We start from the raw sequence: 1,153,433 nt of genomic DNA, 5'->3' as shown, positions 1-1,153,433 counted from the left end.
CCAGAATGGCTATTATCAAAAAGTCATAAAATAAAAGATATCCGTGAGGCTGTGGAGAAAAGGGAACTCTTATACAGTGCTGGTGGGAATGTAAATTAGTTCAGCAAATGTGGGAAGAAGTGTAGAGATTTCTTAAAGAAATTAAAACAGAACTATCACTTGACCCAGCAATCCCATTACTGGGCATATATCCGAAGGAAAATAAACTCTTTACCAAAAAGACTCATGCATCCTTATGTTGATCATAGCACTATTCGCAATAGCAAAGACATGGAATCAACCTAGATACCCATCAACAGTGGATTGCGTAAAGAAAATGTGGTACATATATGCCATGGAATACTATACAGCCATAAAAAACAAAATCATGCTTTTTCGCAACATGGATGCAGCTGGAGACCATTATCCTAAGTGAACTAACGTAGGAACAGAAAACCAAATACCACCTGTTCTCACTTATAAGCAGGAGCTAAATACTGGATACATGTAAACACAAAGGTACTAACGATAGACAATGGGGATTAGTTGAGGCAGAGTGAGAAGGGGTGAGGGTTGAAAAACTACCTATGAGGTACTAACTATGCACACTACCTGGGTGACAGGATTATTTGTATCCCAAACCTTAGAACACGCATTTTACTCATCTAAGAAACTTGCACATGTACACCCTAAACCAAAAAATAAAAGTCAGGAAAAAAAACTTATTTCTCATTTCTTTTGCTCTTAAGATCTCTCAACCCATTGCTCTCATGAAGACTTTCTCTTTGCCTCTCAAATTCAACTCAATACAAACTCCCTCCACACTCACCACTGCATGGTTCTTGATTTCCTTGTCCCTCATCTCTCTCTCACAGTGTAAGACAGCAGTGTATGGGCAGCATGGACTCATGGTTGTCAGACACTTGTGCTCATGGGAGAGAGATACAAAGGTATAGGAAATTATATTCAGAAACCAGACATTCCAACACTGAGCATAAAATCCCCAATGTTGACATTCCAACACTGAGCACAAATTTCCAAATGTTTTCTTACAACACACCCATTTCTGTTCCAAATGAGTCCCAGTCATAAGTCGGTTATGAGGCTACATCTATAAAGATGCATCAGTGTCTCTCTTTTCAGTAAATATTTCATTAAGTCCCTGCTGAGGAAGGCCTCCTGGAATGGGTGAAACTTGTGCCAGGTGAGTCAGACTTGGAGCCTGTGCTCAGACACTCTCAGTCTAGTTGTTAAATAAGACATATAAATAACCTACTATACTATAAGATGAAGTGGAGCAAGACTACCCTGAAAGTTGAAAGGAAGACGGATTTATTCGGATCATGAGAATTAGGAAAGCCTTCAGAGGAGGATTTTGTGGTAGGGTTTGAAGGACGAATAGGAACTTTTAAAGTGTTTTTTTGCATATAAAGAAATACATGCTCACTACATGTTTAAAAAATATAAAAAATACAATGAATAAAATTAAAATAACTTACAGTATCTACACTAAAAGATAATCAACATTTGTGTTTGGCATATATACTTCTAGTCTTTTTAACGAACATGTATATACACACATACATGTGTATTTATATTTTCCCTTAGTAGAATTGGAATTATAGGCCGGGCACAGTGGCTCACGCCTATAATCCCAGCACTTTGGGAGGCAGAGGCAGGCGGAACACGAGGTCAGGAGTTTGAGACCATCCTGACCAACATGGTGAAACCCCATATCTACTAAAAAACAAACAAAAATTAGCCAGGTGTGGTGGCGGGCACCTGTAATCCCAGCTACTCAGGAGGCTGAGGCAGGAGAATTGCTTGAACCCGGGAGGTGGAGGTTGCAGTGAGCCGAGATCAAACCACTGCACTCTAGCCTGGGCAACAGAGTGAAACTCTATCTCAAAAAAAAAAAAAAAAAAAAGAAAAAGAAAAAAAGAAGAAGTGGAATTATAAGGTATGCACCCTTTTTTTAACCTACATTTTTCCATTCTTATACTGTAGAAATATTTTCAGGGGATTAAACATTTTGAAATTGACAATTAAAGACCCAGTTGCTCCTATCATATGAATGTATCATAATTTATACATTTTTATATTTTTAAAATAAATTCCCCTTGATTGGACATTTAGATTTCATACAACTTGAAAGCATTATAAACAAACATTAAACATATCTGTATTCATCTCTGAACTATCCTTAGGATAAATTCTTAGAAGTGGAACATAGGGATAAAGATTTAGATATTCACAACCATTCTGGTATCTTTTGCCAAATAGTCTTCCAGAAAATCTATCTTCAACCATACTCCCATATGCACAGGTGAGCGTGACTATGAGAAAGATTTTGCTGGTTAGAGACTAGCACTTCAGTTTATTGAACTACACAGACAAGCATGACTTGAGCTCAACATATTTGGGGAACAACAAGGATCCCACTATGAAAGAAGCAAAGGGTACATGGTAGATGTGGCAGGAAGTGACCATGGAGAGATGGTTGCACGTCATGATAGGAAGTTTGAGATTTACTCTGTAGGCAATTGGGAACTTTCAAAGAATTCAGAGCCAGGGAAGGCCCCATCTGTGCTCAGTAAGCCCTATCTGACACCAACATGAAGATAAATTATGCAGCTGGGAAACTGGAGGCACAGAGATGAGTTAGGGAGAAATTATAATGACTCAGGTGAGAGATGTAGACATCTGAACAGGCAGTGCCATCAGGGATGGAGAGGACAAAATGGATATGAAATGCCTTAGGAAAGTAAAAAAATGCAATTAGATATACATTTTTCTGTTTGGGTGATGGCCGGGCTTGTTTGGGTGATGTTATTTTTCCAAGGTTGGGAGAGTCCATTACAGGCAAATTGTGTCCGGGAAAGGGGTTACTTGGGCCTGAGGGATGATGGAGGTGCTGCTCTGGTGGAAATAATGGGCTCTTTGGAGTTAGGCTCAAGTTTGAATCCTTGTTATGCTCCTGGTTGGATCCATGACCCAGAGCCAATTCTTTACCATCTCTGAACCTGAGTTTCCTCCTCTCTGAGATGGAGCTAATTCTGCTCACCTTATAGTGTCATTATGAGAACTAGAGATAATATGTGCCAAGTGCCCCCACAGCTACATGGAAGCTGGTTCTTTGCTTTTCCTGCTAAGGGACCCAATCCATCTGCTTTATACTGCTGGAGTGAATAAGCAGCAACAAGTCCTACAAATATGAGCTGGTTTCATTGAAGTCAGAAGAAAGTTGACTTTTATAACAGCTTATAAACCTCAACCTAAGCTTTTTGTGTGTGTTATCTTTATTAATACTTACTTGCAGCAACCTTCCAAGGTAATGCTATTATTCCCACTTTATACAGGGAAAATGAAACTCGAAGAAATCCAGACAGCCCTGCTGGAAAATGGCAGAGCTAGGAGTCATACTTTTGCATGAGTTAGACTCACTTTCCACAAGTCCTATTGTTGCGGCTGCAGTGGCAGGAAGAGGAAAGGATATTTACTGCTAACTCTGTAGTCAGAGAAAAGAAGTGTGTTTTCCTGATGTTTTAAATCAGACCTTATTTTTAGAGGAGCCATAGAATGTGATAAACCTCCCCTTCCTATACTGTTTCTATGAGAATATCCAAGTACTGTTTGTTGAGGCAGAGGAAAGAAGAGGTGACAGGAAGAAATTAAGAGGAAGCATTATTCATTTCCCGTTTTGCTTTGATTCAAGTTCTCTGAAACAGATTACTTGGAAACATGATGCTTCAGGTGAGATAACCTGATACTTCCTAATTATTTGATGGCGTGTTAACATGTCTTAATAGAAAATGTAGTCCTGCTGAAGAGGAGAGCACTGAGTCCAACAAAACATATCATTTACAAAAACAAAAGCTGAAGAATGAAAGCGGCCATGGAAAAACTCTTTCAAATATCGGTAGTATTTGACATGGAGATTTGGTGTCAGACATACTAGCATTCAATTCACAGCTTTGCCATCATCCGGCTCTGTGACCTTGGGAACGCCCATCCTGAGCCTGTGTTCCTTTAGCTGTAAAGTGGAATCCTACATTTGATTAGTGACTGTTTAGCAACAATTATATGCTATGCAGTATTCTAGGCACAGGGCATACAGTAGAGAAAAAAGAAAACAAAGATCCTTTTCTAGTGGAGCTTACATTCAAGTGAGGGAGGAGGGAGAAATAATAAGTAAGGCATATAAAGCTAAAACATGTAATACATTAGATAGTGATAAGTGCTAGGAAGAAAAAATAAAAAGGAAAGGAAGATGTGTATTTTCATGTGGAGGAAGGGTAGTTAGAATTTTAAGATGCCCAGGGCCCGTCTCAATGAGAAAGTGATTTTTTTAAGTAAAGAGACTAAGGAAGTGAACGAACAAGCTATGCAGATGGCTGGAGATGACAGTAGTTGGTTATATAGACGAGCTTATTGTTTAGGGGAAAGTTCCAAGCTACAGATATAATTTAGAAGTTATTACCTCATAGATGATATTATAATTAAAGTCATTGAGATGGAATGAGGTCATCAGGGAGTGATTTGTAGACAGAAAAAAAATTTGGTCCAAATACTGAGCCCTACAGCATGTCACTATGTACAAGTATAAAAGAGAGAAAGTACCTGTAAATGAGACTGAAAAGGAATAGCAAGGGATGTAAGAGGATGGTCAGGTGAGTGTGGTGTCCTGGAATCAAAATGAAAATGTATTTTAAGGCAAAAAGTGCTGCTGATACACTAAATAAGTGAGATGAAGACTGAGAAAGGAAATCTGGATTCAGAAACATGGTGGTCACAGATGTCCTTGAGAAAAGCTGTTTTGGTGGAGTACTGGGGACAAAATCCTGCTTGGACTGAGCTCAAGAGAGAAGGGAAGGAGAGAACGAAGAGTATGTCTAGACAACTTGTTTGAGATGCTTCGATATCAAGGGAAGGAGAGAGAGAAATGTGGCTATGATGGAGACAAAGTAGCATCAGGAGAGGAGTTCTGTCTATGTATTATTCTGATGGGGAAAATAGTCCCAAATATGTTTGTATGTTAGTGGAAAAAATCCAGTAGAGCAGGAAAAACAGATGAGGTTTCTGAAAAATGAAATAGTATCTGGAGAGAATTGGGATAATAATAATAACCATAAAATTGTAATTGATCTTTTAAATTAAATACCTACTGTGAGTCAGGTTTCTGTACATGGCCCTTTGCATTTATTATTATCCTCTAAAATGCCCTGCTTATCATTCCCATTTTACAGACAAGAAAATTGGGGCTTGGAATGTTAGTTATCATGCTCTAGAGCAAGGGTTCTCAAACTCCAATGTGTGTGCACATCACCTGGGGATCTTGTTAAAATGCAAAGTTTGATTCAGTAGGTCTGAGCGGGGTCCTGAGAATCTGCATTCCTAATATGATCCCAGGTGATGCTGATGCTGCTGGACCACACGAAGACTAAATGGAGTCTAGAAAAGATCATGTGGACAGTACTGAATTCCTGGCCTGTTTGACAAAAATCCCAAGTCCCTTTAACAGGTGCTGTGTATCCTCCCATGATCTTGGTTGGGTTACAAATTAGAAAAACAAAAGTGAAAGAGAAACCCAAGGAAACCCAAAGAGAAACCCAGGGAGGAAGGAAAACCACCATTTTTTTCCCCTGCTGTCTTGTAGGAAAAGTCCTGAGGAAAGTGGCACAGGCAGATTTGGCACACTGAAGCATATGCTCATTATTGGCCCATTGGAAGGATCATGATTCCCCCACTGGGCCATCTCAGAAAAGTGTCTGGGCCAGACGGGCTTTTTCTTCCCTTCCCTCCCTTCCCCTTCTCCTTTCTCTTCTCCTTTCCCTTCTCTCCTTTCCTTCCCTTCCTTTCCTTTCTCTTTTCCTTTCCTTTCTCCTTTCCTTTTCTTTCTCTTTTCCTTTCCTTTCCTTTCCCCTTCACCTCCCCTCCCCTACCTTCCCTCCTTCCCTCCCCTCCTTTCCCCTTCCCTCCCCCCTCCCCCTTCCCCTCTCCTCTCCTCTCCTTTCCCTTTCTACTCTCTCTTTCTCTCCTACAGTGTCCCTCTGTTGCCCAGGCTGTAGTATAGTGGTGCAATCATAGCTCACTGCAACCCCAAAACCCCTGAGCTCAAGTGATTCTCCTGCCTCAGCCTCCTGAGTAACTGGGACTATAGGAATATGCCAGTGCAGCTGGATACTCTTTAAATTTTTTTTTTTTTTTTTGTAGGAATGAGGTCTTGTTATGTTGCCCAGGATGGCCTCAAACTCCTGGGCTCAAACAATCCCCCCATCTTGGCCTCCCAAATTGTTGAGATTACAGGAATGAGCCACCACTCCTGGCCAGAGAGGCTTTTCTAGTCATGATGAAGTGTCAGCTCATCCCAGTTCATTCCCTGCCTTGGTAGTATAATATATAAAAGTTAGTCCCACATCTAGAATTAAATGGAAAGTAGCTTTATTGTAGTCCACCTTGAAAACTTGCTCTTTGCATCAGCAAGGTGTGGTGCAAGGTGGAGCACTCAGATTTGGGAGTTAGATGTAGTCACTTTCAAATCTGATCTGTGCCCTGCTATTTATTAAATGTGTGATCTGAGCACATTTTGAACCTATAGGCTAGTGCAAAAATAATTGCAGTTTTGCCATCACTCAATGGCAAAAAACACAATTACTTTTGCACTAACCTAATATATTCTCATCTCTAAAATGGAGATTGTGCTCTCTAATTTACAGATAAGCAGTACTGCTTCATGGTTAAAAGCATAGTCATTGGAAGAATTAATATAAGAGCTTAAATCTTAATGCTATCATTTCCCAGTTGTGTTTCTAACTCCCATAAGCTTTAGAGTTTCTCATCTGTACAACTGGGAGATTAACCTTACTTCCTAAGATTAGTGTTCAAACAAATGAGATCTTCTATGTAGAAATCAATAAAATCAGCTCTTATTATTAATATTAATGCTATTTTTACAGGGCTTTTGTGAGAAGTGATTGAGACACAGATGTGAAAACACACAGTACAGCATCTTTCATGGAGGAGGCATCCTGTACATCTTTGTTTTCCTTTCCCTCTAATCTCTGGGGTTATTGGATGAAGTTTGTTAATAGAAAACAATTTTAAAAGAAGTATCTTAAGTATCCAGAATCTAGAAATAAAATTAATTTAGCCTTCAGTCTGAAGCATAACCGAAGAATAGAAGAAATTCAAACGAACCATAAAGATTTTTTTTCTTGGGCAATAGGGAATACCAGAAGGATGAAGTAAAGCCATCTTACAGAAGTGTCTGTCAATGCACTTTATTCAAGCTACCTTGAAATACCACTATTTCAACTCTTAGGTCTCCAAATATTATATGGAAAGACATATTTAGCATTTAAAAATCTACTTTGAAGAATTAAACACCATTAAAATTCATGTAAGAGCATAATCTGATTTTATCACTAATTATAAGCAACATATCATTTTAAGATTTTTTTTTTTTTGAGATGGAGTCTCCTTCTGTCACCAGGTTGGAGTGCAGTGACTCGATCTCAGCTCACTACAACCTCCGCCTCCCAGGTTCAAGCGATTCTCCTGCCTCGGTCTCCCGAGTAGCTGGGACTACAGGTGCACACCACCACACCCAACTAATTTTTGTATTTTTAGTAGAGACAGGGTTTCACCATGTTAGCCAGGATGGTCTTGATTTCTTGACCTCGTGATCTGCCCGCCTTGGCATCCCAAAGTGCTGGGATTACAGGCGTGAGCCACCGTGCCTGGCCCTCAGATGATCTTTTTTTTTTTTTTAATTTAATTTTTTATTTGTGTATTTCACTGTAGTCCTGTGACAACAAAATGACATCTGTGTACCAGAGCATACATACATCAACAGTAAGATGTAATTTTTCATTACATCACTGCTAGAATATTTAGCTTTGTGTAGAAGACACATAAGCATGTAAGATGGCCACAGCAAATAATTTTTTGTTTTTTTCTTAATCTTTTTATTTTATCAGTAATACTTTATCAACCTCACTGTTAACAGAATTGTAAATTATCTGGGCAATAGGGTGTGTGGAGAAGATTAACTGTGTTATACTGTAATAGTTGCTAGATAATCTCACACACACACCAATAAGGAACTGTCACCATAATTAAGGGCTAATTACTGTTGTTAGTTGCACAATGATAAAGTTCTTTTGAAAATATTGGTTAGTCCACTTATACGTGAAAAATGCCCTTTCCACTTATACACAAGAAAAAAATATTCAGAAAGTTACTTCTGGCCTTGCTATGTCAAAAAGTCAACTGTACAAAGATCTACATGTTAAACCTAAAATTATAATTTTAAAAGTCTATTAAAGACCAAAATGTCATGCATTTTTTACTATCAATTATGCAGAGGCTTTAAAACTGTTGCAAGACCATATAGTATATATTAGCTTTTATACTGCTAATGCACAACTAACAGCAAAGTTAATTAAATTAACAGAAATCTGTCTTAATTACATCTTTATATATCACACTAGAGACAAATGCCACAAGATCTGCAGAAACATTCCATTCTGAGCACTCGAATGACAGGATAACTTTTTGAGTTGTAATCCTTCACATATAGAAAAAAAAAATCTGCAGTCTCACGTTACAAAAAAAAGTACTGCTGTACAACATTAAGAAGGGGTAAAGGATATCATCTATAACATAAACTAACAACTGGTGTCAAAAAGCAAACAAAATCTATAAATAAAAATATCAAAATACACTGAACAACTGAAGCACAAATCCTGCATTAAATACAGTAAAGATTTAATATGACAATGCACTGGTTAATGGAAGACACAAAAATAGGGTGGGGAAGCTAAGGCAACCAGAAAATAAAATCAAAATAATGGGAAAAAATTGGAACCACTGTTTTCCCCCTAGTCGGAGCATATTTTTTTTTCTTTGGTGTCTTTCCATTCAAATAATACATAACACTGTACATTTTTTAATGTCATAGAAAAACTTGGTTCTTCCATGAAATCCTTTAAATTCTTGATAAATGTTTCAATGTAGACATTATTATGAATGAAAAACAGCCAACAAATGGGCACTTTTTGTTTTTTTAACACTGAAGATTTGCAGACACCTTTTAAAAGTTATCATAATCTTTTTTTTGTATTTTTTTCTCCTCAGCTTCAAATCCATCAACTCCATCACTATCCCTTCTTCATTTCCTGTTGTCGTGGATGTTAAAATGTTGGCTCATTTGTGGTAATGGATCCATGCCTATAACTTTGTGTATCTGGTGGAATGCAAGGAGTCTGAATGCAAACTGTGTACTGGATGTGAAGTCTTCACACTGCTGGTCAGTCATTGTTGCCAAGGTATCAAAGGGATCCTTTTCACAAAGATCCAGAAGCCCAGGACTACCTTTAAAAATAATCCCTGAAGAAATGCACTCAAAAACTCTTCTCAGTGCATCCCCAGGGCCCTGAGGGCTAGAAGCACTGCTGATTGTTTTCTCTACTAATAACTCCATAGTTGCAGAAAATTTATCAACTATTTCATCATCTTAAAGTGCCTAGACATTATGTGCAAGTCATTGTAACCAAAATAAAATGAACATGGGCTCTGTCTTCCAAGAAATTGCAGAAATGTAGAGGTAACGAATAAGTACAGAATGAGGTAGAAAATAGAAAATGTCTTAAGCCAAATGTAAAGACACTAACAGCTCAGAGAAAATTTTTTTCAAGGAAATTCAGAGAGAGGATAAACAGGTGGCTTCAGTCTTAAGGGTTAGAGAGGATACAGAAATGAATCATCAAAATCCACTCAATTTGCAAACTTGGATTTATGAATTTATGTGTACTAATTAGACTAACTCTTTGAGGCCCAGGAGTTTTTGAAGATAAAGATCATTATTTAATTCCACTGAGTTAGGTACTAGGCTCAGAATAATCTTCTGGAACGCTGTCCTTCTGAGATGGAGAATGAAATGAATTTCTGACATGCGCACGTAAGAGCGTATCAGTTTATCATCATCAAAACTCACCTCTGGTGACATGATAGTACTTGTCTCCAAAACAGCAAGCTGTTTCTCTCCTCTGTGCTTGTGCTCAGGCTGTTCCTTCTGCCAAGAATGTCCTTCCCCTACTTTTCTTTTTTCCTTCAACATTTATTTTAAGTTCTGGGGTACATGTGCAGGATATACAGGTTTGTTACATGGGTAAACGTGTGCCATGGTGGTTTGCTGCACAGATCATTCCATTACCTAAGTATTAAGCCCAGCATCCATTACCTATTCTTTCCGATGGTCTCCCCCACAACCCATTCCAACAGGCCCCAGTGTGTGTTGTTCCCCTCCCTGTGTCCATGTGTTCTCATTTTTCAGCTTCCACACATAAGTAATAATATGTGTGTTTGGTTTTCTGTTCCTGCATTAGTTGGCTGAGGACAATAAGTTCCAGCTCCATCCATGTCCCTGCACAGGACATAACCTCATTCCTTTTTATGGCTGCATAGTATTCCATGGTGTACGTGTACCACATTTTCTTTATCCAGTCTATCACTGGTGGGCATTTGTGCTGATCCCATGTCTTTGATATTGTGAATAGGGCTGCAATGAACATACACATGTATGTGTCTTTATAATAAAATAATTTATATTCCTTTGGGTGTACACCCAGTAATGGGATTGCTGGGTCAAATGGTATCTCTGCCTCTAGGTCGTTGAGGAATCATCACACTGTTTTCCACAATGGTTGAACTAATTTACACTTCTACCAACAGTGTAAAAGCATTCCTTTTTCTCTGCAACCTCAGCAGTATCTGTTGTTTCTGGACTTTTCAATAATCACCATTCCGACTGGTGTGAGGTGGTATCTCATTGTGGTTTGGATTTGCATTTCTATAATGATCAGTGAGGTTGAGCTTTTTTTTCATATGTTTGTTGGCCTCATGAATGTCTTCTTTTGAGAAGTGTCTGTTCATGTCCTTTGCCCACTTTTTAATGGCCTTCCCCTACTTCTTAACCTGGGCAACTCAACTTAGTGGCTACCTGCCAACACACATGACTTCATAGAGAGAATTGTGCCCCTCTTGTCAGTGCTCCTGTAACACCATGGGATGATGTCTGCCCTCAGACTAACCTTATGGTACTAAAGATGGAGTAATCATTGCCTGACTTCTTACTGTATCATGAGCTCCTGACCTTTGCTACCCCTTCTGCATTGCTTGGCACATATCAGGCACCACAATCTGACACTATCTGTCTTTTACTGGGCAAATGTATATTCTGCGATTAATGGACATATTTGGATTTATTTCTATAGTTTTGTTTTGTTCTATTTAAACTGTTTTTCTATTCCTTATTTAAAAAATCTTCCTGAGTTAAAAATCTTCCTGATTAAAAAAATTATTTTTACTTCTCATTGTGGCTTGAAGCTGTACATTTTATTTCTACTGTAGTCTATTTTGGTGGCTAAACTTAACATTTTAAAAATGTATGCTTCACTTTAGAAAGTCAAGTAAATGAACACCTGTACTCTTCCTAAACAGTTCAATGCCCTTAGTATCTTAATGCAATGATGCTTTAGATCTCGTCACTCTAATTTTGCATATCATTGCCTAATATTGCAGTTCATTTTATTATCATTGTATGTTTATTTTAAAATGAAATTTACTTTTGCCAAAGAGCAACAGACTATATATGAATGGGTTTAATTTCTATTTTGTTCCGTTCATCTATTGATATATAATATATCCACAATAAAACTTATCAATTTTAAGTATACAAGTTTACAAATGTATGCAATCATTTAATCACTGCCACAGACATAGCATAGAATATATCTTTACCTGGCACAGTTTCTTTATGCTCATTGCAGTCAATACCAATTCATCATGGTCCCAGGCAACCACTGATCTGCTTCCTACCACTATTGATGAGATTTGTCTTTTCCAGAGCTTCACAAAAATTAAATAACATTATGTATTGTTTTATGTCTAACTCCGTTCACATAATTTAATGTTGTTGAGAGCCAGCCATGTTGTGTGTATCAATTTTTTTTATTACCAAGAATTCCATGATATGGAAATACCAATATCACAACTATTTTTATTCATTAATCAATTGATAAACATTTCCGTTATTTCCAGTTTGGGGATATTATGAATAAAGCTGCTATGCATTTATAAACAATTTTTTGAGTGGGCAAAAGTATTTCTCTTGGATAATTACCTAGGAGTTGAATTGTTGAGTTTTATGGTAAGTGTATGTTTCTTTAAAAAACATTATCACTATAATTCTAATCAGTTCACATATTAATATTAAATATGCCTTAAAAAACAAATATTTTCAAAGCTGTGTTATATACTATGATATCAAGAGTGTGGAGGTAAGTCAGGTAAATGTATGCTTATTTTTAGAAGAAACTTCTAAACTGTTTTTAAAAGTTGGTTGTACCATTTTGTGTATCCATCTGCAAAATATGAGAGTTCCAGTTGCTCTACATCCTCATTAATCCTTGGAATTACCAGTCTTTTTGATTTTAGCTGTTCCGTGGCTGTATGGTGGTACATTGCCCTTTTAAAATTAAATTTCCTCAAGACTAGTCATGTGGAGAATCTTTTTGTGTCCTATGGCCATTCATATACTTTTTTTTTTTTGAGACAGAGTATCACTTTGTCTCCCAGGCTGGAATGCAGTGGCATGATCTCAGTCACTGTAACTTCTGCCTCCCAGGTTCAAGTGATTCTCATGCCTCAGCCTCCCGAGTAGCTGGGATTACTGGCAGAAGCCACCACACCCAGCTAATTTTTTGTATTTTAGTAGAGACGGGGTTTCACCATGTTGGCCAGGCTGGTTTCGAACTCGTCACCTCACGTGATCCCCCTCCTCGGCCTCCCAAAGTGCTGGGATTACAAGCATGAGCCACCATGCCCGGCCTCATGTACTTTCTTTTATGAAGTGTCTATTCTATTTTTTTGTATATTTAAAAATTTGGTTTTCTTCTTATTCTTGAGTTGTAAAGATTATTTGAGTATTCTTATTATGAATATTTTCTACCTGTCTTTGTAACTTGCCTTTTTGTTTTCTTAATGGTGTCTTTCATGAAGAAGAAGTTTTATATTTTGATGAAGTCAATTTTATCAGTGTTTTATTTTATGATTCATAGTGATCGGGTCCTGTGTAAGAAATTCTAAGCCAACTTTGCAAAGATTTTCTACAGTTTTTATTCTAGAAGCTTTATAATTTTAAATTCTAAGTGTATATTTTGGATTTCTATTGAGTTAATTATTGTGCATGGTGTGAGGTAAGGGTTGAGGTTTGTTGTTTTCTATATAGAGATTTAAGGTTTTCAGCACCATTTGTTAAAAAGACAGTCCTTTCTCCATTTCCCCATTTCCCAACTGGTCTAAAGTTAAATGACTGTACATATGTGTGCATCTATTTCTGGACTTCCCTTCTGCTCCATTGACCTATTTGCTTATTCTGACATCAACACCACACTCTATTTCTGTAATTGTATAGTTAACTTTTAATCAGGTATATACATCTTGCTACTTTGTCCTGCTTTTTCTAAACAGTTTAGGCTCCTCTGGGCCTTTTTAAATGCCATATAAATTTTAGAATCAGCTTGTCAGTTTCTACAAAAAAAAAAAAAAAAACCCTGCTAGAATTTTGATTTAATTTTGATTGAGATAGTGATCCAATTTTACCTTTTAAAAGTATAGATAACAATTTTCCCAGCACACTTAAAAAAACTATCCTCCCTGATTTTCACAGCCACGTATATTATACATCAAGGGTACATATACATATGCATTTGTTTTCTAGGCAATCTATTGTTTCATTCACAATTTTATGGTTTTCTTCCACTAATAATACATGGTTTTAATAATTACAATTTTATAATAATTCTAGCTATCCAGTAAGGGCCATTGCCCCTCCTTGTTCTTTGATTTTTAGAAATGTTTTGAGCATTTGTAGCATTTTTACTTTTCACATTACATTATCAGTTTCTAAAAAATAAATGCCCCCAAAACAAAAAACAAAAGCCTGTTTGTATTCTGATTGGAATCACTTTGAATTCTTAGATGAATTTGCGGAAGAATGAATATCTTTATAGTATTACATCTTCTAACACATTGAACCTGTTTTTTCTCTTAATTTATATAGGTCTTTAAAACCACTTTTGAATAATGTTTTAATTTTCCCCCGTAAATATCTTACACGTTTTTTGTTAGCTGTACTATTATGTACTTTACATTTATGGAAGTTATTGTAAATGACAGTCTTTTTTCTTAAAATTATAGTTTCTGTGTGTTGTATAGAAATGCAAACAATTTATTATTCTGATTTTAAAATTAGCTAAACTCTTATAAATTCCTTTTTTCCCCTCTTTTTAAATTTTCCCAGCCACTTAATCAGTCCAACTCCAATAAATTCAAATCATTTTAAAGATTCCTTGGGTTTCTAAGATTATAAATTTATCATCCAATTAAAGAGATTTTATTTTGTCCTTTCTAATCTTTAGCCTTTTATTTTCTTACTGCATTGGCTAGGACTTCTAATACAATGTTGAAAAGAAAAGATGGTGATAGAAAGTACCCCTGTCTCATGCTGATCTAAAAGGAAAAGTTTTCAGCACTTTACTATTAAATATGTTTACTTTACCTATCCTTAGTAATGGACCTACCTAAGTCTATTTGGTCAGGTACAAGGTTTAGGACAGGTTATATAAGCTGTTTTGAGTCACTTATAAATATATATTTGCTTAATAAATTTCTGTAATTGTGATAAAAATTGGTTTTAGATTTACTTTAATTATGTGTGAGAATGTTGACTTTTATCAGAAGGTTCTCTGCATTAAGTTGATCAAATAATTTTTCTTCTTTAATTTATTAATGTAGCAAACTACACTAATTGATATTTTAATATTAATCCAACTTTACCTTCCTGGGATAAATAGAACTTGGTCATCACATATTAATTGTTATTGCATTATAATCAGTTATACATTATACATTACTATATTTAGTTATATAATATTTCATTTAGAATTTTTGTGTCTATCTCCATAAGTAGGATTGACCTGTAATTCTTGACCTGTCACCCAGGCTGGAGTGCAGTGGTGTGATCGTAGCTCACTGTTTTGAAATGTCAAAAGCTGGCTCCCCAAACATTACCAACACAACCTGTTGATGCGACAAAGATGACAGTTTGATGAGACAAATGCTCACAGCAGTAAAAGAATACTAACTCTGCAGAGCTTTAGCAATGTCTCTGAAGAGCGGAGGTAAGGGCAAATTTATTGAATTGGAAGTTTGATTTAAGGGAGGGGGGAGGGATAGCATTAGGAGACATATCTAATGTAAGTGACGAGTTAATGGGTGCAGCACACCAACATGGCACATGTATACATATGTAACAAACCTGCACGTTGTGCACATGTACCCTAGAACTTAAAGTATAATAAAAAAATATATATATATGTAGAAAAAAAAGAAGGCTCTTTCAAAGGTGGTAGAGGCTGGCTAATTAGGATTGGGTAAACATCAAGATGTAACTGTTCAGCATAGGGGAAAATACTGGGAAGGATTAAACAACTGTAGAGTGCAAACTGTTTGTTGATGTTTACCATCGAAGATTTATTGGGTCTTTTAGGAACTTTCTATAATGAATCAGAAAACTATGTGTCTGAGCAAGATACTCCTAGAAGGCAAAAGTCATGCTAATGAAGACAAAAGGATACCACCAAGTCATGATAACATAGCCCATGAGGTGTGGTTTTGGTTCATAGTGTCCAGGCTGAATGTAAGATAGACAGTGTCTATTCTTTGGAGCTAGCTGTCAAGATTGCGCAAAATTGATAAAATGAGCTGTGAAGTTCTCCTTAATTTTCTACAGTATGACATATTTTGTGTAAAATTAGAATTATGTATTATTTCAGTATTCGTGAATACTTCCCTTTTAAAATTGTCTAGGACTGGTGTTTTCTTTGTAGGAAGATTAGTTAGCTTTGATTTAATTTTCATGTTTTCTGTTCTTTAATCTTTTTAAAAAATAGATATTATTATTATTATTTGAGATGGAGTCTCACTCTGTTACCCAGGCTGGAGTGCAGTGGTGCAATCTTGGCTCACCGCAACCTCCACCTCCCAGGATAGATCTTATTTTTTAGAGTGGCTTTAGATTCACAACAAAATTAGGGGAAAAGTCAGAAATCTCCCATATATCCTCTGGACCCAATCCCATCCACATCCTGGACTCAACAACACACACCAGAGTACTACATTTTTTACAATTGATGAATCTACATTGATGCATCATTATCACCCAAAGTCCATAGTTTACAGCTTGGGCAAATGCATAATGACATGTATCCAGCACAATGGTTTCACTGCCCTAAAAATCCCCGTGCTCTCTTATTCTGATAATCTGGTAATTACTTTGCAGTGGTAATCACTGGTCTTTTTTTTTTTTTTTCTTTTTCTTCTTTTGTGACAGAATCTCACTCTGTGGCTCATGCTGGATTGCACTGGTGCAATCTCAGCTCACTGCAGCCTCTGCTTCCTGGGTTCAAGCAATTCTCCTGCCTCAGCCTCCAGAGTAGCTGGGATTACAGGCGTCCACCACCACACCCGGCTAATTTTTGTAATTTTAGTAGAGACAGGGTTTCGCCATGTTGGTTAGGCTGGTCTCGAACTCCTGACCTCAAGTGATCTGCCTGCCTTGGCCTCCCAAAGTGCTGGGATTACAGCCATGAGCCACCATGCCTGGCCATCGCTGATTTTTTTTTTTACTGTCTCCATAGTTTTGCCTTCTCCAGGATGTCATATAGTTGGAATTATTTAGCCTTCTCAGATTGGCTTCTTTCACTTAGTAATATACATTTAAGGTTTCTTCATGTCTTTTCATGGCTTGATAGCACGTTTCTTTTTAGTGCTGAAAAATATTCCGTTGTCTCGATTCATCACAGAATTTCTATCTCTTCACTTACTGTAGGACATCTTGGTTGTGTTCAAGTTTTGGTGATTTTATAATTGCTAAATGATCCATTTAAAGCTGCTCTAAACATGTATGTGCAGGTTTTTGTATGGATATCAGTTTTCATCTTATTTGGGTAAATAGCAAAGAACACAATTGCTGGATCATATGGTAAGAGTATGTTTAGTTTTATAAGAAACTGCCGAACTGTCTTCTAATGTAGGTGTACCATTTTACATTTTCACCAGCAATAAATGAGAGCTCCTGTTAATTCACATCCTCGCCAGCATTTGATGTTGTCAGTGCTTTGAATTTTGGCCATTATTATAGATAGGTAATGATATTAATATCTTAATATTGTTTCAATTTGTATTTATCTAATGACATGATGTTGAGCATCTTTTCATATGCTTATTTACCATTTACATATCTTCTTTGGTGAGGTGTCTGTTCAGATTTTTGTTATTAATTTGTTTTTTTTTGAGACGGAGTTTTGCTCTTGTCTCCCAGGATAGAGTGCAATGGCTTGATCTTGGCTCACTGCAACCTCTGCCTCCCTGGGTCAAGCTATTCTCCTGCATCAGCCTCCCAAGTAGCTGGGATTGCAGGTGCCTGCCAGCATGCCCAGCTAATTTTTGCACTTTTTAGTAGAGACAAGGTTTCACGATATTGGCCAGGCTGGTCTCGAACTCCTGACCTCAGGTGATCCACTTGCCTCGGCCTCCCAGAGTGCTGGGATTACAAGCGTGAGCCACCGAGCCTGGCCAAAATTTTTTTTATTGTTGAATTTTAAGAGTTCTTCATATGTTTTGGATAACAATTCTTTATCAGATATATCTTTTCCATATATTCTCTCCTAGTCTGTTGCTTGTCTCAATCTCTTGACAGTGTGTTTTGCAGAGAAGTTTTTAATTTTAATGAAGTCTAGTTTATCAGTTATTTCTCTCACAGATTGCATCTTTGGTGTCGTATCTGAAATATTATCACCATACTTCAGGTCATCTAGATTTTCTCCTATGCTATCTTTTAAGGAGTTTTATCATTTTGTGTTTTACATTTAGGTCTATGATCTATTTGGTGTTTATTTTTATGAAGAGTGTAAAATGTGGGTCTAGGTTTTTTTTTTTCATGTAGATGTTCAATTGTTTCAGCACTATTCATCCTATTTCCTTTTAAGCTTAGCTGTGTATTTAAAAGAATCCTTATTTGATTTTTCCCGTCATTTCCAGCTATTTTAAAGGGGGAGTTTTTCAGTATATCTACTTCATCATGGTGCTAGAAAAGAAAGTCCCCTAAAAATGTTTATTGAAATGAATGCAGCACATGACTAGAAAAAATACTGGAAATTGAATCTGTTAGGAAAAAATAAAAGAGGAATTAGCAAATTCAGCAGTTTGCTAGTTTTATATATAATTTGATTTCCAAGATTTCATCAGTATGCGTTCTGTTTTACATGAAACCACAGACACGCCATAGTGTTACTCAACCTTAGCCATGGACATGATTTTCTTGGGTTAGGTCCAGGCCCAACATCTGTGGTGAGTTCAGATCCTATTTGTGGCTGGACCATGGCCGGTCGTAAGGGTGGTATGGGATCAGGAAGTGGTGGCAATCTGGCCCACAGAAAGATACCAGAAAGTAAAAAGACCTGCCATGTTGTTCTAAAGAGAATTATCACTGTTAAAAGTTAATTTTCAAAAAAAGGATAAATGATAATGGATAAAAGGATCATCGCTCTTATAGGGATGAAAAATGAACTTAAATATTTAACTCATACAGTTATAACTATGGACATGTTCTAAGCAGTTAAAAGGAGAAGTCACAAAAGCACACTTTTATATTAAGTAAAGGAATGCTGAAATGAATGTGCATGAGGAGGCAACACTAATTTTTTCCTAGTTGGAGAGAGAAGCCCATTAAGCCTCTACTAGACATGACAAAATTGCAAGTCTATAGACAATAATTTATTTGTCAGTTATTCATCCTTTTCAGACTTGTGAAGTAGTTTCTGCAGAATTACATTAAGATAACCTGGAACAGTGTGCTGTAGACAACATGTAGTTTTCTGTTGAAACACATGTTTTTTCTTATACTACTAATTAAAGACAAATCCATTGTTTTAGGAAAATTTGTTAATCCATGAAATTAGTGTAATTTATTAAAAAGTAAGCTCCTTCTAGCCCTGCGAATCTAGTTTTCTGAGGTACGACTGACCCACAAACCTGGATCACCTCTGCATTATAGTTATCCGCAAAGCTTTCAGAAGACAGATGCCTGAGGTGTAATTCCCAAAGAGTCTAATCTAAATTCTTTGGCTGTGGCCTGGGAATCTCTATTATTAAAAGCCTCTCTGGCGATTTGCTGTATAGTCAATATTGAGAATTATTGCCCTAAACAGATCCACACCTGCCTAACCCTTTTCTGATTATACCTGGCTTATATTTGAAGCTTAAAAGAATGTTAGCAATGGAGTGTGGTAATCAGATAAATCAATCTTTGCTAAAAGGATAAAATAATCATTTTGCCTTAAGGAAAGGCAAAGGGAACCTATTCTTTTAGATGATCTTTATGGAATAATTCTAATTATTGGAATTTTCAAGTATCTGACTGCCTGAACAAACCCAAACAAAACTACTCATCATTATTTTTTCTAGCATTATTGAATGTTCTTTTTAAGCCAAGCTTCTTGCATCTCATCTACAACTTCTATAATCCATTGATTATCAAAATTTATGCCCTATTTGGCCTCCTAAATTTCCTGTCTGTCATGATTATAACTCAACTCTTTGCATCAAGCCTAGAAGTTTATTCCTGATCTTCCAGCCAACATCTTTGTGACTAGTCAAACTCAACCTCCCTGTGTTTCTGTTTTTTCATCAAATAATTTAAATTATTTCCGCCTTCTCACTCTCACAGTATTATTTGGTAAGACTTATCAATTGTGACAAGACATAAAACTGGTAGTAAGACACCTAACCTTTTCAGAAACTCTCTAACTTACTTTCATGCCTCCAGGCAATAACATTTTTATAGGACATTGACTATGCATCCACAGATATTTTAGGAATTGGTTTACAAAGGTAATAGGATATAATTTTTCATGCCAAATTGTTCACAGATGGAGCAATAGCCAGAGAAACAATGGCAACCCAACGTGGTACTGCCAGCCTAGGGTTGTGCTCCCCACATGATCGAGCTAAGGGGACTGAGTTTCCTTGGGAGCATCACTGAAGTCTTCTCAGGGAAGCCTGTTCTCAGATGCTTAGGGCTCTGAGCTGATCACACTGGTCACACACACTCATTTGAAGACATATTTGAGCACTGAAGCTGCGCAGCAGTGAGCATAATTTTCTTTTCTCTACTAACTGTATATGGTGAGAATTTTTCTTCAACCACTGTGTTTCCTTCATCAAAACAACATTTTGATTCCAAGCTATTATATAATCTTTTAATCTTCAATGCTTTAAACAAACTAGAAATATCTTTCTTGGCAGGGATAATGGCTTGTTAAAGCAGAGGGACAGGGCAAGTGATCAAACACTATCTCTCCCCTTTAAAGCCATCCTGTCTCAGAATGTTGTCTCTTATTTTTAAACCCACTCTGGAGTGGAGTTTAATCAAGTCAGTTGTGCTTCCACAAAATAAAAGATGACTGGATTACGTATGTCAGACTAAATAGTAATAAAACTTGTTTAGATGGGACTTTTGTTTAAAGACTTTAGCCATTTCATAAACAATCTTTAATTCTCTTTAAAATTTAATTTAATTCTCCATAGAGTGTCTGTGTCGGCACGGAGTTGGTTTCAGAAAATGTGTCTTTTATACACTAATTTGAGATTAGGGTTCCATGCAGTGTCATTTGACCAGAAGACTCAGATATAACTATATACTACCTCTTAAGTAACAAAGACTGAATCACAACTGAGGACCAAGGATAGGAAAAGACAAAATACCGTTTAATTTAATCTCATCTAGGGTCCAAAACCATAATCCATACAGCCCTGGTAACCTAAACTTGAGAAAGTGGTTTGGCTAGTGTGCTAAACAACCTCTTTATTGTTCCTAAACCCAAATACCAGTCTAACACCCCAAATTATATTTGTCTTCCATGCTGACAAACAGAGGCCACTGTCCTTCAGGAGAAACCTTAGCCAGCTAACTCACTACTGGGGTGGCATAGGGTGATGGCTTAGGGTATTCTAACAGGCATTTTCACTGATGTCATCCTACAGAGCAGTATAGAAAGGACTAATGTTTCTAAAAGTAAGCCATGAAAGGTGAAACATTTTTATTTATAGTTGCATGTATATTTTAATATATTTGGAAATATATGGGCAGATTATCAAACCTGTGATTTCACAAATGAGACTGACCACATTTAAATGAAATAAGTGAATCAATTAAAAAATATTCAGCAAATATTAATACAAATGGGAGGTGATGTGGAAGCTCCACAGCCATCATTGAGGGTTCAGGTTGTGATGTGACACTGTCTGGTTTCAAATTCTAGCTTCAGTGTTTACTAAGAGTATTGCTTTGAACAAGCCACTTAGGTTTTCAAATCCTCAGTCTCCTCAGCTGTAAAATGGAGAAAATACCACCTACTTCATAAGTTGTTATGAGGATTAAATGAACATATAAAGTACTTTGCACAGTTCCTGTCAAATCGTAAAGGCTTAGTATACATAAGACAGTGCCGTCATGATCATTAATATAATTACTTTCAAAAATACATCTTTACTGAGCTAATAAAGGCTAAACTTTGTCTTAGACTTGGAGACCAAAGAAATAAGTAAGACATGATCCCTATTTTCAAGATGCTCAAAGTCTTGAGATAAATAAAAAGATGTATATAAACCATTGGAAATTACTATGTGAATAATAGTACCAGTGTCTGCTGGTAAATGCTTACCAACCAGCAATCTGGGGGCAGGAGGAATACATATATACATACATACAATTATTATAAATTTTACTAATAATGTTTTTATTGTTTTTTTGCTGAACTCTTGTATCCATCATCAACTTCTGGTTACAACTGAAAAAAGAAGGTAGTTTTGCTATGAATGGTTATTGATATCTTTGTGTACATTAATGAATAAGATGAAAGTGAAAAAACAATGACATATGTTAGAACCTCACTCATTCACCAATTCTGTGTGTGGCTTTGTTGCTGAATTGGTTTTAGAATAATAGAGGAATATTTCCTAATTGTTGGTACTATTCACAATGTAAAAGCTATGATCCACTTTTAAGTTTAATCTGCATAGTTAACGTATCTCCATTGCTTTCTTAGGTATAGACCAAGTAAGGTCAAATTACAACCAAAACTACCCCATCATCCCAATCCACCTTGATTGTATAAAAAAGTTTTATTAGAACACAAGCATACCCATTTGTTTTTATATTGTCTCTGTTTTTAGTTGTAGCTACTTCCAAGCTACAACTACACAGTTGAGTAGTTGCAATAGAGATTGCCTATAAAGTCTAAAATATTTATTACCTGGATCTTTATAAAAAAATTTACTAATCCATGGTATAGACAATCAACAAAATGATAAATCACACTCCGTTCTGTAGTGCTTGCCAATTTACATATTGTAAATACTCCAAGGCCAATTTCAAGCTACCGACATGACATCACTGAACATGGAGTTGGGAAGAGATGCACAGTAGTTCATGGTTGTATATTTTTGCCATATAGTTATGATCAGCATAAATAATCACAGGGACATAGATAATAGTAAAATATAGTAAGATAATCACAAAGTAATGAGTTTTAAAATATAATTAATTTTAAGCTTATACAATTTGCTTTTGTAGAGTGGTTAGGTTTAATAACTGGTTTGCAAAATTCCTGATGATTTATAATCGGCTCTCAGGATCTGATATGCAGTGGCTCTAGCACACCATTGTAAATAGCACCCTTGTGCATGGGGAACTACTGGTGCAGAGGGGAGGGTTGCCTACTTTGTGGGTTTGTGTTACATTTGTCTGGCTAGTCATTAGAAAAGACTTCAAAGGGGGAAAATGGAGGAAAGTAAGAAGGAAAGAATGGAGAATCCTTAAAGAATGAGTAGGAGTTAGACTGAATAAATGTTCATTTCTATGAACATTTATTGAGAACCTATAGGCATTGGCTTAGAGCTAGAGATACAAAGATGAGTAAGACACAAGCTTTGTTCTTAGAGTTCACAACTAATGGAAGAGGTATTCATTCGTTCATTCACTGATTTGATTAATCAATTAATAATTTATTGCTGCCCTACTTTGAGCTTCATGCCATGGATTTAATAGTAAAAAAGATATCACACAAAAATACTTATGATGCAAAGTATTAAATGCTACAATAGAAATGCGTTTTCAGAATGTTATAAGAACATAGAGAAGGAAGGGATTAATTGTCTGGAAGGATTAAGAGCTTTTGTACAACCCTTTAGGTTACATTCCATATTTGCCTATCACTTTCTCCTTCCAAACTAATTGTCTCATTGTCTTTGAAAAGGCTATGGGCTTCCCATCTTTCTTGCCTTTTACTCTTCTGTGATCTGGTTGCTCTTACCCCATCTGCCTTCCAAATTTGAACCACTCCTTAAGACTCAGTTAAAATCTGACCTTCTTCTTTTTTTTTTTGAGACGGAGTCTCACTCTGTCGCCCAGGCTGGAGTGCAGTGGTGAGATCTCAGCTCACTGCAAGCTCCGCCTCCTGGGTTCACGGCATTCTCCTGCCTCATCCTCCCTAGTAGCTGGGGCTACAGGCGCCTGCCACCACGCCCAGCTAATTTTTTTGTATTTGTAGTAGAGATGGGGTTTCACCATCTTAGCCAGGATGGCCTCGATCTCCTGACCTTGTGATCCATCCGTCTCGGCCTCCCAAAGTGCTGGGATTACAGGTGTGATCCACCGTGCCCAGCCAAAATCTGACCTTCTTCCTGAAACTTTCACTGACCTTCTCCAGGCCACAGCTTTATGTGCCCCCTCTGAGCTCCAGCAGCATTTGCCGACAATAAAGGTCTCTTAAGTATTTTTTTAATCATCAACTGTGTGTATCAGTGTTAAGATGGGGTGAACATACCATAAACACCACTGACATCTGAGTCAATAGATATCAGAATTCCAGGGCCCTGTTACATATGAGTGACAGAAAAAAAAAAGATTTGTAAATTTTTGCAATGTTATGAACTCTCTCCATGTTAGTGAATATAAGCATTTGGCAGAATATGAACCAAAAACGTGAGGATTTACAAAAGAGTCTGAGGCCAGGAGAAAGCTGTATGGTATGGTAGGAATAAGGTGGGTTTTAGCTACGAGGGGACCTGTTTAAATTCCTGTCCTTTCATTTCTTAGCTGTATGTCCTAGGATGAGTTATTTAACTTTTTGGAGGCTTTTTTCCTTTACCTGGAAGTGAGAGGTAATACAACTACCTCACATGACTATTGTGAGGATTACTAGAAACATGAGGAAATTGATTGACTGATGCTCATTTTTCTGTCCTTTGTGTCTGGCACTAATATGTAATATTACATATTAGTTTGTAATATGTATCTGTTAAAAGAATGATTGAGTTGGCTCTCAGCTATTACTATGAAATAAGTTAGAAACATCATTACACCGGACACAGTGGCTCACGCCTGTAATCCCAGCACTTTGAGAGGCCAAGGTGGGAGGATCACCTGAGGCCAGGAGTTCGAGACCAGCCTGGCCAACATGGTGAAATCTCGCATCTACTAAAAATGCAAGAATTAGCCGGGCATGGTGGCATGTACCTGTAATCCCAGCTACACGGGAGGCTGAGGCAGGAGAATTGCTTGAACCTGGGAGGCAGAGGTTGCAGTGAGCTGAGATTGCGCCATTGCACTCCAGCCTGGGCAACAGAGAAATACTCCATCTCAAAAAAAAAAAAAAAGAAAGAAAAGAAACGTCATTACTTCTCCTTGCAATGGAGTAGACACATGGACATTTCCTCCGTTCATGTGACCAAAATAACAATTTATATTTGTAACCGATGAAGGAAATAAAACTAATGTTAAAAGAAGAAGTGAAATCTAGGACTCAGTGGATTTGTTAACATGATCTGGTTCCTTCCTACGGTCACTCATTTTAGATATGACTGTACCATTTCCTAAAGTCTCAGAGTACTGTAATTTTCCATCTGCTGGGGGTTCTGTCCTTTCCAAGTTGTCTGTGCTTGCAGAATTCTCAAGTTGTAGGCCAGTCTGAATTCCCTGTGGTGAGGAATGGAGAGAAAGGTGTATTTTTTAGGCACACAGTACTCTCTTCTATGTAGGTGGTTTCTGGAATTTTTATGTGCATTGGAAACACAGGGGGACGAAAGCAGTCATTATAAAGATTAAGACCTGTTATACATTCCACCTTAGTATCTTTGCATCAGTGACAACTTTAAAGAGCTGACATCTATTTACTGATTCAGGGCTAGGATTAGGTCACTAGATCATATGTGGCAGGGCAGAATAATGGTCCCCCAAAAGCGTCCACATCCTAATCCCCAGAACCTATGAATAGGTTACCTTTCATGGCAGTCGTGATTAAGTTAAGGATCTTAACATAGGGAGAGTATCCTAGATTATATAGGTGGGCCTAGTATAATCCCAAAGATCTTCAAAAGGTGGGAGAAGCAAGACAGTCAGAAGAGAAGTCAGGATGGAAGCAGAAGCTGGAGTGATGTCATTACTGGCTTTGAAGCCGGAGGAAGGGGCAACAAGGCAACAGATGTACGTAGCCTCCAGAAACTGGAAAGGGAAGTAAACAGATTACTTCATAGAGCCTGCAGAAAGAGTACAGTCCTGCCTGTATATTGGGTTTAGGCCGGTGAGACTCATTTTAGATTTCTAACATCCAGAACTGTACAATAATAAATTTGTGTTGCTTTTAAGCCACTAAATTTGTGATGATTTGTTATACAGCCACTGGAAACTAATACACCATACCTTCCTCCTAGCTGGTAAATTACAATGACTCATTGTTGCCCGGCCTAACAAGGCCCACCCCTCTGCTTTATTGTTCAGGGCCTTCATCATCTGAACCTCTGCTGAGGCTGAGCACTGTCTAAGGCTGAGCACTTTTCATTTCTTCTAGACACATTGGTGCTGTTACTGTTCCTCTAAAACTCCCAGAACATAGCACATACATATATATACACACTCTATTCCAGAACAACTGGTTTCCTCCTCTTCACATGTCCAAATTCTACCAGTACTTCCAGCCTCATATCTGTTCCAAAAGCCTTCTCCATTTCATCCTAATTGATCTCTCTTATTATTGAACATTTATGACCCCTTCTATGGAGTTTGATATTTGATAACAGAGTGTATGTGAGAGGGATAGGGCACATGTCTTATTTTTCCCCTTATTTTTCTTTCTTTGCTAAGAGCTAGATACATAATCAAACTCAAAAACCACTTGTTGTCTCAATCATTCTTCTGAATGTGGTGAGGTGCCAAGCTTTGGTCATGGGTTCCTTTGCTGAGCCCCAGATCCTATTAAAACTACAGGTACAATCAGATCACAAAGTTAAATATTATAGTTTTTAAAGAATTTTGATTTTATTAAATACTTCTGAATGGCTGCCTGCTCTGCAAGTTTCTGGCTGGTGATAGACCCCATACCCAACATGGCCATGAAATTGCTTGATTGCATGGGAAGTCCAGAATTATGCACCAATTCTGAACAGTCTGCATCAAAAATATTTGTTCTGTTTTCTGTCTAAATTGATTACATCACCCTTCCTAACTTCTTAAAATTCACTAAATTCATTAATCCTAGTCTGGTTTAGCATTGACTTGCAAAATAGCACTAACTGGCTTTGTCTTTGTAAGTAGCACTTTCATTATTTGTAATGATATTGTCTATATCCTTGCCCATCTACTTCTCTCTCTCATTCTCTCTTGCGCACTCATGAAAGTAAAGTGTCATATTTTGTGTCCTTTGGTTATATGTCACCAGTACTTTCTTTGAACTACAACGTATGCAGGTGTGAGGCATGAACCTAATATTTTACTGCTGATAGATGAATCTTCATATAAGGGCTACTTTTCAACAAAGCAAAACAAAATGTAGTGGAGGCAACAACAACACCGTCTCCCTGCTGACTACCCCCAAATTATTACAGGAACCACTTCCCCCATGTGACTTACTGAGCCTTTTTGCTCAACTTCAGCTATTGCCATTGGGATCCTGCTGCATCTTAAAAGGGAAGTGACTACTCTTTATGATGGACAAGATTCTCCTGCTCTAGCCTGATTAGATTCCCCATCCAGCATGTATTCTTATATACATAAGAAGCCAGATTTTTCCTCATAAATACTTAAATAAATATATAAAACTGTAGTGAAGATTCCACTTTGTGCTGAGACTCAAGTGGCTTTTGCTGATTTCTGCATCAAAGCCCCAAGAGAACTCAAGCTGACCTAGAACCAAAGTCTTTCAAAAGTTGAGGACACAAGAATGCAGCATTCCTAAGGAAGATATTTCTAAAGACTGGGGAAATTCCAGTATTTAAACATTGTAGCACAGTTAATTATCCGTGTTGGAATGTGGAAGAAACCCACGAAATAGCCCTCCTGTTTTCTGACTGATTCTTACTCCAATCCATTCTCAGTATCACTGTGACAGTCATTTTTCTAAAATCCTTATCAGGTACAGCCAGTCCTTTGTTTTCAGTCTTCACTGAAGCCCATCCCCATACCTTGTTGAAGAATCTGGACCCTTCCTGCTTCTCCAGACTCAGGTCCTGTCACTCTCACCTCACCTGCCACAATCCAGCGATGTCCAACTTCCTAGAGGTGCCCCAAAGCACTGTGCTATTTCATGCCTCCATCCCATTGTTCACGGTTTGTCCTTCACGAGAAAGTCCCACTTCTGTGTCCATTTCACAAATGTCACTTCCTAGTCTTTGTTCAAAACCCAAATGTTCATCTCTGTATTATTTTTAATATGTAAAAACTGGGAATCTTATGGATTTCCACTACCATAGAATGAATAAATTATTGTATATTCACACAATAGGATATTATATAACAATGAAATAGAGCAGAATGCAACTACACACAACAACATAGGTAACACTCACAAATAATTGAGCACAACAAGCCAGACACAAAAGAATATATGCTACATAATTCACTTCATATCAAGTTCAACAATCATACAAAATTCATCTGTGGTATTAGAAGACAGGATAGTGGTGTCCCTTGAGGAGAATAATGGCTGGAGGAGGCAATATGGGGAATTCTGGGATGCTGGTAGTGTTTTCTTTTTTGATCTGGGTGCTAATTATATATGTGTGCTCACTTTCTGAAAATTTATTGAGATGTATTATGATTTTTTAACCTTTATGAATTATGTTTTAACAAAAAGTTGAAAGAAAACCCAAAGCCAACTCAAGCACTATTTTTGCAAGATAAAGGGAATTATTTACTTCTAGCTATCTCTGTATTGTGTGCCTTTTTTCTTTGTAGTTGCTTTGGTCACACTGAATTGAAATGTACAGGGCTACATTTTTGTTGGATAGTTTGCCTTTTTGTTGGATATTTTCTGTTTGCCCCTTTAGATTCCCTTTGCTTCCTTCTCTGGCACACTCTGTATTCCAGGAAACTTTCCTGGATTGAGTGTGTCAATAAGCGTACTTTTACTCCAGTTGGGTTCAACCAAGAGGAAGCACCAGCAAGAGCAGAGTGAAAGGAGAGTGAGGAGGGAGTGTTTACTTACCCCCTCCTTCTCTGCCAGCTGCTCCTAGTTGGCTCCCTCCCTCTATTAAAGGCCATGGCTCTTTTAGCTGGCCCTGTCAAAGGCTGCAGCTACCCTCTCTGAGCTCTCTCCCTTTGCTTCTTCAGGCCTAAGGATAGAAACACCCCCTTGCTGGTGTATTTTACCATTCCTTGTTTGTTTTCTTTAACCTTACTCACAGCTTTGTAAATAATTCCTTTATTAAACACTCCTTAGATATGCTGTTTGCCTGTGTATGTGTTTTCTTCTTGGACTTGCTGATATAGTACACTTTCCCAACTCTCTATCAGCAATCCAAAATCTGTGATACCCAGTTTTATTCATACTTTTATCATCCTAAACCACTAAGTAGTCCCTCTCAATAGTAGGCACCAAGAAATATTGATTGAATCTTTTATATCCTTGTGAACAGCCTAAAATAATATAATTGTAGACAAAATACAAACAGCACAAAATGGCTAAATTTTGAACTTTGGTGATGGAAACATAAGAGTTCATTTTACTATTCTCTCTACTTTTGGGAATATCCGAAATTTTCCATAATTAACAAACTTTTTAAAAAGTCTTTAACCATTAATTGCTCCTTGCTTTGTCTTTCTTGAAGCTTTGATCTGGATTTTTTTTTTTTCTTTCCTCCTCATTCTACATTCTCTGCCTAGTGACTTCAATCGTATCCACAGTTTCTACTGTCAGTTCTTACCTGGATTATTGCAAGTTTCTCAGCTTGTCTTCCTGTCTTGGATCCATATAATTATCTTTTCCAAAGCCAGAATAGTGTTTTCTAAGATGTATTTCATACAATAAATTCATTCTTTTTTTTTCAGAAATATTAACCAACCATTATACGCAAGCAAGCTACTGTCCCAAGCACTGAAAACAGATGGGTTCTCTGTCCTCAAGCAACTTAAAGTTAAACGGAAAAAGACAGAACATAAATAAATGTAGGTATAAATAATATATTTTCTTAAAAAGCATGTTTCTACTATCTATAGCTATGTAATAAGCTGTCTCAAGCCTAGAGCCTTAAAGCAACATTTACTTTACTCAAAAATCTGCAGTATGGATCTGGCTCACCAATGATAACTCATCTCTGGTCCTTTCATTGCCACCTGTGGCAGTTCCCAGACTGGGGGCTAGAATTATCTGAGATATCACAGACTTACATGTCTGACAGCTGATATTGGCTCAGTTGGGAGTGTGTTCAGAACACCTAAATGTGGTCTTTCCATGTGGCTGTTTGGCTTCCTTAAAGAACAGTGGCAGGAAGAGGGGTTAGAGAACCAGGTGAAAGCAGGATGTCTTTTATGACCTGAACTGGAAGTCAGCAGCCTCATCCATGAAGCTTCCATTTATTAGAAACGAGTCACGAAGCCTGGCCCATACTCAAGGGGATTAATCTATGTTTCCCCAGGGCCTACCCCCCTTCCCAGTACCCAGTGCATAGTAGATTCTTAATAAGTGAATTATAGATAACTGAATTATAGCCCTTGTCCCATTGCATAAGTGTTTATATTTCTTTCACCTAAGAGCCCATTTGATTCAAGGATCAAAGTGATTAATCACTCAGGACTACACAAGTCATAACACATGAAAGATGCTTAGTTATCTTTGAAGAATGCACAAAACCACACTTCACAACAGCGCTTGGGTCATACATGACAGCTGTTACCCTCCAGCAGTAATAGGAAGGCACATAATTATCCACCAAATTATCTCAAACTCCTAACAGAAATTCTTGTGATTATTTTTCCCTATTGAATTTTAAGTACTTACCAGAACACCACACTGAAGTCCAACATACATTTATTGAGCAACTCCAATGTGTAATGCCAATGAGGAAGATTTGAGTATGCTTTGATAGTTAACACCAAAGGAGGAAATTAGTGTGACTAATTAAAAACTTGACAATGCATAGTTCCATGGAAATACACTGGAATTCTCTAGTGAATTTTACAAATGGATATTGTTTTATGAAGTTATTTCATTTTTTTCATACTGTATGTATGCAATAGATTATTCCAAGAATGTATATATATTTTTATTTTCTAGCTTCAAAATAAGTGTTGAACTTCAGTCTGTGTATTTGATATCTTCTGTGATCAAGAATCTTACCAAAAAACTAATCAGCACCATAGTAGGAAAACGTGATCGTTAAAGCAACTGAAGATAAAACAGTTCTTGAGGAAAAAGTCTGACTTCATTTTTCTGTCATATCCTACTAGACTGAGAATCATAGAATTTGATTTAAAAGGTGTAGTAGTTTTCTATGGCTGCTGTGACAGTTTTCCACAAACTTAGTGGCTTAAAACATCACAAGTGTATTATCTTACAGTTCTGTAGTCTGGCATGAATTTCACTGGGCTAAAATCAAGGCATTGGCAGGGCACCTGCATTCCTTTTGTAGGATCTAGGACAAGATTCATTTTCTTGCTCCTTTGGGCTGTTGGCAGAATTCAATTCCTTGTGATTTTAGGACTGAGGTCTCCTTTTTTATTGCAGTTATCCATTGAGGGCCTTTCCTGGTTTCTAGAGGCCCCTACATTTCTTGGCTTATGGTTCCCTTCTTCCATCTTCAAAGTCAGAAACTGTGATTTGAAGTCCTTTTGTATTTGAATCTTTCCTCCTTTCATCTCACTTCTCTGGTACATTCTTCTTCCCTAGTAGGAATCACATGAATAGTCCAAGATAATCTCCCGATCTCAACGTTCTTCACTTTTACATTTGCAAGTCCCTTTGACTATGTGAAGTAACACATTCACGTCACAGTGTCTGGGGATTAGGATGTAGACATCTTTGGGGTTGGAAGTGGGGCATTATTCTATTATACCTTCCACAGAAAACCATATTTCTACTTGTTTTCTCTTTGTCTTCTCTCACCTGGCATCTTTTAATATATAAAAACCCTAAAGTTACTAGACATTTAGAGAAGTTCTTCTATCCACCCTTTTTAAAAGGAGTAGCAAGTAACTATGAAATCCTTAGTAATAGCAGAGATATGAAATCCTTAGTGATATCAGAGATAGTGACACTATGACCTGGATGAATAAGAACAAATATTTTAAAACAGTATGACTTTGAAATATAGGACATTCTGTTTCTCGGGGGCTACTTCTTTTTATTCACACTAACTTAATTTTTAAAAAGTTATTCAAAATAGCTTACTTGGAAATAAAGGGGACTTTCAATGCAGTGGTTTGTAGAATCCAAGGCAGGAAGCACATTTGAACTACACAAAGAACCATCTGCAAAAGAAGGAAAGCCATCAGAAACTTTCCCCTGTCTCTTCACCACCTTCTCCTATACTGACTTCCCTATCTCCAAATGGTGTGTACTGACTTCTTTCTGTGCTTCTCCTTTTCTCTCATTACCCTTCCCTGCTTCTGTCTGATCTTGGTGCTTTTCTCTGCTTGCTCATGGTTACCCCAGTTCCCAACAGGGCTTCTTAGTTCAAGTTCCAGGAGTTGACTCCCTGGAGTCAATGAGTCATTTAAATTCTTGAAAAGACTCTTTGGCATTTCTTGAGTCAGATGTCATCACTATTTTAATGAACTGCGACTAGAGGACAGGACCCTATACAGTGCAAATGCCAAGGGCCATTGTCAGATTGGCAGCCAAACTTGTCTTCTCCCAGTGTCCAACCTTATTATTTTAATATGTATTTTGATTAGTTACCCTTCAATACTTTCTCTTCTCCAATATGGATAATTTGGTATAAAATGCTATATATTTTATTTAGTCACCATTTTCTTTATATAGTATATATTAAAACGTTATGCCGGCCAGGCGCGGTGGCGCACATCTGTAATCCCAGCATTTTGGGAGGCTGAGCCAGGTGGATCACCTGAGGTCAGGAGTTCACCACCAGCCTGACTAACATGGTGAAACCCCATCTCTACTAAATACAAAAAAATTAGCCAGGCATGGTGGTGCATGCCTGTGATCCGAGCTACTTGGGAGACAGACAGGAGAATCGCTTGAACCTGGGAGGCAGAGGTTGCAGTGAGCTGAGATCATGCCATTACACTTCAGCCTGGGCAACAAGAGCAAAACTCCATCTCAAACAACAACAACAACAAACGTTATGCCTTGATGAGGTTCCTATGGCTTAAAAATACAACAACTTTAGAGATTAAAACACTCAACATTTTGAGACTAGTGAATCTCAGCTCTGTCATCAGGAGGAGAGAGAAAAATTTTATTGTCAATGTATGATCATATAGTAATATAGAGTTCATATTTTTAATCTGAAATTTCCATCCCCCAAATCCATTATAAGGTGATACATGCATAGCAGCTACTGGAATAGATAGTTTTGGTAGTTATTTCATTTAATTTGGCTCTTACCAGGTTTCCTGACATGAATTCTTTCTTTGGATGTCATCTTTGCCTTGATCCCAGGAATCTTCTGCTATTCCAAAATGCTATTCTTATCAAACCAAAACTCTCTTCAAATTCTTTTAATACCTTTTCTGACTCATTTTCCTTTTCCTTTAACTGCAGATATTTGAGTCCCTTTGCCCTTCCTCCCCATTGTTCTCTATTCTAGACAAAAATAGTTTTTTTTAACTTAGAGATTAGTAGATTCTTTTGGGAGTCATTAAAAATTATTTTTCTACAAGCTTGACATGATCTCTTATTCCCAAATCCAGAAAATCTCAAATTGTGTTATTACTATATATGTGTGTATATATATGTGTGTATATATATAAACACATATATATTTAATTATATATATAAACACACATATATTTAATTAACAATGTGCTTACTTGTCTGCTACTAAACAAACCAGTTTCCTTAGAGACAGGAGATAGGCTTTCTTCTGCCTCTCAGCCATAACACAGTTTCTGACACATAGAAGAAATAATTGAATGAATACATTTTATGAACATTAACGTACATTCAGTAGAGATCAATTTTTTTTTAGATTTGTAAAACATTCGTAAAGTAAACTAATAAAAAAGTGGTGAAATCTTTAATAGGGATGTATTCAGGTACATTCAAGGCCTGGTAGTTAGTTACCAGAATGATTTGCTTGCATTATTTCTTAATGTCTGGATTTTCATTCCGACAGTTCCTCCCCAAATATTATCCATCCATTCAATGCTCAGCTCAGATGTTACCTTGATTCTTCTCTGATTATCTGAACTTTAGGTGATCTCTCCTCCTTCTTTGAACTCCTATTGTTCTTTGTACAACTTTGGTGATAATTACCAACATGTCAATGAATTTAGCATACTTCTCTGGATTGCTGCCATCAGTGAATTCATTTTATTATAAACTTAAGATTACAAACTCCTTGTGTAGCATGCAGATCTATTTAATTTACTTTTGTTTACTGGGTCTCCCCAAACACAGTACTTTAATCTAGGTTAGTGATGACCAGATGTTTTCTGAAAAAATAACATCTAATTGTATTTGTTCTGTTACCCAACTAAATCTTAGGCAACTGCATCTATATTACTAGTTCTAGATAAAAAGCCATGTTGGATTTTTAAAGTACGGAATTTTACTACTGTACTTTGATTTTCTAAAGATGGTAGTGTATATTACACACGATTCTCATCTCTTGAAGTTTACTATGTTTTCTCTGGTATGAATTTTGTCAGAGTCAACTGGAAATCCAGTGGCCGAAGTTTTACATTCCAACTTGGAAATTTAGACAATGTCTCTTTAATTTTTGGCAGTATAAATAAAAACTGAATTTCTTACAGTGGCTGTATGTTTTCCAACATGCCTTACTGATTGAACTTTCGAATATTTATACAAATGTTATGATGTACTACAGACTTGATGTACAGACTTACATTATGGTTTCTTTTCTTTGAAGCTTTTACCTAGCCATTCCAAGCTAAAATGATAGCTTGGAGGTGAAAGGCATAGTACACAAAGAGCACAATTCTGTTTGCTGATGACTTGATCTTACAGATAAAATCCTAAAAACTCCACAACAAAATGTGTTAGAACTCATAAACAAATTCAGTAAAGTTATAGAATACAAAATTGACTTACAAAAATAGCGTTTCTAAATATTAACAATCAACTACCTGAAAGAGAAATTAAGACAATCCCATTTATAATGGCAGCAAAAAACAACAACAACAACAACGACAACCAAAACACCAAAAACAACTCAGTAGTAAATTTAACCAAGGAAGTGAAAGAGCTATATACTGAAAACAATAAAACATTCATGAAAGAAATTGAAGATGACTCAAATAAGTGGAAATATATCCTTGTTCATGGACTGGAAAAATTAATATTGTAAAAATATCCATACTACCCACAGAAATCTTTAGATTCAATGCAACCTCTATTAAAATTCCAATGCTGGATGGGCGTGGTAGCTCATTCTTGTAATCCCAGCACTTTGGGAGGCCAAAGTAGGAGGATTGCTTGATACCAGAAGATCAAGACCAACCTGGGCAACACAGTGAGACCCTGTCTCTACAACAATAACAAAAACACAATCCCAATGGCATTTTCAAAGACATAGAAAAAACAATCCTAAAATTTGTATGGAACCACAAAACGTCCTGAATAGCCATAGTAATCTTTACCAAAAAGAATGAAGCTGTAGGCATCACACTGCTGGACTTTAAAATGTACTGCAAAGCTATAGTCCTCAAAACAATATGACACTGGCATACAAACAGATACACTGACCAATGGAATAGGGTAGAGAACCCAGAAATAAACCCACATGTCTACAGTCAACTAATTCTTGACAAATGTGCCACTGGCATACAAACAGATACACTGAAAAATGGAATAGGGTAGAGAACCCAGAAATAAACCCACTTGCCTACAGTCAACTAATTCTTGACAAATGTGCCAAGAACACAGTGGGTACAGTCTCTTCAATAAGCAGTGTTGAGAAAACTATATCCACATACAGAAGAAGGAAAATGAATTCCTATCTCACCCTTTGTACCAGAATCAACTCAAAGTGAATTAATGACTTAAATATAAGACCTGAAACTATAAAATAACTAGAAGAAAACATTTAGGAAAAGCCGCATGACATTGGTCTGGGCAGTGATTTCTTGGTTATGACTCCAAAGGCACAGACAACGGCAACAAAAATAGACAAATGAAATTCCCTCAAACTAAAAGCTTCTGCATAGCCAAGTAAATAATAAAGTCAAGAAACAGCTCACAGATTAGGAGAAAATATTTGTAAATCATCCACCAGATAAAGGGCTAATATTCAAAATATACAAGGAACTCAAACTACACAATAGCAAGAAAATAACGCTATAAAAATGGATATAACACATAAATAGACATTTCTCAAATGAGGACATAAAAATGGCCAACAAATATATGAAAAAGTGTTCAACATCTCTAATTATCAGAGAAGTGCAAATTAAGACCACAATGAGACATCACCTTATACCTAATGGATTGGCCACTATCAAAAAGATGAAAGATAACAAGTGCTGGTGAGGAAACACTTGTATAGGTGAGGAAACAAGTGCTGGTGAAGAAAAGGGAACACTTGTATACTGTTGGTGGTATTGTAAATTAGCACAGTCATTTTGGAAAACAGCATGGAGATTTCTTGCAAAACTAAAAATAGAACTACCATATGTCCCGGCAATCCCACTATTGGTTCTATACCCAATGAAATTGAAATCAGTATGTCAAAGAGATATATGCACTTCCATCTTCATTGCAGCACTATACGCAACAGGGAAGATATGGAAACAACCCAAGAATCCATTAGTGGATGAATGAATTTTATAACATGATATATATATACACAATGGAATGCTGTTTGGCCTTTAAAAAAGAAGAAAGATGTGAGCGGATCATGAGGTCAGGAGTTCGAGACCAGCCTGGCCAACATGGTGAAACCCTGCCTCTACTAAAAACACAAAAATTAGCCACGTGGTGGCGCACATCTGTAATCCCAGCTACTCAGGAGGCTGGGGCAGGAGAATTGCTTGAACCCAGGAGGCAGAGGTTGCAGTAAGCTGAGATCACACCACTGTACTGCAGCCTGGGTGACACAGCAAGACTCTGTTTCAAAAAAAAAAAAAGAAGAAGAAGAAGAACTTCTGTCATTTTTGACATGTCTGAACATAGAGGACATTATGTTAAGTGAAAAAGTTGAACTCATAGAAGTGGAGAGTAGAATGGTGCTTGCCAAAGGCTGGGGGTGGGGAGTGAATGAAGAAAAGGGAGACATCAGTAGACAGGTACAAAATTTCAGTTAAATAGGAGGAATAAATTCTGGTGTTCTATTATATTGCACAGTGACTGTAAGTAATAATCATGTATATTTCAAAATAGCTAAAAGAGATTTTAAATAATCTCACTGCAAGCAAATGACAAATATTTAAGGTGATAGATGTGCTAATTAGCCTCATTTAATTATTCCACAATGCATACTTATATAAAAAACATATTGTACCATACAGCTATAGACAATTATAAAAAAAAGAGTACACATTCTGGAGCTAGACGGATTCGAGTTCAAATTCTTGGTCTACCCCTTACTAGCTGTGTGACCATGGGCAAATTACAAATGGCTAGATGCTTCAAACTTTCAGAGATCTAAAATGGATTTAAGCTAGTACTTAATTCACAGAGTTTTTATGGAAATTAAATGAGATAATTTAAATAAAAATCGTAGGTAATGTATAAGTGCCCAATAATTGTTAGCTATTATCCTAGTCAATTTTAAGTAGAGCAGAGGGTTGAGAATGAAAGTTTATTGATTGTCCATCACATTCAATATGCACGTGCCAGCCTCTGCACCAGGCACATACATAGATGACCTCATTTGAACTTTCATTACCAGAGGAGAAAATATTTACTTCCTGTGGGTTTTCATAAAAGTTACCTCCTTCAGGAGTTTAAAAATACTATACAAATAAAATTACCCCTTATTAAACAGACAACATTGCTTTTCCATTAAAGTTTACCCATTGAAGTTTACATCCCTTTAATAACCTTGATTTCCTTTCTGCTTAAAAAATATTATTTTAAATTAAGGAATTAAATTTAAATTTGAATATGTTGGCATTGACACCAAAATAATTTCTTTCACATTCTACAACTGCAATACATGAAAAGAATTCTCTCTTAGGACATAGGCACATGACTTATGACCAGGTTGCTCTTTCGAATTTTTAGAGAAACTCTCAGATACATGATATAAACTCACATTTACAAAAAAATTTTTCTGAAAAATTTCAAAGTTTTACATCATGAACGTTTAAAGACTTTGCCCAGGACTGGCAGAAGACCGAATATACTAAGAGCAGGTTGATGGCAGGAAAAGGAACCAGCTGAAACAAATTATGCCTCTTTCTACAGGAAACAAAGGGCAGTTTGTTGTGAGACTGATAATTGTTTCAGGCAATTAGGTGTGGAGATGCACAAGGGAAATAAGAATGGGATATCCTAATGCAGTAAACAATCCACCCTACCAGCTTAACAAATACAAGTCATACAATAGACTATTTCAGTGATAACTATCCCACATTAATGTGTGTGGGTGTGTGTGTGTGCATGCACAAAGGCACACAGGTCATAAAACAAAAAACTTCCAGGAAAACTTGAGGGACTACCATAACTTAAATCCAGTGATTTTTCCATCAGTCTTACCCTTTCTGTTATTGTCAATTCAATGAAAGCAAACAAACAAAAAATGTTTTGCGGGCATGATTTTATGACAGGCATTAGACAAGATTGAGCATACAAAGTTTAATAAAACAAAGACATTATGAAAACTTGCAATTTAGTGGTATGAAGGCATCTCTATCCTCAAGTTTTAACTTTGAAACATTTAACCATAAGCACAAAATAATATACACCATCAAATTCTTCTTCCTGAAATATATTTATTTATTGCTCTTTCAGCAAATGTAGGAGAGTGATAGACAGTCTCAGTCTTTGTTTGAGAACGTCAATTGTTTTCCTTCATTCTGTTATAATAGTTTGGATGGTATGGAATTCTTAAGTCACATTTACTTTCCCTCCACAATCTGAAAATATTCATTACTTTCCTTACTTCTCTTGTTGCTTTTGAGAATCTGCTGTTGCCTGATGTTTGTTTCTTTGTAGGTAAATTATCTTTGTATGTGATTGCTTTAAAAAATTTCTCTTTGCATTTATTGTTCTACAGTATCACTTCAATATATACACAGAGTTGACCCTTAAATAACACAGGGTTAAACTAAGTAGGTCCACTTATAAGGAAGTTTTCTTCTGCCTCTTCCACCTTTGAGACATCAACACCAACCCTTCCTCTTCCTCCTCCTCCTCAGCGCTACTCAACAATAACAAGGAGGATGAAGACCTTTATGATGATCCATTTCCACTTAATGAATAGCAAATATATTTTTCTTTCTTATAATTTTTTTATTATGCTTTAAGTTCTAGGGCACATGTGCACAACATGCAGGTTTGTTACATATGTATACATGTGCCATGTTGGTGTGCTGCACCCATTAACTCATCATTTACATTAGGTATATTTCCCAATGCTATCCCTCCCCACTCCCCCGACCCCATGACAGGCCCCAGTGTGTGATGTTTCCCTTCCTGTGTCCAAGTGCTCTCATTGTTCAGTTCCCACCTATGAGTGAGAACATGCAGTGTTTGGTTTTCTGTCCTTGCGATAGTTTGCTGAGAATGATGGTTTCCAGCTTCATCCATGTCCCTACAAAGGACATGAACTCATCATTTTTTATGGCTGCATAGTATTCCATGGTGTATATGTGCCACATTTTCTTAATCCAGTCTATCATTAATGGACATTTGGCTTGGTTCCCAGTCTTTGCTATTGTGAATAGTGACACAATAAACATATGTGTGCATGTATCTTTATAGCAGTATGATTTATAATCCTTTAGGTATATACCCAGTAATGGGATGGCTGGGTCAAATGGTATTTCTAGTTCTAGATCTTTGAGGAATTGCCACACTGTCTTCCACAGTGGTTGAACTAGATTACAGTCCCACCAACAGTGTAAAAGTGTTCCTATTTCTCCACATCCTCTCCAGCACCTGTTGTTTCCTGACTTTTTAATGATGGCCATTCTAACTGGTGTGAGATGGTAGCTCATTGTGGTTTTGGTTTGCATTTCTCTGATGGCCAGTGATGATGAGCATTTTTTCATGTGTCTGTTGGCTGCATAAATGTCTTCTTTTGAGAAGTGTCTGTTCATATCCTTTGCCCACTTTTTGATGGGGTTGTTTTTTTTTCTTGTAAATTTGTTTGAGTTCTTTGTAGATTCTGGATATTAGCCCTTTGTCAGATGAGTGGATTGCAAAAATTTTCTCCCATTCTGTAGGTTGCCTGTTCACTCTGATGGTAGTTTCTTTTGCTGTGCAGAAGCTCTTTAGTTTCATTAAATTCCATTTGTCAATTTTGGCTTTTGTTGCCATTGCTTTTGGTGTTTTAGCCATGAAGTCCTTGCCCATGCCTGTGTCCTGAATGGTATTGCCTAGGTTTTTTTCTAGGGTTTTTTTGGCTTTAGATCTAGCATTTAAGTCTTTAATCCATCTTGAATTAATTTTTGTATAAGGTGTAAGGAAGGGATCCAGTTTCAGCTTTCTACATATGGCTAGCCAGTTTTCCCAGCACCATTTATTAAATAGAGAATCCTTTCCCCATTTCTTGTTTTTGTCAGGTTTGTCAAAGATCAGATAGTTGTAGATGTGTGGTATTATTTCTGAGGGCTCTGTTCTGTTCCATTGGTGTATGTCGCTGTTTTGGTACCAGTACCATGCTGTTTTGATTACTGTAGCCTTGTAGTATAGTTTGAAGTCAGGTAGTGTGATGCCTCCAGCTTTGTTCTTTTGGCTTAAGATTGTCTTGGCAATGCAGGCTCTTTTTTGGTTCCATATGAACTTTAAAGTAGTTTTTTACAATTCTTCAAAGAAAGTCATTGGTCCATTTTCTTTTATCTAGTTTATTTTAGAATACAGTATATAATAATACATATAACATAAAATACATATTAGTTGACAGTTTATGTTATCAGTAACGCCACAGTAGGCTATTAGTCATGTTTTCAGAAAGTCAAAAGTTATACATGGATTGTTGACTGCATAGAGACCGGCATCTCTAATCCCAGAGTTGTTCAAGGGTCAGCTGTAGTATGGATTTACTTACATTTATTCTTCTAAAAACTTTGTTAATCTGAGAAATTTTTTTTTAATAATTCTGGAAAACTCTCAGCATTATCTCTTTGAATATGATCTATTCACTATTGTCCCCTTTTCTTCTTTTAGAAATTATATTAGACAAATAAAAGTAAAATGTTCAACGTTTTTACTTTAACTTGTACATTTTTTTTTTTTTTTGAGACAGAATCTTGCTCTGTCACCCAGTTTGGAGTGCAATGGTGCGATCTTGGCTCACTGCAACCTCCGCCTCCCCAGTTCAAGCAATTGTCCTGCCTCAGCCCCCCGAGTAGCTGGGATTACAGGTGCCCTCCACTACACCTGGCTAATTTTTGTATTTTTAGTAGAGACGGGGTTTCACCATGTTGGCCAGGCTGGTCTTGAACTCCTGACCTTAGGTGATCTGCCCGCCTCAGCCTCCCAAAGTGCTGGGATTACAGGCGTGAGCCACCGTGCCCGGCCTATATTTAAAAATTTTTTAAATATTCTCCATAGCTTTAATTTTCTCTTCTGATTAATTTTGTGGGAAGTTTTCCTTCCAGATAGCCAATTCTCTCTTTAACAGTGTTGAATCATTGGACCAATAATGGAATAATATTTTCAAAGTTCTGGGAAAAAACAATTGTCAACTTATAATTCTATACCAGCCAAATAATTACATGAATGTGAAGACAAATTAGACATTTTTGGATAAAGATCAAGAGAATTTACCACTTTTATACACTTACTGTGGGGAGTATCCATTGAATTATTCACTTAAATTGTTATTTCTAGAAGTTTTACTTTATTATTTCCCAAATGGCCTGTATTTTTCTTGGAAATTTGATTTTTAAGTTTTTGCCTTGAATCATTTTAAACATGCTCATTTTTATTTTATTTTGAAAAACTCCATCATCTAAAATTTGTGGGGCTCTAATCACTATTTAATGTTCGCTGACTCTGTCATGGTACATTTTTCTCCTGAATAATTTTAAAATATTTTAAAATTCTGACCACATCTTTGTTATTATTTTTTTTTCCTGAGAAACACTTGTGGGGATACACCTCCGGAATATTCTTCCATCTTCAATCAAATTTAATATTAATTTTCTTGCTTGGACACACATGGACTGTGTAATCAGTAAGGATATGCCAAACAGAGTCTACTTTCCAAATATATATTTTCAAGAACACAGACAAAAGTTACAAAAATTAGCCAAATTCTGGGCCACAAAAATAACTCATTACAAATTTATCTGACCTCTTGTAATTCAATTAGAAGTAAATCACAAAATGATAACTAGTAAATCTACCTATGTTTGAAAATCAGGCATTTCACTTCTAAGTTACCAATGGCTTTAAAAAGAAACTATGACAAATTATAAAATATTTTAACTGAATGACAATGGCAATGTGATAAATTAAAATCTTGTGTTATACGGTTAAATAAGAACTTAGAGAAAATGTTATGTCCTTAAATGGATATTAAAAATGAAAAAAGCATAATAATCAATGATCTAAACATCAATCAAAAAGCTAGTATTAAGCCCAAAGAAAGTAGAGAGAAGTTACTAGTGTGAACTGGACAGACAGAAATCAAATATGAAGCAAACATGCATTGTCAATGGATTAAGAAAGCCAAAATCTTTCTTTAAAAAATGAGTAAAATTGGTGAACCCCTACTGAGAATTCTCAAAATAAATTAAAAGTCACAAAATGATCAGTATCTGGAATAAAAAGGAAACATTATTACTGATCCCTCAGATAGTAAGAAAATAGTAAAGGATTATTATGAATAAATTAACGTCAAATATGACATTAACTTGAAAATGTAAAGGAAAAAAACACAATCCTCACTCAAAAAGAAACAGAAAAACATTGAGTTCTTTATTCTTAAAGAAATTGAATAAAAATTAATACCTTCTTATATAGAAATGAAATGCAGGAAAATTAAAATGAGTAAAATGTTAAAATAAGTCTAATGTTTAATATTGGCGTTAACTTGATTGGATTGAAGGATGCAAAGTATTGTTCCTGGGTGTCTGTGAGGGTGTTGCAAAAGGAGATTAACATATGAGTCAGTGGACTGGAAGAGGCAGACCCACGCTCAATCTGGGTGGGCAGCATCTAATCAGTTGCCAGTGCAGCTAGAATGAAGCAGGCAGAAAAAGGTGAAAGAGCAGACTAGCTGAGTCTTCTGTCTTCTGGACTTCATCTTTCTCCCATGCTGGCTACTTCCTGCCCTCGAACATCGGACCCCAAGTTCCAGCTTTTGGACTCTTGGACTTACACCAGTGGTTTGCCAGTGGCTCTCGGGTCTTCATCCCTAGACTGACGGCTGCAGTGTCAGCTTCCTTACTTTTGAGGTTTTGGGACTAGGACTTGGCTTACAGATGGACTACTGGGGAACTTCACCTTGTGATCGTTCTGTCCCTCTGGAGAACCCTGACTAATAAAGTAAGGTATTTCTGAAATGCAAGGGTTTCAATATTGGAAATTCAATCAATATAATTGACCATATTAACAAAACAAAGAGCAATATAATTTTCTGCATTGATAGATGTGGAAAAAGCATGTGATAAAGTTCAATATCAATTCATGATAAGATTTCTTAGTAAGCTAAGAGTAGAAGGAACTTCCTTAATATGAAAAAATACGCATAAAAATCCTACAAGAGACATAAAACATAACAGTGAAACATCGAAAAATTTCCAAGATAAGAAATAAGAAAATGATATTCAATACCATAATTTGTCCTCTTGATAAACTTACCAGCACAATAAAGCACAAAAAAGAACAAAAGAATAAAATTAGAAAGGAAAAAATAAAACTGCCATTATTTACATGATTGTATGCACGTGGAGCAGAAATCTACAGATAAATTATAGAATTTGTAAGTTTCACAGATGTTAAATATAAGCATAACCTTGACAAATCTATTGCATTTCTGCATATAACAAGCAAACTATGAAGTAAAATATTTTATCAATTGCTAAATATCAAAAATATAAAATAGCTAGGAATAAATCTGATAAAATGTGCTTTTGATAGGTACAGAAAAATCCATCAAACATTATTGAGAGACAAATAAATGGAGGGATATGCCAGGTTAATGTATTGTGAGCTTCTTTACTATAAAGGTATCAAATTCCTCAAAGTGATCTACAGATTCAATGGAATACCAATTAAAATCCACACGACAGTTTTGTGAGAATCGAGAAACCAGTTGATAAAGTCATGTGGAAATAAAAAGAGCCAAAACCAAGATAATAACGAAGCAGAAAAATGAAGTGGGAAGATGGCTCTATTAATTATTGAGGCTTTGTAAAGCTTTAGTGTTAAAAATGTGGCATTGGAATAAGAACAAATAGAAATATGTAAAAAAATAAATGTCCAGAAGCAGACCCTCAGAAATACAGATACTTGATTTATGAGAACTGTGGCTCTATTAAGAAATGGTATATTCAGGAATGATGCTGGGTCAATTGAATTTTCATATGGAAAATGAAAAAACAAGCCCTTACCACAAAATATAGACAAGTCAATTCCAGTGGTTGTGAATTTTAGTGTGGGAGTAAAATAATTAAGATTCTAGAAGAGGAAATATATATATATATACACACACACACATATATATACATATATAATACTCTATATATGTTTTTTATATATTAACATGTATGTATACATGTATGTGTGTATATATATGTATACACACACAAATATATGTGTACACACACATACTAATATAGGCCTTAGAGCAAGCAAAGATTTTTAAAGAAAGAAGCTAAAAGCACGAATAAAGGTGAAGATAAATAAATTTAATCACACTAAAATCAAACACTTCAAAATATAAATAGAGTGAAAATCTAAGCCACAAAATTGGAGAAGATAATTGCAATACATATAATAGACAGATGGTTAAGATCCAAAATAAATTCACAATACAGGAAATAAGCAAAAGACAAGCAACCCAATAAAAAATGCTCAGAGACTTCAGCAAGATCTTCACAAATAATGCTATTAAAATGACAAGTAGGCATATTAAAAGGCAATAAAATTCATTTGTTAAGGAAACAAATTACAACCGCAGTGTAATAATGCTCCAATATTGGTACAACTACATTGGAAAGACATGACATTATCTATTAAAGTTGAGCATATGCTTAACTTATGATCTGTGAATTCTACTTCTAGATATATATCCAGAAAAAAAAGTTTATGGGCCACAAAAGACATCTACAAGAATATTCATGCATTATAATTCACAGTGAACACTAACTTGGAAAAAAGTTATCAACAGGAAATTTGATAAATAATTTGTAGTATAATCATACCAAGAATGCAACAGAGTAGCAAAAATAAACTATATCTATGCAAAACTGCATGTATATGTCCATCTAAAAATTCATTGTTGCATTCTTAATCCCCAGTACTTTAGAATTGTGACTATTTGGAGACAGGGCCTTTACAGAGTTAGTTAAGTTAAAATGAATTCATTGGGATGGCCACTAATCTAAGTGGTGTCCTTATAAGAAGAGGAAATTTGAACCTAGGCATGTACCAAGGGAAGATGATGTGGAGACACAGGGAGATGAGCATCCCCAAGTCAAGAAGAGAGACCTCAGAAGTAACCTACCCTGCCAACACCTTGGTCTCAGACTTCTAGCCTCTCAAACTGAGAAAATACATTTTTGTTGCTGCTTTGTTGTGGCAGCCCTAGAAAACTAACGTAGAAGGGAACAGAAGCACTTCAGAAATAGTAGAGTAAGAATGTCTCAAAATCTGCTCCATAAAAGTAACAGAAGCACTGGTAAAGACTGCCAACATCAGCTTCTCAGAACTCCAGAAATAATCAAAGGCTTGCAACACTCCAAGGAGTCTTTATTCGAGAAAAATTACTAAATATCAGTAAGCAGAGTGAGTGAGCTGTGTGGAGTTTTAACTTGCCCTACTCCCATCACCTTCTCCCCATCTCCATGGTAGTCTTGAAAACTATCCTCCCCATGCCTATGATAACTGACAACCGGAAGCCTAGCAGCCACTGGAGGTGGGAAAGGGGGAAAATGAGTTTGGAGTTCCCTAAAAAAGCTGCATCCAAGAGAATTGTAACCATTTGACCTGTCTGGCAGCTTCCTGAAAAACTCCATCTTCAGGGCCTGGCTTTATTTGACTTGACTAGAAATATTTCTGTGCAAAAAGTCCTATTCCCAGGGTTTTTGTTGAAAACAAGAAGCAGGAATTGTTTAACACCACAGGTGCCTGTACTGAGGATACCAGGTGGGGCTAACAAGAGACTGACTGAGAAAACTTGAAAAACAGAAATGAGATGTCCATAATCAGCTTCGTCTTGGTCTGTTTGGGCTGCTATAACAAAAATATCATAGGCTGGGTAATTTATAAACAAAAACTCATTTCTAACAATTCTGAAGGTTGGAAAGTTTAAGATCAAAGTGCAGGAAGATTTCACATCTGGTGAGGGCCCCATTCCTTGTAGATGGTGCCTTCTAGCTGTGTCCTCCTTAGGTGGCAGGGGCAAACAGCTCCCTGGCATTTTTTTGATGTCACTAATCCCATTCATGAAGGTGGAGCCCTCGTGACTTACTTCCTGAAGGCCACACCTCTTGATAGTATGGCATTGGGTATTAGGTTCCAACCCACACGTTTTGGAGGGACACAAACATTCACATCATACTAGACTTTGAAAAGCTCATATATACTCCTGGGAATCTGCAAGGCTACCGGCATATTCAGGGTTGTGCATATGCTCAAGACAGCAGAAGGCCCTAATCTCTCGTCCTTGCCTGACTGTGTGGCTCAGTGCAAGCAAAAAGTAAACGCAAGGAATAGTTGTAAACTGTCTGCCCGAGTGTTGAAGGCATAACCCAACATAACCCAACTCCCTTGGCAAATGCTGGGAAGCATATTCATTCAAGGAATTTAAGGAAATCTCTGTCCAATCATTTGCTGACCATCAAACAAACTGAGCAGAGACTTTAATATCTGCACTGCAGGAGCAGGAAGGGCGTAATTCTGTGTGCTGGCCATTTCTTATATTTTGAGTTGGGTGGTTGTTAAACAAGTGTTTTGTTTGTAATTACTCAACAGGATATACCATTATGTCTCATGCATCTATTTGCTTGTGTGTTATATTTTGCCATCAACTTATTATTTTAACAAATGGAAGATGATATAACACCTATGTCAGTCATCTGTGAAAATTAAATGAAATAAAGCAGGTACATACACAACAGAATTCAGCCTTAAAAAAAAAGGAAGAAAATCCTGTCACTTGCAACAACATGGCTGAACCTGGTGGACATTATATTACGTGAAATAAGCCAGACACAGAAAGACAAATATCATGTGGTCTTATATATAGAAATTAAAAAGCTGAACTCAGAGCTAGCGAGGAGAATGGCGGTTACAAGGAGGAGGGGGCAGTGTTGGGAAGATGTTGGTCAAAGGATACAAAATTCCCGACAGACACGAAGAATAAGTTCAAGAGATCTATTGTACAACATGGTGCCTATAGTTAATAACAATGTATTTTATTCTTGAAAATTACTTGGATAGTAGATTTTAAGTGTTTTCACTACAAAAAAAACATAAAAAGCATGCGGGGTAATTTTACATGTTAATTAGTTAAATTTAGTCTTTAAGCAATGTATACATATTTCAAATAATCATGTTATACATGATAAATATACAATTTGTATTTGTTAAGTAAAAAATAAATTTTAAAAAGGAATGAAACAGAAGGCTTAATCTAAGACCAGCTTTTGTTGAGTGCTCTAAAAATCTCAGCTATTACTAGTAGTAATAGCAATAGTACTTGAAAAGGTCAATTATGATCCAAGAATTTCACCACAGGGCTCATACTGTGGAGAAGCTTTTGTGCATGTTTATCAGATGCGTAAGAACATTCACTACAGTAGTGTTTAAAATAACTCTTGATTGGAAAGAGTCCTAGTGTCCATTTTTAGAAGAATGAGTAGATGAACTGTAGTATTTTCGTAAAGTAGAACATTATATCATGGCAGAAAGGACTAAATTGGAACTGCATATTAGTTATAAGTAATCTCAGAAACATAATATTGAACAAAAACGAAAGTAGGAGAAAGTAATCTCAGAAACATAATATTGAACAAAAATGAAAGGAGGAGGAGAATAAACACAATATGACTCTAGTTATAAAAATTTCAGATACATGGTGTTTCCTTGTTGTTCAGAGATATGAATATGAGTGGTAAAATAACAATAAAGCAAGGAATACAAGCATAGGTAATAAAACAATAAGAAAGCAAGGAATAATTAGCACAAAATTTGAGATTGCTGATACTCTGTTGGGGGAGGGTGGCTGAAGGACAAAGACAGGATGGACAAGCAGGGGTCAGAATCCCAATCAATATTCTCTTTCTTAAGCCGGGTGGTAGGTATACCTATGTTTATTTGATTGTCTTTCTTTGGACATTAGCCATGTTTTAAATATTCCTTTTTATATACTTAAAATTTCATGTACTTCAATCCTTTCTGGAAGTCGAGAGAGAAGAAGCAACAGGGTGTTTGGGAACTAAGAGCAGGGAGGTTTCGCTTGATTTATTCCAAGTGAATGAATCCATTGTGCCTACAACACAAATCTCTCCAAGTGATATCAATATAAGCTGAATAGCAAGAGCATTGAAGAAAAGAATTAAGCCACAAAATCATCACTGCAGAGGATGAAGGGAACGGAAAACCTTGTCCCTCTTCCTTGATTGTGGTAGGAGTAGGGCAAGGAGAAGGTTTGGGCTAATTTTCTAGTATATTGTCTAGATCCTCTTAAAATGAAAGTGGCTTTGCTAGTACCTTTGAGTCACCACCTAATGCATGGGGGGAAACATCTCAAAACATTAGCCCCAGAATTTATTTAAGGACCCATTTAAAATTAATTTAGAAACCACATTATGTCCTTGCTCCTTTGAGTCATTGACCTAAAACAATTGTTACTAGATTGGTCTCATGTCTTTAAATTTTCCCCAACTTTTATGACTACTGACTCATGGACTATTTGTAAATTGATAATTTGTTCTAGACAAAACACAGGCCCCTTATTTAGCAGAACATCAAAACAGAATTTTTAAAGAAGTCTTATAAAGGAGAGAGGGCCTACTCAGGTGTGGTGGTGCATACCTATAGTCCCAGCTACTCTGAGAGGCTGAGGTGAGAGGATCACTTAAGTCTGGGAATTCAAGGATGCAGTGAGCTGTGATTGTGCCAATGCACTCCAGACCTAGGAGAGAGAACAGGACCCCATCTGCTAAGAAAAGAGAGAGAGAGAGGGAGAGAGATCAGTCTGGCAGACAAGGCACCTATCTTGGCCCAGGAAAGTTGCTATTCAAGTACTAACTCTCTTATTTGCAAGTTGTATCAACATCAGCAAGTCTTTTCCTCTCTTTGGACCTTAGTTCTCTTATGTATAAAGTGAGGGAATGAACCAAATGATTCTGCCCTAATGTCTAGGTGGAGGTTAAAATCTGACAAGTGTAGGTCCACTGATTATCATTCTGGATACACTCTTGTGTCAGCTGGTCCCTGTTGTCTTTGAGCTGGAGCTATGATTGCATAGTACTGATGACAGGAGAGAGACAACATTCTTCTCCCTGTGCTACCATGTGCACTGGGGGCAATTGGTGTTGGGCTTCCACTTTTTACCTCCAGGCCTTTGTTTGTGCTCTTTTCGGTAAAAAGTTGTGACAAAGCAATCAGGAGCCTGGGCTGGTCAAGGCCTAAGGCTGAGAGAGCTTTAAGTTCTGTCTACTGCCTATAGTTGAGATGGACACACCTGGAAATAGGAGTACATACATCTTGGAGAAAGTGGACTGTGACTGAATTGAAAGAGCTCTCTCAGCGAATTTTGTTAACACTTCAGGATTGAAGCGACTTTGCTGCGGGATTCCACTTGAATAGGTGATGGAGATAGGGATGAGGGAGAGGACTGAGGAAGAGAGTCTCTCTCATGTCTCAGGGGCATGACTGCCTGAGGGAGTCAGCAGAAGTCTGTAAGGATGCCAGGGTCAGCATGAAGCTTGATCAGAGCTGTGCATCTCTCTCTCTCTCTCTCTCTCTCTTTTGGCACCTGAGCTGGGAACTGCTGGCAGTAGTAATGGTAGATCTCTGGTTATCCCACCACCATGGATATTACTATGCTCATTCCATGTAGCTAATCCTGTCACAGCCTACACCCCATTGGCTGTCTTGGGTTCAAAGGTTTCTTGTGTCAAGCATCAAGAATCATCAATGGATGGTAAAATCGCTGGCTAACAGATGGGGAGCAGCGGCTTATGTGGTCTAAGCAATGACCCTGCAGGTTATTTATTAATGACAAAAGGAAAAATGTACGTTTACTATGGAGAGATCTGGGGGACACTACCTTAACCATGTGCTCAAACTTAACATCCCCAATAATGAAACAATCTGACATAATGTGACTTCTGATATCAGAAGAGAGACACAATACCAACTATGTAGTATTTCTGCCAGAAAAGTTTAACCTAAATCTCATCATGAGGAACAATCAATCATACAAATTCAGAAAATGGGATGTTCTAGAAGTCAGGTGGCATGAATTATTAAAAACGACATAAAAATCCATGTCATAAAAAGAATAGTTGGGGCAACTGCAGTAGTCCACACTTATCCTCAGTTCAGTTTCACTTTCTGTGGTTTCAATTACCTGTGGATTACCACTGTCTGATATAGGTGAGTACAGTACAAAAAGATATTTTGAAAGAGTCCACATTCACTTTTATTACAGTATATTGTTATAATTTTTCTGTTTTATTACCAGTTATTGTTAACCTATTACTGTAGCTAATTTATGAATCAAACTTTATCATAGGTATGTACATACAGAAAAAAACAGTATATATAGGGTTTGGTACTATCCACAATTTCAGGTGTTCACTGTGGGTCTTGAAGCATATCCTGTGTGGATAAGAGGGAATCACTGTGTTTAGGTGAAAGGCACATAATAAATGATTACAGAGAATAAACTGTAATTAGATCTAAGATTTTTTTTAAAAAAATGAAACTATGAAGTTAGAATGCTTAGGGGGACAACTATAGAAAATTTTGAATATTAGATGATATTAATAAGTTAGTATTAATTTAATTAATAAATTAGCATTAATTTTCTTAGGTGAGATAATGATGTGATGTTGGGCTTCTACTCTTTATCTCCAGGCCTTTGTTAGTGCTCTTTTTGGTAAAAAGTTGCGACAAAGCAATCAGGAGCCTGGGCTGGTCATATCGAGAAATTGTGGTTATATAGAGCAATTCCTTTATTGTTAGGTGATGCATATTTAAGTACTTAGGAATAAATATTATGGTAACTGAAACTTCTGAATTCTTGAACAAAAAAAGTGTGTGTGTGTGTATGTGTGTGTGTGTGTGTTGTGTAGAGAAGGGCCAGAGAAATGTGGCAAAATGTGAACAATTGCTGAATCTAGGTAAAGGTCATACGGATTTTATTCTGCATTTTTGAAGTTTTTAAATATTAAAAGTGGGTAGAAGCATGCAAGGATCTGAAAACTGTCTCACTTAAAACTACCCATGTCTATATCTCTTTGTGAAGTTTAAAGTACCCCAGAGGTGCACAGTTAACCTTGCCATCCAAACATCTAACTTTCTTGCTTTTGCCTTTCTCATGCACTGTAGGTTAAGCTGTTGTCTTCCTGCTCCCAGAACATATAGAATGTACCTTCTGAGAATGCAAAGATTTGCAGATTCAAGTTCCTGGAGAGACGTCTCCACTATTAAGGACCTCTAGATGAGAGAGGAGGGAGGAATGGTACTAGAGAGCAGGGAAGTCTGTCTTGGGAGCTTGTTAGCAGAAAGTGTATAGAGGCCTCTGGCAAGTGAGATGATCCTAGAGGATCATCTTTTAGCAAAGACAGAGAGAAGATGAATTATTGATCTCCACTTTCTGGAACTTTTCTCCTTCCATTTTAGCATCCCTTCATTAAATATTCTCATTTCATTTATGTTTATTTTACTAAACTTTTACTAAGCGCCTGTCACATGCCAGGCAACAGTCTAGGCCCTGCATATACCGAGATGGATGAAAGACGATTCTTGTCCTCAAGCCACAACCTCACCTATTTCCAGTTTCCATCACACTGAGTGAAAAAAATAAAGTCAGACTTATTGAGTTGACCCTCTGAAGTCAGGTAGAAACAGGTGAAAACTAACTCTAAGGAGTGATTTCAGTGGCATCTTTTTTTTTTTGAGGCATCCTTGATCAGTAGGAGTGTGGGAGGTGGAGGCTGCTTTACACCCAGGGCTGGAGAGCTTCCTCAGCCCAGAGTCGCCAGTTGCCCCCTCTGTCTACATATTACACTCCATCAGGGAAAGAATACCAGGCAAAGATAGCTGAACCCAGCTTCCAGATATTTGGGATAAGGAACAGACTGAAAGCTCTGGGAGAAAAAGCTATCTTTTTAGAGAACAGAAAATAGTTCTATCTCTTTAGACAACAGAAAATAGTTCCATATACGGAAATGTCTGTGAACCAAAAGGTCAAGTGAGTAGTTCAGAGCCTCCTATGAAAGTGGCTTGACCTACATAGGCCAGCTACCAAGGAAGCTGGCATCCTTTATTTCTGAGGTGTGTCTCTCTTTTCTTTTTACATTTTAATGATCCTGGATACTAACTCATTTCATCATGGTATTTAATACATTAGACTGAGAAGGAATGTATCTTTCCCATATTTTTAACAATAGGCCTTAAGGGGCTTTGAGCAGTACACTCCAAATGTTGATTTAACTATGAATGAATGATACTTATGACAAAAGAGTTAGGTTGCAACTATAAATCTTTAGACCTAACCTGTCAGTCCAGACCTAAGTAGAAAACCTGTGTGGGTATTTCAGATCATGCTTTGTTCTGGAATGACACTTTTATTACTGTGCTCCAATCTTAACTTTTATTGTCTGAATTCTGGCCAGGCTTTCCTTCCTGACTTGCTCCCTCTTCTCTCACTAATCTTACACTATCATTGTGCTGCTTTCAGGATTCCAGATATCTGGTAGTTTTCAGATAAAAGCTAATGAATGCGTATAATATCATGAGTATAATGAATACAATGTCAGAGATTGTTGTTGTTACATGGGAGGAAAATATTTCAAAGAATGAAGGAGGGCATGTTATACATCATCCATGCATAGGCTAGGTTTGTTGTTACTCTGTTATGTCACAATATTGCCATTTCTGTAATACCGTTTTGGAGACTTATACTAACACTTGTGTTTTATGGAAATTACAGGATGTCCTACAATTATTAAATTCACTAGGTCTAATTTATTTAAAGGATATTTTCACTGTCTTTGAAATCTTCTTTTTCATTTTGTCAATGCACGCAAACTAGAGAAATGAACTGAAGCAGTGATTTAATAATGCTACGAAGAAAGTTAAAGTTCTAACCAAATCCATGGAGAATTTTAGCGGACATAGTTTTCCACTTGAATTTCCCCTTCATTTTCCTCAGATAATGGAAAAAGGCTATACAACAACTAGATCTCACCTAAGAGGACAATTTACCTTGTGATTCAATGGCAACAAAATTGCCTTCAACCTCAGTGTTAAATTAGTATATCAGGTCCTATCTTATTTAATTACTTTCTAATATAACTGTGTTTTACAACAAAACCACGTTCAAAAAAGAGCTAAATAGAAATCAGTCACCTCCATCCAGGCAGAAAGGTTTTAAAATTGGTACAACTTTCATCTTCTGCTATCTGCTTGCCCTCCACACTGACTCTTCCTTTAGAAGCACTCTCAATAATTGAGGAAGGGGCCACATGATTCCCTGTGGTTCATATAATGGAGCAGAATAAGAGGACAGAATTACTTGAGCCACTAATAACCTTGCAGGGAAACAGTGTTTTTATGAACACTGGATGGGCACCAGAAACATGGAATAAGGGATTCCAGATAAATTCTCTTTTAAAGTTTTGCTCTGTCACTTAGGCTGGAGTGCAGTGGCATGATCATAGCTCAGTGTAGCCTCAACTCCCAGGCCCAAGTTATACTCCCGCCTTAGCCTTCTGAGTAGCTGGGAGTACAGGTGCGTGCCACTACACTTGGCTAATTTTTACAATTGTTTTTTTTTTTGTAGAAATGGGGGTTTGGCTTTGTTGCCCAGGATGGCTCAAACTCCTGGCCTCATGTGATCCCCCCACCTTGGCCTCCAAAAGCACTGGGATTATAGGTGTGAGCCACCACATCTGGCTCCAGATAACAATTTAACTTTTTTCAGGGAGACAGTAGCTACAGATCGTTGTGAGCTCACTGTGTGCCAGGCCCAAAAGCTAAATATTTTACAAACCTTATCTGTAAAGCAGGTATAAAGTAGGTATTAACATACATTTTACAAAAGAAGACAGGAACTTTGAGAGAAGTTAAGTAAATTTCCCACTATCAAATACCTTGAAAGTCAAGGTGGGCTGGGCGCGGTGGCTCACGCCTGTAATCCCAGCACTTTGGGAGGCCGAGGCGGGTGGATCACAAGGTCAGGAGATCGAGACCATCCTGATTAACACGGTGAAACCCCGTCTCTACTAAAAATACGAAAAATTAGTCGGGCGTAGTGGCGGGCGCCTGTAGTCCCAGCTACTTGGGAGGCTGAGGCAGGAGAATGGCGTGAACCCAGGAGGCGGAGCTTGCAGTGAGCCAAGCCACTGCACTCCAGCCTGGGCGACAGAGTGAGACTCTGCCTCAAAAAAAAAAAAAAAAAAAAAAAAAGAAAGTCAAGGTGAGGTTTAAACTAACATTGTTGTCTTGACACCAGTGCTCTTCTAGTTGATGTTGATTTGCTCAGTGTTGGGTCACTTTTTATAGTTGTGAGAGGACAAAAACTGTTACAAGATTTTGCCACATCCTTTCCAAACTCATCCACTAACAAGAGTTTTACCTCTTTAGTTCTATCACCTTTGATCTGGAAAACATGGAGAATACAAAGAGGAACATGCTGCTTGGATATGGGAGAAACATTTCAAAGAGTTTTGAGAAAGAGAAATGGGAGAATCTGTGGCATGTGGGGAAACTGGATAGCTGGATAGAAAAAGAAGGCAAGAATCACCCTTGTGGTATTTGAAAAACTCAAGAAACCATCTTGAATTTCCTTGGGATTATTTTTGGTTGCCAGATTGTGTCTCCTGAGACACAGTGTCCCCACGGAGACTCTTGCATGTGGGTCACGGAGAATAAACATAATATCATAAAGTTTAGCTGTTTTTATCTAGTAGAATTCCTAGTGGAGCTGGAGAATTCAGATTGGGAAGCCAGAGCTGCTCCCCAAGAAAGAAACCTCTGGAATAAGAGATTAAAATGTTTATCTCACGGTATAGTGGAAGGGTCCCCAAAAGAAGTGAAGAGCTCTCTCTCTGTGATCTCATTATTACTAGTAAAGCCAAAAAATTATAATATGCTTACTGAGATTGAATTTCTAGTGGAAAATGACAAACAGATAAATTTTGTGTTCAGATCAAAAGTGCCTAGGCCCCGTGGCAGCACAGGAGATAAGGTGCCCTGGGGAAGTAAGAGTAGGGATTTATCGATATCATTATCTATTTCTATCAAAAAAGAAGTTGAAAAAGAAAAAAAATGGATGTTGAATTAACACAAACTAAAACACTGGGGATTGGAGTCAAGTTTAAAAAAAACTCACCAAAGTCTAGGGAAGTTTCACATGATACCTGGGTTATCTTTTGGAATCACGACTGTGATATTTAAATGGAGGTGCATTTCCTTGCCACATCTCTGACAACAACATTCCATCACTCGGAATCGGAATCAAGCCAAGAGCATACCTTCACTGTGACAGCCAAGCTGTTGGACATGAGTGCCTCTGCACAGCCACGATGGTCCAGGTAATGTTGCCAAGCTTCCAAGTGTCAAAGTGCTCAGCTAAGACAATGAACCAAACTGAAAGTAACAATCAAGCCTTTTAAAACTCACTGTAGCAATGCAAGCAAGCTGTCCAAAAGAGAAGCACTGGCTCCTCAGTATTCCACTTTTCTTCAAGGAAGGACACTGCTGAGGATCAGATGACATGCAGCTCAGACAGGAAAAGTCACCTCGCTGCTAAGGAGCCCAAAACTAAGGGCTCCTGCCTCTTTATGGACATGGAGGGCCAGGGATAGAGACAGTGAGAAAGGTTAGGAGTGAAAAAGTACTGAGTTAAAATGGAGAAAAGTGCCCTAACCAAGATCCCAAGTGAGGAGGACTTGGCAGAGCCAGATGATTAGGCAGAGCAAACCCAGAGATAAAGATGTGGGTGTAACCATTGGATACACATAGCCAGAAAGATGGGATCAATAGACACTGTGGACTCCCAGGGCAGGGAAGTGAGGGAAGGGAGCAAGGGCTAAAACACTACTTATTGGGTACTATGCTCACTACTCGTATGACAGGTTTAGTCATACCCCAAACCTCAGCATCAGCATCATGCACTATAGCTTTGTAACAGACCTGCACATGTACACCCTGATAGTAAAATAGAAGTTGAAAAAACAAAAACAACAACAACAATATATATATATGGGCATAAATAGTTTATTTCGTAGAGACAAAAAAAACCAGCACACTCTCTAACATATAGTATAGCCTAGTATGTCAAGTATGTTTGGTGTGGACACAGGAGCAAGTTCTTTGTTTGTTTGTTTGTTTTTAAAAGGACAAGTGAAAAAAGCACTCTATGAGTAAAAACACCCAATTGTTTTGGTTATAGGAAAGGACTAGCATCTTCTGGCAGGTCGTACATGTGTAGGAAACTATTTTGCTCCTCAAAAAAGATGACCATGAAATGCTTTGGCGTGACAAGCTTTGGCAGTACTTGTAAGAGAGAAAGCTTGAAGAGGGAAGCTGAGGTGAGGAGGGCCACCACTAAATGATGCTTCTTTGCAGACAGGAGACAGTGACACAGAACAGGGCCTTGACTTTGAGCATATAGGAAATGGAGCAGAAGAAATTCGAATTTCCTTTAGGTCACTTTGGAATCTCTGCTGCAGTTGATGTTTTAACAACTTCCCATTCTGCAGCCTCCCAGGGCCCGCTGCGGACATGTACTAGTCCAGTTAGCCCCTTGAATAGCCGGATTTGAATGCTGGCAGTCCAGTTTAGAAAGCCAAGGAGATATTGTCCTCATGTCTAAGCAACCAAGCAGAGTAAGAAAGCAACCCCTGCAGAGGCTCTGCTGGTACAGAAGCTCCAAAGGTTTTTTGAGTTTTAAATTAATAATTGTTTTCAGAGATGGCTAGGCTGCGAACTATGTGTCCTTAGGACCCCTTCAAATTTATGTTTGACATCTCTCTCCTAAGCATGACTCATATTTGAAAGATCACCAAGCCTGCTTGCGCTGAAATATCTAAATTATGCAAGAGGATACTTGTAATGCCTTTCAAGCTAAATGGTAGTGTTCTGTCGACCTGGTTATTTCTCTTTGGATAATTCAGAAATTTTGCCTCCCATAGGTTTTATGTAAAAAAGAAAACCAGAGCATGACAGCATTATCTTCTACGTGTTCTTTCCAGACAGGGAAAATTAAAGATTAGCCTACAGATTCGTGTGAATGACAAAAGGTATCTCTGGATATGCATAACTGCTATTATAAACAACCCAGATTCCTCCTTTGAAAAGTATACCGAAATGATTTGAATTTACTTAAAAAGTTATTTGTTCCATTCTTGATAATTAACATGAAAGGTCACATACTCTTGATTAAACGAAAGTATTACAAAAGTATTCTTAGAACAAAGGAAGTTAGTACTAAGAAAATGCGTCGTTCTGCTTTTTATAGCCTACTTTTCCTTGAACTGGAGAATGAGAGGTCCTGAAAACAGGGAACTAAATATCAAGCTAATTGTACTGATATGTGAACCCACAGCTAATGGATTGAATAGGGGTAGGCTCTTAAAAACAACCATAGCTACTTGCTTTTGGTCTCTCTGTGTCATAACATTCCTAAGCTTTTCACTGGTTCATCTGTTATGCCAACATTTAAGCTCTACTAGTATTCTCCTTCCTAACAACACCAAAACGAGCAGCCAAAATACTTTGTGGCAGTTAGCGGGAATGTAAATTAGTACAGCCACTGTGGAAAATAGTATGGAGGTTCCTAAGGCAACTAAAAATAGAACTGCCATAAGATTGAGCAATCCCACTGCTGGATATACAGGCAAAAGAAGGAAAATCAGTATATCAAAGAGATAACTACTTCTCATGTTTATTGTGGCACTATTCACAACAGCCAACATATGGAAGCAACTTGTGTCTGTCAATGGATGAATTGATAAAGAAAATATTATATATAAAAAAACATATATGTACATTATATATATAAAACATATATGTATATAATACATATAAAACATATATGTATATAATATATAACATATATGTATATAATATATAACATATATATGTATATAATATATATATAACATATATATAATAACATATACACACACAATGGAATAATATTCAGCCATAAAAAGGAATGAAATTCTGTCATTTGCAGCAACATGAATGCGCTTGGAGGCCATTATGTTAAGTGACATAAGTCATGCACAAAAATACAAATATCGCATGTGAAATTAACAAGCTGTTTTTGCTCCAATGCCCATTTTCAGTTTATTCCAACTTTTTAATCTCCCGCCACATCTCCAGGCAAATACACAAGGTGGAAAGATGTGGACAGTCATTCATTCCATAATCTTGTGCATGATGAGTGCTCTCTCATTTCTATGGAAAGTGGGGATGAGGCAGAGAGAAATGGAAGGTGAAAAGGGATTGAGGATGAGTAGCACAGGAGGAGAAAATAGAGACAGGTAGAGTAGGAGGAAACTGGGAAATGTGTCACCGTGGCTTTTATAAGCCATAAGTAAGCCTTGCTGTACCTGAGCGAACACACACACACACACACAAACACACTACCCTTCACTCAACTTGGCTTTATACTTTTGTAAGGCTAAAAGCAGAGTTAAAAAAGAGAGAGACAGGCCGGGCGTGGTGGCTCACGCCTGTAATCCCAGCACTTTGGGAGGCTGAGGCAGGTGGATCCCTTGAGGTCAGGAGTTCGAGACCAGCCTGGCCAACATAGTGAAACCCCATCTCTGCTAAAAATACAAAAATTTAGCTGGGCGTGGTGGCAGGTGCCTGTAATCCCAGCTACTTGGGAGGCTGAGGCAGGAGAATCGCTTGACCCCGGGATCCAGAGGTTGCAGTGAGCCAAGATGGCACCACTGCACTCCAGCTTGGGGGACAGAGAGAGACTCCATCTCAAAAAAAAAAAAAAAAAAAGAGAGAGAACATGGATGGAGTTGGAGGGAGGCCATTATCCTAAGTGAACTAATGCTGGAACAGAAAGCCAAATACCACATGTTCTTACTCATAAGTGAGAGCTAAATAATGAGAACACATGAACACAAAGAGGGGAACAACAGACACTGGGGCCTACGTGAGGGTAGCGGGTGGGAGGAGGAGGGAGAGGATCACAAAAAATACCTATCAGGTACATGTTTATTAGCTGGTGACAAAATAATTTGTACACCAAATCCCTGTGACATGCAGTTTACCTATATAACAAACGTGCACATATACCCATGAACCTAAAAGTTAGAAAGAGAGAGAGAGAAAGAGGTAAGTCTGATAGCAGACTATTTTGTCATATAGTTGGTAAGGCTTATCTTTTTACTGAAAAAAGTCCTCTTCTTGGCTAATAAATTTTATGCTGCATCTTGAATAAGGTGTTTTCCCTAATTACGTAACCAACTGTGAGGAAGCAGTACTCTTAAAAACAATATATTTTAACAATATTGTATCTCCTAATGTCTTATACAAATATTTATTGAATGAATCAGTGAATGCAAGCTGAGTAGCATTAATATAAACACACGTGTACAGATGTAAGCATCTTTTAATGATGGTCCTTGGGTGCATAATAGCCACTAACAGCAGTTCCCAGACTTTGCTGCATGTTAGAGTTATCTGGAAAAATCCAGATGCTCAGGTCATGCCTTGTAATAATTGAGTTACAGTTGTCTGAAAGTGGCAAAGAGAAACCTGTATTTCTTAAAGGTCCCCATGTGAATCCAGTGTGCAGCAAAGTTTGAGAACTCCTGTCCTAATTGATTTCTAACTCTGAAGGATAATTAACTATAATATGTAAATAACTTTGTTTGCATATATGATGCTCAGATTTCTAACAAGATCACATATTTTTAAAAAGCTAGTCTTATATTAACATGCATTTCTAGTGAGTTTTTGATATTGTGAAGGTAATTTCAAAAGGATTAATAACTCAAAAACCCTTGAGTGTGCACTGCATGAGTTCGGCAGTGACATAGTATCTAGCATTGCTGTTGGCTAGTATTCCAGAGACTGGTATCCCAAAGAGCTTGTCTTCCTATGGTAAACACCATCTAAAGACAGAAGACGAAGAATCATGCAAGGAGGTAGAGGTCAACTGGGAAATAAGTAACAACTGAAAGAATGTAAAAATCAACTCGCAGGAGAGAAATTATGAGTATATTATAGTCTTAGGAATTTAATAGCAGAATATAAGGTGACATGTTATATCCTGCCATGTCACTGTCCCCAGGACATGCCACTTATAAAAAGTAATATGAGGAGAATATGTAGGCTCATTACCTGATCACCTACTATTTTTAATCTGTTTTATTTTTAATTGGCAAATAATATTTACATATATTTATGGAGTACAAGGTGATGTTTCAATACACGCATATATTGTGGAATGATCAAGTCAGTCAAATTGGCATATCCATCACCTCAAATATTTATCATTTCTTTTTGGTGAGAACATTTAAAACGCGGTGGCTCATGCCTGTAATCCCAGCACTTTGGGAGGCTGAGGTGGGTAGATCACCAGGTCAAGAGTTTGAGACCAGCCTGACAAACATGGTGAAACCATGTCTCTACTAGAAGTACAAAAACTAGCCGGATGTGGTGACATGTGCCTGTAATACCAGCTACAGGAAGCTGAGGCAAGAAAATCGCTTGAACCTGGGAGGTGGAGTTTGCAGTGAGCCGAGTGCACTCCAGCCTGGGCAACAGAGCGAGACTCTGTCTAAAAAAAAAAAAAAAAAAATCCTCTCTTTTAGCTATTTTGAAATATACATTATTGTTAACTGCAGTCACTGTGTGGTGTAATAGAACATCAGAACTTACTCTTCCTACCATACACAGCATTTTACACATATTATCATGATTAATCCTGTCATTAATTCTATAAAATATGATTGTTTCCATTTTCCAGATGAAGAAATTGAGGCTGAAAGAGGTTAATTTCCTAAGATAATAGAGCCAGGATTCACATTCAAATCTAACAGGTTCTGGGATTCGTATTTTCCATTGCACAGAAGCATAAAACATTGCCCTTCCCCTCTCCCCAATATTCCCTCCATATCTTCTTATATGGGTGGAAAATCTGTGTGCTCTGTGGGTGGCAACAGTTGGTGTCTTTAAGAGAGCAGGGTTACTAAATACTAACTTTAACCGGAACTGAGAACATCTGTTTCTGAGGGCTGCATTGTGTAGCTGGGTGGAGGCAGTCGTGTTGGTGAGGTTTGATCTCCCACGTTCAAGGAAATGGGAAAAGCTCAGCAAAAAGCATTTACTGATTTGAATGAGTTCCAGTGACTGGAGAAAATAAGCATCTCTGACATCAGTTTTTCCCAAACCCACAGCAGTTTAGTCTTCATACGTTCTTCCGGAGACCAGAGAAAATGTTTGTTCCCACATTTCCAAAAGCACTTAGGGAGGGACGATGCAGTCTGCCAGAAGCGGTTCTGCCTCTGGGACTGAGTCCCCTTCTGGGACATTTTTAGAACTTCCGCCCGCCATGTGTGAGGGCGGGTGGTGAAGTTCTGGTGGCCGGTTCTGAGGAGCTCACGTGACTCACTGCTGTGCCTTCTGTGGGTCTCCAGCTGCGCCCTTGACTTGCATCATTAGCTGTCCTCATCCAAGAGGTCTGAAGATTCATCAGACTGTAAGCTTGCACTCCATTTCCTTTTGATTGCATCATGTCATTAGCTTACTGAGAAGACAATGACTATTTCCATGAGAAAGGTCCATTCTGCCACCACGGCTGTTACCAGTAAGCAGCTGGCACCCTGCTGGTAGGCAGGGTAGAGTCCTCTGTTGTGTATATAAGATGGTGGAGGAATTACTGAAGCAACTTCCTCACTTCAAGTTTCCTTGATTTTCATGATTACAATGGCCTTTACTTTCATTCTTCTCTATTTTTCTATGGTCATACTTGTTCTTTACATCAACTGGAGATGTTCTGCAGCAGAAACTAGTATGCTGTTTTCTGATCATAGCCTCTTCTCCCTTTAACTCTGTTATTCGTAAGATGTCACTTTAAGCAAATGAAGTTTTCTAGTCCCTCTGCAACTGCCTTTTTTGCCCAAATGCCACCCCCTCCTACTTTACTTCTTTATGTGTGCAGGCTTTATCCATGAGGTATTGTTTAATCCACTTCATCCTCCTGCCAGAATCTCCAACATCCCAGCTCTCTTTTCTGCCCTAAATATCCAACCTGTAAGTACTAAACCGGGGTGCCATCCAACTGTCTGCCTTCTACAACCACTTATTGAAACACACACACACACACACACACACGCACACGCACACAGAGTTATGGGCATTGGTATTAGTATAATTGCTTGTATCCAACTTGAGTGGATATTCACCACCACTCCCCAATTTTTTTGTGTGTGAATGTGTGTGCCCCTAATAAGCTTCCTCTCTCAGTACTCATGGTGGACATTCCAGCAAGTTCTGGAATGGAGCACAAGGTGATGTTTCAATACATGTATATATTGTGGAATAATTAAATCAGTCAAACTGGCATATCCATCACCTCATATATTTATCTTTTCTTTTTGGTGAGAACATTTAAAATCCTCTCTTTTAGCTGCAAGTGTCTCTGCACACTTGTCCTAGAGAATAATAATGACTATTCTCTAGGGGCAAACTTCCTATCCTAGAACCTCTCTCCTATGCTGCCTCTTCAAGTCTCTCCTCCTGCACTCACCACTCCTTTTCTCTATTCTTAGGACAAGTTCTGATCTTCTCCCTATCCAGAAAAAAATCTCTTTATCTGTCCTCTAGACTCCATTCCTGCCTGTCTCTTCCAGGACCTTACTCCATTAATTACTTCATTTCTCTTCTAGAGTCAAACTTTTTCTCCAATATCGTTCATTTTAAAATTTAAAAAACAAAACAAAACTTCCTTTACTCTGCATCTCCTCTAGCCATGCTTGTCTAGCAAACACATAAGGTATTGTTCCAATTTTTTCACAACTCATTTAATATTCCTAGTGACACTATTAAACATTCCCTTTCTCAGTTTCATATTTGAGACATCTGAGACACAGAGAAGTCAAGTAACCTTCCTGAAGTCACCTAGTTTATTAATTAATGTCAGAGCTAGGAATCGGACCCAGGAAGTCTGGCCTAGAGGCCACCGGGCTGTTCCGTACTCCCCCTTCAACATTCTATCTCCTCCTTTTACTTCTCAACCAACCTTTTCAAAACATGGGCACTACTTACACTTTCTACATTGCAAATTGTCTTCTGTTTCTGCAGTCCTCTGAAATTGTTGCTTAGGGACACTGGTGACTAACTTCCAGCTTGCTCAATCCAAGAGACATGTTTTTTCCCTTTCCTCTCCACTCGCTCACCCTTTCTCTTGTTCCTTCAATGCACAGAATTAGGTCAGTCATAATCCTGGTTCATGCCATATTTATTATTGGTCATTCAATGCCCATTTACCTTTAGTTAATTTTGATAAAGTATTTTTAAAATATAGCAATGAAATAAAAGTCAAGGCCTCAAAAATAACCTACCCCTAACTATGCTCAAACCACCATTTCATTCCCCTTACTCCCTTCACCCAGGTAACTCATTATATTAAATGCTATGTTCATCACTCCTTTATTTTAGTTTTGAACATTTTTTAAAAGAGTATCATACTATATACAATTCTCCTAGAAACTGTTTTCAATTAATGTTATATGGCTAAGATTCATCCATACTGTTGCATGTCAATTGATTTCATTAATTTTTACTGCTATATAATAACTAGTCAAATATATGCAAATATAACACATTTTATTCATACATTTTCCTACTGATGGACATTTGAATAAAAGACATCTCTAGACCTTATGTTATTACTCTGGTGTTTGGTGATATTTGTTGACATCTCCTCCCTTTTTGAAAACCACCGCTCCTTTTTCATTTTCTTCCAGTTCTTCTTTAATGTGACTGTTTCTTTGTAGTCACCTTCATTGACTCATCTATCTCCTCCTGCCACTTAAATATTGATGTTGCTCAAAGTTCTGTCTTTAGTTCTTTCACTTTCTATTTCATATGTTATTCTGATGCAACCATGGAAAGTGAAAGTCCATGGTATCTGTGTGGGCTGTGAGCTGTGAGTTTCTAAATTTATTTTTTTATTTTTATTTTTTGTTTTCATTTTTGGTTTTTTTCTTTTTTCTTTCTTTTTTTTTTTTTAGACGGAGTCTCGCTCTGCCACCAGGGTGGAGTGCAGTGGCGTGATATCGGCTCACTGCAACCTCTGCCTCCCGAATTCAAGTGATCCTCCTGCCTCAGCCTCCTGAGTAGCTGGGACTACAGGTGTGTGCCACCTTGCCCAGCTAATTTTTTTTATTTTTAGTAGAGATGGAGTTTCACCATGTTGGACAGGATGGTCTTGATCTCTTAACCTTGTGATCTGCCCGCCTCGGCCTCTCAAAGAGCTGGGATTACAGGTGTGAGCCACCACGCTGGGCCTCTAAATTTATTTTTAATCCTACATACCTCTCCTGAGGCAGAGTCTTATATTAAACTACTCACCTAACTTGGCCTCAGTTTTCTCACTTGTAAAATGGAAGGGACAATAATATCCACCTCTTGGTGATGACAGTACTGAAGGAGATGGCCTGTAAACTATAGAGTACAGCTTCTAGAACAAAGAAGGGTTTCACAAATGAAAACTATTTTATTACTATTGTTCTGTAGTTTACCACATGCGTTCATGTCCCAGATTTTCCTCAACACAGACAACAGAAATGTAAGGGCATCATGCAGGAGTGCAGTTGAAGTGGATGGTCAGAGACTACTGCCTCAGAGACTAGTCTTGGTAATTGCATATAGGCTGCAATTCTGGTCCCAAATGGGAAAATGAAAAATGCGCTGTCCTGTAGCCTAGCTATTCAAGCTTGCCTATCAGAACAGTGGGAGCCTCAAAAGGTGAAAGTAGTCTTTCCTTAATTTCCTTAAAGCTCAGCCCAAATTTTAACTATGGAAAGATAGAACATTAGGAGATGCCAGCAAAGGTACCTAGATTAAAAGAAGAAACAAACTTGGATTCCAAATGCTTCAAATTATCTCAAAGTCATGACGTTTAACCATAATTTTCATAACCAGGCACAAGATGACTGAAAAAGTGGCCAGTGCTCTCATATCATTAGGTGCTAGTCAAGGAGGGTTATAAAGGATCTTTTCTCACTATTTCTTGCTATGAATTTGATGTTGTAAATGGATAGGCTACATTTATGACCTCGAGAAGACTTACACATGAATAAAATTTAAAGGAGCATCTGCTATGCATTTCTTCTCTTTTCCCAAACTGAAGCCTGATGGGGCCATAGACTCTGGCTGGGATGCAATATTGTAGAAGCCTAAGTTGATGGTCACTTGTCAAAGGGAATGATATAAAACATAGCAACCCGGTGAAATTTAAAAAAGGAAAAACACTTGGTTAACATTCACTTCTAAGACTTTGTCATAAGGAACCAATCAGAGATGGATGCAAGAATTTACAAGCAAGCATGTTCATATCAGCATTGTAATATCAATAAATTGGTAACAGCCCAAATGTCCAAGAATAGAACATAAATTAAATAACTTCTGGTATAGCTATATGACTGAAAAAGAATTGCAACCAAATGCTAACATAAAGACATGTCCTTAACTGTAGTTATTGCCATGATAAAATACTTATGATATAATCTTAAGTAAGAAGAAAGCCATAAAGCAGAACGTAGAAAGTAATGGCAGTTTGGTAATGAAAAAAATAAGTACATATATATATGAATCATTGGGGGGATATAGCAAAATATTAGTAATGGTGGTCTCTAAGAGGTGTGATTGCTGGATATATTAAATTTTTTCTGTATTTAAAATATCTTATTTACATTATTCATTATTAATATAATTTTATAATTAAAATTATCTTCAAAATTAAAACATGAAACATAAAGAAAAAAATAGCTGGGCAGAAGGTGAGTTTATAGGCACAAAACAGAAAGGATGAAGAGAAGAAAGACCTTTAAAAAGGGAGCACAATTCAAAGAGGCAGAAGTTGGAGCAACTTTCAGCTGAAAACAGGGTATCAGCAGCCTCAACTCTGGTCAGAGAGGGGAACACCTGCTCATATTATTATGCCAGAATATATGGGGAATATCAGGTCATAGAATCTGACTGTCTAGGACTCATATCAAAAAGTCTAGCTGGTGAATTGGAACATGCATATGTGAGAGTTAAACTATTTGTTAATAGCATACAATAGTATTAAAAGCACTTCGTTTCTAGAAAAGGAGGGGGAGTAACGGGAACAAGGAAGCACAATAATAGCATAACATAAACCTGCCTGACATGATTCATCCCAAATGCTCTCTAAACTTTCCGGAGTTAAAATTCGGTTTGTCGGGTGGGGAGGTATATATCTGTCTATGAGTGTGGATGTGTGTGTGTGGATGTGGATGTGGATGTATTTGTGTGTGTGTGTGTGTGTGGATGTGTATATGCATTTGTTGGGGGATTATTTCCAAAACATTTTCTTCGGAAGGTAAGTGGTAGGGACAAGATCTTGAACTGGTGTAGCTGCCCAAGAAAGCGGTGTGGCTCTACTTATATCAGATGAAATAGACTTTAAAACAAAAATATTATTAGTGATGAAGACCATCACTATATACAAATGAAAGTTTCAAATTACTAAGAATATAGAGCAATCTTAAGCATATATGCATCTAATAAAAGTATTGCCATACATAAAGCAAAGTTGATATAATTGTAGGAATAAAATTATTAACTCATTATCATAGAAGGTGATTCAACATATCACTCTCCATTACTAAGTTAGACACATCAATCAGCAAAGATATAGAAGATCTAAATAATACAAAAAAACCATTTTTGATCTAATAGGCACATGTAGATTTCTACATCTGATAGAGAAAATACATTTTTTTCAAGTACACACAGAAATTGATCATGCACTAAGCCATAATGAAAGCCTCCACACATTTTAAAGAATCAGAATCACATAGAGCATGATTTCTGACCACAAGTGTAAGTTACAAATTCATTTTAAATATATTAATAGGTAAACCTCACATATTTAGAAAAAAAACAAATTTCTATATAATTCATGGTCTATAAAATAAATTATAATAAAGATTTTCAAAGACAGTACTGTATAATATTTTAACAGACTAACAAAATTTGTAGATATAGAAAAAAATGGTGTTTTGAAGAAAAGATGTAACCATAAATAATTGTATTAGAAAACCAAAGGAAGAATTTTAAAAAAAGAGCTAAATGTGCACCTTAAGAGACAAGAAAAGAAAAAAAATAGAATAAACCCCCAAAAGTAGAAGGAAAGATATAATTAAAATAGCAGTAGAAATCAATGAAATAGAAAATAAATATATAATAGAAAAAAACACAAAAGAAAAAGGGTGGTTTTTTCTTAAAGAAACTAATAAAATAGACCAAACTCTGAGAAGATTAATCACAAGAAATTAGAAAAAGCACACATTAATAATATGGAAAAAAAGAGAATATGCAACTACAGATATAGCAGAGAGTTAAAAAAGATAAAGTAATATTAGTAACAATTATAAGTGAACAACTTTAAAAACTTAAACAAAATGAAGAAATTACTAGAAAAGTATGATAAACCAGAAATGACTCAACATGAAACACAAATGTTTATCTATTTCCAAATTGTTTATGTGTAAGAGCACTTTCTTCCTACAATATCAACTCCAATCTAAGTTTCTGGAGGGTAAGAGATAGCTATGAACAACTTGGACCACAGAATAAAGAGCTATCAACAGGAAGTAGGTAGACTGGAGGTGGGGGGTGGGGTAGGTCCTAAGCAAAGTTTTGAAACATAGATAGGCATTCATACTGTAGGATGGTCAACAGGTGAGATGCTGGCTACCACCCATGGATGCTTCTCGAAGGAGTACAATGCAAAGGAAAACCCATGCAGCTCCCCAGCTGCATACATGCGATGTCCTCAAATGGAGATCCTAAGGTTGATGGTTTCAAATTCAACCCCCACAAAATTTCCTGGTGTTGGCAATTAGTGATGCTTAGTTGCATGAATGCATGAACGTAGATTGCTTCTTCATGTTGACTTCACTCTTCTCGATTTATGCTTTCCCCTTTCTTGGAATCTCTCTTCTCTCCCCATTCCCCATTCTTGGTCTAGTAGATGTTAGGAGAAGGAGGAAACAGTTCCTCTATTCTTCCAAATCTTTCAGTTTACAGCTTCCCCTCAGTTTTTAAATTCACAGCCCAGAGATGCTGCTTCTGTGGTTTTTCTCTGAGACTTTACCCTACCTAAGGCAATAGGTGACACATGATGTCCTAGGCAAGAACAGGACTGGGATAACCTCAGGATTTGGAAGGAGAGGAAGCAGGGGGAAAAGGAGCTCGTCTATTAGTCATTTGGAGTAGCTTCCTGCCACATGTGTAAATAATAGCTAGAAGACAAAGTGTCATGTGCCATAATAGAAACATGTAAGAGATCATTTGGAACATTACTGAGAGAGCCAGGAAACATTAATCAATTTTAGTGTTTTAGGTTTCTTTAAATAACTTCATCACATGCTACATATTAGGTCAAGTTTTAAGATCAACAGGCCCCCTTAAGTTATAAGACTGGAGACCACTGGTTCACCTAATGCAACTTTATCTTCATTTTTTATTTATTGACTTATTTGTTTGTGTCTTTGTCAGAGAATTAAGAAGACTGGTCTATTTAAAACTTGTTCATCAAGCAACGTGCTCATCACAAGCTTCTCTAAATGGATGGTACATCAAAAGACATTTATTTGAACAAATTTATTTGGAGAAAAATTCTCTTTGGGAATTTGGAAATAATTAGATTTAGGTGTTAGGTATCTTGGGAATCTTAATTTTGGGGATAAAATTTTCCATTTCTTGGAAAGAATGTGGCTAATAGGCACAAATTATTTGTGATTTCACCCATGGAGGAAAAATGCAAAATTCACTAAATTATCTCAAATGTTTTCTTGGCATGGAGACAAAAATCTAGATATGTTTAAGCATCTGGATGACCAAGAGAACTATTCATCTCCGTTGCAATTATTCATATTATTCTGTCCTTTCACCACGATTTCTAATCACATCAGGAGCTCAAGGCAAAGGGACAAGATTTGGTTAATAGACATTTTTATGTAATTACGGTGGGGGTAATGTGCCTTAGGAAGGGGAGAAGACAGAAGAGGTCTTGTCTGGGAGGTTCAGTAATTGAGAATGAATGGAATACTGAAAGCAGATTTTTTTCCTAGAGCAAGTCATATCCATATAAACTATGTAAGTTATTTTCTAGCCTGCTTCTACTTTTTTATATACTGCCATGACTTGCATTTTGTGTCAGGGCACAAGAATTTTTAAAAATACTTGGTGTTCAAGACCTTATTCTTGAATTCTTACTGCTGTGCCTCGACCCTGACATACCCTGTCTCTCTTTTTGAAACAGTTTTCTCTATTTGTTCCTCTTTCTAATATTGGACTGTTGATATTCAGACTCCTCCTACTCCACCATTTTTATTTCAGTTTGGTCTCCATACTTCCGACTTTAAAAACATTTTTTTACCGTGGATTTCTGCCTTTGGTTTAATTATTCCATGAACAACTCTGTGAGTAATGATGCTTGTTTGCTTGTTTTGGTCGGGACCGAAGCCATGTCTCACTGTGTGTTGCACACACAGGCAGTTCCATGGGCAAGGCCTGGCCCTGAGCTGGGCCCAGGAATGGATTGCACAGTGGTTTTAAACCCACCACAAGCCATTCCCACTTTGGGTTGGCAAAAACTTGTTCCAGGAGATGAGCTACACCCGTGGTCTGACTTTCACATGTTAACAATTATTTGCAGAGGAAACTTGCCCTAAGATGTGGTGCAAATAATACTAATCTATGTCAATCTTGGAAAAAATAACTCTACTTGTACACTGGACTGAATATAGGTCAGTTGTCGAAACTTTGGCATTAAGACAATTGACAACTGAGCATTCAGACAATTTGAAAAGGGAGCAAATTCCAAACTCTAAATTATTATTTTCTGAGCTAAAAAGTTAAGATGCATATTAAAGCACTTCCCTGATTGATAGAAGGAAGTGACATTGATTCTAGGAGAAAGAGAAGACCGTCTTCCAGAGGCACTGGATGTGCTAAGTGCTTAGATGTACATGTGGTATAACTTAGCATTCATGACCTTAATTTCTACAGTTTTCTGCCAGTGACTATCTGTCACATGTAGTAATTAAAAGTTTTAAATAATATGCTGGAGAGAATCACCCAGCTCTGAAGAGTCTGGGCCATTTCCCAGTCTGGGCAGCTTAAGTACCCACGAGAAAATAAGTTCTATGAGGACACAAACTGATTCTTTTTCATGATTTTATCCCTGGCACCCATCACAGTGTTTAACATGATAAATACCTGCTGAATAAAAAAGAATTCTGACGTTGCTGCTTATTGCTTGCCACCATATAATTCTTGTCAAGTAATACACTCTCTGTTATGTAAAAATGACCTTGAGGTAAGGGGTAAAACTTGCTAAAATCAATTAACTTTTGTTGTGAAATTGCTCAGGAAACGCTGAAGATTTTTCATGAAAATGTGGCACTGTAGGAAGTTTACATTTTAGACTTTCTATATTTAGACAATATTTATGACTTTGTCATAATTTATTTGAGAAGTTTTCTCTGGATGCCTCCTTTGTGTTAGGTATTATGCTAGGAAATGGAGAAACAGTGTGAGAGCATTGATGGTCTGCTGTACTCCAAAAATCAGCAAGTCATGGATTTCTTCTCAGCTTAAGCTGACACTTGAAGGTTGTCTTAGTATGTGTGTTGGGTTGGGGTTGGAGAGTGGGGTGTGGGTAAAGCTGGCAAACAGGAAAACCTTGGCAAATATTGCAGTTATCTGTTTAAACATACTAGGTGCTAGATGCACATTGGTTACTAGTGAGATTTAATTTTTAGAGAGCACAGGTGATACTGCATTTCTGAGTTAAGCCTTGTGGAAGCCAACTAAAAAGTCCCTTTCTTCCTTCAGGGAAGGATGGGAGAAGAAAGAGGAGAAAAGAAAGGAAAGGAAGACAGGAAGAGGTGAGGGATTCAGTAGACAGGAGGGAAGAAAACAATAGAGAAGGGGGAGGAAAAGGAAAGAGGGTGAATAATTTATTTCCGTAGGTCAAAATTGCCACTCTCTTTATTTTGTTAACATTGTTAAAACCTTTTTCATTGTGCTAAATGAATTGATATTACAACTGATCATTAATCTGGGAAAAGCCAGACAGAAGTCCAAGTAAAACAAGACTGTTTTTGCATTATTGTTATTTTTTAATTTTTATCTTTGTTTGAAACATGTGTCACTCTGTCACCCAGACAGGAGTGCAGTGACATGATCTCGACTCACTGAAACCTCTGTCTCCTGGGCTCAGGGAATCCTCCCATCTCAGCCTACCACATAGCTGGGACCACAGGCTGTGTCACCATGCCAAGGTAATTTTTGTAATTTTTGTCTTTTTTGTAGAGACAGGGTTTCACCATTTGCCCAGGCTGGTCTCGAACTCCTGGGTTCAAGCAATCCACTCGCCTTGGCCTCCCAAAGTGCTGGGATTACAGGCGTGAGCCATCACACTCCTTCGTTTTCTGCATTGTTATTCCTCAGAATTGTTTCTTTTTCTCTTGGTCTTTCTCAGTTTAGTGCACAGTAAACTTTTCCTCAAACTTTGCAAAAAGCAGGGCACCCACCAGGCTGCATCTCCTCATGGGGGCGGCGGGGGGGACGTTTTTGCCCTTGTCCCTTGTCTTTTCTCCACGTCTCAGGAGCAGCCACCTTCCAAGGGGCCTCCACTTGACCTCTCTGGCTTCTCCAGGTATCCCCCAAACCTCTACAGCAAAATGAGCTCATCTCTGTGTTTTGAACTGGAAAAGAACAATTATTCCTTGCCTTCCTTATTCTTCCTCTGACTCCAAACAACCAGAAGAAACCCATACAATTTTTAAAAAACAAATAACAATCTGCATAAACAAGATATAGCAGCAACTGAAATGTCAACATCTTAGAACTTTCAGTGCATGATCTGCCAGTCTGGGAAATCCACATGATGTAGTACTAGGTCTATGCTGCAATTTCTACCCAATGAAGAGCCGTTTGGGGTAGGCACAAAATAAAACTTGCCATTTTAATAAAAAGTAAAGGGCTTGTATATATATGTAGAAGTCTGCATATGACACTTTGAAATGTGGGTTATAGTGGTGGCCAGTTTCATTTTGCAGAGAATGTGGAAAGAGAGTAAGATTTCCTATGACTCAGCATTACATGGAACTCTGCAGTAGCCAGAGACTAGCTATAAAGATGCTTTATGTAGCATCTGGTGTGTCTCTGCCATTTGTGGAAATGTTGAGATACTCCCTTATAGCTTGGTAGGTAGGTACTGTCCTGAGCCTGAACATTTCCATCATTCTAACACTGTAGCCCCCTCCACAGGACCTTTCTCTGAATTCCCTGAAGACCCAGAATCTAAAGAAAGTACATCCAGATTAACAAGGGGCACTCAGAATAGGGCTTCAGCTCCATGGCCTATGTCCCATTGTTGCCTGAGCTATACTGATTGTAAAACATATTTGAAAGGTATCCTGAAAATAATTATTCCAATGCAGTTGGCTTGACCAAACTATATACAGAAGATACAAAAGGGTTAGAAGAAAAAGAAGCAAAGTTATTTCAGATGAAACTGGGATCATTTCCCAAAGTAATAGCTCTCACCATTTCCCATCCTTAAGGAAAGATGATGAGGTAATTCCAGGGCCAGATTGCATATTATTTGGCGTCTTTTAATAATAAATGATACTACAGATATACACAGATGTAGGTAAAAATAGACATATTTTTGATAAGTGAAATGTAAACAGAATTTGTATAAATCAAATTATGTTTTTAATGTAAGAGAAAGAGTCCTTTTCTAGGAAGTATTGTGTCTTGCTTATACTGTGAGCCTCAGCACCCAGGAGAGTGCCTGAAATGCAGGTGCTCAATAACTTTTTTAAAAGTTAATTAATGGATGCATGTTCTTGTGGATCAACTAGGACTTTAAAAAACTTTCCTTCAATGCTTTCAACCCTTGTATTTGGGTATAATTTGCTCAGATTGTGAGAAGCAGAAACTGTTGTTATTAGGCTGCAGGCATTGTGTCTGATCTGAGCCTTCACTACTGACATACTAGAAAGTGTTACCATTTACCCAATGTTCACAGCAACACGCTAAGCATCTTGGGCAGAATGGTGAATGCAAAGATGACGTAGAGTGAAGTCTGACCTAAAGACCTAAAATAGTTTATATTTAGATGTTTTATACTGATTGAGGTGGTGAAGAGTGAACTAGTGGTATAATAGTAATCAAAGAAAATAACAGAATTCCACAATTTTCAACACATCTGAGATCTCACCCCTTTACTAGAACTTGGATATCAGATTCTCTTCAGGAATAAAGAGATTCCTTTAAACTGCTTTGGGATGAAGAAAATCCAGTAAATACAAAGCAAAAACTTCAGAAAGACAATTTTTTGATGCATCTTTCTTTCAAACTACAGCCATTAGTTAGGGAAAGAAACAAATTCCATGGATACATCCAGCCTGCCTCTTGTCCCAACCTTATTTCCAACCTGTCACAATCAAGTTAAGGAAAGTTTTATTTTGCTAGTAACAATGTGATCTCCTTCCCGGTCTCTATTCCCCAAACAACGATCCCTAAGATTCCCAGATCTATGCTGACCTCCAGTGTCTCCTTGAGCTTCAAAATTTTGCAAGGCCGTGATTTCAAGCATGCTTCCAAACAAAATTTTGATGGATGGGAACTCTGAAGTCTTAATAGAATCTTTTCCTAAATTAAACAATACTCATAAATGCAAAGTAGTTATCCTTAAAATAATTCATTCTCCAATTGAAAAAAAAACTCACATTGCATTCTTAAAGTGAACCATACCTCAAGATGAGAAGAGCTTGTTACATGCTATTCACACTTCTCCACTCCGTATTCTGGCCCTGAGTTGGACAGTAGTGAAGAAGTGATTTTTTTTCTCTTTCCTCAAAAAACCCAGTAACATATGCCACTGTCTGTTATGATTTTGCTAGCACCATTGACTAACTACCTGAGCACTAGCTGTGACTTCCATTAAGAATCTCTTTTTGGATGTAACTAGTGACCAAGAGTCCAAATGAAATTACCTTTATTTGCTGTTTCCTGCCCTCTAACCAAATGTTCTGACCACATGTTTGGCTTAGAAAGGAGAGGCTGTCATTTCACTCCCTAAAAGCCAGTTTTTGCTAGAATGATAAGTGCTCCCAAGGCCCTGGGTGGCGGAACTGTTTGCCAGGTGTCACGTGCATGGCCATTATTTCCTTTCCAGGGATGTAATGCAATCTTAGCCTTTGAATCATGAATCTTTTTTGAAACAACATTTTCAAATATAAGGAAACAGATGAAAGAGTACATGTTATTTCAGTAAATGCTCTATTTTTTTTCTTTTTCTCTCTTGCCAAAAACAATAACCTTATCTGGGAGTCCCAGACCAAAACTTTTACCCCAAAGGCCTCTGAGTTAGAAAATAAAAATCACAATTTGGTTGCCGATGTTTAAGGCTCTAAAGCTCTTTCCCAAGTATCCATGTCTAGGATGCCATCCTGTCTCTTGAGACTACAATGCTGTCTTTAGCAAGGCTCTTTTCTTTCTGAGTCAGACCCCTGCCTTTTAGCCTTAAAGATGCTCTCCTGATAACCCTAGTCTCCAAGACTTAATGGTGGTTCTTGGACTTAACCCAAAGGAAATTGCCACATTTTCTCCTGGCTAGGGAATTTCATCTCCTTTCTCAGTTTCTTGAGTAGAGCTACCCAGGATAGCTGGTGAACCCATCTCCTGGATTTTCTTTCCCCACTGCTCCCTCCTTTAATATTCTTTGCCACATCAATTGCCCTTGCATTTAATGACAACAGCTACCATTTGTTGAGCTATTTAATCAGAGAAAATTTAGCATTGAGGTTAAACGCATGGTATCTGGAGTCAGATTATCACATTTTGAAGCCTGAGGATGATACACACAAACTGTGGGACTTTCATTATTTAACCTTCATTTGCCTCAGTTTCCTCATTCATTAAATGAGGCTAATAACTTTACCTCCCTCACAGGACTGTGTGAGAATAATATGTACAGTGTGTTTTTCCTGGCAGGTGGTAAACTCATATTAAATGCTAGCTCTGTTATTGCTACCATGTTTGGGTACAGTGGTAGGCAACCTCTACAAACGGCCCCTGATCCCTGCCTCCTAATATTCATGTCCTTGTGTAATCTCACTTTCCTGAGTGTCAGCAGGACCTAGTAACTCACTTCCAATAAAGAGAACATGGCTACTGCAATGGGGTGCCTGACAAAAGACTAATATCCAGAATCTACAAGGAACTCAAGCAAATCAGCAAGAAAAAACAAATGATCTCTTCAAAAAGTGGCCTAAGGACATAAATAGACAATTCTAAAAAGAAGATATACAAATGACTGACAAACATATGAAAAAATGTTCAACATCACTAATTATCAGGGAAACGCAAATCAAAATCACAATATGATATCAACTTACTCCTGCAAGAATGGCCATAATCAAAAAATAAAAAAATAATAGATGTTGGTGTGGACGTGGTGGAAAGGGAACACTTTTACTCTGCTGATGGGAATGTAAACTAGTACAGCCACTATGATAAACAGTGTGGAGATTCCTTAAAGACCTAAAAGCAGATCTACCATTTGATCCAGCAATCCCACTATTGGGTATCTACCCAGAGAACAAGCAGTCATTATACAAAAAAGACACCTGCACATGCATATTTATAGCAGCACAATTTGCAATTGCAAAAATATGGAACCAGCCCAAATGCCCACCAATCAACAAGCGGATAAAAAAATGTGGTATACATACACCATGGAATACTACCCAGCCATAAAAAGGAATGAAATAATAGCACTTGCAGCAACCTGGATGGAATTGGAGACCATTACTCCAAGTGAAGTAACTTAGGAATGGAAAACCAAACATCGTATGTTCTCACTCATAAGTGTGACAAAGCTATGAGGACGTAAAGGCATAAGAATAATACATTGGACTTTGGGGACTTGGGGAAAGGGTTGGAGGCAGGTGAGAGATAAAAGACTATACACTGGGTACAGTGTACACTGCTTGCGTGATGGGTGCACCAAAATCTCAGAAATCACCACTAAAGAACTTACTCATGTAACCAAACACCACCTGTTCCCCCAAAACTTATTGAAATGAAAAATAATAATAAAAACAAAAAATCTCCTCAGGTACATACAATGGCATATTATTTATAAAATTACCTTTAAAAGAAAGGGAATTCTGACACATCCTATGATATGGATAAACCTTTAGGACATTATGCTAAGTGAAATAGGCCAGTAACAAAAAGTCAAATATTACATGATTCTGCGTATATGAGATACTTAGCATATTCAAATCCGTAGAGACAGAAAGTAGAATGGTGGTTGCCAAGGGCTTGGAGGAGACAAGAGGATTTCTTGTTTAATGAATACAAAGTTTGAGTTTTGCAAGATGAAAAGCGTTCTGGAGATTGGTTGCACATAATGTGAATTTAATTAACACTACTGAACTGTACACTTAAAAATAGGAGGGTCAATTTTATGTTACGTGTATTTCTATCACAAATAAATATTTCAAAAATACTGCTGTACAGTGATTAAAATCCATAATAAAGTCGTGTCTGTATTACAGAGGAAAATTCAAATGTTTGTTAAATAGTAATGAATAAGTTTTTGCCTTCAGAGAACTTATATTTGGGCTAGAATCCTACCTCTGATTCTAACAAAGAAAAATAGTATATCAATGAAAATATATTTTAGCTAACTTCCATTTTCTGAATGTGGACTTTCAGAATGAGAGATTAATAACTTAGTGTATTGTTTGAAATGATTTTAACTGATTTTAACTGATTTGAAAATGCTATTAAGTGGAACCCATCTCATATATTGAAGATGAGAAAGACTGTGAGAGGCTGATGGAGGAGATTGTGGTGTGGCGGAAGGTGGGAAAGGAGAGAGGGGACAGAGGTCCAAAAGGGTCTTCCCATGATTGACATACTTGAGTTACTTGAGCTGCTGAGATAGAGGAGAGGGTGCTTAATACAAAACATAGATGCCTTCAAAACAAATATTATATTTTGACTCAATAAAGAAACATTGGCATTTTTCAGCTTTAATTTAATTTATTACGCTCATGGAAATTTTGCCTCAGAATGCAAGTTCAGTTTCTGCACTCAATATGGTTATTCCTTATGCAGTAATTAAAGAGAATCATTGGCACTTTTTCAGCTTTAATTTATTACTCTCATGGAAATTTTGCCCCAGAATGCAAGTTCAATTTCTGCACTCAACATGGTGGTTCCTTATGCAGTAATTAAAGAATTTTTAGCTTAAATTAAATCCATCCCTGCAATATGTTCTGTGGGCTATAGCATTAAATACAATGCATGTTATCTTTAATACAAATTAAGACATTAAAATATTTCATAAACTAGGCTAAAACATAAGCAATTCAATCTGAAAATAATCATTGTGGTATTGCAGCTGGTTCAAGCAGCTATATTAGAAGTGTCTACAGCTGGTCCTTTAAGCTACAATAAATGGGTTTGTTAAATATGTCATTTAAAAGTGCCTAATTTGACCTGTTTAATCACAGCCTAACACAGCCTCATATTGAAATGAAGGTACTGTCAGTCTCTTTTAACAAATTTGCCTTCAGTGAGTTTATAAGTTACAAGTAATATATTGAGTTTCCCCTGATAAAGTACCATTATTTGTGGGCCCTCAGAATTCAGACATGTTTTAAGGGATCTCCTTTATGTGAAGGCCTTGTTGGGATTGGTGGCTGGATGTACGATGTATATCATATATTAATATATATGGTAAGAAAGAGAGAGAGAGGAGAGAGAGGGGGAGATTGAAAGAATTAGCTCATATCATTGTGGGGCTGGTAAGTTTGAACTGTCTTGTGTGGGTAGCAGGCTGGAAACTCAGGCAAGAGTTGGAAGTCTCTGTCCTGAGCCTAAAACCTGTAGGTCTGACCAGCAAGCTGGATACTCAGGCAGGATTTCTATGTTTCAGTCTTGAGGCAAAAATGCTTATTCTTCAGTAACCCCCAGTTTCTGCTCTTAAATCCTGATTGAATGAAGCTCACTCCATTATCAAGAATAATCTCCTGTCTGTAAAGTCAACTGATTGTAAAGATTAATCAGATCTACAAAATACCTCATTGCAACATCAGGCTAGTGTTCAACCAAATAACTGGGCACCATTGCCTCACCAAGCTGACACATAAAATTAGCTATCACACCTGGTCACTAGGGCTAAAACCCTAAGTAACCAGGAAATAGCGGCTACCTCTTAACCCCTGAGACTGAACACCAGGTAGGCAAGGGGCTTATTTCTCAGGGACTCGGGCACCCTGTTAACACAATATGGCCTCCCAGTGTCCTACTTGAAATCCAGAGTTGGTCTCTGGGATCTCTTGCTACAGGTGGATCCTGCATTCTAGCTGTCGTATCAACGCTTGGAAACTGCCCTAATGCCTCTCTGCTTCTCAGAGGTTTTCTGTTCCACTTCTTAGCCTCCTTCCATGTGCAACTTCAGAATTCAACAAATGTCTTAAGGAGAAAGATAGCAGAACATTGGACTCAGTTCGCTACCCTTTCCTTTTCAGGAGACGTCTTGGCCCTCAAGGTCTCTAATTTTGGTTAGTCTAACCCAAAGAGTCAGCCAAAAGCTTTGCTGGCTTTTCTGCTTCCTGGTAGGTGGCCTGAGCCTTCTACCCACATACTCAATTTCTTTTAGTAGCAAATGCCTTGAATGAAAAAATGGATTCAGAATGGCAGCTCATCTCTGTTGCAGTGATCCCTTCTCTGTATTTTGTCTTAGGTTCCAGTTACTTTGAAAACTTTCTGGTGGCTTAAAGCAGATGTTTTCTGCTAGTTTTTCTCTATTCTAATTGTTTTCAGTGTGAGTGTTTGTCAGCTGTATACTATTCCATTATACTCCTTTTTATCTCTCTTTTGTAGTCTCTCTCCAACTTCTTAATACATTTAATTCTTCAATCCATCTCAAACTTATTTTGTTTCAGATTAAGAGGTTAAAAAATTTTATCCCAAAGTATCTGAATTCCCCAACATCACTTGACCCCACTCTGAGCAGAATAGCTGCACCTCCATGGGTTCTCTTATAGACAAATTTAACTAATATTTTCTAGATATTTTGTAATTTAGGTGTTGACTTTTATTTTGTTCCTAGATTTGAAGAAAGAGGGCTTTTTAAGAAAATTAATTTCCAGGTGATAAGCTTTTCCCCCTAGTTTTGTTTTTATGTTTTAATTGTATTATATTATGGAAATATCATGTGTATGTTCTATTTTTTGGAATTTATTCAGTGTTATTTGTATCTTAATATATGGTCTCTTATTGTGTTTCATAATCACTAAAAAATGTACAAATTCTGTGAATGTTTATGTGTTTGTGAATGTGTATGAACATATAATCTATTAAATTATTTTGTTCTCTGTTTCTCAGAGTTTTGAATTTGTCCTGTTGTAGGTCAGTAGATACAAATTAACATCTTCAACTGTGACTATATTTCTATTTCTTGTGTTTTCTACAATTTCACTTTATGAATATTGATGCTATTATTCATCTACATGGATTTGACATTTTATCATTATATAGGACACTTATTTGTCTCTTCCAATGTCTTCTGCTTGGAAATCAACTTGTCCCTGCAGTAGGTAATGTTACCCTATTTACATTTTTTTGATAATACAGATATATTATGTCTTAATTTTGTTGTGCTTTCTTTTTTCACTGCTTTAAAAAAAATCTTTCTCTATCTGTGTTTGGCTTTATTTAGTGAAGATAACTAAACACCAAACACAATCAACAAATTGTGTTTGTTAAATAAACATACACCTAATATGTTTTTAACGGTCTTAATGGTTTTTAATGGTCTTAATGGTCTTTTAATGGTCTTTAATCTCCCATTGTGTTTCATAGTCGTAATAAAAAAGCATTAAAAGAGAATTCTTTTAGCTATTAATATTACTTCTCCCCAGAAAACAAGGACAGCAACGTCAGAGTTGCTCAGAATTTAGTCTCTCTCCTTTCCTTGTCTCACTGACAGACTACTTCCTACAAAGATTGTGGGTTTGTGAGTTTCCCCCTTCAGTTATCTCTTCTCTGCTCTTCCATGGAGACAAATAAGACCAAGGAAACTTCAGCTTCTGGCCTTCATGCCCCGTTCCAAACAAAGAATTGCTGACTTTGCCTCCTGGGTTGTATCACTTTCTTTGCAGCCCCTTCTCTGCCAGCTTTAGGTATTCTCCTTCAGTGGCATTTCAAAGCTTAGTTTGATCTTCCCTACGCTTGACAGCCTTTCTTCTGTAATGGCTTGGGTTACAGATTCTGTGTTTCATTGTCCCTTTTTTGTGATTTTGTATTGAATCACAAAGAAGGAAATGATTAGAACTTTAATTTGGCATCTTAAAAGAGAAAAATAATAGCTAACACTTAAATACTTTACTTTGTATATGCCAGGTACTATTCAAAGCATTTTTTCATGTAATAACTAATAATCTTCACTTTGCGAATGAGGAAACAGTGACACAGAGAAGTTAAGTGACTTATCTTAGGTAAAAAAAAGTGGGAGTAAATAGATGAGCCCAGATTTGGAGTTAGGCAGGTGGGCTCCAGAGTCCATGGTGCACTTTGCTATACTGCCTTTCAATCTCATTTATTTAATAATTTACACTTTTCTTGCTGTTGTGTGATTTTTCCTTTAATGTGTATGTGAGTACATATACTCCAATTATTTTAATTGCTATCCTGGTCTTCCTGTTCTGTCATGAATCAATGCCATTCTCTGTTTCTTTCTTTCTTTTGGTAGTTTCAAATGCATTTTAATACCTGTGAGGTCAATTCTCACTGTTTTAATTTTTCAATTTTTTTCCTAACTACTCCATTATCTTTATTCATACAGATGAACTTTGAAATCATTGTACCAGGTTTCTAAAAAATCATCTAGTGATATTTTCAATTGATTGTATTAAACTTGGAAATTATTTTGAGAAGAAATGATACATTTATAGGACTCTGGTTCACTACATTTATCCTTTTATAAATAGCATTCTTATTTATTTGCAAGACTGATCAATAATAAAAAGGGAAGGTATAAGTGAAACAGAATGAAAAAGGATTTTGGACACAACACAAATTTAGATATATTAAATGAGTACTGTAAATAATTCATAAGTATGGCTGCTTATAAGAAGCTTTTGGTATTTAAAACTTGTAAGGGATTAATATCTGGAAAATACAAGAAGCTCCTGCAAATCAACAATAAAAACAATAATAGACTACTAGATAAGTAGTCTAATAGTCAAATTAAAAAAAATCAACTGTCACCTTACTTGTTAGACTGGCCAAATTAGGAAGCTGGATAATATTACACAGCTGTGCTGTGCTCAAATGTCTCCGTGAATATGTTGGTAGTTCATCTCTGTGGGAGTTTGGTTATTGATTCTAAAAATTCCTTCTCTGATTGCACTTCTTCAGGATCAGGATGATATATCACTTTTTTCTTCCTTCAAATAAATGTATTTGAAAATAAATACACATGAGATTTCTATATAATATCACTATACACAAACAAGAATGGCTATTTAAAAAGACTGATAATAGTAAGGATTAATGAATATGTGGATCAATCAGAATTCTCACATACTTCAGTTGAGTATAATTTGAAATAGCCACTTTGTACAGTTAGTATTTATTATCTACTAAAGCTAAAGGCATCCTTATTTTTTGATCTGGCAATTCCACTTTTAGGTATATAACCAACAAAATAACATGCAATATGCTCCTCAAAATACAATCACTGAAATGCTTATTGCAGCATTAGTTGTAAAAGTCAAAAACTGGGTGTGGGGGGCAATCCCCAATACCCATCAGCATGATAGGTGAACAAATGTGATATATCTACACAATGAAATATTACACTGATCTACAGATACATGCAAAAATATGGAGGAGTCTCACAGACATGGTGTTGAGCGAAAAAAGCCAGACCAAAAAAGAGTACATACTGTATGAGCCATTTTATATAACACAAAAACTAGTGGAACTCCTCTATGCTGCTAGGTTACCCCTGGATGGGCAGGGCTGGAGGGAGCCTGGGGGGGTTTCTGAGATCCTGTTGTTATCCTGATTTTTTATTTGGCTTCTGGTTATGTAAATGTGATTAGTTTGTGAAAATTTGTTGTGCTGAACACTTACGATGTACATACTTTTCTGCAGGTATGTTGTACTTCAATAGAATGCTTTTAAAGTACATGTATGCAGTTTTCCCTGCAGAGGCTCAGTGAAGAGGGCAAACTGTCAGTCTCTCAAGACAATGAGTGGTTTTGATCTTTCTCAGACAATGATCCTTGATTCCAGAGAAAAGCCTGGCCAGATCCCATAACTTTTAACCATAAAGAACCAGATAGACCAAAGTGAATGTTTAAAATATAGTTAACCTATTTTTCAGATTTCGAAAATGGTTGAGTGGAAAAAAAATCAATAGTATTTTCAACTAGAAAGACTGTCCCATATTGACCTTTATATTAATTTTCTGGATAGTTGAATTTGGAATTTCAAAGCTTGTAGGGGTTTCTTTGGGGAAAAATGTGAGTTTTCCAGTGATAGTGTTACTAACTATACAACTTGGAAGTCTGCATCTATTTTGACAAAATAATTTGTGTTTAGTTTACTAATATTGTAATATATTCAATTCTTTTGGAGAAAGAAAACAGACATATTTGTGGATAATTTGCATTGCCTCTTCTCTTAAAGTTTTGCAAATAATACATGATCAATGTTCAAGATGCCATTTCTCTTAGGAATTCAAATTCAGCCATCATTAATAGAGAACTTCCTTTGCACAAAGCACCATTCTGGATATTTTATATTTTTCAATTAATTTAATTTTTATTTCAATTGTGTGATGTGGATATTTAACACCATTATATAGATAAGGAAACTATAGCTATCGAGATTGATTTATCCAGCTAGAATTCTGACTTTAAATCTAGGACTTTTAAAATATCGTGCTAGGTAACCTTCACAGACTGTCTTCTTCTAGAAAATGTCATTGCAGAGAAATCTAGGAGGCAGGGAGCCATATCCTATTGTCACCAAGGCATCATCCTATGCTCATAAATCAGCAGATGTGAGGCCAGGAGAAGCAGGTATGGAGAAAGGAATACAGGCTCAGGAAAGTTACGGGCAGACAGGGAGAGCTTGCCAGGGAGAGTTTTCCAAGCATTTCCATTCTTTTCTACTTAGGATGAGGGCTAAGCAAACAAAATACAGTCCACAGTTTTTTTCTCTGAATCAAACATGAGTTTGACGACCTTATTATAGGGAAATTTACCAGCCCTTTTTCATCTGCACAAGATATTGGTAAGAAGAAACAAACCACAGAGCCCTTTTGTCCCATGATCTTGACCTTGGAATTGCTAAAGAATGTGCTCGTTTTTCTTTGTCAGTAGCTGTATTGGAACTGAAGAGTGAAGAAATTGAATTTTGTAAACAGAGTTTGGAAAAGACGCACTTTGGTTCCAGGAAAGAATTCACAGTGACTCCACTCAATAAGAGTTGAGTTGGCAGCTTCAACATCTTCTCTGGGAAGCCCCCGAGTAGCTTGGAGAATTGATGTTGCATAAAAGGATAATCATTGTCATTTAAAAGAATTAGTGTTTGGGTTCTTCGAGTGACATTGTGAGAAGAAAAATATTTATTAAAGATTAGCCTGTAGAAGGAAAAACTAGACCCCAGAGACAATAACAAGAGAAAAGAGTAGTGATCTCAACTCTCCTCCTATTAGGGAAGAGAAAGCACACACACACACACAAAAAAGTAAAAAAAAAATGTTGGGGTGACTGACATTTTATTCTTTATGCCTTTCCCTTTAAAACAAAAATAGACTTGGAAGTGGAATAGTGAGACCACTTAGATATGTACAAAATTTTACTCTTAAAACTCTCCTTGACCCTTAGAACCTTAGCCCTAATTGCTATTTTCACTTCTAAATATCATTCTGCATGCATTCATTTATTGAATTGTTTGTGCCTACTGAGTCTTTTTTTCCCTTTGGTTGAAAAAGTCAGCTTTCAGAGGCTTTTAATTTTCTTCTAGATTCCTTGAATGACCTCTAAGTTACTACCATAAAAGCCAATTGATGCACAAATATTTTTCCAGAGAGAGGTCATGGTTTTGAAACTTAAGCCTAGGGCTATCATTTGAGCAAAATCTTTTGTTATTTGTGAATTTGCTTTCATTTGGTTTTCCACTTGAAACTAATTAAATAATTTGAATTGAAACAACTTGAGGTACATCTGGAAAGAGCAGCTGCCAAATAAATGCTTGTTGAGTTAATAAATAAGTGAATGAATGGGCTAATCTACTTAAATCTGATTCTGTCTCTGAATCTGAGAAAAAAAAAGTGGTTGAAATGGACTCTTCCTTGATTGGTCCAAGACTTTTACAGGACACTGAAATCTCTAGTTATTTTCATCGTGAATAGTCCTCCGGAATTTCTTTAATGAAGAGATCTTGAATACACAGCTAACCCTTAGAAGAGGTTACAAACTAATTGTCTCTGAGCCAAATCCAGCTCCAAACATATTTTATTTGACATTCACAGTCTTTTAAATTGTTTTAATTTAAATTTACAAACCAGGAGATTTTACCTAAAAGCATAGGTTCTATCTCTTCTTGCACTAGGTCTGCACATCTCCACAATATCACACACACGGAACAGAATAGCAGCTACTTGCTGTAGATAAGACATAGGCTCTACAACTTACTACAGTCCACGTTTGCCCTAAAAGGGATTACTATTAATAGGTATTGGCACTGTTATTTTTCATATATATAGTAAGCACATATTTCTCTGTGTTACAAATTTAGACTGAGAGCTGTATAATTCTAGAAAAAAAATGGAAAAAAAATCATCTGTTTTTCTTTTAATAGAAAAGTTCATTTTATATAAAACTTAAACCTTTAAAAAAAAGTCTGCCTGGCTTCTTTGGGCATCTGTGCTTATTACTATCTTTTTTCTGTGATAGAGATTCTTTGCTTTTTGTTTCTAACAAAGCAAAGAATCTCTATCACAGAAAAAAGACGGTAAAGCAGAAGTTTTTGTTTCTGCTTTTGTTTCTTTTATATAAGTCATAATGGAGAGAAAATCTATTTTTGTCTATAAATCTTTTTCAATGTTTTAATTTTTTCTCTCAAGGTTTATCTGAAAAGTGATTTCATCAACCCATGTTGGAAGCTTATCAGACACTGCTGGTATGGGGCAAAAACTGGGGAGATGAAACCATGAGTCGATTCAGACAAAAAGTCAGTCATGGACTGGGACCTGGTATCACACACTGGGGCTGAGCCAAGCTGGAGTCAGGCAGGAAGCCAAGGACTGGAGCACCAAAATCAGACAATTACCAAGAGGGGCCAAGTCAAGAACTTACTGGAAGAGCCAATTCAGAGATCAGGAAACTTGAAGAAGAAAATATGTTTGGAACCTATATCCTGTCTAGGTCTCAAGACTTCAACACACATAGAAGCTTGAGGCCACACTGGGTTTTTGGCAACTAGGTTTATCTTAAACTTAAAAAAAGTTTTTAAATCATGTTCTAACTAATTTTTCCACCAGGTAACTTGATATAAACATACAAATGGTTTCTTTAGCAGCTTCTTTTAAAGTATACATTTTATTAAAGTATAACACACATTCAAGTGTTCAGCTTAGTGAAATTTTACAAGTGAACATACCAGATAATCAGCAAGTAAATCAATACATAAAACATTATCAGTACCTTTATGCCCCTTACGAGGTACTACTCTTCCAAGGATAGCCACTATGCTCATATATAACACATAGATTACTTTTTTCCTGCTTTTTATTTATACTAGTGAAATAATACAGTTTATACTGGCTTCTTTTGTTCAACATTATATTTGTGAAAATTATATATGTTACATGTAGCATTGTTTTTCTGCTGTTGTATGAAAATTCCACAATTTAGGCATTCATTCTATTCTTGATGGACATTTGAGATAGTTTTGGTTTGGTGCTGGCACAAAAAATTCTGCCATGCACATTTTTTTACATGTTTTATTGTGACTATATGTATGCATTTCTTCTGGACATACGCTCGCAAACGAAATTGCCAAGTCATAGAGAATGGTCATGGTCAACTTTCCTAGATACAGTCAAACAGTATTCCAAAGTATTTATATCAACCCATACTCCCACCAAGAATTTAGGAGAGTTCTGGTTGATCCACAAAATCACCAACACTTGGGATTGCTTATTTATTTTAGCTATTCTTGTAATTGTGAAATGATATTGGTTTCAATCAGCATTTGAACTTTTTTCCTACGTTGGTTGGTCATTTGAATATCTTCTTTTGTAAAGTGTCTTTTCATTTCTTTTGCCTACTTTATCTATTATGTTATCTGATTTTTTTTCTATTCACTTTTGGGAGTTTTAAAATATATATTCTGTATATGAAATTTTTGGTGATATCTGTATTGCAATATCTTTGTTCATTCTGTGGCTCGTCTTATCACTGCCTTAAAAATATGATTTGATGGACTCTCATTCTTAATTACAGTAGCATCCAATGTATCTTTTTTTCTTTATGGTTAGTGCTTCTAGATTGCATCAAGGTCATAAAGACATTCTTACTAAGTTTTAACCTAGGAACTTCATTGCTTTACCTATCGTATTTCAGTCTACCATCTGTCCATCTGAAATTAATTTCTATTTCCAGTGAAAACAAAAATTAGGAATGAAACTTTATTTTGTTCAATATGTATATCCACTTGACTCAACATCGTTTATTAAAATCATCCTTTCCGTGACCCCACTGCACTCCAACAATCAAGTGACCTTGAATATGTAGGTCTGTTTCTGGACCCTCTATCTGTTTCATTGGTCTGTGTGTCTATTCTTGCACAAGTACCACACTGAAACTGCTTAATTACAACATTTCTTAACATCTAGTAGTGTATAAGCTAGTAAGGTTTGTTTTTCCTCTGTAATATTGTCTTAGATTTTTGCATTTCTTAGATTTTGCATTTCTGATAGAAATTATAGAGACATCTTGTTAATTTCTACATGTACACACTTACACACACATACACATACACACAAACTTGTTTGAAATTTGATTGAATTTTCATTAAATTTGTAGACATTTTTACCATGTCGAGTCTCTTTATTCATTAGCATGGCTTTAGTACTTATTTATTAGGCTTTCAGCTTTTTCTCAAACTTACTTTTATTTCTCAACCTTACTTGTATTTCTCAAAAGAACACATTGATTCTTTTGTATCTCACAAGTGTGACTGGGTTTTTAGGCTCATGTGTGAGATGTGCTTCCCTCAAAAATTGTTGTGACTGTGGCATGTTACCTGTGTGATGTGAAAATAAAAAGGCCACACCATCTTCCCTAGGAAATTTAAAGGAACATCACTACTATTTTTAAGTTTTTCACTATTTTGTTAATATATCCTTTTTCTGATTGCATAAAGAATAATTATTTAAAGTATAAAACTTTAAACTACTAAAAAAGAAGAGAGGAAGTCAATAAAATTTAATTCACGATCTCAACCATCTTGTATTAGTGTATTCTTGCATTACTATGAAGAAATACCTGAGACTGGGTAATTTATAAGGAAACAGGTTTATTGGCTCACAGTTCTGCAGACTGTACAACAAGCGTGATGCTGGCACCAGCTTGGCTTCTAGGGAGGCCTTAGGAAACTTACAGTAATGGAGGAAGGCAAAAGGGAAGCAGGCCCTTCTTACACAGCCAGGGCAGGATCAAGAGAGAGGTGGGGAGGTGCTACAGACACACTTAACCAACCAGATTTCATGAGAACTCTCTCATGAGAACAGCACCAAGAGAGATGGTGCTAAACCATTGATGAGAAACTGCTCCCATGATCTAATCAATTTCCACCAGGCCCTACCTCCAATGTTGGGAATTACAATTTGACATGAGATTTGGGCAGGGCCACAGATCCAAGCCATATCATATCTTTTATACTCATGGTGAATATTTTGGTGTAAATATCTTCCATAAGTACCATTAAAAGGGTGTCATATTATATATATATATTCTTGTGTATCCCTCTTTGTCTCTTGATATTTCAGAAATATTTTCTCACTCAAAAATTATCATTTAAACATGACTTTTTAAATTACTAAATAATACTATGGGCATCAAATGTGTGGGTATCAAATAAACTATTTAATAAAGTACTTATTGGTAGTTTCAAATTTTATTTTCAGATAACTTTTTCTATTCCGAATAATGCTATAGCAAACATCCTTGTAAATAAATATTTGATTTTATGACTATTAGAGCTTTTTTAAAATATTGAAATAGAGATGGATACACTTCTAAATGTTTAATTCTCATTGCAAAATTACTATGAAATGTTAACACCAATTGATATAAACCACAACATTGTAAGAAAGGGCCCATTTCTCTGGAACACCAAATGGTGTTGGCAATAAACTACATTTGGTCATTTTCCCCAGAAATATAAAATGCATTTTCCCAAATTTCCCCTGAAAACTTCAGTGCCACATAAGCTCTTTAGGAGATATAGCTTCATGGTTAGTTTTCCTCTAGCGTTTTTCTCATATTACAGTCATATAATGGGATGAAGATTTTAGATATCTCAATCTCTATTTTTCTCTCTGCTTTCAACCTTCAGACCAAAGACGGCAAAACAGAAAAAATAAGATTGATAATGAATAAAAAGATGGATTGCAACCCATAATGGCTAGGGTTGGGAAAACAAGCAGATTTACTGTTGGTGGAAATGTACATTGGTATCAGTTTGAAAGGCAATTTGATTATGTCAGTATCTGTGAGCAGTTAAACACTTAAATGATACATATTCTTCACCAAGCAATTCCACTTTTGTAAATTTTTTCTGAAGGGAAAATTATAAAAGTGCACAAATACTCATAGAAATACTCAGTGCAGTATTGGTGAAATGAGGAAAAAAGAGAGAGAGAGAATGAAAGAAAAAAGAAAATGAACAACTATCATATAGAGAATGCCATGCCATAGAACATCTATGGCACAGAATACTGTATTGATATGTAAAGAAAATGCTATATATATGAATGAATAGATAGTTAAGATATTCTGTAGTATAAAAAGGAAAATGAAGACCAATAGCTGTATCAATTAGGATGGATTCAAATCTAATACAGAAATCTACACATGCAGGTTTAATTTCTTTTTTCCATCATGATACTCATACACAATTATATTTTTATAATATCATATAAAATATATTTTTATAAAATATGGGAGGGGAGGGCTATTTGTGGACTGAAGGAGTCAACTAAGGACATCTCTTCCCAGGCCCCTTCATCCTCTCTTTTACATTTCAACTCAGAGGGCTGCAAGGATCAATATCTCCGCATAGCTGTTACACAACTGTGGCCCTGCTATACATAATAAGACTTACTTTTCTTCTGTAACAAGGAATCAAAGGGCATAAACCCAGGGAGAACTTAATGTAAAGCACCACAAATTTCATCAGGGACCCAGCTCCTTCCTATATTTCTTCTCTGTGATCCTTAACAGGAAGCTTTGGTCACAAGTTTCCATCTCTGGTCTTCCATTTTCCTTTCAGGTAGGAGTGAGAAGGAAAAATGAAGAAGCAGGGATGGCACCTACATCAGTAGAGCAAAACTTTTAGAAATCTTCAGCAGATTTCTGCTTCCATCTCATTAGCTAGAACTGTGGCACAAAATGATCCGTAGCTATAAGTAATGTTAGGAAAAGTAGTTTTTGAATTGGATACAAAGCTGCTTTGAACAAAATTGGAGTTTATGTTAGTTAAGAAAGGATAATAGACATTGAGTGGGCAATTGGCAGTGCCTGCCACAATATCTAGAATATTACTCCATTATCTTGCAAAGGTAAATTAATGTTTAGTTATACCAACACTTCTATACATGATTTCATGTATATATGCATAGAGAAAAGGCTAGAGGGAAATACAGGAGAAGTGGAATTATTGTTGAGCCAAGTGAACTTCTGTTTTCACCTTATGTATGTTTTAATCGCTTCAGCTTTCTTACAGTGAACATGTATTCCTTTCATAAGGATACTTTTACAGATAAAAAGGTCACTCCTAAAATGAAATAAAGAAAAAGGGGAAGAAAAAGAGGCAAAAGCTACTAGGATTTCAAATTCAGATGCCAAGATGGTAGCTCTGTCATAAAAGAAAAAGACCTTCCTAGTCTGAAGTCATTTATCTGGCACCATAGCTGTCTGAGCAGATCAAGTAAAACTTCGAGAAGCAAATTTTAAATCTTCAAGTCTTGGTATCTGTATGATTTCCCAAGTAGTTCAAAGAAAACATTGGACCAACCAACAATATAGAAAAAGCTCAAATCCATCATCCACAATTTTTGTAGGGTCTACTAAAAAATTCTACTATGCATATTCCATGGGAAAATAAAGGACAAACAAAATGGCAAGATCTCTGGCTTCTAGCAACCAGTAGAAATGTTGAGGAGGAGACTTCCTGAACAAGATCCATCTGGATAGGTTATACTATCAGATATGTTGCTATTTCTGCGATGTGAAATGAGATGTGACATAAGTAATAATAAAAGTAGTGAGACCAGTTAATATTTATTGAGTGCTTACTATGTACCAGGCAGTAGGCCAAGTATAATGCAGGACTTCATTCACTGTAATTTTCATTTTGACCTTATAGAAAAGGAAACTGGGAGAAACCAAATGACTTGCTGAAGTCCGCACAGTTAATAAGTGGCAAATCTAGCATTTCAATGCAGTCCATCTGACGGGAGAGCCAAAGTTCTTAAATGCTGTGTTCCACTATTCCTCCTCACTCAGCGAACCTTCTGTACAATCCAGAGATAATCCTGCTTATACTGAACTGTCTCCAAAGACTCACACTTTTGAGCAGACAACAAAGTTGCTGGCCTTTCATTTGGAAGACTGTTGCTAAAATACTCTTGTAACCTCTGAGGAGAGTGAGGCCCTATGGCAAAAGTATAGTACCATAGATGGATTAAATCAGATTAGCCCTACTGAAGGCACAGAGAGACTGACTTAGATTGTGTAGGCCTGTAACAGGCCAAATACCAGTGCTGCAGGGAAACTTGAGGGGCATGCAGTGAGAGACAGCAATCACAGAGCTGGAGCTATGCTGGGAATGTTGGTGCAGCTTAGGGATATAAGTTCTACTCTGGGGAAAGAACCCTTGAGAGAGAAGAAATGGTTGGGTTCCAAGGACTATGGCTTAGTTACATGGTGAGCAGGCAGGACAGTAACTCCTCCTGCCTCACCTCACTCCTCCTTTCTCTGTGAGGAAAAAGCAGCTGACAGGGCAAAGGACAACAGTGAGCCAAAGAGCTATGGAGCTGCTGTGGTCAAGGGTGTCTGTGCTTTTTATGGAATATGGTGCTTATCTCCATGGGTGTTTGATTCTTCATTCTGAAAATTATTTTTTGCACTTCTTCTGGGCCTAGTGCCTAGGTTTATCATTAGTTCAGAGTTACCTTTTTGGGTGGGTTTATCGTTTATGTATACCACATTCCACAGAATTATCCCTGAGAGATTTGTCTGGAATGGCATATTGATTTAATGCATGTATCAACTCCTCTTGATGAGTATGGGTAGCTGGAGAACTAGGTTAATAAACTGATTCCTGCTTTAGCAGAAAAGAATGCTAAGATGTTCACTATGGATGTGTGTTGGGGTAAGTACCAATTCTGATCCTGGGTCATGTGTTCCTGTAGTTTATGGTACTGAATCAGAAAAGGCATGGGAGATAGATGATAACCATTTGGAAATAAGTAGGGGTAAAAATTAGGTGAAAAATATTAGCAGGAAGATCCTGACTGAACATTGGGCTGGCTGGATGTAATAATCTAATAATGCTCCCTTGGACCAATCCATTTCTTGTTCTCTGAAGGACCTTTCTCCTAGCCCTAAATATGTGTCCTTAAATTGCTCCTGATTTTTTATAACTTCACCCTCATTTTCACTCCTCCTAGTCTTCTCTATTCTAAGAAGTTTACTTTCAACGAGTACATTTAAAGGGAGGAATTGCAAATAATATTTTAATTTAATTCAACACAATTCATTGGTCAGTTGAGGTGAATCAAATTCCTCTAGTTATAAATTTCTAAATTTATAAACATTCACACAAGGAATACATACAAGCAAAAGAATATCAACCCTTTCTACCAGTAACAGTTTTCTCATTCACTAGTATGTCACTTTAAACTTTGAAACAAACAGCCTTATGAAGCTTCCCTTGTTCTTAAGCAGAAGCCTTCCCTCTCCCCCACTTTTTTTGAGATGAAGTGTCTCTCTATTGCCCAGGCTGGAGTGCAGTGGCGCAATCTTGGCTCACTGCAAACTCTGCCTCCTGGGTTCAAGCTATTCTCCTGCCTCAGCCTCCCAAGAAGCTGGGACTACAGGCACCCGCCACCACACCCAACTAATTTTTGTATTTTTAGTAGAGACGGAGTTTCACCATGTTGGCCAGCCTGGTCTCAAACTCCTGGCCTCTAGTGATCTGCCCACCTCTGCCTCCCAAAGTGCTGGGATTACAGGCTGAGCCACCGCACCAGGCCCAGAAGACCTTCTATTGTATAATGAGAGACCTTATCATGTACTAGATGCTGGAAGTACAAAGATGAATAAAACATCCACTTCCCTTGAGGATCTCACAATATAAACTGAGTATTTCCACAAAAAAGATGAACAATACTATCATAAAAGCACTCAAAAGGGGGAGCACTTATCAAGAGCTGTGAAGGATCTGGAATTTTATTTTCTTAGCAGGCTAACAAATTAATCTAACACAATTTCATAGAAGCTGGCAAAAGACACAAGACTATAGCATCAAAGACGAAGGACTCTATTACTCATGACACAAACGTAAGTGTCCTCTTTGCTTCAGTTCCTTTTTCCCAACCATTCCCACAAGAGCGCTTTAGATAGATGCTGGACAAGCAGTAGATTTATTTCACAGCTGAGGGCCCCTGAGCTTAGGGAGCCTGTGTCTTTCATACCACACGGTAAGCAAATCTGCCATTTCCTTCAGAGAGAGACATTACATCTATCTTCCAAAGCTATTTGCCACGTAAACATTCTTAAAAAGAAAGGAACAAAAGGACAGCTGGTGCCTCACTCACTAGGCAGGCAGAAACACAAGACCCATGGAGAATTAGCTCTGCCTGGAAATTAAGGAGGGTTTCCCAGAGGAATTGTTTAATTTTTAAAAATAAGTAGGAATTCACCAGGTACAGAAGCGGAAAGAAAGACATCTCAGAAAGTGGAAACTCAGTCAGCAAAGACCTGGAGATAGAATGAGGAAAGGATAAGGACAATTTGAAATTCCTTAGAAAGTAAAATAGTATTCTCAACTTCAAAGAGTTGACCAAATTTTGATCATTATTTAAATTTGTTTTGGCTATAAACTGATACCATAGTAGTCACAGCAGTGTTTGTGAGACAAATTATTGAGCTGAACACTGTGAGACTTGGGTGTAGATCAGGATGCATTCTGCTGGGCTCATTGAGTTCCTGGTGCTGCACAGACGAATACCCCACCACCCACCCCAACTTCTCACAACATTGTGAGAACATTGGTTTAGCTACCTGAAGACAATGTTCTTCCCATGGTCCCCAGGCCCTTCAGATCTGCCAGCCACTCCACGTATGACTTGATCTTTTTTTCTGAACATATACCGGAAGTCATCTAGAACTGGAAACAATTTTTAGGTAGTCATGAGTCTATCTTTTAAACTGTTGAAAATCCGAAAGGCTAAGTCTGTTGATTGCTTCTGGTTCTGCTAGAATTAATGTTGCCAAAGCAACCAGTCAAGCAGTAAAGATATCATATTGGCCGGGTGCGGTGGCTCACACCTGTAATCCCAGCACTTCGGAAGGCCGAGGCGGGCGGATCACCTGAGGTCGGGAGTTTGAGACCAGCCTGACCAACATGGAGAAACCCCATCTCTACTAAAAATGCAAAATTAGCCGGGTGTGGTGGCATATGCCTGTAATCCCAGCTACTCAGGAGGCTGACGCAGGTGAATCGCTTGAACCTGGGAGGCGGAGGTTGCCGTGAGCTGAGATCGTGCCACTGCACTCCAGCCTGGGCAACAAGAGCAAAACTCTGTCACACACACACACACACAAAATCATCCTACCAGCACAATTAGTATTATATGTGGTTTTGGGACTGACGTGGCCCTGCCAAGGAAGGTGCTGAGCAAGGTGGAGAAAAGAATTATTGGTAGCCTGACAACCCTTCCTGAACTGGGACCACCTGCATCAACATAATGGGCAGGGGAAAGAGTTGTTATTGTTAAATGCAGATTTCCAGGTGATACTCCTCTGAATTTTTAAACAAATTCCTTTGGTGGTTTTTATGTACTCAAATATTTTTATACACTCAAATATTAGAACACTCCTGCTAAAATGGTCCTTAGGGAATGAGTCTGTTCTGACTGAGTTAATAGACCTCTCTGGTGAGCAAATGCACTTCTAGGCCTTGGTGGGGAATTTTCCACAAGCTCCCGCCAGGGACCCTCCAACACAGCCTCCTAGGGAAGGATAATTCATTCTCGGTGTCTCACCATAGGGTTGGGCTGGAAGCAGAGATTGTTTCCTCTTATCCTGAGGGTGACTCACACAAGTGACCCGGGAGTACAGTCTATATTTAATCAGCCTGAATGTGATAAGCCTCCGAAGAAGGTCCAAGTGGGTTGTCAGGCTCTGGCCAAGAGGCACATGGGTCATAGATGTGAACAACACACAGTGTGGTTGGATGTTTAGAGAAGCACACTAACAATAAAGTCCTAAGAACACCAAAAAATATGCATCAGGGTAAATGTCATGAAGGCAATAAATGGGGCACAATGAGGGAAGGAATAAAAGATGAATTCAGTTTATTTTCTTTCAAAGGCAAAAAGAAAGGTGTCTTGGGAATCCTAACAAAGAAAACACACTAAGTCTGTGGAAAACGTAAAGGCAGGTAAATACCTGTAGTATGTCCTGAAATAAACATATTTTATATTATAGATGATTATATTTAACACAGTATGTCTTTTAGTCTTCACAACATTCCTCTAAGTTATGTACAATTACACCTGCTTAATAAATGAAGAAACTGAGACTCAGATGGTCTAAATTATGTATCCATGTGTCCCACAAACATTCAGGGAGCACCTACTAGGCATCAAATCGAGGTTCTGTAACCAATCAGTGACTGAACCATGGTTCCAAGCCAGGCCTCTGACTTTATAATGTGGTATTTCTGCTGTCAAATTGCTCACAATATGGTTACAAAATATGAAAATATAAGTTATAATGCACTAAGTAAACTAAAATATAAGATTTATCCCCCAAAAGTACATGATAAACTTCCAAATGAACTGTACAGATTAAAAATATCAATGTCTGTGGTTTTGGAGGACTTTAGAAGTCTTCATACAGAAGTATGGGCTTGAGATGGACTTTTAGGATTTAGAGATGGTCTCAGGAATAGAAAGCATTTGCTCTGAGTTAATACAGGAAGTTTAAAAAGAACCCATTGAACACGTAGATCAAAAATACCAGTTCACTTAAGCAGTATTTGTTGATTCAATAAATACAATGTGCACAATTTCTTAAATCAGTAAACTCTGAGACTCCAAAATCATAATAATATTCAAGCGCCTATTAATTTATAACCCAGTTGAAGAGATAAGACATGAAATTATAAAATAATTAGTGATGAGACCTAACAGCATTATAGAGTTATGTAATAAACCATTTAGCTGTCTAAATCAAGGAATGTCATAATAAATGATAAGATGATGGTTGTCTAAACAGTAAGAGCCAAAGGAATTAGAAACAAAGTAAATGTGACCTCTTGATGATTTTGGAAGTTCCAGGAAGAAAAAATCACTGGAGCAAATTAAAGAAAGAGAGAGGGTGTGTGCGGATGTGCCGGTGTGTGTGTGTGTGTGTGTGTGTGTGTGTGTGTGTTTGCACCTCTGTTGTTTTTCCAGGAAAGGTAGATCTAACATTGTGTTTTAGTCTTTCCGCATTTTTTTCAAGTAAATGACTTCCTAATACTCTAAGAGGAAACGCATGTGATAGTTTTCTTTTCTCTTAAGTATACAATTTTTAATAAGTTCCTATTTCTTAGAATTTTGTATTGTAATTGTCATTTTAATTTTCCTGAGGCTATAAATCTTAACTTCCTACTTGATTCAAGGCACAAGGATAAACTTCTTAGAATGGAAGTTTTTGTGTGTTTTATAAGTGTTTTTTTTCTGGAAAATATTTTTAATTTTTTCTTTTGTTAAAATTTGAAACAAATATGACAAACTGCTGATATTTATTACACCTGGGTAATGGGAACATAAATATTTTATTAATGCACTATATTGTATAATGTTATATTATACTTCTATATACTGTAAACATATGAAATATATAGTATTGTATTACAATTAAATTTTTCAAAATAGACACAAACTCTTCCCAAGTTATTGTACTCCCAAATTCTTGGCAGCAGGAACACTCCTCACAGTAACATCCTGCACCCAGCATCAACATGAATTTACATATTTAAATATTAACAGGATTTAGAGTTGGTCTCAGGAATAGGGAGCATTTGTCTTATTCTGTTCCAGGATCCCACCTGGATACTGGATTATATTTTGTTGTTATGTCTTCTAAGGCTCTTCTTGGCTATGACAGTTTCCTTGTTTTTAATGACTTTGAGAGTTTTGAGGACTGCATGTCAGGTATATTGTAGAATGTCTCTCAACTGGGATTTGTCTAATGTTTTCCCTTGATTATACTGGGTTTATGGGTCTCGGAAGGATGATCACATAGGTAAAGTGCCATTCTCACCACATCATATCTAGGGTTCATACTATCAACACGCTTAATGGCTTTGATGTTGGCCTCAATTACCTGGATGTGATAGTGTTTGTTCAGTTCTTCCATTGTCAAGTTACTTCCCCCGACCCCCACTGACTCTCATCTCTTTGCAAGGGAAGTCACCCTGCACAGCCCATGCCTAAGGAGTGGGGAGTGTCTACATCAATTATTTGGAATTTTTCTGCATGGAGAATTTGTCTCTTTTCCCCTATTTATTAATTTATTCAATTATCTGTTTCTATCAGTGTGGACTTGTGGATGTTTATTTTCTACTTTAAGTTATAATCCAATACTATGTTATTTTGTTGCTCAAATTGTTCCAGCTTTAGCCATTGGCAGCTCTTTTAGTTAGTTCCTGCAGGGCATATATTTTTATATAAGTATGCTATCTTATATGACATTCAGACTGTTGTATATATTCATTTTTAAATGTCAATTTGTTCAAATTATAAAAGTAATACATGCTATGAGAGATAGATTTAATAATACAAAATGCATAAAAAGCTAAAGTCATATACAGCACATAACTCAGTATGAACATTTTAACATATTAAGCTTACTTAACACATTCTTTGGTCCTCAAAGGAACACAATATGGAAAATATGTTGATGAAAGAGAATATTTGTGTCTGAATTATTTATTGATTTTTCCTAATTAAAAAGAGAAATAGGCTGGGCGCGGTGGCTGAGGCATGTAATCCCAGCACTTTGGGAGGCTGAGGCTGGTGGATCACCTGAGGTCAGGAGTTCAAGACCAGCCTGGCTAACATGGTGAAACCCCGTTTCTACTAAAAGTACAAAAAATTAGCCGGGCATGGTGATGCGCGCCTGTAATCCCAGTACTCGGGAGGCTGAGGCAGGAGAATCGCTTGAATCCAGCAGATGGAGGTTGCAGTGAGCCGAGATTGTGCCACTGCACTCCAGCTTGGGCAACAAGAGTGAAACTCCGTCTCAAAAAAAAAAAAGAAAAAAAAGAAAAAGAGAAATATATATATTTTTCTTTTCTCTTAAGCACACAATTTTTAATAAGTTCCTATTTCTTAGAATTTTGTATTGTAATTGTCATTTTAATTTTCCTGAGGCTGTAAATCTTAACTTCCTACTTTATTCAAGGCACAAGGATAAACTCTTAGAATGGAAGTTTTTGTGTGTTTTGTAAGTGTTTTTTTGTAAGATGTGATCAATGATTCAAATCACTTAGTATAACATTTTTATTAAAAAAATAATTTTGCAAATTACTTGGCAATTAAAATGGTTATCATACATCCCTTCTTTGTAATTCATACAGACCAATACCTAAAAGTATAAAGAGCTAAGCCATTGTTGATGTACAGCTACTTAATAGAATATTACCGGTAGGATGATTATGATTTTTACTCAAAAAATGGCAAGAGATTCCAACCAACTAATGGAATGAAGAATGAGTTTCCAGAAAACACATTTCTCAGTACTGAGAATAAAGCAGAAGAGGAAAACTAAGTAAGACACTACACAGCCAAGCACTGGCCCCCAAACTCTAGAATCTTACTAGCAGGGTCTGGAATTTTTAGTTTTAAATTGATGGTAAAGATGAAGACCTGTAAGGAATATGTACATTCGCATTTTTATTCCTGATATTTTAATTTTAATAAATCTCTTTGCCATTAAAAGTTTACGTTTGAACCTTTTTTTTTCCTAAAAAGTGTATACGGCTATTGTATTTTTTGAGTCTTTGCAAAATCTCTCAGACTATTCTTTTCTTGTCCCCATAAATAAAAGAACGTTAATTCTAATTGTAATGGTTTCTGACTTGAAATTCCTATACTTTTAAAAATGGAAATTGAGTTTCTGATCTCCAGTTTTTGTCTTCGGAGGAAAGCTTTCAAGTTTAAATAAACTATTTGAAGCTACCTGGGTTTTAAATTAATATTCATTTATTACAGTAGAAATTTTAAAACCTAGGTTTTTTCAAGGTTTTATGTCTTTTGTCAATCTTATAAATTTATGTATTGAGTCAATGTTTTACAAATCAGAACTATTACTTCTGGAAGAGGCTTTGATAAGTGTTCAATTACCTCAATTTTTAAAAATTAGACTATTTACAAATTTAGTAAATTAAATTATTTAAATATTTTAAATGCATTCCTAATTACATTCAATTTTCTTTTTAAATACTTTAAAATTTGGAGCCCTATCAAGTTTTTCCTAAATACTTAATCATACACTTAATAAATTAACTTACAAATATAGTTAATCTCAAATACCTTAAGCACACAATACAGTTTATTTATTTTGGCAAATTATTTTATAACATTCAGCTTAATTCCAAAACTCTAAAATTAATCACATAGTTTATTAGGAATTGCAAGCTTTATATGTCACAATCTCTTAAACACTACAAACATTTTAAATTCAAATATTGGGAGACTATCCAAAACTTATTCTCCTTTTTTTTTTTTTTTTTTTTTGACAGAGTCTTACCCTGTCGCCAAGGCTGGACTGCAGTGGCACGATCTCGGCTCACTGCAACCTCCGCCTCCTAGGTTCAAGCAATTCTCCTGCCTCAGCCTCCTGAGTAGCTGGGAGTACAGGCGAGCGCCACCATGCCTGGTTAATTTTTGTATTTTTTAGTAGAGACAGGGTTTAACCATATTGGCCAGGCTGGTCACTTATTCTTAAACCTAGCACATAAACTGTAAATCTACAAGTTTGGTTTACCTTTTATTATTAATTTCCCAGGGATGAAAAACTATTTGTGTAAAGAAAACCAGAGTAATACTATTAACATGACATTACCTGATAAGATGAATTGACACTACTTTCAGGTGGAATTGAAGTTATTGTCTTTGTTCAGGCTGCTATAACAAAGTAACATAAGCTAGATGGCTTTCAAACAATAGAAATTTGTCTCTTACAGTTCTAGAGGCTGGGAAGTTCAAGATTAAGGGGCCAGCAGATTCAGTGTTTGGTGAAGACCAGCTTTCTGGTACATAGATGACCATCTTCTCTTTGCACCCTCACATGGTGCAAGGGGGGTGAGAGAGCTCTCTGGAGTTTCTTTTATTAAGAGCACTAATCCTATTCATGAGTGCATACTGTTATGATACATAACAGAGAACAGCACTTAGCATTTCCCTCTGCAATATTTATTACACTGTTTCAGAATTATTCTGTAATAGCAGGGGGTCGGGGGTTGGGGAATGGTCATAGAATGAGTTTAACCGGAGGCTTTCTGTAAAAGGCAGTGAGGGATTATTGAGGATTTGTGAGTAGAGGGGTAAAGGAATCTGCCTTATATTTTAGGAAGACTGACCTGACAGTAGTTTGGAGAAAGGGTTCAAGTAGGGTGAGATTGGAGGCTAGCAGATCAGAAGGTCTGAGGATTTTGTCCAGGAAAGTGATGAGTCTGAACCATAAGGAGACAAAGAACAGGGAAAGTATTAATAAGTTACATTGACTAGCATACGTAATAAATAGGATGTGGAAGGTGAGAGAGAAAAAGATGGTGAGGATGCTTGAGTTTTCTAGGTTAAATAATTCCTCATTAAGATGAAACACACAGCTGGGGTGTTTCTTCCCTATGTTACTATTTCCAGCTTTCCAGATAGACTAATCTTCTGCAAAAGAGGTTTCCAGGAACACTATGATGAAGAAATGAGTTTTCTATTAGTTTATCAGTTTGTGTCACAGGCCTTAGCAATTTCCTGCCCAGAATCTGCATAAAAACATCTTAGCCCAAGATGGGAAGTGATGGCAATACTATGTAGACCTGAACTCTTCTGAAATGCATGTCTAAGTATTCCTGACCAGGAACGATGTGCTCTGAAATGATGCTGCCTACTGCTCCAAGCAAGTGATGAAAATATGCAAGTATTGCTCAGAAGGCATGTCTAATTGGATAGTATCCTTTTGGGTGGCAAGGAGAAACTATCCTGTAAGAAAACAGGATGTAGAGAGTATTTGTCTGCCAAGATTCTTCCCAACTGCTGTTTCCCAATGGTCAAATTTTTGTCCCACAAGGAGATAATGTCCCTGCACTTCTGGGTTGTGTCATCCAGTCTCTTCAGTGACATCTTGAGATGCTAGGTCCCAAACTTTGCTGTGTAGTGTTTATTTAAAACCAGAACTGATGGTAAGAACCAGAAACTCCAGGTGTGCATGTGTTCAGCCAAGGCAAAAGATCCAACACACTCAGGGAAAGTTACTGAGTGTTCTCAGGCAGCAGAACAATGAGGATTAAGGAGAAATTAGGGTAGTGACAGGTGGGGTAGTAGTTGTGAAGATAGGTGGAGTTGGAGGAAACTGAAGGGGTCATAAGATCCATGTCCCATACATAATTTATCCTTCTTTTTCACTGGCGGAGGCATCACACTAAGTGTTTGATACATATCACCTGATCTTCACATCAACCCTATACACATTTTACACATAAGGACATTAAGGTTCAGAGGCATAATATGTGTTGACAAAGCCCACATGGCTAGTAAGTGTTGAGGCTAGAATTCAAACCCAGTTTGCTTGGTTCTAACACCTGAGATTTTTCTATAGGTCACACTGATCTAGTAGATAACTAAAAGTTGTTTATGAGGGTTAAACTTCTATGCTTTTGTCCTCTTATAGGCTACATTATAACATACTTCCTATGTTAAAATTTAATGTCTCAGAAAACTGAACTAAAATCTCCTGCCCATTCTCACATATTTTCTCCAAATGAAGTAGGTAGGAATCTACATAGTATGAATAAAAGAGTTACTTTACATATGCAATGATTCTTGGCTTCTGTAGTTATTAAAGAATTATGAAGCTAATGGTATCCCAAAAACTACATACAATGTTGAATCAGGAAGAAATTGAAATCCTTAACAGAACAATAATGAGTCCTGAAATTGAATTGTTAATAAAAAACCTACCAACCAAAAAAACCCTGAAACAAATCGAATCACAGCTGAATTCTACCAGACGTACAAAGAAGGGCTAGTATCAATCTGACTGATGTTATTTCAAAAAATCTAGGAGGAGGGACTCCTCCCTAACTGATTCAGTGAGGCCAGCATCATTCTGATAGCAAAACCTGACAGAGACAAAACAACAACAAAATAATAATAAAACTTCAGGCCAATATCTCTGATGAATATAGACACAAAAATCCTAAAAAAAATTACCAAATCCAGCCGCACATCAAAAAGCTAATTCACCATGATAAGTAGGCTTTATTTCTGAAAAGCAGTGTTAGTTCAACATGCGTAAATCAATAAATGTGATTCGTTACATAAACAGACCTAAAAACCAAAACCACACGATCATCTCAATAGACACCGAAAGGGCTTGCAATAAAATTCAACATTCTTCTGTGTTAAAAACCATCAACAAACTAAGCATCAAAGGAACATACCTCAAAATAATAAGAGCCATCTATGACAAACTCACAGCCAATATCATGTTCATACTGAATGGACAAAAGCTGGTCACATTCCCCTTGAAAACCAGAACAAGACAAGGATTTCCAATCTCATCACTCCTATTCAGAATAGTACTAGAAGTCCTAGCCAAAACAATCAGGCAAGAGAAAGAAAAGACATGCAAATAGGAAGAGAGGAAGTCAAACTATCTCTCTTCACAGATGATATGATTTATACTTAGAAAATCCCACAGTCTCTGCCCAAAGGGTCCTAGAACTGACAGACAACTTCAGTAAACTTTCAGGATATAAAATCAGTGTACAAAAATCAGTAGCATTTCTAGACACCAATAACATTCAAGTTAAGAGCTAAATTAAGAACAAAATTCCACTTACTATAGCTTTAAAAAGAACAAAATATCCAGGAATACAGCTAACCAAGGAGATGAAAGACCTCAACAACAAGAATTACAAAATACTACTGAAGTAAATAAGTGATCACAATGCTATTTCTATCAAACAATCTGCATCATTTTTCACAGAATTAGAAAAAAAGACTCTAAAATTTATATGGAACACAAAACAGCCCAAATAGCCAAAGCAATCCTGAGCAAAAAGAACAAAGTCGGAGGCATCATACTACCCAACTTAAAACTATACAAGACTACAGTAACCAAAACAGCATGGTACCAGCACAAAAACAGACACATAGACCAAGGGAAAAGAAAAGAAAATCCAGAAACAAAGTGATACACCTACAATCATCTGATCTTTGACAAAGTTGACAAAAACGAACAATGGGGAAAGAACTCCCTATTCAATAAATGATGCTGAGATAATTGGCGAGCTGTATGCAGAAGATTGAAACTGGATCCCTTCCTTTCACCATATACAAAAATTATGCCAAGATGGATTAAAAAATTAAATGTAAAACCCAACACTATAAAAATGCTAGAGGAATACTTAGGAAGTACTATTCTGTACATAGGCCTTGGCAAAGATTTCATGAAAAAGACTCCAAAAACAACTGCGGCAAAACCAAAAATTCATAAGCAGGGCCTAATTAAACTAAAGAGCTTCTGCACAACAAAAGAAACTATCAACAGAGTAAATAGGCAACCTGCAGAATAGGAGAAAATACTTGCAAACTATGTATCCAACCTACAGAATAGGAGAAAATACTTGCAAACTATGTATCCAACAAAGGTCTAATATCCAGAATCTATAAGGAACTTAAATTTACAAGCAAAAAAAAAAAAATACAACAACAAATAACCCCATTACAAATGGGCAAAGAAAATGAACAGACACTTCTCAAAAGAAGACTTACAAGAGGCCAACAAACATGAAAAAATGCTCACGATCACTAATCATCAGAGAAATGCAAATCAAAACCACAATGAGATACCATCTCACACCAGTCAGAATGGATATTGTTAAAAAGTCAGGCCTGGCACTGTGGTTCACGCCTGTAATCCCAGCACTTTGGGAGGCCGAGGTGGGTGGATCATGAGGTCAGGAATTCAAGACCAGCCTGGCCAACATGGTGAAACCCTGTCTCTACTAAAAATACAAAAATTAGCAGGGCGCAGAGGCAGGCGCCTATAATCCCAGCTACTCGGAAGGCCTTGAGGCAGGTGAATCGCTTGAACCTGGGAGGTGGAGTTTGCAGTGAGCCGAGATCGCGCCACTGCACTCTAGCATGGGCGACAGAGTGAGACTCCATCTCAAAAAAAAAAAAAAGTCAAAAAATAGCAGATGTTAGTGAGGTTGTGAACACTTATAAATTGCTGGTGAGACTGTAAATTAATTCAGCCACTGTTGAAAGCAGATTGGAAATTTCTCTAAGAACAAAAACAAAACTACCATTTGACCCAGCAATCCCATTACTGAGTATATACTCAAAGTATATATCTATTCTACCAAAAAGATACATACACTCATATCTTCATTGCAGCACTATTCACAATAGCAAATATACGGACTCAATCTATATACCTATTAATGGTAGGCTGGAAAAAGAAAATGTGGCACATATATAGCCATATAATACTATGCAACCGCAGAAAAAGCAAAATCGTGTTCTTACCCGAAACGTGCATGCAGCTGGAGGCCATTATCCTAAATGAATTAACACAGGAACAGAAAACCAGATACCACATGTTCTCACTTATAAGTGGAAGCTAAACATTGAGTACACATGGGCACAAAGGTGAGAACAATAAACACTGAGGCCTACTTACAGGGAGAGGCTAGGTGGAGGATGAGGTTCAAAAAACTACCTTTTGGGTATTATGCTCACTACCCGGGTGATGAAATCATTTGTACTCCAAAGTACGGTGATACACAATTTACCCATCTAACAAACCACACAAAGACCCCCTGCATCTAAAATAAAAGTTGAAAAAAAATAAAATTTGTTTGTTTTTAAAAAGTTATGCAGAAAAGGCAAAACAAGATGGTCAAATAAAAGTCTCCAGCAATTATTTCCTTCACAGGAGCACCAAATTTAACAACTATCTACAAACAAGAACACCTTTATAAGAACCAAAAATCAGGTTAGCAATCATAGTACCTGGTTTTGACATCAAATTAAGGAAAGAGGCACTGAAGAGGAGCATAAAGGTAGTCTTGAATTGCCTATACCACCCCTCCCTGATTCCCCTACAGTGGCTGCATGGCACAGAGCCAAGTTGAATCTGCGAACTTGGGGAAGGGAGAGTATATGATTGTAGGACTTTGCATTGGAGCCCAGTGTGGACCTGTCACAGCGGAAAGCAATACCAGGCAGAACTTAGCCAGCATATACAGAGGAAGAATTTAGACCAGCCCTAGCCAGAGGCAAATCATCCATCCCAGCTATTGGAACCTGAGTTCTGTCAAGCCCTGCTACTGTGAGCTAAAATTCCCCAGGGTCATAATAAACTTAAAGACCAGTCTAGTCCACAAGGACTGCAATTCCTGGGCAAGTTCTGGTGTTGTGCTGGCTCAGAGACAGTGGACTTTGGGAACACATGACCTAGTGAGATACCAGCTGAGGTGGCCAAGGGAATGCTTGTGTTTCCCTTCCCCAGCCCCCAAAAGTGTAGCTCATAGCTATGGGAGAGATTCCTTCCCTCTGCTTGAGAAGAGAAACAAGAGAAAAGAGGACTTTGTCTTATAACTTGGATACCAACTAAGCTACAGTAGGATACGGCACCAGGCAGAGTCCAGGCCCTAGCTCCTAAGACAACGTTTACAGATGTACTTTGTGCCAGAAGGGAAGCCAGTGACTTGAAAGGAATGAGGCAATCCTGGCAGAATTCATTACCTGCTGACTAAAGAGCCCTTGGGCATTCCATAATCAGCAATGGTAGCCAGGTAGTACTTGCTGCAGGCTTTGGGTGAGACTCAGAGCTGTGCTGGCTTTAGGGTGTGACCCAGCACAATCCAGTTGTGGTGGCTACAGGGAGAGGCTCCTTCTGCTTGAGGAAAGGAGAGGGAAGGGTAAAGGGGACTTTGCCTTGCAGCTTGGGTACCAGCTTAGCCACAGTGGGGTAGAGCACCAAGTGGACTCCTGAGGTCCCCAACTTTTGGCTTTGGTTCTTGGATGGCATTTCTGCAACTGCCCTGGGTGAGAGGGGAGCCCACTTCCCTAAAGAGAGTCCCAGGCCTGGCAGCATTCACCAAATAATGACTGAAGAGTCCTTGGGCCTTGAGTGAACATTGGCGGTGCCAGGCAATACTTGCCATGGGCCTGAGTGGTGGTGGCCATGGGGAGTCCTGTTTGAGGAAACGGCAGGGAAGAGTGGGGAGGTCATTGTCTTGCAGCTTAGGTGCCAGCTCAGCCAGAGTAGAATAGAGTGCTAGGTAGATTCCTAAAGTTCCTGTCTCCAGGCCTTGGCTCTAGAAAGTATCTCCAGATCCACGCAGGGCTGGGAGGAACTCACTGTCCTGAAGGGAAAGACACAAGCCTGGCTGGTCTTGCCACCTGCTGATTGTAGAGCCCGTGGGCCTAAAGTGAACATAGGCAATAGCCAGGCATTTGTCACTGCAGGTCTTTGATGCGTCCCAGTGCTGTGCTGGCTTTGGGTGGAGTCCCAGGGATGGAGGCCACAGAGGTACTGTGTCACCCACTCCCACAGGTCCAGGCAGGTCAGCACAGAGAGAGAGAGAGAGAGAGAGAGAGAGAGAGAGAGAGAGAGAGACTCTTTATCAATGGGAAAGTAAGAGAAGAGAAGAATAATTGTTGGTAAACCAGGCAATTATCCTGAATTTTATCCCAGACCACCAAGGCAGTACATTTATGAGTCTGCAAGAGCCACAGTGTTACAGATACAGCTGCAGTGGCCAAAACAGATACAGCTGCAGTGACCAAAGATTTAGATCACAACACCCAAGTCCCTTTAAATACTTGGAAAGCCTTCCCAAGAAGGATGGGTACAAAAAAGCCCAGACTGTGAAGACTACAATAAATACCTAAGTCCCCAATGCCCAGACACCAACAAACATCCACAAGCATCAAGACCACCCAGGAAAACATAATTTCACCAAATGCATAAATAAGACCTCAAGAGCAATCCTGGAGAGACAGACATCTGTGACATTTCAGACAGAGAATTTAAAATAGCTATTTTGAAGAAGCCCAATGAACTCCAAGATAACACAGAGAAGGAATTCAGAATCCTGTCAGATAAATGTAACAAAGAGACTGACATAATTACAAAGAATCTTCATCAACACCAGACCTGTCCTACAAGAAGTGCTAGCTAAAGAGAGTTCTTCAATCTGAAAGAAAAAGACCTTAATGGGCATTAAGAACTCATCTGAAGGTACAAAACTCACTGGTAATAGTAAGTATGCAAAACACAGAATATTGTAAACTGTAATTGAAGTGTGTAAGCTACTCATATCTTGAGTAGAATACTAAAAGATGAACCTATAAAAAATAACTACAGAAACATTTCAAGAAATACACAACATAATAAGACATAAAAAGAAACAACAAAAAAGTTTAAAAACGGGGGGAGGAAGTTAATGTGTGGGGTTTTTATTAGTTTTCTCTTTGTTTGTTTGTTTGTTTATGCAATCAGTGTTAAGTTCTCATCAGTTTAAAGATAGTATAAATTATAAGTAATCAGTTTAAAGATAGTATAAGTAATAAGATAGTATAAGTTATAAGATATTATTTACAAGCCTCATGGTAACCTAACATCAAAAAACATACAACAGGTACACACAAAATAAAAAGCAAGAAATTAAAACATACCAGCTGAGAAAATTGTCTTCACAAAAAAGAAGACAGGAAGGAAGGAAAGAAGGAAGAGAAGACCACAAAACAACCATAAAACACATAACAAAATGCCAGGAGTAGTCCTTACCAATCAATAATAACATTGAATGTAAATGTACTCAACCCTTTAATCAAAAGACATAGAGTGGGTGAATAAATAAATAAGCAAGACCTAATGATCTGTTGCCTACCAGAAACACATTTTACCTATAAATACAAGCATGTCTTTTTGCATGACTATAAAATAGTTTTTGGTTTTTGGAAAAGATAAACAAAACTATAGATTAGTCATGCAAAAAGATATCCAACATAAATGAAATTCAAAAAAGAGCAGGAGTAGCTGTAGTGATATCAGACAAAATAGATGCCAAGACCAAAAGTATAAAAAGAAACAAAAAAGGTCATCATAGAATGATAAAGTGGTCAATTCAGCAAGAGGACGAAACAATTTTAAATATATATTCACTCAACAGATATATAAAGCAAATATTATTAGAGCTAAAGAGAACAATAGACCTCAATACAATAGTAGCTGGAGACTTCAACACCCCACTTTTGGCATTGGACAGATCATCCAGACAGAAAATCAACAAAGTAACATAGGGCTTAATCAGCACTATATAACAAATGGACCTGATAGATATTTACAGAACATTTCATCCAATGGCTGCAGAACACACATTCTTCCTCTTAGCACATGGATCATTCTCAAGGATAGACCATATGGTAGGCCATAAAACAAGCCTTAAAACATTCAAAAACATTGGCCAAAATAAAATAAATCTAGAAATCAATAGCAAGAGGAGTTTTGGAAACTTCACAAACATGGAAATTAAACAATATGCTCCTGAATGACAAATGGGCCAATGAAGAAATTAAGAAGGAAATTTAAAAATGTCTTGAAACAAAACAAAATGGAAACAAAAAATACCAAAACCTATGGGATTCAGTAAAAGTAGTACTAAGAGGAAAGTTCATAGCAATTAGCACCTACATCAAAAAAGTAGAAAAACATCAAATAAACAATATAACAACGCATCTTAAAGAAATAGAAAAGCAAGAGCCAACCAAACACAAAACTGGTAGAAGAAAATAAATAATGAAGGTCGGAACAGAAATAAATGAAATTGAAACAAATAAATACAAATAATCAATGAAACAAAAAGTTGGTTTTTGGAAAAGATAAACAAAACTGAAAAACCTTTAGCCTGACTAACTAAGAAACAAAGAGACATAAATAAATAAAATCAGAGATTAAAAAGGAAACATTACAACTGATACTGCAGAAATTCAAAGGATCATTCATGGCTGCTATGAGCAACTATATTCCAATAAATTGGAAAATCTAGAGGAAATGGATAAATTCCTAGGTACACACAACCTACCAAAATTGAACCATGAGGAATCCAAAACCTGAACAGGCAGATAACAAGTAATGAGATTGAAGCCTGTAATAAAAATAAAAAACCTAATGGCTTTACTGCTGAATTTAGCTAAACATTTAAAGGAAAACTAATGCCAATCCTACTCAGACTATTCTGAAAAATAGACTAGGATGGAATACTTTCCAACTTATCACATGAGGCCAATATGACCCTGATACCAAAACCAAAGAAAGGCACATCAAAAAAAGAAAACTATAGGCCAACATCCCTAATGAACATTGATGCAAAAGTCCTCAATAAAATACTAGGAAACCAAATTCAACAACACATTAAAATGATCATTCATTATGATCAGGTGGGATTTATTCCAGGAATGTAAGGATAATTAACATATGCAAATCAATCAGTGTGATACATCATATCAACAGAGTAAAGGACAAAAATCATATGATCATTTCAATTGATGCTGAAAAAGCATTTGATAAAATTCAACATCTCTTCATGGAAAAAACCCTCAAAAAACTGAGTACAGAACAAATACATCTCAACATAATAAAAACCATATACAACAGACTCACAACTAGTGTTATATCAAGTGGGGAAAAATTGAAAGCCTTTCCTCTAAGATCTGGAACACAACAAGGATGCCCACTTTCACCACTGTTATTCAACCTAGTACTGGAAGTCCTAGCTAGAGCAATCAGACAAGAGAAAGAAATAAAAGGCTTCCAAATTGAAAAGGAAGAAGTCAAGTTATCCTTGCTTGCAGATGATATGATCTTGTTTTTAGAAAAACGTAAGACTTCACACACACACACACAAACTATGAGAACTGAAATTCAGTCAAGTTGCAGGATATAAAATCAACATACAATAATCAGTAGTATTTCAATATGCCATTAGCTAACAAATTGAAAAACAAAAAAGTAGTCTCATTTAGTAGCTAAAAATAAAATAAAATACCCAAGAATTAACCAAAGAAGTGAAATATCTCTATAATGATAACTAAAAAACACTGATGCAAGAAATTGAAGAGGATACCAAAAAGAGAGAGAAAAATACTCCATGTTCATGGATTAGAAGAATCAATATTGTTAAAATGTCTATACTACCCAAAGAAATAATCTACAGACTTAATGCAATCTCTATCAAAATAACCATGATATCTTCACATAAATAGAAAAATAATACTAAAATTTATATGAAACCACAAAAGACCCAGAATAGTGAAGTAATCCTGAGCAAAAAGAACAAAATGAGAGGAATCACATGATCTGACTTCACATTATACTACCGAGCTACAGTAACCTGAACAGCATGGTACTGGCATAAAAAAAAAGACATATATACCAATGGAACAGAATAGATAACCCAGAAATAAATCCATGTATCTACAGTGAACTCATTTTTTACAAAGGTGCCGAGAACATGCAATGAAAAAAGGACAGTCTCTTCAATAAATGGTGCTGAGAAAACCAGCTATCCATAAGCAGGAGAATGAAACTAGAGCCATATTTCTCACCATATACAAAAACCAAATCAAAATGGATTAAAAATATAAATATAAGACCTCAAACTATGAAACTACTAAAAGAAAACATTGGGGAAACTCTATAGGATACTGGACTGGACAAAGATATCTTGAGTAATGCCCCAAAAGCACAGGCAACTGAAGCAAAAATAGACAAATGGGATCACATCAAGTTAAAAAGCATCTGCGCAGCAAAGGAAACAGTCAATGAAGTGAAGAGGCAATCAAGAGAGTGGGAGAAAATGTGTGCAAACTATCCATCTGACAAATGATTAATAACCAGAATATATAATCAGCTCAAACAACTCTATAGGAAAAAATCTAATAATCCAATGAAAGAATGGGCATAAGACATAAATAGACTTTTCTCAAAATAAGACATACAAATGGTAAACAGTTATGCTCAATATCAGAGAAATGCAAATCAAAACTACAATAAGTTATCATTTACCCCAGCTAAAACTGCTTTTATCCAAAAGATAGGCAATAACGAATGATGGTGAAAACATGGAGAAAAGGAACTCTTATACAGAGTTGGTGGGAATGTAAATTAGCACAACCACTATGAAGAAGAGTTTAGAGATTCCTCAAAAAACTAAAAAAAGAACTGCCATATGATTCAGCAATCCCATTGCTAGGTATACACTCAAAAGAGAGGAAACCATTATATTGAAGGGATATCTGCACTCCATGTTAATTGCAATAGCTAAGATTTGGAAGCAACCTAAATGTTCCTTAACAGATGAATGAATAAAGAAATTTGGCACATATACATAATGGAATACTATTCATCCATATAAAAGAATGAGATCTGCCATTTTTAAAAGCATGGATGGAACTGGAGGCCATTATGTTAACTGAAATAAGCCAGGCACAGAAAGACAAACTTTGCATGTTCTCACTTATTTGTGGTAGCTAAAAAAATGAAAACAATTGAACTCATGTAGATAGAAAGTAGAATGATGGTTACCAGAGGCTGAGAAGTGTATTGGGGGTGGGGGTGGGGGTGGGAAGGTAGAGGTGGGGCTGGTTAATGGGTACAAAACTATACTTAGAAAGAATAAATAAGATCTAGTATTTGATAGCACAACAGTGTAGCTACAATCAACAATAATTTATTGTACATTTAAAAACAACTAAAAGTATGATTTGATTTTTCGTAACACAAAGAAAGGATAAATGCTTAAAGTGATGAATACCCCATTTATTCTGATGTGATGATTTTTATGCATTGCATGCCTGTATCAAAATGTCTCATGTACCCCATAAATATATATTACTATTCTGTACCCACAATATTTTTTAAAAATTAACCATGTGTACATGCACACACACACATACAAAGTAAAGAGATAGAAGAAAAAAAGACTATAGTCCAAATTCTGTCTTTACCTATGAGCTATGTAACTAGAGGGGGTGGGGGTTTTGGGAGAAGAAGAAATATTTAACTTCTCTGAGCCTCAGTTTCATAATTTGTAAAATGGAGACATAAATACAGTTCACCGGTTTTTGTTGGAATAAGACAATGTGTCTAAAGTGTCCAGCTGTGGGCCAGTCACTTGGTAATTGTGCAGCAATATTTATTCTTCTTGGTGGTGATTTTTAACTTATTTTCAACATGGATTTTAAAAAGCTGATGAACAAAAGGCATTGCTTCCTAGACAAATTTATTTGCAAGCCAAATTTAATATATAATTTTAGAGGATTCCAAGCCCCTTGAAGACCATCTACGGGTTCCTTATTTCTCAAGGGGTTATCAATGGGAACACATTAGGGATTTAGATCTCTGTGCTGCACCTCTGAATTAAAATCTCAGGCATGAGTACAGTCCTCCACATTTTAAACATCCCTCCCACCAAGTAATTCATGCACGCTCACTGCCGTATGTTAAATGACCACAGTTAAGATGACCAACCTGCCATCCTGGGTTGCTGAAGAATGCTACCAACGTGCACTCAGAATGTGTTTATATGTGCTTGGCTTGGCTTTTCCACTAGACAGCAAGCTCCCAAGTAGTGCAAACTCTCTTCAACATCTTCCTTTGCATGCACACATGGTATAATTGCTCTGACTTGAGTGGCTTCTTCATCAAGGAGGTTCAATTCTTGGTGCTGCAGGAAAATTAGCCATGTGTGATGGCTTCTATTAGAGTCCAGCAGACACTGACTATATTTAAGTTTGTAATGAATATTTTGCAATCTGTCCCTTGAGAAAAATGCAGTCTCTGAGATTTCCCAAGTCCCTCTGTAAGTATCAAATAGTTCCTGAATAAGTCAATGCTACAAAGTCAAAGGCACAAAATCGGCAAAGGGTAAATCCCCTATAGATTTGAATCAATTGTGCCTTCAACAAATGCCTATGTACTTTATCTGCATAGTAAATGCCTTTGAAATATAATTCTTGTGGATATTGTTGGGATTCAGGACATTCTGCCCCAAAATATGGCACCTTGGAACTTGAAAAAATAGCAGAAGCGGGAAGGTCACTCTCACCTTACACTGCCCTTCTCCCCTTAAGCAGGTCATAAGACCCCCATTCAAGAGGTACCTTCCCTATACCCAGAGGAAAGAAGCATTCTTATCTTCAAAGACACAGAAATGTCAAGAGGAATCTGAACAAACAGGCTTTGCTAAGTTCTTCTCAGTTACTACCGTTAGATCATACCACCGTTGTCCAATCCTACTTGCTCATGTCCATCCATCTCATCAAACCCAGCGTTAAAAATAAACAAGTTTACCTGTGTCTTTGGATCTTTTTTTTTTCTTTAGGACAGAGTCTAGCTCTGTCTCTCAGACTGGAATGTAGTGCTGCAATCATAGCTCACTGCAGCCTCAAACCCCTGGGCTCAATTGATCTCCCCTCCTCTGCCTCCCCAGTGGCTGGGACAACAGGTCTTTGGATCTTCATTTCTGAAGGCTTCTGTGTCACATCAAACTTATGTTAAATAAATTCGTAATGCTTCTCTCCTGCTAATCTGTCTGTGTCAGCTCTCTCAGGGACCCTAAGAGGGTTGAGAAAAACCTTCCTCCCATATTATATAAATATATATGGAAAAAATAATCCCACATAATTCCACTGCCTGGAGATAGTCACCTTTAAGTTTTCATGATTATCCGTTCATGTCTATACAGAGATACATTTAGACATGGAAGGAAACATAGGTCATTTCCTTGGGAAGCCTCTCCCTGATCTTCCACCCACGCCCCAGTCTAAATAAGGTTTTCTTGCTATATCAGTTCATAGCATCTGTACTTTTTCTTGATATTCTTTATTAGAGTAGAAAATATTTAATTACTATATTTATTTTCTGCTGTATATTTTCATCATGAGGTAAACTCATTGTGGTAATAACATTGAGTACATTGCTATATGCGCAGCATTTAGATGAGTGCTAGGATGTAGTTGGACAAATATTCAATACATATTTTTTCAGTTAACAAAATGTCACATTACAGGTGTGTACATATGTTTCTAAAGTCAGCGAGCTGTCGTCTCAATCATATTGCCAAATGCCATCAAGAAAGAATCACCTGGAAACAAACATGGCCACTGTAGCTCTTGTTAGAAACCACTGGATCTTGTAAGCTGGAAACAGAATACAGAATAGGGACTTCACAACACATACACACACACACACACACACACACCCCACATTTGTGAAAGACAGTATGAGGCACAGAAAGTACCTGGCTGACCTGAGCCTGGTCTGTTCACCTTAAAAAAAGCATCAGTTGAGAACTGACTCGGGGTGGGGGAAAAGCACCCACTCAGTTAACTCTAGATCTCAGGCCAGATGCCTGTTGGTGTTCAGTGAAAGTTCATTAGGCTTCCAGTGAAGGCATGACCATGATTTCCAACAAATGACACTACTCATGATATCAGGAGTCTCTCTGGAGTACAAGAATTCAGCTTGAATTGTCAGCAGAAAGAGGTGTGAATATGTACAAAGTCATCTTCTTGGAGCCTCAGTTTCTTTATCTTTAAAATGAGGGTAATAAGACCCACTGCAAAATGGAATATATATATCTGGTACACGTAAAATACAATATTTGTCCTTGAGGATGCAAAGATGACTTCAGCAAAGTCCTTGTCCTCCAGTATATATATACACATACACATATACATACATATACATACATATGTATGTATATGTGTATATATGTGTGTGTGTGCGTGTGTGTATGAAGTGATTTTATTATCTTGAATAATAGTATTATATTTATCCTGCAGTTCAAAAAGGTAGATTAGTTTAGAAAGAAACTATTTTGTGGGTATGAAAAGCAAAACTTGATCCTTCCGTTGATACTAATTTATTTAACACCAAGTTTGTGCAAGGTGCTGTGATATATATGATGTATATGATGTCATATGATATATGATATATGATGCATATTTAGATATATGTGTATGCATGTGTGTGATATACATGATACTTACAAATATATGAATTATATATACAGGTTAATATACAAAAGTTTATTGACTTATTTACGTACATATATATGGATTGATCTTCAAAACATCATATTGAGTGGAAATATCATGAGATATGTTAACATACAATCAACCTGGGAGGTGGAGGTTGTGGTGAGCCGAGATCGCACCACTGCACTCCAGCCTGGGCAACAAGAGCAAGACTCCATCTCAAAAAAAAAAAAAAAAAATGTAGGTACACAAGACAGCAATAAATAGTTCACATTACTACACACGAAGAGAAACGTGCATTTTAAATACATTAGAATGGCTACCTATTAGGAATGCCAATAGAAGTGGAGTCTGGGAATAAAATACATAAATGAAAAAATGTTTTCAAGTGTCCTTGCATGGACTGATGATAATACACCCAGACTGAAGAATAAGACAACCTCAAACCTCTCTTCACTCCCACCCCCCACAGGAAACCAGCACAGTAAACTTACCTGTTCTAACACTTGCTGTTATTGACAGTTAAGGGCGGAACATGAGGTAAGGCTGTGAGGTGATCTATCAGAGCTATTACTGATGTCGTCCATATTCTGGATCTTCATCCAAAGCTTACTGGCTCTAGGAAATAGAAGTCTGACAAGCATTATGTACATTTCATTTTCCTAATTTCACCTTCAGAAGCTGAAGAAATCTTGAAAGCCTTGGACTGCTGCCATCAGACATAACTAGCTGCCACTGCATTACCTTCCTGACTGTGCAGTAATTAAAATTTGCATCTTTACTGGATTGTTTTTAGAGTTAAGGAACGCATTTCCGTGAATGAAACTGGACACACAAGGCTACACAGAATATGATTCTATTTACATAAAATATCTGGAAGAGTCCGTCTCATTAAGACAGAAATCAGATTAGTGGTTTCCAGGGACTGAGGAGAGGGAGGGGTGGGGAGTGACTGCTTAATGGATTTTCTTTTGAGGTGATGAAAATGTTCTGGCACTAGATGGAAGTGGCGATTGCACAACATTGTGAATGTGCTAAATGCCACGAAATTGTCTACTTTAAAATGGTTAATTGTTATGTTATGTGATCTTCATCTCAATTGAAAACAAAAAGAGGAAAAGGAGAAAGGGACTTTCCGCATTCTAAGTTCTTAAGAAAGTCCTTTCTCAGTGAAAGGATGACTAAGGTGTTATGCATAGGTCAGTTGAGTGCTGAGTGGGCAGGGGGCGGGGTGGAGAAAAGGCCACAGGCACAAGTAGAATATGGGAGGATGGGGTGTAGAAAGTGCTGCAGTGGGGACCTTTCCCCATACTGATTTAGGGTCCCACTAATTCAGCAAATGCTCTTCTGCAGCTCTCCACACTGCAATTGAGTCCAGCATGCATACTATACCCACTTCTCATGAATTATCTCTTTTCCCAAAGGGGTGCCCATTCCCTGAAGGCTAGCCCTTCAGCTCTTTCCTGTGGCACAACCTCCCCCAAGGCTTTATCCTATCCTGAGGCCAATCCATTTGAGCATCTGGTGCAAGCAAAACACAATATTCGTCCTTGAAGATACAAAGATACCTTCAGCAAAATCCTTGTCCTCCAGTAGGACCAAGTCTGTGTGGTTTGGATTCCCGTGATCTCCCTGAGCTCATCCACTGCAGCTGCACTGGCCTCTTTGCTATGCCTCCTGAGTGCCTGGCGTGCTCTGGCCCTAGACCCTTGCTCTAGTTATTTTCTCTGTTTGAACAACTCTTCTTCAAGTCTTTATTCCAATCTCACAGGGGCCTCTCCTCACCATTCTATTTAATAATACACCTTGCTTCTTCCCCTCACTGACTTCTCCCCAATCTCCTATACCCTGCATTACTTACCAGATCATATATCCCTTCCTAACATAAAGTATTTTATGTAATCATTATGTTTATTATTTTTCCATCTCCTGCTGCTGGAATCTCAGCCTCACAATAGCAGAGTCTTTGGATATTTTACTCACATTTTAATCAAAGGCCTAGAATGTTTCCTGCTGAAAAACAATTGTTGCTCAATAAATATTTGCTGAAAGATTTAAAAGCCCATGGTTCAATTTAAGCACTTTCCTTTCTCTATCAATGTGAAATTTGAATACAGCAAGTTTCCGTAGCTGCCTCTGACAACTTTGCTAAGAGTCTTCTTTGCTGTTACCTAAGAGGAGATTTGAATATCCACATTCAGGTGCTGGGGATATCACATTCGAGCTATTGTACCCTGGCCACAGGCCCAAGGTACCAGACTGCACATCTCTCCTGCTATATTCACCTTTGAACTAGACCCTCTCTTAGTGCAACAGCTCAGCAGGGAGCACCCTCTGAGGAGTAAGGGGGCTAAATCTCTCTTAAAGACCCTGAAAATGCTGCCGGTGCTGGTTGAAAGGCCCTGGTGATCTGTGATAACCATAGTGACAGAAAACTCCGGGAGGTTTATGGAGCCTCATTGCTAAATTTCCTGCACAACTGTTTCAGCAGAGTGAAGCCCATGATTCAGCAATTGCTAAATGGCACTGGTCACTTACTAGGTGACAAAAATGAGCCCATGGGGGTACAAAGGCAAAGCTCAGGTCAATTCTATTGAGTCTGCCAGGTCCTATCACCAAATATCCCTGTAAATGGAGTGACATTGCTAGGGATGCTCTACAGATTACCTCCATCAAAGATTCAGATAACCATTGTTATCTGATTCTTATCCAATTAACATCCTAACAATTGCTGTGAACATAAGGAGGTGAATAAAATATAGAATTCTGCCCTCAGTTAGTTAATCTAAGGGTAGTGGAGTGTTTGTAAAACTTTTACTCAAAATAGAGAAAAATAAATACCATTACATGAAAAGGTAAGAGAAACTTCTGTGCCTTAACCTCCCACTTTCTACTGGTATATATTTGCATAGTGTAGTTTCTCAAATTGTGGTCCCTAGGCCTTCATCATCTTGATACCTGCAGATGAATATGTAGTAGTATACAAACTCTCAGGCATAGGCCTGGACTTCTTGAAACATCTTTAGAAGCTGGGCCTTGAGGGTGTGTATTTTTAAAATTTCCTCATGTGATTCTTATATTAAAAGTTAAGAACCAGTGTTATGGTACGTTATAATTGATCACACTTGCATATATAGTTTATTATTGTGCCTGACAATTATAAGAAGAGCAGGCGAGATGTATCTCCATTTTGTGGATGAGCAAATTGAAACTCAGACATGGTAAATCCAAAGTTATACAGTTAGTTCACGGCAGAGCTAGAATTAGAACCTGGACTACCCGATTTCACATTTAATCCTTGCCTTACCCCATGCTGGCCTGTTTCTCTGTTGAGGGAAAAAAATGAACCAAAATGTGAAATGACAGACGTTGTTTCCATAGGGAATAAGTCTTTTTTATACAAGCAGGGGCAAATTTTAGTACCAGGAGAAACACTGCCACCTTGTGGCCATGTGGAAGTGAAGCCTAGCCTTGTCCGTCATTAGAGAAGTTGATTCCTCCCCGCCCCCACCAACCTCGCCGCTGCCTTGGTTGCACTGCTTTCAGTGATGGATTTGTGTTGAGCTATCCTCACTCTCTACTGATGAAGCTGACGAGTCCTTTGGACTTTGGCCTTTGGTTTTGTGGCTAAGATTTTTTCTCCTAGCTGAGGTTAATTTACTCATTTAGGGCTGGGAACACGAGGTCATCATGCCATGCAATAGCCAGCAGAGCCAAGACCATTCATCTCGGTGGATACTTTCTGCAGCTGACACATGTCTAGATTTCTAGAACTTTGGCCTTAAAATGAAAATTTTAAATATATATATATATATTTGTCATAGTTACAAAATCTTCCTGAAGAAGCCAAGGCTGATTTCAATGTTGGGAAGAGGGACCGCCATCCCTTTCAATTCCCAGGAATATACAGAGATAAGAGGGACTCTTCTCCATTCAATTTCAACACACTAACATCTGGAAATTCACAAGAAAATCTTCATGGGGGGTTTCACTTGGCAGACACATGATACAGACCACAGAATTACGTGGAGGGCCCCAAACACAGCTAGTGCTGTATGGCTAGGCGGACATGAAACATGAAACATTCAGCCTTCAAGATAACAAAAAAGTTTGCTCAAGCCATCCCAGGAATCTGTGGAAGTTGTCAGCTATTAATAAGTCCTCAGTTTGGGCAATCTTTACAAGTGCTTCTCCTGCCTTGAATGTCAAACCTCCCAAGCTGCTGTATAAGTAAAGCCACAGTCAGTGACCACCCCACATGAACAGGCTTCAGGCTGTTCTTGATCTCCTTTCCTCCAATCTCTCTGCTCCTCTTTCTTGCTCCTGCCAGGGAACTTTTAGCAAGCCCTTCCTTTCGTGAGATTTCAGATCCTTGGTCACTTTCCTGACTTCACACACTAAGTCAAGTCCTCCTGTCATGCTCCCACATTACATTTTCTTCTAATGACAACTGCCAAAGTTGTGTTTAGCATTTAACTGTGTCACTATCCCATTAGTGTCTGCCTCTTGACTAATGGTTCCAGGAGGTAACCATGTATATAAGCCAGACCTAGTACAGTGTCTGGCACAGAGTAGAAATACAATAAGCATTTATTGAATGAATGAACAAACCCATAAACAGGGCTAATTTTGGTTCAATAACTTCATTTTTATTCCCCTCAAGTCACATCTTCCAAACCATATCTTTGATGATCTTTCTGCTGCAGCCTCCAGAGTGAATCTGATATTATTTGTTGTTTAGCATCTCCAAGTTGCTGCTGAAACCCTATCTATCAAACTCAAATTTCAAAGTAGGAAGAGGATAGACACAATTTTATAGTTCTAGCAGGACATTAAAGATTGCAAATGTTCTTAACAATAGCCTCCTGATTTCTTAGACTTTTCTTTGTATAACTTTATACAAGTTAATTGATATTTTCAGCCCTTGTCTCCTCTATCTGTAAAGTGGGCATAATAGAACCATTGGATGGAGTAGTCAGATAACATACATTCAATTCTTTTCCATTAAGTCTGATGTTAGTCAATGGTTTTTCCTAGATGCCTTTCACCAAATTGAAAATGTTCCTTCCTATTTCTAGTTTCATAAAAATTTTTGTCATAAGTAGATATTGAATTTTGCCAAACACTTTTTTGTGTAAGCATATACGATGGTACATAGTAGGCACTCAATAAAGATAATTTCCTCCCTCCTTAATTAAGTACTTTCTTTTTTTTTTCCCTCCTCCCCATAACTTACTGGCTAGCTGTTTGGCCAGTATTGAGTAATATGGAAACGACCTTGCTCTGTTGGGAGCAGCTCCAGAACCTATACCTTTGAACTTGGCTTAGGCTTATACTGGAAGTTGAGAGTTAGAGAGGCCCAAAGCCCCAGACAGGGCCAACCCAAGTGTATCTACCTAGAGAAGTCTATTTCAACATCAACCTCTTCTCTTTTATCCTTTGTCCAGAGCTCTCCCTTTCCTCAGCCATCTGGAGACACTCTGTTCACCTGAGCCTGCTAACACAGCAGACTTATGCCCAATTCCTGGGGCATTGCCTCCTTGCCCTCCCCCACCAAGTCTTTAGTTTAAGGTTAAATAAGTCAAGTAAGAACTAAAGTGTTCATGACCCATAGTGGTTAAATGTCTTCACATTCTTTAATGGCATTTGTATTTCAGCAAAATAAATTATGATAACATTTGTATTTTACCAACATATGATACCCCAAAGCAGTGAAATACTATGTACCAAAAAAGAATATTATTGTATTAGTCTGTTTTCACACTGCTAATAAAGACATAACTGAGACTGGGTAATTTATAAAGGAAAGAGATTTTATGGACTCACAGTTCCACATGGCTGGGGAGGCCTCACAATCATGGCTGAAGGCAAAAGAGGAGCAAAGTCATGTCTTACATGGTAGGAGGCAAGAGGGTATGTGCAGGGGAGCTCCCCTTTATAAAACGATCAGATCTCATGAGACGTATTCACTATCATAAGAACAACATGGTAAAGACCCATCCCCATGATTCAGTTACCTCCCATCACGTCCTTCCCATGACACATGGGAATTATGGGAACTACAATTCAAGATGAGATTTGGGTGGGGACACAGCCAAACCATAACAATTAAATTTAAAAGGAATATTAAAAAGAAATTATTTTTATTTATTAACATGGAATAGCAACCATGACCCATTGTTGAGTAAAAAGCATGTTATAAGTGTGTATGGTGTGATCACCTTTCTTTAACTTTGTGTGTGTGTAGATATCTAAAAATTCACAAGAGTTACCTTTGAACAGTGGGATTGGGATTAATTTGCACTTTTTTTTTTTTTTAAACAGATCTCACTCTGTTGCCCAGGCTGAAGTACAGTAGCATGATCTTGGCTCACTGCAACCTCCGCCTCCCAAGTTCAAGTGATTCTCCTGCCTTGGCCTCCTGAGTAGCTGGGATTACAGGTACGTGCCACCAAGCCCAGATAATTTTTGTATTTTTAGTAGAGACGGGGTTTCACCATGTTGCCAGGCTGGTCTCGAACTCCTGACTTCAGGTGATGCACTCTCCTCGGCCTCCCAAAGTGCTGGGATTACAGGCATGAGCCACCATACCCGGCCTTTTGCACTTTCTTTTTAAAACTGTTTTGTATTGCTTGAATTTTCTAGATGACTATGTACTGGCTTCATAATCAGGAGGAAAAACAATGATATACTTGCTGGGTTGTACTGCAGATTTATAAACACACAGTCATTTGCACCTCATGTTGTCTCAGAGATGAGTTAGATATCTTTTCCCTCATTAATTTGTATGATCATTTGTACAGCAAATTTTTCTTTGATGCCTAGACCTGTAAAATTAGTCAAACATAATCCTTACTCCCTTCCACTGCCTTTAGGATAATAAGCTCTATATATAATTAATTAGGATGAGAGTGATAATGATAATAATGTCTACCATTTTTGAGTAAGCCAGACACTGTTCTAGGAGCTTTTCAGAATTGTCTTTAATCCATACCACAAAAAATGAGGGAGGCATTGTTGGCCCTAATAAACAGATGTGGCCTACAGTGTCTTTAGCCTGAGACGCCAGAGAAGGTTTCATAAAGAGGTGGCCTCCAACTAAGACTTGAAAGAGGGGTGGCATTTGACCTTCATGGATGGGAAGAAGGGAATTCCAGGTCAAAAGCTAAGAAAACCGTATAGAAGAGAGTCATTCATGAGGTCAAGTTATGAACCATTTAGTTTGTTAGAACTGCAGGGAAGGCTTCCAAAAGAGACAAGGTTATTGGGGGTAGATTGAGGAGAAAGCTTTGAGTTCCAGATTTAGGAAACAAATCTGAAATCCTTATAATCCAGAGGTTAAGCTGTGCTCTTCAGACAGAGGGGTTTGGATGGTTGGTGGGAGGGTGCCACCCTGGAAAAGAAAGTCCATTTTGTTGCACTCACTTCAGTGTCTTTCGTTTAGGTGACTAGGACACATTGCTCCCACCAATGGCCCTTTCCCAAATTCCTTGCTGCAGCAGCATCCACAAGAATGGACGGAAAGCATACAATGAAGGGAAACTTTTACCTGTGGCTATTTCATTTGCCATGACCTTTGAATGAGCCTTCTTGTCACTTCCCTGCATTTTACTGCAGACTTGTGCTTTTTATTTATAAAGCAGATATCCAGAAGAATCCTGCAGCTGGGGAAGTCAAGCCCAAAGCTCTGTGTGAAATCTGATGTGTATTAGAATATCATTAGCTCTTTGTGTGTTCTCCTCAATCTGCCAAATCTAGCATCAATGTCATACTATTCCTGTACTGGTGCTGGACTGGGCCTGTGGAGCCCTGGGCATTACTGTAATTATAGGAAAGCTATACTTAGCGCTTATCACATGCCAGATACCATTCCATGGGCTCTAAGTGGAGTATCTCATTTAATCCTCAGAGCAGCACTACATGGCAGATACTATCATTTTCCCTCTTCTAGAAGTGAGAAAACTAAAGCCCAGAGGAGGTAAATAAGTTGACCAAGGTGACAAGGTCCCAAATCTAGGAATGGCAGGGATTCAAATGCACAGTCTTCAGAGCCTACACTCCTACCCACTTCCTTATGCCTCCTTTTCTGCCTTCAAGGACCTTACAATGTATATGGGGTACAAGATCTATACATGCAGACCACAGGTCAAGTAACATAGGAGTGCTTGATGGAATGAGGACAAGCACAGATGACCTCAGAGAGGACTCAAAGCTTTCAGAGAGTTGGTTACAGCCTACAGCCTCCTGCGGGAACTAGTGATTTCCCTGGGCCTGTGAAGAGGGGTGGAATTTGGGTAGATTTTTTTGAGAGAGAGGAGAGCACAAGGTGCAGTGAAGAGCAAGATTTGGACTGGGAGTAATAGAGTCAGAAACAAGAATGGGGAAATCATGGAAGGAGTAGCTGGATATGGCTGGAATGACACAGGGATGGGGGCTGGGAAACTCAGAGGAGCTTGGATACATGTGATAAATTAATGATACAATGTTTAAAAAAAAAAAAGTTCAGCTTCCCTAACACTCGCTATGACTTTTCCATCAAATGCCAGTCATACAGAACACAAATGACTGCTGCATACATAATGTTCCTTCATTAACTGATTCATTCAAGAAATGTTGACTGAACACCTACTCTGTGCTAATCATGATTTCTGCCCTCAGATGGCTTATGGCCTAGCAAAGGGGAGATAATTAAACATCTACAGAAGACAATTATATGTGAGTGCATATCAGAGGTGCATGGTTTAGATGGCATAAGGGTAAGAATTCCACAGGAGTGGCCTTTGGACACCCACAAGAGTGGAATTCCCCTTATACCAAAGCAAGATGGTGGTTTGGACAATATGCATGTGTTATGGAGGAGAGGGGAGAAGGGAGGAAAGGAAAGGAAGATTGGATGTCTGGATAAATCTGCACTATATTTTGACACAGGGATGAGAGACCAGTGTTTTTCCAAGCTTTGTAAAATAGCTCTTTCAACTTTCTTTATTGATTTTTCTTTGCTTTCATCCATGGGCAAGAGATTTAAGCAACAGACGCCAATCTATACTGAAAATTAATGTCACCAACTAAGGTGTTCTTAATAAACAAAATTCACCATGCCCATTACCTTTTTCATGCAGAATGAGTTATCCCATGAGATACCCTAGTCCTTCTATACTTAGACATCTCAGCAGCCTGCTGTTTGCCATAGACACTATTGGACCCTGGATCATCAAGAGATCACCTGCTAACAAATGTGACACATGGCCTCCTCCATCTCTCTGCTTAAAGGTGTCTGTCCTCAGGATACCAAAGCTGGAGGGAAGAAGACAGGCCAGAAGTATTAGGGATATTAGGGAGTTAATGCCCTAGAAAGGCCCCTCAACCAAGGAAAGACTGGAGTTGGCGTCAAGACTCAGCTTCCCTGTGCCTTGTTGGTACAATGTGGAGGTTTGTCCTACATAGCCTTTCAGAGGGACCCCAGTAGAATTGGGCCCCACTTGTCTATAGCAATAGCATAGTTATCAGGGCCTGCCCTATGGGCTTTTCCTTATTCCCTGTCTTACTTTACTACATCATCACCATGTTTCCTGGAATCACCTCTTAAATGAACCACCTGTACCCAAACCTTGCCTCAAGGCTTCTTTCAAAGAAATCCAATCAAAAACATTCTCCAGCAGCCATGACTTGACCTAGACTCAGTTGAGAGTCATTTAAAAGGTGTAAAGATTCTTGAAGATCTCTTTACTTCATAAAAAAGTCCATGTGTCTGTTTTGGGGGTTCTGAAACAGTAAGGCCAATAACAATGAACTTCCTTTTGCCCTAGGATCTAGATTTTCTCTGTAAGTGCTTACTCAACTTGTGAGGGACATGGAGAATATGTGTAGTTGATATTGTTTGTTCTTTTCTACAGAGGAAACTATTCAGCATCCATTTCACCCTTTTGTTTTTCTAGTAGTATTTCCATTCTGATCTACTTTTTCCCATAACTCATAAAGCTTAGGAGAAACTGATCCTGTCCACAGCTCCAGAGGTGGCTCCTGAGTTGCCTGAGTCAATCAGTATATGGCAGACCACACAGGTAGGCAGACGACTAAATTTGGCTCAATCATACTAAAAGGCCAGGTATATGATCCATATCTGAGGGGAGAATTTTTTCATGTTTTTCTCTCTTTTTCTTTGCTATTGAATATGGATAAGGAATCATGCTGTTGATTCACTGATAAAGCCATTGGATGACCATGCAAAAACAAACAACTCTAGTTGAAGCTACAGATTGGAAAACTAGAAAAGAATCCTGTGTCCCTGATAATATCATTGAGACACTGAATCAGCCACCAACACTGACTTCTGCCCAGTAGCCAGTAACTGTCTTTGTGGGGGTCGGGGGAGATTCCTGATCTGTAGCCTTTGACAATTTCTATAGTGTAAATACTCCCAGTATGACAATATCAAGCTATCAACGATTTAACAACTGGCTTTCAAAATTCCTAAGAATTTAGTAATTAGCTCTGTGAGCTGGTACAAGTAGGCTTCAGTGAGCCACACCTTTGGACTGCCTGTCATATGAGGTAATACATTTTTTTCTACAGTTTAAGTCAGCTTGAGTACCTAAACACATCCTGACACTCCTACCCAGAACCCTCTATCATCCTCTTAACAGAAGTCCTCCTGCCTCCCCACTCCCAATCTTTTGACACTCAGGGGAAGCTGATCCTATGCCAGGCTCCAAGAATGGGGCCTGTGGATTAAGCCAATCGACATATCCAATTCTCCAATCATAAGTCATTAATTCAGAGGTCGTTTATGATCTAAACAGTTGAATAAGAATGGCTCTCAGCAGCAAGGACCAGCAGGAGCAAGGGTCAGGGGAGGTGCTTGGAGGACTGGGGGCATAAGTGTCATTTCTTCTGGACTGTGGTATTTAGATAGGTCGATAATGGTTGCAGGCACCTTGTCACTACCAGTTTGGCAAGCAAATATATGAAGAGATGGACAAGAAGTAGATAAATGAAGAGGGTAGATTCAAGAAAATAACAAGGAATCTTGACTGGAGGCACTGGTTTAGGTTAGTCAAACCCACCCCATATCTGAGCATCTAGTAACATATGTCAATAAATTTCCATTTTGCTTAAGCATCTGAGGTTTTTTATTGTTGTTGTTACCATCTCTCAAGGTACAGAGCTAAACACTGGTAGATACTTCATATACACTTTAATCTTCACAAAAAATAAGGAAATTAAGACTCGAAGAGATTAAGCCATTTGTTTCTACCTTTATGAGGAAAATAAATATTTGATCCCAGATCTGTATGACTCTCAATTCACCACTATCATAAGATGCAGATCTATGTGGGAAACCCTACAGTCTCTTTTCTTTTCTCCTGAGTCCTGTATTTGTCTGTTCTTGCATTGGTATAAATAACTGAGACTGGGTAATTTTTTGTTTGTTTGTTTGTTTATTTTTTGAGATGGAGTCTCGCTCTGTCGCCCAGGCTGGAGTGTAATGGCACAATCTTGGATCACTTTAACCTCTGCCTCCTGGGTTCAAGCAGTTCTCCTGCCTCAGCCTCTCGAATAGCTGTGATTACAGGTGCCTGCCACCACACCCGGCTAATTTTTTGTATTTTTAGTAGAGATGGGGTTTCACTATGTTGGCCAGGCTGGTCTCATACACCTGACCTTGTGATCTGCCCGTGTTGGCCTCCCAAAGTGCTGGAATTACGGGCATGAGTCATCGCACCCAGCCAAGACTGGGTAATTTATAAATAAAAGATGTTTAATTGGCTTATGGTTCTGGAAGCTGTACAGGAAATGTAGCTTCTTCTGCTTCTGGGAAGGCCTCAGGAAACTTACAAACATGGTGGGAGGTGAAGGGAAAGCATGCATGTCTTACATGACCAGCGAAGGAGCAAGGGTCAGGGGAGGTGGTACACACTTCTCTTTTTCTTTTTGGGATGGAGTCTCGCTCTGTTGCCCAGGCTGGAGTGCAATGGCACGATCTCAGCTCAATGCAACCTCCACCTCCTGGGTTCAAGTGATTCTCCCTGCTTCAGCCTCCATAGTAGCTGGGACTACAGGCGTGTGCCACCACGCCCAGCTAATTTTTTGTATCTTTAGTAGAGACGGGGTTTCACCATGTTGGCCAGGCTGGTCTCGAGCTCCTGATCTCAGGTGATCTGCCCGCCCTAGCCTCCTAAAGTGCTGGCATTACAGGTGTGAGTCACTGTGCCCGGCCTTTGCTACACACTTCTAAAACAACCAGATCTCACAATTACTCACTCACTATCACAAGAACAGCACCAAGGGATTGGTGCTAAACCATTAATGAGAACTCCGCCCCCATGATCCAATCACCTCCAATCAGGCCCTACCTCCAACATTAGGGATTACAATTCGACATGGGATTTGGGTGGGGACACAGATCCAAACCATATCAAGTCCTGTCAAAGGGCCCTATATAACTGAAAAACAACTTGATCCTTAGTTTTAACTTAAAAATGTAAAACAAAACAAAACATTGTTTCTAGTTATCTAATGGGCCCTGGGGTTAATACCAAATTGTAAGTTCATTTCTTGAGGGCCACCTCCTACCAATCTGAGCAAATAGCAATGATACATAGAACGTCTCTAAAGGAAAATAAAAAGGCATAGCCAAGCTCAAAAATAAGATCAATCCTTTCATGGTATAAGAATGGAAACAACTACAAGATGATGACTTGGGCACAACAAGCCAAAGCTTAGTTGGATCAATGCTTGGAAGCAAAGCAAAGCCTGCTTTTAGGTTTGGTACAGAATAAATGTGCCCCACCTGAGGCAGAACAGGAACCAGGCTCCCTTCTTAAAACCACGGGCTGATGTAGAACTGTTGCAGTCTTGCCAGTGCACCACAATGTTTCAGTCTTGTTGTCTGAGGTAGTACCTGGAGTTCTTTGTCTCATGACCAAGAAAATTAAGGAGCCTGGACACAAGGGTGAGGTTGGAGTAAAAGTTTAATAATTGAAAGAAGAAAGCTCTCCGCAGCAAAGAGGAGGCCGAAAGAGGGTTGCCACTTTTGCAGTTGAATCCAAAAGCTTTTATAAGAAAAAACTCCTTTCATCTCTGTAGCTGTTTGTGTAACTTCCCTTAACTGTGTAGTAGCTGTCTGTGTAACTCTCCTTACCTGTGCAGCTGCAGGTATGTCTTAGGTAAGCACAAAGTACAGCTTCTCTTGTTTATGAAACTGAGGGTATGTTTTAGGTAAGCCCCTCTCCCTGTGCAAGTTCCCATGGAGCCCATCATGTACATGTCTGAAAAGGGGAGGAAACTTTTTCCGGGGAGCCCGCTGATTATCCAAAGAACAAAGGCTTCTTTGTTAGGCCTTGCTCCCTTATCTCTGCAGCTAAAGCTAAATTTTTCCCCAGGCTGCTCTATCTGTGCCTGTAGCTTTGATTTTTTCAGGCTATTTCTCTGTTTGAAGGAGTTTTACCAAGGACTCCTCCTAACTGTCTGCCTAACCAGTTTCTTTTCCTTCTTCTCTCTCTGAACTTTCTGTCTTGTGGAAGACAGCTAAGACAGAGCTATTAAGACAGAGCTACTGCCAAACACTCCCTGGGACTGTGGCTTCTAGAAAGCTACAGGCCTAAGGGTCTGAGAAGATTCAGCACAGCCTATGACCAGTGGCTGAGCCAAGCTGCCCCCAAATGCATGACTGAATCTGTGATAGTCCTGATATCACCATGATGTATGAGCCTCAAGATTATCTCAGTAAATCTTGGCTCAGAACTGGGGACTCTGGAAGAACTGGCAAAACTATTAAATATGGAGAGGTGAGTGCAGAGAGAAAAAAATGGGCTATTCAAGATGAGCCTACAAATTTCAAAAATTCATAAGGAAAATCACATGAGGAAAGCCAGCCTACAAAGTCAGCATGAAATCACTGCAGTTAAAATTAAAATAATAGAGCAACTCTAAAAAAGACTCTAAAATAACTCAGTAGGATCTTCAAGAAGATAAATAATGGAATAAGATATATTAAACTATGATAAATTGTCAATAAAATAAAGAAAGTGCGTTGAGCCTCAGAGAACTAAAGGGTGTGGGGTGGGGTCGGAAGTGTCTAGAGGATATACCTAAGCCCAGGCCCCACAAAGTTGTCTCTCCCCAGTGGCTGGGGTTCCCTGCCTAGGGACTGGGGAAGGAGAGGTCTAATCTTTTCAATGAAGTGATAACATTAGAGTTATGACAATAGGAGCCAGAAGCAAGGCCAGCCCTGAGCTCTCCATTCTCATGTGTTTCAGGTGGAACAAGAGAAACTGGTCCAGGCCAGGCCCCATCCTCCTAGTGAGAGGTGACAGTGTGCTGGCAGCCCTCACAGCCCTTGCTCGCTCTCAGCACCTCCTCAGCCTTGGCGCCCACTCTGGCCATGCTTGAGGAGCCCTTCAGCCCGCTGCTGCACTGTGGGAGCCCCTTTCTGGGCTGGTGAAGGTCGGAGCCGGCTCCCTCAGCTTGCAGGGAGGTGTGGAGGGAGAGGCATGGGCGGGAACCGGGGCTGCACATGGTGCTTGTGGGCCCGCATGAGTTCCGGGTGGGCATGGGCTCAGCAGGCCCCGCACTGGGAGCGGCCAGCCAGCCCCGCCGGCCCTGGGGCAGTGAGGGGCTTAGCACCTGGGCCAGCAGCTGCTGTGCTTGACTTCTCACCAGGCCTTAGCTGCCTCCCCATGGGGCAGGGCTCGGGACCTGCAGCCCACCATGCCCAAGCCTCCCCAACGCGCACCGCCCCCTGCTCCAAGGCGCCCAGTCGCATCGACCATCCAAGGGCTGAGGAGTGCGGGAGCATGGCGCGGAACTGGCAGGCAGCTCCACCTGCAGCCCCGGTGCGGGATCCACTGGGTGAAGCCAGCTGGGCTTCTGAGTCTGGTAGGGACTTACAGAACCTTTATGTCTAGCTAAGGGATTGTAAATACACCAATCGGCACTCTGTATCTAGCTCAAGGTTTGTAAACACCAATCATCACCCTGTGTCTAGCTCAGGGTTTGTGAATGCACCAATCGACACTCTGTATCTAGCTACTCTGGTGGTGACTTGGAGAACCTTTGTGTTGATACTCTGTATCTAGCTGATCTAGTGGGGACGTTGAGAACTTTTGTGTCTAGCTCAGGGATTGTAAACGCACCAGTCAGCACCCTGTCAAAACGCACCAATCAGCTCTCTGTGAAATGGACCAATCGGCTCTCTGTAAAATGGACCAATCAGCAGGATGTGGGTGGGGCCAGATAACAGAATAAAAGCAGGCTGCCGGAGCCAGCAGTGGCAACCGGCCTGGGTCCCCTTCCATAGGGTGGAAGTTTTGTTCTTTCACTCTTTTCAATAAATTTTGCTGCTGCTCACTCTTTGGGTCTACACTGCCTTCATGAGCTGTAACACTCACTGCAAAAGTCTGCAGCTTAACTCCTGAAGCCAGCGAGACCATGAACCCACCGGGAGGAACGAACAACTCCAGACGGGCCGCCTTAAGAGCTGTAATGCTCACAGCGAAGGTCTGTAGCTTCACTCCTGAGCCAGCGAGACCACAAACCCACCAGAAGGAAGAAACTCCGAACACATCCGAACATCAGAAGGAATGAACTCTGGACACGCTGCCTTTAAGAACTGTAACACTCACCGTGAGGGTCCGCGGCTTCATTCTTGAAGTCAGTGAGACCAAGAACCCACCAATTCTGGACACACTAGGGCTCAGCGAGGGCAGAAGGAGGAAGGGACAGATCCAGGCACTGATCCCTTCTGCCTGCTCTGTGGGCACCTCTGCTGTACTAATAAAGTCTGTCTGCACTGCAAGAAGAAAAAAAAAAAGAGAGAGAGAAAAGAGAAAGAAGAAAGAAAATTTAAAAAAGCAGGAATGAAACATATACAAGTAAAAATGTAAAAGGAACAATAAGAAACATTAAGAATGAAAAATATAGAAAACAAAATACATACCTCAGTGGATAGACTATTCTAGCCGGGCTTAGTAAAAACTAACAGTTAATTTAAAAAGAGTAATGAGAAATTTCCTAAAATGCAACATACGGAGACAATTATTGTTTTTAAAAAAATTAAGAGACCTAGAAAATAACTCAAGAAGCTTCAACAGATAATAATAACAGTTTCAGAAGAAGAGAATGAGAATGGTAAAGAAACACTATTTAAAGAGAAAATAGCTGGGATGTTTTCCAGAAATGATGAAAGCCCTGCCTTTCTAATTAAATCTTATTAAATAGATTAAGTAAAAATAAATACACATTGAAAGTCATTGTTGTGAAACTGCAGAACACATAGGAAAGTAGTAGGGGAAGCTTTAAAAATTACCAGAGGAAAAAAAATTAAAGATTACCTACAAAGGAATGATATTTACACCAAGAGCAGACATAATCAACAGCAACAGATGTTAAGAAAACATGGTTTAATATTTTTAAAGTGCTGAGGAAAATTACAAATGGCCTTGTATAGAATTCTAAACCCAAACAAATTACCAATCAGGAGTAAGCATAGGAAAAATTCTAAATTTCATTGATTATATGCCTTATTCAGATAGTTGTACAGAAACTGATGATTCAACATCTAAAAAGTGTCTGATCTAATCAGAGGTCAGAAGACCCTGTGGGCATGCCAATAAAGAAGACCAAGATGTTTGAATATGCAATGCTTTCAATGTGATCTGTGAGCTCCTTCTGCAAATAGCCTTTTTTTCTGCAGCTCATGGGTGACCTTTGGGTGATTCTCCTACCCAGTATGCCCACCACAAAGAGAACCAGATTCACCAGAATGAGGATGATTCTGGACCGTGGGGTCACCTCAACTCGGGAACGTGGCTGTGCTCATTGACATGGGAGAAGTCATGCTTGGGGCCACTAGGTGAAGCCATGAGGAAAAAAACCACACCACCAAGTACAAAGACTTCTCCACTGTCCTCCTCCCAAAGGAACTCAAAGTTCTTGCTCTGAGTTCACCAAAGTGGAATAGGGTGTTCTCTAACTTAATCTTGTCTTGCAAAGTAGAACTTGCACTTCTGGCCATGAAGAATAACTAGTACCTGAGTTGCCCTACTTCTGTCTAGAAATAGAAAACTGGAGAGCAGACAGCACAGACTGTGATTGCTCAGAAAAGAGAAATTAATGAGCGAACCCTGTGATCACTCAGACTTTCTGCCTAAAGACACTTTCCAGACCATAACACAGGAGGGAACCCTAAGCAAAGCACAACTATCTTACCGACATGCTTACATGTTGAAATGCTAATACTTTGGGAGTCACGGGTTAAATAGAATATATTACTAGCATTAAATTGTAGAAAAGAAAGGTGGCCTACTGGCCAGCATGTAGCTAGAATGGATAATACGCAGGAAAGAATATTTCGAAATCCTCATTTGGCTTTCTTAATAATAAAACCTACCCCTTGAAATGTATACTTTCTTATCCACATTCCAGTATCTGGAATACGAAACTGTTTGACAAATAATCATGTGCTGTTTGGAAGAGGTCTTCTTGGCAATAGCAACCTATGGAAATAATTATTTAACTACTAAAAGGGTTAAGGTTAAAAAGGAAGTACCTTCTAAGGGACCCAAGAAGCATTAGAGACAAGTTATATTTAGCATCAGTTAGAGAAAAGGAAGACAAAACCAAAAAGCAAGCCCCTACCAAAAAAGAGAAAACCAGAAATACCAAAAACATTATTTAATTACGTATTTTTACCTATATTTTATAATTCCAAACACAAGGGGCAAAAAAATCCTCCATAAATGGAAGTTCTTTAGGTGGTTCCAGGTATCTGCTTCAGTTTATAACTATCTTCACAGTTTACATTTACAGAAATATAACTATTATTTCTTAAAATTCACATTTAATACAAACTTTCAAAGATATTTAAATGTAGGATAGTAGTAAGGAGAAGGCTTTTAAATCTTAGAAACTTGGGGGCATGACAAGAGCAATTCCTAAATCCAGATGATGATTTTACCATTGCTATGTATAAGCTGCCATTTGTAGCAGGTTTTACGTGGGACATTATTGAACATTTTCGGGGGTGGGGGAAAAATAAGAATCTATTTTATCATCTTTGATTGCAAACATGGGTTCATGACATGTCACAAAGCTACTTTCTCTGAGAGCAGTTAGTATCTCCAAACCAGGCTAGAATTTCTAAGGGCAGTCTTGCCTTTTGGTGGACTATTAAGTATTTTTTTGGTGATATTTCCATGTTTGGGGGTGCATTAGCCATTAAGATGAGCACCAAGGCGAAAATGGAGAGGTGGCAAAGCTCTAGTAATACTCTCCTGCTCAAAATGCTTTTGATGCCTGAGAAAGAAGTAGGTAGTTTTGAGCCAGTAAAATGCATACACATATATAATAGTCAAACATTATAATTTAATGTTTTCTGTGTGAATTCACAATTGAAATATTGTATAATATGACACCAATAAACTGTGCAAAGGTCTTTGAGGTAGAGCCTTATTTAAATTCTGCATTCAAATACATATACTTTACATAAATATCTTCTCAGAGTTATAAACAAAGTTTAGAAATATGGTAAAATCTCTAGAATTATCAGAGGTAATTTAGAGGCAAAGTGGCCTGTTCAGTAACTGATATTTCAGCAAAAGGTCATAGCTTCTTCTATTGATTCATGGAGTGGGGTTAGCCTGTGGATAGACATTTGTACTAACATACACTGATTACATTCATACTACAGAATCATATGTTAGATGCCAGAGCATAATCTTAACCTTTCATCCTCTGCATACACTCCTATTTGGGTACTTAGCATGCCACTGCATTTACTCTTGATGAAGTTTGTCTTCCCAACTAGATTTTAAACATCCTTGGAGGCAGAATCATGAGATATTAAAAATCTACAAATATGTTGGCTCTTCAGCGCTAATAAATGATAAAATGTACCCAGTAAGAAACCAAGCAGTATTTACAGCCAGCTATTAAGAATCTTTTCAAACACTAATTGCATATACTCAGAACTGAATTTGTTGTTTTTCACTCTAGACCAAGCTTTGGATTTCATTTCTGAAGTTTGAATTTTCTGAGTCACTAGTAATGTCCTTGAGGATGATAGTCTGAATTTTCTCTGCAAGAGTACAAAGATTGGCTTTTTTGAGACCTTTAATCAATGTGTCATATGCATCTTTCTTTCCATGAAGTTGATGCCAATTACGAAGCAGTTGAACTTTCTGTTCTGCTGTGTCTTGGACATTGTCATTCTTGATCTCATCTATTTTGGCTTCATTGACACCATTCTTTCGAACAAAGCCTTTAACTTGACTTAGTGTCATGACTCCAGCAATAGTGGTGATATATTTACTCAAGTCAACATCTGAAAAATAGAAAATAGTCTGAAAATTTGTTTTTCTAAATGAAATTCCCATTAGTGAAAACCATGTTTATTTCTCTTTTTATAGTACTTCAGAATATAGCTAAGTCCTAAAGGTCTATGAAGAGCTGACTAGGGGAATACAGAAACAAGACAACCTTGAGTTCTAACTCCAAATCCTGCCATATACCCAGTAATTTGTTAAATAACCTGGGCCACAATACATAACATTTCTGTATCTTCTTTTCTCATTTATAAAATAAGAGGATTGGAAAAGATCACCTATAACATCTCTTATGGATCCAATGATCAATGACCCACAAATCTAAAAGTATAAGCAAAGAGTTTATGACCATCTTATCTCTAAATCACAGATCAAAGAACAACTGAATGGAATCATGTATGTTGTTATAGAGTTGGGTACATGGATAATACCTGAGATCTACAGTACACTTTAACCTCTAGATCTTTTTAGGCAGGAGTTCTGTAATACATCTAGCTGATTATGAAGGAAAAGTTTCTTAAGCCTCAGACTATTGTGTCCTATTGTTACTTGATTATTTTTAACTATGAGTATTCATTATAAATTTAAACAAACTGCCTGATAAATGCTTTATGCTGAGCAGGTAGAACTGTATGAGAAATAACAAGATCCCATAATATGTCACTGAAATTAGTAACATTATTTTACTCTGAAATTGGCCTATTACTCTAAAGGATGCCATCTCTATGAAATAAAATGATAAAAGCCTTACCAGATAAATTTATTGCCACTGTTTCCTAGAAAGCAAAAAATGGAAGCAGAGAAAGACAAATAAAAATATATCTTTAGAATATTCTAAATGTGAACTTCTAATTTTTCCTTAATTCAGAAAGAAGTACAATCAGTTGCTTGATGTATAAAATTAGGAAGCTAGATTAAGTGATTAAGAAGGTTACTTTTACCATTCAATTTTTATTCTGAAAGGTTCCGGCCTTGCCAGAAACTAAGCAATATTGTCCTAGTTTTTAAAGGCAAGAAACCTAAAGAATTCATAAAATAGGTTGAGGTTATTTTTCATATAGACTTATTAAAATAAAAAATATAACTACTCTAAAATTTTCTTCCCTGTAACTATTCTTATTCTTAATACCAGAAAATGGCTCAAATTGAAATTTTTTTTACCATATTAATTTAAAGAATCCTAACTCCCACTGAGCCCTGGCCCCAAATAAGAAAATAATTCCATTAAGTGCAACTGGTTTCTTTTCTCGGTGTATTTCTTGCTATCTGAAATATATTGATACCATGTTGGGAAAAGATATGGTGAGACATAAGGTCAACCGGCAGCCAGAGAAAGTTAAGCTGTGCCCTTATGACAAACTTTAAGAGCAATCTCTTTGCTCAGGCTTGGATACTGAACCCATGCCTGGTAAAGGCTGTTTCTCTGCAGGGATAACAACAACACTGAACATGGAGGTTGGCCAAGTTCTTTTTTCAGCTCATTTTCAGCACACTCTCAATTCCCTCCTTTGTTGATTCTTGCGGTTTTTGTGTACAAGTTTACTTTTAATTTGGGTACCATATCATAATTCATCTGTGAGGCCCCTTTAACCTATGCACACACAAACACAAGCAATGTTTAAATAAAGAAAGTAACAGGCCGGATGTGATGGCTCACACCTATAATCCCAGAACTTTGGGAGGCTGAGGCAGAAGGATTGCTTGAGGTCAAAAGTTTGAGACCAGCCTGGGCAACAAAGTGAACCCTGTCTCTATAAAAAATAAAAATAAAAAATTAACCTGGCATGGTGGTGCATGCCTGTAGTCCCAGGGTCACAGTTGAGGCAGGAGGATCACTTGAGCCCAGGACTTTGAGGCTGCAGTGAGCCATGACTGCACCCCTGCACTCCAGCCTGGGCTATGGAGCAAGACTCCATCTCAAACAAAATGAAACAAACAAACAAGAAACAAAAAAGTAAAAGGAAGTAACAAAAAGCCAAATCACTAATTTCTCTATTTTTCTTTTCAAGGAAAGCTGATACCTATTTCAATACCTACAGGATTTAAGGTTGGAGATTCATGAGAACCTTGGTTTTCCTTTCTGTGCTTTCTGCATGTTTTCTGTACTTCCTTTCTCTTCACTGAAAGAACAAAGAAATTTTATCAACTCAGGTCTCAGCCTTGTAGAATGCATGTGAGAACATACTTTCACACTAAGAGAAATATAAGAAGGAAAAAGGAGAAATTCGCAGGAGACCGCTGATTTTGGAACTTTCGTACTACTAAGTCAAGTGTTCTAGTGAAAGGACATATCTTAATTAGTCATCTAATTACCACAGGCTGGCCTAGCAAGGAGATGGCTTTTGACTTACCATATGGCAAGCACCACTCTCTGTCCAGCAAAGATGTGGACGGCAAGACTATGGCAGGATGCAGAAGCCATAGGACAAGCAAGTCAACATCAACTTGCTATGGATGCCCAGAAATGAAATACACACACAAATAACTCAAGCATACATACTCAATAGGTGTATGCATTAAAGTCAATGTGAGATAGAAGAATCTGTATGTCTCTGAGCACAATTACAGTGCTTAAATATCCCAAATGTATTTTCAGCTAAACAACCGCTAAAGGCAAGGCAAACTTTCTTCTTCAACTGAACTGAAGAAACAGATAATTGTTCTGAGAAGGGAAAATTGGAGAAGGGAAAACTTCTAAGTTACTGAAAGTTGGTGTGACCCTGTAGTTGATGAATGACTTAAAGGGATTTTTCTAGACTAATTATGATAATATCTAATTTTGGCTTTTCTACTGACTCTACTAAGTCACCTTTGTATAACATGTGTCCCCATAGTATTTTAAGTTAAGAAGGAGAAATAATTAAAAACAAGCAATTAGGCCAAGGAAGAGGAGGCAGAGAAGTACAAGTTTTTAAAGTGTTCCCTGCAATGTGTTTCCTGGGAATGCCTTTGCTTCTTGTGTTCTCTTTTTGCATAGGGAGATCTCAATGAATAGTGAAGAATTACTTCTGATTTTTGGCCAATTCTGCTGCTGCAGAGAACACCTGTTCATAGGAAGGATGAGAATACCACTCAATGCCCCAAAACTGTTGCTCAGAAACTAGCTGAGGAATAATTTCATTTGTTCTTATCAGTCAGCTCTCAAGGCTGCATTCAGGGGCAAGAAATTAACAATACATAAATCTACCAAAGTGGTAGCTTTTTATAGGTAAGAATGAGGCAAATCTTTGTGAACTACTTCCCAAGTTATTTCAATCTGCAGTTTGAACAAAGCAAGAACTTACCCCAAACAATTAGTGGAATTGGCAAAAGAAGAAGACAAAGCCACCACAAGTTAGATCTGGATCCTGCAGGTTGGAACATTGGACATTTTATATGAAAATAAGCAATCTTTAAGATTAAATAAAGGACTTTCTAGTAATCAAGAGTGATTGGTTTTTCTTCACATCTTTCCATGGGGTTGGGGGAAAGGAAAATATAACCGTAAAAAAATAATTACCTTCCTCTTTGCACTTGGTGTTGCTGGCAAGTGTGCATTCCTTGATGATTCCATGTTCACATCTAGAAAAAAAAATACAGGAGAAATTCAAAAGCCTGGCAGAATAATTCCTTTATAATTTTCAATGGCACTTTATAAATTAGGGGCCATTTTATTCATCTTTGCATCTCTGGCAAACGTATTCCTTCAAATATTTCTAAATTAGTACCTAAAGCTGGCACAAGTTAATATAATTTGGATGGCTGGATGAAAAATATCATAAGGAATGACTCTGTCTTAAGATTTCAAGAGTTAAAGGAAGATAGGAAAATAGTGACACACAAGAGAGATGAAGTGGATACAAAAATAAACTTAAACCTGGTAATAAACTGAACATGTAAATCCTATAGCTGAAACTAGCTCTTAAAATAAACTGCCAAAAGTAATTTCAAAAAATTCCTATAGACCAAGAAAATGGCCAGGTGATAGCCACGCCCATGATGTAGCTCAGGGAGGGTACTCAGCTGGCCCTTAGAGGCTGCCACTTTTAGCAACTGGTGGTGATCAGGAGACTCAAGAGGTGCATGTGTGATTTCCTTCAGACAGACAAACATTCACAATCAGGTTGTCTGAGTTCACAGCCTCTGCCCATTACCTGACTAGGTGAGCTTGGGAGGTCACACTGCCATGAGCCTATTATCTCATCAATAACATGGAAATAATATTATCTATTTCAAAAGGTTATGATGACAAGAAAATTAAATCAAGATTATGAAATATTTGGAACTACTATTATTGTTATTATTTCACTAAGTCAGCTGCTTCCCCAATGCCTATCTAGCCTGTCATCATAGGGGCACTCTCAGACACTTGTGGCCAGGGGAGAGCCTGGGACAACTGTACATAAAATTTTCCTAGCAAATAAAACATAAGGCATCATGTCCTTATTTCTTAAGCCTATTAGATGAACTCCTAAAAGTGTCCCAAAATTACTTACAAGGCAGGTTCTCTAACTTTGGGTCAAAACCAACCTCTTTAGCCTAAAAGACAAGGCCCTTCATGATTCAGCCCTGAACCCTTCTCAGTCTTTCCTACACTCCAGCCAGGTATTCTGTTTTCCTGAGCTTCCTTTGTCTCTTTGCAGCTGCTGTTTCCCTGCCTATAATGTGCATTCCATCCATGTGCACCTGTTAATGCTCTTTCTTTTCTTTCTTCAAGATTCAAGTCATGAGACACATTCATGTCTTCACCTCCATCTCCTCAGGCAGAGTTGAAAAGTTTTTCTGTATAATTTGTAACACCTGGAACATAAGTCTCTTCTGATGCTATTCTCATGCTGTTGAAACACAATAACCATTGCTTTCCTTGACTGTCTGTGCTTCTGGACTGATACCTTGATGCCAGGCATATGTCTGGCTCATATCTTTAGCTTAAGTGGCCAGCAAAGTGTCACCTACACAGGAAGTTTCACCAGTGTTTAAATGAGCAAACAGTCATCTAGTTGCTTGGAGGCAAAGCAGGACTAGAACCCTAATTCTTAACTCTCAGTCAGTGTTACTTCCCTAGGAAAATGATAACTCTCATGTTATATCTAGTGTTTTAATCAGAGAAAGACTAAAACTTACTTGGTGCAAGGGTCACAGTGTTCACATACAGTAGAGTTACAAAAAAAGTTTGGTTTACATCTGCACTTGGTATTCTGGGTCCGGGTGCAGTTTATTTCCACTTCTAAGCCTAGAAAATCAGTTTGGAAACTATTAGTTATAGCGGCTAATTATAAGCAGACTATGAAAATGGTGGGCAAGAGCTGCATGGATTTTTGAGATCCACTGCTTATATCAACAGTCACAGCATGACACCAGTAATACAGTCAGTGTTTAAACACAGAACAGGAAACCCCAGGTTGAAATGGCCAGCAATCATTTAGCAGCAACCAAGACAAACCTCACCAATACTTAGACGTCTCCCCTGTTCCTCTAGTCTCTAGCCTTAACACTCAAAGGGTGACCTGGGGACTGGCAGCATGAGCATCACCTGGGAGCTTGTTAAAAATGTAGAATGTCAGGCTCTACCGCAGACTTACTCCATCAGGCCAATACCAAGGTCCTCACTCAGAGACTCTGATGTAATTGCCCTGAGGTGGGACCTAAACATGAAACATTTTTAGTAGCTCCCTAAGCAATTCTAATGCACTGCCAGGGATGAGAAACATTGCTTTATAGGCTGAATAGGGATGGGAAAAGCTTTATGTCCAGAGGTTTCTTCATGTCAAACAAAACTAGAAACACTTCTGTTATACTTCAATCTGGGTCCTTAGAATACATTGAGATATCCATGAAAATTCAGGTCCCCAGATGGAATTATCAGGACAAACTAAATCCCCAAAGAAAGGGGGAGCACTCCTACCTACCTTTTGGATTTCTGTGTCCTTGTATCTGCAGGCTTCTGAATTTTTCTGGCCATGAACGAGCACCATTATATAAGCGTAAGTCGAGGCCAGAAAAAAAATAATTTCTGAGCTTTTGATTTGAGCTGATGAACCCTGTTCCTAGGGTTCATATTTACTCATTCTCCTATATCTGGAAGAATTGCCTAGACTTACTCATAAAGGTCTAGACCAGTAGTTAGCTCGGCACCTGGTCCTGCGGTACCCTAGCCACCTGTCGTTCCCTTTCCTGTGTGTCAACATAGCACCACAGTAGGCCCCAATTTCAAATTGTCTTATAAATGGTTCTACATGAAATTCCAAGATTGGCCTCTTTCAATTGCATTTTAAGACTCTTACCATGTCCTTCATCACACAATCTACATCTTCTGCATTTGGAAGAAAAATGGGCTTTGTCTGTGTACTCCTTCCCTTCTTGGCAGGGCACGCAGTCTGGTTCATCCCCATTGACTGTGCAGTCCCTAGCTTTCCTTTCACCTGCCCACGGAAAAAAGGAGCAAGTGTTTGAACAGGACACGGGCAGGTAACAGGGTGGGAAGTATAGAGGGATGACAGACAATTAAACTCTTCTAAAACACAAGGGGAGGGGGGGTAGGCTAATGAGATATAAATACAATGGGGGAGAAGATTATTTTAAAAGTCATGTCAACAGATAGAAAGTCTCCCAAGACAAAAGCTAAAAGAGTGACTGAAGCCCATAGAAATAGGATGATTAGCAACAGGAGCATACAAAAAAAAAGGAAGGTTAGAATGACAAAGTACACTGCATGAAATGCCTTTGCCAAGAACTAACTTCCTTGGAGAAAGGGGAGAGGTTGGTTGGTATATATTCAGAGTGGGGATAGCTGTTACTGGCCACTGAGATTATCAAACTAACTCACATTGCTCTGACTTTTCATTTTACTTTCCAAAGTCCACAAATCCTGATAAGAAACAGTGTAATAAGGAAAAGAACATTTGAAGTTTTAAAAGCCTTGGTCAAATCTTGAGCAGCTATAAAATCTTTAACAAAGTGTTGTTTTCTCCAAGCCTAAATTTCATCCTGCATATGATGGAGATAGTAATATTTCTCTTGCATTGCTGTCAGAACTGCACTCGGCCTGCCTAGTGAGCATGAGAGTTCTCTTTGTTCTCCCCTTTCTATTACTTTTTCATCAAAAGACAGGATATGTACGGATGGGTTTTGATAAGCATTAACATATTTATGCCAAAATTTATTATCTATCAGGCTTGTTATCTTAAAAACAAACAATTTTAAATAATATACATATTTGCATTAATTTACTTTAAAAATAAAGTTTGTCACTGTATTGCTATTAGAAAGCATTATGTAATGTGTTCTCTTAAAAAATTCATTTATCTGATAGGTGTTTATTAAATGCCTATTGAGTCCTAGGAACTTTTTAAAAGTTTGATATGATGCAGGAAATAAGATAAAGCCTTCATCACCAAAGACTTCACCTTCTTGGGATGCAGGCAGACAATACACAAATAAATATATTGATATCAAGTGCTAAAAAAATGCTATGGGGAAAGCTAGATGAAGGTAAGGGAATAGAGAATTAAGAAGAAAGTGACAGAAAATATCAAGGGAAGTGTGAGAAAAACATTACTAGTGACTCTAATTGTTAATGGTATAACTAGTTTTAAAAATATAAGCAGTTTAATCTGCTCTGCTCACCTATACAGCAAAATTAATTTCGGCTGTGTTTCCTAGGAACATGAATTCCTTAATAACTTCATATATTCTTTTTGATAAAACAAAATATTTACTACATGAGCAAATTATGACATGTAAATATATATGCGATTTTAGTAAGTAAAGATAATAGTCTGTCAATAGTAAAAAACAAACAAACTGGAGATTCCCAGAACAAAATTCAAAAATAGTGCATAGGGCTATATAACATTGTAGCAATATTTAAAGAAAACAGAACCCAAGTCCAAGTATAATTTTATTTTTTGCTAGTGGTATTATACTGGTCTCTGAATGAATTGGTCTCTTTAATGAATTATCTTGCAGAATGTGCCTAGCACAACTTCCTTGGTATAATGGAGATACAGTAAACCACAGGTTCTTTCGTTCCTCCAAAGTATGAAAACAAAATTTATTAAAATAAGAAAATAAGTAGTTGTTTTATTGAAAATCAGATTTTAAAATACTTTTTTTAGTATAATGGTACATATGCTTATTATAGAAATGTTGGAAAAGGCAGGAAAGTATAATAAGAACTTATGTATCAGGCCGGGCACAGTGGGTCATGTCTGTAATCCCAGCAGATTGGGAGGCCAAGGCAGGCAGATCACCTGAGGTCAGGAGTTTGAGACCAGACTGACCAACATGGTGAAACCCCGCCTCTATTAAAAACACAAAAAATTAGCCCGGTGTTGGGGTGTGCTCCTGTAGTCCCAGCTACTTGGGAGGCTGAGGCTGCAGAATTGCTTGAACCCAGAAGGCAGAGGTTGCAGTGAGCTGAGATCATGCCACTGCACTTCAGCCTGGACTACAGAGTGAGATTCCATCTCAAAAAAACAGACAAACAAACAAACAAAAAACTATATATCAACAATCTGGAGATATTGCCGTTATTTTGTTGCATTCCTATGCATATAATACATACATACATGTATATGCATGAGCATATATATAACAGGTGTGTATATATATATGTACAATGTGTATATATGAAATATGTATGCAGTATACCATAGAATCCTTCTTATTGAATATGATGATGTGGGGAGGACTTCTTTGATCATTTAATCAAAAATGTCAATTTACATAGGAAATCACTTAAAAATACTGTAAATATTTTGTTTTAATTTATAAAATATAACTATATAATCATTTGACAATTTTGTGATATAGAAGTTATTATAATCCCAGGTTCTTTCTTAAGTCACATCCATAATGCATCACCTATAATTTCCTGTTTGTCTATTTTTCTCTTCCTTTTTCATTTCTTTCTTTTTTTCTCCTCCCTCCCTTCATTTTTGATGAAAGGAAAACATAAACATACCAATAATCTGTATGAATGGCTTTAGAGATTTTTGTGATTTTTCCTACTACTTAACTTTTATTTTTCCCTCACAAAATTCATCAACAACATTTTAGCAGCTCATCTTTATTGAATTCTCCAAAGCACTCAACCTAGTTTTCTTAGAAATAAAATCTGTCTTTTCTCTGTATTTGTATTTCATTAATTTATGCAATATTCAATCAAATTACATATGAATATCACAACACTAATGAGCATAAACAGATTTGGAAGCAACTTAGATATTGATAAGCCTAAAATTCAACAAGAGGGAATTGAAGTGGGAAGAGTATTTAACATGGTTGGATGCCATCCAGGATATTTTATAGATGGATCAGGGAGAATCAGTTAATCCAGCCAGATCAGTTGGAAATCACTTAAGAAGGTTTATATAATTGAGGATTATATTAGAAATATATCAGAAAACATGACTTTGATACATACTATTTCAGTCTTTAAATATTCCAGAATTTACCTAAGGAATCCTACGTCATATTGATAATGAAATATCATGTGTACAATATTTTCCTTTATTTTTGATTATTTTCTCAGGGTATTTTCATATAAATTAATTGCTATCTTAGCAAGTATAAACAGTGGGTTGGGGGGAGGGGGGAGGGATAGCATTGGGAGATATACCTAATGCTAGATGACGAGTTCGTGGGTGCAGTGCACCAGCATGGCACATGTATACATATGTAACTAACCTGCACATTGTGCACATGTACCCTAAAACTTAAAGTATAATAATAACAAAAAAAGGTAAAAAAAATTTTTTTTCAAATTTTTGACTCATATATCCAAATGTCTTTCTTAAAAGTTTGTAACAATTTACATTCACTTCTTAAATTAAAATAAAGCGAAACCGAAAAAGCAATAGACAAAAATCCTTGACAGTTTGATGTGCAAAGCATATTTTGTTCATTTTAATTTACATTTTAGGTTTTAAAATTATGAACAAAGATTTCAATTCATAGAGCAAATTGATTGTGTTTAGCAGGTTATAATAAAGCCAGGAAGCCATTCTTTATTCGTGTTGGAGAAGATTTAAGTGTAAATAGGTTTAAGTATAAATGGGTTGGGTTATAGGGGAGATTTTTCCATAAGGGTTATTAAAATCTGGACATGAAGCACAGGGAGACTGGTAGAATCTTTTCACAAACAGGACCCATCCTGTTTTACAGCTTGAGTGCTGGAAGCCTGGGAGGCCAACCATGAAACATACTACAGTCCTTTTTTGTTCTATTAATCTATCACATGAACCCATGTGCTATTTTCCTTTTTTCAACTCTACTCAAAGTTGAAGAAATGTTTGCACAATTGCATTTTGCTTAGCTTCTAATTTACCAGTGTTTGAAGGATTTGTGATCTGAAATTAGTTTGCCCTTCAAAGTATTGATTTAAAAAAAAAAGCTGTTGGTTTCTGCCTGTTGCTTTTCTTATTCGTCTTGTTATTCAGCTGCAAAATGCAAATATATTTTGCAGGCTTCAGTGCCAGGACAGCTTTCTTAGAGACCTTCTGATTGAAGGGAAGTGCTGAGACATATCCCTTAAGAGTAGAAGTCTCTTGCTTTCAGAGTTCCACTATTGTTATGGTAGATCCTAATCAGTTTTGACATGATAAGCTTTCATATTCACAAATGAGTCATTTTTGCTTAGAAAAAAATGGAGCCAAATAGACCAATCTTCTCATTTCAGAGGTGCATGTCACTTGTAAATTAAATTTATCCGTAACCACATCAAATAAGCATGATAAATATAAATAAAACTCATCTTTGGAAAATAATTTCATAGTTGTTTTTCTCTCAGTTATGTTATATAATATAGGGGAACCAAAAACTGTAAAATTATTATAGTCATGATTACTATGTGCTACTCCTAACTGTGACTTTCACTGTAATCTCTGGATGTTTTGTGTAACATACCTGGAGGACAGGGCTTATGGCAGAATTGGCCATCATGATGCAGGTCTTCCAAGTTCTGAGTCTCAACTGTAGTAACAGTCTTCCTCAATTCCAGTCCCTTGGAGTTGATGTCAGTCACTTGGGCATTAACACTTTTGGACGATAATCTAGCAACAGACGTAAGAACCTGTAAAATAAAAGCATGAAGAGAATTTTATTGATTTCTGAAGTAAGCAACGTGGTAAACAAGTGTAACCCACCCAAAATTGGCAGTATCTGCTGTGCACAGGCAAAGACCATTGTCTTTGAGGGCTCCACTGTCTTTCAGATTTCTCTCCAAGAAAGCAGCAGGTCACTTGTATAGCAGTTCGGATCTCAGGTTCTTCAAACCACACTAGAAACAGCACCATGGATGATAGAAGCCAGGTGTTCTAAGGTGAACAGGGCCTCCCACTTACTGCCCTGTGTTTGTGGGTAAAATCACTTACATTCTCCAAGTCTCAGTTTCTTTATCTATAAGTGGAAATAACCTCTTCCTCACAGGCTTGTTGTGAAAATAAGTGGAATAATGCACTTAAAGCTGTTGGCACAGAACCTGGCACATAACAAATACATGCCCAATAAGTGTGCTACTTTTATTATTAAAGTTTCAGTGAGGGGGAGCATAGTGGAGAAGGAAAGAGAAATTTCAAAACAACTGTGGTTTGAACCCCAGGTCTGCCACCAAAGATGAGTATCTGAGAAAGGCAAAGAGACAGAGGGAGACAGAGAGTCCCCTATGGGTATAATGCCCTGCCCTCCTTGATATACTAAATTCACCCAATATTTAGGAGACCGTATTATGAGAAGGGCCACAGTTCCTGGTTTAAATCATCAAGTACCCAGGTGACAGATTACACAGAGTGCGAGAAATGATTTGTCCAATAATTCACAGTTAAGAGTGGCTAACAAGAGACTCAGAACCAGGACTTCTGGCCCAAATCTGGGCTGTTTCATATTTGTAGAATAGTTTCCTAAATATTTTACTCCATCTAGGCATGCAAACAACTCCATTTGTTTTGAGACAATTATTGGCAAGAAGCCTGCAAAGAACCTTCAAAACAAATGGATACTGGGGAAAGGGGAGGTGTTTGGCAAGAATTCGCTAAGAACCAGAATCCAGCCCCAAGACCTCCAGTCTGGGAAAACTGTAGCAAGACCCCTAAAGCCAGGGCTCTTGCTGGCGGGGAAGGCAAAACTTGCCAGCCCTGCCCTGAAGCTTGGGAAGAAGCTGAGTTTGTGTTCCCCTCCCTCCAGTTTGGGCACTGAATTTCTCAGAACAGCCGTGACCATGACTGCAACCTCTCGCAGAGGTGAGGAAATGGAATGCACAGACAAATAGTTAGAAGCTGGAAGTCATCCTAAGCTAGAATCTGTGCATTTGCTCCCTTTGAACCTCTCAGAAACAGGGACACATGAAATTTGTTCTTTGTATCCGATGACAAGAACCTGAGAGAACAATTGGATATTCACCCATTACCTGCAGCATCAGTGAGGAAGAATCACTTTTCATAGCCAACCAGGTTACAGAGTAGAAGAAATGATGCAAGAATTAGCAGACACAGAAGATAATGACTGAAACTCTGCCCTAGCACCATGGCAGTCTGAAAGGATCTCCACACTTTCTCAGGAATAGTCAGCCCTCGGATCTAGCATGACGGTTACAAATAGAGCAACAGCTCAATGACCGAATTAAACTAACTACTGGAAGAAATATAGACCCCCATTCAGGCTTATTCCAGTGTCAGTGTGGCAAATGGCCTTGATGAGCTAGGATCTGAAAAGGAACCAAAAGAAGAAGGAAAAAAAAAAACCCCACAGACAAAATAAAAGCATATTGCCTTCTTACCCCCTGTTTTTATTGAAGTTCAAAGCAAACAGGAAAAGACTTTTAAAAAGAAGCAAAAAAAAAAAAGGCATTCAGTGGTGAGAAATGACAGCCCTCAGCATGGCAAGAATGAGTAGACAGATGCCTGGAACAGTCAGTGAGAATTCTCAATTTTGAGCACAGCATCACACTGCAAACGGTTTGTTGTGATTTAGAGAGACAAAAGCAAGCTTTAGAGTCATCACAGTGAAGAGGGTTTTACTTTGTTTTTGTTGTTGTTGTTGTTTTGTTTTGTTTTGTTTTAGACGGAGTCTTGCTCTGTCACCCAGGCTGGAGCACAGTGGCACAATCTAGATCTTGGCTCACTACAACCTCTGCCTCCGGCATTCAAGCAATTCTCCTGCCTCAGCCTCCTGAGTAGGTGGGATTACAGGAATGCACCACTATGATGGCTAATTTTTTGTATTTTTAGTAGAGACGGCATTTCACCATGTTGGCCAGGCTAGTCTCAAACTCCTGACCTCAGAAGATGCTCCCGCCTCAGCTTCCCAAAGTACTGGGATTACAAGCATGAGCCAACGCACCCGGCCAAGAGGATTTTACCTCTAGGCAAAGCCCCCACAAGGGAATTTCTTCAATATGACCATTGTGCTCAGCTACTGCAGAAAAAAATGCCCTCTTGATGAGGGGGTATAACGGTGGTCCAGAAAATTCAACAGTAGAAGGTTAGGGATTAAGAAAATGAAAAGTGAAAGAAAAGAGGGACATTTCAAGAAAAAAAAAGTTTCAGCAGTATATTATCTTTTAACACACAGAAATTTTAATGGTGCTTATTTCTAGTTGCTAAGACTATTTTTCCTCATTTTGCTAAACTCATCTTTTCTTGATAATGCATATGTGTTTGTTGTATAATAAAAAAGTTTAAAAGGTAGCAGGGTTGTGTTGAGCCTAAAGATCTATACTGATTTATCATAACAAACTGTGTTATTATTTTTTAGTAAAATGGAAAATCTGGGTAATAATGGTAGTAAATCTATAACAGCAACTTAGTATTTGAAAGGTGGAAAAAATTCTAAACCTTTGAATTATCAACATTGAATTCTTTATATAAATTTTGGTTATTTTGCTCTTCTAGTTTTCTTTGGTAGTCTTATAATTTTACTAAATCAAACATCACAAATATTAACCTCTGTTTAATCGGATATATTTTCTTAAACCAGCATAATCAAAGCCATTTTATTTCTCTTTGGTCCTCTAGGACTAACTATATCACCACTCATTACAGCAACGTTGTTTGATGGTAAAGAAAATTCTCTTTTATTTTTGAAGTAAAATTACTGGACACAAAAATATGTTACACTAAAGAGAACTTTTTAATTTTTGAAATCGAAAGCTCAGTTATACAAATCACCAGAAACTGGTAAGTACAGTTTGCAGTAATTTCTGTCTCTGATGAAATCTTGGTTTATTTTTTCTTAAAGAATACTTACCATGGAAATGTACTTTATTAACCACACCCTGATAGATTCCCATGTCAAAAATGCAACAGGAGTTGCTGGTTGCCAATGAGACAATAAGATAAACAAAAAGTACCTCATAATTTAGGATCTCATTGAGCTGTTACTGAACTAGGAATAAACAGATATGTTTCTCAGAACAACTGTCTATTTTTATGCCTCTAGAGATGACATGGGTTAACTTTCTTGTGTGGCTTATAAACTGAAAAAAATCTAATAATGCAGTATTGTTTAAGCACCCATAGAGACTGCTCTGGGAAGAAAGACACATATAAGTTCTAGGAGGTTTGTCTTAAAATATTACGAATATTATTTTACATTTGAACCGAGTATTTTTGAAAGTGCACTTTATTATACAAGTATAATAGTTACCCTTCCATACGAGCTCAATAAAATAAAATGCTTAGCTTAAAAGTCACTTAGAAATGCATGTTAATAGATTTATCTGAAAGTTAGACATCTCAAATTGAAAGTGGACATTTTAACCCCTGGCTTTGAATTTCAAATAAATTGATGAAAATAGATGGGTTATGGGGTTCTACAGGAAAGAGTGCTCCCCACCCCATTCCTCTCAGAATGCAGCAAAGAAGTAACAGAAGGCAGAGGGGTACTTGAGAGAACAGTAGAAACAGAAAGTGAGATTTTTTTTTTTTTTTTTTTTTTTTTTTTTGAGACGGAGTCTCGCTCTGTTGCCAGGCTGGAGGTGCAGTGGCGCGATCTCGGCTCACTGCAAGCTCTGCCTCCCAGGTTCAAGTGACTCTCCTGCCTCAGCTTCCCGAGTAGCTGGGACTACAGATGTGCACCACCAGGCCCAGCTAATTTTTGTATTTTTAGTACAGACGGAGTTTCACCATGTTGGCCAGATGGTCTCAATCTCTTGACCCCGTGATCCGCCTGCCTCGGCCTCCCAAAGTGTTTGGATTACAGGTGTGAGCCACCATGCCTGGCCGAATTTTTTTTTGTAAAGGGGAGTGTTGACACCAGCAAAGCATCCAGTTAGCTTCTAAAATTTTAAACAATTAAACTAAATGTTGGTATCTCATTATATTTACAATTTAGAGCAGAAAGGACTTTATAGATGACCTAGCCCAAACCCCTTTTCTGATAGAGATGGCAGTGTATCCCAACTGGTGAAGTGACTGGCCCAGTCATGCATCTAGCAAAGGAGATTCAGGACTGTCATGGGCGAAACTGTGTCCTCCCCCAACTCCCAAATTCATATAGTGATACCGATACCCTAACTTCCTGAGCATCTGAATGGGACTGTATCAGGAGATAGGGTCTTTACAAAGGTGATTAAGTTAAAATGGTGTTAATAGGGTGAGCCTTAATCCAATGTGACTGGTGACATTTTAAGAAGAGGAAATTTGGTATATACAACTTCCAGAGCTCTTGTATTTGGAAGGCTGGAAGGGTCCAGACTTTGGAAGAGTGTCTTGGCTTCACTGTTTTTGTTTTGATTTTTTTTTTTTTTTGCTTTTTTTTTAACTAAAGCTATATAAAGCTTGTAGACAGTATAAATTTCTAAATTAAAAAAAAAGAAGAGGAAATTTGGACACACATACAAACAGAGGAAGATAATGTGAAGACACATGGAAAAGAAGGCCATCTACAAGCCTGAACAGATCCTGCCCTCGTGGTCCTCAGAAGGAACCAGTCCAGTTGGCACCTTGATATCAGACTTCTAGCCCCCAAAACTGTAGCCACCCAGTTGGCAGTCCTAAGAATTTAATATAAGGAATGAACTATAGTCTCTTGATTCTCTTGGATTCTTGATTTGTGAGACATTAGTGGTACATATAAACTTGGGATCCCTCACAGCTGAGCCCAAGAATTTCCCATCTTGGATGATCACTGAGCTAAATAGGCAAGAGATTTCCCATGGTCTTCAGAACTAGAATTAGCAGGTGCCAATATGAACTAGAGCTACTTCTTTCCAGACTTATTGGTCCTGCTAGGCTAGGTTGAAATCTCACCACCCTCTACTGCTGAGGACAAAAATGGAGCAAGAAATGAAGTTCCACCGACTAATTCTGCTTGTCTGCTTGTAGACTTTCAGTTACTTGTCAACACCTGAGGAAAAAGAAATTCTAAAAGACTAATAGTTTATTATTGAATAGTTTAAAATTTCCAATAAGATAATGCATCTCTAATATATCTGTGTAAAAAACAGGGATATAGTGATGTCATCTTGTCCTACTACATTATTGAAAACCTGAAATAGAAGTAAAATAAATTTTTCTACATGGAAGAGATAAGCAAAGATCCCATTCGTTTGTATGTTTTTCAAAATGTGTACATAAAAATACACATGGTAATCTTATCCCAGGGATGTCCTCTTTCTTTCTTAAAGCCAATCTCTGGAAAGTCCAGGACAGAGGTAGTTGAAGCAACAGTTGCAAGTTACTGATTAGATCCATGACTGGCCAAACCATAAATAAAATAAAATGAATGAGCCTAAGAAATTCCATCTGAAATTACATTTTGAGTTTAGTGCTAGAGTCAGAAAAATAGTTCTCAAGACCCCGACAGACATCAGAATCCTTTAGTGATGCATTATTTAATAAAAAGTGCTAAGGCCCCTACACAGACCTAAGGAATCAGGATCTCTGAGAATGGGGAAGTACCCTTGGTGATTTTGAGGTTCATCACAGTTGCAGGGCAACTAGGTTAGAGGAAGCAGAATCTGAGGTTAGCAGGTTACTACATTTACATGTGAGAATATAAGAGTTTTATAGACTAATGGCATCTGTGTTCAGCACTTGCAAATCAGAATTTGACTTCTCATGAAGAAATAATGACCCTTCCAAAAATAAGCTTGAAGATAAGAGAAATGACCTTTGGTAGAGGAAATGGGTAATGTAAGGGCTATAGAGTCCTAAAATACAGCCCCAGAGCCCTTACAAGCCCAGAGGGGCCACGTGGGTCATACAAGAATAAAGCAACCTGGGATAAGGGGCTACAGAGAGAGGGAGGGGCTTGGGACCAGCTCTGCCTGTGGCCACTACCTGTGGACAGTATAGGCCCAGGGCTTTTTTGTATTATTTTTATTCGACAAATAAAAAAAAATTGTATATATTTATGGTATATAACATGATGTCTTGAATTATGTACATATTTTGGAAGATAATTATGTACATATTTTGGAAGATAATTAGCTAAATCGAGCTAATTACATTGGGCATTCCTTCACATACTTATCATTTTCTTTTGTGTGTGTGTGGCGAGAACACTTAAAATCTACTCTTAGTAATTTTCAAGTATACAATACATTGTTATTAGCTATAGACATCAAGTTGTACACTAGATCTCTTGAACTTATTCCTCCTAACTGAAATTTTGTATCCTTTGACCAATATCTCCCTAAATCCCCCAACTTTGCCCCCCACCAGCCTCTGGCAACCACTATTCTACTCTCTACTTTTATGGATGCAAACCTTTTAGATTCCACATATAAACGAGATCATGCAGTATTTGTCTTTCTGTGAGTATAGGCCCAATTTTTAAAATCAAGCCTAAAACCTTACAGACATTCACGTGAAAAAAAACAACAACAACCAGTTAATTAGGACCAATGATCTCTGTGAGAATGGCTAAAAACCAAAGCTAAATCCTCAGCAAAAAAACAAGAGTCTTCACCCGCATACTCTGACTTCCTCTCGCTCTCTTTTTCAAGATATCTGCCCTCACAAATAAAAAGTATTCACATTTCTCATATCTTATATTTTTATAGCCTCACAAAACACAGAGGTGAATAGAAACACAATGCTGCCTGACTTCATTGAAGGACAGGCTATCATTAATGAATCCAATGTCAAATTGTCAAATTTACTCTAATTTTGCCAGTTTATCCCAGTCCATGCCTTAACACAACCTATAGTAAGCTTGCTCACTTTGCTGGGCTGAGTATATCTGCTGATTGAATCTGTAGTCAGATTTGCTAATTCACAAGGCTGGCCTTGCTCTAAAGGTATGATTTTTTGTTTCTTTGTTTTCTTTGTAGACGGAGTCTCACTCTGTCGCCCAGCCTGGCGTGCAGTGGCATGATCTTGGCTCACTGCAACTTCCACCTCCCAGGTTCCAGTGATTCTCCTGTCGCAACCTCCCGAGTAGCTGAGATAACAGGCACGCCACCACACCCAGCTAATCTGTGTATTTTCAGTAGAGTTGGGTTTTTGCCATGTTGGCCAGGCTGGTCTCAAACTCCTAATCTCAAGTGATCCATGATCCACCCACCTTGGCCTCCCGAAGCGCTGGGTGACAGGTGTGAGTCACCCGCCCAGCCTAAAGGTATAATCTTATACTAAATTCACTATCATTTCTACTTAGTGGGACTCAGGCTAGTTGTCCTATATAACTATGATTGCCATTTCTAAATGTCTAAAGATGGGGTGACTGGGCTGTACAACAGTTTATTTCAAATCAAGAAAGCAGTTGTGATCAAAGGGAAGAACCACCTCATTTCCTTCCGGGGAAGGTGAAGTTACCAATCTTACAAAAGTCAATTTCTCTCTGATTTGGGCTTTACTACTCACACTGTCACTTCAAAGACAATAAAGGTAGGCAAGTGGACTGAAGATTTGTTCCTGCTTGAGACTGAATTGAAGATATTTAATTGGTGTTAGAAGTCGAACTATATAAAAAGCTAAAGACTTTTTTTAAAGCAAGGATTTTCCAGAAAATAAAGAGGATTTGTTAAATGTTATTTTTCCACTTTTATGAATATATATATACATACATAGCAAAAAGAAAACTACACACTAAGGCTATTGTAGTGTTGTACCTTATAAGGAAGTACAAGGTACAACATATAAAATTATGTTGCTTTTTATCGTTTTAAATTATTTTATTATTTTTCATCACAAGTCCTAAAATTTTAATATGTAAGTTCTATGAGTAATTTTTTAGTAACAAGAAAAAGTCATATATATATATGTATCCCAGTACATTTAAGAAATGCTTTTTTTCTAATAGTAAATTATAAAAATAAGTAATAAATTAAAAAATAAATAATAAAAATTATAGTAATCCCAGCTCATTTAATAAATGCTCTCTCTATCATGTATCCAATAAAAAATATGAGATAAAAATTATGTAGAAATAGAAAAAGGTTTGTGTAACATGCAAAGGAACAAAAAACAGACTATATATAGCTCAAATTAAACATGCAATTATGTATATGTGTAGACAAGGCTAAGAATTTATAAGTAAAATAAAAATTCTTTACATTAGTGTGGTGAGATAAAGTATAAATGTAGTTTTTAAATATTTGCTTTTTGTTTCACATCATGTGGTCATTTTTTCTATATTTACCTATTTAAAAAGAAGAAAGGGTTGGGTTCACTGTCCTAAATTTGGTTTCAAGTTGCTTTTTATCAATTTCAAGGTTTAAATTGTGTTATTTTATTTTTCATCATAAGTAAATAGGCTTTAGTACCTATTACAAAACATGTGCTCATCAAGGGACTTTTGGGGCCCAAGATAATTTGCCAAAAGCAATTAACTTCCTAGGGGCTTTCAAGTGGGGGGATTTCCTTACTTAGGTTTCAGACCATCTCTTAAGAAACAGTCATTCTCTCAAACTGGCAGTTTACTCTGGTAATCTGGCACCCCTAAAGCATTGTAGTAGCCTTCAAAGAGATTCCTTTGAAACACTGACACTTCTCCTATGTGTCAGTATGAGAGTATTCAGAAGGAAATTACTTGTCCAGTGTCTCAAAGAGCTTACTCAGAGACAACGTCCAAATTCCAGAACTTCTTTGCCTCTAATTTGCTGCTAAGGGTGGTAACTGTATTTCAGGCATGAACATTAGAGGATTTTTCATTAGTCTAACTGTAGCTGGTAGTGGGGGTGCTGCCATTTATCAATTTAATTTTTGCTTGCAAACCTGGCCATCATTTACAAATTTGTGTTTTTCCATCCTGGTTGCTAATGTCTTAATTCATATTTTATCATTTTATTGTATTTGTAAGACTTCTCAAGTCCTTTGTGATGTAAATATGGCCCATTAAAAATGAAAATAAATAGCCCAATTTATGTTCGTTAGGTTGGCTTAAGAAAAATGATTAAATTACAAATTAAGCTACAAAAATGATTAAATATTCCATTTTATGTTCTTTGGGTTGGTTTAAGAAAAATGATTAAATTACAAATTAAATAACTGTTCTTTATTTTCCCCACAAAACTATTCTGTATGACTGCTTGTAAATACACAGCTTTATTTTCCAAAGGCCCTCTCCCTTTCCTTTGACCATAAGATAACCATTCTACAAAATGTAAAGGAGAGCAAACTGGCTGTCCAGTGATTGCCTGGCCAATGTCCTAAATAATGCAAGACAAAACCTGTTGGGGCCCAATAAAATAAAAATCCATGGACTCTTAGAGGCTTCGGAATTCAAATGAGCCTCATGGATCCACATCCCTTCGATTAGCAAGCTGGCATTTCTGAGCGAGGGACTTTCCAAAACAGGCTGCTCAAGTTTCTTGGCCAATAACAGGGTCATGCACAATTAAAAAAAAAAAAAATGCAACCCACAGCTATTTCTCAAACTAATTTGTAAAGTAAGTTTGACTCTTTTTCTGTCTCCTTTAGAAATTTGTCAACTTTTTGGGATTTCAAACTTTTTTATTGTAAGTGTCGGAGTAAAAACACTCAGAAATAGGAAAGAGGAAACTAACACCAGGAAGGTTGAGAGAAGGAAAGAGAAAGAGAAGCAAAAGGGGTTAAGGATGGGGATACTTGTTGACTATAGTTATCACCAGAGTCAGAGGACTAGGAGAAGAGGGGAAAAGCAGAAAACAGCTCCCCACCCATCTATGTCCAGACCATTAATAGAATTAAAATTTGCTTCTGTATTCCAAGTAATTAGCACTTTGCATCTATTTTATTTATTGCTACTACTAAGAAAACAACCGTGAAGGCATAGAAGCAAACATTTTCTGTAGACACATGAGGTGACACAAGAGTGTCGAAACTTCTTTAAGGATAAAGGCCTGATGTTAGGCATGTCATGAGCGCAAAACCAATTTCTGTGTAACTAAATTTAAAAGAGTCATATTAGAGGGGAGAAATGGAAGATAAACTGCAAAACGTAAACAATGATTACTTAGGTGATAGAGTTATGTCTGATCTTTGTATTTGACTCATCTGCATTTATAAATTTTATTTAATAAGCCTTAATTTCCTAGGCCATATATCATATACAAATATAAGTTATACCTAACTTATAGGTATTATAATATGTATATATACATAAATATATGAATATTTATATATGCGTGTGTGTGTGTATTCTTTCAGAAAAGCAAAGTTTTCTTCGGGCTTTAAACACGCAGCCTCTGGTAAAGGTGCTATTGGTACAAAAGTTCAACAAGCATAGCTCCAAGCTTTGACAATTTTCTTACACTTTACTAATACTGCTGTCCAATAACTATGAGATTTTCAAAGCAGCCAACATTGCAGTGGTGCAATGGTTAATAACAAGAGAGAGAAGAGTGTGGCCTGAGGTTGTATAAATGTTTTCTCAATCTTGAATCATTAATTTTCTCCAAGGAAGTTTCTAAAGAAGCCCAAATAGTGCACACTATTTCTGAAAGGAACAGGATTTTTTTTTTTCTAATCATAAAATGGACCCAGACATCTCAGCCTCTTGGTGTAATCTGGATATCAGATGCAATCAGCGAACAGCCTGAGTTTTGGAATTAGATCTGAGTTCAATCCCATATCTCCCATTTACTAGCTGTGTGATCTTGGCTGAATTACTGAAGCTCTCTGAACCTCATTTCGCCATCTGTAAAATGGGGATGTGGTCATCTTCCCCACTACATGGCTCTCGTGAGAATCCACGGAGATCACATTTGTAAACACTTCTCTCGCTATGCCTGGCACTTTGTTGGGGCCCAGTAAAATAAAAATCCATGGACTCTCAGAGGCTCCGGTACTCAAATGAGCCTCCTGGATCCACGTCTCTTTGATTAGCCATCTGCAAGCTGGCATTTCTGAGCGAGGGACTTTTCAAAACAGGCTGCTCAAGTTTCTTGGCCAATAATAGGCGCCGGGTTCTGTGCGGTGGGAACGAGTACCACCAACCCCAGCAGGAGACCAAGCAGAAATCACCATGGGAGTGCAAGCTAAGAAAGGGCAAAAGAAGAAAGAGAAGGGCAGAAAAACAAAACAAAATGAAACCACTCAGGCAGCGACTTACAGTCTTAAAGAGAGAATTCCCGGAAGGGAGACAAGGCAGTTTCTTTTTCTGTGTGACAATAAAAAACGGTAAACAAGCCTCCAGAAGCTCATTCAGCCCCCATATAACTTTTTCGAGAAAGAAAAGGTGCCGTTCTTCCGAGCCCTCCGGCTTAACCACTGCTTCGGTGCTGACTTATTTCCTACGTCTGAGAACTGCCAGAAAATGAGCAATATCTGTTCTGAAGGCTGCAGGCTCTCTCCCCGCCCCCGCGGGGCGGCGCGCACTCACCCACCCGCGCCGGAGCGGACCTTTGGCTTGGCTTGTCAGGGCTTGTCCAGGAGTTCCGCTCCTCTCTCCAACCGGGGTCCCCCTCCAGCGACCCTAAAGCTTCCCAGACTTCCGCTTCAATTCCTGTCCGCCCCCCCACGCCCACCTCAACGTGGAGCGCAGTGGTCTCCGAGGAGCGCCGGAGCTGCCCCGCCTGCCCAGCGGGGTCAGCACTTCGCATCAAGGCCCAAGAAAAGCAAGTCCTCCAGCGTTCTGAGCACCCAGGCCTGAGGGAAGGTCCTAACAGCCCCCGGGAGCCAGTCTCCAACGCCTCCCGCAGCAGCCCGCCGCTCCCAGGTGCCCGCGTGCGCCGCTGCCGCCGCAATCCCACACGCGTCCCGCGCCCGCCCCACTTTGCCTATCCCCGGGACTAAGACGGGGTAAGCCTCCACCCGGGCAGGAGAGGGCTTACCAGAGGTAGGAGGGTCCAGATGCCCAGCATGGTTGTTGAGCAATCCTCCGAAGTGAAAGAGCCTCCCCAACTCCGTACTGAGCGGGTCCACCAACCCGCGGGAGAAGAGGCAGCTCCGCCTGGGCAGCCAGGGCTGGCCTCAGGGTGTGTTCCGTGCCAGTGCCCGCCCCTGAGGCTCCAGCCAAGTCACTCGTAAACCGCTTCCCTCACTCCCCAGAAGCGTCTTTGAACACCTGTGTGTCACTCTTGCGCGAGATCAGAGACGAGCTCACGAAAAGCCCCGGTGGTCAGGAGGATGGGAAGGAAGCCTCGCTGGGGAACGCCCGGGTTGGGGAGGGCTCCATTGATTCAGCAACTTGGCCTGCGCGCGGGTAGGGAGGGGGAGAAGTCAGGGTGAGGAAGGAGTCAGGGTTCGTTGCACAAATGGGCATTCCTGTCCCGGGGCGTTCCTGCAGTGGCTGGCATGCTCACTTCAGGTGAGGTCCTCGAGAGCCGGCCTCCTGCCCTTTCTAAAGGCTTCTGCTGTAGTTCAACCTGGGAAGTTGGGGAGGTCTTGAAGGAGAATGGAGCTCAGAGCGCAGAGGTCCTGCCTGGGTGCAGGAGCCTTGGCTAATTGCTGGAGTCACTCAGAGGAAGACTTGCGGGGCATTTGACTGGGCTGTCCATGTTGTGGCTGCAACATGAGAGGCTCACAGACGTTCCTGGAATGGACAGTTAACCATATGAAAAAGTACAGATGTTGCGCCATAGGGCTCTGAAAAGGGAGGGCCCCTTAGTTTTTATTTCTCAAGAGGAAAACAAAGCTAACAACTTAAGGCAAATCGCACAGCCCCAGCTATATTAAACATTCACAATTACTTCCTGTCCTTCGTTACTCATTATTTCCTGGCCAATTTTCTTAAAAAAAAAAAAAATCTTGTAATTCTTTCGTGCTCTGGTGAACACTGTTCAAAGTCACTATTGTTTTGGAACGGTAGATAGCTCTTAGGTAGTTTAGCATGAATTTTACAGAAGGTATGTTTGGATAATGACATCATTACTGAACCTGAATTTGGATGCAGTTCCAGACTGGACACACTAAAGGTTTCAGTATTCCTTTGGCATCGTCCACCAAGCTCTGCACCTCACTCTGCAACCTCTCTCCCTTCCCAATTAGATTCAACCCATTAATAACACATTAATAACCCTTTGCTTAGCCCACTGTTCATCCTTCAGGCTTCCTCTCAGTTGACATTTTCTTCTGGAGCCTGTTTGGGCCCTCAAATCTAGGTTAGGTTACCCTCCTGAGGGCTTTCCATCACCCTGTGTTTTGCATCTGTCACTGCACTTACCACCAGTCTTGTAGGTGTTGATAGGCTTGTCTCTGTTCCACCTTTCAGTAGACTGTTAGTGCCATGAGGAAGACCCTGGGCGTGCCAGCCTTGTGCACACACTCTGAGCATCTAATAGACACAAAAAGAAGTGGGATAAGGAGGATGGTATATGGGCATTCTCTGTATTATCTTTGCAAATTTTTTGAAATCCTAAAACTATTCCAAAATGAAAAGTTCATTTAAATAAAAAATGTAAAAAGAAGGAAGGAAAAGGGGTGTGAGGGAAGGAAAGGAGAGGTAAGGGAAGAAGGAATGGAAGGAGGGAAGAGAGAAAAAAAGGGGAAAGGACAATTGACAAAATCAGTATCTCTTGAGTGTGAATTATAAGCCAGCAACTCACATATGTGGATCTTCCTTACTGAATACTTATCATTATAGCCCAGTGAGATGAGTGATTATTAAACTTACTTTACAAATAAAAAAATGTAGCCAAAAAAGCTTAAGCAACATTGGCAAAGATGGTTAGTTAATAAATAGCAGAGTCAGGAATTAAACTTAGATATTCTTGCTCCCAAGGTCCTGCTCTTTCTATGCCATACCCCCTTCCCCTACCCTCTACCCACGTACGTCTAATTATCCTCAAGTTCAAGGAGATAGGAATATGTGCTTTGATAGACATATGTTTCATGGTCAAATAATCTTAGAAAATTCTGGGTTACTTTAATTTGAAAACTTTCTTAATCCAAAACTTCTCAGGGCCCTTAGTATGCTAATGTCAAAGGGTTGGGTAATTATATATACTGTTCCCCAAACTTCTTTGCCTTTGGAATCCTTTGAAGAATCTATTGAATGAACACCTAATGAATGCTGGTGTTCTGGGGAAAACAGTTTGGGCATCTCTAAAGGTTATTTTTATTTTACCAGCATATTCCTGAGAGTCCTCAGGCCTTCAAGGGCAAAGAAATAAAATTTTAATAATAGAATTTCAGGCACTCCAACAGATGTTGGAGATATTTTGGACAACCATCCTTATTCAAACCATACCATATAAGTTAAAGCTTCTACTCAAAAGATATCCTGGTTTCTGAACATTCTGAATAACACTTAAACAAGAATCTTGACTATGTAAAAAAACAGGAAGAGTTAAGATTAAAAAAAAAAACAAAAAACTTCTACATCTTTTTACCACTAAGACTTTTGTTCTTTTCCCCTTTGGACCTAATGTTTAAAAAATGTTGTCAACCAAATTGTTTTTACTAAATTGCAATAAGTTGATTTTAATAACTCCCAGCTATAGTGTATATCCATGACTGTTTATCCTGCCTTTCTCCTTCTTCTTCCTCCTGGTAATAGTACTTCCAAGTTGTCTTTAGAAAAACTGTCCCTCTCCCCTCTTCTTAACTATTTGATGTGAGTGGTTCTTTTAGTCAGGGTTCTCTAGAGAAATAGAACCAAGAGAATGAATAGATGGAAAGATAGATAGATAGGAGTTGGCTCACGTGATTGTAGAGGCTGGCAAGTCCAAAACTTTAGCATTGGCCAACAGGCTGGAGACCCATGAAAAAGTTACAATTCAAGTCCAAAGGCCGTCTACTGGCATAATTCTCACTCTCTCAGTGGAAGTCAGTCTTTTTTTTTTTCTTTTTTAAGGCCTTCAACTAACTGGATAAGGCCTATTGACATTATAGAAAGCAAATGTTTTACTCAAAGTGTAAAGATTTAAATGTTAATCCCATCCAAAACATTGCTTTACAGAAACATCTAAGATAGTGTTTGACTAAATAGCCGAGTGCCATGGGCTAGCTAATTTGATACATAAAATTAACCATCACAGTGGCATTGGTACCAATCCCAGGGCTTGGGTATACATGTAGGTGGAGGGAGGTAGTGGGTGGGAAACATGACTTGGCTTAAGCCAATCAGCACATCACATTCAGTTGGAGTAGATTTTGGGATCTTTACTGGAAACACTGGGACACAAACCCTTTCTTTTTCATTGGATTTGAAGTAGAAATATGTGAGATGTGAAACTGATGTGGTTGGTTGTGAAGGGAGCTTGTGGCCCTGCCAGAGCTGAAAACAGTCAACTCATGCTGAGAGGAAACCACACTGAGAGGAAACCATGCTGAAAGATCAAGGTTGGTAGAGCTATCCAAGTTCTGGATGCATTTGGTTCTGAAATTGAACCCTGGACCACCCAAAGTTACCCAACTCTACAAATTCTTAGTTTTTGCTTAAGCTAGATTCTTACAACTGAAAAAATCTTAACTGATAAATTATCAGAACTTTGATCAGTATAATAATTCTTTTGTTACAAAAGTTAATTGTTACAAATTAGCTATTCTAGTTTCAAGCTCAAGTAAAGATAATTGCTTAAACAATTCTGTAGACTGCTATCTAGGGATATTACTTCTTCTACCAAAGAATTTTTCTGTCACTAGAGAGCGTCAGAGCCCACAGTGGCCAAGTGACAAAGTCTATTAATAATTATTTCTACCAATTAATAGAAATATGTATGGGTTCTTGGGAAAGGAAGAGAGAGGACGGAGATCTTAGATTTGGATAGGTAATCTGTGAATCTAATCATATAGACATTTTCACCTCCTGGAGAACATATTATTTCCTACAGGATTAAAGAAATGACATATGCAAAGCACCTAGTACACACAATAAATACTAATTTTTACTTTTACATTGCTTTTCCTAAATGAAGTGACTTCACAAGACAAATTGATAATTTGGGGGTCAAAGTTCAGATGAAAAAAAGTAAGTTAAATGGCTTACAACCACTTTTCCTGTACTACTTCCTTCCTCCACTACTTCCTTCCTATACTTCTTCCTTCCTGCACTACTTCCTTCCTGTACCACTTCCTTCCTGTACCACTTCCTTCCTGCACTACTTCCTTCCTGCACTACTTCCTTCCTGTACTACTTCCTTTCTGTACTACTTCCTTTCTGTACTACTTCCATGCTCACATTCCTGAAGGCTAGGAAAAGTGTCCTAAAGCCTAACTGACCAGGGCTGGAAAACTTGGCCACCAAGATATGCAGCAAATTATTAAGTCTCCTAATTTTTCCCACTATGAAAACTGGTATACTAACCTACCTCTTGAGCAATGACTGAAAAAGACAATGCATTAAAGAATGTTTAGACTGTGGCAACTAAGAAGCAGACAGCAATTGGGTTAGTAGGGTGAAAACATCTGTTCTGTGGGCCCTGGCTTCTTAATCCAATTGAGTACCCCTCCCCTGACATTTTTGCATGTGGTGGTCCCCTGAAAACACAGATATTCTATGAAACCAAACATGAGAAGCATGCCTACCCCCTGGGTGTTAAGAACTGACACAAGGAAAGATAGGGACCACTTTTCAAGAGATGTTGATTTGGGGGCAGATAAAATTTCATCCTGAGTGGGCTTAGCTTAAGGCAATGTTTCTTCAACTTCAATCTATTTTGCCATTTCTGTAGTCTACTTGTATATACTAAATATATATTTAACTAATAATTTATTTTTAAGTCAACTTATTTTGTTCCCTAAGTCATTTTGTTTTTAAAATAAAACATTACATTATAACCATAAATGGAAAATCAGCATTCCTTGCCAAAAATAGAAGGTGTCCATAAAAATAAATATGCCACTATTGAAACAAAATATTTGCCTGCATGCCAATAAAAATTGTTTCCCAAACTACTAGTGGCAAGGGCATTATACTTCTGGAAAGGTTGGCTTAAGGCATGGCAGCGCTTTCTCTCTACTTTAGACTTCCTCCCTGCCCCCAAACAACCTCCAGAGAAAAGACTAGCTAGTGTGGGCCTCAGGCCCTCCTCATGGGCCTGGAAGGGAGGTGACTGGAAGGAACAAGAGACATCAGAACAGCATGAGGGAGGGGCAGTCATTGTCTCCCAAGCCCATCTAGTGCCAGGGAGTGGGATAGGGGTGGGGGACTCTTTACCAGGGCACCAGCCTTTCCCTGTTAGAAAAGGCTGAGGGGACAGCTTGAGGGAGATAATGGATGGGCAGGGAGGACTACAGGGAGTCCTGCAGAGATAGAAAGAGAATGTGGAATGGGATGTTGGAGGAGAAAGGGCAGGGGAGGAGCCCCAGAGCACTTGGGTAGAAAGGAGACATAGGTGGTTTTCTGCAGAAGGCAATCTTAGTCGACTAATACAATAGTGGTATTAACATCTAGTTCAACTGAGAAAGGAGAATGGGGAGAAAGAGTTTTGATTTGGATAATCTGTGCATATGAGCATATAGACATTTTCCCCTCCCTGAGAACACCCCCAAATTAGCAACTTGTCCTATGAAGGACAGAGTCCCTAGATATAAATCCTAGTTCAGTTACTTCACTAGATGTGAGAAGCTGTGCATAATATTTAACCCCTCTCAGCATCAGTTTTCTCACCTGGTAAACATAAGTCTTTCCAACAGTAATGATATGCCCAGATAGATTCTGGGAGATAAACTTGGATTTTGTTATTTTATTTATTTTATTATTTTGTTGTAGCAATTTGCCAATGGCCCCCTAAAGACCATCACCAACGCCTTTTATAGGTGACAATGGATATAGGCCCTGCCTATATTACCAACTAAATGCCATTTTATTTACCTATACTGCTTTCCTCCTCACTAGGCTAGAGAGCATAAGCACTGCCTGCAGCCTAACATCTTGGCTTCTCCATGAAGAATACCATATTTTTTAAACTTTCCAGAAAATAACTGAAAAGGAATCATTGGATCAGGCTCTCCCCTCCCATGGTCTCCCATTACTGCCTCTGATCAGGTCTGAAGGTGAGAAGATGTCTCTCTCTCTTTCTCTCACTCTAGCTCTTGCTCTTGTTCTCCCTTTCACTCTGTCTCTTCCTATATGACTTGGCCATTTATACAGGCCCAGTGGTTGCACGAATAACTAAACGTAAGAAGTCAAGAGAGGCCTGGCTCAGAGAGCATGGACCACATCAGCCTTTTGAAGTTCCCTTAGTGTATTAAAGCAAAACAAAAATCAACACAATATTGAACCAGTTTGCAAACACTGGGATATCTTATGTTTTCATATAGCAAATAGATGCATTTAATACTTAGAACTTAAATGCAGAATCACATTTGGTGCTAGTGTCATTTGCCACTTGACATATGACACTAGTGTGCTACTATCATTTAAGGCCGTTCATGGCTGTGGGGTGTAATCCATTCCTACTCACTCTTAATAGATTCTGACCTATACAGGCAGAAAGGTAGTGTGGGAGAGACCTCTGGGACCATAAGATCAACACCTCCCACTTTAGACTCTTCTCTACAACAGCCCTAGGAGACTACGCCAGCCTTAGCTTGACTCCTTCCAGCACTGGCTCCTACTATTTCTCAAGGCAATTTATTACATATCAGAACACTTTGCAGTGGTTAGAAATTCTCCCGATGTTATAACTTCCTATAGTTTAACAAGTGTTTGCTCAACATCCACTATACAAAGAACACTACTTATAAACAGAACTAGAATAGCTCCGTGAAAAAGGAATGATAGTAACCCTCCCGTCACCTGAGGTAGGAAGAGGCATTTTACCATCTGAAACCTCCCCACAAACTCTACACAAACCTGCATGTATCTAAAGAGTTTTTTGTCCAGGCAACAAGGATAACTAGGCAGCCTGAGTCTCTGATCACAGTAAACTGACGGAGAAATTGAGGCCTTTATCAGCCTTTGCACTGAGGAAAGACACTAAGCAGGCATTCCTCCACCTGGCTTTGAAATCCCTTTGGAATTTCCAAGTCATTCAATGGGTTTATCAAAGTTCTACCTGAAATTTCTTCAAACCTATTTTTATTTAAATCATACAAATATGTTGAAAGGAATGGTTTAAAGGGACAGACATTTAAAAATAAACAAAAATAAGATATCAGTAATATCTAATGCTTATATAATGTCCAGAACATTTGTGTGTGTGTGTTTTTTTTTTGGTTTTTTTTTTTTTTGCATAACCTGTTAACTTATCTAAACCTTACAACTCCCTGTAAAGTAGGTCCTGTTACCATCCTATTTTATAGAAAAGAAACTTGGAAAGACTTGCCCAAAGTCACACAGTTACTAGGTAACAGAAGTGAACTTCCAAAGCCTATGCTGAATCCATTTCCTCTTCAGTTACCTCAGTGGCCTTATCATCAAGATGTAAACTCCCTAAGTAAGTACAAAGCCTTCTTGTTTTGTTGTTCTGTTGAACACATGGTTTCCGGTTGATTAAAACCATACTCTTGTCATATTATTTTCTTAAATTCCGGGTCATATTGACTAAGATCATAATACAGTGAGATAAGGGAACTCTTTCTTGCACTGGGTAAGTCTGCTAAGTAAGAAGTTTTGCTGTTTATGTTCACTCCTCTAAGAATCATAGCTCACATAGCCGTGCAAATTGGATTGAAATAAAGATAATCTAATTAAGACAGTGTGGCCATAACTCCACACTCTAACTCAGTGCATTTCAAACCTCAATATGGATATAAACTACCTGTCAATATTATTAAGATTAAGATTCTGATTCGGTAGGTCTAAGTATGAGGTTATGAATTTCTCACCAGCTCCCATGTGATGTTGATGCCACATTCTGGAAAGGACACGTGAAGTAGCAAGAGTCTTTGCTCAGGGAAACCACTCATCAGTTCGGTTGTTTACCTCAAACAGATAAGGACCAATTAACCCCACTTTTGCCACTTTGGCCAGTTATATTATTATTACAGCACTTCTTTCGTGGTAGTAGATGGGAAATGTAGGGAAATCAACAAATTCAGTAATCTCATTATAAACATATTTGTATCCAGTCTCCATTTAGCTTCATATTATACTACTTAGGCTGAATTTTTACTTAGCAGAAACAAGTCTTACTTGACTACATAAATACATTTTCCTATCAAGAAAAAGGAAAAAAAACTTAGTTCATTTTCAAAGACACTGAGCTTTTATTTCTGTGAACAGCAAGAAAACTGGCTAGAAGCCTGCTGACTCCCTCAGCCAATCAGGATAATGTGACCATAAATGTCCATGAATTCCCCCCTCAGTGAATCTCTGCCTTTTTTATTTCTGTCGTGGGACATGTATCTTACAGTTCTGTACCACATATTCTGCCATTTATGTCTTCCTTTCCTCATTTCAAAAAAAAAGAAAAAAAGACATTTAAGCTCGGTGAGATCTCTTACCAAATAACCCATTGTCTTTTATGTTAAAAGCTGTTAACTTCATACACATGCAACTTTTAATTGCTTCTTAATGATAATACCTCTTCATTTAGATCACTTAATATGAGCCGGGTACCATTTAGTGGGTTTTATAAATATGATTTCATTCAATGCTCATAAAAATCTTGGGAGGTAGGTCTTCTTATTGTGTGCACAATATAGGTGAAACAAACATGGGCCCAAGCACTTGAGGATCTTGCAGTAGTCACCCAACCAGTAAACTGTAGAGCCGGGGTTTGAACCAAAGCAATTGCTTCTCGCATATAACAACATACTGCCTTCTTGAACCAATACATACCAGTTAATCAAGCACTCACTATGTGTTAGACCCTTTTATATATACTAACTTATTTAATTCTCATACCCACACCTACAGGGAAAGAATAACTGTCCTGATTCACATAGAGGTAACTCAATCAAGTTCATGTGTCAAGTAAAGGTATCAAGATTTGCTTGACTCTAAAGCCTGGGCTCTTTGCACAGTATCATGATAATTCCTGCCTTTTTAGTGAATGGGACGGTTTGCCTCATTGCTGTTTTTCATGGAAAGCCCATCTGAAACCTTTACATACCCACGAGCACAGACTGAAACACGTAGTATCTGGGACTGGGACTAAATTACTTTGCCCAACCTTTTATCTACCGTTTCCCCCATCCAGCCTCTCTCTCCCTCCCTACAGTGTTCCCTTCCCAGGACATGATGCGTCTCCCACCCTGCCCACCCCACTGCCTGTGGCACTGTTAACAAAGCAGCTGTTGGATTGAATTGGGAAATGTCCCTGTTTTGACCTTGGTTCTTCCTCTGTCCTAGGATCATACCTCTTCAATTTGCCTTCCTTTCCACGGATACTAGTCTAGACCTCACCCAAAATGAAATTTACTATCAACTTTTCCTGGTGTGAATATAGTTAAAAAGTGTAAATCACAATGATGGAAGATAAAGCAATGGCCAGTTCTTTAAAAAAAAAAAAAAGACATTTCTCTCTTAACCCGATGGTTAATAAGTGGCTAATATTTATCAAGGGTTTAACTGCACAGGAGAAGTGCTTTATGCACACAATGTCTCATTTGATCCTCACCTAATCTTAACATCTAATATTATTCTCATTTTACAGATTAAGAAACATAGGTTAGGTGAGTTTAAGTAATTTGCACACAGCTAGTATGTGGCAGAACTCGAGTTGGGACACAGGTCTGGAGGCTCCACACTGAACACCCTGTGGACTGGCCCCGCTCTCTCTTGGATATTGCTGGGCCTGCCCTTTGCTTGTGCTGACTTCCTCACAGTTGGCCTCCCCATGCCCTGTTCCTACTCTGTCATTCAAACATCCCCTCTGGAAGGACCCTATTCCTCCATAGTCCAAATCCCACTTTTCATATAAGGCAAACCAAAGCCTCCTCTGACTCACTTTATCCCTTTGTGACCTTTCCAAATTTAGAACTTTCTCAGCACTTTTGAGGAGGGAGTGAAACTGATTTGGCATTTGGAGTCTGGGAAAATTATCTCTCTCTTTTTAAATTTACACATCAGATAAATCCAGATTCATTTGGAATTGAGCTATCTCATTCTTTCTTATCATTGCCTTGTAACTGTACTTGACTTTATATGGCTTGAGTCTCATTCCTAATCAGAATGCAACTTGCTCCAGAGGGGGGACATTTTGGCCACTTTCTTTGAATGGAGGCTTTGAGCTTAAGTCTAAGATCCCAACAATTTTCCTTAACTAAACGAATACTTACGAGTACCTACTTTGTACCATGGACTGTGTTAGGCCTCAGGGAATAGCAGTAGGCAGGATAAGAACATTCCTTGCCTTCCTGGACTCTACAGATTACTGGGGATGACAAATTAGAGTAATTATAAGCATCAGGCCTGGCCTCTCTTTGCCTGTGAAATGCGTCTCTCTTTTGGCTCACCAGACACCACAGTTCTGGCTCTCATTTATCCCTGGCTGTTGCTTCCCTGTCACCTCCACTGTGGTTATGTTCAGCGTCCTGATGCTTGCTAATGTGCTCTCCTCAGTCCTCAGGTCCCCTAAGTTCAAAGAACGCCTGAAGTGTCAACCATCACCTCTTCTCAGATGCTCTTCAAATCTATACCTCATGCCCTGACTTAGTTTTACATTTAAAGTGCATTATGTTTAATTCCTGCTCATGTTCCACTCACCACCTTGAATTCTTATCGTGCCTAAAACTGAACTGTTTCATTTCTGTCCAGACCAGAAGGGTGGGAAAAGTAGAAGTGGTGAACAAAACTTAAAAATTAATAAATGAAATAAAATTTCAAGTGGAAAGAAGTCCACTTTATCTTTCGGCTCAGCTGGCCATCTTCTGAAACTACAGACTTTGCAAATTAGCTTTGCATTTTCTGCATCTGTCAAGCTCCATAAATAGCTTGGAAGCTCTTTGAACGTAAGAACTATATCTTCTATTATTCCATTTTGCCAGGATCTACCCCAAAGCCTTTGTAGGTGCTTTACACATGTGTGAGGAGGTGTGTGGTGAGGACACAGGCACTAGAAATGACCTTTGCTGTTGCTCTCTGGATCCTCCTGGCGTTTGATTAGAGAGTCAGGACTAAACAAATGGCTAGCAAATTATACAGTCAAGCACATGTAACCTTTTCTGATCGAATTGAGTTTGGATTTTGTCCTGATTTTTGATAGGAGGATCAAAACCATGGCATTTATGCTGTTCTCGCCCCATCTCTCAGGTTATGTAGACTTGTTAAAAAAAAAAAAAAGTCATCATTAACAATTAAAAGAGAGGGAGAGTGAGAGAGAACAGCCCTAGTGTGAGACTCTCACATTCTCTTTCCCCATACTTCATTAGGGTTATTGCTGCCTACGCTTATTACTGTTTAAAATCATCCCAAGATGAGTAGCCTGCATTTTAAGGGTTCCTGACAATTATTTGGCCAGACTCTCATCTGTCCTGAATGCTGGCATCTTCTCCTTGTGAACGTCTCTCTTTGAAGTCAGCAGGAATCTGGTCTGTGGTGAGCCACAAGTCTTCCCTTCCTAGGAGCCAAGGCTGGCAAGGCACCCTGCTGCAGAGCCGGGAAACTCGCTGACCTCATTTTTTTTTTCTGCTTTTTTGTCTCAGTACTCACTTTCTTCCCTTCCTTATCTCTCCTCCCCAGATCCCTACGCTCACACACAACATCATAACCCATTAAAACCAGCTTAGTAGAAGCTAAAGAATCTATAATTTTAATTGTACTTAATTTTTATCCATTTTGTTTTCAGTGTTTCAGGCAGTGGACAGTGTTTTTAAACATAAAAAGGTTTTCTGAGCTTTCAGTTTTCTGATTTATAAAACAAATATTAACAGAATAAACTTTATATGCTTATTAGGAGGATGAAAGGAGGTAATTCATAGAAAAGATGCTATGCAGTGCCAGAAACAGTAAATTCTTGATGAATATTAGTTCCCATTAATAATAAAAATATAATAATAATAATAGAGAAGAGATCAAATTCAAGGACAGAAAGAATAAGGAAGGTTGCTTCTAATAGCTTCAGGTGTCATAGAAGGCTTTTTGGAGAAATTACCACTAGACATGGAACAATTTAGTGTGAATTTGTAGAAGAGAGGATTCATTTTAATAAACTCCCCCTCTCAGGGTGACCCAGACACCTAGACATCTTCAGTTCCCTGAAGTAGGGTGAGCTGGAGCCGTGGAGCAAATGAACTGAGCCTGGCTCATGACTAGACCCATCTCTCAGCATGAGCCTGACTGGTTGTCACTTCTTTCCATTGAGATTGGCTTTCAATAGAACAGAATCTTTTCTCTCTCTTACCACTTTCTGACAGGTCAGAGCAGGGGTGATGAAAGCCTGAGCAGAGTACAACAAATGTATTCACAGTTATGTTTTCTCAACTTCACCCACTTATGTGAAAAGGACAGTCAAGAGCTTATCTTAAATTTTTTAACAATTCAGTCCACACAAGCATTAATTCATTAGATGTCAAAATAGCAGAAAATAAGCTTCTCCTTTGGGATATGTAGGCATACATTTTGCTGCTAATCTAAAGGAATCTGGGGAATGTGGGCAAAAATTACCTTCACCAGATATAAGGATCTCAAGCACAATGCAACTTCTCTACAAACATCAGCATTGGTTTGAGCCTCTAAGAAGCTCTAATAATATTCAATGAAAGAATTATTTTATTTAATTTTCAAACTTCAACTCTACCCAACACCTGGACCTTTACATTTGGTTTTATTTAGTAAAAATACTTTCAAGAAATTCTGTTCAACACTTTATTTCTATCATAGCTTCTTAATTATGAATACAATTTTGTTAATTTAAAATTATAATCATCTGTCTCAATAGTTGGTGTGTATTTTAAAATAACACAATATCACTGAATTGCTGCTCATTATGTTCAGGGTACATTAGAGATATGTTAGTCATTTTCAATTTAGTGGAAAGGAAGTGGGTTTTTGCTATAGAACTACAAAATTTTAGGGTCAAAACACTTGAATTAGTTCAGTACAATGGAAGGACTATTCAAATGTAATTAATGTACTAATTTTCTCCATTTTCCGTGATCCTCATAATGAACCAATATATTTTCCTTGGCCTATCAATCCTTTTGTTAGAGACTAAATAGTTTCCCCTTGTTTACTCTGGCATTTGTGATAATATCAATATATTAATTATATGTTATCTATTATACCAACCTTGTCCAACCCACGGCCCGTAGGCCACATACAGCCCAGGATGGCTTTGAATGCAGCCCAACACGAATTCGTAAACTTTCTTAAAACATTATGAGATTTTTGGCGATTTTTTTTAGCTCATCAGCTATAGTTAGTGTTAGTGTATTTTATGTGTGGCCCAAGACAATTCTTAGTCTTCCAATGTGGCCCAGGGAAGCTAAAAGATTGGACACCCCTGTATTACACATTATATTATCACTATAATTAATTGATAATAGTAATGTATGGTTGGGTCCTAATCGGGATGGGACATAAGATTCAGTGGCTGGGTCATTTGACCTTGCCTCAAACTTGAAAGAGACATCAGATTTTGGTGACAATTAATTTGTCAGCCAAATGAAGAGGAATGAAATTTGGCTTCTATTAATCTCACTGCATAGTATTATGGTATAACACAATGGGAGTAGTACTGTATGCTGATAGTGCACTAAAAACTCCCCAAATCTAAGCATAGAGGACAGATTCAATGGAGGTGAGCCTCAAAAGCTCAAGTCATCAAGTCACCTCCTGCTCTGTCAAGTATCTCCTGGTTTGTGGCCTTTCTTTAATTCTCGAATATTTATTAAGAGGCCAATATGTGCCAGGCACTGTTTTATGACCTGGAGGCGCAGCATTGACCAACATTGAAAAAAAAAATCCTACTCTCATGGAACTTATGACCCAGTGGAAAAGTAGTCACGGCCCCATTTTCCTAAGCCCAGAGCCCACACATTTATTTGCTGATAGTTCCCTTTGCTCTCCATGCCCCTTCCTGTACCATCTCTACTGTTCCACCTGATTCTTTACGTATTGGAGAACTGGGAAAGCAGGAATGACAGGAAAATTGTTATTATGTCTAGTCTGTAATAAGAAAAAAACAAACACTTTCAGTACTTTCAGTTTTTAAAAAGTATGACAGTACTATTGTCCTTCTCAACTAATTTTTCTGCAGGGAGCTAATACCTCATTCAAATGCACACACTGCTCTGTACACGGTTTCTTCCGCCTCTGATTTATCTCCTTCCTTTTGTATAAATTTAGCAATCTTTTCCTCATAAACCTTAAAATAGCCAAGTGTTCAAAGATTTGGAAAATGTAGAGGCAGTATCATTGTTTGCTCTTGCTTGAGAGTTTTTTTTTTTTTTTAATCGTTGACAGCATTCTGGTTTCACTTTCACTTCAGTCGGTAATTTAATGTGATACTAATACAACCTGTAATAACAGTTAAATGCATGGAGCATGAACTACATGCTAGAAATTACAGTAAACAATTTGCATCATCTAACTGAATTTCCAAAATAAACTTATTATTTTCCTCACTTTAAATATGCCTTTTGAGAGGTGAAGTAAATGGCCCAGAGTCACAAAGCCAGCAAGTGGCTGATCTGTACAGTATTACAGTGATCTAGGATTTAGGATTTAGAGCGCTATATAGTACTATAATGATCTCAGCTCATCTAACTGCAGGGCCACGTTCCACATATTTTTTGGCCCCACAATATTAGAGCATTAATCAGTTTCCCAAAAATGCTTCCTAATTAGAGTGAAAGAGATTTATTTTATCAAACAAAGTCTTAAGTGAACTATGCCAAAGTCAATGATCTGGTGGAATTCACAGAAATGTTTGTATTACTTAATAACCATTAACTAGCCAGGCGTGGTGGCTCATGCCTATAATCTCAGCACTTTGGGAAGCTGAGATGGGAGGACAGCTTGAGGCCAGGAGTTCAAGATCAGCCTGGGCAATATAGTGAGACCTTGTTACTATTAAAATAAATAAATAAGTAACTGATCTCACTGGCTACAAGAGGAATTCATTTTTAAAGACCACCAACATTTAAGAAATTGCATTCTCTAGCAATTGCTTTTTTCATATTTTTCAACTAATTGGGTAGGAATTTAGTTTCAATATCACTTTTAATACATAAAGTACCAATTTAAAGTGCAAAATCTTTAGACATCTATTTTGGGGAAAATGTCAAGAACATTTTTCTATTTGGCATTGGTTCACCAAATTGAGTCCTTGAGAGCCTGATTTTGTTTTTTTTTTTCACCAAAGAGTCAAGCCAAATGAAATTCCACCCACTTTAGTCAGGGTATATTTCTGGGTCCTCTCAATGTCTGGTTTAGTTCTAGTTTTAAAATTTAAGAAGAATTTAAAGCTCTGGAGACATGTATTTATGTAAATACACAAAACAGAGGCAGGGCACAGTGGCTCATGTCTGTAATCCCAGCACTTTGAGAGGTCCAGGTGGGTAGATCATCAGAGGTCAGGAATTCGAGACCACCCTGGCCAACAGGGTAAAACCCCATCTCTACTAAAAATACAAAAATTAGCTGGGCGTGGTGGTGCACGCCTGTAGTCCTCGCCACTCGGGAGGCTGAGGCATGAGAATCGCTTGAACCTGGGAGGTGGAGGTTGCAGTGAGCTGAGACTGTGCCACTGCACTCCAGCCTGGGCGACAGAGCGAGACTCTGTCTCATAACAAAAACACACAAGACATAGAGGTAAATATTTATGTATGCAAATATATATACCTGTTAATATTTGGCCTGGCAAAAACAGTTTGCTAGATGATTTTTTTGGAAAAGGCTTTGGTTCAGTAGCAGAAATGAATATGGGTGTTATTCAAATGTCTGTAAATTAATAAGGGCCCTTTGAGGTTAGTTCAGCTTAAGCATTTTGAATCTGAAGAATGAATGGTCTATGTTAAAGATGCTTTTGGGGAATGGGAAGTGGTGACAAACACAACATTGCATCCCAAACAGAGCCAAGGTGACAGGGTACCTGGCCTCACATCCATGAGTACTTGAGAAATGGATAATCAAGATGAAATGACGTGTTTTTCTTTAGAAAGGAAAGGCAGAGATAATGGCTAACAAGAAAGAGTTGTTTTCATCGGGAACTCTATGAAAGATTTTCACAATTGTTCACCTGGCAATTCTTGGATTACCTAATCACCTTCTCCATTCCACTTCTTGTCTCTCTCAGAGCTGTTCAGATGGTGATGATGACCTAGAGATCCCCAAGAGTGGGAATCCATTTGGTCCATAGCCAATTTTCAGGGGCTCCATCTCCAAAGCAGTGCCAGAAATTATCCCAGAAAGGAATTTCTGAATCTATAGGTCACACAGAAGAAAGGGAAGGTGAGAGGATTGGGAGGCAAGGCCCAGGAAAAATTAAAATAGAAAAATAAAACATAGAAGTTAAAATTATTTTTTGAAAGACTAAGTACTTACAAGGTTAGCTTTTAAAATAAAACAACTACAAACTCTAAATGGTTTCAATTTTGCTTTAGTATTCTGCAGTGTTTCTTTTCAATAGATTGGCCCTCACATATAAACACATACACAATCTTTATATTTGTCATCTAAAACACCTAGTATCCTACAAAATTACCTGTAAGAGTCTCAGTTAAGTAGACACTGGAAAAACAATCAGAAACAGATTAAAAGATAAATGGGGTCTCACTTCGATAGCACATATAGTTAACTAGAAACAACGCAGAGAAAAAGTAAAAATCATACCATTGTATGAGGCTTATAATATACATTTAATGGGATGAACAAGGGTAAAATCGATTTATACATTTGTAAGGTTACACTAATTTCCATGAAGTAGATGGTGAGTATTTAAGGATGTATATTGTAATCCCTAGAGCAACTTTGTAAAAATAATGCCAAAAGATATAGTTAAAAAGCTAATAGATAAATTACAATGAAATTTAGAAAAAAATTAAACAATATAAAAGAAGGCAGGAGAGAAGAAAGAGAACAACAAAAAAGGCAAAAAATAAAAATAGATCAAAGAACAGTAAATCTAAATCGAACTGTATCAAATATTACATTAAATATTAACAGACTAAAAATAAAAGGAGATCAATTTTTTTCCTAAACTCCCTGTTCTCAAAACTCCTTTTGTGACATCAATTACTATTACAAATAACAGTTACCAATCCCTTAATTTCCTGCTGCCTGAAGACAAGACAATAGCTGAATTTACACTCCTCTCCCCTTAATCGTTAGCAATTGAGGACTTTGTTTCATTTCATTTTAAATGGCCAGTTAATAAGTAGTCCCTGGCTGGGCGTGGTGGCTCATGCCTGTAATCTCAGCACTTTGGGAGGCTGAGGCGGGTGGATCACAAGGTCAAGAGATTGAGACCATCCTGGCCAACATGGTGAAACCCTGTCTCTACTAAAAATACAAAAATTAACTGGGCGTGGTGGTGTGAGCCTGTAGTCCCAGCTCCTTAGGAGGCTGAAGCAGGAGAATAGCATGAACTGGGGAGGCAGAAGTTGCAGTGAGCTGAGATCACGCCTCTGCACTCCAGCCTGGCGACAGAGCAAGACTCCATCTAAAAAAAAAAAAAAAAAAGTAGTCCCCTTGGACAGCAGCCTTCTAGCGCTTCAGAAACTATAAATTTGGCTTAAATAAACTGTTAGGCAAACTGTAGATCTGCTCACCATCAGAGCATCACCCTCTGAACACCAATTCTTGGCTGCTTTCTAGGGAGAAAATATGCAGGAAGGACAAAAAGAGGGATATTGCACAAATTGCTAAAGCCATTACATGCTAGGACTCCTGTTTGTATTATAGTCTTACACGTGTGCTATTAGTTACAAAAAGATAGCAACAAAAAAGAGCAGCAAAAGAACTCTTAAAGTGGTTGGCATTATGACTTTTATTATATGAAAAAAAGGCAAATCCAAATCATCTAAAAAAGGAAGGAGTTAGTCAAATGACAAAATCTGGATCTAAACCTGTATCAGATGGGATTTGAGGAAACATGTCTGCCACTCATTCTTAGCTTATTCTGTTTACCCAAACACTCAGATCCTAACTTGAATTTAAATGGGCCGCGTTGCCAAAGACTGCAACAGAATCAGATGGCTCCATGCCATTGGCACCCTTTACAAAACACAAAACATACTGCATGAAGTTTTCTCATTTTGTGTTTGTGTTTGTCCTTAGCTGTACTTATTTTATCAAGTTAACTCTTTGAGGATGGAAAACAGATACATCATCTGTTACTTCACACACTTAGAGATGAGATACTCATTTAAGTAGCAGAAGTTGTGAACTTTAGGAAAAGTGAGGTCAAGAAAAATATCTGCCTTTTCCAGCTCAAATGCTCGGTACAAACCTTTTCTGCCCAAATCTACAATTGGCTAAGCATTGCTTGAAAATCAGACGCCATTATTCGGGAAAATGTCTATTATTTGTGCCATCTGTAGATCATGACAGAAGACAAGGTTTGCCTTTACATCTTAGTATTATTTTATTTATTGCCTTTGGGCGGAGGAATCTGAATGTCAGACATGAGTTCAGACATTATTTTTGTCAGTTTTTGGATGTATAAATATTAAATGGGGAATTCTTTATATATATATATATACACACACACACACTTTTTTATTATACTTTAAGTTCTAGGGTACATGTGCACAACGTGCAGGTTTGTTACATATGTATACACGTGCCATGTTGGTGTGCTGTACCCATTAACTTGTCATTTACATTAGGTATATCTCCTAATGCTATCCCTCCCCCCTCTCCCCACCCCACAACAGGCCCGGTGTGTGATGTTCCTCTTCCTGTGTCCAAGTGTTCTCATTGTTCAATTCCCAACCATCATTCTCAGCAAACTATTGTAAGGATAAATGGAGAATTCTAATGCTGTGCAAACTGTCTAATTTCTGGACTATCTAAATGCAATTTTAGTATTCTGGTTGAATGTCCTTCTTCCTACCTCCTAGCATTCACTACCCCTCTGAGTTGTGAGTAGCTAGAACCAGACCTATTCAGGTAGTCTCAGCACTAACTGAACGCCCTCCTCAACAAGCAGGGGCCTAAGCTCCTATGAAGCTGGATAAAAGTGAAATGGAAGTCAGAAAAGGGCACAGCAATTTGCTGCATTCAAAAGGAACCCAGTGAAGAGGACAGACAATCAGGTCAATAAGACTTTACTGGAATTTCTGGGTGGTTCTGGAAGGTGGAATACAAGGGAGAGATTGAAGAGATGTTTCTTGAGATGGAAACGTCCAAAGACCTCCTTAAACAGGGTAGTGACTTTGCCTATGAGTAGAGAAAAAGTTGGTAGGTGCCTTGATCCAGGTACAGTAAAACCTTTCTTTAGGTATCATATCCTGAATTTTAACATTAAGTATAAGGGATTTATGGACTGCTTGAATATTAGAAACATTGTTTTATCTCTAAAACCCATCTAAATTCATTTTTCTTTCCAGTTACCAGTGTGGTTACATCTGACGTCTGCCATGAGCAATTTTTTCCAAAAAGTGTTTATTTTATGAAGAGTTAGAGGCATTCATTCATTTGTTCATTCATTCATTGAACATAAAGGCCTTGGCAGAGTTTACAATTTAACAACATCCTTGCAAGAGATATTTACTGAGCCCCTCCTATCCCTTAGGCACTGTGCTAGATACTGGGATACGATGGTGAACAATCAGTGTCCCTTCCCTAGGCTGGTGAGGAAGATGTATATGAATGAAATAATTGTATCAAATGTATTACTACAAACTACAGTAAGTACTATGAAGGAAAGATAGAGTGCTATTAACGTATATGAAAAGATATAGTTGGGAGGATGATATGGTGGTCAGAGGAGGTTTCTTTCCTTGAGAAACTGGTCATCCCAGAGAGCCAGAAACAATTTGAGTAGGAGTAAACCAGCCAAAAAAAAAAAAAGTGATCTTGATGCTGCGAACATAAAACTGATCTAAAAAATAGTCTGTTTGAAAAATGATCATGACAGATGGAGCCTAAAGCTCTGAAAGTCTCCTTTGCACAACAGAGACTATGCCAATGGGGGCATGCTTTCTTTGGATTTGTAGGCTTTTTCAAATAGAGACATCAAAAGCAGAGTGACCATTCAGCCTTACAAGCATGAGTTTGGGCACAGCTGATGCCCTAAGGCATAGCAGAATGTGGAAATACTCACTTCTTCCAAAGATTTTTTTTTGATGGAAAATTGACACTAAAGAGCTTTTTTTGGGAAATGAAAGAAATGGCAAGGTAATTTGGACATTACAGAAATCTATGCTGATCTTATGGAAATAACAATGTGTTCCAATTTCCCCCATTCTCACTGCTTAAGATTATACTTCTTGCCTCAATAATCAAGATCCTACTTATGAAAGTGTTTGTCTTGAGTATTATTTAATAAGAGAGAGAGAAAAAAACACAAAGTTGTAATACAACCCAGATAACAGCTTTCCAGACCCTTCCTTCTTATTTAGGAGGATCTTCTACCTAAACACATTTTTCATCTCTGTGTAGTATTGCGGGGTGGGGGGTGGGGGGAGACATCAAATAATGTAATGTTTTATGAATACCAAACCTACACAAAGTTCTGAAAGACAGAAACTTTTCCAATTCTAGATCCTCCACATCTACTTTCCAAGAAGAAGGCTTTAAAAGGGATGAGTAAGGTATAAGAGACCTGCAGAATCTCTTTAACGTGCACACATTATGGTACTAGAAAAGAGGACAGAAATGCCTATATAAACAGCTGCCTGTAACATTTTTAGCAGAGCCTCATTCCAGGCCAGCCAGTGAGAATTAAGGAGGAAAAGGCTTTCAGTGATTCAGAAGCTGCCTTCCCTTATAAAGTCAAGGTTCTCTGGAGTGGTATTTTGACTACTTTTGGAGGAGGGATTGCCTACATCCACTTCTCTAAAGAAGCCAGAATTTTCTCTTCCTCTCTACCAAAAAAGTACTCTACCGACAAACATGTGTGCAAAATGCACTGTGCCTGCATTCCTTCAGGTCAGCAGAGTGCCCGTGTTACCAACATTCACAGCTGGTTTTGGGATAAAGTTATTGTTGTCATGGATTCAGGAAAACAAACATGGTTTTAATTGCTCCATTATGAGTTTTAAACCCAAGATGATCAAAAACCCTGCATATAGATTTGTCCAGCTCCCATCGCTGAAAGGAATCACCTGTATTACATATGCTGGCTACAAAATAAGAACATTCATTAAATGCATAGATAGGACCACTCAAAACATAATTAGGTGTCTGGTTAGTCAAATATTCTGGATAAATGAGGATGTCTATACGTAACATTTCTGAGTTACCAGTTTTTAGCGATTTAAATACAAGTTAAATATGCAAAATACAAGTTAAATACAAATAACTGCAAACACAGAAACTACTGAATTGAATAGTTTACTTCTGCAGAAATGTCAAGACCATGACAACACACCTTAAGGTCACAAGTAGAAAACTCTAATTACTGTTATATGTTACAGGAAAAAAAAAGGACTTTTATCTGGTTACTATAGTTGTTTGATTTCTGGATAAGCCATAAACTTGAAGTATGATAATCATACTAACAAACTCTTGAGATATCATTCATGTAAAATTCAAATTCATATTTATTTCAAGTAGTTTCTCCAGAGGAAGAAAGGGAACAACTTTGCCAACCATTTTCCTGTTTTAAATTTAGGGATGATTGAAATGAGTTCTGGTGTGTGAGCCATCATTTATTCTGAACATGCTGATGTAATTCACAGATTCAGCCCATTTTCCTTGTATTGGTCTTTACCAGACATGGCTTACAGTAACAAAATCATGAAACAAAATATTCTATTTTATATGTTCATCTTCTGTCTTTGAAAGTTCAAGAAACAAGGGCTCTGATACCTGATTTGGTTAGTGTTTGAAGGTTGCCAAGCTGCGTTGCATGTAATAATTTGGGCTTAGGTAACGTGGATTGTCATAAAATGCATGTAAGCATGGGTTAGTGCTGAGGAATAGAATATTGAAAGTCACCAGAATTCAGTATTCCACTGTATTCTCGCATCTGTCCTCATCGCCATCTGATGAAGCAGGTGTTACATCCTTCTCATTTTATAGATGAAAAAACTGAGGTGAGATGCTAGATGATTTGCCAAGGGACTCAAAATAAATTGTTGAAAACTGGGATATGAATCCAACCTACCTCCAGAGTCCGTACTCTTGCCCCTACCTGATGATGCCTTTTATCATAGGTAATAAGAGTCTTGTCCTGTTCCAACTATCTCAAATTCCAATCAGGTTTAAAGAACTGGGAGCTCTTCAATATAAAATTACCCTATAGGGTCTCAATTTTGTTGGAAAAGGAAGTGAATGCTTTGAATTCCAAGTTGCAGCTTTTAAAATTCTTGATGCATCCAAAGATATCTCGAGGGTCTCTTCCTGTTCACTTTCTTTTCTAGGGGCTAAAGTATGTCTGACGCTAAAATAAGTGTTGTATAAACTCCCAGGCTGATCTTGGCACACAGCCTGCCCTCTTGGCGCTGTTTGAGCCGTGTTGCTTTTTATGGGATCTTCTCACTCAAGCCTCAGGATCTCCTAATGATATCCTAAGCTTCCAGTGCTTCCCATGTCACTCTGGACAACAAGGATTTAAACACCACCTGACACCTAATATCTGACCTAATTAATCCAAATTTGAGTGACAACTGATAATCTGATTGGCACTTAATAGTTTTCAAAACATTTGAGCAGGTTACGTCTTTGACCTGCTCAGGAGCCCTGAAAAGTGGTGGCTGGCAAGTGCCATTGTCATTTTGCAGAAGAGGAAACTGATATGCAGGTGATTGCCCAAACACAGACAGCCAGTAGATGAGGAGGTCATGGTTCCCGGGACAGAATTTTAGGCACTCTGTCTAAGTCATGCTTTCCTTTTGTGAAACTATCAACCTCTTCTGCTTATTACCTCAGAGACGCCACAGATAAACAGAAGAGTTTATACTGCCTATTTATATTTTCAAATTCAATATTTCAATCAGAAATTGTTAGAGGTAGACAGGATATTAAAATAATAGGCCCACACACTTATAGATTACAAAATGAGGGCCAAAGGGCTTAGTGAACTCTTCAAAGCCACACAGACAATCAGAGGCAGGGCCTAAAATAGAATGCAGGCCCACAGTCCTGTCCAATCCCCTTCCCTGTCTATAAATCTGCTCTCCATTCTGTTCTCTGAGGACATAAGCCTGGGATCCTATAATCTAACAAGAAAAAGCTATGATAATATTGATGAAGATCATTCCTCACTATTCTTCTGTATTTTTGAGACTTCAATATCACATTCCCTTCTTACCCTCTGTCCAAGTGCTTCTGTGTGGCTCTTGTTTAAATGCAGATCTCTAGGCCCCATGCCAGAAAGCCTGGCTCAGGTGAGCCCCAGGAATGTATTAGGACCCTTACTTTCAATGGCAAAAACTGTGATTACTTTTGCACCAACCTAATACATTTTAACAAATTGCCCAAGTGATTCTGTTGACCATGGTTCCGTAAATTCAGGCCATGCTTTAGGAAACTCTGCTCTAACTCACCATTTTCAAGGACTGGAGTGGAAAAAAACATTGGTGTACCTCATTTAAGGAATATTTATTTTTGGCAGGGCTCTCTCAAAAGTTAGTCATTACGGTGATCAATAATTAGTTAAAAGCAAATCAGCCCAAACCAGCAGTGGATCATAAAATTGACACTCTTCCATGGAGTCTGCTGTTTCTTTAGTAAGGGGCTCTTTGCTCAGCAATCCCTGGGAAAATCTGTGCTTTGCAGAAACGCAGGGGAAAGCATGATGGTCACCCTTGGATGCTTTGCTTAATGGCTTGACCTTGCAACTATATGGTTCAACCTGCTTGCCCGAGGACCTCTGTTCTGTGCATTGGCTTTTGGTGGTGGATATGTTGGTATACCTAATGTGTTTGACCTCCTAAAGCAAGTACACTAGGCAGCCGCATGCTGCTTAAGGAAAATAGGGCAAGGCTTTTATGTTATAATAATCCTGAAATGTGCTAAAGAAAGCCTACAGCCAGAGAATGTCCCTTATCTTACGCATCGTATCTGTTCTTTCCTTAAAATAAATTAGGGAAACTTTCTGAAAATAACAACGTCTGAGATGGTCATTGCAGACAGCTCTTTTAAGGTTTGGGGAAAATAGAAAGTTGCTTAACCAAATTCCTGAGTTTCTACTATATGTAGAAGGGCAGGGTGCCCTAAGGGAAAAATGAACACACTGGCTGCCTCCAAAAGTTTACAACCTAATGGTGAATATACTGCAAATGTGAGAAAATATAAGAGCTTACATCAAGTAAGTGTGCTGATGAAATCACTGGAGCGATTGGAGCATTCTCCCTGTAGAAAAAATGCATCTAAGAAGGTTTGCTGTAGATGAATTTTGAGTAGACTTTTAAAATAAGGCAGAAACATGATTTGGCAGCAGAAGAAAAGGGAAGCTATCCCTGGCTCTGGAAATAGAATACACAGGGCTGGACTATATGAATTTGTGTGTTGTGGGGAAGGAGGAAACTTAAGACACTAAAAATGTTTGTAAAGCTTGGAGTGAAAGTTGCAAAGGAGCAGCAAACAGGAGGGCAGAGGAAAAACAGGCGGGCAAAAGAAAGTTGCAAAGGAGCAGCAAAACGGGTGCCTCCTTTGAATGATCATGCTTTCATAATAGCTTAATTTGTACAGCTGCAAACAGGGAAGGAGACCAGTTGGTACAAGATATGTAGATACTTTTTGCTGAAGGGTAGCTGAATATGCCACCCCAAAATATGCCTCTCTGGCATAAGGATTATTTTGGGTTGAAAGCAATCGAGAAGTAGATACAAAAAATCTCTCTGCCCTACCCCTATTTGCTTAAAAGCAGGACATACACTTATAAAGGTGTCCCTCCTTCCCTCTCTACCAAGAAGGACAAAGGTTGATCACCAGGGATGACCTTAGGCCCTTGCTTGCCTGAAGATGGCACAGGGAAATCTACATAACAGACTTTACTATATAACCTTTTGTCTATCATTAGTTTCCCATGTATTTGTTTTCCCACAATTTGCCACCCCTAAAAACTCAAGATCCTTTCCCCTTGTCTTGTTACTTCCCCACCAATGTGTTGTTCTTCGTTGATGATGCCACATAAACCAGAGTTCTAAGCCACTTCTTTGAGAATTGCTCATTCCCTGGGTATCTCCCATATATACGTGAAGCCTATTTGTTAATAAACTTCTGTTCGCTTTTTTCTTTTTAATCTGCCTTTTTTTGCAGGGGTTCCAGATAAGAATTCAGAAGAATAGAGAGAGAATTCTTTTTTCCTCCCATACAATGCAAAATATGTGAAACTAAACAAAAATATATTAAACTAAAGTAAATATATGAAACTAAAGTAAACTAAAATATATAACAAAATACACAAATTATAGAATAAAATAAAAAAATATAAAAACATATGAAACTAAACCAAAGTAAAGTAAAATAATATAGAACTAAACTTAGATAGGGCCTGTTAGGAAAAATAGGAATACAAAATTAGATGCCAAAGTAGGAAAGAGCCTTTTAGTCTAGCTAAAAGATGATTAGAAACTGTAGCATTGTAATAAAGTGTGGACATGCAGAAAAAAAGACAAGTGTAAGAAAACCTGCCAGAATGTATAGCTAAACGAAGACTGTACATCCCATCCTGGTTCTTTACAAGCCAAACACAGATATTAGTTTGATTACTCCAGAACCTACTTCTTTTTTGACCCAAAATGGTAATGCCCAAGCTTGTCAACTCACCTTCTTCACTAGCCTCCAATGAGAATGGCACTTGGCTGCAGACAAAAATCAAATTCACCCTCCAGGGACAGAGACGTGCCAACACTACAGTGATCCAAAAGTATTTGCTATTGGTTTAAATAGGTCCAGAGATCTGAGCATTGGAAAGCATTGCTGAAACTGCTGAACTTCCCAGAGTGACCTCTAGGAGAGGGACAAAAATGTCTTGACTAAATAAAATAAGGTGAGTGTAAAAAATGTAAAATTCTCATGAGATTCTAGTCATCCCTTTCCTAGTAAGTCAGACTTACTGTTTAATCCCTTACTCCTGACGAGTAAGAAATAAACTACTTTATTCATCTTATTATCTATGTAATAAGTACTATACTTGGGGACATGGTAGGCATTAAATAAATGTAAGTTCCATTCCCCTCTGAGAATCTCTGGAAATAAATTTACACTAAGACATTAGTAGGCATTTGCTCCAAACCTATGCTGCTCAAAAGCTTCCCAGAAAATTGGCATCCTGGAAATTTTCTGATTTTCTTACTGATATGGTTTGGCTGTGTCCCCACCCAAGTCTCATCTTGAATTGTAGCTCCCATAATCCCCATGTCATGGAAGTGACCTGGTGGGAGGTAATTGAATCATGGGGGTGGGTCTTTTCTGTGCTGTTCTCGTGACAGTGAATAAGTCTCATGAGATCTGATGGTTTTATAAAGGGGCGTTCCAGCTTCATCCATGTGCCTTTTTGCAAAAAAAAAATTATATATATATATATATATATATATATACACACACACACACACATATATATATATAAAGGGACAGTCCCCTACACTCACTCTCTTGCCTGCTGCCATTTAAGAAGTCCCTTTGCTCTTCCTTCACCTTCCATCATGATTGTGAGGCCTCCTCAGCCATGTGGAGCTGTGAGTCCATTAAACCTCTTTCCTTTATAAGTTACCCAGTCTCAGGTTATGTCTTTATTAGCGGCATGAGAACAGAGTAATATACTTATGAAGTTTATTCCACATCATGGTAATCACATGCTGACAAAATGGTCATTTCTTTTTATTTTAGACACTGAAATAGTGTGTGACACTCTTATGTTCATACACTTGGGATATAACACCATCTGTGGTATTTGTCACCAAAGACAATTAGCCAAGAGCTTTTGTTACTACTTCCTTCCTAAGCAAAACTTACAGAACCACATCTAAGAAGCTGATAACAAAGTAAGGCAGGCAGATGCCTGTCTGAAATATCCTAACTGAGACTATCTCCTCTCTTTTTTTAAACCACTAATCCTTGATGACATTTCATACTTTTGTTTTCTTATTATTTAATTACCTATTGAAATACTGTAGGTTGGGTTGTCAGGAAGCACTGGAGCTGTGATTGGATTGGTTATTGTTTGTAGATCAGAATTTACAAACTGAAGACCCACAGCAAACATTGATTTAACCTGTTGTCCTTTTTTAAAAATGTTAGTTAATTGCCATCATTTTAAATGAAGGGATTTTTGCACAAAGGTTACAATTTCTACCTTCTCATAAAAAGTGGAAGATCTGGCAACTCTGAACTAGCATTACAACAACAGATGGGGCTGAGTGGTGGCCAATCCCTTGCAGGAGACCTAGGTCCTCTGTTTATCAGAAGTACCACTTGGCCTTTTCAGTCATCCTTGCCCCAGTAGGCATCTGAATTTGCAAAACTTGTCTTAGATTTTGGAATATAGATTACTGATGCATGGCAAAAATATCATATAAAGGGTGTGCACACAGAGAAGTTAAGAAGTTAAGAAGTAGAAAGGCAAATCAATGCAGCCATTATAATCCTGTCATTTATATTTTCTAAGGCACCATCAGTAAACACTAAGGTTTGTGATTTTCACTGAATAATAAAGCCTAGTACCTTTTCATTGAAACCTAGCAAACAACATCAGAGAATAAGGACAAAGGGAAGACTGCATAGAATGTCAGAACTAGAAGAAAACTGAGAAGTGAATTAGCACAAAGTCTTCATTTTAGGAAAGATTATTGAGATTCAGAGATGTAAAGATCTTGTCCTCTTTCATAATAGCATCTTGATGGCAAAGTCAGGACTGTGGATCTCTACACTGAGGGTCTCTCTCTTACTCTGTGGCTATTCTTGCCTAAGTTATGTCTTCCTCTGATGTGTATAAATCAGCCAGTTAAAGAAAAGCATCACACTCTTCTAAGTGCACATTGCATATGTGTAACAGCTGACACTGATGAAGAAACAGAGATGAGCAGTGACATCGCAGACAGTTGGCAAGGTGTCACTCATACTATATCAAGAGGATGGAAAGTGAAAGAATCAAAGGATACTTAAAAGTCTCTTCACATTTTCTACATAGTACACAAACCTTTTCTATAATAGCCCTGAGGTCATCTTGCATCCACTTACTTAATTCAATGGACAAAACACTCACTATCCCATAAGGCAATCTGTCCTCTGTGTTGCTAGGTTGTTAGAAACTTTAACTTATGTTTCTAGGTGAAGGTGAAGGAAATCTATTTCTTTGCAGACATAACCCATGAGTGCTACTTATATTTTCACAGGGAACATGAAAGACGCTCACTCTTCTACCTCACATCACTTCAGTGCATTAAGTGTCTCCCCGTAGTCATCACTTCTGACTAAGCATTCTCAGTTACTCAGAGCTGCTCCTGGGTGTGACCAGGCTTCTAAACCTCCCACAATTCTCAACACACACACTCCTTGATTACTAAAATTGAACAATGCACTAATTAATGTTCTGAGAAACCAAGAGATTGAGTCTCTAACTGTAGCTTTACCAAAGCCAAGCAGGGATCCAGAGAACAGAGACTTTCTGTGGCTTATAAGCAGCAATAGTAAAACAATTTCCCCTTGGTAAGATAGCTTTGTTACTAGTTCAAGGAATCCACTAGTGACAAATGAGTTTCTGAATCACCCTTTACACCGTAAACTAACTCTGCTAACGACTTAGTGAATGTTTGTCATTGTTGTCAATAATGGTATTGTAGCTCTAAAGTGTCCTGTACATGCCAATGGGTCATGGTGGTCCTCTTCACATGGCCATATATTCCAGGAACCTTCGGGCCACCAGTTCCCTATTTCTCTACCTGATACCACTGATATTTTGTCTTCTTTAGGGAGTGCCTCTTGGTCGCTATGATTTTGGTCCAAAGCACTATATGTATCCTTCTTGGTATGGCTTTTTTCTCCTCCAATATGCTGGATTCCAACTCCAAAACACTCGGTGGTAATATCAACAATTCTATGTTTATTCACTGTTTTGCGTTTAGAGGAGCAGTGATCTGGTTTCTAGACTAAATAAGTGACTATCAGCTAGTCTTCACAGAAGTCTAGCAAATCCGCCAGTTCACCATGTCATCCACACTCAGAGAATCAGGGTCAAACTGGATGTCATGTGGTTCTGCTTCCTTCAGCTGTTTGTCTGAGTGATTCCCAAATTTTGTTATGAATAAGAATCATTGAGGATTGTATCAAAAATAGATTTTTATTCTGGATAATTTATATAAATACTCTGTCCTCAAGGGGGTGAAGTGTAACTCCCCATTCTTTAAGTGTGTGCTGTACTTAGTAACTTCTATCCAAAGAGTATAGTATGGAAGATACTGACAGAAAAATAATTTTACAGTAGAGAAACCTGGCAAACATTAGTCAAGTGATTAAGATGAACATCTATAGTGATAAGTCATCCTGGTAGCATCTTGTCTTGATATCAAGGGATGAGAATAGCAACTTACCTCTAGGGTCTTTTTCTCAAAAACATGTGATTTCAGTCTAATCATGAGAAAAACATCAGACAAATCCAAACTGAGAGACAGTTTACAAAACATCTGATCAATACTCCTCAAAACTGTCAAGGTCATTAAAAATAAGAAAAGTCTGAGAAACTGTCACAGCTAAGAGGACATGGCTAAAGAGACTTGACTTAAATGCAGCATGGTATCCTTGAACAAAAAAGGAACATTAAGTAAAAGCTGAGGAAATCAGAATGAATTCTGAAGATTCCTTAAAAATGTATAAATATCAGTTCATTAATTATGGAAGATGTACCACAGTAATGTGAGATGTTAATATTAGGGGAAACTAGGTGTAGGGTACATGAGAACTCTCTGTATTATCTTCACAACTTTTCTATTCGAATATGAAAAATTTATTTTGGAAAATTGACTCTAAGGTCTTCTCCAGGGATTGTAATTTAGGAGGTATTTTTAAGGGGAAAGAGAGTCAGCTTTGCATATTATTGATACACTCCTCTGTTGATTCTGATGCAGTCAATTCGTAGGCCATATTTTGGGATCCCTGGTCTATTCTGAAGGTTCTTATTCTTGGATACACATTAGACATCTGTGTCCCATCTCAGATGCTCTGATTTAATTGATCTAGAGTGTAGCCTGTGCATTGGGATTTTTTAAGCCCCTTAGGCAATTTCAGTTGCAGCCAAATTTAAAACTTATTACTCCTGTGCTGTCCAATATGGAAGTCAGTAGCCACATGTGGCTATTCAAATTAAAATGTAATTAAGATTAAATAAAATTTAAAAAGCCTATAGACATTTCAATGATCAATAGTCACATGTGGCTAGTAGTTACTGTATTGGACAGCACTGATGTTGAATATTTCCGTCATTGCAATAAGTTCTGTTGGACAACGCTGGTCAATACCATTGGTATAAATGGCTGTTTGTGGTCTTCTCCAAAGGCTTCTGAAAGGAAGAGTCCCTATGAGTAATATACAGGACAGGCTGCTCTAATCATTGGTGATGATTCAAATAACCAACTCATCCTAGATTTCCTGGGACTTTTAAGGCACTGAAAGTCTCATATCCTCCCTTCCCCCCGAGGACCGAGGAAACCCGTCGGGTACACCAGGAACCTTGGTCATCCTGTAGATCCAAAGTCTTTTGTGAAGGAGAGCTTCAATCGGTAGGAAGCTGGGGCAGTTGGGTCTAGTCAGCTTGAGAGAAAAGAGCTAATACTGGGTTCACTTGAGCTAGCTGGTGCCAATATTGTCCTGTGTGCCCAGGCTTTCATGAGGCAGGGATGTTGAATAGTGAAGTCATCTGCTTTTGCTTGATGATTTAACCTCATGCTCCCTACTACCTGGGTGGAGCCTGACATACAGGCCACTACCCACACCTCTGTGCATGTGCTTGAACTCAATTTCTGGTGTCAGATGGGTCTGGGTTTGAATCCCTGCTCTACCACTTACCAGCTCTGGGGCCATGCAAGTTATTTGGCTTATCTGATCCTCCATTTCCTCATCTGTAAATGGGAAAAATAGTATTCCTTATGGCTGCTGTGAGGATTAAATGAGTTTATGTATGTAGAGCAAATAGCTCATAGCATTGTCTGATAACTATTAGTTGACTTATTTTTATTTGCCCTCACTTCAGAATATCCTTGACCATTTGCTAAGCATTTTCTGTGCTTTATTCAGTTCAGTTCAATTAACATTTACTGAATGTTCCAGGTTCTAGGAATGCAAAGACGAAATCAATTTAGTCTGCCTTCAAACATATTATAGTTGGACATATTATTATAGAACAATATAGTGAGTGCTATGAGAGAGGCAAACACAAAGTAGTATGGATAAACAGAGGAGGCACCCTTAACCAAAATTAGTTGGGTAGAAGTGGGTAGGGAGTCACGTCTGTAATCCCAGCACTTTGGGAGGCTGAGGCAGGCAGATCACGAGGTCAGGAGTTCGAGATCAGCCTGGCCAAGATGGTAAAGCCCCGTCTCTACTAAAAATACAAAAAATTAGCCAGGCACAGTGGCAGGCGCTTGTAATTCCAGCTACTTGGGAGGCTGCAGCAGGAGAATCACTTGAACCCGGTAGGCGGTTGTTGCAGTGAGCCGAGGTCACACCACTGCACTCCAGCCTGGGTGACAGAGCAAGACTCCAGCTCAAAAAAAAAAAGTGGGTAGAGAGGGCTTCCTAGGGGAAGGGGATACTTAAGCTGAGTTTAGGAGGATATGTAAAGTGTGCTAAAAGAAGAGATGGCATTAGGAAAGGAGTTAGAGGAGTAAAAGGGGGAAATACTGTTTCAGGCAGAGGAGCAGCATGAGCAAAGGTCCTCAGTTAAGAGCTTGTCTGACTTGTTAATGGGAAAGTCCATTGTTCCATATCACCGGGGCAATGTTGGCACATATTAGTTCTGAGTTGGGGTAGATAAGGAAGGAGAGGCAGGAAAAAATGTAAGTGCAATTGACAAAGGAGTAATAGGTATTTTCTTTCTTTTCCAGGAATTTAAAACATCTTTTAAAGCTCTCTGTTCTTCATAGTTAAACCTAATTTCTCAAGTTATCTTTGGTGACAAAGAGAATGATAAAAGTTGTTTTGTCTCCTAAATCTAACAGGTGCTATTCTGCAATCTGACATGTATTTTTTTCTTTCATAAACAAAAATAAAATGCAGTAAAGTTCTTGAAGGTGCCTCGTGAATCTTATAAATACATTACATTATCTAGACATTCTGAAAAGCATAAATGAGTGATACAAGTTTATTCCACTTTCCTAGTTGGCCATTACAGGATCATCGGCATGTAGCTTTACAGTTTTCTGATCCCTTTCCTAAGATAAGACTTGTGTACCATGTCTTAAGTGTCTGCTATGATCTTAATATGTCTCCCAAAATTCATGTGTTGGAAACTTAAACCCTAGGGCAACAGTGTTGAGAGATGAGGCCTAATGGGAGGTGTTTAATTGATAAGGGCTCCACCTCCATGAATGGATTAATGCCACTATAAATAGGACTTGTGGGAGCAGGTTCACCTTTTCTTCCACCATGGGATGGCACATCAAGAAGGCCCTCACCAGATGCTGGCACCTTGATCCTGGACTTCCTGGCTTCCAGAAATGTGAGAAATAAATCTCGTTTTTAAATAAACTATCCAGTCTCAGCTATTTAGTTACAGCAGCACAAACAGTCTAAGGTAGTGTTTATTTAAGTATAGTAAGTACATCTGATGCCAACACCATTGGTAGAAATACTTTTTGGAAACTGAGAAACTGGTATAAAAGCCTTGACATGTAATGGGAAACACATTGGGTAGTGAGATGGGGGTATGTAATATGCGGGATAATGAATCCTCCCTGCAAGATGTTCACCTACTAATCCCCTAAACCTGTGGATATGTTACCTTACACACAAAATGGTGACTTTGCAGATATGATTAAATCGATAATCTTAAAATGGGAAGATTATGTTGAACTATCCTTGATTATCCATTAGAGCCCAATATATTCACGAAGGTCCTTCTAAGAGGGAGACAGGAGGATTACTGTCAGAAAGAGAGTTTGAAGATGCTCTGCTGCAGGCTTTGAAGAAAGAGGAAGCAGCCATGAGTCAAGTGGACTCTAGAGACTAGAAAATACAAAGACATAGACCCCCACAAGAGCTTCCAGAAGGAATGCCTTGATTTTAGCCCATTGAAAACCTGTTTTGGACTTCTGACCTCAAGAATTGTAACAGAATACATTTGTGTTGTTTGAGGCCAGTAAGTTTTTCATAATTTGTTAGAGCAGCAATAGGAAACCAACACAGGGTGTCAGAGTCTTCTGGGTAAGAGTTTACCTCTGCACTTTTGTCTGAAAAAGTGTCTGTCTCACCTCTAGAACTAACTTCCTCATTATGGAGCATCCGACAATAATAATAGCTAATAATTACATCGTGCTCACCATGGGCCAGGCAGTGTTCTAGGTGCTTCTAACCTATTAACACCTCATATCTCATTGCCACCTTGTGATAAGGCATGAATATTAACCCTATTTTTCTTATAAGAAAGCTAAGGCACAGAGGGGATACAGTGGTAGTAAATGATAGCTTTGGAATTTCAACTATGAATCATAACCCCCGTGCATTGATCCAAAATGTTTGCCTTTACACAAAGTCAAGGTCTAAGGGCCAATTGTCACTGCATTCCTTCCTCGCATCCTTATGTTGCATGGTTTTTCTCACATTTAATATACCATGTATCTTCTCTCTGATCTTCTCACATTTTGAAATAAATGAAAACATTATGAAAATAAATCCCTGAAATACCAGCCTTTAGACCTTCATAGAAAGTGTCCAATCAAATTTCCCATAAAGAATATTAATTATGCTCAAATGAGGAACAGAGCAGAGCCTGGCAAATCCCTGCAGATGTGGCGGGATGGCCATTGTGCCAGCGTAGACTCCATGCCTTTGTCTTCATGGGCTATCTTAGGAGAACTGTTTGTGACTCTCCTGGGGAATTCCAAAGGTGGGAAATGGAAAGGTTTCCTTGCTCTCACTGTGTCTTCTCAGAAAAATGAATTTTATGAACCGAACAAAATAGCCAATGCATATGATCAGTCTAGAAAAAAACAATTTCTACAGCCCAATTTTTCGGCACCAGCAGAAAATCATTTTCCTTACCAGACATCAATATTATACGGCTATTTGCCAGTAGTTACATGGCCTAATCTAAATCTACAGAGTGCTGCCCCAGTGCTCAAGGAATTTACAATAAATCATAACTAAATAATCTTACTAAGATGGTGCATGATGTTTGCAGAACAACGTGTCTGGAAATGATTGTTGGATATGTTCTTTAGCTTGGAATTTATTTTATAGTGTCCCTGAACTGCAACCAAGTTATCCGACACTACTGTTTTTCTTTCTTTCCTTCTTCTTCTTTTTTTTTTTTTTGTGTGTGACACTACTGTTTTTCTAATAGTTCCATAACCCCTTGGATACATGGCTGCTGGCCCCAGGAAGTATCTGGCCGCTTGGCTGGAGATATCTTTGCACACACACTCATACCCATGCAGTGCTGGTTTCTCTCACTGAAGAGACTTGGATGGGATGTGAAACTATAAATCTCAAACCCAGGCAATAAGATCATTTAATCACTTGTTTAGAAATTTATTTTCAATTATAAGTCTTTCCTGGTTAGTGTCATAGATTATTTGAAAAAAAATCTTGCAAGAAAAACTAAACCTTGAGTCCTCTTCCAGTGTGTCTCTTTATTTCATCATAGTCTGATTATTATCAGAGCTTTGGATATACACTAATGGTAGAAATGATGTAAGAATCATAAAAGTGAATGCAAAAACTCTTCTCTTTGGTGTTTAGATGAACAGTCACTTCATAAAGATCGCAAGGACTACACAGACACTGCGTGAGTCAAAAGCAGGAGGAAGGGGAATCCTTCCTCTACTCAAATTGCCCTCCTACTCAAGAAAATATGGAAATTTTGCTTCACATGATTCCTGTGATGAAAATTAATGAATTAACCCCAAATGCCCAACTTTATGTTGTACTGTGTAGATTTTATATTTTAACATTCTAATGGCTGTGTTTTCTGGTTGGTAAAAGCTAGACAAATCCCGAGCAGTATAGAGAAATCCTGTTATGATTTAGTCTTAAGCTATTTAAAATTTTCTAATCAATAGTGCAATTCTTCAAAGATATATATGTATGTATATGTGTGGGCACCATTAATCAAACAGATCTGACATAGTAACATGAGTGAACAGCTGGTCATGGCTGTAAAATAAAGCCACTCATTTTGGGATTTTTCTCACATGTCCACAGTCCAGAAATACTCACAGTACCCACAAAAATATTTCTTTATGAGTTTAGTGAGAACCTAGTAGACAAATATAAAATCACTGAAGCTATTCATTGATGCTTGAGATGAGGGCTTATATCTTTGAGAAATGAGAGGGTCACCTGGTATCTTAGTCCATTTTCACATTGCTATAAAGACATACCCAAGACTGGGTAATTTATAAAGAAAAGAGGTTTAATTTACTCACAGTTCTGCATGGCTGGGGAGGCCTCAAGAAACTTAAACTCATGGCAAAAGGGGAAGAGGCGTGTCTTACATGGCAGCAGGCGAGAGAGAGCAAGCAAGAGCAGGGAAAACTGCCTTATAAAACCATCAGATCTCGTGAGAACTCACTCACTTTCATGAGAACAGCATGGGAGAAAACGCCCCCATGATCCAGTCACGTCCCACCTAGCCTTTCTCTGGACATGGGATTATGGAGATTAGAATTCGAGACGAGATTTGGGTGGGGACGTAGAACCAAACCATATCACCTGGTCTCTCTACTTCCTGTCAAGGAGGTTAGTGGGCAGAGAGGAGGGCTACAGAGACTTCCTTTGAACAATCTCCTTTCTTTTCCAAACTACTTCTTTGACAGGCTGCTGGGTAGACTCTCTGGTCAAAGGATGGTCCCTACTTATGCTGCTAAATTGCTCGGTGACAAATTAGACAAAGCTAATGCACCAAAAAAATGAATGTAGTTATAGTAATGCTAACATCCAAATTCCTCTTTGTAAGACATAGGCCTGTCAACCTTGTCTCCATACTTCAATTCCTATTTCCACTCACATCCCTCAAGAACTTGATTTATAAACAGTGTGCCTACCATAAAATCATCACTCCCTCTATGTATTTATAGACGACTGAAGGAGTATCTTTCTTCCTTGCATGCTACCGTGGTAGAAGAGTTTTAAAAGTCCGTGCTAGGCAGAGGCAGCCCTTTCTGCCCCTTTCTGTTCTCAGTTTATTAGGAAATGGCCTGAAATTCCAGCATGATAGCAAGCTGGCATCCTCTGTGGAATGTGCAAACCATGCCTGCATCTGCCCATTACCCTAGCTCAGTGTCTCTGGGCATTTCTGCAGTTGTTCTGAAGGCTTGGCGTGTTTATCTCCCACAGGCAGCTGAACCGCCTCCCGTTTCATGAGCAGACCAGTGGAATGCAGTGGAAGAGACCCAGGCCTCCGGCCACCCAGATTAGAGAGTTTTGTGCTGAGGTCCCTATATGGTTGTGTTAGACTGAACGACAGGCTCAAGTCTGTCTTTGTTCCTTGTTTGGGAAGCAAGTGGGAGGAGAGCAGGCCAAGGGGCTATATAACCCTTCAGCTTTCAGCTTCCCTGAACGCCACCCAGTGTGGAGCAGCCCAGCCAAGCACTGTCAGGGTAAGTGGCGCCAGCCCAAGAATGTGACTTATAGATTCCAGTGGCTCTTTTAATTACCCGGTATAATAAGACATCATCTGCAGGGATTTGGCTGGGTTCATGCACTGATACTTCTGAATGAAGATTGTACTACTAAAATGATTGTAGCTTTTGGCTTTAATGATCTAACGTTAAAGACAGGGCTAATATGTAGTTTGGTATGATGGAAGGGGTAGAGAAGAATATGAAAATTTTATCAATGCATGTCATCTGTAAAATGTTCATCCTAAACAAACAGCCCAGATCTTGCAGCACAATACAGGTATGCAGGTTAGCTATGTGCAGTAAGTTATACATTTATTTGTATTTAGGCACTGGAAACTCAGATTTCTTTCTGGTTCTGGTTTGTTGTAGGGGTTTTCTTTCACTGGGCTGTATTTTTGGTGCAGCTAAGGTGTCTGGAAGTGGATTTTGGAAGTGAACAGAAGAATAGTTGCCTAGTCTTTGATTGTGCCTGAATTTGTGTATTCCCTTCTGGGTTTCCCTGGCTCTAACTGGTAGTGTCTTTTGTCGGAAATGTATATCTCTTTTTTGTTGGAAATGTGTATGTGTGACCTTACAAGTTTGGATCTACATCATTGGTCATTTGCAGCAGAGCACAGCAGGTGACCTGCTGAATTTTTCTCTGGAAAGAAAAAGGGAGGGAGCAGAGCCTGCATCTGACAGCTGTGTGTGCCTCCCGGCCGGATATCTGGTTTGCATCTCTCTCAGCTTAAAGCTCCCTTCAGCCTGGTGAGGCAAGTGTGATTGTGCAGCCAGCCCTGCCACCCCGGGCTGAGTTTCACTGCAAATCAAGGTTTGGCAGCTTCAGCCCAGACTGGAGTTTTCATGCTGAGATTTTCCTAGCATTTTGTGTTTCATGACTAAATATGGTTTGTATTTCAAGACCAATGAGCTGGGAACGGTACTGTTCTTTCCCCTCCCATCAACTCATTTTTGGCACAAGACGCACTCTAGTCAGTTGGAGCAAACCCCCTGACCCGGGTGCAGTTCCAAAAGCAGACACTCGAGCGTGTTTTACCTAATTAGGAAATGCTTTGCTCCAAACCGAACTGCTCATTCAGGTTAGAGAGGAGCTGTAAACCACTGAGCTGACTCTTTCCGGGGACACAGTGACTTCTTCAATGACAGTGCTCCTTTTGGACATTATAACATTCTTCCTAGATTTTCTTTTTCTTTTTCTTTTTTTTTTTTGGCCAAGTAAAAAACATTTTTCTGCATTCTTGCTGATGCTGAGGGCCAGTCTACTTTTTCTGAGTATAGTCAACCCCTCCTCCCAAGCCATCACTGCCCAACAAAACAGTTATTAAAAATATCCCAGCATTCATGGTAACCATACCTTCCCATTTTCAGAGACCATCCTAATTTGAAATGTTTTATCCTCTTTTCAGCCCTTACTTTTGGTTTGGAAAATGCACTTAGCACATCCATAGAGTGCCTGCTTATCCCCTGGGGCTGGCTGCTTCTGACAGATACCCCAGGCTCTTAGGCTTCTTCCCTTTTGTCTCCTTTATAGTTCTCGCCTCTTTTCTAAAGCTTCTTAATCTGCTATGAGGGAAGCCAAATCACAGGAATGCCAAAATAATTCAGCATCTGGAAAGGGAAAAGAAGGGTGGGAAAGGAAAGGGCAAGCCATTCATGAGTCTCATGTCCATTCTTGCAAGTGGAATCCACACGTTGATTATTTTTATTCTAAGCCTGGAGCAGTGTGGAAAGAAAGCAAAGGTTAGAAACAAAGAGATCTGGATAATGAAAATAATCACACAGTGATAGTAATAATAATGATGATGAAATTAGTATTTATTGAGAACTTAGAGTATCTCTGCCACTATAAATTATTTTAAACACTTTAAAAAACCCAATCTCTATAAGAACTCCATGAGGTATGTCCTGATATCATTACTGTTTTATAGTAAGGAAATTGTGGTTTAGAGATGTTAAATAACTGAAATCACACAGCTTTTAACTGTTGGAGCCTGGACTCAAATCCAGGCAGTCTGACTTCAGAGTCTAAGCTCATAATCACTGTGATCTGAAATCCTCGTTGTCCTAAATGTATCAGTTCAAGGCTCTTGGACAAGTCACTTCAACTCCTTAAGCCTTGGTTTCCTTGTCAGTTGAAGATAATATTACATGCCTTGACTTTAAAATATGTCATCTCAATTGCAGTTTTATGTTCTTTGCAAAGAGTTATTTTACATGAAGCACTGCTAAGGAAGTTTTAGGCCTTTGGCAAGATGCAGGTTTGATTTTGTGGAAATGTTTTGGCAGAACTCCAACTCTGTAATAGCTATTTTATTTCCCTACTTCTCAGACGTTTCCTTAAAAGAACTGCCTTTTTTATATGGATTTGGAGGTGCAATCAGTTCACCCATTTAGAAGAAGAAATTTTCTCAATTTGAAATCCTAATTGAGATCTCAATGCCAGGCAGATAACTCTGGGTGTCCTTCTCTTAACGGAACATTTCGACCTAATTGTGATTAGAAAAGTGGAAGAGGTCTTGAACTGGAAGCCAAGGGGTGGCTAAAGAGTACCTGATGTCTGGCTGGAGCTCTGCCTCTAATGCCCTGTGTGCCCTTGAGCAATCACTTCCTGATTTTCTTATTTGTGAAAATGAGAGCATTGGATGAAAATGTCCTCTAATATGCCTTCAATTTCTCAAATTTGTAAGTTGATAGGCTGCTCCAGCCTTTCTAATTTTATGAAAGGATCCAAGTATAAGATCCAAGTATAAAATGGGTTATTTAAAATTTTGTTTTATTACCAAAGAAATACACATTCAATATAGAAAATTTAAAAAATGACAGAACCATGGGAAAATAATTAAAAACACCTATAAAACCCACCACTTCATAATAACCTCAGTCAACATCTTGGTAAATATGATTAATCTTTTTGCAATGCATAAAAAATACATTTTTAATGAGATTTACAATGTTACTTTTTCGGACCTATTATTCTTACGTAAGAGCTACCTTTTGCTTATCCTCTTACTCTACCTTTTTAATGGCAGTAAAGTATTCTACCATATGACATATAATCCATCAGGCTCACCCTCACTTGTTGGACTGTTAGCTTAACAGTGACTTTTATTAACGGTGGATAATTGCAGCCCCTAAAATTTAAAGCACCTTCTCAGAAAATTTTATTTCAAAGCTTCTCTGAGGGTAAAGTAAAAGTCCTCATGATTCAGAAAGATTTTTCCATTAAACACTTGACCATTTTAACATTTCTAAATTTTTACATGCTGCCTGTCCCTCAAAAATCTAGCTTTTTGAAAAAATTTCAAAAAGGTATAGCATATCTAGAAAAATGTGCATTTGGGTTGATACAGAGGAAAATCTAGATGCTTCTTTAACATAAGGTAGGCAACTTGTCCCTGCAAAGATCTGGTCTCAGACTCTGGATTTCCCATCTGTGCTCTGCAGTTTGTTTATTCATTCACTGGCTCTATCCACCTTTAAAGTGCTCACAAGAACACATGATATGCCAGTCACTACACTAAGGTTGTATCAACATAGAAGTCAGAGTTTCAGAAGTCAGAGTTTCAGCTTACTGAAAGCTTATAGTGTAACTAAAGTACTTCCAGATACATGCTATATTAGATAAGGGTCAGAGGATAGCACTAGGACACAGAGGAGGGCCCCCAAACCCAGCCTTGGAGGTGGGAGTTGTCAGGTAAGTGCCACAAATGCCCAATTACAGCTGAGGCTGCTTCCTCCCTGTTTTCTATAGAATCCTGTGAAGCAGCTCCAGCTATGTGTGAAGAAGAGGACAGCACTGCCTTGGTGTGTGACAATGGCTCTGGGCTCTGTAAGGCCGGCTTTGCTGGGGACGATGCTCCCAGGGCTGTTTTCCCATCCATTGTGGGACGTCCCAGACATCAGGTGAGGAAAATTATGATTGGAACATAACAGGACACAGATTAGGTTCCTCTGTGTTCATGTTTATCCCCAGATTGTCTATCTCTTTCTGCCCAGAAGTTATGTAACCTTGTTAAAAATAGACCTCTAATGATTAAGGTCCAGGAGTAAATGCCAATTTCACATATAATGTAGACAGATTATCTGATGGGCGTCTATCAGATACAAAGTCTGCCCCTTTTTCATGTCCTTTTTGTCTAAATATAGTCATTATCATCATCATCATCATCATCAAATCATTTCATCACCATCAGAAATGCTTATACATTATCCTGATGTATACCAAAGCTACTGTTTGGAAAGAAACTAAAATAAAAGTCCAGGTCACTTAACCATACAGGGCTGATGTTAGATGAAAGCAAGCATTGATACCAAATGCAATTTTACATAATATTAGCTGTCAACAAAATATATTTGGACAGCCGCATGGTAATTTTACACATTATGTGTAAACAAAGTATTGGTGGCATCACATGGTAAAAACTCAGTAATTTCATCTCAGAAATTCTCCTTCACATCAGAAATGTAGTTTGTGCATTGAGGCTATCTGATTGATGTTTATGCCTCTCTGCTTGGGATATATTCACGAGAATAAATAATAGAAACCTCTCCCAATGAATGCAGTCTGTCTGAATTCATTGATCTTTATGCAGTGGAGATATTCTGCACAAGCCGCTATTTTATGGGTCCATAGTAGCCATGGCTGTTTTGTATTTCTAAAATAGTCACTGCAGTGCAATTTAAAATCTAGTAACAATAATTTTTTAAGAACTTCACCTTAATGATTTTTTTAAAATGCAGCTGACTAATTTAGGCAAATGTCTTAACAGTTGATTGGTATGAACTTATCCATTAGAAATCAAGCCTCAAGTGGTTATTTGTAGATGCAATGCTTTTGCTTATAATAGTTAGAAAATAATGCTCATATTCTTTTGGGTAGGTGATGACTTTAAAAGTACAGTTTAAAGGATTTATAAGACACAAAATGCCATTTAACAAATATGTAAAATTGTATACATTCTTTCAACAAATAATTATTGAGTGCCACATATGTGCCATGCAATTTGCTATAGTGATGGACAAGACAGACATGATCTCTGCCCTAAAAAAGCTCATCAAGGAACATAGGAGATAAAAATACAAAGTAAAGTTGACTTTCCCCCAACATCTCCTGTTATTTGGAGGCAATTCAGGTCTTTTTCCAATCAACTGCAGAATTTTGCTTAAGAGCATAGTGGCAATGAGACTCAATATGTTTATTGTTGCTGATAATCAGAAGAGGAACTTTTCATCTCAATGATTTAACCTTTTGTGGCTTGGCTGTAATTGTAAAAGTTTTGGGAGATGCTGACTCATAATGTGTTGAACCTTTTTAGGGGGTGATGGTGGGAATGGGACAGAAAGACAGCTACGTGGGTGACGAAGCACAGAGCAAAAGAGGAATCCTGACCCTGAAGTACCCGATAGAACATGGCATCATCACCAACTGGGATGACATGGAAAAGGTATGGGAGGTTTGCTGCAGCTTGGGCCCTCAGGATGCATAATCCCTGTGTTCTCTGATACAGAACACCACACTACTGCTGGGGAAATAACTGGATCACATTGCTCAACTGTACTTTTACTTGTTAATGTTCATTCTGGGTTATTACCCATTGAAAAAAAAAATCCTTGTAGCCATAAAAAATGATGAGTTCATGTCCTTTGTAGGGACATGGATGAAGCTGGAAACCATCATCCTCAGCAAACTATCACAAGGACAAAAAACCAAACACCGCATTTTCTAACTCATAGGTGGGAATTGAACAATGAGAACACATGGACACAGGAAGGGGAACATCACACACTGGGGACTGTTGTGGGGTGGGGGGAGGGGGAGGAATAGCATTAGGAGATATACCTAATGTAAATGACGAGTTAATGGGTGCAGCACACCAACATACATGTATACATATGTAACAAACCTGCACGTTGTGCACATGTACCCTAAAACTTAAAGTATAGTAATAATAAAATTTAAAAAAAAAAGAAAAAAAAATCCTAAAATGTTTCTTTAAAAAAAAATCCCTTGCCAGGCATGGTTGCTCACACGTGTAATCCCAACACTTTGGGAGGCCAAGGTGGGAGGATCACTTGGCCCAGGAGTTTGAGACCAGGCTGGGTAACATAGTAAGATCCTGTCTCTACAAAAAATAAATGAAATTAGCCAGGCATGGTGGCACACACCTCAGTCCCAGCTACTTGAAAATTGAGGTGGGAGGATCACTTGAGCCTGGGATATGGAGGCTGCAGTGGGCCAAGATCCTACTCCAGCCTAGGTGACAGAGTGAGATCCTATCTCAAAAAAAAGAAGAAAAAAATCCTGCAGGGCACAGTGACTCACACCTGTAATCTCAACACTGGATCACTTGAGGCCAGGAGTTTGAGACCAGCCTGAGCAACATAGCAAAACCCTGTTTCTACTGAAAAAAAAAAAAAAAAAAAAGGTTTAATTAACAGTGTGTGGTGGCATGCAACTGTAGTCCCAGCTACTCAGGAGGCTGAGGTGGTAGGATCATTCGAGCCCAGGAGTTCGAAGCTGCAGTGAGCTGATCATACCATCAGCTGTTGCACTCCAGCCTGGGCAACAGAGCAAGACTCTGTCTCTAAAGAAAAGGAAAAAAATGTCCTTGCCTATTAGGGTTTATTAACTGATTAGAGGATGATAGTTCTGTAGATGAGAAGAGTAGCCCTTTGCCACTGCAGGGAATTAATCATCTGTTGCTCATGTCAACTCTGTTGCCCTCCTAGGACAAGCAGTGCATGAGCAGCAGCTCAGAGAATAAAAACCCTCCTTTCATTTTCATCAGAGGCTGCATGGTTATCCCTCTCAGTGCAATACAGCTAAAGGGGCCTGAAATGCTGGGAGTAGCCTTAAACAGCCCATTCTTGAAAGGTTTTCATTAACTCACTCTAAACATCTAAATTAAAAATGTTTTTGTTTTCACTATAGTAAACAGGAGTGTAACATTGCAGATTTGGTATATTTCTGAATGCCTCTCCACACACTGAAGCACAAGAGCCACTGAAAAAAGCTATATGATAAATATTTTAAAAATTATTTATCTGTGTTGCATTACATGAGGCCTTATCTCCCAGACACTTAATAAAAGAGCTAATGAGAAGAAGAGCTAAATTCTAAGATTTTGATGTTTGGTCATTAAACATTACAGACACCAGTGATCAGAGAAAAAAACAGAAGAAATAATGAGAAAGTGACATACAAAATTTTAAATGCAGCAAGATATATCAGAATCACAACATCTGGCCTTTTATTTATCTATCGGCTCACTACTACTACTACACACACAATTTATCACTTAAAAGAAAAATACATAATGTTGTTAGAATTTATCAGCAGTAATGCTTCAAGCTCTGTCTTTCTACAAAAATTTCATATCAGTAGGTTTGCTTGAGGATTCTAGATTTGGTAAGATTGCAGTTTGCACAGAGAAAAAGATATCAATATCAATAGGAAAATATTCTTTTAGAATTTCTCCATGGAGCTGACAACATCTTAGAATGTATCGTCCTAGAGAGAGACTATTGGAAGAAAAAACTTTCCTTATTTCTAAAATTTAAATTCAAAGTATCTTCTGGTGGGGACGAAGAGAGAGAGAGGAGAAAGGTTGCTTGCTGTGACTGGCAGGATTTTTTGAGCAGTCTGCTGCTTTCACTCCACTAAAGAAACAAAACTTTCAGAAGTTTCATTTCCCTTCTATAAACCACAAATCCAAAACAAAAGAAAGTGGAATAAGATAGTCTTTAAAGCTAATCTTGGTTTTGCTAATTTATAAGCTTTCACCAGCAGTTCTTGTTTTGCTCTGTTTTGATTTTGAGTGAATCTCATATTCCTGGCTCTGGTGGAGAATTTTCATGCTTTTAAAGATTAATTAATTTAGTCCTTTTTGCAATGGTTTGTTCTTTTCGGCATCTAGGAATTAAAGAAAGTGCTCAACCATAAATAAATGTAGTTATGTCCAAAGTACCTTCACATAGACACACTATACACAGGCGTGGGCCTTTTGGAAACACCTGAAGGCCAAATGTCTGACTGTGAGTGGAAGATCCAGAGTGTGCTGATAGAGGAAGCTTTTCTCATCCCTCGAGAGCAAAGAGGGTGATGGAGGCAAGAGTCAGAGAGCCCTGTTCTCTTCTTCATGTACACTGCAGAGGGCAACTTCTCTAGAAGCATTAAAAGTGTCAATTAGGTTTTCAAGTAAGCGTCATTTATTCATATATACATTCGTCTTTTTATTTACAAAATTAAATCATTTTCCCATGAACATTAAAATGGGAAGAGAGAACAAAGAAAATAGAGCTGAATAATAATAACATTGATTCTGGACCAGACACTGGGCTGGACAATAACTCGAGGGTTACCTTATTTATTTACACAAAGACCCAATGAGGTACACACTAATTATTTTCATCTCCCTATTACCAATCATGAGACTGAAGCTGAGAAGGGTTAAAAACTTGCCTAAGCTCACACAACTAAGAAGTGTCCGAGCTGGGCTTTGAACCCAAGGTTTGATCAAGGGTTGTGCCCTTAACCGCTACACCATCCTGCCTCACAGATCTGGGTTAGGGATTCTGCTCAGTCACTTAGTAGATGTGAATCCTTTGGGAAGGTACTTACACACTTTGAGCTTCAGTCTCTGCATCTATAAAACCATGGACACATGCATGAGTACTTGTAGCATTTCCTTTGGTCTTGGTTTCAAGTAGCTTCTGGTCCCTTTTTGGGAAATGCAGGACCTCATGACAGCACATCATTGTGTTTCTCCTCTGTCCCCCAACTCACTAGATCTGGCACCACTCTTTCTACAATGAGCTTCGTGTTGCCCCTGAAGAGCATCCCACCCTGCTCACGGAGGCACCCCTGAACCCCAAGGCCAACCGGGAGAAAATGACTCAAGTAAGTATGCTACCCCAGCACACAACACTTTGGGGTCTGGGGAAACTTCTGTTAGAAGGAGGCTATGCAGGACAGCAGAGAGAAGGCCGGAGCTAGGAGTCCACCAACAGACTAACAGCCTTCAGTGAACTCAGGGATCCCAAAGGACAGGAACAGCTTGAAAGTACTTGCATCCTTCCTGCAGGGACCAGCCCTTTGCCTCCAAAAGCAATAGGAAATTTAAAAGATTTCATTGAGAAGGGGCCACGTTTAAGTTATAATGTCTAAGGAGAAGTCACTTCAAAATGCAGCATCACATACAATAGGAATTTGGGTTCTAGAGTCAGACATATCTAGGTTTGAAAACTGGATCTGCCACTTATCAGTTATGTGACCTTAAAGAACTCCGTTAATTTCTCAGAGCCTCAGTTTCCTTGTCTATAAGTTGGGAGTAATATTAATACTATCATTTTTCCAAGGATTGATGTGAACATTAATGAGGTGAAATGACAGATGTGTATCATGGTTCCTAATAAACATCCAAAATATAGTAGTTACTATTGTCATTATTATTACTTGTTTGAAGCTAAAGACCTCACAATAGAATCCCATCCAGTCCACCAGACAGAGCTCTGAGTTTTCTAGTTTGGATGAGCTATTAAATAACAACATCTAGTGTCAATTCTATACTTGTTATGGTCAAGTACTAGGCTCAGCGTTTTACATTCATTGTCTCTTTAAGTTCTAGCAATGTGAAGCAGGAACTATGATTATATTGACTACATAAATGAAGAAATTGAGGCTCAGATACATTAAGTAATTCTCCCAGGGTCACACAGCTAGAACTGGCAGAGCCTGGGATTGATCCACGATCTTCCAGCATTGGAGAATCATAAATGTAAATAACTGCAAGGCCTTTTCCTCAGAAGAGCTCCTGGTGCTTGCACCAACCCACTAGCACTTGTTCTCTACAGGGGAACATCTGTGGGCCTGGGAATCACTGCGTGTCACAAGAGATATTGCTTCTGATGAATTATTGTTCCTGTCAGTGGTGTGAAGGCAAAAAAAAAAAATGGTTGGAAATTATGGCTCACTAGCAAATGATGTCAGACATTCTAGTTAACAGAGTAGGAAGGGTCTTACAGATGGAGAAATGAAGACCCACGGACATCTCCGGATGCACAAACTTCTCACAAGTGACCTGGAGGGTCTTGGTTCTAATCTTGTCCCTGGACTGCACCAACTGGGGCACTGACATTCTATATGGTCCTCTATTACCGTTGGGCCGGTCCTGTCTTCCAGGAATCAGGGCCTCTCCCACTGCAACCAGAATGGCCTCAGATTCTAGGGTTAGCATTGACCCAGCAACTACATAAAAAAGTGGAATAGATTAAATAGAACCTCAGACAAATCACAAAAATGGGGCTAATCCCAGCCAGCCTGAGCTTCAGATATAAAAGTTCTCTTTCTTTATACCAGAGAAATCGAAACCTGGATGTTGTCTTCTCTTTTTCTTCTGGCTTTGACATAGTTAACAAGCCCTAGGATGTCTGCACTGGAAAAATGGGAGATCTCATTTAGTCCAAACTCCTCCTCTGTTTATAGTTAAGAGACCTGGAATGAAGCCACTATTAATCAACTATTAGTTTGGTGACTATTAGTCAAAGCCAGGACCAGAGCCAGAAGCTAGACTTTCCTTTCCCCTGGCCAAACCTTGTGTGCACACTGCTTCTTCCCCTCCCCACCCTGTCAGGCCATTGATGTGATGGCTCCCCATTCACACCTTCGTTTCTCCTCTTTAACGTGACCAAGGCTGTTCTGAACCTCCTTACTTTGGCCTCCTCTGCCCAGAACAGGTCAGGCCCCTCTGCATCCATCAACCAGGTGTGCTCTTCTGACCATTCTTTGTCAGATGGGCACCTTCACTAACTCAGCTCTTTGGATTGCTTTGCAGATTATGTTTGAGACTTTCAATGTCCCAGCCATGTATGTGGCTATCCAGGCGGTGCTGTCTCTCTACGCCTCTGGACGCACAACTGGTAGGTGACTGGGCAGGACAGCAAGCTGGTCGGAGCGCACTGCCAGAGATGGGATTGAATGGTCATTAACACGTGGGGGTGACGGACTGGAGTTGAGTTAGAATGGACATGGCTGAACCCAGCCCTAAAAGATCTTCTAGTGTTCAAAATAAGCCCTTGATCTCATATTTCTAGCAGAACTTTTTTCTACTGTTTTCGTCTTCCTGTTCTTTACTTTTTTTCATCTTCCCCGAGCCCTGTCCCACCTCACCTCTCCTATCACATGCCCTGTTTTCTCTTTTTAAATAAGAGGCTCAGAAATTCCCTCTCCCCCAAGGCTTCCCTCTACTTGGCCAGCAAGTAACCACATGCCAGCTGCCATGGTGACTTATCACGCCCAATTGTCTCCCAGGCATCGTGCTGGACTCTGGAGATGGTGTCACCCACAATGTCCCCATCTATGAGGGCTATGCCTTGCCCCATGCCATCATGCGTCTGGATCTGGCTGGCCGAGATCTCACTGACTACCTCATGAAGATCCTGACTGAGCGTGGCTATTCCTTCGTTACTACTGGTGAGGCCTGTGGGAGATAAGGGGGAGAGGGGAGCAGTGTGTTGCTCAGTAACTTTCAGGACCATCCTCACTATCCAAGGAGATGATGGGATGAAGATTTGCAAATGGCAAGGCCTGGCTCTAATGCACAGAGCAAAGCACATCTTTCTTTGCTGTGTGAAGTTGCAAAATGATTACACTATTTCCTTGAGGAGAACAGTTATAGACACTCAGTGTTATGCATTAGTCAGTGTTGTATAATTGATCTTTTTTTAATCCCCTCCATTAGCAAATAGAAGAAGATTGTGCAGAGACTGAAGATGGCATGGTGTGGTGATTGGCAGGAGACATTGTGATAGGACTCGAGTCCCAACTCTGCTACTCAGTAGCTCTGTGAGCTTGGACAAGTTAACCAACCATAGTCTCTTTATTTGTAAAATGGGGATAATAATAGATCCTATATCACATGATTGTTATGAGTATTAAATGGAAGAATGCATGTGGAATACTTGACACAGAGTAAGCATTCAATAATTGTTAGCTATTAACAGTGATACATATTAATAGCTAACACAGTGACATATGTGTATTCAGATTCTAAGCCGGTGCACCCAGTCCTCCCTCACAAGAGGAAGGTGTCAGCATTGCCAGAAACATTGTATGTCCTCAGTGCTGGTGGCTCCAGCTACCTGTCCTCCCCTTAGCAATTTGGTATTGTCCAAACATTTAGGTTTCTGAACATGTCTGAGGCTTATTTTATGCTCCAAATTTGAGGCTTGAGACTTGAACCCTGCCAATGTTAAAGTCTCCACTTGCAATATGAAGTTGAATAATTGCATTCCTCCTCTGCTCCCTACAAAGAAACCCAAGATGCGTCTAAAAGGTTCCCAGAGCCTCAGATATAACTAATAGCCTAGAAATTCAGAGAGCAGAAGTCTGAAAGGTCTCTCCCTGCCCACTTCTTCCATATCTCGTTCAGTATGCACCACTGAAACCTTCTGGACTAGGCCTGGTCCTGAGACAGCACCACCTCTTTCCTGGAGGGTGAGAAATGTGCCAAAGGTTTGAACTGCTATCTACTGGCCCAGGCAACAGGATCTCAGACTTTTCAAAAATTGTGAGGCCCCTGAGGAGCTGATTCAGCATAAGATACCCTGGTTAACTGAAAATACAATATAACAAACTTTCTGTCATAAAATAATTATAACACAGAGTAGTTATCCTGCCCACCCACCCCAAAAAATGTTATGGTACAAAAGGATCCCCTACTGTGTGCCTTTCTCTAGCTAGCTCATTTTATTCTTGTTATGCATTTCCCAGACAATGCATGCTGAGGGCCTACTATGCATGAGACACTGTCCTGGGAACAGAGGTGGTTCCCTGGTGGCCCTACTATGTCATTATCATTGTTGATTTTGGATTGCAGACTATTGAACTGACACATTTTTTGATGGCACATGTCTTGAGGGAGAGACTGCAGTAGGGCAGGTGAATCTTTGCCACCTGTGCAGACCCTAATGTTTGCCACAATGTTTGTATCTGGTTGACAGCTGAGCGTGAGATTGTCCGGGACATCAAGGAGAAACTGTGTTATGTAGCTCTGGACTTTGAAAATGAGATGGCCACTGCCGCATCCTCATCCTCCCTTGAGAAGAGTTACGAGTTGCCTGATGGGCAAGTGATCACCATCGGAAATGAACGTTTCCGCTGCCCAGAGACCCTGTTCCAGCCATCCTTCATCGGTAGGCAACAAACGCCCTTTTCCTGGGAAGGGGAGTCATTGTCTTCTTCCATATCAAGCCAGCCTCCAGAACATGGAGACAAGTGACGGTTGCCCCAAGACCAAAAGCATTTCTAAACCAGAAAAAGGGAAAGTGCCACATTTTCAAGGTGAGAAGACATAATGAGGCCAGGAAAGAGGTTTTCTTCCTAAGAAAACACTACCTATGTTGCAGTTAAGCCCAAAGCATTCATGGTGTATGATGAAAGAATTAAATAATGCCTGTGCTTTGGAGACAGTGGAAAGGGTAGCAAGGGTGTGCTGAATGCTGAGAATTCGGGAATGCTGGGGGAGAGAAAAATAGAAGAGCACTCAAAGTGAGTCTGTTCCTACATTCACATTGTCTTGGAGAGACAGGTTTGCATAGTTGTTTACAGAGGCAGGCTCTGAGAGGGGTGAGCCTGGGTTTCAGTCTTAGTTCTCTTGATCTTGGGAAAGTCACTTAACCTCCCAACTAGTCTCCTCATGTATAAAGTGGAGACTGTAATATTACTTATGTCCTAGGATGGCTGTGAGAATTACAGGAGATAGATAAAGAGCACTTAGCCCACTGCCTGGCAAAAGCAAGCATTCAATAATTATCAGATATCACTAGTAATTAATAATCAGGTAGTGCTATTGTTAACGTTATCATTACATCACAGCACTGCAGAAGATGAAAGGGCACCTAGAGGTTTTTTGAAAACACCTGCATCAGAAATTAACAAAAGTCCAGACCCCCACCCCCACCCCAAAAAAATGTTAGCAAGATTGGAAAAATGAGCCTTTTCCAATAGGATAAAAAATAGAATAAGTTTCCCTGATAATCCAGCCCCATTAGCTTTGGGGGCTGGGGCAGATGCAACGTAGCTGTTAAATGGAGACCTGGGAGAGCTCTGAAGAGTTGTTGCAACATTGGCTCAGCGTGGAAGCTTTGCAGGGAATCGGAAGGCTTCACCCCTTATTTAAACCACATGGAGTGAGTAGTGAGTCTATTAAAAAATCAGTGATACCTGTTGTAGCCCGCACCTCAGGATGCTGCAGCAGGCCTTCCTCATTAGAAGGCAGGCAGGAAGACATAGAGCATAACAAGGCCCTTTTGTCTCTCAGACAGGTGGTTCCTAGATTATTATGTCTTCCCAGCCTCAGTCCACTGCAAGATCATCCAGACGTTCAAGTATGGTCTTCCATGTCTAGCCTGGGTTTTACTCTCCACTTAAGGACCATGGCCTGTGTCTCTTTTCCAGGGATGGAGTCTGCAGGCATCCATGAAACCACCTACAACAGCATCATGAAGTGTGATATTGACATCAGGAAGGACCTCTATGCTAACAATGTCCTATCAGGGGGCACCACTATGTACCCTGGCATTGCCGACCGAATGCAGAAGGAGATCACGGCCCTAGCACCCAGCACCATGAAGATCAAGGTACTGTTCAGTGACAGACCCAGTGGCAATGCTGCCAGCAGTGTCAGCCCTATAACCACAGATAAGAACTCTTCAGAGACTGTATTTTGGTGACATGCAATTGTGGGTTTTAGGGGTAGGTAGTGGACACAAATCTCATATTTTACAGGATGTAAGTCAATCTAGTTCATAAGAAAAATTGAGTTACTTTATATAAAATTTGATCTCTATTTATCCTTGTCTATCAGCTACTTTCAGTAGCTGCAGTCAAGGTCAACAGAGCTCCCCACATGCTCATCTCTCTTTAAAATATGCATTTTGTTGTTTTTTCTCGACACAAAAAATAGTGCATCATGCATGTAACACATTTTTTAAAAATACAGATGACCTAGACTTATTTCTGAAGAACTTCAAACACTGTAGATTTAGGAGGAGCTTACACTCTTCCTCCACTACTAACCTCAATCCTGTGGCCAAGAATTCAAATTTTATCCTCATTCCTCTGTCTAGCACATCTTTTGGTACCGGTGCTCAAAAGCACAGAATGACTCCAGGATGACTAAGCTCAGTCCCTGAGCCACCCAGGACCCCTGTATGTGGTGTGAATGTTGAGCCCTAGTGAAGGGAACTCAGGGATTAAATGGAGATAATTCTTTGGAGGCAAACTTAACCTGTGGCTGGTCACTTCTCAAAGGTTATTATCACTCTCTGAAGTCAGAAGGCCACACTTGGGACCCTCTGACCCATGTCACAGGAAGTAGAGGGGCAATTCTAGTGCAGTTCACACACGTGGGTATTTAAACAAATTATCTCCTCTTTGCACTCCCTTCTGTTTTTAGAAGGAGTATGCAGCTAACACTAGAGAGTGTGCTAGACTGAAACATGCACACTTTCTCTCTCCATGATAGGCTCTGGCTAGTCCTGCCCTAAAAGACTTCAGCATGAGAGAAGAGAGACTGTTTTCCAACAGGGTTTGTGTTTCTTGGATGCCATTCTGATCAGCTCTTACCCGCCTTCCACACAAGAGGGAGGTGAATGAAGCCAGTAGCTGGGCTCACTACTGAGTTGATCTCATGAGGGTCGATAACAGAAAGAGGCTATTGCTAGAGTTGGGCAGTTCCTAGTTCTCTAAACTTGGTTTCTTGAATAGAAATGAATGTGAAACTCTGGGCCCCGATGTAATGAGATAGTATAGAGAACCAAGAAAAACCTGGGACAATAAGATGATAACATTTGGCAAAAACGAAACTGGATGAGAGACCTATGGGAACTCCCATAGAATTTGTCATAGGCTGTTCTTGCACTGCTATAAAGAAATACCTAAGACTTGGGTAATTTGTAAAGAAAAGAGGTTCAACTGGCTCACAGTTCAGCAGGCTGTACAGGAAGCATAGCTCTAGCATCAGCTTCTGGGAAGGCCTCAGTCTCAGAAAGCTTCGAATCATGGTGGAAGGCGCAGCAGGGGCAGACACCTCACATGGCAAAAGCAGGGGCAACAGAGAGGGCAGGGGTGGGGGGAGGGTGCCACACACTTTGAAATAACCAGATTTCATGTGAACTCGGAAGAAGAGCTCACTTATCACCAAGGAGATGTCCTAAGCCATTCATGAGAGATCCACCCCCGTGATCAAAACACCTCCTACCAGGCCCCACCTCCAACACTGGGGATTACATCTCAACATGAGATTTGGAGGAGATATCCAAACTATACTAAATTCTTTACAACTTTTCTGAAAATCTAAAATTGTTCCAAAATAAAAAGGTTATTTTTAAAACCAAACCAAAACATAAAACCACCTGGGAGAACCCAGGTTTGAATATCAGATCTGACACTGATATAACTGATATAACCAGGTGTTACCTGGGCCAGTTACTTAAACTGTCTCAGCCTCTGTTTCCTCATATGTAATATGGGAGTAATTTAAGACTTATTCTTCAAGATGTTTATGAGAATCAAATGAGATAACACATGTAAAATGCTTAGCATAGTGTCTGGCATATAATTACATGCTCAGTAAATATCAGTACTTTGTATTAAGAAGTAAATGCTCAGAAGATAAAGATTAAACTGGTTAGCCAGTTTTCACTGTTCTCTGTGCCTAAACCATTCATTTATTTAAGAAACATGAGCATGCCTTGCAGGTTAGGCCTGTGCACTGGGAAAGGCCAACCAGTGCAGCTTAAGAGGCACCTATTGCAAGGGAATGTCCCCAGCAGGGGACCCTGAGTCCCCCAATGTTAAACAGAGCATCTGGGTGAAAAGTGGTAGTTCACTTCACCACGTGGAAACACATTTGTATACTAAGTCCTAGCACAATTAAAACTTCTCCTTTGAATAGGCTAGGGTTTGTTTCTACAGAAAGTGTATCGTGTTGAATTCTGAGGCAGAGTTCATGGAAATCAGAGGCATTGCCAGGGTTCTTAAGTGGGGGCCATGGCTGGATTTGGAGCCAACTTTCAGTTTGCTCAATAATGTGGTCGAAGAGTTACAGGTGAGAAAAACGAATGTGCTTACTGAAGAATTTCTAAATCCATGGCTCCCTCTGGCGGTCCTGCCAAGAACATGACACAATTAGGACACAATTGGCATCTAACAGACAAGCCTGTGTCCCTGCTGAACAAGAAACTAGGCCATGGTAGAACATCCAGGCTCTGTCCTACGGCACTAACGACTGCACTAATGATGACATTAATGACCATTCTTTTTCATCTTGACTGACAGATCATTGCCCCTCCGGAGCGCAAATACTCTGTTTGGATCGGTGGCTCCATCCTGGCCTCTCTGTCCACCTTCCAGCAGATGTGGATCAGCAAACAGGAATACGATGAAGCCGGGCCTTCCATTGTCCACCGCAAATGCTTCTAAAACACTTTCCTGCTCCTCTCTGTCTCTAGCACACAACTGTGAATGTTCTGTGGAATTATGCCTTCAGTTCTTTTCCAAATCATTCCTAGCCAAAGCTCTGACTCGTTACCTATGTGTTTTTTAATAAATCTGAAATAGGCTACTGGTAACTTCTTGCGTTGGCCTCCGATCAATACTCGACTGATACCATTTGTTAGGTTGACCTCACCCGTTACAGGATGGCTCCCTCTAGTGGTCCAGCTGAGCACATGGCAATTAGGATGGATATGTTTCTCAGGCAAAGGGTAGAATCACATTACCTGAAGTGGGGAGCTGCACTTCGGTTCTGTAAAGAGGAATAATTTGAGAATACATTGGAGATTTTAAAAAATAACATGGATTAAAGTGTATCAATGGGATAATCTACAGTACCTCACAACTTGCAAAGTGATTATATTACTTTACACTCATAACCCCAGTACTGGTAACCTGATGGGTGAAAAGAAAATAATTACACACACACACACACGTATATATACACATATACACACATATATATGTATGTGTGTGTGTACATATATATATGTATGTGTGTATATATATATGTGTGTGTGTGTGTGTGTGTGTGTGTATTAGAGATAAGGTCTCACTCTGTCACCCAGGCTGGAGTGCAATGATGTAATAATAGCTCATTGCAGCCTTGAACTTCTGGGCTCAAGCAATTCTCTCCTCTTGACTTTCCAAAATGCTGGAATTACAGGCATAAGCCGCTGTGCCTATATATCTTAAAAGTCATATCTTGTATATTAAAAGTCACACACACACATATAGATACATTTCCCATACATATACACATATATATGTGTGTGACTTTTAATATACAAGATATGACTTTTAATGCATATACTATGTATTAAACTTATATACATATATTATACACATACATATATACATATAGAAACAGGTGGTCTGACTTTTATGTTTATTGAGGGAAACATGGATTTTTTAAAAAACGTTGAGAAACACTGCCTTAAAATCTCACTACACATCTGGACCATCTGTTTCCCTTCTCTTGATCTATCTGTCTTTGAAAAGGATACTATGGATATATTCACGCCAGAAGGAATGAGAGAGAGAACAATACTTTCCAAGGACCATTAGCATCAATCATCAGGTAAGGGTTTTACACATACCATCTCTCAGCTGTTCTTCACAACTATCTGGGGGAAGTATTACTATCAGCGCACTTTATAGATGAGGAGACAGAGATTGCTCTAGAAATGCAATGGGATAGGAGAGCTACCAACTTCCATTTGGCCTGAAAGGCACAAAGATATAAAAAAAATACTGACCCTGCCGTTCAGGGTCTTAGCCTCAGAGCACTCCTTGCCCAGGCTGTTCACCATCCTCAGTTGCTCCCAAGCTGGGAGCTGCTTGCCCTCCAGTGCATAGTGTGTGTCGGCAGCCACTGGTTGTCCTGAGGAGTTAAGGTGGCTCTGTCTGTGGCAGCACCTCACTGCAGAGACCTCCAGGCCCAGGACTGAGTGTCTGTTTGGTCTAGAAAACCCGAACTCCCCTAGTCTTCTCTGGCCCTGTAACTTGCAGATAATTAGGATTAATACTACAAATAATAAGAGCTGGGATGTACTGGTGCCTGCCATGACCAGAGCCTGAATCAAGCTCTTTATATTAGGATCCCATTTCTCCTACAACAGCCCTGTGAATTTTGCCTGACTTTAAAAAAAAATAGAGATGGGATCTTGCCATGTTGCCCAGGCTGGTCTTGAACTCCTGGGCTCAAACGATCCTCCCACTTTTTGGCCTCCTAAAGTGCTGGGATTACATGCGTGAGGCACAGCACCTGGCCATTACTGCCTTTTTACAGAAGAGTAACTGAGGCTAGCACCAGCCCAATGTCATGCTGCTGGCAGAAGTATCAGCTTGCTCCTTCTTGTGCTTGGTTTCCAATTCATATTTTTAGCCATTAGGCCAGCATTTCCCAAAGAATAGGCTACACGGACCAACCTCATCGGAAGCTCATTTTAAATGGGTAGAGCCCTGGGTCACATCTAACACCCGCTGAGCTAGAATCTCTGGAGCTGAAGCTGGAAACCTGAACTTCAATCAGATTTCCCTGGTGATTCTTATGTACATCAAAATTTAAGAACCACTGGAATATGATCGAGGGAAATCTTCCAGCTGCAAATTCATGCTTGCCATGCAGGGGCACCTCATAGCCACTAGATTTAAACTTAAGGATTAGTGTGCAGATAATTGCCACCAGATCACTTTCATAATTGAGGCAGAAATCACCAACCATTGCTGTCATCTCTACAGGGTTTCCTTGGAGTAAAACTGGTCTGTTGCACTGCTGTACTTCATATTTACCACCAGGCGGCATGAGCTCCTAGTAAAGTAACATTCTTGGAGCAGCCTCTCAGGCTGAAACAGCCATGCCCAGAGGCAAAAATCAGGCAAACCAGAACCACCCACTGAATACGCATTAGTGAAATGTTAGCTCCTTGTGAGCCACTCAACTGCAGTGCCTAAGCACCCTCCTCCCAGTCATCGATCAGTAATTCATCCCCTGATTCCACGAGATGCCCAGTGACTTAATAAAGGGCTGGGCTTTGCACAGGTGGCTGAGTCCCCTTCATGAGTGTCACACCAATCTCCAGAGGAGACAAAACCAGCAACATACAGGTTTGGCAGCCTTCTGAATCCTCTTCTCTCCTCTAACAATAGCAAACCAGACTCTCAAAGGAGGGGAACATCCTTCTATGACTACAAAATTTTCCTATGACAGGCTTTTGCAACTCTGGAGGACAGCATGGGTTTCTAATGACATTAATTCACATCATGCAGATATTACTGTGAGCAGATGTGTGGGAAGAGGCATTATTTACTTAAAAATAATCCTCTGTTGTCTTGGGAGGCCGAGGCAGGCAGATCACCTGAGGTCAGGAGTTCAAGACCAGCCTGGCCAACATGGTGAAACCCCATCTCTACTAAAAATACATAATTAGCCAAGCGTGGTGGCATGCACCTGTAATCCCAGCTACTCAGGCATCTGAGGCAGGAGAATTGCTTGAAACCCAGGGACAGGGGTTGCAGTGAGCCAAGATCGCGTCATTGTACTCCAGTCTGGGCAAAAAGGAGTGGAACTCCGCCTCAAAATAATAATAATAATAATAATAATAATCCTCTGTTGTTAATGTGGTATCATTTGTGCAGCTAGGAAATTCTCTTTAGAAGAATTTCTGACAGAACAGCCTGGAGAAGAACGTCTGACTGTAGTTAGGGAGGAGGCTGTCTGGACCAACACACACTTGCAGGCAACCAGAAGCCATTGCTGCAGCGCAGCTCAGTTTATTCAGAAAGAGACAGCCAAAAAAAAAAAAAAAAAAAAAGAGAGGGAGAGAAAATGGGGCAGCCTGAGATAGGGTTCTTCCTTATCAGAGTATGAAGTAATGTTTATTCCTGGGAGAGCAGAGTCAACTTAAGTAATGTCTGAAGAGCACTATGAGCTAGGACAGAGAGCAGTGTCAAGGAAATAGAACTAGGCAAGGTTCTGCCTGGATGGAACCTGCAGCCAAGTGGGAAGATGGGCACTAAATAAGCAGTTGGGTACATTGTAAGGGGTTCAAAAGAAGAATTATATGGGGTACTGGCTTTTATAGCCATGGGCTCTAACTTGAGCCAGGGGCTCAGGAGAGGCTGCCTCCCTGAGAAGATAGTGCTTAAGCAGAAGCTTAAAGGGTAAGAATTGAGTAGACAAAAAAAAGGGCTGGGGGCTAGAAGGGGTTAAGGTTTGGGAAGGGAAAGTAGGACCTGCATGGGATGTGTTCCAAGCAGAGGCCCAGAGATGTAAGAGTGCTGCATACCTGGGAAAAAGAGAACCCCAAAGAACTGGACCACACACACAAGTGTGACCATGACTTCACTACAATTTTCCAAAGTAATATTCATAACACTTTTTCTATGAAAAAATCAGACACCAATTTCAAGCAATGGAAGCAATGTTGAATGAGAAGTATGGCATCTCTGGACCATCTGCTTTTCCTGAGCATTTCACCTTTCAGGTTAAATTATTGCTTTTCCTGAGCATTTCACCTTTCAGGTTAAATTATTCATCTCACATCTGGGAAATGAACATGCAAACATCGCCACCTCTCAGTCTAATTTACTCATGGAGGCTGTAGCTCTCCCAGAATGTCCTCCTTAGAGCAATTTCTAGCCCCTTCTTGGCTAAAGGGAATAAAAATGATTACTATCTGTCTGGGTTTGAAACAATGCTATCCTCAAGGAAAACTGATGATGGAACAGGCTTCCGTATCGTGAGGTTAATGACAGTTTTCCAGAGGCCTAAAACTCAGGAGTCCTTAAGCAGATTTCCTTATCCTTGGAGAAAAGTATGTGGTATTGCAGACACACCACATCAAAAGGTGTTCTTTTTATACTCTTCTTAGTTCTTGCCTTCTGTTTCTTTCCCTGCACATTTAGTTTTGAGCCTTAGTCCTCTGTCCTTTCATTGAATCAATTATTTTTCTTCCTTTAAGACCTCTCTGCATATGCCATAACCTGAAATTCCCTACAAAATGACCTAAAATCATGTAACTTCAGGCCTTCCTTTAAAAAAAAAAAAATGACATCGCCTACTCAGGCAAAAATATATTAAACAAGTAAATTCTATTTTTCAAATTTAACATGAGCTCTTGCTCTTAAGACTTAAAAAAGTCCGTGATTTCAGAGAGATGCCTCAACATAGTATTCTTCCTTATGAATGCTTAAACCACTGACTTTGATGGGAAGCGAGAGTAGTATTCTAAAGTGCCATGACTAGTGCCTTTTGTTGGTTGCTCTCTCTTTGTATTTCTAATCCTACCCAGCTGAAACAGCTGACCTGACTATCTTTGATAAAAATAAATTCTCCCTCTAAACATGGTGCTAGTGACCTTGATAAAGAGTCAGGACTGGTGTCCCACAACACTAAGAGAGTGACTGGAGTGAGTGAATTCTGGAGGCCTCAGACATCTTCATCATCAACTTTATTTTACTACTGAAATTTGACTTTAGAGGAATTAAGCTGATCACATATTGCTCTGTCAAAAGGAGAATGAGATGCTACTTTACATTTACTAGGATGGCTGTAATAGGATGTAGAGAAATCAGATACTTTATATGTTGCTGTTGGGAATAGCTGTTGTGAAAAACAGTTTGGAGGTCTCTCAAAAACCTAAGCCTAGAGTTACCGATAACCCTGCAATTCCACTTCTAGGTGTAGATCCAAAAGAATTGAAACAGGTACTCAAACAAATGCATGTACATGCATGTTTATAGCACTACTACTCACAATAACCAAAAGGAAATGTCTTTTTGGTTATTGTGCCCATTAATGGATGAATAAACAAAATGTCATCAATATCCATCAATGGATGTCCATCAATGTCCATCAACGGATGAATAAACAAAATGTGGTATATACATAAATGGAATTTTATTCCATAAAGATGAATAAAGGACTGATACATACTACAACATGGATAAACCTTCAAAATGATACGTTAAGTGAAAGAAGCCAGACGCAACAGCTCACATATTGTACAATTCTACTTGTATGAAATATCCAAAATAGATAGATCCATATAGAATGCAGATTGACAGTTGCTAGGAGCTGGGGGGGAGAGGGAGGGAAGGGGAGCAACTGCTTAGTGGGTGATATGGTTTGGCTGTGTCCCCACCCAAATCTCATCTTGAATTGTAGCTACCATAATTCCCACATGTTGTGGGAGGGACCCAATGGGAGATAACTGAATCATGGGTGTGGTTCCCCCATATTGTTCTCGTGGTAGTAAGTCTCACGAGACCTGATGCTTTATAAGGGGAAACCCCTTTCACTTGGCTCTCATTCTCTCTTTTCTGCTGCCCTGTAAAACACGCCTTTCGTCTTCCATCATGATTGTGAGACCTCCCCAGCCAAGTGGAACTGTGAGTCCATTAAAACTCTTTTTCTTTATAAATTACCCAGTCTCAGGTATGTCTTTATCAGCAGGGTGAAAACAGACTAGTACAGTGGACAAGGGATTTTACTCTGGAGTGACAGAAATCTTTTGGAACTAGATAGGGATGGTGGTTGCACAACACTGAATGTGCTAAATGCCACTGAATTGTTCATATTAAAATGGTTAATTTTAAGTTATGTGAATTGAGCTTCAATAAGTTATTTTTTAAAAATAAAAAACATACTGCCTTGGAAAGAATCAGTTGATTCACATGCCTTATTTCTGTAGGTAAGGAAATTAAATTTCCTAAAAGTGATATAATTTGCCCATGGTCTTTCCCAAAGTCAAGAGCACAGCAAATGTCTTCTAGTTGCTTGCTTTGCTTTCCTTGTCTGTCAGCCTTTATATTAGGAGGAAACATAATTGAGCTTTTTTTCTTTTTAAATCAATCTGTAAATGCCTTTTTCTCTTGGAAAAAGTGCAAAGGAGAATTTTTAAACCTCCTCTTCAGGCTCAAGAATATGAATTCACCATGCATTCCATTGGTACATCTGGGACCCAGTGAGACAATGAATAATTCATGTAAACAACTGTAATTTTTCACTGCCATCTCTTGTTTACCTGATAGAGACGCACGGGTAATGCTCCTTGATTGAGAAAAAAAAATCTAATTATCTCCATTTGGTTTTAGAATGTCTTGTCGTCGAGATAATGTCAAGGCATTTACTTCAAACAAACAAATTAAATAAATCCAGTCTGCAATGCTCTTAATCTACCTTCCCTCCCCCAGAGTCCTTCTCTGTTTTTTCCTCTCTTGTCTTCTGCATCTCCTATCCCCATCCTGAAGTCCAGCAAGCTGTAGTGACAGACCTTAAGAGTATCACAGGCTTCCTTTCTAAATAATATTCCCTTCCCTGGATTTTCTTTCCCTTTTCCATTTCTCTGTCTGGTTATTCAAACATATACAGGAATATGGATTTTACTAAGTCCTTTAATTATAAAAACATTACAAAATTAAAAATATTATAATTATATAGCAACATTACTAATATGAAAATATATGGCTTTAATTAAGAAATTTTTTTTGTCAAACAAGTTTGTTCTTCCATGAGGTAAAATTTAATACCTAGTATTATTTAATCAACTGGCAATTCCTTTTGAAAAATATCCTTTTAATGAGTAATTTCTTAAATCTATTTGAAGGCATCTTCACACCAGATCAAAGGTAATATAATAAAAGCTATTCACATTCTCATCAGAATGGTACTTTTTAATATAGTAACTATGGGATCTCAGAAGATGTACAGCAGAGCCTCCATATGGCACTGAAAAAAGACAAGAAACTAGCTAGTTGGCACTCGCATAGTTACGGATCGAATATGGGTGCCCCCGCCATTAATATGCTGAAACCTCATCCTCGTTGCGATGGTATTTGGAGGTGGGGTCGTTGGGCGTTGGGAGATAATTAGGTCATGAAGGTAGGGTCAGGCCCTTGTGATAGTATTTGTGTCCTTATAAGAGATGATTTCTCTCTCCCCCATTTGAGGGTAGGGCAAGAAAGTAGCCATCTGCAAATAAGGAAGGGAGTCCTCATCAAGAACCGGACTATGCTGGCACCCAGATATCAAATTCCAGCCACCAGAACTGGGTGACAGAAATACAGTGTTGTTTACGTCACCCAGTTTATGGTATTTTTGTTGTAGCAGTCCAAATGAAGGCCTGCCTTTTGATAGTTTAAAAAACAACAACGTCTTCTTGGACATCAGTATGCTAAATCTCTAAGAGCCACTAAGTCGTGTTTTCATCAGCTCTCCCCGAGAAAATATATTCTGGCCTTATGAAGAACAAAAGAGTAGAAAAGAAAACAAATTTTAAGAAATTTGTTGCAAAGAGCAGAAAAGCTCTTTGCATCTTAGTTGTCTTCCCAGTAAATAACAAGCCAAATTCTTTTAAGAACAAAGAGTTGAAGGTTTACCTTTCTTTCTTAATCATTGCCAAATGCATGACATTTCTCAAGCATTCTTTTCACAGAAGATATTCTCTTGCCAGATAATTCTGCAAGACATGCCAGAAGAGAAACATCTGCTTTCCACATTTAGGACCTCCTCAGCTGGTTTTGCAACAGAAACCTCAACCTAAGGTCAAATCATTGTAATAACACAGTCTCCAACACAGTTGATGTGGTTGCAATGTGAAATGAATTGGGAGAAAACAGAAGTGAACCAGTGTGGCCCCAAATAAAATGTCAAATTTCCGCAAGCAAAATCCTACTAAAAAGAAACTAGGAACAATTTGAGTAGCTGAGAATAATCCACAAACATTCTGCTTTGCTCTTCTACAACTGACAAGGCCTAAGGAAAGAATGATTTCTGCCCTGCATGACAACAAAGAAAGCCATTTCCAATTCAGTCTGTAAGAGAAAAGGAAACAAACAACTTCAGCAAATATTTACCGGATACTACATTAGTTTGTGAGGGCTGCCAAACAGAATACCACAGACCGGATGGCTTAAACAACAGAAAATTATTTTCTCACAGTTCCGGAGGCTGGAAGTCTGAGATCTAGGTTTTGGCAAGGTTGGTTTCTTCTGAGATCTCTCTCTCTTTGGCTTGCAGATGGCAGTCTTTCTGTTTTCCCATGGTCTTCCTTCTGTGTATGTCTGTCCTAATCTCCAATTATAAGGACACAACTCATACTGGATTAGTGCCCACTCTACTAGCCTCATTTTAACTTAATTATTTATGTAAAGGCCCTATCTCGAAACTCAGTCATATTCTGAGGTACTGGGGGGTTAAGGACCTCAACACATGAATTTGGGGGACACAATTCAGTCTATAACAAATACATATGAGGTGTCAGGCACTGTGTGCAAACCGACTAGCACTGAAAATCAAAGGAAGTTCTTAATTGTTTCATTTTTTTCTACAGAAACACAAATCTGAAAAGAAATGAAGAACCATCTTTGCCTTAGGATGTGGCAAATGGAGCTTTGGAACTGATTCATATTCAAAAGAAGGATCTCCTGCCCTAGCAACACAGCAAGACCTCATTTCTACAAAATAGAAAAAAAATAGCCAGGTGTGGTGGTGAGTGCCTGTAGTCCCAGCTACTCGGGAGGCTGAGATGGGAGGATCGCTTGAGCCTACGAGATCAAGGCTGCGGTGACCCATGATTATGCCATTACACTCCAGCCTGGGCAACAGTGTGAGACCTTGTCTCAAAAAAAGAGAAGGTGCTGTCTGCCTGTTGTGAAAGAGACCTTCCATAGATAGTTTATCCAATGAACACTGGTGCTCATGCACATGTGTGTGTAGTGGCGTCTCCAGGTTGGTTAACAGGGTCTCTGCCTCACGACCAGTCCATTACTTAGTGATGTGGTCACATTTCTGTTGGTTCTTTCAGACACAGCCCCAGGGCCTCATTCTGCCAGCCAAAGTCAGGCTCTGGTTTGCCGCCTCCAACAGTCCCACTCTGTGAGATCCTGGTTAATTTGGTTTGTACTTGGCAAAAAAAAAAAAAAAAAAACCTACAAAAAAAGTGCCAAGAATGTCTCCTTTATTTAGGAAATACAATATACTTTCTTAGTGAAAATGAGTTCTCTTCTAGTTTGCTATTCAGAAGGGACATAATGGTTTTGCATACTCATAGCTTCTCTTTCTAGTCTTTCTGGAAATCTAAGATGCTAAATGTTCTTGGCCCTCAACTGAGTCCTTTCTATCTTTAGGCACCATTCAATGTCCATAGCTTTTTCATCGGACAACTCTCATTTTACATCCTCTTAGTGTATTACTATAATTTTTAATTCTATACAAAGGATCTCACTCATTTCTCAACTATCCATTGTCCCAACAATTATTTTTACTTGAATAAAGTATATAACATTTTCCTTTGATCAAGCATATCAGAATATCATGGTGTGTTTAAGTGTTAGGACACTGAGGACAGCACCACTCAGGAAAAAGTGAGGTGTCTATGGAGCCAGCCTTGCAGAGTTAATCTGCTCTTAACTAGTGGTGGCCATAGACTAAAGTCTCCATGCACAAGGCAAGCCAAGCTCTACTTCTGAAGTCTGATACCTAAGCTCTCCATAGCTAGAAGATTCCATGAAACAGAAACAAGCCACTGACCTGCCCATGGTAGGTGGTTCTGTATAAATGAGAACAGGAACAGAATTCAGGTGACATGATACCAGAATTGAGGACTAGACAAGCAGGGAGGGATGATGCATTAGTCCATTCTCATGCTACTATAAAGAACTGACCAAGGCTGAGTAATTTCTAAAGGAAAGAGGTTTAATTGACTCACAGTTCTGCATTGCTGGGGAGGCCTCAAGAAACTTAAAATCATTGCGGAAAGGGAAGCAAAACACGTCCTTCTTCACCTAATGGCAGGAAGAAGTGCTGAGCAAAAGGGAAAAAGCCCCTTATGAAACCATCAGATATCCTGAGAACTCACTATCATGAGAACAGCATGGAGGTAACCACCCCAATGATTCAATTACCTCCCACCAGGTCCCTCCTACTATGATTTAAGATGAGATTTGGGTGGGGACACAGCCAAACCATATCATATGTTAACCCATCCAAGCACAGAGTACAGGAAATACCACTCTGAAATATGGAAATCATTGAACTAAGCAGTGGAAGCTAGTACATGGAAACATGAGTTGTTTAGGCAACTCAGATACAATGTCATGAGGAAAGCAAAGGCAGGGACAGCTGTGGCTGGCACAGAAGACATTGGGAAGACAGAAGGTTTCATAGGATTAGTTTGGCCCTGTTGAAAAGTCGTGGAGATCCAGGGAGAGATGGCTGGAGAAGGAAACTTAAACGTTGAAAAGAAAAAAGAAGAAGGCTAGACTAGAGTAAGGTAAGGCCCTGAAGGATGAGAAGGGAGACTAAGAAGTGATCACAAGTTTCTCTATCAAGGAAAGGGCTGTCAGCCCAGGATTTCCCAATGTGCCGGGAGCGATGTCTTCCAAGATAAAGATTTCACCTGCAGAACTAGTCTTCAGTGTCCCGAAGGACCTATTCTCAAATAACTCAACAATATCACTTCCATTCTGCCCTCTGTGTATCTGCAGCTAAGATTTCTCCACACTATTTCCATCCTCAGGTTTTTCCTACCAATTCAACTTGCTAACAGAGTATCCAAGTTTCTCATTCCTTCTATTTAATCTGTCTATTTATCCAGATAAATGCTTGTACTATCTAGGTAATAGCCACAAATGCCATTTCAAGCCTTAGTAAACATTATATTTATGTCACCCTATTCAGTTTCAAACTTACTTGGTTCTCACTCTCTGGGGACTAACTTATATAGAGATACCTTTAATGACAAAACTTTCCAAATTATTTTCTGATTCATTCTTTTTGACTAAGAATTATCAGTTATTTCTTATGTCTCATTTCTTCTTCCTATCACCCCTGTTCATTTTCACAGTAACAGGCTTTGTACTTTTATCTGAGTCTTTTTTTAAAAAAAATCCCCTCTCAAGCTTCTCTACTTTTAGTCTTCTAAATCAAATTAATGAATTGTCTGCTATCCCAGGCCCTCTGACACCTGATCCCTGAATAGAAGCCTGTTGTTCTTGTATCTTACACAATGATTCACTGCAGAGATATCTCTCTGAGCCTGGGATTTCATGACGCTGAAAACACAGAACAAGCTTTATCAATGGCAGCCATATTTCATCTACACATGGAAGCTGTTCACCTACCTCAGGGGAAGGTTTCAGAAACAGATGGTCTGCTTTGGAGACTATATACACTCAGAATTTCTTATTTGGAATTACATTTTACATGAATAAAAAATACAGCAAATCATCTAAAGCTCTAAAAATGTATGCAGAGACCTCTATAAATACCAGACATGTTGTTTGCAGCACAATTTATTATCTGGCCATAGTATTTGGGTACATTATCAGGTACCGATTTAACACCATGTAACCTCTCTTGACACAGAGCAACCCAAAAAGAAAACTTCAAAATGTGCGACAGCAATAAATATCAAGCTTTGTCATCTAAAATGTATAAATATAAAATATCAGTCATTTCTGGAAACATCTTAAGAAAATCCGGCAACCACATGTCCATGAGTAGGTGTCTGATGTTGACGGTGCTTACATTCAGAACATATCACCTCAGATCCAACACAATTATTTTTATGTCTTTTACCAACACATGTTTGCATATCTAGGAAAGAAAAAATTGGTTTTACCATACGTTTGATTTCACCATAATGTTTACCATATGATTTTCTTTAGGAGGAAGTATAGATTTCCTAATTTTAATTTGTTCCTGATTTTTAAAATATTTCCAATCAGAACAAATACAATCACATTTATTCATTTTCAACAACAACAAAAATATTTACAGGGGTTGCCAAATAATTTTCATTTTAAGTAAATTCTAACGTCAATATAATGTTCTCTGATGTTATAGCCACAGAACCTCCAAGAAAATTAGAAAAAAAAAAGGCGTAGTCAAATGTTTCTTTTGGACTATGCAAAGGTAATCAAGAAGTATGATCGTAGTTTCCATCCAATTGCTATGAAAAAACTAATTTGGCCATATCAAGCAGAAAGAATTCATGCAACATTTTAAATGTCATTTTCTATGATAATTGTTTACTTATTTGGACTCTGAAGAAAACTTTTAAATATCATACATATACATAAGTGGAAAGGTAACTTTGTGCACCATTAATTCTGCTACAGAAATATTGATGTTTCCTTGTAAATACAATTATTTTGAGAATAAATCAGAAATTAAGTATTCAGATAGATTAATCTTCTGAGATAAAACTCCAAACTAAGCAGTACAGTATTTTATCTTATATTAGACTGCTACTATTTATTTAAAAACAGATTGGGGGGGCAGTGAACAAGAAATACCTGGAAAAATAACTAATATGATGTACTCACACTGAACAGCCTGGGCTCCTTGGTGTGTGGATGAAAGCCCTTTTTTTTACAAGCAGAAACCTCAAGCATGCCAGCATTGGTGAGCCTGAAGATGCCAGTGCTAAATTTCAGAGTAAAAACAAGGTAGAAAAATTAAGGATCATTTGGGCATTCCAGATGCTTTATTTGAACAGCACACACATACATATTCCTCAGATGGGATTGAGAAATCACAAACTAGGAATTCCGTAGTGATTTTTTTTTTTAAACCAATGACTACGGAGAGAAACCCAGGAAGAGGCAATGCTGCTGCTAAGAGCCTGCGGACCATTAAGGGGACAAGGCAAATAAGCTATCGTGTGTGACCCCAGAGGAAAGGCCAAAGCCCCACCAGAGAGTCTCATGAGAGGAAATTACAAGTGGCAGATATTTCGAATCTTCTAATTATGTTAATACAGATTATAGCAATAGCAAATATGTATTGAGTGCCTGCTGTGGTACCAGGCACTATGCTGAGCACTGTACATAAACTATTATCTAATTTCATCTTTACATCCATCCCCGATGGGCAGGTATCAGGGATGAAGAGGCAGAGACCCACGTGGTCAAGTATCCTGCCTAACACACCACTTGAGGGGTGGAGCCAGGATTTCAATATGTTTTTTTGATTCCCATGCTCATAACTACTCTACAATAATCATTGTTCCCCAAAGCTAGAAAGGTTTTTTTCTCAGCTAAGGCAAGAACATTTCTTATGGTAGAACATAATACAGTAGAAATAAGTCCTAAAAAGGGTAACTGGGATAGCATCTTTCTTAAATGTTATTCACTTCAAAGTCACGCTAACTGAAGAAAGAAAATCAGTAATTCTGCCACTGAAAGGACCTTAAACTGCAGAGCTATAGGTCTATGGCAGCTGACTACTACCCATCTCTTTTTCCTGAGGGCGTTGTGTGCTTGCCAATCCAAGTACCACAACCTGGTGTCTGGACACACAGGAACCCAGCAGCCCTGGACAAGGCCTTCTTTGGTCTCCCCTGAAGAGTTACACTTACTCTTTATGCTTTGGTGAGCAAACAATGGCAATGGCCTCTGGCAACATGAGTTGATAGGAACAGTGAGTGTGAAGATCAACGCTGGATAAAAATGCAGTTTGAGTGGGATGCGTCTATAAATAGAAAATAAGATAATCTTACTAGGATAGCTGTCTTAGCCAAGGCCATAGGCTATTTTAATAGAAAACTTTGTTTTTTTATTTTTTACCACCATTAATCAAATAAGGATTTTTAAAAAGGTTTTGCTGACATAATCCTTCCCTTTATGCCAATTATTTGCTATTTTGGAATAACTATGACTTTGAGAAGAGGCTCCTAGAAGTGTTAGTGTACTTTCTTCTTTTTGGGAAAGAAGGAGCTGGAAATTAATTTGCTAGGGGCTTTAAATAGATTCTCATATAATTATCACAACTCATTTATGAGATACTTATTTTATTATCTCAATTTTACATACAAGGATCCCAAAACTAAGGGAGGTTACATAACTTGCCTGTGGTCACACGGCTGGTAAGGAGCAGAGCTGTGATTGGAAACCCTGGGCACAAGATACATATATACAACATTATGAACATTAAAAGAAAGTTTTCACTAAACAGAACACATGTTGCTGTGTATCCGTTTGTGGACTGCCATTTCCTATAAATGGGAGAATGGGAGACTCCAAGTTGTTGAAGGTATTTGGGACTAATCTTGCATAGCAACTAAATACATGGGGAGAAAAAAAGGGGGATTATAAATTACAAGAAATCTGTCAAGTTTCTGGCTATATACAAACGTGTTTATGCATGGCCAATCGGAGGTTCATATTTGAATATAAAAAATAAATGCAAGCCTAGTTATTTTAGAAATTCATATTAAACCCTAATTACTCTTGGAAAAAAGAATGTGACTATTTTAATCATGAAACAAAGATTCTTGGCACCACTGTCTAGGTCCTGACTCCATTACTCACTAGCTATATGACACTGAAGATTTCTTAACCTTCTCTTGCCCATTTCATCATCTGTAAAATTGGGATAATATTTTCTGCATGGGATTGTTATGAAGATCAAATAGGACAGTCCATTAAAATTCCTGGAACAGTGCTTAGCACATAGAAATAAAAGTCATTAGCTGTTGTTATTGCTATTGTTATGTTAATGTCTTTATTAACTAAAAGGCACAGAGCCATAGTAGTAGCTAAATGCCTTTACACAAAACTATATTCTATTAAAGAAATGTAAGATTTTAAAACTATTTTTAGGCCAGGCATACCGGCTCATGCCTGTAATCCCAACACTTTGGGTGGCCAAGGTGAGAGGATCAGTTGAGCCCAAGAGTTCAAGACCAGCCTGGACAATATAGGTAGACTCCATCTCTCCAAAACAAACAAAAAAAAAGTTTTTTTAATTAGCTAGGCATGGTGGCATGTGCCTGTAGTCTCAACTACTTGAGGGGGCTGAGGTGAGAGGAGTGCTTGAGCCAGGGAGGTTGAGGCTGCAGTGAGCTGTGATCACTCTACTGCACTCCAGCCTGGACAACAGAGCAAGACCCTGTCTTGAAAAAAAAAAAAGCAAGACAACGTTTTTTTTCTGCTTTAATAGAATGAAGGTAAAATCAGATGATGATTTACAGAAAGGTACATGTTCTGCAAGGAAAAAATAACACTTGGTATATAAAAACTGAGATCAACAAAGGAATGGAAATTATCCTAACTTTTAAAATGCAAATCTTCAGTAGGGGGTATGAGTGGGAGTATCTGACAGCCTGTTATCTTACAAGGAATACCTTCTCTTTGTAAAATAGAGCCTTCTATGTCTTCGTGAGAAATTAAAAATTGTTCAAAGAAACTATAGTGCTGTGGAGGCAGCAAGCAGGTTATTAAACAGACAAATCACTCTGCTTGTCAAGTTATTTCCACACAGAATGCACACCACATGACCTGAGTCCTTCATTTCTACCAAAAGGAATTATGTCTATTCCAATTAGGACAGTTTTCCCATAGGAGAATGAGGTTCCCATTCCCTCACTCTACAGAAATGAAAATGATGATGATGATGATAACAATGGCAGCAGATGCCATTTATTGCAACTGTATAATGTGAACTAATCACTTTCCATGAGTCATATCATTGAATTCTCACAGCAACAAGATAAGTACTATTATTATCCCCATTTTGCAGATGAGGAAACTGAGGTAAGCAGGAAAGTGAGTAGCTTGCTGATGCTCATAAAACTAGTTAAACCAAAACATCTGAAGTCAAATACATGTCTGTCTGACTATGTATCAGACCTTTTATTCCTATGACTAATTTGTATTTGAAAAAAGCCAGCTCTGGAATTTGTTGCTATTATTATACTTAATAAAAACCATCATAAAAAGTCATTACAATCACTTAGGTTTAGAAATGTAACATTTTTGTATTTTCATCCAACCACAATAATTTGATACGGTGAAATGAGTTTAACAAAAAGTCCTAAGATTCAAGAATTATGCTAAACTTATTAAACAACTTACCTTCATAATTGCATGCATTATGTCCACAGTAGGTCATAAGGGGAAAATTTTTGTTTCTAATTTGGAAAATGTTTTGTTAGATAAACTAACATTGACTTGTCAATGTAAATGCATAATTTAATGGACTGTCATTCTTGCTAGAATTTGTTTTGCTTTAAAATGCATTCTTGTTAGAGAAATCATGTTAAGCTAAATAAGGCATTCTTTTTACAGAAATCATGTTAAGGTAAATAATATAGCAATTTCCAGGCAAACTGTAATGCATATTACTTACTGTTAAGTAACGCAAATAGACATATGAAGAGTTTTACAAACTCTTCATTATAAATAATTTCTTGCCTTTGAGAGGCAGTTTATACTTTTCAAAGAGCTTTCACACCTGGTATCTTGTTTCCTGTTCACAGAAATCCAGTGAGGAGAGAAGGTATTCATTAGCCTCACTCAGTCAATGAGGAAATCTGGAAATGAGGCTAGAAGTCCTAACTGATAGCACATAGTAATTTACAGGAAGAGTTGGGACTAAAGTCTCCTGTACCCTCCAGAATTGCATAATACCAAATGCTTAGGAAGTGTGTGTGTGTGTGTGTGTGTGTGTGTGTGTGTATGTGTGTGTGTGCATGCTGCTCCTCCCCAGTGCTTCTCTATAAAGCAAGTAAAATACAAAATGATCATGTATCATTCCTCAAGGGCACTTGGAGGTCCCCAGAATGTGTCCTGGAAATTTTCTTGGCCAGTATCCCATCTCAGTGGGATGGCTTATCCTAACATGCTATGGTTTGAATGGTGGGGTCTCCACCAATATTCATGATGAAACTTAATCCTCAATGCAACAGTATTAAGAAGTGTGGTCTTTGGGAGGTGATGAATCATGAGGGCTCCACTCTAGTGAATGGTATTAAGACCCTTGTGAAAGGGCTCAAGGTTGAAGGGAGTGCTCTCTTGCCCTTCTGCCTTCCACCCTGTGAGGACACAGCAACAAGGTGCCATGGGTGTTTAGTGAAGGCTGCTCATGGAAGCTGAGAGCAGCCCTCACTAGACATCAATGCTGGTGCCTTGATCTTGGACTTTCCAGTCTCCAAGACCAGACAAAATAAATTTCTGTTCTTTTTAAATTATCCTGTATTAGGCATTTTGTTATAGCAGCAAAAACACACCAAGACATTATCCTAGATCCAGCTTATGTAAGACCAAATGGAAAAAACTTCCCTCAGCTGGATTGCACTATGGCTAGAAAGGATAGATTATTATCACCAATTATAACAGTTACAATTTCTGAGTCCCTCAAAAAATGTGCTATGAAATTCACCAATAGTATCTCATTTAATATGAAACATCCTGTGAAGTCAATTATTATGATCTCCACTTTATGGATGATAAAACTGATGCTCGGATTGCTTAATAACTTGCCAATGCTCCTATAGTGAATTCTTACCAGAGCCAAGATTTAACCTCATGTCTACTTGATTTGTTCCTATGATGGCCTGGTGGATGTTGGAATTCAATGTTTTGGGCCCTATCCTCTTGCCTTACTATGTGGCTGTTTGTACAGTGATCCCATACATCGTTTGCCTGTCTGAGGGGTGTCAGGGAGTGTAGCTGATATATACAAACACATGTTTAAAAGAAACACTTTCAGATATTTTCTTAAAATAATCTAATTTAGACCCACACTAACAGTTGTCTAGCCAAATCAGTTAACAATTTGGCTAAGCCTTCACTAGGCTATGTAAAATCATCTAAAACAAATCACTGATTTCCAAATGTTACTCACTTTCTTTCTATGTCTTTTAACTTTAGATGATACAAAAAAGCATAAGATACACGTTCTCCAAATCCAGATTTGACAGGTTTAGGCACAGTCTAACACTGAAAAATATGCTATAATATGATGACCTTTATTTTTTTAATATCTGTTATTCTTTTCTCTTTGCTTGAGAACCACTACTTAAATGACAACCTTTATTACATTTGAAAAAATTAAAAAGAAGAAGCTATTTAAATGAAGCTAAACTTTTCTTCAAGGAGGAAAATAGCATGCCACACAAAAATAAACTGAAACCCAAAAGGTCAAACGTACATGGATCCATCCTAGAGTGAGGAGATCATGTTGATCCTGAACATTGAATAATTCCTCTACATTCTCCATGTCACAATAGTCTGGTCCCGCAGACTGCTTTGGCACAATTACATGGGTAATAGTAAATTCATTATGTGTCTAAAAAACAATAGCAGAAAGAATGACATGCATCTCACAGAAAAAAAAAATAACTGAACAGGAAATGAAATGTTTAAGACTAAAGAGTCCCCCAGCAGGTGGGTATGTCCAGGTACAGGGACCACTTACATCATCCCTCCCTGTACCTGGACACACCACCCTTTCCAATTCAAAAACAAAGTCCCAACAGTAAAAATGGATTCTTTGCCAAAACTTTGAGAATCAGTTGTTTGTAGCTTGAAACCCAGTTTCACAATAGAAAACATAACAGAAATAGGAACTTGCATTCCAGGCTGGTCTGTGGAAGTTTAGTTAATAAATGATGTCTTGATATATCTATAATGGAAAAACTGAACAAAACAAAGACAGATTTATTTGGAGGGGGAGATACTAGTTAAATAATTTTGTGGTGTTACCAAAAGGCATTTCTTAGGGTTGTGAAGGTTGATGGTTTTGTTTCTGTTTTACTAATTATATTTAATGTCACTTCAAGACTTAAGACATTCTTCGAATGTTGGGAGGACTTACTAGGATCTTCTGTAATTAAGATAATGTTTTGGATTTGCAATCAGATAAAGAGAAAGGAAAAAACAAATTACCCCCCTTAGGCAAAAGATAAGAGTTGAGAGGAAGAGGGTTGTGAAGTGCCACGGGATCCTCAAGGAACAGATGTTTGTGCAATGAGAGGCTGTCTTCCCCCAGGCAGGCTGGCCTTTCTCCCATCCAGAGGACCATCCTCTCTCTAGCCTTAGGGCTTTCCTGCACACTATGCACTGCTCCTTTGCCCTGATTTCAACTCTTCCCTCCATCCAACCTCCTCCTTTATGTATTCTTCAGGCCTAGCTCAAACATCACTTCTCAGGGAAACCCTTCTTGACCCCTCAGACAAGGTTAGATTTCCCAGTTACACACTCCCATGATGCCCTACACTTGCACAGACAGCACTCAGCCCCACTTATTATTAGTCATCTGTCTGGGTCTTCACAGCGTCGTAAGCATCGTGAGGCAGGGACCGTGGCTGTTGCAGGATACCAAATGCTAATAACCAGCACAGTGCCTGGCACATTTAGATATTCGGTAAATGTTTGTCTGACAATGGAGTGAACGAATCAGTCAATCAATCTGAATACAACACGATGTGGGGGTGAATGCTTCAATAGCACACTGTCCCCTTAAGTGCAACAGAGGCGACTATAGATGCCCATTCTCCTGTGCTGCCACCAATGGCTTCCTTTCTCTCGGAGGGAAAGTGATGACAAAACACTGGAATGCAGCAGGAGATTGTGTACTGAATACAATGTATTATTATTCAGTAAAGCAGAGGTTCCTAAGCTAAATTTTGAGAACTGAAAATATACCTGGACCCAGATATATAAACTGGTACTCAAAACAGACTATGAAAGGACACGTCCAAAGAAACGTTATCTTTGTTGTAGATAGGAAATTGAATGCATCTCCTCTCTTTCATCCCTTCTATTATGACATTGTCTTTCATCACATACTTATGATGACATCTTCCATAATTAAGTATGTCCTGTGCTTATAGGCTTTTGTTGAAACTACTGCCTTAAACTAAAGGAAACAACAAAATCCTAGTTTTATTCCACGTGTATCTGAAAAAGAACAGCAAGATAATACATGCCACAGATGAAGTTAATTATATGAATGGAATGTATGTGAAACTAACAATTGCAATGAAAATTTGATTTGGCAACCAGATAGATTTGGAAATCTGAAGACCTATATTTCGTACCATTTTTCTAATCAAAGATTTAATTTATAGGTTGATTCTTTAGGACAAGTTTTTATAGTGTCTCTGAAATTTTACAATCTATTTTCTAAAAGGATCATTCCATTAGTAATGACAATAGTTTTATAAAGTTAATCTGTGTAACGTTAATTTCATAATATTGATAACTCTTAGCATGGTTTTATTCTGTTCCACTTATCAGAAGAAATCTAGTACTATTAAAAGTATCCTATGCAGATATATATATATATATATTTATATATATAAAAAGATCATACCAGTTTTCCACAGAGTATTCCACAGGTTTCTATTCCTCTCACTGTATTAGATTCTGCCAGTTGCAGAAATTTGTGGCAAAGATCTTCTGGCAAAACTACACATCGCAGTCCTTCAACCACTAAATCTAAGAAACAAAAAAGGGAGAAAAGGCTAAAAAACAAACTATATGTCCCATCTTTCAAAATTGTTATTGGCAAACAGTTGCAGTTGGACATAAATTTCAAAAATAAAAGTATCAGGTGTTCCACTTTCCATATTTTATTTGAAAACTCTTAGAAGTAAACATTAACTAGAAGTAAAATTAAATTATGTATATAAATTATTTTATAAGCAAAATCAGAAGGTACAAGCACTTTTACATGTTTGTATCTTGGGTTAACTATTTACATGTTATGTTATCTTTAGGCATGAAGCAAATATAGGGTTAAATGCATAGGCTGCATAGAATGCATCTCATATCCTATAAGACATAGATAAATATTGTGTTTATCATGTTACTTCTATCTTCATGAAAGTTGGTGATCAGTAAGTAAAAGCACAACGTTTTGGTAAACAATTAGCAGTAAAGTAACTTTCAAAATGGTTGCCTATTATCGCTCATTTCAAATAAATGGGAACACAAATTCTATCTGACAGTGTCTGCGAAGAAGAATTCTGTGTTTTGGAAACTTGCCAGCACTGATCTGGCAGTACTGAGCAGCACTAATTCTTGCGGAAACACACGGTCCATTTGGAGGTTAATTATCTATGTGTATGAGATTCTCTCAGTCCAAGGATGATGCTAAACATATTGAGTATAAACATTTATTGCTGAGCAAAGGTCTAGGTAAACAATTTTCTCACACCTTTTCTCCCCAGAAAGATGGATGTATTTAAGATGTATGTATTTCTTAGTTAAAATACATAGAAGACAAAAGTACTTGAAATTCTTCTCATTTAAAACCTCTGTTCAATGACAAAATACTTCCCATTTATTATAGAGTCTCTGCTCTATCGGGGGCATCATATTTCCTGAATTTTAAGATTATATATAGTAAAAGCCAGAGAGTATTGAAAGGTTAATTCTTTCATTCATACCATATTATGCAGGGGTCCTACTACAATTAATAATGAAATGAGAAGGACCCTCCCAGATGCTATAGAAATATGGTTCCATCCGATGAGGCTCAGTGTCTCACATGGGTGCATTTCATCACTTACTCTGAACAGCACTTAGAGTAGCAGCTGGCGTTAAGGCCCTGTTTACAGGAGGAGAGTGGCTAGCATAATTGGTTGCATCACTTTTATTAGGTTGATCTGCAAATACATTCAGCAAGGAATTGTTCTGGTGTGTGGAAAAGCAGGACAAAGCGCTCCCATCAATCTGCTCTGACAGCCCTGAGGTTTGCTGACTTCGCATTTGACCTCGGGCTAACTCTTGCTTCTTGAGTTGATCTTCGAAAAACAGAAACTGCTCCGATTCTAGCTGCTGCTGGCGCATCTGAGCAATCCGCTTCCTTTCTGCCTCTATCAATCTCTGATGCTCCAATTTTTTGAGAATTTCAGCTTTATATTTGTTCTAAAAAGTGTGGCAGCCAGAAGAGAAGGTTAGTTTCCAAGGAGAAACATTGAACTGGAATTAGACATTTTCAGTCTTCAAGCAGACAGAGAAAATGCTAGATACTGTGATATGCCCACAGGGACACTCAGGGAACAGTGAGAGAAATACATAACATCAGGGCAAAAGCCCCTTGATCTGATTAACATAGCAGTTCTAAATCCACTGATATTTTACCAGAGACAGGCCATGACAATCAGGATCCCTTCATTCCCTAATGCTTTTAAATACTGGAAAATCAATGTCAAGGTTGTTTGCTCAGTCAGACCAACAAGACCATATGAAACAAAATATCTCACCCCTACTGCACTTCTAATATAGTGGCCACTAGCCACATGTGGTTATTTGAACTTGATTAAAATTAAACAAAATTAGAAATTCAGTACCTCAGGGACACTAGTCAGTCACATTTAAGTACCCAGAAGCCACATGTGGCTAGTGGATACCATATTGGAAAGTGCCAAACAGAACACTTCCATCATCACAGGGAGTTCTATTGAACAGTGCTGCCCTAGAACCTTTCGCATTTGACTCTAGAACTCATACTCTGCTGGAAATTTATGGATAAGAAGGAATCACTAAAAAATGGTTATTAAAATGTGTTCCAACCTTCTCTGTCACCACTAACCCAGAGTTTTGCTAAAAAGGAGGAGTCCCAAGCTCTCCAGTTCTAACAAAATATCCAGGCTTATTAGGTCAGATAATATGAAATATTAATGAGCCTTTCAGGTGATTTTGATAGAAACTAGATTTGGGAGCTACCGTAAGATGGTGGTAGCATGGGGGACACAGCTTATAGTGGCACATTCAGGTGCATACAAATCATCCTGGGGCTAATTGCAGTTGCAAATCCTGATTCAGCAGGTCTGGGGTTGGGCCTGAGATTCTGCATGTCTAACAAGCTTCCAAATGATGCTAATGCTGGTGAAGCAAGGGCTCACAGGCATTGCTGTTCATCTCTCCTAGGCTCAGTCCTGCTATTCTAAACCCACAGAGATTCCCACATGGGACACTACTGTAGGCTATGAAGTGACTGGTATCAAAGGCAAAACATGCAACAGCTGCAGAGCCTGTTCCTCCCAGGAAGATCACGAAGAGGAAGATCATACACATTGCTGACCATGGAAAGGAGACTTGAACTGGGCTTTCGTCTCCCTTGCTGTTGTTGCTTTGTCTTACCCTCCAAGATAATTTCTATCTTTCATATTTCAAGTCACATTATTAATATACACACTTGAGGGACATTTCCAATTTCACCATTCCCTCTACCACCTCGTTAAAACTCTCCACTCAAGCCAGCCTTCCACCTATGCCCATAGAAAGTCAAAAAGCTCAATGAGCATTCTCAGAGCTGATGAGATTGAACTGAAGTGAGAGTCAGTGAAGGTGGTAACCCCTAAAGCAAATAAAACACAAACAAAAAAGCAAAATAACATTTATAATGATGCTATGTTGAACGTGAGTATCCCATACATTCACTGGCCAATTTCTTCTTCCAATGCCTTTCTGCCTCTCAGACATTATCATAATGTTCACTCTTTATTAATAACAATCCAGAAGCCACCACTTTTGGGTGATATGATTACATTTCAACCACAAGGTTAGCTGTTATTCTATCTCAATGCAATACTGACTGTAACATTCTAAGAATCAAATTCACATTTCTAAGGCCTACATCATTAGGCACATCAGAAACCATATACTGCTCTCCCTACCTCCTACTGGCTGTTCATCTGGCAAAAGAGCAGCCATCTGGCTCAAGGTTATCTGGCTCAAGAGTTAATCAAAAAGTTCTACTTAAATCGCTGCAGGAAATCTGTTTTCTAACACATTGCTTTGTTAGATATTGTAGGGAAATAGAAATACCACATTGTTGGTGCAACTGCTTAACCTGGATATCAGCATAAATTTTTTATTGGTTTCATATCACTGCATCTTTAATTTTTAATTTAAATGCACAAAACATTTGAAAAACTCATCACATAAAAATGAAATTCAAAAAATACTTGTACATAAAATAGTCATGAAATAAATGTACCAACTGAACTTACTTTGCTTTGCAAATATTCTTGGTATTCTACGTTATATTTCTTTAAAAGGTCGTTTTTCAATTCATCTGTCCTTGGGAATGCAATCTCCTTCAGTTTCTTTTAAAAATATATATACATATTGATTAGTGGGATTTTCAATACACTCTTTCAGATCATCAGGTGAGAAAGAAAAACAGCTGGTAGGTATATTGCAAATAAAGTCATGAGTAACCAAAGATGATGGCAGAAAAATAAATCTCTCTTTTTTATGGGTCCAAAATATAACTTTCCAGCAGGAAAGAAACACTATTATCCCTTTTGGAAGACCTTTATTGGCCCCACTGATTAGATAAGCATTTTGTTATAGCCCAATGCTATAAAATGTAAATAGCTAGAACTTTGTGGCTACCTTTGTGGTACCCCATTTTTAGGCAGTGAGTTTGAGATCAATGACTTGTTCTATAGTACATAAATCATGTAGCATCAGAATTAGAAGGGATGTGAGAGAATATATGGTGGATAGGGATTTCCAGACATGCTAGACTGTAAAAAGAATAGCTGGGGCACTTTTTATAAAAATACAGATCCCCCCAAGCCTAATCTGGATCTACTGAATTAACACCTGTAGAGAAGGGGTCTGGGAATCTGGATCTCAAACAACTTCCTCAGAGATCGTTAACGGCAGGAAAATCTGGGAATTCTTATATAGTCCAACTACCTCTTCTTTTTTAGAGGTGAGGATACAAAGGCCTGGAGAGACTGAAAGTCCTGTTCGGTATTATGCAACCAGCTAGCGGCCCATTTAGGACTGGAACTCAAGTCTCCTGACTCTAGCTCTTTCACCAAATTTCTATTCTCTTAATCCTTTGTCATTCATTTATGTATTTATTCATATATCTATTCAATAAGCATAAACAAGGGAAATGTATATGGTTTTGGAGAATTTTTCTCCTACAAAAAAGATAAGCATAACCCTAAATTATAGTACACGAGTCACCGTGACAGCCTGGTACCTTTGGTTTCCAAACAGAACTCTCTGAGGTTGAATGAACAAGAGAACTGAGGGGAAATGTTACACAAAGACATGATAATAAATGATACTTCAGGTAAGTGACTGTAGACATTAAAAAAGTTGGCTGGGTGCGGTGGCTCAGACCTGTAATCCTAACACTTTGGGAGGCAGAGGCAGGTGGATCACTTGAGGTCAGGAGTTCGAGACCAGCCTGGCCAACATGGTGAAACCCCATCTCTATTAAAAATACAAAAATTAGCTGGGCATGGTGGCAGGTGCCTGTAATCCCAGCTACTCAGGAAGCTGAGGCAGAGAATTGCTTGAACCCAGGAGGCGGGCGTTGCAGTGAGCCGAGATTGCGCCACTTCACTCCAGCCTAGGTGACAGAGCAAGACTCTGACTCAAAATAAATAAATAAATAAATAATGTAGATGACCATTTGACAAAATCTGCATTTTGCTTATGCATCCTCAGGTCTGAAAATACTCATAGGAAAGCCTTTATTTCATTATTTGGTAAAGTGTTTTTCAAAAATTATTTAAAATTTCATGCTACAATTGGCTTTGTGTACATGATTTTATCTTCCTTCATATAAGACCAACACAAACTATTAAAGACAAATAAATGGGAAACATTGTAAATGTTTATTTAAAAGAATATATTCACAGCTAGACATAACCAAAATTATAGATATAGCAATTATTGGTGATAAATCATTAAAAAATTGATGATAAATTGCAACACTCTTTTTCCTTGATAGTATTTTAGTCTACCACCTCCTGCTTCCCCCACAACGCTTTATAATCTATAATTCCAGTTCTATAAGATGTAAATAGCTAGAACTTTGTGGCTGCCTTAATAACTAACACTAATTTTCAAACAGTTATTGAGTTCAGGGCTGTATAAAGTAATCAAAAGCAGCCAAAATGACCATCTGAAAGAAGTTCGCAGAAATATACAACATTCTCTTAACCTCTGGGAGAGATTATTGTAAAATAATTCCTTCCTCACACTATTAGGTAACGTTTTTCTTTCTTTCTTTTCCCCCAGAATCAATTAGACAAACCACACTGGCTCAGTGACGATCATTAAATGTCTAAGAAAAAATCGAAACATCATAGTTAATGGAATGAATTTCTTGCGCTCAAACTCTCAAGAGAAAGAGAAAGGGGAGGAAGGGGAAGGGTGAATCAATAATGGATACTTATGGAGCATTTGATTCCACAGTGGAGAAGAAAACCCACAATACCTTCATAATATCCTGCTTTTCAGGTACTGCACATTGCTGGTAATCTCGATGGTTAGGAAGCTTTTCTACAAATAAGCTAAGGAAGAGAAAACATGTCCTTAGCATTATGTGACAGCAAAAGTTCAATAATGCTTTCTAATAAGGGAATGAGGATCCTTTTTCAAAAATGACATGTTTAATAACTTATTCATTTACCTTCAGTCTTGCCATCTGCCTTTTCACTAAAGTCTGGCATGAGTATTATTTTGGTATTAATGGTTAAGCTCAACAAACTAAGCACCAAAGCTAACAAGATTAAAGTCAGGGTACTTTCCAAACAGATCAAGTCACTTTGATCTTTCTCAGGTACTGCATGCTTAACCCCAAAAGAGCACCACCTTACTTTAGCATACTGCTGGCAACAGAGAGAATCACATAAAAATATCAGAGCATGGAAAGAGTGATGTAAATCCCTTCTCACTCTTGAAAAAAACTCAAACGACCACTGATGAATCAGCAGCGCCATCGTGTATCAAAAAACTCTTAACCGAAAACTCATAACTAAGAAAAGTGACAACCAGAATCCCTAGTGAATTAGGAGTTGCTAATTAGGAATTCATTATTTTTCGTCACCGTTTGAGGAACAAGAGACAGCAGCAGTGAAAGGAAATTCCTACAGCAAACCAGGTGCATCGCTTCCAGGTAAAGTGAAGAAACTGCTACCACAAAGGCAGGGAATTCTCTTTTTTATGCACTGACGTATCCTCAGCCTGAAGAATAGCATCCAGCTCATAATAAGTGCTCAATAAATATTTGCAAAATGAATGAATAACCCTTCCTTGATAAATCATAATGAGCTGTAAATGCTATTTCTGATCAAACAATATGCCTTATACTTACTGATTCTGTAAATCAAATCATACACACATATACTCATCATTTAATTTCATCTGATCACAAGGCTATAGGTTAGACAGAAATGTTAGCATAATTCCCATTTTAAATGAGAAAATTAAGGCTTAAAGAAGCTTTAAAAGTTGTTAGCTATCTAAGCCTTTATAAATAGAATAAATTCAAAGACATTTAGAGCAGAGGGGACCTCAGAGATTTTCTCCCATAAATCTTTCATTTGTAGATGAGGAACTAAGGCCCAGGAAGAATAAGTGAATTACAAATTATCATACAACTAATAATACAAGAGAATTCAAATATTTTGATTACACAGTAATTCTGAGATATAGGGGCCTTTTCCTTTTCACCAGGCTCACAATTCCATAGGAACATATGCAAGATCAGAGCAGAAGGTGAAAAAGAAATATTATTAATCGGTAACTTATTCAGAAACAAAAATTATTGGAAAAGTTTGGCTATCAATGGTGGAGAATAACTTCTAATTTCATATTTATTACTTAACTTTCTAAAAACAAGTGATTTTCCCAGGTAGGGTGAAGGTTGCCAACCATTCTCTAAATTTTCAAGTTCAGTAACTTGAATAAAATGCAGATCTCAATTTTTGCACACCATGTAAACTGCCTTTAATTTTGCCCTCGGTAGAATCATGGAAGGAAATTTTTAAAATATTGTATCTTTCAACTTCTTAAATGTTCTCAGGCTAAGCCCCTGACTAAGCTAGTGATATTATATGTGAAATAAGCCAGGCACAGAAACACAAATACTGCATGATCTCACTTATAATGTAGAAGGAATCTAAAATAGTTGAATTCACAGGGGGGCAGAGAGTAGTCTGGTAGCTATCAGAGTTCCAGCAGTTGAGGATGGGGGTGAGATGTTGGTCAAAGGATACAAAATTTCAGTTAGACAGGAGGAATAAGTTCAGGAGGTCCAGTGTATATGATGATTATACTTAATAACAATGTATTGCATAATTATGCAGCTTGGGTCTGGCACAGTAGCTCATGCCTATAATCCCAGGACTTTGGGAGGTCAAAGCAGGAGGATCACTTGCATCCAGGAGTTGGAGATCAGCCTGGGCAACATAGTAAGATCCCATCTCTACAAAAATAAAAAATTAGCTGAGCATGGTGACACATGCCTGTAGTCCCAGCTACTCGGGAGGCTGAGGTGGGAGGATCACTTGAGCCAGGGAGGTCGAGGCTGCAGTGAGCTATGATTGTGCCACTGCACTCAGCCTGTGCAACAGGGAGACCCTGTCTCAATAAAAGGTCTGTGAGGTAATAAATATGTTAATTGTCTTGACTTGGTCATTCCACAATATAAGCATCTATGTATCAAAACATGTTGCATACCACAAATACATATAATTTTTATTTGTCAACTTAAATAAAATAAATAATAAGCTAGCAAAAGTAATCGGCATGTGACTTTCAATTAAAAAAAAGAAGGTTCATCTTAGAAGATATAATTATTGATGACAGGACATCTTTTCAACTAGTAAGTTACCAGATTTATAGTAAGGAAAGACGAAGTCCCATTTCTGTTAACTCTTAAACTAGGATATGTCACTAACAAATATCTGTCTAATAGGAAACATGATACTTTGACATGGCTGTTTTGATGTAGCCACTTTTACTCAACATTTTGACAGCTCTTTTGTACATAGTGTTCTTAATAGCCAAATAAAATGTTTTTTAAAAAGAAATAATAAGTGCTATATGAAACTTGAATGAGTTTCCTGAACCTATCCCTGAACCTGAATCAGATCTTTCCTGTGTCTCCCAACTTGTCCCCTAGACTCAACCCACCAAATCAAATTTTTTAAATGTTGATGGCATGTTCTAGGTGCTATAAATGGAGCTGCACTGTAGTTCCTGCTCTCATAAAGCTTCCATTTCTGTCAGGGAAAATCGCATGAAAAAATAAATTATATTTAAGAAGAGTGAAACATGTATTAAATAGATTACTATGCTGGCCTTGGAAAGGAAATCTGATAACCCTGAGCCTCCTGCCCTCCCTGACCCTAAGCCTCAGAGATGGTGTTGGGATGCCTGTGAGTACATTAGTTGGTAATTTAAAAACTTGAACATTTAATGCTCCTAGAGACTGTGCAATTGGTCTGAATATGAAAACATTACTGATACCCAAACTGCCACATCAAAATAACTATGTAAATATTTTTCCAATTTTCTCACTTCAGAGGCCTTTAAAACACTTACGTTATAAATTTATTATAAAGAACAAAGGCATTTTCCAAATTTCCTTCTTCCAAATACACAGACGCCATCCTCTCCATCTCTACTCCAGACCTAAAGTAACGTCGTGGAGTGATGTCTTCACTGATGGTGATATTACAACCAAGCTTGCTTAGGGCACGGACTCGCTCTTCTGGGCTTAGGGAAACATCTGTATGGTCAGGCATAGCAGCTAACTTTTTCTGCAAAGCAAAATTTAAATCTCTGATTAACTGTTGATTATAGTAAGAAAAGGATATGACTAATATTATGGACATATGTTCTTTATGAGGAACCTAACACCATTACCTAAGGAAATCTTTTCATAAGTTAATGATATAATCAAAGTAAAGCATTTTTGCTTAAACATGCTTTATACAACAAAAATACATGGTTTATACAACAAAAAGACAAACCTCCAAGGTAAACATACAGTTTTATTGGAGTGGGATCTCACTTTAGGTTTCAGGGTATGCAAATATTTCAGGTCATTTTAGGTAAAATATCATTGCTCCTCATATCCCTGTGCATGCTTCTATCTGGGATCATCTGAAGCAGGTCATAAGATGAATTCCTGTCATTGTAGGGTTCATGTCAGTCTACTCTGAAGGGTCTCCAAGGAGGTAACTTGGATTCAAGTTACTATAAAGATTCAATTCTATTCCAGAATAAGTGTTGTTTAGTAAGAAATTTTCAGGGCTTCTCTGCGTCTTCATTGAGTTAAAAAAAAACAACCCACAAGTAAGTCCTGGAGAAGCCTTTTCAAGCATAAGAATGCCCCTCCCATTTTTTTTAACATAAAAAGAATCTCAGACCTCCATATAATAGTAATTACACTGTTAAATTAGTCCTTGACTAAGAAAATAATGATATGTTACTAAGAAATGTCAGTGATAGCAATTTGAATTTTATTAATAAAAACAGCATCTATACACTTTTGGTAAAGCATAGAACATATACAATTCAGAATAATTATTCAATAAAAAGTCGGTGCTTCAGAAAGGAAATTTTCTCTGTTAAGTGCCACATAGCAAGTATCTTAGGCTCTGCTAGCCATATGGTTTCCATTGCAACTTGAATTCAGCTCTCAGCATGAAAGTCACCATAAACAATATGGAAAAAAATGACCCTGGCTGTGTCCCCTAAATTTTTATTTATAAAAGCAAGTGGGTGGTTTGGCCCTTACACCATAGTTTGCTGACCCCTGCTTTAGACCAGCATGTTTCAAAGCATGGTCCATGTACTGGCAGCATCAGCATCAACTGGGAGTTTCTTACAAATGCAAATTCCTAACAGGTCTCACCTCAGACCTATAGTCAGGATCTCTGGAGTCAGGCAGGAGAATCAATGTTTTAATCCATCTTTCCAGAGGTACTTATGCCTGTACAGTTTGAGAAGCAAGGCTTTAGACCAACCCCTTCTACCATTGCTGGATGCTCCCAGAACAGAGTTAGTCTAGAGCAAATTTAGCTTCTCAAGGCCTCCTTGGTCAGTTAAGGGTAGGTTGCAAGTCTGACTACTGTGTGGGTGGAGCACTTCATTCAAGTCTGTAGAAAGCTATAAAAGAAGTCAAGGTAAGCATACTTTTAGTCTGGCCATGAATTACCGAGCCAACCTTCAGGGACAGGGTATAGTGAATTAGATATCTGGAGTTCTTCCAATGCCATCTGGTCTACTTTGGTGGTAATTTTATAGCCAATAGAACCCCAGAGATCTGAAATGATTCTTGGTCCTAAAGGTTTAATATGTAACCAGAGACCCATAAACTTGTTTCTCAAGGCTTCATTAAGTAAGAACCATACCATGTCCCTTGTACATTTTATTATGTGGCTTCCCCACATCAGAGACAGAAATTGGAGTTTCTGAACTTTGAGCCTCAGGCTTCAGTATATAGTCTTTTCAATTGAGATGTCTCAAAACCTACAGCAATCCATCCACTTTTCCCTAACCACACTCGGCTATAGAACTCAACAGCACCAAAAGAAAATATTGTCATTTGACACAGATAATTGCTTCAATGACATCAGAAAAATGACTAGAAAAAAAATCTATGAAAATCAGAATGTTCTCTAAAGGGGGTTCCAGCCTCTCATATGTATAAAAGTAATGTATTCATATTTTACTACTATATAGTCCACACTGAGTTATAATTATTTCTGTACAAGTGTGTCTGATCCCTTATGAACTCCTTGGGGTTTTAAAAGGGATCATTTTCCATTTATCTCTGTTCCCTAGAATGTAGCATATTCCCTGCCACATAAGTGATGATTAATAGGTATATCAAATAATAGACAGATGGAAGTGAGAGAAGGAAGCAACAAGAGATTATAATTAGTTTTTTTCCCTGAAAATGAAAATTAGATTGATTTTTCCTCTTCTGAATGGTCCCATCCTTCCCAAATTTAAAACTGATTTCAAAGATAAGCTGGAAAATAACCTAAAGTCTTCATCAATCTATAATATTTCATTTGCATGCAGACTTCTTGGATGAAAACACAAATTTTCCAGATAAAAAGCCTTTGTGTTCATTTTTACAGTGACATATACAATAAAATTTTAATTATTGTTATATAATGTTCTATAAAAACACAGAAGACATCTCATAAGTATGACTCCTTCCTCTGGAGAGGTGGAAATGGGTCAGTCTTTATTAACCATAGTGGAACAACAACATGGGGACAGAAAGTGAAAATGTTTCTGCAATTGTCTACCTTTCCAAATATACTCTGAAGACAACTAATTTTTGTGAATGACTTTCTTGGTCAAGAAAAAACATTAGGGGCCGGGTGCGGAGGCTCACACCTGTAATCCCAGCAATCTGGGAGGCCGAGGTGGGCTGATTACGAGGTCAGGAGATGGAGACCATCTTGGCTAACACGGTGAAACCTGTCTCTACTAAAAATACAAAAAATTAGCTGGGCGTGGTGGCGGCAGCCTATAGTCCCAACTACTCAGGAGGCTGAGGCAGGAGAATGGCATGAACCTGGGAGGCGGGGCTTGCAGTGAGCCGAGATCGTGCCATTGGCACTCCAGCCTGAGTGACAGAGCGAGACTCTGCCTCAAAAAAAAAAAGAAAAAACATTAGGTCACAACCTATTTCAGTACAAGAACAAGGCCCTCTCTTTCTTTATGTCCTGGTGCTAGTCTTTGTGTGTACAGGGTATTTAGTATACTGCAGCTCATGGGGCTACTCCTACAAGGTCACCATGAGTGGCTGGGGAGGGTCATCAAGAGGAGGAAAATGGGAATGACAGTTTCCATTTATCGTACCATCCTGGTAGGCTAGGACCATCAAAAAATATTGTTTCCAATTGTCACTGGGCAAAAAGTACAAAATCAGGGCCATGGAGATTACATAATGTGTCTATATTCACACTCAGAGACTGATCTAGGACACAGAATAAGCCCATGTGATGCAGCTAGAGAAAGTGTGCACAGTGCTGGGCAGTGAGGGGAAAAGTGAGAAGAACAAGAGCTTCAAGTACAAAGACATTTACACGAGGATCCAAAGCAATACCTAGGTGTTATGTATGTTTTTCTCAGTTAACGCCATACAAGGTGAGCCTCCGATTCTTATCCATAAAGAAGCTGAGGCACAAAGAGCTTTAAGTAGCTCCTCAGATATCAACTCTGAAATTCTTCTCTCCGGTGTTTTGCCAAAGGACTACACTCCTGGAATCTAGCTAGATAAACTAAAATTTTAGACTTTTGTGGAAAATAAAATTTATTTTTAAGTCTTACAAAGATAGCTTTATTAGTCACTTCCTCAAAGAAGACAACCACACAGATGGATGAAAAACTACAAGTGCTAAACCTTTTAAAGTAATTGTGACTCATTTCACATTTGTATGTTTCTGTTCTTCTTTTTGGGCTTTCCAACCAAATGTTAGATATCAGCTGGTGTGACCTACCAGAGAATTCACAGTAAAAGGCTGATCCATGTTGTCTTATCTGTGAAATGAGGATGTTCACTGTTTCTTCTCAATCACTTCATCTGTTTCAAAAACAAGAAGCAGAACTAAAGTTATTTTTTGAGACCCAAGTTTGAAATCCCAAACCCCAGGGTTATCTCTGCCTCAGACAAACAGGAACAAATTGAAATAACCTATATAACCTGAGTGTTTAGAGAGACTGTTGGAAATCTCTTCCTGAAAATACAAAACTGCAAGTGGTTATAGTTTCCTGAAGCTGATCTTTAAAAGTGAAGGTGTGAAAATAATTCACATTTGACTGGCACCCAGTATGAATCTGCTGCGGGATACCTTACTTAGAACTCTATGCAAGGTTATAAAGTAGGTTCGCTTTCTTCAAAGGAATAAAGAAGATAATATTGATTAGAAGCATGGACTGTTAAATCTAGAGCCAGTCTGGATTTAAACTCAACCTTAGAACTATAACAGGCAGAATTCTAAGATAGCTCTGTGATTCCTGCCCCTTGATATCTGTAGGTTTGTGTAATCCTCTCTGCTTGAGTGTGTTTAAGACCTGTAGTTGGCTTCTAACCAATAGAAGACAGCAAAGGTCATGGAATATTATTCCCATGAATATGTTGAATCACATGGCAAAGATGAAGAGATATTGTAGATATAAGAATCCCCCTAATAATGTTAAGTTAATTAAAAGAAAAATTATCCTGAGTGGTCTGGATCTAATCAGGTAAGACCTTTAAAAGAAGTAGATTCTCTCCTGCTGGCCTTAAAGACTCAGCCACCACAAGTTCCAAAGCTGCAAGGAAATTAATTCTGCCAACGATCAAACAAGCTTGGAAGATGACTGCAAGCCTCTGATGAGACTCTAGCCCATGTCAACAAGTCAATTGCTGCCTTGTGAGACCATGAGCAGAGGACCTAGATAAGCTGTGCCTAGACTCCTGAACCAAAAAGCAGCAAGATAATACATGTATATTTAAGCCTTTAATTTCATAAAAATTTGTAAAGCAGCAATAGAAAGCAAATATGTTTAGCTGTGTGACTGCAGGGAAGTTATATAGCCTTTCTGTGCATCTACAAAATGGGAGAAACAGTGGTTCCTACATCATGTGGTTGTTCTAGGATCAAATGAGTTAGCACATAAAGTCCTTAGAGTATCAATAGCTCCTAGCATATAGTCAATATTTTATCAATGTTAGCTATTTTTAGAATCTTTATTTTATAGTTGAGACAACTGAGGCTCAGAGAAGTCAAGTGAATGTACCCAAGTTTAAATATTACTTCAATAAATATTAGTAATTCCCATCCTTTTTATGCTAGTTTAGGTCAAGCTCTGTATCACCACTTTCCACTTCTAAATTTATTTTGTCCTTTATACCCCACTCATCACTTAGATGACTTTGAACATGGATCTTCTCCTCAGTTCCTCACTTAGGAAACAAGGGGTTAAGATGGATTCTTTTCCGTTATAATATTCAGTGATTCTAGAAATCTCAGAAGTAGATCAATCAACAGCTCCAGTGCTATTTTCTGGCCAAAATCCATGGAGGAACCCTTCAAGAAAAATTACTCTTGTATTCCAGTCTTTCCCCTCCATTGTCTCCAGTAATCCCTGGGGTAAACATTGAGCTCTAAGCCTGCAGGCTAAAAAATGCCCAAGAAAGAAAAAACATGGTTCATCACAGTGTAGTTTAGAAACTGAGTTAACAATTTTGGCACCACTGAATGTAGGCAATCCCAACTGAGGAATTAATACTTCTCAGTGAGAAGAAACAAACCAGGAAAAAAAGACGTTAAAAGCGTTAAAAAGACAGAGCAAAGGCTTATGGGGAATGTGAAGCCGGGGAGGGAGGGGAACAAGAAAACACTAGTAAGTCATTTATTAGAGCCTTATAAAAGAGTAGAATTGGCCAGACACAGTGATTCACACCTGTAATCCCAGCACTTTGGGAGGCCGAGGCGGCGGATCACCTGAGGTCAGGAGTTCAAGACCAGTCTGGGCAACGTGGTGAAACTCCGTCTCTACTGAAAATACAAAAATTAGCCAGGCGTGGTAGCGCACGCCTGTAATCCCAGCTACTAGGGAGGCTGAGGCAGGAGAATTGCTTGAATCCATGGGGCGGAGGATGCAGTGAGCTGAGATGGCACCACTGCACTCTAGCCTGGGTGACAGAGCTAGACTCCAGCTCAAAAATAAAATATTTTAAAAGTAGAATTATTTCTTTTGATGATTGCTCAGATCCATAAAGAGAGAGCATAGAATTTAAAAGGTTGAAAATATTAGCATAGTGGTTTTTACATTTTACTGCATCTAAAATCACATAAACCTGAGATCTGTTTAAAATGCAGTCTCCTAAGACCCACCCTAAGGATTCTGAATCCATCGGTTTTAAGCCCACAAGTAGGTATTGTCAGATATGGCCCAGTCATTCCAATACATGAGGTTTCCAAACAATACTTTGAGAGACACTGCATTTCAGAATGAATTAAGCAGGATTCTTAACTGCAGGCAAAGGTCTGACTCTTGAATTCATAGAAGGATAATGAAAAAAAACACAAACTTCTAGGAAGCCCAGAGAAATCAGGTTTGGAAGCTACATATCCAAGAACACTGCCCCAGACTACACAGCAGCATTGGTCTGGTGAAAACACCTCTGCTATCTCTATTACTTGATGAACAGGGGATTCTACAGCTTCTACTACCAACACCAGCAACTCCAGCAACTAGCTGCTGCCCTGGGAACGATGTGCAGCCGCCATGTACTTCTGCATGTCTCTAGTTTCTATTTCAAAGCATGAGATGCAGATGTCTGACTGGCAAAGTCTGGGTCCCATGCCTGCAGCCTGGCTGAAAAGATGGCCGAAGATGTAAATATCTAGCACTTTATCCTCCTGTAGGAGGCAGTGGGATATGCCAAGAGAGGAAAGGTGGATTCAGGGCTGGGTGACCAGAAAACAATGCTAAGTGTGAGCAGAAACAATGAAACAAACATCTCTGTAATGAGCTTCTATATGTATGAAATGTTTAAACATATCTTAAACATCAGAGTTTATTAAATTACTATAGATAAAAACTATTCACTCCCACATATGAATATATTAATAATTCAGAAATAGAAGCCAACTCCCCTCAAATCTAAGATGAAAGAAGTTCACAGACTGGTCAGTCAACTTATTTTTTGAACCATTTATTAGCTGATGGTCCTGTCTTAGTTCCTTTATCTTTTGCCCCCTAGTCCTGGCACTTACAGTTGCATTATAAACAATTGCAAGATCAACATAAACAGGTATGTTTTCTAGTTCAGTGGCTCTCAAAATGTGGTCCAGGTTCCCCACGATCCTGTCAGGGAGTCTGTGAGGTCAATATTACTTTCATAATATTACTAAAGCATTATTTGACTTTTTAAATATCAATCTTTCACAGTTGTATAGTGGAGATTTCCAGAGGGTACAAGAGTTAATGGAATGCTTACTTGCATACTCTTATAAATGTCTGTTTTGATTTTTAATACAGTAAATATAAATAGATATAACTCACATAAACAAAGCTTTTTAGTGTCCTTAGTAATTAAGAGTGTAAAGGGGTTCCAAGACCAATAAAGTCTGAAAACCACGGCTCTAGATCAACAATGCAAATGAATAAACAAAACAAAAACTCACCATGCTACCTCAATCTAATCAGAAATAAAGTGGGCCAGGAGAATCTAAAACAGGAAAAATTAACAGCAAGTACCACTTTCCATTTGTGCTACTGTGGTCTTACTAAAACAATTAGAAAATTTGAACTGAGGGTACAGTAAGAGGTACTTCACCTCATAGTACTTGAGATCCACAGATGCTAACTAATGGGAAGTATTCAGTATCATGCAAGAATAAAATAAATTCCCCCTCCAAAGTGGAGGTCCAAAGTGCTATAAAGCACACGGTGCAAACAGCCTTTGGAGTGAGATAAGCCTGGGTGTTGAGTCTAGGCTCTATCATTTGCTTGCTAAATATCCTGTACTGAGCCCCCTCCAAGGTTTACTTTACTCATTTGGCAGGGCGCTTGTCACAGCCACACTTCGCTGCTTTTAGAGTGGCTTAAAACTAATGGAAAACATTCATCAGAAACGCCCGCTTTAATCTCAGCCTACTCCCTGACCTCTACCTCACATTCTTGTGGCTTGATAACATCTGAACATCTGAACTACAGCCTTGTGATCTGTTTAACCTCTAAGATATCTCTTGAGAGTTCTTGCTTCAGAGCTCTTGCCTTCTTGCTTTTATTGCTAGCCCCTTTTCCTGACCATAACCTCCAAAGACATCATCATTTTTTTCTTTAATCTGACCTTTTATAGAGGAGTGGGGGAGTGTCTGCTTTCTGTTAATCCGACTCACAAGAATGTGGGGAATCATGGTGTCAGAACCATACATATTCACAATGAGCACGTGGAGGCCAACCCCTGTCCCAGACATTCAGCTAACAAGTAGCTCCCAGAACCAACTGAGCAGTCGACTGTGCCCAGAGGGGATGTGGCCAAAATGCCGTCTCATCCATAAGTGGCCTGGGAGGGGGTAAGTATCCTCTCCAAATTGGTATTTCACAGCTCTGAGCTTGTAACAGTTTATTCTCTACATAACCATAGCAAAATCCTCTTGGCTTTTGTGTCCCTGCAATGTTTCCAAGTCTGAAGTCCCCCATGGAAACATGGAAGAGTCTCAACAATTCTGCCCTTTAAAATCAGCAGCAAACAATGCAAGAATGAACAGAGGAAAATATCTGACCTAGCATGGTGCTTATTTTGTGATTTTTTCAGCCTTAATTTCCTTTTCTTTTCTTTCTTTTTCTTAAAATAGTGTGTGTGTGTGTGTGTGTTTGCGTGCATGTGTGTGTTTGTGTGTGTGTGGCAAAGTTCAGAATCCTGACCCATTTTCATCCACAGAGAAATATTTTCCAGAATTCAGAAAGGAGGTGATTACCAGGCAGTGAACGGCCTCCTAAGAGACTCAGCATACAGTAAACAGCCAGCGAGACCATCACCCAAATGTGCCATTTTCTCCCAGGCACTTCTTTTGACTTGAGTGCCCTAGTGACCTGGATAAGTAGGTGTGGCCCACTGGCAGTTAAGAGAGGACAGAGCACCTTATACCACCTCCAGCAGTCTCATTTCTAATTGGCCAAACCAACAGCCACTGGGTTAGTGGTCATGTTTTCCAGGAAGAACATGGTGCAATTTACTCAGTTGGAGGTAGACAAAGAAAATTATTGTAACTCAGCCTGTAGGCTGCAATGACCTAATCTGATTTAGATAAAGGGAGGTAAAGGGTCATTCCCATGTCTTAAATGACAGAGACACAAAGAAGGATCTCCTGAGTCACAGTCTTACAGATTGGGCCCTACTTCAGGAAAAATAAATAAATCTAGGCCCACCCTTCATGTCCCTTTTGAAGGATTTTAAAAATTCAGACATCAAAAGCAAAGATTACATTGATTTGTTTTTACACTTATCTTCTGTAATATATGCAATCAGAAATACGCTGTGACCTAGATGATAAATTCTCTTTACTAAAATATTGATAAGATAAAAACGAAATGATCATAATATTAGAAATAGCTTTTATTGGATTTTTTCCCTATATTTGTAGGTACTATATATTATCATTTACTAGGTGCCAGGTGCTTGTCTGTTACTTCTAGAGGTATATTCCACATTAAATATACCAGTCACAACAGAATGGTTTATATTAGATCAATGAGCAAGAATGCAGTTGTTACAGGAAAGATGATTAAGCAAACCACTCCTGATGCATGTGTTAAATTACCTTGAGGTAGATCTAGGCTACTGTGAGTGCAAGAAAGTCACACACTGGGCCATAAAATAATTATTTTGCATAGTGTAATACAAACTTTTTATCCAGCCACCAAGATGAAGTGGTTCGGTGCCCTTAGCACGAAGAGCTCAGGTTTGGGGGCCATATACTACTTTAGGAGGGGCCAGTTTCTATCACTAGTTGGGAGTGCTACAGCAGCTTATTTAACCTTTTTGTGCACCTTATCTTCATCTATTAAATAGGTACAACAATAGCTTTCCAGAAGAATTCAACTAAAGCTTAAATGAGGTAATAAAGTTCCATTATAGTTCCCAGCTTGCAGGAAGAAACTCAAAGAAAATCAGTTCTTTCTCACAGCAAATGTTGGAGAGGTGAGGTTAATGACCTCTGCTAAAAGTTGACTTCTATTACAGATATCAGATGGTTGGTTGATGTGTAACTACTTGCTTCTTTGCAATGAGCTTTTGACAGACAGTCATCTATCCCCTAGCCACCACTACTTCTTCCTCACCAGCAGGGCCCAGTCCCACTAGAGATAGTCACTTTCTCAGTCTCCCTTGTAGTCAGGACTTGGCTGGTTGGCAAGTAACCAAATATTGGACAATGAGACCTGAGGGGAAATCTGTTGGGAGGATTCTGTGAGAAATTTTCCTCTCTAATACAAAGAGACATCCTAGGGAATATATGCCTTTTCATCAGCTGAACATGTGACTTCACATAAGTTGTACAAAGCAGCAGCCATTTTGCAACCTAGAAGGGTCAAGTCCAAGGACAGCCAGTGTCTGGAGGATGGCGGAGCCCAAGGGTGGAATGAGCCTGGCTCCTTGCTCACATGGCTGAGCTGCTGATCTTACCCTAAAACTGTTCTCTTCTAAATTGTTATTATATAAGATTTAAAATGCCATTACAAAAGGCACTCTTAGGATTCTGTAATATGCTCCCTAATTAGCATAGGATTCCTCTGGAAATATAAGAAAATCTTTAGCTATATGAATCCCATGACAAAAGAGGTGATTCTGAAGAGTAAAATAGTAAATAATAATCATAAAATGTTGTGAGATTTAAATATTTTTGAAGGAAACAGTTCTAAGATATATTATTTACTCCTTAACTTAAAATAGAAACATTAACCCTTTCTTCATAATTCAACATTAACAATGCTTCCCTCCATTTCTAATTTGCTCCGTTTAATCTGTCATTCATTTAGAAAAAAATCACTTAAAAGGCAACTTATTTACTAAACTTCTTGAATTTGGTCTTTTTCCTCCTTTAATCTATTTTCTCTCATTGATAAAAATTATTTGAGATTATTTACAGAATGAAAGTATAGACTAGGTGTGCATCAGGAGAGATCTTCTGTGAGTGAACCACCTGCTGATTACAGTGAATGTGCTACATGATTTCTAATTTTGCTGCTCAAAAAGCCTTTTATCTTACTTGTTTTTTTTAGACTGCCTTCTAGGTAAGAGTGAGCTGAATTCTGGGCAGGCAAGGTACTATGTCGCCTTCAATAGAAAAAGATAGCCAAAAAAAAAAAAAAAAACTGTATAAAACAATAGGTACCATTAACAGAATGCTTTCGTTCCCTGGCTAACTGGATGCATGAACACACATGATCTCAGTTAGCCTTTTCCAATAGGAGGTAGTTGAGCCTTGGGATTAGACATGCAGTCTCCAGGGTTAGAACATCTGAATTCAAATTCTGGCTCCAGGAACCACTAACCGCAGAAGTGCAGCTTCCCAGACTGCAAAGGAGGTTGATAATGAATAGGGGTACTGAGAAGGTGAAGTGAGATAATGCTTGTAAAACATATAGCACAATGCTTGGTGCCAGTAAACACTCGACAAATGATTACGACCATGATTTCCATTTTACAGATAAGAAAACTAAAGCCTAGAAGAGATAAGTAACTCAAGCAAATGACAGAGCAGGGACTCTAGGTGCACAGGAGTTCAGGGCTCATACTCACAGTCACACAGCAACACTAATGACTTGCCTCTCATAATAATCAAGAAAATCCAAGAGAAGGTCACATCCTTGGGCCTTGGACAAGAATGAAAAAATTTACTGTGGAAATGAAGATTTCAGTTCAGCATTACAACTATCTGATTCATTATCTCCTCCCTGCCAAAGAAATAAAAGGACATTCATTCCCTTCACATTTTTTTTTTTTTTGGAGAGGAAATTTCACTCTTGTTGCCCAGGCTGGAGTGCAATGGTGCAATCTCAGCTCACTGCAACCTCCGCTTCCTAGGTTCAAGCGATTCTCCTCTTTCAGCGTCCTAAGTAGCTGGGATTACAGGCATGCACTACTATGCCTGGCTAATTTTGTATTTTTAGTAGAGACGGGGTTTCACTATGTTGGCCAGGCTGGTCTCGAACTCCTGACCTCAGGTGATCCGCCCGCCTCAGCCTCCCAAAGTACTGGGATTACAGGTGTGAGCCACCGTGCCCAGCTCCCTTCACTTTTTTCATCGGCAGAATGATTCAGTGTTGGTGGACTGACTACATGGTATATGTAGTTAAGAAATTCAAATCCATAATTATTCTATCTAGACACAGTTCAATTCAAAATATTTGCTGGTTTTTAATATAAATTCTACATTTTTGTGCTATATCAAAGGCATTTCATATGCTCATCGATGTGCTAATTTTAGATTCTTTTCTAAATGTGATGATTCAATTAATATGCATTATAAAACACTTGGCAAATGAATTTGAGGTGCTGGAGAGAGATTCATATTTGTACACAGATATTTTTTCACCACAAATTCATATGAACTTGCTAACTGTGCTCTCCTCCTGCTAAAATACTAAACATTCCTGGAAATAATGCATTTCTAAAGATAAGCTACCCATAAGGCACTAAACTTTAATGTACCTTTTAATATACTTCCTTTTTTATTAGAATTTGCTTTTAAGAAAATACTATCCAAAAGATACTTAGTTCAATGAAGTATAATGAGTCACAAATAAATGTTTGAAATAGCATCATTTTCCTGCCTGCCAGTTGCCTGAAAGCTCAGAAATGGAGTTAGTCCTTGGGCATTATTAATCAATTTTATTTAATTTTCATAACTTTCTTAAGGACAGTACTTCTACAAAATGAACTGAGTCCAGCACTATTATTCAAAAGCAAAAGAGGGCCATCCTGAAGTACTTCTCATCCACTGCTTCTCCAGTGTTCTCCAACCACAAGAATCTTAACTGTTTAACATGTCGCAGCAGAGGCTGTATTCATACATTTGGTTTTGCACTGGACAATCTCTTCAATGCAGTAGGCAGAAACAGAAAAAAGTTTCCTTCTTAACTTTCCCTGGCAATCCATTTTAAAGAGTTTTCTTGAAGAGCTCCTTATTCTGGCAAAGTTGTTAGCAAGTGGTCATCTGCTGCTCAAATTTGCTCACCACTCATCCCCTTCCTACCTTCCTGCCCTAGAGCTGACATCCCCCTGATTTGGATGCCATGTTCCCTCTGGGAGTGGTTCCTGGATAACCTGCCTGCATTACAATGACTTGGTGGAGGAGGGGTGTGCTGGCCGCGCGCACACACACACACACACACACACACACAAACCCCACAGATTTCTAGGCCCCACTGAGTCAAAATTTCTGGGAAGGGTGCCCCAGGGATCTCTAGCCCAGGATGTTTTTATGCACATTAAAACTTGAGACTCACTGCATTAAACAGTTACAAACCCCCACTAAGCACCTGGCCCTGATCAGCTGAACTTTCCCTATTTAAAATCAACTCCTGCCTTGGCCTCTCTGAAGTGGAGGTGTTTCCTTTCTCCTCCCTCACCCTGCATCTCAAATATTAATATTTCATCTTTTTCTCTTGATATATCTTTATTCTATAAGACACCTTTTTTTTTCATGGCTTCAGCTTAATTTGAGCTTTAGCATTGTACCTTCAAATGTCCTCCATCCATTTCCACCAGGATACCCAACTGTGATTTTTCATTCAATACAATCCAAGGCTAAATGAATCTTTCCTGTAAAAACTGATAGCTCCAAATAAATTTATTTATTCATTCATTTATTCAATGTTACTTATAAAGCCCCTACTTTGTGCTTTTATGGACCTTACATTCTGCTAGGGACCAGGAATGGGGCAGAGAGGTGTAAAAATAATAAACAATTATCTACACAATTATCTAATAAAGATTGTGGTAACTGTGACAAAGATGAAATACAGAAAACAATGAGAGTTATGCATTTTTTTGGCAAAAAATACCTTATAAGTGATGGTGTATCCTCCATGATGTATCAGGAGACATATGTTATTGATTTGTTCAATTATTAATGATGTTAATCTTGATATTTGTTTAAGTTATATCTGTCAGGTTTCTCCACGATACTATTTTTCTCTTTATAATTGAAAAGTATCTTGTAGGGAAACTATGCAAATATACCATTGCCCACTAATTTTAGCATTTGAAGATTTTTTTCCCTGAGACAATTATTGTGGTGTTTGAAAGTGGCCATTTTTCTATTTCCATTTTTCCTTCTATAATTATTAGTTCAGCTGACATTCTTGCTTGAAAGCTGTTTAATTTTTACATGGAATTTTTAAAATTTAAGCTTTCAAGTGGACCTATTTTCTTTGTGGTATCTAGGTTTCTCAACATTCTTTAAAAGGTCTTCAAACTTACTCATCATAAACAATTTTAAAATATATCTACTGATCTTTTCTTCTGGTACTTCTGTGGTTAGTCATTTTTGGATAAATATATTTGACCTGTGTGGAATTTATTTTTTGTAAGGAGTGAAAGAAGAATATGGTCCTTTCTGGACCGCTAGGCAGAATGGCCTTTTTCCTTCTGCCTCAATTATAACTCGGAATTGACTCCAGTTCCATGAAATATACTTAACTTACTTAATTCCCAACTCTTCCCAACAAAGTGATCTGCCCAAACAAGGCACTTAGTACATATTTATTAAACGCACATACTCTGGAAGCGATGGATAAAGTTACAGAGAATAGAGGAATTGGTAGCCCAGAGAGGAAGCAAGTATGCAACACTGGAATGAGGAAACCCTTGTCCAAACTGAAGAGCAGTGAAAGAAATGGAGAAGGACTAACAGTTATTGGGAAAGATTCTGAGGAAAAACCATAGAACTTGGAAGCTAAGTGGCTATAATGAGATACAGAAGCATAAATAAGCAGATATATTGTAAATGTTGGCATCTAAAAGAATTGGAGATGGTGATGCTTCTGACTTCACTATCAGAGGTGAAGAATTGTCTCTTTCATCTCCATGGATGGTACCAACATCCAATCACGTACACAAAATCTGGCAAACGCTGATATTAGCAATCCTGCACCTACCCCTTCCCTTAACCCCACATCCAATCTATCACCTGCATGTGCAGATTCAGATTCACCCTCCAAAACATCTCTCAAAACTGCAGGTTTTCACCGTCTTTGTGGGGAGGCTCCTTAATGTACATCCCACCCTTTTCTCTGCCTGCATTGCTAGAACTGCCTTCTAGTTGTTGTATTTGTTTCTATCTTGCTCCCCTTTCATTAATTCTACCTGGTGAAGAATCTACCTGTAGTGATCTTTTAAAAACCTGATTCAGATATTGCCATTCCTTTGCTTAAAGCCCTTGAATGATGTTCTATTGCTGTTAATATCCTACAACCTTAATAAGTCCCACAAAGCTGGGTCTGACCAGACTGCCTCCTTAGAGCCTTCTTTCACACCACCTCCTCCACTGGCTTCTTTCAGTTGCTTAGATGCACTATGCAAAGTCAATGCAAAGGCACCCCATCCTCAGTTCATACTTCCACTTTCTACCCATTTTTCTGGTGTTAGCTTAAGCATCTCTTTTTCAGGCAAGTTATTTTTGACCATCATCAGACTAGGTCACTCTCTTGATTACATACTCATGAAGAAACATCAAATAAACCCAAATCAAGGGATTTTCTAGGAAACAATCAGCCAATGCTCTTAAAAAGTGTCAAGATCATGAAAGACAGAAAGACTTAGGAACTATTGCAGATTAAAAGAGACTAAGGAGGCATAACAAATGAATTCAATGTATGATCCCAGATAGGATCCTTGCCCAGAAGGACTTCGGTGAAATTTGAATAAGATCTGTAGATTAGACAATAGTACTGTGTCAGTGTTAATTTACTGATTTTGATGACTACTGTGGTTTTGCAAGGTGTTAATATTTGAGGAATCAGGGTAAAGGTTGTATAAAAACTTTGTGTACTGTTTCCACAATCTTTTGAAAGTCTAAAATTATTTTAAAATAAAATATTTTGTAAATGCTTGAATAGTACTTTTAAAAATCTTTTCAACAAGTAAAAGAATAAAAAAGTTTGCACCACTGACAGCTATAATATCTATTATCTCTAAACTATAGGAAACATTTGCATAACAGTAAGAAAAAGAGTAAAAATGGGCAAGTGACATGAGCAAGTAATAAGAGAAATATAAACAGTTAAGTCACAAGAAATAAACATCTAAATTCACTAGTAATTAAGAAACTGAATTTAAGCCAGGTATTTAATGTATTTGATTGGTAAAATGTATATGATTGGTCCAACTCAATATGGATGAGGATTGAAAAAAATGTCAGTTTTTAAAATAATATGCATTCCTGTTGACTAAGCAATTCCAATTCTAAGATCTCCCCATAGATTTCCTTGACCATTTAATATATACACACACACTGCAGCATGGTTTTAAAATAAATAGCCATCAAAAGAGGAATACTTAAAATAAAGAATCTCTATAGCATATGAAACTGTTAGAAAGGACTTACATCTATTTGTACTGAACCAGGATGTCATCCAAGTTAGAGCATTAAGTGAAAACAGCTAGCTGTGGAATAACATATAAAATATAGCTCCATCCTTGTAATATGAATACAAATGTATTCATTAAGTATACTGGAATTTTTTAAGAAACAAGTCTCGAACAACATTTACTGAATTTTTCTCAGCTGTTCTCTCAAGGGTGGGATCATGAGGGACTTTCGCTTTTTATTTATTCATTGCTGTACAATTTGTTATAAGTATGTATCACTTTATGTAATCAGACAAATTATACTTTTTAATAAAACCTACAAGTTTTGAATAGGTTGCCCTGAACTTGAATCCTAGCCCTGCCAATTTCTACATGTGTAAATTCTGGTAAATTACTTAACTCTCTGAGTCTATTTCTCTCGTCCAAAGTTAAGAATAATTGTGCCTTCCTTGCCTCACAATATTAAGGTACTGGTAGTTGTAGCAATTATTCAAGGACTTCCTAAATCCTGGCCTGAAGCTGAGCTGGGTGGCCTTCATGTATACACCATAACATCAATAGTAGAAAAAAGCAATTTACCAAAAAGCTATAGACCTTTAGGAACACAGAGTTGGAGAACCCTACTGCATAAACCCTTGAAAGTCAGTCCTGCCAAATTCTGGGCCCCAAGTCCTCACCCTTGTTTCTTTCTGCCTTTATGGTGACAAACCAGCCTGCTTCACCCACCTGTTCCTTGATCCTCTGTTTCTGAACAAGGTACTGTGTGTCTCTAGCTCAGGTGTGCCCTTGTTTGCATCCAGTTAGTCCCCCGCTCAAAAACTGCACCATAGTAACTCAGCGCCTGCCAGAAGAGGTCTAAACCCTCGCCAGCCCTTCAGTGCCCTCTGTTATCTGAGCCTTTCCCCTTCTCTGTGTCTTCCACTACTCACTAATGTCTTCTCTTACTTTCCTTTGATCAAATCCATCTCTGCCCTATCCAAACATCTGTCACTCAGAAGAATGTACATTATCTCTAAAAATTCCCACCAACCCTGTGGTTTCCTGATTCCACCCATCAAAAAATAGATCATATTAAGACTAGGAAAGGCAATATATCGTACCTTTATGAGAACTCCAAGGCAGCACTGACATATATGTTATTACATGAAACTGTCTATCGAAATCAGGAGAAATAAATGTTCAAAACATAAACGTAGAAGAAAGAATTTGAATATAAGATTAGATTTAGCTCTTAAGCAGATTCTTCTCAAAAGGGTGGTTTACTGAGCACCTGCATCAGAATCTCCTGAGAAGATTGTTAAAAGGAAGGCTGCTGGGTGCAGTGGCTCATGCCTGTGATCCCAGTACTCTGAGTGGCTGAGGTGGAAAGATCACTTGAGCCCAGAAATTCAAGATCAGCCTGGGCAACATGGTGAAACCTCGTCTCTACCAAAAAAAAAAATTAAAAATAGCTAGGTGTGGCAGCACGCACCTGTAGTCCCAGCTACTTAGAAGGCTAATCGCTTGAACCCACGAGGTCAAGGCTGCAGTGAGCTATGATCACGCCATTGCATTCCAGCCTGGGTGACAGACCACGACCCTTGTTTTAAAAAGATATAAAGGAAGGCTGCCAGGCTCCACCCAAACCTTTTGAATAATCATCTCTAGGGGTGGGATGGAGGACATTTTCTTATTTTGAGCCTAGTTTGAGAATCACTGCCCTAGTTACCTAAGTTATTCAGTAATATTATACTTGACAAAAGAAAAATAACTATGTGTGCCATAAGAATATGATAGTTATATTTCTTTCAAGATCCACATTTTAATTTATTAAATTTTTCATGAATTGAAAAAAAACAAAGTTCTACACCCACCAATGATTTTGAGTGATTTTCATCTTATTTATCAATTTATTTATTTAGCTTAAGTACTTTATAGATTAAGTAAGCAGTTTCTTTGCCCAGGTTAACAGGAACATTAGCATAGGAAGGGCATATTTCAGGCCTCTCTTTCCCAATCTCGTTCCATCCACCATGTCCATTTGTTCCTATAGTTAAAGAAAACTTATCTTGTGGAACAATTTATAAACCAACCTTTCAAGGACAAAACAGATTGGGGAAAAAAAGCCAGAGTCAACCCACCAGAAGACCGAAGCATGAGCCCAAAGGCAGAACAGCCTCTCTGTATTTCTAGTGTTAAATGATACAGTTGTAGTGACAGGATAAATAGAATCACAGGGTCCTCAGATGAGCCAAATTTAGCCATAATCATCATTCCTGGCTATAGTTTTCCCTACACTTTTAATTAAAGGTGCATAGCTGATTAGTGCACTAGCAGGCAAGTTTGAAATGTAACACTCTAAAGGGGAACCTGCACCTGAGCCTGTCTCTGAACACAGCCAAATGCAAAACAGGCAGGCAGTGTTCACAGGGAGCTAAAAAGGGTTAAAAATGAGTCACCACTGGCCTCCTGTTTCTAAATTAACCCAGAGAAGCATCAAATCACACAATTAAAATGAATAATTCCTGATGGGCCTCTTAACAGTTATCTCTTGCTCGAGCTTTTGCTGAATCTGGTTTAGTTACTGTGATGCCACTATACCTAAGCATTGCAGCCGTTTAAAAAAAAAAAGCCAAATTCACTAAATCTCAAATTCTTTCATCTTTAATCAAATTTAAACTCATGAAATTTAAAATGTTTCTTTAAAAAGAATTGAACTTTTGCCAAATAATATAATATGTAACTTACAAAAAAAGTAAATCAAAGGATGCAGAGTATATTTTTAAGGGTGAGATTTCAAAATTTCCCACAACAAAATTATTAGTGTTTTATACTTGCATGCTGGGTACCAAGGATACTGACTGGGGCAAGAAAAGTGGGGGCTTGCCCTCACAGCACTTCAGGGTTCCAACCATCTCCAAAGTAAATCTATCATCTTCAATGTAAAATTAGTACCCAGATGATTGCTAGTTTTCCTTGACGTTTTGGTATTTTGTAAGTAATGCTTTTTATTAAGTTCTTTATTAAGAAGTGTTCCAATTTGCGTTTTCACCTATGCTTTTAAAAATTGTTTATTTTGTTTTTGTTTTGTGTAACACTGTTGACATACACAACACATATATCTCTCCTTCTACTCAATGATTTTTTGCTGGAGGCAAATTCAACTTTATACAAGACCAAGAAAAGTTTCACTTACTTAGAACAACACAATACTAGCTATAGATTTCTGAGAGTTATGAGAACATATATTTATAAGAATTAATGCAATAAAGTCAAAATACTGGAATCAGTGATGGCAGATTCCATCCTAAAGCTCTGAAGGAGTTAAGAATTGCTTATTCTTCACTGCCACAGGAGTCTTCCCACCTATAAATAAAATCTGTCTTCTTATAATTAGACATAATTACTTCAACAAGTCAAAGAACAACTAAAATTTGCTTTGCCATTACTCTATAAAATATTCTGAATAAGCTGAATTAAAAGGTGGTTAGAAATGTCATTATCACTCCACCACAGCTCACAATGGGAGATACCTGAGACTCTGGGAGTATGGAGGGAAGTGGATGGCATAGAAGTTTTTCAGAATACTAAAGCTTGCCCCAGAATCTGATATATTATATGAGGGAGGCATAAGAAGCCTTGAGTATAAGGAGAGACATAAGTATTGTATATGCCAACTGTGTTAGGGTAAAGACCCAGAAAATAATCCATTTTTAAAGCATATATGAAAACACAAATTGGAGCACTTCTTAATAAAGAACTTAATAAAAACATTACTTACAAAATACGAAAACATCAAGGAAAAACAGTTATAATCTGGCTACTAATTCTACATTGGAGATGGCAGATCTACATTAGAGAGGACTGGAACACTGAAGCTCCATGAGGACAAGCCCCTACTTTTCTTGCTCTAATCAGTATCCCCAGCACCTGGCATGCAGTATAGGAGACAGGGATCCATACAAGTTAGGAAAATAGGTGTTGGAGTCATATTGCCTGGGTTTGACGGCCAGCTCTATCATTTACCAGCCTATGATGCTGAGCAATTCACATAGCTCATTTGCACATTTTTTAATCTGCAAAATGGTACTTAGGCATAAGGTTGTTTAAAGAATAGTAACAAGAATAACAACGAACACATATAGCACTTAATTTTGTGCCAGACATTGTTCTAAACACTTTGCATTTACAGCTATTTATTTAATACTCCCTAAAACCTTCTGAGATAGAAACTAACGTTTCAATTGAAAAGCAAGGAAACTGAGACTCACAGAAGTTAGTAACTTGTCCAAGGATACACTACTAGTACGTGGGGAAAAAGTATCCTGTTTCCAACCACTCCATCATCATTGAGATAAACTTGTGTTAAGGCTTAGTACAGTGCCTGGCATATAGCACATCTTCAATAACTAACAGCTATTAATAAATATTTGTCAAATGTTTGCAAGATTCTGAGGTTACACCAGGGCTCCGCAGGAAAGAATGCTGTAATCCACTGGTGATGTCTCTGTGGGTGTGGAAGGTATTAGTGATCACACTTGTGCCACAGGTTTTCAATCTCTTTCACATAAAAGAATCCTGATATCTGCCTAAGGTTTTCTTTTCTCCATCTCAATGGGATCTGAGATCAGGCTGTCATCATCAGACACTGGATTATTGCCTTCACTCCCTAATACTAATCCACTCTCCACCCAACTGCCAAAGTGTTCTTCTGACAACATGCTTTCCTCACTTGCTCCCTTTCAAGGAACCTACAATTGGCTACCACCTCAAATCAAAATTCCACCCCCACCTTTCAAGGGCCTTAATATGACATGGAGGAAACCCGCTTTTCACTTCCGTTCAAGTGCTCAAGAGCCTACTTGTCAAATAAATACTTGGTAGGAATGGCCACTTTTCATTATGCAGAGAATAGCTGTGTTTGTGCTACTTCAGAACAGTGATAAGCAGTTTTTTATTTTACATAATATTTTACTTTTATGTATTTATCTTTGGACATAGCCCAATTTTTTAAAATAAATTGAGAATCTCATTTGACTTTCATTCAGAATGAAACAAGCTTGATCAGAGAAGGACATAAAAGGAAGAATTTCAGGAATAAAATTTGCATTATTATTACCCACTAGAAAGTTAATATCCAGGTAAATTTCAGATAGCTTTCTAATCTGTCATCCTGAAAGTGGAACCTGAATAACTGGGAGACTTTCTAATGACAGGAGATGGAAAGTCAGAACTAAAACAAAAACAAAAAAAAGGAGTCATAACATCCTTAATATTCAAGACAATGCACCCATTTCCAAAAGAGTACCTTGAAAGGTTAACTACAGCAAATCAAGGCATAAGAACTACTGGTGTTTATATCAAGGGACTTCTTTTAATAAACACAAGTTACTAAGCAACCACCAGTCAAATTAATGTCTCTAAGCCAACCACATCAATGGAAAAAAATAACACGGATTTAATTTAAAAGTTAGAGCATCAAACAATATGTGTTTTGAAGACTCAGCAGTATGACAAATATTAAATTGGCCTGTCCACTTGACATGCAGAGATGGAAGATTGTACTAGACGTTAATCTGATTTGCTTAGAAATGCAAATAATTTCTGACAAAAGCCACATCCAGATGTAGCTACATCCAGATTATTCCTGAGTTGAACATTCTGATGTCAACTCAGGATTTCTGAATGTACATTCACACGTTCAATTGGACAGTTCACATGTTCAGATAGGTGGAATAAGCAAGTCAACAGGTACCAATAGTATTTTTTGTTGGTTTTTGTTTTGTTTTAGAGTTTTGTTTTTGTTTTGTTTTGATTTTGTTACTGTTTCTTCAATCGAGGATGTTGGCCTTCTTAGTTGATTATATGAACTGGGATTCAATTTGATGAAATGTTTGGTGATTCATATAAAGTTATGATTTAAAAAATAGCAGAAGAGGTGATGTAGTAAAAAAGGATGAGTTCATGTCCTCTGTAGGGACACGGATGAAGCTGGAAACCATCATTCTCAGCAAACTATCGCAAGGGCAAAAAACCAAACACCGCATGTTCTCACTCATAGGTGGGAATTGAACAACAAGAACACTTGGACACAGGAAGGGGAACATCACACACCCGGGCCTGTCGTGGGGTGGGGGGAGGGGGGAGAGATAGCATTACAAGATATACCTAATGTAAATGACGAGTTAATGGGTGCAGCACACCAACATGGCACATGTATACATATGTAACAAACCTGCAAGTTGTGCACATGTACCCTAGAACTTAAAGTACAATAATAATAAAAAGACATTCTAAAATTTGTCATTTATTTAGCAAATATTTATCAAAGAGCTGCTATGCATCAGCCCTAAGGAATGGAAAGCTGGCTCTAATATCTTCAGGGATAACCATGAGTCATTTCCTGTAGTTTCAGTTGAAGCCATCTATAAATCTTTCATAAGGTCAAGAAAAAGATGACAGTAGTAGACAGAATCACAAATCCAGTAGATTAATTAAAATGTCTCTAATTCATAAATGTACCCACCAGGAAAGCACCTAGCACTTCCTGGACGGAATCTACATTATTTTCTCTCACATTCCTTCTACTTCTCATGTTTTGGGCAAGAATCATCAGTTTTCTTTTCTTGTAAAATGCAATCCCATTTCTTGGATTGTAGCTGTAAATTCTTACAGCTGGGAAGGGTCCTAAAGGAAGGAAATGATCAAACGGTGTTAATTAAGTCCTATGTGCTGAAAGTAAGAAGAGAGAACTATTACTAACAATTCTTTATAACTATTTTTATCAGTCCTTCTTAGGAATCAACCCCAAAGACACTATCTCCACCAGAAGCAAATCTCTCTATTTAGGACATCCTCAGGAAACTGGTTCCTTACTACTCCCTCCAAGCCTCCCACAAACCGTAAGAATCCTATTAAACAGGGCAAGAGTACCAAGAAACAGGCCTTGAAGGTTGAGATAGAGGTAAAGGACTTAGGTTATCTGCCTTATAATTTAAATTTTGGTGCTTACTTTATAGGTGAGGATAAGAAAACAAGTTTCTTCTTGAAATTCCCAAGAACCAGTTGCTACATAAATTACAGCCAAAGTATACGCAAAAGCAGATTCTTAGTGGCAATTTGCTGTATCTGTGTCTGAACAGAAAACAATCAGCCAATTCATTTTCCAGGTAGATTCCAATAACATTTTATGCCTTTGAATGGAGAAGCTCTCATGGTGCAAATGGTAAACAAAAAGAGCCTACTGCTCAGCGACACATTAACTTGTATTAAAAATAAAGATATGTATAGTGTAGCTACACAATGCCCACTATAATCCAGTGGCAGAGTATATTTTTGAAGTACAATGTAGCATCCATCCTGAAAACACAAAATTTCCAATGGAAACAAGGTCGGGATAAAAACAAAACACGGTGGCTTAATTTCTGTGTAAAACAACCGTCAAAACCCACCCTCAAAAAAATTGACACGAACAATCAAACATTCAGGTATAATTTATCTGCTGGAACAAATCTACGTTATTGACCTTGACAGGGCCTTAAATCATGAGACCATAAACAAGCATCCTAGTGATATCTATTATGTCTTCGGAAATAGCTTAAAATCCAGGACTTCATGTTATTGTCAGTAATGAGCAAGATGTTTTGAAAGCAGTGTGCTCACTGGGGCTTACTTTGAAAGCTGTCTTTTTTACTTACTACCGAACACTGATTTCCAGGAAGCAAGCCTTACCCCACCCCACTTCCCAGGCACTTGATTTTTTTTTTCAAACCTCTAGATTGGGTTCCGTTTCCTGAATTACTTATTCCTTACATAAATTTTCTTTTAAACTTCAGCAATTATGGCACCTTAGGCTCTGGGGGTATCAGCAGCGTGGGTTGTTTTAGAGAAAGTTCTGAAAAAAATATGTTTTGGAGACATTCCATTTCTTTGTGCATCTCACTGGGGGCTTTCGGTGAAAGCTTTAAGTTATTCAGGTGAGGGGCAATGTCTTAGTCGCTCATAAACGGCATAAAAATAACATCATCTGGAAAGGCATGGCACCTGCTCGGCCGGGGTAAAGGTCCGTTTTTCTAACCCTCGCCCCTCCCTCCTCCACACCGCGCCGCTAGAGACAGTGCAGTGGTCTCTCCCAAGGTCGACATCATCTCCAAGGCTGCAACCCAGGGCTGAACCAAAAAAACAGGCGCACCCACGTATAGGTCACGGCCAGAGTCCCGCCCTGCCACCAGCAGCCAGGGCTTCCTGCCTCCCTATCAAGGTGAAACTAACCCAGAGGGCCCAGCGGAGGGGCGCATGCAGGCGGCGCCGATGGAGGCGGCCGATTGCATGACTGGCAGGAAGGAAGCGATCAGCCGCCAAAGTGCATTTTTTCCTCCCCTAGAGCCAGCCCGGGACCGGACGCTGCCAGCGGAAGGGCCGGCGCGCGCCAGGCCACGAGGCAGACGCACCCGCCGTGCGCACTTCCCCGTCCGGTGCGCGCTCTCACTCACGCGCGCGCGCCGCTACTCACTAGCAACCCTCGGTGTCCGCAGCCCGTGTGGGACGGCGACTGCGACGGCTGCCCCCGTGCCTGCCGTGTGGCCTTGGCATCCGTCCGGCTGCTGCAACCCGGGCCGCGGTGGCTTTTGCTGGAAGGCGTTGCAGCGGGGTGATACCGGCACCCGGCGACGAGGCGTCCGCTCGTTTGCCTCGGCCGTGCCTCCTCCCCCTTCTCGTCTGCCGACAGATGGAGCTTTGCTGGTTCCAGTCGCGCGGGCTCCGTGCGTCGTTCTCCTCCTCGCTGTCGGACACCCCAGCGCAGTGGACGAACAGCGTCCTCGCAAGCCCACGCGCAGGCCGGCCGACCCCGAACCTGCAGCAACCGTCCCTGCTGCCGCTGCTGCAGGAAAATAAATTGTCACTGCGATGGTCCCGGCCTCCCCTGCCCCGGCCCCTGGGTGCCGCCTCCGCCTCTGCCTCCGCCCCCTCCTCTGTGGCGGCGGCGGCGGCTTCCCGCATTCTGCAGAAAAAGCTCGCAGGTGGAAGGAAGCAGGGCCCCTGCGGATGGCCTAGAGCCCGAGTGAAGCGGTTGGGTGCGACTTTCGCATCTGAAACCCTGCACGTCTTCTCCCCAGACCGGAACCACCTAAACTCCCTTTTGCTCCACCATCAATTTCACCGAGATAGACAGGAGTGGTGCCTTTTAAGACTGCACAGTACACAAGCCTTGATGCAGCTGACCGTTAAACTGTCACTGGAGTCTGGGGAAGGATAGGGTTTTGGTGAAAATCCCACTTATACTTCATGTTAGGATTCCCTTTTTGATATTTATCCACAACTGGCTACGTCCACTATTAAGCATCTTAGCTCTTCCCCCTACCCCCAATTTGTGTGTACTTGGAAAATACGAAGTATTAGAATATCTCCTGGATGTTATGTTACTATCACGTGTGGTGTTCTTACTACAGTTCTGGCACTGTGTCAGGCAGTCGGTACACAAAATCTTACTCCATCTGCCACAACCCTGTATATAAAAGGGACTCATTTTTTTGTTTTTGTTTTTGTTTTTTCCATGAACGAGAGACAGAGAAGTAAAATAATTTATCCCAGGTTACTCACCTAGAAAGCAGTAGAAGCTAAAATTTAAACTCTGATCCAACACTGAAAGCTGTTTCTATTGGCTTCACAGGTTCTATTAACTGATAAACATTTTATGGAGACTGCTGCTGCTGGATGAAATAGAGTCGCTTTTCTTGAGCTTGGTTGGGAGCTTACTTCCAAGTGAGAGAAATGGCTGCAGAGTGGGGTGGGGAAACACTGGCTTTTCTTAGTTAGCCTTTCCTCTGGAAACCAAAATTCTAGCCCTGGCTCAGCCACCAACTAAGTTATTTGGTCTCAGGCATTTCACCTTCTTAAGCCTCATCTCCCTGGATTCTTTTTTTTAAATTTTAAATGAAGAGTTTGATTGTTGGAGGCAGCCTGCAGCCTTGATTTTTAAGAAGCAACAGTGTTGTTTTGCTTAGTTTGAAGTTGGTTCCAAATGTTGAAGTTAGGAAATTTCACAGAAATTCAGACTTTTCACATTTTCTGTAAAATCGTAACATCAGACATTTGGTCCATGGCGAGTTCTAGCAACCATCAGCTGAAGCTGAATAGCAGGTGTCACCTTTAGACTGTGAAGACACTCTTCAGTTTTCCACAGTCCCCACCACTCCCATACACCCCCACCTCACTGACATTTGAGAATATGGTAGGCATTTGAGTTTGCAGTATTGAACCAGATAATCTCATGACCTACTGGACAATTTAAAATTCAGTGGTAATTAAGAAGGTTAGCCAGATTCCTAAAAAGCATTATGAAACAAAAAATTCCACATACGTATTTAGAGTGGTCATTGATCATGGTCTTGCTATCTAGCATCCAAATTCTCATAAAAGCCAAAATGGCCCAATACCCATCGTCCCCTGCTCCCCGGCGGCTAGAGTACCATTTTGTGACCCAACATCAGCCTCAGAGACTCCTGTACAGTTATTTGAATCTGGATTATGTGTTTCAAGAAGAAACATTTTAGAAATGTCTCCATTATCTGTGAAGTGGGTTTTGTGTTCAGGGACAGTAGTGCCAGAGGTAACACTGCGGCAATGTCAGTGGTGTCCTAAGTGAGCTATTTGAATGGTGTGATGACCCACCTGTTCTAATTTCAGCTGCTAAGCTTCCCTTCCTGTGTAAGGAGCCTTATTTGCCAAACTTCCTGCCTCTTTGGTATGCTACTTAATGACTTTCCAATATATTTCTCTTCTGATTCAGTCAGCCAGAGATGATTTCAGTGTCGTGACCAAGAACTCTGATATAGCAACTTTAGGTGTGATTTAAGTTATTTCCCTTTTATTAATTGAGTTAATGAAGAGCAAGCACCAGTGTATTTATACAACTTTTATCTTAGAGAATTTTTAAGTGACCTATAGTTTTACTTGCATTTTTAAAGATTCAATCTCAATAGTAATTTAAAATCCAGATTTCTTTTTGCTCCAAAACCTTTGTTTCTCTTATTTTTGAGACAATTTTACCCTACTAAACCTTGAATGAAGATTTCAAATCTATATGCAAATACACATAAGCACTATTATTTTGCAGATGAGAAAATGAGGGCTCAAGTTACAGAATACATGAAGGCAGAGCAGTGAGGAAATCCTGGGCTATTTTCTGATATGGTAGAACAGGGTTTCGGACCTCCTGAATTCAGCAAGGGTATAATTTGCAAGTAATTACTCCCTTGAAAATCAGAGTTCACCACACTTGTAGTGAAATTCATTCCTGATAGTGCCTACTGGGTTCCACTCCAGTACTGGAAGCTGGACTGGAGACAGTGACCATGTTCCTTCACGGATCCTCAGTAGTGTGCACAGGGGAAGCCTGCTTTCTGAGGGAGCTGAGCTTTCTGTGCTTGTATCTAGATCTTCACAGTGGCACGACATAACTTCTCAGAGAGCAGCATGCCACCATTCAGTGATTTTAGGGAGGAAATCAAGTGTCACTGTAGTGTCTGCTGAAGTGTGATGCCTGCTTCTTAGGGAAGCCAATAACTCACTGGAAGCAGGTCTTCATACCCACAGGTGGATTGAAACTAGGGTTTACTCAGCCAACAGGGACTGGCCGAGCGCCTGGAAGGTCTAACAGGTGACCATCCTGTTGTTTTATGGCAACATGTGGGATTTCCCGTCCCTTACATTTTTAAAGGGATGTCGCAGAGCAGAACATCCAAAGTGTAAGTGGTGACCTGGACAACGATGTGCAGTTTTCCATACATCTCATGAAATCTGGCCACAAAGACAAGCGCATCTTTCCCTTTTTCCCTCACTTTGGCCAGCAGTTCCTCTGAGAACTCACGTCTTTCAACGAATCTTGATACATTTCCTTCTGCAACGCTCTTCAGTATCTCCATCACAGTTGCTAACATATTTGACTGGATATGGATGATTGTGTTTAAATTAGTAAACTTTATGCTTTCTGGATTCATGATGTGAGAAAAAAATGGACATAGCTTTTGCCACCTGGTTCTGACGTCACAGGAAACAGGATGCTCTCCTGGAGAGAACTCCTTTGATTAGGGCTTCTTTTCTTAATGTAGTACAGACTTTGAAAGATTCAGAGCTATTCAGTCTGTAGCCAATTGCAAAATCAAGAACATAGGTATTCTGGTGAACTTTCCATCTGGGTTTTTCATCTCTGTCAATATTTCCAAAGCACTTATATATTTGCTTTTGATAAATAACATAACCATCAAAACAGTAAATTGTGTGGAGTCTGAGAACCGTTGTAAATACTCATCTTTCCTGAGCTCCATTGCAGATTCCTCAAGATTCAAGTCGTAACACAGTCTTATGAAAAGTGGTCCAAACTTAAATTCCGCCAAAGTGACATTTTTGTTTTCTGTATGGTACTTGCAATTGATGTTTTTAGCCAGTTCCACATGGTCCCAGGACTCACGCAAATGAAGTAGGGTTCTCAACTTCCCCTTCAAGATGAGCTTGTTCTAGTTCAATTTCTCTTCCAAGTTTCTAAAATAGATTTCTTTGGTGCCAGGAAGATTATATTCAACAGCCACCTTCTTATGCTGAAATTCTTTTAATTTCATAATATTATCTGTAAGTAGATATCTTTTTGCTCCAAGAGGACAGTGGCAGCAGGTGGAGCCGGAGCCTCTCATCCCGGGATACACTGAAATCTGCAGTGCTGGCAGAAGAGCTCATCTGGAGGACCAAAATGCCGCAGCCATACTGTCTCAGACTATACCAACTCCAGACTTTTTTAAAAGATAGGATTTTTTTTTCTCTTACCAGTAATATTAACAAATGTTGCTTATCAATAAACATTTCTTCATTTCTGGTGAGGGTCCAATGAAATCAGCCCTCTTATCTGGTGGTGTGATTCTGTTACAGTGCTGGAAAGGAATTCGTCAGTGTGTCAAGGAACATTCTAAAATGTACTCTTCCCATCGCCTACAGTAATTCCACTTCTAAGAAGCAATTTATCCTAAGGAAATCTGAAATAAAGAATAAGATTCCTCCACTGAGATATTTATCACCAACTTTGGGTATTAAAATTATGTTTATGATGGACTTTTAATGATGTTGAAATTGCTTATGATACAATGTTAAGCAAATGACACAAAATTGCATGCATATATATCTCAAGTAGGTAAATCTTAAATAGATAAGAATACAGGAGGAAATCCAGAAGAAATTATTTAAATGGCCTCCTAGAGATTGGTTATGGGCAATTATGGTTGACTTCTTTATACTATAATTTTAATTTTTCTATAAAGGACATGCTTTCCTTTTATTTTGGAAGAAAAAACATTTAGTAAGTAAAAAATAAACAGTCCTGGCGTGGTGACTTATGCCTGTAATCCTAGCCCTTTGGGTGGCTGAGGTGGGTGGATCACGTGAGCCCAGGAATTCAAGACCAGCCTCTACCAAAAATACAAAAAATTAGCCAGGTATGGTGGTGCACACCTGTAGTCCCAGCTACTCAGGAGGCAGACGTAGGGGAATCACCTGAGCCTGGGAGGTTGAGGCTGCCATGAGCTGTGATACTGCCACTGGGCTCTAGCCTGGGCAAAAGAATGAGACCCTGTCTCCAAAAATAAAAAATTGAAAAAAAAAAGAAAACAGATTTGGCAGCCAGATAAATATGAAGTGGAATCTGCCACAGTACCTCTCATTCATGATGGGTACAATATAAATATTTGAGAAAAGGACAAAGGTAAGAATAAAGAAGAGAGGAAGGAAGGAAAGGCACATTATTTCATAAAGAAGAGTGATGAATTGAGTGATTGTGTCTCCCCTGTCATTTGCTTAGTTTATGCCATACATGGAAATAGGCCATTACATTCTAAATTGGTTCATTAACTAATGCTGCATTTGAGCATTTCCCAACTGATGACAAGTGACAAGACATTAATGCCTTTCTCACTGAAAGGGGAATATGGAGCCAGCACTCAGATTTTTTTCTGTTCTACAACGTCAGAGCTAGATCTGTTCTGAGAAGCTACCATAGCCTCAAAGTGTTGGTATTCAAGACAAAGAGGACCTTTCCTGCCTCTGACTGGTCTTAATATGGAGGTCTGTCACTCTATCTTTAAGGTACCCCAAAGGCCATGAGCTTGGAGTAATCTCTCGTCTCCCCATCTGGCAATGCCCTACTAGGATCTTATTTCTTGGAACTGATGATACAAAAAGAGAATATTTAGTGTTGAATTTACCTTAATCAGGAGATTAAAACTATTTTCATATACTGTACTGGAATCGTTTGGTGTATGCACACAAAGTGGTGGTTCTCATTGTTCTTGCTGACACCAGATAGGCTGGAGTCCTTGTTCTTTGTTTTAAATTTAGAATTTCCTGGCTCTGGATTATCTCTAAAGACAAAGCATCCAGGGAAAGAAAAGAACTAAGACTCAAATGATTCTATTGGAAAAAAATATCCTTCTCAGAGATTATTATGCACTTTAAAGTATGTGCCTCAGAAATTGTTATATTACTGAAAACACATATTTTTAAAATTCTGGCTTTGTTATTGTTTTTACCAGTAGTTCTCAAAATATGGCTTAGGGATCCCTGACAGCCTGTAAGATCAAAACTATTTAAAAAAAAAAAAACACAAACACATTATTTGGCTTTTTCACTGTCATTCTCATGGATTTGCAGTGGGGTGTGTCAGCTACACGTATGATATCACCACAACTAGAATGCAAATGCAGATAGGAGAATCCAGTCATCTCTTAAGCCAGACTCAAAATATATTTGTAAAAATAGAAAGCAATGACAGTTTTCTCACTAATTTTTGTTTCGTTTTGGGAAATAAATTGTAATAAAAATGTGAATATTTATTTAGTTTAACGACATTAATTTACTATTTTTAAATAAATTAATAAAATATGTTTAAAGTTTTTGCTTTATTTTTCAATGCAGTAAACATGGGTAGATATAACCCACAGAAACAAAAGCTCTCTGGAATCCTCAATCATTTTTAAAGATAGTTTTTAAAAACATAAAAAAAACGTTTAGGCCAAAACGTTTGAGAAACACTGGTCTATGCTATTAAAGAGTAATAAGTTCCAAATAACCTATTTTTTTATTTGAGGAATTATAACTATGGTAATTTAGCCCGTGTCATTAAATGCAGGAAGCAACTCAATTGCTCCAAAACTGGAAATGGCAGGCACAGTTAATTTTTTCCACTCATGTGATTTATTTTGGTGCTTTCTTCCTGTTACTTTAAACTGAGACAATTTTGTATCCATTATGTCCCCATATCCAGATACTGAGTGAGGTTTGGGAAATACATGGAATCTTTTCCTCTGCTGCCATTTGCAAATTATCCTGGACCTAAGCTACCTGAGCTTATTTTTTCCCATTTGAAAACGGGGAATAATGGCTCTGGATTGCTCTTAAGGTAGTTATGAAGGAAGTGAAAAAGCATTCTGAAAAATTATGTGCTTTGCAGATATTAATATAAGGCTTACTACTAGTAAGCATTTCAATATACAGGCAGACATTTGATGAAAAATGTAAATTCTTTTTTCTGCTGATATTATTTAACCCCTTCGATTTAGGTACATAAGGCATTGGTAAATGTGGACCAAATATTAATAGTGTTTGGGGTGTTAGATTTTTTTAAAATACCTTTTTTGCAGGCTGATTTACAAATGTAAAATATATGTTTACAAGGGCAGAAAGGTGGAAGGAGACCTGGCGGGAGGTCATAGAACAGCATCTGATCCCCACAATCAAAATATATAAATATACTCTGTAGAAATTGCATCTCCCCTGGGGCTGCTCCGGTGCAACAGAAATCCTTCCATCATAGACTTTTGCTGTTATTTAACAGCTATACAGTAGGTTTGAGCAGCTTCCTTTTAAAAGAAAAGTGGTAGATATACAAGATGGCACTGTATCGGTATTTAAATTTCCTTTGGTCAGGAAAAAAAAATCTGTTTAAAGAAAAATGTGACCACTGGATATTTTACTGGAGTAAATAATGCTATCTTAAAATGCAACTCTTAAATTTATCTATGGCTATATCAGCAAAGACATGACCTTTCCAAGGACAAATATTAAAAATTGCAAATCCCTAAGTACATATTTGGGCATGTGCTTCTGGGCTTAACACTCAGGCTCATAATGCTGTAACACTATGTCTTAGTCTGTTCAGGCTGCAATAACAAAATGTCACAGACTGATTGGTTTAAACAACAGAAATCTGTTTCTCACAGTTCTGGAGACAGAGAAGTCCAAGGTCAAGGTACCTGCTGATTCAGTCCTGGTAAAGGTCCTATTCCCGGCTTGCAGATTGCTGCCTTCTAGCTATGCCCTCATAAGGCTGAGAGCGAGATCTCTGTAAGGTCAGCAGTCCTATCAGATTGGTGCCTACCCGTATGACTTCATTTAACCTTAATTACCTCCTAAAAACCCTTTATCTAAATACAGTCACATTGGGGGCTAGAACTTTCACATATGAATTTTGGTAGGTTACCTGTTATTTGCCATTTGAAAGTAAGTATAAAATAGACCTTGGATGAAGGCACATAGTTTCATACCAGTCTCTGAGGAACTACAGCATTACAAAGGAGTTGTAATCATGGATTGGTCATTTTATACATTAATTTATTCAATTTTTCTGATTAAATGCCAAACTTTGTCATCATAATTCACTCTGTCATAATATATTATTTATATTTTCAGAGGCTTGAGTGAACACAAAGAAATGCATGCCCCTCTCCAAAAAGAGAAGGAGAATTTCTAATAAGTTGTTGATACTGTCTTTCTTTGACTTAATAATTTTATTTTAATCAGAGAAACTGCTATCATTCTTTGAGGTGGAAAACGGTGCCCTCTGAGCAAGAAGAACCTTCGAGTTTTAGTATCAGAAGGTATCAGAAATATCATTTAGTCCAATTTCCTTACTTTATAAAAGAGGAAACAGATCTTGAAAGTGCCAATAACTTATCCAAGTCATTGAAGACTGTACTACATCTAGTTATCTGTTCCATTCTGATCAGGAAACATGATTAACTTGCTACTACCTAGGTTTCTTAAAGATGGATTAAAGACTTAAACATAAGACCTAAAACCATAAAAACCCTAGAAGAAAACCTAGGCAATACCATTCAGGACATAGGCATGGGCAAAGACTTCATGACTAAAACACCAAAGGCAATGGCAACAAAAGCCAAAATAGACAAATGGGATCTAATTAAACTAAAGAGAGAGCTTCTGCACAGCAAAAGAAACTATCATCAGAGCGAACAGACAACCTACAGAATGGGAGAAAATTTTTGCAATCTATCCAACTGACAAAGGGCTAATATGCAGAATCTAGAAAGAACTTAAACAAATTTACAAGAAAAAAAAACCCCCATCAAAAAGTGGGCAAAGGATATGAACAGACACTTTTCAAAAGAACACATTTATGCAGCCAACAAACGTGAAAAAAACTTCATCATCACTGGTCATTCAAGAAATTCAAATCAAAACCACAATGAGATACCATCTCACACCAGTTAGAATGGTGATTATTAAAAAGTCTGGAAACAATAGATGCTGGAAACAATAGATGCTGGAGAAATAGGAATGCTTTTACACTGTTGGTGGTAGTGTAAATTAATTCAACCATTGTGGATGACAGTGTGGCAATTCTTCAAGGATCTAGAACTAGAAATACCATTTGACCTGGCAATCTAATTACTGGGTATATATCCAAAGGATAATAAATCATTCTACTTCAAAGACACATGTACAAGTATGCTTATTGCAGCACTATTCACAATAGCAAAGGCATGGAACCAACCCAAATGCCCATCAATGATAGACTGGATAAAGAAAACTTAGCATATATACAGCATGGAATACTATGCAGCCATAAAAAATGAGTTCATGTCCTTTGCAGGGACATGGATGAAGCTGGAAACCATCATTCTTAGCAAACTAACACAGGAAGGGAAAACCAAACACCGCATGTTCTCACTCATAAGTGGGAGTTGAACCATGAGAACATATGGGCACAGGAAGGGGAACATCATACACGGGGGCGTGACAGGGGGAGGGGAGCAAGGGGAGGGATAACATTAGGATAAATACCTAATGTAGATGACAGGCTGTTGGGTGCGGCAAACCACCATGGCACGTGTATATCTATGTAACAAACTTGCACGTTCTGCACATGTATCCCAGAACTTAAAGTATATATATAAAAAATAAATTCGATAGGCACCTGTGTTCAACCAAACAGCCATTATTGGCCCCAAGACAGTTGAATTTTAGGTCATCAGGTGTGATCTTTAGAAAATTAAGGTTGAGTCGATGACCCTTTACACTCTCTTGATCCAAAATGTTCTTCTCTACTTGGATTATTGGAACCATGAGCACAAGCCACTTTGGCAGAAAGTGAAGCTATTTACTCCAATGGTTAAGAGAAAAAGCTCTGGAACCAGACAGACCTGGGAAGCTTAGTTTGCCACTTTGCAGTTTTGTGGCCTTTGAGCCAGTAAATTAATTTCTGTTTCCTCATCTATACGACAGGGAGAATAATCCTAATTTAAAGAAAGTTTGTAAATATTCGTGAGCTGGTCTACTAAAGTGCTTAGCCTGTGTGGATACCCAATAAATTATCATCATCATGGTTAGTAGTAAAAGACAATTCTCAATTAGGAGGTAGTAGTTAAGGCTGAAACAGATGAAGAGACATCCCTGAGCTATCCTGTAAGTTCATTAATTCACACACACAGCAATAGGAAGTTGTGTGTGGTGGGGGAAGCAAAATCTGTCTTTGTATTTACAGGGCATTTAACATGCAAATATCCAAGCTTACTTTTCTGGACAATGATGCACTTTACTTAAGTATTTAGTTTCTGTTTCAGCCCTGATGTCAGGGCCAAAAAGAGACATTTGCAATGCAGGCTAGGAGACAAAGGAAACAAAATGCATCTCTTAGCACATGTTTCATTAAGATTTGATACTAGCTTGATTAAAATCTATATTGACTTAGCCTAAGGAAGCTTTTGCAACATAAATAACTTCCTCTAGCATTATCTCAGTGCCTGAAGAATGATTTGAATTCCAGAAGCTCTTGGATGATGGGGGATGGAATTACGTGTGATCTTCAGTTTCTTCTTTTTCCTTTATTTTTTGAATGGTATTATTTCTCTACTTTTCCAATATTTCTGAAAAAAATCTATTATTTGTATAATAATAAAAATTTTTAAAGTTGTAAAAGAAATACATCTTCTCTCTTAACTAATACGCCACTGTAAAAGGCCATTTTGAAAGGGGCTTCAGGCCACTGTGTTCAAGATGATTTGGAGAGGAGACAGACTCGAAGCAATCATCTGGGCTTAAGATGGTAAAACCTTAGGTCTTTCCCCAATATGTTCTCATTTTGGTCTTCCTGCTCACTGTAAAAAAAGAAAAAATATATATCATTGAAGAATAAAGATATTTAATGCTGCAGGAGACAAATCTGGTTGCTCTAAAGGATTTTCATGAGCTGATGACCTCCAGTGAGTCCTCTGATGAGGGGATCTAGGACATGCCCCTCAGGACTTGCCTTAAACTAGGTGTTCCTGACAGAGGAGGTCTAGGATGAGCCTGGGGGCTCTGGAAAAACTGCTGGGACTCACATCTGCCTCCTACACTGCCCCTTTTCTGATCAGACAAACATTTCGCCTCTCTTATCCCCAGACTTTTAGGATGCCATTTAACGAATTACCCAACCAAACTTTGAGGCAAACAGCCAACTATTTACCTCTTCTTCATATAAAACTAGAATGTTTTTAAAATAGAGATCTAAAAACAGAAAAATTAAAATCATCTTGTGATCTCCCCACCCAGAAAGATCCAGCACTTTGGCTTATCTACTCTTAGATATATCTATTTATACAAACACACATACTACTCCATATGTCACTCTATGTTTATTTTACCAAATTAGTATTAGAATATACATGCTCCTTAATAACTTTTTTTCTTTTAACAAATGGAGAACATTTTCCTACATTAAAAAAAATCTTATAATCTTTACATCCAATTACATCAGCTCAACAAATTGTCACCAGATGACTTCTAAATGTCCAGCACTGAGAGATGCTACAGGAGTCCCAGTTCTGCCACTTACAAGCTCTTTATTCTTAGGTAAGTTACTGACTCTAAGTCTCAATTTCCAGATCTCTAAAATAGCAATGAACATTATATTGACTTCATTGTTTGTGGGGTGATTCATTAAGGTGATGCACTTAAGGTGCTGATCAAGGTTCCTAGCATGTAGTAAACAGTCAGTATTAAATATCACTGTTAGCATTATTTATAATATTATTGAGCTTGTCTCTACCATATCTTTCAAAGGCGTTGATCATCCTGACCCAGTAGTCCATTTTCCAGTGAAAATTCCTGTCTTCTTTTCCCTTCTTGGGGCGTTGTATAGTTTCACAGCACATTAGCCACTGTGTTGGTCTGGAAATAACCAGCCCAGTCTTCATTTACATCAGTAAAGACACATAAAATCTAACTTTACATTTGTTCGTAGCCATATACACTGTATGCCTACCATTCCATTCAAATCTAAGGAAGCCCAATTCAAAATTACTGTTAGGAAAAAATTAACAACAGACTATTCATATGAAAGCAAAAAATAAATTTGAAAACAATGTAATATCATACAATCATTTTATAAAACTTAACTTTTTTGTGATGGTTAATATTGAGTGTCAACTTGATTGGGTTGAAGGGTGCAATATGGATCCTGGGTGTGTCTGTGAGGGTATTGCCAAAGGAGATTAACATTTGAGTCAGTGGGCTGGGGAAGGCAGACCCATCCTTAATTGGGTAGGCACCATCTAATCAGCCTCCAGCGAATATAAAGCAGGCAGAAAAATATGGAGAGACCAGATGGGCCTAGCCTCCTAGCCTACATCTTTCTCCCGTGCTATGCTTTCTGCCCTCGAACATCAGACTCCAAGTTCTTCAGTTTTGGGACTCGGACTGGCTCTCCTTTCTCCTCTGCTTGCAGACATCCTGTTGTGGGAACTTGTGATCGTGTAAGTCAATACTTCATAAACTCCCATATACATATACGTGGGTGTGTGTGTGTGTGTGTGTGTGTGTGTGTATCTCCTATTAATTCTGTCCCTCTAAGAGAACCCTAATACACTTTTCTCACCACTTAGGGGGGGAAAGAGGGAGGACATCTTTGCATCTTTAGAATCATTGGCACTTAAATAACAAAAAGTGACATGCAGCTTGGTAAAACAATCAAGATGCAAATAAAATATGCATTTTAAATCAAAGCATGTGAAAATATACACAGAGAGAAATAAAATGATTGGAAAAAAATGCACATAGTTATTGATAGTGAATTTTCCCTAAATAAGTTTTTAGAATCATGTTTCTTTATTTTCCAATTAAAAAAATAAGTAAGTGTTACTTTTTTGCTTTGATTAAAATCTAGCAAATGTTATGTTTAAAAAAAAATAAGAGTACAAACAAGAATTTGTAGCATGTGGAACTCCCTCCTCCTGTTTAAATTGAGCAGTAAACCAGAAGATGATCCATAAGGCCCCTTCTGACTCTAACAGTCTATAATTCTTTAAGGGAGAGTGCAATGTGACATTTAATTAATGTAAATCATAGAAATGCGAACATAATCAAAGCAGCTTATCTTAGAAGGAAGATGATATAATATGTACAATTCACTTTGGAAAATTGCTAGAAAAATATTATTTTGTTTTACTATAAGGACGAGGCAGAACACTTTTAGATCAGAAAGTCTATATTGTGAACTTTTTGAGAAGCAATCCTTCAGGTATAACACTTTATTTTATAATCTCAGCATTGAAGTGTACGTTAATCAAGAAATATTTAAACTTAGATCATTACCCAACTAGTATAAATGTACTTGTATAAATCAAGGAACAAAAATTGTATCTCACAAGAACTGAGAAACACTATTCTAGGAAGCATTGTTGCAGAGTAAGCAACCAACAAGCAGTTACTCTCGTCAGTGGTCCTCATGAAGAAGTGTTTTTTCATATAGATTAAGATAAAATCTCTAAGATTCTAGAAACTTGCAGGTCAGGGATTTAACACTTTTAGAAATTGTATTGTTTGAAGAGTTTACCCCAGGTCCAGGCCTTCTGGATGATATAAATACCCAGTTCCTTTTTCTTTAAGATTGAACCTAGGATAGATCTTACACCTGGCTTTAGTAAATGGGAAGGCAGATGATTTACCCAATGTCTAAGAGGCTAAATTAATCAACCAAAATAAAGGACAAGAAATGGGTGTGTATAGGCATTTTCTAAGGAGAAGCAACCACTTCTTTAGTGTTTTAGACAGGGTTAATAGTTGTGAATGAAAGAAACCAAGCAGAAAATATTGGCTAGAGCTCACAAACTCCAGATGGGTCCAAGAATCAGGTTTGAAGACAATGCAGCCAGGGCCAATGATGAAAATTATGCGGCAGAACTGGTCTGGTGGATATACCACTGGCACCATTGTCAGGTTGAGTCACTAATCATTGAGCCAACACTGGTTATTGAAACCTGTCTTATGAGACAATTCTTCATTGGTATCTTGCATTTCTTCACATCTTGCAAGCAGAAGCAGAAGCAGAAGCACTGGTTTGCCTTTGTTCCAGATTAACTTTTCAAGTATGTTCATGTAGCGAAAGCCTTGGAAGATACAGTATTTTCCTCCAGAACAAAGGGCAGACATGCTTACTGCCCATTATAAAGGATTCAGGTCCCTCTTTTGTAACACAGCCATTGTTTGTTCAGGCATCTATGTGAGCCCATCCATATCTTCTCTAAAAAAAATGCAGGTCGGGGGAACAGGGTACATGCTATGTTCATGTGGCTTGATGTGCCTTGAGTAGTAGAGACTTCTGTCTATGACCCGTGGGTCTCATGTCTTCTACCAGGATTCCTTAAAATGGCAGATTAACCTGGTAGCCAATGAGTAGTGTAAAATCTCAAAACCTTCACAGTTTTTGCATCTTTCTGCTAGAATTGTTGCCATTACTGCTTTTAGAGATTAGAGGCAGACACTAGAATGGAAATGGCAGAATATCAACTTCTTCTCTTCCGAGTTTCTAATGCCATGCTCAGATGGCAGGTACTTCTAATTGTTTTACAATGTTGGACCCCAAGTCATATGTCTAAGGTGAAAAGGAATCTGAGAAGTCTATTTTTTTTTTTTTTTTTTTTTTTTTTACAATTTCCATGGCAGGAAATTCTCCAAACATAGCTTGCTTGGGACCACAGCCAAAATCATAGAAAACGTCTACTGTTAGCAGTCATTCTGTATTTTTTTAATTGATACATAATTGGAATTTGACTCTGTCAAAGGCTCATTCCAACAACAATAACAAAAATAGGTCTATAACATCCCTCAGGGAAAGGCCTTACAGTCCATGGCTCTTAGCAGAGTTGTTTGTGTCACTTGGCAAAAATACACCAGATGGCACTCTAAGTTGTAATTCTACTTCTGTTTTCTTCTAACTAAATTGAATGAAGTGTTTTCATCCCCCATAGCCTATTAATGGGAGGGCAAGTCAGTGCACATCGGAGTCCAGGAAAAGTAGGAAAAGTAGAGGGATACATCCCAGTTTTTCCTACCACGCTTCTTAAATAAGATTGCTTCCAGTGGTGCCATGGGTGATTCAGAGCTTGGATGAGGCATGTGCTAAGGGTGTCCAAGCCCTTACATAACCGTAGGTGGGACCGAGCCACTACTACCTGGGACAGCAAGAAGGTGGAAAGACTGAGGATGGGAATTCTCTTAGAGGATGGTGAGTTAGTGGGAGTGGGAAAGCAGCACTCAGGGGAGAGGGTCCTAGAAAATCACAGTTCTTGGGAACTAATTTTAATCCCATTTGTCCTGCTCGAGCTCTGTGTGTGTGTGTGTGTGTGTGTGTGTGTGTGTGTGTATTTTAAATTTGAGAGCAACATACATATAGAAACATGTACAGATCATAAAGTCAACCGATTATCCTACAGTGAATATGCCTACAAAATCACAACCCAAATCAAGAAATAGAACATTGCCAACACCCCAGAAACTCCCTAAAAGCTGTTTTCCAACTACCATCCCTTTTCATTCCTCAAAAGTAACCACTACTCTGATTTTAACATCATGCATTAGTTTGCCTCTTCTAAAACTTATCAAAATGGAATTACATCTTCTTTTGTGTCTGGCTTATTTGGTCAATATTATATTTGTGCAATTTATCTATGCTTTTGCAGGTAATAATTTTTAAAATTTTATTGCTATGTAGTATTTTATTATATGAGTGCATCAAACTTTATTTATCTGTTCCACAATTGATGGAATTGGGGTTAAGCTAACATTTGTCTACTGCAAATAATGCTACTTGAACATTTTTGTATGTCTTGATGCAGGCATGTTTATATTTTGATTGGGTAGATTCTAGGAAAATTTCTTGGTAATAGGATGTTCATGTGTAGAAATTTAGTACATACTTCCAAACAATCCAGAGTTTTGTAGCAACTTATACTCCTACCTGCACTGAAGTTAAATGTGGAAGACCAGCATGCTTCACACAAAGTAGATACTCAATACATATTTATTGACAGAATTAATACATAAAAGTAAGTAATTTGTTCTACAACAAGTGGACTCAACTCTGAGTTTAGACCATGTGCTTTTAATTTCTACACTGTACTATTGAAGAGAAGTGTTCAATTCAATATTTACACTAATTGATGAGGCTCCACCAAGATTAAGATACATAAAGAGCTATTGAGACAAGAGATGAATGGAGATTGGAAGGACAGGAGATCCATTAAAAGGAGAATCTAAATGTTTTTCTGGGCTCTCTGAATTGCTGATGTATTGATGCAAATACATTAGTGGCAGTTATTTCAACCAAGCATGTTGGACCTAGCATTTAATATCCTGACTACACCATATGGGTAATCCAGCTGTGGGTCCAAGCAACTGAATTAAGAGCTGAAAGAAACATTCAAGGTCAATGAGTTACCTCATCTAAGGCTGGTCCCTTGTTCATCCCAGGTTTAGCCTCCTCTTGAGTCCAGAGAACTCATATTAAGTGCACTTAATCAGGTTGGCTTCTCCCTTTGTTTCCAGGGTAAGTTGTATCTGTTGAGAAACTTTGAATATATGTACCAGAGTCATATCCCTACTTTCTCCTATTCTGATTATATGGGAAAAATTTGGAGGACAGGGAAAGATAATGGCCACTCATCATTTGGTAGCCTAACCTGGGTTTCTTTTTGTGGTGGCTGGATTTCAAAAGAAGGCAGAAAAGAAACTGGCAGACCTCTCAAGACTTAGGTGCAGAACTGGCATACCATCCCTTCTGGCACATCCTAGTGGTCAAAGCAAGTCCCAAGACTAGCCCATATTGACGGCAAGAGCAGTCTGCAGGCACAGGTATGGGAGAAATTGTTGATGGCCACCTTTGCAGACAATTTCCTACACTCTTCATATTCTTGACACTTCAAATCATTAGTTCATCTAATTTTGATGACTATTATTTCACTGTTCTGCAAATTTGATGTTTTTTTTTTTTAAAGACAAAGTCTTGCTATGTTGCCTAGGCTAATCTTGAACTCCAGGGTTCAAGCAATCCTCATCCATCAGCCTCCCAAGTAGCTTGGATTACAAGCATAAGCCACTGTGCCCAGCTTATTCTTCCACTTTTCAGATGAAGAAACTGATGTTCAGAAATCTGTAGGTCAAATAAACGCCCAAAGTCATCAATCTTGTAATGATAAAGCCAGGGAAGGGATCTTCTTCTCTCTCTCTCTTTTTTTTTTTCGAAGAAGTTGGTGTTCTTTTTAGTTACCTACAGCATTTCTCGTTTTTGCAGTATTGGTTAGGATACAATTTGGGTGTAAATTTAAACAACTTTGAGTTCAAGGGCCAGAAGAGAAAAGTGAAGCCTAAGTAGGTTTAAATTCATACAGGGATCAGAGCAGGAGCTTGAACCAAAGTCCTATATTGGTCTTAGACATCCAAAGCCCCAGAGAAGCACCTGCCACTCCGGCTCACCCAAATAACTTAGCATCTGTGGCCGTGCCTGCAGGGCTCCCCATTATCACATCTGAGTGTTATGACCTGCTGAGTGTTGAGCCCCTTGGATGTGCTTGGCAATCCAGGAGGCAGAGGTGAACTAATGATTGTTTCCACCTGTTCTATGTGATCAGGAGCCATGGGAGAGAGGAGCCCTGAGGTGAAGGACTGGGAAAATGTACAGAAAATCTCACATCAGCTCCTAGCTAATTCAGCCTTCTTGTTGGAACACCTGTGAAGGATTCTGCCTCATGCTGTTTGCCTCTGGGCCAGTGTCAGAGGGGTTTTGCTCTGAGAGGGAAAGATTAAGAACTGTGAATTTGCCCACCATGACATTTATATATAGTGTTAATAACACCAGTGTTGTAATGCAACAGGACAATAGCTGGTTAAGTTGTATTTTATAATAGAAAGGTCAGGGAGTGCAAGATCACAATTAGCAATATGGAGTGTCAATGGTTCCATGGTTCTTAGAGGCCAAAGCGAGTCAAGGTCTGGAAGCCGAGATACCATTAATGATAGTAGAAAGTCTACATGCGTTTAAGGACTAAAGCTCATTCAAATGAAATAAACTACAGTTCCTAGGGGGAGCAGGAGTGTATAATAGTACGGAGGAGGACTTTAGAGGCAAACATCTGAGTTTGAGTCTGAGATGATGTCTGTTCATCTTGAGCAGATAATTTTACCTGATGTCTGTTCATTTGAGCAGATAATTTTACCTCTCAGAGTCTTAATTTCCTTATCAGTAAAAAGGGAATAATAATAGTGTCAGTCTTCTAGGGCTACTGTAAAAGAGCATTAAAGGGTGCCATGTGGATAAGGTTCGTGAGCTATGTCCAGTGAACAGGAATCACTCAATGAATACTAGCCATTATTACTATTTTTTACAAATGTTATTCCAAAAAGCCATTATTTTTCATTATTATCTAAAGAGACTATCATGACGACTGAATAGACAATATGTGTTACGCACATGGCAGAGGGCTCAGCATATGCTGAGTGCTAAGTAAATGAGGACTGTTACCATCAGTATCAAGTAAATGCTAGGTAGTCACTAAAAATGATATTGAAGCCTATTTTATAACATGGAAGGATGTCATATACTTTTAAAAGGCAAGTGTAGATTGTAAAATGTGCACAAAGTCTCATTTTTTGCAAATACATAAATTGGGTACATATCCATATGAAGGAGATTAGGTTATATACCCAAAGAGATGCCATATACTTTAATGGTTAAAGTAATAGATACTGAAGCTAAATCTCCTGGCTTTGAATCCTTGTATTACCATGTATTAGCTGTGTGACCCTAGACAAATTACTTGATGTCTCTATGCCTCAGCTTTCTCATCTGTTAAAAGGGGATGGTAATAGTACCTACCCCACAGGATTGTTGACCCTGTTAAAAGTGTTAGTACACGTAAAGGGGTTAGACTATTTTCTGGTACAACAAATACTATCTATATATTTGAAGATGCTGTGTGTGTGTGTATTATATGTATGTGGCAGAATTCTTGGAATTTTTTTTCTTTTCTATTTTCCAAATTTCAAAGTTTTTATTTTAAAGACTAGAAAATCAGTTGGGATCAGTTGAAGCAGTATTTCTCAATCTTTTTTCATTGTCCCCCGCCAAGGAATCTTTGTAGACTTTTTCTTTTAAATTATCCTTCCTCCATAAATTTTATTACCATATATATATACTGTATATCCATTTATGTACTTGAAGGGAACCAGAATATGCCATTCCAAAATATGCTACATTGGTAAAAAGATAATTTTAAGTTGAAGACATTTGTGATTGAACACATTTAGAAAAGGGGAAAAAGAAAAAGCAACTTTGAAGCTTCCCTTTTCTGACAAAAGGAGCAACTTCTGGGAAACAAGATTGTCACAAATCCTTTTCAGGGCATGTCTACTCCCAGAAGAGAGAGAGAAAATAAAACCTACCCCAAATCTCTTCTCCAGGAGGGTTTTATGACCCTGAAGGAGATGAAAGACCATTTTGTCCTGTGTAGACATTTTCACAAACTTTCTTATTGCCTGTTTTTTCTCCTGCAAATGCACTTATTTTTCCAAAAAGTCATTTGTTTCCCATAAGTGCCTTTATCCCTTTACTTATTAAAATGGTATATAAGCCCCAAATTCTAACCACCCCTTTGAGTTACTCATCACCAAGCTCTCCCACATGTACGCATGTTGCATGAATGAATAAACATTGTAATTTTCTCCTGTTAATCTGTTTTTTGTTAGTCTGATTCACGGGCCCTGGTGGCTAAACATAAAGAAGGCAGAAGAAAGTTTTTTGCCCCCTCCCCTACATATTATATTTCTATCTGTGCTATGTTTATAAGGATAATAGACTTTTTTCCCCTCAAGAAGAAATTTCATTTCCTGGGAAAACAATATTACTCTCATTGAGAATGTATGAGTTAAAATACAAAAAACAACCCCATATTAATAGTCAAGGAAGAAAGCTATAGTGTCTAGTAAGTTTAGTAGGTCAAAATCCTGGTAGTAGCACTTCAGATACACAAACAAACCTGTTGATATTTCATGGGTTATTTACCACAAGGGCTGTTTTGAGTTTCATGCCTGGAATAGAAATGAGCAGGCAGTTCTGGCCCCAAAAATGCCCATCAAAAGATGAGTACAGCTGTTGAAAGAGTAACATTAGGAACGTTATTCATTATACACCTTCATTAATTTTATGTAAAGAATTATCAGAATCTGAAACCCAAACACATTTAAATATAAGTGCAAAAGTGCACCTGAAGCCAGATAAAATGTGAAATTTCCCATTGTGCTATTTCCTCTCTAGGCTTTTGTGTTGGAAAGATCAAAAATTGCCTTTTTTCTAAGTGGCCCAGTACCCCTAACTTTTGAATCACTTATTGGAATGCTTATTCAAATGCAGGTTCCCACATCCTCACCTAGAGATTCTGATTCATTACTTCTCATGTTGTAGGGGGCAGGAGGGTATTTACATTTTAGTAAGCCCCCAAGTTATTCTTTCTTTTTTTTTTTTCTGAGATGAGTCTTGCTCTGTCACCTAGGCTGCAGTGCAGTGGCTGGATCTCTGCTCACTGAAACCTCCACCTCCTGGGTCCAAGCAGTTCTCCTGCCTCAGCCTCCCAAGTAGCTGGGATTACAGGTGTGTGCCGACTGCGCCTGGCTAATTTTTGTAGTTTTAGTAGAGATGGGGTTTCACCATGTTGGCCAGGCTGGTCTCGAACTGCTGACCTCGTGATCAGCCCACCTCAGCCTCCCAAAGTGCTGGGATTACAGGCGTAAGCCACCGTGTGTGGCCCCCAAGTTATTCTTAGGCACATTACACAATGATGCTGAGGATGATACTAATGACAATGATAGAGAAAATACATAGAGAGATTACTGTGTGCCAGACACCAAGAATTCTTGCTCATCTCAAGGAAAAGGAAATCCTAGGAAACTGGTTCAATACTGGATTTCTTCAAAGCTTTGGAAAGGCTCAAGACACTTACAATTTGATTTAAAAAATAAAGATGTGTGATGTCTCTTATACACTAAATGTCAGCCGAATTTCTCTCTGTCACAGTTTTATTAGTCTTTTTAAATACTGCATCATACACCTGGCTCAAAACATAATTGTGGGGGTAAGAAATGTAAAGTAGAGGAGAAAAGAGGCTAAGAACATGGAAAAAATCTTCTCTATAGTAGTATGATAAGTGCCTTATAAAATGGTTGGCCATGAATGAAGTTTTAGTCTTATAGTTTTTAAGTCTTTTAGATGCTTAATTCTTAGTCCTTTCAAAGCAATTTTAAAGTCGACAGAATAGAATGTTTTCTTTCAGGTTGGTGAATGGGTTCTGTTCACTTGTTTTGGTGGATTTGTGAGTGATAGAGGAAAACAAAGAATGTTTTGATTTGATGATGAGGTACGTGATAGTATTTCTTTGGATAGCTGCCTTATTTCATGATAAAAGGTTGGTTGTAAAAGGTCTGAGTATTACCAAGAAGTAGTGGGGAAGTAGGTCGGATTATAGAGAGGAAGGATAGGCATCTGGCCAACCTAAAGGCAGACTGCCATGACCTTAACAACTTAATTTAAAAAGAGAAGCAAACCTTCTCCCTCCAACACAGTCCAAATAACCCTTTATTATATATAAAAAAGGACAAAACAAATAAACAGACAAAACCTTGTGAAAATGTGAGACTACATTTTATAGACTCAGAGTGGAATGTGATGCATGAACATTAAGGACCTGCCAGGGAGTTGAGATACAACATCTCTTTTTCAACCTGAAAAGGCACGTGAAATAAGAAAAAAAATGTAGTGCAAAGTTTAAAGTAGGCAGCACCCTTCATCTTAGGTCAGAGTAGTAGACTTATACCATAAAAAGTATAGCTTGTCTCATACTGTGAAACTGGTTTTACTACACAATTCCTGAGTCATTGGAGGAGTAATGGACAGTTTGCAGAAGCAGGTGACTATTTCTGGAAACAGTCATCGAGCACAACAGGATTTCTCAGTAAGGATTTAACAGTAATAGAGTTATTTCTTATTCTATTTTTACCAAGAAATGTAAACTCCCTTGTCTTAGATATATTAAGTTATCTTATAAATTAAGAAACACAAATCACAACATTTCAATGACTATGGGACCTTGATCATGACATGTACTCTGTGTGTTTTCATTAAAGCAAATGATAATAACTAATGCTGCAAGTACATGGTAGAGGATGACAAAGAAATAGAACACAGCAAGAAATTAAGTGTTGCATAAGTGGTAAACAATTAAGTGGCTTATTTTTAATTTAAACTTATAATGCCAATATTTGTATTTTAAGGACTGGCTGATACAATTTCCTCCTCCATTAGAACAAGTTTCTTAGTTACTAGAAAATTCAAAATTGATTCCAAATTTTACAAGATTTTTTGAGTCTTGGGAGAGTTAAAGTGAATTAAATTAGAGACCAGGCCTGAAGAATCCCTGAGCACACAAAGTCAGTCAGGCCTCATCAGTGACCTTAACCTTGCTTGATTTGCAAACATAAGCAAAACTTATTTGGGCTTTTTCTTTTAAATCTCTATATTAAAGAAAAAGGAAACTTAAAGTTAGCTAATCAGAAGTCACCAGCTAATTAGCATATGGCTAGGGACTTTTCAGCAGAATAAACCAAATAAGGCAACTGCATTACTATAATCAATCAAATATTTTCTTTGCTTTAATTCCATGTTCATCTTTGTTCCCCTTGCATTTCCTCCAAAGAGATCCCAAACCACTTCTGGTTTGGTGCTGCCTAATACATGAATTGTTGTTTGTTCAAATCAACTCTTTAGAGTTTTATCGTGCCTCAGTTTACCTTTTAAAAGGAATAAAGACCCTATGTTAGTGTAAAGCAATAATTACTATTGCAATTTGGCCTCTGACTCCTGTACTTAACTTAAAGTTAACATTCAAAATCAAAAAGCCCCCACAAGTAAGAGAAAAATAGAAAAAGATAGCAGGGTTCCAATGCTTAAAACTCAGAAACATAAACATCCTGATTAGCAAATGTACTTATTTAATTAAATAGTAACTGTCAACATTAAAAGGCATACAATAAAAATGTCCTTGAGTGAGTTAAAGAAGAAATAACTCTGTACAACCAACGACTTTACAAAGTTTTAGAGGGAAAAAATAACTTTAATAAAGTTTCCCAACTCTTCTATTTCTTACATTGAGGATTATTAATCTAATGCTAATGACCCTCAAAAAGCTTAATCTCTAGTGTAACCCTTACTCTAAAACTCCAGAATCATATAGCAAGTTTTCTATTGGCATCTCCACTTAGTGTGCTAGAAATATGTTCCTTAAATAAAATTTGTGCATACCTGAGCTAATCATCTCTTCCCAGCCTTTCCCTAATCTTGCTCTTCCAGAGTTTTCTGTGAAAGATAAAAATCTACCAAATTTCCAAAGCCAGATACATGCATATTATCCTTGTTCTGCCATTTCCCATGTATCTTATATTAGATGGATAATTCTGTTATTTCTAGCTTCTAAACATCTCCATAGTACTATGTCAGTCAAACTTAAGTAAAGAAAACAACCTAGTTATTTAAACACAAAGAATTGAATGTCTGGAATTGGTTAAGTAGGTATTGGAAGACTAGAAAGTAAAAAGAGAACATTAAGGTAACACAGAGATAGAATTGCAGGAGCAGCTACCACCCCTTGGACTGAGGGAACAGAGTGAGGTTGGGGTTATTAGAACTTAGGAGAGAAAAGGGCCTTGAAATTCTGGGCCCCAGGCCTTGAGGAGGGGCCATTTCTTGGTAGCTGCTCATACCTCAGAATCGCAAGGAAGGAATTGCATGAATTTGGGTTCGGGGAGAGAAACAATTTGTGCTAGGCACCTCTGAAAGGTATAAATAGGCTGGTTCTGGGAATGTGGAAAATAAGCTCGATCAATTGCTTTTTCTTGGATGAAGAGCTATTGGTGGGATAAGGCCGATAGGATTGCAAGCATATAGAAATGAGTAGATCTCTTTCTCCCTCTTTAGCGTTGTAATCTCACATGGAGTGCTCCTTAGAAAATAGACCAGGTTTCATGAAAGGGTCATATATGCAAAGCAATCTCCAAACAAGGAAGGAGCCAAGAAACCAAATAATAAGGCAGACAAAATCAGTTTTTTGATAAAGGGTAATTTATTGGGGGAACTTACAGACGGAAGCATGGCCTGCAGTAGCAAGACAAATAGATCTCCACACCAGTACACCCCAGACCCAGGGCTTATATATCATAAGGAAAGGGGATACATGCTCTATAGAGACAATTAAAGACAACCCCCCAGAACAGGCAAGAGTGCTATGTGCATCATAACCTATCATTTGTGTGATAACTTCAAGTTTGCTTTGGTCTAAAGGCAGGATTTACAGTACGTATGTGTTCTTACACTAAGGACAGTAAATAAAGTAGGAATCCGAAGGCATTTATGGGACTGGGGTTAATGAGAAGTCAACATGGTGGATTAGCATCCAAGATGAAGTTACTTTTGTTTCCACATACCAGTAGGAAAAAAAAAAAGCTAGCTTGCAGAATGCCAGGGTAGGCATTGAAGAACCAAACATAGAAAAGTGTGTTCAATGCTAGGAGATAGCTTAATAACTCATAGTTGGCAAAGTCTGTTATTTCTACCTCCTAAACTCTAGAGTTTATCCTATTCTCTCTATCCACACTGCTGCTCTTCTGCCCCAGGTAACTATTATCATGCAGCTGACCTAATGCAATAACCTCCTAACTAGTTGCTGTTTCTTTTTTCCTGCTTCAGATCCACTCTCTGTACAACAGCCAGAGTGAGCTTTATTATATAAATAAAATTCTGATCACAACAATCCTCTACTCAAATCTCTCCAATGGGAACCAGTTTTACAGTAAGTAGCTAGTCAGACATGAGCAGAGTAGGAGAGGGCTCCCCTCACCCACCAGGAATGTCAGGTGAACATCAGGTGATAGTAAGGAGGTTGTTAACCGTCTCTCTAAAATAATAGTTGAGGGCCAGGCGTGGTGGCTCATGCCTGCAATTCCAGCACTTTAGGAGGTCGAGGTGGGCAGATCACCTCAGGTCAGGAGTTTGAGACCAGCCTGGCCAACATGGTGAAACCCCGTCTCTACTAAAAATACAAAAATACAGGTGGCAGGTGCCTGTAATCCCGGCGACTCTGGAAGCTGAGGCAGGAGAATCACTTGAACCCGGGAGGTGGAGGTTGTAATGAGCTGTGATTGTACCACTGCACTCCAGCCTGGGCAACAGAGCAAGACTCCATCTCAAAAAAAAAAAAAAAAAAAAAAAAAAAAATATATATATATATATATATATATATATATATATATATATATAATAAAATAACAATTGGTCACAGCCAGTGCCAGGGAAAGGCAGTCTCCCAATAGATAGAAAAAACTTGAAACTGGTGATCAGCAGCTTCCTGATAAGATCTCAGGAGTTGGGCGAGTGGGTTCAAGCATGCACATTAAGAGGCAGAATGGCAGAGTTTAACTGGTATATTACCTTCTAAGGACATTCAGCTGGTAAGAGAAGAGTGCTTCAAGTGAGCATGCATACAACTCCAGTAAACACACTGTGCATGCTCCCCTCCCAAATCCTGGTGGGCCACTGCACATGTGGACAGCCCACCAAAGGGAAGAATCAGGGGAGAAGGAACGCAGGACCCTGGAAGTATGCCAACGTATAAAAACCCCGAGTCAAAAGTTAAACTGCACACTTGTCTTTCAAGTTGCCCACTTGGTCCTCTTCCAAATGTACTTTACTTTGTTTATTCCTGCTCTAAAGCTTTTTAATAAACTGTCGCTCCTGCTCTAAAACTTGCCTTGGTCTCTTCTTCCATCCTATGGCCCCCAGTTGAATTCTTTCTTCTGAGAAGGCAAGAATTGAGTTTGCTGCAGACCCACACAGATTCACTGCTGGCTGGTAACATATTTTGGTGCCGTGTGACTCAGATAACTTCCACTGCTAATGTCAATGTTGGACAATGTTAGATAATGTTGAAGGATTAAGATATCAGCATAAAACTGAGTTTCTGTGGACTATACTTCTTTGTTATGCTCTACTGAACCCCTCTTGGGGGGAAGTCTTTGGGATACACCTTACAAGAGACTCATCTCTCACAGACAGTTGGCTGCTGGTCAGTGGAGGTTGGCTGCATTTACAGCCAGGATCAAAGGATGCCACTAACTTTAAGTCCCTAGTGTTTAATTCAGATTAAACACTAGGTTTATTTCTTGACAGAAGACATTTGTCTTCTTGACAGTGTTATTTCTTGACAGAAGACACTTACCTGTGAAAGCTGTCTTCTGGAACGTCTTTTCTTTACCTGTCTTTGTAATTATAGGCTCAAAATTGCCAGAGGAAGAACCCTAAACACTTAAAAATATATCTGTTTATCCAACTTCATTCTGACAATATGCCTCCATATTCCAATTTGACACTATAGTTTACGAAGTCCTCTTCCTTCACCTTTAATTCTCCTTTTGGCTTAGACTAGAGTTTCTCTACATTAGCACTCTTCTGAGCTGGGTAATTCTTTGCTCTGAGAGGCTGTCCTGTGCACTGTAGGATGATTAGCAGCTTCCCTGGCCTCTGCTCCCCACATTAGAGTACCTTGCTCCCACTCCTAGTTGTGACCATCAAAAATGTCTCCAGACATTGCCAAATGTCTTTAGTTTCCAATAAAACGACGTTCTCCATTAAGCAACATAATTTTTTAGTGTATGTATGTCCCATATAACATTTCAGAAATTTATCTGAAATTCAAATTTAACTGAACATCTTATCTTTTTCGTTGCTAAATCTGCAGTCTATCTGGGGGCGAGATCACCCCTGGTTGAGAACCAATGGCCTAGAGTTAAATCCAAGTGTTTTACAAATGGCAACGAGTCAACTGCTTTTTTCATTGGTTTGTTTTTTGAGCCAACCCTACATCATTTGCAATTATAATGAGTACTGTTCCTTTAGAACCAGATGTTGTCAAGAGATGCAGAATCTAATAAAATGAGTTTTGATCCTGATTGAAAGTTAAAGAAACATTTAGAGCTCAGTCAGGGAGGAAAGAGCTTGAAGAAGAAAGCTAGCAGCAACCTTAGCAGAGAAGCAATGACAGTGAAGAGTTCTGTCCACACAAATTAGTTGAAAGAGGTTACAAAAGAGGCTACCAGAAGTTACAAAATGTTGCATAACAGAGTGAAGTACCCAATGGATATACCATTAATGTTTTTCTAAGTCAATGGGAAGACACTTAAATGTCTTAAGAGACTACAGAAATACAAAATCAAACCAAGCCAAAGAGGAAGTCAGCTGCAATTTTAGTGGGTATTGCAGACTTCCCTCTCCTCCAACGGAAGAATTAGCTAATTCTTAAACTCCAGAGAGGCTGGCCTTGATGTCAACTGCATAGTGAAACATAAAATCTTTGAAATAATTATAAAAAATAGCTCAGTATATCCACCAGTGGAGTAAGAAGAATTTCCCTGAATATTTATAAGCACAGGCCTAGTATCCTGGTCACTAGTTTCTGGCCACTAAGGAGCCTCAACTGATTGGGAAAACCACATCAATTTGTTTGAGATGGTTGAACTATTTCTTCCATGATATTACTGAGCAAATAGGCTTGCTGCCCCCTGCTCACAGAAGCCAATATCTGGACATGGGTTTTGAGGAAAGAAAAACTTTATTGCAAGACAGGTCAGCAAGGAGACAGGAGGTGGGCTCAAATCTGCCTCCCCAGTTTGGAATCTGAGAAAATGTATGGCTTAGAGGGTGAGGGAAAGGATTTAGGAACGTTGGTTTGGCAGGGACTGATTGAAGGGCTTCAAATTTGACCACTAAAGGTAAGGTATGTTGAGGCAGATTTCAGCCCTGGATCTTTTGGGCCAATGAGCCCCTAGCTTCTGAAAGAGTTCCTGCATTTAGGTTCCCGTCATGTCCTTGTCTTCTTGGTTCCCAGGGGAGGGATCATTTGTTCTAGGTTCTGTTAGAGGCAAAAACATTTTTATTGTGCATGCCTGGGCTAAATGACTTACACTTTTTGGCTCTGTTATATCTACAAAGTAACTTGACATTTGTTATCAACAAAGTACGGCCCATTTGGGCTGGTCCCATGGTTATAATGGGTGTGTGGACGGTTGAGTGTTTCAATTCTGGGAAAGTTTGATGTGATTGTGTTCAGTTCAAGGAAAATGTGTGAATAATTGATATCATATATAGCATATAAAATGTTAACAATATTTAAGAGATTGGGCATACTAGCATGTTTGATAAATAAATTGATGATGCAATTTAAAATGCATAACAGAGTATTTGATTTTAGACTTATGATTTTTAAATTGAATATTATAAAGTAATTTGGCTAAATGTGTGAATAGTATTGGAATATTTAAAACAACTTAAGATTTATTATGTTAGTAAATTTATTAGTTTACAAAACTGCATAAATAGCTGGAAAATTGTTACTTGTTAGGCTGAGAATTTTGAAGATTATTTTTCAAGTTCTTTGCCAGACACGTGTGGCTCTCACAAGTAAGTCTGTTGGTCTCTAGCCTTTCTCAGTAGCCACTGAAAACCAGATTTTGATTACGAAATGTCTGAAATACAGTATCTTGGTTTGAACCGTGAGTCCTTCCTGCCAATATAAGAACTTTTCTTCCTCCCTTAACTTTGCTTCCTTCTTTCCTGCATGTTACCACTGGCAGAGCAAATATGACTCAGAAACCGGCTCCTCAGGGTTGTAACATTAGATGATACAGGCTTGGGTCATTACATATGACACCAGTGCCTTTGTTTCACTGGGCTGGGCTCACTGGAAGGTGTGCTGCTGCCTGAGCTGCTGGAAAAGCACTCACGGGTGTTTGCTAGAAAAGCACTCCTGGAGCTTGCCACCAGCTTGCACTTCTAGGGACTTTCCTCTCAGCCAGGAAGGATTTTGATATTCATCAGAAATACCTCCGGAAGATTCAAGGAGCTGTAGAGGTGAAGTAAGCCTGTGAAGGAGCAGCATGGGAATCCTATACTCCGAGGTACATCACCTTTCTGAAAGCAGAGTTCCAAAGATGTTAAAAGTTGCTCATGCTTTTCAGATGCAATTTTCTATCCCTGTTAATATATTTCTGTTTTGTATGTTCAACTCCCTGGGGGGGGCATTAAGTCAGAAAAAATAAAGTCCTATGTGTTATTCTTTTTGATATTCTTCATAGTTTAAGACAAAGTATTTTGTAATTCTAAAATATTAGCTAGATCTAAGTTGAGATGAATATAATACACATTTCATAGTATCTGGATGTTTGCAGGGATAATTTGGAGAAAATCGAGTTTGAGTTGTGCTTTTCTCATGACAAACACTCAGAGAAAAAGAGAAAATTGTACCCAATTGGATTTTCTAAATATCCAAAAGATTGACTGCCTCTTTTATGGAAACACATGACCAGAGTAATGCCTTTCAGCTTGGTATTTGAAGGGAAGTTCACCTTTAGTAAATATTAGTAAAGACTATCACTATGAAGAAGAGGAATAATAACAATATATTTTGATAATTTGATTATTTTCTTTTCACATCTGATAAATACTGAGGTACTTTTACTTGTATTGGAAGTAACTTATTAGAATCAAATGGATTTTTAATGATGTTTCAAGAAAGTACAAGCAAGGAATGTTTAGACAAGAGTACAAGAGGTGTAATGATGTCATTATACATAATTTACTCTCTCTTTCCTCTGACACAATTAACTGGTTAATCTGCATTTCATTGCAGATGTTCAGGGGAACCTTCTTGGATAGTTTTGATCTAGTATTAAAGACAGTTTATTTGCAGTTATTTCTAATGCCATGTGTGTATATATCTCTCTGTGTGTGCAAATGCAGTGTTTGATTGGTTTATAACTCTAGGTATGTCTTGCTCAGTGATTTTAGCCTCATGAAGGGATCATATACATGAAAATGACAAAACATACAGTGCTTTTAAATGCTACTCTGGTAACTCTCAAACTTTAGACTGCCCAAGTGTCAGGGAGAGAAGTTTGTTTGAAATGCAGTTTCAAGGGACTCCAACCCAGAGAGTCTGTTTCACTCAGTCTATGGTAAGATACAAAAGCATACTTTTTAAAAGGAGCATCCCAGGTGGTTCTGACATGGGGTGATCTGTTTACCACCATCCTGAGAAAGAAAGACTGACAGAGGCCAGTGCTTTTCCGTTTTTAATGTCTATACAGATCTTCTGAAGGTCTTGTTTAAATGCAGATTCTTAGTCTGTAGACCTGGGTGGGACCTAAGATTCTGCATTTTGGTTGCTTTTTCAGATTGCATGTGGGAATTATATGTGATTTGGAAAAAGGAAAAAAAAAAGCCTAGTCTCATCCTCAGGTATTCTGATGTAGAAAGTTGGAAGTAGGACCTTTCATCTATAGTTTTAAAGAGTTTGAGACTCTTTAAAATTAAATAGTAATCTCTTAAATATTTAAACATAGCCTACTCATTTGTAATATATCATTTGCTCTGTGTTTCCTAAGGATAAAGACTGTGAGCTACTCATTAAGGACAAGAAAAAAGCCTGCTGGATCCCTGGTCCTATGTTGCCTGGAAGAATCTATTTAAAAAAAAAAAAAACTTCCCCCAATTTGATTGCGGGAAGCTCCTCTAGATTGGGGACATAGGGTTATCATTTTTTCTTAGAGCTTTGCAGTGCTAATAGTTATGCAATATATATTTTTAAGAAAGAAGGAGAGAATGAGGGAGGATCCCAGAGAGCTAGTCCTGAAATCTGCACTAGAGGATAAGCTTAGAGCTCAGTGAGAGGCCCTAATTTTGAATAAGTAACTCCAACTGCGTAAGATGGACTTTTAAACAAGGCTGATTCATTTAAACCCTTATCAAAGGTATTTGTTCATAATATTTACAATAGCAACAAACATTTATTTAGGGCTTCTTATAGATCAGGCCCTATTTTAAGCACTTTATATATGTATTAACTCATTTAATACAGCAATCTTGTAAGAGTCACTTTTAGTATCCTTATTTTACAAATGAAGAAACTGAGGAAAAGGTAGTCACTGGCTCATAGTTACACAGTTGAAAAGTGCTTATTGGCTGGAGATTAGTGGCTAGGATGAGTCCTGTGTTTACTCATTCAAAGAGATTCTTCTTAAATCACTGCTGAACTACTAAATTCTTCTACTACTTGTTATTTCAACAGATATGTCATGCTCCATAAGAGAATTGGTCTTAACCACTCTGGCATTCTGCCACTGTTCTAACTAGGATGGTGCCCTGTTCCCTTAGTGGAAAGAATGAGTAAACTAAATCCAGGTCCAATGAGGTACATTCTACTGCTACCTTGCAACAGAGAACTGTTGCATTGTGAAGTAGCACAAAAATTGGAAAGAAGAAAAATGCTGAGAACTTAAAAGAGTTCAGGAACTAATACTTAGGAGACTTAAAGAATCTTTTACAGACTTTTGATCTCTTCAGTTGCAGACACAGGCCCCAAAAAGCGTTTCTTGAAAATCATATCTTAAATGATGTATTCCTTTAAACACTGGGAAGTTCTCATTATAAGGCTGTAAGTAAAAGGATGCACACACACACACACACACACACACACACACACACATGCACATACACACAAACTTAAAATTAATCCTTTGGCAATGGATATGTTTTTCAGAGAAGCTGATGTTACTACAGAAAAAGGAAATATAGTTCAAAAAACAGAAAGATTGTCTTGAAATATACAATGCCTAGGGAGAGCAATTTAGGTCAAGCAAGTTTTATTGGAAAAGCTGGTACAGTTGAGGAGGAGAAGTCAGGGAATACAGGAATAGAGATGTGACTAATTGAATGGCCATTGGACTGAAAGTCAAGCAAACCTATATTTTAGTCCTGATTGTGCCAGGAACTTCAAGGGATTTGAGAGGAAGTCATTTAACCTCTCTGAGTCACAGTTTTAATATTACAAAACAAGAGAGCTGAATGAGATCTGGTTTCACATTTAACATCGTGTCATTCTGTGATATGAGAAAGGCAAGGCAGAGACAATGGGGAAAAAATTGCATTCTCACAATCTTCCCAGCTCTCTCCATCTACTTTGTTTATATATGAACTCCTAGCAAGATTTTGGTATTCAACAACATATGCAAGAAGAGCACCAGGCGTTTTCATCCCAACTGGTTTTCTAATTCTTTCCTTGTATATTGAAAGTAATTTTACAAATTAAAATGCTGTGCTAAGTCACAAAATTTCAGAGAGAAAATGATAACTTTCACATATGAAAAGACACCAGGATGGAAAATGTGTATACCTTTATTTATTTATTCATTCACCCATCCATTTGTTTAATCAACCATATTTATTGAGTACATACTATATTTCAGGCATCTTCTAGTTCCTGGTGTATATATGTACACACATATATGTTGGGCATCCCTAATCTGAAAATTTGAGTGGAAGTGCTCCAAAACTCCAAATTTTTGAGCACAAACATGAAACAAGTAGAAAATTTCCTACTTGACCTCATGCGATGGGTCACAGTCAAAATGCAGGTGCACAATGCACAGTTTACTCAGAATTAACAAGAGAAAAAAGACTTTCCCAGCCCCTTTCAGCTGTGATATATCTTTTTCTTGAACACCCAGATTTTCCCATGAAAGCAAGTCCACAGAGGGTAAAAAATGGCACCTGTGCAGGATGAATGAGCCTATAGCAGATTCGCCGCTCTGCCTCCATGGGGCCAAGATTTATGTGTATTTCTCTGTGTGTGTCTTTTTTTGTTTTTGGGGTTTTTTTTGTTTTGTTTTTGTTTTGCTTTTTCTCTACTCTGTGATGTAAATATACTGTTGAAAATATCAAAAAGGTCTGCAGATACTTATGGGTAACAGTGATAAGAAAAAAAAGGAAGCATTTATGTACACTTATAACACAGAAAGTCAAGCTTTTGGATAAATTGGACAGTGGTATAGGTATAAAATGTCTGATAGAAGAGTATGGTGTTGAGGCCAGGCGCAGTGGCTCATGCCTGTAATTCCAGCACTTTGGGAAGCTGAGGCAGGTGGATCACCTGAGGTTGGGAGTTTGAGACCAGCCTGGCCAACAGGGTGAAACCCTGTCTCTACTAAAAACAGAAAAATTAGCTGGGTGTGGAGGCACATGCCTGTAATCCTAGCTACTTGGGAGGCTGAGGCAGGAAAATTGCTTGAACCTGGGAGGCAGAGGTTGTAGTGAGCTGAGATCACATCACTGCACTCCAGCCTGGGTAACAGAGTGAGTCTCCATCTCAAAAAAGAAACAATAAAAAAAGAGTATGGTGTTGAAATGACCACCATATATGACTCAAAGAAACAGAAGGATAAACTGTTGAAGTCCTATGCTGAAGTTAATGAAAAATGTAAAAAAAGACTCCACAAAGCTACAAATGAAGATCTCAATTGTGTATTGAAAAAGTGGATCCATCAGTATCACAAAGAACACATGCCACTTAATGGTATGCTGATCATGAAACAGGAAAAGATCTATCACGATGAACTGAAAATTTAAAAAAACTGTGAATATGCATAGTTCTTTGGCATAAATTTAAGAAAAAACATGGCATTAAATTTTCAAATATTTGTAGTGACAAAACATCTGCTGATCAGAAAGCAGCAGAGAAATTTATTGATGAGTTTGCCAAGATCATCACTGATAAAAAATCTCACACTAGATCAAGTCTATAGTGCTGATGAAACATCACTGTTTTGGCATTATTGCTTCAGAAAGACACTGACTTCAGCCGATGAGACAGGCCTTGCGGGAAATCAGGATACCAAGGACAGGATAATTGTGCTGGGATGTGCTAATGCAGCAGGCACACACAAATGTAAACCTGCTGTAATAGGCAAAAGCTTGTATTCTCACTATTTTCAAAGAGTAAATTTCTTACTAGTCCATTATCATGCTAACAAAAGTCATGGGTCACCAGGGACATCTTTTCTGATTGTTTTCACAACATTTTGCAGCAATGGCTCATGCTCACTGCAGAGAAGCTGGACTGGATGAAGGCTGCAAGATTTTGTTATTCCTTGACAACTTTTATGCTTATTCTTCAGCTAAAATTCTCATCAAAAGTAATACTTATTCCATGTGCTTTTCCCCAAATGTGACTTTATTAATTTAGCCATGTGAGAATGGTGTCCTTAGAGCAATGAAGTGTAAATATAAAACATTTTCGTAAATAGCATGTTATCAGCAGTGAACATAGGTGTGGGTGTTTCGCATAAAGGATGTTGTATATGCTGTTGCCAATGCTTGTAATTCAGTAACTAAAGACAGTTGTGCATACCTGGCATAACCTCTGTCCTGCAACTATGTTCAGTAAGGATTAGAAATAAAGTGACTTTGAATGATTCTGTATGTCAAATGAGAAAAAAAAAAGATGTCTGACCATACATACACAAAAAAAAGTACCTTCAGAGTCCATCAGTAAGTTGGAAGAAGTTGATATTGAAGAAATTTTTAACACTGATAATGAGGCTCCAGTTGTTCATTTATTAACCAATGGTGAAATCGCTGAAATGGTTCTGAATCAAGGTGATTGTGATAATAGTGATAATGACGATGGTGGTTAACACTGTAAAGACGTTGTCAGGGGCCAGATCAGGCAGGTCTTGTAGGCCAAGGTGAAAAATTTAGATTTTATGCAAAACACAATGGAAAGCGAGTAAAGGATCTTAAGAGAGGAATAATATGACCATTAGGGTTTAAAAAGGCCACTCTGGTAGCATGGGAGAATAAATTTGAGAGATGCCAGAGAGAAAGCTGGATCTTGGAAGGAAGCTGTTACAGTAGTTTATGGAGTGATAATGATGGTTGCATTAGACTAATGGATGAATTTTAGGTAAATTTTTTACTAAAAGATTTCCTGGTTTGTAGGTTGGCAGTGAAGGAAAGTAAGAAATTAAAGTTGATACTCAGTATTCTGCCTTAGGCCAGCCAGTGGATGGTGGTGCTGATGAGATGGGAACACTCAGAGAGGGGCAGAAGGAAGGACACATTTCAGGGTTCTATTTGGACATGGTACTTTAGCGATATCCATGAGACATCTAGGTGGGGATGGAAGATGAATACAGGAAATGTACCTTTAAGGAGAGGCTCGGGCAAGAGATAATAATTTAGGAGTTGTCTGCATATACATGGTATTTAACGCTAAGAGAAGGGATGAGTTTAGACATGGAAAGAATGAAGAGATAGCAAAGGATACCAGGTCATTGTAGGAAGGTATGGTCTTGCCAGAGAAAGAAGGCAATATTAAAGGGCAACCTCCTTTGAGCACCCTTGGAGCTTGTAACACTCAAGAAACATACGCGTTTAGTCAAACAGGAGATTTTCTGGGGTTGAGGGGGAAACACATTTTTCTTTATTCAACATTGAAAACTTAGGGAGTTTCAACTTTTGTATGTGAAGTGAGCTGATCAGCACCAAAAGTGGTGAGGAGAAAAGTGAGTTTCTCAAGTTTTGTAAGAGGACAGGACAAGACAAAAACAGCTTGTGCCCCAGAAGTTCTCCTTGTCTAAGAGCCCACAGCAGGAATGTATAATTGTTAAGAAGCCAGCTGTTGAGCTCAGAAAGACAGGTTCAAAGCTCATCACTACTATCAAGGAGAAAGTGGAAGAGAAAAAAATCCCCGAATAAACTTATTTTCTAAGGGGAAAAATAAGTCATTTTATTTGTATATGCCTTCTACAATATAAGCTTTTATTTCATATATGTGTGCATATCTATTGAAATAACAAATAATTTTCAGCTAGAAAAATTGTGGCTTTTTTTTTAAATCAACTAAGGAAATCCCACTTGTATTTTTAAAGGAAAATCTAGATTAGTTGAGATGAGATAAGAAGGCATAAAAGGGATCTTTTACTTTTAACCATAAAGATTCCTTAGATTCTAAACAATAATTACTTTAATTAAAAATCTGTAATGTTTACTTATGTTATAGAAGCAGCTGTTGATACATAGCTCCTCTAATCTTAAAGTTATTAAGATTAGAAATACCTTTTTTGGAAAACTGAAAAAGAGATGAGAATGGGAGGTGTTTACTATTTGGGAACCCATAAAGTACTATTTAATACAACAAAATGGTTTGCATACTAGTTAACTGGGAAGTCTTAACACTAATTTTCTAAACTGAAGGTAGATTTTGTCAAAACTCTGCTAACATTTCCCATCAAACATAAAATAAAATTCAAAGTCCTAACCATGGTCTACGAGACCGAATTTTCCTTGGTCCTATTTGCTTCCCAAATTTCCCAACACTCCCCTTGCTCATGCAGCCATGCTGACCTTCCTGCTATTCCTAGAACACATCAAATCGAGCTCTTGTCTCAAAGGGCTTGACAGTTGGATTCCCTTTGTCTGGAAGTTTCTTCCCCCTGAAAGTTACCTGGCTCACTCCTTCACTTAAGACAGATCATGGATCTCTGCTTGAATCTCACCTTCAAGAGATCTAAAAGAGTGGCTTTGTCATTCTTTATGTATTCTCTTACTGTGCTTTACTGAAGTATCATAATTTTTTAAAATGTCGGGTTTGTTAGATGAAAGTGGATTTGAGAGTCCTATGTGTTATGATTTTTATGATTCCCAGTTTGCAGGATGCTGAAGAGGAAGGTATAATGATAGCTTCCTTGACCTAAATGTCGGTTTAATAAACATGTGTCTATCTTGTAGAAAATAATATAGTAGGTTATGTGAGAGTTACAAGAATGTAAGAACAAAACATTTGTTTTCTCCAAAGAGTTTACTGCGGTCATAAGGCCAGACACAAATAATTCTCCCAATCAAATCCCTTGTGGGAAATTCTTGATGTTAGTTGATTTCTAATTTGCCACAACTCAACTTTCCTGCCTTTAATGGTCAAATTTATTTTAATTGGACTTTATAGTAATAACCAAAAACTTACTTGTTACACTGAAATAATACAACTAATCCTGGAACCCTAATGTCCACACCCTTTTCTAGCTAATTGGTGCCACTAAAGTAAAAAATTTTGAAAAATGAAAAAGATGCTAATTGCCTTGATGCACCATCAGACCACATGAATCTTCAGAATCAAGCAAGCATTTCTGCAAAGGCAACGTTTTCTCCCAACATGCTTAAGATTAGGCGTGATGAGGATTTGAAAGGGGATTTTAGCACTATGGTTTTGTGGCTTTACCAACAGTTGACCTTTGGCAGGTATCAAGATCATATTATGCTTAAAACAAGGTGGGATGAGGTCTTTCAGCAACCTCAGGACTTCCCGTTTCTATATATGTGAATTTCTTCCGCCACAGAATATTCAAGACACAAGGAATTGGAGGTAAGAGTTGAATTTAGGAAAAGGAGGTGAAGTAGATGGCAGGCAAGAGAAGAAGCTTTTATAGAGAAGCCTTCCTTGAGAAAAGTAAATGAAGATGAGGGCAAGAAACAGTGGCTTCAGAGCTGCACGCTAATGGAAGTCAGCCCCTACCTGGGAAGTAGTGGTAATTTCTGGGACATAAAATCAGAAAGTCATCATACATTTGAATGAAGGACCAGAGAGGAAAAAAATAATTGTCTTCAGTATTAGTATGATCCAAAATGGAGTAAAAACTATTTGCAAGTATATTATTGAAACTGCAAATCACAGTAGACCTATAAAATTTCCTGTAAGCAAGAATTGGTAAGTAACAATTCATAACACTATGTCTATTATTACCACATTACAATGTGTGAAATGTTACTGATATTTTTTCCTGTCATTATTTTTCCAAGTATGTGAAACATTTATAGTTGTTTTTATAGGTTCACTTACATGCTAGTCCTCTAATCCAAATTCTTTAACTGAATTTAAGGGGATTTTAGTAATTTTGTTAACTCTGCAGATGCTGGGGAAGGATTGTCGTATAACATGATACAGAATGTGATGAATGCTATTATGTACCTCTTGTGAGTATCTACTGGGTTTTCATCATCTCTGTATCCCTAGAGCCTAGCACAGTTCTCTTGGCAAGTATTGAGATCTCAAAGTCTGTTGAATTGAATTGAAGAAAATAATCAAGGACTATAGGCACTCCTGGAACTTTCGTGGGTAGAGTTTATTATAAATTAGTGCATGGAGTTGCATAGGAGTGGAGAGAGGCTTAATAGGTTAAAACACTGGTTCTGGAGTTAGATAGACCAGAGTATAAATTCTGGTTATGCTACTCACTAGCTAAAAAGAGCTCTGAGCCTGTTTTCTCATCTGTAAAGAGGGATAATATTATTTTTGTTCTAAGATTGCTGTAAGGGTTAAATGAGATGCTGCTAAGGTGCGTAGCATTACAGATGGTATATAAAAACAGTTCAGTATATAGTAGGTATTATTACTGTTAAACTTTTTACTGTTATTTTTTATTTTTCCCAAAGGAGACTTACATTTAGAGATTTAGTGCTAAAATACCTGTTTGGGTCCATTAAATGTTTAGAGACATTGGCTGCTGAGAGTTCAAATCCTGGGCCCTTCCCCAGCCAAACTGTCTTCTACGTTAAGAATAAGACAGTGTAGAAAAGTCTTGGGATGTCAAAAGGTAAACTGAGGCATGGTTAAGCTCAAAAGAATTTATTTGAGCAAATACCGATTCAGGAATTGGACAGCTGTGGTTTGCAGGCTTTTTGGAGGGAATGCAAGGAGAAGGCTTTTATAGGGTGAAAAAGGGAGTAAAGCAAAGAAAATATTTGATTGGTTGCAGTTATACAGTTGCTTTATTTGGTCGATTCTGCTGGAAAGTCTCTATGTAAGTTAGGCTTCTGATTAGTTAACTTGGTTTCATTTTTCTTTAATATAGGGATTTATAAGAAATAGCTGAAGTTAAGTTTTGCTTATGTTTGCAAACTGAGCAAGGTTAAGGTCACTTATGAGGTCTAAATGGATTTGTCTGGCCCAGAGATTCTTCAAGCCTGGTCTCCATTATAACTTACTTTAACGGAAATATATGCCAGTTCCTATTGCTGGTGTGTTGGAGCAGGCTGGAGCTGGCTTGAGTCAGCTTGAACTGGTTTGTGAAAGCCAATTTTGCTGAACTCTGAGTTCGGTGCTCTCTCTTTTGTAGGTTGAAACTAGCCAGGTGGGAGTGGTTACACCAATGAAATGGAAGAAGACCACAAAGGTTTTCTTTCTTTCTTTTTTTTTCTCTTACTCCCTCCTTTTGTAGAACTGGATGTTACCTAGTTATGGGCACCCTACTGCCTTCTCTCTTCTCTGTGAATACCTCTGTGGTGGTCTGAGGTAGTAGGGGAATATCAGGGCTTCTGATTTGCCATTTTCTAGCAGCCAGAACCCACTCTTCCTCCACCCTTCCTCCTCGCTGGAGGTGAAGGCTCTTCTGCTTTCCCCTGGTCCTCATGACCTCAGAGTTTCTGATGTCCTGGAGTCAGAAGTGTGGCAATGGGGTTTTTTTAGCTTCCTGGCAAGGAACATAACTTCATGTTCTCAAACAGACCTTTCAGGATAAAGAGTAGAAAACATAGATCAATATGTGCCCTGCTTCTATTTCCCCTTCTGCTATCGTTCATGAGGAACTATGACTTCTCTACATGTTCCAGCCAGTGGTGGGACCTTCCTCCATATTACACAGAGACTGAGTGGGCCTAGAACAGCCTTTAAAAAATTATTGCGACTTTTTTATTTGTCTGAAAGAAGACATTTCCTAAGGAATTTATAAAATACAGTATGTGAAGAGTGAGTTATCAGAAACAAAGGCTTGGGATTAATTATAGAAATCAAATTAAACCCAATAGGTTTTTATTATCATTCTCCAAGGTTTCTTAACTTGAAGAGAAAGAAAAACATCTTCCTTCCTTTTCTGAGAAGACATTTCGTGAATCACAAGGCTCTTTACCAGAATCATTTTGCTCCAAAACCTACAAATCCTTCTCAGAAATTTTCATGGAACATTTTAAGTGAGGGGAGCTTGTAGCATGGAGATGGCTAATAAACAGTGAACCAATTCCTCTGAGCCACAGGCAAAGCTCTACACAGTCTTTCCTTAGATTGGGAATTACAGAAGCTCCACTATACTTTAGGGAAAACAACACTAAAAAGTGGGGGTAATTTGGGGGAAGCTTTGCTTTTAAAGACATCCATAGTGGTACAAGTTGTTCAGATGTTTCTACATTATTAAAATAATAACAAATATTTTTTCAGCTGTGATATCTATTGTACTTAGAGCAGTGCAAAATATTATTAAGTAATACATACAGTTAATCATCAACATGCTGATTATTTTAGTTAATCATCAACATACCGGACGCGTCATATTCTACCCATGGATGCTTCTTAAATTTTAGTGCCTGGGCAAGTAAGATGGAAGTGAACAGAGTGAAACCTTACCTCCAAATTCTTCGCTCCTTTTAAAGACAAACGTGGGAAGGCAAAAGGACACAAAAAATTTTTCCTAATGTTCCATTATTCCAGAGTTTTGAATGCTCCTTAGCTAATGTGAGTTTAAAAGCTGCAATGTTACATTAAATTTTTACTTCCATTATGGGGGGCTTGTTTCTTTTACCTTTGCAGAGATTCTCAACCCTCACTGTGCATCAGAATCACCAGGGAAATTTAAAGAGCACTAATGCCCCAATCCTATTCTTACAGATTCTTATTTAACTGGTCAATAGTGGGGCCTGGGTCGTGTTTTAAACATTAAGTTGGTGCAAACATGATTGCAATATTTAGCCAAGGTTGAGAACCACTGAGGCGAAATATTGTCCTGGTCCTTACATGATCGATTACCTTCTAAACATCAACCCCTTTCCTAGCCTCACTTCCCAGCCAGATCGGATGAATCCGTGTGTCAACCAACAAATGACTTTTATCCATGTTCTGGGTGCTTGACCTTATGGAAGCCTAACTTCAGGAGGGTTGCAGTCTAGTTAAGGAGACTACATTTAACCCACTAGCTCATTTAAGGCCAATGAGCTGCTTGAGGTTCTGTATATTTCCTGCTGCAGGTAGGAAAGATGAAAGAGATTTCTTGGAGATGAACCATGAGATGGGCCTTGAAGAATAGATAGCACAATTTAAAAGATAAGGATGGCAAGCCAGTAGCCCAAACATAGAAGTGAGGAAATTGACCTGACCAGAGATGGGAGAGCTTGCAGAACAGCAGTGGTTTATACACAGTTGGCCCACTGAGGGGCACTTTAAAAACCAGGTAAAAGTCACAGATACCTCACTCTCTAGGAACTTGGGCACATGACACCCAATTTCAATACCAATTAGTGCAATTTAAAAAGATAAAACAAGATTATGTGAGAGAGAGAAAGTTCCTGGGCTGGGAGGCTGAGTGGTCAGGGAAGTCCTCTCTGAGGAGGTGATTCATGGGCTGATACTTGATCTGGCCTAGCAGGAAGCCCGCCATATAGGTCACATGCAAGTGTAAAGGCCAGAAGACAGAAATGAACCTGGAATGCCCCAGAAATCACCACAAAGTTGTGAGCAAAAGGGAGATTGATAGATGAGGCTGAAGAGAAAAGTTAGTCAGTGGGCCCTATTAATCCTGTGTCTTAGCTTTTCAGGTTGTCCAGAGCACGGCTCTAGGGAGTGCTGTTCACAGGTTAGCCCATGGGAACTCATGCACCCTGCTGGTAAATACTCCTTCTCTTCAATCTCCTCCTCACCTACTAGTCTGTTTTCCTCTGTGCCTTCACTGAAATCTGGCTTTTCCTGGGCATTATGACACCTTCTCTTATGGTGGCTGCTGATTCAGTCTACTTCTTGGTCACCATTGTTTTTTGACTATGGTTCAATTTCTTACTTGAAATCTTTGCTTTTAGCCCTTTCTCTATATTCTCCCTTCTGTCCACTGTATTCCAGGACCCACTTCCACCTCCCTGGAACACAAGTTCCCCTTTCTTTCTGTCCCCCGGGGTCATCCTCAGTGACCTTAACATCCATAAGCCTCATTCTCCCTTCTTGACCTGTGTTTCTACTCCAAATCAGATACCCAACAAGGCCATCCTTGACTTCTCATCCCTAGACAGAGTTTATCTGTAACATGTCTCTGATAACTTCTAAACTGGTTACTTTTCTAATAGACCACATGTATGAACTGTGCTCTGATCCTTCTCTGTGTTTCTATTTGCTTGTCTCTCTCTTTTTGCAAGTTCATTTGTCTTTATCTGGCTTACATATGATGCCCATTAAGACTGAATTTAATGGTAAACCACTCTCCTCTCATTTCTCTTGCCTGACAGACATGTTTCCTAATCCTTGCTCTTGGCCTCTTCACTTTCTGTACTCTTCCCTCATCTAGGTTTGCTGAAGAAAATCACAAACTTACATGGCAGGCTCAGTCAACTCTATCTTCTTACTGTGTTTCTACAACCTGGTTTTCAAAGCCATTTTATATTTTTATTCATTTCATGTAGACAGTTTTAATTATGATGGTCCAAAATCTTCCCCATCATGCTCAAAAGTCTCATCTACCCTTGTCTCAATCACATCTCCTGTCATTAATCCATTCCTCTATTTAAATGTCAATGCTATTTATTTAGTTATTGGATTAGTCTGTTCTCATGCTGCTAATAAAGATATACCCAAGACTGGGTAATTTATAAAGGAAGAAGTTTAATTGACTCACAATTCCTCATGGGTGAGAAGGCCTCACAATCTGGCAAAAGGCAAATGAGGAGCAAAGTCAACCATGGCAGCTGGCAAAAGAGAGCTTGTGTAGGAAAACTCCCCTGTATAAAACTATCAGATCTAGTGAGACTTATTCGCTATCATGAGAACAGCACAGGAAAGACCCACCCCTATGATTCAATTACTTCCCACTGGGTCCCTCCCATGACATGTGGGAATTATAGGAGCTACAATTCAAGATGAGATTTGGGTGGAGACACAGCCAAACCATATTAGTTATCTAGCTATATCTATTTATTTATGACAAATATATAGTAGTATAATGAATGAAGATCAAACCTCTGACTTTCTGGCAAAAATTTCAGTCAGTCTAAAGTTCTTTCCATCCATGTAGCTCTCTTTTCTCCCTTGCTTTTGCCTTAGAGCCAGAATTTTCCTTCTATGTAGGAGGCTAATGCTTCCATCTTAATGCTCTCTATCCTATCATCTCTTCACTCTCTTTGATCAATTATCTACCCTCTCATAACCACTCCTGTCCATCTTCATTGGCCCCTTATGCTTTAATAATTATAAGAGTAGCTAACATTAATTGAGGGTTTACTCTGACTCAGATCTGAGCTAAGTGCTTCATCTACACAGTTACATTTAATTCTTTCTGAAACTTATAAAGAAGGCATGATTATCAAAAGCAGAAGGAAACTTAGCATGAAGAGTCTAGGTAAGTTGTCCAAATAACATAGCTGTTAAATCACAGAGTTGAGATTGGAACCCAGAGAGTTTGTTTCCAGAGCCTGGATTTGTAACCACTTGATGACACCACTTTGCCTACTAACGTGTGGAACGTTGGCTGGACACTGCTACCCCCCTCTTTGAAGTCTCTAGCTTTCACTAACAGCTTTTTCACTGCCAAACTGACTACAATTCCTCTCCAATTGCATCCTCTAATTCTTCATAGACAATGTGCTCAGGCCTCTGTATTCTTCCTTCAGCCCCATCACTGTATGAAAATTGGCCTCTGCGTGGCTGCTAATGATCACATTCAGTGATCTTTCTGTCTTTCTTCTTGAAACTTTCACTTCTTTGCCTTTGAGTCTTACGTTTTTCTGTTTCTTCTGCAGACTCTCTGATGACACTTCTTATCTCTTGGTGGATATTGCTGATTCCAGGTCAGGTTGGAGAAGGAGTCTAGATGTATAACCAGTATAACCAGCAAGTCAGTGCCACAAGTGGACAGATCAATATCCCGAGTATAGACTGTAGCTTAATTCTGGACACAAATATCAAATGCGAAGTCTTGTAGTCAGAAGACATTTCGAAGGCTGATTTTTAAGACTAAAGTGATTGGAGATAGAATGTACGCATTCTGCAGTCATTCCCCTTGATTTGACTCTTGGCTATGCCAGTTGTGAACTATGTCGCTTTGGGCAAGGAAGACAATTTCCCTTAGTTTCATCTGTGCAAAACAGGTATATTAATACTACTTTAGAGGGTTGTTGTGAGGATTAAAGTAGAATAACTGAGCTACTCAATAACTGTTAGCTCATCTTATAATTTCTCCCTTCTCTTATTTACTCACTAAGTACATATTGAATGCCTACCATGTGCCAGGCACTATGTTATGGGGGTGCAATGATGAATCAGTACAGACAAAATGTAGCCTCATGTAGTCACAGTGCCCTTATATAGCTTACAGTCTAGCTGGGGAGACGGCTGTTAATAACACACATACCTTTATTTAGATCAACGGTGTGGATAAGACAGTGGTAGGAGATGAAGTTTTAAAAACAGCATATGGAATACGTGAGATTGAAAGAATTGTGTGCAATAGTCTTGGTGAGAATGATGAAGATCTGAAGCAGTACTTTAGCAGTGAGGATGGACAGAAGGGTTCTGAGACTATTAGGGGATAGAGTTATTATAATAATTTCCCAAGTGTGTTTCTTCTACACCCAGGGTGCCCCCAAATTACAGAGCTTAAGGGGTTAAAAGGGGTTTATGATAGCTTTTCCAGCAACCCAAATGGACAACCTCTTCTCTTTCTCATACCTGGCTTGTGAACCAGCACTTTCTATTGGACTTCCCTTCTGCCCGCTGTCAGTGCTTTTCTTACGCTGCGCTGCCCCCTAGTGGAAACCGCAAGTTCATAACAGCATGGAGTCTTCAGCTGTTAGTGCGACTCTCACATTAAATTATAGTCATGCACCACATGATGTCACGATCAGCAATGAACAGCATATACAGCAGTGTTCCTATAAGATTATAATGGAGCTGCCCTATACAGGTGTACCATTTTATCTTTTACGCTATATTTTTACTGTATATTTTTATATGTTCACCTATGTTTAGATGCACAAATACAATTGTGTTACAACTGCCTATAGTATTCTGTACAGTAACATGCTGTATAGGTTTTTAGCCTAGAAGCCACAGGCTATACCATATTAGTAATAGGCTCTACCATCTAGGTTTGTGTAAGTACACTCTGTGATGTTCCCACAATGACAAAATCACCTAACAACACATTTCTCAGAACGTATCCCTGTTGTGAAGTGAAGCATGACTGTACTTGTGCATCTCAACCGAGAAGGAAGACACTTAGCTTCCTGGTAACTCTGTGTCTTGGATCTAGGAAGCCTAAGAAAGACTAAAGATAGGGTTAGTATTTTACATAATATTGCTCAAATGGGGTTGAGAAAGCCCTCAAAAGCACTGAGTGACTCTTGCAGAACAACTCCCCATCTTTTCCTCTTCTTCTTTTTAGTTGGCTCTTAGTAAAGACTCTGAGAAGCCTAAGCAGAGAGCTCCTGGAGGTCTATGTTACCAGTCAGGTAACATAGATGAGTGAAGAGAACCAGTGTAATGTGATGGTGAGTGGTGGGGACCGTGGAGAATTGGAGTCACTGCCACTAAGCACCAGTTATTTGGTATCCTACAGGAATATGGGCCCAGTGTTAGCAAAACTTTCTTTTTTCTTTCTTTCTTTTTTTTTTTTTCTTTTTTTGAGGCAGAGTTTCTCTGTGTCGCCCAGGCTGGAATGAAGTGGCGCGATATCGGCTCACTGCCGAATCAAGCGATTCTCCTGTCTCAGCCTCCAGAGTAGCTGGGATTATAGGCACCAGACACCATGCCCTGCTAATTTTTTTACTTTTGTATTTTTAATAGGGATGGGGTTTCTCCATGTTGGCCAGGCTGATCTCAAACTCCTGACCTCAGGTGATCCCCCCACCTCGGCCTCCCAAAGTGCTAGGATTACAGGCGTAAGCCATCGCACCCGGCCAAAACTTTCCATTTTTAAAGAGAAGCTGGAAAGCCAGATTAATACATGAAATATTCTAGTTTTTTAAATGTTGTTAAGTTATTTAAATATTTGAGAAAAGAGAAAAAGAGCTCTAAAGCCACTTGTTTCTAAGCTATTCATGGTAGACCACCAATTTCCAAATGCTTGATGAGTAGTGCTCACTGCTAATCACTCCATTATTAAATTTTCACTAGTTTATGGCAAAATCTTTTAAAAGGACAATAAAATGAATTTTTCTATAAAGCTAACTAAATCTACCCAATATAAAGAACTGCTTTCCCCCTGGTGATTATATTCTTACATATTTTGTTAAAATATCCTTCATTTATCTTTGTATTTGTTAAAATATCTTTTATGAAATAATAGTATTGTTTTAAATACATTTAATTGGAAAAATTAAGAGTTGGTGACTTAACACTGTCTTGTTGCATTTAGTTTTGTTTTACTTATTTTTGAACCCCAAATGACTGGGCATTGCTGCTAGGACAATGGCAAGTCACTGAAGGTTTTATTTAAGCACTATTGTGTTGACATAACCCTGGACTCCAGCAGTGATGTGGAAGATTTGTTGGTTGAGACTAGAGTCCCAGAAATAATCGAATATGAAAACCCAAGGGAACTTCTGCCTTACTCCTTCATTTAATGACTGAGGACACTGAGATACAGTAGGGAAGTGAATTGTCCACAGTCACCGGGGGAGGTAGTAACAGAGCCACAATTACATCCTGTTTTTCTGACATGAGACAAGTGTTTGAACTGCCCCAGTCCTTTCTGCATCAGCCACACAGTATGCTGAGACACTGAAGTGCCCAACTGTTGGAAAGCTTAGTAAAGGGAAGACTTCAGGATAACAGAATAGGTGATTTGTGAAATTGTGCATTTCTAGTGAAACTTAAAGCCCATGTATCATGTTCATTTCATTTTTAAGGTACGGAAGTTTGCCTTTAATTGCTGCTGAGTTAATTTTCTGTTAGGATGTTTCTTTCATGAGTAGGCCTTTAGGTTTAAGAGTATAACATAATTCACTTATTGTGATATTTGGCTATGTTAGAACCTCAGTTTATTAGCAAATACACCCACTTGACTTTCCCCTTGATACGTCCCAGTTTCCACAGGTGCTTATGTACCTACCCATACCAAAAAATTTTTTTCTTGTCATTTACTCTGTGTATGTGTGTCTCTGTCCTATTTCCCCACTTGACAGATACATTTTACATGGATAAGATAACATATTTTATTCTCTGGTACCTGTGACTGGCACACAGCAGGGATTTGACTTGATTATTAAAGAATGACAGTAGCAATAATGATAACTTTCATATACTAAGCACCATCCATATGCCAGGTATTACTCTAAATGCTTTTTAAAAAACATCATCTGAAGATTAGTCTAAAAATATTTAGTGTTTGCCTCCCATGTGCCGAGTGCTATGTTGAATGCTGGGGAAATAGCAGTGAATCAGATGGGGTTTACGGCCTGAACCTCAGTGCCTTCCTTCTCAGCACTGCCTCAAACCTCTCCTGATTCATGCTAGCCCTAAATACATGATTGTACATAATTAAGAAAAGAATTACAGTATGTCAGTTGCTGTGAGGGAGAGGTACTGAATGTTGGGAGTAAGAAAAGACTTCTTGGATAAAATGAAAATTAAATTATGACATGAAGGGTGAGCTAGGTGTTATTCAGAAGAAAGGCAGGTGGTGTGTTTTATGCAGAGGGGGTATTCAGGGCAGAGGCCCAGATGGAAGGTACCAAACATGGTTTGGTTCAACCAAACTTTGAAGAACAGAAGTCGAGAAAGGCTGGAGCAGAGGAGGGAAAGAGGAAAAGATCATGCTACCTGAAATCTTGCTATTAAACTCCCATGGTGCCTTGTGAAGCTCTGTACAATGCTTTTTATAAACAGCATCTAATCAAGTGTAGTTAACCATATAATTTGTTATTTGTATATTATTTGCCTAAAAAACTGTCTTTTCTGCTCTGTTGAGCTCCTTGAATACAGAGTGCTATGCAGGTCTTATTTCATCACTAGTGCTGCCCTAAACTCCTCCCCATATGTTTGTTTTCTATTTTATCTTTAGTAAAGATAAAGATAAAGACATTTTATCTTTAGTAAAGATAAAGATAAAGACATTTTATCTTTAGTAAAGATAAAGATAAAGACATTTTATCTTTAGTAAAGATAAAGATAAAGGTATTTTATCATTAGTAAAGATAAAGATAAAGGTATTTTGTCTTTAGTAAAGATAAAGATAAAGGTATTTTGTCTTTAGTAAAGATAAAGATAAAGGTATTTTGTCTTTAGTAAAGATAAAGATAAAGGTATTTTGTCTTTAGTAAAGATAAAGATAAAGGTATTTTGTCTTTAGTAAAGATAAAGATAAAGGTATTTTGTCTTTAGTAAAGATAAAGATAAAGGTATTTTGTCTTTAGTAAAGAAAATGAATGCTTTTCCGACAGGCCCACCTACCTGTAAGCACTATACATAGTTTCCTTACTGAGTTGAATTTGTAGTATTTCATTTATTTATTCATCCATTTGATGGACATAAGTGTGTGCCAAGAAAACTTAGGAAAATGTAGGAGGTTCCTCATGGGCTAATTCTTGATCTAGACTTAAAGCTGGGCATAACCGAGACCAAAAAATCTCACCTACAAAGCAATATATTACAATTTTAAAACATTTAAATTTTAATGTATTGGGTTATGACTTTTTTTCCTTTTTGTGGTTTAATTATGCCAGTATTTCAAAACCTGCTTTTGTTTTTCCCGACCCAGCCCATCTGCCAAGCAGCGTATCAGAATGACTTTGGACAAGTGTGGCGGTGGGTGAAAGAAGACAGCAGCTATGCCAACGTTCAAGATGGCTTTAATGGAGACACGCCCCTGATCTGTGCTTGCAGGCGAGGGCATGTGAGAATCGTTTCCTTCCTTTTAAGAAGAAATGCTAATGTCAACCTCAAAAACCAGGTGAGGTCATGACACGAATGGAGAGTGTAATTGTTCATGATAATTCTTTTCTCCTTGAATCACTAGAAGTGGTGCATGCCATTTTTTAAATTGCTTGCAGCTCCTAATATGAACAATTATCTTAGTCTACTTTAGAAAGACTGACACATACCAATGACCTTTTATTAGGCTAAACAGCAAAATAAAACATAGTTCAATCAGCAGGCATAATTTGTGATAAATTATGTCTTTTTACCTCTGGTTCACTTATTTGGCTGGATAGAGCTTCTTTCTTTTCCTTCCTCCTCTCTTCATCCTCCTCTTTCTTCCTCTCCCCTCTTTCTCGTTACTAACACAGAAGCAATGGCAAAGATTTCTTGGAAAAGAAATGCTGTTTCATTAGTTAGATTTTTACCTGCTATATTAATGTCCTGATCTCCAGAGGATCCTATAGTGTTCTTGTAGAATGAAAGAGTACTATTGAGAAATTTACCAAGGACAAATAAGCTCATGAACCAGAGGTTACTTGAAGTCACACAAAAAGATGTAAAGAATATATTTAAAGATGCAATATTAGCTACTTTGGAGCCTTCAGGACCAAGAAAGAGAAGAATATGTGTGTATTGCTGTGAAAATCCTTGTGGAGCCCTTTCTGAACATCTAGCATTTGCATCGTAGTGAAGGCAATATTTAAATTACACTGAATAAATATTAAGCCATTTTTTTGCAATCATTATGACTGTCCTGTACCCACTCATATGCATTCAAGGCGAGAAAACACTGGAAATGCCCCCTTGCCCCTTCTAAGTCATTTGGAGACTAGCTCATCAGGAGTAACAATGTATTATCAGAAAATTGATCATTACTGGACTTTTTTATTTGTGCTTACTATTTTTGGTTTGGTTGGAATTAAAAGCAAGTCATGCCTGTGCTGAATGGAACAGATATGCAACATCGTAGACTATAATAGGATCTCTGTAGATCACTGCTGTGAAACCAGATATGTGGAGTTGCAGTGAGTGGTAGTGCCAGAAGACAGATGTCTGTGGGTTCCTGCGCTCTTTTAAGAGGTGCGCTCGTTAGGAAACTGAGGGAGGAGACGTTAGCCCATGGGCAAGGCTGAGGAGACACTTTTATCTCCGCTTTGCAGAAGAGGAGGGCCTCAGCCAGCCTGCTGGGATTTTCTGGTATCATAAAAACCATGAAAAAGACTTTAGTGGATACATTAGATTAACAGATTTTATCAGTAGAAGTTTTTGGTTTGCATTTTCCACTTTCAAATGTTTCTAATGTTAGCATTTAATATTTTTATTTTCTCCAAATATTAATATTTGTACATTAATAATTTGAACCTGTGATTTCTCATGTCTGAAATCTGTTTATAAATTATTTCCAGAAACACTAAACAAACAAACACCTTAAAAACAAACAAACAAACAAAAAGCTCTGCTGGAGATTCAGAAGCACAAGCCTATGGATTCTATTGATAGCAAATTAAATTAAAACATAAAGATCCTTGTTTTTGTCTGTCAAACTGACCAAGATTAAAAAAGAAAACAAATATTGATCAGAAAGTTTAAGTTATTATTGTCTTATTAGAACACAATTTGGTAGCGCAACATGAAAAGCATTAATACCTTTTATGCCAGGAATTCTATTTTTAGAAATGTAGGCAAAGGACAAATTTGGAAATGTTGACAAAAATTTATGAATGAGCAGGTTCAGGCAAAATTATTTATAAAAATGAAAAGTTTAAAACTTGAAACGGGCCACGTGCAGTGGCTCATGTCTGGAATCCCAGCATTTTGGGAGGCCAAGGTGGAAGGATAGTTTGAGACCAGGAGTTCAAGACCTGCCTAGGCAACATAGCAAGACCCCCGCATCTCTACACAAAATAATAACAAGTAAAAAATTATCCAGGTGTGGTGGCACATGTTTGTAGTCCCAGCTACTTTGGAGGCTGAAGTTGAAGGATCGCTCGAGCCCAGGAAGTCAAGGCTGCAGTGAGCTAGGATTGTGCCACTGCACTCCCGCCTAGGTGGCAAAGCAAGATCCTGTCTCACAGAAAAACAAAAACAAAAACAAAACCCTCAAAAACCATGAAATGTTCAAAAGGCAGGGCTTAGCTAAATACATCAGAGTAGTTCCACTCAATACTAAGCCATGCAGCCGTTACAATCATATGTTTAAAAATATTGAATTGCATGGAAAAATGTACATATTCTAAATGTACGTTTCTGAACTGAAAAAAGCAAGATATGATATTGCATATGCAATATCATTCTACATTTCAAAATTCCACATTTATGCATTTAAGAAGACTGGAAGAAAATACAACGAAATGTCAACAGTTAACTCTGGGCCATTTAATAATGGGCAATTTAAAATTCTATCGTTATGTTCCTCTCTAGTTTCTAAAATTTTTTACAGAAAATATAAATGCCTTCATATTAGAAAAACAAAAAGTGTTCTTATTTAGGTACAGTGCCTCGCATAAGTGGAAACTAACCTCCTTTCTTTCTCTTCGGCTCCCTCTCCTCTTACTGATTTGACTGGTATTCCAATTACCACCTTCTGTTTTGCCTTATATTTATTTGTGCATATTTCTGTCCATCTTTGATTATGAGGCCCTAAGAGTTCACATCTCCCACAACCCTTGGAAGCTTACATCTATTACCTGATAAATATTCACATATTTGAAGAATAAAATTGAGTTATATGCATTCTTCTAGACTATGCGCATGAAGGAACATGAAAAACAGCCATGTGGTTAAGAGTTTTCCTATGAACAAACCACAAAATGGATAATCGTACACATGGTAGATGATTAAGGGATAACTATCAATTTTCATAGTAAATTCAGTCCTAAGTTTATATCTCAGTGTATCTTTTTTTCCAAAAACTAAATGGGAATAAGAATCTGTCTTCTGATGAGCTCTGCTGTGTACATTTCACCTTTGTTGACTCCCAGGAGCCCTGCCCTAGCTTTTCCTTTACACTGGACCGAGTTCTCTGTTCTGCTCCATGGAAAGCCGCATTCAGTAATCAGATGTATCCCACAGGAAAAGATGCCATGGGTACCGGAAAAACAAAAAGCACAAACTAAACTTTTTGAGATGGCCATCTGAATAAATTTTGAATTGAAATGCTTTATTAGTAAAGAATCCTTTTCTTAATTTTTAGAAAGAGAGAACCTGCTTGCATTATGCTGTGAAGAAAAAATTTACCTTCATTGATTATCTACTAATTATCCTCTTAATGCCTGTTCTGCTTATTGGGTATTTCCTCATGGTGAGTACAACACTTGTAGAGCAAAGGGCAAATGTGGAGATCAATGGTGTGACTCATTGACTCTTGCCAGGCCAGTGAGATGTTGAAAAAAAATAATAACAAAAAAAGCCTTTGGTTTGTATTCTGTAATTGACATGTTCAACATACATCCAATGCTATAATTGAAGTACAGCAAGAAGAAAGCTAGCAAAAATAGTTAATCAATGGTAACATAATCCATGCAATGTTGATTTAGAAAAATAATTTAACCTTAACTAAGACTTTTCTGAAGGGAGCAAAAAAATTCTGAATATTAAAAAACACCCCTTCTAATATTTTTTTCTCCTTTTTTTAAAAGAGGAGTTTGTGTTTTTGGATTTATCTTTCTGACTTTCTGATTTTTAAGTACTCCTCTGGTGGTGTGTTGAAAAACAGATCCTAAAAGTTCGCATCCAGAAGCTGACACACATAGAAGATACTTGTTGAGAATTTAAGCCCATTTTCACCTTGATGAATTTCTTCATGCTTGGATGAATCTTGGCAGACAGCAATTTTCTTGAATAAAGAAAGATGTAGTTGGTATAGGGATGCAGTCATATGAGGAGTAGAAGATGAAGCTTGAGATGGTTTTTGGTTTTTTTTCCCAATAGGGTAACAGATCTGCACTGACTTACTCACTTTTATCCATCTAGTTTCCTTTATGCCCAGTTCCACTTCTCAGACATGACTCAAGAGATGCATAATTTACTCTAATTAAATGACCAAGCTCTCTCCTTGTTGTAGCTGATAAACTGTGAATATTGGTTACACCTGTTAACTTCAGCCCCAGAACAAGTCTGCCAGTCAAAAATGTTATTATTTCATTGGGTATTTAAATGCTACAGAATTTGAGGAACTATAATTAAACATGACAATGTTGATTTTTATATTTGGATTTATAGGAGAGAGAAAAGAACTTTAATTCACTAATAAAAATATAATCTGCTCATATCCTCGAAGAATTCTTTAAAAATTCATTATGTATTTAGCACATAGCATTTAAATACATGTATTTTGGGGGCAGGGAGAATCTGTTATTTATTTACAAACCTTTTTAGAGATTCTAAAGATAAAAATTACAACTGTGATTAGAAGGCTCATTCAGAATTTATTGACACACAACTCTGCTTTCTAAGATGGTTCAATGTTTAGAGGCTGGAGGACTGGGCAAAAATAGTAATCGTAATGAATAGCTCAACTCTAGTTTCATGCACATGCAATTTATTAATGGGGCCTAAAGTTGTAAATTTGTGATGAATTAACAAATAAGTGACATGAGAGGAAATGATAGGGGAGGAGAGAGGAAAGCATTGGGTTATTTCAGAGAAAAGTAGGCAGAGAAAGGCAGTTTAGGAGGTGACACAAGAGGGAAGCCTAAGGAGAGAGAACTGGATGGAGCTTCCCAGGTGATGACAGGGTTCAACTCCAGGGCTATACCCAGCTGAGCAGGGAGAGCTTTGCCTCTTCAGGAGACTGGAAGTTGGGGAAGACTCCAACAGGCTTGTGGTCAGAAGCTCAGGGGACTGGGAAGGAAAAGTGAATTTCTGAGGAGTCCTAGTTCATTTCGTTAATTTGTTCAATTCTTTAACGCATGTTTATTATGGACCTACTATGTGCCAGATGCTGTGCTAGCTGTTAGGGACACAATGATGAACAAAATACTCATAGTTTTTTACCCCATGAGAGTTAGAGGGTGGTGGGGAGAGTCATTAATCAAATGGCACAAACACATGTAAAATTACCATGAAGCAGGTGATACAGAAAGGCGACTGGTGTTAGGATAGCTAAAAAAGATGGATTTCACCTGGTCAGGTGGGTCAGGGAAAGCTTCTTAGAGAAAGAGGGACTTGGGCTGATGAATGAAAGGTGCATATGCCAGGCAAAGAAGAGAGGGAGGAGGCTTCTAGGCAGAAGGAACTTCCTGTGCAATGATTCTCTGAGAATGTAAGATTAACAAAGGCCAATGTAAGTAGAACAGAGTGAGCCAGGAGGCGCAGAGTGAGAGAGAGGCCAGGGCAGGGCCATACGTGGAGCCAAAACATACGGGGCTTTGTAGGTCATGCTGAAGAGTTTACTTTTGTCCTCAGAGCAATGGGAATTAATTGCACAGCTTTGAGCCAGGAAGGGAAAGACAGGTACTAGGCCCCATCCTCAGTGGAATTAGGTAGGTTTGGGGTGGGACCTGAGAAGTACATTTCTAAGGTTCTTAGGTGTCAATGCCACTACTTCAGGACCACAGTCTGAGAACCTGGCTTTAATTAATTGATATTAGAGTGGGTGAGAAGCTGGGGGAAATTTTAGGAAGGGTGCATGCATGCATAGGAGTGTTGGGATTAAAATGAAGCCTATTGATTAAATAGTCTCAGGCATAAATTGGAGAAACTATTTGTAAATAAGCCTTTCTTATAATTACCATTTGTAATAGGTATCAAAGACAAAGCAGAATGAGGCTCTTGTACGAATGCTACTTGATGCTGGCGTCGAAGTTAATGCTACAGATTGTGTAAGTTTATACTTTTAGCCATTTTGAAAAAATATTCAAAATGGTATTTGTAGGTAGCGTATTTGTCATCTGTACAGTTGCTTTATTTTCCTAGACAATTTTACATTTAGTTTTCTTTTATTTTCTCCTTTTTTTTCCCACCGACAGGCAACCTTGAGGTTATTTATATTCTGCTGAACTCATGGGAATAATACCTCTATTGATTATAAAGCATTTTTAAAATAATTGGCTTTAATGTTGTTGAGACGTTAAGGAAAACTAAGGCTCCGATAACAAAATACCAGCCATAATAGTTAAGAAGCTGGAGTGAGAATGCCCATGAGTAACTCTGGGCTTGCCACTTTTTACTTCTATGAGTTTGAGCAAGTTGTAAACTTATTTTACTTTCAGTGTCCTCATCGGTAAAATGGGGATATGGATAATACTTATCTTATTGGGCTTGTTCATGTAAAGCACTTAGCACATGCTTAGAATGTAGTAAGTGCTCATTGAATGGCAACAGCTGCCACTGCAGCCAAAATCCCAACCCACTGATGAGAGGCCCCGTGTGTAAACTAAAGATAAATAAGACAAAGGTCAAAGAAAAATCCCACTGATGGTAAGAGCAGTGATAACAACAGTAGCAGCATCCGCTCACTTCTTCCTGTTTATGAGCATAAGGTGTTGTTTTCACTTTCACCTCTGTGCTCTTGCACTCATCTTTCTTTCTCAATGATCACAGAAAGACAAAAGTTTATTTCTATGGTGTTTTGCTTATGGTGATTGAATAAAATTTTGGATTCCCAGTTCCTTATTGAAAAAGTAGGCAAGTGGAAATTTGATTCCAAAATACTAACATTCTATTTGTGATGCCTAACATATTTTACGTGTGTGCACATCTGTGTGTATTACCATTGTTTTATGATAGAGACCATGGCCCCATTCCTGTTTCTATCAATTATTTACATCATTTCGGTTTTGCCTATGCTGGTATCATGTTTAAATGCAGGCAGTTGTGTGTGTGTCTGTGTGTGTGTGTGTGTGTGTGAGAGAGAGAGAGAGAGCAAAAGAAAATAACTTTATGAAATTTATATTCCCTTTTATTTCAAATAGAACTTTTGGATAAATTTGTATTGACAGTTACTGTGCATTACCATTTCTTTAGATAGCTTTGAACTATATTAAGTAAGAGATTATTAAAGATGAAGTTAAAAGTTTGTTGAAGGTTTTTCTTGGTCTTTTCATTTAAATTCAATAGATTTAATATTCGTGCCTGTGACCAAAATTTCTGTAGGATATTTTCTCAGCTATTTATGTGTATTTCTCTCTCTAGATAGAGATATTGCATTCCTTCAGCTAGGCACAGTGACACTAGCCTGTAGTCCCAGCTACTTGGAAGGCCGAGATGGGAGGATCCCTTGAACTTAGGAGTTTGAGACACATGCATGTACACACACAGACACCACTTCTAATACCAAAAATTTTTCAAAAACTATCTGAGTATTAAAATCTACTTTCTAGGTAAGACAGTGTTATGTATTTTTGGATAATTAGACTCTATTTCACATGACAAAATTCAGAGCCAGAACTTCCATTTGTCATGCCACCACTTAATAAAAATAAATAATTGCAACATGATCTCCTATAATTTTAGAGGTGTTTCTAGGGAATGGGATCCAGAACTAAACCTGTCTTGATAGCCAAAGGTACTATTTCTTCACTTACCAGCACCATGGTTGCTTGGCTACTTTTCCAAAGGCCAAATTTTGGACACTAATGCCCTAGCTATAATTTTTTTGACCTGTAGTGTTTTAAATTAGTACCAACAGAGTAGATGCACTAGCTTATAACATGTAATATAAGCTATAACAAATCACGTTTGGGAAACGTCTCTGTAGAACTGCACTGATCTTGCAGGTGTCCTGCAGCAAGAGCACCCGACTTCTTCAGTAGGAATCATCACCAAAACCATAGAGGATAATATTTATGTAAAGGGCCATGTGGAGACTCTTTAAGGAAAAGATGGTGACATGATCAAGGTGATGATCACCGAGGCATACAGCATGCGACAAAGAAACTTTGGCACAATTCAGCATCAGCTTTTTAAAGTTGCATTCTTTAGTTTAGAACAGAAAATGAAAAACAAAAAGGCAGAGATTGATGGCTTATATGACACATACATATATATTGAGGCAGAGAAGAATTTTTTTTGTTTGTTTTGTTTTGTTTTGTTTTGTTTTGTTTTGTTTTGTTTTTGAGATGGAGTCTCCCTCTGTCGCCCAGGCTGGAGTGCAGTGGCGCGATCTTGATCTCGGCTCACTGCAAGCTCCGCCTCCCGGGTTCGAGCCATTCTCCTGCCTCAGCCTCCGGAGTAGCTGGGACTACAGGCACCCGCCACCGCGCCCGGCTAATTTTTTGTATCTTTTAGTAGAGACAGGGTTTCACCGTGTTAGCCAGGACGGTCTCGATCCTCTGACCTCGTGATCCGCCCGCCTCGGCCTCCCAAAGTGCTGGGATTACAGGCGTGAGCCACCGCGCCCGGCCGAAAATTTTTTAAGTACTAGAAATAGTTGTCTATCAATGGTTTGCAGACTATTTTTCTGCTTAGTTGTATACTACAAAGTGTGAAAAGGATTTGCCAATGAAGCCACATGCTATGGTCTGTGGAGGGCCCGACTTATGAGCTGAAGTTTTGGCCCTTTGTGTTTCAGTATGGCTGTACCGCATTACATTATGCCTGTGAAATGAAAAACCAGTCTCTTATCCCTCTGCTCTTGGAAGCCCGTGCAGACCCCACAATAAAGAATAAGGTAAGGGAGGGTGGGCCGTCGTCTGAGGTTCCTCTAGCAGCAGCATCTTCTAATCTAGGCCTTATGTTGAAGTAAATTATTTGCCTCTGACGTAAACAACAGTAAAATTAATCATCCTCATTAAGGAATGAAGTTATCCTATTACTATTAGGACTGATTGCCTTTTAAAGCCCTTGCCAACCCAGAGAGTCAATTGGTCTAAGCTACTTACAAGATCTTGGGCACTCTATTGGAAATAACTGTATATTTTTCCCCCCTCAGCATGGTGAGAGCTCACTGGATATTGCACGGAGATTAAAATTTTCCCAGATTGAATTAATGCTAAGGAAAGCATTGTAATCCTTGTGACCACACCGATGGAGATACAGAAAAAGTTAACGACTGGATTCTATCTTCATTTTAGACTGTTGGTCTGTGGGCCATTTAACCTGGATGCCACCATTTTATGGGGATAATGATGCTTACCATGGTTAATGTTTTGGAAGAGCTTTTTATTTATAGCATTGTTTACTCAGTCAAGTTCACCATGGCCGTAATCCTTCTAAGGGAAACACTAAAGTTGTTGTAGTCTCCACTTCAGTCAGAAACTGATGTTTCAGCTAGGCACAGTGGTACATGCCTGTAATCCCAGCTACTTGGGAGGCTGAGGTGGGAGGATCACTTGAACTCAGGAGTTTGAGAGCAGCCAGGGCAACACAGCGAGACCCTGTCTCAAAAAAAAAAAAAAAAAGCCCTGGTGTTCCAAACTCAGTCTTTCCTGAAGAAGAGGATCTGAGTTATCTTCTGAAACAGCGTTCTCCCTTCCCAGTTGTATCACTCTTAAAAAAGACTGTCCAGTCTATGTCATGCCCTAGGAGACAAACTGTTCCTCCCAGCCCCCTTTGAGTATTGAGCAGAAGAATCAAATTATTAAATACGTATGTTTGTACAAAATGGTATGGGTATGTGTGTGGGCTTAGAGATTCACATGTAAATATTCCTTTGGTGAAGGAATTTCAATAAAAACATCTATCAAGTGTCAGCGGTGAGTGTGTTTACACCACAGAAATTGGCAAATTGACAAATCAGAGTTTGTTTTTGTTTTTTTGTTTTTTACTTTCCATAAAGTTCGTTTACCAGCATACCACTAGAGATTTCGGTTTACAAATAAAAGCCATCTTGGTTTGAGCAAGACTATGCAACTATGAAAATGTTCGTTTAAAAAAATCTTCATGATCCTTTTGTAAATACAAGATGGTTACCAAGCTTGTTAGTTTTGTTTATTTTATTGATAGATGTAAAATATTATTGTAACTTATTTGGATAAAGTTCTTCAAAAGAAACAGAGCTATACAATGAGGTAGGATCTGGATTATTTGTCTAAGTGAGAGATTGTGAATATCAAAATATCTGTCTCACTTCTTCTGTGAATGACACAGAGTAGAAATAAATTCACTTTAAAAATATGATTGAATTTTGAAAATCAAGACTGAATCTCACATAGCTGCAGACAGGAACTAAGCCAGCCTCTCTGTATGTGGTAACAAGTACAGTCTAAGAATGAAAGATTTACCATCCTTGAAAGCTCTAATGAAAATCAAATCCAGCAATATATATTCAACTGTGTACAGGATTTAAGAAACTTATTTTATGAAGGAAGTAATAGTGTGTAGATATAGATTCTGAAGTCTTTAAACGTGTCTTAATAAATTAAGATTCACTGGCATTGAGCTGAGCTACCAGGTGACCCTTGGGGACAAAAAACCCACACAAGTGAATTTCACACACCAGTGTACCTTCAACAATATACTTTTGACACACACAAACCTTTGATTTGGTTTCAGAGATTTTGCAAAATAGTACCAATGTGATTTACAACTGTCATCTTTGAAATTGTGTAAAAGTGGAATAATTTTCTGAAGAAATAAATCATGGTTTGTGAATGAGTTGCAGAGACTGTCTGACATTAACTTTGTCAAGATTAAAGGATAAAGTATATGAAAATTTGTTTCGTCATGCTCATGACATTATGCAATTTTCTCCCTAGCTTTTAATTTTTGGAGGCAGAAAATTGAGCCAGAAATTTTTAGTCATTAGGTCTCCTAGCAACAAGCTGTAAACCTTCCAACAAGCTTGCACTAGAATCTAGACACTGAAATGCACATACATGCTTTATGTAATGCATTTATTGGAGAACTCATAAACATCCTATAAAATTTTCTTCCCTGAGATGCAACTATAAAACTTGGCCTTATTCTGAGAATGCTTAACATAGATTTCATCCATACTGTAACACTGATTTTGTTGTTGTTGTCCTTAAAGCAGCTCAGCTTCCTGAGGTAGTGTTATGTCTCTGTGGCAACAAGGTGAAAATGTCTAGCTGATTTTGTCAAAGTCAACAATAATCCACAGACTCCAGACCTCAATATCTGTCCCAATTTGTCATTTTACTTTAGTGCTCCAAAAATATGGCTTATAGAAAAAAAAATAGGTGTTTTAAAGAGATTTACCTGAATGATATAGAGAATGTCTAGATATTTTCTGGCTATCAGGTAAAACCTACCCTTCAAGATGGTAGAATATATAATAGCATACAAAACCTCTATTACCTAATAAGTACTTTAATTTACAGAAAAAAATGTAAATGTAAGTGTCGGATTTAGTGCCAAGTGCAGGGAATCTGAAAAATGTATACTAGGTCTCTGCTCTCCGTAATTCTGCCTTCATGGGTCCTAGTCCCATCCCTCATGAGGTTGTCCTAAGATCGTCAGTGTCAGATGCTTCACAATATGGCCTCACACCGTCCCTGGGAAAGGTTGGTCTCCTCCTGCTGCATCAGATGGATGATTTCATTGTACATACGGTGAGGAGCATCCAAACCCCAGATGAAATCCACATGAGCCCATTCAGGAATATTCTTATGGTAGATGAGGTTGGTCACCTCAGAGAGCAGCATTTTCACGTCTTCTGGATTTGAAAGCCAGTCCTGACCTCCTGTCCACATTGCTGTAGGGACCGTCATATCTCTGACTCTGTACCTTACAGGAGTTGGCTAGAGAAAAGGAATAGTTCTTAACTCTAGATAACATTTGGACTTTCAGACTCATAATTTATGTTTCAAATAGACATAATAAACATGCCATCTGTTGTGGCGAAGGGTGTACATGGGTGTTAGAGCCACACAACTCTGTTAAGAATTTCTGTTCCCGCCCTTACTTTAAGGTAAAATTACTTTACATTATTGAACCTCAGTTTCTTCTTCTGTGACTGGGGATAATATCTGTAATAACTTGCTAGATCAAATGACAAAACACATAAAAACATGTAGTGCCTTGTATTTCTTTTTTCTTCCTATTAAATATTTTGTAAATAAATTGTTTTTAAAAAGAATGCCCCTGTTCTTTTAAAAGATAATTTCACAAACATTTCATGAGACAAGAATTATATTCCACAGAGAAAAGCAAGGAATCTGCTGGGAAGGGCTCTGCATCTTCACAGTCTTTATGTGATCCCAGGCAGCCTTTGAGGCAGACCCGGCTTGACTGCATTTGCCAGAACCATGGCCTATGGCACTCAGGTAATTTGAGCTAAAGGGAAGTAAAAGTTAAATACCTGCTCCAACCCTTATTCCTCATCCTTCCCCACCAAATATACCAATTAGTATTCCTAATACCTGGGAACTTTCCATATTTATGCAGTGTTAGTAGAATTAGCCTAGCCGGCTGAACCCTTGAGATTAATCAGCATCCAGAACTTTCCTCAGAAGTGGTAAGGCCCATTTCTTACTCAGGAAATCCACCATGGAGTCTTGGCTCCAATCCTAGATGCTCTGGTTTCTCTTTGTGGCTCAGTTATGGCCTAATTTGGTTAAGGAAGGTTGAAAAATTCTATGGGGCTACTAATTTTTTTTGTCATCTTATAGGTGAAAAGATTGAACTAAATGTCATATCTCGCTCTGAGTTTCTGTGATTCTATGATTTTTTGTGTGTGTTTGTTTACTCTTCCCTTCCACTCCCATTTTCTGGTGCCTATTCTGCATGAATCAATTTCTCTAGAACTCAGTCCATTAAATGTTGATAAATTAAAACCATCTTAGGGCTGGGCACAGTGGCTCACGCCTGTAATCCCAGCACTTTGGGAGGCCAAGGTAGTTGGATCACTTGAGGTCAGGAGTTTGAGACCAGCCTGACCAACATGGTGAAACCCCATCCCTAAAAGTACAAAAAAAAAAAAATTAGCTGAGCATGGTGGCGTGTGCCTGTAGTCCCAGCTACTTGGGAGGCTGAGGCAAGAGAATGGCTCAAAGCTGGGAGGCAGAGGTTTCAGCGAGCCGAGACTGCGCCACTGCACTCCAGCCTGGGTGACAGAGCAAGATTCTGTCTCAAAAGTAAATAAATATAATTTTAAAAATCTTTGAACAGAAATACTTTCTCTAAAGACATATTTTGGGAAACAGTGAAGAAGGACTTCAAGAGAAGCAGCTGATACCAGACATTGAGAGTTCGCTATCCAGGGGCACCGCACAGTTTGTCCAGTTTCCTAGCATTTTACATCTAGATAGACATATGGCAGTGGATGTTAATTTATGATGTGAGGGTCTCAAAGAAAGACTAAGCTGTGTCTAATCTGCCCCTTCCAGTTTTGTTTCTATGGTAAATATTTATTTACATTCATACACATGATTACCAAAAATCTTCAGAAGATTTTATGTTCTAAAGGGCATACCTGTGCAATTCTGAATCTCCACACTTTGATATCTAATTTTAGTTCATAGCATTAGCTACATATTTTCTTGGGTAATGTAATAACATTTTTTAAAAATGCAACTTGCAAATTACAGATTCATTGAAAGTATAACTAGGGAGAATGCCTATGGATTTTCTAAGTCCAAAATTTTTATTTTCAAGGTAAAGAAATTGAAGCCTGAAAAATTAAAGCAGCCTCCCTCCTATTACAGAAGTTTATAGTGCAGAGGCAAAACTTACACAGCAATCCTCACTTGCCATTTAATGTTCCTTTTACTGTGCCATGAAACAAACTTACTGCCAGCATCCCATTTTTTTAAATTCTAAAATAATCCTTCTAGTATCCACCATAGACTACACTCTTCTCTTGACTAAATCTACTTCATCTTGCTCCTGAGAAGCCCAGTACCTTGTTTAGGGAGACAGCCTCAGCTAAAAAGGCCTCCTACTCCATTGTAAAAGCAGAGAGATTTCTTGGATTAGCTGTGAACTTAACCATTTTCAAATGGAGTCAAACATGAACCATTATTTTCTGCTTAAATTTTCATATTTTATTCCCATATCTAGAATAAACTGTCATTATAACTTCCCTGTCATACATTTCCAATGTATATATTTTCAGCAGATGGTATTTGATTTTCTTACCTGATTGCATTTTTCCAGATTTTTGGTCTCACTCCCCCAGTCAAATGCCCGGAGTTCACCAGAATTCACTGCCTAAAAGGAGACAAAAATTTACAAGGCATTCCAACGTCTCAGTGGATAAGCGTGGTGGGGTGGTGGAAATATGCTACCCAGTGTGCACTCATGAGAGAAGCAGAGAGCAAAGGTTGAGCTGCTCTTCCATTCAACGTTGGGATAAGCGTCTCAGGAAAATGGTAAGACAAGAATGAGGCCTTTTGAGAAGAAAGAGGGACTACATAAATTCTTGATCATTGCATTAGCAACTCCAGCAAGTGCATCTTCATTGCAATTAATGTGAGTGGGTATCCTCCACAACTGTGTGGGCTACAATGGGGAATCGTGCCCTGGAATTGTGCAATGTGGTGATCCTGGAAGATAGCAACGAAAATTTAATTGAACTTATAATTCTTCTCTGGTTTTGATGGTACAATAGCTCTCTCTCTCTCTCTGTCTCTCCCCACCTTTCAACAGAGAGAACTCTCTCCTTCCCCCATCCCTCTCTTTCACACACACCACATAGACACACAGAGGTGTGTGTTTCCTATAATTGCAGGTAAAGTTTGCAGTGTGAAGGACTCCTGTGAATATCTCTTTTGACAGACCCCACATTAGCATTTTTGTTTCTACTTGACTGTATTGTTAGAGGAGCTGAAGAGAAGATGTAGAAACATAATTATCTCCAGCCACATCTTTGAGGTGTCTAGAGACAGAGAGAAGTCTCACTTGGATCATCTAAATTCATACTTTTAAGATCTAAAGAAGTTCTTAGGCTACTTCTGTCCTTTCTTCCCATTTCTTGAAAAGTTTCAGTGATCTAGATCAAATTCTCCATCAAAATAGCATCGACGATATTGCATTTCATCTTAGAATAAGTGTGAAATAATCCCTGGCCTATCTAAATGGTGTCCTTTGACTATTCTACACAAAATATAACAGGACATTTAGCAAAGGCTGCAAATTCAACATTCTTACCTGGCTCCAGTGTAGAATATTTTGCACAGATGTTCCGGCAAGAGTGTGGGCAGCATATACACTTGCTCGGCTCTGTAACAAACCATGAGTATTCTGGGGGACATAGAAAAACTCACAAGATGTATACCCTGTCAAGACCAAATCTCCAGGGTGTCAGACTAAGAAATGGTAACATTATTAAGTTATCAGCAATTATCTATGAAACAAAAATATGTACATGCACGTAAGTAAAATGTCACTAAATGTATTGCCAGACACCGGTATTTTTCATCTGAGAATAGGTTCTCATCAGAGATCTGGCCCCTAATTAAAAAAAAATTTTACTAGTGATATTTAGGATGAGGGCTCTAGCATTGGGCCTGTATTCAAATCCTAGCTCTGCAGTTTAATTTTTAGGTGAATTTGAGTGAGTCACTTAATCTACTAAATCTTAGTATACTAATCTGCAAAGTGGGGATATTAATAACACTCATAGGCTTGGTATAGGTAATAAATTAGCCTGATACATAATATATGCTTTTCAAATCCTTACTATAAATCAAATTATTAATCTTAAAGAAGAAGAAAAAATATTCAGAATTAAGGAAATGTTGCCCCAGCTGCTGGGAGTGCTGCTGGCAAACAGCCCTCCACTCTCAGCCTGCTTTGAGGATTGCTCCAATTGTAGGCAGATACATTGCCCAGTGCTCCCCTGTTACTGGTGTGGCTACATTAAATGACTGATTGATATGGTGTATAAAGACCCAACCCTCTCTTCCTAACTTGAGACGGTTCTGAAGGGTCATCCTATCTTCAAAAATCCCTGCAGGATCAACTAAGTCTCCTATTGAGACTGCATCACTACTTGACTTTTTCACCTACCTAGTCCTGTTTCTTTTCCTTCTCTAGGTATTATTCCTAGAGCAGAACCCAAATCATTGTTCACATTAACCTCCATCTCAGAGTATGCTTCCTAGGGAACCCACCCAGTGATACCAACTGGTAGCCTAAGCCAAAATGAAGGTCCCTGATGTTCCATCAAAGAACTTAAACTACAAACCTACAGGACCCCAGTGCAGGGTAGAGGTGGATGATGCATGACAGTTGTCTCTGTTGTCTAACATGTGCTGATTGCTCTTTTTAATTTAATTCACTGTAGTAAAGCTGCTTTCAGACCTCTTCCATCTATAATCCGTGATTTAATATCAGCAATGCCCTTATGTTAACCTTGTTTCAGTCCATACTGAAGCATTTCCCTTATTTCCTTACAGTTTGCAGAGAACTGAGTTACTGGGAATATATCATTACTCTGAGTCTTCACTGGCATTAGCTCTCCCTCCAGGGGTGAGCCATATGACTCCCAGCTTTATGCTGGGATGCTGGGAATTTACTAGGCTCCCACTTACCATGTTCATATTGTTGGTGTTGAATCCACCCAGAAGTAACATGATATTACTACAAATCTGATCGAGAATCACCTGGCCACAAAGGTAAATAACAAGTTGTCTGAGAAATCTGGTCTGATACAGAAATTCTTTTTTGCCAAACAATCCCTGTGAAAATATGAAGTGACATAGACATGACAGACAGAAAAGATGTGACTGTAATTTAAAAGTTTATGTTTTAGGAAATTGGGCTGGAAGATTTTTCTACGTACACAGGAAGTTTTCTGAGGAGTCTCATACCTTGATCATCATATCTGGCAGCAACAAAAATTTGGTCCCGGGGCTTTTTGCATGCTTAACAGTGGCTATGGGTGCTAAAGCAAAATACATTTTGATTTTCTGAGCCAGCTCTGGCATGGTGGAAAATGCAATAAAGCCTGCAAAAGAAGAAATATGTCAACATGAATACGAAATATTTTTAGAACTCATAAAATGTATATTTTGCTTTTAAATACATATTTCAATAAGTATATATGTGATTGCATCTTACCTCTCCTATAAAATTATAAGGTCCTTATGACACCAGCATATTTGCTTTCAAGTAGTAGGTGCTCAATGAGTTAAATAAATAATTGAATAAAACGATGTTGGCTTTGAGAAAATATTTATATTGAGAGATATGCTATATCTAGACACATATAGCGCAGAGATATGCTGTATCTAGCACATATGTCTATATGCTAGACACATTGCTGGGGACTACATGATTCTGAAGATGAAAAGAGCAGGTCTGAAGGAAGCACAAGGTGACAGATTTCAGGGATAGCTAGTGTCGTATGCTCACATTTCTTCCGAGTATACAAACCTGCTTTTCTTTGAACCTACCCATGGTGGTGCCCTGTGAGTAGCCGACATAATAGATCTTTTCCTGGCCCGTTTTCTGCAAAATAAAGTTTATCACTGCAGGAAGGTCAAACCTAGCCATCTCATCATAACTACAAGGGGAAAAGACAAAGTTATATGAAAAATTATAATCAGAAACAAAAAAAAGTACCCCCCCACACCAGGTTTACAAACAAGCCCTTGAGTTGTCAACTCTGATAGCTTGTTACCATGTCCCTCACAACACTCAGAATGGATTTCTTTCAAACCTATGAAGCATGGGTGCCTCTGGAGTCACAGGCTGTCAGCAAACTGCTGTTTTCTCTAGATGTTATCACGTAGCAATAATTATCTTCAGTGAATATTTACTGAGCACATAACGCAACTGCTAGTGGAAGTGTCCTGTTCTACTGTTAAGCAGAACAGCACAGGGCTCTGCAGATTCATTTACAGGAATAGTTGTAAAGATGCTGAAGTGGTCCTTCTCTGATAGGCATAAAAAGTGAGTTGAACATCAATAGGTAATTTAAATAAAAGCATTAAAAATCTTCTGTAAGAACATGAGAGGTAAGTCAAATCGATGGTCCCTAGGTGATATGGTTAGGCCTTGTGTTCCCACTCAAATCTCATCTTGAATTGTAATCCCCATAATCCCTGTAATGCCCATGTGTCAAGGGAGAGACCAGGTGGAGGTAGTTGAATCATGGGAGTGGTTTCCCCTGTGCTGTTCTCGTGATAGTGAGTTCTCATAAGATCTGATTGTTTTATAAAGGGCTCTTCCCCCTTTTGCTCAGCACTTCTTGCTGCAGCCTTGTGAAAAGGGTGCCTTGCTTCCCCTTCACCTTCTGCCATGATTGTAAGTTTCCTGAGGCCTCCCCAGCCCCGCTGAACTGTGAGTAAATTAAAACCCTTTACTTTATAAATTACTTAGTCTCGGGCAGTTCTTTACAGCAGTGTGAAAACGGACTAACACACTAGGCTTAATAGTTTCCTTTCTTTTTTTTTTTAATGCTGCCTGGTCTCTTTTCCTTCTGGAGTACTATTATACTATTACCCCCCCCTCCCCATGAGGAAATTGATCTACACTTCTCTCATTCCAATCTTAGTCACCTGACACCAACCACCATTCTCACCCTATTAGCTAGACCCACCTTCTACATGGGGAACTCAGCATTCCTCACTACTTCAACCAAGGAATCACTAGTTAATTAAGAAAACTGGGGGATATCATGTTAAGATAATGATGACTCAACCAAAATAAATCAACCAAATACTAGAAGCCATAATTTTTTACCCATTTTTTTGAAAGACAGACATGTCTACCTCTGTTCTCGAGATTTTCATATACCTGAAAGCCCAGAACTCATCTTGGTCTATGGAGAGGGTCTTGTGTTTTCGAGACCAGGTGTTTCCCCTGCTGTTCCCCATCCACACGTCAAAACCAGCATCTGCCAGAATGAAGCCCAGGCTATTGTTGGGCAGGTTGGAAATCCAGTTGCTAGCACCTCCAACTAGGCCATGCTGCAGTAATACCACAGGCCTGGAACCTGCAAAAAGAGAAAATTTCAACTGTATGAAATGTTCTCTCCCTTTCTTGTTGTCCAGTAATGAATAAGAGCTTTCAAATCAAACAAACCTGTGTTCAGATCTTGATTCAGCTGCTTGCTAGCTTAGTTATCTTGGCCAATTACTTGACCTTTGGTGTGTGCCTTGATTTCCTCATCAGTAAAATAAGATTTTTGTTATGCTTTAATAAAATAGAGCACAAGAAATGGATGGCATGTTGCCATCCATTTCTGCCAAATGGATGGCAGAAAAAGAATCTATAAAGTTTAACTTCTGTTCTTAGTTTTGTGTAATTATTATCAGACTTGTCTGGGCTCTTCAGAAATATTGAAAGTGCCCCAGTAGATGGTATAGTATGATTATTAAGGTATATGTATACCACATATATATAATGGTTTAGTGATTAAGAGACCTTCATGTCAAAAGGACCCACAAGCCAGCTTGAAGGAGCTCCCACTGTTCAAATACAGAAATATTGAGCATCAAAATAATTATAGTAAATAATTATATCCCATTGAATAAATTAAGAATGTTCAAGTCCATATAGAGACCAATAAATTAATGAACAAATAAATAATTGGAAGGAAAAGCTTTTATTTACAGAATGCCAATTAGTAAATACAAAACATTGATTTACAGTACAATACCAACTAACAAATTCAGAAAGATTGAAATTATCAGTGAATGTTAAAATTAGTGAGTAAAAGTTTAAAAACAGAATACTATATATCCTGAAATTATCTTCCCATAACTTATTTGTTAATTACAAAAGGAAAAATACTAACTTTAGAAAAACCTGGCAGATACCACCTTAATGAAGTCATTAAAGTTATTATCAGTATTGGAACAAGCCAACATTATTTGCTTCATGATATGATGAACCAAGAAAGATATAACTTCACTTTTGTGTTATTCCTGCCAAAAACATATAACTTGAATCACACCATGAAGAAACATCAGATAAAGCAAATTAAATCCCTGTCCAAAACTCTTCAAAAATGCAAAAATCAAAAAGACAAAACCTTAGGAATTGTTTGTTTATGAAGGAGACAGACTTGGTGGCCAAATGTATAGTAAATGATCCTGGATTAGATTATGGACCAGAGGAGGGAAAACAGCTGTAAAGGACTTTGGGACAATTGACAAAATTTGGATATAGACTACGAATTAAACACTAATGTCAATCAATGTTTGTTTTCTAACTTTGATAAAGGTATTGCAGTTATAGAAGAGAATACTCTTGTCCTTAGAAAATACTCACTGAAGTACTTAGGGGCAAATAGGCATGATGTATGTCTCAAATTTACCATCAAAGGTTTTGGAAAAAGTATTAAGATACACGTAAGAGATGGGGGAGAGATAATGATAAAATAAATGGGGTAAAACTGTAAACAGTTGGTAAATCAGGGCAAAGGGCATATGGAAGTCCCTTGTACTATTCCCAGAACTTTTCCATAAATTGGAAATTATATCAAAATAAAGAATTATAAGAATATCAGTAGAGAGTAGAGAAGGATGAAGGGTTTTAAGAATTCTAATGTGTTCAGTAAATTAAGGCATATATATTATTTTGACATTAGCAAATTTGGCTGAAAGATTAATAAAGTGCTGCCCTATTAGGAGTAAAAAATATGTCATGCCCTCAACAGGACTTGTGAGAATTAAATCAAATCATGAATGCAATATCCACACCTCAGTATGGCTCAGAAGAAGCCTGCAGTAAAAAACAGCTTTATTGCTTTCATTATTATTGTTATAATTCTCTAAAGCAAGTGACTTTCTGAGCTTCAGTGTTCTCATTAGCAAAATGAGGACAATTGCCCACCTCACAGGGTTTTGGCAGGGGAGGGTTAAATGCGGTACTGTGCATTAAGCACTCAGCATGCTGCCCGACCTCAGATCAGATGGGTAGCTCTTGTTGTTATTGCTATAAACGGGCACCAAACACACATGCAGTCTCCCTGTAGGACAAAAGCCTTTCTACACCAAACTCATCCAGCATCTTGACAGTCTTCATGAATTCCATCTGCCTCATTTTATCTCTCAAGGGAGAGAACGTGTGGGTCACTGTGGACTGTGAGTGAAGGGCCAGGAGGAAGGAACTCAGTGTTATTTTAGATTTTCCTTGAAAATCTAATCTGGTCATTTAGTTCATCCTCTTAGTTCTCAGGGAGGTGACCTCAGCTGTGTTAACACAGGACAATCAAACCAAGGTGATCAATGCTCCCCTTGAGAGTCTTTAGGGCATTTCCCATGGTTAAGGTCACCTTGGTTCTACTTAGTCATATAGTTTGTTCTTGTGATTCCCCTAACAAGAGGAATGGCTCATTTATATCATTTCAAACATCCCCTAGGTCTTCTATTTAATTTACAGCCAGCAGGTAAGTGTGTAAGGGCTACACTTACACAGCTGTCATTTCTGAGGATGGCCCAGCCTATTTTCTCTCTTGATATTGAAGCCAACTAAGATTCTTTGATAAAGATAAAAAGGCCGCTACCACAAGCTATAAGCTTTTCAGTAAACATTTTTCAGTTGTTTTCAATAAGAATTTCATTGGCTTTCTTGGTTGGTGAAATTTTTTTTTTTTTTTTTTTTTGATATGGGAGATTGCCTCTGAAGAGGCACATGCCAACAACATTGGCCACTAGAGGGAAGTATTCTGCACGGACTGGACCAAGGAGGCAGATTCCTTGAACCTCAAACACCTGGGCAATGTGTGAACAGTCTGAATCAACAGGATGTAAGAAAACAAATTCCATCCATAGAATAGGGGCTGCAGGTGACCCCCACGCTTAGTAATTGCTAAGTCACTCGACTGCTTGGAAGAACTGTGCTTTTACCACTCCCCTGGGATTCGTGGGGCTGTGTCCCCAGGCTATTCATTTATTTATACAAAATCTATAATTCATCCCGCAAATATTTATTAGCACCAGAATGTGCTCAGCACTCATTTAGTTACTGGTTCTAGCCTTGAGCAAAACAAATGATGTCTCTGCTCTCACTGAGTTTACACTCTGACTGGGGGGAGACAGACAATAGACAAACATGCAAATATCTATTATATCAGGTGATGGTAAGTGCTATATGGAAAAGTAAGCAGGGTAAGGGGCTAGAACTCAATAGGTAGCAAAGAGCTGCAATTTTGAATAGGGTGGCCAGGGGAGAACTCTGATAAAGTCGGCTGAAAGAAGGGCCAAGGCAAGCTGCATAGACATCTGATGAAACAGTGGTCCAGAGGGAGAAATTTAAGTTCAAAGACACTGAGGTAGGTGCACGCTAGACATGTATAAGGCGCAGCTGTGCAGCTAGTGAGAAAAAAAAAAAGGTGGTTTCAAAAAGCTACACAAGTACAAATTGGAGTAAAACAGAACCCCAAAGTTTCTTTACACCAAAGCCCAACAGCATTTGTCCAGCATTTTCTGGTCCTAGTTAAGAACACGGGCTATAATGGCAGAGAGACAGATTTGATTTGAGTGCAGGTTTTACAACTCACTAGCAAGCACTAGCACAGACTTTTTGGGCAAGTTGCTTAACATATGTGAGTAGCAGTTTCTTAGGGTAATTGTGAAAATTAAATGAGACTAATACAAATAAAGCACTTATCAGTGTATCTGGCATATCAAAATAACACAAGAAATTATATTACCTATACACAAGAAAGACAATATAGTTGCTACTATAAACCTACTGCTAGAGTATTAAAAAGAATCCAGCCAAATAGAAATGAAAAATAGGCATATTTTAGTAATGAAATCAAATGTTTAAAAAATAACAATAGCTGAAAATCCCACATACAAAAGGGTGGAATTGTATGAACTATGGAAACATGTATCAAACATTTACAATGTATGTATAGCCAGGCGCGGTGGCTCATGCCTGTAATCCCAGCACTTTGGGAGGCGGAGGCGGGTGGATCACCTGAGGTCGGGAGTTCAAGACCAGCCTGACCAATATGGAGAAACGCTGTCTCTACCAAAAATACAAAAATTAGCCAGGTGTGGTGGCGTATGCCTGTAATCCCAGCTACTTGGGAGGCTGAAGCAGGAGAATTGCTTGAACCCAGGAGGCGGAGGTTGCGGTGAGCTGAGATCCTACCACTGCACTCCAGCCTGGGCAACAAGTGCAAAACTCCGCCTCAAAAATAAAATAAAATAAAATAAAATGTATGTATAGAACTTTCATTTTTCAAAAGCCCTTAGTAAAAAGCTAGGCAACATCTTAAATATTTTAAGTGCTCTTTAGGTGAGGAATACAGAGTATACAGGAGCGGGAACCAGGTGCCATAAAGAAGCTTGAATTCTTCGTAATCAGAGGTTGGTATGGTCTGTTCAAGGAATTGTCAGTAAATATTTTAGAATGTCTACATAGGAGGAGTTTTGGGGAATGGGTTAAGCACTAAAATAAGTCAAGAAATGAACTTTACTTGAAGGTGTGTTTTGAAAAGCAAACACTGTATGTTTAATTGAGATAATTGGTGGCAATGGGGACGGACAGGGTGGTGGTGATGGAGACTATGGGGGAACTGACACCATCCTTTGACCTGAACAATGGACCTGAGTCTGCACTAAGAACCCAGGCTCTCTTCTACATTCAAATCACAAGGAAATCGTGACTGCAGAGAAGACTGCTGTGTTGCGGTGACATGGGGTGACCCATACCTGTCTTCTTAGGTTGCACTAGGCCTCGAGGAATCCTGTTAACAGAAAGGATATACCCATCTTCAGTTGCGACTTCATATTCCTCACAGGGATAGCCTTGATGTTGGATGATTTCACTCTATGGAAAAAGCACAATTTCTTTTGGGTTCAGTTCTCTGTGGCTATATTCTCAATGATCCAAAAGTAAGAGTAGATTCCTTGATGCTGTAAAACACAGTGAAAGTCCTTGCTTTTCCCTAGCTAATCATGTTACCTTAGAAAAATCTGCTAACCCTCTCTAGTCCTTACTTTCTTTGTCTTAATATGGAAACCGGAATAGAATTATGGTTCTCAAAGTATGGGCCTTGGGACAAAGGCATCAGCATCACTTGGACTAATCTGTTAGATATGCAAATTCCAACCAAACCTACTGAATCAGGAACTCAGAGGACTGGGCCCAGCAGTTTGTGTCTCAAGCTCTTTAGGGAATTTTGATGTACCCTAATGTTTGAGAACCACTGGATCAGAACATTGATTCCAAAACCTCGTTGTGCATCAGAATCTTCTGGGCATTGAAACATACAGATTCTTGAGCCCACTTCAGGTTACAGATAAGATGGTTCTAAAGCAGCCAGTGGGGCACCTGTTCCAGGACAACTTATGAGCATTCCTGGGCCATGCATTTCCTAAGGTTCTTTCCAGTTCTAAAACCACAGACTCAAGAGCATTGATTCCTAACATTTTCAGGTTAAAGTTCCCTCTGTGAATTTGAGGAGAACTATAAAAATGGATATACAATGGATACGAAAACATGGTTTTGCATTCAATTTCAGGAGTTTCAGATATCTTATTGCCTACATACGAACCCCTGGTTAAGAATCCTTACTCTATACAGTAGTTACATGTAGACATTCTTTGGAAAATTTGTAGCTGCAAATATCTTCTAAGCATCCTCACTATTCTTGCCCATTGTTATCACTCAGAGAGAAGGAGAGAACCATTTGCATCAGGGGCTGCTTTAAAAAAGAGCAAGAGAGAAGGCCAAACATCACATGCCCAGGTAGAATATAGGGCAAAAACAAAGCATTGTCGTTAGGAGAAAGCTCCTGGGTCCCACTGTTTGAGTTTTAACCCTGGTTCTAACACTAATACATAAACTAGCTATATAATCTTGAGAAATTTAGTTAAACTGCTCCTATGCTTCAGTTCACGCATCTGTAAATTAGGAATTCTAATGGTTCATACTCCATGGGACTGTTGCAATAAATGCAAAAAGATAATGCACACATAACACTAACTGTAATTCCCAGCACATAGTAGGAACTCAATAAGCATTAACTACCACTATAATTAAAACTCAATTAACCGAATATTATGGAATGCAGTGTATATGTGTGCATGTATGTGTGTGAGACACCATTGTATACTTAACCTTAAAAAAATGTATAGGCTGGGCACAGTGGCTCACACCTGTAATCCCAGCACTTTGGGAGGCTGAGGTGGGTGGATCACAAGGTCAGGAGATCGAGACCATCCTGGCCAACATGGTGAAACACCATCTCTACTAAAATAATAATAAAAAAAATTAGCCGGGCGTGGTGGTGCATGCCTATAGTCCTAGCTACTTGGGAGGCTGAGGAAGAGGAATTGCTTGAATCTGGGAGGCGGAGGTTACAGTGAGCCAAGATCGCGCCACTGCACTCCAACCTGGTGACAGAGCAAGACTCCATCTCAAAGAAAAAAAAAATGTATAGAAGTGTCTCAAATTTTAGCATGCATCAGAATTACTTAGAGGGCTTGTTAAAACACAAATTGCGGGACCCCACTCACAGTCTGATACAGCAGGTCTGTGTGGAACCCAAAAAATTGATATACAAGTTCCCAGGCAAAGCAGATGTTGCTGATCTGACAACTATCCTTCAGGAACCACTGTTGTCAACTATTTGGGGAGATAAATATATATAAAAACATGAGAATGGAGGACATCTGACAAGTAGTTATTGAGAGGATATGTGTAATGTGTCAGATGAGGGATGAAGGATGAGAGTGAAGGAAGGAGCAAAGGAATTCTGAGCAGGAGGAGCAAAATGAGCAGGGCTGGACAGGCAAGGTCTTATGGAGGAAGAATTTGAACTGGGCCTTGAGGATTGAATAGAAGTTGCTCAAAAGAGCCAAGGAGGTAGGGATAGGGACACGGACATCTGAGAAGAAAAAGAACTACAAATACTGCAAACATTGTCTACAGGTGGCAAGATGGTCAACATGCTATACTTGGCAGGAAAATTTATGCAGGCAATAAAGGACTGGTCCCATCCACTGGAAGTGCTGTCAACAGATCACCCTTGGCTGTCATTTTCTGTAGGAATGGCCTTAGCTGTAGAAAGCCACTTCCTCCAAGTTCATGTCCCTTCCTGCCACATCCAGTGACTGACCTGTTTGCGGTCTAAAGGCCTGGTCATCTCAGCCCAATGTAGGACAGCTCTGAAGAGCAGTTTTAGCTCCATAGCTCCTCATGGAGTTGAGTCTGGCTGTTTTGAAGTCTGTATCACAATTTGATTTATCTCTTTCCTTACTCCTGATTCTCTACTTCCTTTCCACAGGCGATGATGATGATTCTCCTTAATAAACATTATTGTATGAATTCTGCCTCAGAGTCTGTCCCCCAGAAAATCCAACCTGGGGCAAATATTTATTTAAAAAATGGAACATAATGCAGCAAGGTGAAATGATGTTGTAGAAGGGTATTTAAAACGTTGGGAAATTCTTCATGATATACATTGTTTAGCAGAAAAAAAGTTGGAAAATAGTAAATTGTGCATGACATTTCTTTTTAAGAAAACAAAACCTCACAGATTTAGAATGAAGATAAAGGCATGACAAAGCAGTTCTTGGTGCAGAGTACATTGGTGACTATTGCCTTCTTTTGTATTTTTTAAATTTTCTATAATGAGCATATATTGCTTTTGTAATAGTATAAAAAAGTCAATGTTTAAAAGACCATCCAGATATAGGCTGCTTTCAGCTCCTTGAATCTGGCATGTTCTTAGCTGCTCCAGCTGTCCTATGTGCTGACCTTTTTGCTACCACCCTCTCAAGCAACTGCCATTTATCTTTCAGATTTCAGGCTTTGAAACCCTTCTTCAGCAAAGCTTTCTGGATTAGTTCCCCCTATTTTATGTTTTCTTCTTTTATTTCATTGCATTTATAATGACTAATTGATGATCTGTCCTTCCTGCTGGACTATAAGCTCCATAAAGTCAGGGCTTTTAATATTCTTAGATCTGTCTAACCTTAGTACATAGCACAATATCATGGACCTAGTAGGTGCTCAGTAAACACTTGCTTAAAAAATACATGCATAAGGCCAGTTATTTATCAAAGTATAAGATAGACCATAATCCATATGCATGAATATACAGAGTCAAATCGATGCAGGACAGGTAAGCTCCAAAATTGGGGCTTACCCTGGGAAGGTTCTTGGCTTTGCCCAGGAAACAATTCAAGGGCGAGCCGGTAATACTAGACAGTAATCTTTTACTGAATGGTACTGCTCCTTGAAAAGCAGAGCTAATTCATAGGCAGTGCTCCCAGAGTCAGCAGTGTATGGGCTATTGGCAGCTGTATTTATGCCTACTTATAACTATTAATTTCATGCAAATTAAGGGGCAGGTTATTCAGAAATCTCCAGAAACGGGACAGTAATTTCTGGGCCATTGCCATGGAAAGGGGTACTAACTCGTGGGTCATTGCTATGACATTTGTAAACTGTCATGGTTCTGGTAGGAGTGTCTTATGCTAATGAGCAGCCGGGGCAACTAGAGGATGCCTTCCAGGCCACTGCTGGTTCTTGCTGTTTTTTTTTCACCACCTGCTGGTTTGTGCTTGTTTATTCACTGTATCCTGTTGGGACCAGAAAGTAAGTCCTGCCCTTCTCCTACCTCAGAACCAGTTCAAACTCGCAACTACTTTTATTCTATTTTGTTGAATTTACACCAATCGTACGAATTTTCTATTTTACTTTGTTTTTTTCCAGGCATAGCTGCTTAAAGGCAGAGCCCAATTCAATGGGCTTTAGTCTACAGACTCCTGAAGCCCCAGTAGTGTGTAGGTGCTGGGTACACGCAGTGGGTGGGGCCCAGGAAGATCATCTCTGTCTGCCACTGCAGAGATTCCCCTCACCTCCAAACCAGAGGAATTCAAGTGGGACAGTCTCAGGGCCAGAAGGATGACTCCTGAGGACTGACACCAATGTGCTAACTACCTAGACAAACCACCTAATCATTGAATGATCAAAAGAAACCTGATATTCAGCACCATGCAGATACAGAATATTTCTATTTCCTCTCAGTTTTTGAACCCATATAAGGAAGCTTCTGTAGAAAGGGTCTTAAATTGGTATAAATACATGTTAAAGTTCCATTTTCTGAGAGTTTGTTAGATAAATCTCTGGAACATGAACATTGCACATGATCGTCTTACTCATCTGGAGGTAGCCTCTCCTCTTTCTCACCTGGGAGGGTTTATTGCATAGTATTTATAATTATAGACTTTGTGTTTAGGCAGTCCTCAATTTAAATAGTAGCTATGCTATTACATTGGTGTGGCCTTGTTCAACTTGTTTAACCTCTTTAATCTCAGTATCTGGATTTGAAATATGTGAATGATCCTATCTACTGCACAGGGCAATGAAATTGAAATAGAATAGTATCTCTGCTTGTGTCATAATCCCTGCTATGGGATAAGTGTTACCATAGGGTGACCATTACTAAAACCCAGCTTAGAATTTGAAAAGCTACCAAAAAAAAAAAAAAAAACTCCTGGGAAAACTAAAGAGATGTATTGTCATTTATGCATTTTACTTGTAGGAGGTTCTGTGTAGCACTAACTCGGGGTCCTTTTATTGCTATTCAGCAAAGTACCAGTCCAGAAACAGGATAAAAAGAGTAGATTAGAATGGTATAAGATGCTACTAGAAGTGTGTGCCCTGACAGCAAGAAGCAAAGGCTGACACCTTTGCAATATGGAAAAAAAGAATAAAAGAATAAAAGGTACAGACAAAATGGAAATAATCAAGGAACTGGGGTGAACTTAAAAGGCCTTAATTATTTCTCCACTCATAGGATGAACCAAAGTGTTCAAGGAAAAGTTAAATTGTGTTTGAAGCTCAAAGAGATTAAGTCATTTGCCCAAGTTTACTAAATTTGTGTGAGGAGACCCCAGGTCTACTGACATCCAGTTTAGCATGCTTTCCAGTACGATTTGCTACTTCATCACTGTGCTCTTCTAGTATGAATCACCACCATGTATAAATATAATACACAATGTAAATAATACACAGATACAAACGTTAACATGTTAAGTACCTCATTTCCCAGAAATCCCAACTTACAATATTCATGAATGCTTCTGGGTCCACAGCTTTAGTTGGCATATGTACTGAATTCACATTTCTCTGGAACATATACGCCACCAGAATCAGAAGCCACATTTCCATTCTGTGTGAGACAATCCACTGTCTTGACAAGGTTTCCAACATGGTCCAACATCTGCATTTATTTTTTCCTGCCAATGTAACAACTAATTCTAAAGTAAGAAGAATTTGTGGGTTTAAAAACTCTTCACATATTTTCCTGCTGCAATTCCCTCTTCCAATTCTGAAGCAAATTAGGCAAGCTTAGTTGGTAGGGAAAGGAGAACACAAAGTAGGCTGGAAACATTGCCTAGGATGTCCCAATACTATCTGACTCCTCCCATTCCTCCCTCACACAACTTGTAATCCCTGATCCTTCAACTTCCAGGTGTGTAGAACTTTCTTTGATGTGACCTGGAATTTTGTGCATTTGATACAGCCTATTAAAACCCCTGTACTTTATCACCAGGTAATAAGGAGTGTAGGGAACCTCTTTCCTTCCACTCCTAGATTTTATCTGTCTTTGATAGATAGCAAAAGATGGAGTCTACAGAAAGCACTGAAAGTTTCTATAGTCATATTCTGGGTCTTCAATGATCACTGTTTTTTGGTTAAAGGTAAGTGTTGTGATAAGTGCTTTTATTTAAAATATCTAAAATTTTATGGACATTTTCTATTTTTAGGGATGGGTGAGAACATTGATTAGAAGAAAATGAATCTTCCATGTTTAGCCCATTTCGTCTAGTTCAATTAAATAGATATACACAAAATTTTTATTTTAAGTTGTAATCACTAGTTAATCACTGGGATATGACTAGATGGATTATCTAGTAAATAAATCATCAGCTATTGTGTATTTTATTTTTTTATATATATTTATTATATTTTAAGTTCTAGGGTACATGTGCACAACGTGCAGGTTTGTTACATAAGTATATATGTGCCATGTTGGTGTGCTGCACCCATTAACTTGTCATTTACATTAGGTATATCTCCTAATGCTATCCCTCCCCACTTCCCCCACCCCACGACAGACCCCGGTGTGTGATATTCCCCTTCCTGTGTCCAAGTGTTCTCATTGTTCAATTCCCACCTATGAGTGAGAACATGCAGTGTTTGACTTTTTGTCCTTGTGATAGTCTGCTGAGAATGATGGTTTCCAGCTTCATCCATGTCCCTACAAAGGACATGAATGCATCCTTTTTTATGGCTGCATAGTATTCCATGGTGTATAGGTGCCACATTTTCTTAATCCAGTCTATCATTGTTGGACACTTGAGTTGGTTCCAAGTCTTTGCTATTGTGAACAGTGCTGCAATAAACATACATGTGCATGTGTCTTTATAGCAGCATGATTTATATTCCTTTGGGTATATACCCAGTAATGGGATGGCTGGGTCAAATGGTATTTCTAGTTCTAGATCCCTGAGGAATCGCCACACTGTCTTCCACAATGGTTGAACTAGTTTACAGTCCCACCAACAGTGTAAGTGTTCCTATTTCTCCACATCCTCTCCAGCACCTGTTGTTTCCTGACTTTTTAATGATCCCCATTCTAACTGGTGTGAGATGATATCTCATTGTGGTTTTGATTTGCATTTCTCTGATGGCCAGTGATGATGAGCATTTTTTCATGTGTCTGTTGGCTGCGTAAGTGTCTTCTTTTGAGAAGTGTCTGTTCATATCCTTCGCCCACTTTTTGATGGGGTTGTTTAAGGGATAATATCCAGAATCTACAAAGCTATTGTTTAAAATAATGGGTTGCAGCCTAGTTATTTTCATGAACTAAATGTCCCAGTTCAACTGACTGTGAGGCAAATGTGAACAATCCCTTAGCATACTAATGATTGAGCAGGTCAGGAGGGTTGATTTATTTGCCATTCTAAGTAAAGAATGTGTTAAAAGTTAAAAAAATTACTTAAAGTGAAATATTTCTCTATTACATCAATTCTTCAGGGCTGAGCTAACAGCAGCCACACCAATATGCAGACTTTTGGAATGTGGTGGGTGAAGGAGCCAGATGCTGAAACCAGAAAGATAAGTCTGTCAGAACATATCTTCCCACATGACTCAGCCTCCTCCACTTTGGGCTGGTTGCATGGGTGTGAAGAGGTAAGTCTGCATCCTTATCTGGACCAGTGTGAATGTCACTAACACAGTTAATCTGATGCCAGCTAGAGGAGCCATTTGACCTAATTAGAAGAGCAGAGAAAACACTTATCCAACACTCTGCAGAGCCCTGTGTCTTCAGCACCCCATGAGTTCTCCCTCAAGGTAGGCAAGATGAGATTTCAGAAAAGAATATGGGCTCCCATCACTGACATTTTAGGATTTGTAAATATTATATAGCCAGAAAAAAAGATCTCATTCAGCTTTCATTTTCAGAAATGTGAAGACACATTAAATGACTTGCCCCACATTGCCTGGCTAGACTGTGGCAAGGCCAGAACTGAGATTCAGATATTTCAATTCGCTGTTTAGCATTATGACTACATGGGAAAATATATAACACTTCGATGTCCTCTTCTCCATCAAAGATGAAGCCTAACCTACTAACAGGAAGCAATTACATCAATCTCTGTGAACTGTCTTTTTAAAAAGTTATCTTCTGGATTTAAAATTCAGAATAATTCCCAATGATGTCATTATGAGTTTGACAGATACCATCTACTCAATCTACTATTACTTTGCTGTAAGATGTTCAGGTAAGATCAACTCCCGCATTAGATTAATATGCTTGTGAATACTGCAGAGACTTTTTTAGGAGAGAGTTTATGGCAATAAACTGATTGGTTCAATCCCCCACCCATTCCTTTTTATTTTATTCCTTTTATTTTTTAGCTTTCTGCAGCTGCAGCCTTGGGTACTGAGTATACTGCAGAGAAAATATAATTAAATTTGGCTCTCAAATTCCTGGGGAACTTTATAAACTCATAACTGTCATTTTGGAAGCAGGCAAAGTCACTTCCCAAGTCAGCTCAAAGAGCGACATTTTGAGCAAATATTAAATAAGTGCAGTTCTTCCCCACTGCAGAATTTTACAACACCCTTACCACCTTAGCAATCCCCAGCCCATGGAGAGCATCAGAAACATGATAAAAGAGATGGGAGGGGGCCGGGTGTGGTGGCTCACACCTGTAATCCCAGCACTTTGGGAGGCTGAGGCAGGTGGATCATGAGGTCAGGAGTTTGAGACCAGCCTGGCCAACATGGTGAAACCCTGTCTCTACTAAAAATACAAAAATTAGCCGGGAGTGGTGGAGGTCGCCTGTAATCCCAGCTATTTGGGAGGCTGAGGCAGGAGAATCGCTTGAAACCAGAAGGAAGAGGTTGCAATGAGCCGAGATCCTGCCACTACACTCCAGCCTGGGCAACAAGAGTGAAACTCTATCTCAGAAAAAAAAAAAAGAGAGAGAGATGAGAGTCCAAGTGTGCCAGTGTGTCTGCCCACTTCAAGGTGCTGATCTTGAGAGATTTCTCTTTAGAGGCTTCTATTCAGGAACTCTGTGACCTTAGAAAACGGATTTTTGTCATCTGAGTACATAAAGAAGTAGGATCTGAAGTATCTGGATTTCTTAAAGTGAAGAAAATTGATCTCCCTTAATGTACACTATCTATAAATTAATATTAAAATACAGAAAAGCAACAGGTCAAGTAGAATAAACATTAAGAAAAAGCTTTCTAATAAAAAAGTGAATGAAAATCAACCTGTGGCCCTACACATTCATATACCATGTGTAAAAACTGTAAAAACCAAAACAGCTAAAAAATCAACCAAACCAATAAAATGGTACAAAATAAAAACAATAACACAAGAATAAGGAAAAAAAAAAAAGGCTTGAAACTGTAAAAACAAAAACATTCCCTAACCTGAAGGAAAGGGGTGGGAGAAAAGAGTACGTGTCAAAATCAGCCTCAGAAACTTCCACCCTTTATACACGGTACCCAGTAAAGCGCACCTCAAATTGGCTTAGTAAGTAAGTCCCTTTTACATTTCATTTGAACCATGAGGTGTAAAACCATAACATTTTCCTTCGTCTTTTGGATATGAGGTCAAACTATCAAGGATTAACTCTATTTGGACATGAGAAATTATTCCTCTCAAAAATTAATGAAATAGTAAAAAAAAAAAAAATTAGAGCTTCTACAAATCCTGGTTCAAGTGAGGATTCAAGAATCAGAATGTACTATTAATGTGACCCAATTTATGACCACCGTTTGTGAGTATCCCCGGTAATATGTATGCACTGAAATATACTTTTCCCCACATTTATTTGGCTTTAGAATACATAAAAATCAAAATTCCAACAATTGTTTCTAAACATTTTTAAGTTACATAATGTTTTGAGATGCTGACAAAAACAAGACTGTCTCCTCAGAAATATGTACATTTGCATCTCCTTGCTAAATTTCATAATTTTTCAAGGGACGCATGGTCCTCTTGCATTTCTTCTGCAGAGCAGTTGGGCTTTGATATGGTTTGGCTGTGTCCTCACCCAAATCTCATCTTGCATTGTAGCTCCCACAATTCCCACATGTCATTGGACGAACCTGGTGGGAGGTAATTGAATCATGGGAGCAGGTCTTTCCTCTGCTGTTCTCGTGATAGTGAATAAGTCTCATGAGATCTGATGGTTTTAAAAACAGAAGTTTCCGTGCGTAAGCTCTTTTCTCTTGTCTGCCGCCATTCAAGACAGCCTTTCAGGCCTCCCAAGCCACGGGGAGCTGTAAGTCCAGTAAACCTCTTTCTTTTGTAAATTGCCCATTCTTGGGTATGTGTTTATCAGCAGCGTGAAAATGGACTAATACAGTAAATTGGCACCAGTAGAGCGGGGCGCTGCTGAAAAGATACCTGAAAATGTGGAAGCAACTTTGGAACCGGGTAACAGGCAGGGGTTGGAATAGTTTGGAGGGCTCAGAAGACAGGAAAATGTGGGAAATTTTGGAACTTCCTAGAGACTTGTTGAATGGCTTTGACCAAAAGGCTAATAGTGATATGGACAATGAAATCCAGGCTGAGGTGGTCTCAGATGGAGATGAGGAACTTGTTGGAAACTGGACTCTTGCTATGTTTTAGCAAAGAAACTGGCGGCAGAATGTTTTCTGTTTGAGTTACAGGTTAGAGGGCTTTCAAGATAGTGCTGTTCTACCCCAGTGTTGGACTGAGTTACTGAGTTTTATTAAAACTATTCTTTCAGGTTTTGAAAACTACACCGTTTAGTGTGGGGCTGTGCTATGGAAGCAATCTGAAAGTAAGAGTCAATGCTTTTGTGAGAACCAGTCTATAATAATGACCAAAACTGTTGTACTGAGTCAAGCTTATGTTCCACTCCTTCTCTTAACATGAGTTATCTCATAAGATATCCCAAGGTCTTCAGGCAAATGGTCTTCAGAGTGTTTGGATTACTTGCCCTCCCAGTTTGTCAGACATGCCTGCATGTGCTCTTAGACTCTAATTGGTATCTTAGCTACATCAATCAACATGTAATTGTTCTTCATATACTATACTCCAGTGTTGAAATATTACAAGCCATTCCATATCAAAGTAAGCAAACAACCTTATCTCTGACTCTGGGCATTAGCCTACGAATTGCTTAAAGACCTACCATCTTACAGTTTTAAGGTTCTTTTTTGAAAGTCCAGCTAGCAGCCAATAATTTCTACCCTATTCTGTGTATCCAGTAATTAACATAGGATGAGGAGTCAGACCAATAGCTCCACTACTTTCTATATATGTGACTTTGGGCAACTTTTCTACCTTTGCTGAGCCTGCATCCTCATTTGCAAAATGGTAACAGTATGGTACCTCCCTCTTAAGGTTGCTGTGAGAGTTAAGTGTGGTATGAATGCAGGACCTGGTGCAGAATAAGCATCCACCACATCTCAGCAATTTTACTTCCTGCAGGTTGTAATGGTTATGCTACTGGACAGTTGCTTCTCCACCATGGCCTCTTGCTGTCTGCCTTGAGGTTTATAAGATAAACCAGAGTTTCTCCATCAACTCATGAAACTACAAAACATCTGCTGTAGAGCAGCAATAATATTTCCCACAGACTGATTCAAGTGTGAATCCTGGCTCCTTCCCTTTCTGAGCCAATGATCTTGGTCAGGCCACTTAACCTCTCCGAGCCTCAGTTAATCTAACATGAAAATAAGGTGCTGTGAGGATCAATGCGTAAATCTACGCCACATGGAACAAGCATATAGCAGGGGCTTAAAGAATTGTAATGCCTTTCCCCTCTTCTTTTCCTTCTTAAAGGAATTTGTCGTATGAACACAGTTATGGTAGCTTAAATTTTCTTTCTTTTTTTTTTCTTTCTTTCTTTCTTTTTTTTTTTAAGAGACAGTTTCATTGTGTCATCCAATCTGGAGTGCAATGGCACCATCATGGCTCACTGCAGCCTCAACCTCCTGGGCTCGAGCAATCCTCCCACCTCAGCCACCTAAGTATCTGGGACCACAGGCACACGCCACCATGCCCAGGTAATTTTTGTATTTTCTGTAAAAACAGTTTTACCATGTTGCCCAGGCTGGCCTCAAACTCTTGAGCTCAAGCGATCCTCCTGCGCTAGCCTCCCAAAGTGTTGGGATTATAGGTGTGAGCCACTGTGCCCAGCCTAAATTTTCCATGTTATTTCTAAACCAGAATTAATTAAATCACAGTCTGTTAGGGCTGAAGTCATAGATTTCAGAAATCATTTAATTCAATATCCTCATTTATTTATTTTAAAATTATATAATTACAAATTATAAAATACGTGTTTGTGGTAAAACTTCAAACACTATAAAATACATACAATAATATGGACAAAATACTTTTCTCCCTGAAATTAATTTCTGTTAACAGTTTGATGTGAATGTTTCAAGAGATTGTTATGTGCATAGATATACACAAAATTTTATATACAGACAGATAAACATATATAACTATATAGATTATTAAAATATGTCTATATTTAATATTTATATGCAGTTCTGAAATATTGTCATCCAAAATCCTTTTCCTTTCAATATGTTAAATATGGCTTATTTAACTACTGCATAAAGCTACCTTATATGAATGTATCACTATATGATGATGTGTCAATCATAGCCCTTAGTTGGCTTGCAATGTTTAGCTATTAAAAGCAATACTGTAGCAAGTAATCCTTGTATGAAACTGTTTTTTTTTTTATAGACTAGATGTATAGAGGTAGAACACTAGGTGAAAGGTCATGCACAGTCTACATTTTGACAGCTACTGCAAAATTGACCCTTAAAAGATTGAACCAATGTAACATAATAGGGCATGAACATGGCTGTTTCTCCTGCTTTCTTTCATCAATTCTTTTTAATTTTCACAAGTATTTTTAACTTTGCCAATATGATAGGATCAAAATGATATCTCATTGAAGTTTTAGTTTGTATTTTTCTGAGTTATAATGAGACTGAAATTTTTAAATGTATTTTGGCTATTTAATTTTTAGTTAGGAATTGCTTTTTCAAATTGTTAACCTGTTTTCCATTTATTTTTAATTTTTTTAATGATTTGCTTGGGCTTTTTCTTTATTATGAATATTGATCTTCAGTTATAAATGTTACAGATATTTTTTTCTTTTTCTATTTTTTAAAAGTTTACATGTTTTGCCTTTCTTTAGTTATTATTTCATCATAGAGAAGTGGTAAAATGTTATAGAGTTAAGTCTTTTGGGGTTTTCAATTTTAGCTTCCACGTTTTCTGTTTTTCTTAGGCAAGTCTTCTTTACCCTAAGGCTGTAAAATATATTCTTTATATTTTCTCAATATTTTAACTTCTTTTTTCATTTGAAATTCGAGACCATTTGAGATTTATTTTTCTTTATGGGTTGGCATTAAGTCTGAATTATTCTTTTTCTAACCAGTTATTTAATTTTACCTGTATTCGTCTTTTCTGATTCTGCTGCTATGAATGCTGCTTTACTACCTGATCTTACATTACAGAAATGTGAAGCCCCAGAGAGATTATGTGATTTTTCTAGAGGGGTGCTTTATAACTGGGAGCAAGTCTGCCCTGCCAAGGAATATTTGGCAATGTCTGGAGAAACGTCTGGTTGTAATTACTAGGAGAGTGCTGCTGGCATCTAGTGGTAGAAGCCAAGGATGTTGCTAAACATCCTAAAATGCACAAGACAGGCCCCTCACAAGAAATTATCTGTCCTAAAATGTCAATCGTGCTGAGGTTGAGAAATCTTGGAATCATCACAGTATATAAATACTGTTCATAAAAAAAATTACTTAATTAAGGTATTCAAACATGTTTTTTAAGGTATTTAAAATTATTAGCCTTTAGTATCTGTTGATAAATCTTCCAAAAGTTGTTTGCATATAAGCTTGCCATTGTGAGTTAGTAGATGTCCATTTTCCAGGTGAGAAAAAGATGTGAGCTTTTCTCATTGTCTCAGGAGCAATGTTACTTCATTTCTATGAGATGCTCCCTGTTCTTCATGACACTGAAATTTTTCATTCTCACCAACTCTAGAACAGACATTGAATCCTCTGGATAGCAACTGCATATCATAATTGTGTGTTCTTTTCAAAGCACCGGTTTTAGTCATGCCAAGTGGAAACAAATTTTCAACTATGACTTTACCTTTCATATTAAAAAAAAAAAACAGACACAGAATCATCAGAAGCACCAAATTAATGGTAATGATTTCAGGTCCTGCTCCAGACCCACGGAAGCAAATATTCCGGGTTTGGGGCCTAGGACTTTGTATTTTCATGAGGTGAACCAAATGATTCTGAGGGTGAGCTGAGTTTGGGAGCCAGTGCTGTGCCACACTCACAGGCATGCTACCTGCAGGAAGAGAAGCTCTAATCCCCGTACTACAAATTCTCCCAGCTTGGCTTCTTTCTCCAGAGAGGAATTTGGTCTCAGAAACTGAAAGATTCATGTCAGCAGTAGGATAGTGAAGAAGTTAAAAATAAAAATAAGAAAGTGAAAGAAGACTAGTGTTTTTAGGGTTAAAGATTTTCCTATATTCACCGCATCAAAAATGTAGTAAAATGGTGACTCATACTAACCATGACCTCTTTGAGGTTTTAAAATGTGTAAGGAGAAACTACAGGGATTGAAGACACAACCATGCCAGTTACTCGTTTCTGTGACAGCTAATGATAGTTTATGTTGGTTCAGTTTTCTTTGATCTCAAAGTGAATTTAAATATTAATTAAGCATCGTAAAACCAGCTTGCATTTAACAAATATAGCAAAGCCTAGAGAATAGGATCACATGGATTTGGTCTGCAGAATTCCAATTGGAAAATGCTGTGAATCACCTAATGCTGCACATAGATGCATTTTGCTTCACTTTTAATCCCAAAAATTGTATATTATATTATCAAATTGGAAAACATCAGTGGCCACATATTCACTAACTTGCTAGAACTTTCAAGTAAAACTTGCTTTGCTATCTTATACAAGATAATTGAAGTTGTTTAAAATGTTTGTTTAAAAACAACTATGACTTCAACTACTTATCTGTGCAGATTCTATCATATCATATAGCCAAATAAAACAAAGCACTACTGGGTAAGTCTAGGCAGATATAACCAAAGTTCTGTTATTTGTAATACCATTTCTAATTTTGGGGATCACTGAAGTAGTGTCACCCTTATCACTGTACTTCATGATATGTGAAGGTCATAAATTTGAATTTTATATGATAAATGTATAGTACTGCTACTCATTTACTTTATATGTGTTGAAGCCTCTGCAACATTTTTTGTTTGAAAAGATTTGCTTCTAAATATGTCCCTGGATAAGTTGGTTTCTATAATCCTTCTCTCCTCTGACATTATATCTAGATCCTTTTAAAAAATTAGAAAATATCTACTTGTATTTTCAGCCTTTGCGAATTTGAAGTAGGAAGTAGAGAAATGGCTGGGAATTATTTTAGTCCTGGAGCACTTAGAGGGGAGTCAGGCTTGTGCGGCTTCCAAATTTAGGGTTTAGGATCAGCCAGCAAGCAGCAGAGAGCACCACAAACCTTTATGGAGGAAGAGGGGAACTATATGATGAGAGAATCACCCAGACACTGAAGTGGCAGGCATTGCGGTTTCCCTGGCTGGTGTGGGGCAGAAGGGCAAGGTTGTGCAACTCTGCTTTTGTCCTGCTCTGATTTTTAAAGTTATCACATCACAGGACTATGTGGTGTTGAGGCTGACAAACCCCTGGCAGATCAGATGAGTAAACTCAGACCAAGAAAAGGGAAACAACTTGCCCAAATTAAGATCAGCTTCGGCATGATGGAGGCTAAGGCAAGCAAGGGGCAGAAGGAAATGAAGAGATGAGAGAGAGCAAGTAGGGTAAGAAGAGGCCCTTTCAAGCACCTCATAGCATTCAGGAGACATCCCAGCCCTTTAAAAGAAGTAAATGGTAAGTGTCTCTGTATTCAGAGATTGCCTCTCCTTACGCATTCTGGCTTTTGGATTGAGGCCTTGGGAGTCTCAGCTCCATTTCCAGAACATATCAGCATGTTGCCTACCTTGAACTGCTAATGTTGACATATATCATTCCCAAAAGTTTTCCCCCAAAGTTTCCTGACCTAGAGTGTTTATTTGATTGTCTGTGATGTCTGGCATATCTTTCCAACAGAGGAAATGGAGCCTATTCTTAATCACATTAATACATACCAAACAAAATAAATCAAAACACACAACAAAAAAATCCAGAAACTTTATAGACAATTTAAAAAAACAACGCCCTTAACGATATAGAAGAAAATTGTTTCCCCCTCTCCCACCCCTTCAAACCTGTAATATACCTAAGGAAAGATGGGACAATCAGGGATCAGAAAAGACTCCAGCTGTCATTGGATTTCTTTAAAACTTTTTTCCCAGGGCCACTAGAGGGGCAGGCACAAAGATGTGCAGACTTGGTTTGGGGCCTGGGAATCCCAGACGAAGCCTTAAAGCCACAGGGTCACCTAGCAGGGAGTCTCACTTACAAGATACAGTAGAGTTCCCCTTCCTGTGTCTGAGTGTTCTCATTGTTCAATTCCCACCTATGAGTGAGAACATGCAGTGTTTGGTTTTTTGTCCTTGCGATAGTTTGCTACCAACATGGCACATGTATACATATGTAACAAACCTGCACGTTGTGCACCTGTACCCTAGAACTTAAAGTATAATTTTTAAAAATCCAATAAACAGTCCTCTGGAAAAAAAAAAGTTTCTCACCTACAGAAAAAAAAAATAGAGAAGGGTGGAGTTCAACAGACCTGGGTTCAAATTCCAGCTCTGCCTGTCACCAGCTGTGGGCCCTTGGACACATTTCTATTTTCAGATTGCTCACTCATAAATGACTAATAATAACAGCATCTTCCTCACAGCACTGTTGTAAAGCCTAAGTAAAATATAGGTGTGAGTTGCACAGCATGGCATCTGGCGTACAGAAGCTACTTAAGATGTTGTTGCTATTTATTGTTATTATTAGGATGAATATCAGTTTGTAGGCTTGAGATAGAAAAAATTAGAAGTGAAGCTGATTACTTAGAAATCTTCTATCTCATTTTTCAGTTAAAATATTAATATAAAAGAAGGCTGCAACAGGCAATCTCAACAGTAGACCATGCTCTGTAGTAATTACACTTTACTGGGCTGGGTTTAGCTCCAGCTGAACTAGTACTCAGCTACTGTGGATGCCATGGGCTTTGCCACATCAATACTTAGCAAGTGAGTAATTTGGATGTTCTCTATGTAGCAATTTGTGTAGACAGCCAAAGCAGAAATGTACTTTAAGGCTATAGAGATTGAGTCTCTGTATTGATTAAATCATCAGATCTATTGTTGGTTGGCTATGTACCAAGATAATTTTGAAATAGGCAGGCCTAAAAGACTTTCTACATTTTGCCATAATGAGGTTTGTCCATCCACAAAACCTATCTGACACCCCAAAACACTGATACGACTAGTGTTTTTGTTTTTATTTTACTGTATTTTTAAATTTTTTTTAGACAGGGTCTTGCTCTGTTGCGCAGGCTGGAGCAGTGGTGTGATCACGGCTCACTACAGCCTCAATCTCTCACATTCATGTGATCCTTCCACTTCAGCCTCCCAAGTAGCTAGGACTGCAGGTGCATGAAACCATGCCTGTCTAATTTTTGTGTTTTTTTGCAGAGACAGGTTTTGCCATGTTGCTCCTTGAGCCCAGGAGGCTGGCCTCAAACTTCTGGTCTCGAGCGATCTGCCTGCCTTGGCCTTCCACAGTGCTGCGATTACAGGTGTGAGCCACTGTGCCTGGCCCTGACAGTGTTTTTCATCTAACTGTTCTAGGAAAAAAAAAAATCTCACTTATTTTTCCCCTTTAAGAAGTTACTCCATTTCCATGCATCTCTTTCTTGCCTCTTTCTCCAGTAGATTGTTAGGTCAAGAGGAAGGCAAACAGGCAAGCAGATTCTCTTGCTTAACACATGAATACAAAATAAAAGGTTTTCTTTCTTTCCCCCAAAAAAGTTTACCACTTATTTCCTTCTTTAATATTTACTCAAATTTGCGATTAATTCCCTTTAAAATTATTCTTATTTATAGATAAATTTGTATAACTCCCTCATGGGAAATTTGGCAATGTGTGTAAAAAATGTAAATACTCCTAATTCATAAATTTATTTTTAGGAGCCATCTGTGCTGAACCAAAATATTTATAAGAAAATAGTGAAAAATTGGAAATAGCATAAATAGTCATGTGAGTGAACTGGTTATAGAAATTATAATTCGTGTTTACAACAAAATATTCAGTCATTACAAAAATATTATAGAGGTATATTATAGGTAGTACAAAAGTGTTCATAATATGTTTTAACAGAGAAAACGAAGGCTGCTAAATAATACTTATTGAATACTTTTCCAATTACAAATGGACATGAACAGAAATGGGACCAGAGAGAAATCTATCAAAATATTAACCAAGTAGGTTTCTCTGGGTGAAAAGGAAATTATCATTTTTGTTAGTTTCTATTTTCTAAAATGGCTATAATAAACACATCTTATTTTTATAATTAGACAAAATACAGTAAGTTTTTATTTAATTTAAGAAAGTATTGCCAAGTCTATTTTCATCTAAGAGAACAATAGTTCAATTTAGGAGTGGAAAGAGCCACGGGCATGACCTACCTAAATGCAGAGTCCATTTGTTGAAGGAGGGCTGATTCTGGAATGGCTTTTCCTCAGGTCAGATGCTATATTATAAAGGAAAGCCAAAGTAGTGGAGGAAACAGGACATTGACCATGCAGAGCTTTCCCTATAATCAGCCATCACCTTAGCAACCAGCTTCGCTGCCTCAGGCCTAAATTCTTCTGTAGCTGCTTTAATTTATGGATACCATTTTCCGTGTCTGCCTAGTGGGAATTCATTAGGCAGTGTCCCGATGTGTAGGTGTACATCACTGGGGCTGTGGAAGGTTTTAGATGATAGATGAACATGGTATTACGTGACCTTGAATAACATAGTATGCCAATCAGTCTCTGTTATTAGTTTCTTCTTGCTGCCGTAACAAATTTCCACAAACTCAGTGGCTTAAAAAGCACATAAATTTATTCTCTTACCTTCTGGAGGTCATAATTCTAAGATCAAGGTGTTGGTAGGGCTATATTCCTCTGGAGACCAGAGAAGAACCCACTTCCTTGCCTTTTTTACTTCTAGCTACTAGAGACTGCCTCCATTCCTTGGCCCCTAGCACATCACTCCAACCTTGGGTCCATTGTAACATCTCCTTTTTCTAACTTTGGCCTACTTGCCTCTCTCCTATAAGGGCCCTTGTGATTACACTGGGCCTAACCAGATGACCCAGCATGATCTCCTTACTTCAAGATCCCAACTTAATGACATATGCAAAGTTCCTTTTGCCATATAAGGTAACATATTCACAGGCTCCTGAGATTAGAATATGGACATCATTGGGGGCCATTATTCATCCTATCTTATTACAGTCTCCCTATCAAGTTTCCTTCAGTCTTCTGAGCACATCAAGGAAGAAGTCTAGCTTTTGCTTATGGCATTGTTTCTAGCACTTGCTAATCTCCCTTTCAAACAAAGAGCATGCATTTAACAAAAAGAAGGCAGATATTAAACTCAGGTGCACTGGCTAGGCATGGCATCTATCTACTTTATTATCAGTCATCTACTTTTTATTATGTTATGGTTACCTTCAAGTTTTGGTAAATGATATTTTATTTTTTTCTCATTTACACTATAGCTGCATAAAATTTCTTTTAAAAAGTGAAATAGTGAATTAATTTTGAGACTTTTAAGCAAACAATATTATTGGTAGCATGCAGATTTTGCAAACATTGTGAATGAAGAATGTGAATGACTAGCGTTTGGGAAATATTGCCATAGGAGAATACTGCCCTATTAAGATTAGGGAAGAGTCATGTTGTTTGGGGATGACTATGCTCCCTCCCTTAGCTCTGCATGAGGCCTCTCTTGAGGAATGTGATGCTATTTTCTTTCTGCTTCTTTTGACAGTTGATTCTTTACAGGGGTAGAGGGTGAGCCAGCAAGACAGGGAGAGGTACTATCCCTTTTATTCATGAAGAATGAAAATTGACAATGGCAAATCTCTGGGACATTATGTATTGGTCATTGGCTATATGCAAATCTCCTTCCAAGATTTGCTGAGAGGAAAAGGCAAGTCCCTGCAATACAGGTGTGAGCCCCTTTCTGGTAGAGGACTACAAGTCAGGGCAGTTAAAGGTAGAAAAGGGATGGGTTCATAGGAAAAGGAACAATACAGTGCTGTGGAGTTTAGACAGAGAGGTGATCCTTTTAGTTGGAAGCAGGGGATGGAATAGAGTGAGAATAGGGAGGATCAGGAAACTCTTCATGGTGAAGACAGTTTTTCTTCAGAAACTTTGCCAAGAATTTTCTCAAGAAGCATTTAGGGTGGGGGCCTCATTATTACCAACACTTTAGGTTTTTTTCCTGATGGTATTTTCAGTATTAGGAAGTTTTCCTGAGTACCAACTACTTGCCAGACACTACACTTGGGACTGCATACATGCTACTATACGATTAATGCTAAAACTGCTAAAGCAATGAGGCTGGTTTTCTTACTTTCATTTTTCAGAAGTGCAAGCTGAGTCTTACTTGCCTGAGATCATATAGCCTGTAAGTAGCAGACGTTTTCTTCAAGTGCTGTCTGGTTGCAATGTTGATAAGCTTGCCCTGCAATAAACTGATTTCAGCAGCTTTGGTCTGAAGTGATTCTCCCAGTCTGGAACTAATTGAACTAATCGAACTAATCGAGCTCCGTGTCAATATGTCCAGCTTCAGCTAGAACTTATCCAGTCTCACTCAGCAGCTTTTTCCTAGGGCTTTATCCAGAGCTGTCCAACAGACAGCGCTGATGGAAATACTTCATATGTGTGCAGTAACCACTAGTTAAATGTGGTATCAAGCACATAAAATGTGACTAAGACTGAGGACTAAATTTATTTTATTTGATTTGAATTAATTAGAATTTAAATTAATATAGCCACATGTGGCTAGTGGCTACTGTATTGGACAGAACAGTATGTAGCTAGACTCATTCATGTTTAAGTTAAAATCATCCAAGCAGTAACAGTGATCCAGGAGGCAGAGTGGACATGGCTCAGGCTGTACTGAGTCACATTAACTTTGCTCTAGAAGACAACTTTACAAAGGAACTAAAAGGGACAGGATTAAAGATGACTGAATACTGGGCTCCAGAAATTTGTAACCATCAGCTTAGCAGATCATATATTCTTCAGTGGAGCTGAGAATTGAGAAGTCTGCTCTTCACAGTGATTTGGAACTTTCCAATCCCAGAGAAAAGTTGACCAAGGAACTTCCCAAGACTGAGTCCATATGGAAGAACTTCATCTTCTCTAGGAAGACAGTGGCAAAGTTTCATAAAATACATGAATGGATTCACAGAATCAGCAATAAAATTACTTTATTACATATAAAATGTTATAATGGTAGGAAATCCCCAAAAGCCATACAGGCTACTCGGTCATCTTTGAATAAGTTAGATGTGGGAAAGTGGGAGAACTGCAGTTAATTCATCACCTTTGTCTTTGGCAGTGCTGGTCATGAAGTTTTATATCCTACAATAATATCCTGGCACAAACTGCTGTGGCTGTTTGAGGATAGGTAACATCCAGAGCACCATCAAACCTCGGAGACTGGATTCTTTAAGTGGCAAAAAGATAGCCAGCCTTAGCTGTGGGAGTAGTATACACATTGTCCTTGCAATAGAAGAAGAAGTCTTTACTTGGGGGCCATAACGTGTATAGCCAGCTGCGATCTGGGACAACTAATCATGGTTTCTCTACGAATTTGTCAAACAAGTCATTGAAGTTGCCTATGGGTCTCACCATTCTTTGGCACTAATATCTGATGGAGAGGTATTTGCCTGGGGTTATAGTAACTCTAGGCATGTAAGATATGGATCAACAGTTAATCAGCCAATCGCTCAGGGAGTCACTGGCTGCTTACGGAATAAAGAGGCTGTGAACACAGCATGTGGGCAGGTGTGCTCCATGGTGGCGGTAGACACTGGGGAGGCTACTTGCACCTACAGACATACATTAGTATTAACAGATGAAGGCCAAGTATATGCTTGGGGTGCCAATTATGGGCAGTTGGGCACTGGCAATAAAAGCAACCATTCCTATCCTACCTTTGTCATTGTGGAAAAGGACAGGATTATAGAGATTGCAGTCTGTCACTCTTCCCACACATCTGCTGCCAAGATCCAGGGTGGGCGTGTGTACATGTGGGGCCAGGGCCAGTTGATGATCTTGCCTCACCTCACCCACGTCTGCACTGATGACACATTCATCTGCTTTGCTGCTCCTGCCATCCATGGCGCCTCCTCTCTGTGGAACCTGATGACCACCCTCGCAGTGGCCGAGTTACTGAAGAGGGAATTTGACAACCTGGACACTGCAGTCTTGAAATTTGTGGTCAGTGGAAAGTACATTTATGCACATAAAGTCCTCAAAATTTGATGTATGTGAGCATGTTCATTCATTGCTGGAAGGTAATGAGGATGTTATTGTAGAAATGACTGAATTTTCATACTCTGTTTACTGGGCCTTCCTGGAATACCTGTACACAAACAGCATCAGTCTTTCTCCCGAGGAGGCAGTAGGATTGCAAGATTTGGCTACATTTTATAAAGAAAATCATTTGAAAAAAGCTCTGCCAACAATCAAGCAAGGCATCCGTGAGCAGAGTGCAGTCCCTCTGCTCTCGGCTGTTGTGAAGTATGACGCCTGGGATTTGGAAGAATTCTGCTTCAGGTTTTGCATAAACCATCTGACTATAGTAACAAATTTCAGGCTTTGCATAAATGGACTATGATCTCCTGAAGAACTTTATCAGAAAAGAAAGCAGAGTTAAAGCCTTTAAAAATGGATCCCATCTTCAGAAAAGGAGTTTCTGAACCTTTCTGTTTCTCCTGCAAAAGCCAGAAATAATCATTTCTCTTGAATTGATACTATGTTTGAAGAGTTACATTTGGCTGAGTACTTGCGTCTGTCAAAAGAAGGATGGTGGCGAGTAATTTTCATCTTCCTAAATCCAGAGTTTATGTAGAAAGCATTGAATACTCTGATCAGATGTGACTAAGGCCAAGGAAAAAAAATGAAATACCTTCTTTACCATTTCCTCTTTTGAGTCACTCAAGTTGGTACCTTTTGTACCCTGGTCTCAGTATATGCTATTCTGGCCCAAACATTCCGTTATTCAGCGATACCACATAGACAGCCTGATAAGGAGTGCTGTTCCTACCACATTGTCAGTACCCAGCATGGTGCCTTGCATATAATAGGCACTCAATTTATTATAAATCTTCAGTACGCCCAGATAATAGCTTTAGTTGTGGAGTACTTGATGAAGTACTTGCACAAAATAAATCTAAAATACTCTGTAATTATTGAAGTTCTTATTCTTCTGGTACATGATTCTGAGAAATAGTGGCTAATTTAGAGCATTAATTACAATTCGCCAAAAGGCCTTGGCTATTAAATAGCCCAAGATCCAAGGGCTAATTTTGATTTTCTATTTACTCTGAGTCATTAATTTCTCACATGGGATTATTGAGTATGAAGTATTATTTTTGAATGAAATCCCTGTATTGATGTGCTCACATAATGACATAAGGTCCTTTACTTTGCTCTGTGTTGAGGGACTTGCCTCTAAGTGAAAAAGACTATGTATTTTTCTTGTAGTTGGCTTTCATGTCACTACAAAATAGGTCTTTTAATCTGGCAGTAGTATAATTATAAAGTACTATCTGAAAAGGAACTAATACTTACATTTCATGGGCACCATTAATAAGAATGAGATAAATTTATACTATTTATTTATTTATTTAGAGAGAGTATCACTCTGTCACCCAGACTGGAGTGCAGCAGTGCAATCTTGGCTCACTGCAACCTTTGCCTCCCAGGTTCAAGCAATTCTCCTGCTGTAGCCTCCTAAGTATCTGGGATTACAGGCATGCACCACCATGCCTGGCTAATTTTTTGTATTTTTAGTAGAGGTGGGGTTTCATCATGTTGGCCAGGGTGGTCTTGAACTCCTGACCTCAAATGATCCACCTGCCTTGGCCTCCTAAAGTGCTGGAATTACAGGCATGAGAATTTATACATTTTAGATCAAAACAAGTCACTCAATTGCAAAAGAGAAACTGGAATGGAACATAGTGTCAGATTCTTCTAATATGTATCTCACAATATAATATTATGTAAATAAAACTCCTTTGGAATTAGGAATCTTGTTCTGATGCTGAACTATTTGATAATAAGGTGCTTATTTGAAGATAACAGAAAAAAATCATCTAATCAGATTATTTTGTTTTATGGCGGAAGACAATGAGGCCCCGAAAATGTGACTTGCTCAAGGTAAAACAAAATAAACCTCCAAAAATCAAATGAACTAAACAGATATAGATCCTTGCTTTTAGAAATTAAGATACCTGACTTCCAATCACAAGTTTTCCCATTCTGGAAAGGGAAGAAAACACGTGGAGTAAGCTGAGAAATATGGTTACCAGCCTATGGTGAGATGGTGGATGATCTCCAAAGGTCACTCAGGAAGGATGTGGTTACCACTAAAGCCTGGCCACATGTGAATCGCAGCTGATAAAAATATTGCATCTTCTTTGGGGAGTACTTTCATTTTTTAGCACAGCTAATGCTAAGATTTTTTTTTAAAAAACTCAGAATAAAATATAAGAAACAAGAATATATTGAAATAAAAAGAATACGGTATGAAATAAAAAGAAAAAAGGTCAAAAAGGTGGCTTTCATATGTAATATTTTACATACACCTATCCAGAAATATATGCATAGATATGTACAATTTAATACATATATTAATATACATACATAGAAAGATACATAAATTTAGGTGAAACAAACAATATCCTGGAAAAACATACCAAAATTGATGCAGTGAGACAAACTTCATTTGTAATGTTTAATTTCCAGACCCTGGTAGTCAATATAGATGTTCAGTGTAGTGTATTTTATATGGTTTTGCAGGTCTGCAATTGTTCATAATAAAAATGCAGGAGTTTGATGGATAAAGAAAGATGGACAAGATAAAGAAAAACTGAAAGAAAACTAAAAATGATTAAACACACTGGAGACTGTAAAGCACAGAATTGCATAGAAGTACGTTAGTGATCCTGAGAAAGACTTGATTACCAAGCCCACAGGTCAGAGAAAAAGACAAAGAAATAAAAATAATCTTTGACAGAGAAGATGGTAGACATTGAAGAAACATATAGGTAACAGATTATTGACTAGATTAAAACAAAGGACGAAAAGGAATTGACGTCAATATTCGAAGGCATGATAGAAGAAAACTTGGGTTGAAGAAACATGTAAGTGCAGATTGAAAGAGTTCGCTGCAAAATTGAAATCAAAAGGGATACCTTTGCAAAAATATGCTTGCTAAGTTCATTTCATTACAGAGATGAAAACAAAACTATAATAATATAAAACAAGTATATAAGCAGAAAGTTAATTATTTTCTAAAAATCCACAACGGGTTACCTACAAATAGATAAAAACAAAGGTGGCTTTACACACTTCTGTTGTAATGCTAAACTCTGGAAGAAAATAGAAAAATGTCTACAGAATTTTGTGGTAGAAAGATGTTTTAACCTTTTGTTTTAAGGCAACAAAAAACATTCTCAGACACTCAAGGGTGCAAACAATATTTAAAACATATTTCTTCGTGAAAAAAATTACTTGAAACATCAAATGGCTAACAGGTATATCAAAAAAGTGGAAAACAAAGTTAAAATTAGATACATATAAATAACTATGGAAATACACATATGTATTATGCCAATGCCAAAAAATACACTTGAAGTTATTGAGTATCACACTATATTTACGATATTTGCATTTTATAATTATTAAAATACACGCGTAACTTTGTAATATGAATACGTATTTCATTATAACATTAAACATTCTCAGGTTCCATGTACACCTGAGACAAGTCTTGTGGAGTATGTGGTCAGTAATTTTCCCTTGGCTTCACCCCAATACTAATTTGTTTGCTTCTGTTTTGAATGTTCAGAACTCCTTGAACCACACACTGTTGAAGTCGTACTTTCATAGACTGTATGACCAGGTTTTCATTACCTAGAGTTTCCTTGGGAATCTTTTCTTTGAGGTAGGGGTAGAGTGGCAGGATGTGGAAGGTATTTTTAAGTGCTTATTTTGTTTTTAATTTTTAATTTTTGTGGGGGTACATAGTGGGTGTATATATTTATGGGATATATGAGATACTTTGATACAGTCATACAATATATAATCACATCAGGGTAAATAGGGTACTCATCACCTCAAGCATTTGTCCTTTGTATTACAAACCATCCAATTATACTCTTAGTTATTTTTAAATGTACAATTAAATTATTGACTATAGTCACCCTGTTGTGCTATCAAATACCATAAAAGTGCTTATTTTGATTAAGCTTATTAAGGCCACATCATATCCCAAATAAATAATCTTTCTTAGCTAAGTTGACTGCTTTGATAAGGAAAGAAATTCACACACCAACTAAAATGGCCAATGTGTGTAGAAGGTACAAAAAGAAGAAAGGTTTGACTCCAGAATTCCTCCATAAATGGAATTTATGGACAATCTTATAGGAAATAGAATGCAGGAGAATGATGAAACTTTCCTGAAGGTGCATTCCATAGAAAGCGTACTGTTTTTATAGAATTTACCTTTTTATATCTATATACTAAAAATCGTTGGTGTTTTATATTAATACTTCACATAGATTTTTAATGATTGCACACTATTATTACTGTGATTATTTTTATTTGGTTTGGCTCTGTGGGAGATATGATGATGCTGATGGAGGTTTTGACAGAGCTAAAGACATGTCACATCTTGACAACGGCTGGAGGAAGGACTTCATAGTCAATCAAGGTATAAATACTAGCAATCTGTTTTCACCCTACTCCAAAGCACTTCTTAAATCACATTAGAACTCTAAAATGTAATGAGAACCACGTCACTGTTTTGCAATCTCTAAATGCCAAACTAAAATATGAATCAAGGATTGTGTAGTCAAGTCAATGGGAACTCTGACTTGAGTAACATTTTCCCTTGAGGCAGTGTACAGATTACAAAAGGTATTAGCACAGAAAATTTAGCTTTGGGTGGGACTTGCAATTAAGTCAAATTAATGAATCTGAACTGCGTGTTGTTTTTTTTTTTTATTTTCAAGACATGCCATTAAGCAGTGAAACACCAAAAAGATAAAGCCAAAACTTGGAAGTAACCCACGTGTTTTTCAGTGAGTGAATAGTTAAACAAACTCTGGTGCATGCATACCGTGCAATGCTATTCAGCAATAAGGAGGAACAAACTTGATATATGCAACAACTTGGATAGATCTCAAGGACATCATGCTGAGTAAAAAAAGCCAATATCAAGGCCAAATACTCCATGATTTTATTTATAAGACATTATAGCAATGGAGAACAGATAAGTTGTCAGGGATCAAGTTCAAGGAGAGCTGGTCATGGTGGTAGTGGTGGTTGACCATAAAGGAATAGCAAAAGTGAATTTAGTGTGATAGTGGAGAGTTCTATATCTTAAATGCTTCTGTTTTCAAGCTACTTAAAATTTATTAGGGCAGTAGACTTACACAGAACTCTCCAAAAAGATAATTCAGAAGCATAATAAAAAGTGATTTAAGCTGGGCGCCGTGGCTCATGCCTGTAATCCCAGCACTTTGAGAGGCCGAGGTGGGGTGCATCGCCTGAGATCAGGAGTTCGAGATCAGCCTGGCCAACATAGTGAAACCCTATCTCTACTAAAAATACAAAAAATTAGCTGGGCATGTGATGGGCACCTGTAATCCCCGCTACTTGGGAGGCTGAGGCAGGAGAATTGCTAGAACCTAGGAGGCAGATGTTGCAGTGAGCTCAGATCGCACCATTGCACTCCAGCCTGGGCAACAAGAGTGAAACCCTGTCTCAAAAAAAAAAAGTGATTTAGAAGAGGGAACAGTAATTCTAGAACATATAGTTCAGGCAAAACGTTTCAGAAATGGTGGTATTGTGGCCAGACCTTGGAAAATGTGGGTAACCTTCCTATGAGAGGAGAATGCAGAGGTGATCAAAGTTGAACAAAGCCCTGATGGTGAAACACGTGCCTTGTTCTTTGGTTAATGAGTCTCAAAAAGGCCGTCAGAGAGACTTCGCCTCTCGGAAACTGATTGATTATACCGATTGAAAGAAATTCACCAATGTTCTGAGTCAGAATTTACATTTGACATCAATTTGTATTGAATAACATTCATGTTATTATTTACCTTGTCCTATTAAAAATAGCAATGAGATATTGAGGCTTGGGAAACTGGAGGAACCTGGTAAGTCTGTTTCAAGGCTGTGAGCCAAATTTCTTGCTTTGTATAAGTAAGAAAAATAAGGAGAAACATTGTCAACATATCCAAAAATTTGTATTACAAGTCTGTGGCCAAGTTCCCCATCAGTAAAGTGTTGCTAGACTCCATTCCTGCTTGGAAGTCATCTTGGTATTCCAGACAAAATAATGAAATGTATTATAATTAATCTGACTGCACCTAGCTCTAGTATTAGGACATTTTTCTGGACCCTAGAGTCCTCCAAGGCATGATTCTCCTCCTAAAAGTAAGCTTTTTAAGGCTTTCAGAACCATCAATTAGCCTACATAAAAATGTATAATAAAATATGTATTTTATGTTTATCTTCCTTTACTGAATATTATGTTTGTGAGATTTGGACAAGTTGTAACATTATGTCATTACTATATTAAAAATTAAAAACTATTAATCACTCATCATGTTACTACCCTGACACGACTAATTTTATTTTTTATATTGCTTCAGTTTTCATTATATACAAATATTTTATAAAGTCATATAATTGTTTTAATATTTGTATATATTTGCAAACACATAGTTCTACCAGTTTCATTTTCTTCTCTTCACATAACATTATATCATGGGTATTTTTCCATATTATCACATGGTTTTCATAGTGACCATTATTCCCCATCAATACATATACATTAAATTGATGAATGCTAGTTTTGAGAGAAGAATGGCTCCAGGGGCCAGCAGCTTGTGGATTTGCCAGCAGAGCAGGAAAGTATTATGGACCTGGCTCTGGATTTTCCAAGGATCATCTCTCTTAGCACAGAAGGATATCGGCCTGCATCAGAACACTTGATCAGATTTACAAACTTGCTCAGAATCTTTTGTTGGCATCTTCTAATCCATTTTCTATGTAGCAGCCAAAGCGATCGTTACAAAAACACGGCAATCAGGTTTCCATTAGGTAAAATATTTTGGTGGCTTCTCATTGCTTTTAAGATGGAGGAAGAAAATACTTAATGTTTAGAGACTATCTAGCCTAGTACTTTCGGCTTCCATCTTTAGCTTAATCTTTTATTGTCAGTTTCCTATCTGTCAGTTTTTCATGGAATGTTCAAACCCCTCAAAGAACAAAAAGGGGGCATTACATGCTAAACAAAGAAGCCTCCCTATGATTATAAAATGATATTGATGCTGCACAATTTATTTCTGCTTTAATAAGGAAGATTTTATACATGTATCCTATTATGGGTTCAAGATTCCGTTTACGCAGATAGCCAGGGATAAGATTGTAAGAAAAGAAGGCTTCTCTGGAAGAATCTTTGGGGACTTTTTTGAATTTCTGATGTTGAAAATACCTAAAAAAGTAAAAATGTCTATACATCTTCAGGATAGCTAAGAAACTTTTATAAAGAATTTACAGGCCCTCATCCTAATCCCACACTCTGTCCATTGCCATAGCAATCCATATAAATTAAATGACAACAGAGGTTTCCATGTAGGACCTTAAAGGAATTTCACTGTTCCTTTGAAGCTTCAGACATTTCTATACTTCATGGTATGCCCTAAAAATTACAATTTAATTAGACTTAAATACCAGATAGAGTAGCAACTTGTTTATCTTTTTGCCTAATCTAACTCATTGTTTATAAGGACCTGTAGATGGTCCCATGCAAAGATGTCTCTAAACATAAATAACACTAACACAATTGACTTGGAAAACAGACTCCATTGTGCATCTCCCCCAGGGTGCTGGGGGACAACCTCATTGTTGGTTACTATTTTTTCTAAAGTCCCTTATGGGCTTGGAAGCAACTTTTAATTGAAAAGTAAATGCATTGCATTCAGGAATATGCCTTCATTAAAGCTATGATTTCACTGTACATCCGTTGAGGGGCATCGAGGCCCCAGACAAAATCAAAGTGGTTCCAATCTGGCAATAGCTTAAAGTAATGAAGACTCTTGATTTGAGGGAGTATCCTGGCCACATCCTGGGGTGTTACGAGGACATCATGCCCACCAGCCCAAATAGCAGTAGGCACTTTCATGGCAGTCAGGTCATATATAGGGGGATGACTCTGTGGGAGAGAAAGCAAGGGCATTCATGAGAGGAAGCTCCTCAAAGCAATAACTACAAAGGCTGCTAAATGAATGTGGACAATGGCCATAGTTCTGTTAGGCACCAGCAACATATGAAGAAAACATACAATGGTCTCTACCTTTAAGAAATTTGCAAAAGAGGGAGCAAGGCAAATATTTGTATACAAAGTAAGGTATGTTAAATGCCATAAACACTCCAAAAATAAAATGGAAATAAAGGCAAAAAATTATTTCCACCTGAGGGCTTCATAGAAAGAGGGGTCCTGTGAAATGACTCTTGAGGGAAGGTTGCATTTTGACAGCAGAGATGAGGGTGAGTGGGAGGCAGGAAGAGTTTGTAGGCTATGATCAGGAATGGCAAGCTTCCCAGTGTACCTGGAGAACAGAATATATAAAGGAATATGATAGGATATAAACTTGGAGGCAGATAATCAAAGTCTGAATGTCAGGCTAGGAAATTTGGACATATTGCAGAAGTTTTGGAGACAAGGGTCATTTCTCGGAGGTCTGTCTTCGGACTACCATATGGGCAACAGTTAATGGAATCACCTACAGAAAGAATAGGTTGAAGGCAAGTCCTGAAAAAATCTAGATAAGCCATAGAAATGGTCCAAATTAAAGCTATGCTGACTTCTCCAAGGAAGAAAGAGAGTTTTGAAGAATCCTTGGGGAATGCTAATGATTTCAGAGAGGTGGAAGGTGGAGTAGCCAGTGCCTGGGACAAAAGGAACAATCACAAACAGAAGGAAAATCAGAAATCATTCTGTTATGGAAGTCCAAGTCAGGGGACTGAGTTGCAAGGAGACTGTGGTAACGAACATAACACATTTCAAAAGGTGAAGATAGGCCATTGAATTTGGCAATTAAAAGCCATGGGTGACTTTAAATAGGGTAGCTATGATAAAAAGACGAAGACCTAAACTGCATTGTACAAGGTTCAGGAGTAAGTAGAAGAAGACCTCTTCAATACTAAAAATATGTTGATAAGAACAGAGTGACATAATGATAACTTGATAGAATTGATGGTCTTGCTTGTTTTTCATAAGGGACAGGAGAATGGAGCCAGGAAGGAAGGGGAAGTGAGAAGAGATGGGATCAAGGGTACAGGACCAGAATAACTTGGAAAATAAGAGGACCATCATTTTCTGATACAGAAAGGAAGGAGAGAATCAAGAAGATAGAGACATTTTGAGGTAGATTAAAGTTAAGAAATTTCATTAATGCAACACGTAGATATTGGGAGCCCAGTAATTGTCATGTACTCTTCCAGATGAGAAAACACTGGTGAACAAAATGATGAGAAATCCCTACCCCCATGGAGCTTACATGGGTTAATTCTCTTATACCCAATAAAATATAGATATAGCAGAGATAATGCTGTGAACTTGAGGAGAGGGCAAACTGTTGAGACTAGTTTTTTGGAGAGAATGTAATAAAAATTGGCATCAAATGAGATTAATTCACAAAATAGGACTGGCTTGGAGCAGAGTAGGACCAGCTAACTGTGGACAAATTCTAAGGACATTAACACTCTCACATACTTTAGTACTTGACCATAATGATCTTGAGTGTGTGTGTTTATTTTGTTTCATTTTCTTGTAAATGTAAACAATTTATAAATAGAGCATGTTTATTCAAAATAATGGAAGAAAACAGACATATGTAAAGTCCAAAATGAGAGTCCTTTACTGTCTCATGTCCATCCACTTCTTTTCTTCTTTCTTCTCTCTGAAGATAACCACTTTAACATTTACTGTTTTTTTTTCTAGACCTTTTCTAAGCATTTGCAAATACATGCATTTGTGTCTATAAATAGTCTCAGGAGCAGGAAAAAAAACTTTTAGTGGTGATAGAAACGTCCTATATTTAGATTGTGGTGTGGTTACACAAATAAATATATTTGTCAAAACTTATTAAATGGGACACACAAAATTAGTAATGTTCTTGTATGTAAATCACATCTTAAACTTATTTTTAAAAATAAATAAAATATACATGGTCTATCTCTTGTAGTGGTTTTAAGGATTAGTAGAATTATTCCTCTAACAGGCCAATTCATTATTGAGAAATTGATTAGTCTGATTGTTTTGATCCTCAGAAACAACTTATTAATAATCGATCTATAGTTGCACCAGTAAATAGCTTAAAATATGATAGCCTGGGAAAATACTTAAAACAATTTAATTTAATTTGCTTAGTTCATACTTATAAGCCAAGCCCCTGGCTATGAGAACAGAAAAGTGGTGACAGGATTAATTAAAAGTATGGTGCTAAACAAGGCTACAGATTTTTATGTCATAAAGCTATATGGAGAAAGATGCCTTACGACCCAAGTATTCAATGTTGGGTAATACTTATTCAACTTTCATATGGAGTTCTAATTTTTCTGTTGGTATTAAAAAGTGTATATTCATTTATGCTGTAAAGATTTTTATGAAATAATTTCTATTATGTAGCCATTAAAAACGCGTTTAAAAATCCCTCAGTTATATTAGTTATCTCTTACTATAGCTTAAGTAAAATAGAAAGATTAAAAGTTGTCTAAAAGCAATATAATACTGAGAAAATTGGAATAAATACACCAAAATGTTAGTACATCTAGTTATCTCTGGATGGAAGTATTACACATGATGTAAGTTCCTTTGTATATGCTTCTTTAATTTATAAATTTTCTGAAATAAATTAAAATTAAAATTAAAAATTTTTTTTAAAAAAAGTTATATCAGTATAAATGCCACCAAATGACAGGTAGGAGTCTTTCCACCCTCAAATAATTTTTTATTATAATTTATCAAAATCAGCATGCTGGGGTTACTGTAAGTAGCTCACCTGATTGTAATGTTTCATATTATCAGCTTCATTTCCCCAGTCATAAGCTCTGAATTCATCAGATTGGTAAAGCTGAAACAAATATTTTTTAGAAAAAGAATAGTTAGGGTAAGAATCATGAAAGTTAACAGCAAATTTTAGAAAAATACTGTATGCTAGGACGAAAATAGGGCTCCTAGATCACCAGAAGGATGTAAATACCCATTTTACAATTATGACAAATGGGGCTCAACAGAAAGACGAGCAATACCCCCTTGGTTTAAAGGAAAAGTTCATGGAAAACCAAGCCTCATTAGAAAGAAGTTAAATCCCAGATACTTCTCTCTGGAGAAGTCTCAGTTCTCTTGAGGCTTCCCTAGTTTACCTCTTGCTTCAGTTCAGGGCCTATTTTTAAAACTCTGATTTAAGGTGGTGTTCATTTATGTCATCTACTTGGTCTGTACCATTACATCCTTTCTCTTAAATTCCAGGGAAATCAAGGCATACAGAAGGCAGCAAGGACAAACTGGAAGCAAGCTCTTAAGATTCTTAGGGTAGGCCTGTTAACAGGGTCAATTCTGTCTTTTTAAATATATTGAAAATAAGGATTGGAATGGTTTTCCATGACTAAGACTCTACCTGTTTTATATGCAGAATGTTCTGTACTGATGAACCAGTGGGAGCATGTGACATATACACATCCATTCGACTCTAAAGGAGATAAAACTCATATTACAGCAATTGCCCAACAAAATTTTGCCTTTCAGAATCAGAGAAAAATGATGCACAGAATTAGCAAACAAGACCGGGGCTTTGAAAATAACAAGGTAGAATTATCTAGATAAATATACCATTTAGGTCAATACTTTAATGTGAGTGAACCACAAGCTGACTAATGGAATGGGCTGCTTGACAGCACACCTGCACCAGCTCTGAATCTGTAGGATAATTTGCTTATTTTGAAGTAGAAGGAACAGTAATGGTCATCATGGAGCAAAGCCAACTAGGAAAGGTTCTATGTGCAAGTGTGGGGGTGATGCGTGCATGCGCATCCAAGTGCACTGTCACAGATTAAATCAGAAAACCAGGAGTTCAGTCCCTGTTGTTGTTAATGATCAGCTTTGTGAACTTGGCCACCATATTTAACATCTTTGAGTTTCTGTGTTTTCATCTATTAAATGAACATACTAAAAATCATAGTACCAATTTCCTAGGATTTTATGGGGATAAAATAAAATATTGCAAAAGTAAAGCTAAAAGCCAATTTTTTCCAAAGGTTATTTCAGTATTTGTAAACATTATAGAGATGAAAATTATAGAGATAAAATAGTAATCATAATTCTATGTCTTAGAAAATAATCTAATTAAGAGAAACTATTAAAAATCTTTACTTTTGAACAAGCCAACTTTGAACAATGGTTCCTTATGGGTTTCAGTCTAACACAATTTAGCTTCTTAGAGAATAGGGGTACAGAACAATTATCTTGGGACTGGCTTCACTGTAACAGCCTCATTGGCTGCAATTTGGAATACAGTAGAGACAACTATTCAACCACACCAGTCTGTGGATGTGAACTCTTCCTCCTCCTTCTTCTTGAATTCTCAATAACAGAAAATGAAGAGGTGATAAAACAGGACTGCTACTTCTTCATAAAGAGGGGATCCCATCTCCCTTCCACCCTGTCCTGTTATTTTGCAGGTTTTATTTCAAAACAAAAGTCACCCACAAAGAAAGGAACACGTGAAATAAGACGCAGGTTTATATGTGCTTCTCTCCTTTTTTAGGATTTTATTTTTAATCCAATATATTCAAATGCAATAAATTCAAATTGACTGTAGTAAGTTATGGCTGATTGAGAACATGTAAGAAACTGCTACCCATTATAAAACATCCATTCTCTTAAATTTCACCAGGGAATAGAAGAGTGAAGCTGCCTATTCACTTCCCCCGTCTTCATATTCAAGGTTTGTTGAGTACTTAATCTTCTATGTATAGCAGACATCTACCTTCATGGTTCCACTTAAATTTTAGGCTTTTTTTTGTTTCAATGAAGAATGTCATTGGTATTTTGATAGGGATTGCATTGAATCTGTAGATTGTTTTGGATCGTATGGACATTTTAACAATATTGATTCTTGCAATCCATGAACATGGAATACCTTTCCATTTTTTAATGTCATTTTCAATTTCTTTCATCAGTGTTTTATAGTTTTCCTTGTAGAAATGTTTCACTTCTTTGGTATGGTTTATTCCTAGGTGTTTTATTTTATTTGTAGCTATTATAAACGGGATTATTTCTTGTTTTTTTTTCTCTCTTTTTTTAAGATTATTTGCTCTTGGCAAATTGAAATGCTGCTGAATTTTGTATGTTGATTTTTGTATCCTGCAAATTTAATGAATTTGTTTATCAGTTCTAGCAGGTTTTTTGTTGGCGTCTTTAGTTAGGTTTTTCTAAATATAAGATTCTGAGAAAAAAGAACAAAGCTGGAGGCATCACATGACCTGACTTCAAATTATACTAAAAACCTGTAATAATCAAAACTGCATGATACTGGCATAAAAACAGACACATAGACCAATGGAACAGAATAAATAACCCACAAATAAATCCACACATTTGTAGTCAACTAATTTTCAACAAAGGCATCAAGAACATACATTGGGCAAAGGACAATTTCCACAAGAAATGATGCTGGGAAAACTAGATATCCATAAGCAGAAGAATGACATTAGATCTCTATCTCTTGCCAGATACAAAAACAAAATAAAAATGGATTAAAGACACATTTAAGACCTAAAACTATGAAACTACTAAAAAACAAACATTACGGAAGCACTCCGGGACATTGGTCTGGGCCAATTTGAGGTAAGCCCTCAAATGCACAGGCAACCAAAGCAAACATGAACAAATTAGATTACGTCAAGCTAAAAAGCTTCTGCAAAGCAAAGGAAACCATCAACAAAGTGAACTAAGAACCTGTTGAATGAGAGAAAATATTTGTAAACTACCCATCTGACAAGGGATTAGTAACCAGAATATATAAAGAGGTCATATAACTCAATTGCAAAAAAAAAAATCTGATTTAAAAATGGACAAATGATCTGAGTAGACATTTCTCAAAAGAAGACATACAAATAGCCAAGAGGTACATTAAAAACAATGTTCAACATTACTAATCATTAGAGAAATGCAAACTAAAACTACAATGAAGTACTATCTCACTCCAGTTAAAATAGCTTTTATCAAAAAGATAGGCAATAATGGATGCTGACAAGAATGTGGAGAAAAGAGAACTCTTGCACAGACTGTTGGTAGGAATGTAAATTAGTACAGGCACTATGGGGAAGAGTATGAGGGATCCTCAAAAAACTAAAAGTAGAACTACCATATGATCCAGCAATTCCAGTGCTAGGTCTATATTCAAAAAAAAAAAAAGGGAAATCAATCCATGGAAGAGACATCTGCACCCCCATGTTTAGTACAGCACTATTCACAATGACCAAGATATGAAATCAGCCTAAGTGTCCATCAACAGATGAGTGGATAAATAAAATGTGGTACATATAGACAGCCATAAGAAGAATGAAATCATGTCATTTGCAATAATGTGGATGAAACTGGAGAACATTACATTAAGTGAAATAAGCCAGGCACAAAAAGACAAATACTGCATGTTCTCACTCATATAGGGGAGTTAAAAAAAAAACTGACCTTATAGAGATAGTCAGAAGAATGATGGTTACCAGAGGCTGGGAAAGGTAGTAGGGGTGGGGGAAGGATAAAGAGGCATTGGTTAATGGGTACCAAAATAACGTTAGAAGGACTAAAGTCTAGCATGCACAATAGGATGACTATAGTTAACAATAATTCATTGTATATTTCAAAATAACTAGAAGAGTCAAATTAGAATGTCTCTAACAAAAAGAAATGATAAATGCTTGAGGTGATGGATATCCCAATTACCCTGATTTGGTCATTACACATTGTATGCTTATATCAAAATATATGTATCTCATAAATATGTACAACTATTATATACCCATAAACATTTTTAAAAGCAAAAAAAAAATCTGTCTTTAAGGGTTTGGAATACCATATGAATTTATACAGTAAATAGATATATCAAAATGAGTCAAAGGAAAGCTGGAATTTCTTAAGGTATCAAATGGCCCTATAATTATCATACATACCTGATTCATATTTTTCTTGTTGGATCCAGCCCATAAGGACATAAATTCACTACATATCAACCAGAGTATCTTATTGTTGCAGATTTTGGTAGAAGCTATCTTCGTTTTCTTATCTTCTAAAAAGAAACCTTTGGTACCAAAAACAGCCTATGAAAGTAAATAATAATTATCTTTGAATGAGATAAAATATTTGCAGACTATCCATATTACAAGGGATTAGTAACCAGAATATATAAGGAGCTCAACTCAATAGCAACAACAACAAGGACAACAAGCCCAACTAGCAATAGCAAAAAACCAAAATTCAAGAATCATCTTCAGACTTCTTGACATTTCCTTCATTCTAGGAAAGAGCCACGCTTGGGGATCTATTTGTACTTACTGATTCAGTCAAGGAGACCAAATTATTCAGGAAAAGTTACTTAGGAATGTATCTCCAGATGAGGAAGAGTATCAAATATTATTTACAAGGAGATTGCAATAAAGGCCCTCAATCCCAAATTCACTTCTCCATAGTGAAGCTTCCCTGTATTCTGCCCAGTCAGTGCTTGCCAATATTTTTTTCTCATTAATTGGTATGAAATGTAAAACAGTTTTTCTTAAGGTCAAATAATACCTTGAATATAAGGGAAAATCGGGGTTTTCCATGTTACCCATGTGCACACTGCATTCGAGTACTGTCCCAGATTAGCCAGCTCTCAGGCTGAAAAGTAGAGAACAGTGAGCCAAAGAGAAGGAACCATTGAACAGAAAAGACATGATAATGTCACAAAGGCAGCACAATTGAAACTTCCAGGAGTTGGGAAAGTAAACTTGGATGGGGATTCCTGGTGGGGTCTTGGAGCTTCTGGGGGAAACTGACGGAAGAAAAGAGCAGGATATGGGACTTAAAAGTAGCAGGAATATTGACAGTGGGAAATGTGAAACTGAGATAACCCAGGAACATTATTTGCCTTATAGCTGACCTATGTAGGAAGAGCAACACAAACAACGCTTATATGTATTTACAGATAGATGTATCTCTCTCTGAATTTAATTTAACAAATTAGTTTGCTCACGCTGTCCAAATATAGAAAACATTAAAACCTAACTGATGTCAACACATTTTTAAATAAACTAGAAAAGCTCTTGAATAAGGAAGTTACATCATTTGTGCTCTCAGTAAACAATACAATAAAACTATTATCAGACCATAGTATTATCAGACCTAACTATTATTAGGCCCTATGGAAATTCTTCCTTGTGTTAGCTCACAAATAAGTTTTTTCATTCCTACCACTCTACCCCAAACCAACATCTCATTTTCTTATATATGAATTATTTTGATATTCTAACTGGCCTCCTTGACTTCAATTTTGGCCCAAATCCATTTTATCCGTCATCCCAAGTTCAAAGGCCAATCTGGAATTTGATTAAATGCTGTGTTCATTGTGGCAATGACCTTTGCAGAGAAACAAAAGCAAAGAGAAAAAAAAAAAAAAACAACCGTTTAATAGATAAAATCCCAAATCCACAATTGGCAACCAAATGACTTTTTCAACTCCTGAAAAATAACCAATAAATATTTGAATTAATACTTGAGCTGTAATACATTTAGGCTTTGGAATCTTAGCTTTAGTAATTAGGGCAAGTTTCCATATTGGAAGGAATATATTAATCAGGTTTTTCTAATGTCAAAATTGGACACATCAGTGATTATGGGTAACTTGAAGTGTCTTTCATTTGGGCAATGTGAATTCATTGACCTACCTGACTAAATGGAACAAAAAACACTTGGGAAAACAAGAAAAATCCTTGTTGTCATATAGCACTCAGTTCAGCTAGAAATTCTGACATATACTCAGCCTGCTGATGACCTTGTATAGTAAATTGTATTACAGAACCTGCAGATACTATGGCACAGACATGCGCACACGCGGGGACACACATACACAAGCACATACCCACAGAGTCTAAGTTCTATAGATTTTATCTAAATTTCCTACTTTTACTTTACAGTAGATTTGAAAATAATAAGGATTTATGATCCAAAATGAGATCCTCAGGTACATTTTGTTGAAAGGAGCCTACCTTGATTATGGAATTTGGAAGTAGAAAAAACCTGGTAAAAATGCCCGTGGGATATTTGAATGAGATCGTAGGACCCAAGGCAAAATTCATTTTGATTCTTTGTGCCAGTTCAGGCATGGTGGAAAAGGCTACAAACCCTGAGAGAACAGGAGATAAGACAATCTTGTAAAAATAAATACTTACGCAATGTTTCTGACAAAATTGGGGCTCTGCTTAGTCATTTTTTCCTTCTATCGTGATCATACTGGGGATGAATTGGAAGTCTTCTGAGTTATTCTATAAAGATAATCTGCCTTCAGTCTTCTCTGCTCTCAAGTCTCCAATTTTATTTTATTCTATTTATGGACAGTTTGACTTGATTGGGGGAAATGGAGTAGTTGGCAGGGGAAAGGTGATGGTTAAGCTGCTGGAGTAGCTACTGCTGTGTAAACTTCCCAAGCCTGGGGGGCTAAATGCTGGCAACATTCTCATTTCATCCCTAACTCTGAGATGCCAGAATGAATCACAGAGCTTCCAGAAGCAAATAATCAGTCACAGGAGGTGAATTGATTTCTTTCTGCAGCATCACCCAGTTATTCTAACAGGTTTTCTTTCTCACTATGGAATGAAATTTCACTGCTCCCAGTGTCTTACTGGGTGTTTTTCAACCCTCTAGACTCTTCCCTGTTTCCAAAAAGAAAGAGGCTTTCCCTAGCATCCACGATGGCCCAGTAAGGACGAGGCATCTCCATTTGCTTTGCTCTTTCAGCAGTAGCATTGCACCCCTTTGTATATCTGTGAGGATGGAGATTAGCACAACACTGGGTAGGCTAGGGAGAATATCCATATAATTTGGTTTCCAGAGGTCCCTTCCTGGGCCTCCACTGGCGTGTGTGTGTGTGTGTGTGTGTGTGTACTGAAACACTTGTTGAAACATTAAAACTGTCTTGGCCAGAAAAAGAAGAACTGAAATAATTGACTGAACAATTGATGAAAAGACTCTGAATCAGGAATAGTACTTCCCCAGAGGGTGTTTGGAAATGTGTGGAGGTGAGATTTTTGAGGGTCACGCTGACTGCAGAGCCCTGTTTAATGGGCTGGGACCTACTAAATGTCCTACAAAGAGTGGGTGCTCCTTACATAACAGAAATTGCTCTGTCCAAAATGCAAACAACAGTCACTAAAAATATTTATGTCCTAAATGAAACACAGAGCACAGATAATCAAATTCTCCATGGTTTTTTTTTTTTTTTTTTTTTTTTTTTTTTTTTTTTTGCAGATCAAGTATAAGAGCATATCTAAGTCCTACCCACTTTCCAAAACCAACTAAAGTCATTTCTTCTTCTCTACACCATTTCTCCGGAATCCTTACACACCCTATTGGTGAAATCAGATACATCTGGTTTGAATCTGCGTTCTGAACTTGTGTTTCTTCTTCTATGAGATGGGGATAATAACATTCAGGTTGTTTTGAAGATCAGAGGGAGATACTGTGGGGAAGGTCCTGAACACAAGACCCTACACATAACGAATGCTCAATAAGTGTTAGATACTGTAATTATTTGCCTATTGGTGGCATTTTTGATCTCCTATGAGTTCTTTGATACTTTTTTAGTATATGCTGACTGATGCTAACTGCCTGTTCTGAGCTTGGAAAGTGCCTGTCAATCTAAAATACTAATGAATATATGTTTGTTACTGATGATAGTGGCGATAATGAAAATATTTCCCTAAACTGAAATATTGCACTTTCACGTGATTTCTTCTCTTAAAATTGGAAACTTTAGTGGAAGTTCAATGACAAATTCAAAGCTTTTATTAGTGTGGGTTCCTTTCAACTTTTACTTGGAACTAGATTATTGATTTCTTTCCAAAATATCTGGAAAGTAAATTGTAAAGTAAATTAAGTAAAGTAAGTAAATTAAGAAGTAAGCTGTCAGCTTAAAAAACTTTAGAAATTTCTACATAGTGCTTACATTTACTTGCTATTTCATAAATACTAAGTCACACACTGAATAGATAAGCTCAATTGATTTATTATAGTAAGCTTGTGTGTTCCAACCCACAAACAAATATAACCATGCCTTTTCAATTTGTTTAAATATAGGTATAAGCCCTTCCCTTTTATTTTTTAAAAATCCCATTTGGATTGTGAGAAAGAGATGATTGATGCACATTTATTATGTTTCAGCCATATTCCATGGCATTGAATTTTACTTTTTCAGCTCAGAGGGAATCTAGAAACTTACTCTGTGGAATTATTTCTTTGAATTTGGAACACATGTTATTCCTGGGAAATTGCATCACCGTAGTCAATATGCTGCTGTGACCAGAGACCCAGGAAAGGTTTGCCCTACATATAGTCTGTGCACTGCAGGCTCACAGCTACTTAGAGTACTAGGGTTATTCCCAGCAGAGGACAGGGAATTGAGGGCACTATAAGTAACAGTTGTTTTATTCCAACATAAAGGTGAACTCCTGTAAGACTCTGAGAAAACTGACCCTCAAAAACACACCTAACAGTGACCCTCATAAACATACCTATTGTAGTGCCAAGTGAATGTCCAATGAAATACAATTTCTCCTGACCAGTTTTATTTACAATGAAGTCTATTACTCCTGGGAGATCATATTTGGCCATTTCATCAAAACTGCAAAATAAAACAGGGGCTTTTATAAATACTTGCAAGTTTAAGTTTAAAACTCAGAGCACTTGCTCACTTCTTTTTTACACCCAGATTCTATGCTGTTTACTTAGATTCAATGTGTATTTCATTATTTATCCAATTATATGTAGGCTATTGTAGCTTTTTGTTTTTCTGCATATGTACATTTTACTTCCTTATAAGAGGAACACTTTCGAAACTTGTGTATGATATTTGAAGTTCAACCTTATGATCCCTCCTCTTCCTTCCCTTCTCTTGCTTTTCTTTGCCCTCCCTTTCTCCATCTGGCTTGTGTGCCTCTACTTCTGACTCCCACATGAGGCTTCACAATTGTTAGGACCATTTAATACCCATCTTTGGAAACAGGGGTTTTGTAAATCATGATTCTACCATTTATGACCTTTGCAACTCTTGAGAAATTATTGAAATGCTCTGAGCCTATGTTTTCTCATTTGGGAAATAAACAGGGTAGTACCTGGTTTACGGGGCTGCTAACGGGGTTTAATAGTATGAAAGAAATGACTCTGGCTGCCAGTGGGTGCTCAGTAAGATGTTGTTAATAGTAGTATTCCTGTCCACATGGATATATAGATATATATTTAATATATACCAATATTCCATAGTACCAGTATTTTGTTCTTCAGACAGGAGGAACAAAAGGGCCTATATAACATTTAGTCAAATCAGGTATTCCATAAGCTAGAAGCCTGTTTATTAAAAGAACATGTGAGGAAATCTATAGATTGGGACTTACAAGAATAGGAGAATTGTTGTGACACCTCCTAAAGACTAATGATTCAATATTTCCTGATGCTTGCCCCTGCCCAAGAACTCAGACCATAACATTCTATTCTATCCCTCCACTATTCTCAAACTTTCAGTGGGTACTGAATGTTTTATTAATGTAATAGGAATACACACTCTGTTCTAGCATCAGGTTTACAAACCAACAGGGAGCTTAGGCCTGAAGAAAGAAAGTCTATCGCAGGCATCAGCCTGTCCTCTGGTGACAGCAGAAAACTCTTCCATTAAAAGAAACAAGATATCAAAAAGATTCTTCTTCATTGCCCATTAACAAGGTTTTAAAAATCTAATATTGGAGTTTTCCTGAAAGTGGTACTATGTGTGATCTCAGTTTCTCTAAATCAATCACAGTTTCTCTAAATCAATAAGGTCCTGGTCCAAATCATCTTTACACAGTTGATTGGCCATCCAGGAGCAATGACTTGTAAAATTATCACTAAAATGAACATAAGCTTTGTGAGGTCAGAGAGTTTGTCTGTTCCCTGTTTGAATGTTTGGGGCCTAGAACAGCACGTACAGTAGCCACTCAGTAAACATTGGCTGAATGAATGTGCACATTGGTCATGATAATTTCCTGAGCTGTCTCTTTGGACATACTTTTAATGCATAGAATTCACAGAATTGGATGTAAAAATGATCTTGTTGAAATGCCATACTTTGCCTGTGGGAGAATCAGTGAAAAATCAGAGCTTCTTGCTGTTACCCTCCTTTGAGATCTTAACAGAAACTACAAGGAGCTATATGACTTCAAGTGTCAAAGATAATCATTAATAGCGTCCACGTTATTTTTTTTAAATTGCCTCCAATTTCCCCCTTGAGTTTTCTTAGCTAATATTTACCTAAAGGCCCAGAATTTCTCATCTGTCTCTGAGAGTGTTTTGTGTCTTCTTGACCAAGTGTTTCCCCGACTGTTTCCCATCCATACATCATAACCTGCATCTGCTAGAAGGAATCCAAGGCTTCCATTGGCATAATTCTCAAGCCAGTAGGCATTGTCTGCAAACAGGGCATGCTGCATATACACAACTGGCCGGGGACCTGGTGGGGGAAAGGGTAAGATGAGAGAGGGAGAAAGAGAAAGAGAGAGAGAGAAAGAGTGAGAGTAATTTATGGTAAATAGAGCATGTTGGAAACATCACAGACACACACACATACACACATGGTAAAACAAAAACTGTTTTCACTTTTCCCTTGTCAATAGTATAGAGCATTATAATCAGGTAACTTCGGTTTCTTGAGCACATATTTTTGTACCTGGTGCTATGTTGACGTATTTATATGTATTAGCTTACTAAATTCTTGCAACAACTCTATAAACTAGCCGCTATTTTGAGAACCCTCATTTTGTAGATATGGAAACAAAACTTTATGTAGTTAAGTAACTTTCCCAGAGGGCCACCCAGATAAGAAGGCCAGAGCAGGGACTCAAACCCAGTTCTTTTTATGTCAAAGTCTGTCCTGATAACTACTGTGCTCTATGTATTTGTATATACAAATTTCCTGGGTGTGGTTTACAAAGACATGAAATTTATCATGCTTACTCAAGTCCTATAGCTCTTCCAGGGAGGAAGAGGAGGTGAGTGTAAATGGACACTGATTAGTTCCTCACCAAATTTCTATTCAAATCCCCATCTTCTGTCCAGTGGAGAGCATTTAAAAACTACAATAGTATACTCAGCTCAGTGTCCCTCTGCCAACTTCCAGATTTCTGAGGGAGAGAGAGCATTCAGGGAGATCCAAAGAACCAGGGTGGAAGGTCAAGTAAGGCACAATAATTTAATGACTAAGAGCACAGGCTCTGGAGCCAGCATGCCTGGGCTTAAATTCTGGTCTGTCAGCTTGCTATTTGTGGACTTTAGGCCTCTTAACATAACCGGTTGTGCCTTAATTTCATCATTTGTGAAATGGTGACTATTAGTGGTACCCATCTCATATTGTTGATGAGAGGTTTAACTGATATAAAGTATTTAGAACATTACATCTAATGAATGATCTTTAATTCTAAATCTTTCCAAAATTATCTCTCCTTAAGCCAAATCTTTCCCATAAAAGTTTTCTCCTTTTATATTTCACAGCTCCTTCACACATGTGCCTGGGATTGCCAGATTTAGCAAAAAATAAAAACAAAAGTAAGCAAAAAGATCCAGGATGCTCTACAAAATTTTATAAATAGTGATAATAGTGAATAAATAATGACTTTTTAGTATTATCTTAAAATGAGACTTATAAAAAATTATTTGTTGTTTATCTGACCTTCAAATTTAACTGGGTGTTTCATATTTTAACTAGTAAAACTACTCATATCTCACTCTCATTTTTCATTCTGAAACTGGAGATAAAAGGGAGAGAATGTCAAACATGACCTCAGCTGCTCCTTAATATGTGTGGTGGGAGAAAAGATGCAAAATGAACATGGTAAGCAGCTGCCAATAAATTATTTGCTATTGAACCATTGCAGATATTTTGGTTATTCTTATCATTTCTACTGCAGAGGATTTGTAGTTAAATTTTCCCTTTTAAGGAGTATCATTCCCCTGCTATGGCATGGCTGGCTCCTCATTCTAGAATTCAAGCCTTATTGACACCATACTCTTTCATTCTATGAACTGTCTGTCCCTTAGATCAAAGTGTATGTGGATGTTAAGGTTTTCAGTCCTGGAAAACTTTTCAGAAATGCCGTTGTCATTTAACTAGATTGTTTTTTATCCTGCAGAGGGAGGCCCCTTAATTTTAGTGGGAGCAGGAGAGGTTCTTCTTGGGTGCCCCAGAGTCAATTTCATACAACCTAGAAAATCTCCTTCTGACAATGAGAGGATCCATTTTCCTGGGACAAAGCAATTTTCCACATGATAAATCAGTAATGAGGTGACAAAATGCAGGCTCCGCCTTTCTGTTTACACCCTAACAAGTACCTCTGGTTGCAGTTAGCAAGATCAGTCTTGCTGTTTGTATTTTTAGGTTCCTGTCTGTCTTCAGAGAATTATCAGGCAAAGAGTAAGCCTCCCTGTTAACTATTTAAAGACTAATCCAATAATTCAAACCAATTTTGATAAACTCTGTTGATGCATATCTAGCATTAAATTCCTCCTGAGAAGCAGGAGGTCAATGCAGTCCCCTTTTCAGGAGAGACATATCTTGTACCTGTGCTCCTAGCATGTCTTCGCCCATAAGGAATTCTGTTGACAAGGAGTATGTACCCATCTTCAGTGGTGACTTCATACTCTTCACTGGGGTAGCCATTGTAGATGATGATTTCACTCTGCCCAGTAAAAATACAGTCGTTAGTGGAACTTCTCCAAAGGATATAAAAAGGAATTAAAACAAACCATCTGTTGTGTGCTTATTAGGGTGAATTATCTGAAATTTGTAGTACCAGGTAACTGTAAAATTAATAAATAAAGTCTTAATACAAAATAAGTAGAATTTTAAAAAATATCTACTATTGGCTAATATTTTGGGGGGTTGGGGAAAAATTTAGCGTTGACCCATTCTTTCTGACAAAGCTATATTATCAAGTCAATTGTCTTTTGAGACCCCTCTTGGTTTAAAAGTAATAGAACTATCGATCAATAGAAGGCAATCATGTATATCAACAAATAGCTTGATATTCTTAAAACATAAATTCAAAAGAGGAGGTTCTATCTATAGATAGATAGATAGATAGATAGATAGATAGATAGATAGATAGATAGCACAATAGCACAATTTGGTTTTCATTACCACAGTATTTGTTTTTCAGACAAAGATCTAACTCGCTTGACTCTTGCAGAGGTTAAAAACCATCTACATTTTATCTGTTTTATCAGAGATTTTCTGTTACAACAGGACCTTTCGTAACCTCATACTCCATTAGTCCTGCTTTATTTGATGTTCTTCACAGTTTTCCATGACTTACAGTATTCATCCACACCTCAGGATTCACTTCATTTTCCAAATCAAGGAATCCACCAGCATTTAAAGTTCCACAGATCAAACAAGTTGTTGTTAAAAGCAGCCACATCATAGAAATGCCTGGCATGAAACATTTAATATTCACAGATTAATTTTAACTATCAATGTTGATTAATGAAATAAAATGATTAGTGAAATTATTAATGATTAATGAAAACTTGAATAACACTGAAGGCAGATAATGTATAAAAAGGAATAAATACAGTGAACTAACTTGGAGCACTATTAATCTACTTTTTCATGTAGAAATTGTCTTGATTATAATCCAGTTCCTAAAATGAAATAAATTTAATCAAGTATGGAGGCATTTTTGGTCTTATTTTAATCAAGGTTGAATTGCTTTAAGTCTTTGTTTGCCTACAATTTGCCAAAATATCTAAAGATTCAGAGGACAGGTTTTCATACCATGGCCAAGTAAAAAGTGGAGGTATCCCCTAGTTAAGCCCAGTATCCCACAAAGTAAACAAGAAAAATGGATCAATAAAACTTTAACCAAACAAAAAAGCTTATGATTAGTTTCTAGTGATGTGACTATTTCTCATGTGGCACCCAAAGGCAAATTTTGCATATTTCAATGTGCAGTCTCACTTCCTTGCCATGGTTTAAAAGTATGTCTGTTCAAAGGTAGACCAACACTATAACACTAAACAGCATGCTCATCATATAAGTGCTACAGTCAAATGGTCTAAATTTGAAGTCCAGCCTCACCACAGAAGAAGATGTCTAACCTCAGGCAAGTGTTTTAGTAGCTTTGTCTCTTAGTTTCCTTGTTAGTAAAATTAGGACAATAATGTAACCTATCTCATAGGGTTATAGTGAGGATTAAGTCATATATAACATTTAGTGCAGTGTAAGTTCTTAATAAATGCTTTCACTATTTTTCTTATAAAAGTGAGCAAGAGATAAATATTACAGATAATTCACTATAACAAAGTAATATTTAACTTCTAGAAATGCAGAGTTTACTTCTGAAGCTAAATAGCTTTGCATACATTAGCTATCTGGTTGAAGATCATCTTATATCTGCAAATATTATGAAACTTTTCAAATTGTATGAAACTAATAATAAGCTACTGAGTCCCCTTATGGCAGTCATTACTCTAAATAGTTCACATATGTTATTTAAGCTCCGAAAATCTCCATAATTTTGGTACTATTATTATCCTCATTTTATCAATTAAAAAAAAACAAATGCTTAGAGAGATTTAAGACCTGCTCAAGGTCACAGAGCCAAGAGGTGAGAGATCTAGGATGGACACTCAGGCAGCCTCACTGCAGAGCTCTTGCACCTGACTGCCAGTGCAACTGGCACCTTCCAACCTGCCTCCTGGTTATGATAGATCTTCATCTTACCTAGTTAGATGAGCTTCACCTGCTCACAAGGACTCCTTATTGATGAGGAACTTCTGAACTTTTGCTTTTGACATCAGGCTGAAGAGTAAGAGATGATTACAGTGACAGTTAGAAGCTAGAGATGAGAAACAGGAAGCTTGTGAAAAGGAGGAAGCTTTAGACTGAGACACACACCCAAGGTGTGTCCCTGACACACCAAAGGCCATGATGCACTTGTAGGTTGGGAAATAGTGGTCTACATGATGCAAAATAACCAGTTTGACGGAATCCTTCACGTTTCCACTGAGTGTCTGTCATTGTTGGGAAGACTTAGCAACATTTTCAAACCAGTGTGTCAAACAGGGAAGTAGAACATACTCAAGATCTTAATGGACAATCAGAGACAATAGTATTTCCCTTCCCCATTTGATCCTTCATGAGGATCAAACGGAGTAACACATATCAAGGAACTAGTGCCAACCATGCAGTGTGTAGGGATGTGCATGATTGTAACTCATTTGAGAAGATGAGGCAACCCTGACTCCTAAATCCTGAAACCAGAAGGAATTTGGAACTAGCAGTACGGCAGAGGAAACTAATTCACATGCCAAAGGGATTTGGGTTGCTGTCAACTTTGGCACAGTAACCTTTGTTTACACCAGTGGTTAAAGGCAGAAATGGAGGCCAAATAACGACAATTTACCTCTAAGCCCCACATGAGATACCAGATAATGGAGGCACATGTGCCTCAGTTTTCTACTTCACTTTGTATGCCTGTGGAGCTTAAGCCGTAACTGAATCTCTTTCATCTCCCAGCATGAAGAAGGATAGGGAAAACTAAGTTGCTACCCAGCATAATATACAAGTTTCAGTTCTATTACTTTGGATTTATCCTCAAATCCTTTCAAAAAAAATGATATTTTGTGTTGTCCAAATCCTAAGATCTGTTTTAGTGGAGTGGGAAATTTCATGCCAATTAAACAAATGTGGAGTAAAAGGAAGTGTTCAGCTAGTTAGAACAGGGAAAAGTTATGTACCACTCCTTAATCATTTAGTCTTGATGAAAGACTCAAGCATGTTTTGCCCTGATTGATAGTATGATGGCATAGGTATGTGGATTTTCCTGGAATTTCTCATGGTTTTTAACTTCAAAAACAATCCTTTCTAACAAAACTTTATTGGACTCTTTAGAAAGTTCTAGGAAGTGCTATGTTATTATTATTAATATTGATTTGTTGCCTTGACTTAATATGGAAATAGCACAAATATAGTTCAATTTCACAGATCTTTACAGATTGTAGACTAGCTCAAATCTTAAAAGAGTTTCTACATCATTGACTTATATTCCCTCCTCAACTTTGAGTTATTTGAATAATCTGGACAATTCCTGTAATTCTTTTGTTTGTGCAGAAACAAAGTAATGTCAAAGAAATAAAGCTGAACTTTCTCACAATGCTCCATCACTCTTCCTATATAAGCTTGCTATTTTAATAAGTATTTAATATATTACTGAATATTATATATTTTTCTATATTATATATTGTTCTACAATATTTAATAATATATTCTGTAATATATATTTTCTATATAATAAAAGTATATGGAAAATATATAATGTTATAATATTTCTATTATATATTTCAATACTCATACTGAAATTAATTTAAATTAATACATTAAAACTTGTTCCTTGGCCCTGTGGGATACAAAATGGTAGCCCCTACTCTCTAGAAGCTCAAATTTTTCCTTTTTTTTTTTTTAAATAAAATTAGATGATAGTGGAGCTAGAAGGGGGTAACCTTTCAGAAGGCCTGTGGTATTTTTGAAATCTCAGTCCAAGAATCATATTACGGCCTAAGCTAACTGCTTAATGATGGTTGCTCGTTCAATTGTGAAGATGGTGGAACACACATGGTTGAACATAGATCCTTGACTTTGGGATCTATCTGTAAAAATGATTATTATTTTTCTTCCAATGTCCTATTCAAAACACATTTCCTATTACAGTGTGATTATCTTTTTGTTTGTTGGATTGCTTCTTTCTCCTCAAAGGCTGCTTTTTCAAATTTTCTCTTGAAAATAACTCAAAGTTAAAAAGTTTAGGCCATAACCAGCAAAATGGAAATTAGTGAGAATTTTGAAAAATAAATAATTTGAACCTCACACTTTTGAGACAAATTTCACCCTACAGTAAAAAGACTGTGCATGAACAAGAACCTGGATTTTGTCTCTTGCTCACTAGATAATTTATCTAATTTATTTTGCATCCTAAAATTCAAACAGTGCTCAATAGAACCATAAGTGTCCATAAGTCTATATGTGTGTGTGTAAAATTATTAATTAGCACACTTTTGCTAAGAGAAAATACTTTATATTTTAAAATTTCATCTCTTTACTCAAAGCGAAGTTGGGAATGTTCATAATTACTACAAGAAACAGTGTTGTTTTTGAGATTACATATTAGCGTAGAACATGCTTTCTTTTAGTGTTAGTGAAAATGAATCTCTGTTTCAGTGACATCTATACTACATCCATCTTTAAAAACAATAATGGCTATAATAGAAGAGAGAAGTGACAAGAAGGTCTATCAATCATAGTTAACTAAAATATTAAAGATTTTTGAAGAGGCCATAATAAGTTTATTGAACACACATCCATCCCAACTCAAAATGTTCAAAGGAAAGATCACTTACATTTAAAGAGAAATTATTACCAAGAGTGCCGGCAGCTGTCCTTGATAACGTCCATGTTCCGGAGTGACAGGATCAGGACCATCCGTGTTTGTGACAAAGGTCAAATCCTTGTGAGAATGAAGAGGAAGGGCCATACCATTGAATATGAGGAAAATTATATCATTTTCCTGCCCCAGGCGGATCTACCTTCCTCGCTTCCTGCTTAATGTGCAGCATGTATGTGTGGTATTCTCTAGAGCTCATTTTGTATTTGAATTTCTGTAGGAGGTATATTCAAATGTAGATTCTTTAAAAAAAAAAAGACACAGGACACTTAGCTAGACATTCAAGTTGGATCTAGTTTTAATTTGTCTCATCTAATTTGCAAGAGTAAATAAATGGTGATTGGAATGTGCAAAGAGGTAACATTGTTGTTTTGATATATGCTCCTGTTTTTTTTCCTGAGTTAATGTTCTATTTTGAGTTACTATTAAATCACCTTCAAATCTCACCAGCACCCCTGAAAATAGATAAATTGTTTTTAGAGTTTCTTGATTTCATTCCTCCTCTAATCACCATCATCATCAAAAATTTTTGCTGAGTGAGTGAATGAGTGATTGAATAGATGATTCTGGAAGTCCAGAGAATGCAGCTTAGTTACTGAAGAATACTAATAATGTTATTATAAATAATAATAGTGAATTATTTATTATTTATTAAGTACTTAGTATGTGTCAGGTATTTTACTTTGATATGCTACCAACTTGGCTGTAAATTCCACTGGCTTTCTTTGCTGTTACAAAGGAAATTTTTCTTAACATTACCTACTAAATTTAATAGAAAACAGGAAATTCACGGGAAAAATTCAATCTTGTCCTGTTTTTTAACTAAATTGGAAGAGATACATTGCTATTTACAGATTGCAAACCACACGAATACAATTTAAAAATTGCTACCTGATAGCATTTTTTCTCTTTTTCAGCCTCCAAATTATTCTTAAACCTAGTAACCACTATAGCACAATCTGATATCTTTTACACAGTCTGTATTCTTTCATTTTTCCATACATTTAAAAAATCTTATAAATGCAGAGATATTCCATTTTCCTAGAAATAACCAGAATTTTCAGGGGATAGTTACCTTACTCTTTTCACTATCTGAGCATGGTCCAATAGAAATATAATGTGAATTAGGTATTTAATTTAAATTTTCTAATGGCCACATTTTTAAAAAGTATAAAAGGTGAAATTAAATTTTAAAATGCATTTTATTTAAACCAATGTGTTCAAAATATTATCATTTCCATATGTAGTCAATATCATTATCAGTGAAATATTTTCTGATATGGTTTGGCTGTGTCTCCACCCAAATCTCATCTCAAGGGAGAGACCTGGTATGAGGTGATTGGATCATAGGGGTGCTGTCCCTCATGCTGCTCTCATGATATTAAGTGAGTTCTTATGAGATCCGATAGTTTCATAAGCGTCTGATGTTTCCCCTGCTTGCACTTCTCTCGTCTGTCACCATGTAAGACATGTTTGTTTCCCCTTCCACTATGAGTGTAAATTTCCTTAGGCTTCCCCAGCCTTGCAGAACTGTGAGTCAATTAACACCTTTCCTTTATAAATTACCCAGTCTCAGGAAGTTCTTTTTTCTCCACATCATAGCTATTATCATCATTTAAAATCACATATGTGATCTTATCTTTTAAGTATTCTTGAAAACAAGACTTCAATGATTTTGTTTTCAATATTCCGTGAGTGGCTAGGAGAGCCTAAAACCAGACTCTGCCTACCCCTTTGAGCTCATCTCAACCCATTCTCTCTTTGGCTCCTTGGGCTTCTTTAATTTTCTTAATTTAACCTAGCTCCTCACCCCCTGAGTTGGTCCCCTACCTGTAATATCTGGCAGATATCACGGATATCAGCCAAAATTTCATGTCTTCAGAGAAGACTTCCCTGTCCACCCTGGGGAGGGTGTACTTCTTTTTGATGACTTCATCACAATTATTAAATTAAAATTAAAGATTTAAGTATGTAAATTAGTATAGGTTGAGCATTCCTAATACAAAAATCCTAAATCTGAAATGCTCCAAAATCTAAAACTTCTTGAGCACTGAAATGCCACAAGTGAAAAATTCTACACCTGACCTTATATGACAGGTTACACTCAAAACACAGTCAAAACTTTTGTTTCATGCACAAAATTATTTAAAATACCATACAAACTTACTTTTAGCCTATTTGTATAGTGTATATGAAACATAAGTGAATTTTATGTTTAGATTTGGATTCCATCCCTAACATATCTTATTATGATATGAAAATACTACAAAATTCAAAATATGTCTGGTCTCAAGCATTTTGGACATAGGATACTCAAACTATAGCTGTATAGTATCTGATGTTTTCATTACTCTGAGTGCCACTTGGGCAGGAACAGTGTTTCCCTTATCATTCTTCTTGTTCTGAATGGCTAGTTTATAATACATACTTATAATATTAAAGCATAAAGGCTAAGAGCTTGGTTACCTAAAGTCAAGGTTTCAGAGTTCAGAGAACTAATATTTTAGAGAAGTTGCCCAGTATCTCTAAACTTCAATTTCCTGATCTGTAAAGTGATAAGAATGATACCATGTTATAAGGCTATCATGAAGATTAAATGATACCGTTCATGTAAAATGCTTACACTATTATTTCCTCATGGAAAAGGCTCAGTGAACTTGAATGATCGTGGAGGGGATGATTTTTGTCAAACCATATACTTCTGTGTTTTCTTCCATGTACACCAAGCAACAGTTTCATACTAGAATTTCCCATGTGTTTTATTACAGGAAAAGAAAACACTAGTCTGGCCAAATAGTAGTTCTTGATATAAATTATAAACATGTGTTTTGTTTTATGTTCTGTAGATAATTGTACATTTCAGTTGCATGAATCAGCATGTGTAAGTGCAGTCATTTCTGGGGCAGTGACAAGATCAGTGTCAGGATATGCCAGTATGATATGCCATAGCCACCAAAGAGGTGTCTCCCTGTGAAGGCTTCTGGTGCCCTGCCAGCCAGCCTTCCCCTGCTAAGACTCAGATCTCCTTTAATATGCTCCCCATCATGTCTACAGCCCCTTTATTTATGCCAGGAAATTCTTGATAAATGAGTCTTAGCCAAGTTTATATTAATTACATGTTGTAAAATACCCCAGTTTCTACAGGGCTCAATCAAGTGCTTCATGTTACTTGACACTCCCAGTCACCAAACATGTATTCATTGATCATTGACTTTGTGCCTGGGTGATTGTTTTCCAACCCTATATAAAGAAATAAAAACAAATTCAGCAATCAGCAATGCAAAATTCAGTGTCTGGCATTCAATATAATATTATTAAGCATGCAATAAGGCAGGACCCATAACCAAGAGAAAAATCAATCTATAGAACAAATTCCCAAATGACAGAGGTGACTGAATTAGCAGAAAATATGTGAAAATGTATATTAAAATATGTTTACTCAAGAATTTAGATCTATCAAACTTTTAACCAAAGAGACAGAATAATAATCATCATATATTAATATTATATATAATTTTATTATAACAGATATCATATGTAGTATATTACATATTTATTATACATTGTTATCTAATTCTTTAATACATAATTATATTTTAATATATTGTATATAATATAATTATAAATTATATAATATCATATTATGTTATATAATTAATATAATCAAACATATAATTAATATAATTGTTATATAACAATAACAAATAGTAGTAGTAGTTTACTATTGCTGATGACAAATTACCACAAGCTTAGCAGTTTAAAACAATATACATTTATTATCTCACTGTTTCTGTGTGTCAGTAGTCCAAGCATGGCATAACTGGGTCCTCCGCTCAGGATCTCCCCACATTACCATCAAGGTGTTGGCCAGGATGCTCTCTCAATGGGAGGTTACTAGGGAAGAATGGGCTTCCAAGTTTATTCAGGTTTGGGCAGAATTCATTTTCTTGAGGTTATGTGACTGAAGGCCTTGGTGTTTTGCTGTTTTATCAGCTGGAAGCCACCCTCAGATTCTAAAAGCTATGCTCACTTCCTTGTAAGGTCAGTTTTCTCAACATATCTGTTTATTCCATCAAGCTAACAAGGAGAATCTTTTGCTCCAATCTGCTAAGATGACGTGCAGTGGCGTGATCTTGGCTCACTGCAACCTCTGCCTGCTGGGTTTAAGCGATTCTTCTGCCTCAGCCTTACAAGAAGCTGGGATTACAGGTGCATGCCACCACATCCGGCTAATTTTTGTATTATTAGTAGAGACAGGGTTTCACCATGTTGGCCAGGCTGGTCTGGAACTCCTGACCTCAAGTGCTCCTCCAGCTTCGGCCTCCCAAAGTGCTGGGATTACAGGCGTGAGCCACCAAGCCCTGCCGACTTCTTGTATAATGTAATCAGGGATTGACATTTTATCACCTTTGCCATATGACAAAACCTAATCAAGGGTGTGACATCTTACACCTTTGCCAGTTCTGTTGGCTTGAACGAAGTCTCATATCCCACCCACATTGAATGGGAGGAGATTATACAAAGGCATAGATACTAGAAGCTGGAAATCACTGGGGATCACTCTAGTGTCTGTTCATCTCATTATTATTATGAAAATCCACTTGCTTAGAGAAAGGAAAGTGCATTTAATTTTGTAAATATTCTTCCATCAATATAATTAGGTCTTGGTAAATTTCCTGAGGTGCATCCTCTCCAAGGTAAAAATCCACATGATTGTAGTGTGGAATCAGCTTGTAATAAATAAGGTTAGCAATTTGAGGAAGTAAATTTTCGACATCCTTGGGATCAGCCACAATGTCCTGTCCACCATTCCATATTGCTGTTGGAACTTCCATCTTAGTAATGTTGTATAAAGGAGGTGTAAGCTAAATACAATAAAAGAGAGAGAGAAAAGTTTTTACTGAATATTACATTATAGAAGTAACATTAACTGTCAGCTGTTGAGCAAGTTCTTTAAATGCTACAAGTGTACAATTAGTTTACACTTAATGGTATATAAACATTAAAATGTTAAAAATACTTGAAACCATTTTCGTGCAGTAATATGAATTGTGAATCGAAAAAAACAATTCAATTATTGTATTTCTCACTTGCACATTTGGGAAAATAAAAGATTCTGGAGGAATAGCGTTCTTTTTTCCATGGGGGATCATCTTTCTAGTTAGCATTTGATCTCAGAATGTGACCTTTTCAAACAAAATGTCGGATAGGATAAATATCCCTTCTCCTAGTCACAAATCTGGGCTCAGTGGCATTATTAATATTGGGGAATCAGCAGACTCTTCAGGGAGCATTGAGACCAATGCATGAAAGACATTTGAAGTATGGTGTTAAAAAGGAGTCAGTCTGTTACAAATAACTAGAGTGGCTATAGCACTCTATAAACTCTCAGCAAATTTTCCCTTACCGCTTCTTTCTTGTATTGATCCAACACAACCTCTGTTCCAGGTAACCAGGTCTGGCCAATTCGTCCTCCATTCTTCAGGTCACAGTGATTGTATGAGAGATGGGCATGTGTCTAAAACTGGGCCAGAGGTCTCTCTAGAACTTTCTGCCATAGCCATTGAGAATATAGTATCTTTTGGTGGGAGTTGGGATTAGGGGACCTTTGGAAAAACTATATGAACTAAGTAAACCTAGTCACCACTGTTTCCTCACAAGAGACAACCGTATTCTGAAATAGTGTGTGTGTGTGGCATATCCCCACCCCACTCCTGCCACGTACATCTAACTATAGCAGCTGGGGAGAAAAGTCAGGTTTTTCACAACAGAGTTGAGTTATACATTTTCACTATTATAGTTGTTATAGTAGTTGTTATGATGACATTAAAAATTCCCACATTAAAATTTTTTGGCTGGGCATGGTGGCTCACGCCTGTAATCCCAGCACTTTGAGACGCTGAAGCAAGAGAATCGCTTGAGCCCAGGAGTTCAAGATTAGCCTTTACAACATAATGAGACCCTGACTTTATTTTTAAAGGTAAAAGAAAAAGAAATAAAAAAAAAGAATTTTTTTTTCCAAATTTCTACATCCTAGATTTGAAAAACCCAAGTATCATTGATGACTACTTTTTCAGTTTAAGCTCAGTCTATCGGCAAGAAGCCAAAATCATTATTGGATTTCCTCACATACTTGGGAATAAAATAACAATAACAACAATACACATTTCCCTTTAATATAAAACTTTTCTCTAAAAGTTTTCGTAGATCTGGTGACACACCAGATTGAAAATAGTACTATTTGCTAGGGAATGGCGTGCCAAGGCACACTATCCCTGGCAGATACTACTACTTCCTAAAAATGGTACTTCTTACTTATATCTTTAATGATCCATATAATGGTATTTTTAAAAGTGGCTAGTAAATGACATCCTAAAGAACTATTAGGCAGTCTTAGTTATTAAACATAGATAAGAAGTCAGAGAATATACTTTAAAAACAAACATGTTGGAACACTTTTACACTGTTGGTGGGACTGTAAACTAGTTCAACCATTGTGGAAGTCAGTGTGGCGATTCCTCAGGGATCTAGAACTAGAAATACCATTTGACCCAGCCATCCCATTACTGGGTATATACCCAAATGACTATAAATCATGCTGCTATAAAGACACATGCACACATATGTTTATTGCGGCATTATTCACAATAGCAAAGACTTGGAACCAACCCAAATGTCCAACAATGATAGACTGGATTAAGAAAATGTGGCACATATACACCATGGAGTACTATGCAGCCATAAAAAATGATGAGTTCATATCCTTTGTAGGGACATGGATGAAATTGGAAACCATCATTCTCAGTAAACTATCGCAAGAACAAAAAACCAAACACCGCATATTCTCACTCATAGGTGGGAATTGAACAATGAGATCACATGGACACAGGAAGGGGAATATCATACTCTGGGGACTGTGGTGGGGAGGGGGGAGGGGGGAGGGATAGCATTGGGAGATATACCTAATGCTAGATGACGAGTTAGTGGGTGCAGCGCACCAGCATGGCACATGTATACATATGTAACTAACCTGCACAATCTGCACATGTACCCTAAAACTTAAAGTATAATAAAAAAAATAAAAAAAATAAAAAAAATAAAAAAAACATGTTTTTTGTTTGTTTGTTTGCTTTTTGTTTTTGTTTTTTTGAGAAGGAATAAGTGTAGTGAAGAAGACTAGACTTTAAATGCAGGAATCCTGGATCATATTCTGGTTGATTTTTTTCCCCTTCCAACTTTTATTTTAGATTCAGGGGGTACATGTGCAGGCTTGCTACATAAGTAAATTGTATATCATGGAGGTTTGGCTTACAAATGATTTTGTCATCCAGGTAATGAGCACAGTACCCAACAGGTAGTTTTTCAATCCTCACTCTCCTCCCAGCCTCCACCCTCAAGTAGGCCCCAGTGTCTATTGTTCCCCTCTTTGTGTCCATGTAAACTCAATGTTTAGCCCCCACTTATAAGTGAGAGCAGGTGATATTTGGTTTTCTGTGCCTGTGTTAATTTACTTAGGATAATGGCCTCCACCTGCATCCACATTGCTGCAAAGGACATTATTTCATTCTTTTCAATAGCTGCATAGTATTCCATGGTGTATGTGTACCACATTTTCTTTATTCAGTCCACCTCTTATGGGCATCTAGATTCCATGTCTTTGCTATTGTGAATAGGGCCACAATGAACATACGGGTACATGTGTCTTTTTGATAGAATGATTTATATTCCTTTGAGTATATACCTAGTAATGGGATTCCTAAGTCAAATCATAGTTCTGTTTTAAGTTCTTTGAGAAATTGTCACATTGCTTTCCACAATGGCTGAATTAATTTACATTCCCACCAGCGGTGTATGACCATTCTCTTTCTCCACAACCTCACCAGCATCTGCTATTTTTTGACTTTTAAATAATAGCCATTCTGACTGGTGTGAGATGCTATCTCATCATGGTTTTGATTTTCATTTCTCTAATGATTATTGATATTGACCATTTTTCATATGCTTATTGGATGCATGTATGTCTTCTTTTGAGAAGTGTTTGTTCATATACTTTGCTAACTTTTTAATGGGGTTGTTTGGTTTTTTTGCTTGTTAGTTTGCTTAAGTTTCTTACAGATTTTGGATATTAGATCTTTGTCAAATGCATAATTTGAAAATGTTTTCTCTTATTCTTAGGTTGTCTGCTTCCTCTATTGATAGTTTCTTTTGCTATTCAAAAGCTCTTTTTTAATTAGGTTCCACTTGTCAATTGTTTTTTGTTGCAATTACTTTTGGCATCTTTATCATGACATTTTTGCATCTTTATCATGAAATTTTTGCCAGGTCCTATGTCCAGAATGGTATTTCCTAGGTTTTCTTTTAGGGTTTTTATAGTTGTAGGTTATACACTTAAGTCTTTAATCCATCTTGAGTTAATTTTTGTATATGGTAAAACGAAGGGGTCCAGTTTCAATCTTCTGCATATGGCTAGCCAGTTATCTCACCACCAATTATTGAATAGACCGTCCTTTCCCCATTGCTTGTTATTGCCAACTTTGTCAAAGATCAAATGATTGCAGGTGTTCAACTTTATTTCTGGGTTCTCTAACCCATTCCATTGGTGTCTGTTTTTGTACCAATACCATGCTGTTTTGGTTACTGTAGCCTTGTAGTATAGTTTGAAGTCAAGTAATGCCTCCAGCTTTGCTCTTTTTGCTTAAGATTGCCTTGACTATTCAGGCTTCTTTTGGGTTTCACAAGAATTTTACAATAGTTTTTCTAATTCTTTGTCAGATGTCATTTGTAGTTTGATAGGAGTAGCATTGAATCTGTAAATTGATTTGGACAGTATGGCCATTTTAATGATATTGATTCTTCCTATCCATGAACATGGAATGTTTTTCCATTTGTATCATCTCTGATTTCTTTGAGCAGTGTTTTAAAGTTCTCATTGTAGAGATCTTTCATTTCCCTGATTAGCTGTATTCACATTTTATTCTTTTTGTGGCTATTGTGATTGGGATTATGTTCTTGACTTGGCTGTCAGCTTGGACATTGTTACTGATTTTGGTACGTTGATTTTGTATCCTAAAACATTACTGAAGTTATTTATCAGTGTAAGGAGCCTTTAGAATGAGAGTATGGGGTTTTTTAGATATAGAATCACATCATCCATGAAAAGAAATAGTTTGACTTCCTCTCTTCCTATTTGAATGCCATTTATTTCTTTCTCTTGTGTGATTGCTCTGGCTAGGACTTCCAGTACTATGCTCAATAGGAGTGGTGACAGTGGACATTCTTGTCTTGTTTCAGTTCTCAAGGGGAATGCTTCAAGCTTTTGCCTATTCCGTATTATGTTGGCTGTGGGTTTGTCACAAATGGCATTTAATATTATTATTGTTTTCTTTCTTTTTTTTTTTTTGAGACAGAGCCTTGCTCTGTCACTTAGGCTGGAGTGCCATGGCACAATCTCAGCCCACTGCAACCTCTGCCTCCTGGGTTTAAGCTATTCTGGTGCCTTAGCCTCCCAAGTAGCTGGAATTACAGGTGCCTGCCACCACACCCAGCTAATTTTTGTATTTTTAATGGAGATGAGGTTTCACCATGTTGGCCAGGCTAGTCTCATACTCCTGACCTCAAGTGATCTGCCCGCCTCAGGCAGGATACATGTGCAGAATGTGCAGGTTTGTTACATAGGTGTACATGTGCTGTGGTAGTTTGATGCTCCTATTGACTAATCCTCTAAGTTCCCTTCCCTCACCATCCAACCCTCACACACAGGCCCTGGTGTGTGTTGTTCCCCTCTCTGTGTCCATGTGTTCTCATTGTTCAACTCCCACTTATGAGTAAGAACATGTGGTATTTGATATTCTGTTCCTGTGTTAGTTTGCTGAGATGATGGCTTTCAGCTGCATCCGTGTCCCTGCAAAGTACATTATCTCATTGGCTGCATGGTACTATGACTGCATAGTATTCCATGGTGCATATGTACCACATATTCTTTATCCAGTCTATTATTGATGGGCATTTCCATTGGTTCCATGTCTTTGTTATTGTAAATAGTGCTGCAGTAAACATACATGTGCATGTATCTTTATAGTAGAATGGTTTATATTCCTTTGGGTATATACCCAGTAATGGGATTGCTGGGTCAAATGGTATTTTTGATTCTAGATCCTTGAGGAATAGCCATGCTATCTTCCACAATGGTTGAATTAATTCACATTCCCATCAACAGTGTAAAAGCATTTCTATTTCTCCACAGCCTCACCAGCATCTATTGTTTCCTGACTTTTTAATAATCGCCATTCTCTCTGGCATGAGATGGTATCTCATTGTGGTTTTGATTTTCATTTCTCTGATGATCAGTGATGTTGAGCTTTTTTTCATATGTTTGTTGAGATGGCTCTTATTATTTTGAGGTAAGTTTCTTTGATGCTTAGTTTGTTGAGGGTTTTTAACATGAAGGGATGTTGAATTTTCTTAAGAGTCTTTTCTGTGTCTATTGAGATAATCTTGTGATTTTTGTTTTTAGTTCTGTTTATGTGATGCCTCAAACATATTGATTTGCATATTTTGGACCAACTTTGCAACCCAGGAATAAAGCCTACTTGATTGTTGTGGACTAGCTTTTTGATGTATTGCTGTATTAGGTTCACTAGTATTTCATTGAGAATTTTTGCATATATGTTTATCAGGGATATTGGCCTGAAGTTTTCTTTATTCATTCTGTTTCTGCCAGATTTTGACATCAGAATGATGGATGCTGGCTTCATAAAACGAGTTAGAGAAGAGTCCCTCCTCCTCAACTTTTTGGAATTATTTCAATAAGATTGGCACCAGCTCTTCTTACATGTATGGTAAAATTGGACTGAAATTCATTCTGGTCCAGGGCTTTTTCTGGTTCGTAGTGTTTTAGTACTGATTCAGTTTTGGAACTTGTTATTGATCTGTTTAGGATTTCAATTGCTTCCTGATTTAATCTTTGGAGGTGTTGTGCTTCCCGGAATTTATGCATTTCTTCTAGATTTTCTAGTTTGTGTGTGTAGAGGTGATAATGATAGTCTCTGAGGGATTATTATGTATCTGTGGGGTGGTGGTAATGTCCCCATTGTCATTTCTGACTGTATTTATTTGAATCTTCTCTCTTTATTCTTTATTAGTCTAGCTAGCAGTCTATCAATTTTATTTATTCTGTCAAGGAACCAACTTGTGATTTTGTTGATCTTTTGTATGTTTCTTTGCATCTCAATTTCATTCAGTTAAGCTGTAATTTTGGTTATTTTTTCTTCTGCTAGCTCTGGAGTTGGTTTGCTCTTGTTTTTCTAGTTTCTCCAGGTGTGATGTTAGGTTCTTAATTTGAGATCTTTCTAACTTTTTGATGTGGATGTTTAGCACTATAAGCTTTCTTCTTAACACTCCTTTAGCTGTGTCCCAGAGATTCTGGTATATTGTATCTTTGTTTTCATTAGTTTCAAAGAATTTCTTGATTTCTGCCTGTGTTTCATTATTTACCCAAAAGTCATTCAGGAGAAGGTTGTCTAATTGCATGGTTTCGATGGATCATCTTGGTATTGATTTCTACTTTTATTGTACTGTGATTCATGAGTGTACATAGTATAATTTCAGTTTTTTTAATTTGTTGAGAATTGCTTTATGGTTGAGTGTGTGGTCAATTTTAGAGTATATGCCATGTGCACATGAGAAGAATATGTATTCTGCTGTTATTGGGTAGAGTGTTCTCTAGATGTCTGCTCAGTCTATTCGCTTAGGTGTCAAGTTTAGGTCCCAAATATCTTTGTTGGCTTTCTGCATCAAAGATCTGTCTAATACTGTCAGTGGGGTGTTGAAGTCTCCCACTATTGTTGTGTGGTTATCTAAGTCTCTTTGTAGGTCTCTAAGGACTTGTTTTATGAATCTGGGTGCTCCTGTGTTGGGTGCATATATATTTAGAATAGTTGTATTCTTGTTAAATTCAACCCTTTAACATTATTTAATGTCCTTCTCTGTTCCTTTTGATAATTGTTTATTTAAATTCTGTTTTGTCTGAAGCAAGAATAGCAACCCCTGGTCTTTTTTCTTTTCCATTTGTTTGATAGATATTTCTCCCTCCCTTTTCTTTGAGCCCATGAGTGTCACTGCATGCAAGATAGGTCTCAGGTAGGCAGCGTACAGTTAGGTCTTGCTGCTTTATGCAACGTGCAACTCTTTGCATTTTAAGTGAGGCATTTAGCCTGTTTGCATTCAAGGTTAATATCGATATGTGTAGATTTGATCCTGTCATTGTGTTGTTAGCTGGTTCTTATGTAGGCTTGATTATGTAGCTGCTTTCTAGTGTCAATGGTCTATGTATTTAAGTGTGCTTTTGTAGTATCTGGTACCAGTCTTTATTTCCAAGTTTAGCATTCCATTAAGGACCTCTTGGAAGGCAGGTCTGGTGGTAATAAATTTCCTTAGCAATTTTGTCTGAAAAATATTTTATATTTTCTTCACTTATAAAGCTTAGTTTGTCTGTATGTGAAATTCTTGGTTAGAATTTCTTTTCTTTAAGGATGTTGAATACAAGCCCCTAATCTCTTCTGGCTTGTAGGGTTTCTGCTGAAAGGTCCACAGTTAGCCTGATGAGGTTCCCTTTGTTGGTGAACTGCCCCTTCTCTCTAGCTGCCTTTAATATTTTTTCTTTCACATAGACCTTGGAGAATCTGATGACTATGTGTCTTGGGGATGGTTGTCTTATATACTATCTTGCAGGGGTTCTCTGAATTTCCCAAATTTAAATGTTGACCTCTCTAGTGAGGTTGGGGAAATTTTCATGGACAATATCATCAAATATGTTTTCCAAGTTACTTCCTCTCTCTTCCTCTCTTTCAGGAATGCCAGAGAGCTGTAGGTTTGGTGTCTCTACATAATCCTATATTTTCTGCAGATTTTGTTCATTTTTTAAATTCTTTTTTCTTTATTTTTGTCTGACTGGGTTCACTGAAATAACCAGTCTTCAATCTCTGAGATTTTTTCCTAAGCTTGGTCTATTCTGCTATTAATACTTCTGATTATATTATGAAATTCTTATAGTGAGTTTCCCAGCTCTATCAGATCAATTTGGTTATTTCTTAAAATGGCTATTTCATCTTTCAGCTCTTAAATGATTTTACTGGATTCCTTAGATTCTTTGGACTGAGTTTCAACTTTCTCCTGAATTTCAATGATCTCTGTTGCCGTCCAGATTCTGAACTGTGTATCTGTCATTTCAGTTATTTCAATCTGGTTAAGAACAATTGCTGGAGAGTTAGTGTGGTCATTTGCCTTTTCATAGAGGTTATTTGCCTTTTCAAATGTCCAGAGTTCTTGCACTGATTCCTTCTCAACTGTTTTGGCTGATATTCCTTTAATCTTTGAAGTTGCTGTCCTTTGGATGAGGCTTTTTGCTTTTATATTCTTTGAAGCCCTTGAGAATTTGACTGTGATATAAGTTGTGTTTAGTTGACTGGCTTCATTTCTGGATGACTTCAGGGTACCAGGGATCAGCTCAGCACTCCTGGGCTGGGTGCTATAACCTTGGTAGGTGGGACCATGTGCAAAGCTTTGTTCTCTGGCCACTGCTGCACTGGAGAGGCTGAGATGTTCCTCATATACTGGCAACAACACTCTGATGGGAGGTGGGGCAAAAGCACTTCATCGTGGTGGTGGTGGCAAGGTTTGCACACATGCATGCTTGCAAAGCAGTCAGGGGAGGTTGCAAGTATGTTCACACTGGTCAGGACCCATCTGCAAAAGCTGTTCTATGCCTAGGCAGAATCTGCCAGTGAAGGAGGTATGGCAGTGACCACAGGGAGGCACTCTGCTTGGGCATGTGAGGCTGCGCTGCAAGCGGGTGCAGCCAGGCAGGAGCCCTGAGAAAGGCCAGCAGACAGGGATGTGCTCAGATTACACTGGCCCTGTCCCATGGGTAAGATAGCCCTGTTCTGTTCGGGTTCAACAGTCAACAAAGGCCAGCGCTACCTAGAGGTGCTTGGCGAGCCTTAGGGAATGGATGTCCCTGGCCATACTTCACTGCAACCGTTCCTGCGCCAAACCCTTTGGGCTTTGCACAGGCAAGAGTCCTGTCCCTGCCAACTCCCCAAACAGCTCTGCCTACTAGCTCAAATGTCTATGGGGGTTGTGGGGTGTCCTGCAGGTAGGTCCGTAGTAAGAATGGGCCATTGCACTCCTATTTAACTCACCTCTTCCCCAGGAGCTACTCAGGGCCTGAAGTGAGTCCTGGTGCTCAGCAACCCCGTTCAGGCTTCCCAGAATCCTCCCTCTAGCCCAGGCTCCGCAACCTACCTCCAATTCACTCTCAATGCCTTTCTTCTGAAGATCTGCTCAGAGTGTTCCAATCTTCTTGATGGTCTTGTCTCTTAATGGGAGAAACTCTTCCTGGCTGTATCTAGCTGACCATCTTGAGCCCCTGTCTCTGGTTGTTTACTAGCTGAATAACTCTGGTAATTTACCTACCCTCTCTGAACCTCTGAAAAAAATAGGGATAATAATATTTAGCTTGCAAGGTCCTTGTAAGAATTAGAAATAATGATATGGCATATGGCAAGAACCCAATAAGCAGCCTGTGAGAACAGCAATAAGCAATATCCAGTGTGGTTAAATGGAAGTGGCAGGTGCTTCATGAGTAGACACTATTTTTGTTAGTTCATTTGCAGCATGGAACTGATTATGAGGATTATTTTTGTACCTGGTGGAAGTGCATCATGTTCTGATCAGAGTTTCCCCAATCAAAAGCTTGGAGCTGACCAGAATTAACAGCCTAAAATAAAATAAGCACGTTAAAATAATATAAGAAAATAGTGTACATGTAAAGACAGTACAGAAGAAATATACAAAGAAGATTAACATTATGCCCCAGTCTTTAGAAACATAAGCTAAATTTCAATAAAGATTAAGAAAATAAGTAATAAAAATGATAAATCTTATCGTAATTCACAGAATTGGTACAATCTTTTACTCATTCCTGTATCTTTCCAGTGAAAATCCTCAGATTTTTCATTTAAATCCAATGCCTTTAAATGTTACCATGTTACACACAGAAATATTTTTCAAAGATGCGGAATTGAATGATTCTTGAATATCTTTGCTTCAGGAATTTCAATAATTTTTTTTAAAAGGCATTAGCTATACATTTCTTACATTTAAAAATTACTGCTATTGTTATTATACAACTTTGTACCTTATCCTCATGATGTGGTCTAAACTGTTATGATTATATTCCCTATCCTTAAACTTTTTTTTACTATTAAAAGAAATATTCACCCACTGAGCTTCCGCAGTTCTGTGTAAGGTACATGGCTGCTCTCTGCCTCCCGTATGTGGGGTCAAGCCACCTGCTGTGATGTGCATAATGTAGCCATGGGCTGACTGAGACACTGTGCATGACTACTTTTGCATTTTGGTATTGAAACTTCAAATATTAGTATATAAGGTCATTCATATATGCAGCATTTCATTTTTCTGTTATTTGCCACCCATATAGGATTGATGAGGCAGATAATTTTGACATTTATGTCAAGCACTTCATTAAATTATTCTCAAACTATTCTGTGTTTTTCTTTCTTAGCTTGAATCTCAGATATTTTTCCCACTTACCAATTTAGTCCTGATTTTTAGTTTAAAATTATTCTCATCATGATTTATATTCAGAGAGGCAGCAGTCTGCTGCTGTTGAAATTCTGCAAGCTTTTAGAAATGAGAGGCAATAGGATGCACTACTTAGGAACTTGGGCTCTAGGATCAAATCTGACGATTTGGTTTGCTCTGTGTCCCCACCCAAATTTCATCTCTAATTGTAACCCCCACTTGTCAGGTGAGGGGCCTGGTGGGAGGTGACTAAATCATGGGGGCGGACTTCCCCTTTGCTGTTCTCCTGATAGTGAGTGAGTTCTCACAAGATCTGGTTGTTTGAAAGTGTGTGGCACTTCCCGCTTTGTGCTCTCTCTCTCCTGCTCCACCGTGGTAAGACGTGCTTGCTTCCCCTTCACTTTCCACAGTGATTGATTGTAAGTTTCTTGAGGCCTCCTAGCCATACTTCCTGTACAGCCTGTGGAGCTGTGAGTCTGTTAAAACACTTGTCTTCATAAATTATCCAGTCTCAGGTAGCTCTTTATAGTAGTGTGAAAGACACTAATATACCTTGATTGTATCCAGGCTTAATAGACTACTGAATCTGTGATTCAAGGCAAGATATTTGTGAAATGAGAATGATAGTAACATTCTTTCTTAGGATTGTGAAGATTATCGTAACACCTATAAAGCATGTAGCACCTAATAATACCCAACAAACAGCTTTTTTTCACTAGTATTACTCCCATCATCATGATCATCACTCTTGCCTTAGCTGCCTATGTAACTTATAACCAAATATTCACCATGCCCCCTACCATCCCCACTTATTTCTATCCTGAAGAGGACTCTCTGTCAAAGGGGAAAAGTTTTTCTTAAGAGAAGTCAATTGTAAAATGTATAAGGAACAGGCAGCCATGCGCAGTGCTCACGCCTGTAATCCCAGCACTCTGGTAGGCTGAGGTGGGAGGATTACTTGAGTCCAGCAGTCCAAGACCAGCCCGGGCAACAAAACAAGACCTCATCTTTGTAAAAGGAAACAAACGTTATCTGGGCATGGTGGTGCATGCCTATGGTGCCAGCTACTCAGGAAGCTGAGATGGGAGGATTGCTTAAACCCAGGATGTCAAGGCTACAGTGAGCCATGATTCTACCACTGTACTTCAGCCTGGGTAACATGATTGTACCACTGCCTGCTTTTTTTTGAGACACTGTCTTAAAAAATAAATAAATAAAAGAATATGCTATGACATTTGTAGAGTGGGGGGATATCAATGCCTTTACTAAAAAATTGTTATAATAATTCAGTGAGACTGAATAAAATCATATGTATGAGCAGCAAGAAGAGCATATATTAAGTGCTCAATAACTGTGAAGTTAAATGTGTAGTACCTGGGAAGGCCATGCTCATAAGAGGACCTATCTGTCTCCTCATCAGTAGGAAGCCCTATATCCTGAACATCTTTCTTCGTAGAGGAACTTGAAGCCTTATCTCCTGGGGTCAAACTCTTCTAAGTATTTTGGAAATCCTCACCTAGTATTTCAGGCTATCTATAGTAGCGATTCTCTAAAACAGGGAGCAAATTTAGTAGGATATATATTAAAATGCAAATTCCTGGCTGGGGGGGGTCTCAGATATATTAAACCTTTAAGAAGACACCACCCCTTTCCCCGTCATAGAATTATGTATATTTTGTTCACTTTTCAAAAGGGGTTGTGACTGAGCCACCAGCCAAGAATATAGGCAAATATTACATAATAAACAAATGAATGTGCATGCATGTGTGTGCGCATGCACAAAGACACACACACATACACACAAGGCTCAGAAAGCCACACCAATTGGATTAGACTTATCTCTGAGCTTTCTGTATATTAATAAAATAAAACAAATAAAACTTTAGCTGAGGGTAAAAACATAAGCCATAAATCCATTTTAATTCTTCCCTAGCATTCAATCTGCTCTGAATAAAGCATCATTTCCACATTCTGAAATGCCCCATATATTGATTGGAGGATGAACAGCTCTTTCTGGAATAAGATGCATCATTTTATATAAAGTTCTATTAGAGCTGATGACTTTCTGAAAGAGGAAATGAAAGCCTTCCCTTAAAATGCAGTTTGGAATCATCTAAGGATCAGAACCCAGTCAGAATATCTGAGAACCATGCTCAAAACCCAGACACTGAGGACAAGGAGAAGAAATGGGAATGAAGTAAATAAAAATGAAGAGTTGATGCTGATTCCAAAAACATCAATGTGACAGTGGCAGGTGCCAGCAGAACCCTGCAGTGAGCTCTCTGAGAGCACTTCTTGAGGGTCTTGCAGAGATATGTGTGCATCAAGCAGGAATAAGAAGCACTCACCTGAGCCCAGTGCAGCATATTCTGAACAGATGTTCCCGCAGGATTGTGTGACAAATAAACATCCAAGCGACTCTGCAAAGAGATTACTTCTCATCTAGAGGCTAATCATATCATCATACCACAAGTAAACATTTGAGAGAAATTTAAAAAGTTTCTTCTTTTCCTCTTTTCCCTTTCTTTCTTTTTTTTATTTTTATTTTTATTTTTGAGATGGAGTCTCGCTCTGTCACCCAGGCTGGAGTGCAGGGGTGCGATCTCAGCTCACTGCAGGCTCCACCTCCTGGGTTCCATTCTCCTGCCTTAGCCTCCCGAGTAGCTAGGACTACAGGTGTGCACCACCACGCCTGGCTAATTTTGTGTTTGTACTTTTTGTAGAGACAGGGTTTCACTGTGTCAGCCAGGATGGTCTCGCTCTCCTGACCTCGTGATCCGCCTGCCTCAGCTTCCCAAAGTGCTGGGATTACAGGTGTGAGCCACCGCACCCGGCCTCTTTTCCCTTTCTTTAAGGAAAAAACATGTACCATATAATCTGAAGACATATTAACCAAAAAAGCCCATCTTTGAAGAACTTTTTCCTCCACCAGCTCTGTCCTGTCCTCAGCAGTGTCTTCAGAAAGCCTACAGAGGGCATCCCACTGGGCAAAGACAAAAGGAAATCTGTCTTTTTCCAGACTCAACTCCCATAGGTTCAAGGGTATAGGAGATTAAAGGATAAAAACCCCAGTGATCTTCTCCTTCACCCCGTGTTAAGTCCCAAAGGACATTCAAAGAGAGCTGTTGGCCCTAAGACACTAAGAATAGATCTGAATGTTGACGTTCGTTTTCTGAATTTTAAAATGTGATAAATATTCTACAGGACTCTGAAATTTTGTGTAACAGAATTAATTCAGTCGGTATATTTAGATATCTTATGGATAAACAACCACAAACACACACAAGAACAAAAACAAAAACAAAACACGCACAAAAACTCTTGATTCTCTCATATTTTCAATTGCACTATTTTTTAAATTAAAAGAGTTATTTTCCACCAAAGTAAGCATCAGAAACATCTTAGGGCTTTAAAAATATTTTAACCTACTTATAAGCTATCCAAATGTACTGAATAAAAATCAAAATCTCAAAGGTTGAGTTCTGGACATGTGTATTTTTTCAAAGTTCCACCAATATTACTTATGTACCCCTGGCTATGGTTCTTTGAAACAAATGTCCTTGAAGGTGCTGTAATATTCTGTAAGTTTTGCTTTTTGGCAGAAAGACAAAAGGTGATCTGACAAAAGGTGTCCATACGGACAACAAGGGCCAATGAATACTCAAGGGTGTTATTTTGTGATGTCTTTCTTTAGCAAACTCTTAGGCTATGCTGAGAGGGTGCTTTTAAAATACACTCTTTTGTGTTTGCTTCAAGGTCTTTTTACTCAGCTCTGCCTGCATGATATGCTCTCACCTACATATATCCTTGCATCTAAGTGATAGGAAGCATAGTTTCCATTGTACACTGAGAAAGTGAGAGAGGAACATAGAAAGTCAATGGCTAAGACATGTTTTGCATAAAAAGCCTTTTATAAATCTTGCCTGAAAGCAAGAAAAATTTTAATCAGTGCTTTCTACTGACTGGGAGAGTAGGCTCTGGGCAGAAGTTTGTGAGAGAGGTGGAGACCAACTTCAGCCTTATCCTACTTCTGGTTTCAAACACAACTCCTCTCTTTCCCTCCTCCCTCCCCAACTCCTTGGGTCATCATGGAAAGGATCTCAGTTAAATTAGAAATTACTCGACAAGAACCCTGACACTGATCCCTCTCAGTACCCCTTGAACAATAAATTTGTAGCTGTTGTTGAAGAACCATGCCTCCTTTTATCCTTTTGGGTTAAGGAAGTAAGTTGTTCACAAAATAACTTTCCAAATCAACTGTGAAAGTGGAAAATTGGTAAACAAATAAAAATGCAAATGTCTGGACTCACCCCCTGAGATTCTACTTCAGTGGGTCTGACATAAGGCGTAGGCACAGCAAGATAAATATCAAAACCATAGCCTTTATCTAAGCGAAGGACGTTTCGGGTAAGAAGAGATGAGAATTGTTGGCAGAAAAGCTTTCTTCTCAAATCCTCCTATGAAAGCAAGTGGACTCTCAACCCTCATTGGAAGCCATGAATGTAGTAATTACATTCCAAATGCAAAAAGGAAACCTTGAATTGCAGTTGCCATACAATCCAGAATAACTTTCATCACCTCTGTGCAACAAAACAAATGTTTTCCCAGACCCAATTACTTACACCTACCATATTTAAGTTTTGCGGATCAAATCCACTCAGAGTAAATAGGAAGTTGCTGCAAATATGACGGAATAGCTTTCGATTGCATACTTTGGTGGCAATGAATTGGTCAAACAATGTATGAGGGTGGAACATTTTGTCACCAAACAACACCTACAAGATAATTTAAAACACCATCAAATCTTACAGGCGTGGATATCAAAAGTGGAGAAAGAGATAGTTCAAAGAAGGACTGCACAGTATTAGGTGACATCTGCTCAGTGTTGGTCCTTAGTGAAATCATGAGGCTTGTTATTAGCTTTGTAATCCTTCCAATGCACCTCTTAATGGCTTTTCCCAAAAATCTTTAATTGGGGTGGTTTTTAGAATGCCCCTTGAGAAACTAGTTCCCACAGGAAATTAGTAAGACTTTGGAGTGAGGCATACATGTGTTTCATTCTGGATTCAAACACGTTCTATACCTTAGGAGAGTTTTAAATTTCTGTTATTATGAATTTTCTCATCTATAAAATGGAAAAATTTTCTAATGGGTAGGGCTGTTGTGAAGTTAGTAGGTCATGTTTAAAAGACAATTAGTGCAGTTCCTAGCATCTAGCACACATGCAAAGTATTATTTAATTAAAGTATAAATTAATGTAATTATTATTACTATCAAAATTAGTGACTAATACAGACTTCAGCCATTCCTTCCAGAATCCTTCAATGAATTCTTTCTATGACAAAAGCTTAACCCACATAAATGAATCTTTACTAGTGGAATTTCAGGCAGTGTTGCAAGTGAGTTTCTTTGCTTCACAGCTACTAGTTTTATAATCTTGGCATAATAAACTAGATATAAAGGTAAAAAGACATTTTTTAGTTCTTAAAACTTTGGAAACACCTATTTACAGTAAAAATAAACACACATTTCTTCTAGAATTCTTTATTAACCAGAAATTACAACTAAAGAACAGTAATAACTAGCATTTATTCATTTAAGATCTAATTCACTTTAAGATCTTTACTCCGTATTTGGGAAAGCCAACTCCAGGTTTCAGAACAGAGAACCAAGAATCCATTATGGTAGATGTCACCTGTTTCTTAACAGCGTATTTTAATTGTTGATTATTTTATGAACTGGCTATTTTCTTTCACATGGATTTGTTTTGCCAAGCATGGATTGATAAATAAAGCAAGTTATTGATAAATAAAACATAAATTTGTTTACCGGTTAAAGTCAGATCCTGCCTTTTACTTTAATTATTTATTTGTGTGACAATCTATTTAAATTGTCACACTTAAAAACATGAAGTAAATGTCAACATTATTTTAAAAGAGAAGCTCATTTTATGAGTGTATGCTGCTACTATTATTAAATTATTATGGGGACATTTACACTGGAAGAATTACAATTTGGCAAGTTTAATTATCTAGGGTATTATCTAAGTGTCCTAGTGATTGAGATAAAATGAAGAGTCTGGAATCAATCAGATAATATGTACAAGGCTTATTATTACTTTCCAGACCTAAAGAATTGAGAAGTATGGTTTGAACTAGTTTAACATATTGTTGTCCTTCCTTTCCCTTCCCTTTTTCTTCTTCCTCCTCTTCTTCCTCCTCCTCTTCCTTCTGTCTTCTCTCCCTCTCCCTCTCCCTCTCCCTCCTTCCCTTCTTTTTTCCCTGCCTCCATCCCTCTCTTCCTCTCTTGGACAGGAAGAGGAGTATGAAATCTTGGTACTTCTTTTATTCCATTAATATTCCATGGAATATCAAATATTCCATTAAATAAAGATTATATCTGACTATACAAGATAATCTCTGTTCTGAAACCTGGAGTTAGCTTTCCCAAATACGGAGTAAATTAGCAGGACATTCTCTGATTCCATTCTACCTCAATATCCTGTGACTCAGCAAAATTACTATGCATTTACTCAAAGGTGAATAATTTCTCCTTTACCCTAAGCTAAAAGAGAGGATATTAATGCAGGCCAGCCAGCAGTATAGCACCTATATACAGAGTAGCAAACATGCCAACTTGTAGATATAATTCCAAGTTGGCTCTGGAGGAGGCATATTTGTCACATAACAGCAGGGAGCCAGGCTCCTTCTAGTAGCTCTTTTGGTATGTGTGAGAATTAGAAAAGGCACCCCTCTTTCTGGCAACATGGCCCCATGCCAGGGCATATGGCTTGCCAAGCAGAACATGGGCTGGATTCAGTCCTCAACAACCCACTGAGCTGGTCACCCTTGTTCACTAACTTCTTCAGGTTGGCATTGAAAAAGTGGAAAAAGACTTTTTTTTCCACCTATAAAAAAGACTGTTGACCATGGGTTGCCTGGTCAGATCTGGGTTCAAATTCTCGCCCTGCCGTCCATTAGCTGGGTGACTGGGGACAGGCTGCTTAGGCTCTCTGAGCCTCAAGTTCTTCTTTTAAGAAATGGAGACAGTACTAACAATCTTTAATGTTGTAGAGACACGTCAAAAGCAAAGGATCAAAGCGATCTATAGGTCAGAAAGAAAGTAGAATGACAAGAACACAAACGCATAAATGTCCAGGGGCAAAATGGGAGGTGAGGAAGGGGGAATGGATGAATGAATTTCTCAACTTGACGAACTCTACTCATTCTATCAATGTGAAAATTGAGGCTTAGCATGGTTAAATAACTTGTCCAAGGTTACAATAGGCAGGAGGCAGGGGCAGAATGTGAACCCAGTTCTGTCTGACTTAAGTCTTTATGCTTTATACTCAATTCAGTTCAACTCTCATGAACTGAGTTGAATGTAATAGAAATGGAGCAACTGAAAGAAATGGCAGCATCAATGAAAAGGAAGTGCTAATCAGAGAGAGAAAAAAGGTTGTCTCAGTCCAGAAGCTCCCATAAAAAAGGAAGCCTTTCACCAAGCATGCCTGCGAGCATCTGGCTGATGGGAGAGGAGAGGAGAAAGAAAGCCTGTTCCTCAAAAAGTCAAAAATATACCTAAACGTTGTCTATCATTTCATTGTCATATCTTACGATTATTTTTTGTTGCACAACTCTTGTTCCAATCCCCAATATCTATCAGCTGATGTGTTAACAATAACCCCATAATCATTCTTCTCATCTGTGCACAACTCTTGTCCAATCCCCAACATCTATCAGCTGATGTGTTAACAATAACTCCATAATGATTCTCCTAATCTTTCACCCTTCTTGATGTCCTTTACCCTCATCTGCTTACATTTGGTTCCCAGGGGAATCTTTCTAAAAAGGGGCATTATGCGTGTCATTCCTCTGTGCAAATATTTCCATGCTCCCCAATTACTTATATAATACATTCCAAATTCATTAATTTGGCGCTCAAATCCCTTTATCATCTGCCTCTACATTTCCAACATGATTTCTCATACTCTCCTTCACAAATACTAATATAAATCTCCAGTAAAGTGAGTTATGTGTGGTTCTCCGTGGCCTGAGCTTCACCACTTCAATGTTGCTCATGTTTCTCTCTTGTTTCACAAAGCCTTTCTATACCACACTTTATAATGAAATCATATCCTTAAGCCCAAACTAAAATGCCATCTTATCCAAAAAGTATTTTGTGATTCCAACAGCTAGCAGTATTTTTCTTTTCTCTGAGTTTGCCTAGCAATGTTTTTACTCTGTCATTATAATACTGGAATTTCTACTAGGAATTAGTAGGTCATATGTGGCAGTTCTTCTATTGGTACTATAGTTCCTCTATTGGAGTTATAATTTAGAAAGGGCAATCATTCTAAAGTTACAGATTTGATCAAGCCACTTTTCTATTTAATATTCTTCAATGGCCTCCCTTCATTAACAGAACAAAGTCTAAACTCCTAGACATGACACTACTTCCTTCCATTGCCCCCTAATACCTCCTTAGTTGAATCCCATTCTACTCTCACATACACCCTATTTTTTACTCATACCAACAAGCTGAAAAGTTTCCTTGTAGACATAGCTGTTTCCTAATGCCAGGGCCTTGAAGTAGTAGCTCCTAGATATCTTTTGGCTGAATTAACTTGAATTGCACCACATCCTACACACGTCAGGGTATGCAGAAGTTTGAAGAGAGCTGTGCAAATGAAGAGGAATGGAAAGATCTCACCACCCCAAAATATCTCTTAATTGTGTGGGAATACTGAAATAATTAAGCAAAAAGTCTGACATTGTTTACTTAATAGTAGGAGCAGGCCAGAGTGAAATCTCAATGGTATAAGAGGCCCAAGTACCAACAGGCAATGTAAGCATGTTTTGTTGTTTTCAGGTGGTTTTTCTGCTACCTGTCTTTCTGGGATGTATAGATATGAACTTCAATCACCATAGGCTAATTTGCTTAGCTCTCAACAACAAGAATCTTCGGTAAATCTTCAGGCTTCTGTCAGAATTGTTTCACTTTCATCTGCTCTCATTGAAATCACTGAACCGTGCAATCACCACCATGGGAGTTATTACCATCAGAGAAGCCCATGTTAAAATACAAGAAGAAAACACACCAACCCATGCAATGCAATTTACCTGGACTAGATAAATGATCAGATTAGTTAGCTGTCAACTAGAGGAGATTAGGAGGCCTAGAGTTTTGCCTGGGTTTTGGGAATTGTCAAAATGACAGCCTGTAAAGTGTCAGGAAATGAAACAAGGTTGGGCATTTAGTGATGGAGGACGGTACATTCTATAAAACTAATGATAACAAAAACAATTGTTAACATTTATTAAAGGTTTACAATATGCAATACATTGTTTTAGAGGATATGCTGTATTAATTTACTTAGTCCTCAGGGTAGCCCTATGAGTAAGAACTATTATTATCCCCACATTACAGATGAAGAGAACTTAAGGTCTTGACCAAATTTACCCAGCCTGCAAATCATAGAAATAACATTCAAACACACACCATCTGATTCCATGCTGTGAACTCAACCACCACTGCCCCTAAAAAATTAGGGATCACTAGAAAAATTCAATCTACTAAATTCAACAAACCAATCAATCAAATAAGTTCTCTCTATCTGTGGTTGAGGAATGGCGCAGCAGACACGTTTCTAGACATAGATGAAGAAAGTAGGGCAGATTAGCAACAGGGGGAGTTCCCTGAACTCTGCTAATAAGATTGCATACATCATCAGTGAACTTACATGGATATCTTGAATACCTATTATTTTCTCAGAAGTTTGTAAAATGTCATTGGTCTTCTGTTGAAATCAATGGAAATAGAGCTACTTTTAGTTATTTCAGATTAAAACTTGGGAAGTCACATACCTTAACTACTCGCCTGGAAAGGGTTGTTAGTTTTTTCATAGGACTTTGGGTGTATTTAACTGTGACAACTGGAGCCAGTGCAAAAAATATCTTAATCTTTTTAGCCAGTTCTGGGTTTGTAGAAAATGCTATAAAAGCTGAAATGGAAGAAGACAGTAGTTCATAGTTTTCAGATAATTATTTGTTCATCTTAAGTTGTAGTAAATGTAGCCATATTAAAAACAAAACAAAAAACAACATAGAATTATAGCCATTTGTAGAGAAGAATTTCTCAATTTCTCAAGGGTGGAATTGGATAATTCAGAATAAAGTGTTTCCTGTCCCTGGGGAGTGCAAGGAGGGAGGGTTCCAACATCTACTGTGGGGCATGTCTAGGTAAACTCCAAAGCCCATTCCAGCTTGACCATAGTCGTGGTATCAGACAAAATTACAGGAAGCTGTAATTTTGGCTTCCTATTTACTAGCTATGTGACCTCCCCTGTGTGAGTCTTGGTTTTCTCAGTCTGTAAATGTGGATGGTAAAATCTTTATAGGATTTATACATTTATAAAAGTAAAATGTATGTAAGTTACATGTGTTTACCTTTATAACCTTTGTGTCTATAATCTTTATTAAATATATGAAATGTAAGATGTTACTTGGGAATATCACCATTAGAACGGATTCCTCACTTCAACCATTTGTGTAGCATGGATGATAGTGGTTTTAGATGTTTGCGTCTCAGTCCAATGAGAGAATGTATGTAAGATGTGTGATACAGTACAAGTACAAGTATGTGAAGACCTACTTTACACCAGAATTCTGATTTTAAGAATTAAGATATAGAAAACAGACTGGTGGAAATCCTGTTGATATTGTTGAGGCCTGTAGCCAAAGTGAGAACAGTAAGGGGACAAATGGGCCTCACAACACTGCCAACATAGCCCTGCCACATCTGGCCTACTCCAATGCCTCCCTGGCAACTAAAAGTCATACTGATTGTAGCATATAATCGCTGAGTTTTGTAATCTCTGCTTTCTTTCTAGTGTCCCTCACTAGACTGTGAGATCTTCAAGGAAAGAATGAATACCATATTTATCTCTGCTTCCTCAGCATATAACAGTGTCTGACAAATGTTTGTTGGGGGCACAAATGAATAATTCTTCCTCTTTCAGGCTTATGTATCAACCTCCAAATTTAGTATTGAGGGAAAATTCCCTATTGTCATTCTTATTTTATTTACACTACGGAAATTAGCCAGAGGAAATGGTTTCCCAGTTCAAGCCCCCAAGCACAGAGGGAAGAAATACTGACCCCGTTCCATGAATATGGAAGAAGAGCCCCTGACATTCTCTGATCACATCTGCCCCGAACACACCTATGGTGGTGCCTTGTGAGTGGCCCACGTAGTAGAGTCGCTTCTGTCCAGTTTTCTCTATGATAAAATTGATTGTGGCTGGAAGGTCATATTTAGCCATCTCATCCAAACTATCAAAAAGAAGGAATAACAAATTAGAAAAGTCATCTCATTGTTAGGCCTAGAACATTTAAACACGTTCAGTGAAGACATAAATACTTTGATTTTATTAAATATAAGACTAGTGTCGATATATGATATTAGGCATCTATGCAACTTTTAAGGGTGTCACCTTGATTGCAAGTCAACATTTTTAAGAAACTGAAATCAGAAAAATTTGATTTGTCGAGGCCTACTGATGCTTTTCTTGCAAGGCTAGTCGTATTCACTTAATTCTATAACAGATTTACCAAGCTCCTCTGAAAAGAGCAATTACCTGGAATGCTTATCTAAAGGAGAGAATAATAAAGCAAACAGATTTGCAGACCTCAGCCCAGACTGACTGAATCAGAATTTCCTGGGAAGAGACCCAGTAATCTGCATATTTAACAATGACCTCAGTTACTTCTGATCCTGTGTATAGTTTAAGAAATACTTACCTAGGGAATTTTCTAGTCATTTGCAAGGGTGCAATGGACTATGGCATAGAATTAGGAAATGCCAATGGTTTCCAGAAAGAAGGCAGGCAACGAGGCCAAGGAACATAGGATTTTCATGACCTCCAAGGCATGGTTCTTAGCTCCCATGCCAGTGCATCAGTTTGCTCCTGTGACCAGGTAGGCGTGGCTTCTGAAGTAGACAGCACCCTCAGGCGCTGCTGCTGGCAGCACTGTTGCTTAGCTATTCTGTAATCAGGCTTTCTTCTTACTTCCCCCAGAACATACACACACACACTCACTCACACGCAGACACCAGGACGGAGGCAGGAGTTCTAAAACAGCCATGCAATAATAATGACAGTTCTTTAGAGCCTGTGAAGAAAGTTTGGGTAGAGAAAGAAAGGTTTGTTTCCTTCTAGTGGATTCCGTTGGGTGCATTTGGACACAAAACAGGAAAAAAATCACTAGGTGTTCATACATATGCATGAGGAAAGTACACACTTTATTCATTAATAGGTTGCTCTTTACCTGAAGGCCCAGTATTCTGGTGATTTCGGTGACAATTTAAGGTGTTTTCTGGACCAAGTGTTTCCTCGGCTGTTCCCCAACCACACGTCATAACCACTATCTGCCAGAAGGAAAGCCAAACTGTTGTTGGGCAGGTTGCAAATCCAGTTACTGGCAGATGCAATTAAGCCATGCTGCAAATACACAGCAGGCTTTGGAGCTGCAAAACACAGGCAACAAGAATTTCATATTTGAACTTTCTCAGTGTGTACAAGAAAAATCTCATTCCTGAATTTCTGTAGTATAAAAGAAAGGTTAAGAGATAAAATTTGATGCCAGGCAAACCTGGGATCTAGTCCCTTCTGAGCTACTTACTTGGGTAAGTTATTTAAGTTCTCTGTCTTGTTTTCTCATTTGTAAGGGATTATATACAATGTATTGTATTATGTAAGTGTGGAAGTTAGTTTGCCCTAGTTCAAAATCCCTTAGATACGCATGAACTCCTTTGTGCCTCAGTTAACCTATCTGTATAATGGGAAATAATAATAAATGCTATCTCCTAGGGTATTTATAAGAATTCGATGAGAACTAAAACATGTAAAAGGCTGTCTGGTTGCCAGGCGTGGTGGCTCACGCCTATAATCTCAGCACTTTGGGAAGCTGAGGCGGGCAGATCACGAGGTCAGGAGATCGAGGCCATCCTGGCTAACACAGTGAAACCCCATCTCTACTAAAAAATACAAAAAAACTAGCCGGGCATGGTGGCGGGCGTTGTAGTCCCAGCTACTCCGGAGGCTGAGGCAGGAAAATGGCGTGAACTTGGGAGGCGGAGCTTGCAGTGAGCCGAGATCGCCACACTGCACTCCAGCCTGGGCGACAGAGCAAGACTCCGTCTCAAAACAAAACAAAACAAAACAAAAAAAAGCTGTCTGGCACAGTAAATATATATTAGCTCTATTACTGTTACTTATATTAATAGCATTATATTTTTCAAGACTCATCTGATTAAAAACTTAAATTTTTTTCAAAATAATAAAAACAATAATTAAAATGCCATTTGTTGACTGCTCATTGGATGTCAAGCACTATGCTAAGTTTTATAGGCACTGCTTCATTTCATTTGAATTGTTAGAAAGCAAAAAACAAGGTTGTAAGTAGAAATTTACAGTTTAAAATTGCTAATATGATACAAAAATCCTATTCCCAATGTAAAATAGGAACATTTCAACTAAAAAAGAGAAAGGAAAAAGAAAGAAGTGAGAAAGTGTGGAAAAAGAAGAGAGGGAAGAAGTGACTAGGCTTTTCCTGTGCTTTATAAGTGGTTTGTGATGCTGTGTTGAATCTCAGGACTCTACCTCAGGTCACTTTTGGAACTAGAGTGGCTTCCTGAGAGTGAGTAAGTTGTACTCTCAGAGAGCCTTCAGCCATCGGGACCAAGGAACTAAGAGTCTATGTCCATTTTTCCACCTTTTGGAATAGAGGGAAAGAAGAGGTGTTACTAACTCTGCCAAAGTTAAGTACCATTAAATAGTCAAGTACCATCAGGCCTCTTTGATCTGAATCTGAGACAAATCACAGGGATCTCAGATTAGAAAGAGAGTTTCTCATTGTACATCTTTTTGTCTCATGAATTTTGGCAGCTACGTGATAGAAATGACAAGAGAAAAGTTTGAAGAGACTTAAAAGTTCTCTTGAGTATTTACAAAGTTATTTGTAATTATGGAGTTATTTTGGGAAATAATTGGCTCTGTAAAGCCAGCAACACCATTATATCTTCCTCTCTTTTTAGAAATCTAGAGTTTTTCTTTAAATAAATAGTCTTTCTGATATTGAGAAGTTTTGTTATTCGACATGTCAAAGTATAAAATGAACTAAGAAGAGAGAGAAGAAAGCAAGAGCAAATAGTTTCTGGGAAATGAATTGCTCTTCCCCCGCCCCCCCCCCCCCCCCCCCGCTACAGATTGCATTGCATTGCATTGCGGGGAGCTAGAATTGGCTCTTTAATGAAGTTTAAGCACAGAACTGATAGGAACTAATAGGGTCTTTTTTGCAGAGATTCCTGAGGATACCTGAGGCTCTATTTTAGAAAAAAAAAAATAGAATTGTTTTTTCAGTTGGAGGCAAGGGCAAGAGGTGTACCCTAGGCAGCAAACTATCCCTGTAGGGTGGGCTGAGAGCTAGGGCTGAGCATCAGATGGGTCTCCAGTTGCCCATGCTCCCCTGCACAGCTGCCTCCCCAGCAGGATGTGGGACAGCCACAGGAAGGGTAAGCTAAGAAGTGCTGCCGTGGACATTCACTTGGGCAGGACATCAGAGGACTCGGATACCAGCTTCCCATTGCAGGGGTCAATCTTCTTCACAACTATGGCCCTGCAGGAGCTGGTGCGGCTGAAAGAGCCGGAGTCCCCGCCACAGTCAAAGCTGGACTGGAAGGAGTCCAGGCCATAGCTGAGGGCAGAGCTTGTGAGGCCGAGCCCAGCCCACCTGGGTAGCCACTGCTGGTCCTCCTATGCATACACCTGCTCTGCGTCCCAGACTCCAGCGGGCTCTCCTCGCCCTCCAGCAGCTTCCTGTAGGTGGCGCTCTCGATGCCCAAGGCCAGCTTGACATTCATCAGCTCCAGGTTCCGGTGAAGCTACGGCGCCCTCTCCTGTTTGGTCCGCTATAGGGCGGCCTCCAGCTCTGCAGGCTCAGCGTTGAGTCCTTAATGGCGGACTCCCCACGCTGCTCTGACTTCTCTGGCCTTTGAGGCCTTCAGTCTCATCCTGGAGCCGGCTGATGTTTCGGTTCACCTGGAAGATCCTCTTCCTGCGACACAGCTCATTCTCAGCCTTCCCAGCCAAGGCCTGCAGCGCCTCATACTCGACCTGGTGGTGCATGCTCTCGGCCTTGGCCCAGCTGCGCCTGGCGATCTCCTGGTACTGGGCGGAGACCTCGAGATGATGCCATCCATGTCCAGGACTCGGCTATTGTCCAGGGATAGGACCAGAGATGTGGCCGAGATCTGGGACTGCAGCTCACAGATCTTCTCTTCTCCTGGGGCAGCCCTTTTAGGCGAGACTACTTATTCTACGTTGTTCATGTAAGCTTTAACCACATCCTTCTTGATGAGGAAAATTCGTTCTCCATCTCTATATGCTTGTTGATCTCATCCTGGTACTTACTCTTGAAGTCCTCCACCAGCACCTGCATGTTGTCAAGCTCCACCTCCACCTTCAGCTTCTGGTCCCATGTGTCCAGCTGCCGCAGAAAGTTGTTGGTGCAGCTCTCCATGTTGTCCACGTTCTCCCAGCTGTCTTCTGCTGCTGCAGGCTCCACATGGTCTCCAGCATCTTGTTCTGCTGCTCCAGGAACCACACTTTGTCAATGAAGGAGGCAAACTTGTTCAGGTTCTTGATCTGCTTCTTCTCCTGGGTGTTCACAGCATGGATGTTGGGATCCACCTCCACCTTTAGGGAGCTCAGCAGACTCTGGGTCACAGTGAAAATTGTGATGCCTCCCATATCACCAGCCCCAGCATAGACCTCACCCAGACCCATGCTGGTGCCCAGGCCACCCAGAAAGCTGCTACCTACCTGGAAGAAGCTTGAGGATCTGATACAAGCACTGGGTATGCTCCTGTACCAACAGCTGCTGAAGGCGGAGTTCTGGGTCACCCTGATGGACATGGTGGAGGCTGGAGTGAAGGCAGGTAGGCTAAACTAGATGGTGATTTGACAAGCTGAGATGCTGTTGCTAGGTGGGAGCTAATAGGGTAATATTTACTTTAAACCATGAAATCACACAGACTTGGGTCCAGAACTGACTACAAATAGTTTAATACCAGTGAGAAGACATTGTAGTAGTTGAAGACATTATATCCAAACCTGGATTTGAATGATTATTGAAGCTGAAAGTTGTCAGATTAGAGAGAAATTTAGAAGGAAAAATTGATAGATGGCGATGATAGGTTGCACGTAGAAGGTGAGGGAGAGTTGGTATCAAGAATAACCCCTAGATTTCTGATTTTCAAAACAGGACAGAGATATCACTAGGGTAAGAACACGATGTGTTTTTGTGTTTGCTTGGTAGGAAGACAAAGTCATGAAGAAAAGGAGTGACCAGATAAACAGTGTATATAAAAGTGACTTAAAACTTCAAAGTTACACAAATTAAACAGAGAGGTGGGGGGTGATAATTTTTCTCCTTTAATGGAAAGGACTGCTAAGAATTTCAGAACAAAAACTGCTTGACTTCTCCCAGGACATCTAAGTACCTCTGCTTTAAGTATTTTTCCTTTCATAACAAAATAAATAATACCTGTCCTCCCTGGGCATCCTCTTCCATGTGGAATCCTATAAATTCCAAGGATATAACCATCTTTTGTTGTAACATCATACTCTTCATAAGGATAACCCCAGTAAGAAATAATCTGGCTCTAAAAAGAGGAAAGGAAATATATATAAATTAAATTAAATATATATAAATTAAATATATCTCTTAATTTTTACACATGAATTACAACATAGTACTTTATTTGTCTGCTTGTTTGTTTGTTTGAGACGGGTCTCACTGTGTTCCCTGGGCTGGAGTGCAGTGGTGTGGTCTTGGCTCACTGCAGCCTTCGCCTCCTCGGCTCAAGCTATCCTCCCACCTCAGTCTTCCAAGTAGCTGGAACTACAGGCACCTGCCCCAATGCCCAGCTACATTTTTTGTATGTTTTTGTAGAGATGGGGTTTCACCATGTTGCCCAGGCTGGTCTTAAACTCCTCAGCTCAAGGCATTCGTTCCCCTGCCTTAGCCTCCCAAAGTGCTAGGATTATAGGTGTGAGCCTCCCTGCTTGGCCACAATGTAGTACTTTAAATTGCACCTACTGTTTATCACTCTATGTGCCGTGATGGCATGTAATATTCCTATGAGGATAATTTAAGAGTGATTTCTAGGAGTTACATTAAGAGGCATAGGTAAGTCTGGGTGGGGTGACCCTACATTCTTGTTTGCTCAGGACACTCTGGTTTTGCCTGGTGGCCTGGTATTATTAAAGCACCCTAGTTTGCTTTGATGAAAATTATATGGTCATCTAATGAGGGAAACCACAGGGAATTGTGGAGTACCCTGTGGCTAACAACAAGTGATCTATTACCAAACAGACTTGAAAGAAGAGGGGAGGAAGCAGTTACTGGAAGCCCGAAGGAGAAAGTTAAGCTGAGATAACCAAATTGAGGAAGACAGCTTGTCTAAGTTGACTTCACAGGGAGGAAGCCAGGGCAATAAAAAATCAAACCTTACTGGCCTATTTCTTTCCATCTCCTGCTCACCATTTCCATTGGCTGAATTGAACTGAAAACCAAAAGTCAAGGGAGCTTGTTGACCTGTCCTTACAGTTCAGCCTCTTGGGCAGAGAGAAAGGTGTTAAAGAACAGAGAGTGAGCCTAGAGGGGTCAGAAAAGATACCCCACCTGCAGATATACAAAGAAGAGGTGAATTAGTGATTACTGGTATCTTCTGCGTAGAGGTTTACATTCCTTGTCTCATTAACCTTATAAGAGGCCTTTGAGATGGAATTGTACCATTTACAGTTGAGAAAACTTATGTTCAGGTAGATTAACAATTTATCCAAGATTATATACCAGGAAGAGATAAAAAGATTAATGCTAAAGTAAGTTTAACTCCAAAGCTTATGCCTTAATCAAAGGATTATGCATTTTCCCAAGTCAGACACAGAGATGCATGTATAAATTGTGGGCTACACAGAGCAGTGGTGAAGAGCCCAGGCTCTGGAGACAGACTGTGACATTGTGAGGATTATATGTAATATGTGTAGAACAATGCCTAACATAAATGCTTTATAGATGATTGTTCTTATCATTATAGAAGGATTAAAAGCTAAAAATCCCTCATGCTAGAGAGAGAAAAATTATGTGAGTTCAACAGTGTGGTAGGAGATCAAGGGTACTTGCTGGATACTTTGGAGAGAGGAACAAGAAGAGATACTGATGAAAAAAAACTTTGGCAGTTTCGTTCTTTTTATGGTTCTAATACAACTTGCGTATGGTACAGGACAGCAATTGTGCGCCGTTTATATAGGAGAATGGAGTATATTATCTGAATGAATTCTGTAGTAGATATTTGTCATTTGGCCTTTTTTTCTTTGCCTAACACTATTCCATTCCACTTCTGATATGAATTCCTGAATGTTAAAATACTTTGGTAATAAACAACAGAAACCAACACTGGCTTATGAAACCAAAAAAGCGTGTTGGGATAGCTCACAAAATCAAAGAAACTGCTCTATCAAAAACCTCGGGGAAAACTCAAAGATACTCTATAGAGATCATCTGTATTGAGTCATGAAACTTCTCTTTAGGAAGCCACCACTGGATGGTAGTTCAAACCACCAGGAGATGGACTATTACTGCCCCAACTTGGGTCAGATCTTTTAATTCTTGGATTAGTTAGCCATATCAAGAAACAGGAGAGGAAGCACAGACTTAGTCACTGGAGGAATTGCTGAAAACTAAGAAGGCACACCAGTTGTATCTAAAATGCTGAAATATGAATAATTCCTTATTTTAGCATTTTTTCTTAATAAATGACTTACAATATTCATATTAGCTTCAGGGTTTGCATTGTTTCCTTTCTTGTCATAACCATACATAGATCCAAGAAGAAGCATCCAGCATGCTGCTGCTAAAAGCTGCCACATTTGGGATCTGCCTAGGAAAGGAAATTTAATACATTTGTCATCAAAGATAAATTCTACGAAGTGAAATTTGGTGTAATCTTTTTATAACACTGCTATGAGAGAGAGCAGAAACATACTTCTAGGCTGTGCTTTAACCAGTAGAATACTGAATTATACAACATTCATTCCATGAAAAATCTAAAATGACTTTTTAGTAAGAAAAGAAAAGAAAGGCACAAGGAAAGAAGAAAAGAGGGAATGAATGGAAAGGAACAGAGAAACCAATCAACCAAGTTTCCAGTAGATAACTGGACAAAAGAGGGAATAGATAATGTGTAGAAAAGAAATATAATGGCCAATAAATTAATCAAAGCACATTTGGTATCTCTAGTTATTAGATTGGTTGGTACTTTTTTCTGATGGTAGAGTTAATCACTGGCAAAACCTTTATGAAAAAAATTTGTTAACATGTCTTGTAAATTTAAAAGTATTCATAACCTTCACTCAGTAATTTTGTTTTCAGGAATCTATCTAAAAGAAAAATGACGTGTATATAAACACTGGGTATAAAATTATTTCTTATTATATATCTTAAGACAGTAAAATTTCCTGAAGTAAGAGACTGGTGACCTAAATTATGGGTGAGAAAAAATGGAATTATTCAGTCATCAAATATTATGCTTATGTGTGATATGTGAAAATTCCTACTACATAATACATAGGGAAAAACAGACTTCAAATTGTGCATATATTTTGAGTTCAATGATGACACAAACCATAATAGAAAAAAAAAGCCTAAACATCAAATTTTAATTATAGTTATATCTAGATGGTGAATATTTGGATGATTATTTTCTCATTTTTAAAGTGTTTTTCACACTTTCTAAATTTTCTATATCCAGTATTACTTTATCATAGGAAAAACATTATTATTTAAACTTTTTTAAAAATTGTGAACATTGTGGAGAGAAAAAGATTATGAGTATTTCTCATTTGTCTTTGAAACTACTTAAGTTTAAAGCAAAGAACAACTTTGCAAAAACAACCAAGGGGAACATTTTTCAGGAGGGCTTCCTTTTACAGTTACTTATAAAATACAGATCTTCAAATTATGTTAGAAAATACACGCTCCCTGCTAATCTGTTTTGTTATTGTATAGTAATATAATATATTGACATATAAATTAATACAGATTAATATAGCTTGATTCTGGTGCAACTCTATGGCAGCAATAATAATATCATCTTCAGAAGCAATAATTATTACTGCTGTCATAACTGCTCTTATAACTATGTATTGAGCACCTATTATGTACCAAATAATGTGCCGGACATATATGATTTTATTTTATTCTCAAAATAATTCTAAAGGGTAGGAAATATTGGGCTGGGCATGATGGCTCATGCCTGTAATCCCAGCACTTTGGAAGGCTGAGACGGGCTGATCACTTCAGTCCAGGAGTACGAGACCAGCCTGGGCAACACGGAAAACCCTGTTTCTAAAAAAAGTACAAAAAATTAGCCAGCCATGGTGGCATGCACCTGTAGTCCCAGCTACTCATGGGGCTGAGGTGAGAGGATCACCTGGGCCCAGGAATTTGAGACTCCAGTGAGCTGTGATAGCACCACCACTGAACGCCAGCCTCGGTGACAGAGTGAAACCCTGTCAAAAAAAAAAAAAAAAAAGAAGAAAAAAAATTTAAAAAAGGATGGGAAATATTGTCCTCATTTTATTTAAAATAAAACTGGGTCTTACAAAGTCAAGTAATTTGCCCAACATCAAACAGATGGTCATGGAGGCAGAATCTGAACTCAGGTTGCCTGACTCTAGGAAATGCACATGAAGACTGTGCTCTTAACCACTCCGTCCATTCAGACTAGTTTTACAGGGGCCCTCTGGCTTCTGTGTGTCTAATTAGTGTTTTTCTAAGTATGGCCCATAGACCACAGGCATCATAATCACCATGAAAAACACTGAAGACTCTTAGACATCACACTGAAAACTCTTAGACCTCACCACCGCCTAGCTGAAGGAGAATCTATTGGGGGTGCTTGGCCCAGGAATCTGCATTTTAAACCATCATTACAAGTGGTTCATATGCATTCTAAAGTTTAAAAAACAGCCAGACTGGTTGGATTCTTTCAGAAGATAAACTATTTCATTCTTGTTTCTGTTTATCTGAGACCTAGCATGCAGGTTTTTATAAATGCCAATAAAATGGATGGATGAAGGAGTACATGAATATGTTATTTAATCTTTTTTTTCCTGAGACGGAGTTTTGCTCTTGTTGCCCAGGCTGGAGTATAATGGCGCAACCCCGGCTCACTGCAACATCCGTCTTCTGGGTTCAAGGGATTCTCTTGCCCCAGCCCCCGGAATAGCTGGGATTACAGGCGTGTGCCGCCACACCTAATTTTTTGTAGTTTTAGTAGAGACACGGTTTCACCATTTTGGTCAGGCTGGTCTCGAACTCCTGACTCCTGCTGATCCACCCACCTTGGCCTCCCAAAGTGCTGGGATTACAGGAGTGAGCCACCGCACCTGGCCATGTTATTTAATCTTAATGACTATGCCAAATTGACTCACTATTTTAAATTACATATTGCTTCACTGGTTTGATTTTATTCCACTTCATCATTCCTCACTGAGAGTAACCTTCGAATGTTGATCAGGTCCTTACCTCAGGATTATATTTTATGGCAAAGTAGTAGGGAAATGTGTAAAAATTGATCTTCTCTCTCAAGGCTTTGACAGTTAACATGGTCTCATTTCTGCTGAGTGGCTGGCGTTTTGAGGCCTCTGAATCACTATCACCAGTAAGTAAACCTGGGGCCCTTGTGTTGGAGCAGATCCAGCTCTCTTCTGAAATGGCTAATCCTGTGGGTGTTGTAATGTTGCAGGGGAAGAGGGCTGTGAGCTAGCACAATGTGCTGCTTATAGGAAGAGCTGGGAGCCAGCCCCAAGGGATGGCACAAGGATATACTAGCCATGACAGATTGCCTTTTGTAACCATGACATACAGCCCATCAGCTGCCTTTGTTTTGTTCCCCTGTGTTATATGGATCTGGATATAGAAGGATGACACACCGCAGCAAGAGAAGTCTGTACGTGTTCCATTTAGGAAGGAGTGTCAAGTCCAATCTAAACAGCCTGTCTTCCAGCACCTCTTACAAGGGATGTTCTTACCTGCTTTGCCTATCCAAGCTTTATAGCATTAACTATAATTGTTGGGTAAGGGTGCTTGATTCAGGAACCTCTCTTAATAATACTCTGAGTTTTTTTATTTCTTTGACCTGTTTCTGTGACAGCTCCCTGATGAATATTGCCTTCTCATGTGTCCCACATCGACATTCTGCTGGTTCATATATCCTTATATTCTATATAATATCATATATCCTTATATCCTGTTTCATATATCCTTATATGCTAATGCATATAAGGATATTAGACTAAGAAATATAAAGGTATTAGACTAAGAAATATAAGGATATTAGACTAAGGATATGCTAATGCATATAAGGATTTTAGACTAAGAAAAAAGCAGACATGATAAATTCCAGGGGATTCTCAGTTTTTAAAGATGTGACCCTTGGTTGCAAGTACTCAGATTAAATCACAATAGATTATATTTATTTTATATTTTATTATAGATATAATCTATAATAGATTTTATTGATTTATCACTGTAAATCAGCTTTTCACATTGCCATCCTACAAAACATGACTCCCATAAAATGCTATTTGTATAAAGAGGCCATGGGCAAATATATGTTCAACTATATATGTATGTGTACATATTATATATATGACTTCCTTGGAGACTTATAGACTGTGTGTGTGTGTGTGTGTGTGTGCATAAAACTTGCTTGGATATTCAGGCTACACACACACACATGTATCTGGATACACTTATATAAATGCTATAAACATCACTTATTTGGAGAGCCTTAGTTTATAATTAAGGTTCACTATAGTCCTGCAGTCAAGACTCTATTTAACTTTATTTAACCTACTTTTCTGCAGTCTTTTTTAAAAATTTTATTTTGGATTCAGGGGTAGATGTGCAGGTTTGTTATATACATAAACTTGTGTCATGGAGGTTGGTTGCACAGATTATTTCGTTGCCCAGGTACTAAACCTAGTACCAAATAGTTACTTTTTCTGATCCTCTTCCTCCTCCTACCCTCCACCCTCAAGTAGGCCCCAGTGTCTGTCATTCCCCTCTTTGTGTCCATGAATTATTAAATGCTGATTTAATATTTCTTTCTCTATTTACTATACCAAAAAAATCTATATAATGAAGGAAAGGCTAAAATAAGTGGGCAAAAATTGGAAACGTCTCTTTCAAAAGTTTCTTCAGGCAGATGCTCTACATGACAGTGGAGACAGCTGCTACCTTTACTCAAATTTGGTTGGAATTTGGTTGGAAAAAGGTACATTACTTGCAAGACCCTCTTCCCATGCTCAAAAATCTCCCTTTCTCCAATAGTTGCTTTTTGTCCGCTGCCTGCCCCCAACCCCTCTAGCTACGGCAGTCAGTAGGAAATATGAGACTTTCAAGAGAATATTGCCTTGATGCATGTTTGATTTTATATTGGGTTTACATATTGTATATCAAATGCATGTGGATTATATGTAGGCAGCTCTCATAAGTAATGCATTTTGCACTGACAAATACATTGATGGTGAAATCAAGGATAGCAATTTCTCAGCAAAAGAATATCAGAAGTAATAGAGACCTTAATTCCATTTTTCTTATTGCCCCGTAATAGGAACTATCAGGCTCATCAAGCAAACACTTAATAACAACTTATGGCAATGCTTGGAGAGCATTCTTAACCAGTCCCCACCCTAATTCTTCACTGTATTCGTAAATGGAGGTGAGAATTGGCCAAAGTGTGCAGGTACAAAGACCCCACAGAAAACTCTAAGCTCTAAGTTTGGAAAACTCTTAAGTTTAAAAAATGCAAAGGGGTCAGTTTCTACAGATGAATTTCAGTTTGATCAATGGTAAAATAAAGCTAATGATGAATCCCTGAATGCTTTGTGGAGAATTCTGAGTTAAAATTCTAACTCTGTCCTTCAGAAGATATGGCAGCCATGAGAATGCAGCTGTCAGAGCTTCAACTGCAGGGAGCAAAACTGGCTATGAGCCACAGCTCCTGTGTCTCAACTCCATCACTAGCTTCCCAGTGAAGCCGCACATTGTAGACACTTCCTAACTATTGGCTATTACTGTTTTTATTATTAGTTGTGTGATTGCTAGGCAATTAAACTTCTCTGAAACTTAATTTTCTTATCTGTATGGTGAGGATAATAACACCTACGTGTAGGGTTGGCTTAAGATGATAAAGATGTGATAAATAAGATGATAAATAATGTCTATAAAACATCTAACAATGCTTGACTCTCAGTAAATGGTAGCTCTTGTTATAGCATGTCTTCTACTTCTGTGATTATTTCAGATGTATGTCTTGGTTCTTCAACTAGTTCATAAGCTTCTTAAGGACAAGAACCACATATTATACTTTATATTATAAATACAAATACTTCGTATTTATAACTTTTTAAATCTTCTGTGTCTCTAGTTTTGCTCATACTGAATATGGCACAATTATTTCAATTGACTTATGAAAAATAACAACATATTTTGTACCAACACTTCTCAAATAGAATAAGAGCAGCCAAGAATTTCTGTTTACTTATTAATTCTATTAATAATATTCATTTTTCACTGTATAGAGTACTTTACCTAGTTAATCTATAATTTATATACCATGGACTGAGCATCTATATGCTTAATCATTATAATCATTATTTTTCCATCGCTAGCAAACATAAATGTCAATTTAGAATTTGAACAATATCTGTTTTACTCAATTTCTTTTCACTGGGTCTTACTCCCCCTTATGAAGATAGTTTGGGAGCAGTGTAACTCATTGGAAGATTACAAGAGAGGAACAATTTTGTCTTAACAAATTTGAGTATAAAGTTCTTATGAGTGACAAAGTAAAAAATAGGATAGGGCCCAGAAAAATGAAAATAGAAAATTTCTTGTATATGCAGGTTACCTGGTAAACAAATAAAAGACACAAAACAAAGCCGATGTCAACATGCACAATAAAATGTAAGCAAAATGTGTGACATTCTCACAGCCCAAGGAAGACATGACAAATGGGATAAAAATTTATATATATAATATATAATTTTCTAAAGTATATATATAAAATTTTCATCCTATATTATACTTGGCTTCCTTCTATATATGTAGATCTATATATATAAAATTTCCTAAATAATATGTATGTATATATATATAGAAGGAAGCCAAGTATAATATTAGTGAAAGACATGAAACCATATCTTGCCTGTCATCAGTTATGGCATACATTTTTTGTTTCATCTTTTCTTGATTAGTGAGCTAAGAAAGATATGGAAAAGAAATGTGGGAATGTAGAATGCATGGGAGGAAGAAAGCAATTATATAACAGATCATTATTTGGACAAAAGGATAAAAGGTCCATATTTATAATGAATCGATATTACCTATATGATCTTAAGAAGGCTAAACAAAAAACTGAAAGAGCCTCTTTCCTGCCCCGAGAGAGACAGAAAATGAGAAAAGTTAAAGAAAGGAGCCAGGAAGGCAAAGAAAAAGAGAGTGGGGAAGAAATAAATCAGAAAAAAAAACATTAAATAATCCAAGTTTAGGCAACCTGAGTGATGTTTTTTCACTTCTTATCTTAATAAGCTATGTATGAGCAATTTTTGCATGTTCAGTTGTTGGTAAACAATGGAATGGCTGGTCTTGAGTAATATATTTCTATATATTTCCAGATGAGATATTAGCAGGAATTTTATGGCAATTGTGCATTCAGCTTATTTTTGTCTGTAGATCAGATGGTACATCATTATTTCCCAACTGTGTGCTGAGGAGGAAAAGTTTATTATCCTCTTCTCTATCACAATGCAGAATTAGGAGAGTTACTGGGAGTTAATGAAAGAATTCTAGAAAAAGAGTCCAAAAACAGAAGACCTATAGTGTGGGCCTTTCTTTTCCTATCTGGGAAAACACGTGGACCTTAAAAATGCCTATGCCACCTTCCTCATGAGGTTGTTGCAAAGTTCCAAAGAAATAATGCTAAAGACAGCATAACTAAATCATAAAAAAATAGAAAATACTGGAATATAAGGCAGGATGCATCTTCTTTACAGAAAAACCCAAGAGTAGAAGGTGAATATCTTCTGCTATGTTTCTAAAATAACTCAAGCAAAGTTAAGGACCAAGACGAACCTTTCCTTTACAATCATTTGAATGAAAAGATCTAGAAGGGAGCAGAGAGATATTCCAAAGGAATCTGGTATTCACAACCAGGTATTTAGCAGATGGTTTGAGAGCTCGTCCCTATGTTTACTATTTAAATGAACTGGATGACAAAACAGACAAATCCTGGAATCAAACATGTGGGATCTCTCCTGCTGTCTCCTAGTCACCCATCCGCTTCTTCACCTCTGGTGTTCTGACTCCCAGCTCCACCCTTTGCTAGCTACATGCACTGGTCTCTTTCCCCATTCTCCTTGATCCAACAGCATCTTATCATCTGTCCGCTGCTCACTCTTTCTTTCTCCCCAAACTCATTCTCTCAAGTATCTCTCACTAATCACATACTTTCATATATTCCCTAGGTGAGAAAAAAAAATCCAAATCCATACATCCCACATGTGAACCTCTAATTCCATATTCCCTCAAGCCTTCAGGATACTTCCACTTTGATTTCTTTTTGCAGTCTTTAATCCAATATCCCTTCAAATAGAATTATTCTCTTTTTCTTTTTCAATTCCTCTTTTATTTCAATTCCAGAATCTGTATCCTCCCAATCTTGAAAGCTGGAAACTGAAATTTTCCTATATTCTGGCCAGGCTCAGTGTCTCATGCCTGTAATCCCAGCACTTTGGGAGGCCGAGGCGTGTGGATCACCTGAGGCCAGGAGTTCCAGACCAGCCTGGCTAACATGGTGAAACCTGTCTCTACTGAAAATACAAAAATTAGCCAGTTGTGGTGGCACACGCCTGTAGTCCCAGCTACTCGGGAGGCTGAGGCAGGAGAATCACTTGAACCCAAGAGGCAGAGGTTGCAGTGAACCGAGATCGGGCTACTGCACTCCCACCTGAATGACAGGATGAGACTCTGTCTCAAAAAAAAAAAAAAAAGAAATTTTCCTGAATTCTCTGATTTCCTCAAACTCTATTGCCAATCTCTTAATAAATAGTGATATTCTTTCAAATATTTTCAAACTCCTTTTCAAAACTTTGCTCAATTATCTCTTTTCTCTGTCATTCTTTTTAAAAAGTTTTCAATTATTACTATTACCTATCTAGTCTAGTATCTAATTCCTAATATCTTATATCATTATACTGGTCTCCTGCCTGGTTTTTCATTTTTGAGTCTTTATGAGTCGAATCATTATGTGTGTTGCCAAAAGATTAATTTTTACAAAATCATTTTATCATATTAAATATCCATTTGAGAAACCATAATGAAAAACTTCCACTTCCAAATATGGTGGTGTAACTCATACAAGACTAGTTCTCTCACTAGATCAAATATACAAGTCAATTGTTTTCAGTCATCAGATAATAGGGTACAAATTTGCAATCTTGAGGTAGGCATATTTTAAAAACTCAACAGAGGAATCATGACAGAATGCTAATATTTTATTATCCTAGAATAAGGCAGAAAACAGGCAAGGAAGGAAGGAAAGCAGGAAGGAAGGAAGGAGAAAGAGAGAGAGAGAAAGAAAGGAAAGAAAGAAAGAGAAACAGAAAGAAAGAAAAAAGAAAGAAAAGGAAGAAAGAGGACAAGTGGAAAACAAATAGTGAAAGATCAGAATGGCAGATTTAAACAAAACTGTACCAAAAATTACATTAAATGCTAATACAGAAAATACTCTTTAAAAAGGCAAATATTGTCAGACTATCTATGTATAAAAAAAGCAGGGCCCAACTATGTACTTTCAACAAAAGCACACTTTAAATGTAAAGGAAAATGGGTTGAAAGTAAAATAAATAAATAAATATATCATACAAGCAGTAAGAATAAGAAAGCTGTCAAATTTATAACAGACAAAGTAGGCTTCAAGACAATGAACATTATCAGAGTCAAAGCGAGATATTTCATAATGTTAATTCATCTAGAAGACAAAAGTCAATTCATCAGGAAGATAAAACAACCCTAAATATGTAGGCATCCAATAATAGAACTTCAGAATATGAGAAGATCAAACTGATAGAGATACAGGTAATTATTCAGTTTCATAGCTGTATGTTTCAACATATCTCTTTCAATAATTGGCAGAAAAATTAGACAGAAATAATATAGAAATATAGAAAACCTGAACAGCACTATTAACCAATTTGTTATAATTGACATTTGCAGAACATGCCTAAAGAACCCATAGAAACTGAAGCAATAAAAAGGGAAATTAGAAGATATTTGCAACTAAATGATAATAAAACATGACATATCAAAATTTGACATACAGCCAAAGTACTGCTTAGAAATAAATTTAGTGATTTAACTGCCAGTGTTAGAAAAAAGTTTATAATCAATTATCTGAGTTTCTACCATAAAAAGTTAGAAAAAGAGAATCAAATTAATATCAAAGTAGTATGAGGAGAGGAATAATAAAGAGGAAATAATAAAATAAATAAACATATTAGAGAAAATTAATAAAGCCAAAAGTTGGTCCTTGGAAAAAATTAATAAAAATCAAGTAACCCTAACAAAATTAATCAAGGAAAAATAGAGCTACAATATGTGCCAATATCAGAAATAAAATAGTACATATCATTAACAATACAAACAATAAAATAAGAGAATATTCTGAAAACTGCAAATAAATTTGATAAATTATATTAACTAGACAAATTCCTTGAAAAACACAACTTAAAAAACCATGTCCAGAAGAAAAAGAACATTTCTATATCTACTTTAAAAGTTGAATTTGTTTTATAAAATATTTCCACGTGCAGGGACAAAAATTACAGACCCACATAGTTTCATTGGTGAGCATCCTATCTAATATGCGGAAGAAATTATTACACTAATCGACGATTTTACAGAGCTATAACACTGAAGTTGTTCATGTGTCCCTGAAGTTGTTAGCATACAACCCTTCTTGACAAACTATTCTTAGTGTTCTGATGGATAAATTGGAGCCAAGGTTATTAGAATAATATGGAAATTAATCAAAGGAGCAAATAGTTTAAAATGATCAGTTTTAAAATTGGGAAGTACATTTGACAAAACTCAACACCACTTTATAATAAAAAATTTTTAGGAAAATAGAAATGAAAAGGAAATGTCTCAATCAGATGAAGGAATTCTATAAAATATCCTCCAGGTACAATTATAATTAATGCTAACATATTCAATACTTTCACCTTAAGAATGAAACAAGAGAAAGCATGTCTTTCTTATCACCTCCATTTACCGTGATACTGGAGGTGCTATTAAATAAAATAAATCAAAAGAGAAAACAACAACAACAACAAAGATGGGAAAGTAGAAACAACACTAAATTTATTTATTTTATTTTATTTTATAATTTTTATTTTATTTTACTTTATTTTTATTTTTATTTTTATTTTTTTGAGACAGAGTCTTGCTCTGACACCCAGGCTGGAGTGCAATGACATGATCTTGCCTCACTGCAACCTCTGCAGTGAGCCTCTCCTGGGTTCAAGTGATTCTCCTGCCTCTGCCCCCCAAGTAGCTGGGATTACAGGTGCCCACCACTGTGCCTGGCTAATTTTTGTATTTTTAGTAGAGATGGGGTTTCACCATGTTGGCCAGGCTCGTTTCAAACACCTGACCTCAGGTAATCCGCCCACCTCGGCCTCCCAAAGTGCTGGGATTACAGGTGTGAGCCACCACGCCCAGCCTAAATTTATTTTTACATGGTGTGGTGATGCATATAGAAAATCCTAACTAGTCTACACAAAACCCACTATATCTAATAGATGAATACAGAGAAAAGTATTAAGATACAAAGCTAATATTTAAGAAGCAATTGTTTTTTCTTATGCTGATAAAGTAGATAGTCCATAAAACTATGCTTCTTTCAGAACTGTATTTTCTTGCTTTGAAAGTTTATCCCTCTTTTTTTCTAGTCGCCAGAAATAAAAACACTGTTATGGTAATACTTACAACAAAAAATCAAAATGCAATTAGGACAATAACAGCTATAATTTTTGGTATCTATCACACATAATAACAATTGGAAATAACTATATGGCGTTGACTTTAAAAAGTGATTTATAAGAATTAATTTACAAACAACTCTATTGGTAGGTGCTACTATTATTACTCTATTATCCTCTTTTTGTTGGTTTGTTGTACAGAAAGTGGAACTCATGCAAAGAGAGGGTAAGTAGGTTAGCTAAATTCACATAGCTAGAAATTGCTATACCGAGATTTGTATCTGATTGGCTTGATCCCAGAGTCTACAGATGTAACCACCTCTCTATACTGTGTCTCCTGTGTGATGGTGGAGTATCCCATGTATTTCATTTCTTTAAATGACTACCAGGATGCATACATTTCATGAAATTCCAGTAACCTATAGCTAATATAGAGTTACAGGCTGAAAATCTTATTCAGAAGAAGTTGGTCATCTTTTCTTTCAGTTTCCTTATATCTGACCCTCTGGTTAAAAACAAAATAAAACTCTTTATTCAAGAGAAAGAAATTATGGACTATTGCAATGCACTATTTCAAAGCTTTCTCTTTCTCTCTCTTCTTCCCATGGTAACAGTAAGAATCACACTAGCATTTTCATTTTAAATAGGACTGTTCTCTGAAGAAAATAAGCAGAAAAGTAAATGGAAACAGTACAGATACATCAGCTCAGATAAATCCCTGCAAAAGCTATAATTAGGCTAAGCTGATGGTATGTGTGGTAGGTATGGAGCCTGGAATTAAGAAAAAAAAACATTATCTGGAACAAGGATATGACTTTCACAAAGAATATGGGAGGGAGCAGTACTATATTTACAATAGACACCTTATCTGTTCAGCATTTATGAGAATTTAGGCCATTAACATGTGAATGTTAGGTCCACAGTATGGTAGGTCCACAATATGGATTTGCTGAATAAGTGCATGAATAGTAAGTAGGTAAATGAAGCTTACTTGCATTGTTACCAGTCATTTTTATTGTTGCTGTCATAGCTAGTTTTAGTTCTTTTTAGCTAAAAAAATTACTGAAACATTGTAAAATTCTTATCTATTAAAAAGTGGTAAAATATGATTTCAACTGAGAGAGTTCAGAGTCATCATTGCACTACACTTGTTATGCTAACAAAAATCAAAATAATGAGAAATACATTGAGCAGAAGATCTGTAAAATCTTTACACTGAAAACTACAAAACAAATCCAAATACATAGAGAGATATACTTTGTTTATACATCAACAGACTCAATAGATTAAATTATATGTTGTTTAATAACTTTTGCCATAGGTTTCAATGTATTTCAATGAGAAAGTATTTTCAACAATTGTTCCTGCAGGAACAATTGGAAATCAATTTTGAAAAATAACCTTGATACATTTCCCAAACCAGATACAAAAATATACCTCAGATTGCAAATCTAAAACTAAAAGCTTAAGTACAAAGTTGTTAGAAGATAACAAAGAATAATATCTTTACAAATTTGGGGTAGACAACTAACCATAAACAAAAAAAGATTAAAAAATTATTAAAATAAAAAACTTCTGATCTTCAAAAACATCATCAAAAAAATAGGCCGGACACAGTGGCTCACGCTTGTAATCCCAGTACTTTGGGAAGCCAAGGCGGGTGGATCACTTGAGGCCAGGAGCTCGAGACCCACCTGGCCAACATGGTAAAACCCCATCTCTACTAAAAATTCAAAAATTAACCAGGCATGTTGGTGCACGCTTGTAATCCCAGCTACTCATAGGAGGCTGAGATATGATAATCACTTGAACCCAGGAGGTGGAGGTTGCAGTGAGCCGAGATTGTGCCTCTGCACTCCAGCCTGGGTGATACAGTGAGACTGTCTCAAAAAGCAAAGGAAAAGAGAAGAAAAGAAAACAGCTAATGTACAACTTGAGGGCTATAGTTTATTGTATTGTACTTGGAATTTTGGCTAAAAGAGTACATTTTAAGCGCTCTTGCCACGCACACAAAGGGTAACTAGGTAAGATTATTGATACGTTAATTTGTTTGACTATAGTAACCATTTCACTACATATATGTATAGCAAAACATCACGTTATTCACATTAAAATATATGCAATAATAAAAGAAAAAGGCAATTCACAGACAAAAGGAAAATATTTGCAATAGATATTTGATAAAGGACTCTAGGAAATTTCAAGAACTCCAGAAATAAATAACAACAAAAAAATTAAATTTAAAAAATGGACAAAATACTTGGACAGACAGTAAACAAAAGAGAATAGATGGAAGGCCAATAAACACAAGAAAAGATGTTCAACATTGTTAGTCATCAGAAAGAAATGCAAAGTTAAACCCTAGAGAGATACTACTGCATACTCACTAGACTAGCTAACATCAACTGCACCAAATGTTGGGGAAGATGAGGAGCTACTGGACCTTTCCATATATTGATGATGGGATATATATTTATAGTTTATAATATCACAGTGACTCTCAGAAACTCTAACAGTTTCTGAAAATCCTGTGAGATAGCAATTCTGCCTTTAGGTAGTTGCTTAAAATAAAAGAAAATATTGGTTTGCAAGATTGTTCGCTGAAGATTTATTCACAAATAGCAAATTATTGGAAATAATACAAATGTCCATTAGTAGTAGAATGGACACATAATCATGTTATATTTATGTAATGGAATGCTTACTACTCATCGACACATTCAACAGCCTGGATAAATATCACAAACGTTATGCCGAATGAAAAAAGCGCAAAGGAGTGCATACTCTACGGTTGAATTTCTGTAAAGGTCAAAAACAGATAAAACTAATTCATAGGAATAGAAATCACAATAGTGTTTGCTTGGTTCTAGGGCAAATTTTGACTGGGGTAATTGCTAAGATTCATCAAGCTGTACAATTCAGATCTGTGCATTTTACTGAATGTAATTATACCACAATTAAAAGGAAACTGGAAACTGTTGCAAAGCAGGTGTTTTCAACATTTACTAGTGCTGGTGTAAACTAGTAAAACTTATTTGACATATTGCTGTAATTACTAGGAATTTTAGAGAACATCCACATTTTATATCCCAGTAGTTCCACTCAATAAATACATGTTAAAAAGATAAATTCTCAACTTGGAGAGGGATCTTTTTGTACAAGATTGCTTTAATTCTTGTTATTTGTAATAAAAATTAAAAACATGTTTTCAATTACAAGAGAATTTTAAAATAAACCATAATATATTAATTTAATCTTGTAGATAAATCCATTAAATTATTTTAAAGACTATATAAAAACATGAAAGCATACTTATAACATTATGTTAAATAGAGGAAAAAGTTGTTGGGCAAAAGAATTGTATATACCAATAGTCTATAGAGTATACAGTAACTTTCAAGAAATACATAGGCACATACCTAGTTTTAAAAGAATGAAATTCTAGACCTTTGACTCTCATCTACACTCTTTTGTAATACTAATTTGGCCTGAGAATTTCTGGTTTGAAGCAGGGTCTCCTTTTCTAACTTTGCAAAGGAAAAGCCCAACCCTCTCCTTTCCTGAATCTTACGATGTGAATTGTTCTAGGCTGTATAAATGGCTGAGACTCCCTAACAAGAGAATAATTGACAATATTGACATTGGTATTGGGAAAGGAACTGACCTTAATAAAATAGCAATCCCTTTCCAAGGGCATTTAACCTCTGCAAGTCGGTTTCGAATTCTTTGCTTAAAAAAAAAATAGAAAGAGGATGCACTTGAGTGGTTAGTAGATAGATCATAAAAAATAATTTTTGTGTCTTGGCTGGAAGCCATCATTCTCAGCCAACTAACAGGAACAAAAATCCAAACACCGCATGTTCTCACTCATAGGTGAGAGTTGAACAATGAGAACACAGGGAGGGGAACATCACACACTGGGGCCTGTCGGGGGGTGGGGGACAAGGAGAAGGATAGCATTAGGAGAAATACCTAATGTAGATGACGGGTTGATAGGTGCAGCAAACCACTGTGGCACATGTATACCTATGTAACAAACCCACATGTTCTGCACATGTATCCCAGAACTTAAAGTATAATAAAAAAATAAAATAATTTTTGTTGATGCATCACTATGTGATTTGTGACACAGAGCTTCATAAAGAGTTCAAAAAATTATGGCATCATGTAAACATGGTTTCCCAGCACTCACATCTATTCAAAAAATCAAAAAGAATTGATGATGAATTTTGTTTCATTCTGTCAATAAATAATAATCATCAATGGATGCAGAATTTAAAAGGAAAAGATCTATTTACGTCATTAAGAAAAGCATCACCAATAAAGTTTTACTCCTAATGCTTAATCATTTTTCATTAAACTTTTAATGTGTTATGATCCTTTGGACAATTATATACAAATAAAAATTAAAATCACACATCATTAAAAACTTTTTACAAAATGCAACCTTATGGTCACTGGAAATGAAAACAACTTAAGTTTTAATGTATATGGACCTTTTAGTTGCAGAGAATAATCTACTGATCAATAAAAAATAATAACACAAATATGTTATATTAAAATATATTTGTAGGAATATGTAAAACATCTGTAGAAATGACTGGAATGAGAATATGAATAGAAGGAGAAAAATAAAAGATGTAAAACTTTAAATTCATTAAATAAGGGAATTTTTAAATGGATGATATTAGGCATCAAATCATTATTCTATTGGATTCATTTTGAAAATTGTGTAGCAATTTAATTTTAAACTATTAATATTTACAATGTGCCATAAAGTGCACCTTAGCAATGATTTAAAAAATGACATAAATTTTATATGCCAACCTAAAAATTTGCAGTCACTTACAGAGTTTTGCAAACTTTGGGACTATAGAAGCAAAAATAATATTTAAGCAACTGTTATATATTTTTAAATTTTTATTGTTTTTAAACTTCTAAAACAAATAAACAAAAAAGTATCGTCTTCAAAAGACTAGAAGAATTACTCCAAAATGAAAATGGTTATATTTGGTCACTGGGAATAAACATTTTCCCTCTTCCACTAATTTACTAATTGGTTATATATTTTTCTTGATGAATTTATTAGCTTGAATCATCCTTATAATAATAGCAAAGGTTATGACATTTAGAAATAATTATGTATAAATTTAAACTCAATGACCTGTGAGTAAATGTCCTAGATGTCTTCTTAGGGGCAAAGTTCAGAAGTTTTAGTACTTCCATCTTGTAATAATCATTTCAGCAGTATCCCATAGTTTTTGTTTATTAAAAGATTCTTGGCAGCCATGCAAATGACTGGGTTTGCCAGAAGACTGTTGTTTATCAATTATAATGTTTTTGCATCTGCCACATTTTTCCTTTTTATCTGACATTTTAAATCTAAAAACCCACTGGGTGTTTACAGAGATTTAGGATCTGTCTTGCTGCTACCTCAGCATCCTTCATAAAGCTCTAATACTTTTAACCTCTTACCAAAACAGAGTGACTCACAACTATTAGTGGTCAGGTTAGTCAGAAACTAGATTTAAATTGCTTCCCTGTTTTTCCCCCACCCACAGGGTGAAAGACAATGAATCAGGAAGACTGAGGAGACTATTAACAAGTGAATGAAAGGAAATCTTTACCCAATAGGATATCCAGTCCTAAAAATTGTAGATTTGAGAATTAAACACCTAGCACATTTGAATCAGGAAGAAAGACTAGGCAACTTTGATGGAATTTTCAAATAGGTTAAGAGGCCAGTAGCTCTGTGCTCTAAGCCTAGAGGCAAGCAGAAAAGAACAAGAGTCTTGGGATAAATGGGAAATAAAATGCCAAGGCAGAAAAAAATGAATAACAAACATTTAAAAAGCATTATATTTCACATGTCTTCTATAATATGAAGGACAAAGCACTTGTCCTGCCTGGTAAAATAGGCTCTGAAAGATTGTTGCTTCAAATTAAAGGCAAAAATTAAATAAAATAAACCACAAAGGAAGAGCAGTGAAGGAAATAAATTTTCCCTCAATGTCCTTACAAAGTAAAGGAGAAACAGGATAGTCCAGTGAAGGAATATGAAACCAAATCATTTTAGAGTAAAATGGCACTTTAACTTCATATTGTTATTCCAAAACTCAGTTCCATACTCTCATATTTACAGCCTGAAGTGTTAAGTATGCCAAGGTGCTATATATTTGAGTTGGTTTCTGTTTTCAGACACGAAGAAAGCCTGGTAAAAACTGCTTTCTTATTTCTAGAAAAAGAAAACAAAGGATAACTATTTTGTAAAAACAAACAAAAAATAACAGTTTGGCTTTGACACATAGAATTAAAGAATAATTATTTAATCTCTCTATGTCTAGAGGGAATGTTAGTCCATCCAGTTGACTCATCTTCATCTTTCTAGCTTCCAGTCAGGTCTGCAATTTAAAGGGTGACAGGAGCATGATACTCTTAAATATCATCTACATTAATGTGAACCACATTTTCACTCCTCTCCCAGTCAAACTATTTATTACAAAGCAGCAGAAAAAGAGAATGGTGTGTCCTCCACAAATGATTGATTTCATAAGCAGTTGTGTCACTCTTGACAGTCACTTTGCTTCATATTCCCCTGCAGATGACCCTGATTGTAAAAAAGAATATTCATACTCAAGGCCATTGGAATGAGAACATAAAGGGCTTTCTAAAAAATGGTAAATGGTTTTGAGAACATTATCCAAACATTATTTCCCAAACCCCTAGATGCAAGACTCAAAAGAGAGGTTCAGAAAATTATTTATTGCTAGATTTTTCCAGGTGTAGACTTGTGATACCTCCTCTCACTGAGGTTCAAATATAGTGATGTCTGCTTTCTAGATGCTGCAGCTTTCTGAAAGGGAAAACTTGTCATAACATTCCTAGAAGACTCTCCATCTGAAGTTGTCACATTATACTCTTGCTGTATCTTGCTTAACCTGATAGAATCAAAATACAATATTCATCATCGACATGTAAAGTTCTGTCCCTCTGAAGGTTTCCCATGTCTCACTAATACACTATGATCCAGGCTCTGCAAATAGATGAAAAGTCATTACCTGATCCAAGTCTTTGGAGGTCTGTCTTCAAGTCCTGGGAGCTTCAGGTGCATTCCAGATCCTTCCAGAGGCAACTGTCAGTGGAACATGCTCTGTTTTAAACAGCTCAAAAGATGGCGCAACTAGAAATTTCTCAACTGGAAGCAGATTAATCATGGTTTCAAATATGACAGATGCTACTAAGGTAAACTTGTTAGGTGAGTTCTTAGCCAGTGATGAAAAAGAGTGTGATTGAGACTAAAATTCTCACTCCTGCCAAGCCAATCCTCATGTTCCATGCCTCAAGGGTCAGATGAATTGGAAGATTCTCAGCAGAATCTGAGACTCTCTACTTAGAAAATAATAGACTCTCTACTTAGAAAATAATTTCCACCAAGGGTGGATGAAATGACCCCAGTCATACGAGCATCTCTGTAAAATGCCACATCCTCCTGCCTCATCCAGCTGCATCACTTCTAATGCTACCACATTGCCAATTATTGCTTGGGCTTTTCTGAATTTCTTTTACCTTGGTATGTAAATTGGGCATTAGAATTGGTAGGAAATAGTATATCCAATTCTTTCAAGATCTCTAGCTAGCTAAAGGCAAATAACAAAAACAAAACTGGCTTTTTTTTTTCTACTCTCCAACCAATCTCTTTCTTGCCATGTAAGCTGTCTTGTGTCTGCACTCCATTAAAGTTTGAAATCAGATAATCTGGAATTCCAGAACTGCATAGAGTTCTATTTTCAGTAGTGGGCATTTATATTATGGAAAATTACAAGGGTAATTACAAGTCCAGTTTGGGTAAATTAAAACAACCTAATTTCTAAAATGATCTCAAAACTAATATTTTCCATGCTTCAAAGTCATCTGAAGAGGAAGAGTATTCCTGAATTAGTTCCTGAATTTTCATCATTGGTTCAGACATGTCTATGTACACGCAGAGCATAGGAAAGAATTGCAAACACACTTGTATCAGAACGTGCATTTTAGTCAGGTAGGACTTAGTGGCATGAGGTTAGTTTAAATACCTTCAAGTTTCTTTGGATTGTGTCAGTTACTAATTAGGTTCCATTAGAGTCAGTTTGATTGGAAATTGTAGTTGGAATTGGCTTTGCTTCCATTACTATAATAGTTTCAACCACTTAATTATTTACAGATTTACTTGATTTATGAGAAACGTTTTATATTCCTATATTTTTAATGTATAATTCCACTTAAAATGTAGTACATTCTACTGGCATGCCAATTTGAGTCTCTGAAATAAAATATAGCAACTGGAAAGATCATGTTTTGGCAATATACAAACTGCTGGAATCTAGTCTATGCTAGCAAATACAGACATTTCTATACTAGAAAACAGATATTCTTGGGGGAAAAAAAAGAAAAGAAACGATGGAATTTTCAATTATTACATAGTTGATCTTGAACTATTTTGCCAAACATTTTCTGCAATGCATTCCTACCCACAGGAAATCCAAATCATTGTAGTTTGGGGCACTTTTACACTGAATGGGTTATTCATCCATATAAGGACCCTTTACTGCTTTGTTTATTCTTTTATAAATTTTTTTAAATTTATTTTGACCTTTGTCCCTGATCCCCACTTTCATTCAATCTCTAGTTTATCCTAAAGAGTGACCATATCACTGTAAAGTATATAGCATATATGAGACTTTCATATATTATTTTATTATAAATCTCATTGTTTCCTACTTTTCTTACTGTACATTATGCCTGTGAACTGGACTGTCTCCATAATTTGTGGGGCCCAGTGCCAAATTTTAAATATGGGACTTCTTAAGAATAATAATTTAAAGATGATGACAATAAAGTGTCTAAGTGTGAGGGCCTTCTACCCACACCTTCTAATCCTCTAGAGTTGCATATTTCACACATCTATAAAGCAGGCCTGGCTTGTGAGAATCCAACATGTTGCATTAAGCATATGTTGTTTGTTACTTCTTACTGTAAAACCTCCACCTTTAAACTGTCCTATTCCCCAATGACCGATAATTTCATTCCCTTAAATTCTACACCATTAAATATGTCAGCATTTATATGCCCCACGATGGAATAGTGTGCATGCCATACATCTAGGAATGAGAATTTTTTGGTCATAGGTCATATGGTTGATCAATTTTACTATATATTTCCAGATTATTCCAGAAATAGGCTATGCACTTCCATCAACAGTGCTGAGTATTCATTTCCCACTCAGTTTGCTAGTCTATTTCTGTCAATCTGTCATTTCTCTTTTCTTTTTCCTTTTTTTTTTTTTTAACATAGTTTTGCTCTGTGGCCCAGGCTGGAGTGCAGTGGTGCGATCTCAGCTCACTGCAACCTCCGCCTCTGGGACTCAAGTGACTCTTCTGCCTCAGCCTCCCAAGTAGCTGGGACTACAGGTGTGCACCACCATGCCTGGCTAATTTTTCTGTTTGGTAGAGACAGGGTTTCACTATGTTGGCCAGGCTGGTCTCAAACTCCTAACCTCAAGTGATCCACCTGTCTTGGCCTCCCAAAGTTCTGGGATTACAGGCATGAGCCACCATGCCTAGCCATTTCTCTTTTCATTTATGATTTAATTCATTGAACAGAAATCCATCTCTGTTTACACACATACTTGTATAGTAGTATTTATGATTTTAGGGTCTTTAAAAAATTATTTCTCCAATCCTAGGACACAAAATAAAGGGGCTTTCCCTTCTCCTGTCTTGGTAGTGGCTTTAGGGCCTTGCAGAAGGGTGGGGTCCATCTTCTCTTTCACTCGCTCTCCTTGCCTTATCATGTGGAAGTAGGGGTTTTTCCATGAAACACTTCATCTCCTACTTCCATCAAGGCTTCTAACACCCCCAAGGTATGTGGGTGGATCAAGAGAAAGAACCTTGCCCTCTAACTGACTCATGCTGCCCATACTGCATGGCCAGGATGTTTACCCAGCTGCTTGTATTCCAGGTGTTAGGGAGGTCTTATAGAGAATGCATCTTTTAGAATGGAGCTGAGCTGAGTCTCTAATCTACACACATTTTAAAATTTGTGCCTTTAGGTCTGAACCAGGAATTTATTGTTTTCTTAAGGAGATTAAATTCCTTGGTATTTGCATAACAACTACTCTTGTTTTGGTTAATTACTTTGGAGTACCATCCCCTGAGGTTTGCATTTTTTGTGAGCCTGTTGGTAGGGACCTAGGCTATCTGTATCTGAGGTTTAAAATCTCGAATTTAGGGTATGTGATTCTTCAATGGTGTGCAATGAGGACCTTTTGTAAGTGCACCTATGTATGTGGACCTGGTATTTTGAATGGCTGGAGTATACTAGAGCTTATGAGTCAGAGGGAAACGAGACCCACAGACAAGACAAACATCAAAACTTATGCCCTTTGCTAATGACTATAGCAATTCATTAAGGCGTGTGGATTTTCCTAGGAAGGGGGTGGTAAATTGGAAAACAACTGAGGAAGGTATTACAGTATGTTTTTACCCTAAGATGTCCTCATTTGTAAAATGTACCATTGTATTACATACTCCTAGACAAGAAAAGCAATGTCAGTTATATTTTTAAGACATCATCAATTTTAAGGAGCATTCTGAGTAGAGATACAAAAATGTAAAACAAAAATGCACTTTGAAATCAATGAAAGGTAGTTTATTCTAATCCAAGGACTGTTAACTCTTCATAATGATTTATTTTATGATTCAGATGAGTTAAAACACTCACATGCTTTGGCTTTTGATAAAGTGAAATTACCTAGGATTTTGCAAGGCCCAAAGATCTCTTCTTCAAATTTTGTAGGGGCTTTAAGAGGCCACAGCTACTGGGAAAAGGGTCTTGAGACAGGTTATCTGTTAACTCCAATTGTTACCCAAACTTTGCACAGTAGGTGTATAATCTCCATTTTACAGGTATGGAAACTGAAATTCATAGAAATTATAACATGCTTAGAGAACCTGCAGATGAAGTCTAAATAATATAGTGTATAGCCCTTCATTGAGACCTTTAATTCATAGAGCACCAAATGCCTGGTTGCCGTACTATGTAGATACTTGATATTTTGTTGTAGGTCTCATAGTCCAAATGGCTACCTGTACATGTTTTGGAATGTAGAAATTATATTCCCTTTATTATATAATAGGAAATACAATTTATAACTTAGTCCAAATAAAGTTTCTAAGTCAATATTATTTGTTCATGTTATTATCCAATAAGCTACATGTGTAAACAGGGTATAAATCTGTTCCTCCTATAAAATGGAAGGAGGCAAAATAAAATTCCTCCTCCTCTCAAAATATTTTCTCCACAGACTGGTTGTCTGTAATGCCTGTCTTTAAGAATTCATATTTTAAAAGAAAAAAAAATCTAGGAAAATAGAAGAATTAATACATATGTTCAAGAGATAATTCTTTGGATAAATACTAACAATTATAACAAAAAGTAATATACAAGATTCAGACTAAGAAAAGGAATTTAATTCTTTGTGCAGAGATCATTTGAAAACAAATTTAAGAGAATGCTTTAAGACAGTGTGTTAGCATTTTTCAAAGTGCCTAACTTAGAAAACTATTTGTACAAAAGAATGAGTTAAACAGCAACATATTCTTGAACAAAAAAGTTTAAAAAAACTACTTTGTGCTCTTAGAGATTCTTAATGCATATCAGCTTTACAAATGCTCTGGATGAAATGGAAAGCTTTATTGGGAAATAATAAATGATCAACATTAACTCCAGAGGTCATAAAAAAAACCTGAAGAAATCATTGAGAAGTTTAAAAGACAATAAAACATCTCTTCATGAAAAATTCGTGCTTAAAGGGGTTATAGATTATAGTTCTATCAAGTCATCAAGGAATAGACAATTCTTATGCTATCTAATCTATTACAGAGGGATTTAAAAATGAAATTTTCTAATGCACCTGACAGGCTAGAATAATCCTGATATTAAAAAATTTAGAAGGTTAGAAACAACTACAGACCATGCTTACTTATAAATTGTGATGCATTATTGCTAAGTATTAGCAAATATAATCCACCAAGTAGGGCTCATTCTAGCTGTGCAAAGGTAGAATAATATAATGAAATCTTCCAATATAAAATGCGTTTTAATGCCAAGACTTTAGAACACAATAAAGGTTTGTTTAAGATTTGTGGGTAGGCCGGGTGTGGTGGCTCATGCCTATGGTCCCAGCACTTTGGAAGGCCAAAATGGGAGAACTGCTTGAGTCCACATGTTCAAGATTAGCCTGGGCAATATAGCAAGACCTCCATTTCTACCAAAAAAAAAAAAAAGATACAAAAAAAGAAAATTATCTAGGCTTGGAGTGGTGGTGCATGGCATGGTAGTGCATGTCTGTAACCTCAGCTATTCAAGAGGCTAAAGTGGGAGGATTGCATAAACCCAGGAGTTGGAGGCTATAGTGAACTATGATGGTGCCACTGCATTACAGGATAAGTAATAGAGTGAGGTCTGTCTCTGGCTTTTTTTTAATTTGGGGAATTAATAACTAAAAATTAGAGTATTAGCATTCAAACCATGGCTACAATGAAGTATGGAATACTCTTAAACAAATTCCAAGTCCCTGAAAGTATCCCATGTGATACTTTTTCTGTTATCTATGTATTATTTATTTATTTGCAAAGCAAAATACTAGCATAGTCCTGAATATTTGTCTTCCTTAACAGCAGCCATGGAGGTGATGCCACCAGCCATGACTGGTGTTGCTAATTTTCCCCCATTTTCCTCCTCCTCTTTTCCTTCTGTTTCTCCTCTTTTTTCTTCTAACTCTTCTTTTTCCTCCTCCTCTTCTTCTTCTCTCCAACTCCTCTTCTTCCTCTTATTCCTTCTTCTTAATTTTTTTTTACTATGGTAAAATACACACAACATAAAATAAATCATTTTAACCCCCTTTAAGTGTACACTTAATGTGTCATTAAGTACATTCATGTGGCTGTGCAAACCATTCCTGATGATTTATTGATGTCCCATTCTGGAACCCCTAAACTCAGGCTGGGGCTAGCATAATCACTGCCAATATGCTTGAAAAGTGGAGAGTTGCAGACCTCTGAAATGCAGCTTGGTCTTGCTGGGCAAACCCTTCTGGGAGCTGATCCAGTATAGCTCAGCCATCACCTCCATGGACTCCTGCTATGCCGGAGCTCTCCTGCCACCACTGTCCCAGCTGCATAGTCATTACTGTGTAAGTGAAATAAGACTTGAGCGACTCTTTTCTTATAACCAGTTGAATAATTCTCCATTTCCTTAAAAATATTTTTCTTTCTGAATAGAGAGTGCTCCCTCATCAATCCTGCATCCTTACACTAGCAGTCCTGAAGCTTTTCCTAAGTGTTCAACTGCCTGTTGAGGCATTGCACGTTTTCAAACACATTGCTGTTTATTGATACAATTGTACAGCCTTTTCTGGATCTACATTTTCTATGAGCTTTCCAGCTTGCTCCACCACTTCTGAGGTTGCTGGGTCAGGGGTGCTGTTTTCTCGATACATCACGCAGACTGGTTGTTTCTGCATCTCCTTCAACATCGTGCCAGCTTGCTTGGAAGCCCTGCTTTTCCACATTCAAAAAAGGCACGGTCACAGTCTGGCTTCCATTTTGAAAGGGTAGTTTGCAGGTATTTATCTGCTTTGCCAGGGACTCCAGCCCCTTATTTCTTTTTTGCACTACCATGTCCACATGGGCCTGCATGGTGGATGAGAAAGCCTATTTATTTTGGCCCCTGACCAGCTGACCAGTAAGAGTTCTGGTCAGCTATTCATAGGATTTTCATTTCAGACATCATCAGTTTACTTATTCATGGTCTCTCTCCCTTATTTGAATATAAGCTCTATGTCAACTTTTCAATCACTGTGTCCCATGCCTGGCACATCACATGAAGATAAAAAGGTATGCAGGGAGAAGGGGTACAGAGTTTCCAAGCCCTCCCTTGTGCCCCAGACTCTAGGAAGCTCCAGATATTCAGCTATATAGAAGCTCCAAGATCCTGTCTCTTAAAAAAATTTTTTTTAAGTGAAAGATTTGTGGGTAAAGGATGAATTATTTTTTGGATAACATTAGAAAATTGACTAAATATTTGAAACAAAATAAAGCTAAATACCCCATTTGAAATACCAAAGAAATTACAAGTAAATTAAGGATTTAAATATCAAACAGAACAATATCAAAACCCAAAGAAAATCTAGGTACATATTTTTATATTAGAATGAGAAAAGGCTTTCTAAATATGATACCTAAGGCAGAATTCATGACAATAAATCATTAATAGATTAAACTATATAAAACTTTCAATAGTTTTACAATTCCATAAGTGTCATAAGAACACTTCAAAAGCAATGAATTCAGTTGATAATTATATTAAATTTTCACTTATTCCCCTCTTTGTCTGTATCTCTTCAGTTGCTCCATGAAATTTCCTCATAGAATTATGGAATTTTAGAGCTCCTGGGGTCCTTAGAGATTATGTATTCATATTGCTTTATTTAAAGGAAGCTTGCACTTTAAGAAATTAAGATTGACTGAAGGTTTGTAGCAGAACTAAGGTTAGAACTGATTTCCTGCCCAGTATTAATTTTACTACATTACTGTGTTCTTTAACCAAAAGTCATAAAGAACATTGCATTTGTATAGGTACACACATATATATATAACTGTGAACACATACACACTCAAATACGCAGATTATTCTTGAGTTGAAGTTTGGGAAAAAGCAGCTAGATTTGAATTTTGACTCTGTTGCTTACAAAGTAGTTGAGCTTTTGGAAGCTTCTCTGGCAATTTTTGAAATAAAAACAATTATGGTAATTGTAGTGATGTAGCTACCATTTATTGAACATCAACTATGGGCCAGGCACTGAGCTAAGGATTTGACCTATATGTTTTAGTCCTTAGTACAAGCCTACAAAGTATGAATAGTTGCCCTCACTTATAAATGAAGAACCTGTGCTTGGAGAGATTAGCACTTTATTTAAAGTCACTCATCCAGGTCAGGGAGGAAACTGCTCTTGCTCGTTCCACAGTAGGTTTTCATTTGTAAAATGTAGACAAAATGTGAATGCGATGATGCATACAATGTGCTTAACACAGTGCGTGATGTTTAGTAGATATTAAATAAATATCAGTCCCCTTTCCTCTTTAGGCAAGATCTAGGTTACATATTTAACTATGGTAGGAAAAGATGACATGCTGAGTTGACAAGAAATGGGAGAGCGGTACTCTGGAAAGCCAATATCATGAAATCCTATATTTCTCCTTCCTTCTAGGTCCACTTCACTTGTCTGAGGGTTCATTGTGATTGGTGGCCACATTCTCTCACTGTTAGAGTCCCATGGAACCTGATAGTCACCAAAAGAAGCCCTAATCCAAGAGTCTTTCCTCTCCTGCCTAATCCTTCAGTAAGGCAGCTGCTGACACCTCCTCCACCTAATACATATTTCTTAAACTTCTCCTGTTGCCAAAATCCTTTTTTCCTACTTGGGCCCAGTAGCCGTCACTATCAGGGTCTTTGCTGCCTCTTTTGATAGTTGATTGAAGCCTTGTGAAGTGGAGGAAATGCTTCACGTGATGGTGTAGGAGTGTGTGTTTTCATTGGGGATTATAACTGAGACTGCAGTTGGAAAGGATATATGTTCCTGGAGTTTTCTGTTGTAGTTCTAGTGCAGATTTAGATTCCATTAATATGACATAGTAGTATATGATGATTTAAATAGACTTAGGTGAGCTGTTGTAGGAATTCAGCCATTGTATAGAGCAGTGCTACTCAAATTGTGGTCTGTGGACATAGCACCAGCAGCAGCAGGAGCTTGTTAAAATGCGATTTCCTTGGGTTGCACTACAAATACACTGAATCAGGGTCTCTGGACTTGGGTCTCTGTGTTTCACCAAGATCTCCAGGAGATTTCTGGGCGTGGTAAAGTCTGAAAAGCTCTGACCTACAGCACCATTTTCATAGCAAAATGTGTTGCAAGTTTCAGAGTAGCAATTTAGAAATTAACATTTATAGACAACCCATTATTAAGTGCAGGCATGGCTGACTTTATGAAAATGAGTAGAGGGCTATTGACACTGTCTCCAAGGAGTACATCAGATAGTAAAACCTCTCTTTCCAGTGTCTTCCACCCTTAAGACCATGATTCATTTGTACATCCTTGGCCAACATAAGGTTCCCACATGCACCTGATTTGTGAGAACAGAAAAAGGTACACTTATGCAGAAAAGCTAAAGTTTGGCTGAAATTTTTAGAATTTAGGTTTATTCCTGCCCCAACACACTACTTCGGCAATCGTATTTTCACTTATATGTTGCCTGTATTCAGAAGGACAGACTGTTGATAAGGTTAATAAAAATACACATTCTTATGTATGTTGTGCTCTATTTTCAGCTTAGCTCAATTAACCCACTCTCAAGTGCCACTTCCTACCCAAACCTGACTGACCAAAGGCAAAGTTCAGATCTATAGGATTGCGTATTCCAAAAGCTTTTGGCACAGTTTTTTGCACATAGTAGATTGAGTGCTAATTGATTAATAGAGGCGATTTTTTTTTCCTTTTCAAGGAAATGCTTGAGTTTTGTTTTAGAAAACAAATTGTTCTGTATTTTTAAAAAAACTCCTAGAGGTAATAAAAATATTAAAATGATTCTATGAAAAAAATTTAACCCAATAGCCTTGTTTTGCTTCAGTGCAACTTAACATTGCTTTTCTCTCCAATCCTGAGGGTGACATATTATCAGTAAGGGTGGGTACAGCTCTGATATGGTTTGGTTCTGTGTCCCCACCCAAACCTCATGTCGAATTGTAAGCCCATGTGTTGGAGGAGAGACCAGCCTGGTGGGAGGTTATTGAATCATGGGGGCAGACTTTCCCCTTGCTGTTCTCATGATAGTCAGTGAGTTCTCATGAAATCTGGTTGTTTGAAAGTGTGTAGCACTTCTCCCTTTGCTCTCTGTCTCTCTCCTGCTGCCGTGTGAAGATATGCCTTGCTTCCCTTTCACCTGCCATGACTGTAAGTTTCCTGAGGCCTCCCCAGCCATGTGGAACTGTGAGCCCATTAAACCGTTTCCTCACAAATTACCCAGTCTCAGATATTCTTTATAGCAGTGTGAGAACTAATACAGGCTCTCTTCTAGAAGATGTATCAGAATCTCTGAGGGTGATATGAATACAGTTTGAATAAACCCACTGATAATTATGAAACTCCTCTGTTGATAGTCACAGTTATAAACAAGCAATAACTAGCTAGGATATATGCTAAAAATGTACTTTATGTTAGCAACGATATTACAAAATCTCTAGAAATACCTTGAATAAAAAATGAGGGTGACCTATATGTAGAAAACAGCACAGTTTTACTGAGGGACATAGATTAAAAAAAAAAAGTAAGCCATTCAATGTTTTGCAGGAGTATGAGCTTTGAAAATTGTTCAACTCTTAAATTATTAAAAAGGCTTAAGGCAATTTCAATTAAAATTCTGGTGAATTTTTTTCAAACTTGTTGAAAACATAATTTTATTGAGAAGAAAACGGCAAAAATATTTAAGAATATTGATTTAAAGCAGAATAACAAGATAGGACTTAACCAAGTACACACACACACACACACACACACACACACACACACACACACAGACACACACAAATTTACTATATATATACACACCCAACTATCAATTTACTTACCCTATATATATATTCTCTCCATATATATCCTATATATATTATAGATATATATAAGTAGATATATAGAGATATACAGATATATATACCATATATATATAGTAAGTATATATATTTACCCTATATATATAAATCTCTAGTAAGTGGATATATATATATCTACTTACCATATATGTATATATAGGGTAAATATATATACTTACTATATATATAGGGTAAGTAGATAAATAGATAGGGTAAGTAGATAGATAAATACACTTACTATATATATATATGTATACACACACACATACACATACACACACATGCTTACCCAACTATTTTTTATATATATATTTGTGTATATATGGTAAGTAGATAGATATAAAATATATATGTGTGTGTATATATATAGTAAGTGTATTTATCTATCTACTTACCTTATCTATTATCTACTTACCCTATATATATTATATATTTTAAATATTAATATTAAATATGTATTTTAAAATATTTTAATGATCAGGATTCTTTTATGATTTCAAATCTTTGCTGTGTTAATAGGATTTTCAGTTTTTTTCATCTCAATTACTTCAGACTGACAGTGCAATTACCTGAATTAATTGCTCAGTAATCTGACTAAATAAATTATATATATATAATATATTATATATATAATAATATATAATATATATATATTTATATTTTTTAAGGTAGAGACAGGGTCTTACTATGTTACCCAGACTGGCCTCAAATCCTGACCTCAAGTGCGCCTCCTGCTTTAGCCTCCCAAAGTGCTGGGATAAGAGGCTTGAGCTACTGTACCTTGTGGCAATAAAGTTTTAAAATGAATTTTAAAGCTAAACATTTTAAAAGTGTGTCATAGAGCAAGAATTGACCACAGATCTACAAAAGTGAAAAAGAAAGGTCACAACCAATTAAAAAATAGCAAAATATAATGTATCGCATGTTATATAATAAAGAGTATACATCAGCAGAAGAGAAAAGACCAATGTTAAAGATAAATGTTAAACTGGAAAATAAATTCGATAGGTTTTTGTGGTCTTAGAGCAAATGTGTTGCATCTAGCAGGAAGGAATAAATATAAAACATTTTCAAATTTGAGATGATTTTCAAAATTGACACCATTAGTTATAAATTGCAAACTGGATTCAGACTGAGCTCTATTTAAAGCCTGTGTTCCACTACTCTGCCTTGGAATACAGGAGAAAAAAAGATAAGGAATAAGTGGTGGGGGGTGGGAGGTGTCTTTTATTCAGCCTATATTTATATCTTCTATATAAACTAAGACTTTAAGATCAACAAGTATTTTAAAATATTTTAATGATCAGGATTCTTTTATGATTTCAAATCTTTGCTGTGCTAATAGGATTTTCAATTTTTTTTCATCTCAATTACTTCAGACTGACAGTGCAATTACCTGAATTAATTGCTCAGTAATCAGACTAAATAAATTCCCTAACTGTGCTGTGTATTGACTTTGGGTTTCTAATACAGGGAAAGTTATATTTTGAGCCATTTGCAGTGAGGTTCCAAGACATTCTTTTGAATAAAGAGATTAACCTTAACATCTTAGGAACAAATAAGAATGACTTTGTGCTGGTGGTTCTCAAGCAACTGCCTTACTCTGTCCTTGGTGATCAGAGCTCCTCTGGACCCAAATGTTTTTCTGATTCCACCATACTGCTCATTCACAGGATATAATAGAGATTTCAGAAAGAGCTTTTAGTTGTTAACGAGGAAGCAAACAAGTTGAGCAAGAAAAACCTCCCCATCACATACTAATTATTCTTGAAGGCATACTTTGATATTTTGATAGGAGAGTGGAAATCCAGGAAATGATAACAACTTCTTAAAAATATAAGGATATTTATAATCATATAACCTATCATATCATGACTGAAAAAGACCATTTAAGAGAAACTCAGAAATAAACTTGATATTAATTTAGGAATTAAGCCCTCTCTTGGTTAAATCAAAAACTGCAAGTGTGAGAGACTCTGTTTTGGATTTGACGAGTAGAGATGGCACGACAACGCTAAGGCTTAGACATTCCAGCTCTCATATATAAAGTTGAAGATGGGAGCCTTATACTTTTGATGTTATATGGGAGGAGATGATGGAAAGAGGGAGTAAAATTTTATTGGGGATGTAAGTATTTGTATAGACTGAATTTAAAGAGGCCCTTTTGGGAAAAAAAGTTGAATGTTAAAAGCTAAAATGGAAATATAAATTAGAGCTGATAGTCTTAAAGCAAAAGAATTGCCCTTGGCAAAAACAAATTTGTGTAAAGTATTCTCAAAGATGGATCATATTATCAGGACTGAGGAATAGCATCAATAAATAAATGGTTAAAAATAAAACAGGAGGAAAGAGCTAGTATAGAGTGAGTCTTGTGATACCTATAAATCAAATATGATGCCTGGCACTATTTATATCCTGATTTGGACAAATTTGTTTTTTAAAAAACACACATTTATGAGATCATCATGGAAATTTGAACGATTGCCTGCATATTTTATATTATTAAAATATTTTTGATCTGCTTGGTTTTTAGGCATGATGTTTGTGTATTGTGATTATTTTTAAAATCTCCTATGTTTTAAAATTACCTTATAAAATATTTTCAAAGGAAATGATATGTGTCTGGAAGTTTTCTTTAAAATATTTTATTGCCAGCTGTGTTAGGGTATAGATAAAATGAAATTGACCATATGCTAATAATTATTGAGGCTAGAAAATGGGCGCTTCGGGTTATACTATTTTCTTAATTCTTGTGTGTTTGAAAATCTTTATAATATAAATTTACAAAAGAAATAACAATGAAGATGAAGTAAATCAAACTCAGAGAACTAAAAGTTTTGTATTAAGTTTGGGAATACTTTTTTATTTTTAATTTTGTGGGTACATAGTAGGTGTATATATGGAGTACATGAGATATTTTGATGCAGGCATAAATGAGTAATAATCATATCAGGGTAAATGAGGTATCTATCCCCTCAAGCATTGATCCTTTGTGTTACAAGCAATTCAACTATACACTTTTAGTTATTTTTAAATGTACATTAAATTATCATTGACTAGTAATTCTATTGTGCTATCAAATACTCTATCTTATTTATTCTATATTTGTGCCCAGTAAGCATCCCCACTTCACTCCCCTCCCCCGCAACACAAAAAAAACCCTTCCCAGACTCTGGTAACCAACATTCTAGTCTCTATCTCCATGAATTCAGTTGTTTTAATTTTTAGCTCCCACAAACAAATGAGAACATGAGAAGTTTATCTTTCTGTGTCTGGCTTATTTCACCTATGACATGACATCCAATTCTATCCAGGTTGTTGCAAATGACAAGATTAGCTACTCTCTGTTTTTGATTGGAGAGTCTAGTCCATTTACATTCAATGTTATTATTGATAAGTGAAGACTTACTCCTGCTATTTTGTTAGTTGTTTTCTGATTGTTTTGTGGTCTTCTCTTCCTTGTTTCCTTCCTTCCTGTCTTCCTTTTAATGATTTTCTCTGGTGGTATGTATTAATCTATTGCTTTTTTTTTTGAGATGGAGTCTCAATCTGTCACCCAGGCTTGAGTGGTGCAGTGGCACCATCTCGACTCACTGCAACCTGCAACCTCCACCTCCCAGGTTCAATCGATTCTCCTGCCTCAGCCTCCCAAGTAGCTGGGATTACAGGCACTCATCACCACACCTGGCTAATTTTTGTATTTTTAGTAGAGATAGGTTTAACCATTTTGGCCAGGCTGATCTTGAACTTCTGACCTCAAGTAATCCTCCTGCCTCAGCCTCCTAAAGTGCTGGGATTATTGAGCCATCACACCCTGCCAATGTATTGCTTTTTTATTGTTTGTGGAACTGTTGTATGTTTTTTTATTTGAGGTTTCTACGACGCTTGCAAATAATATAACCCATTATTCTCAACTGATGACAACTTAACACTGATTGCATAAACAAGCAAAGAGAAAACTAACAAAAATTCTACACTTTAACTTCATCCCGCTTTTAAACTTTTAGTTGTTTCTATTTATATCTTATTGTACTGTATATTTCTTGAAAATTACTTGTCATTATTTTTGATTGGTTCTTTTAGCCTTTCTACTTGTGAACAGTTTACACACCACAATTACAGTGTTATAATATTCTGTTTTTCTGTGTACTTACTACTACCAGTGACTTTTGTACCTTCAGATTTCTTATTGCTCATTAATGTCCTTTTCTTTCAAATTGAAGAACTCTCTTTAGCATTTCTTATAGGACAGGTCTGCTGTTAATGAAATGCCTCAGCTTTTGTTTGTCTGGGAAAGTCTTTATTTCTCCTACATGTTTGAAGGATATTTTCACCAGATATACTATTCTACAGTAAAAGGTGTTTTTTTTTTTTTTCCTTCAGCACTTTAAATATGTCATGCCACTTTCTCCCGACCTGAAAGGTTTCCACTGAAAAGTCTTCTGCCAGACATACTGGAGCTCCCTTGAATGTTCTCTCTCTCTCTCTCTTTCTCTCTCCCTCTCTCCCTCCCTCTCTTACTGCTTTTAGGATCCTTTCTTTATCCTAGACCTTTGGGAGTTTGATTATTAAGTCTTCTTTGGGATAAGTCTGCTTGGTATTCTATAGGCTTCTTGTACATGAACATTGATAACTGTATCTAGCTTTGGGAAGTTCTCTTATATCCCTTTGAATAAACTTTCTACCCCTATCTCTCTCTCTACCTCCTTTTTACGGCCAATGACTCTTATATTTGCGCTTTGAAGCTATTTTCTAGATTTTGTAGGTGTGCTTTTGTGCTTTGTTCTTTTTCATTCTTTTTTCTCTGACTGTATTTTCTTTCTTTTTCTTTCTTTTTTTTTTTTTTTTGGAGACGGAGTCTTGCTCTGTTGCCCAGGTTGGAGTGCAGTGGCATGATCTCAGCTCATTGCAACCTCCGCCTCCCAGGTTCAAGCGATTCTCCTGCCTCAGCCTCCTGAGTAGCTGGGATTACAGGCACCCGCCACTACGCTTGGCTAATGTTTTTGTATTTCTTTTAGTAGAGATGGGGTTTCACCATGTTAGTCAGGCAAAGTGCTTGGATTACAGACGTGAGCCACCATGCTCCACCTTCTGGCTGCATTTTCAAATAGCCTGTCTTCAAGCTTACTAATTCTTTCTACTGCTTGTTCAATTCTGCTAATAGACTCTCATGCATTCTTCAGTATGTCGATTGCATTTTTCAATTCCAGAATTTCTGCTTGATTCTTTGTAATTATTTCAATCTCTTTGTTAAATTTATCTGATAGAGTCCTGAATTCCTTCTCTGTGTTGTCTTGAATTTCTGTGAGTTTCCTCAAAACAGCTATTCTGAAGTTTATATCTGAAAGGTCACATTTCTCTGTCTCTCTGGGGTTGGTCCCTGGTGGCTTATTTAGTTTACTTGGTGAGGTCATATTTTCCTAGACGGTCTTGATGTTTGCAGATGTTCATCAGTGTCTGGGCATTTAAGAGTTATGTATTTGTTGTAGTCTTCACAGTCTGGGCTTGTTTGTACCCACCCTTATTGGAAGGCTTTCTAGGTATTCAAAGGGACTTGAGTGCTGTGATCTAAGTTCTTGGTCACTGCAGCCATATCTGCGTTAGGAGGCACCCTTAGCCCAGTAACACTGTAGCTCTTGCAGACTTATAGAGGTACCACCTTGGTGGTTTTGGATAAGATCCAGAAGAATTCTCTGGATTACCAGGCAGAGTATCTTGTTCTTTTCCCTTACTTTCCCCTAAACAAATGGAGGGTCTGTCTCTGTGCTGAGCTTCCTGAAGTTGAGGGGTGGGTAATACAAGCACTACCCTGTAGCCACTGCCACTGGGACTGTGCTGGGTCAGACCTGAAGCCAGCACAGCACTGAGTCTCGCCCAAGGCCTGCTGTAACCACTACCTGGCTGCCGCCTATGTTTATTCATGGCCCTAGGGCTCTACGATTAGCAGATGATGAAGCCAGCCAGCCTTGTGTCCTTCCTTTCAAGGTGGTGAGTTACCCTCAGCCCCAAGCGGCTCCAGCGATGTCATCCAGGAGTCAGAGCCTGGAGTTGGATATCTTAGGAATCCGCCTGGTGCCTTATTCTACTGCAGCTGAGCTGGCACCCAAACCACAAGTCAAAATCCTTCCCACTCTCCCTTCACCCTTCCATAAACAGAGGAATCTCTCCCCATGGCCACCACCACCCCAGGCCTGTGGTGAGTATTGCCAGGCTACCGCCAAACTCACTCGAGGCCCAGTGGCTTTTCAGTCAGCTTGTGGTGAATGCTTCCAGCCCTAGGACTCACCTTTCAGGAGAGTGGGCTCTCCTCTGGTCCAACCCAGATCCAGAAATGCCATCCAAGACCCAAGGCCTGGAATTGGGGACTCAAGTGCCTGTTTGGTACTCTACCCCACGGTGGTCAAGTTGGCACCTAAGCTGATTTTTGCTTCTGATGAAGGCGCTTTTTTATGTAGATAGTTGTCAAATTTGGTGTTCTTGTGGGGAGGATGACTGGTGGGGGCTTCTATTTGTTCTTTTGCTTTGACAATCAGTAGAGGCATCTATTTGCTCTGGCTTTCCATCTTGCTCTGCCTTTTTAGAACCGTGGATCTGGGACTACATTTTGTAATGATTAAGCCAATCTCAAGTATATTTGCTATTTAAATATAATTTTAAAAAGTAATCTGACACAGTAAAGAACAAAACAGATTATCAACAGAGAGAAAAACAATTAGTTGTTAAATTATTTGCTCGTAAGGCATTTATTATATAGGCACATAATAATAAGCTCCAATAATTAAAGAAGAGCTCGCATGTGGATGGTTGCCATGCAGTAGAGGACATATCATGAGGTGCAACATGGGTTACCTGAATTTACAGAGTTCACAAATCTAGAAGCAATGATAAAAACACATCACACGTACTGCAACTATAGAAAACAAAGAAGTAAGATTGATAGCAAAGGTAACAAATGTACTGTTTAGCAGGGGATCATGTGAGAGATTTATTTATATTAAGGCTTGATTTGATCTGTTAATGTGGTATATTGGACAGATTTGGATTTTTGAGTCAGGAAGACCTGAATTCACTATTTTTCATGAGAATTTGCACATATAATTCATTCTACATCTCCTTACTTTACATGTTATAATAAAAAATTGGCACACTATGCCAATATTATATATTTATATTATGTATATATTTGTATAATTAACATAAAATTGGCATAATATTACCAATTTTACAGTACTTTTGTGGGTATTGTTTTTCCATATATAAAGTACTTAGCAGAGTGTTAGCTTTTCCTATCTTCCATCTGGGAACTTCTCTAAAATTTAATTCCTGATTGGGTTTTGCTTATTTAGGTAGTCTTTTTTTTCACAATTTTTAATAAAGGGGCTGACATGCTAAGTAAAATGAGTACAGGCATCATCTATTGATTATATAGAGTAAATGCCCCTGGATTAGGAGGAAAAACACAAGCAGCCTCCAAATCTACCCTACCCTCTAGTGGCAAATCTGGATAACTGCATAGTTCTATCAAATTCTGTGAAAATAGATTGTGAATGTAAAAATGTTATTTTAAATAACAGTAAGTGTTTTTTTTCATAGGGTTATTAGCTGCATGTCCTTGTTTGGTCACTTACGGAACTAATCTCAAAAAGGAGTTAAATTTTAGAGCTGTGGTAACAAAACACTGCTAGATTTGCAGCAATTCTGATGTAATCACCAAGCATAATTTCCTTATTAATGGTATAGATTTCTGGGCCTGTGTGTAATTTGAGAAGTCTAAATGCTATTTGGTTATTTAAACTCAATTTTGACTTCAAAAGCTTTTTAAAGATGAAGAAACTGAGTATGTTATAGGGATAGAAAATAATAAGGACAGAGAAAAAACAAAATTATCAACACTCTTTAAATGATACACATCATCTGTGCTTCAATCGGTGCATTTTGTAGCTATAGACCAGAATGTCATCAATACTAACATTAGATACAAGGTTAATATTACAATTATTATGATACCCTCAGAAGCAGGATTTTTTTTCTCTATTATTTCAATTGTCTCCTTTGTTTCACATCTGGATAATCTGAAGTTGATACTAGCAAAGGTTTGTTTGGGGAAGAAATATATATGTCAATAAGCTCAACCACATTGTAAGATATAAGAGTTGTCTCTAATAAGAGATATGTTATTCACTATATTTAATGAAATCAAAGAAAATAATAGGCCTAAGTAATCTAGAATTGTGGGTTGCTGATTATAAAGCACAGCCAAATGAAAGCAAATCAACAATAGTGCAACAAAATGTGATCTGTTTAAGACTCAAAACAGTAATTCTCAAAGTAGAAATTCCTGACCAGTGGTATCAGCATTGGCTGGGAACTTGTTTGAAATGCAAGTTCTTAGACAGGGCCTAGACCTACTAAAGCAGGAACACTGGAGATTGGTGAACTCCAGGTGATTCTGGTGTATGCTAAAAGTTGATGTTAGGAGACTATTCTCCAGGGCATTTCTTCATATCTCAGATCAGTTTTTGTCCCAGACTATCTTTTCAATGATGTGTGTTTAGTGAAAAGCCTTGAAAGACAGAAGACCGTCTCCCTCCAGTGTAGAGGGTAGATTTGTTCCTAACCAGTATAATAAAGATGTCTTCATATGGGGCAAAGGTTGGACAGTTTTGCTGGCAGCCCCTTTATAAGATTGGGAGGTTCCTAAACTTGGAATTCTTCACTGTGACATAGGCTTATTGTATGTGCAACATCCACCTGGGTCCACTTCTGCATCTTCTCTATGGACTTGTGGAACAAGGAGAACGTGAAGGTGATGAGGTCCGCTGTGATACAAGTCCTTTGTCTTTGACCCAAGAGTTTCCTGTCTCCTGCCAGCATCTGTGAAATTGTGGCAGGCTACTTTGTTAGCCTATAAGACTCTTTGTGGTCCTTTGCAGTTTAGAACTACAGGACCAGAACACTCAATTAAAATGGATCTTTCTCACTTTAGCCACTTCTCTGCTCAGGTGTCATTTCCCAGGGGAGCTTTTTCTGACCACTCTATTTAAAATAGTATCTTGCACAGAAGAACAGATTTCTCACATTTTCACTTATTTGTAGGAGCTAAAAATGAAAAATATTGAACTCATGGAGATGAAGGGAGTACAATGATGGTTACCAGACGATGTGAAGGGTAGTGGGGAGGTGAGGATAAATTGGAAATGGTTAATGGGCACAAAAATACAGCTCGATAGAGTGAATAAGATCTAATATTCTGTAGCACAATAGGGTGATATAATTAACAATAATCTATTGTCTATTTAAAATAACTTTAAAATTAGAACTGGATTGTTACTAACACAAAGAAATGATCAATGCTTGGGTGACAGATACTCTAATTACCCTGATTTGAATCATTACACATTTTATGCCTGTATCAAAACATCACATGTACCCCATAAGTATATACAATTATTATGTACCCATAATAATTCAAAAAAGAAAAAACAAATAGTGCCTTTTGTCATTCATTTCTACTCCATAACCTACTGTATTTTATCAGCAATTATTCTTACCTAATATAATAATATATCTGATTATAATTATCAACCTCCACCACTAAAATGTAAGCTCTGTCAGGTCAAGGGGTTTGTCTTTTGTTCCTAGAACAAAAAGAACACTGTTTGTTTTGATAAATATTCATTAGACATAAATATTAAACAAATATCAATATAATATATATGATTTAAATTTATCAAATGAATATATCTTTCCCAAGCAGTGCAGATTTAATAGGCCAAGAAGCATTTTTTTATTTTAAATTTAATCAGATCAATTTTTGGCCTGTTTTGTTAGTAAGTTCAGTCACATTTTGTATCATTGCCTTGACATGCATCTGGCAGAAGGCATATTAAATAGCCCCAGGATATACAATTTCCAGTGCCTTCTTAGCTCATTTTTGGTTTGAACTTGCTTTAGAGCCAAACCATTTGCAGATCTTCTAATCTTTTAACCTCCTTTGCTGATTTGACCTGTTTTGAATTCAAGTAGCTTTTGGAATTCTAAAGAATAGTAAGTACTTGCTGTGAGGTGCTGCAAAATGAAGGCATGAAGCACAGAATTCTAAATTCACTAGAATGTATATTAATGAAGCTCTCAGAAAAGGAATATTAAAGCTTAGATGATTGAAATTATTTGTCAAAATATTTATTGAAAGAAATGTAATTCTTTTTCTGACTGTGTGCCTATATCTGGATACACACATTCTCAGTAGAAGTATATTTATTTGTAAATGTGTATTTACAAATATATAGTGTATACACACACACGTATATACACTCACATAGTGAGCATATGTTCTTTATCTTCAGTGTCTTATAACCTTAACTAAAATATTTGAGATAAGGATTCACAAAGCAGAGCCACCCAACTCCCAGTAAATGTTCTTGGATCATACCTTTCCAATTAGTAGGTACTGACTTAGCTACAGTAACATAAATTGAACCGTAAGATAGTAAGTCAGGTAATCTACTGGCACACATGAATTGGGTTTACTCCAATAAAGAACAAGGGATTCTTAGCACTTATAGGTTATAGGAAGACCTTTGAGGAAATTTAGAAAAGCATAGATGTTTTTCTTAAATATTGAACTCACAGATATGGCAATTCATATCATCCAGCTGGCTCTCCAGATCAACCATATCTGTAAGTTAAATATTAAACTCACAGATATAACTGGATGATATAAACAGATGAGAAGAGAACCTGGGCAGAATGAGCAGAGAAACCAAATGAATACAGGACAACAAAATTTTTCACATGCTCTTGGTCTTGAAAACAAACCTTGAAGTAAGTACACAAGAAGGTTAAAATTCAGAAAAATATAATTTACTAAGTGCCAAAATGTAAATATTAAAATAAAATTATTAAATGGAAGCTGGCTGGTTTCTGAGATTTGGCCTTATTTGGTTCAATAATTGTATGTAAGCTTTGCTTTGCACACTTATGAATATGCTTTTATTAGGTTACTGAAAGGTAATCAGACTTCTAGGAACTGATTTATATGAACCAAAACCACAAAGAAGACCTGATAAGCCAGAGTATCAATGTTTTATGTGAGCGGAGAAATTATCCATTGTTCTGTAATCAGATACTTATATAGGCTGCTCTACCAATTTCCCACTTAGTAGATGAGTCTATCTTGACTCACCTACTATAAGTTATAATAACTTATAATAGCCTATAAGTTATAATAACTTATAATAGCCTATAAGTTATAAGAAGATTGTCTAATATGTAAGAGCAAAGGAATAATAATCCTAATAAGTAATACCTTGCAGTTATAAAACCAACAATGGTGGGTAATATTAATTAAGCAATACCACGGATCATGCGCTAATTATATTAAAATGCTCAATATAAAGAAGCTATTCAATAGATATTTGTTCAAGAAATAAACACAAAAATCCCCACAACTCTGGGAGGTATACACTCACTATTTTCAATGAAGGAAATTAAAGCTCATGAAGTTAATAACTTTTCCCATTTATTAAATGGCTGGCCAGGAACTCGAATCCAGGTCACTCTGACTCTCCGTGTTTATAACAATTTTGTTAAACGGGTTGCTTGAAAATGTATGTATTCTTCTCCACCTTCACACTGGCTAGAATACTCTGTTTTAGGCTTTCATTTATCCATACATACTATAGATTTTATTATGGGATTACCTTGTTATGATACTTTGCATTGTTTAATAGTTTATTTTAGTGATAATTTAAAATCCTTGAAATTTTGGACTCACGGTTATCATCAGCAACCCACTTGTAAACTACTTCGCAGGGTGGGTTATTTCAGCAAATAGTTAATCTCATCTGTATTTTTATTTTTATTTATTTATTTATTTATTTATTTATTTATTTATTTAGAGACACAGTCTCTGTTGCCCAGGCTGGAGTGCTGTGGCACCATCTTGGCTCACTGCAACATCTGCCTCCTGGGTTCAAGTGATTCTCATGCCTCAGCCTCCCAAGCAGCTAGGATTACAGGCATGTGCCACCACACCCTACTAATTTTTGTATTTTTAGTAGAGATAGGGTTTTACCACGTTGGCCAGGCTGATCTCAAACTCTTGATCTCAGGTGATCCACCCACCTCAGCCTCCCAAAGTTCTGGGATTACAAGCGTGAGCCACCACACCTGGCCTCATCTGTATTTTTATTTGTTTTTCAGAATGTTACTTTCAAAAGAAAATTCTAGAGTGGCATCCTCCTTGTATGCTTTAAATACTTTTTCTGGTTTGGCTTAGATTATATATAGCTTTTAGAATTTTTCCAGTAGGACTAGGATAATGGCCAACTGAGATATGCAAGTAATGTTTGCACCTGGAAGCTCAAGTCCCTTTCTATGTCTTCTAATATCTTCCTTTCTTTACCTCCTTCTTGCCTCCATTCCTGCTTTTTCCTTCTAATATCTAACTGCTACTTCTCACTTTCTCTCACACTTTCAGAGAAAGCTTACATTCAACTGGCATTTTTCTTTCACCAGATTTCTGTGTACACTCTAGAAGCTGAGATACTCAGTATTACCCTGAATAATACTTGCTAAAACCCTTAGCAATGCCCCTTCCATTTTCTCCCGCAGACAACTCTGGAAATATCTGACACTGTAACAGAGCTTTTCATATCAGCCTTGTGCAGCAAAAGGAGAAGAATACTTGGATTAGGAGATGTTGATTCCATCTCTAACACTGCCAACTGTATGACCTTTATCAAAGTGCTGAACTTCTATTAACTTTAATATCCTCACTTGGAAAATAATAGGATTAGACTAGATAATTGCTTAGATCTCTTCAAATTCTAAAATACCATGATTTTTAAAAATATGAGTCATGTTATTTCTAGTGGGTTTTAGATTGCAACATGGTTCTCAGTTCATATGTATTGGTTTTCATGTGAGTTATGCACAAAAGCATAGAAAACTACCTGCAGCCTCAAGACAGTGTTAGACAGAATTTTGGAGGGAAACGTGAACACCAATATGATGATACAAGTTTAGAGGTGTATTTGAGGCATAATAAAGAGAAAACTTGACTGGAAGGGCGGCTACTAGTTAAGGTAGTTGGAAAAGAGATAGTATATGTAAGTAACCAGCTTTATGAGGATTTTACATGGTAGGTTGACCAATTTGAACTTAGGTGGAACAATGAAGAGGATTTTAGGAATCAATTTGGAATGTTAAGCAGAGGCAAGAGAAAGGTAGACCATTTAAGATGCTACTTTAACAGTTCAAACATTGTGTGTTGACAGCTATCATGATGGAGAAGGAGATGAAGAGCTGAGGTTTTTTTTTAACTGACAAATAAATAAATATGAAGTACTGGCATATCTTATCTCAAAAAAATTTCCTAGGTCTCTGCATTGAAAAGTCCTACAAATAATGACCTAATAACAATGATCATCCTCACTTATAGAATATGATCTTGTAAAATTCTACATTAAAAAGGAATCGGGACCTCTTAGGGAAATAATTGAGCAGAAGCAGCAAACATTCAGGATGACAGGTTTGGTAAAAGAACTTTGGAGCCAACTTATAGAAGCTCTCACAAGAAACAGAGGGTATAATTTTAATGTCAGTAAGGATAATAATCCTTACAGATTTGAAACATCAAATATGCATAGAACCATATATTTATTATAATACTAAATGAAGAAAAACCAATTTTGGAAATTCATAAATAAAGGGAAAGAATCATGGATTTTGGATAACTTAAATATATGTGACAACAATTCCTCTTTATGGAAGTATTCAGTTAATAAACAAAGAACTGATCAAATTGGAATGCCACCATTTTTAATCTCCTAATTAACTCTTGGGTTTGTGTATTGAAAAGCAGTAGTCTCTGACATTCTAAAAAAGAGAAACAGCTGTGCATTGTCAGCCTCATTATAGTAGAACACCATACGGTCTATAAAATATTTTTTTTAAATCTTAATCTTATTAAGGTTATAATTTACAGTACTGGTTCTTAACTTAGTAGGGTGGGCATTTTGCCACCAAGATGATATTTGGCAATGTCAGGAGACATAGTTGACTGTTACAACTTGGGATGTGTGTGCTGCTGGGATCTAGCTAGAGATACTGCTAAACATCCTCCAATACTCAGGACAACTCCAATAATAAAAAAATTACCTTGAAGGTTGAAAAATCACCTATTGGGTACAAAGTTCACTATTTGGGTGATGGGTGCACTAAAAGCTCAGACTTCACTGCTACATAATATATCCGCGTAACAGAACTGCACTTGTACTCCCTGAATATATGAAAATAATTTAAAAAGAGTATTCAATTAGGGAAAAAATGACCTTACCAAAAATATCAATAGTGTTGAGGTTAAGAACGCTTGAGTCACAGGAAATATGAAAGGCGAGGAATGTGGAATATAATCAGCAAAATTCCTATGGTATGAAACTACAACACAAACTACAGTTTCTTCAACAACAAAAACAACAACAAGGCCAGGTGTACTAACTCATGCCTGTAATCTCAGCACTTTGGGAGGCTGAGGCGGGTGGATCACAAGGTCAAGATTTTGAGACCAGCCTGGCCAACATGGTGAAACCACATCTCTACTAAAAATACAAAATTAGCTGGGCGTGGTGGTGTGCGCCTGTAATCCCAGCTACTGGGGAGGCTGAGGCGGGAGAATCCTTTGAACCCCAGAGGCAAAGGTTGCAGTGAGCTGAGATCATGCCACTGCACTCCAACCTGGGTGACAGAGCAAGACTCCGTCTCAGGAAAAAAAAAAAAAAAGGGCAAGGGCAAATGGACCTGTATATCTAAAGAAACATGAGACAACATCAAGTAATAAAAGATAAAGGCCTTATTTGAATTTCAATCTAAACAAACTATAAAACATTTCATAAATAAACATTATTAATGAAATAATTGGAAATTTGAGCACTGGCTAGATATTTTTAAAATTTTAGATGTAAGAACAGTATTATTATGTTAAAACAGAGACTTTATCTTTTAGCAATTCATCCTGAAATCCTCATGGATGAAATATGTGATGCTTGAGATTTGCTTCAAATTAAGATGAGAGAAGTGGCTAGAGATACAGATAAAACCAGATTATGAAACAAGGCTATGTATTGATAATAGTTGAAACCGAGTAATACATACAAAGGGGATTATTAAACTGTTCTGTCTAAAATTATCTATGTTTAACAGTTTCTATTTTACAAAGGGAAAGGATAACTAGAGGAGAGGCGGTATTCAAAGTTGATTCCAGAGTCTCACTCCCTGGTTACTGGGAGAACTTCATTAACTTGACACTTATTTGGCTCAGAGATGTGGGGATGATGAATTTGAGTTTGAAATGATTGAGTTTGACATGGCAGGAGGTTGCCCAAGGAGTGATTACAGCAGGCAGATAGAAATAAACACTTGAAAATTGTGATTACAGCAGGCAGATAGAAATAAACTCTTGAAAATTAGCTGATAAATTGACAGTTCAAATTAACAAATGGGAGATAGCAAAGCTGCTGTAGGAGCAATAAGATAGTATTTAATTGTGTTCAAAATCCAAACCAAAACTGCCTGTATCTGCTGAGTACCGACTAAAAGAAAGGCAGTTAGCTGGAATAGCATAGGAGACTGCAAGAATCTAATGATTGTTCTTTTCTCGAGGAAGTAGAGTTGATAAAACATCTGAGTCCTCAACTGCTTCCACCACCATGAACATTTGTAACTAGTCACTGACATGTTCATGTCAGTTTAGTAAAGTCTAACAACAAAGTTCACTGAAATATTGAAATAAAGTCTCCCAAGTTATCTTCTTTTAGCAATTTCTTGCTTAAAACAAATTAAGTTTGGGGCTTCCTAACAAAGGTTGAGGGATGTGACAATATAATAAACATTGTTAACAGGTTTTTGTGAATACTCACTATGTTTTATACACTATGCTGGGTACAAGATATTCCTTATCTCATTTATATTTTATACATCAAACTGTAACATAGCATAATAGGTGTGATCTGAATAACTTAATTGCATAAAATATGAGGTCACAAATTTGTGGGGTTAATAAAATTTCCAAGGTAAGGCTGTGTGTGTTTAGAAATTTTGAAAGTTTGGGTGAGCCTTTTTTTGTTGTTGTTACTGATGGCAGTTGTACATCCTAATTGATATATCAATGGGGATGTTTCTGGATCCTGTGGTTTCCAGCACTGTGGCAGAGATTTCAAAAATAGTTTGGTTAGTTGGTGCCTATTTGGTGGTCAAGACCCAAAAACATGAGGGCAGAACAATAATAATAATAATAATAGAGCATACCCTTTTCTTCCCAAATTCCTGACTCAGGGTTGACTTCATCTGCTGCTTCCCAAACTACCGTTGCTCTCCACTCCCTGGGAAGTGAAAGTGAGTTGATTCAGTTTATATCCCAATTGGCCTTTCCATGGGGTTAAATATGCAAAATAGTAAGTGATAGGCCCCACTACACAGATGGAAAGACTTAGCTTCATCAACAATAGAAAGCAATATACTCAGTATCAAGTGTACATAAGCAGAGTGAATATGAAGCCAACACTGTCCTTTAGTAACACTTATGGCTCACAGCTCATATATAAGTGAGTTCAGAAGAGAAACTGAATGGGAAAATGAGAAGTTTCACCTCCCCAGAAATATATTCTCTCAAGTATTTCTAGATAAATTTCCAGGTGAAAAATCAAATTTCTTTAAATTAAAAAAATTCAAAATGACAAATGGAAGTTTGTTGATGCCAATATATTTCTAAAGTCAAAATTACAGAAAGAAGCACTGCATGTCAAACATTATGAAAATACTATGTATGAGAGAATAAAGTATTTTGGAAAAACAAATGGATAATTCTTTAAATCCAGAACTACTTTTTATCTTCTGATATCATAGAAACAATGTCATTGTAAACTTCTTGAGGGGCGTCCATTGCCCAGATAAAGTCCAAGTGATTGTAAAAAGGAATCTCCTTGTGGTAAATAAGATTGGGGAGTTTTGGAAGCAAAAGGCCAACATCTTGGGGGTCAGCCAACAGGTCCTTGCCACCGTTCCACACTGCAATTGGTACATTCATGGCTGTCACATTGTAGTAGGGAGGTTGGGACTAGAAAACACAAGAGAAAGAACCAGAGTTTAGGTAACCACACTTTAAACCCAGTACTTACTATTCAAGTAGAGTGTATAACATTAACTGGCGGTTTTATAAGTGAATTCTAGCAATGATTGCACAGAGAAAACCACCTTTATCCACAGAGCAAAGTGAATGCAATATGTTTTAGATAAGTGCTTGTCAAATTCTAATGGGCCTGTGAATCACCTGAAGATCTTGTTGAAGTAAAAATTCTGTTTCAGTAGATCTGGGGAACAGCCTGAGATTCTGCATTCATAGCTGATGCTGATGCCATTGGCTCCAAACCATGCTCTGAATAGCAAGGCTTTGGACAGTAAGTCTTACAAATTAAGAACATAGATTGCAACTCAAGCTAAGGGAAATGGATTTGATTAGATTCTAATTGTTAATAGGTTGTTTCTACCCAAACACTCTAAAATATGATCTCAAAATGTCCTGAGTCATTTATTTGGCTTTGTATTGACTTCCCAGTTATGGTCAGGGGATAGGTCAGTTGTTTCAGTTATGGAGCTGTAATTGTTGAATACTTACCTGAGTATTTACAAAATGTTGCTTCAAATTCTGAGAAAGGGTATTATCATCCCCATGTCCTGTTTCTCGAAAATCACAATTCACACATAGATTTTAAAGAGGTTTACAAAGCAGAAAAAGGAATAAGAGAATTATCTCAAATTTTCTTGCTGCCCAGAGAGAATTTTGTTAGATTTTTTTAGATCATAGTTTCAAGAATAGTAATCCAATATACTAAAAGTTTCTGTATTCTCACATTTTGTGTAATAGCCAACTTGCCATAGCAAAATATTTTATGATATGTAATTTTCCCTAATATTTTCATGATTTCTATTATATTTCCTAAATATTAGAGAAAAGGGAGTGTGTGGAGAATATTCATAATTATAAACCCAGTTTATTTTACTTACATCCTATTATTCAAAGAGTTTTCTAGATGCTGGCCCTGGCTCTTAAATTAGTGTCATTGCTTCAGTTAGTTAAAGACCAACCTGGTATATTATTGGTTTAGTTGGAAGAAGGGTGGACTTGGGGACTGGGTTTCTTGTTCCTCTAAGATGAAGTCCTCTGATTATGAGTATTAGAGTCCAGTAGAAAGAGAGACTCAAAGCAAGCCTGTGTGTTTTGGAGATTTGAGAAAGTGATGGTGGAGGAAAAAATGTTTTCAACAAAAGTTTGATCTCATGCTATTCTGAAAACTTTAAAGATATCAAAAATGCAAAATCAAGGTTGGGGGGCACCTTCTCTACACATAGGACATTGTTGTTAAAACATATAAATTCCTTCTAAATTTTAAGTCGTGGAAACAAATGAAAATTAGTAGAGTTGTTCAGCTACTACTTGGATGGAAAAATTGGATGTGGTGAAAAGGAAGAAGAGAAGGTTGCAAAATACTATAGGGTGCTTCCCTTGTTCAAAAATAGTCAGTGATAACCCGAGAGCTTACCCTGAGCTAAGAGCTTATAGATATTATAGCACAAAATCCTGTCAACAACTTCCTGAGCCTGGGTGGAGAGATGAAGAAATGACTGCCCAAACTCATATTGACTGCAGATAAGATAAACTCCAAAGTCTGGATTCTTATTACAACAAGTGTGAGGACTGCTTAATACGTCTGCCTATGCCAAAGGCCTCTGCCTATTGTAAAATATTTCCAGCCTTGACCTGCAAGCACAGCATCTTTTTCTTCTACTTGGGAATATATCCCAGTGAAATCACTCCTCTGGCTGTCAACAAAGGAAAGGGTATTGTTTAAGGAGACCAGAAATTCCATGAACAGTTAGAATTATTAGCTTATTATATCAGGTATTAGTACTTCAGAAAGGAGAGGACAGTGTGCTGGGGATCTGGGATATGGGACAGGTCTGTGTAATGGCAATGGGTAGTGGTAAGTCCTGGGAAGTCTCTCACACACAGGGGTGTAGTACTTTGAGGGCAGCTTTGTAAACCTCTTTAAATGAGCATAGCCACCAGAGCAGGAATGCATAGTCATGTGGGAGAATGAGAGACAGCACATCAACATTCTTTTGGAAAACAGATGCGCAGTTAACATAATTTCTTCTTTAACATTTAAATAGTTAGTATTGTTGTTCAAAATGTGAATAATTCCAGCTTTAAGAAGCGTACCTGATCATAGTGCATCCTATTCTGAACTGGGCTTCCCCAGTCATAAGCTTGGAATTTCCCAGACTTAACAGCCTAACATAGAGAAATTAAAAGCAAACAAATAAAAATTATTATATTGTGAAAAATAAAATTCAAACATTTCCAAGCAGTTTATTTTCAATTTAAACAATTATTAAGAAACATTTTTCTCATTCCAAAAGATTATTAATAATATAGGACAAGGTATTTATGTAAGTTTAAATGCAGCTTCACTCAAAATAATTTTTCTTGCATGCCAAGTCATAAAAAGCATTTGCTGGGGGGAGGGATAGCATTAGGAGATATACCTAATGCTAACTGACGAGTTAGTGGGTGCAGCACACCAACACGGCACATGTATACATATGTAACAAACCTGCACGTTGTGCACATGTACCTTAAAACTTAAAGTATAATAATAATAAAATAAAATAAAAAGCATTTTCTTCTTTGAAATAAATTCATAGTTATTTTTGTATGGTAGTCAGTGCCAGAAAAATTACCTTCCAGGTGTACTCAGCAGGATATTTTAAGAATGTGTTTAGGTAAAGTGAAAAGGGTTGAGACCCACAAAATAAATTTTAACAGCATTTGGAAAAGAATACCTGGGACCAATGGAACATGTTTTGAACAGAAGTTCCTGCTGGATTATGTGATAGATACACATCCAAGCGACTCTAGAAATCAACAGACACACATATTATATACATACTAAGACACATACTCAGTTTCTTAAAAACAGTAAAGATTTATGTTTTCTGATTCAGGTCAATTGTTTAAAGGTAGCATTTACTGGAAGGATATGAACAACACATTTGTATGTCACTTCAGAATTTGCAAAGTGCAATTGCATGTGTTAACCCATTTAACTTGTAGCTGCCTAATGAGGAGAACTTATTAGTTCCATTTTATCAAAATGAAAATTGGGGCACAAAGAAGTTTAAAGAAATGTCCAAGATCCACACAGAATGGAGCCAGATACTTTAATTTGGGTCTCTGAGTCTAAATTCTCAGCTTTTATGCTTCTCTACCCAGTGCTAGAGTGCTGTAGGTTAAATATTCACACACAGGCCTCTTGCTTTGCAGAACCCCAAGCAACAAACTGAAGTTCCTTTCTCCAGTTGCAGAGGGCCACTTCATAGTGACTCTTAATGCCATTAATATAGCGGACTGTGGCCAGAGTGAAACAAATTGGCCATCTTTATTGGAGACTGAAGATGGTCTTCTGCAAATTATTACGCAGAGGATGAAATCTCTAATTTCCTTTGTTTCCTTTGTCTTATTTTACTATTATTTTTCTTAAAAGACTCTCACTAATGGAATACAGTAATTTGTTCTGCCTTTTGTTCGTGTGATGAGGACAGGCTACTCTCTGTTAAACTCCACATATGGAATGACAAGTAACCACAACACTTCATAGAATTATACCTTCTTATCAATAGATGTAATTTTCTTAGGTGTTCAAGGGTATATAACTAAAGTGACAATTTGGAGGGGAGATAGTTGTCTATGAATAGTAGTAGAAAACCTTATATGCTATTACTATGTGCTATATGCTTTGTACAATGTTCTATATGCTTTAAACATACTAGCTCATTTGATCTTCACAATAACCCATTTTGTGGATGAGGAAATCAAGACAGAGACGTTTAAGTCAGTTCCAAATGTAGGGTTTGAATTTAAACTGATCTAAATCCATACTCTTAACTATGATAGTGTATTTTGTCCGTATGTTTTGAAACTCCAACTCAATACAAAGTGAATGAAAAGGTAGATAAAGAATATGGGCAAAGTCAGCCGGGCGTGGTGGCTCACGCCTGTAATCCCAGCACTTTGGGAAACTGAGGCGTGTGGATCATGAGGTCAGGAGATTGAGACCATCCTGGCTAACGCGATGAAACCCCGACTGTACTAAAAATACAAAAAATTAGCCAGGCGTGGTGGCGGGCGCCTGTAGTTCCAGCTACTCGGGAGGCTGAGGCAAGAGAATGGCGTGAACCCAAGAGGCGGAGCTTGCTATGAGCCGAGATCGCGCCACTGCACTCCAGCCTGGGTGACAAAGCGAGACTCTATCTCAAAAAAAGAATATGGGCAAAGTCTTACATAATTAGTTGCTCAGAAATATAGTCTGTAAGATTTATCAAAATGACTGTCAGCATTAGAAATATTTATTGAAAACATTTATTCAATATCTAGACATTTTTCTCACAAAGGAGCCTGCTAAAATATATGGTTCAGTCCTTTCTCTTACAGAATTTAAATGTAACACCTAGTATTTAGTTGGTCATAAGTGAGTAGTGAATTGTTTTTTTTCTTCATGTTGTTTATTTGGTTTAGGGGCAACTGGGGTGATGGAAGGATGCTGGAAGTGATGAAATTGGGAGCAATGATTTGTGATTTCTCTCATGTTTATCAGGATATCGCAGTTCTGAACCTACTCCTTGTTCTCATAAAGTACCACTACTAAGTGGCAATGAAACAAGTAATCAAAGATGTTGCTCAAAATATAGAAATTGAAATGCATACTAACCGTGTTAAAGTTCTTACTGTCAAATCCACAAATTATAAATAAGGCATTGCTGCAAAGGAGATTCAGTGTCTCACGGGAGCACACTTCAGTAGCAAGAAATTGATCAAAGAAGTTGTGTGGGTAGAATATTTTGTCACCAAATATAATCTGGAAAATAAAGGCACTATTAGAGGGTTGTAGCAATCAAGCTGCAGAAAAGACTCACTAGTTTATCTAATCTACTTATACATGTGTGATGAGGATGATGATATATTCTTATTCTTACATGTTGTTTTAGGAATTTCCAATACTTTATTTAGTTAATTCCCTAATAAAGTTGTGAAATGGGCAGCACAGATATCAATACTGGGTATCTATTGTGGCACTGAGAACTGTACTGGCTGCTGAGAGGAAGTATAAGACACAAAGAGTTACAATCTAGTTGGGGTGATAGGAGTTGTGGGATAAAATCTTAAAAACACATGGCAGACTGTCATAATGAAGTGCCAAGATATGAGATTTCAGCAATAAATTGTGAAAAGTTTGGGAGGAGAAATGGTGACTTGGCCATATTTTCAGCAAAGCCTTTACAGAGGCAATGAGGCTCAGTATAAGAATTGAAAGAGTTTGCCCCAACTCTCTTTGAGGAAGGCAGATATTTTGTCATCTCTATTTTATACACGAGGAAACATGAGGTTAACATGAGTTAGGGTCTTGGGCTAAGTAGAGCTCAATTATACCTAGAATCCTTACCCAAGCCTCTAACTTGAGGTCTATTGCTTTTCTAAATTTTAATCTACGTCTGCATTGCCTATCAGAAAATCTGAGTATGAGTAGGAAATAAGTTCTCAATCAATGTAGCCAATAACTATTTCTGGGTCATCACAAAATTTTAGATTTTAATAAAAGTTTTCCAAATGTAGTTTGCCTATAGGTAAGTTCTCTTAGGCTTTAGACATACATATTAATACAGAATGAAAAGAGATGAATAGTACAAAACCATAGAAGGAAATGGAATCCTTATATTTTATAACCTGAGGCTAAACCATTCTCCTAAAGGAAAGAGTGTGTGTGTGTGTGTGTGTGTGTGTGTGTGTGTGTGTGTGTGTGTGTGTGTTGGTTTTACTGGGTGAGAGAATTAGGGTATTAAGCATTGTCAAACAAAACGATTAATTCCATAACATGTGTGCCTACTGCATAAGGCACTTAATATTTATAATTTATTGAAAGCCACACCACTGACTTATGAGATCGCCCATTTAAAGATGAAGGAGCTCTTAGGAAAGCCAAAAAGGAAAGCCATGAGAGATCTCAAGGTGTTTGCCTCACTCAATCACTGATTTATTTCCCCCTTTTCTCCCTTTCCCTTCCCTTCCTTTCCCTCCTCTTTCCAGTCTCTCTGGCCCAAGTGGGTTAGTCTTCTCATTTGACTATTTTGTTTTGTTTTTATTTCATCTTCCCTTCTCCTGGAGTGGAATCACAGCCTTGACACAACTGTGTAGAGTGCTTAATAAACAAACCATCTGTGAAAAAGCAAAACTACTCCCAGGCATTGCTGACCCACATGAAGAACAAAGAAAGAAAGGGGGATCTCGCAGGCTGTAAGGAGATTCAAACATGGTCAGTGCTATGGAAGAAATAATACAGATGCGAACAGCTCCATTTTTGGATATAAAAATGATTGTTCTCTTTTTATAACTCTGTTCTCTTTTTATAACTTTAAAATCCATGGGCAATCGAGGGTCTTAGATTCACTTAATTAAAGAGAATTGCATACCTTGAAGAGGGATTGAGGAACAAATCTAAGTTTGTTTATAAGGCTTTTTGTGTACTTCACAGTGGCAACAGGAGCTAGAGCATAGAAGGTTTTGATTCTTTTAGCCAGGCTGGGATTGGTGGAAAAGGCAATAAAACCTGAAAAAGAACAAGGAACTGGTGAAAAAGGTGTGTGTGTGTGTGTTGTTGTTGTTGTTTTGTTTGTTTTTATAAGTGTGACATTATTTTGGACTTACTAAGGATGGTGTTTGAGACAGCCTGAGAAATTAGCATCTCTGCTGGCTCAGTGATTAGATTTTGGTATGTTTGTTTTATTTTCATAGATTTTTCTATGGGGACATGAGGCTGGAACGTTTTAAAAGTTATCATAAAACTTTATCTGACCTTAGAAAATAGACCAAATTTAGGATACTCATATGGTTACAAAAAAATTTTTTTTATGAATTTCTTTATGAATTTATATTTTTTATGAATTTAAATGTATCTCATTACAATGAGATAATTAATTAACACTTAATATGAGTAGAGTATATAAGTGGAAAGGTTAAGAGTAGAAATTTAAATATGACCAAACTCAATTTGAATCCTGGCTCTGTGGTTTATTAGCTTTGTGACCTTGGACAAGCCACCTAATCTCTAAGAACCACTGTTTCCCTATCTGAAATACAAGGATAGTGGTGAGTGCTTCATTCGGTTGTTAGGAACTAAAGGAAGTAAATCATGTAAAGAAAGAATTTATCATGATTCTTGGCACATAGTAAATGCTTGATAAATAAGGACCCAAGAGAATTCAAATATCTATACATAGTAAATACATTCAGTAATGAATTAATTTTGTAAGCAGTAGTATACTGGCAGATGAGGATGTGATCAAGTAGTTATCAAATTTAACACTGCAGTATAGCTACATAGGCAAGGCCCTCCCACTGTCAATAATGACATATAGATGAGACTCAAGAATGGCCTAAAAAAACCCTTTCAGATATAGACAACTATATAATATGTAGTCTGGTTCTATTTGTGGAAGAATGGTTTTTCCAAGAACACCCTTCATCCAGGTCACCACCATCTCCCGCATGGGTACTATAAGTGTCCTCTAATTGGTTCTCTGCTCCTGCCTCTTTGCCCCTGGCAACAAAAGGGATCCTGTTATGAATCATGTAACTCTTCGATTCAAAATTATTCTGCAGTTTTCTTTTTTTATCAGAGTGAAAGCTAAAATCCCTACAACAGCCAAAGAGCCCTGAACAGTCTTTCCTCCCCAACATCTGTGATCTCATCTCTCACTCTCTCTGTCTCTTTCTCAATTTGATTCATCCACACAAGGCATAGCCTCACTGCTGTTCTTGAACAAACTAGGTGTGCTCCAGCTTCAGATTCTTCTCACTTGCTATTCTCTCTTCCTGGAACATCTGATGCCTACTGGGTAGGCACATGACTCACTCTCTGACCTTCATCATGACTTTACCCAAAGAGTGCTTGTGTTACCAATCTACAATTTCTGTGAACCCCTCTGGTGCTCTCTAATGTAATTCCCTGGGTTATTTTCTCTCCATAGCTTTAGCATTATCTAAAATATATTACATTTTACTTTTTAACCTTTTTTATTTTCTCTGCCTCCTATCTCTAGAGTATAAATGGTACAAAGGCAGAAGTTTCCATCTATTTTATTTATTTCTGTATTCTTTTGATACATCATAGGAGCCTGCCCCATAAATATGGTCAAATGAATAGAATAAACTTAGGTCAGTGGCTGTATGGTATAATGCTTCAGAGTATGTGCTTGGGAGTCAGACTGCCTGAGCTACTCTATTGGTAATAATCCATGTAACCTTGCACGAACTGTATACCGTTGTTTTGTTTTCCCATATAATAGGAATTATAATTGTCCCTATGTCATTGTGTTGTTGGAGGCATTAAATGAATGGAAAGCAATTAGTGTGGTTGCTAACATGCCTACCATAACCACTGGGAAAGTGTTTATGAGAAGTAAACCACTTGGCCTTGACTGCCATTACTTACCAATGGTGGTGCCCTGGGAATGGCCAACGTAGTGTAGCTGCTTCTGTCCAGTTTTCTTTACAATGAAGTCGATTGTGGCTGGAAGGTCATATTTAGCCATTTCATCAAAGCTGAAAGGAAAAAGACGAAATGAAAGTGAATACATTTCCTTGCTATTGTTTCTAAAATTCAAGCATTTATAGCTAATGATCCCTTTGGGATACAGAAAACTGGATTCTCTAAACATTGATGCTTATAGACCATCAGTGGATGTCAGGTGCCCTTTGGGGCAACTTCTTATAAACAACTGACATCATTTCTGAAGCGCAGCATTGCAGCCACAATTGAATCCAAACAAGATAGTATCTGTAGGTGGGAATTATTTCTATCCCTGAAATGAAATGTCAGATTTAATAATAATGTGTATGCTGTGTTCCATGTCATTTAATATAAATCCTATCTTTCTCTATTTTATTTTTCCCAAATCAGCCAACATGATATTTTGAAAATGAAAACTGTATTATGCCACTCCTCTTTTTAAAACTTCTCAGTGCACTCAGAATGAGGCCCAAGGCTCTCACTATCACCACTACTGCCCCATCTGCACCTCAGTCTTCACTCATGTCATTTTCCCTTTTCCCGCTACACCTGGGACACACAGGTTTCCTTTCAGCTCCTAGGACTCTTGGAACACTTTCATGCCTTAGCATCAGCAGCCAGGTTTTGTTCTGTTCTCTACCTCCATAAGTAATTTCCAGGAATAAGGCACAAGAAGACCAGTGAGAGAAGCCCATGATAATCTCTCCATGATATCTGAATTTCACTCTCCCCACCCCTCCTATTAATGATGATTCAGATTGCTGTTCTCCTACCCCCAAATGGGTTTTTACTTCTCTCTTGAATCCATATGGACATTCCTTTGGAATTTTCCAGGGGCTGTGAGTTTCCTTGCTTCAGCCATATTGTTCATTCCATTTGGAAAATCACTTTCAGGGAATCCCTAATGGAGACTCCTGAGATCACAGAAAGTTTGAAGGAAAAGCTATCCTAGGAATGAGGTACATGGAAGAATCCAAAAATGGATTAGAATGAAAATGACTTGTTTATCCTCCTACTTGGAGTGTAATTTGTTAAAATGGGACTGGATTAGAAGGGGCAAATGCCTATGCTTTTAAAGCCCAGTGTTTATTTTTAATTGTCCCTTTTGTTTACCTGAAAGCCCAGAATTCAACTGAATCTGGTGAATAGTACAAGTTTCTTCTAGCCCAGGTGTTTCCTCTGCTGTTGCCCAGCCACACATCATAACCAGCATCTGCCAGAATGAAGGCAAGGCTGTTGTTCGGCAGGTTGGAAATCCAGTTTGTGGCTGATGCAAGCAAACCATGCTGCAAAAACACAACAGGTCTCTGGCCTAAGGAAGAAAATGTTTATAAACTTTATAAATGTATTCCTTATTCTAGGATAAATGTGAGGCTAGAAACAGTCTTCCATATGACTAGCACTAAATACATTTGCCTGATTGAGTTGATTATTTTTGAATATCTTATCTTAATTGTGGTGATGATTTCTCAGGGAGTTGATTTCTCAGATGCCAAAACTTATGAAACTGCACACCTTAAATATGAGCAGCTTATTATATGCCAGTTACATCTCAATAAAACTATTGAAAAAATTATATTCTCAGCTAATTCAGCACAATGTTAAATTTGGTAAACTGTGAGTGGTAAAATTACGAGTAATCTTTTTTTTCTTTTTGTACTTCATAACATTTCTACAATGAGTAAAAGGTAAATTTTTAATAGTACTAGTGAAAATTAGCCTGTATGTGTTTAGGAAATGAGCCTTGAATTGGTTCCCCATCTTCCCCTCTGCAACACACACCCTGGCTAACTCTTCCTGATCCTTACTTAGATCTTCATCCAGTTATTGTTTCTGAGAGTGAGCTTTCCTTGACTCCCTTAGCTGAGTTAGGTGATTTTATTAAAACCTTCAGTTTAATATCCTATGTACAGTTGTAGCTTGAGCTTATCACATATTATTATAATCACTCATTTACTTGTCTATTTCATTGGCTTGATGATGATCTCCTTGAAGATTGAAAATATAGCTTATTTTTGCATTTCCAGAATGAGCAAGACATTACATTTTTAGCAAGAAATAAAAGGAGGAAAAAGGAAAGAACAAAAGAAGGAAAAGTTGGAGGAAGAAAGGAGAGAGGGAAGGAGGAAGAAAGAAGGAAAGGAAAAAAGAGAGAAAGGAAGGAAGAAAAGAAGCTTATATATACCTGTATTCCCTGAATTTTTCTTCCCATAAGGAATTCTGTTGACTTCAAGAATATAACCATCTTCAGTCACAACTTCGTATTCTTCATTTGGGTATCCCCAATAAGTAATCATCTGACTCTGAGGAAGCAAACCCAAAAGTTTAAATTTTAGTTGATTTTTAGATATATCTAATAAATGAATATTACTGTTTATTTTTAATTGGTCATATAAAATCTTTAACTCATTATGATTTTAAATAATAGCATCTTTTAGTTTTATAGAGTTTTTCCCCAGAGTAACTTACAATGTTCATAGTCACTTCAGGGCTTTCAGGATGTAATTTTCCAAAGAAACCATGTGTAGTCCCCAGTACAGATATCAAACTTGCCATTGTTAAAAGCAGCCACATTTTGGACCTGCCTGAAAGAAAAGAATAACCTGTGCCATGGTTAACCCATTATACTTTCATAATGCTTATATTTTATGCCAATTTTACCTTTGTGCCAAGTAGAGGAATGCTTGGGTTTGATTATATTCCATTGGGCAATAAACTGAGACATGTGGATGTCAGCACAGGTAACTTAATGCTTAACATGTTTTAATGCTTAACATGTTTAAGCTTTTAATGCTTAACTTGTTTTCACTGTTTGATTCCTTTTGTTTAAGAACATTTTCCACTTGGTTTCAAGCCATACTGAATTAATCTTAATTGGCAAAAAAAAAAAAAGCCTCTAATTGGCATAACAATGTGTCCTTATTATGCTTTGTGTTGAAGACTTTTGCCTCCTTATTTTGAGAGCCCAGATTTGGGTGAGGAATGTGTGGGCCTTTGACTTCTCTATATCCAATCTCTATATAATGTGTGTTCAAAGTCATCATGGTGATTTTAAATGTTGTTTATAATAGTTATTCCATAAACATTTACTAATTTGAGGTTATTATGTGATTTTCCCACCTCTGCTTCCAGGGTAGCTGGGACTACAGGTGTTCATCTGGCTAATTTTTTTTCTTTTTTTTAGAGATAGGGTGTTTCTACATTACTCAGACTGGTCTCGAACTCCTGGCCTCAAGGTATCTTCCCTCCTGGGCTTCCCAAAGCACTGGGATTATAGACATAAGCCACCACACCTAGCCTTATAGACAATATTTGGTATTAGACCCACAACACCTGAACTTCCTTCTATGTTGTAGTCACCGATTATAAGTTTGAGAATCTTCAGATATTAAGCTGGTGAAAAAGCTTCAATACAGAAGTGATATTGTCCTCAAATATTTGAAGGGAAGCCATGTAGAGGACAGTTTTAAATCACTTCATTTTTAGTGTGTCAGAAATAAATTATTCAATAAATATTTATTGAGAAACTGTATGTTAGGAGCAATACTTGGAGATCATATGTAGAAATATTTGACTTGAATACAGTGAAGAATTTGTAATATTTGGATCTTTGGATTCAAGTGGAATTCTTTGAAAAGTGGTGACTTCCCAGTTGCTGATAATATTTCAAGAAAACCCGTTTATAGTAATTCATGCAGAGCACATAGCATAGTTCCTGATTTACAGTAAAACCAGACCAGAACTCTCAAGGCCTAAATCTGACCCTCTGGTCTAATAGTTTGCCCACTGGTTTAGTATAGGATTAGATTTAAGGGTATCTCTTAAAAATCAGTTTTTGGCAGAGCACGGTAGCTCATGCCTGCAAACCCAGCACTTTGGGAGGCTGAGGCGGGCGGATCAGGAGGTCAGGAGATCGAGGCCATCCTGGCTAACACAGTGAAACCACGTCCCTACTAAAAATACAAAAAAATTAGCCAGGTGTGCGCGCCTGTAATCCCAGCTACTCGGGAGGCTGAGATGGAAGAGTCCTTGAACCGAGAAGGCGGAGGTTGCAGTGAGCGGAGATCGCACCATTGCACTCCAGCCCAGGAGACAGTGTGAGACTCCATCTCAAAAAAAAAAAAAAAAAAAAATCAGTTTTTAACTAAGCCTTGTTTTTACCATGATATTTTAGGAAGAGATAAACTAATATATAAAGACTAACCAGTAGTGTTGTAACATTCAAACCAGAGGCTTTCATCAAACATTTCAGGAACCCACATGACCTCCATTAAGTGATTTGCCATTGTAAAGTGAGGACACTTAACCTACTGTTTGCATTGGAGAACATCTCAATGGGCTCAAAGATGTTCAAGGGCAGAATAAATTTCTCAAAATGCTTGTTGCCAAGTCCTAGGAAAATACCAGTAATTAACACATACAGAGGGCTCACTATGTGCTGTACTGTGTGTTCAACATGGTATACGTGAAATGAACTATCTTTGCTAAGACAGTGTTCTCATCTATAAAACAGGGCCTGTAATAGTATATTTCTCTATGTTAGGGGAATTCATTATGATAACAAAAGTAAAGTTCTCAACATGCTGGGCATCTCATAAATGTTAGTTAAATATAGTTATTATTACTATTATCTCATTTAATTCTCATAGCAACTCTATGAAGTAGGTAGCATTATATTATCCATTTTACAAATAAGCAAGGTAAGGCTAAAAGAGGACTCGCCCAACCAAATATATAGAGAGTAGTGGAGCCCATATTTGAAACTAGTCTATTTCCAAAGGCTATGTTCTTCCCCACTGTAATACTCCTTCAGTATGACCCTGGGCCAGCTTTTATAGGGACATCCCCAGGGAGATTTATATAATTTGGTCTAGACTTCTGTTTTGAAAGGTTTATAATTTAAATAAATGTTTTAGTAGCCTATAAGGTTTCACAATCATATTAATAATGATCAATTCAACAGCAGTTGATTTGGATGATATTAAATATTAAACATAGCATATTAATACAGCCAACTATATGTCACTAGATTACTGATCTATTCCTTCTCAAAAAGAAGAATCACAGAGACTAGACTTTCACATTAGGAACTTAATAAACAAATTTGTAATTCAATAATTAAGAAATTATGAGACTTTCACATTAGGCACTAATTGCAATAATAAACAAATTTGTCATTCCATAATTAAGAATCTCATGTCCATACAAAAAAAAGAAGAAAATAAATCAAATCCTAGAGGAATAAGCCATAATTTAAACAGATACATTTATGCAGGTGAATATGCAACAAATATCTAAGCCTTTAAAAATGCATCACTTGGGATAAAGAAAAAATCTAATAATTCAAATAACAATTTTGTTCAGCAGAAGTTCTACTTACAGTTTCCTCAGAAATAGTTAGGATTCTGTTTCTCTGGCTGGTTAGTATTTTGGTCAATGTTGTATTGACTTCTTATATACAAAACCTTCAACAATGGTCAGATTCCTCGTCCACTGATTACATTACCAAAAAGACTTACTATCTGGGCATCATCTAATGTTAACAGGACAAAACTAAAAATTAAATATTGCATTCATTTTCACATAATACTGAGTGCTCACCTTTAACTTTTAACAAAGACAAATATTGGCCAAAGTAGTTCTGAGGATTAAAATGATTTAGAAACCATTAAAAATAATCCTTGATAGCCTAAACATATAAACGTTTTTGAGCCAAAGGTATAATGCAAATGATTATATAGTTTGGCTCAGATAGAGAGGCATAAAATGACAAAAGGCCACCTGTTATTCTTTAAAAATGCAGCGCATAAGCTATTTTGACTAGATGGTTAGATAAGTGAATGTGTTCAGCAAAGATTAATATTTTATTATGGTCTTTGACCAGGGTCTCAAATCCTACAGAGAATGGTCTAGCTATTATACAAAACCCAGCCCTTGACCTTTAAGAACATATGTTTGGTGTCTTTTTCCTTCTAAGAAATCTAGGCTTAATACCTGGACGATGAAACAATCTGTACAACAAATCTCCAGGACACAGGTTTACCTATGTAACAAACCTGCACTTGTACCCCTAAACTTAAAATGAAAGTTAAAAAAAAAGGAAACAAAAAAATCTATGGGTTATAGTTTGAACAATATGAATGTGTTTATTAAAAGTATATATTAAATTATGTTTTAAAATACAGTTGATCCTTTACAACCATCATGAGCATCTGTTGCTCGTGGGATACATGTGCGGAATGTGCAGGTTTGCTGCATAGTATACATGCGCCATGGTGGTTTGCTGCACCCATCCACCCATCATCTACATTAGGTATTTCTCCTAGTGCTATCCCTCCCGTTGTCCCCTAGCCCCTGGCAGGCCCTGGTGTGTGACGTTCCCTTCCCTGTGTCCATGTGTTCTCATTGTTCAACTCCCACTTATGAATGAGAACATGCGGTGTTTGGTTTTCTCTTCCTGTGTTAGTTTGCTGAGAATGATGGTTTCCAGCTTTATCCATGTCCCTGTGAAGGACATGAACTCATCCTTTTTTATGGCTGCATAGTATTCCATGGTGTATATGTGCCACATTTTCTTTATCCAGTCTATTATTGATGGGCATTTGGGTTGGTTCCAAGTCTTTGCTATTGTGAATAGTGCTGCAATAAACATATGTGTGCATGTGTTCCTTACAGTGGAATGATTTATAATCCTTGGGGTATATACCCAGTAATGGGATTGCTGGGTCAAATCGTATTTCTGGTTCTAGATCCTTGAGGAATTGCCACACTGTCTTCCACAATGGTTGAACTAATTTACACTCCCACCAACAGTGAAAAAGCGTTCCTATTTCTCCACATCCTCTCCAGCATCTGTTATTTCCTGACTTTTTAATGATCGCCATTCTAACTGGAGTGAGATGGTATCTCATTGTGGTTTTGATTTGCATTTCTCTAATGACCAGTGATGTTGAGCTTTTTTTTCATATGTTTGTTGGTGGCATAACTGTCTTCTTTTGAGAAATGTCTGTTCATATCGTTCAACCACTTTTTGATGGGGTTGTTTTTTTCTTGTAAATTTGTTTAAGTTCCTTGTAGATTCTGGATATTAGCCTTTCGTCAAATGGATAGATTGTAAAAATTTTCTCCCATTCTTTAGGTTGCCTATTCACTCTGATGATAGCTTAGTTTGCTGCATAGAAGCTCTTTAGTTTAATTAGCTCCCATTTGTCAATTTTGGCTTTTGCTGCCGTTGCTTTTGGTGTTTTAAACATGAAGCCTTTGCCCATGCCTATGTCCTGAATGGTATTGCCTAGGTTTTCTTCTAGGGTTTTTATGGTTTTAGGTCTTATTTTAAGTCCTTAATCCATCTTGAGTTAATTTTTGTATAAGATGTAAGGAAGGGGTCTGGTTTCAGTTTTCTGCCTATGGCTAGCCAGTTTTCCCAACACCATTAATTAAATAGAGAATCCTTTCCCCATTGCTTGTGTCAGGTTTGTCAAAGATCAAATTGTCCTTTTTTTGCTTGGTACGTTTTACTCATGATTCAAGATTTAAGTTTCACTTCAAATGTCATCTCCATGATGAGGACTTCTCTGAATTGTCCAACAGAGTTAGTTCATTCTTCCCCTGGTTGTCCTAGGTCTTCATGCATACCACACTTCTCACAGTTTTTGTGCTTTAAATATAAGCTGTCTGTTTCCTATCTAGACTGTGTATAACGAATGAAAGGGTGGTAGAATGTATATATATTATACATATTATATATATTTATATATTATATGTTATATATAATAAATTAGCACATGAGTAGAGACCAAAGAAGTTAATAAAATAGCACATACTTTAGAAAATTTAAAGAACTCGGGACATAAATATAAGACAGTATTATCAATAGTGTTTCATGTTGGCCTCACTGAAGAAACATAGCAAGATCCACAAGAGTGCCCCAGCCTGTTCATAAGCAGATGCTGCCCTTTATATACTGTGAAAATTTATTTACCTTTTTTTTTCTGACAGGGAGAAGAATAGCATAAGCACAAAAGCATGAGCTCTGGGGTTAAACTGATTAAGCTCAAATTTTTGCACTACCACTTGCTTCCTGTATGAATTTATGTCAACTTCAGTCTCTCACTTCCTTCTTTTATAAGATTGGGATAACATTGCCTACCTCTCAGATTGTTGTTGTTAAAAATTAAATGAGATAATTAATTAAGTGAGATAATTCTTAATATACTTAGCAAAAGGCATAGTATAAATGCTCAGTAAATGGTACTTTTTATTTTTATTATGAATAAATTTACTAATTTCTCAAGACCTCATTCATTCATTGAGAACAAATATTTATCAAGTGCCTATTGCGTGTTCAACACTGTTTCAGAAGGTAGAAATACTTATTAAAAAGGCAAAAGAGATTCCTGTCCTGTAGGAGCTTACATATTACAGTACAGAGAGACAAACAATGAAGAAAGGGACAAAAATCTTAAACAGACCTTGAAAAGCACTGTGAAGAAACAGAGTTATATGAAAGAGAATAAGCAGAGGTGGATCACTTAGGATGAAGTAGCCATGGAAGGCTTCTCTCAGGAAGCAACTGGGACCTAAATGACAGGAAGGAACCAGCCTTGTGAAGAGCCAGTGAAATGCATTCCAGGCCAAGTTCAAAGAGCATGAAGTGGGAAATGACTTGTCATCTTCAGTGAACAGAAAAGAGGCCAGGATATGGCTGAGGCACAGGGAGTGAGGGTGAGAATGGTATAAGGTAATGTTGGAAAATAAGCCAGGTGCAGATCATAAGGCTCATGATAAGGAGCTTTGAATTCATTTTAAGAGGAATAGAATGCACTGAAGGGTTTGAAGCAGGGTAGTGATATGCTGTATGTTTTTAAAAAAATCAACCTGGAGACTGTATAAAGATGAAGAAAGAAAGGAAAGAATGGAAACAGGAATGGCAGTTAGGAGCTTTTGCAGTGTTTCAGCTGAAAGATGATACAGCTTTGATCAGAATGGTAGCAGAAAAGGTAATAAGAGCTGATTCAAGGTATCTTCTGGGTGTTAGTCTGATAGAATTTACTAACGTTGGATTCAGGAGAGGTCAGGGTGGGAGAAAAAAAGGAGAAATAAGAATGATTCATAGGTTTCTGCTTTAACCAACTGGGTGGATGGTAGATTGGATGGTTAATTACACAGGGAAGCCTCAGGAAGGAGCAGATGGGAGTGGGAGGTAGAAAGTCAGGAAATCCATTTTGGATATTTTGAGTCATAGATGAAAATATGAAATAGATATTTTTCATAATACTATTGAGTTTAAGGAAACATTTGTATTGGAAACAAATGTGACTGTAATTAGTACACAAATGGTATCTAAGCCTTGCAATGGGATAAAATCACTTAGGGAAGTAGCTCTCAATTTTGACTATGTACTAGATTCCCCTGGGGAACTTTTAAATACAGATGCCAAATCCCAGCCCTGATCAATTGAATAAGAAGCCCTAGGGTGTTAGTTGGACATGAATATTAAAAAAGAAGCTGTTAGATTAATTCTGACCCATTCTTGAGTGCTGAGAACCACTGACCCAGGGAGAGATTTTAGAAAGAGAAGAGAAAGTGGCCCTAGATTGAGCTCTGAGACACTACAATGCTTAGAGAACTAAGATTCCCACTAAAGAGAACTGACAAGGAGCAGCCCAAGAGACTGAAAATAGACAAACTTGGTACTCTCAAGAGAGGAAAGGGTTTAAAATAGTGTGGCTAACTGGTTTCAGTGTTACTAAGAGGTCAAGTATGCTGAGGACAGATGTAGTGTTTTAAAATTTATTTTTCATTGAAGCATAATATATACATAATAAAGTGTACTGTATACATCTTAAGTGCACATTTTGATTACTTTGTGTACCTGTAGACACTGGAGTAACTGCCACTCAGATCCAGATATGAAACTTTCCAACACCCTAAAAGGATCTTCTGTTTCTCTTCCAGATTCATATCTCCCTCACCTCCAGGAAGAAAGCAATTTTCTGATTATATAGTCATGGATTAGTTTTGCCCGTATTAAACTCCTTATAAAAAGAATTACACAATATGTACTCTTGTGTCTGGCTACTTTTGCTCAGCTTTATTTCTCTGAGCTTCATCCATGTTATTCCATATATCAACAATTCATTCTTTTTTGTAGCTCCATAATTTTCAATTGCATAAACTTAGTTAATACAATTCATCTAGTCTTCCATTTATAGATATTTGGGTTGCTTCCAGCTTATTGGCACTTATCGGTAAAGCTGTTATAACCATTCTATACATGGTTTCTGATGGACATACGTTTACTTTTCTACTGGGTATTTTTCTAGGAATGGAATTGCTGGTTCCTTAGGATAGGTCTACATCTGACTTTAGAAGATCTTGCCACACAGTTTTCCAGAGTGGTTATGCAAACTTACACCCCCTCCAGCAATAAATGGGAGTTCCAATATTCCATATACTCACCAACACTTAATATTATCATTCTTTTAATTTGTAGCAATTCTGGTGGATGTGAAGTGGTATTTCATTGTAGTTTTACTTTGCCTTTCTTGATAAATAATGGGAGACTTCTTTTTTTTTTTTGAGACAGAGTTTTGCTCTTGTCACCCAGGCTGGAGTGCAATGGTGCGATCTTGGCTCACTGCAACGTCCGCCTCCTGGGTTCCAGTGATTCTCCTGCCTCGGCCTCCCAAGTAGTTGGGATTACAGGCGCCCGCCACTACACCCAGCTAATTTTTTGTATTTTTAGTAGACACAAGGTTTCACCATATTGGTCAGGCTGGTCTTGAACTCCTGACCAGTGAGAAACAATGAGAAACATTTAACATACTTACTGAGCATTTAGTTATCCTCTTAGCGAAGTCCCTGTTCAAAACTTTTGGCCAATTGTGTTGACTTATTTTTCTTTTTCTTTCTTTATTTTTTATTCTTCTTTTTTTTTTTTTTTTTTTTCCAGACAGAGTCTCACTCACTCTGTTGTCCAGGCTGAAGTGCAGTGGCACAACCTTAGCTCACTTCAACCTCTGCCTCTTTGGGTTCAAGCGATTCTCCTGCTTCAGCCTCCTAAGTAGCTGCGATTACAGGCATGCACCACCACGCCTGGCTAATTTTTGTATTCTTAGTAGCAATGGGGTTTCACCATGTTGGCCAAGCTGGTCTCAAATTCCCAGCCTCAAATGATCCACCCGCCTCGGCCTCCCAAATGCTGGAATTACAGACATGAGCCACCACAACCGACCAACTTGTTTTTCTTTTAATTGTTGATTTGCAGAAATTCTGTATAGAATTTGGATATCGATCATTTGTTAGATGCATATCTTGTGAATGTTTTCCTCTAGTTTCTCAGTGTCTTGCTTTTACAGTCTTTTAATGATATATTTTGATGGAAAGAACATTAATTTTAATAAAATCCAATTCCTCAGTTCTTTTATGGTACTTTTAATGCCATATGTAAAAATCTTTGTCTACATCAAGGTCATGAAGTTATGTTTTTCTTTATAAACTTTATTGTTTTACCTTTTGTATTTAGGCCTCCCCAGCAATGCATATACACTCATGCACACAAAATGTTGCCTATGATTTCTGAGGGCTTGTGCAGATTCCATGAAGTCCATGCATGTTGAGAATATCTGTTCTAGCTGAGCTACCATCTCTTAGGAATCAACCCATTTATAATGTAGATTATGTTTCCCTTTCTAGAGTCTCACTCTGTGACTCAGGCTGGAGTGCAAAAGTGCAATCATGGCTCATTGCAGACTCAATCTTGTGGGCTCAAGTGATCCTCCCACTTCAGTCTCCTGAGTAGCTGGGATGACAGCTGTGTGCCCCCTGGCTAATTTTTGTATTTTTTAGAGATGGGATTTCACCGTGTTGTCCAGGCTGGTCTTAAACTCCTGGACTCAAGAAATCCTCCCGCCTCAGCTCCCAAAGTGCTGGGATTACAGGCATGAGCCAGCCTGCCTGGCCTTGAATCATTTTTATAAGCTCACCTCCTTTGTCTTTACATTCAATCAGTCCCCAAGTCTACTGCTGATCTTTGATGCTTTTATTTTTTCAATTATTTTCATTCCTCATTCCCTTTTTTTTTTGTTCTAGGCTTTTATTACACTTCAGCTATGATTTTTGCTGTCACTCTTCACTGGCATTCTAGAAACTAATTTTCCATTATTCAGTGCATTAGCAAACTGTTTCTCAATTTACAGTTCAAGTCCAATTGTATCACCTTTGGCTTGAAAATTAGAAATGGCTATCACTGTCCTGTGAATAGAGTTTAAATAGCAAAGAACGTACTTCATTCAACAAATAGGCATTTTTAGAGAATCCCCTCCATTCCAGGAAATAAGAGTATTCCTAAAATTCCCAACGCCAGTTGATCCGTCTGTTTCCTATGACCTCCCATTGCACCTTGGTAACTATAAAACTCATCTTGGTCCTTAAATCTCTATAGTTTTATATTGCTTCTTAATGACTTCAGAGCATGCCCTATTAGTTCAAGAAAATGAACTTCATTAGAATACATGTATATATCACTACAGAGCACATTAGTATTTTAGATATTAAATTAGATTATTCCCATCATCATTTCACAAATACATGAGACAACTCTAGGTGCTTAGCAAATGAGTTTATTTGATTGTCTTCATTAATTTCCAAAGTCTTTTTTTTTTAACTCATTTGTGGGCAACTGATTACATTGTCATCACAACTCTTCTTAGAAACCTAAGGTGGCCTTTGTCACTCTGAATAGTTGACAGTGACATTATTAAGAGCAGACATTTGTAACCCAAAGTTCATGTAAATTTGTGTGAATTTCTAAGGTGAGTAGTTTCATGGCTTCCATTAGACTCTTAAATTTATCCTTCACCAATAAAAAGGTTAAGAATTATAAATACTGTAACAATCTTTCAAATAACAATTACAACATGTTCAATAAGTGCATGAGTGAGATCGAGTAACAATGTAAAACTGAAAGAAGAATATTCGTGATGATAGAAGGATTTTCTGTAGGTAAAAAATATCATGCGAAAGGTTATTTTATATGCCTTATGAAGTCAATGTCAGCATTAAAGGACAGGTCATAAATGTGATAATGATTATTTCTGTAACTATTTTAGAGTATTAAAATATTACAGTGAAACAAGGAATATTTTGAAAACATATAAAAGGCATATATATATATATATATATATATATATATATATAAAATAACATCAAGAGAAAAATCCCATTATCAACAAAGTCTGGTATTTTTCTTAAAAAATAGTGATGGCAATACAATAATAGAAAAAAATCCTGAGCCTTGCATCTAGTAAGACCTTCTTTATTGTTTCTATGATTTAAGAGTAAATATCCTGAAGTGCACCATGATTTTAGAATAAATCCAATTGATTATAGGAAGGCAGAGACAGAAGGTGAATGAAGTTAGAGATTTGATAGAGTAAGTTGCTGACATCTTTATGGTCAGACAGTAAGATTTTTTTCCCATTCACAGTACAGCTGGGATTTCTTTGTTGGTTACATGGGATTCTAGAGGAGTAGGCTAAATGAATACAAAGAAAGAAAAGAGATTTCACAATTAATCCCACTTAAAAGTACTATTAGGTCTTTGTAAAACCACATTTTACTAGAAGAGAATGTGTATCTTAATTATTTATGTTATTATTGGTGACAGTGAGCTGGCCTTAACATGTATAGCTTCTAGAAGAAAGACCACTTGCATATTAGCAAAATGGAAAAGGTCCATATCAGAGTAGCTCAACTACACCTGGCAAGTTATTTGGTGCCCTTCTATGAACAGACTGAGATTAGAGGTTGGACAATATTTTTATTCCTAATCTTTTAAGGCAACAGTAAAATCGACTGTTAAAAATCAAACCGGATTTGCTTTGTTGACTTTTCTGAAGGGATTATGATAGGTGTGTTTTAGAATTTCTAGACAAAGACCAGTCTGGGTGGCTGGCTAGTCTCCTACTCTGGCAAATTTATCCTAAGTTGATCCCTTGGGTCTAGTGATAAGGGTGTTGACCACACCCTTAGAGTGAACAAGGTTTAGCCCTAATCCTGCCTAGGTCTGCCTCCCACCCTACCCCCAACATTACTTGGGTAAGAAAAGTTTTCAAGGAGTCCCTGACACAAAGGAGGCGAGCAGAGAGCCAAGAAAGAAAGCTGAGGAGGCTTTGGCCAAGGGAGAGAATTGTAAAAAACTACTTTGGGGAGAGAAAACCCTGGATGCTCTGACTATGAATTTATAGACAGAATCTGCTGCCCTAGGCAATACCCAAGTAATATGACAGAAGCATGAAGACAAAATTGTCATTGGCTGTGTCATATGATGACTAGAGTAGGTTAAACAGATTCAAGAATATTAAGGTTTCATTAGTTTTAGACAACATTTTGTACATTATATGTGCTTTCACTTGCATTGTTATATGCAATATTCAAAGCCTATCTGTGAGGTAGCCATTAAATGTCATTGGTTTACAAGTGTGAACACCAGCTCAGGTAGGCCCATTGGACTCATGGCATGCAGCTGGAGACTGGAGGAGCTAGGAGCAGGGTTTCTGCTCATGGACTTAGTTCATCTTCTGGTTTACACTGGGATTCTCTGGAGCATCCATTGAAAGTCACTGTATTAGTTTGCTAGGGCTGTGATAACAAAATGCTACAGACTGGGTGGCCTAAACAACATAAATTTATTTTCTCACAATTTTGGAGGCTGGATGTTCAACATCAAGGTGTTCCAGGGTTAGTGTCTTCTGAGGACCCTCTGTCCTCGACTTGTAGATGACAATTTTCTCCCTCTGTCTTTACATCATCTTCCCTCTGTACCTGCTGCATCCAGATTTCCTCTCCTTATAAGCACACCAGTGATATGGTGTTAGAGCTCATCCAAAAGACCTCATTTAACCTAATTACCTCTTTAAAGACTCTATCCAAAAATAGTCACGTTCTAATGTATGGAAGGTTAGGACTTCAACATATAAATTTTGGGATGATACGGTTCAGACCATAAGAGGCACCAATAACAAAACTATGTCCTTATTCACTTAATATTTATAAATCATGTGTGATAAAATGAAATTTGCAGTACCTGAAACACTTTTTATAATATAAATTTGAATATTAAAAATCAAAAATGAATCTTTTTTAGCTTCAATTAGAACAATTTAGTCATGCCAAACTTTACAGTTTTTTCTTTGGTTTGTTTTCCTGGTTGTGAGCAGAAATAAATGACAGTGGGGCTCAGGACTTTTGTTTCATTAAGTTCAACAATTAAGAACTTTTTCACAACATTAGCTCAGCAAACTAAAAATTAGGTAATTCCATAATGCTGTAAACCTAGTAGATGTAAAAAGTTCACTTGTCAGCCCATGACTCCTGAGAAATTTTCCAAGGCAAAGCAAATGAGAGACCCATCCCAAATAAGAGACCCCAAGCAAGCATATAACTTGCTTCTTCTTATGACCTAATGTAACATCCGTGAAGCTTCCTTAGTATCAGAAATGCTGGCTCAGACTTCTAGACTGCAGAAGCTATGTGAAATCTGTGGCTTTGAGGGGAGTTGCATTTAGAGCCTGTGGATCTTAAATTAGTTGGTTAACAACTTGATCACACACCAGGGCCTGTTGTGGGGTGGGGGGACGGGGGAGGGAAAGCATTAGGAGATATACCTAATGTAAATGACGAGTTAATGGGTGCAGCACACCAACATGGCACATGTATACATATGTAACAAACCTGCACGTTGTGCACATGTACCCTAGAACTTAAAGTATAAAAAAAAAACTTGATTGGAATGTCTGTGCTTTAGAGGAATCGTCACATATCCAGATAAATATTTAGGGAAGCCAAGGATGGCTATATGCCCTGGGGTAATTAGAAGTTTAATTGGCAAAATTCTTAATATATGACACATTTTCCATCTGAAACATTCTATTAGAAACAATACTAAATAAACAATTTCAGAGCACATATTTAATGAGATGTTTACTAATTCTTTTGTTACTTGACATCAAATTAACCAAAACAGAAAATTCAGAAATTATTGTCCACAATATAAAGAATCTCTACTTTCTCTTTTATATTTACTGAAAAGAATAAAGTTCCACTGAAACTTAGGCATCCTCTGGGAACATTATAAAATTTCACAATTTAAAGTATAATAAAATAAATAAATAAAATTCCACAATTACCTCTTGCATTGACCAATGTACTTAAGAATATGGAAGGCCAGTCATATCAAACAGATTTATAAAATTAATCATACTGTAGCCATGGCATACTATGTAAACAAATACCAATAAAACAAGTAAAATGTACCTTCTTTTAGTAATAAAGACATCTTATTAAAATATATTTCATTTAAAAAAATAAAATTAGTAATCAGGTAAAGTTGAATTGATTATTTAATAAAATAATATCATCTATTAGTTAAATTTTACTACTATATTATGACCTGGTTTGGTATCTTGGGAAAAACAATATTTCTACCAAGACATTACACTTGCAAGGTTTTCAATAGTTAATTCTAGGTTTACTTGATTTGGCTAAAAGTTAAAAACAACATTTTTTAATTAATAAGTATGTCTACCTTTTAGATGTAAGTATGAATAAACCAGAGTTTAGTTTAACTAAGGCTCTTCCAGTATTTGAGTCTTTTGAGGCAGCTATACCCACAAGCCATTTTTATCAACCTAGTCAACTTACATGTACTCTACGACTACACAGAGTTTTGAAGAAAAAAAGCTCTTGTATTCATAGCTACACAACTTCAAAATTTGAGCACTTTTTAACATTTTTTCTTTAAGCCAAACCACATTCTCTTTAAGGAATGAGATTATTTTGATTTCTCTCAGTAGTATATAAAGCCACTTGCAAAGCTAGGGAAAGATGTCTCCTCATAGGCTATAAAACAGCTATGATCCAATTAAGACTTTTTGGGGCTTTTATCAGTATTGAAAAGCAGGACAAGGCACCTTCCTTTAATTATCTCCTATTCCCCATTTTCACTGTTCCATCCCTTTTAAGGGATACTACACGAGTTAAAAATCTCCACTTGGTGATAAACATACTTTTGAAAACATCAATCTCATTAGTCATCCTTATTTACTCTTCAACCATAGTTGATTTTATTGGATACATCCTGCATAAAATCAGCTTGAAAATTTTAAGGTTTCATTGGAAGAGAGCTAAAATGAAGAAAGAATGAAGCAAACAGTAAAAGAGGAGGTGTTTCCCAGCCCAGATCGATCTGCCTCTCTAATCGTCTCCAATATTTTCCATTCTCTATCTTTTCCCCTCCCCAATTTATTTTTTCTGTAACTTTTACTTAGTAAACTATTTTTGATATAGCTTAAATACTGTGATTAAAATAAAGAAGCAGTTAAAAGTGTGATCTAAAGTAACCAGCAGGAATGTTTAATGGTTTTTCCCATTATGTGTGATAGAATGTGTGTTTCTGCCAGGCGCAGTGGCTCACGCATATAATTCCAGCACTTTGGGAGGCCGAGGTGGGCAGATCACTTGAGGTCAGGAGTTCGAGGCCAGCCTGGCCAACATGGTGAAACCCCATCTCTACTAAAGATACAAAAATTAGCTGGGCATGGTAGTGTGTGCCTGTAATCCCACCTACTTGGGAGGCTGAGGCAGGAGAATTGCTTGAACCCAGGAGGTGGAGGTTGCAGTGAGCCAAGATCATGCCACTGCACTCCAGCCTGGGTGATAGAGCGAGACTCTGTCTCAAAAAAAAAAATGTATATTTTACATCAGGAAATAAATTTTTTACTCTTATTCAAAACAGGAAGTTACTGCCAAAGGGAAAGAATTAGGGTTTCCCATTATTAAGGAGAAGGGCAACAGGGAGTTAGAGAAAAATAGAAAGTAAGATTCAAGATTTTAAACCTAGACGCAATCTCTGGGTTAACAGATTAATGGTGCCAAGCATTTCTCAGAGTGCACTGGAGAAAATTAAATACAAATAATCTATATTTGAATAAATTTTGGAAATTACATTAGCAGAAACTGAGGAAATCTTCCAAGAGCACTAACAGCTACAAAATATAAATGATCATCCCAGCATAAAGTAGCAAGGGACAAGAATGGGATGACATCTAATAAAGCTTAGAAAGAAATTCTGATTGAACACAAACAGAAAATACTATTGTGATCCCTGAGGTAAAGGACTAACTTAGGCAGAACTGAATATTGATATTAGAACTACAAAATACAATTGTATATAAATGTGCTTAACGTGTAGGGAGCTTTACAGAATTCTTATTTCAGAGTTTGTGGTTTTTTTAGATTCATATTTTCATGTAAAAAATCCCCCAAATCCAGCCACGTAATTTTGCTTCCTGCTTTCCATCTGCATTTTTGTACTCTGGCTCCAGAAAGCCAAACAGCCTCGGATGTCAGGGATGAGTAAGAAATAGTGAAGGAGTCCAAGAAAAAGTCATGATTAATCCAAAAACTGTTTTACATAAATTAGAACATAATGTGTGGAATTAGTCAAAGCTCAGATTATATTCTGTTTTTCTCTTGAAAAATGAAGGGTATCTCATTTGGACTTTTTATCCTAAATCACTTATCTTGAAAGTATTTCCCAACAAGGGACTCAAGGTTCATGAGGTCCTTCATTACCTACTAGTTGGTTTCTTGGTCTCTTGAATTTCCAATGTGTAACCTATCTTTAGTTGTGAGTCATGAAGCTATTTGGCAAATGCTGCAGTCAATGCAAACTTTTCTAATGCAATGAGATTTTTAAAAAAGTTTAGTGTAAGATAAAATGGCAGTTAACTTGTGGTTTGAAGATATGCTCCAAGAAAATATGTTTATCAGAAAGTCAATTGAGGATTCACTTTTCTAATTCAGTAATTCTCACTTTTTGTTTTCAAGACCCTTTACACTCTTAAAATTATTAGGACTTTCAAAAGCTTTTTTAAAAAATGTGGGTTATATGTATATAAAATTAGTGAGACAAGTGCTTTATAGTTTTGCAAATCTCTTTCATGTCTGGCTCCACAAAGCAGTTGGATTTTTATATTTGTGTCTGCATTCAATCTACTGCAATAACAGCAATAAAAGACAAATAATGCATTCATATGATTATGAAAGTACTTTAAGTTATACTTTATTAAAATATTCATAATCAATTAAAGAATTCATTATGTATATCATAGAATTAGTCCAACTTGTCCTATCACATCTACATCACTTCATTTATACATTAATGTTTGTTGGGAATCCTAGATTTGATTCATATACAGCTACCCGGAGCAAAATATAAAAACTGTTCATTTCTGGTGCTGTTTTATATGGTATTAGTTTGACATCACCCATAATCCTTTCTATATTCTCCTCTGTTTAGAAGGGGAGCAGGTTTGAATTCTCTTTCCTATAATGTGTTTCTGCTTTTGTCTTAATGAAAGGGTTTTCATTCATTGGGGCAGTTGTGAGCAGGTGCACAGGCTGATAACAGAAACTTATGGTGGATTCTGGGTGAACTCCTGGGAATCACCCACACAGTGCTGCAGGCAGCTGAAATCTGCCATCATGGCTCCCCTTTTATTCCTGAGCTTCACTTGCAGCAACTCCCAGGAAAGTTCCTGTAAATCACTCATTTCTAGCCGTGACTTTTTTTTGATCTTCATTGCTTGAGAAGTTCCATCAGTTGTGTAAGCATCTAATTCCACATATAAGAACACTTTCTGCTTGGAATACTTAGAGTGGCTTCTTTATTCTGACCAGACTTTGGTATATACAGCTCAATTATTCTGGGAAAATCATTCGCGTAGTATAAAATTGGTATTTTTTAAATTTTCTTCATATTGAAAATATGTGATTAAGACAATAATATATATAATAGTTATTATGTAACTATTTTCTTTTTAGAATATGTTTATGTTATAAAGAGATAAAATAGTAATTTAAGAAAAAGTTATGGCTATTTGGAAATAAAGAATCACAGGTGCTAAGCCATTAAAAAGAAAGGAGCTCTGTAACAAAAAACTTTGCTAAAGGTGTTTCATAGTTAATAGAAGGGTGGGGACTAGAAATCCAAGTAAGCCCCATAGCAACACTCTCTCCACAATTCCCAGATGCAGAAAGCCCTCTTCTTTAAAGAGAAAATAAATAATTAAATAACTTCATGTGTGTGTAATATATTTTATATACATAATACACGTATGTATATATAATATATATTTACCGTATATGTATTACATGTACGTATAATACATATCTACTATTTATATATTTAATATATGTACATATTATACATATTTCCTACATATATGTATTATATATATATTCAGGTCCAACGCTGTAACATCCTGTCATCATCCTGTTGGTTTTCTCACTCTTCTCATCCTTTCTTTGTCCAGCCCATTTAATTTGTACAGATGTGACTTCCAATATCTCTAACCCAATCTTTCTCCTAAACTTCAATACCATATATCCAACTGTCATTTCGGGATCTAATCTTGGTTCTGTTATTTACTATTTGTAGGATCCATGGCAAGTTATTTAATCACTATAAATTCACTTCTTCACTCTAAAATAAGATTGTTAATACCTACTGCAAAGTATTAAGAATTCAGTGAGACAGTGTATGTAAAGCACCTGGCATACAATAAGCATACAATTAATGGTAACTATTATGACCACTATTAAGATTTCCCTCCCTCCCCCCTCCCTCCCTACCACCCTCCCTTCTTTCTTTCTTCCTTTCCTTCCTTTTCTTCCTTTTCTTCCCTCCCTTTCTTTCTTTTCCTTTCTTCAGGATCTCACTCTGTCACTCAGACTGGAATGCAGTGTTGTAATCAGTGCTCACTGAAGCCTCAACCTCCCTGGGCTCAGATCAACCTCCCACCTCAGTCCTAGCTATTAAGTTTTTCTTACTGCATGAAGATATGTAACATTAACCTTCTTCCTACTGGATTATTATTATCATTATTATTATTATTTTGAGATGAAGTCTCACTCTGTCACCCAGTCTGGAGTGTAGTGGCATGATCTTGGCTCACTGCAACCTCCACTTCCCAGGTTCAAATGATTCTCGCACCTCGGCCTCCCAGGTAGCTGGAATTACAGCACCTGCCACCACGCCTGGCTAGTTTTTCTATTTTTTAGTAGAGACGAGGTTTCACCACATTGGCCAGGCTGGACTCCAACTCTGGGCCTCAAGTGATCTGCCCCCCTTTGCCTCCCAAAGTGCTGGGATTACAGGTGTGAGCCACCACACCTGGCTCCTGCTAGATTAAACAACTTTCAGATTGATGCTTTGATCGAGTGATCACTTTATTCTTCTAAAATTTATGTCAGTACTATTTTTGTTTAAATAAATATATTCCTAATTTACATCCTATACAGCATACTCTATGCTCCAATTTCTCTCATTTTGACTTCAGCATTACATATTTTAATCACTGATTTCTCCCTGGGATTTATATAGGTGATTAGAGTTGGGGAGAGCTGGTAGGTGGTGATTAACTATGTGGATCTAGTATTTTCTTTTCATTTCTGATACCCATAAAGGATACCACAAAACTTCAGCTTCAGAGTAATTTTGAATTTTGTTAAAATTAATTTTATTGAGGTCTAACTTATATGCAAGAAAATTCACACCATTTAAGTAAACACTTAAATGAGTTTGATGACCTCCTTATCCATGTAACCACCAGCCGGTAAAGTTCTAGAACATTGCTATCTACCCAGTTCCCTCAAGCTCCTCCTTTGTAGTCAATCATTCTCTATCCCCTTCCCCAAGGAAACAGTAACCTGATTTCTATTGATATAGATTGTTTTCCTATAATCAATGTAAATCATACAGTATGTACTCTTTTTCATTCAGCATTGCAGCTGTGAGATTCATCTATGTTGTTGCATGTGCCAATAGTTTGTTTTTTGATACTGCTGAGTAGTATTTACTGTCAGAATATACCACAATTTATCTATTTACCTCTGATACTTTGCTTACAGTTTTTTTGCTATTAGAGTTAAGGCTGCTATAAACATTTGTGTACAAGTCTTTGGAATGATATGCCCTTTCATTTTTTTGAGTAAATATGTAGGAGTGAAATTTCTGGGTCATATAGTAAGTGTATGTTTAACTTTTGAAGAAACTGTTAAACTGTTTTTCTAAAGGAATCACACAATTTTACATTTTTAGTCACTTGCATTCTTAAAAGTTGTGTATGTCTGAGATGAAAACATATTTTAACTTCTTCAGAATCCCCTCTTTCTTCTTCTTGTTTCCCTCAGTACCTGACAACTCAATGGCAATGTCTAAAGAAATGCAGAAAGTTTGGAAATAGCAAGTTTTTAGACTTGGGAATGGTGGTGTGAAAGGAGTGAAGGAGATTCTTTAACCTCAATCTTAATTCAACTTTATATGACTAATCAGAATTTTCCAGCAGCCCCAGTTCTAATGATCTTTTTCCTCTTGGACATCTCAACAGGAAGTTTCATAGCAAGTGTGAGACCTTAACACTTCAAGTTTATGAATAGGAGAGGGTACATGGTACTGAAAGAATCTAAGTCTGGTTGATTACTTCCTTTATTTTCACTTTATGGGCACAGTGCAGAAGTAGAGACTAATGAGTACTTTCCCTCCCACGGAACATAGAGAACTATTGGGGAAAGCCTTCTCCTGCCCACCTCATGACCTGGGAGTTCTTGGCTAGATGCCCTCAGCATCTTCCCCCTTTCAGCTGATCCCAAGCCTTCCCCGGACATTTTCCCTCATCTTCATGGCATATGCAATGCTTGACAGATTTCCTTGTTTGTAGTTTGTGTGCTTGCATACATGTGTGCATTATTGTAGAGGGACTGGCAGGACTCAGAAAAGGCAGGAGCATGGAGACAATTAAGTGCCAAGTTCAAGAAGAGCTCACTCAGTTTTTCCTGGATTTAATGATAACTTTTATGGTTTTTGGTTTTGAGCCTTTTTTGTTCTTTTCTCTCTTTCTTTCTTTTTCTTTCTTTCTTTTTTTAATTTTCTCATTTGTATAGAGATTCACTAAGCATTTAAGGTGCTCCAGCTTCCAGGCTCACATCGCTGGGACTAATTAAATCATAGTCCCTACTTTTGTGGCACTCAGAATCAGGTGAGAGAGAGAGATATAGAAAAAAAGTTGCAACTGATTTTGTGTTTATTCAGTGTGATTAAGAAAAAAGAACAATTATAAATGGAGTGGCTTGTTTTCTGTGATCTCCCAAACTAGGCTGTGAGTACTTCAAAGGAAAGCAATGCATTAACTTCTTTTTCCATTCTTTTTGCAAGACCTAGAATTAAATATTAAGAGTAGAAGAGAATCATCTGGTTTGCCTCAGGTCCTCAAGTATTGTAGGCTAGGAAACTAAGGCTCTAGGAGATTGACAGAGTTGTGAAAATGTCACAAATCTTGTTACTGATAGATTCAGGGGTGACTACCAAGTCACTTCTCTCTTCATTATACCAATGCCTTCTTTCAAATGATGCAAAATAATTTAATATTTTTATGTATTATTTTTCACACATAGGTCATCGTTTGTAAATACTTGATTTAAACTTGATAAATAGTTTTACTTGGAAAGCAATTACTATAGTTCTGAATCATTGTTCTAATGCCCAAAGTGTATAGTTTTTCAGTATTCATATTTAAATTTAGTGTTTACATTTTGTTATTTTTCTATGCTCCTTAAAAATTATATCCTCCCTTTATCAGCCCTAATTTAGTACAGTGACTTTGGTGAATTATCTGGGACTACATTTATAACTGAAGTTTTGCTGCAAGTAAACAGTTCAACTTCAATAAGTAGAAATGTTTTGAAGTAAAGATGACATGACTGAGAAGGAGGGTTTTCCTTGTGAGGAATGGACAATGGCAAGAAGGAAAATGAGCTCTATCATCTGAGCCTACTGAAGCCACTAAATGACCTGAGTTGTTAAATCCAAGGCTCCATAAACGATTCTTACAGAGATGAATTTATTGCCAACTTGTCAATTTGTTACCTGTTCTACATCAAAATATTACACAAATGTCAGAAAGAGAAGAGGGAAAGCGTCTATTCCTCGACTGAATCTCTGAGTCTGATCCCCCAAATCTTCTTTTCTTGCATGTCTTCCCTTCTGCTGCAGTTCTTATGACACCATAAAAGAAGCAGAGTTGATCTTCTGAGTTTCTTTCTCTTGTTCACCTTTTCTTATCCCCTAATTCCAGTGTTCACAGTGACCTTTGGAGAATCTGCCCCATCCTCTCCCTTTCTGTAGCATCTCTCTCACTCTCCCATAGAACAAATGCTATCTTCCTTTACATTCTCTGTGCTTTCATATACTTTGGGCCTTTGGCAATTTCTGCTTTTGGTTTGCAGCCTATTGGGTATTAATGGCTATTGTGGTTTAATCACATGAACGCATTTTATCTGATATGTACACTAGTTTTTGCCTTACTGCTGCAGATTTAAAAAAAAAAAAGAAAAAGAAAACCTCCAAAGAGGTGACAAATAAAATGAAGAATTCAGGAAAAAAGATACAGGAAATAAATTTGAAGCATATTTCTGAGATCCATTACATCACAATATGTAGGTAGTAACATTCCTAACTCTTAGTGAATTAAAGGTGCCATTGTTTCACTGGCTGCTTCTTTCCATTCAGTTCCTCCACCTTAGTTCAAAACCTCATTATTTTGCCTTCATTATGGCATCAAACTCCAAACTCAATGTTTCTCTTAGAGTGTTCTGTGGGTCACATGTCTCTGAATCACCTAAAGTGCTAATTAAAATTGTAGATACCTGCAGTCAGCTCCAGGCCTGCTGAATCAAAATTTCCTGGGATAGGGCCTGGGATTTATGTAAATAAGCACTCCAAGTGACACCAGTTTTATCACTGATTGATTCATCAGGAATCTACTGTTTTCTAGACATTATATTAGGTAAATCATGCCAAAGTAGATCTGTTTCCTGTCCTTACAGAGTTTACAGTGTAGTGGCTTATGACAGACATTAAACAAGTTGGCACACAGATACTTACATAAGGGCAATGTGGTGAATACAGGAACAAAAAGACTAAAGTGTAGAAGGTAGGAAAATGTCAAACTGCTTTCATAGTCAGAGAATGATTTGAGAAAGTAGTATTTAAATGTGAGAACTGAAGGATGAGAAGGTGCTAGCTGGGTGGGGAGTGTGGGGAAATTATTTCAGGGAACAGATCTTAAAACTCTCAGCTTGGAAGATGCTTGTTTGAGGAGCTGAAAGTAGGCCAGATTACTGAAGAATTGAGAATGAGGTCGAGAGTTGTGTGAGATAAGTGGAATGATGATAAACAATTTAGCCTGTTAGTAGATTGCCCTGGCAACTATGAGAAAGATGTATCAGAGGGGGCCACATAAACACAGGTCAAAGGCAGAGACTCAGGTCAACAGCAGAGAACTAACAGTCGCTTGGACTAGAGTGATGGCCTGGGTGCAGACAGATTTGAGATAAATTTAAGAGCTAGAATGAGCTAGACTTGGAGTTTTTAGACATGAGCAGATTTCTCACCTGGCCCAATGAAGTTATTATTTTGCCATTTAATGAGCTGGTAAAGACTAGGAAACTGAAAAGTTATTAAAGGGAAATCCAGAGGTTAGATTTGGACACATTAAGTTTGAAATGATCACCTCTTCACCACCACTCTATTACCCACCCTGGTATTACTTTCCTCCTTCATTCCCTCTATTCCTTCAGTTTCACATTTCTTACTCCTGTCTCTGACATCTAGGTGTGTCCCTGGGAGATCTCTAGTTTGAGAATTATGACTCTACATTGAACTACTAATAGATTCTAAAAAGCACTATGTTCTTGTTCACCTCTTCAGTTTGGCACTTCTGCATCCTTGTCCTAAAATGATTTCAATGCCGTTTTCCATGTGGGCAACTTCTAGTCAATTTCAAATATTTCTGCTATGGATTCTACTATGTTCTCCCCAAACAAATGTCATTCCTCCTTTGTGCCATCATTTTTCTTTGGCCCTAATTTTTGAATAACTTCTATCATATTGTTTTGACATGTTTGGTTCACATGTCTATTTTTCAATAACGCTATATAACTTGATATAGGAAGCATGCCTTATTAGGTATTTAATAGAGACCAGGGTCTCACTGTCTTGCCCAGGGTGGTCTCAAACTCCTGGACTCAAGGTATCCTCCTGCCTCAGCCTCCAAATGCGCCGGGATTACAGGCATGAGCCACTGCGCCTGCCTTCTGCAATCTTCTTATGAAACAAACAACCTTCCAACTCTGAAAGCAGTAATATGAAGGCAGAAAATGAACTAAAATTTGTAAGGAGACTGAGAAGAGTGTTTACATTGCATAGCAATCCCAAAGTTTTAAAACTCCTCTTTTAGGTATATCACTTTTTCTATAAACTTTCTACTACTTCTAATAGTAGCCACGTAGTCCTTTCTTCTTATTTTTCTTCCTTCTCAGAAGCAATTGGCTTTAATTTTCCTCCTTGCAGTCCCTCTCTGAATTTCTATATTCATGGTATTTTAGTCAACAAGACAAAAGTTTGACAAAAAATATGAAGCAAAATAAAAATTCTGACTTTAGCCATAACTTCAAAAATCTGTATTTATTTAAGCATGGCTTTGCACAGTGTTATCTGCCACTAAAGAGAAGTGTGTAGTATTATGAAATAGTGTAATGCTGATTCATAAACTAGTCTGGCAATTGAGGAAATGCTGACTTTGAGCAGATGACATTCACACTGGATGAGCAGAATGAGTAAGAAATATTTGACAAATCTTGAAAGCAAGATTTTAACAAAGTTAGTTTGATGGAGGCAAATCATTCAGGTAGAGGAAATGGCACCTATGAAGCCCTTATAGTAGCATGAAAATGATAATTTCAAAAACTGAAAGAAGGATAATGTGAACGAAGCTCTGATTTTCAAGGTAGTGCCAAAGGTGAGACTACTTAGAATGACAGAGACTGTATCACATAGGACCTTATGGGTTATGTTTAGAATTTGGAATTTTGTTCTAAGAAAAAAGGAAGCCACTGAGTTGTATTAAGCAGGGAAGGAATTGACAAAATTATATTTGCTTTCTACAAACCTCATTCTAATGGTAGTGTGGAGAATTGCCCAGAGAGGCAAGACTGCCTCTGGGAAAGTTACAAGGCCCTTCCACGATTCCTAGTGAAATATGATAGTGACCTGGAAAAGGATGGTGATATTAAAGAAAGATGGCAGATTTAAAACACATTTAGCAGGAAGAATCAACAGGACTTAATGATTAATTGGCTATAAAGGATTAACAAGGTGGACGTGACAAGGATAATGATCAGTTTCTGTCTTGGGCAGATTGGTGATAATGTGCCATTTACAGAAATTGGAGCCCCGAAGGGGTCATGACCGAAAGGTAAGATGATAGGTTTAGATGGGGTGTGTTTAGTTTGAAACACATGTGAATCATTCAATTTGAGTCATTGAGAAGGCAATTTGAGCTATAGACCTGGCACTAAAGGGTGAGGTTTGAGCAGAAGAAATAAAATTTGAGGTCATTAATATAAAAATAGCACCTGAAGGCATAAGAATAGTTGCAATATCTTATAAAGTTTACGTGAGAAGAGAACCTACTATTAATCCATCAGTCATTTGACTTTTAAAAGACGAAAGAGGATAACATAATGTGAACATCAAACAATAAACAGGCACACAAACCCCATCTGCTACTCTTCAGGTTCTTTAGGAGAATGATTTGGGAAAGTCATATAGAACTGTTTGTCAAGATCATTTACTACTTGTATCTTATATTGATGACCAAATACATTTTAAAACTCATCCACTGATATTTGATTTTAATATACATCATGAAACATGGGGTGGAATATAACTCATCATTATGAAATTAGTAACTCACCAAAGTTTTGGTCAGAGAATGATAGTAAGATGGAACTCAAGACAAAAAATACTGAGCCAAGAATCAAACTCTAATCAACTGCTGGGGCACTCGTCTCAGTCTCTTGGGATGTAAATGTTCTTGTCTCTTAATTGAGAGTTGGAATTGATTCTAATAAGTGATTCTATGATTAACCATAGGCCACTTAGCCTCAGGGCCCTAGAAATACCTTTGCACCCAGCTACAGAAAATCCGAGCTTTGATCACCTTGGTCAACTCCATCTTGTCTTTAGCTCAGACATCAAGGTTAATCTGTTTATTGCTTCCTGGCTCTGTGAGTAGAAAGTATGGATCACTTGAAGTGTCCATGAAGATGAAGTCTGCTTTCACTCCCTCACATTGCAGACTATGTAGTGACCCCAGAACAAGTGCTTTATTTTTTTTTTTAGACGAAGTCTTGCTCTGTCGCCCAGGCTGGAGTGCAGTGGTGTGATCTTGGCTCACTGTAACCTCTACCTCTCGATTCAAACGATTCTTCTGCCTCAGCCTCCTGATTAGCTGGGATTACGGGCACGTGCCACCATGCCTGGCTAATTTTTGTGCTTTTAGTAGAGATGGGGTTTCACTATGTTGGCCAGGCTGTTATCAAGCTCCTGACTTCAAGTGATCTGCCCACCTCAGCCTCCCAAAGTGTTGGGATTACAGGCGTGAGTTCTATAAATGAAAGGAAATTTCAACTCTTGTCTCAAGTTTATTGCTTGCTCTTGGGTACCAGGATCCGACTAGATTATCTCTCGCATTTGAAGAGCATAGGAAATAGGAAACACCATATATACAAGTAATATTCTGAGGAGTGGGGTAGATCATAAGGGTATAAACATTTACTGAAATATTAAGTTGAAAAATAACTATTTCTCCTCCCTGTTTCTCTATTCACAATTCCCTCATATTCACCAGAGGGCCACCGAAAAGGTTAAAAAGGAAAAAAGAAAAAAGAAAAAAAAAAGACTCCTAATGCTTACTAGATAATGATTCCACCTCTGAGATCAAGAAGCAGAAAGCACAGCTGCTTCATAGAGAAGATAATAATTTATTTAGTTATATCTCAATTCTCCTGCTGTTGTTTTGCTATGTGCAAGGAGCACCCACACATATCCTTGAAATGAAGCTTTCTAGCACCCATAAAAATAGGGCTTGGGTCTCCCTGTATGTTTTTCAGTTTATCAATTACACCTTGAAAAATCAGATTTAATTTTAATGGTATTGACCTATCATAAATATTTTAGGACAGAAATTAAAGTACCTTTAGACTCATCTAGCCCAAACCTCTTGTTTCAAAGGGTGAAGTGAAGACAGAGAGGTGAGGTGATTTGTCCAAAAGGCACATATAGCTGGTTAATAGCAGGATTCCAACTAGAATATAGTCCTGTGAACTTTCCATTATAATGCATAACTCAGGATGGCTATAAGATCACCAAACATAAAGTATCATAAGCTTTTGCTTGATGTTCAAAAATTGCTGAAAGGAGAACAATGAGCAATAGTTTGAAAACATTCAGTTCCCCGAGTGTACAATATGGATAATGTCAACTTGGTAGAGTTAACATAGCCTTAGACTTTTCCTCGAGTTTAAGGTAAACAACCAGCATGCACTTCTGAGGGCTATTGACTGGAGGATGAAGATAAGATAATCTTATGTAGGAAATTTTATCTTTGAAATTAACTACATTTTACTTGCTGGGTAAATAAAAGTGGGTACATAGAGGAAAATAAAAGACTTATTGTTTGGACTTTTTAAATAGGTAGACATTTTAATACCTTTTGTTCTCTGTGTGTAGTGTGAGCTAACATTAGTAACACCTGAAAGAACATTCTGAATTATCTTAAGGACATTTATGCAAAAGATAGAAATAAAATACAAATAGTTTCCTAAGATGTGCAAAGGCTGTGCTCAGATTATTTTCTCAGCAGTCCTCAATTCCGCTGCTTTTTCCCTTTCCTGTCTTCCATAACCCCTGTCTTCTCTTCCTTTTCCTTCTCCTTTCTCTTTCCTATGAATACATGTACATAAATTCAGAAGTAATACCTAGAGAACCTTATGAAGGAAGGATTTGGGGACTCCTTAGAGAAGATTTATAGATCTCAAAATTTAATCAGAACTATTGTTTTCACTTTAACCAGCAATCTGGGTCTGGATAAGAGGTTGGAAAACCATAGGCTATGAAACCAGCTGTTCCCCCATTTTGCTCCCTCTCCTGGGAGGCAGCAATATTGAAAGCAGGCCAATTAACAACCCTACAATAGCCTCTAAGCTGTTCAAGTGAAAGGAAAAGTCTAATTTTAAAGAAAAAGCTAGAAATGATAAGCTTAGTGAAGAAAGCATGTCAAAAGCTGAGATAGGCCAAAAGCTAGGCTTCTTGTGACAAACAGTTAGCCAAGGTGTGAATGCAAAGGAAAAGGTGTTGAAGGAAATTAAAAGTGTTACTCTAGTGAACACATGAATGATAAGAAAGTGAAACAGATTTATGGCTATATGGAGAAAGTTTTAGTGGTCTGGGTAAAACATCAAACCAGCCACAATATTCCCTTAAGGCAAATTCTAATCCAGAGAAAGGTTCTAATTCTTCTCCATTCTATGAAGTCTAAGAGAGGTGAGAAAGCTGCAGAAGAAAAGGCTGAATCTAGAACAAATTTGTTCATGAGGTTAAAATAACCTCCATAACACAAAAGTGCAAGGTTCAGAAAGACAAATATAGCATGTTCTCGCACATACATCGGAGCTAAAAAAGTACATTTTATGAACACAGAGAGTAGATTGATGGTAATCAGAGTCCAGGAAGGGTAGGGTAGAGAAGGTGATGAAGAGAGGTCGATTAATGGGTACAAGTATAGAGTTAGATAAAAGAAACAAGATCTAGTGTTTGATAGATCAGTAGATCTATCAAATAGACTATAGTTAACAATAATCTAATGTACATTTCAAAATAGAAAAGAATAATTCGAATGTTTCTAATATCAATAAAAGATAAATATTTAAGGTGAGGGATATCACAATTACCCTGACTTGATCTTTACATATTATATTAGTATATCAAATTATCACATGTACCCCCAAAATATGTACATCGATTATGTATCATATAAAAGTGCAAGGTGAAGCAGCAAGTCCTGCTGTAAAAGCTGCAGCAAATTATTCAGAAGATCTACTTAAGATAATTTATGAAGGTGGCTACACTACACAAGATTTTCAATGTAGACAAAATAGCCTTCTATTGGAAGAAAGTGCCATCTAGGACTTTCAGAGCTAAAGAAAAGAAGTCAATATGTGGCTTCAAAGCTTCAAAGGATAGGCTTTGTTAGGGGGTAATGCAGCTGGTGACTTTAAGTTGAAGCCAATCCTCACTGACCATTTTGAATATCCCAGGGCCCTCAACAATTACTCTGAATCTGCTCTGCTTGTGCTCTATAAAAGTAACAATAAAGCTTGGATGCCAGCATATCTATTTACAGCATGATTTACTGAATATTTTAAGCCCACTGTTGAGACCTACTGCTCAGAGAAAAAAATTTCTTTCAAAATATTACTGCTCTTGACAATGCACCTGGTCCCCCAAAAGCTCTGGTGGAGATGTTCAATGAGATTAATTTGTTTTTCATGCCTGCTACCATAATATCTATTCTGCAGCCCATGTATCAAGAAGTAATTTTAACTTTAAAATCCAATTATTTAAAAAATACATTTCAGAAGGCCTTTGCTGCCATAGATAATGATTACTCACATGGAATCACTACTTTCCTCAACAAAGTAAATTGAAAGTCTGGAGTCTGTGACCAGGATAGCAGGGGTCCGCTGTGAGGAGCTCTGCACTTGTGCTACCAGGAGCTTCGGCTCCACTCCCTGTGCAGTGTGACTTTAACTTGAAGAAAGAAAGAAGATAGAAATGACATTCCTAGGAATCCAGAGTCAAATTACTGATTATTCAGCAACATAGGCAGCCCTCAAAGGTGATCTTGTTTCCATTTTGTAAGCAAGGAAACTGACACAAATAGAAGGAGTTGTCAGACACCCTATCAGGTTGGTACCCCTCAAGGTCGGAGATCCCAGAAGAAGGAGCAGGCACCCATCTTTGCTGTTCTCCAGGCTCCTTCAGTGACATCTCCAGGTGCGGGAGTGAATAAGAGGAATAGGGCCTGAAGTGAACCCCCAGCAAACTGCAGCAGCCCTACAGAAGAGGGACCTGACCATTGAAAGAAAAACTAAAAAACAGCAAAAAATCATCAATAACAACAAAAAGTCCCCACAAAAGCCCCACCCAAGGGTCAGCAGGCTCAAAGATCGAAACTAGAAAAACTCATGAAGCTGAGAAAGAATCAGTGAAAAAAATGCTGAAAACCCAAAAGGCCAGAGTGCCTCTTCTCCTCCAAATGATTGCAGTGCCTCTCCAGAAAGCATGCAGAACTGAACAGAGGATGAGATGGATGAATTGACAGAAGTAGCCTTCAGAAGATGGGTAATAAAAAACTCTGCTGAGCTAAAACAGCATGTTCTAACCCAATGCAAAGAAGCTAAGAACTTTGATAAAAGGTTAGAGGAGCTGCTAACTAGAATAAACAGTTTAGAGAGGAACATAAATGACATGAGTGGAGCAGAGAAACACAGCACATGAACTTCATGAAGCATACAAAAGTATCAATAGCCAAGTCTACCAAGTGGAAGAAAGGGTATCAGAGTTTGAAGACCATCTTGCTGAAATAAGGCATGCAGACAAGATTAGAGAAAAAAGAATGAAAAGGAACAAACAAAGCCTCCAAGAAATATGGGGCTACATAAAAAGACTGAACCTATGACTGATTGGAGTACCTAAAGGAGACACGGAGAAAGGAAACAGGCTGGAAAGCACACGTCAGGATATTATCCAGGAGAACTTCCCCAACCTACCAAGACAGGCCAACATTCAGATTCAGGAAATATAGAGAACACCACTAAGATACTCCATGAGAATTTCAGCCCCAAGACCCATAATCAGCAGATTCTCCAAGGTCGAAATGAAGGAAAAGATGTTAACAGCAGCTAGAGAGAAAGGCCAGGTCACCTACAAAGGGAAGCCCCTCAGACTAACAGCAGACCTCTCAGCAGAAACCCTATGAGCCAGAAGAGAGTGGGGGCCAATATTCAACATTCTAAAAGAAAAGAATTTTCAACCCAGAATTTCATATCCAGCCAAACTAAGCTTCATAAGTGAAGGCAAAATAAAATCCTTTCCAGACAAGCAAATCCTGAGGGATTTTGTCACCAACAAGCCTGCTTTGCAAGAGCTCCTGAGGGAAGCACTAAATATGGAAAGGAAAAACCAGTACCAGTCACTGCAAAAACACAACAAAATATAAACACCAGTGACACTATGCAACAACTAGTGTGCAAAATAACTAGATAGCATCAGGAAGATAGGATCAAATTTATGCATAACAATACTAACCTTAAATGTAAATGAGCTAAATGCCACAATTAAAAGACACAGACTGACAGATTGAATAAAGAGTCAAGACCCATCGGTGTGCTGTATTCAGGAGACCCATCTCGTGTGCAAAGACACACATAGGCTCGAAATAAAGGGATAGAGGAATATTTACCAAGCAAATGGAAAGAAAAAAAAAAAAGCAAGGGTTGCAATCCTAGTCTTTGACAAAACAGACTTTAAACGAACAAAGATCAAAAAAGACAAAGAAGGGCATTACATAATGGTAAGGGGATCAATTCAACAAAAAAGCTAAGTATCCTAAGTATATACACACTCAATACAGGAACACCCAGATTCATAAAATAAGTTCTTAGAGACCTACAAAGAGACTTAGACTCCCACATAATAATAGTGAGAGACTTTAACACCCCACTGTCAGTATTAGACAGATCAATGGGACAGAAAATTAACAAGGATATTCAGGACTTGAACTCAGCTCTGTATCAAGTGGACCTAATAGACAACTATAGAACTATCCACCCCAAATCAACAGAATATACATTCTTCTCAGTGCCACGTGGCACTTATTCTAAAATTGACCACATAATTCGAAGTAAAACACTCTTCAGCAAATGCAAAAGAACTGAAATCATCACAAACAGGCTCTCAGAATACACTGCAAACAAATTAGAACTCAGAATTTAAAAACTCAACTAAAAACCACACAATTACATGGAAATTGAACAATCTGCTCCAGAATGACTCCTGGGTAAATAATGAAATTAAGGCAAAAACCAAGTCTTTGAAACCAATGAAAACAAAGAGGCAATGTACCAAAATCTCTGGGACACAGCTAAAGCAGTATTGAGGGAAGTTTATGGCACTAAATTCCCACATCAGAAAGCTAGACAGATCTCAAATAGACATCTTAACATTATAATTAAAAGAGCTAGAGAAGAAAGAGCAAACAAATCCAAAAGCTAGCCAAAGACAAGAAATAACTAAGATCAGAGCAGAATTGAAGGAGATAGAGACATGAAAAATCTTCCACAAAATCAATGAATGAATCCAGGAGCTGGATTTTTGAAAAAAAAAAAAAAATTAACAAAATAGATAGACCCCTAGCTAGACTAATAAAGAAGAAAAGAGAAAAGAACAAATAGACACAATTAAAAAATGATAAAGGGGATACCACCACTGACCCTACAGAAATACAAACTACCATCAGAAAATACTATAAACTCCTCTATGCAAATAAACTAGAAAATCTAGAAGAAATGGATGAATCCCTGGACACATACACCCTCTCAAGACTAAGTCAGGAAGAAGTCAAATCACTGAATAGACCAATAACAAGTTCTGAAATTAAGGCAGTAATTAATAGCCTACCAACCAAAAAAAGCCCAGGACCATACGGATTCACAGCCACATTTGATCAGAAGTACGAAGAGGAGCTGGTACCCTTCCTTCTGAAATTATTTCAAACAATTGAAAAGGAGGGACTCCTCTCTACCTCATTTTATGAAGCCAGCATCATCCTGATAACAAAACCTGGCAGAGACACAACAACAAAAAAGAAAAATTTCAGGCCAATATCCCTGATTAACATCGATGCAAAAATCCTCAATAAAATACTGGCAAACCAAATCCAGCAGCAAACCAAAAAACTTATCTACCATGATCAAGTTGGCTTCACCCCTGTCATGCAAGTCTAGTTCAGCATACGCAAATCAATAAACATAATCCATCACATAAACAGAACCAAAGACAAAAACCACATGATTATCTCAACAGATGTAGAAAAGGCCTTTGAGGGCCGTTCCAAGATGGCCAAATAGGAACAGCTCCAGTCTACAGCTCCCAGCACAAACGATGCAGAAGACGGGTGATTTCCGCATTTCCAACTGAGGTACTGGGTTCATCTCACTGGGGCTTGTCAGACAGTGAGTGCAGGACAGTGGGTACAGCACACCGAGTGTGAGCTGAAGCAGGGCAAGGCATCACCTCACCCAGGAAGCGCAAGGGGTCAGGGAATTCCCTTTCCTAGCCAAGCAAAGCTGTGACAGACAGCACCTGGAAAATCGGGCCACTCCCACCCTAATACTGCACTTTTCCAATGGTGTTAGCAAATGGCACACCAGAAGATTATATCCTGCACCTAGCTTGGAGGGTCCCATGCCCACGGAGCCTCACTCATTGCTAGCACAGCAGTCTGAGATTGAACTGCAAGGCAGCAGCGAGGCTGGGGGAGGGGCACCTGCCATTGCTGAGGCTTGAGTAGGTAAACAAAGCAGCCAGGAAGCTTGAACTGGGTGCAGCCCACCGCAGCTCAAGGAGGCCTGCCTGCCTCTGTAGACTGCATCTCTGGGGGCAGGGCATAGCCAAACAAAAAGCAGCAGAAACCTCTGCAGACTTAAATGTCCCTGTTTGACAGCTTTGAAGAGAGTAGTGGGTCTCCCAGCACGGAGTTTGAGATCTGAGAACGGACAGACTGCCTCCTCAAGTGGGTCCCTGATCACCGAGTAGCCTAACTGGGAGGCACCCCCCAGTAGGGGCAGACTGACACCTCACACGGCCGAGTACCCCTCTGAAATGAAACTTCCAGAGGAAAGATCAGGCAGCAACATTTGCTGTTCAGCATTATTCGCTGTTCTGCAGCCTCTGCTGCTGATACCCAGGCAAACAGCGTCTGGAGTGGACCTCCAGCAAACTCCAACAGACCCGCAGCTGAGGGTCCTGACTGTTAGAAGGAAAACTAACAAACAGAAAGGACATCCACACCAAAACCCCATCTGTACGTCACCATCATCAAAGACCAAAGGTAGATAAAACCACAAAGATGGGGAAAAAACAGAGCAGAAAAGCTGAAAATTCTAAAAATCAGAGTGCCTTTCCTCCTCCAAAGGAATGCAGCTCCTCACCAGCAACAGAACAAAGCTGGATGGAGAATGATTTCAATGAGTTGAGAGAAGAAGTCTTCAGATGACCAAACTTCTCTGAGCTAAAGACGGAAGTTCAAACCCGTTGCAAAGAAGTTAAAAACCTTGAAAAAAGATTAGATGAAGGTCTAACTAGAATAACCAATGTAGAGAAGTCCCTAAATGACCTGATGGAGCTGAAAACCATGGCACGAGAACTACGTGACAAATGCACAATCTTCAGTAGCCGATTCGATCAAATGGAAGAAACGGTATCAGTGATTGAAGATCAAATGAATGAAATGAACTGAGAAGAGAAGTTTAGAGAAAAAAAGAATAAAAAGAAACAAAGCCTCCAAGAAATATGGGACTATGTGAAAAGACCAAATCTACGTCTGATTGGTGTACCTGAAAGTGACGGGGAGAATGTAACCAAGTTGGAAAACACTGCAGGATATTACCCAGGAGAACTTCCCCAATCTAGCAACGTAGGCCACCATTCAAATTCAGGAAATACAGAGAACGCCACAAAAATACTCCTCGAGAAGAGCAACTCCAAGACACATAATTGTCAGATTCACCAAAGTTGAAATGAAGGAAAAAATGTTAAGGGCAGCCAGAGAGAAAGGTCAGGTTACCCACAAAGGGAAGCCCATCAGACTAACAGCAGATCTCTCGGCAGAAACTCTACAAGCCAGAAGAGAGTGGGGGCCAATATTCAACATTCTTAAAGAACAGAATTTTCAACCCAGAATTTCATATCCAGCCAAACTAAGCTTCATAAGTGAAGGAGAAATAAAATCCTTTACAGACAAGCAAATGCTGAGAGATTTTGTCACCACCAAGCCTGCCCTATAAGAGCTCCTGAAGGAAGCACTAAACATGGAAAGGAACAACTGGTACCAGCCACTGCAAAGACATGCCAAATTGTAAAGACCATCAATGCTGGGAAGAAACCACATCAACTAACGAGCAAAATAACCAGCTCACATCATAATGACAGGATCAAATTCACACATAACAATATTAACCTTGAATGTAAATGGGCTAAATGCTCCAATTAAAAGACACAGACTGGCAAATTGGATAAAGAGTCAAGACCCATCAGTGTGCTGTATTCAGGAAACCCATCTCACGTGCAGAGATACACATAGGCTCAAAATAAAGGGATGGAGGAAGATCTACCAAGAAAATGGAAAACAAAAAAAGGCAGGGGTTGCAATCCTAGTCTCTGATAAAACAGACTTTAAACCAACAAAGATAAAACGAGACAAAGAAGGCCATTACATAATGGTAAAGGGATCAATTCAACAAGAAGAGCTAACTATCCTAAATATATATGCACACCATACAGGAGCACCCAGATGCATAAAGCAAGTCCTTAGAGACCTACGAAGAGACTTAGACTCCCACACAATAATAATGGGAGACTTTAACACCCCACTGTCAACATTAGACAGATCAACGAGACAGAAAGTTAACAAGGATATCCAGGAATTGAACTCAGCTCTGCACCAAGTGGACCTAATAGACTTCTACAGAACTCTCCACCCCAAATCAATAGAATATACATTATTCTCAGCACCACATGACACTTATTCCAAAATTGACCACATAGTTGGAAGTAAAGCACTCCTCAGCAAATGCAAAAGAACAGAAATTATAACAAACTGTTTCTCAGACCACAGTGCAATCAAACTAGAACTCAGGATTAAGAAACTCACTCAAAACCACTCAACTACATGGAAACTGAACAACCTGCTCCTCAATGACTACTGGGTACATAATGAAATGAAGGCAGAAATAAAGATGTTCTTTGAAACCAACGAGAACAAAGACACAACATACCAGAATCGGACACATTTAAAGCAGTGTGAAGAGGGAAATTTGTAGCACTAAATGCCCACAAGAGAAAGCAGGAAAGATCTAAAATTGACACCCTAACATCAAAATTAAAAGAACTAGAGAAGCAAGAGCAAACACATTCAAAAGCTAGCAGAAGGCAAGAAATAACTAAGATCAGAGCAGAACTGAAGGAGACAGAGACACAAAAAACCCTTAAAAAATCAATCAATCCAGAAGCTCGTTTTTTGAAAAGATCAACAAAATTGATAGACTGCTAGCAAGACTAGTAAAGAAGAACAGAGAGAAGAATCAAATAGATGCAATAAAAAATGATAAAGGGGATATCACCACTGATGCCACAGAAATACAAACTACCATCAGAGAATACTATAAACACCTCTATGCAAATAAACTAGAAAATCTAGAAGAAATGGAAAAATTCCTGGACACATACACCCTCCCAAGACTAAACCAGGAAGAAGTTGGATCTCTGAATAGAAGAATAAGGCTCTGAAATTGAGGCAATAATTAATAGGTTACCAACCAAAAAAAGTCCAGGACTAGACAGATTCACAGCCGAATTCTACCAGAGGTACAAGGAGGCGCTGGTACCATTCCTTCTGAAACTATTCCAATCAATAGAAAAAGAGGGAATCCTCCCTAACTCATTTTATGAGGCCAGCATCATCCTGATACGAAAACCTGGCAGAGATACAACAAAAAAAGAGAATTTTAGACCAATATCCCTGATGAACATTGATGCAAAAATCCTCAACAAAATACTGGCAAACCAAATCCAGCAGCACATTAAAAAGCTTATCCACCATGATCAAGTGGGCTTCATCCCTGGGATGCAAGGCTGGTTCAACATATGCAAATCAATAAACGTAATCCAGCATATAAACAGATCCAAAGACAAAAGCCACATGATTATCTCAATAGATGCAGAAAAGGCCTTTGACAAAATTCAACAGCCCTTCATGCTGAAAACTCTCAATAAATTAGGTACTGATGGGATGTATCTCAAAATAATAAGAGCTATTTATGACAAACCCACAGCCAATATCATACTGAATGGGCAAAAACTGGAAGCATTCCCTTTGAAAACTGGCACAAGACAGGAATGCCACTCCTATTCAACACTCACCACTCCTATTCAACATAGTGTTGGAAGTTCTGGCCAGGGCAATTAGGCAGGAGAAAGAAATAAAGGGTATTCAATTAGGAAAAGAGGAAGTCAAATTGTCCCTGTTTGCAGATGACATGATTGTATATCTAGAAAACCCCATTGTCTCAGCCCAAAATCTCCTTAAGCTAATAAGCATCTTCACCAAAACCTCAGGATATAAAATCAATGTGCAAAAATCACAAGCATTCTTATACACCAGTAACAGACAGAGAGCCAAATCATGAGTGAACTCCCTTTCACAATTGCTACAAAGAGAATAAAATACCCAGGAATCCAACTTACAAGGGATGTGAAGGACCTCTTCAAGGAGAACTACAAACCACTGCTCAAGGGAATAAAAGAGGACACAAACAAATGGAAGAACATTCCATGCTCATGGATAGGAAGAATCAATATCATGAAAATCGCCATACTGCCCAAGGTAATTTATAGATTCAATGCCACCCCCATCAAGCTACCAATGACTTTCTTCACAGGAATTGGAAAAAACTACTTTAAAGTTCATATGGAACCAAAAAAGAGCCCTCATTGCTAAGTCAATCCTAAGCCAAAAGAACAAAGCTGGAGGCATTACACTACCTGGCTATACTACAAAGGCTACACTACAAGGCTATACTACAAGGCTACAGTAACTATACTGTACTATAGTTACAAGGCTATACTATACTACCAGGCTATACTACAAGGCTATACTATACTACAAACTATACTACAAGGCTACGGTAACCAAAACAGCATGGTACTGGTACCAAAACAGAGATACAGAATAATGGAACAGAACAAACCCCTCAGAAATAATACCACACATCTACAACCATCTGATCTTTGACAAACGTGACAAAAACAAGAAATGGGTAAAGGATTCCCTATTTAACAAATGGTGCTGGGAAAACTGGCTAGACATATGTAGAAAGGTGAAACTGGATCCCTTCCTTACACCTTATACAAAAATTAATTCAAGATGGATTAAAGACTTACATGTTAGACCTAAAACCATAAAAACCCTAGAAGAAAACCTAGGCAATACCATTCAGGACATAGGCATGGGCAAGGACTTCATGTCTAAAACACCAAAAGCAATGGTAACAAAAGCCAAAATTGACAAATGGGATCTAATTAAACTAAAGAGCTTCTGCACAGCAAAAGAAACTACCATCAGAGTGAACAGGCAACCTACAGAATGGGAGAAAATGTTTGCAATCTACTCATCTGACAAAGGGCTAATATCCAGAATCTACGAAGAACTCAAACAAATTTACAAGAAAAAAACAAACAACCCCATCAACAAGTGGGTGAAGGATATGAACAGACATTTCTCAAAAGAAGACATTTATGCAGCCAACAGACACATGAAAAAATGCTCACCATCACTGGCCATCAGAGAAATGCAAATCAAAACCACAATGAGATACCATCTCACAGCAGTTAGAATGGCGATTATTAAAAAGTCAGGAAACAACAGGTGCTGGAGAGGATGTGGAGAAATAGGAACACTTTTACACTGTTGGTGGGACTATAAACTAGTTCAACCATTGTGGAAGACAGTGTGGTGGTTCCTCAGGGATCTAGAACTAGAAATACCATTTGACCCCACCATCCTATTACGGGGTATATGCCCAAAGGATTATAAGTCATGGTGCTATAAAGACACATGCACATGTATGTTTATTGAGGCACTATTCACAATGGCAAAGACTTGGAAGCAACCCAAATGTCCATCAGTGATAGACTGGATTAAGAAAATATGGCACATATACACCGTGGAATACTATGCAGCCATAAAAAAGGACGAGTTCGTGTCCTTTGTAGGGACATGGATGAAGCTGGAAACCATCATTCTCAGCAAACTATTACAAGGACAAAAAACCAAACACCACATGTTCTCAATCGTAGGTGGGAATTGAACAATGAGAACACTTGGACACAGGAAGGGGAACATCACACACCGGGGCCTATTGTGGGGTGGGGGAAGTGGGGAGGGATAGCATTAGGAGATATACCTAATGTAAATGACGAGTTAATGGGTGCAGCACACCAATATGGCACATGTATACATATGTAACTAACCTGCATGTTGTGCACCCTAGAACATAAAGTATAGTAAATATATATATATATATATATGAAAAGGCCTTTGATAAAATTCAACATCGCTTCATGGTAAAAAACTTTCAATATACTAGGTATTGATGGACCATATCTCAAAATGATAAGAGCTATTTATGACAAACCCACTGCCAATATCATATTGAATGGGCAAAAGCTGGAAGCATTCCCTTTGAAAACTGGCAGAAGACAAGGATACCCTCTCTCACCACTCCTATTCAACATAGTATTGGAAGTTCTGGCCAGGGCAATCAGGGAAGCAAAAGAAATAAAGGGTATTCAAATAGGGACAGAGGAAGTCTAATTGTCTCTTTTTGCAGACAACATAATTCTGTATTTAGAAAACCCCATCATCTCAGCCCAAAAACTCCTTAGGCTGATAAGCAACTTCATGAAAGTCTCAGGATACAAAATAAATGTGGAAAAATCACAAGCATTCCTTTATACCAGAGCCAAATCGTGAATGAACTCCCATTCACAATTGCTACAAAGAGAATAAAACACCTAGGAATACAGCTAACAAGTAATGTGAAGGACCTCTTCAAGGAGAACTACAAACCACTGCTCAAGGAAATAAAAGAGGGTACAAATAAATGGAAAAAACATTCTATCCTCATGGATCAGAAGAATCAATATCATGAAAATGGCCATATTGCCCAAGGTAATTTATAGATTCAGTGCTATTCCCATCAAACTAACATTGACATTCTTCACAGAATTAGAAAAAACTACTTTAAATTTCATATGGAATCAAAGAAGACCCCATATAGCCAAGAAAATCCTAAGCAAAAAGAACAAAGTGGAGGCATCACGCTACCTGACTTCAAACTATACAACAAGGCTACAGCAACGTGTACAAACTATACAACAAGACTACAGTAACAAAAACAGCATGGTACTGAAACCAAAACAGACATATAGACCAATGGAACAGAACAGAGACTTCAGAAATAACAATACACATCTACAACCATCTGATCTTCGACAAACCTGGCAAAAACAAGCAATGGGGAAAAGATCTCCTATTCAATAAATGGTGCTGGGAAAACTGACTAGCCATATGGAGAAAATTGAAACTGGACCCCTTCCTTACACCTTACACAAAAATTAACTCAAGGTGGCTTAAAGACTTAAATGTAAAACCCAAAACCATAAAAACCCTAGAAGAAAACCTAGGCAATACCATTCAGGACATAGGCATGTGCAAAGATCTCATGATGAAAATTCCAAAAGCATTGCAACAAAAGCCATAATTGACAAATCGGATCTAATTAAACAGAAGAGCTTCTGCACAGCAAAAGAAACTATCATCAGAGTGAACATGCAACCTACAGAATGGGAGAAAAATTTTGCAATCTACTAATCTGGTAAAGGTCTAATATCCAGAACCTAGAAGGAACTTGAACAAATTTACAAACAAACAAGCAAACAACCCCATCAAAAAGTGGACAAAGGATATGAACAAACACTTCTCAAAAGAAGACATTTATGTGGCCAAGAAACGTTATGAAAAAAGTTCACCATTACTGATTATTAGAGAAATGCAAATCAAAACCACAATGAGATACCATCTCATGCCAGTCAGAATGGTGATTATTAAAGTCAAGAAACAATAGATGCTGGAGAGGCTGAAGAGAAATAGGAATGCTTTTACACTGTTGGTGGGAATGTAAATTAGTTCAACCATTGTGGAAGACAGTGTGGTGATTCCTCAAGGATCTAGAACCAGAAATACCATTTGATCCAACAATCGCATTACTGGGTATATACCCAAAGGAATATAAATCATTCTACTATAAAGACACATGCACATGTATGTTTATAGCAGCACTATTTACAATAGCAAAGACATGGAACCAACCCAAATGCCCATCAATGATAGACTGGATAAAGAAAATGTACTACATATACACCATGGAATACTATGCAGTCATAAAAAACAATGAGATCATATCATTTCAGGGACATGGATGAAGCTAGAAGCCATCATCCTGAGCAAGCTAACACAGGAACAGAAAAACAAGCACCACATGTTCTCACGGTTAAGTGGGGGTTGAACTATGGGAACACATGGACACAGGGAGGGGAACAACACAAATCTGGGCCTGTCAGGGGGTAGGGCGCAAGGGGAGGGAGAGCATTAGGACAGATAGCTAATGCATGCTCAATTTTAGAGCATCTTAGATGAGATACTTTCTGTTCTAAGGAGTACATATCCTTATAAGAGACAGTCATGTTAACAAATATAATTGATTATATCATAGAAATATTTAGAAAAAGCCACTGATTGTAAAATATATCCATTGTTTACTATGTTTTCTTAAATTATATCGCTCAAAAAAAGGCATTGTTTCAAGAAAATTCATGTCTTCCTCAAAAGCGTTTGAATTATTCTAGAAATACAAGACACACAACAAATGCTACTTCAATGAATATATCCATGAGCCCCTATATAACTCTATCAATGACTCATAAAATACTTGTTTTGGCATACACTCTAGCCTCTAATTAGAGTATCAGACTGAGACTAAAATATAGAGAACTTGGGTAACAAAATATAGTACTAAATAAAGATCATGGTTTCTACAGTCCTAGGAATAGATAATTCATGAGAGAACAGAAGAAACCTAGTTACTTGCACAGGACTAAAACTAATTTTCCTGACTCAGGCCATTGCCCCTCTTACTGTATTCAGCTGCCTCTTTCAGACTAACTGGAGATTGCTGGAAAATTATACATTCTTCATTTTACTCTACATATTCATTTCACTAACATGTAAATTCTACATGATTTTTAGAATTTTTTTGTCACTAAAACAGAATGACATATAGCAAAGTCAGGAAATTTGGGACATAAATGTTTGCATAATTATTTATTTCACTTTTTTAGTATTTATGGAAATATTATTCACATAAAAACTAACAAAATATACTAACCTTATGAAATGTCCAGAGATGTCACTTATACCTGTGTTGAGATCTACCTCTAATGCGAGCAAGGAATCCTCTATATACTCATCTATTTTAAGGGGAAAAGCCACCATGGAGGAGAGAATTGATGTTTCTGGGATAAATGGACAATGGAGAAAAAGTAGCCAAGGCCTCTAATCTGAAGTTACAAAGCCCCCAAAGAGTTATCTGATTCATGAATCTCTAAATATCAGTGAAGAGGAGCACACACTACAATTAATCACCTTAACTTGACATTTTCATGTTCTTACTCTCCTTAACTTGACATTTCTATTTTCTATTTCACAAGAAACTAGCATATGACCATCAACTGAGAAAGAAGTATGTAAGAGGCTAGCAGGAAATCTATTTTCAAACCCCTAAATGGTTCTTGAGTTTAGCTCCAAACTGCTTGGCTGAAAACCTGACAGTTTTAATATTAACCTAAGGGCTTAAAAGGTAATTCTTGTCCTTCAGATTGCTTCAAGCATTATTCATAGGAGAATGCTTTCTTAACCCTGACACACTCAGATGGGACATCTCATTTGAGAAGCTGTTTGGAGTCTCTTGATTTAACTTTAACACTTGTATGATTTGTATTGTAGTTCATAAATGTACACAATAAAACAAAAATTTTAATAATTTACCATTTAAGTAAGATGGATGTATAAGGAAGATCTCTGTTTATCCGGCGACTTCAGATACTTCCTCCTTCCTGTCAGTATGATTTATGGGATATTAGCGCCTCCATTTAAGAAGTCCTCATTATTAGGTTCTTCTGAACTAATCACACCTCAGAGCATTGGGCTCTTTCTCACCTCTTTAATGAGCTCCTGCTTCTCCCTAGGCATGAAATTGTCATTTCCTCTATGAAATCTTTCTTTCTGTCCCTCAGGAAAAAAACTTTGGAGTTGTACTTTCCTTCTGCTCTCACACCCCATTTTCAGTCAGGAAATCATATGGGCGTTGCATTAATAATATATCTGCCAACCATCTATATTTTATACCTTCACTGCTATGACCTTGGCCTCCCATACCATGTCTCCGTAGATTACCATCACAACATTCTCTTAATTGGTCTCTCTGCTCTCACTTGTTTCTCCTCCAGTCCATTCTAATACAACATATCTCATTCTTTTTAAGGCATTATTAGTCAGGCCATGTCCCTCTCTACTAAATCACTGCAATGACTCCTCATTTCACTTCATATAAAGATTTAAATTCTAACAATATAAGGCCCCGTGCCTCCTGACCTCCTGCTACTACCTGACTTCCACATTCTACTATGTTCCCCTTGTTATTTCATACCAGACATCCTAGAAATTCTCTGGCCAAGGCAGGCCTGTGTTTTATCTCTTTGCGAAGTACATGATGGGAGCATGGCAGAAGGGTAGTTTTATGACTTATACACACGCTGAAAGTCAAGGTGTTATTAGGCATAAATGGAATTTATTTTTTAAACATGTGGCTCTTAAGTAGGTCTCTTGATGGCATAGATAAGATAGTGGACATGTATAAATACATTTGTCTCAAGTTGGGATTTAGTGAAATTACTAAGTGACCACATGTTTTCACAACACGTGTAACTAATTTTATAAGATAATTAATTCAAGAATGTTACCATCCCTCCAGCTCTTTCTACAGAATCATAAAGACAATTCAATCTATTTTCAGGATAAGGGACCCTGCCTTACGATCCTGGGACAAAAGATTTGTATCATAATGAAGATTTAGAGAAAATGACAAGGAAAAAATGAACAAAAAAGAATCCCAGGAGAAGTAGTTTGTAAATGTTTTTGAAAGGAACAACGGTGCTATATAGCCATTAGATCAAGGAGAGGACGGCACAAAACAGGTAAAAAAGCATTTTGTGGGAGACTTATTTTTCCCTCATGGTGTTTGGGAAAATACAAGTAAAGGATGTTATTAATTTGAAATCTGCACTGTGTCTTCTTTTAACTGGAATACCTCTCTGGGACTGAACCACTTGATTCATATTCTATTATAGTCAAATTTTGAAATTTAGATTTTATTATAGTTTCACCAATTTATAGTGACTCTGCAATACACTTGAATATGCGCAAATTTGAAAGTGGGAAATGTGCTCAGTTACCCATGAGCTGACAGGACACTCAGCTGGTGAGAAAGCCAAATGCCAGCACATTTCACCTCTGCTTCTACTTATTATCACATGCCCATGTAGCAGTGTGGTCGATGTAATTTGGGGATGGGAAATTCAGTAACTTGACGTATCACAAATATCTAAATACAGTTTTCTCAAGAATGTAAAAACTGTATTTTACTTACAATTATTTCAATACCTCCAACAACCAAATCAGACTAGTCAGAAAACATATAGATTGCTTTATAATTGGCCAGGATTTGCTGAAGAGCCACATTGGACACTTAGAGGTATAGAATGGTTTCCAATGTAGATGGACCATATCTGAAAAGTTAAAGAGAATTGTTGATATTATCTCAATATTCTTTTAATTTTTATCAAAGCTACATATTTACATAATTTAAAAATTTGAATCATGATCTAAGCCACCATCAGCTCTCATCTGGATTAGTACAAAATGGCCTCTTAACAGATCTCCTTGTTTCCACCATTTTTCTGTCAATGCAGCCATCAGGGTGACCATGTTAAAAATGTAACCACTTCATGTCCCTCTTTGCTCTAAGCTCTCCATCTCACACAGAGTAAAGTCCATAGTGCTTTCTAATAACCTGAATTATCCTGCACTGTGTTGCCTCTAGTGCCCTCTCTGATTTCACCTCTGACTCCTCCCTCCTTAGTCAGGCTTCTAGAGCCACACTGGCCACTTAGCATCCTCCCCTTAGTGCTTTGTCCCACTTAAGCCTTTTCTTTTTTTTTTTTTTTAATTATACTTTAAGTTTTAGGGTACATGTGCACATTGTGCAGGTTAGTTACATATGTATACATGTGCCATGCCGGTGTGCTGCACCCACCAACTCGTCATCTAGCATTAGGTATATCTCCCAATGCTATCCCTCCCCCCTCCCCCCACCCCACCACAGTCCCCAGAGTGTGATATTCCCCTTCCTGTGTCCATGTGATCTCATTGTTCAATTCCCACCTATGAGTGAGAATATGCGGTGTTTGGTTTTTTGTTCTTGCGATAGTTTACTGAGAATGATGATTTCCAATTTCATCCATGTCCCTACAAAGGACATGAACTCATCATTTTTGATGGCTGCATAGTATTCCATGGTGTATATGTGCCACATTTTCTTAATCCAGTCTATCATTGTTGGACATTTGGGTTGGTTCCAAGTCTTTGCTATTGTTAATAATGCCACAATAAACATACATGTGCATGAGTCTTTATAGCACATGATTTATAGTCATTTGGGTATATACCCAGTAATGGGATGGCTGGGTCAAATGGTATTTCTAGTTCAAGATCCCTGAGGAATCGCCACACTGACTTCCACAATGGTTGAACTAGTTTACAGTCCCACCAACAGTGTAAAAGTGTTCCTATTTCTCCACATCCTCTCCAGCACCTGTTGTTTCCTGACTTTTTAATGATTGCCATTCTAACTGGTGTGAGATGGTATCTCATAGTGGTTTTGATTTGCATTTCTCTGATGGCTAGTGATGATGAGCATTTTTTCATGTTTTTTGGCTGCATAAATGTCTTCTTTTGAGAAGTGTCTGTTCATGTCCTTTGCCCACTTTTTGATGGGGTTGTTTGTTTTTTTCTTGTAAATTTGTTTGAGTTCATTGTAGATTCTGGATATTAGCCCTTTGTCAGATGAGTAGGTTGCAAACATTTTCTCCCATTCTGTAGGTTGCCTGTTCACTCTGATGGTAGTTTCTTTTGCTGTGCAGAAGCTCTTTAGTTTAATTAGATCCCATTTGTCAATTTTGTCTTTTGTTGCCATTGCTTTTGGTGTTTTGGACATGAAATCCTTGCCCATGCCTATGTCCTGAATGGTAATGCCTAGGTTTTCTTCTAAGGTTTTTATGGTTTTAGGTCTAACGTTTAAATCTTTAATCCATCTTGAATTGATTTTTGTATAAGGTGTAAGGAAGGGATCCAGTTTCAGCTTTCTACATATGGCTAGCCAGTTTTCCCAGCACCATTTATTAAATAGGGAATCCTTTCCCCATTGCTTGTTTTTCTCAGGTTTGTCAAAGATCAGATAGTTGTAGGTATGTGGCATTATTTCTGAGGGCTCTGTTCTGTTCCATTTATCTATATCTCTGTTTTGGTACCAGTACCATGCTGTTCACAATTAAAAGAACTAGAAAAGCAAGAGCAAACACATTCAAAAGCTAGCAGAAGGCAAGAAATAACTAAAATCAGAGCAGAACTGAAGGAAATAGAGACACAAAAAACCCTTCAAAAAATCAGTGAATCCAGGAGCTGGTTTTTTGAAAGGATCAACAAAATTGATAGACTGCTAGCAAGACTAATAAAGAAAAAAAGAGAGAAGAATCAAATAGACATAATAAAAAATGATAAAGGGGATATCACCACCGATCCCACAGAAATACAAACTACCATCAGAGAATACTACAAACACCTCTATGCAAATAAACTAGAAAATCTAGAAGAAATGGATACATTCCTCGACACATACACTCTCCCAAGACTAAACCAGGAAGAAGTTGAATCTCTGAATAGACCAATAACAGGAGCTGACATTGTGGCAATAATCAATAGTTTACCAACCAAAAAGAGTCCAGGACCAGATGGATTCACAGCCGAATTCTACCAGAAGTACAAGGAGGAACTGGTACCATTCCTTCTGAAACTATTCCAATCAATAGAAAAAGAGGGAATCCTCCCTAACTCATTTTATGAGGCCAGCATCATTCTGATACCAAAGCCGGGCAGAGCCACAACTAAAAAAGAGAATTTTAGACCAATATCCTTGATGAACATTGATGCAAAAATCCTCAATAAAATACTGGCAAACCGAATCCAGCAGCACATCAAAAAGCTTATCCACCATGATCAAGTGGGCTTCATCCCTGGGATGCAAGGCTGGTTCAATATACGCAAATCAATAAATGTAATCCAGCATATAAACAGAGCCAAAGACAAAAACCATATGATTATATCAATAGACGCAGAAAAAGCCTTTGACAAAATTCAACAACCCTTCATGCTAAAAACTCTCAATAAATTAGGTATTGATGGGACGTATTTCAAAATAATAAGAGCTATCTATGACAAACCCACAGCCAATATCATACTGAATGGGCAAAAACTGGAAGCATTCCCTTTGAAAACTGGCACAAGACAGGGATGCCCTCTCTCACCACTCCTATTCAACATAGTGTTGGAAGTTCTGGCCAGGGCAATTAGGCAGGAGAAGGAAATAAAGGGTATTCAATTAGGAAAAGAGGAAGTCAAATTGTCCCTGTTTGCAGACGACATGATTGTATATCTAGAAAACCCCATTGTCTCAGCCCAAAATCTCCTTAAGCTGATAAGCAACTTTAGCAAAGTCTCAGCATACAAAATCAATGTACAAAAATCACAAGCATTCTTATACACCAACAACAGACAAACAGAGAGCCAAATCATGAGTGAACTCCCATTCACAATTGCTTCAAAGAGAATAAAATACCTAGGAATCCAACTTACAAGGGATGTGAAGGACCTCTTCAAGGAGAACTACAAACCACTGCTCAAGGGAATAAAAGAGGATACAAACAAATGGAAGAACATTCCATGCTCATGGGTAGGAAGAATCAATATCGTGAAAATGGCCATACTGCCCAAGGTAATTTACAGATTCAATGCCATCCCCATCAAGCTACCAATGACTTTCTTCACAGAATTGGAAAAAACTACTTTAAAGTTCATATGGAACCAAAAAAAGAGCCCGCATCGCCAAGTCAATCCTAAGCCACTTAAGCCTTTTCAAAGTCTGGTCCCTGGGTCAGTACTGTCAGAATCATCTGGGAACTTATTAGAAATGCAAATTCTTGAGCCCACCTGAGATCTACTGAATTAGTTATTTTGGGGATGGAGCCTGGAAATCTCTGTTTATCAAGCTCTCCAGATAACTGAGATGCAGGCTAAAGTTTCAGAACTGCCTTAATTGTTTCCTCTGCTTAAAATATTTTCCGTCAGTACTTTAGGTTGGGTTCTTTAGAAAACAGAGCTTGAGACAGGGGTTCTTACTATCTGATTTGCTGAGGGAGTGCTCACAGGTAAAATCTGTAAGGAAACAAGGGAGAAGGATAAAGAAGGGGAAGAAGCTAAGTCTTAGTGGAATCCCACAGGGAGCTCTGAAGTATGAGTGTTACACCTGGAGAAAAGTCCAGTTTTTGTGGTCCAAAATCAGTCAGTCAACTATTGTGAGCTGCCCTGTGAGAAGATAATAAACTGTCAGACATTACAGAGGTGACGTGCTTTCTATCAGCCAAGGGTGAGCTCAGGAGGAGCATACAGCTGTGATTTCTTAGCAGTCAACACTAGAAGCTGCTGAAAGCTGGCTGCACCAGCCTGTTAAACTGGGTCTGAGCAGGGCACCAATAGGTGGTACTATATCCAGATGCATCCCTGACTCTCTCTTACTTGGATTCTTCTTAATTACTCATAAGATAATGGTTACCTTTAAACAGTGATAATTCTTTCTGACCAAGAAATAAGAATCAAGGCTGAAATATAGTGGAGCATACATGTTTACCTCTGCTCTCTCCAGAAACCATATTCAAAAGAAAATAGCGGAACACTGACTTTTCCTTAGGTCAAATATCATTGTGTTAGTGAGGCCGTCTCTTACCACCCTATCTAAAACAGCAACACCCTGTTCTCCTCCTAATACTTTTTTTTAGGTCAGGCTTATTGATGAATAAAATTCATATAGTAAAATTTACTAATTTTCTAAGGGTACAGTTCTATAAGTTTTTACAAATGTACAATTGTGTAAATTATTAACAAAGTCAAAAAATGTAAGAGTTACTTTGCCACAAGAAATTCTCTTTTGCCCATTTTCAACCAGATCTCTTCTTATCTCTAGCCTCTGGTAACAATTGAACTTTTTTCTGTTCTATCATTTTGCCTTTTCCAGAATGTTATATAAATGGAATCATGCAGTATGTAGCCCCTTGAGTCTAGCTCTTTTCACTCAGCATAATGCATTTGAGATTTGACCATGTTATTGCATCTATCAAGACTCCATTCCCTTTTATTGGTAACTAGTATTTCATTGTATGGATGTACCACACTCTGTTTATCACTCACCAGTTGAAATGTATTAGGTTCTTCTCACCCCCTAGTTTTGGCAATTATAAAGAAAGCTGCTATAAACATTTGCCTACAGGAGTTTGTGTAAATTTAAATTTTCATTATTTTTGTGTGTATATGATTGTTGCATCATATGGCGCTATGAATTGAATGTTTGCATTCCCCAAAAATTCATAAGTTGAAGCCTGAATCCTCCATGTGACACTATTTGGACGTGGGGCGTTTGTAAGGTAATTAGGTCATGAGAGTAGAATCTTCAGGAATGGATTACTGCCCATTAAGAAGAGACATGAGAAAAATGGTCTCTTTCTGCTCTCCACCATGCAAGGACACAGTAAGAAAATGCCCAAGAGGAAACCATGAAGTGGGCCCACACCAGACCCTGGATCTGCCAATGCCTGAATCTTGGACTTCCCAGCCTCTAGAACTGTGAGAAATAAATTCTACTGTTTAAGCCACTCAGTTTATAGTATCTTTTATTGCAGCCTGAGCCGACTAAGATATAGGATAAGTGTGTTTTTAATTTTGTAAGAAACTGCTCAACAGTTATCCAAGAACTTGTACTATTTGGTCATCCAAACCAGGAATGTAAGAGAGCTCCAGCTGCTATGCATTCTTACTAACACTTGGTATTGTGAGGTTATTTTTTTTTAGCCATTCTAACAGGTGTGTGGTAGTACTGGTGAGGTCCTTCCCCACATGATTAATGATGTTGAGCATCCTTTTGTGTAGTCCTTTCCCATCTATATATCTTCTTTAGTAAAGTATTTGGTTAAATCTTTCCCATTTTTAGAATTTAAAATTTTAATTTTGAGCCACAGAAAAGTTGCAAAAATAGTAGACTTTTCTGTTATCTTTGATCTCACTTCTATTAACATCTTTCATAATCATAATAATATAATTATCCAGAACAAGAAATTGTCATTGGTACAGGATCATTAACTAAGCTATACTCCTTATTTGAACTTTTCTAATCTTCCTATTGGAATGTTGTTTATCTGTTCCAGAATCCTATTTTGGATTCCACATTACATTTAATTGTTTTTTCCTCTTTAGTACTTTTCAGTCTGTAATAGCTCCTCGTTCTTTCCTTGTTTTTCATAATTTTCACAGTTTTAAATAACACTTCAGTTATTTTGCCGAAGGTCCCTCAATTTAACAAAAAAAAGTTTTCCCATAATTCAAATGAGGTTATGCATTTGTTAAAGAATGTCTCATTTTTAATTAGTTGTTTGTTTCTTTAAATTGCTGAGGTTTGGGGGTCTTTTAATGATAAATTTTGCAAATATTTCTCCAAGTTTGTTGCTTGTTTTTTTATTTTTTTAGTGTCTTTTCAAAATGCAGAAGTTTTTAATTTTTTTAAATCCAATTTATCCTTTCTTTTCTTTCATAGATCATGCTTTTTGTATCTTATCTAAATAATCTTTGCCTGACTCAAGATCACAAAGATTTTCTCCCATGTTTTCTATAGAAGTTTTATGCTTTGGGGTTTACATTTAGATTTTTGGCTCTGCAATCCATTTTTGCTTCATGTTTGTGTGATGTATGTGTCAAAGTTTATTTTAAAACATTCCAAAATTGATATTACTTATATACTCTTTTTAGAATTCAAGAGGAAAGGTTTTAAGGACCCCAGAAATAGAAAAAAAAACCCAATAAAAATAATGAATTTAACAGTAACTCATGGACAAGGCAATCATCAACCCCTACTCCTTCTCTGTTCCTGCTGTAGGCCATGGGGCCAAAGCCATAACCAATTCTTAGGGATCAAAGCTTGCCAGCAACCAGACAAAAGGGATATGTGTGTGTGTGTGTGTGTGTGTGTGTGTGTGTGTGTGTGTGTCAAGAGGGGGATTTTTCTACTGCATAAACATCAAATTTTAGCAATTATTTTTTCTATTATTTGGCAATTATAAAATCAAAACTTTTATATGTATGAATTAGAAGAAAAAAAACTTCAGATACTATCTATACCAATGTACTCATATTATAGAAAAGTAAATGGAGTCTAGGTGATGCGAAGTGACTTGCCCAGACCATACAGCTGGTTAATGTGTTGGTTACACCTTTTTTTTTTTTTTTTTTTTTTTAGCAGTAGCAAGGTTTATTGTGAAGAGTGAAAGAACAAAGCTTCCACAGCGTGGAAGGGGACCCAAGCGGGTTGCCCGGGTTATATCATTAATATATGCCAATCAGTTCATAAATCTGTGCACTTCCTATCATACCACAGAATACCAGTACCAACAGAAAGCAAGTATCAGCAAAGGCAATTATTTTCTTCTTCCTAATATGTACGCATAATTAACAAAAATAAATTAAAATCCTGAAGTACAAAACAGTTCGATGTCTTTTCTGGCTGGAACCATGAAGGGTGCTGAAGAGAAGAAAAAGAAGTTTCCTGTTGTGCCAGAAACTTTTAAGAAAGAGCAAAAGAATTTCACAGAGCTGAAGATCAAAATGCCTAAGAAGGAAAGTATGCTTCAAAAGGCAAGGAGGAAGCTTATCTATGAAAAAACTAAGCACTATCACAAGGACTATAGGCAGATGCCCATAACTGAGATTCAAATGGCTAGGCTGGCAAAAAAAGCTGGCAACTGCTATATACTGGCAGAACCCAAATTGGCATTTGTCATCAGGGTCAGAGGTATCAATGGTGTGAGTCCAAAAGGTGTTGCAACTCTTTTGCCTTTGCCAGATTTTCAACAGAAACTTTGTTAAGCTCAAGGCCTCATTGAATAGGCTGAGGCTTTAGAACCACATATTGCAGGGGGGTACCCGAGCCTGAAGTCAGAAAATAAACTAATATATAAGCATGGTTATGGCAAAATCAGTAAGAAGTGAATTGCCTTGATAGATAACACTTTGATTTCTTGATCTCTTGATAAATCTGGTATCATCTGCATAAAGAATCTGATTCATGAGATCTATACAACTGGAAAATACTTCAAAGAAGCAAATAACTTCTTATGCCCTTCAAGTTATCTTCTCCACAGAATAAAGAAAAAGGCCACCCATTTGTAGGTGAAAATGCCAGCAACAGGGAAGGCTAGATCAATAGGCTTATTAGAAAGATGAAACAAGGTATCTACCATGATTATTGTAATCTTGTCAGTTAATAGACAATGACTGCTTTCAAATTGAAAAAAAAAATACCAGCTTGAAAAAAATATCCACATGCAGATTGTACATGCAGATTGGGTGATGCTGACCTAATTATTGAGGTTGATCTGGCTTAAGAGCTTTCTAGGCCCGAAAGCATTATGACAAACTCAACTTTTTCTCATATGTGACATCTGAAGCATGAAAAGTATAAGATCATCTAGGGAGAGTGCTGTTATCTTTGGAGTTAACAATAGTCCATTGAGCAACATCAGATTTATTCCAGAGTAGCTTTCATTTGATTCAATCTACTAGTAGAGAGAGTAATTTTGTTGCTTAAAAAATTATTTGATATGACTTGGAAACTGCTATGATTTTTAAAGCTGTTCCCATTTCTTCCTTTATCTCCAGCCCCTCACTCCTTTCTGACACTACCTTTAGAGGTGATTTCTGAAGCTTCCAGAACTTCTTGCAAAGAATGAGGTACCAGATATATGTTCAATAGTACCAACTAGTTCACTAAGGTGAAGGGAAGCTGTGCACTTAGCATCCTTAATTCCTGTTTTCTCTCTGTACAACCATAGCTTTCCCCTTTCTTCATCATTTCCCTCATGTATTCTCTCCTCTTCACTAATGAGCTCTTCTTTTCCTTCCCTCCTCTCTGTCTTCTCCGTTCTCATGTCAGTGACAAAAACTCGTATTTCTGGACCATTGCAGAATGAACAAATAATGCAGTCAAAGGAATACATGGAAAGTAGGAGACGTATTCCTGGTATTTACTTTCTTCTTATTTTAAATATCTTTGATATAATAATTATTATGTAGGCAGATTTACTGAGTGTTTCCTTGAATTTTTAAAGAATTTTTAAAGCTTCATATTTATTGATTTCTCAAATTATCATTGTCTAATCCTATCTCACCTAACTTCAGGTATCTAATCTCTAGCGACTGCCCTAAGTTATTCTGAGACACCTGTTGAAGGCCTCCATGTTTCTTACTCTGTCATGGCTCAGCCGGGCTTTGAATCACTGATCTGTCTTGTCCCGAGAGCATGTTTGGCATCACCAAGATCCCCTCCTTCAGCAGTCTGTTTTTTGTTTGTTTGTTTTGTTTTTAATTTAGCTTAAATTTTAGGTTTTTTCTTTACAAAATCACAAAGCAGAACTCTATGAAGGGAAGAGAGTGGTGGGGCTATGGGATTAGGGGTTAGTGAAGAGGGGGAAGAGAAAGGCCCAGAAAAGAAGCCACTTACACACTGGGGACCAAGCAGAGACTGAGCACCAGCCCAGCAGGGCCTCCATGTCCTGTTTTCACAGAGCCGGGCCAAAAGGCCTCAGAGAAGGGTTTCAGTCGTCTAGAGACTGTAGCCATTTGACAGAGCAGCTGCAGGCTGTGGCTTCTGGCAAAGCCCCAGGAAGCAGGCTTGCCTCCTCTCTTCATCTCCCCTTCTCCAGGCCAGAGAGCAGGCAGCCTCAGCCTGAGGCAGGGGTTGCGGGATACCCATCCAGCAACATCAGGATGCTGTAGTGCTCCGTCAGAGTCTTCCAGGCCTGGTCTTTATTGGTGGGCGTCCACTTCTTCTGTAGGCGGCCGTAATCCCATGGAAGTCCTCCTTGTCATCAGTGCCTGCCTGAGGATCCCCCGCCTCAGCTCCTGCTTTGAGGGCCTCAGCAGGTCGGGCCTCTAGGTGCTGTTAAGGGCGCTCGGCGCCAACTGAGCTCGACCTGGCGTTTGCACAGCCTGTTCACCGAGGATCTCATGCTTTAAGCCTGCTTCCTAATGGTCTGAGCTCAGATTCCAGTCGGCCCTGGGGGATCAGCCTCTCCCTGACGCAGGCCAGGGACTTTTATGAGGACCCTGAAGGGCTTGTTCTAACTGCTGAGATAGGTGAAGTGCCTTCAGCCTGGGAGGCTTTCCCAGCAGGGTCACTAACAGGAAAGTCCTCTGCAAGGAAACAATGTTTTCCCAGGGTAAAATAGGCAAATGGAAATAAAATACTAGTTTTATTTGTGGCTGGAGATTTGTCTATGTTTTTGTATGCATTAGCTGTTTAATCACTGTCATTATTCTACAAGAGTATTCCATTGTGAGAACACACAAAAACTTATGTATCCATTTTATTGTTTTTGCTTGTTTTTGTTTCTTTTTTGTAGAGATGGGGTCTTGCTATGTTGCCCAAGCTGGTCTCCGATTTATAGCCTCATGCGATCCTCCCACCTTGGCTTCCCAAAGTGTTGGAGTTACAGGCCTGAGCCATGGGGCCAGGCCTCCATTTTATTGTTGATAACATTTGGTTTATTTCCATTTTGGGATATTGTGAATAATGTTGCTCTGAACATTCTGTATATTCCTAGGAATTTAATTGCTAAGTCACATAGTAGATATATGTTTAGCTTTAGTAGATATTTCCAGGCCACTCTCCAAATGATTGTGCCATTTTACAGCAGTGTTTAAGAGTTTTGTTTTTCTGTATGTTGACCAAGTTTGTATTGTCAATCATTTTTCTTTGGGCCATTCTAGTATGTATGTTAGGGTATTTCTTTCTTTCTTTTTTTTGAGGTGGAGTCTCACACTGTCGCTGGAGCTGGAGTGCAGTGGCACAATCTTGGCTCACTGCAACCTCCCCCTCACAGGTTCAAGTGATTCCCCTGCCCCACCCTCCCAAAGCAGTGGCACAATCTTGGCTCACTGCAACCTCCACCTCACAGGTTCAAGTGATTCTCCTGCCCCACCCTCCCAAGTAGCTGGGATTACAGGTGCCTGCCACCACGTCTGGCTAATTTTTTGTATTTTTAGTAGAGACAGGGGTCTCTTAGGGTATTTCTATGATCCCTGATGGCTAATGAGGTTGAACATCTTTTTCTGTTTATCAGAGAGATTTGAATTTCTTCTCTTGCAAAATACCTATTCAAGTCTTTTGCCCATTTCTAAATTTGCTTGTCTGTATTTTTAAAATCAATTTGTAGAAATTCTTTATATATTACAATCCCTTTGAAGTTCCTGATTTTAATATAATTCAATTTACCAGCCTTTTCCTTTAGGATCATGCTTTGTGTGCTCTGTTTAAGAAATCTTTGCTTACTCTAAGGTCTTGAAAATATTATGTTTTCCTCTAGAAGCTTTATTGTTTTGCCTTTTACATTAAGATCAGCACTTCACCTGAATTATTGTTATAGTGTACAAAACAGGATATAAGATATACATAATGTATGTAATCTCTAGTTGTTTTATTGTAAACCCCAAAGTTTTCCCTGTATGGCACTGTCATTTTATCAAATCAGATGACCATACATGTGTGACTCTGCTTCTAGACTCTCTAGTTTATTTCGTTAGCATATTTTTCTATCCTTGCAAAAATCTTTCACTGTCTTAAGTACTGTAATTTTATAATTCTTGATATTTAATAGGGTAAATCCTCCAATATTAATACTTTTGAAAACAATTTTCTTCACTATTTTTTACCACTAGCAATTCTATATAAAATTTAGATTCAACTTATAACTTTTTACAAAAAAGGATTTTAATTGGGATTGTATTAATTATATAATTCAATTTGGGTAAAACTGATATCAACAATACCAAGTCTTCAATCATGAACATCTATAGTTCTCCTCACAGTTTGATTGTTTAAATGTTTCAAAATAGTATTTTAATACACAGGTTTGACACATTTTTTGCTAGGTTTATTTCAAGGTATTTCATACTTCTGATGCTACTGTAAATGTTTTTAATTTTTTAAAATGTTTATTCTTTAACTTTTGATTATGGAAAATTTAACAGAGGTACAAAGTAGAGAAAAATAATACAATGAATCCCAACCTACTTATCAGCTACCTTCAGCAGTCATCAACTCATGGCTAATTTTGTTTAATCTATACCTCAAACTTTCTCGCCTGCACTGAATTATTTTGAAGCAAATCTAAAATATATATTTTCTTTTGTAAATATTTCACCATACATCTCTAAAAGGATTTCTTAAAACAACACAACTATACTTCTGAAATATTATTACTAAAATATTTTTAACATTTAATATCATCAAATAACCAATTATCGTTCAAATTTTTTAAACTACCTCATGCTTTTCTCTCCCATAGTTTTGTGCTTAAGATCCAAATAAGAGTCACATGTTGCCTTTTGTTTCCATTTTGTGAATTTAATCCATTGATGCCTTTTCCTCTTTAAGTATTTTTTCTAATTTTTAAACTGAAAACATTATACAGTAAAACTGACTTTTAAAAATTTGGTGTACAGTTTATACATTTTTAACATATTTTTATATAATTTTTACATATATATGTAACATATATAACATATATCTATCTATCTATCTATCTATCTACATATATATATATCAGGATGCCTTTAGTTTCATCACCAGGAAGATCTCCCTTATGCTATCCCCAGTCATACTTCTTTTCCTACTCGCTGGCAATCACTAATCTGCTTTCTATCACTGCTGTGTTCTCTTTCTGAGAATGTCATATAAATGGAATCTTAGAGATTCATCAGTTGATTGTGTTTATCAATTGTGCATTCTCTTTCCTTGCTAAGTGAGATTCCATTGCACCCTCATTACCCTCTTCCCTATACACTCTCCATCAAATCATGTATACAACCAGTGAAAAATAACTCAATCTCTTTTTACCTTTTTTTCATTCCCCCCCTCCCCATCTCTCATATATGCTACCTTCTGTTCTCTACAACCACTTAGCATTCACTGGGTAAACCTGTGATCTGACATAAGCAGTGGGAGTCATATGTTATGCTTATTTATCTTCAGGAATAGTTACAATAGTTCCCCCCTGGAGAAGACACTTATATTTCACCTAGGCCCCTATTCTTCCCTTTGTCACCTATAGGTCTCTTAGAAAACTAGAAAACATGCTAAGTTTTTTTGTGGAATGATGCCTGCTATTGCCCCGAAGAAACAAGATCTTTTTCTATACCAGCTAAATCCTCTGCCCACTGCCCCTCCACCACCCTGCAACTACGCTAGCTTCTAAAAACATCCAATTTTGATTACCACATAAATATTGAATATTCCACTGTGGTCTGAGAGAGTACTTGATATAATTTCAGTTTTCTTACATTTACTGAGACTTGTTTTGTGGCCTATCATATGGTCTACCTTGAAGAATGTTCCATGTGCTGATGAATACAGTGTATATTCTTCAGTTGTTGGGTAGAATATTCTGTAAATATCTGTTAAATACGTTTGTCATAGGGTATAGTTTAGGTCCATTGTTTCTTTGTTGACTTTCTGTCTTGATGACCTATCTAGTGCTGTCAGTTGAGTATTAAAGTTCCCCATTATTATTGTGTTGCCATCTCTCTCATTTCTTAGGTCTAGTCGTAATTGTTTCATAAATTTGGGTTCTCCAGTGTAAGGTGCGTATATATTTAGAATTGTGATATTTTCCTGTTGGAATGGGCCTTTTATCATTATATAATGTCTCTCTTTGTCTTTTTTAACTGCTGTTGCTTTAAAGTTTGTTTTGTCTGACATAAAAATCCTACTCCTGCTAGCTTTTGGTGTCCATTTGCATGGAATATCTTTTTCCACTGCTTTACCTTGAGTTTCTGTGAGATCTTATGTGTTATGTTAGGTGAGTCCCCTGAAGACAGGAGAAATTTGGTTGGTGAGTTCTTACCCATTCTGCCATTCTGTATCTTTTAAGTGGAGCATTCAGGCCATTTACATTCAATGTTATGAATGTAAATGAATACCTTGTTTTTTATTCATTGTGTTATTATTATACAGGTCCTGTGAGATTTATGCTGTAAGGAGGTTCTATTTTGGTGTATTCAAAGGATTTGTTTCAAGATTTAGAGCTCCTTTTAGCAGTTCTTGTAGTGCCGGTTTGGTAGTGACAGATTCTCTCAGCATTTGTCTGGAAAAGACTGTATCTTTCCTTCATTTATGAAGCTTAGTTTTGCTGGATACAAAATTCTTAGGTGATAATTGTTTTGTGTAAGGAGGCTAAAAATAGGTCTCCAATCCTTTCTAGCTTGTAGGGTTTCTGCCGAGACACCTGCTGTTAATCTGATAGGTTTTCCTTAATAGGTTATGTGATGCTTTTACCTCACAGCTCTTAAGATTCTTTCCTTTGTCTTGACTTTAGATAACCTGATGACTATGTGCCTAGGCAATGATCTTTTTGCATTTAATTTCCCAGTTGTTCTTTGACCTTCTTGTATTTGGATGTCTAGATCTCTAGCAAGGCTGAATAAGTTTTCCTTGATTATTCCCCCAAATATGTTTTCCAAACTTTTAGATTTCTCTTCTTCCTCAGAGACACCAATTATTCTTAGGTTTGGATGTTTAACATAGTCCCAAACTTCTTGGAGGCTTTGTTCATTTTTTAAAATTCTTTTTTCTTTGTCTTGTATGGATGGGGTTAATTCAAAAGCCTTGTTTTCAAGCTCTGAAGTTCTTTCTTCTGCCTGTTCGATTCTATTCCTGAGGCTTTCCAGTACATTTTGCATTTCTCTAAGTGTGTCCTTGATTTCCAGAAGTGGTGATTGTTTTTTGCTTATGCTCTCTATTTCACTAAGAATTTTCCTTTCTTATTCTGCATCATGTTTTTGATTTCTTGAAGTTGGACTTCACCTTTCTCTGGTCCCTCCTTAATTAGCTTAATAATCAACTTTCTGAATTCTTTTTCTAGCAATTCAGAGATTTTGTCTTGGTTTGGATCCATTGCTGGTGAGCTGGTATGATCTTTTGGGGTGTTAAAGTAACTTTTTTTGTCATGTTACCAGAATTGTTTTTCTGGTTCCCTCTCATTTGGGTAGACTATGTCACAGGGAATATCTGGGATTCAAGGGTAGCTGTTCAGATTACTTTGTCCCATGGGGTGCTCCCTTGGTGTGGTGTTCTCCTTCTTCCCCTGGGAATGGGGCTTCCTGAGAGTCAAACTGTAATGATTGTTTTTGCTCTTCTGGGTCTAGCCATCCAGTGGAGGTACTGGGCTCTAGGCTGGTACTGGGGAGTGTCTGCAAAGAGAACTGTGATGTGATCCATCTTCAGGTCTTGCAGCTGTGGATACCAGCACTGCTCTGGTGGAGGTAGCAGGGGAGTGAAGTGGGTTCTGTGAGGATCTTCGGTTTTTCTGCGTCTCTTCTAAGATATGTTTGCCTAGCCTGAAGTTAGAAAGACTTTCTCCTCTGTTTTCTTCTAGAAGTTTTATAGTTTAAGATTTTAGACTTAATTCTATGACTAATTTCAAATTAAATTTTATATCTGATGTAATGTAGAGGTTAAAGTTCGTCTTTTTTAAAATTATGCTGTCCATTTCTGAAAACAATCCTTCACTCTGTGGAATTACTTAAGCATCTTTGTTGAAGATCAACTGACTACATAGGTGTGGTCTAGTTCCAAACTCTGTACTGCTCCATGGATGTAGACATCTTTTTATGCTAATACTGCACTGTCTTAGTTAATGCAGGTTTGTGGTAAGTCTTGCAATTAGGTAGTGTAAATTCTATAAAATTTTGTAAAATTGTTTTGGCAATTGTAATTTTATAAAAATTTTAGAATTAATATAACAATTTCTAGGGTAAGAAAAAAAGAGCCCAGGGGATTTTGATTAGAATTGCTATGAATATTTGAATAAATTTGGGAAGAGTGGATATCTTAATAATATTGCGTCTGCCAATGTGAACGTATTTATCTGTATTTTTAAGTATTTAAATATTTTCATAATATTGAAAATGGCATAATATTTTCAATTTCATTTTGCAATTGATGATGCTAGTACATAAAAATGTAATTTATATTGACCTATTCTGTGGCATGCCAAAATTATATCATTATTTCTAGCACCTTGGATAATTTAACTTTCTGCCAGAGAGAATTTACTTTTGCTTTTGACAGCTAGGGTATTAGTATTTCTAGATCACTTTAGTACATTAGTAATTCTTATGATTCAAAGCTGGACTACAGCTCCTAAATAAGTGATCAATTTTCATTTTAACCTTATTCTTGGGGTACAGTACTCTGGGGTTACAACCCAAAGGCTGAGGATTGAGGCTTATCAGAGGAAACTTCCTGTTGGTGGACTGAATTCCAATTTCTATTCTCCATTAATTGGGGGGCTTTTAGCCATACTTCCCCAATAAGTAGATGTTGCTGGGATGTAGATACATACAGCGCCCTCTCACTTCTTCGGGTTTCCTTTTTTTTTTTTTTTTTTTTTTTGGAGACAGAGTCTCGCTCTGTCGCCCAGGCTGGAGTGCAGTGGCATGATCTCGGCTTACTGCAACCTCTGCCTCCCAGGTTCAAGCAATTCTCCTGCCTCAGCCTCCCGAGTAGCTGGGACTACAGGTGCACACCACCACACCCAGCTAATTTTTGTATTTTTAGTACAGACAGGGTTTCACCATGTTGGCCAGGATGGTCCCGATCTCTTGACCTCGTGATCCACCCGCCTCAGCCTCTCAAAGTGCTGGGATTACAGGCGTGCGCCACTGCACCCGGTAGGGTTTCCTTTTCTTGACTGAAATTCTTCATTGTGTTTTTAGCTTTCCATTGTCTGCAATCAGATACTTTTTATGCTTTTTCCAGATCTAAGTTATTTAGTCCACCATTATCAGAGACTTCCAATTTATTCTTTAAATATCAACATGAGTAATACTTCTGAATTATTATCCCATTATATTTGCCTTCTTTGAAGGATCATTTGAAACCACTGAAGTAATGTTTAAGTCATATTAACATTCCGGAGCTCTTTAAAAAGCTATCTCTAAAGATGTATCTATTCTCAGTACTATTTTAGTGCCAAGGTTTACCAAAGAAAACAAGGACTTCTTCATAGCCTTAACTATAATTTTGCAAGTTATTATTTACCTTCCCTAGCAGCATTCATAATAACCTATACACATATTTTATTTATCTATCTGTATGTTTAATTTATATTTGTGTTACTGGTGGAGGGGGTCCAGGTTCTTGGCATTTTGAACAAAGAATTGGACAAAATGCACAAACAAACAACGGAAAGAATGAAGCAGCAAAAGCAGAGATTTATTGAAAACAAAAGTATACTCCATGGGGGGGAGCAGGCCTGAACAAGCGGCTCAAAACCCTGGTTACATAATTTTCTGGGATTTAAATATCCTCTAGAGGTTTCCCACTGGTGACTTGGTGTAAGCCCTGTGTAATTGGAGAGGATGAAGTGAAGTTACAAAGATATTTACTTGTTGTACACCCTATGGAAATAAAGAGGATTTTTCCTGACATAGCTGAAGTGCAGTTACAAAGTTATTTTCTTGCTCTATAGAGTTGGAGTTTTTTTTCCATTTGATTTAGTTCTAGGAAGTCCTTAGGATCCCTGCCTTTGGACCCTATTTTCCTGCCTCATTTGTATAATAATTTCAGACGTCCATAAGCATGTGTTAACTACAAATTTATCAACCTCAAAACTAGCTGAACTTGCCTTTCAACTCCTGTTTTGCTTAATGCAGAAAACTTAATTCTCCAATGCAGCAAATTATGGATCGTTTTTGTTAGTCTTTATGTGGTAAATTCACACTCAATTCTAGACTTTCTTCTTAGCATCTTGGTCTCCCCAGGGACTACAAATGTCCCCGGAAGTTATGCAGTATTCAGGAAATGGAATGAAGAAAAGTTTATCTTCCCCTGTGGCATATATCCTTGCATGCAATTTTTTTAAGGATTTATTTTTTAGACTAATCTGAGGTTCACAGCAAAATTGTGAGGAAGGTACAAAGATTTCCCATATATTTCCTGCCCCCGCACATTCATAGCCTCCCTCGTTAACAACATCCTCCACCAGAGTAGGTGGTAACATAGGGGTGAGATGTGAGGGAGGCAAAGCGTTCTATAGTCCCGTTGTTAGGTCTCAGTCTTTTAGTGAGCCTGTGCCTCTGGACTGTGAACTTCAGAAGTGCTTCTCAGTTCCACTTTGAGGAGATAGCTAGAGTAGGCAGGAGTTGAGTATGATCTTTCCTTCAGGTTCATTAGGCTTTGATAAAACCCTGCAGGTTAGGCTATGGTTAACTAGTTTCTTCTGAGGACAGGCCTTGTTAAGAGCAGAGTGTTGTCACCTGTTTCAAAACGGTTTCTATTTTTCTCTGTCTGCTAGAGCACAAGAGAATTTTTCTCCAATATTTACTGTGAGAACCTGATCAAGCTCTTGAAAATAAAACTTACAAAAATATGTTAAGTGTCAAAAAGACTGACAAGAGGAATTATTGATTTTTCAGTCTACTGAACTTTTATTTGTTGTTTGGACTGAGTGGTGACTTTCAATCTTCTTATGTGATAAACTGGAAACGGGAAGTCTGCATGCAATTTTGAGAGAGAGTTTACTGTACATCTCCTGGTGATGCCCATTGTCTTGCCACAGTCCGTGCTTCCTATTATATGTGTTGCATTTATTGACAGTATCCTTTCATTCCAAATCTCAGTCCTCTTTCCATCTTCTAGTACTCTCTTGAATATATCTACACATCTCATGTATAAGAAATTCTTGGATCTTATATGCACCAAGCGACAGTGCATAATGTTTTATGAGTCCAGCCTCAGATCTAGTTACCTAGGAATATAACTCAACCATTGCTGCTCTTAACACACAATAGGCTGGAAAGGCAACTTCCCTCTTCTCAAGCTATACACACTGGGAAGTGAGGCACAGCCCCTCTACGGTTTCTATGATCTCCCTACATCTGGGACTTTGCCTGAAATAATCACAAGGCAAGCAATATTACATTGGCATCCAGGCTCTCCTTCTTTTTCTTTTCTCCCCAAACTCCTTTATAAAACTTGAAAAGTGTTTTTACTCTTCATTTAGCATAGAGGAACATTAACTTTCATATCAAGTATTTCTCAAAACTCTATTTTTATAATATATGTAATTCCATGTACTTTTGAAAAAAACTTTCTTAAAAAGTTATCTCCTGCAATTGAAATGTTAAAGATTATTGTTTTTGATATGTTATGTAAATTCTATTTTGAAACTCAACAGGCTTCTTAGATTGATTTATAATCTGCCATTTCCCCTGAGATGATGAATGACACTGATTTAATGACTGGAGGGCCTAAGGTCAATGAGAATATAGAGGAAAAAACTACATATTTAGTTTTAAAAACGAAAGAACATACACAGGTAAAAAAAATAAGAATTGGATTTCATTAGGAATGATGTAGATCTTTAAACACACAGTGCCATGGTTCTTTATAGATTGTCTTGGATAATATCAATGATTTCATGGTAAACTTGATCATAGACATCTAATCCAAACAAAGAGTCTATATGATTGTAGTAAGAAATAGTTTTATAATAAATGTGGTTTGTGATTTCAGAATGTAAAATGTTAATGTCTTCAGGGTCAGCCAACAAGTCACTTTCACCATTCCAAATTGCAGTTGCCACATTCATGTTTGTCATGTTGTATAATGGAGACGTTGTCTGAAAATAAATGAGTGAAAAAATAGTTTTCATAGGAGATGATACAGTAGAAGGTTTTAATTACTAATTGTTTAAAATGATGAGTTTAAATACTGTTTTAAAATAAGTCAAATCTAATGGATTCAACTTACTGGATCTGTTGAGACAAAGGTATGAAAGTATGAATAGGCATTACAAGTTTTACTTGAAAATAAGTCATACATAAATCTAAACTAGACAGTTTGTTCTAATTCAAAATATTCGAACATTTCACAGAGGTAATTTCAGTACTGTTTATAAAACATGAAAGATTTTAAATCAAATTTTCTGTAGCAGTATTACTGTCAATATGTTTGTCAATAAATTATAAGTATTGGCAGTCCACGTCAACTCTGATCTCTTTGAATTTGATCTTCAAATTTTATATGAAGATCAGACTTTTATATGAACAGATCACATCAGCCTGGCATTTAGCTGAGACAGAAAAGTATGGAGGAAAAGCATGAACTTTGGAGTCAGACAGACTTGGGTTCTAGTACTTCAATAATTTTGTCCTTATACAATTTTTACCACATTCTCATTTACTTCTAATTTTTCCTAATTATTATATATGTTTTCTCATCTTTCCAAATAGAATAACTGGTTTTAGGGTAAATAAATATATTATGCCTTTTACTTCTTATTTAACCAAGTGTAAAGCTATGGATATAAAAAACGCAGTATTTTTCCTCTTGAGAGATAATAACTTCTTCTACTGCCTGTCAATTTTTCTGGACTTATCCGGGTTATTTATTGTTAAAATACATAGAAAACATGGAAAAGCCACTTTGGTTGGATGTGACAATATGTATCCAAATAAACATTATCTTCATCTGCTGGTCCTTAATCAGTGTGTTATTGTACTCTGGGGATTTACAGTTGCTCCTTGATCTATAGCAAAGTTATCTGAAAAAGTCAGTAAGGTAGAGAGTTTTTATAGAGAATTATGTACCTGATTATAATGAACCAAGTTCAGATCAGGACTGCCCCAGTCATAAGCTTTCAAATGAGTAGAATTTAAAAGCTGAAAGAGAAACAAAAAATAAGACCATATCATTTGTTCATCACAGTGGCAGCTGAGCAAGTTAAGCATGCAATGCATATATACCCCCGTTGTACTGGGTCTGCTGGTATTTATGCAGGTGGGCATCTTCGTTCTTCTTTTCCTTTGGATAGGGAAATAAATGGAAGGGGTTGGAGATGGGGGCAGGGGAATCTAAAGAAATAATTCCATTGTCTTTATATGAATGTACATATACCCAGGGCCTTTTTCTACCCAGAGGGGGGCCTCTTTTGGGAGAAGTAACATCAGGCTCCCTCAAATCTTCAGCTTCATCAACAGAGGTCAACACTGAGTGTCTTGCACTGAGACTAAGATAACACCCGCCTAAAACACCATGCTTCAAACAATAGGGCTCAAGAGTTTGTCCCAGAAGTCACTTTTTTCTTTACCCCTTTACACTCACAGCCTCACCACCACTTTCTGGCCAAGGTTACTTATGACCTTGACATTTCTAACACTTTGATCAATTCTGAGGAACTTTTTCATGTTATCCGTTGGCAGCACTTGACATAGTTGTTCATTCCCTCATCCTTGAGATCTTTCCTTCACTTAGCTTCTAGAATACCACAATTTCTTTATCTTCATTTTTACTTTCTGTTCCTTTTCAGCTTTGTTTAGCCAACTTAGTTTCTGCCACCTGACCTGTTAATCTTTTCAGATCTCAGTACCCAATCCTTGCTCGAAAGGATCTTGCTCTTCTGTCTATACTCACTTCATTTGCATTTTTGCCTCTGGCTTTTTGTATTCTCACTCTCTTGGCTTTACATGTCATTTATATTCAAAGTGTTTATCTTCTTTTATAAGTCTTTCCTAAATTCTAGGCTCCTATATACAACTGCTTACTCAATGTCATCAATTAAATATCTAAAACTTATTTTACCTTTCCTCCAAAACCTTCATCATCAAACCTCCCTATCTCCTTTAATGGCAATATTACCTTTTCATTACATAAGTCAGGAACTTTAGAATCATCCAAGACTCTCTTTCTCACTCACCTCTTATAGAGTCCTTCATTAAATCTTGTTGCCTGCATGTTCATGATATACATATGTTTATTCAGACTCCATTCATTTTCACCACCTCCACTGTCAACACATCAGTCCAAACAATCATCATTTCCCATTTGGATGATTGCAGTAATTTTCTAACTCTCTCACTGCTTTCACTCTTGTTATACTATAGTCTACTCAACATAGTAGCCAATGTGTTCCTTTTAAAAGTGTAAACTATATCATATCACTTTCCTGCTCAAAATCATGCAGTGCCTACTCACTTCACACAGAGTGAATGCCAAAGTCCTTACAACGACATGCAGATCCCTGTCTTACTCATTATTTTTGCCTCCTTTCCCTAAGTTTCCATGTTCCAAATGTCACCATCTCACTGAAGCCTGGCCTAACCTTTCTATTCAAAAGTACAACCCACTTCCCAGCATGCCTAATACCTTTTCCCTACTCTTTTACCCCAATTTCTCCATAGTTCTATTCCCTTCTAACACATTATAATAGTTTTTAAAGTTGACATGGTTATTGTTTATAATCTATATACCTACAAATAATATGTAAGCTTGAGGATGACAGGAGTTCTTGTTTTGTTCACTGATGTAGCCCATGAACACAGAATATTATAGGGACATAGTAGGTATACAATAAATATTGTTACAATGGATAAATAATTGCAAAGGTTGTTTAGATTTTTCTAGTCTACGCATCACCAGAGAAGAAAGTATAACTTACCTAAATATAAGTTATAATAAATGTTTTCAATAATTTATATCAAATCAATTACATTATAGATTTAAACTTTTGTAAATGAAAAAGCCTTACCCAATATCTTAACAATACTTTAAAGTTACCTAGTGTTTATTAACTTTAATGTACATTCATAATCATTAGCCTTTTCAATTCTTACAATATTTTTCTTAGTTAAATCATAGAATTATTAATTTTACTTTAAAAATAAAGGAAACTGATTCAGGAAGATTAAATGAGATGCTCAATGTCACCCTGCCACTAAGGGCCAGAGAAAGGATTTAATTTCTGGTCTTTTGATCTGAGAAAAGTGTTCTTTCTACTATGTTATCCTGGTTTTCAACATTAAGATTGCATTCACACTGGATTTTTTTTTATCAATATCATTAATTGAACAAATATTAGTTGAGTATCTACTATATGCTAAGAACTGTTGGCCTTGGAAATACAAAAGTGAACAAAACTTCTCATGGTTCTCAGGAGTTGACAATTTAACGGAGGAGAAAGTGCAGTCTAGTGAAAGCGTTTCAGAGTAGGCATTAGGATAACTAACCGTGTTCCGGTCAGATTTTAAAAGTGGAATAGCTTTGAAGCATTGGGCAAGTCAACTGTGGGACATGGCCTAAATAATCCCTAGTCTACTGTTGTAACATTTTCTTATTTGTAAAACTGATATTTATATTGCTGTAACAGTACTTAGGTTTAGAGAATTAATTAAATTATGATACTAACATTTTATTTTTATTTATTTATTGAGACAGAGTCTTACTCTGTCACCCAGGCTGGAGTGCAGCAGTACAGTATTGGCTCATTGCAACCTCCACCTCCCGGGATCAAGTGATTCTCCCACCTCAGCCTCCCAAGTAACTGGAATTACAGGCATGTGCCACCACACCTGGCTAATTTTTGTATTTTTAGTAGAGATAGGGTTTCATCATGTTGGCCAGGTTAGTCTCAAACTCCTGACCTCAGGTGATCCACCCGCCTTGGCCTCCCAAAGTGCTGGGATTATAGGCCTGAGCCATTGCGCCCAGCCTCAATATTTTATAAACTGTAAGGAATTATAGAAATATATAATAATTTCATTTTATCCTTATAAATTTATTACTCTATGGCCATGGTATGATCCCTAGAATAATGAGGTAAACCATGAGTAGCGTGAATTAAATTGTATGGAAATGCACTTTAGCAGTTATACCTGACTCCAATGAAGCATATTTTGAACAGATGTTCCTGCTGGGTTGTGTGAAAAATACACATCCAAACGACTCTGAGGGGTAAAAAAAAAAAAAAGCATTTTTATATAAGTTGAATCATAGAGAGCATAATCTTTTAATATTCATTGAACTAAATTATTTCAAGAAAATTTAGTTAATTTAAAATTAATCATATTAATAAACAAATCATCAAATTATTTTAATTAAATATACTTATTCAATTGTACAATTTTAAAATTAATATAGAAGCTATTATTGAATTTCTAAGTTATTTCGTCTGTCACTCACCCTACTGAAAACAATCAAATGTGACTGACACACACCTATACAGACACATACACATACACCTTTTGAAAGCATTAAAGAACTAACAAGATAGAAGTAAATTACAAAAATAAATTGAGGAGAGAAATAAAGAACCCCCAAAGACAAGCAAAGAAACAAAGTCAGTTTGTTTAAGGTTATTTGTCAGTCCAGGAGAATGTGAAGTTTCATTCTGAGACCTTAGCTTGTTGAAAAAAACAAAAAATCAAAGTCTAAGGCCTGTCAAAGTTGAAAGATTTTAAAAAGAAACACTCTCCATAAGGGCCTCAAATTCTATAGTGCCCAAGGTAAAGCCATAATGTTAATCTGTAATCTATGTTTGCATTGCCTAGATAGTTCCTGGAACCTCAGTGAACCAGACATGTAGAGTACTGATCTCAAAGTGACCTCGGGTGCCTTGAAAAAGCAAGCAAGATTTATTTCCACAAGAAGAAAAGGCCTGTCTTACTATTCCAATTCTTAGTAAAAATTTCTCAAAATCATTTAACCCTACTCAGTCAAAGAAAAGCAAGTATATGAAGAGAGAGGTATCATGTAAGAACAAGCAAAAATGAAAAAAATTATTTTAAGAAGCCTCACAAATATTTTTGATGTTATCAGATGCAGACTATAAAAAATTATTCAGGTTTACAGAAATTGTAAAGCAACCACCAGAGGACAGGAACCTTAAGAGAAGAAAAATACAAGAAGCAAACCTTTCATTAATCCCAACTTTCATCCTGTGGACATTTTCCAATATGGTGCAGGGAATTAGAGCCAAACAGAGAATGGTAGTCTTGCTGGGCAGAAGAAACAAATCGGTCTGTGTGGGTGCTATGGAGTTGGACTAAAGGCCATAGATTACCAGGAGAAGTAGTCTCCTGAATTAAAGAGAAGTGAATGAAATAAGGCCAACCCTAAAAAGTCTAAAAATGGGCACTGACAATTAGCTAAATGAGCCAAAACTCTTGAAAGGGTAACTGCCATGGTTTGAATGTTTGTTCCCTCCAAAATTCCTGTTGGTTGCCATTGTGGTGGTGTTAGGTGGTGCGATCTTTGCGAGGTGATTGAGCTGTAAAGGCTCTGCCCTCATGGATGGGATTAATGCCATTAAATCCCAGCAGTTTGGGAAGCCGAGGTGGGTGGATCACCTGAGGTCAGGAGTTCGAGACCAGCCTGACCAATATGGTGAACCCCATCTCTACTAAAAATACAAAAATTAGCCAGTCATGGTGGCGTGTGTCGGTAGTCTGAGCTACTCGGGAGGCTGAGAGAGGAGAATTGCTTGAACCCGGGAGGCAGAAGTTGCAGTGAGCCAAGATTGCACCACTGCACTCCAGCTTGGCTGACACAGCAAAACTCTGTCTCAAAAAATAAAAATAAAAAATAAGATAAAATAAAAGGGTGAGTTTGGCTCCCTTTTGCTTCATTGTTGCTTCTTTGCCCTATGCCCTTCACCATGTGGTGGCACAGCAAGAAGGCCATTGCCAGATGTCAGTGCCTTGATCTTGGACTTCCCAGCCTCCAGAAGTGTGAACCAATACATTTCTGTTCATTATACATAACCCAGTCTCGGGTATTCTGTTATAGCAACACAAAATGTACTAAGACAGTAATTTAACCAAGAGAATGTGCTGCATACTATTCACAGTCCCCTGCAATCAATCCTAGTCATAGAGTGAAACAGGAAAACACAGCTAACAATTAGCACATAAAACAATCAGCAAAAGCAGATGCAGAGATGCTGCAAACATTAGAGTTAGCAAAAGCTTTAAAATAAAGTATGATTAATATGTGAAATAAAATATTTTTTAAAGTTTAAAATGGTCATGAAGGTAGAATATTTTAACAGATAATTAGAATTTATTTTATAGTCAAATGGACACAAAATAAAAATACAATGTATAAACTTTAAAATTTATTAGATGGATTTAAAAGCAGACTATACACAGCAAGAGACAGGATTATTGAACTCAAATTCAAGCCTATATAAAATATTCAAACTTAAGCGCAAAGAAAAATAAAACAAAATAGAGCAAAGAAAGATGTTGGCCACTGTCAAGTGGTCCAATATTTTGAAAGAAAAAAAAGAATTGTAATGCTAATGGCTGAGAATGTTTAAGTTTGATGAAAGAAACTCAGTGTATCCCAAACAGTGAACCCCAGTTAAACTGGTATAAAGTTTTTGCATTATTTAGGATGTGGATATAAACACAAACTTAACATAAGTAATAATAAATGATACATTTTATAATTTCTAAGAGAATAATAAAAAATATTTCTTAGAGCAGTAACAAAATAAGAGAAGATAAAATAAAGTATTAAAAAGTATTTCAGAAACACAAGAGTAGTCAAGAAATGTGAAATAAAAAGAATACCAGATAGGACAAACAAAAAGCATATAGCAGGATGATAGCCATAAATCTAATCTTAATAATTATATAAAAATAAATTTACTAAATACTGTAATTCAATTAAAAGGCAAAGACTGTCAAATGAAAATATTGTTAATACTATAACTGAAGACATAAAAGATAAGCTTTAAAATATTGAGGAACAATAAGAACAAAAAAAGCCATAAAAATTGACTCATCAGATTGAAGATGTATATATATATATGTGTGTGTGTGTATATATAGTATGTATATATAAATGTATGTGTATATATATACATACATATACACTGTGGAATATTAATCAACCATAGAAAAGAAAAAATTCTGCCATTTGTGACAGCATACATGAACCTGGAGGGTACTAGTAAGTTAAATAAGCCAAATAGAGAAAGACAAGTACTGTATGGTATCACTCCTACGTAGAATCTTAAATAAATAAATAAATAAAAGAGTGAGCTCATAGAAACAGAGTAAAATGGTGGTTGCCAGGGTCTGGCAGGTGGGAAAAATGGGGACATGGTGATCAAAGGGTATAAACTTTCAGTTATATAGTAAATACATTTTGAGGATTTAATGTACAGGATGGTGACTAGCTAATAATACTGTACTGTATACTTGAAATTTGTTAAGAGAATAGATCTTAAGCATTATCACCAAAAATATGACTATGTGAGGTGATAGATGTGTTAAACTTGATTGTGGCAATTATTTCACAATGTATTTATTTGTCAATTGTACCTCAATAAAAAGAGAGAAAATTTCTTTTGTTTCCATTGCCATTCAGGCTACTTGAAACTGTCAAAAATAAAGTTCTGACTGAACAATTTTAAATAGCCTGTACAGAAATTTTTAACAGAAACATTCTACTCAGGTATTTATTATGTCCTCTATATATTAAATTAATATAATATAATATATTATTATAATATATTATAATATATTATAATAATATATTATAATATAATATATTATTATAATATATTATAATATATTATAATAATATATTATATTATAATATAATATATTATAATATATTATAATATAATATATTATTATAATATATTATAATATAATATATTATAATATAATATAATATATTATAATATAATATAATATAATATGCTATTATATTATATTATATACTATATTGTGTAATATATATAATATATATTATAAAATATAATATAATATAATATATTATAATATATTATTACAATATATTATATTGTAATATAATATATTATAATATATTATATATATAATATATACATATATTATATTATATATATAATATAATATATAATATAATATATAATATAATATTATATATATTATATTATATATTGTAATATAATATATTGTAATATATTATTACAATATATTATATTGTAATATATTGTAATATATTATTACAATATATTATATTGTAATATATTATTACAATAATATATTATATTATATTATATAATAATATAATATAATATTATTATATTATATTATATTATAATATATCATAATATAATATATTATAATAATATTATATTATCATCATATAATAATATAATATATTATAATATAATAATATAATATATTGTAATATAATAATTATATAATAATATAATATAATGTATTATTATATAATATATCATTATAATATAATATATTAGTAAATATAATATAAAATATTATATTATTAAATATAATTAAATTATATAAATTTAAACACAGGTATAAATTAAAACTCAGGTATTTATTATGTCCTCTAATTATAATTCTTCTCTGTATTTGAAATAAGCTCCAATATAATGCCTAGTTTTCTGGTACACTCCAGATATTCCTTCCATCATGGGTCACTACTGTTTACCTTAATGTAGGTCAGAGGCTTATACAACCCAAATCGCATTGTTCTGTTCATCCTTCTGGATGAAAAAGTGCACAGTAGCTTTCATAAACACCTGTCAGGCCTATCTGTGAGCAATCTGAAATGTTTACCAGAGTCTCTACTTCACCTTTATCAGAAAGATAAGAAGGAATCCATTCCCTGAAAGGGACCTGAATAATAATTACACACCCTTGACAGCTGCACTCAGATATCTCAGGCTCATTTCCCCTCATAAGAGTTAGAATTTCTTTTTGGAAATCATCACCAAAAAATTGTAACACCTGGACAAGGTCAAAACTTTGGTTGTTTGATGATACATTTTCCAAGTCATATTGTGACCATTTTTATCATCTGTTTTTTCTTTTTCTTTTTTTTTTTTTTTTTTGAGACGGAGTCTCGCTCTGTCGCCCAGGCTGGAGTGCAGTGGCGCGATCTCGGCTCACTGCGAGCTCCGCCTCCCGGGTTCACGCCATTCTCCTGCCTCAGCCTCCCGAGTAGCTGGGACTACAGGCGCCCGCCACCACGCCCGGCTAATTTTTTGTGTTTTTAGTAGAGGCGGGGTTTCACTGTGTTAGCCAGGATGGTCTCGATCTCCTGACCTCATGATCCACCCGCCTCTGCCTCCCAAAGTGCTGGGATTACAGGCGTGAGCCACCGCGCCCGGCCCATCTGTTTTTTCTTGCATCATGACTTGCTTTCAGTTCTCATGACTTGCTTTCAATTCTCTGGTTGGTTTTCCACACCTGAGTGCCATCAGTCAGATTCCACTCACTGCCTTTTCACAAACTACCAGATTCTCTTTTGGTTTTTCATACTGGCTCTAAGCAAATAATTTTAAGCCAGACCCTACTTCCTCCACAGATCTTGCTAGGCTCAAGAGACTGATTCAAGCTGAACCACAGTTTCACAATTAACTATTTCCAAACACACTGTGCGTGAAAATTTTCTACTTCCAACTTCCTACAATTTCAGCTAAATTAAGACACAGTCATATTACAATCTACAACACTGTCAACTTCTGTTGCAGAAGAAATGCCACAGTTTTGGAGGATAGAAAACCAGAGTATAAGCTTTTCTAATAATTTATACACAAAAAAGAGTTCTCAGAGACATCACATTATAATTACAAAAAATATAGAATTGGCCAAATATACTACCTAAAACATAGAATGAGTGGATAAGTAAAAAGAAACATTGTATTTATGATTCTTCCAGGCCCCTAATAGTAGGTGCTTAGCACTAGATGAACAGAAAAATATGAAAAAGAGGGAATATGAAAGTAATCCTTTCTGCCTTCTCATATCTTTATGGGTGGAAAAGACGAGAACTGAGTTTCTTATAGCATTCTAAAAATAAAGTAAGGTTGAACAAAATCAACAAAGTCAACAAACATGTCCTTGTGGCATAAAAATGTGTTTGGGAATTAAGAGAATACCTATCTTTCTTTGAATGTCTGTATTGGCTCTCTTTGAGAAGCTCTTAAAAGGTCCAGGTACAAGAAGCAACCTCTAGTCCAAATGGCACATTTGCTTCTGCCAAATCTGGATGTTTAATTTAATGTGATGAAAAACACTTAGAATGAATGCCTATATTCTTAAGAGAACCTATATACAATCAATCCAAAGGTTTTGGTAATAGTACCTTGAGTACCACAATAGTTTCCCACTCCAAGAGTATTGATAAAAGCTAGAAACTTAAAGATAATTGGCAGGCACTAATTCTAATTACGGAAGGATCAACAAGGACAGGAAGGAGTATTAGGAACCAGGAGGAGGAGTTATGGAGTTACAGGAAACAAATGAATAGAAGAGGACCTAAATCTTAGAAGTCTCAGGAAACTAATACCCAATAGCAAAGGTCAATAAAGATACCCATCACATCAGCTGCTCTCGAATATTTACAGACAGCAAGACAAATATGGAAGTAAAATAATCCCAGCATGTTCATGCAAGTTAGTTGTACAATGTTGGTGTAGTCATAAAATCAGATAGGCTAAGAATCTGACTACTAGTGTATGTGGATGAAACACAAAATGACACAAGGTATAACACCAGCACTATTATTATTATACTTTCCAAATATTGGAAAAAATATATATTTCAAATACAACTTGTTCTTACCATATTCAAGTTTTTTGGGTCATATCCAAACATTATAAACAAGATATTGAGGCAAATCTTATCAAAAATCTGTAGTGGACACAGCTTTGAACCAATGAATTTTTTAAATGAGGTTTTAGGCAAGAAGTCTTTGTTGCCAGAAAAAGCCTGTAAAATAAATTTATTTTATCCGCATTTGGATGACCACAATAAGTGCTAAAGAAATGTTGTGGTAATTCACTATGTATAAAACCAAATAAATTATCTCACAGTAGTTTGAAAATTTTAAATAAAGGAAAAAACTTGGATGCAGGGTGTGGAGATGGTTTGGCCACTGGATTTCTTCTCACAGTGAGGTTCTAAAGTTATAATAAGTAAAATTGTATTCCTTTGCAGAAACAAAAGCAAGAATGTAGTGTAAATGAAACCAAAAATTTCAATTCATACTTGTGGTTGTCTACGTATAGTCAAGATCTCTTATTTGAAAGCATAAAATTATCACTTTGGGTTATCAATGACATAAAATAAAGGTAGAACATACCATGACTATTGACTTCCATTTGTATGTCATTCTAATTAAAGGACTTTTTAAGTACTTTGTGGAAAAAACTGGTGCTAAAGCAAAAAATATTTTGATTCTTTCAGCTATCTTTGATATAGTAGAAAATGTTATGAAACCTAAAATAAAATAAGATATAAATTAGTAAGCTATTCTTAAGCAATTATTAGCATGTAAGAGATGACACCAAGGAGAATAAGAGTAAGTTCAAAAATATTGAAGTTAATTGTTCTGAACAATTAACTTATTTCTTAATTCATTTATCAAACATTTTAAAATCACCTAGTATACAACATTATATTGATCATAATATAATGCTGATAATTTGGGTTTCTAAAATGTATAGACCATAAAGAATGATAATTTAGCAATAAATCAGACATGTAATGCCATAGTTTAAAAATTAGGAGCAATATTGAACATTTTTTATAACTTGCAGCGGTGAAAATGAAATATGTGAAATTTTCAGACAGATGAATCTTATAATTTAGGTGACAGGCTTAATAAATTTCCCATCATTTTAATATTTATCTTCAATATATTTTAAAACTCCTTATCTTCTTATACAGAGGATACTAAGCATCTTATTTTATTGGCAATTTAGAGGCATTAATGTGAAAAATAGTCATTTTTCCCTTTGCCATCTTATCAAGCTATCTACTTACACATCAATATTCTGATTGGTTATTTATTTATTTATTATTTATTTATTTAGATCAGGTTCTGAGAAGCCAAACAACCAAAGAATTATATATCATATAGTAAGTCAACAAGCTCCGACACTCATTACTCACTTTTTTTTCTTATTTCTACATTTTCAGGCATTCCTGGTTTTAAATAATTGAATAGTTGATGAGAATTTGGACTAAAAGTCACATATATGGTTAATACATGTCAGAGAAAAGATCTATACAAAATGGGATTAGATTGTTACTCAACATGCTTTTTCTAATAGGAAGTGGATTATTTCTATAAGAAAATTATAGTCTTCAGCTTAGAAATGACTTACTTAATATTAGCTTCATTATAAGATGGCTTTTTCTCCCTGCAAAGTGGGTAAAGAGGTTTACAGTACCATGCAAGAGAATTATGTTAGGTCATAGGTCATTTATTTCCGAAAGTAAAGTTGTTATGTATTAGACAGGCATTAGAGTTCTGATTAAAGTTCTTTTCTAGTCATCTTTAAATATAGAAAGAATTTCCTGATTTTTGTTCATTTCTTAAGTTTGATCAGTCCTAAATGCAAAAACATACATAGCTTTTTCATCTTTTCCACTCATAAAATCCTATGCTACATTTTTAAAAGGAAAAATAATGTGAAAGTTCTATTTGTAGAACAAATAATAGTGGCAATCTCACTTTGATCTTAAATAACATAGATATCCAACTTTTATACAATTTGAAACAAAACCACAACCAACCTTGTCTTTACAATCAATTCTTTGTGACTAGAGAAGACTCCATGGGGCATCAAAGCAGCATGTAAGATTCCAGGGCATTCTGCTGTACTATGTTTGTCTCACAGTTTTTGTTTTACTTATAGGTCTAGAAGCTTATCTACAACTTTAAGAAGTATATGCACAACCTTAAAAAAGAAATTAAGGGATATTAGCAATAATCTTTCTTGGCATACCAATAGTAGTACCCTGTGAATGGCCTACATAAAATATTTCCTCTTGTCTGGTTTGCTTCACAGTGAAATCAATAGAGGCTGGAAGGTCATATTTTGCCATCTCGTCAAAACTACAAAAGAAAGAGGAAAATAAAAATAGCACTTTCTACTAATGTTATGTTAGTATTTGAAAATAATGAATAGATAAATGAATAAAGGCAATTTTCTACTCTAGTTATTAATAAGGAAGTTATACGGTATAATATATCTTCTGAATAGAGACTTCTGTGGGAACTCAAACTCAAGGAAATAAAATCACAAGGCAGTCTTATAAAGAGGGTGTTTGTATATGAAAAATAGAGTAGGGTAGACAAAATATATGAGTTATAGAGTAGAAGAGTAGTTAAAGGAAGGATGGGGTTGGTCAGTAAGGTACTAAGTAAGAAATAAAGATTATTGCTGAAACGTAAGAAACAAACTCAAAATCACACAAGTACTCTTTAATTTTCAAGCAAAAATTCACATAAATTGTAATAGTCTATGGAAAGTCCTAAATTGTGAAAATAGTAAGACCTAAATTTTATTTTATTGCATTCAAAATGAAAAATTTGTATACACTTATAAAATGAAATGTTACTTCATTTTATTTGTACCTGAAAGCCCAGAATTCTTTGGAATTTGTTTCTAGGTACAAGTGTTTCCTGGACCAGGTATTTCCTCTGCTATTTCCCATCCACACATCATAACCAGCATCTGCCAGAATGAAGCCCAGACTATTGTTGGGAAGATTGGAAATCCAGCTGCTGGCAGATGTAAGCAAACCATGTTGCAAGTATACAACAACCCTCTGAGCTGAGAAAAAAATGTAGAAAGTTCTTTATAAATTTTGTAGTTATCTATATGAAAATCTCTTATCTGAAATTCAAACTTTTAGTACATGACAGTTTAAAGATTTTTAAAAATTGTTTTCATAAGTGGGGTAAATTATTAAGATTTAATCCCGTTGTATGACAGAGCTGTTTAATACAGTTCACTAATGGATGTCTTTCAAATAACCAAGTGAGCAATTAGGTCACATCACACTTAAATATGTACATTTTACTGAGAGAAAGTAATCAAAAATTTTATAGTAATTCAAGCACTCATACACATTTTAAGTAACACATTTTAAATCAGGGATCAATTACATAGCAAAGTTGACACATCCATTGGCACATGGCCATGGTATCCACTGGTCCTACCATATAACTCCCAACAAGAGGCTGCCAACCTGATAGAAAAATGAAACAAGCCCTTGAATGCTCAGTAAAAGCCAGCTGGGAAAAAGCCAGCTGGGAGATGACATCCTGTAAGTATGGGCACTATCCTTCAGGATTTATTGTACATCTTTTAAAAATGGTGAGAATATATTAGTGATTCCCCAATAAGTAGAATACAGGAGTCTGAGGAACAAGAGCTTGCCATCACTCCTAGCAACCCATTTAGGGATCTGTTCTCACAATTTTAGCCTCCACATATCTAGAGGCCCTGGTCTCCAGAGAGAAAATGCTTCCACCAAGGCACTGTAAGCATCCTAACAAACAAGGCTATGACCACTGCCTGGTCACTTTGGGCTCTTCATTACTGAAGACCAGGAAGTTCATTGGCCCTGATCATCATAAGGAAGTAGGTCTGCTGCTACAAAACGAGGAAAGGGAGAAATACATTTGCTCTTCAGGTGATCCACTGAGTTGTCTTTTCCTACTTCTATGCCCTGTTTTAACTGTACATGAACAAGTGCAACCATCACCTGATATGAATATGTTAGCCCCTAGGGATGAAGGCCTGGCTTACCCTATCAGGCAGGCTAGCTGAGAGGTAGAGAAAGCTAGAATAGATGGTGGAGGAGGACATTTATGAGTACTAGTTATGGCCTTAGGTTGCTTTTTAAGGGTTTAATATTGCTCATCAGGCAGGCTAGCTGAGAGGTAAAGAAATCTAGAATGGATAGTGGAGGAGGACATTTATGAATACTAGTTATGGCCCTAGTGTTGCTTTTTAAGGGTTTACTATTGCTCCTTTCTCTGTAGAATTGCCCATGGCCAAATTGGAACTGCCTCACCTAAGAGATCACACCTCCTTCTAGGGGTAGCCTTCAGGCAATGATTAACTGATTTAGGAATGCAAAAAGCTGGCTCTCTAATCTCAGGGTGGGACCACCTCTGTAGTGTAATTTTTATGGGAACCTTGAACTCCTCTGAGATCATTTTTTAGCTAGCCCCAAGCTGAGTCATATTATATTATTCCTTAACTCTTTACCCTACTTTATCCTAATTTCCACGTTACTGCCTCCTGACAGTATTTCATCAATCAGTCACATGTACCTGAACCCCTCTCTCAGGCTCTGCCTTTAGAGCACTCTAAGGCACTTGCTGTGTTTTAAAATTATCTTTAAATCTTTAATACAGTACTTGTAAAATGAGGTCATAGCTTGGGGGATAATTACTATTATTATATAAAATCTATGTTAAGATTTTCTGCTACTGGGTATAACCTTTATAAATATGCAAAATTATGTTAATTGAGGTTGTTTCAAATTAATATCCTCTCTGAAGTGTACTTTAATGTTCAAAATAACTTGAGAGGATGCCCTATAATATAAGAAACATTCTATTTGTTTCACATCCTGTTTCCTTCTGAAAGAAACATTCTTTCAGGAAGAAAAGCTAAGGAGAAAATACTTGGCTTTTATTTGGGTAATTATATGAATAAGCAAAAGTAATCCATTACATATTCTACTAGTGAGTGGCAGATCTAGGATTACAACCCAGATCTCCTAACAAATTCCAGTGCATTTTGCACCACACTCTGATGATACTTACTGTTGGAATAAAGAGCCCTGAGGCTGCTACTAACCTCATCTCTCTGCTATTTCTAGAGGAGAGAATCAGAAAGACAAAAAAGGAAATTTGTACCAGCCTTTCTTCAAAACCTAGAGCATAATAATGTTATTGTGTTTCAGAGCATTTCTAATTTCTCATCAGAAAAAGAAAATTCTAGAGAATCAACATGTAAGAGCAAAGTGATCCACAAAGGAAACCTGGGAAGAACAGCTTGTGTTCCATCACAACCTCTCTGTGACCAGAAGGCCGGTGTATCTTCTTGTGTGACTCTTCTTGTAGCATGCGAGAAGATACATGGGAAGTTAACTATTCACTTAATCTTAAGATGCTTTTCTTGTCCTATGTTCTCCATCAATTGGAGCAATTAAGAACTTCAGGCCCCAGATTGTCACCAATCCATCTTCAACTGAATATTACCTAGATTTTTATTATTGTCTGTCCTCCAATAAGGAATTCTATAAAGGCCAAGGATATAACCATCTTTGGTTACAATATCATATTCTTCATCAGGGTAGCCCCAGTAGGAAATAATCTGGCTCTAGATAAAGAAAAAGCAAATCTTTTAGCATAAAATTGTTATCCAATTAAGTTGAATGGTTTGCCATTTCTAACGCATTATGTGACAATGAACCTTGGTATTCTCTCTCAACCTCAAGCCTATCTATTTTTATTTTCACTAATTTACTGATTCATACAGATAATAAATATTTGTAAAACACCTACTGAGCAGCAGTTTTATATACTAGGGATTGAAAGAATAAAATAAATAAACAAACAAACAAACAAACCCCTAACCTCAAAGAGATATCTCAAGAATATTTTCTTTTTTAACTACTAGTCTCTCATACTTTTACCTACCCACTCATATACAATTTAAAAATATACATGCATCCATAAATGTTTGCATGTCTATGTGTATATCTAATCTTATATCTGAAATTTATATATTTATAAATATGTAGAAGAGATATATATTCATACCTTCATATATATGAATATATATTTAAAATATGTGAAAGTATGAATATAGTTACACATTTTTCATTACAAAGATAGAATAAGGCTGAAGGAGAAACTAAGCTATAGAATAGCAGATGAGAAATATTAACATATAGATGTATACATTTGACTGTAAATCTATTAAGTTAAAATTCCAAATTTGAAAAGTAGCATTCTCTGTTATTTCAGCAGTCCAGATTTATTTTCTAACAACTTACAATATTCATATCTGCTTCAGGGTTCACAGATCTTTGATTTTGAAAGACACCATGAGTAATTCCAAGAATTCGGATAAAATACATCATTGTGAAAAGATACCACGTTTGGGACCTATATATAAAAGGGAGATGTTTATACAGTTAAAATTGCAGCAAATAATACCATTTATAAAACTGCAGCCAATAATTCTATGAGGTAGGAAATATTACTGTTTTCAGGTGAGAAAACAGAGGCTTTGAAGAATTAAATAACTTGGCTAAAACCATAAAATGTATAACTGGCAGTCAGAATTCAGATTCAGGACTGCTTAATTTCAAAGTCCATGCTTTTCTGGCTACCCTATTTTGTAGATAAATTCCCTCTTAGAAGTCTCCATTGTAGTATTGCGCAGTCCAATTCTGAGAGCTTTATCATGTATTACAAATTAATTGATGTGTGAATTAATACTGTAATAGTATTATTACCAGCCTAACATTTATTTAACATATATTTAATTGTTTTTTTAGCGGGGAGGGGAAAGAACGGGGAGATTTGGAAGCTTGGATAACTTTCATTCAGCAACTCATTTTACTTTTTTTACAGATAGGTGATTTTTGAGTCTCCTAAATTCTAGGAAGGCAGAACTCTTAAGTTTTTTCTTAAAACAATAAACCAGGTACCCACAGAGGCTGCCATCCAGATTCTCCCCCAAAAAGCATGACTTACTAATCTTATGAGCCTTGTATAATAAGCCAACCACTATACTCAGAAGGACATGATTCAAGGATTATAAAACCCCTAGCTCCACCACTCATTAGCTAGGTGACTTAAAGCAGATTACTTAACCTCTCTGATCATCAGTTTCCCTGCCTACAAAATGCAACTAATACCTATTTCTCAGGATTGTTATAAAACTTAAATCTGATCAATGTAATATGATGTATTAGTGTAATATCTGTCATAGAGCTGACATTAATATGTAACAATCCTCCTTACTCAAGAGAACAAATTACAAGCAATTTAGGGAGATAATTTACATGCACATACTTGATATGTCTTTCTTATATATTTATTAGTCCAGTTTTCTGTGCACTGACAGCTTGAAAAAAATTATGTAAATCTGAAAGTTTTAAAGTGCATTCATTTTTTAAAAAACAATTTCTAACTGAAAACTTTAATTTACAGAAGCTGCACTTCTTTCCTTTGGTCCAGGTATTTATATTTGGTATAATATCTGTGGTTTTCATTGAAGGCAACAGCAAAGTTTAAAACAGCATTACCAATATCTTCTACCAAAGAGAAGAGCAAGAGCTGCTAATTTAACTGCACATGGAAAAACTTTATAACATTTGGAATCACATTTAGATATTCCTCTTTGGTTGTATTCTTGGAAAAGTGCTCAGCAGGCAGCAAGTCTACTCAGTTCTCTCTCCTCATGGGCTGTCTCAGATAAGTACATGGAAATAGCTTGGGAAGAAATATTTTCTCGTCTGTACAATGTATTAACTGATATTGTACCTTACTACACACTGCTTGCTTCCTAGCTGAGGTTTTAAGATGCTTTGCATTATATCTAGAAGGAATGTATAGACTATCATCTGAAACAAGATACCTTTTAAAATAAAATTCTATTAATAATTTTCTTGGGAAAATAGGCATAATCTGGACTGTTCCAGGCATGTAGGTTTTGACTGCCCAATTTATAGCCTCAAATATTTACCCAAATTTTAATATTTTTATACAAAGAAAACACAGAGGGATAAGCCTTTGATATATAGTTGTGGTACTCGTAATAACCACCAATGGGAAATGTTTAAACTGAAGGAAATTAACCTTATTATTTGCAGTGACTCATCAACCATACAAAGCAACTAGTGAAAAAGTTCACTAAAGTCTAGAATGTGGCCATTGAGCACTTGAAATGTGGCCAGTGAGAAACTGAATATTTTATTTTAGTTAAATTAATTTTAATATGAAAGCTAAAGCAGTGTAAAATATTTTTCTGTTAAACACAACTTTAAATTTTTATAAGATTTTCTGTATTGTTAATCCAAATTCAAGACTGTCTTGAAACAAAAGCAATACTTGTCAAATATCCCATAACTGAAAACAAGAAAATGGCAGGATGACGTGTTTTTTCATCCATATCATGCTGAATGGAAAAGCTCATTTATTACCTTAATAAACTGCTACTAGACTTTATGTTGAAATGAAAACTTTCCATAATGCAATTCAATGATAATGATTTACACATTTTTCTAACATGAATCAATATGCAGATTTTAATTCTAAACAACAGCATTTATATAAATTGGCTACAAAACTACAAGAAAAATAGCTGATATTAATAAATTTAGAGTTGCTTTGCAACTCAAACTTGAATTTGATATTAATAATTTTAAGTTGACATGAGCTATTTAAATATACTTAACTTGGAGAGATAGAGTTTTTAAGTTGATATGTTTTTACTTCAAAGTCTAATCAATTTTTCTAAAAAAGATAAATAATTTTGTCATAGTAGATGCAAATATAAGAGAAAATTATTTATTTATAGTCAATTCAGTTACTGAAACTTTTAAATATGTTTCAAACAATTTAGGTATGTGAAACTACTCTTGTAGGTGTAAATTTTATGAACTCTAAAAACACCTCAAGTGTGTCTAATACAAATTTAGCTCCAGAATTAAGATCTTTTATACATGTAAAATAAACTCTGGATTTTGAAGGTTTACAAAAAAGGATAATGTAAAATATCTCATCAATAATTTTTCTAATACATGTTGAAATAATAATTTGGATAAAATGGTTTGCTATTTATTAAGTTCATGCAAGATATCATAGAAGTAATCACCACTACTAGGTTAAAATATTACCTGGCCTGTAAACCTTGTACCTAATGGAGCAGGTAATCAATCATTATTACTTCAATTTGAGTTACTTGCCATAATTTTCCATCCATGCCGGTTGCCTGGTGAGATACTATTCCATGGAGCAAATCACTGGTGTTTGCTCTGCTAAGAGGCAAACTTTCATAAGGCAGCCAAAGATGAAAGTGAGTAAAAAGTGTAGTTTTGTACCACAGCACTAAAACTGGAGGTTGCCAGAATTTTAAATAATGATTTTTAAAAGCTATCACCCATTTAGCAAAAGTACTTAAACAAAATATAAAGATATCAAATATCTGTAATATTAATAACATTAATCCACAACTACAATATAATTTCCTAAAAGATGACTTGAGAATTATGTTTCTTTAGCTTCTGCCATTAAAATGATTAGTTTGACTCTAGGTACAACACACAACAATGAAAAGTATTATATCATACCTCTCTGCTTTTGTTGATTTTAAGTGTCCAATATATGTGTCCTTAAAGTAGTCAATCATATATTGTGTTTCTTTTAGCAAAAGTTGCTAAGTACAGTCATAGGAAAGCTAAGAAAAAGCATATTATACTAAAAAGAAAAAATAAAAAGAGAACATTTAGCTCAAGGCAATATTAAATTCAGCTTCCTATTTTTTTCAAGCCCCTTTCCCATACGTTAATCCAAATACATTCACATCTTGACAAAAATGAGAAAACCACTACAGAGGTTGTCAGTGATAGTTTCCCGCTAGTGTCCATTAAAAAGCAATTAAAAGTATTAAGATATGAAACTTCCTTAAAAGTCTGAAGTAGATTTATTTTTCTGTCTGGCAGTTATTGTAATAACAGCAAGTAGTGACTATTCAGTCTGTAATGACTTAAAGGAGTTCAAATATAGAAGCAACAGTCTTAAAAGTATTGTTAGGTCTCAAAAGAAGACATTTACGCGGCCAATGAACACATGAAAAGAAGTTCAACGTCACTGATCATTATCCAACTGAATTACCATCCAGTCTATCTTCATTTAAGTATTATCCTCAAAAGTCTTGTATATCTTCCAGCAAACAGATAGTGAACCCTCAGTCTCTGAGAATTCTAACTTTGATTCTAGTTGCCAGGGAAACTGCGTTGAACATGACAAAATTTCTACCCTCTTGGTGCTTAAATTCTAGTAGGATAAACAATAAATAATAAATAAGTAAACAGGTAAAAAAGCGAGATTACTTCTAAAAGGGATTGAGATGAAGAAAATAAAGCATTCATTTTTCCATCATTTAATGGACTAGGGAGTCACTGGGTGGCTATTTTAGGTCAAGTGGTTAGAGAAGACCTCTTTTAGGTGGCTTTTAAGCTGATTTGAATGAAGTCATTCAAGGAGTCAGCCTTGAAAAGATCAAGAATAGGAAAAAAGTCAAGGGAAAAGGTCAAGGTGATTAGGAAAAAATAAATATTAGACATGGGGGCTGTCTCACCTATCTTGCAATCCTAGGTGATCTAGTCATTCCAGGTCATCTAGTCATTCTTACCTTTCCAGAAAGCTGCACTACTGCCAAGTAGTCAACCAAGGACCCATTATGCTATTAACTGTGAAATCAGATGTAACCCATGGAGGTTGGGGCGTAATGAGAAATTGCAAACCACTATGGCTATTTCCATTCGATGACCATAGCAATCCAAAATTCTGGATAACTGTTTTTGAAAGAGCGTATGATCATAGGGAGAAAGAAAAAAGACAGTGAACGATAAATGCGGATTCACAACTGCAGGAGATGCAAGCAAAAACGATGCTGTATACACAGAGAACAGCGTAAGTAAAGGTTTTCTTCTGCCATAGATAAGTGGAAAATCTGAGGATGTGTTCAAGGAAAAGAAAGATATTCAGTTTAGCCAAAGCACAGAACAAATGAAGATACAAATGTAAGTGATAACTGTAGGATGAGAATATATTATTGAACATTTTTTATGCCAAGTTAATGAATGGAACTTAATTCTGTATGAAACGGAGAGCTACAGAAAGTTTTTGAGGATAGTAATGACATCTAGAAGCTGGGTGCAGAACTGGGAAGTAGGAAGACTAGTTAGAAAGCTACGGTAATAATCCCAGTAAGAACTGATGGCCTGAACTGGTGTGATGATAGTGGGTTATCAGAATTTATTAACATTAGTGTCACTAAAGTTGATATACAACCCTCCACTGCTAAACTTGACTGGCTTAAAAAAAAAACCTAATGGCTTGAACTCAAGTAGTGAATTCATTTTTTGGCAATTACTCTTTGAAATGTTAAATGTTCACAGTGGGCAGAGTGCAGTGAAGAAAAAGTTCCAACTTTACCATATTCTGTTCACTGTTTTCTACCATTGCTGGTGGAAATGGAATTTGAGCAACTTTTCTGTTGTACAATCTGATGTGACTGGATGATTCAAGAGACAATGGAGAAACGGTCAAAAAGACCTGAGGGCTGATAGGTATCAAGGATGAGAAAAAAGAAGCTATAGAAGATAATTATGAAGTTTCAAGTCTCATTGTCCATGATGATCAAATTATTAATAGAAATGAGGAAGCCGGAAAGGATGGAAAAGAGCAGGAGAGCAGACTCAGAAGACCATGAAGGCCTGCCCTTGCTTCACCATTGAGATGATAGGTAACCTTGGGCAAACTCACTTGAACTTCGTGTCTGTATTAACATGTATAAAATGGTGGCAGAGGACAGTTGAAATAGATTACTGCAAATGTACTTTCCAGATTGACGATTTTGAGATTTTAGGGCTATGGCTGTGAATCACATTAAGCTTTTAATTTCAGAGAAATCTGAACTTTTAATTTCAGAAAAATCATAAACTTCAATGTATAATTGTACACTATTTCCCCAAGATAAATGTCTGCTTTAAATGGCATATTTTTAAGGCTTTTGACATAGTATCAGACTGTATTATGAAAAATTTGTCTAGTACACTTCCATCAGTAATATACCATTGTGTATTTTGCTGTATCCCTGAAAAAAAGACATTTTTACATTTACAAAAGTAATTCCTAACCCGGGGAACATGGCAAAACCTTATCTCTACATAAAGTACACACACCCATAAAATTAGCCACACGTGGCGGTGGGCACCTGTAGTCCCAGATACTCAGGTGGCTGAGGCAGGAGAATAGCTTGAGCCTAAGAGGTCAAGGCTGCAGTGAACCCTGATCGTGCCACTGCACTCTTGCCTGAGTGACACAAGACCCTGTCTCAAGAAAGAAAAAACAAAAAACTCAACAAATGAAAAATAGTACGTCATTTTAATTTGTATTTGAATATAAAAAATTAAACACATGCTTATTGGACTTACGTATTTCTTTTTATTCAAGAACTCTATCCAATATATACACATTTTCCTTTTGGCTTTTATCATTTGTGTCTTTAAGACTTTGAATAATGTTTTTAAATAATATTAACTTTAATCTTTCATACACCTTTCAGAAATTTACTATTTGTATTTTGTTTTGTGTATTTTGTAACACAAAAGTTGTAAATGATTATGTATTTTCTGTTCAATTCCATGTTTCATTTTTATGCTTAAAAATGTCTTCTTAGTCATATATGCCCGTCTACATTTTCTTCTAGTTCTTTTATTAGATATATCTAGTATTAATTCGTCACCCATTTGATACATGGTAATTTTTTTCATGATGTGGACATGAAGTAAATATTCTGATTTTTAAATGTTTCCATTATAATTGGCTACCATTGTCAATTTTCTTATTGGTTCTGATACTTATTCGGTTTCTTAGTTTTCCAGGTAATAATTTATCTGCAAGTCAGCGTAACTTAATTATTTGTTTTTTAATAGTTCAGTATTACCATTGCCTTTGTTGTTTTATTGAGAACTTCCAGTACAATGTTAGGAGGGGGAAAAAAACAACGGCAATGGCACCAATCCTTCTCTTGTTGTTCATCTTTATATTCCTTAGAACATACGGAATGCGTTCTGACATAGAACTTATTGAAGAGTAATTTGGAATTTTCTGATGAATCAACTGTCTTTAATCTTTACAAGTTTGAAAGGTATACGTTATTGTTCCCATTTCCCCGATGGAGAAATTGAGGTTCAGGAAGGTTACACAAAGTCCCAGGTCTAAGAAAAATGTCTCCCAGATTCCAAAAGATGTTTTTATTATGCTAATAGTGGCCGTTCAAGCATTAGAGGAAAGGTTGCCCGTGGTATCGCTGGTAAATTCTTCTTCCCACTTTCAAATCTAGAATAGTAAAACAGCAAAAATCCCAACAGGCATGAGAGTTATCGCAGTAGATAGGTTAAGCTGCTTCTCTGCTGTGGTCAACGTCAGCTCTGTTGCGAGGCGGGTTCTCCCAACAATAGCCCACACCATTTCCAGGCTTTTCTGGGCGAGGGGCAGGCCGAGTGTGGAACTTCTCTGGATGCGCCCGGCCCCCAAAGCGAGAAGACAGACAGCCCCGGTTCTCCGCAGCCCCAGGTTTGCTCCTCAAGGACGGAGGGGCCTCTCAGCTCCGGCCGCCTCCTTTCCGCCCCCTGCAGGCCGGCCGGAGGAAAGCTCAGGGCCCAGGTCGGCGCAGGGAGCACGGAACCAAAGAGCGCTAGCGCCGGTTCGGCCGCCTTTCCACAAAGCCCGGGCCGAACGGCCCCGCCGCGGAGACTCAGCGCGGATCGCTGCTCCCTCTCGCCATGGCGCGGGTGCTGATCGTGGGCGCCGGGATGACAGGAAGCTTGTGCGCTGCGCTGCTGAGGAGGCAGACGTCCGGTCCCTTGTACCTTGCTGTGTGGGACAAGGCTGAGGACTCAGGTGGGTTGTCTAAACGCCAAAACCTGGGAAAAGAGGACTGCCGGGCAGGCTGCTGAGGTGGTGTGGGCCTGCACCCGAGAAAGTCTACGGCGAAAACGCTATACCCTCAGCTCCCTGAGCGGCCGTGTAGCGCGGCCCATGCGCCGAGCGGCGCGCCTCGTCACGTGATCGGGGACTTCCGCCGCCCGGGAAAAGGCCTAAGAAGGGGCGAGGGTGGGGGCGAGGGTGAGGGCCCGGCAGGAGTACCCCGCGCTCTACAGAGGGAGACCTGAGACAGCGGCGTGGGAGGGGCCCCGACCCGAGTTTGCAAAGCTTGGGCCTACTGCTGTCCCTAATAAATAGATTTTTTGTCTTGGTCTGTCTGTTGCCTTTGCAGCTTTCTGCAGATTAAGAGACTCCCAAAGTGATCATAGACCAAGACTTTCTGAAGATCTAGTTTGCAGAATCCTGTCATTCTGGTGAAGATTGACTGTATGAATGAAAGAGCATTAGTTGACTCATTTATTCTGACATTTCTTTCATCATTTTTAGTTTTATCCATTCACTGACTCCTATTACTAAATATATGCACTATAATGGTGCTGGACACTGTTAACATTGTTCATGACTCCTTCTAAAATCTCACAATCTGATCAAATACTTCAACTTAAAAAAGTTTCTTAAGATATTTTTGAAGTAATCTGTTTGGGGTAACCTAAGGTGCATTGAATTAATTGCTAAGGCTCATTGTCATGCAGTAAGACATTTTCCTGTGGATTAATTCAAGGGGGAAGAATGACTACAGCCTGCAGTCCTCATAATCCTCAGTGCACAGCTGACTTGGGTGCTCAGTACATCACCTGCACTCCTCATTATGCCAAAAAACACCAACGGTGAGTTAGTTGCAAGGAGTGGAATCAATCTTAGCAGTTGTGTGATGTCATAGGGTTGTTGTGAAGATTAGATTAGCTGATAAATGGAACATAGTAAGGGCTCGATAAATATCAATTGCTATGTTGGTGTTATGGAAGAAGGCAACTAGCTGTGATGGCAGTCAATCTTCTGAACCAAATTTAAAATAGATATACTAAATACATTTGTTTGTTTTCATTAACTTTACTTTTAAAATATGCTTACAGAGAAATAGGCCTTTGACTAAAGTCAGCAAACGACCTATGGATTCTCAAAATATTTCTCTTCTTCACCTGTATTATAAGTTTTATTTAACACAAAATATACATTTTATTTAATACAAAATATTCATAGGAAGATATCTAATTTTGATTTTGAATTATAACCTCTGAGAATTATTGAAAGAAGATATAGTCTTTTAGAGCTATTCATGGTATATAATTACATTAAATATACATATTGATTTATTTCAGTTTTTATGATGAACTGTTAGCCTATGGCGTTTTGAGGCCTCTAAGCTCGCCTATTGAAGGAATGGTGATGAAAGAAGGAGACTGTAACTTTGTGGCACCTCAAGGAATTTCTTCAATTATTAAGCATTACTTGAAAGAATCAGGTGGGAGTAAGATTTTCTCTGCCTAAATTTTAAAATTAGCATTTAAAAACAAGTTACACACATAGTTACATATTAATACTATACAGGAAGTTGTAAATATTAGGTGCTGTATTTGCTGGTCAATAGCTAGTCCTTCCCCAAAGTAATCATTGATAAGCTTCCAGTGTATATTTCCAGAACAATGTTTATGCATCTCTCTATTGAGCTACATGGCTGTCTCTATTTATCTATAATACAGATATTATAGATGTGTATATATATATACACACACACACACATACATATATATTTCTTTATATTTATTCTTTTAAAAATATAAAAGGGAATAATTTTACATAAATGATTCTATACCTTGTTTGACTCATATCTTTGATCTATTTTCATATCAGCAAATTTAGTGTAATCCATTTTCTTTAATGATTGTCTAGTATTTATGACATATGCGTACCATCATTTATTTAACTATTAGCTTTCTGGTAAATATTTAGGCTGTATGGGGTTGGGAGATTGTTTTGGTTTTTGCTAATACAAACATTGCTGCATGTCTATTGTTGACATGCTTTTGGAAGCATATCTTTATTTAGGATCAATTCCTCACAGAAGAATAGCTATGTCAAATGATATTTGCATTTTTAACTTAGCTAGGTTGTGCTGTGTATTAATCTTAAAGAACATCTCACAATAGTGATGAGAATGTTTCTTTCCCCACATTTGGGTATAATGGAAATTTTTAATTTTTGCCAGTGTAATAGGTTAAAAATTGGATCTCTTCGTGGTTTTAATTTGCATTTCTTTAATTACAAGTGAGTTTATGCATTGTTTTTGTTTTATTAGCCAGCTCTTTGCAGTTTTCTTCTGTGAATGTCTTATTCATAACCTTTGCCCATTTTCTATTAGGATTTTCATTTGTTCCTTATATATTTTATGAGCGTTTTGAAAATGGACCTTTTAAAAAAGAAAATAGAATTTTTCTTGGATAATTGATGATTATTTTTAAAGCAGAATGAAGCTTCTTGATAAATCATAATTCAGTTAAGTACCCAAGTTGAGATAACTGAGAAAGGATATAGGCTAAGAATTTTTTTATAAGCCATTTCCAGCATAATTACTGTTTTGATCTTTATCATCAAATATTACTTATTGAGAACCCCAAGAATCCTTGATACTGGGCATCAGAGAGGTCAGTAAGATTGAATAAACAACTTGAGAACATAATAAATACCATTCTGGCTTAGACCATTTCTCCATTCGAGATTCAGTATATAGATGGTATGTTAGACTACTCCAGAGAAACAGAACCAATAAGGTATGTGTGTGTATGTATGTGTGCATGCATGTGTATATGTGTGTATGGATAAAGAGAGAGATTTATTATAAGGAATTGGCTCACATGATTATGTTGGTTGGTAAGTCCCAAGATCTGCTGGGTGATTCAGCAAGGTAGACACCCAGGAAAGCTGGTGGTATACTTCTAGTCCAAAGGCTGGCAGCCTCAAGACTCAGGAAGAGCCAATGTTTCAGTTTTACTCTGAAGGCTGGAAAAAAGCTGATGAGCCAGTTCAAAGGCTTTCAGGCAGGAAGAATTCTCCTTTATGTGAAGGAGGATCAATGTGTTTGTCCTATGTAGGCCTTCAACTGATTGGATGAGGCCTACCCACATTAGGGAGGGCAATCTGCATTACTTGATCTACTGATAATGAATGTTAATCTCTTCTAAAAACATGCTCATAGAAACACCCAGAATAGTGTTTGACCAAATATGTAGGCATCCTATGGCCAAGTCAAGTTGACACATAAAATTGACCATCACAGATGGTGACACTATTGGACGTTTTGTAGAATGTTACTATCAGCTTCATATAGTGTGGTCATATCACTTTAAAAAATCTCATTTCCACCATGATTTTCCCCTGACCCAGGTTGGATGAGTATACCTATTGAAATCATCAGGTACTTACTAACTGATATGCATGCATGCATGCATGTGCAGGAGCTTAGAAAATGACATCCCAAAATGGAGCCCTCAGAAGTAGCTCTCTCTGACCTTCTCCTGCCCTCCTATCTCTGGCCTTGCATTCATCCCTGAGGCTAGCCCTAGAAAATAGAATCTCTTTTCCCAAGGCAGGTCATAGAAATAAGAACCCCTTTTCCCCCCAAACCAGCCATAAAACCTAAAACTATCACTCTAGCTTTCCCCTGCCTTCCTTTGTAAATACTGGCCATAAAGAAATTATCTGACCTACCGTGTTTGATTGTAGCTCACAACAGTTCCAGAGAGGGTCATGACCTATAACCATAAAGAAAGAATGCTACACAGAGAGGACAAGAAGAATCTAGACAGACAGGCCTTGATGGGTTTTACCAGTTTGTTAGCCATAGATATAACCCTTTGCCCAATCATATTGCTGCAGAGCTGTCCATACTTTGTTGAATCTAAGCATAAAAATTGACTCCTGTATCTTTGGGTCTTCAGTCTGAAGGTTTCAGTGTCATGCAAAACTATGATTAAATAAATTTGTATGCTTTTTCTCATATTAGTATGCCTTTTGTCAGTTGATTTTTACTGAAATTTCACCCCTACACATGCATATATACATACATACACATATCCTTTTGTTCAATAAACATTCATTGAATACTTACCATAATGCCAAACATTGTACTAGGTACTAATGATACAAGAACCAATGTCCTTGCCTTCATGGAGTTGATGTCCTGGCAGAGAAACATCTTTGAATACATTGCATCTACTTATTTTGTTATGTGTTTGGGGGAATACATACGTTTTAACTTCCAATTTTGCTTTTTAAGCTTTTGAGAGAAGAGATTATTTTTAATTCCTTGTACCTCACTCAGAAACTAATAGTACCTCCTACATAGTAGGTAGAGTGATATAAATGTTAAAAATTTATTTTATATCAAGTTCATGGTCTATTTAACTTGAGTTTATATAAATTTTTCTTTGTTTATTTTAATGCTATTTAATGTTATTCTTGTAATACTTCGAGATTCTCCTCTACCCCGATCTATTATTATAGGATTTGTTGGACCCTATCTATAATATTTTTAATTTTATAATTATATCCCTTTTAAACATTCTTTAAGTCCCTTTAACCTTTCTGTTCTATAAATGGTCCACAAAAACATTTTGGTTTTTCCACACTATAAGCTAAGACAGTCCCTGAAATCAGAATGACCTGGATTCCAGTTAATGTCCTACCATCCCTTTCTGTTCATGTAATATTAGGAAAGTTTAAAATCTGTACCTCAGTTCTTTCATTGAAAAAAATGAGCGTAATGAAATGCAAAAATGAGGGTACTTACTACAGAATGTTGTAATGGAAGTTCTTGCTACAAAGTGTTGTGAGGAATGAAAGATATAATGCACTCAAATTCAAGCAAGTAGTAAGCCAGTCACATAGTAATCTCTTGAAAAATGTTAGTTTAAAAAATATTCTACTTGAATGAAGCTGACCTTCATATATTCCTTACTTTAAGAAATCAAATTGCCAACTATTTTCAAAAATACTCTATATTTTGGAATCTAGTCGAGTTTAAAACCCCACAATCTGATGGACCAACCAGTGGTCATTCAGATTGGGACCAGACTCCCAGGGAAATTATTTGTCTGGGATATGCCTAATCAGGCATGCTTTAGAATAGGTTCAAACCTTTAAAGCCAATATTTAACTAGACCAATTTCCCAGAACAAATAGTAAAGGGTAAGGGAAATAGATACTTTCTTCTTGACCTTATGTTCTATTTTAATTTATTGTCCGATGTGTTCACATTAACCTCATTGCAGAGAAAGCTGTATTTATTGGCATCAATTCCACTGACTGCCTGCCTTCTCCATTAATACAATCTTCTTGAGTGAGTGAAACATGATTTTCTTTTGTTCTTTTTTTATACTAGTTGTCATTATGCTGGGGTGAGAATTGACAATAGCAAAAGTGATTCTAGCTATCAGTTATTAAGTGCTAGCTATTTATCTAACACTACCTGAGGTACTTTACGTATGTAGTTTCTAATTCTCACAGTAAATTTTCAAGGGAGTTAATCATCATCCCTATTTGTTAATTGGAAGAATGAGACTCAGGTACTTTGTCTAAGGTGGCTTGGCTAGTTGGTAACAGAACTGAAGTGCCTTTGCAATTAATCATGTTGTTTTTTTCTATTAAGTCTCTCATGGAGGGCAATGAGAGGTGCTCATACTCTCCAATTTAACATCTATTTTGTAGAGCCTTCTCTTTCCTTATTGATTATTTTCCTATAGTATGAAGATTGTACCCATCCCACCTGGTGCTACGTGTCAGTAGACACATGGTTCAATAGAACAACCTCATAGTTCCCTGTGCCCCTAGTTTCCCTCTTTCATCAGTTAATTCCTGACATAGGAGGAAGTGGATATTGAAGAGTAATACCACCTTAGTTTTTTATGCAACCTGGGAAATTGGTCACCTGATGGTTCCTGCCTATGACATTTGGAAAATGATGGGCCAGGTCCTTTTGCTTTTGAATAAGGTCCCATGTTACTAAATTATTCAAAAAAGATGAATTTAGCTTCCAGGACACAGAGTGAGCAGCTTTTATTTAGCTTGCCTTACCAATAGGGAGAGCTGTTGCTGCATTTATTTGTTTTTATTTTATCATCTACCTAAAAAGGACATTGGCTAGCAATCCAGAAAGTCAACATTTGCAATGTAACCTGTCAAAATTGACAAGATCAATTTATTGGAAAAAATGGTTTAGGTGGCAGATGTCATTAGCTAGGATGGCTTCTGTATTGTAATATTTACTTTTATTATTCTCTCTCTTTTTACTTTTGTGCCTATTTTCTTTCTAAAATTGATAGAGGGGAAGTGAGTCTGGGTGGTTCTGTCTCAAAATTTCTCCCAGCAGGTGATCCTGGCACTCATCCGTAACGATGTCCTTTTTAGAGAAGCTAGAGGATGGCATGAAAACCAGGTTAAGCATTCTTCTATTTACTTCAAGCTGTGTAGTCAGTTAGAGATGGTTCACATCACTTCAGGTCCCACCTGAGCAGTTCTGACTGCTGCTCACTAAAACCTATTTGTGGGAAATCATAGGAGAAACATAAACTTGGATTTTCTCCTTAAAATGGAGGAAGGCCAGGGATAAAATTGAATAAATATATAACAGAAACACATTTGCCTTTGTAAAATGTTTAAACCTTCTTAGACTTCTGATATCTTTACAGCTATCTGAAGATCATTTTATTCTAATTAAATATTATGTGCTGGGGAAACAAAAGTCAATAAAAGACATGATCCTGGCCTCTGTTACTGTATAGTGGGAAGAAAAGACATTAAACTAATTATACATACAAAGAAAAGATGCATGATAAATGTTAAGAAGAAAGAGTGAGAGCATTATGCGAGAACTTACAATAAAAGGACCTAGCCCAGTAGGTTTTAGAGGAGTGATGGGGGAGATGTGTTAGGGAAAGCATCCCTGAGGAACTGATATTTTCATGGGTACCTGAAAGGTGGGCAAGAGGGAATTAGGCTGAGAGCTGAATGATGAGAGTTCCATGCAGTGGACACATCAAATTGGAACTGTTTTGAAGCAGTAGGAGGAGGTTAGTGCATTCAAGGAATAAAAGATCATTATGACTGGACGGTAGTGAGTGAGGGAGAAAATGGTAAAAGATGATGCTCAAGACTAAGGCAGGGCCAGATTATACGGGGCTTTGTAAGCAATGTTAAAGATTTTATACTCTAAGTGCAATGGGAAGCCATTGAAGGGTTTTATGCAAGAGAGGGACATGGTCAAATTTACTAAGCTCAGACATAACTCTTGAGACTATTTATTTATCCATTTTAAAATTGGGTTTTTCAGAGCTTATAGATTTAAACACATAGTCTTTGTGAAAGTTATTAATTACTTTCACAAGGAAATGCCACTTTCCCAAAAACTTTGCTCCAAGCAGTTGGAAAGAAACCTTTCTGGTTAATAAGAGAGGCTATACCATTTCTCCTACCTCTTGATAAATGCTACTTTTTGGGTGGTTTTGCCAGTGGTGTTTGATTTGGGCGTGTCCACCTACCCCAGTGGTTCTCATACTTTAGCGCGCATCATGACAAGACTAAGGGAGCTTGTTAAACATGGATTGCGAGGCTCAATTCCCAGAGTTTCTTATTCAGTATGGTCGAGTTGGGGCCCAGGAATGTGCATTTTCTAGTACATAGGTGCTGCTGGTCTGGGGTCCATACTTAGAGAACCACTGACATATATATATATATACACACACACATATACACATACACATACACACACATACACACACCTTGGTGTATATATATGTGTGTGTGTGTGTGTGTGTATATATATATATATATATATATATATATATATATATATATATATACTTCGCAGAACACCTTGTGGCCATTGGGATACATTTTCAAGGCATTCATCTGGGGCATGAAGAATTTTCTAGGACTGTGAACTTAAGTCCCCTTAAACACACACTCATGCCACCAACAATAACAGCATATTGTTCTCTTCAAAGGAATATTATGAGAAAACGTAGAATCAGTTAACTTAGCTGAGGTCTGGGACAGGGCCATGGACTAAGTGAGGCAAGTAGGGTGAGGCATCCTAAATAAATAAAAACAGAGTGAAGCAGAGCTGCCCTTGTTGGAATAAAGGAGATGGTGGATATGTGTTGAAAGTGCAAATTATTTGCACCTTCCCCAAGCAGGGGTCTTAGAAAAGCCCTCAGGCAAGATGGAGTACTGTTTACAAGCCCCTTGCTCTAATCTTTGAACAGAATGATGCACACTATCTTGAACAGAGATTGATCTCTTGGGCTAGCTAGAACTATGTTTCTTCTAACATTTACATTTGATTTTTTAAAAACTGGAGTGCTTACTAGGGTGTAGCATTATTTAAGGGTCAATGAAAGAGATAAAAGTGTATGAGATCTGAAGACCCGACATGAAGTAGCCTTGAGTATTATTACATAGATAAGATACAACTAAAGCATGCAGATATTTTGAATCAGTGTCAAAATGAGTAGTAAAGGCAGTGATGGTTGAAGAATATCATAGAGAGGAAGGATCACACTGAGCTGGAGTGGCTACAGAAAGGAAGCTTTGGGATGAACTTTAGCTGGATTTTTAGTGACTAGGAATGTGAGATTTCCCAGATAAAGATGAACAGGATCTTTCAGTGTGCTTTTTTCCTCCCTCATTCCATCTTCATTTCTTTCTTTTTCTATACACAAAGCTGAATAAAAGTAGATTTGCTTGTAAATCAAAATTTTTTGAAAACTGGAAGGTGAGTACTAGTTTACTAAGGAGACTTAATGACCCAATTGTACTTTCTTTCAGTTTATGGTTCATAATTCATTCTTTTTATTTGTTGTGTTGCCTAGGCTGGAGGGTAGTGGTGCGATTTCAGCTCACTGCAACTTCTGTCTCCCGAGTTCAAGCGATTCTCGTGTCTTAGCCTGCTGAGTAGCTGGTATTGCAGGCATGCACTACCACACCCAGCTAGTTTTTGTATTTTTAGTAGAGATGGGGTTTCACCATGTTGGCCAGGCTGGTCTCAAACTCCTGACCTCAAGTGATCCACCCACTTCAACCTCCCAAAGTGCTGGGATTACAGGTGTGAGCCACCGTGCCTGGCCTCATAATTCATTATTTTAAATAAATACTTACCTAATAAATTCTATGCTATGCATACTATATGCTATATGTAGAAATAAAACAGGTATAATTTGTAGCTCATGGGCCTTACAGATTAAAAGGGAAGACAATATTAAAGAAATAATTATTAAAATATCCTTGTGTTAAGTGCTAAGAAGGAAAATGTTATGGGAGGGTACTCTAGAGTATGTTTCTAAATTCTGATTCTTCTTAATGAAACAATTGATCTATTGATGAGAACTTGCATTTCCCTTACAGAGAACCTTTTTCAGGTCTTTTAATAGGAAATTTTAATTCCTTTAATAGAGAATATTGCTCTTCTTATTTCATTGCTAACACACATGTTTACTGAAGTGTATACTTGTTCTGCAAAAATGATGAGCTTTAGAGTCAGATGGTTATAGTTTTAAATCATGGCATGCTATTTCTCAATCTATTTCCTTGTCTGTGAGATAAATTAGTATAATGTGTACCAAGCAGCTGGCATATAGTAGCTGCTTAATGAAAAGTAGCTATAGTTATTATTTTTATTTTTATCGCTAATTGTAGCAGTAGTTTTTGATTCAGAGCAGGCACTGATACGGAAGTCCAAGGATGCCAGGTAGGGATGAATTCCCACTAAATTAGAAAGAAAGTAAAATAAGAGAGCTGGAGGACTGTAGAAGACAGTCTTGGCCATTTTGTTCACTTGAATGGATTCAGTTTGTGACTACTCACATCCCCTTTATTCATATATGAAATTCTGATAATGGGGACATGATTTTGCTTTTGGAACAGGTGCAGAAGTCTACTTCAGACATCGTGTGACACAGATCAACCTAAGAAATGACAAATGGGAAGTATCCAAACAAACAGGCTCCCCTGAGCAGTTTGATCTTATTGTTCTCACAATGCCAGTTCCTCAGATTCTGCAGCTTCAAGGTGACATCACCAACTGTGAGTCTGCTTTTGCCATTTACCTGACTCAGGGAATGGGATTTCTTTTGACAAAGCATGAATTTGGTTTAACTCTCTTAGCAAAGGACAAGTGATAGACTCTATTGATTTGCCTGTCTTAAAAACTGATACTTATGGCCCTCTTCATGATACTAATGTAGGCCAATGTGAAACCCATAGAATTTTTTTTAAAACTGGTTAAAAGTTGAACACTTTTCTTATTGCCCATGTCTTCAACAAGTCAGTATTATTGATGGATATGCAATGATTTTGCCTAAAGGAATAGCAGTTTTTGTGGCCATTTTTGAGAAAAGATTTTTATGTACAAGTACTTGCTTGGATTGCCTCCTTTCCTATGTTCTTGTTCTCTGGGTTGCTCTCTAATTGTGTTTACTTCTGTTTGAGGCAATTGTCTAGCTAGCTCTTTTGTGAACGAGAGGCATGAGAAGGGATGGGTGAGAGGGGATGAGTAAATTTTGCTGAAGAAGCTAAAATTATGCCAGAAGAGCCAAATTTTAATAAAGGAACTAAAATTCAAAGAAAATTTTTATCCTTTCTAAGTCTTTGGATACTGCAATTGGTTTAGCATTATTCACTTTACCTTAGATAGTAACCTTTGTTTAATTTCTTTTTAATATAAAACATGTGGTGGTGAAAGTATGTGCAGAGGGTTTGATTTCCTATAGAAATCTATTCATATTCTATTTTCATTAAATATGGATTTGTATGAAGAAAGAAAGAAAAACTCTATATTGACAATGGACCTTATTTTTTAATGCTTTTTATGTAAATCTGAATTTGGCTTGCTAATATGTTGTTTAGGATTTTTGCATTCATGTCCATGAGAGTGATTGAGCTGTAGTATTTTTTCTTGTATTAATTTCTCCAGTTGTTGGACATGGAGGTATGTAGGCCTCATAGAATTATTTGGGAAATTTTTCCTGTTTCTGTTCAGGGGAAGCATTTTAATACAAGTTTGGTGTTTTTCTTTCCTAAATGTTTAGAAGAATTCACTGGTAAAACCATTTAGGCCTAGAGTTTTCTTTGTGGTAAAATTTTAAATTACAGATTCCATTTCTTAAAGGAATCTATTCAGATTTCTTTGTTTATTCTTTTTTTCTCAAGGTGCTAGAATACTATGATATAATCTTTATTTTTTATTTTTTTAGCTTTTATTTTAGGTTTGGAGGTACATGTGAAGGTTTGTTATGTAGGTGAACATGTGTCAGTCTTGTTCATGTGGCTAGCCAGTTGTCCCAACACCACTTATTAAATAGGGAGTCTTTTCCCCATTGCTTGTTTTTGCAGTAGACCTTATTTTTTAAAATACTAGTTGTTTATGCTGAAGTTCAGATCTGAAAATTGTATTTACATATTCCTTTGACTTTCATTAATTTAATTAGTTCTATATGTTCATTTTGATTCATTTACTTTTTATCAAATAGTATGTTGCTCTGTATGAAGTTCTATTTACCAGGTAAGAAGGGTGTCCTGAATCATGCCAGGAATGTGAATTGACATCCTTTTTGGTACTCCAGCTGCTCTCTCTCTCCTTCATCCAGTGTGTCTGGGAAGTCCAATCTAATATCTATATGCCCTAGAATTGAAATATTAAATCTTTGAGAGAACTTCAGATTTCTCATAACTTTGCTGTTACAAAAAAAAAGTGACATCTTGGTTTTTAAATTGGAATACTTTCCTGTTAAAACCTTAAATATCTAAAACATCTGTTTCAGTTCCTTTTCAGGTCTGTGAACAATATAGCTAAAACCTGGGTTTTGCTTTCCTTAACAAAGGTTAAAACAAAAGTTTCTTAGAAAAATTGCTTGGTAATAGCTATTCCCAAGCCTGACAAAAAGAACTAGAAGGGTACACCATATTATGTTCACATCAAGGGTCTGGGTGCAGAATGTTCACCCTGTCTCTAGTGGATTTTTGTTGCCATTGTTTTGGTTTGTTTTTATGCCTGCATCTGAATCACCTGGAAGACTTGTTAAAACACAGATTACTGGGCTGCAGTCTGAGTTTCTGGTTGTATCGAGGTATGCATGGACAATTTGCATTTTTTACAAGTTTCTAGGTGATGCTGAAGATTCAGTTCAAAGCCACACTGTGAGAATTATTATTAATACCTTGCCTTAGCAAATCTACTTGTTTCTGGAACAGAGCAACAAATGTATCTTCAAAAAGTGACTCGCCTTGTAAACAAGTAATGCTACTGTGCAGCCAGGGTTGAGAACTGCTGTCATAAAGCATCAGCCTGTCCAAACAATTTGTATCTCTTTTCCTCACATTTGCACCTTTGCTTTGCATATATTGATTATATGAACCCATGCGACATCTCATCTTGGATTACTCTTGAGTCTCTGTCTTATGCTCTTCCCTGCTTGGGACCTCTTGGCTCACCTCTTCCCTGACTTCTTCCTCAACCCCTAAGACACACCTCTTAAAACAAAACAAAACAACAACGACACACAAAAAAATAGCTTTAAGATTATAAGTCACATACCATACAATTCACCTATCTAAAATGTACAATTCAGTGGTTTTTAGTATAATAACTGATATAGGCAACCATTATCAATGTCTGTAATTAGTAAATTTTGGAATTTTTTATCACCTCAAAAAGAAATTCTGTCCCCTTTAGCTATCACCCCCATCCCTCCATCCCCATCCCTGCCCCCAGCCCTAAGCAATCATTAACCTACTATCTGTCCCTATAGATTTCCCTATTACCTGGATTCCAGATAAAAGCTCATGATGGAGCTGGAGGCCCTCATCCTTAGCAAATTAATGCAGGAACAGAAAACCAAATACGACATGTTCTTACTTTTTTGTGGCTCTGTTTTGTCAGTATCTGCACAGATTTCACTTATTTTCTCCTGCTTTCATCATGTCTCACTGACCCTGGCCCGTCAAGTCATTGAATTGTAGAGGGTACCTCATCTTTCCTGAAGCCCATGAGCTGTAACAGAGTCTGGTCGTGGTGGACAAGGCTTCAGGGCTGTGGGATGGCAGTGGGTATTGATATGCCTGTAGCTTTTGACTTTGTTGCACAGCTAACATTGACATTGGATTTGATAGAGAAATGGCTTTTTATACCACTAATAGAAAGAAAACTGGTAATAAATATGTTTTATAGATCTTAGATTTAGAACTATAGAATAAATTGTTTTTTGAGGAAGGGTATAGCTGCTGTTAAATTTTGAAAGCATTTTTTTCCTTGAGTATCATTTCTACTATGCAGAAATAATATAGCTTATTTTCTAATACAGTGTGTGATAATAATATAGAAGAAATTGGAATATTTATTAGATGCCTATAGGCAAAGTGGGAGACTAATTTGAATGATCTCTTCATGAATCTACTTCTAGTTTGTTGCCAATGACATTTAAAGTAGGATAATTTATTGCCATGGAGGTTGGCAATAATTGGATTGATTTTGAGATTGTTTTAATAACATACTATAACATTTTATAAAAATACAGTATAGCCATCAGTCAGGACATTCATTTGTGCTGTAAATTACATATTCCAATATTTAAAAACTGCATAGTTTTGTATATCAAGAGAGATCCTTTAACATTACATTTTGAAAGTATTTCTCAATATTTGTATTAGTGACATCTAAAGCAACACCATGTCATAGACTGTCTCCTAAATGTGTTTAAGGGCTTGCTAATTAATAATTTTATTTAGCTCTTTTTACATCTTACATTTTGTGTGTGCACTTGAGCTGTGTTTGGCTGAGAAAGATAACTTAACTCACCTACTATTATTACTTTTCTTTCTGTCCTTCCTGGGTTTTTTTGTGGCAATTTTTGTTTTATGATTTTATTTGATTTGTACTAGACCCTCATTAAAATTATATCCTTTGACTTAAAAAGTTCTCTCTTTAGTTTCATTTTAATTTTATTTTGCTTTCAAATAAACTTTTATAAATGAAATGTTCTTTCTTTTATTTTCTTTTTTCTGGTGTATGCTTTTTCCTCTAAACCTTTCAGGGATATTTTACTTTAGAGCCATCTCTTTTATATTTTTTATCTTTGAGCCCAGTAATTTCATAAGTATATATCTTATTGTTACTAGTTTTGTGTTCATTTTTCATGGGCTATGTTGTCCACTTTTGCCTTGAACATTCAGCTCTTCTCTTATTTAGGTAAGTTTCCTTCTAATACTTATTGGAAGATTTATTTCTGTTTCATTTATTATGATCTCAGAGTATCTACAAAAGCTTAAAGTATCTCCCTCTCAAAGCTTCTGTTTTCTTTTAACTCACTTTCAACTTTGATCTTTGCATTACTTTTTTTCTAGCCTTTTCTCCATGTCATCCATGTAATTTTCAAGAGTTCCTTTTGGCCCCTTCCTTGAGGTATTGTTTCAAAGAGGTCCTGTATTCTTTTACTGTTACTGAACTAATGCCCGAGTGTTTGTTGAACTAACTTGCTTCCTGGCAAAATTTTTCTGGTATGTATTTTTCATCAGCTCATTTCTTAGGTTCTGTTCTGTTCTGTTCAGTTCTGTTGTCTTTCTCCTTTTCTCTGCATATGTCTCTTGTTAATCATTACTCATCTTTAAATGGGACCAATTCTGTCAATTTTGTGAAAAATAGTGTTGTGGGGCAAGACCAGACTTTTCAGTTAAGGTATGTGTTCTCAGAACACTTCCTGTGTACATTTTGTAAATATATACCCATGAAAAATAGAATGGTAGTGACCACTAATATAATAATATATTTATTAACAGAAATATTTATAAATATTTTTAACTTGGAAAGAAGATTAAAGTATGTATTTATATATTTTTTCATGAATCAGAAATAATTTGACAAACATTAACATTGGCTATTGCTCAGATATGATTTTCATTTTCTTCTTTACAATTTTTTGAATAATCATAACTTTAAAAATAAGAATAGTTTACTCTTATTATAAAAAATGATATTGGCCGGCCGCGGTGGCTCCTGCCTGTAATCCCAGCACTTTGGGAGTCTGAGGTGGGCGGATCACGAGGTCAAGAGATCGAGACCATCCTGGCCAACATGATGAAACTCATCTCTACCAAAAATACAAAAATTAGCTGGGTGTGGTGGAGTGCGCCTGTAGTCCCAGCTACTCAGGAGGCTGAGGCAGGAGAATCGCTTGAACCTGGGAGGCGGAGGTTGCAGTGAGCCAAGATCACGCCACTGCACTCCAGCCTGGTGACAGAGCGAGACTCCCTCTCAAAAAAAAAAAAGAAAGAAAGATAACATTGACACTGTTTTTAAAAAATGTATCATGCTGAAAAGAAATAGATCTTCTTTCCTTTTTTTTTAGTGGAGGAGTATTGTACCATATGTAGGCTCTTTATAATGAAAAAGTTTAAGAATAATTGACTTGGTATATTTGACTGAGGATGAGGGTCTTTGGATGTTGTATTGAACGGACTCAATTCAGAATTGGACCCCCATGGAAATCATTTTGTATTTACTTCATTGTTATGAAATAATTCTCTCTGGCACGAAAGACTTAAACTAGAATGTGCCCGCAAGATCCTTTAACATCTGTGGATCAAATCAAAGGGATTAAAACATGACCTCAGTATGAAGAATTGGTTAATGTCTACCCTTCTCTCTGTGTTTTCTGGAGAAAAATCGGCTCTTATTTGATTATTAGACGTCTTAGGCTTCTATGAAAAAGACATCCACTTACAAAGCCATATATTGCCATCTAGTGTGTGAAATATATATTGTAGTTCCCCTTAGAATCTAAACTAGAGAGGACTGTGAAAATGACAGAAACATAGAATAACACTATAACTATAATATTCACAAAACTGCATATCACAGGGAAATAAATTTAGGCCCATTAGAATTACATAACTTACCAAAAAGTGCTTGATTAATGAGTGACAGAATTAGGAATGTGCTACATGTTTCACATTTGTACAGACTATGAACAGCCACGTCTGTAGCTTCCTGTGTTTTTCTTCTCATTCTCATTCTCTTTCTCTCTCTTTCTAATCATAGGTAGCCTTTAGGATTAACATAAGTATCATATCTTATGTGAAAGAATTCCCTTTACATTATAGAGTGGTCTGGATTTTCTGTCATCCAACTCTCTCTATTTTGCTTCTTATGGAAGAAGCAGATGTAATTGTTTTTTCTTTTGGCAATTATTTATTACCAAGAAAGTTTATTTATTAAACTTTCTCCCAGCTGGGAGAATAGAGAAACCTCATGTATCATATTGTGACCCTCTTATGATTTACTTTCTGATTCTATAATAGTGCTACTTTCTCTATATTCATATTGCAAAGATTATATCACTTAATCCTCAAAGTAATGCTAGGCATTATCATTGTCTCAATTCTTGGTGAAACTGAGATGTGAACCTCAGTAAAATGACTCCAGAGCTTGTACTCTTAACCGCTGTTATGCATAGCTCTTCCATGTGTACTTGATCTTCCTCTCTACCATGCACAGAAATTCCTCAAACCCCTGACCCTTAAACATTAGATTCAGGAATTCCTAATCTCTCCTCCTAGTTTTGCTTCTAGTTATAGCACTCATCTCCACCCCCCACCCTCTGATTTTCAGGGATTCACCAGTTTAATCCACCTTAAGATCCTGCAAGAGAAAGATGCTTTACTTTCTCGTGGGTGTGTGTGCGTGTGTGTGTGTATTTGCAGTCATCCCAACCTTTCAAAACACAATGTTGAGCTTCTCTTTCCTAGATTGGAGGATGGGGAAAGGAGTTTGTTTTCCCTAAATAATTTATCCTGGTAAATTTTTTAATTTCTAGTTGCTGTGTGATAACAAAGATGTAATAAAAGCGGAGAAGATCTCAAGAAGGCAAACTCTAATAACCAAAGGATCACATCCATATGTGAATATATGAATAACAGAAATAAAATTTCTTTATCTAGAAATATAGAGCTTCACAGATCTACAATGCCAATAGATGCAGATATAGAACAGATATGCATATATATGTTTAATTATAATTTAGGAGAACATGGAATTGTTTTTAAAATTCTAAAATACAACCACAAAGATTAAGGAAATGCTACTTTATTTCAATGTAGAAAAGTTTTCAATTCATAAGACATTATTTGACCGAATAATTTTGCTTACATTTAAAAATTATAGCACTTGTTCATCCAGTATAATAGTTTCTGAAAGTTCCAGTACATTTATAGATGCCAGGTTTTTAAATGAAGTATTAAAATAAAGATCTTGGGGGTACCTTTCTAACTTTCCAGGGATACTCAATAACTGCTTTTTCAGTGGTGACCTGTATACCATCCCACTCCTTTCCTCACATAATGCTCTGGTAAGCAAAACAAAGCTTCTCACATCCTCCTGTCACTCTGTTCTTTCCAACCTCTGGCTACATTCTCTGGCTTCAGCTATCCAATCATCAACTTGGACCTTAATGCTATACTTAAGATATGTGAAATTGTTCAGTGGATTTTTCAAAACTATATTACAGTATATTAAGAGTATCTTTTCAGTGCCAGTGAATATTCATGTGTATCATTATTTTTACTGTGTAGTGCTCTCGTCTTTTGATTTACCTTAATGTAGTAAACCAGTTTGATGGGCATTTAGGAGATTTACAGTATAACAAAGTGTGGCTTTAATACTGCCAATATGAAATAAAGATTCTTTTCACTAAACTCTTTTCCTCATGGAAACAGTTATGTTGATGTAGAGTAGAATAAAGCCCGCTTGATTTTTGTCCTGTTTTTTCTTAGCTAATCTATTTTTTATTTCTCTGAGTGTACTTTAGAATCAGGTTTCATTAAAAACTCCTGTTGGAATATTGATTTGAATTACACTCAATTACACTGCATTAGTTTAGGAAGAATTGGCATCTTTATAATAGATCATCTTCTCATCTAAGAAAATGAAACATTTCTCCACTTATTTAGATATTTTTAATGTCCTCAGTAAAATTTTATAGCTTTTATCATAAGATCTTACACATTACTTATTAGGCATGTTAAGAAATATTTTATAATATTTATGGAGATTGTGAATAAGATCACTTTTGTTGATTTATGGTTACTTGGTTTTAGATGTTTCCAGAGAACAATATACCTACCTGAGTTTTTAAATCCAGCATGAAAAATCTCTTTCTTTCAATAGGAGAGTTTAACCCTTTTATATTTATTGAGATAACTGCTGTGTTGTTATCTTTTCCGTTGGTATCTACTATTTATTTTTTTCTTTTGATAGATGAGTTCAACCCTTTTACATTTATTGGCGTAAGTACTATGTTGTTTTTATCCTTTTCATTGGTGCCTACTATTTACTTTTTTCCATTTTTAAATTTTTGCTGGTTTTATCAAGTATCTCTTTATTCCTTCCCACACAGTCTATTCATAGAATGCCCAACAAATTGTCATTTCATTCATGGTTCTCTTCTTATTCCTTACAAACCTATTTATTTCTGGCCCTGCCCTCCTTTCCATTCCCCAGAGCTAACTGATGTTAACAGTTCAGTGAGTGCCCTTCCACACTTTGTTCCAACCTTATAAAGCTTTGGATGACTGTGCGTGCCTTCTAAAATTATTGTTTTGCACTTTGCTTATTTACTCAACATTATTTTAGATAAACACATCTGATTTATTTTTATTTAACAGCTGCATAAAGTTTTTCAGTTTGGGAGTACTGGAATTTAGTCTTTCATCTCTTGTTTATCTATGGACTTTCATGTGGTTTCCAGTTTTTTTCTCTATTAAATGCTATGCCTTGAAAAACATCCTTGTTTACATATTCTTATAAACTGGTGCTCTTAATGCTATATTGGGTGATAAGATCCCCAAAGTGAAATTTCTGCCTCGAAAAACCTGTATGTTATAATAAGTATTGCCATATTACCTTCCAAAAAGTTTGTCATGATTCTCATTCTTAACGTTTGACAATGCCTGTTTGCCTATATACTCATCAGGACCGGATATTTTAAATTTTTATCAATCTTAACATTTCTGCCAAAGTGATAAGTAAAAACAGGTTGATTGCTCTTGCATTAATTTGCATTTCCCTTGACCAAAAGTAAAATTGAGCCTCTTTTCATAAGCTTATTGGTCATTTAGAGTTTTTCTTCTGTGAAATGTCCCAGTCATGTCCTATGCTTACTTTTCTAGTGGATTATTTGTTTTTTATGAGCAATTCACACATGAAGGATATCAATATTTGTAATATAGTACTACATATATTTCCTAGACTAGCATTTATTTATCTTTTGCTTTTGTTTATTATTTCATTTGCCATAATAATTTCTTAAGATTTTTATTTAGTCAAGTGTGTCTTTTTCTTTAATAGATACTTGACTTCCTGATTGCTAAGGATTATCTCCCTCACTCTAAAGTCATATAAGTATTCTGAATTACATTTCTAATATTTTTAAATTTTTATCCTTTACCTTAAAATCTTTATATGGAATATATGTTTATATAAAATATGAGAAAGGTATCTAGCTTTGTTTTTTGTCTTTCCAGAGTGAAATCCATTATATCAGCACCATTTATTTAATAAGAGATTCTTTTTTTGCCCACTAAATTGAAATTCCTCATTTGCCATATGTTAAATTCCATATATACTTGAGTCTGTCTCTGGATATCTGTTCTGTTCCATTTATTTACTTGTGTTGCAATATCGTCATTGTTTTCATTATAATCAATTTGTGGTTTTAAGTCATTTTTAAGGAGTCTGAACTATTTGACCTGTAAACATGAGACAGCTTTATTTTTTCCCAGAACTGCCCTCAACGTCTCTATGTTGGACTCCATGTCTATCTAGAGAGGATTCCATAATGACATCTTGGTCCTTTGCTATAACTTTCTGGTCACTTTTGGCCATTAGAACAGTCTCACTTTGGTTTTGAAGACTCGCTGTATTTATGTTTAAACTTCAGTCTCAGTTTGGAGCTCATTCTCTCTACCCTAAACTCCAGCTAGACCTGTCTGTGGCACCTGTGGTGCTAGAGAGTTGTAGCAGAGTGGATTATGGGTCTGTGTGTGTATGTGTGTGTGTGTGTGTGTGTGTGTGTGTTATCTCTGAACATCTACAAACTATAAGCTTACAGAACCATTGATTGCCTCTAAGACTGGCTTCTTGGTGGTAGGGAGGGGCAATTGGCTGGTCTTGCCTGTTCCTCCATGATGGTCTATATGTAGACCATATGTGTGGTGTGTTTCTTTGGCCAGTGGGTAGTGTTTAGCCTCCTATGAACTTTTCTGTTGCTGTTAACAGTCCCCTCCTTATAGGCAGCCCTACCAGCAGAGCTTTGCCCTAGTCCCCGTGGGTTCAAGAGTTCAGCAAGTATGTAGCCAGGGAACCAGGTCTCTGTTACTCCTCCTGGGAGCTCCCTCCCAGAGTTTGCTTCTGAATCATTCTCCAGTAGGCTCCTAAGGAGGAGCTACTACTCTCTGCTTACGGGGTTTGGAAGATAAAGCTCTCCAGAAACATGGCACTCTCTGTAGGGCCAAGCTTTCACATCTGTTTGAATATTTTTCCTATATTGCCTGGGCTGTGGGGCTCAGGGTAGTGGGGCTCAGGGTAGTGGGACCAGTTTTGACTGATCGTTTCCCAGATCTTTCGAGAGCTGTTGGCTAACACCTTTTCCTGGTGGCTTCTTAAACTTTAAATGTAAGATCATTATTGGTTTTTTTTTTTGTCCCCAGCTTTACAGAAAGCAAGAGTAATTGGGAGAAATACTGTTGCAATAAGTTTTAATGCCTGGAAGGCAAGAATTTCCTTGCCATATATTTACTAATATATCTTAATTTTATAATAACCATCAAGCAGATTTGTTTATTGACCTCCCTCTGCCCTACTTTAGGCCCTTTTTCATCCTTCAACCTCAGCTCAAAACCACTTCCTCAAGAAAGTCTTCCTAATAGAAGAATTATAATGTAACCAACACAAAGGAAAGATAAATATTTGAAGTGATAGGTATTCCAGTTATCCTGATTTGATCATCACATATTTATACATGTATCAAAATATCACATGTACTCTAAAAATATGTAAAACTATGATATGTTAATAAAAAATACAAGAAAAAAAAGTCTTTCTGACCCCCAAGACCAGGCCATTTTTCCCATTACATGTGTTCGTAGTTTTCGGTGACTCGTATTTTTAACACTTATCACAACTTTAATTAATTAACAGTTTAATCCATTGTGCAATGTGTGTCTTTTCTGGTAGAATATAGAGTCCACTCAAACAGGTACTTGCTTGGACTTACCTGTTCCTGTTTTCCCAGGATTCCTTTGTGAGTGCCTCGTATATGTAGGCTCTCAGTCTGTATTGAATGAATGAATGAATGAATGAATGAGTGAAACAATCTGAAAACATCTTGGAGGACATTCAGTGGGAAAGGGAGAGAGTGCTTTAGAGAGAAGAATGGTCTTATCATAAAGTTTGAAATAGAAATGTTCATTTTATATTTGGGAGGCTGAAAATGGACTGACTTGGTAGGAGCTAGGCTTTATGGTGGGGAATTTTAGAAGATAAAACCAGAGAGATGGATTTGGGGCAGATTGTGGTGAGCCTTGGAGGGGAACATCTGTTGAACAAATGACAGGGGTCTTAGTTCATCAAAAATACTGAATCTATCTTTCAAAACCTGGCTGGATACCTTGAGGTGGTAAATAACTTTACCTAATTAGACTGGAAGAAAGAAAACACTCTTAAGACTTTGAGAAATATTGTTCTAAAGGCTGTTAACCTTAACATATGCTTAAACTGACACGTAAAACATGAATAAGTTATACTACAAAGATGCAAAATTTATTATGCACTGTAGAATATAATGATAAAATACTACCCATAATGAATACCTTCAACTTCCTTTCTATAACTTCTAGAATTTTCCATCATTCTTGATGGAAAAATGAGAACGAAATACTTTTACTAAAAGACGTTTAAATTCTTGATTTTTTCCTTGACATTTTGCTGAAAAGAGTTTTATTAAAAGCACAAAGAACGAAAGTCCTGTTTTCATCAAATAGTATGCTTCATTGCATTTTTCAGCAGACCATCTCCATAGGAGGGGGAAATATTCAGTTTCTAAACTTCTGACACGAGCTGGTCTGTTGGGCTGCCTGCAAACTTATAAACTGGGATCTTAATTTTAGAAAAAACAATTATTAGCCTTACATTTTTAATGTGTTAATTAAATATTGTCACCTTTGATATTTTATCATGTTCTTGTATTTTTATATTTATTATTTCCTAATTCTCTTGTCTTTTTAAATTTATTATTTGCTAAATGGCAGATTGGGAGTCTGTTCTACTTAATCTTTCTTTCTCTAAGTGCCTGAGAGGCAGCCCAACCGAATCTTCACCTCTCTGCCACCTTCCACAAATGGGGACGTCAGTAGAAACAGCGGAGACTTCCATCATCTTGGAGTTTAGGGTGATCTGGCACTTCTATTATTGCAGTTATTACTCACTTCTGCTCCTGGCAGGACAGAGGGAGTTTACCTACTTAAGTGTCCCTCTGGGGAACTAATTAGTTGTGTCAGAAAAAAAATAACAACATAAAGTTGAGGATAGCTGGAAGATGATGATAATTCCAATATCAACACAATTTTGTGACTACTTATGTTAAGCACTTTCCTAAATTATAATTTTTACCCTTCACAACCACCTCATGAGAAATATTATTATTCCCATTTTATAGAGGAGGAAAGTGAGAAATTATGTTAACTTGCTTAAGGCTCCCTAGCTGTTGAGTGGTAGAACCAATTATGGAATCCAAATCTTCTCTAGGCTTTAGTAATTGGAGCAGTATACCTTTTTGCCCCTCTCCTAGCAATTTATCCTTTACCAATGTGTGCAATCTCTCCATGCTTGATATAAATGCATCATGATGTAAATATTTTCATATTTTTGTTCTCATACACATGCTGTCAGTAGACGTGTGATGTTTTAAACTAGGCCACCAGGTTGCTACCCTAACAGAAGGAAAGATTCCCCCTTAATGCTGCCTTACTGACTGTGTGCTTCTTTTAGAACTTGGAGCCCTATTTTTCATTTAGAGTTCTTCGATAACAGAAAAGCTTTAAAAAGAAATGTCCATACTAGAGATGGGGATGAGATGAAAGAGCAGAGAGCTATAATTTATGGAATTGCGTCATTATCACCAACTGAGTCATCAACTGAATTGAATTAAACTTTTCCCCATCTGAGCTGGCAAAGGCATTTTCAAAAGAGAAGAAATTTGAGAAGTAAGATTTTAGCTTTCTGGCAGAAATCTCTGAAGATTCAAATATAATGTGCTAAATCCAAATAAGAAAGTATTACCACAATCAACTACTAATTTTAAAGTAGGGAATTCTAAACATTAGTGAAAAGAGAGGAAGGGAAGGATAAAAAAAAGAATGGGAGGAATACTGGCATTCTTCACTGGATAAGCTTTAGTCCAAATTTGTTTTTTTTTCTTCACAAATGTATCTTATATAAGTAGTTTTGTATTATATTGCCTCAGATTTATGAGACTTGTTTATACACTGACTGGACATTTCTGACCGTCATTCTTCTGAAGTCCTGTTTCCAAAGTCTGACATTTTTTCATTCTGACTTGAATGTTTATGTCTAGAAAATAATGAGAGAAAATCTAAAATGTATTTGAGTAGCCAGCACAGAACACTTTTGTAGTATTTACTAGTCTAGAAGTCTCTGTTGGTTTGAGTAAGATATTTAAATGTTGATCTCTCCTAAAATTTGCTACATGAAATAGCCAAAGGAAATCATCATATCTGAAGCAGAATTTGCTATTTCTGTGACTTTTAAGATACTTTTTGCATCTTATAATTTTACTTGCCAAATGCATATGAAAATATGAGATTTTACTCCAAGAAGAGAAATTAAAATTCAGTTTTATTTTTAAATGGCACTTGTCATCTTTTATTCAGATGTCAAATTCATTTTTTTTTCATTTTACAGATATTGAACATCTACTATGTGCTAGACACTGTTCTAGACACCCTGGGTACAGCAGTGAACCAAACATTAAAAGCTCCAAGGAACTTCTATTCTAGTGGAAGGAGGCATAATATTGTATAGTATTTGATCCAGGGGGTGGAGGAAAAATAAGTGAATATCTACGTGAAATGATGGTACATGCTGAGGGAAGAGAAAACAAGATAGGAGAAATAGAAAATGACAAGGAATACTCTTGTATATAGTGTGAGCAGGTCTGTGACAAGGTGATTTTTAAACAGTAGACACCTGAAGGTAGTGAAAGTGTAAGCCAAGAGAATCTCTGGAGGGATATCCAAATAGAAGTTCCTTGGAACAAGTAGGAAGGCCCCAAGCAGTGAGAAGTTTTATAAGGCAGCCAGTGTGGCTGGCATGCAGTGTATATGAAAGGGACAGTGGCAGAAGATGAGAGCAGAGAGGAAGCAGGAGGCTCAATTAAATAGGGCTTTGTGAACTGTGACAGAGACATTGGATTTTACTCTCCATCAGATGGGAAGCCATTTCAGGAAAGACCTTATGTGACTTAGATTTAGGGATTATGAATTTACCTTGCTGTTGTTTTGGAAGTTAGACTGTAAGAGGGCTGAGATGACCAGATGAACTGATGTTGTGAATGCAGAGACCAGAAGTGATGGTGGCATGGACTACAGCAATACTGGTGGTACGCTGAGCAGTAGGTGCAATCCAGATGTACAAGGATCCCTCATTTTTGCATCAATTCTAAAGGGTTCAGGTTGCTACAGACACTTGATTTCAAAAGTATGGCTGCCAGGATTTGCTGATGTATAGATATGGACTGTGACAGTGGTTTCCAGAGTGAAATCACTGTTTTGGGATTGAATAATTGCAAAAACAGAGTTGTCTTCTACCAAAGGGGGAAAACTGAGGGAGAAGTAGGTTTGTGAGGCAGGTAGTGAACTGGGAATCAAGAAGAGAAATTTGGTCTTGGATTGGGTTTGAGTTGCTTAATAGAGATTCAAGTGGGAATACTTATGCAGTTGAATATAGAAGGTTTCAGGAGCAATGTCTGAGCTGGAGAGATATATTTGAAAATCATCAGTAGAGAAATAGTATTTAAAGCCATGGAACTGGATGAGGTCCAAGATTGAACCCAGAGAAACTGCAATGTTTGGAAACTAGAAGATTAAGAGCAACCCCAAGAAAGACTGAGAGGGAGATGCTAGTGAGTGAGGGGGAAAACCAAACATGTATGTTGTCCCATAGGCCAAGAAAGTGTTTGAAGAAGGAGGAAGTAATCAGCTGTACCAAATACTGACTATAGTTTCATCTAAGAGTTGCCCATTGGATTTCGCAATGTGGAGGGTGTGTCAGTCCATTTCACGTTGCTATAAAGAAATACTTGAAGCTGGAAGAGGTTTATTTTGGCTAACAGTTCTGCGGGCTATACAAGCATGGCACCAGCAGCTGCTCAGCTTCTGGTGAGGCTTCAGGAAGCTTTTAGTCATGGTGAAGCGTGAAGGGGGAACTGGAGCATCACATGAGGAGAGAGGGAACAAGAGAGAGATGCCAGGTTCTTTTAAACAACCAGCTGTCATATGAGCTCATTACGTAGGGAAGGCACCAAGGCACTCGTGAGAGATCCGCCCCCATGACCAAACACCTCCCACTAGGCCCACCTTCAACACCGAGGATCACATTTCAACATGACATTTGGAGGAGACAAACACTGAAATCATGTCAGAGGATAAAGGTGACATTGACAATAGCAGTTTGTATGGGATGCTGGGAATGAAAGCCAGATTGGAGAAGGCTCAAGAAACAAATGGGAAGGGAGGACACCGAGACAGTGTGTTTAGACCAGTGTTTCTCACTTTTTCATGATCACCTCCTTAAAGAGCTTTCTTAGACATTTTTTTCTAATCCTCCCCTCTCCATGAAATTCCAGTATCACAGGTATACTTTTGTTATGTATTGTATAAATATCTATGCCTTACATATACAAAGAGCAAGTAATTTTTGCCTGAAAGAATTAATTTTTGACCTTTTGGAGTGATATCACTCCTATTGAGAATGGCACGGAATAGACAATTTTTTAGATGAGCTTTTCTGTGAAGCAGGGCAAATAATTAGGCTGTTAGAAGATGAGGTTGGATCAAGTTTTTATTGTATTGTATTGTATTTTTAAGATAGGATACATTATAATATGTTTAGGTGCTGATGGAAACAATCTAGTAGAAAGGGGAAAATTGATGATGTAGGAGCAAGATTGAACAGTTACAGAAGTCATGGTCTTGAATAAGAGACAGAGGATGGGCCTCAGATGGGATCCAGACAGTTCTCCCAAAATAATACACAAAGGAGGGGAGAGCACATCAACACAGATAGATGATACTTTTGGAGGTGAGGGCCTGTGGAAGTCCTCTTCTGCTTGATTTGTTTTCCCAGAGAAACAAGAAGCAAGATCATCAGCTGAGATTGAAGAGGGGCTGAAGACGTTGAAGATTTGTAGAGAGAGGGGAGGTGTTCTGTGGTCATGTAGTGGGGGTGAATTGAGTAGAATATAGTAGGATAGCTAGGCAGCACTAAGACTCAATTCAAATTAGTGATCATAAGTTTAAACTGCAATCAGTCAATATTTTTCCCCTCCATGACTTGATCTTCTCTAAGCACATTACATACTTTAAATATTTGAGTGAATGAATAAATGAATCAAAAAGTTAGTTAATGCTATTTATGCTGCATACATGTAAGATTTTTTCCATTTACTCTTTATATGTTTTCAATTGGAATGTTTTATACAACAAATGTTAAAATTAAGGACTTCAAATAAGAACATAGAATAACATGCCCAAGTTCAGCTTTTTTTTTGGATCAAACTAATTAAAATCAACAATGATTTCAACAATGATTCAGTGCCTTTTTTCTTTTGGTTGGTGATGTTGCTCATTGTGGGCGAAGTATGTAAAACTGACAACTAATTTTGAATCTTTCCATATATATTTTTATAAAAAAAGGAAACTAAAAGTAAATGGTAGTTTCTTTCAGGATGTGGTATTCATTCGTTAGAAATTGTGAACTGTGCTTAAAACATTTATGTATCCATTTATTTTTTCAATAAATATTTTCTTAGGATCTCTTCTCTTACCAGTCACAGAAAGGACAAAACTGAATAAAGCATGATTTCTACCTTGAAGTATATTATAGGCATCTGGATGTTTTTCTAGTTTTTAGACGAGGTGGGTATATGTTTCTTTAGCATACATAGAGGTAGACTTGAACTAATATATTTAAAGAACCAGGCTTCTATGTGGTACAATGTAGAATTAGCATTAATAAAGATGGAATGTTACGAAATTCATAAAAGAAAACATTCAAACACATTCATAAATTTAGTGCATTATATATAAAATCTTAATGGTAGGGTCTCTGCTCCTTTACTAGGAAGCAGTGTGCTCATGGAGACTGTGCTTTGTTGTGACTACAATTGTGTACTATATCAAATCTTAATGAGAAATTACCATTAGATTCTTAAGATTGTTATACTTCTCTTTTTCAAGACCATTTGGTGCTTTTGAGAAGTTAAGAGCTTTATAAGCCTGACAGTACTTGTGATTCAACCTTCTATTGAGGCCAAGTGGGGACCTGGAACTCTCAGACTGCAGGACACACAGATGAACAGCATGTGGCAGTGTTTAAATGTTCTTCTGAAAGCCAATGCCACAGGCTTAAGACAATTTAGGGCAGTTCTCTGCGATGATTGCAAATGCATCCCAGGATTATATTTTTCTTTTATATTGCTATGTGTCATGCTTTGTTTGCCAAACAGAAAGAAAATGAATAGGCAGTTTTCTGGTGCAATTCTTAGTAAACAAATTGTCAAAATGAACTCCATCCATTGCTTAAGAAATACATAAACACAATTTAGTCACTGGATGTGTCTGTATGTAGGTTGTTCCTATGGAGAATTTTAGTTTGACCCATGTTTTTGTTTGTCTTTTTGAAAATTCTGATAGACTAAGGTTCTCTTTGTTTTCATAATAGTCCCTATTCCCCCCAAAACAGTAAGCTATCAAATTACCGAGGTTTTATTTGTATAAATGTAGTTGCACATATCTAACTTAATAAATTGTGAATTGATTTTTATCATGACTTTAAGTCATAGGTATTATTTGAATGAAAGAAAACTAAGCTGTTGAGTTATTTTTACAACTTTCATAGAGAATTTTCTTTCATGTAGATTTTTTCCATATAGCATATACAATAGAATACATTTTAAGCCATTCCCTATATATGTGTGCGTATGTGTGTGTGTCTGTGTGTATAGTGTGTATGTATCCTCATCATAGTCCTTCACATTTTAAGATGATAGCACTCAGTGATCGAAATCTTTATATAATAATATAATTGAGGAAAAATCTATGAACACAATTGTCATTATCAGACAATAGGTTTATAAAATATTTTAATCAGTAACTGTTGTCCTTAAGCATGAATATCCTTACTACTCTTCTACCTTTTACATTTGCTGTTATCACAAACACTTTGCTTAGAGCAAATGTGATTCCTTATTGCCCAAATGCTTATTGCATTCCAATTTATTATAATACACATACATCTGTTCAGTACTCACTGTGTTCCTGGAATTGTCCCAGAGTCTGGGCTTCCATCCTTTAATGAGACCTAGCCTAGGTCTTAAGGAGCTCACAGTGGGAAGACATGTCTGTTGCACTTATCTTCTAGTTGCTTTTGAGCTTCCCTGCTTTGTTTACAGGTTGGCTTTAGGGCAGCCTCTGCTCATTTCTTCTGCCTTTCTTACCAGTCCTAGCTCTGCTGCTTGTTAGCTGTGTGACCTTGGGGACAGTTACTTGATCTCTCTGAGTCTCTGATTCCTCTTCTGTGTAATGAAGTGATAATTCCTACCTCATGAGGGCATTTGGGAAGATTAATAAATAAGATAATGTGTTAAAGCATCTAGTAAATTGCTGGCATATGCTAAGTGGTCAATGAAAGAAACTGCTGCTGCCATTTGACTTGTGTTCGTTATGTGCCTGGCACTCAATTGCTAAGAAACAAACTTTAGTTCGTTTTCATTCCCTTGCTGCTGCACTTTCTTCAAACACATCGTCAGATGGGAATTTAGAACTAGAGTAAATGACAATAGCTCCAACTTATGAGTACCCATTATGTGCTAGATATTTTACTGGTTGGTAACAATTCTTAAAACAACCCAGCATTGTTATTATCCCCACCATATAGAGCAAGATGGGAGAGATAAAAGTGACTTTCTAACCCTGCAAAACTACCCACCAGAAGAGCCAAAATACTGACTACAAAGCTTGTGTTCTTCTTTTTTTTTTGCAACCAGTCATTTTCTCCAGTCTCTTCCAATTCTAAAATATTTTAAAGATTTTTTGAAAAATTCATGTGTATTATGATCACAAGCACTAGATGTTTTCATTTGAGCACAAACTCCAAAGTAGAAGCAGTAAAAGTTTTTACTTGAGCACCAATTCAAATCCATATGCCCAATGATGTCATTAACAAGTTAAAAATACAGAAATACGCATTTTCATAAATAAGTGTGACTATTAGTCCATGGACAGACCGAAGTTCCCTAAATAGTTCTCAGATCTTGCCATCCACATTAGTTGATTTTTCTGTATCAGCTGAAAGCAGAATTCTTTTTAAAGGGGGAAGCAGTGGTTTCTTTCTTTAGACTTTTGAAAATATTAAAAAATTTTAGATAAAATTTACCATTTTGATTTTTAATAAGAGGTTTGTTTTGATATTTTAACTTTAGACATATGAGGCAAATTTTGAAAACCTATGCTGGCTTCAGTAAAGTAGTTTTTTGGCTTTTTTTCTATATCTTGGTCACTGGTGGCCTGGGGACATCAGGCACAAAGAAGAGATGATGCAGTTAAGGAGGTGGACAGCTGATCCATGTGGTTCACTTGATGAGCCATGCCTTCTGGGTTTAATATAGCAAGAGTTCCTGATTTGAGAAAGGGGAATTTGCGGGTGTGTATTTTCTTTGGAAAAACTGAACAAACTATAAAATTGAATCAGAATAATTATAGTTCTATATAGAATCCTAAATATCAGCCTCTAAATGGTTACCTCGGGCAAATGCCAATCTATCTGGACTTCATCTTTCTCCTCTGTAAAATGAGACCATTGAACCCTAGATCTCTAAGATCCCTTCTCAATCTAAATCCAATCTAAAATGATTCTCTGAAGAGGCAGGCATATGTGTGTGTGTAATTGCTGTTTGAAGTGTGAGTTATTTAAACACAAATTCATAGGATGTAGATATCAGAAAATGTGTTTATAAAATGTTAATGTGGGTGAGTGAGAGAGAAATATTTTATTGTTGTTTATAAACACCTTAGTTAACACATTTACACCTTTGCTGAATACATTAGATTTTGGGGGAGGAAACAAAAAGGCTTATATTCAAACCAGGATCCAATTGGATTTTAAAAAATGGTTAGTTTATTTGTCTTTTTCAACCACTGAATTTGAGTTTCTTGAGTCTTTCTCTATCTCTACCACTTTGTACTTCCCCAAGTAAATATTTCTTAAATGAATGAATTATTAATTGAATGACAAAATCCCTGTTGTACTTGATTAAATATTGCAGACAAATAGGAGAAAATTAGATTCCCTCAATTTGTACTCTTCTGTGGCCTCAACTATTCCGTCACCTAATATCTACGTAAGTTACATTGAAGGAAAAAAAATCAGTTACCAAAGGAAAACAAATTCCTTTTATCCTGTCCCTTCACTGACCTTTCATTAAGAAAAGTAAACTATAATATCTTTAATGTCTAGCAGAATGATTCTTTGAAGTTTTATAAACATAAATAATCTTTATTTCTGGTAAGCAGTTTTATTTACACAATAAAACTACTGAATGAAATATAGTAGAAATGTGGATAGGACTTTTCTCCTGATTTGTTTTAAAAAGGCATACATAAAGTAACAAGAAAACATAGCAACAGCCCCCCAAAACTTTAGAGATTGTATGTGTATGTGTGAGTGTGGGTGTTGTCTTGGAAGAGGAATGGGATTTTAGTTATTTGTACATTCTGTGAAGCAAATCATGAGTTTAGTATTAAGTGGAGCAATACATTTCAACATTAGTTGTTTTAAATCTAATAATATTTTATACACGGAGAAGTTTTAAAAAACAGATTTCAATTTGTGAATATATAACAAATTAAACAACTTCTTTTTCTGGGCCTCAACCTCCTTAACTATAACTCAGAGGACTGGGATAAATGATGTTGCAGATTTCTTTTAGCACCAAGCATTTGTTGATAGTATAAATTAACTGATCAGTCGGCTGTAATACTGGCTTTATAGTTTTACTCTAGTGTGGCATTCTTCTACTTTAAATTCATCTCCCTGACACTGCTTTTTTACCGTGTTCTATTCATCTCATCTAGAAAAGAATTTATTTATTTATTTTTAGAAACAGGGTCTTACTGTGTCACCCAAGCTAGAGTGTAGTAGCACAATCATAGCTCACTGGGGCCCTGAACCCCTGGGCTTAATTGATCCTCCTGCTTCAGCCTCCCGAGTAGCTGGGACTATAGGTGCATACCACCACGCCTGACAACTTGGTTTTTTTTTTTTAATTTTTTGTAGGGACAGGGTCTTGCTGTGTTGCCCAGGCAGGTCTCAAACTCTTGGCCTCAAGTGATCCCCCTTCCTTGGCCTCCCAAAGTGCTAGAATTGCAGGCATGAGCCACCATGCCCAGCATAAAATTTTTTTTTTTTTAGTTTTACTTTTTGTAGTTTACTTTATGAAAGAATTAAAAATAGGAAGCAAATTGGACATTTTAAAAATAATATTTTTACATGTATTGGCAAAATTTTTGTATTTTGAAATGTGGAACCAAGTTTTAGGAGATGAGACAGTATAGCACTACAACTATATGACACAAGCTGTAGCTTGTTCCTGTGACCCAATAGTCCTTGAGGCATTCAAAGGGATTTTTCACATTGAATACCATCTGTTACCTTCTAACCATTCAGTCCTGCCAGTATCACTCCACCAAATGTGAAATAAGAGACATTACCTAAGCTGTTATGCTATAAATCCATGTGTATCAGCCCACTCTCCTTATTAATGCCTCTGTGTCAGCATATCTAAATTCATGTTGATACTGTTATAATGTGACAGTTTTGTATGTATGCTTTATTTTTATTTTTTGCAAGATACAGATTTATTCAGAATTATAGAATTATGGAAAACTGTAATATACTCTATTATACATAGGGCTACATATATGTACACACACATATATGGCCATATATATATTTAATATATGTATTAAATATAATATATATTATATATAAATGTATATATGTATTAAATATTATATATATATGTATATTTTGAGACAGAGTCTCGCTTCGTCACCCAGGCTGGAGTGCAGTGGTGTGATCTAGGTTCACTGCAACCTCCGCCTCTCGGGTTCAAGCAATTCTTGTGTCTCAGCCTCCCTAGTAGCTGAGATTACAGACGCCCACCACCATGCCTGGCTAATTTTTGTATTTTCAGTAGAGATAGGGTTTCGCTTTATTGGCCAGCTGGTCTTGAACTCCTGACCTCAAGTGATCCACCCATCTCAGCCTCCCAAAGTGCTGGGATTACAGGAAAACTGTATTTTTACATAATGATTCTATTATTTGACAGTTTATAAGTCACTTGCCCTATTTAATTTTATTTTATTTTCTTTTTTTTTTTTTTTTTGAGACGGAGTCTTGCTCTGTCGCCCAGGCTGGAGTGCAATGGCGTGATCTCGGCTCACTGCAACCTCCGCCTCCCGGGTTCAAGCAATTCTCCTGCCTCAGCCTCTGGAGTAGCTGGGACTACAGGCACACGCCACCATGCCCAGCTAATTTTTTGTATTTTAGTAGAGATGGGGTTTCACCGTGTTCCCCAGGCTAGTTGCGAACTCCTGAGCTCAGGCACCCTCCCCGCCTCAGCCTCCCAAAGTGCTGGGATTACAGGCGTGAGCCACTGTGCCCAGCCTTGTTTTCTTTTTGTATTCCACTCCTTCAATGTAGATTCTTTTTCTTTGTTTATTAATTTATTTTTAATTGACAAATAATAATTGTGTATTTTTATGGGGTACAATGTGATGTTTTGATCTATGTATGCATTGCAGAAAGATTCATTCAAGCCAATCAACATGTCTATAAACACCAATTTATCGTTATTTTGTGGTGAGTACATTAAAAATTTATTCTTTTAGCAATTTTGAAATACATAATACATTATTATTAACTATGATCCCCATGCAATGGAACAGATCACTAAAACTTCTAAGAACTTTTGAACAATTCACTTGGAAATGTTTAGGGACTCATTTAAGCATAGACATTTTAGTGCTATGCTTATAATTCTCTTTATGTCTAGAGAAAAAGGTTTGTCCCTTCAAAGAAGATTTATATCCTACCCATAACTAGAAAAACCAAAATTTCTCTAAAGTTTCAAAATGCTGATGTTTTGGAAATATATTTACTTTAACCCAGATATAGTCTATTTTATCTGTATTTCTCTTAGCATGTTGCAAAGATATGTATATTAGTAGATTTTGTAAAACCTTACTAGTTTAGAATATTTGAAGAAATATTGCTTTTCAAATTTGCAAAGTTCAAAATGGCATACCAGGGCTAACATGCATGTGCCAGGACAGGCAGATGGATGCACTTGCACACATGTTTCCACTTTGAGCACAGTGATCATGGACTTCAAGTGTGTTCTTTGGGTTAGTGCTATCATGAATCAATGTGAAAAGAGGGAAAATAACTTAAAAGTAAATAAGAAAAGGAAGACTTGAACTCAGGACCTGACATCTCTGAAGATTATCGCAAGGTGTTGATATCTCCTTTAGGATCACTGCTTCAGAATAATGAAATGAAAAAGCTCACGCTCCTGTTCAACCTTTCATTCCCAAACAATAAAGCACACAGGCACATACTATCAATTTAGCCCACTAAATATTTTAGATATCTGCTTTGGATGCATCATAGTCTTTCTATAATGTTTTCCCCTGTCATTCACATGGTAGAGTCTTCTGTCTAACCATTTTTTTTTTTTTTTTGGTTTCATGGTAAGAAATCAATTTTGGACTTGCAACGTCTGGCTGCCTTTGAAGTAGTATTGTTGAATTTTCTAACACTTATTATCCAGAAATTTTATCTAGCCCATTCAATAATAAGTTTATGGCTAGTTGGCAAAGATTTTAACATTTCTTGCCTGGATTATTTCTTGTTTAATTATTGACATATGACACAAGTTTTGTGAACCATGAATGAGATTACAAAATTTCTATTTTTCCCTCACACGAAGCCAACAATCTGGACTAGATTTTACCATTGTCATTATCGGAAGTTTCTCCAGTGATAATGTTTTCATTGGCTTATTCATTGTTTCTAATATGAAAATAGGAAAAAAACTCAAAATGTTTATTAGCAATAAGCACAAAGGGCAAAACTTAATTCTCTGACTTAATTCTCAAAGTTAACATAAATCAGGGAACTCTTTGTATTAACTTTTCAGAGTTTTTAAGAGTCACCATTATTTATTTTAGAATTTTATATTTTTCATTTCTGGTTCAAGCAGATGGAAAGATCAGCAAATCATTTTTTCTTTTTATAATAATATAAAATGTTCTGAATGGATAACAGTGCCACAATACTCTTACATTTACAAAATGACTTTATAATCAGATATAAATGATTGAATATGGAGCTATATATATTTATATGAATAAACCAAGGGAAGTCAAACATACTTATGATACTTAAAGAATGATATAATTTTAAATTTTTAATTTTAACTTATAAGAGTAATTGCAGTTTTCCTGCCATTAAAAATGTAATATTGAAAATATTCTATATTCCTCATAATTACCTCTTAATGGCACTGTACTTGTCATATATATATTTTTCTCAATATCCCTCCCCCCTACCAGTTTAGGGCACTTAATTTCACATGGCCCTTCACATAATTTTTAATTTAATAATTATTTATTGAATGAATGAATGAATAGGTAACTCAGATTTTCACAATACATAAGAAGGTCATCTTAGCTAATTGTTGTCATTCATTAGTGCTATTGATAAAATATGTGTTTACTTAGAATTTCCATTTAAAGTATATACATTTGGATATTTTTACCTGAAACAGCCAAGTCTCGCATTATGTTTTTACTTAGATGTATATATAGATATGGCAGAAACCAATGAAAAATTATCTTTTGAGATAATGTAGTTCCTGAGAACTAAACTGTCAACCCTTTAACATAATAGCAGTATAATGCTGAATTATACTCTTCAATTTATTTTGACTCTGTGTTGTTACTGATATGGTTTGGCTGTGTCCCCACCCAGTTCTCCAATTGAATTTAGCTCACATAATCCCCACGTGTCATGGGAGGGACCCAGTGGGAGGTAACTGAATCATGGGGGCAGGTTTTTCCCGTGCTGTTCTTGTGATAGTGAATAAGTCTTGTGAGATCTGATGGTTTTGTAAAGGGCAGTTGTACATATGCTGTCTTGCCTGCCACCACGTAAGTCATGCCTTTGCTCTTCCTTCGTCTTCCACCATGATTGTGAGGCCTTTCCAGCATGTGGAACTGTGAGTCCATTAAACCTCTTTTTCTTTATAAATTACCCAGTCTTGGGTGTTTCTTCATAGCAGTATGAGAATGGACTAATACAGTTACTTTTTCTTTTTTATTAGTCTTTCTCTGTTTATTATATTTTTGGTCTGTATTCTAGAAAAGGGAAGATAAAACTTCCAAGATAAGATAAGGGAAAATCTTAGTAGTTTACTACATTGAAAATACAGATTGTAGTGCTAAATGCCTGAAAATTAATGATCTTAGAAGAATTGCTCCAGCTAAGAAGGGGGCTTCTAGAGTAAGAAAAGCAAAGGGACATTATGAGACAAGCTGCTAATGTAAGACACCCAAAAAGCAGAGGTATCCAGGATAACACACCCTGGAGTGTATTTGTCTTTATCAAATAGCTACCAAATGTGATTATCCCAGTGGTACATGGGTTTTATGGTAGACACACTAATTCTGCATTCTACACTGTACAACAAAAATGGTATATACCATCTTTCAAACTTTTAGTTGAAAAAATCAAACTCAAAACAAACCTTTATCTGCTGTACGAAAGCATCCTTTCCATAGTCATATTTCCCACCAAAGCCATGAAAGAAGACGGAAATTCACTGTTCATCTAAATACATTTAAGGAATTGAAGTTGTGTCTCCTAGAGTGGCTGTATACCATTCAGGTACCCATATTTGTTTGTAATTTCAAAACCAAAGAATGCAACATGTCCGTGCTTCTCAGAGTTGCTTACCCACAGGCCACACTTGACATTTTAAGTCAAAGTCATTTTTGAATTATCTGAATGCAGGGAGAACTCTGGAAAAGATTCTTGGGAGTCAAAACTTTTAGTTTGATAGCCAAATAATTAGACCTACTTTATTAAGTTTTTCTCTACCCAAATTTCACCTAATTGGGTGAAATTATGTATTATCTAATTGTATTATGAATGTAGTAAGAAGAAATGGGACAAAACAGAAATATGAAAGAGAAGATTGACAAATATCAGTGCCTCACTCTGGTAGAAACTGGCAGTAGAAACAAATGAGGAAGAGTGTATTTATCTCTGCCACAGATCAGTCAAATAGGGAAAAAATATGCAGATGTTTATCATTCCTTATTCCACCAGGTACTTTTAAATGAGGCAATCTTAGAAGTATGTAGAGAAATTCTCTCTCTCTGAATGAAAAGGAGAAAGGAGTAACAAAAAGAATAGCTAACAGTTAAACAGTGCTTACTATCCACCAGATCCTCTTCAAGGTGTTTTAAATATATTAGCTAATTTAATTCTTGTACTAGTCCTCACATTATAATCCCATTTACCTGATGAACTTAAGTATGGAAAAGGTAAGTAGCTTGCCCAAAGTCACAGAGCTTATAAGTGACTGAGCCTGAGTGAGGGTTCCTTCCCAGGCCATCTGGCTCTACAGACCTATACTGCTGTGCCTTGGATTTTTCAGACTTAACAGAAAATAGATTTTCTATTTTGAATATAGTGTTTTCTCTGTAGTCAGATTACTAAGATCTCACAATTCTATCCAAAACCCTTATGCTGTCTCAAACAAAGCAAATAATATATATTTTATTTGAGGATTCAAATCTCCAAGACCTGTTTTACAAACTGGTTTTTAGTGACTAACTTGTAGGAACCCACTGGTCAAAGATGCCCTCTGTTGTCATTTTAATGCATTCAGAATCTTTGCATTTGGCATGTCTTGCATTTTATTATGGTTGATTTTATTTTGAGACATACGAAGTTTTTTTGTGTGTACTTAGTACCTTTTAATGGATTGTTTCTGTTAAATAATTGTCTTTGTGTATTTTAGGTTTGCTCTTCCTGAAACATTTTCTTGAAACTTTAATTCATTTCCTATGTGACTTTTTAAATCAGATTAAACTTTCACAACTAGACAGCCCATTGGTTCATCTAAATTGTAAAACATATAACAAGAAAATATAAAGTGGCAGTTAAGAAGTTACTGAAAAAGATGGGGGAATTGCTTGATAACCAATTTTAGAACTTTAAAAAATATTGGAGCAAATTTCTTTGTATGTAGGTGTTTGGTTGTTCCTGACAGTTATCAGTGCCTGAACTTTCTCCTTCACAAACAGGCAGAACCTAGGATGGGAACACTGGGAGCTGTGGATGAAAATGGGGGCTGGGGAGAGGATGGAGTCATAGTGCGGCAAAGGAAAGAGGCTGGCAGCAATATCAGATCAGCAAATAGCATGAGGAATTAGGCTGGAAATACTGAGCAGAAAGGATTCTGTAGTAATCCTTTGAGATTTGAGGCTTGAGAACAAGGGGAAAGAGTAGAAAGGTGGGAATGCACAGGTTGAGGTCAATTTAAATAAGCCCACCTCTTTTTAAAGCATACTGAAAAACAAAAACAAAAACTCCTCATGGAGTTGTCTGTGTTACCAACTAGAGGTTGCCTCAGTTTAGTGGTAACTTTGTCCTCGTTGTGTGTTAGGAAAATAATGGTTTTAAATCATTCAAGGAAAATACACTTGTATGTCTCATGAGAACCTGGAGCATTTTTTATTATATTTTGTGATTACAGTTGGAGATGCTGCTTATCTTATTTCTTGTAAAACTCAGAGGGAAGCCTTCCAAGTGCTTTACTGCTCTAGGGGCCCTTTGTAATCAAATATGCTTCTTCAGCAGTGATTTTAGCATCTATTATCGGTACTTCAGCCCTGGCAGTTCGGCAGCCTTGCAGCTTTGACATCACTTGTGGTTTGCAGAAGATCATGCAGTGCTGTCTAGTGCTCCTGATAATAGTTTCTAAATGCTTAGCTGATTTATACTGACTGGAATTGTCCCATCTCTTCCTAGCAATCGAATCTGGCAAATCAATCATTTAACCTTTTCTGCGCCATGCACAAGCCTCACTGTGAGGTCACCAGTGTCACACCAAGTATGGCTGCCCATTGACAGAAAAAGTTTGTGCTGGAATTGTGAATGTGCTCCCCCATCTAGAAGATGTACACGTTGTCTTTTTAGATAAAACAAAGGCAAACAAGAGTATATTTTTTCAAGTGCACTTAATGAGAGTACAACAGAACCAAAAAGGGAAATCTGTGCTTCTCATTCCCAGTCACGTGCTGACTGCCTGGACTTCATTCTTTTTTCACCAAAACTCCTGTGCATGCAGCATGGAGTAATCATGCTTGAATCTAGCCTCACAGTCAGGCTCTCAGAGCTGATTCTGAGCTGTGAGGTTCAAGGATTTAGACAGGGGCCTGGATTATTCTGATATGATAGCTTTTCATTCACTATAACTTGAAGTTTTTATATCACAGGGATCTATCTTAAAACAAGAGATATAATTAAACAGAAACTCAGTGGAAAGGGGCTCTGACAGTCATATAACTGGTCCTCCAAGGAAAATGCAAAGGCGTCTTTTCTCTCTCTCCTTCTCCCCCAGAAATACCTCATCATGTCCTTGGCCTGTGCTGTGGAGGGTTCCATTTAATATCCTCGTCTTTCCCAGCTCCCTAGTTCCTCATACCCTATGCTCACCAGACAGACACATCACCTTCCTAGGCTCCCTCCACTATAAAGAACCCTCAAATAAACTTCAAAGGCAGGAAGTCCTTGTTTGTATCCTACACTGACCCAGAGGGGCACAACCGGGATATTTCTCTTTGCCTCAAGGGTCAATTTGACCCAGACCCAGACAAGAATACATATATTCCAATTTTAAGGCTAAAGAAGGAGCCATTGGTAGAGTCAACTGTCTTCTACAGCTAAAGAAGTTTACGATTATTTTCTTTTGAAAACATAATCTTTTCACCCTGATTTCCTGATTCTTAGTACAATGTGTTCTCAAGACTAATTCTTGGAACAGTCTAGAGAGGTTCATGTGCTTCTTATTTTGTTGCTACTTGTCAAAGGCCAAAGGGGTTGAATGTGTCAGACACTGTAGGTCATTTGCATAACATACTACGTATTAATTAAAAAGGATATGTGGGAATTCAAGAGTATGTTTGATCCTGTTTCAGCATTTAATTTCAGATCATGGCCAAGTATCTGTTTTCATTGTGAAAAGCCAGGATCTGCCAAAATCAACATGAAGTAAATGACTTACATAGCAGTGAAAAGGAGTTAAGACACGTACACAGATATGTCGTTCCTTTCGATTGTTATCTAAATAGTGTTGTTTAGACAAAAGTATTAAACTTGTCATTGGAACTTAGAAAACTTTTAAAGAATTCAGTTTTTATATTGATTTATGTTCCATTCTGAAACTGCTCATAAAGTTTAAATATTTCCTTTCTATATAACAGAAATGGTCAGGCTGCATTTTTAACAGAGACTTCTCAAGGGTGAGAACTGGTAGAAGTTGACATTTTTTACATAAACCATATTTTAGAATTTTAGTTTCAAGCTAGTTAAGAAATGTACTTTTTTTTTTTTTTGGCAGTAAGGAGGGACTTATGATGACCACAATATAACAAAATGTGACTCTGATCATGGTGACATCAAAACCTGGAGTTTCCACAACTCAGTTTTTGATTGAGGGTAGCAAATTATCTTTCTTTGTAGTAAATTATGATACACATTGCCTAATCTAGATTTGATGTGTGAAAAAATATGCTACTATATGTGGCATGCCTGTAAAGTAATGAGGCTTGGTTTTTAAATTATTTATAATTTCTTAAAAATGTATGTTGTCCTTGAGAGAGTTTCTCTGGAAAAGTACACTTATTCCACAATTCTTTAAAAAGATTATTTGACATTTATTACAAATGTAAGAATAGATTTGGGAACTTGAAGCCACTCTGGAAAAATTCTTCAAATTGCTGTTGTAGCCACACATTCTTTGTGATACACACCTACTTCACTTGTCATGGCCTGAATAATTATTGACTCTTCCAGAACTATTTTGCACTTTCAAAGGGAAAATATTTGCTTTGCTTTCAGATAGTCAACCGATTAAGCTGCATTCTCTAAAAGTAATTCCAGAAGGGGACTTTCAAAATGGTTATAATAGTAACAACTTGGGTAAAATAGTAACACTTTTGAAATAGCATAATCATCTGGATGTGTTAATTATTACCTTTGTTGAAAAATTATAATACTTTTATAGTCACATCTCCAAGGGTGAAGTAGTGGATGCCTTGTTTTACTTAAAGAAAGTTTTACTTTTTTACACCTGAATACAGTTGCTGTTCTAATAGCTTATGAAATGCTTGTCTTTGGCCTTTGGAGGAATACGTGATCTTGTAATTTTGCATGATAGTGTAGCATATTGCAGTTGTTCCACAGGCATTTTTAGAAACTATATCCTTTAGTTATAAAAATGTGTTAACAAGGTAAGGCTTCACAAAATAGAAAATACATACATTTTGAAAACCAGAGAATTATTTGAGATACTTTTTACCACAATATAACTTTTATATTTGAATTATATTGCCATTATTTTGGTGAAGGTGGTATCTAACTCAACTTTGTTAGTTTACGGGCTGTAGTATTAAAGTGATAGCATAGTATCTTATATGTAGACTGTGGTTAAAAATCTATTGATGGAACAAATAAAGGTGAATATTGAAAAATTAGATCATGAATGATATTTGATAAATTATCTTGATGGATATTTAAAAATAAATACAGATTGACTTGTATAAATGTTTCTTTTATGTGATTTCACTTTAATATGTTATATTGACTCTAAAATCATGAACCTGAAATCAGACTCAAGAAAGTATTAGATATCCCATGTTAAAAAGTAAGTTATTTACAGAGATTGATTCATAACACAGATGTACTGAGGGATAACTGTGGTTCCAGAGGCTGCATGAGATGCTATGGATAAATATGTGGTGGAAAAATAGGTAGCATCCTTGCTATATGGAGCTCATACTCAAGTGACTATGGGGCTACCAAGAAAATAGGCCAAACTGGGAGCCTCTGTAGCAGCTCGGTGTCCCATGGAAAAGTTTAATGCCAAGTATCTGGGTTCTGTTCTTTAAAGTGTGACGAATTTATATTTTGTCTCTAAAATGCTTCTGGATTAAAATTTATGCTATTATTTTCTGCATTCTCCTTTGTCATCTTAATTGATCTAGTCCTACTCCTCCAATTTTTAGTATTTTCAATATGTGATATTATATGTGCATACTATATGTGAAAGTAACTTGTAAACTGTAAACATTTTAAACTGTAAAGCAGTGTTGTTATTCAACAAGAAGATATATGCACACAAAGTACAATGTAGACTTGCCTAGTTATGCAGATAATAAGACTGCTATTCTGAAGGTCTTTTATTCTCCCTCTCTAAAATTGCCTGAATTTGCAGATTAATTTATCCATTGTCCATCTTCCTTAGTCTTTTAGAAACAGTTTCCAAATCTCTTAAAACTACAGTTTATGTTCACTATGATTTAGAGATTATGTTTTCTGGTGGGCACAGAATGTGTCACCCCATTAAAGAGGGACTCTCAATATTGTTTATGGAAGCAGAAAACAAAATGAAGTCATAAATCTGGGAGACACCCTATTTGGCCACCTCCTGTTGGGGAGAAGTGATTCCAAATAATTAAATGGGGCTAGTAACTTTTACATTAAATGTTTTCCATCAAGTAGATGTTTTAACTTCCTTCCGTAGCCCAAGTCAGCAGCCATATACATTTTCTTAAATAAATTTCATAGGGTGGAAAACTGAAAGAAAGGAAATGGTAGAATAAGGTCTAAAACCATCTCCTAAATCTTCCTTAATTTTTCTATTGTTTTCTTTTTGCCTTAAATGCCTCAATGCATAATTAGGCCCTCATAAGATTAAACTGCAATGGAACATGCTGAAAACTTATTAAGAAAAGAAAAATAAAATCAGATTTCACTGGTATTATCACTAGGAATTAAGAAGTATTTTATTATTTCTTTCAAGTTTTACTTTTATGCTTTTGTGGAAGAATCTCTGAAGACAGGCATTGCAAGAGATTTTGAGGGGAGATAAATGGTGATCAGATACAACAGTGGCAGAAATGTCTTTTCTAAGGGTTAATGAGGTCACATTGTTTGTTGTATTTTTTGAAGTCTTAGAATACTTGTGGATTTGATTCTGACGACAAAGTGCAGCTGTTCTAGTCATCTCTTCTAAATAAGGTTCTTTCTTAGCACATGCATTTCAAAATCAGGGAACTTCTGGGCTAAGAGTCAATCTTCCCTTATGCGCATGCCAGACACTTTCATGTATTTGTGGGAGTCACAGGTTAATCTCCAAAGAAAGATTGCTTTCATTCGGAATCACAAATGAGTAAATAAAGACCCTGTCTGGCTCTCTACATCTGAGGCTTGTTTTGAATTTGTGTACAAATTATTTCCACATAATTGTGCTGCATTAACCATCTCTGAACATTAATTATATTTTTCCACTGCTGAAACTCTCAAGTGATTTCACAAGTACAAAAAGTTTATAAGAGGCATTATTCTTTTTTTCTCCAAGTTCCCCTGGGGAACCCTGATTTGGAGAGAATTGCCTGCAAACTTATCATCATCAATACTATCTTTTTCATTGTCTTTAAAAAACTTTTTATTGAAATATAATATCCATATAGAAAAGCACAACCATATTAAGTACACATCTTGATGAATTTTTACAAATTGAACAAAAATCCATATAGTCAGCACCCTAATCAAGAAATAAAACATATTAGCACTTGAGAAGCCCCCCTTAGCTCCCTTCCAGCCCCTAACTCTCCCATTCTCCCACCCTGAGTGGCTAGCCATTACCCAGACTTCTGACAGCATAGATTGTTTTTTTTTGCCTGTTTTTGTGCTTCATTTAAATGAAATCAAACAGTGTGTACTCTTATATGTTTAGTTTCTCCCACTCAGCATTATTTCTGAGTAATCTCTTAATGTTACACGTAGTTAGAAATGGTTCATTCTTACTGCTGTGCAGTACCACATGGTATGAACCTAGCATATGTTATCCATTTCACCCTTGGTGGGCATTTGGGTAGTTTTCCAGTCTGTACTATTACAAATAGTGCTCCTGTGAACATTCTTGTACATTTTTCATGTTGAACAATTTGTGTATATTTCTGTTGCATATATACTTGGCTGTAGGAGATTATACATATTTTAATTTTCAGTTTTATTAGTGAAAAACTTATATAACTCAATAACTTCTGATCAGCATGAATCAACCGGAGTTACTGTATTGAGTTGATAGTAATTTTTTTCTAAAGCATAGAAGCTTAACATTTTAGTTATATTATTAATTCTTCTTGTGAGTAAAGGTTTGCTTTTTACTAGACATTTAGAAACTCATAAAATAGCTACTGGATTCCTCATTGCTGCCTTCCAAGATCTCTAGAAGTTCAGGAACCCTAGAACCATTGTTAAACATCCATTATTTTCCACATTACTTAATAATCCAGGTTGCTTTTAAAAATTGGTAATATGCTACTCGCTCATTCATTCATTTATTCACTGACATTTGTTGAGAACTCACCTTGAGCAGAGTATACAACAATAAACAAATTGGATAAAGACCAGTGGAAGACAGACAGTCAACATATAAACCAATATTGACTGTAATGCCAGGTGTTTTGGATTTAAAACAAAGTAAAGGTAAGGGGAAAGTTGACAACTTGGTTTTGAGGTAGGGGTGCTGCTGTGAAGGATAGGGTAGTGAAGGATGGTCTCTGAAGAGGTTACTTCTGAGTGGAGACTTGAGGAGGGAGGCCATGTTGCATGGGGGGAAGAATGTCCCAGACAGAGGGAACAAGTGCCAGGGCCCTGAGATAACAGCGTGTGTGGTGTATTTGGGAGTCAGCAAGGAAGCCAGTGTGACGCAGAGCAGGCTGAATGAGGGACAGCATAGTAGGAGATGATGCTGGTGAGGTAGATAGGAGCTAGAGTATAAAGGATCTTGTAGAACATTATAAGATGAGAAGCCATTAAAGGATTTAAATAATCAAAGTGATGTAATTTGATCTATATTTTAAATGCTCTCTCTGACTGCTATGTGGAGAATAGATTGGTGGTGGGGGAAGGTGGCAAGACTGGAAAGTGCAGGAAGAAGACTGTAGTGATTCAAGCGAGAAATTATGATTGCTTGCGCAGAGGAGAAAGTGGGCTGAGAATTGAGGGTTGCTTTTTGTTTTTTAAGGTAGTCTCAGTGGGATGTTCAGATGGACTGGATATTTGGTGTGAGAACAAGGAGCATAAAGGTGACTGTAACTATGCTAATACCTTTCCAAACATTAGATATTTCACATAACACCCCTGTGAGGGAGGTACCACTATTATACCCAGTATATGGCCAAGGAAACGGGCTCAGAGAAGTGAAATCACTTATGTGGTATTGCACCTATTGTTAGGTATCAGAGCCAGGCTTCAAACTCAGGCCTGTCTGATTGGAAAGTCCATGCTCCTTAACACCTCTAGATACCATCTCTCAGATCTCTCAATTCTATTTTATTTTACTGAGATGGAGGATATTTCATCTTCAAAATCTTAGCATTATCTTTTATTCTTCTCTCTACTTTCTCTTTATTTCTTCAGTAGCCTTTAAGTCATCTTATTTCTTTGCAGATTTCTTTCTAAGAAAAGGTTCATCTGAGATATGCCATTTCCACTTTCAACCTTCCCTAGAATCCTAGCTGTGGTTCCTCTTGACTTGAGTTACTGAGATAGTTTCTCAACACTTTCTTCTACTCTAGGTTATTATTTCTATCATTTGACTCTTCAAGCACTACTCTCATTTTGTATTTCCCCTGACCCAAACTTTAGCTGTAGGGACTCATTATTGTTTGTTTTATCAGTAATGAGTCCTACTACCTAGGTTTTTTTTATCTTTTTTTTTTCCAACTTTTAAATTCAGGGGTACATGTGCAGGATGTGCAGGTTTGTTACATAGGTAAACGTGTGCCATGGTGGTTTGCTGAACAGATCATCCCATCTCCTAGGTATTAAGCCCAGCATCCATTAACTATTCTTCCTGATGTTCTCCCTCCCCCAACCCCTCCCCCACTACCTGGCTTTTAAAACCTTCTGTATAATAGGTCCTTCTTCCCTCTCCCATTTCCAACCTACACAACTACTCCCAGACTGCCTTCTTGGTTTCAGTCAACCTGATTTTATCTCTGCTTTGTTCACTACCCTCCTCTCACCACACATACTCACTTATACACGTTACACACTTGTGTTTGTTCCATTGTTTGTCTTTACTCCTGTCTCCTCCTAGAATGGGACAATAACAATACTTACAGTAAGAAATAGCAGTAACCATTTATTGAGAACTATGTGAAAAACACTGTCATGATTTTTAATATTACTTTATTTAATCCTTATGTTATATAGATATTATTGCCCCAATTGATCAAAACTTTTTAATTATGAAATGTTACAAATGTATTTTTAAAAACCCATGAACAATATAACTGACACTCAGGGACCCATCTCTCATATTTATTTATGTAAAGTATTTGCCATTTTTGCTTTGATTTTTTCTGTCTCCACGGTTTAGAATTAGGTGACTTGCTCAAGTCACACTGCTACTAAATGACAGCGCTTATATTTGAACCCAGCTGATACCTGACTGTCTGTTAGTGTCCATGTAAATGTCTCCTTCCAACTCCCACATTTCCTATTTATTTCAAGGTCTCATCTCCTCCAGATGATGTTTCCTCGCAGGATTCTATCCTGCTTTTGGTCCTTTCTAAGAATACAAGTTGAGATTTATTCATTTAGCCAACAAATATTTATGAAGCCTTTTTAGACTCCAGGAACTATACTGTTATCTTTTCATGCCTTGTGTAATTCTCAACACAGCCTATGATGGAATTGCTGATACTGATTTCATTGACACAAGAGGAATCCACGGTTTAGAGATTAAACCACTTCTTCAGTACTATTAGGGGTTCAAGCTAGCACCAATCTCAGGTGTTTCTGACTCTCAAGCCAATGCTTTTAATAACTTCTAAAATCTTTATTTATTGAAGAATTATTTTTTATTATTTCTTATAATTGTAGTTAGTATGAAATGCCAGCTCGGAGCAATTCCCTATTTCAAGCCTCTGCTGTCTCCTATTTTAAAAGGTGAGGATGTTCATGTCCAGAGGATTTATATGACCAGTATTAGGTCACACAGCTACACAGGGGAGCCAAGGGTAGAACTCTTGCTAAATGTTGCCTAATTCAGGGCTTCTATGTTACATAATGCTGCAGGTCTCCAGTCCATAAAACAAATTTAAACCACTTTTGTTAGTCCTTTGCTAAATCATTCTCTTAAAGGCCATCCCCAGTGACCTCCTCATCATGACATCTAAATTAGCCTATAGTCTGCCTTCCTTGTTTCAGTGCCTTCTTTATAAATTTCTTCTTCCCTTAGCTAATCAGGATTGAAACTCTCCTTATTCTACTTCTAACTCTAATCACACCTTCTCTTTCTTCTTTGTTAGTTATTTCTTCTCTCTCCTCCTAAAATATAGGCAATTTTCAAGGCTTTGTCTTGGACCTTCCTTTTCGTTGCTCCCTTCATTAGCGATTTCATCTACCCCAAGGCTTTCTGTGCCGAAGATTTCAAATCTTTATTTTTAGACTGATTTCTCCTCCAAGATTTAGACCTAGGGTTTAGACTATTTGTGGGATTCTACTTGTGTATGGTTACTTTAGACATCACTGTCCTCACCAAACCTGTTTCTCTCTTCATGTTCAGTGCAGTGTCACTCCCTGTCTTGTCATTCTGTCTGTCAGAATCCCCTGCTTCCCTTACCTCTTGCCTGCACTTCTATAGAAGCCCTTTAAGGGATCTGCCTATCGTTAGTCAAATCCCACTTCACTCCATCCTCACAACTGAAACTAAAGTACTATTCCTAACAGTACCTTAGGTAATTTTGCTCTCCTGTGCAAATAAACTTTGAGGGGTTCCCCAGTGCTTATGGACCAAAATTGGGTCTTCAAAACCCTTTTAAAAATCTGATTTCAACTGACCTTTAAGGTCAAATCAAAGTATTTCTTTTCTTCTTGACATGTCTATATGTTTCCATTTCTGTATCTTTTTTCTAACACTGTTTTTTTCTTTAGAAAGTATTTCCATGTTTCTGTTAAGACTCAGTTCATCCTTCAAGGCTGCCTCCTTTTATCCTTTTATTCTATCCTCAGCCAAAAGTAATACTTGGTGCTCTTTAACCAATGATGATTTGTACTAAAGAAAAGGCCAAGCTGTGGCCAACATTTCTTAATAAATAAGAATAAAAGAATTGATTGGCACTCTAACTTGAAAAACGAAACTAAAGATTATACATTACAAACATGTTTATTTACTTATAATTAATGAATTTAGGTTGTAATTGAAATTATGTGCTAATTCTTAGAATATACAAAGAGCAATTAAATGTTTATTTTGTTGGGGCACAATTTTCTAACAATTGTATGACAGAATAATTCAATAACATGATTTTGACTTTTGCAGCACCAACATAAATATTTCATGAAAAAGTATTCTAGAAACTCAGTTTTACCTAGAGCACCTTCTTATTATTTGATTTCTTAAAATATCATGTCAGTCCTTAGTCCCTTCTTAAGTTAACTGGTTTTTCTCTTCCAAATCCTTATTTGCATGTGATTTGAGTGGTTCTCTGCCATCTCTATTTTCATTGCCTTTATGTAAATGGGCAGATTTTTCAATATCTATGATTTCCCTTTTCAGGAGATTAGTATTGATACTGTAATTATTAGACAATCTGCAGAACTCTCTGTGATTACCTAACACTTTATCCTTAGGATTTCTGTAGAATTTACAATGGTTTAACTGTTTGAGTACATATCTGATCTACCAAGTGTTAAGTTTCTTGAGGCAATAATTATGCTTTATTTTAATTGTACCCTCCACAGAATTTATGGGAATAGCTTATACATAGTAAAAGGTTAATAAGTGTTTGCTAAATTCTATTGTTGATTGGTTCCCAAATGGAACCAATCTTTGCTTTTCATTACATTTCATCATTAGAAACAATATCATAAAACTAGATTATGGAAAAATCAATCATTTATTTTTCCCATAGGAGCAGTATACTAGTAAGTATTTGCATTCCTTATCAGGCTCAATTTTAGATATAACCATTGGAGTATCATAAAAGTTATAAAAACTAAAATCTTCTGTGATAACTTAAAGTAATAAAAACATATTCCATATTCTAAGTCTTGTAAAGTGTGCATCAGTGTATTATACACAATGATTGTGTGTATTATATGTATGTAAAATGTAAAGATACAAATTAGGTTATGCATTTAACAGAAATGTAAAAGCTGTCGTAAACATGAATTAAGATTCTGACAACAAAAACTCTTCTAAAATTTAGAAGGGACTTTGAAGAATGACTTTAACGACCTAATTCTTTCAAAAGCTTCACTCAACTAAGACTTGAGCTGATACTCCCTTTTACTGCTAAGTAGAGATGGGGGTTGGAGGAAGCAAGCAAGATTAGGTAGTTCTGCCTCATCTAATTGTAGGGATTACTCCATATTTGTTTTTGGAGGGATAATGATTTTGTTTCTGGCCCTAAAGAGCTGATCTAAAATTTTCCTCATTCACTCTCTCCTTTTTCAAGTTAAAGGTATTCAATCTCAGAACAAAGAAATTCTACACCAGAGCAAAAAGTAATGTCAATCTACGTAATATTTAGTCAAAAGAATACTTCACACATCATTGGAAACCCATAAAAACTATCACTGGGATAGTGGAATGAGCTTTTAAAAGGGAATTTCTGGCAGAAGATGGTGCCCTGACTTAGTATGTGCCATTATATAAAAATTACTGAATGAATAAAGGTGGCAAAAATCCAGGATTGGTGGAAATATGCAGCTATGATTGAGTGGTGCTGAGATCTACAGAGTGGTTTGAGTGGGGAGTGCCTGCATTGCTAACATCTAACCAGGAAAAAAGCACTTTGCCTTCATAACTTGAATGTCCTTGCTCTTTCTATAAAGCTTTTATCTAGACTAAGTGGAATCGTAATGTACCTAATCTAACGGGGGTTTTTCAAATGCTCAAATTCAATTTGGAGTCAAGATAAATGAAAATACATACAACTTATCTAAAAGATGAGTTTAAAAAACATTCCCTTATAGTTGCCTTTTTTTTTTCAGTACTTCAACAAGCCCTTCTGCTTTTATGTTTCTCTTTGTTGCCTAGCAATACCTACAAACTTGTAGGGATATTGATAAAGCAAGGCTGACCTCTGGTGTACTTCTTTATCCTTCCATGTAATCATGAAAACTAAAATCAGATGTTGTACTCTGTAATGATTGGTTCCTCTACTTAGAAATATTGGGACCAGTGGCTTTAGAGACATTCACTGAGAACATTTGCTCAGTTTAACTTCTATTAAATAATACTTAATTCAAACTTTTTTTCCTTCCCATCTAGCGTCTTTTATTTTGTAAAGTGAATTATTTTTTATTTATTAGGAAGTGAAATTATGTGCATTTCTGAAAACATTATGTTATCTCATCAGGCTTCTTTGATGATCCTGCCTTGGTGCTCCCTCTTTGTTTCCTGTGGATTTACCTATTCATTTGTTCATTCGTTTGGCATGTATTTATTAGGAGAAAGCTTTTGCTGAGCATGGCATTATATTTAGCCAGAATCAAAGCCATATTTTGTGAGAAAAATGTTATATTTTCAGTACTAAAAATACTAATGGATTATCATTTACATACAATCACTATGAGAATTATCAAAAGATATGTTTAAGAAAAGCAAAAGCAAAGGGAAAAAATGAGGTATGAGAGGCAATGGTGAGCACAGAAAGATATTTGTAAATGTAATTAGCTGTTGGCTGTAAACAAATAGCATTTTCTTTTTAGTTTGTTAAGCATTAAACTAAAATGCTAAACAACAACAAAGAGGTGCATATACATATGTTGAACGAGTAGTTAAATTTTGAGTACCACAAAAAAAACTACATAAAATTGTAACTTCTAAATTGACAGAGGAAAAAACATGGAAGTTAGAAATGTCAATTAACTAAAAGTCACAAAAACAGAGAAAAAGAAACAAAAGAAACAGGAAACAAAGAATAAGGTGGTAGAAATAAGTTTAATGTATTTGTAGTCAACATCTTGTCAACAGATCAAAGTCACCATTTAGAAACAAGATCTATTGCAGATACTTTGGTATGTGCCAGGTGCAGTTCTGAGTGCTGTATGAGTATCTACCCATTCACTTTTCACAAGAGGCCCATGAGGAAGGGACGTTATTATTACCATTTTGTAAATGAGGATATCAATTTGGAGATAAAGTCACTTGCCTTAAAGGCCTTGGAGCCAGGATTTGATCCAGGTCAGGCACTCTTGAGCTGACTAGCATTGACTCGAATTGCTTTTTCATTAGTAATGTTGCCTGGAAAACATAAGCTGCAGAATTCTATTCGCCATATGATACCACATATTTAAATGCTAAAGTAAATAAAACAATACTATATGGTGTATACCTATGTGTATAGTAAAAGTATTGGAAAAACACATTCATCAGAATGGTATCTAACAATTTCAGGATAGTGGGAGAGGGAGAAGAAACAAGTAAGTGATTTCAGAGGACTTCAGATCTATTTTGTGCTGGTTTCTCAATATATTGTATGAACAAAAATAACAATGTTCAGATTTGTTAAGGCTGAGTGATGATCTGTAAGTGTTTTTATAGTATTCTCTGTTCTTTTCATATGTTTGGAATGTTTCATAATTAAAATATCTTCTCTTGAAATAATTATGGGAAGTAGACTTTGCTCTCTTCCTCACCTTCAGAAATTAGACATTTAACCCTGAATTTTAAATATGAGTAATTATCCTTTTTGCATACTGCTTACTCAGCAAAATACACTACTACCCATCATTACACACATATACAATCATAACAGTGTTGATGTTTGGGAGAGCAATAAATAACAATCCTTTTCATTACCAAAATTTAGAACCAGCTGAGAGAGAGAAAGAGGAAAGGAATCAGGCAAATGCAAAGCAAACCACTTTTGTTACTGATATAGCATGTTGGAACAATGTGTATAGCTAAACGTAGCCATTTAATACTGAACAGACCTGCCCACCCAGTCAGAGGCAGCACTAGAAAACTACATACCTTTGCAGGGGAGAACCTGCCCCTATACAATTTATGGTAGGGAGAAGCAGATCAAACTTGAGGTTTCCTGTAGAAATAGAGGAAGACGCTGGATTTTGCATACCCTGTTCCTCCTTCAAGTCCCTCCCTCTCTCCTAAATTCACATCTGTAGAGGACTGAGGAGTGGGAGGAGGGATGGAGATTTTTTAGAGAAAATTATCCTAATGGAAGTATAAAGAGTAAGGAAGAAATATTTCTACATCCTTTCCCAATCCACTCAAATAACAGTGCCTTCTGTTCCTTCCAGATGCATGGGATATTAGGAATTTTGAGGACATTCCTAGCATTAATTTATAGCCAAATTGTTGGCACAACTAAAAACATTCTTTCAATCCAGTTAACCACATTAGATATTCTATTGATTGATTGATGGATTTTTCTGGAGACATTAATTCTTAGTTCTGTCCTTTATTTATTTATTTTTTTTGAGACGGAGTCTTGCACTGTCACCCAGGCTGGAGTGCAGTGGTGCGGTCTTGGCTCACTGCAACCTCCGCCTCCTGGGTTCAAGCAATTCTCCTGACTTAACCTCCTGAGTAGCTGGGATTACAGGCATGTGCCACCATGCCCAGCTAATTTTTGTAATTTGTATTTTTAGTAGAGAAGAGGTTTCACCACGTTAGCCAGGCTAGTCTTGAACTCCTGGCCTCAAGTGATCCGCCCGCCTCGGCCTCCCAAAGTGCTGGGATTACAGAGGAGTGAGCCACCATGCTCAGCCCTGTCCTTTCTCTTACTACTCTCAGGACTAGTTTCTCTGTAGATCTGCCTCAGAGCTCACATCTTTCATTATCATCCAGGGCATTCTCATCACCTCTTCCCTATGTTGTATCCTGTTTCCTGCTTTCTTTCTTTATCCCCTTGTTTGGGTAAAGTACATCCTTTTGCAGCTTCCTAATAAGTACATAGGACATACATTTTCCACACAGGCCTATCTTTCTCCTACTTGAGTTGTAATTTGACTAAGCAAGAATTCTAAGTATGATTTCCTCTTAGATTTCTAAAGATACTGATTTGTTGTCTTCCACCTTCTAGTTTTACTGCTAAAAATGTGGCATCATTCTGATGTCTTAGCCCTTTTCTAACTTCTTTTTTTTCTTCCTGGAAGCTTTTAGATTCTTCTTTTTATTCATATCTTCTGAAATTTTGTAGCCCGGTGCCAATATATGCATATATGTATATCCTTCATTTTCTTTTCTTTTCTGAATATTTTTTGTTCACTCAGTCTGACATTTTATTAACTCTTCTCTATTTTCTACTTTTCTGTTTTTTAGTACTACCATTTAGATTTCTTCCATATTATCTTTCAAACCTTCTGCTGAATTTTCTTTTATGATTTTTTTTATTTTTATTGTAGTGTCCTTTCTTATTTTCTGGATGCAGTATCTCATCTCTCTGAGGATAACAAACTTTTTCCCCAGATTTTATTTTTTTTTCAAGTTTTATCTTTCTTTTCTTTCAATTCCTTTTTTGGCTTCGTTGAGTCTTTTTCCTTTTGGTGTTACAGATTTTCTTCATAATGGGTGACCCTTGGCTGTCCATTCGTATTTTAAAGGTGCACAACTAAAATGCCAACTGGAAGCTCTATGTATTTGTGTATATGTGGGAGGAAGAGGGATTGCCTGTGGACTGGCACATTTCACCAAGGAAAATCAGGAAAGATTTCGACCATTTCAAGGGGGACCTCTCAATAGAATTACAATTAATCTATATGGCTCCATTGTATGAAATAGAAAAAGATATCCCATGAGGCATGTGAGTTGTTTATCAGTTGGTGCCTTTATGCTAATTAGAAAAAGGTAGCCCCTCCCCTTGGCCTAACAAAGCCCCTCCCCAGGGCACAGGGCTTGGTAAGTGGAGCAGGGCTTGGATTTTATCCCTCACTCACCTTCAGCCAATGTCCCTGGTAAAGATAAAAACTGGAGAAACTATGTGAGGGTCCTGCTCCCAAATGTTAATATCTTTAGGCCTTTCTCATAAACAGGCCAGTTTCTCAGAGATAGACCTTTAGTGTTCTGCCTGGGGATGGGGAAGGTTGCTGGTGTAGGGAGAAGCTGAAGGTCTGGCAAAATGAAGCTGGGGAGGCGAGAGTGCCTCTCCATTATGTCTGTAGACTTTCACTTAATTCCCTAGTTAAGTGAAGGAGAGTGACCCACACAGATTTCTACACCTACATGATTCTGCACCTTCAGAGAATAAACTTCCAGTCTTCTGCCTTGATGAGGTTGAGAAGTCTTCTGATTGTAAAGGAGGGAGGAAGAAATATGCAGATCCCTAGAACCCAAGTACTTAACTGCCCTCTTTTTTTTTCTTTTCTACCCCTCACCTCTGCCTCCAGAGACACCTGGTGCCTCCAGTTCCTTAACATTTCTGCAGTGCTGCGGCTTTGCTGGTTTCCCACTGCTAACCTCCTTTGCAAACTTAGAATTGAGCTTCCTTTAGTGAAGGGCAGTTATCTTTTCTACTATTCAGTAGCTTCCAGATTTTTTTTTTTTTTGAGACAGAGTCTTGCTCTGTCACCCAGACTGGAGTGCAGTGGCGTGATTCCAGCTCACTGTAACCTCAAACTCCTGAGCTCAAGTTGATCTATATGCCTCAGCCTCCTGAGTAGCTAGGACTACAGGCATGAACCACTATGCCTGGCTACGTTTTTAAATTTTTTTGTAGAGGTAGGGCCTCCCTATGTTGCCCAGGTTTGTCTTGAACTCCTGGCCTCAAGTGATCCTCCCACCTCAGCCTCCCAAAGTGTTGGGATTACAGACCTGAGCTAGTGTGCCTGTCCAGCTTCCAAAATTTTGTTGCTGGTTTGTCTGCTGTTGTGTCTTCTCAGGTTTTCTTTGTCCTTTTAGATTTATTCAGTTTTTATTGTCATTTTGGTAGGAAATATGGAAGCGTAAATAAACACAATGCTTAATTCTTCATGCTTAATTGAAAGTTCCTAACTTCTTTATCATTCAGGGCAGAGGCTCTGCAATTCTGATTTTTTGCATAAATTCATCTAGTATGATTTCTAAATGTGTTAAAGATTTGCTATATTTTTCTCAAGGTGACCATTTGCTGCACTGATTGCTCTGACTCTTTTGATCTTTTTTATAAAATCAAAAGACCTACTTGGCAGAGTCTGTTTTTGATTTTTATTTGCAGTAGTTGAGATGCTATGGCCACTGTAAGATTGTGAAGATGAAGTAGGTTTAAACAAGAGTTAAGTTGCAGCTTTGCTGGATTCATTGCACCTTGGTAAGCAAAGTCACTTGGACTTCACCTCATCCCACAAAAGTTGATTGGCTTCTGTGGGCATTCGGCCAGTTTTTTTAGTGAGTCGTATCATGATTTCCTAAGGGGCTGAGGAGACCTGGGCAGCTAATTCATATTTGTGCTATTACTGGGAGGTATGATAATCTCTAGTGTCTGATAAAACTGTGATTTAATGTTATAAATACAGAAATGTACCAGAACATACAATGTTTTTATTAGCCTAGTTGTACCCCACAGCAATACTCTAGTCAAATAAATAAAAAGTAATATTCTTTACCACCTACTTGACCTGAATTATTCTCCTTTGTGGGTGAATATCTATTTGTAAGATCTTAATAACAAATCACAATATCTAATTTACTAAGATACTGTGGTCTGGAAGATATGAGGATCTCTTCTTTCAGCACAGGATTAGTTTGAATACCAGTAAGTGTTTGCGTATGTAGTAACTGCACTACTACATATGCAGGGCCCAGGAAGCCATTGCAAGTTTCTGCAGCACTATTTGTAAACATAGTTCCATATTAACAAAAATAAATAAAATTAAAAATAAAAATGAGGTCTGCTAAAAACCTGCTTTCTGCTTAAACACCTTCCCTTAGCATTGAATGGCCTTCTGCATTGCTATAGATTCTTTCATCTGAACTATTTCATTACTTAGATGCTCTACACGCAGTTAAATAGGGCTTTCCCAGTGCCTTTATAAATATGAAGAAAGTTTATATTAGTGAAAAAATGTGAAGTTACAGGTTCTCTCGTGTTCCATAGAATATATTTCATATTAGGGATGATCAGGATTTGTATGGGATGGGGTATAGAATGAAGTAATTAATTATGGTATTAAATGTTTGGTTTAAGTGTCTCTTATACACACACATACACACAAACACACCAAGAATACAATGTATTTTATGCTCCAGATAACTTGAGCAACTAAAGTTTCTCCTTGCTGCAGTTTATTTATTTATTTATTTTAATTTTTGTGGGTACATAGTAGATATATATATATATATATTTATGGCATACATGGAGTTTAAATGACCCTTGCCATTAGGTTGCCAGACTGGGAAAATAAGCTGAAGCGTGATTTTATTTTGGATTAAGGCAAGGAGTTTTAGTACTTGAAGAATACGGAAAGGTTAGATACAGCCAGTATTTGACAGAAGAGTATATAAAGGACCAGTATTTATATGGACAAATGAGAAAGTGGTCGAATCTAGTACTGTTGAATAGAACTTTATGTGATCCTGGAAATGTTCTATATCTGCACTGTCTGACATGGTAGACATAGGCACATGTGGCTGTTTAGCTGTTGAAATGTGGTTAGTATAACTGAAGAACTGAATGTTAAATTTTGTTTAATTTTAATTAATTTAAATAGCTAATAGAAAATAGGATTCTTTTACAATTGCCTGGAAATATAGATAACAGAGTTAAGTTATTTTGCACAGCATGTCTAGTCTCTAAAACAAAATCACTTTAGTAGCATGACTATGGTGCAGGTCAGGATTTCTTTCATTCATTCATACATATACTCAACAAATGTTAAGAACCTACTATATACTATACCATACTGTGCTTACTATATTATGCTGGATGCTGAGGTAAATAAGTTGTCTGTTGCTGAATTGGGCTCCAAATAAATGAAAACCTTTTTAACGTCACAATATATACATGAAGCTGACCAATTGAGGTTGGAAGGCGCCAGTGGTTCTATTGCTGTTACAGAACAGGATAGACAAGCAGGGCCCAGGAAGCCATCAGGGGGCACTGCCTATAGCCAGGGAAAGAGGATAGAGCCAGGAAACCTAAAGAGCTTTTTTTTAGTATAATCAGTTTTAAGGAATGATGTGTGGTCAAAAATTATGAGAAGATAGAGTTCAAAAAGCTGTGATAGAAACAAGGGCCAAAGCCAAACAGAAATTATTGCAAGTTTAGCACAGTCAACAGTACATTCCAGGAAGCTGGTGTTTAACCAGATATAATATTGTTCAGTGTTACAGCTGAGTGACAGTGATCCTTGTGGAAAATCCATGTACCAGGAAGATGTAGGTCGGCAGAGGTATGGACCTGCCACTCATTTTCCTTATTGTCCTGGCTCAATGGTAAGGGAGGAAGGAGTGAATTTATAAATTGAGTAGTGATGCGGCTCCTATGCAGGTGATTCTGAAACCACGCTTGCCTTGAGAATCCCAGCTAGGTTCTGCATTTCTATACAGTATCTACAAAGGACTTTCTTTGGCTTCTTTTTAAAACTGAATATCCAACCAAAACACTGTAATAACTCTTTCCTGGATTTCAGTGAGAATTTGGAATACATGAAAGAGATGGGAGAGAATCATCTTTTGTTTTGTTCTTTGTAATTTCTGACTCAAAGATTAGAAAGGACTGTAGCCAAATGTTTCTGAGCTTGGAACCTGATGTAAAGCGATCCCTTGCTCCTAAAGGAGAAAGGAAGTGAAGTGGAATAATAATAAATGCCATCTAGTTGTATTGCTTTGTAGGCTTAAACTGACATTTGAATAATTCCTTTCAGAAAGTATGTAACATATTTTCAAAAAGTCTATAAATGCTCAGCTTTTTGGAATAATAGAAAGTAGAGTGTCCTTTTACACTTGCCTGCAAATATACAATCCAGTTATTTTCTGAATGGCACAGTGGGATGTATGGAAAGCAGACTTATAGCTAATCAATAGCATTATTTTATTTAAGGAAACCGTTTTTATGATGAAGGTTCAGAATCCTCCCTTTAAGGAATCTTGAGAAAAATGACTCTTCTGAAAGTTTCTTTTCACATCTCTTGTTACTTAACTGTATGTGATGATTTTGACAACTGTAAAGATATAAAAGGGTTTTTTTTTATTTGTTTATAGAATTGCTCCCTCTTCCCTGGACAGCTGTTTAAATATATAGCTGCACACTCATGCTAAGGAAGGTCCAGAGAGAGGGAAATGCCACTGTCTCTTGAGTTCCTATCAAACAGTACGTCCCAGCTCCTGCAGCCAGGAAGTTCTTTGGGGAAAAACCAGTGGTGCATTTGCACTTTGCTGCCTTTGCTCTGGAAGTTCATTTTCTTTTGTCCTGCTTACAGTGATACAGAACAGCTGCTGGCCACATTGGCAAAATATTTGAAGATTGTTATTTGCTTTTCAGCTTCTTCTTCTTAGGTTAAATAAATGGTGTTTCTTTTGTGTTTCTCTTTGGGGCCAATTTTCTCATCATTTTTTTGTTCCTTTAATCTCTTTGATTAGTTTCCTCAGGACTCCTTCCAAATCCTTTAGAGAAATTTTTAGTTTGTGGGCCTAACATTGAACTTAATAAGTACCCTTATAGAGGGTTGACCAATGGTGAGCCTGAAGAGATAATTGCCCTGTGTTTCTTATTGAAAATATTTTTGTATAAATCTTGGTTTTAAAATTATAGCATAACATCATTGGCTTGTATTTAACCTGCAGTTTTCACAGGAGCTCAAGTTTTCATATCATGGACACTCAATACCAGGCCTGCTAAATCTTTATTGGTTCAGAATGGTTTTGCTTAGGGAAATTTACACTACTGAATCTTTTTGATTGCATCTATTTGCCAACTCCTACAATATTATTGTCATTAAGGATTTTTATTCAATATTCAAATTTCTGTACCCACTTTGCATAGGATTAAATTTTTGCACATCCAACCAGTCATTTATTTCTTCAACATCTGCTTATTAAACCTGTTTATTTCAGGCACTGTCTGTACTACTACCATGCAAACTATTAATGTATTGACAAATATTTTGGAATCACACTACAACCTTATTTCAGCCCAAAGCAAGGGTGCATTGGCCCCATTTCAGGGAACTGTAGTAATGAACCATGGAAAACACCTCATTAGAAGATGAGTCTTCAAAAATAGTATTAGAGTGGAGTTCTGGTATAGTACCAGCCAGTGAACTGAGCCTGCCAAAGCTGGTTTGAGCATTTGCTCCAGGGTGAAGGTTAAGCAAGAGTTATTGTTTCTTGGGTAACACCATTTAACAAGCTTTATGATGGAAATCAGCCTTCTAATGTTCACTTATTAGCTAAAATCTGAACCTCACTTTTCTCCCCTGACATTCTGCTAACTATGGCTACTCCCAGGTTGACTTAGTCCTTGGTGTTCTATTCTCTCTGTCATTTTCTTTGGTGATATGATTCTGTACCACAATTTTAACTCTTTTTCTTTTTACTTATGTTTATACTTTCTGTCTCCAAGCCCCAGTTCTGTGTCATCAGCTAACTTAAATACCATTATCTGAAATGTGTTTTGTCCCAAACCTAGTACATTTTATTGTCTTTCAAATTGTTGCCAGTTATGATAGTTGCATTTCCATAGCTGACACACACATTCTTCACCGTAAACCTCATTTATTTTTAAAAATTCTGTTGCCCTCTTATTCTGTTATATTCTAATTATCACCTGCCTTAGTGTCCTCCTTCATTAATTCATATTGCCCATTAGGGACAGACTGAATTGTATTATATAACCCTGATCTAAAACCTGCAGTAGTTCCCCATTATCTGCAGGAGGAAGTCCCAACATTTCAGACCACATGAACCTGTGAACAAAACAGAGTCAGGATATTAAACACAATTATTCTAGGGCCTTGCTTTTGCCATTGCTGCAATCATCCAATCAATTCTGTCAAAGCATAGTCTTTATCAGGGAAACAAACATAGCTCAGGTGTAGTGGGTTAAAGAATTAGAGTGATGCAGGTGTAGACATTACAGGACTTGATGAAATCACCTGCATTTTATCATGGTAGAAGCTTCTACCTTCATGGAAACTTGAAATTTTTAGAAACTCCTAAAAGGCAGTATCTTTGAAAGTTGGGACAAGGTAAATAGATTACCCAGGGTTAAGATTCGAACCAGAAGAAACTGACTCAGGAATAAGATGACTGGATGGAAGAAATTTTAAGCACATTTTTCATAAAGACCTGAAGCAGCAACACTCGTGAACAGGAAATGATATCCCATGAGGAAGAACGAGAAGCCCAGCCAAGACTTTGATGGTTGGAGAGAGAGGGAGGCAGAGCAAAGAACAGATTCATAGAAGGGGAAAAAAAGTGAAATCTTCAGGATGACTGTTAAGGTAGTATAAACTAGTATTTACATAGGATCTTGGCATCTGATAATTTACCCCTTCTTACAACTCTTCCAAGTTTGTTTTAATAGGCCAGTATTCTGGGGACGTGATTCTATTCTGGATTTAGAACTTTTCCTCCAGGAGGAGGTTTTTATGCATATGTTGAGTAAAATATTTATTCAGAGATATGGCTTATCTGTGCCATATGTGTGAGATGTGGAAGATGGCAAATAAGAGGCAACATATAGGATTACCTGCCTCTTACTACCTCAATCATCAATTTCTTTTCTTAACCAATATGCCAAGAAACAGTTTCACATTTATGTGGCTATCATCGTGTCCCTAGCTTGAGCCTAAGCCAGCCCTGTCACCCAAATGCCCACACGTTTGGGCATGTCTATGAGATTGGTGAAACTGACCTGCCAGAAGACAATTCACAAGAGAGACTAGATAGCATTTCTGGGGAGAGAACTCCTTCCCAGGGAGGATGAAGGTAGACAAAGTTGAACTATTAACAAAACTTTAATAATTGTTGCGAGTGATACTTCTGAGAATATCATTGTGCCCATCACTTGATTCATGTACCGGACATTCCCCCTTAAAATACCCTGTGACTCTTATGGGGAGATAGGCAGGAAAGAACTGTAGAGAAAAACAAAGAACTTCTCACTAAAGTCTTGGAAGCCTTTGGAGCAGTACCTCTTCAGTATTTGTGTGAAAAATTACATCCCTGAATCAGGGAATGAGGCACTTCCAGACAGCTGTCCACTTGTCATGCAACACAGAGTAACTTCTACATATTATGAATTTCAGAGAACCCAGAGCAACTTTAGGTCTTCGGGGACTCAGGTTCACTGGCCAGAATGCAACAGGAGATTGTGGTATCCATAAGACATGGGCACAATGTTTGGCAACGGCAGCAGTATCCAGCAAGTTACAGTGGTAAGTTAGTGATATGTCAGCTGGAGGCAGCGCTAAATACATTTGGACAACATTGAAGACCTCAGAGACTGAGTTTCAGACATCATGGATATGGGGGATACCTAGTGCAGGAAAAGAGAACAAAATGTCAGGTATCATATATATATGATATATATCATATATATGTGATATATATCATATATATATGTATGTAGCTGGCAGTGCTTATTCAAGGGCACACATGAGATAAACCTTGGGGATCCATAAATATTTGTGAAGGGCTTTGTAGGACATTAGAGATACTGCATTTTAATAGGTAGGGTCAGGAAGCAGCACAAATAGAATCCTTAAGCTTCTTGGGCTTAGTGGAAGCCTTTTTTCTGTTTCTTTTTTTTTTCTGGTTGTTAAAGACATCTTGAAGTGAACAACATATTTGACATTTTTAAGAGAGACACAAGGTATGTTTTAGAAATTATATAAATATATATATGTTGTTTTTATAAGATTAAGGGAATGATAATTACGCCTATGTAAGCATTAGTCTACTGTCTAATAAATGAGATTACATGTGGGAGGCAATATATATATGAAACCCTTTTATACAATGCCTGGAATTTAGAAGTGTGCAAACATTTCTAATATCCTTTCAATCAGGAAGATGCTTATAATTTGGGGAAGGATAAGGATAGAATATTTGATAGGCTTAGAAAAGAATAGCAGTTCAAGCCTGAATGCACATTAGGTTCACCTGTGGAGATTTTTAAATACAGAAATGCCTGGGAGGATCCCAGATCTCTGAATCAGGATATCTGGCTGTAGGACTCAGATACTTTTTAAACAGTTCTCAAATGATTCTAATGAGCAGCCAAGCTTTTGAATCACTAATGTGGAAGATGGAGAAAGTATTAGTTTTCTCCTTTATGAAACTAAAAGCTAAAGGACTATCTTTTCTTTCTTTAGAGATATACAAGGGTCAAATGGAAAGAGTACAGGGATCTAGTCCTGGACTTTACTAATGAGGAGGGTCACTTAATCTCTTTCTTATCAGTTTCCCAGCTGTCTAATGGAGGCTGTGATACTTTCTCTCCAGAGCTATTGTATTAACAGCAGCAATACATCTATACCATAGGAGCTGACCTGTAGTACCCATAGTAGGTGGACAATCCACGTTACTTCTTACTGTTCCTTTTCTCCTCTCTTTAGGTAGACAGTGATTTTTTTCCAAAACAAGTGCTTAAGCATCCCAGGTTTACCCTGGACTTTAGCTTTCCATCTGTGTGTATTTGATCATGTGCCTATCTTGCTAGATACTCAAGATGAAGCTTTTGCAGTTCATAGTATAATGGGAGAGATGAACAGCAAACCAATTATATTGATATTTATTCAATTGCAATTTTATTAAATGTCACAAATGTAAATGACATGTTGTAAGGATCTCTAACAAGATTTTCTAACTTAATTTACAGTGTATTTTAGCCTTCTTCTTTAGCAATCCTTTTTTTCATATTGATGTATTGACATAATTTTTTTCCTTCAATGTTAATGTAGAAAGGTTTACTGTAGGGAATAAAAATCCCTTATCCACAGGTATAAATGAACAGATGCATACTATATTTTGCCTGTGGGTTACATTATACATATGCATGCTACTTACTGTTATGGGTAAATATGTGTATCCTTAATGCCAAGTTTTCTGAAAGCCCCTTTTTCATGTATTTTAATAAAAAATCTAGGGCTTAAATTTTATTTAAGCTGTTGAATTAAAGACAAAAAGACTAGTTCTCATTATGGTCTAACTTGGCTGAAGTGACAATGAAGAAGCATCTAGAGTCAGCTCTATTTGGCAACACTAAAAAGAGAAATCTCTCTTACCATGTTTTCAAAAACAACTTTCAATTAAATTTCATTTGGGATTAGGGCCTGTCCTAGTTACATACTTCAGAAAGTTAAGATTTATAACAAAAGAATCTTAATGTTTTAATACCATTAGCCAGAGCTATAATCTATTTATTTTTTTCCCATTGTGTAAAATTCAGTGTTCCTTTTCAAATGGTATGAAAATTTTCTCTCCAAACCTTCTGGTGTTGGCAGTCAGATTTGGTTAGGTGGAAAAATATTTATTCAGTTAAAGATTGTATGAGTCTCTTTCGCTTTTCACTTTTTATAAGTAATTTAGGCCTTCAGGCATTTGAGTTTATGAGAAGTTTCGAAGAAATTTCTTAACTGAATAGTATGGGTGCCCATGTTGAAAGATTATCTTAAAATTGGCAGTAAAAATATTAGATGAATAAATGGCTCATGGAAGTCACTTTTTAAAATTTATCAACCGTTATGTATTTATGTAAAAAACAAAGGCCATTTTTCTCAGTTCATATTACATACCATGTAAAATAAATATCAAAGTAAACCTTTGAGACAATATTGTAAAAATTAGCACATTCAAACCATTTAAAATTTCAAAGCATTGCTAAAACATTAAACCTTTTAGATATGTTCTCAACCAAATATTATTATCTCTATTTTATAACCAGTGTTATGGACATCCAAGGACAATGTTGATTTTGTTAATAAATGGTGCATCAAATAAGTATGTGGTAAAAAATGAAAAGTTGATACATTTATTCTTTCCTTATTATGTAAAGTCTGTTTGTAATAAAAAGGAGTTCTGTACATAGGGCAATAGATTTATGCACAATGAATTCATAATTGTTTCCCAGATGTTCATATTTAACTAGCAACCATTATGAAAGGAGTAAGGCTTTCAAAGGTTATCTTTCTGATTAACAGCTTTCATCATTCCTAGCTGGGTGATTTTATAGTGTGCCAGGGAAATTAACCACGTCACCTCCAGATCATAGCTCTCATAATATAGATAGAATATAATTCCACACAGTTCTATCATATTTTGAAATGAAAACTAGATATGACTTGATCTCACTTAATGGTTGGTGTATTGTCATAGACATATTGAATTTCCCAAAATCTGAAGGAAAATGAACAGTTTGTCAAAGTCGGTATATCTGAAGGGAAATGAACAGTTTGTCAAAGTCAGTAGATGGTTTTAAATGCTGTACAAAAATACAGCTGTCAACAGAGATGAAACATATGACTACAAAAGCACTCTCAAGGACTTGGTGTCCAATAATTAATTTTTCTTTTTTTATAATGCAATCCAGTATGCCTTTGTGTCAAACTTCATTTTCTAAGAAAAGCATCTTTTTGAAACAAACTAACCCTGTGTAAAGAGGAAAATACTAAATCAGAAAAATACCAACTTTATAGACGGACTAGAAATTTTAGGGACTTCTTTGCAGTCTCAACAATGAAATATAGCCATGAATGCATATGCCTTCTTAAGCTTGAGTGGCTTATTATAATCAGACTAAGTTCTCATACCATGTAATTCCATTGTAGTTTATGACTTAATTCCGTAAGAATTATAACTGAAAGAGCCTTGCCTAATCAAAATAAAATTTAATTACATATTCACATTATAATCTAAAGAACAAAGGTTTTAGTTTAAAATCAGCTTTATCTCTTTGTCCTGAATGGAAAATAAAGAATTATAATTTTTTCCTCAGTTGTGACTTTCTTGCCAGAACTCGTGAATGTTTCTGTATTCCTCTAATGTCCAAATTTAGATATGTCCTTATCCAACCATTTTTCCTTCTATATCCTCTAACCCTTTGTGTTAGTTTGCTAGGGCTGCCATAACAAAATGGCACAGACTGGATAGCTTAAACAACAGAAATTTATTTTCTCACGGTTCTGGAGCTAGAAGTCCAAGATCAAGGTGATGGCAGGTTGGTTTCATCTGAGGCTTCTCTCTGTGGCTTGCAGATGGTTGCCTTCTCGCTGTGTCCTTACAAGGTCTTTATTTTGTGTTGTGCATCCTTGGTGTATTTCTTAGTGTCCACGTTTCCTGTCTTCTTAAGGACACCAGTCAAATTGGATTAGGGCCCACCCTAAAGGCTTCACTTTATCCTAAGCACCTTACTAAATGCTCTATCTCCTAATACAGTCACATTCTGAGACACCAGGGGTTAGGGCTTCAACACATGAACTTAAGGGAGATACAATTCAGCCCATATTGCCCTCTATGTTTCACTCCCACTCTCTCTCCATCCTTTGCTTTTTCTTATTTCCTTACTTTTTTCTTAAACATTTATTGAGCACCTGCTTTGTATGCTAGCCAGTGGGCTAGAGGCTGAAGATACAATAATTAATGAATGAAATATAGTTTTTTCCCTTAATGATCTAAGGGAGAAAGCAGGGAAGTAGCTAATTACATTACAGAAGGGTGATGTTCTGATCAGAGTGCACATAAGATGCTATGAAAGAATAGGGCAAGGCCATTGAAACCAGCCTTGAGGAGTTAAGGAAAGCCTTTGCTGTAAAAGCAGCCTTTTAGCCAAGTCTTGAATGACCAGTAGCAATTAGTCAGGAGAAAAGTATTGAGAGAACGTTGCACAAAGAAGAAGCAACATATACAAGAGCCCATAGATGGGAAAGACATGGCATAATTGGACCCTGCAAGTAATTCAGTAGAGTTTAAGTGAAGCAGTTTTGAAGGTTGAGACAGGAACAGTAAGTAATGGAGAAATACTGAATCAGCATTTGGTACCATTTACAAATAAATTTATATAAAAATAAATTTATGCTTGGAAAAATAAGTCATATTAAAATCAAGATAGAAATGACAAACTTGGAAAAAATATTAAGAACTCAGAGCAGAAATAGCTAGTTTCCTTAATATAGAGAGTTCTATGAATCAGTGTGAAAAGGCCAGTAAGATAGTAGAAAAATGCACAATGGACTAGAGTTGAAAGAAAAAAAATGTAGCCATTATTTAAAAAAGCACGTATTGGTGAACATATGCAGAAACTGGAACCCTTGTTGGTAAGAATGTAGAATGAACAGCCACTATGGAAAACAATATGGAGTTTCCTCCAAAAATTAAAAATGGAATTATCATATGATCTAGCAATCCAGTCCCGCTTCTGAGTATATATCCCAAAACACCCTGAAATCAGGCTCTTAGAGAGATATCAGCGTTTCCATGTTTATTGCAGCGTTTTTCACAATAGCCAAGATATGGAAGAAAACGTGGTCTATACAGGCAACTTAATATTATTTGGTGTTAAAAAAGAAGGAAATCTTACCATGTGCTGCAACATGGATGAACCTGAAGGACATTATGCTAAGTGAAATAAGCATGCCATAAAAGGACATATACTACATGATTCCACTTATATGAGGTATCTAAAAGAGTCAAACGCAAGAAAACAGAGAGTAGAATTGTGATTTCCAAGGGTTGGGGAGAGGAAGAAATAGTGGTTACTGTTCAGTGTGTATAAAATTTCCATTATGCAAAATGAATAAGTTCTAGAGATTGGCTGTACAGCATTGTGCCTATAGTTAACAATATTGTATTGTACATTTAAACGTTTTTTAAGAGGTGATATGGTTTGGCTGTGTGTCCCCACCCAAATCTCATTTCAAATTGTAATCCCCATAATCCCCATGTGTCGAGGGAGGGACCTGGTGGGAGGTGATTGGATCATGGGGGTGGTTTCCCCCATGCTGTTCTTGTGATAGTGAGTGAGTTCTCATGGGATCTGAAGGTTTTATAAGCGGCTCTTTGCCCTTTTCTTTCTCTCTCTCAGCTGTTCCCATGTAAGACATGCTTGCTTCTCCTTCTGCCATGATTGTAAGTTTCCTGAGGCCTCCCCAGCCATGTGAAACTATGAGTCAATTAAACCTTTTTTTTTTTTATAAATTACCCAGTCTCGGGCAGTTGTTTATTGCAGTGTGAAAACAGACTAATATAAGATAGTAGCTCTCATGTTAAATGTTCTTACCATAATAAGACAAATAAATAGAAGGTATTATGGATAGAACGTTGTACCCGAAAGAAAATGCAAGTAGTTATTAAACATGAAAAAAAATGTTGAACTTCACTAAAATAAACGTAGAACAACACTACTACAAGATCCCTTTTCATCTTTGGTATTGTCATGTATTTAAACATTTGATGATAGTATGTTATAAAGGCAAAGAAAAACAGGCACTCACCTACATTGCTGGTGGGAGTGTTAACTATTACAATCTCAACGGAGCAAAATTTGGCAATATCTCTGAAAATTATAAATGCACAATCCCAGCAATTTAATTTCTAGGAAATATGCATACATGTGTGAAAAGGTGTTTATACAAGTTTTCATTACAGTACTAATTGTAATGACAAAAGTTTAACATCTAATAGTTAACAATATTCATTAAGTATTTCAGGGGAGGTGTAGTGATATCTGCAACTTATTCAGAAATTAATAAAAAATTACAGTGGATTCATAGAGTGATGAAGGGATGATTAGATATATGATAAGGCAAGTAATACTAAAATATTATTTATAGAAACTATCTGGTTTGTGTCTGAGTGTTTAATATAAAATTATTTCAACTTTTGTGTACATTTGAAAACTTTTATAATAAAATGTTGGGGAAAAAGATTGCTAATAATCTTAAAGTCTGACCACAGGGACATGGTTTACTTAGTGCTAGTGCATCCATATTATGGAACATGACAGCTGTTTAAAAAAAGAATGAGACAGATGTTTGTGTCCAGATAGGGAAGGGTCTGCAAGATATATTATGAAGTGAAATAAGAAAGATGTCAAAGACTATGTATAAGACCACCATTTGTATATAATGGCTCTGAAAGGCTGTGCAAAAAATTGGGAAAAAATATAGCCTCTGGTAGGAGAACTTCTTGTGGAGGAAGGAGTGGAGGGGAGGTATATTTTTTTCTACATTTTTGAATTTTGAATCATGTGCATTCACTGTCCATTCAGAGGTACAGTTTAAAAACATAATACTTATTGGGCCAGATACTTTCGATGTCTTACTTTATGTAATTCTCACTGTCAGCCTGCGAGGTAGGTATTATTATTATTACCATTTGCACTTGAGAAAAGGAGAGGTTCTGAGAAGCTTAATAATTTATCCAGCACCATACAACTAATAAAGGAGAAAGGCATAGTTGAGACGTAGGTGTAACTTTGCACTGCCAGTAATGAGAGGAGTGTGGCATTCCAGACAGAGGAGTCAGCCTAAGCAAAAGGCACAAAGGGGGGAGAGTAAAGTGCTCGTTGGGCACCTGTGAGCAGTGTAGAGTAGTTGGAGTGTAAGATGCATTGTGGAGAGTAATGGGAGAGAATGTAGATGAAAACTACAGGCCAGACTGTAAAGGAAACTTAGACACTACATTATGAAATGTGTACTCTGTCTTACAGATACTTAGGAGCCATAGGTGATGTTAAATAAAGCTTTTAAAAATTACTTTTTGATCCTGTATGGTGAAGGATAGGCAGGCATAAAAAAACGACAAGTTTGGGCAACTGGCTTAATGGGGAGCCTGTATTACCTATGTTGTTTGGTGAGTATCTGTGAAGTAATGAATAAGAAATATTTTATGAACTGCAAAGCGCTTTTCATTATAAATTACATTTTATATAGACCTATGAAGAAGATCCTACTTTTCTGTATTAGAAACCTACCAAATAGAACTACACAGAGATAATTTACTTTAGAAAGAATTGTGTCCAAAGAGGACTTATTTCTGACATAAAAGGGTGCAAACAGACTGCTTCCCATTTTTTTCTCTAAATCACATCTTCCTTTTAAAAAGAAAGTAATACAAATAGCTGGCACTATTGAGGGATATCCTATGTATCAGAATTTTCTCAACTTCTTTGTTGCAGTATTTAGTGTACATGTATGTTATTTACTAGCAAAATTTCCCTTGCATTTTAATGCATGCTGACTCATTTGAATTCATTTAAATATAGTGTTACTGATTTACATTCAAGGATGATTTTACATTGTTATTTATAAAAGTAAAAAATTAGAAACAACTTAAATATCCACAATAGCAGTTTGTTTAAATAAATTATTGTGCATTTATATTATGGGATGTTATGCAGGCATCGAAAATAGGATTTCAAAGAGTTATTAATGGCCAATAAAAAATAGAAAACAAAATTGTATCTACAGCATGACTATCACTTTGTTAAGAACATGAGTGACTTCCAGGTTGTTAAATCCAACTATTAATCCTCAGCCATCATTGTACTTGACCTGCCTGGAGCATTTGAGTGTAGATCACGATCACTCCTGCCTTCTTTAAATACTGTCTTCACTTGGCTTCTGGGACAGCACTCCCTCTTGCATCCTTCTTAACTTCTCTTGTTTTCCTCGTTCCCGCTCATCTTCTCAGGCCTATAAATGTTGGCATAACCCAGGACTCAATCCAATTTTCTTTACCCTTCCCCATCTATACCTTCTCATCCAGTTTCAGGACATTAAGTCCCAAACATACATCTTCAGCTTGGGTATCTCCCCTGAACTCCAGTCTGCTCAGGAATTCCACCTGCTTGTCAAGTAAGTGCACCATACTGAACTTATACAAGATAAACTTCTGGTTCTTTCCTTTACATTCTTTCAACAATCTTCACTGTTTCAGAAAATGGCCAGTCTTTCTGACTCCAGTTGCTCAGGCCAAAAGTCATGCCATTATCATGGGCTCTTCTCTTTGACATCTCACATTTTGGTTACCTAGGGAGTGAGACAGCTGCTGTAATCGCCTGTGGCCTGTACATCATAGAGAGGTGATTCTCCTGAGAAATGAAGGACTGAGTTTCTCAGTGCAGCTGTAGAAGGCTTGGAACCTAACAATGGTTGGCCTGATAGTGAGGGAAGGAGATAATGCCCCATTGAATTCAAATTTTAGAATAGATTTCTCCCTCGTCTTAATCCATATTCTTATGTCTCCCATTGTTTCAATTCAAAACTTCAGGTTTGTTTTTTTTTTTTCATTTGTAAAATGGGCATAATAATTGCCTGGGCCTCATATTGTCTTCTTACGTGGATGAATTTTTTTAAAGCAGGTAAGGCTTTAAAAAAAGGTAATACTAATTAATATATTAGTATTTTATATTATAAAATAAAGAACATAAAGATTTATTATGTAAACTTTTTTTTTTTTTCTCGAAACAGAATCTTGCTCTGTTGCTCAGGCTGGTGTGCAGTGGCGTGATCTTGGCTCACTGTAACCTCTGCCTTCTGGGTTCAAGCGATTCTCCTGCTTCAGCCTCCTGAGTAGCTGGGTGTATTACAGGCGCGCATCACCATGCCCGGCTAATTTTTTATATTTTTATTAGAGACGGGATTTTACCATGTTGGCCAGGCTGTTCTCAAACTCCTGACCTTGTGATCCGCCCACCTCGGCCTCCCAAAGTGTAAACCCTTAATAAAATATTAACTATTACTTATCTGTTACTTATTTTTATCTCTGGTGATATACATATATCCTATTTATAATAGAGATACTTACATAAATTGATTGCTACTGAGTGGAGCATTTTAGAGATATGAGAAATTTAGCAAAAAGTTTCTTCTGAAGCTGCTTGTGATGTGAGTCAGTGGAGTTTTTAAGGGACACTATTAAAAAATCTCTTGCTAATTTGAATAATTTAAACAAATTATATGTTTCAGTTTTTGTCTATTTTCTTGCCAGTTTATATCAGGATGGATAGAATTATCTGCCTCATTTTTTTTTCTTTAAATGTTTTAAAATGTGGAGTCCTCTCTTCTGTTACACAGTACAGCTGCATATTATCCCAAGTGTGCATTCAATTTATATATACACCATGCTATTCTATTGGGGAAAATATGGTCCTTCATCTAAAAGCCTAACATAAATTTGACACACTTTCATGAAGTGTGAAATGATTGAGACTTCTAATCCTAAATTATTTTCTAAATGTTCATTTATATTAAAAGCCTCAGTAGGCATATGTACTCCAAATGTTAATATCCTAGGGGATTACTTACAATGGTCATTTGGACATAGCCACAAAGGAGACTATGAAAAATTTATCAGAGGTGGAATGGGGCTTGATAAGTCATCTTGGCAGAAACAGTCCTATATTGTTCCAGGCAGATGAGTATCACTCTTATTGCTTTTAAGGATATTTGAGGAAGAAAGGTTATATGACCAATTGGTATCTTATTTTGGTATTTAATAATCATAGCTGCGAGGAAATCTTTCCTTAATCTTTCTTTATAGGTGTTACTATTTAAGCCTTCCTTCTCCCCTTCCCCCCATCCACCTTTTTATTATGTGCTTGGTAGAGAACACCTGGCCTATAAAATAACTTTTTGCACTTATTTTTGAGTTGTCTCCTAATCTTTCATTTTTTTAAGCTAATGTTCTTAAAGATTCAACTTAACCATTTTGTGACATTTTTAAAAAGGCAATCAAATGCTTTATATATTTTAATCTTTCTTCAGAACTGAGATTAGAACTGCCCTTCTCCCCCGCCCTCCTGTCCCCTCCCCCTCCTCCTCCCCTCCCCTCTCCTCTCCTCTTCTCTCCTTTTTTTTCTCTCTTTATTTCCTTTCTTCCACTAATTCTATCATTCATCAAATACTTTTTCTAAACCTACCCAGATCTGCCACTATGCTACGTATTGTGAATGCAATGGGGAACAAGATACATGCAGTCCATTTTCAGATGGAGTTCACAGACAAGTGCGATTCTGTCCCTCATTTAGGATAATGTGCAACAGTTGCCTGTCTTTGTTTGCCGATGTCAAAGACCAGCCCATCACAAAATCATAATCGTACAATTTTTTAAAAAGTGATGAGTCCATCTAGGTTTTTATTAGCGTCATAACATTGAACTTGAAAGTTCTACATTTTGTTCAACATCACTTTACTGTGAGCCAAATAAGAGCCACAGAGGAATTCCATTCAGGAATGAAGGAAGAGACCTACATAGGCAATCTTAGAAGGGGTTTATGAACCAGCCCCCCCACCCCCACCAAAAGTGAATGTCTTGCCAAAGAAAAAGTAGTCATTCTAAAATGATTGTATTCCAGGACCCAGGGGAAAATGTGCAATGCCTTTGAGAATGGGTGGAGGGTGATAGTAAATCAGGAAACTGGCAGTTGTATTTAGGGATTAAGCTAACAATGAGAATATTTGACATTATTGGTGCTAATGTTTCTTTTTTTTTCCTTAAATTTTTGCGTAGTTTTCCTCTGTATAAACAGTGTCTCAAAGGGACATTCCTAACTGGAGTAGAATATTGGGAAAGCAGTAGAGGGGAATTATGGGAAATGGGCCTCCACCAAAAGACAAGGCTGTAGTCCTTTAACTCTTCACTAAACAATGCCAAAATTTAAAGAAACATTGGCACCAGTAATGTGAAATATTCTCACTGTGGGCTGCTACAGCCACTACCACCATCATTACTAACAACTCACAGGCAACTGATAGGAAAACACTAATAAAGGTCATTAGAATTATACCAAACACTGATGCCAAATAACAACATGCACTAATAATCCTAGCCACATGTACTGAGTATTCACTATGTGCCAGACAGTGTAGCAAAGACCTTATCATACATTATCTCATTGGGTCATCACAACATATCCACATGGTAGAAAACTATTAATGTCCCCGTCTTACAGATGAGGAAATAAAGGCATGGAAAAATCATGTAATTTTCCTTAGGTTACACAGCTTGTAAGTGATGGAGTTATTCAAACACAGATCTGTCTATTTGCATAGAAAACAATCATAACCACGAAGCTATGGTTCCTCCTCAGAATCTCTGACCTTTTACCTCACTCACAAACCCACATTTCAAGCTGTTCATCAATCAGAATTCATTATTTTTCCCAAGTCCAGCACATACACAGTTGGCAACTGAAGACAGGATAAGAGACTAATAAAAGCTTTCAACATAGTGCTTACTTAAAATACAGAGACCACTCAAGATTAAAATTCAGACTTTCAAAGAATGGTGATTCATTTTGCAGCTGCAACTGCTAACTATTAACTAATTAACTCCTCTCACTATTGACTGTTTACCCTATTTTAAGGTGGCAGAAATATCCAGTTAATCCCACTGTTATCAATTGTAGAGACATTAGATTTACATATAATCATAGCTCAAAATCATGCTTGTGGCTGTAATAAGTGGTTGCATTCTTTTATCAGTAGATTTAGTTTCCTAGTGGCCAGTAATTTTGAACTCTCAATGTGTGCTGTGATTGAAATTAAATATTCATTATGATCTTTTGAAGTTTACATTGGAAAGTACTTCAAAAACTATCAGTACATCAAATTATAATGTATTGTATCTCTTTTAAAAAACCTGATAGTGGTAATCCTTTGTGAATTTTGCCCTTTACAATTCTTTCATCAGTGCAGATGTTAGCAGCTCACATGGGACATCTAAAGAACGCCTTCTCATAAAAGCTGTGGAAGAAAGTGAGCCATAAATCATGGGCTTTAAATATGGGGAGAGTGTCTTGCTATGGTTAGTACAGTTGCTCAAGAACAAATGATTGTGAAAGGAAAGGTTTAATACTTTATTAGCATTACCGTATCATAGCACTTTCTTATTGATTTGTTTACAGCTGATTGGACTCCTTCTTTTAGGAGTATCATTTAGGATTTACTGTTTTGTATTTTTCAATAGCTTTTTTTAATTACCAGGAAAAATATTCAAAGAAAATTATTATATTCATTGTGTGTGTGTGTGCGTGTGTGTGTCTTTGAGACAGGTGTGCCCTCAGATGACATTCACATTTATTACATTTTATATTTCATCTCTCATAGCTCTTGGACTTGACTGATGGTTAACAGTAAACATGTATAATTATTCTTTCATGCAACTTGGCCATTGGCCGTGATTTTCATAGCAGTAATTTAACTGCTGAGGCTGCAAGTCAAGATTCATCAGTTTTATTAGGATGCTGAACCTTAAAAGCTTATGGTTGATGATGTTATTGACTCTCTGCATTTCCTCTGTAGTGAAGGGAAAACTGGAAGTGCAGCACTTTTTAATATAGTTCACATGTGGGTGGCTATAAGCTATGAGCTGGAAATTCTGTCAGAGCTCAGTAAGTGACCAACCCCGTTACCTCCACTCTGCCACTTCAGTGGTGGAGCATTTTAGTTGCTTCAGAATGCTTTAGTCTTTCACTTTGAAAACATAAACTTACAGACTTACTTTGTTGTCTGACTCTTTGGTTTTTTAGAATACTCACCCTTTTCCAATTTCTAGGCATGTGTTGCATGAAATTTTATCCATCTTTTTATTATGAACGTGTTTCAACTACAGAAAAGTTGAAAAACAGTTGGAAAAAAGACATCTTTTGCCTTAATGTATCTATCAATCGTTACCATTGTTTCTGACTTATTTTCTCTTCTTATATATAGATATAAATGTATAGATTTTATTTATTTTTAAATTCTTATTTATTTTTTAATTTTTGCTCATTTGTTTTATTTTTCCTGAATCATTTGAAAGAAAGTTGCTAAGTTGTAGATATTAAGACATTTTATTCCTTAGTACTTCAGCATGCATCACTTAAAAGTAAGGATATTCTGTTTTATAATCAAAATACATTATTACATCTAAGATAGGTAATGATAAATGCACACTGTGATCTAATATAAAGTCCGTATTTCAGTTTTCTCAGTTGCCTTGAAAATTCTCTTAGTTTTAATTTTCTTTTTAATTCAGGATCCAATTAAAATCTACTCATTGTATTAGGTTGTTATGTCTTTTTAGTTTAATCTAAAGTTTCCTTCCACCATTTCTTCCTGGCTCTGCTTTTTTTGTTCTTTGTGAACTTGACTTTTTTGAAGAGTTCAGGTCAGTAGAATATATATGAAAGTCTGGATTTGTCTCACTGTTTCCTTATTAAATTCAGGTTAAACAAGTGGTTCTCAAACTTTAGGGTATTTCAGAGCCATCTAGAGGGATTGTTAAACATAGATGGCTTGGCCCCACCCTCAGAGTTCCTGGGGTCTGTGTTGGAGCCCAGTCATTTGAATTTCTAACAAGTTCACAAGTTTAACAAGTAAGTCTGTAAGTTAATACCCATGCTGCTGTCTCAGGACTACACTTTGAGAACCACTGGGTTTAACATTTTTCACACTGATAACATGTGCATTCCTTATTACATTACATCAAGGACACATGATGGCATCTGGTTTTACTGTTAGTGACAAGTTTGATCATTTGGGTGACATAGTGACTGCTAGATCTCTCCGTTGTAAAGATTCATTTTTTCTCCTTTGTAATTAATAAGTTATCCGTGGGATTTATTCTCTGAAATTAATAAATAATCTTTAAGGGAAAGGTGACATAAATTTCTGTTCCTTAACAACCAGGTTTTAACATCCAGTGATGATCCTTGCCTGAATTAATTGTCATTATTCTTTAAAAAACTTTTTTTTATTATTCCTTCTTCTCTCCCACCCTCTCCTCTCTCTTCCTTGAATCCTTCCTTTTCTCTCTCCCCTACTTTCTTGCCTCCTCCTCTCTCTCTTTCTGTCTCTCCTTCCCGTCCTCCCTTTCTCCAACACACATGCACACAGTTTTTCTCTGTCTCACTCACACTCACAGAGTGTCTCTGCTACTTCTCTTTCTCTCTCTTCCTCTACCTTTCCTCCTTTCCCTCTTTTTACCTCCCAGTGTTATGATTTAATACATTGTTATTCTTTTTGAAGCTTCCAGATTCTTTTTTTTTTTAATTGAGAACCTCTCCTGTGTCCTTTTCAGATGATGCCATAGCTGTTGTTAAGCACTTCCTGGCTTGCTGGCAAAAGGTATTCAAATCTTACCTTGTTCTTTTTCTGCCCTAGATCTGGAATCAACCATTTCTTTTGGTTGGTTTCTTTTAATAGGGAATGTTATTTAGAAGCCAATATCTGGGTTTTTGGGGTTCTTGTTGCTATTTGGAATGTCATTGCTACTAAGACAGACCATAGATTTAATTTTTTAAGAAGTGATGAGATCATGCTGACAAACTCCAGTTCAAATGCAGCACCACGGGTTTCTTCATCATCTCCCCCCAGATCCTATTGGCATCCCCATTTATCTACAGTGAGAACCTTGATACTTAAAAAAAAAAAAATCTACACACACACACACACACACACACACACACTCTGTCTCTCTCTCTCTGTCTAATTTGCTCCAATACATACAAAATAGATTCAGAATTACAGCAATAATACTTCAACCAACAATAACAAAACTACTGAGAAAATTAGATTTTCTTACAATTATTGTTCTTCGAATTTAGTAGAGTGTATACAGTCTGAGTGCTGAATGCAAGAGTTCCTTTAATTATCATTTTTGTTTGTATTATCAACTTGATATAGAGTGTATTACAATTGTTTCTTTGTTATTCCCTTTTAGGGTTTACTTTTTCCAACTATTTTAATTTAATTTTTGAATATGTAAATTATTTCCATAGTCAAAGTTAAAACTACGTAAAAATGGAAAAGTTTCCATTCTATTTGTATTTACTAGTTTCAGGTTTATTTTCCTGTGCTTATTTTTGATAAAAGTAAATAAAAATATAAACATTTACCCCTATTTATTATACAAAAGAGGCGTATTATTCATTATACATTCTTTGGCACCTTCTTTTTAAAAAAAAAAAATCCTAATATTATATCCTGGGAATCACCCTAGTATCAACTCATAAAGATCTTCCTTCTTTTTTCTCACAGGTACATATAACCCATTGTGCATACACTGTAGGCAATTTAACCAGTCTCCTAGGGATGGATATTTAGGTTGTTCCCAAAGTTTTGCTGTTATAAGTAATGTAAGTAGCTTAGCTGTCTTGATTCAGGATCTCTCATGAGTTTGAAATGAAGCTATGGGCCAGTTTTCATAAGGTTTAGCTGGGACTGGAAAATCTACTTCCTAGCTCACTCACGTGGTTGCTGGCAGGCTTTTGTTTCTTGCTGTTTAGACTTCTCCATAGGCTACCTGAGAATCCTCAAGACATGGCAGTTGGCTTCCCTCTCTCCAGGGCTGCTTTCTGACATGGTAGCTATCTTCCTGTAGAATATGATGAGAGAGAAAGCATATTCATCCACCTATCCCCACATCTAAGGCAAAAACCATAGTCATTTTATAATCTAATATTAACAGTGACATCCAATCCTGTCTGCTATATTTTATAAACTAGAAGTGAGTCACCACGTCCAGCCCATACTCAAGGGAAGGGGAGGGAATAATCTCTACCTGTTGAAAAGAGAAGTGTCAAAAAGATGTGAACATATCTTGAAAACTACCACATTGTCTTATTCACAGTCCTCAAGCTCACAACATTTGTTCTATGTATGATAGCACCTGTGCTAGATGCTGTTTCAAATATTATCTCATTGGAGTCCTAACAACCATCTTGTACTTGCTCTAGAGTAGAACTACACATCCATTGAATTGCAACTTTGTAGTTCTAATGATGGTTCCAGGTTATAAATCTGTTTGTATAATTATATTCAATATTTAAAAAATTTGAGTAGTTTGTCTTACATCTTTCTGTTTTTCAGTGTCTTAGCTTTTGTTTAAAGCTTTGAGGACAATGATTTATTTTTATTTTTATTTCTATTTTCTATTTTTGAAACAGTTTCACTTCATTGCCCAGGCTGGAGTGCAGTGGTGCAATCTCAGCTCACTGCAACCTCTACCTCCCATGTTCAAGTGATTCTCATGCCTCAGCCTCCCAAGTAGCTGGGATTACAGGCATGTGCCACCATGCCCAGCTAGTTTTTGTATTTTTAGTAGATACAGGGTTTCACTGTGTTTGCCAGACTGGTTTCAAACTCCTGAACTCAAGTAATCCTCCCACCTTGGCCTCCCAGAGTGCTGGGATTACAGGTGTGAGCCACCACACCTGACCAGGACAATGATTTTTAAAGAAAGTTTGTTTGGGGTTGGGACATGGGTAGTGATAGATAAAAAATGATTGGCTACGAATTGATTGGTGAAGCTGGGTGATGGGCCAGTACCTGGGGAATCACAGTGGTATTTAATCTACTTTTATGTATTTGTTTAAAGTTTTCCTGTATGCAAAAGATAAAAGAAAAAGAAAAAAAACTTCTCTCTCCCTATATTTTAATTTTTTGTTTTTAAAGGTTTATTGTGATCAGAGAATATGTGCTTTTGATCATTGGGAAAAGACAGATTTGTTATTCTTCTGAGAACTATCAGGTTTTCTGGGTCATCAGGAAGAACCTCAGGTTCCTAATGTGTAGCCCTTCTTCTGTGATAGGATTCCAAAACTTTATTATACACAGAATCACCTGTAGAGCATGATAAAATGTCCCAGTGCCCAATACCAGCCTGTCTTAGTCTGTTTTGTATTGCTATAACAAAATACCTGAGGGTGGGTAATGTATAAAGAAAAGAGGTTTATTTGGCTTATGATTCTGCTGGCTGAAAAGTCCAAGACTGGGCAGCTACATCTGGTGAGGGCCTCATGCTACTTCCACTCAAGGTGGAAAGCGAAAGAGGAGCAGCCCTGTGCAAGGGGATCATGTAGAGACTGAGGATGCATTAGAGAGAAAGCAAGAGAGATAAACCTGGGAAGCCATGCTCTTTTTAACAACCTACTCTCTGCTCTTCAGGAAGTAATCTATTCCCCCTCCTCACCTCCCTGCCCTACCCCCCCGCCCACCTCCCAGGAGAACTCATTCAACCCTACCCCACCTCTGCTAAAGGGCATTAATCTATTCATGAGGGATCTGCCCAAATGACCGAAATACCTGCTCCTTACACTGCCACATTGGGGATCAAATTTCAACATGAGTTTTGGTAGAGACAAACCATATTCAAGCCATAGCGTAGCCATTATAATTTAGAATATTTGGATAGAATAAAGAAATCTGCATTTTAAACAAGTACCCCTGGGTGTTTCTGATTTCAGTGATAGATGGTCCCTAATTTGATATATCTTGTATGGATTTATAGCAAGGACACCCTTACAAGTAAGGCAGAACAATGGATACAAAGATGAATGTGATGTTCCTATATTATGCTCCATTTCCTCCAGAAACTTGTAAACTAACAGAGGAGACAGATATGCAATAAGTGTTATAATAGGAGTAAACAGAATTGGGCTGTTTCCATATTATTATACCAGGCCTCAACAGGGAGTGAAGATCATATGGAACAAATTTCTTGTCTGGATGAGCAAAATAAGAGAGAGCTTTGGAAATATAGAGAAATATATAATTGTTTGCTTTTTTAAAGAATCAAATGTTTCAAGCTAGTCTTGGCAAGTGCTGAAAATTGTTCATTTTATAGATGATGTCTGATGAGTACCAGGGTTTTAGGTTATGAATTAAAGAGGAATCCACACGCTTTGAATACAAAATGTGCAAATGACGAAGATATTTTAAGAACTAACGCATTGCGATTCAGAAGATCAACTCACTTAAAGGTATCCGTAGACCTTAGGGGAACTTAGGGGTGCAATGGGCAGTCATTATCTTAATTTTTCCAATCTATTCAGGAATACTGAGAGAGTGTTTAAGAATCCACACTATTGAGAATTCAGGTGTTACCATTTGGCCACCTCATTGTTCAAGTAAAATCGATTTTGTGAATAAGATTGTATACTACTCTTTGCATTGCTGTGGAAGGCATAGTGTTTGGGGAGAGAACTAACAGTTAATTGAATGTCTAATGTGAAATATTTTCTTCACAACCAAATTATGAGATATAGGTAGTATCACCATTTTGATGACAGGGACACAGATAATGACTAAATTATTAAAGGTAATGACTTTTACAGCTAATTCATAATTATTGATCATGTATATATCCCCAGGTGATCAAATCAGTTTCCTTTTGGTATGGAGTTAAATTAGTATTGTTGAGATTAACCTTTTCTAATAATAATCAAGCAAGAGGAAGCTTCTAGTTCAGTAGTTTCAAAATAATAATAATGGCTGACTTATATTAAGCACTTATGAATTAGGTATGGTGTTTACTGTACATATATATACACACACACACACACACAGAGAGATATACACACACACATATATATACATAAATATATAGATATACACACATTATATATCTCCACCTAAATTAAAACAATAATCTCATTACATAGATGGCTGTTTATTTAGGATAAGGGAAAGCAAATCCAATTTATGCAATTGCTAGACCAAGATACACAATTATTGCATATCTCCCACTACTACATTACTTGTGAGTAATCTCTTAAAGGGGTAAGATCAGAGGAGAAATAAAACAACCAAGCCAAACTTTTTGGAGAGGATGATTATTTAAAATGAGTCTTTGGATTAAACACTAATGATCGAAAGTTATTAGGTTATTAGTTTTGCCATTGAAATGGGAAAAAGCGCAATTACTTTTGCATCAACCCAATATATTTCTATTTTCAGAGAGTTGTCAACATTAAATAGCATGATTTGCTTGCCTTAGTTTGTATCTGCAGTTTTAAAAAATTGCTTTTGTCTTGAGTGAAATAAAACAAGCATGTAAAAGTTGAAATGCAACTAAAAAATCCAGGCAATTAGAGAAACGTTCACAACCCCATCACGTGTTCCTAAACAAGAGTCCAGAACTGACTCCAATTTAGTCCAAAATCACTGAAGAGGAAAGTTTACTTCTAGTTTGGAAAATACAGATGCTTCAAATGCAGATAAGTTCATTTAGCTGGAACAAATTGTATCTTTTGTCTTAATCTCAGTGTTCTAAATGAGTCATATGGCTCTCCTGAATACCTCCTGTGGAATTAGTGTAGGAGATGATTTGTCAGTGAAATAATGAATCAGTGACCTTCTGTTCAGACTACACCAGGAACTAACTTATAACTAAATTATTTGAGAATAAGCCCTCAAATTTTGTGTCTCGTTATTCAGAACTTCCGTTTGGTGCATTGACATAAATGCCTGCTTAGTAAACACTGTTAAAATTGTATACTAACTAGAGGCAGAGCTTTGCTCTCATTAAATCTTTACAGGTTGACTGTAAAGGCTACTTATGATCATACATTCTTAGAATTCTTTCTCCAAGCCTCACCTGCCAGTAGAAGAATTTTTAAAAACCTGCATAGCTTATAAGTATATGCAAAAAGTATTGCTTACCCTCTTTTATCTGTTTGACACTTGTCTTTAGACTGCAAGTATACCCTTCTTGCTTGTCTGCCTATTTCTTATATGTACTTCTTAGAATTTCAGCTGGATGATAAGTGGGGCCCACTGCTGGGGCACAAGCGTATGAAGACAGATGTGCTGGGTCAGGGCTGGCAGAAGTTGATTGCCCAGGTGGTAGGCTAGGGAGAAGCACTGAAAAGCTTCTTGAGAAATAGCTCAGGCAGCATTCACTTCTGGGGTTCACTTCGATCTGGTTACTGTGGGGATGGTCCAAAGAAGTCTATTAAAAGAACAGCTGAGAAACATCCCAAGACAGGGGAGGTGAGAGGGGCAGAATGCATCCTGTGCCTCACCCCACCCCTGCAAAAAATAAAATAAAAAGCCAGATCTGATAAAGCACTCACAATAACAAAATTTTTCGTAAGAACTTCTAACATATTATCTGTTACGAACACAGGCCTGAATCTGGGGCAGGTTGTTTGGAGGGAGCTGGGGGAGGAAGAACTATAAAGAAATGCTCAGAAGCCATTTTCACTAAATTTTGAGACTCACTGGAACTGAGAAATTCTGCTTTAAAACCTTCTAACAGTGTTAAACAAATGGGAAGCTTTGCACCCTGAGAGATCAAGACAATCACTAGCAGAGAAATGGCCATGCCTACCTAAGTAAGGAAGGTAGAGAATACTATGTTGGGCAGAGCAGTAGAGAGTGGTGAAGTGTCTAGCTGCTACTGCCATACTTTGTGAGCAACAATGGACTCCTCCATGTGCATAGCACTTTTAATCACTTCAGCACTGATCTTCTAAGACTAAGGACATTCCCCTGCATAAGCACACTACCATTGTCAAAGTTGAGAAAAATTATAATAATTCCATAATTTCATCTCATATTTTATCTATAATCAGATTTTCCCACTTCTCTCAAAATGTCTTTCATAGTGGTTTTATTCCCTGAACCAAGATCTAATCAAAGTTCATGAGTTGTTTTAGTTTGTTCTTTCCAGATAATTTTTAGTTTATAATTTTGGAATAATTTTAGACTTCGAAAAAGATTTACAAAGAATTCCTATACATCTTTCACCCAGATTCCCCAAAGGTTAACACTTTACCACATTTGTTTTATCAATCTCTCTACGTATATACACACATTAGTCTTTCTTTTTGAACTGTTCAAGAGTAATTTGTAGAAGTGACACCTCCTATCTTTATATACTCCATTGTGTGTCTTCTTAAAACAAGGGCATTTTCATAAATAACCATGCATAGGACAATTGTCAAAATTAGTAACATAATTACATATTGACAATAATTACATTTTGACAATTATCAAAATCAGTAACATAATTACAATATTATTATCTAGTATGCAGACCTTATTCAAATTTCACCAGTTGTCTCAGTAATGCCCTTTATAACAACAGAAAAAAAAACTTTTTCTGCTTCAGGAGCACATATTATGTTTAGTTGTTTCTCTGATTTTCTTTAATCTAGAACTATTCCTTGGTCTTTCTTTTTCTTTCATGACCCTGGTATATTTGAAAAGTTGAAGAATACCAGAAAGTTTTAATCCAAAGTTGCCCTTCATTTGGGTTTGTCTGATGTTTCCTCAGAATTAGATTCAGGCTTTGCATTTTTGAGCCAGATGTTAAATTGTGTCCTTCTCAGTACTTTATGTTAAGGAGACACATAATATTGATATATATCATCACTGGTGATGTTAACTTGGCGATGTTAACTGGTGATGATCACTTGGTCTAGGTGGTTTGTCAGATTTCTTCATTCTTAGGCTACTATTTTTCCCTTTGTAATGAATAAGTAATTTGTTGGGAGATACTTTGAAACTATGTAAATATCCTGTTTCTCATCAAACTTTCACCTACTGGTTTTTAGCATCCATTGATTCTTGCCTGAATCATATCCAGATAAATTTTATGCTCTTGACTAGGACTTTTTGGTTTTTTTTTTTTTCTCTTCAATAACCTCTTGAACACTATTTTTATAAATCTACTTTACTCAAAGTTTTTTTTTCCCCAAAATTATAGCTAGTTGGCACAAACTTTTTTATGGTATATTCAGAGACCAGGTGTTGTTGTGTCTCTTCCTCCTCACACCTTCCCTTTGGACAGGTGCTTCTTTTCTCCCAGAACTTTTATTGGCTTAAGCCATCAGCTTGTTATGTAAGATATTTCACATGACATTTCTGCTTTGTCCTAGTTTTTCTCCTGCTTGTTCCTAGTTTTAAACAAAAATCTTTTCTTTGTAATGACCACATCCTCCAATCCATCCATTTCTATTTCTTAAGTTTAGGCCTTTGACAACTCTGTTGTTAAAAGACTTTCCCATTTTTGTTGTTGTTGTTTTAAATCATGGCATTTATTTTCCAACTCTGTTATTTGCTTTACTTATCCTCCCTTTTTGTATCTCTCCCCTTTTAGCTTTTGCAAATCACCTTCATCAAGCCATCTTATTTATTTATATTTATTTATTTATGTATTTGGATCAACCTACTAACCAAAATCAAGGCATTATAAATCTTTCAGTGAGGGCTACTGTAATCTGAAGCCTACTTTCTAGTGGTTGCCATCTTCTTTTGTCTTAATGTTAAACTTAGAATTATAAAAATTAGAATAAGCAAATTCTGCACTGTTTCTGTCTACCCCTCTGCTTCCAGAAAACTGACTTGTGTTCATTATCTGTATTACTGTTAAGTTGTATTTCTATAATATTTTCAACAATTTCTGTTTGTCTTCCAAAACAACTTTGAACTCATTTTTAAAAATTAATTAATTCATTTTCCATTTACCTCAGACTCCATGTCTGACCCTACCTCTGATGCTACTAGCAATCAGGTTCATTCTTCCTGGGACTCATTACATAATGTGTTCATTTTTCTCTTTTCTTTCATTTTCATTTTAATATGTTTCCCAGGGTAACAATATATTCAATTAGAGGTTCTCAAACTTTAGTGTGCCTATCCTTTCCTCCCTTTTAGAATGCCCTACTCTTTGACCATCTCCATAGCTATGTTTATATTGCCACAAGAGTTCCACATAGTATCCCTCATAAGGAAGACTAAGTAGATTATAGTTCTCAAACTTGAAACCTTCTCTGGCTGCATATCGTAGGAAGATGCTCTTAAACTCTATCTATTAATATCATTTCTTGAGCCATAGAGCATGTATTTGCCTATCCCAGCTTTAACCCTTCTCCTCTATGAAATCAAGTGTTCTTTAGAAGGAATGCTGTGTGTTGTCTGTTGCATGTGGGGATGGGGTGGGGAACATGGCCACAGATAGATTCTGAAGTCTTAGAAATTGTGTGCAGATTTTTGTGCATTTCCCTTGAGAGAGAGCTTATAGTTTCATCAAATTCTGAAGAGCATCCTGCCTCCCTTTCTCCAATTCTGGTTCAAGTTCATATTCTCCAGTCCAGAAGTTAACCAGGCTAGTTTTTCTGCATTTCAGTGTCTGAAGAAGTAAAGCATCAGGCCACTGCTTCTTCCTTCTGCTATGCCATTCCTGAAGCATGCACTGGGTTTAGCATTTGCCAGGTTAATGAAATTCTAAATAGTTCTCTTGGAAATTTTCGGTTCTTTTCTCATAATATAATCCCCCGAGGGAACCCAGTTTTACAACTTGAAGATCTTATCAATTCCTTAATTCCTGGGGTTTTAATTACTGGCTTGGATTCATACAGTCTTGTCTATAACCACTCTGTCTGTTGGGTAATTGCTCTCTACCTTTCATAGATAATTTCAAATTGTTTTCCCTTACAAGTGTTTTTCTGGGGTACTTCTCCCCTTCCAGAAGCTGCATAAATGTTCTCTCCCCTCTTCCTTCTGTCCCCTTTGCCTTCTGCAACCCATATGGAAAGCAAAACAGACAAGTTAAAAATGTTTGTCTTATTTCCCTTTTTGTCTTCTGCATCCCCAACCACGACTTTTTTAAGCTGCCTTCCTCTATCCTGCCCCAGTTTTTCAAATATGTTCTGTCTTTTTTTCTTTCAAAATTCCCACTTGAAGCCGACACCTGACACTCACCAAAATCCTGAACCAAAAGAAAAAAATGCTGAGATGCATATTCCTAAATTCGCTCATTTCCAGTCATACTGCCCTTAACCATGGATTCCTTGTCACTTGGGCTTTGCCCTAGCTAAACCCAAACCAGTTTTCCATATCCCTTCCATTTCTCATCCCATTCCTGCCCCACTCTTCTTTACTCATTCTTATGCTGCCCTCCTCTCAATACACTGCTGTCTCTCATTTCCATTTCTATATTCTCTCCTTCTCTGCAAATTTTCCTCCCCTCTCATCCGCCACTGGTAGCCCTTTTTGATTTCTTTTCAGTATGTTCCACTCACTTAAATGGAGATTACTTTGACATAATCCTTGTGCGGTAATGAGAGCAGATGTATTATATACACTTTTTTACAAAGATAATATCTGAAGCTTGCAAAGTTTAATCTACTTGTCTAACATAATATAACCATTTGCCATAAGAGTTATAGACCCAAAGCCTCCTTGTCATACTTGGTTTATCTAATGATCCCCCCTCCCTCTTGCAGCTAAAGATGGAGATAACAAATTGACTCTATTGACTATTTTTCTCAAGTCATATCAACATCTGTGTGTACCTTTCTCAGAAAGATAACTTTCATATTTTTGCAACAAGTAAAACATGCGATGCTTGGAAAGTCCCTGTACAAAAATCTTTGTCCAGAAGTTGTACCAGTTTATTATTTAACATTGCTTCTTAAAAAAAGAGTGGGATGTTTAACATATCTAAAATTAGGTAATGGAAATAGGATTTGCTGTCATCACTAGGAATTATATCTGTTGTAGGAGAGGTTATAAAAAATATATAGGACATCTTTCCCCTTCAAAGTAGTTGCTGAATTAGAGGCAAATCTAAGTGTCAAACCTGTAAAAATTTGGGGAAGGATGCCTGGACTTTTTCAGACATAGGAAGGAAGTGGCAGTAGTTGAATGTTGTTACTTATTCTCCTGAGTAAAGAATATAGGGACCTCAGAGTAACCCTTGGCTGTTTTCTTGATGTCCTGAAATTTCTGCTGAACTGTTTAATTTAAAAGAACCAAAACTTAAGTCTGGTCTAGAGAAAGGGTTCACCACTAAATTTGGCAGGCACCTATCAGAGTTGCTTCCAAATCACACAATTGGTGAACATTGGTACCACAACTTGGCCAAGGTCTCTAGGCCCAACTCTAATCCTCTTCTGATATATCTCCATCACACTGGTAATATTACTCCTTGAAAATAGTTCCTCCACCAGGCTGGTTCTTGAATATGTACCATTCATATTCAGAAAAACTTAACACATAATTTCTGAATAATCTTGAGTCACCTTAGAAACAATGCAATGAATATTTTCTAAAAGTAAGTAGAGGTTCAAGTAAATACTTTAATGAAATGAAAAGAAAATAATAAATATGGTTCCATTACATTACAGAATCTTTTATTAATTTTATTCACTCACATTTAAGCTCTTTACTTATTCTTTTGTTCCCCACTGGCCCAGAAGAGAGACTTGTTCATGGCATGACTGAAGAAAATGTCTTACTGAAGGGATAGGTGAACAAATACTCCATTTATATGCTGATTATTAAGGAAGTGAAAGCCACTAAGCTTTTTCATATTTTCACCATTTTACAAACAGTATGTAACATTTTTCCGTGTAACTTCCTATTGTGGAACTTTCTCTCCTCTGAAGCTAATTACAGTACTGTTCAAAATCTGAATATCCTCAAGTCTTGCTTTCCTTGTTCTTTTCAATATCTGTCATTGTGAATGCATGTGTTTTAACAGAATCCATATGTTTCTTATTTTTGTTACCTTATTTTTGTGTGTGTGTCTACTGTGCATATCATGCATGGCTCTTGGCATGCATATCATGACAAAGGATAATCAGTTTTCTTTTAGTTTAATTTTAGAGCCAGGATTTAAGACATCATCGTTTGAATGTCTTCCAGTGTTCTCCATTTTGTTTATGGTCTGCCAATGTTCACAATTGTTCAGGAATGTTTTTATAACCCAGTCGTCAGCAGTGGTAGAAAGCACCACTGACAGATGCAGCTCTGAATGACTTTACATCCCCCATCATATGTAAGGAAACAATCACAGTAGTTGAGATTTGTGCCTCTTAAGCTGTTGACCTTACAGTGAAAAAGCAAAGAGAGGGAGAAGGAGAGAGAGAAATGGAAGGGAAACTGTATTCTCCTACAATTTAAAAAAAGCCCCTAAATTCATAGATCTATCCCTGCAACAATGTAATACAGCAATCTTGAGCTGATTTATAAAATGACAAGAACAAATAGATCACTCATCTTTTAAAAAGTAAATTGTCAGGAAAAAAATGAGAAACTTTCAAATTAGAAAATTATCTAGGAGAGGGCAATTTGCTGAGTGTTTTTTTTTAAATCACAATAATTGATGTCATATTGTAGCTATTCATTAACCAATAGCTGATGCACAACTTACATGCTTCCCTCTGTTCTTATATATGATTTCTGTTAACATAGAAGATGATCTGTATGAGATGGGGAAAAACAAGATTATAATCTGCTTAAGCCTCTATTAAATATCCATTTACTACAATTATTATCTACTTTGCTAGATTATCAGAAAAATTTTCCATCATTGATGGAAAAAAAATTATAATACATGTAACTCCTATTAAATATTCATTTATTATCTATTTTAAATATGCACCAGATTTTCATAATGGTTCATTTAAAGCTGGTTTACAAGTAGAACACATGCCAGAGCAGAAATAACATGTACTGGTAGGATAATAAGAAATAGGAGTCCATTATACTGATTTAATTTCTCAAATAACCGAAAAAGATTACTAGTATAAAATGTCAGTTGGTGTAGGTAACATCCACAAATGTTTTGAGTTATAGATATACTTAAATAATTTCATACATTTCTTCATTTTCAAATATTAAAACTTTCATGTTCAGAACTTTATCCTGGGTAGAAAGTGAACTGATGTAAACATTGGGAGAGAAGAAAACATATCATGTCTCTAAGTTTGGTCATTCTGCTTCCCTACTTTCAGGAACCTTTCATAAATTGTCCTTTAGTAAATATTTGGGGATGATGAGATTGAAAAAGAATTGGGTAGCTGCACACACACAAAACTGGGGAGAAAAAAGTATGTTAAAAAGTTTAAAAGGGCCAGGCGCAGTGGCTCACACCTGTAATCCTAGCACTCTAGAAGGCCAAGGTGGGTGGATTACTTGAGGTCAGGAGTTTGAGACCAGCCTGGCCAACAGAGAGAATCTCCGTCTCTACAAAAAATACAAAAATTAGCCAGGCATGGTGGTGCACACCTTTAATCCTAGCTACTTGGGAGGCTGAGGCAGGAGAATCGCTTGAACCTGGGAGGCAGAGGTTGCAGTGAGCCTAGATCACGCCACTGCACTCCAGCCTGGATGGCAGAGCAAGACTGTCTCAAAAAAAAAAAAAAAAAAGAAAAAAAAATTAAAAAGCAGGTGGATAATTTACATTTTATTTCTATAAATACGTTAGCAGCTTGCATGCCATTTTCCAGAGCTGCCTCCAATACCACTTATTGGACTTCTTCTGATGTTTCTTAAGAGGACTAAATGCTACCCCAAAAATTACTTTCTAAAACACAGTGGAACATGTTTTCCCAGAGTATATCCTAGGAAATGCTCTAAAGAGTGGGGAAGCAATGGCAGCAGGGGTCAGGTTGCTGGGAAAATCAGTTTGGGAGGTTCTCACACAGTCTATTTTTCCCTCAAAATATGTAACACGTGTTACTATATGAATGACTCTGCTGTAAAGCAGATTATTAACTTTGTTTATTCTATCTTTTCTCAAATCTAGTTTTGATTTTTCTTTTTACCTTTCTAACCTTTTATTTTAGGCTACTGATTTTATTTTACCCCTAAAAAAAAAAAACAAAACTCTTTTTCACCCTAATACCCTTTAACATATTATGAGAGCTAATACTCTCACTTTGGGTGAGAATTGGGTTGGAATCTTTACACTTCATCTTAATGGTCCTTTATTACCTCCACTTCATATCATCACTAGCTCTTCAAGATCTTTTATCAGTGATAATTATAACAAGTAATCACTTCTTCTTCCACATATTCTGCAGATACTTGGGTATGTGGATAGTCTTCTTAGCATTGTTTGTTCATAATGAGGAAATCTTAACAAATAATATAGTAAGCTAATAAGAAATTAATTATACATTTAATACAGTTTTGAAATATAGGCCCCAGTACTAAATAGGTTTTCTCTGGGAATAGTTTGTTCATTTGGTTTAAGCTTTTACATATTCAAGAGACAATGGAAACTTCTGCCTCACTTCTGCATTCTGAAGGAGTTTTTGTGGCACTCAGAAACATACATCCCTGCCATCAGCCCTAGATATTTTTAGGCCTAGTTTTTATAGGTTTATAACTTCCTGAAAAGCAAGGCATTTAGAAGCTCCCTTGTATGCACCTATACCATAAGCCTGTCCACTACGGGCAATGAACCAGGTCCACTCTCCTAACAGGCACAGATGAGAAGCAGGTGCAGGTAGGCTACTCTTATCCCGAAATAATGTGTGCATCTTACTGGGTCTTCTAAATCCAGTACCTTTTCCTCTCTTCAGTATGTTTTGCAATCAGTCAGAGAAGAGTGAGACTGGAAATCCTGGAAAGAAACCTAGAGTGTGAGGTGCTAAATATGAACCACTAGCACTAGCAGTGTTTTCTGAAGCAGACTGGTTGTTCCCCTCTGCCTCAGTTCCCTCAAAAAAGGGAGATAATGAGACTTGTCATCCACAGGTTTGCCATGACCAAGAGTCATTTTCTAAGCCCTTCAATCTGTAGGGCACTATGTGCTTTTTTAGAGATACAAAAATTAACGTGGCGTGGCTCTTATCACACAACTTACAAGAATTCTATGAAGATAAACATAGACTTGTAACATTTTATTGTTATTTCATTGTATATAAATTGATAGTCTATGTTAATTTATTTTTATCCAATAACAAAGAAAACATTTTTGATAGGATTTTGAAATGCTCCAGGGTTTTAGTTGTTTTTCCCTCCTGTTTGAGGTTTCAGTATGTCACAACTCAAGTGGTTTGTGTGTTGTGGCTTACCCATGTAGCTGTAGTCACTTCAGGAAATGTTATAAGAAAAAGGTTTAAATTTTGAAAATCCCTGTTTTAGGTGAGAAGAAACTGATATTTGGAACTGGCTGCACATGAAAATGAATGAATGCACATTTTAAAAAATAAGTATATTTTTAAAGTAGGTTGTTACTGTAGCTTGCAGTTCATAAAGTTATTTTTAGGAAAGCTAGAAGACATTACTCCTGCAAAATGTATGCTTTACATTTGCTAACAGTAAACAGGATTCTTTACTGTATCAAAACAGACAACTTTCTGTATTATCTGATTTCGTTTAGTAATTTATTATCAGAATTCTGGCTGATGTTCACTTTGTATATGCACATTCTTTTATGTTTAGAGCTTAAAAAGTTCAGATGTAAGATTAATGAAAATCTTTCAGTTTAAAATTATGCAATAGAGAATTTAGCTACAGTTAAAGTAAGTGCACACTACATTTGCCTCTTTTAAGATAACCTCAGACTATTTGATATTTTATAAACTTATAAATCACGTATTAGAAAATAACGTTGAGGCACTGCAAATTAATTTCACCGATTCAGCTTCTAAAAGGTAATGTTTTGCTACAGCTTGCTCTAAAATCAGCTTAAATTATGTCATTTGGATTACTATTAAGTGAACAAATTGAAATTAGCATTTTGCAGCATATTTTTTCCCTGTAAGACCTAGCCAAAAATCCATATAAAACGTTTATTTTTAAAAGAGCTTTAAGAGCCTTTTCATGTTATTCTAGTCAATTTGCCAATACAGCTGGTCCCTCTAGCCATACAATGGACAGCCTTCTAGCAATATCTCATCTCTAGTTGCTCAACATAGAAAATCAGTAATTCATAAAAGAGTTAGGGGTTCAGTCAAGGCCAGACTTTTGAATTTTCCGTCTTGCCTCACAAAAAATTACAGCCTGAATGCCTTGCTCTGATGTAGAAAAAGCTCTAGAATACAAACTGATGGTTGAAACACTCTGCAAATCTCAGATGATGAACTGAGCCTTACAGATCCAACAGACATGGCTATTTGGTAAAATTAGCTGACATGCGCATCTCTGTCACAGGACTGATGCATTGATGTGGCCCTCTCTGCAGGAGGTATCTGTTCTTGTGAGAAAATGGGGAACTCAAATTGATGAGGTCCTTGCTATTAAGTTTTAATTTGAATCACCTTGGGAACCATAGCCTCCACATCCATTTTGGCATTTTCTTTGTTTACACAAAGGGAACAACTTCAAAGGGCTCTTGCCCTAGTATTCATACCAGCCTCATCACACAGAGCTGTGGTTTTGATGTTCTTGTTCCCAATTTATTGCTAGGGTCCGAGTACCTGGGTACCATGGTGATAAAGTGCCATTGAAATACATAGGTAATCAGCCAGTGTACTGGAGGATTGATTTTCTCTTTCATTTTCTGAACAGACAAAAGCAGTCCTCTCAGAAGCAATGGGAGTGAGAGGACACTTACTATTTACTTTATGAGAACAGTGATGATAAAGCCAAGATGCCATTTAATTAATAACTTTACTTTGGCAGTGACTATCTCCAGGGACCAAAAATATTGGAAACCTTAATTGACCTCTCCACATATAGAACACAGGCCTCTCTTTTTTCTTTTTTAAATTGAAAGTATAGAAAAAACAAATCATTTGCTCTCAAGATGACTTCAGAACCATAATGGAATTGGGACCAGGACTCAGAATGCTTGAATTTCGAGGTAAGACCACTTTGTACAGTGTGTCTTATTACAGATAATGATCCTCTCTTTAATCACTTGTCTGTCCTGAAAAGCATATTGCAGTTTAAAAGAGGCCATGCAGTCTGAACTGACTACAAAGAATTTTTTTAAGATCTTTTAAATATTCAGATGCATACATTTCATTTTAAATGTTGGCAGCTTTGCCATTCGCAACTATGACCCAAATTCCTCCTTCAAACATTTTAATTGAAGCCAAATTACTTCACTTTCCGCTTTTACATAATGACGTAGCACACTCACTGCTGTGACTGTAATCACGGAAAATTTGGCTTCTGGCACTTTTGCTCTATTAGCCGTCAACCTTTTTTTTCACATTTAATTTTTCATTTTGCTTGCTCATATTTTAGTATTATGTGTATTTTCTCTAATTTATATATTGTTCTTTACATTTACCTCTTTGAAGTTTTTAAGGTAATTTCTGATCTTTTTTTTTTTTTTTTTTTTTTGAGACGGAGTTCTGCTCTTGTTGCCTAGGCTGGAGTGCAATGGCGCAATGTCAGCTCACCACAACCTCGGCCTCCCAGGTTCAAGCGATTCTCCTGCCTCAGCCTCCCAAGTAGCTGGGATTACAGGCATGCGCCACCATGTCCAGCTAATTTTGTATTTTTAGTAGAGACGGAGTTTCTCCACGTTGGTCAGGCTGGTCTCGAACTCCCAACCTCAGGTGATCTGCCTGCCTTGGCCTCCCAAAGTGCTGGGATTACAGGTGTGAGCCACCATGCCCAGCCTCTGATCATTTTTTAACAGATTCATTGAGGTGTATTTGATATACAATAACCTGCACATATTGAAAGTATATAATTTAATGTTTTATATTATGTATACACTCATGAAACCCCTTAAAATTGTGAATATATCCATCACTACTCCCCCAAATTTCCTCATGATTCTTTGTAATTCATACCTTCTCCCATCTCCAGCCCTTGCATCCTCAGGTAACCACGGATCTGCCTTCTCTCTATATAGATAGGTTTGCATTTTCTAGAATTTTATATAAATGGAATTACAGATTATGTGCCCTTGTCTTAGTTCTTTACTCACAATAATTTGAGGAATCATCTGCATTATTGTATGCATCAATAGTTCATTCCTTTTTATTGCTGATGAGTATCCCTTTTATGGATATACAACTGTGTTTATTCATTCATCTGTTCGTGAAAATTTGGATTATTTCCCATTTGGGACTATGACAAACTGCTATGATCATTTGTGGACAAGTCTGTATGAACATGTATTTTCTTTTCTCTTAGGTAAATACCTTGGAGTGAAATGGCTGGATCATATGTTAAATATATGCTTAAACTTTTAAGAAATTGTCAAATTATTTTCCAAGTGGTTTCACTAGTTTACATTTTCCTACTGGCAGTATATGAGAGTTCCATTTTCTCCACCTTTCTGCCAACACATAGTCTGATAAGTCTTTTGCATTTTAGCCATTTTAACGAGTGTGTAGTGGTATCTCCTTATGATTTTAATTCATATTTCTCTAATGACTGATGATGTAGAACATTATTTCATGTGCTTATTTACCATCTATATGTCTTCTTCAGTAAACTGTCTGTTCAAATCTTTTATGCATTTTTTTAACCAGTTACTTCTTATTTTTGAATTTTAAGAGCTCTTTTTTTTTCTTTTTCAAAGATGACTTTATTCAACTTTTATTTTAGGTTCAGGGGTGCATGTGTCATGGCGGTTTATTGTACAGATTATTTCAGCATCCAGGCACTAAGCCTAGTACCCAATAGGTATATTTTATGCTTGTCTCGCTCCTCCCACCTTCTACTCTCAACTAGGCCCCAGTGTCTGTTGGTCCTGCTTTGTCTCCATTAATTCGCGTCATTTAGCTCCCACTTATAAATGAGAACATGCAGTATTTGGTTTTCTGTTCCTGTGTTTGCTAAGGATAATGGCCTCTGGCTTCATCCATGTTTTTGCAAAAGACATGATCTCCTTCTTTTTTATGACTGCATTGTATTCCATTGTGTATATGTACCACATTTTCTTCATCCAATCTGTCATTGATGAGCATTTAGGTTGATTCCATGTTTTACTATTGTGAATAGTGCTGCCATAAACATTTGTGTCCATGTGTCTTTATGGTAGAATGATTTATATTCTGCTAGGTATATACCCAGTAATGGGATTGCTGGGTTGAATGGTATTTCTGTTTTTAGGTCTTTGAGGAATCACCACACTGTCTTCTACAATGGTTGAACTAATTTACACTCCCACCAACAATGTATAAGTGTTCCCTTTTCTCTGCAACCTCACCAGCATCTGTTATTTTTTTTAACTTTTTAATAGTAGCCATTCTGACTGGTGTGAGACAGTATCTCATTGTGGTTTTGATTTGCAGTTCTCTAATGATCAGTGATGTTGAGCTTTTTTTAATATGCCTGTTAGCTGCATATATGTCTTCTTTTGAAAAGTATCTGTTTATGTCCTTTTCCCACATTTTAATGGTTTTTTTTTCTTGTAAATTTGTTTAAGTTCCTTACAGATGCTTGATATTAGGCCTTTGTCGGATGCATGGTTTACAAATATTTTCTCCCATTCTGTAGGCTGTTTACTCTGTTGATAGTTTCTTTTGTTGTGCAGAAGCTCTTAAGTTTAATTAGATCTCATTGTTCAAATTTTACTTTTGCTGCAATTGCTTTTGGCATCTTTGTCATGAAATCTTTGCCTGTTCCTACTTCCAGGATAGTATTGCCTATGTTGTCTTCCAGGTTTTTATTGTTTTAGGTTTTACATTTAAGTCTTTAATCCATCTTGAGTTAATTTTTGTATATGATATAAGGAAGGGGCCCAGTTTCGATTTTCTGCATATGGCTAGCCAGTTATACCAGCATCATTTATTGAATAGGGAGTCCTTTCCCCATTGGTTGTTTTTGACATAGTCTAGATTCAAGTTCATCATTAGATGTATGCTTTGCAACTATTTTCTCTCAGTCTGTGGCTATCTTTTCCTCTCCTTAACAATATCTTTTAAAAAGTAAAAATTTTTAATTTTGAAGATGTTCAATTTAAGTATTTGTTCTTTGATCAGAATTAATATTTTATTGGTTAATGACTAGGTTACTTTATACCACATTTCATGTGGTACAATTTTATTGATTTTTAGTACTTTTTTCTTTTGAAATAAATTTTCAGTGTCAAGATTTCCATTCAGTCGGTGCGTACTGATTTAAAAATTAATGTCTCTTTCTTTATGTCTCTATTTTTTAGATACAAGTTATTCTCACACAGTTATAATTAACCTGCAAAATGAGCTCATACCAGAAAAAGAATATTGTGATTAGAGCAGTAATTTATATTGTTAACTGCAAATGGCTCATATTCGTTTTTTTTTGTTTTTCATTGTATATAAAGTTCATCCAGCCTAATATGCCTGTCATAACTAAAAAGAAGAGTGATCTGGTATGGCAATATTGGAGTAATTCTTTTATTATCATAGATTTGATGTTACAAGGATTTTTTTCAAACTTTTCTTCAAGAAGTTTTATAAATTTTAAGTTTTCTATTAAGTTTATGATCTGTTTTGAATTAATTCTTATATATAGTGTCAGGTATGGCTCAAAGTTCATATTTTTATATGGATATCCAGTTGTTCCAGAACAACTTTTTGAACAGACTCTTCTTTCTCCACTGAATTGCCTTTGTCAAAAATCAATTGCCCATATATATGTAGGTCTATTTCCGGACTCTCTACTCTATCCCATTGACCTGATTGTCTGTCTTAACATCAATACCACACTGTCTTGACTAGTATATATTAATAATAAATTTTGAAACCAGACATTCTTCCAACTTTGTTCTTTCTTCTTGAAGCTGCTTTTTCAATTCTAGGTTCTTTTCTATCCCTATGTGTTTTAGAATCAGCTTTTCAATTTCTACAAAGAAACCTGCTGGGATTTTGATTGGGATTGTGTTGACAGTGTAGATAAATTTGGATACAATTAACATCTTAACAATATTGAGCCTTCTGACTTATGAAAAAGCATCAAATAACATGAGATGCTTAAGGATAATTCTGACAAAATATATGAGATATATACACTGAAACAAACAAACAAAAAAAATTGCTAAGCAAAATTGAAGATATAAATACATGGAGATAAATGCCTCAACTGACTATTTTAAAGTTTTGCCATACTTTAAATGTCTTGTATTTTTTTTTTCTCTGTCTGGCAGTCCAACTTTAAAGAAGACCTAATAAATTTAAGGGTGTGCTATTTACCTCTACCTTCAGTTACTAATGAAAAAGTGACAGATGGAAAGTTTAGAAAAGTGGTGTTGATAAATAAATTATTCATGAAATCATTAACTGCTCTATATATTATCCAGGCACTTTGTTTTTTCTCTTCTTCCATTTTTCTGTCTTGTGGCACTTACTCTTCTCATTATAATCTTCTGTAGTAGCTAGGAGTGGGGAGAAGAAATGAGACTGAACTCATAAGTTCTTTTTCCCCTTGTTATTAAAAACTTTTATGGCAAAAGATATTGAATGCTGTGTTCAGGGATTTCACTTATCCTTCCTGTCCCCATTCTGTGTTCCTCATTATCATAGATGAGTGAGGATTGATAATAGTGGGAAAGTACAAACATGCACATTTAAATATCAGATTCTGCCTTCTAAATCTGTTAATGTGTTTTATCCATGAATACTCAGAACATATGTGAAGTACATTTCTCAAGAAGGAAGCCTATCTTTTTGAAGAATTTGTCATTATAAAAGATTTAGAATTATGAAATTGGTTAAATTATCTAATAAAGTTGGTTTGGTAGCTGTTGAGATTAAAATAAGCTATTACTAAAACCCTCATGAATTTTTGTGTTATGCATCCTTCATCCTTAAGATTAATAATTTTTACAAAAATTTGTTTTTGGATTTCATCTTGTCAAAGACTTGATATGAGTTATAGCTGAAGTATTGTGTTACCAAGATATGACTTTTCAGAATTGTGTGTTATAATAAATTACGTTATTCACAAGAGCATCTTCAGTAAGACATAACTAACACTATGTTATCTTGGGTACGATAAATAAAGTGAATACATACTGTGATACAATATCCTTAATTATCTTTATTATATTCACTAAATAATTTTCAAAATTAGGTAATCTGCAAAAGAGTCTCAGTTACTACTACCAATTTGTAAGGTTCTTGTGTAATGTAATTTTGAGTAAAATTACTTCCACAGTACAAAATATGAAGGTTTTTTTTAATACAAAATATGTGGTATGAGGTTATTGATTCTCTGGAAAGACGTGTGAACAAAATATAGCAAGCAAAGAAATGGAAACCAGAAATTGTCAGGAAAAAATGGCATTTGGTTTTTGAGAAACAGAAATATTAAAAACGCAACTTCTATAATAGAAGAAATAATTAAGAGTACCAAGAAAGACTAAACTTATTCAAGTAAGCAAGGTCTATGACATACATCATATGACAATTATGAAATTTATAAATGTTATTACAAAATTAGTAGCCATCAATTGAAAAATCACAGTTAACAAGAAAATTTGCCAAGCAGTTTTTAGGAAATTTATCCAGCTTAGGAAAAGGAAATAAAAAAGAGAAATTTTGCCAGCATTTACTGAGAGTCTACTGTGTGCTAAGGCCTGGAATATAAAGGTACAAAGTCAAGACCCTGAGCTCAGAGACTACTGGCTGTGGCCAAGGGATGGGCTTGAAGATGCTTTTCCCAAAAAGGGGGTTGTAAAGCCAGAAAAAACTGACAAAAATAACCATTTAACTGCTATGGAATCAGACAGAGGCATATGATAATCTGATAAACTTTATCCTTGAAAAACTGCTAAATTTTGAATATATGAAAGCTTCCAGAGGATGAATGCTTTACTGGCTCAAGATGTAGGAGCACAACCTTAGTCCAATCATTGGCTGCCCATTAAACTATACAGTCAGAAGGGTAACCTGTAGGAATCCAGGTTTAAAAATTACAATAAGAATTTTAAAAAGATATAGCAAGACCCTGTCTCTACAAAGAGGAAGAAAGGGATGGAGGAAGGAAAAGAAGGAGAAAGGGAGGAAGGAAGGAGTGAGGGAGGGAAGGAAGGAAGGGAAGGAAAACTGAGCAGGGGTATCAGTGGCTACACCCCACAGGGAGACAGATTTCACAGATTTAGCCCTGGCAGGTTACTAAACAAAAAACAAATGGCAACAATAAAAAACAACAACTACTTTCAGGGAAAAGGTTGTACTCCAGAGTTTCTACAATATATTACCTAAAATGTTCAATTTTTAACAAAAATTCAGAGACATGCAAAGAAACTAGAAAGTGTAACCAAGGAAAAAATTTATCATAGAAATTGCCTCTGAGGATCCCCAAATGTTAGATTTTGTAGACAAGGACTTCAAAGCAGCTATTATAAGCATGTTCAAAGAACTAAAATTCAGATTTAAAGAATTATAGGAAATTATGACAATGTGACTCAAGTAATAAATTTCAATGAGGGGATATAAGTTATAAAAAGAAAAAAGAATTAAATGGAAACTCTGGAGCTGAAAATACAGGACCTGAAATGAAAAAGTCACTAGAGTCTCTCAGTAGCAGATTTGAGATGATAGGAGAGAGAATCAGTTAACTTGAGACAAATCAATAGAAATTATTCAACCTGGAGAACACAGAGAAAAAGACTGAAGGAAAATGAGCAGAGCCTTGCAGAGCAGTGGGACAACATTGAGTGTACCAACGTAGACGTAATAGGAGTCTTATAAGGAGAGAAAGCAGTAGAGAAAAAACAAAGTGTGATGAAGTAATGGCCAAAGAGTTGCCAAATTTGAAAGCCAACATTACAGATACAAGAAACCCAATTAACCCTAAGTAGTATGAACACAAAACCATCCATATCTCGACACACAACAGTCAAACTGTTGAGAGCCAAAGAAAATGAGAAAATCTTGAAAGCAGCAAGAGATAAAACAGCTCATGACATAGAGAGGAATTTATGCAATTAATGACTGATTTCTCATTTGAAAGATACTGGAAGAAAAAAAAATCAATGAAGAATTCTATATTCATTAAAACTAGCCTTGAAAAAGTGGAGGTGAAATAAAGACATGACCAAATTTTTAAAGAGACAGGAATCCATTGCTAACAGACCTGTCTTATGAGAATACCAAAGGAAGTCTTTCAGGCTAAAAGTAAGTGACACCAGAAGATAACTCAAATTCACAGAAAAAAAATGAAAAGCAATGGAAATGGTAGATATGTAGGTTAATAATATAAAAGGCTCTGTATTTTTTTCTCATATAGTAACTTCTTTAAAATACATAGGATTTCATAAAGCAGTTATAATTATTACTGAGTATATTATCGTTAAGTTTACATACATATATGTAATTTATATGACAGTAATACTGCAAGAAATGGGGAGAGGATGGAGCTACAAATGAGCAGATTTTCTATGTTTCACGACAATTATTTATTATTAGTCTGCAGTTGATTGTGATAAGTCAGGATGCATATTGTAATTGCTAAAGCATCCATTAAGAAAATAATTCCAAATAAATTTAGAAAATCAATATAGGAATTAAAATGGTACACTAAAAATATACTTAACACAAAAAAGGCAGGAAAGAAGGGATAGAAAAACAAAAAACACAAGAGACTTAGAAAACAAATAGCAAAATGGAAAATGTAAGTCCAGCCATGATAAAATTAAATGTGAATGGCCTAAACATCTCAGTCAGAAGACAGAGGTTGACAAACTGGATTTTAAAAAGCAAGATCTAACTAAAATGCTGTCTACAGATATACGATTTAGATTCAAAGACACTAGTTAAAAGTAAGTAGATAGAAAAAGATATATTACGCAAACAGTAACCATAAGAAAGCTGTAGTGGCTATACTGTTACCAGATAAAATAGACTTTAAGACAAGAAATATGCTATAGAGGGCTATTTTATGATAAAGGGTCAATAGACCAGGAATATACAAAAATTATAAATATAAACACACCTGGCAATAGAGCCCCAAAATACATGAAGCAAAAACTGACAAAATCGAAAAGAGAAATAGAACAAATCATGGAACTGAATTGATTAATTTCAGTCAACTAAAAAACATAAAATATTTGGTTGTCACTAGTCATATCTTTGTAAAATAATATTATACCCGACAAATATAAATTCCATTTGTAATAGAACACATACACACACACACACACACACACACACACAAAGACACAGGAATAAACAGTACTAATGCAGTTCCATAAGAATTTTAGGAAAGTATGAATTTGGCCGGGCACAGTGGCTCATGCTTGTAATGCCAGCACTTTGGGAGGCCAAGGCCGGTGGATCACCTGAGGTCGGGAGTTCGAAACCAGCCTGATCAACATGGAGAAACTCCATCTCTACTAAAAAATACAAAATTAGCTGGGCGTGGTGACGCATGCCTGTAATCCCAGCTACTTGGGAGGCTGAGGCAGGAGAATAGCTTGAAGCCGGGAGGCAGAGGTTGCAGTGAGCCAAGGTCGCACCATTGCACTCCCGCCTAGGCAACAAGAGTGAGACTCCATCTCAAAAAAAAGAAAAGTATTAATTTGACTGTAGTTTCCCATAAATCTTAGGGAAGGAGAAACTTGACTTATGATCTTATAAGAATCTCAGGAAACAATACATTAGACTAAAGATTTCCCCTAAGGGGTAATTATCAGAGGTTTTCAACTTTGAAGAACCTCTCAAATTCAGCCTAAAGCTATGTCTAAGAACTTGTACTTAATTGATTACCTAGGTAAAGGAACGTGGAATATGCTTACTAGAGTTAAAGGTCCCGTATGAGGTGACATTTCTAAGGTTGTCTCAAAGGTAGAATTAAAATTTAAAACATGTTATTAAATAGGAAAATAGGCCTATGCAAATTAGATGAAGTTCTGGCAAGCCAAGAACAATGCAAAAACTCAGTAATGTAAGAATATGATAGACCAAGACTGAGTAAGTTTAAGTTTCACAGAAAGAGCTCAAACTAATAGGCAAACACTTGATGAATGTGAGCTTGTGTAGAGAACTAATACAATGCAAGAGTTTATTTAAAAAGAGTGTGACATACAAGTTTTAAGGAAGAATCTTTTTATTATGATCTTTTGGTAAATTTGTATTCATATGTTGCATCTGGATTTTTTTCTACTATACCTTTTAGAAAGTAGGAACTTAAAAAAAAAAAAAGAAAAAGAAAAAGAAAAGAAAGTCCAGAGAAGAATGGCTGATATGAAAAAGTCATGAATGGAAAATAGGTCCTTCAAAAGGGCAAATAAAAGGAATTTGGGTTACTTTTCTGAAAATGGGAAAGGCTAAGAGATGGCAGCATAATTTTTAAAACTAGGCTAAGAATCAACAGCTGTTATTTCTAGTTCAAGGTCGTCTTTGCTTAGACAAATCCAATGATGATGATGATGATACTGATATTTCTAAAATTGACACTAATATTTATAGAGGACTAATGCTTACCATTTACATGGGTTGTCTTATTTAACTTCATAATCATATTATGTGGTGAATACTTAAATTAGCTCCATTTTTCAGAATAGAAAACTGTATATAATTTTCCTCAGATGAAAACAGTGCTATTAAAATGTGTCCTACTTACTGCTTCAGGTGGAAACATGAAAATGCTTTGCAACACTCTAGCTTCCAAGGTTTATTTGTCTTCCTAAAATTATAGGAATTCTATGTAACGATGCTTCATGATCATTAAGAACCAAGTAAGGGAATATTGGCCTCAAAGCAAAGCCATTGACTTTTTGCTCTGATATAATTAAAGGCAACAAGAGGTTGTTGAATACCTGTTATATGCTTAATATGTTTTCAGATGCCATGCTAGGATATACAAAGAAGAAACAAGACTGAAACATATTTAATGTTCTAGTAATAGTTTTAGCAAATGATTGTTGATCACTATATGTTCATTTAGTCTTCACAACAACCCTATGAAGTAGCTACTATCATCCTCATCTTACAGATGAAGAAATAGTACCTAGTTAATGACAGAACTAGGATTCAAACCCAGGTACTTGGGCTCCTCAGCATGGCTCGAGAGACAGACAGACAGACAGACAGAAAGACAGAGAGAGAGAAAGAAAGAAAGAAAGAGAAAGAAAGAAAGAGAAAGAAAGGAAGAAAAGAAACAAAGAAGGAAAAAGAAACAAAGGTAAATTAGTTAAGGCTATGTGAAGTCAGGAAAAGGGAAAAGTCATTTTGAACCAGTTTGAACAAGTAGCTTCAGTATCCTTAAAGTGATGGGTTTGTGTGCCAGAAAATGGTACAGAGTATATTATAAGTTGTATGGGAATGAGCAGAGCATATTTCGAGTGAACGGAAGCTGGAAAGGGCAATTGAGGATGGATAAGCCCTGTGTCTTGTGGGTTTATTTTTTATCTGGGGGGACAGTGGAGAGACTTCAAGTATACCAACCTGCCCGGGCATGCTTTGATGACTAGAGGTATATGTGGGATAAGGTAGGGCCACATATAAAGGGATCTTTAATAACAGAGTGAGGTATTTGAACTTGAGATGATAGGTAGTGAGGGATCATGTGTCATAATGAAACCCAGCCATCTGGTTAAAATTAGCAATTGGCCCTGAGGTGATAAAATACTGGCAAGCTAGGAGTGGGCCTAAAAATGAAATGATGAATCTGACAGAAATGTTGAAGACATATTACCAAATATCAGATACTAACTGGATAGAAGGAATAAGAGAAAGTGGGGAGTCAGATGGGCTCGTGTTTTCAAGCCTAAGAAACTTGGGAGATTAGGATAACTGGCACCAAGAAACTGGGACAAGGAATGCATTTAGGTAGGAGAAAGTAAATGTTTTTTAAATGTTTGAAAGATAACATGAGAGCCATTTTGGAATGGATTTTAAAGTCCTTGTTGATAGTTGACTTCAATCCACAATATGTCCTGAGACAGCTAATCTTAAGTTTTAATAATTCTTTACTTTTAAGAAGTTACCAGATAAAAATCTATCCAGGATAAATGTTAATCTATCTGAAATAGGCACTGGGCCATATGGCCTCATAAGATTCCATGCGTGATTGCATTCAACAGACACATACTGTGAACCTCCAGCTAGTATTGCATAGTAGATGGTGTCATAGCTTAGTAATGAACAGTGTGTCCTCTAGAGTCAGGCAGAACTTGGGCCATATCAGCTTCTGCTCTGGACAGCTGTGTGAACTTGGCAAAATACTTACCCTCTATCATTCTGAAGCTTCTTAGATGTGAAACAAAGATCATGATAGCACCCACCTCATAGGAAGGTCATGGAAATTAAGGGGGATGATGCATGTGAAGCCTTTAGCCTAGTGTCAAGCACACAGAAGATGATCAGTGTTATCTGTTACATACCACTGTTATTGTCTCCACAGTCTTCAAATTTCTGTCATCCCTGTCATCACTATCATCCTTGTCATCGTTGCCATCATTGTTTCACCATCATCCCTGTCTTCACCATCATCACAATTGTCAGTGTTTACATCAGCGTTGCTGTTGTCACCATCATCCTCTTCCCCATTGTCATCCCCACCATCGCTGTCATCCCCATCATCATTATCTCTGTCTTCACCATCTTTCTCTCCTTCCCTGTCATCCCGGTCATCACCATCATCACTGACATCCCATTGTCACCTTCATCCCTAACTTCACCATCATCCTCATCATCTTGCTCATACCATCAAGGCACCTGCTTTGTTGTTCCTTCGTCAGTTTTTCTGTGAGCAAGTCCTGAATATCAGCACTTTGCACTTTCTCCATAGGGCAGATGTACACATGGAACAGTCTTTGAATGGTTATTGTTAGCTTAGTCACACTGTACCATTTTCCAGTTCTTGTTCTAATAATAGATAGTATCTATTATTTAATGATATTGATACAAAAATATAATTTGCTTGAATTACTCTTGTTTTGGGTTAATCCAAGAATTTGAGTTTCATTTATAATATAGCAGATCAACTGCTTGAAAAAAAAGGCCACACTATTATTGCTTTCTTAGTTTTTGTGGCAAAACTGCACAGCATAAAGCATTTACAAGCTTATCTCTGTTTAAATAAATTTAATTAAATTTGAATGCAGCAGGCCTTGTTGCATAAGAACAACATTGACTTTGCTGTTTGGGTTTGCATGTTTTATGAACATCAGCACCCTGGTAAATGAAGAGTGGAAAACAGGCCCTTCTGAACTACCTCTCAACCCTTTCATGAAGGTTTTTAAAAAAGAGATAATGAAAAGAATTTGACCATTGTTTTATTATTGCTAAATACATATATTTTTGGGAAAGGGGCTTCCTGTTGACCATGTGTTCTTTTAAAACATCAACTTAGTGAGGTAGTTTATATTTTGTCCTGACTTCTGCTTTGAAATATTACAAGATTGTTTGTGTATAAAGTGCCTTTGATGAATAAGATAAAGGAATGTTGCTTTTCAATAAGTCATGTACCCATTATTCTACTTTTTAGAGGAAAAAGCTTTTTATTTACTCTGTTGTCCCCGTCCTCATAATATGCATCAAGATTAAAGGGTATACAGCATGGATAAAAGAATAGCTCCTTGGTGTGGTCCATGGACCAGTGCCCATCAGCAAACTATGTGTAATTAGTTTACAATAGGTTAGATATTGAAAAGTGATTAGAAACTTCTGTAGTAATTTGCTATTGTCATGACATCCAAATATATGATTTTTGTATTTAACAAAAATCTAAGTCATCAATGCATTAGAAGTTTAAGAAAATGAAAAACAGTAACAACCACCAAAACAAAAACAAAATGTAAATCCTTTTTCTTCAACATATTAATTTGTTCTGTGAGATTTTAATAGGCATTCCATAAAAAGCACATCCATTCCTTAGATAGGTTTGGAAGGGACTGATATAAAATAAATCATGTAAGTTATTGTCTTCTGGACTCCCAGGATCTGCATTGTGAACCTCCAAGTGAAGGCAGGGTAAGAAGAGTCTCCTGAATCATAAACCCCTGGATTTATAGAACATCTCCAAAGAGTAATGTCCTGTAGAGGATCCTTTACCTAAAGAGTTAGTATTTTTCTGCTATTTTTAACTTTTCAGTTGCTTCCTATGCAGCTTTAGAATAGGACTATCATTTTTAAAACTTGATTTTTCCCCTTAATTTTTTAATTTTTGAAATGCAGCCTGCAATATTACCATTGTAATCAATGTTACTATTTTTCTAATTTCATGGATTTTTTATTTTCTTAATTAAAAATTTTAAAAGGCTGACCAAATGCTCAAGAAGACACAAAGTCCCACCCCCCAAAAGCCAGAGACCATGTTTTTCCTGTGATCTCTGGATCCTCACAGAGAATGTAGAGGCAACAGCTGTAGTTTTTAGGAAGGAAAATAATTGTGTTGCAAAATACCTCTTGACATAGGAAGGTGAGATTAGAGACTGAAAGGACATTGGAATGAATCCGAAAAGAAAAGTTTTTTTAATGCTGCTAATAGAAGTTAGAAGAAAAGAAAGGACAACTGAGGGTTAAAAAGATCATTGAAAATGTACTCGAAGAAAATGAAAAAGTGTTCCTTAAATTGCTATTAGATTTCAGGGCTCTGAGGCTAAGATCTAGCCCCAGGAAGAATTTTTAGGGAGAAGATTGCTTCATTTCAAAGTAGATTGGGCTTCTTTATTTTTAGCCAGAACACTCAGTTCCAGATGCCTTTCTCTTGAATTTGATAACATTAAAGCGGCTCAGGTGGTTGCTGGCCATCACTTTTAGTGTGAGGCACTAATAAAGTGTGCAGCAGGTGAAAATCCCAATGAAATTGGGCTAACTCTATAAATGTGTAAAAACAGCTTCATACTTGGAAAAGCCACAGTGAATGCCAGGGCTGCCCTGTCGCCCTGTGTGCCCAAGCCTCCTGACTTCTTCATTACATCTCACGTTGTCACCTTTCTATCTTCTTGGATCTCAGCCTCAGTTTCGCCAGTGTCTACTTTCCCTCTGCCTTCAAACATACACGGCAGTCCACTATCTTGGTGCGGGGGGGAGCTGACTACTTTCTCCAACTACTTTTTATATCCTGTTTTTGTAAAACTTCTCAAACAAGGCATCGTATTTCTTTGCTACCTGCTTTTCCCCAGTCTCAGGAGTCTGGCCTTAATAATGAGGCAGCAACTATAGCCAACTTGACTAAGAGCTGACTGCACCAGGATCAGTGCTTAGAGCTTGGCATATGTTACTTCATTTAATCCTCTGAGTCAGGTATTACACCTATTGTAATTTTATAGATGAGATGCTCAGGTTTAGATTAAGCAATTTGCTACACAGAGACACTATTGACAGGGCTGGAACAGAGCCCAGGTCTGACTGACCTCAACACATTTTCTTAACTACCTTTTTGTTTACTCAAAAGTGCCAGGAAAATGTTCTCATTTAAGCCTTCCAACTTGAAGAGGTATTATTATAATCCATTTAATACACTTGCTGTGAACTAGGAGAGTCACCGCCTTCCTAGAGGGCATTTGCAAATTTGTCCAGGTATTTGGTTGTGGGAATACTGGAGGTGGGAATGCTGCTAGCATTTAATTGCTAGAAGAAGGAGGGACATAGGTGTGGGAACTGCCATGCAATGCTGAGAAATACCTCATGCAACAAAGAATTCTCCTGCCTCAAATGCCAATTATGCCCCATTCAGAAACAATGATAATGGATGAGAATTTAATAATGGATTCAGAAAGCCTAAATAACTTCCCTGAATCTGGAGCCATAAATCAAACTGAGATCTGTCTGGCTCTAAAGGTTGTTTTTTTTCTGCTCAATTCAACTTCATCTAACAGAACATTAAAATGTTATGTATAATTTGATTTACTCCCAGAATTACCATATTTTATATGCAGCATCTCAAATATAATTTATTTAGAGAATACTTAACTAATTTCCTGATTGAATGTTATTTTAATACATTTAATGGAGATAGCATGTATCATAGTATTTGCCAGATTTTCACAAGGATGCTAAAATTTAATGAAAGAAACCATCAACATTGTATTAAACAAGGAAAGCTGCATATTCTGGAACATGCTGTCTTCCGCACTGACAACCAGGAGCAGAAAAGACTCATTTACGAAAGGAAAAGAAGGAGGAAAGAGAGAAGCTTGGTGAAGAAGAGAGGAGAGAAAAAAATATATATATGGCTTTTTATTTAATTAGTCTTATACACTGAGCTCTGACCTGTCAATTGCAATGTTTCCTTACTCTGAAATTTCATTTTTAAAAAATCTCCTTTATAAACATTCTAAGGTCTAAAGGGTTGCCCAAATTTAAATAAGATTTTCTACTTTCTATATTTAAAGACGTCTTCTTAATGTGCTTCTTTCTAAATAAATGCGTTGTATATATTTTTTGTAGCAGTCATGGGTTGTACTAGGCAAAGACCTTGTCATGCTTGGTAAAGAAGGGCTGTGCTTTTCATAATCATAGATTGCATACCTGGACTGTACACTTGAACATGACTCAAGTCTCCAAAATTTAACCATCATTTTATAACATCAAGGCCTGTGTGCCATATTTGTGTGTGTGTGTGTGTGTGTTTTACTACCCAGAAAAATAAAATGGTAGTTTCTGCTTCACCCAAGTGCCTACATTTGAAACACATATCATGCAAGACAAACTCTCATCTTGAGTTGCTGGTAGGAAAAAAAGGATGTTTCTTTATGCCATTTTTCTTCTTCCTATTTTCACCGTTTGAGATACACAGTCATGTGCCACATAATGGTGTTTCAGTCAACACCAGATCACATATACATCAGTGGTCCTATAAGATTATCCTACGATATTTTTACTGTACCTTTTCTATTTTTACCTGTGTTTAGATACACAAATACCATTTTGCTACAGTTGCCTACAGTATTCAGTACAGTAACATGCTGTACAGGTTTGTAGCCTAGGAGCAATAGGCTATATCACCTAGCCTAGGTGTGTAGTAGACTGTTCATCAAGGTTTGTGTTAGTACACTCTATGATGTTTGCAAAACAACAAAATTGCCTTATATTTCTTAGAACATATCCTCACGGTTAAGTTATGCATGACTAGTTAAATTCCCAACATAGACGATTTTCTGGGACCCATAATTAACAGAGAATTTCAGACTTTGTGGGTGATAAGAGTATCTGAGTGCTTGTTAAAAATGTAGATTTCCAAACCCTGTGCTAGAGACTTGAATTCAGTAGCTCTTGGGAAGAGTGAAATGCTTTGTCAACAAGCTCCCCCAGGTGATGGGGTGCATGTAGTTCATGAAACACGCTATGAAGACAAATAGTTTGGTACTTAATAAGCCTCTAATAAATAGTTGTTGAATATATGAATGTGAATATATGAATATATGAATGTGGCTGTACTAACAGCTTTATTCCTGTCAACAGAGGCTTTTACCTATAACCACAGAAGCTTATATTCCTAGGAAATTCTTACCTTTTCCTTCCCCTCACCTTTGTCCACCTATTTTCCGCAACTCTTGAAGTCTTGTTTGGGCAGATCCCTTCCATTTTCATGCCTATCGTGCTGCTTTAGCACCTCCTGTCTCGGGCTTGTTAAAAGGTTTCCCCAGGCTCCAGACTCTTTTGACTTCAACTCATCTTTAAAACCACTACCAGATTAATCTTCCTCAAACCTGTATCTGTATTTAAGACTCTTCATGATTTGACTCAACCTACTTTCCCCTTAATTTCCTTCTCTTCTTCTTTAAAATACCAGATCCCACTCTTGTCCCTAATTGTGCTTTATACACCTCCTTCTCACTCCTTTGCTTATGCCATCCCCTTCCCAGCCCTGGGCAGGAAGGAAGAGGTTAACTCAGCAGGCCTGGGTTATTCAAATCCTGCACATTTCAAAGAAATGCCTGCCTTCAGGACTAGCCCTTGGTCAGCTCCTGGGAATTAACCTCTGAGCTCTTGAAATATTCTTCCAGATAAGAGTCTTTTTGTATGCCTGAGGCCTTGGACCATGCTGTACAGATAAATTTATCCTGACCATGTGATTTATGGTGAAGGCTTTTTTTTTTTCTTTTAGGTAGGGGGAGGCTGGAATCTCAGTAGCTGAGGTCAGTTAAGGGGCCTATATTGCTGATCTCCAATAACAACTCTGGACACCAAGGCTCATGTGAGCCTTTCTGGTTGGCAACATTGAACATGTGTTGTCATACATTGTTGCTGGGAGAATTAGACACATCCCCATGAGACTCCATGGGGAGGGGACCACAAAAACCTTGCACCTGGTTTCTTCTGGACTTCCAAACATGTACCTTCTCCCTTTCCTTTGCTAATTTTAATCTGCGTCCTTTCACTATAGTAAACGATACCCTGTGAATTTAACAGCTTTTCTGAAGCCTGTAAGTTCTTCTCATGAATCATCAAGCCTGAAAGTGGCCTTGGGAACTCGTGACACCTCTCCACAGAATGGCCCTCTCTTTTCGCCGTACAGTACTCTATACATTCTTCCAGAGACTGATAAAATCCCTTCCCCTTACTTTGCCTTCCCCAAAAGGTAGCCAGCAAGCAGCACCCATTGCTGGTGAGAGTGCCCACTGGAAAAGGCCTCTCTGAAAAGAAATTTGGCCATGTTAGCAAAACTTAAAATGGGCATAACATTGATCTAGCAGTTCCACTTTTTTGGAGTTTATTCTGTAGAAATCCACACCCAAGGCTGCAATTAGTGTGTTGCAGTCTTATTTATTGAAGTCAAAATTGGAAATAATTCAGTTATCTATTAACGACAATATTAATAGAATAATCCCTTAATAGTAATATTATGGAATAGATATGTTGATATAGCTCCATGTACTGAGCACATTCTGTTCCAGCCTTGTGCTAAGTGCTTTACTTAAATGTTTTACTTGAAAATCTTCCTTGTAGGTAGGTTACCTTTACTTAGACAAACACTGAGGTACCTAGAAGTTAAATGAGATTACAGGGCTAAGATATATATGACTCCATCCACACAATTTATACCAGGCAGGGTTAATGAAGAGTGGTAGAACTCTATACGCTGGCATGGAAAGATGCTTATCATACATCATTAAGTTTAAAAATTAAAATTACAGGCCGGGTGTGGTGGCTCACACCTGTAATCCCAGCACTTTGGGAGGCCAAGGCAGGTGGATCACAAGGTCAGGGGTTTGAGACCAGCCTGACCAACATGGTGAAACCCCGTCTCTACTAAAAATACAAAAATTAGCCGGGCGTGGTGGCATGCGCCTGTAATCCCAGCTACTCAGGAGGCTGAGGCAGGAGAATTGCTTGAATCCAGGAGGTGGAGGTTGCAGTGAGCCAAGATTGTGCCACAGCACTCCAGCCTGGGCAACAGAGCGAGACTCTGTCTCAAAAAAAAAAAAAAAAAATCAAAATTACAAAACATTTGTATAGTATGTTACCATTTTTGTAAACCATATATGTGTGTATATGTACATTTGCATAGGAAACAAAAATGCAGAAATATTTATTAATTTATAGAACAGGTAACAGGTAACTTCTTTTCTCCCAAATACACTAAGTGATGATTATAGCATTAACTTGGCTGCCCTCATGCAGGGTATATAAAACAGAGAAGACATGTACCATATTTTCTTTCTCCAGTCTACCATTGATGGGCATTTAGGTTGATTCCATGTCTTTACTATTGTGAATAGTGCTGTGATGGACATATGTGTTCATGTGTCTACCTATTGGGTACTATGCTTATTACCTGGGTGACAAAATAATCTGTACAGCAAACCCCCTTGACACACTATTTACCTCTATAACAAACCTGCACATGTATCCCTGAACTTAAAATAAGAGCTTAAAAAAAACATGTAATGGAGAACTGAAATTAAAAATAAAATCTGTGTGTTTCCATGGGTAAAAGGAAAGGGACTCTTGATTCTAAACTTTGGGCAATAAGAAACTATTGATATATGTTAGAAATACTACTAATTCATTTATGAAAATAAAGAGTACTTGGGTTGTTTCACTTATAGAAACAGACTATATATAAATATACATGAGATATACATATGTATATGTATAAGATACTATATACAAATATACTTTGTATATATATGTATGTATGTATTCAATATAACTTTAGGTGTAAGAAATTTAGAAAGTGGAGCAAAGCACACACAACCACACACACACATAAAAATATTGACCCATAGATGGATCCATTATTTCCTTGGAGCAGCATATATTTTTTGTCTTCTAAGAACAATCGCATAAGCAGAGATGCTAGCAAGTTTTCTCAAAAAAGAAAAAAGAAACAGAAAAGAAAAAAGAAAGGTTTTGATGTTTAAGTAAATTTGACAGACACTGTATACTGCATCCTCTCCTTATGCTAGTGCTAATATGTATATCAAAGAAGTCCTGCAATAAACCCCTTTCTTTAATTCAGTATTTCTTTAATTGTGCAACTATATAACACTTCTGCCACCTGACTATCTGTACCTGAGCACCCCGTAGAATGCTGCTGCTTCCCTCATCATAGGAACCTGGGCACTGGCAGCAAGTATTTTCTCATCTCTCTATCCAAAGATATTTCAAGAGCCTCAATTTATATGTCCCAGTATTTATACAGTCAAGATCCCCAGGAATGACTCTGATTGGCTCTATCTGAGCCACATGCCTCAAACAGTCACTGTGGAAAAGGGGATAAGATACCTCTATTAATCAGCCTGGATCCCAGGCTGAGCACTGTGGCCAGGGCACTGAAGTTTGTGATGACCAGAACGACATGAATCACATTATTTGAGTGAGGAAAATGAGTTTCTGCAAGGAAAAGAAGGGAGTGAAAAGATGACGATACATGAGGTGTCTGACATGCTGCTTTACTCTCTTTATCTGCTTTTTTCTTGAAACTCCTTGTGTGTTTTATAAAATAAATATGGTATATATGTACCATATATCCACTCTCACATTTTTTAATGTATCATGAACATTTATTTTCCACTGACATTAAATATTCTTCAAAAACATGAGCTTTTAGAACTGTATATATGCCATTTTATCAATGGACCATACTTTATTTAACAACTCAAAGGCATTTAGTTTGTTCCCAGTTTACGCTATGTTAAAAAACTCTGTTGCACATTCTGCATCAAGAGTTCTTGGTTCAACTTGACATTCAGATTCATAAGCCCATTTCACCATTCTACTCTAAAGGGACGTAGTACGGGAACATGGCTTCCTAGAAGGGCAGTGATGGTTATTTCTTTCCTATAGGAGGCCTTGCAGCAGCCCATAGCAGCTCATGTGCAAAGAGATGAGATGCATACTAGGTAAGTGCAGGAGTTTTCCTGGTGTAAAAGCCTTATTTCCCTCAAAGAAGCCAGTAGCTCTTACAGCAAATCTATAAGCATAGCTTTCAAAGTCCCAGTAAAGGACACATCCAGTTACAAGAGCTCTACACTCAGAAAGACCAAAACTGTGGTTCCTATCAGTTATTTGTAGTTGTTTTAGTCTAGATGCCACTTACCAATCCAGGGTCAGTTTTATTATAAATCATGTTGACTAGTTGTCAACATAGTTGACATACATTCTCGTTAGGTTACCAGATAACTGAAAGTCAAATTCTGTGCTCCTGGTCCAGGGGAGATACAGAGCCAGGAAGTGGGATGATTAGGGAGTTGTGGAGCAACAGTGGCTGAAATGAGTTATGATTCATCAATGATCATGTTATGCTAGTCATTAGATGTTTGGTAAAATCATTTTTCTTTGGGCCCAACCCAGAGCATTTTTTTTGTTGCTAATTTGTGAGTGCTGAGCAAAAGCAATCTAGTTCTACTTTTTGCTCTCTAAGGAGGTTAAAGCTTTCTGCCTTTACCTGAAATGCACCAAGCTCTTTCCATCAGTCTCATCCTGTTGTTCTTTTCAACTCCTAATCCGATCAAGGAACACTCCCTGTCTATTTTTATTTCAAGGAATGTTAAGCAGATCATATTTTCAGTGGGTATTTTGGAATTCTTGCAAGACTGCCAGGAAATTGTTTGGAATGGCTGTAGCAAAAGGCAATGCTTCCCAAAGTGTAATATGCATGCAGATCTCCTGAAGATCTTGTTAAAATACAGATTCTGACTCAGCAGGTGGAGCCTGAGATTCTACTTTTCTAATAAGCCTCCACGTGTTGCTGATGTTGCTGGTCCATGGTCCCCACTTTAAAGAAAGGGCGAGAGCATTGGTTTTGAGTCTTGGCTGCTCATTAGAATCCACTAGGGAGCTTTTAAGTCTCCTGACACCCAGGCTGCACCCAAACTAATTAAATCTGAATCACTAGTGTTGGGACTCAGGCATTTTTTTTTTAATTCCCCCAGGTGATTCCAGTATTTGAGAGGCACTGGCTTAGAGCAAAAGGTTGGTAAATTGTCTCAGTTAGTCTCTTAGTTAGGTCACAAGCTAAATTCTGTAGTCATTGATGAGGCACAAGGTGTGCTTTTGGAAAACAGACCTCCTAGGAAGAGTAAACCCTACCCTGTCAAAGTCCTAAAAGAAGTCTAAAGATAGTTGTTAAGATTTTTAAACATTTTTTGGTTTTGTTTTTCTTGAGTGTGTTTGTGCTTTCTCCCCTAAGAGCAGGCAGGAGTTCTTTCCTGCCCTTAGGCTATCCTAATTTAAAGTTCCTGTTATTGATCTTGGACTCTTTTTTCTTTCTTTTATTTATTTTTTTTAATTTCCCACACAACACCAGTGTAGAGCCTGGACTTTTTTGAAAAAAACTTTTCCTTTTCTGAAAGCTTCAGGCAAACTGAGGCTATAAAGCAAAGGTAAGAGGGACCTACTCATTGGCCTTGCCTTACAGCCCAACAAAATGAAATAATGGAGTCTGAGGTTTGAGATAAATATGGTTGCGTCAGGCTAGTGAGCTTTCCAAACTCCAAACTGATGAAAAAAATTGTACCCTACTGGAGTCCACTGTGATTAACTCTCGGACAGCATTTCCATTATAAATCTGAGTTTTAAGAGGTTTGTTACTCAGCTGTAAAATTGTGCTCTAGGCTATGGCTTGGTCATAGACAATGTCAGCTTGAAAGGGGTTTTAAAAATAAAAGAAGGTTTTTTTATTTTTCATTGAGCAAGTGAAATGTGGTTTTAAAAAGAATGAAGCATCCACTATGCTCAAACATTCTTTGCATCTCTATTTTTTCCCAAGTGGTCTTGATTTCTAACAAATGCAACCTAGTTTGTTCATGTATTTTTAAACTAAATGTTTAAATTACCAAATGTTTGGAGGACTCTTTGAATTTAAAAAATACACTTTTGGGGTCACAACTCAATAAGAAGGGAGAAAAATGTTCTGTGCTATTTTTCCTGTGCAGAACTAGGGTGGGACACAGTTCCATTCTTTGAAGATATTGAGCCTGTTGCTCGTTTTTAAAGGTGGAGGCGGGTTGCAAAGGAAGGAAAGCTGAATTGAACAATAGGAAGCCCATTCACAATTTGTGTGCTTTCACTGAAAAATTTCCAAGGCTGTTTCTAAAATGTCTGTCATATGTCTATGTTAACATAAACATTGATCAATTTCATGACAGAATTTTCATTTTGTGAGACAGAGTCTTCCTATGCTGCCCAGGCTGGTCTCAAACTCCTGAGCTCTAACTGTTTTCTCACCTCAGCTTCCCAAAATGCTGGGATTGCAGGTGTGAGCTATTATTCTATCCCCGGCCCTCATGACAGAATTTTTTATTTTTGCTTATTGGTGTGGGACTTTTTTTCAATGATAACTGTCTCCCCATATTCAGAAAGGAACTGTTGCTTTTCTCCAGTTTAGCTTGTCCTTCTAATGGGTATATTGGGCAGGACAATCGGACTTCCCACAATGTCACCTAATATCTCTCCCTGGCATCCCATCTGCTCATAGTGAATGTCCTTTTCTCCCTCTTTGTCTTCTCCTTTTAACAATGGATACAGAACTCATCACCTTTACCTCATGCCTGACTGTGGCATAACTAAACCACAGTTACACAATGGTGTGGCAGAGTAGCTCTGCCCCAGGGTTTCAATTTAGAGAACCTCATTACTGGCCAGTAGTGGTTGACCTGAAGCCCTAGGACTCCATGTATCCCAGAATACCTTACACAAGTGTGACTGATTGAAGTAAATTATTATTTATAACTGTATGCTGCAATCATTAAGAGTAATATTTCCTTTGACAAGCAAGTAATATACAATTATGACATATAAAGATTGTGTAAGCAACTACTAATAGTAGAAATAAATAAATAAAGACAGGCATTAACTTTAAGAACATACTTTAGGCTCTTCGTCAACAATACTAAGGGATTCAAGGTATTCTGGCTATTACCCTCAATTCGATTGGCCATCTGTATTCTAACTAAAACAGGATTACCCCACATTTGAGTCCAGCTATCATTTCTAGGGAATAATGCCTGACCATCCCCCTGCACCCACCTATTCTGGATCAAGTGATCCTCTTGCCTCTCTCCTCACTCTTTTTACTGGTACTGCACATAGCTTGAGCCACATAGTTCAAATGTGGATCCTTGGAATTTTCTGTCTATTCTCCACAACTAGGGTGAGCTCTTTGGGTTCAGAGACTATATATCTTATTCATTGTTGGAACCCTAGTGCTAGGACACTACCTTAGCACTATACTCAAGAATTATTTGTTGTGTAAATCAATGACGAAATGAATAAATAAACAAAATTTAAATTTAGGGATTTGTGCCTAAATAACAACTCTTGAATTCAGTTGCTGGCATTCTAGAATACATTCTGGTTTTAATTAAATATTTGGAAAAACGGTCTTGTTTTATTTGACAAGGGCTCATTGCCTACTAGTAGCAATAATAGGAGTTATGGTAATAATATTTATTGAGTATTCAATTAGGAGGCACTCTTCGAAATGCTTTACCTATACTATCTCATCTAATCTTCATAACAGCCCATATCGTGAGCACTGCCATTATTCATATTTTACAGATAAAGAAACTAGCTAGCTACTTGCCCAAGCCACGGCTAGTGGTTTGAACCCAGCCATTCCAGTTTGAACCACCTTTAGGCACCATGCTGTATGGATGAGATAAACAGGCCCACTGATGTCCTTCCCTATGAGCATGTCATGGTTGACTCTGATTTTGTATCAGGGGATTGCCAGTCTTCAGCATTTAGTTTGGCAGCCACCATACTCCTTGTGAAGTCCATTTTCACTGATGTTCATTTTCCTTGTAGTGTGCACATTTTTTTTTTCAGTTCTTTGCTGTTAGTGTTTTATGACTTGAGGAGCTTTAAGAGGCAGCTGTATTGTTAATGTAAGCCATTACCACAGAGGTTTCTGCTCTTTTTCAGAACCTCATAATTTGTAAAAAGTTCTGGTTTGGGTTTTCCTCACATCTTATTGCTGACAGTTTTAGCAGTATGTGCAAACATTATCAGCTGTCTCCAGGGTACTGATTGAGATATAAATGTTTCTGTAATTGTCTAAGATCATTTGTCACTTTATGTAGTACAGCTTGCTCATGTAGGTATGCTCTGCTTCCAAGTGATTTTTCTGGCCCCAGTGGGCTATAAAATCATTTGATGCTGCTGTAACTTTACGGACAACAAAATATTAGCTCTGAATCATTCGCTTTTGTTAACTCACATTTTAAAGTTGCCTTTGTACACTAAGAAGAGGAAAATGGTAAGCAGAGATTCTTTTGTTAAATAGAAGAAAATAAAGGAATATTTTTCTCGTCATCACTTCTTTCCCTTGCTGATGATATCGATTTCCAGTGCTGTTTCTACAAGCTTTCTGCTGAGCTCTTTTTCATTTTAATGCATGGATATTAGCTATTTTTGCAAATAGTGGATCATAGGCAATATCAAAAGCTGCTCTGGCCCGCGTTTTTCTTGAGCTAATAGCTGTTTGAAAATTAAGCACTTGTCCAAGGCCACACAGTTTATTAGGACCAAAATGAGGCTAGACTCCTGATTTCCAGAAATCTAGCTTGGCACTCTTTTTATTGTTCTACATACTCAAGGTTTGTTTGTTTAAGATGATGGTCAATATTGTACCTTAGGAAGAAAAGTTAAAGAGAAATTCTCTTGCTAAATGGCAATTATTTTGAGGCCTCAAAGTCATCATAGAATTAAGTTTCCAAAGAATCACACATACACATAGACACACACACACACACACACACACAGAGAGAGAGAGATAAACACACATACAGGTAGCTTAAGAACCTAGGATGAAGAGATATAAAACTGTATTTTATTTTTTAGCCAAATACTAGACTGACCTGAAGTTAACATTGAAAAAAAATTATTTATTATATGTTTGAATGCCCTGAGTTACTACATAAACTTAAAAATGAGTAGCAATCTCTCAATTAACTCCTTTAGGTATTATTTTTCTCAGTGAAGTTGATATTCCAGTATTGTGTAAAATCTAGTTTAAAATTTCCATGATCCTTCATCATGTTTCCAAGAAGAATTTACAGTTTGTATGAGTTTGCCAGGGATGCTGTAACAAAGTACCACAGACTGGGTGGCTTAAACAATAGAAATTCATTGTTTCACAGCTCTGGAGGCTAGAAGTCTTCATAGCATTGGAAGGGTTAGTTCCTTCTGAGGATTTTGGGGAAAAATCTACTCTATGCCTTTCCCCTAGCTTATGGTAGTTTTCTGGTAATCGTTGGCATTCCTTGGCTTGTAGAATAACTGTAACTTCTGCATTTATCTTCACATAGCATTCTCCTTGTGTGCATATCTGGGTCAAAATGTCCAGTCCAGTTATTCTGAGTTAATGGCACATCTTACTCTAGTATGACCTCACCTTAACTAATGACAGTTGCAATGATCCTATTTCCAAATAAGGTCATATTGTGAGGTACTGGGGCTTAGGACTTCAATATATAGATCCAACCCATAACACAGTCTACTTAAGAAAAGATTAATGCTTTGTTTAGTGACATTAAACAGGAAAAATCTAAATATAGGCAGTATGGTTTCCCATCTATCTGGAAAGGAAGATGCAAGTGGCAAGTATTTACTTTAATCATTTACTATCATTAAATCCATCATGTACTTTTAAATAAAGTCCCTATAATTCAAGACCACACTACCTGGAGATTAAGAATATACAGAATTGTTTCATCACCTTGAGATACTGATTTGATTTTTATAGGCTTTCCTCTTGTCTATTTTTTTTCCTTAGCAGGACAAATATTTTCATTTACTTTGAGTGAATTCTTGATAAGTTTTTGACCCTCAACTTCCATCTCCACTTTATTTAAAAGGTTATTTAGAAGGCAGCATTCTCTAATTCCCCACAGGCAGGTTATTATTCCCTTTTCTCTGCTTCTACAATATTAAGTACATGCCTCTATTGTAGTATTTTACATTCATTCAAATCATTTTTTTAATGCCTGACTCCTCCATTAGACTGTTAGACTGTGAGTAACTTGAGAACTGGATTGTCTATCTTATTTATAAGACAGTATATTATTTTCCTAGTACCTGGTAGAGAATCCTGGACATAATGCTTGGGATACATTAAACATCCAATAAATGTTCATTAAAGATGAAATCAACATAGAAGAGTTGATAGAGGCAGATAATTTTAGGACTAGAAGATGTCTCAAATCAAATGTTATCTAATATAAGGAGTATAATTGGATTGTTTGTAACACAAAGGATAAGTGCTTAAGGTGATGGATACCCTATTTACCCTGATGTGATTATTACACATTGCATACTTGTAGCAAAATATCTCATGTGCCTCAGAAATATATACACCTACTATGTACCCATAAAAATTAAAAGTTTAAAATTAAAAAAAAATATATCTAATATAGTCTATATACCTAGTGTCTGGTCAGTGGTTTGTCAAAACACACAAATATAAAGTGGCAAATAATTAACCCAAATTAGTATTCACGAAGCAAGTATTCTCAAGAGTAATAGAAAAACCAATACTTAATTTATAGGGCAACAACTATTTGACAAATTCTTAGAAGCATAAAGCATATGGTCCTTTGAAACTGTGAAAGATTTTAAATAAAGTCTAAGCATTATAATTAGATAGCATTTCAAATTGCTTTACATTTTAAAACTTTTGGGAAGTCTTTTTCATGATGATGTAATTTCAAGTAATAAATAATATTTATTTGAGTAGATCCTATCTATTACTTTGTGGCCACCTTGGGCAATAACTTTATCTTTCTTTGGGCTTTATAAAATATCAAACTATGAGTTGGGACCCTTTTATCTCCAAAACTTTATTATTCAAACATACCTCCTACTTTATATATTGTGTACTTGGTATATTCCTAGCATTTAGCAAGATACAAAGATCTTGATTGAAGGGTCCAAAAATGTATGAGACACATTGCCTCCAGGGACCAACAGCTGGATGTGGTTGCAAGACACATAAGAATGTGACTATTCCACAAGATAGATAAACCCTGATAGAGGCAAAAGATGGTGTTGTGGGAAAGGGTAGAACTCTCCTATATGCCCAAGGAAGCCAGAGAAAGTTGCCCAAAGGATAGAAACGTTCAGCCTGGGCTTTGATTTATGATTACTGAAAGGTTACCTAAGTAAAAGAGAAGCTGACTTTCATGGAGAAAGCCTGCTTGCTTTAAATTTGGTGGACTTTAAGGGGGTGTTCAGACCATTCATTTTTACCTCAACTTGACTTTGAATGGTTAGCAATTTCATGCAAGGAGAGCAGAGCCCAACCAAAAACACCCGAAGCCTCTTCCCACCCTCTTAGCCCTTGGCAACCTTTAATTTCTGCTTGAGCCCTGGATAGATGCTGAGCCTTGAGGACATAACTTGAGTTTAGAAGTTCAGTATCCAACAAGGGCTTTTAGCCATTGCATGACCCCAAAAGCTAAGGGCAGATTGGCACTGTGGAGAAACATTTTCAGAAGCTCCCTGAAAAGGATGAAGGAGGTCAGGGCAAGTTTCTTTGCACCATAGAAGCCACTTCTTCCCTCCCATTGTTAAATATCTCCACCTTTCCACAGACACAGGGTGTCACCAGATCTTTGATCTGTACCCACTTACATGTCCTGTACTCAGGCCCAGTATAGACAGGCCTCTTCCCTGAGACGAGAGAGAAACAGTCCAAGTCCTTTTGCTACAGAGCAGGAGCAAAGTCAGCTTTCCTCTCCTGCATCAACTGAAGTTCAGTGTAACATGATACAGGATCACTGGTGACTGAGATGAAAAGAGGTCAAATGGAAGTGAACCCAAAAACAGTCAGAGGGAAAGTGGGAAATAGAAGGGAACTTTCATTTATTTAGTAGTTCTAAATTATAGGTGCATTTTCTTTCAGTCATTCATGCATTCGCTCAACTAGTATTTGGGGGTAGCACTATATGCCAGGCACTGTAGTAGGCATAGAACATGAGCAATATAGGAATGCTCTTTTCTTTCATGGAGGCTTTATTCTGATGGGGAGGAGGGATAGTAATGAGGCAATCATAGATTGTGATAGGTGCTATTAAGGTGATAAACGGGAAATGTGATAGTGAGTTGTGATGTGATAATGAGGTTGATGAGACCTCAGGTGGATAATCTGGGAAGGCCTCTTGGAGGCAATGTCATTTAAGCTGAGAACTAAAGGATGAGTAGGAGACAGCTATGCAAAAAGTCAGGCAGAAGGAACTACAAATGTACAGATAACAAGAGCTATTCTCTTTGTATTTCACAACAACCACTTGGGGATGTCATTATTCTTCATTTAACAAGCAAGAAAACAGAAGTTAGAAAAGAAGAAAAGTGTAATGATCAGATTTCTCTCCTGTCTAATAAAGAGATTTTATGGAGGGATGTTTTACTAGCATCTTGCATGGCCACAGCACATTATCTCATGGTGACAAGGTTCTCTTACCTACCTGAGCCTTAGTTTCTCCTGTAAAAGAAGCATAAAAACTCACCTGTCTGAAGGATCTCACGAGGATTAAATAAACTAATAAACTGCTTAACACCATGCTGAACTCAAAAAAATGCTTCATCAGTATTAGCTTTTTCCCTTTTTGCCTTCTTTTTCCAGTGTCAGTCTAAAAGACACCAGAAAGTGTCTGGGATATGAGGTAATTATTCAGTGGCCATGCATTTCTCAGCTGTGAATTGTAGGGGTCACCTCAATTTCAATTTTGCCTAATAGCCCATTTAGTGCTGTTAAAGGTCTAGAGTGATCCAGTGCCCTTAATCATGAGTACAGATATGTAGAAACACAAATGTCTTTCAGTGAACAGAAGGCTGACCTGATAGCTTAAACTGTGCTGGAAAGAAGTCAATGGAGCATCACATTGTCCGTCGCCAGTGAACACTATTTGTCCTCTTCCAAGCAGTGGAAGGCAAACACAGAGAGGAACATGCCCAGTCATTTGTTTTCTTTTTCAACTATCCCTGAAAACCTTGAATTTCTTAACGGTGTCCTGGGGCTCTGTTGACTCTAAAATTGATTAGCAAGCTCCCTGGATACATGGACTGTTTTAGTAGCGGAGGTACACTCAACCTTTCTGCAATGGTACAATACGAAACAGACAAAAAGAGCAAACTGCTTTGTATAGGCTTAGCATTAATGAATTTACTCTCTTTCTCAGCCCCAGTATTTCCAATAAAAGTAGTGGATTTGGTCTTGTGGCATGGTCTCTTGAGTGAACGCTGAATTTATCCACTAATGGACCTAATCACTGTGCACACCAGAATATGTTTCCATCAAAAAACATGCCTCTTGTAAAGTCGAGAAGCTATAAAGTACATATTTTAATAGGAAAATTTAAAAATGAATGAGAGAAAGTCCTTATCTACCAAAAGCTTTTTGAAAACATTCACTCCCACTTCTTCTTGTCCTACCCACCTCCCCAACTAGATCCTCTCTCCTTGCTACCTCTTTACCATCAAAAAAAGAAAAAAGAAAAAACTAGAAAGCTCCACACCATATGTTTCTGTTATTGAACAGTAAATTTCTGGTTTTGTGGTTTATGAAAAAGTGTTGGAAGCATTGAGTGAGAGTTCTAGATATAAGGGCCTATACCACCAGGTAGTCTGCCCTTCTTTCTTTCCTTCCTTTCTTCCTTTTCCACTTGAAAAAGTTTTCTGCCATCCATTTTTATATGCCATTTTCTAGTATTTTCTGTGAAATATGCCCTTAGATTTCTAGCTAGAGGTTCACATCTAAAATATAAACCAAAGCAAAACTAGAATTGAGGAACATACTTGCTGTTTTCAAAGCCCGGTTGAGGACTGTTATCATGGGTTTTTTTTCCTGACATAATCCATACACAAATACTATTCTTCTTGTGAACCTTTGTGTGCAGTATTCTTCTCAACCCTGTAGGGACAGGTAGACAAGGCCCCATTTTTCAGAGTTGATAGCATACTGAACTCAATACCTCTATATAGAAAAAGAAAATTAACCACACCAAGTAGTGCATCCAGTATAAGACAGTTACCAGCACAGTTACCACAAATGCCAGTAAGAATTCAGCAGAGAATGCAGAAAGAACTGCAGGCTGGTGCAGCTAGGGACAGGCAGGATGAATTCTTCAGAGAGATTGGGTGGGTGTGAATGTAGGAAGTGTTTAGAGATAGAGGGATGGGAAAGAAGCAAAGAGGAGGGGGAAGACATTACCAGAGGAGGAAGGAACTCTGCGTGAGGGTCCTTCCTTCACAGAAAGGAAGCTCCATTTGGAATCTGTCCAACAGAGTGGAATCTTGGCACTGGTAGGTTTTGCTATGCTTCTGCCACACATGTTCTGCAGAATGGATGTGGCACTACCTAGTTGGAAGATTGTGGGGAATGACCAGTGAGAACAATTTGAAACCTACTTGGCTAACATGTCCTGCTAGAAGGCAAAGCTAACCCAGATGGGAGATGGGGTGGCATCCAACCCATGATGGATGTCCTGGAAGGACAGGTTCATTGAAGAGGAAAATAATTTGGGTGAGGAATTGGTAAAAATATCCAAACGTTACCATTCAGGCTTAAGGGTGTATATTAAATGGGGCATTGTTTTCAAGGAGTCTACCTGACCTCAAACTCTCCAGGAAGAAAGGTCAGCACATTGATTGCTCATGTTTCCAAGGTAGGACACGCTTGGCACCGACGGGTGGCATGTCTCCTCTGTGCTGCCTGCTGTCTGTGACGTCAAATCTAGCTTCAAGACATTCACAGCTGCTACAGAATGTTCTGTTTGAGAGTTCAGGAGGCTTTGTTGATGGGGACACCTAGATGCTGAAGACTGATGGGGATAGGGAGACATCAGAGGAGAGGGATTTCACAAAGCCTTTTGGAAGGATTAAACGTTCTAATAAAATGCACCTCCTGGGTCTGAGTTAAAACTCAAATGCTTTGCTAAAAATTATAAAATATCAACAACAGAAACCTCATAAACCCTAAATCCTTTACCTTGTAAGGTACCTCACACCAGAGACAGTGCATTGCATTGGTTTCAATGTCGTTGCATTTTTCAGCAGAAAATCTGTTAGGTTTACCATGAATGTAGGACTACAGCAGGCTGTATTGGGTTTATTATGCAGTTGAGGTGGCAAATGGTTTTCTTTAATGATTTGCATCATCTTTATCTTCATTGTTGCCACCCCGCTTCTGATATTTTTCTCACTGAGGTGGACCAGTGCTTCAGATAATGAACTAGCATTTACTGTGACCTTGTTATACTTTATTACCTCCTTTAGCCACACATATCCCCAAACTCTTTACAAAAACAACCATTATATGTTCATGTTTTAGGGAGGTACAGCAATTTTGTTGTTTAGTATCAACTATGTCACCCAAACAACAGAGTAAATGGGGTGAACTGCTTCAAGTTAAAATCCCTCAAGCCACTGCCACACCACCAAATGAAAATTCATGGGTCATGGTGAGGAAGAAAAACTCTTGAGGTTTCACAAGGGCTTCAAGGATTTTAGCTAGAGCTGGATTTTTTCCTAAAACTTGTGGATTTTTAAAAAATGTGGGTGGAGGAGGGAGGCTGCTTTTATTTTCTATTTTGCTTCACCGACCATTTGGAAGGTTTATGCTGTATAAATCCTACAAGTATGACTCAATACGATCCTTCTAAAAGCCACTGATATTGTGCAAGAAGGCAGTGAAGAAAACATTTTAAATCTTAAGAATTCTGATGGTGAGGTACACCACAAAGCCTCCATTTCTGGAGGAAACCAACCCTATGGTGGGACCAAAACTGACAGTACACTGCTCACTTTGAATTTTTTTAAAAAATTGGTCAGGTCCCTCAAATTTAAGAATAATGAGACAATTGCAAGGTTTCTGGTGACTGAAGCTGCTGCATTATAGGACTCATGAGAGTCCCCACAAAGGTCAGTTCCAGGCCTGGCCCTTGCTGTATGTTGCCCATTCTGTATAAATGCTACCCTTTGAGTTGTATAGTGGGCGGCCCTGCCTGTGATGTCACAGGCACAGGACCCGATTTCCTCACCTGAATTCTATTCTCAGCTCTGCTCTTAAATTGCTACTTGACCTTTGACATTTATGTAACTTTGGTTTTGCGTTATCTGCCAGTAATCACCATGGTCCCTACAATTTCTAACATTTTCTCATACTCATATTTTTACCTTCTATACAATATACCCTCTATTACATTGTGAGAATAAATAAATAAATATTGTATATATCATCAAGAAAATATATGATAGAAATAAAATATATCATATATATAAAATTAAGGAAAGATGTGATAGTAATAAAAGTAAACTGAAAGTATACTCAGGAAACCCATAAGAATTTTAGTTTTGCTAAAGCTTTGGGTGTTTATTCAACCTTCTTAGATACTTTGGAGTACCTTGAGTTTTAGTGCCCAGCATGGGGAGACATTGCATGGAAATAACCATTCCTAATTTGCTTAGTTGAAACAGAAAACAGGAGAGTCTGCTGGCAGTAAGACAAAATTATTTTCTTTCCAAATCTTAAGAATTTGGCTTAGGACTGGGTTTTGTCAAAGAATGTTCTTGCTGACATCTCATCCAGCTTCTTCCATCCCTTGAGCCCATCAGTTAAAACTGTTCGATGCTCACTGGAGCTAAGTCCTCTTGGGAGGCTTTTAATGGAGGTAGATTAGTATTCATTTTAAAACAAAAAGATCAAATGATGAGTGGGCGTGCATTGGGATAAAGCGATTTTTGTTTTGTTTTGTGGGAAATAACCAAGTCATTGGGAGTTTTTTCTAACAGAAATGTAAATATTGTGTTGACTATCTGTTCCCAGTTTTTTCTCATGAGGAAAAAGAGAAAAGGGAGGGTTTAAAATTAATTACAGGCCAGGCGTGGTGGCTCACGCCTGTAATTCCAGCACTTTCGGAGGTCGAGGCAGGCGGATCACGAGATCAAGAGATCAAGACCATCCTGGCTAACACGGTGAAACCCTGTCTCTACTAAAAATACAAAAAATTAGCTGGGTGTGGTGATGGGTGCCTGTAGTCCCAGCTACTCGGGAGGCTGAGGCAGGAGAATGGTGTGAACCCGGGAGGTGGAGCTTGCAGTGAGCCAAAATTGCACCACTGCATCCAGCCTGGGCAACAGAGCAAGACTCTGTCTCAAAACAAAACAAAAAAATTAATTATAAGGCCATGTAGTTAGAGGTAATTACAGGAAGAATTCCTTGCTTGCATGGGTTTTTAAATATCTGAACTAGTTGCCCTAGTAGGTTTGGAACGTTTATTTCTATGAATTTTCTAGAAAGCAATTGATTTTTTTTTTCCCTTTACTTTGATTGTCCATCATTCCAATCAACCTGCAAGAGATACATCCACACCTGTAGCCATCCTGGTTATACCTTCTTCCTAAGGCTGGCTGAATTGCCCACTTCTCTGTGGCTCCATAGTACTTAGTACATACTACTCTCACAGTGCCTTTGAAATTACATGGCAGTTTGTGTGCTTCTCTAGCTACTAGTCTGTGAACTTCTTGAGAACAGAACATATGTTGTTTATTTTTATGCTTGTTTTTATTCTTTCAATCTTGTTTCTCAGTTCCTAGTATATCTGTTATCTGCCTGACAGATAACAGTATTCAATAAATAGCTGTTGAATTGAATAAAAATGAGTATTTATATAGATCAAATAGTTCCAATTCAGGAAATATGTCCAGACTTGCTTAACTAACTCTTAGGGGAATAGGCAGGAATCATCTATTCTCCTTGCTTCTGTGTTGTCTACCAGACCTCCATACACCCCTACGTTTATCCCCACACTTTGGAACAAGTTCTACTTCTTGCCTCTTTGGTCACAGGGGAAAGATGTCTGATAAATCTACCCAGATTGAGTTGTAATTGACTTTAATATGTTTCCCCTGAGTGACTTAAGCACCTCTGGTTTATTTGAGCTCTGGGTAATTGTTGGTTAGGCTTTATAACTTTCAGTAAGGAGTTGACCTTGTTGGAGGTCTGAAGGTCATAATCATTTACCTGCCATTTATAAATTCTAGCAGATACAAAGAGCCATGTGGATATCACAGCATTATTAATGGAACCCTGTGGACTCCTAAAGAACAAAGCCCCTGCTAAAATGGGATGTGAGAACATGGCTTAAACAGGAAGCTGGAGTCCATGCTTCCTCTGACTTCTCCAGACATGGATGCAGCAACTACCTAAGGGAAAAGGTGGATCTACATACAAAATTGATCCTGTATATTTCCTCCCACAATGCCACCAAAATATGGCTGGAAAATGTCACCAAGGCCTCCTAATTATCAAATCTGATAGTCATTTGTTTTATTTGATATTCAATTTGTTATTTGACTCTGTTGAATAGGTCTTTCTTGAATTTCTTTCTACCCTAGGCTTCCAGGATTATCTCTTCTCTCACCAACCATTCTTTCATGGACTCTTTCTTCTCTTTTCAGCCCATAAGTGTTGGTATTTCTCAGGGTTCTGTGATAAGCTATCTTCTCTTCTAATTCTACCCATAATCCATCAGGAATCTCATCCACTCCCATAGTTTCTAGTCTGTATTCCAATAACTCTGTGAAATTGATATTGCCAACCAGATCACTATTCATATTCTAGATCAATATGTTCTTGTTTGTTTTTAATTCCACAAATATTCAACAAGTTACTGTGTCATAGTAAACAGTGAGAATACCAAGAGTCTCTGCTGTTAAAAAACAGGTAATGTAAACAGAGTGCAGTGGTAATACTCGAGAATATTTTGAAAGCACTAAATAAGAAAACTCAGATCAAACCAGGAAATTCAGAGGAAGAACTTAGAAAGAAAGGATGTCATCAGTGATTCTAAAATGCTAGTTAACAGCTTTGTTATGAGAGTAGAAGGAGTAATACCAGCAGAGAACACATAAATAAGGAGTAAATTTCTCCACATAAGTGATCTGCAGACACTCAGAAATAGCATGTTTGTCACAGGTTAGGTTTCCCAGAAAGCAGGCTCTGGACAAGATTTGCATGCAGGAAGATACTAGAGGGGATGCTCTTGGCTGGATACCTACGGGAGAATGAAAGAAACTGGATTGGGCTGAAGGGAGCTTGAACTGCCATTCAATCGCAACAAAGTCTCTGATGATCCCAGTGAGACCTTTGCAGCTGCAGTAACTCCTTAAAGTTCCCTAAATGGGAAGCAAAGGGACAGGCCTTTAGACCCTTCTATCACCCAGTCATTGGATGTGGGCTACCGCCGGGAAGGAGCATGACTTTGGGTAAGGCGGTTTTCTTGAGCTGAACGTATGACCCTTAGAGGGAATGTCACTAAGAGCTGTTGGTTTCTAAAACTTCCTGCAGCTGGAGGTGTAAGTACTATAGTTTTGGAGGTAGAAATTTAGGCAGTATTCCATGGTATCCACTACAGTGTACTCCTTGCAACCATTCATACCCACTTGCTTCTTATAATAAGTTCTAGGCCTTCAGGTGGATTAGTGAGATGAGCTACAGCTCCTGCCACTGCAGCTGGTCTCATGGCCTTAACAAATACTCATTATCCTTCTCCTCCACTATCCAACCATTCAGAATTCCCCTCACCATCAACTAGCACCTCTGCCTGTTTAGGTGGCTTACATATGGGATGATCTGGACATGGTTTTGAGCCCCATGATCACCACATTATTTTCAGACCATAGCACTGAACTTGTATTTTTATCATCAAAATTGAGCAAGAGAGTACCAAGAGACACCGAATTACTTGACTGGCGAACATATTCCCTGCCCTCATTCTGTAGCAGCAGCCTAACCTATGCCTGATGATCCATGTTGGTTATATTTGCCAGGATGTTGACCCTTCTCACCTCCTGGGTCTTGTCTCAAGCAACATGAAGTGACGGGGTGGTAGCCATAGCTTGAGATTTAATGGGCCTCTTATTATGTTATCTAGATGAAGCATTTCCCCTTTAGAAACCAGGATTTCTAAGTCGCAGAGCCCAGAGTTGTAGGAACAGCTGTGGGTCACTTAGGAGTGATGATAAGTGGGATCACTTACACTTTTACACCTTCCCATGTTTTATTCCTACTGGGGACATACATAAAGTCTACACTACATCCTGAAGGATGGAACCTCTTCCTTTCAGGGAATTCTCCCTAAAATGTTACCTCAAACTGTATATTCAACAGACCATTTTATTACTCTGTCAAGCCAAAACTTCCGGAGCATGCAGTGTGTGATTATAGTAATGGATCCCATTTATGTGTACCTTCAATGTGCCTTCAAAGTGTGCTAGGCACTTTACATCACCGTAGTTCCCACTTTTGAACCCTAACAAGATCATGACCTCTTGATATGATCTTTGTACCAGACTATCATTAGTCATCTCTTACCCACATTTTACAGATAAAGAATCTGAGTCTCAAAAGAGTTCTCTACTTCACCAGTGTCACATAACGTAATAATTGTGAGAGCCAAGATTCAGACCTACTCTAAAGTTAGGGCCCTTTCTACTGTATTGCTTAACCTCCACACATATAATCATCTCATTTAATCCTTACAAGGATATTGTAAAATACGTGTTATTCCTGTTCTCCATATGAAAAAACAGAGACTCCTTCTAGTTAGGCAACTTGCAGTGGGTTATGCCCCTGGGAAGTGGCTCACCTGGGACCCGAACAAAAGCCTGACTCTGAAGCCCAAGTTCTTTCTACTGTACCAGTTGCCATGGTGTCAACCTAGCATCAGAGAAAAGTATCAGAGAAGAAAGGAAAAATAAAGGTAGTGGGTGTAGATCATTCTGTGATGTTTAACTTTTAAGCCATATTGGCAATAGGGTCAAGTTACTTGTTTTATATGTGTATATTGAGGGTTGATGGGTGGGGCAGAGAATAGACCCTCTTGATTCAGTGCTACCTACAGCTTTTACAGAAGCACTAACCCTGAAACTACACTCTGCACTTCTTACATCCACTTTAAAGAATTATAGATTTTATTGAAGATATTGTGGGAGATATATGAGAAAATTTACATTGCATATTACCCAGAAGACAATTCAAGATCCCATGAGACATCTGAATGCTCCCTAAAGTCTTTCTTTGGCTGCATTGCTCAGTGGGGCTCCCTTCTCTCTCTGACATTTCCATCTCATGGATCAGTTCCTTATGTTCCAGTCCCTTGCAAAACCTGGGCTCTAGACATACGCTACAAAGCCCCATGCAGTGGGGGCTTCTCTCACAGGGGATGGGGCAGCCAAACCACGCTGTCTTCTCCAGTCACTTCTATCCCCAACTACAAATTCTGGTGAATAAAACTCCCTCTATCTCAGTCTCCATGATATGGGAGGAGTGTGCATACCAGAAGGGAGAGGGAAAGTTGCCATTTGGGAGGTAGATTATCTTTCTTCCTGCTAGGCAGACCTCTAATGAATGAATCCTTTCCCAAATGCCACTCAGACTGCTTAAGTCCTGAAGGGTCTATGCCCTTCATCTTTGCACCCAAGGACCTTCGTAATCTGACACTTGCATCTCACCTCTCATATCCTAGCCTCTGTATTCCTATTAGTCCTACTGACTCCTGCTAGTCCCAGGTTTAGGCCTTTGGACAACTTCTTTTTTCCTGTCACATTCTTTCTTCCTCCTGAGCCAAGTTCTTCCTGCCTTGTAAACAGCCCTGTCTAATTCTGCTTCCTTCACAAACCCTTCTCTGACAACTCTCCCTATCCTAACCTCTCCTGTTTGTTGTTATTTATACTCACAACTCATGTACAAAGATATGATATTCTTTAATTATTTTTAACTAAATATATCTTTGCACATAAACCTCCATTTCTGCTAATAGTGTTAATCCTGTCAATTTACTGTAAACAAGTCATTTCCAGGGTCAGTTAAGTTTTTCATGTTATTGATTCAAGACTCCCTTCCATCCTTTTCTTCTCTTTCTTTTGGTTGATGATCTGCATTCCAACAAAGGGATTGGCCTGTAGGCCCCCATTTTCCTCACTGACCAATGACAGTTTTATGTGGTCTGTACCACTATGTATTGGTATCTCCTAGTATTCATAGTCCTCCTTTGACTTCCGGTTTTATGGCCTTCTCAGTACTTATGGACCTTCCATAAAGGAAACAGAAAACTTCTCAGCTGCTCTCTTCACACCCTGCTGGAGTGTGAAGAATCCTGTGAGCCTGACCTGAGATTCATCTGCCCTGACACTACCTCACAAATGGCACATCAGAATGAGGATTTTCTGATAAGCACAGGCTTCCCTGGCTCTACCTTGTGATTCTCTTCTACCACCTATCTCAACTTATCTGATATGTTATGACATCTAGTTCTAAAGAACTCAGCCTAGAGTGGGAGACAGAGAGCAGGCAGCCCATGCTCATGTCTAGCCTTTCTTCCATCTTTTGACATTCTCTCTCCAATCCCCACCCCTTGTTCCTAGAGGGTGTTGATTTCCTTTCTACGTCCTGTATCATGTTCTGTAGCTTACCCTACTGTAAGATTCTTATATAACTTCCACATGTTAAGACTTCCAGACTTTACTACAACTTAGAGATCTTTTTTTTTTTTCCTCCCAAAAGGCCCAGCTCTTACAAATCAAGAGCTCCTTGGCTTTCAAACCTGTTAACTCTGTCATGAATTTCAAGGACATATTTTGGAACTCAAAGCCAAGAATTGGACATTTTGTTCTTGATGCTTCTTTTGTGTCCTACCCTCCCAGAAGCAGAGAGCTCCAACATTCTTTAGTTTAATGTTAGAAACACCAAAAGATACTTAAAAATTAATAAAAGGAACACTATATTTTATTTTATAATATTTTGCTATACTAGAAGCTCATGCCAGTTTTCTACTTTTAATTATATGGCCTTCCATTTTTTAATTGTCCTCTAATGTCTTAACTCTAGTATTAAAAATTTAAGATTCTTTAGGGCAGAGAAGTCAGAGACGTCTTTTATATTCCTCAGAGCACCTGGATTGATTTGTTAGACAAATATTTATTGAGTACTAAGAGCTGTTGACAAAAAGACAAATGAGAGTCCTTGCCCTTCATGAGTTCATGAGTTAATAAAAATTATTATTAGTTAATCTAAGGGAAGAGGAAAGTTAAAACCAAGATAACTCAGAGGAGAAGGCTATAAATTAATCAGAATGAGGAATCCAAAACAGCTTCCTAGAGAAGGTGACACTTGAGCTGGGTTTTGCCTGTTCAGCTAATTAAACACGTGGAAAAGAGTTTTATTCCATCCACAGGGATCTGGATACATTAAAAAATGGAAGTATGTTTGGGAATAACAAGCATTTAATTGTGCCTAGAAGAAGTAAGGAGTCTTTGGTGATCAGAGAGGAAGGCAGTGGAGAGATGAGATTAGTATTCAATAAATAGATCCAGAGGACATTTTGTGCTTATTAGTTTGAATTAAACTTTGTGTTTTTTTGTTTCATTTTGTTTTGTTTATTATTATACTTTAAGTTCTAGGGTACATGTGCACAACGTGCAGGTTTATTACATATGTATACATGTGCCATGTTGGTGTGCTGCACCTATTAACTCTTCATTTACATTAGGTATATCTCCTAATCCTATCCCTTCCCCCTCCCCACACTGCACAACAGGCCCTGGTGTGTGATGTTCCCCTTCCTGTGTCCAAGTGTTCTCATTGTTCAATTCCCACCAATGAGTGAGAACATGCAGTGTTTGGCTTTTGTCTTTGCCATAGTTTGCTGAGATTGATGGTTTCCAGCTTCATCCATGTCCCTACAAAGGATATGAACTCATCATTTTTTATGGCTGCATAGAATTGCATGGTGTATATGTGCCACATTTTCTTAATCCAGTCTGTCACTGATGGACATGTGGGTTGGTTCCAAGTCTTTGCTATTGTGAATAGTGCCTCAATAAACATACATGTGCATGTGTCTATATAGCAGCATGATTTATAATCCTTTGGGTATATACCCAGTAATGGGATGGCTGGGTCAAATGGTGTTTCTAGTTCTAGATCTGTAAGAAATCGCCACACTGTCTTCCACAATGGTTGGACTAGTTTACAGTCCCACCAACAGTGTAAAAGTGTTCCTATTTCTCCACATCCTCTCCAGCACCTGTTGTTTCCTGACTTTTTAATGATTGCCATTCTAACTGGTGTGAGATGGTATCTCATTGTGGTTTTGATTTGCATTTCTCTGATGGCCAGTGATGATGAGCATTTTTTCATGTGTCTTTTGGCTGCATAAATGTCTTCTTTTGAGAAGTGTCTGTTCATATCTTTTGCCCACTTTTTGATGGGGTTGTTTGTTTTTTTCTTGTAAATTTCTTTGTAGATTCTGGATATTAGTCCTTTGTCAGATGAGTATATTGCAAACATTTTTTCCCATTCTGTAGGTTGTCTGTTCACTCTGATGGTAGTGTCTTTTGCTGTGCAGAAGCTCTTTAGTTTAATTAGATCCCATTTGTCAATTTTGGCTTTTGTTGCCATTGCTTTTGGTGTTTTAAACATGAAGTCCTTGCCCATGCCTATGTCCTCAATGGTATTGCCTAGGCTTTCCTCTGTGGTTTTTATGGTTTTAGGTCTAACATTTAAGTCTTTAATCCATCTTGAATTGATTTTTGTATAAGATGTAAGGAAGGGATGCAGTTATAGCTTTCTACATATAGCTAGCCAGTTTTCCCAGCACCATTTATTAAATAGGGAATCCTTTCCCCATTTCTTGTTTTTGTCACGTTTGTCAAAGATCAGATGGTTGTAGATGTGTGGTATTATTTCTGAGGGCTCTTTTCTGTTCCCTTGGTCTATATCTCTGTTTTGGTACCAGTACCCTGCTGTTTTGGTTACTGTAGCCTTGTAGTTTAGTTTGAAGTCAGGTAGCACGATGCCTCCAGCTTTGTTCTTTGGCTTAGGATTGACTTGGCAATGTGGGCTCTTTTTTGGTTCCATATGAACTCTAAAGTAGTTTTTTCCAATTCTGTGAAGAAAGTCATTGGTAGCTTGATGGGGATGGCATTGAGTCTATAAATTACCTTGGGCAGTATGGCCATTTTCCTGATATTGATTCTTCCTACCCATGAGCATGGAATGTTCTTCTGTTTGTTTGTGTCCTCTTTTATTTCATTGAGCAGTGGTTTGTAGTTCTCCTTGAAGAGGTCCTTCACATCCCTTGTAAGATGGATTCCTAGGTATTTATTCTCTTTGAAGCAATTGTGAATGGGAGTTCATTCATGCTTTGGCTCTCTGTTTGTCTGTTATTGGTGTATAAGAATGCTTGTGATTTTTGCACATTAATTTTGTATCCTGAGACTTTGCTGAAGTTGCTTATCAGTTTAAGGAGATTTTGTGGTGAGACGATGGGGTTTTCTAGATATACAATCATGACATCTGCAAACAGGGACAATTTGACTTCCTCTTTTCCTAAATGAATACCCTTTATTTCCTTCTCCTGCCTGATTTTCCTGGCCAGAACTTCCAACACTGTGTTGAATAGGAATGGTGAGAGAGGACATCCCTGTCGTGTGCCAGTTTTCAAAGGGAATGCTTCCAGTTTTTGCCCATTCAGTATGATATTGGCTGTGGGTTTGTCATAAATAGCTCTTATTATTTTGAGATATGTCCCATCAATACCTAATTTATTGAGAGTTCTTAGCCTGAAGGGCTGCTGAATTTTGTCAAAGGACTTTTCTGCATTTATTGAGATAATCATGTGGTTTTTGTCTTTGGTTCTGTGTATATGCTGGATTATGTTATTGATTTGCATATGTTGAACCAGCCTTGCATCTCAGGGATGAAGCCCACTTGATCATGGTGGGTAAGCTTTTTGATGTGTTGCTGGATTCGGTTTGCCAGTATCTTACTGAGGATTTTTGCATCGATGTTCATCAGGGATATTGGTCTAAAATTCTCTTCTTTTGTTGTGTCTCTGCCAGGTAGAGGTGTTTATAGTATTCTCTGATGGTAGTTTGCATTTCTGTGGGGTCGGTGGTGATATCCCCTTTATCATTTTTATTGCATCTATTTGATTCTCCTCTATATTCTTCTTTATTAGTCTTACTAGCATTCTATCAATTTTGTTGATCGTTTCAAAAAATCTGCTCCTGGATCCATTAATTTTTTTGAAGGGTTTTTTGTGTCTCTATCTCCTTCAGTTCTGCTCTGATCTTAGTTATTTCTGGCCTTCTGCTAGCTTTTGAATGTGTTTGCTCTTGCTTCTCTAGTTATCTTAATTGTGATGTTAAGGTGTCAATTTTAGATCTTTCCTACTTTCTCTTGTGGGCATTTAGTGCTATAAATTTCCCTCTACACACTGATTTAAATGTGTCCCAGAGATTCTGGTATGTTGTGTCTTTGTTCTCGTTGGTTTCAAAGAACATCTTTATTTCTGCCTTCATTTTGTTTTGTAGCCAGTAGTCATTCAGGAGCAGGTTGTTCAGTTTCCATGTAGTTGAGCGGTCTTGAGTGAGTTTCTTAATCCTGAGTTCTAGTTTGATTGTACTGTGGTCTGAGAGACAGTTTGTTATAATTTCTGTTCTTTTACATCTGCTGAGGAGTGCTTTACTTCCAACTATGTGGTCAATTTTGGAATAAGTGCGATGTGGTGCTGAGAAGAATGTATATTCTGTTGATTTGCAGTGGAGAGTTCTACAGATGTCTGTTAGGTCCGCTTGGTGCAGAGCTGAGTTCAATTCCTGTATATCCTTATTAACTTTCTGTCTTGTTGATCTGTCTAATGTTGACAGTGGGGTATTAAAGTTTCCCATTATTATTGTGTGAGAGTCTAAGTCTCTTTGTAGGTCTCTAAGGACTTGCTTTATGAATTTGGGTGTTCCTGTATTGGGTGCATGTATATTTAGGATAGTTAGCCCTTCCTGTTGAATTGATCTCTTTATCGTTATGTAATGGCCTTGTTTGTCTCTTTTGATCTTTGTTGGTTTACAGTCTGTTTTATCAGAGACTAGGATTGCAACCCCTGCCTTTTTTTGTTTTCCATTTGCTTGGTAGATCTGCCTCCATCCCTTTATTTTGAGCCTATGTGTGTCTCTACATGTGAGATGGGTCTCCTGAATACAGCACACTGATGAGTCTTGACTCTATCCAATTTGCCAGTGTGTGTCTTTTAATTGGAGCATTTAGCCCATTTACATTTAAGGTTAATATTGTTATATGTGAATTTGATCCTGTCATTATGATGTGAGCTGGTTATTTTGCTCGTTACTTGCAGTTTCTTCCTAGCATTGATGGTCTTTACAATTTGGCATGTTTTTGCAGTGGCTGGTACCAGTTGTTCCTTTCCATGTTTAGTGCTTCCTTCAGGAGCTCTTGTAGGGCAGGCCTGGTGGTAACAGAATCTCTCAGCATTTGCTCGTCTGTAAAGGATTTTAATTCTCCTTCACTTATGAAGCTTAGTTTGGCTGGATATGAAATTCTGGGTTGAAAATTCTTTTCTTTACGAATGTTGAATGTTGGTCCTCTCTCTTCTGGCTTGTAGAGTTTCTGCCAAGTGATCCACTGTTAGTCTGTTGGGCTTCCCTTTGTGGGTAACCCAGCCTTTCTCTCTGGCTGCCCTTAACATTTTTTCCGTCATTTCAACTTTGGTGAATCTGACATTATGTGTCTTGGAGTTGTTCTTCTCGAGGAGTATCTTTGTGGTGTTCTCTGTATTTCCTGAATTTGAATGTTGGCCTGCCTTGCTAGGTTGGGGAAGTTCTCCTGAATAATATCCTGCAGTGTTTTCCAACTTGGTTCCATTCTCCCTGTTACTTTCAGGTACACCAATGAGACGTAGATTTGGTCTTTTCACATAGTCCCATATTTCTTGGAGGCTTTGTTCATTTCTATTTACTCTTTTTTCTCTAAACTTCTCTTCTTGCTTCATTTCATTCATTTGATCTTCAATCACTGACACCCTTTCTTCCAGTTGATCGAATCGGCTACTGAAGCTTGTGCATTCATCACGTAGTTCTCATGCCATGGTTTTCAGCTCCATCAGGTCATTTAAGGACTTCTCTACTGTGGTTACTCTAGTTAGCCATTCGTCTAATTTTTTTTTCAAGGTTTTTAGCTGCTTTGTGTTGGGTTCGAACTTCCTCCTTTAGCTTGGAGAAGTTTGATCATCTGAAGCCTTCTTCTCTCAACTCGTCAAAGTCATTCTCTGTCCAGCTTTGTTCTGTTGCTGGTGAGGAGCTGCATTCCTTTGGAGGGGGAGAGGCGCTCTGATTTTTAGAATTTTCAGTTTTTCTGCTCTGTTTTGTCCCCATCTTTGTGGTTTTTATCTAGCTTTGGTCTTTGATGATGGTGACATACAGATGGGGATTTGATGTGGATGTCCTTTCTGTTTGTTAGTTTTCCTTCTAACAGTCAGGACCCTCAGCTGCAGGTCTGTTGGAGTTTGCTAGAGGTCCACTCCAGACCCTGTTTGCCTAGGTATCAGCAGCAGAGGCTGCAGAACAGCGAATATTGCTGATCAGCAAATGTTGCTGCCTGATCGTTCCTCTGGAAGTTTCATCTCAGAGGGGTACCCAGCCGTGTGAGGTGTCAGTCTTCCCCTACTGGGGGGTGCCTCCCAGTTAGGCTACTCAGGGGTCAGAGACCTACTTGAGGAGGCAGTCTGTCCGTTCTCAGATCTCAAACTCCATTCTGGGAGAACCACTACTCTCTTCAAAGGTGTCAGACAGGGACATTTAAGTCTGCAGAGGTTTCTGCTGCCTTTTGTTCGGCTATGCCCTGCCCCGAGAGGTGGAGTCTACAGAGGCAGGCAGGCCTCCTTGAGCTGCAGTGGGCTCCACCCAGTTGGAGCTTCCTGGCTGCTTTGTTTACCTACTCAAGCCTCAGCAATGGCAGGCGCCCCTCCCCCAGCCTCGCTGCAGCATTGCAGTTGGTTCTCAGACTGCCGAGCTAGCAACAAGAGATGAGCAACACTCTGTGGGCATGGGACCCTCCAAGCCATGCACGGGATATAATCTCCTGGTGTGCCATTTGCTAGCACCATTGGAAAAGTGCAGTATAAGGGTGGGAGTGACCTGATTTTCCAGGTGCCGTCTGTCACAGCTTTGCTTGGCTATGAAAGGAAATTCCCTGACCCCTTGCACTTCCCGGGTGAGGTGATGCTTCACCCTGCTTCGGCTCACGCTCAGTGTGCTGCACTCATTGTCCTGCACCCACTGTCCAACAAGCCCAGTGAGATGAACCCGGTACCTCAGTTGGAAATGCAGAAATCACCCGTCTTCTGTGTCACTCGCTGGGAGCTGTAGGCTGGAGCTGTTCCTATTTGGCCATCTTGGAACCGCCCATGGAATTTAACTTTGAAAACTTAATATTACAAAAGGATTTTCAGGAGGGTGGTGTCATATATAATACGCAGTTTTAGAAAACTCATTCTGGCCGCAGTGTAGAAAATGTAAAAAATGGATTGCATTTTTATGGAAAATCCCAAATTAGAAGGGACAAAAGTCATAAAATTGTAAAATTTGTATAGCGAGTGGTAAAAACCCAAATAAAGACAGTAAAATACAAAGGAGGGGAAGAAATAGAAGATGTTTAACAGATTAAATCTTCAGGCGTTGGTTGTGGAAGTTGAGAGGGAAAATGAGACTGAAGTTTCTAAAGTCATTGAGCAATTGTGAAAATACTTTCAATCTCTGGAACAGGGAATGCCAAATTTAAGGGGAAATACCAAGTTCAGATCTGGCTGTATTAAATTTGACATACCCAAGGGACATGAAATAGTGATGTCTGGTGGAGGGCCTCATGTTAGGATCTGTGGCTCAGCCAAGTGTTGGAGCTGGAAGTACTGATACGAGCTAACATAAAAGTGACTGCTGACAGCAGGCGTGTGGGCAAGATGATCAATCAGGAGGACTGTGGCAAGGAGGAGAAGTCAAAGGCAGAGGGAAAAATCCTAGGGAACGTGGTGTAGGCAGAATAAAAGAATCCTCAGGGGCAAGTAAGAAGGAACTGTTGAGAGGAAAGGAGGAGAGCCAAGGAGATAGGGCACAAAATCCAGGGGTGAGAGAGGTAAGAAAAGTGTGGTCAGCAGAGACCTGTAAAATAAAAACAGAAAAAAAAATTAGGAAGCAAGTGAAGATTAAAACCATCAGGGCTCTGGCATAAGGAGAGAATAGGTAATGAGTTCTGCTTTTTCTCGATTAACAAGAAACAAAAGTGGAGGTGTTAAATTAATGGAGGGATTAGAAATCCATTTTTAAATTTTAAACCATATTCTGAATTAACCAAGTTTTAATCAGCTGAATGACCAATCATGTGAATATAAGGGAAGTTTAATTTGGTATTCCATATAGAGACACCCTTTCTAAGTGAATGAAGTTTTGGTATAATAAATAAACAATATACTTAAGAGAAAAATATTCTACAGCTGTAAACTATTTGCTTTCTCTTTACCTTCTGGAAATGCTAAGCAACAACAAAATCCTACATTGAAACATATTATCCTACATATAAGAGACTTATAACTCCTTTTCTGTTTATATATCATGTGATTGAAGACCTATGAGGATCCCTGTCTCTGCAGAAGGGCTTCTAAATCTTTCCAAATTCCAAAGAAATGTTCCCAGTCTCCTGTCATGTTATGTGAGCCTGTCATTCCTGTTGTAGAGAACCTTTTGGGAGGGCATCACCATAGGGGATAGTAACCCTGCTGCCTCTGCCTCAAAGGAACTATTTTCTTCCTTGCACATAGAATTTTCAAGTTGCCTGCATGGGTAAAGGAAGGCATCATAGCTAGGAGCTGCCCTCCTCAGGAACCCCATTAAGACCTGTCAAGGTTTTCTACTTCCTTTCTATGTTTATTAATCCTAGAATAAACACAGTAACATTTGAGAGCAGCCATTGCATCTCCGGCCCATCTTAGATGTTTGTTTGATTGTATTTCCGATGCTTACAGAACAATTTCTTCCCCAGGAAATGTACCCCTTGAATTACTTCACATACCATAGAAAGGCAGCCCTCACTGCTGTGCCTGCTAAGCATTCTATGACTGAAGAGAACACACCCAGGCTTCACTGTGAAAATAGAATTAATTCTAAATATCCCCAATCATGAAGCACCAGGCATCCCAAACCTAGCGTTTACCTATTCTATATAGAGAGGTCAGCACTGAACACTGCAGATATGCTAGGAGACTTTTAAGACTCATAAGTAATGTGCCTTTCAGTATCAATTTGTTTTATCCTGAGAAAAATGCCTACTTCCCAGCACAATAATGTGTTCCTCTCATTCTTTAATCGTCATGATTAGCAAAGCACGATTTCAGTGAATCACCATCAACTTGTGTATACGTAGGTGGGAAGGAAGGGCTTGCTCTAAATAAGTGCTGCATAGATAGAAACTCAGAAGAATAGGAAGGCACAGTCAAGTGAATGTTCTGATAAAATGATTGTTCAAGGTAGGGATTTATAAATTGCCATGGGTTCCCAAAAGTACGTTAATAGGCATAGAAAAGGAGAATTTTCCCCTGATCTGTTTGTAAGTAACTAGGATATAAGTCACTCAATCCAATGAAAAGATAACACTGAAATATCTATTATTTATAACACATGAGTTTTTAAAAAAGGAAACTGATTTATTTCTCTCGACTCGACTCATAATTCCATAAAAGGGTTTTTTGTGCTAATTTATAATTTGAAGAATTGTCACCCTTAGATCGTGTACACTGATGATTCCCTTCCATTCTTCCTTTCTCCTGAACAGAACCTGAATTTGTTTGTTTATCCACCCCTCCCTCAAGCATCTCAGCAGACTAAGGGGACACTAACTAGTGCCAGGGACAGTTCTGAATTTCTCAGCCAGGCAGGGTCATACTGTCCTGTAGTGACTGTAATTGGTCTAGTGTTGGTCATATGCCCTAGATTCAGTCTAAATGGAAAGATTTTTATTGCCTAGTTGGGAAAGAGGTTTCCTTTCTCTTGCTTCACATTGACTAAGGAAGTGTGTAGTCCTCATTGCTACCAGAAGATATCTCATCACCAGCAGGCAAACCTGACTGAGGAAAAGCCAACATCAAGGATTATAGAGGTAAGGGATACAAAGAATTTAGCCTAGGGGGACATGACATGGCCAGTGAATCAGCTAAACTTGAGGTCTTTCCTCCATGGGGGCTTCCCATTGTATGAGATAATTTATATCATTATTATTTAAGTCAAAGTGAGTAGCACTTTTCTTTCTTTGCATCTGAAGGTATCTTGAATTATACATTTGTGATTACCATTTTATATGTATGTCTGGGAAGACTGCTGGTAATTGAAGTCAGTGACTACTCTAGTGCTTTGATTGGAGGAGTAGCAGCCACAGATGATCTTTTCTACCAGTCTAATGCCAGACATGAAATCCTGACCATTAATGACTACTTTAGCCTAAAGCACTGTGTATCCATGGAGGTGCTTGTTAAGATGTCAAGAGGACTGACATCTTCAACCATTAATTCCCCACAAACATTTATGAGAGTACAAATGTTTGTTGAGTACACTTCAGAGAGACTCAACAAACATTTATCACATAAATCCTGTTAGGACCTATAAAGAAAATAAGATTGAAGATGAAGATACAGCCCTTGCCCTCAAAAAATTTATAATCTAGTGGGAGTGACAGATATGCACACAGTGATATAACAAGCAGTTCATGAAGGAATCAGTGTGCCATAGAGAGCCTTGAGAACAGCCTTGATTACTTCTTACAGGAGGAATTGGAGAAGATTTCAGACAGGAAATGACATCTGCCCTGGATCTGGGTAGATAGGACTTCAAGAAATGGAGAAAGGACAGTCCAGACAGTTGAAACTTACAGTGAATTTAATTGAAACAATAAAGCAAGACCTGGATGTGGAGTGTTAGTCTGGACTCAGAGCTGGGAAACCTGTGTCTGAGTTTCATCTGTCACTTTGGGCAAATCACTGCATACTACTCTGCACCTTGGTTTCCTTATTTGTAATTGAGGATTTGAGTGGGTCACCTGTAAGGGATCTTCCAACTCCAGCGTGTCATGATTCTACAAATGTCTCAAGAGATGCCAATACTATACACAACCATGAATTTTATTCTTTGGCCAAAAGTTGACCCTAATCATACTTATATATTCCTTTTTAAAGTTTGTGCTGCTTGAATAGGTCCTCAAAACCACCCTAACTCACAAAAATGTTTTCACCAGTTAATAAGCAAAAGCACAGTGGCAGGATGTCCCTTTGTTGGTTTCAGAGCCTAAAATTGCTCTGAGGAAAACAGGAAGACATTTGTTATATTTCCTACTATCTGATATACTTACCTGGAAGTGTTGGGGCTTATAATGCCAGCAATAATTAGAAGGTTAAATTAAATTACACCAGCAACATCTGGAGCTTAAGATTACATGTTCTTACTGAATATCCACTAGCAGTCCTCTGAGATTTATTTAAAGCAGCCGCAGTAACAATAACTGTCTAATCTTTTATGACTGAAAAGAGTCTTGAGTTTAGTGTTGTGCTTTTAAGGTTAAAATGGGTTTTGATATATGAGAAAGGGGAAATAAACAAAACAAAATGTAATAGGGAGCAAAACTACTGGGCTGCACATGAGAATATGTTGGATTGACCTGTGTGTATCAGTACAAGTTCACTTTTGCCTGTTGGTGCTGCAACTAAGGCGCCCCCACTCCCACCCGCCCCCGCTGATATCAGTCAGTTACTTGTTGTTGTTCTTGGCAAAATACAGAAATCGATTCTGGTTAACCTAAGCAAAAGGGAATTTATTATGATAATATGGATATATATATTAAGTGCAGCCTGAAGAATTAAAAGAAGACTAGAAGATTGGGCTTGGGAATGCGCAGAGACCAAGGAACCTCCAGTGAGCCAAGAGGAGCAACCAAAGTTTCCAGTAGACTTCTGGTCAGCCCACACTGTTGAAATAAATATTATCACCTGTATTCTTTTATTCTTATGCCAGCTGTTTAAAGGCAAGGGGTGAAACATTCACCCAAACTCAGATCACCCACCCATTCTGTGGTTCTCGAGAGAGAGGGAAAGAAAGGATCTGACCTTTTCTGCTTCTTTACTTGGAAGCATACTCTATTACCAAGATTACTTCTTACACAACAGTAATAAACAAATTCCTAAAAGCTGGCATTAGGATGGGGGAACAAATGCTGGGCAGTCAAAAAATGACAAATGATCTGTAGGTAAGTTTTAATGTCTTCAGTTATAAGTAGCATAAATTTTTATTAAAATATACATAAATAAGAAGGGAACTTACTCATTTATATAACAAGAAGTCCGGAGTGGGGGCAGTCTTTAAAACTGATTGAATCAGCAGCTCAATAAAGTCACCACGCTCCAGGTTCTTTCTATTTTCTCCTTCTGCCATCTTCAGAGTGTCAATTTTGCCCTCTGCCTGGATTGACTCATGGCTGCAAGGTGGATGCAGCAGTTTCAGGTATCACATCCAGATATGACAAAGTCTGAGGAAGGAATGGGTCCATCTTTTCCTGAGCTTCTTTTTTTTTTTTTTTTTAGAAGGAGTTTCACTCTTGTTGCCCAGGCTGGAGTGCAGTGGTGCAATCTCAGCTCACCGCAACCTCCGCCTACTGGGTTCAAGTGATTCTCCTGTCTCAGCCTCCCAAGTAGCTGGGATTACAGGCATGTGCTACCACGCCCAGCTAATTTTGTATTTTTAGTAGAGACGGGGTTTCTCCATGTTGGTCAGGCTGGTCTCGAACTCCCAACCTCAGGTGATCCGCCCACCTCGGCCTCCCAAAGTGCTGAGATTACAGGCATGAGCCACCACGCCCGGCCTCCTGAGCTTCTTTCTTAGGAGTGGAGAAACCTTTCCCAGAAGCACCCAGCAGATTTTCCCTCACATCTCACTGGGTAGGATTGGACCTTGGGGGCATTCATAAGAACTAGGGATGAGAGTACCATGGTTGGCTTAGACTAAATAACATCCTCCCTCTATTCCCTGAAAATGAGGATAAAGTAAACCTTGCATGACTCATGAGTTACATGGGGTTAATGAATGGAATCAATGTTTTATTTGAAAACAGGGTGTGGAAATAAGAATTGGGAAGGCTTCCAACTGTGTCTAGCACAGTCCATTATCCTGGAATCTGGAAATGCTTTGTAGAAAACTGGTCCACTGGGTAAACCTTGAATTGGATTTCCCCCTAAGACATAAAGCTTGGATACAATGATTGTAATAATTCTTATTATAAGATAAATATCTTGGTTCTAAAATAAATTGTACCATAAATTTGTCTGGTTTTGAGCAATATTGTTGATTTAAAATTCTGCCCCATCTATTTGGGGCATTAAATGCAATCTTTTATTGATATCTTTTCTGCAAGCAAATGTTAATGAAAGGTTGGACTGGAGAGGCAGGCAGGCAGGAAGATGACTTCCCGCCTTCTCTCTTCAAGCAGATTGATACTTCTTTATACCACTCACAGATTGAAGGCCAACAATCTATCACTTTCCCATCAAGAGATCCTTGTTACAAAAAATAATGCTAAAATGTCTTAGTTTTATAGCTAGTATTTTTCAGGCAGGGCATAATGTGCAATTTTCACTCTTGTTCATGAAGTTGTTTAGTATTGTAAATTATACATTAGCCCCCAAACTGCTGTAAGCATCACCTCTATTATTTGTGTGTTTCATCAATAAATCATGCCATTTCAGTAATATGCAAATTTCTACCAACATTTTTTTGGTCTTGAAATTACAAAGTGCAAGCTTGTATCAATAATATATGGAAATGTAGATTGTATCTGCAAACTGATTTTATTATTGGGCACTTAATGGTAATAAACTATAATGTTTAGTTGGCTGACTTCTTTATGAAAATATAAAAATGGTTCCCAAGCTTTCCTGCATTCCCTTTAAAAAAAAAAAAGACTTTTATCTAATTATAGGGGTAAATGATAGAATTCTGAGGGACAAAGACCAACTTGACGCCCAAAGAATAGTTTTATAGAAACAAATCTGTTAAAAGGCACTTAGAGGTTTGTCTGTATTTGGGACTTTGTGGATGCATATAATGGTCTGTATCCTGGCAACATTTCTCACTAGTAAACTGAAAATTTCATTGCTCCCAATATACATATTAAATGGTAAAAGCTTGGATTGATTAAGAAATATCATTGTGAGTGGCTTTGTCAATCTTGACAGGTATAAAATATACAACTGGCATAAATCTGTGGATTTGCTGTGGAACAGGGGGCTAGAATTTGGTTTTGATTCAGAACTGCCCTGGCCCGAGGTTATACCTGATTGAAAGTAGCAATATGGATCTTTGTAGGATAGGGAATAAGAGGCTGCCAGATGAGTCTCTTGCTGACCCTCTGTGTGGCATCCTACACATGCAGGGCCTCCATCCAGCCCCTGGGTCTCATCACACTTTTACTTAGTAAAGGTAAGTTACCTTATCAGAACTCAGAATGAGCCCACAACACCAACCCAGTGGCTGACCCTCTCTGAATATAAGGCAAGGGATTCCTTTTTACTTTCCCATGTCCCTTTCTTTCTTGTCCTCACATCTGGCTTCCTACAGTCCCTTACCAACACTCTCATGAGTGTCATCATTCTGCCCCAGGATCCTGTCATCCCACTTCCCTGGCTCCTTCCCACCTCAATCTCCCTCCTAATGTCATCAGTTCTTAGTGTTAAATCTGGGATTTTGCAGAGAGATCACCCATTGATACCCTTTCATTTTACTGATAATATAATAATTATTATAATTGTTATAACATTAGTAACCAGGAATGGAGTATGGAGTATGACTCTAACAACAACATGGATAACAACAATAATAATAAAATTGCTTTTATTATAAGATTTCCACATGGTAGCCACTGGACTAGGCGATCATACATGGTTTCTCTTCTTTAATCCTCTCAGCAGAACTATGAGGAGTCACTATCATTATCTCCACTTTGTGCCTGAATATTATTTTCCTTTTGCCCTGCAGCTGTGTCCCTTTTGCTATCCAGCTATCTATTGAGGTAGTTTTTGTGTTGTCTGGAAACTTCTAATTCCAGATGCATTAATGTTTCATTTTCTTAAGGCTTTTCTTATTTTATACCTCTGCTACCCTCAAGATTCTTAGGATGTTGTTTTTATTTAAAGTATTGAAGTATTCTACTAGTTCTACTGTTTACTTATAATTTTAATTTTTTTGGTCTTTTTTTTTTAATGTTGTTTTTGGTTTACCCCCAAATATTTGGTAATTTGATTTCTGTCTCTTAGCTTTTGAAAATCTTCTTGAGGTGGGGGTGGTATGGGGAAGATGTAGATTCTAATTATTGGTGCTCTAAAATAAAAGGAAAAGGAAATAAGTATGCTCATTGCAGTGTGCTGGAAACTTTCCCTCTAGGTTTGGAGGTGCCTTGCATTTCCTAAAGGACCCCAGTTATACTGAATGGTGCCTGTCTGCCAAGTACCAGGGCCCTTTCTCTGTATTTCAGCAAATGGAAGAGGCAGAGAAGGAAAGTAACAAGACAGCTGATCAGAATTTAGTTCACTGACTAGTCACACAGAGATGCTTCTGCTACTTATATTGGTTTACACTAAGTACACAGCACATTTTTAACTGCTCTGTCCTTTACAAAGTGCTCTTCTGCTTGTATTTGGGGGCACAGTTTCCTCCAGTCTTAGTCTTCATCTGATTTCTGACTTTCACTAATGATTCAAAATCTCTAGCCCTTTACTGGCACAAATTCCTATTTTCTACTGCTATGTGGTTTAATATTTTTTAATACCTTTTCTATCACTCAAGGAATTTTGTATGGGAAAAGGCAGAGATTCCTTGATTTAATCAACTATTTTAATGCAATCTTTATTCCTATTTCACAGATTAAATAACTTTAGTTAGCTTAAAGAATGTACCCAAGAATTAATACAGGCTTTTAAGTTTATGTATAATCACATACAATGGCTCGTTTTATCCACACAGTATTACCTGTAAGGTATAATACCATGACTGTTATCCCAGTTTATTGATAAGGAAACAGATTCAGCAATGTTAAGCAACTAGCTCAGAAACTCCCATTTAATAGTGTCATGTAGCAAATATTTTTACACATGCATCAAATAATTAACACCACATAATAAGAACTCTGGGTACCAAAAAAAGCTTTGCCTCCACACTGCAAAACCTCACAGTGTAGAACCCAAAGTAGAGCTCAAATTTCCTAATTCTCAACCAGTTTATGTATGTTTATATTAGGCCTTGTTCCTGTTGTTATTCTTTTTTCAAAATTATCTTGTTAATACACACACACACACACCCTTACACTGTTGGGAGATTGCAAGTGGCAAAACCTGGCTTGTTTTCGATATGACTACATCGACTAGTGCATTGATGTTTCATGCAAGCATACATCAAAGAATTAGCCCTTAGGTTTGCAAAAGATTTCCAATATGGCCTCGATGCTCCAAAAGTTATACATCTTTGTTTTAAGGTAGTTGTGCAACATGCTTGGAAATAAAAGAGAAAGAGCCAGCTGTATCAAAGAGAAAACCTCAACAAGTCAGAAACTTACTAAAGAATCTATTCAACTGGGGAGTCTGGTAGACCAGGCTGCCTCTGGACACTTCAAATAACACCAAGCTTCTCTTAAGCAACAACATTGCACTGCTTGCTTCCAAAAGACTGTCACTATCAACCAGAGATAAAATAGCAAGCCTGGGATGAAATAATTATAAGCATATTGCATTACATTATTTTGATTTCAGCACTGTAACCTAGGTCCTTTTACTCTCAGTGGAAGAGTATAAAGGCAGAAAGCATTAAATATCAGTGATGACGGGTGTGGCTGAAGTAAATGCCATTGCCTCTGCTGAAAAAAGAGGTTTGATCTAAGTACTCACTTACTCCCTTCATTAGTTATGATTGCTAATATTACATTACATTCATTACATTCCTACTACCTAACTTCTGTTGTTGTACTAATGAAAAGCAAAGGAAGTAAATTAATAGGAACAATCATTTACATTTGAAACTGCCTAATTATAGATAATTTTAGTAAAATTGCCTCTTTTAACTCCAATCAAAATATTGTAAAATAAATATTATGATATTTAGATGATATCTAAATTATGATAATTCGATAGGAAGATAAGGGAATATATTCTGAAAGGTTAAGTGATGTTCTCTGGGTAGCACTGCTTGCAAGTGATCAAATGATGAAACCAAAACTCATACTCTAGCCATCTCTCTCTGAACCCTCATGGTTATACCACACTGCCTTGCTTCCCTAGCAATGCTCAGAAGAACAACTCTGGACTACTGGAATTTTTCATCTTTCAGAAAGGGACCTTCCACCTTACAGATATTTGGGTCTTAGCATTCACTGACATCACAGAACTCTTGGAATTTCTCTGTTCTGTCCTTCTACCTCAAGTCATCAGACCTGTATATCCAGCAAAAAATCACAGAAATATGTAAAACAATCTGGAGTTTCCCTTTATTTTACCAAAAATAATTTTCTTCCTGTGACCTTTAGGTTAACATGACTTTTTAGTCAGTCATTTTAAGTGCCAGCTATTAATCTTTTGCCTGAGTAAACACAATGTCTAATGTTTAATACTTATTAAGAAATTCAGCATGGCATCACTGAGAGCTATACATCATTTAAAAATAGGAATTTTCAGCTAGTTGAAAAAAATCTCACTTCAGCTCTGCAGTAGCTATGATTGAATTTGCTTATAAACAATAAGATGTATTCTGGAATCTTGGCCCCATTTAAGAGATTGTTAATTGCCAGCATTCATTTCATCTTGAGGTTTCAGCCCATTCATTGAATGCCCCTCCAAAAATTGAAGACAAAATACATAACCATAGAGTCTTACAGAGAGTCAGATTTGTATCTTCCTTGGCATTTTGTTGGAAAACTTTCACTTTAAAAAATGCTTTACATTCACTAAAATAACAAAACCAAGAGCTATAGCTCATAAATCAACAAAGGAGATAAAATAGGAGTCATAAAAAATACTTGGTTAATCCAGAAGAAGACAGAAAAAAAAAGAGAAAAGATGGAACAAGGAATATATGGTGAAAATAGAAAACAAATAGTGATAGTGATAGACCTAAACCTAATTATACCAACAATGACAATAAATGTAAGTGGTCTAAATGCTCCAATAAAAAAACAAGGATTGTTAGATTAGATTTTTAAAATCAGGACATAACTATATGCTGCCAAAAACAAACACACTTTAAATATAAAGATATGGCTAGATTAAAAGTAAAAAGGATGAATAATATATGCCATGCTAACACTAATCAAAAGAAAGCTGAAGTGGCTATATAAACATTAGACAAAGTAGATTTTAGAACAAAGAATATTAACAGGGTTAAAGGAGATAATTTCATAATGATAAGTGGGCTAATTCAAAAGAACAAAACAGTCCTAAATACATGTATACCTAATTACCAAATTGCAAAATACATGATAATGAGGAAAAAAAATGATAAAGCCATAAGAAGAAGTAGACAAAATCCACAATAATTGCTAGAGTTATCAAAGCCCCTTTGTCAATAATTTATAGAACAAGAAGATATAAAATCATCAATGATATAACACTATCAATCAACTTGACCCAATTGATTTATAGAACATTTCACTCAACAACGACAGAATACACATTCCTTTCAAATGTACATGAAAAATTTACCATTGTAGACAATATCCTGGGCCATAAAGACATTGTCAGTAAACTTTAGAAGATTCAAGTAATACAAAGTATGTTCTCTAAATACAGTAGAATTAAATTTAAAATCAATGACACATTTCTGAGAAATCCTCAAATATTTGAAAAACTACATAACATACTTCCAAATAGCTCAAGGGGAAAGTCAACAGGGGAAATTAGGAAGTATTTTGAACTGAATTAATGCGAAAATACAACGTATCAGAATTTCTGGGATACTGCTAAACCAATATGTTGGAGGAAATTTATGTGCTAAATGCCTATCTTGGTAAAGAAGAAAGGTCTCAAATCAGTAACCTCATTTTCTACCTCAGGAAGATAGAAATTAAAGAGCAAAGAAAGCCCAAAATTAGAGGAAGAAATGAAATGATATAGCTTAAAGTGGAAATTAATGAAATAGGAAACAGAAAAACAATAGAAAAACAAATGAAACCAAAATTTGCTTCTTTGACAAGATTAAGTAAAATTAGTAATTCTCTAGCCAGACTGATCATGAAAATAAGAGACACAAATTGCTAATATCAGTAATGAGAGAGATGACGTAATTACCAAGTCTATAGAGATACTGGTATATCTACACAATAAAGAAATATTGTGAACAGCTTATGCCTATAAATGTGACATTTAGATGAAATGGACACATTTCTTGAAAAACACAAATTACCAAAGCGCACTCAAAAATAAATAGATAACCTGAACAGCCCTAGACCTACTAAAGAAATTGAATTTGTAGTTAAAACCTTCTAACAAAGAAAATTCCAGGACATATAGTTTAATTGGAAAAATTCTACCAAATATTTAAGACATAATACCAATCCTACACAATTCTTCCAGAAAATTGAAGTACTAGAGGCAATACTTTCCAACCTAAATCATGAAGCCAGCATTACTCAAATATCAAAAACAAAGACATTGCAAGAAAACAGAACTACAGGTCAATATCTCTATAAAAAGAGAAAAAAAATTCTGAAAAACATTGTAGCAAATTTAATTCAACAACGTATACAAAAGACCACGACAAAATGGGGTTTATCCCATAAATGGAAGGTTTGTCTAACATTCAAAATTTAATTTAACTCACCATATTAAAAAACTAGAAAAATCTATGATCATCCCAGTAGATGCAGGAAAAGCATTTAACAAAATCCAATATCTATTTCTGATAAAAACTGTTAGCAAACCAGGAATAGCAAACCAGGAATAGAAGGGAACTTTCTCAATCAATGGCCATCTGTGAAAAACCAACACCATACTTCGTAGTAAAAATACCAAATGCTTTCCTACTACTGTTGGGTACAAGATAAGGATGGCTGCTGTTACTACTTTTGTTCAACATTTAACTAGGGGGGTTAGACAGTACAATAGGGAGAAAAAGAAATATAAAGTATCCAGATTGGAAAGGAAGATGTAAAGCTGTCTCTATTTACAGATGACACAAGTGTCTATATAGAAAATTCAGTGAAATCCACAAAAGCAGCTAGTAGAATAAGTGAGTTGAGCAAGGCTGCTATCTACTAGAGACATGCAAAATTTAACTGTATTTGTTTATATTAGTAATGACAATTAGAAATAAAAATGTTTAAAAGAATACATTTATAATAGCATTTAAAAATGAAACATAGGAATATATCTGACAAAAGATATATGAGATATATACATGGAAAACTATAAAACATTACTGAAAGACATACAGAAGACCTAAGTAAATGGACAAATAAAAGAAAATACCTTTTTCATGGCTTGGAAGAATCAATATTCTCCCCATATTGATTTATACATTTAATGCAGTCCCAATCAAATTCCCTACAGGTTTTTTGTGGAAATTGAAAACTGATTCTAAAATTCATGTGTAAATGCAAAGGACCTAGAATAGGGAAAACAATTTGAAAACAGAACACAGTTGGAGAGCTAACATAGCCTGATTTCAAGAATATCATAAAGCTATATGGTATTGGCATACAGATAGACAGGATCAGCGGAACCGAATAGAAATCATTTCACTTGTATATAGACAATTGATTTTTGACAAAGATGTGAGAGCAGTTCGGTGGAGAAATGACAGTCTTTTCAACATATTGTGCTGGAGTAATTGGAAGGCTATATGCACGAAAAAAATTATAGAATAAAAAATGAAAAGCTGAACTGTGATCTTTATCTCACAACGTATAAAAATTAACTCAAAGTGAATCACAGGCCTAAATATAAAACCTAAAATTACAAAACTTCTAAAAGAAAACATAGAAAATAAATCTTTATGGCTTGGGATTAGGTGAAGATTTCTTAGGTATAACACCAAAAATATGATCCATAAAAGAACAAATTGATCATTGGATTTGGGGTCAGGAAATGACTCCAGCCACCTTTGTCTTTTTGAACCCTGGAAGACAGATGATGAACGTGAACTCCAAATTTATTCAACATTCCTGTTCAGGAAACTAAAATTTGAATTACATTCAAAGGAATTCTTTTTGTTTGTATGTTTTTATTTTCCAATATAGCAGTAATGACTAAACTTTGTATAGCAGAGTTCAAGTTATAGATGGATTTTCTATATATCATCTTGATTACACAGCAGCTTTGTAAAGAGGATGTTGTTAGTATGTCCATCTTACATATGAGTAAACTAAGTCTCAGATAGGTTTAATTACTTGTCCAAGATTCCACTGCTAGAAAGTGGCGGCCCTGGCTCCAACCCAGGTTTCCTGACTGCAGAGCCTGGTTGTTTTTCTCCTGTTTCACTTTGCCTCTCTTTACAGAATGGTGAATTGGTCCCTGATTTTTTTTAAAGCTTCTTTAAGTCAGTTCTTACTAGATGAGATTAATGAAAGCATTAACTCTTTTAAGACACCAGAATATTACTTAGTAAGCCTTTATCTTTCAAACTCATCATGGCTACCATCCATGTTTGCAAGTGTGGCTGAAAGGAAAAAATGCACAACCAACTGCCCTTTCCATCTTGAATAGAAATAGATTCTGCCTTCACCTTTAATGACACATTGGCACTGTGTACTCAGGCTGCTGTAAATTAATATAATTCCCAAAGTGACTACCAAATGCCCATGGTGTAACCTCTTCACACAGTAGGATCTGATCTGATATTCCTCTGATGTTGTCTAAATAGATGACTCACTTCAGGGAGTGTCCCTTTGAATTCAGTGCTCTTGGCATTTGCCCCAGTTCTGTAATAGCCACATACCCCAGGGGTAAAGTAATGGATCTCTGGCAATCTGGCTGTCCCCTTTATTTCTCTTTCACATTTGTTTACACATTTGTGACTGTCCTCTGAGAACAGCACAAAGTAGAAAGGATAATATCCTCCCACTATCCTCTCCAAGGGTCAAAACCACATGGACAGTCTTATCAGTCTCAGTCAGATTAGTCTTCGGTTGTGCTCTTAGACACAGTTAAGCCATTTAAAGCCTAAGTAGAGTGTCGTTAACAGAATCAAATTTAGACCAGCACATTTCTTGCAAAAGACAAATTTGAGAAAGGTAAATGAATAAAAGTGAGCCTTTCACATTATAGTCAAGCATTTAACATTTGGAAGGAGGTGGGGGACACTTTATAAAACTACAGAAATGCAAAACTGTGTTTTCTTATTAGTAATAGTCCTAGCTCTTTTCCTTGGAAAATAAATTCAGTGTTATACTTGCACATCTTCATGAGAAATGGAAATGGAGCGAGAGATTTGGGAAATTATGATCAGAAATAAAATTCTTTTAAATGCTAACATACAGATCTTTTGTCCAATGTTAACAACAGTCTTTGCCCTTTTGCTTTGCATTATTTCTGCCTTTAAACCTCTAGTCTTTTTTTTATTGTTCAAGGTATGTCCAGTCTTCATAACAATTCTGACAGAAACAGAGAGTTGATTTCCACTCTACTGTCTCCTAGTAAAGGCAACATAGTACAAAGAAAACGTAAGCATATCTAAGCTGTCTCTGCTACTCAGCTTTTTGACTGGGAGGAACTTACTTAACCATGCTGTAGTTCAGTTGCTTCCTATATGAAGTGAGATCATAATCCATGGATCATTCTGAGAACAACATGAGTTACTATAAAGTATGTCAAATGCACAGCATATGGAAGACATCCAATCAACATCATTTGTATCTTTTCCCTTTAATGACTTTAAGAATATGACTGATTTCTCTCTGTTCTATGGAGTTGTTGATACATTTTCCTTTATTTGTATCAAATACTAAGTAGATTTTTATTTGGCCACCAGAATTCAACAGGAATAATGCAATCTCCAATTCCTGTACTATAGTTGATAATGGTTTTCTGTTCTTTGAACTTGAAAAGAGATATGATTTTCATGTCTGCATCTGGAGTTTATAAGTTGAAATGTGTCAGGTAGGTGAAATATCTTACTTTAAGAGAAAGAGCAGTTAATATGCAAATATTAGATATTGGAAAGAGATCAACAATTGTCCACCCTTGGATGGAGGCAGAGACATGGATTATCCAAAATCTCAGATAATTCTTCTTGTTCTGAAATGCCATAAAGAGCCAGCCACCCTGTCAAAAAAATATAGACTTACCCCTCAATGCCATACCCTGATTCCACTCCAGCACAGTAGGACTTTTGGCATTCTAACAGATCAGTAGAATCCACGAGGCTGATAACCATAAGGTAATTGTAGGGATAATGAATATAGTGTGGTAGTAAAGATTAGATGCACTAGTCCTTGCTAACTGTGTGAATTGTGATAAAGATTAAACAAACCTCTTTCTATTTAACCACGAATCTCCAATTTTCTTTTTGCAAAATGGTGGTAATAATGGTACCAGACACATATAGATGCTTAATCAATATTAGATACTGTTTTTATTAGTTACTAAAAGGAAACCATTTCCTGTTCATGTAATTCTAACCACCATTACAAAGTAAAATAATGTAGGCTGTTCCCATCAATTTGCTCCACCCATTTTAGCTCTTCTTAGGTTTAACTGATCTTTATCTGACATCTTTCTGAGGGCTTCCCCTCCCCATGTACCACTGTTACCCCCTAGGATCTTCACACTTATGAGAAAGCTGTGTTATGTGCTGGTTAAGAACAGGGCTGAACTTGAACCCTGGCTCCTCCTCCTTACTGTCTTTGGTTCCTTGGCCATCTCTAAGAAAGTATGTATGGAAGGGGATAATAATAGTACCTGTCTCATGGGGTTGTTGTGGTAACTGAGTTAATACATGCAAAGCATCTAGAACAGTGCCAGGCAAGTAGTATGTGATCTGTGAGTGATAGCTATGATTAAATGCTAGCAATTAGAAATAACAAAATTTCTTCATCTTTTTTCTCTTCTAAAAACATTTGCTTATTAAGGGGGCCTGACTTCCTCTTGTGAATTTTTTTTCCCTGTATCTCCTCCTTTTCTTTTTTCCAACAGTAAAAAAAGGGGGAATTGGGGGGAATGTTTTCTATATATAACTTACAGCCCTCATAAGTTGTCAGTACAAATGTCCTATGTTACAATATTGAAGACATAAATGATGATGACTCCCTCCTTGGCCTCTGTTCTGTGTTTCCCACTATTCACATGAGCCTACTTCATTGGAATAGGATTTTGGTGAACTGCCAAATGTGCCCCAAGTTTGACATGGTATGACCTTCAGTATGGGTTTTAATTCATGTGTACTTCTCTGTGTTCCACATTAGACTGTGATCTTCTTGAGTACAAAGAGCCATATTCTAATTTCATTGTGTCTACAGCACCTAATACACATACCGCTAAACTGCCATATAACAAAATAAATGAATGAATGAAGTCATATTGAAAGTATACTATTCTAGCCCTCTGTCCAGCAACAGAGTAAACTTCCAAGTTAGTTTTGGGATAATTCTGGAACTTTAAAATTTTCAGGGACACTTGTGCATTCTATTCTGGGTCTTTCTCCCTCCCTAATTTTATCATTCCTGCCACAGTTCATTGACCCCCTACTCCGAACACACTTTGTGTTTTCCTGTATCTGTGCCCTACTCTTACCATTCTTTTTGGAATGTCTTTTTCTACTTATCTGAATCTTTAGCTCACACCTCACATCAACGTTTTTTTCTCTACCCTAAGTGTAAGTCATTTCACCTTTTTCTAACCTTCTATAGCAGCTGATGTCTAAACCAATTAGCTGTCACTTAACACATACAGTTTTGTATTTTTAGCTATCATTTTTAAGAAAAATACTTAAACAGATTTTAAATTCCTTGAGAGCAATGATCATGTCTTATACTTCTATACCTCATACTAGGTGGAATACCCAATAAATCATTGTTAATGAGGTGGCTTACTCAAAGCCACCTTAAACATACTGCCAGGCAATATGAAACTAAATGCAGCATAATGAAAACATTAATTTGTGGGTAAATAGGAAGATTCATTGTACAGAAACACATTAAGACAAAGACAGAAGTTGCCAGCAGTTTCAACTTTATTAGCTCCTTTTGACTTTCTGCTTTATTTGTATTTGGTTTGATGCATCTTTTAATTTTTGTTTTATTTATGCTTTGGGGCAGGGGTAGTGGGGAAACGGCATTTAACTTTACTCTAAGTCTAGTTTTATGTACTAACAAAAACTCTACTGAAGAATTGTTTATTTTACAATGAAACATTTCAAAACAAAACGAGACAACTAATGCATCTCTGCCATCTGTTCTGATGAAGCGTGGGGAAAGAATAGATGGGGGTGAAATATTATATGCACAGTTCCCTTCCTCCCCTTCAAAACTTTCAGGAACATGCTGCCAATGGCTGTGGCATGGATATCACCCAGTTTTACGGTGTGTGGCAATATATTTGAGCATCCTGATTATCTTAATACATGGAGCTACCAAATCCAAAGCAGTGTGAAAAATGAGCAGGATGCTGGAAGGTCATGTAAGTTCTTGTTACATGTTTTATATTCTAGTGAATGAGTCTTTTAAAAATGCAGATGAAGAAAAAAGCATGACCAAACGTTGCTCCAAATCTCAGAGCAGCACAGAGATCTTGTGCCAAGGACCAAGGTTGTCTTTTATACTGAACACTTCCTCTGCCCCAGTGCTCAACAGCTCTGGTCCTATGCATTTTCCTTACTCTGCATTCACGCGTTAAAAATTTTTATATCTAGTCATCGTGTATTTACTATCATCTGAGTAATGTGTCAGCATTATATGGAGGCTAGATTAGCAGCTTCTTTTACTCATTACCCTATTGACATTTGCCTTTGATTATATATCCATAAAGGAGAATCAAGTCCCATTTGTTTTTAGATGTGATAGAACACTTAGGATTGGTGTGGGCTGCCTCAAGTCATCAGCTGGGCATAGAGCCATCTCTTTTAGGTAACCTCTACTTCAGCTCAGTTTGCATGCTGCTTTTCTTGTGGTCTGCATCTGACAGATGCACAGTCCATGCATTTTTATGAAACTACATTCAAGCCACCTATTCCTCTCCTCTAGTTATCAAACACCTTTTCTTACTATTCCTGGATTATTTCCTTTATCCAGTGTTGAACTTCTCCATTTTCCATTCACTCATTTATTCATCCCTCTGTCAACTTATATAGATGCACCTGGTATGTGCCAGGCACTATTATGCATGTTGGTTGAACAAGCAAAGCTTCAGCATTCATGGACCTTCAGTTCCGATGGAGGGAATCAGAGAGTTAACAAAGTAGACAAACACACATCATGCCATGTGGTAATCAAAGCCATGAAGGGAAATGTAACAGGGTAAGGGAGGGCAGGGGGTGGAAATGAGGTGGTGAGACAAGACTTTACATGAGAGATAAGAAAAACAAGACATGAGAGGGACACTTGTCCCTAGGTCACACAGTGAGTGACCAAGCCAGATTCAAAGCCCAGATGCCTGGCTCAAGAGCTCTTCAACACTGCACCAAGCTGTGCTCTTGACCCCACACCATTCTGTAATGGATTGCTGAGAGTATTTCCAGGGGAAGGGTCCATACCTGCTGTAGATAGCACTGCAATAAGAATTAACACAGTGTGAGGACACAAGGAATTGAGAATTTGGAGTACCAATGCATAGTCCTATTGATTGAAAGCAGATCAACCAACAAACAAGGTTTAACAGATAAATAGCAAGATTGCCAATATAGTCAGCTTTTTATAAATCCAATAAGTAGGCTTTGTAAGCATTTACATAAAAGCCTCAGTTTGAAATCTGAGATTGCATCTGACAAATCTATTGCAAGTATAAATTGTGCTAATTTCAGGAGATTCTTAAACCCATAAACTCAGCACCACACTCCTTGTTCAGTAAAGCAAATCTCTTGGTTAATATTCCTTCAGATGTGGTGAATACTGAGTAATTAATCTTAACAAAGTTAATCTTTGTCCACTTCCATGAAATTAGTTTCTAAAGAAGTGTTAAAAGCACTGGCTATACAACAGTGTCTATTAATAAAACTTCTGGGTCCAAATAAATAGAACCTGTTCTAATGATATAAGAGATATGGAAAATGCTGACAGGTTGTATGTCAGCATATGTGTAGCATATATGCAAACGCAAAGCAAGCCTAATCATGCCATTCTTTACAACTCAGGGTCATTAACAGTACCATTAGGGAAAATAGAAATTAGATTTCATGTAGGATGGTTTGGAAGCATGAAGAGAATAGAATGCCTTACCTTAAAACAGAACTAGTATTCAGTGATTTTTGGATTTATAACTATTGTTTGTTGCATTTCGAAAAGTGTTTTCTTTATAAAAGCCTACTAGGCCAGGCACCGTGGCTCACACCTATAATCCCAACACTTTGGGAGGGTGAGGTGGGTGGATCACTTGAGGCCAAGAGTTTGAGACAACCTGGGCAACATAGAAGACCGTTCTTTAAAAAAATTAAAAACCAGATGGACGTGGTGGTAGTCCTAGCTACTCAGGAGGCTGAGGCGGGAGGATTGCTTGAGTCCAGAAGTTTGAGGCTGCAATAAACAACAATCATGCCTCATGCCTCTGCATTCCACCATGGATGACAGAATGAGACCTTGTGTCAAAAAAAAAAAGGGCCATCTAATTGGAAAAATGGCAATAACCATATAATGGCAACAACACAGAAAGAAAATAATTTCTTCCATTGTTCTTTTTCTTAATCTTATCTTTTATGGGATTTCTATCAAGCTTGTCACTTGAGGAGGGCCAAATCATGAAATAGCAACACTTTTGAACCAAAGGTTCTGAGGTTTAGCCACAATTAGTAAACAGAAGACCCTAATGAAACTCAATTTGTTAAACCTCAAAATTTCCAGTTACCCGAAAGAAAGTATAAGGAAGCAGCATACCCTGTTTCATTAAAGGAAATAAATCCAGGCCATCACAAAATTCCATTTCTAATTCCTTCAAGGAAATACTGAAATATTTTTAGTGATTTGCTATAAGGTATAGATTGGTTTTGAAATATAAAGTGTTATATATAACTTGGGAAGCTCCTTTTTTCTTTCAGGCTTCGAATTCATATCCCCCATCCTTCCATATAAAATGGTTTTTAAAGCATGAGTGCACTGAATAAGGCAGTGTTAGCAGAAAACAAGGTAAGATATAAGGGAATAGTGCATTTTCATTCTTCCTATAGGACGGCTACCTTTAGTATTTGGAGCTATCATTTAATGTTTAAGTAACTGTTTTAAACAGAGCAGAAGTTAATGAAATAAAGATAGAGCTTCTCCCTCCAGAAGCTTTATCCTTCTCAAGAGTTAGCTAGGACAGTAGAAGTGTTGAGTGTAGAAAGCTATTCTTAAAAAACCAACACAACCTTGCCCTTGAGAAACCAAGTACAGATAAGACAAGACATGTACATCAAAGATGAATCACAATATGGTGTGATCTTGTATAATGAGCAGTAAAGAGGAAAGCGATGTGTGGGGCTTTTGCGGGGAGCTTCTTAAGAGAGGAGGAGGAGTCAAAGATAAAGAATGTTCTAGGTGGAAGAATGACCAGCAGCAAAGGTCAGAGGAAACGTAATTGGGACAGTGGATCAGACTGGCTGGAGCAACAGGTTATATCTAGGTTATATGGAACCTTAAATGCCATGATATAAAATTGGTATTTCCTTCTGTAGCCAATAAGACAGCCATCGGAGGTTTTTCACTGATCATATATGTAATGGGGCAAAGGAGGAGTATTTTTGGAAGATCAATTCAATAATAAGATACAATATGGATTAGAAAGGAGAGTGATTAGAGGCAGGTGATCTAATTAGAAGACCACTTCACAAGTCCAGACTTGTAGACAGCACACACCAGGGAGATGGCAGTGAAATGAACACATATGAGAAGCTTTTTGAAGATATTAGAACTGCCTACAGAGTGACTGCATGAGGGACAAGGCCGTGTCACAGATGATTAGCTTTTAAAGCTTGGGTAAACAGCAATATGTTGGATCCTTAATTGTTAGCATTTGCTAGTCTGATTAAACGCTACATATTTTTCTTTCAGAGGTGAATAAAGATAAGCTTCTTTTTATTCTATGAGTAGGGCTTTACACAGAAAGGACAGGGCACACAGAATCATAGGCTATGGGTAAAATATCATCAACAATATTAATAATGCTTCCTGTTCACCTGAAACCAAGTAATGAAGAAAAGGGAGGACCCTTGGCAAAAAGGGGGAGTTAAGGGTTTGGTTACCTCTCCAAGCTGTTACTTTGCTGGCAGAGAGTGATAGGCTTGTTCCTGCAGCCTCTCATCTCCCAAGGAACTGATACTTTTCTTATCCCATGAAACAGGGGTGGGATGTTCCTCAGTGGTCTCAGCATATGCCTCAGAAACATTTTAGACCACATGCAAGGGCTTGCCTGAGACTTCCCAAGAAGGGGCCCTTTGGGCCCTCTCTATTTTAGGGTTATAGGTATAGACTTGATCTGATTAAGAGTAGCCAGGCATTCAGGTGATGTGCTCAGGCACAAGTAACTTTCTAAAACATAACCAAAGCCAGACACACCCTTATAATTCAAACATAGCATTAGCGCCTAAACTCAAACTGCTATTGTAGTAAATTGAAGGATGCTTCCTCCCCACGTATGTTCACATTATGACCTTTGGAATCTGTAAATGTTATCTTATTTGGAAAAATTGTCTTAGCAGATGTAATTAAGTTATGGCTCCTGAGATGAGGGTCATTCTGGATTATCCAGGTGGGCTCTATATACAATAAATGTCCTCCTAAGAGATACGCAGAGAAGAAGGCAATGTGACAAAAGAGGCAGAGACTTGAGTGACATAGCTGCAAGTAAAGAAAGCCAGCAACCATCTGAAACTAGAAGAGCTATGGAACAGATTTGCCACTAGAGCCTCTGTAAGGAGTATGACCCTACAACACCTTGAGTTTGGACTTCTGGCTTCCAAAACTGTGTAAGAATAAATGTATATTGTTTTAGGCCATCAAATTTGTGATAATTTGTACAATAGACCTAGAAAACTAAGATAGCTGTATTGAAAAATCAGTTAGCATCAGCCAGCTTTATATTTAATGGACTGTAAGTCTTAACAGTTTATATGGCACTCTGGTGACCAAAAAGAAAGATCTAGTCTTTACATGATATTATGTATAATAATAAAAATATTGGCTCTATAAATTGCGCGCCTATTATATACTAGCCCTCCTCCAGGATCTTAATAGACATGAACTACATATCTAGGTAGAGCCAAGATTGGACCTTCTGACTCTAAATCCAGTGCTCTTATTATTTTATTTATTTATTTATTTATTTTGAGATGGAGTTTCACACTTGTTGCCCAGGCTGGAGTGCAAGGGCATGACCTCAGCTCATCACAACCTCCACCTCCCAGGTTCAAGCGATTCACCTGCCTCAGCCTCCAGAGTAGCTGGGATTACAGCCATGTACCACCATGCATGGCTAATTTTTTGTACTTTTTTTTAGTAGAGACAGGGTTTCACCATGCTGGCCAAGCTGGTCTCAAACTCCTGACCTCAGGTGATCTGCCCGCCTCGGCCTCTCAAAGTGCCAGTATTACAGGCGTGAGCCACCGCCCCCAGCCAGTGCCTTTTTTATTAAGTGTCTTCATGCAGCAGAAAGGAATCATGAGGAAGAAAGCACTCTTCAAAATTTGTAAATGAAGAAATCAAATTTTTTTTCAAAAGCCAACTGAATAGTTTAATAGTTTTTTTCCTTCTGATTGTTACATCTTTAAAAATGCAAAAGAATAAAAAGAAACAGAAATTAAACCTGAAAAATAAAGATCGTGACTTGGAAAAAAAAGAAAACATTGAATCAGTCTTGTTTTCCTCGACTCTCCTCACCTCTTGTTCTCCATGGTGAAGTCAGAGTTCCTGATGGACAGAGGAGTACTCAGATCCTGGGAGAGTGGCCCCTGATAGACTAGTCTTCTGGCAGTGGCCATATGAATGATCTCTAAGACAGAATTCTTGCATTATGTTTCTAGATTCCTTTTGGCTAGAGTTAGTTCTGGGTTTAGAGGTTTCAGAAGCATCAGCTTTCTTGGAAGGAAGAGATAGGAGACTTCCTTTAAATACCATTTGCACAGCAAGGACACCATTTGCACTTAGATAGTATGTCTGTGGGTGGGAGGGGGCTGCTAATGCCCCACTTTGCACCATATGAACCCTGCAATAGGCTTTAGCAAACAATCTGAGGTCACATTTAAAGGGAATCCTAAGGAATCTAGGCCTCCCTAACCTTAAGGTTGGCCAGTGGAGTGGTTAAGCAACTCTGCGCAAATTGGGGCTCACCTTTCAGGGCTCAGCAAGAGAGAACAGGAGAAAGTAGGCCAGGCTCTCAGAGCAAAGTCATTAAGAAAATTGCTTTTTAGGGGTATCTGTAGTATATACAGTCCTTTACAGAAAGGACTCTCTTTCCCTGGAACCCACAGGTTATCTGCTGTAATAGAAAACTCCTAGGTTCTCCATACCATTTGTAAAGACTTCTTTATCCCAGGAACTTAAACACCATTTGTAGTATATACTCCATTGTATACACACATACCCCGAGATGTGGTTAAGTTTTAGTAGATGGAGAGGTGTAACCAACTTATCCTGACTGCTTGAACCACTTGTGCAATTCCATGAGAACTCTGCTAGTAGAGACAGAAGAAAGAAATTGTATGTTTGATTTTTATCTCAAATGAGAGTCTTTTTAGCTATTTCTTCAGGATATTTTTAACATCAGATTTTGTAAGCCTTTGATGAAACAAACAGCCATTTTGGATGGCTAAAGTTGAGGAAACACTGCTATTTTCAATAACATCATAATGAAAGAAGTATTCACAGGTATAGCACAATGTGGTGGATTAACAATGCATCTTTTCTAAACTAACTAATATACTGTCTTCAAGTTTTATGTTGTATTATAGTGAGCAGAGCCCAGTGTTAGGAGTCAAGGTTAGATCCAAGTTTCAAATGGGCCACATACATCTGAGTGACTGAGGAAAAGTCATTTTACCTCTGAGCTTTTATTTCCTGAACTTTAACTCCAAGTTAGTTATCCTTACTTACCAGGATAACTAATTTGTTGCAAGAAACAAACAAGATAACATGGGAAAGCATTTAGCACATATAGGCATGCGGTAAAAAAATTCTGTTGAATCTTTAGCTTCGATGAGGCAAAAATGTGGCTGTTTCTTCCTACATCTCCACCTAGGAATTTAAAATAAAAAAAAAAAAAAGACAAAAGCTCACTTTTTCCATTCTGAACTTTCCATTCTGGACATTCTTACTAAAACTTGGCTTCATTTTATGTGAATATTTTTATGTATTTTAAAAGTCAATAGAAATCAGTTTCAGATCACTAACTCTAAAAGGGAAAGTGAGTAATTATACAACATAGAGTGAGGCAGGAATGTCAACATGATCACTTAAAACAGTATTCGTATCTGCATCTTAAAGAGAAGGCTTCTATAGTGCATAAAGTTGTGACACATGAACAACAAAAAGCCAAAACGGTAAAGATTCCAAAGAAAATAACTTGCTAATGTCCTAAGCTTGAAGAACATTTTTAATGCACTTTCTTTGTTCCCATCCTCTAGGCTAGATGTGGAAGTTATGGCTAAAGTCCTTGGCATTGTCATAATAACACAGATATTTAAAGGGCTATGGCTCATATTTCAGGAGCTGGCCTTTGAGTGGCCTCAAGGAACAAGAGTACTATTTTATTCAGCTCTGTTGGCACTTTGACCTTTTTGGGAAACATGCTGTATTATCTTTCACACTGTTATACCATTTTTTAATTTGCCTGTCAAATTAACGTAGTAGACTGTTTACAGCTGTTTTATGTAAAGTTTTACTGATAAAAATTCTCCATAAATGTGGACTCTTGCTGTTTTAAAAAGAACCACTTTATTAATCAAAGGCTTTTAAATCCAAATTCCAACATAAATATGGCATTTTATACCAAGATTTTCTAACTGTAGGAAGCATATAAAAGGAAACACCAAATTTAAAAAATTTGTGAAATATCTTCTCAAACCACATGTACAAATCCAAGTTTGAGGCTACTAAACAATACAATAGTGTTTAGACCCTGCTGTTCAAAAGGCTTTGGAAATTTCAAAACATATAAAATCTTGATTCAAAAATTACAACTTCTCCCAGAAGAATACTGCAGAAAATAAAAATAACTTAGCTGGGCTCCCACTCCCCTTTCCAAACATATCATAAAGTCTAGGAAGGCCAGATTCTCATCCTATATAACTCTCTGAGAATTCCCACAGGGAAATCTGTGAAAGAATTCAGAAACTTTCCTTGCGGAAATTCTCATAGAGAGACATAGGACAAGAATCTGGTTTATAAACAATAAACATAAACTTTTTAAAGATTTGATCTTTGCCCTTAATTAAGCTCCAGATGTTAAGTGGGAAGAGATCATCTTGGGGCCCCAATATTCTGTTTCCTGGGTTCCCAAGAATTCAGTCAGTCATTCAGCAACTGCATTGCCATAAAAAGACAATAGGATATTTGTAAAATTGCCCCATCCTTTTTAATCCAGTTTTCAATAGGATGGTAGCTAGGACACATAGGACAAATTGAATTTTAAGCAGAGGAGTAATATGATTATATTTGCATATGTGGGGTTTTTCAAGTACAAAAATGGCATATGCTTATTGTAAAACATTTGAAGAAAGAAACACATATAAAAATAAAATAATGAAAGTCCTCAAAAGAAATCTAATAGACTTTGCCAATTAATATAATTCAGGGCTGGGCGCAGTGGCTCACTCCTGTAATCCCAGCACTTTGGGAGGCCAAGGTGGGAGGATCACCTGAGGTCTGGAATTTGAGACTAGCCTGACCAACATGGAGAAAACCCATCTCTACTAAAAATACGAAATTAGCCGGGCGTGTTGGCACATGCCTGTAATCCCAGCTACTCAGGGGGCTAAGGCAGGAGAATCGCTTGAACCCAGGAGGCAGAGGTTGCAGTGAGCCAAGATCACGCCATTGCACTCCAGCCTGGGCAACAAGAGCGAAACTCCATCTAAAATAAATAAATAAAAATAAAATAAAATAAAAATTATATATATATATAAAATTCAGTTATATTTTTTTCATAGAACAAAGAGAAAAAATAAGGTCAGGTTATCAGGTAGCAACTGAATAATTTTGAAAACTTCACCTACCTAGAATTCATTGTATAGTATTCTCCAAGCAAAGGAGAGTAGGAGTTTTTTAATGTGCCCTACTCATTAGGACAGAAACAAGAATGGAAGTAGGGGTCATGAAGGTCAGAAATAGGCTTTGTCATGCTAACTGCCATCAGAACACTGAAAGTGGAAGGAGGGCAAGGAAGGAGGAGCCCACAGATCAGACCCACAGAAGAGTTCAGAAGTCAGATCAGTCACAGGGAGGAGAAAACAAGACTGCTAGAAAACCTTAATATCTTCTCCTCCACCACCTGATCTTAACTTTCAGGTTAACCCATCTGCGCATGGCACTAGAGTGCTGTGTGAGCACTCTAGTCTGGGAGCAAGAACAGACAGGCTTTACAGTGTGATGGCTAACACTGACTGAGTACTTACTGTGTGCCAAATACTATTCTAAGAAGCATACATGCATATCTCATTTCATCCTAACAGCAACCCAATGAGACGGGACTATTATTAGCACCATTTTACAAATGGCAAAACTTAGGCTTAAAGAGATCAAGTAATTTGCTCAATCACATAACCAATAAATGATAATGAAGTTAACTTTTATTTTTTGAGTTTTTCTATAGATACACAAACCAGTGTCACTATATTCACTATATTGACCAGTTTGTTGAGGGGGGAAAAAAGTCATTTAAAAAAGCACCAGTCTAATAAATAGGATGGTTGAGATTTTGTTTTGGATAAGAAATCATCAGTCTAGCCAATTCAGTCAAAATTAATAATCTATCTTTTGAAGTAAACACAACCTCAATGCACTCTTGAATGCCAGTTCTTTCAAATGCCATATACCTTTCCTAACCTTCTTAATGAGCTCCAGTTATACCCAACATCAATTGTTTATTTGGGGAGAGGTTAGGAGCTGACATTGTTTATAGGCAAGGAGAAATATTTTAGCATTCCACAAAACCCTTTCTCAGGTTCATTTGCCCATATGCTCAGGAATGTTTACCCTGATCCTCAGTGAATCTTTTACCTTTCCAACACCCTGGAGTATCTTTGTTCAAAGCAAGACCATCCTACATGCCAGGAGCATTGTCTGCTAAGAGCTCACACATACAGTATCTGTGTGCTTTCTTTCAATATAAGCAGTATTTTGGTTGAAGGCAGCATCAAAACCCAGAGTTTTGGGGCACCTTTTCAGTCTTCTCTCTACCCATCTTTCTCAGAGCTCTAGATACCCACAGGCTGACTTCCTGAATGCTCCTCTCAAAAGAATTCCTCCCTGGCCAAGACCAAACTTCTATTTATTCATTGCAGTAGATGTGAGAGGCACAGAATCAATCTGGTGAACAAATTATAATCAATTTAAAAAACAATTTTGGTTAACTAAATGAATCCCTAATGGGCAGGTTGATTGAACGGACCATTTCTGGAGCAAGAAAATTTTCTCAATACTAACAATACTTCTAACTCCCATCTTATATATTATTCAAATAAGAGTCAAAAAGCTCCAAAAGGTTGCCAGTGGCCACATTTGATTGTTAACTTCAAAAGGGCCTTTCTGCTTTTGCAATTTTTCCATGCACACAGTGAGCAAAATCCATAAATGTATTTTCAGATTTCACATAAGAGGGCATCATAGTCCAAGCTGAACTCTAAAATCAATAGTCTCAAATGGTAGTTTTTAATCTTCTTCAAGAATCTGATAAGAGGTATATATACACACACATAGAAATACTGCAATAAGATTCCGTCATGTGAGCAGTTGTAAAGAAAAGAAATGGAAACTATACCCTAACACCAGTCTTTAAATAACAGCCTCATCCTTCCAACCTGGTTTCCTCATCCCTAAAATGAAGCCATTCAAATTTCCTAATCTCTCATGTTTTGTCAACTCTAGGACTTTTTTTTTTTTTACCACTTTTTTTCGTATGCTCACAGAAAGCCTGTTTTTATTATACTCTTGCAATGGTAATGATACAATCTCTAAAGACAAGTTAACAGAAGACCACATAGATTCAGAATATTTGCTTCATGGTGAAGAGGTGTCAAAAAATAAACAAACAAAAACTTCCTAAAATGTCTTTAAAATGGAAAGTATGTATACTAGAAACAACCTAAATAAGCAAATGACATGATATTTATATTAATACCTTCAGATAGAAAGTGTTTCCCATGTATTTAATTTTGGTACAGATGTGATTGTGAAGGCTGTTTATTTTTGGTACAAAAGATAAAATTAGAGGAACAAAATAAGGTCCAGTTTCTCAGTAGTTTACCTATTATACTCAAATGATGAGTAGGCAGTATTGACATAGGAAAACTTCTTCACTGCCCTCAAAAGTAATAGAGAATAAAATAGGGCAGATCCACTCATAAATTGAAACATTTCTGAGCAGAAGGATTGGAGACAATGAAAACAAATCCTATCTGTCAACCAAAGAACCACTGAAGATATCTGAAAAGAGATATCTGAAAGAGGAAGGAAGAGGCCTTTAAAATTAAGTGGAAAATACAACTCCCATCATTTCACCTCAGTGATGCTTAATAGTTTGGACCTAGCTACAAATAGAACAGCGAGCATTTGGTCAGCTGCCTGGAGGAAGACCACAAACACAAAGCAGGGATGACGTAAGATCCAGTTGATGTAAAATCCAGTAGGTATAATACCAAGTAGGTGAGAAATCCTTAAAAGTAGACTTAGCTTTATGAGAGAGGGAAACACGCTGCCCTTTGCTATTTTCACAGTGCCAGAAGCAATGTTGTTAGCACGAAGGCACTTAATATTTGTAGAATAAGTGAATGAATGCATGTCAGGTAATGTTGGGAATTAAGTTCCAATTTGCACGTGTGATAAATGAAAGACGCTGCAGGCCATCAAAAGCTATTAACAGAGCTGGGACATAAGATCAAGATTAGTGAAGAGCAGAGCATAAGAAAAGATCAAAGAAAGAAAAAGACATTTACTACTAGAGCAGAAGGATATGGGAGCAAGGTATCTGGAAGCTTTTGAGTGGGAACCAGGAAACCTTTGTCTCAACCCTCCACCTCGATGCATTATATGACCTCAGACAGTTAATCTGACTTCATATTTTCCTGTTACTGACGTTCTCTCCCACTTTTAAGGGAGCATAAGAGATTCCTTAAACACAGTAGTGAATGGATACTTTTCCTTTGGGGCTGGACATCATCAACAGATCTGTGTCCAAAACATATGCTTTAAGTATTTCTAGTTTCTTTTCTGAATCAGTGCTAAGGATGAAAGTTTATTCACTCAACAAATATTTAGGGAGCATCTGCTATTTGCCAGATATTATTCTAGGCAGGGGTAACTACCCTTTACTTTGAGTAGTTCACTATTTTGAGACACAATCTATAGAAAGCAATTGGAAAGCTACAGAATATTTAGGATCACTTTATTTTTATTATTGCTAAGTGTCTTAAGGTTTACACATCATCTCACCTCTCATTCATTTCTCTTCCCTATGCCATCTGACTCGAGCCTCCTGGCTACTTGGAAACTACCTTCCTATGACGCCATATATGACTGCCTAATTCTTTGAACTTTGCTCAGGTATTTTTTTTTTCAACTTTTGTTGCAGCACTTGATATTATTGATTGTTCTAACTTTATTAAAACTCCAACCTTCCCTGGTTTTCATCTCAATGATATAATGAGTTCTAAACAGTTATCAACTGAGTTTGGAACCACAGAGATATTAGTGTAGATCTCATCTTTGTCATCTTGTGAACCTGAGCAAATTACTTAACCCAAGTCAGTGAGTTTCTTCATCCATAAAACTAGGTGCTTGTATCTTCATTCAACACCCCCGCTTACACTGTTGTTGTTAAGGATTTTATGAAGTTAAAGCCTGGTACCTGGCACATAGTAAAATAATAGGATCCACGTAAGAGTTCCATTTTGGTTCCCCTTTTCTCTATCTGCACTACTACTGCCATAACTTGAGGCCCTCCTCTCTGAATTATTGCAGCGACCTTCTCACCTGACCCCTCTGCCTTCAATCTCTCATGGCTTCATTCTACTCTCCACCTAGGGGCTTTCCAAAATGCAAATCTGATCATATCACCATCCTTCTTAAAATTCATCAGTGGAATCCAGTGACCTGTCAGATAAACGGCTCAAACTCCTAAACCTGATGTGACCCAGGCTCATCTCTGCCCACATTAACCACAAAAGCTTCCTTCGCCCTTTACTATGGCCATGTTGAATGATCCTAGTTCCCAGACTGCTCTGTGCACTCACACACCTCCATGTCATCGCATGTGACTCATGTTCTACTTGGAACACTCTTTTCTGCCTGGAAAACTTCTCTATGTTCTTCAGGATTCAGCTCACCATTATACCCTTCTTACTTCTTCCCAAAACAGACAGAGTTAGATCTCACTCTGAAGTGCTTCAGTATTATCTAATGCATACATTATGTTTTAACCATTAGTTCTGCTTATCTGTCTTCCCATTTAGGTATGTTCTCCATGAGGGACTCTATGTTTGCTCCCAGTTCTTTTCATAGAGCCTGAAACCTAGTATGTTCAATACATGTTTGTTGGCCTAATTACATAAGTGTGAGTGTTAGTGCTTTGGCATACAAAACAGAATTGGAAAAGTGGAAAAAAAAAAAAACAGAAGATGGGGCTTAAGTCAGTCCAAATGTGAGAGTGAATGAACCAAGAGTAAAGGGGAAGATTTGCAAAATCAATAATGAAGGCAGTATGAAACAGAATTAGACTCTGCCTAATAACAAACATGTGTACAACATATGTGTTTTTTCCTGTGGTCCGCTGAGGAAACAGTTTCTACTTTTTCAAAAGCAAATAAATATATAGGGGCATATTTAAGTTCTAGAACATGGAGCAATAATCAATTGCAATTCTGAAAATTGCATTTTCAGAAATAGGTCTCCACTAAGGTTTTGTTCTCAACATATCATTTAAGAAAACATAATCCCAATGTAATCAAATGCTCACATGTAATCAATAATGTGAGCCATGGGGCTGGCTAATTGACTGTGCAGTGACCAACTCCTGTAGAGCTCGTTGGCTGAGATGAGAAATAGCAAAGGCCGTTACAGGAAATAGACTTGTCTTGTGGAATCATGAGAATTTAGCCTCCTTTGAGAAGGGACTCTGAGCCTAGCCATGTAACAGCACCAAGAGGAGAATGATGTTGAAATCATGTGTGTCCATGTGCATTTCCATGGCTTTAACTCTCTTATAAAGATTCCCTTGAAGTACCTCAATACACAAGAAAGAGCTAGTGATGTTGTATTGTTAAGTCTCAAACTGTTATATTTTAGCATTGACCACTGAATTTATTTCTTAGTGAATTTATTTCTTATTTATTCTTTAATAACAACAGTGTAAGCGGGGGTGTTGAATGAAGATACAAGCACCTAGTTTTATGGATGAAGAAACTCACTGACTTGGGTTAAGTAATTTGCTCAGGTTCACAAGATGACAAAGATGAGATCTACACTAATATCTCTGTGGTTCCAAACTCAGTTGATAAATGTTTAGAACTCATTATGTCATTGAGATGAAAACCAGGAAGGTTGGAGTTTTAATAAAGTTAGAATAATCAATAACTCATCATATATTTATGGGGACAAGTTCATTTTGTGATTCCCTGGAACTGAAATTATTATTTCACCACAGTTGTTACAGCACCTTTCTTGTTTGAACTTAGTAACAAAATGTCAAGAGAGTATACTGATAATTTATAAATTTAACTCTTTGGGGCTTTTATACTGGTATGGTCCAAAATCAAGTTTTATTTTCTGAAGTTACAATGAAAATAAGAATAAAGTAAAGTATAATAAGGAAAACAATTATATGGTAAAAATCAGTAACTCTGATATTAAATTATGGTCGAAATTTCAAATTCTCTGATTGAATTCATTTGAATAATAAAACTATGAATATTTTTAAAAACTTATTTAAAAGGTCTTTGAACTTTTTTTCTTTGTTAAACTTGGCATAGAACGTTTCCTATATTCTCTACTGTTTTGTGACTATTGTCCTAATATAGATCAAAAGTTGTCAACTACAGCTGAGTGGGCCAAATCCAGCCTGTTGCTTGCTTTTGTAAGTAAAGTTTTGCTGAACACAGCCACACATTCATTTACACATTGTCTGTGGCTGCTTTCATGATCTAATGTCAGAGCTGAGTAGTTGCAAGGGACACTGTATGTCCCACAATGCCTAAAGTATTTGCTGTCTGACACTTTACAGAAAAAGTTTCCTGACCTTTAATATTAACAATTAATATTAAAACAAATAAAGCCTCCTCTTTATTATATGCAACACAGAGCTACTAGGCTGACAAACTTAAAGGCAATTTCTCTTAAAAAATGAAAAATAAAAAGATTTTAAAACAAAAGTTGCCAGTCATCAGAAATGAATTTCAGCTCTGCCATTAATTTTTTCCAACAACTAATGGACAGAAGTTTCTTACTCACCACCACGTATGTTTAGAAGATTAATGACTGGCATTTTATGAGCACAGTAAGTGAGTTATTTGGCTCCACTATTTTATATAATTCTTTGAAAATCTTAAGTAACATACATTTTCAAATATGGGGGAAATGGACTGCAATCTAGAACTGTTTTCTTGTAGGAAAATGGAGATAAGATGTAAAATCACTAAGTTAGAGACTCTCATGACTCACAGAATCTTTCTGAGTTCTATTTAAATCATTTGAAACTGAAATTAATGATTCATATATGTGATAGGTCTTGCAGAAGTAAGAAAGGAATCATGATTCATCTAATATTAGCGTATGTGCTTTGTTCTTATGGCACAAGGTGGAGAAATGCATGTTTAACGCTTTTAGATGTATGTTCTTGCACATGTTCTTTTCTCAATTTTGTATCCCAAATGGTAAATAGGGCTAACTAAATTAACTTTCTCATTGCATTACTGTGAAAATGTTCATATAAAATACCTGAAACTGAGAAGTAATTTGTGATCCCTCTGATTGAAAATGGTGGCTTTGGTGCACATTCAACTAATGACTAAAGGATATTGTGTATAGATTTTTATCTGTTCTCATCTACATCATCTGTGTGAAAAAATTTTAAACAGTAAATAATTTCCTTAACATAATTTGGTATAAAGTAACATTTTTTGTAAAGTGAATCATACTTTGCTAGTTATTTAAATTACATTTTCAGAAATGGGTCTCCACTAAGGTTTTGTTCTCAACACATCATTTTTAAAAACATTTTCCTAATTAAAACAAATCTAACTTTTCATAGAGAAATATAATTTGCTAATAATCATATTTTACCATTTATTTAAATTGCATTTTCAGAAATAGGTCTCCACTAAGGTTTTGTTCTCAACATATCATTTAAGAAAACATAATCCCAATGAAAACAAATCAGACTTTTCATAGAGAAATATAATTTACTAAAAATTATTTTTGACACAAAGAAGTTTATAAAAAATAGTATGCCAAAAAAAATTCCAAATAAATAAATTGCATTATATAAAACACCAAATTGATAATAGTTCATTTGGGTTTCTGTAACAAGATACCTTAGACTGAGTAGTTTATGAAAAAAAATTTATTGGCCGGGTGCAGTGGCTTACACCTGTAACCTCAGTACTTCAGGAGGCTGAGGCAGGATGGTTCTCTCTTGGGGTGTCCTCATGTGGCAGTCAGGGCAAGGCAGCTCCTTTTGACTTCTTTTCATTAGGGCACTAAACCTATTCATTAGGGCTCTTAAAACGCATCACCTCTTACTACTATCATATTTGGTATTAGGTTCTAACATATGAATTTTGGAGGAACACCAACATTCAGACCATAGCAACAGTATTATTCAGTGTCTAAAATGTGGAAAGGGAGAAGTTTCATCTCATTGCATAATGCTTATAGAGGAAACAAAAAAAAGGAAGAAAATAAAAAGAAAATGGAAAAATAAAAGCTTTCACATTCAATTGAACAATTCTTCTCTACATAAAGCCACCATGATTATGTTTTGAAACTATATTTTGGACAATTTCCAGACATCCTTAGTTGAGGTGCAGAACTATATGCAGTTTAAACACATTTAATAATTGCATGTATATAATATGTGCCCTATCTCTTTAAGAACTTGCTTTTTCTTTCATCTTTCATCAGCACACTACTGGGAATGAGGGTGGGAGGTGGGGGTAAATACAAGTACATTAAAAATCCAGCACAAAAGTAGAGAGGACAGCAGAGTCAAAGTTTATATTCATAATTATTTCCTTAGATGGAAGCATTTTATGCTATATATTAACCCAATTTGCAAGTCAGGTCACCTGTGTCATTTATGTTTTGCACACAAAGAGATTTCCATGTGCTACAGAGCAAATACTAATAATGAAATCAGAGTGCCCTAATAATAACTTTCAAAGCAGGGACCAGCTATTGTTTTTAGCTCTGACAATTGTGATTCCCTGGGTTAGGCCAGCAAGTGTAGTAGGGCAGCAGTAGGTACCACAAGGGGTAGAACTGTGACTGTTTTATTTACCCTTTTACTTCTGGTACTAGTAAGTATTTCTTGACCTACCGAAGGAGTGAGAGTTGTCCTTTCTTCATTTCTGCTATTTTCCCTCCCTTTTTTTCTCATGATAATTACAGTTACCTTAATTCTCACTCCTTTCTCTTTCTTTGTACTATTGTTAATTTTTTTATTAATTTAATTTATTAAATTTCTCCTCTCACATCAATCCATGTATAACCACCTTTTTCTCACCCTCTCATCATAAAGGAATCTAAGAGAGCATAGCCATAGAAAAATGAATCACAAACCTAACCAAACTAGCAACAAAAACAATAAATGTTGCATTTTTTTCATGAGGAGAGGGACTAGATACTCAAAAGGATAGATATTCTGTTCTTTTCATTGGTAGTGGGCTGGCATATTCCACATGCAAACAGAGTTTGAGAAGTTTTTGATGTTGACTATTTTTTTCCATAAGTTATTGGGATTCAGGAGGTATTTGGTTACATGAGTAAGTTCTTTAGTGGTGATTTGTGAGATTTTGATGCACCTATCATCCGAGCAGTGTACACTGCACCATATTTGTAGACTTTTATCCCTCACCCTCCTCCCATTCTTCCCCCCAAGTCCCCAGAGTCCATTGTATCATTCTTATGCCTTTGCGTCCTTATAGCTTAGCTCCCACATATCAGTGAGAACACGCGATGTTTGGTTTTCCATTCCTGAGTTACTTCACTTAGAATAATAGTCTCCAGTCTCATCCAGGTCACTGCAGATGCTGTTAATTCATTCCTTTTTATGGCTGTGTAGTATTTCATCATATACCACAGTTTCTTTATCCACTTGTTGATTGATGGGGATTTAGGTTGGTTTCATGATTTTGCAATTGTGAATTGTGCTGCTATAAACATGCATGTGCAAGTGTCTTCTTTGAATAATGACTTCTTTTCCTCTGGGTAGATACCCAGTAGTGGGATTGCTGGATCAAATGGTAGTTCTACTTTTAGTTCTTTAAGGAGTCTCCACACTGTTTTCCATAGCAGCTGTACTAGTTTACATTCCCTCCAGCAGTGTAGAAGTGTTCCCTGATCACCACATCAGGAAACTTTGGTCACATTTCTGGAAATGTGAAATGCTCTGGAAAGTCTCAGCAATAGCATTGAACAAGTAGAAGAAAGAAATTCAGAACTCAAAGACAAGGTCTTTGAATTATCCCAATCCAAGAAAGACAAAGAAAAAAGAATAAGAAAATATGAACAAAGCCTCTGAGAAGTCTGGGTTTATGTTAAACAACCAAACCTAAGAATAATCAATGTTCCTGAGGAAGAAGAGAATTCTAAAAGCTTAGAAAACATATCTGGGGGGTAATTGAGGAAAACTTCCCCAGCCTTGCTAGAGACCTAGACATCCAAATACAAGAAGCACAAAGAACATCCAGGAAATTAATCGCAAAAATATCTTCGCCTAGGCACATTGTCATTAGGTTATGCAAAGTTAAGACAAAGGAAAGAATTTTAAAAGCTATGAGACAGAAGCACCAAGTAACCTTTACAGGAAAACCTGTCAGATTAACAGCAGATTTCTCAGCAAAAACCCTACAAGCTAGAAGGGATTGGGGCCCTATCTTCAGCCTCCTCAAACAAAACAATTATCAATAAGCCAAGAATTTTGTATCCAGCGAAACTAAGCATCATATATAAAGGAAAGATGAGGTATTTTTCAGACAAGCAAATGCTGAGATAATTTGCCATTAACAAGCCACCACTACAAGAACTGCTAAAAGGAGCTCTAAATCTTAAAACAAATCCTGGAAATACATCAAAACAGAACCTCTTTAAAGTATAAATCACTCAGGACCTATAAATCAAAAATACAAGTTAAAAAGCAAGAACAAAAAATAAAAAAACCCCAAAGCACACAGGCAATAAAGAGCATGATGAATGCAATGGTACCTCACATTTCAATACTAACATTGAATGTAAATGGCCTAAATGCTCCACTTAAAAGATACAGAACTGCAGAATGGATAAGAACTCACCAAACAACCATCTGCTCCCTTCAGGAGACTCACCTGACACATAAGGACTCAAAAAAATTAAAGTAAAGGGTTGGAAAAGGGCATTTCATGCGAAAGGACACCAAAAGCAAGCAGGGGTAGCTATTCTTATATCAGACAAAATAAACTTTAAAGCAACAGCAGTTAAAAGAGACAAAGACGGACATTATACAACGGTAAAAGGCCTTGTCCAACAGGAAAATATCACAGTCCTAAACATATATGCACCTAACACTGGAGCTCCCAAATTTATAAAACAATTACTGATAGACCTAAGAAACGATGTTGATAATTATGATAGTTCAGGGGAGTAGGAAATTGAAATAATCAGAGAAGGAAATGAGGTCTGACCTACATCTGCCCGAATTGTATCTGCCAGAATTGTATCTGCACCAAACCAATTAGTTTTACCCACATCTATGAGATTTGAATGTAAATCACTAGATATGCAACATTTGTTTATCCTCACAACTTCAAGAAGGCTACACTAAAATCATCTCAAGGCAGTATTCGGCCCTGTGCTTAAAGATCCCCAGAGAAGGAACATTTCCAACTGCCAGGTACCAGGAAGTTTTTCCTAAGCCTAACTATAATTCTCTCTTCTGTAATATAAGCCCAGATACTACCCAGCTGACTAAAACAGCTGCTTATCTTCATCTGGAGAATATTTATTTGCCAATTTGAAGAATTGTTTTTGTAGTTTCCCTCCACTTCAGCATTCCCTGGGCCAAGTGATCTTAGTTGCCTTAGCTTTGCCTATTTTGTGACCTTTTTGACAGGTTCATGCCTGCCATTCCCAAGTACACTGTATTTCACTTAATACCTAAGAATAAACGAGGTAGAATTTGGGAAGTGCTGAGTCAAGTGTCTGGGTAACCTCCTGGTTTCTCTTTGCTGCAGTTCTTTATTCATCTTGTGTTACCAAGCTTCATTTTTCCACAGTAGCATTATTTTGCTACTTCCTCATAAGTTTAGGATCCATTCTTATATTTAGAGCTTTCCCATCAAACTTAAGCCATGTTTTCCTCATCTTCTAACTTAAAATTATGTCTCCTGGATACATTACTATTCTATTGTCACTTGGCCTATGACTTAGGGGTTTAGACCTCATTTTAAACTTCTACCTATTTGACGTTAGGAAAATCCCATAGTACTTTTTCAGCAGAATAAAATGTCTGGGGGAAAGAAAAACACCTTAGAGGTGGTAATATCTGAATTGTAGAGAAGTTTACAGAACTCTTTCATTATCCAGATGATGAAACAGGCTTAGAATGATTAAACAATTTGTCCCAGGTCACAAAGATTCTTGGGAACAGAGGCAGGATTGAAACCAAGGTCAATTGATTCTCAGTTGCATGCACTTTCTACAATACACTGAAGCCTTTCAACCATACCTCATGTATAATAACAAAGTTAACAAGCTAGGATTGCCGATGAGAATGATATGAAAATTAGAAGTTTAAAGGAATTTAACAGAAAACTGCTTTTGTTGTAAATTCCACAATCTTATCAGTAAATAGTATGGATTATAGAACTAGACTTCCATTTTTTTTTTTGTCCTTTTTTGTTTTCTGTAGGCAAGGCCTTGCTCTGTTGCCGAGGCTGGAGTTCATTGGTGTGATTATAGCTCACTGTAACCTTGAACTCCTTGGCGTAAGTGATTTTACTGCCTCAGCCTTCCAAATAACTGGGTCTTATAGCCATGCACCACCACACACAACTAATTTTTTTTTTTATGTTTTATTTTGTAGAGACAGGGTCTCCCTATATTGCCCAGGGTGGTCTCAAACTCCTGAGCTCAAGTGATCCTCCTGCATCGGCCTTGTAAAGCGCCTGGATTACAGGTGAAGCCCCCAGGCACAGTCCATCCTGTATTAAACTAGACAAATTTATGTATTTTAGTTAGCCAGGAAAAAAAAAAAGCTACAAGAATCCTTTAATTAATTAAAATGGGTCCTTCCCACTAAATTGTCTTTTATTTTAAAGGTTATTATATAAATCTTCAAGTGTGTGCAAATATAGAAATTACAGAATATTGAATCTAGATTTAGCAATTGTCAACATACAGTCAACCTTGTTTTATCTATAATCCCAATGTGACCCAAAATTATTTGATGGAAATTTCAGGCATCATATTATTTCATCTGTAAATATTTCAGTGTATATTTCTCCAAGATAAAGGTACTTGTTTTAAACCATAACAAAAGTTATCACAGGTACAAATATTAACAATAATTTCTATTTACCATGTACACCATCACATAATTAATATCATCAAATAGCCAGCCAATGTTCATATTTCTTTGATCTTCATATGTGCACATGTATATATAAGTTTGTATGTTTGATCAAGATCAAAATAAGGTTTTGTAATAGAAATGCAATTGCAATATAAGTAATTAACTGACATATCTCTTAAATCTCTTTTATTCTACAGGTTTTTTTCTCATTTTTCCCCTTGTGATCTTTTGTTGAAGAAACCAGGGATTATTTTTGCCCTGTATGGTTTCTGTGGTCTGCATTTGGCTGAAAACGTCCCCATGATGTCACTTAACATTTATCTGAGTCTTGTATTTCCTATAAATTGATGGTTATGTCCAGAGGCTTGATCAGATTCATTGGGGGCCACGAGAGACTACTTTATAGTATTGTATTATTCTATCAGGAGATAAGCTGTTATTAACTATTGCTGAGGTCTGTTAATTCATTAGGAATTGCAAAAAATATATTTTACTTTATTCGCTACAATGTTTCTAAAGAACATTCCACTTGTTAACTAATTGCCCACTTGTCAGTACTTTTGTCAATATATCATTCGTAACTGCTTGTCTATAGCTTGTACTTTTAGAGATTACTCAGTAACGGTGCAGGAACTCAGGAACATTCTATAACATAGAATTTTCTAGAAAATTCTATAAAATAGAATGTCATCTTTTTTGCTTAAATATCATTTGGGCTAGATATAAAGTCTCTGGCTTACACTACATTGTCTTCTGCATAAAATGTTGCTGTCAAAAAGTTTGATAATAATCTGAGTTTCTTTTCATTGTAAATGACTTGGTCTTTTTGCCTGGAAACCCCAACGATTTATTAGTATTATAAAAAAGAAACTTTTAGCTGTAAAAGTATTAAAGTCTCCTAGTTTTGTTAGAGTATGTCTCAGCAATGGCTGTTATTGGTTTTTTTTTTTTCCAGAGACATGATACACTCTTTCAATGTGTAATATCGATCATATTTCTTTTAAAAAACAAGTTTAGTATTTGTTCTGTTTCATTGCTCTGATTTTCTTCTTCTGGAACTCCCATATGTGTCTCTCTGGCATACTTTCATCATCTGTAGAGAAGTTATTCTGCCCTTTCTATTTTGTCTTATAATGCCTTTGTATGGACAGTTTTATTCTGCTGCTCAGTTGGTTTCAGTGAATAAGTGTTTCTGTACTGTGAGAAGGGAGGTGCGGGCAAGAATAAATTTTTTTGATTCAGAACTCTAGAGCTCCCTCTTTTGAAAGGCATGATAAAAAAATCCTCATTCTTTGAAATGTGCTTTCCCTGCTCCTACCCCATTTTTAACTAGACCCTCTCTTTTCTGTATCTTATTGCTCCAGTCCTATTCAATTTGGATTCTCTTCCCAGGAGTTTCTCCATAGTGTGGAATAGGATCCTGTCTTGTTAGGGGGCTTTGGTTAAATGGTTTTAAGAATTTGTCTGGCCCAGATTGATCTAGCACCATAAGACCTTAATGAGTCACAGACACTGTGCACTACCCATAGTTGGATTAGGCAAAACACCCTCCCAATTCAGCAGCCATATATGATTTATGCACATACATTCTGTCACCTCATTTTGCTTTAGATGTTGTCTGCGGGCCTTTGATTTTGCTATCTTAGTTGTTCTATTTTTGTAGAATGTAAGTACATCTATACTGTATCTGCCCAGAATTTTGCCCCACATTATCTTTTAAAAATAAGCAAATCAACAACAAAAAGATGATATAAGACATCATTTTGTGTGGTATTTCCAAGGCCTTAGCCATAAAACTTTTAACCTACAGTAGAACTGCAAGAGAATTGCTCATGATAATTCTAACACTTGGGCAATGCAAAATCTTGAACCATCAGAAAAAGAAAGTCTCTGACTAACTTTTAATTTACTATAAAACTCATTTTCAGTAAATAATTAGAACACTCTATTCTGGTGTTTAGTATTTTGACATTCTGAGGCTGTGAATGCTAAGAGTAACTGAGTTCTGTTCAACTAGTCCAATGTTTTCTAGGACCGAATTTCAACATATATGTTATAAAGACCTGTCTCAATATTTATTATGGGTAATTTACTAAGAATATGTTTACTGTATTTAGAAAGAATTTATAACTTCTGATTTATGGAAAGCATGTTGATTTTTCTTTTTTGTCACGTTGATTTTTCAATTGATTTTTCTCAGAATAATCAGAAGTGCATTTCTCTGAAGTGTGTCTTTCCTAAAGGTGAAATTTACCTTACAAATCAATGGCAACCATAAGGTTATGGTAAAAGGGGTGAGTAGGGGGGAAATTGGGAGAACTCCTGGAATTCAACATCCAATACAATTTGAATTATTGTTTTCTGAAGGAAAATTAAAATGTTCATTAAAGGACAGAAGAACTGAATATTATTTAAAAATTATAATATCTAGGAAATAATATTCAATAAATTATATTGAATAGTACATTAAGGAATTTGAGTTACATATCTGTATTTGTAAAAAGTTAAGGTATTCTTCTAAACAAATCTAGGTCACATAGGGGCATTGAAAACTCTCAAAATTGAGAAACAAGGACCCTTCCATAAGCAGCAAAAGTCCTGAATAAGTAGAATTTAATAAATGCCTGTTCCTGATGCTTGGGTACTTAAAATGGCACATCAATAATAAACTCTTAAGTCATTCATTCAAGATACATGTATTTTATATGTCAAGCCCCGTTCTTCACACATAAGGAAGTTAATATGATATTATCCCTGCATTTGACAAATATGGTCTAGTAGATTAACCAGGAATGTAAACAGATTCATAAAATGTCATATGATATGTTTCAAAATGGAAGCAGCACACAGTAAAGAGGATAGACATATCACTTCCTAGTACTCACAGAGAGGTGATTAATAAGGTCCCGAAAGATTGAAAGTGTGACAAAGAGGAAAGAGTATATTCAGTGGAGTGAACACTATATACAAGGGCATGGATGTATGACAAAAGATTGCATTATGTTCAATGTGACTAGACCAGAGAATCCAAGGAGGAAATAAATGAAGCTACAAAGGGAGATCAAAGGAAAATAGGGATTCCTGTATGTCATGCTAAAGAGACTCTATCTTGTAGATTGGTAATTTTCAATCCTATGAAACCCCACAGGTTAATAATGGGCCACTCAAATATATTAAATTCTATTCTCTGGAACTTGTAAATGTTACCTTATAAGGAAGGAAAGGTCTTTATAGATGTGATTAAGTTAAAGATCTTTAGATGGAGAGCTTAACCTGGATCATCCAGGTGGGCCCTGTATCCAATCACAAGTGTCCCTATAAGAGAGTGGCAAAGAAAGATTTGACAGAAACACTGAGGAGGCAATGTGACCACAGAGTAAGAGATTCGAGTGAAACAGCCACAAGGCAAGGAATGCTGACAGCCACCGGAAGCTGGAAGAGTCAAGGAACAACTTCTCCCTTAGATCCTTCTGGGAGAGTGAACCCTACCAACAACTTGGTTTTTACCCAGTGAAATTGCTGACTTATAGACTCCAGAACTCTAAGAAAATAAATTTCTGTTGTTTTAAGCCACCAAGTAGCAACCACAGGGAGCTAATACCAACCCATTGTCCTTTTTTAAAAATTGGGATATAATTCACATACCATAAAAATCACCCTTATGTATTCACAGAGATGTGTAACAAGCACCTCTGTATAATTCTAGAATATTTTCATCATGTCAAAAAGAAACTCCATGCCCATTGGTAGTTACTCTCCATTCCCACCTCTGGCAACCATTAATCTACTTCCTGTTTCTATGCATTTGCCTATTCTGGATGTTTTGTATAATACAGTTAGTGGACTTGTGTGTCTGCTTTTTTTCACTTAGAATAATATTTTCAAGGATCATCCATGTTATAGCATGAATGAGTACTTCATTGCTTCTTCTGACTGCATAATATTCCATTGTATGGATATACCGAATTGTTTATCCATTCATCAATTAATGCACATTTGGGTTGCTTCAACTTTTTGGCTATTATAAATATTATTGCTATAAAAATTTTACGAACATTCATGTACAAGTTTCTGTCTGAACATTTCTTTTTAGTTGTCTTCAGTATACACCTAGGAGTGAAATCACTAAGTTATATGGTAACTCTATGTATAATTTTTTGAGGAATTGTTTTCCAAAGGAGTTGTCCCATTTATATTCCCAGTGGCAATGTATGAGGGTTCCAATTACACTATATTCCTGCCAGTACTTGTTATTGTCTCTTTGATTTTAGCCATCCTAGGAGGTATGAAATGATATGCCATTGTGGTTTTGATTTCCATTTCCCTAATGACTAATGATGTTAAGCATCTTTTCATGTGCTTTTTGGCCATTTGTTTATAATCTTTGGAAAAAACGTCTATTCAGATTTTTGGTCCACTGTTTAATTGGGTTATTTATGTTTTTATTATTGAATTATAAGAGTTCTTTGTGTATTTTAGATAGAAGTTCCCTATTGGATATATGATATGCAAATATTTTACTATTCAATGTGTTGACTTTTTAACTTCTTGATTCTAGTCTCTGAAGCACAAAGTTTTTAATTTTGATGAAGTCCAATTTATCTTTTTGCCCCCCTTTGGTTGTTTGTTCTGTTGATACCTAACAAACCATTGCCTAAGCCAAGGTCCTGAAAATTTATGCCTGTTTTCTTCTAAGAGTCTTATAGTTTTTGCTCTTACATTCATGTCTTTGCTGTATTCTGGGTTGATTTTTGTAGACCGTGTAAAGTAGAGATCCACCTTGTATTAACCATGTCTTTTATTTTCTATATTCTGATGTTTTAGTGTCTTGGGCCCTGATGATGCTGGAGGAACTGACCCTTTTAGAGTTAGTCAATTCTTAGATATAGTAAACCACCAGCCCATGAGGATTTCTTTCAAATGCTAATCACCCAATCCAGAGATTTTAACCTCAACCATCTTCTTTAACCAGCTCTCACACTCTGGGCCACTATCCATACAACTAGGATAATTGCCTAGGGCCAGGTACCATACAACTAGGGACTTCCCCTATGCTCCAAAGCCCACTAAAATTATTCAAAGTAGCCAATCCTACATCTGCTTACCCTGACTCACTTATTCCTTTCACAAAAATCACAGTTAAGGCTCTTGTTCACAATTTTCCCTTTTCCTCTGCCTCTTGTTGATCCTGGATCTTCCATGTGTGGCCTTCCGTGGTGTGGTATGCCTCTTCTTTTGGGATCTATGAGTATAACAAACTGTCTTTGCAATGGCAGTCATCTTCTGATCTGTTGGCCTTGCCATGCCCAAATAATCTTAAAAACATGTACGAAAACATGGCTCCATTCTTTTTTATGTAGATATCCAGTTGCCCCAGAACCATTTGTCAAAAAGACCATTCTTTCCCCCACTGAGTGGTCTTGGTCCCCAGTCAAAATCAATTTACTATAGATATATGGGTTTATTTCTGGACTCTCAATTTTATTTCATTGATCTAGATGTCTACCTTATGGCCAGTACCACACTGTCTTGATTTCTGTAGCTGTGTAGTAAGTTTTGAAATTGGGAAGTGTGAGTCCTTCACTTTTTTTTTTCTTTTTCAAGATTGTATTGGCTATTTTAGCTGTGTGAATTTTCATATGACTTTTAAGATAAGCTTGTTAATTTCTGCAAAATAAAAGCAGCAGGGATTTTATAGCGATTGTGTTGGATCTATGAATCATTGATCTCTCTATTTTCTATCTCTATTTTGTTTATCTGTATTCTAATAGTTATTATTTTTTTCTTCTGCTTTCTTTGGGCCTATTTTGCTCTTATTTTTCTAGTTTTGTAAGTTGGGATGTCAGATTATTGATTTAAGATCTTTCTTTCTTTTAATATAAGCATTTACACCTACAAATTTTACTCTAAGCACTGCTTACCTGCATCCAGTAAGGCTTGGTATATTGTGTTTTCATTTTCATTTATTTCCAAGTATTTCCTAATGTCCCTTGTTAGATCTTTGTCCTATTTAGGTGTGTGTTGCTTAATTCACATGTATTTGTAAATTTTCCAAATTTCTGTCTATGTTTCTGTCTATTATTGGTTTCTAATATCATTTCATTGCTACCAGGGAACATGCTTTTTATCACTTTAATTCTTTTAAATTTACTGAAACTTCTTTTTATGGCCTAACACAGGCTTTATCCTGGAGAATGTCTCATGTACACTTGAGAAGAATGTATTATTCTGCTGTTATTGAGTGAAATATTTTGTATATGCATGTCAGGTTTAATTGGTTTATAGTGTTGTTCAAGTCCTCTATTTCTTTATTGATCTTCTGTCTGGCTGTTCTATCCATTATTGAAAGTGGGAAAGTGATGTCTTCAACTATTATTTTTCCATTCACTTCTGTAAGTTTTTGCATCATGTATTTTGGGACCCTGTTGTTTGGTGCACATTTGTGTATTATTGTTATATTTTCTTAGTGGATTAACCCTTTTATTATTATAAAATAATCTTGTCTCTAGTAAGGGATTTTTTCTTAAATTTTATTTTTTCTGGTATTAGTGTAACCACTCTAGTTCTATTTTAGTTTTTGTTTGTATGGTATATCTTTTCCCAACCTTTTACCTTCAACCTAGGATCTAAAGTGCACCTCTTATAGAGAGCATAGAGTTGGATCAGGTTTTTTTTTTTTTAATCCATTATGCCAAACTAAGCCTTAAATCAGCGTTTAATTAATTTACATTTAATGTAATTCCTGATAAGATAGGATTTATGTCTGCCATTTTGCTATTTGTTTTCTATATGTCTTAAGTCATTTTTTATTCCGCTATTTCTCCATTACTGCCTTCTTTGGTATTAAGTAGAATTCTTCTAGTGTATCATTTTAATTTTCTTGTCATTTATTATATTATTAATACTAATATATTTTTTTAAGTTATTTTATTAGTAGTCAACCTGGGGCTTGCAGTTAATATCTTAATTTACAACAATCTAGTTTGGATTAATATGAACTTAATTTCAATAGTATACCAAACCTCTGCTCCTATATAGCTCCAGTCTCTCCCTGTTTTGTTGTGCTTCCTTGGTCATACAAATTACATCTTTGTACATTGTATACACATTAACACAGATTTATAATTATTACTTTCTAAAGTTGTCTTTCAAATCCGATAAAGAGCTACAAACAAAAAGAAATTTGTGCTTTCTTTTATATTTACGTGTTAGGTATCTTTACCAGTTTTCTTTATTTCTTCATATGGATTCAAATTATAGTCTATTGACCTTTCATTTTAGCCTGAAGGACTTCCTTGAGTAGTTTTTGAAGAGCAGATTTGCTGCCAATGAGTTACCACAGTTTTTTTGCTTATTTGAAAGTGTCTTGATTTCTCCTTCATTTCTGAAGGATAGTTTTGCTGAATGTAGAATTCTTGGTAGATGTTTTTTTCTCTCAGCTTTTTGCATGTCATGCCACTGCATTCTGACCACCATAGTTTCTGATGAGAAATCAGCTGCTAATCCTATTGAGAATCCCTGGAACATAATGAGTCACTTCTTTCTTGCTGCTTCAAGATTCTCTTTGTCTTTGTATTTCAGTGGTTTGACTATGATGCATATAGGTATGAATCTCTCTGATTTTATTCTACATAGAGTGTGTTGAGTTTGTTGGATGTAGATTCATGATTTTTTATCAAACTGGAAAGCTTTAGCCATTATTTATATATATATATTCTTTCCACTCCTTTCTCTCCTCTCCTGTGACTCCCACTGTGCATATATTTGATGGTGTTCCCCAAATGTCTGAGGCTTTGTTCATTTTTCCTCATTCTTTTTTCCTTCTGCTCCTCAGACTTGATTGCATCAGTTGACTCATCTTCAAGTTTGCTGATTCTTTATTCTGCCTGCTCAAATCTTCTATCGAGCCCCTCTAGTAAAATTTTTTCTTCTGTTATTTTACTTCTCAATTCCAGAATTTCTGTTTTGCTCTATTTTATATTTCTATCTCTTTATTGATCTCTATTTGATGCAAAATCATTCTCATGCTTCTCTTTAGTTCTTCGGACATAGTTTTCTTTAATTCTTTGAATGCAACTAAAATGGCTTATTTAAATCTTTGTCTAGTAAGTACAATGTCTGGGCTTCCTCAGAGACAGGTTTTTTTTTTTCATCTTTTAAAGTTCTTGATACATTTTTTTTTAATTTTATTATTATTATACTTTAAGTTTTAGGGTACATGTGCACAACATGCAGGTTTGTTACGTATGTATACATGTGCCATGTTGGTGTGCTGCATCCATTAACTCGTCATTTAGCATTAGGTATATCTCCTAATGCTATCCCTCTCCCCTCCCCCCACCCCACAACAGTCCCCGGTGTGTGATGTTCCCCTTCCTGTGTACATGTGTTCTCATTGTTCAATTCCCACCTATGAGCGAGAACATGCGGTGTTTGGTTTTTTGTCCTTGCGATAGTTTGCTGAGAATGATGGTTTCCAGTTTCATCCATGTCCCTACAAAGGACATGAACTCATAATTTTTATGGCTGCATAGTATTCCGTGGTGTATATGTGCCACATTTTCTTAATCCAGTCTATCGTTGTTGGACATTTAGGTTGGTTCCAAGTCTCTGCTATTGTGAATAGTGCCGCTATAAACATACGTGTGCATGTGTCTTTATAGCAGCATGATTTATAATCCTTTGAATATATACCCAGTAATGGGATGGCTGGGTCAAATGGTATTTCTAGTTCTAGATCCCTGAGGAATTGCCACACTGACTTCCACAATGGTTGAACTAGTTTACAGTCCCACCAACAGTGTAAAAGTGTTCCTATTTCTCCACATTCTCTCCAGCACCTGTTGCTTCCTGACTTTTTAATGAACGCCATTTTAACTGGCGTGAGATGGTATCTCATTGTGGTTTTGATTTGCATTTCACTGATGGCCAGTGATGATGAGCATTTTTTCATGTGTTTTTTGGCTGCATTAATGTCTTCTTTTGAGAAGTGCCTGTTCATATCCTTTGCCCACTTTTTGATGGGGTTGTTTGTTTTTTTCTTGTAAATTCATTTGAGTTCATTGTAGATTCTGGATATTAGCCCTTTGTCAGATGAGTAGCTTGCAAAAATTTTCTCCCATGCTATAGGTTGCCTGTTCACTCTGATGGTAGCTTCTTTTGTTGTGCAGAAGTTCTTTAGTTTAATTAGATCCTATTTGTCAATTTTGGTTTTTGTTGCCATTGCTTTTGGTGTTTTAGACATGAAGTCCTTGCCCATGCCTATGTCCTTAATGGTATTGCCTATGTTTTCTTCTAGGGTTTTTATGGTTTTAGGTCTAACATTTAAGTCTTTAATCCATTTGAATTAATTTTTGTATAAGGTGTAAGGAAGGGATCCAGTTTCAGCTTTCTACATATGGCTAGCCAGTTTTCCCAGCACCATTTATTAAATAGGGAATCCTTTCCCCATTGCTTGTTTTTCTCAGGTTTGTCAAAGATCAGATAGTTGTAGATATACGGCATTATTTCTCAGGGCTCTGTTCTGTTCCATTGGTGTATATCTCTGTTTTGGTACCAGTATGATGCTGTTTTGGTTACTGTAGCCTTGTAGTATAGTTTGAAGTCAGGTAGCGTGATGCCTCCAGCTTTGTCCTTTTGGCTTAAGATTGACTTGGCAATGCAGGCTCTTTTTTGGTTCCATATGAACTTTAAAGTAGTTTTTTCCAATTCTGTGAAGAAAGTCATTGGTAGCTTGATGGGGATGGCATTGAATCTATAAATTACCTTGGGCAGTATGGCCATTTTCACGATATTGATTCTGCCTACCCATGAGCATGGAATGTTCTTCCATTTGTTTGTATCCTCTTTTACTTCATTGAGCAGTGGTTTGTAGTTCTCCTTGAAGAGGTCCTTCACATCCCTTGTAAGTTGGATTCCTAGGTATTTTATTGTCTTTGAAGCAATTATGAATGGGAGTTCACTCATGATTTGGCTCTCTGTTTGTCTGTTATTGGTGTATAAGAATGCTTGTGATTTTTGTACAGTGATTTTGTATCCTGAGACTTTGCTGAAGTTGCTTATCAGCTTGAGGAGATTTTGGGCTAAGACAATGGGGTTTTCTAGATATACAATCATGTCATCTGCAAACAGGGACAATTTGACTTCCTCTTTTCCTAATTGAATACCCTTTATTTCTTTCTCCTGCCTGATTGCCCTGGCCAGAACTTCCAACACTATGTTGAATAGGAGTGGTGAGAGAGGGCATCCCTGTCTTGTGCCAGTTTTCAAAGGGAATGCTTCCAGTTTTTGCCCATTCAGTATGATATTGGCTGTGGGTTTGTCATAAATAGCTCTTATTATTTTGAGATACATCCCGTCAATACCTAATTTATTGAGAGTTTTTAGCATGAAGGGTTGTTGAATTTTGTTTTGTCAGAGGCCTTTTCTGCATCTATTGAGATAATCATGTGGTTTTTGTCTTTGGTTCTATTTATATGCTGGATTACATTTATTGATTTGCATATGTTGAACCAGCCTTGCATCCCAGGGATGAAGCCCACTTGATCATGGTGGATAAGCTTTTTGATGTGCCTGAGAGACAGTTTATATTGACTGCTTTTGAACTGCATGTGTGCCATACTTTTAGTTTCTTTGAATGTCTCCTAATTTTTTGTTGAAACTACATTTTTAAAAATGTTGCAACTCTTGAAATCAGAATCTCCTACCTCCCCAGGGTTTGTGAAAGTTGCTGTTTGTAGTTGGTGCTTGTTTTGTTTGAACTAATTATTTAATATGTTATTTCTTTGTCATAGGTGGCCATTGGAGTCTCTGATAGCTGACTTAGTGTTCAGCTAATGGTTGGACAAAGATTTTCTTAAATTCCTGGAGCTCACAAGTCCTCCAGTCTTTGCCTAAGGGCTCTGTGTGCATTTGGAGCACACCTTGAACACTCCAGCAGGCAGTATGAAACTCTGCCTTCACTTTCACTTCCTGCCTGCATAGAGCCACAAGGTTAGGCAGAGATGAGAATTTAGATCTTTCTCAGGTCTTACCTGAGCATGCAGATAGCACTGAGTACGCTCACATCCCTACACATGAACTTGTACTTCTAGATTCCCAGCATTATGTCTGTGCTTTTCAAATCATCCTGTGGACGTATCTTTCCACAGCTTCTCCTTTTAAGCTTTTGGTAAGCTGATTATTTGCTTCAACTCTTATGTACTGCCTCAGGCAACAGTGATGTGAAACAATTGCCACTCAGTCTTTTCTACAAATAATTGAAAATCATTTCTGTTAAGAAAAATATTCACATTGGGTGAACTCTAAGTCAAGTCACATAGAGACAATATTATGAGTGGAATATTTCAGGGAACCATCAGACAGGTCAAATAATGATAGTTCTCTGGAAATGGAGTTTGGAGAGAGCGCTAACCCTGTTCTATCCCCTCCGGGGGCTGCCAGACTGCCAGTGTTTATCATGATTGCAAGTTGTTGGTTTCCCAGGTTATTGCAGAGCTGGGGGCAGGGGAGGGAGAATGAGAAAAGAGCAGAGTAAAAGACAAAAAAGCTTAGTTTTTACTGACATTCAGCCATTTTTTAAAATAAAAGCTTACCTGATTTCTGCTAGTCTTTGATTAATTTCCAGAGTTCTGAAAAAGTTTACACTGACAATTTTTGCCAGTATTTTTATTGCTTGTATGGAGGAGAGGGTTTTCAGAGTCCCTTATTTTGCCATTTTCATTATCACCCCATGTCCTCTTTTAATAACAAATATTTTTAATAACATCTCTTACTATTCTAAAATGAAATTCATGGATAACATAACCTACCAATACATTTTTTTGTTTTTTAGACGGAGTCTCGCTCTGTCGCCAGGCTGGAGTGCAGTGGCGCGACCTTGGCTTACTGCAACCTCCGCCTCCTGGGTTCAAGCAATTCTCCTGCCTCAGCCTCCCAAGTAGCTGGGACTACAGGTGCCTACCACCATGCCCGGCTAATTTTTGTATTTTTAGTAGAGATGGGGTTTCACCATGTTGGCCAGGATGGTCTCGGCCTCTTGACCTTGTGATCCACCGGCCTCGGAACTCCCAAAGTGCTGGGATTACAGGCATGAGCCACTATTCCTGGCCAGTACACATTATTTTAAAATTACTAATATGATTGCCTAATTGTAATTTAAAGAAGAAGAAAGGAATATCATAATAATAATTGAAAATGCTTGGGGACAACTACACTGGAAGACATAATCAGACACACCTGTTTGTATAATCACTTTGAATTGGGATGTTACAAATTATTGCAGTTATATTTTCAGAGGATTCAAATATCATATGTGCCATGGATATTGATATTATAATTTTCAAAAATGATTAACAATTCTCAGTAAGGTTCAAATGAAACAAAGTATAGTCTTCAGTTAGTTTACACTGGATTTGCATTTATGGGAAATTAGGTGTCTATTAAAACCATGTAAAGAAATATTTAATTTTTTATGTAAGATTGAATTTGGTCCTAGGCTTAAATCATTACATACAGATTTTTTAAAAATCTACATGAATAGTTGGTGGGACAGTAAAATCTAACATGATATGGAACTTCCCCTTACCTCCCTGACTACTACCCACTGAATGTCAGTTAACAGCCCCATAATAATTTATACTTTGAGACACCCTTCCCAAGAAAAATGGCCCTCATAAACTTCCAAAATATCCCCTAGAAGGCAGTACCATTCCTCTGAGAGCCACTGCTTTAGAAGAGCCAGCTGTTAGTTGTTTTTTGGCTTTGGGTTTTTTAAAATCTGAGGTGCACCAAGTTTCAAAGAAAGGTCCCAATAAGAAAACCAACAAGCTGACTAAATGCATGTGTGCTATAGTCCCTGCTCACTACTCCTCTGCCCCACATTCCACCTTTCAGGAAGTTTGAGTACTGAAATAATACTAAATAATTTGCAGACACTTTGGGGGATTGGATGCTCAAACACTTTTTTTCCCCCTCTTTTATCTTATTTGGAATGAGAGTTTTATTTAGTGCATTCAGACGAACGAATATTAAAAACTTCCTTAGGTCCTCAAAGAAGGGCCTTGACATCCTTCCTTAGTGAGCTGGTCCAATGTTCTAAATCCTCTGAGCAGGATCCCTGTGGTGTGTGACCCAGATAGCGTCCCAGAGACTTTCACTTTATTTCCTTGTGAAGATACGTGAAAGCTGCTTTATCAAGGAGTCACTAAGTCTGGTCACAACACAGTTTCAAGGAACCAACACTGGGACACTTACCATTTTGATGGTTTTATCAGCTTTGATGGTGAGCCTAATTACAAAAGTCCTATCCAATGAATATCCACTGGTTCTTGATAGACCACAACCAAATTGTATTTCCCCCTTGTGTTCCTAGCTATTTATGAATATTGTTGCAAATGCTGTAATTGCCATCACCTTCTTCTGACTTTCTCAATATAATACCTAATTAGTCAGTGTCAGTGTTGCCAGATGATATGAAATGCTGTGGCTTCTGGCCCTCATTTTCTAATGGATTTGGAATTGTATGTATTTATGTCATTGCTCTTCCTTTGTAGCACCTACATGCCCTATCCCTGAATCTGTAAATATTCTGAGGCAGGTATATCTTGTAGTCCCCCAATAGCAAGAGTACCCTGCTTATAGTTTTTGGACATTTGTATTTAATGTTGCTCCTTTTATTTCTGTATGCATTCTCACTAGATAGGGCTTTAGCTTTAAAAACTGTGCGAATTTCATTCCACCAGAGGGCACCATGGTAAACTTCACTTTCAAAAGGATCCTTAACAACTCAGTTAAGAAATCCACAAAACCGAAATATTGAAACAAATGAATGTAATTAAAGCAGCAATACCTTTGACCAAGATATTTATTCCATCGTGACTTTTAAATCTCTATAGAATGATTCATTTTGCTAAGCGTACGTTAATCACTCTCAAGCACAACTTTGACAAATCAAAAATAGATAGCAGGCTTTATTATGGCCAATGTGTGAGCTCCACAGACTGTCAAAAAAAAAAAACAACAATAACAAAAAAAAACCCAGCACAGTTCTGTTAGGGGACATACCTCTCCTTTTCTGGCTCCAAAAGAGAATGAATGCTTTTTGAATCCTAGGAGGTAAACCAATATTGTAATTTCCTACATGCTACAAAATAGCCATCTTTAGTAAAGCTCCAATTTCAGGGTGGATTTTAATTGTTTACTACTAATAAATCTTGGGAGTTAATTTATACCATCCCTCAAGTCCCAACACAAACAGATTCCCTTTTCCAGAACTCATGGTGGCAGGATTCCACAGAACTCCCCAGATGATGGCAGCTACTATCAGAGCTCTCAACTCTGACAGGAATTAACAAATAACAGGTTACAAACAGGAAACACAGTGTCTCATATCCATGGCTCCACTGATGCATGGTACTATGTAACATGTAGGATATGTTAATTCCCTGATATTTATTCACTTATTCATTCAACACATAGTTATTGAGTATCTCCTGTGTACCACGTTGTAAGCTCTGGGGATACAGTGATGAGGGCAATTGACCTGATCCTTGTCTTAATGGAGTTTGATTACTAGTAGGGGGAAGTCATATAAAAAGATGATGATAAACAAGGAATCAAATAAAAACATAAGTAATTTCAGTTTGAGAGATCACAGAAAGTTAATAAAAAGGTTCTATGAGAATGAAGGGAACTCTCATACAGCTTGTGAGAGTAGGACTGTCTGTGTAGATAGCATGAGATAGGAGAAAGAGCTAGCCATGTGATAACATGGAGACAGGGACCAGCAAAATATTTAAGTCTCTTCAGCTGGAAAGACTGTGCTGTGTTCTGATAACAAAAAGGAGGCCTCCATAGCTAGAACAGTGAGTCCTAGGCAGAGTGAGGCAAATTAAACTGGGGACAGATCCTGGGAAGGGTTTTGAATTATTCTCAGGCATGTTTTAAGCAGGATGGCATAGTCCAGAGAATGGATTTCAAGGGAAGGAGGCAAGAGCTGGGGAAGACAGGGTGCCAGAAAGTATTGAAACCAAATAGGAAGTTATTGCAGTGGCTCAGAAGGAGAAAACAATGGTGATTATGGAGATGAACAGAGTAGCCTTATTCAAGGTGTGTTTTAGAAGTAGAATCTACAGGACTTGCTGATAAATTAAACATGGAAAGAAAATTAAGACAAAGATGACTTACAGGTTCTTAGCTTGAGCAACTGGGTGAATGGTTATGTTGTCGACTAAGCCTGAGGAAGGAACAGCTTTCAAGGATAGATGGAAGGAATAATTAGGTATCTAACTTCTACGTGTTAAATGCAAGGCGACTGTGATACACCCCAAGGAAATATATTCAGGACTGCCCTCTGAGCCCTCTAGACATAGGTTTCATTTGTACCACAACCATCTCCCCTTCCAAATACCCACAGAGATGTTTCCAATATCTATGTTTTCAAGGTGTGTGGTCATGAAGAACAGGGAGCCCTTCACTCCCGTCTGCATTGCCCGCTAAACTACAGGCTGACGTGCCTTCTGATTTTCTTTTCTGCTGTCAGAGCATTTGCTTCCCTCTGTCCTACAGGACAACTCTAAATCATTATCTCCACAACACCTGCTCCATATCAAAAGTGTTAGATTTTTAGCCAGAAGACATGCACTATTTTTCTTACTAGCTGGGTGACCTGGGGCATGCCATTTAACTTCTGGGAGCCCTGCAGGTCTTTGTAAAGACAATATCAATGATTCCATGTAAAAGCACTTCGTAAACTGTAAGCAGTTATGTAAATAGGCTTGTTATTCTCATTTTTGTCTCAGTCTCCACCACTGTAACAAATAATCTTCCTTTTTTTTTTTTTTTTTTTTTTGCTCTGTTCTCCTCGCTTTTCTTCTTGCCTGCTTCTTCTGTCTCTTGTCCTTTCTGCCACATAAATTTGCTTTCCTGAAAAAGGCTGGTTATTTGGAGACATCATCACCAGCCAATCAGAGCTCTCTATTCCTTCTGGCTGGAAAGCCAATCAGATGTAAGCTCCAGGTCTCTTTTCAGTGTTGCTAGGGCTTCAGGTCTACTTCTAAAAGCTGACTTGCTTGCTTTCCGCTAGTTCATTCTCTGTCTCTCTGCTCCCCACTTTTCCCACCCCCACTCTATTCCTCTCACTCCTCCCCTCTTCTGGGTTTGGAGCAGTTCCAAATACTTAAGGCTTCCGGAAGTTTGGGTTATGAATAAGCAAGGTTTGACTGTATATTTTTTCCCTTGAGAAATAGAGGACAGCTATTCCATGTTCAATATTGAAGCAAATGTTTTAGCAGCTTAATGTCCCTTGGCTACATAAAATTTAGTTCTGTTTATGTGTTTTGGGTGTACAGATCACTTTTTATTCAGATGGACTAGAGCATAAACTGGCATTGAGTTTTCTGGCAATGAAACGTCATAGCACTGGAACCTCACTGGGCTTTACAAAAATGCATTCAAAATATTTTAAAGTACTTCCACTTTATAACTGATGACAGAAGATGATAAATGCATTGTGGTTATTTTGCTCCTGTTTTTTGAACTTTCAGTGCTGGGATTATTGGAGAAAACTACCCTGAGATAGCAGTGATTTGGGAACTAATACCTAATGGCTAAGTGGGTGTCCTCAGCCCTCACATCCTGCTTATCTATGGAAACTAAGTAACATGGGAATGATAGCTAGAAATCCACCCTTTTCAGAGGACCCAAGAGTCCATCTTTAAATGCTGTATGGCTGGGTATGCTGTGAGGATTCTCTTAACACAGAACAGCTCTGCCTTCCAAAACCCTAAAGACGTTTGATAAGGAAAAATAGCTAACAAGTTATGCCTTTCTCATAACCTTTGAAACCTACTTAAAAACTGAAACAGTACAAGAATTTGCAGTTTAAAATGACCAGAGAAGTGGCAGAAAGCCAGAATTCTGTCAGAGACGGCTTAGAAAAGCTTAATGATTAACAAATGGGTCACTGCCTTCAGGCTCTGACCTTTAGAACTAACCAATTTTAGCCTTTTGGTTATGTTCCTTCAACTCGTTTTATATCAAGGAAAAAAAAATACTCTCTAATGGCACAGTACCACCCATCCAAAAAAAGGATTCTTAGCAGTCCAGTATTTGGTCAGTAGCTTTTCTGATAACATGGAGTTGGTCCTAAGCACAGTATTAACAACTGTTAAATTATATTTTTTGTTAGAGTTTAAGGAAGGCCCTAAGCACGACTGCATATCCTGCAGGTGAAATGTACGAAATTTCGGTTAACATGGTAACGGCTCTAAAAATACCTAGGCTACAGTTTAACCACAGAGTTTCCTCCTTAACGTAAAAAAGCCACCATCACGAGCTGTTAGAAAGTGCAACAAAAGCAATCTCTGTCGGACTTTGTGCAAGCAGGCTATTAAATCAGGCCTGGCAGTGACAATCTGCAGCCACTCTGCATCAAAGTAATAATTAAAGTTTTGCAAGCCCAAACAGCAATGCACAAACCACCTAAGAAATATGTTACATTGATAAGTCCTTTTTTTCTGCCTGTAACTTCTCTTCTCCCCTACCCCCAACCAGCAGGTGGACTAAGCAGGGCGTGGCAGGGGCACCGTGACAAAGAGTCACCACACCATAACCACAGGGCCCCACCCAAAGGAAAACCTAGGGCAGGCTGCCACGGTTTTCCCAGCAACCTCTGCACCAGGCTCCCATAGAGTATGCACAGGAGGCTAAATCACTCACCTGGGGTTTCCCATCTGGGCTCTTTGCTTGGCAGAGACAGAGAGGGTGGGGTCAACCTTTTCCTTGATGCTTTTGCAGTTAGCAAGTTGGAAACACATTTGACTCTTTTGAATTCTGTGCCTTGGCTATTCAGGAGTCTGTCATGTCTGGGCTTACTAAATTCTACCATGTCTAGGCTGCCAGGTTTAATAAATAGAAATACCTGACATCCAGTTAAATTGGAATTTTGAATAAACAGTGAAGAATTTAGTGAGTGTAAGTATATCCCATGCAATGCTTGGGATACTTATACTACATACTTATATACTTATACTACAAATAATTTCATAGTTTACCTGAAATTCAAATTTGACTGGATGTACTTTCAGAGTCTTTTTATCCACCAACACCCGATTAACAAATTGGTTTTTATTTGTTTGGGCTTTTTAACTTCATTTTGTTTTTATTTAGTTTTGCTTTGCCTTGCAAGCCTTGGGTCAGTGTAGAAAGGCTAATCCAAGGAAATGAGCTAGCATTTGCTGAGCTCATTCTTAAATCAGGCTTCATCTTAGGTACTTCTGATGCATGGTCTTTTAAAATCCTCACATCATCCTGTATAATAGCCTACTTAAAATCCACATTTTATAGAGGAGGGTACCTCAGCTCAGAAAGGTTAAGTGATTTGACCAAGGTCACACAGCTAACAAGGAGGCAAAGCTAGGTGTAAGCCTAAGTGAGTATGACCCCAACTGGCTTTCTCAACTACTTAGTACATCTGCAATAGTCACATTTAAATGTAATAGTTAATTTTTGCCTGTTTATCAGACATTAGGTTCTTTTCCTTAACAAACGTCAACTCAATAGCATAGATTTCATAAGCGAAAAGCTCAAATTGACAGCTGAATTGGGAACAGTTCTCCATCAACTCCTGGTGCATAATAAACTATTTTATTAATCTCTTTACTAAAAATGAACTTCCAGGCCATTTCTGACTACTCCACACTAGAGCTATAGTTGTTCTAAGTGCTTTCTATATAGTAATTAATCTAATATTTAAATCAACCCTATGATATAGTCAGTACTGTAATTTTCAATTTATAGTGTAGAGAAATTGAAGTTCACAGCCTTTCCCAAGGTCATACACTGGTAAGGGAATTAACCATGATTTAATCTCATCTTCCTGGCTGCAAAGCCTAGGTTGTGTGGCTTTGAGGAATTACTTAACCTCTCTGAGCCTAAGTTTTTTCATGTGTAAAATGGGAATTATAACTACAGTACTATCTATATCATTGTTAACCATCTAAATAATGGTTAATTCATTTACCAGTGTTTGACCTTGAGAAAGTCTCTGAACTTAAACAGCTTTGCACATAGTAAGCACTCAACAAACATGAACTTATACAATTATTTTGAGAATTATCTTTAGTAGACACCTTTGACAATAAAGGGCATAAGAGAATAGTCTATGTCAGGGATTGGCAACATTTTTCTGTTAAGACCCAAAAAGTAAATATGTTAGACTTTTTAGGCCAAGAGTCAAAATCAAGGATATTATGTGGGCAATTACATGACAAGATAGAAAACAAATTTCTATAAATCTTTATTGACAAAAATGGAAAATTTGATAATAATAGTTAAGTATAATTTTCTATAATATAGGTCTACTGATGAGAAAAATTGAATTCTTTTATTGTGGGAGAGTGATAACATTTCACTTAATTGGGGTTCAAAGTTAGTGTTTCCTATCATCAGAATCAATTGCCCATGCCCATCTGTTAATGCTGATTCATAATGAGGTTTTACATATTTTGTCTTTGAAAATATCTTTTCACACAAATAGATACTGTCAAATACTAATATCTGTTGATGAACATATGATTTTAATTTAGCACAATCATTACTTAAAAAGCACTTAAAGAATTCTATTAGATTCTTCTCTTGGTATTTGCCTTTTAGCATGTCATTATATTAATTACTTCCAATTGAAGGGTAGGTGGAAGCTCCTCAATTGCACAGTTAAATGGATTTTGAAATAAGGAAATTTCATTTGCATTTGCATCAAAGTCCAAAAAAATCCACTGCTGGAATTGTAGTTTGAACTCAAAAAATATATCTGCTGCACGTTTGTGTGGAAATGGAGGTCTTGCTTCTTGTTTTAACTTTTGACAGCACAGGAAATGTAGAAAGCAGTTTGACATTACATGTGATTCAAACAACATTAGTTGTCACTGAAATGACTTTACCACAGTATAAATTTCACTTGTAAGTGCTGTTTTGCCTAACAATTTTAGGTTGAATTTTTAAAGAAACATTAACAGTCTGTAGGAAAGCTCATTTCCAAAACTATTCAGTATTCAATTATAGGTGATAGTGGTGCATCTCATTCATAAAAATTTCAGTCTTGGCCCTGAGCTCAAACAAATCATAATGAAATGTTACTACTACTTAGCAATTGTTTCTGCCATGTGATAGAGAAGTAGAATATTCAGATTCTATTCTAACAAAACTTTACAGGACTAATGATGGTTAAGTCCGCAAAAGTAAATGAATATCACCATTGACACTACTGTTTCAATTACACATGATAGATTTAAATATTTTCCACAAAGCACCGCTGATGAATAATATAATGAGTCACTATAGGTTTAAGATGCCTTACATTTTGAAAAGCTATATGAATTTGTACAATTAAACCCTTTTTCTGCTTAAAAATAAATATTTTTACCACCGTCTATTGGAACACATCTTAGAAGATTCCCCCTCAGGTTGTGCAGAATTTGTGTTCTCTCAGTTTTTTTGGAAATGTTGTCACCTATAGTTTTACAATGCAGGCTATTCATTAGGCTAATTCTTTAATCACTGTAGACTCAGAATTGACTCCTCAAATAAATAATAACTGAGTGGTATCAGCTATATCTGTCAACTCATCAAGATGCAAGGAAAACCACTCAAAATTATTTGCCTTGTCTTTTAATCAACAATTGCCATTGCTTCCAGTATTCTCAACTATTCAAGCAACTGTTCTCACCAAAAAGCTAATAGTCTTAAACAGGTTTGTTCTATCTGGATAATTTATTCAACTGCTATAATCAAACACAATTTAATTTATTCATCCTCAGTAAATAGCTTTCCTTGCTTGGGAAACAAGTGAGCTACTCAGAAAATTATTTTTGATGCAGTGTTATTTGCACTTTTTATTTTTGTGAAAAAATTCTACTGTGATGATATATTCAATTTAATTTTTTATTGCTATGACTATTGGTTACTGGTGAGTTGAGAATAATGTGATGAGTGTTTAACCTAGAAATGCCTGTATATATTGTATTTTTTTAGCATAGCCAAAGTGTCATGCACAATAAACACAATGCTTTGCCATCTAATTTGATAACAGTCATCTACACTCCACTGTACCTGTCATTTGAAGTCCACTTTTCTCCTCTTTTACTGTTTTGAGATGATAGGTATGAAATGGCAATTTAAAAAATAAGATGTCACAGTACAATGTGGCATGTAAAACACAATCAAATGATAACTATGTCAGTATGATTTGTAGTGTACCCAGCAGCACTGCAAAGCAATAAAAGCAACATATACAGTCAATATGTCTCAACTACTCTACTCTGCCATCGTAGTGGGAAAGTGATCGTAGATAATAGATATATATGAATGAGCATGGCTGGTTCCAATAAAACTTTATTTATGGATACTGAAATTTGAACTTCATATAATTTGTATGTACCAAAAATATTGTTATTTTTGTATTTTTCAATCACTTAAAAATTTAAAGACCATTATATCAGCTGGGGGGATATAAAAAAACCAGACAGGGGTCAGATTTGGCCCATGGATGGTAGTTTACCAACCCCTGTTCTAGGTAACTAAGTATAAAGTAGATTTCAGAAAACATTGATAAAAATTTTTCTAAAATTTAGAAACTTTTAAGTGATATATAATTTGTACTTTAAAACTGTCTCTGTTTGATATATCTTAATATTTGTTTAATCACAGAAACCTAGTGTAATCTATAATTCAAAGGGACGGTCATCTACAATTAGAGGGAAAATTCAAGGAGAATCAGCTGAAAGCCTATTATCACTAATAAAAGAATTTTTTAAAAGCTGAATATAAAAACAAAAAATACTTTTTATATGTATATATATAAATACACATACAAATATATACATAATTCAGTAGTTTTACTATACTTCAGCAATGGCCAATTTGAAAATATTGTATTTTTTAAAAACTATCCACAAGAATAACAAAAACAACAGACTACCTAGGAATAAGCCTAAAATAATTGTACATGAGTAGATGAAGAAAACTTCTAAAACTTTGCTAAAGGATCTACAAAATGACCTGGATATATGGGGAAATATACCATGTTAATATACAAGACATAATAAATATGTCAGTTTGCTACACATTAATTTATTAAGTCAAAGCAAGGCTTTGACTTAAGTGCCAAGCAAGGCACTTGGCGAGTTTATTCTGAAATTTATCTGAAAGATGAAATTCTTAAAATCCGCAAAGATATTTCTGGGGGAAGAAAAATTAGACTATACTATGTGTTCTACCGGATATCAGAACATATCAAAAAGCTATATCAATTAAAATAAAATGGCACTTTTGTAGTAATGATCAAACAGTTTAATGGTTCAGAATAGACAGTCTAGAAATAGACATATATTTATTTAAGAATTTAGTTCATAAAGGAGGCATTTCAAATCAATGGAAAAAGAATGGATGATTTAAATAAATGGTACAGAGACAACTGACTATCCATCTAAAAAGAGTTAGATTTTCACTGTCCCATACCATGTAAAATAATAAATTCAAGATAGAGTCAGAGACTGATCTTATGATGAATAAGAAAAGGTATAAAAATGCTAGAAGAAAGTATAGGATATTTTTATATTCTTCAAATGGGAAAGCCTTTTTCTAAAAAAGACACAAAACCGGCCGGGCACAGTGGCTCACGCCTGTAATCCCAGCACTTCGGGAGGCCGAGGCTGGCGGATCACGAGGTCAGGAGATCGAGCCCATCCTGGCTAACACAGTGAAACCCCGTCTCTACTAAAAAATACAAAAAAAAAAAAAAAAAAAAAATTAGCTGGGCATGGTGGCGGGCGCCTGTGGTCCCAGCTATTTGTGAGGCTGAGGCAGGAAAACAGCATGAACCCGGGAGGCAGAGCTTGCAGTGAGCGGAGATCACGCCACTGCACTCCAGCCTGGGTGACAGAGAGAGACTCCGTCTCAAAAAAAAAAAAAAAAAAAAAAGACACAAAACCCCAAGACTAAAAAATGAAAAGAATGAACGGATACATAAAACTCAAATTTCTCTATTACCTAGCAAGCAACTGGTTGAATACATTTGCAATATAGGTAACAAAAGTAGGATTAATATGCAGAAAATATGAGCAAGACAAATAACCCAAGAGTCAAACAGGCAAAATTTATGAATAGACAGTACACAGAAGAAATGCAAATGATCAATAAGCATGAAAAGATAATCAACCTCCTTCATTGTTGCAATTTTTTATTGCAATGTGACAAGCCACTCCAAACTTTAGTGACATAAAACAATCATTATATTATGCCAAGAACTCTGTGGGTCAGAATTTTGGACAGGTTACAATGCAGATGTTTGTCTCTGTGCCTTGGTGTCTGGGGTCTCGGCTGGAAAGACTCAAAAGCTGGGAGGTGACTGGACAGCGGGGGGCTGATACCTTCAGGAGGCATCTTCACTCACAAGTCTGTTGGTTGATGCTGTTGTAAGCTGGAGCTGTCTGCCAGAAACCTATGAAGCCTCTGTAAATGTCCTGAGATTCTTCACAACATGATGGCTGGGTTCCAAGATTGAGTCAGAACCAGCCATAAGTTGTATCATCTTTTATGACTTAGCTCAAAAGTTACTGAGTGTCAGTTCTGCCTTAACCACAGACCCTCTTAGTTTCAAGGGAAGGGGATATAGACCCTACCTCTTGATAGAAATGTTGTCAAAGTCATATTTAAGAAGAGAATCAGGGATGGCAGATATTGTTGCAACCATTTTCGGAAAATCTATCTATCTGGCAAATTAGTTATCAGGAAAAGGCATATCGAATACCTAGAAACCACTTACCACGTATCAGACTGATAATTCTTCCCAGGTTCATTCATTCATTGGGAAAAAGAGCCAGAGGGGTGACAGGAAAGAAAGATAAGAAAAAAAATCATTTGAAATTTTAGCACTATTTTTCCCTATTAAATAAAAAACACCTTGGTCTGGGGGGAATTTTTTTTGTTCAAAATATTATTAAACTGGCCATTTTACTAGAATGTGAAAAAAGTATTTATTTTGTACACTCTGCTTAAATAGCAATCCATTTTCACATTTAAGTAAACCAAAGCAAAGAAATTCCCTGTTATTAATTTAATTCACTCTTCAACATTAAAACATATATGGTCAAGTGCCACATAACAACATTCCAGTTAATGACACTAGTGGTCCTATAAGATTGTAATGGAGCTGAAAAATTCCTATGACCTCGTGATGTTGTAGCCATCATAATGCCAGAGCAAAATGCATTACTCATATGTTTGTGGCGATGCTGCTGTAAATAAACCTGTTGCTTTGCCAGTCATATAAAAGTATAGCACATACAAGTATATACAGTACATAATACTTTATAGTGGTAGTAAATGACTATGTTACTGGTTTATGTATTTATCTATACTATTGTAGGGACCCAAGGAAAACTTCTCCTTCACCCTCTGAAGGTTTGATGGAAATCAACTGACAAAAAAGCAGATTAATAAAAGGCAAATACAAATTTATTTTATTATAATTTTACATGACTTGGGAGCCTTTAGAATGAAGACACAAAGATGAAGGAAACAGTCCATTTTTATACTTTGGTTCAACAAAGTATGTACAGCATGTGCAAATATGATTGGACAAAAAGTGTATGATCTAATGCTAATAGACTGAGTGGGAAAACCCAGTAAGGCCTGTCTGTTTAGATTCTTCCTGGCCTTTCTGTGCAGCATTCCTTACTTCTGGGTAAGGGGCAGGAGCCTCTCTAGAATGGGGGGTCTTATGACCTACAGTCAAACAAGGTAGGTGAGATAATTTTTTATGGCCAATTTTTATACAGAAAGGCAGGGGTGAGGTGGGAGTTAAAGTAATATTTTAAAGTTTTATTTTAAGTTAAAGTAATATTTTTAAGCTGGCTTTGGGGAAAAGGGTTCTAGTTTCTATGACGTGCCTTGGGAAGAAGGGATTCTAGTTTCAATGGCCAGCCTTAAGAGAGAATGAGTGGCCAGAAACAGGATGGCAAAAGATCAGGGAGAACCTTTTGCTTCTGAGGCCTTCCTTTTGAGGTATTGTTTTCTGAGCTCCAATACCATATTTTTTATCATTATTTTAGAGTGTACTTCTTAGACTTATTTTTTTTTTAGTTAGCTGTAAAATGGCCTCAGGCAGTTCCTTCAGTAAGTAAGTATTCCTAAAGAAGACATTGTTATAGGAGATAACAGCTTCATGTGTGTTAATGCTCCTTGAAGACCTTCTAGTGGGACAGTACAGGGAGGTGGAAGACAGTGATATTGACGACCCTGACCCTGTGTATACCTAAGCTAATCTGTGTGTTTATGTCTTAGTTTTTAATGATAAAGCTTAAAAAGTAAAAAAAAAATTAAAAATACAAATTTATAGAATAAGGATATAAAGAAAATATTTTCATACAGCTATACAATGTGTGTTTTAAGCTAAGTGTTATTACAAAAGAGAAAGTTTAAAAAAAATTATGTTTACAAAGTACAAATGTTAAGGAAGCTAAGATTAATTTATTATTGAAGAAAATTTGTTAAAATAAATTTAGAGTAGCCTATGTGTACAGTGTATATAAAGTCTACAGAAGATTACAGCAATGTCCTAGGCCTTCACATTCATTCACCATTGACTCACTGACTCACCAACAGCAACTTTCATCCTGCAATCTCTATCTATGGTAAGTGTCCATACACATGTACCATTGTTTATCTTCTACACTGTATTTTTATTGTACCTTTTCTATGTGTAGATACACAAATACGTAACATGTGTTACAGTCACCTGTAGTATTCAGTACAGTAACATCTGTACAGATTTGTAGCCTAGGAGCAATCCACTAGACCATATAGCCTAGGTATGTAGTAGGTTATACTATCTACATTTGTGTAAGTACTCTCTATGATATTCACATAATGCAAAATCACCTAATGATGAATTTCTCAGAACATATTCCCATTGTTTATGTTCTTCTGAACATAAATTTAATTGCATTTTTTCCCTGTAGCTTACAGTTGTCTTCTACTGGGAGTCAAATAAATACATTTAGAAGATGAGAAGAAAATAACAATAAGGATGTGTGTGTGTGTGTGTGTGTGTGTGTGTATGTGGAGATAATGTGTGTGCATGCATGCAACACACACACACACACACACACACAGATGTGGAGAATACACCTTATCTTGTATTTGAGCTTTTCAAAGAATATTTCTGACTTATATGCAAGAAAGTAAGAAACTCAAGTGTAGCTAACCTTGTCTGATTTTAGGAAGCCATACAAATATTATTTCAAAGAGAATTTTCCCATATAAAATAATTCACTACGTTTAATGAATAATTTATAATAAATGGTTTGGTTTGATATTTCTTATGAAGTTAAGTGTTACTCTTTTTTTTGTATCTTAAGTGCATAGTTTATATGGTAGTATTTTTAACAAGAGTATTGAAACAGACTTCCTTTTCCAAAAATAAAATGTTTTATGTTCTTAGCCAAAACCATTTTGATATTTTTAAAGTATTGTGAATGTGAATGTATGATTTTATATTGATTTACTTTACCCACAATATTTATATATTGTTCATTGTAGAGTTAACTACATGGTATGTAGGGGAAGATTTGCATATATTTCACACAGGCAGGTTGCTGTATATACTAATATGTGAGTGTAATCCCATTCTGATTTTGGTATACCTGCCACCATAGAAATAAAGCTGGCGATTCAGTGACTAGAAAAAGACAATGAAGAGTGCAAGCTTTTTCCAGCCATGCCCAAGTAATAGTTGGAGCTGCTTTCCCCACAACATTATCTTTTTGACAATTGCAAGAGAATAATATTCATTTGCAATTGCTAATGAAATACAAACAAACACCAAGTTAGCAAATTAAAAAGTTAAATTTCTCAAAGCGACATTGACTCATCTATATCGCATACAATAAATAAATATTTTATTTGCTTCATCATTCAATTCAATTTCCCAATATGCATTATTTGAAATAGAGGTAAATTTTTCTATGAGGTGCCTATTCTTATTTTCTCTTTTTTTCACTAAAAGGATTCAGGAAATGCCACCCCAAAATATGACACATTGGTATGTTTATTGCTTTGAACTGAGGACACTTGGGGAAAAGTGGATGCTGGCAGAGGCTTCCTCTGAGCTCCCTTTAGTCTTCCTAAAGACAGCCCCCAAAAGGAACTAAATTGTCATGAATCCCCTCCCTGGGAATCTTATCAACCAAGGAAGATTAACTTCGATCACAGGAGAGGAGATTGGAGGTGGACACCATGACCCCACAGATTAACACCTATTTTTCTGAGGGCTGCTCCCAGATAACTTGTATTACGTGAGAGACCTTATGTCTGCGTAAGACAACCATTTATTCACCATACATTGTCTCCCCTTATCCTCCCATTGCTTGTGTTGCCACCATCCCCTGGAAGTGCCAAGCCCCTACTCCTTTCTGTACCTCGGGATGCTATATAAACTTTAATCATCTGATCCTTCTTCCAATCCCATATTTTATGGGACTCCCATGCATACATGTTATTAAATATGTTTTTCTCCTATTAATCTGTTTTATGGCAATTTAATTTGTATCCCAGCCAAAGAACCTAGCAGACTGAAGGGAAGCCATTTTTCCTTACCCTACTGCACCATCCTAAATCTTTGTGCAAAAGGAGAAACTAGCACAGTGAAATTGCTTCTAAATTAGAAACCAGAGTGTAAATCAGTTCTCATTGCAGGCAACTCTCAGTTTATGAACTCTCTGTTGGTAATCTGATTGTTTCAAATTAGGAATGGGTGTTCCCATAGAAATAATGTTGTAATCTGCCATCTCAGGCTTGCCTGAAAAAGTTTATCATTGATACAATAGAAATACTACCATTTGCACAAATGAAAGAGCAATACAATTAAAACAAAGCAATGTTTCTATTTATATTGGACATTGGTTATTAACAAAAAGCCAGATGATGAAGGAGATGGAGTCTTTTGTGAGATTCTGAAGGGGACTTCGGGGAACTCTTACTAGTTCATAGTCCTTTATGACATCTAATTTCATTTTAAAAGAATGTGGTTTTTCTTGTCCCTGCAACTCTAAGCATTAAAGCCATTTTTAATTTATTTTGGGGTTTTTTTGTTCTCTTTGAAGCTAGGGCTTGTTTTGTTCTGTTGTTGTGGTAGAAGTTGGTGTCTTGTTCATAAATGGAATAAAAGAGAAAGGGAAGAGAAGATAATTTGGTGAGCTAAGAAGAGATCTTGTGACAACAGGACAAGAAATTGAAGAGGAAGAGAGAGACTAACAAGACTGGAAATTTTAAAAGGATATATATACTTTAAGAAGGAAACTGGCTTAGTAGTGAGCTGTTAACTGAAAACTTTGGGTAAGAATGAGAGCAAGTGGGGAGGAGGTCATTTGTGGTTATAGTAGGGAGTAGGAGGTAGCAAGAGTAAACCATCAGATGGACATCAAGCCAGAATAATTTGCTTGCTGCCTGAGCTGGGGGTAAGTGCCAAGGTTAGTTGCGTAGAAGCTTGGAAAAATAGTCTGCATGGATATTCATAACCTAGGGTGAAACCAGATATGTATGAAGAGATTTCAGCAGGTAACTCAATAATTGTATGCTAAATGTCCATGAAATCAGTGAGACTAGCTCCATTTTAATGTCCCTGAGAAGACCCATGTATCACTCACAAGTGTGGGGAGAAAAGTTTGATCTTTGGAATTTGTTCTTTAAATAATGGAATGACGTCCCATATGTCATCTCATCATCGAGATCACGCCCTAGCAGATGTACACATTTCCCTGCAAACAAAGAGTAAACAGGTGTGTGAGGTGGATATGTTAGGGCAGGAAAGCAAAAGGAAGAATTTATGTTTTTGACTCTAAAAACGGGAAAACCATGAGTCTTGAATATGTCATAAGAAAGAAGTAAACCACCTGCTATGTTCTAGGCATAAGAGGTGCTTTGGTTAATTGCATTAAATTATATACTAACTAATTAATAACAGACTCCTGGTAAAAACAGATACCTTGTTAATAAGGAGAACTTTTGGATAACCTGGTCTATAATTGAAGTTATAGGTCAGAAGCAAACACCTTGAGGTTATGAAATATCATGTCTTTCCAGAGATGAGCCAGGACAACTTTTTCATTTTCTTTCTCTTTTGCTATCACAGCTGAATCTCCTTTTAACAATTGTAACTTCTTATACCAGTTAAGGCCATTTTATTGAACTCTTTTCCTGCAACAATAACAATAATTGTTGTTATTATTTTTTGCCCCTATTTTGTGTCAGCTATATATTAATATATAAAATTTCTAATTTTCTAATCTTCATAACAGCCCTTTAAGGTAGGTCATACTTAACAGATGGGGCTAACTGAAGCTCAGTGATATAAGATTTGTACATCACATTATATTATTATACAGTTATTTATATAGACACACACAGTCTTTTGCTGAGGGTCAGAAATGCAAGTGTTCAGTTAAAAATAACCTCCATCATCAAATTTTTCAGGTTCAGCATTTGCAGTGACGTAAATCTCAGGTAGGAAATAAGGGAAAATGATTGAAACCTATTTCAATCACCCATTTTCATATTATGGAAACAAAACAAAGATAATAATATGGAAACAAAGATAACCAAGAAAAATGAACAATATTTTACTAATGTGTGAACACCAGTACATTAATAAAATTAACTTTTAAAACATTGCAAAGAAATGGTAGGCTGATATGAAGATAAAAGCTAATTTGCAAAGAAATGGTAGGCTGATATAAGATCAAAAATAATTGTGCTTTTCATCAAATTGAGATTTTTGTTAGTTATGAAAGCATAATTTTAAAATAAATAAAATGCTGTAGGCTTCCACAAGATGAAGGCTGTTGCCTCTTACACTTTTTATTCCCAAGTTTAGTTTATTTGCTTTGGCTTTAGCTAAGCTTTGTGAAGAGTTGTTATTATGTAAACAGAAAAGAAGCTAGTGGATCTGCAAAGTACAAAATGAACATATTGTTTAGTGTCCTAGAGCTTATACCACCAGATTCTGATGTTTTGCTTCAATACCACAGATTTTAGGTGTTTGCAAACAGTGCTTTCTGATTTCCAAAACTATAAAACTTTTTAATTAGAATATTAATTCTCCAAGTCATTGCCTTGGTATAAAGTATCTCTAGCCATAAATGTAAAAATATATATCTGTATAAAAATATGAGGTGACATGTAATAAAGTTTTTATTGTTATGGATTTTAGAATGACTATATTGCTCATGAATGGCATGGCCATAAAGTAATTAGATGGATAGGCTGGGAAGAGTGGCTGTAAAATATGTATGATATTCTGTGACATTTTGTATAATAGCACACACAATGTTTTATTTTCATGTTCTTGCCCATCTGAAACTCAGCATTTTTCCCAACAAAAAGAATGATGGCATAATAGTCTAAAAAGTTTAGAATGCATGGAAATAAGGAAAGCATTTTCCAACCATATTATTGTGGTTTGCAGACTTAGTGTATGTGTTCTGTAAAGAAAACAAGAAAGCCAAATACGTGAAGAGAAGATTCCCAAGGATAAAACTGATAATAACTAGAGTGAAATTATTTTACATGTCAGTCCAAAATTAATTCTAGACTCTGCTAAGTGGTTGAGAGATTTTTTATAGTGATTAGCATAGTGCTGGATGCATAGTAGGCCTACAATAATGTTGCTTGAGTTAACTAATCTTTCTTTCTTGCTTTCAGAAAACAGTTCCTGCATTTAAAAATGTTCATTTTTTTCTAATCCCATGCTTAGAACATGTTGCTATAGAAACGATTGAATGTCATTTCGGTTTCACAGGACCTCCAGATAAAGAGAAGAGTTGGTAGTTTGTAAAGCAGCAGACTTCATATGATTGGGAGAAAGTCATAAGATTTTATGAAAAACCAGCTACAGTCACATCTACATAGCTAAATAGTCTTTTACAATGGCTGCTGGGACAGAGTGGCAAAAGGCAGTAAAGCAGGGACTAGAGAGAAAACCCTTTTTTCCTTGACAGATTGTTCTTTATGATTAAAAAGATAGGGGATCAGCAGGGATTAGAAAACGCTCCCTGATTGCCAGGGGGAGAGGGGAGGGGACCTGATTAATCACAAATACTGGTAACACACTAACAGTTTGAGCCTTTACAATACTGCAAAGGCCTTTTGGCATGACATCTGCCCCCAGTATGGCAGGATCACCTGTTTAATCATGGAAGCTGAAGAACTTGCTTCTAAAAAAATGCCTTGTTTATTTTTATCCTATGGGAACAAAAGTCATGATCTATTAAGTATTATTGTATTTTAGAAACTTCAAGTGTCTTTATGTTCTTTTCTTTCCTTTTAAATGCCACTTAATGCATTGAATGTTAGGGTCCCACACAATTTGGGAAGCATTAAGATAACTTTATCTTGCTAGATATGAACTTTATTGTCCTATAACACGAATGCTTTCCTTCTGACAACTTCCAAAAAAAGCCAGCTATGCATAACTAGGCAGAATTTACCTGTTAGATGGTGTATTCAAGTCATGATTTGTATTCAGGTAATGATTAGCATTCTCCATAAACACGAGTGTAAAAACAGCTTAATCCTAAATGTTTACCAAAAAATAATCTCTAGTGAGCAGAAGGCAATACAGAGAAAGCCACTTCTTTGGTGCCCTTTATTTTTATACGATTGTGAGATAGGATTAAGATTAAGAAATATAATGCTAGAGTAATGATCTAAAATTTGGTTTTCATTAATTTCCAAAGACAAATCTTTGAACATTCAGCCTTCTAAAGTAGAAAGATAACCAAAGAATTCCACAATGTATGTTAATTTTTCAAAAATTATTGCCCGAAATACTTTTGACATTCTTAATACTCCGTAAAGTTTTGTTTTGTTTTGTTTTTATTCTCTACTCTGAAAAGTGAAGTGTAGCCGTGCACTTTACTAGACAAAGACATGTCTTTGATTTAGTGTCGTCCTGATATGCTTGACTATTAGGATACCACCTCTAAAGGCTTTTTTAAAACGTTTCTAAAGTGTGATATACACATAGACACCCCTGAAGGCTTTTAAAATCAAGTACGGTCATGTTGGATTTTTGCAATACACTTGTTATGTGCTAGGTATTGTGTTAAACACTTACTATTATCTTGTTTAATTTTTTTTAACAATCTTTAAGGCAGGCAGTATTATTACTCTTATTTTACAGGAAAACAGATGCTTAGAGGGATTAAGTAGCTCGTCCAATGTCACACAGATAAATGTCAGAAACAGAATTCAAACCCAAATTTTTCTGACTCCAGAGATGCTTCTCAGGATGAAAGAAATATTTCCTCAGGGAAATCCCACATAGATATAACTGCTGAAGTCTGTCACCAATAAACTCTAGATTTATTGCCTGCCAAGACTATTTCTAAAACTGTGCTTCTAGCCTTAATGACTTCTATACCTATAGAGTCCAAGTTAACATTCAATTTATTCCAGGTGAAGTGAAACAAGACTGATTCCGTGCTTTTATAGGAAAGGAGTGACTCATGAGTGGTAAAATTTCAAACTCTCCTGGTCTGCTAGGAGAACTGTTTATGGAAAATGGGACTTTGAGCACTATTTCTACAGCCACTTTGAGTCAAGAGGAACCAGCTATTCTGGCTAAGATATTATTGTCCTTGTGTACCCACAAAGCGCACAAAGCTAGATGATCTAATGTAAAGAGTTGAATTCGTGCACAACATTTCTTGACATTCTTGGAATTCACCATAAAAAATAAAGGTAATAACTAAATCAAGAGCTGTTTCCTTGATCAGAAGTTAGTTATAATACAAATTGGCTTCCTAACTTCAGCTGTCCCTGAGCTAAATGCTTTATATATGGTGGTAAATCAGGAAATTAGCGATCTTCTCTAATTAGCTGTAAACAACAAAACTTCTGGTGGGAGCTTAAAGGCTTTGAGCACCAAGTATCAATGTGAGCAGCATTTAACAATAACTATAATATTGGTAATAAATACCTTGATACACTTTTAAAAAGTGTTTATTTTACTATTAACATTAAAATCTTCATAATCATGCCCTCAAAGTCAGTATAATGTGAAGAGAAATGCATCTGAAAGCAGTACCTTATTTACTTATGAAAAAATAGACTTTTATAAATTGCAAAATATTGTTACCATACTCCTGGGCCCATGGATTTGGTTTTAAGAGGTTGATCTCTACTACTGCCCAAGAGTATAATGTTTCAACTTGGCTTCAGAGTGCTTTCCTAGAAGAAGCTAGATGAAAATATAGTTAAATATTGTTTCAGTCAGGGTCCCAGCAAGAAATAGATGGTATATGTGAAAGAGTTTTATGTAAAGAATTTAAGGGGCTGGGCACACTGGCTCACACCTGTAATACCAACACTTTGAGAGGCCAAGGCGGGTGGATCATTCAAACCAGCCTGGCCAACATGGTGAAATCCTGTCTCTGCTAAAAATACACACCCGCAAAATTAGCCAGGTGTGTGGCATGCGCCTGTAATCCCAGTTACTTGGGAGGATGAGGCAGTAGAATAGCTTGAACCCAGGAGGCGGAGGTTGCAGTGAGCAAAGATTGCACCTCTGCACTCCATCCTAGGCAACAGAGTGAGATTCTGTCTCCAAAAAAAGAATTTAAGGAAGGGGTATTTACAAAACAGTGGGCACAGTTAAGGCAGCCAGCCAGGGATGTTGTGGCAACTAGGAACTAGTAATAGCAGGAAGCCGTTACTACTCCTAGGCCTAAATGGGTGAGGGAAGAAAAGGTTACCAATCAATGCCCCATGAGAGTTGGAACCAGAGGAAAAGAGCCACCTGAAAGGAACTTTAGCTGTAAAGGAGCTCACCATTGCCAACACCTGGCAAAGCAGGAAGGAACAGGAGGAATCAATATCCCAGCCTCTGTCTCCTACCTGAGAATCCCCTGCCTATGTCACCAATTGACCAAAACCTTCCAGAAACCAGAACTCTAGGGAATTCAGCCCATAAAGGGGCCAGTCTCCCTGGGCACAGATCAAAGCAGAGAAGGGCATGGAATGGACATGGGAGAGCAAGAATAACCAGCATAAATAGACTTCTTGTCTGTTCGAAGAAAGAAGAGTCATGGGGAGGGAGGAAAGAAACTGATTATCCATGTAAATATTATAATATATGCAATACTAAAAAGTAAACAGGAAAAAATTTATAACATACAATAAATTTAGAATGCCTATATCACCCATTAATAGAAATCAATTTAATAACATGAAGAATCTAATAGACCAGTTAGCAAAATGACGTGAACAGATTGTTTGCAAAAGAGAAAATATATATGGGCTTTTAGTCATATGAAGAATGTTTAGTCTTACTATATTAGAACCAAAGCAAGATCTATTTTTCCTAGCAAGTAACAAAAATTACTTAATATAAGCAAGGATACAGTGAAATGGGTCTTTTGTATACCACTAATAGAAATTATAAATTGGTATAGTGTTTCTGAAAATCTATTTAACAGTAATTCCACTTTCAATATCTATCTTAAGGAAATAATTAGAAACATAGATAAAAATCTGCACAAAGATGTGCATAATAGTGTTAATTATAAAGGAAAAAAGGAAACGAATGTTCAACATTAATGAAACGATTAACCAAATTATGCAACATACATTTCATCAAATATTATAGAGGCATTAAAATATTTACAATGAGGGCTTTTGGTCTTATGGTAAGCAGAAATTCGGTACACAAAATTATATGTACAATGTGATCACAACCATGTTTAGAGAAAAAACATAATACTAAAGGAAAAATATCAAAATGTTACTTATCAGAATAATGAAAATATGGTGATATTTTTACCTTTTCCCTCTTTATATCCTTGCCTACTTGCCAAATTTTCTGAAATGAGGATATATTCATTAATATTTATTGAATGCCATTGTTGCACTAGTCACTGTCCTGGGACCTGGACATACAAAGCTCATGAAGCACAGTCTTTGCCTCAAGTTGCTTACAATCTAGTGTCTTATTTTTATATTGTAATTTCCAAAATAATAGGATAATAAAGCTATCATTTATTAAATTAGGGTGGATGAGGGGAAGTAGCATTCGATATATTTGGTCTCTTTCCCTCACACCACCTTTCAAAGCCAATAGGAATCCTGGCTGCCTATTACTTTAAAATATATCCAAAATCTCATGAAATGTAAACTAATAAAGTTTTCAGGAAAAAAAAAACATAAGAAAACATCTTTATGATCTTGAAGTAGGCTATTGGCAAAAACATCTTAAGCAGGACACAGAAGTGTTAACTATAAATGAAAAAAATAAGTTAGGCTATATTAAAATTAAAACTCTATTCATCAAATCATACTATTAAGAGGGTTAAAAGGCAGGCCACTTAGGAAGGAAGTTTTAAGTAAATTCATATTTAAGATTCATATCCACAATATATAAAGAACTCCTGTATCACAATAAGAAAAAGACAGCCCAAAAGAAAAATGGGCAAAGATTTGAACAGGCAGTGACAAAAGCATATATGAATGACAAACATGCAAGGATTTTCAAATATTAGTCACCATGGAATACAAATTAAAACGACAATGTAATAGTATCTCTACATCCCAGATTAAAAAGACAGATAGTAGCCAATTCTGGCAACAATGTGGAGCAACTCAGCTTTCATACACACCTGGTGGAAGTACAAACTGGTACAATCACTTTAGAAAACCATTTGGCAGTATTTACTAAAGCTGAATTAAGTGCGCTCCATGATTCCGGAATTCCAGTACTAGAGAATCACACACATATATTCTTCACATTAAATATGTAATAACCAAAATCTACAAACAATCCCAATGTTCATCAACAGTGGAATGGATAAGTAACTTGTAGTATATACGTATAAGCAATACTGTCCCACAATGAGAATTAATTAACTACAACTACATCTAACAACATTTATATAACAAACATAATATTGAGTGAAAGAAGCCAGACACAAAAAATATATACCATATCATTCTGTTTATGTAAAGTTCAAAAACAGCTAAAGTAATCTATGATGTTGGAATTGATTACTGATTACCTGCAGCAGGAAGAGAGTGCCTGGAAAAGGAGCAGAAGGTAGCTTCTGGGGTTCTGGTAATGCTCTGTTTCTTGATCTGACTGCCAGTTTTACAGATGTGTTCACTTTATGAAAATTCATCAAGGCATAATTTTCTCTATGTATGTTAAACCTCTATTAAAATTTACATTATATATATTATATATTTATGTGTACATATATTGTGTGCATGTATGTGAAATGACAACATTTCAACAAATGAAGTTTTAATGAGTTAGTTGACTTTTATTAGCAATTCATGAACCAGACAGCATCCAGTCTATAAAATAGACAAGAGCTCCACTGGCCGTGAAGTCATGGCCAGTGAATTGGTTTAATAGAGAGCTCCACTGGCCATGAGTTGGTTCTTGTAAGGCAACTTGAGCGGGAACAAGGAAACATCTAGTGCAAAAGGTAAATTGGTTAACATCAGGTTACTAAAGGTTACTCTCCTTGTATGGATTAAAGCAGAGGGGACTTGGTTATTATGCCCGCTCAGCTCAGGTTGACTGGGCCCTTTTAATTGGTTGCTGTGGATTTCCTTTTTTTTTTTTTTTTTTTTTTTTTTTTTTTTTTTTCTTTCAGAAAACTTACTTTCTCCCCTAATCTCTCAGGTCAGACCTTGCAAGTAAACAGCTTAGGTTTTGGTTTGGTGATCAGGAACATTAGCATGAGTGACTCCAGTTTAGGTTGGACTATTGGGACCTAGTACAAGATCTTAGCCCAAATCAATAGCCTCTCATAATTTTTATTTAAGAGTATATACACATATTCACACACACACACAAACACACACACACCTATATATTTCATCCAAACTGTAGCCACTTCTGGCTTCCTCTACTGTTCTCTCTAATCTAAGACTTCTGCAATAGCTGCTTGCCCCAGTTCCACTCTTGCACCCCTGTATCTTCACCAGTAGCCAGAATGAGAATTTTAAGACAGAAGGCATGCCATGTCTGTCCTTGGCTCATAACGAGTAGTAGCTTCCCATGTAAATCCAAGTAAAATCCTCAGAGGTAACACATATCCCTGACAGTCTATATAAAATAGCCTCACTCAAACCTGTTATGTATCCCTTTACCTGCTTTATTTTTCCTTATAGTTCTTATCACCAACTGACATACCATTTACTTGATTATTTATTTATAATGGCCTTTCTGCCACAAGTATGTAGGCTACAGGAGAGCAGGGACTTTATCTTTCTGCTTTACAGCCTTCACGTCTAGAAAAGTGCATGGCATAATGGATGGATGAATAGATTGATTTGATTGTCACCAAAAAATGTAGAAAATGGGCAGAATATGTATTATTAGCCTTCTTTTATAGGTTTGGAAACTAAGAGAATAAAATTACGTGAGGAAACAAAGAAAATGAAATTACTTACTCAGTGTTATTCAGGAGTACAGCCAGGTCTTCTGTTCCTCTCTCTCACCCTCCTCTTCTCTCTCTTTTTCTCCCTCTGCTCTTCACCTCCCACAAACCCACTCATGCACACAAAGACACTGGCACAAGGAGAATGAAATAAGAACAATTTTCTTCATTAATGAAAGTATGCATGTGAACTACTCTGTTCACTACAATTTTTAGCCATTTTACTCATAGTCATAAAATATATTTTATATTATGTATGTGTAAGATATGTTATATATAATATATAATATAACATATCCTACATATACGTACGTGTGTGTGTGTGTGTGTGTGTGTGTGTGTGTGTTATATAATCCTGTTGGCTGAGAATTAAATGAGGATGACAGCCAGGTAAAGATTTATTATATTGGAATTGGGCCTTTTTATATAAGCCTTGATTTGTGGTCATTTGTTCTATTTGAAAACATGATAAGAAAGAATCTATTGTTTTGCTTGCCAAAATATGTGGGACCTAGGGCTGGTTTCTTTAGTATTTTGCACTAGAAACTTTTTTAAACAAAGTAAGACTTTTTTTTAAGATCTTGCCCGCCTTGCAAGAATAAAAAACTTTTAAGACTCTGAAGACAAAGTTTTTGTCAGTGAATGTCCAGAAATTGAGATTGTTTCAGTCAGAAGTCTCACCTCCCTGTTCTTGGAATGAATTGTAGAGCCCCTGGAATAGACAAGGGTGTGTAAGGTTAATTGCTGTTTCTATGTAGATATCAATTACCTTTTCAAAGGGCTACCTAGTGGGATTTACCACTTGGCACTTTGTCTAAAAGCTAGCAAAAAGGGGGGTGGGGAGAGGACCAATTTGGTTGTCAACCTATTGATCCTTCAGTGTTGGTTAAAAAAAATAAAAGTTTTAGGCCCTTTCAGTTACTAAGTAGCTAACTAGACAGTTTTGTTTTGTTTTTTTATTTAAAAAATGGGAAACAGTGATTATGTGCTCAGCTGCTAGCATTAATGTTTCACCTCCTCCCTCTTAGAAAACAGTAACTATAATATCAAGCCATAACTTTAAAAGCAGATTAAATTAAAAAATGAAGTTCAAAATTCATTGAGTGTAATGAGGCTAATGTCAGATCATTCGTTCATCAAGTAGTTACAGCTTTTAATAAGGCAGAAAATTATGGTTAAAGGGAAATATGGCTTTTACTTATGAATACAAAATAGCCATTAATGTCACAGGAGAAAGCAATGTCAAAGTTTATTCTGAAACTCAGACTTGCAGATGAGCAGAGGAAAGTATAGGGTAGTAAGAATATATGTGTAACTCTAATATGGGAGCTCTACCTTCATCCTGACCACGCAATCTGGAAGCTTTGTAACCTAAAGCAGGTTAGTTAACCAATCTGAATCTCACCTTCCTGGGGATGTAAAATGAGGATGGCTTTTGTGAAGACTAAATGAGGTCATGGTTCTAAAAATGTTTTGTAGCTGAAATAATGTATAGGATTATTACTGTGCTATAATAATTTATTGAATCCCTTTCCTGCCTCTCTCTACCTCCTAAAGCCACTTCTGTAAGATTTAACTAAAGTTTCACCCTCATCCTTGAGGTTCACTTATCCCTACTGTTGTAGATTAGGATATTTTACCCCAATTAAATGAGAATTTCTCATATGTTCCATGTCTGAATGAGCCTTCCTAAGGCAGAACAGAACTATGACCTTCTCTGAAACCTAAACTATTAATGTTGTACATACATAAACAAGCAGCTCCCTGAGGCCTTAAAGGTAGGGGTATTGGAGATAGAAAGTAAAAAGTAGAAGAAATGTCTTCTTTCCCCACCTCAAGATGGAACATTGTCCCATTTTCCTAAGTATTTTTTCTTGTCCCATTTTCCTAAATATTTTTTCTATCTATAGTAGAAAAAGTTACTATTTAATGAACACTTATTATATGCCAAGCACTGTGCTATGCATTATTTCATATAATCCTCACAACAGACTAATGCATTCTGTACTATTATTGCCAGTATAGACAAGAGAACTATAATCAGAGCAATTAAGTAGTTTGACCAGTGTCACATATCTGGTAAGTGGAGAGTCAGGATTTGAACCTAAACCTGCTCATTTCCTTTTCCAGGCTTTTCCTATTATTTACCTCCTACATTTCAACTTCTTTTGTGAAGAAGTTGACACAGACATTATTTCTTTGCATGTCTGTGTTTGCCTTTCTATCCCTTTAAAGTTTCATCTTTGGTGTGCTTGTAATGAGTAGGGTAGGGACCTATAAACAAAGATGACTAAGGTGTGGTCCCTCTGCTTAAGGAGAGGGACTTAATTATTGGCATCTTTCTGCCCATAATCCACTGGCAGAAAGATGACAGGCAAACAAATCACTCTATGACATGGAAGAATTTGTGTGCGTGTGTGTATGTGTGTGTGTGTAGCGGTTTTTGTTTGTGTTCTGCAACTTTTAAGTTCAGGTGTACATGTGCAGGATGCTCAGGTTTGTTACATAGGTAATCATGTGCCATGGTGGTTTGCTGCACAGATCATCCCATCCCTTAGGTATTAAGCCCAGCATCCATTAGCTCTTCATCCTGATGCTCTCCCTCCCCAATGCCCCCATCCCCAACAGACCCCAGTGTGTGTTATTCCCCCCTTGTATCCATGGAACAATTTAAGAGGTCATAACAGATGGAGCATCGGCCTCCTCATCTGTAACTTGGAAATAATACTCTACCTTTTAAAACTGTTGTTATGATAGAGTGAAATGCTTATGTCAAGTATATAGCAAATACCCTAACTTGTAGTAAGGGGTCAGTGTATGGAATCTATAATGTGGCCAGACAGTCCAAGGACTGGGATACCAGACTAGAGAAGCAATTTGGAGCCAGATTTTGAGAACCTTGAATGCCATTCCAAAGAATGTGGACCTTCAGCTTGATAAAAACAATTTGCCAAAGTTAATAATTATTCCAAAAAGAAATTAGAGCTGGTGCTATTTTATATTACCTTTCAAAATTCATTGTAAGTGAGATGGAGTTGGTGGAAGCTGTTGTAACTGGTTTAAAGGAATTTTATATTTGATGTGCTAAAAGGAAAGATGATATTTTTAAGTTTGATGCCTTTTATTTTTTCTTCCACAGTAATTAGTGAATGCCAAAGGCAGCAACTGGAGGCTGTGAGCTACTCCTCTCGATATGCTCTGGGCCTCTTTTATGAAGCTGGCACGAAGATTGATGTCCCTTGGGCTGGGCAGTACATCACCAGTAATCCCTGCATACGCTTCGTCTCCATTGATAATAAGAAGCGCAATATAGGTCAGTACCCCCATTATTTCCCTTAAATACAGCAACAATGGTGGGTGTAGATCATGAAAAATGCTGTTTAATTGAGTGTTGCCATTCTGAACAGAGCAAGCATTTAACTCCAAGCCACAGGGGATAAAATTTAATGTCACATTTGGCCAGTAATAAAATACACAGTGAAACCAGCAAAGTTTTTCAGAATTTCATTCACCACATGGTTTATATTACTGAGTTCATGAAAATAGTGTCAGAAGGTTTAAGATTTCAAAATGGCCCAAGTTCTATTGCTTTAATATGGATGCATCTATATGCAAATGTATCTCTCATTTGTTTCTTGGTGAAGTTTGTTTTTGTTTGTTTGGTTTGGGTATTTTTTTTTAATTTGATAAGTGCTGCTCTTCCACTCCCTCGGCTAGAAATTAAAGGAGAATTTTACTATGTTATGAAAATCCTTCATTTCAATATAATTTTATTGTTTATTTACATTTTATCTGGGGAAAAATGGTAAATTTACTTTATAAACAATGTAACGGGTAAAATGTTTTATGAGAGCTTCACTAGAATGTGGTGAATCTACACTCCACCCTTTTTGTTGAAGATAGTTATAAAAATTAGATTTGAATTGTAAGAAAAACGTAACTGATTCCTTTTAGGCAAAAAGGTGAAGAAAGTGTATTCTCATTTGTAGGACTGCAGTGATCCCTGAGAATGCTGCTTTTTGTGGAATAACCGTTAAGGATGTAAAATGACGAAAAATCTTGAATTGTCCTGTCAATCTGTTACAGTGTTTTATGGGACAGTAATGGCTTCACCAAGCCATTAGTTAGAAGTCTGGCTTGATAAAATTACCAACTAACGTCTCTTGGCTCGCCAGACCTTCATAATGATAGAACTGGGCTGGAGTATGGTTTTTATATCAGAGCTCATGATCTTAGAAAAATGTTTCTTTTATAACTTAAAACTCCCTTAGGGCTGGACTGTTTATGTTAACATGATACCACATATATGTACAATCAGCAGTTCATAAAATGCCTTAGAACTTCAATGGACTATTTTTAACTCTACAACTGCTTTGTTCTGAGAAAAGGAGACTAACCCTTGATCTTTTCATGTTATATGCCATGAATTAGACATTATCCTGTGTATATTTCATCATAAGATATGATATCTGTCAGGGTGTATTAAGTTGTCTATAACAGAAAAAAAAATTTAAACTTGTTTAATAGCATAAAGACATTTGTTATATTATCTGCTATGGACTGAATTGTGTCTCCTCCACAGACATAGGTTGAAGCCCTAATCCCAATGTGGTTGTATTTAGAGATAGGACTTTTAGGAGGTAATTAAGATTAAATGAGGTCCTAAAGGTAGGGCCCTAACCCTGTGGGGTTGATAACCTTAAAAGAAGAGCAAAAGAGAAAGCTCTCTCTTTCTATCCCAGCTTGCACACACCATGTGAGGACATAGTAAGAAGGCAGCTGTCTGCAAGCCAGGAAGATAGCCCCAGCTAAGCCAAATCTACCAGCACCTTGATCTTGGACTTCTCAGCCTCCAGAACTGTGAGAAATTTCTGTTGTTTAAGTCACCCAGTCTATGGTATTTTGTTATGGTAGCCTGAGTTGACTAATACATTATCTAAGGAGAAGATTGGAGAGACTTCAGGGTTCATTGATTCAGGAACTGAGCAATCTCTTCAAAGACCTAGGATTTATCTTTCTCTGCTCTCTTCCACTCCCAATACTGACATCCTCAGAGGACTGGCAGCAAGATGGCAATAGCTGTTGGAGTCACACTGAACTTAACAACATGCTTAGGAATGAAATGAACTATCACTGGCTCTGTTCCTTTCTAAGAATCAAGGAAATCTTGGGAGGCCAAGGTGGGTGGATCAAGAGGTCAGGAGTTCAAGACCAGACTGGCCAATGGAATGAAACCCTATCTCTACTAAAAATACAAAAAACTAGCTGGGCATGGTGACAAGTGCCTGTAATCCCAGCTACTCGGGAGGCTGAGGCAGGAGAATCGCTCTTGAACCCAGGAGGCAGAGGTTGCAGTGAGCAAAGATCGTGCCACTGCATACCAGCCTGGGTGACAGTGCAAGACTCCATCTCAAAAAATAATAACAATAAATAATAATACTAATCAAGGAAATCTTTACAGAAGCCCTTTAATAGACTTCTCCTCATGTGCCACAGACCAGAATTGGATTACTTGAGTACTCCAAAACCAGGTGCTAGCAAAGAGGGTGGGAGCAATGTGATAAGCCTATACAAGTCCAGATCTACTCCTGGAACTGGTACTAGGGTCATCTTTCCTTTAGTTATGAGGAGTGCTACCTGAATAAAATAGAGTTTTGTTAGGAAGAAGGAAGGAAGTACTAAATGCTGGATTAGCAATCAATAATGTCCATTATCTTCAAGTAGAGTCACATCTTATATGGGAGGTAAAGTTCTAAAGTTGTCACATAAAAAGAGTCATGTACATTCAAAATTACCTTCAAAGTTTCTTAAAACTACATGACATTTTAGAGAATGATGTAACATCTTCCAGTAAATTCAGTACAACTATTTTCCCAACATTCAATAGATTTCTGTTTCTTTGGTGAAGCCAGATTAAAAGTTGATTTGGATGTATAGGACCCAGTGATATTTTCTACTATGAAAGGCACACAGGAAGGAAAGAAATAGCAGAGTCATATCTCCTAACGGACTATAAATCTGCTATAAAAATGGAGTGGGATGGTGGGTAAAAGCACCCACAGTACAGTGCAGTAATAATTTATAAAATTATGCAAATTTGAAACAGTACAACATAAAATATTAATAAATTATCTCATGATTGGAAGCATTTGAAATAATAGAATTTTAAAAATTTTTTATATCAGCAATCATACAATATTGAAAGGAGTGGCTACATGAATTGGAAACCATGTTTTTGCTAAAGCCCATGGTGGTGCCACTTCAGCAAGCAAAGAAATACCTGCTTTTCTTTGACAACTGTATGGGAAATTAATCTTCAATTATGCAAGTTTTAAATTAAGTGAGACAGAATGCCAGTAATGGCATTTCATAACATAAAATCTAACTGCTTTGCATTTAAACTATTTTTTTCTCACTATCTGGGGGCCAGGATACTAAATGGGTCTAGTTGAATTCGCATACTACAAATGCCCATGTAATGTAACTTCACTCTATTTTATTGATATTGATATTTAACTAGGACAGTAAGAGTTTTTTTTTGTTTTTTTTTTTTAATGTAGTTTCGCTCTGTGGCCCAGGCTGGAGTGTAGTGGCAAGATCTCTGCTCACTGCAACCTCTGCCTCCTGAGCTTAAGCGATTCTCCTGCCTCAGGCTCCCAAGTAGCTGGGAGTACAGGTGCCCGCCTCCATGCCCAGCTAATTATTTTTGTACTTGTAGTAGAGTCGGGGCTTCACCAAGTTGGCCAGTCTGGTCTTGAACCCCTGACCTCAAATGATCCAACTGCCTTGGCCTCCCAAAGTGCTGGGATTACAGGCATGAGCCACTGTACCCGGCCAGGAGATGTTTCTTTATGCCAGTAACACTACCCCACACCCTTGCTTTATGTGGGGTGTTTGATTGAATCAATAATTAATACTACAATGTACATACACAACCAATGAAACAGTTGTGTTCTGTCAAGGTAGAGAAGCAACAAGATAAACAAAGTCTGGCATGGTTGAGACCACAAAATACAGTGAGTTGTTAAGTCTTGAAGACAGCTAGAGGATATAGAAGTAGCCCAAAGATCAAGGCATAATCATTTGTTAGAAGTCAGGAATAGGTAGTACAGTAGATGTAGAAAGCCACAGCCAGAACCAAAATTTCCTTAGGCAGAGGGAGTAGATTCCAAGATGTACTAGACCGACTTCAAGTAACAATAGTTATGAATATGCCCCAATATCCTTGTTTGTGTTTCCCAAAATGTGTTCAGTGGAACACTATTTCCTTGAGTTGCTCTTTGAAAAAGGGCTCTGTCATCAAATAAATTTGCAAAATACTACAGACATTTATTTTGGAGAATATCAGGACATATTATCTTTTTAAAGGATATTCCTACAGAAAAGACACCTTTTTACTTCTTTTAATCTAGAATTTCCTAAATGTACTTGATCATGGGATATTGTATTTCAGCACCAAACCTACTAACATCCCACAGAAATGGTTCCCAAGTATATATTTGAGAAACCCTGACTTGATGTCACCTTTCATGCTTCACACCTGGGCAGGAATTGTAGGCCAGATAATTGGAGTGGGAGGTTCGTTCCTGAAGGCATCAATTGGGAAATACTTGAGATTTTTTTAGAAATGAAAGAACCCTTGTTGCCAATAAACTCAAATCTTCATGGAGTGAAAATTTGAGAAAATTTATGTTAAAATAAGGTGTTTATCATATTAACTTGGGTAGTTTTTAAAATTAGTAAGATTGGCATAGTGGGAAGTATTTGGACTCACAAGACCTACATTCAGATTCTGGTTCTGAAAAATGCTACTGTTGTACTTTTGTATAGGTCTTGTATTTGTAATGCTAGTGTTTTTAGTAAACATACCCAAAAACTTTAATGGCATGAACATGACTGAGGTTTATTTCTTGCTCACCTAAAGCCCAAACAGGTGTTTGTGATTGATAGGTAGCTTTCTTCAAAGCTTTATTTAGGAACCCAGGCTCCATCCATTTTTTTGACTCTGCCAACTTCATCAGGTAACTAACAGAGTCAGTGTGCTCATAGGCATCAATCTGTGGATGGAAAGAGGATGGAGGAGAGCCAGAGGAGTTTTTAGGGGTAGGCCTAGAAATGGTGCACCTCAAGTGTGCTCACATTCTGTTGGTTAGGACACAGTCATGTGACCACACTTATTTGGAAGGAAAGCTGGAAATGTAGTCTACCTATATATGTAGGAAGAAGAAAAATTGGATTTGGTGAACATCTAGCCAGTTTCTACTAAAACATTTGTATAAATTGTTCTGTAAAAGGAACAGATTATACCTGTGTGAATGATAAATAGGTTTCAACACAAGTGAGAATCATTCAATAAGTAGTTGCCACCTAGAACAACAACTAAGAATGATTCCCAGGCTGGGTATAGACTCAGTAGAAAAAGCTCTTCCAACAATTAGCAATATCTGTCATGTAGAGAACATAAGGAATAGTGCCACAAGTGAGATACATTTACCTCCCAAGAAGATCTCTGAGGTCCATCGCAGGATCTTAAATTTGAAGTTAGACTGTCCAGGAGTCCAGACTCAACTCAGTTCCACCATTTACTAGCTGTTTAACTTTGGGTAAATTAAACTATCTGTTGCCTCCTCAATAAGGTAAGTAAAATAATACCATACCAATACCAAAGGGTTACTGAGAATTAAATGATTCGAACATATGAAGACTTTGCGTGGCATTTAGAAAGTAAGTATTTATGGTACGTATTATTATAATTAACAATTCTAGTCTTCAATTTGGATATTATAGTCTCTGAAGCAAAGGGCATAAATATAAAAGTCTAACTTAGGTGAATGCAGCCTCTGTTACCAATACAGATAGGAGTTAGGGCAACTTAAATAAATAAAATGAGTAAGCAACCCTGAAAATGATCAGAAATTTAGCATTCTTTCCTTGTCACCATCTGAGGAGTGTTAATGATCAATAAAATAGCCAATAGGCAGCAATCTGAGGAGATTAAGACAATCTGAATTCTAGAGATGTGATGGCCAATAGCCATAATGACATAGTTTTCAATATCTTATCAAAGAAAATAATCCAACTCATCTTAAAAGAAGAAAAGCAAATGAACAAACTTAGAATGTATTCATAGAATTTATCCTCACAAGAATTTTATTGTTAGAATCTTTGAGTAACAAACACTAATATAATATATAATACCTTCAATGGCTGTTTTGCAAAATATGCAGAAGTGTTATTCCATATGGCTATTTATTACGTCAACTCTTTATAAAAAGAAGGACATAATATGAGATGTTATAAATAACTGGGATGGGCCTGAGGCTTTAAATCCAGTCACCTTGTGACACTTAAAAGAGTTCATGATTATTCCAATTAAACAAATAGCCATGAACTTTATAACACAAAATTGTCCACTTAAGAATTGAATCGGGGGGCAGTTCCAAGATGGCTGAATAGGAACAGCTCCAGTCTACAGCTCCCGGCGTGAGTAACGCAGAAGACAGGTGATTTCTGCATTTCCAACTGAGGTACCGGGTTCATCTCACTGGGGCTTGTTGGACAGTGGGTGCAGAATGGTGGGTGCAGGACACCGAGCATGAGCCAAAGCAGGGAGAGGCATCGCCTCATGCGGGAAGCGCAAGGGGTAGGGAATTCCCTTTCATAGCCAAGCAAAGCTGTGACAGACAGCACTTGGAAAATCAGTCACTCCCACCCTAATACTGCTCTTTTCCAATGGTCTTAGCAAACGGCACACCAGGAGATTATATCCCGCGCAAGGATCAGAGGGTCCCATGCCCACGGAGCCTTGCTCATCTCTCGTTGCTAGCACAGCAGTCTGAGATCAAACTGCAAGGCAGCAGCGAGGCTGGGGGAGGGGTGCCCACCATTGCTGAAGTTCGAGTAGGTAAACAAAGTGGTCTGGAAGCTTGAACTGGGTGGAGCCCACCGCAGCTCAAGGAGGCCTGCCTGCCTCTGTAGACCCCACCTCTGGGGGGCAGGGCATAGCCAAACAAAAGGCAGCAGAAACCTCTGCAGACTTAAATGTCCCTGCCTGACAGCTTTGAAGAGAGTAGTGGTTCTCCCAGAATGGAGTTTGAGATCTGAGAACGGACAGACTGCCTCCTCAAGTGGGCCCCTGACCCCCGAGTAGCCTATCTCGGAGGCACCCCTCAGTAGGGGCAGACTGACACCTCACACGGCCGGGTATCCTGCTGAGACGAAACCTCCACAGGAACAATCAGACAGCAACATTTGCTGTTCAGCAATATTCCCTGTTCTGCAGCCTCCACTGCTGATACCCAGGCAAACGGTCTGGAGTGGATCTCCAGGAAACTCCAACAGACCTGCAGCTGAGGGTCCTGACTGTTTGTTAGAAGGAAAACTAACAAACAGAAAGGACATCCACACCAAAACCCCATCTGTACGTCACCATCATCAAAGACCAAAGGTAGATAAAACTGCAAAGATGGGGAAAAAACAGAACAGAAAAACTGAAAATTCTAAAAATCAGAGCGCCTCTCCTCCTCCGAAGGAATGCAGCTCCTCACCAGCAACGGAACAAAACAGGACAGAGAATGACTTTGACAAGTTGAGAGAAGAAGGCTTCAGATGATCAAACTTCTCGGAGCTGAAGGAGGAAGTTCGAACCCATGGCAAAGAAGTTAAAAACCTTGAAAAAAGATTAGACAAATGGCTAACTAGAATAACCAATGCAGAGAAGTCCTTAAAGGACCTGATGGAGCTGAAAACCATGGCACAAGAACTACGTGACGAATGCACAAGCTTCAGTAGCCGATTTGATCAACTGGAAGAAAGGGTATCAATGATGGATGATCAGATGAATGAAATGAAGCGAGAAGAGAAGTTTACAGAAAAAAGAATAAACAGAAACAAACAAAGCCTCCAAGAAATATAGGACTATGTGAAAAGACCAAATCTACGTCTGATTGGTGTACCTGAAAGTGAAGGGGAGAATGGAACCAAGTTGGAAAAGACTCTGCAGGATGTTATCCAGAGAATTTCCCGAACCTAGCAAAGCAGGCCAACATTCAAATTCAGGAAATAGAGAGAACGCCACAAAGATAATTGTCAAGAAGAGCAACTCCAAGACACATAATTGTCAGATTCACCAAAGTTGAAATGAAGGAAAAAATGTTAAGGGCAGCCAGAGAGAAAGGTCGGGTTACCCTGAAGGGGAAGCCCATCAGACTAACAGCTGATCTCTCAGCAGAAATTACAAGCCAGAAGAGAGTGGGGGCCAATATTCAACATTCTTAAAGAAAAGAATTTTCAACCCAGAATTTCATGTCCAGCCAAACTAAGCTTCATAAGTGAAAGAGAATTAAAATCCTTTACAGACAAGCAAATGCTGAGAGATTTTGTCACCACCAGGCCTGCCCTACAAGAGCTCCTGAAGGAAGCACTAAACATGGAAAGGAACAACTGGTACCAGCCACTGCAAAAACATGCCAAATTGTAAAGACCATTGATGCTAGGAAGAAACCGCATCAACTAACGAGCAAAATAACCAGCTAACATCATAATGACAGGATCAAATTCATACATAACAATATTAACTTTACATGTAAACAGGCTAAATGCTCCAATCAAAAGACAGAGACTGGCAAATTGGATAAAGAGTCAAGACCCATCAGTGTGCTGTATTCAGGAAACCCATCTCACTTGCAGAGACACACATAGGCTCAAAATAAAGGGATGGAGGAAGATCTACCAAGCAAATGGAAAACAAAGGCAGGGGTTGCAATCCTAGTCTCTGATAAAACAGACTTTAAACCAATAAAGATCAAAAGAGACAAAGAAGACCATTACATAATGGTAAAGGGATCAATTCAACAAGAAGAGCTAACTATCCTAAATATATATGCACCCAATACAGGAGCACCCAGATTCATAAAGCAAGTCCTTAGAGACCTACAAAGAGACTTAGACTCCCATACAATAAGAATGGGAGATTTAACACCTCATTGTCAACATTAGATAGATCAACGAGACAGAAACTTAACAAGGATATCCAGGAATTGAATTCAGCTCTGCACCCAGCAGACCTAATAGACATCTACAGAACTCTCCACCTCAAATCAACAGAATATACATTCTTCTCAGCACCACACTGCACCTATTCCAAAATTGACCACATAGTTGGAAGTAAAGCACTCCTCAGCAAATGTAAAAGAACAGAAATTATAACAAACTGTCTCTCAGACGACAGTGCAATCAAACTAGAACTCAGGATTAAGAAACTCACTCAAAACTGCTCAACTACATGGAAACTGAACAAGCTGCTCCTGAATGACTACTGGCTACATAATGAAATGAAGGCAGAAATAAAGATGTTCTTTGAAACCAACGAGAACAAAGACACAACATACCAGAATCTCTAGGACACATTTACAGCAGTGTGTAGAGGGAAATTTATAGCACTAAATGCCCACAAGAGAAAGCAGGAAAGATCTAAAATTGACACCCTAACATCACAATTAAAAGAACTAGAGAAGCAAGAGCAAACACATTCAAAAGCTAGCAGAAGGCAGGAAATAACTAAGATCAGAGCTAGCTAAGCTAAATAACTAAGGAGATAGAGTTATTAAAACCCTTCAAAAAATCAATGAATCCAGGAGCTGGTTTTTTGAAAAGATCAACAAAATTGATAGACCGCTACCAAGACTAAAAAAGAAGAAAACAGAGAAGAATCAAATAGGTGCAATAAAAAATGATAAAGGGGATATCCCCACTGATCCTACAGAAATACCAAGTACCATCACAGAATACTATAAACACCTCTACGCAAATAAACTATAAAATCTAGAAGAAATGGATAAATTCCTGGACACATACACCTTCCTAAGACTAAACCAGGAAGAAATTGAATCTCTTAATAGACCAATAACAGGCTCTGAAATTGAGGCAATAATTAATAGCTTACCAACCAAAAAAAGTCGAGGACCGGACAGATTCACCACCGAATTCCACCAGAGGTACAAGGAGGAGCTGGTACCATTCCTTCTGAAACTATTCCAATGGGTAGAAAAAGAGGGAATCCTCCCTAACTCATTTTATGAGGCCACCATCATGCTGATACCAAAGCCTGGCAGAGACACAACAAAAAAAGAGAACCTTAGGCCAATATCCCTGATGAACATCGATGCAAAAATCCTCAATAAGATACTGGCAAACCAAATCCAGCAGCACATCAAAAAGCTTATCTACCATGATCAAGTGAGCTTCATCACTGGGATGCAAGGCTGGTTCAACATATGCAAATCAATAAATGTAATCCAGCATGTAAACAGAACCAAAGACAAAAGCCACATGATTATCTCAATAGATGCAGAAAAGGCCTTTGACAAAATTCAACAACCCTTCATGCTAAAATCTCTCAATAAATTAGGTATTGATGGGATGTATCTCAAAATAATAAGAGCTATTTATGACAAACCCACAACCAATATCATCCTGAATGGGCAAAAACTGGAAGCATTCCCTTTGAAAACTGGCACAAGACAGGGATGCCCTCTCTCACCACTCCTATTCAACATAGTGTTGGAAGTTCTGGCCAGGGCAATCAGGCAGGAGAAAGAAATAAAGGGTATTCAATTAGGAAAAGAGGAAGTCAAATTGTCCCTGTTTGCAGATGACATGACTGTATATCTAGAGAACCCCATCATCTCACCACAAAATCTCCTTAAGCTGATAAGCAACTTCAGCAAAGTCTCAGGATACAAAATCAATGTGCAAAAATCACAAGCATTCTTATATACCAATAACAGACAGAGAGCCAAATCCTGAGTGAACTCCCATTCACAATTGCTTCAAAGAGAATAAAATACTAGGAAGCCAACTTACAAGGGATGTGAAGGACCTCTTCAAGGAGAACTACAAACCACTACTCAACAAAATAAAAGAGGACACAAACAAATGGAAGAACATTCCATGCTTATGGATAGGAAGAATCAGTATCATGAAAATGGCCATACTGCCCAAGGTAATTTATAGATTCAATGCCATCCCCATCAAGCTACCAATGACTTTCTTCACAGAATTGGAAAAAACTACTTTAAAGTTCATATGGAACCAAAAAAGAGCCTGCTAACAAAGCTGGAGGCATCACGCTACCTGACTTCAAACTATACTACAAGGCTACAGTAACCAAAACAGCATGGTACTGGTACCAAAACAGCGATATAGACCAATGGAACAGAACAGAGCCCTCAGAAATAATACCACACATCTACAACTATCTGATTTTTGACAAACCTGACAAAGACAAGAAATGGGGAAAGGATTCCCTATTTAACAAATGGTGCTGGGAAAACTGGCTAGCCATATGTAGGAAGCTGAAACTGGATCCCTTCCTTACACCTTATACAAAAATTAATTCAAGATGGATTAAAGACTTAAATGTTAGATCTAAAACCATAAAAACCATAGAAGAAAACATAGGCATTACCATTTAGGACATAGGGATGGGCAAGGACTTCATGTCTAAAGCACCAAAAGCAATGGCAACAAAAGCCAAAATTGACAAATGGGATCTAATTAAACTAAAGAGCTTCTGCACAGCAAAAGAAACTACCATCAGAGTGAACGGGCAACCTACAGAATGGGAAAAACTTTTTGCAGTCTACTCATCTGACAAAGGACTAATATCCTGAATCTAGAAAGAACTCAAACAAATTTACAAGAAAAAAAACAACCCCACCAACAAGTGGGCAAAGGATATGAACAGACACTTCTCAAAAGAAGACATTGTGCAGCCAGCAGACACATGAAAAAATGCTCCTTATTACTGGCCATCAGAGAAATGCAAAACAAAACCACAATGAGATATCATCTCACACCAATTAGAATAGTGATCATTAAAATGTCAGGAAACAACAGGTGCTGCAGAGGATGTGGAGAAATAGGAACACTTTTACACTGTTGGTGGGACTGTAAACTAGTTCAACCCTTGTGGAATACAGTGTGCCGATTCCTCAGGGATCTAGAACTAGAAATACCATTTGACCCAGCCAACCCATTACTGGGTGTATACCCAAAGGAATATAAATCATGCTGCTATAAAGACACATGCACACATACATTTATTGCAGCACTACTCACAATAGCAAAGACTTGGAACCAACCCGAATGTCCAACAATGATAGACTGGATTAAGAAAATGTGGCACATATACACCATGGAATACTATGCAGCCATAAAAAAGGATGAGTTCATGTCCTTTGTAGGGACATGGATGAAGCTGGAAACCATCATTCTCAGCAAACTATCGCAAGGACAAAAAACCAAACACCGCATGTTCTCACTCATAGGTGGGAATTGAACAATGAGAACACTTGGACACAGGAAGGAGAACATCGCACACCAGGGCATGTCATGGGGTGGGAGGAGGGGGGAGGGATAGCATTAGGAGATATACCTAATGTAAATTACGAGTTAATGGATGCAGCACACCAACATGGCACATGTATACATATGTAACAAACCTGCACGTTGTGCACATGTACCCTAGAACTTAAAGTATAATAAAAATGTATACATATTAAAAAAAAAAAAGAATTGAATGAACATGGAACTATTTTAACTTGCAGAAAATGCAATCCAGACAGGTAAAACTTTTTAAGTAGAACAAAAAAGGAAGACTGAGAAGAAGGGAAAAGGAGAGAAGGAAAAGAAAAGAAGAACCATAATCATGAAAAACTGTCAGGTTTCCCGTTTGGGCTTTTGTTTTAAAATATCAGACCTCTCAGATAAATTAGTAATCCTCATCTTAAAATAATAAGCAGTGACTAGTAATCATGACATTTTGTCATTTATATAATAGACATAGTTATTTGTAATTCAGTTATGTAACTGATGTTTTCCCTATAAATCTGTTAAAGCAATTTAATTAACAGCTGTCAAATACTAATTGCAAATATTCATCTCATTATTTTAGTGTTGTCATAGAATATCATATGATAGTAATATCAGATCTTGGGGTGGTCTCTCAGGAAGAAAAATATATATATATACATAATGTATATATGTACTTATATACAATATGTGTATATACACATATATACATACATAAAAATAAATATTTTTTGTTATTTAAATTAATAGGCACAAATTATAAAATAGAATACTGTGATTTCATATATTTCTCACTTTTAAAACCAAATATGGGGACCAGGTTCACTTGCTCATGCCTATAATCTCACCACTTTGGGAGGCCAAGGCAGGAGGATTGCCTGAGGCCAGGAGTTCACACCAGCCTGGAATATGTAGATCCCAACTCCATCTCTGTTATTTAAAATAAAGGGGAGGGGACTTTTATTAGAGAATGAAATAACCCAGCCCATTTTGTAAGGAGAACATTTGCACACAAAGTAAAAACAAACAACAGACCCCTTTCAGCCTCTAGTTTCCCTGTCAAGTTATCCTCAATGGGAAAGATTTACATCTAAGACAACATTTGCCCTCTCACTTGCAAAGCAACTTAACTCAGTATGAAAATCAATGCCAGAGATGGAATGAAAGTAGAAAATCAGCTAACTATAGAAATCAAAAATAAACTTTAAATACATCTTATGGAATATACTGCTGTGGAAGTGTCTTTCAGCACAATTGAACTCCCAAATATTTGTGTCTTTCATCCTCATTCAATTGAACAAATATATACAAATATGTATTGAATTCCTTCTGTGTGCCAGGCATTGTGCTAAGAACTGAGGACTCCATAGTCCCTACCGTCATGAAACACAGTTTCATGAAGTCTGCTCAAATGAGAAATTCTGAAGGAAGTAAGGTGATGCTCTGTTGCACTCGTAATTTGCAGTCAAGTAAGAGTTCTCATGAATATAAAAAGATGCTCGGATCTATACAATATATAGAATGCTAACTCATACTCATGATCAAAACCAGGAAGGGCCATGTTACCTTGTGACAATATTATGAGCTTTCAAAGGAAAAGTTATGGTCTTCTGTCAACATTAACCCAATAATCTCTTTTCTTTAAGGTGAGGAAATGAAAAATGAGGGCTATGGAACATTTAAATCCATGAATAAATCAGAAACTTTAATAGGGAATATGATTTAACTTTCTCCTGGGGATGCCAAAAAAGTTCAATAGATGCATATAAGTCATGAAATGTCCAAGAAATAGCAAAAGGTTAAGTCTACAGCTGCCTGGCATTTCTATAGCTATAAACAAGTCCAAATTACAGATCTATACAGCATCCATACTAAAACGTGAGTCTTAAACATTAAATACCCTAAGTCCCATTTGTGTCAACATTACACCTCATGTTCTGCCTGCCTTGCTCTCTGAAAATGATATTTTCCCTTGTGGATAGGCCTAAATGTGTGGCTGTCAGGCTGAGATTTATAAAAAGACCTTCAGGTTGGCCAAGAATTGGTTCAGAATCTAAGAGCCAGCCAGATGTGGTGGGGACTGAGTATAGTTTCTATCCATCATTTGTCCGGGGGAAAGCAGGAATGAGAATCAGATGACTGTTCATGATGAATAAATGTGTGGATCTGAAATTTATAGGTCATAGATGAGATGAGAGCATCAGAAAACATGGACAGAGGCCACCGTCTCTGCTGCCAACTGAGAAAGGAAACAGCAAGAGGAAACCCCACTGTGTGTTGGCTCTGTAAAGAGATAGCGATGGCCAATGTAAAGACAGAGGGAAAACCAGCAAGGGTCACAGGTGGGAACTGGCGCAGTCTTTCAGACCTCCCCACTAACAAAGGTCAAGTAATAAGTGTGTAACAAACTATTCTGTAGTGAAAAAACTGCTGTATTAAATATAATAGCAACTTACTTTTGCTATTATAATTACGGTCCTTTTAATAGGATTATTCTTTCTTCTGGGGAGCATTTATAAAGATAAGATGCTAGTTTGAAAATGGGAGGAGAGAGAGCTAAATTACTCTGCCTACTTGAGGAGAAAATTTCAGATATCCTGAGGCAATGGGGGAGGGGAAGGAACAAAGAAAGGGCGAAAAGAAAACCAGGTGGTGGAAGTTCCAGCTTGACCAGAGGGATTAATATGTAGATTTTAAACTTGTTTGCTGTTTAGTTTACTTTGTGGCCCTCCCACAACTCTCTACAACCTCAATATGGTTCTGGTATGAGCAGTTGCTTTATATCCATCATTGCTTTTTATTGGGGGGGTTGGTGTTTAAATTAAGATAGGCCAGACACTTTTTGGAATATCTAGGATGAAATTAGATAGGAACGTTATGGTTTCTTTAGGTTGGTTCCTTTGCAGAAATTTAGTCTGCTGCCTAAATGGCAATATCGACATCTATTTGATAACCTTATTTTGAATTAAAACAGAGCTCTTCATACTCTGAATCTCAAATATAGAAAGCTCAGCTTGCTGTTTCCATAATACCTGCACCATGTCAATCTGTTCAGAGAGGGAACCTGGAAAAAGGCTGTCTGTGGGACTGAGCTGTTTTGAAGGATCTTGAAGTTAAGTCCTTACTGTGGTCTGAAGTGAAGCTGTCAACACTCTGGGTCGTAAGCCCAGGGCTCAAAATAATGTGAGCTGCTCTGCTTCCCAGATAAGTGCCTGGTTTTCATCATTCTGGAGGCATCTCAAAACCTTTGCAAGTTGAGAACAGTATCATAAAACTGTGTAAATCACAGACTGCTTGTGAGCCTCAGGTCCTGGGAAACAGTAAAGACTTGAGCTGGATAAGAATTTGACAAGTCTTCATTGTGGTCCATTTTTATCTGGGACCATGACAACATTATCCCAAAGAGATGGGATCATTCCTTTGCCTAGAGCTCCCTCAGAAAAGATTTCACCACTTTCCTCACTGTCAAGAATTCCTCTTCAGATCAGTCTAAATGTCTCATGGGCTAAAGAAGTAATATGCTCTGACTGCAGACCCTGCTGCTTTCTCCAAAATTAGAAGCTTTCTCCATTAGTGGGAATACATGCCACAATCCATCACACATGTGACACATCTGTTGATACTTCTTATCTTGATCAAGATTGAAAATAAGAGACACTAACATCACGGCATAATAGGAATGTGTATTCAGTGCTTGATAAATATTTGCTGAGCCAGTAGTCCTTTTTGCAGCTCTGAAATGCCCTTCCCTGCTCCTGAAATAACATTGAGAATTAATACTTCAGCACTGGTCACCCACTTAGCAAGCAAGGAAAAGTAATGGCTAGTCAGCAAATTGTTTATCTCTAAAACAGTCTAGGTGTTTTAAATCACATAAAATGAATAAGCTCTTCGTTTAATTGCTGAATCTGAAAGCCACTGAAAAGCATATGTGAGTTCTTCGCAATTAGAATGATTAGAAGCCTCTTTTTGGATGTTCTGTACCATGCCTAGAACACTGGGAATACTTGACTATATAGTATTGTCGGTAAAACCTGAAAAGGAGAAACAAGTATTCTTAGCAACAGTTTTACTGTGGTCTCTGAGGAGTATACATCTGCTTTGAATGATGCCCCGTAACACAAACCGTGATTTCCAAGGTTACACTTCAAAGAATCCCACTGTTCTCTTTGTGAAGGATATTTCTTTTTAATAGTTTGTTAAAGAACAACTGTGCTCCAGCTGAGATATTTAACTTAGAAAATATATGATAAGCTCTGCAAATGTGCCATTTCTCTGCCACAGTTTAGCAATTATCTCTCTTTTTATATCAGAATGATATTAAAATGAAATGCTATCTTGCATTGGAATCTTGCCATAAATGATGAGTTCATATTAACCCAACTTGGTGAGTGATTAATTCTTTATTGTATAATTCATGATTTGGTTTTTATTATTATGAGTGGTAAAAAATAATCAGTATTATCTAATATACTGCAATGGACTTCTGAATCACACAGACCTATTTTCATACTGTAACTCAGCACTTAGAATTAGGTTGAAGCATATGATATTGCTGTCTTTATAGATTAAAAATGGTCCAATATCAGCATTTTCATGTGATTCAACCTAATAGCTCTGTGATCATGATTAATCTTCTTAATCTCTCTGAGCTTCACTTACTTACCTGAACTGTAACTATAATGGCTCCCAGAAATGTTATAAAGATTGAATGAGATAGTATATCCAAAACTTCTAATATCATGCCTGGCACATAGGTGCATAGTAAATGCCAACTTTATAATTGTTGTCACATACAAATTATTTTATGGTTTTGGTCCATTAGTTATATAAATTTTTATTTTGAGAGACAGAAGAGAGAATGACACACTAATAGTGCAGGTTTAGTTAAAAATTACCCTTTGTTAAAAATAATACTTACACTTACACATTAGGAAGGCTAAACAATATCTTATTACCTGAATAAGTTATTAAACTCAGAGAACATGAAGTTAGATGCAGTTCTTTTTATGGGATGTCAAATCATTTTTTGAATAAGAATTTTTCCAAAAAAAATTTACACTACAAATAGTCTGAGAAGACTAAGCACTGTGAAGTAAATCGTTAGCAAATCAAAGAGCTGAGACTAATTCAAGAGCAGGTTTCGAAGTCTGACTGCAGAATCTCACCACAGGAAATCACTTCATTGCGTTTCATAAATACTTTATATCAGTTAGCATTTTTAACTCTGTTCAGAATCACCAATCCATCTTTTTGCCCAGATGTGACATTATTGAGTAAATTGAGCCTAAAGAGTCCTTTGGTTTATTACCAGTAAATTTCTTGTTATTAAGTGAGCTGAGAAGGCTTTTATATGCCCTCTAAAATCGTATGTGGGCCCTACTATTTTTAATTGTCATTGCCCCTACAGATTCCATATATGTGCTCATTTATATAATGAGAAGAATCCATATGTACTGTACAGGACATTGAATTCCCTGCATAATATGAATGAATATTAAGCACTGGAATCAGAAAAGAATCTCTTGAAATTCCATTAATATTTATAACTGATCTGTGGGACTAGGGGAATTCTTTAGTATAAAATATTCCAAATTCATGTTTGTAAAAAATGAAGCATCCTTGAATTTAAAATATAGTTTTCCTCACTAAAATAGATTTCTATTATAAATATAGCAAGTGAATTCTTGCTGCTGTTATATATCCTTACATTATTTAACAGAGTCAGGAAAGGCACTTTAGAACCTTGAGGTCAGTTGAACCTAATTCACTCTTTTTTATCAAAAATAAAATGCCTATTTGTTTACTGTATTCATAATAGTAGTTTCTCAGGAGTGGCTAACAATATCATAAAGATTATAGTCCCTCTGATTTAAAAGCTTTTGCCAAAATACCCAGATCCAATCTTTGTTTTTCCTGTCAAAATATAACAGGAAGAGTAACTCCATTTGTCTTATTAGGAAAGAAGATAAGAATGTCCACAGTAAACCAGTAGATTTCCTCCACAAAAGGAGCCAGGAATATTTTGACACTATCATAAATAAAAATTTCACCATCTGCTTAGTCTCAATTTTTCAAATTCAGCATTTTATAATGTCAAGGCAAAAACTTCTCTTTACTAAACCAAATGGATGACAGCAAAGCTTTAGGTCAAATCCCCCAGCCCTGAGATGTATTTCGCTCATTTGAGCAGCTACAAATCTAAAGCTGAACCCAATTATGCAACTGCAGTGATAAAGTGATATCCTTAGAGGCAAACCAGTATGCTGGCTCAAGGGGAAAACCTTGCCCAATTCAGGAAAATAGTCCAATCATAATACCACTTAACACAAAATTTCATAGAGGGCATAATGCTGAGTAGGCCAAAATAACAATGTATAATAAGGGGTGGCTGCATACTGCTGGTGAGTATTGGGAAAGTGGAGCATTTTAGTGGACTGTCATCATAGAAAACCAGGGCTTTTTTAGGCATTGTGGAAGGAGAACTCCAGTGAGAGCCTGGAAAACCAAATGTGAGTTAGGACAAATCCTCTGCTCCAGGGACGTTTCAATTAAAGGACTATTGAAACCCTTTCGTTTTTCCTTTTGGCAGTGCAAATAAAAGCTGCAACAGACTGAAAATCTCCTTGTGTCCCAGGATAAATAGATGTTTTCATGAAGCTTGGGAGGTCTCAGCCAAAGAAAATCTTCTCCCAAACAGATCCTGAAATATATGCAGTCTCACTAAATGTGGCCTTTTCTTTGAATGGACAGAATCTATGGAATTTTTAAAGGAACAAATACAAGGAAAATAGAGGAAAATTATCCCAGCCCTGGACAGAAAGTAGAATTCAGAAAATATTTTTGAGAGTTGTTTTACTCCTTTTTTGTTGTTTTTGGAAAATATATATATATGTTAAGATCAAACTTATGTTCATCACTGGCTCTTGATTGCCTACTTTCATTATTCTGAACTTTTTCCTCCCCCATCTTTCCCATTTTTGAAAATGGAGCCACCAATCTCCTAGCTTTTTTGGGCAAAAATCCGAAATCATCCTTGATATTTTCCACTCCTGCACCACAATATGCAATCTGAAACCAAATCATATTGATATTTTTTTCAAAAATAGACTTTGAATTCACTTCTCTTCATCGTCACTGTCACTATCAAGACACTGTCTTATTTTAACTGGCTTTTCCATCCTTGCCCCTTTCCAGTTCATTCTTCAAATAACCAGAATGGTTTTCTTAGAGCACACATCTGTTCATGCCACTCACTTTCCTGTTCAAAGCCCTTTAATGCCTTCCCTTTGCACATGAGATTAAATCTCAAATCCTTAACATGGCTGGCAAGGTCCTGAATGATCTAGTACAGGGGTCAGCAAATGTTTTATAAAGGCCAGATACTTTAGACTTTGCAAGCCATACAGTCTGTTGCAGCTACTCAAATCTACTGATGTAACCCAAGCAATAGACATATAAAAGAATGGGCGTGGCTGTGTTCTAATAAAACTTTATTTACAAACACAAGTGGCAGGCCAGATTTGGCCTGAAGCCCATAGTTTGCCAACCCCTGATCTCACTATCTCCTCACTCCTTAGCTCTCCAGTCACACCTCTCTTTCCTCCCATACTTTTTTCCACCTCGAGACCTTTGTCTATTCTGTTCTCTACCTAGACTGTCTCAGTTTAAATGTCCTTTCCACAGAGGGCATTCCTGAAGTCCTAATTTAATTAAAATGGTTTCTCTATTTTATTTTTATGATTTATTTTATACTTATATTTTAATTTTCAGTAACTATACATTGATTTATGTGATTATGTGTTTAATGCCTGTTTTACCTTCAAGTTGTAAGGTCCATGAATTAAGAAATTGGATATCTGCTCATTGTATCTCTAGCACCTGGCACATAGCTTAATACACAGTAAATTCTCAATGAAATGTTTGTTAAGTAAATAGTGAATTAATGAGATCTGATCAAAACAAGGGAGCAGAAAACAAAAGATAACAATTTGGGAATCTGAGATCTGAAATATGAGATGCTTTTCTTGAGTTCATTTATTCCTAAGGTAGGTCATTTTAAAAGTTCTATACTTGAAATAGGGAATATGTATTAACCAGGGTGATGAATAGGCATGTCCCAAATCTTACTGCTACAAAGGCGCTTGTGGCTGACACACTGTGGCTTACACAAAGTCAGATGCAGGTTGAGCAGCTCTACTTCATCTGGTAGCTCTGCCACTTGGAAGATAAGCCCCAAAAGTCAGCCTGGAAATAGGAGAGAAATGGAGGAAGCACAAGAGCTTTGAACAGCTTTGGCCTAAGGTTGATACACTTTACTTTCCCTCCTAATCCATTGACCAAAAAAAGTATTAAAAGTAATGGTAAAACCACAGTTACTTTTGCACCAACCTAATAGTTACATGGCTGCAACTTTCCTGCCAAGTAGACTGGGAGTACTCAGGGAGCACCTAGAATATGTGGTGAGTAGAAACTATCTTTCTGAGAGAATATAAAAAATCATTTAAATATATTTCCTAATATTAAGGAAAATTGGTTATATGAAAATACTATAAACCTCACAGATTAGTATGAAATAGGTTATATCTTTTACCATTTGTAAAAAGCTTTTCTTAAGTTTTATTTTACCATTTAGTACATTTAAGCTAGCATCTCACTTGGTAGTAAACCTAGGTGTCTTCCTCTCATGCTTCCCTCAGGCTGTTTTCCACAAAGCCCTTTAAAGTATGGTAGAGCAAAATACTCATTTTTAATAATTTCATGTTATGAGCCATGATTTTTCTATGTACTCTATGTTTTGGTTACTTTTAAATAATTATATGGCACGTTTCTTTTTACAAGTAAATGATCAAAATTAAAAAATTGACTGTAGTGAAATGATCTTCACAAGAAAAGGAATATATATGTATGTTCTCTTTGCCTCTGAAAGTACTTATGTCTCCATAAGTAATTCATTGTTTATACATTCAGTGTCTATTTATTGCACTCCATGGGCTAGGCATTGTTCTAGGTATTCTGGTGAATGATACAGCCAATATTCTTGTTCTCATTCTTTTTTTTTTTTTTTTTTTTTGAGATGGAGTTTTGCTCTCGTTGCCCAGGCTGGAGTGCAATGGCATGATCTCGGCTCACCGCAACCTCTGCTTTCCAGGTTCAAGCAATTCTCCTGCCTCAGCCTCCCAAGTAGCTGGGATTACAGGCATGCACCACCACACCCGGCTAATTTTGTATTTTTAGTAGAGACAGAGTTTCTCCACGTTGGTCAGGCTGGTCTCCAACTCCCGACCTCAGGTGATCCGCCCGCCTAGGCCTCCCAAAGTGCTGGGATTACAGGCATGAGCCACGGCGCCCAGCTGATTCTTTTTCTCCTTGTACTTACGTTCTTTTTTTTTTTTTTTTTTTTGAGACAGAATCTTGCTCTGTTACCCCAGCTGGAGTGCAGTGGCACGATCTTGGCTCACTGCAACCTCTGCCTCTCAGGTTCAAGCGATTCTCCTGCCTCAGCCTCCCGAGTAGCTGGGATTACAGGCACGTGCCACCATGCCCAGCTAATTTTGTATTTTTAGTAGAGATGGGGTTTCACCATGTTGGTCAGGCTGGTCTCGAACTCCTGACCTCGTGATCTGCCCGCCTCAGCCTCCCAAAGTGCTGGGATTACAGGTGAGAGCCACCGCACCCAGCCTCTCCTTGTACTTACATTCTACAGGGAATATTAAAATATATTCCTGCATAATAATAAATAGTTAGAATTCCTTATAAATAAAATATCACCATGTTTAATGTTTTCCTTTTTTCTTTTATTTCTACAAATTTCTGGAGTATATATATTTTAAAGTCTATGCAATGGAATGTTTATTGGATTGAAGAGGTAGTATCATAAAACATTGTCTTTTTATCTGACCGGTAATCCTAGTTGGGTCTTTAGAAATCCTTGAGTTACGCTTACAGGAATGTAAAAATGTACCTTCTTTTAAAGAGACACTTGTAAACTTTGAGACTATATATACTCCATCAAAGAGAAAGGAAATGATCCTCTAATTTGAAATCAATCTCCTGAGGTTTATCCTCCTTACGAAAGTATTTCATAGGAGAGATCTGTCTCACAAAACCAAATCTATTTCCTGCACTTGCAAGTAAAGTCAGAAGCCTAAAAAATGATGGAGAGGAATGAACTCTAACATGAGTTCTTGGCCAAGTGGAAAACTTCTCTGGTTCAGAACTTCCTAAGGCACCCTGCAGCAGGGATTCTGTAGAGCTACAAGGATTTTTATCCTGTGCTTGGGAACCTGGAAATCTCACCTCCTTGGTTTGCCACACTGGAAACCTTCAAGATATTGCTTCCTCTGTAAAGGTCTGAATTATTGCAAGATATTGAGAATTTCCAATTCAGTAGTTAGATGTGACTAGAATAATCAAAGAAGTCTCAAGTCCTAAGAACGAGGTGTAGGGAGAGAATGTTATCTAAAACGCCATGTGATATAGAAATGCATATGAGTCTTGAGCTGTCATTTACACAATGTATATCTGGGTGTCAGGGAAACCATGGATCTGCCTCACAGGTCTGCCTCACAGCCCAACATCAGCTTCTGCCTCCCTCTTGCTGTGTCAGGACATACATATTCACTTGTGTGTGTGCTAAGTGTGTCTCATCCTTTAGCAGAACTTATTTCTATATATGAACCAAAGAGAAGCATTTATAGTGGAATTTAGGATAATTTGTATCAGGAGTTTGAAAAATTAAAAGAAATGAAATTAAAAACTAGAACAACATTGCTCAATCTTTAAAACACCACACCTGTAATCTTAATTCAGCTTGTCCCTGGTCACTGTGAGCCAGGTACCATGTTGTGTGCTTTACATGTTTTATTGCATTTTATCATCAGAACAACCCTATGAGGTAAATATTATTATCCCTATTTTATAGTTGAGAAAACTAAAGTTTAGAGAAATTAAGGAAGACCATGACTTCAACCTGAGCTTAGTTTGTCTCCAAATCGTACTTTTTTGATAAAAGTAAAAAAATCTCTGCCCCGAAGACCTTAATAAAAACACCCCAGGAACACTTATTTCTTTCCCCACCACCTACTCTGCAACACATTGAAATTGACTGATACCTAGAAACTAGAGTCTTCTCTTTCATATCCTACCTAATCTATGCATTCTGTCATTTGTATAAAGAAAATAGCTGTAGCTTTTAAAATTTATTTGCTCAAGAAGAGATTATAACACCAAATGTGGTAGTTCAAACTTAACTTGCTCCCCTCACATATTTCCCAGATTTGGGTTAATGAAATCCTCAGTCCGTGTCTCTACCAGAAATCCTCACGTTCCACAGCCACCACCATGTCTACCATCCAAAATCCTGGAAATGGAAGAACCTTAGAAATCTAGCTTTCTGGCTGGGCGCGGTGGCTCACACGGTGGCTCGGCACTTTGGGAGGCCGAGGCGGGCGGGATCATGAGGTCAGGAGATCCAGACCATCCTGGCTAACACGGTGAAACCCCGTCTCCACTAAAAATACAAAAAATTAGCCAGGCGTGGTGGCGGGCGCCTGTAGTCCCAGCTACGCAGGAGGCTGAGGCGGGAGAACGGCGTGAGCCCGGGAGGCGGAGCTTGCAGTGAGCCGAGATCGCGCCACTGCACTCCAGCCTGGCAACAGAGCGAGACTCCGTCTCAAAAAAAAAAAAAAAAAAAAAAAAAAAAAAAGGAAATCTAGCTTTCCTACTGTCACTCACATGATGAGTGATATTCAAACTCATGGCATGATTCATGAAGATAACTCAAGTTATTAGGAATCCCAAGAAGCTCAGTGTTCTCTCGTGCTCAAGAGCACGTATATCAAACTACATGTGAGCAAGAGTAATGTTATTTTAGGGATAAACTTGGATTCATCTTAAGATATCTTTAAAAAGTATTGTAAGTCATCCAGATTCTGTATATATCAATTTACCTGCTGTTAGTTACACATGACTTTCCATGGATCTGTGACGCTTGTGAATCACTTGTCCGTTTCAGTATGTGAATTGCATACATGTGCTATGTCAAGAACCGTTAGATAGTAGCAGAGCTAAACTAGACCAAAGCTTTCTTAAATAATGCAGTGCTTTTTCTTACCAAACTACAAAATAGTCCGTTGTATTTAAACTCAAAAGTAGGATGGAAGTGAAGGCCTAAAATTCACAGTGGCTCAAGGATTGAGAAAGCTCAGTTGAAGGGAAGCGTTTCCATCATTTTGGCCCTGCAGTTTCTTAGTTTTAGTCTCTTCTCTAAAGACACAAATTTCCGCTAGAAAAATCAAGGAGTGGTTGGGAAGGATGAACTTTTCTTCTCAAATCATCACTGCCAACTGATTTTTAGACTGCTGGAAAATTAAGGCTGAAAGAATAAGATGGACTTCTGCAACCCCTTTACTTCACATATGAAGAAATTGAGGCCCAGAAGAAGTGTTTCCAGTAATTATTTGGTCATGCTTTCTAAAGGAAATAGTCAAATCTAATCTTCTGTTTTACACTAGAGATATAAAGTAAGATTTGGGGGAGATGGGAGGAGGAGAAGGAGAGGGAAAAGAAAAAGAAAATAAAACTGATATTTGCAAGAACGAGCATAAATATGCCAGACACAGTACTAAAGGCTTCACACACTAGAATAGTTTAAGTTGCAAGTGACATAAAACTCATCTCAAATGGCTTAAGCAAAAAAAGGAGTGGGGAGACTTATTGTTGTTCCTGAAAAATCCAGGAGTAAAGCTATAGGCAACTCTAGATAGATTCGATCAACATCATGCAAACTTAGCTTCTGCTCAATTTCTTGACTCTACTTTCTGCTGCATTGGATTCATTCATGATGACACCAGGTAGTACCAAGGATTTCAATGCCAAGTATGATTATTTTTAAAAAACAGAGAGAGAGCAAGACCATTTTCCTCAAAGCACAATAGTTTTGGAATTGAATCTTATTGACCTGATTGGCCTGGCTTTAGTTATGTACCCATTATCCAGCCAGTCACTGTGGCCAGGGGGGATGGATAAACTGATTAGTTGTAACCTAGGCTACTTTCATCAAGGCTGAAAGTAGAGGAGGGGTGATTCCCCTAAAACAAAATTTGGATAATGTTCCCCCAAAAGAGGTAGTGGATGCTGAGCAGCTGACATCCACCACACAGACGTTCTCTCATCTGGTCCTCCTAACTAGCCTGGAGGTCAGTAGTTAGTTAGCTACATTACATCATGCCATCCCTCAACAGGGTCCTGGATTTCTTGCATCTATTATGTAGATTACCAGACAGAAGACCTTTACCATCCGTGAACTGTTTTGAGCCCCTTCATGAGACCCAAAGCCAATCCAGTAGGAAAATAAAGATTAAAATCAATTTGTGTGGGCAATGTATTTTTTTCTCCCTAAAATAGGGAGTACTCTCTGCCCCATCTCTCAGGCCCAGCTTGCCTGTCATCCCTCACCCCTATGTCAGCCTAATGACCTAATGTGTCAGCCTTAATGACCCCTAAGTCAGCCATTTCCACTGATCACTTAGTCTATTATAAAGTCTTATCTAGTGTGATGATTTCACACAACACCTTGATGTTACATCTACTCTGCTCTCAGGGCTTTGGAATGCAACTACAATCAGTAGGAAATTATCCCTAGTTGCCCAACCCAGCCCCAGCTCTTGCCTTCCTACCCTGTCCCATAGCCTCTATCCAGCACCCGAAAGTATTGCTAAAATAGATAACATTTTGTTTATTATTCAGGTAGTTTATATTGCTGGTGAATGCTATCATTTACTTTCTCAGCTGACGAAGACAGAACACACTCTTGTGTGAACAATTTTTCATTGTTTACTGGAAGATTATTTCCTAAACTTGTATACATTTACTTATGTTGTAGCTATGGAGAAACATCTTCTGAAACTGGAAGTAGGAACTTTAGGGGAGTTCTCATTTTATTTTCAATTCATCGTGTGGGGTTTTACACACTTGTTTATATTTAACTAAATGCCTATCAGAATGGTTATCTTATGTGGAGTTGTTTAGAGGATGTCTGTGTGTCTTGTTTAAACATAAGAAATCCAAACTTATGTAGCCTTGAATAACAACGATTACAAACATACATGTGTATTAGTTTTAAAACTTCCCTTCCTAGCCTTTATTTAAAATGGCAAATGCATACATCCGCAGATCTATTAGTACCCACAGGCCTAGAATAAACAAGTCAAAGACCTAAAGAAGAAAAGAAGCTAATAGGTGTGTCGGTTTTTTAAAAGCTAGTATTTCCACCTCAATGATAGAAAAGTTTCTTAGGGTTGCATATGGAACTAGAGCTGTAATTGCTCTGCTGTGTGCATAGCTTTGTCCAGTACTGCTGACCCTGCCGTGTTCATTCAGTAGATGGAGAAAAATCTTGCTTTGTCTATCCATACTTCTTAGGTCCTGAGAACAGAACTGATACCTCATTCATTCATCTATTCATCCAAGTATTCAACAATTATTCATTGCTTACCAATTGCCAAACCCCAAAGTAGTTACTATTAGAAATGTAAAATTGCATTTCTAAAATTTAATAGTAAAAGAATAAAACACTGAATAACAATCATCCTAGCTTTATACAAAACTGACATTTTCAAGTCTCTTTATATTTATTGCTAAAAATCAACCCATAGTGAGGCTTTGTTTGGCAGGAAAGGATCACAGAGCAACCTCTCTTATACTTCCAAACCCACAATGTAGTTATTTTGAACAAATTCAATCTGCGTTACCACTACATTCCACCTGCTTCTTATTTTTAATAAATGTGTCTTTGTCTAATGAACTAATATAGCTAATGAGGCAGCTCTTAGCCACCATTAAGTGAGGAATATAAAATTTTGGCCTACATTTAGAAACAATTCACATGGGCCATCTGAAATGTAAAAGAGGGGCTGGGTGTGGTGGCTCACACCTGTAATCCCAAAACTTTGAGAGGCTAAAGTGGGTGAATCCCTTGAGTTTAGGAGTTTGAGACCAGCCTGGGCAACAGAGCAAGACCCCCATCTCTATAAAAAATAAAATAATTAGCCAGGCATGGTGGCACACACCTGGCAGTCCCAGCTACTTGAGAGGCTGAGGTGGGAGGATTGCTTGAGCCCAGGAGGTGGAGGTTGCAGTGAGCCAAAATTGAGCCACTGCACTCCAGCCTGGGTAATAGAGCAAGACATTGTCTCAAAGAAAAAAAAAAAAAAAGTAAAAGAAAAGAAAGCTCAAATCAAAAAGTCAAATGTACCAGTATACAATATATTCTTCATTATGGAAGCTTATGCTTAAAGTTTATAAATCAAATTCACTGCTAAATGTGATGAAAGTATAAATAAATAGATATTTTGATAGTTTCACTTTTTAAAATAAATTTTAGGAAGAATTTGAAGATGACTGGAAAGACTTTGCTTATTTTAATATAAGTTGTTGAAATTTTGACTGAGTTGGTATCTCACGTTAATTAATTTGTTAATTAACTACATATGTTTAGTTTGTGGCTTATAAGATTGCAGTTTTTTCCTTCTGGGACAAGAGTTATCAACTCAATGAACTTGAACTACAGAGGAAAAATTGCTTGCTCAATTTTTTTTAAGAGATTGAATGTTTTTAGCCTTAGACTTGATTGAGCTGTGGGTAGATTCAGATGATACTAATCACCTGTGGTTGAAATGCCTTCAACTCAATAAAATCATGATTTCAAGGGAAAAAAAAGAAATGTAAAATAAGACAATATCCATAAATTCAGGTACCCCTCAATCTAGAGGGGAGACAGACAAATAGACAATGAAAATACAATGTGATAAATACTGTAAGTGTGGAGAGCACTTTCCTCCCATCTACATTGTTTTCTGAAATCTGCATTTCCCATTGATGAAGTGAGGTACAATAAAACCTCAGTAACTCTAATTCTTTCAAATGAAGTGAGTCAGGCTTGATAGGTTGGTTTTTCAAATAGCATTTGATGAGCACTTATTGTGTGCCAAACCCTGAACTTCTCACTTTACATGGATTGAATCTGTACAGTAATCCTGAGGTTGGCATTGTTGTTTCTAGTGGGGCAAGAAAAAGTCAGATCTTTGGGAAAGAGTTTACAAATTGGATTTGTATGCAAAAATGCCACACTCATACATAACTAACTGAAAACTAAAAATAAAATAAGGTACATTTTAAACTAACAGATTAGCAAACATTACCCAGTGTTAAGAATGTGGAGAAATAGGAGCTCTCATTTACTATTCGGGGGATTGTGATTTTGAAGGGCCATTTAGCTATATCAGAAATAATTTTAAATATGCTTACCCTTTGACTCAGCAGTTCTATTACTAGGAATTTATCCTGGAGATAGTCTCACAGAAGTTCAACAAAGGTATGTGAATTGTCTTAGTCAATTAGTTTGTGCTCCTATAACAAAATACCTTAGACAGGGTAGTTTCTAAGCAGTATAAATTTATTGCTCACAGCTCTGGAGACTGGGAAATTCAAGATCAAGATACTGGTAGATTTGACATCTGGTGAGGGTTCACTCTCTCCTTCGGAGGTGGCGACTTCTTGCTGCATCCTCACACAGTGGAAGGGGGAAACAAGTTCCCTCAAGCCTCTTTTGTAAGGTCACTAGTCCCATTCAAGAAGTCGTAGCCCTCATGACCAAATCACCTCCTAACGGCCCCACCTCTAAATATGAACACATCGGAAATTAGATTTCACATATGAATTTTGGGGAGACACAAACCTTCAGACCATAACAGAATAAATGTGTTTGTTGCAGCATTGTTTCTAACAGCAACAAACTGGAAAAAAAATGAAATTCCCAGCTCTGAAAGACTAGTAAACCATGGCAATTCATGTTATTAAATTAGGTAGGTCCCCATGAACTGCTAGAAATCTATCCAAGATATGTTGCTTTAACAAAAGCAAGATATAAATGATAGCTATGGTAAGATTGTGTTTCCGTTATTAAACGGGAAGTAAATATGCGGGCTCATTTATAGAAAATTTCAGGAAGGGTATTAAGAAACCACTGACAGTAGTTACCCTGGAGAATGGGGCTGCCAGTTCTGATACCAAAGCAGTACTTTTATTTTTTCACTTTATACACTTTCATCATGTTTGAATAACTTTTTAAAAAGTTTTGTAATTCAGATAAAAGTAGTTTTAAAACACCAAAAATAATTTAATAATATCTTTCCATTAAAGATTTACACTGTACATAACCATATCAGGGACCGAGAAGTTCCACTTAATTTTATTTAAGCCAGGCATTTCAAAAATATATTCGTCCAAAGAATTTTGTTGTTGTTTTGCCTAATAACTATTAATATGTCATGGTTCCTGTGGGAGGCACTGACTTAAGAAATTACAAAACAACAAGCAGCCTAAAGTCATACAGGCAGGGAGTAGGGAGACAGAATTTCAGACTCAAGATCTGAAGCTCAATTGATATTCCTCAAAAGTGTACAATCAGGATGGAGAAAGAGACCTGAGTTGCTTATGCTAAATGAATCATATCTTGTTTCTTCGGGGTAAAAACATTACTCCAGAATTTTCTATAAATCTTAAATGGTACATCATAGTTTCCTAGGAAGAGGTAGGTATAACCCTCAGCAGGAAGAGGAGAAAAAAACCACACACTTTTTTACTTGAATTATATTTCCTGACATTTAGAAGGGTGTCATTTCACCTCTATCATTTCCCCCTTTTAAAATAGATAGTTAACCTGTAAAAAGGGAAGTAAGGGTTTGTCAGGCAATTTTGGTGTCTGCTGACAAGAATACAATTTCCACATTCATTTATCTTTCTGAATCTTTTCCAGGCCAATTACCTTCTCCTATCACTTCTTTAGATCTTGTAATCCTTAAGTCTCCCAAATGAGGCTGTTAATTCAAACCTCTTCAACGGTTTTAACTAGATATGTAAACAACTGCTTTTATCAATTAATATAGCCCCCTACCTCCAGGGACATAATATGGAAGAAAGTAAAACAAGTACTTTTCCTCAAAGATGACAGTATAAGAGTGAAATATGTAAAGGGAAGGACTGTGAGTAAAACCATCTTTTCTCCGCATGGCCCATGCCATCATTTCAGAAGTATTTACTTCCAGAACTTTACTCTTCAATTAAAACTGTAAAATTGTGTTGAATGATTATAAATACTACAAAAGTCCCTGCCGTAGATAAAGTTGGAGGTAACAAAGTTGCCCAGGACATATTTGGTGAGGAGTGTTATCATAGCTGAATTTTGGCTGCTGTAACCTATATATAAGAACTAGATCTGAGATTTTTAAAAAGCAAGTAAAATCTGCAGGTGGTCCCTCTGAATAGTGAGGCCTAGTTCTTGACCTGGGACCAGCAGTAGACACGCAGCCAAGGAGGTAGAATGCCAAAAGGCAGAGAGTACTTTGTGCTCCTTTGGCTTGGTTCTGCTAGCAAGGCAAGAAAGAGGAGAGAGAGACATCAGGAGCATGTTTACTTCTCTCTCAGCCTCCCTTTCCCATCTTTCTCCCCTCTCTCTCCCTGGCTATCTTTTATCATCCAGGGAAAGTTAGATTTTTTTTTGTTGGACTTACTGATATGATTGGCTTGCTCTTCATTACAGGTGCTGCTGAGCCTGGGAGCCATATAAAAGAGCTAAATTGTAGTAACTCTCATGGCTAGAGGGCAGTTGAGCCAGCCAGTTCCAGATGGACTGGAGAAGGGCAAACGTATCATCAACCTCCACCGCCATGAGAAAGGAGAGCAGACCACCACCCCTAAAACAGTGTGGCCCCCAGCTCCTTGTCCAACTTCTCTCCTCATGTGAATCTGTTTTCTGAACTAAGTCCTCCCCTTTACTTGGAACGTTCATTTGCACACACATCAATACTATACCGTTTAGTGGATAATGATTCTGTTATTACTTTGCATGTGTTTCATTTCCCCCAGTAAGATGTAAACTCTTGAAAGACCTTAATACTGTGTCTCATGGCAACAAATGCCAGACACCAGGATGCTCATTTGACTGAATCAATAATTGAAGAAATATTTCACCCATTTCTTTTTGGTCTTGGTCTCTAACATTAAAGTCTTCCACTCCTTAAATTTCTTTAGTCCTCTATTTCCCTGTCAGAGATATAATTTAGAGCTGGCCTTTGGGAACGCAACCTCTGACCCTTGATACATACTGCCAAAAATTTAATTTTTCAGATGGAAAAAGTCTCTCATGTGTTTGCATGTGAATAAGGGTGTCCCAGGGAGTTTGAACTTTTAATATAAAGTTGTGAGAGCAAACCTAGGAGCAGAGATGCTGTATACCTAAGAAGGTACATTCTTCATATGGCTACAGAAGTAGAAAATTAGAAATGGGTGAGAAATGTGTCTCAGAAGTGGAAAAAGAATATCTAAGTTAATTTTTTCCTTATATCCAATTTTCTAGCCAATATTAAAATGCATTTGTTCCCCAGTGCTTTGTTAAGTTTCTGTTATAATACTTAATATGGTTTAGGATTTTTTTCAGAGATAACTATTCTGGTTCATCATTATTATTAAATAGTACCAGCCTATTTTAATTACTGTAGCTTTATAATGTATTTAAATATATGACAAAGCAAGTCTCTACTCATTGAATTTCTTTACAAAAAATTTTAAATATTATTATTGTATTTTACCTTTAGCGTCATTTTGTCAAATTGTAAAGGATGTTGCATAATTAATTAAAAATTATTTTTCTTACTAGTTATCACTGATATATAAGGAAATCAATTTTATGTAAAAATATTTCAACTTGATCAAGTTTATTGGATTCACTACTGTTTTCAACCATGTTTTCCTTCTTTCTAATAATTATACATCTTTTTTCCATTTTTTATCTTATTGTACCAACCAGAGCAATGTTAAATACTATTGGTGTTACTAAGAATTTTAGTTTCTGATTTTATTTTAAAAGCCTATATTATTTAATTATAAGATATGCTATAAACCATCAGCTTAAGAGAGATATTCTATCTCATTTTGAGGAAGTTACTTAACAAAATGTCTTACTGAGATGCCAAACCACAAACCCACCCTTAAGCAGATTTGGTGCCAGAATTCATTCTGCCAGCATATTGTATAAATCTAGTTAAAGTGGTCATGGGCAATATTGCCCTAAGGCCTCTGGCAGAAACCAAAGCACATTTCCAAAGGAACATTATTTAAACGCAGGCACAAAGAATCTTTCAGATAAAGTTCCTAGGAGCATGAGCTCACAATAGAAATATATATATATTATAAATAAACATATATAAAGAAATATATATAGAGATAATATAAAATTGTGTGTGTGTATATATAGTGCATATATATATATATATATATATATATCTCAAAACAGACAGAAAACCATGCAATTATGAGCAATAGTCGTCCAACAAGAACAACAACAAAAAAAGCCAGAGCCAACCTTATAAAGCCTGAAAATTTTGGAATAACCAGACACACAATATAGAATAACTATATTGAATATGTTGGAAGAAATAAGAGTACTGACAGTATGACTAGGGAGAAAGAGACTATCAAAATTGATCATGCAGATTTGAAAAAGAGCCAAATAGAACATTTACAAATGAAAAATAAAATAATTTAAATTTGAAACTCAAAGGACAAATTGAACATCAAAAAAACCACAGATGTAAGGAGAATGGTGAACTAAAAGATAAATCACAAAAAATTACACAGAATTTAGCATGGAGAGATAGAGATAGAAAATACTGAAAATAGATCAAGATATGTGAAGATAGAATGAGAATATCTAGTATATCCCTAATTAGAATTTCATGAAAAGAGGTTAGAGAGAATGGGAATAAGGAAATATTGGGAGAACTAATAGCTGAACAATTTCCAAAATTAATTACAAAATTAAGTCTTCAGATTCAGAAATCCCAATGAAGTCAACAAAGGTAAACCAAAAAAAACCTCAAATCTTAAAATAACTGAATAAAACTGCACAACACCAAAGACAAAGAAAAAACCATAAAAGCAGCTAGATATAAAAGAAAAATTAACTGCAAAGGACCTACAGCCAAATTAAGAAAGACCTCTCAGGCTGGACATGGTGGCTCACACTTACATCCCAGCACTTTGGGAAGCTAAGGCAGGAGGATCGCTTGAGGCCAGGAGTTCAAGACCACCTGGGCAACATAGCAAGACCCTGTCTCTATAAAAAATAAAAAACTAGCTGGGTGTGGTGGTCTTAGCTACTTGGGAAGCTGAGGCAGGAGGATTGCTTGAGTCTGAGAGTTCAAGGCTGTAGTGAGCTATGATTGCACCACTGTACTTCAAACCTGGGTGAGAGAGCAAAAAAAGAAAAACAAAAACAAAAAACACTTGACTTCCTAACAGTCTCAAAAGAAGCTAAACTACATTGGTATTGTATCTTTAAAGTCTTGAGAAAAATATTTTCAATTTATTATTATATACCAAGAAAAATTATATTTCACAAATGCAGATAAAATAAAGACATTTTAAGGAAAGCAAAATCTGAGAGAGTTCTATCTCCATTAGAAGTTCATTTTAAGAACTTCACAGAATACTTTTGGAAGAGGAAAATGAGCCTAGAGGGAGAATCTGAGATCCAAGAAAGACGCTTTTCATGAATAAAAACAAACATTAACTGTATAAGATAGAACCAAAGAAATAAAATAATCCTGAACAATAAAAGCATATAAACTTAGAGTTAGTAATCTAAGGCTCCAGTATTATTTAGGAGAAGGATAAAGGTATTTATTCACTTTCAATTTTAATTTAATATGTATGCTTAAATATATCAGTATTTGCTAAAAATATAACTATATAATTTCTAAGATAGTAGAAGGGGAAAATGGAATAAAATGTAAACATGGTTTAATCAAAAAGAAGACTTTTTTGAATTTAAAAAAGAAACGTGCAAACATGCATGCTGAATAAGTGGGACAAATACAAAGGAAAAATACCCCTTAAAAAGCACATCTAGTTGTAAAGAGGTTCACAATGTATTGTTAAAATATTCAAACATCAGGAAACTATTAACCTAACTTAGATATAAAGCAAAAATTGTCAAGACTGAAAGCAGAAATTGGCAAATTTACCATCATCAGGAGAGATACTTCTTTCAATAACTGAAGTGGACAAAAAAATCATAATGCAATTCATGAGAACTATACAATCAATGAGATTGTTCTAATTAACTTTTGTAAAATGTTAATTCAGGCCAGGCACGGTGGCTTCTGCCTATAATCCCAGCACTTTGGGAGGCTGAACTGGGCAGATCACATGAGGCCAGGAATTTGAGACCAGCCTGGCCAACATGGCGAAACCCTGTCTCTACTAAAAATACAAAAATTAGCTGGGTATGGTGGTGCACGCCTGTAGTCTCAGCCACTCAGGAAGCGAGGCACAAGAATCACTTGAACCTGGGAGGCAGAGGTTGCAGTGAGCCAAGATTGTGCCACTGCACTCTAGCCCGGGTGACAGAGCAAGACTCTGTCTCAAATTAAAAATAAATAAATAAATTGGCTGGGCGCAGTGGCTCACGCCTATAATCCTAGCACTTTGGGAGGCCGAGGCGGGCAGATTGCCTGAGCTCAGGAGTTTGAGACCAGCCTGGGCAACATGGTGAAACTCCGTCTCTACTGAAATACAAAAATACATACATACATACATACAAAATGTCAATTCAATACCTAGAAAACACTTATAAGAACTGACTATATATGAGGCCAATCAACAAATCTTAAAGTAGCATTGCCTTAGTCCATTTTCACTCTGCTATAATGAACTTCCCTGAGACTAGATAATTTATAAAGAACAGAGGTTTAATTGACTCACAGTTCTGCATGGCTGGGGAGGCCTCAGGAAACTTATAATCATGGCAGAAGGCAAAGGGGAAGCAACCTTAGACCTTTCTCATGTGGCAGCAGGAGAGAGAAGAGTGAGGAGTGAAGGAGGAAGAGCCCCTTATAAAACCATCAGATCTCATGAGAACTCACTCACTTTCACAAAAACAGTGTAGGGGAAACCACCCCCATGATCCAATCACCTCACATCAGTCTCTCCTAGACACATGGGTATTATAGGGATTACAATTCAAGATGAGATTTGGGTGGAGACACAGCCAAATTATATCATTCCATCCCTGGCCCCTCCCAAATCTCATGTCCTCACATTTCAAAACACAATCATGCCTTTCCAACAGTCTGCCAAAGTCCTAACTAACTCATTCCAGCATAAACCCAAATGTCCAAGTCCAAAGTTTCATCTGAGAAAAGGCAAGTCCCTTCCACCTACGAGCCTGTAAAATCAAAAGCAGGTTAGTTACTTCCTAGATACAATGGGGGTATAGGCATTGGATAAATGCTCCCATTCCAAATGGGAGAAATTGGCCAAAATAAAGGGGTTACAGTCCCCATGCAAGTCTAAAACCCAGCAGGGCAGCTATTCAATCTTAAAGCTCTGAAATGATCTCTTTTGACTCCATGTCTCACATCCAGGTCACACTGATGCAAGAGGTGGACTCACACAGTCTTGGGCAGCTCTACCCTTGTGGTTTTGCAAGATACAGCCCTCCACCCAGCTGCTTTCACAGGCTGGCATTGAGTGTCTACAGCTTTTCCAGCTGCATGGTGCAAGCTGCCATTGGATCTACCATTCTGGAATCTAGAAGATGGTGGCCCTCTTCTCACAGCTCCAGCTAGCTTGAATTTCTCCCCAGAAAATGGGTTGTTTTCTATCGCATCATCAGGCTGCAAATTTTCCACTTTTATGCTCTGTATCCCTTTTAAACATAAGTTCCAATTTCAAATCATCTATTTGTGAATGCATAAAACTGAATGCTTTTAAGAGCACACAGACCACATCTTGAACACTTTGCTGCTTACAAATTTCTTCCACCAGATGCCTTAAGTCATCTCTCTCAAGTTCAAAGTTCCACACATCTCTAGGGCAGGGACAAAATGCCACTAGTCTCTTTGCTAAAGCATGGCAAGAGTGACCTTCGCTCTAGTTCCCAATAAGTTCCTCATCTCCATCTGAGATCACCTCATCCTGGACTTTATTGTCTGTATCACTATCAGAATTTTGGTCAAAACCATTCAACAAGTCTCTAGGAAGTTCCAAACTTCCCCACATCTTCCTGTCTTCTTCTGAGCCCTCTAAACTGTTCCAACCTCTGCCTGTTACCCAATTGCAAATTCTCTTCCACATTTTCAGGTATTTTTGTATCAATACCCCACTCTCTGAGGTACCAATTTACTGTATTAGTCTGTTTTCACACAGCTATGAAGACATACCCAAGACTGGGTAATTTATAAAGAAAAGAGGTTTAATTGACTTACAGTTTTGCATGGCTGGGGAGGCCTCAAGAAATTTACAATCATGGCAGAAGGCGAAGAGGAAGCAAGCTTGGGCCTTCTCACATGGCGGCAGGACAGAGAAAAGAGTGAGGAGCGAAGTGGGGAGAACCTCTTACAAAACCATCAGATCTCATGAGAAGTCACTCACTATTACAAGAACAGCATGAAGGGAAACCAACCCTGTGATCCAATCACCTCACACCAGTTCTCTCCCTAGACACATGAGGATTATAGGGATTACAATTCAAGATGAGATTTGGGTGAGGACACAGCCAAGCCATGTCAATCATAGAGAGACCAACACAATTGAGATAGAATTTATTTTTAAAAATGCGTGTTATGATAAGCAGCATGTAGTTGGATGTGACCCATTATGACAATCTTTTTCTTTAAATAAGCAAATTTAACCTATTAATGGTTACAACTGTCATGACCATGAATCTGAGGCAGCTACAGTGCTTACTTCAAAACAAATGTTAATTTCTGTTTGGAGACTCGGCAACTTCTGTAGCTTTTGATTGTAAGTATTTAATGCTTGAGCCTTCTAAATCTTAGTGCTCTATTAGCAGCTCATGATTATAATGCTGCTGCTACTGCTGGGGTTGCTGCTGTTTTTATCAACATTCGGTGTCCTGACCTTCACTCAAAATTGTAGACTAAAAACTGCTGTGGCTATTTCACACTCATTAGGATGGCTATTATTAAAAACAAAAACAGAACAAACAGCAAATAAGTATTGGTGAGGATGTGGAGAAATTGGAACCCTTGTGCATTTCTGGTGGGAATGCAAATGGTGCAGCCTATGGAAAATGATGTGGTTGAGTCATCAAAAAATTAAAGATAGATTTCCCATATGATCCAGCAATTCCACTTCTGAGTATCTACCCAAAAGAAGTGAAAGCAGGGACTTGAACTGAATTTGTACAGCAATGTTCATAGCAGCATCATTTACAATAGCTAAAAGGTAGAAGCAACTCAAGCGTCCATTGAAGGGTGAATGGATAAGCAAATTGTGACATATACATATGGTGGAATATCATTCGGCCTTAAGAAGGAAGGAAACCCTGACCTACTACAAAATATATGAACTTTGAGGACATCATGCTAAGTGAAATAAACCAGTTACAAAAGGACAAATACTGTATGACTCCATTTATATGAGGTGCCTAGAGTAGTCAAATTAACACAGACAGAAATAGAATGGTGGTTGCCAGGGCTGGGGAAGGGAGAATAGTTACTTATTGTTTAAGGGATATGGAGTTTCAGTTTAGGAAGATGAAAAAGTTTAGGAGGTGGATAGTGGTCATTGTTGGCTTTTAAAAAATAAATTCAGGTGGCACCTGTGCAGATTTGTTACATGCGTATATTGTGTAATGCTGGAGTTTGGGCTTCTAGTAAACCCATTACCCAAATATTGAACATAGTACCCAATAGGGAGTTTTTCAACTCTCTCCCCACTCCCATCCTTACTCTTTCTGGAGTGCCCAGTGTCTAGAATGCATATCCCATTCTTTCCATCTTTATATCATGTGTACCCATTGATTAGCTCTTACTTATAAGTGAAAATATGGGGTATTTGATCTTCTGTTTTAGTTTTTTTTTTTTTTTTGCAAAGGACACAATTTCTTTTTTTATGGCTGCATAGTATTCTGTGGTGTATGTATACCACATTTTCTTTATCCAGTTCACAATTGATGGACACTTAGCTTGATTCCCTGACTTTGCTATTATGAATAGTGCTGCACTGAACGTACGTGTGCAGGTGTCTTCTTGATAAAATGATTTTTTTTTCCTTTGGGTAGATACCCAGTAGTGGGATTGCTGAGTAGAATGGTAGTTCTATTTTTAGTTCCTTGTGAAATCTCCATACCGTTTTCCGTAGGGGTTAAACTAATTTACATTCCCACCAACAGTGTATAAGCGTTCCTTTTCTCTGCAGCCTTGCCAGCATCTATTGTTTTTTGACTTTTTAATAATAGCCATGCTGACTGGTGTGAGATGGTATCTCATTGCGATTTTGATTTGCATTTCTCTGATGATTAGTGATGTTGAACATTTATCCATATGTTTGTTGGTTGCTTGTATGTCTTCTTTTGAGAAGTATCTGTTCATGACCTTGCCCCACTTTTTAATGGGGTTGTTTTGTTTTGTTTTTCTTGTTGATTTGTATAAGCTCCTTATAGATTCTGGATATTAGACCTTTGTCAGATGCACAGTTTGTGGATATTGTTTCCCATTCTGTAAATTGTCTATTTACTCTGTTAATTAGTTTAATTAAATCCCATTTGTCTGTTTTTGTTTTTGTTACATTTGCTTTTGAGGTCTTAGTCATATATTCTTTGAATATGCCAACGTCCAAAGTAGTTTTTCCTAGGTTTTCTTCTAGTATTTTTATAGTTGCAGGTCTTACATTTAAGTATTTAATCTATCTTGACTTAATTTTTGTCTGTGGTGAAAGGTGGTGTTCCAGTTTCATTCTACTGCGTATGCCTAGCCAGTTTTCCCCCACATAATTTACTGAATAGGGTGTACTTTCTTCATTGTTTGTTTTTATTGACTTTGTCAATATCAGTTAGTTGCAGGTATATGGATTTATTTCTGTGTTCTGTATTCTGTTCCATTGATCTTTGTCTGTTTTTGTACCAATACCATGCTGTTTTGGATACTGTAGCCTTGTAGTATTCTTTGAGTTTGGGTAATGTGATGCCTCCAGCCTTGTTCTCTTTGCTTAGGATTGCTTTGGCTAATTAGAATTGTTTTTTTCTAATTCTGTGAAAAATGATGTAGGTAATTTGGTAGGAACTTCACTGAATCTGTAGATTGCTTTGGGCAGTATAATCATTTTAACAATCTTGATTCTTCCTCTGTATGAGCATGGGATGTTTTCCAATTTGTTTGTGTCATCTATGTGTTCTTTCATCAGTATTTTGTTGTTCTCCTTGTATAGATCTTTTACCTTATTAGTTAAATGCATTTTTAGATATAGTATTTTTTGTGGCAAATGTAAGTGGGATTGAGTGTTTGATTTGGTTCTCAGCTTGAGTGTTGCTGGTGTATAGGAATGCAACTGATTTTTTTGTGCATTATTTTTGTATCCTGAAACTTTACTGAAGTCATTTATCAGATCTAGGAGTCCTTTGGAGCAGTCATTAGGCTTTCTAGGTATAGGAACATGTCATCAGCTAGCAGAGATAATTCTACTTCTTCTTTTCCTATTTGTATTACTTTTATATCTTCTTCACACCTAATTGCTCTGACTAGGACTTCCAGTAATATGTTGAATAGGAGAAATGAGAGTAGACGTCCTTGTCTTGCTCCCATTCCTAGGGAGTGTATTAGTCCATTTTTACACTTCTATAAAGAACTGCCAGAGATAATTTATAAAGTAAAGAAGTTTAATTGACTAACAGTTCTGCATGGCTGGGAAGGCCCCAGGAAACTTATAATCATGGCAGAAGGGGAATCAGGCACTTCTTACATGGCAGCACATGAGAGAGCACCTGTGAAGGAGGAACCGTCAAACACTTTAAATACCATCAGATCTTGTGAGAACTCACTGTCATGAGAACCGCATGGGGAAAACTGCCCCCATGACCTAATCACCCCCAACCCCCGACACATGGGGATTACAATTTGAGATTAGATTTGGTTGGGGACACAGAGCCCAAACCGTATCGGGGAAATGCTTTCAATTTTTCGCCATTCAGTATGATGTTGGCTGTGGGTTTGCCATGTATGGCTCTTATTATTTTTAGTTAAGTTCCTTTGATGCCTAGTTCGTTGGAGGGTTTTTATTGTGAAAGGATGTTGGATTTTATTGAATGCATTTTTTGCATTTAGTGAGATAATAATATGGTTTTTGTTTATGTGGTGAATCACCTTGATTTGTGTATGCTGAACCATCCTTGCATACCAGAAATAAAACCCACTTGATCACGATGAAATATATTTTTGATGTGCAGCTAGATTCAATTTGCTAGCATTTCATTAAGAATGTTTGTGTCTGTGTACATCAGGGATATTGGCCTATAGTTTTCTTCCTTGATTGTGTCCTTGCCAGATTTTGGATGATACTGGTTTCATAGAATGAGTTGGGGAAGAATGCCTCCGCCTCAGTGTTTTGGAATCGTTTCATTGAGATTGGTACCAGCTTCTTTGTAAGTCTGGTAGAATTTGGCCATGAGCCTGTCTAGTCCTGAATTTTTGTTTTTCTTTTTTGGTTTGTAGATTTTTTGTTACTAATTCAATTTTCTAGCTCATTATTGGTCTGTTCAGCATTTTAATTTCATCTTGATTCAATCTTGTGAAGTTGTGTGTTTCCAGGAATTTATCCATCTCCTCTAGGTTTTCTAGGTGGTGTGCATAGAGATATTCATAATAGCTTCTGAGAATCTTTTGTATTTATGCAGTATCAGTTGTAATGTCACCCTTGTCATTTTTTGATTATGCTTATTTGAATACTCTTTTTCTTGGTTAATGTAGCTACTGGTCTATCAATGTTGTTTATCCTTTCAGAGAACCAACTTTTCATTTCGTTGATCTTTAGTATATTTTGTTGGTCACAATTTTATTTCATTCTGCTCTGATCTTTGTTAATTCTTTTGTTCTTCTAGCTTTGGGTTTGGTTTGTTCTCATTTTTCTAGTTCTTTCAGATGTGACATTGGGTTGTTAATCTGAGATCTTTCTATCTTTTTGATGTAAACATTTAGCAGAATAAACTTTCCTCTTAGCCCTGCTTTTGCTGTATCCCAGGGATTTGGGTATTTTGTTTCTATTTTCACTTGTTTCAAAACATATTTTGATTTGTGCTTTAATTCTTTTGTTTACCCAAAAGTCATTCAGCAGCAAGTTGTTTGTTTGGTTTCCATGTTCTTATGTGGTTTTTGATAGTTCCTCTTGGTATGATTCCTGATTTTATTCCACTGTGGTCTGAGAAGATGCTTGATATGATTTTGATGTTTTTAAATTTATTGAGATTTGCTATATGGCCAATCATATAGTCAATTTTAGAGACTGTTCTGTGCACAGATGAGAAAAACATACATTCTGTGGTTGTTGGATGCAGTGTTCTGTGGTGTTTACTGGGTCCATTTGGTCAAGAGTCCAATTTAAGTCCAGATTTTCTTTGTTGTTTTCTGCCTCAGTGTTCTATCTAGTGCCGTCAGCGTGGTGTTGAAACCCCCTACTATTATTGTAAGGCTGTCTGTCTCTTCTCTTTAGGTCTAGTAGTATTTGTTTTCTAAATCTTGGTGCTCCGATGTTGAGTAAACATACATTTAAAATAGTAGAATTTTCTGATTGAATTGAACCCTTTATCATTATATAATACCCTTCTTTGTCTTTTTTTTTAATGTGGTTGTTTTAAAGTCTCTTTTATCTCACACAGGAATAGCAACCCTTACTCTTTTTTGTTTTCCATTTGTGTGATAGATCTTTCTCCATTCTGTTGTTTTGAGACTGTGGCTGTCATAACGTGTGACATCGGTCTCTTGAAAACAGTAGATGGTTGGGTCTTGTTTTTTTTAATCTAGTTTGCCAATCTGTGTTTCTCAGGTGGGGCTTTTATGCTGTTGTGTTCAAGGTTAATACTGATATGTGAGGTTTTGTTCCTGCCATAGTGTTGTTAGCTAGTTACTTTGTATTCTCAATTGTGTAATTGCTTTATAGGATCCGTGTACTTTGGCCTTATGTGTACTTTTATGGTAGCAAGCATTGTTCTTTTGTTTTCATGTTTAGAACTTCTTTGAGCTTTTCTTGTAGGACTGGTCTGGTAAAGAAGAGTTCCCTTAGCATTTGCTCATCTGGGAAAACTTTATTTGTCCTTCATTTATGAGGCGTAGTTTGGCAGGGTATAAAATTCTTGGCTGACTTTTTTTTTTTCCTTTAGAGAGCTAAAAATATACCCCCAATCTCTTCTTGCTTGTAAGGCTTCTACAGAGAAGTCTGCTGTTAGTCTAATGGTATTTCCTTTATGGGTAATTTATCCCTTTTTTTCAGGTGCCTCCCTTTGAGATTTTTTTTTTCATGTTGACCTTGGATAGTCTGATAATTATAGGCCTTGGTGACTATCATCTTATGTAGTATCTTGCGAGAGTTTTCTAAATTTCTTATATCTGGATGTTGATGATTCTAGCAAGGTTAGTAAGATTTTCCTGAATTACTATCTCCAATATGTTTTCCAGGTTGCTTTCTTTTTTTCTTCTTCTCTCTCAGGAATACCAACCAGTTGTATTTTGTTCACTTTACATAATCCCATATTTCTCAAAGGCTTTCTTCATTTTTCTAAATTCTTTTTTATTTTTGTCTGACTGGATTAATTTGAAAGACCACATTTCAAGCTCTGAAATTCTTTCTTCTGCTTGGTCTAGGTTATTGTTAAAGCTTCCAACTGTATTTTGAAATTCTTTCCATGAATTTTTTCATTCCAGAAGTTCTAATTGTTTGAGTTTTTTTTTTTTTTTTTTTTTGACATAGCTGTCTCATATTTTATAGCCTGAATTGTTTTTCTGGTTTCTTTGTATTGAATTTCAACTTTCTCTTGGATCTCATTGAGTTTCCTTAAAATCCATATTTTGAATTATTTGTCTGCCATTTCAGACTTTTCATTTTTGTTAGGACCTATTGCTACGGAGCAAATGAAATACTTTGGAGGTGTCAATCCACTCTAGGTTTTTTTTTGCTACTAGAGTTCTTGCACTGATTCCTTCTCATATGAGGGATCTGTCACTGTTTATTTTTTAATTTTCTGTCCTTTTGATAGGACTTTTACATTTTGTAATTCTTTTTTATCTTGAGGGTATGTTGTATGTTGTGTATGATCATTTGGCCTCCTTTCCAGGTGCTTTCAGAGGACCAAAGTGCTGTATGGGTCCTTCATTGTGGGTAGCTTTTGTGTGGTGGCTTTCTCGGATGCTGCTTGTTGTAGCAATATATTTGACATATGAGCCAACACTCTATCTACTGCTTGGCTGAGGGTGTGGAAGTCTCATCACATACACTAGCACTCAGCCCTTCTGGCAGCAGGTGTTTTATTTGGTGGTGGAGTTCAAGCTCTAGTCCAGTAGGTGGCACTTAAGAGTAAGAGCTGGCCCACCCACAGGTAGATTGATGATGAGCGGAAGCACCTGCCCTGATATAGAGGGGAGGAGATTTTGTTGGAGCATGCTGAGGTCTTTGGGGAAGGAGCAGTTGGGGAAGTGCACCAGCTCCTCATCCTGACCAGGCAGGAATGCCAGCTGCTTCCCCTATCACACCATGTCACAGGGCTCCCAGCCTTCAGTTCATAAAGACTTTTTCCTTTGGTTCCCAGCTGCAATGTGGCTATGGGCTACTGATATACCATTTTGGCAGCTACCACCAAGATGGTCTTGGGGCAGAGCCCCTTCCCCCAGTCCAGAGCAGACAACTCTGTGGCTTGTCTGTGTCCTCCATTGCCAGGATGCTGCTGTTTTGTGTAGGGTCAGGGAGTTGGGCCCTGCCCTTTGTGCAAGCCCAAGCAGCATGGGCTCACTTTCAGCGAGTGTGGATTCACTACAAAAAGTGTGATAAGTGCTTTCTCCAGGTGCACATATACCAGCCCCCAGCCAGAAGAACCACTACTGCATCCTCAACAGTGGCTAAAAGTGGCAAGGGGTGGATGACTCCCTCTCCACAACCCTTCCTAGCCATCAGTGCTACCCCCTTCACCGATTGGTGCCACTTCCTTCATTTCCTTTGTCCCAAGGGAGACTTTAGTGGGCTGTGCTCCCCATTGCCTTCAAGGCAGCCCACCAAGGGTGAGATCTCCAGGGCTCCCACAGCTCCACAGGGACCCAACAGCCCCATGTTTGCCAGAGACAGAATGGGTTGTGGGGTATGTTTGTGGGGAATCTCGTGGTGTGGTGACTCAAGGGCAGAGATTCCCTGGGCAGGGCAGTGTCCCACCACAGGTGCACAACCAGCATGGCTCAGTTCAGCCATGTCAGTTCAGGTCTGAGGGGAGTGTAGGCATGCTTAACATGAGCTGGCCACCTGGTTCTCTGCCCCTGGAAAATTCCCCCAAGTCACCACTGACAGCATTGCCCGTGATCCAGAGGGCAGAGGGGCTCCCCAACAGTTTGACAGTCAGTGAATTGTTGCAGGAGTGAAGGGAGCAGAGAAGCACTCCCACTACCCCTTACCACAGGGTTCTGAGTTCCTCAGGGGTCAATCTCTGCCAGACCTTTGCTGCTTTTTTTTTTTCTGCATCTCAGCTTTTTCCCCTGGGCACTCTGTCAGGTCCTGGATCTCTTCTGTAAGTTTTTCATTTGGAACTTGTCCATTCACAGATAACTTTGATCTTTCTGAAAAGAGCTGGCATCTGATGTCACTAGACAGGCATCTTGAAAACCAGCAGCTTGATGGTGACTGTTATAGAACAAAGTGAACATACTCAATGCTACTGAACTGTATATGTAAAATAGGTTAAAACAGTAAATTTTATGTATATTTTACGAAACATACACAAAAAAATCAAATCCTGCTCTGCCTATACCCAGGAATAGTCTTCCATTGTCGCTGGGGTGTTGATGTAATGATCAGTCTTAATGCTTTGAGAGAAGTCAATTCTGTTATCCCTTTCTAAAGCTGCTCTTTCAACAGTGGAGAGGTGGAAACAAGAATATTACCTAGGAATGCCTTCTGTTTGTGTAGCACTTTATGTTTGAAGGAAGGCTTTTATGTGAGTAATTCATTTAATCCTCATGGCAGCCTTGTAAGGTCAGTAGTGTTGCTCCCTTTTAATTGATGGAAAAAAGTGAAGCCTGAGAGATTAAGTTGTCCAAGATTACAGGGCTCTTAAAGGATGCAGAGGTTCAAATACTTATCTTCTGACTCTATAGCCATTGATTTCCCAAAGTAGAGAAATAATTGTCAACTTACTGTGAGCTTTACATTTAAAATGCCAAAAGCTAGGTGATATTCTTGTTAAACTGAATAAAGAAAAGAAAAAGAAAAATAGCATCATTAACTTCCCCGTGACCAAGGAATAATGATTATGCTGAATTTATGCTCTAGATCCTATTAACATATTTGTGGCTTTTTATACTGCTCTATTTTCAAACTTTGGTCACGTTTAAATTCTGCTTGACTCTTTGTATTTTTAGACTTTAGCTTCTGAAAATACACTCTGATTTAGGGTTGGGGGAGCTTTTCCCCAAAACTTACTGTTTTCAGTCATAGCTATTCAAATTTTCATCTAAATTTTCAAAATAAATGTACAATTCAAATAAAAATAAGTAGGCAGGTTGTTCTCTCATTGTTATGCAAGAACTATTTCACTTTAGGTCTTAAATTTCATGTTTTATTGCTCTCCGTGGAGTGGATGGTTAATGTAAATGGGAGAAACCTGGCATCACACCATCACTGGTCTTAGTGACTTTACGAGTTTCCCCTAGAACAAATAGCTGGGTCAGTGCAACCTCCCAATTCTCAGCATGCAGCTAGCATTCATTTTCCTTTGAAGCCTGACATAGATAAGTCAACTCAGAACCCCAACTTCCCTGCTTCAGAATGCTGACCTAGTAGTTTTCTCTGTCGCTGGGAAGATGTGGTACTGTATGGAAGAGGGGTGGCATTGATACCCCGTCACTGTGAACAAGCCTCCCTGAATTTATTAACTGATAACATAAATAAAACTTCCTAAGGCAATATGCAATAGATTTCTCACTGTGGTGGTATTCTGTGAAAGAAATTGAGATTTTCCACTCCTGGGTCCTTCCCTCTGTACAGAACCTGTAAAGTCTTCACTGACAGGTTACACATTGAACATTCAAAGAGATGGCCCCTCTATTTCCTCTTTCAAGTTGTTCCAGCTACTGTGAGGTGAAAATACTGTACAGTCCAGCTTACCATTGCATTTACTGCACAAATTCTGAATTCAGGTCCCTCACCTCGTATATGTGAAACTCCTTGGAAGCATTCACTTCACTTTAAAAAGTTTGCAGCATGTTGGGACTCTCTTCTCTTGTGTTTTGCCATAAAATTCATAAACCAGGGTTCCTTGTGCTGAGTGCAATGGAAAAATGAAGTACTTTCACAAAACATGACTCACACCTATAATTTAGGCAACACTGAGGAAGCTTTACGCGTGTCTCTGGCTTATTGCTTCCATTCCCATAGCTTAGATTTATTAAGCACCTATTCTGTGTCAGAAACTGTGCTGAGTATTTCATGTGTACTATGTTATTTAATGCACATCATAGACCTATGTGGTGGCTACTAACTTATTCTCATTAAAAAAAAAAAGTGGTGGCTACTAACTTATTCTCATTAAAAAAAAAAAAAACCTGAAATGTAAAGAGGTTAAGCGGGCACATAGTGAGTAAGTGGCTTATGTCAACTCTTTCTTTCCTGTGTCAGTTGTACTGCTGTAACTCAAATAGATCATAGTATTACCATTTACAATCCCAAGTTAAAGAATTTCCAGAATCAGGTTTGACATCTCCTATCAGTGCCTTATACACTTTAATATTCTCTTCTCTCAGGAGGGAGAGGTTCCAATTTTCATATTATATTCATATGTTTCACATCTATCATTGTTTTCCCCTCAGCTTTCTCTTCTGCATGATTCAAACAAATAATAGCAGACAAATTCTTGTTAACATTCTTCCAAGATGGTGCTTTCTAAAGAGTCAGTTACTTAGGTTTCTTTCAACTCAGACTTTATTTGATTGCTCTTTATTCTACTAAGGAGTGAATGATACAAAGCAGATATTCATTATTTGTGATTACGAACAGACAGCAAAAAAATCAATGGCAAACAAAAATGGAAAGTTGCTTCATGTTTTGAATGAGACAGACTTTTATTTTTAATGCTGATTAAAACAAAGAAATGGTAATTAAAACATAGAGAAGAATATTACGAGGACAAGCCTGTTTTTAGAGAGGAGCTTGGTTTCTTTTTGTTCTGACATTTGTGTAATTTCAACAAAATATATTTCAACCCATTAAGCATTAATTGAATGAGACAGGTATTTATTGAATATATAGTTTGTTCTCAGAATTTATGAAGAATATAGACTCTGTATAAAAAAATGGACCCTGCCCTGAAGAGCTAGCAATTTTGTGAATGAGAGAAGACAAACCTAAATATAATTATATCCAAGGCAGTTCATATTAAATGCACTTCTACCCTTTCTTCCAGTTCTTTAGCAATATCTGACAGTTTTTCACTAAAACTTCTCTTTAATCTGTCTTCCTCTTCAGAGAAGTTTGATTTTGAATTTCAGAAATGCCTAATTTATGCTTTAGAGATTAGAATAAGTTTTTCCTCCATTTATTGCTTGATTATTGTGATCAGTTCTTAAGTCTGAATTGAAATCCTGAGAGATGCTTGCCTGCTACCCACTTTAAGATGCATCTTTATGATCCTCTTATGCCACAGAGTCATCAGAAATTGGGCCTTCCCTCGTGATTCACACCACTGTCCCATTTGGAGTTACATACTTGGAACACAGCATTGAGGATGTGCAAGAGTTAATCTTCCAGCAGCTGGAAAACATTTTGCCAGGTTTGCCTCAGCCAATTGCTACCAAATGCCAAAAATGGAGACATTCACAGGTAATCAAAGAATCCAGTGGTCTAAGCACAACAATTTTCTTAACAGGCTCACAGAACTGATGTTACTTCTTTATCCTTTGCATTCTCTAGTGAAATAAATTAACTATGTGATCCTTGGAGCAAATATGTGTTTGCCCAACACATAAATATAACTTCTATGGGTTTTATGGTCCTGCTGTTTCTCAACAAGAAGTGCATAGAATTTTCACCAATGTTGTCTTCAAATTCAAGCATCTCGAGACTTACAAACCTTGATATTCCGAGGTCTTCTCTTCAGACAAGGCAGGTTATATCTCCAAATGCAGCTGTTTCTTTGGGGTTTTTCTAGATCAGTACTGTGGATATTTAGAAACCACTATAACTTCCCAAGATTTTGCAATATGTCAAATTAACCTTGTAAGTGTATTTTGCTACCACAATTTTCATTTTTATTAAGTTTCCACTTTGGTTTTGACTGCTGCCAGCTGAGCTCTCTGGGGGAGAGAGATAAGTACCTGCATAGGACAGCTAGTTGAGCTGTTTTTCAGGGTTAAATTAAACCTGCTGATCACTCTACTAGTTCAAACTTAAAGCTCCTTATACTAAGTAAATGTTGACTTTTTCTGAAAATTTCTGCATATTTCAATGGAAGTGAGTATTCATAGAAAAAGTCTTTTGATCCATAAACTCAGTAGTGAAGTCATTTAGGGGACAACGAAGCAAAGGACAGATACAGGAGAAAAAGCAGTGAGTTGTCCATTTTTTTCCTGGGATTTCTGAGCTTGTTGATGAACTGATTTATCAGCCCTATTGGTTATCCAAGCTGTGAAGCCTTTAGAAAAAGTGGTGTTGTGGGAAATTGCAGTTGGTTTTGTATATTTTAAAGGGCTTTCCAAAATCAGAGGAAATAGTAAATTATTTCCTAAAATATTGTAGCAGGTCTATGTTTTACTCATATCTTCTCAAGTCAAATTACACAGTGAATCTTTGGGGAAAAATATTTACTTAAGCATGTCATGGTCACTTTAGAAGACTTTACTTTTTCCTTTTAAAAGCATTGAAAAATCTAAATAGCTATTATCTTTAAGTGATATTGAACTCAATTTTAAGTTGGCTTGAAAAAGAAAACAGAGAAATAATCTTGTTGATATACTTTGAAGCTAGATATATTACACATCAAGTCACTTTGTGATTTATAAATATTTCTTTAAAAGAAACATTCGTTTATGAGGTTTCCTCTTGTGCCTTTCTCGTAATTTATTAATAAACTGAAAAAGTGGATTTAAAATCTACTTATTTCTTAAAATTTGATGTGTTAATAAAAATAGATTTGTCCTAACCACAAAATGGTCTAATCAAAGTTGTGCAATATCACAAAATTTAATAAAAATCTTTGAACACAATGTACCTCCAAACCCTAGCAATGATTTTGTTACAATTTGGATGTTGAAATTATCTCACTATATTTACGACTCTGAAGTCATGAAGTCTACATTGGCTGCAAAACCTGAAAGGGAGTAAGTTATCATCCAGACTTAGAAGTTTGCATATTCCACTATTCATATACTTCTCACAGTAACTTGAGGACCATTTTACAGAACATAACATTGTCATTTATGGTAGAAATGTGGGAGGGTAGGGGGCATATTGGAAATCTCTATACCTTCCTCTCAGTTTTGCTATGAACCTAAAACTGTTCTGAAAAAAAAAAGTGAAGTCAATTTAAAAATAGAAAAAATTCAAATTAAAAATGTATCTAGTGGTAAAGATAAGCCCTAAATAGATTATTTTAAATATATATGTTTTAAAAGCAGTCTTATGAGTTTGTTAGTTTTAACTCTCTATAGTGATGAGCACACGAAGCCTCACAGAGATGAAATAACTTCCTTCAATCCCCACAGCTAATAATGACAAAACCAGTCTACCTGCCTCTCAAGTCCTTCCATCCTCTTCACCCACCTTATATTTCCTATTGTTGTTGTAACAAATTCTCAAAAACTTGGTAGTGGGAAACAACACAAATTTATTATCTTACAGTCCTGGAGGTCAGAGTCGAAAATGGGTCTCACTGGAATAAAATCCAGGTGTGGTCAGGCTGCATTCCTTTCTAGAGGCCCTAGGAGAGAATCCATTTTCTTGCCTTTGTCATCTTCTAGAAGCTGCCCACATTCCTCAGCTTGAGACCCCTCCCATCTTCAAAGCCAGCAACAGCAAGTCAAATCCTTCTTCCACTCTGACCTTTTCTTCTGCCTCACCCTTGTGATGACATTGGGCCCACCTCTGTGGTCCAAGATACTTATCTCATCTCAGCTTCAGCTGACTCATAATTTTAATCCATCTGCAACCTAAAATCTTCCTTTCCATTGACGTAACATATTTGTAGGTTCCAGGGATTAAGACATGGATGTCTGTGGTAGGGGCATTACTTCTGCCTGCCACACCCTCCTTTCTCCCAAATCCCTTGATGGATCCCCTTGATGAGGCATTGTTTCCTTCTTCCTCATAAAACCTCTGGAGAGAGCATCAGCCATGTAAGGCTCAAGCCTCCCTAAGGGAACACTTGCTATCTGCAAGAGATAAGAGGAGTATTTTGTGTGGGGACAGTTTCTGATTTCCCTGGTGTTGCTCTCCCAAGCCTAGTGCTGTTCCTAATGTCGCATATCCATATCCACAATTGCAACAGTGGGGTAAAAAATGTTTTTTCATGTTTTCATTTGGTAACTTATTTATTCAATAAGCGTTTAACGAATGCCTACAATATGGCTAGTACTCTGCTCAGGAAACCCTAGAGGCTAATATTTGCTGACGGCCTTCTCCTAAGACTCTAAATTGAAGTTTGTCTAGGGTAAGCTAATGGTGCATTCTTGTGGGTGCTACTCTTAAATGAGGAAAGAGGCAGGTGAAGAAAGAAGGCGTTTTTTGAAAGACTTGGGAGCTGTTTCTGTGCATCCCATTTTTAATTTGAATAAAGCACTTGAGTAGGTGGTTCAAACAAACAGAAAAGCAATGGCAGATTTGTTTGTGGTTCTCAGTTCCTCCCTTTTGCAGCTATTTGCCTTCCATAATTTAAATGTTTAGCCAGTTAATATAACTTGATGCTTAGTCTGTTATGCATTGAATTAAGGTTTCTGTAACAAGTATGATATATTAACTCTTTCTTTCACTAGAAGCAGAATTACTGAAAATGTCTTTCCATGTACCTTGACAGGGGACATTTAATCAGTTTGATAACCGTAATACTCTGACCATTATTTTATGCTGTGCTTTCCTTTGTTTCAGTGTCTATCATGATGCCCTTCTCAAACTATAGTAAATTTCTGATTTGCATTCAGGTTTAGCTCTAATTTTCCCCCTCTTTCTTCAATTCCAGAAAATGTGAGTGGCCCTTTTCCTTACCTTATTTAGCACTCTCATGATTACTTTATTTTTTAATCTCCAAATGTACATTCAGATACCAAGGAAATCAGGAGAGGAACTTAGGGGCAGGAAATGAATGAATACATTGATATTCAATATCTTTGGAAAAATAAATGGATGTGGACTAGCATAGTAAGCTTGTACAGTACAATTAGAAATCAGTTATCTTCTGTAGTTATATATCTTCACTTAATAACTTAATATTTTGCCCTGAGCTTGTACCTTTTCTCTTCCTTTTCTTTTTTTTTTTTTTTTTTTTTTTTTTTTTTTTTGCAGAGGTAGGCTCTAAATCTGTCACCCAGGCTGGAGTGCAGTGCATGATCAGAGCTGACTACAGCAGCCTGCCTCAAACTTCTGAGCTCAAGTGATCCTCTCACCTCAGCCTCCTGAGTAGCTGGGATTACAGGTGCACACTACTGTTCCCGGTTAATTTTTTAAAATGTTTGTAGTCACGGGGTCTTGCTGTGTTGCCCAGGCTGGTCTCAAACTCCTGGCCTGAAGTGATCCTCCTGCCTTGGCCTCCCAAAATGCTAGGATTACAGTCATAAGCCTCTTTCAGTTGTTTAAAGAGAAGGATCATGAATTTTTAAAGGATCTAATGAAAGCTATAAACATAAACATTCTCTTTATTAAAAAAAATACATGTACACATAAACACAAAAAGTGCACACAATTATCAGGATTTATTGGCAACCTAAATTCCTTCCATGAATCCAGTGTTAGGAACACCTGCTGTAAATGTTATACCGCTATTACCTGAATAAATCAAGAGTCTCTCGTGACCCAGTCTTGGCATATTGTTGCAGTCAAAAAGATATAATCCAGCAATCAAAGAGTATTTATTTACGCATACATTTTTTGAGACAGGGTCTCGCTTTATCACCCAGGCTGGAGTGCAGTGGTTATGACCTCAGTTCACTGCAGCCTCGACTTCCCCGGCTCAAGCAATCCTCCTCAGCCCCCAAGTAGCTGGGGCTACAGGCACACTCCACCCCATCTGCGGCTAATTTTTTGTATTTTTTTGTAGAGGTGAGGTTTCATCACGTTGCTGAGGCTGGTCTTGAACTCCAGGACTCAAGCGATCTGCCTGCCTTGGCCTCCCAAAATGCTAGGATTATAAGTATGAGCACCACACCTGGCTGCAAACAGTATTTAAAATAACTCCAATCTTTACTGGTATCTCTTATAGAACTTTAAAGAATTTCCAAAATTTATCATTCACAACAACTCTTTTGGAAAGCTGTCTTCTCATTCCTTGCATGGCCCTCTTACGAAAACTCCCTCGAATCCTCTCTTTGCTCTCTTAATAACCCACAGAAACTTTCTCTGACAATTAGCCATGTAGGCTTGTCATTTTTTCTTTCCTTTCTTCAACCTTCCATTCACATTCTTTACTTTTGACTCTATCCTTTTATTCCCCTCCCACCTCTTAAACAAGGAAGTCTTTGCCCTTTTCAATACAAAGTTTCCATTTGGCTCCTTCAGGCCTTTTCCAGCTGATTACCTCAGTTACCCATAGTACTGCTAGGAGTTAAAAGGAGTAAGAGAGAAAAGGGGAAATGTGCAATGGCTGAAGGGCAGAATTTTTCTTACAGATTTTGTTTGGTGGGGGAAGTGGATGTGCACACAGAAGAGCTTGAGACCACCCGTACGTTTACATTATCCCCTCATGAGATTAATTTCTGGTGAGTAATAGTGTCTAATTTCAGCATTGAAAGGTCAGGTGGTAATTGATATTTTAATTTTTTCTTGCTTTTTCCCATGCATTTTCTTTTTCTTTTTCTTATTTTTTAACTTTTAAGTTCAGGGGTACGCGTGCAGGTTTGTTGTATGGGTAAATTTGTATCATAGGGGTTTGTTGTACAGATTATTTTATCACCCAGGTATTAAGCCTAGTACCCATTATTTCTCCTGATCCTCTCCTTCTCCCACCCTATACCCTCCACCCTCTGATAGGCCCTTGGGTGTATTGTTCCCCTCTATGTGTCCATGTGTTCTCATCATTTAGCTCCCAGTTTTAAGTGAGAACATGTGATATGTGGTTTTCTGTTCCCGCATTAGTTTGCTAAGGAGAATGGCCCCCAGCTTCGTCCATGTTTTCCTGCAAAGGACATGATCCCATTCTTTTTTATAACTGCATAGTGTTCCATGGTGTAGATGTATCACATTTTCTTTATCCAGTCTATCATTGATGGGAATTTAGGTTCATTCTATGTATTTGCTATTGTGAATAGCACTGCAATGAACATATGTGTACATGTATCTTATAATAGAACAACTTATATTCCTTTGGGTATGCATCTAGTAATAAGATTACTGGGTTGAATGACATTTGTGATTTTAGGTCTTTAAGGAATCGCCACACTGTCTTCCACAATGGTTGAACTAATTTACAATCCCACCAACAATGTGTAAGCACTCCTTTTTCTCCTCAACCTCACCAGCATCTGTTATTTTTTAATAATAGCCATTCTGACTGGTGTGAGATTTCACTGTGGTTTTGATTTGCATTTCTCTAATGATCAGCGATGTTCAGCTTTTTTTTCATCTGAATTTTGGCCATATGTATGTCTGCTTTTGAAGTGTCTGTGCTTGTCCTTTGCCCACTTGTTAATGGGGTTGTTTTTTTTATTTTTTGTAAATTTGTTAAGTTCCTTATAGTTGCTGGATATTAGACCTTTGTCAGATGCATAGTTTGCAAAAATTTTCTCTTATTCTATAGGCTGTCTGTTCACTCTGTTGTTAGTTTCCTTTGCTACACAGCTCTTTAAATAGATCTCATTTGTCAATTTTTGCTTTTGTTGCAATTGCTTTTGGCACAATTGCTTTTGGCATCTTTGCCATGAAATCTTTGCCTCTTCCTATGTCCAGAATGGATTGCCTAGGTTGTCTTCCAGGGTGTTTATAGCGTTGGGTTTTTCACTTAAGTCCTTAATTCATTTTGAGTTAATTTTTGCATATGGTATAAGGAAGGGGTCCAGTTTCAATCTTCTGCATATGGCTAGCCAGTTATCCCAGCATCATTTATTGAATAGGGAATCCTTTCCCCATTGCTTGTTTTTGTCAAAGATCAGATAGTTATAGGTGTGTGGCCTTATTTCTGAGTTCTCTATTCTGTTCCATTGGGCTATGTGTCTGTTTTTGTACCAATATCATGCTGTTTTAGTGCCTCCAGCTTTGTTCCTTTTGCTTAGGATTGCCGTGGCTATTCAGGCTCTTTTTTGGTTCCATATAAATTTTAAAATAGTTTTTTCTAGTTTTTTGAAGAATGTTAATGGTGGTTTAATAGCAATAGCATTGAATCTATAAATTGCTGTGGGCAGCATCGCCATTTTAACAATATTGATTCTTCCTATCCATGAGCATGAAATGCTTTTCCATTTGTTTGTGTCATCTCTGTCTTCTTGGAGCAGTGTTTTGTAGTTCTCCTTGAAGAGATCTTCCACCTCCCTGGTTAGCTGTGTTCCTAGGTGTTTCATTCTTTTTGTGGCAATTGTGAATGGGATTGCATTCCTGATTTGGCCCTTGGCTTGACTATTGTTGGTACATAGGAATGTTAGTGATTTAGTGATTTTTGCACGTTGATTTTGTATCCTGAGACTTTGCTGAAGTTGTTCATTAGCTTAAGAAGCATTTTGGCTGACAGTGAGGTTTTCTAGATATAGGATCATGCCACCTCAAACAGGGTAGTTCAACTTCCTCTTCCTATTTGGATGTCCCTTATTTCTTTCTCTTGCCTGATTGCCCAGGTGGGCCAGGACTTCCAATATTATGTTGAATAGGAGTGGTGAGAGAGAGCATTCTTGTCTTTTGCTGGTTTTCAAAGGGAATACTCCTAGCTTTTGCCCATTCAATATGATGTTGGCTGTGGATTTGTCATGGATGGCTCTTATTATTTTGAGGTATGTTCCTTCAATACCTAGTTTATTGAGAGTTTTTCACATGAAAGGGTATTGAATTTTATCAAAAACCTTTTCTGCATCTATTGAGGTAATCATGTGGTTTTTGTATTTAGTTCTGTTCACATGATGAATCATATTTATTGATTTGCATATGTTGAACTAACCTTGTATCCCAGGGATAAAGCCTACTTGATCATGGTGGATAAGATTTTGATGTGCTGCTGGATTTGTTTACCAGTATTTTATTGAAGATTTTTGCATCAATGTTCAAGGATATTGGCCTGAAGTTTTCTTTTTTTGTCGTGTCTGTGCTACGTTTTGGTATCAGGATGATGTTGACCTCATAGAATGAGTTAGGGAGGGGTCCCTTCTCCTCAAATTTTTGGAATAGTTTCAGCAGGAATGGTACCAGCTCTTTGTACATCTGATAGAATTCAATGGTGAATCTGTTTGGTCCTGAGATTTTTTTGGTTCATAGGCTATTTGTTACTGACTCAACTTCAGAGCTTATTATTGATCTGTTCAGGAAATCCGTTTCTTCCTGGTTTAGTCTTGGGAGGGTGTATGTATCCAGGAATATATTCATTTATTGTATATTTTCTAGTTAATATTCATAGAGGTGTTCATAATATTCTCTGATGGTTGTTTGTATTTCTGTAGGGTCAGTGGTAATGTCCTGCTTGTTTTTTTCTTATTGTGTTTATTTGGATCTTCTCTCTTTTCTTCTTTATTAGTCTAGCTAGCAGTCTGTGTATTTTATTAATTTTTTTCCAGAAAACAGCTCCTGAATTCATCGATATTTTGAATGGTTTTTTTGTGTCTCAATCTCTTTCAGTTCAGCACTGATTATGGGTATTTCTTGTCTCTGCTAGCTTTGGTATGTATTTGCTCTTGGTTCTGTAATTATTTTAGTTTTGGTGTTATTTGTTAGCTTGAGATCTTTCCAACTTTTTCATGTGGACATTTAGTACTATAAATTTCCCTCTTAACACTGCCTTAGCTGTGTTCCAGAGATTTGGATATGTTGTATCGTTGTTCTCATTAATTTCAAATAAATTCCTGATTTCTGTCTTTATTTCATTATTTACCCAAATGTTATTCAGGAGCAGGTTACTCAGTTTTCATGTAACTATATGGTTTTGAGTGAATGTCTTAGTCTTGATTTCTAATTTGATTGTGCTGTGGTCTGAGAGATTGTTTGTTATGATTTCAGTTCTTTTGCATTTGCTGAGGAGTTTTTTACTTCCCATAATGTGATCAATTTTAGAATGTGTGCCAGATGACAATGAGAAGAATGTATAGTCTGTTGTTTTTGGTGGACAGTTCTGTAGATATCTATCAGCTCCATTTGATCCAGTGCTGAGTTTAAGTTCTGAATATCTTTGTTAATTTTCTGTCTGTATCATCTGCCTAATGTTATCAGTGGGGTGTTAAAGATCCCCACTATTATTGTGTCAGAGTCTAAGTCTATTTGAAAGTATCTAAGAACTTGATTTATGCATCTAGGTGCTCCTGTATTGGGTGCATATATATTTAGGATAGTTAGATCTTCTTGTTGAATTGAACCCTTTACCATTATGTAATGCCCTTCTTTTTTTATCTTTGTTGGTTTAAAATCTGTTTTGTCTGAAACTAGGATTGCAACCCCTGCTTTCTTCTCTTTTCCATTTCCTTGGTAGATCCCTTTATTTTGAGCCTATATGCATCATTGCATGTGAGATGGGTCTCTTGAAGACAGCATAATGGGTTTTGGTTTTTTATCCAGCTTGCCACTCTTTGTCTTTTAGTTGGGATATTTAGCCCATTTATATTCAAGTTTTATACTGATATGTATATACTTGATCCTGTTATCATGATGTTAGCTTGTTATTTTGCAGACTTGTTTATGTGGTTGCTTTATGGTGTCACTGGTCTATGTACTTCAGTGTGTTTTTGTAATGGCTGGTAACCGTCTTTCCTTTCCATATTTAGTGCTTCCTACAGGAGCTCTTTTAAGACAGGTCTGGTGGTAACGAGTTCCCTCAGTATTTGCTTGTCTGTAAAGATTCTTATTTCTTCTTCTTCTTCTTCTTTAAGCTTATGAAGCTTGGTTTTGCCAGATATGAAATTCTGGGTTGGAATTTCCTTCCTTTAAGAATATTGAATACTGGCCACCAATCTTTTCTGGTTTGTAGAGTTTCTGCTGAGAGGTCCGCTGTTAGTCTGATAGATTTCCCTTTGTAGATGACCTGACCTTCCTCTCTTGCTGCCTTTAACATTATTTTTTTCATTTTGACCTTGGAGAATCTCACAATTATGTATCTTGGGGATGATCTTCTTGTGAAGTATCTTACTAGGGTTCTCTGTATTTCCTGATTTTGAATGTTGGTTTCTCTAGCTAGGATGTGGAGGCTCTCATGGACAATGTCCTGAAATATGTTTTCCAAGTTGGTTCTATTCTTTTCATCTCTTTCAGGGACACCAATGATTTATAGATTTGGTCTCTTTACATAATCCCATATTTCTTGGAGGTTTAGTTCACTCCTTTTCATTCTTTTTTCTCTATTCTTGTCTGACCATCTTATTTCAGAAAGCCAGTCTTTAAGCGCTGAGATTCTTTCCTCCACTTGGTCTATTCTGCTGCTAATACTAGTGATTGCATTATGAAATTCTTGTAATGTGTTTTTCAGCTCTTTCAGGTCAGTTATGTTATTTTCTATACCAATTATTTTGTCTGTCAGCTCTTGCCTTGTTTTATCATTATTTTTGGCTTCCTTGGATTGGGTTTCAACATGAAGCTCAGTGTTCTTCATTCCTATCCATATTCTGAATTCTATTTCCGTCATTTTGGCCATCTCAGCCAGTTCAGAACTCTTGCTAGAGAGGTAATGTGGTCATTTGGAGGAAAGAAGGCACTCTGGCTTTTTGAGTTTTCAGGGTTCTTGCACTGATTCCTTCTCATCTTTGTGAGCTTATCTATCTTCAATCTTTGAGGTTGCTGACCTTTGGATTTTTTGCCCCTTTTATCCTATTTGATGACCTTGAGAGTTTGATTGTGGCATAAGGTTGATTAAACCAACTGGCTTCATTTCTGAAAGACTGTTGGGGGCCAACACTTAGCTCCCAACTCCTGGTCTGCATGCTGTAACTCTGCAAGACTTGTAGTGGGCCCCAACTTTGTTCTCTGGCTCCTCAAGGTTAGCAGCCCACTGTGATGGTGGGACCAAGGTATGGCTGCTGCAGCAGAGTATTAGTAGATGCCAGGGTGCTTGCCTCCCTGTGAGTGTTCACCACATTGGTGGAGGTAATGCAGCTGGTGACTGTGTACACAGTCGCACTGGAAGTGGTCTTGGCCTGGGGGCAGGGTGCTGGCTGGCACAGGTCTGGGTGCCTTCTCTTTGCACTGGAAGTGGGAGTGAAGGGGAAGGGGAAGATCTGCTCTTCTCTGTGCAGTATTAATACAAGGGTGGGGCACTGATGGAGGTAAGGCTGGCTGGTTTTGTGCCCATCAAGGCTGTCTGCAATGGTGGTTGGTAGGGGGAGGGTGGGCGGACTGCAAAACCCACCCCATACAGACATGCACCAGCAAAGCAAAGCAAAGCAAAGCAAAGCAATGTGGACAGTTGCCATGGGCCTGAGGGAAGCTGTAGTACGGGGAAGGAGTGGGCAGGCTGGTGCATGGTTGTAGAGGCTGCCCTACTGCAGCTCTGCACTCGTCAGGCACAGTCCACCAGTACAGAAGCTATAATGTAGGGCCGCAGGATACCTGGGACTGCCCTGCAAGCAGGCATGGCCTGAGCTGGTGCTCAGGTCAGCATAGCCCCATCTAATGGGCAAGATTGTCTTTCGGAGATCAGGTCCAACAGTTCCTCTAGAGCTAAAGTCTCCTAGGAGCAAGTCAAGCCTAGGGGCATGGCCATCCCTGGCTGTACTTCACTACTGATCCTCCTGCACCAAACCATCTGGGCTCCACATCAGCTGGCTTGCTGCCCCACCTCTTCTCTAAGCAGCTCTCCCTGCCAACTTGATTTCCATGGTGATTAAGGAATCTTCTCCTGCCAGAGTTCCACAGGCCTATGGTGAGAGCAGGTTGCTCCTTGCCAGTTCAACTTACCCATTCCCCTGGAGCCACTGTGGCCAGGAATGAGTCCAGGTGTGCAGTAGCCCCATGCAGTGTTCCCAGATTTCTCCTTCTTTAGTACAGCTTCTGTGTCTTCCCTCAGTCCACTATGGGTGCCTTCCTTCTGAAGATCTATTAGGAGCATGTCAGTTGTCTTGGTCCCTCAGTGGGAGCCATTCCACCTGGCTGCATCTAGTCAGCCATCTTGCCTCCCCCCTCTCCCTGCATTTTTCTATTACCCTCATTTTCTCCTTTTAGATGAGTTGGAACTGGAAGGTAGTGGCTGATATCATGTATATACCAAACTTGTAAATCCAAAAGATTGTTGTCCTCTTCAAAGTAGTCAGCCACCTCGACAAACTACACCCTTATTTCAATAAAATTGGGCATCTCTTTCATAGTCTGACACATATTCTTCAACATATCATCAGTTGGATCAGGTCTTTGAAACTTGAGGTTCAATTTATTGTTTTAAAAACCACAGTCATTTGTACTTAACTCATTTAAATCAAATGGATGGTCAGTCTTAACAATTAAAAAAAATTTAGAGGTAACTAAAGAAATACAACTGGCTTATATTTGTTTATCTGTTTTAATGTAGCCAGTAAGCTGATTTTAATAGCAATTTTGAATCTGGCAACCTTCAAAGACATTGGCCAGTTCATCATCATGGATATAAATACATAGCCTTCTAAGATAAGTACTTTGAAAGACAACAATCAATTGTGTTTATCAGTTAAAGTACATTAGGTGTTTTGTTTCGTAGTTCTTTTCCATAATAAAATCAAGCTCTTTTGGTTATTCTGTCACTATTCCTATGACTTTTCTCCCATATTTGTGCTTTATAATTCCTGGATTTTTAATAATGTGATATAATTATGATCTTGGACTTTGGCATAATGCAGAGTCATTTCAAACCTTTGGGCAGGCTGGACCATAACTCTATGTCTCAAGGTCCTCATCTGTAGATGGTAACAACTGAACATGCCTCTTAGACTTGTGGTTAAGGTGAAATGAGAGAACACAGTAGAAAACATTTACTACAGACATTAGTACAAAGCAAGTTATCAATTAATATTACCAGTAGTAGTAATAAGAGGAGGAGGAGATGAGGTGACCGTGCTTTGATGGTCATTTCTTTGTTGGTAGCTTAGCTCTGTGTTCGTTGCTCTCTTTTCTTGATTACCTCTCTTCGTGCCCACATGTCCCACTTTTTCTCTTTTGTTTCTCACTCTTTTATCTTTTCAAAGTTTATCTCTTTTCTCTTCTCTCTGTTTTACATAAGTAAATAGTCTGGATAGGACCAATTCAATGCCAGGGACTATGACACTTAGTCATTACCATAAGGGACTGTTGAATAACATCAGAACAAGGTGCGATGAAAGTGATAGATCCCTGTGGACACAAGGAACTCTTGCCAGTTGGTTTGTTGTTGTTGGTTTTTAAGCTTAAAGATTTTCCAGCTTCTTACCAATCATTCCTAAACTAACTTGCACATTTTCCAGTGTTTGATAATTTAACACAGTTGGGCCATGAGTCAACATTTCCCAACAAGAAATTATGGCCACAAGAGTATCTTGCCTATGTATCATAAGTTATAGTGACCTTCGGATAACCAAAATGGGCCCTTTGGGACAGGTGGACTGTAGTATGACCCAATTTATCAACATCAGGAAACCTAACAGGTGTCAATCATAAGCATTGCGTTGAGTAATTGCCCACCTCCTTGTCATCAGCACATAACTAACCACTTGTTTCAGTTTATTATGAGGTAGTACATATGTGTGAGATCATCACCTGAGAAATTCTGATCATTGAATTAGGATGTACACTCACAGTTTAATTGAAGTTTATATAGGCAGGTATTTCCCCTTTTCGCAAAATTCCATATCACATAAACTATTAAATGTTTTAACACATAAGAATTTAATGAAGTCATTTTTTTCTCATATACTCTTGGACTTACTCTGCCATGTAGTCAGTATCACACTTATTCAGAATAACTAATTATTTTGACCAGCAAATACTTTATAAAAAACTTTTAAAAGGAGTCTGTGTCATTGGTACTGGGCAAATACTAAATATATTCACTTGCCCCCAGCATTAATACTTAAAATTGGACGGTGGATGTTATTACATAGGCATAGATGCTCTGCAAGAAATAGGCCCTATTTCAGCACTTTCCCGTAAAGAGTAAATCTACTTGGTCTATTTAAGTAAACATCAGTATTATGCTATAAAACTAACAAAAAAAGTTTAGTAGTCATATCCAGATTATAAATTAATACTATATACTCATCTTTTCATTAAACACATATTTGTTGAGCTTCTACTATGTGTCAAACATTGAACTGGGTTCTAAAGACTCAAAGACAGCTCCCTTCCTTTAAAGAGTTTTCCATATAATCAATCAGCAAGGGTAACCAATAAGCACATAATCCTGATATAGTACAGTTTGCTATACAAAAACTATGTACAATATACTATGTGAGCACAGAGTAGACTTTGGGAGGAAGTGGTAAGAAGTAGCTCCTAAAAGAAGATGTCACTTGAGCTAAATCCTTCAAAATGAGGGAGACAGGTAAAGTTAGTGATGTTGGAGCAGTGTTCCAAGAACACATGTACTTTTTCAGAAGCAAAAGAGGCAAAGAACACTTGAGGAATGACCAGTAGCTCAGTTTGGCTGAAATTGAACTTGGTCTTTGCCATCGTGTATTGTAGCACTTCTGTATACCATGATAATTCACATCAGCATTTTATTAGACAGTCTCTCTTTCTCTCTCTCTTTCAAGAATGCAACTTATTAATTCCTTACTCACTGTAGCTCACTGGGCTCTTTATGTTAACTCACTTTATACTCCAACCACCTTGTGGAGTTTGTATCCCTTCCTCATCACATAGATGAGAAAACTGAGGATTAGAGGGCTCAGATATCTTATGTGTGTTTCAGCTGCTAGGAAGTGGCAAAGCTGGCATTCAAATGCAGTCCTATTTAAAAGCTAGTGCTTTTAAACACCTCACTTCACTGCAGTAATTTTTTGAGTTCTGGCTTTCTCCCAATTATGACACCTTCTTATATCATTCTTTTTTTGCTGCTGTCAGCTAGAAATAATCATAGTTAACATTTATACTCTGATTTTAGAAAACACTCGTATACTTGTTTTCATTTGATCCTCACAACTGTTCTGACAGATCAGGAAGTAAATATTATCTTTACTTTAAATGAGGAAATCAATGTTCCTATTGAACATTTTTCTTAAAGAACTAGTGAACAACAAAATAGAATTTGGAAGACACAACTTTATATTCAAAAGTTGATGTTTCACAGAATATACAAAAATTAACTAAAAATGGATCATAGACCTGAACATAACACCTTAAATTCTAAAACTGCTAGATGAAAACATAAGAGAAAATCTTTAAGACCTTGGATTTAGTAAACATTTCTCTTTTTTTGAAATGGAGTCTTGCTCTATTGCGCAGGCTGGAGTACAGTGGCACAATCTTGGCTCACTGCAACCTCCACCTCACAGGGTCAAGCAATTCTCCTGCCTCAGGCTCCTGAGTAGCTGGGATTACAGGCGCACGCCACGGTGCCTGGCTAATTTTTTTGTATTTTTAGTAGAGATGGGGTTTCACCATCTTGGCCAGGCTGGTCTTAAACTCCTGACCTCAAGTGATCCGCCTGTCTCAGCCTCCCAAAGTGCTGGGATTACAGGCGTGAACCACCCATGCCTGGCAACATTTCTTAGATAGAACACAAAAAAGCACAAACCATACAGAAAGAAACTGATAAATTGAGCTTAATTAAAATCAAAAACAGTGTCTTTGAAAGACACTATTAGGAAAATGAAAAGACAGCCACAGACTTGGAGAAAATGTTGCAAAGGACATATCTGTAAAAGCATTTATCAGTAAAAGGCTAGTATTCAGAATATGCAAAGAACTCTCACAAATCAATAATTTAAAAAACAAACAGCACAATTATCTAAAAAATGGGCAAAAGACTTAAAAGAGTACTTCACTAAAGAAGAGATGTGAATTTACTATGGAGTTATAAGAATTCTACACTGAAAACTACAAAACATTGCTGAAAGACATTTAAAAAGACCTAAATAAATAAAAACACATCATATATTGAAAGAGGTAATATTTTTAAGATGGCAGTATTAACCAGAGTGATCTACAGACTCGTTTCAGTCTCTATCAAAATTGCAATGGCCTTTGCAGAAATGAAAGAGCCAAAATTTATACGGAACCACAAGGACCCCCTGATAGCCAAAACAATCTTGAAAAAAAGAACAAAGTTAGAGGACTCACACGTTCTCTTTTCAAATCTTACTGCAAAACTACAGTAATCAAGACAGTGTGGTACTGACGTAAGGACAGGCATAGATCAATGGAATGTAATTGAAAGTTCAGAAATAAACCTATACCTATAGTCAATTGATTTATGACAATATTCTTAAGAACATTCAATGGAGAAAGAATAATCTTTTCCTTATATAGTGCAGGGACAACTTGATATCCACATACAAAAGAGTGAGCTGGACCCTTACATCACACTGCACACGAAAATTCACCCAAAATGGATCAAAAACCTAAATATGCAAGGTAAAATAATAAAACTTCTAGAAGAAAACATACTGGTAAATCTTCATAACCTCGGATTTGGCAATGGTTTCTTAGATACAACACCAAAAATATAACCAACAAAAGAAAAGATAATTTGGACTGGACTGCATCAAAATTCAATACTTTTGTTCATCAAAGTATTATCAAAACAGTGAAAAGATAACCCAAAGAATGGGAGAAAATATTTATGAGTCACATATCTGATAAGAATCTACTATCTAGAATGTATAAAGAACTCTTACAACAGCAAAAAATAAAAAATAAAAATAAAAAAACCAACCCAATTAAAAAATGAGCAAAGGAGTTGAATAGACATTTTCCCAAAGAAGAAATACAAATGGCCAATAAGCACATGAAAAGGTAAAAATCATTATTCCTTTGGGAAATGCAAATCAAAATCACAATAAGTTACTATTTCACTACCATTAGGATGGCTATAAGATACAGAATAATAAGTGTTAGAGAGGATGTGAAGAAATGGAACACTTGTACTTTGCTAGTGGGAATGTAAAATGGTGCAGCCACTGTGGAAAACAGCTTGGTGGTTCCTCAATAAGTTAAGCATAGAATTACAATATGACCCAGCAATTCCACTCCTAGATGTATAATCAAAAGAAATGAAAGCATGTGTTCAAACAAAACTGCATACACAAATGTTCATAACAACACGCTTTAGCCACAAGTGGAAACATCCCAAATGTCTATCAACTAATGAATGGATAAACAATATATATTATATCCATACAGGGGAATATCATTCAGCCATAAAAAAGGATGAAGTACTGATATATGCTATAACATGAATGAACCTTGAAAACATGTTATATGAAAGAAGCCAGTCATAAAGATAACATCTCTTGAATGATTCCATTCATATGAAACATGCAGTATAGGCAAATCCATAGAGACAGAAAGCAGATTAGTGTTTACCGGTCACTAATTGCAAATTTTATGTGTATTTCACCAAACACACAAAAAAGAGGAGATGTGAATGGCAACTGAGCACACAGAAAGACAATGACCATCAATGGTCATTAAGGAAGTTCAAATTACAACCATGATGAAATACTATGACATGCCTACAAGAGAACATGCTATGTGAAAGAAACCAGTCACGGCTCAGATCAGAAACTCTGAAGATGACAAATGCTGGCAGGGATGTGAAACAACTGTAACTCTCACATATCACTGGTAGGAATGCAAAATGGCACAGCTACTTTGAGAAATACTTTGGCAGTTTCTTACAAAGTTAAACATGCACTTACCACGTGACCCAGCAACCCCACTCTTAGAGATTTACCCACGAACAATGAAGACATGCATCCTCACAAAAACCTATAACCAAATAATATTAGCAGCTTTATTAATAATTGCTGAATAGTGGAAATAACCTAAATATTCATCACCTGCTAAGTGGGTAAATATTACACATCCATAAATGAAAAACTACTCAGTAATAAAAAGGAACAAACTAGAAATATTTATAATAATGTAAATGAATCTCAGAAGCATTATCTCAGTGAAAGAAGTCAGACTCAGTCTGTGTTTATGACTTTCTGGAAAAGGTAAAACTGTAGAGACAAAAAACAAATTAGTGTTAGCAGGGGCTGTGATTGAGAGGAAGGGATTAACTGCAGTGGGGCATAAGGGAAATTTAGGGGGTGGTGGAAATGTTCTCTGTTATTTGTAGTGGCTGTTACACAACTGTATATGTTGTCAAAATATAGAACAATACACACAAAAAATAAATTTTACCATATATAGGTTCAATTAAGCTGACTTTGAAAACCACCTGTTTTTTATTCTCCATTATTGTCTTTCTGAGGAACACAGCATTGAATTTTTTAATACTTTCAATTTAATTTTCACAGTATTAAAAGTAGAAGGAAGTTCGTTTCTAGACCTGAAGATCAAAATGCCTGCATTCTTTTTTGCCATAATCCTATGGCCCAGATATAAAGTCATTGAGTCCATTTAACATGAATGAGAACCAGAAAGAAATGTCAGTGCCATGCTTCTGGGTCATCAAGAAGAATAAATAGGGAATGAGAGAAGAAATACAGAAAAATCGAGTCTGCGGGAAATTAACCAGCTGTCACCTACAGAGCAGGAAGAGGTAGTAGTGAGGCCCAGTTCAGGAGGAAAAGTGATTTTCAGTTTATCTCTGGACTCACCATGGAAAGCACTTTCAGTCGTTTGCATCCTAGAATCCCAAGCAATTGGATCCTCTGAGAAATTGTGACAGAACATTTATATTTAGATGAAAACAAAATAATTCCAAATCTGTTAAATCAGTTTACAGAAAGGAGCTGGTTTTTTACCCTCACACTTTTCATAGTGCTCAGCAACTACTGGGAACAAAACAAATATTTGAAGAATTAATGAATGAATATACTACAACTTGCTGAAGGGCAGAACAATTTTCTATTAAATTAAAAACTCTAAAGGAGAATGTAATATGACTATTGTTCTGTCCATTATTACTTCAATAGTTCTAGAGAAAACCGTATTTCATTCTTTATTGTGTGCTTGTTCTGAACGAGTCCTCGTCAAAAGAGTTTGCTCCAGTGTTTTCAGGGTTTTAAAAGATAGAATACATCTAAATAGAGTCAATGTAGACCTCAGCAATTGAATATACAATTTCAGCAAAGTATGTCCTTTGCAGTTTGAGCCCACTAAAGCTGCTACATGGATCATATAATTGATTTGTGGCACATTCTGCCTGCATCTACCCAATGGTTTATTAAAATAGAATAGACAAATGCCAATAAAATGAAAAGCTCCACTGAGAATTGACCAAACCACATTGCTTTCTTCACACCTAAGGTATTCCAACCAATAGTAATTTCACAGCAGCTCTCTGTAGTACCAGATACAGAGCTCTGTAATCAGGAGTCCACAATACAAGTAAGCCTTTCCCTAAAGCACAACAAAGAAATAGGTTTATGAAATCACCGTTAAATATAATAGAACACTGGAGAGATGAGAACAGAGGAAAGATGAAATGATGAACACAACACATAAGAACCAATTAAAAATGTACCATCTCTGCAGGAAAGCACCCGTGCGTTGATAAAGCTCTTTATGAATATTAGGTACTGTAGCATAAGATGATTAGAACTGAGAGCCTCAAAAATCTGTGGCCAAAAGAGATTCAATTATCAAAGAAAGATACCTAAAAATAGATTAAATGGTATAATCAGCACCCCCATTTATCATTATTATCCCAGTTTGGAGTATCAGTTATCTTTAATAAGATTCAGTGTATGGTTAAGAAATAATCTTTATCCTCACTTTTCTTAATAATATAACAAATATATTTCATATGTGTATGATTTCTACTTCGCTACAAAAATCTGAGCATGGAGAATCAACTGTTTTAAGAAAGAATTTTTTAAATTAAATCAGAATAGGTGTTGTCCTGGGCAATTCAGTTGCTCAGGAACTGGGATAGAGTGGTGAGGGGTTAAGTGTGACAAAAGAGAAGGTGGTTAATAGCATGGTTATTTGGAGGGTGGGGGCGGGAAAGCAAAATTTAGAGACTCAGAAACTAAAGAAAATTATTTCCATAGAGAAAAAAATTCCACCACCCTTAGAGAACATTTGAACACTGAGAATATAAAAATTTCAAGACTTTGAATTAGCTTTTTTGTTGGCTTGTGTTCATTCATTCTTTGAGCAAATATTTATTCAATGCCAGTCATATACAGTGGAGTAATAGATACCAGAAATACAAAGATGAGTAAGACACAGCCCCCATAGCTTGCTACTTTAAGGACTCAAAAGGCTCTTAAACATCAAATATCTCTTACCAAATTGCATTTTGGTTAGTTGTGTGTAGAGGAATTAGCAACATTTTGTTGGATTTTTGTCAAACCCCAAAAGGATTTTTTAAAAATAGGAGAACGTTAAGGGTAAATACACCCCTAGTAGAAGTAGGAACATTACATTTTGAATTTGGCCAATAGAAAATATTTTGTGTATAAATTAAAAAAAAAAACAAACCTGTTTTCAACTTTCATGTCCCAGCCCTTCCTTTCTTATATTATGGAACTTTATTCAGTGGCTAATAGTATTGTTCCACTGTAGCCACAACACTGAAGTTGTATCTTTTTCAGAGTGCCTGGACTAGTTTCCTATATGCAAATAGGTAAACAGGCATTTCCATTGACATCAGAATAAGTTCTGGTCTCTCCTTCATTTATTGACACTTCTCCCTGTGTGTGTAAACAGGCATGTGATTAATGCTATAATCAATGCCTTGGGAATATGGTAAGATTAGGGAGATATATACAGAGAATCAATATGAACCGCATTCACTCTCTAGGCCACATGTAATTTGAATTTATTCCACATTTGATTAAGTCATTTTCCCCCAATCCCTATTTTCCTCCAACCCTTAGATGGTTACTACCTAAATATTTAACCATGGGTGAACAAACGAACCATGTGTTACTGTAGATTCTAGTTCTATCTAGAGTAATATTTGTATAAAAAAGAGATTGTGCAGATTTCTGGGAAACATGTTTTATACAAGATTTCATTCCATTTTTAGAAATTACTCATCCACTCACCAAACCCACACTCAGGTTATCCAGTGATAATGGAAATTACTGATGGGTTTTCAAAGCTCACATTAGCTCCTCCCTAGCTGCCATCTCTCCCTTTCATGGAAAACATTCTTCAGACTGACAGAGACTCTGCTTTGAGCTGTGTCAAGCCTTACCCCAGAGCAGTGGTTCCAAGCATTTTTTTTTTTCATGGACCAGTAAAATCCCTCTAGATGTTTTGGGAACTAAGATAATATTGTTATCTTTTAATTCTTCAATTAAAAATTTAAAAGGCAAAAACACAGCTACAAGAATTTAAACAAAAGAATAACCCCAAAAATAAAGTTACAACCTCATAACAGATTTATAAATATTATATATATAAAATGCACTTAGCTCCATGAAAAAGCTCAGAATTCTTACTTTTTTTTCATCTTGCCACAGATTGCCTTTTGGGAAAAACTACCTTTGTGCTTTGCATAGATAGGGGCTATAAAATAAAAAGTTAACCAAATATTCAATTTCTGCTGTTTATGTACCATGGCATGGGCTTAGGTTTACAATGGCAGCAGAGTAGAGAAATGCAAGGAAGTGAGAAAATGTATGAATCAGCTCCATACCATCTTAGCCTTCAGAGCTATTTATTATTGCCAGTATGGTCAATACCTCACATACGCAATGAGCAGGGGAAATGCCAAGGCAAGAAGATTATTACTCAAAGTTTTCCCCAGTCAAGTTAGTGTGCAACCAGTAAACAATAACATTTCTCTGAATTCAGGAACAATTTAAGTAAAAAGTCACTGTCAGACATTGGAGTGGATGAAAATTTTTTTTTTGTTTCTTGTTTTTTGTTTTGAGACAGAGTCTCACTCTGTCACCAGGCTGGAGTGCAATGGCATGATCTCAGCTCACTGCAACCTCCAACTCTGGTTCAAGCCATTCTCCTGCCTCAGCCTCCCAAGTAGCTGGGATTACAGGCACGTGCCACCACGCCCAGCTAATTTTTGTATTTTTTTTTTCTAAGTAGAGACGGGGTTTCACCATGTTGGCCAGGATGGTCTCAATCTCCTGACCTCATGATCCACCCGTCTCAGCCTCCCAAAGTGCTGGGATTACAGGTGTGAGCCACCGCGCTTGGCCGAAAATTGTTATTAAAAGATGCAGTGTGAGTATCAAAATACAAGTGATAGCTTAGACATCTCCATCTGCTGTCAAGGCTCATGCATACCAAAAGCTTATTAAAATGACCTGCAGGAAGGTAATATAACATAAGAAAGTGGTAAAATTATCTACAGTCTTTTGCAACTAGGGTTTTTTTTTTTTAATGTGAATTACCTTGTATGTTTTTTTAATGTGAATTACCTTGTATGCAGTTGAGAAATAAGAGATCAGTATCAGGAGACTCATATTGGTTTCAAACTCATTTATATTTTGAAGTAATTGGAGTAAGTTTTCTTACAGGCAAAGATAAAGCCTTGCTAAATGTGAAGGTCTTAGGAATAAAAACTAAAAATCTACAAACATGCTTTCCTTTAGTGCAAATAGTGGCTGTTCCAATGGCTTAAAGAATTGCTGGTTTTCTACCATGTTAAGCTCTTTAGCAAAAGTGGAAGTCCAGATGGTGAAACCACAAAGATATTTCCCCTATATTAACATGACAGACTGATGAAAAAGGCAGCATCCTAGATCATATTTTCAATTTAGCTCAAAATGTTCTATTTTAGAAGCAACTGTCCTCCAAGACCCATATCTCAAAGGAGAAACACAAGCCCCAGGATCTAGGCTGCAAAGAGTGTACCACTGTAGCTAGATGCAGAAGCTGGGAGAATGTTAACTGTACTAGCCACTTTACTATGATGTTTATTGGTTGTTTTTTTTTTTTTTTTTTTTGAGACGGAGTCTCGCTCTGTCGCCCAGGCTGGAGTGCAGTGGCGCGATCTCGGCTCACTGCAAGCTCCGCCTCCCGGGTTCACGCCATTCTCCTGCCTCAGCCTCCCGAGTAGCTGGGACTACAGGCGCCCGCTACCACGCCCGGCTAATTTTTTTGTATTTTTAGTAGAGACGGGGTTTCACCGTGTTAGCCAGGATGGTCTCGATCTCCTGACCTCGTGATCCGCCCGCCTCGGCCTCCCAAAGTGCTGGGATTACAGTGTTTATTGGTTTTGTTAGTGCTTGGTTCAAAGTTCCATAGGCTTTGAGTCATCTGCCCCAAAATCTGTTTTTTCCACAAGCCCTGATATTTTTAGCATACAATTTTGTAGAACTGTGGTTGTAGCTAAAACACCTGTATTTTATTTTCACACAGCAGCCAAAGCACCTGTGTGACCCAGAGAAAGGTAGTGTCCTGGAGAGGGGTCTTAGAAGGTTGTTAGAAGGAATTGTAATTGGGTTTGCAGCGGCATCTAGAGGAAATGGCTCCTGATGTGATCTGTTTCTTGGCATTGAAGGGTCTCTGGCTTGGAGAAAGGCAATGCATCAAGCTATCGTAATTTAATGGGAAAGGAGAGAAAAAAAACAGTAAAGAATATTTAGTTCCCTCATTTCTAATTATGTGTTCCTTCTGTAATCTTCTAATCCAGGGTTGGTATATAGAATTCCTCTCAAATGCCAACTCCAATTGACTGGTGGTGGCTGCCTGAGGCACGGAAGGGAGAAGGATGCTGAGGCCCTGTTGGGCTTCCTGGAAAGAATGCCACAATTGATTAGTGATGTCTGTCAGGAGTTGCTGCACCTGTGTCACCCCCATAATATGTGATACAGTTGGGGAAATTTGCCCAGCAAGATGAATGATCTGGGAAGACAACCAGACTTGGTTCTGGAATTGATACATTTACCTTCCTTTGAAAATGAACAAATGGATTCTTAGATAACCAGTATATCTCTGTCAGTTTCACCTGAAGCTGCTCATTTGGGTGAGCTGAGAAAGTGGAGTGTTTAAACCAGCAATGCTAAAGACATTAGAAGTCCTAACAGCAACAATGCTACTTAACTGAAAAAGCACCACTTAAAGGATCCTACCATTCATTATCTTTTGACTTGTCATGCATTGAGAAACTGTGGAGTATTTACTGTCCCTTTCCCCTCACCTTACTTAGTACTTGCCATATTTCTTCAACTATAAGATGCCACTCCATCAGTATACACCAGGAGATAGTCAAGATGTAGTTTTCACATGTGTGAACTTGGTTATTTCTGGTGCTCTTGGAGTGGGCAGCTGTAACTTCTTGATATTTAAACTAACAAATTATTTAAGAACAATTTGAGGAAAGAATATGAGGTCTAGTTGCTGTCTGAAAACCTTTCTTTCCCAGTGAAGAGAAAAAAGCATAATCCATACTTGCAGAACAGTGTCAGCAGCTCAGAAGAAAACCCAAGAAAAAATAATTCAGTGGAACATCCTTGTAAGAAATGCCACATTGCCAGTGTTTTAGACAGCACAGAGGACAGACTGCATAGGAAGTGCATGGATATCAGACATCAGCATGTCTGAGTTAAAGAGTGGTTCAGAGAAGTCCATCTCTAAATGCGAGCCTTTAGAATGGCTTCACCAATGTATTTCTCTTTTATTTCCTTTTTATGTTTGCAAAAGATACATGTAGATAAATATGAAAGAACTTTTCTATTAAGTATAAAATAAAGTTTTGTGTCATGTTGACACCATTTTTTCTTTCTCATTGGTACATAAAATATTGATGTGTTTTATGGTGCCTTAGATTCAATGAAATGTGGCATAATTTGCATTCATGGTATAAGTGAGGAAATGTAGCAGGAAAAACTTGATTATTCATTGTCCAGTCTCCCTGATCACATTAGTTGCACATCTAGAATTAGAATTTATAAAACCTTAATTCTTGCCTACCCACTTGAATGTCACCTGTTGCCATGTTTCAGAAAGGTTTGTTTAAGTAACCAAATTATGGGCTGGATGGCTGAATAGGTCAGCCTAAAATAAAGCCAGACAAATGACTGTTCTCTATGGGGAAATGTCTCCTAGTCCAGGGACGCACTGTAGCTTTAGCATAGATATGAAAGGAAGAATGGACATTATTTGAATTATTTTGCAAATAATCAACTATCATTTTGTGAAAATACTCAGCCTACTTGTCTGCCTACCTCTTTCCTTTCATCTTTAATTTCATTTTCACACCAAAAGCACTTTTTTGTGTGAACTTTTACAATTAGTAATCATGATGCAAAGAAACTATTAGGCTGAACCATATACAAATTGACAATATTTTCCCATTTTTGACCTACAGAATCAGCAAGTTTATGTGGTTCAACTTAATACATGACAGGAGACAGTCATTAAAGCAGTGCACAGTCTGAGGCCAGAGGATACCCCTTCATTCATCATTATTAAGAGTCTTCTAAATACAATAGTTCCTCCGTTGGAGCTTCTCCTCAGCTATATGGGGAGCCTCTGAATAATACTTTTTGTGTAGGTTTTCTGTCAAGACCTTCGTTTGATCAACTGTGTACAATATCTTTTTTTAACTCAATAAACATTTATTGCACACTTTCATATGGTCCAGGCACTGTTCTCAGCCTTGGATACAAAGATCAGTGAGTCAGAGTCCCTATTCTTAGAAGCTTGCAGTCTAGGAGGAGAGGAGACAGGCATGGACATCATTACAGTGCGAAATAGCAAGTAATAAAATAGATAGAAATAACATGCTGAAAAGGCACTGACCTTGCCTGGCTGAGCAAGAATGCCTCAGAGCAGGTGATGTTTACACTGAGTCTTGAAGGATGAGCAATTTACTTGTCAGCAAAGAGGAGGAATAATGCAACATCACCCGGCAAAATGGTTTGTTCCAAGCCACAGAAGTACAAGAAAAAGAACCTGAGTTTGAATATAGATAGGACAAAGGCGAGAGAAGTGGCAAGGACAAGGGTGACAAAGGTGAGAGAAGTGGCACGAGGTGAGATTTTAATGGAAGTAAGATCCTGGTTATGAAGAGCTCTCCATGAGGGGCTTTGGCGTTTGCATTTTATATAACAAAACACATTGACATGGGTTTAAATTGCTTAGAAATAAAACCACTTCTTCAGCTTTATTTATATACCCAGTCCAGTTATCGCCTAAGTTTATAGAAACATTGCATTTGCTACTCTAGAGCAGGCAAGAGTTCTTTCTGACCAGGCCTGGCACACATGTGAGCCAAAGCAACCTGGATTTGCAAGGGGTTGTTTCAGCCCTGACATCTCTCTTAAACACAGTCATTGAGCTGTGGTTCCTCACTGTGGCTGAAAGCATAGCCAAAGGCTGCATTATTGTGAGATTGTGGCTTTGACAATTACGTGCTCCTCCACTGCAGGGCTCTTACTTTACATGGGTGAAGGAGCTTGCCAATACATGCTCCATGTTTTCATATTTTCCTCATTGGGTAATTGCAAAATGGGTGATTCCACCTAAATGCAGTGAGATTGATTTCATCCAAACTGCCGACTGGCTAATCAGTGGCCCAGTTTTCCAGCCATGTGATCTGGCATCTGGCATTTACCACTCATCAAATTAAATTACACAGCACCAATAAATTACCACCTCATGACTGGGCAAAACCTTTTTCCTTAAACTCCTTCCTGGTTAATACTTGTGCAATGTTTAATAGTGCCACAGTTTATCTACACAGGGATGTCAACAGGAATGTATCAAAATTTTACCACAAATGGAGATTTATGTATATGCAAATTATACATAGACACACACATATATATGTATAGATATGAATATGTGTGAATGCATTATTCTATTGATGTGAATTTTCCAGATGCCTAAAGCTAAGTGACTAATCAAAAATTTTTGTTTTGTTTTACTTAATCGAGTCTTTATGGAAATATTTCTGAAAGTGCTGGAAATGTAAGTTCTAGAGTCAGCCTGCTCTGTTCGAATCCCTGTTTCTTTATCTACTGACTTCCTGTCTTTGGGCAAGTAATAATCTTTCTGAGCCTCAACTTTCTTATGTATAAAATAAGAACAATAGTAACCACCTCATAGGGTTGCTATGTGAATTAAATGGGGTGTGCATATACAGCATTTGATAGGCAGTGGACATTCAAGAAATGCTAGCAATGAATATTTTATGCATATTAGAATTGCTTCTTGAAAGCTGGGGCCATCATGGTGAACATTAATGATTGTAGGACAACTAATAACTGATGCCCTCAGCTCCTATTAAGAGCCAGAAAGTTATTTGCCTCTCCATTTAATTGCCCCAGTCTGCCAGGATTCTTCCCAGTCTTGTCTGGGTTTTGAGTTTTTATATAGCATCCCAATATGGTTTGGCTCTGTGTCCCCATCCAAGTCTCATCTTGAACTGTAATCCCCATAATCCCCATGTGTTGAGGGAGGTACCTGGTGGGAGGTGATTGGATCATGTTGGCAGTTTCCGCTATTCTGTGCTCATGATAGTGAGTGAGTTTTCATGAGATCTGATGGTTTTGTAAGTGTTTGACAGTTCCTCCTTCACATGCTCTCTCTCTCTCTTGCCTGCTGCCATGTAAGACGTGCCTGCTTCCCCTTCTGCCATGATTATAAGTTTCTCGAGGACTCCTCAGCCATTTGGAACTGTGAGTCAATTAAACCTCTTTTCTTTATAAATTACCCAGTCTCAGGGAAGTTCTTAATAGCAGTGTGAGAATGAACTAATACATATCCCTTGCTATTAGACTATTGGTTATCACATTCTGAAATCACTAATATCTAGAATCCTAGCCATTTTCTTCCTCCTGTAGTGTTTTACTGACAAATCAAATAATCCAACTTGATAAAATTCTATCTAAAGCAGGTTAAAAGCTCTAATTGATCACCCAAGTCTGTTCTTCAGTGACTGCACTATGTGCTGCCTCTTTTAGCCACTCAAAGATCTTGTCTGCTGATTTCAAGATTATCAGCTATGTTTGTGATAGATGATGTTGCTGTAAGAGACCTCCAGAAACATGAGAGGATACTCTTAATATTTCACGTTTGTATCTCAGTGACACAGGTCTACAGAGGCCCATGTCTTTAGAGGTTCAACAGGGAAATAATAGTACCATCTCTTTTAAAAAAGCAAATATAACATATAAATAAAAAATATCTATGGCAAAGTTTTTCTGCTTTAAGAAAACTGCAGGCTCTGTAAGCCAGGCATGGTGGCTTACGCCTGTAATCCCAACACTTTGGGAAGCCAAGACAGGAGAATAGCTTGAGGCCAGGAGTTCAAGACCAGCCTGGGCAACATAGTAAAACCCCATCTCTAAATTTTTTTTTAATTAGTCAGGCATGGTGGTGTGCACTTACAGTCCTAGCTACCAGGAAGCTAAGGCAGGAGAATCTCTTGGCCTAGGAGTTCAAGAGTACAGTGAGCTATGATCATGCCATGGCACTTCAGCCTGGGCAACAGAGCAAGACCCTATCTCTAGAAGAAAAAAAAAACTGTAAGGGAATATACTGACTCAGCCTATCTAGAACCAAAGATCTCAGCACCATAATTTAAATAGAATTTATTACATTTCTTGATTTTTTTTTCCTGATTTTTAAATGAGTAAATCCTCATGGGCCTTACTCTATTACTATCCATGAAAACACTGTATAAGAGACACTGTATCATCTCAGTGTCCAACATAACTACATTCACCTCCCACTCATTCTCCTTACTGCAAATGCTTATTAGCCATCATCCATCCAAATTTTGAGAATATTTTCTCCAGAAAATCAATCTCTGTGTCTTTTTTCATACTTTCAGATATGAAAATAAAAAGCTGTTTAAAAAGACTGCTTTGGGGTCAGTCTACTCTCAGGACTGAAATTTCCTTAAGGACAAGGTTGTGAAATTTTAAAATTCTCCTGCTCCAATGCTCAGCGTGGAGCCTGGGCCAGAACAGCGCTCAGGAAATATGTGAGGAAGAAGGAACCATGGGATGAGGAGTAGTGGAGAGAAACTGAAGAAGGATGTATTGGTCAATTTGGGCTGCTATAGCAAAATACCATAGAGTGGGTGGCTGATAAACAGAAATTTCTTTCTCGCAGTTCTGGGGTCTGGGAAGAGCAAGATCAAGGCACTGGCAGATCCAGTGTCTGGTGAGAGCCCTCATTCTCATAGATGGCACCTCTGGCTGTGTCCTCACATGGTGGAAAGGACCAACAAGCTTCCTTGGGCCTGTTTTATAAGGAGCTAATTCCATTCATGAGGACTTTGCCCATGACCTAATCACCTCCCAAAATGCCCCACCTTCTAATATCATCACCTCGGGGGTTAGGACTTCAACATATGAATTTCAGGGGGATAAACCTTCAGACTATAGCCCCTACTAATTTTGAAGTTCAACCCACTTCTGATTATCTTATCTAATAACTGAAAATTTAAACATTTAAGAATATAAATATAAACACTTGAACTGGGGTTGAGGGGAGTTTAGTGAGTCTTGGTTTGTTTTTTGTTTCTTGTGTGTGCGTTTTTTTTTTGTTTGTTTGGTGCTTCTTGTGAGAAATCTTGATTTCTCCAGGTAGACTAACCTTTTCCAGGTGGGTGTTGCCATGACAGCACAATAGAGCACAGAATGTCAATTGCAATCCTCTTTTTACTTTTTCAGGTTACAAATGCTGCTGCCAACTGTCCTGGCCAAATGACTCTGCATCACAAACCTTTCCTTGCATGTGGAGGGGATGGATTTACTCAGTCCAACTTTGATGGCTGCATCACTTCTGCCCTATGTGTTCTGGAAGCTTTAAAGAATTATATTTAGTGCCTATATCCTTATTCTCTACATGTGTATTGGGTTTTTATTTTCACAATTTTCTGTTATTGATTATTTTGTTTTCTATTTTGCTAAGAAAAATTACTGGAAAATTGTTCTTCACTTATTGTCATTTTTCATGTGGAGTATAAAATCAATTTTGTAATTTTGATAGTTACAACCCATGCTAGAATGGAAATTCCTCACGCATTGCACCTTCCCTACTTTTCTGAATTGCTATGACTACTCCTTGTTGGAGGAAAAGTGGTACTTAAAAAATAACAAACGACTCTCTCAAAAAAATTACATTAAATCACAATAACAGTTTATGTGCCAAAAACTTGATTATCCTTATGAAAATTTCAATTCTGAATAAAGAATAATCACATTATCAAAGCCCCATCTTAAGTCTTCGGATGTGTCCTTGAATCAATATTTTTGCAAATTATACAAAACAAGATTTTTCCAAAATGTAGGTAACAGAGTGTAATTCTTATTTCTCATTTATACCCCAAGTTATTAAGTGATCCTGAATTGTAGGTCATATATGTCATCATCTTAGTGTGGAGGGCAACTTGACTGACAAAGAGACCTTCCTTCAGATTTTCAGAAAGTATAAGATTCCACATGATTTTCCCAGCCACACAGTACTTTTTAACTTTAAAACAAATTCCAGTCCTAATATGAAAGATAAAAATTAAATAGAAACAGAGAGAAAGTATATCGATCCTTACCTTTTGCTATCTTTTATAGCTGTTGCTGTTACTTTATGGGCTCTCCAGTATGTGCTGTGGCATTTAGACTGTGTCGTGTTTAATGAATTTAACACAACAAAAAATTTACTGAACCAGAAAATAGATGCACTTAAAATAGTTCAATATTTGCCAAGTTGGTGGTTCAGCATATCACCCACATGCTTCAGTGACCTGACCCCACGACTTGCTAGCTGGAGAGAAATCAATCTCCAGCCTTCCAAACCAGCTACCTGTTGCTAATTTGAAAAGCAAAATGATGAGTTCTGTTTCGGCATTTTGAAAGGAGAAAAATCATTGCAGCCTCTCAAACTAACAAAAGTTCAACAAAAGACTTCTTACTGTAATAGTGTTTAAAGTTTCACACTTACATGTCCACTGTCATACATACACATACACAGGCACAGGCAGAACTTGCTTCTATAGCTGCAAAGTGGGTTTTATGACCCTATAGCATATTATTATATGTTTCCTCTTAGCAATAAATTGGTGAAAAACTTAAATGCCAACATGTGGTTAATGTCACTTATTTTGAAAGCAGAGAGAGGAAGAAGGAAATTTGTAGTCTCTGTAAAATGATGAAAAATAGTGATTTTTTGTTATTTTGGCCCATATTTGACTAACATTTGTCTTTATTTATATTTTTTAAATTTTAAATTTAGGGATACATATACAGGTTTGTTATATAGGTAAATTTGTGTGACAGAGATTTGTTGTACGGATTATTTTGTCACCCAGGAGTTAAGCCTAGTACCCATTAGTTATTTTTCCTGATCCTCTCCTCCCTCCCACCCTCTACTCTCAGGTAGGCCCCACTTTCAGTTGTCCCCTCTATGTGTCCATATGTTCTTATCATTTAGCTCCCTCTTGTTAGTGAGAACCTGTGGTATTTGGTTTTCTGTTCCCTCATTAGTTTGTTAAAGATCATGGCCTCCAGCTCCATCCATGTTCCTGCCAAGGACATGATCTCATTCTTTTTTATGGGTGCATCATATTCCATGCTATGTAGGTACCACATTTTCTTTATCCATATTCTACCATATTTACCCTTAAAATATGGTAGAAAGGTCACTCAAATTAACTATTTTGTTTTTAGCAAATATAATTCAGGAGCCATTTGACTGAAAGCACCCTGAACTTTTAAAAACAGTGCTATATTTGTTTTATGAATTTATGTCCTCCAAAGGAGGGGGAGGGAATTTGTAAAGCTGGGATGGGTTGCTTGGAGACCGTACTCCCCTAAGCCATTACTAATGACTTTTAATATCTATTCTTTCTAACTCTGCATCTGTTTTTATAAGACTATGGCAATATGAGGAAAAACCCTACTTGATATGTAGATCATTGTTACTTTGCTATTTTAATTATTTTGAAAACTTACTTTACATTTAGATTTTCTTTCAATTCTTCCCCATTAGAAGTGAAATGGTAGAAATATCTCCTCCTGGAAGCCATCCCAGACGGCCATAAAATTCAGCTGGCCAGGATGCTCTGAGAGACACAAGGCTAAGGTATCAAACTCCCCTGGGAGATGGGAGTCAGCACCAGGTAGAACAGTGGCCAAGGTGTATGTATGTTAGCCCCACGGGGCCACACATCATCACAGTATTTCCAAACAAGAACTTTTATTAATCAAGCCAGCCAAGGAAAGCTGTTCTGTTTTGAAAGGAGCGTATTCAAGTGAGAAACGGCTTGAGCAGTGGGGTGATTTAATACTTGTTAGCTGATAAATATAGCCTTTGCCAGAATAAAACTTTATGATGCAGTGTTGAAAAGCTTAATTACTAAACTGTCTATGCACGTCTTGCTCAGGCAGCAAGGGTGACAAATTATAGCAGTGAAATAGTATTTTTCACCTTTGGCATTTCTGAAGGAGAAGAGTATGTCTAAAAACATCAAGAAAGCAGCAGTAATCCCAGACCAGATATTACTGGGGGGAGGGCGGGGAGGAAGACACTTCGTTGAGTCATCAAGCCTTCTGTGCAAAATGCCATGGTCCCCACCCCCCGCCTACCCACTACCTTGTTAACTGAAGAGAACAGGGTCAATTTTACATTTTTCTGGCATTTTATACTCATCCAAGCGTGTCTGTGTGTGTGTGTGTGTGTGTGTGTGTATTTTCACTTTTCATCCTCCTAACACCTCTGTGAAATAAGCAGAGCAGAGAATTCTTATTTACATTTAACAAGTGAGGAAACCAAGGCACAGATCTTGGCCAACCAGGGTCACGTAATGTTATTCCAGGACAAGAGCCCAAGCCCCTCATGACCCGTTTCTATTTACAGGCACCATGCTGCTGCCAGATGAACATGCTAATTACAACTGAACTGAAATATTAGTTGGGGGTACAGTCCGCATCATGTGGTCTTCTTATTGATGTTTCATTTCAGAGAGTTAACACTAATCCTGATGTGATATATACAGGAGTCTAATATGGGATACAGTCTCTGTAAGTACTGGCTAAGTGATTCATACTCCTGTTACTTTCATTTGCTGGTTTATTTCCTTCTTTGGGGGGTACTTGCTGTGAGAAATAGCTGCATGCTAATGACACTGAATTTCAACCCAGCTGTAGCTGGTTACAGTACAGACTCACTGTGCGTTCATCCTTTCCATCTGATTCCTCTTTGTTTCTTTGTTCCCCTTGTTTTGCTCTCTTCTTTTCTTCCAGTTTCTGCCATTTCTTCCTCCCCTTCTGTTTTTTTTCCTGCCTCTTCTCCTATGCCTAATTCTACATTCTCAGAAAAACCGGGAATATGAATGCAATCACCTTATGATTCATAGTATTTGTACTTCCAGGTTTTAATATATCAGGGTTTTGTTGTGGCTGTTCTTAAAATTTCAAGCTGGAAGCCATCCCAGAGGGATGATCCTGTTTGTTATTCAAGTTGATTGGACAACCCTTATGTTGATTTTCGAAAGTGATGCAAGAATTTAAAACTGGCCATAGCTTTCAGGGATCTCAGTGCTAATAAACTAAAACATGACTTGTATGGTTTCTTTACACCAATTCTTTACTCTTCCTGTCACACGTGTGCAAAGCCTGGAACCAGGCTGTGTAGTGTACACAATGGAATATAATCAGCAATCCCCACCCAGAGATTCTACTTAGGAGAAGACAAGACCCCTGGAATGGGAGACAGAGTAGAGGTACATGTTGACAAGGTCACAGGCAGTGAATAAGATGCTCTAATTCGTGAAGCTAGGGAGTCCTAAGAGAAATGTTTCCTTTGGGGAGAAAGGATCCCTGAACAAATACAGAGACGCCTCAGTCAAATACATCCAGCAATATCCCTCCCCTCCACACCATACCTGGGTTGACCTGGCTGACTTCAGAATCCAAACTGCATATTAGTGTGCTCAGCACAAATAAGTTCTTACTGTGCAGAAAGCTCAGCAGAACAGAGAAAGAGGTCTGTGGCAGGAGAAAAAAGTCTCAGCAAACATCAGACGATCTGGTGCAGGACCAAACTGCTGTATTTCAGTCTGGAATATATTTGTGTTTTAGCCAGTATTATCTGACCAGGTAAACCACGGAAGGTAGAATGGTAGTATGACTCACGTTTCCTTCTCAATAGACAGTAATTATTGTCCACTCAACAGTTCACAGCAGAATCCCACAAAAGAGCCTGCTAAGGAGAAAGAATCTCTAAGGGGTTGTTAATGTAAAAGGCTAGTTGAATTATGGAACCCTGTGGAATATCTAAGCTTAGAGAGGTTTGGAAACCATTTAGACCAGTTCTTAACCATCTTGGATTTTGAACCTGTTTAAGAAGCTATAGAAAGCTATGGATCTCCTAATAACAACAACAAAGACAACTATGCATATGAGCACATAGAATTTGCATACCATTTAATGCCTGCTGACCAGCTGCTTGTTTTTGTAAATAAAGTTTTATTGGAACACAGCCTCACCCATTCATTTGTGTATTACCTGTGACTGTTTTGCACTACAACAGTAGAGATAAGTGTTTTTGACAGAGACCATATGGCCTGCAAAATCTAAAATAGTTACTATGTAGTCCTTTAAGAAAATGTTTACTGACCCCTGTTTTAGGTTCAACCCCTCCCCCCACACATCTGTCTGTAGACACTCAGGGGTCCAAGGAGAACCTCTAAATCTTAAACCTATCACTTTATGTAAATATGATCTTATCTTTGATCCACATGTCTGGTCCATTGTTCCTTGATCCTATGCCATGTTGTAAATCCCTTAAGGCAAGCCTATAACTTTGCAGTTAAGAACACATCATCTGCAGTTAGATCTGCGCTTTAATCTAAAGTTTGCCCCTCATTGTGTGACCTTGATGCAGTTAAACAATCTCACTTAGCTTCCTTTGTCATCGGCAAAATGAGTTATTGATAGCTACCTCATAAGATTGTTGTGAGGCTTACGTTCATATAAAACCTTAAGAGAGTGCTGAACACATAGTAAGTACTTAGTAAATAATAACAATGATGATGTTGATCATAAAGGGGGGAGGAGGAGAGAGGAGAGGGGAGGAAGAGTTTAACCTGGTGCCTCTGAGGCCTCTGTGAAGGCCAATTTCCTCTGTAGTCACATAGGACACAGGAGAATTGATGATAAGGAGAGTTAGTGGATTGACAGCAAAACATGGTGAAACCCAGACGCTTAAAAGCTCTAGGTTGCTTCAAAACCATGAGACAGAATAGCAGTCAGTGTCTCCTGGTGACCAGCTCTGGGCCACTTTCTGTTTTCCAACTACAGTGAGTAAGTAGACAGCTTACCTGGGGAAAAGGTGTTTTGCTCTAATGTAGTCCTTGGAAAGACACTAGGAAAGGTCATTACCAGGAGTAGTGATGGTATAAAATAGAAGCATTCTCTGCAAGAACATTGTCTTTTTTCTTAGCAACCATATGTGCTGAATGCAAAGAATTGCACGCTTGGATTGGATTCTGCTGAAGATTAGTGAATCTCCGCAACACTGTGAAAACTAGGAGTGAGTTATTTCACACTCCTAAGTGTTTGGCTAAGTATGCAGATTCATTTCCTGTCCCTGGCCTTCATTTTAAAAAGCTCAATTCCTGGTGGGGTCGGTGACATCCTGAATATGCCACTTACTAGATGTATGATCTTGGTCCAATTTCTTTGTCTCTGTCTCGAGCCGCAGGGCCCTCGTCTATGAAATGTGGATACAATTTTACCTACTGTAGGATTATTCTGAGGGTTATAGTATGTACGTGCAAAGTGTAAGCATTGTGTCCTGCGTAGAGAAAACACTCCATAAATGCTGGCCATTATTATTACTATTATAATAGTAAAATATGATTTAGGAAAATAATCCCCTTTGATAGCCATCACTACATCCATAGGTAGCTTTAGATCTAGCTAGGAAGCCACTTCAGTATTTGTAGAACTCACTGGTGACTGTATTTAAGTGCCACCTTAAGGTAGGCCTCTTCACAAATTCTTACTGACTCTTGAATGAATAAATGCTGTCTGTGGTTTGTGGCTGTGCACTTTCACAGACCTTGCATGACACTGTGTTCTCCCCCAGCTGATCTAGCCTCCCCACTTTTGTGATATTTACCCCATGTGTACTTACTTGTTCAATATCTACTTTCTGCCAAAACTGCAATAGCCACAAAAGCGGGACCTGGCACATAGGAGTTACTCAGTAAATATCTGTTGATCCAAAGAATGAATGAGTGAACTTAACTAATTAACTTTTTTTATTCTAATATTAGTAAGTACCAAAGGAAAATCTTGCTGACACAGAATTATCCCACAGAACAAAAATGTACTAACCTCATCCTTAACAGAGGCAATAATTACAATAGTGTCTATATTTGCTTTATGTGGTTTCTATTCAAAGTCATTAGGTGATTTCAGAAAGTCTTTACTTTATACTACATCCCATTATATTTTGGAAGAGGTGGGGAGAAGGCGGGAGAGTTGCTCTACCATTAGAAATATGGTACTTAAAATGGGCCATCTCTGTGTAGTTGGTATGTTGTGTATGCACATGTGTGTGCTAGCGTGGGAGAGGGGAGGGGAATGGTGCTGTCCTTGTGCAAACAATCAACATAGCTTCTGTAGCAGTGTATTCTGTTATTGTGATTTTATCACCTACCAATGACATGTAAGCAGGGTTTATTGACTGACATTCTTATTTTTTCGATACTTTTTAAATTGAATTGCTCTAAAGGTGACAAGAGTTAGGCCTAGAGTTAGTTGCACCCACTTCTGCAAGACAGTTGCCAACCTCAAACTTGCACCATATATTTTAACCATTACAATAAGCCATGTTTATTTATCCTTTGGAAAATAATCAAACTATTTTCTGTGAACCAAAAGACTGTCAGAAAACTGAATGTTAGTGATACAGAGACCGTTGTGGAGAAAAAAAAAATTGGCAAGCACCACCTAATTGCGAAATTGAGATGTTGACCATCATGGCTGAACAGCACTCTAACCAATTAGCTCTATATTATAGGAAAGAGCTACAAGAATGTGCCTAGAAGCAGGAAACCCATTCATTATGTGCCTAAAATCAGGAAACCCACTCACTAAGTAAACCATTTTAACTATTAATACTAAGAAATGTTAATAGTTGAAACAATAAAAGCTTTATAATTATGTCAATAGATGCTGAAAATTTTTGACAAATCTGCTAAAATTTGTTTAAAGTTAAATTTGGCAAACTTTAATATACATTGCTGCTAAAACATGATAAATTCAGAAACAGGGGATACTACCTTAAAGGAATAAGGACTTCTATTTTAAAACTATAACAAACATTAAATTAAGAATAAATCACTAGAACCATCTATATTAAATTAGGGAGAAGTCAAAGATTCTTACATCAATGTTCTAAAATTTCTAGGGTATGCATTAAGGCATGGAAAATATTTAAGGGGTGTGAATGTTGGGAAACAGAAGGCAAAGTGGTTACAAATTGTGTTAATATGATTATACTCCTAGAAAACTCAGGCGCACCAACTTTTAGATTGATGAGAAATAAGTAGAGTGGCTGAATTACAAACATTCAAAGGTCAATAACTCTTCTGTATGCCAAAATAATCAAAGCAAATGTATCTTATATATAATGTTGTTAACAAAAAACAGAATACAAAGGACTATCTTTTTTTTTCTTTTATTATATTTTAAGTTCTAGGGTACCTGTGCACAACGTGCAGATTTGTTACATAGGTATACATGTGCCATGTTGGTTTGCTGCACCCATCGCACCCATCAACTCGTCATCCACATTAGGCATTTCTCCCAATGCTATCCCTCCCCCAACCCCCCACCTCCCCGGCAGGCACCCTGGTTTGCAATGCTCCCTGCCCTGTGTCCAGGTGTTCTTATTGTTCAATTCCCACCTATGGGTGAGAACATGCAATATTTGGTTTTCTGTCCTTGTGATAGTTTCTGAGAATGATGGTTTCCAGCTTCATCCATGTCCCTGCAAAGGACATGAACTTACCCTTTTTTATGGCTGCATAATATTCCATAGTGTATATGTGCCACATTTTCTTAATCCAGTCTATCATTGATGGACATTTGGGTTGGTTCCAAGTCTTTGCTATTGTGAATAGTGCCACAATAAACATACGTGTGCATGTGTCTTTATAGTAGCATGGTTTATAATCAACAAAGGACTATCTTTAGGATCCAGAATTTATGCAAGGAAATATTTCCAAAATTTTATGGAGTGATATTTTGAAACATTTGAACAAGGGAGGATATACCATGTCCCTAGAGGGAAATTGCAAATATTATGAATTTTTTCCATTATCCCCTGATTAATTTATAGGTTGCACAAAATCACAGTGGGATTTCGTTAACCTGAAAAAATAATTTTAAGTCCATCTGGAAACAAATTAACAGGTAAAAATAACTAACAAGTTTGAGCAAGAAGGTAGTAAGTACCTTCCTGCAAAATGGCACTTTTATCTGCTATTATGACATATGATAAAATTAGATAAATAAGTAGTTTACTGTTGATTCAGGAATTGATACAAATCAGTGGAAATAATAACTATAAAATAGCCCCTTAATGTATTACTGAATCAATACAAAACCAATGAGAAAGCAATAATTATTTAACAAATAATTTGAGGAAAATTAGCAAGGTATTTAGTTTTAGAAAAAAATCAAATGTGATTCTACCGTATATTACTATAATTTCCAGATGGATTAAAGGGATAAATATAAACAAATATATAATACATGCCTCCCCCAAAACCATATAGAGGAGAATATAGATAAATGTTTAACCTATTTCTAGGTTGCAAAAGAAGTTCTAGAAATTAACAAAAGAAATCATAAAAATACAAATTGGTCTACTCGATTATATTTTAAAACTCTTAGAAAACAAAACTAAGAGATTACAGACCAGTTAAGAAAAATACATATACAACAATTTATAATAAAACTATGTCCTTAATGTAGAGAAAACAACAAAAGTTAAAATTTTAGCTCAATTTTTTAAGAGTTAAAAATGATACAGATAGAACTAAAGTCCATCTGTTTTATTTTTTGTTTTTTATTACTCGTATGTTTTTGTTTTGTTTTGTTATTTTTAGAGACAGTGTCTTGCTCTGTGACCTAAGCTGGAGTATAGTGGCCTGATCATGGCTCACAGCAGCCTCAACTTCCTGGGCTCAAGGGATCCTCCTGCCTCAGCCTCCCGAATAGCTGGGACTACAGGCACACACCCCTACATTAGGCTAATTTTTTTTGTTGTTGTTCTGATGAGGTATTACTATGTTGCCCAAGTAAGACTCAAACTCCTGCCGTCAAGTGATCTTCTTGCCTCAGCCTCCCAAAGTGCTAGGATTACAGATGTGAGCCATTGTGCCCAACTTACATGTCTTTTTAATTGTAGTAACACCACCATGTTTTCCTACTTTGATATCATATGTATGTATCCATAAATTATGGTAATGTTCTGTGCGTTTTTAATTCTACAGCATATTGTATGTATTTAGAACTTTATTCCCCCAGGGTTGTATTTTTAGTATTTTTCCATGTCGATATACATAGATATATTTCGTTGATTTTTACTACTGTACACTCTTCCATTTTATGAATATATCACAATTTATTTGTCCATTTCCCCACTGATAGACATCAGGTTGCTCTAAATTTTTACTGTCGCAACATTGTTGCAATAAATATGTTTGCACATTTCTCTTTTTACCCTTGTGCAAGAGTTTTTATAAGGCAAAATGTTAAAATGTATTAAAACTGAGACCTGCATTCAAAGGAATATGTTAATTTTTTATATATTCTATATGTTTTAAATAATAATTTGAAGATTAATAGAAGATAACAATTATGAAGGGTATTTTAAAGCCAACTGATAGAATTTTTTATAACTGAAATAAGTGGGACAAGGTTAGGATAAAGATGTAAAATGGGGGGTCCTGCTTGGTGGCAGCTCCTCAAAAAGTTAGCAAGACCACCTATAGAGCCAGAACCCTCCCCATTCCAAGTCTATATATGTTCCGTGAAAGCAAAGAACCACTATTAGTGTAGACAAGGTGTCAGAGGCCATTGTGTTGGGTGGCACTGGGGTTGAAGGATATTCCTTTGATTTTCAGGTACCAAGTGCTGGTGTGATTCTAGGATGTGCGAAGAGCCCCTGGATGATGGCGACTGGATTGCCCATCTGACTTCCTGGAAATTGGAGCACACAGTCAGGTTTTATTTGATTTTTTTTTTTTAAGGATACCACTTCACAGCCTTTAGGATAGCTATTATTTAGAAGCAAAACAGAAGATAAATGTTGGCAAGGATGTGGAGATATTGGATTCCCTTGTGCAGTGCCGGTGGGAACGTAAAATGATGTAGCTACTATGGAAAATGATACGGCAATTTCTTTAGAAATGAAATATAGAATTGCCGTATGATCTGCAGTTCCACATCTGGATATCTATCCAAAAGAAGTGAAAGTAGGGACTTGAACTAACATTTGTACACCAATGTTCACAGCGGCTTTATTCACAACAGCCAAAAGGTGGAAGCAACCCAGTGTCCATGGATAGATGAATAGATAAATAAAATGTGGTATAAACATACAATGGGCTATTGTTTAGCCTTAAAAGGGAAGGAAATTCTGACATGCTGCAATATGGATGAAGCTTAAAGTCATTATGCAAAGTGGAATAAGCCTATCACAAAAAATAATATTACATAATTCTACTTATATGAGGAATCTAGAGCAGTCAGTTTCACAGAGACAGAAAATAGAATGGTGGTTGCCAAGGGCTGGGAGAAGAGGGCAATGGAGAGTGAGTGTTTAGTGGGTCAGAGTTTTAGTTTGGGAAGGTAAAAAGTTCTGGAGATGGATGATGGTAATGGGTGCTCAACAGTGTGAATGTACTTAATGCCACAGAACTGCACATTTAAATATGGTTAAAATCATCACTTTTATGTTATGTATATTTACCACAATAAATAAAGAAGTTGATATTTCTTATACTTACAAAGAGGAGAAGGGCATTTGCAAATCAACAAGAAGTGTGAGGCCCCTCTCTCTAGCAGAAAAATAGACTAAATCTATTTCTTTATCTTTTAACATCCTGTTTAATGGAAATGCCAAAACAAATGGGAAAAAATACACACACACAAATATATATGAACATGTTTTGCCTCATGAGTAATCAAAATGTGTACATATGTATGTTTATGTATGTGTGTTTATATTTAAAATCGTGTTCTGCCTTATGAGTAAACAAAAAGTATACAAATTAAAAACTATAATGAAACGTAATTTTTAACCTATCAATTTGGCATTTTTTTTTGAATGACTAAATTCTAATCAGGGATTAAAATGACTGGTACAAGTAAAAACTTTCACATCCTGTTCGCATAGTAAGTTGGCAATATGTATCAAGTGTTTTTTAAAGCATGTTTTCTAACTCAATAATTTTCATCTAGGAGTCTGGCTTAAAGAAATAATCCAGGATGCAGACGATGGTTTATTTGCAATATGTTTATTTAAGCATTAGTTATGATAGTGGAAAACTGGAAATAACCTAAATCAACACTAACAGGAAATGGCTGAATAAATTCTAATAGATCAAAACAGTGGAATTTAATGCAGTCATTTTAAAATGTGGGTTTAAAGCAAATTTTTCTATCTGGGATATTTTTTGTGATATAATGTTAAGAGAAAACCCACAATATGTAATGCTAAGTCAAGAATACAGGATGCTTGTCATTTCTAAAAAACATCAAGTGAGTATAACATGGATTTATGTGTGTACATATACTAAGACCAAAAGAAATATTCAATGTCTTCAAGGTGGTGGGATTTTGAAAAATTTTCATTTCTTTCTTTATATTTTTTCTGTATTTTCACAATGAGCAGTCAGGCAGCCAATTGGCCTTGTGTTGAGGTGCTCCAGAGGGCAGAACCAAGACTAGTAGCAGTAGGAAAGTGATTGAAGCTAATATCAGTAAGAAATTTCCAATAAGCAGAGCTTTTCAATGTGGAGCAGACCTCTGGGAGTTTCTTTCTGCCAGCCCAAAATGTTTCCAGCAGAGGCTGGGTGACCACCATCCACAGTGATCCACAGTGGGGAGAGGTCACAAGAACAGTGCATCCCAACCCTGGCTGGGCCACAGCATCACCCGAGGGAGGATAGAATGCAGATTCCTGGGCCATGAACCCTATCTACCTGGATTGAAACTCCAGGGCTGGGGTCTAGGGATATGTATTTGCCTTAAACTTCCCCAAGAAATTCTAAAGCAGTGAGACAAAGTTTCTACACCTGAGAATCCCTAGATTAGAGACTTTCAAGGCTGCTTCCAACTTGGAGATTCAAAGCAATTTTGCAATTCAAAGGTCTAGAGACTATTTGAGTATCTATCTTAAAAAAACAAAGACAACAGTATAGATGCAAAGGGAGGCAGGCACCGCTGGGGTTGAAGGATGGAATCATTTGAAGATCAGTACTTTTTCATTCATTTATTTATTCAACCACCAATGACCAAGAGCCTGTGCTGTACCAAGTTCTTCATGTAAAGCACTTGGGATATGTTAGGGATCAAAACCGTTTCCTGCCCTCATAATGGTCACATTTAGGTCAGGTTAACATAAAACGTAGATTCTTGGGCCCAGGAATGACTGAATTAGAATCCCTGGAGAGGGACCCAAGAATCCATATTCTATAAATGTTCCCAAGGTGCTGCCTATATACACTAATGCAATGTTGTTTTTCAAAATATGGGCTTTGACTCATAAGTGGTTTGTTATAGTAATTTAGTGAGTCAAGAAGCTTTTTTAAAAAATTTAAATAACAGAAAAAAGAACAGGAAAAGGAAAGGAAAATTAGAATGCTGACACATGGAAACAGTAACTTGTTTCATAAAGCTTCTGTTTCTGTGCCCTGGGCCACAATGTAAACTGGGTTTCAGATGGAAAACCATTGCTAGAAAATATGATATATAAAATACATCACTGCTCTAGTCCTCTCTAACCCCTGCACGCAACAGTTCTGTTTTAGTCCAAATCTGGAGGTGAGATGCTGGGGCACACTGACCACCTTGAGGAGGGACAGGCTATTCTGGGAATTTGACTCACTGGGAATATCCCTGCTATAATGCCACTTCCTTTTTCTTTTGGATTGAGCCTAGGGCTGCACTCTTGCACAGATGGTAAAGTCTCCAGCACATGTTGCATCATTTTCTTTGGTAGACATGACAGAGCACTGCACACTATCTGTCCTGGCCTTTGTGGCAGAGTTAGAGCCGCATACAGAAAGGAACTCCTGGGACCCATTGCTTCCATTTGCTAGGCTGCTTTATAGGGGAAGAAGAGTGCAGGTCTTATACAACCAATTTTCCAGGCCAAGTCCTGGGTATTTGATTTGGGCCCTTCATATCAGGTCAAAACCATATGCAACCCATACTTGGCAACCAAGATGAAAGATACCAATTGTTTTAAATCAAAATGAAACAGGACGGGGTGAACAAACCCACATAAGACAAGCTGAAAAGTCCTCCCAGGCTCTCTGAGAACCCAAGAGCCTGCTGAGCTGAGCAGACCAGGGATGTTCCTGTGGTTTACTTGTTTGCTGTCACGGAAGTTTTGCTGTCACTAAGAAGAAAAATCCAAAGGCTAATTCAGCATAAATGGTCCCCTTGGCTGCATTGAGGGCAGTCACAGGTGAGTCATAAACAGTGTTGAAAAGTAGAGATCCACCCTAGAGGCCTGAGACATGCTGCTTTTATCTCCAGCTCAGAGCAAGAAAAATGTCTCTGAAGGAACTGAAAATGGAATTACTCAAACTGAAAACTGCTGTCCTCACCAGGAGGATTCCTTTCCTGACCCAAGTCTGGGAAGTGCCACTGGTAAACCCCCAGAAATGAATTTGCTCATCAGTGAAGGACAGAGCTAGATATTCTCAGATGTACCCAGTGACATTTTCGCAGCATTAGAAGCCAAGCCTCCTTCACCTCAAACCAAATCACTGAAATGCTTGATTCTGTGCAGCTGTGGTAGAAATGCCCTGTATCAAAGGCAGGCTCCAGTACCACAAGCCAAAGATAAATAACAGAGGAAATGATCAAGACCATGACCTCTTGATGACCCCCTGGAGCTAAATCTTTGCTAGACCTCAGAATATCAAACAGGCCACCAGCCCGCCAAGAGCAGTTCATGAACAGTGTGGAAGCCACCTCAGCCTGCGAGAGCCTGGCTCTCTAGAAACTTGAGACATCCCAAAGGAATTTCTTGTTTTATCCTCCCAAACAGGGGTTTGTTAATTCTTTCTTCAAGTGAAGAAACCCTTTCCAAATAAACGTACCCAGAAAAGGTATTTTCCATTTACTTGGAAGTTGGGGTTGTATGTACCTCTTGTCCGGTGGTGAACTATTAGTATTTTGAAAAGTGTGTTCTCCCACCAACTAGCAAAAAAAAAAATGAAACAGAAATACAAGGGCCTTCTCCTACTGGAGATTTTGATTATAGATTCAAACAGGCAAACATTATGGAGTGTTTACTATTGGACAAGTATTGAGCTAAGTTCTCAGAGTGGAACCAGAGTCTGAGTGGAACCAGACTCAAGTTGCTCACAGAGGGAAACAGTGGGCAGCTGAAACTTAGGTTTCTTTCTCAAATCAGTGTCATAGCACCTGAAGGAAACTCTGGGCCACCACTTCCAGTTTAGGAACCCCTGAGGCACAAGACAGCAACTGAGGCTGAAGGGTCCCAGTATCTAACAAGCAAGACTTGTCCCCTAAATTGCCTTTGGAGTGCCTGGCCTGAAGACTGAGGCAAGTCAGCTAAATCCTCAGAATAAAAGATGTGGAGAGCAGCCAGGAGACACCACCTGATGCTCAAGGAGAAGGAGATCTTGACTGCACTTGACCGCACTAGGAGTGCGAATAGGTTTAATTTGCGTCTCTTAGCTGCAAGACTCACCGTGGAGTACAAAGGTCGATCAACGGAGATTATAGGTAGAAATAAGTGTCATTGTTTCGTTTACTCCTCTCTCCTCTTGTCAAAGAGGGCCTCAAAGTTTAGAAGACTCATGTTCCCGGCTGGCTTAAAGAAATGACTCTTCTTCTCAGGGCTTTGTCAGAAATATGAAGGGTTTGGTTAGACAAGTGGATTTCAAACTGCACTATAAGCTGGGCGTGGTCACGCACGCCTGGAGTCCCAGCTACTCGGGAGGCTGAGAGAGGAGAATCACTTGAACCCAGGAGGCGGAGGTTATAATGAGACAAGATCTTGCCACTGCACTCCAGCCTGGGCAACAGAGCGAGACTCTGTCTCAAAAAATAATAATAATGATAAAATAAAATAACAAACTGTGCTATAGTCATAGAAGTTATATTCAAATAAAACCTTCTATTGTTGTGTACATAAATCAAGTCCAAAGAAGAGCAGCACTACAAGTTAAAGAAGGAACACATTGCATTCCTCTAAGGCCCCCTCAAAGCAGTGTAAGCCATGGATAAAGGAGACTTCTCAGGCCCCTGTTGCCCAATTCTGAAACCCTTTTTTAGATGCCCCTCAGACATCCATGACTTCTGTCTTTGGCCTGTTGTGGGGCAGTCACCCAAATAATGGATCAAGACCTTGTAAACCCAGAGCCTTCTGTTTCAGCAGGAGTCAGTTAGGCCAGGCCCTAGTTTGATGATGGGTAAGAATGACGGCTCAGACCTGCCTAATATAGCTGTCACTTTGGTTTTTCTGCCAAAGCATCAAGCAAGCAGTGAAAAAACATGAAATTAGGGAGGGAGGACTAATAAAATAGTTTCATGCATAGGACCTCAGCTTAGTATACTAGCCCTATTTACATATAGACAACCTATTCTCAGGAATCTCATTGTAAATACTCCTTGATTCAAAGAAGTATCAATTCATATCCACTCCCTGTGAATGCCAAACCAGGGCCCTGTGTATGAAAATATTTTATTCAATCTCATGGTTGTCAAATATGTTTAAAAGTGGCCAAAGAAGTCTGAAAGATTTGATGCACCTGAATTTTGCATTATATTGCTTTCTCCCCAAAGAGGATATGTCTCTTTGAGTTTCACTGATCTTTATTATAGATTCCAGCAATTTTCTGACTCTAGTGAACATTTGTTGATTGTCCCCCTAACATCAGGGGTTAACAGCCTTTCTTTCCAGAGATTTTATTTGAGTAGGCTTCCTTTCACTACCCTCAGTCCATGTGGCCTGGGGTGGGGCAAGCCACCATGTGCTGGAGTGGTCAGAACCCCTAAGCCTGAGTTAGTCAGTGCTTTGTGTTGTATTGGCCACACCAACTGGTTCAGAGGTAAAATAAACTTGAAATAAATTCATTCTGTCAGACTGGGACTCAGAACATTGCAAGAGTTTCCCACTGGACTTGAAGCAAAAGATCTGAGCCAAAGCTGCTGGTAGCCATGCCACTCTGTGGGGCAAGTCTAGAGCTGCCAGGGTCCCCATAGGAAGGTCAAGAATAAAGTTAACACAGAGGATGGGAGAGCCAAGAGATGGAGATAAACTGAGACCTGATGGCATCATTTGAGCTCTGAATTCAGCCCTGGCCTGTCTACCTGTAGAAATCAATAAGTTCTTCTTTCGCTTAAGCCATCCTGATTCATTTTTGAAACTGTCATTCTAGTGAGAGAGATATACAGCATGCAGGGGCCATGGAATCAACCCCCCCACAGCCACCTCCCACATGGTCCTATTGCATGGTTTGGCCATGTCTAATCATTGGGAATTGTCTGTTCATTTGTTTTTCACCAATCTGGCATGGTAGCACATCTTTGAAGGTGAGGAGGGCATCGGGAAATATATGGAGAGCTTTCAAGTTTTTTCAATGACTGGGAAGTGGGGAACACAAGTGACGTTTAATGGACACAGGCCAGGGATGCTAAATGGTCTTGAGAGGTATGGGACTATCCTGCCTAACACAAGATAGTCCACCCAAAATGCCAATAGCGCCACCATTGAGAAGCCTTCAGAGGGTGAGCTTGCATATTGAAATAACGCAACCCTGAACTATGGTAGGTCTGAAAAGAGATCTAATTAGTGATTCTTTAATAGAAGAATCCATACGCAGTTCAAAATCTTTGAAAAGTGTAAAATAAAACCAAGTGTTGTCTCGAATACCTTCTTTGAGCACTGCCAAAATTCACAGAACCTTTCTGTTTATGAAAAAATCTTACACCAACGTTTCTCCCCTATAAGGCTGTAGAATTTAATTTTCTTACCAAGATATTTAAAATCAAAATTTCTCTGGGAACAGCACAGCCATGGCAGGCTCTCTTCCCTTCTGTGGCCTCTGAGACCTTTAAGAAGACACTGAATCACATGACTTCTCAACTTCCACATCCAAATTCTCTATTCCTCACTTCTTCCTCCTTTCTGAGCCTTTGTGCCATTGGCCATCTTTTTAAAAATGCACCCTAACTCAAAATGGGAAGGTCTGACTTTATTGTTCAGCTGTGCTCAATTTGTAGGTTTTGTGTTCTCCTGGTTAGACTTAAAGTATGTATTGGTGGTATTTTCATCCAGGAGTCCAACCACTCCTTGACAGGGGGTAGTTGTTTGTTTTGTTCTGTTTCTAGAGACAGGGTCTCACTCTGTTGCCCAAGCTGGAGCACAGTGGTGTGATTGTAGCTCACTGCAGCCTTGAAATCCTGGACTCAAGCAATCCTCTTGCCTCAGCCTCCTGGGTAGCAAGGACTATAGATTTGCGCCACCATACTCAGCTAATTTTTTCCCCTTTGGTGAAGAGGGGGTCTCGCTATGTTGCCCAGGCTGGTCTCAAACTCTGGGATCAAGCAATCCTCCTGACTGAGCCTCCCAAAGTGCTGTGATTGCAGATGTGAGCCACTGTGCCCAGCCTCCTTTTGCTTTATAGCATCTCTTATATATTGCTTCCTGGGTTTGCAGCAATGTGTCCTCAAACATCTGACAAGATGCTAGAGTCTTCACCCTGGGAGATTTGTAATTCCTTAAAACTAGAATTTATGGTGTATTAATTTGGGTCCTCTGCAAAACAGACACAAAGACCAAATTAGAAGGAAAATGCCTATGAAAGATAAAGGGTACAGGGAACAGGAGTAGGCAGGGACAGCTTTCAGACAGTGACACAGGTCTGACACCTGCACTGGGAGACAAAGAAGGAGGGAAGGAGGAATGGCTAGGAAGACCAAAGACAACGATTCAAATTTGAGATGACTTCAGCCTGGCCACTGCAGATCCCCAGAGCAAAGATTGCCTGTTAGAGGAAGAAAATGGCCCAGCTTTTGTGCTCTGATAGCAGCTGACACCAGCCAGCTACCTTTCTCACAGCAGGTTCTCTTAAAGGGGGAATCTGAGTGATGTACATGCTGGCAGCCATGCATGATGACTTTTTTGTTTTTAAGTAGAAGTTGTTTGGCATTTGTGGTGTGTGTGGGGTGTGTGTGTGTGTGTGTGTGTGTGTGTATTTAAAAGAAAAGAGATTGCCTTGGAAGTAGGAGTCTGAACTGTGACATGATAAAAACAATGCAAACCACAATAGAATATTTCTGTTTGCAAGACCAAGTCCCACCCACAACTTCTAGACTGTTGGCTTGGTCAAAAGAGAAAAATTCTACACTTTACAAAGCAATGGGATTAGAAATGAAAATCAGCCAAGGCAAAGTATACTGAGACTGCTGGGCATCCAACATCCTGTGTTAGTTGTAAAGGGGGAAAAGCCCTCTGTTTTGGCCAGGAATCAGGGGAGTTATTTTAGGAGCAGCCTCCCCAGTGACCCAGACATTACCATTTGATTTCCAAAGCTCTAAAGAACGTAAGCCTTGAGAGCATTTTTCCACTGCCCTATGTTTCTTTCTCCATAGGGCTTTTTGCACAAATCTGCTGTAAATCCAGCATTCATCTTCTCAGGGGAGCCTGTGGAGAAGTGAATCATTGTTATTAGAGTGGGTGAGCCTGCCTAGAAGTGACTGGCCTGCCCATCCTAAGGACCTCCTGGCTTAGCATCACGTGACTAACCAGCCTGGTAAAAAAGCACTCAGAATTTACCCATATGCATCAAATTTTACCAGCCCATCTTCTGCCAATAAAGTGCCCTAGATAAAAAAGCCCAGGAAATTACAGTCACTTCTACAATCCTTATGACATTTTCTAGGTGAATTTCTCTAGTGTGAGCTGCCTCATGCTGGCTGCTGGGGAGATGAAGGAAAGGAATTCGGAGAAAAGTAAAGCATGGAACTTTTCCTAAAGGGATGAATGACTAATTCGCCATTTGGGACACCCGTGAGTAAACTCAGACCCTCCTATTACTCAAAAGGGAAAGACAGATCAGTTATAACAAGCAATATTCATTGTGCACTTCTGAATGATCTCATTTTATATTTAGAACAACACTCTAAAGAAGACTTCTCCAAAAAGCTCCTACAACTGATAAATACATTCAGCAAAGTTAGAGGATACAAAATTAATGTACACAAATCAGTAGTTCTGCTATACACCAACAGCGACCAAGCTACGAATCAAATAAAACACTCAACCCCTTTCATGATAGCTGCAAAATAAAATAAAATACCTAGGAATATACCTAACCAAGGACATGAAAGACCTCTACAAAGAAAACTACAAAACACTGCTGAAAGAAATCATAGACAACACAAACAAATGGAAACACATCCCATGCTCATGGATGGATAAAATTAATATTGTGAAAATGACCATACAGCCAAAAGCAATCTACAATTTCAATGTAATTCCCATTAAAATACCATCATTCTTCACAGAACTAGAAAAAAAATCCTAAAATTCATCTGGAACCAAAAAAAAAAAAAAAAACAAAACAAAAACAAACAAACAAAAAAAACCCTGCATAGCCAAAGCAAGACAAAGAAAAGAACAAATCTGGAGGCATCACATTGCCTGACTTCAAACTATACTATAAGGCCATAGTCACCGAAACATCATGATACTGGTATAAAAATTGGCACATAGACCAATGGAACAGAAAAGCGAACCCAGAAATAAACCCAAATACTCACAGCCAACTGATCTTTGACAAAGCAAACAAAAACATAAAGTGGGGAAAGGACACCCTATTCAACAAATGGTGCTGGGCTAATTGGCAAGCCACATGTAGAAGAATAAAACTGGATCCTCATCTCTCACCTTATACAAAAATCTACTCAAGAAGGATCAAAGACTTAAACAGAAGACCTGAAGCCATAAAAATTCTAGAAGATAACACTGGAAAACCCCTTCTAGACATAGGCTTAGGCAAAGACTTCATGACCAAGAATGCAAAAGCAATCACAACAAAAACAAAGATAAATAGATGGAACTTAAACTAGTAAGTTTGTGCACAGCAAAAGAAACAATCAGCAGAGTAAACAAACAACCACAGAATGGGAGAAAATTTTCACAATCTGTACATCCAACCAAGGCCTAATATCCAGAATCTACAAGGAATTCAAACAAATTAGCAAGAATAAAACAAACAATCCCATCAAAAAGTGGGCTAAGGACATGAATAGACAATTCTTGAAAGAAGATATACAAATGGGCAACCAACATATGAAGAAATGCACAACTGAAAAATGCACAACATCACTAATGATCAGGGAAATGCACATCAAAACCACAATGTGATACCACCTTACTCCTACAAGAATGGCCATAATCAAAAAATCAAAAAATAATAGATGTTGGTGGGGATGTGGTGAAAAGAGAACACTTTTACACCTCGGGTAGAAATGTAAACTAGTACAACCGCTATGAAAACAGTATAGAGATTCCATAAAGAACTAAAAATAGAACTACCATTTGATCCAGCAATACCACTACTGGTATCTACCCAGAGGAAAATACGTCATTATATGAAAAAGATACTTCCACATGCATGTTTATAGCAGCACAATTCACAATTGCAAACATATGGAACCAGCCCAAATGTCCATCAATCAACAAGTGGATAAATACATTGTGGTATATATATACTGTGGAATACTACTCAGCCATAAAAAGGAATGAAATAATGATATTCACTGCAACCTGGGTGGAATTGGAGACCATTATTCTAAGTGAAGTAACTAAGGAATGGAAAACCAAACGTCATATGTTCTCACTCATAAGTGGGAACTAAGCTATGAGGATGCAAAGTCATAAGAATGATACAATGGACTTTGGGGACTTGGGAGAAAGGGTGGGAGGTGGGTGAGGGATAAAAGGCTACACATTGGGTACAGTGTATACTGCTTGGGTATGAGTGCACCAAAATCTCAGAAATCACCACTATAGAGCTTATTCATATAATAAAACACCACCTGTTTCCCAAAAACCTATTTAAATTAAAAAAGAAGAAGAAGAAGAAGAAGAAGACATTGCCATTATTCTCCTTGGACAGATGAGAATGCCTAGGCTCAGAAAGTTTAAATCATCTGCCTAAAGTAACCTAGTTAGCAAATAGCTGAGCTGAGACTTGAACTCAGGTCATTCTGACTCCAGAATGTGTGGCCTTAACAATACCCCCCTATTTCCCAATCAGTGCAATTAAGGCAGGTTCAGATTTTGAGGACCCCGAAGTAAAACAATTTTGGGTTGGGCTTGGGAGCAGTGGCAACCCTCTTCAAGAAAAAGAAAAAAAAATGAAAACAAAGCAAACACAGAGTTTTAGAAGGGGTCCCTGCAAATGAGAGGGGCTGAAGCTACAGCCTCATTATCTTCACAGTAAATCTACTTTTGATTGTGATGGTGCTGTTATTGACAACAATGTTAATATGAAGAATAAAAATTATTCTTCAAATCCAAATATATGAAATTTCATTGCCTTAGGACTTTAAGATTTTTTTTAGGTAACAAAATTGTTCTAGACACTCAGAGATCCCACATGCCCCCTTTCCAGCCACCATATAATTTTTCTGAGTCAGAATCACATCCTACCTGCTCAAATTCTCGTCATGAATTTCACTTCCCCTTGCCTCAAATTCTCTTCAGTTTTCCTTGAATATCTATTGGGTTTACCTCTCTTTCAACATCTTTATCATTATTATTACTATTATTATTACACTTACTACTCACAATGTGTGCTAGACCACATATTGCCCTAAGCTGTTTTCTCACCTATGAAGAAACCTAGTATCATTTCCATTTTTCAGATGAGAAAACTGAGGCCCTAAGAGAGGAAATAGTTTGTCTCTGAAATTTACACTCTTAACCACTTCAACATAGTGCCTCAAATAGCCCGGGTAAATCAGACATTAACACAAGCAGACTCTATAGAGGCGAGAATAAAGTATAACAATCATAATGTCTTGATCAAGTACCAAATACAAGGCTAGATGTCCCGCGAGTCACATACTTTGACCAGAATCCCCTTCTGGCACCTCTGAATAGTGCAAGAACAGAAATGTGTTTTCAGTCAAATCAGCAATTCTGAGACACGGGAGACCTTGAAAATGTGTGATTCTGTGATGTAAAGTACAGTATATTTTTCTCTGGGTTACAAATTTTGAAATCCAAAGAGTAAGCTTGGTAGTGCCTAAATTTACACACTTATCATAGGTATTATACTTCTTTAGTCATTATCATGAATTATCTGTGCCAGAAAGATATACTACCCCTGAAAACTAGTAGCCAATCAGAAATAGTGTCTCAGGAACCTAGGTGAGGGGTAAAATTATGAGTCACACTGGCATGGCCATCTTCCTGGGGCTGAAGCACCACAGAGGGTGCCGATCTGAGTCCTGTTCCTTGAACTTGAATGTGTGAAAGAACCTCAAATTTCACTTATTTAAACCTTTTTATTTATAAATAAAGGCCATGAGACCTTGAGATGCCAAAGTTCACAGAGCTAATGAACATTGTTCCTTCAGCAGAATTAATGAACAGATTATGAGGTGAGTTTAGAGGACTTTCCACTGCACATTCTGCTCTCATTGTTAAAGACACACTGTTAGGTGCAACACTGGTAAACCTACATTAAAAAAAAATTCCTGTCTATGGCATAGATATACAAGGCGTTTGCTAGTCTAGACTCTGCCTACCTAGCCACCATCACTTCCCACAATTCCCCAGCATGAATCCTGCCCAGAAGGTACTCACTATACCCTCTCCTGCCTCCGCCTCTGTGTAGGTTTTCTCCAGCTGGTTTGCCTTTCTCCTTATTCTTCACCCTATGAACTCCTACTCATTTGTCAAAACTCAGAAGTGTCACCTTCCCAGTGAAGCTTCCCATGTGAAGACCTCATTTCCCACTCCTCCATCTAAAAGATTACATTGATTCTCTTCTGCTCTCTCAACACACAGTTCTTTGGGCTTTTGGCACTTATCACATTGTAGTTTGGTTTTTGGTTTGATTTTGTTCCCTACATTAAACTCTGAGCTGCTGAAAGTCATGGTCACTGTGTTGTTCATTCTTTTTAATTATCTAATATGTGGGCACTAGGGGTATTGAAGTAAATCATAACAATAATAATTAACATTTAATCTCTACAATAATCCTAAAGGGAGGGTGTGGTAGAAGTGGACATGACCAGTGCTTACCAAGATTTCTGGTTCTCTTCTTGAAGCTAGGGGTGGCCACATGACTTGCTTTGATGGATGAAATTTAAGCAGAAGTGACATGTGTCACTTCCATGTATAATCATCTAATAAGAGGTACTCTTTCCCCTTGCAGTGGTGGGTCCTAAAGCCTTGTATTGGGCAGGCATCATTATAAGGTAGTGATGGCTCAGTGACCCCCTGCTGACCCATGTTGGACACAGCATGGATGAAAAATAAATCTTTGTTGTTTGAAATCACTGATAACTGGTGTTTGTTACTGCAGCATAACTAAGCCTCTCCTGACTAGTGTGGTGGGGGGCAGAGGGTGTCTAATATTATCCTCTTTTTATAAATGAATTGAGGTCACCCAGGTGGTAGGTGGCAGAGGGAGGATTCAAACTCAGCAGATGTTAAAGCTTGATGTTAAAGTTTGATATTAAAGCTTATCTTCTAGATCTCTATGGAATAGAGAAAGAGGAATGAAACCAATCTTCTTCCATACTGACCATTTTAATTATTACTTCCTTTCCTGTTTCCAGCCATTAGCAGAAATTGGTAGAGCAGCTATTCCTTCAGAGAATATCTAAGCAAATTCCGTCCTTCTTCTCAAGTCTGTTAATATCTCCATCCCCTAATTCTACTTTGGGTGTGTTGGGTTTTGCTCACAGCAACTCTGGAAGGTTTGGGCACATACAGTATTTGTCTTTTGCTGAAAGCAATAAAGAACATGTCAGCACATGTTCATTTTCTAGTTAGATTTTTAAAAGTCATTTCAAGAGTTCCTTTTTAGTTTCTGCTAAGCAAACATAACCTTCCATTAAATAGCAAACACAAATGTTTGTGTGGTTTGCTTTCCTTAAAGAAATTATTATTTTAAAAAAAGTCAACTCTCTTTGCCAGTGGTATCAATGAGTTGGTAAAGCACTGAAATTAGGGAGGATGAGGAGAATACAAATTCAAGGCTAAAGAAAATATTATTGTTTGGCTAATTCAGCCCAAGAACACTTCCAACCATGAAGGCTTAATACAGATGCTGTTCGTGAAGTCAGACTAGTACTAGGTAGTGTTTAAGAGCAGGGTTTCAAAGTCAAATGAGTTCACATTCAAATTCTGCCCTTTATTTGTTCTTTGATGTGGTCAATTTAGCTAGCCACTCAGAACCTTAGTTTTATCATCTGCAAGATGGGTAAATTACAGCTACCTTTGTACAATTGCTATAAGGATTCCATACTTGCGTTAATTCAAATAGATAAAGCCCTTGACACTATTGTCTACTATCTGATAAACATTTGATGAAGAATAGTATTAAGTTTGCCATAAATAACACCTGCCCATCTGCATAGCTTAGGTTAAAAGAAAATCAGAATACTGCCACAGGGAAGTGGCTGCAGGACTCAGAGAAACCAGCTCAAGTTTGCTTATCTTCATGTTTCCTGTTCTTTGAGGCAATTTCTTGGTCAGGAAATTATGAGGGGGATTGGTCACAGGCAAGAGATTGTGTTCTCTTGGGAGCCCAGGAGTAGGGTACTGTTAGAATGTCATACACATTCTCTAGGCCCAAACCAAACTCTTTTTTTCCTTAAAAGTCCATCTTTGGCCGGGTGCTGTGGCTCATGCTTGTAATCCCAGCACTTTGGGAGGCCGAGGTGGGCGGATCACGAGGTCAAGAAATCGAGACCATCCTGGCCAACATGGTGAAACCCCGTCTCTACTAAAACTGCAAAAATTAGCTGGGCGTGGTGGCGCTTACCTGTAGTCCTAGAGTTGGGAGGCTGAGGCAAGAGAGTTGCTTGAACCCGGGAGGTAAAGGTTGCAGTGAGCCACGATCGCGCCACTGCACTCCAGCCTGGTGACAGGGCGAGACTTGGTCTCAAAGAACAACAACAACAAAAAAAGTCTATCTTTAATTTCTGTTGAATCCTATTTAAGTTTTATGCCCATATTTTGAATCCTCCCATATACTTGGAAAAAATTTGCATGTTCTACACACAACTCAGTACCTGGCTTTTCACTTTAGAATGCAGCCAGTTGGTAACTATGCGTGAGAGTGCAGTGATCCACCTCACTCAATTTACAAGTGTGGAAAATGTGTGCAGATTGGCCAAAATTCATTCACCTGATTCCCAGAGATAGACATTTAAACCGTTTCCAAGTAGAACTTTCATGCATAGCCTTTGCGCCCATAAGCACACATACTTAATGTCCATTTAAATTGAGAAAATGTGTGTTAGCACTGAAAGTTACCTGGCATGGTGATGATAACCCATTTCTTTTTGTTTGAAGTACCCATGTCTCTGGCTCCAATTAAAATCAATGCCCTGTAGAGATTGATGTGATAGTTTCTGCCAAGTTGGAGATTGGGATTGCATTCCTCACTCAGATAGGAGTGAGAATCTTTGGAAACTCCTCCCTCTTTTGTCTTTAAGACTTCACTTTGCTAAATGGACATAAGTTGAGACCGGCAGACATGATTCCCAACCAACTGGTCTTAGCCAACTCCTGTGTGCTTTTCTAAACCAGTGTCTTTGTTGGTGATCATTTAAATAATGATAAGTAGAAAGTAACCAGTGTGTGATAGCATTTGCTACTGTTCCCACAGTATTTAGAATTACAGAATGATTAAAGTCTCCACACAAAGTGAATGTGAGGGAAATCCAGGGCATCCGGAATGCTCTTTAGCTTCAGGGATTTGAGCTCGCCAGTAACAGAGCATTAAAGACTGCACTTTGTCGCCCCACATTTTCACAATCACAGCAGCAGAGCGCCCTAGGTCTCTGGTGAAGGAATGACCCTGTCTTTTCCAATACCCAGACATCAGAAGAGTGGATGTAGTTCCTAAAACTCCTAAGGTAACAGTTCCTCTGCAGAAAATAATCAAAACAGTTCCTACTATGACCTGATGGCAGCTTTTAGGCCTGGGGTTTATTCCCAACTACTGCCTTATCTCATCCTGCGGCTGCAACTTATTACTTTTCTCATTATTTCAGTTTCTCTGTTGGTAAAAGAGAAGAAGGAATGTTTGTTACCATCAAATAATGATTGCACTTTGCATGGAGATCTCCCAGTGATGGGAGCAGCCATGATTAGACAGTTTATATGCATTGTCTCACATATTTCCCACAACAGTCCTAGGGGGAAGGTAATATTAATCCTCTTTTTATAGTCTTGGAAAACTAAAGCTAAGAGAAATTAACTAATCTGCCCACATGTATCAGAGCAAGTGAGTTGTGGAGTTAGGGTTCAAAACGGACTCCAAAGACTTCTCTTTCCACAAGTCAAATTAGATTTTATTTAATAGGATCCAGAATACATAATTCTGAACATTTATCTTTAGTGCCCAAAGTCCTTGAGAAATATATGACTAAAAGAATCTCTTACAGGAATTTGCACCAATGTCACCGTCAGTCACAATATTTATAAAGTAGCCTTTATGCCCTGTATAATTGCAGTAACATTTTGCCCTCTAACCCCCCTTTCAGCTTCTCAAAACTCTATCCTTATCTATTGCATTTTATTCTCCCAGAAATACTGTGATTTCTCAGAGACGAGGAAACTGGCACCCACAGAGGTCAAAGGACTTGCTAGTCAATTATAGAGTTTCCTGAACTTTATCCAGTAAAATTTCTTGTGGGGGAAAGGGTGTGTGTTTATGCACATGTCATTCAATTAATTTCAATGGATTTTTTTTTAAGTAAAGGGAAAAGCATTACAACAAACCACACAGCACAGATTTGCTTCTAATGTTAATGCGCTTCCCCTTTCTTCTTCCAATTCCACCCTCCCAAAGTCATTTATAGTCATGGATTGGTGTATAATGTTCCACTCCAGACTGTGAAAGTCCATGAATTGAAGATAATATCATAGACTGAGTCCTGAAGTCCAAGGAGTTAGGAAGTGTTATTTTTTACTTTTAGCACAGGAATCCGCCTGAGATTTTCTCACTGGCCCTAGAGTCTATTTCTCTTCCCCTGTTTACCCCATTACTGAATCTCCTTTCCTAACTATAGGTCTCCCAGCCTGACCATTTAGAAACTAGGCTCTAGGGATTCATCGGCACTGACTGAGTTTGGTTTGTTCCCAGTTGTCATTCACTTAACATACTATCTGCTCATCTCAGTGCCTAAAACATTGTGAGCCAAACCCACTCTATCACCCTAGCCAGCTGCCCATCAACCTCCTCTGAGGGTATTTTGTGGTCTCTAACGATGCCTTTATAAGAACTTTAAATTGGGAGTAAAGCCAATATAGTGTGCACACTATATTGTCCTGATATGAATCTGGCAGAGTTCTCCCATTAATCCCTTCCTACCATTCTCCTGACATGGTAAGAGTCTCTCTTGGTCTCTGTCCTAAAATTGTTTTACAATCATTTAACTTACACTCACATCACATCAATTTTGACATCGTAATGTGATTTGCATTGATTTGAGGCTGCCATCAGGATGAGCTCATAACTATGTCAAAACCTCCGTTGAGTAAATAAAGAACTGATTTTGAACGTGGGGAATGATGGAGGATGGAAAAATCACAGAAAGAGACCAGAAACAATACAAGCTCAGTAGGGAAATTTTAGACATCAAACATTTTTTTTTTTTTTGGCACAACATACCAAAGGTCACTAGTCTCCCACATCAAATACACAGACCATTTTTTTAAACAAATCCATTTTAGTCTGAGTCTTGAAACAAGCCTAAAATATGTGATCTTGCAAAGATTTTAGGATAATTTTAATTTTGTTGTTTTTAAAAAACGAAGGAGGATCTATTCGAGATGTCAGAGGAGTGAGGGAGGGTGAATGGCCCTTCAACCCATCCAGAATGGTTGACGTTTGAATAACTGATCCTGAAGAGCAAAATTCCAGAATCATATTCATTTTCGGGACTAAGATGCCACCAGAGGGGCAAAGCAGGCTCCAAAATGTGGCTTTGTGCCTGTTTTTAAAAAGCAAGCAGCCTCTTTCGTACTCAATTAAGGCTAAGTGTAGCACCCTACACTCTGCCCAAGATACAGCCTCCATGTTTATCTTGGCAACAATTCAAACGGGGGTTTGTGAGGGAGGGTTTGGCCGAAGGTGGGCGGACCCCGCATGAAAAAGTTCCTTCGCCCATATCCTCCTGTCTGAAGAAGGCGGATGGAGACGGAAGGTTTTCAGGCCGAGTCCCCGCCGACCTTAACTGGAATAACTTGCTCTCTTTCACATCTGCAGCTGTGTCCTCCTCAGGGAGTTGTCCGACTAAATGTGATTTTAAACATCTGTCAGCTACATCAGAGCTCCAAATTTAGCACTCGGAACATTATGTGGATTTGTGATGCTCGCTGGAGAACACTGGAACCGTAAACCGAGCTCACATGAGACAGGCGGGTGGTACGCGGGTTGGTAATTTCATCTATGACACATTGAATTTGGCTGCACATTTATGAATGTTATGTAAAGGGAAAGAGTGACCATTTCCTTGCAAATAGCTTTCTGAGTTGCCACAAGATCAATATCGAGAAGGGAAAGCCTTTACACTAGGAACGCTTATTGTATTCCTATCCAATCATTTGCCTGGAATTTAAAAATATTCCCCACGGGCTGGTTTTGTGTGAATTCCCTGAAACTTATTCTCCTCCCTGAGCTGCCTTTCTGCTCCAGCTACAACTGTGCTCCAGTGTACCCATCCTAGAGGAAGATGAGTTCTGCGTAAGTCTTGATTCCTGTTTGCCACCTTTGAAGATGTCCAGGGGCATGTGAGAATCCTTACAGGGCTGCTTTCCCTCCACTGGGTTGGCATTTCTGAAAAGATGTGCTGCCCTAGGGGGAAACTGTGAGACCAGTCCTTCCACGCAAAAACTCTCTGCTGAAGCAAATCCCTGGATGATTGGCTAGGAATTCTTAGTACACATGAAGGTTTGTAACCAATTCTATCAATTCCCAAAATCATGGTGCCCTTGAAGACAGACATGGAGAGACATAGCCCTGCAATTCAGCCTTTGTTCCTGATAAATGATTTATCATAATATCACAGCAGACGAAAACTTGGGCATTTGCTTTACTTAGGTTGATTGGGTTAGTACAAATGCTCACAGCCTCCAACGTCTAGTTGTTCATTAAGTCTTTTCCACAAATAGAGTTAGTTTACACACCCCACACCACCCCTCTACCCCTACTCCTCCTCCCCTGCTCCCAAGGTAGCCTGTGTGTGCCTCTACTCTGATGTTAATGTGTGGTGTTATTAGGGAATGTCTTCAAATGCCTCTGTGATCTCTAAGGAGGCAGACATGCTGTTTGATTTGTCCTGTATTCCCAGGATTAAGACAGGCCCATAGACTGTTGCCAACTAACATGTTAAAGATAGTGAATAAATGCATGAGTGACTGCCACTAGTTTGAAATGTTTAAGAGTATACCAACTAGAAGCAATGAAAGGTGGTTCCAGGAGCACAGTTGATGGCAAGAGAATTCTTACAAATGTATCATGAATAAACCACAGCTGGATCATGCAGACATGTTTGTATGCAGAGAACTGACTCAACACAGGTCTTCCTTGCTGTTGGAGAGAGGGTAGGCCCATCCGAGGTACCAAACGCCAGGCAAGGACATCCATAAGCCAAGACACAAGGAAAACAGTACCGTCTATATGGGGTCACTTGAGGGGGGTTAAGCAGGAAGAGGCTTGTGCCTCAAAATGTCTTATTTCTGGCATCTGAAATGAGAGTGTTTTATATTTATTCTTGGAAGGCATGATGTTTCTTCCCTCTATTCATCCCACTTCTGTGATGACACACTTACCTTGAGAGTCCACATAGGGAATAGTTAAGACCATAGACTGTAAAATCAGACAAGATCAGGGTTCAAATCCCAGTCCACAATTCATTAAGAGGTACTATCTTGAGAAGGTTACTGGATCTCTATGTTAGCTCCTTAGGTGATTGAAGGTATTAAATACCCGGTGTCTAAATACCTGCTACATCACAAATGTTCCATGTCATTAATATTATTATTCTTATAATTAGTTTGGACTCTTGCTTGCAAGTGACAAAAATGAAACAAAGCTGGCTTAAGCAAAAAATACAGATGTGTCTCACAGAAACCAAGAGCAGGAATATACCTGGGCCTCAGGGAAGTTCTGTCACCTCTGCCCTTCTCTGCACATCTGCTTCATTCTCCTCTCTCAGCTTCTTCACTTCTTAGGTCCACAGCATTGTTGGAGAAAACCCACTTCTCCACTCCTAAGCTGACATGTTGCAGGGTCAGCTACCCAAAAAGAAACCAACACAAGTCCTTTTCCTGGCCTTAATTTCATAGTTTGGGGAGAAAGACTCTGACTCATCTTGCATCTAGTGCTACTCCTGTTTATTCAGTGTGGCAGGAGTTAGTCATAGGTAGAGGCAGGGTCACAGTTACACCATGGCCCTGGGGGCTCGCTTCATTGCCAGGAGGCAGGAAGAGAGAGAGGGCAGCTGGATATGCTGGGGAGAAATCATGAAATGGACAGATGCTGCAAAAGCTGCCTTCAAACTACTAAGAGAGTGAGAATGGGACATTAAAAAATGTGAAGATGTGCAAAATGTTCTTTGTGAAAAAGTCCCACATATTGCATATATATTATGATCATAACTAAACTCACTTTTAAAGGTAAGGATTTATAGAGGACACAAGAAATTGTTTTTATGCTATGGTGGTGAATCTTTAATGCCCTTTGATTTAATAACAAAACTTTGTTTAATGTGGAAAGCTCCTACAAAGATTAATAACCCTTGAGCCTTTGCCACCTAACACCTTAGCAAGGATTAGTTGACAACTGGCTGAGGTCCATGCCCCAGAGGGACAAACCCAGGCCAGGAGGAGGGGAGGGAGGGGGGCAGGAAAATGCCAAGGGCTCTGGGGCCAAGCTTCTTGTTCTTCACAGTGTGTGGATACTAAAACCCTGTCTTCCTGGAAAGGCAGAAACCTGGCTTGGAATTCAGAAGACTCCATTTTCACAAAATCTCAGTAAATTCCAGGCCAGAGACAGGGCAGCTATTAGAAAACTCCTTTGGTAATAAAAAGGCATTGGGAACATTGTGAAAGGGCACCACATGGTTCTCAGGGCAAGACCAGTGCCACCTTCCAAAGGCCCTACAGACGTCCTATAGAAATGTTTCTATAGAAACAAATAATCCCACACCCACCCCAGCAGCCTCTGTGTCCATCTGGCACCCCTGTCCCCACTTTCCACCCCTGGATGCAATAAGAATAACCCAGGAAAAGTCTTTCCATTTAATCTTTGGCACACTGCATCTTCCAGCCTGAATGTCAATGTGCTGCTGCTTCTAATGTTTCCCTCAGGGATTGGGTAGGACAGATGGTCACTGTCATGTTAAAACCAAAGACTTATGAAGCAACTTTGTGAGCATTGTGAGAGCTTAACTCCTACCCCAGAGACAGACCCCTGAGACTCTTGCCTGGACAGTGACCGAGGCTCTGAAATGCAGTGGGTAAATCACATCCACAACCCGCTCTACGAAGTAGACCCAGTGTTTTTGAAATTGCTCAAGTTCACTGCCCTGAGACATGCCCAAATGTTCCCTTAAACACTGCTTTTATCTTAGCAAGCTCCAGAAAAATTCACTTCAGCCTAAGGGCTTTGAGTGAGTGTTCAAGGCCCAAAAGCCTGAGTTCTGGTGTCAGAGCCCATTCCCTTCTGCTCCCATGACTATTGCCTTAATTGAAAACCTTAATATCACCAACTTGTGCAACTCAGCAGTGTTTATCCAGAGCCCAGCCCTCTATGTCCTATAGAGTGCAGACTTACAAAGTTATCTCTACAATACATGTATTAAATAGCCATACATTCACTAAGGTAGTCAATTAATTGGGCACCTACTATGTGCCCGGTAGCATGATAGGAGCTGTGTATAGAATGTGAATAAGCTTCAGCCCTGCTCAAGGTACCTCCAGTCCAGTAAGGGAAATGACAGTGCTGGCTGATGATGTTCACAGGACCAAGGACAGGGTGATTAGCACCCATGAGAGAAACTTAACTGGATCTCCAGGAGTCAGATAGAGAATGTTTTCTGCAGCAGAGGATAGTACTGCAGAGTCCTAAAGAAAGTTATAGACTTGGGCAGGTAAAGATGAGGAAGAAAATCGAAGCCCCCAGCCCCTCTGGCCACAGCCTTTGCCCACCCACCTCGTGAGGTCTGGCTGTGATCTGAGTTCATGAAAACTGCACAGTGTACTTGTCTGTGTGGGAGTTGTATGGGGGTAAGGGATTGGACACCTAAAAATGAAAATAAAGGCTTTCCCTCTTCCACAACTTGTTATAAAATCTGACTTTCTGATTGACGGCTTAGAGAACCACCAGCGTTTTTTGTCAGAACAAGTGAGGTCAATCTAAATAGTTTATCAAATGCATACAGTACCTACTGTGCACCGGGTTGTGGGGGATGGCACATAAATTGGATATGACGAGATAGAGGGAGAAGAGACAAGAGAGATGGAAAAGCGTCCTGGGGTGGAGTAAAGAAGGAAGGAAAAAGGTCCAGAGCAGGTTAGGTGACCCACCAGCAGTTTGCTAGTGTACCTGCTGATTTTTATCTGTGGACCAGCAAATTTATCTCTTCCCAGACCAAGTAGGAATGGATACTTGGAAGGAGAAGAAATATCAGCAGAGCATCATAAGGCTTTCTGGTCTGTTGTCTCTGACATGCTCCAAATGTGGGATAAATACACTGTGGTGTGGTGCACCATTGGAAGAGGCTTTGTAGGCCAGGGAAAAGCTTACCTGACCCATTTAGATGTCTCCTGGACCTGGGCCTCAGATTCAACAAAGCATAGGTGAAATGCGGGGCAAAGGAATCTTCAAAGGGGTCTCAGAGGTTTCAGTTCCATGAACATCTTCTCTAATGCACACAGTTAAGTCACAAGAAGGTATTAAATACTAAAATGTGTCATTCCAGCTTTGTGTGTTTCCACAGATACGTGTGTGTATGCACATGGTAGTGTTGGCCATGTGTGACTTTTGGTGAATTGCAGACTTTTGTCCATTTTTACCTGGTGCAAAACTAAAGAGAAGAGATGCCAACAAACTCCTTATAACAGCTACCCAATCCATTCCATGCTCTTTGGAAGCCCGTTTTTATAGAAATTTAGAGCTGTGGGGCCATAGAGATTAAATGAGAACCTGTTTATTAGGATGCTTAGCATGTGCTGGGTGCATTCATCAATGATAAAAGAACTCTTTCAAATTCCTCATTTTACAGATAAAGAAATAAGTCATTTAGGTAAATTATTCAAAGTCACATGCTGCTCATTCTCTCACATATAAATTTTATGTACACATTCATGCAAATCTTACTGAGCACCTTCCTTGTGCCAGGCATTGTGTGCAGGATGCTGGCAAACCCAAGTACTAGAAGGCAGTTATCTGGACTTCTAGTGCAGTGCTCTTCTTTTATATGCTGGAATTTACATTTAAGATTTTTTAAGTTAGAGGCATCATTCTGCCCGTCATCTTTATTAGGGGCTGAGCAGTCATGGAGGAGTGATCTCATTTCTTCATCATTATCTCTGTATTCCCTCTGAATATGCAAGCATTTTATTCAGTGGCAAAATGTGGAGAAAATATTTTGATCGCAAAAGATAAAATTATTATGAATTTTAGGTTTGTAGCTTTTAAAACAATCAAGGTGGGTAGCATGAAACACATTTAACAGTTTCAAGTGCAGTTTGCCATATTATTTCATTCGATTATTGTGTATTTTGTTATGTTAAATACACAATGTTAAAGAGTCTAGCCAGTTAACAAATTTACATGCCTCTTTCACGAATTATATTTCTAGGATGACATCTCAAGCTATTGAAGTTTGAGTTAATGAAGTTATCTGTGGATCCTTGCCAGGCAATTCTAAATCAGAGGACATGAATGAGGGCGGAATCTGGCCTTTGGTTATATTTGGTTTGGCTTGCAGAGAGTTGGTCCACACAGAGTTTTTAAAATTTTTTAGTTAATTTGCAACACTTAAAAATCAGGAAATAAAAATAGAGACTCTGACTTCTAAAAAATATCAGAAGTTCTTGGAATACTGAGCCACATTCTCACTCACTGATGGTCTGAATTGTTGAGGGCTGTGTACAGGGTGGCCTTGGTAGACATGGTAAATGCTCCCCACAGTCCACCTCACACTCTCTTCTCTATACCTGTCTGCTTCATTCATTTCATTCATTTACCTGCCAGGCCCTGTTGGCATTTGAGTTCATAGCCTTTGCTTCATATCAGGGGTCAAAATCTTTATAAAGCCACATGGAGACTTCCAAAGAATTTTCTCAGGGTGTTAAGTGCAAAATGATTCTTGATGATCAGTAGGATTAGAGTGAAATATGCATTCATTTGCTCAACGTATATTATTGTCTGCTGTGTTCTAGACATGTGCTAATAATGGAGGAAACTGAGATAAATAAGGCTCAGTCCCTACAGAAGCCTATAGTCTATTGAGGGAGAGAAACAAAGTGATTAGAACACAGTTTATCCAAATGCTATGATGAGTCACGGTAGCACAAAGGTGGGGACAACAAAGACCAGCTCTAATTGGGGAATTTAAGGAACTTTAATAGCGCAAACAACAGCCGAACTGAATGTTCAGGGTTCAACTGGAAAAACAGAAAACACTCCAAGTTAGTAAAATGGGCAGTTTCATGCCATGGATTGGTAACCCAGGGATGGTGGTTTTAAAACATGACCCCAGAAATTTTGACACTCCTTCCATTCACAGGCATGATTTGTGTTTCCACCACCCATTTGAATCTGAGTGGACTTGGGACTATTGCAACTTACAGAATAGTGGGAAGTGATGCTGAATGACTTCAGAAGCTAGAACACAGAAGAGAGCTTCAGCTTGTTTGCTGAATGGAACACACACATTTGGGGCCCTGAACCACCATGAAAGCAGACTGACCACTCTGAGGCTGTCACACTGTGAGGAATCGAGCCACGTGTCAAGCTGTGTGTGGATGCTCTAGCCAGCAGTCTTAGTCTTTGAGTCATCCCAGCCCAGGCACCAGACATGTGAGCAAATAAAATTCAGATGATTCCAGCCCCCAGGTGTGGAGTCATCCGAGTCTTTGAGTCTTCACACCTGAGGTCCCAGATATTGAGGCCAAGAGATAAACCATCTTGGCTATACCCTGTCTAGATTCATGACCCATGGAGTGGTTGTTTTAAGCCACTGAGTTTTGGGGTAATTTGTTACACAGCAATAGTAATCAGAATTACAGGTTATGGAATTGCTAAGAAGCCAAACAAGACATTCCATAGATTAGGCATCCCATAGATTAGCAACGGCAGGTAATGCAGTTCTACCACCCCTAGGCCAGAGAAACAGAGGATTTGGTATTGATGAGGCTCAGGGTTTAGGGTTACCTGGCAGAAGTTAGAACATGGCTTTTCCAAAAGAGTTAAAAATGGGAGAAACAGCTGGGGCTTAAGATACCACCCAAGGAAAAGAGAAATAATTGTTTCTTCCTCTTTCAGCCCTAATATCTTCTGCTATTGCCTCCCATTGGCATAACCCATCCAGAAGCCTACAAAACACAGCCTCCAAGGGTCATTTGCTTGCAATACAGAGCAGACAAAGGGAAAGCAGGAAATGGATCAGAGGGGACCAGGCCCAGGATTGGCACACTAGTCTTGAAGAATGAGTAGAGGGTCACTAGACAGATAAGGAGAGATATCATTCCAGACAGAAGGAACAGCAGAAGGCACATGGACAGCATGTTCAGGAAACTTCAATTAACTCTCCACAATTGGAATGTGGTAGAGATTCTTATCCCCACTGTACGGACAAGAAAACTGCAGTTGCAAGAGGTTAATTGTGGTGGTCATTTGTCACGTTGGGAGTTACCTGGGCCACAATAGCTTCATGCTTGGGGGAATCATCTGCTGTAAACATCTTGGTGGGAGGGAGGGTACTATCAATCAATATGGAAACCAAAGGGGCTGACCCCACCTCTGTCAGAGCTAAATGATCCCAATTGGACATTTTTGCCCAGAACTTGGAATATTGAATAATACAAAGATTGAGTGTTGAAAAATTATCCATAGCATCAGTGATGGCATTGGGAGTCCAGCACCACTGGAAATGAGTGTCCAGGGGCAGCCTCTGAACCCTCCTTGTCTTGATCTTGGCCCTCTTACCTGCTGTGTGATCTTTCTGGACTCTTGCTAATTTTCTGAATCTGATCCTCCAGGCTTCCAGTTAATTCTGTGAACTATCTAATACTTTGACAACAAATGCCTTTCCTGATTAAGTTAGAGTCCATTTCTGTTGTTTACAGTCAGCCAGTACTACAATAAGTAAGAATTTGTGCTCTTTGCCACTATTTATAACATTTATTTTGAGAACAGCAGGTAGATGGTAAAGTGAAAATGAATCCAGACGAAGACTCTAGATACATAAGTGTGATATAGATCTTTCTGAACTTGCTCATCACAAAAGGGACATCACTTAATAAGGGAAAAATTTAAATTACCAGCTAACATTTTATTAAGCACTGTAATAGTTTCCTACAGCTGCTGTAAAAAATTATTAAAAACTTGGTGGCTTAAGTCAACATGTACGTATCATCTTACAGTTGCAGAGGTCAGAAATCCACAACATCTCTGAGCTCACATCAAGGTGTCAGTAGGGCTGTGTTTCTTTCTGGAGGCTCTAGGTGAGAATCCATTGTCTTGCCTTTTCCAGCAACTAGAGGCTGCCTGCATTCTTTGCCTAGTGCCCCCTTTTCATGTCCAAAGCTAGCAATGGCAGGTTAAGTCTTTCTCATATCTCATCACTCTGAAACTGACTCTTCTGCCTCTCTCTTCAACATTTAAAGGATCCTTGTGATTACATTGGGCCTGCCCAGGTGATCAGGTTAATCTTAAAGTCAGCAGATCTGCAAACTTAATTCCACATGCAACCTGCTTGCCAGGTAGCATAACAGGCTCTCAGGTTCCAGGGATTAGGATATAGGAATCTTTGGGAGGCTATTAGTCTATCTACCACAAGCACTTATTATTTGCCACTTTTTAATGTACTTCACTTAATCCTTACCACAACCCCTTGAGGTAGGCATTGTTATTGTTCCTGTTTTACAGACGAGGCGATTGAGACTCAGAGAGAATAGCTGGCCCAAGGTCACACAGTAAATGGCAGACTGGGCACTCAATGCCAGGCCTGTCCAGCTCTGCTAGTCAATTCTCCGAACTCATTCTATTTTTTCTGACCTTAAGGCCTTTATATATGTTGTTCCCTCTGCTCAACCCTCACTTCCCCCTTCTTCATCTGACTGCCTTCTTCTTATCTGTCAAACTCCTAAGTATATGTCACTTCCTTGGGGTCCTCTCTGATTCTACAAATGAGGCCAGCCCCCTCTATTGCATGTATTGTGATTTTGTTTGATCATTTGTGTGCATTTCTGCCCTTTCTCAGAATAAAATGCCCTGTGTTTATCAGGGCCCTCCATGCCAGGCTCTGCCCTCCTCCAGCTTCATCTCTCCCTCCACTTTCTCCCCGACTCTGGCCATTCTCACCTTCTTTCAGCTTGTTGAAGTCACCAAGATTTTTCCCACCTCAGGATCTTTGCACACATCCTTCCTTAATCTCACCGTGATTCATAACAAAACAATACAAGTGACAGCTATTTGGGTCAACTGCTTTCCATTTTGGCCTAATTACCATACGGCTAGAAAAAATAGTCAAAACACATGTCAGATTAGCCTGTGTGAGCTTTATTTGATTACAACAGTAACCTCCATTCTGTATGCTAACCTTCATGGCTGGTTACACATGTAAAATGGTTGTCTGCTCACAACTGAGACATCAGAGGGAATGCTGGGTGTTAAGAGACTTGGGAAATTATCCAATACGTTGATTTCTTGCAGTAAGGAATGGTTAAAGCTGTGATGGCTATTTTAGAAGGTCTGTCTCTACACCTACTTTCTTTGCTTCCAAAATTCTAGCCGTGAGAGAGAGTGGGAGGAAAGGGAAAGGAATGGGAAGGAAAAAAAAGTGGGATTTATATAAACATGATAAATCTGTTATATTACCTACATTACACACTGGACGCATTAAAAAAAAAACAACAAAACTCTCAGTTCAGAACAACTGCTGCAAATCACACATCCCTGATTATATGGCAGTATTCCTGGTGGGAAAGCCAGAAGTAGTGAAGGATGGATTTTAGCATGTCCTATGTGCTTATTTATGGTGCAGCACATCATCAAACAACACTTCACAGGCTCTAAGCTGGCAAACTGGAGGGCTTTGAAGAGAAATAATGAGCTGAGAGGTTCATGACATGCCATTAAAAAGTTTGTGATTGGATTTGGAAAGTCAGATGAGTCTCCAAGGGAAAGGGACCAGTTCTGAGCTGTTGCACTTAGAATATTTTTGAGCCCCAGAGCAGATATTTATGAGAAGGGAGAGTTGTTTTTGTCTCAAATCCAGGTTCTGACTCTGATGTGTAGTGAGGAAGCCGCTTTGCACTGCAGACCTGAAGTCCCGGAATATCCATGATGTCACCTTTTTCTACTGATCTGCCTGCCACTGCACAGAGGCACGCTATTAGCTCTGTGATGTTTTAGCTTAATTCTCCCACATGTGGGTTGCAATTCTAGCCAAAACAAAGTCGGCAGGAGATTTTATAGCCACTGAATTGCTCAAGGTGCTACAGGCTCAGTGAAATCAGGAAATTAGGTTGGGATGCATGAACAAAAAGATAAACAGAAAGAAAAAGCATCAGGATGGTGGGATTCGAGGTTGCCTGTTACGTGATTTCCAAATCAGGAATCAAGCCTTCGGTTTTGCAATGGGTGATTTGATGCTCTGGGTTTTCACCTATGAGATTTTAATGCTTTTCTGGCATATATGATAGAAGAAAGCACCCTGTTCCAGGTGGTGAACCAGAAGTCCCTCTCACTAAATTAGAAAGGAGACATTTTAGGATATGAGATCATGAAATAGAATAGTATTTGAAAAGAAAAAAAAAAATGAAAAGAAAAAGAAAAGAAAATCACATATATGCAATAACACACAACTAGCCCAGCACAGGGTGAATTTGTGGTTAAGCCATTTTTTCCCATTGCAGATGATACTTTAACTCTTTGAATCTCAGAGTCCTCCTGCACACATGCAGCATGAAAAGACGTTTCTGCGGCTGCCATCATAAAGCCAAGCTGTACCTCAGGTTGAATTAGGAAGGTCCGGGGTTCTGTTAGTGTTCTGATTCTGAGACTGCAGCTCTTTGCCTGAGATCATTCTGCCTAGCTCTCTTCTCCCTGCCAGCGCCTTAATAACATAAGCCCAAGACCCTTGCTCTCAGATCTTTTGAACGAACAATGGTGCCGGGCAATCACACCATAAAGGACTATTTGTGATCATTAGGGAAAAAAGGGAGGGGGGTAAAATGTTATGCTAATCAAAAGCAACAACTGTTATTTCTTCTTCAGTGCTCTTCACAAAAGTCACATGGATGATGGTAAATCTTCGAGCTGATGCCAGATAAACTCTGAAATTTTTAAGTATTTGTTTCATATGGGCAAAGCTTTGCCTTTTTTCCCCCTTTTTTTCTTCTCTCCCTTTACCCTGTGGGAAAATGAACTTATTTTCAGTCACCCCTGACATCTGACCACTCAACTGATCATGAGGACACTGTGGCAAACCACAACTCGACTTGAAATTATCTCTCTTAGGCTCGGTTCCTGTACTTTGGATGGCACCATCCTTGCTACCCAGCATTAGCTTTTTTTCTATGGAGGTTCCATTTTTACTTTCTTCCATTTACTCAAAGTAAGTGGTCTTGCTGTAAAGTCTCTCAGTTGGGCTTGTCCTCAAAATAAACTGAATGCAAAAATGACACCAGCTTTTCAGCCAAAACCCCAAAAGTGGCCCATTTACACAGTGTGTCCTTCTTTTAAAAAGAAAGAAAGAAAGAAAAAAGCATGAAAACCTTAAACATCCTGCAAAGGGGGAAGGAAAAGCCAAGTCTCTTGATTAATATCGAGATGATACAGCAGGGTTTATACATATTCCTTCTGTTTGAATCATCTTGTTTTTTGTAGCTGTTTTACACCTCCAGGATCCTGCCATCTGCCCACTCTAAAGAAACACAGCAAAGCAGTCCAAAAACAATGGCTGGAAGGAAATCATTGTGATCTAACTCAAGAGATCAACTTGTCTGCACCCTTTCGGTTACTGCTACTCTTCCTGGAGAGAATACAGTGTGGTGTGGCCCAGAGGTTCATATTATGGGGGGGCGTTGCCTCCTAATAAGCCCCCCGGTGCCTGTCACACCATCGGCTGACAAGACAGAACATGGTGTACGGATCTGGCTGCCCTCCTGGCTGAGGAACAAGGGGGAGGAGGGAGTGGGCAGCTCCCTGGGCAGTTATGTCCTACTCATATCTGGTGTGTGTCACTGGAATATAGGTCAGCATTTGCTGTACAACTTGGGGCAGGCTGGAAGCATGCAGACCCCGGATTGGGCCCAGGAACCCCCACCCCCACTCTCTTCTTGCCTAAAACAAGTTAACAAGCCCGAAGAGCATTGAGAGAAGCCATCAGGACAGAGAAAACCAGCCTTTCCATTTTGCACGCAAATGCTGGGGAAATCTAAAGCTTAGCAAAGGCGTTATCAGTCCTGGGGTTGGGCCAAGATGCAGGCTGAAGTTCAGCTGGCCAGGCCAAACGCAGCTGCTGGCTATTCAGGCTTCCCACAGGGACTTTTCCTCAACCCCTGATTTAGATAGTGAAATGGATGGGTAATGTGTACATAGCTGCCAAGGGTGATAGGAGAAACAAAATGACTTTCAGTTACTGAGTAGTTCAGGTGGAGGCAGAGAACACAGAAAAGGTTTTCTTTCCAACAGCGAAGTGAAGTGTCCGTTAAAGAGCTGCTGGCCTTGCAGGGAGATTATTACTTTAAAGGAATATCGGCAAATGCTTTAGGCTGAACATTTGGGCTTGCTTACTTCCGTTTTTCCCCGCAGTTCATAGAGGGATAAAGATATTACATGAATTGGATTTTTCTTGTGAATTAAAATATCGATGCCCTGATTTTTGGTAACAAATGTTGCCAAGTTTGTGCTGAGCAGACAGAAAGGAGGAATAGGACTAAGGCTTTGCCGTTGGGGAAATGCAAAAAAGGTTCACAAAAAAATGTCCCATTGATTGTCCAAGGTCACTGGACTATGCATGCTCAAAATGGAACTCAAGACTCCCAAACTGCAGTGTCTGACTCATTGTCCTTTGACTAAACCAATGAAAATAAAATGGGTTAGCACAGGGTATTGTTCCAGGACAAAAAGTTCAGAAAGTCAGCAGAGCTTCAGGGAAAATGGGATTTTCTTTAATTAAGCTGACATTGAATGCCTCAGTAATAATCTTGTAAATGTGAATTTATCATCTGCAAAGTAGGCATATTTGTGATTTCCTAGCATGCAAGTTAACTTAAAATTTAGTGAGTATCCCTTATGTTCCTGGCACTGTGCGAGGCATTTTCCCACACATTATATGATTTAATCCTCACAAGGATCTAGAGAGTCAGATATTATTATCACTGTTTTACTGATAGACTTAAACTGATCAATGTTCCGCTTGAAGTCTAACTGTGGAGCTGGTATCCAAACCCAGGTTTCCTCACTCCTTTATGGGTTTGTTTGTTTGTTTGTTTGTTTGACAGAGTTTCGCTCTTGTTGCCCAGGCTGGAGTGCAATGGCATGATCTTGGCTCACCACAACCTCCACCTCCCAGGTTCAAGCAATTCTCCTGCCTCAGCCTCCCAAGTAGCTGGGATTACAGGCATGCACCACCACGCCTGGCTAATTTTGTATTTTTAGTAGAGACAGGGTTTCTCCATGTTGAGGCTGGTCTCAAACTCCTGACCTCAGGTCATCCGCCTGCCTCAGCCTCCCAAAGTGCTGAGATTACAGGCATAAGCCACCGTGCCCAGCCTCCCTTATGGTTTTTACAGCCCTTTAGCTGCTTCTTTTAAACAGCATCTTGTCCTGTGTAATTCATATCGAGGTTGGTTGTTGTAAAGTTTAAGTTCTTAGATGAGACAAACTATGAGAAAAAAAAAACAGAGATTTTCTTTTTGAATTACCTACTTAGAATATTTTGCCCAAATATGAAGTTTCTAAAATGTAGTTGAATTGGTCATAAAATTTTATCTTCCCTTCTACTTAAATAGTGCATAAGTTTCTAAATAAATGCTATGAGGAAAACATTATACAACCTGATTAAATTCTACTGTGGTATTTTTAATGCATTGAAATGTCTGAACATAAATACTTTGGACCCTATAAGAAGAAAATATTGGCCTAAAATTGAAAGATTGAAGATGTTAGCAAATAGGTGATTCAATGCTAAGTGCATATTGACAAGGGAGGAAGAGGAAAGTAAATTTAGTCAACATCTTAGTTGGAGGGGTTGGATGCCAACCTTTCTTAAAATAGAGGAAAGGGACATTGGGTAATCTCTTCTCTATTTTTTGCCTTTCCAGTTTAAAAAAGGAAAGATATGGGGATAAGAGAAATAAGTTAAAAGTTCTAGGAATACAGAGATGAAAAATAGATTGCACCTTCCATCAAGGGTCTCCTGGTCCAGGAGGCAGGCAGACACATAAAACATGATGATAGAGGAAAACATAGGAATATGGGTAAGGCACAAAAACAAAGCAGAGAAAGAAGTAATTACAGAGACAGAGAGACGGAGAGAGAAAAGAGGAAAACTTGAGGTGGAATTTAAAGATTTTGACCAAATAGAAAACAGAACAACAAAAAAGTCTGTATAAATGCACAGAGCATGAAATGGGCTGACATTTTGGGGCCTAGAAGGAATCTGATATTGCCGGAGGGGAGAACAGGAAGGACTAAGTGTGGAGAAATGAACTAGTGAATCTGTTAGGAGGTGGGAGCTTGAATATGGTGTGGAGAGCCACTGATAGGTTTTTAAAACTGGATTTGAGTTTCCAAAAAATTACTCTTGTGGTGGTGTCAAGAATGAATGGCTGATCATCTGATCAACAAAATGAAAAGCTGGTTGTTTCAAAAAAAGTAAGTAGATGAACTCCTGGCATGACTGATTTTTTTAAGAGGCAGAAATAAACAGTACTAGACATGAAAAGGGACATTGAAACAAAAAGTAAATATTTAAAAATCATAAGAGAATCACATGAACAACTTTAGGCCAATATATTTAAAACTTTAGATACATTGTACAATTTTTAGAAAGCATAAATTATGGAAATTAAGTTGAGAAGAAACTGACATTAAATAAACCTATAACCAGCAAGGAAAAAATTAATTCAATAGTCAAAAATATTCCACAAAAGAAGACTAGCTCCAGAAAACTTTGCAGACTTTTTTTTTTCTAAAAATTAAAGGGAGAAATAATAACCCCTAACAAATAACCATTCCAGAAGAAAAATATTTTACAAATATTTTATAAAGCTATTACAACCCTGATGTCAAACCCGGAAAAGTACAAAATGAGAATCAACCTCACATACAAACAGACATGCCAAAGTACTAAATAAATGCTAGCAAGCAATCCAGGTGGAATATATATATAAATATCATAGAAAATAATTCTTACATTTCATGTAAGAATTTAACATAAGAAATCAATTATATAATTTATTATAGACATATGACAATAAATAATGAAAAACATTCAGTAAAATTTTACACCTAGTCATGATTTTTTGAAAAAAAAAATCTTTGCCAACTGGTTTAAATCATAGCTCCATGACTTATTAGTTATTAAATTTTAATTTGGATAAAGATAATCTAAGCTTTGTATGAAAATGGAGAAGAATAAATTAGAAGAGGAAAGAGAGTAGAGGCTAAGGGAATGATTAGGAGGAGGTCATGGTGGCAAATCTAGATAGGAGATTCAAGATGTCAAAGGCTGGAGAAAAGCTCTGATGCCAGAGACAGAGGAGAGGGCGGATTTCAGTAATAATTAAGAGGGAAGATTTATAGAAGCTGGTGATTGATTGGATGTGGGAGGAAGGTTGTAATGAAGAGAAAAGAGTCTATTATGACTCTCAGCTTTCTAGACGAGGTGGCTGGGTGGATGGTAATTCAATTAACCAAAATAGAAAATACAGTTTGAAGATTGGTCTGAAATTAGCAAGTATTTCTTGTATGAGAAGGAAATGACTATTTAAGAGAATTTAGTGCCAGTAGCCTAAATTTTTTTTTTTTAAAAAAAAGGACTTTTTGCCATCACCTGATTTCAATTAATATCAAGAGGAAAAATTTAAAAAGTATTATGGGCTTTTAAAGCCCAAGCTAGTACTGCGCCAGGCAGAGTCACTACTTGATATAGATTTGTTGCACTAGCCCAAAGCTGCCAGCAGTTTACTCAGTATACGGATAGATAAGGAGATGAGGGTTTTGGATAGCCAGAATCACAGAAGGTAAGAAAAAACATGGTTACCTTGGAAGTATATAGAAAATGTAGAGTTAAGTATTGCCTAATAATGGCAATGTTATTGATAAAAGTATTTTAACTTTGAAAACAGAGCGAAGAAGGAAAGATGTCTCCATTTCCTTACATCTTGCTCTATTGTATCTTTCATTATGTTTTTATAAATAGTTATTACATTTTTGGGTTAATCATTAAGATTTCTTCACAAAAGGTTAAATTTTGTAGAAAATAACAAAATATAATATTTTGGTCCTCAATAATTCCTCTGTGCCCAAGGCACTGGACCTACCAGCTAGCAGCTACCAGAATTGCCCTTTTCTTCTTCCTCTTGTTGGAGAAGGGAAAACTTTCTCCAGTTTGCCCTCAACTTGATGATAACCATGTAAGTCCCAGCCATTATGCTGTAACTTGAATGTGTATCAAAATCTGTAGAAATAAACCAAACCAAATTACCATTTTATTATGTATGTGCAAGATATTGAGAAAGTTATTGGTTAAACATTTCCACCCAGCCTGGGAAAGAAAGGACACTATAGAATGTGGAAGGCCACTACCAAAGTGGTAATATCCAACTGAAAGCAGCATCGGGCAGCTGCTGAGATGTTTTGCTAATAACAAGACAGTTGAAAATGATGATAACTTCATCTGGCTTTAAGGAAATTCATTCAGGCACAAATTGGGTGCAGAATGCTGGAAAAGTCTGAGTGGCTCATCTAGAGTTTGGGTAACTATTTCATCACTGCCTGGTGCTTGCCTTTCAACCTTTGGAATGCCATATTTCAGATGGCATTAACCAGTGACCAAGCTCAAATCAGAGGGAGAATGTTCTAGAACCTGCTGCCAGGAGCAGTCTCCTGCTGATCCAATCCAAGTGGCAAGATCCACAGCAGGACAAAGGAACTTTGGAAAGGGACTTGAAAAGGGTTCGGTTACTCTGCGGTTAACCCATCAAAGGCATCTTCCTGTAACCCAGAGGACAGCAGGCCTCGACATGTGCTGGCCATTTGGAAAACAGATTCATACAGAGCAGATCAAACATTTCAGGAGAGCCCCTTGCCTTGAAAGGATGGAGCCTTATGAAAATCATTAAGCAATTCGTTGATATTTATTTGCTTACACTGTGCTTCAGCAAAGCAAGCAGGAGACAAGGATGAGAGCTATTGACCCAGTTTCAGAGGCTCTAGTTCAGAAAAGAAGGATTTCCTTACATGTTTGATTTTAAAGAGTCTTTTAAGAAGACATCCTACCACATGGCTGGCATAGGGAGGCTGTCTTGGCTTCCTTCAACTGTGTATTAGGTTAACAGCCACCTCAAGCTTCTTAGAAACCTAGAAATCCCAAGGCAGTTAAAGAAATTCCACAGAGCTAAGAAAACCCTCTGCAATCTCAGAGCTTTAAGCAGAAAAAATATTTCCAAATATCTTCCTTTCTTAGTCTGTGCCACTTTGTGTAACCTACTCCCAGCCTCATAAAACATGGTGGCTCCACAGCGTGCCCAATCGTCTGTCCTTCCTAATGAGCCAAACTCTTCATTCAGGGTTCAGCTCCCATGAGCCTGGAAATGAACAAGGAGCAAGTCCCTATTTTCACTTTGAGAGTTACCAGGTTATTGTGCATGAGTTCCTTCTAAACCAAAGTAATTCCACTGTCTGATAAAAGGAACTGTGCTTGCTTTAAAGTTTAAGGAAGTAGCCCCTCACATCCATCAGCCTCCAGCCTCAACTCCCTGTTTACTCAGATGCAAAATTCCTGTGATCAGAGAAGGGCTCAGCAGAATGTAATCATTCTTACACTTTGGGCTTTCAAATGGTGTGTTTGTTTCATCTATGCTATGGGGAATGCCAAAAGCATAGCCTCCGAGGCTCTGGGAAGCTGGGGAGGCTGCTGGCTCAAGGAAATTGGGCTCAACTTCTCCTAGAACATTACAGAGGTTGCAAATCTGTCCTCAAATATTCAACACATATGTTCTAAAATTCATTAAGTTCCAAAATTAAAAAAACAAATTTTAAAAATCCAGCATTGGTTCTTGTACAAAGCAGATATTCAAGGAATGCTTGTTGACTGTTGAATCTGTTGGCTGATAAATATGAGAAATACAGTCTGGTTTGTACCACATGGCAGCTCAAGTTCCTAGGAAGACATTTTTCCCTAGTTTGCCTTTAGACATGTTTTAGAAAATGAATTACCTAAAATAAACCCTGCCTGTCTTTGAAAGAGTACTTTCCTTACAAACCCTTCCCAAAACTCTCCCCTTTATGATTTTGGGGGGAACAACTGTCACTTGACTTTTCATTGTTAATTAACCTTTTGTTACCGCTTCAACTACATGGTCCTCAGAGGGCAGAATTCTGTTTTATTATTGAATTACTTTTTTTGGTAACTCCCTTGGGATCCAACATGGTTCTTGCACAAAGCAGATACTAAATAATTGTTCATTGGTTGATAGATTTGTTCATTGATAGGTAATAGAAATACAGTCTTATTTGTGCCATATAGCAGCCAAGCTTGCAGTACACAAAAAGCATTATTCTCTGCTACTTTCATATAAGCCCATGCTTAGAAGAAATGTCTTAGAAAGTCTTTTCTGTGGTCTCAAGTTAGCTTTGGACATCAGTATTTAAGAGGGAATAATATATTTTATAAAATAAGATTGGAAGTATATAAATATTATCACCGCAAATATTACAACACTGCTATAGCATTTTCTGTTGCTTGCCAGAGACATTTGTTAATGTCTAATAGGCTCATGACATCCATTTCTGTAGTAGACAGAGGCACCTTGGTTATGGCAATTCCTTTGTAGATGAATGAATCAGGCTTTTCAGACAAGATCTAACTTATGATGCTTTTGTATTGAAGGAAGGAAGGGGAAGAGGGAAGGGAGGGAGGGAGGAAGGAAAAGGATGAAAGAAAAAGAAGAAGAGAGGGAGGGAAGGAAGAGAGGGAGGGAGGGAGGGAGGGAGGGACTCAAAGTGTCTACATATAAAATTTGACCACTTGTTAACTACTGACATGTTCACGTAACAAATATGCCAGTATAGGAAATTTAAAAGAAAAAAAAACCAACCCTAGAAATATAATTTGAAGACCTTTCCTTCATAAAACTTTGTTATCATAAATGGCAACTTTATCCAACTTGATCTGACTTCCAAGTGTAAGAAAAACACACTCCAGTAGTCTACCTAAATTTTAGAACTTCAAAGTAGCCCTGTACTTAGCAGTGCTTCCAATGAACAACAAAAAAAGCCTGGAAGATAGCCCTTTCTCGATGCTTGTACTTATCACTACTGGGAGAATAGCTTCCATCACAGCATTTATTGACTCCTTGCAGTAGACTCTGCAGGCATCATCTCATTTCATCATTCCATCAAAGCAGGGGCTGTCTGCTTTAGCTGCACAGGCCTGGCACATGGTAAGCGTTCAATACCTATTTGTTCAATAAATGAATGATTATAACAGCTCTATGAAATAACGGCATGATACACATTTAATGTATGAAGAAACTGAAGTGTGAATAGACTAAATGAATTGTCTGAGATCTTGGTAGAGCCCTGACTTGCACTGCTACCTCTCTGACTAGCACTTGTGTTGAGCAACCATTTACCTTGGTACCACCCTCCTCATTATATCTGGAGGGCTACTATCAAGGGTAGCCTTTCTTTTCTTGTAGGTTGAAGAGCCTCTTTTCATCCCTAGAGGATTAGCTAAAAAGAAAGCTAAACCATCAAGGCTTATAAAATAGTGTTTCCCTGTGACCTTTCTTCTAAATCAGGAAATGGTTTCTTAGGCCCCATAGAGCCAGCTCAGAACTCTACCTCCTCCTCCTTTATCAAGACTTCCTTGACTTGGAAAGTGGTTTCTATGACAAGAAGTGTGCCAACAGTTTTTACAGGCTGCCAAAGCCTCCACCTCTTTCTTAAAGAAGCCAGGGCTTTTTCTTCTCCAGAACTTTGACACAATTAAGCAAAATCCAACTATTTTCAATGTTATACCATGGTTTCTTCAGAATATTTTAGAAACCTTGCCATATCTTAAGCAGTATTTAACATAGTGCAGGGGTTCAGTAGCAATCATTCCATAAATACTACACTTAAAGATCGTAAAGAAATAAATGGATATTGATCAGAGTCAAGCAAAATTTTCACATAATTTCTTATTTAAGTAAATGTTAATTAAGGGAGGCTGAGGTGGGAGGATCACTTCAGCCTAGGAGCTTGAGGCTAGAGTAAGCAGCGATAGCACCACTGCACTCCAGCCTAGGCAACAGAACAAGACCCTGTCTCAAAAAAAAAACAAAAAAACAAAACAACAGCAATAACAACAAAAAACCTCTCTCTCTCTCTCTCTCTCTCTCTCTGTCTATATATATATATGAAAAATAAAGAGAAAAAAGTAATGGTCTATATATTTGTCCATATTAGCCATTTTTACTGAATACATACAATGACAAAAATGGCATATCAATGAAAACAATCTGAAGGGGAATAAAAAGTAGACTTTGTAATACCAATGGAAGAATTTTTGAATCTAGGTGGAGGGGTGGATGGAGTGGGGTTGTATAAATTGACTTGACCACATTCTTAATCTTGAAGTTGATATGATAATATTATCCAGAAAAATGCCATTCATTCATATTGAGTAATATATTACATGTAAATCACACAACACAATGTCTGGCACATGAGCTTGGTGTTTTGTTTCAGCTGTCCATGTGAGTCGTTGATATCACCTAGATACTCCTCAAGGAAAAACTTTGTAATAAAATCAGTCGTGCTTGTTTGCTTTGGATACTAGCATATGACCATATTTATCACTAGCAGAATTCATTTTGGATCCATGTTAGGGATTTCTTTTCTTTTTTTTTTTTTTTGAGATAGAGTCTCGCTCTATCACCCAGGCTGGAGTGCAGTGGCGCAATCTCGGCTCACTGCAAGCTCCACCTCCTGCATTCACGCCATTCTCTTGCCTCAGCCTCCCGAGTAGCTGGGACTACAGGCACCCGCCACCACGCCCACGCCCGGCTAATTTTTTTGTATTTTTAGTAGAGACAGGGTTTCACCGTGTTAGCCAGGATGGTCTTGATCTCCTGACCTTGTGATCCACCCACCTCGGCCTCCCAAAGTGCTGGGATTACAGGCTTGAGCCACCGCGCCCGGCCCATGTTAGGGATTTCTACATGAAACACAATAAAACACCAATTGCCAAATATATCCACCCCTCCATACCCACCTTAATGAAATCTCACTTATCTGCAAGACTCATCTTGAACACCACCTCCTCCATGAAGTCCTTCTGGTCTCTTCTAAAAGCAGATATATTTTCTTGCTGTCTTGAGCATCTTAAAAGCTTTGACTTTTACCCCTCTGACAATACCAACTTTGTTCTGCCTGCTTTGTTACTGTCTCTTTGCCTTATCCCCTATTAGAATTTAAGACTCTTGAAACTCAGGACGGACCTTATCTTTACATTTCCTACAGGCTGAGCACAGGGTGTTGAACCTAGGAGCTCAATAAAAATGTGTTGAGTTGCAGTGAATCGTGACCCACCCTGGCTACCAGGCCCTCAGCCAGCTTTAGAGTACAGGACACAATAGGTCCTTGTATTCACTGCTGTGCGCACCCACAAACATACACTAAGCACCTGGAAACAAGGGGACACTTAGTTACTTGGCAAATACTTGCCCTCCCAGGGTGTCTTCCCTTTTGAAAAGGCTCCTTGGACAGCTGGCCTGCTGCTGGTTAGATGGGGCACTCCCTGGAATGGCCCATCACTGCAGCAAATGGCCAAATTCACCGTGCCAGGAACCAAGAGAAGAGAAGGGTCCAAGTATGAGAGTCTCAATGCCAAGAATGTGCTCCAGACTTATAAATGAGAGGGAAGCAGGGAGCATTGCAATGAGGGAAATGATGTTGAATTTGCACTAAAGCCTCCTCTCTCTCTCTCTTCCTCTTTTCTGTCTGGTCCCTTCCTTCTCCCTCCCTGCTCCCAATCTCCCATTATCACTTGGTCCTGCAGAGCTTGGAATTCACGCCTAATCCTTAGGGAGGGGCCTCTGCTGCAGGGGGGTCAGGGCCATCGCCCACTTCCTCTGTGGGATGCACTCACAAGATGCTGTGGCAGCACTGTTGGCCGCTCTTTATTAAATACAAATTGTACTGACCGGTTTCCAGGAACTTCAGTGGAAAGTTGATTCCCCCAAACCCTCAAGACATTTCCCAGATCCTGAAAGGATTATTATTATCTTTGTTATTATTTACAAAGCCCACATCATTTTTGTAACATTTTCTTTAAAAAGCAAGATAGAAAGATAGAGCATGCATAAGCATGCATCTTCCAGAATGCATCCTTAAATTCTGCTTCCTTCACAGGAATAAAATAACCTGTTGGATTCTGGTTGGGCAGCAAGACAGAGGGAATAGGCTTATTCTTGAAGTCCAAAACTGACAAAGTTTCTAGATTTAGCGAGTAAAAATACAGGACACCCATTTGAATTTGAATTTCAGATAAATAACGCATAATCTTCTAGGATAGGTATATCCCATATATTGCATGGGACGTACTTATCCCAGATGATTACGCGTTGTTTATCTGAAATTCAAATTTAACTGGTCATCTTTTATTTTGTCAGGCAAACCCAAGCCCAGGGAAAGTCAGGTCAGTAAAGAGATTTCCACCAACAAAAGCTCCTTTTAAAGCCCTAGCTGAATGGCTTTGGACGACATTTCAACTCAGGCCCTGCATTTTCCCTGGAGTGTGAGCTCAATGTCATAGAAAAACAATTGGGAGAATGAACATTCAGTGAACATTCTGCCCCTTCCTTGCCCTCAGCAGCCTGTGGCAAACTGCTCCCCCTTAACCAGCTGGGGAGGAAAAAAGCTTTCTCTTTTAAGATGGCTTCCCCCTCCCCTTTTACAGATTGGATTGTTTCTTGGATTTGCTGGAGAGCTGCTTTTGCTAATTGCTTGCAGACTGCAGTCCAATCCGGCCTGCCAACTGTGGAGGCGGTGTGGTGGGGCTGAGTGATAAAGAGTAAGGGGTTTAGACGCAGGCAGACCTGATTTGGAACTCCAGTTCTGCCACTTCCTCCTGCGAAACATCAGGCAGGTTGCTTAACCTCTCTGGGCCTCCGTTTCTGCATCAGTAAAATGAGGATGCTCACGGGTGAGTTGAGAGTAACACAGGATTGGAACATGTACATACTTGTCACGGTGCCTGACCCATAGTGGGTACTCCTTTAATAGTAACCATTATTATTACTATTGTCTTTGGTATGTCACACATTACAAGTGCCACCTGGAATTGAGTCTACTTGAGCCTGAGACTTAGAAATGCAGGCAAGAGACTCTAGAAGGCTGTCAAGCACTTGTAGACAGGAAAGGATGGCTTGGTTGAAAGATGGCTCCACTGCTCTCACTAGGGGCCCTGCCCCATTCAGTCTTGCAGCAGGCTGGCAGACTGGCCACCTTAAAGCCAATGATCGGATGACAAAATGAACTTAAACTAGGTCACAACAAAAATGTGTTAGGAGTCAGAAGTCTACTTCAAGAAGTGGAAGTAAGAAGCTGGGCACGGTGCCATGCCTGTAGTCCTAGCTACTTGGGAGGCTAAAGTGGGAGGATCCCTTGAGCCCAAGAGTTGGAGTTCAGCCTGGGAAGCATAGCGATATCCTGTCTCTAAAAAAAGAAAAAGACGTAGAAAAGGGAGAAGGAGAGAGAGATGGAGAGAGAAAAAGAGAACTCCTTGGCTTTATTGTTGAAAATCACCTCTTTGTCTATGTGGGTGTGGGTGTAGTGGCCATGTGTCTGGATCTCATCACCATTCTTCTGGTCATTGTTCTGGTCCCCTTCCCTCAGACCTCCTTTGGAGGCCTTTGGAGGGTGGTTCAGATTCAGTTGTGGCCCATGTGACACAGGCCTAAGCCACCAGCTCATCAGATCCCCTGCCCCTGCCAAGAGGTGAGTGTAGCATTGGGCACCCGACTCAAGAGGAGCTAAACAAAAGCAAGGAAATCTAGTCCCAGGCCTTGCCTGGATGATTAAAAGAAGGATGAACTTTCCCCTCCTAAACTTTGAAACTGCAAGCAAGTGAAGTCTTAGAACCACCACAGACATCTCACAACCACAAACATGGAATCTTTTGAAGAACTGGAATAGAAGGAACTCAGCCATCTGAGACAGACACACACACACAGAAATCCTGTGACATCTTTTGAGTTTCTGTACCCATCCCTGAACTATTCACTGGCAGGCCCAAATACATCCAATTTTTTTTGTTTGTTTAATTCTGTTTGAGACAGGCTTTCTGTTACTTGTGGATACAGATACAACATGTCTCCCTGTCTCCTAGTTCATTTCTGTCTGCCTAGTGCTTGATCTTGGAATCTGTCTCTATTTGTAGCTACTGGTACTCTTTGGGCTCATCTTAACTTGCTTATTTGCCAGTGGTCAGGGGTTTCAGCCTTAAGCCCCTACCAGCCCCGACACTTCTGTCCCCAAAGGTCACCTTAGGATGACAGGAAGGGAGAAATGGCTGTTGGCTGGTTGCTGTGCAAGAAAGTGCCTGGCACTGTGCTGAGAAATTTATTCCACTAAATCCTCCAGCAACCCATTTTACAGATGAGGTGACTGAGGTCCAGAAAGTGTATACGTTTCCAAGGACTGCCATAACCAAATACCACACACACACTGGTGGCATAAACAACAGAAATGTATTTGCTCACTGTTCTGGATGCTAGAATTCCAAGATGAAGATGTCAGCAGGGTGTTTCTTCTCAGGCCTCTCTCCTGGGCTTGCAGACGGCCACCTTCTCAGTGAGTCCTCACGTGGGTTTTTCCTCTGTGCGTGCACATCTGTATCCTAGTCTCCTCTTTTTATAAGGAGACCAGTTATATTGAATTAGAGGCTTAACCTAATGACCTCATTTAACCTTAATTGCCTCTTTAAAGCCTTGTCTCCAAATACAGTCACATTCTGAGGTACTGAGGGCCAGGACTTTAACATATGAATTTGAAGGGGATGAAGCTCAGCCCTATAAAGAAAATGCTAAATGATTAAAAAGGAGGGAGAAATTGCAGTAATTGAGGGTGGGTTGAGAGGTTAGAGGAGGGAATGAAGGAAAGGGATATGGAATCAGGAAAGGATTCAGGAAGGAGATGTTTCCACATAAGAATCAAACTGCCTGGAAGTAAATCCTGGCCTGACTACCTACTGGCTATATCATCATAGACAACATATTTAGCCTTGATTTCCTCATATTTAACTAACAATTGTATGAATTATTAATTGGTACTAATAATTGTATCAATCCCATAGACTTCTTGGGAGGAACCAATGGGATAATCCCATGAGTATTAGAACAGCACTAACACATAACATCTCAGTAAATATTGGCTATTATTATCTAAGATGTCTCAAATAATAGGTTGGAGCTATATAAGTAAAGGAAGAGATTTGTGGCTAAGACAGATAAATAAAGAGATGCTGAGACTGACCTTATTTGTGTGAGTAATGAATTTGGACTTAGTTTTATAGGCAGTAGAGTTGAGCAGGGGCTGTAACATTATTACCAGTAGATGTACGCTGTGGAAAGATTGCACTCACCAAGATGTGTGAGATGCATTGGAGGGGGAAGAAGGCACGACAGAAAGACAAGTCTCAGCAGGAGGCCGTTAGGGAAGAATGGCTGAGAAGTAATGTCAGCATGAAGCAGAGGGGGCGACTCAGGTGGATGAGGGCAACGAGAGAGAAGAAACCATGGAGATCAAATAGACAAGCTCGGCCACCAGTTGGATATCATGGGTCAGGAGAAAGAAAAAGACAAAGTTTCAGAACTACAAAAAAAATTGGTTGTTACCTGCAGCAGGTCTGTTACTTTGTTTTTTGTTTTTGTTTGTTTGTTTGCTTGTTTTTGTCTATCCCACATTCCCTACCAGCCCTCCCTTCCTCATTTCTAACAGAAATCCAGTTTTGTTCAAATATTCAGCCTCTTCTAAGTGGCCACTGCTTCAGAGAAGATTGACTCATCTTCAACCTGAGGAATGAGTCTTGATTTGTCCCAGACAGCTCCATTTCTCCAAGTCATGCAGGTGGCTCCATTTGTCCACATCATCCAGGTGGCTCCATTTGTCCATGCTTTCCAGGGATTGTATTAGGCATAAGCAGCTGCAGAAATTCTTAGCAAAAGGAGCAAAGGAATGGAAACCACCCCAATGCCCATCCACCAAGAAATGGATAAGCAGAATATGGCATATCCACACAATGGAATATTATTCAGCAATAAAAAAGAATAAGGTACTGATTCACAGTACAACAATGATAAGCTCAAAAGAGTATGCTAAATGAAAGAAGCGAGACACAAAAGGCCACATATTATATGAGTCTGTTTAAACAAACTGTTCAGAATAGATAAATCCATGTGGACAGAAAGTGGATTAATGGTTGCCAGAGCCTGGGGAGAGAGGGGAGCAAGGAGTGATTGTTAATGGACAAAGGGTTTCTTTTGGGGCAATGAAAATGTTATAAAATTTATGGTGGTTATGACCACACAATTCTGTGGATGTACTAAAAGGCCATTGAATTATAGACTTTAAATAGGTGACTTACATAATATGTAAACTGTATCTCAATGAAGCTGTTAGTAATTTTTTTTAAGGAGCAAAGGGAAGACTGCTAAGGAGACTTCCAAGAAAGCTTCTGCCACTCTTAAACAGAAACAAGAAAGTTGGCTACTTTTCCTCTGGAGGCTGAATATAGCCTCTAAATATGACCACTAGAGCTATTAGAGGGGTCTAACTACTGTGAGAGGAGCCAGCAGAAGCCAGAACTGATACACACATCGAGGCAGAGCTGAGAGAAGCACCTCAACTTCTCACTAGTTGAGATAATACATTTCTTTATTTTAGGCACTTGAATTGGGGTATTCTGTCATGTATCCCAGGTATTCTAACAGATACAGTTCTATTAATAGAAATTGTTAGGTTGGAAGAAGGTCTTTATTTTTAGACCTTATGAATTTATGAATTTATGTCCATTTAAAAGTGGAAGTGTAATGTAAGTGAAATTTAGAGGTGTAATTCTAGATCTGAAGAAGGGGATGGATGGGTGGATTGATGGATTGATTGATTGACTGAGGAGTTACATGCTCAGAGCTGAAGGCTGAAGCCCAAGGGTGAGGACATAGAGAATGCAAAGAAAAGTCTGAGCTACATGGACTCCCTACATTGAGTAGGAGGAAGAGGAAGAGAAATCAGTGAAAGAAACTGAGAGAAGGTCTGTATAAAAGGATGAGAGAAAGCTTGAGATGCTACATGTGCTGTTATGCAAACCAAAAAGTGAATTCAGGAAGAAACGAGATAAAGTTTGGATCAAATTCCGCCAAGAAACCAAGGCAGAAGTAGCAAAGATAATGTGGTTAGATAGACAAGGTGATCACTGTAAGGAAAAGATAAGGCAAAAACAAAAGTAGTTTCGTGGAGTGATGGTGGCAAAAACCAGATTTGAGAAGATGTGGGTTGGAAGACAGTGGTGGACACCGAAGAAGTAGTGGCACTTCCTTATGGAAGTTGTTGTGGAATGCATAACTGTATTCACCAATATCTGGTTCTACTCCCGTTCCAGGCACACGGAAAATGGTACTTCCCAGTGTCCTTGCACTGTGGAAGAGTATGTGGTAGTTCTTCAGAGAAATGTGAAGTGGGTTCTTTCTGGACTGAGGCAGGGAAAAGCCTGTGCCAGATTCATCTGACTCAATCACTCTCTCCCTGCCGCACTGGTCATGGGGGAGGCCCTGTGCAGAAACAACAAAACTGAAAGATGAAAAACCCGTGATTGCTGAATCACTGAATACAGCATAAGTCCTCTTGAGAAAAGCCACCCAATCTTCTGTGGCCATTGCATGTACAAGAAATAAACTTATTTAAGCCACTAGGAAAGCAGCAAAAGAGAACAGCAAAGTTGAGGAAAAGAGTTTTGTTTTTGTTTTTGATTTTTTACATATTTATGGTAAGTAAGACCAAACCATGTTTGCTAGGAAAATGGAAAGAGAGGAATAACCTGAAGATGACAAAGCAATGGTCTAAAGAAATCAGAAAGTATGGCAACACACAAGCCACGAGGTGAGTCTCCGCCCTTCTTCCAAGAGAGATGTAAAAATCTAGGCCCAGGATGAATACCCGGCAGTTTTAGTTGGAGAGGGAAGTTGAGGAAGCTCACCCTCCTTAGTCCACGTACTAGATTTCTGAGACAAGCAAGCAGAGGCTGGAATTTGGAATCTTAGGAGCAGAGCAATTTCAAGGGATGACGAGCGTCTACGACAGAAATAACCATGCATGCAATGATCGCCTCTGCATATCAGCCTCCTGGCAGCTGTCCATGTAGGATGACTGGCAAGGAATGATATAAACTGCATTTCATTCTCTTGGTTCAAATTCTATAGGCAGCAGAATTATCATTATTTGAAAAGTAAAGTCATACCCAGAAAGGGTTAAAACTCTTCTTTTCCCAAGTTCTAGCCTGCCACCCCCACTATTTCCCCAGTCCTTTAACTAAATTAGCTATTCCATTGACAGGCCAGCACTGGTCCCTCACAGAACAACACATGCTGTGCTCTCTCTGTGAGTGCACTCGTGGTGAACTTTGAGCCACACATCTGCTGCAGGGAAGAAACTCTTATTCCCAAATGGCTGACATTAGCTGAGGATGCTGGGTTCATCGCTACCATAGCATATTGTTATTAGATAAGCTGCTGGAGAATCAGAGGAGTAAATTTAGTTATTATGTCTTTATCTCATTATAGTGCATTCCCAACTATTGTTCATTTCATCAGCTTGATATTGTTCTATGTTTCTACAAAGTGAATGCTTGGATTAAAACCAGTATCTACTCTCCTTTACCCCTAAGCCATTGCTGTATCTAGGCTAAGGATGTATTTTCACAATGTCATTTCTCCAAGACTCTTTCTTTGATTTAAAGCATGAATCAGCAAACATGTTCTATAAAGGGCCAGATAGTAAATATTTCAGTCTTTTTTGGGCCATATGACCTCTCTTGCAACTACTCAACTCTGCTGTTGTAGTCCAAAAACCATAGATAATAACTAAATGAATGAGCATGATTGTGTTCTATTAAAACTTTATTTACAAAACCAGGCAGTGGGTTGGATTTTGCCCATGGGCTATTCTTTGTCAACCCTGGTTTAAAGTATGGATTCGCAAGAAAGCTTCAGGTGAACAGACAGATTTTTAAAGTATCTTTTCACATGTTCATCTCTTAGAAGCAAAAAAAAAGACATTTTGCTGGACTTTTTTTTACCCTCTGCAGACAACAGTATGGTATTTTTCCCCTTTTAATATTTTGCATGTTAAGTTTTTAGATTCCTCCTCCACTGCCAAAAAAAAAAAAAAAAAAAGTGAAGGGAGAAGAATTTTAATTCAGAGAAGAGAGGGTTAAATGGTTAAAAAATTAGAGGGTGAAAGTATCACTTATCTGCAAACACAGCCTCTTCTTTAGAAACTGATTTACCCAGACATTGAATTGATTATAAGATATGTAGAGTAAAAACAAATTTGCTGACCTTCATTTCAGAGAGCAAAGGTTAAATTCATACCCTGTAGGATGGTGCCGCTAAATTGCTCCCAAGCTGCCTAGTGACATATTTTCAAAAAATATCTCTCTCCAACTTTATCAAGTGTTCTTTGTGTTCTGGAAACATGATTTTGAGTCCCAGCTGGAGCTGGGACCTCATAAGTCTTAGATAGCTGAAATTCTTCTCCAACTATATCCAGAGGCATATGGCTAGTTGGGATAGATGTTAATTGCAGGGATTAATATCTCTGAGTCTAGTTGTTTATTGAAGACTGAAATTAACATTTTTAAGCTAGATAACCAAGGGTTGCACAAACCGTGCATAGATAAAGGGCTAAAAATGTCCATTTTGACGTCCTTGACATTGGGCTGAATAAATATGTCTTGGATTGTAATATCTGGCAATGACTGTGTGTTCTCAGTTTCTTTGCCTTTAAGCAATGCCTCAGAGGAGAACTTCAACAGTTCAAAAGTTGGGAAAACTGTACACACAAAAAATTGATCCAACACGATAACATTTAAAAAATATTAAGCAAATTTTCTGTCTCTTTCATTGCAAGCTAATACAAAACACTCCAGTAGTAATAGTTCACAAAATTCATTTCACAGCAAAGTTTTCCTAGTTCTTAGTGAGATGAAAAAAAAAATAGGACACTGATGTAAATATTTTATATAGCTAAGCGTATTTCATTTAAAGAGCCATCCTTTAGTCTAAATTATGCCTATTTGTGTGTTAAGTAACTAAATTTTATTACTTTTCATTAAATAACTAGTTACTTAGTAAAATAATACATTAGCAACCCTATATTGGTCCCTACTTGTTTTATTTTATTATTATTATTTTGTATAGAGTCAGGATCTTTCTCTGTTGCCCAGGCTGGAGTGCAGTGGTATGATCATAGCTCACTGCACCCTTGAACTCCTGGGTCCAAACAATCCCTCTGCTTCAGCCTCCCCAGTAGCTGGGAGTACAGATGCCTTCCACCACATCTGACTAATTTTTAAATTTTCTGTAGATATGAGGTCTCGCTATGTTGCCCAGGCTGGTCTCAAACTCCTGGACTTAAGCAAGCCTCCCATCTTGGCCTCCCAAATGCTAGGATTATAGGTGTAAGCTACCGCACCCAGCTCCCAGTTGTTTTAAACCACAGTTATACTATTTAATGAGAAGGGAATTGAGAAAAGGAAAGGGTTTTATTGAAACTTTAATTTCTTCCATTTGCTAGCTCAACAGGCAGTAACAAATCTGGATTTTTTTTCTTACAAAGTTCAGAAGGTATGTCATTACTGACCCCTTAGAATCTAAAGCGTAAAACACCAAGCTGAATAATTTTCTGTCTTTTGGCAGGTGTATGTGTACACTCGTGAAGAGGTCTCATCACTGAGATAGTAGGAGGCATATATCAGTACACCTTATTTAGTGGGTGTAGAAACTGAAAATTGTTTTTTCCAACTGTGAGAGAAATGAAAATTAAATCCAAATATCCACACAGATATCATTTCATTGATACACCACATACTTCCTATTGTAGCCTGAAGCAAATCAATAGCAATTTAATCATTGGATTTTCCAGTAAGATACCTATCAGGTGATCTTGAATATCTTCTTGGTCCTCACCAAGACTTGGCTTCTTAATCTATAAATGGTGAGAATAAAATGTCCAATCTCATAGGAGTGGTTGGGGATTAAATGAGACAATGCATATAATACACTACTTACTGTCATAAAATAAGTGCTCAGTAAATGTTTTGTGTTATCATTTGAATTACATGCATATACATATGACCTTGACATAAACAGAAAAGATTGCATGTAACCTGAGGGAATAAAGAGATCCCTATTAACCCCAATCAAGAATGCTTGCCTGACAGTGGGATTGAGCTACAAACCTATTATTTCAGCTACAGAAAGTTATATAATACCAATCGAAGCTCCTTTGGATATAAGGAATAAAACCCTACTCAAAGTAGCCCAAGAAAGAAGGAGGGTTATTTCATCAACAATTTATCCAACAGACAGAGCGCCCACTCTCTGCCAAAACATGGCAGCATCTTGTGGCAAAGAAGTCCCATCAGATATCATGGCGGGGTTTGGAAACCATTCCTTCTAGTTTTCAAAACCTTCATGGTCTTTCTCATATCTTCTCATCCCTTCATTACCCTTTGCTATGATCTGAATGCGTCCTCCAAATTTCACATTGAAACTTAATGACCAATGTGATAGTATTAAGAAGTGAGGCTTTAGGAGGTGGTTAAGATGAAAAGGAAGCTGTCTTGCCCTTCTGCCATGTGAGAACTCTGCAAGAAAACACCATCTGTGGAGCAGAGAGCCCTCACCAGACACTGAACCTACCGCCACCTTGATCTTAGACTTCCCAGCCTCTAAAACTGTGAGCAATACATGTCTATTATTTATAAATTACCCAGTTTAAGGTATTTTGTTACAGCAGCCTGAACAGACTGACTCCCTTTGTGCATCTACTCCATTTTTCTCTGTTTCTCTCCTTACCTTTTTTTTTTTTCTCTGAGTGCTCATTTTGGGCATGGTCCAGTATTGCTAATTTAGCCTCAATCTCCAGTTTCTCCTCACTCAAGGATTTATACCAACTGGAATCTTCTTCTCTGTGATTTAAAACTCTTAAAAGAAGGGATCTGATTGGCTTTACCAGTCTATGGCTCTCCTTGGGGCCAGACGATGTTAATCAGCTGAAGCCACAGCATAAGGAGAGTTGGGGCTCTCGAGTGTGCAAACATGATAACCTAGGTTCACACATTTCAGGTCACGGTAGAGGTGCAACTGTGATAAATGGGCCTACTGTATGCCCTAGTCTCCAAGAGAATTGGGGGGTAAAGTGATAATGGTCCCTCACAAATCTATCTCTGCAGTGAAGAAGAAAACTAAAAGACATATCTCCATAGAAAGTACACTTTCCCGTATTTTATTTAAAGGGCAACATGTGAACTCCCGGTTTCACATTATGCCCAAGTCTTTTGAGAAACACATCCAACAGTGGTTTGTGCCTATTTCATACTTGTTTTATTTGGCAGCAACATGAAGATCGTGTTTCAAATAAAATCCAGTACTGTCCTTTATACGTTTCATTAAGCATTATATGCTGTTCCTGTCCTCTTTTTCACAGTCATGCCCAGGTATACTTCTCAGACTCCTTTTGTGGGAATATTTTTGCTCATTTTTACATTATGGTTTCTCGTAGCCAAAAAATAAATCTGACATTTGACATAGGGTTGGAGGATTTGGGGAAAATAAAAGTCCCTTATCAACTCATTGTTTATATCAATGAACTAATAAAATTGCTTTTACTTGATAGTGTTTAGAAAAAACTGCCGGGAAACCTAAAACTGAAATATGTTCCTGAAGAGAACAGGATAGAAGGAGGATGGGGGAGATTGTGAGACTGAAAGTCTCAGCCCAGGCTCTGCCCTCACAAGCCATGTATCCTTAGGCAAATTACATAACCTTTCTGGGCCTCAGCTTTGCCTCATTAATCATATAGGGGTGATACTGCCTTGAGCTTGAGCTTGAGCTCACAGGTTTGTTTGAGGACACAATGAAATAAAAATGTGCTCTCACAAGAGTATTTTCATGATTTGAGACTATGCTTCCAAAAGTGGAAGATGCTAGTTAAAAGAATAAAAATCTCTCCTAAGGCCAGGAAGCTGACTATAGCTGCCTCCTTTGCTGTGTGACTCCCTCAAATTGATTTCTGGTTGCCTCAGCAGCAGATGAATCCAAACCCTTTGTACTAACTCTGCCCTGTTCAATTCCCCACAGTCTTGTGGACAGATCCTGTCATATTTGTTTCCCTGCTGTTTCTTAGATCAGTCCTTCCAAAGGTAGACACTTACCTCTCATGGTGATTTGAAAACTAAATCAGTCAACACATGCTAGTAACACTTGTTCATCAGGCGTTGTGTAGGCTGTGATTTTATAATAATAAAAAAAGCAATATTCCAGGAGGTCTTTTAAGCATTTACATCAATGTTGTCATCTGAGGTTCATGACAAACCCCTAAGGTATATTATTATTATTTTTCCCCAGTTTTATAAATTGAAAATTGAGGCAGAGAAAGTAACTTGTCAGGGAGTAAACAGCCTATTAGTTGTGGGACCAGGCTGTGAATTCAAATGATAACTAGAGCCTCCTCCCAGACTCCAAGGAGTTTATAATCTACCAGGAGGTTTGTATATCACATCCTACTAGCCATAACACAGAATGACATTTCCCAGCCTAGTGCTGTGGGATGAGGGAACTCAGATGTGGGTTGGATTATTTCTGCCTGTTTCTATTAGGACAGCTTCCAAGGTGGGTTGAATCCTAGGACGAGCCAAGCTGACCAGACTTCCCTTGTCACAATCCACTTGAATCTACCCACCAGAATTTTAGATATAATTCCTGCCACAGTTTTCAGTAGCCACATAAGCCTATGTGTCAGTGAAATGGAGGCAAACAAAAATAATAATTAAAAAACCCAACCCCTCAGCTGAGTGGTAAAATACTTAATGCTTCATGATAGTACAAACTATCTACCACCCAACTTTCCATCCAGCATGCATTCACCTCAGGCAGCTCATAAAAGCTGAGACCCTGGAGATCATCTAGTTCAATTATAACAAATAGATTTCATTTCATGTGTCTACTCCAGTCTACTGAGAGCGGATTTGCTGCTGGAACACTTGGCTTAGAGGCATGCTGAGGCCGTCAGAAATCAAAGGAAAAAAAAATGTGCCACAATTGATTAGTGATGTCTGACATGGGCTCAGGAGTGGAGAATGATGACACATGTGCAACACATACACCAGACACAATCTGATCCAAATTGCTTGTTTTACAGAAGAGGAAACAGTACTCCAAAATGGAAGATTGTGTGCCCAAAATCGCTTTGCAGGTTAGTGGCAGAGTTACTTGATTCCCTGTTAAGTGATAATTGATGCTCACAGGATCAGCAGCAAAACCAGTAAGAAAATTACATTATGCTTAGTACAGTATTTGTGTTAAGTGTATTTTATTCTGATTCCTTGAAAGCTGCTGATCCAGGTAATGTAACTCCATTCATTGGAATATTTGATTATTCAGAGCATTCTCTGACTTGGCTGCATAATGGGAAATAACCATCCCCCAGGCAAGTAGCAGTTTATTCTAGAAAAAAGAAAAGACGACAGTTCAAGGTCTACATTCATTTTCAAAAGGACCAGTGACAAACATTTATATAAGTGGTACTGCTGACCAGTTTGACCTAAGCTTGTCAGTAAAACCTGACAAAATGAAAGGCATTTGAAGGAATGATGGCTCTCTAAACAGCAAGCTTGGCTAGGCTAAACCTTGGTGGCCAGATTTCTTCATCTCTAAACATTCTTGAAGTATGAGCTCTTCAAGATGTGAGCCCCGAGGGACAAGTGGGACTGCAAAGGTAGAGAGGAAGAAAGGAGGGCATGCCAAGTAGGGGGATGCATATACAAAGCTTCCCGGTCTGAAGGAGTGCAGCCCTTTGATGGGAGCAGGTGGAGTCTTGGGATCAATTGAGAAGCAAATGCACCAGAGTGGAAAGAGCCTGGATTAGGCACTTAGACGGACCTCAAACTCAATCCGAACTCTGTCACTTGCTAGCTGCAGAATCCCAACACAGGTTTCCTTGCAACCTCTCTGGGTCTCAGTTTCCTCATCACAAACAAAAGACAGCACCACCTATCTTTCAGAAGGATGCTGTCAAAATTGAATGAGATAATTATGTCAAACACCCATACATGATAACTGGCATTTAGTAGGTGCTCAACACATGGTCAGGTCCAGTCATGAATAAACATGCTGTCTTAGTATATTTTGTAGTAAAAACAATACTAGGGCAGGAGCGAGAAGCCCTGAGTTCTGGTCCCAGCTCTATTACCAATGCACTGGAGTCCTTGGACCCTCTGCCTTGCACACTGCCAGCATTAAATAAATATTTACAGAATGAATAAACACACGAATAAGAAAATCCAAGAAAGATTTTACGTAAACTTGTTAGGCTCCAGTTTTCTCATCTATCAAAGGAAGACTGGCTTCTCAGATGTCATTTAATAATAAAGTTATTTTGATATCTGTATTTCATGCAGCTGAAAGCATCCACTATAATTTGAGCACTGTCTTGGGCATGAGACCGAAGTGCCAGGGAAGTTCATAGAATGCAGCCCTGACCCCAGCAGTCCCTTGGCTTAATGGCACCTGAAGTCTTGACCCTGCCCACCCCAAAATCCTAAAATGCTTTGCTCCTTCTTCGAGCTGACTCCAAGCAAAGAAAAGCAGATTTCAAAACAAAGTATATAGCCATGGGTGGAATTGAGGGCTGGGGATGTGTTTCTGCCACAACTCATTCATATGAACTACTGGCACCAGCATTGTCCTCTTTCTGGATTTTCAGCCTCCTCAACTGTGAATCGGGAACTGCTAATTAGAGGGTTTATGCTTCTCAGTCACCAAGAAAGTCAGAATGCCCTGTCCACCCTTGGCCCTTCGCTGCAGATGGACACCAGCTTGTTCAGTGGGAAGGGAGTAGCAGGGAAGGTGTGCTGAGCCATCAGGGTACCAGCTCAGCTCAGGGACCGTCACACTTTTCCTGGTTTCCCATTCCCCAGAGGAGATTCCCCTGAAGGGTGGGCTCAGATCCCAGAAGGGGGCAAAGGAGCTCAGGAGCATGGGGACAGTAACATTCATAAGAGGAGAGTTCAAAAGGAAATAGCACAAGCTGGAAGTAATTGATGTGTCTTTAATGCTTTAAATATGCCTGCTTTTGTTTATTTTTTTAAATCTCAACAAGTCACAGACACTGAATGGTAAATTAGAGTTCTATTCCTCCCTTTTGGTACTCCCCCTTAAGAGGAGCTTTTATATGGCTTTTAAAGATAAAACTTCAGAAGGCCCTAGGTCTGTGCCCAGGAGTCAGGTAAAGCAACCATATGACTAAGGGAGGGAAGCAGCAAAGACTGGCTGATGTGCCCTTCCTGAAAATGAGGTAGAAACCGGGAAGTACAATTAGGTAGAAACCAACAGTTAAGTTTGCTGGGAGTTGATGAAAGCAAGAAGTCACAGGACCAGAGAAGTCAGGGGAGCTGTTTGTAATTCACATGAGTGCTAATAGGAAATCACTGTAGGTTTCTAAGCAGAGTAGGAAAATTCTATTGATGAAAGATATTTCTAGTACCTCTTTTTGCTGCAGATGAGAATAAATGGTAGGAAGGGCATGTTGACCTACTAAATAGATCATATTTAGACTTGGAAATAGCAATGATGAGGCTAGGCTGTGATTTTTCTAACCTGTGATTTACTCAAATAACAAAGATGTTTTGAGTGCCATGCAATATCATTTAGTTATGTAACCATTTACTCAACAAATAATTATTAAATACTTACTATGTGGTCATCCCTCTTGGAGATACAAAAGAGGAAGAAATTCATGGTCTCATCAGCATAAGTGTATACAAATATGTTAAAAAGAAAAATACAAAATAGGACACAATTAGTTACCCAAGAAGTAGTGCAAATACTGGATGATATAAACAACCTGTTGAAAAATTCCTTGAGAGCTGGGGATGTCTGGATAGGGCAGGTGAATGACAGGTGGGGGCAGGTGGTTGAGGCAAAGAAGTATTCCAGGCTGTGGGAAAAGTTTGGCAAAGATTTGGAGGGAAGCATGAGGAGAGTATTGAAGGCTCTTGGGGGTGGGGCCTGTCTGAGATGAAAGTATTCAAATGCTCTCTAGGAAACAAAGAGGAAGGCTTCCTGACTTTTGAGACAGAGCTCACCACTTTAAATGGTGATTTAAGATGAAGAATCCAGCCACCTTGTTTGGGGTGAGTTAGAGGCAGGCGAATTGAGGTAGGAGAGCTCAGCTGGGGCCTACACTGGTGATCCAGAGGTGAAGAGATAGGCCTGGGAGGCTGGGTCAGGCATAGCTTATCCTAACAGTGGGTGTCCATTGGCCCTTTCAAATATTCCAGGGCCCAGCCAGCCGTCCAAGCTGTCCCAAGGACAAATTGGACACCAGTGTTCCAAAGCCCTGCTCATGCCAGGAAATGAATACTTCTGGTGTCTAGGAGGAGCCTGGAGAATGGAACAAAACCCCAGGAAAGTGTGCTTCCCATCTGCAGCCCACATCCCCGGCAGCCCGCCCACCATTGTGGAAAAGGGGGATTAATAAGATGCAGACCGTCCAAGACCTAGCCTTATATTATTCATTTTTCTTGGAAATGTCTAAGGTTCTGTGATCCCTCTCTAGTCTCATATGCCATACTTAGCTTATATTTTGACAGGCACAGGGCTGTTGCTTGGGCCAGCATCTGCTTTAGCATGGAGGAGGCACTGCCTTTAGTCCATACTGAGGGCAGGCCACCATAGTGCGCGGGCACCCATTCCAGGTGGCATCAGTTAGCCCCAGGAGCCCAGCTTTCTGGGGCTAATCACAGAGCAGGAAACCAGAAAATCGGGAGTCTTTTATTTTTTTTTCCTTGTTTTTCTTTTTGAGACGAGGTTTTGCTCTTGTTGCCCAGGCTGGAGTGCAATGGTGCGATCTCGGCTCACTGCGACCTCTGCCTCCTGGGTTCAAGCGATTCTCTCACCTCAGCCTGCTGAGTAGCTGGGATTACAGGTGCCTGCCACCATGACCAGCTAATTTTTGTATTTTTAGTAGAGATGGGTTTTCATCATGTTGGCCAGGCTAGTCTCAAACTCCTGACCTCAGGTGATCCACCCGCTTTGGCCTCCCAAAGTTCTGGGATTACAGGCGTGAGCCACTGCGCCCAGCCCTCTTTTTTTTTTTTTTTTTTTTTTTTTTTTCATTTGAAGGCAATAAGAGATTTTCTTGAGTATCAAACTGAATTAAATTTCTGAGTTTAGAAAAGCCATAAGAATTTTCATTTGCTCTATAGTGCTCTAGTTCCAGACCTTGAGCATCTCTACAAGTTTCTCTTTCTAGCTGAGACCCTGTGTTTTATTTTTCTGAATAACCTGTAATTTATTCTATTACCTAGTAATGTGTACCCAGGTTAGCCTGCTTTGAACCAAAGTTATCTTGGCTTTCTGTATCAGATCACACTCCTAGAGTGAGGATCACTTTCTACCATTGGGAAGACAAGATGTTTTGAGGAAGGTTGTGATCTTTCATTTTTTTATTAAAAATGGTAAAACAAAAACCACAAAGCTGTTATATATTTTAACCCAACTGATGAAAAGGTTATTTCTGCAAAATATATGAGTCCATACCCTTTCAGAAGACCTCTAATTAACTGAGTGGTCTGTCCCTGACTGTCCTGTTTCGTTTGACGAAGTTTGCTGCTTCTTCCTTGTTTTCTAGTCACTAGTAACAGCAGGTGTTATCTCCTAGTGTCATATCTTGAGAGTGCCGCCCAGCAGGGTGTAGCACAATACTGGTGTTAGAAGTGTTCTAAAGGCTTGTTTAATAACCACCCCAAATGGATGTTTGAAAACCCATCTGTTTTCCCCCAGGCCTGATCCTGCTGTCTCCCATCCCACCCCTCACCCCCTAATTGAGCTGCACTCACTCATAATTACTGTAGCCTCCAGGCCTACTGAACTAACTGCTAGAATGCCAAGAGCCTATCTTGGTTGCCCTAACCAGCGCCTGGGCAACAGCCCACACACCACACCTTTCTCTGCCTGTCCCCCACATCAGTGGGTACCCAGGGACTGCAGCATCGTGGAGTTGGATTATTTCCAGATAAAGACATTGAGTTGTGGAGAAAGTATGCTAAACACCTGGGTTTTTTTGTTGTTGTTGTTGTTTAGCAGGTTGGTTTATTCCTTTGATTCCTCTTCCTGCCTTTCTTTTGGAAAATCATTTTTTCTCCACGTTTCCAGCATTTATGGTTCTTGAGGGGTTGAGCCACTTCTGTGCTCCAGAGAAAAGCATACAACTCACACCAGGTCAGTTTGCTTCCCTGCTTTCAGCCGTTAATTTAGGATGTGGGTGTGTGACCCAAGCCAATCCAATAAGTGTCATTCTCAGGATTTTTGCTAGACCTATTGGAAAAGAGATGCTGTGTTTCTGCTAGGTTTGAAAGCTGATAGATTATAACCTAGATGCTTCTGGGAGGTCATTATATTACTTAAAAGGAGCACCTTCTAGAGTACTAAGCCAAGACACAAAATCAGAGATGAAAGATAGGAAAAATACAGATATCTTATGACATTATTTGAGCCCCTAGATCCAGCTGTGCCTGAAGCTAACTATCCCTGAACTTTTCAATTACATTAGCCAAAAAATTTCCCTCTACTGCTTAATGCAGTTTGAGCAAACGCTACTTTCCTGGAAGAGCTTCTGTAGCCTGATGCCTTGAGACTTGGAGCCTATTATTAATGCAGGGTTCCTATTCTTATTGATATGCTAAAACCCAGGAATGGATTGATTCATTTCTATTTTATCTACAAAGATACGATATAGAGATATATAGCTTTTATGAACTCTACAATCATTTCCAACTCATTTTAATCAATATCCTTGATCTTTTCTTTCCCAAACATGACTAAGTAATGAATAAGTAGCAAAAATTACAGATGAGGCCGGGCACGGTGGCTTACACCTAATCCCAACACTTTGAGAGGCCAAGATGGGTAGATCACCTGAAGTAAGGAGTTAGAGACCAGCCTAGTGAACATGGCAAAACATCATCTCTACTAAAAATACAAAAATTAGCCTGGCATGGTGGCGTGCGCCTGTAATCCCAGCTACTCGGGAGGCTGAGGCAGGAGAATTGCTTGAACCAGGGAGGTGGAGGTTGCAGTGAGCCAAGATCACGCCATTGCGCTCCAGCCCGGGTAACAAGAGCAAAACTCCATCTCGGAAAAAAAAAAAAAAAAAAAAAATTACAGATGGTTTCCCTATGTAAGGGCTAACAGATAATGAATGGTCTAAATGTGAGGAGCAGCAACATGCAATCTGTCTGATGCACAAAACTGGTGCCTTGTTCTCAAAACAGTGATCATGGACACATTATTTACAATTTAAGCGAAGCCCCTCTCCAGAGTTGGTCCATCAGAGCTAGGGAAAAGGACTTCCCAAGGCAAAGTTATTTTTCTTCCATAGACCTGAAGACTAAATCTGTCAGTTAGAAAGACCTAAACACAAACCAGGAACTTTGAAATTAGACAGATTTGGATTTAAATTCCAAGGTTTGTTATTTACTAGTTATATAAACTCCCAGCCTTGTCGAATTGTTCAGTCTATTTTCTTAGCCTTGGTTTCCTCACCCAGGAATGGAACCATCTCATAGGGGTCAATGAAATTTTAAATCTAAGTGCTTTGGTCACTAGCATATAGTAAGCACTCAATAATAGGTAGCCATTATTAGTATAACTACTAATAGTAATATTAATTGTACTATAATTAATATAACTAGTAATAGTAGTAGTAATAATAATAGAGATACTAGGAGTTTACTCACTCCTATTTAAAATTCATATGTGTGGTGTAACCAAAATTTTAGGCCTGCAAATAGGATTAAGGATAATTACCATAGATAGGCCTTGGTGTTCTCAGCCTGGCATGTAAGGATTAGGATAGCAAAGAGAAGAAAGAAGGATGTTTTGGTTGGTTTGATTGAGTTAAATACAAATACCTTGACTAAACCATATTGCTCAAATATAAGATTTTGTACACCAATTTTTGCTTACTTTCAAGTCAAGCAAAATGTCACATTTAAGATAATACTAACCACTCTTTCAACAGTTGAATTATACAAACTTTATAAAAATATGAAAGTTAATACATTCCATTCATTTGTTCAGCCTCTACAAATAGCAAGCAAAATGACATATTAATTTTTAAAAAGGAACATGTTTTAAATGCACTGTACAATATTTTGTTTTTAAAATAAGGCATAAAATGGAAAGAAAACTGAAAATGAAAATGAAGGTAAAAACTGAATAAAACAATGCCACAAAAATCATATAGAAAAACAAAGTAATACCAATGAATGTAAAAATATCATAAATATGCATATGATTATGGTTCATTCAGACCCTGTTAACTGAGTTTTGGGTTTTTTTTTGTTTTTTTTTTTTTTTTTGAGACGGAGTCTCGCTCTGTCACCCAGGCTGGAGTGCAGTGGCGCGATGTCTGTTAACTGAGTTTTAAATGAATTTACAGGGTCAGATTTTCCTTCACACCAAACCTGAGTCTTATATTGGTAAAGGAAAGAGAAAAGGGAGTTGCAGTTCCCCAAATGACTTTGGAGTAAAAGGCAGCTTAGCTCTGTTTTGCTGTATCTAGGGCTCTTTGCCTGACTTCCCTGCCCTGACTCAGGAGTGGTCCAGAGACGGGTATGTGAAAAAAATTCTAGCCAATGATAGGCGGATTCAGGATTTTGTTGAACATCTTGGAGAGAGAAACTTACTTCTTTTAACAGAACCTGAAAGTTAGAGAATGTACTACCACTACTGCCAACTGCTACTACTACTACAACTACTGCCCATGAAACTTGAGACTTAAGCCAATGATAGCAGAAGACAGAGCCGAGAAATGGAGAGAAACCGAGTCCTGATTATCCTGTTGAGTCCTGAATCCAGCTGTGCCCAATGCTGCTTTCCAGTTTGTGTAAGCCCATGAATTCCCTTTTTGTTTAAGCCAGTTTAGGTTAGGATTTTGTTACTTGCAAATTAAAGTGACCTAATGATATAGAGATCCAGTATCAAAAATAAACGAAATCAAGAAATACCTAAATTTAAACTAGGCATAAGCAAATCGGGGAAAAAGTCTAGGATCAGTTAAATGAAGAATCAGTACAACAGCCTGTTGATCCTAGAAATTTCTACAAATTGAACCACAGAATCATCATGTACCTTCAGATAAAAATAACTGACCAAACAAAAGAAACATCTAAATATGCTCTGTGGCCATATCTCTTCAACTGGGGAGTTTCAAGAGAAAACTAGAAAAAGTGTCTGAATTCAAGATGGCGGCTCTGGCAGGAACAGGGAGCAGGGATTGAGAACTCTCCTTGGGAAACTGGCTGAGGAGACAGATGTTTTATATCTGCCCTGATCAGAAAAAGCACGAGGCCACTTGCTAAATGTTGAACAAGGATGCTTGCAACAACTGCATTATTTAGGGCTTCTGTGGGTTCTTATTTGAGAAGTTTTCCCAAACTCGGGAAGGTGCCTGTAGGGCCAGAAATAAAGGGGTATGATTCTTCTAGCACACAAGCAGAAGGCACTCAGACAAATGAGGAATTGTAGTTTTATGAAATGGGGACTGTACAAAGCAGATGCATTAGGAATTTGGAACCAGCTTCAGACAGTACATCGTTTGTTCAATTCCTGGTAGAAATCCTGCCCCCCAAATTATTTTTAATCTTATATGGCAATTTATTTGCCAAAAAAGGGCTTTGATGCAATGTTAGCATAAAAATCACTTTAAAGCCAGCGCAGAAGAATCTTGGATCTCAGAAGCTTCTCTCCCAAACCACAACTAGTCCAGTGCCCATTCCTGGCAGGGTAGAATGCAGGGCGATGGTGGGCTGAGAGCTGTGAAATGACAGTGGCAAAAGCCAAAATTTTTTCTTTACATTAAGAGCTCTGCATTAGGACTCACATTCTTCTGAATCACACATTTGAAGTAACCGGTACTATTTAGTTCTGCTTCTATTGGACAAATATCAGGAACTGTTTAAAAAACAGAGCAGGATTAATTCAGCCTAGTGCACATCCAAATTCCAAAGTTTGGGTCCCTTGGGCAAGACATGTGCCAACTACAGACAGCCAGCACTCCACCTGGGAAACCGACAGTCATTCCACAACTTAGTCCTTACCCATGCCATAAGATAGCTCATCTGGGTACCAGGTGCTAAGGTGTGCTTATGGCAGAAAAACATTTCTAGTACATTCAATCCTCATTTTACATGATAAACAGGAGAGGAAGTCTGTCTCTATGTTGGAAAACATAGTATCCAAAATGAAATAAGCAGCTCAGTAAAAAAGCAGAGAATCAGCCCTAGAATAGTGCCTACGGCATAACAGACACTTAATATATGCTAAGTGAATGATTAAAAGTATGAGCAAACGGATAAATGAATGAGTGAATTACTAGATTGATTATTGGTTGTACCATTTAAAATAAGACCTGGAAGAGAACCATCTGAAGAACTTTTAGAAGGAGAGCAAGATCACAGTTGGTCAACAGGACAAATATGTATTACATACACACCTTGCACAAGATGAAGTAGGAAGTACCAAGAGGAGGGGAAAAAATGATGTATCAACATGGTTTCTCTTCATCTTGCTTGCTACCCACTTGAGAAGAGAAAGATGCTATGGAAACAAGAACTGATATTACAAGTCAGTTCTCTTGGTGAAGTAAGGGAAACAAAAAATGTCTTGCAACCATTTATATAGATTCTGAGGACTGAGGGTCAGAGAAGGCATCATAAAAGATGACATCAATGTGGGTAGAATTTGAATCCATGGCCAGGAACAAGGTTTGCCTGGCAGGGAAATGTATGATGGGAATGCAATTATTATGTGACATCTTTGGGGACAGACTGACATTTAAAGATCTTGAATCTGTCCACATATCTTGTCCTCCCTGACATGCTCCTTGTTCATACCGTCATCTCTTATCTGAATTGCAGCTTGCAACTGGATTTCCAGTCTCTTCTGATCCACTGTCCTCAAGGTAGCAAGAGTGATGTTTTAAAAAGGCAAATCTTATCAGTTTCCTCTCCTGCTTAAAATCCTACAGCAGTCCTTCATTGACCTTGAAGAAAGTCCTAACTCACCAGGCTTTCAAGTCCAGTAGGATCTGGCCCCTGTTTTCTTCCTCTACTCCCCACCTTCTCAGCTCCATCTCTACCCCACTCTACCTTTCAGCTATTTTGAACTTCTTTCAATTCCCCAGCATGTTATGCTGTCTCACCCCTGGGCTTCACACATGTTATCCCATCTTTTCCCCTGTCTTTCACCTGGCTGACTCTATTCACAAACTAGATTTCAGCCTAAATAGCACTTCATCCTCAAATTGTCCCTTGTCTTCAGTGTCCCTCCCAAGTTCTATTACAGCACACCCTGTGCTTTTTCTCATAGCACTTGCTGCACTCTGCATGATCATGTCTAGTGTTCCATTTCACCAACATGCTGTAAACTTCTTGAGGACAGAGGCCAGGCCTGTCTCCATCACACTGTACTCTAAGCACAAAATGTAATGTCTGGCACTTGTTAGATATTCAGTAAAGTTTTGTTGAATGGATGGATGGATGCATGCATGCGTTGGGAGAGAATTGAGGATTGTAGTGGGCCTTGAATGACAGGCCAAGAATTCTTAATGTTTCCTTGAAAGCATCTCATTATTAAATGATTTTTAATACAAAGTGTGACAAAACATGGGACGATGAAATCGATATTTAAAGCAAAGAATAGATGTAATTGATTTTATGGGGAGGCAAATTTGGAGAAAGAAGGAAGTCAAAGATTTCCTTTCACAAAAAGAAAGGGTTATAAAGAAGGAGGCATGAAATCAGCAGTACAGTCTTGAAATGCTTCTTAGAAAATATACTACTATGTGGGGACTTTTAAGATTTGACTCAACCCAGCATTGATCCTCAAAACCACACATAGGCCAACCTCCTTCAGTGCCATGGAATGTACACTGGGACTCGCCTCACCCAGACACACTCACACTTAAAAAGGGGGAACACAGTCCCACAAGGAGTGTGAAAATAACCCTTTCCACATGAGGTGAGCCACTTTTCTTTGATTTAGGACGCAGAACAATGAAGATTCACAGTTGAATAGGAAATACACACTCTCAAGCTCAACTCCACTGGAATTCGAGTAGCAACGAACATGCAAGTCCCCAATCTACCTAACCCACAAGGCAGAGCTAGTCCTTAAGATTCAAAAAGAAGAAGAAAAAGAAAAACATTAAAATGTTACAATTGTTCTGTGATTATGTGCGTGGTAAATGTCATGTAGGCAGAGGAGGGACAAAATGCCCAGCCAGTTTGCAAATACTGGAAAGGTCAAAACAGTCCAGCCAGCTGCCATGAGTCGTCTCTGAATACACTGGTCTGGGTGATTCCCAAGCCTCGCTCTGCATTCAGAGTCAAATGTTGTTTGGATTATAATATTAAACTAGGACTAACATGATCCACACTATTAAGATTATTTGAAGAGTGGAAAATTGCACAACTCAAGATTTTCTTCATCTTCAGAGCCTGAGGGTCATAATTTGTAGGGATCACTGTGCTGGCTTAAATACTGATTATTTACTAAGTGTTGACAGCTTCTTAAACTCTGTATGAAATGGAAAAGAAGTCTCAGTCCCTCCCAGGGGAGTCATAATATAAGTTAGGCAAGCAAAGAATCCCACATAATATAGACAAGGTGAGGCTATAAAGTAATGACAGGGAATTTTTTAAACAAAAATACTAGCACTTACTATTCAAGAGAGCTGTTCTGCAAATCCGTCGCCTCAGGGCACGGTACAATTAGTTCAGAGAAATGTCTATTGCACAAACATTTTTGGAAGCCATCTTCAGACATTGAGCGGCAGTGTGGTGTAGTGAAACAACCATAAATTTGAATTCTGACCATTACCAGCTGCATGACCATAGGCAAGTTTCCTAATTTATCAGCTCCTGAGGTTCTTTCTCTTGTAAAATGGAGATAAGATACCACTCTACAGCTTTTTGAAGATCAATGAGATAATGCATAAAAATTGCTAGTCAGAGTGGGCTTGCCACCAAAGTTAGCCATTATTAGTGGTGACATTTAAGTTTAGTTTTAGATCTAAAAGATAAAATCAGTCTTGTTGGGTTAATCATAGATTTTTTTAACCAACAGCAGAATTGCCTGGCATGAATACTCTTCAGTCATCCAACTTATTTTCTGTGTATGTTTCTTAGGACTGTCATTACAAAGTATCACACATTGGGTGGTTTCAACAACAAAAAATGTAGTCTCTCACAATTCTGGAAGTTAGTAATTCAAAATCAAGGTATTAGAAGGCCATGCTCTCTCTCTAAAGGCTCTTGAAGAGAATCCTTCCTTGCCTCTTCCTAGCCCTGCTGGTTGCCAGCAATGCTTGACATTCCCTGGCTTGTAGATGCATCACTCCAATCTCTGCCATCGTCATCACATGGTGTTGTCCCTGGATGTCTCGTCTCTGTGCGTCTTCTCTTCTTTATATCAGACACCAGTCATAATGGATTTAGGGCCCACCCTAATCCAGTATGACGGCATCTTAACTATAATAACTACATCTGCAATGTCCCTATTTCCAAATAAGATCACATTCACGGGTTCTGGATGGCCATGAATTTGGAGGGCCCTATTCAACCCAGAACAGTCCCCAAAATCAAACTCCAGAGCAAATATATTTTTTTCATTCTTGAAGATAGTCAAAATAATCCAATGCAGGTTTTATAAAAGCTAGCAAAAAAGAAGAGTTTCAGATATGTTTCAGATAGTGGTAGCTTTATTGGAAAAGCTCCCAGCTACCACTGGGAAAAGCTATCCGATTAATTTAAAGCCATCATGTCTGATTCTGTGTATATGTTCTTTAGGTTTTTAAAACTTTACTTAAACCACTCTTTTGTCCCACCACAAACACGGGAGGAAGGATGTATTCATGCATGCCTATGCTTGCCAAATGACACTCATCTCAAAGAGCTATTCTCTCAAAAAATAATAATAACAATGAAAGTGAAGCATTCCTCTAAATTTGATCTGGCCATGACAGATTCAAGCTGAGTTACCCCTTTTTCACTTTCACTCTCCAAGATTTGTGTAGTTATATGGTTTTTATTTGCAGAAATATCACAAATTTCTGTAGATAAGCAGCATTTATACTTCTTTTCATCCAAGCAGAAAGTCAAGGATGGTCCCCAGTCTCAGGTGAAACCTTTCCATTGGAGATGGCAATTTTTTTTCCCTGAAATTGAAATATTACCTTTGCCATACGTTAACTTCCCATAGCCATTGGGATATATTTATTGGCTCTCTATTCTAGTCCATTGGTATTTTATGCCAATACTATATTATTGTAATTACAGTGGCTCTAGGGGATTACTCTTTAGTAAAATATCACTGCTTTTCTTTTTAATAATTTTATTGACTATTTTCATTTAATCTTCCATATGTTCTTTTTATAAAATTATTCTTTTTTATTATACTAAGTTCTGGGGTATGGAGACAGTTACTTAAAGAAGACTGAGATTACAACAGAGCTTTAATTTTCAAAATGATGGGAAATTTCCCTGTAGCCAATCTTATAAAATCATCTCTTAAAAAAGAAAAATAAGGACAGAAGGACTTAAAGGCAGGTTCCATAAGATGTGAGTACCTGAAGATGGAAGGAGAAACCCAGCAGAAATTCGAACCTGGCTAAATAGAGAGTGGTGCCATGAGGAAGGGTTGTACAATTCACCTACAGAGAGACAGAAAGCACACCAGAGTTTGAGGGACATTTCAGTCGCTTGATGTGCTGCTAGCTTGTGGACTATACTAATCTCTGAACTTCAAAGGAAGGGGCTGTGTCGGCCTGAGAAGAGATGATGACCCTCTTCTAGGGTGAGCCTCCATATGTGATGAGGCAGCTGAGCCATAAACAGAAGACATCAATCTCAAAAGCAGGGAAGTCCTAATGTGGCCCTGGGAGGCTGGAAGGGTAGAACTGTTGTCTAGATCAGCACAGGAATTTCTGGACTCCCTGTGCCAAAATCTAGGCAGTCTGAATGGACTTGTCCAGAGGCCCTGGTAAAGCAAACAGGTATCCTAGAAGCAGTGATAGGGGACTAAGAGTCCTGCTAACAGAGAGTTCCAGCATAAAGAAAACCTTTATCCAAGGATTGACTGACTGTCATGTTGGGAAATGCTCTGCTCAATTTTTGAGACCTGTGATTTTAGCTATGGCAAATTACATAAGCTTTATCAACTTTTCTTCTCTTTTTAAAAGATTCTTTTAAAGCAATGTGTGAGAGTCCCATTTGCTCTACATGCTTGCTAACACTTGGTACAGCCAGTCTTTTTAAATTTTGACCATTCTAGTACCTGTGTAGTAGTATCTCACTGTGGTTTTAATTTGCATTCCCCTAATGGTCAGTTCAGCTGAGTGTCTTTTTATGTGTTTATTTGCTATTCATATATCTTGATTGGTGATGTGTCTATTTAAATCTTCTGCTCATTTTTATGGGGCCATTTGTTTTCTTATTACTGAGTTTTGACAGTTCTTAATATAATCTGTATGCATGTCCTTTACTAGATAAGTGGTTTTCAAATATTTCTCCCCATCTGTAACTTGTCTTCTCATTCTCTTAAGTGGCTTTCAGTAACATACGTTTTTAATTTTGCTGAAGTTCCACTTATCTTCATTTCTCTTTCACGGATCATGATTTTGATGTTCTATCTAAGAAATCTTTGTCTAATCCAAGGTCATAAAGATTTTCTGTTTTCTTTTTAGATAATCTCTCTGTTTTAAAATGCTAAAAATAAATTTTAAACTGTATTAAAATTGTATGTAGGCCAAAACAAAACACATTTATGGGGTCTGTCTAGCCTGTGGGCCACCTTTATAACCTTTCACTTGTAGAATTGTCCCATGTATCCCTAATTTTATATCAGGCAAGGCTAAAGAGTCCCTGGCTTAACTTCACAACACATAATGTATCATAAGAAACTGTAGTCAGTCTTGTTCAGGGTCATCTTTTTCTTACAAAAAAAGGCCTTCTTTTTCAAAAGTATTGAGATATCTAAATCCTGTTATTGAGCATTGAAAGACGAACGATGGCTTCGTTCTCCTGAGTCTGGGCTTCCTTGGAGTTCTCGTGAGATGAAAATGACATTCACTTTAGCAAGATGTATTAGCAATCTACCGCAGCAACCAACTGTTCCTGAACTTTAATAGGAAAGTTGTAGAGAAGAGGGGGTTTGGAGAAGAGGAAGAGAAAAACCAGAATTTTCCGTTTACATTTTGCTTTCAGGTGACTAGGGTCCCTGCCAGTTGGGGCCCTTTATTCTTCAGCGCTATCTCAGAGCTCAAAAGACGATTTCAAAAGCACTTGTCTAATTAAATGTTCTTCTTTTAATATCAGCTCTCCAGGATAGCATTTTTAATACACTGAAAGAGACAAAATTCTGGCCCTGGGCAAATGTTAAATATATTTTTGTGTAGTCAACAGAGAAAGAGTGTTCTTAGCCCCTCTGGCATTGTCCTGGAAATCCACACATGATGCAGGAAATTAGTTGTCTCTTGTCCAAAAACTGCTCACAGGAATGGTTTTTAAAAGTGCAATCAGACACCACTAAAATGCAGAGTGCCATTCAGAATGTGCAATGTGTGGAGCACAGAGGCTTCAGAATGTTGCAGTCCACAGGCTAAGGAAAGACGGGCTTCAGCAGAAACTTAGTGGGAAAAACCTTTGCTAACCCTCTGAAACCACTGCAGCATTAAACTTCAGAAACCCCAAAGAAGCTAAGGTTAATTATTGAGCCCCAGTGCTCTGAAAACATGTGAACCTTGTCTTCTACTACAGCTTAGACACTGATTTTGATCAATAGGCATAAACTTTCCTTAGCCATTCCGAGGCTACTCTGTTGGTCATTGCAACAAGATTTCAAAAGCAGCCCTGGAATCCTATGAACAGTATGTTTGGAGAAGTGGACATTTTCTATTTGCCTTTAAAAGAGAATATTGCCTCTGAGCCTCCTTCATCTCCTCTTCCAGGGTATACATGATATTCTCAAAGCAGAGGGATGGCTTATCCCTCCTCTGAAGCCATTTCACACGATTATATCTATTTGATTTTTTAAAAGGAAATGTAGAGTATCAGCAAGTGGTTAAATGCCTCCAAAACTTCCAGCAAGTCAACAGTTAAAACTTGAGTACCACTTGGGACCAGACCTTTTTGATTTTGTACCAGCAGTCTAGTACCTTGGCCTCTTTGTATTTCTTTCAGTATTTAGTACTCTTCTTTGGTCAGTTCATCACAGCCCAAAGTGAAGCGACTGATTCTTGCAACTAATCCAAGGTAGGACAGGTTTCAAATCTAAATAAATATGAACTAAGGAATAATGTTCCTAGCAAACTCCATTACTGCGGAACTTCAAATAACAACATGGGGTCTGTTGATTATCTTAAGGGTGTCCCCTGTGTCCTTCACAGAGAGGCTCACTCAAACACAGGAATTTGGGACTTCATTATCCCTCCACACACTTCAGGATAAAAATTAGTTTAACTCAATTTTACTTAGTAGGAAACATATCACCCACCACAGAGAAAGGCAGCCATTCCATTTTAGTTTACTTTTTGCTAGTCCCAGATGACACGGTCTAGCAAGGAGAGCATGACCCTTGCGTTTTGTAGACAGGGGTTTGAATAGTAGCCCTGCCACTTGTCTGTGAAGCCTTGAGTAAGTGTTCTGACCTCTGAAACTGTGTCTTCATATACAAATGCAGCTACTGACACACAGGTCAGAGAGTTGCCGTGAGAATTCAACTGCGCTTGAGCAAGGTACCCAGGAGCCGTGGCTTCTTATGCATCTCTTCTTACCGCACTGGATATTCTATCATAGCATTCACCACCGTGTGCTACAATTGTTCATTTCATCTTCCGACTTCCCCCAACACCCCTTTAGGGCAAGGACCATGTCTTTCTTGCTCATCTTTGTATTATTCACCTAATGCAGGCTTAATACAGAGGAAGCATTCAATACATTTTTTTTTTGAAGGAAAGAAAGAAGAAAGGGAAGGGAAAAATAAGTTGATGAGAATAGTGAAAAATAGTAAAACTACTATTTGGAATCAAATGGATTTCAAATCCAAACCTTGTTACTCACTAGCTGGGTGACTTTGGGCAAGTTATTCAACGTTCATGTATGGGGAGAAGATAATAATACCCACCTCAGTAAGGCCTATGAAATTATTTTTGCAAAAGATTTAGCATAAGGCTTGGCACATGATAAGTGCTCAATAGTCATTATTCTCATTATTATTATGTAGTTAATTGGAATTCATCTGAAATCTAATTGGCACTTTGCAAATGTTTAGGTAACAATTGCTTTGGTACTTGCTGGGTGAAACAAATATAGAAGTCATCCAGGGACGACCTTCTGCTATCACTAGAAATAAGTTGTAAATACTCAGCACCTATCCTGCAACTGCATACAAGACACGAAAGCTGCCACTGTCATCAGCAAGTCTGACCCTGTTTGGAGTGTGGAATTTTAACCGATTCCGACAGACATTTGAACGACGCTTATCTGTACATTCAAGGCACAGGGCTTAGGATTCTAAGCCTTTCAGAAATAAACTGGATCCTGCCCTCCAGGATCTGGCAACTCATAAATCACTATAAGAAAAGGCAGAATGTGATCAAGTGCTCCAGCCAAAGCACAGACCATGGTCTGATCCCCAGGGGGTAAGGATGGGTGACCTGCTGATTGGGGAAAATGGGCTCTGGGTTCAAATCACTATCTCGCTATTTACTGGCTTGGTGTAACTTCATTTCCTGATATGCCAAGCGAGAGCACCTAAAGTTTCCGTGGTGAACATTAAATGAGAAAATACTTGTGTAAGACTGAACACAACACCTGGTAAGTGCTCGATAAATGTTAACCATTATTATTGTGGCTGTTATTATCCAGCTAGTATTACTTTAACTGGATAATAGTAATATTAGTATAGATATTAATATATGACATAACACTACTCACATATTAAAACTAACATGTATCTCTATGTTCCTACAGTTAATATAATTATATTATTTTATAATAAATATTTGTATCGACTTCTCAAAAAATGTTTCATGAAATTTGTTTGTAAAATAAATCTAAGGCAACCATTCTCAGACTTCAGTGAGCACATGCACCACTTGGAGAGCCACTGAAAATTTCTATTTTCAGCCCCAGAGAGCCTGATTCAGTAGGTCCAGAATGGAGCTCTGGAATCTTTATTTTAGCAGGCTTCCTGTGTAATTCTGATGTAAACGGTCCTTGAACCACTCTTTTAAAATGTTGGTCTAAGGTTTAGGAGTTTCTCTCTTGAAATATATATATATGTATATATATATATTTATACATATATATATATACACACACACACACACACAAACACACACACACACTTTTTGCTATCCTTCTATTCATCTTGGAGTTTTAACTGTTTTTCCCAACCCAACTATCTCGCTGAGCATAAGATTCCCATCATTTACACAGGTGGATTTTCTTTTCCATTTTGGAAAACTATTTAGTCTCTGAAAGTTAAAGTGCTTTTCCTTGAGTAGGACTAGGGCAAATGTAGTGGAGACTCCTTTATCCTGGACCTCAGCTAGGAAATGACAGAGAAAGCCAAAAGGGTCTCCTCTTGAAAGGTCTCTCCACCAAGAGCAGTTTAAACTGCAGGAAGTCTGCTGAACTGGATTATCCTGTGAGTTGCCCCTTCCCCAGGTTATGTGGCCAGTGTTTGCAAGGAACACGTGGCCACAGAAATGTAGCCCTGTGTGCCATGGGGGAATCCAGGGCTTTGGTTTGCTGTATGTAGCAGCTGTGTACACGATGAGGTGAATCTGAGGGACCAGGGCACCCCGTCAAGAGGCAAATAATGCAGGAGCCTGCCCGAATCCTGCTGTCCTGGGAGCTGTCCTTTCTTGGCTCCCAGTAGAACAGCTCAGGTGCCTGTTCTGAAGGAAGGAAACTTGATAACACAAATCACAATGTCCTTTGTGCCCTCTCTGCATTTGAAGTTGAATAAACTCTGCTCATGGATAAGGTGGCAGAAGGACAAAGGAAGGACCCTGGCTACCAGGGCTGGACTGAGTCCCCTCACAAGGGGCTCTGCCATGGAGTGCTGGTACAGGGTGGGGTAAAAGTGATGAGAAAGAAACTAAAAATACAATTTTTTTTTATACTTTAAGTTTTAGGGTACATGTGCACAATGTGCAGGTTTGTTACATATGTGTGCGTGTGCCATGTTGGTGTGCTGCACCCACTAACTCTTCATTTAACATTAGGTATATCTCCTAATGCTATCCCTCCCCCCTTCCCCCACCCCACATCAGGCCCCAGTGTGTGATGTTCCCCTTCCTGTGTCCATGTGTTCTCATTGTTCAATTCCCACCTATGAGTGAGAACATGCGGTGTTTGGTTTTTTGTCCTTGTGATAGTTTGCTGAGAATGATGGTTTCCAGCTTCGTTCATGTCCGTACAAAGGACATGAACTCATCATTTTTTATGGCTGCATAGTATTCCATGGTGTATATGTGCCACATTTTCTTAATCCAGTCTATCGTTGATGGACATTTGGGTTGGTTCCAAGTCTTTGCTATTGTGAATAGTGCTGCAATAAACATATGTGTGCATGTGTCTTCATAGTAACATGTAAAAACACAATTCTGAACTTAGTGGCAGTAATAAATATCTTCTTAAGAAATTGGAAGATCAAAAAATGGCTTTATCTGATAGTCACAAAGCTGTTAAAATAATGGTTAATGCCCTAGCTGTAAGACAAGTAGCTGTTAGTTCTGGTGTTTTCACATCTCTGGATACCTGAGAAGTTTCTTAGGATCTGCTGTAACAATCTTTAGAAATTGAAAAGTTGGTCATCTGTTACTGTGTAATAAACTACCCCAAAACTTAAAGCAACCTTTTTTTTTTTTGGCTCACAATTTTGTGGGTCAAGAATCTAAGAAGGGTTCAGCGAGGTGATTCACCTCTCTGCTCCTTGGTGTCAACTGTAGCAGCTGGGACTGGAGGATCCATTTCTGAGATTCTGGATGGCTTCTGTGCTCACCTATCTGATTCTTCAACTTCTTTTCACCCCCACCATGACAATTTATCTGCCGGAGCCCCTGTATGTGGCTTGTGCCTCTCACAGCACAACAGCCTCAGGGTAGTCAGACTTTTACCATGGAACCTCAGTGTTCCAACAGAACAAAGTGGAAGCTGCCAGTCCTTTTAAAGCCTAGGCCCAGGGTTGGCATGCATCACTTTCACTCTCTTCTGTTCATCAAAATGTCACAAGCCAACATGGGTTCAAATAGAGAAGAACTAAAACCCACTGCTCCATGGAAGGAATGTCAGAAAATTTCCAGCCATTTCTAATTTGCCATAGTCAGTGTTTAAATAGAAAACAGAAATTATCTTCGAACATAATTAAATCTACCAACACCAGTAATTTTAAAGATGCAACCATCTTAAAGGAACCAAACTTTTCAATATCCAATGACTGGTCTATGGCCTCTGCTCTCCATACCCAGACAAGAAGCTGATTGCTAAGAAAGGTCAGGGACATGAAGACACTGTAAATAGACCAAAAGCTATTTTTAAATAGAAACTATTAGTTGTTAAAAAAAAAAAAAAAGGATTCATTTTAATGGAATTGACTTTTATCTTTGAAAATGCTAAGTCCTTGGCTGTTTCAGAAAAAGAGTGGCACTGGGAAGCCTAAGAGTAGCCAGTAGCTCTATCTACAAAGCATTGTTACTGTGGACCACTTCCCGGGACCAGGAGATAAGTTCATTGTTCAATGCTCTGCTTATGGTATTCAGAGTGACCCTTGCAGTCTACACACAAACAGTTCTTTGTTGCTGTGGGTGCAGCAAATTCTTTACCGTGAATAATCTACTACAACAAATGTCCCTTTAGTTCCTTCTCAGTTCTTGAGAGTATTTGAGCTCTCTACAGAGAAAGAAATCCCTGCTCAATAGGAATTAAATGCTGGAAAAGCTCTCTTTAAACATTGCTATGGAGAATAAATGGAATGGCACGATTTGTTCTACAAGTACCACAAAGGAATAAATGAATGAATTGGAGACAGACATAGATACAAAGCACTACAGCAGTAAGAAAGCAATGTGGTAGGGTCATGAGGCATCTGGGCTCTGGAATCACCTAGACTGGGTGTGTATCTATGCCTCATCACTTTCCATCACTTGGACCTCATAGGTAAGGAAAAGACCACAATAGAAACATCTACTTCCTAGGACTGCTGGTTAAAGGGTTAAAGGAGACAATCCCTGCAAAGTACTAAGTGTGCAGTAAGCATGTGATACATGGTAGCTGCTATTGTTATTACTACCTTTACCACATCATGGATTCACACTGCTTTTCAGATGTGCAAAGAAAATGTAGTTTTCTAATTTTGCCATTGTGGATGTAATATTCTTCAGGAGTCCCTCACCTCTGTGGGTAGTTGGGAAGGGAAGAGTTTATTTATTTACTTAATTTTTGAGACAAAGTCTCACACTGTCACCCAGGCTGGAGTGCAGTAGTGCAATCATGTCTCACTGCAACCTTGACCTCCCAGGCTCAAGTAATTGGCCCACCTCAGCCTCCTGGGTAGCTGGGACAACAGCCATATGCCAGCATGAACAGCTAACTTTTGTATTTTTTGCAGAAACAGGGTCTTGCCATGTTGCTTAGGCTAGTCTCAAACTCCTGGGCTGAAGGGATCCTCCTGCCTTAGTTTCCCAAAATGCTGGGATTACAGGCATGAGCCACCACTCGTCAGGGAAGGAAAGATTTTAAATATGTCAACTTAAGTGACCTCAATCTCTCTGGCTTGAACGCTTTTTTGGGGGAATGACTTCGTCTTGTTTAGGTCATCTAGATGTTTTCCCTTCCCTCTACTTCTCACCAAAAATGGAGTCAGAGGGTCTATATGGGAGGTGAAGGCCAGGGACCCATAGGCCCACCTCTGGTTCTTGCTTTTCTCTGCAGTGAGTGTGTCTTCGTCCTGCACTGGCATTGATGACACTGACAATCATGGATCCAGTCACTTGCTCCAGACCTCTACAGTACCGCTGGCCTTCCCAGCACCTCTGAGTACCATCATGGGGTGGGATGCACAATTTTGCTTCCAGGAGACATTTGGCAGTATCGGGAGACATTTTTGGTTATTACAACTGGGAGGTACTACTGGCCAGAGTTGCTGCTAAACATCCTACAGTGCATGGGACAGACGGCCAACAACAAAGAATTATCTGGGCCAAAATGTCAATGGTGCTGAGGTTGACAAATATCTGATGTAGAGGTACACAGGACCCCCCAGGCCACACCCAAAGAAGGCAGCCTCTAGATTTCAGATTCTCAACTCTCCTTAAATCTATCTAGATGTTTCCACCGCACAGCAGTGTCTCCCTCTCCCACTAGTTCAGGCTTCCACTCTGAGATTGGAGGACGTGGGGACATAAGGGCATGAACCCCTAACCACTTCTCGTCTCCTCACCTTTCACTGGGGGCAGAAACAGTGAGATTTCCTACCCTTTCCTGTAGGACACCAATTTCCCCAACATCATTTCCTCCTTCTCCTTTCCGAGGTGTTGTTTGCTCTGGAGTCTTTGCTGGGGCCAAAATGGTGGAATGAGTGCAGGGAGAGAGGCTGACATCACTGAGGAGGAGAAAATGAGAGATACTTCAAAAATGCCTTGTTACACTTTTATTAGTATTAATAATATCATACAACCAGCTGTGTTCCTTATGCAAGGTGTATTAGTTTGTTCTTGCACTGCTATACTATAAGAGCTACTTGACACTGGGTTATTTATGAAGCAAAGAGGTTTAATTGGCTCACAGGCTACACTGGAAGCATGGCTGGGGAGGCCTCAGAAAACTTACAATCATGGTGGAAGGGGAAGGGGAAGCAGGCATGCTACATGGCTGAAACAGGAGGAAGAAAGAGAAGGGGGAGGTGCTACACACTTTTAAACAACCAGATCTCATGAGAACTCAGTCACTATCATGAGAAGAGCAAGGGGGAAATCTGCCCCCATGATCCAATCACCTCCCATCAGGCCCCTCCTCCAACAATGGGGATTACAATTCAACGTGAGATTTGGGCAGAGACACAAATCCAAACCATATCATCAGGCATAAAACTTGATAAAATATGCATCGTATGAAACTATTTACACAATAAAGAATTTATTGCTACCAAAAAACCAAAGCAATGTATTGTTTTAGGTTTCTTTTTCCTAGGTAGCCTTCCCTCTAATAACGTTGGGCTGCTCCCGAAAGGTCTACCCTGATCAAAAGAAACCCTGCTCACAGGCCACATGCTTGCCTCTCTCCACCTCTGAAATGCACGAGCCTATGCTCTGCTCTCTTGGCATCAGGTCTCTACACGTTGGTGGCTGTATGGATTCTGCCCAGGCCTGAAAGCTGCCTGCAACGACTAAGGTGGTCAGAGCAACTCACTACCCAGGAGAGCAGAGTGATGAAAAGCACAGGGCCTGGGGTGGGGCTGCTGGCCTGGGAATGCTGGGTTCAACATCTTCTAGAGGTGGGATCAAGAGTCAGTCACTTCCTCCCTGTGAACTTCAGTTTTCTTACTGGAAAATGGAGATGATAGTATTCACCACAGGGGTTGTTTTATAGTCATTTGGGCTTTGTTAGCAAAATACCACAGACTAAGTGGTTTCAACAATGGAAACTTACTTACTCACATTTCTGGAGTCTAGAAGTAAAGATCAGGGTGCCAGTATGGTGAGTTTCTGGTGAAGACCCCCTCCTTGGCTTGTAGATAGCCACCTTCTCACTGTGCCTACACACGGCCTTTCCTCTGTGCAAATTTAGCAAGAGCAAACTCCTATCTCCTCGTCCTTTAATGAGGCCACCAATTTTATTGAATTAGGGCCCCACCCTTGGAACTCATTTAACCTTAATTACTCTTAAAGACCCTGTCTCAAAATATAGTCACATTGGGGGTTAGGGTTTTAACATGAATTTGAGGGGGAAACAATTCAATCCATGTCATTGGGTTTCTTTAAAAATTACATCATCCAGGTAGTGTTTGAATCTAGTTAGAACTCAATAATTATCTCTTATTATTCGAATTGCTGTGGTTGTTGTTAGAATTGCAGAGCACCATCTAACCACTGCTTGACACCTACCATGACAGGAGCTACTGAGTAGGGATTAGGGAAGGAAGATACACTGCTGACATGCAATAGCAGACCCAACAGCCGGGCCCCAGGAAGTGCCCCAGGAAGGTGCCATATTGGGCAGGAAAGAAGAGGTAAGGACCTTACAAAGAAGAGCAGGTCACCAATGCTAAAAGAAAACAGTCTTTATTTATTTATTACACAAACATACTAAGAGCTGCCAATTATTTATTTAACACTTACTATGTGCTGAACACTTTATTCTCTCTACCAACTCTTTCCCAACAACCTCAACAGATGGAGAAACTGAGATTCAGAAAAACAAAATGGCCTCGCCAAAGTTACATAGCTATTAAGTGGCAGAAGCTTTACTTATTTCCAAGATTGGATCCCAAAGTCACGCATGCACTTTCATCTCCTGTACAAGCTCAATGCCATGGACAAAAAGATTGGAAGATGTGGTCCATCTCCCAGAATCATTATTAATTAGAAGGAGGAGCTGATGTCTAGCAACATGTCACTGTATCCAATGTATAGAATTAGCTCTTGCAGCATTTGGAAAGGGCTAGAAAAATTCTCCATTTGCCCCAAAACATATTGGGCTGAGAATTAATATATAAACTGGAGAGATGAGGGGATTGAGGGTATTTTATCAATTGGCTATTACTGAGTAACAAGTAATGGATTACTTCAGTGGATTAATTAAAACAATAACCACTTATTCTTGCCCACGGGTCTGCAGGTCACCCGGGCATTGTCTCGTCTAAACTGGGCTCACCTAGGTGGCTCTACCTCAAGCTATAAGTCTGGCTACACCTAGCCCCATGCTGTGGGTTCTTTATGTATTCATCTAGGCTTCAAGCTGAGGGGAAGCAGATAACTGAGAGAGAAATGATGCCTCTTATAGTCCAAGTGCAGAACTGGTACATGGTCACAGCCATCCACACTGCATTGACCAAAGCAAGTCACAGCCAGTGGAAAAATTGACTCTGCCTTTTGTGGGAGGGACTGCAATATCACATGGCAAAGGGTGTGGACCCAAAAACAGCTGAAGCATGAGGTCAATAATTCCATCTACCAAAGACATTTTCTGATTTGGAAAGGAATGGCTAATGTAGAGGGAATAGAATAGATAGAGAGGATCTATACAATCCCCCTGACTTTCAAACGATTTGCCAGAAAGGGCTTTGCCTATGAATAAAACACCACATCTCATTTCTCTAACAAAGAAGACAATTAAAGACAAACCCTCCCACCCTCCCACTTTCCCCTTCTTTTTCCTTACAAAGTATACGAAATTGTAGGATGCCAAAATATTAGGCAAGCCTGACTAAAAAGAGAGATCCCTCAAGTCTCAAATTTCAACCATCTATAAAAGTAGCATTTGGAAAATTTCTGTGAAAAATGCAAACCTTTGCACTTGGGTCTCAGAGTCCCCATTTTATCTACACCTCTGTAATCTGTAAACACAGACGCCATCCTAACTGCATGACAAATAGGAACAAGTATCCTAATTAAACAAAAAGACAAAAGACCCTAGAAACATAAATTGGAAAGGACTCAGGTCATATTTTATTACAGAAAGCCAGGGAATGCCTCTAGCAATGTCACATTACTGGATAGAGCTGTATTTACATTTTGTTGAGTTGGCCCAGCAGTTCTAATGATGGGGCTGTTTTTGAATCAGGGAGATGGTTCCAATGAAAAACTGGATAGGTCTGTCTTTTCAGCAGAAATCTCCCTGGTATCATTTTCTTTTCTATTCTATTTAGGCAAGCTCCACAGTGCTAACTATTTCAGTTCCCAAGAGGCAAGGAAACTTGATGAGCTCTTTCTTGGGGTCTGTGTGGCATCTGGGTACCCTCTTGCTCCCACTCTCTAATGAACTATGGGGAAATTCTTCATGTAGCTTGGTGTACAGGTCAGCATCCAGATGTCTTCTTACCCCAAACTACAGGGTCTACAGGGTTGTTCAGCCCTTCCTTCCATTCAGCAAGTAGTTACAGATCTCCCATGGTGTGCCCAGCATTGTTGCCAGGCAATGGAGGGTAGCAAAGGAGGGGGGCGTGAAATTATGTTCTCTGCACAAAAAGCAGTATTGTCTATCCACTCACTAGGTTCAGAGCTTTAGTGGCTTTAGTTGCACTACAACTGGACAACTAGGGGTTAAGTGTTTTGAGCTTTGCTTATAAAAAGACAGACCCAAATCAGATAAGGTAACTAATTTAGAAGCAATTACAATGCATTTTATCCTATTCTTTTGCCAAAGAGCACCTTATCTAAGCTGGCTTTCCTTTTTACTTTTCCTTTTAAGTCTCAAAAATATCTCATTCAGGGTCAGGAAAAAGAAGCAGCACAGACCAAGCATTTTGAAAAGGGGATGATGAATGCATTGGATGCTTACACTGTGTTGAAGAGGGAATTTGGATCCAACACCCACCAGGTCTTAGGGCTTGACAGACTCACTCGAGTATGCCTGACCAACCTCATATTCTGGTGGGGATTTTTGTTTTCCATGAACATATGGATTGTGTTAGTCTTAGGAAGCACTTAAGCTAAAAAAGAAAACAAAGTTAAGATACAGTACTTTTTATTATATAAAGCCTAGTTCCTCTTTTTGTACTATTTAGTATTCTGCCCCTGGTTATTTCAAAATAAACAATTTTTGAAGATAAGTAAATAAGCATTGCTATTGAATACAGTGGTTCTCATACTCTTGGATGCATAAGAATCCCCTTGGGAGTTTGTTAAAAATCCAGATTTCAGTACAGTAGACCTAGATAATAACCCGCAAAATTTCCATTTTTAATCATTTCTCCAGAAGATGTGGTTTACAAACAAGACTTTGAACATCACTGGTCTAATTACCTTTCTGATTGTCTTTGGTTTACTCTTAGTCATTTGTATTATGGCTTATTTCTGACTCTACCAGTGAATGACAAAGCATGACCTATTCTTGCTTTTCAGAAAGCACTTGCCTCTCCCTGGCTATATTCATTTGTGATTGGCCCAAGATGAGAGAGATATCACCTGGGTCATCAGAGAAGGAGGCTTGAGCCACTTTGTCCCAGGACTCAGAGGAAAATATGGGAGACCTCTAGACCAGTGCTTTTGAACCAGGAGCAATTTTGCTCTCTACATTTAACAGTATCTGGAGACATTTTTGGCTATCACAATCTCAGCATGAGGGGGGACAGTGAGGAATGCTACTTGCATCTGGTGGGTGGAGACAGAGTTGCTGCTAAACATCCTGTCATGCAGAGTACACCCCTCCACAACAAAGCCTTCTCCAGCACAAAGTGTCAACCAGGCTGAGGTTGAGAAATCCTGCTTTAGGCCCAGCTGTTCTTTGAAGAGAATTTGGAGAGTTTACACCCCATTTCCACATGCCCAAAAGATATATTGAGCCCAGATGGTGAGAGTCTTGAATGCCATTATTAGGCATGTAGACGTGATTTCATATTTAGTAAGCTTAGAAAAATAAGAAAAATCACCTGTGCTTGCAAAACAATTAGCCAAGAGGAGTAGTGATGACCAATGCGAAATAAATAGCTCTTAATAGACACATGCATGTCGAATTTTGACACTAAGAAAACCACATTGTAGTGGGTCAGTGTGTCTAAATAATTGGTTTTAGCTAATTTTGTTGTAGCACAAACTCATTAAGATGTGGCCAGGGACATAGATAAAAACAGCACAGTCCTTGCCCTCAAATAAATTATTTTCTGAGTGGAGATCATGTGTACCCCAAAACTCATAATGTAAAGTGGAGCAAGATGAACTCAAAATGCAGCATATGAAACTACAGTAAATAGGAGAGGGGAACCTGGCTCTCCCGATGGAGGGAGACTAGGTAGGCATGGGAGGAAGGATCAGGGAAGCATATGTGATATTTCTTGAGTTTGCTCTTAAAAAATACGTATGATTTTGACAGAAGACATGGAAACAAAGTTATTCAAGCAAAGATTCAGAGGCAGAAATGTACAGGGTGGTGGTGGGGTGGGGATAGTGGTCCCAGATGAGTGAAGAGGAAGGTTTCATTGGTATGTGAGGGAGAGAAGTGAAATTGACCCCGTTTGTGAAGGTTCTGACTGCTTGGCTAATGTGTTCGCACTCTGTTCTGTGGGGAGCCAAAGGACCACCCAGGTCCTTGATCCTGGGAGATTCTGATTCCTAATCTAATTCCCGTAGCTCTAAACAGTTCTAGGGTGAGTCAATAAGGCATGCAGGCACACACTCGCTCTGTGGGTCTAGCTGCACCTTTCCCCTTCTTCTCAGTTCCCATTTTCCACCTGCAGACTCGGCTCTCTAGAGGCCTGTTGACCATTAAGTTGTGGGTGACAGGTAAGAGATGTGATTGTTTGCAGGTCCTGTGAAGAGTGTAAGGAGAATTTCCAGATTTTCCAGGCTCCTGGCTCTCATTAACCTCAGGAGCACAAAGATCACCTCTCCTTATTCACAAAGCCAGTACTATACTTCGATGTCAGGAATGAGTGGAGGTAGGTTAGTTGTCCATGCTCTTTCACCAAGGCAGCCAGCCATGCTAACTCCATGTCAATATACACTTATTTTAAACTGCTTCCTTCAACAGGGTACCACCACCTAAACTACTCTCAATCTTTAAAGTTAGCAGGTAGTTACTCAAGTAAAAGTGTAAATACAAATGGCAGCTTTCCTATAAATACTAAAAGTATAAGTAGAAGACAGCACAAAAGTGACAGATATCCCTCTGGATAAGCAGTCCCTGAGAACCAAACCAGCAGAAGAGACTTTTGATGAAGGTTGCACAAATTAGCAAGAGGATTTCATGTTCTTGGAGCCATGTTCCCAAAACTATGTTCCATGAACTCATTCAGGGTCCCTGAGACCATATTAGGTGTTTCACGAAAGCAACTCCACAGTCAAGTAGGTGTGGAAAATTCCAAACAACACTCTAGGCCCTCCATAGTCTCTGATGAAGTTTCAAAATTCCCCCACATGGGATGGCATTAAATATTCTAAATACTAAAGAAAAAGATGTGTCTGACTTTGATCAACCCAGATTTTCCAAATAAACTTCTTTTATTTAAGGCTTTTAATTTATTTTTTTAAGTAGTGTATCTACCAACATTTCATGGGTACTTAGATATTTAGCAAGCACTTCCCATGTGCCGGGTGCTGTGCTAAATAATTTACATAATATTAATTCACTTGATTCTCAAACCTACAAGGCAGATAGGATTCTCTTATTTTACAGATGAAGAAACTAAAATCCACCATAGGGGTGTCCATGTTATCCAGGCAGCAAGGTCCCGTGGTGCATGTTTCTTTAAACAATACAAGGAACACAGCATGGGAAGCACAGTGTTTCAGCGGGGCTACCCTGACAAAGAACATAAAGATAATCTGGCTTTTTTGTTGAGAAAGTGCCTTACGTACTTGTGCTACTCCTAGGTACCCCATGGGTATATATCTCTGTGCTGTGGTTTAAATAAACTCTTTCATCATGAGTTGGAGACAAAGGTATAGAAGAAGAGCCTATGGGGCACCCCAAGCTGAAGACACCACAGTAGATAATGCCAACAGGTATACAAATCAAGGGATGGCATGTTCTCAAAAGTACATTAAAGCCAGAGTCAAGATCTCAGACCTCGCTTTACACACAAGTGAGGAAACTGGACCCAAGATAGTGTTTCACCCAAAGGCTCACAGCAATAGCTGGGCTCCTCTTTCCTGGTCTAGGATGTTTTCCTACACATAACTACATTGCTGCTAATTTTGAAGATTGAGAGTAGCTTCGACTGAGCTTCTCTGATGACAGAAGCAACCAAAACATATTCTCTCTTGACAATGGAGCTAGCACAGGCTCCCCAGGAGCATAGCTCAGCTGTTTTACCTCTTTGCCTTCTAATCCCTGCATTTGGTTTCTTTAATAAAGGGGAAAAAATCAAAACATCCTTTTCTTAAGCAAGAAGTATATTTCATCCTATAGAACTCTCTAGGTTAATTGACTTGATTTGATTAATCCACAATGTAAACTTATATTAAACATCACATCATACACCATAAATACGTATAATTTTTATTTGTCAATGAAAAAAATTAATTAAAATTAATAGATAAAGACACATGCAGAAAAAAAAGAAACTAAAAAGAGGGAGAACTCCCTGGGACTCAGACCCAAGAGTACAGTACAGGCTGTAATTCCTTAACTTCTCCAAAATTCTCCTACTTGCCGTGGCAGGTAGACACCCTATACAATGCTCATCCAAAGAAGGGAGCTGCTGAGTCAATGGAAGGTAACAGATGAGCCCCCTTTAAAGATTGGTGTGGGTGGGAAGACTGGCAAGCCACCGCTACAGCTGCAGAGGCTGCCAAAGCCTCTGAAAAGGGAACGTGAATCCTGCCCCCTCGATGTCACTGTTGCTAAGCCAAGCCAGCTGGGTCTAAGCAGAGGAGCCCATAGAGAAAGCTCCTGGCACAATTCTGTGCCTCCCCTTCCAATCCCTGAGTTGAGCCAGGCAGAGCCAGAACAAGCCTGTCACTTGGCCCTGGGGGCTTCCGTCTGCCCTGGACAAGACCCACGTTGGACCTCACCGCTTGGAGAAGCCTGTTCAGGATGTAGTGAGGATGGCGGCACAAAATATGGCAGACATGGCTGAATCAGTTGATCCCCAAGAGGAAAGCCAGCTCTGAGATGATTGTTTCAGACCATGAACTATGATCTGAGAAGATGGGAAATAAGCAAGGACAGATGTGTATAAACAAGGGAGGAGGAGGAGGGTGGAGAACACAGGAACCTATGCCCAACCAACTCAGGCCATAAAGCGCTTATAGCATATAAGGAAAATAGAGAAATCTTAGAATGTATGGAAACTAGAAAACTTGCTGTAAAAGAATAAAGAGCCTTAATATATTATAGCATGCTAAAGACATTCCATTTTATTACATGTGGGTTCATGCAACACTTACTACCAACGGGAAGAGGAAAAACTGAGTTAATCTACCCTTCATGTCCCACTTCCTCTGGGAAATCATCCCTCACCTCTCTAATTCACATAGGCCTTCCCTTTATGTGCCATGTCCTGTAACTATTTCTCCTATGTTTGTCTGTGTCCTTATGAAGTTCTCTGGGTCAGGCCAGGGTGTAGGCAGCAGAAGAGAACAGCCAAGGATTCAGATGTGGCTCAAAGTCTCAGGCAGGTCGCCAAGATCAGAACAGATGGTGAATGAGAAGTCCAGGTCTGAGGGATTGAAAGAATGAAGCAGTTCCTCTACATCACAGCAGACCATCAGTTGAAAATCTAGGGAGAAAAAAACAGCTTGAGGAGTTAGACAATTATATAAGTTGAAGGCAGGGAAGACTCAGAACTCAGCGGTTCAGAGAAATTGAAGAAAGAGTACCAAAGAGTGGGGACCCCAAACACAGGGTTGATCCCAGGGCAGAGGCCCTAATCCCTCTGCCCTCATCTATGATCACACTTCCTACCATCATTCAGTCATCCCTAACCCCAAGAAGGAGTCATGGTTCTGGTTATGACATTTCGAAGGGGGGATGCTGAAGGGGCACTCGGTCAGTATTTTAAATATGCTGGCCACCCTTGATTAAGACAGCTGTAAAGGCGCAGAGAATGGACAGAAAAACAATTTTTACTCCTTTAAAACAATACAGATGTCATAAACTTTCATCCCCCAGTGCTTCGCTGCATTGCATGCCTGGTCAAAGATTCATTAAGAGATAAGAATAATTGAAAATCAGTCATTCATTGTTTAAATGCTAAAACTTCTGTTTCAGTCAACCACTCTGAAACTGTCATTCAGTTAGCAAATACTTATTGACTGCCTATTGCATGCCAGGCACAGTGCAAGGCACCAAGTACTGTGGGGAATAAGAACAGTAGTAGTCCCTGGCATAAGAAAGCATCCCATGCAGCCTAAACCGTATCTCCCTTCTTTCCTCCCTATCTTCCTCTCTCCCTCCCTGATTCATTATTTTTTTTGTTTATTATTATTATCTTGGAAGAGTAATTTTCATAGGTTCTGGTTAAACCCCACGATAAGTTTTCTATATGCAAAATTATTACTATATCCCTATAGAGATCCAAGTTGTTACTTTGTTGATCAACCTAAAATACACAGAGTAAAACAATAAGTTATTGACACTCCAAAGTCACAAAAGGCAAATGTGAATAATTATAAGATGAATGACATAGGGAAATGGTATTTAAATGTTGGCCTCTCTTAACAGCTTTTAAAGTCATATCTGAAATGTTAAGAGAATGTATATATTAATACTTTCATCTATCTATGCATACATACCCACACATTTATTTAGATGGATAGGTACATATATACATACATATATGTGGTTCTCTTTGTGTCCTTAGAATGTACATCAATACCAGGAAAGCTTAGAATATTAGAACTTGATATTCTAAGAACATTTTTGAAACGAGAAAACTGAAATCCAGGTAATCACTTCGGATCAAAGAACCAGTTTAAGAACTGGCTCTCACATCTGTTAGCTGCCAGCAAAGGGATGTTTCAATTGACATCATTTTAAGGATTAACTCAAATTCGAAAGTAAGACTCTTGCACCTACAAAAAGCACAGAGATTTCAAAGAGCAATTAAGAAGAGACTCAAAAACATGATCATTTTAACTAACAAAATAAAGGTCAAATGAACAATGAATTCCAAAATATTCTCCTGTTCTTTTTATTTATGTTGTTCAGCTGGTAACTGTAGCTGGTGACTGTAGTCTTGTGTCTATGGTGCATCTCCTAGAAATTGGAGCTAGCTTTTTAAAAAAGCTAAGTAATTAATTTTGAAATAAACCCAAAAGAGCATACAAATTAGTGTTTATACAGTAATTATGTGGGTCTTCAGCCACTGGTTGCATTGTCTAGACCATTTATACAATGCACCCTTGCAGCTCAACTGCTTTTAGAATTTGGTCCAAAAGGAAAAGCATCGTACCCAAAATTTCTGTTGGACAATCACCTGTAGTATAATAGTCTGCTTGTAAAACCTGATTTTAAAGAACAGCTATTGAAACAGAATACATCTGACATCAGAAATGTCACATTAACAGTTTAGTAAAAAGTCTCTAATGCTGCCGGCTTTAAGATAAAGAAACAACTGAGGTCAGGTGTGGTGGCTCATGCCTGTAATCCCAGCACTTTGGGAAGCCAAGGCAGGAGGATCACTTGAGGTCAGGAGTTTGAGGCCAGCCTGGCAAACATGGTGAAACCCCATCTCCACTAAAAATACAAAAATTAGCTGGGTGTGGTGGCCCACACTTGTAGTCCCAGCTATGCAGGAGGCTGAGGCAGGATAATCGCTTCAACCCAGGAGGCAGAGGTCGCAGCGAGCTGAGATTGCACCACTGCACTCTCAGTGGTGACAGAGCGAGACTCCATCTCAAAAAAAAAGAAAAAGAAACTGAGGACTTTTATTTTCAAGTAAAGGACATGGCATGTGTCAAATAAATGCACACCAACATTTCAGGACCAATACTGCAGGAATGCATGTTTGTTTTATGCAGATTTAATGCTAAATGTCCATGAATACTAAATATTTATTATTAATACTAAACGTCTACTATTGCCCATGTGAAAGCATTGACTGGAATTTTACAGTCATAACCATGTGTCAAAGAGTCAGAAAGTAAGAAATAAGGTAAATCGGGAAAAAGAGAGATTATTCATAATTATTCAAGTTCCCTCAAGACAAGAAAAGTTATCTCAGTCCTATGTGTATTAGTCTGAATAAGCTAGGTTGTGCTGTGGTAGCTAATACTTCCCTAAATCTCAGTGGTTTAACCCAGAAAGGCTTATTTCTCAATCCCACCAGACCACTTGTCCTCCAGGACAGCTGAGGGACTCAATCTGCTTACATCTTATTGCTATGAATCTTGGTGCACATACTTTCAAGGCCACCATGACAGCAGAAGAGAAAGCTAAAGGTAGCACATCAGTTTTCAAATGCTGCAGCTCATTGGCTACCTTCCTGCCAAGGGGCTGAGAGATGTGGGGAGCATATGGATATTCTATGAGGGGCAAATGTCTGTCCCACCATATGACCCTAATCTGTCTCCATCTAAATGTAGGCTAGGAGAAGTTGGAGGTTAATTCTCGATTGTTCTAAGGAAGATTTCTCCAGCCCCCTTTTAATTTGTCACTCTGATGAATGCCAACATAAATGTAGAAACTGATTTGTTTGTTTATACAACAAAATACTCAGGAGCTTCTTTACCTTCATGGGATGCACAAGTCATATATATATATATATATATATATATATATATTTTTTTTTTTTTTTTTTGAGCAGCCTTCTTAGCAGACACCAGTGTTTCTCAGCCTGCAAAAGATTGGGCTTTCTGTCAACTCCTGAGGTGCCTACACATTTCCTAGTCCCAGAAACACCCTGATTAGGCAGTTGTGAGATTTGAGTGCTCAGTGTTGTAACAGGGTTTTGTTCTTTTCCATGAAGAGTTTGCTTTGTACTATTACTTTCTATTTCAGGTCATGGTTTTGCTTACGTTAATTTGATGATTCTCTCTAGAAAGTATACCTGAACTGTACAAATTCTGCCTTAGCTCTTAATAGCCTCCATAAATTAAGGTTGCTGGAGCCCCTACCATTCCCCAAAAAGTGGGTGTGGGAATATTTCGGGCTTCTGATCTTGTCCTTTTTTGTTTAAATTTTGCTCAAAAATTTTTTTTTACCATAAAGAAATCTCCATATAATATTTTCCAACAGAGCTAGCCAAGAATATATCCTAAGTGGGAAGCATTACATGTGTTACCATTTAGCACTGATATATCACTTAAATATGCACTCAATTGCAATGTGCTTTACCCAGCAGTGTGAACTCATGTGTATGGCACTGAATGGGTGTCTTGGGTTCCCTTCCAGCTCCCAAGTACTTTCATGCCATAACCTTGATTGAGTCACTCAACGTTCTTCTGCTGGGTTTCCACAGAGAGGCGAGAGATGAACAGAGATGACATGTGTAAAACACACATTCTTTGAGGAGAGGGAAAGTGTTACATGAATTGAATGGTGAGGCATGAGTACTTGGCTATTCGTCTATATGATATATGTCATTTATGGGAGATGTTAACTCCATCCTGAGGGCTTAAAAATAATCAGGGTATTCAGATTTTACTCTGACGATTCTGCTAAGACACATGAAACAAGAGTGGTCTTCTAACTTAGCTTCTTGCATGACCCTGAACCCCAGCGCCAGAATCCCTTATTTAACTTCCTATTCTGCTCATTTATTAAAAAGCGTTGGGTTTGTTTCAAGACTGCTTAAACTCTCTGCCTTGTGTTTGCTGATTAAGCTAGAAAATATTCTTATTTTAACAGCAGATTTAATTTTATTTATTTACTTTCCTTATCTCCTCTGGTCTCCACTCATAATCTCCGAACTTGCTTCATTAGAAATGTACAGTTAAGCAATATTTTCCAGGAAAGAAGAGTTTGGGGACCTGCTTCCTGGAAATATTAACAGACCCTTGGTGAGAAAAGGCTTCTCCATTAAAATTGCTTAGTAAAATCAAGACTAGGAGGTGCTTTGGCCAATGTTTTTTAATGCATTTGATGCAGTTTTATTTTAAAGGACATTAATTAAAATTTTACTGGTTTTTATAGCCCATTGAAGTAGATTTAATACTGTATTTTATTTTTCCTTGTTAGCTTAAGCCTGTCATTTTTTTTCTCTGACTCCTCCTCATAGAACAGGTCTTGAAGTATCTAGGATTTGGTTAATTGACAGAGCTTAGTCAAAGAATGTGTCTGTTTAATAAAGAAAATAATGCCCAATCTACACTGGGTCCTTATGTGATAAAATGGACCAAAATAGACATGAAAGATGAATTGGAACCACATCATGGAAGACACCAGAGACTATGATGAGGAGATTGGAATGTACTAAGTAGAAGACGAAGCTCCTTGAAGAGTTTTGAGGCAGAGATAGTATGTTATCTCCATTGTGTTTTAACAAAATGAACTTGTTAGTATAAAGATTGAATTAAAAAAACAATATAAATGGAAAAAAGACCATTAAAGGGACATTTTTAATGAGACCAAAGCTAGTCCAGTAGCAGTGAGAATGAAGAGAAAAGGATAGACTGAAAGGCATTTCAAAGGTAAAATGAGCAGGTCTTAATGGCCAATAAGGTAGAGGTGGTAAGGACTGAAATGTGAAAATAAGACAAAGGATGAATTAATGAATCTGTGTTGTATAGATGGTAAAAGGAAAATCCAGTACTTCCAGATCCACTCTCGTCCCCATATTTGTGTTTCATGGCACACCTACTCTGAATCTAATAGATTATTAACAATCTGCCTTTCTTGTCTACTATGTAACCTCGGCCTCAGTGACTATATTTCTGATCAGTGGATGCTTTAGGAAAGGCAGGGCAACAGGATATTTTAAAAATCCAGTTTTTCCTTTATCTCAATTGCCTTAAGACTGAACAAAGGCAAGGGACCAATGCACAAAGAAAATGGTGTTGCTGAAAACATTCTGATGCTTTTGTTCTCCACGGCCTCTGAGCATTGATACCTTGGTGGCCAACAAGCTATCTGACCACTTAAGATCTGGAGTACCTCAGGACACAAAAAGGTACTTCATAGGAAGATTTATGGTTGCAGCAAAGCATTCCATAGTGTTGAGCTTTAGCAATAAACTTGAATATCACCAGATCAGCTTGGTATGACATTCATAAACAATAATTTTAGTTTACTGTCAACTATATGCAATGTCTGAGCAATCTTCTTGGACTGTTGCTCAGGTGACCTATTTATTTATGCAAAAGATGGGTCATCTTAACTCAGTGGACTAAGGTCCCAGACATAATAGTTGTTATGAATGTGTAGGCAAACTTGAGGGCTAAATTCAGTTCTTTTTCTCAGTCATTTGGCTGGGGGGAGAAAAAAGAACAGAAAAGGACCTATCTCTGTCTCCCAGCATGATTACTGAAACCAAGTTTAAAAAGAAACCTATACTGATTATTCAATTTCAATGTCTCCCCCCAATAAACACCCATTGAAGAACTTGAAAGATACTGGAAAGATCAGAAAGCTACTCAAAAAGCTACATGACTGTTTAACGCAAATGAACTAATTGTCTATGAGTATTACAGGGAGTGAGTGATCAAGGCCTGGGTAGTTGAATAAGGTATCATCAATAAGCTGGAACTTGAATGAGGCCTTCAAGGACAGGTAGCTCTTGAGTGAGTAGAGAAGAAAAGGCAGAATATTTAGGAAATGAGAAATATAGGCTCACACAGAAAGTATCTGTGCTGACGAAGAACACCTATTTCAAATTGAATCCAGATAGAGAATTTATTGGCTCATGTCACTACAAAGTCCAGGAGTTCATCTTTAAGGACTGAAACACCACTACCAGAACAGTACCTCTAATCTTCTTTCAGCTCTTTTTTCCTTTGTGTTAACTTTACATTCTGGAAGGCACTCAAACAGTTGCAGCAAAATGGTGGACAGTGGATGGAGGCTTGCACCATTCTCAGCTGTCCCATAGAGCAGTGAAAACTATGACTTCTCTCTAGTTGATCCGCAAAAGTCTCAGTATCGCCATTGATTCCAACCATCTTGAATTATCTACCCATTCCTGAACCAATCACTACAGTAAGGAAGATGAAACATCCTGATTGGTCAAGCTGGCATTACATGGATCAGGGAATGGGGATAAACAACTAGTTATCATTAGATATTACTGAAAAGGCAAAACACAAGATGTTCCCTATAGCACTAATGCATTTTGATATTATACAGATCAATCTGAGATGAATAAAAACTACTTTAATGGAGTAATGAAAAATATGATAGGAGGAAGTACTGATATAAGATCAGTAACAAAGTAGTATGGATTTTTTTCTGTAAAACATGAGAAATCATTGAAGATTTTTGACCAGGGAAGTGCCATTTCAGTTCAAACGACACTTTAATTTCAAATATGTCAACTAAAAATGTTCTTTCACAGAGAAGTTTGCTAAATGCATTGAAGTTACATTTTTATAGAAAAGTTATATATTTAATGGAAACTGTTAATATACACATTAGTTTTCTCAATGTCTATGAAGTTGTGTGAAAGTGAAAAAGAAGGCTTCATCTACCCAATAAATGAATTCTATTAGAGCAATTTCACATATTAGCTGACATGAATGTAAAGTGAAGAACAGCCTCTTATTTGCTTTATTCATTAATTCATTTGTTTATGTCTTTCTCTCTTCCACATCCAAGGCATTCAAGCCATCATGCTTGCATCCAAAGGAAAATATGGATTTGGTCCCCTGCATCTGAATAATATTACTCCGGAATGATAAGACAACTGAAAGTACCTTCTTCACTGAACCCCAAATCTGTGTCAAGAAGTGTGCTAATATGCTAGACAGCATGCATACTTTGCAAGATGAATATTATTGTTCCCATTTTACAGATGAGTAAGCTGAAGTTTAATGAGTTTACAGAAAATTTCCCCAAAAAAACACAACTGGTAAGTGCCGGGCATGTAGGAGTCAAAGCCAGTCTGTCTAACTCCCAATCTGTGTTCTTTTTACTATACTAGGTTGCCTTTCCACAACTGAACTTGCTAATGGTATTGTTTCTAAGGTCACTGACTAGAGTCCCAATTTAAAACAAACAAAAAAAAGCTTCACTGTTGATGAAATTACTTGTCAAGAACAAGTTTCTGGTTTGCCAAAAGCAATAGCTGTTCTACATCACAAGAACTTAAAATCACTCTCTCACACACACACACACACATACACAAATACATGGAGAGAGAGAGAAAGTTTCACTGTATACTACTTATGTATAATTCTGATTTTTGTAAATTAAGTGTAACGTTAAATTTCCTGGAGACTTTGAATATTTTAAAAGAATGCTGGAATGGGTATTTTTGTAAAGTGAATGATATATTAATGTGGCTACTTTCTGTATTACTCATTATTCATTATTTCAGATATGAATATAGCTGAGTTATCCTAAAGTCTGACCCCCACGCATTTTGAAGCAAAAAGTATGATCAGTGTGTGGCTTCAGAAAGAATAAACAGCCAAAATGTTAAATATGTTATCTGAAACCTAATATTGTTTTAAACTTTATGCCATTCTAAACATGAAAGATGAGAGCTGGCTTTGAGCTGGGAACATGGTTAGGTACATCCGGTCACCTGGGGTGATATTTTTTTCTAAATCCTTCATCTACATTAGCTGCCTCCCAGTCAACACTTTTGAGTTCTGATGTGGTTGATGTATTTGAGCAAAGCTACCCTTGAGGCTCATAAAAGAGGCAGTTAGCCTCTCACCAACTCGAATGTATATGGAGAGAACCCCATAAAATAAACATACTTCAAGTTGTTTGCCCAGTAATGGATATTTGACCTACCCCACACCCTTCCCTAATGCCAGCATAAGTGGTGTTTGAAGAGCAAAGCAAATTCCATTTCAGTTCTAAAGCTTGGTCTGATGCACTTTGACTAATATTTCAAACTTTAGGGAGCAGCTTCACCATAAAGATCTCTTCAAGCAGCTCTTGAGTTGGCCATTATTCCACAAATGTAGCAATTATTTCCATCTACACAGAAAACACAAAGGCTTCTGTGGCCAGCTGAAAAGAAGAGTTATACTGTAAACACTATAGAAACCAAATAGCTAGAACCAATAGCTGAAAGAAAAGAATGATGGCCTTTCTTTATCCATTTGCCTAACTCCCAATCAGGAAATGATGCTCCTTAAATTCGGCAATGCACTGCACATGAAAAGTCTGAAAATTTCATAGACCACTGATGCATACTTACCCTTAAATAAACTGATCCTATATAAATAGTCAAAGATGTGCATCAAGGTTTAGCTACAATGATGTTCATGGCGGTCTTATTTCATTAGTGAGAAATTGAAAATGACCCAGGTATACAACAAAAGGTGTGTCAGTTTTCTATTGCCATATAACACATTACCACAGGCTTAGTGGCCGAAAACAGCACAAATGTATTATATTAAAGTTCTGTAAGTCAGAAGTCCATTGGGCTTTTCTGGGTTCTCTGCTTCAAGTCTTCACCAAGCTAAAATCAAGGTGTCAGGGGAGCTGCATTCCACAGCGGAGGTCGTAGGGAAGAATAGGCCCCCGTTTCCTCTTGGTAGTAGGACTGACATCTTTGTTTTCTTACTGATTCTCAGATGATAACTGTTCCTAGCTTCTAGAGACCTCCAAATTTCCTGGCTTATGATGGGGACAGTCCTTCTCACATCACAGCTCCCTGATCTGTGCTTCTGCCTCCATCTTTCATTATGAAATGCCATGTGATTACATTGGGCCCATCTGATAACCCAAGAAATTCTCCCTGCCTGAAGATGAGTAACCTTAATTCTATCTGCACAAAAGAAGTTGTCATATAATTTAACATATTCACAGATTCCAGGGATTAGGGCATGTTGATCTTTGGGGACCTATCACAATAGGGTAGCAGTCAAATAAAGCATGGAATATGCATGAACTTAAATGGAATATAAGTAAAAGTGATTGTGTTAAAAAATTACTGGCATAAGAAAATGCTAAGTAAAATATCACATTGAAAAACATTAAAATTAAAAAACAGGTTACTCAATAGTATGGATGGTTTCATCCCATCTTTTTGTAGAGTGAAAAAAATCTGTTTGATATATGTATGACAGGTCTGTATATCTCTACCTAGCTCTACATCTGTTCAATACTTGTATATCTATCTAGGTAAAAAGGTATACCCCAAAATATTCACTGGTTATTTCTGAGGTTGGGGATTACAGGTGAATACTTTTAGATTAACATATATTTTTGAACTTATCTAAAATGAATAAGTATATTATCTACAACACACGCACACGTAAATTTTTTAAATTAAAGTTTTCTTTTATAAGTAGAGTGCAGTAGCTAATCCTTTGGCCAGCCAATTGACCAACCTAAAGCACCAAAAACTGTTTCTGTAAGATATAGTGAAATTCTCACTCTCATGGGACTGAACCCAATTCTAATTCTCAGCCACCCTGCTCTCGTTCTGAAAAATCCAATTTTTATCCCAGTGTCCCAATAGCTATTAAACAAAATTATAAGAGAAGGATCTCACTGACTCTCTACAGCTGCAATAATATATTGTTGTTTAATGTCATCTCTGAGAAATTTTCTGACATGGTGCAGTCTGAAACATCCATATGTCAGTGTTGGGTTTGGTTTAAATTTCAGATAGCTAAAAATAAGTCTTTCTCCTCCTTTTGGTTTTAAAGTATAAGCAGATCTAGCTTTGATGTACAAATCTTATAAACGAAACAATTTGCTGTCCCCACCCAAAGACAGCTAGTGCAACTCCAGAAAGAAAGATCTATCCTTAACAGTTTACTCTGCATTCTGACTGTGGTTTCCGTAAGAACATACTGTATACAACTTTGTTCCTAAGGTTATTTCTGTTGGTGCCAAATTGACTTCAATTCACAACAATCATGTGGTGCATTCCCATGTAACTTGGATGTTCTGTTCTAAAGAAAACATAGGGTTTTTTTCTTAAGCAACCATTTCTGTTTATGGAAGATTCACCTCCACCCTGGGGATTATACTTAGAGTCAGTCTCCAAATGTGGATTTAATTATTAAAAGACATAGCAAACACTTTGATTTCTACCTAAGAATAGACTGAAGACCATGTCCTATCAGTAGCAGACTGGTGGGGCACCTTAGAGCATTGTGGTTAAAAAGTATGGGCTCTCCTGCCAAAATCCTGGGGTACCAAAATCATTGGGTTCAAATCCTGTCTCTGACCTTTAATCTCTATGTGACTGTAAACCAATTATTTAATCTCTATATTTCCCAGTTTGTAAAACAAAGATAATATTACCTAAATTCAAAGACTATTCTGAGGTTTGAATGAATTAAACATATAGAGTACTTGGAGAACTGCCTGACATATGCTAGTAATAGTAGTTGCAAGAGAACCATGTAAAGGAGACAGTAATACTATTTACAGTATTATCCATGATGAGAGAGAGAGAGACTCTTTAAAAGAATCATGACCATTTACCAAGAGTGCAAGAAGCTAACATTCTACTAACTAGCCTGCTACCCTCCTGCTTCAAGACTTTTGAACTGGCTTTTCTCTGAACCACATACTTCCTCACTGAAATATCCATATGGTCCATTATCTCACTTCCTTCAGGACTTTGCAGTAATAACTTCTCAGTGAAGCCCATCTTGGTCACCCAATTTAAAATTACACCACCACCCTCAATCTGGTACTCCCATTCCCCCTACCTGATTTCTTTTCTTCTACTGCACTTTTAACATTCCACATAATTTATTTATTGTGTTTACTGTTACATAAGTTCCAGGAGAGCAGAGACGTATGTCCTTTTCTTTTCTTTTTTTAGAGATGACATCTCACTCTGTTGCCCAGGCTGAAGTGTGTCTGTTTGACATTGTTAATATATCCTCAGCATCTACAATAGCACTTGACTCACAGTTGATCTCTATAAATATTTGCTCAGTGAGTGAATAGCCACTACCTTGAAGAGTAGTGGCTTTGTCTAAAATGGAATCAAAGATTCAACTCAGAGCTCCCTCAACAATCCTAATGGGAGCCCCAGATAGTATGTGTTTCTCCCCTGATAAGATCTCCAGTGGAAGTTCTAAATTGATAAAGTGAGGCAGAACAGTAGTCTGGGTCATCAAGATGGCTGACTAGAAGCTCCCAGCACTTGCCTCCTCCATAGAAAAGACCCAAAACAATAAATAGATAACTCTCGTATGGAATATCTAAGGAAAAACACTGGAATCCAGCAAGAAAGTGACAAAGACCCTCTAAGGCATGGAAATTCATGATGGCAGCATAGAGGGGGAAGCAAAGCAGGCAGCCAGGATGAATTCAGAGTCAAGAGGGATTCCCCACTGCAGGGAAAAGATAAGCAGAAGATCTCCAGAAATCCACATTCTCACCACAGATACCTACAATCATAACTACAGGAGAGTCCTCACAGGCTTCATAGGCCCTGAATCCAGTATACTATACTGGGGAGCTACCTGGAGCCAATGTGGCTGCATTATTGCAGAAAGAAGATTCACACTTGGTCACCCTCACTCCCCAGGAACCAGGCTGCTGCAGCAAAATAGCATTTTGAGAGCAAAGAAACCACCAGAGTACAACCTGACAGAGGGCCCAATAGCATTAACATTTCCACATCCCTGGGACTCACTGACATCTTACCACATTCATCAAAAGGTCTGCAGCATTGTGACACCAGCTGGACCCAGAGGTACAGCTGAGAACCCAGCACCCAAGTTCATGTAGCACCCTACACCCTGGGGAACAGGAAGTCCCGCACAGCAGAAAGGCTGCTCACAGAACCCAGGGAGCCTATGTGTGCCCTTCCAGAACCTGAGAACCACCTGCCTGGGGACCAGAGAAATGGCCCACCCATGGCTTGCTGCTGCTCCCCACCAATGACCCTGCCACCTCCAGCAGGGATGCTGCATGCCCACATGTGCTACCTAAAGGCACAAGGACCAGCCTACCCAATGTTCACATCCTCAACAAAACCATGCCACAGCCACCACAAACAACCAAAGCCTAGGCCACTGAGGCACTTGCAGTCAAATAAATCATACGGAGACTACTGCACTCACGTAGCATCAAAGCCAGAGCAACCTACCCAACCTACACTATAGAACACATCTACAGGAAAAAGTCTTTCCCTGCGAAAGCAACTCCATAGAATTGGAAGAAGTGACTGTTCTGCCAGATGCGCAAATATCAACATAAGGACACAGGAAATATGAAGAAGCAAGGAAATATAACACTTACAAAGGAAAAAAATAATTTTCCAGTAACAGACCTCAAAGATAAGGAAATCTATGAAATGCCTGAAAATGAATGAAACACAATGATCTTAAGGAAATTCAGTGAGATATAAGAAAACAAATAGACAGTTCAACCCAATCAGGAAAACAATTCATGGTCTGAATAAGAAATTCAACAGAGATAGATATTATTAGAAAGAACCAGATAGAAATCTTGGAACTTAAGAATTTAATTAATGAAATAAAAAATACAATTAAGCATTTCAACAGTAGAAGAGCTCAAACAGAAGAAAGAATATCTGAACTTGAAGGATGGTTTTTAAAATAACCCAGTCAGACAAAAACAAAGAAGCAGACAATACAAAAGAATAAGGAAACCATATGGGACATACGGACACCATTACACAAATAAATATTTGCATAATGGAAGTTTCAGAAGAAAGGATAGGCAAAGTCATAGAAAAATAACTAATAAAATAATAGCTGAAAACTTTCCAAGTCTTGTGAGAGATACAGACATCCAGATACAGGGTGCTTAAATATCCCCAAATAGGTTCAACCCACAAAGGACCTCTCTGAGACATATTATAGCTAAGGTGTCAAAAGATGAAGACGAAGAGAGAATTCTGAAAACAAAAACAGAAAAGCATCAAGTCACACATAAGGGAATTACCATCAGACTAACAGCAGATTTCTCAGCAAAACGTTAGAGGCCAGGAAAGAATGAAATGATATATTCCAAGTGCTGAAAGAACACTGTAAAACAAGACTACTATTCCTAGCAAAGCTATCTCTCAGAAATGAAGGAGAAATAAAGTCTTTCTCAGACAAGCAAACTCTGAGGGAATTCATCAATTAAAAGACTGTCCCTACAAAAATTCTACTTCTGGAAGCAAAAGAACAATATCTACCATTACAGAAACAGAAAAAAAACACACAGAAGTACAAAATTCACTGGTAGAGCAGATACAGAAATTAGAAAAAGGAAGGAGTCAAATATTATTACCACAGTAAATCACCAAACCAAAAAGATAAACAACAGGAGAGTAATAAAGGAACAAAAGATATGCAAAACAGCCAAAAAATAATTAACAAAATGATGTACATTCTTACCTATCAATAAGAACCTTGAATGTAAATGAATTAAATTCCCTAACTATAAGATAGGCTGGCTGGGTGCAGTGGCTCACATCTGTAATCCCAGCACTTTGGGAGGCTAAGGCAGGTGGATCATGAGGTCAGAAGTTCAAGACCATGCTGGCCAACATGGTGAAACCCCATCTCTACTAAAATACAAAAAAATTAGCCAGGTGTGGTTGCACATGCCTGTAGTCCCAGCTACTTGGGAGGCTGAGGCAGGGGAATCTCTTGAACCCGGGAGGCAGAGGTTGCAGTGAGCCGAGATTGTGCCACCGCACTCCAACCTGGCGACAGAGCAAGACTCCGTCTCAAAAAAGAAAAAAAAAAAAAAAGATAGGCTAAGTCTGCCTAAATGAATTTTGTTTAAATCCCTAACTATATGATGCCTACAAGAAACTCACTTCACCTGTAAAGACAGAGCCTGAAAGTGAAGGGATAGAATACGATATTCCACACAAACAGAAACCAAAAGCAAGCAGTAATTGCTATTATATCAAAAACATAAAAAGAGACAAAGAAGGTCAATGATAAAGGGATCAATCCAGCAAAAATATATAGCAATTCTAAATATGTGTGCACACAACACCAGAGCACACTCATATATGAAGAAAAAATTATTAGATCTAAAGGTAGAAATAGACTCCAATACAATAGCAGGGAGGGACTTCAACACCCCACTTTCAGCATTGAACACATCTGGACAGAAAATTTAAAAAAAATTAAACATAAACTTCATTGTAGACCAAATGGACCAAACAGACCTTTACAGAACATTTTATCTAACAGCTACAGAATACACATTCTTTTTAGCAGCATATGGAATGTTCTCCAGGATAGATCATATCATGGGCCACAAAACAAGTCTCAATAAGCTTTTTAAAATTAAAATTATATCAAGTATCTTCTCAGACCACAGTGGACTAAAACTAGAAATCAGTAACAAGAGGAACTTTGGAAAAAGTACAAATACATGGAAATTAACAAATATCTTCCTGAATAACCAATGAGTCAATGAAGAAATGAAGAAGGAAATTTTAAAATTCTTGAAACAATGAGAATAGAAACATAACACACCAAAACCTAAGGTTATAGCAAAATCAGTACTAAGAGGGAATTTTATAGGAGTAAATGCCTACATCAAAAAAGTAGAGATTTCAAATAAACAACCTAACAGTGCACCTAAGGATCTAGAAAAGGAAGAACAAACCAAACCCCAAATTGGGAAAAAGAAGGAAACTATAAAATCAGACCAGAACTAAATGAAATACAGCCCCCAAAATACAAAAGATCAACAAAAAAGTCATTTTTTTGAAAAAACAAACAAAATCAACAAACCACTAGCTAGACTAGAAAATTATGAGAGAAGATCCAAATAAATAAAATCAGAAATGAAAAAGGAGACATTACAACTGATACCACAGAAATACAAAGGATAACTAAAGGCTACTTGAATAACTACATGCCAACAAATTTGAAAACCTGGAGAAAATGAATAAACATCTGGTCACATATAAGCTAACAAAATTGAACTAGGAAGAAATAGAATACCTGAACAGTCCAATAACAAGTAACAAGATTGAATCATTAATAAGAAGTATCCCAACAAAGAGAAGTCCACAACAGAATGGCCTCACTTTTGAATTCTAGCAAACTTTTAAAGAAGAACTAACATCAATTCTTTGCAAACTATTCCAAAAAATTTAAGAGGAGGGAATTCTTTCTAATTAATTTTACAAGGCAGCATTACCTTTATGCCAAAATCAGAAAAGGATACAACAACAAATACACAAAACAGACCATTATGCCTGATGAACGTAGCTGCAAAAAATCGTCAACAAAATACTAGCAAACCAAATCCAGCAGTATATCAAACAGCTAATACACCATAATCAGGTGATATTTAACTCAGGAATGCAAGGATGGTCCAACATCTGCAAATGAATAAACGTGATACATCACATCTAAAAATGAAGAACAAAAAACATATGATCATCTCAATAGATGCTGAAAAAGCCTGTGATAAAATTCAACATCCCTTCATGATAAAAACTCTCAACAAATTGGTATAGAAGGAATATACCTCACACAATAAAGACCATATATGACAAACTCACAGCTAACATTATACTGTATGGGGAAACATTGAAAGCTTTCATCTAAGATCTGGAACAAGACACCTAAGATCTGGAACAAGAACTTTCACTGCTCTTATCCAACATAGTACTGGAAGTTCTAGCCAGATCAATCATGCAAAAGAAAAAAAAATGAAGAGCATTCAAATTGGAAAAGAAGAAGTCAAATTGTCTCTCTTTGCAGATAACATAATCTTACATATTAAAAAAATTCTAAAGACTCCACCAAAAAACCTTTTAAAACTAACAAATTCAGTAAAGTTGCAAGATACAAAATCAGCTTACAAAAATTGGTAATGCTTCTAATACCAATAATGAACTAGCTGAAAAAGAAATTAAGAAAGTAATCCCATTTACAATAACTCCAAAAAAAATAAAATACCAAGGAATAAATTTCTCTGAAGAGGTTAAAGATCTCTACAATGAAAACTACAAAACACTTAAATTCCAACTGGGTTCAGTGTGTACTGCTTAAGTGATGGGTGTACCAAAATCTCACAAATCACCACTAAGGAACTTTATTCATGTAACCAAATACCACCTGTTCCCCCAAAACCTATGGAAATAATTTTTTTTAAACAAAAGACCAATTTGGTTTATATACTTGGCCTGATTATTTGTATAAAGTGCAGCAAGAATAATTAGTTTTCACTAGCCTTTTAAAATTGGCTTTGATGGAACTTTGTTGCATAAAAGGAATCTAAAAAAACAACCACTGAACTTGTAGAGGGCACAAGCAAACAGAAAAATATCTCATGTTCCTGGATTGTAAGAATTAATATTCTTAAAATGAGCATGCTATCCAAAGAAATCTACAAATTCAATGCAATCCTTATCAAAATACCAATGGCATTCTTCACAGAAACAGAAAAAAGAAACTCCTAAAATGTGTATGAAACGATTAACCATGAATAGCCAAAGCAATACTGAGCAAAAAGAACAAAGCTGGAGGCATCACGTTACCGGACTTTAAAACATACTACAAGGCTATAGTAACCAAAATAGTATGGTAATGGTACAGAAACAGACATGTAGACCAAAGAAATAGACTAGAGAACCCAGAAATAAGTCAATGCATTCACAGCCAACTGCTTTTTAACAAAGGCACCAAGAAAATGCATTGAAGAAAGGACAGCTTCTTCAATAAATGGTGATGGAAAAACTGGATATCAATGAAATTAGATTTCTATCCCTCACCATACACAAAAATCCACTCGGCCGGGCGCGGTGGCTCATGCCTGTAATCCCAGCACTTTGGGAGGGTGAGGTGGGTTGATCACAAGGTCAGGAGATCGAGACCACCCTGGCTAACATGGTGAAACCCCCGTCTCTACTAAGAAATACAAAAAATTGCCTGGGCGTGGTGGTGGGCCCCTGTAGTCCCAGCTACTGGGGAGGCTGAGGCAGGAGAATGGCATGAACCCGGGAGGTGGAGGTTGCAGTGAGCCGAGATCGCACCACCGCACTCCAGCCTGGGTGACAGAGCGAGACTCCGTCTCAAAAACAAAAAGAAAGAAAAAAGAAAAAAAAAACGACTCAAAATGCACAGAAGTTTAAATGTAAGACCCCAAACTATTAAACTCTTAGAAGAAAACATAGGAGACATGCTTCAGGACATTAGTCTTGATAAAGATTTTATGAGTAAGACTTCAAAAGCACAGGCAACAAAAGCAAACATAGATAAATGAGACTATATCACTCTAAAAAGTTTCTGCATAGGCAAGGAAGCAATCAACAGAGTGAAGAGACAACCTGTAGAATGAGAGAAAATATTTGCAATCTATTTATCCAACAAGGGACTAATATCTAGAATATATAAGAAATTCAAACAACAGCAAAAAAATACAAATAATCTTGTCTAAAAATGGAGAAAGGATCTGAATAGACCTTCTCAAATGAAAATATACAAATTGCCAACAAGTATATGAAAAAATGCTTAATATCACTGATCATCAGGGAAATGCAAATCAAAACCACAATGAGATATCATCTTACCCCAGTGACAGTGCTTATTATAAGAAAGACAAAAAAAATAGCAAATGCTTGCAAGGATGCTGAGAAAAGAAAACTCTTACACATTGTTGGTGGGAATATAAATTAGTACAGCCACTGTGGAAAACAGTATGGACGTCCCTCAAAAAACTAAAAATAGAACTACTGTATCATTCAACAATTCCACTACTGGGTATTTATCCAAAAGAAAGGAAATCAATATATTGAAGAGATATATGTACCCTCATGTTTATTGCAGTATTATTTACAGTAGCCAAGATATGGAATCGACCCATTCATCTGTCAACAGATGAATGGATAAAGAAAATGTAGTGTGCCTTTTCTATATACACGTAGAATACTATCAGATATCAGATATAAAAAAGAATGAAATCCTGACACTCACCACAATATGGCCAAGCCTGGAGGACATTGTGTGAAGTGAAATATGTCAGACATAGAATCACTCATATGAAGTTAAGCACACAGAAGTAGAGAGTAGAATTGTAATTATTAGAGGACGGGAAGGGTAGGGGGAAGGAAAGATAAGGAGAAGCTGGTTAACCGACATGAAATTACAACTAGATAAGAGAAATGAGTTCCAGTGTTCTATAGCACTGTAGGGTGATTATAGTTAACAATAATTCATTGTATATTTTCAGATAGCCAGAAGAGAGGATCTTGAATGTTCCCAACACAAAGAAATGATAAATATTTGAAGTTATGGATATGTAAATTACCCTGATTATATACATGTATTGAACTATACTCTGTATCCCACAAATATGTACAATGATTATGTGTCAACTAAAAATTTAACAATAATAAAATAAAGAACAACGATCTGGATATCAGGAGACCATGTTCCAGTCCACTGCTGTCTCTAATAGTCAAGTCACTTCAGTTTTCCATGAATGTAAAATGAGAACCAGGTTATTGGTCAAGGCTTCTCTGGATGTAAAACATCCATGTTTCTGTGAGTAAATGAGGATATAAGCAATTGGCTCAGCATTTATTCAATGCCCGTATTCTCAGCCTGCATCAGTTGCCCTTATCAATGCTTCTGACAGAGCCTGGCTGGAGTCAGCAAAGAAAGCTACATTTTCCTATTTGCATGCGTCTAGTTGAGCATCCAGGTGACTCAAATAGAAAGACTGCTCCAAGAATCCTAATACATGTTCATTGTTATTTTGTATGAGACCTCTCAAGAAACCCACAACATAACTTTCTCAATTTAGTCCAGTGACTGATAAATTTTGAAATATCTCTTGCATTTCTCTGTTTAAAAACTCTTAAATTTTCTGTTGGGGGAAAAATATGTGTTTTGGCCTCTCTTCCTCTCTATGCCAGTAGTAAAGTATTGGTTTTAAGCAATAATATCAGAAAGGAGTCTGATAACACTGAACAAACATGTAAAAATTACCCACATCTTTGGACAGAGTGAGATTCACATTGCCTCCTGGCCAGATTTTGGGGCAGAGGCTGCTGTGGCAGTATTAGCATCTTTATTTCCTGTCTATGTTTTCTGGTCTGTTCTGGGAAGTGGAAGGCCTATAGTATATCTAGATCTTATCTTCTCTCCTCATTTTCCCCTTGAGATACAGATAAGATTTGGCTTGAATCTCTAATTCAGAAGCTCTCCACAAGATTTCTGTGAATTCATGGGTTGGTTACTGCTTGTATTACTTGGGGTTCAGTCTAAGCTGCTAAAATAAAGAGGCTCAAAACAGCAATGGCTTAAACACAAGAGAAGTTTACTCTCTCCTAAGTAATGGTCCAGAGATTTCCAGAACAAGGAAGGTAAAGCTACTCAGCCATCTTCAATGCCTGAGATTACATGCCTGAGTTCAAGGTGACTGGTCCAGCTCCTGCCATCATATCTGCATCCCAGATAGCAGGAAGAGGGAAATAACACGCAAAGCTCATGTCTATGCCTTAAAAAGGCATAGTGCAGAAATGGCACTCATTATTTCTGCTCATACCCCATTGCCCAGAGCTCATCTCACTGCACAACTAGCTGCAAAAGACCTGGAATGGGAGTCATTACCTGGGCTGACATAGATCAAACTACAAAAAGGAAATTCTATGCATAAAGGAAAGAAAAAATGGATGCTGGAGGACAATCAGCAGTCTCTATCAGATCCTGCCTCTAGCCACTCAGATATCCATTCACACCTTTTTTTCCCCCAACAAATGGAACATACTTTTCCCATCCCTGAGGAATTCAGCCCAACATTCCGTCTAGCTCCAAGTCTGGGCTCTCCCATGAGGGGCAGTCTTTTCCATCAAGTCTAAATAGGATTTCTCTTGGTCTAGTGGAGAGTTATCTTCCACTTCCACATACACACACACACACATACACACACACACAGTCTACAATGATGGAGTAGAAACAAATGAACTACAATTTAAAACTCCCATTATGTAAAGAAAAAGGGAAAAACACAGCAGTCATTTGTCCATAGCAATTACCAAATTCTCCCTTCCCTAAATGGATAAATTGCCTTAATTTGATCCTGCTTCTGCCTACTTAGAAGTTTTTCCTTCTCCATTATTCTCACTTATCACATATAAAGTGAGTATTGAAGACCATGCCCGACTTGAGAGCTGTACTGCTTTTGTAACTTATTTCCTGCTTGGGGTATATTTGGAGGGTTGGTGATGTGGTTTGGCTGTGTCCCTACCCAAATCTCATCTTCAGTTGTAGCTCCCATAATCCCCATGTGTCGTGGGAGTGACCCAGTGGGAGGTAATTGAATCATGAGGGCAAGTTGCACATACTCTCTTGCCTGCCACCATGTAAGACATACCTTTCCTCCTCCTTTGCCATCCGCCATGATTGTGAGGCCTCCGTAGCCATGTGGAACTGTGAGTCCATTAAACCCCTTTTTCTTTATAAATTACCCAGTCTCAGATATTTCTTCATAGCAGTAGGAAAATGGACTAATACCATTGGGGTTGTTTTAGGGATGGAAGAATAAGAGGCTTTTGGAAACCAGACTTGTGGGTTTTTGGCAATTAAATTTCTCAAAATTATTTTTATGCTTCTGGCTATTTGGTTCCATTGGTTCCATATATATTTAACTGCAGCCAAAGAGTTCATCCAAACAGAGTTTTTTAAAAAAAAAAAAAAAACTGATCTTACATGTACTGGTCTTTGTGCTCCAACTCTCTCTCTCTCTTTCTCTTACTCTCACTCTCACTCTCTCTTTCTCATTTTCTCATTAATTATAGCTTCTTTGGGACCATCTGAAACAATAGATTTGGTTGGGAAGGCAGCACCCTTAATCTGATTTTGCTTCTGGATTAGCTCTCACCATTTGGATGGGAAGTCTTGCTGGCAAGTGATGGGAAAGTCTTGGGCTAAAACATTACCATTTGCTAAAGCTGCCACTTTAGAATATGAGTCACCTTTTATAACTAGACTGATGTCATCAATCTGAAAGTGATAAGAAATTTCTAGACTACATCAACATTCTGACTTTTCCAACCAGTTTCACCAAAGTTTCTTGATCTAGTATCATACAGTCTGTCTTTCAAAGTTTTATTAGAGAACATTTTTCTGAATATTTTGTCAGGATGTAACAGGAGTCACCAGATTCTCAGCCTGCAATGTTTTTCTTTGCCTCCTGCTGCCCAACCACTAAACCACTTATTTTGGGTTATGTTATGACAGCACCCCACTTCTGATAGCAAATTCTATGTTAGGTGGAATATAGCATAAACCACTAACACAATGAATCCCAGGTGCAGTGGCTTAAACAAGAAATGTATTGTTTTAAAATACAAAATTTTCACTTGTAAACAATTCTGAAATGGAAATGTGTTTTATAATCAATGTCATTCAAGCATTATGTCATAGTTTAACTGGGTATGTATGTTTTTCTTCTTGAGGTTACATAAAATAATTGTGCTTTTGCAACTTACTGCATCTAAAATTTCATTTTTCTCTCATATAACAGTCCAGATGTTGGCAAGCAAGAATTAGTAAGATGGCTCTATCATCCTCAACATGTGCCTTCCATATTTGGGTCCAAGATATCTGCTCCAGCTCTTTCATTATTTACTAGCCAGCAAAAATGGGAAAGTGGCAGGGGAATGTTTGCTCATTTCCTTTAAAGGCACAGCCTAAAAGAAATACATATCATTTCTACACATATATTAACCATCTTAAGTCACATGTTGACACGTACTTTTAAAAAGGCTTGAAAATGCAGTCTTGGCTGGGCGCAGTGTCTCATGCCTATAATCCCAACACTTTGGGAGTCCGAGGTGGGTGGATCACCTGAGGTCAGGAGTTCGAGACCAGCCTGGCCAACATGGTAAAACCCCGTATCTACTAAAAATGCAAAAATTAGTCAGGCATGGTGGCGGGCACCTGTAATCCCAGCTACTTGGGAGGCTGAGGTACGAGAATTGCTTGAACCCGGGAAGCAGAGGTTGCAGTGAGCCGAGATCATGCCATTGCACTCCAGCCTGGACAGCAGAGGGAGACTCCATCTCAAAAAGAAAAAAGAAAAAAAGAAAAGAAAATGCAGTCTCTACCTGGACAGCAATATTCCCAGATAAAACATAGCAGTTTTTTTTATGATAGGAAAAGAAAGGAGGGATACCGGTAATCACTTAGCAGTCCTTACCATACCTCTGCCTACAAATTCCTGTTACCTCAGCTAATGCATTATCTCCCAATTCACTATTTCATCAAACCCAATGTGAAACTCAATCAGTTCCTTGGTCTCCAAAAATTCACTCACTCAAGGCAATTTACATTTATAGAGGTAGACTTTACTGAAGCCCTGACTATGGGGAGACAAGATTTCCATCACAGCAATAAAAGAAACTTCAAACTGAATAGCAGATATCTCTATTTTTGGAAGTCTTTTCAGTCCCCAATAGCCATAGTGCTGGGAACTTTTCCAATCTCATTGTCTTCTCTCCTCATTCTCTCTTTCTTCTCCTTCAACACATAGTCTTATTTTCCACCTTCTATCCAATGCAGAGCAAGTTTGCTTTCTCTTCACTTTCCTTCAGCCTGTGCAATGCCTGCCTTAAGAGTCTCACTTTTATCATTCACAACTTATCAAGGACTGTTTCTAAATAAAGACAGCTACCCTCCCAGAAAGAAACTCTGATAAAGCTAACTGCAGAGATGATAATATTGTCATGCTTCTTCAGAAGACTGTCAGAGGCCTGAGAGAAGCATATAGAGGAAGTTAAGCCCAAATGCCTAAAATTCTACCAGATATAATCTGACAGAAATCTGACATGGGGAAGGTGGAACTCAGCAAATGCATAGAGCTAAGTGTTGTTATAATGCTTTGTGGGTCATTTTGAGAACAAGTCCATAAAGTGATATATACTTTCTGCCTTGTTAACTCTCTAATATTATAACCTTCTATATTGTCTACCAGTTTCCTCACTAAGGTCTTTAGTAATGCCACTGCCACCCACACATCAATAAAATAAACGTATGAACTCATATGTGAAATCTATATAGTTCTTCCTTAAATGCCAGTAATTAGGTATTAATGAGGCCCTAGTTTCAGAAGACAGCCATTTATCTTTCCCCTATTGTTCCTGGTTTCTGTATATCAGCTATTCATTTTCACATTTTTAGGGCCTGGGTATCTGCTATTTATATTCCCTTTCCCCACATCTTATTTGAACTGGAAACAGGTCTATCAGTGGTGGTGGTAAAGCACACAAGACTCATCCAGCGTGGGGCCTGACCCCATTGATGATTTCCACCCAGTTTCCCCAGCATCAGCAGCTTACTACAATGCTTATGAGTTCCAACTGGGACAGATTTCAGATCCTGCCAACCTCCTGGCACAGACAAGTAGGTACTAGCATGCCTTCAACAATGTTGTATAATTCTGGCCATCTGAAGGGTGGTGAGAGTCTGGTGGCCTCATGCCACTCATTGTCAGCCTCCAGGTTTGGGTCAATTCCTGTAAGTTTGGGTCAGTTCCTGTAATGGTTGAATCACACTAGCAACAACAGCCTCTTTTAATAAGAAGTCGACTTTTGGGTTTTTCTTTCATGGAATTACATGTGAATGCCTCATATGGTCAAAAGAAAGAAGGTCTGCACGCCTATATTTAAATGCTGCAAGTAATTCCCGCTCATTCTAACTCTATCCAGATGTGGGTACTCTGTGCCCATGTAAATTAGATGGCTTTCTTTCTTTTCAGCCTTGTCGAGAATCTGCACTCTGACTCACACAGAAAAAAAAAAAAATGGAAAGAATGTGCGGCAACTACACACAGGACATGCTATTTTAATAGTACACGCTCTGTTAAAGGGAAAATTGGTGCTTTTGTGCTGCAAACAACAGCATTTGCATTTCGAGGGGCTAGACACTATTGCTCAGTACCAACCAGTCAACAATGGCCTTTCGTCCTGGATGTCAGCTATTCCCATAGTTGAATTTCTGGTTTGGGTTCTAAGTATTCTTGACTAGGAGCCACATCTGTTCTCTGCCCCCAGCCTTACTGCAGTGACATTCTAAAAGGGAAGAATTATTTTGAGATAATGGGCCCTCTGTAGTGCCTACAGCATTTTCCATTCTATTCCTCTCTCTCAAGTAGTAAACTGCAGTCAGGCAAATGTGGGTACCAAAAACTAACACAAAAAGCAATTCACATTGCCCATCATGTTTTGTGTTCCACGGAGTGTCTCATTTAAAACACATCCCACTAGAGGCCCATTTCACAAAATTGGGCTCTTAGGAAATGGAAAAAAATAAAAGGAGGAAATAAGGCAAGGCATCTCCTTCTTTTTGCCATCCTTGACTCCTTTACTGATTGCTCTTTGGAAAAGTTTGTTCCATGCCTGACAGAATAGGATTAATCTTCAGTCCACCTTCACCTCAAACTCATTCTTTGTCCTATGAGACAGCAAAGGGAAGAGACCCACAGATGGCAGAGGGGCCTACAGGCACCAAAAGTAATGACCCCGCCTTTTCAAAGGATGACATCTCAGCAGCTCCCTGAGCCTCGCTATAACTCCAGATTTTGCCCCAGTCACCATCTACAGCATATGACATGTGTGTTTGTTTACCCCTAACTGTGAGGATGAGAAACAAAATTCAGAATAAACAGGATAAATCATAACTGAGACTCATGTGTTATTGATGCATAAATACCTTAGAACAATAAAATCACATTACGCTGACCCACTTCTTACAGTTTACAAAGTGCCTTCTTATACAATATTACATTTGCTCCCTGGAGCCGTTCTGTGAAACAGGCAGGGCAAGTCTACTACTCAGGTTTTACAGATGAGAAAAACGAAACACAGGGAGGAGTGTTAACTCCCCCAAGATCTCAGAGCTCACAACAAGGGGAAGAGAGAAGCTGAGCTTCTGATTTCTAAGCCCAAAATTATTTTTACCACATATTAAACAGACATTCCAAAATCAATATCTCCTCTGTCTAATTGTCTAACTTGTTAGTACCCTGAAGGTAGGAATTTCAGGCCTGGTATTTACTTGGGAGCAGGGTAACCGATTGTGCTAGTTTGCCTGGACTGTCAGTGCTAAACCTGGGACTGTCCTGAGAAAACCAAGACAGGTGGTCACCCTAGCAGGCAGTACTCCCAGCACAAAGAGGGTCTGTTCTAGCCATGTTTCCCCCTCAGTCAGCACACAGCATTTTCAGGCAATGTGTGCTAATTCCAGAGGACACCTTTAGCAAATGCTTTCAGAAAAATGAAGAAATCCTAAGAGCCTAATCTTTTGATGAGAAATGCAAGAATCCTTCTACAGCACTGCCCCATGAAGGCACTGGTGCCAGACTGATTAGAGAAACAGTGAATCTGCTCCTCAGAGTGTGTCCTGCACCAATAACTCTAAAACCATCTTTCCCCAGGCAGTCAGAGATCGGACCTTCCACCTGGCTGAACTGGAGCCCTGTGAAACAGTGTAACCACTGGGAGGGTTGTGAGGTGAATAGGAAGGAGAAAAATAAGAGACTTGTTTGTGATGTTTTCCCCCAGTGATTTTGAATTATTAGAGATTGATGTCTTTGATGATTGAGTTGACTCCACCAAAGAAAGACTGATGCTGACATTTTCAGATAATTTCTAAGATGCCTTTCTGCTCAAAACAAAACAGGGATTCTATTCTCTATGCCTTTGATGCTAAAGTGAGCTTGGTCCATTATCTGAATATCAGCCCAAATATGGAAATACGTATCAAAATCCTTTAAAATGTCCACACCCTTGGACCTAGACATTTTACTTCAAGGAATTTTAGCTTACGAAAGCAATCAGAGAAACATACATTAGTATTAATATAATAACTTCATCATAGCAGAAATATCATGTTGCCAGGTAACATGGACTGCTGGGGGTTCAGGAAGATCTGGGTATGTTTGAAGCATGGTAAGACTGGCTACAAGGGAACTGGAGTTGTGTTCACTCAGGGGGTTTACAAAGAGCAAGGCATGTCTGGGAATCTGGTAGAGTACAGAAGTTCAGGTCTAGGTCAGGGGACCTAATCAGCCATATTTAACCACCTGGCCACTCCACAGGCCTCCCTTAAAACTTCCCCACTTAGCTTGCTGAGAGCGAATGAGACCACATATCCTTGGCAGGAGCACCCTCCAGTAAACAAAGACAAGTAGGAGTGGGGCTGTTCATACCTTGTTTCTCTCCCAAACTCACCAGTCCAATAACACTCCACCTCCCCAGGAGTCAAGCAAGGGCTATGGTAAGCAGTTAGGAGTGTTTTGGCTAATGGGTGTTCCCCAACATGGAAAGAAACATCAGGAATAAGAAATAAATTCCCTCCTAATGACAGAGATAGAGACAGAGCTATATGAAAAAGAAAGCCCCTGGGTCAATGTTATTCTTCGTTGTTATTATGGGTGATTTTTGTTTTCTTCCATGAGTGTGTGTGTGTGTAATTTTCCATATTTCCTGTAAGTAAGTAGTATATTTGAAATCAAGTTGGAAAAGAAAAGTAATTATTTGGGATCATATATAAGAGAAGACAAAGACAGAACCCCCCACCACTGGGCATCCTAGCTCCTGCCTAGAAGATACGTGACTGTTGCCATCCAATGGCATTTCACCTGGGTTGGTGGCCTTTAGGAGTGGCCCACTTATTCCACAGAAAGCAACTTCAGGCCTCATGCTCAGGGAAGGAAGTGGCTCTGAAACTTTCAGGTGAAGGATTGACAATTCAGCAAGAAAATGTTATCTTGAAGCTCCTTAAAGACATGATGAGAACCCATTGACCTCCTGTAATCAGTTACTGGAGATTTCAGAGAGAATAGAAGGCTGACCAGACTGTAGACCATCAGGAAATGACTCTCACTGGGTGTGAGGATGTGAGAATGCTGCTGGGGAGGGGAAAGAAGAACCTGCAACATTATATCAGGGTTGCAGAATATCAGAGCTTGGCGAATCCTTGAAAAGGGGAGAGGAGCTAGTGTTCAGCCTCCTAATTTCACTGGTAAAAATACAGAATGGAGAGCTCAATGACCTAACGAAGATTCCACAATTCTTTAGGAGCATTGGGGTTATCTTAAATTTTTTTTTCTTTTTTCTCTTTGTTAGACACAAGTGGCACATTGCCAAGATCTAAAGAAATCATTGTAAGAAAGTTGTCCAGCCATAACAACACACTCTTCATAAACAAAATTAGGTAGTCGATATGGTTCTTATGACTCACAGAAGGGAGTTAAGGAGTGAAAAGGTATTGCCATTTCCCAAAGTCTGATCACCAGGACTCTACTTTTACAGGTGAGCAATAGGTACTAGATGGGAAAAGAGAGCTAGGGGAATAGCTCTGAGGAACACTGGGTTAAGCAATATTGTAAATGACTCCTGATTGCTACTATGTTTGTGAATCTGCATCTGTATTGGTTCTCACGCTGCTAATAAAGACATACCTGAGACTGGGTAATTTATAAAGAAAAAGAGACTTAATGAACTCAGAATTCCACATGGCTGGGGAGGCCTCACAATCATCACAGAAGGCAAAAGAGGAGCAAAGGTATGTCTTACACGGCACCAGGCAAGAGAGCTTGTGGAGGGGACCTCCCACTTATAAAACCATCAGATCTTGTGAGACTTATTCACTAGCATGAGAACAGCATGGGAAAAACCCACCCCCATGATTCAATTACCTCCCACTGGGTCCCTCCCACTACACGTAGGGATTATGGGAAGTACAATTCAAGATAAGATTTGGGTGGGGGCACAGGCAAACCATATCAGCATCTCAAACATCTTTGACCATAGAAACTTCATTCGTCTTGGAGGACTAATGTTGTACAGATATATTTGGGTAATGCTGAGCTACAGGGTCACTGCCTTAGGCAGAATCCATGATTTATTCAGAGCAACCATGGCTAGGTTGTCTATGGCTGTGGCCTTCATACCATACCCTGAGCCTTTCCTAAGAGTCAAAAACTCTACTCCGGAATGTTCCTGCCCAATAATCTGCTGCCTGAGATAAACACACATAAACACACATCTGTTTCTTTTCATTTTGCTAATTTTCTTGGTCCACCATTTGTAATTCCACAATAATTTTTTTACATTGTAAAACATGCAATGAAATATCTTCCTAAAACTTCAGTGTTATTTTTCTCATAAGCTTCTGCTTTGATGGACTATAGAACAATGCCAAATAACACCAAAAAGAAAACTAGTGATGACTGACAGAAGATCCTAAGCAGAAAACAAATCAAATAACCTCAACTTGAACACTATCTGTTCAATCACTTCTAAATGATAGCACTGCAAGAAAATACATGCTATTGATTTTATGGTTTTGATTGCTTTGCTTTTGTATTTCAAAAAAAGAGCTTCCTTTGTCAAACTGGAGTTTGAAAAGGCCTGTGTCACGGGAATAAACCATGGTGCTTTTAGATAAAACTTCCTATGGAGACAATTAGGTGACAAATTCAATGCCATATAGACAGAAAATCTTGTATGCAGACCTTGCTGTAAATTGGCTGTTTTCTTAGCAGTTCCTAAATATACAGTAAACAAATATCCTAAAGATTAATCTCAATTATCATTAGGATCTGCAGAGCCAACAGCTAAATCAAGATAGAGAGAAAAGTCCAGATAAGACCTGTGTGTGAGGCACACCAGACTTGATTAGGAGAGTAAAGAGTGAGTGTTGCTGAGGCCACTTAATGACAAAATACTTCTCTTTGTTTCAAACTTATTTCTGGGTATAGGAATATTCATGATGAATATGACTGAAAATATATTTATAGCAGCCTTGCAAAAGTTCTTAAAAGTCATCCAAACTGTCAGAAGCATGTCACCCCTAGTAAAGACTAGTTAAAACTTAGAACATATAATCTTTTAATGTAAGATCCTTTTCACCCTGCGAGAAAGTACCACAATTTCCTTCCCCAAACTAAATTCTCCAAACTAGTGGTCCTACAGAGAGAACCCATGGCCAGTGATCAACAGCAACAATAAGAAATGACATTCAAGTCCATGAGTGCACGTACATAGAACACACTCTAGCCTGAACTCCAGCACACCTATAATAAGGAAAAACGATTAACAAACTACTACGATGGATGTGTCTACCTCCACATTCGATTTATTTTCATTTTGTGTTGCTCAAATAACATGTCCTACCATTCTTATGGTCATCAGAAGAGAATATTGGTCTTTGTTGTCTACTAACCTTCTATTTCATAAACAGGAGCTGGTCTTAGCAAATACTTTCTCAAGAAACCATCATTAAAGAAACCTTTATCCTTAAAGTAGAAATGCCAGTAGAAGCATAATAAATTCATTTCTTAAATTATTCTCCCCTTCTGTGCAAATCAGTTTACGTTTGCTTTTTAGAAAGAACTTTAATTTTGTTGGGGGGGTGAGTTGGGGGGCTGGGCAGAGTCTGCACTGTGTTGACAGGAGGAGGTGGTGGCTGTCTAAAAGCTGTATGTTGGAATAATAGCTATAATGGAGGAGAACTCTGGGAAAAGGAAAAGAAGGGTGGGAGTAAGGGGAGGGGAACCTCAAGCCAACTCCCCCTCTCCCTGTTTTTCTATCTCCCCATCCCCATTCGGACTACATTCTCAGATTCTAAACATTTCCTGAACTTCAAGCTCTTATTCCTCTCCATATTCACAGATTTTTTTTTTTTTTTTTGAGACGGAGTCTCGCTCTTTTGCCCAGGCTGGAGTGCAGTGGTGCGATCTCGGCTCACTGCAAGCTTCGCCTCCCAGGTTCACGCCATTCTCCTGCCTCAGCCTCCCAAGTAGCTGGGACTACAGGAACCCACCACCATGCCCGGCTAATTTTTTGTATTTTTAGTAGAGACGGGGTTTCACCGTGTTGGTCAGGATGGTCTCAATCTCCTGACCTCGTGATCCGCCCACCTTTGCCTCCCAAAATGCTGGGATTACAGGCATAAGCCACCGTGCCCGGCCCCCCAATTTTTTTTTAAATTTACTCTAAAGTGACAATACTACTTCCTAGCAGATATTTTATATGAGTCAAGGGGCAGGTGTGGGCTCTTGAAAGTCAGACACAAAAAGAGAGACAGAAGAACAAAGAGAAAACTTGCCAATGCCTAGCAAGGCCTTCTTATGGTAATATTATAACAATATAATATTATTTTCTTATATATTATGTCATTATATATATTTATAGTGTTACTATTATTATTACTATTATTTATATTATTAGTATATTATATTATATATTTATATTATTACTATTATATGTATTATATACATATAATAATAGATATTAATAATAGTAATATAAATAATAATAGTAATAATGTTACTATATATAATGATATAATATGTAATAATATAGTGAGTGAGTGAGAGTGAGTGTGTGTGTGTGTGTGTGTGTGTGTTAGGGATACATAAAGGGAATAAACCTCCACAGCCAAGATGGCCAGGGGAGGTCTGGGAATCCAGCTGAGATGGGTTTGAGCAGGAGGAACTTAAAGCAAGTTCCTCAGACCTTGGGGCTCTCAGACTTCTGAGATCAGATCAGCTTTAGTCATGATGACACAGGGCACGGGGTGAAGCTGTGGAAGTCTGGTGGACTCACCTGGGAATGACCCAGGGGGCTGCTGGGATGTTCACCTATCAAAGGAGGAATGTGGAAAAGGCTGAAGCTTAGCAAGTAAACATGAGCCCCTGTGAGCATGAAAAGAATAAAGTAAGGACATGGGAAAGAGAGCAGAAAAAGCAGGAAGTAGGCTGGCAGGGAAGAAAAAATGAATTTGAGGGGTGGGGGAGAGTGCATTATTCTCATTTATGGGCATTCAGGACATTAGAAGCCAGTTAGTCATTCCTGAAATTCCTGATCCTGGTAAATTTCTCCATAGGAAGATGAGACCTGTCCACATGTGAATAGGCAATAGTCTCCTTTGTGAGGCATTTTATTTGCTGTGATAAAGTGCCTTATTGCCTTTGCCTTCCATAAACTGCAGGATTCAAATTATGTAAGATTTTAGGGTACTTCCATTCATACAAGGACAAGTCAAAGGCCATAATTACTGTGTTTATGTAATACAGATACATTTCAAAACAAAACATGAGCCATGCCCTTGCTTTTTGCAAAAGCAATTCTATTGAATCATAAATAAGTTTACACAGTCTTTATCGCTCTGCAAGATGTTTTCATTTTGTTTGGTCCATGTCCCAAACTGTATTTTGTTTTAGACTTCTCTCATTTTCTTTTGCTTGTGAAAAACTACTTAAGGCCAAGTCTCAATTTCTACAAACATTCTAGTTAAAAATGAATTATTGATTAGAGAAAAGTAATGCTATCATCCTGGAGGCCCTGTTTTCTTCCTTGGTTCCAGCTGTGTGCTCACCACCATCCTTTATCTGAGAAGCAAATGTATCAAGTCTAAGCAAGAAGAAAACACTTGGAGCAGGTGGGATTTGAAGGGAAATGGTGAGGGTGTAGAGCTGATGGAGTCCTTTCAAGACGGTGTTGCAATAGGAATTGGCTGTGGCAGGCAGAAAGATTCTTTTGTGTCAGAGACTTATGAGGATGATGGCTGGTAAAAAATTGGTATAATAAGAGGTTTTAATGGATGGAAGTCAAAAAGGACTAAAAAAAGAATCAAAAGCACAAAGATTGACTGCAAACACTTTGGCTCTGAGCCTAAATAGAAAACCATACTAAAAGTTTGGGATAGTCTCTGTAAAATGTAATTGAAAAAGAAGTAATTTATGTTTATAAGCTGGATAAACTTGGATAACACAGAGATACTCTTAGACTGAGTCATACACCAGAGCAAGGATGACTAGACTTGACCATTGGAAAGAAACAGGAAGTAGCCAGGAAGAAACCTGAGGCTGAGGATTTTTTTTTTTCTTGTGTAGAACAAGTACACCAAAGGAAATGGACATTTTGCATTAAAGGGCCAGTCTAGAAATAAAATAAATATTCACAAATCCTGGAACTTTTCAAGTATTCCTGAGAATACCCCATCAGCATGGTACTTCCTACCACTGGAGTGTCAGAGATTAGGCCCAGGGCAGCATGTTCCATGCTGGGCAGCAGTTTTCAATCTGAGATGGTCATTGCAAGTGGAAGTTCTTACTCAAAAAAGAAATAGCAGCCTTTGGGAATCTTTGGGAGGTATAATCCAGTTATTTCGATCCTAGAAACAATGAGGCTGCATTTTCCCGTGATAGGAAATGAAAAAGCAAACATTTGGGATGCTTCCTTACCAAAGTTTTAGGAAGAAGCATTTCTCCCCAGTGTGGGGTCAGGCCAAGACCAGTGATATATCAATATCAGTAATGTCAAAGACTCAAGTCCAACATGATCTCTAAGATCCTGTAGCCAGAGATGCCTATGGCCCAGCATTGTCAGGAAAAGCAGCACAAGAGACTCGGAGGTCATGAAGTTCACTGTGGCCTGGAAAGGGGGCTGACCAGGAAGGCTAAGCTAGGAAGATGAAGGTAGAAGGTGGACTCTAATTTAGTTCTGTAAAATAATTCTAGAAACAGTATTAATCTCATATATTTCTATAGGCCTTTATAGATATAGACCTTTACAATGCACTTTTATAAGCATTATCTCATTTAATTTCTAAAATGGAAGGGCTTGTATTTAAACTCAGTCTTTACCAATTCTTAGCCATGGTGACCCTGGGCCAGTCACCTCTATGAGCTGAAATTTTCTCATCTGTGAAATGAGGATAATAAAAATACTGACTTCCAAGTATTAGAATGAAATAGATGCAAAGCCTTTCACATGGTGCCTGAAGAAATAGTAAGCACTCTCTACATTTTACTTATCTTTTAAAAATTTTAATAGACCTCACACTAACCCTGTGAGGTGCCCAGAGCAGATGCTGCAACTCCATGTCGCAGATGAGGAAACTTAGAAAACTAAAGCTCGAAAGTGACTTGCCTAATATGGCCAGGGCATAGACCCTCAGAGAAACTAGAAAATGTGTTGTGTAATCAAAACTAAGAGAGCTCTGCACAGTGGCATTCTGAGTTGCATCTCCTTGTGTTTGTACCTCGTTGCAGCTGGGAAGAGTCAGAGGTACAAACAAGTTTCAGATTTTTAAACCGAAGGAAACTCTGACAGAAAATCCAGCGCTTGCTGGACCATTCTGATTCTCACCCAGCAAGGGTTAAATTATGCTCAGGAGGATCTCAGGAGACAGCAGGGTGCAAAAAAAGAAGGAAGGGTGTTGTCCCTGGGAGAAAGATGTGCCTTGAAAGCCCAGATGCCCTCACTCATGCACATGGCAGTGCTTGGTGAGGACCTCCAACCTTGAGTCAGCAGAGCTGTGTGCGTGTGGCTGACCTCTGGTCACATATCTCAGCCCATACTATAAAACATCAACTTTCTGGAATCCCCATGGACTGACTCATTGTAGAGAGAGTTGAGGACTTACTTTTTAAAGCACCCAACACTTGACAAAATATCACCATTACCTTTGTAATGAAAATGTCTTAATGGGTCACAGACTTCCTTGGCTTTTTAAGCCGAGTAGGTGGAGTATAACTTATCCTTTCCTTGACAACTGACCATCATGAATGATGCTGATGCTGCTGTTCTGAGCAACCATATTTTGAGTAACAAGGTTCTAGATGATCTATGGAAAAGCACTAGGGAATGTAACAACTAGAATTAGCTAGAAGGACACCATCATGAACATCCATTATTATACTGGGTTGTATACACTCATCTTCTTGGGATATTTTGAAGCATGTTGGAAAGAGGTTTCCACTAAACTAAATATTTCCAGATTACTGCCTGAGCTTTATTAGTACTTCTCTGTGCTTCATTTAATATTTTTTGTCTTGTCTTTTACTCTTTTGCCCTTGCCTGCCTATATGTATCCGTTGTTCTCTCCAAACCCCTTTAACTTGCCTCTTCCCTTCTACTATAGACAGCCAGGCTTTATAAAATAGGTTGTAAAATAGGTACAAATAACACTTTAAAAGGGTGAATTTTATGATATATGAATTGTATCTCAATAAAGCTATTTTAAAGTGCATTGCAAACTATAAATCTTACAAAAGGTGAGAAATCACATCACTCTGTTTATATTGATAATAAACTATTTCACTCTTTTATTTAAAAATATAAAAGCCCAAATAGGCTCTGAGTTGACTTAGAACTTCTCCAGAAGTAATATGCCTAAGAGTTAATGTATGGCCTTTGAGACATCTATTTTTGTTTACATAGGTGATTTTTTGGCTTAGTTCTTCATCTTGTAAGTGAAATTAATAGTGAGATGTGGTATGACTCTAGCTTCTTTGATTGAAGCCTCCTTCTTTATCCTTTCTTCATTCATTTGGCATTTTTGGATGGCCTACTCTGTGCTGGGCCCTAGGAGTAAACATGAATTTCTAAGTGATTCATGAGCAAATGAGTCCTTGTGCAGATCTTAGGTGTAACACTCTAGGAAGTATGAGTTTTAATGCTTCCTTGATTTTTTTTCCCTTAATAACTTTATGACCCCCAAATCCAATCAGTCCCTATAGAAACAGCATAACCAACCAATTGGGTTGCCAGCCTGTTGTTGGAGAGTTGGCCCACAGAGTGGAGATTCCTGATCAGAGGACAAAGCTGAAAGGACAACATAGAACTACTTCTAATTGTCACATTCCCTAGTACTTTTCCATAGATCAGCTAGAACCTTGTTACTCAAAGTATGGTTGCTCAGAACAGCAGCATCAGCATCATTCTCATCACACCTTGTAGTGTGTGAGAAATAGAAAATCTTAGGCTCCACCCAAGACCTATTACAGTAGAAGCAGCCTTTTAACAAGATGCCCAAATGATTCATATGCTCATTAAAGCTTGAAAAGCACTGATCTAGATAATATTTTACACTAGCATGCCTGAAACACCTGTCTCTTCACCCACTGCAATAATCACAGCTTTCAGAGCCCTTAGATGAATGATGCCCAACATGAGAGGCCATCTTTTGGCACGGAGGCACATCCCACCAGTTAGTAGGCAGAAGACAGTCTTGATGATGCTGAGCAGATGTTCAGCGTTCTTGCTGAACAGCCAGAGACCATTGCTCTTCTCTTCACAATGTCTGTCAGGTTCAATAACTCTTCTCCAGTGACTCACCTCTTTATACACACGTGCTGTAATTTTCTTTAAAGACTAGTTTGTCAGCAGCATCCAAAGCTGGATCTATTTCCTTTGTTGCAAAACTTCATCTGTATTCTTGGAAATACCCGCCCCACAGTTCAAATTCAACTCTAGTCTTCCTAACACCATTTCATTCATCCATTCGTTCACTTGAAAAGTACTTACTGAAAGATTACTATGTGCCAGGGACTACCAGCATCTCCACCATGTAAATATTTGCACTCCTTCTCTGCCAACTAGCTTGCTTGCTTGCCTTTAACACTTAGTTTCTACTTTTTACATAATATTGGAAACATTTTTAAGTAGAAAACATAATCTCTATCCTTAAGTAACTAATACTGTAATTGAGAGGGCAAGATATAGAATTTAAAAATATATGAAGAGTAAATTTTCAAGTCCCAAAAGGGATGATATATCCTATACTAGAACAAGCACTGCATTGTGCATGAGTCAAGAATCCATTAATCCACTTCAGGATCCTAGATACATCTTTGTCCTTCTAATTTTCAATTTCTTCTTTGTCTTTTTTGTTGTTTGTTTGTTTTTGTTTGTTTGAGACAGCATCTCGCTCTGTTGCCCAAGCTGGAGTGCAATGTCGCGATTATGGCTCACTGCAGTCTCAACCTCCCAGGCTCAAGCAATCTTCCTGCCTCAGCCTCCCAAGTAGCTGGAAGGACAGATGTGTGTCACCATGCCTGGCTAATTTTTCTATTTTTTGTAGAGACAGGGTCTCGGTATGTTGCCTAGGCTAGTTTTATCAACTACTAAAAAAAAAGTGTTAGACCATCTAATCTTTAAAAATTCCTCCCAGTCTCCAACAATTCAAATGCCCAAAGATGGCATCCTAAACATATACACTGAAGGAATTCAAGGAAAGAAAACAAGCACATGGGTTTGGATAAGGAAACTTTATATCATCACAGTTAAGAGTCCATTTTGATGTCACACAATTCTAAACTCAAACCTTTGAGCTAGAAATTAATACCCTTGAGGTCTTTGACCACTGGCTTAATCTCTTTGATCCTCTGTTTTCTCCTTCATAAAGTGGAAATAATAATAGTAACTATTTTATAAGATTACTATGAGGATTAAATGGAATAATTCATGTAAGGTCCTTCACACAATGCCCGGCATGAAGGATGTGCTAAATCGATGATGGTAGTGATGCTGGTGCTGATGGTAGTATTTTTAGGAAGGTCTCTGTGGAACAAGCAAGCCTTCCCAGTAAGGATTAAATTCAACTTTGAGTTGGAAGAACTGGTGAGCTATAGGAGGTGAACTACAAGGGGACTGACCAATGGGCCATAGAGAAGCAAAAGGAAGAAATGGTAAGAGGTAGGGAAGATGGAATACAGGTAAGCTAATAGATAACTTTGCTGACCAGAATGGATGTGGGAGGGAAGACTTGGTTTGACAGAAAGAAACAGTGCTTGAGGATGGTGTCTCTAACATTTCTGGGCAGATAATGAGGGGTTAAGAGACTCAAGGCAGGGAGACCAGCCAGAAGCCCATAGTTACCTCTGGATAAATTACTGGGATCTAGACAATGGAGCAAAAAGTCAGGAAGCAAAAGCTCTGTCCTCTGGAGCTCGCCAAGGATCTTCAAGATCCTCCCTAAGAAATTCCTCTTGGTCTCCTACACACACATGTTTAGTATTTTTTCTCACCCCAATTAAAACTGGAGGAAACATGCAACCATGCCCATGTGCCTGGAAGGTATGTGAGGAGCTGAGATCACATCCTGTCTGTGAGTTCTGAGTCAGAGAATCCCGTAAGAGGATATTGAAGGTTACTAAGCAGGCCATGTCACTTTCAGTCTGGCTGTAGTCAGATCTTGTTGGATAAGAGCAGGGCCCAAGCCCTCCAGGCATGGCAAGGCCTCTGCAGTGCCATGTGGTTGCTATTACTGAGCCTAAACAATGAGCCAAGAGCTCATACAGACTGCTCATCGTGGCCTATTTCACAGGCTACACCCCAAGGCTGTCCAGAAGAACAGAGACTGCCCCACCATAACCATGGTAGGCAAATTATTTCCTAGAGCCACACCAGAGGTGGAAGTGGGAGAGAACTTGACCTAATTATAGACTAAATTGACCAGAACTTTGCTCCTGGGATAACGTTATCACTGCTTGTTCCTTAGCATGCTCACTTGGGTTTGGCACGTTGTGGCTCTTCTCCACAGCTTCCTGGATGGCAAACATTGCTCTGGCCCCGTATTCTAAACGAAGAAACTGTCACATGATACACAGAGAGGCGTCTGGTGAGATGGGACTTCACCAGGACAGTTCAGCAGTACACACACACACACACACACACACACACACATACGCTTGCACATCCATCACTGGAGTGGTGGTGGGTGAAGCATGATTTCATACTTCACAATCTCAGTAATCTTCTGCGGAAAAAAAGATGTGATAGGAGATGGATGCAAGTTTTTCTAGTAGCACATGGTGATCATGTTCCCATGGCCATAACCAGGTGGAGAAGTGAGGTGATTATGCAGGCAAAGATTGCAGTTTCTTTGAAGAACCACCCCAGGAAGATTCTCCAAGATCTCTCTCATTCTTGGCCTAAACTCAAGTGTTCAGCAAGTGATGACTGAGTTCTGGCTGTATCAACAATAGCCTCAGATGCTTTGATGGATTCTACAATGCCCTTGATAATCTGCTAAGTAGGTGAGGCCTAGGGAGAAAGAGAAGGCTTCCCAGAGACAGTGACATTTGAGTAGGATCATGGATGATGAGTAGGGTTCAAAGGCCTGAACTGAGAGAGCCCATTTCTTCAGAAGCCTCTGCTGCTGATACAGCCCAGCAAATACAGTATTCCTAATAAGTGCAGCCTACTCTTTTTAAGTCTTATCTTAGTCTCCCCTCTTCACACCTTAATGTTCCAGAAGATATCTCCTGTAGTAGAGAGGAACCGGTTATCCTTGAAGTGAGGATCTCTTTGTTATCAAATGGCTTTCCCTTTCTGTTCTTTGTTGTCCCTACTCCTCCCTAAATCACAGCCCCAGCTCTAAAACTTTAGCACTAAAATCAGCTGAAACTGAGACCTTATTTTCTAAATAGAAACTGAGGAACTATGACCCAATTCAGCAACATACAAATGTACCTACCTCATTGGATGGTTATGAGGTTTCAGTAATTGCTTACTATATCTAAAGCACTAGAATAGAGCCTAATGTGTATAAGCATTCTGTAAATGTTTTTCTAAGAACAATAATGAGGCAAGTGCATTGATGCACCAAGTACTGGGGATGGCTCAGAAGATGGAGTAATTGATTCTGGATGGAGGGGTCAGTTAAGGCCCAGAGAAAGTGACATTTCTTCTGGATCAGATAGGAGAACAGTTGAAGGGGTTTCAACAGTTGAAGGGATTAGCAAATAACACTAGCAAGGTTCTTACAAATTATATTTTTTTATTTGAGATTAATTCATAGTAAAAATCTTAGCAAATGTTATCAATATTGAATGAGGCTTAGCAGAACATTTCATTAAAAGTCTGTAGCAAAAAGCTCAAAATTATGAGATATCAGGACAGTAATGTGCTGGTAAATTAACAATGGACTGGGAGGTGTGGGAGGCCTGATGTGTAGAATTTGCCCATTTCTAGGATGTGAATACTCCAACCATAGCTGATTTTAAGCTTCATTAGTCCCCCCTTATCCAAAGGGGATACAATCCAAGACCTCTAGTGGATGTCTGAATCTGCAGATAGTACCAAACCCTATGTATACGGTCATATGTTGCTTCTGGACAGGCATAAGTTCTGAGAAATAAATTTTTGGTGATTTTGTCATTGTGCAAACATCATAGAGTGTACTTACACAAACCTAGATGGCAGAGCCTACTACACACCTGGGCTCTATGGTACAGAATATTGTTCCTAGGCTACAAATCTGTATAGTATGTTACTGTACTGAATACTGCAGGCAACTGTAACACAATGGTAAGTGTTTGTGTATCTAAACATAGAAAAGATACAGTGTTTGTGTATCTAAACATAGAAAAGATACAGTAAAAATACAGTATTATAACCTTATGGGACCACTGTCCTATATGTGGTCCATTGTTGACTGAAACTTCGTTATGTGGCCCATGATTCTACTGTGTCTTTTTGATTTGATAACCGCAAAGGCCACTAAGTGACGAATGGACAAGGAGCATCTACAATGCAGATACACTGGACAAAGGGATGACTCACATCAAAGTCTGGATGGAGAAGGCTGGCACAGATTTCATCATGCTACTCGGAACAGCAGGCAATTTTAAACTTATGAATTGTTTATTTCTAGAATTTTTCATTTTGTATTTTTGAACCCCAGGTAACTGAAACCAAGGAAAGTGAAATCATGGAGATGAGGGAACTGCTGTACCAGAAATATCAATGGACTCATAAAATTCCTAAAAATTTAACTATTGGCTCTCAGAAGCCAGTACACCAGGGATGCCAGGAGCACTCTGGGGAATAGAGAACTTGGATTTTCTTATTATGGTGCCCAGGACAGTGGAGAAGACTGATCCAATGCCCTGATCAGTGCACACTTGGAGGCCAGAGTCTCTGGAGGTGGATGAGACTTCCTATTGACTGAACTGCATGACTACTGAATCAGGCATGGGTTTTATTTGCAAGAAACAGAAACCTCTGGCTATTTTAATCAAGAGGTATAGATAGCTTACAGATTTTAGGTGATTCATAGATCAAAGTTAGGCTTCCAGTAGCAGTGTCCAAGACCAGGATAAGAAAATCCTCACCACTGCCAAGCAGTCAATGGCAAGGTCTGCCTTAAATCTCTATAGCAGGGCCTGCCACCACTCCTTCCATCAGCTCTATGCCACTTCTGCTGCTGCTTCCACAGAACACCAGACTCCATTATAGTAAAAATAAAAGACAGACATCAGGCCTGTTTGTTCCTGCGCTCCCTCTCTTCCAAAGGGATGGCTCCCTGGGAGCTTGTGATTGGTTGGACATAGGTCCGGTGCTTGCCTTCCTGCTGCACAAAAGTCTAGGTTTGAACTCTGTGCAGCTACTTGGGGAGTAAGATTCATAACTCATTCATTTCTCTAAAACAGAAAGACAAATCAAAAGTCGGAGGGCTAGTATCCTTCACAAAGTCCACTGAGATTAGCTTTAGGCCCTCCTCTGCCTTGCAGAAAGGCTCCCACTGGAACTCAATATTGCTATTCCTTAACTTCTTTCTACAAATAAAAATGTCACCTGCTAGGGAGGAATATAGGACACATTATGCCTAAGTTCTTGCCCCACTGTTTCTACACTATCACAAAAAAAAGTATTGTAAACTCTAACATTGTGTAGGAAAAACAGCCACACTTGGGATCAGACAGAGCCCATTGCCTAGGCCCTCTGTGCCTCAGTTTTGTCAACTGTAGAATGGGGACAATAATAATACTCTACCTCATTTGTTGCGGTGAGGATTCAATGAAATCTGCCAGGTAAAGAAACCTGTATCACAGTGGTGCTCAGAGCCTGTTAAAACTTTTTATGATGGGCAGTATGGCATAGTGGCAAGAGGATGACTTTTGGAGTCAGACAGACAAAGTGATGGATATGACTTGAGCTTCTGTTTTCCCATCTCTAAAATAAAGATAATAATAACAATGCCTGACTTACAGGGTTGTTTTAAAGATGAAAAGAATGTAATCTGTCTACTACAGGATCTGGCTTATAATAATAATTGCTCAATAAATAAGTCATTATCAATGTTATTACAATTATTTATGTCATGATACAGCATGGCCTAGGTGAGAATATTAGCTGTTACCAACTTGATTGACTTCTCCGAAGGCATCTTGATTAAGAAATTTAAAAACTGCAAAGAGTTCTATATTTTTTGTCATGATTTATGTCATATATTCTGGTGTACAAAGCACATTCATTGTCTCATTTGCACCCTATGCTGTTCTTGTGAGGTGATATGGTTTGGCTGTGTCCCCACCCAAATGTCATCTTGAATTCTAGCTCCCACAATTCCCATGTGTTGTGGGAGGGACCTGGTAGGAAGTAATTGAATCATGGCAGCAAATCTTCCCTGTGCTATTCTCCTGACAGTGAATAAGTCTCACGAGATCTGATGGTTTTATAAAGGGGAGTTTCCCTGCACAAGCTCTCTTCTCTTGTCTGTTGCCATGTGAGACGTGCCTTTCACCTTTTGCCATGATTGTGAGGTCTCCCCAGCCACGTGGAACCGTGAGACCATTAAACCTCTTTCATTTGTAAATTGCCCAGTCTCGGGTATGTCTTTATCAGCAGCATGAAAATGGACTAATACATGAGGCAAGCAGAGCAACTCTTTAAGACCACTATTATTTCACTCCTCTGCCTTGCAGCATAAAGAAAGAGTCTGCTGCAGAAAGGTTAAGTGATTGTCTCCATCACACAGCATATTAGTGATAGAGCTGAGGCCAAAGGGAAAGACTTCTGGGTTTGTGTGGAGTGTTGTCCCCACCACTTCATGCTGTGTTTTAGTTTTTCTTGCATCTATTTATTAACTTTTGTATGTCAGTCTCTATGCTAAATAAGTTCTGCTGATTCAAAGATGATTAAAAGAAAGTGTTTGCCCTCTAACCAAAATAATTTAAGAAAACATTCCACCACCACCCCCAGAGAATTTAATAGAAAATACTTTTACCAATTACGTTTCTCCCAATATTTCCAGAATTGTATTCACAAATAGAATGTCATATTTAAAATAGAACAACTCCTTTCACTTGAACCATCACATATAAAATTAACGTAATAACATGAAAAGCCAATGTTAAAATTAATACAGTGAAATTTTTAAAGCATTACTTTTTAACTTGTTGGAAGTTATTTCATTTTTCAAATTAACTTCACTACTAATAAACCAGCCAGTTTGCCAAGAGAAAGCTAAATTAGGTGCCAAGATATATCATTTACAACAAGCAAATTCGAAAACTTCTTAACTTTCTTTCTTTGGGTCTGGGTCTGGGTCTCCTAACACAATTTTCCTTCTGGCTTTGTTTTGACCCCAGCCACTGTGAGAAGAAGATATAAAACACTATGGGTTCCAGAATGTTCTGTCCTTGGAAGATCTCCATTTGGAGGTTTTGGCCAAATGTCCTATTAATTCCCCTATGACTAAGGCACTTTGGGGTCAGCAGAACTTGGGGTCTACAGGGATTACAGAAAAGGACTGGGTACAGAGTTCACACCAAGGCTACATGTTTCAAAAACTTGGGGCAAAGCCAGACCCTGCTTCACGGATTTGGAAGAGAGTTTGCTTAAAGAAGCTTTTCCCTAGTAAAATCTTCTGAAGTTAATATTATTGTTCTTTTATTTCCAATAATAGTAGCAGCCACCACTCAATGAGAGTTGTGTATGCGCCAAGCACTTTGCTTACACTATTTCTAATTTTTATAAATAATAAAGTTGTGAGGTATTCTAATTCCTCTTTTACAGTGACACAATTGAGACACAGAAGATTTAAGTAATTTTTCCAAGGTCACGTAATAAGAGGCAGAGATGACATTTGAAACCAAGGCTGGTTTTATTCCTCCTTCCTCTGTGCTGCTGCTGCCTCATCCAACATCTTCTACCATAGCCACAGGGTGAGCCATCAAGTATGTCCACACAGGGAATTTGAATTGTTGGTCTAAACATATTTACTGATAGCCACTTATACATCCAGCACTATATTAGGCACTGAGGAATCTCAAAGACGAATTCTAGGCTTTGGCTTATTTCTTGACTTGGAAAAAAATTTCCTTTTTGGACTTTGTCTTCTCATTTGCCAATTATCTATTTCTCTGACCACTGGACACCAGACAAAAATTAGCTTCTTCCAGCCAGGCGTAGTGCCTCATGCCTGTAATCCCAGCACTTTGGGAGGCCGAGGCGGGTGGATCACAAGGTCAAGAGATCGAGGCCCTCCTAGCCAACATGGTGAAACCCCATCTCTACTAAAAATACAAAAATTAGCCAGGCACGGTGGCACGCGCCTGTAGTCCCAGCTACTTGGGAGGCTGAGGCAGGAGAATCACTTGAACCTGGGAGGCGGAGGTTGCAGTGAGCCGAGATCATGCCACTTTATTCCAGTCTGGCAACAGAGCAAGACTCCGTCTCAAAACAAAACAAAACTTCTCCTACTTTAATTAATATTGCATGCAAAGATTGTTGTTGAACTTCCTTTGGAGAATACCCTGAGACCCTTGGCCAGAATTGGCTCTAGATTCATAGCACCACAAGTAGGACAGCTGAATGATGTTGTTCAGTGATCCTCAAATCAGAGGGTGAGGAATAGAAAGGGACAATATAGGAGTGGGGTGGGGGATGAAGAGTATTTTGAAAAAGTACAATCAATATTATAATCTAGTGTTATATTTAGAAAATGAAATGCATTGCTGTCATAATGCAGACTTTGAAAATATAACTTGACTATAACTTCTTTGCTAGTAGAGTACTGGTATAAAAAAGCTGAGTTGAGAAATGCTGCTCTACGTATATGTGAGTTGACTGGGGAAACAAAGCTTACCCCTCAGTCTTGATTCCATGGCCAAGATCTCAAGTCCATGCAAAGACTTGTTCTGTTTGCAAAACTCCAAGTCATCATTTTAGTGACTGGAATTCAGATGTGTGTTTAGTTTTATTTGTTTTGTTCTCTATCTTCCTCACTTGAGAGAGAAATAAACCAAGGTTTTCTTCTCCTAAATGGGCTAGGAGGGAGAAAAACATGAATAGATTATGTTCTAATGGGTTACCAAAGATTCCTACACACCCGCCTGGATTCCACTCAAATCCAGAGGCAAAGAGCACAGAGCATGCCTACTTTATGAAGCAAGAATGTCTGGTAAATCTACCTCTGATTTCATAGGATTGAAAATGGGTTCTGGCCATCAACTACACTGAGTCAAGACATGTATGCTTTCTGTGTCCCCCCACCCCACCCCACCGGCCACTCTTCGCCCTCCCTCATCACTGGCCAACTCATCACCTTTAAAAAATCCTCATTCACTGGCTATTTTACAGCAGAGCCTCAGGGCAGCTAGGACACATTAGTAATCACAACTAGTTTCTGAAACTAATGGCAAAAATCAATAATTTACTAAAAGGAAGGAATAGGAGGAAGGAAAGAAGAGAGGGAGGGAGGGAAGAAGGGAAAAAGGGAAGGAAGAAGGGAAAAGGGAAGGAGAAGGGGAGGGAAGGAGAGGGGAGGAAAGGACCACATGCCTGGCAAGGTATATAAATTCATCTTTCTGGAGGCAATGAGAAATGACTAGGGTTCTGACCAGCAAAAGAATATTGTAAGTGATCAAAAGTTAAGAGAGGACCTATCAAGGTAGGTGGAGAGCGTTAGATCCAGGCCTTATGTTTAGAAGGGGAATGAACACAACATTTTCATCCAAGTATTAATTTGCTAGACAATTTAAATAAACCATATTTGTGATTCTTTTTGGCAATTTATTTTTCATTTTGTAATATAGCCGGACCACTCAGAGGGCCTGGTTAAGATCCTTAAGATAGAGGGTGGGGTACAACAAACCAAACAGATGTAGACCTCTCAGGATACAAACAGAAACTAGGAAGCAGTCCCTAATCCCAGAAAGAAAATGGCTTCTAGGAGAAATGCATGGCCCACTAACATCTGCATAATTTTAAGCATGACTCTCTTCTTTTATGGATTTTATATATCATAAATCTGCCTAAAATTCAGAAAAAATTTCCACAGCTAAAAAGAAACAAAGTTTAAAACATAAATAAATACCATTACAACAGAAAAACCTCCTTCTGAGAGCAATGTTTAAAACTAGATAGAACATCAAAACAAAACAGTCTATTTGAAATATTAAAGAACAATAAATAGTAAGAAATTCCTGGGACAACATCTAGAAAAATGCAGTACCCAAAGAGATAACATTCAAAGTTACTCTGTCCTAAGGGCATTTGCCAGTATAAAGCAAAAGCTACAAATCGGAACTGCAGTTTTGGTGGACTTGCGGGTGACGCAAGTCAAAGTGCAGATTCTGCCCAAGGTGGGTTCTCTAGTAAGTCACCCCCCTCTGAAACTGGGCCCCTGAAGGTCAAGTAGCCTTCCCATGTATTTATAGCCTGGGTTTATGTCCTTTGGATGGTCTAGGGAATAACAAATTTGAACTTGTTATTTCCCTATATACCCAAAAAACAAATAAAATCCCTTCTGAAAGATTTCCTCATACCAATCACAATTCTCAAATTGTTGTTACAAATAATTTCTACTGTATCTGGACATATAGTTTCTACTACAGCAGGACAGATTCACGATGGTGAAGAAAGAATAGTAGTTACCAGAAAGGGGATGATGGCATTGACTAGGAAAGGTCATAAGAAAGTCTTTAAGAAATTGGATATATTCAATTCAAAGTTTTGTTCACTTTAATGTATATATATTATTCTTGGGGTTTTAAAAATGTTTTTAAATTGTAAAGACAAGCACAGTCAAAGATAGTCAGGCACACCAAGGAAGAAAACTCCATGAGAGAAAGCCAGAAGAAACTACAGAGAATAGAAACAAACCAAAAAGACTTCAGATAGTGGAATTGTCAGACACAGACAATAAAACAACAACTGTTTACTGTATTTAAATAAATAAGGATAAATTTAAAAATACTTCAGAGAATAGAAAATGGTAATAAGTGGCATTGTCATTTAAAAAACCAACTTCTAAAACTGGAAAAATTTATAATAAAAATTACACGAACATGTTTAACATCACATTACACATGTCAGAAGAAGGTAACTGAAAAAAAGAACGAAAGAAACTATCCAAAATATAGAACTGAGAGAGAAGAAGCTAACAAAACATGCTTGTGGAAACCAAGCAAAAGCACCACTTGAAGGGAGAGTAATAGCCTCAACTGCATATACTTCCTTTTATTGAATCTATGATAGTATCTATTGTAAGATGTGCCAATAATTTATATACTACATTGAGAAGAAAACGCTTGCAACTGAATCACGACATGCCATCAATTGTAAGATGCATCTCAGTTTCAAAAATGTTAAAATGTGTAAAATGTTCGTCTTATAATACATGAAGTATGGTATTCAGAAAGTAGAAAGGCTTAAAATCAATAAAATAAACATATCTCTCAAAAAGTTAAGAAAGGAATATCAGAAAAACCCTAAGAAATATAAAGAAGGGAAAGAGTAAAGATAGGAACAGCAATCAATAAAATATGAAACAAATAGTTCAAGAGACTGTCAACAAAACTTAAGATTGGTTCTTTGAAAAGACTAAGAAAATTAATAAAACACTGATAAAGCTGATATTTTAAAAAGAAAAAGGATACCATTATATCATAAATGGAAAAAATAAGGCCTTACTAGAAATCTTGCAGACATTGCAAAGATAATCAAGTAATACTATAAATAGTTTTATACCAATAAATTAAACTTTTTGATGTAATAGAAAAATGTCTTGTGAATATATATAACTTACTAAAACTAACACAAGAAAAAATATACCATCTGAATATCTCATAAGCATTAAAGAAATTGAATTGTACTAAAAAATGTCTCACATTCCAAAAACAAACAAAAAAATCTAGACCCAAACAGTCAAGAAAAAACAACAACAAAAAAACTTTAATCTTATGCTCTGTTCTGGGGAAATGAGAGGAAGAGAAGACAATTCTCAATTCATGTGATGAGGCCAGCAAAACAATTCAGTATGAAAAAGGAAAACAATCTTGAGCAAAATCATTAGTTAACTAAAGCAATACATAGAAAAGATAATAGGTAATGACCGAGTTGGCTTTATCCCAAGAATTCAAGTTTTGTTTAAAATTAGAAAATAAATCAATGTAATTTACTTGATTAGCAGATCAAAGAATCATATGATTATCTCACAGACAAAAGGAAGCATTCAACAAAATTTAGTATACATTCATGATAAAATTATATATAATCCTCTTTGCACATTAGGTATAGAGATAACTTCCTTATCATAAGAAAGGACAGCTACAAAAATCTACATCAAAAATGTCTTGCTTAATGGTGAAATGTTAAAATATTTACATTTGAGATCAGAAAAAAGGCAAGGATGCAAGCTTGCTTTCACTTCTATTAATCATTGAACTGGAGGCCCTTATCAGCACAATATGAAGAAAAGAAAAAAAAGAAAAGAAAAGAAATTAGAGCTGTAAAGTTTGGAAAGAAACAAAACTGTAATTATTCATAGATAATACAATTTTTAACGTAGAAAACCCCTTAGAAACTATATTTAAATTATTAAAATTGATAACAGGGTTTGGCATATTTGTTGGATACAAACTCAATATATAGAAATCAACTGTATTATTATAGTCCTTTGATAAAAATCTAGAAAATAACATTTTTAAATCATATTATCTAGTACAGCATCAAAAATATCAAGTTCCTTGGAATAAATCTAGCAAAAGATATGTGAGACTACTATGAAGAAAACTGGAAATCCTTATTAACAGTCATTAAAGAAGAGAGCTATTTCATGTTCATGGATAGGGAAACTTAGTGTTACAAAAATGTCAATTCACCATTGTTTTAAAAGTCATTGTAATTCCAGTCAAAACTCAATAGGTTGTTGAGGATTTTGACAGGCTGATTCTAAAATTTCTATGGAAGTGCAAAAGGAAAATAAGTATCTTCTTTAAGACAATCTTGAAGAAGAAAATCAAGGTGGGAGAATTATGTATACCAGATACCAAAACTTATTTTAAAGATACAGTAACAGACATTGTGGTATTGGCTCAAGGGTAGATAAATAAAACTGTAGAACTCAAAAACAGAAACATACATATATGGATTTAGTTTATGAGAAGTGGCACTGCAAATTAATGGGGGAAAGAGGGTTTTTTAATAAATTATAATGGAAAAAGAAAAATGCCAATGAATTCCTAGCTCAAACTGTATGTAAAAGTCAACTCCAGGGGGATTATGGAGCCAAATGTGAAAGACAAAACTATAAAGCTTTTAGAAAAAAATACAGTAGGTCTTCATGATCTTGGGGTAGAGGATAATTTTTTGAACAAGATGCATAAAGTAATATTCATATTGAAAAAGACTGATACATTTGACTGCATTAAAATTAAGAATTTCAGTTTACCATAAGACACCACATTGCAAGTGAAATGACCAAGCTACAGAATTATAGAAATTATCTGAAAAGCATACAATCCCAGAATCGGTAAAGAATATCTAAAAATCAAATTTTAAAAGACAGAAAACCAAATACAAATGGGCAAAAAGTCATAAACAGACGCTTCACAGTTACTAAGTCCAAATGGTCAATAAACATATGGAAAAGTGCTCAACCTCATTAATAATTAAGGAAATGAAAGTCAAAACCACAGAATACCACTACCATACACATTCATAAGAATGGCAAAAGATTAAAAGGTCTGCCAAAACCAAGTGTTGCCCAGAATGTGATGAGAGTGAAAACTGATACACTTACTTTGGAGAACAGTTTGATAATATAAACGTGTCCACCTTGGGTCTATGCCCTAGACTACAGAAACTTGCACACATGTACACCAGGATGAGTGTAAAGAATGTTTTACACAGCAGGCTCAAATAACCAAAAAAGAGACAACTGCATATATAAATTGTGGTACATTACCAATTGGAAAGCTAAAGAGAAATGAAAGCAAATGACAGCCACACACAATAACATGAGTGAATCTTACAAATATATTGATGAAAAAACAACGTATGTAATTTGATCCTATTTACATAAAGAAAATGTTAGAGATGCCAATTTGATAGTCAAATTACATAGAAGATCAAAGAGATGATTGTATTGAATTGTATTGTATTGAATTGAGGATGGTGATTCCCTCCAGGGTCAAGGGAGAAAGCTGTCATCCAGAAGGAAGCACAGGAAGCTTCTAAAATGCTGGCAGCATTCTATTTCTTAACCTCAGTGTGAAACATAGGTGTTGGCTTTATAATTATTCACATTATTGTGTATCTGTTTTATATACTTTTCTGTATGTATGTTATATTTTACAATTTTTGAAAAGTTAAAGGAAAGAAAAGAAAAAAGTTACCAGACCCTATAATCACCAAGATCTCTTCCATTGCTGAATTCCTGGGTTTTGTTTATTTTCTTTTATTTTTTTTTTTTCATTTATTCTCTAAGCCAGAAAAGTGTCACCATGTTAAAAAGGGAATATATGAAAGAAGGGACTTTATGTCATTCATCAGATAGATGATCTGGCTTTTCAGAGCCAACAGGTAAAGATATCTGCCTACCCACTGCAACCTAAAGGATACTAATGCAATTTCAGATCCTCAAGAAAAGCTGAAAATTCCTGAGCACCACCTGCATCCCAGAATGCCCCCTTAGCTCTGCAGGGAGAAAGAGATGGTAATTCAGTCTTTAGGGACAAAATATGCATGGGTTCTTTCTGGGAGATCTATAGGCCAGAGGCAGACCCTGGCCCAAATCAGACCCTAATGTCAACTCACATTAGAGAAAGAAATTGTAACCTCTTCTTAGTAACAGGTTTTCTTGCCAAAGCTCTACAGAGAGACCTTTCAGGTATAAACCAACTGGTCAAAGCAGGATGCCTGAAATCTCCAGCTCCTATTGGGGCAGGCAGATGTTATCTTTTTAACAGAAAATTTAGCACAATGCAAACTGAGTGTATGCTAAAAGCTTAGGCCCTGACTGTAGTCCTCCCATTCCTCAGAAAGTAGAATGCTATAGTGACTCAGATTAATCGAGTCAATCAATAAATAATTATTGAGCAAATGATGCGAGTTGGCCACCTCTACTAAAAATTGAGGTAATAACACTAAAAAGGCACATGTTCTACCTTGGAAGATACTTGAGAAGATAGTCATCCACAAATAGGCCCTTAACATACAATGAGAATAATCACTTCTACAGATTTCTGTGTTAAGTGCAGGGGCAGCACTAAAGAAGCAATTAAGGCTGGGCACAGAAGCGCATGCCTGTAACGCCAGTAGTTTAGGAGGCTGAGGTAGGCGAATCACTTGAGGCCAGGAGTTTGAGACCAGCCTGGCCAACATGGCAAAATTCTATCTCTACTAAAAATACAAAAATTAGCCAGGCATGGTGGTACATGCCTGTAATTCCAGCTACTGGGGTGGCTGAGACACGAGAATCGCTTGAACTGGGAGGCGGAGGTTGCAGTGAGCTGAGATCATGCCACTGCACTCCAGCCTGGGTGACAAAGCAAGACTCTGTCTCACAAAACAAACAAACAAACGAACAAACAAAAGAAGCAATTAAGTCAAAGAAGTCTTCATGAAAGATGTAACACATGTTCAATGATCCAAGAGTGTTTGAGGATAATATTGGGGTCAGTTGACTAGATAGAAAATCATAAACTTTTAAAGCCTTAAATCTAATACCTTTGAATTCTCTGACAGATGCTATTAAGATTCCTATGTCCTCTCTGATGATGTCTATGCGACAGCAAAATACTCCACTAAATGATTCTCCATGGTAATGATTGCTATTCCTGTTGCTATTAATTTTACTGAATTCACAAGCCAATAAGTTTGACATGTAGATTTAAAGTGGGCATACATCTCCTCCAATTGTTAGGTTTTAAAGCCTGCACTTACAGGGGAAAATTTCACATAGTCAAAAATACCCTTCACAAAGCCCCCTATTTTATCCACACATGACAGCATACATTATCCTGTGTATATACAGCCCTATACAATAATTTTTAGGCATGTTTAAGTGTAAGGACCACTGAGCTAGACTAACAAAAGACAAACAGGGCAGTCTCCATGAAGATGTCTGGGCATGCAAATAATTCTGGTTTTGATGTAATTATCAGACTCCTAGCACTGAAGGAGAGATGGTTGGAGAATTCTATAGTATTTCCAGCTTATCTGCATAGTTTATTCCATTCTGTTGTAAACTTACCTTCTCTAACTTTCTTTAACCTTACTATCATATGTATGTTCCTGCTAAGTGTTTTCTTATTTATGAGTCCATGGTTCACAAGATAAATGAGTCATCTAGGTAATTTTTTTCCTATCACTTCCATTGGATGATGGTAGCTTGATGCTGTTCAACTCTATTTCTGGAAAGACACGCCTATCCCCTGAAAGGAAAAGGTTTAAGTAGAGGGGGATTTTCCAGGACAACACCTAAATTTCATGTTTGCTCGACTCAGAAATATATCAGCTTAGAGACTGAAGGATCTTAGAAATCACCTTGCTTAACACTTAGCCAGCAGAGAGTGGAGGGAGTGACATATGAAAGTGAAGCTGACAAGGAGTAGATCTGTGTTCCAGTTTCACCTCTGCTATTGAGAAAACCACATTATCTCCTTGTGGTCCAAGTTCATCTACTTGTGAATGGAGGCTTTACTACATTTTTAAAATATGACCCCATCTAACTTGGGCTTGAATAACCTTGTCCAATCACTTAATCTTTCCATACCTCAATTTTCTCATCTGTAAAATGAGAATAATAATAGTTTCTACCTTAAAGGATGTTATAAAGATGAAATGTCATAAAGGATTAAATGCGTAATTATATGCATATATTTATACACAGTATATGTATATATGTGTGCATATACACACACATACATACATACATACACACGCATACACACACACACATACACACACATATAGAGAGAACAGTATGCACTCAGTAAAATTTGCTGCCATATAAGAATATTATTGTTACTGTTATTAGGCTGTGATTCTTTCTTCCTGCCATATGAAATCCCAAAAGTCCAGCCCAAGAAAGCGTATCACAAGTTACACAATGATTACCAGTTAATTCCACATTTTGTGAACTTCTACTGATCATGAATATCTAAACTAAGCCAGGCACCTACCCCCACCCACCCCCCACACACTACAATACACCAGTTTCCAACATGGCAAGTGGCCCACAGCTGAACCATTTACACAGCCACATCTCAAAGGCAGATGGGTAATCCAATAATGATGTATAAGCACCTTTCCCCACCACAATTTATTTTATTCTAATTATATAAAAGTGCTCTGGGAAGCAACCTAATCAAGAACAATTTAAATTTTGCAAATGAACAAAGAGTTTCCAGTGTAAATTCCCAGATCTCATTATAACAAACATGGATGAGATAGAGCTACAGCCTGGCCTACACAAATGCCTTCAAAATATTCTCAACAGGGAGTAGGACTAGATGGCTTCCAATGATTCTTCTAACCCTAGAATACTAGTATTCCATTGGCTAATATTACATTCAAAATGTAGGAAGTCAAATGGAAAATAATTATCAACAAAGGTGTATTCATGGTGTTTATTTAAAACTATGTAGTAAGGGTCAAGGCTGGAACTTTATATTCCACTAGCCACTTTCTTTGCCCTGCTTTGAGTGCCTTCATCGGGTTAACTTCCTTTTTAACACTGGCTTGCACTCACTTTCCTGGGGTAGTTTGTTTCCCCAGGTTCTTAACTTTCAACATGCTCTAATAAGTCACTCTCTTGCTTCTCCAAACAGGTTTGACCAAAGCTGTGCCCCCTCCTCCTATAGAAATTATGTTGTAGTATGGTTTTTCAGAATCCCCAGCCTTTTTAGGTTGCAATTACCACCAACCCTGTACCTCCTCGGTTTTTATTCCAGCCTCCATATAAAAAAAAAAGAAAGGAAAAAAGCAGATGATTGTTTAATCCTTCCAATTAACATTTTATAAAAGCAATCACTTCATGTCCGCAGTCTGAGTGGGGCTAGGTGGGAATTAAAGGGCCACAGTACATCATAAAGTGGCTAAAAAGAAACACTTTGAGCCAATTCACCGGGGACAGTCCCTGCAAAACCAGAATGTCTACTCACTTTGACCTACAGCAAAAAGTGTCAAATAACTAGGACAAGTGCTAGTGCAAACCACTGGTCTAGTCGTTAAACCTTAGCACAGCCACTGGGTAAATGGGGCCACACTCAGACCCACCAATTAAAGAAGCAATCTGGCGAAAAAAGAAACATTGAGTTTTTTTCTTTTCAAGTTTTTTTTTTTTTTCTCCCTCAGAAAGACCTGAAGACATAAATGATGAGAGGAATAGCACTCTGGCCAATATTTTGGAGTTTTCTACTTAGGAAATCAACATAATCTTTTCTACCTAAGTAAGGTGAAACCACTTTGTTATATCAGGAACTGCTGCTGCTGGGAGCTAGGCTCATGGCAGCCTAGTGAACGAGGCCCTGTTTTCTGTTAATGTGTTTATGGTTTACACAGAGAAAATGATAGCATTTTAAGAGGCAAAAGAAAATCCTTGGTCAGCAACCAGGCAGCCTTCTAGCCTTCTATCGGAAGTTGTGCTAAAGGGCAGTTGACAACTTGAGGCTCACTGTTCTGGGTAGATGAGATTTTCAGGCAGGTGGATCAAGGCAGTGATGGAGAATAACAATAAAAGAGCTAACATTTCTGCTGTGGCAGCTCTGAGGTAGATCCTGTGTGAAGCCCTTTATACGTATTAGCATACTTAATAGTTTCAGTAACCCTAGGGACAGTTTCTATTAATATCTCCATCTTTCAAATAGAGAAACTGAGGCACAGAGTTATAAGAAAATTATAGGTCACAGAACTAGAAAACCGTCATATCTCATCAATAACACACCCACCATACATTCCTCTCCTGCAGCATCTCTGGCTGAACTTTATTTATCTTCTTTCAGAGCAACTGCAGCAAGATGGCCTTGCTTATAAGGTACAAAAGTCAAGACCCAGTAACACCTCCTACATTTATTTGAATAAAGGCATATCATTTTCAAAAATTAACGCATCTTATTGGGCCCCACAACACCTTATGGGGTAGAAAAGGCAAGACTATTTATTTTGTTTCCAAATTCTCTTTGAAATTGTATCCAGTGACTAAGCATTCTCTGTGATTAAACTTTTAGAAGTTTCTTTCAAAACAATAATTGTCAAGATAGAGTAAGTCGATAACTTTACCCATTTGTGGCAGGAAAACAGACAGGTTATCTTGTTTGGAGCAGTGTCTGAATGTGGGGTGAGAGAGGGAAAGTGCATTATGAAACCATAGGGATGGTAGCCAGCACACCCCAAGTAGCTCAGAGACTCATGAGCCCAGGCAATGATTCTGTGTATTTTCTCTGCCTTGTTTCTACAGGCTTTTGAAAATTAGGCCCAAATAAAGTAAGCACTTCTGAAAGATAGAGCCATTTGGGAAGTTGACATTTTCCCTAAATTCCCTCTTTTCTATTTTTACTCCCATTTCTGAGTCGTGGTATAAAATTGCAGGCTCTGCAGAGATCTAGAGCAGTGATCAAGTCCCGGCTTCTGTACTTACTAATAGCAGGACCTACAGCAAGGTACCTCATCAGTCTGGGTCTCAGTATTTTCATCTGAAAAATGGAGATTTTGGCTGAGAAAATCAAAATAATGTAGATTGTGCTGAGTATAGCTTTTGGTACTTACTAATCATTGAAGAACACAATCCTCATCTCTACCCCCTGATTAATGTTTGCTATAAGTGAGGATGTGAATAAGGCATAACTGGTAATGTACAATATTTCAGACTTTCAAAAAACCTTGATAAGATTTCATACCTGTGGCCACATTGGGTCACATAGCATCAGAGAACTGACTATCTCAAGGCTTTGAAATGTATTTTAAAACAGGACACAACAGATTGGGATAATCATATACTTCACTGTGTCAAAAATTGCTCAGTTTGGGGTTCCCCAGAGATTTGTTCTTTGAATAATCTTGTTTAACATTTGAATAGATGACTTAAAAAATCAAATCCTAAAATGCCTGCCAATAACACAAAGAGCTTCTGGGCAGTAAAATACCTATCAAAATGATAAAGTTAAACATCAGGCTAAATGTTTAAGACTTGCAAGAGACCCACTTAAAAGCTTAGTTGAAATCAAGCAAACCTGAGTTTGAATTCTGTCACTTGTTAGACGCATGAAGTGGCGCCAATTATTTAACCATGCCATCCCTCTGTTTCTTCACTTATAAATTGGGAATGCTAAGAGTGCCTGCTTCATAGGTTGTAAAGATTACATGAGATAATCCAAATGAGGTCCTTCCTCAGCACTATGCCTAAGCATATGAAGCAACTGATGAATGTTAGTAAACGGTGGTGTTGGTGACAGTGGCGGTGAGGTGGTCATACGATGATGGTGATGATGGTGATAGTAGTGGTAGTGGTGGTTATAATGATGGTCTTTGTGATGGTGGTGGTGAGGTGGTCATAATGATGATGGTGATGGTGATAGTGATAGTAGTGTTAGCGGTGGTTATAATGATGGTCTTTGTGGTGGTGGCGGTGAGGTGGTCATAAAGATGATGGTGATGGTGATGGCAATAGTAGTGTTAGTGGTGGTTATAATGATGGTCTTTGTGGTGGTGGTGGTGAGGTGGTCATAATGATGATGGTGATGGTGATGGCGATAGTAGTGGTAGCGGTGGTTATAATGATGGTCTTTGTGGTGGTGGTGGTGAGGTGGTCATAATGATGATGGTGATGGTGATGGCGATAGTAGTGGTAGTGGTGGTTATAACGATGGTCTTTGTAGTGGTGGTGGTGAGGTGGTCATATTATGATGGTGATAGTAGTGATAGTGGTGGAATAATGATGGTGATGGCCATAATGATGGTGGTGGCCATGGTTGTGGTAGTTGTGATTATCATGATGTTGATGGTGATGGTGATGGTGGAGTTCTTTCAACAGCCATCCTATGCCAGCTCTTTGCCAGCAATGCTGTCTCCTTGGCAAATAGTCACTAACATTTCCACCTGAATTTAAGAAACATGAAGCTGTTCTCTGAAGCATCTCCTGGCCTACAACATAGAACTGACTACTCTGGATATTGTGCCTTCTCTGTTTCTCACGTATATATCCATTCTAATACCTGTAATGTCTTATTGTATTTTTGTATTTGTATCCCTAACTCCCCTAGTAGACTATAAACTCCTTGAGGGTAGGGATATTATTATTCTTTATATCTCCAGTGCGAGTAAAGTGCCAAGCTCATACAGGTACTTAATAAGTGTTTGGGAATAAGTGGTAAATGAATGAATGAATATGTGAATGAATATGTAAATAAAATGGCAGCAAAACCATGGGCACTATGTGAAAGGCAATAACTTATAAAGGACCTGCTTCTATACTTTAAGAAAAATATAAAACTGGAAAAGTTCCAATATACTGAATTTGGAGGGTGATGGAAAAAGAATAAGGGTAGTAAGGCTTCAATTCTTAGACTCGTGAGGACATTAATAAGGTGAATAAGTACACAGTCACAAAAGAACAGAATATTGCAACTCAGACTTACAACTGTGAAGTCTGAAAGTATTACTAGAACAATAAAATCAAGTACTGCTTTCATCATGGATGAATGTATGAATCCAAGAGCTAATTCAAGCTGAAAAATACAAATGGGCTTTCCAAAAACTGAAAATAATTTACTGACAGTTGACTGAAATCCCATTTATATTTTCATTCGATTCAACAAATCATTAAGAAGCACCTACTCATAAGCTTAGGACTGAAATACAGACATGAAAAATACAGCTCCTGCCCTGAAGAAACTTATATTTTAGTAGGAAGACAGCTGTAGGCAATCAATTATACAGTGCTTCTCAAATCATCTATGGTAAGGAATCACTTCTTTCATTTCCAATATGTCACAGACTGTTATTTTTGGAAAACACAATAAAAATAAACGATTAGAAAAATAAAATTATCTAAAGATATACAAAATATAAGCCCCAATTTTTTGTAGTTATTAGAGTCAACAAACAAAATTATTGTCAAATTGCCATAACTGTTACTAAATCATCAATTTCTATACTTTTCTCATCATGGAATATTAACAATTTGCAGACCAGCAGGGTTCCATAAGCCATATTTTGCATAGTATTGACATTTAATACACTAAGTTTGTTGCTTTAACAGAGATAATAATTGGAGAACAGGACAAGAAGTTTTTAAGAAAACTTACATTATTTGGGAACCAAGCGTACTTGACTGATATATAATCCTCAAACCTTACCTATCCCTCAGACTGAAGACCATTTTTCTCTTCCTCTCCAGTATCTATTTTCTTAAAAATATAGCACACATTTTCTGCCTCATCACCATGCCAGGACTATTTCATAGCCTACAACAAAATAGCATCACTACACTTTTTCATATTTCTCTTGTAATATTTATATCCTGCCATCTGAGATAGCTATTGATCTCTTTTCCCATTAGATGTTAAGCTCCTTAAGGGCAAGAGCTTTATCATATTTACCTTAATATCCTCCACAGCACCTGGCAGATACTCAATTATTGCTTGTGGAATGAGTGAAAAAAAATGAAGTAATGAATGAACAAGTGAACCAGCTACTACTCAGTGCCTCCGAAAACAGATTATTGAGATGTACTATGTTTTAATGTATTTGATATCAAAGGTTAATGCATCCCTTTGGACTTAAGCTGCTGGAATCACTTAATTTTTCTATACTTGTTCCACATGTGAAATTCCAACCGACATCATGAAAGTTTGATTAAACAGACCAAGAACAGTATACCTGATGGATGTCAATTCCCCCAGGGCAGGATGTGGCTCTGGAAACCAGAAGACTCGACACTACAGAGCTGAAAGTTCTCAAAAGGAGCACAAGTCCTCTGCCAGGAGTAAAACGATGTGTACTTCACCTCCAAAGAAGAAACAACGCAAGTTCAGAGACACAGAGGTGTCTGGATTAAGTCATCATATTTTGAGCCTGTCGTTCCTCTCATATGTCCCACTCCCTTTTCATACTGTATTCACTTCCCATCATAAGGGGTAAAAACTGGAGGATTCAGTGGTATTGCAAAAATATTTCCAACCTAAGGAAGCAAAAGGACAAAGCAGTTTCAGCTTCCAAGATTATTCTAGCTCCTCAGAACCTCTTGTTGCCCTTGAAGCTGGTTTCCTGGAGCAGCTAAGATTCCCAGGACTCTGCAAGCAGCTAGAGTTATCTGGTGAGTGATCAGAAGGCTTCTGGGAGGAGGCCCAGCTGGGATTCCTTCCAAACCGTATCTGCACCACCTGTAACTCTTTAGTACGTTTGCCTGCCAGAAGACCGACCCAAGCCTGAAGGGGGATGGGGAAAGCTGCCATTCCAGAAAGAACCACCAGCCAGCTTTGGCAGCAGAAGGGCGTCCTTGTGCATTGAGAAGGAGTCAGGACTTCCAGCGAAGGGCACCTCGCCAGCCCTGGTATGCAGATCCAGGACCTGTGCCCACTCAGCCTGCCCCAACTTGCCCAGGAGAGAGAGAGGCCAGGGAAAAACGGGAAAGGTGTTCATTCCCCCACCTCCTTCCAGTTACAGCCAGTTCCAGGCTCCTTTGAAGTCCTGGCCCAGGAGCTATGACCAGTACTAATGCTGGGGCTTTTTCAGTGAGCCTCTGAGATTCAGGTTTTTTCTCCTTCTCTGGAAGGCAGACCAACATAAATCAAAAAGCACAGGCTTTAGGAGCAGATAAACCTCAATTCAAATCCTGGCTGGGCCATTCACTGGGTTTAGAAACCCAAGGAAGTTATTCAACTTGTCTTAACCTTGGAGTTGTTATTTGTGAAATACCATTAATCTAGCCCAGAGTTTCTCAACCTCAGCACTATTGACATTTTGGACTAGATGTTTTTGTGGGGGTGGGAGGAACTGTCCTGTGCATTATAAAATATTTTGCAGCTTCTCTGGCCTACCCACTAGATGCCAGTAGCACTCTCCGTCTCCCAGTGGTGACAACCAAATAAATGATTCCTGATAGTGGCTAATATTCCCCTTGAGGGAGGGAGCAGTAAGTCACCCCCAGCGGAGAACCACTAACCTAACCCAATTTTTAGGATTGTTGTTTTTTACATATTAGTACAATTATAGAGAGTCCAGTACCTATGAATGAGCAAAAGCAAAGCACCCAAGAATTATTAAATCCTGTGGCAGATGCCATTACCACTCCACCCACATCCCCTCAGCTCTCACCTCAGTACACTGCTGGGGCTTCCCACAACTGCCTGGGACTCTCTGGCCTTAGGAGTACAGTTTTTCTGCACACAAAGCAATTTCATTGCTGAGGCCCTCAGAAACAGGCCTTAACCACTGATAGATGATGAGTTGGTGTATAAATACCCCAGCTTCCTAGCTGCTTAGTTGAGATAATTCTAAGGAGTGTTCTCCACTATTTCCCAGAAATTCCTAGTAAGATCAGACTCCATTGTCTATAGTGGTAACTGGTTGTATAACACACCCCATCCCTATCCAATTTTCCTACTACTCCACAGGTATTTCCTAGGATTACTTCCCAAACTGCACAATTTCCTCTATCTTTCATGTGTTTTTTTTAGGAACCTACTACCTACAAATTATGCCTTCTATTTCTTTTATGTGTGTGTGTGTGCGTGTGCGTGTGTGTATGTGTGATGGAATCTTGCTCTGTTGCCAGGCTGGAGTGCAGTGGCACCATCTCGGCTCACTGCAACCTCCGCCTCCTGGGTTCAAGTAATTCTCCTGCCTCAGCCTGCCAAGTAGCTGGGATTACAGGAGTGCACCACCACACCTGGCTAATTATTGTATTTTTAGTAGAGATAGGGTTTCACCATGTTGGCCAGGATGGTCTCAATCTCGTGATCCACCCATCTCGGCCTCCCAAAGTGCTGGGATTACAGGCGTGATCCACCACACCCAGCCTATGCCTTCTATTTCTATAAATGTTCAACCTTACTGATTTATCAGGCTTCTCATTAGTACTTACTCAGGTCTGGTGTTTCCAATTTTTTTTAAGTACCACAAATAAGCTACTGTTCTCTGGGGACTACTGAAAATTGTGATCAACACATCCCAGATGGTCTCAATGCATGTAGAAAATAAGAAGTTAAAATCCTCATTTCTCGCTCAGTCCCTGAGCCCAATCTAAGCGCCATATTGCTGCCACATAGCTTCCTTCTAAAATGTACATCACATCATGTCCGACATGAACCTAGTGGTCTTGTCCATTGCTGTAACCTCAGTCCCTAAAACCACAACTGGCACATGGTAGGTACTGGGTGCTATTTGTTGAATTACTAAGTGAATGTCATTTTCACGCTTAAAATCTTTGCATGCTTCCCTATGTTATCAGTAAAGGAAAAAGGCCAAACTCCTAAAATAATACATAAGGCAGAGGCTTCATGGCTCTATCTCTGTTTCCCTCTCCAACTTCATCTCTCACCACTTATGCATTCTCTCTTACTCCAAAATATATATAAATAACCTGTATTTTAGCCATCCCATACTCGTGGTTCCTATAAAATTACATTCTTTTTATGGCTATGATTTTGCATATGTTGCCCCCTCAAGTTGATACCAACAGGTTCCTGCAGAGGTGCTCAACTCTGACTTCCCCTGGATGGCCTGCCCTGATCCCTTTGAGTAAGGGTAGTCTTTTACTGCTCCCATTACACTATTGAAATTTCTGTTTGCTCAGTAATCTGCCCCACCAGAGAGAGAGAGTGTTTTGAAGTAAGAGGCCATGTCTTTGCTTTGCAGTTATTCCCATGCTTGACATATTTTAGGTGCTCAGAAAATAAATGCTTGTGCATTAATGAAAGGCTTTGATTGTTCTCTGTAGTAATATTTTGAAGACGCTTTAGTATGTTATCCTCATTCCTCTAAATCAGCAACTGACTTATGCCTAGAGAGAATATTGGGGAATCTTAGGGATTCCCTAACTGCTAACCGCCTTCAGAAAGATAAACCACGGGTACAAAAAGTGCATTATCTAAGCTTCCTATCGTTACAATTTGGCTTTACTAATCATGAGAAGAACATAGTGCCTTGGCCAAGGAGTAATGTGACACGCCACCTGAGCTTATAGAGGAGGCTCAGTGTATGAAAACAAACTCCTCCCACATTGCACAACCAAGTGGGTGGCTGTCATGAGAACCCAGAAAAGCTATTTGGAAGTGGTTCTCTTCATTGAGCTGAGCTCTTTCAACCCAGCACAGCTTCAAGATGGAATGTTTACAAATTCAACATAAGGCCTTAAACCTTGAAGCTCAAGCCCCGTATTAGTGAGCAGGTTTTATGGAGACAGAGGGTAGAAAACAAGAGAAGAAGATGTACTGACTATGCTTCAAAGGTCCAATTAATTCTGCATCTAAATCACCTTCAGAGAGAAGGATCTAGCTGGGACACAATGACCCCTCCTCACTTCCCCACCCTTCTTCAACTCTCACCCTCCCAAAGCAAAGCTGGTTAAAAAGCCCCAGACATTTCCTTTCCAAAACTACCCTGAGACTTGGATAAAATCTAATCACATGACAAAAGAAATTGTATTGAAAATGAAGAACACAATGAAAGAAGAGTTTTCACTATATTGATGCAATCATGCAACCAGCAAGCACTAAGCATCTACTTATGTGAACAGTTCATGCATCAGGAGGCACTTGTTTGCCTCGGGAAAATGACATTATTTATAAGGTGCCCTCTAAGACAAAGTATCTTGTCAAATGCTGAATATGATGTCTAAAAAGTAATAGATGTTCACATGATGCTAAGTCTCCTGTATCCTGTACCCTGTCAGTAGGGAGACATTAATTGAAGTCTCTATTGTGTAGTCTGTCTTACTGAGCTAAAAATCAACCAGCATCCATTTTCAACAAAATCAATGACATAGGTCCTCTACTAGGGCCACCAGCTAATTTTCCTCAGTTCCAATTTCCTAATCTTTAAATACCCTATTGATATCTGTTTATTTCACCAACAGTCATTCTACCACTATGTAATTATCCCTAGTTCTCTAAGCCCTTCAGTAATTTGACCACTTATAAAACTTGAATGAAATATGAATGTTGTCTTTTTCTTCCTGTGTTTCTAAAAAATACCTTCCACTTGACAATACATGATAACATATGCCATCACAAGCACACTTCAAAAGTATGATCTACACAGCACAGGGGAGTCCCCTCAACTCAACAGGGAGTTCTTTGGGAATTGGTTCTAGGAGTTGGTCCATTTGAGGCCATGAAAGTTCCATGTAGAAACAAAGGTAAAGGCTGAACTTTCTCAGAAAGAAATCATAGAACCACCAAATGCCCAAGCTCAAAGGAATTCCTGGAGACCACAAAACCAGCTAACTCATTTGACAGCTGAGGATACTTTTGGATAAACCAGGGAAGATATTTAAAATGCTCAAGTCCCAATAACAAGGAAGGGGAAGCCAGGCCAAGACTCAAGCATTCTGATGTCCACACTCTCCTCTTTCTACTGCTCCACACTACCTGTCAATGAGCATTACCGTTACTGAATCCCACAGCCTCCTGGACAAGCTTGCCTGGCATTGGCAGTGCCAGGCATTGGCAATGTGTTTAGCCAGTAGTTTAGACAACCCACAGGAAGAGGTGAATGTTCTTTGCTATGCAAGTGCTAACCATCTCAGGTTACTTTCAGACCAGTAATTCCACGTGGCCTTTATGAGAAGACTCAAAAAGTTACTTATCCAGGACCTTGTAGATAATTAACAGAATAATTAATTAGGGGCAGAGTAGAGACTAGATTCCAGTTCTCCTAACTTCCTATATAGCATACTTTCTCCTCCTTTAAAGTCTCCCATGCAGAGAAATCTCAAAGAGGAAATGATGGATTTCAACATTCAAGTCTCAAACCAATCATTTTGAAACCAACATACTATATAATATCCCATCCTACTTGTCTAACGTTGGCCAAAACAATCTCCTTCAGCTGAAACCTTCCTGGTACCAACTTTTCCTGCTAAAGGCAAACACAAATCCAGCTAAAATAACTGCTACTGCTGTTGTAAATATTGTTAGTACTTGTAGGGCTCCACAGAATGAGAGGTAATTCTCTTTTTATGTGCAGCAGTAGCAAGGGTGTTTAAATGTCATCTTTATTTTGACAGTATTTCAGAGAAAGGCATTAATGCCACATTCTATTTAGATAAATTTTTATTATATTGAAGGCCAGTGCCTTTCCATATTGGATTCTCTTGATGGACAAAAGACTCTGAAATAGCACCCAAAAAAGTATTTTTTAAAGCACTATTGTTCTTATGGAAAAAAAATTTAATTCTGACAACAATGTATAGAGAAGGGTAGCCTGGCAGAATTGCTTCAACAACGTCAGTGATTTAAATTTAGTTTTACTTTAACTCATGGCCCTAACACCTTCATTCTCCAAAGACTCCATCCCTGACTAACAGTCTCAATTTCTATGTGGTTTTCTTTTTTATATGTCATGCCTAAGATGTAACGGGTAGTTCAGCCTTTACACAGATTATCAGGTGAATTTAGCAAATGGTACGCACAGAAAGAAGGTCCTTTTCCAAAAGAGAGAGAAAGAGAAAGAGAGAGAGTGCAAAGAAATAAATTCTCCTGGTTATTTAGTGCTGGTAAAGAGAGTATCAATTAGCATAGCCCGTTTAAAACCATGATGGTGAAACCAAATTAGAGCCAGAAAATGTTCAATCTTTTTGACAGTCACTCCTGGAAATAACTCCTAGAAAAGTTATGTAAGTAGAATATTCATTCCAATGTTAACCAGAATGGGGAACAGAGGCTTATATGCATGAGAAAATAAGGATGTCCATTGTCATGTTGACTAAAATAGAAGAAGGGTTGTGAGACAAAAACTGGAAAAAACCTCAATGTCCAACAATAGAGATATACTGTAGTAAAATAGAGTATCAATGTGATTACATGTGCAGCCATTGAAAATAATTACAAAACTTATTTAAAATATTTTTAAAATGAAACATTCGAGAATACAAAAGAATATGTATGTTTTAATTATAGTAATTTTAAAATATGTCATTCCCTGCTTCAAAGCCTTCAGTGGCTCACCACACAATCTCCTTAATATGGCCATTAGGCCCTCCTTTGTCTGGTCTCTACATACCCCTCCAACCTTAACTCACCCCACTCCCTAACTGCCCTGGCTCTGAGTGTTTAGAGACCTGAGAAATTGCCTAAACATGTCACCCTCAGTGATCATCTGAGGCATCACTTCTTTGAGAAGGCATCCGTGACCTTCCCCACAGCAAGGCTTTCTATGTCAGCACTATCACACTGCATTGCAATTGACTGTGCACTTTTCATTTGCCCTAAGTGGACTGTGAGCTCCTTTTCAACTGAGATCTTGTCTATCTTTCTCACAGCTGTGTCCTAGAACCTGGCACAGTGCCTGGCATATGGAGGGGCTCAACAGATGTGCATTGGATGGATGAAAAAATAAAAGAATGATCAATGAGTGAATCAGTGAAGGAATCAATGAGCAAATATCATTGCTACTAGCCTCTCTGCTTCCCACTTTGAGTGAATAGCTGAATGCATGTGGACCTGTGTTCAATGCGGCAAATGCAGACAAGAAGAGAAGATAAAACATAAGAACCTGTGAATATTGGGGTAATTGAGCTGACCTCATTTTCAAATAGTTTTTAATATTGCGGAGAGTTTTGGGAGTTAAGGGGGTAGCTTTATTGAGATATAATTCACATACCATACAGTTCACCCATTAAAAGTGTAAAAAACAATGGTTTTTAGTATATTCACAGAATAATAAAATCATCACCCCAATCAATTTTAGAACAGTTTTATTAACACAAAAACAGTCCCCCTACTGCCACATTCATTAGCTATCACTCCCCACCCAATCTACCCATCCTCCTCAGCCCTAAACAACCACTAATCTTCAGCCTCTATTGATTTACCTATTCTGGATCTTTCATTTAAATGGAATCATCTGATATATGTTCTTTTGTATCTGGCTTCCTCCACTTAGCATAATATTTTCAAGGCTCACCCATGTTGTAGCATGTATCACTACTTCATTCCTTTTTATGGCTGAATAATATTCCATCGTATGGACATATCATCTTTTGTTTTACCTATTCATCAGTTGATGGACATTTGGGTTGTTTTACCTTTGGACTATTATGAATAATGCTGCTATAAACATTCATATATAAGTTTTTATATGGGCATAGTATTTTCATTTCTCTTGTGTATAATAGCTAGGATGAAATTGCTGGTTCATATAGTAACTCCGTTTAACTTTTTGAGGAACTGCAAGGATGTTTTCCAAAGTGACTGCACCATTTCACATTCCCACCTTCAGTGTATGACTCCAGTTTCTCCACATCCTCACCAATGCTTACCCTTCTGGCTCTTTGATTATAGCCATCCTAGTGGGTATGGAATGGTACTGTGGTTTTAGTTTGCATTTCCCTGATGACTAATGACATTGAATATTTTTATATGCTTTTTGGTCATTTGTATATTTAATATTATTCAAAATCTTTTTTTCAGTTTAGAAAAATGTTTATAATGAGGAATAGTTTCTAATAAATAGGATGTACATATGAGATCATTCTGAGCTTGTAGTGATAACCACCAAAGGTAAAAAGTACAAATAAGATGGCTTAATGACCTATAAGGGACAAAAGAGATAGCAAGCTTCATTCCTGACTCTGGGCAAGTTTCCTAGCTTCTCCAAGCCCTGGTTTCAACATCTGTAAAATGGAATACTAACAATATCTATATGATAGGTCTGGTGTGATAGTTAAATAAAATGTACATGTAAAACACATAGCATAGTCCCTAGCAAACAGTAAGAACTCAATAAATCTTTGGTGTATGAAACTATGGTAATTAAAATTAATCATTGTTTTAGCTACAGGACTTATGGGAGGCTTTATTATGCAAATTTGCATTATGATTCTCAAAGAAGAAAGAATTTGTTTCCTAAATTTAATTGATCATGGAATCCTTTTTTCATAGGTCATCTGGCAGAGCAAGTTGTCTAGGAACATGCTCTGGGAAATGCTAATCTACCTCTTCTCTCTTTAACCGACCAGGAAACTGAGACCATGAAAAGAACTGCCCAAGATATTTAGTCACTTGATAACAAATCCAAGGAGAGAACCCAAGTTCTCCTCTTCCCCTATTCTTCAATGAAATGCATGAACCCATCACCTTGAGAGTGGGACAAGAAGAAGCCTTGTGTCCACCTGCCCCATACTCCATCTGTTTGGTCCACAAGCTCGGTTCCCACCCTATCAATCAGGCCCATCCTCATATTGTCATGGGCTGGAGCAAGAGTACAAATGGAGGCCCACGTGACATACGTCTAAATGTGTAACAGATGTAAGTCAAGTTGGCAAACTGCTGAGGAATATATGTTTCATCCTCCTGCCTTGGCAAGTGAACCTTCATAATGACCTGAAAGGCCAAGTTGAAATTCAGAACCCCTCAGAGTTCCTCAGTGAGCGTGACCCATGAGAGAGGGGATCCTGGAGCCTGAGGCTGCATCCCACTTCCCGCCACCCCTGGCTCTGTCCCACACTGCAAGCACCTTGTTAACATGCAGATAGACCCCTCTGGCCACATGTCCAAACTTCATCCACAGGCCGTTGTGACAGCAACCTCCCAAACCCCTTCAGAACTAGGGAGTGTGCAGGCTGTCAGCAGGATAGACTCTCAGGAAGTCAGACCCAGGAAGAGACCTGGGAGTGAAGTTGGGTTCAGGGCTGTTTGGGCAGGAATATGGGGTCCCAGGCACCTGAAGTCTAGAGGGGCATGGGCTCTGAGTGGATGTTGTCCCTCAGTCCTGCAGACTGAATGCCCTGCAGGAAGAGGTATAGCATGAAGGGGGCCAGAGCACAGCTCTACTGGAGCTGCCCATGTTCAAGGGCAGTGCTGTTCACTCTGCCCATCTGAATGCCACAAGGATTGTTTCAGGGAAGATGCCTGAAAAGAAACATCTGTGAAAATCAGATTGCAAATCCCTTTCCTGAACCATGAGCTTTTTAACTGAAACAGCCCTGCAGCCCCACTGCAGGAGGGTCAGCCCAGAGATTCATGAGCAGCTGCACTGGGATGGCTTCATGTGACACACTGAGGCATCAAGAGGGGCATGCCAAGGTGACCTGGGGAGCCTTCTTTCAGGCCTCCACTACCCCCATTTGGTAAATTAGGGAAGATTAGTAAAAACTGAAAGGAGACTCAAGGCTCACATTATCTCTGGATGGTTTGCTACATGTAAATAATCAGAACTTGATGGTAGAAAGCAGATTGTCCATTATCATTAGTATGATTTCAGCCTGCTTTATGGCTCCTCAGTGAGTTGAAAACATATTTTTAGATTTAATATCAAAACCTGTCAGAATTTCTTTTGTTAAAGCTAACAGAATGATACAGGTCAGATAAATTATTATGAGAAATTTCATTAAGGAAGTGCCATATGTGGCACTATAAAAAAGACAGAGCAGCACATATGGCTAGGAAGAAGGGATGGCACTGTGTCCCCTGCACGTGCATGACACCGTCACGCCCTTCAGCCCCTGTCACTGTGGCCATACTTGAATGGGAAACCCCTCCTCCATCTCCATCCTTGCCTTATGCTGTCCTCTCTCCCCCAAAACCTGTATTCTGCTGGTGCCCCAACCCCGGAAACCTGACAACCAATTTAATTTTTGTCTGCAGAGGACTTGGTTAACAGGACTTCTGATATCCCAGGGAATGGAAACTTTCAAACAGGAGACAAAGAAAATGAATGGACAATTAAACGCAGGGCCCCAAGTCAGATTGAATGCTCTCTCTCTCTCTCCTGTTTGGTATCAGGGGTTAAGAACACCAGTTCTGGTATCAGACTAGCTAGGTTTAGGTCTTGATAAATCAAATCTCATCTTGAATTGTAATCTTCATAATCCCCACGTGTCAAAGAAGAGGCCAGGTGGAGGTAATTGAATCATTGGGGTGGTTTCCCCCATGCTGTTCTCGTGATAGAGTTCTCACGAGATCTGATGGCCTTACAAGGAGCTCTTTTCCCCTTCACTCGGCACATCTCCTTCCTGCCAGAAGGTGCCTTGCTTCGCCTTCACCTTCCACTACGATTGTAAGTTTCCTGAGGCCTCCCCAGCCATGCTGAACTGTGAGTCAATTAAACCTCTTTCCTTTATAAATTACCCCCATCTCAGGCAGTTCATTATAGCAGTATGAAAACGGACTAATACAGGTCTCTACAACTCCTTCATGTGGCAGTGTGCAGGCTGCTTCATCTCAGTAAGCCTCACTTTTCTCATCTGTAGTATGGGGATAATAATATCCATTTCTTCAGGTGCCTGCTGGGAAAACTAAATGAGAAAATGCGTGTTAAAGCACTTAGCATGATGCCTGGCAAACAGTAAAAGTTCAATCCATATTTGTAATTGTCTTCATTTGTATGTCATTTACAGACAATAGGTTTGGTGGAAAAACATACAATTTAAGTTAGGAAATCTGTATCTACCACTGGCTGTAAGACTTTGGCTAGTCGGTTCACCTCTCTAGACCTTCATTTCCTCACCAACAAATTGGGGATAATCCTACCCATCTGGCAGAGTTGTTTCAAGATTCAAGTTTCAAGAATGGGGAAAGTGCTTGCAAACTATAATATGATATGCAAGCATAATTTAATGTAATCATCTCCAAGCTATCCCCGAGCCTCTGAAAATGCTGGACAGTTGCCATTTATATGACTTTCTTCCAAATATGGACTGTCCAGGCAGTCGAGTAATAACTAAAAGCAACCTAAGAGTCTAATGATACAAAACATCAAAACAAGTCAGAAATGTAGAAGCCCTGACTCAAAAGGGTCTGAGATGTACAGCAGAGGCGTGTTCACAAAGGAGCTGCCTCGCTGATTGCACTTAATAGCTTAGCATCCTTCAAATAGGTTATATATATATATTTTTAAAGTCCAGAAATTGATATTCAGCAGCACAGCTTCCTTTCAGGCCTAGAGTCTATAATAGTTTTGTCCCTTGAAATCATAGCTCAAGAGATAAACCAGTCTGGGCCTCTGAGATGCCCCACAATGGCAGCCGTGCTTGGCTAGCCAGATGCGTTCAAGTTTTGCTGATGGAGGATCTGACCACTTGGCTCGGATCATGGAATTTTTCAACCTTCTGGTCCCAGCTCTTGGCTAACTATTATGCCCTCGGAAGGCCCTTCCAGCCTGGTCCTTCTCCAAGGGTAAGTGAGCTGATTACTTACACACAACTCCTCTCTTGGACTCTGAGGCTTGGAGGGTGTTGAGCATTTTATCTTGAATCTCTTACTTTATGAAATCCTCTAGGATATATAAAACAGGAAAATGGAAAGGGAGAATGAGTGTTGAAGAAAAATGAAAGAAAGGAGGAGAAAACAAATGTTCTCCCTGACTCTGCTTCACCTCTTCAGGTGAAGGAGGAGGAAGGGTGCTTTCAAAGTTGCACCAGAGCCAGTTCTGAGAGGGAAGCACTTTGGGGAAGTAGCAGCCTGCACAGCTCAGGGGAGCTGCTGACTCCTGGAGGAGGTGGCCCCTGCCAACACAGACCCAGCCTTAGCTGGACACAGAAAGGGCAGGATCTTTGGCTCCTGTGGTATCAGAAAGAGGTGACAGGCACATGCCTGGAGCAGATTAACCTCAGGCAAAACGGAGAGAGAGGCAGAGCTGAAGTGGGATTACAGACCTCCTCTGCTCTGGTCTTTACCTCAGTTTCCTCTTAGCTGTGGGAAAAAAAAAAAAACCTTCGTGTGTAATTTGAACATTTCTATTCATTGGGTGGTGACTAAGGCTCAGCAGGCACAGGCCCTGATCCTCTTCCAGCCTCAATTGCTGTCTCTCCTCAAGTTCTCTTTCCCTCCCCACCTGCCTCGCGATGCACAGGTTCCTTCCTTTCTCCTTTCTTTCCTCAGTCCTCTTGCTGCTCTCTCCACTTTCTCCTGCCTCAGACTCTTTCATTCAAACCCTTCTTTCCTGTTCACCTTCCTTCCTGCTCCCCCTCCTTCCTGTTCCCCTCTCCTTCTTGTTCCCCCCCTTCCTGTTTTCCCCTCCTTCCTGCTCCCCCGCCTTCCTGCTTCCCTTTCCTTTTTGCTCCCCCTCCTTCTGCTCCCCCTCGTTCCTGCTTCCCCCTCGTTCCTGCTTCCCCCCTCATTCCTGCTTCCCCCCTCATTCCTGCTTCCCCCCTCGTTCCTGCTTCCCCCCTCGTTCCTGCTTCCCCCTTTGTTCCTGCTTCCCCCATCCTTCCTGCTTCCCCCTCCTTCCCGCTTCCCCCCTCCTTCCCGCTTCCCCCCTCCTTCCTGCTTCCCCCTCCTTCCTGCTCCTCCCTCCTACCTGCTCTCCCCTCCTTCCTCGCTCCTGTCCCCTTCTCTCTCAGTTCCCCTCCTCCTCTCTCCTTTTGCTCTCCTAGTCTACCTTTCCTGTTCTTGTCCTACCGCTTCAAGATGCCCTGGTGGGGACTTTCTGATTTCTCTGTTTCTGGCTTCTAGAACTTTGAAGGTAATTAAAATCATATTCGTATATGTATCTGTCAAAAGTCCCCAATATTGGTGGGGAAAGAATTAGGCAGGGGAAATGGTGATTCATGTTTAAATAAGTAAAATAAGTATAATAAAACCACTTTATAGTAAATTTTCTAAGATTGCAGACTACTTTTTATATTTCTTGTGGTTTCCATAGAGCCTAGCATTGTGCCTAACACATAAAAAATGCTCAATAAGTATTTGTTGAATGAGTGCCTCAACCAATGAATGTATGAATATGGAAACAAAATGTGGTTTATTTCATTTAAGCACATATAGCCACAGTGTCAATTGAGCCAGAAAGCAGGGATGTATGTCTTTAGAGAATCTTGGAAATCCTTGATGGAATGTACCCATTCACTTATAATTAGCATAAGTATTATTAAAATGTTGCCCTCTTCAATGGGCTAACATTTTCCTTATTTACATTACTAATTTTCTTGGCAAGCCTTCTTTCACAAATACAGGTCAATCCCAGCTACAAGTTCTGTACACAAAGCCGCTGACTCTGCTGGTGTCCCATGTTGACACTGGATTACTTTACCCATCTCCTCTGCACCTAACTGGTTCATCTGCAGGATTCATCTAACTCATCCTTTCACAAATGTTTCTCTTATGCTTCTTTGTGCTAATCTTTATGCTGAGTACTTCACATATATCATCTCATTTAATTCATACAGCCTCTGAAGAAGGCATATTATTATCCTTACTTTTCAGATGAGGAGCCTGAAGCTAAAATTGATCAAGTATCTTCACCAGTTTTCCCAGTTTGCCTACCACAAAAGTAGTTCCTGGCATGCAGGCCTTGTGGTTTTCAAACGAGGACGGTCCCAGGCAAGCTGTCCCAGTTTGACTGGGACCGGGGAATTTCCCAAGACATGGGACTTTCAGTGCTAAAGCTGGGAATGCCCTAATGCACACTGGAAGAGTTGCTCACCCTACTCTAGTCATGTGCCCAGGGCCATTAGAGTCAGGATTCAAAACTATGTCATCTGATTTCAAGGATCTACTTTTAAATAGCCTGCCCTGCCCAGCCGACCACTAGTCCTACATTTCTAGCTGCTTCAGAGACATCCCACAGTTACCTCACACCCCAAATACCGCCCTCTAAAACATCTCTCTTCCCTTTAAGCAAACTGTGCTACTCTGTTAAGTAACATCTAAAGGTATCCTTATAATCACTTCCAAATTTCTCAAATCCTTCCCTCCTTTGCTATTCCCTTTACTAGCACCCTGGTCCAGGTCTTCAGCGCCTGAATTCCCACAACCAAATTGTTTCTCTGCCTCCAAGTGTCCACCCTGCACATCATCCTCAGATTTATTCCTTAAGAGGGTAGACATGAAAGAGAATTCACAGTCCAGCCTTGTATCTGACATGTTAAAAAGCTAAGGCAAAGAGAATTCAATAGCGCCTCCAAAGCTGCATCAGGGCAGAGCCCAGTATAGCACCCACATCATCCTCACCCACAGGCCTGTGTACTTTCCAAAGCACCTACCCTTGCCTCTCCTGTGTTTCCCTTTGGCCACAGAGCAAGTCCAAATTCTGCATCTGAAAACATTTCAGCCTCCTGGTCCTACCTACAATTCTACCAAGTACCCTCTCTGCTCTGCTAAGTTTGTCTGGCCTTTGCAGCTGCAAACCTCTGGACCACCTCTGCATCTTCTCTTCTGTTTTTGCCCACCTACTTTCCCTCCATCACTGAGGAGGTTTTTAGTGAGCACCTATTATGGACAAAGCCTCTCTCTAGTGAAAACACAGAAGAAGACACAGTCCCCAAAACAAACAGCTTTCACTCTGGCTCAGGTTTCACTTCCTCATGACCCCTCCCCCAACCCCTTTCCTCATAACTTTCCAGAATACACATTTTCGGTACCAAGACTTTTGGCATTTAAGCTATTGAATCCAATTTTTTATCTGTTCCATGTAGGTGGGTCTCAATTTCTTAATAAGACTGTCAGGTCTTGGATATAGTGATACTGGAGAGCCTTTCTTCCTGCTCCCCACAAGACATCTGACCTTGTGATGGGTGTATAATCACTGCTTGACAATTTCTTGTTGAGCTGTATTAAATTGGTCACAACAGATTCTCTACCACAAACCATCCTATGCAACATTTTTTTTCTCTGATTCCAGTGTACATAGCAGTCATTCTGCCAAAGAAAAACTTGACTGCATATTATTTTCATTGCAGTCTAGAAGGGCAAGAGCTGACATCAAATTGACCCACTTACATTTCTTTTTCCACCACTAAGGAGGAACCCGCCTCCTTCCGTGCTCTTCCTCCTCCCCCAGACATCTCAAAGAACCTAATCACCATCTTCTGAATCCTCCCTGTCACCTTCCGCCCCCTCAGCCAACTGCATATACCACCTCAAATACTGAACCGCAACTCAGATTTTTAAAGTTCAAGAACGAAGAAGAAGAAGCAATTGACTCATTTTTCCTTGATTCAAAGTGCTGTGGGTTTTCTAAAGCAGCCCCGACACCCCTTATGTGGGCCTATTTCTGCAGCCAGGGCAGACCAAGGGGCTCCTACTTCCCTAGCCAGAATGAACAATGAACCATAAATTACACAGCCTTGATGTGTGACCTTGGGCAAATAAGTCGCTTCACTGCTCTGGGCTTAGGATTCCTCAGCTACAAAGGGAGGCGCTTCTCTGTGGGCTGTCTGAGGACCCCTCCACTGGCACATTCTATGACTCTGATTTCTTTCTCACTCCTAGATTCCCTCCACAGAGCAACCTGCTCCAAGAACAACTCCAGCCCCAGTAAATCTTCCCTTGCCAACACAGCTCTACTGCTGCCAGTGCAAAAGGTGGAAAGATGATTTCTTTTCTTTGTTTTGTTTTGTTTTGTTTTTAATAAGTTTCATGCTGAGAAAAGCTCATAAAAACTGCTAGTTCACCCAAGATGGAAAGACACCCCCAGTAGAAGGGCAAACAGAGCTCAGGGGCTCTCAGTTGCCCTATGGAGGCAAAGTGACTCTAAAAGCTTTGTCAGTTTGATTTCAGTGGCTCATAGGATTCTTTGAGCCATTTGCCCTCTCAAAATAGACAGTAAGTAGACAATCAGTAGGTCCTCAGAAAAGCCACTCCTAGTTTTGGTATTTTGTGGATTCTTTATTTGGATGACACACAGGGCATCAGTTCCTATTGGCCTTTTCTTGAATAACTTGCTTACAAAGGAGAAGGAAATGCTGCTTAAACCACAATTGCCTTCCATGGAGAGCAGCTCTTCATAAATAAGAAACCCTTTGAATCTGCTGCGTACCTTGATGAGTTTGGATATGCAAAATGGACCCAGAGCAAGATGTGGAAAGAAAGGCAGGGAAGAGTTGAATTGCTCCGCATAACTAAAAAGAAAAATTGGAATTTGTCAGGAGAACCCAGGAAGGATGAGGATGAGAAAAAAGAGAGAAGGCTGGAGAGAAGAACCAGCAATTTGAATGAGGCTGAGGCTCTATGTGGGGTGCAATGGCCAGTGAAAAATCTCAGGGATGGGAAGGCAGAACTTGGATAACTATTTTCATATGTGGCTGTGTGCTGTTGAAATAAAACCGTCTCCATCCTCCTCTTAAATCTACTCTAAAATCTTCTCTGCAAACTTTCATGAATAAGTGGGGATTTTTGTTTGTGTTGGTGAACTCAGGGAAGAGGCTCAATTTCAGGTATGAGTCAACATGGATTAGAACAACAGAAAGCATAGAGCCACAAATTTAAAAAGCAGGAGTTAGAAGCCAGGAGTGATTACAAGACAGTAATCCCCAAGGAATTTGGAGAAATTGTGAGATGCTCACAGTGTATTGAGTTGGTGGTTCAAGCTTATGTTTTCTAAATACCAAATGGGAAAGAAATTTGGAATTTGTTGGAAGAATCCAGGAAGGATGAGGATGAGAAAAAGAGAGAATAATGAAGAGAAGAACCAGCAATTTGGATGAGGCTGGGGCTCTATGCGGGGTGCAATGGCCATGCACATGTGTGTGAATGCACACACACACACACGAGTGGAAAAAAAAAATCTTGAAGAAAAGGCCGAGGGAGAATATTTGACCAGCCCAGGTACAGGGGAAACCTCACTAAAAATGAGCTGCTGCTCCCTGGAATCTGAGGGCTCTTCTCTAAAGATAGAGCAGATAGAGCCTTGGGCAGATAGAGCCTTGGTTGCTGGCTAGGCAACGAAAAGGCAGCATCAAGAGAAGAGGCAGCTGCTGGCTGCAAAGGAGTGTGGATATGCAGGCCAAGCGCTGTCCACAGTGAAGGAAGTTAACCAGGAGATTGTGATCAGATGAGGTATGAATTTCTCTTGATGGTTCTGTGCTTTTATATAGAATATTTGGAAATGTCTAAAAATCATAGCACCTCAAAGTTGGAAGACAGCTTCCCCCTATAAACAGTCCCTGTTAAAGCTATTAAAGAGTGTGAATGTACATTAGGAAAAACTGAACCAAGAAAGAGACCCGGGAGGGTTTGATGGTGGGAAGAACCAAATTCCTGCCAACCAGAATAGAATCCCAGAGAAAAATGGATGGTAGCCAGAGAAATAGCCCCTTCCATAGATTGTTATCTAGGGAGAAACAGAGGGAATGAGGAGGAGTCCAGCACAGCCTCAGACAGACATATCTGGGCTCTAAAGCACCTCCCTTTCTATGTTTTATGTCTTTAGTTTCATTCATTTTTTCGCATATATTCACTGAACACTCAGTACAAGCCAGGTGCTTTTCTTGATGTTAGGGAGACAGAGATAAAATAATCAGATAAGGCTTTGTTCTCTTGCATTTAACACAGGCAATAAACAAGAGGGAAGAACATGAATGAATAGGATTTAGATGCCACTAAGTATCCTATGAGTAAAAAAAAGCCGACACTTGTCACGAGCAGTGACTTGGGACAGGGCCTGCTTTAGGAAGAGTGGTCAAGGAAGGCCTCTCTGAGGAAGGCTCCTATGAGTTGCAATAGAAGCAATGAGAAGGAATCAGCCTTAAGAAGACGTTGGAGAAAGGCATCCTGAGCAGAGGGGAGGAAATGCAAAGGCCCTAGGAGGGCAGGGGGCAGGTGGGGTGGAGCTGGAGAAGCGCATCTGGAGTAGAGGCTGAGAACAAAGCCCAGGGGCAGGTCCTGCAGGTCCCTGAAAGCCATGATGAAGCCAATCAAAGTGGGCAGCCATCTGGTGCACCGTGGCGGAGAGGAGTTTCCTTCCTGCACTGGAGGAGGCCATTTCTCCAAGAAGAGATGCATGGAGTGAGCTCTGCACCCACACAGGAGACTCCAGGAGCGGTGCTTACAGCAAAGAGCCACCAGATGGCTCCATGAAGAGATGGCCCACTTTGCTTTCTCCTGCCATTGCTGACGCTTTTCCTGTTGTAAGGTAGAAGCACTTTTTCCCATTGAACAAAAGCTTCTTCAACAATCAGCCACTTTCCTTTCCTTTTTTTTTTCAAACAAAATGAACCAATAGCAGCCAGTAAGTACAACAGGGCAGGCCAAATAGAAACCATCTTTGCCATCCTGACAGCTAAAACAAGCAACTCCTCCTAACCAGGGGGCTTCCTCTGGGCTCCATTCCTAAGCTCCCCTTTTCTCAAAGTGCTGTGCTCAGTCCAACAGGCTGGATCACCCTCCTTTCCAGAAAGTCAATCCTAGGAAAAAAGAATGCCTAGCCCAGGCCACAGGCCAAACTTTAACTCTCCAAGTAGATTACCCAGGAAGTAATAACATCTGAGCACTTAAACAACTCACTGTGACAGTGTGCATGAGAACATGGGGGTGGGAGAGCAAGAGGAGCTTCAGAATAAAAAGGCAGACAGGATGGTGGCTACTTTCACAAAGGTTTTCTTGCAATAGTATGTATTAGTAAATCAAGTCAAGAATCGCTCCAGACTGTCCAACGCCCACCAGCCCTGGAAACTGTTGTTTGGTGTGAAAGAAGGATCTTCAGAGAGCAGCACACAGCTGGCATCAAGAAGCAAAGGTCTGCAGGACTTGTCAGTGAGTCTAATGAACTCATCAAGGAGCCACAGGGCCCAAGGCTTTTCAGGGCACTCTGAAGAGTCAACAGGGAAAAAAAATCACCCATCTTTAAGGAGCCTGCAATCAAATGTTGGTCATGAGAACTCTTGCCCAATGGAATTTTTTCCTTCTTTTTCATCTGTTGGAATTAGTCTCTCCCTCCCCTGAGCTCCCACAGTACTTGGTCCATATTGTAGTTATACCCAGACCTGTGTCCCTCAGTAGATGGGGAGCTCCCTGAGCCCAGGCCTACCTGTCATCCACATTTGTGTCCTCTCACCCACTCAGGACCTCCCATAGAGCCTGGTGCCTGGCTGGCCCTTCACAAATGCTCATTGAACTAAATTTTGATGTGGAAACAGGAAGCCCAACCACAGGGCCCAGGGGAGAGTCTGTGAAGTGAGTGAAGCGTTGAGTTACATTGGATCTGAAAAGTACTCTTCTTAGCACTGACAAGGCCTAGCACATGGTCAGCCCTTAATCATGGTGTTTTGTTGTCTTTTTTTCCTCCTATGAGGTAGGATTTAAGAAGCTTAAAAAATTTTTTTTGAAGTTCTCTTTTCCCTCAAATCCCTCCCCTCTCCCTGACATTATGCCTATAATCTCTAAATGAGTCAAACTAGTGAGATAGGGCAGTGAAGGGACCTATGTTAAATGAAATCTGGGACGGCAACTTGTGTGGATAGTATTATCCCCTTATTGAAAATGAGGAAAACGAAGCTCAGAGAGGCTAAGCAACTTGGCTACTGTCACACAGTTTGCAAGTTGCTAAGCCAGGATTTAATTCTAAACCTGACTTCACGATAGTCCTGCTGCCGCTGCGTTAGGCCAACCTTGCATGGTGGCATGGAACCAGAGCAGAGCTTCCTAAAGTGGGCATCTGTAGGGGGATCATGGATTCTCTCCAAAATGCACATCTCAAGGTTTCACCCTTACCTACTTAAGTCAGAAGAAAGATCTGGGAGAGAGAATTGCATGTTTTTTTTTTTTTCTTTCTTTCTTTCTTTTTTTTTTTTTTTTTTTTTTTTTGAGACAGAATCTCACTCTGTCGCTCAGGCTGGAGTGTGGTGACGTGATCTCGGCTCACTGCAGCCTCCGCATCCCAGGTTCAAGCAGTTCTCATGCCTCAGCCTCCCAAGTAGCTGGGACTATAGACATGCACCACCACGCCTGACTAATTTTTTTATATTTTTAGTAGAGATGGGGTTTCACCATGTTGACCAGACTGGTCTCGAACTCCTGAGCTCAAGAGATCAACCCGGCCCGGACTCCCAAAGTGCTTTGATTACAGTTGTGAGCCACCACACCCAGCCAGGATTGCATTTTGATAAGCTCCCCAGGTGGATTCTTATCCCCATATTTGAGAACCACTGATCGTGGGACAAGAATTAAAAGTCTTTGGCTCCTTTCTCCTATAAGAATGGCCATAATCAAAAAATCAAAAAATAATAGATGTTGGCATGGATGTGGTGAACAGGGAACACACCTACACTGCTGGTGGGAAGGTAAACTAGTACAATGACTATAGAAAACAGTGTGGAGATGCCTTAAAAAACTGAAAGTAGAACTACCATTTGATCTAGCAATCCCACTACTGGGTATCTACCCAGTGGAAAAGACGTCATTATACAAAAAAGACACTTGCACACGCATGTTTATAGCAACACAATTCACAATTGCAAAAACATGAAACCAACCCAAATGCCCTTCAATCCATGAGTGGATAAAGAAACTGTGGTGTGAGTAGTATGATGGAATACTACTCATCCATAAAAAAGAATGAATTAACGGCATTCGCAGGACCTGGATGAGATTGGAGACTATTATTCTAAGTGAAGTCACTCAGGAATGGAAGACCAAACATCGTTATGTTCTCACTCATAAGTGGGAGCTAAGCTATGAAGATGCAAAGGCGTGAGAATGACACAATGGACTTTGGGGACTCTCGTGGGAAAGGGTGGGAAGGGGGTGAGGGATAAAAGACTACAAATTGTGTGCAGTGTATACTGCTCGGGTGATGGGTGCACCAAAATCTCATAAATCACCACTAAAGAACTTACTCATGTAACCAAACAGCACTTGTTCCCCAATAACCTATGGAAATAAAACAATTTTTTTTTAAATATTTTGCTGTGGAAGTGGCCAGTAGTGAACTCCAGTGGATCCTCCTCCAAGAGTCAAGAGAACAATTTTAGGAAGCTGTGCTCCGGGTCAGAAGGACAAACACTCCCTTCACCTTTGGACATCAAAACTAAAACTTAGTCTTTACATCAAGGGTAACACTATGGTCAGTCAGTAAAGCATGAGGTTCAAGGCTGCAGTTCTGCTTTTTTCAGCCTCTGCATCTTTTTTCAGTCTTGTTGTGACTAGAACTTAGAGACCTTTCTATAAGAAAGGGCAATGATAAATGAATGAATATATATATGGTGGGGAAGGAGAGAATGATACTGTTAAATATATGTAACAAACATTTAATATATGATATACAGTGTGTGTATTTAACAATATTGTTTTCAATGCTCTGTTCTCCAACTCTCCCTGACACAGGTACACACACACACACTTAAAGGATATATATGTCATGATTTACTTCTTTTTGACAATTCCCACTGGGGCAAATTAAAGGTGAAGAAGTAACCCTGGAACTTGAAGCTATATGATGACTTTTCTATCTGCCTGACCAAAAAATAAATAAATAAACCAAGAAAGTCCCTTGGTTAGTTGCTTTCCATGATGAGTAGGAAGAGAGGGCTGCTGTGCTAGTCCATCATCTTCTCATGAAAGGTCACTGGTGTCATTTCTCCAGTAACTTCTGGAAAGATGAGCAAGCATACCAGAGAGGTCCTCTAAACACAGCGCACAAACCTTCACTTTTGGAGGAAGGTTTGTCTTTCCCCTGCTTTGCTGGCAGTACATGGTGTTTCAGCAAGACTGCCACCCCAAAAAGGCTTGTATGGTGAGTTTAAGAACCATGATGGGCTAAATCTTCCTATGGCACTGCTCTGATTATGTATCTCACCAGCCATGACCCCTTTAAAGGGCTCCCAGTTGCCTACTTATTTGGTTAAAATCCACTAGCAAGTTAGACCCTTCTCACCTCTAACTGCTCCTTTGGAAAACATTCCAGGATTCCCTCACACCAAGTAGCCTCCCCCATAACATGTTCCTATGGCACTCTCAACTTCCCACCCTTCACACCCTCATGATTTCTTAAGTATTTGTTTAATGTCACCAGAGCTAGACTGCTCAACCCTGTGTTGGTGGGGACCAGGTCTTTTTGTTCACATATCCAGAACAGTGGCTGACACTGAGTAAGTCCTCAAATATTTGTGACTCACCCAGTGACTGACCAACTTACTTACTATTCTGGTCCTAACTTAACCTTTTCAGCTTCCTCTCCTGATTCTCCCATACATACACCTATGTTCCATCCAAATCTACCATTCCCTAACAACTGTCTTTACTTTTCCTCCTCTGTAACTGTTCATGCTCTTCCTTCTTCTTGGATAATGGACATTATTTTCATCCCAAATAAGGACAACCAAAAACTGAGAAGACAGAAGAAATTTTTTATTGATGTATAATTTCACATACCATAAAATCCACCTGTAGTTTTTAGTATATTCACAAGTTTGAGCAGCCATCACCATGATCTAATTCCAGAATATTTTCATCACCCCAAAAAGAAACTCTGTACCCATTAGCTGTTGTTCCCAACTCCTCTCCTCCCCCAGCTCCTGACAACCACTAATCTACTTTTTGTCTCTATGGATTTACCTATTCTAGATATTTAATTTAAATGGGATTATATAATATGTTGCCATTTATGTCTGGCTTTTTTCACTTAGCATGATATTTTCAAGGCTCACCCATGTTGTAACATGTATCAGTACTTCATTCCTCTTTATGGCTAAATAATATTCCATATGTGTTGATATGCCACATTTTATTTATTCATTCATCAATTAGTGGACATTTAGGTTGTTTCTATTTCTGGTTATTATGAATGATGCTGCTATAAATATTTGCATACAATTATTTGTGTAAACATGTGTTTTCAATTATCTTGGTTATATACCTAAAAACAAAATTTCTGGGTCATAGGTAACTCTATATTTAACTTTTTGAAAAACTGCCAAATTGTTTTTCTAAAGTAGCTGTACCATTTTTACCTCTCTACCTGCAATGTAAGAGGATTTCAGTTTCTCTACATCATTGCCAACACATGATATTATCTGATGATGATGATGGTCATGATGACAATTGCCATTCTAGTGAATGTGAAGTAGTATCTCGTTGTGGTTTTCATTTGTATTTTTCTGATGGCTAATGATGTTGAGCATGTTTTCATGTGCTTATTGGCCAGTTTTATATTTTGTTTGGATACATGTTTATTCAAATCCTTTGCCTATTTTTAACTGTATTTTTTTATTGTTGAATTGTAAAAGTTCTTTACATATTCTAGATTCTTATCAGATATATAATTTATAAATATTTTCTACCATTCTATGGGTTTTCTGTTTGCTTTCTTGATAGTGTCCCTGACACACAAAAGTTGAATTTTTGATGACGTTCAGTTTATTCTTTGGTTGCTTGGGCTTCAGGTGCCATATCTAAGAAATCATTGGCCAAACTAAGGTCACAAAAATTATGCCTTTGAGGATGTTGCCTTCTAAGAGTTTTATAGTTTTAGCTATTACAGTTAGGTCTTTGACCAATTTTATGTTAACTTTTGTATTTAGTGAGAGTCAGAGGGTCCAGATGGATACTTTTGCATGTGGATATCCAGTTATCTCACCACACTTGTGGAAAGATTATTCTTTCCCCATTGAATATCTTGGAAAGAAGAAACATTTTTAAGACAATCTTGACCCAACAGTCTGGCCCTGATTAAAAAAAATAATAATAAAACAGCCACCACAGTCTGAGGTATGACAGTCATGACTGCAGAGATTGGCTGGAATATTTTGTTCCTACCTACGATGTGAAAATTCCATAAGAAGCATCTCAGCCCACCTCTCCTATATATATATTAGTAGGTTTTAACCTTGTTTAGAGTAACTTATCCAAAGAGATTGTGGGCTTTTTAATATACATAGTAATATTCTGCTTAAAATGTTAAAAAGTTCACAGACACCCTCAAACAAAAATCCTATCCACAGATCTTTGGTTAAGAATCCCTGCTCTACTCTCCTTCCCACAGAGTTCTACCATTGCCAAGGCTGAAGCCACACCCCTCAGTGCAGCTGACTCACTTTGTGTTCTATTTATTTGTTTGTGTGTAGCCCTGATCTCTCCTTTAAGCTCCACAGTGCCACCTAACTCCTAGATATGTGTACCTTGTCCCCAGGCATCTCCAGCTCAACACATTCAGCTCATCATCTTCCCTCCCCCCACCCAGCTCATACCCCCACTTCCCTTTTTCTGGTCACAGTGCTGTTCTTCCCATCACGCAGGCTCAAATCTCAAAGTCATCTTCACTTCTTCTTCCTCTCACCACCCCTCCCCCAACAGCTAATTCAGTCTCCAGGTTTATATAGTTGTTCCTTTAGCCTAACCACCTGTCAGTACCCTGCCTAGTCCAAGCTCCTATTCTGAGGCCTGGGCTGATGCAACAGATGTCTCTGGCCTTGCTCATTTCTTGCCTTTGGGTTCTATACTTTCTAATTTATTTGAGTGCCAGACTTAACAGGTGAAAGGATAGTTCTGAGCATTTCCCTCTCTGGCTCAGAAAATCTTAATCGCTTGTCATGGTCCTCTAAATGCAGTGCAAACCCAACTGGTCAGAAATCCAAGAGCTTCCATTCTCTGACTGCAGCCAACCACCTGGCTTCATCTCCCGACTCTCCCCAGACTCCATGTCCCAGCCAGTAGTGGCACCAGTGACATTGTTTGCACCATCATGCCACTTACCTTCACTCACTGCCCTGCCACCATTCTTGGCAAGCTAACCCTGCTGTGCCTTCAAGCCCAGCCCACTGTGATTGCCTCTATGAGGACTTTCCTGATTGCTGCAGGAGGACTCACTCATCTCTCATAGTAATTTACTTATTTTTATGTGACTTTTGCCATTATTGTGCATCTGACACCTCTCTTAGCACACAGCAAAATGCCTTGAGCAAAATGCTTCCTTAATGAATATTGGTCACATTCAGCAGTGATTCTCATAAGGGAATGTGAATCAGAATCACTTGGGGAAATTTTCAAAATACCCCACTTTGGGACCCAGACCTCAATATTTGAAAAGTTTCCACTGATGATTCTGATGTGCATCACTAATTTGACTACTTGTCAAATTAACAAATGATGGTAAAAAATATACTGAACATCTACTATGGGCCAGGCACTGTATATGCATTATCTCATTTAATCCTCACAGAAACTCTGGGGTGGGGTGGGGGAGGTGGTATTATTATTTGTCCATTCTTCAGATGACGAAACTTGCGCTTAAAGAGACTAAATGCTTTGCCTTAGGTGGGTCATGTATAAATAAATGAAGTAAGTGAAATGAAGGTCTCTAAAGGTCACTTACAATCTATTTGAGAAATTTAACAGTAATTTCCCAAGAAAATCTATGTTCAGATTTAATAATTTTGAGCTGGTTTCTCATTTTCTTAGCTTTGTGACCTTAGACAAATTACTTGCCCTATCTGAGCATGTTTCCTCTTCTGCAGAATGGGCATTATACCTACTATTATTGTAAGGTAGAAGGAAGGATTAAATGAGTTACAATATGTAAAGTACTAAGTGCCTACACACAGTAAACGCTCAATAGGTTAGCTATAACTATCATTATAATTATTTTTATTCCAAAATATGCACCAACCTAAGGTATTTCTTCTTAGCTGCAGTCAACAATGGGGGCTGAGGGTCATGATGGCTTAAGTAGGTCACTCGCAAGACTGACTCTCAGTGTTCAGAGTCGGTCTTATAAGTGGGGCAGAATTAATAAATAGATTTTTACTGAGGATTTCTAGGTGTCAGGCATTGGATAAAGAGGTGAATAGAGATAGGGTCCCTACCCTCAGAGAGATTACAATTTTTTGATACTGAGACAAGGGCCACTCCACCCATGGGGGAGTTTGTCCGTTGGCTTGGAGGCCTGTAGGTTCTTGGGGAACCACCTGTGTCAAGATTGTTTCCCTCTGAACTTAGAAGTGTCCCATTTCCACTGCATAATATTCCCCTCCAAGACAGCAAGGGCAGCAAGAAACACAGAGAGACTTTGGGGTTTCATTACTTCTACCACTGCCTGGAATCTCGTAGCTTTCAAACTTCCCTTTGACATTAACCAAACATGGTCTAGTTCTGCTTTCTCTCCTTCCTAAGTGCACTTTAGGGTGGGGAAAGGGGGTGATCTTAAATGACTGCAATGTGTTCTTCTGCAGCAAGAACACAGGCATATGAAATATTTCAGTTATCGCAGCCTGCATTGGACTACAAGTGTTATTTTAACTCTTGAAATTGCACAGCATTTTTTGGATTAGCAGTGTTCTTTCACATACACCCAGTAAGGTAGACATTATTACTCTCTGTATAGAAATTAAGAAACTGAGTCTCAAAGAGTTTTTGTAACTTACCCAATGCCACAGCTAATGAACCTCTTTGACATGAAACTTTTGGGGAGGTTCTTTTAAAGGGAAAAGACAGTGTGGGTGGAGGTTGAAAAGGGAATCTTTTGCCTCCTCTCTTTTTCCCATTTCTTGCCTAAAATTCAGACATTATGGCTATCGTGCAAGCAGCACCATATTGTGACTTTAAACTTGAAAGCAATGCAAAAAGGATGGCAAACCTCCTTTTTGAAAAACGAATGAAGGCTAGGCCGCTGATGCCTTCTTGCAACACCAGACCAGCCCTGAACAGAGTACCTTTGGCTTTTTTTTTTTAATGTGTTTAAGATACTATAGGTGAGCCTCTATTTCTAGTAGCTATAAGCACTTCTTAGCTGCTACACAGGATAATCTACAATTGCATAAAACTGTTAACAATCACCAATAGGGACATGGTTTAGCAAATAATGTCACATCATTATTAATTGTCCCTGAGAGTCACTCATTCTCCATTTCTAAGAGGGACCTATACTATCCCCTCCTACAAAAACCATTAAAGGAATAATTATTAAAAAAGTAGATGCACATTCTCAGGTCCATGATATACCTAATGGAATACCCTCTATGATTAAAATCATGAAAAAAGTCTGTATGAGAAGGAAAACAATAAAATCTAATATATAAAAATAAAACAGAAATTTAAGCTGGCAGAGTCATGTTTTTTAATTCTATTTTCAAAATTATCTTTAATATTGTTGCTTTATCCTTCAAATTAAAGTATTAAAGAATTTTTAAAATGCTGAGTTCTTTAAATCAGTGCTATTTACTTGCTAATAAACATATTCACTTTTGCCGAGGAGACATAGAGTATATAGCTATCTAGTATATGAAGCCATCTCTCCTGATGTGACTAGTATTTGAGTAATAGAAGAAATTATAATCCACATTCACATTCTTAAAACCAAACTGGGGAAGCAAAGACAACTCCTTGAATTTGGTAAATTCCTGGGGTCATCTGAAGAGAGCATCCTGGGGTATCGGGAAAGTTCCTTAGGCCAGTGTGACCAACCCAGGTGGCATGATCACACACAAGAGAGGACTCCCCAGCCCACAGCTCTCCTGCTTCTTCAATCTGCAGCACACAGGAAATAGGATTCATTTTCCAGTGTCTGTCCTTTCTTTCCAATTTTTTATTTCCCTTTAGTATAAGAGGCCATTGGGGACAATCAGGTTTCTCTAGACCCACTCTTTTGATTCAATGCTGTTTCCAATTTCCTAAGACAACATTGCACTGGACCCTTGCCTCCTTTCTGAATTCATTGTTTTATGCCGTACTGCTTCTCGTGGGGTTTCCCCATAACTCTTGTTTCTGTATAAAATTGCAGGTGAGTATAAGTCGGGGGGGAAATCCATAGCATTTGAGAAAAACAAGCATACATGAGCATCTGAGTAGGAGAGGGTGGTGGTGGGTGGGACAGAGGGAAAGATAACAAACATATCCTTGCAGAGCCTATGGTGTGGGCCATGAACCGTCCTCTCCCCAAGCCTTTACTTATATTCCCAGGCCAACTCCTTTAAAAGATGGGTCACAGCATTATTGTCTCTAATGTAGAAAGAATTAGTTGTGGCTCCTAGAGTTAACTAACTAGTCAAATTTACACCAGGAGGAGTGGCTGGGAAAACAAGGTGGGCTCAGATATGTTTCACTCCAAATTCATGGTCTTCCCATCACACCTGCAATGGATTCACCAACACACAGAGGATAGTGAAAGTCTCAGTTTATTTTCTAGTTAGATTACTAACTTTGTTTACATGAGGCAACGCACTGTCCTCAAGAATAAAGAAGACAACAAAGAAGAGAACTGTTTTGCAATAGCAGGCAGCACAGCGCAGGAGCTCTCAGACTACCTCGGATGCCAAGAGCCTGGTTTGAATACAAGCCTTGCCATTGTGTGACTTTGGGTAAGTTTCTTAACCTTTCTGTGCCTTGGGTTCTTCATCTGTAAAATGGGAATGAAAATTTTACCACCCATAGGGCTGTTATGAGACTCAAATAAGAAGGTAGTGAGAACACACTTAAAGCAGTACCTTCTGCAGAAGTCTAGTTCTGAGACATCTGAAAGAAGCAAGGAGGAGCAACTGGGAAAATGGGGTGATTCTGTAGACCAAAAGGTTGAGGAGTGTTGCACCTTTGTTACTCTTAGGTATTTACAATACACTGTAACAAATTAAATTCAAATTCCTTCTTTGCATAATAGAATTTATTTTGTTTAATTTTCTCTTTCTCCAAACTTATTTGAGGGTAGCACCCCACTTCACCTAACACTTCTGAATGTCCTTTAGTGTAGGGGGTATCTGGCACTCAGGAACCCCTTCTTCCCTCACATGAACCCTGGGGAGCAACCAAGGGGGACTTGAGAAGGCTCCAATCCTACTACATATTTTTGCTCAATGTTTCTCAAAAGTCTAGTGGATTTTTTCCATTGGTGATTTGCATGCAGGTCCCATGATTACACTTTGAAGTTGATGAGTAATATTTAGGAGTAGAAGTCTTTCCACTTCTAGTTCCTCACATTAGTAGGTTATGTGGGCAAGTTAATTAACCTATCTGGGTCAAGTCTTGCTTTCTACTAGAAAGAGATCTATGCATAAAATTAATAATTACTACATCCTTTCAAATACAAACCAATTGCACTTTACTAGAAAAAAATCATACCCAAGCCCTGCTCCAAAAAGTCATGAGAATAATTAACAAAGCCAACAGTAAGACATATTTACTCACAATTAGAAACTGAAGGACTGAATAAGTCATTCTGCCTGCATGGTTATATATTTTCCCACCGATCTGTGAATCTGTGAAATATAGCAGTCCAAGAGGGTTTAGCTAAAACCAGGAGACTGGATGTTAAGGTCGTGTGTGACACAGGCACATGTGAAAGATGGCCATGTCTGGAAGAGAACATAATTTCTACTTTACCTAGGGCAGAGTGCTCACAAGAAAATACAACGTGATTAACCAGGAAAGATTGAACCAGGCCTGACCCTTCTGAGGCAGATTTCATGGAATGGTATATATATATTTTTTAATAGAGATTGCCAATATTTTGTCTTGCCAAATAAAAATTAAAATAAGGAAAAGTTACTATCCACTATCACCACATTTCAGTAAAGAAAAGAGACATTTTACCAACATAAAAATAAAACAGACTTAATTTTGGAATAAAAGACTGTTCTCAAAATTGAATAAATGTAGTGATGTGAAAAACCTCACTGCCTTGCCCTTTCTTTTTCATTTCCTCATGCATCACTGAAAATGCTATCCAACACTGGCGCCACTCCAAGGAATAGTATATGGGAATGACTGCTTTAGCAAGGCGTCTCCTTCTGGCTCCTTCTTGTGACCTGGGGCAAATTACTCTGAGGTTCAGTTATCATCCATGAAATGGAAATAATATGTGCTTTCCTGGCCTACCTTACAGGACTGTGGTCAAATGAGACATGGGACAGGGTAACATACACAATATGACTCTAGAAAACGTGAAGAATCATACAACTGCCCAGGACTATTATTTTATCTCCACTTAAGTTATACACTTATTCCCAAATTCCTGGGATTAGATGATTTCATGATAAAATTGTTTCAGAGAAACAGCTAATGCCAGATGCTCACACATTTTCCCTGTTAAGAAAATAAAATATAAATTGATAGTTTATCATGTAGAATAGGAAGTTGGATCTACATTTAAGGATCACCATTAGAAACTCGTTCAGTACTGACAGATATTTGATCCAGTTCATCCTTTTGTTCTGGGCAGATGCCACCTAAACCAAGTCACACAAGTGGAAGTCTTTGCCATTTTTAAAGATTCCAAAAGAAATTTTACAGACTCAAGACTCAGTGTCTCATAGACAACATGTTTCATTTATCTCTGTAACCACAGTACTAGAAAGAATACTGGAAACAAAATAGAGGCTCAATGAATACTGAAGAAATGAATAAACCAAGGATCTGGTCTCTGGCAAAGCACTTTTCAGTTTATTGCCTTACTGAAATCATCAGTAAACTGGGAAGAAAACTATCCTAAGTCCTGGAGAAGTTACAAATATTTAATTTTTATTATATATATGATGGGAATATAAACTGGTATAGTACAGCCACTTTGGAAAAAACAGTTTGACAGTTCCTCAAAATGTCAAAAAAAAAAAACAAAAAAAAACATAGAATTATCAAATAACTCAGCAGTTTCAATACTAGGTATATACCTAGAGAATTGAAAACATATGTTCACGTAAAAGCATGTACCCAAATGTTCATAGCAGCATTATTCATAATAGCCAAAAAGTGGAAATAACTCAATTGTCTATCTAGTGATGAATGGATAAACAATATGTAGTATATTCCTACAGTGGAATATTACTTGGCAATGAAAAGGAATGAAATACAATTACCTGCTACATAGATGAACCTTGAAAACATGCTAAGTGAAAGAAGCCAGACACCACAGATATAACACATCATATATTACATGATTTCATTATATGAATGTCCAAAATAGGCAAATTCATAGGGACAGAAAGTAGATGCATGTTGTCAAGGGATGGGAGAGTGGGGATCAGAACTAACTACTAATGGGTATGGGGTTTCTTTTTGGGGTGGCACAAATGTTCTGGAATCAGTAGGGATGATTGCACAAACTAAACTAATTTAGTGAATAAACTAAAAGCCACTAAAGTGCACATTTTAAAATGATGAGTTTTATGTTATTTGAATTATATCACAATGTAAACAAAAATTTAAGTAAAACAGGCTGTAAGAAAAGGGAAGTTAGTAGTAACAAGTGAATTATGCTTCACTGAATCAGCATTGAAGAAATTAGTGTCCAATTATGCCTCTACTTTCAAAAGAGCCTTCTTTTGCCAGAGCTATTTAAATTTGTGCTACTAACTTTATTCTTTTCACAATACCTAGTAGCTAATATGCACTCAATAAGTGATGAATGAATGTATACATATGAAAAGCCCACATTCAATTTTCTAACAAACAAGATTTTTTAAATGCATTCATTTTGGGAAATAGCAGGAAAGCCACCCAGACTTTTCATAAGGAATCAAAAAACCCAACATAGTGGCCCAACTAAAAACTGAATAAGCACCAGGAAGCTTGACTACAGAGTACTTAAGCCTTGAGAATATTCTCAAAAGAGTTTTACTCAATGAATGATTTGAATTGGGAATTCTCAAAGTTTGAGATGCTTTCAGTTATATCAATTAAAGCCTTGAACTCTTTTTAAGGTTCTCAAAATAAAATCAACTGCACATTCTTAAATAGTGAAAGCAAATCTATACAGCATATTTATATAGAGAAGGGCATAGTACTAAGCAGGCAAATCACAGCCAGGAGTAAAAATTCCAAAAAGATTTGGAACAACAATATCAAAAGGATTTGACACAAGATTTGTTTATCTCTAGAGAGAAGTTCCAAAGCCCCAGTGAATTCTGTTTTCAGGGAATATCTGAGCTGGGGTATGGTTTCTCAGCACATAATAACCCGTAGAAACTGAATCCTTAATTTATAGAGGAGGAAACAAAGACTCAGAAACACAAAGGGACCAGCCTGAGACCACCCTGCTGGTTAGGGCCAGAGCTGAGCCTAGAACCCACACTTCTTGATTTCCAGTGTTGTGTTTTCCCACTGCCTCTTTCATCAGCTTTTGCCAGAACTCTATACATTATGCTGTTTTCAAACTGTGTGGGATATGCTGAGAAACTGTTGGAATTTTAATGTGGCTAAGGTGACCATAATGAGTTTCCTCCAGATTCACAGATTTCATAAATACCATAAGTGAAGGTTTGGCCTGGGTTCAATAGGAAAAAAAAAAAAGAATTTCCTACTTGCCCATAGGCTCCTCATCTTGGCCTTAATGCTTGGAACTATTTGAAAAGTTGCAATTCTTCCCATAAATTTAGCTATCCCCTTCAGGTGGGCAAATTCATCCTTCTGTACACAACCTCAGTGAATGCCACTCATTTTTTGAGCTGGTGAGGAGGAGGGGGAAAAAGCCAGCTTTGACTTCAGGCTTTGCCAAAAACAAGTCATATAATTTATAGCAGAACTAAGGAAGGTATAATCTGCAAATTGGCTGTGTATTTATTTTTCTAAGACATAAGTGAAGAGTTCTTGGGAGGTAGCACCACATGGCAAAGTGTAAGTTCTTTGGAGGCCAGGGGAAAAATATCTTCGTGGGGAGAAATTGCAGAGGCAGCGTGGGGGACAGCGATTGGTTTTGTCTACCGAGCACTCATTCTGCCTTCTTTTGATCAAAAAAAAAAAAAAAAAAGCCTCACTTTTCCTTTGGAGGAACACCCACTGCTCTCAGTCCATAAAACATGAACAGAGCTGAAATTTACTAGTCCACTGCTCTACCAACTCAAAGGGTGGTCATGTGACTCAAGTTTGATTAGTCAAGATATTCTATCCCCCACCACTGTGATTGGTTCGAGGATAGCCCCCTAGAAAAGCCGGCCAATGAGACTCCACCCCAAATTTATACTGGGCACTTTGGGAAAGAAAGCTCTCCTGTCACTTGAGTCACAGCTGTGAGAAGCTGCCAGGAATACCATGGCAAGAGATCCCATCTGTAAGACACTCTATACCAATGCAACACAGGGCAGAGCAAGGACAAAAAATGGTGAGCAAGAGAAAAATGGGCAAAAGGGATACCAAGTGGAAACCTGGATTCTGCCCTTCCTAAAGAAAGAACTATCTCTGGGCTATAACTATGGCAGCATTTTTTTTTTTTTCTGGAATCTAGCACTAGAAAATCTAAGATTTTCTAGAATCTTAAATAGCAGCACTTTTTGCTTAAGTTCAGATTCTGTCACTTGCAATAGAGACAGATAGTACCATGCAGTGGTTATGCAGACTCCGAAAACACAGAAACTAAACGTGGATACTGGTTCAGTCACTTTTCTAGTTATGAGACCCTAAGCAAGTTATGCAATCTCTCTAAGTTGCAGTTTTCTCATCTGCAAAATGGGAAAAATAATATTTGCTACTGGGAGCAGTAAAGAAATCATCTACCCAAAGCACTTACAATAGTTGCTGCCATATAACTGGTGTTCAACAAATGTGAGGTATAAGTTTTAAAAAACATACTATAATAAAAGCAATCTGATGCCTGCTATCAAAGATTAAAGTTACTACAATACTTTTCTATTTTTCTAAGTTTCACTAGTACCTGAGGAACACTTGTCACTTAAATAGCTTGTCATCAAACAGAGGCATAGAAATGAACCTGAATATCATACTTAACATACTTTCTGATGTTTCTAACAGGAGAGAAATAACATTGAAGAGATAATCATAGTTCACTAAGAGAATAAAGAGTGCTCTAGGCTGGGCGCGGTGGTTCACGCCTGTAATCCCAGCACTTTAGGAGGATGAGGTGGGCTGATCACTTGAGATCAGGAGTTCGAGGCCAGCCTGGCCAACATGATGAAACCCTACCTCTACTAAAAATTCGCCGGGCATGGTGGCGCATGCCTATAATCTCAGCTACTCAAGAGACTGAGGCAGGAGAATTGCTTGAACCCAGGAGGCGGAGGTTGCAGTGAGCTGAAGTCTCACCGCCGCGCTGTAGCCTGGGCAACAGAGTGAGTAAGACTTCATCTCAAAAAAAAAAAAAAAAAAGAGTGCTCTAGTATAGCCTATGCTCTATATGTCAACTGTGTTCAAAACAAACTAAAGCAAAATCTTTAAATCTATGTATGAAAAATTCCAGAAGAAACTGCAATAAAATGAGTGAATATTGCCTGATATTAAGATTTCTCTTTTACTTTTCTCTGTTTTCTAAGTGTATTCAATAAGCATCAAATGTATTTTTGTTTTGAAAGTTTTTTTTGTCTGTACCAAGCTTTCAGAATGTTAATTTAAAAATTGAAGAATGATAGACTATCAGAGATGAAAGAGAGAATAGAGACCATTTTCACCAACTCTCTCATCTTACAGAGGAGAAAAACTTGTTCAAGATCAAATAGCTAGGCACCGACAGCACTGGAATTTTAGCCCAACGTATCTACTAATTCAGAAAAGTTCTTGAAGGAGACACTGTTGATTGAACCACATCACCTAGGTTAATTCTACCAGTCTTTCAAGACCCCTTTTAAATATCACCTCCTCCAGAAACCTTTCCTTGGGCATCAACTAGAAGAAATCTTCCCAAACTTCAATCTCCATAGCACCTTATTTTTACTTTATTATTGTCCTTATTATTCTTCAGGTGTGCTTATGTCTCCTTTATTAATCAATAAGTTCCTTGAAAGGGACTTGGTGTCTTTTTCATGTCTGTTCCCCTAGCATCTGACACCATGCATTGGCAAGTAGTAACCACTTAGTGAAAGGTTGCTGAAAACAGGATATTATATTGCTTCAGAATCTATGTAACATAATTGTCTTAGTTTGGAAATAGAACTCAATTACATAGACAGAGAAGTCATCATCACAGGATCTTTCCTGGGCACAAGGAAGATGATACTCCCTAGGCCCATTGCAGTTGGGAAGGACTCCAAGACTAGATTTGGCCAAAGAGCTGTAAGTAGAAGTGCTGTGTGTCATTTCCAGTCTGGGGCAGTGAAAAGCTTTTGTGAGACTCTCCAGTTTTATCTTCTCTTACCTTAGCATCCCAGAAGCCACTGCTGAGAAGCAGGGACCTTAAAAGGAGGTAGTCATCACTTGGAGAACTACACTGGAGAGCCACTGGGTTTACATCAGGCAATTCATGAACAAGAAAGATGTCTTTGTTGCATCAGGTCACCAGGATTTGGGGGTTACTTTGTTGCTGCAGCTTAATTTAGCTTTGCCAGACTAAAGCACAGACATTGTGACAGAGACTTCCGTTGGTAATCCATTCTGTCTTTATTCTTACCTACAGAATCTTGGGCAATGTTCCCAGCTGAAAAAATATATTACATTACATTACATCACATCATCCACATCACATCACATCACATCAGCCAGCGGTGGCCAATGAGATCTAAGCAGAAGTTATTAATAGGTCCTTCAGGAAGTTCTCCTTCCTATTTCCCAACTAGACCTCCAAAATAATGACTGGAGCTTCAGCAGCCTTCTTAGACCATGAGGTACCCTTGATAATAGAAGTCACAAACTAAGAGTGATAGATGGAAAGATACAACAAGTAAACAGGAAAGTAGAAAAAGAGTGCTATTTAACACCTAACGCAAGTTGGGGAAGAATAGTATTCTATTCCACTGCTTCCATCTTCTGAAAAACTGAAGAAAAAATTTGACCTCTCAGTAAGTCTAATATTTTTCAAAATGCATTTTTTACATTAGCGAATTCTGAAAGAAATAAAACCAAAATTACATTTCTCCAACATAATTCCAAGTATATTAACTGTAAAAACTATGAGAGGGAAAAGGCGTATTTAATGTTAAAATTAAAAATGAAGAGTAAAAGTGACTTGATATTTCATATTATTAAGACAAATTTTAAAGGTGAGGCATTCTTCTGGGAGAAGCTGCATGTTGAGAGAGTAGGAGAATTTAAACATTAGAGAATTTAAAAACAGGTTCAGTGAAGTATTTTTTATACTTCTTACCATTAGCAATTCCCTTAGGGACTCATCCAGCTTTAATAAAGTTTTATTAAGAATGGTGTCTGCTATTATTTTAATAAGAACTGTTACCAAAATATAACTGACTCCAAAGAAAAGATATAATATTGAGAATCACCAAGAGCTTCATTCTTTTCTGCTTTTTTTGGGGGGTGCGGGGGGGGACTAAAATGTTGGCTCACTTTATGTCAGCTATTTGCTTCTCAAAATCTGTATTTTTATTAAACAAAATAAAAGCACATTTTAAAAATTATGAAACCACTATCCCTATCAGGGTTGCTTCTGTAAATAGACACACTTTAAATCCATAAAGACCTGTACCTCTGCCAATGGGTACAAATTCCATCTCTCTAAGTCATGTGATTCTGTCCTTTATAAGCCTAGGAGATGTCCCTTCACCCCCTCATGGCCAAAGGGAAATTTGAAATGGCAAATATTTTCAACATCAGGCATTTCAGAACACCTGAACTAATGACAACTATAAACAAAGGGCAAGAGTCATGTACCCAGAAGAAAAGATTTCAAGATCTTCCTTGAAACATACCCTACAAGAGTGTTTATTTCCAGTGTGAAATTTCTCAGGAAGCCTTTCACCCACCAGTTTTCCTAGAAAACGTCATGCATGTGCCCTTGTACACAGTATCTTATCGGTTGCCCAGAGCCGGGCTTTGAGGATAGAAGGGGGTTATGACAAAGCAGCTGTTATTTTAAATCTTTTTTTTTTTCTGAATATGACTTAACATCTTTTCGGCTAGAACCACGTCGTCTCTAAAATAAGCCTTATTTCAATACAAAGCTTTTCAGATGACGAATACCACAAGTTCCAGGGTTCATTTAAAAATCAGAAAGCCTTGGGTGTCCCTGATATTTTTGTAGCTGACCCTTGAATGCATAGAAGGGTTAAAAGATAACAGTAGGAAGAGAAAGGCCTGGGTTCCCGTGACTGCACCTGCTACCAGCCGTGTGAACTTAGGCAAGTGACTTAACTCTTAGCCTCCATTTCTTCACATCCAAAATGAAATGAATAATCTCTACTTTATGTGGTTACTGTGAGGGTTGAACAAGCTGATGCATGTAAAGTACTTAACACAGTGTCCAATGCATCGTAAACACTCCATAAATATGAGCTATTGCTAAAGCATTCCTCTTTCTGTTTAGCTAACAGAACTCTGGGAAGACTCACTGACAGGCAAATTCAGAAATTCTTGGAATTATTGCCAGACACAGATACTAACTAAGGCCTCTGTGGGTTTGGGCCATTCTGAGTAGCAGCACTTGGTCCAAGTGGGTAAGCCAGACACGTAGCCTACAGATCTGGCCTCTGAGGTCCATCCACAGGAATTTAAAACTACAATTGGCAGAATGATGCCTATTTTGTGTCTACATCTACCATGCTGCCCAGAGTGGCTAAATCCTTTACCATAAACTGCTCCAAACAGCAACCCCTTTTCTCCTACCAGACATGCAAAAAAATGAATCCATGTGTGCATAAGTAGCAGTTCCAAAAATAATAGTGACATTAGATACTATAAGACCATGGGACAGAAGAAATTGTCCTGGGAAAGAATGTTCAGGAAAGAATTTATTGAGGAAACATGATTTGATCTGGGTTTTGAAGGATGAATAGAAGTTAGACATATGGATAAGAGAGAAAGCATGCCTTGGGTAGAGAAGAACATGACAAAGCTGTAGAGGTAGTAATGAGCAAAGACAAGCCAGTGGGTAATGAGTAGAGCTGAGAAGCTGTGCAGAGAAATGTGGGGTGGGGTAGGAGGGCAGTTGTGATGGTATAAGGAGCTGGAGACTCCGAGTAAGACAGGGACTTGATAGGGTCAAATTCATCTTTGTGTGCACAGAACAGAGCCTAGCACAGAGGAGTGCTCAGTAAATACCTGTGACTACATCAGTGAATGCATAAACAAAATAAAATTGAATTTTCAGATGATTTGCCTGCCTGGACGTATTGGAGGAAAGAGTTGAGGATGGCAGCCCAGGTAGGAGGTTACTACAATAGTCTAAGCCTGGGTGATAAAGAACAAAACCAGGAAGTTCATGATCAACGTGAGAAATGTGTTGAAAGAAGAATTTTAAGACGTTAAAGATTGGCTGCATAGTGGAAGGAAGGCAAATTCCAAGGTGCTTTGGGCTCAGGGCCTGTGTAATTGGCTAACTGAGACAGCAGTGAGGACAATATTATCAAGAGCAAGTGTGAGAGTGAGGAAAAGAAGGTATAACAAGTCCAGCTTTGAGCACTTGAGGTGATGGGAAAGCAGCCACGTGCAACAGTCCCGTCCTCATATGAAAAAAAGGGTCTAGGAGCAAACCAAGATAACTGGAGGGTCCTCTTGAAGGAGACATTGTGATTCCCCAGCCTCAAAAGCATTTGTCTTATACTTGTTTTTCTTAGACAGCATTCTAAAACTATGTTAAGCTCTACATATAGTATTTTTTGAAAAATTGAGATTCAGAAAACAACCTCCAAGACTCTAAGTCTGGTATCATGCTGCTATTGTGTGTGGAAACTTTCCTGAGGGCTAGTGTAAGAGTCCCAAATGCAGCTGCATCAGAATCACTTGGGTGTGGAGCCCTGGGATCTGTATTTCTAGCCTGCTCTTCAAGTCATCTGATGCTCACAGGAGTTTAAGAATGGCTGGCATGGAGAAAGGGAAGCCTCTCGATATCCCATACACACTGCCTTTTGACTCACTCCTACAAGAGTTCACCTAGGGTAACTGGTTAAACATAAGAACTCTGGAGCAAGATTGCTAGGGTTCAAATCCTGGCTCTTACTCTAGCTGCTTGTGCTTGAGTATGCTATTTAATTTCCAAGTCATTTAATGGACTGTCTAATATTTCCTGATCTAAACCAGGAAAATAAAGATGGTACTCCCACATGCGTTCCTATGAGGATTTTTTGTGTTAACACATACGAAGAACAGTTTCCAAGTTGGGCACTATGGACATTTGCATGGGGTAAGCGTTTGTTGTGGAGAGCTATCCTGAGCATTGCAGGATGTTTAGCGGCATCCCTGGCCTCTACCCACTAGAAATCTGCAGCACCCTCCCTCCCAATCATGAGAATCAAAAATGTCTCCAGATATTGCCCAATGTCCTCTGGGGGCAAAATCACCCCCTAGTTGAGAACCACTGGCACAGGACAGTGCCTGGCCTTTGGTAAGCACTGGCTGAGTGTTAGCTACAGTCTCTCCTGAGCATTTGTTAGAAGGAATGCTGAATACTTTATGTTCATTGGCGCATGAATTCTCCCAACAACCCAGTAAGGTAGGTATTCTTGTCTCCATCTCTATAAATAAAGAAACTGAGGTTCAGAGTGGCAAATACCTTGCCTAAAGTCACCTGGCTAGCAAATCGTGGGGAAGACCTCCAATCAAGGTCAGCCTGATCCTCAGTCCCCAGCTCGCACAGCACTGCTGGCATGGTGCCAGATAATCATGCTCTCCTCTCACCAAGCAGTTGTCAGGGCTGTTGCCCTTGTCACACTTTTCTCCATGGGCAAGAGAGAAATCACAGTCGCAGCACCCCTGTAGCCTACCGTCATGGGAATGTACCAACCTCCTACCTTGAATCCTGAAAGTCTGCAATCTAAGGTTTCACTCTATATCGGGGATAAACTTCAGTTCACAAAACTAACACATGCTCATCTCACTACCCGGGTTAGGGCCCTCCTATGTATGTCCATCTGGCATGGGTGGATCACCCTGAGTAGTCTTCTTTGTGCTCCTGCGAGCACCCTCTCCTGGGACTGCACCCCACGCCTCTGTTTCTACAACACAAACACAGGACAAGGCACAAAGAGGTGTGCAAGAAATGGACTATTTGTTGAAGGAGTAAATAAATGACCTCTCTGTCCCTCAGGTTTTCTGAGATGTAGGCAGAGGGTCAGCCTCACTCCTGTGTTCTGTGAGATGATGGAAAGTATTACAGGCTTCAGGGACTGATCCACCTGGCTTTTCTAAACCCGAGCAGCACATACGTGATGAAGATGGAGCACCTGAGTCCTCCAAGCAGGCATTTCAGCTGAGGTTATTGGAAGAATGCCTTGCCACGCTTGTGCTAAAAAATCAGGGAGCAACCTGAATCAATAGCAAATTCCTAAAGATGTCTTCCCCTTCTAGTGAACTACATTTCAATCTATTTCATCATTTATGAGTTAACAGCTCTGGCTTCGGTATCAGTACACTGACCCATCACTCATTAGCTATATGATTTTGGAGCCACATGTCTGCTCGCTGAGCTCCAATTCCCTCAACTGTAAAATGGGGATCAGAATAACTACATCACAGGGTGGTTGTGAAGTTTAAGTGCATCAAGATACATAAAATACTTAAAACAGTGCCTGGCATACAATGAGCACTGTTATTAATATTTGTTGTATTGTTTTTTATAATATGAAAAAAATCACTTAATTGTCACAGATGTCAAAACAGAAGTTTTGCCGAGGCACATTCCAGAAGAAGGGCTAGATAAAATGCACAGAATAAGAGTTCAATAGGCTGTAGTGGTTGTTATTCACTATCTGGACCACACTGCTATCATAAGAACATGCTAGGTATGTGCTTCACGAGATGCAAAGATAATCCACAAAGGGCAGTTGGACTGTGCAGACACAGGGAAGAAGGGAGAAGGAGGTGATTTCAGACCCAGATTTCACAAAGAGCTGAGACAGCCGGCTATAGAAAGGTGTGAGTTGCGACTCGTGACCCAATACTTCCTGCCACAATACTGAGAACTCGTTTTCAACATGTTCTGTGGGCCCAGCCACAAGGGTGTTCCCTTCCACCTCCAAGCATGACTCTGAGGATGCTGCCTGGGGCTAAAACAGGTAGTTGGTGAATTCTTCCTTTCAGTTCCAGTCTCCTGAAAACTCAGGTACCAAAAGTCATACACAGTGCATCCCCTCAGAAGCTGTGAAATAGAAACTTTCAAAAGATAAGCTCATGTTTAACCACACAACCTGTGTCATTTCATAATTCTAAGCTTTCAGAACCTGCATTTCCTGGGTAGCTGGCATTATGAAAGTGCCATGTAATATGCTCAACAAAGTCATAAGGAGGAATATGCAAGGTTCTTAGGTGAATTGAATCACTCTTCAAAGACTACACAAAGCTTAATTTGGAAATATTGCAGGAGTTGCCTTCACTTCCTTGAATTCTCACTTTAATCTCCACCTCCTACCACCTTGCCATCTATCTCTTCCCAGGCCTGATTTCATCCACCTGGCTTGGAGGTCCCTCTCCTATTTCCTAGAGCTGATTTCTCCATGAGGATACTTGGTCTCACTCATATCTTCACTGCCTGGAAAAGGAGCTTGAGTCTCCTGTTTTCTAAAAAGAAAAAAGAAAAAAATACTACCCAGAAAACTTCCTCAACCCTACCGTCCCCTCAAGTGTCTCCTATTTCTCATCTTTTATTACCTCCCAGTGGGTTCACAAATGCTGACTATAAACTGGCTTCATCTAAGTCATCTGCAAAAACTCAGTTTCCTAGGCCTGTCAACTAAAGATTTGACTCATAAGGTCTGATGTGAGGTCTAGGAATTTGTAATTTTTAAAATCCCTCCAGGTGATTACAGTGTTCAAGCCAAGTTCAAAAAACCACTGGCCTATGTGTCCTCTATTTATTTCATTACCATTCACTCCAAACACCTGCTAAACTGATGCGCTCACTACTGAAATTGCTTTCTCAAGAGCCACCAAAGACTTCTAGTTGCGGTGTACAGTGGCTTATTCTCAGTGCTCCTTCTCAGCTTCTCAGTGGCAATCCAGAAGGCAACAGTGCTCCACTTTGGCTCTCTCTCCTCCCTTTTCTGTTGGGAACCTTTTAACCCTACTACAACCACGCAAGCCCGTACGCCACATCTGCTGTGTCCACTTCCTCCTTCCACCCCCTGACGCGTGTGCACAAGCAAGATTCAGACAGTGGTTTTCTGCTGCTCCATCTCTGGAGATCTCATCCAGTCATATCATTTTACTGGGCCTTGAAACTGACTTCCAAATATGTCTCTCCAGTCACTGTGCATGACATTTGGTACCTGAGTTTTCAGGAGACTGGAACTACCAAATATGTCTTGATTTCCCTCCTGGACTAGACTCCCTTCATACATGCATTCTCATCCTTCAATTTAGCAACTCCCAAAGTCATTTCCCCCAAAACTAATGACTCTTCCAGAAATCCCCACTTCAGCTAATGACAATCATTTTGCCAATAATCTATCTTTACAAGTTTAAAATGTCTCCTGCCTTTCCTCTCTTTTCCCTACTTTTTTGTGCTTTTTGATTCTTCCTTTGCAATATTTACCAGTATTACTTCCTGCACACCTCCTTTCCACCTCTAGAGCCTCTACCTGAACTGTCTTGTCTGCCTGACATTTTCTAACTCTCATCTCCACTTCTCTAAACCCTGGACTTCCTTTAAGTCCCACACCAAATTCTCCCTCTTTCATGAAGCTTTGATCTCATGTCCACTTTAGCACATAGTCATGTCTTCTTCTGCTGACCACCATGAATGTTTAACTTCTGTTCTATTCATGTAGCACTCACCACTTGCTGCCTGAAAATACTATTTCTCTATTTCTCTCACATTCTCTCCCTGCCACTGGATTATGAGTCTTTTCTTGAGGGCAAGGACTCTGTCTAATAACTTCTTAAGACCCCACATTGTAGCACTATTCTTATGTTTAATAAATATTGCTGGTCATAAAACAGAAGCCTTTTTTTGACAACTCAATACCCATAATAAGCCTAATTATTTGCACCAAAGGCAAAAGGCTAGATGACTAGCACTCAGTAGCTAGAACAGCTGATGCAGCACCCTGTTGGCACAATATGCATGAGTGCTTCCCACTTTATTCCAGGCCAGTGTTTCCAGCCATCATGTCAGAGCTGAGTGGAGTGGCACTGGGTGCCAAGGCAAACACCCAACCCAGCTGTGCTGGGAAGAACTGAGCTCCAATGTGTCTTGTGACCCAGCTCCTCCCACCCACCTGGCTGTGTCTCCTATCCTGCAGGTACCAATCCAACTAAGCTAAGGGACTAGGTCCCTGCCTTTAATTGAAAACAGGTGAACAAACATGAGAAGAAGGCATGATTGTGTTCTAGTTGCCTTGGTGGGGGACAGGGGGTAGTATAGCAGGGGGAAGGGCAGATGCTGAATTTTGAGCATTGTTCCAACTGCTGGAAACCCTGGTCAACTAACACAACTTCCTCTAGCATTATAATATTGCTTCCCATATGAAGAGTCCCCAGTGTTGGAAAGCGCACGCCTGGAGTTGGTTTTCCAATAGGATGTGTTTGTGCTCCCTCCTACCTGCCTCATGACACATTCATACACAGAGGCAGAAGAGGCAGGCAGAGTTAGAAGCTTTTACTATGGTGACCATGTAGAATAGGTAAGCCACAATCTCAATTTCTAATTCTCTTGTAAATACCCAAATAGTCTTCCGGGGCGGCAGGCGGTGGTGCCAGGGGAGGCAGGTGGCAGCGCAGGAAAGGGGCTTTCTGGTGATTATCATTTAACTTTTTTGTGTATTTTGTAATTTTCCTGTAATTTCATACAGTTACAACAAATAACAATGAATGCAGTATCTAATAACCAAGGGAAAAGCATAGATACATGCTCTTTTCATTCATTTGCATTACTTATCCTTGTCGAGCCAGATGCTTCCATTTTGGTTTGGCAAATTCACTTACCATTTAATGCCAGACCAGCCTGCCACCCTGGGCTTTTTACCTTTCTCAAGCCAAGCATGCCAGGGAGTGAGATTTGGGAAACCAGGGGCACAAAATGCCCAAAGAGTTTTCTGCAGCAGAAGCAGTTTAAAATGACTCAAGGCCCCTGTGATCCCTTCCAAGAACAAGAAAGACATTTCAAATAGGTTGGCTATGCGTGCTGGGATCATTCCCTCAACTCTAAAATGTCATCTTGTGGATGTTTTCTGGAAGTAGAGACTCTGCCTAGGGCATGTGGGTGCTTGTCTTTGATTTCCAATGTAGACAGTGATTAGGAGACAGGAGTGAAATGAGTCAGCTGCATTTCTAGAGGATTTTCTAAGTAATCTAAAAGAATGAAATGGGTCTTTATGTACTAGTTTGGAAAGGTCTTCAAGATATATTAAGCAAAAATTAATGTGAACAATATGATCCCATCAACATGAAAGAATGAAACTAGAAATTTTCAAACACGTAAATGCACACATAAAAAAATCAAACATAATAGGGATTACCTATTTTTCAGAAAAGAAGCATGAGATAGCAAATGGGAGTTTTCATTTTGTATATGATTTTTATAAGAAGGTTTGGTTTACTTATATCATATACATTAAAACATTGTCTAAAGGAATATAAGAAATGTCTAACCGGCCAGGTGCAGTGACCCACACCTGTGATCCCAGCAATTTGGGAGGCCGAGGTGGGCGGATCATTTGAGTCCAGGAGTTCGAGGCCAGCCTGGCCAACAGGGCAAAAGCCTGTCTCTACTAAAAATACAAAAATTAGCCAGGCGTGGTGGTGCACGCCTGGAATCCCAGCTACTTGGGAGACTGAGGCAGGAGAATCACTTGAAACTGGGAGGCGGAAGTTGCAGTGAGCCGAGATTGCACCATTGCACTCCAGCCTGGGCAACAGAGTGAGACTCCGTCTCAAAAAAAGAAAAAAAAAGTATCCAACCAAGGCTAATAAACAATCTAGGTAGTTTTCTATCTATGCCTGAAAATAGCTACAATAACTTTTGGGTAGGGAGAAAAAAATAACTTCAAATAATCCACTTACTTTATCCAATCCATCAGCAAATCCTGTTGGCTGTTCCTCAAAATATATGCAGAATTCAGCCACTCTTCAGTATCTCCCCTGCTCTTACCTTGTCTAAGCTCTGCCATCACTCACAAGCATGATGGCAATGGCTTCCTGACTGTCCCGCCTGCTTCCATCCTTGTGCTTGCACTGTCTGTTTTCCACACTGCTGGTCCTGAAAAATGCTACTTTCCACTAAGAAGCCTCCAGTGGCTTCTCATGTCATTCAGAGGAAAAGCCAAAGGTCTTAACAGTGACTGCGAGGCCCTGTAAGCCTCCATAATCTCTCCAACCCCATCTTCTGCTACAGATAGTCCCAGCCACACTGGTCTCTTTTCCGTTACAGAACACTCAAGGCACACTCCTGCCTCAAGACATTTGCACTTACTGTTTCCTCCACCTGGAATGCTCTCTCTTCAGATTGCCCCGTCATTGTTCTCCTTACTTTCTTCAGGTCTCTGTCCAAATGCCATCCTTTTCATGAGGCTTTCTCTGATTGCCCTAAATGTTCACTCTCATTTTTCTTTTATTTTTTACCAAAATCAAACACACTCTGTATTTTATGTTTTATTTGGTATATTGTCTGCCTTCCCCTACTAGAATAAAAGCTCCATTTGGAAAGGGTTTTTTTTTTTTTTTCTGTTTGTTTGTTTGATGGCTGACTTGCTTGATTGTTTTTAATCAGTTTAGCTTATGGCTGTATCCTAGCACCTAGAGTCATTCCTAGACCATATTAGATGCTCAATAATGTTTTGTGGGGATAAATGAAGTTTGAACAAGCCTTTTTATACACACCCTTAACTATTAAATCAAGCTTGTTTCCTTTTGTGGGGATATGGTAGTCACTTTCCTCCTCTGAGAATAGTATTAGAGATTAATAGATTAAAATGCCCAAGTATTCTGCAAGCTTGGCAGGAAGGTGTTGCCCAAATGCACGTAGCAGCTCCTTGTGCTGAGGGCTATTCCTTCATGCTGTCTGTCAGCTGTGTCTGTTGTGCCTTAGAACAGAACATGTGCCTAACGTGTATCAGCACAGGCTGCCCACACGTACCACCCTAGCAGGAGAAGGAGGTCATGTCCAGTTACAGACTGCTGAGCTATTGCACAAGCTACAGAAAGGGAGCCCAGCCCTAGTCAACAAAAGCAGATAAAGTACTTGACCTACAGAGAAGCAAGAGGGAAAAAGAAAAGGCCCAAACTTACAGAGCATAAGAGGGAAAGAGAAAAATTGACCTACATACACAACATTTGGAAAAGATGCATGTTGGAAACAACAGTTTGAGGGTGAGTCTATCCAAAGTCTCAGTAGGTATCGAACATCCTAACACTGCTGTCGAGCCTTGACTTCTGCCACAAAAGTAAATGGTGTTTTTCCTGTGTGAACACGTTCGTATTGTTTCTCAGATGCTCAAGTCAGAACTCACCTGGCCTCTAACTGTCAGAGGGAAAATGATGATGTGGACACATCAGGGCTTGGAAGTCAAACAGACATACGTTCCAATACTAACTCCACTAGAACTACCAACTCAACTCTGGACAAGTTGTTTAACATTTGTGTAACTCCCTTTCCTAGTATATCAAATGAAATAGTGATATAGGAGTTAAGAAGAAATTACTTAGGCAGACAGTGAGGGTACGGGAGTCCTCCATAAGGTTTTCCTTTTAATGAAAAGCAGCCCCCAAATCATTTTCTTTTCTAACAAAAAACAGCCTGTAAAATCGAGCTGCAGACATAGACAAGCAAGCTGGAAGCTTGCACGGGTGAACGCCGGCAGTAGTGCCAATAGGAAAAGGCTACCTGGGACTAAGCATGTTCAAAATGGCGGCTCCATCTTCCCTTCTCTTTGCCAAACCATGTGTACAGTAAGGAGAAGACAATATGGCACCAGCCAGGCAAAGAACCCATTTGCATAATAAGATTAGAATGGGGCAACCAGCCTTTCCCTCCCTATGTAAACCTCATACTTGGTAGAGCCAATCTGTGGGCCCTACATAAATCAGACACTGCTTCCTCAAGCCTGCCTATAAAATCCAGCACAGTGCCCCACAGGCCAGCTTTTTCCTTTCAGGAGCTCACCTCTCTCTGGCAAGGGAGAGAGCTGTTCTCCTTTCTCTTTCTTTTGCCTATTAAACCTTTGTTCCTAAACTCACTCCTCGTGTGTGTCCGTGTCCTTAATCTTCTTGGCGTGAGATGACGAACCCTGGGTATTTACCCCAGACAATGATGCCGCTTCAATAGGAATAATATCTATTATGCAGGCAGGTCTTTCTGTAGATTAAAACTAATATATATTTATGTATATATATAAAACTAACAAGCAATGGGCCCTCAATAAATAGTAGCAATAGTCATCATTATTAATACTAGTACCACCGTTGATAATACAATAATAATGAGTCTTAACCCTGGCAGACTCAATTTAAATTTGAGCTGGAATGTGCAGGGTTTTGTCTGTTCGTTGTGTTTTTTGTTTTGTTTTCCTTTGTTATGTCACTCCTTCAGTGCCATCAGACTGCCTTTGTATTTCTTTTTCAGAGAGTTCTGGGGGCTGTTTCCAGTAAACAGGTAATGAAATGAAAATGTCATTTTTCTTCCACAGTCATTGTCAGCCGGGTTTGAATTTAGGGTGGCAATCACAAGGAAGATCTGCAGCCACATGCCATCTTGTAAAGCCTAAAAGGGGAATCTGAATCTGATCAAGTTATTCTTAAAAGCCTTTGGTGACCTCCAGTCTGTTAGGACAAAGACTAAAGTCTTTCTTGAGGCCTTCAAGGCCCTTCAGAACTGGCCTTTACTTATCTCCCCATTTTTCTTGGCCCATCACACTCTAGTCACCCTACCTTCTGCCACTTTTTTGAATTTGTTATATTGTCTTCCTAGACTAGACCCCTCTCCCAGCTCTTCACTGCCCAATCCCTTCAGGACCCAGTGGAAATATCATTTTCTTAAGGAAGACTGACTGAGCCTCCAACAGGATTCCTGATCATATGGTCTCATGGAGACCTGTACTTTTCTTTACCAATATTGTATTGCTATTAATTTGTTATTTGTCTTTTTCCATTTATTGTCTACCACTTCTAGACATTAATTTCATAAGGGCAGTGACCTCGTCATCCTTTCTCATAGCTGAAGCAGGTGCTGAAATTTAGTAGGGCTGGGCATAGAAACTTGCTTTATAAATATTTGTTGAAAGAATAAGTGGAGTCATGAGTGGGTAGATGCTGTTTTTGGGTAGATGCTGTTTTAGGCTAGTGGCACCCAGCTTGGATCTTTGCAAGGTCCCTTTGGAGAACAGAGCCATTCTGAGAGACAGAAGAGCGATAACCAGCAATGCCATAAATAGTAGAAGGCAAATAATGTGCATTGACAGAGGGAAGGCCTTCTCACCACATTGACAGGGTTTGTCTGCTCTGAGCAACACCATTGACAAAGGACACACATAAACTACTACTGGTGGAGCAGGAATAGGCCTTCTGCAATCTCATGCCTTCGGCAGCCCTCACAGAGAGTCCCGTCCAATATAGGACAGCCACTAGCCACATGTGAGCCTTTGAAATATGACCAGTACCCCCCACCCCCTACCAAGGAACTGATTTTTAAGTGTTATTTCATTTCATAATTGACATTTAAATTTAAAACCTGATACTCTATTCAGTTGGAAAAAATAAAAATGTTTAGAATAATATGGATATGTGAATCTACTTTTTCAGTTGTAAACTTTAGGAAGTTTAAACCAGGATTAACTATCTCTCTCTCTCTCTCTCTCTCTCTCTTTTTTTTTTTTTTTTTTTTTTTTTTTTGAGGTAGAGTCTCGCTCTGTTGTCAAGGCTGGAGTGCAGTGGCACAATCTTGACTCTCTGCAACCTCTGCCTCCTGAGTTCAAGAGATTCCCATACCTCAGCCTCCCTAGTAGCTAGGATGACGGGTGTGCACTACCATGCCTGGCTAATATTTTGTATTTTTAATAGAGACAGAGTTTTGTCATTTTGGCCAGGCTGACCTTGGACTCCTGACCTCGTGATCCACCCTCCTCAGCCTCCCAAAGCGCTGGTTACAGGCATGAGCCACCGTGCCCAGCCAGGACTAACTATTTCTTAAGGAAAATTTAGCATCCCATTTGAAACGTGCTGCAAGTGTAAGATATGCCAAATTTCAGAGGCAATACCGGAAAAAGGCAAAATATCTCAACAATTTTTATATTTATACACATTAAAAAATTTTAGAAATATGAGGTTAAATAAGCACATTCTAAAAAATAATTTTATCTGATTATTTTTATTTTTTTAATGTGGCTACTAGGAATTTTTTAATTGCTTTTGTTGTCATATTGCATTTCTATTGGACAGAGCTTCTCTAGAGAAAGAGAGATGAGAAAACATTTCTTTCAAACCAGAGCCCCAAAGTTTTAAACAGATATCACAGTGGCCCATATTTGGAAGGAATGGACAATTAAAAAGAGAATCTTCCTTCATTACACGAAAAAAAACTATGATATTAAAACCTGAAGTGGTAGACACCTAAGTAATATCAGGAATTGTGAAAAAGAAGCACAATTTCTCTTCTTCCACAGATAGCTGTAATGTTCCTCCTTGCAGTATTTTCAACCACGAGGGAGTTGTAGATTACAGAGACAGCTTCCTTTAGACTGACTTGCCTGGCAGATCAGCTAAACCGGTAATGAAATGATGATAGTGACTATAAATTATTGTGTTCTTCTGAAGTACCTTTCCTGTATAGATCTTGCAAGATTTCACAAATGCTAATTAAATCTTTCACAATATCCTACAAGGTCAAAAACTTAACCTCCGTTTGAGTGGTGAGAAAGCAGAGACTATGGTGATTTGCCTAAGGCCACAGAGCAAACCAGCCAAGACTAAGCAGGGAGGGTGCACAGTCCCTCAGCTGGGCTGCTAATCCAGATGGCTTCTCTTAAGGTGCCAGCCAGGCAATCACAAAATTATTCTTTCTTTCCAGAGTGCCAGCACCCACTAACCTGTAAATAGCACCTTGTTCAGGGGGAGTGATATTCTTTGGTAAGTGACCGTAAACTGATTTTACCAAGTCCTTCAATGGAGAGATGGTGGTTAAAAAGCAAAGCTGAGGCTGGTAAATTTTTACCATTTCTTTGTAGACTGTATGATTTGGGGCCTTGCTGCTCAAAATGTGGTCAGCAGCATTGACATCACCTGGGATCTCATTACAAATGCAGAATCTCAGACCTCACTCCAGATGTGCTGGATGAGAATGGCCATTTTCACAAGCTCCCCAGGATACGTGTGCCTGTTAAAGTTTGAGAAGCACTGATCGGAGGACTTGGGTTATAATCCCAACTCCTTCTATAAGTAATTAAAGAAAATTCACTTATACTCTCCTTTGAACAGCTGTATGCTACTCAATTTCTCTCTCTCTCTCTCTCTCTCACACACACACACACACACACACACTTTATTTTTCAATCTCTATAGACTTGCTTCTTTGTAAGGCTCTCAATTTCTCCTCCCCAGTGACACAAGCTTGCACGTGGATATAGCTCGTCATGGTGCCTATTTATCTTCAACTTTATGCAACCTTAGCACTCTTTTACTCAGAAACCTTTTGACTGGGAGAGCAGGGCAAACTCAAATCCCTACAGAGACCAGGAAGGCAGCATGGATGAGTGCAGAAAGCTACATTTGTTTCAGAAAGGAATCAGTGTATATTCTTTCAGCAGACACATTTAGTTTGTTTCTTATAAGCCACTAGAAGAGTCATTACTTTCACAAAGTCATATGCTTATTCCCATTTTTCATAAAATATGGCCTATCTTCAGTTTTCCCAGTTTTGATACAGAAAAAAATATAAGAAAGATTTTCTATTTCCTATAACTATAAAAGCCCACTAATAGCACCAGCACAGCCACCCCTGGGCTTCACACAGGGAGTGGCAGGAGCTGTGCAGATGGAGAGTGCATACTGGTGTGAAGGGGGCAATGGATCTCAGCTCCAGCCATTGTCTTCATGCGGGAATTTGGGACCATTTTACCGGATCCTCCCATTTCTTCAAGAGAAGCCGGAAATCTGGATTTCTATGTGAAATCTCCCACTTTTTTATGCTGGCAACTAATTTTCTTTAAACACTGTGCCAAACAAAACATACCTGCAGGCCAAAATCTACACCCTCTGGGCTGGATTTCAATGTCTCTTAAACGCTCAAGAGAGAGCATCTTACTGTTTCAGTTCAGGGTAGATGTCTACCCATGGTCCCATCGAGTGGGGTCTGGATATGGAATCAGCTAGAAGAAGCATAGTCTATGCCCATTCTTTCAGCAGGGACTGTGGGCAGGAAACCATTTCCAAAGAAGCAGGCATGAGTTGGTGGCCATACAAATATATATGTTATATTGATAAATATAAAAACAGGAGATTCTGGGGGACCACACGTTTTTACAAATTAGGCTTATTTTAGGATAAATTCACCCTTGTTAGTGTGCAGTTCTGTGAGTTTTGATATACATATGCAGTCATGTAACCACTCCCACAATTAAGATACAGAATATTTCCATCACCCCCAAATTTCTTGTATGCCCCTTTATAGCTAGCCCCTGACCCTAACCTCTGGCAATCACTAATATATTCTCTTTTTCTGTAGGCTTGCTTTTTTTCAAAATGTCATATACATGGAATCACACAGTTTATAGCCTTTTGAGTACGGCTTATTTTACTCAGCATATTGCCTTTGAGCTTTAACCATGTAATTTCATGTATCAGTAGTTCATTCCTATGTATTGCTAAGTAATTTTCCACTGTATAGATGCACCACAGTTTGTTTATCCATTCACCAATTAAAGCCATAATCAACTTCCATGTAGAAGTTTGTGTGTGAACACAGTTTTAATTTATTTGGGGTTACTACCTAGGAGTGAGATTCTGGGTCTTAGGGTAAGCATACATTTTACTAAGAAACTATAAAACTCTTTTCCAAAGTGGCTGAACCATTTGACATTTCTAACAGCAATATTTGAAAGTTCCCATTGCTCTGTATCCTCTCCAGTACTTACATGCTCAGCATTTTGGTTTGGTCTGGTTTCATTGTTTCTGAGCTTTTCTGATAGATGTGGAGTACACCCTCATTTTGGATGAATTGTGCCAAATGTGTAGACCATCCTCAAAATCTAAGGTCTCAGTAAAAACAATTAAACATGATTTCTGATATAATGTCTTATCCTTGAAAACCCTGACCCATCCATCTTCAGCACATTCACATGTGTAATAAGGTAAGTGATTTTTAATTCCACCAGGTTTAAAGACCCCTGACGTGACTTATTGCCATTCTACTACTGAGCCTTGAGAGATTATGGTAAGTGCCAAGAAAAAAAAAATGACTTTGAACTGCTCTTTCACCAGTTAAAAATAACACTGAAACCAAATGTAAACATAAAAGAAGTGGTCAGATTCGGGTTACATATTAACGGTGTTTGGTCAGGCTGGAGCTGAGGCACAGCAGCAGAGAATGCCTTTCACTTATCACTGTTTCCAAACCTCCCTACCTGGACTAGGCTTGACTGGATTTACAAGAGACCTTTTGAAAAGATGCAGAGAAGGCAAGCAGCACACATTTCCTGGTAATAAATTTTAAAGGTTGCTAAAACATTCCAGAGATTCTCACTCAACATTCCTCTGGCCAACACATCTGCAATCTGCCAATCCTTAAAAATAGGTGTTTTTGCATTTTAATCTCACAAACATCTTTGAAAATGCATTTCTTCTCTGCCCCTGTGTTGGACAAATCCAGCTTTTTCCATTTTCTAAAAACCACAGAAATATAATGCTGCTTAATTCATACAAGACTGAGCTAACTGGAGTTAAAATAAAATTTCTGAGAGTTTGTTTGGCTCACTCTTCCCTACCAGATGATTCCATTCTTAAAACGGTCCTGTGATTATATTCTCTCATTACAGAGGTGTCCAGAAAAAAAATAAGGAGTGCAGTTCTGAAATTATATAAAAGCAAAATTATTACTCTAAATGTAAGAGCTGTGATAGATCGTGTCATTGACCATGGTTCTTTTCCCCTGACACACACGTCCCCACCACCCACCCACTGTATCCATATGCCTTTTGCCATATGACTTTGCAGCTCTCCCCACTAAAGGGGCAGCCATGTGATTTGCTTTGGCCAATGAAATGAGGCAGTAGTGGTGGTATCCTAGTTCTGAGCCTAGGTCTCAAGAAGTCTTATGTGTTTCTGCTTATCCTCTTATACCTCTGCCATCACCATGAGCCAAACATCCCCCAAGTAGCCCACTGGTCCCAGGACAAGGAGGGAGACATGGAGCAGAGCTCATCCAGCTGCTGCAGCCCCACTTGACCCAGAGACCTACACTGGGAAGCAGAGCTGCCCAGTCAAGTCCAACCTGGATGTGTGGAACCCCAGCCAACCTGATGCATGAGCAGTAAGTGTCTTTTTTAGCCACTGAGATTTGGACTGGTTTGCTTAGAAGCAAAAACTAACTGATTTAAGTACATCCCTGAATTGTTGGCTTTACCTAAATATATATATATTTATATATATAATATAAAAATATACATTCTATATAAATATATATTTTATATATATATATATATCAGTTACTTAGCATTTTAGAACTCTGCATGCTTTCTACATGAGGTTACTTCCAAAGGCAAAAGGTGCTTTAAAAAATTGTAAAAGGAGAAACTTAATAGAGATACCAGCGTCTGTTGGAAGAAAATCTCTCATAGTTCCATGTTGCCTCATTCTGCAAGCAAGCCAACTCTTGATCCCCATCACCCCTGATGGATGGGGCTGGAGTTGAAGTTGCTATCATGCCATAGACTGTTCTATGTACAATTCTTCCTCTTGCATCATTCCGCTTTCTATGGCAGTGGTCCTCAACCAGATCAGTTCAGCACCCCAAAGCATATTGATAATATCCAGAAACATTTTTGATTGTCACAACTGGGTTGGAGAGAGCATATTATTGGTATCTACTGGGTAGAAGTCAAGGATGCTGCTAAACCCTACAATGCACAGGACAGTACCCAACAACAAAGAAAAAATCTGGCACAAAATGTCAATATTGCCAAGGTTGAGAGACCCTATCCTCTGATTGAAGTTGAAATTATTTTTTGATTCTTCCCCCTTATAAGAGTATGTAAGTTTGAGGAATTGCATGACAAGAGCTTATTAAATACAGAAAAAAAAAATCCTTTTTAAAAAAATCCAGACCAACTTTTCTATATGTAATGTGCAATATATATGAATGTATATAATTCAAGGTATAAATGACTTTTTCACAAATATCTCAAATAAGAAAAAGTTGAAGAAAACCTTTGGATATTTCTATATATCTAGAAGCAATTACTAGTACCTCAAATCAGCTGTCAAGAAAATACTTCATTTTAAACATTTTTGAATAAATAAACAAATATGCAAAGGCATCCTTTGCTGATGAGCCTCCACTCCACCCAACCCCCACCCCAAGGGCATTAGAGATTTATAATGCAGCAGTTGCAACGATCTGGGGCATGAGGCCATTTTGAATGAAATTGCTGTGTTATGACAATATCCTTTGGTGTTTCAGGAACTAAACCCTCTTAATGACATCCTAGGGAGATCAGCTTAATATTGAATCCTAGCCTCAATGCTTTGGATTTGTGCCAAGAAAAATAACCTGATCCCCAGAATCATTGAGAATTGACGGGGGTCCTCAGGCTGGTGAGTCAACTGTGGCTGAAATATAGGTGTGGAATAGTACGTATGCGGCTGTTTCTGATGAAAGACTGTATTTGGATAAGCTGTCTAAAATAATGGAACTGGCAAAGCTGGAAGGGACCCCTGAGATTCAGTGAGGGAGGATTTTTAATGTATGATGGGTTCTGTGAAGGCATTTTTAAAAATACAGAGAATTTTTAAATAGACTGAGAATTCAACAAAAGAGGGGACCTAGGATGACCTGCTCAAGATTTGAGAGGATGAGGAGAAAAATAAGTCTGCTGGAACAGCATTTCAAATCCTAGACAAAGGATAAGGTTACAGAGGAGAAGCCATAAAGCTAGAATTGGGCAGAAGGGCCCAGAAAGGGAACAAGTGAGATCAGAGAATTACCATGATCAGGGGCCAGGAGACCTGTGGTTGGTAAAACAGGCCATGGTATGGTCATTCCTCAGACATGTTCCGTGGAGAGGACATCAAAACAAGTAGTCAAGATTCCATTGGTTGGAAGAATTAAGGCGATGGAGTAGCCTAACTTAGAACTGAGGGTGAGACCTGGGGTAATATTTTTTAAGAGCCTGATCATTATTAACTTGTGCCAAGGTAAAATAAATGCGGTATTGCTAACCTGACTTTACTAAGGAACAAAACTATTTCATCGAGAAACTGGCAACACATTAAATTGATGGTAGCATTATGCTCTGGTGGTAAATTTTAATCTATGTTCCACAAAACCATAAAATTCAGTAGGGACCCACACCAGAAGGAAAGAACAAGAGAGGCCAAATGTGTGGGTATCTGAGCTTCCCGCCCCCACTTCAACCAGGAAAAGCTCTACTTTATCTGCTTTAAACATTGGAGCTCTGCCTAACTTTTCATCTGAAAAAATAGATTCTGCTGCTGAAAAGAGTTTGAAAAACAATGCACTAAAAGGCAGTGGTCCCTGGTTGGGGAGCAATATTGCTAGAGAAATTAAAAAAAAAAAAAATCAGCCCATGACCCCAGGGCTAAGAGTCTTTTAGAGACAATGGAACTTTTTCTGAGCAAAGCGACAGTGTGAAAAGTTGGCCTGTGTGTTGGAGGGCTCCTCCCTGATTTTGTTCATGTTGGGGGACCCATATAATTTATTATTTTAACTGGGAAATTTTTGAGAATAAAGGGGGGTTTTATAGATATGTATTCTTTAGAACAAGAGGCATAAATTATGACTGCCCTGGGCAAATTAAAATGTTTGGTTGCCCTAATTAAAGTGGGTACTTGGCCATATTCACATGGGCCTCGGTGGGAAAGATAGACCCATTTCTAGCTTCACCACTAGTGTAGGTTGCTGTTACAATGACTAAAGATAAGAAAATTAACTTACACAATTGGATTCGCCATACATGACAAGGTCTAGTTTGCTTACTAAATGGGAGAAATGAGAGAAACCTCCTTAAGGTTTCTATCAGTGTCATGATTTTACATTATAGGCCCTCTGCACCCCTGAAGTTGAAAGCAGAGAGAGGGGTTGTTGGGAGCACTTAGTCCGTGCGCCGTTGCTCACAGATAGTGACCAGGCATAGATTTGGTTACACTGTCAACCCTTCTCCAAGATCATAGAAGACTGCTCGGACTTGTGGATCCATACATTTACACCCTTCCTCTTCCCCACTGTTGGCCACCCCTGCATCCCCAACCCCAGAACAGTCCATATTCTGTTTGGGCAATAGTTAACACATCTAACCACTTCACCAAAAAACCAACAAGAGGAAACCACCAGTGAAAGAGAAAGTCAGCTTATTACAAGTTCTGGCCAGCGCATACCTTGTGTTTGTTCACTGAGTTTGCCAGAAAGTTCCCTTCTGAGAGCCTAATTTACAACTTTCCTTGAGCTGCCAAATCATCACCCAGTAGACTTCTCCTATTACTTCTACTCTGTTACCCATCGATGGCCTTCTTGTGGAGCATTAAACAAAACACTCAGACCAAGTGGGAGTGTGACCCACACCAGGTACAAATAACCTACCTGTCACTCACCAGCCACCCTCGGCAATTGACAACAATAATGTGGGCAGCTAAGTAATTATAGCAGGGAAGTTGGAAGAAGGAATTTATAAGTTTCAATCTAAATGTTTGGCATGCTTTATCACCAGAAACCCTAGCTCCTAAATGTCAGGAACAAACTATAAAAAGAGTGTGGATTAAAGGCTCTGAGTTACATATCAAAGGTCTTCTCATTGTCAAAAAATATTTTCTTTACTGAGCATTCACAGTGCCTCGCCCTGAAATGATTCCTAGATATCTCTCTGAGGGATATACAAAGAGAGGAGGAATAATAAAAACCAACAAGCCACTAGCATCAGAGCAAGGCTCCAGTGCAAATATCATTGCCAACAACACGAAATATGGTGGCCATCTGCCTGTGGTACATTTAGGGTTGGTCTTTACTTCCTGTATTTTCTAAATTTTCTGCTATAAATACATATGCCTTTTATAATTAGAAAAATATAAATGTTGATTTTAAAAGGTTGTGGAATCAGGATTCAAATGCAAGTCTGTCTGATGGCCAAGCTCGTGTTCTTTCTACTCCTCACTGCTTCTCACCTATGTCCATCGATAACATTCATTTTATTTTTAATAAAATAACCAACAATAAATAGAGCTGAATGTTTGCCAGGTACCTTTCTAAGCATTTAAAATGTATTAACTTGTTTCAGCCTCACATCATGTGAAGACTGATTATATTCTTACTCTACTGATGAGAAAACCAAGGCACAGAAAGGTTAGGTAACTTGCTGAAGGTGGCAAAGCTGGTCAGCGACAACACTGGGATTCTTCCCCAGCCAGTCTGGCTCCAGGGTCTGTGCTCTTAGTTGCTCTGTTAAGCTGCCTCAACCGTCTCCTACTTAAAGATAGATCTTCTCTGGCCCTCATATCCTTTTGCAACCTGGCCAGGCCCCCGTTGCTTGCGTTAGTGTAAGAGCAGGACAGGCAAGCCCGAGGAGCCTTTTTAATCAGAGATGACACAGCTGGATTACCAGTATAATCGGCTATAGCCTCAAAGCCTCATGATGAAAAGGTCCAGAGGAAATCAACTCTAGTCAGTGTCCATGATGATGAGGAATTAAAAGATGTGAAGGCTCCTGCTGCCTAAAAAAATAACCATGGCATCATTTTTCTCATCTCATCTAGCACAAATTTAAATTACATTCCTTGAAAATATTTTTTGCCTTCTTGATTTGTCCCTGGTTTTCTGTTTTAGTTCAATTTTACCTTCTCAGTCAACTCTTCCCCATCACACACATGCCATGAACATCCCCCCATGAAGGGACTTGTCCCCCTCCCCATCACACACATGCCAGAGACAGTCCCCCTCCTATGAAAGCACTTGTCCCCCTCCCCCATCAAACATATGTCATGGGCATCCCCCTCCATAGAAAGACTTTTCCCCCTCCCCATCACACATATGCCATGGACTGTTTCCCAATTCATGAAGGGACTTGCCTTCCCCCATCACACAGATGCCATGAACAGTCCCCCACTATGAAAGAACCTGTCCTCCCTCCCCAATCACACACACATCGTGGACATCCCTCCCTGTGAAGGAACTTGTCCCCCTCCCTCATCACAAACATGCCATTGACATCCCTACTTATTGATGGATTTGTTGACACTGAGCCAGAATCTTGACTTCCTTGAACCTCAGGTTTTTATCTGTGAATTCAGAGGTTTTAATTGAGGATCTCCAATAATGATGACATCTGGCATTTATATAGGAATTTGTGGTTTGTAAGCTCCTTCCTGTTCATTATCTCACTTTACCTTTCCAGTGACTCTGGACAGTGAACATTGGTGGAAATTGGCTATCCCCAATTTCCAGGTGAGAACACCAAGATTCCTCTCTAACAGACAGGAAAATCCAAATCTACTCATTGTAATCCCGTATCTTCTTCCTCTTTGCCTCAAAACATCCCTAAGGGCCTCTTCAAGCTCACAGTCTGCGCTTTTGGGCCTGCCTCCCACATCCCTGTCCCCATTTAGGCAGCACTCATTGTAAAGTTTAAACTACCTGCTGCAGCATCTTGGTCCCTAGAGACATTTGAGAGGCTCACTTGGTACCTGAGGACTGCAGTGATGAAAGTTCTCCCTTTAATTTTCATCCTCACGAATTTGGATCATTAGAGCCAACCATTGAGACCACAAACAGATGTCAAATTTGGCCTGGATTTTCTGGGAGCAGCATCTGGTTGGCCTTTCCCCAGACGACACTTCCCTTGGCAGCTGATTGTCACGGTGGCTACAAGGGGAAGGTGGGGGGCACTGCGGGGAGCTGCAGGACTATCTGGATCCTGGACTGGCTCACCCTCTGGCTTTCATATGTCTCTTTATGTATATCTGGTGTGTTATTTACCTATATCATGTGCCATACATTGTTAACCTTCCTTCCCAAAGTCCCTGCCTAGATAACAAGTGTCATTGGCTAAAGAGGAAAAGAAGAACTGGCATGACTTAAAATACATGAAAGCTGGGTAAATAAACTTGTATAACTTGCACTGAGCTTGGGCCAAAGTTGTGCACCCTAATCAGGGTCAAAATACACTCTATTAACCTGAGCGTCCTAATTTACACATGTGGTCTAGGTGTGATTTTAATAGCAACCCCTTTTGCTCTCAAAAGTTTCCAAGTTTGGACAACAAATTATATGGATACCTTCTGTATGATGTGAGATCAAAGATTACCAAATTACGGAATCTCTAAATGGAGAGGCAGGCTAAAGACCTTTATGTGCAGCCTCCTACCCAGTGCTTGGAAACCTCTTGTAAACATCACAACAGAATTTGAGCTCTACCAGAAGCACATTTGGACTCAACCTTATAAAAATTTCAAGTCGCTTCATCTGTGTCTGTTTTGTCTTTGTAGCTCACGGCATTGGAAGACATCATAAACATTAATGGAGAGCGGGATGCCAGAATAAGTTGATCCAAATGATGCAGGAATATTTAGCAGCAAGGAGAAAGGAATTCACATTTCTCAGTACCCACTGTGTACCATACTTTGTGATAAGATGGTTTCCCTCCAATATATCCTCATTGTCAGCAATGTCGGGAAACAGGAATCATTTCCCCTTCTACAGGTGATAAAACTGAAGCAAGAAACATACAGGCTAACATCAGCTGAGCTGAGATTTGAACTCCACTCTTTTTGACCCTGGAGCTGATGAATGCTGCTTCTAGAGGTTGAGTATCCCTTATCCGAAATCCTTGGAACCAGGAGATTTTTGGATTTGGGAATATTTGCATATACATAATGAGATATCTTGGAGATGGGACCCAAGTCTAAATACAAAATTATTTTGTTGTATATACACCTTGTACACATAGACTGAAGATAATTTTATACAATATTTTAAATAATTTTGTGCGTGAAACAAAGCTGTGACTATGTCTTGACTGTAAGACATCTTGCATGCAACCCATCATATGAGGTCAGGTGCAGAATTTTCCATTTGTGGTGTCATGTTAGTGCTCAAAAATTTTCGGATTTTGGAGCACTTCAGACTTTCGTTTTCCAGATGGGGGATGCTCAACCTGTCTTAGAACCTGTGGTCTCCCATCATGCCTCCCTTCCCCATTCCCTTGCTCCACTGGGGTCTGAGGTGGGAAAGCAAAAGGAGTTGCAGGTAACCCTTACTTTTCACACCAGGCAATCTCTCCCCACAATCCATCACATTCCTGAAGAACAAGGAAGCAGAGCACTCCACTGAAGAAATTCTGTTAAAATCTATCCCCAACGTATAAGCATCCATCTTTGTCCCAGTCTGGGTCTAACATGAACAAAGTGCTTGAACAATTCAGTAGAGGAGAAAGGGAACTTGGAGCAGCTCCGTCGCCCTGAAGTGACACTGCCATGCTGCATTTCCTGTCTGTAATATCTCTTCAGAGCAATTGTTTTCTTCTGTGAGGACACTTCAGAGATTCACAGAGACAGATGCTCTTGTGACTGACCATAGCAAGTATCAAAAGGCCTGGGTAGAATTACGAAGCATTTCTCGTGCACTGCGTATTGGGAAGTGCTTCACAGCTGTGTGGCAGATGTGAGTGGACAGAGGGGCAAGGGAACTGCCCCAAAGGAGGTGGCAGAGGAAGCAACAAGCCAGGGATTGGCTGGCCGGTCCCAGCACAGCAACTGCACAGCAGCTTGCTAAGTTTCACAGGTGAAGCCAAAGGCTGGGGGGAATGGAAAACAAATATAACTCCATTAAATTAAGGTCTGAGGAAAACATGATGAGGAAAGTCAATAGTGAATCAAAACATTGAAAAGCCACTAACTTTGACTTTCCATGTGCATGTGCAAGTTCACGTGTGCAGGTGTGTCTGCGTGTCCAAGTTCTACACTGATTCAAGAAATAATTATAGAGGGCCTGCCATAGGATGGTGAGCAAAACAGTCTTGGCCTCTGTCCTGATGGAGCATGCAGTATCACAGACTCTATATGTTCTATTTCTAGGCCTTGTATTTTGAGGATATATGCCAGTGGAATGAGAATGGCTCTGTGACCTTGTTTAAGTCCCACCAGTGTCTCAGGCAGGGTTTTCCAAAGTGTAGTCCTTGTACTATTATGTGGTGAAGATGCTTAATTGTTTTGTAATTATTTAATGTGCGTAGGTATCACATCAAACCCAGTATTTTCAAGGATTTTTATAGCTTAAGACAAGGCTTGTTATAGGCAAGGTGGATCAATTCAAAAAATATATGCTAACAAAATAATAGTGGAGGTGGTACAAAGAAACAGCAAAGGTAGTGAGATGGCTTCACTGGTGTTTGTGAATCACCAAGATAATGCAGGTGGAAATAAAAATCAGTGTGGTCCATAGAAACACAAGGGGTTCTAATTACCCCTCAGTGAGCACTTGCTCTCTCACTCACCCCAGCAATGACATATTAAGCAAAGCACTGCCCTGACTGCATATGCTCTTGCTGACAACTTGGCCAGCATTCAGAAGACACTAAGTGTGCTCTGGGAACTTCAGAAGGCACTAACATTCCATGGAGAACTTCACAAAGAGTGAGACCTAGTCCCTGGCCTAAAGAGAGTATAATTTAGTAGGAAAGAAAAGACAAGCACACAAATAACTGTAAAATGGGATAAGCCCCAAAGTGGAGGTACAAAGTCCCATAGAAGAGGCTCAATGATCAGTCACGCCTGCCGGGTAAGGTCAAGAAAGACTTCGTGGAGATTTGAGATGGCATCTGAGATAAGCCAGGAAAGACGGTAGAATTTCAACAACCAAAAAAGTGGGGAGAGGGATGGGAGGCATTCCAGAGAAGGAGAAATGCTTGAGCAATGGTACAGAGACCAGGAAGTTATATGAGGGCAGAAAGTCCCTGCTGTCTATTTAGCTGGGATATAGAATGCAAGTCAGTTAGATGATTAGGTGGGGTTATAACATAACTAGCCTTAAATAGTGGACTGAGAATTTTCCACTTAATTTAATGCAAATGGCAGGGGAGGGGGCAGGCAATGGAGAGCTGAAAACAGGACTGGAGATGCGCTGGAGGGAAGTAACCCTGGAAATGGGTGAAGTACGGGTTACTGTCACCCCAGCTCTGGTTCTTGTTATTCCCTAGGAGAAGCATAATAGAAGTGTGAATTTAGGGTAGCCAAATGATGACTTTGCAGAGGGAATCTTTAGGACTTGTGACTTGATTAAAAGCAGGGAGATGGATAGGGAACATCCAAGGATAACTAGATAACTAGAGCTCTCCTGTTCCTCTGACTCATGTGTGCTAAAACTGTAGAGTCAAACAAACACTTGTAAGTGGCGTGATGTAAATCCCTTAGGGGCCCATGCCTGCCTCAAGAGAAGAACGTGTGGTCAGGAAAAACGACCGGGGGAAGTGAAAACGACACAAGACCCAGAGGATAACCCTTATTTTATTCACACATGCAAATTTAGGCACAGCAAAAAGCAAAACGAAGCATACCAAATGTCAAGGGTTAATTATTAATCATTTCTATATTAAATTATGAGTTTTTCAGTAAGACACTTTTTGATAAGAAACTTGAATTACGTTCATAACCATCAAAATAAAGAAAATGAAAGAGACAGATTTTCTTTGGTGGTGGGAGAACATTAAGTATTGTGGAAGCCTGAAAAATGGTCCCCAAAAGATATCTGGTCCTAATCCTTAGAACTTGTGAGTGTTATCTTACTTGGAAAAAGGGTTGTTTTAAGATAAGGATCTTGAGTTGGGAAGATTGTCCTGAATTATTCAGGTAGGCTGTAAATGCCATCACAGGCAACCTTTTTACATGGATATTTGACACAGAGTGGAGGAGACACCCATAGGAGAAGGCTATGTGAAGACATAGCATCGAGACACTTGAAGATATTGGCCTTCAAATGGCACAGCCACAAGCAAAGGAATGCCAGCAGCCACCAGGAAAAAGCAAAGAATGGATTCTCACCTAAAGTCTCCAGAGGGACTGTAGAGTATCCTGCCAACACCTTGATTTTGACTCTGTGAAACTGATGTCAGGCTTCTGGCCTCCAGAACTGTGAGAGAAGAAATTTCTGTTGTTTTAAACCTTCGAATTTGTGGTAATGTGTTAGAGCAGCCACAGGAAACTCATATTCTAAACTAGCAACTATGAAATGAGAATTTCTAGTGTTCAGCTAAGATACCACCGCAGAAGCAGCTGGATAATATCAGATGAGCCGAAAACTTCTCTTACCCCATTTCCTTATCCATAAAATTAGCAAATAATACCTGTCTTGCAGAGTTAATTTTAAAGTTATACAAGCAAATACACTTTGAAAGTGACAAGTACTAGAAAAATGTAGGGAATTATCCTACAAGTCTGGGTATCCTCAGCACCCAAGGCACATGAATGATGCACAATAAAATATACAATTGGTTAGAAATAGAACAAAGTGTTGAAAGTGCTTCAAAGCTCAAAATGTAGGGCATGAGGAACGAAGGAAATTCAGTTCAGGAATAAAATATTTATTCAGCATCACTAATAAGCCAGGCACTCTGCCAGAACCCAAAGGTATAAAGAGGAACAAATGATAATTCCTGCCCTGTGGATGGCTTATAGTCTAGGGTAGCATTTTTACAGTGTGTTCACAGACCACTAAGCTCTCAAATTTCTATTTAAAGATGCCAAAGGACCCAAGATCAAGTGCTATATTCTAATATCTACCCTCTCCATTTCCTACCCCCTCCCACAACCACACTTTCTGTAGACTCACAATGTGTTAGTTAATTTAAGGCATTGAGTCCTGTTGTTAATAAGCTGACTTGCCCTTAATTATCCCAGGCTTTTCCAAATTTCCTTGACATGCACTAACCATTTAACCTTGGGGAAAAGAATGGAATAACATTCTTGCCTGCCTGTTGTAGCTGTCATCATATTTAAATGTAATAAAACATGGAAAGTGTTTAATAATTATGGTGCTCTAGGCAAAATAGCAGTCCTTCAAAAATGCCCATGCCCTAATCTCCAGAACCTGTGAATATGTTACCTGACATTGTAAAGCAACCTTGTAGGTGTGATTAAAGTTACAAGCTCTGAGAAGAGAAAATCACTCTGGATTATCTGGGTGGGCCCAGCTTAATCTTATGAACCCTTAAAAGTGGAGAATGTTTTCCAGCTAAGGTCAGAGAAAGAGACTTGACAAAGGAAGAAGGGTCATAGGGATGTGATACTGCTAGCTTTAGAGATGAAGGAAGAGGACCACAGCCAAGAAATGTGGGTAGCCTCTGAACACAATACAAGGCAAGGACACGGGCTCTCTCCTTGAGCCTCTAGAAGGAGCACAGCCATAAGGCATTCTTAAACTATGTCGCTTACCTTACCTACCTCATCCACTTACTACTTGTATGGCTAATGGCATGAGGAAGTCACTAAAACTCTCCGAGCCTCCCTGGCCTCCACTTAAATGGGAGTGGTACCCACAGAGGGTCAGGAGGCTCAATCAAATCTCAAATTCATTATCTCTTGCTTCTCATGCACAAGTCAGTGTCAGCAGGAGGCATCAGTGCTTCTGCAAAAATAACTAATTCAACATTACTTTGTCAGATCACAACTCTTCTTTGCTAAAACCTTCCAGAGGCTCCCTGTCTCACTCACAGAACAACCTCATGGACTTCCTTTGTTCTCAGGGTTCTCATGACACAATATGACCCCATTTCCTCTGACTATAGGTCCTTCCTCTCTCCCCCTTCCTGATGGTGCTCCAGCCATACTGGCCACCTTGCTGTTCCTGAGGCACACCAGGCAGCTTCCAGCCTCAGGACATTTGCACTTGCTGTTTTCTCTGCTTAGAGCCCTCTTACCCCATATCCACATAGCTTGCTCCCTCAACTCCTTTAGATCTTCATTCGGCTATTACCTTCTTCCTGAGGCCTTCCCTAACAACCCTATGAAAATTGCAATACCTGCCAGCCAAACATTCCCCATCCTCCCTTCACTTTAATTTCCACCATAGTAATTTCATCTTCTCACATGCTGCATATTTAACTTTTTTGTTTACTTTCTTTCCTCCATTGGAATATAAGCTCTATCAGGGCTTTTCATGAAGGACATACAAGTAGATGCTTGATAAATATTTGTTGGATAAATAAATCAGTGCATATACCAATCTGAAGTCACAAAATCAATATGAGCATCACCTTCCACTAAAGACATATCCTTTCAGTTATCGATGAAAAATGAAGTTGAAAACACAATAATCAGCCTGTCATTGAACAATGCAGCTGCAGCTAAGATCAAGTTCTTGACTGACTTTGCCGAGCCCAACCAATTCAAAGGAAGAATAAAAACATGGTCAAGGGACCCAAGACCCAGCTCTTATCCCCTAGTCAGAGAGAACCCAGAGAGAACCAGCCTTCTGATGTCTTGTCCTTCCTGGTTTTGACCAACCTCTAAAAACCATAAGAACAGTTTGTCTCAGTATTTCAGTACTTCCGCTTCCAGGCTCAGGAAAGAGCAGGAAGTGCAGGGGCGTGTGAAAATCAAGAAAAAAGAAGAATTAAACCCGCTACACATGAAGCGCTCAAAGACTTCCTCTGTAACCTGTCGCAGCACATGGGTTTCAATGTGCTTTCACTGAGAGCCTGGGGGGACTGTGCTGTCCCCAGAATTTTGCACCATGCCCTACACTCTCAATAAACACTTGTTGCCTAAAAAAAAATTAAATTTTAAGACCTTCAGTTTCTCTATTTGTATAAAGTGATTATAAAACCTACCTCATGGAGCTGTGTGATGATCACATATGAAATCACATATGTTAAGTGCTTATGCAGTGTCTGGCACATGATCAGCATTAATTTTATGTGAACTGCCATTTTGATGGCAGTGGTGGCAATCTGATGGTGGAGGAGGTTTAGTTAGCGCTGGGTAGATTGTAACATATACCTATCCTTAATGATTTGTTCAACCTGGAATTTTGGACTGAGCCTGGGCCTGAGGAGTTGAACCTTAGAGTGATCCATTTTTCTTGGAAAAGTCCTGTTCAGTTTGAGCAAGAAACTCTGGAAAGGGGAAGGATGTATTTTAATCCCAGCTACCAGGGTGACAGGCAGCAGAACTGAAACAGCATGACTAAGCACAGACCATCTCCTTTCATTACATGGGGGGCTGAGGTCTTTCCTCTCTACTGCCAGGGACTGGAGAAAGGAAAGATACCCAGTTTAACTGCATCTGATAAACGGATAGTAAAGTCCAAGGGTAGACAATTGGAATATTTCCCCAGCCTTTTTCCTGTTAGGTTCTCAAAGCTAGAAAAAAAAATGCTGAATGTCTTTTCCCTAACTTCATATCGCCATATGAAGCCCAGCTAAGTTTCCCTTGAAGTTCACTAGCCCATTTCCTCTGTAGGTCTACAGGGGCCACCTGCCAATGTGCAGGGATTAAATGAAGAAATAAAGACCTAAGGCCTTTCTGGAAGCTAAAAACCCTAGGACTCCCTAAACACTTTGGAGTTGCAGCTCCCGTTGATTAAGAGGTATGGATCGCATAGTTTCAAGCTGAGCCATGCTTTTCGGAATACTCTGCTTTTTCTCATCTTTTTCCACTATAGTAATACTATAAATGAGATCTCTTCCAGAAATAAAGGCAGAAAGCCCCAAGCTCGATGCTAAAGATGTTTGTGACAGAGTTCTGCAAGAATAGGATATTTGCAGTCTCGTCTGCGATAATCATTTCAGAAGTGGCTGCTGATACAGGTGGGTATGCAGTCAGCAATTGTGGTGGAAATGGGGAATGTCTGCTCAAAGAGACAGAATGTGCAATGACTCAAATGATTTCAAGCAATTGTCAATACTATTTGATGTTAGTCATTTATGCTACCTTTTTCTTATTTATAGATTCCTAGCTTTAAATTAACCTCCCTGATATATGGAAGTAATTTGGTCAGTAATAAGTTCCTTTGTTTTCGGGTTTTTTTTTTTTTTAGGACTATGTGGCAGAGGAGACTCCTGACTTTCACTTCTCTAAATAACCAACAACTCCTCACTGTCCCTGTGTAAAGCTATCATGGCTGTGGGGAAGGAGAGACACTTCAAGGACAGCTCAGAGCAAAGTACCAGTTTAAAATCTTCTCACGAGAAGAGCAGCATCCTTCACTCATTTGTCCTTTCACCGAGGGTGCACTACATGTACTCACTGTGCTAGATATTGGGAATACAGGGCTGAGTGAGACATGGGCAGACTCTCTGAGAGGTAACACGCAGACTACATCTCAAAGGATAACTAGATATCCGCCAATCAAGATGGAGCAGCAGGCCAGGTATACAGGCTCAGCATCACTTTGGGTGTTGCTTTATCTTAAAAAGCTGCCTGAACCACTTAAAGGGACCCACTGCTGCCTTCAAAAGAGTACAGTGATATGCATCTTCCTGAGGTCCTTCTAAGCCACTTCTGGAGCTAGATATATGTTTCTCAGATGTCTCTGAAACAAGGCTTCCAGGCAACTACATCTGAGGCCATTGGTGCTGCAATATGACTGAAAGGAAAGAGGGTGTGTGCTTCAACAGCCTTGCTGTAAGTAAGGTGGCTTCATCCCCTCCCCCCACCTGAAATTGAGAAACGCAGAAGTGACCACAGTCCTAGGCCACTGTGTGCAAAAATGGGAAATGTCACTCATCAGGTCCTCTCCCATGTTTAACCAGAATCATCAGCCTATAGATTCGGGAACTGAGTGGCTTGACCATTTTGCACGTAAGCCATATGCAATTGGTCCAAAGGAGACCAGTGAGCAACAATTCAATTTAGAGTTCACTGAACTCTCTGGTTTGGGAAGGAAATTGCTAGTAATCAATTGCAGCAAGCATACAGGCTCAGGGCCAGGAAGAGAAAAATCACTTTAATGGGCAAAGCAGATGTTGCTAAATTCATTGCAAAAGTGAGATGGGCACAGAGCCAGGCCTTGCATGAGAGATGCTGATCTGTTCTCCTGAATGAACAAAACAGAGACATTTCAAAAAGGGGGGTTTCTATGAAAGAAGCCAGAGGTCTGTGTCCCTGTTAGAGTAAATAAAAGAAAATGCACCCAGGTGTTCAGGTCCCCCATACCACCACAGGACTTAAAGTTGTTAACATCTTATAAGGATTTTTAAACAAATCCAGAATACTAGCTAAAAACTGCCTGGGGAGTCTTCATTCGGTTCTAAGGAGAGTATGTGGTAGAGTAGAGAGAACACGGGCTTTGGCATCAGATCTGTTTCTTCCATGAATTAGTTGCTTCCACCACCAAGAAGTTGTATGACTTGGGCAAAGTTCTTAACACCTCTCAGTCTCAGTTTCCTCCACTGTAAAATGGGCCTAATGTCATTTACCTTATTAGAGCAGTTGTGAGGACTAGTGATAATGTCTGTAGAGTATGGTAGAGAAATGCACTTAAGCAATAACATGTTTTCAGAACCATGAAAAGACTAGTGACACTAGGATGTGGGGAGAATTGGTTAATGACAGGGCAGGGTGGGGTGGGATGGGGAGAATTTCTGGCCCAGTATTGACCAGCTTTGGCACGTGCTCTTGGTGAAGGATTACTTCACAGGTCACATGTTTCTTTGCATGCTTAGGCTGATAAAACATCTCTCAAGAGCTCAGCAAGTGTAGGAGCATAGCCCAAGGAAGGTCACTGTGTGTACTTAGAACATTTTCATGGAGTAGCTTCGAATGCAAGCCTCCTAAAAGAGAGTTGATTCTGATTCCCCAAATCTGAAATGTTCTTTACTTACCTAATTCCCACTCATCCTTCAAGGCCCAACCAGAGTCCCTCCTCTGAGAATCATCCCAAATTCCTCTGGAGCTCACCATCTCTACCTACTCACATATTGCCCAGTTTATATCAGCTGCCTTCAATCCTTCCTGGAACAAGACATTAATCCCATTCAGTAAAAACTTTAAATGCTACTTACTCAATTCTTTGGCCTGTCATAGTAAAGTGTCATACACTGATCATCACCTGAATCATGTGGTTCTACCCCAAATACTTAGCAACTTCCTAGAGTTTAGATATTGAACTTGCACTAATTAAAATCTCTAAATCAGAAGGCAGAGAGAGCTGAGGGCTCTGACACTTGACTAGTTGTGTGAGCTTGGGCCAAGTTTCATGGCCTTCTCAAGCCTTAGTTCTCTCATCTGTATACTGGAGATAATAATAGCACCTTCCTCCTAGGACTTGTGTGAGACTTTCGTGAGCTCGGTCCTGCAAAGTGCTCAGCACTACATTGTTAGCCGAGTAGTAACAGTCACTTTCCTGAAAGCTTCTTCACCCAGAGGGGCTAGCCCATGCCTGCGCACAAAGAATGTCAAATTACATTCACACCCCCTGAGATTTCCAAGCTACAGGCCATTTTCACAGTGGCCACTCTCCAGAAAGCTAAGTCCTGCTGAAAGTATGTTTCCAAGTTGCCATCACCTTTAGAATATTTCTGATAAGCAAGCAAAACTGCCTGTGGACTTTGGCAGTGAATTTCTGGGGGCTGGTAAGAGGAGGATGTTTACCAGAGCACAAAGGCCAGGTCATAAGCAGAGAATATTTTGGCCCAGACAGATCCCAGAGAAGGCATTTTTGCCAAGCACAGACTCCATTCTCAGGTCCTGAAGTCAGCATTAGAAACTAAACAAACCTTCCCGGGTTCACATTTGTTTACTTTTGGCCAAATGCAACTTCCTGTTTGAAAGGAAAAGGGCAGTAAAGCTTTCTATAGCCTTCTTGGACATAAAGGCTCTACTTGAAACAATTGATTTGCTAAGGATAAATGAATCAAACGTACACAATGGGGATCTCCCTTCCCCTCAAAATGTTCATGTTTCAACAGGGAAAGCGCTCAACAAAACCAAAACAAATATTTTTTCAACTGCTGGCCAATGAAGATTGTTTAGGTCATTTCTTCTCCTGAGAGCAAGAAAAACAGACATCAGGAGAGAGCTGAGTTACATGTGCTGTGTCAGAGAAGTCCCTGCGACACACTTGGGGGTTGAGATTTCAGTTACACAGAAAGTCACAAAGTTGAAGTTCCCACAGCCACTCAAACCACATTCCCCAGCATGAACACAGAACAACCAGCTCTTTCATTACGTGACTACGTCCCAAGCCACGTCCTTCAGGATCCTGAAATTCCCTCGGATGCCCATGCGCCCTGCACCTAGGTTTGAAAACTGACTACCAACCCCACATAAATCCACCATAAGCTTTTTACAAGGATTCAAAATAACTTACTCTGTGTGAGGAGGTGGGGGATGGGGAGGGGAGGTCTGTACTTTTAGAGCATCTAGCAAAGTTAGCATAAAATATAGACTTTAACTTGGGTTTATATATAAAATGAAGGTGCTCTCTACAAATCTTGAATCTTTTTGTCATAAAATATTAAATTTTTAAAGGACCTTAAAAATCTTCTGGTCAACCTCCCCCTATACACAAATATATAAATAATATAGATGAGGAGTAAAGAGGTTGGGAGACATTTCCTCCTTAGACTGTAAACGTCTTGCTTCTTAGGGCAAGAACTATTTTCCTTATCTTCTTATTCTTTAACACAGCATGAACACAATAAAGACTCAGGAAGAAAGTGACAAATGAAGAAGTTAATGAGCTGCCCTGGTCCGCAAAGTCAGGCTCAGCACACGGGACTCTCTCAATGCTGTGCACTCTGCCCAGTCCTATCCCTGTATTTCTACTAGATTGTAGTCTCCTTGAGGGCTGAATATGTCATTTATTTGTTTTTTTGGCCATCATACCCTGTGCATTGAACTTTGCAAGTATTCAATAAAAACATTTTGAATGAGTAAAGAAAGTAATGAATGACTGAGTAGATGAAAACACACAAAGGAGATAACTAAATATCTTTCTTGAATAATTTCAATATTACTTTGCCCCAAAGGGGAAATTCTTCCAGTTTCTAGGATGCTGGATTTAAGGAGAAGTAGATTTGTGCATATTCCATACATTCCTTTGACCCTTCCCTATTGGTGTCCCACTGGACAATTATAAAACGAGAAAGGGGCCGGGCATGGTGGCTCACACCTGTAATCCCAGCACTTTGGGAGGTCGAGGTGGGCAGATCACGTGAAGTCAGGAGTTCGAGATCAGCCTGGCCAACATGGTGAAACCCCGTCTCTACTAAAGCTAGTCGGGCGCGGTGGCACACACCTGTAGTCCCAGCTACTCAGGAGGCTGAGGCAGGAGAATAGCTTGAATCCGGGAGGCAGAGGTTGCGGTGAGCTGAGATCTCGCCATTGCACTCCAGCCTGGGCAACAGAGTGAGACTCCATCTTAAAAATAAATAAAACGAGAAAGGTAATTATAACAGGAAACATCACTTCCTCCCTCACAGTGCAGCCAGTTCTCTTCAAGCTCATTACCTACTTCAACTTTAATGAAAATGAGTTCGTCTTGGCCCACGAGTCCTTTACATCTGGCTCCAACCTAACTGTCCATCTGTGGCCACCCTACCATGTTTTTAGACTTAAAGAGATCTTTCATGACTTTACATTCGTGGGCATGCTGCGACCTCCGTCTAGAATACACTTCACCATCACCATGATTACCATGACTGCTACCATCACCACAGCAACCTGGCCACTGATGCCATCACCCTTTTCACCACTCCCACCCACTTCCACCATCACTGTCATCACCACCATCATCACCATCTCCCATCATCGCCACCCATGTCATTCAAAGCCAGCATCACCACCACCACCATCACTGCCCTCCATCACCCTCACCACCAATTACTGCCACCTTGCCACCACCCCCTTGAACTTAAAAAATTCTTCTTCCTCTCTTAAGAGCCAGCTCCGGTGGAACCTCCTAAATCTCTCCAGAATTTGGTGCCCAGCCCTTCTCTGAGCTCCAACAGTTACTTGTTCTCCACTACCTGATTGCATCCAGCATATTGCATTGTAGCTTATTCAATGGCGTGGCCTTTCTAGCAGCCCATAAGCTCTGCTGGACCCTGAATCCTTACTTGAAAGGAAATATTTACAGAGTGTCTGACCACAGATCTCAGAGCAATGAGGGTCAAAAGAAAGGGAGTGTGGGAAGACTCCACAGAGAGGAGGCTGGGGTGCTTCTGCCCAGGCTACGGCTACAAGGTTTCAAGAGTTACCAACGTTGCCCATAAACAAAGATGTGGTATGAACTGCTTCTATAGCCTGCCTCTTCCATCTTTCTAGATTTCTCATTTTCATTTGAATTGTCATTAAACAAAATTACATACCACCTATTCAGTACTAAGATCACAGGCATGCTGGGGAGGAAAACAGCCAGACCACTCTCATGCTGGACTAGAATTGGGTGGGTGGGGCTGGACAGGAAGGGTGTTTGAGGGTCGGGGAAGGCTCCCAGAGGAAGTGAGGTCTAGGCTGAGGTCTGACAGCTGGGTGAGGACTAACCAGGTAAGGAGAGAGGAGAAGAGGTGCTCCATGATGAAGACATAGGTCTTTCTGCTTTGCGAACAAGCCAAGCTTGTTCTCTCATCCAGCCCCTTGTACTTTCCATCTCCTCTGCCTGGATCCTTCTGCTCCCAGATCTTTACATGGACAGCTTTTCTTCATTCAAGTCTCAGCTCAGATGTCACCTAGGCAGAGAAACCTTCCATTTCCCACTGTCTAGCTCAGTGCTTCTCAAACATTAGCATGCAAAGAAATGACAAGGGGATCCTGTTACAATGATGATTCTGAATCAGTAGGTCTGGGCCGTCTTCTGAGATTCTGCATTTTTAACAAACTGATTGCTCATATGATGTTGTTGACTCAAAGATCATGCTTTGGGTAGCTCTAGCTGAAAATCGTCATTCTGATTTTCTTCATAGCTCTTATCGTTACATGAAATTACCTTGTTCATTATTTTTTCTAGTTACTGTTCTCATATATACACAAACCACCCCTAGAATGTGAGTTCCATGAAATCAGGTATATGTTTTGCCTTTTACACCACCGTATCCTCAGGACTTGCTTATAGTAATTGCATACCAAATATGAATGAATGTGTGAATAAATGAAGGATTTGGAGTTTGGCCTTCTAGCCCAGGGCTTCACTTCCCTCCCACAACCTAGGCCTCCATAATAGGACATCAGCACTTTGTGCCAAAGACCACTGTAGGAAATCTCGAGAATAAGCCTATGCCATAACTATGGGTCAGCATGTAGTCTTGGTTTTATTGTTCCTTCCTCTTTATTTCACCCCAGCAGCCATCATGAGCTCATCCCAGCCCTGGGAACACGCCATCCTTTCCTGCTCAACTTCTAATATAAGCCCTTAGTGTTTCTGGTGAAAGCTACTCTCTCCACCTGAACCCTGACACAATGAAATTCTTGGATTCTGCACCATCTCTTCTTTCATCTTTCTGATTTTTCCTAGGCCCTATGACCTATAGTCAACCTATGCTCTCAAAATTCTTAAAAAGCTTTTTCTCTAGTCAGATAATGTATCTCATTCTGCTGCTCAAGGAGCCTTTCAACCTAGGATTGAGCATACTTTCCAATTTTTTCATTTTCCAAACTAGCTTTCTGTTTCTAAACACCCCCTTTTTTCTCCCTGCCCCCAGCGGGCACAGATTACCATTGCCAAGCATTAGCAAGCATCACCTCAAGGTGAAGTGCTGTGCCTGGTTTGGGGAACTACAAAGGACAGACATGACCCCAGTCCCTGGAGACCTGAAATCTCAACAAGAGGGAAAGCAGCCCACACACAAGAAGAGAACTAATATCCAGTGCAAGGTGTAAAAAGTGTCCATTTGCATGAGTGTGCCACACAAAAACGAGGTGGGCCCAGGAAACCCACTGTCTTGACATAACTTTGCCCTCCTGGTGATCCCCACAGGCTATTCCTTCTTCTTCTACAGCAACTCTTCCTCTCCTCACCTCTAAATGCTGACACTTTCAGGGTTTAGCCATGGGCCTTTTGCTCTTCCATCTATATACTCTCCTGCTCTGGGAAATCTCAGCCATTTATATGACTTTAAATACCATCTCTATGCTGACAACTGCCAGATTTCTATCTTTATTCCAGACTCTTCTTTGAAAGACAAGGTCACAAAACCAACTGTTTGGTTAACATTGCAATGTGGATATCTAACAGTTATCTCAAGCTTTAACTATCCAAAATGGAAGTCTTGGATTTCATCTTCTCTCTCTCTCTCTCTCTCTCTCACACACACACACACACACACAGAGAGAGAGACACAAACATATACATACTGACATACACAACCTCCATTTAAAATCTGTTCCTCACCCAGTCTTCCATTTAAACAGTTGTTTGAGGGAAGGGGGAAAAATAGAATTATCCTATCTTGCTTCTCCCACATCCAATCTGAATCAGTTAGAAATAAGTTTGGTGATATATAAACTAAATTTAACTTACAATGATTTAACCAAATAAGAGTTTAATTTTTTTTTCCACAAGGGAATTCCAAAGGAAGGCAGTCCAGGGTGAGATGGGGACTCTGAATCAAAGATCACATGTCCTCTTTAATCCTTCTGTTTCCTTCATGGTGACTTTCTCCTCAGGCTTTTTGTCTCTTGTCCTCAAAGTAGCTACTCCAAACGGCATCTGCAATTCAAGCAAGAAGAAGAGGAAGAGCAAAGGGAAAAATTTATTTGGCAGTTAAATCCACTTCCTTTTAAAGAGCTTTTCCAGAATCCCCTATGCAGCATTTCCCTCTTACATCTCATTGGTCAGAACTATATCACATGACTACCCTTAGTTGCAAGGGAAGCTGGAAAATACAGAATTTTCTTTTTAGTTAGGTACATTGTCACCCCCAAACCACACTTACATTATAAATGTTACATTATTTATATTCTATAACATTATATTAATAGGAAAGAAAGGGAGAATGGATATTAGGAAATCAATCTACAATGTCAACCACAAAATCCATCAGCAAATCCTGCTATTGTCTGTCCTCCAAAAACCATCACGAATTCATCTCTTCCTCTCCATCCACACTGCCAACAGTACCATGATGCCTCCTGCCAAGTTACTGCAATAGACTTTTAACTTGCTTCTTCAACTGCCAACCTCCAACCCTTTTTCCACCTAAAAGTCAGGTGGGGACATATTTAAAGGCTATCTTAGGTCATGTAATTCTTCCATTAAAATTCCCGTTATTTGCCACTTCATGAAAATAAAATCCAAGCATTTATCATAACCCACAGGCCCTGTATGATGTCATCCCTGCCTACTTCTCCAGTTTTCTTCCATCACACTCTTATTTATTTATTCATGCATTCATTCACTCGAACATATTTACTGAGTGCCTACTATGTTCAAAGCACTGTTTTAGACACTGAGGATAAAGTAGTAAAGAAATCAGACAAAAATACCTTCCTTCCTGAATTTTGCACTCTAGCAGAGGGAGACAAATAATATACAAAATGCATCAGTGAAACATTTAGCACTTGAGTGGTCATTAGTCATCCACTCTGCTCCAGCCTCGCTGGACTTGCTTCAGTTCTTCCAACTCTTCTAGCTGAGGATCTCTGCCTAAAAAGCTCTTCCCTCTTCATTCCCACAGTCCTTCCCTTATATTCTTCAAGTGTCAGCTCAAAGGGCACTTCTCCCGAGAGGCCTTCTTTGACCGACCACCCATCCTGAAATAGGGCCACTCGTTATCCTCTTTCATCGCACTTACCACATTTTGAAATTGGATGGATAGATGGATGTATGAACTCCATATGTTTACTTGCTTACTATCAGGCTCTCACTGAAGATTTACCTGTGTAATTAAAGAGACCATGTCTATTCTGTTCACCATTCTAATCCAAGGGCATAGAACAGTCAGTGCCTGGCAGATGGAGGCCCTTAATAAATATTTGTTGATAGATTAATAAATCAGTGAATGAGTGAAATGGGTGTGAAATGGGCCTTTGAAAGGCAGTATCAGTACTTCAATAGCAGAGATTGGGGGGAAAAGGCATTCTTAGACAGGTGGAACTATATGGGTAAAAACCGAAAGGCAGCAATTGGCACCAATTGACTTGGTGTGGTTGACAGTCAATTAGCCATTTTTAACTAGAGTCTTAAGAGATGATACTAGAGGGGAAGATTAGGGACAGTTGAGAGGGGGTCTCTAATGCTGGGCCTTACTTTGGGCAGTATCAAAAATAAACAAATAAAGAGCAAACACGCCATCACAGAACAACATAATATCTCTCTGGAGCAGCCTCCAGACCCAACCCAAAATCATCACAACAAGCACTCAGAGAAATCACAAGAGATGAGAAAAGTCCAAAAACTTGGGATCGCCCCATGCCAGGCATACAAATCATCTCTTCATCAATTTAGTATTTTTTTAAATATCTTTTCTGGCTGGGCACAGTGGCTTACACCTGTAATCCCTGCACTTTGGGAGACTGAGGCAGGATGATCACTTGAGGCCAGGAGTTAGAGATCAGTCTGGGCAACACAGGGAGACCCCATCCCTACAAAATAAAATAAAATAAAATATTAGCTGGGCATGGTGGTGCGCACCTGTAGTCCTAGCTACTTGGCAGACTAAGGTGGGAGGATTGCTTGAGCCCAGGAGTTGGAGGATGCAGTGAGCTATGATTACACAACTACACTCCAGCCTGGAGGACAGAGCAAGACTCTATCTCTTAAAAAAAATTAATTAATTAAAAACCAAAAGTTATCTCTTCTGATTATAGAAGCAATACATATTTATTATAGAAAATTTAAAAAGCACAAAAAAAAATAAAAAAATAAATTAAGTATTAGTACTGTGAACATTAATACAGGCTTTTGTCCAAAAGGGAGCATCCTTCATCAAGACTCTGCATAGCACATGGAAGGGGTGGCAACACCAGTGACTGTACAGCTGGGCCAACCAAAAGAGATGAATTGCTAACCCTGACTCCAATGAGTCCCTGGTGTGTGACATTGGAAAGTCACTTTATGCCTCTACCCTCAGTTTCCTCATTAGTCAAACACGGATTTTTCTGATTTGTGATTTTTAAAGTGTGCCTTGGGGCTTTGTGACACCCTTTTAGAACAGGTGGGGGAAAGGGCTCAAACTGTCCTGCCTGTCCTCCAGCCAGCATAGATCCACATTACCTGTTTTCCATTTGGGGTTTTGGCATAAATTTGGTAGTATGTTGGATTGTTGTTGTTGTTGTTGTTTGTTGTTGCTTTAATTTGTTTTGTTTTAAACTACACATCAGGAGACATGAGGTTGCAATTCATTTTTCCAAATACTCAATAAAGTTACTTCCAACACTAACTTTTGATGATGATTCTAATTCCCTTCTGACATAAATTAATATAGTCATGAACTAGGTGTAACTATAAACTCCTTTTCCTATGGGCCTACAGGAACTTTCCTAAAGATTCTAAAAGTATCAAGTCATTCTAAATGGAATAACTTATACCAGATCATCTATGGCTGTGGACCTTGAACAAATTGCTTAACCTCCCCATGCTTCAATCTCCTCATCTATAAAATGGGGATCATATTACCCACTCTATTGGATGCAGGGGAAATGAAATTGTATCTCATACACAAAAGTGCCTAGCACACAACAAGGAATAGAGCCGTAGCTTACATTTCCCGACTTCTTACTGTGAGCCAGGATCTGAGCTACATGTTTGGTATGCATTCCTTCATCCCGTCTACACACAAGCCTATGCAATAGGCCCTTTTTTTTTAAATTATTATTGTCTATTATTTCCCCATTTTACAGATGAGAAACTGAGGCTTAATGACATTAGGTAACTTTTTTCCATTTCACCCAGAGCTTGGGTTTGAACCCAGGTAATTAGATTCATGAGGCTATGCTATAAAATGAATAACAGTAAAAAGCATAATACTAACTGTAACTCAACTATTTTGAGGGTTTGCTCTACAGGAGATACTATTATAAAAGCTTTGTCTTATTTAGTCCTCACATGGATCCAATGGAGCGAGCATTGACTTTACAGATTAGAAAACTGAGACACAGAGACACTAAATGCTGTATCTCCACTGCCTTTTAAGTTGACTGCTTAGAACTGACTCCAACTCCTTAGGTAGCTTCCCTACTGAACATTAGGAGCCTGTGCAACTAATTGTCTAACTGATCCTTCTGAAAATATAGAATAAGAAGCATCCTCTAAAATAAAAACTCCCAGGGAAGGGGTACATTAACTCAGGATTTACAACAGCAAAAGGTAATCATCAAAGACTCCTTTCCTTCCCGCTCCTGCAAATCCAATCAATTATGGGTCCTGCAGTCTCACCTCCTAAATATTTCTCCACTCATTCCTTTCGCTCATTCCCACCTTGGCTGCTCTGGTTTGTGCCATTCTGTCTGTCAAAAGCCTCCTGCCTGCTCTCCCTGCTCCAATCTTGACCTCCAACCACCTTACACCCTCACTCTATACTGTAATTTCCCCACTAAAATCCCTTTAGTGCCCCCACACCATGTCCTACAGAATAAAACCCAAGCTCCACACGCCCACATTTGTCTCCAGCCTCATTTCCTAGTGTAAAATGCATATTCCAACATCAGGAAACCACTCATAGGTCCTCTCACCACATGGTCGTTTCCCACCTTTGTATATTTAGTATATGTTCTCTTTGCATAGAAATCCTTTCCCATCTTTCCACGTGTAGCTAACTCTTTGCTCTTCCTTCCTTGAATAGCCAGGCTAATCCATGTACACTCCTCCAGGCTCCTAATGAGCCCTGCACTCTTAGCACATTGAGTTAAATGTATGTCCTAACAGGACTGTCTACCCCATGGCATAGCACATTTCCTGAGAGCAGGGACAATTGGGGCTTTATTCTTCTCTGTATCCATGACATCTATATGTGCAGTATGCAGCATGTAATAAGCACTCAATAAATATTTGCTAAAGAATCAAATCAGGCCAGGCATGGTGGCTCATGCCTGTAATCCTAGCACTTTGGGAGGCCAAGGTAGGAGGATCCCTTCAGCCCAGGAGTTTAAGACTAGCCTGGGCAATATAGGGAGACCCCATCTCTAGAAAAAACTTCAAAAATTAGCCAGGTGTGGTGGCATGCTCCTGTAATCCCAGCTACTTGGGAGGCTGAGGTGAGAGGATCTCTTAGTCTGAGAGGCCAGGGCTGCAGCAAGCCATGATCGCACCACTGCACTCCAGCCTGGGCAACAGAGTGAGACCCTGTCTCAAAAAATAAAAATTAAAAAAGAATCACACCAAAGTCAAGGAATTAAAGATTGTAGTGGACAGTATGCAAATTCTTAGCATGTTTTTAGCTATAGGTAACATTCAGTGAACTCTCCCAAGTTTGAATAATTGTATTAAGCAGCTACCATGAACCATTTGCCATTCTAAGCCTTTACCTCATGTCTTCGTAATAGTCCCACGAATTGCATGCTGCTACTATTCCCATTTTACAGATGTGAAAACTGAGAGAGATTAAACAACTTTTGCAGGGCCACAGATCTAGCAAGTAGAAGGGCTGTAGTTTGAATCTGACTCCAGGGTCAAGTTCTTAGCTAATTACCACAAGACTAAAATGTCAGCCAACAAGTGTATATCATAAGCTCAAGGCAAGAGCTGCCAGTAGTACATGCCTGGGGGCAAAAATATGGAGATAACATCTGTCTTAGGAAGAAAGCCGAGAGAGATGTGTACTCCGAGTCAAATGGCAGGGCGTGGCTGGTGTCAAGAAGAGACACTCCTAAGCCATATACATTGATATGTAGCTCCAATCCTCCAAAATGAGGGATTGCTGCTATGCCCAGGTCCACTTACCCACTGTTGAGCAGTTAAAGACTAAGGCCTTGAGTCAAACAGATCTAGGTTTAAATTCCAATTCCATTCATTGCAAATCACTGGTCTTCTCCAAAACTCAATATCCTCATCTGTAAGCTAGAGATACTTAACCAGTTTTGAGGATTAAATGAAATAATACAATATATCTAGTGATATAGTATATCATTATATTAAATCTAGTGATATATTATATCATTATATTATATCTAGTGATATATTATATCATTATATCTAGTGATGTAAGTGCCTAACACATACAAGGCACTGAAAACAGTGCCTTTATTACTTTATTACTATGTTGTTGACTATTATCATACAAGCACTGAATCAGAAATCATTCCAGGAAGGGGGGAAGTCACACAGTATGCATAGGTGCTGGGAATCCATCCCTCCATTTGGGGAATAGGGATATGGTCTGAGAAGACATTCTGAGCACTGTGTATAGTCAGAGACTGCTGATGGTGCATGCTTTATAAGTGGGGTGGGAGTAGCCCAGCAGTGTGCATGGTGTAGCCTGAGAAAGAGGCCCTGGAAGCTTCTGGCTTCATACTTTTTAATTTCATTTTAATAACTAATGAATCAGAAATATAAGGATGGATCAGAAAATCAGAGATGTTTCCTAAATATCCATCTTTGCCAGTCTTTGATCAGAGCAACATTGAAGAATAATTTTCTGCCTGGTCCCACTGAAATGTGATATTTGCATCTTCTGAAGTCTTATCACTGGTCCTTGCAAAGACTAGATAAACCTGGTCTTTGCAAAGACTGTTCCTGCCATCAAGGCATGATGAGTGGTGGATTGGGGTGCTATTTAAAAGCCTTATTCATAAAGACTACTCAAGAGCCTCTAAAAATAATCTTGTGATTTAACAAGGCCAGGATTCAAATAAGTTAAATGGGTTGGAATAAGTTAAACAACTGACAGGAAAAGGCTAAAGATTTCCCAGCTGTCAACCTCTAGTGGTGTTGGCAGGAGTCTCGTGACCTACCTCTTCCATATCTAATCACTTAACACAGGGGGTCTCTCCCTGTCCCATAGCAATCTCTCCCTTCTTTTCACCCACCCACCCCCATGCTGTTCACATCCAAGAACAACAGGTTGTGCAAATACAGGCATGGATGATAGACAATTCAGTCCCCAGGGATGACTAAACTCACCTAATTCCCTTCTTTACCAGATTTTTATGAGAAAATCACTTTTGATGTTCCAAAGGATGCCGCATTAAAGCATGCTGAGGAGTATTGGTACACCTCCTTGACTCAACTGTAATAATAAAAATACTTAATATTTTTTGAGTGTTCACTGTGTTCTAGGATCTCTGTTGAAAGCTTTTTTCCTTCCAAGTTTTTTATTGTGGTAAAATACATACAATACAAAATTTACCATTTTAGCCATTTTTAAGTGAACAGTTGAATGGTGTTAAGTATATTCATAATGTTATATAACCATCACCACCACCCTTCTTCATAACTCTTTATACCTTCTAAAACTGAAACTCTAATCTATTGAGAGCTTTTTACATATATTATTCTATTTAACTCTCAAGATAACTTTGTGAGATTGGTACTATTGTTATTCCCATTTTTTTAACCAAGGAAACAGAACCTGAGAGATAATAACGAACTCATCCGAAATCACACAGCCATTAGGAGAAGAAAGTAGTTTTAAATCTACGTGTAATAAAGTTTGCACTTGTACTCTTAATTTAAACCTTCCTACAATAAACCAGTGCAAACTCTTTACTGGCTACCCGAGAACCAAACCAGCCAAGGGACTCTGACTTCAGATTATGTGACTGTAACTGAAAGGTCCTCCATCTCTTTGAGATAGATTCTGAAGACAAACTCTTCTCGACTCTTTCTTTTACAAAACCTGCACTTACAGCTGAAAATGTGGAGAGGAACAAGGGCAGAACACCTCAAAGGCTGCCCTGGCATAGGGGAGGTCACACTGCCCTGCAGCTGGTCTCAAGGCTGCCTCACCATTCATCGATTCAGTCTGTTCCGTCTATGTGTTCCGGACAATGCTTAAGTCCAAAGCTGCCTCTAGCAGTCCTGTGATGTGTCAAGACGAGAAGTCACCAAACATAAGGTCCTTTCCTGGCACCATTGTTCGTATTTGGTTTGAGGGCTTCAGCCTGAACATGGCAACACCCTTTTAGAAATGTATGGTGCCAGGTCAGATGGCCAGACTCTGCATGCCATGTAGCTGTGTGTACCACCAGTAACATTTAGAGCTCTGAATAATGAAAAAAAGTGCTGGTCAGATGCACTCTCGGTAATCCCATGTGTTATTTTCTAGAAGAAAACAGCAGGTTCTTCTTAGTGCACAGTTATCACGTGCCTTAATCCCCACACCCACTCTATGAGGGCCATACAGACAAGAAAACTGAGGTCTAGAGAAGTTAAGCCACTTGCTCAGTGTCTCACAACTAGTGTCAGGAATTTAATTCAGGTGATCTGATACTCTTACTGTTGACAGTTATTCTGTTCTCCATAATAAAATGAGGTAACCAACATGGCCCAATGCAGCCATTTTCATCAAAGGCCCAGAGGGCTCTCAGATCAATATTTTCTTCCAAACCATTCCAGGTATGAATTTTCCCTGCCTGCTGTGGTCCAGCTTTTACCTTTTTTTTTTTTTTTTTGGAGACAGAGTCTCACTCTGCTGCCCAGGCTGGAGTGCAATGGCCCAATTTCGGCTCACTGTAACCTCCACCTCCCGGGTTCAAGCGATTCTCCTGCCTCAGCCTCCTGAATAGCTGGAATTACAAGCACGTGCCACCATGCCTGGCTGATTTTTGTATTTTTAGTAGAGGCAGGCTTTCACCATGTTGGTCAGGCTGGTCTCAAACTCCTGACCTTGTGATCCACCAGCCTCAGTTTCCCAAAGTGCTGGGATTACAGGCATCAGCCACCATGCCTGGCCACTTTTACATTTTTAAAGTAGCTCTTTGCTGGAGGAAGACCTTGCAAACACTATCAAATAATGGCGGTGGTAGATGTCCATGATCAGCTAGTGGAAACTTTCTTTAGTGAGTCCTCTCATTTTGAAAAGTGGTGTCCTGAGTTACTCCCAGAAAGAGTGATCCTATCCAAGACCGGACATGTAATATTGAAATGGATGGAATATAGAAACTAACTTAAATACTTTAATGTTTCCATGAGAGAATTATTTCTCAATATGTATCTGGAAATATATGTTTTTCAGAATCAAAAATCCCAAGAAAAGCCAATTAAGAAATCAGGAAAATAGGAAAAAGTATTATAATTCTACTGCAAGAATTAAAGCTTCACAATCAATACAAAGACACGTGTTTGAAGAACTCCACTAACATCGGAGCGAAATGAAAGCCTGCAGCTGAAGGTTAAGGTTGACATTTCCAGGAACTGGTACAGCACACATAGGAGGAAAGCCACCCTAACCTAACCAACCTTGCCTGCAGCTGTGGCCATGTTGTAAGGATGCGTTTGTGATTGTGTTTGTTGACAATGGTGAGTCATTTTGGGGAAAAAATGTGATATTAATAAATTTATATGCATATATACTTTATAAAAATCCTATAAGTTGTGTTCCAAAGAATAAAAATTTTTGGCAACAAAATAAGCCCTTAAACTGGTGATTTCAATTTCAAATGCTACCCAATAATGTTTGCTGGCATTTTCAAGCATTTGAATATTTACTATAGGCTCAAGTTCTTTGTAACTACAGGATGAGCATCCCAAATCCAAAAATCCAAACTCTGAAATGCTCCAAAATCTGAAACTACTTAAGAGCCTACATGACACTCAAAGAAAATGCTCACTGGAGCATTTTGGCTTTCAGATTTTTGGATTTGAGGTGCTCAACCAGTAAGTATAATGCAAATATTCCAAAATCTGAAAAAACACTTCTGGTCCCAAGCATTTCAAATAAGGGATACTCAACATGTACTACTAAAATTAATGTTTCCAACTTATTAAATACATTTTTCTTAGATGTCCATCATAATAAGAAATGAACACAAAGAATGTTGAAATATTTTAAGAATAACTTAGGATTTGAGGAATTCCTAAGAATTCCTGGGAGTTTTGATTTCTCATCCTCAAAGATTAATACCTGTTGAAAATCTGGAAACACCAGAATTCTTAAATAAAATGGTAATAATGAAATGCATCCATTTGCACACTCAAGAGCCCATTCCTTTTAGCTTTCTGAAGCAACAGCAGCAGTCCCTACCCAAGTCATCCCACTAGCTGATTCCTAACATGTCATTGCTGATGTAATCCCTCAAGCAAGAAACATAGGATAGGTTATGAATTACAGAGGGCTTACTACAGTGCATGGAATTCAGGCTGCTTTTGATGAAGTGATGTCATACTATGAATATCTTCTACCTATAGGTTATTAGAACTTCAAGGACCAATAAAAGCAAGATAAAGCCAAATTTAAAGCCAAAAGGAAAGAAGAACCCCGCTCTGTTTTCCAGAGTAACGTGTAGACTTTAGACAAAATTTTCCACCCAAATTTGTGCATCACAGGTCAGGAGAAAAGCCTATCCCAGTAAATCAGACAAAGAAAGAATCAGAACCTACCACACTATGTAAAATCAGAGGAGACAGGGACCTCAAAGAACATCCCCCACACAATGAACACTGAAGGCTTCCTGAGAAATAGGCAAAAACTCCAGTAAGCACAGGACAAAAGAGAAGCTGCCAAATTAAGAGCCTCCCTTATTTTTGTACCGCATGCCCCTGGTTTATGGCAGACATTGAGCTGGAGAACACCTAGTCATAGCCCTCTCCTTTATATGGGAAATGTTACTCCTTTAAGAAGGATGACTCCCTTTATGTTTTCTATATAAACTTTCCTTTTATACCCTTTCCCTCACTGAACTTGAGCAGCCCATTCACTCACTTTATAATGTCTATAGAGGAGGGGAAAAAAAGAGAAAAGAACAGAGAAAGGAAAAGGAAAGGGGAAGAGAAAGGGAAAGGGAAAGAAAAAAAAGGAAAGGAAAGGAAAAGAAAAGAAAGGAAGAAGGAAGGAATTGCCAAAAAAAAAAAAGTAGAGAAGTAGTTTGAAGTCAACACTTTATCAAGAAAACTTCACTAATTGTGGGAGTGAATTGTCTATGCCTGGACATTTTATGAATTTCCCCATTTACAAATGCACCCTACTCACAAAGCTAACTACTTTAAAGTTCTTCACACGGCTACTACCAAAGATAGACTTTTAAAAACAGTCACATTACCTTTGTGGAAGGACCCATGCCAATCTTTTCTCAGTCCATTCAGCATGAGTGTGTGTGCTGCCAAAATGTGGTCTTGTGTAGTTTTCATTTCATTTTATTAATAAACCCAAGCTTTTCTTCAGAAAAGATGTGCTGATGGCACTTTTTAAAGAAACAAACAGTAACCTTCACAAGACACTCCCCAATTGCAGCAGCAAGCAAGGACTCAATTAGGCCCCAGACTCATATCCCACCAGAGTGGCCAGGACGCATGGTCCAGGCAGAAGAATTTCATGTTTATTTTGTGGAAAATGGGAAATCCTTGGAAGACTGGCATGACATTCCCAAGGAAGTATTTTTGGAAAATAGATTTGTCTCTCTTGAATGGAATAATATAGTCATCTGTCAGCCAGTCGTTGGCCCATTACCAAAAGTACCTCTCTACATCCACTTTTATAAAAACATAATTTCCACTTTTACTTTAGATTCACTCAGAAGGTACATGTACAGGTTTGTTACATGGGTACAATGCATGATGCTGAGGTTGGGGTATGAATGATCCTGTCACCCCGTTAGTGAGCATAGTGCCCAACAGGTTTCAATCCCTGCCCTCCTTCCTCTAGCAGTCCCCAGTGCCTATTGCTGCCATCTTTATGTTCATGAGTATCCACTGTTCAGCTCCTATGTATAAGTGAGAACATGTGGTATTATTACAAACCACTTTTATGTTTTTAGTCTATTTTTGTATATGAAGGTAGATGATGCAATATACTACTGTGTAAATTGTGGAGAAGTAGGAAACTCAATGGAAGCCAAATATAAGATGGATGGAAGGACGCATGGACAAGTCACTGGCACTCTCTGAACCTCAGTTTCCACATCTGTAAAATGGAGGAAATATACCTACCACATGAGAATGAGTATAAAATGCTCAGCACAGTGCCTATCATATAAATATTAGCCTCAAATGTTAGCTAACATCATTATCATCATTATCATTACTATCAACTACCCACCACCACCACAATCATCATGGCCGTCATCAGCATCCTAGCAGCAGCAGCAACATAGGGCCACCAGAGCAAGCCTTCCCATCGTCTCTTGAAATCCCATTCCCCAGGCAGATCCTTACTGTTCATCATAGTATTTCTCAACATGTTCTTCTCCAGCATAGAGGAGATCCAACCAGGGGAAGAGGCTAAGAAACAGTATGTCAAAAACGTCTTAAATAATGAAGAAGGCTGAGGGTATTGAGGAAGGAAACAAACTACTTCAAGCACAATGACAATTCCCAGGAAATGTAAATTGGTTGGACACCCTTTGTGTTATTCAAGTGTTCCTTACAGATGTTAATTCACCTCATTTGGACCCCTTTGCAAATGGCGGCTGCCAACAAATGTCCCTGGTTAAACACAACTTAAGAGAATTGCTCAGAAAAGGGCATGTTCTGTGCTCCTGCGAGGACAAAGTTAAGATCATTTGTTCCCTACTCAATTCATCTTTGACCCCCAAACACATTCTTCAAGAGCAATCTTCCTCTTTAGAAGTTCCTCTCTTGGGTTTTAGAGAACTTTTTGGCTTGAACTCTTTCTAAAATTAAAGCCAACTGCTGTTAACTCTCAGATGCAATGATATTACACTCTGGCCGGGGCTGACTATCACAGACGCATCCCAAACCACATAAGTTCTTATTGTTTAAACTGTCTTAAGCAGCTGTTAAAACATACCCTAAGATATCAAAGCCACTCTAATTAACTTCCTGCTTCTTTGGGACTTCAAAGTCTTTCAAAAAGTTTTAAATAGGGTTTTTATAGAGAATTTGACCTAATATTTGAAGAAAATTTTGCAAGCTTGCCCAAGAGACTCCAACTTCTCCTTCCCTGTTCCACTCCCATTCCCTCCCCACCCCCCAGGAACCTCAGCGTTCTAAGACTAGCTGTGAGAATTGAGGATAAATTTTAAAATCTGCCATACCAAAAATGTAAATCTCTTTACTCACATCCATGCTATTTATCAGGGTGGTCATTGACATCCCACGTAAATGGCCCTCCCTGTGACACCCCTTCTCAACTTGGCAACCCTTTGCCCATCCCTCAAACCAAAACTTCTCTGTGAAGTGCCCCTGGCTCTCTCAGGGTGAGGGCACCGCTCTCTTTCCCAGCGCCCACACAATCCCCACATCTCTGCTTGGCTTTTATCACGATGAATTGGAATGTGTCCGTTTACGTGTCTGTCTCCCTGTCTAGACTATGAGGTCCATAGGGCAGGAACTGTTTTGTATTAAGCTTTGTGCTCCCACAGCCTAGCACAGGGCTCTGCATACCCATGAGCAGGACTCAATAGATGTCTGATAAATGACTGAGTCCCAACTCATTCTGGGGGAGTTTGAGTTGCATTTTAATGTATCCATTCCTTATTGGTTTTTGACCTCAATCCCCAGGTGTTCCATAAACATCATCTTAAAGGCATTATACCAAGGGAATCACTGCTCTGAGTAACGGGGTCATAAAAATTAGCTAAAACTTGGAAATAAGGCAAAAATGGTGAGTGGCACACCTTTCCAAGTCCTCCAGAGAATTTCCCAGGAGAATACACTTAGTTCATTTCATTGCTTGCCAGTGACTTAAGGTCTCTGACTTAGTGAATTTATCTATTATCTTGTATATTTTTGTCCAGTAGAGACACTGATCATTTCTGTCTGCTGGAACATATAACCTCAAAGATTTGTGGCCTGTTGGACATTAACCAGTTTATATCTAACCCAGTAATCTTATCCTAACAATTTTTTTATTAAATTGCCTATAAATATCCTCACTTCTTAGTCTTTGAACAGGGTACACCATCTTACTGGTTCCCTCATTAATGAATGAATTAAATAAAATCTTTGGTGGCACAGGCTTTTAGTCCTAGCTACTTGGGAGGCTGAGATGGGAGGATCACTGGAGCCCAGGAGGTCGAGGCTACAATGAGCCATGATCACACCGCTGCACTCCAGCCCAGGTGAGAGAAAGAGGCTCTGGCTCAAAAAAAAAAAAAAAAAAAAAAAAAAGGGTGTTTCTTTTGTATTTCCCTGAATCAGATTTTACCTTTTTAACAATTTTTTTTTAGAAATAAAAGTCATAATCCACAGTGACAGTACAAAACCAAAAGTCTACAGGTTAGGTCCCATGGAGCAGCAGAGAGGCCTGGGCTGGGTGTGCAGGAAGTTGGCTCTGCTAGGAACTCTCTATAACCTCCAGAACCTCCCTCGTGCTTATCTGTCACAGAAGGACAATATCCTAAGCTTCCTGTATCCCTCACAGGATTACTGAGATAATCACACGGATCAATTTACTTAAATAACTTTGGAAGAGTCTAAAGTACCAGTCCTGGTGGGGCATGGTGGCTCATGCTTGTAATCCCAGCACTTTGGGAAGCCGAGGTGGGTAGATCACATGAGGTCAGGAGTTCAAGACCAGCCTGGCCAACATGGCAAAACCCTCTCTCTACTAAAAATACAAAAATTAGCCTGGCATAATGGCGCGTGCCTGTAATTCCAGCTACTCGAGAGGCTGAGGCACGAGAATTGCTGGAACCCGGAAGGCGGAGGTTGCATTGAGCCGAGATTACACCAGTACACTCCAGCCTGGGCAACAGAGCGAGACTCTGTTTCATAATAAATAAATAAATAAAGTAGCAGTCCACCATGAAGCTCTTGTAAAAGAAGGCCAGCTTTTCCCCCAGAAAACAATGGTGAGAAGGACAATACATGGAAGGAGACCAGAATGAACATAGATAGGAAGGAGCTGCTGCCATCCCACCCCACCCCTCTGGCCCAGGGTTAAACCACTGTCAGCTCCTGCCTGGACATTGGGAAGAGCCTTCTAAAGCATCCACTCTTGCCTCCAACCCCATCCAGTCTCCACACAGCAGCGACTTTTCTTTCCAAACTGTAGGAAGATCATGTCACGCCTCTGCTTCAAGCCCTCCAGAGGCCCTCCGACACTCTTAGGTTAACATTCACACTCCTTTCTTGGCCCACAGGGCACTATGTGATCCAGCCCCATGGCTACTTCTCCAAACTCATCTCAGGGGTTTCTCATCTTTCCTCTGTGCTCCAGCTTCACAGGTGCTATTAGGCTCCTCAGGCAGGTGTAGCTCTCTCACCTCAGGGCCTTTGCCCACTTGCTGTTTCTTCTACCCGAAAGTCTCATTCCCATCCCCCTTTCTTCACATTACTGGCTTCTTTTGATATTACCTTAAATTTCACACACACACCCCAGAAAGAACATCCTTGCCCACCCTTGCCAGAAATATATCTACCACTATTCTCTCTCTGGCTCTGTTCTTAGTACTCTCCAGCATGGGAAGATATTTATGTATGGTCTGTCTCCCCCATCAGCAAGACTGCCTGGTAATTGCCCTAGTGCCTGGCACATAGTAGGCACCTGATACATATTTGTTGAATACATGAGGATAAAGGCACAAGATACCCAGCTGCTTCCAAGTAACGGAGGTCATGCGGGACAGACACATTTCTGAACCCGTGCAGTGCAAGTTCCTGAATCCCAAGTACATGTTTCAAAAGACTGTAACCAAGAAGAAAACTCCCAAGCTCGCAAGGCGTCAATTCAGTGCTGCTTTCAAGAACAGGGCTCCTCAGAAACGCTCTGCCTAAGGAACAACAAGTAACAACAGGTCTCACCAGCACTTCATTTCGTAACTCCAAAGATATCGAATCACTTCATGAGAAGGAAACAGCCCTTCCTACCAAGAATGAAACATTACCCAGAAACACGGCTGCATCTGTACCCAAGGGCTAGGCTTGAAGCAGATGAAAACAACCACCAACTGGAATTCACGGATGTTTCAACAGCACATTGGGGAGAGAAAATCCCAGGCTGCCTTACAGGATTCTGCTCGAGGTTTGCTTCAGGGTATCCAATTACACAGCTCCCTCTCCACAAGCCTAATCAGAGCCGCAGGGCGCAGCTCCGTTTCCAGGGGCTTAGGGCTTTACAGTTTCTGTGATCACTCTTGCCAGCCACTCCAATGGCTGCAGCACGAGGCCCCGTACCTTCAGGATGCTCCCATAATGCCCAGGGCGCTGCCGGCTCACCTCTGTGAAAAGATACCTCCAACAAGCAATGCTGCCTAAGAGCTGCTGGTTAATGGGGTGCTTGTCTCCATTCACATTTTTCATATCAAGGATATCAAACAGCAGCAAAAGAGGTCGTGGCAGCAAAAAGCTATTTCCTGGAAAAGTGTCTGATGGGGGAAGGGCCCAAAATGATTTCATTCACTATGTGACTGGCCCCGTCAAGTTATCTGGAGATCAGAGGCTGCTGGAAACCTGCCCCTAGAAGTCCTTCCCCACAAAGGCTTGTGGCCAACAGGAATGCTAAGGCAGGGATGCCAACAGGGCTTTCTTGCTTTTGGGGGAAATATTAGGTTGTAGCCCATGATAAGTTCATTCTAAGCAGCCAGGCAGAGAATACCTATCTTCAAGTGTTTACCTTTTTCAGGTGCAACAGAATTTTTTTCTGCACCTGTCAACCTGCCACCCCCAATCAAAGGCCAGGCTGCAGGCTTCACAGCCAGAACCTACCCACCTGTGCAACCTCTGCTCAGAAACCCAAGTCCTATCTCAGGATTCCAAGTTAAAGAGTTTCTCTTATCACTTCCAACCCCTTGCCTCCATGAAGAAGTTCTTCCCTGAAACGCACCAAACTCTTCTTGAAACTCAGACAACGACACGAACGAGCTTGTCGCCATGCTTTGTTTAACTTTTTTTTTTTCTCAGAAATATCTTGTGGCCAAAAATAGAACATTTTCCGTTCTGGGGAACAAACAGCATCCATGGGAATTAAAGTAGTGCCTCATGCCTCTCCAGAAAATTCCTGCACGCACACTCATGCACACATAAGCTGCTTGCAAGTTCCAAAACGTTGCTTTCTGTAGGTACAGCGGTGAACAAGAGCCAAAAGTCCTCTGTTTATTTTCTATCCAAGAAAGTTGCCAGATAAAAAAACACAAGGGCACCTCAGGGAGGCTTTATAGGAAAAATCTAACTTAATCTAGTGTAATGATTTTGAAAATGGCCCCATTGTCCACCCCTCCTCCCTCTCACCACCATCCTAGAGTTGGTCTCAAGACTCACTCCTCTAAAATTCCAAAACGTCATGGCCTTTATTCCGGCAAGCTACTGTTGCATGATTAGCCATGAGGTTTCTCTAAACTTACTCCTTCGATGGAATCAGAAATGACACATTTAAGAAAAAAATCTCAATCTTAAGTACTGAACTAGGTAAAATGAAGCCTTGTGTAAAATGTCAGAAAAACAGTAATCCAGAAATTAGGCTACTAGCACAAGATGCGGCAGTATTTTATACACTCTTACGTGTCTTACAAATTTATTATTGTCAGCATTTCCATAATCCTCTTTAATGAGACTTACATGGCTACAATGACATTTCTTATTTTTACGTTGGAATATGCAGCCCATTGACTATCCGCCACCTCTCCAAAACCAGGGATTGTGTTAGCTATGAGGTCTGCAGGGGCTGTTTTGTTTGTTTGTTTTGTTTGTTTGTTTGTTTTTTGAGATGGAGTCTCGCTCGGTTGCCCAGGCTGGAGTGCAGTGGCACGACCTTGGTTCACTGCAAACTCCGCCTCTCGGATTCAAGCAATTCTCCTGCCTCAGCCTCCTGAGTAGCTGGGATTACAGGCACCCGCCACCATGCCCGGCTAATTTTTTGTATTTTTAGTAGAGACGGGGTTTCACCATGCTGGCCAGGCTGGTCCTGAACTCCTGACCTCGTGATCCTCCTGCCTAGGCCTCTCAAAGTGCTGGGATTACAGGCGTGAGCCACCGCACCTGGCTGGGGCTATGTTTTTATATGCAGCTGGTAAGAATTTAGAAATGAGGATTAAGAAAAAGGAAAGGTCCTTTAAAATAACTGGATCTATTGCTGACACCAGAAGTAGGAAAAACTAATAAGCCAATGCAGGGACAGTGAAGGAAAGACCAAGAAATGGGGAAAAGCATAAGAATAGGGGAGAAAACGGGAAGTAAGAGACAGAGAAGAATCTGAACATCAGACACTAATTGATGGATGATTGGAGGTCAACAAAAGCAAACTGAATGACCCAAGAGGGGCCGTGGGAAGACAAGTATGGCAGGAGAGAGGGGACAGGAAGGCCAAAGGGAGAAGTAAGCATATAATGTAGTGGTTAGAGAATAGTTATTTACCAACTGGGTTACGTTGGCCAGTTCACCATTCTGAAGCTCAGTTACTTGGTATATTAAGTGGAGATACTAGAATCTCATGCAGGAGCATGTGGATTAAATGAGTTAATACATAAGATGCTTATAACAGTGGCTGGTTCAGAGTAAACATTTAACAAATGTTAGCTATTATTATTACCAAAAGACAAACATATTGCATATTTCCATCAGAGAATATTTGCTTATGGGCTAGACCTTCAGTTATACTGTCCTTGCATTCTTCTAACACATAAGGAAGCATAAAAATTACGAGGGAGCTGTGAACCCAAGTGCACTGGTGAAAGAGATTGCAGGATAGTGGTCCAGATGCTGACAAGTACTTGCAACAATTAGCCCCCAGAGATTGAATGAAAGGGAATTCGTAGCCAAGAATTTGTCACAACCACTGTTCCCATTTTCGACTTCGATACTTCATTCAGTCAACAAACATCATGCAAGCAGCTCTTGAAGCCTACACACATTTGGTCTCGCCCCAGCTTATCTTTCTAGAATCAACTTGAGCCCCTTCCACCAACCTCACCATTTTGCAGCTGTACCAGGGTAATTATTCAAAAGACATTTCTTGTTCTTATGATCCTGCCCTCCTGCATTTGCTCAAGTTGTTTGCTCAACCTGGAATTTCCTTTCCTATTTCTGTAGTCTAGCAAGATATTAGTCATCCATCCAGGCCAAATGTTGTGTTGGTTTTTGTGCCCTCTGTTTTCTTCTCCCCCATTGTTTAGCAGGATGAATCCTCCTCACCTTGGTTCTCTTGGTATACAAATGGTAAATATTAATACATACACCTTATTATGGATTGAACTGTGTCCCTCAAAGATGATATTGTGAAGTCCTGACTCTTTGTGTGTGACCTTATTTGGAAACAGAATCTTACAGATTATAGAAGTAATCAACTTAAAATGAGGTCATTAGGGTGGTCCCTAATCTGACTAGTGTCCTGATAAAATAAGAAAAGTTGGAGGCCAAGCACAGTAGCTCACGCCTGTAATTCCAGCACTTTGGGAGGCCGTGGAGGGCAAATCACTTGAAGTCAGGAGTTCGAGACCAGCTTGGCCAACATGGTGAAACCCCGTCTCTACTAAAAATAAAAAATTAGCCAGATGTGTTGGCACGTGCCTATAATCCCAGCACTTTGGGAGGCCCCAAAGCGGGTGGATCACTTGAAGTCAGGAGTTCGAGACCAGCCTGGCCAACGTGGGGAAACCCTATTTCTACAAAAAATATAAAAATTAGCTGGGCATGGTGGCACATGCGTGTAATCCCAGCTGCTCTGGAGGATGAGGCAGGAGAATTGCTTGAACCCAGGGAGCAGAGGCTGCAGTGAGCCAAGATTGTGCCACTGCACTCCAGTCTGGGCAACAGAGCAAGACTCCGTCTCAAAAAAAAAAAAAAGGAAGAAAGAAAGAAAGAAAATTTGGACACAGAGACAGATGCACAAAGGAATGACACATGGAGAACTCCAGGTATAGGTAGAGGATTGGAGTGATGCATCTACAAAGTCAAGGAGCCACGAGAAGCTGGAAGAGAGGCATGGGCCCGACTCACCCTCACAGCACCCAGAAGGACCCAACTCTGCCATCACCTTGATTTCAGACATCTAGCCTCCAGAGCTGTGAGAGAATACATTTCTATTATTTAGAGCCTCCCAGTTGTGACACTTTGTTAGGACAGCCCTAGGAGACTAATCTGCACCTTAACCACAGCACACGCTTGGTCTCCATGGGAGATCCCTGAGGTCAGGAACTGAAGAGCATTTGTCTCTAGATTCTCAGACCTCTAGCATCATCTGGCAGGTAAAAGGCTCTCTAAACTCTAAATTCTTATGAAGTAACTCTCTAGGAGTCCACAGTCTAGACCAGGGGTCAGTAAACTCTTGGCTTGTGGGCCAGATCCAGCCCACTGCCTGTTTCGGTAAATAAAGTTTTATTGGAACACAGCCACGCTCATCCGTTTGTTTTGTCTATGGCTGATTTCACACTAAAACCGCAGAGTTGAGTAGTTGCAACAGAGACCATATGGCCTGTAAAGCCTAAAATATTTACTCTCTGGCCCTTTACCAAAAAATTCTACTGACCCCTGGTCTAAAAGGAAAGAAACATAAATGAAGCACAGCAATAGAATAAAATCAATTCTATAATATAACATAGATAGGTGCAGAGAAAAGAATTATGGGTTGAATCAGTATTTATAGAGAAGATGACATTTTTAAAGTGAGAGTCTAGTTGGAAAAGTCAAAATACATCATTTATTCCCTCTATTGTGTCCTCTGAACTACCAACCTTTGCACTAGTGGTTGCAGAGTGGTTGTGGGCTGGAGTTGTAGAGCTGGTTTGGGGGAAAACGATGATGGGTTCGTTCTCTACCCATTGAGTTGGACTGGCCAGTGGCATACCCAAGATGAGGTGTCCTCTCACTAAACATTGCTGAGAAGTCTAGGTCAGAGGCACAGATTTGGGGCTTAACACAATACAGATGAAGCCCTCACAGGAAGAGAGAAGCTTACCCAGAAAGAGCAGGAGGTGAGGAGAGAAGACAGTTGCACAGGAAATTCAGGGCACTTCCGAACTTAGCAGTAGTAAAGGAAGAGGAAAAGCCCCTGAGGGGCCTTTTCACAGAGAGGAGAGACAGGAAAAAAAAAAGAGGGAATGCTGTTCCTCGGGCCCAGGAAAAGAGGGTCCAGCAGTGTCCAGACGCCAGGAGAATGAATCTGACATATTTAGCAACCAAGAGGCCAATGGCCTGGCATCAGTCATTTCAGTTGCTTATCACTGGCACAAGTTACTCCTCAAACTGAACCATAGGAAAAGGGAACTTCAGTTATCATGAATAGAAAACAATAGAGACTAAGAGAAAGGGAAAGAAAAAAAATTTTGAAAAGAGATGAGAAAAACACAGAAATTGAAGATAACAGGGCTGAAATTAACACCTCATCCATGAAATCTATGTTATGCTCATTCTATATCAACTTTATACTTTATCTAAATTCAACAGGGCTAACTGAAAAAACAAAGAAAATTCTACCATTTGAGACAACATGGATGAACCCAGAGGACATTATGCAGAGTAAAGTAAGCCAGACACAGAAAGACAAACAATGCATGATATCACTTATATATGAATTCTAAACAAATCAAACTCATAGAAACAGAGTGTAGAAAGGTGGTCAGGGGATGCAGGATACAATACAGGGAGGAGATTTTGGTCAAAGGGTACCAAATTTCAGTCATAAAAGACGTAAGTTCTGTAGATCTAATATACAATCTGGTAACTACAGTTAATAATACTAGACTGTATGCTTGAAACTTGCCAAGAGAGCAGGTCTTAAGTGTTCTAATCACAAAAAAAAATAACTGTATGAGGTGAAAGATATGTTAATTGTGAAATCACTCCAAACCTATGCGTATAATTGTCCCCCCTTATCCAAGGGGAATATGTTCCAAGATCCCCAGTGGGTGCCTCAAACCACAGATAATACTTAGCCCTACATGTACTATGTTTTGTCCTGCACATACATATCTATGACAAAGTTTAACTTATAAACTAGGCACTGTAAGATAGTAACAATGAAAACTAGCAAAAAAATTAACAATTATAACAATATACTATAATGAAAGTTATATGAAGGTGGTCTCTCTCGCTCTTTCTCAAAATATCTTATTGTACTATATTCACTGATTTTCAGACCTCAGTTGACTGTGAGTAACTGAAACCACGCAAAGAAAAACCATGAATTAGGGGGAACTACTGTATATCAAAACATCACATAGTACACCTTAAATATACACAATTTTAATTTGTCAATTGTACCTCAGGAAAGCTGAGCAGAAAAGAAATAAATTCAACAGGGCTGAAAATTAATCAAGTGCATATGATTCATTCTTTTAGACAGCCCAGAAAATTCGATAACTGACTTAAAGCACATTAACAGGTTTTAAAGTAATCCCAGCTACAAATTATTGACTGCCCGCTCTGCGCCAGGTGCTGTGAAAGTTGCTTTAGATGGATTACCTCATTTGATCCCCACTAAAACCCTGTGTGGTGAATATATAGTAAAGTATAATTTATGATTTTTAGATGAGGAAGTTGAGGTTCAGAAATATCTCACAGCTATACACCATTCTGGGAAGGAGGAAAACGGGGAGCAGAGAAGAAGGGAGGAAACCAAAGTCAATATTTATAAATTGTTTACTGTTTGTAAGTATTACTGTAAGAATTTTAAATACTTTGGTTCATTTCAGCCTCACAACAACCTATATGGAAGAGGGAATGGCAAGTAAATGAACTTAAAGAGGTTGCCAAAGGTTAGAAGTGAGGGAAAAACTGTGGGTTTCCAAAGAAATCTCTCAGAATTCAGAAATAAACTAACTATGGAGTTATGTGAGGGTAAGATCAGTCTAAGTCAATGCTAAAATAATACAAAATAACTCTGACTGCCTTCTAAGACGTTTCTGAAGAGTTCCTCTGACCTTGAATGGAGGAAAACAGAACCATCCTCCCCTCCCCACAGCTCCTACAGTCCACCCCCAGGAGAGGGAAAGGCCCCAACGAGGTGGCACTGGCTTGAAGCTCCTCCTCTGTGTCATAAGGGATGGGACCACATGACCCTGAATTCCTTCCAGAATTAAACATCAATGTTTTCAAGCACATGATAGAGTCTGGCAGGTAAAGGGACTGCAATGGGTGCTTATTACATAAGGAATTCAACTGAGATTTTTAAAGACCCCAATGAAGAGTGTGTGAAAAATGGTCAATTGTCACAAATCACTTCCTTGTCTTGAAGGGGCTTTGTTCTGCAGAGTCTCCGCTTCCTTGCTTTACACAACTCCTGATATTCCAGTACAAGGTTGTGATCCAGGCCTCTCCTTGTCCTCATTCATGCATTCGTTCCACAAACAAAAAATTCTTCTCTGAAATGTATGTCATCCATTTTAGTGAACACTTAGAAGATGATCTTGAAATAATTGAGCATGCTAACAAACCAGGAAAAGGTCTGCTTAAGAACAATCAATGTTCATAATGCCTGAGGGAAGACAAGAAAATAGATTACTTATTCTTTATCATGGTTCTAATTAAGAATTTGGGTTCTTTGTTGTTGACTATGGAGAAATAAAACCCTCATACTCTGCTGGTGGAAGTTCTCATTGCTTCTGGGAAATAACCTGGCAATTCTTATCATGAGCTTTAAAGTAAGTCAAGCCCTTGACTATGGAATTCTCCTTCTAAGGTTATAAACTTAGGAAAAGCACCAGAAAAGCAGGATGAGGGAAATAGTATCATGTTTTGCTCAAACTCTGGATTTCTAGTGCCTGTACTATTCTAATGCTCACTTAGATGATCTACTTAACCTCTGTGCCTAAGTTTCCTCATCTGAAAAATGGAGATGACAATGGTCTCTGCATCACAAAGTTAACATCAAATGAGTTTAAAAGTGCGACATAATTTACATTTACTTTCTCTCTTTTTTTTTTTTTTTTTTTTGAGACCGAGTCTCTCTCTTTCAACCAGGCTGGAGAGCACTGGTGCGATCTTGGCTCACTGCAACCTCCACTCGCAGGTTCAAGAGGTTCTCACGCCTCAGCCTCCTGAGTAGCTAGGATTACAGGCACACACCACCATGCTCTGCTCATATTTGTATTTTAGTAGAGACCATGTTTCACCATGTTGGCCAGGCTGGCCTTGAACTCCTGACCTCAAGTGATCTGCCTGCCTTGGTCTCCCAAAGTGCTGGGATTAAAGGCGTGACCCACCACACCCAGCCTCTCATTTATTTCTCGTAAAAACTCCACAAGGAAGGCAAGAAAGATATTGGCCTGACATAGTCAATAGTAAGCATTCTCAATTAAATACAGTTTATTTTTATTAGTATCATGTATATTACAAAGATATAAAGATGTTCACTATATTATTTATTATAGTGAAAATGTGTCAAAAATTAATTGTTCAACAATAAGAGAACAGTTAAATAAATGATACTTTCATATGATAAAATAAGCAGATATTTAAAATGTTGATTTCAAAGAGAGGTTAACAAAATGGTAAAAATTCATCAAATAATGTTGAGTGAAAAAGTAGGTTGAGAAGTTGCATGGACTGTATGATCCCAATTTTAACATGACATTGCAGTGGATACCGAATGCAGTCTTTGCCCAACTCCCCTTTGTGAAGTACATGTCCCTCTCCAGCTGCTGGGAATATCACTGCTGATAGCACACAGCTGCATCCCCTATTGGGAATTGTCCTTGGCCCCAAAAAATAGAATCATCCAGAATTAGCCCCTCTAGGGGGCCAATGACTCACTGATGCAAGGATACAAAAGCCGGGCCAGTTACTTTACTTTGGGTCAATTCTAAAGGGCCGTCCCAGCTCCACAGCTCCCTCCATGATTGGCTGAGTCTCAGTTGCAACTGCATCTGGAGTCAGATTCTCCTCTGCACAGCGCGGTCCTTCCTTACTTTCTTACAAGGAGCATCTCCTGAAAGCATGCTCCCAGTAAGCATTCAGCAGGCAATTCTCAGAGTCTGTTTCCAGAGAACCCAATCTAAGGTATATTTAGATCAAAATATAATGAAGAGATGGAGCGTGGTAGATTTGGGGGGCAATGAAACTATTCTATGTCATACTTTGGTGGATACATGTCATTATACATTTGTCCAAACTCATGCTATATACAAGAATGAACCCCACTGTAAACTATGGACTTTGGATGATAATGTTGTCTTGATGCAGGTTCATCAGTTGTAACAAATGTCTACTCTGGCAGGAAATGTTGATAATGGGGGAGGATCTGCACGTGTTAGGGAAGTGGGTGTATGAGAACTCTCTGACCTGCTCAATTTTGCTGTGAACCTAAAACTGCTCTAAAAAATTAAGTATATTAAAAACATATATATTATGAGGGAATAGCTCTGAGTAAAGAAATTTCTAGGTTTTCCAAATTCTGTATAAAAAGTACGTAGTACTTATTTTAAATGAATAAAATGACATTGTTTTAAAAGAGGCAGAGTCCTCCCTGGACTGTTATAATTAATTAAGCCCATGAATGTCAATACATAGATTTTGTTTTATTTCTTTATCTCAAGCTGAGTTTTCTTTAAAAATATGCACATGTTTTCATTTAAATGGCATCACTCATAAGTAATGAGCCTAAATTAAATATATACACATACACTTTAGAGTATAAGTGTCTCAACCTGGCCATCAGGTTCCTTAATCTGCATATCCTAATGATCTACTGCAGCTTAAAATCTGACTCCTTACTCTGGGAGAATTGTTTTCATATTCTGTGGTATTTACTAGTCACACAAGAAAATCAGCCTCATGGTTTTGTAATATAATACTGTGGTGATTTATTTTTTTAAATCTTGCCCATTTTCCCACTCACCTCATTGTCCACTCAGTTAGATTCTGAAAACTACTGAAAGTTTCAAAAGATCCAATTCTTCCTCAAAAAAGATTAAGATTTTTCTTCATTGAGGATATTCGAAAACTGTGCCAGAGATTTTGACAGTAGTTTCAGAAGAGGAGGCCTAAGACATCTGGAGTGATGACACATTGTTGGAGTATGAGCTCAGCCACCTACAGTAGCTGCTTGGAGAACACAATGCTTTGAACGGATTGGCTTTGGGTGTTTCTTCAAAGTTAAATCCACCAGGGAACTTCAGCTTAGATTTTAAAATAATACAACCTTAGAAGTAACTATTTGAGTCAGACTTTCTACTTGTAGGTACAGAACATCTCCTCCTATGGATAAATGCCAAATTATTCTTACGAGATCAGAAAAAGCCGTCAAGATCTAAGGGAGCTGGAGGTGAACGAAAGAAGCCTGTGGAAATCTTCCACTCAAATAGTATATACGGCTCTCAGAGAAGTTATTATAACTATCGATAAAGGGGGAAAGAACAGACAAAGCTTTTGGCTTTATATTTTTTGTATCATCAGTCTTGCCTTTGTGAGGATATACAATGTTCTTGCATCAGCAGCAGTTGGATTTTTTTCCCACTGGAAACATCAAGTACAGCCTGTGATATAGGGTATCCAGGTAAAAGATTTTCGTATTTGGAGAGGAAATACTGCATGAAGTCCAGGGAAATAGCATGTTTTTATAATGGTAGTCTTTCTAGTAATCCCAATTCTGGGAGACTAACTCAAGAAAATAAGCAGAAATGTAGGAAAAACTTCATGCACAAGGATATCAATCATAATGCTATTATTTATGTATAAATATTCTCACAACAGTGAGAATAAGCTAAATGCTCCATACTAGGCAAATGGTTTAAGTAAACTCTGCTGCGTCAACTCACTAATGTTTCTGAAGATTTTATAATAATAAGGAAAAATAGTCATAGTGTTGAATGAACAATACCGGATATACAGTTCTATGTCTGATGTAATGCTAATCACACACACACACACGCACACGCCAAGTAAGCATTAAAAAATAACTAGAAGGAAAAACAACAGAATGTCACCAACCAGGGGATGTCTTAGTGAAGTTTTATGTATTTTTTTCCCTTTCTTCTACTAGTCTGTATGTTACTCATTTCTTTTAATGAAATAGAAATTATAAACCTTATATTATAAAAATAAAAAGAGGAGGAGGGGCTGGGCACAGTGGCTCATTCCTATAATCCCAGCACTTTGGGAGGCCAAGGCAGGTGGATCACCTGAGGTCGGGAGCTCGAGACCAGCCCAACCAACATGGAGAAACCCCATCTCTACTAAAAATACAAAATTAGCCGGGCATGGTGGTGCATGCCTGTAATCCCAGCTACTCGGGAGCTGAGGCAGGAGAACGGCTTGAACCTGGGAGGCAGAGGTTGCCGTGAGCCAAGGTCACGCCATTGCACTCCAGCCTGGGCAACAAGAGTGAAACTCCATCTCAAAAAAAAAAAAAAAGAGAGAAGAGGCAGAAGAGAATGGCTATACCTTCACCCTGGTTACTGAGGTGACTAGGGAAAATAAATGGAAGGAGCCTTGATGGATCATTGAAATCAGCCACCAGGTTGCTAATATAGAAAACAAGCAATGTAAGAAACTGACCAAAAAGAACATGTTAAAATAAGAGTGAAAGAGTAGGCATTGTAAGAATTTGCATTAGGAAAGTATTTTGAAATGCTCCTCAGTGTGGTTTTATCATGTTTCTTTTCACTCAGACCTTTCTTCCATTCAGTGAGCTGTGTATTCAGAACCACTTGTTCAAAAAGAAAGGAAAACCTAAGACCCTATCTCAAAATGAGACCCTGTCTTAGAAAGGAAAACCACAATTCTGTTCTTGGCCTGGGTTTTAGAGCCCAAAGCTAGTGAGGAGTAGAAGAATTTGGGACATAAAGTGAGAGAAAGTCTAGCTGACCCTCCATATTAGAAAACATTGCCCAGACTAGGATGAAAGGGAGACGTGGAAAGCAAGCTAAGAGAGTTGGACACCGGTGGATCCCCCACAGTGGGTCCTGCAGCCTGGCCCAACCCACTGACCTTGTGGGAATGGGAAGGGAAATGCCTCAAACCCCATGCAGGCTTGATGATATGTGTGCCCCTTCCTCCAGGTAAAGTCATGGAGGCTGCAAGATGTCATAGGAGAAAATGTGGCCATGTGAGATCTAAGCAGCCCAAAGCAATTAAGTTTCCCCATGCCAAAATGATGCAGAAGAGAGGCTGGATTCCTGCATGCCTAAGAGCACTCACGAGGAGTGAATTCTACCAGTACTCAGCTACCCAGCCACCCAGCAGGACATGGAGGGACAGAATACCTTTTATGCTCCCAAGGGCCCACTGATAAGCCTAGGGCCTTATCAGCCTTAGTAAGTTCCTGTGTCCAAGGAACTGCATCCAAGAGAGACACAGAAGTAGCAGAAAGAGCCATCCAGCTTTGAAAGAGCTCTGAGATGAGAACGAAATGTCCCTAGCAATGATCTCTGTTGCCTGAGGACCAGGAACCAGGCCGAATGATGCTCATCTCAGGGGCTTCCATACGTAAGCCCCCAGGAAATGCAAGGTAATCATGGGGAGAGGTGGTGCTTAACTGACTGAAATTTAATTTCCAATACTCAAAGGAATGGGAGTGCAAATGAGAGATTAGCTATTTCATTGATACTAAAATGCCATCGATTGTAAAATACATCATTAATTTGTGTGCCACCAAGAAAGAAAGATGCCCCCAATTAATCTATGAAACAATGCTTTCTCTTTGTTTCAAATTTTTATTTTATACTTGCTGGAGAAGCTCTTTAAGACTTGTTGGGACATAGACTTTTATTACATGTCACTCTTGTACACATAAAAAAGAAAATAAATGTATTAAGAAATTCCTAAACATATCTCTTCATTCAGAGTCTAACTCTTCCACATCACTGTTTATGTTTTTCTCCTCACTATTTTTCTCTGTTGTTGATGAAACATTTCTTACTAGTATCCTCACTCTTGACTCCAGGTTTTCTTCCAAGATGTTGTCACCCATTGTTAAAGGTTTAATGTGAGCCGGGCGCGGTGGCTCATGCCTGTAATCCCAGCACTTTGGGAGGCCGAGGCAGGCGGATCATGAGGTCAGGAAATCGAGACCACGGTGAAACCCCGTCTCTACTAAAAATACAAAAAATTAGCCAGGTGCGGTGGCGGGCGCCTGTAGTCCCAGCTACTCAGGAGGCTGAGGCAGGAGAATGGCGTGAACCCGGGAAGCGGAGCTTCCAGTGAGCTGAGATTGTGCCACTGCACTCCAGCCTGGGCGACAGAGGGAGACTCCGTCTCAAAAAAACAAAAAAAACAAAAAAAACAAAAAGGTTTAATGTGAGTGCGCTCTTGCTTGGCATGTACTAACATGCAATGCTTTTTAACATAACTCTGTATCGCAGTTTCGTATACTTATAGTAATTTAATTCTCTTACTCTGTATGACACTGTAGCTTTGAAGTGATTCTTATAATTTTTTTTTTTTTGCTTTACTATATTTACACTCCACTACTGTTTCTGAGCCTTTCTGTTCATTATAAGTTTTCATTTCATTGCCGAAACTCAGGATAATCTTTTTGAAAATATTGCAAACAGCAACTAAACTCTGCCTGGGTAATACCAACAGTGCACATTATTCAACTAAAGAGGTAACAATATCTAAATATCTATGACCATGTTCACACACATACAGACAATGGCAAATAAATCAGCATTGCCACCCAGCAAATAGCAATTCAAACATGCCATCAATTATTAGATCCAGATTTCAGAGATGTTAGCATACAAAAAGTCATGTATTGGAATTAATAAAATATGGTAATTTGAGTTAAAGGAAAATGTAAAGTACATTTTTTACACACCTGAACTTATAGAACAAAGTTATACCCATTACACTGGTGTAAGGCCCTCCCCATACAGCAAAGAGAGACTATCACTTGCATTTTAAATGCATCCGGTTAAGAGTTTCATTAGCAGGCTGGCCACAGGATAAGGTCCAAAGTCCTTAGTCTAATGTGATCTCATGATCTCTGGCTGGAATAGGTTAAGCAGGAACAGGATCCCTGAGCTGCTGACATGAAAAGGAAGGTTATATGGCTTCACACAGGAAGTGTCACAGCATGCATTTTTCTGTCTCATCAAAGACATTTTCAGCCTGGCCCTTAATCAGGTAGTGAGTCTTCCTGACAAAGAGCAGACTATAAACTTCCTTTCACCATGTGGCTGCAGCACAGTCTTTAAAAATGTATTTATATATATATATATAAGTTTTTATATTTAAAAATGTACATATACAGGTAAAGAGAGGATAGACATGTGGCTAACAGCTTAGGCTTCTAGTCCAACCAATATGTATTTGAGTCCCAGATCTGCACTTATTTATTGTATGACAAGTTGTTTAATTTCTGTGTGGCAGAGACTGGCTAGATACTCACCAAAATTGTTTCCTCTTCTCCTAGGTGTATAAGAAGATTATATTTCCCAGCCCCCTTGCATTTCAACAGAGACATGTAATTGATTCCTGGCCAATACAATTTGAGCAGAAGGAATACACCACTTCTAGGCCTGGGTTCTAAACCCTTTTGTATGATCTCCACTTCCTCTCTCCTTTGTCTTGTCAGTGCCACCAGATTCAGAGGACCTAAGGGAGGATTCTGAGACCCATATGAAAGGAGCCTGAATCCGTGAATAACTATGTGGAGTAGACACCCTTGACCACTAAAGTACATGGACATGAGCAATAAAATAAGGCTTTGTGTGTTACAGTAGTTATCACACTCTATTTAATACATGCTGTATACCTCAGCTTCTTCACCTGTGGAAAATATTAAGTTAATTACTCAAAGGAGTAGCACAATGCCTGCTACATAGTAAGTACTAAATAGTAGAAGCTATGTTACTATTGCTGTAGATATCATCCTTGTTATTACTGAGGCAAAGAACTCAGGTATAGATGTTGAACAAGCAGGCAGTTTTTTGCGCATATATTAGAGGGAAGTAAAACTTTTCTAAATATCAACTGGTGCAGACTTATGTAAAGTGAAATTTGAGCAATCACATTTCAGACACCAAGAATCATCCGCAAATAGTAAGTAATAAAGACCCTGAAAGAAGGAAGTGACTGATTCCTGAGCAGGCAGCGTAGGTTAAGGACAAGTGTTGGTTAAGGACCAGCATCAGAGTCAGAAGGAGGTCAGCAGAAGCTGGGAGAAGAGGAATCCAGATCAGGCCAGAACAGAAACTGCTCCCCAGGGCCACACTGGGCAATGTTTCTCAACAGTGCCCCAGGGAAGAGGAAGTAGTTGTCATCATCAAAATTCTACCCCCTGAACATGGAATGGTTAAATTAAAATAGAATTAAATACATGTAGTTCTTATTGTTTCCATAAAATTATCAGAGACCATCCTGGTAACTGCTATAGAGACATCCCCCACCTGCCATTTGGATTTGATTCTCGTAAATAAAATGAATCCTTCTTGTCAAACGTTGCTTTAACAAGCTTTATTTCTTTTGTGATTTTTTTGTTGTTGTTGTTTCTTTGTTTTTGTTTTTGTTTCTGTTTTGTTTTTGAGACAAAGTCTTGCTCTTGTCCCCAAGGCTGTAGTGCAATGGCACTATCTCGGCTCACTGCAACCTCTGTCTCCCAGGTTCAAGTGATTCTCCTGCCTCAGCCTGCCGAGTAGCTGGGATTACAGGCGCCTGCCACCACGCCCAGCTAATTTTTGTATTTTTAGTAGAGACGAGGTTTCACCATGTTGGCCAGGCTGGTCTCGAACTCCTGACCTCAGGTGATCTGCCTGCCTCAGCTTCCCAAAGTGCTGGGATTACAGGCGTGAGCCACCGTGCCTGGCCACAAGCTTTATTTCCTTTTTTTTTTTTTTTTTTTTTGAGACAGAGTCTGGCTCTGTCGCCCAGTCTGGAGTGCAGTGGCGCGATCTAGGCTCACTGCAAGCTCCACCTCCCAGGTTCACACCATTCTCCTGCCTCAGCCTCCCTAGTAGCTGGGACTACAGGTGCCCACTACCACGCCCAGCTAATTTTTTGTATTTTTAGTAGAGACAGGGTTTCGCCGTGTTAGCCAGGATGGTCTCGATCTCCTGACCTCATGATCCTCCCGCCTCAGCCTCCCAAAGTGCTGGGACTACAGGAGTGAGCCACTGCGCCTGGCCCACAAGCTTTATTTCTAATTGTGTGTGCAACACATTCTACTGGCATTTGAGACTTTGCCAAGTCAATCTTGTCAGTTGTTTATTCATTCACTCATTCATTCATTCAAACATTTATTGAGCACCTACTCTGTGCCAAGCACTGTGTTACCAGATATATAGCAGCAGCAAAACAAATACAGCTTCTGCCCTCATTGTTCTTAATAGGGGGCAGGGGAGACAGACCAGAAAAAGGTAAACAAATAACAAATAAAGGTATAATTACATATGTAGGAAAGTAATCTGAATGTGAAAAAAAATGAAATCATTAAGTTTCTGATAGAGAAGAACAAGAGGGACTGGATTTAGAGAGAGCACATGGGGAACCCTGCCTGAGGAGATGATGTTTAAGCATAAATATGAAGAAACAGGACTTGACCAGGGGTAAAGTACTCCAAACCATAAAGAAGGATCTTGGGCAAGGCAAGAAGCATTTCAACAATTGCAAAGAAGCTACTGTAATTGGAACCCAAGAGTGAGCAAAGGTGAATGCGGTGCAAGATGGGATTGGAAAGGTAAGGAAGTACTAGACTGTGCAGGGTCACAAACAAAGCTGGAGTCTAAGCCAAAGACATAGTTGGGGTCCTTTCCAAGTGCAACAAAAACCACAGGAGGGTTTTAAGTGGATGCTGTCATATGATCTGGCTTACAATGTTTAAAGTTCATTCAAGATTGCCAAGTGGAGAACTGGCTAAAGGAGACAAGAGAAGAAGCAAGCAGACCCATTAGGACGAGGCTGTTTCCATTCTCAAGCACACGCTGGTGGCAAGCTGGATGAGCAAGGGGCAGAGATAGTGACAGAAAGGACATAGTGAGAGATATTTTGGAGGTAAATACTTCAGGACTTGCAGATGTGAGAGTGAGGGCAACAGAAGGATGAATGTCAACCCTCAGATTTTCTGCTTAACCAGCTGGGCATATAAACGTGAATTTTACTGAGATGGGAAAAGATGCAGAATAAAGTGGATTAGGGAACAGAGAAATCAGAAATTCCATTTTGGACTTGTTACTTGGGAGCTATCAAGGAAGCCTGGTGTCCCAGCACTTCTTTCTGAGCTTTCTTCCCATTCTCCCCTAACAATAACTCTCTGATAATCAATTTGGACTTTTTCCTGTCCCCCAAAGGCCTCCAACAGTAGGAAAAATCTTTCTCTCTGCATGATTTTACTCCCTATTTTCTACCTACCAAAATCGTATTGATCTACTCCCACCCTGCATTTACCATCAAGTTATTTATATCATTCATTTGAAGCGCCACATGACAGTAATGAATGGGAGTTAAGAGTAAAAACTTTGGATTCACTCACATCTGGGTTTTAACCCTGGCTCTGCTATTTGCTGGTTGTATGATAAATTGAGCAAACCATTTAACCTCTTTGAGCCTCAGTTTATTATCTGTAAAACGACATAGTCCACCCACCATGGCAGACACTGCTATTTATGTTCCCAATGTAAGTTCTCTCCTCATTTTTCCTTCTTATAGAGCCCCAGTTTTGTTCAGGGTAACAATGTGCCCAGCTAAAATGCTCAAGCAACTGGCTTCCTTAAAGCTGATGGTAGCCTACTGACATTGTTCTGGCTAATAGTATATAAGAGGAAGTATTCTTGAATTTCTGGGAAAGCATTCCTTTTCTTATATAAGTGCCCCACGCCCATTACTCCATCCTTCATCCTGCTTTACACACAGATGTGATGCTTGAATGGGCAGCAACTATGACTGTGGAGCTAAGGACTGTAGAGCAGAAATGTAGAGGAGACTGTGTCCCTGGTGGCCCTAACCAGGGCAACAAACTCTAGGCTTTTTGTAGCATGATATAAATAACCTCCTTACTTGTTTAAGCCAGTATATATTTTTTTGGCTTTTCTGTTGCCAGTCAGCAAATACATTTTAACAAACCCATCTACTTCATGGGCTGATTTGGTAAGTATTAAATAAGCAATGTCTATACAATGCTCAGTAGCTGCTGAGAATTATTATGCTACTCTTACCTTGCTATTTAAATCATTTTGGTATATATGTGCCTTGTTCCCTCAATAGACTGTTACATGACCTCAAGACAGAGATTTCTGTAGCGTTTGGTAATCCCTTCCCACACATAATGGGTGCTCAACAAATCCATTGACAAGGTGGCCACCCTTTCCTTTTCTGGAGAATATCAGCCCAAATTTTCTTTATCGTCCTCTTTTCTCCATCTATTGCTTTAGTTTTCATCAGCAGTGCCAGCTTCAAAGAGATGTTTTTCTGTAATCTTTTTAAAAAAATAAATGTTATTATGTATATTTAAGGTATATAACATGTTAAGGGATATGCAGAGATAGTAAAAAGGTTATTATAGTGAAAACAAATTAACATAGTCATCATTTCACATAGTTACCCATGGCAAGAGCAGCTAAAATCTACTCATTTGCAGTGAATTCTATACACAGCACAATTTAATTACCTAAGATCTTCATGTTGTAGATGAGATTTCTAGACTCGTTCATCCTACATATCTACCACTTTCTATCCTCTGACCCACGTGTCCCCATTTCATCTTCACTCTCTACCCCTGCCTCAGTAATCACTGTTTTGTTCTCTATCTCTAAATATTTTCAATGTATTTACTTTATTTATTTATTTTTTTTTTTGAGACAGAGTCTCACTTTGTCACCCAGGCTGGAATGTAGTGGCATGATCATGACTCACAGCAGCCTCGACCTCCTGGACTCAAGCTATCCTCCCACCTCAGCCTCCTGAGTAGTTGGGACTACAGGTGGGTGCCATCATGCCTGGCTATCTTTTAAATTTGCTTTGTAGAGATAGGATCTCACTATGTTACCCAGGCTGGTCTCAAGTGATTCTCCCACCTCAGCCACCCAAAGTGCTGGGATTACAGGCATGAGTCACAGGGCCCAACAGTGAATTTGTTTTTAGATTCCACATGTGACAGCATATACTACATGTGAGGTCATATTCCACATATGAGATCATGCAGTATTTGTATTTCTGTGTCTGGCTTATTTCACTTAGCATAATATCCTCCAGGCTCATCTATGTTGTGGCAAATGGCAAGATCTTGCTCCTTTTTAGGGCTGAATAATATTCCATTGTATATACACACCACAGTTTCTTTATCCATTTGTCCACTGATTGACACTTAGGTTGTTTCCGTATCTTGGCTATTGTAAATAATTCTGCAGTGAACATGGGGGTGAAGATATCTTAAAAAGGTGGTGATTTCATTATCTCTGGGTTTATGCCCAAAAGAGGGACAGCTAGATCAAATGGTAGTTCTATTTTTTCCTACAGTTTTATTTTTTTGTAAGATTTACCCCAGTGGCCTCTCATGCAGGCCTGATCTTTCCAAAAAAACTAGAGAATGGTTTGGGAATAATCTCAGTAACTGTCATTTCTCACACACTAGTCTTTGATGGTGGTTCAGACATTGTGGAATGGTCTTTAGGATCTTCACCTCTTTAGTAGAGCTGCCTATGGCTTCTTTCTTTCTTCACCCACTCTCTTAAAGTAAAAAAAACATGAGTCAGAGTCATCACTAAAGAGAAAAGTCAAACAGTATTAATGCTCTAGAGACATCAAAAGTATTATGAAAAGGAAGTGTTTGAGTGGAAAATATCCACCTATGGAAATAAAACTGCCAGCATCTGAGCGTAAGTATGAAACCCAGTTAATGGATGTGAGAAATGGTGAGAAGCTCTTTTACCATGGAGTCAAGTCTCTGGCAAATGATCTTGGATGAATCCAATTTGTACTGGGATTTGAAACTTTCCATGCTCTTGTATTTCATCAGCTGCTTTGAGTTACTTTTAAAGAAACACATTTTTAATGAGAAATTTTTGACAGAGAATAAATGCAGATGTAATTCTTTGGAACAATTGTTTCCTTTGTTGATGGATTTTTTTTCCACAGTGCCCACTCACAATTAAATAAAACAGTAATTAAAACCCTAAATCCACTCAAAATTATTGTTTCATCAGTCACCTCCAGAGATCCTTCTAATGTCTTTGTGGAAAGAATGTCTTAACAGAGATGCAATGTGCTAAGACACAAAGCCTTAGATTTTTCAAATTTGGAGTAATAAATTCTAAATACGCAAGAACTTTTTAAGTGACTAGAAAATTATTACAATGAGATAAAAACCCAAGGCTATACGCCATAGTATAGCTTAATCCCCTTGGGAAAAAAAAAAAGACTGGTTTTTTTTTTTTGAGATTTTTATACAAATTACAAAAACATTGAAAAATTTAGTGATATATATGTTACAGACATAGACCAATACACTTCTCTTCATGCAGACATGAAACTCAGCCTAATTTAGCCATGACATAGTGCATCTTTCTGGGTATCTCCCTAATGGAGACAGGGTGTATTTAAATCTGATGTTCACTCATCAATTGAGTCTTTGAAGCTTCTTAAAGTGATTCAAGAATGAGTTCTCCTCCCCTATTTCTTCCTCCTCCTCACTTCCTTCTCCTTCTCTGGCATTCTCCACTTTCCTAAAAGTACCATTATCCTGCCAACAACACAAGCAGGCAACTTCCAAGGGTAACACAGACTGCTTCTTTTCAAGGCCTACTTGAGCCATTTCTCTGTAATTTAATTTCTTTTTCATCTGCTCTCTTCCTGTTCTTTTATTAAAACTACATTATTATTGTTATTATTATTATTGATTGAAATGGGGTTTCCCTTGTCACCCAGGCTGGAGTGCAGTGGTGAGCACATAGCTCACTGCAGCCTCAACTTCCTGGACTGAAGCCGTTCTCCCGCCTCAGCCTCCCATGTAGCTGGGACTTCAGGCACATGCCATCACTCTCAGCTAATTAAAAAAAAATTATTTGTAGAGATGGGGGTCTCACAGCATTGACCAGGCTGGCCTCAAACTCCTGGACTCAAGGGAACCTCTCACCTTAGCCTTCTAAAGTGTTGGGATTACAGGCATGAGCCACCACACCCAGCCTATTTTCTTATCTTGCGCCAGATCTCCCAATGTCCACTCCTTCCTCACTCTAATCCTCACAACACAGTGTTTCCAAGTTAATATTCCTAAAGGCAGCTAATGAATCACTCCCTCCCTCACTCATGAAACTCTGATACTCACTTTGCCTGCCTAGGGGCCATTACAGGGGTTAAGCCGCAATTCACCTTTTTGGTTTAACATGCGTCTTCCTCCATTTGTGTACCCTTAGCCCCGCAGCTAAACTGAATTGTCCTTAGTTTTCCACACATAGTGGCCTCGACCCTCTCCAGATCTTCACTCATGCTATTTTCTCCACAAGGGATGCCACTGCTCTCAAGTCAGCATATCTAAATCCCATCCACCCTTCAATTCCCAATTCAAGAAAAGAATACCCCATGAATTGGGCCTTGAAGGATGGCTGCAGGTTCATAAGAATCCTAGAGTGTTCAGAAAATTTCTAGAGCTGATGTCTATCACATTCAAGCTTTCTCTTTCTGCACTCGGCTGATTTCAGACATTTCTCTAAAATGCTCATTTCCTACTATTAATTCTTACCTTTTTTTCCCTTTGATCTTTTGTTTACTGAACAAATGAACTGAGAAGTGAGTATCGCTCATATAAAGAGTTCTGGAGGTGCAAGTGGACATGTCAGAGACAGTCTACCCAGCATCATTTGTAAATTACCAATCACTCACATCTTGAAAGCATTAGTTAAAACCTTCTTGAGGTGATGGAAGATAGTCACGCGTCTTGAGTAGGAGTGTGAAGAGATCTCAGCCCTGCTAGTAAACCCTAAATCCTCAAGCTCTGGGCATTCCCATCCTGCACCAAGAAATTCACACTCCAATTCTATAAGGTTTCCTATGATGAGGAAAACAAATTAAAAGTAACTGGCTGGCACTAAAGACAGAGTTTTAAAGTTTCCACTGCCTGCCTAAATGTGGATTTCCCACATTGCCCATATCTTAGGCCAGGTCTTTTGATTGCAAGAACACTCAAGTCGACACATACAAAGGATTAATATTATGAGAATACATAGGAATCTCATAGATTCCCAAAGACAGTAAACTGTAACACATCCTGGTGCCTCATGAGAACTGGAGCTTGGGAACCAATAGGAACCATGGCCACTTAATGTGTTAGGACTTCTCTGCTTTTCTCAGCACATCTGTTTTCTTCTCTTTCTTACCATCCACTGTCCTCTGCTTTCTCAGTCTTTTCTCCCTCAAAACTTTAACTTGTACTTGGTCTCTTAAGATCCAGCCTGCCCCAACTTCACCTGTGATACCTAACTGGCTTAGTCTCTCAGCGTTCCAATTCTTCCTTGCTGAGAGAGCAATGTGATTCGTTTAAAAGCATTTGGGGGTCCAGGTACGGTGGCTCATGCCTGTAATCCCAACACTTTGGAAGGCTGAGATGGGCAGATCACTTGAGGTCAGGAGTTCAAGACTAGCCTGGCCAACATGGCAAAATGCTGTCCCTACTAAAAATACAAAAATTAGCCTGGCATGGTGGCACATGCCTGTAATCCCAGCTACTCAGGAGGCTGAGGCACAAGAATTGCTTGAACCAGGGAGGTGGAGGTTGCAGTGAGCTGAGATCATGCCACTACACTCCAGCCTGGGTGACAGACCAAGACTCTGCCTCTAAAATAAAAATAATAGAATAAATAAAAGCATTTGGAGGAAGGTCACTAGCCTATGGTTGGGTCACCCTTAAGTTAGCTTGTTATGTATATGTGTGAATAGGGGCAGTAGGAATGGGGACAAATACCATAACTATGACCACTCACTGTGAGCAGCTTTTCCTCTCAGAAGGGAGCTGTGGTTAGGGCAGGCTGTGAGACTCTTCACTGGTTCAAGTGGCAAAGGTGCTGGAGGTCTTGAGTGTGGCAGCCCGGAAGTCTTATCAGAGTTTCCTAGATCTACCTCCATGGAATATACTGTTGGGTAGCAAGAACATCCTGAATACTCTCTCACAATTTGGGAACCTAGCCTACTAGGCTCATCTCTAGGGCCTAGTTTTTAGGCCGTTGTCTTATCCTGTAGTTAAATACTAAGAAAGACATTTGCAATCATGCACTAATGGAAAGATGGCTCAACTTCCGTGACTGCTACATACTTAAAAAAGAGAGAGAGAGAGGTAGAGAGAGTTTCCCACACATAACTCATTAGCCTTGTGTTTAGTTAGAAAGGTTCAGGATGTTCCTTGTGGAAATTGTGAGCATAGGCGTCAACTGGGCACATTCATCAAGCAGTATCCACAAAAAAAGCATTTGCCCATGGCCATCGAAAATCCTGAGACTTAGTTCTAAGAGTTTAAGCTTTAAAGAAAATTGCCAAGTATGGTGTATTTCAGAATCAAATCCCCTACTCAAAAAGCAAACACACGCTATGGGGAGGGAGTACAGAAGCTACATCAGAGAGAATCTTCATTAATTCTTCCCCTGCATCCCTTTTTGGCATTTTGAACTGGCAAAGAGAAAACCTGTGATGTCTGTGCCTGGTTATTTCATCGATAAAGAGCCAGGGTCATGGTTTCTATCCTGTTACCCAATTGGCTTCGTTTTGTCCAATGGCTACAGCATGTACCTTGCACTCTAGCCAGAAAGCTGACTCTCTGCAGGCCCTTGTTTTATTTGGGGATGGACTGGGATTTTGGAGAGTGATGAAAATTTTTTTAACATGATGGGAAAGACAAAAAAAATAAACAACTAGAAAAGCACACTTCTGTCTATCCATTTTGCCATCTTCACTGGCTGAAGACACCCTATTTCTTGTCAGGGTCTTGCTGTTCATCCTGCACTGCAAAGACAATAGGGTGATGATGAAAGAAAACCATGGAGAAAAGGATGACGGTGATCTCCCTCAATTAGGAAATCTATTTATTTTAATAAGTCAAGGGGGGTGAAGGAAGACCTTCTGAATAAAGGTCAAAAAGGAATTTGATAATAATTCAACAGCAATACATAGTTTTTTAAAAATTACTTAGTAACCTAGAAATAAAGGGAACAGAGATATAACTCAAATGAGATAAAAAATGTCTACAAAACCAGCAGCAAATATTCTATACATGTACAAAATTGAGCCCTATTAACTTTAGTAATAAGGATACCCTCTGTCCCCATACACATTTAACATTGTCTGAAATCTCTAGCCAATAAAATAAGATCATGGAAAGGAAAAAAAAAAGATATCCTTTTTGGAAAAGAGTTACAAATTTTTATTGTTGTTTTGTTTTGAGACAGTGTCTCACTCTGTCACCCAGGTTGGATGTAGTGGCGTGATCTCGGCTCACTGCAGCCTTGACCTCCCAGGCTCAAGCCATCCTCTCATCTCAGCCTCCCAAGTAGCTGGGACTACAGGTGCATGCCATCACACTCAGCTAATTTTGTTCATTTTTTTGTAGAGACAGGATCTTACTATGTTGCCTAGGCTCAAAGTCTTGGGCTCAAGGGATCCCCCTGCCTTGGCCTCTCAAAGTGCTGGGATTACAGGTGTGAGCCATTGCACCGAGCCTAAAGTTGCTTTTATATAATATCATTCCCTTTCTAAAACACTCAAAACAATTAATAAAAAACTATTAGTCCAAAAAAAGATAATTTAATGGGGCAGAAAGTTATAAAACAGGCATAAAATTTTTCTTAAATACAGCAGCAACTATACTGGAATTGGTTCAAGATAATAGACTGAACACAGATGACCGCTGACCCTCCCATCCAAATATTTTTAATATTACAAGGATAAGCCCAACAAGCCCTGGAAAATAGGAGAAAGTCTCATCAGTGACTAGAAATCATGAGTAATTGTTTGAAAATAGAAACATATGCAAGAGAAAAATACTATAAAGACTAGAAGAGCACACAACAACCTCAATTGAGATTGAATAGACACAAGGACTGGAAGGTGCCTTGGGTCAATCAACTTGTGATTAATACTTCATAAGCAAATTTCACTAATGAGCTCATACAAATAGACTATTTGAAAAACTAAATCCAGCAGAATATTAAGAGAATAAAATGTTATGACAAAGTAGAATTTACTCTGTGTATTCTAAGTAAAATATGTAGAATTTATTTTATGTATTCTATGTAGAATACAGGTATACTTACATAATTCATAACAATAACAGATCAAAGTAAATGATATACAAATTTCAATAGTGCTTAAAAGCACTTGGTAAATTTCAATACACATTTCAATTTTAAAAGGAAAGAAACTTAGAAAAGGAATAAGAGGACATTTCTTTAACTTAACAAAAGTTGGAAGGGAATATAGTAGAAGCCTATAGAAAGCACCATTTTAATGCCAAAACATTTTAAAATTCCCATTAAAGTAAAAAATATGGTCCAGGCACAGTGGTTCACACCAGTAATCTCAGCACTTTGGGAGACTGAGGTGGGAAGATTGATTGAGGCCGGGAGCTGGAGATCAGCCTGGGCAACATAGTGAGACCCTGACTCTACGAAAATAAAAAATTTACTGGGCATGGTGGTGCACACCTGTAGTCCACGCTACTTGGGGGGCTGAGGTGGGAGGATCTCCTGAGCCCAGGATGTTGAGGCTGCAGTGAGCTGTGATCCTGGTACTGCACTCCAGCCTGGGTAATAGAGTGAGACCCTGTCTCAAAAATAAACAAATAAATAATACAAAGCACCAGAAAACCTGCCATCCCTGCAATCGATAAATATTTTACTAGCCATGCTAACAAATTAAATAAGGTAGGAAAAAACTTTTAATGAAATATGTATATGAGAAAGGAAAAGACATGATGATTCTTTGAAGATAATATAATTGTCTACATAAAGTAACAAATTAGGGGAATAAACTAAGAAATTTCTGAAACTCATCTGAGAGTAAATATGGCTAGTATAAGACCACAAAATTTAATAGAATATCTAATTGTCTATAATAATCAGTTAGAAAGTTAAAAGAAAAAAGATACTGTACTATTCCTGAAGCAACAAACTTGGAATAAACCCAAGAAGAAACATTCAAGAATAATATGAATGACATAAAAGAAAATCTAAATAAATGAAATATACTGTTGTTTTAAATAGAAATTGTGGCGGGTGAAGCAACTTCACTTTGGATGCTACTTCACCAGGTTGGCTTCTGATTAACCCCAGTTCCAAGAGGGCTCTGAGATTTCCAGTTTCTCTACATTGTCCCTTGCATAAAAGCAGGTACTTACTACTATAAATCCTGCCTGTAGGTCAAACAATCTTGATGTTCTTGTACTTCAGTGGCGCTACACATCTCTTCCAAACCACCCCTCTCCTATGGTATATAAGCCCTGGGCCTCAGGGGTAATGGCACAAAGAACTCACCATCTCATCCTGCCCTGTCTGAGACCCAGACATGGCTTCTGTTCCTAAATCCCTGTTAAATGTTTCTTTCTGAGAAACTAGATTTGTCAGCCTCTTTCTTCGGCCTCTCAGTTTCCTTGAACTTTAGGATAGGTTTGCATACATCTGCCCACTGCAAAACAGAAAATACATTTTTAAATCAAAATTCCAACACAAACTTTTCTGGAAGTTGACGAACTGCTTCTAAATTTTATATAAAAGAAAATGAGGGTTGGGCATGGTGACTCACATCATAATCCCAGCACTTTGGGAAGCCGAGGCAGGAGGATCACTTGGGGCCAGGAGTTTGAGACCAGCCAGGGCACCACAGTGAGACCTCATCTCTACCTCTACCAAAAAAAATAAAAAATAAAAAAATTAGCTGGGCATGGTGGAGAATGCCTGTAGTCCTAGATGCTAGGGAGACTGGGGCAGGAGGACTGCTTGAACCCAGGAATTGGAGGCTGCAATGAGCTATGTTTGAGCACAACACTCCAGCCTGGGAGATAAAGCAAAATCCTGTCTCTAAAAATTAATGAATTAATGAATTAATTTTAATTTTTAAAAAGAAGATGAATGAGAGAAGCCAATAATTTTTTAAATAACAGTAAGGAAAACCTTTTTTTTTTTTTTTTTTTTTGAGATGGAGTCTTGCTCTGTCCCCCAGGCTGGAGTCCAGTGGTGCAATCTTGGCTCACCACAATCTCTAACAAAAAGCCAAGGTTAAAATAGGTAGTATTAGCTAATGAATAAAGAGTTAGCCCACTGATACAAAATATTCAAAAATGCTACATGTCTATGGGAGCTTAAAATATTATAAAAGTAAGCCAAGCGTGGTGGCTTATGCCTGTAATCCCAGCACTTTGGGAGGCCAAGGCAGGTGGATCATGAGGTCAGGAGTTCGAGACCAGCCTGGCCAACATAGTGAAACCCCATCTCTACTAAAAAGACAAAAAATTAGCCAGGCATGGTGGCAGATGCCTGTAATCCCAGCTACTCAGGAGACTGAGGCAGGGGAATCGCTTGAACCTGGGAGGTGGAGGTTGCAGTGAGCCGAGATCGCGCCATTGCACTCCATCCTGGGCAACAGTGCGAGATGCTGTCTCAAAAAAAAAAAAAAAAGATTGTAAATAAAGTAGCATTTCATGGGGAAAGTATAGTTATGATATTATAAAAATGGATATTCATTAGATCACTACCTCGTGCCATACTAAAAATAAATTCCAGATTGATTAAAGAACAAAATATTTTAAAATAAAGTGTAAGGTTAAAATACAAAAAGTATTTTTTTAATCTTATAAATCTTTCATGTGGGTCAGAAAACCCAGAAGCCAAAACCAAAAATGATGGCATCAATTGTATAAAAATTTAAATATGTGTCTGATAAGCACCATAAAAATGTTAAAAGACAATCAACGGACTGAGAAAACATATAACCAACAATGCATAACTACTTACGATTCAGAAAAACTAATTACAAATAAGTAGGGAAAAGACAGGCAACTCCATTGAAAATAAGCAAAAAATTAGAGCAAGCAAGTCACACAAGAAATACAAATAGATGATTTGCTTTAAACATAAGATTTGCTTAACCTCACTAGAGTCAAAGAAATGCAACTTAAAACAGTAAAAATAACTTTTCCCTAAAATATAAAGAATAAAAAGATTAATAGCATCCAATATCAGCAAAGTTATAAAGAAACTTTATTACTAGAAGTAAAATTTAAAATCCCTGGCAAAATCCTTTTGCAGAGCAATTTGAAAGCATGTGACTAGCATTTCCACAATTTCGGAAAATACAAAGAAGCTTGTATAAAGATATTAATTGTAATTGAAGTATTTTATTTAATTGTAGTACATCTCTTTTATAAACTCAAGTCTGCTGACATCATAGGCACTTCTCTTTACCATTCCTCACTGCTAGGCCAGTGGGTTGATTTTTCAGCTTCTGTTGCTAAGAATTCAGTGTTCTAAGAGGCACAGAATATAACAACAGCAAAATTCATCACCTACTTCATTGCCCAGTCTCAGCAGCAGTTTGACTATTCTAAGAGTCAGCTCAGAGTGCCTGTGCTGACCGTGATGGCTTCAACATGAATGCTACTATGACCCAGTTGATAACAAGAAATTGGAAAGTGAAGATCCCCACTGTTTATTGAAATTTCTGCCTATGGATGCAACTCAATTCAAAAAGCATTTATGTAGACACTGCATGGGGTCAGGTTGCTGAGGATGCATGGATAAGCAAGACACAATTTGTGACCTCAAGGAATTTATGTCTTTGTTTTTGCTTTCTACTTAGATGCTTAGTGATAATTGTGATTCCCTGGGCAAAAGCTAGTTTTTCTAAACTAGTGTTTCTCAAAGTAAAGTGTCAGGACCAGCAGCATCAGCATCTCCTGGGAATGTGTTAGAAATGCTGATGCTCAGCCAGGCGCGGTGGCTCATGTCTGTAATCCCAGCACTGTGGGAGGCCGCAGTGGGCAGATCAGCTCAGGTCGGGAGTTCGAGACCAGCCTGGCCAACGTGGCGAAACCCCGTCTCTACTAAAAATACAAAAATTAGCTGGGCGTAGTGGTGCGCGTCTGTAATCCTAGCTACTCGGGAGGCTGAGGCAGGGGAATCGCTTGAACCCAGGAGGTGAATATTGCAGTGAGCCGAGATTGCACCACTGCACTCCAGCCTTGGAGACAGAGTGAGACTCCATCTCAAAAAAAAAAGCTGATGCTCAGGCCCAAACCCAAACCTACTGAATCAGAATCTCTGAGGGGCAGTGGGGGATGATCCAGGTGATTCTGATACACAATTAAGTTTGAGAACCACTACTCACTACTCTATTGGAAGCATTTAAACAATGCCTAGATTTTTTTCCTTGCAAAAAAATTGTTTAAGATTACTTGTGAAAACAAAAGACACCACTGTATAATTTGTATATGGTATTTGAGTGGCACACATTTTGCACATATGGCTTCTGGAAGCATCCCATTATTATGAAGCTACCCTATATGGAATGTTCCTTTTGTGGAACTTATTCATTTATTCCTTGATCAGTGCATGATTTATTTCTTGAGTTCCTATTTATCTGACATTATAGATAACGTTGCAATGAACAACTTCATATCATATATATAAAGCTTTTTTCTGAATTAGTAACATGGGATAAATGTTCAGGCATGGGATAACTTCGTGGGGAAAAAGAAGAGGGACATCTTTATTATTCATGCTGCATGTTGTCATGCTGCTTTCCAAACAGGTTTGTCCTCAAATGATGCCAGCTGCCCTGTGAGTGTAAGTTTTATCACCCACTTCCCCACATAGGGCATAATCATTCAATTTTGATATGATTATGTATAAAATGTTGCCTCGAGGCTGCTCTATTCTACTTTCTTTGCTTTCTAATGAGGTTGTAGATGTTTCCCACGTGTTTCTTTAATATTCACATTACTGCTTGTGTGACGCATCTGTGGATGATTACTTGGTTATCAAAAATAGCACTTCTAAAAATACCCACTCAAGAAGTCCCTACTACACCCTGGGAACAGAATTGTGTTCCGGGTGTTCAAGAGTGTGGAATTAAGCTCCTTAAAGATAAGGAATAATTTCTGAGTCAGTAGGTAGAGCTTCTATAGTAGTATGTGAGTTTGGCCAGGATTGCTGCTAGCAGTCTGTATGAATTAGAAAATAATAACAATAATAAGCCAAGTGCAGTGGCTAATGCCTGTAATCACAGCACTTTGGGAGGCTGGGTCAGGAGGATTGTTTAAGGCCAAGAGTTCAAGACCAGCCTGGGCAACATAGTGAGACCCTGTCTCTTTAAAAGAGAGAGAGAGAGAGGTCTCTTTGCAGTCCTATGCCCCAGGCATGAGTTTGATGAACAGAGGATTTTCGGTCCCCATTTGTTCCCTAGCCCAGGTGCCCTTGAACAGTGAACAAGCTGCTTGATCTTATCCTACCACTCAGAGTCTGTCACTCCAAGTTCCTATGCAGAACTCCTCATTTTCTGAAAACCAAAATGAAGCAGAAGGAATCCTGCCATTTCCTCATTTCTAAGGCCTAAGTTTCCTGCACGGTGGCTTCAGGTTTGAGTGGCGTCCCCACCACTTCTGATTGTCTTTTCTGTGGTTTGGAAGGAAGCACTGTGCTTAGGCAGGTTGGATCCTAATAAGGACCCAGGAGTTGGAGATCATCTCTTGCCATGACTCTTGAAAATAAGTGCCACGTGTGTCACTGTTTCCCATTAGTGACAGTGGAGAGCATATTGCTAAGGTCATTCCAGCAACCTAAGGAGACTCTCTCCCTACAGCTCTCCTTCCCATCGACTTTGGCACTTTCAAAGATCTCTCTACCTCTACCTCGCCTCATGCCTGACCACTGACCTCTTACTAATTCTCCTTATTCTTCCAGATGTTGACACTCATTTGTACCATCAGCATAACACACTCAAGCCTTTCCCAGGTTACAACAAATATCCTTTCAGCCTTTCTTCTAGCTACTGACCTTTCCCCTTCTCTTAATAGCTGAACTTCTAAATGATTCCTATACAATAGCCTGAAAGTACATGTCCCCTCAAAATTTATATGTTGGAATACTGTGTTAGTCTGTTCTCACAGTGCTAATGAAGACATACCTGAGACTGGGTAATTTATAAAGGAAAGAGGTTTAATGGATTCACAGTTCCACATGGCTGGGGAGGCCTCACAATCATGGCAGAAGGCGAATGACAAGCAAAGTCATGTCTTACATGGCAGTAGGTAAGAGAGAGCATGTGCAGGGGAACTCACCTTTATAAAACCATCAGATCTCATGAGACATATTCACTGTCACAAGAAGAGCACAGGAAAGACCCGCCCTTATCATTCAATTATCTCCCACCAGGTCCCTCCCACAACGCAGCGGAATTATGGGAGCTACAATTAGAGATTTGAGTGGGGACAAAGCCAAACTATACAAAATACTAATACCCAATGTGATAGCATTAAGAGGTGGAATGTTTTAGGAAGTAATTAAGTCATGAGGGCTTAGTGACCTTATTTTCAACAGGTTGAAAGGAGTTGCCTTGCCCTTTCTGCTCTGTGAGGACACATAGAAGGCACCATCTCTCAAAATGAGCCCTCACCAGACACGAAATCTGCTGGTACCTCAATCTTGGACTTCCCAGCCTCCAGAACTGTGAGAAATAGATTTCTGTTGTTTGTAAATAACCCAGCCTAGAGTATTTTCTTATAACAGCAGAAATGGACTAAGACACTACTTCTTCACCTCCCATTCACACTCAGCCCATGGTAATCTGGCTTCCAATACAATAATTCCTCTAGACCAGCAGCTTAACTCCTTAACTGCCAAACCCAACAGACATTTTTCAGTCCTATTTTAATTTGTTTAGACTTGAAATTGTTGATCATACCTCCCTCCTTGAAGCTTTCTCTTCCTCACTTTTCTTGATTCCATCACATGAGAATATGTATGTTCCATAAAGACAGAGATCTGTCTGTGTTTTTCACTAACGTATCCCAATACCCAGAACAGTGCTTGACCCATAATGGACTCTAAATAAATATTTATTAAATTAATTAGTTATTCTTTCCTCATTCTCATATTAATCTAGACATTCTCTCAGTGTCCTTCTACTTCAGTGCTCAGCTTTGAAAGACCAAATAACTAGCCTGGCGCAGTGGCTCACACCTGTAATCCTAGCACTTTGGGAGGCCGAGGCAGGTGGATCACCTGAGGGCAGGAGTTCAAGACCAGCCTGGCCAACATGGTGAAATCCCATCTCTACTAAAAATACAAAAATTAGCCGGGCATGGTGGTGTGCACCTGTAATCCCAGCTACTCGGGAGGCTGAGGCAGGAGAATCGCTTGAACTCGGGAGGTGGAGGTTGCAGTGAGCTGAGATCACGCCACTGCACTCCAGCCTGGGCGACAGAACAAGACTTCATCTCAAAATAAATAAATAAATAAAAATAAAGACCAAATAACTGAATGCCAACTTCATTGCTACTTCTGGCACCCCTGAACTTGTGCATACTGACAACCATGTGATCACATAGGTTTCCATCATATTTGATCACATCGCAGTAGTATAGGAAAAGTCTGTCATTCAGATTTATTGTTAACATCAAAATACTCACTTTCAAATATAAACGTTTGACATGTAACAGAGTGAAAATCTTGAAAACTATATATGCAGAAATTCTATCAGTTAGTTGAAAAATATGTATTACTACAAAAGTAAAATTATAATAATGTCAGTTGTGAAAAGCTGTCTATTTTCACATACAAAAACAATTAAAATATTTCAAATAGTTAAATAAGGAAATATAATATAAATATTAACTGATTTATAATAGTTTATAAATGTAAATGGTATACTAGCTAGATATCTTTAGCAAGAATATTACATCCTTTGAATCAAAAAATGTTTATACTGGCTGGGTGCAGTGGCTCATGCCTGTAATCTCAGCACTTTGGGAGGCCTAGGCAGAAGATCACTTGAAGCCAGAAGTTCAAGACCACTCTGGGCAACATAGCAAGACCCTGTCTCCACAAAAAAAGTTTTTTTTTTTTAAATGAGTCAGGTGTGGTGATGTGTGCCTGTAGTCCCAACTACTTGGGAAGCTGAGGCAGAAGGGTTGCTTGAACCTACGAAGCTGAGGCTGCAGTGAGCCATGATCATACCACTGCACTGCAGCCTGGGTGACAGAGAGACCCAGTCTCAAAAAAAAGTTTATGAAATTTTAAATAATAATAACACAAGTCAAAATGGTAAAGGTAAGATATAATGTTAGTCTTTGTGGGATTTCTTGGTATAGTTGCCCAAGTCAGAAACCTTGGAGTCATGCTGGACCTGGCCTCCAATCTCACCAACTACAGCCAACCACCTTTCAGATGCTGTTGACTCTATGTCCTAAATAGCAATTTATTATCTCCCCTACTTTTCTCTACCCCCACTTCCACTGCCGCCAGCTGAGATATTCATGTTTTCACCCAATTTCTTGTCACTCTGTGTTATAAGGATAGGCTGAGCAATGGCAACAGATCCAAATACACAATGACTCAACTTATAAGTAAACACATAAATGTTTACTTCTGGCCCACTTAACAGTCCAGTATGTGTTTCAAGACAGTAGGGAGGCCTATTCTGATGACAGCACTAGTATCTCCATGACTTGGTTTCCAAGATCTCAACTCAGTCAGCCAGCATAAAATCCAGCACACGTGAGGTTTTAATGGGCCTGGACAGAATACAACACAACTCACTTTTGCACACATTCCATAGACTAGACTAAGGTCACATGACCACACCTAACTGCAAGAGAGACTGAGATGTGTGGTCTGGCTGTGTATCCAGGCAGAAGTACATTTGGTGAAAACAGCTGGTGTTCTCCGCCAAATATCTTTTATTTATTCATTTTTCACATTGCTACCAGAGTGGCCCAACATTGAACCTAGATCATATTTGGTGAGTGAGTGAATGAGTGAATGAGCAAGTGATCAGATCAGCTATCAAGATCCTCCTCAAAATTCTCCAATGCCTCTTCATCAACTATAGGGTAAAAATGGTAACTTCTTACTTTTACTGTTCTGCTACTGATTACCTTTCTAGCCTCATTTCATGTCATTCTTCCCCTCTCATACTAGTATTAATGAAACTGGACCATTTGTCGTTGCTTAAATAAGCCATATTTTCTCGTATGTTATGTCTTTACATGTACATTTCTCACTTTTTCACCTGCAAAACTTCCACATATCCCTCAAGCCTCAGCTCAAGAGTCCCTTCATGTTAGGAGCATTCTAGTTCCACTCTTTAATTATACTTAGATATACAATAAATTTTTTCTTCTTTTTGAGACAGGGTCTCACTTTGCCACCCAGGCTAGAGTACAGTGACGTGATCACAGCTCACTGCAGCCTCAATCTCTGGGCTCAAGTGATCCTCCTACATTGGCCTCCCTAGAAACTTGGACCACAGGTGCATGTCACCATGCCCAGCTAATTTTTTTTTATTTTTTGTAGAGACAGGGTCTCACTATGTTGCTCAGGCTATACAATAAATTATGTTAACAATAGTCACCCTATTGGCCAGGTACGGTGGCTCATGCCTGTGATCCCAGCACTTTGGGAGGCCAAGGTGGGCAGATCACCTGAGGTCGGGAGTTCAAGACCAGCCTGACCAACATGGAGAAACCCTGTCTCTACTAAAATTACAAAATTAGCTGAGCGTAGTGGCACATGCCTGTAATCCCAGCTACTTGGGAGGCTGAGGCAGGAGAATCACTTGAACCCAGGAGGTGGAGTTTGTGGTGAGCCAAGATAGCACCATTGCACTCCAGCCTGGGCAATAAGAGTGAAACTCCATCTCAAAAAAAAAAAAAAAAAAAAAGTCACCCTATTATGCTACAAAAGACTAGATCTTATTCATGTTTGAGGGGTTTTTTTGAGACAGAATCTCACTCTGTCACCCAGGCTGGAGTGCAGTGGCACAATCTCAGTTCACTGCAACCTCTGCCTCCCAGGTTCAAGCGATTCTTGTGCCTCAGCCTCCCGAGTAGCTGGGATTACAGGTGCAGGCCACCATGCCCAGCTAATTTTTTGTATTTTTAGTAGAGACAGTGTTTCACCATGTTGGCCAAGCTGGTCTAGAACTTCTGACCTCACGTGATCTGCCTGCCTCGTACTCCCAAAGTTCTGGGATTACAGGAATGAGCCACCACACCTGGCCCTAGAACTTATTCATTCTAAATGTATTTATGTACCCATTAACCATCCTCACTTTATCCTCCACTCCTGCCACTCTTCCCAGTCTCTGATAAGCATCATTCTACTCTCTATCTCCATGAATTCAGTTTTTAAAATTTTTAGCTCCCACATATGAGTGAAAACATGTAAAATTCATCTTTCTGTGTCTGGTTTATTTCACTTAATGACTTCCAGTTCCATTCATGTTGTTGCAAATGACAGGATTTCATTCTTTTTATGGCTGAATAGTACTTCATTATGTATATGTACCACATTTTTTTATCCTTTTGTCTATTGATGGACATTTAGGTTGTTCATGAAGTAAATTTTGTCTATGCTTGAGCTGATGGATACCCCAATTATCATTATTTCATCATTACACATTGTATGCCTATATCAAAACATCACATGTACTCCATAAATATACAGAACTATTATGTACCAATAATAATTATAAACAAAAAATTTTAATTAAACAAAAAGAGTCCCTTTCTACAGGAAGCCTTTAGCAACACTCCACCTCAGGTTCTATCCCCAGCAAAGTTGGAAGCTAACTCCTCCCCCAGCTCAGCAACCTCTACTCTGTAATTGTCACTTTGCCTTGTTATTCTATGCTTGCATAATCTGTGTCTCTCTAGGAAGCAAGCTGCTAATGGAGAAAGCAATGGGTGTGCCATCTACTCTCTCCCTAACAGCAATGGGGCAGCCACCATTTAGGTAGGCTTAACATTTTCCATTTTGAATCCCATCAGCTTGTTGAATTCCATCACCTTCTGGAACTACAGCCAAAAATAAAAATCAACATATAGGGACAACCCCAAAGAAGAACACCAAATTTACTCTTCTTCTTGAGTAGATGGCACCATCATTATCAATTGGTTACTCAACTTACTCAACTCAAGCAGGCGCCTTGGGAATTACCTTATCTCCCCTCACCATTTACATTTAGTTCCCCAAATCCTACACATTCTACATTGTTGGCATTGCTAGGTTTCCCTGCCCTCCGTCTGCTATGCAGTGGCAAGTCAAAGAAAGGAAAGTCTTCTTCTTTCTTTACTCCTCCTAACTCACCTCCCTCTCTTCAGTCTCTTGCTCAGTACATTTTCACATGGCGTAGATCTGTGTAGAAACTTTCAATGACACTCTCGCCAGTCCTGGCCAATGCTCATGCCTCATCCTAAGCACAAGGCCGATCCTGGCCAGGTCCCAAATTCTTTCCAGCCTCATGTCCTGCATTATTCCCATTCATTGATGCTCTAACCCCACGGAGCTCTTTGTAATTCCTTGACCATATAGTGTAAGCCTTTGCCCATCCAAGTCTTTTACCCTCTCTCCCAAAGTGTTTTTCTTCCCCCACCCTTCACCCTGCCTTTTCCTACCACCAACCTCCCATTCCTCACAAAGAGGCTCAGATAATATCTTTTTTGAAGCTATCTCTAGCTTCAAAAGCTTCATACAGCCTCTTCCCATAGCATTTACTATAGAGACCTACTACACCACTGATCACATTATAATCATTTTTCATGCATTTCACTGACTAGATACTTGTGTGTATATATATGTATATTTATTTCTGTAGAAATATTTATAAATATATAGGAAATATCAACCTCAATATACATATATATTTGTTTATTTTAAAGTAGGATGATGAGTTAGCACTGGCCAGGATTTTTACTTTAAAGAAATATATATGGCCGGGCACGGTGGCTCATGCCTGTAATCCCAGCACTTTGGGAGGCCGAGGCGGGTGGATCACAAGGTCAGGAGATCGAGACCATCCTGGCTAACATGGTGAAACCCCGTGTCTACTAAAAAATACAAAAAATTAGCTGGGCATGGTGGCGGGTGCCTGTAGTCCCAGCTACTTGGGAGGCTGAGGCAGGAGAATAGCGTGAACCCAGGAGGCGGAGCTTGCAGTGAGCCGAGATCGTGCCACTGAACTTCAGCCTGGGCGATAGAGCAAGACTCCATCTCAAAAAAAAAAAAAAATATATATATATATATATACACACACACACACACACACATATATACATATATATAACATAAATATACATATATCAGGATATATATGCACATATCAGGATACATATAAGGTAAATTTTATATTTACATTTTATATTTATTAAATTTTATATATTTATTATTTATAAATTTATATTTTATATTTATTAAATGTTATATTTATATTATATAGCTCTCTCTCTTTCAAGATCCAGTCAGTGAAATGCACAATATATATAAATATGAAATATGTATATTTTGCCACTAAATGAAATAAAAATTCTCAAAGGCAGGAACCATGTATACAATCAGTGCTTAATAAATATTCATTTAAAAGAATGAGTAGAACCCTGTTACACTGTGTTTGTTGTTTTGTTTTGTTTTTTAAGACAGAGTTCGGCTCTGTCGCCCTGGCTGGAGTGCAGTGGCATGATCTCGGCTCACTGCAACCTCAGCCTCCTAGGTTCAAGTGATCCTCCCACCTCAGCACCCCGAGTAGGTGGGACTACAGGCATGCACCACCATGCCTGGCCTAATTTTTGTATTTTTTGTAGAGATGGGGTTTCATCATGTTTCCCAGGCTGGTCTCAACCTCTTGGCTCAAGCAATTCACCCACCTCAGCCTCGGCCTCCCAAAGTGCTAGGATTATAGGCGTGAGCCAATGTGCCTGCTTAAGCTACATCTTCAGCAAAATTCTTAACAGTTATAATTCTATATATTGAGGAGAAAGAATCATGTCCCTAGAGATGTGAGTGGTTCCCACAGCAGATGGTCACATGGAACATTCTAATCAGACAGGCCAAAAAAGAAGCAAACCAAAGTCAGGGCCCTATGTAGCAGCCTCTACAGCAACAGGCTGAAAATTCTTCCAAACTAACTCTGACCCCCAGCCTTCTTTACTGAGATCAACCAGTATCCCATTTAAAAGTTTCAGCCACAAAATGGGGCATTCTTTCCTTGTGATTCACATTACCCAGAAGCCTCCAGCTTCCCGGAATTTGTGTTAAGCAGTAGCTTTCAAAGATGATAATATTTGCCAACAGTCCCTGGGGCACTACTTTACATTTTCCTGAAACAAAAAGGGGATTATTTTGTTCATATTCCTCATTTCTACAGGCCTTTGCATATATTAGTTCTTCCTCTTCTGGCATTAAATAGCAATCTCTTTCCATTAAATTATGAGAATTACTTTATTGTCTTTTTAACATCAGTTGTCCATCAAGGTTGACAACAAGGCTCCTTGACATTCTCATGAACATCTTACTCAACATGTGGGTACTAATTTCCCACTCGTCTTAAGAAATGCTGATCACAGGTAGTAAGAAATTAACACTTAAGAATTTGATCTTTACCAACGTCCCATAATTACCTATTCAGTTCTATAGGCCTGCATTATTACTGCCCAAACCATAATCTTTGAAATTATGTAGAAAGAAAAAAAATGATGCTGGGATTATTATCAATCTAATCAAATCCAATTATTTGATTATTGATAACTTATTTTTCTTCTCTGGCCTTTTTTCATCCCTTTTCATATCCCAGGAGTGTGCTCTATCACACTTCCTCCTGCCCAAGGATTAGTATGTCCAGATTCTGGCTTTCCTGCAAGGTGTATTTTGAATGCCAATATCCCTCTATGGAATTCCCATGATGCCTCCCTATCCAACATAACCTTTCTGTTCTCATGCACCACCTTAGTCCCTTCTCTAATATTTTGCACTACATTGTAGACATCGCTCCATATGTCTTAACTTTCCTACTGCACTACGAGTTTCTTAAAGAAATAATACGCATGCTCTTATTATGTTATCTTTAAAGGACTCTCAGAGTACTGAGTTTACAGAAGCATGCCATTGTTTGTTGGGTAAATACATTTTTCTGCCCATAAACTGCTATACTAGGTAAATGGGTGATTTAAAGGTTTTAGTGAATAATTAAGACCAATTTGAGTCAAGGTTTTTACAGTATTTGACATATAGAATGTAATCCAGCTTCCACTATTCTCTAGCTCAGGGATGCACCTTCTTTGCCTTAAAAAGTCTTACTCATCACTGGAATAGAAGCTTCCTGAGGGCAGTGGCCATTCCTATTGTTTCCCTCAGTGGCCCCTGTGCCTGGCTTGTGGTAAGTATTCAATACATATTAATTAGTAAATTAATCTTTCAAGATCCAATTCCATTTCTTTTGAAAGCTTTTCCTAACCATCTCAGGATTCACTTATGCCTGATGCTACATATGTCTGTGTATATATACATATATTCATATATACATACATACATGTATGTGTATATATGCTTTTTGGATGATTCAACGGTATAGTCATTCAAAGAAAGCATATCTTTCTATTTTATAGATAAGAAAACAGAGGGCAAGAGACCTTTAAGTAATGAGGTTACAAGCTGGTTAAGTGGCAAACCTTGAATTCTGACTCAAGTATGTCAATTCCACCGGGTTCTTGTTAATATACCACTGTGTCTTTTATAATTTCAAGAGGCTTGAAATTTCCCTCACTTTCCAAAATCAACAGCATAGTAACATAATCCTTCCAGGGTTAGCATTAATTTTAATATCTATAGTCCTTTGAGATCTATTTCTCTTTCTGTTCTTTACTTTGCAGTATGCTCCGGGAACGTGCTCTGCCTGTGATGAGAAGTTCCATTCTAGTTATATACCACTTTGGCTTCCTTTTCCATATGTGAACTAACAATGCATTTTTCTTGGATTTCTCTCAGTTCTTGTAGTTTAATAAAGCTTCTCAAAACACGCTAAAGGTTTCTTCCCTCTGTGCACACTTCCTCCTTCCTACTAATCACCTTTCTCTTGTGACAGTCCATCTCTTTTCTAATACTTCATTTAGCATAGATTTTCCAGCTGTCTCCTTTATCTTTTTAAAATTATAATTATAATTAAAGTATAATTTTAAGATGTATGATTATATACATCTTCATTGCAGAAATGTTAGAAAATGCATATACATAAAAGGAAAATATTGATAACTAGAAATACCACCACCCAGTAAAAGTACCATTAATTCTGCAATCTCCATCTTGCTTTATATTTTATCTATATGAATATATTTGTTTACAGATACAGATTTTTAAAATAAAATTAAATACATGAGTCATTTTTAATTAAGAATTTGTCATTTAGTGTCCTGTGGACACTAAAAAGGAGGGTTTTGGGCCGGGCATGGTGGCTCATGCCTATAATCCCAGAACTTCGGGAGGCCGAGGCAGGCGGATCACCTGAGGTCAGGAGTTTGAGACCAGCCTGTCCAACATGGTGAAACCCCGTCTCTACTAAAAGTACAAAAATTAGCCAAGCATGGTGGCGGATGCCTGTAATCCCAGCTACTTGAGAGGCTGAGGCAGGATAATCGCTTGAACCCAGGAGGCAGAGGTTGCAGTGAGCTGAGATCGTGCCATTGCACTCCAGCCTGGGCAACAAGAGCAAAACTCCATCTCAAAAAAAAAAAGGAGAAAGGCTTTTTGGCAAACAATAAAATTTGTTATATATTCAAATAAATCTCATTAATTATATTATTCGGTTTCTCTAGTATAATGCATATTTGTTCCTCTTTGGTTAGTTAATGACTCACAGGAATATGCTAATGTTCTCCCACCACAGATTTTTTTCTTCACGCATCGCAAACAGATTTTGCATTATGTATTTTATCATTATGTTGTTGTTTATTGTACATAATTTCACTACAATTAGGTATTTATTGAGGTTTCTATATGTCAACAATAAAACAGTAATCCTTTTGTCCTATTTGTTGATTTTTATAGGAACATAAAATACTCCTATGTCAAAATTGGGACTCCTGCTTTATTTTTGTTTGTATTTGTATGTCATGTTTTGCTAATTCTTACATTTTTAACCCAGCATGTGGAGCAGTGCTAGGCACATGGTAGGCATGCAATAATTTGATTCATTGATCTACTGAATCAATAAATAGTGGTTACGCTTTCTTTGTTACTCCTTGTAGATGTCTCTTCTAGGTATTACCTTATTGGATTTCGTTTTTGACCCAGTGTGGTACTTTCTTTCTTTCTTAGGTGATTTTACTTCATTTTTATTTTTTTTAAGTAATATACACTTGGTCCTATTTCTGTCATGTTGTTGTGTGTTTTTAAACGTTTATTACTATTTTCTAACTTTTATCTGTTTCACTGATGTGTTTTCCTTCGATAATCATTTGAAATGTTTTAGTTCTGCCAGTAGTTATCTTTTTAAAAAATTACTTAAATCCATGCTTCCCTTCAATATTCTCAATCTATATTATAATTGAAGAGTATCTATTGACATTTCTTATGAAAAATACTTCCTCCTATGGCCTCACCTTCTACCTGCCATCTAGCCAGTTGGGAGAGGTAAGGTTTGGGACTTTTGTCTCAGCAAATTATTGTAAATGTTAACACTGTATATGTTTAGAGTATTATCATTGTTTGCACAGTGAACCTTCTTTTTCAATAATGTGATGGGTTTTTTTGTTTGTTTGTTTGTTTTTGTTTTAAAGTTCTGGGATCCACGTGCAGGATGTGCAGGTTTGTTACACAGGTAAACATGAGCCATGGTGGTTTGCTGCACCTATCAACCCATCACCTAGGTATTAAGCCCAGCATGCATTAGCTGTTTTTCCTGATGCTCTCCCTTTCCCACACCCCACCAACAGGCCCCATCATGTGTTGTTCCCCTCCCTGTGTCCATGTGTTCTCATTGTTCAGCTCCCACTTATAAATGAGAAGGTGTGCTGTTTGGTTGTCTGTTCCTGTGTTAGGTTGCTGAGGATAATGGCTTCTAGCTCCATCCATGTCCCTGCAAAGGACATGATCTCATTCCCTTTTATGGCTGCATAGTATTCCATGGTGTACATGTACTACATTTTCTTTATCCAGTCTATCATTGACGGACATTTGGGTTGATTTCATGTCTTTGCTATTGTGAATAGTGCTGCAATGAACATATGTGTGCATGTATCTTTATAACAGAATAATTTATATTCCTTTGAGTATATACCCAGTAATGGGATAGCTGTGTCAAATGGTATTTCTGGTTCTAGGTCTTGGAGGAATCACCTCACTGTCTTCCATAATGGTTGAGCTAATTTACATTCCCATGAACAGCATAAAAGTGTTCCTATTTCTCCACAGCCTCACCAGCATCTGTTGTTTCTTGACTTTCTGATAATCTCTATTCTGACTGGTATGAGATGGTATCTCATCGTAGATTTGATTTACATTTATCTAATTATCAGTGATGCTGAGCTTTTTTTAATATGTTTGTTGGCCACATAAATGTTTTCTTTTGAGAAGTGTCTATTCATGTCCTTTGCCCACGTTTTAATGGGGTTGTTTGCTTTTTAGTGTGAATTTGCTTAAGTTCCTTGTAGATTATGGTTATTGGACCTTTGTCAGATGGATAGACTGCACACATTTTCTCCCATTCTGTAGGTTGTCTGTTCACTCTGATGATGGTTTCTTTTTCTGTGCAGAAGTGCTTCAGTTTAGTGAGATCCCCATTGTCAATTTTTGTTTTCATTGCAATTGCTTTTGACATTTTCACCTTGAAATCTTTGCCCATGCTTATGTGCTGAATGGTATTGCCTAGATTTTCTTCTAGGGTTTTCATAGTTTTGGATTTTACATTTAAGTATTTAATCCATCTTGAGTTAATTTTTGTATAATGTGTAAGGAAGGGGTCCAGTTTCAATTTTCTGCATATGACTAGACAGTTCTCCCAGCACCATTGATTAAGCAGGGAATCCTTTCCCCATTGCTTGTTTTTGTCAGGTTTGTTGAAGATCAGATAGTTGTAGATGTGCAGTCTTATTTCTGAGTTCTGTATTCTGTTCCATTGTTCTATATGTCTGTTTTGGTACCAGTACCATGCTGTTTCAGTTACTGTAGCCTTGTAGTATAGTTTGAAGTAGGTAGCATGATGCCTCCAGCTTTATTCTTTTTGCTTAGGATTGTCTTCACTATATGCACTCTTTTTTGGTTCCATATAAATTTTAAAGTAGTTATTTCTAACTCTGTGAAGAATGTCAATGGTAATTTAATGGGAATAGCATTCAATCTATAAGTTGCTTTGGGCAGTATGGCCATTTTCATGATATTGATTCTGCCTACCTGTGAGCATGGAATGTTTTTCCATTTGTTCATGTCCACTCTGATTTCCTTGAGCAGTGGTCTGAGTTCTCCTTGAAGAGGTCCTTTACTTCCCTTGTTAGCTGTATTCCTAGGTATTCTATTCTCTTTGTATCTAATGAGAATGGAAGTTCATTCATGATTTGGCTCTCTGCTTGTCTATTGTTGGTGTATAGGAATGCCTGTGAGTTTTGCACATTGATTTTCTATGCTGAGACTTTGCTGATGTTGATTATTAGCTTAAGAAGTTTTGGGGCTAAGATGATGGGGTTTTCTAGATACAAGATTATGTCATCTGCAAACAGAGATAGTTTGATTTCCTCTCTTCCTATTTGAATACGTTTTATTTCTTTCTCTTGTCTGATTGCTCTGGCCAGAACTTCCAATACTATGTTGAATAGGAGTGGTGAGAGAGGATATCCTGTCTTGTGCCGGTTTTCAAGAGGAATGCTTCCAGCTTTTTCCCATTCCGTATGATATTGGCTGTAGGTCTGTCATGAATGGCTCTTCTTATTTGTAGGTATGTTCCATCAATACCTAGTTTACTGAAAGTTTTTAACATGAAGGGATGTTGAATTTTATTGAAGGCTTTTTCTGTGTCTATTGAGATAATCATGTGGTTTTTGTCTTTAGTGCTGTTTATGTGATGAATTACATTTATTGATTTTTATATATTGAACCATCCTTGCATCTGGGTATGAAGCCAACTGGATTGTAGTGGATAAGCCTTTTGATGAGCTGCTAGATTCAGTCTGCCAGTACTTTATTGAATATTTTTGCATTGAAGTTCATCAGGGATATTGACCTGCAGTTTTTAATAATGTGATTTTTGCAATCTTTTATGTAACCATGTGGTATAGTTTGGATATTTGTCCCCACCCAAATCTCATGTTGAATTGTAATCCCCAGTGTTGGAGGTGGGGCCTGGTGGAAGGTATTTGGATCATGGGGACAAATCCCTTATGGCTTGGTACTGTCTTCATGATAGTGAGTTCTCATGAGATTTGGTCACTGAAAAGTTGTGGCACCTCCCCCACACAACTCTCTCTCTCCTGCTCTTGCTTGTGCCATGTGATGTGCCTGCTCCTGCTTCACCATCTGCCATAATTGTAAGCTTCCTGAGGCTTCCCCAGAAGCAGAGCAGATACCAGCAGCATGCTTCCTGGATAGCCCACAGAACCATGAGCCAATTAAACCTCTTTTCTTATAAACTACCCAGTCTCAGGTATTTCTTTATGGCAACACAAGAGTGGCCTAATATACGATGTTTATCATAGTTTTATGTACCCTGTTCTAAATTGAATAGTTTCAAGGCTCATTACTGTCACTAGCCCTTCCATACCATGATTTCTCACTTCAAGAGGTTTTATTTACTTACATTTAAATTTTGAATGAATAATTCCATAAAACTTTAAAGGCAAGAACGTCACCAAGACAATTCTAGGTGTTCATTTTGTCCTTAATTATACATTAGCCACAGGCATATCTGGATCATTGTTTTTTTCAGAAACATCTTTGTTTTATTTGTTCTCTCCCTTTTGGGATCACCAATTATCCACATGCTACACCATTATTATTTGTCTCCTGTATCTATTATATTCCTTCTAACTCTCTAGTCTTCTTGCCTATTTCCTCTATGTTCTTACAAAGCTTCTTATACTTATCTCATTTAACTGGCTTGATTCTCTGCAGTGGTAATTCCACTCTTCATTGCTTCATATGCCATTATAATGTCTGTTGTGGTCTTACTTGTTCCCTTACATTTTAGTCTTACATTTCTTTTTTATTCTCATTCTGTTGTCTTACCATAACATCTTCTATCTCTTATTCAAAGAAATCATAATTTGTTTAAGTATCCTGAAATTTCTAAGCAAATGCTCCCTAAAACTGAACTGTCTTTTCTGGAGTATGTTCAGCCTTTGGTTTGGGGAATGCTATGGTAATC

At 38.1% G+C, this 1,153,433-nt stretch overlaps 10 protein-coding genes, 3 long non-coding RNA genes, 1 other non-coding gene and 3 pseudogenes across 36 annotated transcripts; 8 read left to right on the top strand and 9 right to left on the bottom strand.

Annotated features, from left to right (window-relative positions):
- Window positions 1-87,670: 87,670 nt before the first annotated feature.
- On the top strand, window positions 87,671-87,771 carry LOC112204702 (small nucleolar RNA U13). The gene has a single exon (XR_002938369.1). It is a non-coding gene; the product is annotated as a small nucleolar RNA U13 (small nucleolar RNA).
- A 45,186-nt stretch (window positions 87,772-132,957) lies between these two features.
- On the bottom strand, window positions 132,958-174,164 carry FAS (Fas cell surface death receptor). Of its 10 annotated transcripts, XM_063780864.1 has the most exons (11): window positions 173,999-174,164; window positions 159,129-159,239; window positions 157,798-158,498; window positions 145,509-145,674; window positions 140,885-141,022; window positions 139,725-139,833; window positions 138,121-138,182; window positions 137,906-137,968; window positions 136,659-136,741; window positions 135,373-135,397; window positions 132,958-134,620 (listed from the first exon to the last, which is right to left on the bottom strand). In XM_063780864.1, exons 3-11 carry the CDS (start codon window positions 157,825-157,827, stop codon window positions 134,289-134,291), a joined length of 1,008 nt encoding a protein of 335 aa, XP_063636934.1. In that variant the 5' UTR covers window positions 157,828-158,498; window positions 159,129-159,239; window positions 173,999-174,164; the 3' UTR covers window positions 132,958-134,288. The 10 variants fall into 10 exon arrangements, 8 of the variants coding, with proteins under 8 accessions (XP_063636934.1, XP_063636935.1, XP_054515745.1 ...); XM_063780865.1 differs by lacking the exons at window positions 159,129-159,239; window positions 173,999-174,164 and having other exon boundaries at window positions 157,798-158,158; window positions 158,269-158,484; XR_010146651.1 differs by lacking the exons at window positions 159,129-159,239; window positions 173,999-174,164 and having other exon boundaries at window positions 136,401-136,741; window positions 157,798-158,472.
- On the top strand, window positions 157,306-165,288 carry LOC134807073 (uncharacterized). The gene is made up of 3 exons (XR_010146652.1): window positions 157,306-157,765; window positions 163,746-163,903; window positions 165,155-165,288. It is a non-coding gene; the product is annotated as an uncharacterized LOC134807073 (long non-coding RNA).
- Window positions 174,165-194,496: 20,332 nt separating the features above from the next.
- ACTA2 (actin alpha 2, smooth muscle) lies at window positions 194,497-212,260 on the top strand. Its single transcript, XM_001141780.6, has 9 exons — window positions 194,497-194,605; window positions 198,381-198,532; window positions 199,945-200,073; window positions 203,418-203,528; window positions 205,462-205,546; window positions 205,938-206,099; window positions 207,629-207,820; window positions 209,085-209,266; window positions 211,968-212,260. The coding sequence occupies exons 2-9, from the start codon at window positions 198,404-198,406 to the stop codon at window positions 212,109-212,111; spliced, it is 1,134 nt and encodes a 377-aa protein (XP_001141780.1). The 5' UTR covers window positions 194,497-194,605; window positions 198,381-198,403; the 3' UTR covers window positions 212,112-212,260.
- Window positions 212,261-223,966: 11,706 nt separating this feature from the next.
- STAMBPL1 (STAM binding protein like 1) lies at window positions 223,967-266,943 on the bottom strand. 5 transcript variants are annotated; one of them, XM_009458905.4, is made up of 11 exons: window positions 266,804-266,943; window positions 245,720-245,802; window positions 241,794-242,011; window positions 238,681-238,756; window positions 236,441-236,536; window positions 233,993-234,350; window positions 232,792-232,916; window positions 230,626-230,763; window positions 226,052-226,164; window positions 225,018-225,117; window positions 223,967-224,286 (listed from the first exon to the last, which is right to left on the bottom strand). In XM_009458905.4, exons 2-11 carry the CDS (start codon window positions 245,747-245,749, stop codon window positions 224,230-224,232), a joined length of 1,311 nt encoding a protein of 436 aa, XP_009457180.2. In that variant the 5' UTR covers window positions 245,750-245,802; window positions 266,804-266,943; the 3' UTR covers window positions 223,967-224,229.
- A 2,961-nt stretch (window positions 266,944-269,904) lies between these two features.
- Window positions 269,905-286,398, bottom strand: LOC100615269 (pentatricopeptide repeat-containing protein 2, mitochondrial-like; annotated as a pseudogene).
- Window positions 286,399-295,572: 9,174 nt separating this feature from the next.
- Window positions 295,573-326,291, top strand: ANKRD22 (ankyrin repeat domain 22). The gene is made up of 6 exons (XM_507900.8): window positions 295,573-295,935; window positions 315,589-315,780; window positions 318,943-319,050; window positions 321,494-321,571; window positions 324,262-324,360; window positions 324,622-326,291. The coding sequence occupies exons 1-6, from the start codon at window positions 295,915-295,917 to the stop codon at window positions 324,697-324,699; spliced, it is 576 nt and encodes a 191-aa protein (XP_507900.2). The 5' UTR covers window positions 295,573-295,914; the 3' UTR covers window positions 324,700-326,291.
- Window positions 326,292-326,508: 217 nt separating this feature from the next.
- On the bottom strand, window positions 326,509-344,896 carry LIPM (lipase family member M). Of its 2 annotated transcripts, none has more exons than XM_003312732.6 (9): window positions 344,580-344,896; window positions 339,212-339,329; window positions 334,335-334,533; window positions 332,990-333,099; window positions 332,405-332,541; window positions 332,126-332,272; window positions 330,741-330,812; window positions 329,730-329,801; window positions 326,509-327,391 (listed from the first exon to the last, which is right to left on the bottom strand). In XM_003312732.6, the coding sequence occupies exons 1-9, from the start codon at window positions 344,724-344,726 to the stop codon at window positions 327,122-327,124; spliced, it is 1,272 nt and encodes a 423-aa protein (XP_003312780.3). In that variant the 5' UTR covers window positions 344,727-344,896; the 3' UTR covers window positions 326,509-327,121. The 2 variants fall into 2 exon arrangements, with proteins under 2 accessions (XP_003312780.3, XP_054515744.1); XM_054659769.2 differs by lacking the exon at window positions 344,580-344,896 and adding an exon at window positions 341,623-341,649 and having other exon boundaries at window positions 327,032-327,391.
- Window positions 344,897-346,665: 1,769 nt separating this feature from the next.
- LOC100614939 (RCC1 and BTB domain-containing protein 2-like) lies at window positions 346,666-362,052 on the top strand (annotated as a pseudogene).
- A 5,902-nt stretch (window positions 362,053-367,954) lies between these two features.
- Window positions 367,955-387,495, bottom strand: LIPN (lipase family member N). Its single transcript, XM_521546.7, has 10 exons — window positions 387,409-387,495; window positions 386,000-386,115; window positions 385,246-385,363; window positions 382,944-383,142; window positions 381,176-381,285; window positions 378,656-378,792; window positions 376,586-376,732; window positions 373,033-373,104; window positions 372,415-372,486; window positions 367,955-369,563 (listed from the first exon to the last, which is right to left on the bottom strand). Exons 2-10 carry the CDS (start codon window positions 386,105-386,107, stop codon window positions 369,330-369,332), a joined length of 1,197 nt encoding a protein of 398 aa, XP_521546.4. The 5' UTR covers window positions 386,108-386,115; window positions 387,409-387,495; the 3' UTR covers window positions 367,955-369,329.
- Window positions 387,496-394,729: 7,234 nt separating this feature from the next.
- LIPK (lipase family member K) lies at window positions 394,730-443,032 on the bottom strand. 2 transcript variants are annotated; one of them, XM_001138639.4, is made up of 10 exons: window positions 442,961-443,032; window positions 424,617-424,732; window positions 422,335-422,452; window positions 418,057-418,255; window positions 416,951-417,060; window positions 415,594-415,730; window positions 410,356-410,502; window positions 408,076-408,147; window positions 404,829-404,900; window positions 394,730-394,989 (listed from the first exon to the last, which is right to left on the bottom strand). In XM_001138639.4, exons 2-10 carry the CDS (start codon window positions 424,719-424,721, stop codon window positions 394,750-394,752), a joined length of 1,200 nt encoding a protein of 399 aa, XP_001138639.2. In that variant the 5' UTR covers window positions 424,722-424,732; window positions 442,961-443,032; the 3' UTR covers window positions 394,730-394,749. The 2 variants fall into 2 exon arrangements, with proteins under 2 accessions (XP_001138639.2, XP_054515739.1); XM_054659764.1 differs by lacking the exon at window positions 442,961-443,032 and having other exon boundaries at window positions 394,750-394,989; window positions 418,057-418,156; window positions 424,617-424,721.
- A 27,358-nt stretch (window positions 443,033-470,390) lies between these two features.
- On the bottom strand, window positions 470,391-526,094 carry LIPF (lipase F, gastric type). Its single transcript, XM_054659765.2, has 10 exons — window positions 525,956-526,094; window positions 481,796-481,929; window positions 481,512-481,629; window positions 480,440-480,638; window positions 479,249-479,358; window positions 477,228-477,364; window positions 475,472-475,618; window positions 473,547-473,618; window positions 472,924-472,995; window positions 470,391-470,760 (listed from the first exon to the last, which is right to left on the bottom strand). Exons 2-10 carry the CDS (start codon window positions 481,898-481,900, stop codon window positions 470,524-470,526), a joined length of 1,197 nt encoding a protein of 398 aa, XP_054515740.1. The 5' UTR covers window positions 481,901-481,929; window positions 525,956-526,094; the 3' UTR covers window positions 470,391-470,523.
- A 19,021-nt stretch (window positions 526,095-545,115) lies between these two features.
- LIPJ (lipase family member J) lies at window positions 545,116-566,348 on the bottom strand. 2 transcript variants are annotated; one of them, XM_063780861.1, is made up of 11 exons: window positions 566,267-566,337; window positions 565,723-565,849; window positions 562,417-562,528; window positions 561,617-561,737; window positions 558,971-559,169; window positions 558,339-558,448; window positions 556,688-556,824; window positions 556,168-556,314; window positions 549,448-549,519; window positions 546,388-546,459; window positions 545,116-545,417 (listed from the first exon to the last, which is right to left on the bottom strand). In XM_063780861.1, exons 2-11 carry the CDS (start codon window positions 565,779-565,781, stop codon window positions 545,184-545,186), a joined length of 1,263 nt encoding a protein of 420 aa, XP_063636931.1. In that variant the 5' UTR covers window positions 565,782-565,849; window positions 566,267-566,337; the 3' UTR covers window positions 545,116-545,183. The 2 variants fall into 2 exon arrangements, with proteins under 2 accessions (XP_063636931.1, XP_016774313.2); XM_016918824.3 differs by lacking the exon at window positions 556,168-556,314 and having other exon boundaries at window positions 566,267-566,348.
- A 2,935-nt stretch (window positions 566,349-569,283) lies between these two features.
- Window positions 569,284-968,296, top strand: RNLS (renalase, FAD dependent amine oxidase). 7 transcript variants are annotated; one of them, XM_009458912.5, is made up of 8 exons: window positions 569,284-570,064; window positions 570,831-570,936; window positions 571,429-571,571; window positions 580,025-580,183; window positions 788,143-788,316; window positions 836,125-836,300; window positions 875,926-876,025; window positions 967,481-968,296. In XM_009458912.5, the coding sequence occupies exons 1-7, from the start codon at window positions 569,947-569,949 to the stop codon at window positions 875,995-875,997; spliced, it is 948 nt and encodes a 315-aa protein (XP_009457187.3). In that variant the 5' UTR covers window positions 569,284-569,946; the 3' UTR covers window positions 875,998-876,025; window positions 967,481-968,296. The 7 variants fall into 7 exon arrangements, with proteins under 7 accessions (XP_009457187.3, XP_054515742.1, XP_063636932.1 ...); XM_054659767.2 differs by lacking the exons at window positions 875,926-876,025; window positions 967,481-968,296 and adding exons at window positions 863,388-863,452; window positions 865,457-866,002; XM_063780862.1 differs by lacking the exon at window positions 967,481-968,296 and having other exon boundaries at window positions 875,926-877,560.
- Window positions 613,293-1,037,563, bottom strand: LOC134807072 (uncharacterized). The gene is made up of 5 exons (XR_010146649.1): window positions 1,037,475-1,037,563; window positions 1,018,446-1,018,746; window positions 1,015,207-1,015,261; window positions 614,572-615,962; window positions 613,293-614,516 (listed from the first exon to the last, which is right to left on the bottom strand). It is a non-coding gene; the product is annotated as an uncharacterized LOC134807072 (long non-coding RNA).
- PANTROV1R-PS247 (vomeronasal 1 receptor panTroV1R-ps247 pseudogene) lies at window positions 891,667-892,413 on the top strand (annotated as a pseudogene).
- A 33,813-nt stretch (window positions 1,037,564-1,071,376) lies between the features above and the next one.
- Window positions 1,071,377-1,081,835, top strand: LOC134807071 (uncharacterized). Its single transcript, XR_010146648.1, has 2 exons — window positions 1,071,377-1,071,641; window positions 1,077,821-1,081,835. It is a non-coding gene; the product is annotated as an uncharacterized LOC134807071 (long non-coding RNA).
- The last annotated feature ends 71,598 nt before the right edge of the window (window positions 1,081,836-1,153,433 follow it).

Source organism: Pan troglodytes, chromosome 8 (assembly GCF_028858775.2).
Source record: "Pan troglodytes isolate AG18354 chromosome 8, NHGRI_mPanTro3-v2.0_pri, whole genome shotgun sequence".
Lineage (NCBI taxonomy): Eukaryota > Metazoa > Chordata > Mammalia > Primates > Hominidae > Pan > Pan troglodytes.
This window is presented reverse-complemented; position numbering and strand designations above follow the sequence as displayed.

Excerpts from the sequence above, each read along its gene's own strand:
- FAS (XM_016918825.4), bottom strand. The coding sequence starts at position 157,566 with ATGCGAAGTGCTGACCCCGCTGGGCAGGCGGGGCAGCTCCGGCGCTCC. Across the intron at positions 139,834-140,884 it reads ATTGTGTGATGAAGGACATG|GCTTAGAAGTGGAAATAAAC; the intron begins GTAAGAGTCTTA and ends CTGATTTTCTAG. Across the intron at positions 136,742-137,905 it reads AATTCCACTAATTGTTTGGG|TGAAGAGAAAGGAAGTACAG; the intron begins GTAAGTTCTTGC and ends TTGTTCTTTCAG.
- ACTA2 (XM_001141780.6), top strand. The coding sequence starts at position 198,404 with ATGTGTGAAGAAGAGGACAGCACTGCCTTGGTGTGTGACAATGGCTCT. Across the intron at positions 205,547-205,937 it reads CGCCTCTGGACGCACAACTG|GCATCGTGCTGGACTCTGGA; the intron begins GTAGGTGACTGG and ends ATTGTCTCCCAG. Across the intron at positions 207,821-209,084 it reads GTTCCAGCCATCCTTCATCG|GGATGGAGTCTGCAGGCATC; the intron begins GTAGGCAACAAA and ends TCTCTTTTCCAG.
- STAMBPL1 (XM_009458905.4), bottom strand. The coding sequence starts at position 245,749 with ATGGATCAGCCTTTTACTGTGAATTCTCTG. Across the intron at positions 242,012-245,719 it reads CTTTTACTGTGAATTCTCTG|AAAAAGTTAGCTGCTATGCC; the intron begins GTAGGTCACACC and ends TTTGCTTTGCAG. Across the intron at positions 238,757-241,793 it reads CTTTATAATAAATTTATAAC|CTTATTTGTAGAAAAGCTTC; the intron begins GTAAGTGTTTTA and ends TCTCTTCCTTAG.
- ANKRD22 (XM_507900.8), top strand. The coding sequence starts at position 295,915 with ATGGGAATCCTATACTCCGAG. Across the intron at positions 315,781-318,942 it reads ATGTCAACCTCAAAAACCAG|AAAGAGAGAACCTGCTTGCA; the intron begins GTGAGGTCATGA and ends CTTAATTTTTAG. Across the intron at positions 319,051-321,493 it reads TTATTGGGTATTTCCTCATG|GTATCAAAGACAAAGCAGAA; the intron begins GTGAGTACAACA and ends CATTTGTAATAG.
- LIPM (XM_003312732.6), bottom strand. The coding sequence starts at position 344,726 with ATGTTGGAAACCTTGTCAAGACAGTGGATTGTCTCACACAGAATGGAA. Across the intron at positions 329,802-330,740 it reads ATATTCTACACTGGAGCCAG|GCAGTGAATTCTGGTGAACT; the intron begins GTAAGAATGTTG and ends GTCTCCTTTTAG. Across the intron at positions 327,392-329,729 it reads ATCTGGAAAAATGCAATCAG|CCAACTCCTGTAAGGTACAG; the intron begins GTAAGAAAATCA and ends CCTTTTCTCTAG.
- LIPN (XM_521546.7), bottom strand. The coding sequence starts at position 386,107 with ATGATGTGGCTGCTTTTAACAACAACTTGTTTGATCTGTGGAACTTTA. Across the intron at positions 376,733-378,655 it reads TTCCAAATTCCATAATCAAG|GCTGTTTTTGGTACCAAAGG; the intron begins GTAGGCTCCTTT and ends TTACTTTCATAG. Across the intron at positions 369,564-372,414 it reads ATATGAAACATTACAATCAG|AGTCATCCCCCTATATATGA; the intron begins GTGAGCTACTTA and ends TCTCTCCCACAG.
- LIPK (XM_001138639.4), bottom strand. The coding sequence starts at position 424,721 with ATGTGGCAGCTTTTAGCAGCAGCATGCTGGATGCTTCTTCTTGGATCT. Across the intron at positions 422,453-424,616 it reads CTGAAGCTAATATGAATATT|AGCCAGATTATTTCTTACTG; the intron begins GTAAGTCATTTA and ends TCCTCTTTTTAG. Across the intron at positions 404,901-408,075 it reads ATATGCTGCACTGGGCTCAG|GCTGTTAATTCTGGTCAGCT; the intron begins GTGAGTGCTTCT and ends ATTTTATTTTAG.
- LIPF (XM_054659765.2), bottom strand. The coding sequence starts at position 481,900 with ATGTGGCTGCTTTTAACAATGGCAAGTTTGATATCTGTACTGGGGACT. Across the intron at positions 475,619-477,227 it reads TTCCTCAATCCCTCTTCAAG|ATTATATTTGGTGACAAAAT; the intron begins GTATGCAATTCT and ends TTTATTTTCCAG. Across the intron at positions 473,619-475,471 it reads ACAGTAAGAACTTTAACACG|AGTCGCTTGGATGTGTATCT; the intron begins GTTAGTATGCAT and ends GTTGATTTCTAG.
- LIPJ (XM_063780861.1), bottom strand. The coding sequence starts at position 565,781 with ATGATTGACTACTTTAAGGACACATATATTGGACACTTAAAATCAACA. Across the intron at positions 556,825-558,338 it reads TTCACAGGGTACTACTATTG|GTTTCATAACATTTTCTACT; the intron begins GTATGCCAAGAA and ends ATTTTATTTTAG. Across the intron at positions 545,418-546,387 it reads ACTTGGTTCATTATAATCAG|ACAACGTCTCCATTATACAA; the intron begins GTACATAATTCT and ends ATTTATTTTCAG.
- RNLS (XM_507898.8), top strand. The coding sequence starts at position 569,947 with ATGGCGCGGGTGCTGATCGTGGGCGCCGGGATGACAGGAAGCTTGTGC. Across the intron at positions 570,937-571,428 it reads TATGCCAAAAAACACCAACG|TTTTTATGATGAACTGTTAG; the intron begins GTGAGTTAGTTG and ends GATTTATTTCAG. Across the intron at positions 788,317-836,124 it reads TAATAAGAAGCGCAATATAG|AGTCATCAGAAATTGGGCCT; the intron begins GTCAGTACCCCC and ends CTTATGCCACAG.